The sequence below is a fragment of the Narcine bancroftii genome, chromosome 3 (assembly GCF_036971445.1).
Source record: "Narcine bancroftii isolate sNarBan1 chromosome 3, sNarBan1.hap1, whole genome shotgun sequence".
Lineage (NCBI taxonomy): Eukaryota > Metazoa > Chordata > Chondrichthyes > Torpediniformes > Narcinidae > Narcine > Narcine bancroftii.
The window spans coordinates 203,706,812-204,820,192 of record NC_091471.1 but is presented as its reverse complement, the minus strand read 5'-3'; the positions used below and the strand labels follow the sequence as shown (position 1 = coordinate 204,820,192).

The 1,113,381-nt window shown below is 40.8% G+C and overlaps 4 protein-coding genes, 4 long non-coding RNA genes and 1 pseudogene across 60 annotated transcripts; 4 read left to right on the top strand and 5 right to left on the bottom strand.

The window, feature by feature from the left end:
- Positions 1 to 27,762: 27,762 nt before the first annotated feature.
- Positions 27,763 to 46,661, bottom strand: LOC138756364 (uncharacterized). Its single transcript, XR_011353026.1, has 3 exons — positions 46,560 to 46,661; positions 44,602 to 44,751; positions 27,763 to 27,947 (listed from the first exon to the last, which is right to left on the bottom strand). It is a non-coding gene; the product is annotated as an uncharacterized lncRNA (long non-coding RNA).
- A 131,136-nt stretch (positions 46,662 to 177,797) lies between these two features.
- LOC138756363 (uncharacterized) lies at positions 177,798 to 221,737 on the bottom strand. The gene is made up of 3 exons (XR_011353025.1): positions 221,587 to 221,737; positions 200,415 to 200,480; positions 177,798 to 178,295 (listed from the first exon to the last, which is right to left on the bottom strand). It is a non-coding gene; the product is annotated as an uncharacterized lncRNA (long non-coding RNA).
- A 52,477-nt stretch (positions 221,738 to 274,214) lies between these two features.
- On the top strand, positions 274,215 to 320,055 carry LOC138758047 (uncharacterized). Its single transcript, XR_011354093.1, has 4 exons — positions 274,215 to 274,317; positions 276,188 to 276,287; positions 279,288 to 279,481; positions 319,928 to 320,055. It is a non-coding gene; the product is annotated as an uncharacterized lncRNA (long non-coding RNA).
- LOC138758046 (uncharacterized) lies at positions 300,993 to 356,064 on the bottom strand. 4 transcript variants are annotated; one of them, XR_011354092.1, is made up of 4 exons: positions 355,676 to 356,064; positions 353,817 to 353,935; positions 341,833 to 341,916; positions 300,993 to 301,203 (listed from the first exon to the last, which is right to left on the bottom strand). It is a non-coding gene; the product is annotated as an uncharacterized lncRNA (long non-coding RNA). The 4 variants fall into 4 exon arrangements; XR_011354090.1 differs by lacking the exon at positions 300,993 to 301,203 and adding an exon at positions 327,877 to 328,900 and having other exon boundaries at positions 355,676 to 356,063; XR_011354091.1 differs by lacking the exon at positions 300,993 to 301,203 and adding an exon at positions 330,259 to 330,493.
- ttc29 (tetratricopeptide repeat domain 29) lies at positions 354,904 to 800,821 on the top strand. 16 transcript variants are annotated; one of them, XR_011354088.1, is made up of 15 exons: positions 355,772 to 355,886; positions 358,647 to 358,793; positions 362,997 to 363,086; positions 385,626 to 385,724; positions 397,162 to 397,385; positions 404,096 to 404,281; positions 492,223 to 492,435; positions 499,449 to 499,534; positions 564,560 to 564,651; positions 604,104 to 604,227; positions 618,026 to 618,257; positions 761,640 to 761,803; positions 770,630 to 770,866; positions 772,459 to 772,535; positions 800,714 to 800,821. XR_011354088.1 is itself a non-coding variant. In XM_069926381.1 (12 exons), the coding sequence occupies exons 2-12, from the start codon at positions 358,684 to 358,686 to the stop codon at positions 745,694 to 745,696; spliced, it is 1,749 nt and encodes a 582-aa protein (XP_069782482.1). In that variant the 5' UTR covers positions 354,904 to 354,982; positions 358,647 to 358,683; the 3' UTR covers positions 745,697 to 745,779. The 16 variants fall into 16 exon arrangements, 13 of the variants coding, with proteins under 13 accessions (XP_069782482.1, XP_069782484.1, XP_069782480.1 ...); XR_011354086.1 differs by lacking the exon at positions 770,630 to 770,866 and having other exon boundaries at positions 761,640 to 761,799; positions 800,714 to 800,820; XR_011354087.1 differs by lacking the exon at positions 770,630 to 770,866 and having other exon boundaries at positions 800,714 to 800,820.
- LOC138758045 (ferritin heavy chain pseudogene) lies at positions 431,704 to 432,474 on the top strand (annotated as a pseudogene).
- Positions 800,822 to 810,999: 10,178 nt separating the features above from the next.
- pou4f2 (POU class 4 homeobox 2) lies at positions 811,000 to 812,410 on the bottom strand. Its single transcript, XM_069922872.1, has 2 exons — positions 812,219 to 812,410; positions 811,000 to 811,935 (listed from the first exon to the last, which is right to left on the bottom strand). The coding sequence occupies exons 1-2, from the start codon at positions 812,408 to 812,410 to the stop codon at positions 811,000 to 811,002; spliced, it is 1,128 nt and encodes a 375-aa protein (XP_069778973.1).
- A 100,155-nt stretch (positions 812,411 to 912,565) lies between these two features.
- On the top strand, positions 912,566 to 1,111,819 carry slc10a7 (solute carrier family 10 member 7). 35 transcript variants are annotated; one of them, XM_069926355.1, is made up of 12 exons: positions 912,569 to 912,755; positions 914,721 to 914,803; positions 917,714 to 917,850; positions 921,364 to 921,439; positions 968,401 to 968,439; positions 1,052,495 to 1,052,530; positions 1,057,932 to 1,058,015; positions 1,083,468 to 1,083,633; positions 1,084,949 to 1,085,000; positions 1,087,004 to 1,087,077; positions 1,107,077 to 1,107,222; positions 1,110,193 to 1,111,819. In XM_069926355.1, exons 1-12 carry the CDS (start codon positions 912,656 to 912,658, stop codon positions 1,110,235 to 1,110,237), a joined length of 1,038 nt encoding a protein of 345 aa, XP_069782456.1. In that variant the 5' UTR covers positions 912,569 to 912,655; the 3' UTR covers positions 1,110,238 to 1,111,819. The 35 variants fall into 35 exon arrangements, 22 of the variants coding, with proteins under 22 accessions (XP_069782459.1, XP_069782461.1, XP_069782471.1 ...); XM_069926358.1 differs by lacking the exons at positions 1,107,077 to 1,107,222; positions 1,110,193 to 1,111,819 and adding an exon at positions 1,093,017 to 1,093,116 and having other exon boundaries at positions 912,566 to 912,755; XM_069926356.1 differs by lacking the exon at positions 1,052,495 to 1,052,530 and having other exon boundaries at positions 912,568 to 912,755.
- On the bottom strand, positions 974,956 to 985,858 carry LOC138758042 (protein NYNRIN-like). Its single transcript, XM_069926353.1, has 2 exons — positions 982,730 to 985,858; positions 974,956 to 979,085 (listed from the first exon to the last, which is right to left on the bottom strand). Exons 1-2 carry the CDS (start codon positions 983,313 to 983,315, stop codon positions 978,757 to 978,759), a joined length of 915 nt encoding a protein of 304 aa, XP_069782454.1. The 5' UTR covers positions 983,316 to 985,858; the 3' UTR covers positions 974,956 to 978,756.
- Positions 1,111,820 to 1,113,381: the final 1,562 nt, after the last annotated feature.

The window sequence follows — 1,113,381 nt, the reverse complement described above, 5'->3', positions numbered from 1 at the left end:
GAGGAAAAAGCGGTAGAATGAAGGGCTTATTTGGGGAAATTTCAAAATATTATGAAATTAGCAGTTGAGACATAATTGACAGGGCTGTATAAGTTAAATCAAAAAGCTGGAATAGGAAAAGCGATATTTTTGAGCATTGAAGGCAAGGATTGCGGAAAGAGGATGGAAGGATTTGAAAATCAGGACAGGAATTTTTAAATGCTAGCATTGCTTAACTGGGAACTAGTGTTGGTCAGGGGTGGCAAGTGACTAGAACTCAGTGTGAATAAGGACAAAAACAGCAGAGTTTATATTGTGGGATTTTACTTTCTAATTTACTTTCTAATCAATGTCCTGATTATCTTTATTATATGGAGTCCAATCAAAATCAAACCATTACCCATCCTGATATTTTAAGTGTGAATACTTTCAAACTGTACTTCGGAGCAGGTATTCATACCAAGCAGTTTTCCTGACTCAATATTTCACTGGCAAAATTCCCATGAGAGTCAAGTAAAACACATAATTTAAAAAAAAACTACCATTGTGTGGTGGGAGCCCTTTAACTGATATAGTAACAGGTCTGCTCTCTTACAGTGTCTGAGTTGACTTGGAGATTGAAAACATAACATGCATAACTGGTTTGGCCTGCACCCGCAAATTTGAGAACATTCCCTATTACCTGTCTACCCCCCCCCCCCAACTTGCACCAGTTGTTTAGGTGTTCATATTGAAACAATGCCCGCAAGTCTCTTCTCTTTGGCTTGGCTTCGCGGACGAAGATTTATGGAGGGGGTAAAAAGTCCACGTCAGCTGCAGGCTCGTTTGTGGCTGACCAGTCCGATGCGGGACAGGCAGACACGATTGCAGCGGTTGCAAGGGAAAATTGGTTGGTTGGGGTTGGGTGTTGGGTTTTTCCTCCTTTGCCTTTTGTCAGTGAGGTGGGCTCTGCGGTCTTCTTCAAAGGAGGCTGCTGCCCGCCAAACTGTGAGGCGCCAAGATGCACGGTTTGAGGCGTTATCAGCCCACTGGCGGTGGTCAATGTGGCAGGCACCAAGAGATTTCTTTAGGCAGTCCTTGTACCTTTTCTTTGGTGCACCTCTGTCACGGTGGCCAGTGGAGAGCTCGCCATATAATACGATCTTGGGAAGGCGATGGTCCTCCATTCTGGAGACGTGACCCATCCAGCGCAGCTGGATCTTCAGCAGCGTGGACTCGATGCTGTCGACCTCTGCCATCTCGAGTACCTCGACGTTAGGGGTGTGAGCGCTCCAATGGATGTTGAGGATGGAGCGGAGACAACGCTGGTGGAAGCGTTCTAGGAGCCGTAGGTGGTGCCGGTAGAGGACCCATGATTCGGAGCCGAACAGGAGTGTGGGTATGACAACGGCTCTGTATACGCTTATCTTTGTGAGGTTTTTCAGTTGGTTGTTTTTCCAGACTCTTTTGTGTAGTCTTCCAAAGGCGCTATTTGCCTTGGCGAGTCTGTTGTCTATCTCATTGTCGATCCTTGCATCTGATGAAATGGTGCAGCCGAGATAGGTAAACTGGTTGACCGTTTTGAGTTTTGTGTGCCCGATGGAGATGTGGGGGGGCTGGTAGTCATGGTGGGGAGCTGGCTGATGGAGGACCTCAGTTTTCTTCAGGCTGACTTCCAGGCCAAACATTTTGGCAGTTTCCGCAAAGCAGGACGTCAAGCGCTGAAGAGCTGGCTCTGAATGCCCGCAAGTAAGATGAATACAAATAGGATGGGAGCTGAGACAGAGTGAATCGGGTTTCTGAGTGATAAAAGGGGTAAGTTATTTTTGTTTGCCCTGCTGGGCTGGAGAGAGTTAATAGGGAAAATTATTCTGTGAAAGGTTTGCGAAAAGGCCATTGTTGACTCTGAGAGATTTCAATCACCAGATATTGGAATCTCTTAAGTCTAATTCCCTGGGTGCAACTAAAAAAGGCCAATTCTCTCAGTGTTTCTGGTACACTTGCACCAGCTGTGTTTCTACCAAGTACCACGGACTTTGATGAAATCTGATCATTTACTCTATTTGGATTTGTTTTGTCTGCCTGCCTTTTATGATCTCATGGCATCCTGTGGATTAAAATCTCTATTTTCCAATTTTTGATTTGCTGGTCCAATCACCTTGGGTGGAGATCTTAAATGCATGTCAGACAGGTAGGATTGTGAAGGGGCCTGTAGATGGATTCCTCAGGAAGAGCTAATTTGACCCGGGTGGAGAGATTAGAATTGGTATAACATCTTGGTATGCCAGTTTCATACCTTTCCAAACTTCATCCTTACACACCTAATCTAGGCTCTTGTGTCTTATTATCAAAACCTTGTCCAAGCGATGATGCCCTGGCATTAGTACCTCCTCCAGGTCATGTTTCGCTGGCATCAGTATATGATCTAGTTAATGTTGCCCTACCATTGGTATGAGCAAATGAAGATCCTGTATATATGATGACATGATGTCTTCCATTTTCAGGACAGTTATAGGAGTCTATATAGATACAGTACTCTTCAATTACCCTTTATCCTTCTGTTTTTTCCATACAGTCCTATAAAATTTTACTTTCTAAAAATAAAAATTCAAAACTATTCTAAATAATCATTCCTTTAGCGCAATAAAAATAACAAATTTCACAATTTTTGTTGATGTTAAACATTATTTGGTGCTACTTTCCTGTGGGGCCAATGCAGACTCACTTCTGTCCTTTCTCTTATCCATTGTATTGAATTGTTAATACCCGTGAAAAACCCTTCTCTGCAAACCAGCTTTCTTTATTCTCTTTTGGAGTGTACGTGGGTGTGGGAAGCCACAGGAGACAAAGTATCAATCTTTTAAATAGACAGGCTAATCAGCAAAAAATGCCAAGTAAATAAAATAATTATCAAACTAATGTTACAAAATTGATATGAGACATAATATACAGAATAATGTGATGGAAGTTAAGCTTTATTAACCTAACTAAGAGAAATATTAGACCATTACTGTATATTATCAGTTTTGGGGATACAGAAAATCTCAATTCCTTTGCATTTGTCTGGGTTTGACTTTAAAAAGAAATGTGTAGGTGGTTATTTTCAGACAGCTGTGGTGGACTTGAAGCAATTTTAATGTAAGCGCTGCAGTTGGCTTGATGATTTGTTAAGTCTTCTTTTAGTTGTCATTTTTGATTAATGTCCTACGGCCAACCGCTCTACAACATCACATGACCTTTCTCCAAAGGTTGCTACTCGACAAGTTAGCAAGTGTGAGGGAATTTTTGCTCTCTCTCTGTTCATTCTCAATTCCACCCAGGCTTTTGGGTGAGCTATCAGTGCTGGGGTCATAGGGTAATGAACTATGATGTCTGGGAATGATTACTACGATGAGGAAGAATCAAACTATTATTCAGGATTAAGTCACTCCTTCATGGTCTGACAGAAATTTCCCAGTATTTGTTTAGATGTTGGTTACTGAAATATTTGGTTAAGACTGGGACATAAGTTCTCTAAAATGAATTGCCTATTTGAGCAGATGTTTACAAGTTAGACAGGGTGTTTTCCTCTACTTTAATGAAGCACTCTACCTAACCCTTTGGGTACAAAATGACCTTTGCAACTTGACTACTGCTATTTTTTTTTAATTTGTATTTTCTTTTTGTAAATTGACTGCTGTTATAATTTAATGATTTGTTGCAGAACCCCAGGAAAATGCATTTTTCAGTGCATATTTAAAAACATAGAGAATACATTATTACCAAATAAATTAATGATTAAACCTTTGATCATTATTATTGTTCTTCATTCTTTATGTTAAGTAGTTGTTCCACTGTATGAAATATGTAAAACCTAATTTACAATGCATTCTCACTGATCAATCTGCTTATAATAGAACTGTTCCTTCTGGAACAATGCTCTCTAGCTGGAGAGCTTTGTAGGCTTTGTCACTGGTGGATGCGAATATTAAAAGTCAAGAGATGTGAAAAGCCAAGCACTGATGCTGCTGCTTCTATTCATTATCTGGAAGATACAGCTCTTACCTCTTTCAGTCCATCATTTCCTCTGCCCCAGCATTTGTATCTATTCCTTCAGTTGTTCAGCCCTACAACCCTGGAATTCTGGGCAAATCCCTTTCAATCTCTTTCACATCCATCGAAACTCTACCTAAAACTTGCATATTTAGGCAGGTCTTTCACCGATTTTCCAAGTTACTCTTTTCTTTTGCTTGATACAAGTTATTATCTAAAAGAGGTCTTGTAAAGATAATAGGAAAGCTTCAGAATTGTTATTAAAATGGTTTGTAAGTCTTGTATCCCAATTAATTGGAAAGCTGATCTCACATATGAAGAATGGCACCTTGATGTTGGTGGTTATTACCTTTGATTTTCACCCTTTCATACATCAATATTATTAGGAATGGAGAAACTGCTGGAATTGAGATGGAAAAATTAATGTTCAATGCATGTTAACTTCATAATTTGTTCAAGGTATCAGAGAGTTACACCACAGAATTAATTCATTTATCCCATTTTGTCTGTGCTCTTCAATAAACACTTCCTTTTCCCCACAGTATAATATTATTTATTCATTTTAGTATTAAAGCAAATATATTTTGCACCTTAGTACTCAATCTGTTTCCACCACCATCTCATATAGTGCGTTCCAGATGATAACAGGCATTGATGTAAAAACAAATGGTTCCTCATTTGATATCTGGTTCTTTTACCACTTGTCTTAAATCTATGAACTCTGAGCTCAATATTTATTGACTCTGCTCATTCTCAAGGTAGGAGCATGCAGAAAAAAGCTAGGATTTATTTCCCATCCCTAATTGCCCTCAAGTTAACTGAGCCATCTCTTAAATGTGTCAAAAATATCCCAAGGTTTCTCACTAGAAGGTTATTCAAAAATGTCATGACTATTAATAGAATGTACACAATTGCAATGCATTTCCTTAGTAAATAGTTAAAGTTTGGTTTTGAACTTATTTATTTTGAGTTGCTGAAATCCCCAAAGAAACACCTAGGTGACTCAGGATCACTTTTCTCCTCCTTAATATTCAGGCTAACAAGATTTTTATTTATTAGAGGCCTTCACATCCAATGTAATACTTTTAGAATGGTAGTCACTATTGTAATGAAGGATCTGCAACAGCCAATTTAAAGGGCTCAGGCCTGAAATGACAATTGGCTTTTACTTCCTTTGGATGCTCCATGACATAGAACATAGAAAATTATAGCAGAGTACAGGCCCTTTGGCCCTCGATGTTGTGCCAACCCATATATCCATAAAACAAGTACTAAACCCACCCTACCCCTCAACCCTCTATTTTTCCTTCATCCATGTTCCTGTCTAAGAATCTCTTAAATGCCTCTAATGTTTCAGCCTCTCCAGGCAAGGCCTTCCAGGCAACCACAAATCTCCATGTTATTAAAAAAAAAACATACCCCTGATGTCTCCCCTAAACTTCTCTCCCTTCACTTTGTACATATGCCCTCTGGTGTTGGCTGATCCTGCCCTGGGAAACAGGTGCTGCCTGTCCATCCTATCTATGCCTCTCGTAACTTTGTAATCTATTAACCTCATTCTTCTACACTTCAAAGAGAAAAGTCCCAGCTCTGCTAACCTTGCCTCATAAAACTTGTTTTCTAATCCAGGCAACATCCTGGTAAATCCCCTCTGCACTCTCTTCATGGTTTCCACATCCATCCTATAATGAGTTGACCAAAACTGAACACAATATTCCAAGTGTGATCTTAACCATAGATCTGTAGAGTTGCAACCTGATCTCTCTACTCCTGAACTCAATTCCTCTATTAATGAATGCCAGCATCCTATAGGCCTTCTTAACTATCCTATCAACCTGTGCAGTGATGAATCCATGCATGGATTTGAACCCCAAGGTCCCACTATTCATCTATACTCTTTTTTTGAATATTTTATTTATGATTTTCCAGACTTGAACTCAAAGTTTCCAACATTGTCATTGTCAGTGATTACAAATCTGCACCGACTACAGCTTATCCATATCTATTCTATACAGATTTCTCTTCCAAGTCCAAGTTTATCCCCTCCCTTTCCCTCCCTCCCCTCCCCCCCCTCCATTCCCTTGACACAAAACATTTAACTAATCAAAAAACACACACAGGACATTAAAAGGACTTACAACAAAGGATTAAATCATATCAGGGAGTTGTAGGTTTGGCATGGCATGACAGCCCGAGATCAGGCTGATTTCTTTTCCTGGCTGGATAGACCCCCCCCCCCCCTGCCCCTACCCCACTCCAATGTTGAGGGGGAAACAGGGAAGGCAGGGCAATGAGGCGCAGTAGTCTTCTTTACAACCATGTTCCTATGGAGTTTAAGTATGGTTGCCAAATTTTTTGGAAAGTAACATACCTTCCCCTTATGTTATAGGTAATCTCCAGGGGAGCGCAGGCTTGCATTTCCTAGCTTCACTGTGCAATACTCAGACAAGAGTTCATCCATACTCCCAAGTAGCCGACCATTAACCCTGTGCTCAGCCTTCAAAATGCATCACCTCACACTTTCTGGACTGAACTCCATTTGCTACTTTTCTGCCCAACTCTGGATCCTGTTTATATCCTTTTGTAAACTACAACAACCTTTAGCTCCATCCACAACTCCTCCAACCTTCATGTCATCCACAAACTTACTGACCCATCTTTCTGCTTCTTCATCCAGGTCATTTATAAAAATCACAAAGAGCAGGGATCACAGAACCAATCCTATAGCACTCCAGTAGTCACCGACCTCCAGGCAGAATACTTTCCTTCCACTATTACTTTCTCCTTTCTTCCTGCAAGCCAGTTTTTTGCCAATATAGCCAAGGTTCCACTGATCCCATGCCTCATGACTTTCTGGATGAGTATCTCATGGGGAACCTTGTCAAATGCCTTGCTAAAATCCATATAGACCACATCTACTGACCTACCCTCATCAATTTCTTTTGTTTCCTCCTCAAAAATATCGATTAGGCTTTTGAGGCACAACCCTCCCTTAACAAAGCCATGCTGACTATCCTTGAGTGGACTGTACATCTCCAAATGCTCATAGATCCTATCCTTAAGAATCCTCTCCATTAGTTTGCACACCTCTGACGTAAGACTCACTGGCCTATAATTCCCAGGATTCTCCCTATTACCTTTTTTAAACAAGAGGACTACATTTTCCATTCTCCAATCCTCCAAAACATCCCCTTTGGCCAAAGAGGATTCAAAGATCATTGCTACTGCCCCAGCTATCTCTTCTGTCACTTCCCACAGAAACCTGGGGTATATCCCAGGGACTTATCAGTCAACAGTATAGGCGAAATTACAGATCAAACTTAATTCAGAGATAATCCATGATGGCAGAAGGCATGTGAGAGGCAAAATTAACCTAATGCCACAGTGAGAAAGACTATAGGGACCTGGGGTTACGTGTATCCATCTTTTTGAATGGGTTGAAATGAAAATGTTTCCCTTAGCTGAGGCGTGTAAGATCAACGGGAATAGCTTTAGAATAAAGGGTAGGCAATTTAGGATTGAGTTGGGGGTGGCCTCCCCTAGCCTAAACAGAGGCATTGACCTCAAAGCAGTTTGAGTTAAAGTTTTGATTAAACCACAAAGGGAGAATTGCTCACAGTTCAGATCTTCACATTTTCAGAACAACATGAAGATTCTTGAAAGCATGTTGAGGAAATGTACCAGAATCATTTTAACAGCGCTGGTCATTAAATATGAGGTCTGGTTAAGAGACTGGAATTTTCCTCCATGGAACCAAAAAGATGGAGGGGAGATTTGATGGAGCTGTACAGGGGCTTGATAGGTTTATAAAGGGTAGAAAAAGAAAAGCTGTGGAAGGTCTAAAAACGAGGAGACACAGATCTGAAGTTTTGGGCAAGAGGCATATGGACAGGCATGAACATGTAGGAAATGGGGAAATACATGATTAGTTTGATTTGGCATTATGATCGTCTCAGATGTGCAGGCTAAAGAGTCTATTCCTGTGCAGTCATGTTCCAGTTCTTTGTGTTCCACCAATTCTTCAATCCTTTGTTTCTTAAAATTTTATCCATTGTCCTACACCTCAGGAAAAAATTAGGCAAAAGTGAAAACATCAGCTTGGCTAGTTTCCATGACTGAGGTATTTGTTTTTCTTTCCAGTGAAGTGAACCCCTCCTCATATTAGCATGGCCTAATGTGAATAGGGGGATGTGAGGAAGGACTTTCTACTCAGTGAGTTATGTTTTTTAGATAGAATTTGCATGATTTTACCAGTCTGAAGAATGTCTGATGTCTCGGCAATGGCTGTTCACACACAAACGACCAAAACCCGACATCTCCATTTCCTTATGTGGGTTTAGACAGCGTACTGGAAGTGCGGTAATTAAAGAGGCGGGACTTGCAACACGCATCAACGTTACATGCTATTCATTAGCCCATTGTTGAAGGAATGCCTGCAGTTAACTTTAGACTGTAGGCGTTCCAGGATATTTACTAGGGGTCCAAAAGGTAAAATATCAGAATGGGAATGGCACCCTCATTCCCATTCCGAGAAAATGGCCTTAATTTCTTGAAACACAGCGGCTGTGTAGAAAACATAAATGATAATGGCCTGGAGCTTGCTGTCTAAATATTTGGTAGAAGTGGACACCATCAATGACTTTAAGTGAAAAGTAGATAGGCTTGAGGAAAATAAATTTGCAGGGCTGAAGGGAAGGAATGGGGGGGCGATTCCTTAATACTGGGTAGTACCACAGCTTGCCCCAGTTGATATGAAGTTCAACATACAAAGAGTGCTTGTACTTCCAGCGCATTGCATCACCAGGTGACATTTACATTTTTGCTTAAAATCAGTAACCACAGAAACATTGACAAAAAAATTAGTTTATTTTAGTTTTGTTTGTTAATTCTCACAGAAATCGCAGAAGTACAAGCATTTCTCACATAAACATCAAGGTACACTGCATTAATGGACAAAGGGGTAAATATTCCGAAGCCATTCTTGTTTTAATTGGAAACACACATGAATGATGAATATTTTTAACTGAGGCAATATGGTTCCAATAATCTTTTTTTCTGGAATATACACAACACAAAGATTCTGAATTTGACCCCTGTTGGAGCGAAAGATCACACTTAGCCAATTTGAGCTTCAGACCGTCTGGATTTCATAAATGCTAGCAAGTCCACCAAGAGCTTCTGCTCCAGGCTTCTTCACATTTCTTTGGCTTGGCTTTATGGATGAAGATTTATGGAGGGGTAAATGTCCACGTCAGCTGCAGGCTCGTTGGTGGCTGACAAGTCCGATGCGGGACAGGCAGACACGGTTGCAGCGGTTGCAAGGGAAAATTGGTTGGTTGGGGTGGGGTGTTGGGTTTTTCCTCCTTTGTCTTTTGTCAGTGAGGTGGGCTCTGCAGTCTTCTTCAAAGGAGGTTGCTGCCCGCTGAACTGTGAGGCGCCGAGATGTACGGTTGGAGGCAATATCAGCCCACTGGTGGTGGTCACATCAGGGCATGACAATATGAGGAGGCGTTCGCTTCACTGGAAAGAAAAACTAGGCCAAGACTATGTTTTCACTTTTGCCTCTGATTATTTCCTGAGGTTTAGGACAATGGAGAGAATTTTAGGAGACAACAGACCTGATGAATTGGTGGAGAACATAGAACATGGAACATGACTGCCCATATCTGCATATCTGTGGTGATCATGATGCCAAATCAAACTAATCCCATCTGCCTGCACATGATCCATATCTGCCCATTTCCTGCATGTTCATGTGCTTGTCCATATGCCTCTTTTGTATCTATCACCCTCGTAGCTACTTCCACCACTTCGTCTGGCAAGGCATTCCTCCCATTCTGTAATTCTGTACAAAAAGCTTGCCTCATACTGTCCCCCTTTTACCTCAAAGTTGTGCCCTCTGATATATGACATTTTCTGCCTGAGATAAAGACTCTACTATCGAACTATCTATGTCTCTCGTAACTTTACAAATTTCTCTCAGCCTTCCAGAGAAAACCATCAAAGTTTGTCCAATGTCTCCAATACTCTATTCAAGGCAACTGCCTGGTGAATGTCTTCTTCTCCTTCTGCAAACCCCTCACATCCTTCCTGTAACAAAGTAAGCAAAACTGCATGTGATTCCTTTAATGTATCCGAACCAAAGCTTTATACAACTGCAACATAACTCTTGACTTTGATGGTAATGAGTTTATTGTCATGTACATTGTACCTGCACTAAAATTCTTACATGCTGCATCTGAACAGGTACTTTGTGGGGAAAAAAAACTTAACAACCAGTACAATAGTAATACAACTGAATGAAAAAGAGGCAACAAATAAAAAAGATAGATAATAAATATTCACAGTTATCTGAATGCAAAACAATTGGCTTTGCAAAATGCAGACAGTTGTTGGAACAGTCCATGATTAGTATGACAAAGGGAGGTTCAAGAGCCTGATATCCATTGGAAAGAAGCTGTTCATGAACCTAGAGGTGTTCGTCTTTAGGCTTCTGTACATTCTGCCTGACGGTAGCAATGAGAAGAGGTTCTGTTCGGAGTGATAGGGCATTATACGCAATTACCCACACAAGCATGTTGTATACCTTCTTTATTATTTACATGTTGCACTTTCAGGAGCTATGGATTGCACCCCAAGATTCCTCTGCACATCATTGCTCTTGAGAGTCCTGTACTTTCAAATTACATTTGACCTCCCAAATTGCAGCACCTCACACTTGCTCAGATTACATTTTATTCTCCATCCAAATCTCCCACTGATTGATATTCTGCTCCATCATACCAGCACCTGTTTCCCAGGGCAGGAATAGCAAATACCAGAGGACATACAGTATGTACAAAGTGAAAGGAGGGAAGTTTAGGGGAGACATCAGGAGTAAGTATTTTACGCAGAGTTGTGGGTGCCTGGAATGCCTTGCCAGGAATGGTGGTCGAGGCTGAAACATTAGATGCATTTAAGAGACTCTTAAATGGATTAGAAAAAATAGAGGCTTGCAAGGTAGGGAGAGTTTAGTATTTTTTCGAAGGAATATATTTACCCCCTCCATAAATCTTCGTCCGCGAAGCCAAGCCAAAGAAGAAAGATATGGGTTGGCACACAGAAAGGGCTGAAGGACCTGTTGTATGCTGTAATGTTCTATGTTTGACAACCTTTACTATCTTCAAGTCCACCATTTTTGTATTATCTGCAAACTTATTACTCAGTCTACCATTTAGTCTAAATCATTGACCAATATTAAAATAAAGCAGAGGCCCCAGGACCCAGCATGATCCCTGTGGCACAACACTGTCATAGATACACTCCACCACCACTCTCTATCTCCTATGGCCAACCCAATTTCAAATCCAATTCACTGTCATACTTGATTCAAGATTTAATTTATTATCATAGTAATAAAATATTACATGAAATTTCTTTTTTCCTGCTGGAAGGCAGACAGATTCATCACCAGCAGGAATTGTCTAAGCATCTCTTACACTTCTTACAGTCAGACTTGAAAGTCAGAAAGAGAGAGAAGCAAAAGAGAGCCCCCCCCCGCCCCCTCCCCTGGGTCACCAAATGTCCGTAGATTCACCTCCAGTGTTTCTGCAGCCCCTGCAGCCACACAGAGTCCAGTCCAAGCCATTAGCAACCCGAGCTCCAGATCTGAACCTCCGACACAGTCAGGAACCCTTCAGCGCCCTTGTCAATTGCCTTACTGATGTTTGTGTTGACAACATGCAGTGCCCTGCCCTCATCAATCACCTTTGTCACCTCCTCAAAAATCTTGGTTAACTTTGCATGATATTACCTGGCCTGCATAAAGTCAAGCTAACTATTTCTAATCAACATACTTTTCCAAATGCAAGTAAATCGTATCTCCAATAATCTTCTCCAATAGCTTCCCTACCAGTGATGTAAGGCCTACTCACCTATAATTTGCTGGATCATCCTTATGGCCCTTCTTCACCAAAGGAAGAGAAATGGTTCTTTGTCAGTCCTTTGCAATCTTGCTTGTGTCTAGCGAGAATACAAAGATACCTGTCAAGGCCCCAGTCATCTCCTCTCTTGCCTTTTTCAATAAATCAGACACATCACATCAGGCCTTGTGAACTTATCTACCTTATTGTTTGTCCATAGACCTCCTCCTCCTTTATATCAACATGCCTTAGAACAGGGTGGCCAACCTTTTAATTTTTACTTTAGATTTTCAGCATGGTAATAGACCATTTCGGCCCACAAGTCCGTGCCACTCAGTTAACCTACACCCTTGGCTTGTACTTGTGGGCCAAATGGCCTGTTAAGGTGCTGTATGTCTAAATTAAAAATTAAAAGGTTGGCCACTCCTGCTAGAATATTACCATAATCCACATTGATCTCATTATCCTCCACATCCTTCTCCTTGATGAACACTGATACAAAGTAGTTATTTAGTACCTCACCTACTTCTTCTGTTTTCAAGGTTAAATTTCTTCCTCTTTGCAAGAGTGCTTCTACCCTCCCCCGAGTTGCACTCTTGTTTTCATTGTACGTATAAAATGCCTTGCTTTTTTCTTTAATCCTAGTAGCCAAGGATATTTCAAGGCCCATTTTGGCTTTCTTGATTCCTCGTTTGAGTTTTTTCCTGCTCCTTTGTCTTCTTGATATCACTTCTCATCTAAGGTTCCAACTTTGATACCCTGGTCTTTCTTTTCCACAAGAGTGTACCAGTCCTGAATTCTGACCAGCTGGACTTTAAATAGCTCGCTTGTGTCCAATATTACTCGCTGCCAATCTACTCTCCCCAGCTCCTGCCTAATCACAATGTAGCACTTACACTCAAGATCCAGATTATCCATATTCTCATATGTTAAAACCTAGGGAGTTGTGATCAATTTTCCCAAAATGATCTCCCAAGGAAAATCCAAACACCTGATGCTAGGTTGAAGGACAGAACCTCCAGGGTCATGATCTCAAGATTGCTCCCCATGCCATGTGCGAGTGAAGTTACAACTAGGAGGATAATGCAGGTTAACATGTGGCTAAAGACATGGAGCAGGAGGGAGGGCTTCAGGTTTCAGGATCATTGGTCTCACTTCTAGGGAAGGTGGGACCTGTTCCAATGGAATGGGTTGTACCTGAACTGGAGGGGACTAATAGTAGGAGATTTTAGCTTTCCACATATTGAATGGAACTCCTATACTGTTGGCTTGGAGTTTGTCAGATGTGTTCAGGAAAGTTTTCTACATGAAAATTGGGAGAGAGGGCAATGGGAGAGAGGGCAAGACTGGATCTCCTATTAGGGAATGAGACAGGACAGGTTACAGAAGTATGTATAGGGGTAAATTTTGGATGCAGTGATCATAATGCTGTTAGTTTCAAATTAATTACAGAGAGGGAAAGATCTGGTCCTCGGGTTGAGATTCTAAATTGGAGCAAGGCCAATTGAGGAAATGAAATAGGATCAAGAATGCTGTGGATTTGGATAAGTTGTCTTTGGGCAAGGATGTATAAGTTAAGAGGAGGACCTTCAAAGGTAAAACTTTGAGAGTTTGTAGTTTGTATGTTCCTGTCAGGATTGAAGGTAAAGTTAACAAGTGGAAGGAACCTTAGTTTTCGAGGGATATTGGGGATCTAGTTTGGAAGATAAGAGAGGTGTATATAGCAGGTATAGGCAAATGAGGTACTTGAGAAATATATAAAATGCAAGAAAAACCTCAAGAAAGAAATTAGGAAGGCTAAAAGAAGATGTGAAGTTGTTTTGGCAGACAATGTGAAAGACATTCCTAAATGTTTCTACAGGTATATTAAGAGCAAAAGGATAGTAAGGGACAAAATTAGTCCCTTTGAAGACCAGAGTGGACAGCTATGTAAAGATATGGGGGAGATCTTAAATGGGCTTTTTGCATCTGTATTCACTCAGGTATTGCACAGAGTCAAGGGAAGTAAGGAAAACAAGCAGTGAGGTCATGGAGGAGGTGGTTGCAGTCTTAAAGCAAAAAAGGATAGATAAATCATCAGGTCCTGACAAGATATTCCCTCAGACCTTGAGGGAAGCTCATGTAGAAATTGTAGGGCTTCTGGCAGAAATATTTAAAATGCCCTTAGTCATGGGTGTGGTGCTGGAGGATTGGAGGGTAGATCAGGTTATTCCATTGTTTAAAAAAGGCTCCAAAATTAACCCATGAAATTATGGGCTGATGGAGCTGACATCAGGAATAAGTAAATTATTGGAAGGTGTTCTCAGAGATCAGATATACAAATATTTGGATTGCCAGGGACTGATTAGAGATACTCAACATGGCTTTGTGCATGATAAGTCGCGCTTAACCAACCTGATAGATTTTTTTGAGGAAGTTACCCAGAAAGTTGATGAAGGAAAGGTTGTGGATGTTGTCCACATGGCCTTTGAAAAGAATCCACATGGGAGGTTAGTCAGGAAGGTTCATGGTGAAGTAATAAACTAATTCAACAATGGCTGGACAGGAGAAGCCAGAGAGTGGCGGTGGATAATTGCTTCTCAGACTGGAGGCCTGTGAAAAGGAGGGATCAGTGTTGGGACCATTGTTGTTTGTCATCTGTATCAATGATCTGGATAAAATGTGGTAAACTGGATCAGCAGGTTTGCAGATGACACTAAGATTGGTGGTGTTGTGGACAGCGAAGCAGGTTTTCAAAGCTTGCAGATGGACTGAAAAATGGCAGATGGAGTTTAATGCAGACAACTGTGAGGTGTTACAATTTGGAAGAATAAACCAAGAAGGATATACATGGTACATGGTAGGGCATTGAGTAATGTGGTAGAACAGAGGGATCTGGGAATACAGATACATAATTCCCTGAAAGTAGTGTTGCAGAAGATAGAGTTATAAAGAGATCTTTAGGCATATTGACCTTCATAAATCAAAGTGCTGCGTAAAGGAGTTGACATGTTATAGTAAAGTTGTATCAGACATTGGTGAGGCCAAATTTGGAGTATTGTGTGCGGTTTTGGTCACCTAACTACAGGAAAGATATTAATAAGATAGAAAGAGTGCAGAGAAGATTTACTAGGATGTAACTGAGTTATAGGGAAAGGTTAAATAGGTTAAGACTTTATTCTCTAGAGCATAGAAGAGTGAGGGGAGATTTGATAGAGGTATTTAAAATAATGAGAGGAACAGACAGGGTATGTGAGATACAAACCAGAGGACATGGGTTAAGGGTGAAAGGGGAAAAGTTTAGGGGGAACATAAGGGATCTGAACCCCACTTGTATTTACTTGTATTTGTATAATGTATAATCGGTATGGCTATGTGTTTGGGGGCAAGGGGAGAGGTCAAAACATAGACTCTGTACATTCTATGAATGTTGAAAAAGATGGTATTGATTGTTGAAATTACTTTAAGTGTGTAAAGAAATAAAATATTTAAAAAAAAGAACCCTTCTCACTATACTAGATATTTTGTGACAAATAAACTTAAACCTATTCAAATGGCTAGTGGTGACTAAAGCCTTGCCTATACCTCAGGATAGTAAAAGTTATTCTAAGGACCGTAGCAGATTGTGTGAAATGTTTGAGAGCAAAAATTCCTGTTTTTTCTTCTTGGAAGCTTTAGTAGATGAAGGGCCCTTCTCACAGGGAGCTAGGTGCCTGAAAAGGTAACAAACAAGATCAGGAGAGCAGCATGGGGATGAGAAATGCCATCTTGTGAGGTCAAGTAAAAACACAAAATGCTGGAGAAGCTCAGCAGGTCAGACAGTGTCCATTATGTGGCAGAGGCAAAGATACATAACTGATATTTCAGACTTGAGCCCTTCATCAAAATATGTGAGGTCAAGGCCAGTGAAAACAAGAAATGACATCTTCCACTATTGTTTGCATACACTGCTCGATGCTGTGCGACCCTACCATTCACTGACTAGAATCTCCAATCAATCAGAACTCTTCCTTTCTTTTTCAATATTTTTACTTACATTGAAATTTCACACCCAAAAATATGGATATATATTAAAATTCAAAAAGATAAATTACATACCATTTCATCCAAGGTACTCCACATTTTAATCAAACAAATTATATTGTATTGATATTTTATTATTTAAAAAAATGAAAATCTAAACCCACTGACAAGAAAGAAGTTGTTTGGCCAAAAAAAAAGAAAGACAGAATTTTTATCAGGAGTGATAAAATCACCTCATTAGTCAACATTTCTATTTTCATAATAAAGATTATAAAAGTAATTCAAAAAAGGGTCCCCACCATGTTTGAAAATTTAAATTAAAAATTGAAATTGAGCATCTAATCTTCTCTAAGTTTAAACATGACATCTCATAACCATTGAGCATGACTAGGCAGGGTAACATCCCTCCATCTGAGCAACACTGCCTGCCTAGTCAGAAGAGAAATACAAGCTGATAGATGCAGCTCAGATGCTGTTAATGTTATGTCACTCTCTTTAACAATACCAAATAAAGCAAATCAGAACTCTAACCTACAAGAATCTTTTTATAACTTTGCTTCCTTTGAACAAATATCTGCCAAATTTAATCTTTTCGATAGGCATTTTATTTAGATATTTACAAATTAGACATTTTGTTCAATTTAAGATTTCTGATTTTCCTCAAATTTTGGCCACTATTATTCTTAATTTGTTTTTTAACTTATTTTTTTCAAGGTGAATTAATATCATTTACTTACAATGAATTATTGGATTTCAGATCAGCTTCAATGGAAGGGATTAAGAATGATTTGGAACGAGATTTTAATATAACCTTTTCAGATGAGGACTGGTACTCTACTCCTAGCTTGATTAATGATTCTTCATTTTGTGCAAGGCATTGCCTTTTGCAATTTAAGGTGGTACATAGAATACACATGTCTAAACTTAAACTATCTCATTTTCATTCAGATATTGATCCACCATGTGTGAAATGCAAAATTTTTGAAGCTGTATGTTATCGAATGCCCAAATTTAGAGTTTTTGGAAAGTTGTTTTCCATACTTTATCCATGATTTTTAAAATCCAAATCCTTTAATTGCTCTGTTTGGTTTTTCGCGTGAGCCAGATATAGATCTGTCTGTAACTCAGGAAAAAGTTTTAGCTTTTACTAACCTGCAATTTTACTGAAATGGAAGGATGATTCTTCACCTACCCATGCACAGTGGTTACATGATGTAATGTCTTACTTAAACTTGGAGAAAATTAGAAACAATATTAAAGATAGAAACTTTCAATTTGTAAAGATGTGGAGCCCATTCTTTAAATACTATTATGATTGGAAGAATTAAGAACTCTGGAGAGACCAGGAATTCACCGTTTGATGCCTGGAAGTAGTTATCTGATTCCAAACTTCCTTTCGTTATAACTAATGGTAACCTTGATTCAAGGGAGGGGATTAGATTAGGTTTAGTTTTATAGGTTTTCTTTCTTTATACCCAAATAATTTGGTAAATGGGTTTAATTATGTACATGAGGGATATGTTAATTGTGTAGCCGACCGCTACAAAGAAACATACACACACACACACACACACACACACACACACACACACACTGTGGCAGGTTAAGCTCACTCACTTTATTAGGACTGGAAATGCTGCTTTTATACTGTTTAAGTTCCCGCCATTTTTGCTGATTGACTGAGTCATCCATATGAATAATAATAGAGGGCGGGAACATCCATGCATATGAATGCCCTTCTTCCCTAGCCTGTTTCTGCTGAGTTAGCTGGGTGGCTTGACCAACACTATTTTAGGGCTGTTGGTCCGATGCTGCCCCAGCTTCTACCCCCGCCGGTTCATTCTCCTGGGAGTTGCTTTAGCGATCTCTGTCTGCATCTGCTGCCGCGAGATGTGCCGGCCTGATCTCCGCAATTGTGGGCTACCACAATTGTTTTGGTTTTCATATGAATAGGCAACTGGCTAATGCTGTTATATTATTCTTTCTGATATGTATATGTGATGACTGGTTATATATCGCATTGAATTTTGTATGCAAGTTTATATATTAAGCTCAACAAAAATATTTTAAAAAGAAAAGAACTCCAACCTAAAATCCATACAGTCCATCAAATGACTTTCCACAATTCCAAGGTTCATATGAGATCATAAGAAAGAGAAGTAAGGGTAGATTATTTGGGTGTTCTGCCATTCAATAAGATCATAACTGATCTTTTACCTGACTTACCTGCCACAAATGCCTTGATTCCTTTAGTGTTTAAAAACCTATTAATATATCTTGAATACACTCAGCAATTGAACCATCATGATCATCCTGCTTCTGTTGGATGGAATAAACCAAACAATATCACCATCTTCTGCCAGGCCAGGGTCCTAGCCCTGAGGGCCTAATCACGTTCAGTCAGTCTGATGGGTGGACTACATCATTCACATGCCTGACCCCATGATCTTGGAGTAGAAACTACACTACGAGCTCCATCACTGGAAGAGATTACCAGAAGGACAGAGGAAATTATTTAAGAATGTTTTTAAAGCCTCCTTGATAAAGTTAAACATCCCGACCAGCTCAGGAGAACCCTTAGGCTGTGATCTCATAAAGTAGTTTAAATGGGACTAAGAACTTTGAGTCTATTTGTCAGAAGCACACAGAAGCAAAACACGGATCATCCCACTCATGCATCCAGTGAAGCTCTCCTACTCCATCGGCATCAGATTATGTGTGGGAGAATCCTTTATTGGCTTCATCTCAACTGAAATAAGAACCCACAAAACTAGAATGGAAGCAAGCAATCCTTCTCCTCTTTGGACTCATTAATTTATTTTAAATTAAAATTTTTAAGTTTAGACATTCAGCACAGTAATAGGGCCCTTCTGGCCCATGAGCCCTTGCTACCCAAATACCCCAATTAACCAGCAACTTGAAGAGTGGGAGGAAACCAGAGCACCGAGAGGAAACCAATGGAGACACGGGGAAAATGTCCAAATTCCTTACAGACACCACCGGATTTGAACCCGGGTCTCTGGTGCTGTAATAACATTGTGTTAACTGTTATGGTAACTATGACATGCCATCATAAAAAGAGAGCCAATGAGCTTCAGCAATGACTTTAAGTCGTGACTAAAATCTGTTCCTTTTAATGTGATAACCATTTGTACATTATGAACCCAACAAGAACCAACATTTTGCACACAATGTCTCCACTACAATGCAAGCAGAAACCACCTTATCTGTGACAGTAACAGTGGAGGATGAACCAGGTGAGATCATGGGTCAGTGTTCCACCATTCAAAAAGCATGGATTTGGTCACATACCATGGAAGCAATCCATCCTTCTTCAGGTTACAGTGTGACTCCAAGGGAAGACCCATGGTTCCATGGGGTATGTCTGTTACCTCACCCAGGGTGACAATATTCATGGTCCCTCTTCTGCTAAGCCACCACCACCCCTGTTGAATTGGTCAGGTCAGGCCAGGGTCCAAAGTCAGTTGTTTCCTTAGATAAACAAAACCCAGGGGTGATCTTTATGTGAGCACACTGTAGGTACTTTTAAACAGCCAGTTTGTCTCCTCCAAACAATGGTTTATTCATTTCATGATATCATTTCAATTAACACCTACTTATGAAATGTGCATAACATTCTCCATAGATCCTGCAATTTTACTGAATATGAATTCTTCAGTATTTCAAATAAGATCTGTTTTAAAATGTGTATATATGTAACCCACTAATCTTACCAAATTCCTCCCAATATTTATCCATTACAACTCTACATTTCAAATTTTTGTTTATTTTATTTATAATAAACACATGCATAAATACAGTTTTCATATATCAAGATATATAAAGGAAACGATTAAATACAAGTTAATATATAGAAAGAAAAAACTAAAAAGTAAAAAAAGAAAAATGAACTAAAAACCCCTTCCAATCCCCACCCCGTTCCCAAAATCCCTCCTACCGACCCCCAAAAAAACTAAAACTACAAATGAATAAATGAAAAAAACACTAACATACTAAAATAATATTGAATATACATATTGAATTAGATTGCTCTTGGAAACACTCAAAGATGTCAAATAAAAGCATTTTCACAAAAAAAAAGTTCATTAAGGGAAAACTTCTTGAAACTGGAGGAATCAAAGGAATTATTTATAAATTTAATCCTAATATTTGAACATACGGGCTCTAAATCTGTAAAAAAGCCCTGAATTTAACATACCACCAGAAAAAGAGTGTGTTCCGCACCTTGCATCTATCTATATTAGATACATGGTGGAGCATGGCGTCATTGCCCCCGACCACATGCACCCCAATCTAGAACTCCCTCTGCCCCAAACCTCAAGGCCTTAAAAAGGTTCCTGGGGTTCTTCTCATACTATGCCCAATGGGCTCCCAAATATGTGGACAAGGCCCACCTCCTGATGAAATCTACCACATTTTCCCCCATCGGCGGAGGCCTGTAAGGCCTTTGAGGGTATTAACGATGAGATTGCCAAGGTGGTGATGTTCACCATTGATGAATTCATCCCTTTCAAAATGGAGAGCGATGCCTCCGATTTTGCCCTGGCTGCCACACTGACAAGCAGGCAGGCCCATGGCATTCTTTTTCTGTATCCTCCAAAGCCCCAAACTTAGGTACTTGGCCTTCAAGAAAGAGGCCCAGGCTATAGTGGAGGCTGTACGTCACTGGAGATACTATTTGGCCAGCAGACCATTCACCCTGCTGGTGGACCAGAGAGCCGTCTCATTTATTTAACAATAAACAGTGGAGGAAGATCAAAAATGATAAGATAATGAGATTCGCTGTGTTTCACTGTCTCTCTCTCTCCTCCCCACCCGCCCCCGCCCCCCCCCCCCCCCCCGGCTTCCTTGTCCTTCCTCTCCTGGTGGATGGGTCCATTCCAATCAGGCTAAATTGAGATGAATGTAAGAGACCTGGAGGACGGGCATTAAGCTCCGACAGACCTTGTGGTTAATATGTTTATCTTTCCTCTTCCCTTCTTAATTTATTTGTCCTCGGTCAGTGGGATCTTGTTTTTTATGCTAAATAAGCGTTTTTGACTTTTCATGTAAGTTAAATTTCTTTATTTATATGGTTATTGGTTTTTTTTGCTATTTTGTGTTGTGTTGGGGGGATAAAACCAGACTCAGTGGAACAAATATAAATATACTTGATGAATGTGATTGTTGTACTGTGAATTATTGGAACTGTCTGACTTTGGAAAAATCACAAATAAAATATTCAAAAAAAAATCATGAAGTGAAGAATTGAACAGTCCACCTACAATTACGAGACCTTATACCAGCCTGGGAAGCTCAATGAGCCACACGATGCCTTGTCCTAGGAAACCTGCGCCAGGATGCAGGTAGATCGTCTCCAAGCTCTCTGCGAGGGCCTCTGCCACCTGGGGTCACCAGGCTCTACTATGAGGGCCTGCAACCTCTTTATTCAGTGGAGGAGATCAGGGAGGTGACCCGTAACTGTTCGGTCTGTGCAAAGTGCAAGCTGCACTTCTACCAGCCGGAGCAGGCTCAAGTGATCAAGGCCGCTCGCCCCTTTGAACATCTCAGTATGGACTTCAAGAGCCCCCTTCCCGCCACGAATCAGAACATGTACTTCCTGAATATCGTGGACGAGTGGTCATGCTTCCCATTTGCCATTCCCTGCCCAGATATGACCAAGCACATGGTCATTAAAGTCTTTTGCAACCTCTTTGCCTTGTTTGGGTACCCCAGTTACACTCATAGTGATCGGGGGTCCTCATTCATGAGTGAGGAGTTGTGCCAATATTTCCTGTCCAAGGGTGTAGCCACAGGCAGGACCACCAGCTACAACCCCATGGGAATGGGCAAGTGGAAAGGGAGAACGGCATGATCTGGAGGGCAATAATCTTGGACCTCAAGCCAAAATGGATGCCCATCACCTAGTGGCAAGAGGTCCTTCCAGAGGCACTACATACCGCCAGGTCCCTACTCTGTACTGCTACAACTGTCACCCCACATGAGAAACCATTTTCATTCCCTAGAATTTCAGCGTCAGGAACCACACTGCCAGTCTGGCTGATGATCCCAGGGCCGGTGCTATTCCGTAGACAGGTTAGGACCCACAAGTCTGATGTGCTGGTCGAGGAAGTGCACCTCCTGCATGTGAACCCCCAATACACCCATGTACAGTACCCGGATGACCTGGCCAGGACCTGGCTCAAACAGGGGCGCAGGCAGAGGAGGTGCACCCAGAAGCCCTTATCAGCAACCAATTGGACCCATGTATCATCCAGACAAATGACCACTTGAACTCACCACCATTACCCCTCAGGCCTCCACCCCACCACCCCTACAACCATGAACTGAACCCCCAACACCCCCACACTCGCCAGAACCCATTCAGACTAACACAGTTCAGCCCCCGGACATTCAGCCCACCATACAGATCACTGTCCCACAGGAGACGACAACAATCCAACTGGAGCTGCAACGATCACGAAGGTGGATAAAGCCACTGGACTGGCTGAATCTGTGAACTATGAAACACTGCACAACCGGTAACGATGGACGCTGCCGCACTTCACCCCACCATAATTTATCTAAAAAGAAGGGGTGAATGTGGTGGAACATGGAGGTGCAGGAGGTAATCTCACTACGCTGTACAGACTGGCCCACCTCAAACCCTGTAACTCCTCCCCAAAAGGTTCCCAATAAAAGCTGATAGTCCTCATCTCCTCTTTCCATACAAGCCTTAGATCTCAGCCAGCAGCATGTAAAGATGTGCCTGAAGTTTCAGGTTATTAAAGCCTTTAATCACTCGCTTTGTATCTATTTGTGGTTATTGATCACGCTACAGCCAGCCAGAATTTTGCCTCATCATAGTTTTTAGTTAGATTGCCAAAATATTACCTTCAAAATAGTGGGGCTTAATTTACTATTATAAGCATTTGTGTTATTTTATCAAATGCTTTCTGGAAATCCAGTTGTTCCTTTAATGTACATTTGTTACTTCAAAAAAAACCCCAATAAATTGGTGTAATATTTCCCTTCCACAAAACCACATTACTTTGATTTTTTTTATGTATCTGCCATAATTCATGCTTTAATAATGATTATTAACTTTCTACCCAAGGCACATTTTAAAGTAATTGGCCTTGCTGGAGCTAGAAACTCTAGTCCAGATGAAGGGCCTTCATGCAAAACCTTGACCCTCCCTCTGCCTTCATGGATGCTGCTCAACTCTTTGAGTTCCTGCTGCAGCTTTTTTTTGCTCCTGACTACCGCATCTCCAGTGTCTTCTGCCTCCAATTATATTTGCTGTTTTCCCACCCAAAAGACCCTTCCTAAGCATCAGGGAATTTTGAAAGATGAAAATTAATGCTTCAGCTATAATTATTGGCCACTTTTTTCACAGCTGTAGAATGAAATCCTGGGCCTGGGAACTCTCAGTCTGCCCTATTAGCAATTAACCAGTGGTAAACACTCCGACCACTTCCTTGGTGATTGCAAGTTTCCTGAGCTCCGCCCTCCTTTCCAAATCTCGATTTCTAACTATTGCTGGAATGCTTCTTGCAAACTCTCTGGTGAAGACTGATGCAAGAATGCCTATTTAATTCTTCTGCCATTTCCTTTATTTTCCATTTTCATTTCTCCATGGGACAAATGCTCATTCTTGTTATTTTTTTCTTACTATCTGTTTTAAATCATATTCTGATTTTAACCTTCTTGTTAATCTGTCAGTCATTTGTTGAGTTTTAAAAATAATCTATCCAATTTTCTGACCATTTCATCCTACGTAGTTTCTCGCCATGATAAGGACTGAAGCTATATTGTGTCATCGAGTTATACATTGAAGAAAAAGGCCCTTCAATTCAAAAAGGCCATGCTGTCCAAGCTAGTCCCACTTCCCTGCATTCAATGTTCACCTATCCAAGTGTCTTTGAAATGCTGTAATTGTTTCCGCCCCTATTATTTCTTCAGGTCTTGTTAAAATCTTTCTCCTCTTGCTTTCAATCTATGTTCTCTACATTTAGATTTCCCTACCCTGGGAAAAAAGTTGATTTTATAAACTTTTTTAAGAACTCCCCCCCCCCCCCCCCACCCTTAGTCCCCTATGCACCAGGGATAATATTCCCAGCCTAAACAGCCTCTCCTTATAATTCAAGTCTCCTGATAAATCAAACATATCTCATGATTTTGAGCTGTTGGAGGCACTCAGCGAGTCAGGCAGCATTCATGGAAGCAAAAGGATGGTTTATGTTTTGGATCACAGTGATTGTAGCTCATGGAAACTAATGACACAGGAACAAATTTTGGTACTGTTTAGTCTTTATCCCCACAAATGTTGTAATGGATGTAATCTATAACTTTACACTGTATGGCTTTCATATTGTCTCAGGACCCTTGTGTACATTCATTGGAGGTAACGAAAATTTAGATTTTTGTGGAATAGTTTGTCAGGATGACATTGTGCTGCTTAACAGTTCTGTATGTTCTAACTGATTTAAAAGGCATTCCAACTGTTCTCGGCAAAGCCTTGTGCTGTGTTCTGGGTGGATCAGTTTCAAGAAAACAAAACAGGAAGTCAGACATTAAAGAGGTCCACAGTGTTAGCGCAACTTCTCAGAAAATGCATGATACGTACCTTTTTCCCATATGGCTGACAGAGATCATCAGTTTGCAGCCATAAAGGGAAAGGTTGCAAAATAATGTTCTCATCGGTTATCTGTTTCTCATTAGGTGCATGCAATGAGAAAAAGCAGAAATTATATTTTCCACATTGTGAAGTTATAAACAGTTGAAAACTGGTGGTAGGGTGATTTAAGTGATATGACAGCAATTTGTCCTGTTATGCAAAAGCTGAGATATATGTATTTGATTGTTGCAAAAGCCTTTAAAGTTTTATTGGAGAATGTTCATGATTTCTCAACATCCTTACATATTAAAACACAGAAGATGGTCATTCAGCCAATCAGGTTCTTGATGGTTCCCAGCAGAACATTCTTACTAGTCCCAGTGCCCTCTCTTTATTTTCCCATTTTAACCAGCAACATTCTTTCTCACGTGCCCATCGTCCCTTTTGATTCTTTTTCCCCACTTACCTGCGCCAAGAGGTGGTCATTTAACTGATCACCACATCTCTGTGATGTGAAAGAAAGCCAGAGCACTCATGCAACTGTAGGGCGAATACAAGTGTGTCAGGATATTGAATATAAGAATTAGGACGTCATATTGCAGCTGTTCAAAATATTAGCTCAACTGCAGTTGGAGTATTAGTTCTTCTTGCTACAAGATTTGTTAGCAATAGAGGGAGTGCAGAAGAGATTAATCAGAATAGAGGGCTGTAGTTTTCTGGAGAGGTTGGATAGGCAGGAATAATTCTCATTGGAATTCAGAGTCTATTTTAATGGGTGTTTGTAAAATTATGAGCAGCATAGATCTGATAGGTAGTCTACTTTGGGCAGTACATTTTCACCTGTCTGTGGTGGTTATCAAAAAACTGAGCTTCCAGAGGAAGTGGTAGAGGTAGTTACAATTATGATGTTTAAAACACGTTTGGGTAGATACTTAGGAAAAGCATAGAAGATACTGGCCTAATATGGGCAATTGGAATTAACATGAAGAGGCATGGATGATCTGGGCCAAAAAGGCCAATTTCTGTGCTTCACATGGACAGCACCAGAAGGAAAAAACAGCCCATAGTCTCTGGAACAGTGAGCAAAAGCACCACCTTTTTCTACTTTATTTTTTGCCTTCTTCTCACATTCAACAGTACAAGAACAATGCAAGGAGAAAATAGACAATGGGGAGAGGGAAAAGGAAGAGCAATTAATCAAATATTTTGGTTCTGTTCTCAAAGAGAACATGTAAAATTATATTTGGGAACTCAAAATCTAATAAATGAAATTGGATCAGTTAAAAAAAAAGCACTGGAGAAATGAATGGCACTGAAACCTGGATGGAAGAAGAATCTGAGTGGCTGCAGAGACTGTGGGAGCACTGGAGACCAATCCACGGACACTTTGGGATTCTCTTTTGCTTCTCACGCTCTCTTACTCTAAGGGGCACTAGACAACACTAACAGCGACTCTTTGTCTGCCTCAAGACAGGCAGAAGGCAATTTCATGTAATATTAAGTGTTCTGTACTATTACTTGACAATAAAGAAAAATTAAAAAATAAAGATTGTATTGGTTTCCATTTATGAGAATTGGAACTGTTCCCACAAATTGGAGAGAGGTAAATGTAAATGACCACTTAGAAAAAGAGAGTGGGAGATAGAAGAGGAGAAAATACAAGGACTTTTATAAAGAATTAATGGAAGAGAATCCTGACTGACAAACGCACGAGAGATTTTTCAAAATGCAGCTAATAAACTAGAATGGTGAAAACTTGGGAACAGGTGGTTGGATTTTTAGAAAGCTGACTTAATCCTCTAGAAAAGTAAAATAAAAGCACAGGGAATTTGGAGTCATGGTATTGGCTTGAAAATTAGTTGACAAACTGGAATCAGAAAGTATGGTTATTATTGGGGTGGCAGGTGGTAACTGGTGGGAACTACAGGGGTCAGTGCTTGGTCTCTATGGAACAAAATGTATTGTGAAGTTTGCTGACAGCATGAAACTGGGTAGGAGTGTAAACCATAAGAGGGTTTGAAGAATGTTTCAAGACTACAGAGACAGATTGAGTAAATGAGCAAAAACTTGGCAGATGGATGAGTAAATGTGACAGAAGGGTGATATAAATGATGTCAGGCAGAAAAGTGGTGATGTAAAAAAAAGAGATCAGGGGTAAATAAAAAGTGAGCTGGGATTTTAATATATTTAACATCAAATTGGTTGAAAATCTATTGGTCTGGCACCACAGAAGTCCCCAGCACATGAGCTCAAGGTTTTTAAATCCATATTGTTGCTGAACAGTTCTCACATACATGCTCGAGATGTTGGTGATACTAATAGGTCATCTTCCGATGACCTCATGACATCTCTTGACTCAGTGTCTCATCTTCCCTTGGGGCACTTAACCTCAGCATCTTCTTCTAACTTCTATATCTAACATTATAACTTTCATATTCACTGACACTGAGCATTCTTTTTGATAAACCTGCACACTAAATGATATTATTCCTCTTTCAAGGTTGTGGAATTCACCTCTGTTCTCCAATCTGTTTGTTCCTGTGCGGCTGCTCTTCAACCCATACCCTTTGAAGTTTTGCCTCGTATCCCACTGGAGACATTTGGATTTGGTTCACTCCAAAAATGGTTCTTTTTGAGCAACTACATACTGAATACTCTCCGATGTTGATGCCAAAAAGCTGAGCATTCTTCTATTTGCTTATCCGATTCCATTTGTAATTAGATAACACCTACCAGGAGTGGCCTAGCAGAAGTTAATCATCTCGTCAGCATCTCATCATGTATTGAACTCTAATATATAAAGTGCGCTTGTTTAAAACTAATTGTTCAACCACAGCTAATGCCCAATTTTCCAAATGGTTACCAGGTCTCTGAATGTCTGTTTCAGACTGGTTGAATTGGCAAAATCCCATTCAGGGGAGTGTCATCATTCTTGTCTTTCCAAACCAGTCAGATTCCAGGTGGATTTCACAACAAGATAGATGGAGGTAGGGCAGTAGACAAGACCTTTGGTAAGACACTGCCTAGTGGCTGATCAGAAGGTTAGATCACATGGGATCTAAGGCACTTGCCAATTGAATACAAAATTCCTCTGATAATGAACAACAGAGAGCAGTACATAGAACTCAGAACATTACAAGTCCTTCAGCCTTGATTTTGTATCAACCTGTATATTCCTACCAAAAAAAACTAAACCTTTCTGTAGCGTGAATAAAAGCTCTCACGACTGGAGGGAGAACAAATGCTTTTATTAGCTTATAACTAAGTGTAGGGTTCAACAGTAATCTTCAGAAGGCCTCTGTGTTTAGATGGGAAACCAGGGTTATATGTGGGCAGATGGGGCCGGAGCTGGGAGGCAGGGCCAGTCATCAGTATAACATCTTACTGGTGAATCCCAGTTCACTGCATTCACACCTTCCTGTAGAATTTAGGGTCTGTGAATGAAGACAAAGAACATGGGTTCAGAAACAAGTGGTAAAAAAATATATACAGTTATTAACAAATTTACTAATTTAAGTGGTCCGGGGGTCTGGAGATCCTGGTGGAGCGCCTTAGAACCAGGGGGCCTTGGACTCCTGGTCCCCTTATGAGGGAGGAGAGGAAGGCTGGGTCTCCGGCTCGACAATGGTGGGCCGTGCACTTTCCTCCTGAACCGGATCCCCTGAGGCCCTGACTGGGAGTGGTGAGAATGAGCTACATGGCTCGCAGGGCACCTGAGGCAACGGAACCTCTGTTTCGGTGGATACCTGGTCCCTGATGGAGACGGTGTCCTTCCTGCCATCCGGATACTCCACATAGGCGCATGTGGGATTGGCGTGGAGCAGTTTCACCCTTTCCACCAGGGGGTCGGTCTTGCTTTTCCTTGCATGCTTCCTGAGAAGGACTGGACCAGGAGCGGTGAGCCAGGATGGGAGTGTCGTTCCCAATGCCAACCTTCTTTCAAACGTGAATAGGAGCTCATGAGGAGTAGTATTGGACATGGGACATAGTAGCAACCAGATAGAATGGAGCGCCATGGGGAGGACATCCTGCCAGCATGAGTCTGAAAGGCCTTTTGACTTCAGGGCCAGTTTGACTGCCTTCCAGACCATGGCATTCTCCTTTTCAACTTTCCCATTCCTCCAGGGATTGTAGCTAGTAGTCCTGCTGGACATGATGCCCCCTCTATTTTACTTTCTCCATGAACTTGTCTAAGCGTCTCTTAAATGCCCCTAAGATTTCAGCCTCCACCACAAGCTCTGACGAGGCATTCCAGGCACCCAGAACTCTGTAGAAAACATAACACTCATAAAAAAAGATTATTGACACTGTCCTTGTCTTGAAATCTGTCCTCATCTTTTCCAGTAGCTCCATGTTTAAAGCCATCAAGCTTCAGTTTTGTACCAATAAATGGATGACACATTTTTAACAATTCCCTCAGATATAAATATCTCTGGGTCCAATGATTTTCATTTGGTAACTACCTTCAACCTCTCAGTAAACACCAACATCTCTATTTTTTTTAGAAGACCAAAGAAGTTTGGCATGACCCCACATTCCTCAACAACCTCTACAGGTGCACCATTCAAAGCATACAGCACAGATCCTGCAGAACTCCACTAGTCACTGACCTCTAGGCAGAATACTTTCTGTCCACTACTGCTCTCAGCTTTCTACAGGCAAGGCAATTCTGAATCTACACAGGCAAGGTTCCAAGGGTCCCATGTATCATGAATTTCTGAATAAGTCTCTCATGGGGGATCTTGTCAAATGCCTTTCTAAAATACATATACACCACATCTACTGCCCTTCTTTCAACTTAATTTGTTATTGCCTCAAAAAACTCAATTAGGCTTTAAATGGCCCTAATGTTTCAGCCTCCACCACCTGGCAAGGCATACCAGGTACCTCCAACTCTGTAAACAAAAAGAGGCCATTGTGAGCTTCATTTTTGTCTATTTTCACAAGATAACTAGTAGTGAGAAGGGTTCATCTGCAAACAGACCAGCAGGTCATCTCCAGCATTAGATACACCTGTGTATGGGGCACAATTTGGATTATGGGATTGCTATGAAAAAAGTTATCACCAAGCAAGTGCCATATGATAGCATTGCTGTGAGGTTTGGCCAGGAACCTAATGGCTGCAGGGAAGAAACGGTCTTTAAGTCTACTGGTGCATGTTTTCACACGCTAAAGCCTTCTCCCTTATGGTAGAGGTTGTGATGGATCTTTCAGTATGTTAGCTGCCTTTCTGAGCAGCAGGAGTTGCAGATAGTGTCCACGGAGGGGAGGGAAGTTTTTCTTATGTTTGAGCTATATCCACTACCTTGTGAAGCATTTTCAGATCTTGGTGCACCTGTAGAGTTTGTTGAGGAATGTGGGGTCATGTCAAACTTCTTTGGTCTTCTAAGAAAATAGAAATGTTTGTGTTTACTGAGGGGTTGAAAGTAGTTACCAAATGAAAAGTAAATGGACCCAGAGATGCTGATATCTGCAGCAGATTTGTTAATAATGTGTCATGAGGCACAACCTTCCCTCACAAAGCTATGCTGACTCTACCCGAAAAGACTGTATTTCTCCAAATCTTTATAAACCCTGTCCTTAAGAATTTTCTCCAATAATTTGCACACCATTGACACAAGACTCATTGGACTACAATTCCCTGGACTCTCCCTATTACCTTTGTTAAACAAGGGGACCACATTTGCCATTCTCCAATCCTTCAGCACCTCCCCTGTGGCTAAGGAAGATGCAAAGATCATAGCCCACATCCCAGCTATCTCTTTCCTCCCTTCCCACATTAGCCTGGGGTATATATTGTCCAGCACTGAGGATTTATTAATCAATGATGTTTTTACAAAGGTCCAGCGCATCCCTTTTCTTATTCTCAACTTAGTCCAACACACAAGCTTGCACCAACTCTTCGGCCACGTATTCATCTGCCATAACTTCCTATTCCTACCCTCGCTGCACATGGCACAGGCAGCAATTCTGATATTGCTACCCTTGAGGTCCTGCTTTTCAGCTTCTTTTCGAGGACTACATTCCTACTTCTATCTATGTCATTGGTACCAACATGGACCCCAACATCTGCTTATTCTCCTGCTTCAGGATGCTGTGGACTTAATCAGAGATGTCCCTGACCCTGGCTCCTGTGATGCAACATACCATCCGGGAGTCTCTACCTTGTTTATTGAACCTCCTATCTGTTCACCCAACTATTGAGTTCCACATTGTCTCCCTTCCCTTCTTAACCAAAGAGCTAGACTCTGTGTCACTACAACTTGACCATGCTAGATCATCTCCCCCAACAGTATTCAAAATGGTAAACTCTTTGTTGAGGGGACCAACTACAGGGTTACTCTGCAGTAACTGCCTCTTCCTGTTTTCTCTCCTAACAGTCACCCAACTACCTTTGGGGGTGATTGTCTTTGTGTGGTTCCTGACTATCACCCCCTCTGCCTCCCAAATGATCCAGAGTTCATCCAGCTCCAATTCCAGTTCCCTAACTCAGGCTGTAAGGAGCTGCAGTTGGATGCATCTTTTGCAGGTGTAGTCATCAGGGAAAATTGTGTTTTCTCAGATTTCCCACATCCTGCATTCAGAGCATTCCACTGTCCTGTTGCCATCTCCACTACCTAATGTATGTTACCATGCAAAGATCTTACTTGACCTTACCTCACCTACAAGAAGCAGATTTTCAGAGCCAAAAGTGACCACTCCTGCACACGGCCACTCTTTTGCGGCTTCCCTTTATTTTATTAGCTAGAGCTTATTGGCCAATGGAGATACTTAAAAGAGCATCTACCTCTCCTATTGCTTTTTAACTGATTTTAAACTGCTCGCTCTGCCTCTCACACGAAAGGTATTTGTGGATCGACTGAGGGAAAATGCACAGGATTTCCAGAGCAGATCCAGAATCCCTTGATGAGACCCTAAACCACTGCACAACATTAAGGGGTGGTGCCAAGAAACACCAAGTTCCATTGAGCACTGTTTGTCATCATGCAATTAGAAAAGCAGGAATTCAATATATCCTGGTTCTCCTCCAATTGTACCTCTGCAGCAGAACTCTGTCCCAGTTTTGGCCCCTGGCAGAAAAGGATTCTTTTCATGCCCCTATCTATAGCATGTGCAGCTCATTATTGTGGGAAAGTTCATGCAGTCCAAATCACCAGGAGGCTTTCTGGAGTAAAAGAATAAGAGGAAGAATGAATGCAGAGACAGAAAATGAAAAAAGGAAATTTCAACAAGAATTATTAAGGAAAGACAAAGTTAAAAAAGGAAAGGAAGGAAAGGCAAACGTTTATTTTATTATTTACTGTCTACAGATATGGATATCAAGAATAATTATTGCTTTAAATAGAAATACTTATACTCTGCTTTAAAATGCTTGATACTTTTCAAATTTTACTTCAAAATTACTTTGATGTTTTAAGACATTGAGTTTGCAATATCTTAGAGTAGCATACAACAAAATAAACTGTATAAAGTACATTCATGTTTTAAGTTTCTGGAGGGTGTGGGAGAGGGAAGGGATGCTCACTCAAAATTCACAAGGAGAGAAAAGAGGAAGGGAAGATATTGGGGAGAGCTGAGGGCTCTGGCAGTGGAAGGAGAAGATGGAATTCATGGAAGGCTGAAGTCAAGGGGCAGGATATAAGACTGGAAGAGGGTTTGAAATTATGGTGAAAATTTAAAATTTATTAACATTTCATATGGCTTATTTAATTTAAATCTCTCATACGGTGGTGCCGTTAGTTGACGTGTTATCGTGTTATACTGGTAATTTGTAAAGGTGCTTTCAATTTTAACTACCAAGGTGTAGGGGCAGAAATTCCTCTATCTGTTAATCCTACCCCTGCTACTGCACAGAGAAGTGGCATGTGCTCTGTAAAAGCAGTATAGGCCTTCACATCGTATCAGACCAGAGATGTATGCTATAGTTGTCATAAAACCAGTTTCCTACTAAGGTACCAATGATATTCAGGTTGCTTATGTACCTTTGAAATAGCCTCCATTCCTTGCATTAAATCTTCCATTTCTGACTATGTGTTCCCATTTTAGTGTCCATATCTAACAAATAACATATTCTTTGCCTTTAATATTACAGCATCTTAGCTCTCACTTGGGCAGCTCCTAACCCAAGGACTGAGGAGGAAGGCTCTAGCAAGGAAAAGGTGGAATACTCTTCAAAGCATTGGTCAGATCCTTGTGGAGGGCATGATACATGGTATTAGGGGGCATCATCCAGACCAGGTATCAAGGGTAACTTACATGGCAACTCTATGAAAGACAGGGTTGACTACAGGTCTGCTTCAGACGACTCCCAGATGAGCATTCCAATAAGGTAGTCTACCTGATTAGGCTGGTGTGGCTGCATATGGACGTAATTAACATACTTTTCAGCCTGATAGGACCCCTGGAGGTGTTCTTTTCCACTACCTTTAGCATTCATGCAGGCAGAGGTGGGGGCTCACTCCACATCCTTAATTGGTGCTGAACTTCTGTTATGTACTACTTTCACAGAAAGACAGACAGCTGACTTAGAACCATACTGCCATTGAACATAAAGCATAGGAAAAAGGAACAGGAGTAGGCAATTTGGCCCATCAAGCTTGCTCTGCCATTTAATAAGATTGTGGTTGTGGACCAAGTTCCAACTACTTACCTTTTCCCATGATCCTTAATTCTCCTACTTTTCAAAAATCAATCTATCCGTGTCTTAAATAGATTTAAAGAGGCAGCCTCTACTGCTTCCTTGGGCAGGATTTCACAGATTTACCACTCCATACGAAAAGTAGTTCTTCCTCATCTTCATCCTATACCTCATTCTTGAATCTTGAGACCATGCTCCTTATAATAAAAGCCAGCTTCCATGCAGCAAAATAAAGCAGGCAGGATAATGTGACAGGATAATATGACGTTCTGGGGAACATTGTATTAGCCATGGGAAAGGTAAATCTCAATGCTGCTGGATGTTCAGAGCGAATCGTGAAGAGAACTGAGTTCACATGGTGAGCCCAGTGTAACACATCTTGTAATTCCTCCTGTCCACGATGTCTAGTCAATGAAGAGCATATGTCATTCCTTTTCATAAGAAGAAAACATGAGTGACATTCCGAATGCAGTAGTGAGGAGAAAACTGTAAAATACAGCACATCATGTGGAATCATCTGGAGGTTAAGTTCAGCATGATATAGTATTCCCTACCTCTGCATACAGACAACTCCAGACACAGATGAATGGTTGGAGATCTGCCTGTAGAGGTTGAAGGATTTCCATTGTGACTGACTTTGAAAGTATTAGTATCTGAACACTTTGCGGCTCAAAGTATTCGAGGAAATGGCCCATTTCTTGAAGACTCTTGTGAATGAGTCAGTGTTTCCTTCCTCCCTTTTATGTAGTGCACCAACTGATCATCTCACCATGGCAAGGAGGTATTAACTGGAGAAATGGTTTCTGCTATCAGTAGAAGTTGACTTTCTTTTGAAAATTAAAATAAAAAAAAATTAAAAGTTGACTTCCCTTTTCAGTCCCTTGGGGCCTTTACAAAAGAAAGTGCAACTCATTCCCCAACAAATGAAAAGATGCTTGATCTTATTGGTGCAGTTTCTGCTCCTGCAAAATGGTTTCCAGTGGGTTCAGTTACCGATTCCCTCAAATGCAGAAACGTTATAACCTGACTCACTGACATTCCAGTATTCCAGTTACATGATTTTTTTTTCCTCCATGTACAACATGCATTTTCCCCAGTGCTGCCATCACGTCAATCTTTAGATCTCCAAATCCATGCATGTGATTGTTCATCATTTAAGAATGTTCATGGAACTGGTAAACATAATGCACCCCACTCATTGTAAGTAATGTAATGACACAGTGATTCCTTCCCTTTTTGTCCTATTCCTTTAATTGTGTTGTGAGGAGGCTTCAAGATGAGTTTAACATTGAGTGGGTAAGTACATGAAGATACAATATACAATAGATAAATATGAAGACATCTGTTTGAATAGGAAAAAAAACATTAAAAAGGTGAAAGATTGGGTAAAAGTTTATGTGCAAAGTGATTTGGATATCCTTGTACGTGAGTAACAGAAAGGAAATATCCAGGTGGTTAAAAAGACCAATGGCCTGTTGGTCTTCATTGCATGAGATTTTGCATATTGGAGTATGGTTGTGATAGTACAGACCTATCACCAATGTATATAGTTGCAGTATCTAGAGTGTAATGACTGTGCTTACAGCGATTGGCTGAGAGCTTAGCCATGCCTACTGTCTGGGCCTTAAAGGGTTGTGTCCCTAGCCAGGTCGGATCATTCCGTTCTGGTCGGCCACCTGTGAAGAGCTCCTGTCTTTTGCTAATAAAAGCCTTGGATTGGATCAACAAGACTTTGGTTCTTTCGACGAGCTCTACAATGGTGCTTTGGTGTTATGTGCAGTTTTGCTTTCTTTACCTGGAATGCAGCAAAGGTTAACTGATTCTTAGATAGAGAGATTATCAAATGAGAAGAAATTAGATTGAAGATACAATCAATCTTGGGAGTTTGAAATAAATGTACAAAATTCTGATAGGGTTCAACACCCTAGAGGCAAAGAGGATGTTTCCCATGGCTGTGGATTTAGCACAAGGGATCCACAGACCCTGAACTCACGGGAAGTTATTTAGCACAGAGGTGGTAAGCAGTTCCTTCACCAAGAGAGTGGTGAACCACTGGAAATCTCCAGTAGATGTGTGTGAAGGTAAAGATAGATTCCTGGTCACAAAGAACATTGCAGGGCTTGGAGAGAAAGCAGAAAACGGCACATAAGAGTTAACTGTGATTTATTTGAATGAAATAGCAAGTTCAAAAGGCAAAATGACCTGCTTCTATTTTATGTGTTTGTTTTTTTTTATATACTAATTTCAGCTTTGGCCTATGCAAGTGACATGAGAGTTGTGGGGTAAGGTGGTGGAGAGCAGAAAGGAGGGGAAGGGAGGCAAGGGGAGGAGAGAGAGATGCTTGAATCAGACTGGGCTGTTTATCCACAGACACTTCAGTGCTGTTTCCTCTCAGCGAAGCAGAGATGATTATTCATTTTCTTGAAATAAATGCTGGAGAGCCATTGATACAAAGTCAGTATAAATTCAATAAGCTTATGAAATATGGTTGTCTAAATAAAGTCATTTATCTTGTTGTTCTCAATGGTGAGCGTTAACCACATCAGTGAGGAAGGTTTATAAAAGGGAAAAGAGATTAATCTCGTCAGTTCAAAAGGGGAACAAGCCATAAAAACAGAAAATTAATTGTTTGGACTATAAATGTAAAACATGGTGTTGAAAAATGACTGAGGTACTGAAAAGAAATATAATGTCAGAAAGTACAGACAGCATTAAAGATAAATAAACAGCCAGAACCAAAAGAGTGCCAGCAAGGTAGTAGTTTGGAAACCAGACTGTTGGTAAGTGAAAGATGGCAACTTCAAATGATTTTGAGTAAACATTTTGGAAATGCTGAGGCACTTGCAGTATTTATAGTGCAAAAATAACTTGGTAAAAAAAATCTTCAGCCTCAATGAGGATGACACATCCCCAACAAGATTTACTTAAATGGCTTTCTGGTACAGTTTAACATTGGAGAACAAGCATAATGTTTGTGTAGAGGGAAGGAGATAAATCACATGCTGTAGGATGTTTAAAGGACCACTTCCTCCTTAATTGCAGAGCCTGAAGAAGAGGAAGAGCCAAATAACACTGAGGCTTCACCCTTGGCCTTGCAGGTGTTGTGGAAAGAAAGAATGTTGAAAATTAATGGGACAATCTCACTTTTTCACCGTGACAAGGGAGCAGAATTGGAAATAGAGGTAAAAATTATCAGCCTCATGTCTTCAGAAATGTCCAACCAAACATCAATTGGTACTGAAGATGAAGCTTTGACTTCACAATCTGGGAAATGGTTAACTCTACATTTCAAATTTTTTAAAAAAATAGACATACAGCACGGTAACAGGCCAAGATTCTGAGAGAATATAAACATTTGGATTTGTCTATTACTTCCGATACTACCAGTATCTCAAGATAGTTTATATCATGCCCAAGTGATGAAATTGTTGAGGGTGGGTGGAGAAGCTGATTCTGAATTTCCAATGAAGAGAGTCTGTGGCTGATTTTAATACAGAATATTAGAATGCAGGAATCCTAGTGTTATCATGGTCACCTGGTGGGACGATCTAGGTCCAGAGGGCACAGCCTCAGAATAAAAGGATGCCCTTTTAGAACAGAGATAAGGAGATAATGCTTCAGCCAGAGGGTGGTGAATGTGAAAAAGGTTGCCATTAGGTTTATTTAAACAGGAGATGGTTAGGTTCTTGATTACTATGGGTATTAAAGGTTATGGGGAAAAGGCAGGAAAATGTAGTTGAGAGAAAAAAATGCATCAGCCATGATTCAGATGATGGAGCAGACTTGATGGACCAAAAGGCCTAATTCTGCTCCAACATCTTATGGTCTAAAATGTGGGTTGAAATGATCATTTAGTCATGGTTTTTGTGTGATGCTCTACTTGTTGGATGGTGGTTCTGAGGCCTAATATTGAATGCAGCTGCATTTGCATCCTTTGCTTTCGTGAGATTTTCTTCCCTCTACTGGACATTGGATATTAATTTTTGCAGATAATATTCATGACACCCGAAAAGGCACTTTAACTCACTGAGGATCAGGAACCAGGTGGCCAGAAAAAAGCAAGGACTGGAGCTTAATATCTGAATTCACAATTTTGGAGGAAGATATTGCTGAGTCTGAGATGGACATTGAGGGGGAATGTTGTTGGGGGTTTATTTTAGTGATATGCATATCACTTCTCACTGTATTTGGCTGTGTGGTGTGAGCACCATGGTGTTCCTGTGACAGCCCAAGAACAAAGTGGTCCAAGTTACTACACAATTTTCCAAAATTGTATATGCTCGGGATATGATGTGGATGTTGTCTATAAGGAATTTGCATGTACTATATATGCTGTATGGGTATTCTCCGGGTGCTCTGGTTTCATCCCACATCCCAAACACATGCAGTTGGTAGATTAATTGACCATTGTAAATTGTCCCAAATGTGTAGGTGAGTGGTCAAACCTGGGAAGGGATTGAAGGAAAGGTAGAGAGAATAAAAATTGGGATTAATGTAGGATTAGTGTAAAATAGGCTCTTGATGTTTGATGTGGTGTAGTTGGGCTGAAGCGCCTTTTTTCATGTTGTATCTCACAATAACACTATCACTCAACATCTCTGTTACAGGTGGGTTCAACAAAAGATCAGTAGCTCGAATGAGTACCAAAAGCAGGATGCAAAAGGCAGTGGTCCACCTGGCCTCAGATTACAAACGTTTTATGAATTATGCACTAGGGCATGATGCACATGCGTGTAAGTCCATGAGGAAGGTAACTGCTAATGCACATGGCTGTTCCTCCTTGTGTCAGAAAAGACTCAGAATCCAAAGAGATGGAGACAGTATATTGAATAGGATTTATTGTACACCTTTGGGGCATTTAGTAGAGCTATTGTCTCATAATGGCAGAGTCCAGGGTTCAATCCTGATCTTGAGGGCTGTCTGTGTGAAATATGCATGCTCTCTCTCTGATATGTGGACTTATCCTAGTTTCCTCCAACATTCCAAAGACATGTGGGTTGAGGGATTAATTGGTCACTGTAAATTGTGCTGCCATGTGCAGGTGAATCTGGAATGAGGGGAGTGTTGATGTGAATGTGGAGGTAATAAAAAGTGGTTGGTGGCCAGTCTGGATTTGGTGGGCTTAAAGGCCTGTTTCTGTGCTCCATCCCCCTATGAGGAGGAAGTTAATAACTATCTTATCAAATAAGTACAGTGTGATCAATATGGCAAACTGTCTTCTATCTGAAAGTCAGTTGGAAGATTTTTATCTACAGGGGTAGAAAATAGTGGTGTTGGACATCAATGCAGCAACAATTCTCCAATTTAGAGTAGGCAGTGGAGTTGAGTCATTTGCGTCAAAGAGGTATGCCATTGATCAAGTGAACCAAGTGAGTCATTTTGATCAAGGGATTGTACATTTCATAGAATGGCAGCATTGAGCAGTGAAGCCAACGTGAACCATGGGTGCATTGACCCTGCCAAATGTTACATCATCTGGTGGGTTTGCGAGACGCTGTAACCAGGCAATCAGAGACATTGCCAGACTAGGTCACTGGCAGAAGCTTAACAGAATGTTCATGTTCAATACGAAACTGATGGACCCTGTTTCACCACCTCAGAAGGTGAGAGAAGATATAATCTGCGAAGAGAAGGCGGCCAAGTTAAATGTCAACTTCCACTAAGGTATTTGCAAAGAAAGTGGTTTTGATAAGTTATTTCCTCTGGTAGGAAATCCAAATCAAGAGATCATAAACTGGACAATGTAACTGAACTTTTTAGGATACAATTCAGGAAGCATTCTTACACACGGAAAATAGTGGAAATTTGGAACTTGTTCATCCAAAACCATGTGAATGTTAGATTACCTGGAATTTTCAAAAATGAGACACGTGGAATTTTGTTTGGTTAGGGTACCAAGGGATGGTGTGTTATGAAAGACAAAAAAAAAGTTGACGTTGAGGTCAGCCTTATGGGAAATAAATGGTGACATCAGCTTGCTGCCTCAAAGGCCTGCTCCTGTTTTCTTTTCTGTGAAATTTGTTTTCCATTGAGAAATATTGGATTCACAAGTCATCCTCTATTTTTCTCACGAAGCCACATCACCTCTCCTCCTGTTACTCAGCAGGGTTTCCCAACCAGGGGTGCGAGATGGCATTCCAGGGGGTGCGAGATAACATTTCAGTTTTTTTGTTTATATTAAGGGTACTGTCCTATATATTCAAGATAAAAATATCAATTTTTTTTAATGTCCAAATTAAAGATGGGGATGTCCTCTTTTTCCTCTATTCAATAGAATGAGATTCTCTTTGAATTTTAGCGTGCTTTGACGCACTGTTTCCTTTTAAATGGCATCGCCCTATAACTTTTTTTAAAATTGGGCCATTTAAAATGGATGAAAATTTAATTTTTTTGTAGGGTTTATGCAACTTTTAATTTGTTGTAATATTTTTTCTTTTCCATTTGTTTCATTTTTGTTTATATATTATTAAAAATTGATTATACAAATTTGATTTGGTCATCTTCACTTTTATTCTTTTTTTTTATTTTTTATTTTTTATTTTTCACACCATAAATCACATTAGCCATGATTTACACTATTTCTTTTTCACACATATACAGTGACTTTTTCTCCCCCCCCCCATCCCTCCTCCCAAGCCACCCCCCCACCCCCCCTCTCATCCATTTTAGGTATACAATCTAGGTTACATTAAGCCAGTCAGACAATGTTGTCATTCAACAAAAATACACCAGAAATTCTACTGAGTCCATTCTTTTCTTTCCTTCTCCTTCCATCAACTTAGGTAATGTTTGTCCCCGGTAGGTTTTCGCTATTGTATTTAATGTAAGGCTCCCATACTTGTTCGAATATTTCAATATTATTTCTTAACCTATATATTATTTTTTCTAATGGAATACATTTATTCATTTAAATTTAGTAGTTTCTTCCTTTTAATTTGCTTATGTATTCCATTAATATTTAAAGTCATATAGTTCAGCGTAGCCATTTTATATTTTGTTTATCTTCTCTTTCCGTTTTTCCATCATTACCTTTCCTCCTTTTCCATTTCTGCTTTCTTATTTTCAACTCTTTATAAGACAACATTCCTACAACATCCAACATTTTCCTTATTCTCCTATTTCTATCTTCTTTATCCCCAATCTCCCCTTCCCCTCCTGAGTTGTCCTTTATCCCTTGTCGGACAACCACATCTCCCCTCTCCATTTGGATTTGCGAATCCACTCGCAAGCGTCAACTGATTTTGCAGTGACTGCTATTTCCCCCCACCCAGCCCCCCCAGAAAAGATTTCACTTTTCATATGTCACAAAGGACACTCTTTTAATTCCCTCCTTATTCTCTCTATTCCATTACCTTCCCTTATTAATTCTTGTCTATACTATCTATATTTTCCTCTAAGTATAGATACATTCACGTATGTCTCTATTGTCTCTATTCACTCTTATACCTCTTTACCCGCATACATATCAATCGTGATCATTTTTACTCTCATTACCCGTCTTCATCCCTCAGTCTATTTTTGTCTTTACCCACATACATATCAATCGTGATCATTTTTACTCTCATTACCCGTCTTCATCCCTCAGTCTATTTTTGTAATTGTTCTGCAAATTTTCGTGCTTCTTCTGGATCCGAGAATAGTCTGTTTTGTTGTCCTGGAATAAATATTTTCAATACCGCTGGATGCTTTAGTATAAATTTATACCCTTTCTTCCATAAAATCGCCTTTGCTGTATTGAACTCTTTTCTCTTCTTTAGGAGTTCAAAACTTATATCTGGATAAATGAAGATTTTTTGCCCTTTATACTCCAGTGGTTTGTTGCCCTCTCTTACTTTTTCCATTGTCTTCTCCAGTACCTTTTCTCTTGTAGTATATCTTAGGAATTTTACTACAATAGATCTTGGTTTTTGTTGTGGTTGTGGTTTAGAGGCCAATACTCTATGTGCCCTTTCTATTTCCATTTCTTGCTGTAGTTCTGGACATCCTAGGGTCTTAGGGATCCACTCTTTTATAAACTCCCTCATATTCTTGCCTTCTTCATCTTCCTTAAGGCCCACTATCTTTATGTTATTTCTTCTGTTATAATTTTCCATTGTATCTATTTTTTGAGCTAGTAGTTCTTGTGTCTCTTTAGTTTTTTTATTAGATTCCTCCAATTTCTTTTTTAAGTCTTCTACCTCCATTTCTGCTGCTACTGCCCGCTCTTCCATCTTGTCCATTTTCTTTCCCATTTCTGTTAAGGTCATCTCTATTTTATTCATTTTCTCTTCTGTGTTGTTTATTCTTTTTCTTAAATCATTAAATTCCTGTGTTTGCCATTCTTTAAATGACTCCATGTATCCTTTAATAAGAGAAAGTACCTCCTTTATCTTGCCTTTCTTTTCTTCTTCTATTTCACTGTACTCTTCCTCTTCCTCTGGGTTGGCCATCTGTTGTTTCTTTGTTGCCCTTTCCTTCTCTTCTTTCTTGTTTCTATTGTCTTCTGTGGTCTCTTCTTGCTGCAGGTGTTCTGCAGCTGTCGTTGCCGGCTCTGGAGATCGACTCCCCAGCTGGTCCCCCCTCCCGTCGGTGTGTTTTTTTTCATGCGCATCGCGCATGCGCGAGGAGTCGCGCATGCGTGGTTGCGCACTTTTACTCGGCTCAGCGAGCCATTTTTGTAGTCCATTATTTACCGACCTGAGGGAGCGGGTTTCTCTCTCCGCAGCGGGCCTCTTCGAACAGGTAAGGCCTTCACCTTTTTCCTCCGTTGTCTTCTCTTCCTCTCTTCTTACCGTTGCTTTCGATTTTTCTTTTTTTGTCGCCATCTTCTTTCCACCTTTATACTCACTTTTCTGTAACTTTTATTTCTGTGCCTTTGTGTTTTCCTTTGTTTTTCCCAACTTTTCTGGAGAGGGCTGGAGTTCACTGTCCGGCCACTACTCCATCACGTGACTCCTCCATCTTCACTTTTATTCTTAAATAAATTTTTACTTTAAGGGGTGCGAGAACATATTAAAATTTTTTAGGGGTGCGGGGCATAAAAAAGGTTAGGAACCACTGTGTTACTGGGATTCAAAAATAACAAATCCCTGGAATTCTCAGTGTTGACTCTAAGTAATTTAGCCACTGGTCAGTAATTGGCAAGCCCCGGGGCAGAGTAAGGTGAATTGTTATGATTCGTGAAGTAGAGCACTTTGCTATTGTAAATTGTTCAAGTTAGCCTGAAGTAAGTTTGCTGCTCTGTGAGCGTGCTTCTTTTGGATGGGGTTTGTTGAGGTGGAAAAGATATGTGGAGTTTTTAAACACCAAAATCCGAGTGAATCCCAGCAAAAAAAAATCTGATTAATTGGTTGAAATTGTGATTTCATTTTTGTGCCCAGTTATTTAACTTTACATAAAATAGTTATGGAAGCAAGTAACACCATAATTAGACTTTCAACACAGCCTACAGAATACAAAAATACATCTTTACAAAAAAACACAAGGTCCAAGAAATCTAATCACTTCGTTTTTGGCTTTGAAACTGATGTAAATAGCTGTAGTATCCCTGTATAGCTAAATCCTTTTCTGCTGCAAGTTTCTTTCAACACTTGATTTATCAGTTCATTGTTTTGACGATTTTGTTCATCTCAACTTTATATTGATTATATTCCATAGATTTTTATGAACCAAATTATTAAAGGTTTGCATGTGAAACTACAATTTTTGAAGCTCGTTAGTTCTTTGTAATGGTACTGGCTTTTGAAATATACAAGATCTGCACTTAATCCCGTGAGATAATTTATGAAAAAAAGCTTTTCAATCTGTATTTTGGCAGGCATTTCAATTGGTAACAGATTACTTCTGGAATAATGAAGGATTATGGCTATCTACTCATCAAACCTGGCTCCATCTTGGCATTAGTAAAACTAGGAACTACATATCTAGATAAACCCAAACCTTTAATTGCAAGCATCTACCTTTTCCAAGCCAAAATAGGAGTAAATGAAGTGCTTTGTTGACTCTGGCTTGTTGCTCAGTACATTAAAAATAATCACAACTCTTATTACTATAATGCAGCTTGTTAAATGCTCAACAAAAGAGGCCCCAAAATTAAAAGTTGCATTCTATTAGGTTGTAGATCTTGTCTTTACACAAATGACACTTTATAATCAACTATATTGAACAACGATAGCGCTTTTTCATGATGATCGCCAGACAATCTGGACGGCTAAAGATAAAAACACTAACATCAAAGGAACATGGCTTCTTTAGTAGGTTTGCAGTAAGTTAACAGAAGGAAGCAATTACAGCAACTTCTTTGGACACCGGCTCAAAATGTCTTTCAAATGGCAAAACCTCATATCCTTTTCAAATTAGCTTTAATTATTTTCTTCCTGCTATGCAAATCACTTTTTCCAATTGCATGTCTTGGTCCAGCACTTTTAACATCTGTGCAAGATGAAACTCACTAAACATATTAACACAGTGTGCAGTCCTTTATGAAATTATTTAACAGAAGAATGTTATGTATGTCTTGCACTGAAGCAATCTTTTATCATTGCATTGTCATTTAAAACAGTTATCTTGCAAGATAAAAAGCTATTTTAAGAACAATTGCAAACAAGTTATTCCTGGCTGTTACATCAACATACTAAGTGCATCCCTTAATGAGGGAGGTCTCAACATAGTAGCCCACAAATTTTTATTTTGAAAAAAGGGTTTGCTCCTTTATAAAATATTCACTGACGTATTAATATATTGTGATAGTAAATTGTTGAAGCCGCTAGCAGACTAGCTACTGCTATGCAAGTTATGTAGGAGAGGCTTGCAATAACTTCAACATTTTCTCCAGCCTTGAAATGTCCCTTTATCTTTGCACTTCTGAATTAAGCAAGCAGGTAAGCTCCATTGATAATATGCAGATCTAACCCTAGAGATAAGAATAACTCTGATACTGTGAAACAAATTGCACTTGTCATTGGCCTGGATGAATGCTTGCATAGTTTTGTGGGTCTACACCATATAAAATGGTGGTTTCAAGTACTTTGAAGTTAAAATGCAGATTTTCAAAACATGGCTCTATGATGGAAGAAAAGACAAGCAGCAAAAGAAGACCAAAGTGCTTGAAACATTTAATTCACAGTGACTAACTGACCCTTTCAAAAGACTTATTGTTATTAGTCCTTGATGTTATTTTTCAATTCCAACAATGGCAGGCAAAGGCAGTCCAAGAAAGTAAAGAATACTGAACAGAAGAGACTAGGCCTGCCACAGAAAATGTAATTGTACAATTGGAGCTGAGGAGAAACATTCTCTTATAAAATGGAGCTTCTGAGGGAGTCTCTTGTGCCACTTTCAGGGAGCGAGAACTGTGTTGTAATTCCCTTCACCATGCAATGTCAAAAATATCAACTTCAATGACCTGCCAGAGTCAAAGTAACCTGCAGGCTGCATGTCCCTTTGGATCGCACTAAATGGAATTGACCTACCAGAGGTATCCCAGACTGCAGCACGCAAGATCTCCTGTCTTTCCCCAGGGAGCAGATGGAATTTCAACATGTTTGAACTAGGAAGGAATAGATCCCTATTGTTATTCAAAAATCCAAGGTAATTCAGAAATCCACTGTGACTTCATTGATCTGTGAAAAGACATTAGATTTTTAGGTTAAAAGGTTTAAATATAAAGTGAATGAAGTTTATACAAATTATCTATTGCTAGTTTAATTAAACCTATCTTAATTAATGAAAGTTTGTACCTCTGAGATTAACGAATTTCTGCAAGGCAGGGCTATTAAGGGATATAGACCAAGGTGGGTTAATGGAGTTAGTGTACAACTTGTCTTTGACCTCAGATCAGTGGAAGAGGTTCAAGGGAGATACGATCAGGAAAATGAACCTCTTCCTGGTCCTACTTTCCTCCATTGTAATGGCAAATGATAATAGATATTGCCACAATCTTTTCTAAAACACTCTTCTGTGGGTGAGAATGGGCAATAATGATCTTGATGGGGTTGGTTGGGGCTGAAGATACAACTATCATCAAAAGTTAAGTCTGGTTGGCATAGTGCAACGCCTTTACAGCACCAGTGATTGGGACTGGGGTTTGAATCCCGCACTGTCTGTAAGGAGCTTGTGCACATTCTGTGTGGGTTTTCCCAGGGGGCTCCAGTTTCCTCCCACTATTCGAAACGTACTGTTGGTGTGGGTTAAAAATTGGGTGTAAATTGGGCGGCACGGACTCATGGGCCAAAGTGACTTGTTACCGTGCTGTATGTCTAAATTAAAATTTTAAATTTAATTTCAGGCTTCTGGAGGTATTGACATAATATTATAAAAAGAACATTCCAAAAGGTTGTTTATAATAGCAGTGGGCAGTAGCTGGATGTTCCTGACAAATTCGGCTGAATTGATGGTGACTAGTTCTGGGTCATATATTGGCTTATATTTTTAAACTTGCTTATCCTATTGCTGTTGAGCAAAATAATTCAGCTCAGTCGCTACACAGAACCTCATTTACATATGAGAATGTGTCTTCTGGAGACTTGTTGGCCAAGACATTGCCAAAAAACAGAAAGGAATTTGAGGGCATTGGCTCTGTAAATTGCAGCTTGTCTACGAAAAGGCAATACTTTGACTCCATGATAAAGCAATGCAAAGCAGATAGAAAGAAGGTAGAAACCTAAGGGCAAGTTGTGCAATTATTCTTGAATCTGCCATTGATATACTATGATGGTTTACTTAGTGTATGTCTGAAGCTTTGCAGGGTGGACTCTCAAGACAAGGTCAGAAAAAAAAAATGGCGCCACTGCTTGAGCTGGCAGCACTACAACTGGGGTTGTCCCAGAAGAGTGGAGACACAGTGCTGTTCCGAAAGATTCAGTCAGCTGGTCCTAATACCGGTGGCTCTGTACAGGCATTAAATGGGCCTGTTAAAGGAGCCAACAATGCTTTTAAACTAAAATCCTGCAACCTCGGTCTGTGTCAAGATAGCGGCACCTGTGTTCAGCAGTGGCTAAGAGGGGTTTGCAGATTCTGGGATGACCAGTGGATTGGCGCAAGGCACCAGGATCGAGGAGAACACCAGCCCCCCCCCCCCCCCAACCTCTACCAAATTGAGAAGAAGAAACAGAGGAGACAACCCTACAGGGTGGACCTGTGAGGGACTCAACGACTGAGGGTCCAAGACAGGTTGCAGGTTACTTGCGGAAGGGGAAACTGCATGGGTTGCTGGAGAATGGCTCATAAGAACCAGGTTCCAACAAGGATACTGGGGGAACTCATCGGTCTTGCAACGTCCATAGAAGGTAAAGATATATTACTGACGTTCCAGGCCTGAGGTCATCTTTAAAGTATAAGCGAAAAACGGAAAGGCATCTGAAAAAAGACTGGAGAGAGAAAGGGGGAGGAGTCCAGACCAAAAGTCAAAGGGTTTTAAATCAATTCTCACCTTTACTGCGCGGGCCCAAGTACGGTGGCCCAACGTGATTCTAATGGGGCAAGACCAGACAATAGTAATGGCTGTCTACATCCCCTTTCATTGGTTGACCCTCACACGTCCTGGAACAGCAGAGAGAGAGAGAGAGAGAGAGCGACTGGACCTATCATAATATCTCTTTTGTGCCAAACTCCTATTGAGGAGCTGTGCTTGGATGGATTCTGGCCTTATGGGTGTGGGCTTTAATGATTTTCTGGAGACTGGGATGGTTGTGCGAGTCTGCTGCGACATCTGCCGTTGTGCCAGTGAGCTAGTGTATTGTCTCGGGAACTGTGACAGATTATGTTATATTTTATAAAGATATGTTTTAAAGGAGGTAAATTGTGGGGTTTATTTGTGTTGGTAACAAACAAACACAAACACTTCACAGCATAGATGTCATTTAAAATGCCAGAGCTCTGCTCAAGCCAGACTGTCCAGGCTCCCAGTGCCTTTGTAAAGACAATGGAAACTGCTTTGCTGAAAGTCTTCAATGTAGGTGTTAATTGGACATGCTGGGAGAGAGAGAGAGAGAGAGAGAGAGAGAGAGAGAGAGAGAGAGAGAGATTTAGTTCAGCCTGTCTAAAGCTCTTGTGGTCTATTCAAGAGGAGATGGCTGGCTCTATAATGTTTTGCCTGAGATAAGGGAAACAGAAAAGGAACTGTGAGGTGACCTGAAAGAGGTTATCATCTGGAAAACCCTGATGGGGCAAGTTTCTTTGGCAAGACACTGAAGTGGCTGATTAGAAGGAATTGGTTTTTGTCCAACGAATAACAAATCTCTCTTTAAAAACCAACAAAAACCTTCCTGAGAGGTAACCATTTGCCTTTCAAGCACAAAGCCTGGTGAACTTCATAAATGTTAAATTCTGTGCACAGTATAAGAATTGCCTAATACCAATGAATTTGGAGGAGTGAGAAATGAGATTGGACTGTGAATCAAAGGACTTGTGAGCTTAGAATTAGAATGGGTTAATTTAGGTTAAGTTAATTTAACAGTAATAAGTTAAAGTTTGATCCTGTTTTTATTGTTTAAAGAAAATTAAAAGTAACTTTTGTTTAAGTAACCATATGTCTTGGTGAATTTCTATTGTGCTGGGTTGTGGGGTCCTCGGGGACCATCACATTATGTTCCTTAAGTTGAGGAGGTTCAGGAAAACATTATTATGTCCCAGTGCGACCTCTCCATTAACACTTTGGCACTGCGGACCGCTCTGTTGGCCAGGCTGTTGGACTGGGGATACTCGGGGCTGGTGGTTTAGTGCTTCAAGTCCCACTCGGCGGTAAAGTCTCTGAATTTCTGGCTAGAAAATTTGGTGCTGTTGCCCAATAGTATTGTGTGTGGGGGCCCATGCACTGCAAATTAGCACTTAAACTTTGTTATAACTGTAGATGAGGTAGCCTCCTTGAGTAGATCAATCTTGAACCTCCTGGTGTAGGAATCGACTACCACCAGGTACTGCTGCCGGTTGCACTCAAAAATGTCCATGGCAACAGTGGACCGGGGTAAGTCTGGCACAGCTGTAGGGGCTCTTTGCGTTGTAAGGCTTGGTGCCATTGCACATGGCACAGCCCTGGACATGGTCGATGATGTCTTCAGTCATCCCTGGCTAGAAAATGACATCTTTGGCCCTGTGCTTTGTCGCTTCAATGCATAGGTGACCCCTGTGGAGAATTATGACATCTGTGGCCTGTAGTCGCTTGGGAATGTCTGGCCTCTGGCCTTTCATAACAATGCCATCGTCGATAATCAGTTCATCCCTGATTGGGAAAAGTGGTTGGATTGTTGCTGGCAGGCCCCTTTGCCTGTCTGGCCATTCAGTCCTGATGTAAACACTTAGGACACCTAAAGGGCTATCCTCGAAAGTATGGATCTGAATTTCGTCCAGTCTGGATGAAGAGATGTAGGAGACAGCCATCACATCGTATGAATCTGCCTCTTCAGCAAACCTTGCTGTGCTTTTATTGGGGCCCTTGACAGGGCATCAGCTAAGTGCATTTCCTTGCCTGCCTTATGGACTAGTGGAAGTTATATTTCTGTAGCCATAGCAGCATGCGCTGGAGTCTTGTCAGTGCCGCATGGATAGGCATGTTGATAATAGTCATTAGGGGAAGTTGGTCTGTTTCGATGGTTATTGGTCTACCATAAATGTAATCATTAAATTTGGAGCATTAAAACAGCATGGCCAACAATTCCTTCTTTATTTGGGTGTATCTTGCTTCAGTCTCTGTTAAGGGTCTGTATGCATATGGTACCAGCCTACCTTCCTAGAGATATGCTGTTCCTAACCCATGCTTTGAGGGATCACACATTAGTAGTACAGGGCCTTTAACATCATAATAAGCCCATTCAGAGCCAGCTCTTCAGCGCTTGACGTCCTGTTTTGCGGAAACTGCCAAAATGTTTGGCCTGGAAGTCAGCCTGAAGAAAACTGAGGTCCTCCATCAGCCAGCTCCCCACCATGACTACCAGCCCCTGCCACCCCACATCTCCATCGGGCACACAAAACTCAAAACAGTCAACCAGTTTACTTATCTCGGCTGCACCATTTCATCAGATGCAAGGATCGACAACGAGATAGACAACAGACTCGCCAAGGCAAATAGCGCCTTTGGAAGACTATACAAAAGAGTCTGGAAAAACAACCAACTGAAAAACCTCACAAAGATAAGCATATACAGAGCCGTTGTCATACCCACACTCCTGTTCGGCTCCGAATCATGAGTCCTCTACCGGCATCACCTATGGCTCCTAGAACGCTTCCACCAGCATTGTCTCCGCTCCATCCTCAACATTCATTGGAGCGACTTCATCTCCAACGTTGAAGTACTCGAGATGGCAGAGGCCGACAGCATCGAATCCACGCTGCTGAAGATCCAACTGCGCTGGGTGGGTCACGTCTCCAGAATGGAGGACCATTGCCTTCCCAAGATCGTGTTATATGGCGAGCTCTCCACTGGCCACTGAGACAGAGGTGCACCAAAGAAGAGGTACAAGGACTGCCTAAAGAAAGCTCTTTGTGCCTGCCACATTGACCACCGCCAGTGGGCTGATATCGCCTCAAACCGTGCATCTTGCCGCCTCACAGTTCGGCGGGCAGCAACCTCCTTTGAAGAAGACCGCAGAGCCCACCTCACTGACAAAAGGCAAAGGAGGAAAAACCCAAAACCCAACCCCATCCAACCAATTTTCCCTTGCAACCGCTTCAACCGTGCCTGCCTGTCCCGCATCGGACCTGTCAGCCACAAACGAGCCTGCAGCTGACGTGGACATTACCCTTCCATAAATCTTCATCCGCGAAGCCAAGCCAAAGAAGCAAGAACCAGAGGGCTGGTCAAATGTTGTTTGAGGGATTCAAACACTTTCTGCTGGTGGTCCTCCAAAGCCCACTTCACATTCTTGAGCATGAGGTGCCTGAGTGGTGTGGTCAGCTCTCTGGCATTAGGTATAAATTTTCCAAGATAATTTGCCATTCCAAGGAATCTCTGTAACGCTGCTACATTGGTAGGCACTGGCGTATCCAGGCAGAATCTGCATTTCTTGGGATTGATTCCAAGATTCACCTTCTTTGCTCTGCCAATACCTTTTTTAAGTTAGCATCATGCTCTATAACGATCTTGTCACTGACCAGGATATCATCAACGATGATGGCGCATGGGTAACTGGCAAAGATTTGCTCCATAGTGCGCTGGAAGACTTCACTGGCCGAGTTAATACCGAAAAGTATTCTTAGAAATCTGTTACAGCCGAAAGCAGTGCTAAAAGTGGTGAGGCGAGAAGAGCAATGGTCTAAAGCAACCTGCCAAAAGGAATTCCTAGCGTCCAGCATGGAAAACAGTGTTGCGCCGGCTATTTGGGTTGTGACTTCCTCTACAGTTCGCATGGGATGATGTGATCTTTTGACCACTGTGTTTCCATCTCTGGGGTTGATGTGTATTCTGATTTTGTTGGCATCCTTTTTTGCCACTACCATCAAGGACACCCATTTGGTTGGCTCAGACACTGGGGCTATCACCCCTAGACCTTCCATACAGTCTGGTTCTGCTTTGAATTTGTCCTTCATAGCCACTTGAATCCTGTGAGCCAGGTGGACTACTGGTCGCACTTCAGGGACCAGTCGCATGGAATAGGTGACTGGTAGCTTCCCCAGGTCATCGCTGAAGAGCTCCTTGCATTTGGAGTGGAATGATTTTGAAAAATCTTCCGATGACAGGCTGATTTGGTTGTCCTCTGCACTGATCAACACAAGACCAAGTTTCATGCATGCACTGATGCAAAATAATGGGATTAAATTCTCCTTCATGATGAAGAATGTGAGGACATGCTTGTGTCCCTGAATAACACACCACAGCTCTGCGGTCCCCAAAGGATGGATCTTGCTCCTCCATAGGCCACGAGGCTTGTAGACTTGCCATTTGACTGGAGCTTTTCTTTATATCTGAGCCAGTTGAAGACTTTGAGGGGGATCACATTGCATTTTGCTCCCATATTTATTTTAATTTCTGTCCTTACGCTGTTGACCATCATCAAGACAAACATCTTGCCATTTTTTTCTTACACTAGAGTGAGACGGGCCACTTGTTTTTCTTGTAGACAAACTGCCTATGTAATATTCACCATCCGAATTGTCTCTCCCTGGTCCGGGGCCACAAGGTCAATGGATCTTTGTTGTCTACTCCGTGTAGTCCTACACTTTTTTTCGTATTGGTTCCGTTTGGTGCAATTCCTGCATTTTTGTCCAAAGGCTGGGCATAGTTCCCTCCTGGGAACATGATCTGTTCCACAGTGGTTGCAGGGTGCCCATTCCATGGGGCGTCTTGGATGGCTCGCCTGGGTCCTGTTGCCGAATTCCCGCCGGTGGCTATTGCTCGACATTCTTCTCCAATGGCTGCTCAGCGTGGCTTCACACCAACGAATACGGGATACAATTTGAAGTATGTCAATGCTCGTAGCCTATGTTTGAGGAATTATTAGCTGTTTGCTATTATCCTCGGTAGTTTCATGGGCTAGGCACTTTGAAACTGCCTTAATGAGTGTAAGCTCACTGTCTTGAAGCAGAGTCCTGTGCAAATTATTGTCTAGGATGTCGCACAGCATGTAGTCTTCGATGAGTTCATCTGTGAGCTTGCCGAATTTGAAAGTATTTGCTCTTAGCCTAAAGGTGCTAACATACGATTGGATTGATTTCCATGAGCTTCTAGAAACGCGTATTAGATCTGTGCCTTTCCATTGTCACATTAAACTGGGGGCTACACAGGCTCTGAACTTGTGCTTAAGGCATTCAGGGTTCTCTCTGGACTTGACGAGTTGAATCACACAGTCCCCTTCGCAAACCTCTTCGACATAAACGAATGCCATCTTCCTTTCAATGGCCTCTGGGCCAGCCAAATTCAGCAAAATATATGCTTTTATATGGGTTGATGTCCCCATGTGCTGCAGCTATAAAAATATCATATTCTTGTGTGAATCTTTGCCGTTATTCAGTTATATTACCATCGAAGGTGAGCAGGTCCAGGCATCTGAAGCTGTCTGCCATAATGGCGGCCGAAAATGTGGCAGGGTTTTACTTACTGCATCAGCTGTGATTGATGACTTCAAGCTTGGGTTCCTGTCGATCCCACTTCTGACACCCTGTTTGCAATTGTGCTTTGGAATAAAAAGACTTGAAGCCAGTAGTTTAAAAACAACCAAGAAACTTATTAAAGAAATAACCATCTCGGCCCTTCTAGTCACACCAAGCCAAGTACTCTCCTCTATTCCCACCTACCGGCACCCTTGCCCATAACCCTCCATTCCCCTCCCATCCATATACTTATCCAATTTTTCCTTAAATGACAAAATGGAGCCTGCTACCACTACTTCTCCTGGAAGCTCATTCCACACAGCCACCACTGGCTGTGAAATTTCCCCTCATGTTACTTATAAACTTTTGCCCCTTAACTCTTAACTCATGACCTCTTGTTTCAATCGCTCCTACTCTCAATGGAAAAAGCTTATCCACATCAACTCTATCTATCCCTCTCATAGTTTTAAATACCTCTATCAAATCCCTTTTCAACCTTCTATGCTCAATCTTCCTTTGTAATCTAGATTCGGAAACCCAGGTAACATTTTTGTAAATCTCTGCACTCTCTCGATCTGGAGAGTCTGGAGGATCTCCTGCTCCCGGCCAGCACTAGATTTAATTATCCATTTATTGGCATGACTTGTTTTATTCTCAAATTCAAGTTCTAGTAGCCTTTATTTGTTATTTGAAACCAAACTGCAAATGCAGTGCACAGTAAGAAAATGAGACAATGTTCCTCTAAACCATGTGTGCTTGCATAAAATGACACGATACTACACAAAAACAGCATAAGGCAACACAAGGCTACACTATTACCTCACTAGCCAAAACTACACTAGACTAGAACCTACACAAAGCTGTATAAAGAGAATAAAACAGTGCAAACAATACAGTGATCAATAAAAAAAAACTAGACAATAGGCACAGTGGAATCAAGTTACAATATAATAGACTCTGGATATTAAAAGTCTGATAACTTGAGTGAAGAAACCACCACACAGTTCGACACCTATGCCAATGGCAGTAGGAAGAAGGCTTCGCATGAGGATAAGCGTGGTCCCCCACAATGCTGCTGGCCTCCACGGACATGGTGCACAATGAAAAAAATGCCTGCAATAGCAGAAGAGAGACTTGATGACCTCCTCAACCAACCTCACCATCTGCCACAAGGCCCCGCAATCTAAGACAGTGGCACCTCCAGAACCCCCAAACCAGGCACACAATACATCCCCTCTGGACACCATAATGCACCCTCTGCAAAACACACCATGATGTCCTCACCTCAGCCACCGGCAACAAGATACGCCTCATCCTCACAGCAGAGGTTCAGTCCGCACACCAGTCGAGGCTACATAGCTTCTTCCCGAAGGTTTGTTATTGCTTGGCGATTTCCATATTGCAACAATGTCTCACGATACTCTACTGTCCATTTTTTCAAATTAAAAACTGCACGGGGCCTTACTTAAAAAGTTACTGTAGCACCAGGCATCACTCTCCAAAGGCAAAGCCTGTCTGCATCCATCTGCAGTAAACTATCACTGGGCGCACTGGTATTTTACTGTGCTGATCATTGTGGGAATGTACAAGTGTGTGCTGCCAATCTGTATTTCCAATCATCCACACATGTGGCAAATGGAAAATCTACCCCAAAGCAGCAGGGGCATTGCTAAAACCCTTATGCTCCAATGTTGAAAACACATGGACGCTAATAATAAGATATATTGTTGAATATTTGTTGAATAAATATTCAACAATTTAATGACTAAGTGGTGTATGGACTTGGTTACACCTGTGATAACAATTTACAAAAGGCATTATTGCATAAAGGAACCGAAGATTCAAGGTTCAATTTTCCATTGTTGTCATGTATACAAAGCATGTAAAAATCTTTCCTTTGTTTGCCCTGTAAAGGCACACATTCATAAAGAGCAGGACATCAAAAGCACAGGAGAAACCAGACAAACAGGGGTTCCATTTGCCCCCAAAAAATCCTTGAATAGGACAAAATGTTTAAGCACAGTCTCTCCCAGAAAGGAACTTGGCAGGATTTCAAAGCTCTTGAGCAACTGCAGACTCCCAGGTCTGGAGAGAAGGACCTCCCACTGACAATATGATACTGGACAGATAAAGTAGCTGGACTTTTCCATCAGCTGTCTTGAGAAAAGTGATTATCTTAATAGTATACTCTGGGAACCTGCTCTTTAAGAGTCTAAAAAATTATGTTAGAAAATTCTATAGTAATGATCACAATTGTTCACTAATTTTAACTTTTGGGCAGGTGGCAATGGCTTGAATTTCTATGGTACAACCTACCTAACATCACCTCATTGAGAAGTAAAAAGGTAGCCAATTTAAAGCACCAGATCACTCCACAATCCTCACATCCAACCATTTCAATCCATTGTGAAACTCACTTGCAATGCAGACCATGAAACAGTGGGAAACATCCACAAAGCTTTAACAAATCCATTGCTTTTTGATGTCAGCCCATTTCATTCCGAGTTCTTTAGTTTATAGAGGAGCAACTCAAAGACTGCAAGTTGAAATTTTATCACCATAACAAGTATAATTGAAAAATTAATGGCCACCAAACCCCTGATTTCTTGTTAAATCTCAGCTGATTCTTTAATACCTTTCAGAGAAAGATATGTATCACCCCTGTTTGTTTCTATTTTTGAAATGTATTGCTGAAGTGATTAAGACACATTAGTCAAATTCTTTATCTCTATGAGTTAGGTGCAAAATCCACTTCCATACGCTTTTTACAAATTAATAGGTAATGTCATTATGATAGTACAGATCTATCACCAATGTACATAGTGTATATAGTTACTGTATCTAGACTGTGCTTACAGCGATTGGCTGAGAGCTAAGCCACGCCTATTGTCTGGGCCTTAAAGGGTTGTGTCCCTAGCCAGGTCGGATCATTCCGGACTGGTCGGCCACCTGTGAAGAGCTCCTGTCTTTTGCTAATAAAAGCCTTGGTTTGGATCAACAAGTCTTTGGTTCTTTCGACGAGCTCTACAGTCATATTATGTCAGATGACATTTCTGTGCAGTCCCTTTGCTATGTTAAAGGCCTGGTGAGCATGCAAATTATTGTTGTCGTTAGGTGGAATGAGCACCTTTAAGTCTCATTCTTCCACTAAATCAGTGTTTGTACCAAAGGTCCACAGGTTTTACAAAAAAAAATTTAATAGCAAGACACCTCCAAAATTTGTACAATTTTTTCATCATATGATGTGCAAAAAAAAAACACTGAATGTTGGGAAATCTAGTTAGATAAGTCTTTTGAGGAAAAGTAAACCATCGGCCACAGCTGAGCCAATCTTTCTCTCTCTTTTACAATGACTGATGACCTCAAGAGAGGAGCCAAAATCATAAAGGAACCCTATCAACCTGGTCACCAGCTCTTCTCTCTGCTCCCTGGTACAGATACAGAAACTGAAATCCAGCTCCTCTAGATTCAAGAAGAGTTTTTTTTAATCCAATGCCTGTACCTTCCTGTACTACCCTATCTTAACCATGAATAACCTCAGAAAATAAAAATAAAAATCTCCTTGGACTCCTGAGTCATAATTTGTTTTCTTATTTCTACTAACTGTAACTGTGAATATTCACTTAGCTATCCTTTGTTATTTATTATCTCTTTTTCTGTTGACATATTGTAGTAATTTAATTTTTACGATTGTAGTTGTTGGATCTGATGTACCTGTTTGGCTGCAACAAGTAAACATTTAGGTACATTTGTACATTGTTCTGATGTACCTATCTGGCAAAATAAAATCACATTGATACTGACACAGTGACTTTGACAGAGTCCAGATTATATAACAGCACATGTTCAGAGACAGAGAAGACATTTGTGCTTATTCTTGCCTTGATCATTATGACTTTTAATGTCATCCTTTCTAGACAAATGGATCTGGTCCTAAGCCATTTGGATGAAGTGCCTGCAGGTGAAGGAATTATTGAGCTTTGGCCAATGTAAGTGCTGTTTCCACATCTTGTTAATATTTTACCTGGCCAGAGAATTCACCTTCAGGGAGTTAGTGCTTTAATCTGTGGCAATTGTGTTTCTGTTCTGGCTGTTTAGTAAATCTGACAGAGAAGCACAGAAAAGTTCAGAACTCTCACCATTTCATCAACCTTTGAGGATTCTCAGTGAAAGTCCATTCTGACAGAACTTTTGTCATGAGATTTTCTGAGAAAAGCACACCATAGGAATTTTAAACAGCTAGTGGGAGCATAAAAAACTAAATACACTAACCCCCCCCCCCCCCACCTCATTATCCAGAATTCCATCAATCCACAGCCTCAAGCAACCGGTAAAAAAATTTGCAGAAAATAAATAGGTAAAAAAAAATAGAGGTTTAAAATTGGCACATTAGTTTACCAATCAGGCTATTTACAATCTCAAGCAACTGGAAAATTCACTTATCTAGCAATTATCAATCCCATAGGTGTCAGATACCAGAGGTTTTATTGTACACCCAAATCACAGCACAGGATGAGTAAATACGTAACAAATAGGGAAATCAGCAACATTACATTGGACTATTTCAGAGTTGTAGCCTGAAATCTCAACAATTCCTTCCTGGCCACAGATTCGGCTTGACTTGCTGAGTTCCTCCAGCACGTTGGTTTTTGTTCTATATTCTTGTGCCTCCAGACTATAATTTACATGGAATAGATTGCCAGAATTTACATAATTTATAATTTACATGGAATAGATTGCCAGAAGGAACACTTTAAAAACAGTGGAAACAATAGAATGAAAAAGGCTACTTGTTTCACCAATGAGACGAATGAGGAACATTCCAGGACATTATTAAACAAAATAACATAGATTATTGGTCCAAGTAGCCATATTCTATCCCTGAACTGCCCTTGTATACTTCAATCTTAACCAGAGGATTCCCCTTATAGTTTAAAAATTAAATGCTGCACAAGATCACAAGATATAGGAGCAGAAGTGGGACCATTAGCCCATCGAGTCTGCCCCATCATTCTAATCATGAGCTGATCCATCCTCCCACTCAGCCCCATTCCCCGGCTTTCCCCCTGTGACCCTTGATGCCCTGACTAATTAAATAGCTTTCAATCTCTGCCATAAATACAACCAATGACCTTGCTTCCACAGCCACCTGTGACAAGTTCCACAGACTCATGACTCTCTGAATAAATAAATTTTTCTGCATCTTTGTTTTAAATTGATGCCCAGTCGCGGTTCAGGAAGTTTCCAGTTCTCGCCAACACTCTCAGTTCATGATCTTTAACCTTGAGTTTGACCTTTTCCCACTGTGATCACCAGACTCATCCTCCCAACTTTGGCTACTTCAGCCATCCCAATCATCTCTACTCAAAGTTCTCCATCTACCCTCCTTACTGTGAATCTCTCTGTCTCTACAAATGTTGCCTCATCAATAGTTTGTACTGCCTGACTCAATGACTCATCCATCATGTCCACTGCCCTCAATTGCTCCAGCCACTCGCTCTGATCATGAGCCTAATCCCCTCATCTCACAGCAGCCTATTCTGATGACCTAATCTAACTCTTCAAACCGTATATGTATTTATGTCCTGCATATGCATAATTTGTCTGTATGAGTGTTACGTCTGGTTGTGTGCTTGCATGTTTTTTTCCACCTAGGACCAGAGAATGCAGTTTCATCAGGTTGCACTTGCTCAAACTTGAACTTTAACCAGCTTCTCTCCCATCCTGACCACACCACCTGATGTTCAGAACCACATTAGCAGATAAGACCTCTTGGACCTACTCCTGAATCTGGGCCTGACCCATGATTGCTTTGTTTTCCTTCATGAGCTCTGACATAGAAGGAAAAGTGGGCAAGACCTCATTTTCAGTTTCCGACAGAGAACACCTTGGGTGGCATGGTTAGTGTAGCAATGCTATTACAGTGCCAGTGACCTGGGTTCTAATCTGGTGCTTCTGAAAGGAAGTTATAGGTTAATTAGTGTATTTGGGGGGCACTGACTCATGGGCTGAAAGGGCCTGTTACCACGTTGTACTTCCAAAGTTAAATTAATTATTTTTATGCTTCAGAATTTTGCAGCAGCAAAACCTTTGACTGAGGTGTTCATCAGCTTCCCAAAATAACCGTCTTAATGCTCCTTTCCATCAGCTTCTGAGTCTGTTAATCAAATGCACAATGTTATTAAGTAAATAAACATGAAAGTTTGGAAGTTTCCACTCAGTTTCCATAGCTTTTGATATACTTCTCCCAAAATCGGTGCAACTGTGCAAAATGCGGTGGGATTTTACAACTAATATTCTGCGCAATGCATGTTTCCTTGAATCTTTTGCTTATATTTTCCCAAAGATCAGAAACAATGGATCAGTTAACCTTTGGTGCTTCTTCAAAGTGAAATGATTAATTCTGATAGCTGAAATTACTCAGTAGATTGAATCCATTCCTTCTGTCTGTACAGAGCAACATTTATTTTCATTCCTAAATGCAGTGATAAAAGTTATCTTTTTTTCCGACCAAGGAATTGAAAAGCTGATGATCAGCCCACGGACTTCAAAGAGGTGAAATTCAGAAAATACAACTCTTCAAGGAAGCTTTTGTACATGGGGCAAGGTATGGAAGAACAGAAGAATTTCAGAAAAGAACAATATGGCATTTGGCTGAAATCACAAACTGAGCTGAGAGAGGAAAGATACAGAACAAACCCAAGTCAGTGTAAGGAGAGTGAGTGAGGAAATTAAGCAAGAAGTGGTGTTCCAGACTGTGTAAAAGTGGAAACCATTTTTGTAGAACAGAATATGGCCTCTGTATCAAGTCACTTGTAATATGGAAGTTAAAAATTTTTTAAAAATGCAATTGACGCACAGGAAGTATGTGATGTTTCGAGACAAATGATCCTTTCTGAGTTGATTTCAGATTTAGAAACATCAAACATTTACTGTCTCTGTAATCTATCCACCAAACTGAAAGATAAATGAAAATCATGGAACAAGTCCATAACTTTACGTGAGAGATTCATTAGCATTTATCTTTCAGTGAAGAGTTCAATGCATCTGGCTACTTCCCCTCCAGTTGATGTAAAGATAATTCCAATGACTTCCCATCAAGCTAGTTTTTCTGTACAGAATGGAGAGCATTGTTTGTACAGGAAGAGAGCTCTTCCTCCAGATCAAACAACATGGGGCCATTATCTACAGACTTTACTCAGCTGGGAATCAACGCAATTCCTCACTTCAGCTCTTGATGAAGAGGCAACAACTAAATCAAAGATATGGCCAATAGGTCCTTCTTATTCCACAATCATGAGTATGAACCCAATGGTTTGATACTAATTTTTAAAAATCTGGATCTATATTTAAATATTATCAATGTCCTTTGAATTATTTTCATATTTGAAATCTTTTTCCTATATTTTTAAATGTATCATTCAATTGTTTATATATTAAATACCAACAAAAATAATTTTAAAAGAAAATAAATATTTAATTTGAATGCAGCTTGCAAAGCTTCATTTTCTTGTAAATGGATGAGGTAAACAGATGGACTGAATATTTAAAAATTATGATTTAGTAGGTCATAGCATTAAGCAATAGCAAATGAGAGATAAAGATAGTGCAAAAAATTTATGGGATCAACAATCACCTTTGGAGGAAGCATCAAGGGCTAAGAATTTACATTGACTAATTTGTTATCAGTGTCAGTAAACATCCTACTCAGTAAGCAATGCACTCGTTCACTTGTTGCTGCCCTAAGTGAATGCTACAATGCCGGAAATGCAATTAGATCCAAAACTGAAACACAAAAGGTTCTCGAAGTGCCCAGGTGAGAATATTTTTCTCAGGCCCTGTTAGCAGACAAGCAGCAGATAACTAATCATTCGCCTGTGGATCAAGGCTTGGACTTCCTGTAGCCAATCGTTTCAACTTCCCCAGCCATCCCTGCACAGATATATCTGTCCTCAGTCATATCTATTATTAGCGTAAGGCAAAACGTAAACTGGAGGAACAGCACATCATATTCGTCCTGGATAGCCTTAAACCTAAAAACATTGATCTTTCTAAATTTAGGTTACCTCCACCTCCATCTGGTTCCTCAGTTTCCTTCTCCACTTACTCCTGTTTTTACTTTACTATCTAATTCCTCGTCCTTCCCAGTGCTTTCTCCCTGAGGCTATCTCTCCACTCCTCCTACATTCTGTCCAATAACCTATCATCTCTTGGCCCCACCCCTCCTTTTACACACTTCACAGACATACACTTCACAGACATAGTACCATCCCCTTTTTTACTTCAGTCTCAATATCTGAAATTAGGACTGACCATTTCTGCCATGGAGGCTACCTAGCCCATTGAGTTCCTCCAGCAGTTCATGTTTGCTCGATGAATTTAACACTACTTAGGGAAATTATTTGTGACTATATGTCTACTGGATTTGCCTGCTGAATACTTCACACATTTACAGAAAGAATGCAAGGGGATGAGGGGGAGCAGGAAGGATTTGATATTATGTTTCCTAATAGGATTCATTTACATGGATAGAATGGAAATGTTAGTAAAGAAGTTTGATAGAGGTATCAAAATTCCCAAGCGTTTCGAACTAAAAATGGCATAATTCTTCCCATTTGGTAGAAAGGTCAAAACCCAAAGGATGAACATAAATTTAAACAATTTGTAAATGGACCAATGGGACATGAGAAGGAACATTTTCACAGAGTTGTGATCTGCACTTCATGGTCTGAAATGAAGGAAGGTGCTGACTCAAAATTTTCATTAAAAAGTGAATTTAATCGATGAAGGAAAAGACAATTTCAGATATTTGAGCAAATATGGGGAATTTGCTTGACTCACTTGCTATGATAGGGACCTGGAATAGAGATAATGAGCTGAATCATCTCCTTTTATGTTCCATAAACAAGTAATTTCTGTTACATTTGGTTGATCTAACATGTTCAGAAAAAGGAAAAGGAAATTCCGTCTTGTAATATTAAAACTGAAATATCAATTTATTTGCATCAGTCCCAAAGCTTTTTCCACTGAAGTCACATGACAGAAAACACTGTTATCCCCTTCACCATAATGAATGAACTCTGGCAAACATGGAAAGATATGATTCCTTTCTCTTCCCTAACTCTGGTCTTAATATTACGATTATCATTACGATTTCTTACATTTTCTTGGAAATCAGATCCTATTTTCATTAAGTAGAAACTGCCATCAATTTATTTCATCCCTGGGAAAGTTGAGAGTTACTTATTTCATCTCTTCATCTGCCCTGTCATCTCACCTTCCCCAGTAAGGCCAAAGCTGTTCTGAACACACAAGCTTTTAGAGTGGCGAGAAGGAAATGTAAGCTGAATGCTTTCAATTTTTGATGTTGGAACTGAATTGATGCTACAATCTAATGATTGTAAGGCTTCCCAAATGCTACTGGTGTTGTCTCACTGACGTTTGACGTTTCTAAATCTGAAATCAACTCAGAAAAGATCATTTGTCTCGAAACGTCACGTACTTCCTGTGCGTCAAATGCATTTAAAAAAAAATTCTAACTTCCAGATTACAAGTGATTGGATACAGAGGCCATATTCTGTTCTACAAAAATGGTTTCCACTTTTACATGGTCTGGCACACCACTTCTTGCTTAATTTCCTCGCTCACTTTCCTTATACTGACTTGGGTTTGTTCTGTATATTTTGAATCAAAGCACCAATGCCTCATATGTAGAAAACTTAAGAAATGAAACTTAATGGGAATATTGGTTTAGTCTTTCTAAGAAATGTGTAAGATTTCAGATTTATTGGCAGAGTACATACATAACATCACCTACAAACCTGAGATTCCTTTTTCCTGTGGGCATGGTAGAATTACACTAAATGGTAGTGCAAAAAATAAACTGTACACAGTGTAAACATGTAAACAAATAAAAGAACTGTAAACTGATAACAAATCTAATAAAACTGACTGCAATTCAGAGAGAACAAAAAAGAAAATCAATAAAGAACACAAGTAAGAGTCCTTAAATGAGTCTTAGATTGAGTTTATTGTTGAGGAGTCTGATGGTGGAGGGGGAGCAGCTGTTCCTGAACCTCGTGGTGTGAGTCTTGCGGCACCTATACCTCTTTCCTGATGGCAGCAGTGAGAGCAGAGTGGTTGCTGGGTGATGTGGGTCTTTGATGATTGCTGCTGCCCTCCAACAGCAGTGTTTCCCGTAGATGTACTCTGGGGAGGGTTTTGTCTGTAATGTCCTGGGCTGTGTCCACTACCTTTTGGTGGGCTGTACGCTCAGGGATATTGGTGTTCCTATACCAGACCATGAAGCAGCCGGTCAGAACATTTTCCACCATACCTCTAAAAATTTGTCAGGGTTTCTGGTGTCATACCAAAACTTCTGAAACTCCTGAGGAAGTAGAGTCACTGACATGCTTTCTTCATGATGCCAATTGGTGTGTTGGGTCTAGGAAAGATCCTCCCAAGACCCTAAATTTGATCATTTTCTACACCTTCTATGATCCCCCAATGATCACTGGATTGTAGACCCCTGGTTTTCCCTTCCTGAAGTGAACAATCAGCTCCTTGGTTCTGGTGACATTGAGTGCAAGGTTGTTGTTGGTGCACCATTCAGCCAAGTGTTCAATCTCCATCCTGTATGCTGGCTCATCCCCTTCCTGTATACAACCCACTACCGTAGTATCATCAGCGAATTTGTAGATGGTGTTATTGTCATACTGAGCCACACAGACGTAAGTGTAAAGTGAGTGAAGCAGGAGGATAAGAACACAGCTCTGTGGTGCTCCGGTACTGACAGAGATTGTGGACGAGATGTTCTTACCAATCTTCATTGATTGTGGTCTGGAGTTGAAGAATCCATGATCCAATTACGCAGTGGAGTGTGAACTCCCAGGTCTTGGAGTTTGCTGATCAGTTTTAAAGAGATGATGCTCCATGTCTTGACCTGCAATAAATTATTGCTGATAAATATCTTGTAAAAGACTGATGCAGCCCCAGAAATCTGGCAATGTTGGAACAACCATGAGTAATTATCTGTTTATATAACTGCAGTGTTCCAATAAGACTTGAAAGTTGCAAAATATGACTGACATTCTCTTGTCTTTTTTCCAGTTGGTTCAAATCCTTTTTATGCTTCATTTTTGATATTTCTTTTCATGTAAAAAAAAGGAAAGATAAAAATGTCCAATGTACTTTCAACAAACTGACCAATCATTTATCCAAGGTTTACTTCAACACTTACTTTGCCACATTCAATTACCACTTCTCTATGCCAGTTAACATGGGTATTCTCCACTTGAGGCAGCCCTTGAAGATACTGATCCTGACCCAACTGTTCACATGCTGTTTTTCCAACTCTCCCAGTTCAGACACATACTCATCAATCTTTCCCACAAAATTAAGCCCCACCAATTTTCCTGGTCCAAGCTGACAACCTCTCCCTCAATCGTCTTTCTCTCAAATGCAAGCAGGGAAACTATTTCTATCATTTCAGGTTTGCTTTACTTCACCTTCCCAGCATTTTCAACATATGTTGATTTTTAATGAGTTTCTTCAAATTTACTAAATTAAAGGTGATGGAGAAAGACTTCATGCTGGCTTGAGATATGGATCATTTCAATTTTAATGCTCGAAGGGAGTTAATCTAGAATCATTCAAAGCATTGCTGGATTTCTAGTTGATATCTGATGAATGAACAGGCTCCAAAACAGATGAAATCAATACATTTGAAGATTACAGCCCAGAGCCGAACAGAGCACAAGCGCAGCTAAAAAAAATACTGAGCACAGAGATAAAAAGCCATCAAATATTATTGGAGTCGTGATCAAAAATAAAAGCATAATTTATCTCAGATCAACCAAACATGTATTGCATGTAACACATTTTTATCCTGAAAAATAGACTTTATTCACAATAAAATATTTACAAAAAAGAAATCGTTCAGTCTTTTCAAATCCTAGTGTCATATCCATATTAGACATATATTCCCACCAGTGTACATTGTTGCTACATTCTCTAATTACAACATTGCCATCACTTTATTTTAACAAAAAAAAGACTTTATTCACAATAAATTATTTACAAAAGGAAAACCATTCAAAGTCTCCTTCCATATCTTTCCATGGTCTCATGAACTGCCAGACTGAGACCACCTGCAAATTGGAGGAATAAGATCTCGTATTCCATCTGGGCACCCTCCAACCAGATGGAATTAACATTGACTTCTCTGGTTTCCATTAGTGCCCACCCCCACCTTTTATCCCCTTCCCCTAGCTATATTTTGGCTTTCTTATCTCTCTCTTTCCCTTTCCCTCTATCTCCTTTACTCCATATCTGCATTCACAGAGCCAGCCCCTCCCTGATCAATTCTCACCTTTTCTCTCCTGTCCTTTCCATGCCCAATTATCACCTTTTGTCTGTTGGTCTGTGCTCCTCCACCTGCCCTTTCTTCCCTTCTTCCTTTTTTTCAGGTACCTGTCTGCTTTTTGCTCATACCTTAAAGAAAGGCTCAGAGCCAAAACATTGGTTATCTATCTTTACCTCCTATAGATGGTGCAAGACCTGCTGAGTTCCTCCAGCATTTCTGTGCTTTTACTAAGTCTCTTCACACCCCTAGCTTTGTATCCATACATTTCTATCACTCAACATTGTTACATTCATTTCCATTTACACTATTGCCATCACTATAGCACCTTGCCATTACTCCCCCCCCCCCTCTATTGTCTGAGGGGCTCCGCCTCCGTCTCAGCCCTGCAGACTGTATCAGTCTTTAGGATTGCAAAGGTGTGAGGCAGAAAAGTGTTGCAGTGTCAGACAATTAAAACTACAGAGGAGGTAAACACTCAATTCAGACTTTCTCTAACTGCCTTCCCTGCATTCCCACGAAAAAGCCTAATTCAGACCATGAAAGATAATATTACAAACTGATCTTTGTCATGCATGGAGGAAATAAATATAATGTCATTTTGAGAGTACTTACATTCTACTTTCAACATGAAACATGTTTTAGCCAATCCAATAAGTAAATGTTAATCTCAAATTTCAAACTCAAACCATCTGTGGAATAGATAAAATAATGTTTAACCTTCTCAACCTGACAGTCTTACACAAAGAAGATACGAGGAACTTAGGAGGAGGATAGGAGGCAGGTAACGACACAATTCAGCTGCAGAATGCATCACAGGCAAATTTCCTGCAGGATGAGTTCAAAGTTGCCAGATGCTAATTTACTGTGAATTTCACTGAATTAATCTAGAAAATGAGGGAATCCAACCATCAAGCCCTCCCAAGCTGCATTAGAATTAACAGCAGGAAATCAGATCCACATGTTGCATTACCCATTCAAGACCCATACTCACATTCAGACACAAGGTGGTCCATTTTAACAAAGAGTAACTGACAGGTTTTGGTGTAAGTGGGAGACTGAAGTGAAGATAATGACAAGCCAACATGTAATTTTATAAGATTTAGAGTCCCCAAATGACCCTCAGACCAGGAGGAATATGGCCATCGGCACTGAGGATAGCCGACTGGAAAGGTCCACTAGGTGGCCACCAGAGAGAAGAGAGCAGCACTAGAGCAAGAATAAGAATGAAAGGGTGGTAGTGGGGGGAGAAGGAAGAGAGAGAGAGAGAGAGAGAGAGAGAGAGAAACAAAGACAGAGAGATGCTGCTGCCTTACAGCTTTTGTAATCTAGGTTTGATCCCCTGATCTCTGGTGTTGTCTGTATAGAGTTTGAATGTTCCCCCATAACAGTATGATTTTGACTAGGTGCTCTGGTTTTTATCCCACATCCCAAAGGCATGCAGTTTGGAGGAATAATTGGCTTCTGCCCTCAGTATATAGGTGCTGGGGATATGGAGAGAACAAAATGGAATCAGTGGAAGGCTTGTTTGAATGAGTGCTTGAAGGGGCACTATGGACTTGATTGGCTCAAGGGCTTTTCCATGCTGTATGATTTAATGACACTAGGAGCAGTGACAGAGGGCACAATAGCAGGAGAAGGAGGGGAGACAGTGACAGGGCAAGGAGAAAGGCTAGAGGATGCAGCATTAGGAGAGGATCAGGAACAGTGAGAGATTCAAATCAGAGAACGGAGTTGCAGAGAGAGAGAGAATGGAGAAGAGGGCTAGGCAGGGTCAGAGGGTCAAAGGCTGAGATGGTAGGGCAGTGAGAAAGGGGAAATGAACAAGAGGGATGGTAGGGTTATTGGCAGAGAAGAATTTGTGACAGAGAGGTAAAGGTAATTCAAAGGGTACTACACAAAAGGAGCTTAGATTCAGAGCTCTCAATAAAGTGTTATTTTAGAGGTTCAGGAAGTTGACTCTCTGGAGGTACAAATCTTCTGCTTCTGAGAAGGTCTGTGGAAGTGACCACCACCATCAACTATCCTGGAATAAAATCTTTCCAGAGCTTTGCCAGAGGGCTGACCAATCATTGCACAAATACCCTTGGAATCCTAATGACAGATTATTGCCAGGGACAGCATTTATGCTTATGTTGGCTATGATAAAATGGGTTTGAATGAGAGGGTATGGATCTACATCTCCAGCCTACCATAATTGACTAAGCAAATGGCAATCCAGACATCAACAAAACCCCTTTCCATTTGATCAGTCTAGCTGGTGAGCAACTGTAAAGAAATGAGGGTGATCTTATTCTAATGGCGATGAGGGGCGGCATGGATAGTGCAGTGATTTGCGCAGTGCTGTTTCAGCGCCAGCAGTAGGGACTGGGGTTCAAATCCCATGCTGTCTGCAAGGAGTTTGTACGTTCTCTCCGTGTCTGCATGGGTTTCCTTCAGGGCCTCTTGTTTCCTCTCACCCTTCAAAATATACCAGGGGTTGTAGGTCAATTGGTTGTAATTGGGTGGCACGGGCTCGTGGGCTGAAATGAATGGCCCATTAACGTGATGTATGTCTAAATTTATTAAAACATATAAGATCCTTACAGGGCATGACAGAGTAGATGTGGAGATGCTTCTATAAGTAGGAGAAGGGATTTAGTGATGCTTAGGGGAGAGGTCATTTAAAATTGAAGTTCATAAGAACTTCTCACTAAGGTGGGTAAATCTTGGAAATTTCTGCCCTGGAGGTTTGAGGATGCAGCATCTTTAAGGGTATTTTAAGCAGAAGTAGATAAATAATTGAAATATCTTGGAATTGAGGGTGATGGGAATTGAGGGCCGTGTGCTCAGCCTGCTACGGTTCCCACTGCTGTCTCATGACTGCACTGCCAGATTCAGTTCAACCAGAATAATCAGATACCACAATAGTTGACCTTACGGCAACAATGAGAAACAGGTTTACACTGAGGAGGTTGGGTGGCTCAAAAAATGGTACGAGAACAATAACCTGAGCCTCAGTATGGACAAGACAAAAAGAGATGACCGTGGTCTTCAGGAGGATGAAGGTCAACCTTTCTCCATTGCACATCAATGGTTCCATCATGGAGAGGAGCACAAAGTTCCTTGATGTGCAGATCTATCTTGGACCTACAATACCTCTGCATTATCAGGAAGTGCATACACTTCCTAAGGAGGGCAAGGTTACGGGCCCCATCTTGACAGCCTCTTTCAGGAGCCATATATGAGAGTGTCCTGTTTGGCTGTATCATTATGGTAGGTACAAAGCATCGGACAAGAAGTCAATACAAAATGTCTGAGAAGACCGCTGGCATCTCCTTTTCCTCTATAGACAACATTTGTATGCAGCACTACTTAAAGAGAGCTCAGAGAATTATAGAAGGCTCTTTCCATCCAGCAGACAGTATTTTTGACCCAGAAAAACCAAGAAGGAGGTGCAGGAATATCAAAATCAGAACTACCAGGCTGGGAAATAGCTTGCTGAAGGTTGTGAGGTTAATGAACAATATCCTGTCATTGCGTAAATCATCCCAAAATATTTGTATATACAGTATTTATTTTAACTTATATTTTTACATATATCTCATTACGATATGGAGAGGCAGGCCCCTCCAGCCCGGGTAAGAAACCTGCATAGGAGAAGGCCACTCCGATATAAAACCTACGACCCAAGGACCTCGCTGCCACGTCCCAGCTTGCTTGGCCACGGCACACGAACCATGGGTGTAAAGGGTGGGGCCAGTACTGCGCACACTGCACTCCACCTAAAAGTTCCTTTGCGCAGGCCCGAGGACAGGTGCACGTCCTCCCCCTCCACGTCCTCCCACTCCACGTCCTCCCCCTCCACGTCCTCCCCCTCCACGTCCTCCCCCTCCACGTCCTCCCCCTCCACGTCCTCCCCCTCCACGTCCTCCCCCTCCACGTCCTCCCCCTCCACGTCCTCCCCCTCCACGTCCTCCCCCTCCACGTCCTCCCCCTCCACGTCCTCCCCCTCCACGTCCTCCCCCTCCACGTCCTCCCCCTCCACGTCCTCCCCCTCCACGTCCTCCCCCTCCACGTCCTCCCTCTCAAAAGATGCTCACAAACTCAAGCTAGCATGCTGGAACATCAGAACCATGCTAGACAAGGCTGACAGCCACCGACCTGAACGTTGGTCTGCCCTCATCGCACATGAACTCCTCAGACTTGACATCGACATAGCCGCTCTCAGTGAAGTCCGCCTGGCAGATGTAGGCAGCCTCCAAGAACGCGGCGCGGGCTACACACTCTACTGGTCTGGCAAGCCTTCGGATGAACGACGCCTATCTGGTGTAGGCTTCATGGTCAAGAGCTTCATTGTCTCCAAACTCGAAAACCTTCCGACAGGCCTCTCGGACCGAATCATGTCCATGCGACTCCCCCTTCAAAACAAGCGTCGCATCACCCTCATCATTGTCTATGCTCCAACCCTCCAGGCGGAACCAGCAGAAAAGGACAAATTCTACACCGACCTGCGCAACCTCATCCAACGCACCCCTACAGCCGACAAGGTTGTCATCCTGGGCGACTTCAACGCTTATGTCGGCAAAGACTCAGAAACCTGGCCAGGAATCCTGGGCAAGCATGGCGTCGGCAAGTGCAACGACAATGGGCGCCTCCTGTTGGAGCTCTGCGCAGAACAGCGGCTTGTCATTACAAACACCCTTTTTCAGCAGAGGGACAGCCTTAAGACCACCTGGATGCATCCCCGATCCAAACACTGGCACCTCCTGGACTACATCCTGGTGCGAGAAAGTGACAAACGAGATGTGCTCCACACCAGGGTCATGCCTAGCGCGGAATGCCACACTGACCACCGGCTGGTTCGCTGCAAGCTCAACCTTCACTTCAAGCCAAAGCCCAGGAACAGTAAAGCCCCCAGAAAGAGGTTCAATGTTGGAAACCTGCAGTCAGACGAAGCGAGAGGAAACTTCCAGGCAAACCTCAAAGCAAAGCTCGACGATGCAACCCGCCTCACGGACCCGTCCCCTGAAACCCTCTGGGATCATTTGAAGACTACCATACTGCAATCCACTGAAGAGGTACTGGGATTCTCCTCCAGGAAAAACAAGGACTGGTTTGACGAAAACAGCCAGGAAATCCAGGAGCTGCTGGCAAAGAAGCGAGCTGCCCACCAGGCTCACCTTACAAAGCCGTCCTGTCCAGAGAAGAAACAAGCCTTCCGTCGCGCATGCAGCCATCTTCAGCGCAAACTCCGGGAGATCCAAAATGAGTGGTGGACTAGCCTCGCCAAACGAACCCAGCTCAGCGCGGACATTGGCGACTTCAGGGGTTTCTACGAGGCTCTAAAGGCTGTGTACGGCCCCTCACCCCAAGTCCAAAGCCCGCTGCGCAGCTCAGACGGCAAAGTCCTCCTCAGCGACAAGATCTCTATCCTCAACCGTTGGTCAGAACACTTCCAATCTCTTTTCAGTGCCAACCGCTCAGTCCAAGATTCCGCCCTGCTCCAGCTCCCTCAACAGCCCCTAAGGCTAGAGCTGGATGAGGTCCTCACCCTGGATGAGACATATAAGGCAATCGAACAACTGAAAAGTGGCAAAGCAGCAGGTATGGATGGAATCCCCCCAGAGGTCTGGAAGGCTGGCGGCAAAACTCTGCATGCCAAACTGCATGAGTTTTTCAAGCTTTGTTGGGACCAAGGAAAACTGCCTCAGGATCTTCGTGATGCCACCATCATCACCCTGTACAAAAACAAAGGTGAGAAATCAGACTGCTCAAACTACAGGGGAATCACGTTGCTCTCCATTGCAGGCAAAATCTTCGCTAGGATTCTACTAAATAGAATAATACCTAGTGTCGCCAAGAATATTCTCCCAGAATCACAGTGCGGCTTTCGCGCAAACAGAGGAACTACTGACATGGTCTTTGCCCTCAGACAGCTCCAAGAAAAGTGCAGAGAACAAAACAAAGGACTCTACATCACCTTTGTTGACCTCACCAAAGCCTTCGACACCGTGAGCAGGAAAGGGCTTTGGCAAATACTTGAGCGCATCGGATGTCCCCCAAAGTTCCTCAACATGATTATCCAACTGCACGAAAACCAACAAGGTCGGGTCAGATACAGCAATGAGCTCTCTGAACCCTTCTCCATTAACAATGGCGTGAAGCAAGGCTGTGATCTCGCACCAACCCTCTTTTCAATCTTCTTCAGCATGATGCTGAACCAAGCCATGAAAGACCCCAACAATGAAGACGCTGTTTACATCCGGTACCGCACGGATGGCAGTCTCTTCAATCTGAGGCGCCTGCAAGCTCACACCAAGACACAAGAGAAACTTGTCCGTGAACTACTCTTTGCAGACGATGCCGCTTTAGTTGCCCATTCAGAGCCAGCTCTTCAGCGCTTGACGTCCTGCTTTGCGGAAACTGCCAAAATGTTTGGCCTGGAAGTCAGCCTGAAGAAAACTGAGGTCCTCCATCAGCCATCTCCCCACCATGACTACCAGCCCCCCCACATCTCCATCGGGCACACAAAACTCAAAACGGTCAACCAGTTTACTTATCTCGGCTGCACCATTTCATCAGATGCAAGGATCGACAATGAGATAGACAACAGACTCGCCAAGGCAAATAGCGCCTTTGGAAGACTACACAAAAGAGTCTGGAAAAACAACCAACTGAAAAACCTCACAAAGATAAGCGTATACAGAGCTGTTGTCATACCCACACTCCTGTTCGGCTCCGAATCATGGGTCCTCTACCGGCATCACCTACGGCTCCTAGAATGCTTCCACCAGCGTTGTCTCCGCTCCATCCTCAACATCCATTGGAGCGCTTTCATCCCTAACATCGAAGTACTCGAGATGGCAGAGGTCGACAGCATCGAGTCCACGCTGCTGAAGATCCAGCTGCGCTGGATGGGTCACGTCTCCAGAATGGAAGACCATCGCCTTCCCAAGATCGTGTTATATGGCGAGCTCTCCACTGGCCACCGTGAAAGAGGTGCACCAAAGAAAAGGTACAAGGACTGCCTAAAGAAATCTCTTGGTGCCTGCCACATTGACCACCGCCAGTGGGCTGATATCGCCTCAAACCGTGCATCTTGGCGCCTCACAGTTTGGCGGGCAGCAACCTCCTTTGAAGAAGACCGCAAAGCCCACCTCACTGACAAAAGGCAAAGGAGGAAAAACCCAACACCCAACCCCAACCAACCAATTTTCCCCTGCAGCCGCTGCAACCGTGTCTGCCTGTCCCGCATCGGACTTTTCAGCCACAAACGAGCCTGCAGCTGACGTGGACTTTTACCCCCTCCATAAATCTTCGTCCGCGAAGCCAAGCCAAAGAAAAATTACGATATATTGTGAATTGTAAACCTGGCAAATTTCAACAGAGATATGTGGAAAGTGTGCTAACTGGTGGCATCACAATCTGGTATAAAGCCCTCCAAAAGGTAGTGGACACAGCCCAGGACATCACAGGCAAAACCCTCCCCACTATTGAGTTCATCTACAGGGAATGCTGCCGTCGGACAACAGCAGCAATCATCAAAGACCCTCACCATCCAGCACGCGCCCTGTTCTCACTGCTGCCATTAGGAAAGAGGTACAAGTGCCACAAGATTCACACCACCAGGTTCAGGAACAGCTGCTGCCCCTCCACCATCAGACTCCTCAACCACAAACTCAATCATTTAAGGACTCTTACTTGTGCACTTTATTGATTTTCTTTTTGTTCTCTCTGTATTGCACAGTCAGTTTGTTTACGTTTGTTATCTGTTTGCAGTTCTTTTATTTGTTTACATGTTTATGCTGGGTACAGTTTATTTTTGCACTACTGATTAGTGATAATTCCGCTGCACCTACAGGGGAAATGAATTTCAGGGTTGAATGTAATGTCACATGTGTACTCTGAGAATAAATCTGAAATTTGAACATACTGTGTTTGCATATGAATGTATTGTGGTCCGGAGAAACACTGTTTCATCGGGTTGTATATGTACAGTCAGACGATCATAAACTTGAACTTGAAACTGACACAGAAGAGGAGATGAGGCTGGGGCAGAAGATCCATGATCATATTAAATGGCAGGGGGGGCTCAAAGGGCCAAACTCCTATTTTCGCATGTTCTTCTGTATGCCCCCACTGCATAAATTTTTCTACCACCTCAATGTTTCCCACCATACAACCCTGGACCCCTGTCTGATTCAGCATGTCACGGCTTTAGGACCTCTGTAACGATTCTGGTTCGAGAGCTTTGTTTGGTTAAAGCCTAGTGCTAAGACAAGGCATCCCCAAAGATATATATATATATATATATATATATATATATATATATATATATAAAAAATTTGCATACATATAAATATACAGTACTTAATACAGCTACATGGATGACATTGATAATTGGTGGATATTAATTGGTTTAATTAATTAATCACCAACCAGCTTTCTAAGGTTAGCACTAGCCTGATAATAAACACAACTCAAAACATCGGGCAACTTTAATTTGCACATTACAGGTGGATTTTAAAAATCTTTCCCAACTGCTGCAGTTTAGTTCCCACAATTTGGACATGAGGACTGCACTAAACATTATCACAACTTGTATATGCTTCAAACGTTAAAACAATGCAATCCTGAGACCGGCTTTTCCCAGCCCTTTAATTATAACACTGATTGGAGTCCACAAACATCTCATCAGCAGAAGTCAAATGAGGCCTGATTGTGGAGGTAGCTAAGACCCTCTGCTTCTGCTGGGCAGAGAGTGCTGGGTGCCATGAAGGAAGCAGACATGTCAAAACTGATTATAATTAATGGGAGGTGACAGAAGAGGGAAATGGCTCAAAGTCATGCGTGTGACCCACCAAGCTTAAAATCATAGTTACACAAGACAATTAGTTTATACTAGTCACATTGCAATGTACGTAGACTCCTTCCACCTTACAAAGAAGTTTAGAGGTTGTATGTTCATTGGGGTTCATGGGTGGCACAGGCTCATGCGATGGAGAGCTTGTCTGTATGTATGTTTACTTGTTATGTATCTCAAAATATTACTATCAAAGTTCTTTCACAAGTCAGGGTGTTCTTAAGATGACAACTATACAGGATTGTTCTAACTTTTACTATTGTTTGGCTGGTATCATGGTAAACCACAACAAAATGTTAACAGCAACTTTGCCGAAAAACATTAATTATCTTTTAGGAGTAGGGTTGCTAGTTGAAATTTTCATTTCCCCTAGAGCCCTTCTGTTTTCAATGGATTAACTGGGAATTTACTGAGACAAGATCCAGTAGAAAAGGAACATTGTCCGAATGTTGGCGTCAAATGATGTCATTTCACGCCGGGGATTAACCACCTCTACCCCTACTCATATCCACGGCGCCTGCTGATAAAACCGGTGGAAAAGGGACAGCAGAAAGTCACCCATTTCCAGTTGAAGGTAGAACACACCAATCCCCGGGGATGAGTGTGTTTAGTGGAAAAGCAATTAGTGTCCCAGTTAAGGGTGGCCCAGTGAAAATGACACAAAGGGCTTCCTATCCTGGGACACTGCACAGCCAATTAAGTGGGATGCCAGTGGAAAAGGGGCTAATAAATTGTAAATTTGCCAAACTTGGTTTACATGGTTCATGGAACTGTGCTATCATTAAGACTCAGTCAGCAATGATCTAATTGCCTTGATGACCTCTGTTGCCAAGAATATTCTGTAATCTACAAGTTATATTGCAAGGATTTAATAAAACTTTCATCTGAAATGTTCTAGGACTGGATAGATTCCACTGAGGCCAATCTTCTTTTCAGCTGATTGCTAGGGCAAGCACTTCTTACATTTTTTGAGTTCCATCTAAAAACTTGCAGCCACATTTCAATTCTCCAGACTGTCAGCTTGGTCAATTTCTCATTCCTATTGTCTGGGCAGCAACTGAGGTGAACGAGTCAATAAATCAAAATACGTTATAAAATTAAAAGATAACTCATCCGATAATTTAAACTATGCAGATTGCATCAAAGTAACAATGTTGCATTTATTACATTTATTCTTGGAGGAAAACATTGTTAACTAGATCTAGGTTCACAGCTGGGACGCGTATCTATGTAGTGAGAGTAATGTAGCTTCACCCATTACTGGTGACCTACAGACTGGCAATTCTTTTCAAATCACAGCTCTAATTATAACAGGAAGATATTTTCTGCCAAACAACTAATCTACAATAGGATTTTTCTCAGCCCTGTTAATTATTTACACCTCTTTTTGACTACGTTGCCTCATTATAACATTATTAAAAATGTTATATATATATCTCAGTACTTTTGTGAAAATGCAAAGACACAATTGGGAGCATAATTTGTCATGTCATTTTTAATGTGTTAAATCCTGAAGTTCACAACACACTGGAGTCAGAAATGCTATGCTTCATTTGAGCTTATCACTTCACTTCCCTAAGGAGAAGCATTTTCTTTTCATAAATGCAAATAAAAACTGTGAGGAACTCAGTGGTTGGAGCAGTATCTGTAGAGGGAAAAGATGATTGATGTTTCAGGCTGAAACCCTACACCAGGTCCAAGAGTGGAAAGGGAAGGTAGCCAATATAAAGAGATGGAGGGGATAGGTGGACAAAGGAGGGGAGGTGGATGAAGGGCTGAAGGAGCTAGCTGTCGAGAAACTCACATTAGAGAAAGCCACCATCTCATTTGTTCCAATGTACTCAAACCTCACCAGATTTTAATTAAAAAATAACTTTATTTAAATGATTTTTAAACAGCATACAATCAAACATAACAAAAATAAATCAATTTTTATATATAAAAAAAGAAACCCTCCCCACCCTCCCACCCCCTCAGCTAACCCCCTTAAGAGGAGTCAAAAATAAAAGTAAAAAATAAAACATGTACAATATTTCAAAGTATTTCCAAATTCATATATTCCAAATACCAAATTTTAAGAAAAAAAAAGAATTATTATCATGTAGTGGGTTTTACCACACCCAGACTTTTAGGGAGTTACTACTTTTTTGTAGTTTGTTGGGGGGGGGGGGGGTGGGGGAGTATATTTTCTTCTTTTTTGATTTTTGGGACTTTTTATATAAGAGGGAGTTTAGTGTATAAAGGTTAGAAAGGGGAGCAATATTTTATAGTGAGAAATATATTGTTAAGCTAAAGAAACGTCTAATTTGAATTTTGCAACTTTTAATGTTTAAGGATTAAATAATCCAATTAAGTGTAAACGTGTGTTGGCCTATATATAAAAAAATGAAAGTAGATATTGCTTTTTTGCAAGAAACACATTTGACTGAAAAAGAACATATGAAACTGAAGAGAGAGTGGGTTGGACATGTCTTTGCTTCTTCTTTTAATTCTAAGGCAAGGGGTGTAGCGATTTTGATTGATAAGAAATTACCATTTGAATTGGAATTATTTGAAGGAAATGCTGGGAGGGTTTTGATGATGAACTGTAAAATTTTTGCTGAATCTTGGACTTTGTTGAATATTTATGCACCTAATGTAGATGATGATTGATTCATTTCAGAGGCTTTTTTAACGTTAAATCAGGCCAATTAAAATATTTTGATTGGGGGAGACTTTAACTGTGTTTTAGATCCTTTATACGACAGATCTCTGAAAAGTATAAGGAAATCAAAGATGGCAATACATCTTTGATGAAAGATCTGAATTTAGTTGAAATTTGGAGGAGAGCAAATCCAACAGAAAAGGATTTTTCTTTTTATTCATCTAGGCACGATTCATTTTCCAGAATAGATTTCTTTTTGATATCAGCACATTTGCAAGGTAGAGTAGTGCAGGCTGAATATAAGAGTAGGGTTATATCTGATTATTCTATGTTGTTCATTTCTTGTGTGAGTTCAGAAGTGTTATAATCGACTTACGACCCCAGATGGAGGTTCAATACAATATTATTGAAGAAACCAGAGTTTATTATTTTTGTTAAGGAACAGATTACTTTATTTTTGGCTGAGTAATTTTGTAGTATGGGATGCTCTGAAAGCATATTTGCATGGACAAATTATCAGTTACTCTACAAAAGTTTAAAAAAAACAATATTTGGCAGAAAGTTTGACATTGGAGAAACAAATTACTGAGTTGGAAAAGGAATTTCAGAAAGATGTTACAAAAGATAAGAAAGCAGCATTAACTAAGTTGAAATTACATTATAATACTTTACAAACATATCAGTATGAGCGATTAATTCAATGATCAAAGCAACGTTACTATGAATTGGGTGAGAGAGCTCATAAGGTATTAGTGTGGCAATTGAAAACAGAACAGGTATCATGAACTATTAATGCTGTTAAAAAGAATTCAATAGTTGCTTATAAATCTCAGGAAATTAATGATCAGTTTTATTCATTTTATCAGAAATTGTATACTTCTGAGGGAAAGCAGGATGCTAGTTTTATTGAATCTTACTTATCCAAGTTAAAGTTACCTGTTTTAGGGGAGGAGTAGGTTAAGGAATTAGAAGCTCCATTTACAGATTTTGAGATTAAAGAAGCTATACAAGAGATGCCGAATGGAAAGTTGCCAGGGGATAACAAATTTTCAGTTGAATTTTATAAAGTATTTTATGAAGATTTATCCTTAGTATTTAGAGACGTATTGCAACAAATAACTGAGGATCAGTCATTACCGGAATCTTGTTCAAGTGCTATAATTACTGTGATTCTAAAGAAAGATACAATCCCCGAGGGACGGATAAGTTGAAAAAGAGAACTCAACTGTATGGAAGGCTGTAAAATTGGCTCTCCAGACCAAAGGTCTTTCAGATTCACACTGGCAAGAAGTCCAACCCATGGCGCTCCACTCCATAAGGTCACTCCTCTGCATGGCGACCAACACAACTCCTCACAAGCTTATGTTTATGTTCCAGAGGAAATCCATGTCTGGGTTTACTCTCCTGGCTTGGCTAATGGCTGAGAAAGCATGTAGGAGGAGCATGACAGACCCCCTGATCAAGGAGATGCACCTTCTGCACGCCAACCCAATCTATCCCTACGCGGCATATCCTGACGTCAGAGAGGACACTGTCTTGATCAGAGACCTGGCACCCACCAAAACTGAGAATCCGATACCTCAAGCAAGCCAGGAACTATCAGGTAACCCACTTAAGGCCCCGGAGGACACTGCTCGGGAAGTGGTTCAATGCACTCCACAACGAGAGCCGGAGCCCTCGAAACCCACTGACCCTGTACCACAGGGCATTCAAGAAGTTCAGGAAGCCCAAAGCCCTCTAGTACTGCAGCACACAACCAGAATTACCAGACCCCTGACAGTCTTAACTTTTAAATATTTGTAACTATAATTTTTTGAATGAATGGTCTCTGCTGTTCACCCACAGGCTTTATTCTGAAGGAAGGGATGAATGCAGTGAACTGGAATTCACTGTCAATGTATTGTTCAGAAGGCTGGCTCCACCCTCACTTCCCCCAATATAAACCCTGGTTTTCCCACCTTACCTCAGATTCACCCAAGGACTATTGTGTCTACCAGCCATTGATTGCAAGCTATTAAAAGCGTGTTTGTAATCTTCACTTATCTCTGAGTGCTATCAGTCACATTTCAAGTATGTCGAGTAAATGTTTTAGAAAAGGTAGAAATGCTATTACATAAGGCACATTATATAGTTAATTATTGCAACATTGTATGTTAACTTCTGTTTCTCTGATATTCTGGGATGTGAATTATGTATTACTCCACAAAATAATAAAGGAATAACTGAATGCATCACATAATAGTGTGTGCGTGTGCGGGTGCGCATGTGTGTTTGCGTGTGATGTGAGAAGCAGGGTTAAATAGATTTACAAGAGTCATAAAACTAACTGGGTCCATGCTCCTTTATTCATTGGCTCTTCACAAGCTACCTCTCTGAGATTTTCTATGAAGCATGGTAGCAACCAGAAAACAGTTAATCACATTGCGCAGTCCTTTAAAAAGTAACAGGGTTATGGTTACATTAATACTTCACAACAAGCCTTACGTCTCCTTCCTTTTTCTGGCTGTCCATCCCACAGGATGATGATAGTTCCTTTCAGTCAGTTTGTGGGGTTTGATATGAGGATACCCCACTCCTCAGAAAGGAACGGTGTGTGTGTGTGTGTGAATGGATTTAGGTGAGTCGGGGGTTGCTCAGGTCCAGATCAACCCTCTCGACATCCCCTCCTGGATCCAGTGGCATGGTGAGGTCCAAGATGGCTGTGGGAAGTTCTGTTGCAGTGAACGGCCAGACCAAGTTTTGATGCAAGGGATGTCCTTTCTGCACTTCAAGGCACGTTTGCTAGATGGTCATTGACCCTACAAGAGGGTTTGTCCACCCTTTGACAGATCTTGTTTTTCACCCTGCAGGGTGTCTAGCCTCCCTCCTCACCAGGTAAGCTTTGTGGGGGAGCCAGTTTACTCACTGACCACTTGACCATATGACTGGGTTACATGGTACCAGTAGTGCTCAGATGAGTGACCTGACCTGTCTTACATCTTTTCTTTTCTTTGGCTTGGCTTCGCGGACGAAGATTTATGGAGGGGGTAATGCAGGTTCAAAGGCCAAGAGATAAATGACTTGGATATTTGCTTCATTGGAAGACCTGACGGAGATCAGGGTGTTCACTGGATCTGGACTTGGCAGGTCGACAGTAGGGGAGAAAAATTGGTGGAAGAATTTTGCCGAAGAGGAACTTCCTGCCTGTTAGCCAAATGCCAAAGTATACAAAGCCAGATTTGCATTAGTTTCAATTAACTGAATATAATTAGACATTTCAGAAGGACTACTTTGATTTCTGTAGATGAAATGAATTCTTCCAAATGACAAGTGACATTGCAGAAAAAGAAAATTCTGCTAAAAGAAACCTGCCTTTAGCAGAATAATGAAGATTTTGAAGTACTTTATCAAAAATGTTTTTATCAGAAATTAAATCTGGAAAATATGATTCAATCTATAAATTTGCTTCTTCTGCCAAATTTCAGGATATAAATCACTTCACGGGGAAGAGATACTGTGGAACATGAATAAGTTTAAAGAATAAGTTCCAGCTATGTTAATGAGAACCATACATATCTGCAGATAACCTACCCTTCTCTCAGTCCTGTACAATGAAAATGCAGGTTCCAAAGGAGAAAGTTCCAGGGGCTCTTTAAGACACGTCAACTGTTTCATACCACTACCCTAGACATCTCATGTTCACATTCCCAGCCTCTGGCTGAATCAACTGGGAATACTTCATAACTACTTCAGTAAACAGAGTATTTATTGCCAAGACTGTATCAACCAGTGAAATGGAGGCAGGTTGAAGGGTATGCCTCACAACAAACTCTATACAGATCAGTAGGCAAAGATAATTCATTCAGGAAATAGTCTGTTTTAAGTCTAGAAGAAACAAACCACCTCAACTTCTCCAAGTAAAAGCAGGAGAATTTCTCCATCAAAACAGAATGGATGAAGTATTTGAATTTGATGCATAAAATTAATCTCAATCAAACACAGCAGTGTATTTTATCAATCTTGATGAATTAGCATTAACATTCTGGCTGCTATTATGTTGCCACCATTTGAATAGAATAACTTCAATCAATAACATCAGCAGTCTGATCCCATGCTCGGACATATCCTCCTTCTTTTTGGTAACATTTTCCAAAGTATCTCACCGTTGACCAATAATTATGCACACATTCTCTGATCAACCTTATGGATACAATGGAACTTGAGTTGGTCATTTCATACTCCTTATTTTCTTACAATATGAAAGGAGACCATTTGGCCAATTGATTCTCTGTCAGATCTCAGAATAATCCCATCAATCTCTTCCTCTCACATGTCTCTTTAACTTATTCACATTCAACTCCTCGCAATTCTCTTGTCACCCACCTGAACTTACAGAGACTAATTCATTACCAGCAGGTAGGTTTTTGGATTGTTGGCGGTAAGCAGAACCCTTAGAGAAACTCCGCACATTTCAGGGAGATTGTGGAAATTCCGTACCAAGTACTGGAGGTCAGGATGGAACCTAGGTCTCTACAGCAGTACGGCAACACCACTAGCTACTGTTTCATAATGCCTCGCATGATGTGAAAATCTTGCATAATCTGTTAATGTTACTTTCAAAGGATAAAACTGGATGTTGGCATCAGCAAAGCAAATGCAGACCCATCACATGGTGATGGCATACCCGCCATGTAGATGATTTCTCTTAACAATTCAGGGAGATCCCACTAAAAGGAGAACTTGATCATTTTGTGTCTGCTGAAAAGCTAAGGCTTCAGTTCTACTAAGTGTCAAACAACCCATTAACAACAAACAGTCAGCAGATAAGGAGCATTGGGGAAGAGTATGAAGGAAGCACATGCAGACCTACAGGTTGTAGGAAGATTAATCAGAAAGGTCAGGCAATCACACCAAACAACAAGAAGTGGAGACAGTGAAAATAGAACCAGACAAATAACTAGATGAGTTGGGAAACAGTTGATGGCTATAGATTTGTACCTTAAGCTTTGGTATTCCATGCTAAAATGATTAATAACAAAAATTTCTTCTGCAGTCCTCAGAGAATGTCTGTTCCTCACACATGGAATGCTAAGGTGTACCGAGCTGATGTTCTCAGTACTGGGGTATCCTGGTCCATCCTGATGTGGATTCTGTTGAAGACAGAGAGTTAACATCACTCTGCTGAACACTTCCTGCCAAATTCAATCCACACAAGGTACAGTTGAGTTTGGCTGAGATTCATTGTACCTCTGCCAAAAGTGTAGAACATTACACATACATCACTTCTGCCATATGAAAATCAAGTTTGATTTATATTTCAAAAAAATGCAGACAACATCTGGAAATCATCAGATCTATAACAAGAAAATCTAGTTTCATGTTATCTGTTTTTAATTAAAAACAATTTCAGCTGATGCAGTAAATTGACATTAAAAACCTGACCCTTCATTAATTACAACTTTAAGCTGTTCACACAGGGCACAGACTGAGTCCCTAAATAACTGGCCTCACAAGCCTATCTGATTTACCATGTGGTTGGACAGTAACATAAAAACATTTTACTTCACTGAGTGGTGTTGATGACGAATACAGATCACATATCAACACAATGGCCCAGCTGAATTTCAGGGAACATGGTATCACATGACTTCACATAAATCTCAATGCTTTACCGTTTTCTTCAGTAGGACTGAACAAAATAGGAATCAGAGATTTTTGTGGTGAGAAATAATGAAAGCTGTGCCCTTGTAATTAACTGAAATAAATTGCAATAGGCAATACTTTTGCAGTGAAAATTGTCTTATATAATTTTATTATGAATAAACTCAATGTAGCTTTATTAAAGTGTAAATAATGGTCCAAACAGAAATTCATGTAACTTTGTTTTTGCAAAAAGAGAATGAAGAAATTATTTAATGTTTCCAGCTCAGAGATGACAGTGTTATAGCAGTCATAATACTTTAATGTCAGAGCCCTAGAATTATTGCAAGTATGTTGAACCTTGACTACTTAATACTCTTTTTTGAAATGTCCGTTTTAACAGAGATAACGATCCAGTTTTATGCAGAGAAAAATTATAAGTAGGAAAGTTATAGAGGGATTCCATAAACAACATATTACTGTGTTGAGTATTTAGAAACATTCCCCAGATATAATAATTTGGAAATTAGCCTGAGGCAAAATAATCTCAGCAGGCAGTCTAAGGTTTTCTTAGCAGAAGAAAAACTTGTTGAAATGTAATGTCCTTATCTTTAATAAAATTGATCTTTTTACACATTAAGCCTTTGGATAATTAAGAAATGAAGAACAAGTTCATCATGACTCGACTGCCGTCGCTTCAAAACGATGAACAATTTTTACTTAATTAAGTGTCCACTCATCAGAGGTACTGTAAAGGAAAGCTCTCTCTATATAATGATTTTTGAAAATAGACAATTGCTGCCCAATCATCCTGAAGAAAAATGATGCAATTGCCTGAAAAGCTGACAGATCACTAACACCCAGAACTTGTGAAATTATGTAGTATTTCAGACATTCTAATTTATGCAGTGCACAACTCAATTTTGTTACCCATTCTGGAAAGGAAAATGTAAATACCAGATGGGAAAATCTATTTGCTACAGGCCCTAGTTGGCTAATTTCTAGAGGCTTCTCTGGGTGTGGTCTGCTGGATAATTTACACTCATGGTTGAAAAATGAAATAGGAGTCCCCACCTCAACCTACAAAGAAGCCTATCCTGCCTTGGACATCATTCTTTTATTACAATGTCCAAATTCCCAACCAATTACTCATTTTGGTACCAGTAACCAATCTTTGGAGTCCATGACGGCAACTTCCTATGCATTTAACTCATTGAGCGGTTTGACAATGTTTCCGGAAACCAAACCACTTCTCTTTTGCCTTAAAAGTGGTCTGTTTTATCCCTTCTTCTACCCTTCATTTTGCATGGATACCCCACCCATATAATTTCTGTCTGTATTCTCATCCTTCTCAATTATATCCACTCCTCATTCCCACCTATGCTGCCTCTTCTATTTGTATCAGTTGCCGTTCCTCTGGCCCCTAGTCCTTTATTTCTCATGTTGACTGACCCAACAACTTCTGCCTCTGCATGTGGTAGGGAGGATCTCCAGAGAGTTCTTGTTTCATTTGTGATATTCAGCCTTTGGAATTTAAAGGAGAAAGGGAAGATTACTCTCTTCTACAATTCTCTGTAATAGCCATAACTTTGAGTAGGAGTGTGACTGGTAGGCATATTGGAGATTGGAGTGGGGAATAGGCAAAACAACTGCTAACAATTCCTCAGAACTTTATTCTCAGATTGAAAGCTGATGGTTGGCATCCATGGTGTCTGTTGTCTCTCTTCAACCACCTGCCTTTGCAAGTCAAGGTAACAGCATGTTTTAGTGCCAAATCTGAATTAATGCTGTGCATCAAACATTAGAGTCTACTTAAACCCTTTGGTCAGTAGAGAATATTTTTTGTCACATAAATCCAAGAGTCGAGTCACAACAGAATCCACTGCTGGAAAGCCAGAAGTGTTGGCCTGCTGCTTTACCTCAGAGCATTGATTTTTAACAAGCAATATCTTGTTGGTAAACTGAGCCTGACATACACAGAAACATCATGGATGTAAAATGCACCAAACCAAGAATTCCAAATTCAACCGCTTGAACTAGGGCTCCAACATCTGAAGAGTCCTCATTGAAACAAACCAACAAACATCAAAAGAAGCCATGTCACTCTTTCTTCACTTGAAATGCATTATATGTTTCTCAGGTCCAACCAATCCTTAGATCCATAGTTTTTCTGAAAACAAACATTGTGGGCCTGAAAGGCCTGTTCCCATGTTGTAACCCTAAATTTAAAAAAAAATTGGCATGAACAATTGAAGGTTAGCGGTGGTTTGGGTGTGGTTGCGGGATATGTACCAAAGTAAGGGTCGATGGATTGATGAGTTCAGGCAGGCACGGAGTATTTACAGGGAGGGGTAATGCTGTAAAGAAATTCAAGGTGTTGGGAATTAGGAATCATTGTGGGTCAGCAAGAGCAGGGATGCCTTGTAAATCAGACCTGGAGAGGGATTCTTCATGGAGACCAGAGTTTTGAATGAGTTTGTATTTACAGAACATACTGGATGGGAAGCATTTAAGCAGTGGAGTCTAACTATTGGTCTAAAAGCATGGACAATAGTTTCATTAACAGATGGAGTCAGGTAAGAGTGACAATGTTAGAGGTTGATGCAAATGTTGAAGGACAAATAGTCAAGGAATGGGATTAGTGAAAACCACTGGTATGTGAGATTGAAGATGATAGCTTCAGTCAGGTCAATGCTTATTTGGATAAAATTGATGTTCATCAATTATATTTACCAGACAAGCATTTTGACAACATAGAAAGTGAGGATGGATGGAAGGGAAGTGTAAAATTAGAGTTTGATAGCATTTGTGCAAAAAACTGCCCATTCCTCTATTTCATCCAATATTATCCCTTATTATCAGATACCTGGTCAGATGCACTTCATGCTGAATATAATGTGAGCCCTGAAAGTATAAGACAGCAAGCCCATTCTGATGTAAAGCTAAGAAAGACCAACAATTGAGCCTCATTTAACAATGAAGCAATAATGAAGTCACCAGCTATCAGAATGAGCTCCCATTAATAGGTAATGATTGGATAATATAATTTAACTTTTTATAGTGGCATTGATGGACTTGCATATTTTGGTCAGAGCACTAGGGAAAATGCTTCATTCTTTTTCAGAGGCAGGTTCTGAGATATTTTATGCTTTGATTTATTATTCACTTGAAAGGCAACACCTCAGAAAGTGCAATTCTCCCTCCCATGATTTCCAGGTTCACAGAAGGCACAACCTCTGACTCAGAGCTGACCTCTTGTGGTTGGATACACCATACAATTGCCTCTGATGGCCTTTCTGCAATAACAAAATATAGCACAAATGATATTTCTGGGAAATTCATTTAACTTCATTTTAGAAATTCAAACTGACTGAAGCTCTGCCACAGGCACAGGAAACATGTTTCCCTGGTGTTCATTTACACTCAGGAGTGTTGTGTTTCTTCATTGATTATTCCTGGCCTTGCATTGAAATACCTTTCCAGAAATGAAATAGAATTATAACTTCCAAACCTTATACCACCTAATGTTCAATCCTCATGAGCTTCAGTACATTGGATTCATTTCATGCATGTTATATGAAGTTTAAAGTTAAATTTGAGTTAACTCTGTAATGGAGAAAATTCTTTTGAAAATACCGATATTAGAAACATTAAATCCAACAAGGGGAGGGAAGATAAATTGGAGAAAACTATTGGAAAATAACATAAGATATTAAACTAAGGTGACTAACCACTGGATGGCAGCAAGAAACTGTTCTACAATTAGGTAGAATAATAATTCAGCACAGACTAGAAGGGCAAAAGGGCCTGTTTTCTGTGCTGTAATGTTCTAATACCTTGACGTAAATGATGAGCTCTCTGAATTGGAGCAACATTGTAGTTCAGGATAGGGATGGGAGGCAATTCCTGGAAGCAGGAGAACTGATGTGGGATATAATAAGACTACCACTGCTACAAATAAAAAGAATAATAATAATAACTGTAATGCAGTTGTAGATCACGCCAACCATAACGAGTTATTCTATAGATGATAAGTGTGGTGTATGTTCTTATGCCAATAGACACAATTTTAATAAGGTATTGATAATGATATGAAGATAATAGGTTTATTGTCATGTACATTGATCAATGTACATATGCACTAAAATTCTAATTGCAGCAGTTGAAAAGATACTTAATAAAAGAAAAAAAGCTATACATTAACTTAAATTAATGAAGCTATAAATACAAAATATAGATAATGGTTAACAGTAATGAAAGAGCAAGAAAAAATGGTGTTAACAATTGTTTAAATAGTCCTTTTTGCGCAGTTGGAGCAGTTCACGAATAATGCAATAAGAAAAAGTTGAAAAACCTGATAGCCGTTCTTGAACCTGGAGGTGCTGGTTTTTAGGCTTCTGTACATTCCATGCAAAGGTAGCAGTAAGAAGAGGTCAGCGTGATAGGGGTCTTTCATGTCGTCGGCTACCTTCATGAGGCAGCACCTCCTATAGATGTCTGGAATGGATGGGAGGAAGAGCCTGTGATGGACCTGGCTATGTTTGCTACCTCTTTCCTCCTTCTGTATTCCAGGGCACTTGAAGTAGAAAACCAGGCTGTTAAGCAACCTGTCAGTACACTTTCTAAAGTGCACCTATAAGTTTGATAAAGTGCTTAATAACAGGCCAGATCTCCTCAGATTTCTTTCAAAGTATAGACATTGATTTATCTCCTTCACAGTTGCCTCAATGTCTCCAGGAGAGGTCTTCTGAAATGTAGACTCCCAGGAATTTCAAAGCACTAACCCTCTCCACCTCCATCCCATCAATGCAGTAGTCCTCCAGCCATCCTTTTCTAAAATCCACAATTATCTCCTTGGTCTTGGGGATGTTGAGAGCAGGATTGTTGCTTTGGCATCACCCAAACAGATTCTTGATTTCCATCCTGTATTCTGATTAATCATTCCCATTTATTCAGCTGACAGTGGTGGTTGTCATGAGTGTACGTGGAATAGACCAAGAGACGAAGCACGGTTCCTTGAGGTGCCCCTGTGTTGATGGTCAGTGTGGATGAGATAGCGTTGCTGATCTGCACTTATTCGCGTCTGCCAATGAGGAAGTCAAGAATCCAGTTGTAGAGGGATGAACAGAGTCCCAAATATCTTTAATTGGTCATAAGCGTAGCGGTTACCACAATGCCTTTACAGCGCCAACAATCGCGATGGGGTTTGAATCCCGCACAGTCTGTAAGGAGTTTGTACACTATCCCCATATTTGTGTGGGTTTTCCCTGGGGGCTCTGGTTTCCTCCCATCATTTGAAATGTACCAGCATGTAGGATAATTAGGCAACACGGACTCGTGGGTTGAAATGGCCTGTTGCTATGCTGTATGTCTAAATTTAAAATTTGAAGTTTTGCTGGTGTGATGGTGTTGAACACTGAGCTTTAATAAAAGAACAACAGTCTGACTCTGGTGCTCTTGTGGTCCAGGTGATCTAATGCAGAGGGGATAGCCAGCAAAATGGAATCAGCTGTTGACCCAGGTCTTTCTTGGGACAGGAGTTGATTTACTCCATGACCAACCTCTCAAAGCCCTTTGTCATGGTAGATATCAGTGCCAGCAGTTGATAGCTGTTGAGACACGTCACCTTGCTCCACCTGGACACCCAAAGCTATTCTTCTTGAGCCATCTAAATGATCAGAAATCATGTCCATCAAAAAAAAAACAGCTTGCACACCTGCTTCTAGGCTTTAGTGTGTTCCAGTAAGGCAATAATTGCCTAGTAATGATATCAAGGACTGAAACCATCATTCTTTCATTTCTCTGAAATAAGATAGAGGATCATCAATTAATTCAGTCTGTAAACCTTTCCTGTAATTAGTTGAAAAATTTACCTCAGAACAGTACATGAACAACAAAAATCACAAAGAAAAACTGCAGATGCAAACATCTGGAGCGAAACTAGAAAGCCTGCAGCTGCCCTGACACTTGTTCAAAATACAAAAGTGCTAAAGAAACTCAGTAAGTCACACAGCATTCATAGCAGGGCCTTTGTCAAGGTATGAGCAAAAAGCAGGGATTTTTTTTCTCTAACTAATAATGGGAAATCAGGTGGAAAGTTTATGAAAATATGTTGGGTATAATTTGAGTTTTAATGACAAGTAGAAATAGATGGTGGTGGTTCGACTGCCTACTGTATAAATTGGAGGGAATGCCGAATATGCAGTTGAATTATTTGACACCATAATCCAAAGTAAAAATGACACCCACTGGTTAAATAGATTCCCATCTGTCTTCAGCTTCAGATAAGTTCAAGATTGTTGAAAATGAAGTCCAGGGTTGTGATGAGAATGATTGTGAAAGGCTATTGAGGCAATATTACAGCTGAACTTTACATCAGTATGCACAGAATTTTTTTTTTAGTGAACAGTCATATTCCAGGGGTCTGCTTCAATGTTTCACTCAACTTGTGGAACTGAAAGCTTTAGTGAGATTGAAAGGGGCCACGCATGGTGATTGGTTTTGCTCCCTGCATTTCCCTTGGAGTGAAGGTCAGGTTCAGAGTGCCTTGAAACAGACAGAATCCAATTGTAATTCAGGGAGCAGCTCCTCAGCCTTGAGTGAAAGGTGGTTGAAGAGGACCTTAGCAATGAATTTCCCAGTCTCAAAGAGCAGGGAACTGGTCATTACCACAGTCAGATTTATTTCCTTTCTTGAGGATGATCACAGTAGTTGAGAGGGTCAAGAACTTTAAATTCCTGGGTGTCAACATCTCTGAGGATCTGTTCTGGAGCCTCCATGTTTTTTTTTTTTGTTTTTTTTTAAATTTTTTATTTTTCACACCATAAATCACAATAGCCATGATATACACTTTTTCTTTTCCACACATTTACAGTGACTTTTTCTCCCTCCCCCCTCCCTCCTCCCAAGCCACCCCCCCATCCCCCCCCCTCTCATCCATTTTAGTTATACAATCTAGGTTGCATTAATTCAGTTAGACAATGTTGTCATTCAACAAAAATACACCAGAAATTCTACTGAGTCCATTCTTTTCTTTTCTTCTCCTTCCATCAACTTAGGTAATGTTTGTTCCCGGTAGGTTTTCGCTATTGTATTTAATGTAAGGCTCCCATACTTGTTCGAATATTTCAATATTATTTCTTAAACTATATGTTATTTTTTCTAATGGAATACATTTATTCATTTCTATATACCATTGTTGTATTCGCAAGGAAGGCTCACCATTGGCCATACATTGTGAAGTGTCTGAGGAGATTTGGTATGTCACCGAAGTCTCTCGTAAACTTCTACAGGTTTACCATGGAGAGCATTTTGGCTAGTTACATCACTGCCTGGTATGGAGGCACCAGCTCTCAGGACAAGAATAAACTCCAGAGGTTGTTAACTTGGCCTGCGACATCACAGACACCAGACTTCACTCCATCGAGGACATCTACATGAGGCAGTGTTTTAAAAAAGCAGTCTCTATCCTCAAAGACTCCCAAACTCAGACCATGCCCTCTTCACTCTGCTACCATCGAGAAAAGGGTACAGGAGCCTAAAGACAAGCACTGAACAGCATAAGGACAGCTTCTTCCCCGCTCCCATTAGATTCCTGAATAATCAATGAACTAAAGACACTGCCTTACTTTTTGGGCACTATTATTTTAATTTTTTTATAGCAATGTTGTAAGATGGTTATAATATGAATGTTTCCTCTATGATGCTGCCACAAAACACCAAATTTCATGACTTGTTTATAATAATAAATTCTGATTCTGGTGTCTCCAGCATATCCCCCTCTACCCAGTTGTTGCGATAAATTTTTACTGAAGCTTCTCACAGAGAAGGTTAGAACTCCTTTTGAATTACCATCTGCTCCTAGAACCTCACTGTTTATTAGTTGGCAAATGATAGGGGTGATGATGAGGCTGGAACTGATAGATACATCTCCCATGAAACTCAGCAGGTCATTTAGTATTTATAGGAAGCAAATGGATATAAGCAATGTTTCGGGCCTGAGCCCCTTATTAAGGTTTGAGCTAAAAAGCAGGCCTGCTTTCTTCAAAGTGTCCCTTCTAGTGGGTTCTGACTGTTCAATATTTGGTAGGTGGATGGGTCCTGTGTGTCAGGTGCCTTTAGTACTCTGTCTTTTCTCTTGAGGCATGGTGGAGTTTCTATCAATGAGAATCTTGCTTTGTCAATTAATTAGCTGTCAGATTCCCAGATCGTTCTCATCAAATCTATCCTGGAAGTTTTTTTCAGATGGATAAGTCAAAGGTTTTTTCACAGGCACTGAATATGATGGAATTCAGGGCAGTCCAGGCATCAGGCACTCTGCATCACCTGTTTGTTGGAAAGTCTGCAGATCTGTGGTCGTAGTGCAACACACGAAGGTATGTTATATTCAGGTGCTGGCCTGCTTTTTGATCATACCTTGATGAAGGGCTCAGACTAGAAACATTGGTTATATCCATTTGCTTCCTATAGATGCTACAGGACCTGCTGAGTTTCCCAGCACTTTTGAGTATTGTTTACGAAGAGCTTCTAGTGGTAGTGTTTTCATTGTTGCCATTGCCTATTACGGGGTCAATAGAGATAAAAGAACAGCCTAAACAATGATCTGTCCATGAGTCATCAGTACCTGTCATGTGATGTAGGCATCCTGATAGTCCCTCACTGTGACTATGATACAAACTAACAGGTGCCAATGGCTGAATCAGGGGTGGTGAATAAGGTTTTGTACTTGTCTTTCCAGTGAAATGTCATGTTGGTTATAGAAAAAAAACACGCTCTTGGGAGAAGGAACCCTCTGGCCTTAGTCTTCTTTATCCTTTCTTTACCTTGTGCCAAGTTGTGAGCTTGCCTACTCTGGAGTTGATGGCACCCAGTTAATCCTCTGGGCCTGCAGGTCAGTTTATATTCAAGGTCAGATTGAAAGTCCTTCTTTGCTTGATCCCTGGCTTCCCTGGTGAGGTGTATGGACAAAAAACCATTGTGTGGTGCTTCTGTGAATGGGAATGCCATGAAACATTTACTTATTCCATAGGAAGAGATACTAAGAGTTTAGACTGGCTGTGCCAGTAAGTGTTATGGAGCAACTTAATTAACCCGATGATGTGAGTGTTGTGTGCAGGCACAACAGAAGATCAAATCTTCAATCAATTTAAAAAAATTTGTTATAAAAATGAATGCAATCCATACAGAAGCACAATTTTAAATGCAAGTTAATACTACTTTATTTTTCAGTGTAAAAACTCTTTACCAATATTTCCAAATGATTTGTAAGTACCTTCAAAAAAGTAAGGGGATTGAAATTTGATTGCATTAGAAATCATATTTTTGAAGCATGATATGTGAGGGACTTTCATCATACTGACTAAGGAAGGCTCATACATGAATTTTGTGGATGCACTTCTGTTCAATATTCATGTGTTTGAACATTCATTGATAGGGTGTAATTTTGTGAGTCTTTAGCAATAGTTGAACATAACAGCTCTGGATTAGTGTTGTGCCTGCTCCAAAGGGAAGGTGTTCATAATCTCAACCTCCATTGGAAGTCGTTTAAAACTATCCAGATCTATTGCCAATGGGAGAACATGACAAAAGATACTGGTGAAAGGCTCAAAGAACTTGCAGATCTTGCAGCACCATAAATAGATTAGTATCCTCACCTGTAATCCTCACCTGTAATCCTCACCTGTAATCCTCACGTGTAAATAGATTAGTATCCTCACCTGTAATCCTCACCTGTAATCCTCACCTGTAATCCTCACCTGTAATCCTCACCTGTAAATAGATTAGTATCCTTACCTGTAATCCTCACCTGTAATCCTCACCTGTAATCCTCACCTGTAATCCTCACCTGTAATCCTCACCTGTAAATAGATTAGTATCCTTACCTGTAATCCTCACCTGTAATCCTCACCTGTAATCCCATAAACAGAAAATCCACACTCTGATCCAATCTACCTAACAACAATTGGCTGCTCAGCACTTCTGCCCAGCATCCTTCTGACCTGCTTACCAGTGTTCCTGCATTCACACACATATCCTATTGTCTACAAACTCCTCATATGAAAGACACAGGACAAATACAAAGTGCATCAAGCCCTCTAACAGGCTACCCCCTTGTAAGACAAGACGTCGCATTGCTGGCAAGCTAGCTGCACAAGCTCACTGATCTTTATAGAAACATATAGGATTATGAAGGGTATGGATAGGATAGATGTAGGAAGGTTTTTTGAGCTGGCCAGGGAAACTAAAATGAGAGGACACAGTCTCAAGATTCAGGGGAGTAGATTTAGGACAGAGATGAGGAAAAATAGGTTTTCCCAGAAAGTAGTGAATGTTTGGAATTCTCTAACCAGGGAAGTGGTTGAGGCTGCCTCATTAAACATATTTAAAATTTGGTTAGATAAATTTTTACATGATAGAGGAATTAGGGGATATGGGGAGAAGGGAGGTAGGTGGAGTTAGGTCATAAATTAGATCAACCATGATCATATTGAATGGCGGAGCAGGCTCGATGGGCCATTTTTGGCCTACTCCTGTTCCTACTTCCTATGTTCCTATGTTCCTATCTGAAGGGGGCAATGGTGGCTATTACTAAATCATCCACTATCCAAGCCACTATGCACAGATCCTTGACTGTTCAGATCTAATCCTTCTTGCAACTCATTTTCCCAAAATTCTACAATCTCTACATGCATATAAGATGAGGTTGTTCAATTTCTCCCTTCCCCACTATAAGCACATCACAGAAACGTAAGAAGTGGAGCAGGCATTGGGCCCCACTGGACTGCTCTGCCATTCTCCTCTTTGGTGCCATTTCACCATAGCCTTCAATTTCCTAATTTCTTAAATATGTATCTACTTTCTCAGTAAATACCTCCCATGAACTAACCTCCACCATCCTATAGAACATGAAAAATTCCAGATTTACCACCCCCAGTGAGAAATTCTGATGCAATTAAATGACCACTCCCTAATCTTTGTAATTACAGAATGTCCCATCATTTAAGATTTCCCGCTGGTGGAAATTTCACGATATCTACTCTGTCATACCCACAAAAAAAAATTAATGGTACCAAGAGGGGCTCTTTCTGCTGTGTAAATCTGGTTTCCCCTGCTTGGTTTATTCAGCACCCTGTAACGTGATCGATGGTACTCAGACACTTGTGAGGAACACAAATGTGTTTTTATTAGCTTTCAACTAATGGCCATTATTTACAGAGGTCTTCAGGTCATTTGGGGGTAAGGCGGGAAAACAGGGGTTTATATCAGGGCTGATGGGGGCAGAGCCAAGAGGAGGGACAACAGACTATTCTACACACAGACAGTGAATTCCAGTTCACTGCATTCACCACTTTCTTCAGAAAAGAAACTGAGGGTGAAAACAGAGACCACATTCAAAAATTTGTTTTGTATAATTATTTACAAGTTGAGTCTGTCAGGGGGCCTGGTTATTCTGTCAAGGGCCTTAGCACTGGTGAGCTTTGCTCTTCCAGAATTTCCTGTGCCTCCTGTGGTTCTTGGGTAGTGGGACTCAGAGGGGGACTTTGGAGTCCTGGGTCTAGTGGTAGCTCCATTGCAACCATGTAGTCCAGAACCCTGTGCAGAGTGTTTGGAGCTTCCAGGCCCACTGTGGGCATCGGGGCCTCAGTTTCTGAAGGTGCCAGATCTCCAATCGAGACCATGTCCTCCCTGCCATCCGGGTATGCCATATAGGCATACATCAGATTTGCTTTCAGTAGATGCACTTTCTCAACCAGCGGGACTGATTTGCTTCTCACGTGCTTCTTCAGCAGGATTGGTCCTGGTGTGGTTAGTCATGCTGGAAGAGTGATCCCCGATATGGATTTCCTCAGAAGTTGTATTGGTCACAGTGCAGAAGAGCGACCTTATGGAGTGGAGAATGGTGGGCAATACCTCTTGCCAGCATGAATCTGGAAGGCCTTTAGACTGAAGGGCCAGTTTTACAGCCTTCCAGACTCATGAATTCTCCTTTTCAACTTGTCCATTCCTCTGGGGGTTGTAGCTAGTCATTGTGAGAGTTGGTGTCTCACCAGCACGTCGTTCTGGGGCCTCATGTAGTGGGCCTTCAGGCCTTCAATGGGCATCTCATACGTTGTGCAGTCCCTGATGACTGCATATCCCTTGGGGCTGGCGTGAGAGAGAAGGGCCGATCTCCGGAGGCTGTCGGTATGGAAGACTTTGTGGGTGGCTGCTATGTAGGACTGGAAGCATTTCAACCAGTAGGCAAATTCCTCCGGGAACTTTGGGGACAGAGGATTGACCTGGAGCATGCAGGGCTTCAAGAGGGTGTCCATCCTGTCTTCAACGGTAAGCTAATAAAATTGTAATGTTATCGATGGTATTCAGAGACTTATGAGGAGCACAAACGTGCTTTTATTAGCTTACAACTAACGGCCAGTATTTATAGAGGTCTTCAGGTCATTTGGGGCTGTTGGGGGGGCAGAGCCAAGAGGAGGGGTCAACCATCTATTCGACATTGTAATGGATAAATATTGGAAGGAATTTGGTAAGATTAGAGTGTGTTACATACATACACACATTTTAAAACAGATCTTATTTGAAATACTAAGAATTGATATTCAGTAACATGGCAGAAACTTTGGAGAATGATATGCACATTTCGCAAGTAGGTGCTAATTGAAATGATGTCATGAAATGAATAGACTATTGTCTTGGAGGAGACAAACTGACTGTTTGAAAGTACCTCACAGTAAGGTCATTCCTGGGTTTTGTTTACCTAAGAAAACAGCTTGACCAAGAGGGTGAACTCCTGTGGTTTGCTGAAGAAGATGGGGGTGTTTGCAAGTGAGAGAGTCACATGGGCTTTCTGGCAGTTGACAGTTGAAGAGAGAGAGAGGTGAGACCAAGCTCAACAAGCTCTCTCAGCCAGTGTGTGTGTGACACTGAAAGAGACTGAACAGTCATGGCTGAAACAAGCCAGGGAAAGCTGGTGGGAAACAGAAAGCTCCAGAGTGGAAGAAGGCTGGAAGTGCTATCTATCTGATGGTTCTCTTGGAATAAGTGGATCAGAAAAGAACTCTGTAGTAGCCTGAAAGAAAGAGGTGATCATCTGGAGAACCCTGATTGGGCAAGTTTCATCAGCAAGACTTTGACGTGACTAATGGTGGTACCTCAATTGTGGAAATCCTGGAACAATAAATCTCTCTCTGCAAACTCTACAAGAATTTTCCTGAGTGGTAAACATTTACCTTTCGAGCATCAAAGCCTTGTGAACTTTATACATGTTAAATTATGTGCACAGTATAAGAATTGCCTGCAACCAGAGAACTTGGAAGAAGGAGAAGTGAGATTGAACTGTGAACCAAAGAACTTTTCTTAAATTTACACACACATCATACAGGCGCACTTAGAATTAAAAGGGGGTTAATTTGGGTTAGTTAAGTATAAGGATAAGTTAAAGTTTGATTCTGTTTTCATGTTTAAAGACCATTAAAAACATCTTTTGTTGAAGTAACTACTTGTCTTGGTGAGTATCTATTGCTGCTGGGTTTTGGAGTCCTTTGGGCTTGTCACAACATACAGACAGTTAATTCCAGTTCACTGCACAGCCATCCTCAGTTCACTTGACGTGAATTGAAAATAAACAAGGAATAACCTCACCAACTATGTAATATGCAAGCTTCTAGCATTGATGTAATGTGGATGGAATGAGGCACTAAATTTAATAAATAGCTGAAGAGGTGCTATATTGTTTCTCCAAAACAGTTTTTTTCCCCTGGTCATTTAGATGTAGGATATTTTCATTAATGCATATTATTAATATGAACATCTAATTCATGGGACTGAGGAATCAACCCTGATAAATCTAGTATTCAATCCATTATATAATGTCACTCCTAAATTGGAATTACAAACCAGATGTAAGCAGTAAAGTTCTGAAGAGCATTTGAACTAAATATAAAGTGAAATACATAATTATTGTTGAAGTGTTATTAAAGATACCAAAAGACAGAAATGAACACAAAGAACATCTGTCTTAAACTTAGTTCAATCTAATGGACAAAAGATGGCAAAGATAATAGTTGATGTTGGAACAAATTCAGTCAGTGAGAGAGCCCTGGGAAATAGCTATGAAACATTATTAATGCTCCACTTAGTTCAGGGAAAGTAGAATCCTCTGGAAAAAGTATTGAAATATGATGGGCCAGGAAGTAAATATTTGACAATGCTTCATAGTTGTGCAGTTTTTTTAGCAGTCAAGTTGCTAGGCAAGAACATACAGTACTTAACAAAACAGGATTTTTCCTGTTCAATTCCATGCAGGTGATTTTCATTAACTGCTTATATTGTCATTAACATCAAATCCAAAGTAGCAGGAAAACCACAACCTCTGTCACCTTTTTCACCTCAAGATTTTATATGTTACAATAAGAGCACCAACCATTCCACTGAACTCCAAGGAATATCTTTGGCTTGGCTTCGCGGACGAAGATTTATGGAGGGGGTAAAAGTCCACGTCAGCTGCAGGCTCGTCCGTGGCCGACAAGTCCGATGCGGGACAGGCAGACACGGCCGCAGCGGCCGCAGGGGAAAACTGGTTGGTTGGGGTTGGGTGTTGGGTTTTTCCTCCTTTGCCTTTTGTCAGTGAGATGGGCTCTGCGGTCTTCTTCAAAGGAGGTTGCTGCCCGCCAAACTGTGAGGCGCCAAGATGCACGGTTTGAGGCGATATCAGCCCACTGGCGGTGGTCAATGTGGCAGGCACCAAGAGATTTCTTTAGGCAGTCCCTGTACCTTTTCTTTGGTGCACCTCTGTCACGGTGGCCAGTGGAGAGCTCGCCATATAACACGATCTTGGGAAGGCGATGGTCCTCCATTCTGGAGACGTGACCCACCCAGCGCAGCTGGATCTTCAGCAGCGTGGACTCGATGCTGTCGACCTCTGCCATCTCGAGTACTTCGACGTTAGGGATGAAAGCGCTCCAATGGATGTTGAGGATGGAGCGGAGACAACGCTGGTGGAAGCGTTCTAGGAGCCGTAGGTGATGCCGGTAGAGGACCCATGATTCGGAGCCGAACAGGAGTGTGGGTATGACAACGGCTCTGTATACGCTTATCTTTGTGAGGTTTTTCAGTTGGTTGTTTTTCCCGACTCTTTTGTGTAGTCTTCCAAAGGCACTATTTGTATAGCTACAAGAATCATCGATCTAATTTCTTTCGCCACACATGACAGGACAACCCTCTCACCCCAGGAATTAACCAAGTGAATCTCTTCTGGATTGTCACCAATGCCAGTTTATCCTTTGCTATATGTTGGAACAAAACTGTGCACAGACCTGCAGGAGTGGCCTCACCAGTACACGATAACATTCTAACAATACTGCCCTATTCTAAACTCCAACCATCCTGAAGGGCGAGCCCTATATGGCATTTGGCTTCATAATTGCTTGCTGCCACTGCTTGGTAGCCTTTTTTTTTTGCAATTTATGCACAAGAACCCTGTCGTAGGATTGCTCATCTGTAATATTTCTCTGTTTAGATGTCAATCTGCCTTAAGATTTCTCACAGTGAAATCTCACCTTTTTCTCCACGTTAAGCTTCTTTTGCCAAGTTGTAGCCCATTCATTCAAGCTATGTATATCCTGTGACAAAATCCAGTACTCTTCACTGTACATATCTCCTAACCTTATTTAGTGTCAGTGGGAAATTTGGATAACTTACACTCTATCTACAATATTAATATAACTGAGGGGCAGGAATTGATCATTGGACACTCCACCACTAGTTACAGCTCCCCAGCTGAAACAAGTCCTTTCATTCTGGATGAGGTAGGCATGCAGGAGGAAAGTTGCCAGCATGCTTGAAATCTCAATTAATTACATTTGCAACAAAAAGGATTATCACTACTACATCTGAGCCACACATAGAATCAGTAAAAGTGGCGATGAAGTTTGCAAAAATCATACAAAAAATAAATAGCTTGATGTGGGTAAAGTTTGATGTGGGCATGGATTGCTGTGGGCAGGGATTCCTGTGGGCAGGGATTGCTCTGAGCAGGAATTGCTGTGGGCAGGGATTGCTGTGGGAAAGGATTGCTGTGGCCAGGGATTGCAGTGGGCAGGGATTGCTGTGAGCTGGGACTGCTGTGAGCTGGGATTGCTGTGGGTAGGGATTGGTGTGAGCTGGGATTGTTCTGAGCTGGGATCGTTGTGGGTAGTGATTGGTGTGAGCTGGGATTGGTCTGAGCTGGGATTGCTGTGGGTAGAGATTGCTGTGGGCAAGGATTGCTGTGGGAAAGGTTTGATGAGGGCAGGGATTTCTGTGGACAGGGATTGCTGCGGCCAGGGATTGTGGGAAAATATTGTTGTGGGCAGGGATTGTCCAAAGGGATTGCAGTGGGCAGGGATTGCTCAGGGCAGGGATTGCTGTGGTTAAGGAATTTATGAAGAGACTGGAGTGGGAAAAGATTAGCGTGGGCAGGGATTGTTGTGAGCTGGAATGCTGTGGGTAGTATTGCTGAGGGGAGGGATTGCTGTGGGCAGGGATTGCTGTGAGCTTGGACTGCTGTGAACTGGGATTGCTGTGGGTAGGGATTGGTGTGAGCTGGGATTGTTCTGAGCTGGGATCGCTGTGGGTAGTGATTGGTGTGAGCTGAGATTGGTCTGAGCTGGGATTGCTGTGGGTAGGGATTGCTGTGGGCAGGGATTGCTGTGGGAAAGGTTTGATGAGGGCAGGGATTTATGTGGGCAGGGATTGCTGTGGGCAGGGATTGCTGTGGGCAGGGATTGCTGTGGGCAGGGATTGCTGTGGGCAGGGATTGCTGTGGGCAGGGATTGCTGTGGGCAGGGATTGCTGTGAGCTGGGATTGCTGCGGCCAGGGATTGTGGGAAAATATTGTTGTGGGCAGGGATTGTCCAAAGGGATTGCAGAGGGCAGGGATTGTCCAAAGGGATTGCAGTGGGCAGGGATTGCTTGGGCAGGGTTGTGGACAGGAATTGCTGTGGACAGGAATTGCTCAGGGCAGGGATTGCTGTGTTTAGGGAATTTGTGAAGAGATTGGAGTGGGAAAAGATTAGCGTGGGCAGGGATTGCTGTGAGCTGGAATACTGTGGGTAGTAATTGTTGAGGGGAGGGATTGCTGTGGGCAGGGATTGCTGTGAGCTGGGACTGCTGTGAGCTGGGACTGCTGTGAGCTGGGACTGCTGTGAGCTGGGATTGCTGTGGGTAGGGATTGGTGTGAACTGGGATTGTTCTGAGCTGGGATCGCTGTGGGCAGGGATCGCTGTGGGAAAGGTTTGATGAGGGCAGGGATTTATGTGGGCAGGGATTGGTGTGGGCAGGGATTGTTGTGGGCATGGATTGCTGCGGCTAGGGATTGTGGGAAAATATTGTTGTGGGCAGGGATTGTCCAAAGGGATTGCAGTGGGCAGGGATTGCTTGGGCAGGGTTTGTGGACAGGAATTGCTGTGGGCAGGAATTGCTCAGGGCAGGGATTGCTGTGGATAGGGAATTTTTGAAGAGATTGGAGTGGGAAAAGATTAGCTTGGGCAGGGATTGCTGTGAGCTGGAATGCTGTGGGTAGTAATTGCTGAAGGGAGGGATTGCTGTGGGGAGTGATTGCTGTGGGAAGGGATTGCTGTGGGCAGAGATTAATGATGCAGGGTTTGTTATGAAATGAGCTTGGTGGCCTACCTGGATGGATTCCACCTACTTCTAAGGTAAGTTTTACTGAATTCAATGGTTAATGGCAACGTCACGATTGGACAAAACATGCAAGTAGGACGACAGGAAAAAAAATTTAAATATTAATTCCGCTGTCCTGCTCTCTCCCAGCAGTCCATTGTCTGCTCTCTGTTGCTGTGGGCCGCTCAAGGAGAGGTGTGAGGGCAATCACAAAGTGTGGCTGGGTCAAGCACCAACCCAGCAAGGTATCATTGTCCTCACTTTGAACAGTCTGAAGCCTACTGGCCCACATACCCCTCCCCCCGACCCCGACAGCTCATCTACCAGCCCCTAACGATAGATAGTGGTGATTAGTAAGGGATTACTTAAAGTAGTATGTGAGTGGAAAGAAAAAGTTTGAAATACACAGTTATAGATCAGTACTTGCAGTAGATCTTCCCACGCTCTTTTATAAATTGTGCATAAATGTTTTATTAAATTGTGCACATGTGTGTTTTATTCCTGCTACGATTTTCCCACACTCTTCTATTAATTGTTGTGTGTTAATAAAAGTAACATTTGATTGCAAACCCTTGTGTCCAGATCCATCTCCTTTGAAACTGACACTTTCTCAGTACACCAATAACCAGTGTGGGGTCAGACAGCAGGCCACCGGGGAAGTCTATCCACAGCCTGCCACCAGCCACCCCCCCACTGATCCCACTGCCCTGTTCCACAGCCCAGCCCTACCCCCCCTCCCCCCCTGTCAACCTTAATTTCAACTTTGCATATAAGACTGGAGGGATATTTTTGAGCCATTTTTTGGGGAAAAGGTGGGTCTAACATGCTGTCAAATACGGTATGTTACACGTGACATTAGAAGCCGAAGCTGTTGTGTTACACGTCCCGCTCCTTTTGCTCCCGGAATGCCAGCTTGCTGTGTAAAGTGGCACACTGACCCGGCTTTATGCCGGCTTTGTTGAGTTCAGTGTAAAAGACCAAAGCCACCCTAATGCTGGGCCTTCCTTACGGCAAAATTGCAGGATTTCTGCGTTTAAAAAATATCTCTCCGTCTCTTTCCTTCCATCTCTTCCCCTTTCTCTCTCACCCTCTCTCACCCTATAGTTCAATCCTAGTGTTTTACAGCTGGCTAATTTGTGTCACTGATCTAGCCAGCTGTTTCTTTCTTTGGCTTGGCTTCGCGGATGAAGATTTATGGAGGGGTAATGTCCACGTCAGCTGCAGGCTCGTTTATGGCTGACAAGTCCGATGTGGGACAGGCAGACACGGTTGCAGCGGTTGCAAGGGAAAATTGGTCGGTTGGGGTTGGGTGTTGGGTTTTTCCTCCTTTGTCTTTTGTCAGTGAGGTGGGTTCCGCGGTCTTCTTCAAAGGAGGTTGCTGCCCGCCGAACTGTGAGGCGCCAAGATGCACGGTTTGAGGCGATATCAGCCCACTGGCGGTGGTCAATGTGGCAGGCACCAAGAGCTTTCTTTAGGCAGTCCTTGTACCTCTTCTTTGGTGCACCTCTGTCTCGGTGGCCAGTGGAGAGCTTGCCATATAACACGATCTTGGGAAGGCGACGGTCCTCCATTCTGGAGACGTGACCTACCCAGCGCAGCTGGATCTTCAGCAGCGTGGATTCGTTGCTGTCGGCCTCTGCCATCTCGAGAACTTCGATGTAAGGGATGAAGTCGCTCCAATGAATGTTGAGGATGGAGCGGAGACAAAGCTGGTGGAAGTGTTCTAGGAGCCGTAGGTGATGCCGGTAGAGGACCCATGATTCGGAGCCGAACAGGAGTGTGGTTATGACAATGGCTCTGTATACGCTAATCTTAGTGAAGTTTTTCAGTTGGTTGTTTTTCCAGACTCTTTTGTGTAGTCTTCCAAAGGCGCTATTTGCCTTGGCGAGTCTGTTGTCTATCTCGTTGTCGATCCTTGCATCCGATGAAATGGTGCAGCCGAGATAGGTAAACTGGTTGACCGTTTTGAGTTTTGTGTGCCCGATGGAGATGTGGGGGGGCTGGTAGTCATGGTGGGGAGCTGGCTGATGGAGGACCTCAGTTTTCTTCAGGCTGACTTCCAGGCCAAACATTTTGGCAGTTTCCGCAAAACAAGACATCAAGCGCTGAAGAGCTGGCTCTGAATGGGCAACTAAAGCAGCATCGTCTGCAAAGAGTATTTCACGGACAAGTTGCTCTTGTGTCTTGGTGTGAGCTTGCAGGTTTGTAATATACAAACATTTAACTGATGCCTTCTGCTGCTGCTAAATTGTAAATAGTCTGGGGCAGGTTGATTCCTTCATGGCTGAGGAATCAATCTTTGCAGTTTAGGTGCTCAGGTCAGGAAAATTATAAGGGAAATACCAATCTACCAATCTAGTAAGGGACAGCCAATTTCCCATTGAACTAATTTGTGTCCCATTTTAATGTGAGATGTGACAAGTATCTTTGGGCTGCATAAAGTATCTGTCTCAGTTACAATTCATCTGTGATTTAACATATAAATCTTACATTCATCATGGATCACAGAAATGAAGTCTCCATCCATAGGAATTTGATGAGCATTTCAAATAAAATGTATTAAAGAAAATCTCATAAAAGTGAACCGAGGATTTCCCATTGTTGCAGAAAGCACAAAAAACATTTGGACTAATTATAGTGCAATATTATTTTTAGAATGCTGAACCTCTAGCCACAAAGACTCCAAAAATTAGATTTTATTTGCATTATATTCAATGTTTCTCAGCAAGGATTTTCATCACCTTTGTTAATCAATGAACCAAAGAGACTGCCTTATATATTATTGTTGTAAGATGGTTCATAATATGAATGTTTGCACTATGACGCTGCCACAAAACACTGAATTTCATGACAATAAATTCTGATTCTGATTCTCAATACTAGACTCTCACTATATTTGTTCTCCTCCATTCTCCTTCGAATAATCCCAATCCATTTCAAATTGTTTTTATTTCTCCATTGTGTCATTCATCATTAATGAATGGTTTTTTTGAAGTCACTAGCCCCTTTCACACTTGCAAGTGATCCCAGAAATTAACAGCCAATCGGCCTTTAAGGTGTTTACTGTGAAAGCAAAATTAGTTCAATGCCGGCGTCAGATGACGTTAGCTCACACCACGAATTGTCCGGTGTCTGAAGATGCTGGCGTTACAATCAGGCAAGTGTGAAACGAGCAATTGTAGTGTGGGATTGAAATGACCCAAGTTTTTGCGTGAGTAAAGGAATGTGAAGGAAGAAAAGATTAAAATGAAGGTATAATCTTTGCTGTGGTAAAGTTGCAGTGGGAAAGAGAGAGAAAGAGAGAGAGAGAGAGAGGAAATAAGTAGCAATAAGTCACAATAGCAGACAATTTTTAAACAGCGTAAAAAAACTGGTAGCACTCTAGCGCAAAATTTATAAAGATTGGGGAAAAAGCAATGGTGGACCTGAGATCCCAGAAGGCTGTGCAGCAGAGAAACCCCTCTATGAATGTTCCGTGCATGCAGCCATACATACAGCCCTTTCTCTGCCACATGGAATTCTGGGAGGGCAAGTCTGCCATCGTTTTTCCCACAGTATTTATAAATTATACACCATAGTGCTACCAGCTTTCCCACACTGTATAAATTTGTGTTATAGCACTACCAACTTTCCCACACTGTATAAAAATTGTCCTCTATTACTATTTCTTGTTTGCACTTTCCCACAGTCCCTTCTAAAGGTCTGCACAACAACAACAGCGGCTAAAGGGCTCATACTGTGGTGTACATAAAGTTTAATTACATTATAATTTGGCATAATTAATTTTGTTCAAATATATGATCATAATACATTAATCAATATTTAGGGCAGGTTCACCATCACTTGATGCGCCATGACATCACCAGTAGAAGGTAGAACAGTCCTAACCCCAGGGATGGCTCCTTGCAAGTGTGAAAGCATTCAGTGTCCCAGTTAGGAGTGGTCAAGTATGAAAAGCTAAATCCTCATTCCTGTCCCGGGACACTGAATGGCTAATTGAGTGGGATGCAAGTGTGAAAGGGCCTCTGATGCTCTTTCATGGTGTTACTGAAGAATTTTTTTGCTATGCAAATATTCAATTACCTTCTCCAGTTTCCAAGTAACAGCTTTTAGGCCCATTGAATTCCTCTTTGTCATTGTAGTTTGCACACTTGATCTTTACCCCTTTCTTCTTTCTTCTTTCTTTGGCTTGGCTTCGCGGACGAAGATCTATGGAGGGGTAATGTCCACGTCAGCTGCAGGCTCGTTTATGGCTGACAAGTCCGATGTGGGACAGGCAGACACGGTTGCAGCGGTTGCAAGGGAAAATTGGTCGGTTGGGGTTGGGTGTTGGGTTTTTCCTCCTTTGTCTTTTGTCAGTGAGGTGGGCTCTGCGGTCTTCTTCAAAGGAGGTTGCTGCCCGCCGAACTGTGAGGCGCCAAGATGCACGGTTTGAGGCGATATCAGCCCACTGGCGGTGGTCAATGTGGCAGGCACCAAGAGATTTCTTTAGGTAGTCCTTCTTTGGTGCACCTCTGTCTCGGTGGCCAGTGGAGAGCTTGCCATATAACACAATCTTGGGAAGGCGACGGTCCTCCATTCTGGAGACGTGACCTACCCAGCGCAGTTGGATCTTCAGTTGGATTCAATGCTGTCGGCCTCTGCCATCTCGAGAACTTCGATGTAAGGGATGAAGTCACTCCAATGAATGTTGAGGATGGAGCAGAGTCAACGCTGGTGGAAGCGTTCTAGGAGCCGTAGGTGATGCCGGTAGAGGACCCATGATTCGGAGCCGAACAGGAGTGTGGGTATGACAACGGCTCTGTATACACTAATCTGTGAAGTTTTTCAGTTGGTTGTTTTTCCAGACTCTTTTGTGTAGTCTTCCAAAGGCGCTGTTTGCCTTGGCGAGTCTGTAGTCTATCTCGTTGTCGATCCTTGCATCCGATGAAATGGTGCAGCCGAGATAGGTAAACTGGTTGACCGTTTTGAGTTTTGTGTGCCCGATGGAGATGTGGGGGGGCTGGTAGTCATGGTGGGGAGCTGGCTGATAGAGGACCTCAGTTTTCTTCAGGCTGACTTCCAGGCCAAACATTTTGGCAGTTTCCGCAAAACAGGACGTCAAGCGCTGAAGAGCTGGCTCTGAATGGGCAACTAAAGCGGCATCGTCTGCAAAGAGTAGTTCACGGACAAGTTGCTCTTGTGTCTTGGTGTGAGCTTGCAGGCGCCTCAGATTGAAGAGACTGCCATCTGTTGAGGTCTTTGCTAAACTGCTCCTTGGTTTTATTCCCTGCTCTAATGAATTTGCATATCTTGTATTTTTGAGGAAAGAGTCCAAACTATTGAATCCTTTATTTTGACATCAACAGCTCTGCTGCACATTGACTACATTTTCTTTTTGTTATTTCAGGTCATCATAAGTACAAGCTTTACTTTAATTTATGTTCTATCTGGTACAAAACTGAAGAGGTTCAGGTCTGATGTGGCCTTGCATTGTTTGCTTTTAATGCATTCTGAAATTAGATTAGGATGTGGTTTCTTATTCATACAAAATTGTTCATCACATTGATGAACAGACTCCAAGCTCTTTCTGTCTTAACCAACAGAACTGATGAACAATCCCCAACTCTTTCTATCTTGACCAACAGAACTGTATTAAAGCCCCAGTTTATACTGGAAACCACACACAAATAATCAAGGCTGGGGTGTGTGCAAAAGCAATTGAGTAATAACCCAGATAGCACTGCAGGCCAATTTTTGGAGCAATTGGTGGCTAGAACTTTAGGTGGAGAAGTAAATTCAAACAGACATTTTGTTTGGACAGCTTGCCTTGAATTGTTGAAAGTTCATTAAAGTATTTCTAAATCATATTTCCTGTAATGTATTCAGGATGAATCAGGATGATTGAAAACAATGCAATAAGCATGAATAATTGAGGAATAATTCGAATGCTTGCCAGATATATACATGGAAAATGAATGAGAAGGATTAGCTTAATCCTGTTCATTCTTCGCACTGGGAATAGGATGCAACCAAGAATATGACTAGTTGGCCAAATGAATACATTATCATCTTGAATTCTTGCCATGAACATCTACACTAATCTCTTCATAGGAATAGTCCAGTCAATGAGATGCCCACCACTTACTCTGAATGCTATTGAGCCTCCCTTGGTTACAGTTCCATAACTATGTGTTGATATTTTCCAGTAACCCTAATAATCGGCTTTGCTGGGTTATATAATTACATTTAAATTTTAAATTTAAATGTTTTATTTAAATGTTAAATTTTTATGTGTACACATACCATACAGTAACCTGCCCTGTTGTGGCCCACAAGCCCATGCTGCCCAATTGCACCTAATTAACCTACAATTCGGGTAGGTTTTCAATGGTGGGTGGAAACTGAAGCACGCAGACATGGGCAGAAGGTACAAGCTCCTTACAGACAACGCCACAGTTGAACCTGAACACTGGCAATGTAACAGCATTGTGTTAACTGTGCTGCTCCAACAAGATGCATATTCAAAGATAATCATAACATGGAGGAGAAAAGGAATAAAAAACCTTCTGTACTTTTGTGGGGCACCCTAGACTTGTCTTCTGTATATTCACGGAGAGCCCTGTCTGAGTGCTTGAACCTACCTGATTATATCTCCAGCTGGATTATCTCTCACACCATAATGTTGCTGATCAGCAAAAACTTCTGCCATGTAATGGATTGATGGTGGAAACTATTCATGGCCTCCACCATAGACCTCTTTACACATTGCAATGCTTACGGCTGCAAATTTTCATAGCCTAACCTCTCAAATAAACCAAAATTGTTCCATAATTTTCATGTTGCACGTTTGCAAGTTAATTCTTCCAGAAATGAAGCAGTATCAAACTTCTCCTCTCATTAGCTGTTGCCTTTCAAATGGAATCAATGAACATGTTGTTTCAGGCATATTGTAGTACCTCACACCATGGGACTCTGACAGTTTTGTTTATCAACCTCTGAGAACACATATATGTCAGTCTAGAAATTACATAACATCACAGCTTGGTACACTAGATGATTGAATTTGAGTTAGAGGTTGGGTGTGCTTACCTTGTGGGTGAAACATTTGTTGACTCTAGTAACACCAAGTGACATTCAATACACATCTGGATTTCTTGCGGTTAAAATTAACTTGCTGATATATGGGCTGAGAAAAGAATAGGCCACAATGCAAAATCAATTTTTTCATGACATGTCTGTCATCAACTTCTGCCTTAGTTTAAAGGAAGCTGTCTTAAGTATTGCCGAGGAACTTGATGACTGGATCCTCCTGCAGGGAAATCCATTCAGGATTTTAAAGCCCCTCACACCTTGGCTCAACCCTCCCTCTTTGATGTGCTTTTCCCTTGGGTCAATATTTTGATTTCCCCCACCCAGGTGGAACTCCTTGTCTCGATCTCAGGCCTAGAAACTGTATCCATGAAATTTCTAAGTTTGTTGGCTAACTTAGCTGGTGGTCAGAAGGCCTCTGCATGGATGGACTGTGAAGGTGAATTCTGTTATGCTTTCTGCACAATATCAGTGGCTAGTTTTGAGTTGTGGAGCAAATTTGAGGCCAGCTATTGGGTTTACTCAGCCCTCTCGTCCACCCATTCAGATTCCCTGGTGATGTGTTGTCTCCTAGTTCCACATCCAACTTCCCCACAATCCACTTCTGAATCATCCTTAACATGCGTTTGATGTCCAACTGCATGTAAATAGTTTGAAAAAAGTGTCTAATCGCAGTACAGAAGTGTTCTTTGAAGTGTTTGATTGCATTATTGACCCCCAAAGGCTCCATATTGCTCAACTTTATTTACTGGAATGCATTGAGAAACACTGGAAGTGGGTTCATTTTTATCTCCATTTTATCACCTCAGGATTGACCTTCTTTTGATCTATTCTGCTCCTTGGTAACACAATCCTCACATGCAATCTAGTTGTATTTCACCACAATGTTTCTACACTTCCTACCTATTTCACCCCCTCAGTAGTTTTGTGCTGATGAAGAAACTAATGTTCAGCCTCATCCTATCCACGTCCAATTATCACCTTTTGTCTGTTAGTCTGTGTTACTCCCCCATCCTTTAAATTCAGGTGTCTATCTGCTCTTTACTCCTACCTTGAAAAAGGGCTCAGGCCTGAAACATTGGATACATATCTTTTCCTCCTAGGGATACTGTGAGGCCGGCTGAGTTCCTCCAGCATTTCTGTGTTTTCAGGCTTGGACACCTTACCCTCATCCAACTCAAAAGTCCATTCATCATCATGAACCTTCACCCCACTGGATCATTCACTGCCTCTGATGAACCTCAGGATGCTCTCTGGAATTCTATGTGGCCTAGAATTGCATGTTTCTTGCACCTACATGTCTACTTAAAGATGACCCTTAACCACCATGGTCACACAATACAATATGGTTTTGAGTATCAGATGAGAAGTAAATATTTCTCCAATTCAACCATGTCATGAGAAGGGCCTTGGTTTAATCTTATCCAAAATGATAGCAGCTATTGGGTTTACTCAGCCCTCTTGTCCACCCATTCAGATTCCCAGGTGATGTGTTGCCTCCTAGTTTCCAATTTTTCGGATTGTGTGCTGAACCAACTTCAAGGGAAACATCACTGCACTATCTGCAAGGGAATAAGCACTGAATCAAGATGGGTGGGAAAGTAAACTTCTGCAGAGGATGCAAAGAGTTTGCACAAGTAGATAAAGGGAGTGATCAAGAAGATAACGAGGAATATATTGTGGGAAAATTTGAAATAATTCACTTTGGAGGGGAAAAAAAGAAAGCCACTTTTTAAAAATGAGATAAATGTTATTGTATAGATTAATCATGTTGTGTGAGTTTATGAAATGAGGAAAGTAATTATCAACTGCAATTCCTTGCAAACAAGGTACCACATGGAGCATTGATAGCCAAACCAAGGCTTCAGAGTTGGTGCAGTGACGATCCCCTAGAATTTGAGCAGTGATGATCCCCTGGAATTTGTGCAGTGATGATCCCCTGGAGATGGAGCAGTGACGATCCTCTGGAGATGGTGCAGTAATGATCCCCTGGAATTGGTGCAGTGATTATCCCCTGGAGATGGAGCAGTGACGATCCCCTAGAATTTGTGCAGTGATGATCCCCTAGAATTTGTGCAGTGATGATCCCCTGGAGTTGGTGCAGTGATGATCCCCTGGAGATGGAGCAGTGACGATCCCCTGGAATTGGTGCAATGAATATCCCCGGAGTTGGTGCAGTGACGATCCCCTGGAATTGTTGCAGTGACGATCCCCTGGAGTTGGTGCAGTGACGATCCCTGGAATTGTTGCAGTGACGATCCCCTGGTATTGATGCAGCACAGATTCCTTATTTGGAGATGCAAGAATAAGAGGAGACCATAAGATTTTGTGAATGATTGACAACATGAGTGTTGAGATATTTTTTGATCTGGTTATAGAGCCAAATAGATTTGACAGAATAATGAGGTCTGAGTGAGAAAGGTTACACACAGGAGGTTGATCTGTTATATTAGGGCTGATAGGATTATTGTTAATATATTAATATGAATTTTAAAGTGTAGATGTGAAATAAGAAGCCAGGGTATAGTAATAAAAAAAGAACATCCTTGAAAGTCAATCTATAGTTGAGAATGGAAAGACAGATTCATTCAAAAAAGGATGAGCAGCTGGAGAATGTTGATTTTCAAAGAGGTCTTGGATATTTTTTACACAAGTTTGACATGAAGGTAAGAAATTTGGAAGACAAAAACACATTAGTGCTTGGGCATAAGATTTGTAATTGTACCTGCCTATATTTATATAGGACACTGGTGAGAACATATCTCAAAAGCTGCTATATATTTTGGGTTGACCTGTATCACTAGATCATTAATGGTTCTATCATAATGGTTCTATCACTGAGATGAGCTTGGAGACCTGAGGTCAAGCTCTGAACTTAGAATGAGAGTTTGAGCATCACAGGTTGAAACCATTACACTGTTATTGTAATTTTTTTTTCAAGTTACCCAACAAGCAAAGTTGGGTAATAATAGACTGAAATTTGATAAATCCTGGGAACAGATTCTTTTACATCTTCTGGAAACTCCAGCCTACTATAAATATAGGGAGGTTTAGTGGTGACGGTCATCCAACATGTTAGGTTTGTTATTATTAGATGTTCCTTGTGGGATAAACAAAAAAAAACACAAATATGGGCTGCACAAAGAAGTTTAGGAAAAATATTTAACATGTGCGTTTTTTTAATGGGAAATATTCACTGAAGGATTGCCATCTTTCTGGAGATGGTTAAAAAAATACTGTTTTCTTGCAGCAGGTTTGACCTTTCAGTTATTAGTTAATTAAGTATTTGAGATTATCAACATGCATCATGTCCAAAACTCCCAATTTCATGATGATTTTCCCATGCTCTATTGACTTCTTGCCCTGGAAATGCTTTGCCAGATGCTAAAAAAATTTTATTTCTATGGATTATTTATTTTATTATTGCTGTTGAGAGAATCTGACAACCCATGTAAGTAAAATTACACTTCTGGTCTGGTATAGAAACATGCTGTCATGGTAGGGAATAGTTACAGACTTTCCAGGCTGGGACCACTCAAGAAAGAATAAAGGCTTTTCGTTTAATTAGGCGACTAAAGTATGTAACTGTTATTTATTATCCATATCTTCTGTCGAAAGATTTATTTAAGTATTCATCCACATTGCATAACAGCACCGAGGAAGACATATTTAAATAATTAACTGCAGCAAACCAATGATATGATTCTTAATGTAGCAGGGTATATTTAGCAACATTGGTGTAGGGTAACAGTAGTAAATGCATACTTATAATGGGAACCCAACAACCTTTTACAATAAAGGTGTTTTATTTTGCCTACTGTTATACTGTTTCCTTACTTCTTTGTAAAGGATCCAAATGGATTCCAGTTAGTATGGTCACAATCCAGGGCAAGTCTCTTTAACTAAAAGTACATTGGGATTTAACAGCTCACTCATCTCTACCCAGAACGTTATAATTTAACATCAAATTATAACTGAGAATGGAATGTGCTTATTTATGTATCTATTCTTTGTTGGGTGTTTGAACACATTTTCATGACTAGGTCTTTCCTGGCTCATGAGAGAAATTCACAAATTTTTTTCTACTTTTGCATGAGCTCAATAACTCTGGGGACTCATGGGGTCTGACCACATCTCTTCTCTATGCAGTTGCATCAAGACTTCTTTTTTCCCAATCACAAATCCATGGAGAATTTGTTGTAATTAGAACCTGATGTTGCCCCACAAATGCCCTTCAACAGAGCACAATTACTTCAATTTGTCATGTTTACGCGAGGGAAAATATTACAGAAATGCATACAATCTGAACTGAACAAGATGCTGGATTCCTGATCATAATTAGGTGAGAACAAAATCAAAATGAGCCAGAAATAGCCATTACTATCCAGTAATATTGAAAAACTTCCCATCAAACCCAAGCTCCCTAGTTTCATATTCTCCTACATATAAAAGTGCGATTAATTGACGTAGTGATGAAATATGCAACCTTTGAGAAACACTCATCGAACTTTTGTTGAAGGCAAATAGTGGGTTCAGGCAAAATTAATGACAAATCATGGTTTTAATAAAAAGTTGTTTCCTTTTATGGTCATTGAAGTGCCAGTTGATGAAATCGACAAAGACGATGTGGTCAAACAATAATCATGGCTTTTATTAGCAGAAACTCATGGTACAATAATGAAAGACAATAGGTGCACATACAGTTATATCCAAGGGGAATGTCCTTAACAGTAGAGATAATATACAGCCAATGTTAGTACTGCAAGGCTCGCCAGAGGGGAGACAGGCAGCTTGACAGACATTTACCACAGTCTCCCCCCGGCAGAAGAAGGTTTAAAATCAAAAGGACAGCTGCTAGGAAAGACTGAAGCAAGCGATACATGGATACCATGTTTGGCCTTGAGATACTCTAACAGCCAAAATACGCCAGTATCTAGCAAGCAATCAAAATATAATGAGATGTTTTATGAATATGTCAGCCTATCAGGTTGTTTACGAATTCTGGTGCTTCTTCTCAAAACAGGTGGCTCCTTTGCAACCTTGGGAACTGGTACAGTTCCTGGGTCTGTAGTGTGGGAAGGACTGACTTCTGGACCTGCTCCAGAATTGCCAACGTGAGGCAGTAGAGCCTTAGCATGGCCATTGGAAAGCTTACTCAGTGTGGGTAGTGGCCCACCGAAATTTAACACTACACTGTTCATCTAAGATTGAATATCTAACCCCAGTAACACAGGGGCATAGAGCTCCAGCATAATAAGGAGCCACACATCAGCAAGGGAATGTCCCTGCAAATTTAAAGTAACTTTACACTTGTCCTGTACAGTTTTTGTAAGTTCACTACAAGACATCGATATCTTTTGGTTCGCTGGATATCTCCGTAAATTTAAGGCTCTGGCAACTTTCTTGTGGATGTAGCTGTCAGTACTCCCCGAGTCTATTAGATAATCAAGAGTTTCACCATTCACCTCCCCCTTCATAGTCGACCGTTCCAGTCCATAACATCCCGCAAGCTTTACAGTCAATTGAGCTATCACAGGGGATCTCACCTTGCCGTCACTTGAAGTCGATTCAGCCTGCTCATCTGAAGATTCCCCCTTTTCACAGTTGTCTTCCATTCCTGCAGCTCCAAGAGGCATTTTCTTGGTGCTTCTCTTCTTCTTCTTATCAGTGGGAGTACTTTTCACCTTACACGCTTTAGCGAAGTGGCCGAGTTTCCCACAATAGCTGCAGGTAGCAAATCGAGCCGGGCACTTCTGTCTGGGGTGCCAGCTCTTATCACAGAAATAGCATTTTTCAGGAGTTCACCCTTTTCTTTCCTTCGGGGTTCCAGCATTCCTGGATGTTTCCTTTTCAGTTTCTAGCATTTCACTGGACCATATGGCACTTCTCAGTGTTTTGGCTAGAGTCACTGCCCAGTTGTAGGTTAAGGGCTCCATCTCCAGCAGCCTCTGTCGGATGTAACTGGAGTCAATCCCACTGACTAAAGCATCTAGCTTCAAGGCATTGCGGCGTTGTTGCACATTGACTGCCCTGACATCACATTAGTTTGCCAGTGAGTCAAGGGCCAGTGGATAGGCAGCATCACTTTCCCCGGGTTTCTGGCATCTAGTCAGCATCTGGTGTCAAGCAAGAACCACATTCCGTGGCGCTGCATAGTAAGGAGTCAGACGTTCCCGGGCTACAGCCAGAGTGGTAGCTCCTTGCGTTATGGCGAAAGGGACCTCACCTCATCGACCATGTTGTTTTGAGCCATGTAGTAATCGAAACAAGCAATCCAGTGGTTGAAAATTTCTCTGGCCCTGGGGGCAGACTGGTCGATTATCAGCCGCTCTGGCTTGAGTGTTGCATCCATTTCTGCTAATAAAAGCCATGATTATTGTTTGACCACATTGTCTTTGTCTACTTCAGCAACTGGCACTTCAATTTTATGAGCAGAAACTCATGGTACAATAATGAAAGACAATAGGTGCACACATAGTTATACCCAAGGGGAGTGTCCTTAACAGTAAAGATAATGCACAGCCAATGTTAGTACTGCAAGGCTCACAGAGGGGAGACAGGCAGCCTGGCAGACATTCACCACAGTCACATAATACATTTAAAATGTAACATACACAATAAATTTCAGCTTTTTTTTTTGCCACAAGGCAAACAAAGAGTTGCCATGAGCATTGCCCAGTGTTGCTAACAATAGGAAAAAGAAAAGCAGAAGAAGTAAGTCCCTTCAGTGTCACTGAGTGTCTGTGGATTTACCTTCAGGACTCACGCACAGAATCCTGTCCAATTCATCAGTAGCTCGAGCTCCAGATCCAACCTCCAATACGATCAGGTGGCCTTCAGCACTTGAGGCCCTATAGGAGCCCTTCTGGCTCTCAGAACCCTCTTGAACCCTGGTTCCAATATTTGCTCCCCAGGAGCCTGTCTTCAGCAGTTGGCAGCCTGTGTGGGTCCTTAAGCCACTGAGCCACTCGATACTCCACTCGTAGGTTGTCTCCTATGCTTCTTCTTAATGGGGAGCAGGGTGGTTGTTCTCCCTGTTATTGATGTCATGCACTGACTTCTCTCCTGGAATCTGCAACCCCACACGGGACACTACCTAACACAAGCGTACGAAGCCATCCATATTAGCACCGGGCAGCAGGACCCAGTGGAGCAGCCCTTTATCTCCCTCAATGCTCTGCCGGGTCCATACCTGCAGCACTGCTGCCATTACAGTAGCTCTGGCAGCAGAGCTGACTAGTGACTCTGTATATGCAGGCTATGCTTGGAAATGGTATGGTAGGGGTAGTGATGGAAGTAGATACAATAGCAGTGTTTAAAGGACTTCTAGATAGCCACCGACCTGAACGTCGGTCTGCCCTCATTGCACATGAACTCCTCAGACATGACATCGACATAGCCGCTCTCAGTGAAGTCCGCCTGGCAGATGTAGGCAGCCTCCAAGAATGCGGCGCGGGCTACACACTCCATTGGTCTGGCAAGCCTTTGGATGAACGACGCCTATCTGGTGTAGGCTTCATGGTCAAGAACTCCATTGCCTCCAAACTCGAAAACCTTCCGACAGGCCTCTCGGACCGAATCATGTCCATGCGACTCCCCCTTCAAAACAAGCGTCACATCACCCTCATCAGTGTCTATGCTCCAACCCTCCAGGCGGAACCAGCAGAAAAGGACAAGTTCTACACCGACCTGCGCAACCTCATCCAACGCACCCCTACAGCCGACAAGGTTGTCATCCTGGGCGACTTCAACGCTCGTGTCGGCAAAGACTCAGAAACCTGGCCAGGAATCCTGGGCAAGCATGGCGTCGGCAAGTGCAACGACAATGGGCGCCTCCTGTTGGAGCTCTGCGCAGAACAGCGGCTTGTCATTACAAACACCCTTTTTCAGCAGAGGGACAGCCTTAAGACCACCTGGATGCATCCCCGATCCAAACACTGGCACCTCCTGGACTACATCCTGGTGCGAGAAAGTGACAAACGAGATGTGCTCCACACCAGGGTCATGCCCAGCGCAGAATGCCATGCTGACCACCGGCTGGTTCGCTGCAAGCTCAACCTTCACTTCAAGCCAAAGCCCAGGAACAGTAAAGCCCCCAGAAAGAGGTTCAATGTTGGAAACCTGCAGTCAGACGAATTGAGAGGAAATTTCCAGGCAAACCTCAAAGCAAAGCTCGACGATGCAATCCGCCTCACGGACTCGTCCCCTGAAACCCTCTGGAATCAGCTGAAGACTACCATACTGCAATCCACTGAAGAGGTACTGGGCTTCTCCTCCAGGAAAAACAAGGACTGGTTCGACGAAAACAGCCAGGAAATCCAGGAGCTGCTGGCAAAGAAGCGAGCTGCCCACCAGGCTCACCTTACAAAGCCGTCCTGTCCAGAGAAGAAACAAGCCTTCCGTCGCGCATGCAGCCATCTTCAGCGCAAACTCCGGGAGATCCAAAATGAGTGGTGGACTAGCCTCGCCAAGCGAACCCAGCTCATCGCGGACATTGGCGACTTCAGGGGTTTCTACGAGGCTCAAAAGGCTGTGTACGGCCCCTCACCCCAAGTACAAAGCCCGCTGCGCAGCTCAGACGGCAAAGTCCTCCTCAGCGACAAGATCTCCATCCTCAACCGATGGTCAGAACACTTCCAATCTCTTTTCAGTGCCAACCGCTCAGTCCAAGATTCCGCCCTGCTCCAGCTCCCTCAACAGCCCCTAAGGCTAGAGCTGGATGAGGTCCTCACCCAGGATGAGACATATAAGGCAATCGAACAACTGAAAAGTGGCAAAGCAGCAGGTATGGATGGAAGAAACCTGAGGTCTGGAAGGCTGGCGGCAAAACTCTGCATGTCAAACTGCATGAGTTTTTCAAGCTTTGTTGGGACCAAGGAAAACTGCCTCAGGACCTTCGTGATGCCACCATCATCACCCTGTACAAAAATAAAGGCGAGAAATCAGACTGCTCAAACTACAGGTTAATCACACTGCTCTCCATTGCAGGCAAAATCTTTGCTAGAATTCTCCTAAATAGAATAATACCTAGTGTCGCCGAGAATATTCTCCCAGAATCACAGTGCGGCTTTCGCGCAGAGGAACTACTGACATGGTCTTTGCCCTCAGACAGCTCCAAGAAAAGTGCAGAGAACAAAACAAAGGACTCTTCATCACCTTTGTTGACCTCACCAAAGCCTTCGACACCGTGAGCAGGAAAGGGCTTTGGCAAATACTAGAGCGCATCGGATGCCCCCCAAAGTTCCTCAACATGAAAACCAACTGCACGAAAACCAACAAGGTCGGGTCAGATATGGCAATGAGCTCCCTGAACCCTTCTCCATTAACAATGGCATGAAGCAAGGCTGTGTTCTCGCACCAACCCTCTTTTCAATCTTCTTCAGCATGATGCTGAACCAAGCCATGAAAGACCTCAACAATGAAGACGCTGTTTACATCCAGTACCACACGGATGGCAGTCTCTTCAATCTGAGGCGCCTGCAAGCTCACACCAAGACACAAGAGAAACTTGTCCGCGAACTACTCTTTGCAGACGATGCCGCTTTAGTTGCCCATTCAGAGCCAGCTCTTCAGCGCTTGACGTCCTGTTTTGCGTAAACTGCCAAAATGTTTGGCCTGGAAGTCAGCCTGAAGAAAACTGAGGTCCTCCATCAGCCAGCTCCCCACCATGACTACCATTCCCCCCCACATCTCCATCGGACACACAAAACTCAAAATAGTCAACCAGTTTACCTATCTCGGCTGCACCATTTCATCAGATGCAAGGATCGAGAACGAGATAGACAACAGACTCGCCAAGGCAAATAGCGCCTTTGGAAGACTACACAAAAGAGTCTGGAAAAACAACCAACTGAAAAACCTCACAAAGATAAGCGTATACAGAGCCATTGTCATACCCACACTCCTGTTCGGCTCCGAATCATGGGTCCTCTACCGGCATCACCTACGGCTCCTAGAACACTTCCACCAGCGTTGTCTCCGCTCCATCCTCAACATTCATTGGAGCGCTTTCATCCCTAACGTCAAAGTACTCAAGATGGCAGAGGTCCACAGCATTGAGTCCACGCTGCTGAAGATCCAGCTGCGCTGGGTGGGTCACGTCTCCAGAATGGAGGACCATTGCCTTCCCAAGATCGTGTTATATGGCAAGCTCTCCACTGGCCACTGTGACAGAGGTGCACCAAAGAAGAGGTACAAGGACTTCCTAAAGAAATCTCTTGGTTCCTGCCACATTGACCACCGCCAGTGGGCTGATATCGCCTCAAACCGTGCATCTTGGCGCCTCACAGTTCGGCGGGCAGCAACCTCCTTTGAAGAAGACTGCAGAGCCCACCTCACTGACAAAAGGCAAAAGAGGAAAAACCCAACACCCAACCCCAACCAACCAATTTTCCCCTGCAACCGCTGCAACCGTGTCTGCCTGTCCCGCATCGGATATGTCAGCCACAAACGAGCCTGCAGCTGACGTGGACATTTACCCCCTCCATAAATCTTCGTCCGCGAAGCCAAGCCAAAGAAGAAAAGATAGACACATGAATATTCAGGAATGGAAAGACATATGCGCAAGCTGGGCCAAGGAGCCTGTTCCTGTGCTGCACTATTCTATGTTCTCTATTCTAATTCAAACCCTCAGTGATGCCTTTAAACCACATTCATAATGAAATCTAGTGTCATCTACATCAATACATAGACTGGGCCAGTTTGCACTTGATTCATTTTGAATTCAAACCTCTACACTCTGTTCCTACAACTGTGTTTAGCTGATGCCCAGAGAGACCAAAGAGTAAATGTAGCCACTGCCACAGATGTGTTGACAGGCAGAGCTGTCCATAATTGACAACTAGGCCTCAGGCGTTGGATCCAAAAGCCTCAACCTTAGAAGGCCCTGATGGCCTTTTTACAGATCACTGTTTGTCAAAGGCTTTTGAAATGTTTTTCAATGTCTGTGATGATTAAGAATGTATAAAAACATTTCAGAGAGTTAAATACTTTAAAAAAATAAATAATTTAAGAATGAACATATTTACTGAAAATATATGTGATAGTACAGATTCTATCATCAATGTGTATATGTACAGATTGTAGTATAGGATGACTGTGATTGGCTGAGAGTGTAGCCACGCCTACTGGCAGGTCTTAAAGGGTTGCTCCTAGCCAGACCAGGTCATTCTGGACTGGTCGACCTACATGTGATACGCTCCAGTCTTCTAGTTAATAAAAGCCTTGGTTTGAATCAACAAGCCTTTGATTCTTTCGACGCGCTCTGCAATATATTTGCACAATATAAATTATTTAAACATGTAAAGATTTGCTAAAATGAAAAAAAACACTTAGCTTTTCAGCTGGTTGAGTCACAGACTCACAGCACCAGAATCTATGGCTCAATCCTCACTTTGTGACATCTGCATATTTTCTCTCTTAAACTTTTGGTTTCTTTTAGTCTCTACCTACACCTCAAAGTTGTGTTGTTCAGTAGGTTAGAGAGTAGTAAAGTCATGAAGAGATACAGCCCTTTTGGCCCATCAAGCCTGTGACAACTGTTTTTTACATGATTCCTACCCTAACCCGTTTTATTCCCCCCCTTCCAGTTGACCACTCCCCCTTCCCCACCCTCTCATCAGCAAGTTCCACAACACGTCTATCTATGCACCAGGTACAATTTACAGGGGTCACCTAACCAAAAAATAATTGGAATATGAGAGAAAATTAGAGCATCTAGTGGGAGAAAAACACCGTCACAGTTCGAACATGCAGATTCCACACAGTCAGCTCCGGAGATGCTGTCAGCTGTGACGCAGTAGTTCTACTACATACGCCACTGTGCTGGCCTGAAAGGTTAATGGATCATTGTAAATTGTTAAGTAAGTGGTAGGACTTAGGGGGCAGGTGTTTGGGTGGCGTTGATGGGACCAGTGTAGGATTGGTAAGAATGGATGGTTGATCGCTGGAATCAGGAAGTGAAGGGCTTGTTTTCATGCTGCATGACTCTGTATGGTAACTTTATTCAAATAACTGGGTATGAAGCCAAGAGGCAAGGATTTTGCTGAGCTCATTGATGGAGAGGGAGATCAGATGTGCCCACAGCTGTCTTCCAATACATGTCTAATGGAGATTGTCAAACGTGAGATTGACTGACCTATAAATAGCACCTTGCCATAGATGACCATAGAAGAGAGCCTCTCTGGCAGCCCTCTGGCAAAAAAAGTATATACTATTCTGTTGGCCCATTTGCATTCACCTTTTATCATTTCATCAAATGTTACATCTTGCCATTTATTTTCAATGAGATACCAGCATTGTTCATTGATCAATGATATGGGCCATTTTAATTTATGCAGACATGTCAATCCATGCCACTATTTTACATCCAGCCAATTACTTGAAAAAAACCACCTTACTATGTTCTAATGACACTAGGCCCTTTCAAACTGCGGTGTAAAATGGGGTTAACCAAGAGGGTCCAACCAGGTCAACCCCGTCAGAACCCAAATGGGTCCCTGACCTACCTCAGAGGTAGCCAGGAAACTCTGTTAAACTTTCCTAGGTCCCATACATGGCCAATGTGAACAGGAAAATAGGGGGAAATTTTTTTTTGCATTGTACACGAATATTTACGGTATGTGAAACAGCTATGGGGTCGCCCAGGATGAAGAGCTGGTTGATACCACTCACTGTTGGGGCAAGTCTCTTAAAATGTCTCCTCATCCCTGCTTAATAAGAGTCACCCTGGAAAGAGGCTTTATCTGTGAACTTGGGGGAGGGAGGGTTAATTATCATATTGATTACTTTTCAGGCGGCTCCATTGAGGGGGAGGAACCTGCAGATGCAGCGACGGTTAAATGTTTTTAAACAATATGACTGAAAATAAAGTAAAATGCTTCAAGATTTATATTTTCATGTGAGTGAAGTTTGTTCAGTGTAAGTACAGTATATTATTTTTGTCTTTAAAACTGTTTATTTTTAATACAAGTGTATTAGTTGGGCATTATAAGAGTAAGAATCAAGCAAGCAGAAAATACACATCCAGCATCTACCAAGCCCCATAGGAGCCAGATACCAAGGTTTTTTTCTGTATTTATGATTATGACAATGTAAGTTTATTATCATTGTCAAAAATGCAATGTACAGATCAATTAAATTCTTACCTGCTGCAGGGAAATGGGCACATAAGATACACTAACTAAAATGCTGCGTTTGTTCTCCCTCCAGTCGTGAGAGCTTTTATTCACGCTACAATTTTATTAGCTTATTCCCTAACGATGGAAGCGCTACTCAAGTCTGGTATGCTACTGATAGACCTTCTGTCCTCTGACACGGCTGAGGAGTTCACATACTGGCTAGTCTGCTTCTGGGTCTACATGAACATGAACAGAGACGTCTTCCACACCAATGAATTCAGGAGGTTGGCGCTCATTTTGAGGGTATGCAGTTATTAGGGGCTGCTCTATGTATGACGCGGCTATTGAAGCATTGAAGGTTAGGTACCTGAAGTCACAGAACAAGGTCCTAGTGAGGCACTGACTCACTCTATGTCGCCAGGGGCCAGGAGAGAACATCGATGACTACCTGCTGGGTCTGTGGACACTTTCCAAGAAGTGCAGTTACGAAGCGGCTATGGGCTGCGTTCATGAGGAAGAACAGATCTGGGACATTCTAGTTGCAGGGGTCCGCTCGAGGTACATGAGGCAGTGACTACTCGAGTCGGGTAAGAAGGGCCTGAGCTGGCTAAATCACTGGAACAGGCCAAGATTGAGAATGATGATCTCAAAGCCAGCGAGCTTGCCCACCCAGGTGAGCCCTTCCAAGGACCGGCTGCTCCCTCTACCGCTACCCCTGCTCTAACGGCTGTTGCTTCCCGTGCCAAAGAGTGTTTTTTTTTTTGCAGTGTGCCAGCATCTTCGATCTCGTTGTCCAGCAAAAGACTCCATGTGTTCCAGCTGTGGCAAGAAAGGGCATTGGGTGAGGGTTTGCCACGCGAGAGTAAGCCCAAGGAAGTCCACAGTCTGCACTGCTCCCAGATCCAATTCCAGCCCCAAGCCGTCTGCTCCAAATTCACCCGAACCTGCTTGCTGCGTGACATGCAATCCTCAGAAACAGAGCAAAAAGGCTCGGTGGCCATCTTGCCGTGACCAGAATTCAAACTCGGTGCCATCATCATCGGAGGAAGATGGAGGGAGGCCAACTCGCCATGACATGACGTTCACCCCTCTCTTAAAAGCCACTAATTTCCCCCTCTCGGCTGAAGACCAAAAGCCTTTTAACTACATCCGAAACCATATAGTGAAAGCTGCCATGCATGCGGTGGATGAGAATGTACCTTTCCAAGTGGAAAGTGACGCTTCGAACGTAGCCCTTGCCACTACCCTCAGTCAGGTGAGCAGGCCGGTTCCATTTTTTTCATGGACATTACAAGGCCATGAACTCCGGAACCCATCTGTGGAAAAGGAGTCTCAAGCCATTGTAGAAGCCATAAGGCACTGGAGACAATACATGGTTGGTAGAAGATTTATGCTCCTCACTGGCCAGCGCTCGGTCGCATTCATGTTCAGTAACGTAAAAGGGGGAAAAATCAAAAATGACAAAATTGCTAGGTGGATGATCAAACTCTCTATCTACAATTATGACATTTCCTATCGGCCAAGAGTCTTTAATGACCTTCCAGATGCCTTGTCCAGAGGAAGCTGTGCCTCTGCACACACTGGCCAACTGCGGTCTATGCATAATGAGCTCTGCCATCCAGGGGTTATCCGGGTGGCTCATTTTGTCAAGGTGCGCAATCTGCCCTTCTTCAGTGAAATGACCAGATCTTGCCAGGTCTGCGGGGAATGCCAGCCACACTCCTACTGCCCCACAAAGGTGTATCCGATTAAGTCATCCAGGCCCTTCGAATGGCTCAGCATCGATTTTAAGGCACCTCCCCTCCATGAATGGGAACACCTTCTTCCTCTTGGTTATTGATGAGTACTCCCACTTCCCATTGCCATTCTGTACCCAGACACATCCATCTCATCAGTTATGAAGTGCCTAGACTCCATTTTCACTCTGTTCAGGTATCCCAGAAATATCCATAGCAACCAGGGCTCATCCTTCATGAGTGACAAGCTGCATCAGAATCTGCTGATGAGGGGCATTGCATCCCCTGGGGGAACGGGCAGGTTGAAATGGAGAACACCACGGTCTGGAAGGCTGTCAAACTGGTCCTGAAATCAAAAGGCCTTCTATACTCACACTGGCAGGATGTCCTCCCCATCGTGCTCCACTCTATCTGGTTGCTACTATGTATTGCAAAAAATGCTACTCCTCATGAGCTTCTATTCACCTTCGAAAGGTTGGCATCGGGAACTACACTCCCAGTCTGGCTCACTACTCCTGGTCCAGTCCTTCTTAAGAAGCACTTGAGGAGAAGCAAGACCAACCCCCTGGTGGAAAGGGTGAAACTGCTCCACACCAACCTCACGTATGCTTATGTGGAGTACCTGCATGTCAGGGAGGACACCATCTCCATCAGAGACCTGGCATCTGCTGGAGCAGAGGGTCCATTGCCTCAGGTGCCCTGTGAACCATGGAACTCATTCTCACTGCCCCCAGTCAGGTCCTTGGGGGGGGGGTCCGGTTTTAGAGGAAAGTGCACACCCCTCCTTCAGCAAGCCAGAGACCCAGCCCACCTCTCCTCCATCACAAGGTGACCAGGATACCCAAGGAGCCCAACACCTCCTGATGCTAAGGTGCTCCACCAGGATCTCCAGACCCCCAGACCACTTAAACTTATAGATTTATAAGTAACTATATTGTAGCGGCCGTGTAGCGGGCTGAGCAGGCTCACAGCACGGTATCGCGAACTGTTGCTGATGTGGTTTTGTGGGCATGAGGAACCATAATACAGACGGCTGAATAGTCACCTAATGGTCCACACGTGAGAGATACTGAGTGCCGATGAATTACACATTGATCTGCTGAGTCTCCTGCTAGAAGGCGCGGGACACTCACAATGCTTAATTTAAACCAGCCAGTCCCGTGGGTCGGCAGCAAACCCATAGTGGCGTCCCATCTTGTCCTGTGGAGCCCGGGACATCCGGTATATAAAAGAAGCTTGTAGATGGTAACCTGCAGATATTGGTATTCCCATGCACTTCCTCCCCTTGTCCTTCCTCCTGCTAGAGTTTCCAGATTTTGGAGGAACTGCTGAAGTATCCTCTGTGGGTTGCTGCAGTGGCACTGAACCCACAGCAGCTACGGTGGAGGGATCAAAAATTCAGGTTGGCCAATAGGGTGCACTCAAGTTGCTTGTTTGGATGCTATCTTGAATAGTTTTAGATCTACTTTTATCCTGACCAATAGAGAGAATTCAATCACATTCCCATCTTATACCATATCTGTGATGCAAAGGCTTGGGGACTCACTGACTGTGTAACTGTCTCACTCACTGCAGTGTACCTGGCTTGTGATCTGGTCTTGTAGCCATGTTGTCGAAATAATTGAACTAGTTAAGTTTCTTGACAGTGATGACCCCCATATAGTTATTGTTCAGGATTCTACACTATTGAATGTCAAGAGGCAATGTTAGGTCTTCCTGCAACTGTATTGACATTCAGTGGTACTTCAAGTCATGTCACATTTATTGTCATCTGATTGTACAAGTACAACCCAATGAAACAGCATTCTCTGGTCCTTGGTGCAAAACGCGCAGACACAAAACTAGGCATAGCACACATACAAACGAAATATACATATGCAGGACAAGTTTTTAAAAAATCTTTACAAAAAAATAAATAAATATTGTTTTGTACATATGAAAGTCTCGGATGGATGGTGTGAGCAGTTCTTTTGGTTGTTCAGAATTCTCACTGATCGTGGGAAGAAGCTGTTCTGGTGATGCTGTGCTGATATTCCTGTATCTCTTCTCTGATGGGAGCAGCTGAAAGATGCTGTGTGGAGAGTGGAAGAGATCCTCAATGATTTGGTGTGCCCTCTTTAAATGATTTCAGTAGATCACATTGATGGGGGAAGAGAAACTTCAGTGATCTGCCACTCTTATGGCCCTGTGGATTGACCTTTGATCCATTTCTCTGCAGCAACCATAAGACACAGTGATGCAGCCGGCCAGGATGCTCTTGATAGAGCTCTAGTAAAAAGTTGACATAATGGTGGCCGGTAGCCTTGTCTGCTTCATTCTCCTCAGGAAAAGTGCAGTCACTGTTGTGCCTTCCTGACAAGTGAGGAGATGTGAATGTTCCTGATAGATCACTCATTGATGAACTCTGAGGAAGTTGATGCTCTCCATTCTCTCTACTAGAAAGTTGTTGATATGTAATGGAGGATGGTCATTTCTGGTCCTGCTGAAGCCACTGGTCATCTCCTTCGTCTTGAAGCTCAGTTTGTTACTCTTGCACCATTTCACAAGATTTTCCACCTCTTCTTTGTTGTGCGACTCATCGTTGTTGCTAATGAGAGTGAATATTATTGTGTCATCTGCAAACTTGATGACACTGTTGGAGCTGGATCTGGCGATGCAGTCGTGGGCCAGTAGCATGAACAGGAGCGGGCTGAGGTGCGCCAATGCTCAGCGTCGACATTCTGCTGTCGACCCGGACAGACTGTGGTCTGCCCATTAAGAAGTCCAATATCCAATTACAGAGAGGGGTTTTGAGTCCCAGCCTCTGGGGAATGATTGTATTAAATGCCAAGCTGAAGTTATTGAACAGCAGCCTGAGGTGTCATTCTCCAGGTGGACCAGTATGGAGTGAAGCGACAAGGCTATTGCATCGTCTGTGGAACGGTTACTTCTAGGGGCACATTGAAAAAGGTCTTAATGCACTTTACAGTAGTACCAGTTCATTGAGGAACTGACATTTGAAGGCAGGATACAATCCACTGTCAATACTACATTGTGTATTTGCTACTGATTAGCGATGAATTTACAGACAGTTCTCTCTTGTTGGAAATGATCATTACTTGATACTTTTGTGACACAAATATTGTTTGTTTCTTCTGAAGTGTTGCCCAGATCTTTTCGATTGTGAGTATTGACTTGAATATTTGTCGATTAACCCTCTTGAAAGCTTGCTAAAGAGAGAGAACACAAAATCCAGACAGGTGATGTAAAATGAACAATAATGAGTTGATTGCCTAAATCACTCCAAATTTTAATTTTCAATCCCATTAATTTTTTGCCACCCTAGAGTTGAGCTATTGTGAATTACCTCTTCGAATAGCTCAGGGCCACTTACATAATATAAATGTTTAACAAATGAATTATTATTAAGCTATGTTCAGCAAATAATTTTATAATCATTTGCAATCTTTAATTCATTAAATAGTTTAATTGATGTGAAATAATCTTTCCAATTACTGTATTAATATATCCCCACTGTATTAAAGATTTTATACATCTCTGCTTAAAATACCACAATTAAAAGAAAATGAATATACCTTTCAAAAACATACAGGGATTGTTGGTTAATTGGTGTATTTGGGTGGACAGGCTCGTGGGCCAGAAGGGCCTGTTACTGTGCTGTATGTCTAAATTTAAAATTTATGTAAATTTACTTGCTTTGGAAATCCTTGCTTTCTTTAAAAGCGTAGAATAAATAACTAAATTCACTTTTAAGTGCCTTGATTTAAAAAATAGCAACATATTAAACTTAGAACATGAGCTAGTTATTTTATAAATTTTATAACACATGACCTATAAGAAATAAAGATAAAAAAAATTACAGATGCTAGAAATCTGAACTGCAACCCTTGGTCAGAACTTATGAGAATTGTCAATTTGATAGAAGTCATTTGAGGTCTGTAAAATTGCTCAGAGAAGTGGTAACAAATGCATGGGTGAAAAGCAGCTGATTGCAGATTAAGTAGACCTTGAGCAATGGACGGTGCATTTTCCAGAGAAACACTGGCAATTCCATATGCAACTGCTGGTATTTCCTCTCATTAGTGCCGGTAAGTTATGGAGTCCAGATTTCTGCACCAGACCTTTATCTGTCAGTTCCATATCTTAAGAATCACTTCTGCTTTTCTTTTCTTCCTTAATTTATTTATATTTTATAATTTAATTATTTGATGTTAAATTACTCAGAGCCCAAGGAACTCCAGCATTTGATTCCAGATGCTAGTTCAATTGGAAGAAGTTCAAGTAAATCATTGCTTCACCTGGAAAACCTTCGAGTCCTGATGCCAAGAAGGAAGGCAAAAGGACAGGGATTGCATCACCTGGACATTGGGAAGGTTCCATTGGAAGGGAAGTAGGAATTAGTGGAGACAGAGCAATGAATGGACCATTCAGAATGCTGTAAAGAAAGGGGAAGAATTTTTATTGGCCTGATGACATATAAATACATGTTATATCCATTCTCATGCTTGAAATATGTAAACATTATTTTTCTACTTCATTGAAAACAGAGCAGGGAAAAAAGCAAATTCTTAACATTATTGTTTCTATTCAAATAGATGAGAAGGCAAAGGCAGGAATGCAGGCAATATTAGAATTTCAATGCTGCTTTATCATCACTAGGTGTCTGTGTTGCTCTTTCTAAATATTGACTCCATTGCAAAGCATTTATCAAGCACATTGGATACAATTGTTCTAATAAAACTGGTGGTTATTCAGCTGCTATATATAAACAGTGATTTTAGTGCCTATTTATTTAATACTTGATTGGTCTGAAGTGTTTGGATCATAATGCTGAATGTACAGCAATATTTTCACCCACTTTAATACCATAAACAGGCTAAAGGATTGAACCTTAAGGCAAAATATGTGAATTATGTGAAATTTGCTTCAGTACCTCTTCAAAATATCAGAGTGACTGGTTCATTTTCTCAAGAGGCTCATGCGATGGACACTTCAATTTCAGAATGTCTTACCATCCTGCCTCTGGTCCTTGAATGGGTCATGGAAAGAAGAGTTTAATTGGGACAAATGTGAGATATTGCACTGTAGGAGGTCGAATACAAGGGGAAAGCATACAGTTAATGGCAGGACTCTTAAAAGCATTGACGGCAGAGGGATCTTGAGGTCCAAGTTCATATAGCCTTGAAAATGACCACACAAGTAGATAGGGTGGTAAAGAAGTGATATAGCATGCTTGCCTTCATTGCTAAGGGCATTGAATATAAGAGAAGGAAGTTATGTTGCAGTTGAATAATTTCAGTTGGGCTGCACTTGGAGTATTGTGGATTTTTGGTCATCCCATTGGAGGAAAGATGTGGAGGCTTTGGAAAAGGTACAGAAGAGATTTACCAGGATGTTGCCTGGATTAGAGGAAATGACCTATGGTGACAGGTTGGATAGACTTGATTGCTTCTCTGAAGCATCAGAGGGTAACTTGATAGGTTTATAACATTATGAAAGGCATAGGCAGGGTAGATAGATTCATTTTTTTTCCCCGGAGTAAAAATGTCACAGAGTGCAGGACATGTGTTTAAGGTAATGTGCCAGGCGGGAAGATGTGTGGGAAAGTTTTCTTTAAAAAACAAATTGGTAGGGAGATGGGTAGGCAGTCACGAGAGAAAAATTGCAAGTAAGATTAAGGTTTTAACAGGATATTTTGGAAACAAACTTGAAAAAGCTGATGAATATAACAGTGAAGGTCTTATATTTAAATACATGCAGTTTAAGAAATAAGGTTGTTGATCTACAAGGTATGACATTGTGGCCATTACTGACTGAGTTGTGGTTGAAAGAGGAGCTCAGCTGGAAACTAAATAGCCATGGATACTGTGGTGAATGTCTGCCAAGCTGCCTGTCTCCCCTCTGGCGAGCCTTGCTGTACTAACATTGGCTGTGCCTTAACTCTACTGTTAAGGACACTCCCTTTGGGTATAATTGTGTATGCACCTATTGTCTTTCATTATTGTACCATGAGTTTCTGCTAATAAGAGCCATGATTATTGTTTGACCACATCGTCTTTGTCTGCTTCATCAACTGGCACTTCAATTTTATTAGCAGAAATGGAAGCAGCACTCAAGCCAGAACGGCTGATAATCGACCATCGACTCCGAGGGCCAGAGAAATTTTCAACCACTGGATTGTTTGTTTTGATTACTACGTGGCTCGAAACAACGTGGTTAATGAGGCGATACAGTGGGGCCACCTGAACTCTCTGCTGGGTGAGGTCCCTTTCGCCGTAACACAAGGAGCTACCACTCTGGCTGTAGCCCAGGAACGTCTGACTCCTTACTATGCAGCGCCACGGAATGTGGTGCTTGCTCGACACCAGTTGCTGACTAGATGCCAGAAACCTGGGGAAAGTGATGCTGCCTATGCACTGGCCCTTGACTCGCTGGCAAATGAATGTGATGTCAGGGCAGTCAATGTGCAACAACGCCGCAATGACTTGAAGGCTTTCGAGAGAATTAAAGCTGATATTGCCAAAGCTGCACTCTCGTCCATTGACGAGGATGTCCCGTTCCAAGTGGAAACTGATGCCTCAGATTGTGCCTTGGCAGGAACCCTTAATCAAAAGGGCAGACCTGTGGCATTCTTCTCCCGCACGTTACACGGACCTGAACTTAAACATCCTGCCATTGAAAAAGAAGCCCAGGCTATTATTGAAACTGTTTGCTACTGGAGACGCTTTCTAGCTGGCAGAAAATTTATTCTTGTCACTAATCAGAAATCTGTAGCCTACATGTTCAGTACTAAACACAAAAGTAAAAATCAAGAACGATAAGATGGCACGCTGGCGAATAGAACTCTCAACTTATCCAGTGCAGACCAGGCAGGTTAAATGATCCCTCTGACGCATTGTCACGATCTGCTGCTGGTGCTCAGCTGGAGGGGCTAAAAGAGATCCATAGCAGACTGTGCCACCCAGGAGTCACGAGATTCTTCCACTACATAGGGGCTAACAACCTTCCTTACTCTCTGGAAGAAATCAGGAAATTGACTAAAAGCTGTCCTGTTTGCGCAGAATGCAAACCGCAATACTTCAAAGCTCCGGAGGCCACGCTCATCAAGGCAATCTGACCTTTTGAGAGGATTAGCTTAGATTTTAAAGGACCGTTACCTTCCAACAACAAAAATGTATATTTCCTTCCTGTCATTGACAAATATTCCAGGTTTCCCTTTGCGATACCCTGCCCTGACGTCTTGTCAGCGTCTGTCATTAAGTCACTTGACAGAATTTTCAGCATTTTTGGTTTTCCCAATTACATTCATACCAATAGGGGCTCAGCATTCATGAGCGCTGAACTGCGGCGAGCCCTGCTATGGAAGGGGATTGCCAGCTATAATCCGCAGGGCAATGAGCAGGACGAAAGGGCTAATGCTACAGTCTGGAAGACTGTTAATCTTGCTTTTAAAAACACATGGTTACCCTGTTACCTGGAGGCAGGAGGTGCTGCCTGAGGTGCTACATTCTATTTGGTCATTATTGTGTACTGCAGCAAATCAAACACCTCATGAACGTATGTTTGCCTTTCCTAGGAAATCAGGAACTGTGATGGACTGGTCAGCCTGTTTACTTGAGCCTGGAACCATGCTGCTGAAGAGCCACGCTTGGGCGCATAAAACAGACCCCCTAGTCCAACCAGTTCAGCTACTGCATACCAACCCCAACTACGCTTATGTTAAATTCCCAGACGGGAATACTGACACTGCACCCCTAAGAGATCTGGCCTCGCCTGGTTCGCCCCTTCCTCACACCCCTACTCAGAGGAAGCCTGAGAGATTGGGCTCACCCTCCCCCACCCCAGCCTGTGACCCCTAGTAAGCTTTCCATGCTGAGACTCTACTGCCTCACGTTGGTGATTCTGGAGCGGGTCCAAAAGTCAGTCCTTCCCACACTACAGACCCAGGAACTGTACCAGTTCCCAAGGTTGCAAAGGAGCCACCTGTTTTGAGAAGAAATACTAGAATTCGTAAACAACCTGATAGGCTGACATATTCATAAAACATCTCATTATATTTTGATTGCTTGCTAGATACTGGCGTATTTAGGCTGTTAGAATATTCTCAATGCCAAACATGGTATCTATGTATCGCTTGCTTCAGTCTTTCTTAGCAGCTGTCCTTTTGATTTTACGCATCTTCTGCTGGGGGGAGACTGTGGTGAATGTCTGCTAAGCTGCCTGTCTCCCCTCTGATGAGCCTTGCTGTACTAACATTGGCTGTGCATTATCTCTACTGTTAAGGACACTCCCCTTGGGTATAACTGTGTATGCACCTATTGTCTTTCATTATTGTATCATGAGTTTCTGCTAATAAAAGCCATGATTATTGTTTGACCACATCGTCTTTGTCTACTTCATCAATGGCACTTCAGATACATAGTGTATTGGAAGGACAGGAAGGTAGCAGAGGTGGTGGAATGGTTCTGCTGGTTAAAAATTGAATTAAATGTTTGGAGAGAGGAGTTATTGGATCAGAATATATGGAATCACTTATAAATAAACTGCACAGGTAAAAAGACTCTGATGGGAGCTGTATATAGGCCCCCAAAGAGTAGTCAGGATATGGTGTATGAACTACATAGGGGGATAGAGAAGGCATGTTACAATAGTTATGGGGGATTTCAAAATGCATGTTGATTGGGAAAACAAGGTTGGTACTGGATCGCAAGGGAAGGAATTTATTGCATGGTTTCTTAGGTGAGCTTGTGGGCAAGCCAACCTGGGAGCTAAAGGTAAATGAACCCTTAGGAGGCAGTGATCATTATATGATAGAATGCACCCTGCAGTTAAAAGGGGAGAAACTAAAATAGGGTATGTAGTATACCAGTGGAATAAAGGGGACTACAGAGGTATGAGAAAGGTACCGGGAGAAGTTGATTGGAAAGGCACACTAGCTGGGAGGATGGCAGAGCAACAATAGCTGGAGTTTCTGTGAGAAATAAGGAAGATGAAGAACAGGTATATTCCAAAAGAGAACAAATATTTGAATGTAAAAATTGTACAACTGTGGCCAACAAAAGAAGTCAAAACCAAAGGAAAAGCAGAAGAAAGGGCATACAAGGAAGCAAAAATTAATGGGAAAATAGTGGACTGGGAAGCTTCTAAAAGCAACTAAGAAGTTCATTAGGAAGAAAAAGATGAACTTTGAAAAGAAACCAGCAAGTGATATCAAAAAGAATACTAAACACTTTAAAAAAAAAGTATATTAAGATATTAAAGTATATGGATTGGCAGTCATTCCCACATCTTCGAGATCTATCAGGATCATTTTCTGAAGGTGGTGCACAAAATCATTGAGAAGCCCTTCCAGCATCTTTCAGCTGCTCTCGTCGGGGAAGAGATACAGGAGTATCAGAGCCAGCACCACCAGGCTGAGGACCAGCTTCTTCACACAGGCAGTGAGAAGGCTGAATGACCAAAGGAACTGCTCACACTGACCATGAGACTCTCATTTGTACAAAACAATAGTTATTTATCTATTTTTATAGATATAATACGTGTCCTGCACATGTATTATTTGTCTGTATGTGTGTTATGTCCATTTGTCTGTCTGCATGTTTTTGCACCGAGGGCCAGAGAGTGATGTTTTGTTGGGTTGTACTTGTACAAATCAGATGACAATAAACTTGACCTGACTTGAAGAGTAATAAAAAGAGGCATGACTAGATATAGGACTGATAGAAAATGATGCTGGAGAAATTGTAATAGGAGACAAGCAGATGGCAGAGGAAATGAATGAAGATTTTACATCAGTCTTCACACACATGAACACTATACCAGACTTTCTAGAGTGTCAGGGAAGAGAGGTGAGCGCAATCATGATCACCAGAGAAAACTGAATGGTCTAAAGGTACATAAGCCTGCGGACCAGATGGAATACACTTTTGTGTTCTGAAAGAAGTAGTTATAGAGAATGTGGAGGAATTGGTAATGATTTTTCAAGAAGCAATAAATTCTGGTATGTTTCCTGAGAACTAGAAAATTGCAATGATCTTCCTGCTATTTAGAAAGAGAGCGAGGCAGTAGAAAGGAAATTATAAACTTTTTCACTTAACATCAATGGTTGGGATGTTTTGGAGTCAATTGTCAAGAATGAGATTTCGAGTACCTGGAGGTCATGACAAAGACCAAAGTCAGTACGGTTTCCTTGTGGGAAAATCTTGCCTGACAAACCTACTGCAGTTTTTGAGGAAACCACAAGCAGTCTAGACAAAGGAGATGCTATATTAAGATGATCAAGAGGCCTTTGACAAGATGCTATGCATAAGGCTTCTTAACATGATGAAAGCCCATGGAATTACTGAAAAGATGGGTAGAGCATTGGCTGATCGGCAGAGAGTGGGAATAAAGGGATCCCATCCTGGTAAGCTTTGGTTACCAGCGATGTTCCACAGGGGTCGGTGCTGGGGCCACTTCTTTTTATGTTGTATGTTAATGCTTTGGATTGTGGAATAAAAGGGTTTGTGGCTAAGTTTGCAGATGATATAAAGATAATTGGAGGGGCAAGTATTGAGGAGGAAATGGCAAGGCAGCTGAGAGACTTAGAAAGATTAGGAGCACGGGCAAAGAATTGGCAAATGAAATACAATGCTGAAATGCACTTAGGTAGAAGGAATAAATAGATGGAGAGAAAATACAAAATTTGGAGGTCCAAAGGGACTTAGGAGTCTTTGTGCCCCTAAAGGTTAACCTCCAGGTTAAATCAGTAGTGAAGAAGGTGAATGCAATGTTTGTATTCATATCTAGATGAATAGGATATAAGAGCAGGGATATGATGTTGACCCACTGGTGAAGCATCACTTGGAATGCAGGTACAGTTTGGAATCCTTATTTAAGAAAGGATGTGCTGACATTGGAGAGGGTTCAGGGAAGATTTACAAGAATGATTCTGGAAATGAAGGGATTAGCATGTGAAGAACATTTGACGACTCTTGGACTGCACTCCTTGGAGTTCAGAAGAATGAGGAAGGACATCATAAAAGAATTTTGAATGTTAAAAGCCCTGGACAGAATAGATGTGGCAAAGTTGTGGGTAAGTTGTTTCCCATGGTAAGGGAGTCTAGGACAAGAGGGCACAACTTAAGGTTTGTCCTCTGGAATTTGCTCCCAAGGGCTGCTATGGAGGCCAAGTCATTGGGTATATTTAAGACTGAGACTGATAGGTGTCTGAATAGTTAGGGTATCAAAGATTATGGGGAGAAGGCAGGGGAGTGGGGCTGAGTGGGAGAATGGATCAGCTCATGATGGAATGGCGGAGCAGACTTGATGGGCTGAGTGGCCTATTCGTGCTCCTATATCTTATGGCCTTTTGATGTTCTGATATAAAGCATGTTTACTTTGTGCCAGTACTGGATTATATTTGAAGTGCAGCCTGAACCATCAATCAGAATCAGAGTGAGAGTGAAGTGTCCATTTAAGTATTTTGATTCACTTCACTTTGAAGTTTGCGTTTTAGCTTTATGTTTCACTAAATTATTTGCTTGTTTCAAAACCAAATGCAGACCAAATGCTTCTGTAGACTTGCCTTCATTTATTATCTGAAGGAAACAAATGGACAATAGATATTGGAGCAGGCTAATCGGCTCATCGAGCCAGCACCGCCATTCATTTGGATTAAGGATGATCTTCCACTATCAGTACCCTGTCCCTGCCTTCTCCCCATAATCTTTAACTCCCCTGTCCACAACCACCTTATCTAGTTCCCTCTTGAACTTATCCAGAGAACCTGCCTCTACTACCCTCTGTAGCAAAGCATTCCACAGACCAACAACTCTCCGGGTAAGTTTTTTTTTCTCATTTCTGTCCTAAAGGGCCTTCCCTTAAACTATGGCATCTAGTCCTAGTCTCCACCAATATCGGGAACATGTTATTAGTTTCTTTCGTATCCAATCCCTTAATAATTTTGTATACCTCAATCATATCTCCCCTCATCCTTCTAAATTCCAAAATATACAAGCCCATTTTATCCAACCTTTCAGCATACATCAATCCCGCCATCCCGGGAACTAATCTTGTGAATCTATGCTGCACTCCCTCAATAGCGAGAATGTCCTTCCTCAAATTAGGAGACCAGAACTGGACACAATACTCCAGGTGTGGTCTCACCAGGGCCTTGCACAACTGCAGAAGGACATCTTTACTCCTATACTCTATTCCCCTTTTTATGAAGGCTAATATGTCATTTGCCCTTTTCACAGCTTGTTGAACCTGCATGCTAGCTTTTAGTGACTGATGTACAAGTACAACTTGATCACATTGCACTTCCCCACTCCCCAACTTGACTCCATCTAAAAAGTAATCTGCCTTCCTGCTCCTGCCACCAAAGTGTATAACCTCACATTTATCCACATTAAACTGCATCTTCCATGTATCTTCCCACTCACCTAACCTGTCCAAGTCCCCGTGCATTTTCCTGACATCCTCTTCACACTTCACACTGCAACTCAGTTTTGTGCTATCTGTAAATTTGCTAATGTAATTTATAATCCCTTTATCTAAATTATTAATATATATGATAAACAATTGAGGACTCACCACTGAGCCCTGCGGGACCTCACTTGTCACATCCTGCCATCCTGAAAGTGACCTGTTAATCTCTACTCTTTTTTACCTGTCTGTCAACCAATTTTCTATCCATGTCAGCACCCTACCCCCAATACCATGCTCTCTGATTTTGCCTACTAATCTCCTATGCGGGACCTTATCTAAAAAGTCCAAGTACACCACATCTACTGGCTCTCCCCTGTCCACCCTCCTCGTCACATCCTGGAAAATTTTCATTCAGAAATCCATGCTGACTTGTAATGGAACTATTATTTCTATCTAAATGTTCTTTTATTTCTTCTTTTACAATAGATTCAAATATCTTCCCCACTACTGATGTCAGGTTAACTGGTGTGTAATTGTCTGTTTTCTCTCTCCCTCCCTTCTTAAAAAATGGTACAACATTAGTCACCCTCCAATCCATAGGCATCTCTCCTGAATCTATAGAACATTGGAAAATGTCAACCAATGCGTCCATAATTTCAAAAGTAACCTCCCTAAGCACCCTGCGATGCAGTCCAACAGGCCCTGGGGACTTAACCTTTCAATTTACTCAAGACCAGATGCTTCTGAATCTGGATTTTCATCAATTCCTCCATTACCGTTGGAATTTATATCAATTCCTTTGATACCACAGGACCTCTACCCCATATCTGACCTTTACCTATATCTTCCCTGGTGAAGACAGATCCACAGTATCTGTTAAACTCATCAGCCATTTCCTTGCTTCCCATAATAATTTTCCCGTTTCTGTTTTTAAGGCCCAATTTTGGTCCTAACTAGTTTTTTTCCTCTTTACATACCTAAAGAAGCTTCTACTATCCCCTTTTATATTATTGGATAGTTTACTCTGTACCTATTTTCTCCTCCTGTATTGCTTTCTTAGGTATCTGCTGTTGCTCGTTGAGGTTATTACCCTTTGCTCATCTTTGGAATGAACTGGTCCTGTACCTTCTTAAAAAATGCCCAGAAATACCTGCCATTTTTGTTTCACAGTTCTCCCAGCCAGGGTATCCTTCCATTATATTTTGTCAAGCTCCTCCCTCTTGGCTGCATAATCCCCTTTATTCAACTGTAATACTGATACTTCCGACTTTCTTTCCTTCTCCCTTTCAAATTGCAAATTAAAACTTAACATATTATGGTCACTATTACCCAATGGTTCCCCTACTTCAAGGTCCCTTTCAAATCCGCATCATTACACAACACCAAATCCAGAATTGTCTTCAGCCTGGAGGGGTCGATCACAAGCTGCTCTAAGAATGTATCCCAGAGACATTCTATCAACTTTCATGCAATCCCACACCAGCTAGATTTTCCCAGTCTACTTGCATGTAACAACTGTATTATTACAATTCTGACATGCCAATCTTAACTCCTGATTTATTCTGCCTCCTATATCCAAGCTACTGTTTGGGGCCTGTATATGACTCCCATTATGGTCACCTTGCCCTTGCATTTTCTCAACTCTATCCAGATTCTATTCCACCTGCTTTCATGCCACTCCTTTCAAAGGACTAAACATCATTCCTCACCAACAGAGCACCCCACCCCCTCAACCCACCTGTCTGTACTTTCGATAGGATGTTTACCCTGCCATATTAATTTTCCAATCCTGGCCCTCCTGCAGCCAGGTCTATGTTATCCCTATAACATCATACCCTCTAATATGCTGTTGAGCCTTAACCTCTTCAATTTTATTTTTACACTCTGTGCATTCATGTATAATACCTTTAATCTGTTACTCCCCACACCCCTCACCTTGTTACCTAACGCACTTGGCCATACTCTCCGACCCCTTTCTGCTCCTTCTGCCTTTTTAATTTCACTGCCCATCTGAACTTTTCCTATTTTCTCTTTCCTATCCATTGCCCTATCCCTTAGGTTCCCATCCCCCTGCCAAATTAGTTTAAACCATACCCAACAGCTCAATTAAACTTGCCCACCAGGATATTGGCCCTTTTTGGGTTCAGGTGTAACCTATCCTTCTTGTAGAGGTCATGCCTCCCCAAGAAGAAATCCCAATGGTCTAAGAATCTGACACCCTGCCTTCTGCATCAGCCCCTCAGCCACACATTCATCCATCTGATCCTTCCATTTTTGCCCCCTACTTGCACTCGACACAGGTAGTAATTCAGAAATCATAACCCTGGAGGTTTTGTCTCTTAGCTTCCATCCTAACTCATTATAATCCCTCTTCAGGACCTCCTTCCCTTTTTTATCTATGTCATTGGTACCAAGACATCAGGCTGCTCACCCTCTCCTCTCAGCATATTCTGAACCCGATTTGAGATATCTTGCACTCTGGAACCTGTGAGGCAACACACCATGGGGGTATATCTATCAGGCTCACAGAATCCCTTGTCTGTACCACTGACAATGGAGTCCCCTATGACCACAGCATTCCTCTTCCCTTCTGCACCACTCTGTCAGGTCATTCCCCTTAACAGCATCCAATACAATATTTCTGTTGCTAAGAGGAATAGCCATAGGGGTGCTCTCCACTATCCTGGCATTTTTCTTCCTCCCTTGACAGTTGCCTACTTACCCGACACCTCTAGTCTAGGGGTAACTACCTCCCTGTATCAATTACCTCTTCACTCTCCCTAATGAGCCACAGATCATCAAGCTGCAACTCCATCTCCCTAATTTGGTCCTTAAGGAGCTGCATCCCAGTTCACCCAATGCAGGTGTGACCACTGGGGAGGATGAAGGTCCTATCAACCATCTCCTCACTCTCCCTTACAAGTCGCAGGTCATCAAGCTGCAGTTCCAGTTCCCCAACTCGGTCTTTAAAGAACTGCATCTCGGTGCACCTGGTGCACATTAGCATTGGGGAGGGTGGATATCACCCATGGTTCCCACATCTGACAGCCAGAACAAAGCGCTAACCCCATAGGCATAACTCTGAGTTCTATATTAAACTTATTAAGAAAGGCAAATAATAAAGCTTACCTTTCTACTTGCCCGCTTACACCGAAGCTTGTTGAGCCAAAGCCTGGAAGTCTCAATTCCCACTCCTTCGCTGCACCACTCACTCGTTGGGGCACTCCTCGCTGGCCACTCCTTGTCCCTCCCCTCCTTTATTGGTCCTTCATCAATTAAATCTGACCAGTAAGTAAGCTTTATGTACTTATCACCCCGTCTCTCAGCCAGCACATCTCCTCTTCGACCTCCTCGTCACCCGACTATACAGCCAAAGATATTGATACCCACAAGTTGTAAAGTTTTCAGTAGTTCAAATACAAGGTAACTATATTTCATGTTGAATTTCTTTATGGATTTATATATATATTTATGAATATAATATCTCTACAAACATTTAAGTGAAATGTTGCACATTCCCAGCTTAATCTAAAAGATTTGATTGATGAAAAACACTGAATTCTGTGGCTTTAGATTGGATTTTTAAATTTGCCTTTAATTTCATAGTTCCTAGTTCATTTCTGGTTCTGTGCAATCTTTCAAGTATAACATTACATATTTTATAAGGTATACAGGTCTCAAAAACAGTTGAGTTCCTGAACAACAGAAATAATTTCTTCAAAGATACAAACAATCTAAGGGGTGTGGCCTGATGGCAAAGGAAGAAGAAGTGTAATTTTGTGTAAAGAAGTGTAAAGATTTTCATCCCCCAGTTGGACTAATAAATACCCGAATTAAAGATTTTTTAAAAAGTTCTGAAAATCTATTCTGAGGTTGTCTGAATATTACAAGACTACAATGGCTACTAATACAAAGAAGTCGAAAGCTCAGATTCAGAAGAAACTTCCTTTCAAGAGTACTGAAGAACTGAGGTCTACTTATAAAGTGGAATCCACGGAATCGACTGGTCAATCATCCAAGCACCAAGTACTCCAGCCTGCTTGAGTATTATGCCAGTGCCCTCGCAGGACAGTGCCGGGCTTCTGATTTTTTCATTTTATCTTGATCACTGTGCTCGCGATGTCAAGCGCACTGTAGAACTGCTGGAGAGTGCAATGTTGGGCCCGGCGTGCGACATCGCTGTGGGACCCAGTGGTGCGGAGGCCTGAGGCAGCGCATCGGAAGACACGCATGCGCGGTGCGTCCCAGGTCCATGATCTCCTCGAGAGGGTTTGGGCCGTCGGTGAAGCTGGCTGTCAACGGGCCGAACATGTTGGTTCTGGGTCTGTCGGTATGCAGACCAGGAGTAAAGTAAGTAAATCGTTGGCGAAACTGAAAGAACAGCAAGGGAAAGCTTCTCTACAAACTGAAGGTATGGAAGAAGAAACATCGACTACTGTTGAAGTGAAAGAAGGTAGGTCTCAAGGAGAGACAAGTGAATCCACTTTTGATGCTGTCTTTACAATTCTTGAATCTATAGCTCATCAAATGGGTAACATGTCAACACAAATGTCAACTCAGATTGACCATGGATTTATGAACATGACTAAATGAATAATATTTGTGAGGATGTTTCTTCTGTTAAGAAAGATATTTCTCTTGTTAAAGTTGACGTCAATAGATGTTTGAATATGGTGGATTACAGTTCAAGATAATTTTAAGAAAATGGAAGGTGCCTTTCAAGAGTGTAGAGAACAAGTGGAACGCAATAAAGAAAAAATAGAAAAAGTGGAAGATTCATTTATTGGATGGGAAATTCAGAAGAAGGATTTATTGAAAAATAAATCTTTGGAAAATCAAAGTAGCTGGAATAATGTCAAAATAGTGGGAATTCTGGAAGGAATTGAGGGTTCGGATCCAAAATTTTTTTTTAATAAGCGGATCCCTGAAGCGTTGGGACTTGAAGTTTTTCCGAAGTGTTTGGAATTAGATAGGGCACATAGAGCTTTGAGAAACAAACCATATCCAAGTCAACCTCCATGAGCAGTTTTGATTTGTTGCTTACAGTATCAAGACAGGGAGACTATTTTGTGATGTGGTTCAAAATGCATGTAGATATCAGCCTCCGTTGATGGTGCAGGATAATAAGGTTTTCTTTTACCCGGACGTAAGTCAAGAAATTATTAAAAGGCGTAAAGAATTTAATTCTGCTAAAGAAGTGCTTTGGAAGAAGGGATACCAATTTTCTTTTCGATACCCTGCAGTTTTGAAGATTTTTTATGGCAATTTCCAATCACAGTTTTTTGAGAGTGATCATGAAGCTTTAATTTTTGCTAATTCTTTGCCAGACAGGGCTACTGAAAGGCATTCTTCACCTAATAGGAAGACGTCTGATAAGAAGAATGGAAATGGGAACGGGAAGGCAAATATGTCAAAGAGTTTAATTGACATTGATGACCCAGAACAAGCTTTGAGATTGAATTCACTGGGGTTATGAACTGATTTAGATTCATAATTTTGTAAGTCCGGTTCAGGGGGTGGGGGGATGACACTGAAGCTTTTGGAAGTCATCTGCCACCTGCAGGGGGGATTTTATTTCTTTCCACACCCAGTTAATCGGGGAGTTACTACTTTTTTTGTAGTTTTTAGTTATATCTAAAAAACCTTTTATTTATTTGTGTAATTTCTATTTTGTTTATGGGGGGGGGTTAATACTTGATTAATTCAGGGGTTACTTGGCAAGGGGATCTTTATTTTGTTTTATTGAGGAGAGGGGTTTTTTTATTGACTGAGTGAATAAAGGGTTTTCTTTAATTGTTAAAATAATGTCTAGTTTGAATTTTGCAGCATTTAATGTTCAAGGCTTAAATAACACAATTAAGCGTAAATGTGTTTTAGCTTATATAAAAAAAATGAAAGTGGATATTGCTCTTTTGCAGGAAACTAATTTAACCGAAAAAAAAAACATTTAAAATTGAAGAGAGACTGGGTTGGTCATGTAATTTCATGAGGAGCATGAGGAGTGGCGATTTTGATTCATAAGAAAATACCATTTGAACTTGAATCCTTGGTGGAAACAGCTGGTCAAATCTTAATGATTAATTGTAAATTGTTTGCCGAGTCAGGGTCTTTGTTAATGTGTATGCGCCTAATGTTGACGATAAGCAATTCATGTCTGAAGTTTTTTTAACTCTGAGTCAAGCCAAGGAAAATATCCTGATTGGGGGAGATTTCAATGGTGTATTAGATCCATTATTGGATAAATCTCCAAAAACTGAAAAAATCAAAAGCAATGGTCCAATTGGTTTCTCTGATGAAAGACTTACATTTGATAGAGGTTTGGAGAAGACTAAATCTTACTGAGAAAGAATTTTCATTTTATTCTTTGCGCCATGATTATTTTCAAGGATTGATTTATTTTTGGCATCAGCACATTTGCAAATGCATTTTACTCAAGCTGAATATATGAGTAGAATAGTTTCTGGCCATTCATTCTTACTTATTCCTTGTGTTGGGCCAGAAGTCACTCATTTAATTTTTCATTGGAGGTTTAATGCACTGTTACTGAAAAAGCCAGAATTTGTAAAATTTATTAAGGATCAAATTGCTTCTTTTCTAAACTTGAACAGGAATTCAGTTCAGAGTAATTTTACTTTATGGGATGATTTAAAGGCCTTTTTTCGTGGTCAAATTATTAGTTTTGCATCCAAAGAAAAGAAATTTTTGGCGGAGAGTCAGATGTTGGAGAAACAGAAGCTGACTTGGAAACAGAATTTCAGAGGAATTGTACAAGGATAATAAAGCAGTTTTAACTAAATTGAAGTTACGATATAATACATTACAAACATATCAGTATGAACGTTTGATTCAAAGATCCAAGCAATGTTATTACGAATTAGGGGATAGAAAGTTCTAGCATGGCAATTGAAAACAGAGCAAGCATCGAGAACTATTAATGCTGCGAGAAAAGGTAATTCAGTTATTTATAAACCTCAGGAAATTAATGACCAATTTTTATCATTTTACCAGAAATTTTATACTTCTGAGGGAGTTTGAGACAATGGTTCTATTGAATCTTTTTTGTCAGATTTAAATTTGCCAATATTAGGGGAAGATGATGTGAGGATATTGGACACTCCTTTTGCTGATTTAGAGATAAAGGATGTTATTCAACAAATGGCTAATGGGAAGTCTCCAGGAGATGATGGATTTACTGTTGTATATTATAAAGCTTTTTATGATGATTTGTCTCCTCTATGGATATTTTTCAGCAGGTAATACAGGAAGAAGCTTTACCAGATTCGTGTTTGAGTGAAATAATAACGGTTATACCAAAAAAAAGACAGAGACCCTTTGAATGCAGCTTCATATCGGCCATTTTTTATATTGTATCTAGATTATAAAACAATAGTGAAATTATTGGCAAATAGACTTGCTAAGTATTTACCTCAATTGGTACATGTAGATCAGGCTGGTTTTATTAAAAATAGGAATGCCTCTGATAATATTCTTAGAGTGATTTCATTGATCAATGCGTCAAGTCATCAACCCAACCTACCAATGGTAGTTGTTCTTGATGCTGAAAAAGCTTTTGATTGGGTCAAATGGATTTTTTTATTTAAAGTCTTGGAGAAATTTAAATTTGGACCCTTTTTTATTGGTTGGGTAAAGGCACTATATAATAATCCAGTTGCTAGGGAAGCAACAAATGGTCAAACCTCTTTGCTATTTAAATTATTGTGTTCAACTCGTCAAGGTTGTCCTTTGTTGCCAGCTCTATTTGTATTGGTCATTGAACCATTAGCTTAAGCTAGCCTGAAGAAAACTGAGGTCCTCCATCAGCCAGCTCCCCACCATGATTACCAGCCCCCCCACATCTCCATCGGGCACACAAAACTCAAAATGGTCAACCAGTTTACCTATCTCGGCTGCACCATTTCATCAGATGCAAGGATCGACAATGAGATAGACAACAGACTCGCCAAGGCAAATAGCGCCTTTGGAAGACTACACAAAAGAGTCTGGAAAAACAACCAACTGAAAAACCTCACAAAGATAAGCGTATACAGAGCCGTTGTCATACCCACACTCCTATTCGGCTCCGAATCATGGGTCCTCTACCGGCACCACCTACGGCTCCTAGAACGCTTCCACCAGCGTTGTCTCCGCTCCATCCTCAACATCCATTGGAGCGCTTACATCCCTAACGTCGAAGTACTCGAGATGGCAGAGGTCGACAGCATCGAGTCCACGCTGCTGAAGATCCAGCTGCGCTGGATGGGTCACGTCTCCAGAATGGAGGACCATCGCCTTCCCAAGATCCTGTTATATGGCGAGCTCTCCACTGGCCACCGTGACAGAGGTGCACCAAAGAAAAGGTACAAGGACTGCCTAAAGAAATCTCTTGGTGCCTGCCACATTGACCACCACCAGTGGGCTGATATCGCCTCAAACCGTGCATCTTGGCGCCTCACAGTTTGGCGGGCAGCAACCTCCTTTGAAGAAGACCGCAGAGCCTACCTCACTGACAAAAGGCAAAGGAGGAAAAACCCAACACCCATCCCCAACCAACCAATTTTCCCCTGCAACCGCTGCAATCATGTCTGCCTGTCCCGCATCGGACTTGTCAGCCACAAACGAGTCTGCAGCTGACGTGGACTTTTTACCCCCTCCATAAATCTTCGTCCGCGAAGCCAAGCCAAAGAAGAAGGCAGAATGAGAACATTAGAGGTATAAGAATTGCAGATGATGATATAAGATTAATTTATTTGTTGATGATGTTTTGATATATTTAATTAATCCGGAACAATCTTTAATTTATTAGCAAGAATGTTTAGAACAATATGGTGTATTGTCAGGATATAAGGTAAATTGGGAGAAAAGTGAAATATTACCAATTTCTGATGCAAATTATGATCAGCGTAGAAAAATTACCAAATTTCATTGGACTGGTAAAGTTAAGTATTTGGGTATAATGATTGATGTAAATATTCAGTCATTGTATAATTTAAATTATGTACCATTAATGAGAAAGATTAAGGATGATTTGATTAAGTGGAAGGATTTGCCTTTGTCATTAGTAGGTCAGCTAAATTGTATTAAGATGAATGTTTTTCCACAAATTCAGTATCTTTTTCAGTCAATTCCTTGTTTACTTTTGAAATCTTTTTTTAAGGACTTAAATAAAGTAGTATGAGAATTTTTATGGAAGGGGAAGTTAGCTCGAGTAGCGATACATAAATTGATTTGGAAATATGCCTTGAAAGGTTTACAATTGCTTTATTTTAAAAATTATTATGAAGTAGCCCAATTAAGATTTATTAATTGCATGTTGGATGTTTCATATCCTCCTACTTGGGCTAGGGAAGAATTGGCTAGTATTTCAGAACCTTAATCATATCATATTTAAGTGGAATTCTGTTTTATTACAGAGATATAATGTACTGATTTTAAAACATTTGTTAGAGATTTGGACTAAAAGGAATTTATTGATAGGTATGAAAGGTAAAATATTGCTTCAGGCTCCAAAATATCAAAATAAATTGATTCCTTTTTTGGTGTATAATAGATTTTTAAAAGAATGGCAGATTAAAGGAATAAAATTGTTGCAGGATTGTTTAAAAGGAGGTAATTTTTTTAATCATTTAATTAACTTAGAGAGAAAATTTGGAATTTAAGTGAATATTTGTGTACTGTCAAATTAGAGCATTAATGAAAGATAATTTTTGAAGAGAAATGAAAATTTCTAAGTTAACGAAATTTGAGTTCTTGATTTCTCATTCATTAAATAAAGGTTTTATTTCTGAGATGGGAATGGGAAAATGACTTAATTTGTGATATTAATCAGGTCGATTGGGAGACTATGTGTTTTGATGGTGTGACTAAATTGCTTAATGTAAGATATAGTATGGTTAATTATAATTTTTTGCATCAGTTGTATCTGACCCCTGAGAAATTGAAAAAATATGGATTTAGTAATTCAGAAGTATGTTTTAGATGTGGATTATGTGTAGGAACATTTTTACACTCAGTTTGGATTTGTGATAAGGTTCAATCATTTTGGCAAAAAATTAGGGAATTTCTTCAAAAATTGTTTAAGATTAATTTTTTACTAGATCCAAAAATGTGTTTGTTGGGTTGTACTGTCCTATTTAGTGATTTGGGGTTGGACAAGTTTCAGACTGCTTTTCTTCATCTAGCATTGGCTGTAGCACGTAAATGTGTTGTGATTCCATGGAAAGATGAGGCTGAGGTAAATGTAACTCGTTGGCAGTATGAGTTGAGGTCTTGTATTTATATGGAGAAAATAGCATATAATTTGCATTAAAATTATGACTTTTTTATTAAGATGTGGTCGCCATATTTGAAATGTATGAGTTTAGTAATATCTTAAATTGTTGTATGTGCTTCTTTTATGATGTTTTTTATATGTTTCCCTTGCAGAGTTTGCTGACAGTGGGTGGAGGGGGGTGGGTTAGTTGTAGTTTTTCATTTTTATATTATGGACTTTGTATAAGTATTGTCTTGAAAAGTTTAAAAAAAGGTTAAAAAAGATACAAACAATCTCATCGGCTAAGACTTAACTTGTCAAAAATCTTCTGAATTAAATCTGCAATAATTGTATTTAGGATCATTCGGCATTTAATGCAAATTGTAAACAAATAAACAAAGTGCAAAGCCTTTACAGCACCAGCGATCAGGACCAGGATTCAAATCCTGCGCTGTCTGTAAGGAGTTTGTACGTTCTCCCCCATCCACATGGGTTTTCCCCAGAAGCTCTGGTTTCCTCTCACCATTCAAAACATACCGGACGTTGTAGGTTAATTGGGTGTAAATTTGGAGGCAAGGACTCATGGGCCGAAATGGTCTGTTACCGTGCTGTATGTCTAATTTTAAAAAAAATCTTCTGTTCTCTTCAATACCAACCTCCCCTTCATCATTTTTACATTTTCCACAGTCTTAAGGAAAGCAGCCAAAATATTAAAATACCTATTCCACCTGGTCACAATCTCTTCTCCTCCCCTCTCATTGGGTAGAAGATGCAGGACCTTGAATATAAGCATAACTAGATTCAAGTAAAGTTTCTTTTCCTCTGTTATAAGACTATTGAGTGGATCTCTCATTAGCAAAATGGTGATGCCCTTGTACTGTTTTTAACTGAGTCTTTTCTCTGTAACACAATACTCTGCATTTTTGTTTTACTTTGTACGACCTGTTGTACTTAAATATGGGATGACTTGTCTGGATCATGCAAGACATTTTTTAACTGTATCTTGGTACACTTTACATTAGACACTGAATTCAATTCAATATCATGCCAATTTATAACTTGTACACTGAATCTGTAACTTGGACAATTGGCTGCACTCTTGTTTCCACCTAATTTTATCCTAGCTTTTGGAGCCTACTTTCCTTGAATGAAGAATAAAACTTGAGAGTGGAGTGCTGTGAAATTGTCTTTAAGACATGCATAATAAGGTCACAATTGAAGTGGCGCAATGACGCTCCCAAGTTTTCAAACTCAAACAACCTGAGGGCACTAATACTTGTATCTGCAGATAAGCTACATATTTCTAATGGATAACAAATAAAACTTATGGGGACATTTACACTCCAAACTTTACCTTGGTGCAAAGTATTTTTTTTTAGCTTTGTCAAGACTTAGCTGTTAAAACCCAAACCATCTCATAAATTAAATGAACAGACATTCCTTAAAACATCATTGATAAAGATCATAGGATAATAAGTTCCTTACTGGGGACCTCCAGCTCTGAACTATTTGCTCATTTCTCATAAATCTAGCAAGCAATTTAATAATATTAAAGTTTCTCAGCCCATAATAGATCATTCTTTCATGTTTTGTTCTTTTTGTCCAGTCAATGCTAACAGAATCCTCAGATTAAACTGTTCAGCAATGACCTGCATTCAACTAACTTGTACCCTAATTTGGACATGGTACAGGGTTATGGGATGGTTATATATGATGTTTTGAACCATAGCAGTCTTAAAAAAAATTTATTAATTTTCCACAAAACATAGAATAATATAGAGAAAATGTGCAAAAAAAATATACATTGTCCTTGAATATAATAGTCAAACACTTTCAAATTAATTCAACGTTTACATATATTGACAGTTACATTGAGTAAGGAAATAAAAAGTTAAAGCATAAAACAAAAACAATCTAATTCTGACGGGAAAAAAAAAACAGATAAAAACCTACCAAAAAACAAAAACAACTGGTCATTCCATTCTGAGAGTAATTTCAATGTAAGTACAAAAGAGATCCATCCTGAGTAAATGCAACCACACTTGGGAGAAAAAAAAAAACAAACTGGAAATGGTTCAATTTTGTTTATTAGTTTGAGTCATTCAAAAATATTGAATAAATTGTTGTCAGGTTTTTTTGAAGTTAAAAAATGTCTGAATTCTATTTTTTTCTAAAAAAAAATCAATTGATAACTACTTCTAGCTTTTGGGCATTATTTCAACTTGAATCATTAGGACTTGTAGTTATTTTAAATCTTTTACATATGCTTATTACTCTGTAGATGCTCAATGGTACAGTTTGCATCAATAGTCTCCTAGTGCTGCAGAAATGTAAATATGAAAGATAATGTTCAGCTTTTAGATACATACAATATGAAGAATTTAACACACTGTTGGTAGTTGAATGAAAACAGCTCTTGAATATTTGATTCCAGCAATTTTAAGCCAGCGTAAAAGCAAAAATAAATTACGAAAGTAAGCTTGCGGCAAATATAAAAACCGACTGCAAAAGCTTTTATAAATATGTCAAGAGGAAAAGATTGGTGAAATCCAGAGTAGGTCCTTTGCAGTCGGAATCAGGGGAATATATAATGGGGAATAAGGAAATGGCAGACCAATTAAATTCTTACTTTAGTTCTGTTTTTACAAGAGAGGATACAAATAACCTCCCAAGGATGTTGGGAAACATAGAGACTAATGCAAGGGAGGAACTGAAAGAAATCAGTATCTCTAAGGACATGGTCTTGGGGAAATTGATGGGATTGAAGGCAAATAAATCCCAAGGGCCTGATAATCTACATCCTAGGGTACTTAAGGAAGTGGCCATTCAGATAGCAGATGCTTTAAGAATTATTTTCCAGAACTCGATAGACTCAGGATCAGTACCCATGGATTGGAGGGTAGCTAGTGTTACCCCATTATTTAAAAAGGGGGGTAGAGAAAAAGTGGGGAATTATAGGCCGGTGAGCCTTACATCAGTAGTGGGCAAAATGATGGAATCCATTATTAAGGATGTAATAGCGGAGCATATGACTAGCAGAGAAGGGATCGGACGGAGTCAACATGGAATTACAAAAGGTAAATCGTGCTTGACAAATCTATTGGAATTCTTTGAGATGGTGAGAGGTAAAATAGATGGGGGAGAGCCAGTGGATGTGGTGTACCTGGACTTCCAAAAGGCCTTCGATAAGGTCCCGCATAAACGACTGGCTTACAAAATCAAGGCTCATGGGACTGGGGGTAAAGTATTGATGTGGATTGAGAACTGGCTGGCAGGTAGAAGACAGAGAGTTGGGATAAATGGCTCATTTTCTGAGTGGCAGGCGGTGACCAGTGGGGTGCCACAGGGATCTGTACTGGGACCCCAGCTGTTCACAATTTACATTAATGATCTGGATGAGGGGATTGGATGTAATATCTCCAAATTTGCAGAAGACACTAAGCTAGGAAGGGTTGTGTGCACGGAAGAGGGGGTCAGGAAGCTCCAGTGTGATTTGGATAAATTGTGGGACTGGGCAGATACATGGCAAATGCACTACAATGTGGATAAATGTGAGGTTATCTACTTTGATACAAACCGGAGGGCAGATTACTATTTGAATGGCAATAGATTAAGAGATGGGGAAGTGCAGAGAGACTTAGGGGTACTTGTACACCAGTCTCTGAATGCGAGCATGCAGGTACAGCAGGTGGTTAAAAAGGCAAATGGTATGTTGGCCTTCATATCAAGAGGGTTTGAGTATAGGAACAAGGATACCTTACTGCAGCTGTACAGGGCCTTGGTGAGACCACACCTGGAGTATTGTGTGCAGTTTTGGTCACCTTATCTAAGGAAGGATGTTTTTGCAATGGAGGGAGTGCAGAGGCGATTCACCAGGCTGATACCTGGAATGGCAGGAATGACTTATGAGGAAAGATTGCGCAAATTGGGATTGTACTCGCTGGAGTTTAGAAGATTAAGAGGGGATCTCATAGAGACATATAAAATTCTGGCAGGACTGGACAGAGTGGATGCAGATGGGATGTTTCCAATGATGGGAAAATCCAGAACCCGGGGCCATGGTTTGAGGATAATAGGCAAACCATTTAGGACCGAGATGAGGAGGAATTTCTTTACCCAGAGGGTGGTGAATCTGTGGAATTCTTTGCCACAGAGGGCAGTAGAGGCAGGTTCATTAAATATATTTAAGAGGGAATTAGATCTATTTCTTCAGTATCAGGGTATTAAAGGTTACGGAGAGAAGGCGGGGACGGGGTACTGAACTTTAAGATCAGCCATGATCTCGTTGAATGGAGGAGCAGGCTCGAAGGGTCGAATGACCTACTCCTGCTCCTATCTTCTATGTCTCTATGTTTCTATGAGTTGAGATCATAAATTTTATTAGACCGATTTTAGGTTGTTTTTCAACAAAATATGTTCAACATCAAACTTAGTTGGGTCTAAACTTGTTTTCTGAATTAAGGTAGCTTTTTAAGAGGGTGTTTATTCTGGAATAAATCATAAAATTGCTGTAATAGAACATAGAACATCACAGCAAAGTGCAGGCCTTTTGGCCCACAATGTTTCTGACAAACTTATATAAACCTATTCCACCATTAACCTAACCCTTCCCAAACTCAGAGCCCATAAACATTCCTGCCATGACAGACAACAGCCACATAATATAATTTAAGATTTTGCTTAATCAGAAATGAACATCAAATTTTGAACAAAATTCCTGAGAGAAGGCTGACAAATAGATTTCTGTCAGCACTATTTTGGTTTATTGCTTTGCCAATAATTTTCTTGATAAGTTTGAGTTACAAGGATGCGACCGAGTAGACAATTTGCAAGTTATTTTATGTTCATGTCTGTGTGAACACATGATTATATATAAGACCCACTGGCTAAAATTGAAATCAATGATTGGATTTTGAAGCTTTTGGACAGAATTGGACAAAATAATACCATAGAAACAATTGTTCTTTGCGTAAGCTAAAGATTGGCCTAAACATTTAAAAGGATCTTGAGAAATGTAGCTCTCCTGGGTGGAACAACCTTTATCTATAATAACTCCAAAATTACAGCTATACTATCTAGAGTCACAAATGCCACACCATCAACAACCTGGGGTCACATCAACCATAAACTGAAGTAAAAAAAATCACATGAACACTAAGACTAAAAGAACATATTAGAGGGTAATAAGTGACAACACAAGCACTCCAAAGCCTATCCATTATCAACAGTACCCAACTGAGGAGTGCAATGGAATACTCTGGTCTTTTCTGGATAAATACAATATCAATAATGATTACAAGGCTCAATGTCATTGGAAACACAGCAGCCCACTTAATTGATATTCTATCTGCTATTGCACACAATGACTACAGTCAGCAACCTGTCCAAAAATACATTGGTTATTCCAGTGGTCCCTCCCAATTAAATTAAATATATAATTGAGGTAAACAAAAGCTTTAGTCACATGCAAACACTTGCAGGTAGCATCACCTTGAACTGAAAATATCTGTTGCTTCATTATCACTGGTTTAATTCCCAGATCTACTTCCCCAGTGGCAAAGGGCTGCATGGGTGCAAAGGCAGACAGATATCTCTTTAACTGGATTCTGGACTTCCTATTGAAAAGACTGCAGTCTGACTGGGTTGACATCGAGCACTATCACGCTGAGAGTTCCCAACTCTCTGAAGCCTTTTCCTGTCCTGTGAATTGGCACGTCCATACTAGACAATGATGCAACCAGTCAGCATGTGCTCTCCATGATACAGCCACACATCAAGGGTGTATGCTCAGCTCTCTCCTGTTCACACTACTGACCCACAAATGCAATGCCACATCCAGCTCAACAGAGTTATCAAGTTTGCAGATGACTTGACAGTAGTTGCCTCATTAGCAAAAATGAAGAGTCGGACTGCAAAGTAGAGGTGGGAGATCTTGTGAAATGGTGCGAGAATAACCACCCTCCACTACACATTAATAGCTTGGTGGTGGAGAGAGAGGTGATCACCAAATTCCTTGGAGTTCACATATGAAGTGACCTATCAAGGACACATAATTTGTTAGGAAGGTATTAGTTAACTTGTAGTTAGCAACTGCACTTGCTTAGAAGGCTGAGTTGGGCAAGACTACCAGTGACAATTCTCTCACTTTCTACAGGAGTTCTATTGAGAGCGGCCTGGCCGCTGCATCACAGTGTGGTATAGTTGCGGAAGATCACTCGATTGGAGATCAATCCACAGGACCATAAAAGCATCAGAGAGGATCACTGGTGCTGTCCTCGACCCAATGATGGGATTTACAGGGATCATCATTTAAAGAGGGCTCCAAAAGTCAGACAGGACCCCGCATGCAGCATCTTCCAGCTCTTCCTGTCAGCAAAAAGATACAGAAGTGTCAGGGCCAGAACCACCAGGCTGAGGAATAGTCCCTTCCCATGGGCAGTGAGAATGCTGAATGACTGCTAAACAACTCTCCGTGACTCTACAATTTATTAAGAATATTTATTTTAATATATGTACATATTCATATATGTACCGTGTGTGTGTGTGTGTGTGTGTGTGTGTGTGTGTGTGTGTGTGTGTGTGTGTGTGTGTGTGTGTGTGTGTGTGTGTGTGTGTTCCGCAATGTGAACCAGAGAACACTATTTTGTTGGGTTGTACATGGGCCACTTTAGTTGCCCATTCAGAGCCAGCTCTTCAGCGCTTGACGTCTTGTTTTGCGGAAACTGCCAAAATGTTTGGCCTGGAAGTAAGCCTGAAGAAAACTGAGGACCTCCATCAGCCAGCTCCCCACCATGACTACTAGCCCCCCCACATCTCCATCGGGCACACTGAACTCAAAACGGTCAACCAGTTTACCTATCTCGGCTGCACCATTTCATCGGATGCAAGGGTCGACAACGAGATAGACAACAGACTCGCCAAGGCAAATAGCGCCTTTGGAAGATTACACAAAAGAGTCTGGAAAAACAACCAACTGAAAAACCTCACAAAGATTAGCGTATACAGAGCTTTGTCATACCCACACTCCTGTTCGGCTCCGAATCATGGGTCCTCTACCAGCATTACCTACGGCTCCTAAAACGCTTCCACCAGCGTTGTCTCCGCTCCATCCTCAACATTCATTGGAGCAACTTCATCACCAACATTGAAGTACTCGAGATGGCAGAGTCTGCAAGCATCAAATCCATGCTGCTGAAGATCCAACTGTGCTGGGTAGGTCACGTCTCCAAAATAGAGGACCATCGCCTTTGCAAGATCATGTTATATGGCGAGCTCTCCACTGGCCACCGAGACAGAGGTGCACCAAAGAAGAGGTACAAGGACTGCCTAAAGAAATCTCTTGGTGCCTGCCACATTGGCCACCGCCAGTGGGCTGATATCGTCTCAAACCGTGCATCTTGGCACCTCACAGTTTGACGGGCAGCAACCTCCTTTGAAGAAGACCACAGAGCCCACCTCACTGACAAAAGACAAAGGAGGAAAAACCCAACACCCAACCCCAACCAACCAATTTTCCCTTGCAACTGCTGCAACCGTGTCTGCCTGTCCCGCATCGGACTGGTCAGCCACAATCGAGCCTGCAGCTGATGTGGACATTACCCCTCCATAAATCTTCGTCCGCGAAGCCAAGCCAAAGACAAGACAAGACTGGTACAATGACAAATAAATTTGAACTTGAACTTGAAATACTCTGATTGCTTCAGGGTCACCCACGCAATGTGAACTGAAACTGACTCCGCAGTTCCCTCCTATAACCCCATGAAGGGAAAATCTACCCCACTGCCTTCACTTAATTTACAGTGATGACCAAATTAAGCTGGTGCAAAAAGAGCAACCATTTCAGTGCCAACCACTACCTACCTGCAACCAAACAGATAATTATACCCATTATATCTGAAAAATCCGATGCACTGCTTAATCTCAACTAGAAGAGAAACCATGCAATATTCTCAGCCAAAAACAGGATATAAAAAGCACCGGTCCAATACGAATATAAGGCAAGACTTAAAAGAAATTTGTTTGGATTTAAAGCGAATTTGACATTAAGTTGAGTCCAATTAGAGGAGCCGCAACAATGAGAGAACTGGGCAATTGCTCAGATGTACCAATGTGTGCAGGTAAGGCATTTAACTGATCCATCTTAAGCCCTTCAACTCACTTTGAATGCTTATCTGAGTATTTTCTTTCATAACTCCCAACTTAATGCTTTTAATCCCAAAATAATAAATCCTCCTTGCATAATGTAGTGGAGGGTGAATTTTTTTGTGATCTTTATCTTGAAAGAAATATAGGTTAATCATTGAGTACAGAATTGCTGGAAAGCCTTTGCCATAGCAAAAATATCCAGAATGGCAACAATTCCCAATGCTTCAGCCACATTGATCTATTACCACTGAACACAGAACCTTCACCTTCTACAGTACCAGGTCATTCTACATTACGCAAGGTGGTGATCAGTGATTAAGAGCCTGCTATTGAGCATGTGTTTGGCAAAAGTAGCTTGCATTTATTTTACCATTCAGATTACCAACACTGCCAATTTAACACATTTGTATTAACTATGTTGGTTATATATCTTTGTTTCTTACAGATGCTGAGGAACCTGCTAAGACTCTCCAGCACTTCTGTGTATTGCACAGAACTCCACCATCTGCAGACTTTCTTGTTCAACATCTTTACCCATATCTCTAGGCAACCACTGTTACATATGGATTTTAAAACAAACTTAGTATCCGGAATCAGAATAAGAATTTATTGTCATGAACATGTATCACAAATTAATTTTGTTTTGTGCCAGCATCATTGTGCATTACAGGTGCAAAAATTACATCTCCTTAAATACATTTTTCCAAAAACAAAATGACTACAAAAAAAGAGGAAAAAGTGATATACTATCTGTGGTCTATCGTCCATTGTGAAATCTGATTGCAGAGGGGAAGAAGCTGTTTATTTACTGTTTGGGTGTTCCTCTTCAGGCTGCCATACCTCCTTCCCGATGGTAGTTGTGAAAAGAGGGCATGGCCTGGATGATGAAGGTCCTTGAAGATAGAGGTTGCTTTTTTGAGACACCGCCTCTTGTAGTTGTCCTTAATGGAGTGAAGACTGATGTCCAGGATGACATTGGCTGAGTTCCCAACTCTCTGAAGCCTTTTCCTGTCCTGTGAATTGGCACGTCCATACTAGACAATGATGCAACCAGTCAGCATGTGCTCTCCATGATACACCTGTTGAAATTTGCAAGAGTCTTTGGTGACATTCCAAATCCTCTCAAATTCCTCATGAAATATAGGTGCTTCATGATTCTTCATGATTGCATTGACATGTAAGCACCAGGATAGATCTTCAGAGATGTTGACACTTGGGAATTAGAAATTTTTTACCCTTTCCACTGCTGAGCCCTCTTTGAGGACTGGCTTGTGTTCTCCTTGTTTTCCCTTCCTTATTTTTTGTATATTTTATTTGTTTCCATACATGTATTAATATCAAGATACAAAGATTAATAGTTATATAGCCTTATCAAATCCATTATACATGTTTCATACCCTCCAAAAAACCCCACCAACCCCTTCCCTCCAAAATAGGCCATAAAAACAGGAAAAAAAAGAGAAAGAAAAGAGAAAAATGATACTTGGTTACCAACGTGTCAGCACCATTCAGTCAATTTTCGCCTTTTCAGTATTATTTTATTATTCCAAGGAGTTAACAAGGTTTCATGACATTAAGATACAAATAAGTTGCAGAAACTCAGCAGCTCTCGCAAAGCCCATAGGGAGGCAAAGGTATATAACAAATGTTTATAAATTTATAAATTTATACCTACAATATGTAAATATCGACTCCAAATTTTCAAAAAAGTAACATTTATTTCTTAAGTTATATACAGTCTTCTCAAGCAATATATAGCTATGTATTTCCACATGTCATCTTTCAATGCCTAAATGCGAATCTGATTTCCATGTCACTGCTATACATTTTCTTACAACAGCCAACACAATTTTCCCAAGCTCCTTTTGATAAAAACTCAATTTCAATTTTGGTCTTATCACTGAAATATTACCCAGTAAAAAGAAGATTTGATCTTGATCTAACTAGATTTGATCTAACTCCAGTACCTTGTTCCAAGAATGTTCCTAGTTCTATCTAAAATGGTCTCAATTTTGAACATAACCATGAAGAATGCAAAAAAGTCCCAGTGTCTCAATCACATAATATTTATCTGATAAATCTGACTTCAATATATTTAATTTTTGTTGGGTAAGATATAATTGATGTAAAAAGTGATACTGAACCAATCTATATCTAACATTTATTGTATTGTCATTCTATCATAACATAATTCCAACCAATTTTTCTCCCCAATATTAATATTTAGGAGGTTTCCCTTCTTTAAGTCCACATCCAGTTCCTTACTTTTGCTAATAGAGAGTGGAAGGTTGTTGTCTGACTTGAGGCCTGAGCTTGTATACCTTGACAAAGGGCTCAGGGCCAAAACATTTATTATATACCTTTGCCTCCCTATGGGCTTTGCGAGAGCTGCTGAGTTTCTGCAACTTATTTGTATCTTAGTCAAAATGAGGGATGGTGGGAATGTGAGAGGAGTGCACAGAACACCATTCTCATTACAACTCAGCAAAATCCCACCTGCTGATGTGAGAGACACATTTACATCGTATCTGTAAGGTATAGGAAAATATGCTTGAATATGCAGATTGGGGTCCTACACCCATAGTGTTCCAGGAATTCTTTGGTGAATGGGTTAGTTTTCCTTTCCTTAAGCTTGCTGGGTTTTTTTTGGTCTGGTGGAATACTAATTCCAGCCTCTGCTGGGTCCCATGTTGATGGCAGTGACCTTTCCTAAAATCACATTCATGGCATCAGCCTTGATTCAGAATCTGTTGGCAATTGATTTTATGTGACTGACCCAATTGAACAAACTGTTGTGAGGCTGTGAGGAGGTCGATGTATTGAGTTATTGGACTTGATAATAACTTAATGATTCCGATTTCTTCTCCGATTGGTTTTGAAGAAATATGACACAAGACTAGGATTCCCTGATTTAATGTCCATGAAGCAAAAGGATCACGTCACTGTCCACAATTTAGATTCATTGTGCCTATTAAATCTACCAAATTCCAAAGAACCAAAATACAAGCTAAAAATCCTTGTTCATAAGTAAGAACATCACTTTTCAATAGTGACCACTGTACTGTAACAGACCTCATTCTTGTAATTCAATGCATTCAATTCTAATGCTGGATTTTGAAAAATCACTCTCTACTTCTTTAAATTTCCACCTTTATCTCTCAATTTTTCTATTTTAATTTTGTGTTCTCTTTACAGTCCCTGTAAAGTCTCATTCTCCTTCACTCTGAATATCTTAGCCATTATAACGTGATTCCAGCCTTCCTGCAGCAAATAGCAATCACTACAATGAGATGGAACTCTACAACAAATATACTGGTTTAGGTAAATCATGTACATCAAGTCGTCAAGTTTATTGTCATCTAATTGCACAAGTACAATCCAATGAAACAGCATTCTCCAGTCTTCGGTGCAACCAGACATAACTCACATACAGACAAACAATACATATGTTGGACAAGTATTTTATCGATACAAATAAATATGGTTTCATGAATATGAGAATCTCAGATGGTTAGTGCGAGCAGTTCCTTTGGTCATTCAGCTTTCTCACTGCCCATGGGAAGAAACTTTCAGCCTGTATTCCTGTATCTCTTCCCCGATCATACCAGCTGAAAGATGTTGTGTGCAGGGTGGCAGAGTCCTCAATGATTTTGTGTGGCCTCTTCATACATTTATTTTATAGAATGTACAAACATGTAAATTGGGGCAGGAGTCGGATACCACACTACTTTAGCTGGGTTCACCCTTTAACAAGATCATGGCAGATCAGATTGTAATCTTTCTTTTTTAAATATTTTATTTTAAAGTTTGCATACATATAGCATATACTTCCATCATTTTAATACAGATTGATACTGACTACAAAACCAAAACATACCCCCTTCACTTAAAAACTAAAACCCTCCAACTCCCCCCAAAAAACAAATCAATCATTACTTATACATGTTAATAATGTATGGTAGCATATTAAAGAAAAGAAGAAGAAAAAGAAAGATAAAAATGCTGGATTGTACTAAGGCAGGTCAGGGAGTATAGAGGGCTTGACTATCAAATATTATCTGTGCTCTCTGGTGAGGTCGTAAGGAACAGTGATTAGAAAAGAATAAAACTAACACATAGTACCTATCTTATATATATATGGGCTCCATATTTTCAGGTATGTATTATATTTATTTCTCTAATTTTCCCCTGCAACCGCTGCAATCGTGTCTGCCTGTCCCGCATCGGACTTGTCAGCCACAAACGAGCCTGCAGCTGACGTGGACTTTTTACCCCCTCCATAAATCTTCGTCCGCGAAGCCAAGCCAAAGAAAGAATTTTATGTAATTTTTTCCAATGGAATGGTCTTTTGTATTTCTGAATGCAGTCTGTCTATGCCCAGATAAGAATCTAATTTCCAGGTGACTGCAATACATTTTATTGCAACTGCCAGTACTATTTTCACAAATTTTCATTGAGTAGATGTAAGGACTATTTTAGGATTGGTTCCCTCAAAATTCCCTAACAAAAATAAATCAGGATTTTGTAGATATGAAATATTAGTAATTTGTTCCAACAAATTTTACCCCAAACAGTCTTACTTTTGCAGATTGTAATCTCAATTCTAGATTCCCATCCAACCAATAATCTTTTGCCCCCTTACTCATCAAGCTACTATTGACCTCTGCTTTAAAAAAAAATTATTCTTTCATCAGAAGAGAGTTCTAGAAATTCAGAATCCCCTGAGAAACAAATTTCACATTATCTGTCTGAAATAGCTGGCGCCTCATTTTAAATCAGGGACCCTTTGTTTTGATATCTCCCATCAGAGGAAGTCATCCTCTCCACATCCACCCTGTAAAGAACCAACAGGATTTAAAATGCTTTAATCAAGTCTACTCTCACTCTTCTGAACACTAGCCAAAATGTGGAGACACAATATGGAAAAGCCAAGCAGATGGTCGAACAACATGCGGGCGTAATTGTCAACATTTCATGTTGAAGCACTTTTTTGAGACTGATCACGGAGATAGCCAGTGTGAGGAGAGGGTTGGAGGGGTAAGACAGGCATCAGTAGGAGATGGGTGAAGCAGGCAAAGGAAGTGTGACAGTGGAAGTGTGAGGATTGGGAGACAGAAGCAGATGAACCACAGAAGAAGAGATTTCAGAGGACCTGGAATGGCAGGCCCAACTTGAGAGCTGATGCAGGTGGAGAAGCGATAATATCCTTACAAGAGATAAGCTGGGATCTTTTGTCTCGTAACTTCATTCTCCAATCCCTATCTCTCTATCACCACAGTCTGATTCTCCAACATCTCCTATTGGCCCCTAAATCACCCTTCCTACTCTCTCCTCCTTATGCTTGCAATTTCCTCTCTCCATGAGCAATTATGATGAAGCTCTCAGCCCAAAATGTGGGCAGTTTCATTGCCTTCCCAATGCTACTCAATTCATTGAGTTCCTCCAGCAGATTGTTTTTTGCATCTGTCAATCTCTTTAAGTATAACCACCCATTCCAGGTATTACTGCATCTCTTTAATCATTTGATCATTCATTTCAAATTAAAATGGAGTTCAAGGCAAAATATTACACTTTCACTGTTTCACTCTCTCTAATTCTGGCAGGGAAAGTGAAGAGAAGGAGAGAGAAGCTGAAGGTCAGGCTCAAGGTGTAAGAAGCAAGATTACCAAAGAGGGAATTCATCAACCATTAAGGGCCCATTTCTGTGCTGTGTGATTCTATAATGCTACAACTCCCAATTACTCCATTTGACCATCCAGTCCCTACAACAGATGTTGGAAAAGCTGTTTACTATCTTGACTTCATAAAATCTGCAATACAATGTACTGAGCCATGACCTGAGGCCTTGATCAATAACAAACATGGTCACCTGTGGTCTTAAATTTCCATGAGATTAGCTTGTGGCAGGTGTGTGCAGGGGATGTGCGGTGCAGTCAAGAGGTAGAGAAGACCAGAATTTGGCAGATGAATGATGGTTTGTTCTGCAGGGGAAATGACTTTATTAAATTGGATTTGTCATTTGTCGATCATCAACATAAGTCACTTCAATTTGATGTGTAACAGGCTTCCCTAAGGTCAAACAGAGAGCAGGAAAAGATGTGCAATAGCAGAGCTCCTTTGCTGAACTGGGCAGGTCTCAAAGTGCTTTATAGCCAAAAGACCACTTTTGAATGCAGTCACTGTTAAAATGTTTCACTATACAGTCAATTTGCACACAACAAACTGTTTACAGAAGTCTCACCATCAAGTCATTTGGAAAGTTACTGGGGTATGAAGCAGTTTCTTTTGTTCCTCAGAGTATTGTGTGGATTTGAAGTTCAGGGTAAAGCGGAATGGCAGGGGGTGGGGGTGGGTGTTCAAGATTCACGATTCAAAATTCCTTTTATTGTAACGTACTAATATAAAAAAATGTAACATACAAAGTGAAGCAAAAGAGAGTCCCTTCAGGCAAAAGAGAGTCCCTTGAGAGACACTGAGTATCCTTAAATTTGCCTCCAGTGCTTCTGTAGGGTACAGGTGATTTCCTGGAGTAGTGGGGGTAGGTAGAAAACAACCAGGAAATCCAGAAGCTGCTGGCAAAGAAGTGAGCTGCCCACCAGGCTCACCTTGAAAAGCCGTCCTGGCCAGAGAAGAAATGAGCCTTCCGTCGTGCATGCAGTCATCTTCAGCGCAAACTCCGGGAGATCCAAAATGAGTGGTGGACTAGCCTCACCAAACGAACCCAGCTCAGCACGGACATTGGCGACTTCAGGGGTTTTTACGAGCGTCTAAAGGCTGTGTACGGCCCCTCACCCCAAGTCCAAAGCCCGCTGCACAGCTCAGATGGCAAAGTCCTCCTCAGCGACAAGATCTCCATCCTCAATCGATGGTCAGAACACTTCCAATCTCTTTTCAGTGCCAACCGCTCAGTCCAAGAATCCGCCCTGCTCCAGCTCCCTCAACAGTCCTTAAGGCTAGAGCTGGATGAGGTCCTCACCCGGGAAGAGACATATAAGGCAATTGAACAACTGAAAAGTGGCAAAGCAGCAGGTATGGATGGAATCCCCCCCAGAGGTCTGGAAGGCTGGCGGCAAAACTCTGCATGCCAAACTGCATGAGTTTTTCAAGCTCTGCTGGGACCAAGGAAATCTGCCTCAGGACCTTCGTGATGCCATCATCATCACCCTGTACAAAAACAAAGGCAAGAAATCAGACTGCTCAAACTACAGGGGAATCACGCTGCTCTCTATTGCAGACAAAATCTTCGCTAGGATTCTCCTAAATAGAATAATACCTATTGTCGCCGAAAATGTTCTCCCAGAATCACAGTGCGGCTTTCGCGCAAACAGAGGAACTACTGACATGGTCTTTGCCCTCAGACAGCTCCAAGAAAAGTGCAGAGAACAAAACAAAGGACTCTACATCACCTTTGTTGACCTCACCAAAGCCTTCGACACCGTGAGCAGGAAAAGGCTTTGGCAAATACTAGAGCGCCTCGGATGCCCCCCAAAGTTCCTCAACAAGGTTATCCAACTGCACGAAAACCAACAAGGTCGGGTCAGATACAGCAATGAGCTCTCTGAACCCTTCTCTATTATCAATGATGTGAAGCAAGGCTGCGTTCTTGCACCAACCCTCTTTACAATCTTCTTCAGCATGATGCTGAAACAAGCCATGAAAGACCCCAACAATGAAGACGCTGTTTACATCCGGTACCGCTCGGATGGCAGTCTCTTCAATCTGAGGCGCCTGCAAGCTCACACCAAGACACAAGAGCAATTCGTCCGTGAACTACTCTTTGCAGACGATGCCGCTTTAGTTGCCCATTCTGAGCCAGCTCTTCAGCGCTTGACGTCCTGTTTTGCGGAAACTGCCAAAATGTTTGGCCTGGAAGTCAGCCTGAAGAAAACTGAGGTCCTCCATCAGCCAGCTCCCCACCATGACTACCAGCCCCCCCACATCTCCATCAGGCACACAAAACTCAAAACGGTCAACCAGTTTACCTATCTCGGCTGCACCATTTTATCGGATGAAAGTATCGACAACGAGATAGACAACAGACTCGCCAAGGCAAATAGCGCCTTTGGAAGACTACACAAAAGAGTCTGGAAAAACAACCAACTGAAAAACCTCACAAAGATTAGCGTATATAGAGCCGTTGTCATACCCACACTCCTGTTCGGCTCCGAATCATGGGTCCTCTACCGGCATCACCTACGGCTCCTAGAACGCTTCCACCAGCGTTGTCTCCGCTCCATCCTCAACATTCATTGGAGCGACTTCATCCCTTACATCGAAGTGCTCGAGATGGCAGAGGCCGACAGCATCGAATCCACGCTGCTGAAGGTCACGTCTCCAGAATGGAGGACCATCGCCTTCCCAAGATCGTGTTATATGGTGAACTCTCCACTGGCCACCGTGACAGAGGTGCACGAAAGAAGAGGTACAAGGACTGCCTAAAGAAATCTCTTGGTGCCTGCCACATTGACCACCGCCAGTGGGCTGATATTGCCTCAAACTGTGCATCTAGGCGTCTCACAGTTCGGCGGGCAGCAACCCCCTTTGAAGAAGACTGCAGAGCCCACCTCACTGACAAAAGACAAAGGAGGAAAAACCCAACACCCAACCCCAACCAACCAATTTTCCCTTGCAACCGCTGCAACCATGTCTGCCTGTCCCACATCAGACTTGTCAGCCACAAACAAGCCTGCAGCTGACATGGACATTACCCCTCCATAGATCTTCGTCCGCGAAGCCAAGCCAAAGGAGGAAAAGGAGGAGGGGGTAGGGAATTGGGGTTATTTATCAACACCATATTCTGAAAAGTTTTGCTTTGGAATGTGGTCTGGACCTGAACAAGCGGAGAGAACCTGGATGAATGAGTTTATGCCATGCTATTCATACCTGGGGGAGAATGAGCCCCCACACAATACAGCAGCTTAACAGTACTGGTTGTTAGAGCATATTGAGACTCACCTTGTGTCCCTTCCTCATACTAAGAGCAAACAAAATTTGCCCAGTATTAATTTAAAAACTAAACAAGATTTATTACAGTCTCAAATAGTTAAACTGCTGATGCTAAATTAATAACATGTTGCAATTTTAAAATACACTTAAATGTTTCCCATTTCCATTTGTTAAACTAAATGTTGTTTTATTCATTCTTCTTCTTTGGCTTGGCTTCGCGGACGAAGATTTATGGAGGGGGTAAAAAGTCCACGTCAGCTGCAGGCTCGTTTGTGGCTGACAAGTCCGATGCGGGACAGGCAGACACGATTGCAGCGGTTGCAGGGGAAAATTGGTTGGTTGGGGTTGGGTGTTGGGTTTTTCCTCCTTTGTCTTTTGTCAGTGAGGTGGGCTCTGCGGTCTTCATCAAAGGAGGTTGCTGCCAAAATATGTATCATATTTTAATCAATGAATGGGCAGATTTACTCAATGTACCTGTGGTAAAGTGAAAATTTGTTAGCATTAATCAACATCAGGAAGCTGTAAAGATGGAGTAAATAGTCAAAATGAGAAACTCTAAACTTTATACATTTCAACTTTAAGAAACTGAAATGAATGAGTAAAAACAGCAGCTATTCAATATTAAAATAATAAACATAAAAGCATCCATGTTAAATAATGCTACAGAGACTTTGTTATCTACTTCTTGAGGTAAAAGGTGGAGTGTGTAAAAACAGGAATTAAGTTCCCTCACCCTCCCAAAGCACCTTCCTTGGCCTCTTTTACTGACTGCAATGATTGGCCTTGATGCTGGTGGCATAATGAACAATGGCCTGAAGACTCTTGCCTTTATGAATATCTATTCCTGGAACAGATTGTCCTTGCAGTATACTGAGAGTGAGAAACTGGGTTATGTCCTCCAGTGCCACTTGTGTGTCAGTATAAAGCTAGAATCAATTGGAAGCAATAGCTGTGTGGTCTTTCAAGCCATTTATGAGTGTAGAGTTTACCAACATGGTCAGAGGCCATTGTCAATGCAGAGATTGATGGTAGTTGTGATGCCCTACTAGGTCGCCTGGACACACTGTAAACCATCTCTAACAGCTTCCTCTAGCCTCTTTCCTATGATTTGAACATTATTTGTCTTAACCTCCATGGGATTGTTGGCCCAGCTTCTACTCCATTGACATTGAGAAGACCTGTTTGATAGCCAACCTTTGACCAGACTCCTGGATGTCCTGTTCAGAACAGCATCAGTCATCCAACCTTGACAATCTGTCAGACAGCTGCAATGAATCACCAAAGTCCTATAATTGCTTATTGATTATTGAAGGTGCAGAATTAGTGTGTGAACATAACCCACCTCAAAATAGGGTGGGAAGATTTATAATTACATTAGCAATCACAACAATCACTGGCACTTATAAATTAGCTGTTCTACAGGCAGTATCAGTAGGCAGACCTCTTGACTATGCAGATCAGAGTCACTGATATAATTAAAATATAGATCAGAGTGTTTAGAGAAGTGTGGGTGAATTATGTGTTGTATATATTCCCCTTGCAGGCTTTCACTTTGTTGTCAAATAGCCAAAGGTAGTTTCTAGATTGTTTTTATGCTCCTCCTGGCTTCAAGTCAAGCTACGTCACATTTATTTGTCATTAATACCATGCATTGCATATAAAGACGAGATAGCATTTCTCCAGGACCACGGAAAATAGAAGTTACAATATTAAGACATATTCAATAAGGTTGTAAAGTCCCATGTACAGTATCCACATATGTTTTGGGAATTCAGGAGCCTGATGGGTTGGGGGGGAAGAACTGTTGCCCAATCTGAAAATAAGGGCCCGAGAGCTATGGTATCTCCTACTAGATGGCAGAAGGGAGAGCAGTTGACATGAGGGGTGTGTGAAGTGCATCACAATGTTTATTGCTTTCCGTGTGGATTGTGTGTTGTAGATATCCGTCGTGGTAGGAAGAGAGCCCCCAGTGATCTTTTCCACTGACTTCACTATGTGTCTTACGGTCTGAGGTGGTACAGCTTCCAAACATAGTGCATCATTGCTAAACCATGACTGCTCTCTGCCCTTGTCTCTGTGTTCACCCTTGCAGACCTGACAGATTGATGCCAGATATTACGGTCACATTGAAACAGATATGCTACAAGTGAGGCACATTCTTGGCAAGTTAGGATATGTAAATTCCTGATAGTTTGAGTCCCCCATTTACTATTTTTGGATCCAATCACAATCCAAATGTCAGAAATGCTCCATTATAGCTACACCAGACAGGAAATTTTTATAAATATATATAAAAATTGCAAATATGCTGGCCAGAAAACTCCCTTACCCCATGTGACTTTTTGAGTAATTTTCAATTATTGAGTATTAATAATCAAAAGCACTCATTAAAAATTTATCTGTTGGGATAATCCTCTAGGCAAAGTAGATGAATTGAAGATGTTGGTGCTTCTTTTGGTGTATTTGTTCTCATCAATGCAGCTTGTATTACTGTGGATTCCATGTGATGAGTTAGCATTGTTTTGCATACCTATGATGTGTACCAAGAGGAGAGGTTCAATTTCTTCAGGAATTCTTTAAGGTTTTATTTCCGCAACCTGAGTTTATATCTGTAAGCCTCTAATTTCAATTAAAGCAGAGAGGAAATTGAATATCATATCAAAACCTTCATCACACATTCTGCCTCACCCCTTCTCCATCCTTAGAGGTTGCTTGGATTAAAACCTGATCTGAAGTCAGCCTAAATTTTTGATATACAACCCAACCCAGACCTAGTGCATAAAGTCAGATCAGGTCGAGTGGCTATGGTTCACCATCCAGAACCACACATACTTATTATTTCACTAATATCTTGGACTATGTAACTCAAAGTAAGACTGGGTCCTGTGGGTTCAGGAAGGGACAATGTCATGAAAAATTGCTCTCAAACTGTGATTTTAATTATTGAAACTCTTGCATTTTTTTAAGGCATTGTGCTAGACATTTTATTATGCCGTGTATTATTTATGTCTGCTACATACACAATTTCTTGTGGCAATTTTACAAAGTTTGTGGGTTTCCTTCTTGGCCCCCCCTTGTGACCAAGGCACTAAATACCTGAAGACACTCTGGCATACACAATGGCAAGCATTACATGCTTCTTTCACTCATGCATGATCCACAGACAGTACAAGCCACTCAGGCAGAAGAAGCAACACTCGCTTGCTTAACCTATTCTATATTATATTGTCTCCCCATCCAAATGGCAGCCCTCTCTTTCAAATCACAGCTCCTAATCATTGACTCTCCCCAATCCATATCTAAAATCAATTCCAATCCACCAAGGGCTGAACTCACTCTCAGGACCATTCTCTCGACTGAGACCCCATCTGGATGAGGTCCAATATGAATCATGATATTAATCACAGTGTTAGAGCCATACAGTGTGGAAATAGATCCGATAGCGCAACCTGCCCATGCCAGTCACAATGCTCCTCCCATCATTCCCACCTGCTTGTATTTGGCCCAGATCACTCAAGCTATCCATGTACCTGTCCAAATGTTTCTTAAACATTCCAAACACCTTCTTTGGAACCGATTCCACACACCCACCACCCACTGTAAAAAAAGTTACTCAAGTCCTTGTTAAATCTCTACCCTTTTGCCTTAAACCTATGTTCTCTATTCTTGATTCCCTTCCTCTGGTCAAAAAACTCTATGCATTCACCCAATCTATTAGTCTCATGATTTTGTGCACCACATCTTCCTGCACTCCAAGAAATAAAGCCATAACCTGCTCAACCTCTCCCTATAGTCAGACCTCTGAGTTCTGGCAACAAACTTGTAAATCTTCTCAGCAACTCTCCAGATTGACAATATCTTTCTTGTGGCCTGGTTACCACAAATGAACATTATACTCCAAATGTGGCCTCACTAATGTCTTGTACAACTGCAACATGACATCTTAATCTCTATGAAGATCAATATAACAAAAGCCTTTTTTTGACCACCCTATCTGTCTTTGATGCCACTTTCAAGGTACTATGTATATACTGCTACTTGTCGATCTCTCCTCTGCATTTTAAACACTCCCCATGACCCTACCATTAACTGTGTCTATCCTACCCATGTTAGACTTCCAAAAACACTACACCTCACATTTCTCTATATTACATTTTTAGCAACCATCTTCACTATATACAATATGCGACACTTCACTGTCATCCTCTACATTTTTCCAAATGATCCAGAAATAAGGCTGGGTACTTAGTGGAATGGATCAGGTTGATATATCTAACACCCAACAATTAGTTCATGTTGCCCCAAAGCAACCATGTCATTCTATCCAAGAGCTACCATGTTTTCATTGCACAGGATTGGACCAGGTCACCTGTTTAGCACTATTCAGCCCCACCAAAAATTGAACTTAAGCCAATCAATATTCTGCACTTTTAATTATACTTATTGATCACATTTCTTGCAAAATCTAACCAGTTTAGTCCAATGTCAAAGAGAAGCTAAAAATAAATAGCTAATTTTCCTTCTACCCATACCAGATATTGATATTTATGTCAGTCAAACAGGGCTGTGAACGGAGAGGAAAAGCTTAGCCCATTTCAGACCACCTCTGGCTGAAACAACTCTGCTGGATATAATGTCTACATCAAGAGATAGATGGAATAGAGTTAACCAGTGTAAAAAACACTTGTGAAGACACTTCTAAATACAAGTTGTCTAAATCTATCGATAAACCTCGATACATTATTAATGAAGCCTGCGGCCTGCCTGTTCCTACTCAGATGGTTTGGGATCTTAATAGGAACTATGTCTGTGAACCTGCTGCACAAAGCAATGACAATGTCTGTCTTAAATTGAACAAATGACTACAGTAAGCTCCGGGGAAGCTTAGAGCAAGCAGATGCATTCTGAGCACAAGGCAGCAGGAGTCCCGCCTGCTGCAGGCAATCACTGGTAGCCCACTGAACATGGCTTTTAAATAATTTAACCAAACAGAGATCCTGATTCTTTTTGAACATAATACTATCCTAGCTCATGCCTTTTCTGCTCTTCTAATCTTGTTTGCAGAACTCAGAATTATAAGTTTGTGATATGACTAAACAAAAAAGTAAAATTGTAAGGTTTCGCACCACCATTCCTCACATTCTTTGGAGAGCGCAGGATTGATCAAATCTATTCAATAGCTCCACTCAGCACTAAAGACGCTCAATACGGAGGGCAAAGAATCATAAATCATGAGTTTATTTGATAATATTATTGCCTGCTGATATTATCATGTAAACCATGGCAAGTGTTTAATTCTCTACCATTAGCCCAAGATGACAGGTCATCTTGTGAAACACAAAAGTATGCATATGCTTTGAATCTAGTAATAACACAGAGTAAATGCTGGAGGAACTCAGCAGGTCGCGCAGCATCCATAGGAGTTAAAGATATATAATTGACTTTTCAGCCCTTTTTCAAGGTATGATTTAGATCATTTTTCTTCTAAGTTGATTAAGATAAATCCCTTGCATAAAGATCCTGAAAGATTCAGACAAAAACAGATTTATTTTAACCAATACAGATACAAAATTATCATAGATTTCGGTTGAGAGAATATGAGACAACTGTTCTATGCAAATTGACTCATGATCAAGATTTTCTTCCTGATGTAAACCCATCAAATATTCAATTGGAAACATTTATCTACAGATCTACTTCTGAAGTAATTAAAATATTGGCAAACTCTAATAGCTGAGGTATCAGTCTTAAAATGCCATGCCGGAGCATGCATAGAAGAAAGAGTAGATCTACTGCTCCTCTAACTCACTTGACTTTTGAGCACCTGTCTTTGGCTTGGCTTTGCGGACGAAGATTTATGGAGGGGGTAAAAAGTCCACGTCAGCTGCAGGCTCGTTTGTGGCTGACCAGTCCGATGCGGGACAGGCAGACACGATTGCAGCGGTTGCAAGGGAAAATTGGTTGGTTGGGGTTGGGTGTTGGGTTTTTCCTCCTTTGCCTTTTGTCAGTGAGGTGGGCTCTGTGGTCTTCTTCAAAGGAGGCTGCTGCCCGCCAAACTGTGAGGCGCCAAGATGCACGGTTTGAGGCGTTATCAGCCCACTGGCGGTGGTCAATGTGGCAGGCACCAAGAGATTTCTTTAGGCAGTCCTTGTACCTTTTCTTTGGTGCACCTCTGTCACGGTGGCCAGTGGAGAGCTCGCCATATAATACGATCTTGGGAAGGCGATGGTCCTCCATTCTGGAGACGTGACCCATCCAGCGCAGCTGGATCTTCAGCAGCGTGGACTCGATGCTGTCGACCTCTGCCATCTCGAGTACCTCGACGTTAGGGGTGTGAGCGCTCCAATGGATGTTGAGGATGGAGCGGAGACAACGCTGGTGGAAGCTTTCTAGGAGCCGTAGGTGGTGCCGGTAGAGGACCCATGATTCGGAGCCGAACAGGAGTGTGGGTATGACAACGGCTCTGTATACGCTTATCTTTGTGAGGTTTTTCAGTTGGTTGTTTTTCCAGACTCTTTTGTGTAGTCTTCCAAAGGCGCTACTTGCCTTGGCGAGTCTGTTGTCTATCTCATTGTCGATCCTTGCATCTGATGAAATGGTGCAGCCGAGATAGGTAAACTGGTTGACCGTTTTGAGTTTTGTGTGCCCGATGGAGATGTGGGGGGGCTGGTAGTCATGGTGGGGAGCTGGCTGATGGAGGACCTCAGTTTTCTTCAGGCTGACTTCCAGGCCAAACATTTTGGCAGTTTCCGCAAAGCAGGACGTCAAGCGCTGAAGAGCTGGCTCTGAATGGGCAACTAAAGCGGCATCATCTGCAAAGAGTAGTTCACGGACAAGTTTCTCTTGTGTCTTGGTGTGAGCTTGCAGGCGCCTCAGATTGAAGAGACTGCCATCCGTGCGGTACCGGATGTAAACAGCGTCTTCATTGTTGGGGTCTTTCATGGCTTGGTTCAGCATCATGCTGAAGAAGATTGAAAAGAGGGTTGGTGCGAGAACACAGCCTTGCTTCACGCCATTGTTAATGGAGAAGGGTTCAGAGAGCTCATTGCTGTATCTGACCCGACCTTGTTGGTTTTCGTGCAGTTGGATAATCATGTTGAGGAACATGATTCCTCAACATGAGCACCTGACAGGCTGTAGAAAAGGGCTTATCCTAGCAACCAAAAAATACTTTGATAGAAAAGTGAAAACTCTTAGGTTTCCAAATGTTTTGAATTTTGGTTTCTTTATCTTTAATGTTTTCAATACATTAACTCATATTTAAACAGCTCAGCCCGATTCTGTTAATCTCTGAAATGAATCTGATGTTAACCTTGGAGAGAACTAATGTTTCCTGACAAATAAAGATTTGACTAAGGATAGTTATAATACTAAGGAACTCTCTACATGTAGTGCGTATATGAATGCAATAGTGTCACAATATCTGTTAACAAGAGGACTTTTTTTATATTGCGATATATAACTTTTATCTTTTGAATAAAGCACGTGTTAATATTTTTCACAATCATACAGATATTGTAGATTCACTAGTTCAGTGGTTCTCAACGTTTTTCTTTCCACTCACTTACCACTTTAAGTAATCCCTATGCCATCGGTGCTCTGTGATTAGTAAGGGATTGCTTAAGGTGGTATGTGAATGGGAAGAGAAGGTTGAGAATCACTGCTCGAGACCCAAATGTTACTGAAATATTTTGCTTGAGAAAAATTGTCATTGGCCTATTTCCTTTGGAGTGATGAAACTGTGCACATAACGAGTCAATTAGGTACGAATAAAACAATGGTTTTCAACCTTTTTCTTTCCGCCCACATACCACTTTAAGCAATCCCTTACCTATGAACATCTATGGCAGAGTGAATACTTAAGGTGGTAAGTGAGTGGAAAGAAAAAGGTTGAGAACCGCTGGGGGCTCCTTGGTTGGATTGGCCTTTTCTGACATTGTAATAGAAACTTTTAACTTCATCCACTGCTGTTCCATGAATCTCAAGTGGAGATTGACTCTGCATCAATATTAGCAATATATTCATTATTATATCCTTGTCAAAAAGTATGAATCTTGCTCTAATCATTTGATGTAACTACAGTAGATATTTCAGATATGACTTCCAATACAAACTAAGCACCCTTCTGGATTGCAGATTTGGACCATTTCATCAATATCCACAGTCATTCACTAGTTTATTAACCAAACTGAAATTTGTTTATGTTTTTCCTTCAGGGTCACAACTTTTGTTTCAATTGCTGAATTGGACAGTATCAAGTCCAATCTCATGGGAGAATGATGATCCATTAATTAAGCCAGTAGTAGCCAGTGAAGATGCATCATTTAAACAAGGTATCAGCCAATCAATGATTCATGTAACTAGAGTAACCTTGAAATTCTGATCTTTTTGAGGATTTTTTAAACATGCCGATCCTTCTCCTGCCCGATTGGAAGCAGGATAATGTGGAGGAATCAGTAGATTTTTTTTAATGCCATTCCAGCACATAAAATTCTCAAGTAAATGTGAAGTGAACTCCAGGGCATTGTTGAACACAAATTCAGATTATTTACCATCTCATCTGATGGCACCTTCTGCCATACTAGTACCTCTGTGTGACTTCAATCCATTTTGAATGTGAATGGATGAGCACAAAGAAATAATTATAGGAGAAAAGTAGATATGGATACTTTGGGACAATTAAGTCATTCATTACCATGATTATCAATGACATTACTCTAGATTTCTAGCAAACAATACAAATAGATGTGACTTCTTCCAATCTTTATCACTATTTAGCAATTTTAAAAAATTGATAATGGTTTTTATGTGGATTATTCCCGTTTGTATGGTCATTCAAATACAGTTCTTCTCCTAAGAACTTTGCAATGAGGACTTGATGCTCTAATTTTAAACATCCATGTCAGTTGGTAATCCCATCTAGTGATTATAGGCTGCTGTGAAATTTTATTTTAATGTTTGTCCTGGCATTTTGTAGATCTGCTGTCACATTACCTCTTGCTGAGTTGACTAAGCAACCCTAGTAGTTTTTACTGGGAAATCTTTGCCAATTATAGTGCAAAAATTGAAACGCTGTTCCACAGTATTGGACACTTCATGCAGTAATCGGCAGAGTGAACACTTCTACCCAATTGATTTTTGGTCTTGTTTACCGATCTTTGCTTGTCTAGACTTGTCTGCTATAACCAGGGGTAGCTAGACATAATAGACATTGCAGCACATCTTACACTATCTATTTCAGAAGTTCTGGAACTGTTCCTTGTCAAGTCACAATTGTGTCCTTCTGTATCAATAAGTCTTATTACTATTGTTAGGTAAAAACATCATGAGCTGGGAATGAAGAAGGAGTCACCCAGTGCTGGGCCGTAACAAGATGCAGATGTGACCTTGTACACTCAAGATAAGCTTTGCACTAACAAGAATGATGTGCAGCAGACTAACAGAGAAGGGTAGCAACAGTTTATTCATTGGACAATGTCATGGTATGATAATTTACTAAGTACCTATCCTGAGGTATAAAAAAAACACCACTTGCTGATAACGGCAGAATGCGCCTTCTCCAACTAACACTGTTAGTTGCAAGTGTTACAATCCAGTAATAAAGAACAAAGAACCTTGATTTCGACTCAGTCTGGTGTCTGACTCACTCATTCATGAACAAAGCAGACCTAACACTAATCAAGACCATAATTAAGTTTCTGTTATCTCGCAGGATATATTCCATGTCAACTGCATTGGTTGTAATTGTATGCAGATCCCTTGTTTGTGAATTATGAGAAAATCACTTTCTACATTTGAGTCTCTACTATTGTCTGTTGTCTTGTGGTTCATTTTACAAACAACCAGAATAGCAGTTAAACTTTCCCAATGCTCAGGTTTCCCAATGCTACCAGGCTCTGGGGAATGTAAGAACATAAGAAATAGGAGCAGGAGCAAGCCAGCTGGACCATCGAACTTGCTCTGCCTTTTAATAAGGTCATGGCTGAAGTGACCATGGACTCATCACAGACATTGCCTAGCTATATTACAAGTACTTATTTCAGATGTCCAATAATTGCAGTGTTCTGTATCTCACAGTTCCAGCATTTTCTTTTCTTTTTTCTCTCCATTCTACTCATTCATCTCTGGCTTTCACAGTGAAAGTTAGATTGGTGGTCCAAACCAGGAAGATCAGTATCACCTATGTGATATAGTGATCACAGACCAAATAAAATGTTATAAAAGCTTGAGTGGAATGATGAATGTTGTATTGCAGAAGTTTTATGTCAAAAGCTGGAATGGCCTCAATCGAAAGTTTTGATACTTATTAATACCAAAAAGAAAACTCCAATCCAAGAAGGAAAGAAGCTGAAAAAAAAACAGAACAGCAATATAGATTAAGGTGTACATGTACGACTCCCTGAGATCTACAACATTCTGAGGTGAATAGGATTTGTGTTGCTTGTTCTTAAGTGATTTTTAAAAAACATTCAAATTGCAATCAAGTCCCAAAAAGGGAGAAGCCAACCACCTATCCTCAATGCAATACACAAAAGTGCTGGAAAAACTCAGCAGGTCACGTAGTATCCATACGAAGGAAAAGACAATCAATGTTTCAGGCATCATCCTGGTGGAATCTGGTGAAAAATAAGTGGATGCCTGAATAAAAATGTTGGGGGGGTGGGGGGTGAAGGGGAGCAGGAGAGGAGATGCGGGAGGAAGGTGAAGAGCACAAACTAAGAGGTAAAGGGATACAGGTGGGAGGATAGAAGCTAAGAAGTGTTGGAGAAGAAGGCAGAGGGAAAAGAAGTGTAGCTTTCTAATAGGAGAAGGAAAGGGAGTGGATAGGGAGCTGGAGGAAGGGAGAGAGCAGAGGGGTAAAGGAAAGGAGAGACAGGGTTGGAGACTGCTGAAGCGGAATATGAGATGCTGTTTCTACAATTTGCTGGTAGCCTTGATTTGGCCGTACATGAGGCCACAGACAGACATGTCAGTGTGCAATGGCCTCTGGAAGACCTTGCTGTCGCAACAGATGGAGCGGAGGTGCTCAACAGAACGATCTACCAGTTTGTGTCCAGTCTCCCTGATGTAGAAGAAGCCACATCTGGAGCACTGGATGCAGTAAATGACCATTGCAAGTTCACAGGTGCAGTGTTGCTTCACTTGGAAGGATGGTTTGTGTCTCTGAATAGTGATGGGGGAAGGAGATGTAAGTGAAGGTGTAGCATTTCTTACATTTACGCTGGTAGGTGGGAAGGGATGAGTGCACAAGGGAGTCATGGTGGGAACACTTGTTTGGAACCTCAGTGATATTAACATCACCAGATTCTCCCATCAATATCTTGGTGATATTAATTGTGCTTGGGGCCAGATATAATCAGGTTGTTAGCAACTTATCCTGGGGCAGATGTTCTGATATGTAATCAGAAGTCCAAACAACCTTTTTAATGATATCCTGGGTGTTAGTTTCTCCCTCCACAGTTGCTGCCTGACCTGCTATTTCCAGCATTTTCTGTTTTCATTTAAGACTTCCAACATCTGAACTCTTTTGCCTGTTTTGGAAACCATGTCCTGACATTTCATTCTGGTCTTGAGACAAAATTAAAAAGTAAACAATAAGAAACTACTAGAATATTCCTGTAAAACCATGTTTGCAGTCTGTGATCATGATCTATAGAGTTAAAATTTCAGTTTATTCGGTTTATATTAAATTTACGCTCTCATTCAAAGTGATTTTCATAATTTGGAAAGCATGAATTAGAAGTTATATGGTATATGCAGTTAAGCAAGTTCTATACCCATGAGGATCAGTAAGCAATCCCACATGCCTTTGAACAGTAATAATTATCATCTACCTACTAATGCTTCGACTACACCAGCTCTAGGGTACTCTGTACTCCTTAAGCCTTTCTTTCAAAAAATATTTCAACACGTGCTTCATAATTCTGAAAAATCCTATATTACATTAATAATGCTGCTGAGCTGGAGATTGCTTTCTTGCTGAATTATTTATGTTACACTAATAATATACAGTTCAGAAAACTTGAAATAAAAATGGAAAGCTTTAAAATTTTGCACCTGTTTACTTTCTCTATTCACTCTCCCATTCCTACACCATTTTCCTTCAATATCAAAGGGAGTATAGGTTTAATGGGGGGAGGGGAATTTAACTTTCATATTGATTGAAATAAGTAGACAAGAAGATAGCAAACTGCTTGTTTTTTTTTGCAAAAGCAGAGAATTATAACCATGATGAGAGGCCATAACAAAGAGGGGTGTATTATCTTGTGACTTTCTTTAAGCATGTACATTTTCTCCATATATTCATGAAAGTGTTCTTCCTTTGATCCTATTAGATGGTAGAGTCCTATAACATCTCTGCTTAATCTACACAATAGATTAAGGTTCAAAATGCAAATAATTCAGTTGTGCTGCTTTGCAAATAAACCACATATATACAGTATATCTATGTCTCTCTCCTCTCTCTCTCTCTCTCTCTCTCTCTGTATATTGTTTCATTCTATCTGAAAAGATATTACTATAAGAAATAACAGTCATATAATATTTAATTATTTTCAGCACAGATATTTTCTGTTAAGAGTGAATGACCAGAGAAAAAAGGGGATCTATCCATGGCTAACTAAAGAGTTTAAGGAAAGTATTAGAGTGAAAGAAAGATCCTCATTGACCTGAATCCTACTTCTCTTTCCACAGATACTGCCTGATCTGCAGAGTTCTTCAGCATTTTGTTTTTCTAGCAAATACTTAAATATGGATAGAGTGTGGCAGTTCACCATAAAATACTAAGAAATATATAAATATTTTGAAAGAGCTTCTTCAAGCATGTAAAATAGCTAAAAAAAATGTGTTAATCCCTTAGAAGCTTGGAAAAATGAATCATTAATAGCTAAATAGTAAGTGACTGAGATGGTAAACAAATAATGTACCCATGTCTTCAACAGAAGACATTTCAAAAATAGAAGGAATTATGGAGGGAGAGGAATGGAGCAAGTTAAAACATTTGAGAATAACTACCAGATGAACAATATGAATCAAGGATCAAATGGTCAGCATCCAAATGTAATCGACAAAGTTGTATAACTTGCCATTTTACAGTTTTTGTTTTGCTTTTGAGATTCAATTTAATTTCATTGAAGAGGCTTGTTCATGACTGCAACATATCACCATGGAGGCATATATATTGGATGTAAACACAACAGATTCCTTAAATAAGCAAAATCCGCAGAAATCAGTAATACAACAAATATAGTAATCAGAGCCTATTCCTTGGAAGCCTGAAAGCTTGCCAATTGAGTAGCTGTGATTATCTCTTTCCCTCCTGCTGCTCACTCTTGGTTTTAGTGATCACAGTAACCATCAGGTATATTGCTATTGTCTTCCTCAATGAAGACTGATGCAAAATACACATTCAGCAACATCGGTTACAGATACTGGTCTAAGAGAACTGTACTTAAATGCAAGGAGTATTAGGAATAAAGTAGATGACCTTGTTGTACAGCTACAGAATAAAAGATATCACACTGTGGCCATCACTTAGACATGGCTTTATGATGGATATGATTGGAGCTGAATATCCAAGGGTGCACAGTGTACAGGAAAGATAGGTAGGTAGGTAGAGGGGGTGGTGTGGTAAGCAATGCTATTAAATTATTAGAAAGAAGGGGCATAGGGTCAGAAGTGGTAGAATCCTTATGGGTTGAAGTAAGAAATGGCAAGGGTGAAAGGTCCCTATTAGCAATTATATACAGGCTCCCAAACAGCAGCCAGGAAGTGGACTATGATTTACAGCTGGAGATAGATAAAGCACGTCAGAAGGAAATTGTCAAAATAATTATGGGGGATTTTAACATGAAAAATGATTGGGGAAAGTCAGGAAGGTACTGGATCTCAGGAGAGAGAGTTTGTAGAAAGCCTATGGGATGGCATTTTGGAGCAGCTTGTTGATAAGCCCACCAGGGGTTTGGTGGCTTTGTATTGGGTGATGTGCAATGAACCTGAGGTAATTAGGGAATTAAAGGTAATGGAACCCTTAGGAAGTAGCGATCATAACATGATTGAGTTCAGTTTCAAATTTGAAAAGGGAAAGCTGATAACAGATGTGTCAATATTTCAGTGGAACAAAGGAAATTACAATGGTATGAGAGAGGAACTGGGCCAAGTTGACTGGAAAAGTAAGCTAGATGGCCGGGTGGGGGTGGTGGTGGGGGGGGGGGGGGAGGGAGAGGGACGGATGGCAGAACAGAACAGAATTGGTGATACAAGAAACAGGGAAAGTGCAGGATAGATATATTCCAAGAAAAAATAAAATTATGAATGGAAAAATGGCACAAATGTGGCTAATGAGAGGATAAGGATAAGGATAAGGAAAAGGAAGAGCAGACAAGGAAGCAAAAATTAGTGGAAAAACAGGATTAGGAAACTTAAAAAAGACAAAGTAAGTCATGAGGAAAGAAAGTATGAATTATCAAAGGAAGTTGGCAAATAACTACAAAAGGAAACTAAGAGGTTTTTTTAAATATATGAAGAGTAAAAGAGGTAGATATAAAACCGATTGAAAATGATGCTGGAGAAATTATAATGGGCAACAGAGATGACGGAGGAACTAAATGAGTATTTTGCATCATTCTTCACTGAGGAAGACAATAGCAATATACCTGATAGTTAGAGGTCTTGGGGAATAGAATTAAATACAGTCAGGATTACGAGAGAGATGGTGCTTAGTAAACTAAATGGACTAAAGATAGATAGGTTTCCCAGACCCGATGAGGTGCACCCACAGGTTCTGAAGGAGGTGACTTTAGAGATTGTGGAGGTATTGGAAATGATTTTCCAGAAATCAATAGGCTCTGGGACGGTTCCAGAGGATTGGAAGGTTGCAAATGTAGTTCCACTGCTTAATAAAGGAGGGAGGCATATAAAAGGAAATTGTAGGCCTATTAGTCCGCCTTTGGTAGTTGAAAAGTTATTGGAGTCGATCCTCAAGGATGAGGTTATGAAATACCTTGACATGCGTGACAGACAGCATGGTTTCATGAAGGGAAGATCCTGCCTGACCAAACTAATGGAATTCTTTGAGGAAATCTCAAGTAGGATGGACAAGGGAGAGGTTGTGGATGTTGTGTATTTGGATTTCAAAAGGCCTTTGATAAGGTACTGCCTAAGATGGTGCTTAATTAGATGATAGCCCATGGAATTACAGGAAAGATATTAGATTGTGTGGAGCAGTGGCTGATGGGCAGAAAGCAAAGGGTGCAAATAAAGGGATCCTGTTCTGGTTGGTTGCCAGTTACTAGTGGTGTTCCGCAGGGGTCGGTGTTTGGGGCCGCTTCTTCTTACAATGTATGTTGATGATTTAGATAATGGATTGAACGGTTTTGTGTCTAAGTTTGCAGATGATACCAAGATGGGTGCTGGAGTAGGAAGTGTTGAAGAAACTGAAAGATTGCAGAGACATGGGCAAAGAAATGGCAGATGAGAAATGGTTCCAGAGAAAGAGGAAATAAACAGGAAGATTGTTATTTGAATGGGGAGAAAATTCAAAATTCGTAAGTGCCAAGAAACTTGGGTGGTGGGGAGGTCCTCGTGCAGGATAAACTAACCACCAGGTTGGATCAGTAAAGAAAACAAATCCTATGTTGTCATTTGCTTCAAGAGGATTAAAGATGTGTTGACGAGGCTCTATGGGGCACTGGTGAGACCTCATTTGGAGTACTATGGGCAGTTTTGGGCCCCTTATCTTAGAAGTGATAGTAATGATGTTGGAGAGAGAACAGAGAAGATTTAACAGGATGATTTGTGGATTATAAGGGCGAACATATGAGAAACATTTATTGGCTCTTGAACTGTATTTATTGGACTATAGAAGAATGAGAGGGGATCTCATAGCATTTTGAATGCTGAAAGGATTGGACAGAGTAGATGTGAATAAGATGTTTCTCTTAGTGGGTGAATCCAGAACAAGAGGGCACAGTCTTCGAATTAAAAGGTACTCATTTAAAACAGAGATGAGGAGAAATTTCTTTAGCCAGAGGGTTGTGGATTTGTGGAATGTGTGCCCCATAGAGCTATGGAGGCCCAATCATTGGAAGAATTTAAGGAGGAGATTGATAAGTAGTTCGGAATTCAAGGGATATGGGGAAAAGGCTGGAAATTGCAACTAGATGTGAGAACGGTTTAGCTCAGGGTGGAGTTGCAGAGCAGCCTTGATGGGCCAAATGGCCTACTTCTGTTCTTTTATCTTGTGATCCTGTGATTCTGCTTGACCTGTTGAGTCCCTAAATCACATTATTTTTGCTCATCATCTGCAGTCTCTTATGTGGCCTATGTCACCAACATCCTTCTTTAGATCATTCCATAATCATGGTTATTCTGAAAATGTATTACTCTTTCAATTTGTTTCCTTACTTTAGATTCTATGGCCCCTATTCCTTTCTAATTGTTTTATGACTGTCTATACCCTTGAGTTATTAATTTATCTTAAATTTCCTAAAAAAAATGGACAGTTTACAATCACATGCTCTTCCAAACACTGTTTTAAATTGATTGTGTGCTGGTGAAGGCCTCAAGCCCAAAACGTCAGTGATGTCAGGACACTGTCTGACTTACTGAGTTTCTCCAGCATTCTGTTTTTACTTCAACCACGGTGTCTGCAGACATTTGTGCTTTACTTCTGTGCGCTGGCTCTACTACAACAAAGGATGATGCTCTTTCAATCCCACAAGCTGTACATTTAGAGTTGTGTTCTTCACTGTTAATGTTGATAGTCAATCATTAAAAGAAGCTTGTAATCCCATGTTAGTGTAAACCTTAGTTTTATACCTCCAGAAATCCGAAATTATAAAATTACAGAACACATTGCTGCTATTGCAGTCATCCATGAGGTCATTATTACAATTAACAGCTTCCACAAAGAGTTAACTATAACCATGTATGGCAAACCATCTAAATATTACTAACATCATCAGAATTACAAACATTAACAGAATTAATCCATAGCATAGAAACTGAATGTGATAGTGAAGTTGATGGGCTGCAAATTGATTGCATAATTTCAGCATGTTAATGAAATTAATGACTGTACTCCTTGGAGAAGAGACCACATGATTTTCTCTGTCACTTTTTTGCTCTGGTAAACAGATATGACTTGGAGGTGTGCAATATTTCATGTTACATTCCAGTTCTCATATCTCTCATTTTTGCTTCTGATCTACAAGTAGACCATTCAGCTCTTCAAGGCATTGCCAGCTCTCTGAGCAACCACATCACATTCTCCTATTTTTTTCCTCGTAACCCTTTCCTTCCTACATGTCCATCTGCTCCTTCAACTGATGAAACAGGAGGTTCTGTATAGGAAGCAAAATGATAACAAATTCATTGTAAGAGTTTAAAATTGTGGCAGGAAAGATCCAAAATCACATCACTATAAATGCAGAAATGTATAAAAAATCAATTAAATTCCCGCTAAAGTGAAATGATTATTTACAAATGAAAACCTCTTCCTTCTGAAAGTATATAGCCTGTGATAATTGCTTCACTTGTGAGGTTGTTATTCCAAATCCAAGTGCAGGTAAAAGAAAACTTGCCACAAAAGATGATGAATGGTGTAAATTTGGTTTATCTATTCATTCTGGGCCTTACTGATGCTTTGGCAAAAATTCTACACAAATCTATCAGATCAACAAGTGCTGAGGACCATGAATTATAGACCAGTTAAAAGTAGGTCCCAAGATTTCAGGGACTAGGCTTGATGCTTCATTTCATCTATTATTTCCTCCCCTGCCACCACCTCTATTTGACAGTGTTTCACTCTTACTGCAGATCATATGCTTGGCCAATCAATCATCTTGTCATGTGACTCTGAGCACAATTATGTGATGCATTCAGTTATTCTTGTATTATATTGTGGAGTAATACATAATTCTCTTAGCCCAAGAATATCAGAGAAACAGAAGTTAACATACAATGTGCATTATGTAAAAGCATCTTTACCTTTCCTAAAACAATATTTACATGACATACTAAAATATGATATTCTATAGGAATTTTGAAATGACATAATTGAAGCTATTGGATTTAACTGACCCTGAGAACTGCATGTGCTGTTTTTTACAGTCTTGTGCACCATAACTCCCAGAAATCAATGTGTTCTCCAGCTTGATTAATGATATGGGCTTTCAGCCAACAGACAAGAATTGAAGTTAATGCATAGGCATTGTACTGTTTCTTGAGTTCAGTTCAGTCCAACATTGAAAATCTTGTGGCAACTGTCACTGAGCTCATTTCTAAATGGTCAGCAGGTTGCCTACTTTCATCTGGTGCAGGTATGCAATGCCAGCAAAACATTTTTGAAAACTTCTGCATGATTCTTGTTGACAGGCACACACATACATATGCACACACACGTGCATGCGCGCGCACACACACACACACACACACACACACACACACACACACACACACACACACACACACACACACACACACACACACACACACACACTCATACATGTACGTGACATGGACATTTGTCTCAATTCAACAGCCAGCCTCCCTCCATTACTCTGGCAACTACATTATTACAAGGTGACATCACTTTTGCCTCATTGCCTTAGTGAACCATTTGTCAAAGTTCGCATGACAGCACCTCACACCCCCTCTTCTCATCCTACTAAACGCACAAAATAATTGGCTCTCTTTTCTGGGGATATTACAATATATCGAAGGAGGGTAGTTGTAGTAAGAAATGTCAGAAGAAATTTTTGGACAGGGATTTAATTCTTGTTCTTGGAGTACTTGGCAACAACACAGAGCTTATCCAGTTTCATGCAGCTAAATGAATCACTTTCACATCAAGATGCTGACCAGATCACAAATGAAGCAAAGGGAATTTTTAGCTCTCTGCTCACGATCTTAAAAATTGTACATTCTTATATCATTGTGAATGTTATATGTGTTAATAAGGTCTGGGACTTCTTCCTTGTTCAGTCCTGTGTAATTTTGTCAATATCAAAATTAAAATAGCCTCAGCATTATTTGGAACTTTAAGTGTTTCATGCCATCCATGAACAACTTTTTGCACATGAGAAAACTGTTTATTTCTTGTAGAACAGAATAACTATCACTGTCTTGCTTGTTTCCATAAAGAAATATATGAATTTGTAGCCATCCTGAGTGTTGAGCATCAGAGACCCTTATAATGAGGGTTGAGCAGCTGCTTGACTGATGTGGCAAAGGTCACCTTCTGCTGCCTGGAGGGATCCAGATGCAAAGAAGTACAAGTCAGTAGCAACAGCAAATGGATTAAACAAAGCTGCTTTGTTGATGGAAATAGCTATGATCTTCTGCCAGAAGTGGGTATATTTCACCAATATTCTCCAGAAGTTGCACTTGGCATGAAAAACTTAATCCAAAAAATTGGAGCAGACAAAACCTTTATCTGGCTGTGTTTTTTTTATATAACTTGTACTTAAGGTGCCATGTTGGGCATGTTTTAATTTCATACATTTCCCAGTGAGGGAAATTAGATTAAATCTGACTCACAATTCACTTGAGCACTGATGCAATTTTCTGATTTCATCTTTTGTATTTGAATGCATCTTTAATATACATTGCACAGATTACTTAACAACAGAACTTAGTTGTGTATAACAGCTTTCATTAGCAAGTCACAATTCAACAAGATGTCATGCTGAAATCTTATGCTTTTAAGCATCACAGTGAAGGTATCAGTTTAATGCTGAAAATCATCTGCAATTTTTAATTACACAGAATAAATGCTAACTGCGTTATACAGAAGCATCTGCCTACAGCCACAATATTACTGCTGTCACAGAGTTCAGGACCGCACATCAGATGTCTCCTGTTATATGACTGAGGAAACCTGGGGACTATTTTATGTTGGAGCATGAACACTGCAAAACTGTAAGAGCCACAATGCACTTGAGTGGTGAGCATGCTCAGTGTGACTGTGTCTTTATACCTGACCAGCAACCTAATGTGAGTAAAGATTTGTGCTGTTAAACTTGCAAACCTTCTTAGTGTTTATTAAAACCTCTGATGAATGGTACAACCATGGCACAACACCTCCTAAAGAGATTAACTCACAATAATATTGTTTAAAGCAAGGGGATCTCAATTTAAGCATTTTTCAGAAACTTGTAGTACACTGTTAGAGAAAATGTAGTGACCTTAAGTGTGTGCAATCCAATTTTTAGGCCTACCATATTGTGATAGTACAGATTCTATCACCAATGTGTATATGGACAGATTGCAGTGTAGGATGACTGTGATTGGCTGAGAGTGTAGCCACGCCTACTGGCAGGTCTTAAAGGGTACCTCCTCGCCAGACCAGGTCATTCTGGACTGGTCGACCTACATGTGATATGCTCCAGTCTTTTAGTTAATAAAAGCCTTGGTTTGGATCAGGAAGCCTTTGATTCTTTCGACGTGCTCTACACATATTGTAACTTTTGGTGTTTACATCTGCTTTCTTTTTCAGAATTTGAGAATTGAAGGATTCGTAAATGGATGGTACATGAATTCAGTTCAAGCAGCACTTTGAAAAGGACTGAGTGAGCTCATTGCAAAAATCCTCTCTAGGTTTCAAAAGGATTGAAAATGACAATATTCAGGCAAAGCAATAGCAATTTTATTTGCAGTTTCGGAAATGGTCGACAAAAAGTAGTGCCTGCTCAACAACTCTCTTTGTAATTCCTACAGACTTTTGAATTAATTATTTGTGGAAAGTTAAAAGGAAAGCATTGAAGAGGTTATCCATATTCCTACAATCTATTTGCATCAGTCATTAAAGAGGGCTGACACTAGTTTGGCAGGATATTTCAGGCACTGATTAAATATGACACTAATTTAATATGGGTGGTGACCTTACAGAATGAACTGACTTTTTAAAAAACCTACCCTAACTTTAATGGAAACAAATTTGTATATACCTTATTTTGGGTGCACTATCTATGACACCATAGAGCTGTTCACTGAGAGAAAATAATCAGGCTGGAACATAATAAAGGGTGAGTTTGGTGCTGGTCACCTGTAGAATTCTCAATTTGAATGTTTAAATTGAATAGATAGGAACCAAATTTCCAGATTGTCTTTCAGTGCCTTAAAGGATTTAGAGATTTGTCAATATTTACCAACTGTCTGAAAATTGGATTGCACATACTTAAGATCACAATATTTTCTCCAGCTGGGTACTACAAGTCTCAGAAAAATACTTAAATTGAGATCCCCTTGCTTTAAGCAACAATGTTGTGAGTTATTCTCTTTAGGAGGTGTTGTGTCCTCGTTGTACCATTCATCAGAGGTCTTAATAAACACTAAGAAGGCTTGCAAGTTTAACAGCACAATATTATATGGAAGGAAAACAGAGCAGAAATAGTAACTAGTAAAAGAATAAATTAAACCAACTTGCAATGTTTACAACAAAGGAGAATATTAAAAATGCAGCAAACAAAAGTGTTGGAGAAACTCAACAAGTCATACAGCTCCACAGGAAATAAAAGGCAGTCAACATTTTGGACCTGAGCCCTTCTTCAGGAGTGCTGAAAATCAGGTAGAGGACTGAATGAAAAGATGGTGGGGGTGGGGAGAATGGAAATGGGGGGGGGGGGAAATACAGGTAATGAAGATAGATAAAGATAGGAGGGTAGAAGAAAAAGAAGCTGAGAACTGATGGGTGAGAGGGCAGGGAGCGAAGAGAGATTAGCTGTGATTGGAGAAGGTAAGGGACAAGGAGCTGGAGGAAGGGAGACAAAGGGGTAAAGAAAGAGAGACCAGAGGAAGAGGTTAACAGAAACTGAAGAAGTCATTATTGATGTTGTCTGGTTGGAGACTGCCAAGATGGAATTTAAGGTGTTGTTCCTCCAATTTGTAGTACATGAAGCCATGGACACATGTCAGTGTAGTAATGGGGTGTGGAATTAATGTGATTGGCCACTGGAAGGCCATTGTTATTGCAGGAGAGAGAAAAAAGGTGATCAACAAAGTGATCTCCCAGCCTGCACCCAGTTTCTCTGATGAAGAGGCTAGACTGGAAGCACCGGATGCAGCAAATGACCTTACAGATTCACACAAGTTGCTTCACTTGGAAGGACTATTTAGGGCCCCAAATAGTGGTGAAGGAGGAGATGGAAGTGTTAGACCTTGCATTCACAGAGATAGGTGCCAAGGCAGCAATTGGAGGAAAAGGATGATTGGATGAAGGAACAACCCTACAGAAAGCAGAGTTAGAAGGGGAAGGTGTCTGATGGTTGATGCCTTTGCAGGCATTGGAAATTGCAGAGAATATTATGTTGGAAACAGAGGCCGATGGGGTGGTAGGTAGGGTCGAGGGAAATTCTGTCCTTCTTGCGTCTGGGGAGTGGAGAAGGGAGGTGGTAAGAGGCCAGAGCAGATGTTCAGAAAATGGGAGATGTGATTGAGGGCTGAGTTAATGCCAATAGAGAGAAAGCCAGGTTTTCTGAAGAAGGAGGAATCTGAGATGATCTGGAATGGAAGGCCTTGTCCTGCAGATAGATTTTAGAAGAGGAACTGAAAGGAAGAATCTTTACAGCAAACAAGGTGGAAGAGGGGTCAAGATAATTGTGGGAATTAGGGAGTTTATAAGAGAATACTGTAGATTTGAAATGGAGATAGAGAGATTGAAAAAGAGGAAAAGAACCATGAATTTGAGGTCAGGGTGGAAGTTCAAATGAAAATTGTATGGATAACTGAAATTAATTTAAATATTTAACTTTTCATTTAATATTCTACCTGAAATTAAATGATAGAAGTCTTCAGAAGACATCATTTAATGAATGATAGCCATCACCTTTGTTGAACTGGACTCTTGTCCACTGCAATGGCAAACTAAGCAATTGAATAAAAAAAATTCTTCCAAGCATTTAATAAAAATCATTAAAGGGAAGAACCGGAGACAGAAAACTCAGTGGTAATCCACTAACTAATAGCAAATTGCTTCAACTGCAATAGATTGAATTTAGGAAGCAAAGATAAAAGAACTTTCATAAAGTATTGACATTTTCTGGAATTATTCCTTTTACTGTACAATTAATGTTGGGATAAAAATCCAGGATTAGTTGAAAAATAAAAATATTAATATCTGTTTTGCCAATGGTTTCAGTGCCAGTTTTCATGAAACTAGCTTATACTTTTGGGACAATTGATATTCAATGGACCAGCGAGGGGGTTCAGTGGCTGAAGTACTACCACAGGCTGCAGGATGGTTGACAACTTGCAATCAAAGGACTCACACAGGATGTGGGATGCTGATGATTTGCAGTTGAAGGATCCACACAGGGTGCGAGCTGCTGGAGACTGGCTCTTGGGAACCAGGAATCGGAACCAAGATTCGAGAGGGTGCTGAGTATAAAAAGGGCTCCCGAAGGGCCTCAAGTGCTGAAGGCTGCCTGGTCATACTGGGGAGTTGGACCTGGAGCTCAGGCTGCCAATGGTTTGAACAGGAGTCCATGCTGCTGCACTGGCTCAGTATTGGAGACAAATCCACAGACATTTGGTGACTCTGAAGGGACTCTCCTTTGCTCTCTTTCTCTTATTGTTGGCAATGCTTACAGAGAATCTTTGTTTGCCTTATGGCAGACAAAAGTTGGTATATAATGTATATTACATTTTTATGTATTATCATATGACAATAAAAAGAGCCTTTAAAAAGCTGGAAAAGTGAGTGTCTGCAGATATGGTCTACAAGTACAAGAAAGAATTTTTGTATAGTTTCATCCAAAGGATGAAAATGAGAGTGATTTTGAGCATTTTGATCTAGTTGTAAATAGTCAGGGAGGTAGGACAGAGCAGAAAAGAATAGGCTCTCTCATTAGTAGGATACAATGTGGTCCCACAACATATGTCCTAAGATCTGAACCTTTCCCAACATATTTAATGATTTGAATGAAACAATCAAGAATTATTTTTCCAACTTTACAGATGACATCCAATTTGTAAGGTTAATAAATATGGGAGCAGGTAGTTAATGAAGAGCTGGAGTCAAGTGAATTAACAAAACTATGATCGTGTTTGGTTTACTCATGAGGTAAAGCAAGACAAATCAGCACCATCCTTTTAAGTGGTGATAAATGGAAATGACAATTGGTACACAGATACATAACAAAAACAGAGCTAATGGAATAACTAAGGAGACAAGTTATATTTTACTTATTAAAATTCTTGACGAGATCCCATTTGGAATCCATATTTAGCTTTAGGTTCGGCTGCTGAGAGTTGATAAACTGTATCAGAATGGCTGGCATGCAACCTCTCCCAAGGAAGTAATTCCTGAACATATCCTGACATGCTGATGCGACAGAATTCAGCCCAGAATCTAAATAGAGCCCAATGGCAGAGCATGGTCATGCTGGCATTTCACGTGATGTCTCTCTGGCATTCGACTATTGCACTCAAATGTCAGAGAGACATCATGTGGGTCAGAGCCCTCATTGATTTAGGTGGGGATTTCCAGCTTGCAGGTTAGTAGGGGTAGTATAGTTTTACTTTTGTACATTTTAAAATTATTTCTCAATGTTTTATTCTGTTTTAAATTCTTGTTACTTCAAACGTTTTAAATAAATTTATTGAATGGAATTTTAATAGATTCTAAATGTCTGAAACAGGTTGATCAGTTCTGTACAGCTGGTCCAGATGAGAGTTGGACAGGATCCTGTTTGATTCAGCAAAAATGAATGAAGATAATACCATTACTTAGAGGGTTAAATTATGTAACTGTAAGTCATTCCTTTGAATATCATTTGGGTGGGGAGGGGTAGGGACAGGTAGGTTGTTTCTGATTAATTTGCGAAAAATGATTTAAAAGTGTAGACAGAGTCATTAATTTCCTTCGGTGGGAAAATAAAGATCGAAAGGGTCCTTCTTCAGTTTGGATCAGAACATATAGCATATCAGTAAGATAAAAGAAACACATTTTTACCCAAATTCTTGAATACATCCCCCAATGTCTGTTGTTGTTCAAAATAATTAAATTTTTAATATTTAGGAGTTTTGTTCAGAAATGTGGTTAAGCAAAGTTGGAGAAATGGAACTCAAGGAACTCTTGTTCCTCATGGTTCTGTGAACCCAGAGAAATAGAATTTGAATTAATCCTAACAGAAAATCAAAAGAAAACATTCTCTTAGGTGGTAAGTGGTGGATTGGAGGAGTTGGCGTTGGTTTGCTGCTCAGGAAATGTAAAATAATTAAGGAAATCGATTAGTTTGATTCAGTCCAGCGCGATCCAGCCTCAGGCTAAATAAAACTGGAGTTTTAAAAAAAGCAGTGAAATGGCATCACTTTCTACAGCTGTTTCATTTATACACCCTCTTAATGAAGGTATCTCAACATCAGAGCTTTTTGGGTACCAACCAATTAAAAGAATTAATATCAATTTTAACATTCTTTTTAGGTATCTTTTATGTATGTTTCTGTATGTTTTATTTGATTTATTTAAACTGGAGGCATCAATGACATAATCCGAGGATTGCTTGTGTGAGTCAACCAATCTCCTCATGAAGATTAATGAAGCTCTGTGATGTTCGGCAATGGCAACGGCAACTGGTTCAATTAAAATGTTAAAATGAGGAATTCCAAATCATAATATCTTTCCCTACGACAATGCAATTTATAACATTTTCAGAATGCATTGCAACACAGGAAATATAAATCCAAAAGGGAAAAAACAAACTGCTGGAGTAACTCCGCGGTCAGGCAGCATGGTAGGAAATAGACTCTCGATGTTTTGGGTCGAAACCTGAAGCAGGGTTTTAACCTGAAATGTTGCCTATTCATTTCTCTCCATGGATCCTGCCTGACCCACTGAGCTCCTCCAGAAATTTGTTTTTTTGGCTCTCATTTCTGAGATCTGTAGATTTTTGTCTCCATATATCCAAAGGTTTATTTTCAAGAAAGTACATAAACTATTGCACATTGAATATGTTGATAGCTGCTTCAAATCATAATTTTCCAGACTGTCCATGAAATTGCTACATTTGAAAAGTAGGCACACAAATGACTCAGTTGACCAGTGGGATCACCATGTGAACAAATACAGTGGCATAGGGAACAATTTTACATTATACAATTCAGATCTTTTTAGATGGCAAACTTACACCGACCACAATGAATATCATAGGATACATGATCTGCTTCATTGCAGATGATCCTCTGACCTATCAAACCTTGATATTCTTGATTACCACTATGGAGGAGGCATGGACTATATTCTAGCACCGCTACCCTGCTACTCCCTTGCATTTCTTAGAATGATCATTTATTTGGCCCCTACTTGTTATCCACAAGCCATCTATTCATTTGCTCGGATGAGGAATATTTGATCCATAGGATCTTCAAATACATCAGGCATCCATGTCTTTATATCTGACAATATATACTACAATGTATAAAAAGTGAATGGTTCCTCTTTATGTTAAGAAGATGATATATTTCAGAATTCTTTTCTGGTCAAACTGCCTGAATCTTATAACTGCCATATTAAACTGTATCAGTTAGCTGCTGGAAGCAGGCCTAGGTAGGACCTGGGTAATTACTGCACATGAACCCCAGATATTGAATACCTTCATAGTCACAAAGAACAGGTAGATCAATTTTTGTAAGAAAATTGATTTTTAAAATACCTTTTAGCACTGCACTTCACAAGTACAGCATGCTGCTGCAGTATCTTAGCTGTGGATATTGCATTGTGAACAAAAAGAAGCTGAAGAGGCTCAGTGGGTTAGTTCATATCCATGGGTAGAAATGGTCAGTCAATACATTAGGTTGCATTTCTGCCCATGGTGCTAGCTAACCTGTTGAGTTCTGCCAGCTTAGATCGAAGCAGATCATGTATCCTATGATGTTCATTGTGGTCGGTGTAAGTTTGCCATCTAAAAAAGATCTGAATTGTATAATGTAAATTTGTTCACTCAAATTTCAGCATCTATAGTTTTTATTTTTTATATTTTAATAATTGCCTCTGCTCTGCACTTAAACTCATCCTGCCACTGTTAATAAACACGATCATAGAGTTTTACAACACAGAGACAGGCCCTACTGCTCAACGTTTCCATGTCCAATCAAGTTGTCCACCCACGTTAGTCCCATTTGCCTGTGTTTGGCCCATGTACCTCTAAACTTCTCCTATTCGTTTATGCGTCTGAATATTTTTAAAAACATAGCAATTGCTCCTGGCTCTACCACTTCCTCTGGCTACTTGTTTCATATATCCACTACTATCTGTGTAAAAAGATGCACCTCAGATCTCTTATAAATCTATCCCATCTCACTTTAAACCTATATCCTCTAGTTCTACCTAGGAAAAAAAAGCCTATAATTACCTGTCATTATCTTATAAACCTCATTAAGGTCCCACCTCAACCTCCTATTCTCCAGAAAGAAATGTCCCACTTTATCCATCCTCTCCTTATAATCCAAGTCAACCAGTCCTGGTGACATTCTTTTCTGCCCCCTTTCCATTTTAATATCTTTCCAATAGTTGGCTGACCAGAACTCTGCATAGGAATCCAGGTGTGATCTCATCAATGTCTACGACAGGATGTGTAGTGCCATTAACCCACATATAGAGTAGTTAGGTACAAGAAATCTTGATTTAAAAGGACTCATATTTTGCATGAAGTTTTGCAGGCTGCTACAGAATAGTCTGAAAGCTAACCTCAGATTCTGAACCTGGGTCCTGTTGACCACAGAGAACATGAATGAGGCCCTTGGCTGCTTCCACATTTAAAATCTCTTGACTGTGACTAGTCCAGTGAGTGTGTTACATGAGCTGAAGCTACAGGCTAGAGTATTAGCAAGTCCAAGGTCCTCAGTGGAGGAGAGCTTGAGATGTTCATGACTACCAAACCTGTTCCACAGAACATACAGGCCCTCACAATGTTTTCAGACCTCTTTTAGGGGAGTCGTCTCTGCCATCTATGGTTTTCTAAGTTAGTAGTGACAGGGATCTATGGTTTTCTGTGGGCACAGCTTAAGCCAATCACCAGTGCTTGCAGAGTCATGCTGAGTGCCTCCCTTAATTTCTCACCCTCCAAATCCAGGAGGTTGAATGTCTGATCTAAGCCACATCTCACAGCTGAATGTACACTAAGCACTGATTCTGTCCATTCACTGATAAGATATTTTGCTTCCTTTTCTCTCAGCAAAGAACATGAGGCTGAGAGGGTATACAGATATTTAACTCTCCATGCTTCCCAAAGATTTGGGCCATGGTGGATTGTGCTCAGGGTTCCATTCGTAACCCACAGCTCTTCATGAATGGCAATAGGCACCTCTTCCTGAAAACAGCACCTTAGTTTTGCAGAGTTTGACAATTAATTTTCATCTGGCCTGCAGGACAGTTCACCTCTTGGTGAGGAGAAAGAATCAAGTATCCTCTGTACTAACTACCTGCTCCTTTTTGACTTGCAATCAAACTAGTCCCTCTTTGATCATGTTCTCCTGAGCTGTGGGATGGCCACCTCCTGAGAAATGCGATCTAGAAAATACTCAGCTTTGACAATAGCTTTAACTACTCCATCTGAATATACCTAGCACCCACAGTTGTCAAGACATGGAGGACCTTCAAATTCTGACAAGACATGGATATTCAATCCATAGGTCCAATCAGAAAGAAAGTACTAAAACATGACCTATTCCTCTCACTACCACTGAATTCCAACATACACCAAAATCCTGAACTTAAAAGCATTACTCCATGGAAATGGACACCATGTGCTAAACCCTCTTATTTTATACTAGCTTGAATTCCAAGGATATAATCAGCTGACAGTAAGTTACCTGGTACAGAGTTTTAAGCCCTTTTTACACAGATATCTCGCAATATGACCATAAAGAAGACCCGGCATTAAGCCAGCTTTGGTCGTTTACACTGAATTAAATAACACCAGCATAATGCTGGGCCAGTATGTGATTTTACACAGCAAGCCGGCATTCTGGGAGCAAAAGAGGCGGAATGTGTAGCACAACAGCATCGGCATCTAGTGTGACATATAACAGTCTGTATTTGACAGAATATAAGACTCAGTTTTATTCTCCAAAAAATGGCTCAAAAATATCCCTCAGGAAATTAGGGTGATAATGATGAGTAACACCGTCAGTGACCATTGTCGCTGTATGGCTCACTAGCATCACTGTTATCTATCATTGGGGGCTAGTGGCGGGCTGTCAGGAGACTCTCCTGGCAGCCTGCTGTCGGACCCTACACTGGTCCCACCGCCCCACTCCCCCCACCCCCCCTGGAAGAAAGAAGGGCAGTGAGAGCAATGTGGGTACCGACATCGGGTTGCCAGGAGAGAGCAGGACAGTGGGCCGCTGGGAGAGAGCAGGACAACGGGCCACCAGGAGAAGGCGGGGCAGTGGGAGATCAGGCAGCGGGACCAGCACTGGGACCAAGAGCAGCAGTTTGTTTTAATAAAATGTTTTCAGTTATAGCTAAGCTGCTTTTGTTTTCTCTAGTCAATTACAGCAGTATTATTATTAAAAAGAGTTTTTCCTGGTATCCTAGTTGCATGTTTTGTCCAAGTTTTAAATGCCTACCCATAATGACTAAAAAAAATTCTTAATACTCCCTGCTGAAATGGGGGGTGGGGGGGGGGGGGCAAGTTCTTATATGTCAAATATGGTACACAGACACATCCTTTCCCATCCTTGTCCTCGGCTGCCAGATCACCCTTTTTACACAGACATTGATTTGGCACTGTGACTACCTCTGCTGCTGGCTTAAAGGTGGGACTGCAATAACCCCACCCCACCATTCCATGTTCGTACCTTTTACACAGAAGGCATGGCACAATAAAGGCTCAATGTTCCTGCATTGAAGTTGCTGTATAAAAGAGGCTATAGTTAATACTTAATTAATTATTCACTAGCAACTAACTTGCATACCAATGATTAACAAAGAATGTTCAAGTTAATTAAAACTTAAATGCTAAATGCAAAACTTAATTCTAGGAAATCATAGAAAACACAAAGCCCTGAAACTCTATTATTCACTAAAACCATCAAATTCCTTCTTCAGCACAAGGAGTATTCCATAGATCAAGATTTCATGCAACTAATTGCAGCAACAAAACCCTTCTTGGAACTTCTAGATCAGCTGGTAGGTTGCAAATTAGAAGAATAATGTACAGTTCTAGAATGTATATATGAATATGCCACTAAATATTCAAAAAGGCCACGGTTTTTCTTTGTTCAACATTTTATTGTGAATAAAGTCTATTTTTGGAAAAAAATCAGATGTCTCCACTTTATTTTATTCACAAGACGAACAATAGGTTGGATAACAGATTGAAGAAATTAATTCAGGGCCAGCATTGACTTTGATTCTATTCACTAATTTTCCATGTAGCAACATGGTGCGTTTGTCTTTAAATGTATTTATCAAGAGCAGATTTTGACTAGGGTGAGCACAGAGGTCTAATAGCCTGAGATTGTCTGATTTCAGAAGCTAAGCAGGCATAGGCCTGGAGGGGAGACCATCTAGGAACACCAGGTGCTGTAGGCCCCTGTGAGGGGTGCTGGACCAAATGTCTGTCTGTCTTACAGTAGACAATAATGAAATCTTTAACATACACATGATTTTTCCAAACATGGAGAGTAAATTTATTGTTAAGGTGACCTAAACAAATTTGTATTTCTCTAGAAATGGATATCTGCATACATCTAACACATAATTCTTGACGAAACAAGAACATTTGCGTCTCGATGTTGAAGGGGAATTTGAAGATACCTTGGCTAATAGATTTCAGAGATTTTGTGTTCACTGCTTTCAGAGTCAGAAGGGAAAATGAAAGCACCAATGGGAGACCCCCAGTGAGATGAAATAATCAATGCCTCATTAGGCTCCACAATTATTTCATTTGTATATACTCTTAGGTTCATGATGCAAGAAAGATTGAAAGTTTTTCAATTAACAAAAGCCAGAAAATTATACATCTTTATTAATAATAGTCTAATTATTCTTGATCAAGACTTTTTTACTTCAAAGTAAAATTTATTCATGATAATTATATATATATATATATATATAAGACAACACAGGACCTTTTTACATTCTTAGTGTCATATTTGTATATATGCAAAGAAAAATCTGCAAAGCCTTTTCACATTCACAGTGTCATATTTGTCTATACATTCTGTCATTGTACATTGCAACATTAACCATTTATAGCACCATTGCCACTAATGTGCCGCCTAGGGTTACTCTCCTTTTTGTTGTTTGAGGGACTTCCCAACCAATCTCAGCCTGGCAATGCTCAGTAGTAGGAGGTCCTTCTCCATGGAGGTCTTGCATTGGCTGCAGCAAGCCTCAGTGCTTCAACACATACTCCTGCAGCCAATAAGCACCATTCCCTTACTGACTTCTCACTGTGCTAGAAGTCTAAACAAATTTCGGGCAGACCAAAGAGTGTCTTTCACAGAGTTGATGAACTTCCAATAGGCCATAAATCAGTTGTCTGTTACCCTCACACTCAGGATGAACCATTTCAAGGACAGTTGGATTCTACTTCAAAAAATTCACAAATACTTAGTGTGGAAAACCCCTGTTTGTATATTTAATTGTCTGGCCTCGCCCATTGGCCGACTGTACCTGTGGCCTCTCCCGCAGACTCCTGAATAAAGGTGACTATTCCACAGCCCCCTCCCCAGTTCAGGACAGTCAACCATCATGGATGTGCCTCCATTCCATTGTGAATAAAACCCGTCAGTTTTACCTAACTTCCAGTCTTTTGGAGTTATTAATGGTGCATCACTTAGCAAATTCATAGTCTGCAAAGAGGTGGGTGACTGTCTCCTTCCAATCACAGTCATCTTGAATCAAGTCATCACTTTTATTTGTGTTCATATCATGCTTACACAGTAAAGATGAGATAGCATTTCTCCATGACCACGGAGCATACTTACATAAATATAGGTTAGAATAAAAGTTCAACACATTTAAAATAATAAGACATAAACATTAACAGTCCATGGTACCCAATCCCCAAATGTTCTGGGAGTGTGATCCACTGCTGCAGCAGTAAGCAGACACAAAGCTTGAGAAAGACTGTACAACAGGCTTTATTCAGTTAAAAATCTCGGCTACAGTGGTAGCTGTACTGGTGACTCCTGAGTGACTCGCTCGGGACGGGCCGGCTCAGGATTATATCCCGGGTGGTTGATTGACAGCCAGCCGGGTAAAGTTAGGTCTATTCACTTCGACTGATTGACAGCCGGCCAGGTGTGGCCTGTCCTCCGATGATCTTCCTGTAGGTACAGAGATACCCCCCTGCAGTAGGCTAGTGGTGCATCACTACATTCACCCCCTTCTTTAAAATTGTCCCGGGGATGTTTTAGCAACATTCTTAGGTGGTATAGGCAGTCTCTGTGACCGTCACAGGGTTGGCTCCTGGTCAAAGGTCGTCTAGAGTGGACACCAGGGTGGATGGTGTGGTGCAGCGCGGTGGAGTGGCCGGGACGACCTGGATCGAGTGTATGAGGTGTTGGAGGGGTGGGGGAGAAGGATCGTCCCCCCCATGGCGTGAGTGTGCAATGAGTGTTCAAGATGGGGAAGATGCATTGGGCTGACCTGGAGAAATCTCCCCAGGTTGGCATCGTAGTTCTGGGGCAGTGGAGGCTGCTGTGTCGAGGTGGGTGCTCCCACTGGGGCCAGAACCCTAGTTGAGACAGTGTCGTCCTGGCCATTGGGGTACCTAAAGTAGGCATAGTTGTGGTTGGCGTGTAGGAGGAGGAACACCTGCTCGACCAGGGGGTGAGCCTTGTGGGCCCATTTGGTTGAGGGTGGTGGCAAGGGCCACATCGGAGGCATCGGGGAGTCCTCATTCACTGCATGCATCATGACATCTGCGATCTCCTGCCTGACGCGGGTAAAAGTCTAACCCTTCCCTCCCTCATAGCCCAATAGAGACTGCAAAATAGAGATGGCTACCAGGAGTAGTGGTGAGGCCAGATACAATTGTTGATTTTAGGAAGCTTTCAGATAAACATATGAATATGTAGGGAATAGCAAGCAGCAGAGTTTTAGTTTAATTTGGGCCTCATGTCTGCCCGAACTTGAGCAGAAATGCCAGTTTCTGTGCTGTAGTGTTCTATCTTAGGGTTCCTGATTCAGCCTGTACATTACAAAGGGGGAGCAAATAATTTCTATGCTCATATGTCTGGACTATCATGACTTTCTATAGATAAATTAATGCCTCCAGTGAGAAAAATGAAACAGATTTAAAAATTATACATGAATTGGAATTTTATTATCTCTTTTAAGATACTTAATTTATTGGTAATTCGTGGCAAGCAAAACTGTTTTTAAATTATAACAAGAAACTTTATTGCTGCTTCTGAAAAGAAGAAACTATTTATGAACAAATACCCCACAGATAAAGTGAAATTAGAAATTAACTGTCCAAACCTTGACTTGTTACATTAAGTTCTCTAGTTACTCTTGGTTCTTTTTATTTATTTGAACTAATGTTATTATTCAATGGATGTGGTTTACAATTTACACCATAATTCATCTTTTTTCACTTAACAGTTTGGTTGACTGTTTTAGCTTGTGATTCCCCATGGAAAGTTCTAGCATACTGATCAAAATCCTCTTCATATATTCTTTGTACAAGGTCTCTTCAGGGAAACCAAAGAAGCAATTTGCATACTGAATTGGTTGAGGCACCTGCCAACTGAGTACATGTTTGTACACCAAAAACTCTTTTAATCTTTACAAAGCAGATGTTCAACCCATTCAATTGAATGGGTAAAAAGAAATTTTAAAGCTTTAAATTTTCTTCTCAAACAAACCTGTACAATTTACCCTTCCTAAACCATATTTTTAATTAAGTAACTGTAAATATGATAACCTAAACTGCCAAAGATACAAAAGAAATTACATAGCCATGAAAAATTACCACTTTATATGTACCGTTTATATCAGGGAATGTTGGAGCAGAACAATTTAGCATCATTGAGAAACCATCTTAAGATTATTTTTGTTTTTTTTGTGAAATGAATTATAACTAAATACATTATCTCAGGGGTGTCAAACTCAAATTCACGGAGGGCCAAAATTAAAAACTTGGACTAAGTTGAGGGCCGAACTAAATATTTATTGAAAATTTTCAACAACATCTGCATGTTTTCTCTTCTTTCAACATATGTAATGTTAAACTTTTTCTTATTAAAATAAATGTTTAATAATAGTTTTGGATAAACTCTTTCCAGAAGCATTAACAAATGAGAAATAAAATATTCAATAAATAATATTTCTCTATAGAGGATTTGTCAAATGTTGCTAGTGTGCTGTCGAATAGTAAAATCTGAGGGCTATTGAGAATGTGGGAGAATAACATGATTCCTGAAACAATCAAATGGGTGACTGATTGTGGGCATGAACTCTAGCAGGGTTATTTGCCATGCCCTTTTTCCATTGGTACAGATATCCTTTGATTTACACACTTTTCAAGTTTTATGCCTAATGAGCTTGTATCCAGGTGCAGGACCATTTTTAACCAGGAATATATTTATCACTGTCACATGAAACTATTGGAAGATCGTTTTATCCTGAGATTAAAGTTCATAATACTTACTCAGGTCTGTGTGCGGGAGGGCGGGGTTTGCGGGCGATCGGGTTGGACAACGACAGTGCGGGGGCATCGGCTCTCGCTGCAGGGCAGCATCTCGGTGGATCAGCGGCCCCGTCACCGTGAGTCGTGGATCAGCCTGCGGCAGGGAGGGGGAGTGGGCAACGGTCCTGGCGAGGTCAGGCCCGAGGCCTCCGGTTCCGGGTGCTGGGAAGCGGCCTTGGCTTCTCCTGAAACCGGCCAGGCCCCAAAACCAGAGTCCATGGTGAGACCCTGTAATGTAAACAGAGGAGGTGGGGGCGATTAGCAGGCTGATGCCAATGCATTCTGGGATTTGTTGTATTACTGTGCATGCGCTATACTGGCGTGGCAGCCAGCGGGCCACCTCTAATACATTTTTGAAATGATCTTGCGGGCCAAATATAATTATATCGCGGGCCAAATTTGGCCCGCGGGCCAGAGTTTGACATGTGTGCCCTATGCCATCGGAACTCTGTAATTAGTAAGGGATTGCTTAAGGTGGGTGTGAGTGGGAAGGAAAGGGTGAGAATCACTGCTCTAGACCCAATTGTTACTGAAATATTTTGCTTGAGAAAATTTGTCATTGGCCCATTTCCTTTTGAGTTATGAAACTGTGCGCATAACGAGTCAATTAGGAACGATTAAATCAGTGGTTTTCAAACTTTTTCTTCCCACCCACAGACCACCTTAAGCAATCCCTTACTAATCACAGAGCACCAATGGCACAGGGACGCGAGTGGAAAGAAAAAGGTTGAGAACTGTTGTATTGTGGTAACTCCACATCTGATTAGGTTAATTGTTAGGCAAGTGGTCAGAGAAGGACCCCCCCCCACCCCAAGAAAGGCTTAAATCAAAGAGACAAAATAAGCTTCCGTCTCACTGCTCCCAATCTTACACACAGTCCTGATGTGGAATGTGGGGTCGCAGCTCCACGTTCACCCGAGTTCAGGTGCTGTCTGTGTGGAGTTTGTACGCTCTCCCCTTGTCTTGGACCAACAGGTCGGTTGCCTGATGAAGACACCCGAACCCCCCATTGAAACGCCGGCATCCGGGGCAGTGGAGGAATTGGCTGAGAAGAGCGCGTTGCTCCCACCCCCCTCCCATGCTTGGAGGGGGATTAAACTGCGATCTCACGGCGCCGGGCTCGTCTCCAACAAAAGGAGCGGGAGGCAGGGTCCGCCGCGCACGGAGCGAGGGGGAAGGCATCGCCAACGAGACATTCGGTCCGGCGTCGCCGCTGAAGCGCAGACCCAGCGAGGATGGTCCCCAACTCCAGCCACGTCTGTGTGTCCGGGAGCCGGGCGGGCTGAGTGCGGTGCTCCGATCCCTGGGATTCAGGTCTCTGAGATCCCTCCACACCTCCGGCGTCTTCATTTTCACCTTCAGTGTGCATGCGCTATACTGGCGTGGCGGCCAGCGTGCCAACTCTAATATATATGTTTAATATAATCTTGCGGGCCAAATATAATTATATCGCGGGTCAAATTTGGTCCGCGGGCCAGAGTTTGACATGTGTGCCCTATGCCATCGGAACTCTGTAATTAGTAAGGGATTGCTTAAGGTGGGTGTGAGTGGGAAGGAAAGGGTGAGAATCACTGCTCTAGACCCAATTGTTACTGAAATATTTTGCTTGAGAAAATTTGTCATTGGCCCATTTCCTTTTGAGTTATGAAACTGTGCGCATAACGAGTCAATTAGGAACGATTAAATCAGTGGTTTTCAAACTTTTTCTTCCCACCCACAGACCACCTTAAGCAATCCCTTACTAATCACAGAGCACCAATGGCACAGGGACGCGAGTGGAAAGAAAAAGGTTGAGAACTGTTGTATTGTGGTAACTCCACATCTGATTAGGTTAATTGTTAGGCAAGTGGTCAGAGAAGGACCCCCCCCCACCCCAAGAAAGGCTTAAATCAAAGAGACAAAATAAGCTTCCGTCTCACTGCTCCCAATCTTACACACAGTCCTGATGTGGAATGTGGGGTCGCAGCTCCACGTTCACCCGAGTTCAGGTGCTGTCTGTGTGGAGTTTGTACGCTCTCCCCTTGTCTTGGACCAACAGGTCGGTTGCCTGACGAAGACACCCGAACCCCCCATTGAAACGCCGGCATCCGGGGCAGTGGAGGAATTGGCTGAGAAGAGCGCGTTGCTCCCACCCCCCTCCCATGCTTGGAGGGGGATTAAACTGCGATCTCACGGCGCCGGGCTCGTCTCCAACAAAAGGAGCGGGAGGCAGGGTCCGCCGCGCACGGAGCGAGGGGGAAGGCATCGCCAACGAGACATTCGGTCCGGCGTCGCCGCTGAAGCGCAGACCCAGCGAGGATGGTCCCCAACTCCAGCCACGTCTGTGTGTCCGGGAGCCGGGCGGGCTGAGTGCGGTGCTCCGATCCCTGGGATTCAGGTCTCTGAGATCCCTCCACACCTCCGGCGTCTTCATTTTCACCTTCAGTGTGCATGCGCTATACTGGCGTGGCGGCCAGCGTGCCAACTCTAATATATATGTTTAATATAATCTTGCGGGCCAAATATAATTATATCGCGGGTCAAATTTGGTCCGCGGGCCAGAGTTTGACATGTGTGCATTATCTGGCACCTATGCGGATTGGTAGATGCTGGATAAGTGTATGATCTGGTTACTTGAGACTTATTTTTACAATACCGAATTAATACACCTAATTAATAAGAATAAACAGTTTAAAAGACAAAAAAATACAATACTGTACTTACACTGAACAAACTTCACTTGCATGAATATATAAACCTTAAAGCATTTTACTTTATTTTCAGTTACATTCTTTGAAAACAATTAACTGTCATTACATCTACAAGTCCCCCCCCCACTCCATGCAGCTGCCCAAAAGACAAGCAATAACATTATAGATAATTACCCTCCCCCCACCCCCACCAGTTTGAAATAAAGCATCTGATCAGAGCAACTCTTACTATGCAGGGATAAGTTCAAGTCCAGTTTATTGGGGTCTGATTGCACAAGTATAACCTGATGAAACAGCGTTCTCCAGTCCTCAGTGCAGAACATGCAGACACACAACCAGACATAACTCACATACAGACAAATAATGCAGTACAAGTATTCATATATACAATCCATTCTGTGGATTGACCTCTAGAGCAAACATACCATAGTTTGGTGCAATAGCCAGGACACTGTCAATAGAATTCCTGTAGATGGTTGCTAGAATGGTGGCCGGTAGCCTTGCCTGCTTCAGTCTTCTCAGGAAGTGCAGTCACTGTTGTGTCTTCCCGACAAAGTGAGGAGATGTTGCCTGTCCATGAATGGCCACTAGTTAAGTGAACTCCAAAGAAGTTGGTGCTCTCCACTGTCTCCAGAGTTGTTGCTGTGTGGTGGAGGATGTTTGTTTTTGTTCTCCTGATCATCTGTTTCATCTTGTCCATGTTGAGTCTCAGGCTGTTACTCTCACACCATATCACAATATTTTCCACCTCTTCTCTGAAGTGCGATTCATCGTAGTTGCTGATGAGGCTGACGACTGTTGTGTCATCTGCAAAACTTGATGACACTGTTGGAGCTGGATCTGGTGATGCAGTCATGAGTCAGTAGCATGAACAGATTTGGGCTGAGCACACAGCCCTACAGTTCAGTATCATCGTGCTTGACATTCTGCCACCAATGTGGACAGACTATGGTCTTCCTGTGAGAGAGTCCAGAATCTAGTTACAGAAAAGAGGTGTTGAGTCCCAGCGAGGATAGCCTTTTGGAAATAAATGATAAGGAGATGCTTTAAGGGAGTCACCCCAATGGCGAGTGGCATCAACTAGCTCTTCATCCTGCTAATTCACATGACTCTATTCAAGCAACTGCTAAGAGAAAAGCATGACCAAGGCTCTCCGCTGGATGAATATTTGCTCCCATCTTCACCAAAGGTTTATGTGTTGCTTCAGAGAACAGTTAGTTGTACAATTTAAAATGTATTTAATTTTTGAATATTATTTTATTTTTATTTATTTTAATTTTTAAAATTAATTTTACTCTATTTTTTTTGCCGGATGCTTCGGGATACCAGAATTCCAGACACCAGGGGTTTTACTGAGCACAATACGAAAATGGGGAACATAAACAGATTGACAAATTCAAAATCAATGTTTTAAGATTACAATTTAACATGACAAAATACAAACAAAAAGAATCATAAAATATATGGTGCCTTGTAAGATTTTATGGAGCAAGATTAGTCTTTGGTGAAAGCACAAAACCCAGCAATGGGGCAAGACTGATTATCTGCCTGTTTTCTCAAGAAGACTTATAATACAATCGGAGATCATTTTAAGATAATACATTTATTCATAGTTGAAAAAAAATTTCCTAAAACAAAAAAATAAAAAAGCAATGTTGATACCAGCATTATAAAAATTTATAATGTTTAGATATTCACTTTATGCCAATCATACCCACTTCCATAAACCATGAAATACTGCAAAGGTTAACACATCCAGAGCTGAAAACTGAAGAGATAGATATTGACTGTCATTTAGAGTATAGTGAATTTATTTAATTTTTCAAATACATTCCATATTTTAAATATTGCTTTTGCTTCTTTAACAATATTTGATCCTCAAATCTTGTCTAAGAATATGCTGTAACTAAAGAGCTTTTAGAAGGAAATAAATTGTACTCCTGCTGAGCAGTATTTTTCAAGCTCTTCAAGATTATTTTAAAAACAAGAATAAGTTAGGCTGGTGTTTGCCTTGGTTAATATTAAACATTTGTGTGTATTTTTTTTAAAAAAATCAAGATTCTACATCAAGATAATTAAAGAGACTTTTATCTCAAGCATTCAAATTTTAAAATGATCTTATTACCTGACATCAGTGCTCTAGATGATATTTTTTAACCTTCTGTCCAGGTACACTGTCGCTTTTAACCACCTATAAAAGAGGTCAACTATTATTTCTGTTGACTTCAACAAAATGATAATCAAGGGGCTCTTTAGAATCTGTGATTTCACTACATTAGCTTTAACACATAGATGTAAAGTTGAAAATCTAGCCCAATAATTCAAATCATTAATTGACTAATTTATATATTTTTAAAATTTTCAATTATGGTAGTTATATTTTTTGTAAATTTCATAACAGCTCTGTCAGTATGATGCCATTTAATTATACACTGTAGCAGTTAATGAAATTAAAGCTGCAAATTTTCTTTTCCAGAGAGGTTGCAATTTTGAAACTCCTTATTCATTTTATTGTATAATTAGAATTACTTGGTGAAACATCAGTGGTATAAGTACAAATGTAACAAAGATAGATTTGAAGCGCAATAATGTGGACTCATGAACCTCCTATTCACTGAATAGACAAATGTTTTGAGTTCCTACTGACACTGTTTATTACATTTGACTGACTAGGTGTATTTTTTTCTTTACATTGACAAGCTGGTGAACCCTTTGCACCTTAAGCGCAAAGAGCTTTATATAAATCTTTATTGACCAAATTTTGTGTAATAAAATGATAATATTTTCCATTAATTTCTTTGCTTTTCATTCTGGTAATCATAAAACTTTGCAGCAATTCTTCAAATTAAACATGATCATAAGTTGTCTTAGCTGAGATACTATAAAAATTGTCTTCATTCTATAATGTCAACACATTTTACAATGAAAATGGTCACAGTCTAAGAATAATCTCAACACTTCTTGATGGAAATTTGAAGGAACTGAATTGTTATTTGTGGTGCTTCACACTACTTTAATACTAGATTTATAATCAGGAACATGAATCAGTCACAGGAGCTAAAGGGAAGCATTATCAGCCGATGTGTGATAAATTTGGAAAAAATAAAATTTTAAAGGTTCTTCACTTGAGAGCTGTCATTACCTATCAGATATTTTTACATTTAAGATAAATATGCAGGTTCTATCCACAATAACATATTTTCCATTTTTTTCACCATACTGTTTAGCATAGATTAAGCAAAGGTTATGCACAAAGAACAAAGGCTTGTCATATCTCATGGCTTCCTAAATGTCATTAAAGTCTTATAAGATATACAGTAGCTTCCAGATATTAAGAAAAATAGTTGCTTATTTGTGGCTGTTATTTATTTTAGCAAAATTTCAGGACATTACGACAAGCTGTTAGTGGAGCATCGAAGCTGTGTTTTGGCTGTAATGCCCTCTGGCTCTGCTGCCAGTCTCATCTCTCAGATCACAGCCACAAGCCAGACTGATCTCGAATACCAATCACCTAGCCCAGAACTAGTCCTTTGAGTTCTCTTTAGCATCTACTCCTTCTGCCAGTGTCCTCTTCAGCTGCTTGCTTTCCGTCTGAAGTTGACAACAAAGACATCCTTAGGGTCTTCATTGATGTAAGCCCGGCTCTTGATGTTGCTGCATGTTTTTTCTGTACCTTAAAGTTAGACTACTTTTATATTCAACTAGCACAATATTTGCACACCACAAGTCAAAGAAAAAAGTACATCTTTTCATGTTAGGTTACATACTACAAGTCTCTTTATGTAGTTAAGCTTTTATAAAAAATAAATTCTCATCTATACAAAAAATAAACTTGAAAGCATCTTTACAATTTGGTGGCCAAATTGTACCTTATTTTAATCTAAATTAGCTTGAACTGTCATTTTAAATATTAAATTATAGCTGTATGGAATCGACGAGTGTGGAATTTCTATCATCTGGAAACTTTTGAACAGTTCCTGCCCTCTGTGATAGCAAGTTTTAAAAAGGGAAATCTCCAAAGAGCTAATTAGTTCTGGAATGGAGCACAAGCAGGAACAGAGCTGCACATATACCAGATAACTAAAAGGACCTGGCCAAAGCTGACAGATATCAAAGGCATGACTGTGCACCAGCAGTAACCTTAGGCTGCTCACTGACAGGGACAATCAAAAGCTTATAAACATGGTGCTGAGTGACAGCTACTACCACAGGATCTCAGAAGGGTATGAGATTTTGCCAAATGAGCTAATCTCAGTATTGACAGCTGCCGTAGGACAGAGACGGGCAGTCAGTCTGCAGATTTGAGAAAACTTGTGTAATTAGAATGAACAGAGTGGAACAAGTTCACACTGAAACAAATGATAGTAAATTACACCAAAGCTACAATATTCAAATGATCCCATCTTCTTATCATACTCGGTAAATGGATTGGTTGGACTGTCACACAAATGAGTAGCTCAGAAACCACTGGACTTGAGATTGAAGTTATTAATAACCCAAAAATACTTTGCATTTTGTTTAAAATATACTATATACTGAATGCAGACAACAAGATGAGCATAACGCAAGGCATTAAAGCAAGGCTTGAAAACAAGAGAGTATTGAGTTTGTTTGTGAGACTGAAGAAGGTTAAAAAGTGCTCCCCAGACTTGATATTAAGTTCACTCTTTGTTTTGATATATATTACTGTTCTGCCTTTGGCGACACATGGCATCATTTATAAGTTAGTAGAATGCAAGAAATTCAGAAATGTAGACAACAATGTTGGGCACAGTAACAATCTTAGGACATTGACAGACTGGTCAATTGGGCCGAAGCTCACTGGATAACATTTAACACAGAGAACTGTGAAGAGATACATTCTGATAGGAAGAGTAAGAGGCAGGCATAAATTGAATAATGCATTTTGTAAATAAGTGCAGGAACTAGAAGAATATGTACACACCATTGAAGGTGGTGGACAAGCCTATAAAAACACATATACATACCTTTGTTGAACCTCATAATACTCTGTCATGGCTTAGTCACAGTATTCTATTCAGCATTGTTGGATTAGAGCTCAGATTGTTGTTTTTATTGTCTTTCCTTGTAGGTTTAGCTTTCTTTATCCTTGCTTTTGTGTTTGTATTATCATCTGTTTATAAACTTATAATGTACAGAACTATCTGCATAGCTGCCTGCAAAGCTGTGGTAACTATTCACAGATCCCTTATCTAATCAGATTGAACCACTTTTCAATATGAAAGATAACCATATAATCAGGCTCCTTTGTTACTTGCTGAGTTACTGACTGGGTTACAGGCCGATCCTATCTGGCCTGTTCTATGACAAACAACAAATAACAGCTGTATCCTCAAGATTCTCATGTCACTCTTGACTTCTGATAAATTTCTGGGCAACATCATCTCTAGATCCAGCACATGGCATGATGAACAAGATAGTTGAAGGATTAAGGATGGGAAAATCCCAGACAAGACAGAAAATTCCAGTGTGCACATTTAACATGAGGTGAGATCTTTCTCCTTAACTTTCTAATCATTCTTGCCTCAATACACTATTTAAAGGAAATCTAAGATTGAAGTTGAAATACAGGGATGGGATCCTCAGCTCGATATTGTGAAGTTTGAGTACTGTACACAGTGCACCTGCTATTAATTTGGCTGTTGGTGTAATAATTTTGGTGGTGTATGTTCTATTTGAATTTTGATTGTACAATCTATTGACACGGGTTACAGGCTCCCACTGATTCAGGCTATGGGCCCTGTAAGAAAACAAATATTGTAGGGGGAGAATCAAAGTCATGGCCAAATTAGAGAAGAAACCTTTAATAGCAAATGGGGAACTAAACCTCCAGTTATAATGTGAACATACAATTAAGGGTTTGACTTCTTAACTAAACAAAATATCCCAACTGGATAAGACCAGCAAAGAAATCAGAATGAAGTACACCATCGATGTTCAGTTTAATGAAGGAGGTGGGGATGAACCAGTTTGCAGTATGAAAGAGAAGCCATGTGGTCAGGTTCCATTATTACTTAACTGGACTTACTTACTGGGTTACAAGCTGATCCTGCCTGACTTGTAGTACTATGATGAACATCCAATAAAAAGGCTGTAACTATAGGAATTTTGCTTCATTCTTGACTTCTGAAATATCTCTGGAAATCATCTCTAAATCCAAAAGTGCTGAGTACCAAATATTGGTAAAAATGGCATGGCCATATAAAATGGTACAAAGGAAGGTGGTTATAATGCAACCAGAGATTAAGGCTTTCAGTTTTGTGGAGAGTCTACAAAAGCTGAGTTTCCTCTCTCATAACAGAGTAAGGTTTGATTATAAATTTCTTTAAAAAAATTAAATGACTTCAAGTTGTAGAAGCATCCAAAGCCAACTGGAAAAATTGGAACTGATTGCCATAAAGACTTAGATGAGGCAGAGGGGTTTCTATTTACATAGAGAGCTGTTATGAGCTGAAATGTACTGTCTGAGATTCTTAAAGAGGAGGGTAAGCAGCCAGAATTGGAATACATTTTGGTACCAATGGCATAGACACAGTAGAAGTAGAGGTCCTGCAAAGTAAGGAAAGATGCTGAACAGCTGGATCTCCAAGATGGTAATTTCTGGATTACACATGTTGCTATGAGCCCCAGAAGGTATGAACAGGAAGATTGTGCAGACAACTGAGTGGCTGTGGTGCAGTGGGCAGGGTTTCAAGTTCTTGGATCATTGGAACCTTTTCTGAGGAAGCGGTGACTTGTATGAGTGGGATGGGTTGCACTTGAAGTGGAGGGGAACCAATTCACTGGCAGACAGGTTTGCTAATGGTGTAGTGGTAGGGGAGGGGGGGAGGAGGTTTAAACAAGATTCACAGGGGAGTGGAAACCAAAGTGGAGGCAGAGGAAGAAGTGGTTGTTGGTGCACAAGTAGGACAACTGGTAGGGAGCTTGTGTGGAAGGACAGGCATGTGGACAAAATTGCAGCCTTGGAATGAGTTGCAATGCAAAAGGACATAGAGTCAAAATAGAAACAAATACAGTGTTAAAGGTTTTTTAATATATAAATGCATGCAGCATAAGAAAGAAGGTGGATGACCTTGTAGTACAGCTTTAGATTGGCAGGTATGATGTTGTGGTCATCACTAAGTTGTAGCTAAAAAATGGATGTCATTGGGAGTTTAATGTTCAAGGAAACACAGAGATTCAAAAGGATAGGCAGTAAGTAGAGGGGGTGCCGTTGCTCTGTTGGTAAGGAAAAACATTTCAAGTACCGGAAAATATCGAATCATTATGGGTTGGGTTAAGAAAAGGAGATTGCTGGTAGTTATATACAGACCACCAAACGGTAGCCAGGATGTGGACAACAAATTACAACAGCAAATAGAAAAGGCTTGTCAGAAGGCCAATGTTATGGTAGTCATGGGGGATTTTAACATGCAAGTAGATTGCAAAAACTAGGTTGGGAATGGATTTGAAGAGAGAAAATTTGTAGTAAGCCTACAAGAAGCTTTTTGGAGCAGCTTGTTGATGAGCCCACTAGCTGATTGACTGTATTGGATTGGGTGTTATGTCATACACCGGAGGTGATTAGAGAGTTTAGGATAAAGGAAACATTGGGGGGGGGGGGGGTTGCAATGATCACAATATGATTGAGAACAATTTGAGATATAACAAAGAGGAATCATAGCTAGATGTGGTGGAAATTCAAGGGGGAAAAGGGAATTTGAGGTGGGTGAGGTCTGGGCCTGATGTCCCGCTCACCCAGCGAAAGTACACGCGTAATACATCACCTCTCCTTTCTCAGTGTAGTGATCGCTGTGTGGCCACTGTCTGGCTTACCAGGGAGGAGGTCACTACAAATGGTCTCTCCTACATTGCTGCATCCGTAGCAACACCTTCTCGTCAGTGTCCCCTATTTTCACTGAAATTGCTATGTTGTGGCATGACCGAGTGTCCGCTGGTATAACTGGATGGCTAGGTTGGGCTCACTAGGCTTGGTTGGCAGCCAGCCTAAGAGAAGGAAAACTCTGATTTCAAACCTGGGCAGATGGGGCTGCATTTGCTTCAACAGGCCATCCATCTAGGACACTCTGACGTAACATCTACAACCTGAGGATATGGCTGTCACCATCCTAACATGCTAGGCCATAGCAGAGATACCCCAGGTGAAAAGAGTGTGGCCAGTGTGCACTCCACTTTAAATATCCATTGTGCAGACTCGAAGGACAAGCCCATGTCTACGATCCTTCCTAAATCTTCATTCACAAAGCCAAGCCATGAAAAGGAATTACAGTGGCATGAGAGAGGAACTAGCCAAAGTAGATTGGAAGGGGACACTTGTAGGGAGGACAGCAGAGCACAATGAATGGAGTTTCTGTGAAAAATGAGGAAGGTGCGGATTAGATACATACCAAAGAGGAAAAATGTCACAACTGTTGCTGACAAGGGAAGTCAAAACCAATATAAAAGAAAAAGAGAGAGCACACAAGGAACCAAAAATTAATGGGAAGGTGGAGGATTGGGAAGATTTTAAAACTTACAGAAGGCAACCTAAAAACTCATAATGAGGGAAAAGATAAAGCATAAAAATAGTCTTCACTCCACCGAGGACATCAACAACAGATAGCGTCTTAAGAAACCAGCCTCTATCCTCAAGGACCCTCACCACCTAGATCATGTCCTCTTCACTCTGCTACCATTGGGGAAAAGGTATAGGACCTTAAAGACGAGCACTCAGTGGCACAAGGGCAGCTTCTTCTCCTCTGCCATCAGATTCATGAATAATCAATGAACCACAGACACTGCCTTACCTTGTCTTTTTCTTTTTCTTGGACTATTTTGTGTCTAGTGAGTATAGTGCCATTAGTTTCAAGTTAATTATGGAGAAGGATTGGTCTGGGCCTCGGGTTGAGTTTCTAAATTAGAGAAAGGCCAATTTTGAAGAAATGAGAAAGGATCTAAAAAATGTGGATGGGATAAGTTGTTTTCCTAGGTAAGTGGAAGACCTTCAAAGGTGAAATTTTGAGAGTACAAAATTTGTATGTTCCTCTCAGGATTAAATACAAAATTAACAGCCATAGAGAACTTTGGTTTTCAAAGGATATTTGGGATCTGGTTCAGAAGAAGAGAAAGATGTATACCAAGTATAGGCAACATGGAGCAAATGAGATACTTGAGGAGATTAAAATGCAAAAAAAAAACTGAAGAAAGAAATCAGGAAGACTAAAAGAAGGCAAACAAGTGAAGGAAAATCCTTAGGGTTTCTACAGGTATATTAAGAGCAAAATGATAGTAAGGAACAAAGTTGGTCCCCTTGAAGATCAGAGTGGCTGGTTATGAATGGAGCTGGAAGAGATGGGGGAGAACTTAAATGGGATTTTTGCATCAGTATTTACTGTGACAGAGTACATAGATATGTTATTGGAAGATAAGCTGGGAAAGGTTTGTTAGAGTAGGTTACATACAAACACTTTAAAACAGATCTTATTTGAAATTCTGGAGCTCTGCCTAATGCTAGACATATCAGGGCCTCACAGCTTTTGCAAGAACTTTGAAGAGTGCTCAATGGACTTCACTCATGGATTGTTGTTTACAAAAGGCAACAAATGAAAGAGCTTGTTGGAGCCGCATATTGTCTGGATGAGAACTTGCTGTTATAAGACGATCATGTGGCTTTGCAAGCAGAGAGAGTCAAACAGGTTTTCTCTCAGAGAGAGAGGGAGAGAGAGAGAGAGAGAGAGAGAGAGAGAGAGAGAGAGAGAGAGAGAGAGAGAGAGAGATACAGAGATCACTTGACAGTGTAACAGCCAGCAGAAGTAACTGGGACTGGAACAGGACAAGCTGCCAAGTCCATTTGGAAGATGGCCTGGTCAAAGCCCTTATGGCTCATGCAAGAGGCGAAGACTGGCTGTCTAATGTTTCACTTGGAATAAGGGAAACAAAAAGGAACTCTGTGGTGATCTGAAAGAAAGAGGTTATCATCTGGAGAACCCTGACGGGGAAAGTTTCGTCAGAAAGACACTAAGGTGACAATGAAAGTACATCAGTTGTGGATGTCCTGAAACAACACATGTCTCTCTGAAAATTGACAAGAACCTTCCTGATTGGTAAACATTTACCTATCAAGCACCAAAACCTGGTGAACTTTATAAATATTAAATTCTGTGCTCAGTATAAGAATTGCCTGCAACCAGTGAACTTGGAGGAATGAAAAGTGAGATTGGACTGTGAACCAAAGAACTTTTCTGAATTTACACACACATGACATACATGTGCACTTAGAATTAGAAGGGGGGTAAGTTAGGTTAGTTAAGTTAATAGAGATGTTAAAGTTTGATCCTGTTTTCATGTTTAAAGATAATTAAAAGCAACTTTTGTTTAAGTAACCATTTGTCTTGGTGAATATTGCTGGTGGGTTTTGGTGTCCTCTGGGCTTGTAACATTACTTACGAAACTGGCACAGTGTCTAGAGAAGAAAGAAAATTATACAGATTAAAAAGGAGGAGGTGCTTGATGTCTTAAAACAAATAGGGTGGATAAATCCACAGGGCCTGAAAAGATATTCCCTCAGCCTTGAGGAAGGCTCATGTAGAAATTGCAGGAGCTCTGGAAGAAATATTTATTAAGTCCTTAGTTACGGGTGTAGTGCCATAGAATTGAAGGGTAGGTCATGTTGTTCCATTGTTTGAAAAATGGCTCCAAAAGTAACCCATGAAATTATGGGCTGGTGGGGCCAAAATCTGGATTAAGTAAATTACTGGAAGGTGTTCTCAGAGATCAAATATACAAATATTTGGATAGCCAGGGATTGATTAGAGATACTCAACATGGATTTGTGCATGGTGGGTTGTGTTTATCCAATCTGATATAATTTTTTGAGGAGGTTACCAGGAAAGTTGATGAAGGAAAAGCTGTGGATGTTGTTTACGTGGTCTTTAGTAAGGCCTTTGAAAAGATCCCACAAGGGAGGTTAGTCAGAAAGGTTCAGACGCTCAGTATTCATGGTGAAGTAGTGAACTGGATTTGATATTGGCTTGACAGGAGAAGCCAGAGAGTAGTGGTGGATGATTGCTTGTGACTAGTGGTGTGCATCAGGGACCAGTGCTGGGACCATTGTTGTTTGTTATCTATATCAATGATCTGGATGATAATGTGGTAAATTGGATCAGCAAGTTTGAAGATGTCACAAAGTTTGAAGGTGTTGAGGACAAGTGAAGAAGGCTTTTAAATCTTGCAGAGGGTTCTGGACCAGGAGGAAAAATGGGCTGAAAAATGGCAGATGGAATTTAATGTGGACAAGTGTGAGGTGTTGTATTTTGGAAGGACAAACCGAGATAGAACATACATGGTAAATGGTAGGGAACTGAGGAATGTGGTAGAACAGAGGGGTCTGGGAACACAGATGCACAATTCCCTGAAAGTGACATCATAGGTTGATAGAGAGCTTATGTAAAGAGAGGTTTTGGCACATTGGTCTTCATAAATCAAAGTATTGAGCACAAAAGTTGGAATGTTATGTTAAAGTTGTATAAGACATTGGTGAGGCCAAATTTGGAGTATTGTATTCAGGTTTGGTCACCTAACTACAGGAAAAATATCAAAAGGATGGAAAGAGTGAGGAGAAGATTTACTAGGATGTCGCTGGACTTCAGAAACTGAGTTACAGGGGAAGGTTCTGATGCACGATCAATTAACCAAAAGACTGAAGTACAGGAACTGAAGGCTTTTATTGGCTAGAGATGGACAGCATCCCTTGAGTTTCTGACTCACACTGACCTGGACTCGAAATGGGGGCAGGGTTGTGGTATGACAGCCTTTATGGGGAATAAAGGGGAGGAGTCACAAGCTGGCCAGTGAGTTCAGGGTCAAACAAAGAAGGTCAAGGTATTTACATACACAAGTGGTTTCACCACATTCACCCTCTCTTTTAAAGAGGAAGTTCCAGTGGGGGTGTGGTGCAGTCAGGTTGCCTCATAAGTTCAGTCTGTCCAGCGACCTCCTTTGGCATTGTGACCGATGTACCTCCGGTGGTGTGGTGGCCCTCGTCAGTTGCGGCTGCTCCTTCTTGGTCAGCCCAGCCAGGGTGCTTGGCTGAGCCATTCGGGGGGGGGGGGTGGTGTGAGCATGTGTGTACCAGTTGGTGGATTGGCCGAGGAAGTGGGGTAGGGATCTACCTGGAGAGATGGGTGGGTACCCGACTGTTGGCTGAAGGGGGGGTTCGCCAGATGCTCCCGCACGTGCCAGGTCACGGATGGATACTCTGTCCTCGAATCTGTCTGGGAATGCCATGTAATCATACTGTGGGTTGGCACGGAGCAACTGGACCCTCTTGATTAGTGGGTCAGACTTCTGGGACATTCTGTATTTCTGTAGTACTACTGACCCAGGGGATGTCAGCCACGTAGGTAGGGTCGTTCCTGACATTGATCTCCTGGGGAATGTAAAGAATCTCTCGATAGGTGTCTCGTTGGTGGCCAGACACAGGAGAGACCAGATGGCGTGGAGATCCTCTGGGAGAACTTCCTGCCAGTGGAGGAAAGGGAGGCCTTTGGACTTTAAGGAACCCCCCTCACATTCTGTAACGAGCAATTTGTGAACTGCCTACTATCTCCTTCCCATGTGGTCAATCAGCAGCCCCAAGCCAGATCACCACATCTGACATATGGCCTCTCCATGCTCCGGACACCCCCCCCTGCCCCTGTTCGCTAATCTCACCCCTGACTGTAAGCCTGTCACCATTAAATGTCGGCAATGTCAGAGCTGAGACACCTCCTCAGCAAGGGGGTGATAAAATGAAGTATGAGCTCCTGGAGAACCTAGGTAGTAGTGGTAAAGAGCAGGGAGAAAACCTGATGGTCATAGATTACTCCCAGACCATCAACAGGTTCGCCGACATGGTCAATCAGATTGCACAATACAGGGTATTCTCGACCATTGACCTTAATTCGGCATACCACCGGCTCCCGATTCGCCCTGAGATCCGCCAGTACAGCACCTTTGAGGCGGATGGCTGGCTATACTATTTCCTTCAGAGTCCTTTTCTGGGTCATGAATGGAGTGTCTTTCTTCCAAAGGGAGATGGATCGGATTGTGGATGATCCAGGTTGTGGGCCACCTTCCCATACCTTGACAACATTACTTTCTGCGCCCATGACCAGCAGGACCATGACAGGAATGTCCAGAAATTCTTTCACACTGCGTAGTGCCTTAATTGATGTATAACACAGGGAAGAGTGTCTTCAGCACACATCACATGGCTATACTAGGCTGCGTGGTGGAGAATGGAATCATCAGCCCCAACCCTGTCCGTATGTGCCCACTGTTAGAACTCCCTCTTCCCCACTGCCTCAAGGCCCTAAAAAAGTGCCTGGGGTTTTTCTCTTACTATGCCCAATATGTCCCCAGCTATGCAGAGAAGGCCTATCCCTCATCAGGACCACCGTTCTTCCCCTGTCAGCAGAAGCCCGTGAGGCATTTGACTGAATTAAAGCTGACGTTGCAAAGGCCACGATGCACGCAGTGGACGAATCCATCCCATTCCAGGTGGAGAGTGGTGCATTGGACTTTGCCCTAGTCACTATACTTAACCAGGTGGGCAGGCCCATGGTGCTTTCCTCCAGGTCCCCAAGATTCGCCACTCCTCCATCGAGAAAGAGGCCCAGGCTATCATTGAAGTCATATAACACTGGAGGCATTATCTCACCGCTAAGATTTTACCTGCTGACTGACCACAGTCGCCTTTGTGTTCAACAATCAGCAGTGGGGTAAAATCAAAAACAATAAAATCCTGTGGTGGAGTATTGAGCTCTCCACCTACAATTATGACATACTATACCGGCCCGGCAAGCACATCAAGCCTCCTGATGCACTCTCAGGGAAAATGTGCCGGTGCTCAGATGGACCAACTGCAGTCACTGCACGACGGCCTCTGCCACCCTGGGATCACCCATTTTTTTCATTTCATCAAGGCCTGTAACCTTCCCTATTCCATTGACAAGATCAGGATGCTGACCAAAAATTGCCGAGTCTGCATGGAGTATAAACCGCACTTCTACCAGCCTGACAGGTTACACCTGATCAAGGCCACTCATCCCTTTGAATGCCTCAGTATGGACTTCAAAGGACCCCTACCCTCTCTGAACCCCAATGTGTCCTTCATCACCATCATCGATGGTTTGAGTTAGGCTCAATTGTTTCAGTTTGAGTAGCCTTTCCCTCATGTTTTCGGAGCGGGCGCCCTACACACAGGTGTCTCTCGTCAATAGCTGTGCATGCTGTTCTGCACTCACAGCTTGGCAGTTACAATCCCTTACAAGCTCCTGCAGGGCCCTGACAAAGTCATTGAATGTCTCCCCAGTTTGCTACCTGCATGAGTGGAGTACTGTGATGCACTGCAGCAGCAGGAAGCTGTACAACAGGCTTTACTTGGCTAAAAGTCTCTGCTATGGTAGTGGCTGTGATGGTGGCTCCCGAGTGACTGGATCAGGAGAGGCTGGCTCAGGACCATATCCCATTCGGCTGATTGACAGCCAGCCGAGTGGAGTTAGCCCCTTAGGGATCTATTCGGGTCGGCTGATTGACAGCAGGCCAGGTGTAGTCTGTCCTCTGATGGTCTTCCTGCAGGTACAGAGATCGCCCCCTGCAGTAGGCTAATGGTGTATCTCCACATTCACCCCTTCTTTAAAATTGCCCGGGGGGGGGAGGTTGAATAATAGTCCCAGGTGGTGTCTACATATTAGAGATTAGATGGTCCGGCGGCCGTCGGGGTGTCCTGGTCAAAGGTTGGCGAGGATGTGCTGGGTGCCTGAGGGCTAGTCGGGGTAGTTGGGGCGGGCGCCAGAGTGGTTGGCATGGGGTAGCATGAAGTGGCCAGGTCAGCCTGGATCAGCAAGAGGGGAAAGCACTGGAGGGGCAGGGGAGATAGATAGGTCAACCCCCGAGTCATGGCCACGGATGCCAAAGGTAGGAAGGATGCGTTGGGTTGGTGTGGTCCTGGGGTGGTGGAGGCTGTACTGGTGTTGGTGCCCCTGCGGGAACCAGATCCCTGGTTGAGATGGTGTCCTCCCGGCCACTAGGGTACCTGATTTAGGCGTAGTTGTGATTGGCGTGGAGGAGGAATGCCTGCTTGACCGGGGGTCAGCCTTGTGGGCTTGTGTGTGTTTACGCAGGAGCACCAGTCCTGGAGAAGTGAGCCATGCTGGGAGGGACATTCCAGTCACCGATTTCCTGACCGTTGATAGCAACATTCATCGTCGAGCACCTGAGTCCATGTGGGATGTGTCTTTTAAGTGTAGTGGCCGCTAGGACCATCTCAGGGACTGAGTAGCTGCTCCCCGACAGTTGAGGTGAGTGGCACCTGGTGGCATCCTCCACAGGCATGGGGTGCATCGAGAGGGCAGTTTGGTCAGTGCCCGTGTTGACCACGTCATCCTGTCCTGGGTGGAGGGTGTGGTGCAGTACTGAGTACGCCCGATAGGCCTAAGATGGCAGCAGGGGGCGTGTGGTGGCGGCATGGCTTGACCGGAAGTGACATTTTCTGCTCCAGTGGAAGTGATGTCATTGTTGATCCTGGCAGGCAGGGCTTTGGCAGGTATGGTGGCATCCATGGCGAACTCATGGCCATGGTGCATTTCGAGGGTGGGACCAGAAGTGGGGCTGGTGAGGAGGATGGAAGTAGCGGGATGAGCAATGTTGTCCGGTCCTCACATGTGGCGGCATCTGGGGAGTTAGCGGTGTGATCATGGAGGGCCGCTGAGCTGCTGAAAGGCCTAGAGAAGGCACACATTCGTGTAGTGGCCTTTCTTGCCACATCGCAAGTAGAACAGATTCCTGGCCGGGCAGTTTTTACAAGATTGTTGGCCTGACCCATACCGGGACCCACAGTACTTACAAGGGTGATGGTTGCCTGCAGTAGCGATGCTCTCTTCACAAGTGGTCCCTGAGTCACGGAAGCTTTCTGGGCCGGCCACGCGGAGGCTTGGGGGAGTAGAAGGCTTCTGCATGGAGGGCTGCAGCCTCCAAGGAGCGGACCACCTCCACAGTTCTGGCAAGTGAGGAGATGTTGTCTTCCAGCAGCTTCTGCCAGGCAGTCATCAAGCACAAACCTCGAACACAGGTGTCCCTGATCAATCACTCCACTTCTCCTTTGTTCACCCTGGGCTCTGCCAGACACAGATGGGAGAGCTCATGCAGGACCCCTAGATAGGCTTCAGATGTCTCACCTGACTGCTGGGCTTGGATACTTTGCAGGTATCTGGCATATACCATGTTTGTACATTACCTCCAGGGTGGTCATCGCTTCTGGGTACTCGGTGCAGTCTTTGAGGGCTTGGAAGGCACTAAGGGCTAACTTAGTGCGGAGCACCACGTTTCTTCTGGTTCATATTGACCACATCAAAGTGGACCTGGATGACTGCCTCGACCGCGTGCTTCCAGATCTTGAAGTGTGCCTGGGCTTCCGGGTGCTGAGGGTTGATTTCCAGGTTCCCGATGGTCAGGAGCTTTTCCATGGCAGGTTTAAATTTTAGCCAAATAAATTGTGATGCAGACACAAACTTGAAGACTGCACAACAAGCTTTATTTGGCTAAAAGTCTCTGCTACAGTAGTGGCTGTGATGGTGGCTCTCGAATGACTGGATCAGTGGAGGCTGGCTCAGGACTATATCCCGGCCAGGTGGAGTTAGCCCCCAAGGGACCTATTTGGGTCAGCTGATTGACAGCTGGCCAGGTGTAGTCTGCCCTCCGGTGGTCTTCCTGCAGTTACAGAGATCGCCCCCTGCAGTAGGCAAGTGGTATATCACCACAAGTACATGCCGTGCATGGACCTCATTCACCTGTACCTTGTACTGGTCTTCTAGAATGTCTATGGCATCTCCGTAAGTTTGGCAGTCCTAGACCATTCAGTAGACCCGATGCTTGATTTATGAGAGCAGTAGATGGAACTTGCCTTCATCATCCTGGATTGCGTCTGCAGATGCTGTGAGGAATTTTTCGAAGCAATGCCAGAGAGCAAATTGTTGGGTGCTTCAGATACTCTCGGGTCAATTGCCAGGTGATCCAATTTCAGATACTTGTCCATGTTCTGAGGAAGCAAAAATCTTTACTGGCTCACACTGACCCGGACTCAAACTGGGGGCAGGGTTGTGGCATGACAGCCTTTATGGGGAATAAAGGGGAGGAGTCACGAGCCGGCCAGTTAGAGCAGGGTCAAACATACAAGGTCAAGGTATTTACATACACAAGTGGTTCACTACAAGTTAAACAGGTTAGGACTTTATTCCCTCGAGCGTAGAAGAATGAGGGGAGATTTGATAAGGGTATTTAAAATTATGAGGGGTATAGATACAGTAAATTTTGGTAGGCTTTTTCCACTGAGGGTAGGTGAGATACAAACCAGCGGACATGAGTTATGGTTAAAAGAGGAAAAGTTTAGGGGGAACATTAAGGGGAACACCTTCACATATAGAGTGGTGGGAGTGTGAAACAGGCTACCTTATGAAGTGGTAAATGCGGGCTCAATTTTCACATGTAAAAAAAATTTGAACAAGTACATGGATGGGAGAAGTATGGAGGGCTATGGACTAGGTTCTGGTGAGTGGGACTAGGCAGAATAATAGTTTGGCACAGACTAGAAGGACTGAATGGTCTGTTTCTGTGCTGTGTTTTATTTTGCTTTTATGGTTGCATTGTTATTTATTTTGTAAGGAGGTTCATATAAATCTTTGCACCATGAAGCTACTGTAAAACAATGAGTTTTGTGACCTGTTCACGACAATACATTCTGATTCTGTTAGAATATCAAAGAGGATTCTAAAAGCTTCTTCTAGTATCTCAAGAGTAAAAGAGAGGTGAGAGTATATATAGGACCATTAGAAAATAACACTGGAAAAATAATACTGGGAGACAAGGAAGTGGCAGAGAAGCTGAATGAGTATTTTGCAGTAGTCTTCACTGTGGAAGACATTAGCAGTGTACCAGATGTCCAAGGGTATCAGAGAAGTGGTGCAGTTACTATTTCAAGGGAGAAGGTGCTCAGAAAGCTAAATGGTCTTGGGTGGATAAGTCACCCGGACCAGATGGATTGTATCCTTGGGTTCTGAAAGAAGTAGCAGTAGAGATGGTGGAGACGTTGGTAATGATCTTTCAGGAATCAATAGATTCTGGCATGGTCCCGGAGGAATGGAAAATTATAATGTCACCCCACTTTTCAAGAAGGGAGGGAAGCAGCAGAAAGTAATCTTAGAACGATTAGCCTGACATCAGTGGTTTGGAAGATTGTCAAGGATGAGGTTTTGGAGGCACATGACCAGATAGGCCAAAGCCAGCATGGTGGGATGGTGTCCTTCAGGGAAAATCTTGGTTGATAAGCCGATTGGAATTCTTTGAAGTGGCAAGCAGGCTAGGTAAAGGTGATGCATTTGGATTTTAGAAGGCCTTTGACAAGATGCCACACATGAGGCTACTTAACAAGATAAGAGCCCATGGTATAACAAGGAACATACTGACTGATTGGCAAGGAGTAAAGAGTCAGAATACAGGAATCATATTCTGGTTGACAGCCAGTTGCTAGTGGTGTTCTACTGGGATTGGTGTTAGGGCAGTTTCTTTTTATGCTGTTTATCAGTGATTTAGATTATGGAATGAATTGCTTTGTGGCCACGCTTGCAGATGATATGAAGGTAATGTGAGCAGTTTTGGACGGCTCATTTAAGAAAGGATGTGCTGAAATTAGAGAGGGTTCAGAGGAGATTCATAGAACATTAAACACTACAGCACAGTGTGGGCCCTTCAGCCCTTAATGTTGTGCTGACCTATATATTCCTACCAAAAAAACCAAAGACCTTCCTTCCTCTTAACCCTCCATTTTTCTTTCATCCATGTGCCCGTCTAAGAGTCTCTGAAATGCCTCTAATGTTTCAGCCTCCACACCCACCATGGCAAGGCATTCCATACACCCACAACTCTGTGTAAAAAAAATTGCCCCTGATGCCACCCCTAAACTTTCTTCCCTTCACAAGGATGATTCTGGGAATGCAAGAATTGTGAGGAGCGTTTGACAGCTCTTGGCCTATATTCATTAGGATTTAGGAGATCGAGGAGGGATCTTATTGAAACATTTTGAATCTAGAAAGGTTGTTTCTCATGGTTGATGTCTCCAGGACAAGAGGCACACTTTAGGATTTGTTGCCACAGGCTGTTGTGGAGACCATGCCATTAGGTGTATTTAAGGCAGATATTGATAGGTTCTTGATTAGCCAGGTCATCAAAGTTATAGGGAGAAGGCTGGGCGGTAAGGCTGAGTGGGAAAATGAATCAGCCCTTGAGGAAATGGCGGGGCAAACGCTGGGCTAAATAGTCTATTTCTGCTCCTATGACTTCCGGTTTTATGATGAAAAGAGATTCAATGTGAGAATGAGCAGAGGAATAAATAGAACTTGCAAAATGGACCCCCCTTCTGCTCTGAATTTATGAAATCTCATCTCATTTTGTCTCAATCAAGCCACTTTCATATGTGTTTGCTGAGTGGCGAAATGAGAATTATGTGAGGCCTATAACTGATAGTGAATTCTACCAGATTATTATCCACAATACAGTTTACTTCACCTGGCAAATAGAACGATCTATTCAAAGAGTGAATGTTAGCAAAGAAATGTAAAGGTCCATCTCAAATGTAAGCAATTGCAATTTCAGATCAGCCTTGTTTCAAGGGCCAAATCCATGTATTCATAGAGATCCTTTACAAAGGGAATCTGTCATTCCAACAACTAGAGAGCATATTTCAGAAGATGGACCTATTCTTGACACAAGGATTTTTTTTTCCCTGCAGAGGATGTGAATCCTCTACCTGAGAGAGCTGTGGAGGCAAAATTATTGAGATATTGAAAGCTGAGACTGAAAGCTGAAAGTGGTTTTCTATGGGGAATTCAAGGGATATAGGGAACTAGCTGAAAGTGGAACAGAAGCTGAGGTCACAATTATTACCAGCCACAATCTTATAGAATTGTGTTCAATTGGTTGTGTAGCTTACTACTGTTATTTCTTCAGGTCGTACCTGGTTTGGTTTCTGTTTGACAACAATGTGTTTGACCTTACCCAGCAAGATATGCATTTGTCAAAGTACCTAAGATTTTTTTTCTTAATCCATAATGTAAGTTAGATATTTCACTTGGGAAACAAATCTTATGGATAGATAGCAAGTGGATTATAACTGTGACTCAGGTAGGCCCAAGTGTCAGTTCTGTCATTCTGCTCTATAGTTTTGGCTGTATTTTGTACCAAGAGACCATTTTCTCCCTGAACTAATCAACTATAAATCTTGGATGTAGACTTTTTGGCTAAATTGGATTGTAACTCTGAAACTGAGTGATGTTTTTGATGAAAATAATGGCTTTGATTAATGCAGACCATGAAGGAAGCAAGAAAGAGGAAGAGGCAGATGCTTTGGGGGGGTGTGGGGATGTGGAAGGGGAAAGTGGCAGGATAGGGGGGGAATAGACATACTGTAGCTATATGTTCTTTTCTCTGATTGTTGACATCACAGGTAATACAAGTAATCGTGTTTCCCAAACAATCATTGTCTCAATCCCATCAAAGACATTTGTTCCCTAACCCCCAGACCACCTCTCTACAAATGAAAGCATGCAGATTTTCAGATCTAATTCAGTTCTGAAATCTCAACTCTCTTTCACTCCCCATTGATAGCACATGACTTACTGAGTGCTATCTGCATTTTTTAGGTTGATAGAGAAAGATCTATTCTGTTGAAGAAGACTGATTCATTTTTGGAGGGGATGAGTGAAGGTTTGCAGCTGATCAAATGGGGAAGTGGGGCACGTTGGCACAGAAATCCAATGGGAGGAGAGGAAGCAGCAGTGGCTATGCTGGGAGTATGAAGCAAAGTTGCAGTTTGGGACTTTGTGGTCCATTTATTTATCCTAAGTCTCCCTGTGATTAACTAGTAGAGCTTTACTGAGAAAGATAACACAGAAATGTGCCTTTGTTATGTTAACTGAAACCTTGGCATAATGTTGCTCAGACTTTCATTATTAATGATATAAGATCTAGGCACCAGACATGAATTTAATTTTAGTCCATTTTAACAGTACTTATTTCAGCCGGCTACACATTATTAATCTAACAATATTAACTGTTGGTTTTAGAAGAGAGAATTAAGGGATTAAGATAACCCCAAGTCTTAAAGTGATTCTTCATAATTAATGTGCACCATAAATCTCATTAGTCCACAACACTTTCATTAATACAAACATGATTTGAATAAAATATCCTTTGAAGGATTTACATTTATATTGTTAAATCCATGTGAAAAAACCTTTAAAGTCTATTAGAATTCAAAGATACCTGTGATGTTTGTTGCCTGATACTAATTAAGACTGCAGTGTGCAGAGTGGTTGGATATTCAGTTCGTGGATGGAGAGCAGAGTAGAAAAATATTACGAAAAAAACTGTTGTTTCCAATTTCTAATGAGTCTATTCAAGGAGGAGGATGCTTAAAAATATTAAAAATTGCAACTGAGCATATTCATTTCAAGAATAAAGTCTGGCAATGTTGATTGGATTCTCCTCTGCAAATCTGCCTAAATCTGATCTCGATGCTTTTGAATCCTACCGGGGGGTGGGGGTTGGTGGTGGTGGGGAGGGAATTAGAGGAATGAAGCCTGCCACTTACTTTCTCCCCAGTGTTCTGCTGCTTTTGGGGTTTGGATGGAAACCTTGGACCATCGGAAGATTGCGTCAGGGAAAATAGTTTTAATTACTGATTCCAAATTGAAGAAATCACACAAGTTCATTATTGATCAATCTCAGTCTTGTTACTTTCTCTGATCATGTTCAGATTTTTATTTTATTCAAACCTGGTAAAGAAATGTGTCTGCTGTTCATGAGTGCTACAGTAAGATCAGGAATTATAAAATGAGTTGTCCATAAATTCCAATGATTTGCTAGTCCATAAAGCAAGGCAAAATTTGTAATTTAGGTGTGATACAGTGGAAATGATAACACCTTGGTTTATATCAGTGGTTCTCAACCTTTTTCTTTCTACTCACATACAACTTTAAGAAATCCTTATGCCATCGGTGCTCTGTGATTAGTAAGGGATTGCTTAAGATGGTGTGTGAGTGGGAAGGGAAGGTTGAGAATCACTGCTCTAGACCCAATTGTTACTAAAATATTTTGCATGAGAAAAATTGTCATTGGCCCATTTCCTTTGGAGTCATGAAACCGTGCACGTAACAAGTTAATTAGGTACAATTAAAACAGTAGTTTTCAAACATTTTCTTTCCACCCACATACCACCTTAAGCAATCCCTCACTAATCACAGTGCACCACTGGCATAGGGATTATTTAAAGTGGTATGTGAATGGAAAGAAAAAGGTTGAGATCCACTGGTTTATATGCCACACATTTAAATCTTTGTGGGTTGTGAATCAGCTAATGAATTTCTCATGTTGACCTTTTTTTAAAAAAATTCCTCATGGATGTGACAATTACTGTAAAGACCCCATCTTCTTAAATGATCCCGATAAGACGAAAATGAGATGGCTTCTTTGACCACCACAATTCATGATGAAGCACATGGCAGTTTAGCGTAAATAAGTGGCTTATCAGGCCAGTGAAATCAAACATATTGTTTTCACATATAAGGCATACCCCTGAAGACCATGAGATTTTAAGAAATAGAAGCAGCAATAGCCCCTAGAACCCTTCAATCTTATTCTACTATTCAATAAGATTATGGCTGATTTTAACCTCAGCTCCACCTTCCCTGGCTGTTCCATGTAACATTTGAACTTCATGTAGATCAACAATTGTCTCTCTCAGCTTTCAACATGATCAATGATTCTGACTCCAAAGTTGTCTTGGGTAAAGAATCCCCAAGTGAAGTTCTCCCCTATAAGGGTAGAAAATCCTTGTCAACTCTGTGTTAAGTAGGAATCCCCTCAATATAAGCCAATGCCCACTAGTTGCAGGAGAGCCGATTTTCTTCCCTACAACGAGCATATGAATAAATAAATTCAACCCTTCAATTATGGTAGATCAAAATTTATCCTCCACATTCTTATCTATCCACTGTAATCCTTCAATTACCTATCAATTAAGGATCAATCTACATCTGTTCTAAAAATATTCAGACACTTTACAAATCGTAATAAGCTGTGGCTCCAGCACCAATCCTGTGATTCATCATGTTACATTTAAAACCTGTTTCTGTTCTATTCTGTTTCTGTTTTACTCAGAACCCCTTTCTTAGATAACAAACAATTTTCCACCCATGTAAACATACCTCCTGTAGCATGAGCCACATATTTCCCTTCATCAACAGTAACATGACTTCCTCATAGAACTATTACAAATTGGCGAAACTGTGGCGGCACACATCCTCATGGTGAACGAGCCCCGCTTGTATCGCCACGTGGTGGGGCAGCCATGGGGAAATGGCATCGTCAGGGGTTTCTCTCTGACTCCAGCATCCCTTCCAGCGCCCACCCTGGGCACCGCTTATGATGTCACAATGCACCAGGTGACTGGGCTCATGCTGCCCCCTTAAAGAGGCGTGCTGAATTTGAATAAAATCAGTCATTAACGACCATCGGTGTGACAGCAGTGATTTCCTTCAGCTCCTGCAATCGCCACAAACATCATTTCTTTTCTATGAAATTGATTTTGCCTGTTTACCTGAATTTTTCTCAGAGTTGTGTCATCATGTGTTTTTGATCATTGTTTCCAACATTTTCAATAAGAGAAACTGTTCCATGGCTTTTATTTTCTGCCCTTTTTGTTTTGAATGAAGGAGTCACATTTGTGATTTTCCAATCTAATGGGACCTTCCCTGAGTCTGGTAATTTTGGGAAAGTAAATCCCAAACATCAACTACCTCATTCATCTTTTCTTTTAAAATCAAGGTTGAAGACCAGAAACTTGGCTGTCTGCAGTTCCATGGAGATTGTAATTTTCCTTGGTTTCTGCCTCCCTTCTAATTACTGATTTACAGCTATTTCGAGAAAGTTATTTGCATCCTCAATAATGAACACTGATACAAAAAATGCTTGCTTAGTTCATCGGCAATCTCCTTTTGCTCCATTATTAATTCCCAGACTGACTCTCCGCAGCACTGATGCTAATTTGGATAATTCTTTTCTTTTTAAAGTATCTATAGAAACTCTAATGACCAGCTTCATGTTGCACAATAATTTTTCTAATCTGAGCCATTCTTTGCAGTTTTTGTTTTAAAGTCAATCCAATCTTCTGATCAGCCACTTATCTATCATGAAATATGTGCTTTTAAAAATTTAATTTTAACTGTATTACCTTGAGTATTTCCAAAATTTTTCCTCTTTCTTTTATCACATCCAGCATATCTTGAATTTAATGTAATGTCTTAGAGAAAAGGGTATACTATTTCCAGAGTTTTAATTTTGATTTATTTTGCAATATTTTAATACTATTTAATGGATTTATTTTATTTCAGCTTTAAAGAAATTTGTCACCAGGTTGAATATGGAAATGAAGGGGTTATGTTATAAGGAGAATTTGAGAAACCTAGGACTTTGGAGCTTAGAAAGAGGAGGGGGTATAATTTATAGAGACATATAAAATTATGAAAGGAATAATTAAGATGGAAGCAGGGTGGTTGCTTCCACTGGCAAGTGAGACAAGAACAAGGGACCATGGCCTCAAGATTCAGGGGGAGCAGGTTTAAGAGAGAAGTAACAAAGAATTGCTTCTCCCTGAGAGTAATAATTTCTCCATCAAAGGAAGCAGTTGAGGCTGTATCACTGATGTATTTAAGATACTGATAGACTTTTAAAGGGGAAATTAAGGATTATGAGGTTCAGACAAGTATGTGGACTGAGTCCGCAGCCAGTGCAACACAATCTAATTGAATGGCGGAGCAGACACGATGGATCTCCTGCTCCTGTTTCCTATGTTCTTGTCAGCTTTGATGGAAATGATCCTGCACTGGTCCTCATCAATCAGCCAGCTTGTGTAAAATTGTACAATATTCACCTATGACAAGAGTGGGCCTCATTGGCCAGAAAACCATCTTATGAAAGATCAGTATAATGATTTTCATGTTTTATACATTCCTTTCCTGTGGCAACCAAGCAAGCTTGAAGTGTGTGCTTCTTTTGCTGTTAGTATTCCACTCCACTCTCCCATTCTCATAGCCCCATCATAGTTGTCCATTTAGGAAATAGAATGAACTTAGAGGTTCAGTTCATCTCTTCGACCACTGTTGTTGCTTTCTGAGTTTATGACAGTTTATAATCATATACATAAATTTTCACTTGTACCACAGAAGTTTGTAAAATATAACAATAATATAAATTACTACAATGTGCCATGAGACAAAAAAAAGTCAATCAATATAAAAGGACAGATAAATATTCACAGTTGCAGTTAGTGCAAGAAAAAATGTGATGTTTCAATACTATACATCTCAGAATCAGTTTATGGTTAGGGTAGTGCAGGGAGGTTCACTAGTCTAATTGCTGTTCGGGGAAATTTGTTCTTGAACCTAGAGGTGCCAGGCTTCAGGCTTCCTTACCTTTGCCTGAATGTAGGAGGAAGAAGCAATCAGGAGATCCCTCATGATGTGCGCTGCCTTGTTGAGACAGCACCTCACATAGATGTCTTCATTGGACAGCAGGTTGGTGCACACAATGGATCGTGCTATTTTTGCCACTTTCTGCAAAAGTCTGCATTCCTGGTCACTTGAATTTCTAAAACAGGCCGTGATACAACCACTTTCCACAGTACAGTTGTAAAGGTTCCATAGAATTCAATGACATGTCAAATCTCTTCAGACTTCTTAGAAACTAATGGCCTGGTGTGCCTTCTTCATAGTGCCTTGATGTTCTGGTTCTAGAAGACCTCTGAAATGTGGATATCCAGGTACTTGAAGATCCTAACTTTCTCCACTGCCATCCTACCAATGAAGTCAGGTGTGTGGGCTCTCAGTCTCCCCTTCCTAAAGTGTATAATAAGCTCCTTGGTCCTGCTGATGTTGAGAACAACCAGATTTTTTATTTCCCTGCTATATTTTGACATCATTACCCATAATTTGACCAACAATGGAGTGGAATGATTAGCATAAGGGCAGCAGAATTTGCATAGCTGTTAATGGAGCACTGTTACAGCACCCATGATGAGGACCAAGGTTCGAATCCTGTGCTGTTTGTAAGGAGTTAGTATGTTCTCCCCATTTCATGGGTTTTCCCCATGGGCTCTGTAACCTCCCACCCTTCAAAACATACTGGGAATTGTAGGTCAATTTGGAGTAATTGGGCAGCAGGGGCTTGTGGGCCGAAAGGGCCTGTTTCTGTGCTGCATGTCTAAATTTAAAAAATTTAAATGTAAACAGTAGCATCATCAGTAAATTTATGTATTGCATTATACTTCCTTCTGAGAAATATATTCAATATTTTTTCTTTAAAACAAATGTATATTTGTTATAGTCAGCAAAATGCCGTTGTAAATAGCCAGGGTAGGCTGAGTGAGAAGTCAGAGGAAATGGGGAAAATTTTGAATGATTTATTTGCCTCGGTATTCACTAGGGAAAAAAATATTGAACCAGTTGAAGTAAAGAAAAATAGTGTGGAGGTCATGAAGCATATAAGGATAACCGAGGAGGTAGTGATGGCTGTGTTGAAAAAGATAAAGGTGGATAAATCTCCGGGACCGGACAAAATATTCCCAAGGACACTCAGGGAGGCTTGTGGACAGATAGTGGGGCCATTAACAGAGATATTTAGGATGCCACTGGCCACGGGGGTAGTGCCAAACGATTGGAGGGTTGCGCATGTGGTTCCGCTGTTTAAGAAAGGGTCCAAATGTAAACCTGGGAATTATAGGCCTGTGAGTCTGACGTCTGTGGTGGGCAAGTTGATGGAAAGTGTTCTGAGGGATGGTATTTACAAATATTTGGAGGTACAGGGATTGCTAGGGAGTAATCAGCATGATTTTGTCAGGGGTAGATCATGCTTGACAAATCTGATTGAGTTTTTCGAGGGGGTTACAAAAATGATTGATGAAGGGAAAGCTGAAGATGTTGTCTATTTAGACTTTAGTAAAGCTTTTGACAAAGTTCCCCACAGGAGGTTAGGAAAAAAGGTTGAGGCATTAGGTATAAATAAGGAGGTAGTGAAATGGATTCAGCAGTGGTTGGATGGGAGGTGTCAGAGAGTAGTGGTAGAAAATTGTTTTGTCCAATTGGAGGCCGGTGACTAGTGGAGTTCCTCAGGGATCGGTCCTGGGTCCACTATTGTTTGTTATATATATTAACGATATGGAAGTAGGGGTGGAGAATTGGATAAGCAAGTTTGCGGATGATACAAAAATTGGTGGTGTTGTGGGCAGTGAAGAAGATTACCGTAGATTAAAAGGTGATTTAGGAAGGCTGGAGGTGTGGGCTGAGAAATGGCTGATGGAATTTAATACAGATAAATGTGAAGTGTTGCATTTTGGAAAGGCAAATGTAAATAGGTCATATGCATTAAATGGTAGGCTATTGAGATGTGCAGAGCAACAAAGGGATTTAGGAGTGATGGTAAATAGTACCCTCAAGGCTGATACTCAGGTAGATGGTGTGGTGAAGAAGGCATTTGGAATGTTGGCCTTCATAAATCGGAGTATTGAATTTAAGAGTAGGGAGGTTATGATGAAATTGTACAAGGCATTGGTGAGGCCAAATTTGGAGTACTGTGTACAGTTTTTGTCACCAAATTATAGGAAAGATATAAACAAAATAGAGAGAGTGCAGAGAAGGTTCATGAGAATGTTGACAGGATTTCAAGGTTTGAGTTACAGGGAAAGGTTGTGCAGACTAGGGCTTTTTTCTCTGGAGCGTAGAAGATTGAGGGGGGACTTGATAGAGGTGCTTAAGATTTTAAAAGGGACAGACAGAGTAAATGTGGATAGGCTTTTTCAATTAAGAGTGGGGGAGATTCAAACTAGAGGGCATGGTTTAAGATTGAAGGGGGAAAATTATAAGGGGAACATGAGGGGAAATTTCTTTACATAAAGGGTGGTAGGGATGTGGAATGAGCTTCCAGAAGACGTGGTTGAGGCGGGATCATTGGTTACATTTATGGAAAGACTGGATAGTTACATGGAGAGGAGAGGACTGGAGGGGTATGGACCAGGTGCTGGTCAGTGGGACTAGGAGGGTGGGGATTTGTTACGGCATGAACTAGTAAGGCCGAACTGTCCTGTTCTGTGCTGTAAGTGGTTATATGGTTATATGGAATTAGATCTAATTTAGAATTTTAATTTCTCTTTGTAAAATTAAAACAAAAGTTTTAAGCATTCAATGGGCATACCCTTTATTGAAGTTTACAACATGCAAATACCTTTATTGTTTTGAAAGATGCCTGAAGATTGTGAATGCACTGTTAAAATAAGAATATGTCTTGTGGTCCCAAATAAATATAATGAATTGGATTGCGTTATCTCTCCATGCTGTAATTCTGAAGGGGGCAGATAGAATTTAGCAACTCGTGTTAAATTAAGTTCTGGATATAATCAGGCCTGTTCCACAAGGAGTTCAACAATGGAGCCCAGACTTGCTGGAATTGCCTAAAGATGGGAGTTTTGCCTGGAGCGCATCCTCCTCAGTTTGGAGATTGTGGCCAGTTCTTTTTGGACACGACAAGACCCATCCATCATGGAATAAATATTGATGAATGCTGCACCAACATTGAACGTCTGAGTCCTGTTACTGAAGCTCACGTCTATGGCTACCTTATTGCTTTTAGCTTCCTGTGGGAAATGACCTTCTGAGGGCATAAATCTGCAAAATGGGTGCTGGATCATTTCCTTCTTTAAAGTGGAATTTCTGCTTGAAACTGGAAATACATGAGGCACATTTAACTGTAGCAGAAATGGGACAATGACATTTTCCATAACTACTATCACACCAAAGCTATATCTCCTCTTTATCCCTATTCATTGGGAGCCAGTGTTGTTGAACAGAGCAGAAAGAACAACATTTTTAAAGTCTCAATGGAGGAACCACTGATTTCTTCTCCCAGGCGTATTATTATGTCTTTATTGAAGCAGGAATCTTAATTTCCGCTTGGAAGTTGTCTGCTGCTTTAGGCTGCAGTGAGTATCAGAATCCTGCAGGAGCAACTATTTCAGGCAAGATTTGCTTGACTTCCAAGTTGTGCTGCCAGCAAGCAACAATCTCCCCAGGCATTGTGGATTCACAAAATTACCTCCCATATGTTCAGTTCTGACATGCCAATTGCAGTATTTTAAACTGTAAATGCTGCAATGTGTATCAACTTGTCAGTTTTTCACAGGGAAATCAAGTCTTTTCATTTGGACTCAAGACTGTCGATTTGAAAAAAATCACAAATTTGAATTTTTTTGGCCCTTGAGTTATGAAGTCAGCATTTTTATTTTAATATTTTGTGTTACAGGAGTAGGCTCCAAAATGTTGGAACTGTAGAGCCACAGGAAACAGACCTTTTAGTCCATTGAGCTCCTCCTGAATTTCAGCCACCCACTTATTTTAATCGTTCTGCCCGCTGGATGAGGTCTTCCATGTGAAGTCTTCTGGGATGTCCTCCTTTTTCAAAAAACAGGTCTTCCCCTCTACTTCCATAAACTTGGCCCTCACCCTCACACCCTCCATTAACTGCATATCGGATCTGACCCCATCCAACCTTTCAACAAAAAGGATAGGATTCCTCTTGTCCTCACCTATCCTCTCATTAGCCTCTGCATCCAACATATCATCCTTCACCATTTCCATCATCTACTATGTGATCCCACCACCAAACACATCTTCCCTTCTCCTCCTTTCTCTACCTTCTTCAGGGACTGCTCCCTCCATGACTTCATCGTCCACTCCTCCCTTCACACCTACCCCTGTGACCACAGGAAAGGCTACACCTGTGCCTAAACCACCTCCCTCACCACAGTTAGGATCCCCAAACAGTCTTTAACGGAGAAGCAACACTTCATTTGTGAATCCACAAGGGTCATCTACTGTAACCAGTGCTCCCATTGTGGTCTCCACTATGTTGGAGAGACTGTGCATAGACTGGGAGATCGCTTCGTTCTGAATCTCAGGACTGTCTACTGCAATAGCAGGGATCTCTCATTTGCAATCGAGTTCAATTACCTATCCAATTCCCATGTTGATAAATCTGTCCTTGATCTCATACACTGCCAAATTGAGACCACCTGCAAATTGGAGGAACAACACCATATTTCTGACTGACCTCACTCCAGCCAGATGCAATTAACATCAACCTCCAGTTTTCGTTTGCGCGCCCCCTCCCACACCCGCTTTGTCTCCCCCTTCCCCAAGAGCAGGGGTCTCAAACTCAATTTACCTGGGGGCCGCTGGAGGTAGAGTTTGGGTGAGGCTGGGCTGCATCAGGTTTTCCACAAGAAAAGCTCTTACAAAAACATTCCAATGTTATCAAATGTCTTTATTTTTATTTTTTAACACAAAATAAGGTGAAAAAATAAATTAATTAACAATTCATAAGAAAAAAAATAAAATCAATCAGTAATAAATAAATAAAATGAAAATAATAATAATACAGCAGATATAGAAGACTGAAGAAACCACATATAGTTGCTGACTGGAGAAATGTAATTATTATTATTCAGATTCAAATGTCTGTATTAACAGTTCTTTAACCTTGAACTTTCTGAACATGAATGGAACATTGAACATAAACTGTTATGAACATGTCTTCTTCTGCCTACTTCTTACTGCTAGAGATCTGGCAGCACTTCCTCACGCATAGCCGAGCCACAACTTCCGGGTTCAGACTGGACACCGAAGCACGTGAAGTGGGAGCAGCCACGGAAATTGCGCATGTGCTGCGTGCATATAATGACAAATAGAAAATGCACGCAAATATGCTTATATTCGCAATAAGCCCAGCCGATGTCCCGCCCCTGAGAGCAACATACCCCACCGTGATTGGTAGGTTCGTTCAGCTCCGCACACAACACTGAAAAGTGCCAATCATATCAAACTCGTGGGCCGCACTAACATTAAACTTTCATATTAAGGCGGGGCCACAAACTATCGTCCCAAGGGCCGCAGTTGGCCCGCGGGCCGCAAGCTTAAGACCCCTGCCCTAGAGGAAGACAAAATGCAAATACAGAAAATAAATTTTCAATGACATGCTGCACTTTGTGGCTTTGTCTGCTTGAAGTAGACTTAAAATATGACAGGAAATCATAAAAAATTGTTTACATCTAAAAATTGGTATATGATTGGAAAATTGTAAGGTGATTTTTGTGATCAGCAGTCCAAAATCCATAAAACAACACAGAAATGTGTAACAAAAAAAAAAAAAAAATTCATTGCCCAGTGTAATTTGGGAGTGAACCAAAGAAGACCTGAATGTTGGGGTTTCAAGATGACAGAGAACTAACTTCAATAGTAACATTCAAATGAAATATATTTGCCATCATTGTCATACATTTTAAGTATGGAGCACTGACCTCAATACTATAGATATATATTTATCAATGATTCTTTGACCATAAAAAAACACTTCTGTGCATGCTATCAAAACATTCAATATTTCACAAAAAAATCTCTCCATAACAATTGGTTGGAGGGAGCCTTTGTCAAAGTGAGGATAAATACACTTCGTTCAAAAACTATGGAAATTTAAGTTACATTTTTTAAGACTGAAATTGGCATCATTTATTAAGAGATATAAATCAGAAGGAGCTGAATTAATATTTTATTGAACTATTTTCAGGCTGTGGATGTTGCTAGCAAGAACAATAATTGCCCATCTCTGATCATCTTAGAGACATCTCCAAGAGACAAACCCATTCTGGCCACTTTGTCCAGGTGACCAGTGAGTATCTATCCATATTAATCCAATTTTTATGTGTGGCCTGTAACCTTTAGTACCCAGCCATTTCAAATGCTCATCTAACCAGCTCTCAAATGCTATTAGGGACAAACCATAGCGATCAGGTCTCTGGCACAAAGTCTGGTCTAGTGGCCAAGAAGGGAAGGGACGAGAAGAGGAGAGCTGTAGTGATACGGAATTCCATAGTTTGGGGACAGATAAGAGGTTCTGTTGGAGACAGATAAGAAGTTCTGTGGAAGGAATCGAGATTCCTGATGGTATGATCTCCCTGGTCCCAGGATCCGAGATATCACAGATAAAGTTCATAGCATTCTCAGGAGGGAGGGTGAGTAGCCAGATGTTGTGGTCCATGTAGGCACCAATGACATGGGTAGGAAGGGCGATGAGGTCCTGCAGAGAGTTCAGGGAGTTAGGCACTAAATTGAAGGACAGGACCTCTAGGGTTCTGATCTCAGGATTGCTACCCATGCCATGTGCTAGTGAGATTAGAAATAGGAGTACAATACAGCTTAACATGTGGGCAAGGAGAAGAGCAGGAGGGAGGGCTTCAGTTTTCTGGATCATTAGACTCTCTTCCTGCGAAGGTGGAACCTATTCCAATAGGACAGATTGCATTTGAACTAGAGAGGAACTAATATCCTTTGCGGGAAGGTTTGCTAGTGCTGCTTGGGTGGGTTTAAACTAGATTTGCAGGAGGATGGAAACCAGAGTGCCAGAACAGATAAGGGAGTAGAGGAGAAAAAGGATGAACTGAATATTGTATGTAACATCAGAAGTCAAAGGGTTTTATGTGGTGGAAATGTTCTCTGGTGCATCTATTTAGTGCAAGAAGTATTGAAGGAAAGGCAGATGAGCTTAGAGCATGGATTGGCTCGTGGAATTATGACATGGTGGCCATTAGTGAAACTTGCTTGCAGGAGGGGAAGGACTGGGGCTACTGAGATTATATGGGTGGAGCTGAGGAATGGGAATGATATCACCATATTAATAGGGCTGTATTATAGACCACCATACTAATAGGGATGTATTATAGTCAGCAATAATTGAAGACAGCTGCAGGAAACACAGTTGTGATATTAAGCAATATTAACTTTCAACATATTGACTGGGACTCCTATATTATAAAAGGGCTGGATGGCTTGGAGTTTGTCAAATGTGTTCAGGAAAGTTTATTGAATCAATATATAGAGGTACCAACTAAAAAGAGTGTAATACTTTATCTCCTATTAGGGAACGAGACAGGATTGGTGACAGAAGTAAGTGTTGGGGAACATTTTAGTTCCAGAGATCACAGTTTGGCGGGCAGCAACCTCCTTTGAAGAAGACCGCAGAGCCCACCTCACTGACAAAAGGCAAAGGAGGAAAAACCCAACACCCAACCCCAACCAACCAATTTTCCCCTGTAACCGCTGCAACCGTGTCTGCCTGTCCCGCATCGGACTTGTCAGCCACAAACGAGCCTGCAGCTGACGTGGACTTTTTACCCCCTCCATAAATCTTCATCCGCAAAGCCAAGCCAAAGAAAAGAGAAAAGAATTATGGAGAAGGATAAGTCTGGGCCTCAGATGGATTTTCTGAATTGGATGAAGGCAATTTTGAGGAAATGGGAAAGGGTGGATTAGGATGTTGCTTTCAGGCAAGGATGTGCTAGGTATGTGGAAGACCAAAGGTGAAATTTTGAGAATACAGAGTTTGTATGCTCCTGTCAAGATTAAAGGCAGTTAATAGGTATAGGGAACCTTAGTTTTTGAGGGGTATTGGGGATCTGGTTCAGAGGAAGAGAGAGGTACCTCAAGTGAGGTATTGAGGAGTATAAAAAAATGTAATAAAAAACTTAAGAAGGTAACCAGGAAGGCTAAAAGAAGACATGAGGCTGCTTTCAAAGATAATTTGGAGGAAAATCCTAAAGGGTTCTACAGATATATTAAGAACAAAAAGATAGTTAAGGAAATAATTGATCCCCTTGAAGATCAGAGTGGTCGGCTATGTATTAAGGCAGAAGAGATGGGAGGAGATCTTAACTGTTTTTTTCATCAGTGTTTACTCAGGAAGTGGGTAGAAAATCTAGGGAAGTAAGGAAAACAAGCATAGAAATCATGGAACCTATACAGATTAAAGAGGAAGAGGTGCTTGCTGTCTTAAAGCAAATAAGGGCAAATAAATCCCCAGGGCCTGACAAGATATTCCCTCAGACTTTGAGGGAGGCTAGTATGGAAATTACAGGCTCTTTGGCAGAAATATTTAAAATGTCCTTTGCCACAGGTGAGGTGCCAGAGGATTGGATCTTATGAGGATCCGCTGTTTAAAAAAGGCTCTAAAAGTAAATGTTATAGCCTGGTGAGCTTGACGTCAGTAGTAGGTAAATTATTGGAAGATGTTCAAAGAGATCAGATATACGAGTATTTGGATAGCCAGGGACTGATTAGGGATAGTCAACATGGCTTTGTACGTGGTAGGTTATGTTTAAACAATTTTAAAGAGATTTTTGAGGAATGTTGAGAAGGAAAGGCTGTGGATGTGGTGTACATGGACTTTAGTATGGCCTTTTTCATGGTTCCACATGTGAGGTTAGTCAGGAAGGTTAAGATGCTTGGCATTCATGGTGAAGTGGATTTGACACTGGCTATACAGGAGCAGCCAGAGAGTGGTGGTGGATGATGGTTTCATTGACTGGAAGCCTGTGACTAGAGGTGTGCCTCAGTGATTGGTGCTGGCACCATTGTTTGTCATCTATATCAATGATAATATGGTAAATTGGATCAGCGGGTTTGCTGATGACACAAAGATTGGAGGCTTTGTGGTCAGTGAGGAAGGTTTTCAAAGCTTATAGAGGGATCTGAACCAGCTGGTAAAACAGACTGAAAAATGACAGATGGAGTTTAATGCAGACAACTGTGAGGTTTTACAGTTTGGAAGGACAAATCAAGAAGGATATACATGGTTCATGGTAGGGCATTGAGGAGTGTAGTAGAACAGAGGGATCTGGGAATAATGCCCTGAAAGTGGTGTCATAGGTAGATAGGGTTGTAAAGAGAGCTTTTTGGCAAATTGGCCTTCAGAAATCAAATTATTGAGTATCAGAGTTGGGATGTTATGGTAAAGTTGTATTGGTGAGGCCAAATTTGGAGTATTGTGTGGAGGTTTGGTCACCTAATGATAGGAAAGATATCAATAAGATAGAAAGAGTTCAGAGATTTACTGGGATGTTGCTGGGACTTCAGGAACAGAGTTACAGGGAAAGGTTAAATAAGTTAGGATTTTATTCCCTGGAGCACAGAAGAATGAGGTGAGATTTGATAAAGGTATTTAAAATTATGAGTGGTCTATGCAGAATAAATATAGGTAGACTTTTTTCCACTAAGGGTAGGTGAGATACAAACCAGAGGACATGGGCTAAGGGTAAAGGAAGAAAAGTTTAGGGGGAACATTAGGGGGAACTTCTTCACACAGAGAATAGGGGAGTGTGCAATGAGTTGCCAGCTGAAATGGTGAATGTGGGCTCAATTTTAAAATTTCAGAAGAATTTGGACAGGTACATCGATGGTAGGGACATGAAGGCTAAGGACTGGGAGCAAGTCAATGGGACTAAGCAGCAAAATAGTTTGGCACAAACCAGAATGGCCAAAGGTCCTGTTTCTTTGCTGAAATGTTCTATGGTTTCCAGTTATTCACCAGTGTCTTGGTGAAAAAGGTCTTCTTCAGATCCCTGAAGGCCTTGATAAGATGGTTTTGAGGTGCATTCTTGAACCACTGCAGTCCTTCAGGTGAAGCTATTCCCACAAAACTGCTTAGAAAGGAATTCTTGGACTTAGACTCAGCAGTGATGAAGGAACAGCAAGATATTTCCAAGTCAGAAGGGAGTGTGACGTGGAATATGGTGACATTTTCATGCACTTGGTGTTCTTTTCTACTTGATGACAGAAGTAATTGGTTTGAGATGTGCCATTGCAGTAGATTCCCTAAGGAAAATAATGCATCTGTGGAGAAAATAGATGTAGAGGATGTGTCGCATTCTGCCTCAGTCTTGATGGTGTTCAGTTTCTTGAGTTAAAATGTTGCTGCACTCAGGCCAGCAAGGGCTATCTCTATTCTGAATTGTGACCAGAGTGGTATAGAATATCCAGCCTGCTATCCATTCCTGCAGCCACAGAGCTTGTGTGCCAGGCCCAGTTGGGTTCCTAATTCGTGTTGGTAATCTAATTGAATGTCAAATGATTGGACTCTTTTTTGTTAAAGATGGTTATTGCCTGCCATTTGTGTACTATCTGAACCATTTTTGGATGCAGATATGAACAGGTTTGTTAATTTAGTTGTGAATGGAATTAAATATTATGCAATCAATAGCAAATATCTCTACCGGAAAGATGTGGAAGCTATGAAGAGGGTGCAGAGGAGATTTACCAGGATGTTGCCTGGATTGGAAAATATGTCATGAGGCAAGGTTTGGAGAGCTGCGACATTTCCCTTTGGAGCAAAGGATGAGAGGTGACTTAACAGAGGTCTACAATATTATGAAAGGCAGAGATAAGATAGACAGTCAGCACCTTTTTTCCTAGGGCAGGAGTAACAAACACCAAAGGACATCTGTACAAAGTGAAGGGAGAAAAGTTGTGAGAGCCTGGAATTCCTTGCCAGGGGTTGTGGTGGAGGTTAGAAAAATTAGGGGCATTTAAGAGACTCTTAGACAGGCATATGGATGAAAAAAAGTAGAGGGTTATGAGGTAGGGAAAGTTTCTTTTTTTTGGTAGTTATATATGAGTTGGCACAACATTGTGGGCCATAGGGCCTGTATTATGGTGTAATGTTCTATCCAAATGGCTTGTTAAGTTGTTTGGGCTTAGGACATTGCATTTAGAAACTCCTGTAATGATGTACATTGATTAATCCACAGCCATCTTTTCCCTTGCTATTTGTTGACTTTAGTTTTAACAGGGCTATTTAATGTTTCACTCACTCAGCCATGATATTGAGGACTCTTAACTTTGGAATTCACGACTGAGACCAAAACCATGTCCAGTGTTCCAGGTTTTGTGTAATCAAAGCTTACAACTACAGCAAGATTTCCTACCTTTGTGTCCATTTTCATTGCAATAAATCCATCCATGTCTTCATCTTTCTTACTTTTATAACCTTTTCCAGCTGAAAAAATACTTCAAAAATTCTGAAGTGGGAACAAGCTTCCAATAGGCATTTTTTTACAAACTTGCTAACTCCCACAACTACACTTCTTCACAACCAGTCTCATACAAGGATCCTACTCCTTTCTCTCAATACCCCTGCCTCTGTCATATCTGTTCCCAAGATGAGGTTTTCCAGTCCAGATCAACTGAAATGTTTTCCTTCTTTCAAAAACATGGCTACCCCTCCACTACCATCAACTCAACCCTTACTTGCATCACCTCCATTTCCTGCTCATCTGCCCTAGACCCCTCTGCCTCCAAATGCAACAAAAACAGGATTCCCCTTCTCCTCACCTCCCACCCAACCAGCCTCCACATCCAACACATTATCGTCCGTAATTTCCACCACCTACAACATGATCCTACCACCAGACATCTTCTCCTCTCCTCCCCTCTCCACCTTCCATAGGGACCAATCCCTCCATGTCCACTCACCCCTTCCTATTAATTGACTCCCTGGCACTTTCCCTTGTAGCCACAGGAATTGCTCCACTTGCAGCCACATTTCCTGCCTCACTGCCATTCTTGACTCCAAACAGTCCTACCAAATGAATCAACACTTCACTGTGTATCTGCGGGAGTCACCTACTTCATCCAGTGCTCCCATTGTGGTGTTCTCTACATTGAAGAGACTGGACATAGACTGGAAGATTGCTTTGGTGAGTGCCTTCGCCCTGTCCACATCAGTGACAGTGATCCCCCAGTGGCCAATTCTGCGCCCCACTCCTGCGCTGACATGTCTGTACATGACCTCATGTGCTGTTAAACCAAGATCACGCAACACCTAATTTTTTGCTAATTCTCCAGCCGAATGGCATTAAAGGCGACTTCTTAGTTTTCTGCTACCTTGTTCCCCATTCTTCTCCTCTCTTCTCCATCCCTCTGTTTTCCCTCCAGATCTCCACCTCTTTCCCTCTCCAATCACAGAGCCATCCCCATCCCCTTGTTTGCTGGTGTGCCCTCCCTTCCTTATTCACCTTTACCTCCTGCCTGTGAGATTGTGCTCCTGATCCTGCCCACCAACACCCCACCATTTTGTTCGGGCGCCTGCCCATATTTTGCCCATACCTTGATGAAGGGCTCAAGCTCGAAACCTTGGTTATGTATCTTTATCTTTACTCTACAAAGTATGTGGTTGAATTGCTGATTTTCTCCAGATTTGTGTTTTTTTTCAAACATGCAGACTTTTGTGTCTACATCTAATGAGTCAGCTTACTCTCTCTAGCTCAATTAGCTCAGGAAGACAACATGGACAATTTGGTTTGTAGGACTTGTTTCCCTGCTGTACAACTGAATGACCATAAACATAAAACTTTTGCTGAAAGAGTCTGTAGTGACAATAAAAATTTCAGAAACAAAATATTGTGAAATAAAGAAGTTGATAGAAGGGATGGGTAAACATTTCAAAGAAGAGATGAGATCTTATTCACTTTTATAATGCCTTTACTTTCTTTTCATTTCTGAGGACATGATTTACTTGAGGATTTTCACAATAATCAAGTATTATGGATAATTGAAATAATGTAGTATCTCACTGCAATATCAAGGAATACCTTTTTAATTCTGCTTGTTCACCTACCAGTAATGTACAATGCTGAGATTCTGTGGAGCTGATCTTTATCCATACATCCAGCTGATTATTCAATGAAAATGTGCATCAAACCCATCAATGATCTGTCATAATTTTCAGCTGATTGTAGAATATTAAAGCTGATACATTGCATTTGCATAAAAAATTTCCTTGGAAGAATATTTATTTAAAACATTTAAATTTAAATTAAACACAGAATCAGGCCATTTTGGTCCACGAGTCTGTGCCACCCAATTTACACCCCATTAACCTAAATCCTGGTAGGAGGAAAATGGACCCCTCGGTGAAAACCCATGCAGACTCATGGATAACGTACAAACTCCTTACAAACAGTGCTAGATTTGAACCCTGGTCCAGTCCTGATCACTGGTTCTGTAAAAGCACTGTGCTAACTGCTACACCAACCATGCCGCAACCACATCAACCGTGCCGCAACCACGTCAACCGTGCCGCAACCACGTCAACTGTGCCGCAACCACGTCAACTGTGCCGCCCCCATATGAAGTGGAGAACATGGAGGGATGAATAATCCTTAAGCTTCCACTTATATAAGTTTAGGGCAAAAACAGAAAAGCTTCTTTACAGATGTGTACTTATTCTCAAATGATTTTTCTCAGTGCACTTTATGTAGACAATTGTTATTGTTCAATCACAAAACAGTAACCTGTTTTCACTGATCCTGCCAGTGCATGACTCCTATCTATCCGTGATATTCCTTTGACTCTTAAGCACATTTCTTTTCATATGAGCAATCTTTTATTTTTCTCTAGATTAAAATTTTTTATTTTTCACACTATAAACCATATTGATCAAGATACATACATTTTCCTTCTTAAATATATACAGTGTCATTTTCTCCCCCCTTCCCTCCTCCCCTCCCTCCCTACCTCCCCTCCCATTTATTTAAAGTTCAGAATATAAGATACATTAAACCCGTCAAACAATGTTGTCAATCTTGTAAGCATTGCAGCTTTTTATCTCCTTTATGTTTTTTTTAATTTTTAATTTTTAAATAATTTATTTTTAATAATAATAATATTTTAATAATAAAATGATTTTAAATAAATTAAATACATTTTAAATTAAAATATATATTTTTAAAATTGCTTGCTTTGTACTCCTGCATCATTTCATACCATAACTATACTCTGCTTCAATGACTACTGCCCAGTAGTACTAACTTCTACTGTGATGAAATACTTTGAGAGACTGGTCATGGCCAGAATTAACACATAACTAAGTAAAGATCTGGACCCACTGCAATTTGCCTATCATCACAATTGGTCCATGGCAGTTCAATATTGCTGGCTCTCCACACAACTCTGAATCACCTCAAAAACACAAACTCATACATACGGCTGCTCTTCAGTGACTACAACTCAGCCTTTAACAGCATTATTCCCTCAGTGCTGATCAAGAAGCTACAAACTCTAGGCCTCCATATCCCACACTGACTTTCTCAGTGGAAGATCACAGTCACCATAAATTAGAAACAATGTCTCCTCCTCACTGATCATCAACACGGCACACCCCGAGAATGAGTGCTTAGCCCACTGGTCTACTCATTATACACCCACGACTGTGTGGTCAGGCACAATTCCAATGCCATCTACAAGTTTGCTGATGACACCACAGTTGTTGGCAGAAACACAAACGGCAATGAGGAAGCTAACGGGAGGGAGATAGATCAGCTCATTAAATGGTATAATGACAACAATTTTGCACTTAACATCAGCAAAAGCAAAGAGAAGATTGTGGACTTCAGAAAAAAGTCAGCGAAACACAACCCAGTCCTCATCGAGAGTTCAGTAGTGAAGAGAATCAAGAACTTCAAATTTCTGGATATCAACATCTCGGACGATCTGTCCTGGATCCTCCATGTTGATGCAATCATGAAGAACACTCCCCAGCAGCTATACTTTGTGAGGTGTTTGAAGAGAATCAGTATGTCACTGAAGACTCTCATAAACTTCTACAAGTGTACCATGGAGAACATTCTGGCTAGTTGCATTACTGCTTAGTATGGAAGCACCAACTCTCAGGACAAGAATAAACTCCAGAGGGTTGTTAACTCAGCCTGTGGCATCACAGGCACTAGACTTCACGCCATCGAGGACATCTACATGAGGCAGTGTCTGAAAACAGCCACCTCTATCCTCAAAGACCTCCACCACCCAGGCCATGCCCTCTTCACTCTGCTAGCTTTGGGGAAAAGGTACAGGGGCCTAAAGATGAGCACTCAACGGTATAAGGACAGTTTCTTCCCCACTGCCATCAGATTCCTGAATAATCAATGAACAAAAAACACTGCCTTACTTTTCATTCACTCTTATTGTTATCATTATTTTATTTTTTATGGTAATGTCATAAGATGGTTACAATATGAATATTTACTCTATGACGCTGCCGCAAAACATCAAATTTCATGACTTGTTCATGACAATAAATCTTGATTCTGTTTTAGAAATAAGGTGTGCTATATGTAATCTTTACAGCATAACTTTTTTTAATAGTTTATTTAAAAATTTTGACCATAGATGCAGTCAATTGCAAAATTAAAAATTACAAGTACAAATGTAAATCCAGTATTTACTCCATGATTTACTCCAACCACCTCCACCCCAACACCCACCCACCAAAGAAAAAAAGCCCAAAGAAAAGAATAGATGTAAAGAAAAAGCAAGAAAAGGAGAAAAAAAAAAGCAGAGTGGATTGCTGAAAAGTGCTACACTCTCCATGGATCATAAATTGATACTCTATTTCATTATGTTTGGAGAAGTACATTGCAAGTCTTGAGGATTAGGCAGAAGACAATTAAAGATTTACATCTGAAAATTGTAAACATGGACACCAAACTTGTAAAAAAAGTCATACTTATTTCTTAAGTTGTAGATAATTTTCTCAAGGGGAATACAACTATGTATTTCTACATTCCAACGTGCCATACCTAGATGTGAATCAGACTTCCATGCAACTGCTGTACATTTTCTAGCAACTGCCAACGCAATTTTAACAAATTCTATTTGATATTTAGATAGTTTCAAGTTAGGTATTATCCCTGTAATATTACCCAGTAAAAATAATTCTGGGTTTTGTGGAAATTTAATTCCTATAATCTGCTCTAAGAAATTTCCTAAATCAACCCAAAAAGATCTCACTTTAGAACATAACTAGGTTAACTGTAAAGAAGTTCTTACCTCTTCGCCACATCTAAAACATTGGTCTCATAAGTCTGAATTTAATTTGATTAATTTCTGTGGTGTGAGATATAATTTATGCAAAAAATTATATTGTTCTAATCTATATCTTTCATTTACTATATTAGTCATATTATCCTGACATAGTTCAGACCAGGTTTCCTCATTTATTCTTACACTGAAGTTTGATTCTCATCTCTGGCTGGACTTATAAACCCGCTGTTTGGGGATTCCTATATGAAGTAAGAGATACATTGCTGTAGTAAATTTCTTTCTATTTCCCTTTCACATCAGCGTCTCCCCATCACTACAATTTGGTAAAAACATTGTTGGGTCCAATTTATCCTTTAAATGCTCTCTTATTTGAAAATAGCAGAAGATTGTGTTGTAAAGAATTCCATATTAATTTTTTAATTGTTCAAATGACATCAATTGTAAGGCTGTCCATCTGTTTAAATCTTCTTCAATTTTTTTGAGTAAAGGCAAGTAATTCAATTTTTATATATTTTTTAAGCTATTATCCATAGGTTTATCCTAAACTAAGTAGTTTATCCCATTTGCCAGTCATTTAAATAGGGTATCTCTAACATAAATATAGTCTCCTCCTGTAAGAGGCATAATTTCACTCTTATCCCAATTTATTTTCCAATAATCTTCCAGTTTTGAGTATAATTTGTGTAACAAGTTTGCTGGTTCTGTCAAATATATCAATACATCATCAGCAAATAAATTAATTTTATATTCCTCTTGGTTAACCCTAAATCTCTTAATGTCCAGATCTCGACGAATTACTTCTGCAAGTGGTTCTATAGCTGAAATGAACAGAGTTAGAGATAGCAGACATCCTTGACTACTAGATCTGAACAACTGAAAAGATGTAGAAATTTATCCATTAGTCACCACTTCAGTTTTCAGTTCATCGTATAATGCCTTGATCCAATTGGTAAAAATGTGACGTAGTTCAAATTTTTCTAGCACTTTAAATAAAGGATCCCACTCCAGTCTATCAAATTCTTTTTCTGCATCTAATGCCACAGCAACACTCAGATCACCCCTATTCTGTGTCAAGTGAATTATACTAATCAGTTGACTTCCATTTTCAGCAGATTGTCTCTTTTTCACAAAGCCTGTTTCGTCCATATTTATCAATTTTGGCAAGAATTTTGCCAATTTATTTACCAAGGCTTTGGCAATGATCGTATAATAATGAATTAGGTCTATAAGATGACGATTTTAATGGGTCCTCTTTTCTTTGGTATCACAGTAATAAATGCTATTGAAAATGTTTCCAGGAGAGTATGTATTTCAAATGCCTGATCTAACACTTCCATAAAAATGAGAAAACGACGACTCTTTAAATTCCTTATAAAATTCAGGAGGGAAACCATCTTCTTCTAGAGATTTGTTACTTTGCAATGAACTCAATGCTTCCCTAACCTCTTCCTGAGTAAAGGAAGCATTTAGTTCTACTTGTTCTTCCAAATTTAATCTTGGAAGTCTTATTTGTGATAAAAATTCTTTTATTTTATTAATATCTCTTTGATATTCTTATTTTTGATATAATTTAGAGCAAAATTGTCTAAAAGCCTTATTAATTTCTTGAGGTTTATAACTAGTCACATTCATATCTGTTGTTATTGCATTAATCATTCTTGAGACCTGCTCTGTTTTCAACTGCCAAGAAAGAACTTTATGGACTCTTTCACCCAATTCATAATATTTCTGTTCAGTTCTTGTTATCACCTTTTCGATTCTATATGTTTGTAATGTATTATATTCATTTTTTTATTAATAAATTGTCTATGCTTTTCTTCAGACTCCCTAATTTGCAGGTCTTTTTCTAAGTTAGTTATTTCTTTTTTCAATTTTTCCATCTCTTTTGTATATTCATATTTAATCTTAGTTGTATTATGTCCTCTTAAATGTGCTTTCAAAGCATTCCATATCATAAATTTATCATCAGTTGGTCTCACAGAATATATGAATTTGTCTTCTAATAAAATCATGAAAATCTGACCCTCTCAACAATGATGAATTAAAACACCGTCTATAGATCAATTTTTTTCCTATCTGGCATCATAAACGTCAGTATCAAAGGTGAATGATCTGATAAAATTCTCACTTTATATTCAGCTTGCATAATCCTACTTTGTAATTGAGCTGTCATCACTGTCTGTTTCCGTTATGCCTTGTTCTTCCTCCTCCTCTAAGTTGTGTGGCACCAGCTGGTATCTCCCTGGGCTGATAAAGGCACCAGTTATGTTGGCTGCCATTGAAGGTTCTTCTGTATCAACTCCAGCACCTCTGGCTGCCCCAACGAGCAAACCACTCACAAGTTGGGGGAGGGGATCAATCAAACTTCAATCCCAAAGGCTTACATTGTGCAAGAAGCCTCTGATCCCAATCTTCTTCTTTTATTCGCTGGACTCCGGAATTTCCTGCAACATTTTTATCTTTCTTTGGTGACATTCTTAAAATAGTTAAATATTATTTTTCTTCATATTATACTTTTAAAACTTAGTTTAAATAACTCTTTTTAATCAAATTCTGAGTAGGGTTGGGTTCCTGGTTCCTGTTTCTACCACATCATGTCCCCCTTCCCATTCCCCCTCTGCCCACTTTGCAGCATAACTGTTGTAGGTAGATTATGATTGCTTTCATTTGTAGGAAATAGTTAGGGTGCCTTTTCTGTTCTAGATCAGAACTAATGCAGCAAATTTTAGAAAATGATAGTGATTTAAAATACTGAGGAGTTGCAATCAACACTATTTAATGCAATATTAGCAAAGCAAGTGAAATTAAGCATTCGGGGAATAAAAACATTATTAGTAAATAAATAGGTAGACTCTTCATAAATCTTTAAACTAATATCTACAAAATATAAAAAGATAAATAATATCATTTAAAAATATATATTTATAACATGTAGAAGCAGATTCAGGCTATTAAAACCCTTGCTGCCCAATTACATTCAATTAACTGACAACCCCATATATTTTGGAGAATGAGAGGAAACCGGAACAACTGGGGAAAACCCACAGAGACACAGGGAGAACACCTTACAGACAGCACCAGACTTGAACCTGGTTCACCTGCACTATAATAGCGTCACACTAATCGCTAACTGTGCCATAAATAAATAAATAAAAGAGTCATCACAATATCCTAATATAATTGGCAAAATAAGTGAACTCCCTAATCTTATAATAATTTATTATTATACTCAGGGAATAATCAATACTGAGATGTCACTTTTCCACAGAATTAGCTCTGCAGTTTGCTGCTTTGTATTTCAGAATCACAGTTAAATCGATCTCTTAACCTAATTCAAGGAGCTGAAATTAAGCTGCATTATTTAAATATGTTCCATTATCAGTAGCTCATATTGATTCAAAATGATTGCCTTCCTAAGTTATTTCAAATAAGGCAATTTTTGGTAACGCCTTTTCCAGCTGGGTTTGAAAAATAAGATCAAACAGTTTTGCAGCTAATGAGTCAGTATATTCCCTTCTGATTCAACTAGCCTATGGCCATTTCTATCTTACCTGAGGCCTTGGTGAGTCAAGTCTAATACTAGAATTCATGTGCAGCACTGTCCATCAAGATGTAACAGAAATACCCAATCCATGATTTTATTTATCTGTAAGAGTACTGGAAATAATTAAAAAATACTCCTTCATTTACACAATTTTGATGATGGAGATTCGGATGTGAGCAATATTCAATGCTTAAGAAAGAGAATTATCCTGGTATGAGAAAAAGTGAAAAACTTCCATAAAGGAATGAGTTTTGTATTTAGTTTGAGATGATGTGTGAGAGATAATTATGAATTTGTTATTATTTAATTTTAGAAGTATGCAAAGGACTCTGGAATTCTCCAAGGAAAAAATGCACCATGTAAATGCATGCCCTTTCTTTCTATTTCAGAAAGCTAAAATTAAACTTTTAATTGTATATGTCGTTTTGTGTGCACAAGAGAAGCATACTAAGGAAAATATTTGCTTACTTCATTAAATTTGGATGATACACTTTCATCAGTCAACTGCACTTTAAGTTTAAAATTCCTGTTCTGGTGAAAGCCTGACTCTAAATTTAGCATCGAAAGATATGCTCCCACATGACTGCACCACATTTTTCAGAATTAACCTCAGCTGAAAATGAACCTCCTAAGTTATTGTTGTGGGAAGACAGGAATGAAACTCTATATTCACAATGAAAGACGGTGGCATTGAAACTTACAACATTTTTAAGGTGCCTGACAGGCAGATATAGAATTGTTAAATATTATTTTTTTTAGTACCATCATTTCACAATTGAAAGTGGGAGACTTTAAGCTGTTCTTTTTGAATACAAGCCAGAAAGTGGCTGATCTGCTCACCCAGCTGAAGGTACGCGAATTCCAGCCAGCACCAGCCAAATATCTGACAAATGAGCTGAAATATAAACAGGGGAAATACTGGAAACACTCATCAGGTTCAGCAGGCATAAGTGAAAAGAGAAACAGTGTTCAAGCTCCTGAAACATTAACTCTGTTCCTCTTTTCACAGGTGATGCCTGGCCTGCTAAGTGCTTCCAGCTTGTTCTGTTTTTTATTTCAAATTTAAAATCATGTGGAGTTTTCTGTACTTAAATGATCTAGTTCTGGAAATCTAGATTAGTTTAGATCACACATTGTGGAAAAGCTTTCATGTATTTTCCAATTCAGTCACACTGAGCTGGGAGGGAGAGAAACAGCAGTGGATGGCAAATCACCAGTGTAATCTTGCAAATTCTTCTGTTTACATCTTTAAGTATCTGCATATAATACTCAGGTTTGTTGGATAAAGTTCCTTAATCTTGCTATTCTGAGTTAATGATCACATTGGCACTAAGCCTGAAAAAAGTATAATCTATTCACAAATATAATGAATAAATTGAGATGAGAAAAAAGTGAAGAATTCCAAGAGCAATAGTTATTTAGGGTCTTGTAAGGAAATAAACACCAAGTGATAAAATATTGCAGGCATCCAACCAAACAGTACTTTAGAAAATAATTTATTCTTTACATAGAGAAAACACATATGGAGTTTTCTGTAGTTTTATGACCTTGTGAGTGCCATCAATGACATTTTAGATTTGAGGTACTTGGTACAATTTTCATGCCCTGACTTAGTGCCAAAAAATGTCTATGGTGTTGAGAACATGAAATATTGGTATTCCAATATACTTATATTTAAATACATAAATTTACACATTGAGCACAATTCGGGTTTACAAATTGGATTGTAACCTGAGTTTAATCTGCCAATTTGGTGGGTAGAAGTTTTTAAAAACTGCACGGGTTGGCAAACCACCTGAGAGATGGATTGCCAATCTGTGTAGATGTACCGTGTAGTAGCTGCTGCTCAATTTGTAATTGACCGGCCAATTTAGAGCCTAGTGTGTAAGGGGCTGTGCGGGCCCCAGTTTGTAAACTGCTAGTAACAGCCCATTTTGGCTCTCAAGCCTGTGCCACCCAATTGACCTAAAACCCAGTAAGTTTTGAAAGGTGGGAGAAAACCGGAGCACCCGGAGGAAATCCACGTAGACATGGGGAGAATATACTAACTCCTTACAGATAGCGCCGGATTCAAACCCTGATCGCTGGCACTGTAACAGTGTTGTGCTAACCACTATTCTAACTGTCAAAAAACTCAAAGAAAAATGGGAATTCACAGTGGAAGGCCCATTTCTTGCAAAATCAGTAGCATCATAGCTATTTTTCACAAGATATTGCTTTGAATGTGGCTTGAGTGCTATGTTTAACTGTAGCATGTACCCCCAATGCTCTCCATCCTCCATAACAGGGGTGGCCACATGCAACTGCTTGACATGAATGTGTGGCTCGCAGAGGTATTTTGGCTGTCTATGTGATAGTGTATTTTCAGTTTTGTTTCTTTTTCTTTATTGTATTGTATTTATTATAAAAACCAATAAAAAAGATTGATAAAGAAAATATACACATACAGTATATACTTGTGTAATAGTCAAATACTGTGGACCAATTTTTAGGGTAAAATTTAGGGGGTAAACTACTGCATGTATACTTCTTTGAAGTTTTATTTTGTTATAACTTTGTAAACTCTGCCCCCCTCCACTGTGCTGGATGAAGACAGAAAAAAAACCATAAAATATATAGGTAAATAGATAGATAGATAGAAAAAACCCTACCTGACCTACTCTATTAAAAAAAAGAAAACTAATCAAAACAAAACATCTGAGCATCTTATCCTGAGGGTTACATATATTTTGTAGCTTTTGATTCATACCATGAATCAAAAAACAAAGATACGACTATATCTCATCTGGAAGAGTGAGTACATCTAATCACATTAAAAACATTTACATCAAATGAAAATAAGACATAAAAGGTTGCCATGTATCTTCAAATTTCACCGTTGAATCAAATACATGATATCCAATTTTTTATAGGCTTAATATGAGAAAACCATTGAAATACTATTTGAGGTCTAAAGTCTTTCCACTTGAATAAGATGGCTCTTCTAGCCAACAATGTAGAGAAGGCCACAACCATTTGGTTAGGTACAGAAAAATGCCCTGTCTGGTTCAACAATTCCAAAAAGAGCAGTTAGTAGCAATATCAGATTTGCATCTGTCACAAGCAGGGTTAATATTAGAAAAGATACAAACCATTTTATCTTTGGACATGTGAACATGATGCACCACTTTGAATTGGATTAATGAATGTTGGACACATATTGAAGATGTATTCACCAGTTTAAGATGTCCCATGAATCCTCTGATAAGGATCTTGCAAGTTTCAATTCCCAAGCCTTTTTAATCTTATCATGTAATTGGACATAATTTCAATAATCTATAATTCCAATTAATCCTTTCTGAGAAAAATTCAATTGAAAAATATTATCAACTAGATCTGGTGGGGAAGGGGAACACAAGAAAGCTTACATCTGCAATGCATTCCTTACTTCAGTTGGGAACTCCCAAGCGGGAGATATATAAAAAACAAAGATGAGAATCAGATTTGAATATTAGTATTGGTTATGAAAACTGGTCCAATTTATGTCAGGACAGCATGGCCAATACAATAAATCTAAGATATAGATTGGTACAATATAACTTTTTTGCATCAGCTATATCTTATCCCACAGAAATTACATAAATTAAATTCTAATACATGGGATATATGTTTTAGATGCGGTGAAGAAATAGGAACCATTTGGTCATGCTCTAAAGTGAAACCTTTTTGGGAAAATTTAAGAATTGTATTAAACCAGATTATTGGGAAACAATTGCCACTAAGTCCAGAATTATTTCTTATAGAAAATACTGTGGACATAAGACCCAAAATGAAGCAGTCCAAGTACCAATTAGAATTTCTTAATATTTCATTGGTGGTGGCCAAGAAGTGTATTGCAGTTACTTGGAAGTCTGATTCCCTTCTGGATATAGCCTGATGGAATGTGGAAATGCTTAGTTGTGTTCCCCTGGAGAAAATTACTTTTGCAGGTATGGCAGCCATACTTGCAGAATACAGGGTTGAATATTTAGGGATACTTATTCTGTTTCTGAGTTCTATGTCCTTGTTCTTTCCCTTATTTGAGATCTAGGCAAAACAAAGCGATTAGGTTTTCTGAAGTGGCTCCTGGATCATGGCAGTTCCTCTTTCTTTCCTCTTTAACTGCTTTTCAGTTTCTTTCTCTTTTATCAATTGTTTCTTTCTTTCCTTTCTATTTTTCTTTCTCAGGGTTTTATTGGGGGTTGGGGGGATGGGGCTTTTTGGAAATATGGACAACCTGTATCATTTTTTTTTCACTTTAATTTATGTATTTAGATAATAGTTAATTCTTGATACATGTTTGACCAAAAAGTTAAAGTATCAAAATAAATCTAAATCTGGTGAATATACAAATGGAAAACATGTGTATATTTTAAATAGTTTAAAAACTACATACCTAAATAAATATTATTACATATGTGTATTTCTTATTATTTAAATACTTTTTTGGTAACAAAATGTGCATGTAAGAGTAAAAACATATACGTAATTTTTTTAATGTCTTGTGGCTCTCAATTATCTGAAGTTGATAGTATGTGGCTCTTAGGTTAAGCAAGCTGGGCCAATCCTGCTGTATACATTACTTTCCAACATGCACACACCACATGTTTTGTTTATTCATTTTTGAAATAATACTCATGCCCAGGTCATTGAAACATCTTGAAAGATCAGTGACTATATAACAGAATGCTGTGGAACACATTTTACTTGAGACCAAAAAGCAATTGATCATTCTTATTTCCTGCTTTCCACTCACCTGATAATTCTGTATCCAAGCAACACTTGCTATAATAATTTGTTAATTTTGCTAACTATTCTGTCAAAGTGGAAACTTATCAAATGAATATTGTAAATCCATATACATAAAACCAAAATACTGTTACTTATATTCTTACAGTTCCAACAGTTCTAAAGTGACAATATGATGAATTAAATTCAAAACCAGCAGCCTCCACTTTGGCTTTAGATACAGAAAAAGCATTTAATAGATTAGAATGGGACTATTTATTTAAAGTATTGAAGGTTTTTACATTTCCAATAAATTTTATAAATTGGATAAGGACATTATATAATCACCCAAAGGCTAAAGTAGTTACAAATAGACAAGTATCAAAATGTTTCTTATTGGAAAGATCATTTAGACAAGGTTGTCTATTATCATCTGTTTTTAGTCGTGCTGGCTATAGAACCTTTAGCAGAGGTGATAAGAAGAGATAATGAGATTAAGGGCTTTAAGGTAAAAGATAAAGAACATAAAATTAGTCTTTTTGCAGATGATGTAATATTATATCTTATAAACCATGATATTTCATTTAAAAAATAAATGTACAATTGGTAGAGTCTGGGTTAATATCAGGTTACAAAGTAAATATTTATAAAAGTGAAGCAATGCCAATGATTGAGATTGATTATGCTCAAATTTTAAAAAAAGACAAAATTTAAAAGGAAGTATGATCGGGGTGGGGGGGGGGGGGAACTATGACTGCCTAATTAAAAAAATTATTACAAAGCAGCTCAACTTAGATTCTTGTCTTCCTGTTATCAGACTGGTGAAAAGACAGCAAGGTACAAATTAAAATGAGTAAAATAGGGGAAAATAATTCCAAACATACTTTGTATAAATGCATGAAGGACTGTTGAATTTTGAAACATATACTTAAAGTATGGAATGGAATCCATGAAGAAAGAGGAATGAAGAATCCTTTAATTCCTTATACTGTTAATAATTCATTTTTTGTTATTTGGGATAACTGTGGAATAAAAAGGATAAAGGATTGTTTTTTTGGGTTCTGTTTTTTTGAAAGACAAGGTATACCAAATAAAATACTATTTTTTCTTATTATCAATTTAAATGATATTTAAAAAAGAAAGTTAGGATTGAATTTTAGATCACTTGTACTAAGTCCATTTGAATATTTAATAACTGATACATTTATTAAAAGATTTATTAATAATAAGTATATAAAATTGCAAGAGACTATGCAGAAAAAAGATATATTTAAATCTAAATTGAGATGGGAAAGAGATTTAAATATACAAATCCAAGGTCAAAATTATGTTATGAAAGTGTAACTAATGCAATTAATGTCAGATATCAAATGGTACAATTTAATTTTTTTACAGCAATTATATTATACTCCACATAAATTACATGGACTTAATTCAAATTGCTCTGATCAATGTTTTAGATGTAATAAAGAGGTATGGCAATGAGAAAAAGTTGAAAAACTTTGGAAAGATATGAGTATTTTACTGGGACAAATTATGAAGATATAAGTTCCGAAAGACCCAAAAATATTTTTGGTAGGTGATATTGATGATTTGAAATTAGATATTTATCAGAGGAAGTTCTTAAGTGTAGCAATAGCGGTAGCAAAGAAATGTATGGCAGTAACATGGAAATTAGACAATAATGTGGGGTTGAATCGATGAGAAATGGAATTACAAAATTGTATACCATTAGAGAAAATAACATATAATTTACGGAATCAACTGGAAAAATTCCATAAGATTTGGAAACCTTATATGGATTTCATTGGTAAGAATTCACCTACAGTGTCTGCTGCTTCCACTCCAGCTCACCCTAGTGAATTGAGAGGTTTAAGATTATATTTGTAAATTTGAAATTTATTTAATCGATCAATGATATAGGATAAATTCAGGTAGGCTTTTTTCCTTTTTTCCTACTTTTTTGGGGATTGAAGGGGGAGAGTAGTTGGGAGAAAATAAAAACTTAAATATTCTTTTTGCATCATTTTATTATTCAGTATGATTAATGGAGAAGCATGTTGCATTTGACATCGATGCACATGAAAAATAACATTTTCAAAATAATAACAAGCAGCTCCCAAAGCTATCGAAGGCAAGAGTATATTTTGAGTGAAGATTTTAATTTATTTATAGAACACATTCAAATAAACAACCCAAAGAAATCCAGGCAGGAAACACAATCAAAGCCATTTTTTAAGGTCAGTCATAAGACTTTGCATAGATATTTTCAACTTAAATAAATCTCAGTTAATTGATTATTTCATATCCAAGGTTGCTTTCAACAACAGAATTGATGAAAAAGATTATTTTTTCCAGCCAAAGGAGATTCTAACTTCTCTACATGCCTCTGTGTTGGTTTATTTGGACAAACAAATATCATAAAATGAAGTGGATGGAGTGTATTCCCATGAAAGAAAACCTTCAGCTTTAATCTTTTAATTCAAGTTGCATGCAGACTTAAATGATGTGCACCTACTTCAATGCCTGATTTTCAAATTTGTGCTCCTGTGATTTCTTCTGCATTTCAAAACTACATATGAAGTATAAAAGTTGTTTAGTCAGTGTTACAATTCTGTGAAATACAGAAATGGAAAAGGGATTGGGCCATTTGGCCCCTCATGCCAATTCTATCTTTTAATAAAATCATTTCTCTCAGTGTAACTTTCCCGCACTAACTCCTTGATTCCTTTAATATCTTGAATGCATTCAATAACTATGTTTCCATAGTCCCCTTTGATTAAAACCTCCTAAGGTTCATTATTGAATCATTATCCAAAGAATTTCTCCTCACTTTGTTCTAAATAGCATCTTCCTATTTTGAAGCTATGATTCATGGTTTTACATCCCCCAGGCAAGGGAAAGAACAACTCTATATCTACCTGTCAAGCCCCATAAGAATGTTGTATATTTCCAAAGAAAGAGCCTTCTGCAAAATAATTAATGTGCTGCTGTAGTTACTGTAACGGCAACACTCCTGCCGAGTGGAAAGTAGAGGCATAGCGCTCCTCCACTGGGTCCTAATGCCCGGTCGTTATGCCAACAGTCCTGTATAGGTTTTAAACAGTGTTTAGAAAGAGCAGGTAGTGTTATTTTTTTTAAATAATGGTGAACCCATGGAGATCCTTGCCAAAAATGGTTGGCCCCATGCTTTGCATCTGACCACGAAGGTTGTGGGCTCCTGGGTAATAGCAGAATAGCAAATGGCACTAGAGGAAGATAACACAGCAGCAGACCAGCAAGGAGCTGAAGGACTCACACTTGGCTGTCTGCTTCTGGAGACAGGCTCACGTCTGGGATTCGTGAGTGTGCTGATGGCAAGGTGGATTCTTGAAGGGCCTCAGGTGTTAGCAGCTTCCTAATTGTATCAGAGGTTTGGAACAAGGGGCTCAGGCTGACTATTGGAAAGCATAGAAGTCTGTGCAGCTGCAGAAGTTGAGAGAGTGGAGGAGGCAAATCCATGGACATTCAGTGTCTCTGAAGGGGCTCCTTGACACAGATAAAGGGTCCAAACCCGAAATCATGGATGCTACCTGATCTGCTGAGTTCCTCCAGCGATTCTTAGTTTGCTAAATAAAAGTTGTCAAGGCTAATTTGACCAATGAGATACCGAATATACTTGTGTAATCGTCGATCATGTAGAATAGGCAATGTCCCCTTTTTTTTAGGCCAGAAATCATGTGTTTTCCAAATGACCCATGTAAAAATTGACCCTCCTATTTTTGTCCTGCCTATCTGAGTTCCTGATGGTGAACTCTCTCCTCAGCCGGCCGCCCGCCCATCCAAGCTCCTGATTCCTCGATTGCATATCCCCACCCCGGCTGCCTGCCACTAGAGCTCCTGACACACCGATCGCGGATCCTTTCCCCAGCCACTGCCTATCAGAGCTCCTGATGCCCCAACCGCAGACCATCATCCTGGCTCCCCGAACATCAGAGGTCCTGATACCCCAGCCATAGGCTCTCTGCTAGGCCCTGCCACCTGCTCATCTGACCGCCCAATTCCCCAGTTGGACTTACCACCTGGTCCTAGCCATCCGAGCTCTGAGCGTCTTTAATGACGCAAGTACTTATTGTGGTCAAAAGTAGTACCCTTCCCCCAAGATATGGCCCAAAAAATTGGTCCCCAAAACTAATTTTACACAAATTTTGCATGAGTATATACAGTACTTTTTGATTCTTGTGTTAAATTTTTGCCCCTCAAAAGTATGACACGTGTAAAAGTCGACCCCCTCACCCCCTCCCCCCCGCCAAATTTGACCTGGTCCAAAAAAACTCAACTCTTACACAAGTATGTACAGTAAGTCTTCTAAAAGGGAATAGTGAGAAACTATCATGGAGTCAAACACTGAGGGAGAAATTAGTGCATCTCAAAAATGGATGTAATCAGTAAATTAGGTCTCTTCATTGTAGACTGCAAGGTGTGGTTGCTGTGCGAAGCCTGCATGATCCACAATATTATTTGGCCGCATGCATCATCAAGGATTAAAGACATCTTGCATGTATTAAGGGAAAAGTGAATTATGACTGAAAGGAGAAGCAGGAGTTATTTAAAAGTGTTTCTAATTTCAGTGTGTGCTTTTCCTGGAGAACCAGTGCAGCAAGGGAAGAGGAAGGCAACCTGAGAAAGGACAGCCGATAGATATAATTATAATGGGTTTATTGTCATATACACCAAAATTCTTATTTGCTGCAGCTGAACAGGCACTTCATCAAAAAGACAGCTGTGAACATTATTTGAATTAAAAAAAATATAAAAGGTAGACAGATAAATGTTCACAGTTATCCTAGTGCAAGAAATAAAAAGTGACTTTGCAATAGTGCAGATAGACATTTTGTGGTATTGGATCAGTCCATGAATAGATTAATAATAGGAGATTCAAACTCCTGATAGCTGTTGGAAAGAAACTGTCCTTGAACCCAGAAGTCCTGGTCTTCAGGCTTCGATACCTTCTGCGCAAATACAGTAGTGAGAAGAGGTTGTGACCAGGGTGATGGTAGTCCTTTATGTTGGCTGACCCTAATGGAGCCTATGATGGATCTGGCTATGTTTGCTGCCTCCTTCTAGGTTCCTGGGTATTTAAATTAACAGTGATGTAACCAGTCAGTATACTTTCACTAGGCACCTACAGATGAATACTCAATGACATAATGATGTGCATCTGTTCTATGTACATTTATAATTTGTCTGTATGTGTGTTTTGCACTGTTCTGCACCGTGGAGTACACTGTTTTGTTGGGTTGCATAAATGGATGACAAAAACTCGAACATACCAAATCTTAGACTCCTTATAAAGTAGAAGTGTTGACATGCATACTTCATGGTTGCCTTGGTGTGCTGGCTGCAGAGTTCTTGTGAAATATGAAACTTATTACCACTCCACCTCCATCCTATCAATGAGGAGAGATGCATGGGCCTTCAGGTTCCCATTCCTAAAATAAACAATTAGCTTCTTGGTCTCAATAACACTGAGAGCAACATTGTTGTTCTGGCACCACCCAACCTGATTCTCAATCTCCATCATCTCCAGTTATTAGACAGCAACTGAAGTGTCATCACCAAATTTGTAGATTCATTCGGAGACAAAATTAACTAAGCAGCTATGGATGTACAGGAAATAGTGCAGGAAACTAAGCATGCAGCCTTGAGATGCCGATGGGCAGTTGGTGATGGTCAGTATGAAGGGGGTGATTTTGACAATTTCGGAGTGAAAAACCAAGTCCCCAATCCTTTAGATTGGATATATGTTGTGCTGTATGATGGTATTGAACATTAAGCTGTAGTCAGTGAACAACAGCCTGATGTAGGGGTTTCTGTAGTCTAGGTGATCGAGTGCAGAGTGGAGGGCCAGTGAGATGACATCTGCCATTGATCTATTGTGATGAATTGAAGTGGGTCCAGGTCCTTCCTGAGAGAAGAGTTGATTTGCTGCCTAAAACTTTGAACCGAGGAAAATTAACAAAATTTTCTCCTCTTGAGTAAGGAGTTTGAATGACTTGCCTAATGCAGCTGAGGGCAAAAGAACTGTGGCAAAGATCAGCAAATTCAGCCTGGAATGCCCTTAAGGCTAAATGCAGAGAGTATCTGTGACCCTGACCTCTATGGTCAAAGCAGCAAAGGCACAGATGGGAGGTTGTAATTGAGGTCCTGAAAGGTCAGAGATCTTAGTGAGGACAAAGAATTCACTTTGAGATTTGGCCTTTTAAGTAAAACGTTTTTTTGGAGGAAATAATATCTGCTAAAGCAATCTGTTCTGTTTGCAAACAACAACTATCTTTTTAAAAAATGAAGTTTAAAATCTCGTTGCAGATTTTTACATATGTTACACAACTAGTGGCATGGGAAGCATTGGAAGAACAGTGCTTGGGAGAATTAAGGTCCCACCAAGAAATGAGGTCTCAAATTTCTTAGGGACAGCCAAGACTGTGCAAAATTGCTTCAGGTTAAATCGATTTTCGCCAGTATAGCACTGATATTATTGTATCATATGAACAAATGTCTAGTTCCTCTTCTTTTGTTTAATACTGCTTCCATAACTATTATTAAAATTTTTTATCAGTAATTCTGTGGCATTCCTGATAAAATAACATACCACATTCATCAGTACCCCTTCCTCGAGAGGCTGCTTTAAGCAAAAGTGCAGGTATGTTTAAAAATTACCATATGTCCCTTAAATTTCAAGCACTACCTTTTCAAAGTGATAATGTGAAGCAGGAAAAATCATACTAGTTATTATTAGGCATGTTTCCTAAATTTCCTTCCCATTGAAATTGATTGAAATAAAAATGTTGGCAGATTTATGGCTGATTTGAAGTTGTCAATCATTTGTTTCAACTACTGGGGACTTAAAATCTATTTTATGAATGGCAAATGTTCCTTTAATGTTTCCCAATTCCAATATGGTTACCAAAAAGTTCATTGTAAGTTTAATGAACAGCATCTCATCTGATTACAGTCTTTGAGATTCAACATGGAATGCAGCAAATAACAACTAAGGTGCATCTGAAGATTTTACCTGAGTAGGTCGCAAGAAACTATTAGATTATATCATATTAAAGTGGAAAATTGCTCAAGTACACAAAAAAAGCAGTAATTTAATTTGTTAAATTGCTGCCCTTTTCCTGCTCCAGATTACCATGATGGAAAATGTTGCAAAGAGTGTTATCAAACATCACTTATTTTGTATTAAGCTGTTAACTAGAATCAGTTAAAATTTGATGAAAAAAAGAGGGATTATTGATGTGAATTAAGAGCTAAGCCAACATTTCATTGAGGGTGCTGATACACTACTGATATTAACTCTCCTTCTTGAAGCACATTTTTGTGAAACTGCAGGAGTACATTTTTTAACCTCCATTCCTGCTATCCAAGACCCTAAATTCTTCACACACAACACAGTGATTTACTTAAATACTTCTTTCAATTTAGAATATATATTCACTTCTCTTAATGTCAACTCTACACTGTAGATGGACTGGCTGCTCGACAGAACAGTATTGTGCTGTTCACAAATATGACCAAAGCTTCTCGTCACGTGTTAGTCAATGGACACTTCCAGGATTGAAGGTTTCTTCCACTGTCACATAATACATTAAATTACATTAAAAATGTAACATACATCATATATGTTAACTTTTGACTGGCTCCTAGTCACTGGTTGGTGAGGGTGTGGGGGAGGCTGGGGACAGAGTCCGGAGCGGCTGGCGTGGTGCAGCACGGAAGAGTGGCTGGGGGGGCCGGGGTTAAGTCGTGGGTATCGTATCGGATGGGCGGGGGGGCAGGTTCATCCCCCAGGGATGTAGAAAGTCCTTGATGCCCGAGGAGGTCTTGAGTTCCCCATAGCTGTTCAGGGTCGGGGGTGTGTGTCAGGCCGGCGGGGTCCTGGGGTGGAGGATGCTGTGCTATGGTGGGTGCTCCTGCCGGTGCCAGGTCCTTGGTTGAGACGGTATCCTCCCTGCCACTGTTGAACCTAACGTAGGCATAGTTGTGGTTCGCGTGTAGGAGGAACACCTGCTCGACCAGAAGTTCAGCCTTGTGCGCCTGCACATGTCTACGCAGGAGCACCGGTCCCAGGGACATGAGCCATGCCAGGAGAGACATTCCCATCGTCAATCTCCTGGGGAACAAAAACAGGCATTTGTGAGGGGTCTCATTGGTAGCCGTGAACAGAAGTGACCAAATGGCATGGAGCGCCTCAGGAAGATTGTATTGGCAGTATTCTATGGACCACCCCTTGACTTAAGGGCCAGGAGAACTGCCTTTCAGACCACCCTGTTTTTGCGTTCCACTTGCCCATTACCTCTTGGGTTGTAACTAGTTGTGCAACTAGTCGCGATGCCCCTTGATGTCAGGTACTGGCGTAGTTCCTCACTCATGAAGCTAGACCCCCAGTCGCTGTGGATAAATGCGGGGTAGCCAAATATGGTGAAGATCTGTGTCAGTGCCCTTATGATGGAGGCCATGGAGGAGTCTGGGCAAGGGATGGCAAAAGGGAAGCGGAAGTACTCATCTATGAACATGAGGAAATAGACATTGCAATTTGTGGAAGGCAGGGGACCCTTGAAGTCCATGCCAAGGCACTCAAAGGGCCAAGTGGCCTTCACAACATGAGGTGGAAAAAGTGAGGTTTGCATTCCGCGTGGACCCGGCACGTCTTGGTCATGGTCCTGACATCCCTGATGGTGTACGGGAGGTTCCGGGACTTGATAAAATTATATAAGAGGGTGACGCCCAGGTGGCAGAGGTACTCGTGCAGTGCCTGCAGCTGGTCATCGTGGAGTGACACACAGATCTGGAAGAAGGGATTGGGGGAGTCATTAAACTTCCCAGGACAATACAGAATGTCGTAGCTGTATGTTGCAAGCTTGACTCTCCAGTGCAAGATCTTGTCACCCCTGTGTGTGGTGTTGAATAGGAACGCCACAGCCCACTGGTCGGTGAGGAGGGTGAACCTCCTGCCAGCCAGGTAATGATGTCAGTGACGGACAACTTCCATGATCGCCTGGGCCTCCTTTTTTCAATGGCGGGGTGCCCTAGCTCAGAGCCATGGAGGGTCCTGGAGAAAAAGGCGACTGGGCGCCCCCCCCCCCGGTTGAAATTAGCGGTGAAGGCTACCTCGGAGGCATCGCTCTCCACCTGGAAGGGGGAGTCCTCATCCACGGCATGCATCGTGGCATCTGCGATGTCCTGCCTGATGCGCATGAATGCCACCTGCGCCTCAGGTGGGAGTGGGAAAATTGTGGCCTAGGCCAGTGGGTGAACCTTCTCCGAGAAGTGGGGAACCCACCGTGAGTAATAAGAGAATAAGCCAAGGCACCTGCGGAGGGCTTTGAGCGTGGGGGGGAAGGGCAGCTCCATTAACGGGCACATTCATTCTGGATCTGGGCCGACGACACCATGTGCCACGATGTACCCCAGGATGGCGAGGCGGGTGGTGCTGAACATGCACTTCTCTTTGTTGTAAGTGATGTTCAGCTCTTTGGCCGTCCGGAGAAATTTCTCCAGGTTGGCATCATGGTCCTGCTGGTTGTGGCCGCAGATGGCAACATTATCCAGGTACTGGAAAGTCGCCTTTAGCTTGTGCCAGTCTATCATTCGACCTGTCTCCCACTGGAAGATGGAGACCCCATTCGTGACCCCAAACAGAACTCAGTGGAACTGGCACAGGTGCCTGTCCGCTTCGAAGGCGGTATAGGGCTTGTCCCGCGGATGGATGGGGAGTTGGTGATAGGCCAACTTCAGGTCAACTGTGGAGAAGACCCAGTAATGGGCTATCTCGTTATCCATGTCAGCTATCCTTGGTATGGGTTAGGCATCCAGCTGGGTGTACTGATTGATGGTCTGGCTGTAGTCCATGACCATCCTCAGCTTGCTTCCTCCTTTAACCACTTGGACTTGGGCTCTCCAAGGGCTGTTGTTGGGCTCTATGACACCTTCCGCCAGCAGCCACTGCACCTCCGGCCTGATGAAGTCTCTGCTCACGGTGCAATAGCGCCTACTTCTAGTGGCTATCGACTTGCAGTCTGGCATGAGGTGTGAGAAGAGCATGGGAGGGGTGATGAGCAGCGTGGAAAGGCCGCAGATTGGCCGGGGCTGGTTGAACAGTGCGCTGTGGAGTTAGAGTGGAGGTAGTGGTCCCCCAAAGGCAAGGGTGATGCTCTGCACGTGGCATTGGAAGTCTAAGCCCAGGAGGACTGGGTCGCAGAGTTTGGGCATGACCAAGAGCCTGAACCCAGTGTATGTCCCCTCACACCCCACAGTCAGATCAGCCGAGCAGCGCCTGAGGGTATTGATAGGCTGGTCCTTGGTGGTTGGGTGCATTTTTAGCTTTAGTGAGTGGGTCACGCTCGGAAAAATGAAATTCTCGATACTGCCACTGTCGATTGGCACTTTGTTACCTGCCCATTGATTTTTACGTCCATCATGGAGTGTCTGAGGTCATGGGGGATGTCCCTGGTCAGTGTGATGGTTGCTAGGACCATAATGGGGTCCGAGACGTCGTTCCCCAATGGTGGAGGAAAGTTATGGTCGTTAGTGTCCACTGCAGACATCGTGAGCATTGAGTGTCGACCAGTGGTGCTCTTCGTTGTCGTGGGGTGCGGTATGCAGCGGTTAGCGGCATCCAGAGGCATTGGGTGCTTTGGTAGGGCGGCCTGGTCCTTGCCCGTGTTAACCACATTGTCATTGCTGGAGGGCCTGCAAGGGCCTCGGTGTTGGTGGCATCTGCGCCTGTCCAAACCAAGATGGCAGCTCCATGTGGGAGGGTGAGGCATGGCTGGCCTTCTTCCCCAGCTGCGCTCGATACACCAGGGAAGTGATGTCACGCCACTGGCTGTCGGGGAGGTGACATCATCTCTGCCAGCGGAAGTGACATAATTCCATAGACCAGAAATGATGTCATTTTAGTCTTTGGTGGGCAGTGCTGGTGAGAGTGAGGGCTGGTCCAGGCACATGGCTCGCATATGGCGATTGTTGCCGGGGAGGCTGGAAGTTGGGTCGCTGGGGCTGGATAGGCTGATATTTTCTTCCAGCAGCTTCTGCCTAACGGCCCTCATGCGTAGCCCTCAGACGTAGGTGTCCCTGATCAGCCTCAATCTCCCTTTCCTTTACCTTGGGTTCAGTCAGACAAGGTCGGGCCAACTCACATCCAGGAAAAACTCAGCCACCTCCCTAGGTAGTTGGGCTCGGATACTCAGGAGGTACTGTTCAAAGACCACATTCGTGGGAGATTGATACATGATCTCGAGGGAGTTCATCGCTTCTGAGTACCTGGTGCAGTCTTTGAGAGCCTGGAAGGCTCGGGGACCCAGCTTTGATCAGAGTAAGACAAGCTTCTTTCAATTGGAGTCCAGGATGATGTTGGCATGAACCTCAATGATCGCTTCGACCGTGTGCTTCCAGATCTTGAAGCGTGTTTGTGCTTCCGTGTGGCGTGGGTCAATTTCGAGGGTTGGCTCAGGAACTTTTCCATAGCAGCTTTTAAAAATTTACATCGAATAAATTGTGGTGCGCTGTCGGTCAGAAGCAAACACACAAAACCAAAAGACTGTACAACAGGCTTTATTCGACGTAAACTTCCACAGAGCCAGCTGTGAGGTGAGCTGCTGTAAATTCTGAGAGTGAATTCAAAGGGCCGGCTCAGGCTTATGTCCTGGAGGGTGATTGACACCTGACCGGGTGGGGCTTGGTCTATCAAGGTTGGCTGATTGACAGGCAGCCAGGTGTTGTCTTGTCCCCACGCTCTTCTGCAGGTACAGAGGTTGCCCACTGCAGTCGGCCAGTGGTGTACCAGCACAGCTCAAAACATGTTTTATATTAGATCCTTAAAGAAGAAGTGGAGTTCTGGGTGGAGGGAGAGAAAAAACTCCATTATTTCTTTGCCTTTCAGCCAGGATTGAATAGAGATAACTTTCTCCTGAAAGCAATGCTCAAGTTGTTGAGATTACTATTTTTCAATGTGTTATCTCAATAGAATGCATTGGATGATTTATACACCGTGCATCATTTTTGCGATTGACCATACTGTTTTCAGCAATACTAAAATGTTAGCATTATACAATTAAGACAAGTAAAATAATCCAAAGAGCCTATTCAAAAACATAATTTTTCTTGCATTTAACAAACTGGTTTATCAGTCTGGCTACAGGCAATTTTTATTCCTTTTTTTAACATGCGTTTGTAGTTGAAAGATCAAAAAATTTCAAATGAAGATTTTCTTCAGTGGACAAGACTCTCCTGTAAAAAAAGGTGCATCATGTATTCATTTTATTTTTTTTAGCCTTTTTCAGTTCTTTTCTTACCTAGAGAATTATAATGAGATGGCATGAATGAGATCTACTGGGAAACCACTGGACCTTGAGACTGGAAATAAGGAAACGATTGATGGTATGAAATCACCATGGAAGTGCAATCAGCCTTAGATTATAAAAAAGAATTATTAAATTGGCAAAGAGATGCCTTTTGGTTTGTCATCCAACTGGGTATATAGAAAAAGTCTATCACAAGACAACTTGTATGGCTTCTGAATATATTTTTTGCAGTTTTTGATACATTTTATGTAATTGATGTCTTAAACCCCATTTCGCTCTCAGGAATTTGAAAACCAGTTATTAATCTAAAATAAAACAATGGATTTTCTGTCTAAAATATATGCCATATTGACTGCAATCTTGCAAATCATTGTATCAAAACTTGTTGCTTTTAAAATATGAATTCCAATGTAAAATAAGCTAAACTAAATCAAGATTAACATTTTAATAAATAAAGTGATAAGAACAATGAACCTTTCTGAAATGGACATTTTGTTAAATATTGGACGTAAATTTATATTTTGGTACTTTGTTTATGGGAATGAGAGTTAATTCTAATTAACTGTGGATTTCAATTGAGAACTCTTAAATTCCGTTCAGAATCCCTATATGGAGCAGAGGAAACATTATTTATTTAATTAAAACGGTATTTAGATGTCATGTAAATTTTTAAATAAACTCAATATGCATATTAATAATGACTTTAATCAATAATTACATGATTTAAATAAACCAGACTTTATTCAAATAATGACAAAATGCAATCAACCAAATTAGCATAGCACTGTATGAATAAAATGCAAGGTTTGCTTGATTAAATTATCATCATAATTAATATTATAAATTATTTGCATACAATGTTATTATTATGTTAACTACTAATATAGATGAACACCAGCTTCATTCATTCAGATTCCAATGCCAGATACATGTTTCCCTTGTTGATAATTACATGAGAACCATTTCCTTTATTACTTCCTGGTCCACTCCTCTATTTGCATTAACCATAACACTTTAGCATGGAATAACAGCAGATGCAGCCTCTGTCCTTTAACATTTTCCTTTCCCAACATTAAAGGGCCCAAACATAATTAGAATAAATAGCATTTATTTTAATTAAGTGTTTTACATTTAATGTTCACAATGTGGGCTCCCTACATTAGAGAAACCAAATGCAGATTGGTTGACTTACAGTCTACAAGGGAAACAGTTACCTGTTACTTCAACTCTCCATCCAATTCCCAGTAAAACCTCTTCTGTCTTTGGATATTTACATCACTCCTGCGGTGACCACTGTTAACTTGAGGACTAGAATATCTTTTTCTGTGGGCTGCATTGCAGACCTCAGGACTTAAAAAGAACTGCTATCTTCAGTCAGAATGTACAGAAGCCTGAAGCCTCTAGGTTCAGGAACAGTTTCTTTCCAACATCTATCAGGCTCTTGCACCTCTACTTATAACATGAATCGTGGACTCTTTAACACATCAAAAAAAAGTTTGCTCTATTGCTAAATCACTTTTTCTTGCCTGAGAATAACTGAATATTTATTATCTATATATATATTCTTTTTTAAATTTCAATTCAATTTCAGTTGTCCTTTTAAATTTAATTTTTTTAATTTTTAAATTTAAACATAGAGGATGACAACAGATTATTTGGCCCACAAGCCTGTGCCACCCAACTAACCTACAACCCCACCACCTCCCCCTAGTATGTTTCAAGTAAACTAAATGTATATGACAATTAGCTAGTTACCATTATCTATTGAATAATTTTGGAAATCCATGTTTTTTTCTCTCTTTGAGCTGCATTTTTCTATTTCATTTTTGTTTATCCTGCCTCTGGCTAACAACTTTGACCTCTGGCCAATCATAATCATTATAGAACTGTAAGTTGACAGTAGTAAATATCAGAACTGAAAACTCCACGTAAGACCTTTTTTATCATGTTGCACAGATGAACACAAGTTTAGTGTCAAGAACCCATACAAAACCAAAAGACTGTACAATAGGCTTTATTCGATGTAAACTTCCACAGAGCCAGCTGTGAGGAGAGCTGCTGTAAATTCTGAGAGTGAATTCAAAGGGTCGGCTCAGGCTTATGTCCCAGTGGGTGATTGACACCTGACTGGGTGGGGCTTGGTCTATCCAGGTTGGCTAATTGACAGTCGGCCAGGTGTTGTCTTGTTATAATGGGATTTCATACCCATTATCCTCCACTTGAAAGTTAGTGTTTTTACTGATTTCTGTTGGCTGATCCCAAGATTCCATGGCTAAAAATTTGGTATCTTTATATATGCTTTATGACAGCTCCAAGAAAAGTGCAGAGAACAAAACAAAGGACTCTACATCACCTTTGTTGACCTCACCAAAGCCTTTGACACCGTGAGCAGGAAAGGGCTTTGGCAAATACTAGAGCGCATCGGATGTCCCCCAAAGTTCCTCAACATGATTATCCAACTGCACGAAAACCAACAAGGTCGGGTCAGATACAGCAATGAGCTCTCTGAACCCTTCTCCATTAACAATGGCGTGAAGCAAGGCTGTGTTCTCGCACCAACCCTCTTTTCAATCTTCTTCAGCATGATGCTGAACCAAGCCATGAAAGACCCCAACAATGAAGACGCTGTTTACATCCGGTACCACACGGATGGCAGTCTCTTCAATCTGAGGCGCCTGCAAGCTCACACCAAGACGCAAGAAAAACTTGTCCGTGAACTACTCTTTGCAGACGGTGCCGCTTTAGTTGCCCATTCAGAGCCAGCTCTTCAGCGCTTGACGTCCTGCTTTGCGGAAACTGCCAAAATGTTTGGCCTGGAAGTCAGCCTGAAGAAAACTGAAGTCCTCCATCAGCCAGCTCCCCACCATGACTACCAGCCCCCCCACATCTCCATCGGGCACACAAAACTCAAAACGATCAACCAGTTTACCTATCTCGGCTGCACCATTTCATCAGATGCAAGGATCGACAATGAGATAGACAACAGACTCGCCAAGGCAAATAGCGCATTTGGAAGACTACACAAAAGAGTCTGGAAAAACAACCAACTGAAAAACCTCACAAAGATAAGCGTATACAGAGCCGTTGTCATACCCACACTCCTGTTCGGCTCCGAATCATGGGTCCTCTACCGGCACCACCTACGGCTCCTAGAGCGCTTCCACCAGCGTTGTCTCCGCTCCATCCTCAACATCCATTGGAGCGCTTACATCCCTAACGTCGAAGTACTCGAGATGGCAGAGGTCGACAGCATCGAGTCCACGCTGCTGAAGATCCAGCTGCGCTGGATGGGTCACGTCTCCAGAATGGAGGACCATCGCCTTCCCAAGATCCTGTTATATGGCGAGCTCTCCACTGGCCACCGTGACAGAGGTGCACCAAAGAAAAGGTACAAGGACTGCCTAAAGAAATCTCTTGGTGCCTGCCACATTGACCACCGCCAGTGGGCTGATAACGCCTCAAACCGTGCATCTTGGCGCCTCACAGTTTGGCGGGCAGCAACCTCCTTTGAAGAAGACCGCAGAGCCCACCTCACTGACAAAAGGCAAAGGAGGAAAAACCCAACACCCAACCCCAACCAACCAATTTTCCCCTGCAACCGCTGCAATCGTGTCTGCCTGTCCCGCATCGGACTTGTCAGCCACAAACGAGCCTGCAGCTGACGTGGACTTTTTACCCCCTCCATAAATCTTCGTCCGCGAAGCCAAGCCAAAGAGAAGAAGAAAGATAGAAGATGGCATAGTACATATAGAAAGAAGCAGTGATTTATTTGCAAAGCAATCTCTTAACCTGTATAACAGTTTAGACTTCAAGATGCTATTATGCACTGCTTCCTCCAGTCAGCATGTTACAAAGTAGGCACACTTTATGATCCTCTTACTCAAGAGGATTACAGTATGTCCATATGTGTAAATTGACATTCTTCTGACACATGTATCTAAAAGGACCAAGCATAATTTGTGAAAATGTTGCTCCAATCTAACTTTCAGGGACTCAGCCAGTCATTCTCATGAAAGTTGGCTTGTTTCATGGTGGACAGGTACATTCATTGTGTGTTGTGTTGACCATTTGTCCCAAAGTCTGTAAAAACAAGATCAGGCTAGACTTTCAATGCTTTTCAATGCAGCATATTACATTGAATTTGCTACAGTGCCTTGATTCATTTGTGCATAGACTCTATTAGTGTCAGTTTGTATGTTAATGGCTTGGTTGTTAATCAACAACTTTGCTTGGAAGTCTCATTGTTTTCTGCAACTACTGCTTGTGCAATGCTACACCAGTTGGAGCTTCCCACCTGCTTCAAAAGAGTATCAATTATACCGCTGCCCAAGAGCAGATTGAGCTGCCTCAATAACTGTCTCCCAGTGGCACTCACATATAATGTGTTGAAATGCTTTGAGAGTTTGGCCAAGGCCAGAATTAACATGTAACAAAATAAAGATCTGAACCCACTGCAGTTTGCCTACCACCACAATCAATCCACAACAGTTGCAATCTCACTGGGTCTCCACTCAGCCCAAGATCACCCAGACAACAGCAACATGTACATCAGGCTACTTTTCATCAACTACAGCTCAGCTTTCAACACCATCGTACCCTCATAGAACTGGTCAACATGCTCCAAAATCTGGGCCACTGCACCCCCCTCTAAAACTGCATCCTTGACTTCTTCATCAGAAGACCTCAGTCAGTATGAATCAGAAACAACATCTCCTCCTCACTGAAAATCAACACAGGTGCACCTCAAGGAGGTGTGCTGGCCCACTGCACTGCTCTACTCACCCTATACCCATGAGTGTGAGTCTAGGCACTATCTACAAATTTGCCGATGTTGGCTGAATCACAGACTGCAATATGGAGGAGGGAGGAAGATCAGCTTGTTGAGTGGTGGCTCAGCAATAACCTTGCACTCAACAGTAACTAAACTAAGGAACTGATTGTGGACTTCAGGAGAGGGAAAATGAGGAGAACACAAACCAGTCCTCATTAAGGAGTTGGCAGTGGAAAGAGTAAAGAACTTCAAATTCCTGGGTGTTAACATCTCTGAATATCTATCGTGGGGCCTCCATGTTGATGCAATCATGAAGGAGGTTCACCAACTGGCTATATTCTGTAAGTAGCTTGGGGAGATATGGTATGTCACCAAAGACTCATGCAAAATTCTGACTGGTTGCATCACTGTCTGATATGGTGGGGCCAATGCACAGTACAGGAATAGACTACAGAGTTGTGAACTTGGCCAGCACCATCATCATGGGTATCAGTCTACACTCCATTGAGAACATCTACAAGGAGTGGTATGTCAAGAAAGTAAGCTCTTTCTTCAAGAACTCTCACTACCTAGGCCATGCCCTCTTCACACTGCTACCATCAGGAAGGAGTTACAGGAGCCTGAAGACAAACATCCAATGGGTACAAAATCAGCTTCTTTCCCTCCGCCATCAGATTTCTGAATGGACAAATGAACTACAAACACTACCTCACATTCTCTTCTTTTGGCACTATTTATTTTTTTAAAAATGTAATTTATAGCAATATTTGTACCTGTAATGCTGCCGCATTGTTATCTTGACAATAAATTCTTATTTTGTGTATAATCCCAATTCCTTGTTATTTGAATTAACTTTCACAATATGAAGGAAGTCCTTCTCTCCATTCGTACTTCAAAATGCCAGTGAAACTGTTTTTGTGGCTTGTCTGAATATTGGACTGCAAAACTATTTTTGTACAATATCTAATCAGATCCTTCTGGAACTTGTACTGGTGGCTGCATATATGGTATTGATAGTGTATTGGAAAGCAAATTCTAATTTCACGATGGGAAATAACAGCAATTATGAAATAAAATCATGGCAAGAAGCAAGGTTCAGAAACTGCATGTTAGATGTAAAATCTTTAATAGATCACTTGAAAATTATTCCTGGTTTTGCTAGGGATAGTTTGGTAAATAATGTCATTTTCAACAAAGATGGTGCCAGAATTTGACAATTTCTAAAGTCACCACATGCAGCCATCTTGTGGCCATTAACTGCAATTGCATAGTCAATTGATAAAATGACACTGAGACTGCACGTGTTCACTAAACTTAAGATGATATCAATTAAGTTTTTGGAACAAATAAATTAGTCACTGTAATGGTGATGTACACTCAGATAAAGCAAGATTTAAGTCAGTGGTTCTCAACTTTTCTCTTTCCACTCACATATCACTTTAAGTATTCCCTCTGCCATAGGTGTTTTGTGATTAGTCAGGGATTGCTTAAGGTGGTATGTGGGTGGAAAGAAAAAGGTTGAAAACCACTGTTTTAATCATACCTAATTGACTCATTATGTGTACGGTTTCATAACTTCAAAGGAAATGGGCCAATAACAATTTTTCTCAAGCAAAATATCTCAGCAACAATTGGGACTAGAGCACTGATTCTCAACCTTTCCTTCTCAATCACATATTACCTTAAGCAATCCCTGACTAATCACAGAGCACAGAGGGCATAGGAATTACTTAAAGTAATATGTGAGTGGAAAGACAAAGGTTGAGAACCACTGATTTAAGCGATGAAACAGATAGAAAGTGAGGCCATTTGGAGAGTGTTATGCTTGTTCTTTCAAGAAGAACGATTTTATGTGGGTTTAACACTAAACCAACTTTATTTTCCTTGAGCTGCTTCAACTGACTTCTAGCGACAATGCCCACGACTCCCATCATATACCATTTCCGGCTTCTGCTCAACTGTGTGCATTGCATGCTGGGAAATGTAGTATGGATAATAACACAGAGAGAGGCAGCAAAATGGAAAAATCTACAAGTGAGATGGAAAAGGAGAAGGAAAAAGCAGGGATGGAAAAAAGAAAGTGCAGAGATAATGAGGGGATAGGGCCATCACCAAAGACTCCTGTAAATTTCTACAGGTGTATCGTAGATAGCATTCTGACTAGTGTGGCACCACTGTCTGATATGGAGGTGCCAATGCACAGGACATCGTTGTGACCTCGGCCTGTATCATCATGGGGATCAGTCTACAGTCCATGAGGACATCTGCAAGAAGTGATATCTTGAGAAAGCAGCCTCTATCCTCATGGACTCCCACCACCCAGGCCATGTCCTATTTACACTGCTACTATCAGTAAGGAGGTACAGGAGCCTGGGGATGAACACCCAGTGGCACAAGGACAGCTGCTTCCCCACTGCCATCAGATTTATGAATGGAAAATGAACCACAGACACTACCTCACTTTCTTATTTTTAAATGTAATTTTATAGCAATAATTGTACTGTGACGCTGCCTGCAAAACAACAAATTTCATGACAAGTTCATGACAATAAATTCTGATTCTTATCCTATGGCGATTCCCAATTTCAGTATTTAACTGGTAGATGGAGAAGCAAGAATATATAGAATCAGAATCAGAATTTATTGTCCTGAATAAGTATTGAAATTTGGTGTTTTGGGGCAGCGTCATAGTGTAAACATTCATATAAACCATCTTACAAAAACAAATTTACAAAAATCGTGCACAAAAAGAAAGGCAGTGCCTTGGTTCACTGATTAGTCAGGAATCTGATGGCAATGGGGAAGAAGCTGTCCTTTGTGCTGCCGAGTGCTCATCTTTCGGCTCCTGTTCCTTTTTCCCGATGGTAGCAGAGTGAAGAGGGAGTGGCCTGGGTGGTGGGGCTCTTTGAGGTTAGAGGCCGTTTTTTAAGACACCGTCTCTTGTAGATGTCCTCGATGGATTGAAGTCATGTTGTCACCCCTATTTTTTAAAAATATTTTAATAATAAATTTTCAACCACAATAATAGATTACATTAAATTCCAGAAATTATTTTGAAAAATTATACATGTGGCATATTTAATCCCACCCCACCAAGCCACCCTCCCCTCCCTCCAACCCCCCCCAAAAAAAAAGAAAAGAGAAAAAAAGAAAAAGAAAAAACAGAGAATGCCAAGAAAATAGATTTGTATTATAAAATTTATTGGAGGTTACCAAGAAGTGAGGTCTTCATGCAAAATTTTGTAAATATGAGTGCCATATTTTCCAAAAAGACATGCTATTTATCCTACAGATTATGTAATTTTCTCTAATGGTATACAGCTATGAATTTCTGCATGCCATCTTTGCATGCCTAAATCTATTTCTGACTTCTATAATATTTGCTATACATTTCCTGGAAGCTGCTAAAGCAATTAATACAAATTCAATTTGAATAGATATCTAATTTTAATTTTGGTCTTATAGCCTTAATATTACTCAATAAAAATAACATCAGATCCTGCACGAATTTGACTCTCATGATTCGTTCCAAAAAATTACTTATCCCTAACCAAAAATGTCTAACTTTAGGACATTGCCAAGTTGAATGCAAAAAAGTCCAATCTCAGATCTACACCTAAAACATAAATCAGAAATAGCAAGGATTTAATCTATTTAATTTTTGTGGAGTCAAAATGTGATAGTACAGATCTATCACCAATGTACATAGTGTATATAGTTACTGTATCTAGACTGTGCTTACAGCGATTGGCTGAGAGCTAAGCCACACCTATTGTCTGGGCCTTAAAGGGTTGTGTCCCTAGCCAGGTCGGATCATTCCGGACTGGTCGGCCACCTGTGAAGAGCTCCTGTCTTTTGCTAATAAAAGCCTTGGTTTGGATCAACAAGTCTTTGGTTCTTTCGACGAGCTCTACACAAATATAATTGATCTAAAAACATTATATTGGACTAACCTCTATCTTACATTTATAATTTTAGTCATATTATTCTTGCATAACTCCATCCAGTCCTTTTAATTTATTTTTGTGTTGTAGAGTCTACCATAGCAGTTTCTTTTCTTTGGGCTTGGCTTCGCGGACGAAGATTTATGGAGGGGGTAAAAGTCCACGTCAGCTGCAGGCTCGTTTGTGGCTGACAAGTCCGATGCGGGACAGGCAGACACGGTTGCAGCGGCTGCAAGGGAAAATTGGTTGGTTGGGGTTGGGTGTTGGGTTTTTCCTCCTTTGCCTTATAAATGCACACTACTCACAAATGTCAGTAGAATGACTTTAATCATGCGATCCGCCCTCTTTAACATCACTTCCTGTTCGGAAGCTCAAAAACTGGAGGTGACGTCACAACGCGCCCACGAAGCATTCCAGCAGTGCGTGTTTCTGCCCCAAGACTTTGGAGGGCTCACGCCATCTTCACAGGTGAGTACACTGCGATGGTTTGACCCATCCTGGGCCACAACCGCTCAGCCCACTACACCACCCCCCTAGAATTGCTGTTAAAACATGCACACGCAGTAGACTTTGGAGGGCAACCTCTGCACCTTAGGGAAGGATATGGCGCAGGTAATGATAAGTCCAAGTATGCTGGCTTTAAACGGTCCACTGTGAATAAGCCCATTCTCTCACCAATGTCCAATGTGGCCACTATGACGTCATGCTGCAAAACTTTGAAGGTCCTTCATATGGCCTTTGTAGTGGAGTGACCTGTCCTTGCCAATGGACAAATACATGCTCTGCCGAACGTAGGTTCTCAGAAACATGGTAAGGTGGATCAACATGGCGACTCGCCGGAGGAGGGTTTCATACAGCCAAAGTGTCTGCAGAACATTAGACTCATCAGAATCTATGTCTGGTCAGTCGAAATGCAGCTCACCTGCAACAGTCAGAGAGGCACCATAAACCATTTCCACTGATGAAATGGGAAAATCTTTCTTCGGCACAGTCTTTATCCCCAGTAGTACCCAAAGCAAATGATCCATCCAATTTGGGCCTATGAGTCTGGCTTTCAAGGTGGACTTAAGGTGTCTGTGGAAGTGTTCAACCAACCTGTTTGTGAGAGATAGGCAGTGGGATGATGTAATTGGTTTCCACAGAAATCTACCAAACCAGTCTATAAGGATGATGTAAACAGGGCCCCATGATCTGATATGATGTGGGTGGGAACCCCAAATCTCACAACCCAGTGACTGAGGAACGCCTGGGCACAGGTTTCTGCATCACTGGCAGGGACAGGAATGGGTTCCGGCCATCGTATAAGACGGTCGACCTCAGTGAGCAGATACCTCATACCCCTGTTTACTGGTAGAGGACCAAAGAGACTGACATGCACGTGATCGAACTGGTGCTCCACGAGAGAAAAGTTTTGCACTGGGACCTTCATATGTCTATGAATTTTGAACTGCTGATAGGCCACACAGGACCTGGCCCACAGTATGACATCCCTTCTCAGCCCATGCCAGATGAATTTCGAGGACATGAGGCACACCATGGCTCCAATGGAAGGATGAGAAAGGATATGGATGGAGTCAAATTCGTGCTGTCACCAGGATAGTGGGAGAATGGTGTGGGGTAGACTGGTGGAAGTGTCGCATAATAACGTGGGGCCCTGTGGGTGTGGTTGAAAATCTATCACTTTCAATCCTGTGATTGTGGTCCGGTAACTCTTCACATTCTGATCCACCAATTGATCTTTGGCCAATTTTGCTACATCAAGGCCAGCACTAAGTGTACAGATGGAAGATTGGGACAATGTGTCAGCCACAAAGTTTGTCTTCCTCGCCAAATGCCGGATGTCTGGTGAATTCTGAGATAAAAGATAAGTATTGTTGTTGTCTGGTGGTCCATGGATCAGAAATCTTCTTAAAGGCAAATGTCATAGGCCTATAGTCCATATAGGCCATAAAGGGCCTGCCCTCCAGCAAATATCAGAAATGCCTCACTGCTAGATAAAGGGCCAACAGTTCCCGATCAAATACACTGCATTTGAGTTCTGGCAGCCTGAGGTGCTTGCTGAAAAAGGCTAGAGCACACCAATGACCTTGACTGAAATGTTCCAAGACAGCATCAAATGCCCTATCAGGGGCATCTGCAGTGAGTGTCAATGGGGCCGAAGTATCAGTATACGACAGCAATGCAGCAACTGCGAGTGCAGCCATGGCTGCCTTAAATGCAGAGTCAACTTCTAGGGTCCAATAAATGTCCTTAGGCCTGTCCTGAAGCAGTGCAAACAGAGAGCGCAATATGTAAGCAGCGGCCAGAACCAAACAGTGATAAAACGTCACCATCCTCTTGGGGAAAAAGCCGGTGACATTATATATGTCCTCCTTAATTTTAATAAACATCCTTTTAAGCTCCTCAACCCCTTGGCCTCCTATATTCCAGGGTGAAAAACCTTGGCCTCTCCTTATAATTGAAGTGTACCAGTCCAGGCAGAGAGGATCAATAGAATCTCCCTTCACCCCCTCCCCCATCGAGGTGATCTACCGGGACCATTGCCTGAAGAGGACGCACAAAATCAGTGAACCGGTGTGGACGCGAAAGGCCAACATGGCCTGTTTCCGCTCCGTAAATGGTTATATGGTTACCCAATAATTCCTGAAGCCCTTTAGCTGTGACTGATCTGGGGAAGCACTGGATGGCGTCAACCTTCTGTGGAAGGTGCTTTACCCTCTCAGGTGTTATATGATGTGTCAAGAAATCAATGGCAGTGAGGCCGAATTGACACTTAGCAATATTCCTCCAAACGCCGAAACAGATGTGACAAACGGAGTTTGTGCAACTGAACATCTGGTCTGGCAAAGAGAATATCATCCAGATAGATAAACACAAAGACAAGGTCTTTACCCATGACATCCATCACCCTTTAAAAAGTTTGGGCATCATTTTTGAGGCGAAACGGCATGCACAGAAACTCAAATAGGCCAAATGGTGTGATTATGGCTGGTTTTGGAACATCCGCTGGGTGTACTGGTATCTGGTGATATCCTTTCACCAGATCCACCTTGGAAAAGACCTGACAGCCATGAAGGCGAGCAGCAAAGTCCTGTATGTGTGGGACAAGGTATCTGTCTGGAACCGTAACATTCAAGCAGCGGTAATCACTGCATGGATGCCAACCGCCCGATTGCTTCATGACCATATGCAAGGGCTAGTTGAATGTCAGATGATTTCCATTTCTTCCATAGCTTTAAACTCCATTTTAGCTTGAAGATATTTGTCAGGTGGGAGTCTCCTTGCCCTGGCGTGAACAGGTGACCCCGTAGTTTCAATGTAATGTTCCACTCCATGGGCTGTCGAGGTGCCGCAAAAACTGGTGGTCAAAAATGATGAGAACTCAGCTAATAGTGCAGTATATTCATTCGAGTCTAGAGCGTGCACCCCAAGAGAGGCAAAGGAATGATTCTGGAACACAGTGGGTATGTCTGGAATGTGGTGACATGAACGAGCCGACCAAATTTCGTGCTCTGAGGAAGTCCACTCCAAGGATGGCCTGACCCACTGTAGTAATCATACAGTTCCAACGGAAAGCCGCACCTTCCACATAGAAGGTAACCTGGTACGTGCCGAAAGTGCTGATGGACATTCTGTTGGTCTCCTGCGATGGGGTCCACTTGGGCTTGTGCGTTTTCTTAAAGAACCAGGCTGAGCTTTGCACCTTTATCAATTAGAAATTCTCTCCGATCATGGCAGTCGCACAAGTACAGCAGCAGGCCAGTTCAAGCGTCAGCCACTGAGGCCACTAACGACGACTGGCCACGTTGTTTCCCATCAGGTCTTCCAGCCTGTTGGCTGGGTAAATATATGGAGGCACACACCTTCGGGCATTTGTTCCCTAGCGCCTGTGATAGAAACACCAATCTCTTATCAGGACGGTCAGTCCTCTTTGGTTGTGCTGCCACCACAGGAGGTGCACACGGTTCTGGAGGCACACAGGGTATTGGAACAGCGCCTGCCAAATATATCAGCTGCATGTACACCGTGCTCTGCTAGGGCATGCCGTACAGCCTATCAGCCTCCTTGGCAACTGCATTTGGGTCACTGAAGTCCATTCTGGTGATGGCAGAGGAGACATGTACTGGGAGTTTGGACAGAAACAGTGTCTCAAATAGGAAGCAGTCAATGTAACCACTAGTGAGTGCAATCATTTCTATCATAAGGACCAAGGGGCTTCTGTCACCCCTGCATATTCAGGACCCAAATATCACACCCATGGTGGCTGAGCTCCAGCGTGTCCAGTAAAAATTGACGGAACCGTGTATATTTCTGGTCTGCTGGTAAGTTGTCAAGATACAGGCTCACATTTGCAGCTGTAGTGGAATCTAGGGTGCTAACCCACATGCCAAAATTTGGTATCTTCAGAGACAATACCTCTCAGGTTAAATTGAGCTTCAGCTAGCTGAAGCCAAGCCATTGGATGATGAGCCCAAGAGGGTGGGAGATGAACCTCCACAGCACTAATAGCAGCCACAGCTGAAGCTGATGCAGCATCCTGCATGGCTAACATGTTGTTGAAAAGGTTCCAATGATGTCGGAACCTGTTGGGGTCATAGCAGTGTTACAAAATAAATGCACACTACTCACAAATGTCAGTAGAATGACTTTAATCATGCGATCCACCCTCTTTTACGTCACTTCTGGTTCAGAAGCCCCAAACTGGAAGTGATGTCACAATGCATCCACAAAGCTTCTCAACAGTGCGTGTTTCTGCCCCAAGACTTCGGAGGGCCCACACCAAATACTCTGTGGCGATTCAGCCCATCCCAGGCCACGACCGCTCAGCCTGCTACAGTGTGTGTTTAACTACTTCCCATCTTAATCTTTAAGGCTGAGCTGTAGTCGATGAAGAGCATGTGTTACTGTTTTCGAGGTGTTCCAGAGCTGAGTGGAAAGCTAGTGATATTGTGCCTACATGGAGTGATTGTGACAATAGGCGAATTGCAGTGGGTCCAGAGCTTTGCTTAGGTACGTGTTAACTCTGGCCATGACCAGCACCTCAAAGCATTGTTAGTGCTACTGAATGATAGTCGTTGAGGCAGCTCACTCTACTCTTCTTGGGCAGTGGAATGATTGATGCCGTTTTGAAGCAGGTGGAAACTTCTGACTGCAGCAATAAGAGTTTGAAAATATCCGTAAACACTCCGGCTAGTTAGTTGCCGCAGTTTTTCAGTGCTCCGCCAGGTATGCTGTCAGGGCCTGATGCCTTGCAAGGGTTCACCCTCTTGAATGATGTTCTGACATCGTTCTCAGAGACAGTTATCACAGGGTCCTCAGCCTTTTCAGGGATTTTAGTAGGCATTGTTTGGTTCTTCTCAAAGTGGGCATAGGTGTTCAGCTCATCGGGTAGCGAAGCATCGCAGCCATTTATAGTGTTTGCCTTCACTTTGTAGGCTGTAACAGCCTGTATTCTCTGCCATAGCTGGTGTATATCTGTCTCTGTCTCTAATTTCCTCTAGAATTGCCATTTTGCTTCTGAGATGGCCTTCTGCAGGTCATACCTGGACTTCAAGATATCAATCCCTGGTCTTAGACACCCTCATTCTTGCCCTCAGCAGATTGCGGATTCTCTGATTCATCCAGGGCTTCTGGGTTTGGGAACACCCAGTATTTCCATGTTGTCACGCAGGTCTTGATGAAGGTGGTGACACCTGTTGCATATTCATTCAAGTCTCTGGATGAGCTTTTGAATATGCTCCAGTGCACCAATTCAAAGCAGTCCTGCAGACGCTCCTCCACCTCCCTCGACCATACTTCTGCCATCTTCACTACTGGTGCTGTGGTCCTCAGTTTCTGCTTGTATGCCAGGAGTAGAAGTACAGTCAGGTGACTTGCCGATGTGTGGTTATAGTATGGTTTGGTAGGTGTTCTTCATGGTGGTGTAGCAGTGGTGGAGTGTGCTGGTTCCCCTGGTCTCACATGGGATGTGCTGGTGGTAGCTTGTCAGAAATTTCTTCAGGTTGGCCTGATTGAAGACCCCTGCAATGATCGGGAAGCCATCAGGATGTGCTGTCTCATGGTTGTTATCACAGTGCTCAGTCCCTCCAGAGCCAGCCTGATATTAGCCTGGGGTGACCTGGATGATGGCAGTGAACTCCCTCAGCTGGTAGAATGGGTGCCACTTGATCGCCAGATGTTCCAGGTTGGGGAAGCAGGACTGGGACAAAACTGTCATGTTTTGCACCTAGATGATTTGATGATGACACAATCACCACCTCCCCTGATTTTTCCTGATTCTGGTGTCTGGTCATCACAGTGAGGGTGTAGCCCACGGGCTGTAGTGCCATGCCCAGAATGTCTGCGATTAACCATGTTTCTGCAAAGCACATCACACACCACTCCCTGATATCTCTCTGATGTTAATGTCTGGCTTGGAGTTCATCAAGCCCATTCTCCAAGGATTGTACATTGGCCAGGAGGTTGGTAGGAACTGGAAGCCTCAGGGTCCGAAGTCTCACTTTAACCTGTAGCCCCCCCCCTTCTGCATCCACAGGTCTTCTTTACATGGCCTGTGGGACCACTACTGGTAATTCCCCCAGTGTTTAAATAGTCCGTGTGTTGTCCCTTTAAATCTCCTGCAATGTTTAAAATTACTGATGTCTGCTATCTGCGACACCCATGAAGTTTAAATGGCCTGATTGCTAACTGTTTAAAACTCCTGCAGGGTTGAACTTGCCTAAGCGCCAGTTCCTTAAAGGTCCCGCTGTCTGTCAGAGACTCACAATTCTTCCAATTTCGAGGTCTGCCAGCGATCTTATTAACGAGTAAGTTTGATTTTATAGTTCTGATCGGGAATATTTAATCTAGAATATTTGGCTAGAAAATGTTTATGCTGGCTGTAGTTTAAATCCTTCAACAGTTTGCCTTCTGGCATTACCACCATCCACTGTAAGAGATTAATGGAAGCATTTCTGTTAAATATATCCAGACTACTTGGCTATGTGCTTCGCCATTCAACTGGAAGCAAATTAGATGGGATTGATAATGGACAAGAATATTGCCATAATGAGTCATCAATCCATATTTTCTTCTCTTCCTTGCTCATAACACCAGAAAACTGGGGAAATTACAAAGCAAAATTATGCTTTTTACATCCTGTGATGGATTTAGAGCAGCCATTATAAAACTAAATAAAAACCTTTTTAACTTCAGATTTTGAAAGTCTAGAAGCAGCAACTAAGCTGGCAATCAATTTAAGATACATTGGTCCTAGAATGGCGATTGTTGACCAGATTCTCCCCTTCACAATTATGCATCTCTGAAAATACTGGGAACACCTCCATTAAGCATTACATGAATTCTTTCTGAAACTTTTTCACCCTTCCACATGTCTGGCTGGAGCTGGAACAACTGTGGGTGACTTTGCTATACTTCTAGTCAAGATCTTTGTTCCTGTCTGTTTAGATTAGAGGCTTCCACAGAAAGCCAGTGATGCACTTATATTACATTGCACTTATATGGCACCTTTAGAAAAAAAATCACTTGGCATGCATTATCAGACTAAAAGTGAAACCAAGCAGAAGAAAGACTTGTTTGATGGAATGACTAAAGCTTGATCAATAAGATGGCTTTAATGTTTTTTAATGGAGCAGGGTGTCTAAGTTCAAGGAGGAAGTGGTGGAATTATTTGAATTGTTGAAATACATTACATCTCACAGTTTATTGCTCAATACTGATTTACTGCTGTTGGGAAATTAATGATGGATTTTATTCCAGAAGAGGAAACTTCGTCCATTCCCCTTCACTCCACAGGAACATGCAAACTGGAATGTGGGCATTTGCTGGTTTCCCCAAAGTGAAGAGTCATAGATTACACTCATATGGACATTACAGGTTACATTTATATCCCACAAATATACCTCAACAGGAAGGTAATACCTGATGATCGTAGATTATCAGAGTATTTTTTTAAAGACATACAACATGATAACAGGCCATTTCGACCCATTAGCCACTCAATTACAGCCAATGAATCTAAAGCCCCTGGAGCATTTCAAAAGGTGGGATGAAATTGAAGCCCCTGGTGAAAATCCACGCAGACATGGAGATGTCTTTACAGACAGCGTGGGATTCAAATCATAGTTCCGATCACTGGCACTGTAACAGCATTGCGCTAACTGCTACTGGTTCTCTGGTGGTCAACTCCAGTTTGCTTGTGCTTATGGTACATGACTCATTCATCCTTAGGTCATCACAACTTTACCGTATCTTTTAAAGATTTCATTGACTCTGAAGATCAGTCATCTCTTCCAAGGCAACATGACAGGCACACCAATACCAGGAACTCACTGGATACACACCTTTTCCACTGGCATCTCAGTTAATTGGCTGTGAGTGTCCCAGGATAGGAAGCCCTTTGTGCCGTTTCCACTGGGCCATCCTTAACTGGGACACTAATTCTTAATTGAAACATTAATTACTTTTCCATTGAGCACAAGCATCCCCAGGGATTGGAGTGTTCTGCTTTAAACAGGAAACAGGTGACTTTCTGCTGTCCCTTTTCCACTGGTTTTATCAGCAAATGTCGGAGACATCAGTATGGATAGAGCCGGTTAATCCCAGCATGAAATGATGTCATTTGAAGCCAGCGTTTGGACAATGTTCCTTTTCCACTGGACCCTGTCCCAGTTAAAGGGTGCCAGCGGAAAAGGGGATTGAGATTTTACTGTCTGCACAGCTCTGACAGTGTTCTTTAGTATTATTACGGGGTATATAATATTTTATATTATATATTAATATGTCTTTAAAATAGGTAGATTATGGGGGTTTAGTGTAGGTCATTTCACAAACAGATACTTACAAAGCACATCTCATTTAAAATGGCAGAGCTTTGCTTAATGCAGACATCCAGGCTCCAAGTGCCTTTGCAAAGACAATAAAATTGCTTTAGAAGGAACTTCAAAAGCAGGTGCAAATGGATCGAAGCCCAGGGTAAAATGCTGATAAAGATTGGGTTTGGAGCCCTGTTCTGTTTTTTTTACAAGCAGAGAAAGGAAACAAAAATCTAACAGGTTTTCTCTTTTAGAAAGAAGGATAGTTCTGCAGTAGCTTTTAAGGCTGCAACATGACAAGCTGGCAGGCTAGTTAAAACCCCATTTTGAAGATGGGTTGTGGGTTCTGAGTTCAGCCCATTGAAAAACCCTTGTAGTCCTTACAAGAGGAAATGTCTGGCTAGAGTGTTTCTCCTGAAATAAGGGAAACAAGAGGAACTCGGTGGTGACCTGGAAGAAGAGGTTATCATTTGGAAAACCCATATGGGGCAAGTTTCTTCGGCAAGACACTGAAGTGGCTGATCAGAGGGAATCAGTTTGTATGTGTCTAATGAGCAATAAATCTCTCTCTGAAACTAACTAGAACCTTCCTAAGTGGTAACCATTTATCTTTAAGCACCAGAGCCTGGTGAAAATTCATAAATGTTAAATTCTGTGCAGAGTACAGGAATTGCCTGATACCAGTGAACTTTGAGGAGTGAGAAGTGAGATTGGACTGTGAATCAAAGAACTTTCCTGAACTTGTACACATTACATACACGTGCATTTAGAATTAGAAAGGGGTTAAGTTAAGTTAATAGTAATAAGTTAAAGTTTGATCCTGTTTTTATGTTTAAAGAAAATTAAAAGCAACTTTTGCTTAAGTAACCATTTGTCTTGGTGAATTTCTATTGTTGCTGAGTTTTGCAGTCCTCTGGTCCCATAACAGTATGCAACAATTGAAGTCTCTTACTTTGTCACAGTCTGATATGCATTGCATAATCTGGCCAACAGGGATGTCCAGCCAAGATAGGACAAATAAATTATCAGTAGCCCTGACAGCAGAAGCAACAAGAACTACATCAGAATGGCAGGAGGAACCTGGAACAAGATAAAAACAATGAAGATAAAGATTCACTCAGGAGCACTCTAAACAAAAGGAGGCCTAAGCCAGGCCTCACCAAAGGGACAAGCTTTCTGGATGTATGGTGAGGCAGCCTTTGAATCTGCACCTTCTTGCACACTTGTTTTCAAATTACTTGTGCACTTAAGGGATTATTAGCACATCTCAGTAGATTAGGAATAGTTTATGTGTTAAAGCACCAATACCAGCTAGAATAAGCCTTTCAGATTCTGAGTACAATCATGAAAAGCCGCTCCTCCCACCTGCGTACCTTCTAGGTGCTCATCAACTGAACCTCAGATTCAAATATGATCATAAATTTATGAATGAGCACAATACAAAATAGCAAAACTACTCAATAAGATTGGAAAGGAATAGAATATTTAGGCATAGTTTCAATGAATCAAGAAATACATTCAGTAGACTTTTCTCATTTATAACTGGGCACCATTTGGCATTTTAATCTGTACACTGACAGATGTAATAGCCATATTCATGTCCTAGTTATCCTATGAAACCTGCAGAAACAAAGCACATTATTGGACCTGGGCAACAATGTGCTTGAAACAGAAATGTCTATTCCTACTCTTCTGTGACTTTTCTCCCAACAATAACTTTTGGATTACAAACATTTCTCAAGCAGCAAGTCATGGAGCATAGGTTAAGTTTGTTTGGACACCTGCTGACAGTTTTCCATACCTTGATGAAGGGCTCAAGCCTGAAATGTCAGTTATGTATTTTTACCTTTGTTATATAAAGGACCATTTTGAGTTCTGTGTGCCCGATGGAGATGTGGGGGAGGGGGTGGGGCTGGTAGTCATGGTGGGGAGCTGGCTGATGGAGGACCTCAGTTTTCTTCAGGCTGACTTCCAGGCCAAACATTTTGGCAGTTTCCACAAAACAGGACGTCATGCGCTGGAGAACTGGCTCTGAATGGGCAACTAAAGCGACATCATCTGCAAAGAGTAGTTCACGGACAAGTTGCTCTTGTGTCTTGGTGTGAGCTTGCAGGCGCCTCAGATTGAAGAGACTGCCATCCGTGCGGTACCGGATGTAAAGAGCATTTTCATTGTTGAGGTCTTTCATGGCTTGTTTCAACATCATGCTGAAGAAGATAGTAAAGAGGGTTGGTGCAAGGACGCAGCCTTGCTTCATGCCGTTGTCAATGGAGAAGGGTTCGGAGAGCTCATTGCTGTATCTGACCCGAGCTTGTTGGTTTTCGTGCAGTTGGATAACCATGTTGAGGAACTTGGGGGGGCATCCAAGGTGCTCAAAATGGTCAACCAGCTTACCTACCTCGGCTGCACCATTTCATCTGAAGCAAGGATCGACAACGAGATAGACAACAGACTCACCAAGGCAAATACCGCCTTTGGAAGACTACACAAAAGATCTGGAAAAACAACCACCTGAAGAAACACACAAAGATCAGCATGTACAGAGCCATTGTCATACCCATGCTCCTGTTCGGCTCCGAATCATGGGTCCTCTACCGGCATCACCTACGGCTCCTAGAATGCTTCCATCAGCGCTGTCTCCGCTCCATCCTCAACATTCATTGGAGTGACTTCATCACCAACTTCGAAGTACTCGAGCTGGCAGAGTCTGCAAGCATCGAATCCATGCTGCTGAAGACCCAACTGTGCTGGGTGGGTCACATCTCCAGAATGGAGGACCATCGCCTCCCAAGATTGTGTTATATGGCGAGCTCTCCACTGGTCACCGAGACAGAGGTGCACCAAAGAAGAGGTACAAGGACTGCTTAAAGAAATCTCTTGTTGCCTGCCACATTGACCACCGCCAGTGGGCTGATATCGCCTCCACCGTGCATCTTGGCGCCTCACAGTTCGGCAGGCAGCAACCTCCTTTGAAGAAGACCACAGAGTCCACCTCACTGACAAAAGACAAAGGAGGAAAAACCCAAAACCCAACCCAACCAACCAATTTTCCCTTGCAACCGCTGCAACCATGCCTGCCTGTCCCGCATCGGACTTGTCAGTCACCAACGAGCCTGCAGCAGACGTGGACGTTACCCCTCCATAAATCTTCGTCCGCGATGCCAAGCCAAAGAAGAAGATATAAAGGACACTGTATGACCTGCTGAGTTTCTCCAGCATTGTGTGTTTTTACATAGATTAACGTACACATCTTTTGGCAGAGTTGCACAATTGAGGATATTCCTACTTTTTCAATGGCACCTCTGTATTATAATTAAAGGCTGGGAAAATACTGCTTTGCCAATAAATCACCATCATGAACCTTTGAATTATTTTCACGTCCATGATTATTGGTGTCATTAAATCACCATAATGTAAGGAAGTTCAAGAAGAGCAAGCTGTCACTGGCTGTATTCACTGCTCTCTGCTACCAGACTACATAAAATACCGAAGTAGCTGCATTTGGCCTCATGACATAATACCACTAATTGCCTCATACAGATGGCCCTTTGACCTTTGCTTTGAATTACTTTGTCAATCTTATCTGAGGAATGGACAAGCATCATACAAGAGTGCAATTTTATCTCATGATTACAAGATACAATTTTCGTTAATTTACAAAGGCATGCATTTCTTACGCAGCGACAATTGCAAAACACAATACAGGTATGTAACACTTAACGCTCATTTGGGCAACGTCCGACTGCATATACGTTCATTATTAGTGGTCCTATAGGTTATAAGAGTTCAGAAATCTCGATCAGAAAACAGGGCAGAGCAGATGTAACCGGACGTACGCAACAACTTCCCACACGCAACTCATAGATCTCATGTCTTTTGTATACAAGTGCTTATGTATGTCGTTACTGTACTGTACTTTCGATCTATCATAGCTCCCAGATGCAGCAAAACCAGTGCTAGTAATATCAGCAGCAAGAGGCAAAGGAGAAGTATCGAGTTGGAAGTGAAACAAAAGGTTATTAAACAACACAATGTTGGAAAAGCAGTGAATGCTTTTGCTCGCGATTTAGGCACGTTGCACTCGACAATCGTAACGATCCTCAAAGACAAAGAAAAATTTTTCCAAGCTGTTAAAGGATCAGCTCCACTGAAAGCTACAAGGCTAATGAAAATGCGAGAGGGGCCCATATCAGATATAGAGACATTGCTAATGACGTGGATTGAGGACAAACACAACAGCGAGTCCCTCTCACCACGTTGACGATCACTGCTAAGGCACAAAGCTTTTGCCAGATGTTTAAAGAGAAAGCAGGATTAGACTATAATAACAAGTTTAGTGCTTTTTCCTCTGGGTGGTTCAGGCACTTTAAAAAACGTTTTTCGCTACGTAATATAAAGTGGGTGGTGAGTTTGCGAGTGCTGATGCAAAGGCAGCAGAAACCTTAGATAAACTAATTGTAAAGGGAGGTTATTTGCCCCACTACATTTTTAATATGGATAAAACATCCTTATTCTGGAAGCGAATGCCTGAAAGGACCTTCATCCATAAGGAGGCCAAGACAATGCCAGGCTTTAAGGCTTTTAAAGACAGAGTGACAGTGTTGTTAGGAGGCAATATTGCTGGTAAAAGTTAAAGCCATTTCTTATTTGACATAGTGAAACCCCCAGGGCTTTCAAGATCATTAACAAATACACCTTACCAGTTTATTACAGGAGCAATAAAAAGTCCTGGATATCACAAATGCTGTTTCAGGATACCCTTCTCGATTGCTATGCCGGTGAAATGGAGAAGTACTGCTTGGAAGAAAGCATACCTTTCAAACTTTTGCTAATTGTAGACAATGTGCCAGAACGTCCCCCCTTTCATTGGTGACCTCTACCCCAACATCAAAGTGATGTTCTTCCCCCCCCAAACACCACCTCTTTAATTCAGCCAATGGACGAAGGGGTTATTGCAGCATTCAATGCCTACTACCTGAGGAGGACCTTTGCTCAGGCTGTGACTGCAATGATGACACTGGCAAGACACTGATACTGTTCAGGAAGGAGAATGACATTTTCCACTGCATAAAGAACCTTGCTTGGGCCTGGGATGATGTGAATGAATACTTGTGAATGAATGGCATATGGAAAAATATACTGAAGCGGTATGCGCATGACTTTAAGGGATTTGAAAAAGATGATGAGACTCCAAGGATTAATAAAGCTGTTGTTGACATGGTAAACAGCAGTCTGAACCTAGGCATTGATGATGAGGACATTGAAGAACTCCTAAAGGTGGTTCCTGAGGAACTAACAAATGAAGAGTTGCTGGAGCTAGAGCAAGAGCGAATAGGTGAAGAAGAGGCAAGGGAAAAAGAAACTGCAGAAGGAAAAGACCAGGTGCAGAAAGAAGTTCACCGTGAAGGGGTTAGCCAAATTCTTTGCAGAATTTCTTCGCAGCTTCCTGAAGAATGCTGAAGGGATGGACCCAAACACTGAACACTTTTCACTGATAGAGAGGAATGCTCATGTAGTGTTATCTGCATATAAAGAATATCTTGAAGGAAAGAAAAAGTAAATTAGGCGAACAACATTCCTGAAGGAGCCAACACCTCCCCAAGAGCCTCAGCCAAGTCCTTCCGGCATTACAGAGTAACAGTTCATCAGTGGAGGTTATTGTTAAATTGTGTGTAATATCGGCTAAGAAAGTGTTTACATAAAAGTTTATAAAGTGAAAAAAATTAAACAGTTTAATTTAGCATAAGTTCAGTATCCAATATAGCTTTGCTAAGTATATACAGTAATGTGTTCACACAACATCCACATCATATAACACCCAGTTTCATAGAACGTATCATGAACATTAAGTGTCACATACCTGTATTGCAGCAGAGCGACATAACTTGTTGGAGATTTAAAAAATTTAAAGGCAAAAAGCAATTACAGCTTTCACAATCAGTTAGATTAAATAGCATAATTGGAGCAAAAACAATAATAGAATAAAGTATCTAGTTAAATAGGAAACTATGATGAGCTCGTGCCCTCGATACAAAGACTCCAAACGGCAAGACATCAACTGCTGTGCTTGTAATGACAGTTTCTGCACTGCCAACTGGGCTTTTATTGTGCTAGGTACAGCAGTGTTGGCCAGATTACATAACTGTTGTCATAGTTTCCAGATCCTTGCCAAGGGCTGCAGACTAATCAAGGAATATGGCTGACTGATAGCAGTACAAATGCAGCACTCATGTCTTGCACAACAGCTATTTGGTTCTGGAGGACTTAAGTTGTTCCTCAATAGTGGCAGAAGTCTGCTCTATCATCTGTTTTCTTGACATTACCACAAGCTGGCACAGAGGGCTAAGTGCCAGTGAGCTTGTCTGCGCAAGCTCTCTGGTATAAGAGGACAATCCATCTCATGGAGTAAGCTCAAGAAGCATTACTCTGCTCGAAGCATTTCACCCAGAGTCTTTTCCTAAAATGCATCCCTATTATTTAGCACATTCAACCCCTTTTACTTATCACCATTAATTGGATTCAACTTCCATTCCTCTCACGGCATGGATTAGCAACTCATTTAATTTCACGGGATTGTATGAGAAGTTTAGAGTGCTGACTTAAAACTATTTTTGTAAATCTTTCTCTCCAGTAAATTGGTGATGCATTTAGGTATAAAACTTAATTAAGTCATATTTGTAATGATAGAGCACCAGTGATAATCCTGACAACTACAAGGAGTCAGAGAGGAGTTGTTGCAGCTAGTGGAAGATTAAAAATGGATGCCTCCATGAGGTTATGAATTCTAAAAGAAACATCACATGGTACCAAGAGTGGAAGAAATACCATGAGGGTGCAGAGTGAGAAACAGTTGAGAGTAGCAGAAAACATGAAAAGTGTAAAGTACGCTCATGCTGTAAATTGGACTGTAAATGTTGACCACAAGTGGAGGTTGTTCAAACAACAATTTATTCGGTACTTGCATGCCATTGGACTTGATAGCGAACCTGATGCACAGATGATTGCACTGCAAAAATCTTTTAACACATCTGTTTTTGCTGAGGCAGCTGACCATGGCAAGTTCAACAAGATTATTGAGATGTTTGATGAAAACTGTTCACCAAAGAAAACTGAAATATTCGAGAGGTACATGTTTCACTTGCGCATGGAGCTGCAGGGAGAGAACTTTGATTCTTTCTTAAGGGACTTAAAACTAAAAGCAAGAACATGCAATTTTGGAGTGCTGCAAGATTCAAATTGTGTTTGGAATTACTGATAAGAAAGTGTGAGAGAGGCTGCTATGAGAGACAGAGCACGTGAAAAAGTTAGGTGAGAGTGCAAAAGACAGTGAAAATCAAGGCATAACCGTAGCCACAGTGTCTGGACACACACATAAACAAAGAATGAGATATAGGAAACAACAAAAAGATGGAGAGAGATACATTTGCACTCGATTTGCACAAAAACAATGCCCTGCCAATGGAAAAGTCTGTAATAAGTGCAAAGGGCAGAATCACTATGCAAGGCAATGTTTTTACAAAGGGAAACAAAACAGAAGTGAAAGTGTGTTCACTATAGTAGGAACTGCTCTCAGTGATGCCCTCTTCATTGGTATAGTAGTGCAGGAAAATTTTAAACCAAAAGGCACTGAACAGCCAACTGTGAACAGAGTTGAGCAGTATAAATGGACTGTGTAATTGCAAGGAGATGGAGCAGATATTCCTTTCTAGCTGGACATAGGGGCAAAGGTCAATTTGATCTGTGAGCATGACATCAGGACAATGAAAATAAAGCCATACATCCATTCAAATCTTGTTCAGCTCAAGGCCTACAATGGACAGGGTGAAGTGCCAATTAATGAAGAAATCGAAGGCTGTGTAGTTAACCAGGAATCATGGCTTTTATTAGTAGAAACTCAGTAATACAATAACGAATGATAATGAGGGCGTACACAGTTATAACCAAGGGGAATGCCTTTAGAGGTAGAGATAATACATGACCAATGTCAGTTGAGCAGACTAAGCACAGCGACAAACTGACAGCATGACACAGATTCATCACACAGGGCATTGACACAAAAGGCATATGTAAACTCAAGGTAAAAGTTAAAGGTAAAGAGCATCATCTGATGTTTGCAGTAGACCCAGATGGACATGAATCACTGCTTAGTGACAAAGCATGTGAAAACTTAAGTCTAATCGAGAGGGTGTCCCACATTAACTGTGTCAATGCACAAAACAGCACAGAGGAAATACTGGATCAATTTCCAGACATCTTCAAGGAGTTTGGAGTTCTACCTTGCACCTGCAAGATACAGTGAAAAGAGGATGAACAGCCAGGAGTGTATGCACCGAGGCACATTCCAGCACTACTGAAAAGAAAGCTGGAGGAGCCCACAGAATGGGTGAATTCAATGGTGTGTGTCAAAAAGAAGAACAGTGACCTACATGTGTTCATGGTCCCAAAAGACTTGAATATAAAGAGGGAACATTATCAGATTCCAACCATGGTTGAAATTACAAGTGAAATGGCCGGTGCAAAGTTTTTCACTAAATCGGATACATCCCAGGGCTTCTGGCAAATACAACTGGATGAAGATAGTACAAAATACGGTACATTTAATACACAGTTTGGCTGTCTGAGGATTCCTTTTGGAATTTCCTCAGCTCCAGAAGTATTCCACAGGATTATGGAGCACATAATAGGAGGCATAAATGGATGACGTGATCTTATGACGCAGGACAATGACAACTTCCTCGGCACAGGAACGATGGTTGTAGCTTTGAAGCACAATGGAACCATTATGCTGCTCAGGGAGATGTAAAAGATGTCGGTGAGAACACCTGCCAGATGAGCCACACATCTCCTAAGCACTTTGCCAGGAATATTATCCAGAACAGCAGCTTTCCATGGGTTGACCTTGCCTAACACTGTAAGACACAGGACCTGATCATTTGGAGAAGAGGTGGTCTTCTTCGCCATCAAATCATTTCTCGCCTCAAAAAGTGCATAGAAGTTGTTCAGTGCATCTGGGAAGGAGGCATCACCAGGACAGGCAAATGGTTTAGTGTTGTAGTCTACTGTCATGAAGTTCTTCGAGAGTCTTGTCATGGGGAACATCAAGCTCCTGGTGCTCCCCTCACTGATCCTCCTGTAGTTCACACATAGGTCCAACCATTCTCCATCTAGCCCTCACCCACCTGGAAAATAAGGATACGTATGTTGGAATGCTGTTTACTGACATCAATTTAGCATTCAACATAAACGTACCTCAGTACCTGATAGGGAAGTTGATATTAATATGCCTAAACATCTCCCTCTTGACTTCCTGACAGAGAACCTCAAACAGTCCAGATCAGAAACAGCACTTCTAAGACCTTTACACTGAGCATGCCCCCCCCACCCCCCCCCCCCAGGTTGAGTGCTTAGTCCATTGCTGTTTAGTCCGCTGACTTATGACTGTGCGGCAAAACACAGCTCAAACCACATCATCGTTTTCTGATGATACGACTATGGTGGGCCTTATCAGGAGGGCCTGAGGAAGACCACTCTCTGCTGATCATTAAAGGATCTACAATTGAGGTCGTCAAGAGTACCAAATTTCTTGCTGTGCTCTTGGCAGAGAATCTCACCTGGTCCCTCAACACCAGCTCCATAGCCAAGAAAGGCCAGCAACACATCATCTTCCTGTGAAGGCTGAATAAAATTCATCTCCCACCCTCCATCTTCACTATATTCTACAGAGGATGTATTGAGAGCAACCTGTGCAACTGCATCACTGCTTGGTTTTGGAAGCTATACCACTTCAGACTGTAAGACCCTGCAGAGAATAGTAGAGTCAGCGGAGAACATCATTGGGGTCTCTCTTCCTACTATGACAAATATCTACAATATACAATGCATGCTGGAGGCAAATAATATTGTGAAGGACTTCTCCCACCCCCCCCCCCCCGTAAACTTTTCTCCCTTCTGGCATCTGGAAGGAGGTACCGTAGTATATGGGCCCACACATCCAGACTGCACAACAGTATTTTCCCCAAGCCATCAGGCTCCTCAATTCCTAGAACATATGTGTTCTAGTATATCATGGATTTCTATTGTATTATGACTTAATTATGTAAATCTGCTCCATGGTTCTGGAGAAACACTATCTCGATTTTACTGTGCATTACATTAGTAGTTATGGTATTAGCAATAAATAAAGTTGACTTGATGTTCTCTGCATGCACAAATAGTAAAGCTTAGAAATGAGTTTGAATAGTTAAACAGTCGTTCAAGAAAGCACAAGACAATGGCTCAGATCCTTATCTAGCTCTATTGAGCTTCACCGCTTGAACATGGCATATCATCTGCTGAGCTTCCAATGGGACATAGACTATGCACCACACCTCTCTACTCTGCAGACCCAAACAAGAACAGCGATGTCGAAAATGTTGAATGGAAACAAAAGCATCTGCAATGGAGACAAAAAGCAAAATATGACAAATCAGCAAGAAGATTAGGGCCACTGGCACAACATGGCACAGTGAGACCCAGAGATTCCAACACTTGGGATAAAAAGGCTACTGTTCTGGATGAAGTAAATCCAAGATCCTACACTGTCAGATGGTCAAGTACTGAGTACTGAGGAGGAATTGAAAGAGCCTGCTGAAAACTAAGACACTGCAGGAAGAGCCAAATGCTGAGGATCCAGCCTGCATAGCAACAGAGGAAACACCTCCAGTGCTAGACTGTAGTAGACCAGCAGAGCTGACACAAGCACCTGTGTTCAGAAGATCAAAAGAAAAAGAACTGCAAGGTATGTGCTGCTGATTTTTATGTTTACATTTGTATTGAACTTTAAATTTAAAATCATTCTGTATTAGTGTGTCTTGTTTTTAAATTAAATATCTCAAGGAAAGGGGATGTAATGATGGAGTGCTAGTGATAATCTGGGCAACTAGAAGGAGTCGGAGATGAGTTGTTGCAACTAGAGGTGGATTTAAAATGGATGCCTCCACGCGGTTGTGAGTTTTAAATATAATAAATTATAGTTGTTATAAAAGAACCCAAGTTTATTTATTGCAATAAAAGAAACATCACTATGTTAATATAGAATGTAGAATATAATTTTATAAGCATATATGATTCTAGCACTTTGCAATAGTGTACCTTTTATTAGAGCATGAAAATGACCATATTTTTATTTTGAAGTTCTTGTTGTCCTGTAGTCATTATTGCAATCAGAGTTTACCAGTATACCCAGCATGGGTATACATTACAACTATACCAATGATAGTCTTCAGTTCCCATGCAGATTGACAATGCCAAGAAGAGTAGCCAGAAAAGAATCACCTTTGTACCTACAAAGGATCATGCCGTAATCTTGTTCATTTAAGAATACTGAAAAACATTTTATGGTTGAAAGCAGAAGATGTCCCAAAATATAAAAAAAACTTTCAAGTGCAGACACAGTGTATGCATTTGTGTGGATATGACCAGCTCAACTCAAAAACAGTCCAAAAGAAGAAAAGAAACAGATGTACACTCCAAGCAGCAGTAATTACTCTGGCACAGCAGCAGTTATTTTTAAAAATTACATCTATCAGAATGAAATTAAAAATTAAAGTAAAGCAGCCAATCTGGAACACAGTAGGACCATCTGGGTATAATTTGAAAGCACACAGTGGATTTAAGCAACAACTTAGCTGGAAAAGAAAGAAAATGGCAGCTCTAACAAAAGCAGGCTCATAGGTAGCATGGGTGTACAAGGTGTTAGGAAAGGTTTAAGATATGTTTCAGAGTTAATTATATTCTTGAGATACAAAACATTGCTGAGAACGTGCAGGTGATGAACATTGCAGTGAGGGAATAAAACATGATTTTATACAGAAATCAGCTCTAAACATTTGCTAACATAGTAAGTTCTGGAGCAAGATCAAGATATGCTTTTTGTAAAGATAGTTCAAAATTTAGAAAATACTTCCACCACAGACGATTTATATAGAGGAGGGTAAATTCCACACAACAAAAGAAAATGGTACAAACAATCACTGATTATGTTGTTGTATTGAAAGACAAGTATCTCCATCATAATTAGTAAAAGATCGTTTGTTTGTTCTGACTGATGATGCCAAGTCATTAATGATGGAGCTTGACACAGTTGCTTCTTGTTCCATTATGGAAATGGATACTAAGAACAAGCATTTCAGTAATATACCCTTTGTAAGCATGATCAAGCTTTCAAGGTTTATCCAGGAAAAGTTTTGAAGATTATTATAATGATGAAATGCATCATATGTTACAATAGAAAGCATCCGGATTTAGCAAGTTGCAGCACCCTCTATCAAATATCTGAATCCATTGGGTGACAAAAATCAAAACTTTGGAAAATTATATTCAGCATTTACACAGTTGTCCAAATACAACTACATCTTCAAATATATCCACACAAGTTTCACTGGAGAGAAGGCTTGTACATCAGTTAAATCTGGTATCAAGTCAGTTTATTCCAAACTAAAACCAGTGCTCGTCCTTGAAAACACAAGTGGAAGAAGATCTCAAGAAATGGGCGAAAAATAATTTTGATCAAAGTAATTCACAGTGATTGGTCATCTCAAATAAATTGAATAAATATTAAAATAGTGCAGCAGTTGCAAGATAACTTTCAAACTGACAGTTGTCAATTAACCATTTTCTTTATCGATGCCTAACAACCTGCATGAACAATTGGAAAGATCCAAGTCTTTCATGAAATTTTATTTTCTGGACCCTTAGATTAATAGATATATTCATAAGTTCCTCATATTCAATACACATAAAGAGTAATGTACTTACACCAAATATATGTCAAATGCTCAGCAACATTCTTGCAGTCTGGTCTTGGCAAGGTATGCAGGATATTCCGATCAAGTTAAGTTTATTGTCATCTGATTGTACAAGTACAACCTAATGAAACAGCGTTCTCCAGTCCTCAGTGCAAAACACACAGGCACACAACCAGACATAAGACACATACAGACAAATAATACATATGCAGGACAAGTATTCATATATACAAATAAACAAGTAAACATTGTTTCATGAATATGAGAGTTTTAGATGGTTAGTGTGAGCAGATCCTTTGGTCATTCAGCAGTCTCACTGCCCATGGGACAGAAGCTGTTCCTCAACCTGGTGGGTGCTGGCGCTGATATTCTTGTATCTCTTTCCTGACGGGAGCAGCTGAAAGATGCTGTGTGCAGGGTGGAAGAGGTCCTCAATAATTTTGCGCGCCCTCTTCAGACAACGATCCTGGTAGATCACATTGATGGGGTTGGGGGGGGGGATGCGGAGACTCCAGTGATCCTCTCTGCTACTCTTATGGTCCTGTGTCTTGACCTACAATCAATTTCAGAGAGGCATTGACCTCTCTGAGTGATCCTGATAATCTTATTGTTATTTATTTATAGTTGGTGCAGAAGATAATCCACATATTTTGGAGCAATGATTCCCATAATAAAATGAAATTGAAACTATCTAAATGCACCTTTGTATTGTTGCTGATGGGATGAAGACTATTATAAACAAGGTTAATATTATCATGGAAGTTAAATATCCTGCATATATTGCAGGGCTTTATACATTTCTGGAAATCATGCAATATTACTCCAGATTCTTGTTTGACCTTAACAAAACAAGAAATAGGATTGGACTGATTGTCAACAGAAAGTGTGTGATCATCATAAACACAGTTGCTTCATTGAGATATAAGAAGCTTGAAGCTATGCTTCAAGTTGTTGGCAGGAAGGGAGGAAACAATCTACAGCATTTGTTTCATGTGCTCTTCACAAAAACAAATGTAATGTAGCTGAAGTTAGAATGAGTGCCAACCAATTTCTTTGGTGTGAAGAGATTTGTTAAGTTCCTCCTGGGAATATTCATCTTTTTGCTGTAAGATCACGATTATCATTGGACAATTCTGGGCTCTGTCTCTATCAACAGCAGTGGTCAGAATGAAAAGGTCAGCAGACTTACAGTATGATTCTAGAATTGACTAGCACTCATCATAGCTGATGCTCCTTTCAAATTGTGGGATGCATCATCTGATAACAGAAGTGGAAACATGATTCTCATACTGCAGCTTGTTGATGAGGGTTTCCCATTCAGAGCCACAAAGATCACTTCGTGACTCAGTCAGACGTACTTCTTAGGGTGTCTAGAAGGTGGAGTAACCTAGGCAAGCGTCCAAATGAAGATTTAGTTAATTTTATGGAGAAAATAAAGTGGAAACAACTCAAGCAAAAGGGAATGACTCATGACCTATTTCACTGGGTTATTACACTTGAAATCACAAACCACCAGCTCAAATACAGATATGGTAGGCTAGATTAGGGCATGCATTTCATGAGTATAAACACCTGAGAATCTACTAATATTTAATGATATTTATTTTTATATATGTACTGCTTATAAATCATTTGTAAATATGTGTGCTATGTCTATATCTGTGTTTGGATGTTTTTACACTTAAGACTGAAGTTCCATCCAGTTGTACTTCACAATTGTATGATAACCATAAACTTGAACTTGAACATTATCTGGCTTCAATCAGACCAGGAAGAATTCACACATTAGATCTGCTCCAGACAACTCAGATGATGAGAATGATATGTTAGAAATAGTTCACCAATAACATGGGAAATTATAGGATTTTCTGCAGAGCAAGGAACAGAGCAAGTCCAAGTGACAGTGTATATTTATTGTGATACAGTGGCTAATAAATCAAAGCTTGCATGCCTCAGTGGTGGAATTTTGGGAAACGTTAAGGAAATAAGACATGTAATCAGAAGATACTGTGGCATTGTCACCTTGTGCAGGAAGTTTCTTGCTACTGGTTGAGAAAAATACCCTTGTCTGACCTCTTTCATTCATTAATTGTCATAGTTTGAAGTGTTAAAGAATCCCATATTAGGAAAACATTTCCACCCATTCCACCCCTGTCACTCCTTTCATTCCTGACACTAGATTAGGGCTCCATCAGCAGCAATGGTGTGCCAAGCCCACTGTCTTTATCAGGAAGCTGAACGTTGGTTGCTCTTTGAGTATAGATCTAGAAATGGTGCAGCCGAGATAGGTAAACTGGTTGACCGTTTTGAGTTTTGTGTGCCCGATGGAGATGTGGGGGGGCTGGTAGTCATGGTGGGGAGCTGGCTGATGGAGGACCTCAGTTTTCTTCAGGCTGACTTCCAGGCCAAACATTTTGGCAGTTTCCGCAAAGCAGGACGTCAAGCACTGAAGAGCTGGCTCTGAATGGGCAACTAAAGCGGCATCATCTGCAAAGAGTAGTTCACGGACAAGTTTCTCTTGTGTCTTGGTGTGAGCTTGCAGGCGCCTCAGATTGAAGAGACTGCCATCCGTGCGGTACCGGATGTAAACAGCGTCTTCATTGTTGGGGTCTTTCATGGCTTGGTTCAGCATCATGCTGAAGAAGATTGAAAAGAGGGTTGGTGCGAGAACACAGCCTTGCTTCACGCCATTGTTAATGGAGAAGGGTTCAGAGAGCTCACTGCTGTATCTGACCCGACCTTGTTTCATCAGATGCAAGGATCGACAATGAGATAGACAACAGACTCGCCAAGGCAAATAGCGCCTTTGGAAGACTACACAAAAGAGTCTGGAAAAACAACCAACTGAAAAACCTCACAAAGATAAGCGTATACAGAGCCGTTGTCATACCCACACTCCTGTTCGGCTCCGAATCATGGGTCCTCTACCGGCACCACCTACGGCTCCTAGAACGCTTCCACCAGCGTTGTCTCCGCTCCATCCTCAACATCCATTGGAGCGCTTACACCCCTAACGTCGAAGTACTCGAGATGGCAGAGGTCGACAGCATCGAGTCCACGCTGCTGCAGATCCAGCTGCGCTGGATGGGTCACGTCTCCAGAATGGAGGACCATCGCCTTCCCAAGATCATGTTATATGGCGAGCTCTCCACTGGCCACCGTGACAGAGGTGCACCAAAGAAAAGAAATCTCTTGGTGCCTGCCACATTGACCACCGCCAGTGGGCTGATAACGCCTCAAACCGTGCATCTTGGCGCCTCACAGTTTGGCGGGCAGCAACCTCCTTTGAAGAAGACCGCAGAGCCCACCTCACTGACAAAAGGCAAAGGAGGAAAAACCCAACACCCAACCCCAACCAACAAATTTTCCCTTGCAACCGCTGCAATCGTGTCTGCCTGTCCCGCATCGGACTTGTCAGCCACAAACGAGCCTGCAGCTGACGTGGACTTTTTACCCCCTCCATAAATCTTCGTCCGCGAAGCCAAGCCAAAGAAAAGATAGATCTAGAGACTGTGATGGTAGTGGTTTTCATAGCTTACTAAATCAATGGGTGGCTTCCAAAGTACACTATTGAAGGAGTGAGTTACTGAATAGCCTTTCAAAAAACATTGCTGCAACAAACGAAGACCGAAAATTTGGGTCCCTTTGTGTTTCCCTGCAACATTACTGAAGTGGGCATAATATGACAAAGGCATCGCTCAGTGCATGTCTTAAAGCACCAACTGTTAGAGGTGAATGATGGAATACGTCATTTGGAAACGTTGAGTTAATTTTGCAAATAATGATAACTTTTTCAGAATGACTTGACTGCTTATCCAATATTTAAATTCAAATATTAAATTTGATCATATGACATTCAAAATAAATGCCAAGTGATTGAATTTACCTTTATCATGCAATGCAACAACACGCATGAACACATCTCTACTGGTTTAATTCTCCATTCTTGTCCCAATATGTTTCTCCTTCCATCACTCACCTTAATCAGGACACTGGTAACTTGCAACATAATAGTTAGTAACCTGTTAGTCACCAAACAGTTTTCAGTGAGCAACAGTAGTGAGTTGTGTGATTCTTAACAGAACGAGCAGCAGGGTCTGAATAAAGCTGATTTTCTCCATCCCCAACAGCGTGATGTCCATATACAAACTAGACATTCCCAAAGAAAACCATTTCTTCATGGTTGCCAGCACCAGTGCATGAGATATCAATAATTAATTCTTGGAGCCTAGTGCTCAAAGTGGGAGTGTCAGCAAATATCCCAGTTTTCCAAACTCACAGAGAGAACATGGAAACCATATGCTTTTGGGACGCGTGAGCAAACCAGAACAAGCGGAAGGAATACACGTGATGATATGTAGAATGTGTAAGCTTCATGCAAACCATACCTGGGGTCGGAATTGAAACCCAGTCTCTGCTAACAATTCACCATCTGGGCTGCTGATATAACAGCACCTGTGTCAAGATTTTAGGCGAAAACAATTAAGAGTTTTGGCATGTTAAAATCCATTGAATGTATATATTAAATCTGAATACAAATATAATGTCTCCATCCTTTCACATAAACTTTTTTAGATGATGTGTCAAGACATGAACATTGTTAAAGTTTAAAGCAGAATTGTATATACCAGGAAGAAATTCATGGAACGAAGACTTCAAACCCAGCATATTTTATCCAAACCCATAAGGAACAGACAAAGCTTTGAAGTCTTGCAACATTACTACAGTTCTAATCTTGGTCTATTCTTTATTTTTGAAACAGATACAATATTGCTGTCTTCAAAGGGTTAAGGTATGCAGTATGGACAGAGGTTAAAGTTGGTGTGTTATAAATCTCAAAGCCTTTAGGCTTTGTTCATTCTTCTGGGCTTCACTGCTGAAGATTCATCTTTGAAGCTGCAGTCTTCCTATTTCTGCTTCTGCCAGCTGTGATCTTCCTCAAACCCCACTACTACCCCCACTCTAGACCTTCAATTATGTTATTTCCCTTTGGTCACAATTTAAATTCCTTGTCTAAAGTCAGAGAGAGAAGCTGGAAGATTCAATCCATTGATGATGAAACTTCAAAGGTTAAAAAAGAATTGACTATATTATATTACCAGCTGCAACAGCAGAATAGTATAGAAGCTCCTTTTCATACTTCAGCATTATTTTCACCCACACCTGGCAAAAATAAGCAAATTCTAAAAGGACTGAAAACTTTATCCAGGAAATCACAAAAAATGCAAAGAATTTTCAGTTCTTAATGATAGAAAAATAGATTATTATGGCTAATCATCTTGTACTCTTTTTTTATTGCTGCCCAATCTCGTCAACTCACACTTCAGTGAGAACAAATATGAGGTGTGCAGTATTACCCCTCAGATGGATACTGCACTGAAATGATTATTTATTTAAAATTTTTTAAATTTCTAATACAGCACGATAACAGGCCCTTTGGCCACGAGCCCATGCTGCCCAAATACCCCAATTAATCTACAACCCCCAAACGTTTTTTGAAAGCTAGGAGGAAACCAGAGCACCCATGCAGACACAGTGAGGTAATACAAACTCCTTACAAGTGGTGCTGGATTTGAACAGAGTTGTAGGTTCTGTAATCATGTTGTGCCAACTGCTACACTAACCGTTCAGCCCAATTTTATATATTGGAGGTGAAAATATGTGTTATTTTGTCTGCAGAACAATTTTAGGCAATTTGTAAAAAATAGGTATATGGATTTCCCAATAGGAATTCCTCTGTTAAAAAAAAAAAAGACTGGCTTTTCAGAAATTATTTTCCAGAGTTGAAATGTAAATGTATTGCTGAGCATGGGTCTGCCGTGCAGACTTCATTAGGAGAATTTCTGTTACAGTTACAAAAAAGAACTGAAACAACGTGATTTCTTTGTAGACCCATGCTGACAAGGTTTGGCATCTGCAGTTTGTGGATTTCCAACAAGGCTGAGAGTAACTTAAGTTCTTACAAGTACAGTTGTATTGATAACACTGCTGATTTGACCCATGTGTACTGAATGCTTTGGCCATTTTCTCACCAACACATTGTACCACTCAAATCAATTGAATTAGTTTCTGACTATCCCTAAGATCTGGTTGAATGCTAAACAGACAGAGCCCATCCTTCAGTGTCTAGTAGATTTACTCTGCAAATCCTGATGTATAATTATTATATAATTATCATCTACAGTATATCAGTAGTAGGAAATTGTAGGGCATGGTGTTGCCGCAGTTAAATTATTGGAGCTTTGATCCAGAGAATTTACAATCCAGAAAAAGTCCAAATCTCAGTGCAGCCGTAGAATTTTAGTTCAGTTTAACAATCTGCAATTTGGCAACAATTAATCTTCTTCGTGATGACAACAAAAGAATGCATTAAGGTAAAACTTAGTTATCTGTTTCACTTCGCTCCTTTGGGAAGTCTGACATACTTTACCCTGGTTTAGCTAATTTGCAATTCCTGACCGATCTAATCTGGATGATTTTTAAATGGCTGCACAAACCACTCATCACTTAGAGTTAGGATAAAGCACCTAGCAATGATCAAAGCACTGAATTCAGATATTGCAAAGATGCTCCAGCCCCTGTCAACCACACAAAGACATGCAACTTGGCATCTCAATTTCTGGAGTAAAAACACAAAGCAAATCAAGCAGTGCACTTAGCATTGCAAAGATAAAGGTACATAACCAACCTTTTGGGCCCTGAGTGCTTCGTTAAGGCAAACACCTGAATCAAAGTAATAGGTAGATAAGGGAGGGAAGGCACAACAGCAAACAGGGGGAGGGGAATTGGCTCTGTGAATGGAGAGGGAAGGGGTGGAGAGATAGAGGAAAAGATATAGAAGAGAGGGAAAACAGGGGTGGCCATTGGGAGATCTCCAATACTGATACAGACAGAGCAAAGATGCTCAGAGAAACGATCTCCCAGTCAGCAACCTGTCTCTCTGATGTAGAGAAGGCCACAACGGGACAACTGGATGCAGTTGATGACTCCCACAGATTCACAAATGAAGTGTTGCTTCACTTGAAAGGACTGTTTGTGGGCCTGAATGATGTGAGGGAAGAGCTGAGGGTGTTAATGTGGCACTTCCTGCAGTCAAAGGGGAAGGTGCCAAGGGGGCAATTTATGGGAAGGAATGAGTGGACGAAGAAGTCTCAGAAGGAGTTGTTTTTACAGAAGACATAAAGGGCAAGATGTATCTGGTAGTGGGATCATGCTGTATATGATGGAAATTGCAGAAAATTATATATTGGGTGCAGAGACTGGTGGAATGGAAGGTGAGGACAAGGGGAATCCTGTTTTTGTTGCATCTAGGGACAAAAGGAGTCAGGACAGGTGAGCTGGAAATGGAGGAGATACAAGTAAGGGCTAAGTTAATGGTAGTAGAACCACTTTTTTTTGAAGGACATCTCAGATGAAATGGACTAGATATCTCTCCTTGGGAACAGATTTCTGGAACTGTCCACAGAATAATCAATCAATAGACTCTTCTATCACAATTCCTTCATATGTCCTGTCCCACTAGCAGAACAGACCCAACGGAAGTGGCAGCTCTGCAATGAACAGTTAAGAAAGAGTAGCCCATTGAGTCCTCAAGATTAGCTCCACACTCCATGAAGTTTCATGGTATCAAGTAAAACTTGCACAACAAAACATTCTTCTGCTATCTCCAACTGCAATCTTTTTTGAGGGAAAAGTGGGGACATTAACTAATTCAAAAGGGGAATGCAACCAAATTTATCTCTAATATATACGTTCTGATCCAAGATCAAAGCCCAAAATCTAGACTACATATATGGAAGGAAAGATGAGAATTGAATTTGGGCAATGTAATTGATCCACAATGCTGGTCAGATCTATGTGTAGATAGTATGACTACCTTAATTAATTCAAGATATAGAATTCTAGATATAATTTTCTGTACAATTATATCTCACACTTCAAAAGATACATAAAAATAAACCAGAATTTTCTAATGGGTGTTTTTGGTGTGGTATAGATGTTGGTACCTTTTTACATTCCTTAAGAGCCTTTTGGATAGAATTGGGGGTAAGTGTTGACAAAAATTGTGAAGGTGAACTTCCATCTAGACCTGGATTTGTTTCTCCTGGGGTAAATGGCAGTTATAAAAGTTAACTTCTCTAGAAGTAAATCAAATTTATTAAAATTGCGTTGTCAAAAGCAAGGAAATGTATAGTGCTAATATGGCATTCCAATTCCCTCCTTCACATTGATTGTTGGAACATGGAAGTGCAAGGTTGTATTCTCCTTGAAAAGATTACTTATAGTCTTAGGAATAGATATAGTACGTTCATCAAAGTTTGGCAATCTTATTTAGAATACTTAAATGCTCAGATTGTATAATTTATTTTGATATTTATCAATTAGTATTCTCCTTATTAGAAATGTAATACTTTTAAAAAGATGTGACTCAGAGATATTGAACCTTGCTCCTGTTGCTTTTTCTTTTCTATTTTCTTTCTTTTTATCTCCCTCTATTCCGTGCTGTCTGTCACCTTTTCTTTGGAATCTGGGGAGGGGGCTTTGGGAGAAGAGGGACTCTCTTATTTTTTTTGGATCTTGTGAATGTTTTGCTATGATTTTCTATTCAATGTATTATTGTTATTATATTAATTGAATCCTATATTCTATATTTCCTTAAAACTTTCATAAAATATTACAAAAGTACAATTTGCAGATCATCATCTAATGCCTTAATTAAAAACACAATGCAGGAGAAACTCACCAGGTCACACAGCATACTTTACATCATAAAGATACATAACTAATGTTTCGGGCTCCACCATTTTAATCTGGCAGAAAGCCCTTATCCCCCTTGTCTCTTCTTCCAGCTCTCTACCCCCTTCCTTCTCCATTATCCTGGGACTTCTCCACTGCCGGACTGAGGTCCAGTGTCAACTAGATCAACAACAGCTCATATTCTATCTGAGCAGTCTACAGTTCAGTGGTATGAACTCAAAGTTTTCTTATTTCAGCTATTGAGTTTCTGCTCTTCTTTTATATCCCTTATGCCCTTTCCTTTCCTCTCACCTTACTTTTGTCTTATTTCCCAACCACCCTATCCAGACCACTCCTTCTCAATCCCCTTCTCTTTGGTTCCTTTCCCCCAACCTCATTAGATTCTTCTGCTTTCTCCTCAACCCCTGTTAGTTCCATCGGATCTCTCTTTGTACCACTGGTTTCACATTTTTTACTCATCAGATTCCAGCATTAACAACCTTTGTCTTCTAATCATCCATTTCATCCTGTATGACTCATCCTCCTCAATCTGACTCTGTTTTTCTTGCCACACTCTCCTTTCACTCGTTCCCTGCCACTGACCATCATGTTTCCCCTCTGCCTGATTCACCAATCCCATGTGGGGCCTGTCTCACCAGTCCCTTCCTGACCTCCTTACACTGGCTTCTGCGTTAACTTTTCACAGTATGGATGAAGAGTTTTGGCTTGAAATATTGACCATTCTTTTTCTCTAACTGATGCTACATCACCCGCTGAATTCCTCCAGCAGATTGTGTTGGCATCATATTCCTGCTTCTGTGGCCTCGTTTTGTCTCTAGGAATACATTCTGAATGGGATAATTCAGTGTCGATCACCAGAAGTGGCTCAACAGCATCACCACTGGACAAGCTGGTCACTTCTTGAAGGACATAGCTGCCAGCCTGATTCAGCAGTAGGTAGTGAGTGAAGTGATAAAAGGGACAAACCTAGAGGTTGTGCTTATTGGAAATCAAAAAACCCATCCCCAGGAAATCATTACAAGAGTTATTCAGGTCAATTCATGTCCTAAGTATCTTCAGCTACTTCATTACCTTTCTTCCATTTTCTTATTTATTCTAATATTCTATTTTTTGTTAAATGACTACACAAGAGTCTGCAGCGGCCACTTCAGCTCTGTTTAATGGTAAAATCCCCAACCCTATACTTTATGATCGTCAAAAGCTCAAGGAAATGCAACATGGAATTTGAAAGCAGAGGATCGGATTGTTAAAGTACTTAGCGGTTTTAACTTGCTGAAGCAAGAGAGCCAGTCTGTTGTACACTGTGGATTGTATCACTGGAAACGTGAGAAAGGCCATTGGAGACGTGTGGGAAGCCATTGGAAGCCCTGTGGAGAAGACAGAATTACAGAAAGAGGGCCAGGGTTGGAGTTAGACGAAGAATTAACCCCTTCAGATCCGCGCTCTCAATGATCTTACTCGTAATCGTAAGATCATTGAAGAAAAAATTGAATTACATAAGATTGTGTGAGAAACAGAAGTACCTTCACAGAAATTGCTCAAGACAAAAATTGAGAACAAAGAACATTTATTATACAACAATGCAAAGTTGGGTGCTTCCCCTTACCCTGGGAATACACACACACACTGGGGCTCACCCAACTTTTATACAGTTTATTTCAGTATAGAAGTACCCTCCCCCTTACATTCTTCTGCCTTCTAGATGAGTTTGGCATTAGGCAATCCCAATCCTGTCTGCCTACATGCTGTTTCTGTGAACTTGGAGGACCAGGGGGTATCCTTTCTGTGTCTCATCATGTCATTGTCCTTATTTTCCTGCTTTTGTCCTTATTCACACCTTCCCAACCCTCAGGGCTTACTAACTCTTATATGCAGAACTTGCTAATTCTGTCTAAGGCTTACTAATTACATATGCGGAACTTGCTGACTCTGTCTAAGGCTAGAAGACCCTTATCTTATTCAGACTAACTTTACTTCCTACATTCTATTATCTACCCTTATCCTTTTCATACTGGCTTTATTCATTACACATATATCCATACTAGCTTTCTTCATCTCTCATATTTTCATATTAGTTTTACTCATCTCTCGCAATTGTATATGAACCAGAGAGAACTGCAGGGCTGCTGTGCTCTGGTGATTATGAAATGTAGCTTCAGGACAACAGTGATCCAGCTGGATGGCATTATTTCTCTCAGGGCTGCTGGCTCTGGCAAGACTCGAAGATGGGGGTTTGTGCATCAATGAGAACTGGTGCACAAATGTCTCTGTTGTGTAGACTTTCTGCTCAGCAGAGATAGAGTGAAATGCAGACTTTTCTACCTGCCCAGGGAATTCACAGCCAGGCTGAATTCTCCAGTTTACTTTCCACGTTCAACAAATGAAGATGTAGCCATGAAGGAGCTTTACAGTGCGTCTGTGAAGCCTAGATATCCCACCCTTTATTCTTGTTAGTGCACTATTCTCGCTGGCGACTTCATATATATTCTCGCTGGCGACTTCAACCATGCCAACCTGTAAACGGTCTTACCAACGTTTCAACAGTATGTCACCCTCAGCACCAGAGGAGAGAACACCCTGGATCAGATGTACACCAACATTCCCAGTGTGTACAAGGCTGCCCCTTGGCACCTTGGATACTTGAATCATATATCAGTCCTGCTAACCCTAGCATACAGACTGCTGGCCAGTTTGCGAAGAGATCAGGAAGTGGTGGGGGGTGGGGGGAGGGTATGGGAGGTGGAACAGCAGCATAACAGGACTGCTTTGACACCACAGACTGGAGCTGTTTCAGGGAGGTAACCACCTACAAGGGTCATGGAAACATTGAGGAGTACACAAGTTCAGTGACTGGCTACATCAGCAAGTGCATTGAGGATGTCACTGAGATCAAATGCTTCACAACTAGGGAAACCATGTTTGGATGCAGAGATCCAGGCACCTCTCAGAGCTCGTGATTCTGCCTTCAGGACAGGGAATAGGATGACACTAAGATCAACCAGGACTGAACTCTCCCATGCAATCCAGAAGGCAAAGCAAGGGTATGCACAGAGGACCCACAGGCTGTTGTGTGATACCGGTGACACGAGGTACATGTGGCAAGGGATCAAGATCATAACAGATCACAAGTCAACCATGCACGTTAAAGTCAAGGATAAACTGAACACCTTCCATGCACGGTTTGATCATAAGAATAGGATGATGCCAAATTAAGCTCCATGTCACCCTGATGAATTAGCCCCTTGCTTAGCCACGGTGAAGTGAAGAGAACCCTATTCAAGGTGAACCCACCAAAATACCTGGTCGGGTACTGAAGGTCTGTGCAGATCAATTGAGAGGTCTTCTTGAATATCTTCAACATCTCACTGCAGCAGTCCATCATCCCCATGGATTTCAAGATAAAATCACCATTATCCGAGTGCCTAAGAGGGCAACAATTACAAGTCCCAATGACCACTGCTCTGTGGCACTGACCCACATCATTATGAAATACTTCAAGTGTCAGGTGATGAAAGACATCGAAGCACACCTCCCAAAGACACTGGATCCATTTCGATTCCCTTATAGAAGAGGCCATTCCACGGACAATGCTATAGCCTTGTCCCTTCACTCTGTCCTGATCCACCAAGAGAATGATGCTTCATCTATTGTTTAATATGATCATTCCCCAGAGGCTGGTGGAGAACTTGTCCTCTCTGGGACTCAACAACCCTCTGTAACTGGATTCTGGACTTCATAATGGAAAGACCAGTCTGTGCAGATCAGTAGTAGGACATCGATCACTATCACTCTAAGCACTGGCATGCCTCAGGGCTGTGTGCTCAGCCCGCTCTTCTTTATGCTACTGACCCGTGACTACATCACCAGATCCAGCTCCAACAGAATAATCAAATTTGCAGGTGATACAATAGTTTGCTGATGAAATCACTGTAGTGGGTTTTATTAAAAGGGTCATTGAATCAGTTGATGATACCACAGTGGTGGGTTGTATAAAAAGGGGCATTGAACCATCATGCAGGGAGATTGAAAACTTGGCTGAATAGTGCACTAACAACAACCTTGCCCGCAATGTCACCAAAACCAAGGACTAATTGTTGACAACAGGAAAGGAAAATCAGAGGTGTACAATCCAGTGATCATTGGGAGATCAGAGATGCAGAGGGTGTGTAAGTTTAAGTTCTTGGGAGTCACTGTCTTGAAGGATCTTTCCTGGACCCAACACACTCATGGCATCGCGAAGAAAGCACATCAACACCTCTACTTCCTCATGAGTTTGGTGCGGCATTGGAAACCTTGGCAAATTTCTACAGATGTGTGGTAGAAAATGTACTGAACAGCTGGATCACTGTCTGGATGGGACAACAATTCCACTGAACATAAAGTCCTGCAAAAGGTAGTGGACACAGCCCAGGACATCATAGGCAATATCCTCCCCTCCATTGAAAACATCTACAGGAAACACTGCCGTCAGAGAACAGGAGCAATCAGAGGACCCACACCATCCAGCACACACTCTGTTCTCACTGCTGCCATCAGGAAAGGAGGTGTAGGTGCCACAAGATTCGCACCACCAGGTTCAGGAGCAGCTTCTACCCTCCACCATCAGACTCCTCAACGACAAACTCAATCAGGGGCTCATTTAAGGACTCTTGCTGTTGCACTTTATTGATCAGTTTGTTTACATTTATTTGTTTACATGTGTATCTTGTGTATTTTTTTGCATTACCAATAAATGCTAATTCGCCCTTGCCCACAGGAAAAAAGAATCTCAGGGTTGTATATGATGCTATTTATATACTCTGACAATAAATCTGAAATCTGAGTGGTTGGCCTCATCTGCAAAACAATGAGTTGCACTATGGAGGAAAGTTGGAAAAGTTCATGACATGGTCTGAGAGTAACAACCTGAGTCTCAAAGTGGACAAGATGAAGGAGATGATTGTGGACTTCAGGAGGACCGGAAACAATCACCCTCCACTACACATCAATAACTGTAGAGCAGAGAGTAGAGAGCACCAAGTTCCTTGGAGTTCACTTAACTAGTGACCTATTGTGGACACACAACTCCTCACTTGTTAGGAAGGCACAACAGCAACTGTACTTCCAAGAAAACTGGAACGGCTACTGAGCACCATCATGTTAACCTTCTACACGAGGTCTATCGAGATAATCCTGGCCGGCTGCATCACAGTGTGGTACAGTTGCTGCAGATAAATGGTTCAAAGTTAATCCACAGGACCATAAGAGTGGCAGAAAGGATCAATGGAGTTTCCCTCCCTTTCCATCAACGTGATAAACTGGGATCATTGTCTGAAGATGGCACGCAAAATCATTGAGGACCCTTCTATATGGCATCTTGCAATTGCTCCTGTCAGGTAAGAGATACAGGAGTATTAGAGCTGGCACCACCAGGCTGAGAAACAGCTTCTTCCCACAGTCAGTGAGAATGCTGAATAACCAAAGAAACAGCTTACACTAACCATCTGAGACTCTCATATTCATGAAACAATGTTTATTTATTTATTTATTCACATATATAAATACTTGTCCAGCAAATGTCTGTATGCATGTTATGTCTGGTTGTGTGTCTACAGATATTGCACTGAGGACAAGAGAAGGCTGTTTGGTTGGATTGTACTTGTGCAATCAGATGATACTAAAATTGACCTGACTTGACTTATTTATTAGCGGAATTGTTTGCTGCTGATTTGTTTGCTCCGTTCTGTTTGCAACTCCTCCACATATAAAGTTATAAGAATCCAACAACATTCAGATATGGACTGACATTTATGGCACAAAACTCCCAGGCAATGATCATTTCCAAAAAGAGAGTCTAAACATTCTTAGTATTTAATGGTCTGACTAACGTCACATTCCCTACCATCTAGATGCATGGGTTACCATTGTCCAAAAATTCAAGTGAACCAGTCACATGCATTACAAGTTATTAGAACCTGGGTATCCTGCAGCAAGTGACACTGCAAATCCTTTCCACCATCTTTATGAAAAAAAATGATTGTGATAAATGTGATGAAATATTCTTCAATTGTCTGAATGAATTCAACTCCACCAAGAAGCAAACAGCATCCACAAACAAGTCACTGCATTGACCAATATAAACATTCATTCTTTCCACCATAGAACATTACAGCACAGAAAGCAGGCCCTTCAGCCCCTCTAATTAATGTCAACCCAATATTCTGCCTAGTCCCACTGATGTGTCCCCATTCTATATCCCTCCATATCCCATCAATCCATATACTTGTCCAAATTTTTCTTAAATGTTAAAATTGAGCCTGTATTCACTATTTTAGCTTCAGCTCATTCCATACTCCTACGACTTTGTGTGAAGAAACTCCCCTTAAACTTCTCCTCTTTCATCCTACCCCATGTCCTCTGGTTTATAGCTCACTTAACCTCAGTGGAAAAAGCAACCTGCCTTTACTTCATACATACACATCATAATTTATATATTTTCTTCAAACCTCCTTCATTCTTCTCCAGGGAATAAGGTCCTGTTTAACCTGTTATTCAGTTCCTCAAGTTCCAGCAATATTTTAGTGAATCTTCTCTGCACTCTTTCAATTTTTATTGATATCTTTCCTTTAGTTAGGTGACCGAAGCACATAATGCTCCAAATTTGGCCTCACCAATGTCTTAGACAACTTTTACCATAACATCTCAACTCCTATACTCAATACTTTGATTTATGAAGGCCAATGTGCCAAAAGTTGTCTAAGGGAATTATATATCAGTATTCCCAGATCCCTCTGTTTAACTGCACTTCTCAGTGTCTGTAATGGAAGATTTAAAATGTTTTTTTACTTTTGCAGCCTTTGCTTCTACAAGGCAGAGAACCTGCTTGTGTTTTTTTAGAATCAGCAGACATAAGCTAAATTCCACTGAAGGGCCAGAGATGCAGTTATCTGACGAAAGGACATCTGTGTTCCAAGAACATTTAATCTTCTTGCTTGTTTTGGTCACAGACTGTCAGAGGCCTAGCCTTGATGCAAAATAAACCATTGTATTCAAAGTGATAAGCTGAAAATTACGTTATTCAATAGAAGCCTAGCGTTCTAGCTTGCTCGCTTATCTTTCTTACTGTGCTGGGAATAGGTGCTTGGGTAAGCAGTTTTTGGGTAATATAACCCATGGTCCCGCTGCTGAAGTTTGAGACTCTCCGAGAGGTGGCAACATCTCTCAGCAAGAAGAAGAACTTCTAGATTCCAACCAATGTCCCGGTCGGGGGAGGTGGAGAAGCTGCTACCGGAGCCCAGACAACCTACAAGTGTGCAGTCGTTGCCTCGCTTTGGCAGTTGGGACCAGTCCAGGCGTTGATAAGTATAATTGGGAAGGGCTTACATATTGTAGTTTGAATTCAGCTTTAAATTTAGTAATAAAGACTTGTATAAACTGAAGTGCTCTCGGTGTGTGTGTCTGTTTTCTTTCGGTAGCTCAAACACTGTGACCAATCTAAAACGAAGAAAATGACAGGTACAAGTTTACCCAAGACAGTGCCCTACCACTTATCATGTCCTACCTTCAATTGTCATTCCTTGGTGGGGGGGTGGGTGAGACATAATTAGCATATTGGTTAGCACAAGGTTCGGGACTGGGGTTTGAATCCTGCACTGTCTGTAACAAGTTTGTACATTCTCTCTGTGTCTGCATGGGCTTTCCCCAGGGGTTCTAGTTTCCTCCCACCATTTAAAAAACATACCAGGCTCATGGGCTGAAAGTGCCCGTTACCGTGCTGTATGTCTAAATTTTAAAAATGCAGCACCTCACACTTGTCTGCGTTAAATTTCATCTGTCATTTTGCAGCCATTTTTCCAACTGATCCAGATCCCTCTGCAAATCTTAAAAGTCTTCCTCACACTCCACTACACTTCATCTGCAAACTTGCTGATCCAAGTTATATAATCATCTTCATCATCTTCTTCTTTGGCTTGGCTTCGCAGATGAAGATTTATGGAGGGGTAAATGTCCACGTCAGCTGCAGGCTCGTTTGTGGCTGACAAGTCCGATGCGGGACAGGCAGACACGGTTGCAGCGATTGCAAGGGAAAATTGGTTGGTTGGGGTTGGGTGTTGGGTTTTTCCTCCTTTGTCTTTTGTCAGTGAGGTGGGCTCTGCAGTCTTCTTCAAAGGAGGTTGCTGCCCGCCGAACTGTGAGGCGCCAAGATGCACTGTTTGAGGCGATATCAGCCCACTGGCGGTGGTCAATGTGGCAGGCACCAAGAGATTTCTTTAGGCAGTCCTTGTACCTCTTCTTTGGTGCACCTCTGTCACGGTGGCCAGTGGAGAGGTCGCCATATAACACGATCATGGGAAGGTGATGGTCCTCCATTCTGGAGACGTGACCTACCCAGTGCAGTTGGATCTTCAGCAGCATGGATTCAATGCTGACGGCTCTGCCATCTCGAGTACTTTGATGTTAGGGATGAAGTCGCTCCAATGAATGTTGAGGATGGAGCAGTGTCAATGCTGGTGGAAGCGTTCTAGGAGCCGTAGGTGATGCCGGTAGAGGACCCATGATTCGGAGCCGAACAGGAGTGTGGGCATGACAACGGCTCTGTATACGCTAATCTTTGTGAGGTTTTTCAGTTGGTTGTTTTTCCAGACTCTTTTGTGTAGTCTTCCAAAGGTGCTATTTGCCTTGGCGAGTCTGTTGTCTATCTCATTGTCGATCCTTGCATCCGATGAAATGGTGCAGCCGAGATAGGTAAACTGGTTGACCGTTTTGAGTTTTGTGTGCCCGATGGAGATGTGGGGGGGCTGGTAGTCATGGTGGGGAGCTGGCTGATGGAGGACCTCAGTTTTCTTCAGGCTGACTTCCAGGCCAAACATTTTGGCAGTTTCCGCAAAACAAGACGTCAAGCGCTGAAGAGCTGGCTCTGAATGGGCAACTAAAGCGGCATCGTCTGCAAAGAGTAGTTCACGGACAAGAAGCTCTTGTGTCTTGGTGTGAGCTTGCAGGCGCCGCAGATTGAAGAGACTGCCATCCGTGTGGTACCGGATGTAAACAGCGTCTTCATTGTTGAGGTCCGGGCAGTATGGTCCGACCTAGGAGGGGAGGCAGGCCCCTCCAGCCCAAGTAAGAAACCTGCATAGGAGAAGGCCACTCCGATATAAAACCTACGACCCAAAGACCTCGCTGCCACGTCCCAGCTTGCTTGGCCATGGCACACGAACCATGGGTGTAAAGGGTGGGGCCAGTACTGTGCACACTGCACTCCACCTAAAAGCTCCTTTGCGTAGGCCCGAAGACATGTCCACATCCTCCCCCTCCACGTCCTCCCCCTCAAAAGATGCTTACAATCTCAAGCTAGCATGCTGGAACATAAGAACCATGCTAGACAAGGCTGACAGCCACCGACATGAACGTCGGTCTGCCCTCATCGCACATGAACTCCTCAGACTTGACATCGATATAGCCGCTCTCAGTAAAGTCCGCCTTGCAGATGTAGGCAGCCTTCAAGAACGCGGCGTGGGCTAACACTCTACTGGTCTGGCAAGCCTATGGATGAACAACGCCTATCTGGTGTAGGCTTCATGGTCAAGAACTCCATTGCCTCCAAACTCGAAAACCTCCCGACAGGCCACTCGGACCGGATCATGTCCATGCGATTCCCCCTTCAAAACAAGCGTCGCATCACCCTCATCAGTGTCTATGCTCCAACCCTCCAGGCGGAACAAGCAGAAAAGGACAAGTTCTACACTGATCTGTGCAACCTCATTCAACGCACCCTTACAGCCGACAAGGTTGTCATCTTTGGCGACTTCAACGCTCGCGTTGGCAAAGACTCAGAAACCTGGCCAGGAATCCTGGGCAAGCATGGTGTCGGCAAGTGCAACGACAATGGGCGCCTCCTGTTGGAGCTCTGCGCAGAACAGCGGCTTGTCATTACAAACACCCTTTTTCAGCAGAGGGACAGCCTGAAGACTACCTGGATGCATCCCCGATCCAAACACTGGCACCTCCTGGACTACGTCCTAGTGCGAGAAAGAGACAAATGAGATGTGCTCCACACCAGGGTCATGCCCAGTGCGGAATGCCACACTGACCACCAGCTGGTTCGCTGCAAGCTCAACCTTCACTTCAAGCCAATGTCCAGGAACAGTAAAGCCCCCAGAAAGAGGTTCAATGTTGGAAACCTGCAGTCAGATGAAGTGAGAGGAAACTTCCAGGCAAACTTCAAAGCAAAGCTCGAGGATGCAATCCGCCTCACGGACTCGTCCCCTGAAACCCTCTGGAATCAGCTGAAGACTACCATACTGCAATCCACTGAAGAGGTACTGGGCTTCTCCTCCAGGAAAAACAAGAACTGGTTCGACAAAAACAATCAGGAAATCCAGGAGCTGCTGCCAAAGAAGCGAGCTGCCCACCAGGCTCACCTTACAAAGCCGTCCTGGCCAGAGAAGAAACAAGCCTTCCGTCGCGCATGCAGCCATCTTCAGTGCAAACTCCGGAAGATCCAAAATGAGTGGTGGACTAGCCTCGCCAAATGAACCCAGCTCAGCATGGACATTGGCGACTTCAGGGGTTTTTATGAGGCTCTAAAGGCTGTGTACGGCCCCTCACCCCAAGTCCAAAGCCCGCTGCGCAGCTCAGACAGCAAAGTCCTCCTCAGCGACAAGATCTCCATCCTCAACCGATGGTCAGAACACTTCCAATCTCTTTTCAGTGCCAACCACTCAGTCCAAGAATCCGCCCTGCTCCAGGTCCCTCAACAGCCCCTAATGCTAGAGCTGGATGAGGTCCTCACCCGGGAAGAGACATAGAAGGCAATTGAACAACTGAAAAGTGGCAAAGCAGCAGGTATGGATGGAATCCCCCCCAGAGGTCTGGAAGGCTGGCGGCAAAACTCTGCATGCCAAACTGCATGAGTTTTTCAAGCTCTGCTGGGACCAAGGAAAACTGCCTCAGGACCTTCGTGATGCCATTATCATCACCCTGTACAAAAACAAAGGCGAGAAATCAGACTGCTCAAACTACAGGGGAATCACGTTGCTCTCCATTGCAGGCAAAATCTTCGCTAGGATTCTCCTGAATAGAATAATACCTAGTGTCGCCGAGAATGTTCTCCCTGAATCACAGTGCGGCTTTCGCGCAAACAGAGGAACTACTGACATGGTCTTTGCCCTCAGACAGCTCCAAGAAAAGTGCAGAGAACAAAACGAAGGACTCTACATCACCTTTGTTGACCTCACCAAAGCCTTTGACACCGTGAGCAGGAAAGGGCTTTGGCAAATACTAGAGCGCCTCGGATGCCCCCCAAAGTTCCTCAACATGGTTATCCAACTGCACGAAAACCAACAAGGTCAGGTCAGATACAGCAATGAGCTTTCTGAACCCTTCTCCATTAACAATGGCGTGAAGCAAGGCTGCGTTCTCGCACCAACCCTCTTTTCAATCTTCTTCAGCATGATGCTGTACCAAGCCATATCATCATCTAGATCACTGATATACATAGATGACTACAAAGGATACAGTACCATCTTGAGTCATATCATGAGTTACAGGCCTCCAGTCAGAGAGACAATCATTACTACCACTTTCTGGCTTCTCCCGTAAAGCCAATGTTGAATCCAGTTCATCATGATATCATGTGACTGTGCCTCCCTGACTAACATTCCATCTGGGATCTTGTTAAGGGCCTTACTAGTCCACGTAGACAACATCCACAGTCTTTCCTTCATTCAATTTCCTTGTAACCTCCTTGAAAATCTCTATAAGATTTATTAAACACACAAAGCCATTCTGACTATGCCTAATAAGTTTCTGACTATCCAAATACTTGTACATCTGATCTATTAGAACACCTTCCAATTATTTACCTAATACTGATATCAGGCTCTCTGGCCTTTTACTTCCTGGGTTATTTTTGGAGCCTATTTTAAACAATGGAATAATACAAGCAACCCTCCGATCCTCCAGCCCCTCACTGTGGTTAAGGATGTTTTTCCAGGGCCTCTGCCATATCTGCACTAGCCTCACTCACAGTCTGAGGGATTGCCTTGTCGAGCCTTAGAGATTTATCCACCTGTATTTGCTTTAAGCAAGCAAGCAACTCCTTCTCTTTAATATTTAGAGACTCCATGACCTTACTGATAATTTGCCTCACTTCCCTAGACTCTGGCCAGTTTCCTGAGTGAATACAGATGCAAAAAAAAACACATTTAAGATCTACCCCATCTCTTCAGGCTCCAAACATTGCTGACCACTCTGATCTTCAAAGGGGCTAATTTTGTCCCTCACTATCTTTTTGCTCTTAATATACCTGTAGTGGCTTAGCCCACCTAATTTTCCTCTTTAAGTGTTTTCCTGCATTTTTTATACACCTTGAGTACCTTATTTGTTCCTCATTGCCTATACCACCTTGAAATGCCAGTTGATGAAGTAGACAAAGACGATGTGGTCAAACAATAATCATGGCTTTTATTAGCAGAAACTCATGGTACGATAATGAAAGACAATAGGTGCATACACAGTTATACCCAAGGGGAGTGTCCTTAACAGTAGAGATAATGCACAGCCAGTGTTAGTACAGCAAGGCTCACCAGAGGGGAGACAGGCAACTTGGCAGACATTCACCACAGTCTCCCCCCCGGCAGAAGAAGGGTTAAAATCAAAAGGACAGCTGCTAGGAAAGACTGAAGCAAACGATACATGGATACCATGTTTGGCATTGAGAATACTCTAACAGCCAAAACACGCCAGTATCGAACAAGCAATTGAAATATAATTAGATGTTTTATGAATATGTCAGCCTATCAGGTTGTTTATGAATTCTGGTGCTTCTTCTCAGAACAGCTCCTTTGCAACCTTGGGAACTGGTACAGTTCCTGGGTCTATAGTGTAGGAAGGAGTGACTACTGGACCCGCTCCAGAATCACCATCACCAGCATGAGGCAGTGGAGCCTCAGCATGGCCATCTGAAAGCTTACTAGGGGTTACAGGCTGGGTGGGGGGGGGGGGGGTGAGCCAAATCTCTCAGGCTCACTCTGAGTAGGGGTGTGAGGAAGGGGCTAAGCCATATCTCTCAAAAATCAAGGTTCTTTATTCCTGTTAACCTTAGCCTTTAATCCTACCAGAAACAAACATTGCACTCTCAGAATTTCACATGAAAGCCTACCTCTTTCCGAGCACATTCTTGCCAGAAACCTAGTCCAATCCACAATCTCTAGATTCTTTCTGATTTCCTCAAAATTGGCCTTGCTCCCATTCAGAACCTCAACCTGAGGACCAGGCCAATCATTATCCATAATTATCTTGAAACTAATGGCATTATGATCATAAAATGTTTCCCTACATATTCTTCGGTCACGTCCTATCTTGTTCCCTGACAGGAGATCCAATACTCCCTCTCATTTGTACATCAATATATTTACAGTAAAATCCCCTTAATCCGACACCTACAGGGAACACGGATGTCAGATATGCGAATTTTCTGGTTGACCGAGACTCACTTTTACAATGCCTAACTAATATACCTGCATTAAAAATACACCATTTAAAAGGTTAAAGACAATGCAAAATGTAACATAATTTGAAAAAATAATCAGTATTGTAGTCTTTAATTAAGTAAAGTTCACTTTAATCAAGTAATTCCCATAATTTATAAAATTTAAATTTGAACCCCAGTCGCTGGCACTGTTACAATGTTGCAGTAACCACTATGTTAACCATGCTGACTCTTCATCCTGGTGTCCTGGCCAGATCCCTGACACAACCCAACTCACCTGCCCCAGGTGCAACCTGACTAACCTCTACACAAATGCCCCAGTCAGGCCCTCGATGCAATCCAACTCACCTCTACACAAGTGTCCCAGTCAGGCCTTCAGCACACCTTCCTCACAACACAACTCACCTCTACACAAGTGGTGACAGTGAAAAGAATGCACCCGCAATGAGGGCCATTGCCCATGGGGCAAACCTGCGCATATCCAACGAAGTCTCAGCTCATGGAGTCCATCTGCCCAGTCTTATTTATTTGAAATTTTATTTATTTATTCCTCCCCCTTTTTTTTTGCTGGTTGTTTGAATGCTGGATATGGGAGTGGGGGGGGGGGGGGGGTTTAAACTGAATTTAGAGATTCTTTTCTGAACACATTTTACACACTCTGAGCCATCCAGCCCTTCCATAGTCTGGGAGTCCCAGTCAATATGTGAATAGTTAAAATCATTTACTATCACCATTTTCAGATAGCTGTCTGCTATCTGCCTGCAGATTTGCTTCTCCAATTCTTGCTCTCTATTGTGTAGTCTATAATACAACCCCATTAATTAAGGGCAACATGTTTGGCTTAGCAGTTAGTGCAATGCCTTTACAGCGCGAGCGATCAGGAGTGGGGTTCGAATCACGTGCTGTCTGTAAGGAGTTTGTACATTCTTCCGTGTCTGTGTGGGTTTTCGCCAGGGGCTTTTGTTTCCTTATATCATTCAAAACGTACCGGGATGTAGATTAATTGGGTGTAAATTGAGTGGCATGGACTCATGGTCCAAAATGGCCTGTTACTGTGCTGTATGTCCAAAAATTTTTTTTAAAGTTAATGTGGTCATATCTTTCTCATTCTTCAGCTCCATCCATATACCCTCACCAGATGAACCCTCTGGCCCGTCCTGCCTGAGCACACATGTGATAGTTTCCTTGATGAACAATGCCACTTCTCCCTCTTTCATTCCTCCTGCTCTATCATGTCTTAAACAACAGAACCCTGGACCACTGTGCTGCTCATTCTGCCCCTTCGGCAAACAAGTACAGTGTCACCAATAGCTGCAATGTCATAATTCCATGTGCCATTCACTCTAAACCCATCTGGCTTTCCTACAACTTGCATGCACCTGGCTGGTTGCACCTGAGAACATTATTTCCACCATGCACAACTCTTTGATTTCTGCCTTTATCTTTTTCTTCTTCCATTCCACTATCTGCTCTGGCACTATGGTTCCCAGCCCCCTCCAAATCTAGTTTAAATTTCCCACAGCAACACGAGCAAACCTTCCTGCAAAGATATTGGTCCCCATTCAGTTCAGGTGCAATCTGTCCCACTGGCACAGGTCCCATCTTCCTTGGAGAGCCCAATGACCTTGAAATCTGAAGCCCTCCCACCTTCACCATCTCTTGAGCCACATGTTAAGCTGCATTATTATCATCCTATTTCTAACCTCACTAGTGCGTGGCACAGGTAGCAATCCTGAGATCACAGCCCTGAAGGACCTGCCCTTATACTTAGTGCCTAACTCCTTGATCTCTCTTTACAGGTCCTCATCACCCTTCCGACCCATGTCATTGGTTCCTAAATGGAAGACATCTGGCTGCTCACCCTCCTTCTTGAGAATGCTATGAACCCGATCTGAGATATCCCAGCCCCTGGCACCTGGGAGGCCACATACCATCTGCGACTCTTGATCTCTTCCACGGAACCTCTTACCTGTTCCCATCACTATTGAATCCCCTTTCAATACAGCTTGTCTCTTCTCATTCCTCCCTTTCGTAGCCACATGGATAGACTCTGTGCCATAGACAAGACCGCCGTTGGCTTGTCCCTGGTAGGTCAACCTCTCAATAGTATTCAAAACAGTATACAGTGTTTTCCATAATGTTTGGGACAAGGACACGTGTTTTATTTGCCCCTGTGCTTCAGTTTTAAACCCACCTTTCATAACATATAGGTTAATTGTAGGTTAATTCAGTGATTTTGGGTAGCAGAGGCTCTTGGTCCTAAAGGCCGTTATTATGCTGTATGTCTAAAAAACATGCTTCCTTCAGTAATCATCTTTCATCCTCTCACCCTTCACTTTCAGCATACCATTCTCCATCATTTTCGCCAGCTGCAAATAAGCTTCACCACCAGACACATCCACCTCTTACTACCATCCACAGGGATATTGTATTTTCCACGATTCCCTCTTCTGATTATGCCTTTCCACCCACCTTTTTTGTGACCCAACTGACCTCGTTCCCCTCCCACCACCTTGATAAAGAGTTTGCTCGAAACGTTGACCATTCTTTATCTCTTTCTGATACTGCTGAACCCACTAAGTTTCTCTGGCAGATTCCAGTTTAGCTTCAGGTTCCAGCATCTGTGTGTCTTCCATATCCACACCATCAAGAGGATGAACAGTCTAATCAAGAGCCCACTACCAGAGAGTGCAGACAATTTATCACTAAAGCTTCCCATCAATAGAACACAGCTACAATTCCCACTTTCAACAATTTCTACCTATTTTTTAAATTAGTCAGATATAAAATCAATATCCCATATTCCAATTCAAGAAAACTGCAAGCAAGGGCAAACATTAACTGAATTTATTCATAGAATGAAATAGATGTTTCAACATTAAAACAGAACATTAGGTTCACCTAATCCATCCCAATATTTACGGTCCTCAAATAAATCAACCCACTTTATTCCAAACTGTTTTATTAAAATTAGATCGATTGTACAATCCAATTAATTTTTGCTCATCTTTACTGTGAACCTTTATAAATATATATGCTTTAAGATGGTCAGGACAAGCTTACCTTCTATTGTATGTGAGCTTGTATAGTAAAAGTTAAGATAATAAAATTGAGACTGTAAATAGCACAAATAGTTTTGGGTTAATTTAGCTAATTGGTCAATGTCTTGGAATCTCTGTTGTTGCACGTAAAATGAAACTATGAAACTGTGCACGTAATCCTTGTGGTAAAGCTATTGACTTGTCTAAGGGCAGCTTTGGAAAACTTCACAGATGGCTTGATATGATAAGACCATAAGATACAGGACCAGAAGTAGGCAATTTGGTCTGTTGAGATCTCTGCCATTTCATCATGAGCTGATCCATTCGCCCACTCCCATGCCTTCTCCCCATTGCCTTTGTTACCCTAACTATTCAGATAACTATAAATCTCTCCCTGAAATACACCCAATGGCCTGGCCTCCACAGCCACCTGTGGTAGCAAATTCCAAAGGTTCACGGCTTTCTGACTAAATAAATTCCTGTTTTTAATGGGTCCCATTCAATCCAGAAGATATGCCTTCTTGTCCTAGACTCCCCTACCATGGGAACCAACCTTGCCACATCTATTCTGTCAAGACCATTAAACATTCAAAATGTTTCTACAAAATCCCCTCTCATTCTTCTGTACTCCAAGGAGTACAGTCCAAGAGCCATCAAACATTCCTCAAATCCTTAATCCCTTAATTCCAGGTATCATTCTTACACCTTGGCTCTGTCTGCCAACATGATGTGAATCTCCCAGTGGCCATCCATTCCCTTGCTGACATATCTGTCTATAATCTCATACACTGCCAGACTGAGACCACTTGTAAATTGGAGAAACTTCATCTATTGTCTGGGGACCCTCCAACCAGATGGCATTAACATCAACATCTTCAGTTTCCATTAAACCACCTCCTCCACCTTCTTCCCCGTCGCCTCTCTCTCTTCTCCTTTCCCTCTATCTCCTTTCACAGAGCCAAAATCAATTCTCACCTTTCCTCTTATCATATCCAATTGGCACTTTTTTTTGGTCTAGACGCCTCCACTGCCATTCTTCAGTCTTTATTCTGATGCCTTCCTGATCTTTGCTTATACTTTTATAGAAGGGCTCAGGCCTGAAGTGTCAGTAATATATCTTTACCTCCTATGGACACTCCGAGACGACCTGAGATCCTCCAGCATGTCTGTGTGTTTTTACTACAATCACAGCATTTGCAGATGTTCATGTTTCACATCATACTGTGAACCTTCTCTGAACACTCTCCATTGCCAGCACATCTTTTCTTAAATAAGGAGCCCATACTCCATGCCTCAATATAACATCCCTGCTATTGTATCCTATTTCTCTAGATATGACTGCCCTCATTGCATTTGCCTTCTACATAACTGACTGAATCTGGATATTCTACACAAGGAGCCCCAAGGCCTGTTGCACCTCTGAATGTTGAATTTTCTCCGCATCCAAATAATAGTCTGCCCTTTTATTCCTTCTACCGAAGTGCATGACCATACACTTTCCAACATTGTATTTCATTTACCATTTCTTTGCCCTTATCTCTCAGCAGCCTGTTTCCTCCTCACCACCTGCCCCTCTACCTATCTTTCCATCAATTGCAAACATATCCACATCACAATTTATTCCACTGTACAAATTATTAACATGGAAGGTAAAAAAGCAATGGCCACAACTCCGACACACCCGGAACACCACTGGTAACTGGTAGCCAATCAGAATAGAATAATTTTATTTCTACTCTTTGTTTCCTGCCAATCAGCCAATACTCTACACCCATGTTAGTATCTTTCCTGAGTTCTCATCTTGTTAAGCAGCCTCATGGGCAGCACCTTGTCGAAGGCCTTTTGGAAGTCTGCAGACACTGTGATTGTAGTGAAAATAGAGAAATGCTAAAGGAACTCAGCAGGACTCACAACATCCATAAGAGGTAAAATATATCACATACATTTCAGGCCTCCTTCAAGCTATGAGAAAAAAGCAACCAGGCACCTAAATAAAAGGATGGCAGGGATGGGGAGGGGGGAAGGAAAAAATGGGGAGGGGAAGGAACATAGGCCAACAGACAGAAGGTGATAATTGAACATTGATAAGACAGAAGATGAAAGTTGAAATTTGATTGGGGGAGGAAGTGGCTCTGTGAATGCAGAACAGGAGGAAAGGAAACAGAGGAAAAAGAAAAACGAGACAGAGAGACAGAGCTGGCAGATAGGAGAAATGGGGATAGCTGGAGTGGGGGGAGGGTAATGGAAACCAGACAACTCAATGTAAATACCATCCAGTTGGAGAGTGCACAGACAGAATATAAGGTCTGGTTCCTTCAATTTGCAGGTGTGAGATCGTGGACAGACATGTTGGCTTGGGAATGGGGCTTTATTTAGCCAAGAGCCAATTCTAAAACTACAATGGTGTCGTATAACATTCCTTCCCATGTTGTTGGAGTTATCTGGCTTGGTCAAATACACCAGTGAAGTTCATTGTCAATGTCACCAGTCATCATGGTCAACTTGACCAGTTGTATGTAAACATTTGCCAATGTATTTTACCAGACATTTCTCCTGGTCCTTGAAAATAAAGAAAACTACACTTGCTAGACATCAGAAATAAAAACAGAAAATGCTGGAACACTCATCAACTTATACATTTATACAGAGAAACAGAATTAATGCTTCAAGTTGAATATCCTTCATCAGAAATGGCAAAGGGATCAAAACATGTTAGCTTTTAGTTGCAGAGAAAGTAAAATGCAGAGGGGAGGGTAAGGATAGGACAAAGGGAATACCTCTGATATGATAAAGGTAGGGGTGTGTGAGTGGTTCTAATTTCAAATAACTCCTTTTTTGTGTCTGTATCAGAACTAGCCATTTCTGCTTCAAGATGATATTCATTCAAATCTTTCTCTCTCTACAAACAGCCTAATATGTTGAACATTTCCTGTACTCTTCTTTTGGTTTCTGGTTTCAGCAATAACTCTGCATTTCAAAGCTTTAATTTGCCTCTTAGTTTCTTATTCTTGTCTTAATCCTCTCATTGAACTACAGTAAAATCCCTAGTATCCAGCACCAATGAGGATTGGAAGACGCCAGATATTATTTTCTGGTTAATTGAGACTCTCACAATGCCTAACTAAAACTTATCCATTGCCTCATGATCTGCTGATTCCTGCTCACCAGACAAGTCAAATATATGGATTCCACGACACATCTTGAATCTGATAAGCCAACCATTTGAAAAAGAACACTGTGCCTCAATATTCACCTTCTTGTGGGACTCCATTCCTCTTTCTTGCAATCACCTTCCAACCTTTTCAAACTAAGCCATTCAAAAAAAGCCTGGTTGAGTCAGTCCATCTTGGAGGTATGAAGAGTGTGACATCGCACCAACCTTTTTTATCAGTGAAAAACTTCATATAAAACTGCTTAATTTTCTGAGACTGGACCTGAATGTCGCAGATCGTTGATGAGCCAACATTAAATTCCTCCATAAGTACTGTACAACTTTAACCTTTTTCCATTCTCTTGTATATACCCATCTTGTGCTTAAGATGAAACACTACATTTATGCTTTCCTGGTTGCTTTTCTTTCAGCTTTCTTTCAGGAGGGAAATTTGTCCAAAATAATGTCCTGTGAGACGGAATCTGTTTACGTTGGTCATAAGGAAGGAACTGGCTGCAGGTGTCACCTGGCACTCAAGTGGTGGATTGATGGACAAAAAATAAGGCAGGTCAATTATAAACTTACATATTTTTTTTACCTATTATTTTCTTCTTATTTATGTTAAATTGGATTTATTTTCCTCAATTTTCTTTGCTAGTTGCATGAATTTGGAATACCAGGGGCTTTACTGTATTAATCAGATACTTCTGTTAGTCATGCAATCATCTGGCAACCTTAGTCTCAGCCTGCCAAAGCCTATTCCTTTGTTCTAACCATCCCTCTCCCATCCTCTCAACATAGAACACAATTTAATGCCACACAAATTTGACACAACACAAATTTGAAGTGATGTGAATTTGACGATACGAGACTCTGACAAGATGCACGGTTTGAGGCGATATGAGCCCACTGGCGGTGGTCAATGTGGCAGGCACCAAGAGATTTCTTTAGGCAGTCCTTGTACCTCTTCTTTGGTGCACCTCTGTCACGGTGGCCAGTGGAGAGCTCGCCATATAACACGATCTTGGGCTGATATCACCTCAAACCATGCATCTTGGCGCCTCACAGTTCGGCGGGCAGCAACCTCCTTTGAAGAAGATCGCAGAGCCCACCTCACTGACAAAAGACAAAGGAGGAAAAACCCAACACCCAACCCCAACCAACCAATTTTCCCTTGCAACTGCTGCAATCATGTCTGCCTGTCTCGCATCAGACTTGTCAGCCACAAACGAGCCTGCAGCTGACGTGGACATTACCCCTCCATAAATCTTCGTCCCCGAAGCCAAGCCAAAGAAAAGAAGACTCTGACAAATTTTACATGACCTGAATTTTATACGTGATGAATTTTACGTGATGTGAATTTTTACACAATGTGACTCTGATGCCATGTGACTCTGACGCCATGCGACTATGACTTGACACAAATTTTACATGATGGCTGGTTTGCTGTACAGTACTGGGACCCAGTGTCTAAATGAAATTTATATTTGGGACTCAACATATTCAGCAATCCACTGCTATCCATTATCAATTCAATACCAATATAATATCTAGGGCTCTTCTTTAATGCTGCCTATAGGTAGAGCTACTAACAGAATGTCTTTAGTGAATTTCAAACTAAACAATGTACAACAATGGTACAACAATATATCAAGGGTACACACAGCATACACTCATTTCATGAAAATACCCTAATATTACACTGGCATTCTTAATATTTCTCGGCTAATGACTTTATTTATGAACAGAAACATCGTCATCACCTATATGTCAGCTACTTAGTAAAACAAGGTCAGAAAAAATTAACAGGTTCATCTAAATGGCTCTGGATTTATAAGGGTCCAAGAGTAGACAACTTTCTTCTGAGCTGAACTGAGCTTTCATCACGAATATATTCTTCTCATGTATTCCCCAAGCATACCCATTCTCTGGCAGGATGCTAAACCAAAGGGATTCTTTCTTTGGCTTGGCTTCGCGGACGAAGATTTATGGAGGGGGTAAAAAGTCCACGTCAGCTGCAGACTCGTTTGTGGCTGACAAGTCCGATGCGGGACAGGCAGACACGATTGCAGCGGTTGCAGGGGAAAATTGGTTGGTTGGGGATGGGTGTTGGGTTTTTCCTCCTTTGCCTTTTGTCAGTGAGCCAAAGGGATTAATAATGTAATAAAACCATATTAGCTGAAATATATTTATTGAATGTGGCTGAATTATTGAAAGGGCTAAGCTGAACTGGTCAGTCAAATGCTTTACCAGAAGATTAAATATAAATAGACTGTTGTTAGCCAAGTGAAGAATGTGCTTTGATGTTTGAAAAAATTCTGAAAGACAAATGCCACTCAGATCTCTCAGATGTATTTCTGGTCTCAGGTAATATAAACTCCAAAATTTCCAACACAAAAATATTGTCAATTCATGTGCAAGAAGACAGGCTGTTCTGGTTGTTTTGAGACAAATTAAATAATGGAGGTGGTGATCAAATTAGCGTATTCCTTGGAGAAGTCTGGATTGCTGTGCCCAAGTTTGGTCTTTAGCTAATACCATGTAAACCATCAAGTTTTATTCCTTGTGGTGGCTCACCAATAGGTAGGCGAACCGGCCCCGCTTGTAAGCCATGTGGCGGGGCAGCCGGCCAAAATGGTGCCATCAGGGGTGTTCCCTTCCTCCCAGCACGGGGATCAGAAGCCCGCACTGGGGGACCACGTGACACTTGCATGACGTCAGCGCCCTCCTGCGCGATTCTCAGCCAAGTCTGGGCTGGGAGTATAAGTACAGCCCAGCAGCCTGCAATAAACTAGTCTGCTCACTGAGCTCAACCCGTCTGGTTGTGTGTGTTCTTTCAGGAGCAGGGTAGCTGCCGCTACAATTGGTGACCCCGACTGGCTCAAACGTCTTTGAACCCATCATGAGCGAACCTGGGATCAGCGCTATAGCCGTGAAACTGCCTGAATTCTGGATTCAGGAGCCAGAGACCTGGTTCGGCCACGCGGAGGCTCAGTTTCACCTCCGCCAGATTTCGTCCAATACAACCAAATTCTACCATGTGGTCACTGCCCTAGACCAGCCCACCGCCAGACGCATGCTGCATCTTGTTCAGCACCCACCCACCGAAGACAAATACGAGACCATCAAGCGAGTGCTTACCGGAACCCTCGGACTATCCAGACACCAGCGTGCCACTCGGATGCTGCACCTCGACGCATTGGGGGACAGGTCCTCGATGGAGCTGATAGATGAGATGCTCGTGCTCATGGGTGATCACACCAACTGTCCACTCTTCGAGCGCATTTTCCTCGACCACATGCCCAGAGACATCCAGCTGCTGCTGGTCCAGGAGAGCTTCACCGACCCAAGGAAGGTCACCCAGAAGGCCCAAGAGCTATGGCTCGCACAATTCCCGGAGGGCTCAGCGATCCAGCAGGTCATGAGACACGGGCACGACCACGCCAAGCCCGCCCCTAGCGCTGCAGTAGAGCATCCGGCCCCTGCAGGGGCCCCCAAAAGCATAACCAAGGCCACAGCATCCGCTCCAGGCCTCTGCTTCTACCACCAGCGTTGGGGAGCCAAGGCTCGGAAGTGTCATCAGCCCTGCTCATTCCAGGGAAATGACCAGGCTGGTCAATGTTAATGGCTGCGGTGGCTGGCCAAAGACACAGCCTCCTCTTCCTGCGGGACTCAGTCAGCGGCCAGTGGTTCCTCATTGACACTGGAGCCAAGATCAGCGTCATCCTGGCCACGGCCATTGAGTCCAGGAACTGACCTCATGGACCTTCCCTCCATGCGGCCAATGCAACAGAAATCCGGACGTATGGAGACAAGACAGTCCACTTCCAAATCGGCCAACAAAATTTCGCATGGAGGTTCACCGACTCGTCCCTCCCCACTGCCATCCTGGGTGCAGACTTCCTCCTTGAACACGGGTTTCTGGTAGACATTTGAGGTAGGCACCTGGTGGATACCCGTACCTTCCAGGCTGTTCGCCTCGACGCCTCCCGCTCAGAGCAACCGCAGATGGCCACGATCAGCATGCCAAGAGACGAGTTTCAGCGAATCCTGGACGAGTTCCCAACACTCCTCAAGCCACAGTTGTCTACTGCCTCACCACACCATGGGGTGTTCCACCACATCTCCACCCAGTGCCCACCGGTTCACACCAAGGCATGCCAGCTCCCGCCTGACAAGCTCCAGGTGGCGAAGGAGTTTTCGCACCTGTTGGAACTGGGGATCATTTAGCAGTCTGACAGCCCATGGGCCTAGCTGCTCCACCTGGTCCCGAAAGCCTCCAGCAGCTGGCGTCTCTGTGGAGACTATCGTTGGCTCATCGAGGCAACCATTCCTGACCTTTACCCCATCCCTCACATCCAAGACTTTATGGCCAACCTGCATGGTGCGAGGGTTTTTTCCAAGGTTGATCTGGTGCGCGGATATCACCAGATCCTGGTGCACCCTGAGGACATACCCAAGACGGCCATCATCACCCCCTTTGGCTTGTTCGAATTCCTGCGCATGCCGTTCGGGCTCAAGAACACTGCTCAGACCTTCCAGCACCTCACGGACTCTATGGACAGGGACTTGGATTTCGTCTTTATTTATTTGGACAACATCCTCATCGCCAGCAAGGACCAGGCGAACACAAGGCCCACCTACGCGCCCTTTCCTAACCGGCTGGCCGACGTCGGCCTTACCATCAATCTGGCCAAGTGCCAGTTCGGGAAAGAGTCCATGCAGTTCCTGGGCCATACCATCACGGCCGAAGGAGCCATGCCCGCTGCTGCGAAGGTCACCATTATCAGGGAATTCCCATGCCCGGACAGCCTCAAGGGGCTGCAGGAGTTTGTGTGTATGGTCAACTTTTACAACCGCTTCATACCGGGAGCTGTGCGCATCATGCAGCCACTATTCACCCTCATCACAGCCAAGCACAAATGCTCACTTGAAACCCAGAAGCCTGCACCGCATTCGAGGCCACTAAGGATGCCCTTGCGAAGGCCACCATGCTCACCCACCCACACACAGACCTACATATGGCACTCTCTGTCGATGCCTCTGCCACAACCGTCGGTGCCGTCCCGTAGCAGCAGGTGAATGGACACTAGAAGCCACTGGCATTCTTCAGCCGCTCACTCCACCCACCGGAATGCAAGTATAGTGCCTTCAACTGCGAGTTACTGGGCATGTACCTGGCAGTGTGGCATTTCCGCTATTTTTTGGAGAGGAGGACTTTTACCATTTTCATCGACCACAAACCCCTCACCCAGGTGCTTGCGATGGCAAAGGATCCCTGGTCGGTCTGCCAGCAGCGTCACCTCTCAGTGTTGGAGTTTACCACTGACATTCGGCACAAGGTGGGAAAGGACAATGTGGTTGCCGATGCACTCTCGTGACCGGCCATCTGCGCGCTGATGCCCAGCCTTGAATTCGACCAGCTCGCCCAGGACCAAAAGTCTGATGAGGAGACTGAAAGCGAAGGCACCATCCTGTGCGATATCTCCATGGGCACCCCAGCCAGTGGTTCCCCAGCAGTGGCGCAGGCAGGTCTTCCATCGCATCCACGACCTTTGTAAGGTAAAACATCATGAGATGGGAATGTGTAAGGAGTTACCCTGCCCTGTACAGGGCTGTAACAAGATGTAAATGCATCCTTGTACTTACAAGATAAGAGAGACATTGATGGATTGAGAGGCAGGAAGCTAGCAGGGAAAGGATAGCAACAGTTTTAGTCATTGGACAAGTAATGATATGATGATGTTCTAAGCACATATCCAAGGGTATAAAAAATCACCATTTTGCTGATAACGGCAGAATGCATTCTCCGACTAACATGTTTAGTCGCAAGTGTTACAATCCGGTAATAAAGAACAAAGAACCCTGATTTCGACTCAGTCTGGTGATTGTCTCACTCATTCATGAACAAAGCAGACCTAACACCTTTCACATCCGTCCATCAGGTCTACAGCCTGGATGGTGCCAGAACGGTTCGTATGGCATGGGCTGTGGAAGCAGATCGCGGGCTGGGCCAAAACATGCACCCATTGCCAGACATCCAAGGTGCACAGGCATACCAGGGCACTCGTACAGGAGTTCGAGCATGTCCGGGAACGGTTCAGCCACATTCACTTGGACATCGTCGGGCCCTTACCCATTTCCCAGGGCAACCGTTACCTGTTTACGATGGTGGACCGCACCACTCACTGGCCTGAGGCCATCTCGATGCCAGATGCCTCCACCAACTCCTGCTCCCGGTTAGGTGGTTGGGTCGCCTGGTTCGGCATCCTGGGTCACCTCACCAGTGATCAGGGTGCCCAGTTCACATCTGCACTCTGGGCACAGCTCGCCAACAGGTTGGGGATCCAACTACACAGCACCACGGCCTACCACCCGCAGGCCAATGGACTGGTCGAACGTCTGCACCGCCACCTTAAATCGGCACTCATGGCCCACCTCACCGGTCGTGACTGGGCGAATGAACTGCCTTGGGTGCTCCTGGGCATCCACTCCACTCCCAAGGAAGATCTGCAGGTGTCATCTGCTGAGCTGGTCTACGGTGCACCGCTGGCACTACCTGGTGAGTTCGTCAACGCACCTCACAATCCCGAGCAGTCACTGCATAAATTACTTCCTCACCTCAGGGCATACTTGGACTCGTTCGAACCCCCACCGCCACCCAGACATGGCACCCACCTGTCTCACGTTCCCGGTGAACTGCTTTCTGTGGAGTACGTTTTTGTTCGGCGGAGCTGTTTACCATGGACAGGCTGAAGCCAGCGCACCTCGATCCCACTGAGTCCGTGGTTGTAGCCCAGCCCATGAAGCGAGGCCACCCGACGAAAAAGAACATTGGCGCCGGTTCTGGGGGGAGGCGCACTGTGTGGCGGCTCACCACTAGGCAGGCGAACCACCCCCGCTTGTAAGCCATACAGCGGGGCAGCTGGCCAAACTGGCGCCGTTGGGTGTGTTCCCTTCCTCCCAGCATGGGACTCAGAAGCCCGCACTGGGGGACCACGTGATGCCCGGGTGACGTCAGTGCCCACTTGCGCGGTTCTCAGCCAGGTCCGGGCTGGGAGTATAAGTACAGCCCAGCAGCCTGCAATAAACTAGTCTGCTCACTGAGTTCAACCTGTCTGATTGTGTGTGTTCTTTCAGGCGCAGTGTAGCTACTGCTACATCCTCGTCATTTTTGAATTTTAAATTGAATTTATCTGAGTGGCTTGATACGCTATTTCAGAGAGAAATCAACAATCAAGTAGATTACTCTGGATTTGGAATCATATTTGGCCAGAAAAGAAAGGGATAGTGGATCACATTCTCTAAAAATAATTTTCTTCATCCAGAAGACCCATACTGTCAGCCTCCTTTTGAAGTCTTATCATTACTGAAAGTAATGTTCATTCAAATTAACACATCCTCTGTGATATATTCGTTATCTTTTTTAAATTTAGTTGGAACTTTCTAATCTACATGAACACATGGTAAACTTAACCCAGATTTTCTTTTCACCATTTTAACACCTTCCATTCCCTCTGTCATTGATTACATTGGACAATGAAGATTTTGCTTCCTGAACACTTTTGGTTTATTTTGGGATGCTGATCATGAAAATCACCCTAAAATTTTTCTACCGCAAGCCGTCTTTTCAATATAACTTATTTTTGTGACTTCCTGTTGTGGTGACCACTATGGTATATATTTGCCATATTTATATGTCATGACATTTCCTGGTTGACTCTGCTCTCACTGCCGGCTCATGACTCCTCCCCCTTTATTCCCCATAAAGGCTGTGATGCCACAAGCCTGTCCCCAGTTCGAGACCAGGACAGTGTGAGCGACAAACACAGGGATGCTGTCCACCTCTTATAAATAAAAGCCTTCAATGTCAGAAACTTCAGTCTTTGTGCAATTGATCATGCATCATCTGTCATATTTTAAGTCTACTTCAAGTACAATACCATGAAGTTCAACATGTCATTGAAAATTCATTTCCTGCATTTGCACTTGGACTTCTTCCCTGCTGATCTTGGTGCAGTCAGTGACGAACATGGTGAAGGGTTTCACCAGGACATTGTGACCATGGAAAAGTGGTATCAGGACATCTGATCATCAATGCTGGTGGACTATATTGTTGGACATTGACACAAGAGGTGTCAAATAGAGTACAAACGCAAATCAGCGGCAAAACATTTTTAGATCAGTTGAACTCAAGCAATGTGACAACATCATTATGCGATTAAACATACCAAATTCAATAAAAGTTAATTTAATGTTTCTTCAACTTCCTACATGATACACAAAATCTGAAATTATCTTTATGTTCAGCTTGAAATTGTCTATCATAATTCCCAATTTTTATTCAGGAAGAAAACCTTTTGAAAAAAATATTGTTGTCAATAATGCAAAGGTAAAAGCAAATACAAACCATTTATCCCTATACAATGTTATAATTTAAGTCAAAGGGTGGCACATATAAAAATAAACTAGTTGTCCTTGTCCATTCCTTCAGTGCCTTCCTTAGTGCTTCCTCAGTCTATAGCCCAGGGCTGGTTCACTATTAGTGAAAAAGACTGCAAGAGATCTTAAAAGTTGATCTTATTCAACTCTGGCCATAGAAAGCCAGTTATAGACTGGTACTTATTGACCTGGGCCACAGGAATCACAAGCTTAATTACAAGTAGCATTAAGGAATGGCAGGCCTGTAAGCAGTAATACTGTCTTCCTGTGAGAGCATACCAAATCAGATATTCCTTGGAGTTTTGACACTCTCATTACAGTATCCCATCAATCCTTGCAGTGTATCCACATACAAAATGGCAGCCAATTGAGTTTCTATGTCAATGGTTGAGGTTACATAACAATATTTTGATCTTCCACTACAGGACTCAGACGTTACTTATACTACAGTGGAAACTGAGAAAATAGCTGTGAGATGCTGCATCGTCATTGCTCCACATATAGATGAAATTGGTCACCCATTCTAAGTTGGAAAGAATAGCCTTCCAGTTCTGTGCAAAATCTCTTTTCTCTATTTCTGCTGGACTTGCCCATGGATCATTGGTACTGAATGCAAGAAGTCTGGAAAGCTTACTGTGTTCATATATCACTGGGGATATAGTTTTCCTGTACCCTAGCTGCAGAAGTTCTCATCTTCTCCTTTGTAGCAGAAATATTGCACAACTTACTTTTAAATGATCTGACAACTATGCTATTCATTTCCAGTCCCTTCTTGGTTTCTGCACATTTTGCTGGATGTTTCACTTCATGTTCTGCTCCTGCATCCATACTATTCTTGAAATTACACACTAGGTCAAAATTAGAGTTTATGACTACAATACTGATTCAACTGATGGTGTCTTTATATTCAATTACATCTTGCTTATTCTCCATTGTCTGCATGAATTTTGGTTATTTGGGAGCTGGAATGAAAAAGGGACACATATTATTTAGTGGTGAGGGGATGAGATGTTAGAAAATCATTCTTAAAGCTTTTGGAAATTCTGTTAGAAGAAATTGAGAGAGGAAAAGTGTGATGAGAGACATTTATTTTCAAAATTAATAATTTCAACTGCTGCTAGTGGTCCCGTTCTCACCAATTTCCCTTCTTACATTGGCCATAATGCATCCTTCCCTGGGGTTTAAATACCCTAGATACCTCTACTCATTCCATCAATTTTTATGTTATGTTTGTGTTGATTCACCCTCTCATACAAGAACAGTTTATATGGAATTGGTGCTGATGTGATTATTGTAGTACCATGGTTGAGTACCCCATGTTGTGTATTTCTTTTTCTCTATAACATGTTTATTGAGAAAGATTTATTTTGGAGAATGACAAGCCCTGATTTTTTTTTTAAATGAGAAGTACTGGTGTTTCTCAAGTTCAGCACATACTATTAATAATGTAATCCTGTTATGAACTTATGAATAAATCCATTGTAAAAACTAAAAAAAAACTTAATCTGACTCATTTTGCTACATAAGAAATTACAAAGATTAATTTTCTAAGTCATTCTTTCATTTTTGTGCATACATTGTTAATAGCATGAACATCACACATGGTTTAAGTTTTAAAAAGTCATAACAGTACTACCAAAAGGTTGTATGATTTTGGAAAGAATCTGAGAAATTTGTTGTGTAAGCAATAATCTTTGCAAGTCAAACTTTGTGATAAGTGTATGAAATTAATAGATCTTTCATCTGAAAAGATCTTTAGTGGCTAGAGGCACAAGAGAGAAAGTAGGCTGTAATAATTGATGTCAACCATGGAAAGTGTTATCAAGACTAGTTCTATTATGTTCCAAACCAGCACATCCTCTAATTATTCAAAAGCTCAACACATAATCCGGCTGTTGAAGAATTCTGATTGATATGCTTACTTTAAATTTATTGCAAATTTTCTCTTATTGTGTTTTTTCTTCATCTAAGGAAAGCTTGTACTTAAATTTTAAAAAATCCCTTGCAAAAGTCTTCTGCTGCTGTGTGGCCAACAAACCATAAAGCTTCCCTCATAATATGATAGGTTATATTTTCAAAGTGGAATAATTACAAGTATCTAAGATTAACATCAGCTTTAATTATGGGGTGCAAAATTCATTATGATCAACAACTTATATAAGGTACTTTAATTCAGTAAAACATCATAAGGTACCTTCTAACAGCATTGTCAAGAAATAAAAGAATGTCTCATTCAATTAAAATTAAGTACTGTATGAAGCAAAAATACTGTAGAAAATTAGTTGATTGCATGTTTATTTAGAATGTCAAGATTGAGATTAATTAAATATTGTGTTTGACCAAATCAAATAAGTTGGAAAATTAAAAATGACATAAATCTATTTATTACTCCAGCTTCCATATTTTCATGAAAACATGGGAAATGCAAACTGATAAAGTAGCAGCAGATTAAATCAGCTTTCATCAATGTGACCATGGCAAGGAACTATGCAGTTCCTTAGTCAATCAGATAGAGTAATTTCCACGCAGATGGTCCAACGGCAAATTACGTGAAGCTGGTTAAGAAAGAAAAAAGAGAGGCAGAAGGAAAAGTAATTACTTCTAATTTACTCTTTTTAAATATCCAACAATCAAGCCCTGAAGGAATGAGCTACAATATTAGTCATAATTACAATTCAAAGCCAGATAATCAATCTGCAATATCAGAATCTGAATTTATTGTCATGAACAAGTAAGGAAATTTGGTGTTTTGCAACAGCTTCATAATACAAACTGTGAAATATGGTTGAAGATGATTAAACTCGCACTAACCTCACACCATTCTCTGAAAAGGGATGGAATGCAAAGAATATAGATGAGAGTTTGAAAACAGACAATACTAGCTATTAGGCCTCTTCTTATCAGGAGCCCCAAGGATGCAAGGATCTGGTTCGGGCTGGTACAGTGACCTAAGGTAGTCTATAGCTAGTACTGCGCTTGCTTAATAGAGACATGAATATTAACTTGGGCGCCCCTAAGGAGGGAATGAACTAATTAACATAACATGCGATGTATGAAGAGGGAGGAACTGAGTGATACCTGTATTGATGGAAGGGAAAAGGAGAATGTTGTAATGTATTGGGATTCTGATTGGAAGAAGGTAAATGAAGGTGGGGTGATGTTGAGCACGGGACTGTACAAAAAAGTGATGATTCTGAACCTCCGGTGTGTCTCCAGACCAGGGACACCCGACTTTGAAGACTCAAAATAAAGCTGAACCTGTTCTCCAAGACTTTGTCTCCAGAGTAGTGATTGTGAAAACTTTATATTTCACACAAACATAAGTATGACATTACTATAAAAATAATATCAATAATAGTGCACAAAAAGTAAGGCAGCGTCTTTGGTTCATTGATTATTCAGGAATCTGATGGCAGTAGGGAAGAAGCTAAGGTTGTGCCGTTGAGTGCTCATCTTTAGGCTCCTGTACCTTTTCCCCGATGGGAGCAGAGTGAAGAGGGTATGGCTTGGGTGGTGGGGGCCTTTACGAGGATAGAGGCTTGTTTTTAAGACACCGCCTTATGTAGATGCCTCGATGGAGTGACATCTGGTGCTTGTGATGTCGCAGGCCGAGTTAACAACCCTCTAGAGTTTATTCTTGTCCTGAGAGTTGGCGCCTTCATACCAGGCGGTGATGCAACAAGCCTGAATGTTCCCCATGGTTCACCTGTAGAGGTTTACTAGAATCTTCGATGACATACCAAACCGTCTCAGACACCTCACAAAGTATAGCCGCTGGGGAGCCTTCAATGTGGAGGGTCCAGGACAGATCCTCAGAGATATTACCACTCACCACTGAGCCTGGGTCATGTTCCTCTGACTTCCTACTCAAGTCCACAATCCTCTCCTTGTTTTGCTGACATTGAGCACAAGATTGTGGTCGTTGCACCATTCAACGAGCTGATCTCCCTCCCTCCTGTAAGCTTCCTCGTTGGCGTTTGTGATTCTGCTGACAACTGCGGTGTCATCGGCAAACTTGGTAGATGGTATTGGAATTTTGCCTGGCCACACAGTCTTGGGTGTATCATGAGTAGAGCAGTGGGCTAAGCATGCATTCTTGGGGTGTGGCTGTGTTGAAGATCAGTGAGGGGACGTTGTTTCCAATTCGTACTGACTGTGGTCTTCCAATGAGAAAATGAAGGATCCAGTTGCAGAGGGGGGTACAGAGGCCTAGAGTTTGTAGCTTCTTGAGCACCACTGAGGGAATAATGGTATTCAAGACCGAGCTGTCATCAATGAAGAGCAGAATTGAATTCACGAATTGCTGTTTACAAGGTAATCCAGAGCTGAGGGGAGTGGCAGTGATATTGCATCTGCTGTGGAGCGATTGTGATGATGGGCAAATTGCAGTGGATCCAGATCTTTATTTAATAGTTAGTAAACATAGAGAGTTATACATTTACATAGATCTGAAATGCTCACACAACTTTTGCAAACCTCATATTGGAGTGGCACATCCTTTGGATATTAATGATCAATCAACTCTGCATCTCCTATCGGACTATATTTGACTCTCAATCAATATTTCTAAATCTAAAACAATAATAGCATTGATATTTGTGAGAGCTTGCTGTGCAATAGTTGGATGGCAAATTTATATTTTGAAACAGTGATCACACTCCTAAAGTACTTACTTGACAAATTGTGATGTAAAACATATTAAATAAATGATATCTTGATTATTATCTTTATTTCCAATTCCTTTCTTGATGTTACTGAGGAATTTACTCTTTTTCCATTTTCAGCCCATACATGGCAAATTATGATACAAAGCATTTTTTTTTAAAAAGTCAACATCTTTTTTTTTCTTCTGTTCTAACCAGATCTTAATTTTTAAAAATAGTTTATATGGTTAACTTCTGTTCATAAGCAAAATTCTGATTAAATTAATTACTGAAAATTCCAGCATTGTTTTTATTTCAGATTTTCAACATCTGCAGTATCTTGCTTTCACTTTTGCCTTCTGATTTGTTCAAATCAATTTCTGCATCAGAGAGATTAATAATCTTGAGAAATGCACCAGAAATGGTGAGCAATAAACCATATGAGCTTTATTCAGGAGCTTTGTGTCCAGTTAGTTAACAATAAATTCATACTGGATGAATTAGACTGGGTGTCTAATTTTTCATCTCCTCGGAAATGTTTCTTCAGCCTTTTCTAAAGCCAAAACAAGACCAGTTAATTTAGAGTTAGGTTTCATGAAGTGAGTTAACACATTGGAATGCTGGAGGAACTCACTTGGTCTTTTCAGCCTCTATAGGAGACAAAGATATTCCCCATGTTTCAGGCCTGAGCCCTTCATGGAAAAAAATCAGAAAAGGCAGAAGCAGGATAAATCAGAAAGTCTCAAACTTCAAACAATAGGGGAAGAATCCAGACCAACAAAAGGTGTTAATTGGATGTGAGAAGGGACGAGGTAGAAATGATCATGTCTGAGTGAAACGAGACAGGGAATGGAGAAAAAAAAACAGGTGAAACCGGGGGTGTGGGTGGGGATTTCAACAAAAGCCAGAGAAGTTTAATGCTATCCAGTTGGAGGGTTCCCAGTCAGAAGATGAGGTGTTGTTCCTTCAAATTACGGGTGGTCTCAGTCTGGCAGTACATGAAACCATAGACAGACATTTTGGCAAGGGAATGGAATGGGGAATTGAAATGGGTGGCCACTAGGAGATCCATGCTATTTTGCAGTGGACAGAGCCAAGATACTCAACAAAGCGATCTCCCAGTCTGCATCCAGTCTCTCCAATGTAGAGGAGACCACAGCAGGATCCTTGCAGATTCACAAGTGAAATGTTGCTTCAGTTGGAAGGACTGTTGAGGGAGGAGGTGTGGGCGCAAGTGGAGCATCTCCTGCACTCATAAGGATAGGGCCCAAAGGGACAATTGGTGGGAAGGGAGGAGTGGACAAGGGAGTCATGGAGGGAGTGGCCCCTGCCAAAGGTGGATAAGGGAGGAGAGGGGAATATGTGTTTAGTGGTGGGATCACGTAGTAGGTGGCTGAAATAGCAGACGAGGATGTGTTGGATGCGGAGGCTGGTGGGGTGGTAGGTGAGGACAAAGGGAATCCTGTTCTTGTTGCATGTTGGGAGAAGGTGGCCAGGGCAGATGTGCGGGTAATGGAGGATACGTGGGTGAGTGCTGAGTTGGTGGTTGTAGAGGGAAACCATGTTGTTTGAAGGAAGAGGACATTCTGATGATCTGGCATGAAGTCCTCATCTTGGGTGCAGATGCGATGGAGACCCAAACAGCCCTTCTAAGTGAAGTGACACTCACTTGTGAATCTGCAGGGGTCATCTACTGCATCCAGTGCTCATGCTGTGGTCTCCCCTACATTGGAGATTGGGAGATTGCTTTGTTGAGCACCTTAGCTCTGACGGTCACAATAGTATGGATTTCCCAGTGGCCACACATTTCAATTCTCCATCCCATTCCCTTGCCAAAATGTCTGTCCATAGTCTCAGGTACTGCCAGACAGTGACCACCCATAAATTGGAGGAACAACACCTCATCTTCTGACTGGGCACCCTCCAACCGGATGCCATTAATATTGACTTCTCTGGCTTTCATTGAACACCCCACCCACACCCCCTGTTTCACCCGTTTTCTCTCCATTCCCTGTCTCATTTCACACAGACATGATAAATTCTACCTCATCCCTTCTCACATCCAATTAACACCTTTTGAATTCTGAGACTTTCTGAAGTTTACTCCTTCTGCCTTTTCTGATTTTTCCTTGAAGGGCTCAGTCCTGAAATGTTGGCAATATATTTTTGTTCTCCAATAGATGCTGAAAAGGAAAGCTGAGTTCCTCCTGCATTTTGGTGTTTTTGCCACAATCACAGTGACTTCATGAAGTGAGTGACTTGTTGATTATAGTCAAGATACACATTTTGCCAAGCCCACTTCAACAGGCATTATATCCCATTTAAAAGTTGACTCAGGACTGGATTGAACTGCCGATCTAAACTTATATGCTATATAAATAAAACTTATGAAAACAGGTGCTTTAGATTAAACCAGTTGTGTCTCATTTATCCTTTTCCTTTTCAGTAAATCTTCCAAATATGGTCTAAAGCAGGGCCCCCCAAACTTTTTAGACCTTTGACCCCCTTTATGGAATTCTTGATCCTTCATTGTATCCCTCAGCATGTACAAATAAATAAATAGCTAGGATGTCATGCAGTTTCCATATGAATTAGTGAGGGAATCTGCATACCAAGCCTTGCTTTGGTTGGAGATTGGTGAGTTTTAGTCATAAGTCTTCCAGGTTTAATCTGTTCCTCTGCTTTCTTATAACCATATTTGCATGGCTAAAACCAGCTTCAATCATGTACAAACTTGGGGAAGCAAGTAAAAATGGCTCAACCACTGTACTAAGCTTGGGGTATTTCTTTGGCTTGGCTTCGCGGACGAAGATTTATGGAGGGGTAATGTCCACGTCAGCTGCAGGCTCGTTTGTGGCTGACAAGTCCGATGCGGGACAGGCAGACACGGTTGCAGCAGTGGCAAGGGAAAATTGGTGGGTTGGGGTTTGGTGTTGGGTTTTTCCTCCTTTGTCTTTTGTCAGTGAGGTGGGCTCTGCGGTCTTCTTCAAAGGAGGTTGCTGCCCGCTGAACTGAGGTGCCAAGATGCACGGTTTGAGGAAATATCAGCCCACTGGCGGTGGTCAATGTGGTAGGCACCAGGAGAGTTCTTTAGGCAGTCCTTGTACCTCTTCTTTGGTGCACCTCTGTCTCGGTGGCCAATGGAGAGCTCGCCATATAACACGATCTTGGGAAGGCGATGGTCCTCCATTCTGGAGATGTAACCTACCCAGCGCAGTTGGATCTTCAGCAGCGTGAAGCTTGGGGTATTTAGTAGCAGTGTTTACATCGCTCTAATAGTCACTGAGGTTTTTACTTTTGAACAATAATTTAGCTTTGAGATCCACACACATATCAACGAGTTCATATTCTAATTGAGATTCAATGGCTACTTTTTCCACTTCCAAATCAAACAGTGTAATATTCCAATCAGGTATATGCATGTTCTCCAGGTCTTCAAAACGTACTTTAAAGTCTTCCCTTAATTTTTCAAGGTGCTTTATGTATATCTCCAGATCACAGTCTTAAGTATTTTCATCTTCTTCCAATTGCTGCAAGTTTAAAAAATACTTAAAATCTCTTCATGCCAATGAAGATTTAAATAGGCATATTTTGACTTGGAAACCTATTAGGATTGTTCAGGATTGAATAATTGTAACATCTTTACCTTGCAGAAATTTCATTAAATTTTGAATAGAACAGATGGTTCTTACACTTTTTCAACTCGTCACATATTGATGGGTCCACATACTCCACGTAGACCATGAGAATATTTCAACTGCTGAAAGTTGTTTCATCGAGTTGGATGGAAAACTTGCAATGTTGAAGTTCAGATGCCAAGGTTTCCTCCACATCATCAGCCATCTCATCAATGCATCATTGCTCTGTATTTTCACTTACTGGCATGCATTTATAACAGGTTGGGAGTCTTTCTTCATAACATTTTCAATCACATCTTTAATTGCTGGCATTATGTTCTCCTCACCAAAGGTATACGATTTTCCTTTCTTTGCTATATTAAGGGAAATGCCTTCAGTCCTCCTTCATTATCAGCACTGGCAAGTGTTTTAAAAAATATCTAAATTTGGTTGATTTCTGATTTTCTTTCTTTCAGTGCCTTAAAAAAAATCAAGATCTTTGTTTTTCTTATCAGAGTGAATCCTTTCAAGGTGGTCTTTTATCTTCTCAGGCTTCATGGCATAATTACTGAAAGACTTTTCATATAACAGGCGCATAGACGTTGTTTCATTAGTAAACGAAGGTACAAATCCAAATTTCAAATACTATTATGAATATTGTCGGCACTTATTCTTAGCATTAGCGACCGCCATTGTGCTTACTAGAAATATAGCAAATGTACACAGTAAATGCACAGCTATCAGTTCACTGACACCATTCCAATAGCTATGGGTGTCGAATATGCACTGGACTGTCTCTGGACTAGTTGGTGCCATTGGATAATAAATGACGTGGCCAAGATACTCAGCCTAGCATTACCACAACCCAGATTTTCATTATGTACTTGAAAATAAAGCTAAGGTTAAGCTAAAATGTTTTAAAATGTTAGAATAATAATGATGAACAATATAGTTAATACGTTTATCGAGTATTTTTAAAAAATAGAGCATATGAGTAAAGAAAATCCAAGTCAATTCATCCATGTGAAAACAGGTCTTGTGATTCGAACTAATAATAAATTATAACTATTATCATTATGTTTCAGTAAACAGAATATTAAATAGACAATAAAATCTAATTATATATAAATCAGAAAATGCATCAGAAATTGTAATTTATGTATTTTTATTATACAAAATGTCAGCTTTCGACCTCAAAAGTTCAATTGCCCTCTCCCCATTTTGACCTGCATGCATTTATTGACCCCTTAGATAGTCCCATCGACTCCCAGGTGTTGATATCGACCACTTGGGAGACTCCTGGTCAAAAGTGCATATTGTGCACAGAGATATTAGAGGGAGCGGTCATCGTCAGAGTGTTAAGGCTTTTGGCTCAAGGGGCTGAGGTGGTAGTGCAGGAGTTGAAGTAAGTAAGGGCCATCCTATTTGAAGAATTAAATATATCCATCTGGTAGCCACAGGTAAGGGCAGGTTTTACTTATATATTGTTTTCCTCTAGTCATAGATAGTGGGAATGGCAGCCAAGGTAGGAGAATGCTCTTCTTGCAGAATGTGGATAGTCAGGGAAGCCAGCAGTATCCCTAACGACTTCATCTGGGAGAAGTGAATCCAGGTGCAGCTCCTACCAATGATGTAGGTAGGAAGGGTGGAGGTCTTGCAAAAAGTGTTCAGAGATTTAGACATGAAGTTGAAGGTCAGGACCTTCAGGGTTGTGATCTCAGGATTCCTAACCATGCCTCATGCTAGTGAGGTTAGAAATATGAGGATAATGCAGCTAAATATGTGGCTAGGGACATTGTGCAGAAGGGATGGCTTCAGGATTCTAGATCATTGGCCTCTATTCCAGTGAAGGTGGGACCTGTTCCGACAAGATGGTTTACATCTGAACTAGAGGGAAATTAATACCTTTGTGGAAACATTTTCTAATGCTGCTCTGGGGGTTTTTAAACTAGATTTGCAGGGGGATGGGAACCACAGTGCCAGAGTAGATAGGGGAGTGGAGAAGGGAAGAAATGATGTGATAATTGCGTGTAACATTAGAAGTCAAAGGTTTGCATGTGCTGGAAATGTTCTCAAATGCATCCATTTCAATGCAAGTTGTAGGAAAGGCAGATGAGCTTAGACGCATTGGCACGAGGAATTATGACATTGTTGACATTAGTGAAACATTAGTGAAACTTGGTTGCAGGAGGAACAACAATGTCAGCTCAATGTTCTGGGTTCCCATTGCTTAAAACACGTGACAGGCAGAGAAGTGGCATTGATCGTCAGGAAAATTATCACAACTATGCTCAGGCAGGACAGACCAACTCATCTACTGAGGCTATATGGGTGGAGCTGAGGAATGGAAAAGATATGACCACACTCGTGGAGTTGTATTATAGACAGCCCAATAGTCAAATATTGGAGGAGTAAATCTGCAGAGAGATAGCAGACAGCTGCAAGAAATAAAGTTGTAATAGTAGGAGATTTTAACTTTCCACATATTGATTGGGTGCCCCATACCATAAAAGGGCTAAATGACTTGGAGTTTGTGAAATGTGTCATGAAAGTTTTCTAAATCAATACATAGAGGTATCAACTAGAGAGAGTGCAATATTGGATCTCCTATTTGGAAACGAGACTGGACAGGTGACAGAGTATGTGTTGGGGAAAATTTTGGGTCCAATGATCTTAATGCCATTAGTTTCAAATTAATTATGGAGAAGTATAGGTCTGGGCCTCAGGTTATGATTCTAAATTGGAGGAAGGCCAATTTTGAGGAAATGAGAAAGTATCTAGAATGTATGGATTGGGATTAGTTGTTTTTTGGCAAGGATGTACAAGATATGTGGAAGACCTTCAAAGGTGAAATTCTGAAAGAACAGAGTTTGCATGTTCCTGTCAGATTGAAGGCAAAGTTAACAGGTACAGGGAACCTTGGTTTTCAAGGGATATTGGGGATCTGCTTCTGAAGAAGATGGAGCAAATTAGGTACTTGAAAAGTATAAAAAATGCGAGAAAAACCCAAAGAAAGAAATCAGGAAGATGAGAAGTTGCTTTGGCAGACAATGTGAAGGAAAATCCTAAGGGGTTCTACAGATATATTAAGAGCAAAAGGATGGTAATGGACAAAACTGGTCCCCTTGAAAATCATAGTGGATGGCTTTGTATGGAGCAAAAGATGATGGGTGAGATCTTAAATGCGTTTTTTTGCATCAATATTTACTCAAGAAACAATCACAGAGTTGTGTGAGGTAAGGAAAACAAGCAGTGAGATAATGGAGCCGATACTGATTGAAGAGGAGGAAGTGCTGCTCTCTTAAAGCAAATAAGGGTGGCTGAATCCCCAGGGCCTGACAAGTTATTCCCTCGGACCTTGAGGGAGGCTAGTGGAGAAATTTCAGGGACTCTGACAGAAATATTTAAAATGTGGTGCTGGACGCTTGGAGGGAGCTCATGTTGTTCCATTATTTAAAAAAGGCTCCAAAAGTAATCTTGGATATTATAGACCAGTGAGTCTGATGTCAGCAGTAGGCAAATTATTGGAAGGGGTTCTAAGAGATCAGGTATACAAATGCACTGAATCAACCGGAAACTCAAATAATCAACAATAAATAAATATTTAGATGAATAAGAATAATTTTAAATAAAAGTATAAGTTCTCTGAAGCAATACACAATCCCTTGGGAGCAAACATTCAGCCAGTGGAGTGTTTTAGTCATGCCCCATTCGCAGCAGCTGTTGAATAAAGTTTCAATAAAGTTGTGTTTGAATAAAATGGCAGTACCCAGGATGAATAGCCAGCTGGTTTTATTCATTGCTTGGGCGACTCTCCCAAAGTGTCTCCCTATTCCTGCCTGTGGTGATATGTAATTACACCACTAGGTCACCAGGGGTCATCCCGGTGACCTTGTATATAAAGCAGTCCAGAGCTACAGTCTAGCCTTCCAGGTTTGTCTTGCAGACAGGACCTCTTAGTGTATATATTAGTTTATTAAAGCTGTTTTATACTCACACTGCTGTTGTGGGTGTCTGCCTAGTAAGAGTCTATATCTTTTTTAGTATTAGGTATATTGGTATGGCTTTATCTGTAAACTAACAGGAGGGTGGATTAAAATAATGTTGGCATGGTTAGTGCAACGGTTACAGTGCCACTGAATGGGGTTTAAGTTTAAATTTTGTAAATTAAGGGAATTACTTGATTAAAGTGAACTTTATGTAGCCGACCACTACAAAGAAACACACACTGTGTGGCACACACAGAACGCCTGCATTCCCATAGATGCTGGATAATGGGGATTTTACTGTGTTTGGATAGCCAAGCACTTATTAGGGTTAGTCAACATGGCTTTGTGCGGGGTAGGTCGTGTTTAACCAATCTGATAGAGTTTTTCATGGAGGTCACCAGGAAAGTTGTTGAAGGAAATGGATGTTGTCTACATGGACTTTAGTAAAGCCCTTGAGAAGAACCCATATGGGAGGTTAGTCAGATGCTCGATATTCATGGTGAGGCAGTAAACTGTTTTTGTCATTGGCTATATGGGAAAGCCAGAGTATGGTTGTGGATGATTGCTTCTTGGATTGAGGACTATGACTAGGAATGTGCCTCACTGCTCAGTGCTGTGACCTTAATGATAATGTGGTAAATTGGATCAGCAAGTTTGCAGATGACATAAAGATTGGAGAAATTGTGGACAGCGAAGAAGGTTTTCAAAGTTTGCAGAGGGATCTGGACCAGCTGGAAAAATGAGTGAAAAATAGAATTTAATGCAGACAAGTGTGAGGTGTTGCATTTTGAAAGGACAAACCAAAAAAGGACATTCATGGTAAATGGTATGGCAATGAGGAATGGAGTAGAACAGAGGGATCTGGGAATACAGTTACATCATTCCCTGAAAATGGTGTCACAGGGAGATAGTTGTAAAGAGGTTTTAGCACATTGGCCATCACAAATCAAAGTATTGAGTATAGGAGTTACTGGGAACTGAGTTACAGGGAAAGGTTAAACAGTCTTGGACTTTTTTCCCTGGAGCATAGAAAAATGAGGGAATATTTGATAGAGATATTTAAAATTATGAGTATAGACAGAGTAAATGCAGGTAGGCTTTTTCCACTGAGGGTAAGACATGTATCAAAGGACATGGGTTAAGGATGAAAGGGGAAAAGTTTAGGGGGAACATTTGGGGGAACTTCCAAGGGTGGAAGGAGCTGCCAGCTGAGGTGGTGAATGTAGGCTCAGTTTTAACATTTAAGAAGAATTTGGAAAGGTACATATGGATGAGAGGACTATGGAGGCTATGGGCTAGGTGCAGGTCAGTGGGACTAGACAGAAAAAAGTAGTGCCCTCCATAATCTATGGGACAAAGACATTTTTTTCTTTTATGTGCTCCTGTATTCTACAGTTTTAAATTTGTAATCAAACAATCCATATGTGATTGAAGTACACATTCTAATTTTATCCAAGGTTATTTGTATACATTTTGGTTTGGCTATGTAGCGTTACAGCACTTTTTATACATAGTCCCTCATTTCAGGATACAATAATGTTTGGGGCATTTGGCTTCACAGCTGTTTGTGATTACTCAAGTATGTTTAATTGCTTCATTGGTGCAGGTATGAGGGAGCTTGGCTTGCTTTCTAGCTTTTGATTACCTTTGGAGTCAGAGTCTGAAGTTGCCATTTTTCAACATGAGGACCAGAGTTGTGCCAATGAAAGTCAAGGAACCCATTAGGAGTCTAAAAACAAGAATAAAACAGTAAGAGACATCACCCAAAACTTAGGTTTACCAAAATCATCTCTTTGGAACATCATTAAGGAGAACAATTGGTGAGCTCAGTAATCACAAAGGGAATGGTAGGCTAAGGAAAGAATTCTCTGCATAATGAAGAAAAATCCCCAAAAACCTGTCCAACCGATAAATAACACTCTTCAGGAGTCAGATGTGGATGTGTCAATGGGTACTGTCTGCAGAAGACTTCATGAACAGAAATACAGAGGCTACACTGTAAGATGCAAATCGCTAGTTAGCTACAGAAACAGGAGGTCCAGAATACAGTTTGCCAAGAAGTATTTAAAAGAGCCTGCAAAATTCTGGACAGATGATACCAAGATTAATCAGTATCAGGGTGATGGCAAGAGCAAAGTGTGGAGGCATAAAGTAACTACACAAGATCCAAAGCGTACCACCTTATCTGTTAAACATAATGGAAGGGATGTTATGGCTTTGGCATGTATGACTGCTATAGGTACTGGCACACTTATCTTCATTGATGATATAACTGCTGATAGCAGTGACAAAATGAATTCTTAGGTGTATAGAAATAGCTTATCTGCTCAAGTTCAAGCAATTGCCTCCAAACTCATTGACGGCGCTTCATCCTACAGCAAGACAATGATCCCAAACATACTGTTGAAGCAACATAGGAGTTTTTCAAAGCTAAAAACTGGAAAGTTCTTGAATGGCCAAATCAGTCATCTGAGCTAAATCCAAATGAGCATGCCTTCCATATACTGAAGAGAAAACTTAAGGGGACAAACCTCAAAACAATCAAGAGCTGAAGATGGCTGCAGAGGAAGCCTGGCAGCTCATCCCCCAAGATGCTCATCACCTTGTGATGTCTATGAATCACAGACTTCAAGCAGTCATTGCATGCACGAGATAGGCAACAAAGAACTAAACATGACTATTTAATATACATACCATTATGTCCCAAATATGGTGCTGTGAAATGAGGGGACAATGTATAAAAAGAGCTGTAATTTCTACATGGTCAAACCAAATTGTAAACAAATAGATTTTTATAAAATCTGGAATGTGCACTTATATCACATGTGAATTGTTTGATTTCAAATTTAAAATTGTGGAACACAGGGGCAAATAAATGAAAAAATGTATCCGTCCCAAACATTATGGAGGGCACTGTAGTTCAGCACAGAAAGGGCAAAGGGCCTGTTTATGCGCTGTAATGTTCTATGGTCCTATTTATTTCCATGTCATTCTATATGTTAGACACTTCCGTGCATGCCGATGAAAAGTAGACAATATTAAGGACACCACATATTTACCATATATTACATTTGGATATTCCATGATAGTCCGAGAACAATATATGCGAGAAGGTTCCATCAAAATCACTTTGATACATTTTAAATTGTGTTCCATATAATTTAGGCAATTAACACTCATGTCATAACATTAAAAAATAGTGCTTGGACCAATGGCACCTAAATCAGTGAATGCATTAATACTTGGACATGCCATAAATCCTCAGACTCAATACCAGTAATGCAAAAATTCCTTTGAAAAACATAGAACTTCTAGTTGACCCTAACCCTAACCCTGAGCCAGCCAACAACTTTTTGGAAGTTACAAATGCATGATTGGACAGAAGATGATCATTACAGTGACACTCAACAAGAAAACTTGAAGATACTGGATAAAATGCAATACACAAATGTGCTGGAGAAACTCAGCAAGTCATAGCAGCATCCATGTAAAGAAGATAAAGGGTAACCAATGTTCGGGCCTGGGCCCTTTATCAGGAATAAGAACAAAACAGGCAGGTGCCTGAATAAAAAGGTGGAGGAAGCAAGAGGAAAGAGGGGAAGGAGTATGGGCCACTGTAATAGGTAGATGCAGATGAGAGGGTGGAAGAGAAAAATGCTGAGAAGTGATAAGGACATAGGGTAGCTCGCTGATAAGAGGTGGTGAAAGGGGTGAGGAGACAGAGGAATAGGGAAAGAGATATGGGGGAGAGGGTTTATGGAAATTGGAAGTTAATGTCAATGTCATCAGGTTGCAGAATACCAAGAAGGAATATAAGGTATTGTTCCACCAATTTGCGGATGGCCTCGGTTTGATAGCACGAGGCCATGGCAGGCATGGTGGTGTGGAAAAGGTGTGTGGAATTAAAATAGTTGACCACTGGGACGCCTTTGCTGTTGCAGCGAACAGAGCGAAGGTCCTCAACAAAACACTCTCCCTGGCTGCATCCAGTAACATCATTTATAAATACCTACAGATTTGCTTTCTCTTCTGAGCTGTAAGCCACACAAAGTTCAATAAGTTCTTTATTTAAACCCAAGATAGAAAACCTTGATTGTATCTGGATATCTCTCCCGAAAAATTTTGTTTCACATTTTTTTAACTTTGCATCTTCTCTTCCGTCTATGCAGTTGGCAGTGCGCCTTTAGTAACAAAGACCACATTTGGTTAAATATTTGTATAGAGAACAATAATATCAATTCTATGATGAGTAACAGGTCATTATCAGGATCTACCAGAACTCTTATACACAGGGAATATAAATATAATTCTTTTTTACCTCAGCATAAACTTCTGCTCCACACAAATTAAATTGACTGAGGTACTCACGAAATATGCAAGTGACAATGGGACCCTTTAAATAGCTCAAATCTGAGGGTTATTTCTGCTTCATATGCATTAAGCACATGGTACTACAGTACTTTTCCGATTATCTGATAATCAGTTAACCGAAAAGCTCAGTTAACCGAACTTTTTTTCTTGTGGCAACATGATGTCACAAGTTGAATTTTTTTTTCACCCAATGTGCTAAAGTGGGGCTCTGACGGGCTGTAAGCGCCAGTTTGGTAACAACAGAGCTCAGAATCAGCTGGAAAGACAGGCGCTGAATGGCTGGAGCTGGCTCAGAGAAACAGGCTGGAATCTCGATCCATTACATTAGTATGCGACTAGAGGAAGTTGGCGGGTCAGGCAGCGCATGGGGAGATTATCCTCATTTCAGGAACTCCCTCCCCTCTCTCTTTCCATTTCTTCTTTACTCTCTACTGTACTTGTTTCTCTGCTGTCCTGGCGTCATTAAGGAGAGTGGCCTTTCAGACAGGAGTGGGGATCTTGGGCTTCTGGGCAGGATCGGCGATGGTGGTGGGGAGGTGTCAGGGATTGGGGATGGTGGTGGGGAGCTGTTGGGGATCAGCGACGGCCGATACAAGTATTCTGCTGCAAAAAATCCAGTTAACTGAAAAACATCTGTCCAAAGCTTTTTGGATATCTGAAAATGTAGTGTAAATACATTGTCCAAGTTGATAAAGCTTACATCAAATCAGCATTTCACTGACAGATTTTTGCTCCCAAAGGTCTGATATTCAAGTTCATTGTTATGTGCAACTATATTTTCTAATATTAATATTAGATTGAAACAAAAGAATACATAGACAAAAATTAAAAGTTTAAATTTATTGTCAGAGTACATACATGACATCACATACAACCCTGAGATTCTTTTGTCTGCAGGCAACGCAGAATTACCACTTATCAATAACTGTAACAAGACCCCCAAAGAAAGATACACATATAAAAGAGAAAAATATAAATAAAGAAATGTAAACAAACTGATTGAACAATTCAGAAAAAAATAAATATTCAGTAATAAATAATGTTCAAAGTAAGAGTCCTTAAATGAGTCTCTGACTGAGTTTGTTGTTTAGGAGTCTGATGGCGGAGGGGTAGTGCCTGTTCCTGAACCTAGTGGTGTGACTCTTGTGGCATCTATACCTCCTTCCTGATGGCAGCAGCAAGAACTGAGCATGCCCTGGGTGGAGTGGATCCTTGATGATTGTTGTTGCTCTCCAATGGCAATGTTCCATATAGATTTTCTAAATGGTGGGAAGAGTTTTGCCTGTGGTGTAATGGTCTGTGTCCAGTCCCTTTTATAGCTTTCCACTCAAATGTACTGGTGTCCCCATACCAGGCCATGATGCAGCTGGTCAGCACATTTTCCATTGTACCCGATAACTGAGGAGGTGGTATGTCTATTCAAAAGTATTAGATCCATGAGTAAAAACTCAGCCGGTCTCGCAGCATCCATAGAAGGCAACAGAAGGTAACTTTTAGCCTGTGCTGAATTACTGTGCCATCCATGAGACCATGGACAGATATGTCAAACAAGGGAATGGGACAGGGAATTGAAATGTGTGGCCACTAGGAGATCCATGCTATTGCGGTAGACAGACTGAGGTGCTCAACAGAGCGATCTCCCAGTCAGTGTCCAGTCTCTCCGATGTAGAGGATACCACAACAGGAGCACTAGATGCAGTAGATGGCCCCTGCAGATTCACAAAGTGAAGTGTTGCCTCACTTGGAAGGACTATTTGGAGCTCTGACTGGTGGTGAGGGAGGAGGTGTGGGCATTAATGAAGTATCTCCTGTGGTCACAGAGGTAGATGCCAAGGGGGCATTTGGTGGGAAGGCCTGCCAGTTTGTCCCCCACTAGGATCTCAGATAGCGGCACTGCATTGACCCCTGCTCTATTCGTTTCTCTCGACATATCCTGAGGACCATCTTAACCTCATTGCACAGATACCAGAGGAGTCTTGTTCTCTGGCTACCACAGCTCTGTACCTTACCCACCACGATCCTCTCCTCTGCCAGATCCACACGTTCAACCACCGGCTCTACCCTCACCTAGTATTTATCAAGGATTGGAATTTTGCCTTCCTGGAGACTCCCGCCCGTTACCTCCCACGAGTTTCCACCCAGATCTTACAGGACTGAGCTCCTGATGTGAGTCTCCAATTTGGCCCCAGTGACCTACTGGATCGAGACTGGATCGAGATTCCATCGTGATTTCCCTCCTTGGCCCAAGCAACCTTCAGGTCTGAGCCTTCGTCGCGAACTCCCATATCAACCACAGTGCCAAACCTGTGATGCAAACTTTCACCCTAGCATCAGTGGCTCACATGACCAAACCTCTATTGTGCGCTCTATCTCTCTGGCCCGTCACACCCTCACCTCCCCCATCTGATTTCCCTAACCCTCCCCTCCCTGACTTTGATCCTTCCAATCCTCCACCTCCTGATCAACCCCATCCTCCTCCAACACCTCATCCCCAACATCCTCCAATCCATGGTCCCTCCCTGTCACTCCTGCTGTCTTCACCATCCTCTCTGAACTTCCCCTCTTGGAGATGGAATGCTCTGTCCTCAGTAGAGCCTTCACCTTCATCACCCTTCGCCCACACCTCAACGAGTTCCACACACATCATGATGCTAAACTCTCCTTCCAATGGCTTTTCCATCACTTCTACAAAAGGATTCTCCACTCCCCACTACCGATCCATTCTCCTGCTTTAAACCTTCTTCCTCATCCTGGACACCTCATTCTGGCCTTGTGCCTGTTCTGGACCTTTATATTTCCAACTGTAACTGAGACATCACCCTTCACCACTCTTGTTACTCATTCCAATCTCACTCCCTTGGAACGTATGGGCCTTCTCTCTCTATGCACTAACCCCAACCTCACCATCAAACCTGTAGACAAGGGTGACACTGTTGTGGTCTGGCTCTCTGACCTCTATATGGACTGAAGCCAGACAACATCTCTCAGACACCTCCATCTTAGTAGCCCCTCCAACATGACCCCACCAAACCACTGTATCACGCACTATCTCTGAACTTATCTCTTCCAGTCATCTCCCTAGCATGGCCTCTAACCTCATTGTTTTCCAACCCCACACTGCCACTTTCTATCTCCTACCCAAGATCTACAAATCCAAATGTCCTAGCAAAACCTATCATTTCCACGTGGTCCTGCCCTACCGAACTGGTATCTATTTAAATCCACTCCGCTTTGTTGTCCTGGTCCAGTCCCTCCCCACCTACATCCAAGAATCTTCACATGACCTCCATCACATCAACCATTTCCCTGAACTCAACCACTACATCTTTACCATCGACATCCAAATCACTATACACTTCCATTACTCATACCAAAGGCCTTACAGCTCTTCATTTCTTTCTCAACAACAGACCCAACCAGTCCCCCTCTGCCACTATCCTCTTCCACTGGCAGAAGTTGTTTTTATCCTCAATAACCCCCTTTAACTCATCCCACTTCCTCCAAGTCAAATGGGTATCCATGGGTACCCACATGGGCCTCAGCTATGTCTGCCTTTTTATTGGTTATGTGAAGCAATCCATGCTACAAGCCTTCACAAGCAAGGCTCCTCAACACTTCTTCCACTACATTGACGACAACTTTGGTGAGCACCTCGGACTGTCCGCCACAATAGCATGGATCTCCTCGGGGTCACCCATTTCAATTCCCTGTCCCACTCCCTGCTAACATGTCTATTACGTCTCATGCATTGCGAGACTGAGATCAATTATAAATTGGAGGAACAATACCTCATATTCCATCTGGGCACCTCCAACTGGATGAAATTAACATCAACTTCTCCAGTTTCCCATTCCACCCCCCATAATTCCTTTAGCTCTCTCTCTCTCTCTCTCTCTCTCCCCCCTCTACTGTTTCATTTCAGAGTCAAAAACAAACCTCCTTCCCCCATCAATTCTTACTTTTTCTCTCTCCTATCCAATTATCATATCCAATTAACACTTTTTGTCTGTTGGTCTGTACTCCTCCCCCTCCTATTCTTCCCTTTTTCCCAACTTTTTGATATAGACACCTGTCTTTTTTTTGTTCATACCTTGAGAAAGGCCTCAGGTCCAAAACATTGGTTATACATATTTACCTCCTATGGGATGCTGCGAGATCAGATGAATTTCTCCAGTATTTCTGTGTTTTTACTACAATCACAGTGTCTGTTGACTGTCAGGTTTCACTTAAGTCCTAAGGTAACTGTGATACTAGATATTTGTTTATTTATCTTTATTATTAATATTGCATCCACTTTGCATCAAAGAGTCACAGTTTCACATCATATAAACTGGTCCATCAACCCAACTCATCCATACTGACCAACGTGCCTATCTGAACCAGTGTCAATTGGCTAAGTTTGATTTATATCCATCTAAAGCTATCATATACATCCATCTGTCTTTAAAACATTATAATTGCATCTACATCTACCACCTCCTCTGGCAATTTATTTCACATGGAAGAACTTAGCCTGTCTTGCAGCATCCAAAGGAGGTAAAGATATATTACTGATGTTTTGGACCTGAGCCCTTCTTCAAAGTATAAGCAAAATGCAGGCAGAAATCGCAATAAAAACTGGGTGAGAAAGGTGGAAGAATAAGAGGGAGAGGAGTGTATACCAATAGTATGATAAGAGGACAGGAGAGAGGAAAGGTGAGAATTGATCTCACTGGGGAACGGGGTTTGTTTTTGGCTCTGAGAAATGGGGAGTGGAGGGGAAGGAAAGGTTTTAATGGAAACCGGAGAAGTTAATGTTAATGCCACCCAGTTGGAGGGTGACAAGACGGAAAATGTGTTAATTTTTTAAAACTTCAGACATACAGCATGGTAACAAGCCATTTCCACCGAAGAGCCTGTGCTGTCCAATTTATACTCAATTAAACTACAACCCCTGTTAAATTTCAAATGGTGAGAGGAAACTGGAGCCCCCGGGGGAGAATGTACAAACTCATTACGGACAGCTCAGGTTTTGAATCCCAGTCCCGATCACTGGCACTGTAAAGGCGTTGCACTAACGACTAAGCCAACTATGCTGCTCCTCTAATTTGCAAGGTGATCTCAGTCAGAAAGTACATGAGACTATGGACAGACATGTCAGCAAGGGAATGGGACTGAGAATAGAAATGGGTTTGAAGTCTGACAACAACTCTCAGACACCTCCACTTATTTACCCCTCAAACAGGACCCCATGAAAACTCGTCAAACTATCTAAACTCATCAGTTCCAGATATCTCCCTGGCACGACCTCCAACCTTATTGTTTCCCAACCACACACTGTCCATTTCTAACTCCTCCCCAAGAATCACAAACTCAATTGTCTCAGCAAACCCTTCATTTCCATGTGCCCTGCCCCACTGAACTAGTAGCCTCTTTCTTCAACTCCTTTATGCCCCTAGGTCCATTCCCTCCCCACCTACATTAGGGATGTTTTACATGACCTCCATCACTTCAACACTTCCGATCCCTGAACTCAACTGCCTCATCTTTACCATGGACATCCAATCACTATACACTTCCATCCCCAATACTGAAGGCTTCAAAACCCTTTGTTTCTTTCTTGACAACAGACCCTACCACCACCACCCTCCTTCGACTAGCAGAACTTATTCTCACCCTCAGTAACTTCTGATTTGACTTTCTCCAAGTCAAACAAGTAGTCATGAATACCTACATTAGCTCAACCTATACCTGTCATTTTGTTGACTATGTGGAACAATTTCATGCTACAAGCCTAAACAAGGCAAGGCCCTTCAACTCTTCCTCTGCTACATTGACGAATACTTTAGTGCTGCCTCGTGCACCCATGATGAGCTTGCCGACTGCTATAGCCTTGTCGCTTCATTACATCTTGGGCCACCTGGAGAACGACACCTCATATACTGTTATTGACCAGCTTGGTGTTAAATATGATCATTCCCTAGAGGCTTGTGGAGAAGCTGTCCTTACTAGGACTCAACACCTCTCTCTGTAATTGAATCTTGGACTTCCTAAGGGAAACGCGTCAGTCTGTCTGGGTCGGTAGCAGAATATCGAGCATTGGCGCATCTCAGAACTGTATGCTTAGCTCACTCTAGTTTGTGCTACTGATTCACAACTGCATTGCCAGATCTAGCTCCAAAAGTGTCATCAGGTTTGCAGATGGCACAAAAGTAGTTGGTCTCATCAGCAACAATGATGAATCACACTACAGAGAAGAGGTGGAAAATCTCATGAAATGGTGCAAGAGTAACAACCTGAATCTCAATGTGGACAAGACGAAGGAGATGATCATGAACTTCAGGAGGACCAGGAACGACCACCCTCCACTACATATAAACAACTCTGTAGTAGAGAGAGTAGACAGCACCAAGTTCCTTGGAGTTCACTTAACTAGCGACCTATCGTGGACACTCAACAACTCCTCACTTGTCAAGAAAGTACGACAGTGTCTCCACTTCCTGAGAAGATTGAAGTGGGCAAGGCTACCAGCTGCCATTATGTCAGCCTTCTATAGGAGTTCTATTGAGAGCGTTCTCACTGGCTAAATAACAGTGTGGCATGGTTGCTGCAGAGAAATGGATCAGAAGTCAATCCACAGGACCATAAGAGTGGCCGAAAGGATCACTGGATTCTCCCTCCCTCACACCCAGCCCCTTCCTCCCGCCACCATTGCTGTGATACCGGGATCATTGTCTGAAGAAGGCACGCAAATTCATTGATGATCCCTTTCCACCCTGAACATAACATTTTTCAGCTGCTCCCATCAAGGAAGAGGTACAGGAGTATCAGAGCCAGCACCACCAGGCTGAGGAACAGCTTCTTTCCATGTGGCAGTGAGAACGCTGAACGACCAAAGGAACCGCTCACACTAACCATCCAAGATTCACATTTGTACAAAACGATATTTATTTATTTTTATAAATCTGCCAACCACATGTCCTCTCTCTCACTTGCAAAAAAACCCCTCCTTCTCCAGCAAACAATAGGAGTCAGTCTTCTGCTCCCATCTGTTGTTTTTAGGTAAAACAAGAACCCAGGAGAGACTTTTCTGTGCACTCTGTCAAAACCCTTGCAAAGAGCTATCAACAGCCAGAGTGTCTCCTGCTTGTTGCAATTAGCACCTACTTATGAAATGTGGATAGCATTCTCCATGGTTTCTGTAAAGTCACTGAATATGAATTCTTCAGTATTTCAAATAAGATCTGTTTTAAAGTGTGTATGTAACCTACTCTAATTTTACCAACTTATTTCCCAAAAACATTCCCAAATATTCCATCACAGAGTGTTATGTCTGCACATTTTGCACCAAGGATCGGAGAATGTTGTTTCGTTGGGTTGTACTTGCGCAATTTCTAGCAACACTTTCCCTTTTCTCAATCTCTCTGTCTCCATCTCAGGAGACAAACTCTTGACAGACATCTTCTCCAAACCTACCAGCTCAAGCAGCTATTTGACTACACCACTTCCCACTCTGTTCCCTGTAATGATTCCATTCCTTTCTCACAAATTCTCTGTCTCCATCGCATTATAAGGCAAAATGGTTGGTGTAGCAGTTAGCGCAATGCCTTTACAGCTCCAGCAACTGGGACCGGACCTGGGTTCAAATCCCCTGCTGTCAGTAAGGAGTTTGTATGTTCTCCCCATGTCTGCGTGGGTTTTCTCCGGTGGCTCTGGTTTGCTCCCACCCTTCAAAAAGGTATCAGGGTGTAGGTTAATGGGGTGTAAATTGTGTGACATGTACTTGTGGGGTTGAATTAGCCTGTTACAGTGCTGTATGTCTAAATTTAAAAATCTGCTCCCAGGACTAGGACTTCCATGTCAGATCATTTGAGATGTCCTCCTTCATCAAAAAGTGTGGCTTTCCCCACAGCACTAACAACTCAGCTCTCACTGCATATCATCCATTACCCACACATCTACCCTGGCTCTCTCTGCCCCACAAACAACAAGGATAGGATTCCCTTCGTCCTCACCTACCACCACACCAACCTCCATGTCCAACCTATTTCCACCACGAGACACATCTTCCCCTGTTCCCCTTCTGCAGGGACTGCTCCTCCCTGAAGCCCTCATCCACCCCTTCCCTCCCAATCAATCATCCCTTTGGCACATACCCTTGTAACTGCAGGAGTTGCTCCATCAGAGCCCACACCTCCTCCCTCACCACCAATTGGAGCCCAAAGCATTCCTTCCAAGTGAAACAATAATTCACTTGTGAATCTGCATGGGTCATCTATTGCATATTGTGTTACCACTGCAGTCTCCTTTGCTTCAGAAAGACCAGCACAGACTGGGAGATCACTTTGTTGAGTACCTAGGCTTTGTCTACTGCAATAGCGTGGAACTCCCAGTGGCCACACATTTCAATCCTTTGCCCCATTCTCTTGCTGACATATCTGTCCAAGGTCTCATGCACTGCCAGACTGAGACCACTGGCAAATTGGAGGAACTGCACTTTATATTCTGTCTGGGCATCCTCCATCCAGATGGCATTAACATCGACTTCTCCATTTTCTGTTAAAACCCCGTCCCCTCATCTTTGTCCCCCGTCTCTTCTCCTCTAGTTCTGTCTTTCTTCCCTTTTTCCTCTGTTTTCTTTGTGTTGAGCTCGTCGAAAGAACCAAAGACTTGTTGATCCAAACCAAGGCTTTTATTAGCAAAAGACGGAGCTCTTCACAGGTGGCCGACCAGTCCGGAATGATCCGACCCGGCTAGGGACACAACCCTTTAAGGCCCAGACATTAGGTGTGGCTTAGCTCTCAGCCAATCGCTGTAAGCACAGTCTAGATACAGTAACTATATACACTATGTACATTGGTGATAGATCTGTGCTATCACACTTTGACAGAGCAAAAATCAATTATCTTTCTTATCATATCCAGTTAATACCTTTGGTTTGTTGGTCTGGACTCATCCCCCTCCCATTCTTCCACCTTTCTCTCTCAGTCTTTATGGAGATCCCTGCCTGCTTTTTGCTTAAACCTTGAAGAGCAGCTACGGTCCAAATTGTCGGTAATATACCTATACCTCCTATGCAAGATGGGCTAAGTTCCTCCTGCATTAACTGTGTGTTTTTAATTCATTTCATATGCCCACAGCTCTCTGTGTGAAAACCTTGCTTCTCAGGTATCCCTTAAATTCCACCCCTCTCACTTTCAATCTCTGTCCTCTATTTTTAGAATTCCCTAATCTGAGGAAAGTCTGGGATGATTTTTATAAATCTTTGAAAGGTTTTACCTCAGTTTCCTTCACTCTAGGAAAAGCAATCGCTGCTATCCAGTCTCTGCTGATAACTCACGCCTGGTAACATGTCTGTGAATCTTTTGTGCTTCATCTCTTTCTTAATAATATCCATCCTGTAGTGGGATGACCATATTGGCACACGTTACTCCAAGTGTCGCTCACAAACATTTTGAAAAGCTGTAATAATACATTCATTCTCTTGTACTTAATACCATTACCAACAAAAGCAAACATACAACATGACTTCTTCAGTGCCCTGTGTAGAACTCATCGAAAGAACCAAAGACGTTGATCCAAACCAAGGCTTTTATTAGCAAAAGACAGGAGCTCTTCACAGGTGACCGACCAGTCCGGAATGATCCGACCTGGCTAGGGACACAACCCTTTAAGGCCCAGACAGTAGGTGTGGCTAAGCTCTCAGCCAATCGCTGTAAGTAGTCATTACACTCTAGATACTGTAACTATATACATTGGTGATAGGCCTGTACTATCACACCCTGTCAATTTGGGCCATCACTTTCACGGATCTAATATCCCACTGGCTGATGCAAATTTTGTATTGGTCTTGCCCTAGTTTAACTTTCCAGAGTTCATCATCATACACTTCTCTAAGTTAAATTCCACCTATCATTCCTTTACCTAATTTTCCATTTGGTTTAGATCCTAGACTGCAGTTGCTGAATTCGGGAACAAAAAAAAAATCTGCTGGAGGAAGTTAGCCAGTCGAACAGTATCAGAGGGGTTGGGGAGTATTGTCCATGTTTTGATTCGGAGCCTACTCAGTCTTGTTGAAGCGTTCCAACCCAAAACATCTGCAATACTTTTTCTCCCACTTATGTTACTTGAGTTCCTCCAGCTGTTTTAAAAAAAATGCTATTCATTTTTGAGTTGTGTCTTCTTTTCTGCTCCAATAGCCCCTTTCACACAGGCACCTTGTCCTAGTAATTGACGGCCAATCTACCGGTTAAGGGTCCAGTGTGAAGCCCTTAATTGGCATGCAGGCGTCAAATCACGATGGGGATTGTGCCTCTAGGTAGGTTGTATTATCTGATGCCTGCTTGCTGATTAGCCCAATGTAAAAGGGGCATGGACTATCTAGGGACACACTGATAACGTTTTGCGTGAGTGCAGGAACGTGAAGGAAACAAAAGATTAAAAAGGTATAACTTTACTGACCTATATAAAACTTCATAAATTTCTAAAGAACTGTGGGAAAGCCTGAGAGAGAGAGAGAGAGCATGATGGCAGATCTGCCGTCCCAGAATTTCAAGCGGTAGAGAAATCCTCTGTGAGTGCTCTGTGTATTCAGCCCTTTCTCTGCTGCAAAGAATTCTGGGAGGGCAGGTTCGCCATCGCTCTTTCCTCTGGTCTTTATAAATTGTGTGCTATTGCCGCTAGGACATTCCCACGGTCTCTATTAATTGGGCGGCTATGTGTTTTATACGACTTTCCCCATGGTATTTTATAAACGTTTATATAGGTCCGCACAAGAACAGGGGCTGAAGGGCCCATACTGTGCTGTGCATAAAATTTAATATGTTATAATAAGGCATGATTATTTTTTTTTAAATCAAGGTCATAATACATTGATCAGGATTTAGAGCTGGTGTTCGATGTGTCACTAAGAAGACACAAGTGAAAAGGACACAGAAAACCAGTTAACAGTGGTCCAGTGTGGAAGGCAAAAACGGCCAGCGTGTAAAGAAAGGGCTATTTTGTTGCATGGATTTGGCCACAAATTATATTCGCTCAGGTGATGTGCCTCTGGGCCAGGCGGGTGAGGCTGTCAGAAAACAAAAACATTGCACAGCTCCGGTGGACTCTACACCCAGGACCGAGCTGTAATCACTTACATCTTATGCACCATTTAAGGCGTCCGATCGTCCCCATAACTCTTGCTCTCCGCCGCGTTCCCGTGCCTCTCCCGAGAGCCCTCGCGCGGCCGTTGTCATGGAGACGGCGGCGGGCGTCGTGATTCACACAGTCCCGCGGCCAAATTCCTGCCCCCGAATCACACTGAACTTGTTCCCGGTGGATGGACCTCTTTTCTCCCTTAGCTCACCGGTGAGATGGGGGCGCGTAACTTCCAACTCTTTTGGTTATTTCGCGCGAAGGCCACTTGGTTTCTTGCAAACAGCTTAAATGCGCAGGAACTTGGGCCTGCTGGAAAGACGAAGTCAGGGTGCAAGGAAATTCAGTGCTGCCCTGTTGCTGATTTATTCCCATCTGTACTGATGGGTCAAGCACTCTGTTACGATCTGAACTGTTAATTATTGCCTTTTCCACAGAGGCTGTCTGATCTGCTCATCGCTCCCAGCATTTTCTGTTCATAATTCATCTCTGAAGTTTTCACCCTGCCTGTTTTACATTTAACTATTTCATGTTTAATATTCTTCTCTAACTTTTTCTTTATTTGGGCATCAAATTTATATTACTGTACTGTTTAACTCAATTACTGTCAACTGCTCAAGTGAATGTTAGATCAACTATTATTGAAAGGGACTCAGGAAATCAAACAGAAACTTTTTTGTGCAGGTTGTTCTGTGCTGTGATTGAGGATATTACCCGAAGATAGGATTGCGTGACTTTCTATTTTTAAATTATACGTTTTTAAAATCTACTTGTCACAATTTATGGAGACAATTTTGATGTATTAAGTGTAACTGACCCCTATTATGAAATGCTTTGAGCATCTAGTGATGGAATACATCGAAGTACACCTTCTGGAGACGCTGAATCCATTTCAGTTCGCCTATTAAAAAAAACTGTTCCATAGATGATGCTATAGCCTTGTCGCATCACTCTGTCCTGGCCCTTATATGCCAGACTCCTGTTCATTGACTTCAACTTGGCGATGAATACAATCAGTCCCAAGGCTGGTGGAGAAGCTGTCCTCACTGGAACTCAACACCCCTCTCAGTATTTGGATCCTGGACTTCCTAACAGAAAGACCACATTCTGTCCAGGTCAGTAGTAGAATATCACGCTGGGCACTTGCGTGTCGCAGGGCCATATGCTCAACTCGCTCCTGTTCACAACTGAATCGCTAGATCTAGCTCCAACAGTGTCATCAAGTATGCAGATGACACAACAGAAGTTGGCCTCATCATCAACAATGATGAGTCACACTACAGAGAAGAGGTGGAAAATCTCATGAAATGGTGCAAGAGTAACAACCTGAGTCTCAACATGGACAAGATAAAGGAGATGATTGTGGACTTTGGGAGGACCAAAACGACTCTCCACTACACATCAACAACTCTGTAGTAGAGAGAGTGGAGATAACCAAATTGCTTGGAGGTCACTCATCTAGTGACCTATCACGGACACTCATCATCTCCTCACTTGTCAGGAAGATTCTGTCACCCTTCTGTAGGAGAGATTTTGAGAGCATCCTGTTCAGCTGCACCACAGTGTGGTATGGTTGCTGTAGAGCATTGGATCAGAGGTCAATCCACAGGACAATAGGAGTGGCAAAAAAGATCACTGGAGTCTCCCTCCCCATCATCGACGAGATCTACCGGGATTGTTGTCTGAAGAGGGCACGCAAAATCATTGAGGACCCCTTCCACCCTGCAAACAGCATCTTTCAGATGCTCCCGTTGGGTTAGAGATGCACGAGTATCAGAGCCAGCCGCACCAGGCTGAGGAACAGCTTCTTCCCACAGGCAGTGAGACTGCTGAACAACCAAAGGAACTGCTTGTACAAAACAATATTTATTTATTTGCATTTATAGATAAAATAGTTGTCCTGCATATGTATAATTTGTCTGTATGTGTGCTACGTCTGGTTGTGTGTCTGCATGTTTTGAACCAAGGACTGGAGAATGCTATTTTGTCAGGTTGTACTTGTTCAATAAACTTGACTTGTAAAAACTCCCCTGACTTTGATTTTAACCAGATCATTTCATGTTGGATAGACTGCACCAATGTATTGAATGTACTGTTAGTTCATTTTTGCCTGTCTGTTTTACCCTATTTTATTGGCAGTTTAATTTTCATTATAATGAATGTCAATTGGATTGAAATTGCTTTCTTGGTATGAGTATGAGAGTTGATTGTCATATACACATGTTCACTGTACAGATGTATTGAAATTCTTACTTGCTGCAGCTGCACAAGTATAAAATTCACCAAATACAATGGCGTAAACTGCCACAATATGCCAAGGCAAAAAAAGACACAATAAATATAAAAGGATAGATAAATAAATGTTCACAGTTGAAGTTAATGCAAAAAGGGGTTTATCAGATCATTTTGCAGTCTTGGATTAGTTTATGGTTAGGGTAAGATGCGAGGTTCAAAAGCCTGATAACTGTTGGAAAAAAGTTCTTGAACTTAGAAGAGCTGGACATCAGGCTTTTGTACCTTCTGCCTGAAAGTAACAGCAAGAAGCGATTGTAACCAGGGTGATCAGGATTCTTCAAGTGGCACCTCACATGGATTTGTTTCTAAAAATCAGAATTTTTTGATATACAACCGAATTTCTTCCAGTTATGCTTGAAGTTTCAAATGTCACTTACATGAAATTTTTCACAACTGATATAATTTCCAGATCGAAGAAAATATGTAAATAATTTGCATGCAAAATTGAATGTCATCACCAGTCTATTATTTCTGAACCAGTTAGAACGAACCAACACCAATAAATGAAAAATGGACACCAAAGAGCTTGAATACTTAGCTTGATAACAAGCAGTATTCTGAAAAATACAGGGGAAAACAGACTATTTTTATGATAAATAAAACTCTTAATTTAGATGTATAGAAGTATTTTTTTTTTTTTTTTTTTTACACGGTTATGTTATATTCCATCTATTGCAGGAATTCAATATTTGTTGAGTTTCCAGCACAATTTAAGATGTCAGTAGCTGAAAAGCAGTATTCAACAGGGGCACAACCTAATCTTCAAGAACAGCTGCAAAATTGTGATTTACCAAACAGTAGACAATTTCGGAGACCAAGCAGTAGGTAAGTGATCATTGATATGAATAACAGGTATTTTTGAATGGCTTCACAGATGATAGAACAGTTAGATGATAACAATGCCATATTTAAAACTTGTAAAAATAGTGATTATATTTCTTGTCCCTATAATTTTTAATCGTATATCTATTCATTGCAAATTTTTTGTGCAAAAACAATGCTTAATACCATTGATAATACTTTAAAGTATTACTTTAGAGCATGAAATAGTTTATGTTTGCTTGCAGCGAGACACAAACAACATTTAGGCAAGGACTGAAAAGTTTCACAGTGTCCGAGAGCTTTGACTCGCTATGTCTATGTTAACCATCAGGGACTCATCTACACTAATCACATTTGCTGGCATGTTCTGCAGATTTCTACTCCTTAGTAATTCAAATGCTTAGCCAAATACTTTAAAGTTGCAAGTAATATTTGAGTCATCTAATGCCATGCAATGATCATTACTTCCTATCCTTGACATCAATAGGATTACCATGCTGATTTAGCCACAATCCATATCATTGAAGTTATCATTGATCAAAAATGAACAGAACTTGTCATGTAACTATCGTGGTAGGTCAGACTTGCGTCCTTTTGTTCCAAAGCCTTTCCACCATTTTCAAAGCGTAGATCAGATGTGATTGAAAATCAAATAATAAAACCATCTTTGGTACTCTGCTACCTTGCCCATCCATTTAACTCCATGTGGTACATTGGAATGAAATAATGTATGTACAAATGGCTCTAAGCTCACGACCAAGCTTGACAAGGCTCTGTTATCTACACTTCCTTGAAACTCACTGGGCACCATACCTACACTTTCTTTAAATGCTGGAAAATGTATTCTATTGCTGTGGCCCTAAAGAAAGTGAATTTAAAGTATATCAGAATATTTATTGGATTAGAATATCATTGAATCATCTGGAAAATCTGCCACTCTGCATCATCAAAGTCCTCAGCATGCCAGATTAATAGAGATTTCCTGTATTTTTACAGACACCATGAGATTCTAAGTCATGGAGTGAGATGCCTCTTAATATTTAATACTTATTGATCACACAAGAGGATAATATTGCCACATTTCCTTCATCCAAACACTGGTGCCTTGCTTAAAAATATTCAATTGGGAAAGCATTATTTGTATGCCTTTTTAAAATTTTTTAATGTACTTTCCCTCTCCCGAGGATAGTAAACGGCACCTCTTGAATAGTGGATAGTTTGCTGGCAGGTTGATAGGTCCACAAATGAGACCACAAAGAGACATTGAGGTGGCAGTTTAGAGCAGGGGTGTCAAACTCAAATTCACGGAGGGCCAAAATTAAAAACTTGGACTAAGTCGAGGGCCGAACTAAATATTTATTGAAAATTTTCAACAACATCTGCATGTTTTCTCTTCTTTCAACATGTGTAATGTTAAACTTTTTCTTATTAAAATAAATGTTTAATAATAGTTTTGGATAAACTCTTTCCAGAAGCATTAACAAATGAGAGATAAAATATTCAATAAATAATATTTCTCTATAGAGGATTTGTCAAATGTTGCTAGTGTGCTGTCGAATAGTAAAATCTGAGGGATATTGAGAATGTGGGAGAATAACATGATTCCTGAAACAATCAAATGGGTGACTGATTGTGGGCATGAACTCTAGCAGGGTTATTTGCCATGCCCTTTTTCCATTGGTACAGATATCCTTTGATTTACACACTTTTCAAGCCTAATGAGCTTGTATCCAGGTGCAGGACCATTTTTAACCAGGAATATATTTATCACTGTGACATGAAACTATTGGAAGATCATTTGATCCTGAGATTAAAGTTCATAATACTTACTCAGGCCTGTGTGCGGGAGGGCGGGGTTTGTGGGCGATCAGGTTGGACAACGACAGTGCGGGGGCATCGGCTCTCGCTGCAGGGCGGCATCTCGGCGGATCAGCGGCCCCGTCACCGTGAGTTGCGGGTCGGTCTGCGGCAGGGAGGGGGAGTGGGCAACGGTCCTGGCGAGGTCAGGCCCGAGGCCTCCAGTTCCGGGCGCTGGGAAGCGGCCTTGTCTTCCCCTGACACCGGCCAGGCCCCAAAACCAGAGTCCACGGTGAGACCCTGCAACGTAAACAGAGGAGGTGGGGGCGATTAGCGGGCTGACACCAATGCATTCTGGGATTTGTTGTATTACTGTGCATGCTCTATACTGGCGCGGTGGCCAGCGGGCCACCTCTAATACATTTTTGAAATGATCTTGCGGGCAAAATATAATTATATCGCGGGCCAAATTTGGCCCGCGGGCCAGAGTTTGACATGTGTGGTTTAGAGGGATATAAAGTCAGAGGTATTAGCTTTTTAGGACATGGGATTAGGTCTTTACAGGAAGTCCTGCATGAAAGAGAGGAAATAAACTTTAGGAAAATAGTGACTGAGGCAAAATAAATGGGATTTTAGTTGCAGATAGATAAAAGAGTAAAATTGAAAGAAGGTGAAAGTTTTCTTTGCTGGAGGTGGTCATGCCCATTATAAAAACCTTGCATTTCACGAGATTATGTGAATTGGTAAGGTCAAAGAGGAAGCCTTGATTATTGATTCCAGAGTTGTAATGACACATTGGTTAATGGATAACTGTTGGAAAGATTAAATTTAGCTGATAATTGTTCGAAAGAGACAAAATTATCCTGAATAAAGAGATTATTAAAACTTTGCCATTCCTTAAAACCTGCATCTAACAACGAAGTTGAAAAAGATAGTTATGTATAATTGGACTAGCCAGTGAAAAACCATTAATTCCAAAGAATTTCATAAATTGAGCCCAAATTCTCAACCTGTTTCTCATTAACAGATTGTATGTTATTTTGGAAAAGGAAAATGGTTAAAAAAAGATCCTAAAATTGCCAATATAGAAGTTTTTTTGGAGAACTGCAATTCCATTTCTATTCAAGAGGGGCTATTCACTGACTTATCCAAATGTAATAATAAAAGTAAATTACATATGTTAATCACCCAATAATACAATCTAAAATCATTAGCTGTTTCTCTCCCAACAGTGCAGAGAATTTAATGGTATAATTATAGGAGGAATTGAACATAAAGTATCACTTAATGAGGATGATTTACTGCTTTTCATTTCAAATCTTGAAATTTTTTATATCAAGCTTATTACAAAATAAATTTACACAAGAGTGAACTTTTACCCTCAAAAGGTGTTTTTGCAGGTTATTCTGATTTTTCATTTAAAATAGTGAAAGAACACTTCTAATATTTAGGGATTACAATTACAAAAAATTATAAAAACTTAATAAAGAGAATTTCTGGGTACTACTCGATAAGATCAAATTATCATTGTCGGCTTGGTCATCTTTATCTATTACAATGATGGGACATATTAATTTGGTTAAAATGAATATTTTACTGTGGCGGTGTGAGCAGTGGAAGAAACACAGCCACCACGTTGAGGGTCGTTAACGACAGTGTTTATTCAAATTCAGCCCAGCCCTTTAAGGGCAACATGAGCTCAGTCACCTGGTGCATTGTGACGTCATAATCACTGCCCGGGGTGTGCGCTGGAAGGGATGCTGGAGTCAGAGAGAAACCTCTGACGACGCCATTTCCCCATGGCTGCCCCGCCACGTGGCGATACAAGCGGGGCTCGTTCACCATGAGGATGTGCACCACCACACAACCTAAACTTTTGTATCTTTTTCAAGAGTTACTAATTTTTATTCCCAAATCCTTATTCAGCTTGCTGAATTCAGCTATTTCTACTTATATATGGCAGGTGAAAAGAAACCACATATAAGTAAAGCCAATCTTCAAAATACTACATTAAGTGGAGGATTATCACTTTCAGATTTTAGATTGATAATGGATAACTGAAGAGTAGCTAAAATTCTGTAGCATAAGGTGGGTTGATATGTAAATCATTGCGATATTTTCTAGATAACTCTGCTATTTATATGAAATGAGAACATTCTTTACCTGAATATACTCACAAATCTGAGATCAAGTCAGAACTTACAATGCAAAACTCACGGCTGGTTATTCAGACTCCGCAGGAGTTGATTTAACAATTCAAAGCAAATGCTGAAGGTTCCCAAAGAAACCAGTTTTTTTTAAAAAACAATCTAAAGAGGAGATATTTTAGATTCATCCATATACATCTGGGAAACTAGAAGCATTAATACAATTACCTTTGTGATAATTCTATAAAAATTAATTTTATAGAGTACCAACAAGAAAAGAACGAATGGAAGAAACAAAACGTTTAGAAGCACAGAGTAAGAGTTTGCAAGTCAGCAAACAAGACATTAATGAGTAAGTCCAAATATTTTAATCAACAAAATATGGCATTTGAAAGATCTTAAACATTAAAAAAAACAATAATTATTGTTGAACATTAAAAAGTATCAGTTTAGGAACTAGCATTTGGTGGCACTGTTGGTGTAGGGGGATGGTGTGGTTAGTGCAGTGGTTAGCACAACACTATTACAGCACCAGCGATATGGATTTGAATCTGGTGTTGTCTAAGGAATTTGTATGTTCTCCCTGTATCTGTGTCTTTTGGTGGTCCGGTTTCCTTCCACATTCTAAAGACGAGCAGGGTTAGTAGGTTAATTAGTCACATGGGCATATTTAGGGTGGTGAGGGATTGTGGGTCAGAACGGCCTGTCCATGCTGTATCTTTAAATAAAAAAAAAACATTTATTGTCCATCCCAAATTGCCCTTGAGAAGGTGGATTTGAGCCATCTTGAACTGTTGCCATTCTGGTAAAAATTATTCCAAAAGATGCTGAGGGGTAGCGTCTAGAATTTGGATCCAGCAAAAATAAAGAGGTGGTGATGTAATTCCAAGTCAGAAAGGTGTGTGACTTGCTGGCCAGCCCTCTCAGTTGCTGCCATTGTTCTTTACTCTACAGATTACCATTTTGGGAGCTGGTGTTGGAGTTGCCTAGCTAAGTAATTATAGTGTATATTAAGCTGTTTGAGGAAGTGAATGTTTAGGATAGTTTTAAAACCAAAAATCTTAGTCAGAAGCTATTTTCTCAGTGGTCGATCTTTAAAATGTACCTCCTGCAATTACATTCTGACTCTTAGTGCTGCTGTAGCACAGCTTTCTACTTTTATTCACGTGGTGGACAGCCTGTAATGTGGGCCTGAACCAGAAGCTGCAGGTTTTGCAGATCAACCGAGACTAATGAAAATGAGCAACGCATGAGATTTATTTGCATTTCTGTGAAATATATTCTGTCAATTTCTTGAGCATTTCTTTTCCTCCTGAACATGACTTGCTTCCTGGTAGGGTGAAACCATTGGTTGGTTTTCACCCACAACCTTTTCCCAGCTCTTGTCCTCACCCATCTGTGCTATGCAATTCTTTGGCACATCAAAAGAATCTCCATTGTGAATAAACTTGTATACAAGTATTTTTGGATGAAGAGAGGTAATAGTTAATTGAATGGTAGAGTCATTGGTTAGGACATTCATCCAATAAGATGGGATACTAGAATAAGCTGCATATTTCATATAGAACTAAACCACTCTAGAACATTACAGAACAGAAACAAGCCTTTCGATCCTTCTAGTCTGTGCCGAACTATTATACCGCCTAGTCCCACTCAATACCCCTCCTATCTATGTACCTGTCCAAATTATTCTTAAATGTTAAAATTGAGCCTGCATTTACTATTTCAGCTGGCATTTTGTTCCAAACTCCCACCACTCTCTATGTAAAGATGTTCCCCTAAATGTTTTCCCGAACTTTTCCTCTTTCACCTTTACCCATGTATCTGTATTCCCAAATCCCTCATGGTAACTTTCTCTAAAAACTCTATAGAATTGATTAAACACAACCTATCATTCACAAAGCTATGTTTATTATCCCTAATCAGTCTCTGGCTATCCAAATACTTGTACATCTGATCTCATGGGACACCTTCCAATAATTTACCTACAACTGATATCAGGCTCACTGGCCTATAATTTCCAGGGTTACTTTCGGAGCCTTTTTTAAACAATGGAACAACATGAGCTACCCTTCAATCCTCAGCACCACACCTTTGGCTAAGGATATTTTAAATATTTTTGCAATTTCTACACTAACGTTCCTCAAGTTCCAAGGGAATATCTTGTCAGACCCTGGGGATTTATCCACTCTTATATGCCTTAAGACATCAAACACATCCTCCTCTTTAATCTGTATTGGGTCCATGAACTCACTGCTTGTTTTCCATACTTTCCTAGACTCTGCTAGTTTCCTGAGTAAATGCAGATGCGAAAAATCCACTTGAGATCACCCCCATCTCTTTTGGCTCCATTCCTAGCCAACCACTCTGATCTTCTAGGGAACAAATTTTATCCCTTACTATTCTTTTGCTCTTAAAATACCTGAAGAAACTCTTAGAATTTTCCTTCACATTGTCTACCGAAGCAACCTCATGTCTTCTTTTAGCCTTCCTTATTTCTTTCTTGAGTTTTTTCTTGCATTTTTATACTCTTCAGAATCTCATTTGTTTCATGTTTTCTATACCTACTATACACTTTTATTCTTCCAAATCAGGTCCCCAATATCCCTCGAAAACCAAGGCAACCTTTGCCTGTTTACTTTGCCTTTAATCCCAACAGGAACATACAAATTCTGTACTCTCAAAATTTCAACTTTGAAGGTCTTCCATTTACCTTTCCAGAAAACAACTTATCCCAATCCATGCATTCCAGATCCTTTCTCATTTCCTCAAAATTGACTTTTTTCCAATTTAGAATATCAATCCAAGGCCTGAAGTTATTCTTCTCCAAAATTAACTTGAAACTAATGGCATTATAATCATTGGACCCAAAATGTTCCCCTACACATACTTCTGTCACCTGTCCTGTCTGGTTCCCTAATAGGAGATCTTGTCTTGCCCTCTCTTGAGTTTGTACCTCTATATATTGATTTTGAAAAATTTATATAACCATATAACAGTTTACAGCGTGGAAACAGGCCATGTCGGCCCTTTGAGTCTGCACCGGTTCACTTGAACAACTCCACTAGCTCAACCCTCCCTCTCTCCGCCCATAACCCTCCAACCCCCTCACCTCCATGTACACATCCAACCTTCTCTTAAATGACAGAATGGACCCTGCCACAACTACCTCTTATGGAAGATCATTCTATTCTACCACCACTCGCTGAGTGAAAAAGCATCCTCTAATATTTCTCCTAAAGTTTTTCCACCTTACCCTTAACTCATGCCCTCTTGTTCCAACCTCCCCTGCCCTCAGGGGAAGGAGTCTGTTTATATTTAGTCTATCTATTCCTTTCATAATTTTAAATACCTCTATCAAGTCCCCTCTCAGCCGTCTACATTCCAATGAATAAAGTCCCAGTCTCCTTAATCTCACCCTGTAATCCAGATGCTGTAAGCCAGGCAACATCCTTGTAAATCTTCTCTGCACCCTCTCCATCTTATCTATATCCTTTCTATAATATGGAGCCCAGAACTGAGCACAGTACTCCAAACCTGGCCTCACCAATGGCTTAAACAGCCACAGCATCACTTCCAGCTCCTATACTTTTATACTATGATTTATGAAGGCCAGCATACCATATGCCTTCTTAACCACCCTGTCTACATGGGAATCCACCTTTAATTAACTTTGTACCATAACCCCCAGGTCCCTCTGCATACCTCATTGCCCTCCCCTTAATTGCATATGTCCTATTCAGGTTATTTTTACTGAAATGCAGCACCTCGCACTTGTCTATATTGAATTCCATCTGCCATCTTTCAGCCCACTCTTCCAAACAAACCAAATCCTTCTGTAATCCAAGAAAACCTTCCTCACTATCCACTACTCCCCCCATTTTTATTTTCGTATCATTCGCATATTTTCTTACCCAGTTAACCACACCCTCCTCTAAATCATTAATATAAATGATAAACAAGGGACCCAGCACCGATCCCTGAGGCACCCCGCTTGTCACAGGCTTCCAACCTGACATACAGTTGTCCACCATGACTCTCTGCTGTCTATCTTCCAGCCATCTCTGAACCCATGTCACAATCGCTCTACTAATCCCTAGTGGCTGAACCTTCCCACAGTACCACACCCTCCTCCAGTAATCTTTGAAAAATAACTGCCAGTGCCCCTGCTATTTGCTCCCTGACCTCCCTTAAAGTCATTGGAAAAATCCCATCAGGACCAGGAGACTTATCCACCTTTAGTGACCCTAGAAGCTCCAAAACCCTCACTTTACTAATCCCTATCATCTCCATAACTAAGCTCTTTGCCTCACTTATCTCATGTAGCCCAATGTCCCTTTCCCTGGTGAATACAGATGAAAAAATTTGTTGAATGTCTCTCCCTTCTCATATGGTTCCTTACATAGTTCACCGGACCCATCATCCAGTGGACCTACTCTATCCTTAACCCTCCTTCTACTGTTCACGTATCTGTAAAAACCCTTAGGATTCACCTTCACCTTATTAACTATGGACTCCTCATACCTTCTTTTTGCCTTTCTAATTTCCCTCTTAAGGTTCTTCCTGCATCCGAAGTATCGATCATACATCTCCTCAATTCCCTGTTTTTATATTTAGCATAGGCCTCTCTCTTGTCCCGAACCAACTTCTTAATTTTTCTAGAAAACTACAGCTCCCTTGAACCTTTGGTCTTCCCTTTCAGCCTGACTGGAATATAAAGATCCTGTACTCTCAAAATCTCACTCCTAAACGCCCTCCAAATTTCCTTTACATCCTTTCTGGCAAAAAGATCAACCCACACAACTCTCTGCAAATCCCTTCTTATTTCTCCAAATCTGGCCTTCCCCCACTCGAAGACCTTCAACCTCGGACCCGACCTATTCCTTTCCATCATTAAGCTAAAGCTAATAGATCCAAGATCACTGGATCCAAAGTTTTCTCCAATGCTCACCTACGTCACCTGCCCCATTTCATTCCCAAACAACAGATCTCACACTGCTCCGCCTCTAGTGGTCGTCTCAACATATTTGCTGCAAAAAGCAACAATGTATTTGCTGCAAAAAGCAACAACGTATTTGCTGCAAAAAGCAACAACATATTTGCTGCAAAAAAACAACCCTGAACACATTGCATAAATACTAAGCCATACACACACACACATATATATATTTATACACCTTGACCTGGTCCTTTAGGCCATGCTTCTTGTCCATGATACCTCACTCTACGTAACAAGAGAGGTCATCGAGCTGCAGGTCAAGTTCCCTAACTCGGCCCCTTAAACGCTGCAGCTCATCACACTTAGTGCACACTTGGATGTCCAGGAGACGTGAAGACTCCATGACTTCCAACATGTGACACTGAGAGCAGAAAACTGCCCTCACACTCATCCTGCCTCCTTCTCCTCACACCTTACAAATAAACAGATATATATTAAATTAAATGTGACTGTCTTACCTTTAGTCCAGCTCGCCAAAGCCTCTCGAGACAAAGTCTCAGGGACCCACTCCTTCACTGTGCCACTCACTCACTGGGCCACTCCTCGCTGGCCACTCCTTTGTCTTACCCACCTTTTATTGCCCTTGAAAAATTGGCCCCATGGCCTCTCGTAGCTCCTCCTCCTCTGAACTGATTGCCTGAGCACTGAATCGCCACCTCCTCCGATTTCTCGCCTGAACCTGTAGGCCGAAAGCCTGGTAAGCAAAGTTTTTATACTCTTACCTTCCATTGGCTCTCGTAATTCTTCCTCCTCTACCGATCGCCCGAACACTGAATCACCGCCTCCTCCGACTCCTCGCCCGAGCCTGTAGGCCGAAAGCCCGGTAAGAAAAGTTTTTATACCTTTCCAACAGCCTCTCGTAGCTCCTCCTCTGAACACATTTGACGAACTCCAAGCCATCTGGCCCTTTTACAGTATTGGAATTCCAATCAATAGTGGAAACTTAAAATCTCCTACTATCTCAACTTTATTTTCCTGCAGCTGTCTATGATCTCTATAGATATTCTCCTCCAATTTCACTGAGTATGAGGTGGACTATAATACAACCCCATTCCTCATCTTCACCCATATAGCCCCAGTAGATGAGCTCTCTGGTCTGTCCTGCCTGAGCACAGATGTGATATTTTCCCTGTCAAGCATTGCCATTTCTCCCCCTATCTTCCCTCCTACTCTACCGCATCTGAAACAATGGAAGCCCTGATCATTAAGTTGCCAGTTCTGTCCCTCCTACATTCAAGTTTCACTAATGGCCACAATGAAATAATTGCACGTGCCAATCCACGCTCTAAGCTCGTCTGCCTTTCCTACAATAGTCCTTGCATTGAAATAGATGCACCTGAGAAAATTTCCACCACGTACAATCTTTTGACTTTTGACATTGCATGCAATCTTCACTTCATCTATTTCCTCCTCCACTCCCCCATCTGCTCTGATACTCTAGTTTCAGTTCCCCGCAAATCTAGTTTAAATCTCGCCAGGAAGCACTAGTAAACCTTCCCACAAGGAAATTGGTTCCCCTCCAGTTCAGTTCCAAATCATCTCATCAGAAGAGGTCCTACCTTTCCTAGAAGAGAACCCAATAATCCAGAAACCTGAACACTCCCACCTGCACCATCTCTTTAGCCATGTGTTAGCAATCCTGAGATCGCAATCCTGGATGTGTTGTCCTTCAACTTAGCACCTAACTCCCTGAACTCTCTTGAGATTGTGAGACTGTGTTTCTCCAAAGATATATGTCAGGTTTCACACATACAGAATTGTACAAGACCAGTATATATATTTATATAGATTATATAGATATCTATCTCCATCTATATAATCTATATATATATATATATATATACATACACACACACATATATCTATATATACACATACACACACATATATATATATATATATATATATATATATACACACACACGTATATATCTACACACACACACTTTGAGAAACCTGTGCCAGTCAAAAGTCAGTGTGTGCTCAAGTTCACATTGCACTATTTCCCCAAAATTTACTGATTGGTTGAGCTCTGTGTTAGTATTGCAGACTATTCAAGAAAAATCCAATTCATTTTTTCAGATCCCTTCAAGGCCTCATCCTCTCTATCTCTAATTTCTTGATGCTTGCAACCTTCAGTATATGGACTTGTCCAGTTCCCATTTCTAATCATTAACTATTTTTTTGTAAATTGCTTTGCCTTCAGCTACCAATATCGTAAACTCTGGAATATCCTCTTCCCTCGCTCTGTTCCCTTCATTTTTTCTTAGCTTCTAAGCTCAGCTTCTAAATGAAGTTTTGTTTAGCTACCCCAATATGGATTGGTGTAAAATTTTGATTTCTAGCCTGCACTTTTGGAGCATTTTACAGAACTTATTTTGTTAAAGGTTCAGAATAAATATGATATTGATGATAAATAATACATATCCTAATGGCATCACCTCATTCTATAAGATGCTGGCAAACTCTGATTTCTGAAAGGTGGCTTCTTTGACATATATTAATTAGATGATTGGTCTATTTAATGGAATGATGCAGGCCCATCCCAATAAGCTATCAACAATATAAGGCAATATAGGTCTGAAAATCTCCAAAGGAATGTAATTAATGGCAGTCATGTAAAATAATATATTTCCCCAAACAATCTGACAATGATTTACATTTCTAAAATTCTTTCAGACTTCTGCTGATTACATAGTGATCTCAGTACTTGACAATCTTCCCCTTCCTGCTCTTTCTGCTTTGAACAGGAAACATTTTCTTCATCACTCCTCCATGCACTCTTCCTTCACCAACCATCTTTTGACTCCCCTCTTCCTGTGGCCACTTAGGTGTAAGACTTGCAACTACGTCTCCCCCATTTCCAGTACTCATTATTCACTTACCTTTAATTGTTGGAATGTACTGACTCTATATAAAAACAAACATCTATTAGAAGGGCAGAGTAGACAATCCTTGTATCAAGCTCCTATGGACTCTACTATCACATAAATAGGCTTCAGGAAATTCAGAATACTATGTGATATGAATAAATGACTAAGCACACAAAGGACATGAGTATATAGAAGAGAACAGTACAAGAATAGCACCCATGGCCAATATAATGCCAAGTTTAACTAAATCTCTTCTGCCTAGACATGATCCAGATTCCCCCCCACCCCCCCCCCCCCATACAGTTGGGATAATGTAATATCAGCCTCAATAATGTGGTGGCTATACTGAAGTTGTGCTCTGGGGCTAGCTGCACCTCCAACTGCAAAACTGATGACTACTTAACAAAGAGAAATATCCTATCCATGATAGGATAAAATAAAATAAAAAATAATGATTGGCTCATCACTTTGCCATTTTCTTGTTTTCTTTGGCTTGGCTTCGCGGATGAAGATTTATGAAGGGGTAAATGTCCACGTCAGCTGCAGGCTCGTTTGTGGCTGACAAGTCTAATGCGGGACAGGCAGACACAGTTGCAGTGGTTGCAGGGGAAAATTGGTTGGTTGGGGTTGGTTGGGTTTTTCCTCCTTTGTCTTTTGTCAGTGAGGTGGGCTCTGCGGTCTTCTTCAAAGGAGGTTGCTGCCCGCCGAACTGTGAGGCGCCAAGATGCACGGTTTGAGGCGATATCAGCCCACTGGCGGTGGTCAATGTGGCAGGCACAAAGAGATTTCTTTAGGCAGTCCTTGTACCTTTTCTTTGGTGCACCTCTGTCACGGTGGCCAGTGGAGAGCTCGCCATATAACACGAGCTTGGGAAGGTGATGGTCCTCCATTCTGGAGACGTGACCTACCCAGCGCAGTTGCCATTAGTCTATTCTCAATTAACAGCAAGGTGACCAGAATGATCAGTATATTATGTTGAGTGAGAGGACTTGTGTGAGAACTTGAATAAGTACTCTTCACTAAGGAGAAGAACACTGTAATTGATGAAATCAGCATTAGATTTTCAAAAGTTGTTTGTTAAGATCCTGCACAGGTTATTTAACCTGGGAGAAGGTCATCGATTTGGGAGTAATATACTGACATGAATTGTGCATTGTGACAGAGAGCAAAGACCTCCCTTGCAAGTGAGACAGAGGTTCACTTGTACTGCTAACAACCTGGTTTACTACTGTTACTTTTAATGCTCACTTATATGGCCTTCTCCGTGTTGGGAAAGCCAAGCACAGAATAAATGATCATTTTATGGTGTACTTGTGCTCTGTATAGAACAACCATTTTCAGGTTCTGATTACATGTAATTTTAACTGTCCTTCCCACTCCCACTCCAACTGGTCTATTGTCAGCCTTTTCCATTGCGATGGAGAGGCCAAATGCAAACTAGAAGAATGATAACTTGTATTCAGTATGAATGTCTTTCAAGCCAATTTTCCTATTTCAGGTAACTCACAGTGCTGATGTACTTCTCCCACATGCCACTGTTTTCTTATCCCTTTTTTCCATCACTGCTCCTCCTTCCTTTCCTGGTTCCATTTGTCCATATTCCACCACTACTCCTCATCTGGTTCCAGCTATTACCTACTTGCCTCTGTCACAGCTCCCCCCCGCCCCCCCTTTATATTGTTATATATTGGTATTCTTTCTTTTTCCCTCAGTCTTGTTGCAGTGTCTTGACCTGAAACATCATCTTTTGCCTGCACAGTTGCTGCTTGACCCATTGAGTTTTTTTAAAGCATGGTTTTTGTTCCAAATGATGGCATCTGCGTTTTTTTTTTTTTGTTTCTCATCAATGTTTTCTGCTCTGTATTTTTTCTTAGCTCCAACCATAATTATTTTATGTTTAAATAGATCTCTATAAACTCCTATTCTTTCATGGAACCCCATTTTAACCCATGCTATTGGCCCCTACAAAGACAAAACAACTGATTTTTCCCTTGCTACTCCAAAGTTTCTCTTCAGCCCCGAGAAAATGTCCTTAATCCTAACGCTAGGTTTTAACACCATGTTTGATACTCATGCTTTTCTTGCATTGAATAACATATATCCTCCTTACTTTACTTTCCCCATTTACATTTAAATTCCATTTTACTCCCCAAACTTGGATAGCCCTTAGTATGTTGGTGCTATGGTTAGCTTATAGAATCATAGAAAATAGGTGCAGGAATATGGTTTCAACCTTTCAAATCTGCATTGCCATTCAATATGATCATGGGTGATCCTCAGTCTTAAGTACATTTTTCTTGCTTTCTTTCCATATCCCTTGATCCCTTTAGCCATTAGAGCTACATTCAAACCACTCAACAAATTTCTCTTGTAAGGAGTTTCACAAGTTCACAACACCTTAAATGAAGAAGTTTCTTCTCATCTCAAAGTTCGAGGTTCTTTTTAATTGTCATGTAATAAAAATACATAAAAATATAATATACATGATCTATTTCAACTTTTGTCTGCTGTGAGCATTGCCTGGTGCACCTAACAATAAGAAAATGAGAAGCAATCCTAAATGTCTTGACCCTTATCCTTAGATTATGACCCCTTATGTTCGATTTCACCCCCAACATTGTGTAAAACCTGTCTAGTCCTGTCAGAAATGTTCATCTATTCCAGTGGTTTTCAAACTTTTTCTTTCCAGTTACATACCACTTTAAGTAATCCCTATGCCATAGTTGCTCTGTGATTAGCAAGATATTATTTAAAGTGGTATGTGAGTAGAAAAAAAAGTTGAGAAGCACTGCTCTTGACCCACTGTTACTGAAATATTTGCTTGATAAAAATTGCCATTAGCTCAATTCCTTTGTATGCACATAACAAATCATTTAGGTACAATTAAAACAATGGTTTTCAAACTTTTTCTTTCCACTCACATACCACTTTAAGTAATCCCTTACTAATCACAGAGCACCTATGGCATGGGGATTATGTTAAGTAGTATGTGAGCAGAAAAAGTTTGGAAACCACTGGTCTATTCAGTGACCTTTGCTATAATGCACGCAGCTGCAAGAACTCTTACCGGTTGTACAATTTAAAGAGTTAAAGCTTCTTCAGTTTTTCCATAATGTCAAAGGTCTATATATGACTATACATTTTCAATAGAGCAGAAAAACAATTAAGATTAATTAACAGTATGTAGGAAATTAAATTCAAATTCAGTTCAGACTTCATAATTTAATAGCTCATCATGAATTCTATTTGCAGTAATCTTTCTTCAAATAAGCAACTTTAATGAAAAATTCAATTAAATTTTAAGGTAGTATGTACTGTAAAACTATAATTGTTAATTGTCTGAGAATGTCTCATCAGTGTTTGTTAAAGAAGAAGAAAAAAGTTTTTTGTTTTGAAGTACAATAATTATATTGAAGTAATGAATTAATGATTTGAGGCAACCATTGAACACGATAATAATTGACATGCAGAGGTCATATTGATTGCAAAAATCCCGATTTAGTACAATTCTTTCTTTTCTGTTTTTATATTTTGATTTGAGATTCAGAAATTGTGAGACATTACAAAAAATTTGGCGCAATACCCTTCTATCTGTTTTTAATGATGATGGTAATAAATTTATTGTCATATACATTGTACACTGTATATATGCAAAAAAGTTCTTACTTGCTGGAGCCAAAAATAAACTTGTAGGAAAAAACTATAATAGTAAACTTAATAGAATGAAAAGAAACAATAAATATACAAGATAGATCATCAATATTCACAGTAATCAGAGTGCAAAGAGAAAGTGATTTGCAAAGGAGCACATAGACTTTTTGTGCAATCAGAATAGTCCATGTAACAAGGGGTGTTTCAAATGTTTGATAGGTATTGTTCTTGAACCTATAGGTACTGTTTTTCATGTTTCTATCCCGTCATGGCAAAGGTAGCCCTGAGAAGCAACTGTGGCTAGGGTGATGGGGATCCTTCATGAGGTTGGGCTGCCTTCTTGAGGCAATGCCTCACATTGATGTCTTCAATAGATGAGAGATCAGAGCCTTCAATGGACATTGCTACATAGGTTACCTTCTGCAGCCTTGTACATTCCTGGGCATTTGAATTACCAAACCAGATTGTGATGCAACCAGAGTACACTGTAGAAGTTTAACAGAGTATCCAACATGCCAAATGTCCTCAGACTCCTTAGAAAGTAGAGTATTGGTGTACCTTTTTCATGGTTGACTAGATGTGTTGGCTCTAGGAAAGGTTTTTGAAGCATAGATTTCTTGGAACTTGAAGATTCTGACTCTCTCTACCTTAGTCCCATCAGTGTAGGCTAGTGTGTGGTGCCTCAATCCTTTCTAAAATAATAGGATGCCATTGGTGTTTTGAGCTTAGTGAGGGATTACTTAAGGTGGTCTGTAAGTGGAGAAAGAAGGCTGAGAACTACTGCTTTATTCTGACTCATCGTTTCCAGTTATTTGGCCAACATAGGTGATGTCGTCAGTGAATTTGTGGATTGAGTTGGAGCTGAACTTGGCTTTACAGGGAATAGCATTGGGGAGCTTCAATGTTGCTGATCATCGCTAATTGGGTGTTGCCTTTAAGAAATTCAGGGATCCAGTTGCATGGGATGAACAGAGTCCCAGATCCTTTAGTTTACGGTGTAGACAGCAGTCTTATGTAGGTGTTTCTGTTATTGAATGAAGATCTACCGGGACCAATGCCTGAAGAGGGTGCACAAAATCAGTGAACCGGTGCGGACTCAAAAGGCCATCGTGGCCTGTTTCCGCTAAATGGTTATATGGTTAATGTTGAGTGGAGGCCAATGAGATGGCATCTACATTGACCTGTTATGTTGAGTGTTACAGGGTATATTAGATATAAATGTCTTTAAAAGAGGTAGATTTATGGGGGTTTAGTGTAGGTCACTTCACAAAAAGATAACTTACAAAGCACATCTCATTTAAAATGCCAGAGCTTTGCTTAAGCCAGACATCCAGGCTCCAAGTGCCTTTGCAATAAAATTGCTTTAGAAGTAACTTCAAAAGCAGGTGCAAATGGAAGCCCAGGCTAAAATGCTGATAAAGATCTTTCAAAGATTAGGTTTGGAGCCTTGGAAGTGGTTGTTTGGTTTTTACAAGCAGAGAAAAGGGAAAGACCAAACAGAATTTCTCTTAGAGAGAGAATTCTGCAGTAGCTTTTGGAGGCTACAACATGGCAAGCTGGCAGTCTAGTTAAAACCCTATGTTTAAGACAGGTTGTGTGTTCTGAGTTCAGCTCGTTTAAAAACACATAGTTCTTACAAGAGATAATGGCTGGCTAGAGTGTTTCTCCTTAAATAAGGGAAACGAGGAAGTCTGTGGTGACCTGAAAGAAGAGGTTATAATTTGGAAAACCCATGATGGGGCAAGTTTCTTTGGCTGATCAGAGGGAATCAGTTCTTGTATGACAAACGAGCAACAAATCTCTCTAAAACTGATAAGAGAGCCTAGTGAAAATTCATAAATGTTAAATTCTGTGCACAGTATGAGAATTGCCCGATACTGGTGAACTTGGAGAAGTGAGATTAAACTGTGAATCAAAGGACTTCCTGAACATATACACATTATATATACATGCACTTAGAATTAGGAGGGGGTTAAGTTAAATAGTAATAAGTTAGAGTTTGATCTTTTTAATGTTAAGAAAATTAAAAGCGACTTTTAAGTAATCGTTTTTCTTGGTGAATTTCTATTGCTGCTGGATTTTGGAGTCCTCTGGGCTCATAACAATAGGCTAATAGAAGTGGGTCAATTTCTTTCCAGGGATAACAGTTTATTCGCTTAATAAATAACCTCTCAAAGCACTTGATCACAGTAGATATAGTGCCACAAGCCATTAGTTGTTGAGGCAATTCACCTTGCTCTTCATGGGCACCAGAAGATAGATGCCCTATTGAGGCAGGTGAGGATCTCTGACTCTTGAGTGAGAAGTTGAAAATGTACTCAAAAGCTCCAGCCATTTGGTTCACACAGGTTTTAATGACATAGCCAGGCATACAGTCTGGACCAGATGCTTTACAAGGATTCACCCTCTTAAAGGTTCTGTTGACATCAGCCTCAGAGACTGGGAGCAGAGTCACTGTAGACTTCCAAAGGTTCTTCATTATTTTCCTTTTCAAAGCAAGCACAGAAGGGATTGAACTCATCTGGAAGAGATGTATTGCAGCTGATGATGCAAACCCTATCACAATTCTGTCTAAGCCTGGTCTGGAATTGTCTATTTGCATTGGAAGTGATGCTACTTTGAATTGATTCCTAATTCAGAAGGAATAATTGTTATGCAAAAAAGTGAGCAAAAAATTAGAATAATGGAATAAGCCTTGAACAATAAAAAATAACAAACTGATTTTTTTAAATTAGCCTTTTAATAAAAGAAATTTGCAGTGAACCCTTTTTAATTATGGAGAAATAATATTGCAGAATCAGTGCTAGAACTATTGAGAAATGTTTTTCAACAGTGCATCTAAGCAATATTGAATAAGCTAACTTGTCAGTCTTTCAAAACTTGTTTTATTTAAAAAAATATTCTCATCATTTAGACTCCAAATCATATTAAAGATTCAGTGCCTGTTTCCAAGCCACTTCAAATTTGAATGCATAATTAGTCTCTGCAATTGTTCTAAATTTCCAGCAGGTGCTCCCAGAGATTACAAATTGTTTAAGTAGTGTTATGGCATTTGATGAACAATAAATAATTGTTTAACTATTTAAACATTCTTTTTGTTCAAAGATTCCTTTGTCAAGGGAAGGCTGGCATCCAAATATGAAAATATAGTGTATGAATCTCCAGTGAAGTCCAATATTTCATGGGGAATGCAAATCCAAAACAGCAGATATTGTGAATGGGAATTGAAATTAGAAAATGCTCAGCAGGTCAAGCAGTATCCATGGAAAGAGAATCACACAACAATAGTCTTCAGTTCATGGAGAATGCTCACCTATATAGTTTCTAAAAACAATTAGGTCTAGAATTCGTTCAGAGCAGCTTTAGCGATTTGCATCTTCCTCAGCATGTCTTCTTGCTAAATATGGTGAATAAGCATATCTTTAGCCATTGTAAATGGATGGATATATTGTTTTGGTGGATGGATGTACCTTGCATGACTGATGCAGCATCAAGCGAGAGGAGTCATGTATTGGCAAAAAAAAAAAGAAATTTTAATTTGAATGCACTACTTTTCCATTGAATTTAGGGAGACTAAGAGTTGACAATGTCTCCACCTCGCTCGCATTCCTGAAATCAACACCGACAGAGTACAAATTTTCTTAAATTAATTGTGGTGCAGACAAATTAGATGGAACAAGAAAGAACTCTACAGTATACATCTTTCCACTGGTTTTATCTCATTCTGTGGTATCTGTAGAGTAAATGGACACAAAAGTGTGTATTATTGATGACTCAAATAATGCTATTGTAATTTTGCTTAAAAATCTTTAGCTCAAGGATCATAAATAATAGTACTAGAAAGAAAACTAACATTTTCTCCATTATTTCCAACAATGATCTTGAATTTGATTGTGCAAAGCATCAGTGTATATCAATGGTTCTTAACCTTTTTCCTCACTCACATACCATCTTAAGTTATTCTTTACTAACCACAGGACCCGATCGCACCTGAGAAGGGTCACATGAAGCCATGGATTGCAGATGCTGGATTTTTTAAATAAAGCAGATTCTACAAATTGGAATTTATGGTTGTTTATCTAAAAACACTGGTCAGATGAATCTGCAAATCAATGGCCAGGGTTACCAGTCCACTATGGTAACTGAAGAAACCAATGGGAAACCTCTTCATTATTTTTCCCTTGTATAATCATGAACTACAGTCAACTACATCAACTACAGTCTCAGCTCACAGAGCCTTCACCGAAAGAAAACACGGGAGGTGACAACTACAGTTCAGAGTCAGAGATAGTGATGGGTGGAGAGACATGATCACCCATGCTGAACGGCAAGACACCTGAATAAATTAATCTGAGAAAGGACATTCTTGCTATTGATGGGGTCCAGTGAATGTTGACCAGACTGGTTCCTCAGATGGCAGGACTGACATGAAGGAAAACTGCAGAGATCAGGGTGATACTCCCTGGAATTAAGATGAGAAAGGATCTAATGGTGACATACAAAATCCTGACAGGACTGGACAAGTGTACCTAATTTTCAGAAGTCCAGAACAAGGAGTTACAGAATAAGGCTGAGGGGCAAGTCATTTAGGTCTGAGAGAAGGAGAAATGTCAGCAGTCAGAGAGTTGTGAACTTGTGAAACTCACTGCCAGAAAAAGTTGTTGAGCCAAGGTTGTTAGATATATGGTATTCAAAAGGTGTTTGTATGTGGCCCTTATGGCAAAAGAGATGGAGTATGGAGAAAAATCAGTAATAGGGTACTGAAGTTACATGACCAAACATGATCATATTGAACTGTAGAGCAGGTGGAAAGGGCTGAATGGCTTTCTTCAGCTCCTATTTAAAAATGTTTTTGTTTTCTATACATCCATCCCCCACATTCCGCATTTTATAATTTGTTTTCTTTGTAACAAGTCAAATGACTCAGATTTGTTGACTCAAACCAAGGCTTTTATTAACATAAAGGTTGACCAGTCCAGACTGACCTGGACCTGGTTAGGAGCAGCCCTTTATGACCTGGCCAGTAGGCGTGGCTACAGCTCTCAGCCAATCACTACTACTATATGTAAATATATACAATGGTGATAGTATCCCATGCTATCACATTCACCCCTTCTTTAAGAACTGACCCCGGGGTGAGTAAAAAGAGGGGGGTATAGCATGCAGGGATTACGGGCTGTGGCAGTTGGATGGCCTGTTTGTCCAACGGGAATCAGGGTAGCTGGGGTCCCTGAGTGTGGGTGCAGTTTTGCTTAGTCCAGTCGTTGTTGGCCGTAGACTGGTCCAGTCTACTGCCGTTGTCATCCGCGAGGTGCTGCTGGTCCCTCTGACCTGGCATGTAACCTACGGGAGGATTGGAGGGAGGTTGGAATGTGACAATGTTAGATCCAGTTTAGGCCAGGTCCCTTACTGAGACAGTGTCCTCCCGCCCATCTGGGTTCTCTGTACAAGCATAGTGCGGGTTCGCATGCAACAGTACCCGGTCGACTTGGAGGTAGTTTTGAGTACTGGACAGATCCAGGGACTGACAGCTAAGCTGGTGTGGTCATTCCCAATTCAGACTTCTGTGGGAGCGAGAACGTATGTTCGTGTGGGGTAGCGTTGGTGGCAGTGCATAACAGGGACCTAATGGAGTATAGGGGATTTGGGAGGACATCTTGCCAGTGAGTGGTGGGGAGGCTTTTCCCAGAGGGAAATAATGATCGCTTTTCAGACGGTGGCATTCACCCTTTTGACCTGTCCGTTACCACACAGGTTGTAGCTAGTGGTCCTGTTTGAAGCAATTCCATGCTCCAATAGGTACTTCCTCAGTTCTGCACTCATAAACAAGGACCCCGGTCTCTGTGGATGTAACTGGGGTACCGGAAAATGGTGAAGATGCTGTGCAGTGTGTTTATGACTGTGGAGGCAGTCATGTCCAGGTAAAGGATAGCGAACGGGAAGCGGGAGTACTCATCCATCACCACGAGAAATGTAGGTGTTATGGGTCATCGACGGTAGGGGCCACTTGAAGTCCACACTGAGACGTTCGCAGGTCCGGGTGGCTTTAAAAACATGGGTCTTCTCGGGCTGGAAGAAGTTGGGCTTGCACTCAGCGCATACTGGCCAGGCTCAAGTTATGGAGCAGATCTCCTCAACTGTATAGGGCAGGTTGCCGGCCTTTACCAAGTGTGTGAACCTGGTGACCCCCAGGTGACAGAGCTCCTCATGGAGTCTCTGCAGCCTGTCCAGTTACATGCTGGTGCATGTCCCACAGAAGATGGCGTCAGGCGAGTTGTTGAGTTTGCCAAGGCCGGTACAGAATATTGTAGTTAAAAGTAGAGTGATTCTCCACCTGGCAATTTTGTAGTTTTTGATCTTACCCTGCTGGTTGTTAAACAAATGAGACTGTGCGTTGGTCAGTCAGCAGTGTGAAGCGTCTGCCAGCGAGGTAGTGTCTCCAATGATGTACAGCCTCCATAATGGCCTGAGCCTCCTTCTCGACAGGAGTGTCAGCTTTCTGGGCCCTGGAGGGCCTAGAAAAGGTGGCGACAGGCCTACTGGCCTGTTTTAAGGTGGGTGCCAGTGCAAAGTCAGACGCATCACTCTCTACCTGGAAAGGTATCGATTAGTCTATGGCATGCAGAGTGGCTGTGGTGATGTCTGACTTAATGTGGTCAAATGCCGCTCTGGCATCCGCCAACAAGGGGAAGGAGTTGGACTTAATGAGTGGCCGTGCCTTGTCAGCATACTGTGGGACCCATTGAGCGTAGTAGGAAAAAAAACCCAGGTAGCATTTCAGTGCCTTCTGGGTTTGGGGCAGTGGGAGGTCCATGAGAGGGCACATGCGGTCGGGATTTGGCATTTCCACCAGTATTTCACCACGCAACCTAGAATTGTAAGGAGAGTGGTCTGGAAAACACACTTGAAATTGTAGGTTAGATTCAGCCGTTTAACGGTTTGGAAGAATTTCTCAAGGTTGGTGTCATGGACTTGCAGATCATGGCCACAGATGGTGACATTGTCCAGATATGGGAATGTGGTTGTTAGGCCATTCTGGTCTACCATTTGGTCCATATTTCGCTGGAAGACCGTGACACCATTTGTGACGCTGAAGGGAACCCTGAGGAGTTGGTACAAATACGTTCTCGCTTCGAAGGCCATCAAAGGTCAGTCCTCCAGGTGGATCGGGAGCTGGTGGTAGGCTGAACGAAGGTTGATGGTGGAAAACACACATTATTGGGCAATCTGATTCACCACATCAGTGATTTGCAGAAGAGGGTAAGCGTCCAAGAGTGTGAAGCGGTTGACCGTTTGGCTGTAGTCAACCACCATCCGCAGCTTCTCCCCGTTCTTCACAACTACCACCTGCACCTCCAGGGACTTGCACTGGGCTCAATGATGCCCTCATCCAGCAGTCTGTGCACCTCACTTTTAATGAATTTCCAGTCCCCAAAGCTGTACTGCTAACTTTTAGTGGCAACCAGTTTCCAGCCAGGGGTGAGGTTGGCAAAAAGTGCTGGAGGAGTGACCTGGAGAGTGGAGAGGCTACAAATGGAGTGTCAGGGCATGGGACTGGCGTGGGCTGATGCTGGCAGGAGGCCTCCTGGGTGGAGTGGTGGGAGACAGAGTGGAGAGTAGGGACCACCCCCCCCCCCCCTGTAATGCAGTGACACAGACTCAAAACGACATTGAAAATCTAACCCCAACAACACAGGAGCACATAGTTGAGATAGGACCAGCAACTTAAACCCTGTAAATTTGATACCCTGAACTTTTAAAAAAAAAAATTTAAACTTTTATGTATAAAATTTTCAAAAAAGGATAATACAATCAAATAGGAACATAAACCTAAAATACATTAGTTAAATAGATAATCTTAAATAAGTAAATTAATAACCAACCCCTACCCCCCTAAAAACCCAAAATATTCCTATTTCTACAAAACTACTGGAGCCTTAAACAAAGATTAAAATACCTCAATACAACATACGAAAATCAATTTAAAAATAATTAAAATATCTTGATTAGCATATACTAAGACCCATATATTTTAAATATGGATCCCACATTTTAATAAAAAATAATTATGTAGTTGGTTATTTTTTCTAGATAGATACAAGAGTTCAACTCATTATGCCACCTTTGAATACTAATCTCTACATCATCTTTCCATGTTACTGCAATACATTTTCTCACCACAGCCAAAGTTAAATAAATAAAAGCAATTTGAAATTTATCCAATTTCAAACCCCTTAAATCCATCATAAATCCTAAAATATAGGATCAAGCAATAATTATATAAACATTCTAAAAATTGTCCGACTTTGAACCAAAAATTTTGCACCTTTTCACATAACCAGACTGAATGTAAAAAAAAGTCCCTTTTTGTACTCCACACCAAAAACATAAATCTGAATCCCTAAATCCATATCTTTTCAACACCTCCAGTGTTAAATATAACTGATGTACAAAATTATAATTAACTAAATTATACCTTACATTAATTAACTTAGTTACCATATTCTCACACATTTTTAACTAATTCTCCTCCAATATAATAAATTGTAAATTTTTCTCCCATTTACTTTTTAATTCTAAAAACACCAAGTTTTTTCATCTTTTCTTGTAAAAAATAATCTATATATTTCTGATAAAAATCCTTTTTTCAAAGATTCTGTAATTAATTTTTCAAATCTAGACAGATTAGGGAGTTTAATTTCTTGTCCAAAGTTTTCTTTTAAAAAGGCTCATATTTGGTGTTAAGCAAATATTGAATTCATTGAAATATGAAATTTTTCTTGATTAATGGAAAGAAAAACTCCTTTCTCATCAAGATCCTCTACCCTTTGAATATCTTTTGAATTCCATTCCTTTAAATAATAACTGTCTATTGAAAATGGTATAATCCTATTTCTATATATAGGAGTCCGACCAGTAATTTTACCCTTTGCTCCAAATATACCAAATATCAATTAAGTGTCAAAGTGCAGGAACACTAAGACTTCAAAAAACTGTCTCTTACATCACTTTCTGAAAGTTGAATTAATTAATTCTACTCTAGCCCATATAGGAGTTTGCACCCTATCTAACATTCGATTAATGAATTTCAATTGTGCTGCCTCATAATTTTTTTAATTAGGTAACTGAAAACCTCCTAATGCACATTTCCAAGTTAATTTTTGCAATGAAACTCAAGATAGTTTACTCTTCCACAAAAATAAATGAACGGCCAAAAACAAAGAATAGACTGAAAAAGATACTGTATTCGTGGAAAAACATTCACCTTAATACAATTCACTCTTCCTAAGGGTAAGGTTAAGGGTAAATCTTTCCATTTCTTCAAGTCTGCTTTAATTTTTCTTAACAACGGAATATAATTCAACTGATATAGCTAACTATAATCCACATTTATTACAACTCCTAAATAATTTTCAGACCAGCGAAACTGAGTAATCTGTTTACACTCAGAATAATCATCCTTTGAAACAGGTAATAATTCACTCTTGTCCCAATTAATTTTATATCCAGACATTTTTCCATATTGTTCCAAACGTGTCTGTAGATAAACTAAAGATTGTTTAGGGTTTGTTAAATAAATTAACACATCATCCGCAAATAAGTTAATTTTATATTCATCCTCCCCAACAGTAATACCTTTAATATTAAAATTTTGTCTAATAGTGATTGAACCTTTAGCTCAATCTAAGGCAAATAAAGCTGGGGACAATGGGCAACCCTGTCTTGTTGATCTTGATAAAGCAAATCATGAATTACTCAGTTTGTTACTACCCTAGCTGAAGAGTTATTATATAAGGCAATATAATAACTGGACCAAATTGAAAATGTTCTAAGACTTTAAATTTAAAAAATGCCATTCAACACAATCAAATGCTTTTTCAGTATCTAATGCCACTACCAAAGGTAAATCATGTCTTTCTCTAGAAGCATTAATTAAAGTAATTAATTTAATATTATCAGCTGAATAATGATTTTTAATAAATCCTGCTTGATCTACATCAGTGGTTCCCAACCTTTTTCTTCCCAGTTACATACCACTTTTAATTATTCTCTATGCCATTGGTGCTCTGTGATTAGTAAGGGATCGCTTAAGGTGGTATGGGAGTGGGAAGGTTGAGAACCACTGCACTAGACCCAATTGTTACCAAAATATTTTGCTTGTAAAAAATTGTCATTGGCCCATTTCCTTTGGAGTTATGAATCCGTGCACATAACAAGTTAATAAGGCATGATTAAAACAGTGGTTTTCAAATTTCTTTTCCACTCACATTCCACCTTAAGCAATCCCTTACTAATCACAAAGCACCTACGGCATAGGGAATACTTAAAGTGATATGTGAGTTGGAAGAAAAAGGTTGGGAACCACTGATCTACATGAATTAACTTTGGTAAATACTTTGCTATCCTATTTGCCAACATTTAAGCTACAATTTTATAATCTACATTTAACAAAGAAATTGGTCTATACGAAGCTACTTTTAATGGGTCTCTATTTTTAAAAAAAAAAATAACTGTAATCAATGCTCTAGAAAAAATATTCCAGAAGAGAGGACATTCCCTCTGCTTTTTGTCAAAATACTGGAAGTAATAAATCATAAAATTCCTTATAAAATTTCAAAGTAAATCCATCTTCTCCTGGAGATTTCTCATTTGGCATCATTTGTAACACTTCTTTAATTTCCATATCCGTAAAGGAAGAATCTAACTCTTGAATTTCTAAATAATTCAAAAATGGAAGATCTAACCCAGCCAAAAATGATTCATCCTGTTCAGCCTCTGACATATAAATCCTGATAGAAGGAATGAAATTCATCATTAATTTCTTGAGGTTTATGTAATTTTCATACCTTTTTTTAAAAACAGCATTTATTGTCCTAGAAACTTGTTCCATTTTCAACTGCCAAGCTGAAACCTTTTGCTCTTTCTCCCAATTCATAATACTGCTGTGTTGTTGCATTTTCAAATGAGATAACTACCTTTTAATCTTCAGAAACATTCCTCTGCAGATCTTTCTACAAATGTTTTATCTCTTCCTTTTTAAATTGTCCAGCATCATTGGATATGGAAAGGAAAGGTGAGAATTGATGGTGGTGGGGGGGGGGGGGGGTTAAGGAGACAGAGAGAAAAGTGAAGAGAGGGGAAGGAAAGGAGACTCGGGGGGTGGGGCGGGAGATAACAGAAAACGGAGGTCGACATTACTGCCACCCAGTTGGAGGGGGCCCAGATTGGAAGAGGAGGTGTTGTTCCTCCAACACGCGAGTGGTCTCAGTCAGACACGTTGGCAAGGAAATGGGATGGGGAATTGCAATGGACGGCCCCACATTGAATCAGCTATTCCTAACGGTCAAAATCATTTCTGATCTCAAAGATGGTGCGTGTTGTGTTCCACATCCCAGCCTTGGCCACTGTCCCAATCCCCAGCTGCCATCGTCGAATCCTGTCAGCACCCGAGGTTATCCAAACAGAGGTAAGAAGATATATAGCCTGCTTATACCTTGGCCTCCCAAGGAGGGTGCGGAGCTGGAGTTTCTCCAGCACTTTCGTGTATTTACTACAATCGTGGTGTTAGCGAAGATGGTGTTGACCATTTCTCACCTTCAGATCTGCCTGTAAGTGGTACCGTTGGCATTAAAACATCCAAGAGTTGCAGAAACCCCTGGTCCAACTCCTTGTCAGATTTCTCACTTATTTTCGGAGTACAAACAGGACATCACATCCAACCCTTTTGTGCGTGAGACAGAATTACTACTTATTTGGTAGTGTAAAAAAAAACTCAACGTGCACTAAGAAATGTAAACAAACTGCAATACTGAGAGGAAAAAATAAATCACAAGGTAGAGTCCTTCAACGAGTCCGTGGTTGAGTTTGTCGTTGAGGAGTCTGACGGTGGAGGGGGAGCAGCTGCTCCTGAACATGGTGGTGAGAGTCTTGTGGCCTCTTTCCTGATGGCAGCAGCGAGATCAGAGTGTGTGCTGGGTGGTATGGGATCCTTGATGATCACTGCTGCTCTCCGGCAGTGTTCCCTGTAGGTGTTCTTGGTGGTAGGGAGGGTTTTACCTGCGATGTTCTGGGCTGTGTCCACGACCTTTTGCAGGGCTTTATGCTCAGGAGTACTGGTGTCCCCGCGATGCAGTCGGTCAGCGCACTTTCCACCGCACCTCTAGAAATTTGCCAGGGTTTCTGGTGTCGTACCAAACCTCCGCAAACTCTCGAGGAAGTAGAGGCGCTGACGTGCTTTCTTCCTGATGATGTATTGAGTCCAGGAAAGATCCTTCGAGATGGTGATTCCCAAGAACCTAAATTTTCTCACCCTCTCCACCTCTGATCTCCCAATGATCACTGGATCGTCCACCTCTGATGTCAATAATCAGCTCCTTGGTTCTGGTGACATTGAGGGCAAGGTTGTTGGTACAACTTTCAGCTGAGGTTTCAATTTCACTCCTGTTGGCTGACTCACACTTTTTTTTTTATATACAACCCACTACCACAGTATTATCAGCGAATTTGTTATCGCACCAAGACCCACAGTCGTATGGCAAGTAGAGCAAGGGGCTAAGAACACAGCCTGGTGGTGCTCTGGTACTGACGGAGATCGTGGAAGAGATGTTCTGACCGATCTTCACTGATTGTGATCTGGAGGTGCAGAAATCACGATCCAATTACACAGTGGGGTGTTGAGGCCCAAGACTTGGAGTTGGCCAGGTCTTGTGTAACCAAAGAGAGAATAAATGTAGTCTTTTTCCACTGAGGGTGGGTGAGATACAAACCTGAGGACGTGGGTTAAGGGTGAAAGGGGAAAAATTTACGGGGATCTTCTTTGCACAGAGAGCAGTGGGGGTGGGGAACGAGCTGAAGTGGTGAATGCGTGCTCAATTTTAACATTGAAGAAGAATTTGGACAGGTACATGGATGGGAGGAATGTGGACTGGGATGCAGGTCAGTGGGACGAGGCAGAAAATTGGATCGGCATTGACTAGAAGGGCCGAAGGGGCCTGTTTCAATGCTGTAGTGTTCTATGACATTGAGGATCCTCAAGCCTATTACTATGTACCAAATATTTTTTCTTAAAAGTAGCAGTATAATTAACAATTTGACATCTTAAATATGATTTCAAAGCATCCCATAACACAAATTTACATTGCACAGAATTCTCATTTAATTTTAAAAACATAGTAATTTGATCTCTAATAAAAGTAATAAATTCCAGCTGTTTCAATAACGTAATATTAAATCTCCATCTATAACTAATTGGAGCCACATCAGAACTAACATATGAAATCAATAAAAGTGAATGATCTGACAATGTTCAGCTTTTATAATCAGCACTAACTATTGTCCCTTGTAATTGAGCAGATACTAAAAAAAAATCAATTCTTGAAAGATTCATTTCTTGCTGAATAAAATGAGAAGTCTTTTTCAATCAGATTCCTCCTTCTCCAAATGTCGACCAAATTTAAATCCTTAATAACTTCCACCAAATTATCTGCCATCTTTAATTTTCTTAGACTTTGGGGATTTATCCAATAAAGGTTCTAGACAACAATTAAAATCTCCTCCCACCAATATATTATAATTTGCCTGATTTAATCCCAAAAAAGTTACAGTAATAAATTTCATCATCATTCCAATACTGAATCCAATGTAAAAGACAATTTTTATGAATTTAAATAGCAACTCCACACGCTTTAGAATTAAAAGAAGATGAAATAACTTGGCCCACCCAGTCCCTTTTCAATATTAAATGTTCTTTTTCCGTCAAATGTGTTTCTTGCAAAAAAGGCAATATCCACTTTAATTTTCTTAATATAAGCTAATAAACGTTTCTTTTTAAATTGGATTGTTCAAACCTTAACATTAAAAGTTGCAAAATTTAGGTTGGACATTACAACAAAAATAACTCAAATACACAATAAAAAATACAACCAAGGTTCCAACTACTACTAAATATACAAAAAACCTCCCCCACAACAAAAAAGAAAAAACCTAAAATTCCCCTACCCCCCCAAAGAAAAATAACACCCTCCTCCCCCTCTACAATAACCCCCCTTAAAAAAACTGCAAAAGCAGTACACCCCCTGTTAACCGGGTCCAGTTAATACCAGCAGTGGCTGATGACTTCGGTAATAACTGGGTTGTCATCATCTCCCCAACCAGACAACTCCATAATAAAGTACATAGTGCCATCAAGGTTCAGATGTAGTCGGAACTTCCACCTCCAAATCCACTAATTGTTCAGTTTCCAGCTTTCTACCTCCCCATCTATTTCTAGCTTTATTTATAGTCAGTCACCAAGAGTTTTGTAGAAAGATCTTGAGTCAACTTGAAATCTGGCAAAGAAATGGCAAAAGTTAATGCATCTTGTGCCCTTTCAAAAAATTGTGACTGGTACTGCCCATAAAACACCTTCAAAATTGCTGGATATCGAAAAGCAGACCGATATCCCTTCTTCCACAAAACCACTTTAACCATGTTAAACTCCTTCCATCTCAAAATAACCTCCTGACTCAAATATGCATAAAAAAACCTTATTACCCTGTACCATCATCAGGTTTTGATTCATATGAGCTTGCTGAATTGCTGCACGCAGGATCATCTCCCGATCCTGATACCGAAGACATCTAACCAAAACTGCCTGCAGTGGTTGACCTGGCAAACGTTTCCTTCTTAAAACACTATGGGCTCTGTCTAATTCCAAACCCTCAGGAAAATATTCAGAACCCAGTACATCAGGAATCCATTCTTTAAAAAAAAACCTTGTAGGATTCGCTCCTTCAATACCCTCAGGTAAACCCACTATTTTATTATTTCGACGACTTTGATTTTCCAATGAATCCATCTTCTGCAAAAACTTTTTCTTCTCAATTTGCCATCCAGTAATAGATTCTTCAATCTGGTCAACTCTATCTTCAACATTCTTCACTCTGTCTTGGACCACATCAACAGCTGTCGAATATTTATTAATGTCCAACATCATTGAGGCAATATCACCAGACATGTCAGTTATTCTAACTCTAATATCAGCAAACAGTTCACCAATACTATTAAAGCTAGTCGATATATAATCCATCAAATTTTCATTTTGCTTAGTTATCCCTTCTAACATAGCTACCAGGCGAAGGGCTCCGCAGACTTGGAGATTTATATGGAGAAGGTACCTTCCATAATGTTAGCAGCTGCCATAAGAAATTCATCATCTTCTTCATCCAAATAGCCAGTAGGTTCTTGGTCCTCCTCTTCATGTATTGCACTTGCCTCTAGCAGTCTGGCTGTGGGTCTGGACCCCTCTCCATGCCAGGCCGACTTCATCAGCATGGCGGTGGATGGCCCCCCCCCCCCCCCCACAGCTCAGACCTGCTCGAGGGTAGTGCGCATTACTAGCAGCGGTAGTTCCGTGGGTCTCTAACGAAGACATGTCTGCACGCATCATTGTGCCCAAGGACGTGCTGACACGCTCGTACTCATGTCCCCCAGCGCCCCCCCGTGCTCGGCCACGCTACCAGAAGTGCTCAGTGCAGCGCTCCCGTGCCCCTCTTGGAGTGTGGCCAGAGAGGCAGCGGCAGTGTCATCTTGCGTTGCTCCACTCACTGAGGACGCCGCCACTTCAGACAACTTACTTGAAGAAGTAAGCTGGGACTTTGGATCCATCAAAAATCAATCCTGAGGCTAATGTAGGCCCAAATTCTTTTTTTCCCCCAGTACTTTAAAATGTAGTTTTAAATTTTTGTAGTTTCCCTTTTTGCTTCTTTCATTCTCATAACAAAGGAAGCTTTTCCTTAATTTTTCAGATATTTATCAATTCATTAAGTTCAGGTTTTAAACTGTCCGGTTGAGGAGAGATGACTTCCCATGTCTTCACCTTACGCCATCTTGCCACACTCCCATTCCCTGAACTTTCAAGGTCACCACACAATGCCCCTTGATGGCTGTTGAGTGGGCTCTTATGGCCAGTGAAATCTGGTCCATCTGGTGAACTGCCAGCGCACATTGCTGGACCAGGTCTGGGTGAATAAAGCTCTCCATCGAACCCGAATCAAAAAGACAGTTAGCATATTGGCTGTTCACCTTGATCATTTCCATGGCCTTAGCTGGGGGGTGCAGTTGGTTCTGGTTCAATGTCACTGATGCAGCAACCGATGCAGGGAGTGGGGGTTCTGTGCATGTTGGTGACTGTGGAGGCTGGCGTGATTACATCACTGGGGGGGCATCCAGTGGAGCCTTGCAGGGGCAGAGCATCATGGAGCCTCGGCCTGGTGTGTGCTACGCTCACGCATTGACATAATCGGAGTGGTGGGCTGTCAGCGGCAAGCTGCGGAGGCGGCAGCATTCATGGTGCAGACGAGCTGATGGGATCTGCTGGCGCAGGGACCCAGTCGGAGTCAGTGGCGACAGCGAGCTGTGGAGGCAGTGGCAGTCATTGTGCAGGCAGTCCATCGGGGCTTGCTGACGCGAAAGTCCCATTGGGTGAGGGGGCTAAGTAAGGGAGCAGTGTCACAGAGGTGGGTGTTGGCGGCAGCATAAGGGCCTGTCAGAGAGCAACGTAACAGCGGCAAGGGTGGACCGTTGCAAGGGCGGCACCTTCCACGCACAGTGTTTGCCTAGTGACATCGAGCGTTGCCGCGTGATAAATTCCCTGCTCTCATTGGATGAGAGTTCAGAGGACGAGTAATTCGAATTTGGGGAAGGCGGTTGGGCCTTGTAAGAGGCATTGTGCTTTGTGGTGGCCATTTTGGACTGGCAGACTTTGGTAAAGTGGCCGCTCTTTCAGCCCTTCTGGCATCAGGCCTTCCTCACAGGGCACAGGGATCGGCTGTGTTTCTCCATCCTGCAGAAGTAGCACTTTGGGGCAGCGAGTCCATCGATAGGGTGTGGGGAGGCTGGGTTAAAAGCAGGCGTTTTACTCACATCGTAATGGTGTATAGGCATCCATGCTTTGGGCTGCAGCCTCCATAGTTTCAGTGATTTGAATGGTCACCACCAGGCTGTCTCCCCTGTGCTCCAGTAATCGTTGCCTCACTTCGTTGGATTGGATCCTAGCCACATAAGCATCCCATATGAGTTAGTCTGTGATCCTGGCCGCAGTTCTGTCAGTGCACACACAACCTCTACCCAGTAACCTTAATTCTTAAGAGTAGGCTCCATAAAACTCACCGGGCTGCTTCCTTCTGGTCACCGACATGTGCCTGGCATAGACTTTATCCACAGGCTGCTCGTAGAGTCCCTTCAGCACGTTCATGGCAGCCATGTAGGAGGTCATGTCCTGGATGTTTTTTGTAGACCCTCATGGACACCATAGATATTAGAACTAGCAGTTTAATGTCTTCCTCCACGATGGGGTCTGAGCGCTGCAGATATGCCTCAAAACACCTCACCCAGTGCCTGAAATCACTCTGGGCCATAGCCGACTGCGGGTCGATGCTGAGGCGTTCTGGTCGCCACATTTGCTCCAGCTGTTGAAACTTTTTGTTAATAAAATTGAGGCGTGTCGAAAGAACCAAAGACTTGTTGACTCAAGCCAAGGCTTTTATTAACAAAAGACTGGAGCGTAGTACATCGAGGTCGACCAGTCCAGACTGACCTGGGTCTGGTTAGGAGCAGCCCTTTATGACCTGCCAGTAGGCGTGGCTACAGCTCTCAGCCAATCACTACTACTATATGTAAATATATACAATGGTGATAGTATCCCGTACTATCACACTCTTTGACCTCTCATTTCTTTTAACAGCTCCCTGACTCACTGAATGTTTCCAGGTTTGATTTATTTCAGAGTTCCAGCGTCTACAGTTACTTTTTAAATTTCATTAATATGTGTTGCTGTTTAAAGTTAATGGGATTTAAAGCTTGAGAAGTAAACAAGAACAGAGGAGCGTTAAATATAATGAGTGAAATAGAGTAAATTAAGAAAAAGAAACAAGAGAAAAGTAGTGTTAGATTAATAAAGTAAAAACACACCAAAAAGCTGGAGAATCTCAGCTCGTCCTTTAAGCTTATTCCTTGAAGTGCTCAGGTCTGAAATGTTGGCCATACATCTTTGACTGCTATGGACGCTAAAAAGACCAGCTTAGTTCCTCCAGCATTTCAATGTGTTTTTACTTCAATCACAACATCTGAAGACTTGTGTTTCATTTAGATTAAGAAAGAGTCAGCTTCATCCACATGCTCCAGTTTATAGAGTTATGGAATCATTGAGTTGTACAGCACAGAAACAGGCACTTCAGCCCACCTTGTCCATTCTGTTAAAGCTTGTCCCATTTGCCTGCGTTCAGCTCATACAACTCCAAACCTTTCCCATCCGTATTAATGCATATCTACTTTATATGGCTATAGGTATGTTTGAGTTGACCTGTAAGACTACTCGTAGAAGGACCTATCTCACTGTGAAGGTATAAAGTGACAAATAAATTCAAGTTAAAAAAATTAAACTAAATGTCTTCTAAACTTTACAATTGTCCTGCTTTTACCACTTCCTCTTGGAACTCATTTCATATACCCCCAACTCTCTGAAAGAGTCACCCTTAGGTCCTCTTTAAATCTTTCCCCTTGTAGAGCTCGTCGAAAGAACCAAAGACTTGTTGATCCAAACCAAGGCTTTTATTAGCAAAAGACAGGAGCTCTTCACAGGTGGCCGACCAGTCCGGAATGATCCGACCTGGCTAGGGACACAACCCTTTAAGGCCCAGACAGTAGGCGTGGCTTAGCTCTCAGCCAATCGCTGTAAGCACAGTCTAGATACTGCAACTATATACACTATATACATTGGTGATAGATCTGTACCATCACACCCCTCTCACCCAAAATATTTGCCTGCAGTTTTAGCTTCCCCTATCCAAGATGAAAGGCTATAGCTACTTTTTTTTTCTTATTCCCATCATTACTTCATAAAACACTATAAAGTCTCCCTTGAGCCTCCTACACTCCATGGGAAAAAATCCTAACCTAACCAGCCTATCATTATTCAAGCCTACCAGTCCCAATAACATACTCATAAATTTTCTGTGTTCTTTTCAGCTAATGATTATCTTTCCTATTGCTGGCTGAACAGAACTGCATATAATAATCCAAGCATAGTTGTAACATGATATCCCTGCTTTTGTACTCAATGCCCTAACCAAAAAAAGCATTTTTACCCTATCTACCTAGATCACCATTTTTGTAGAAATAGGAATCTGTACCATGAATTCGCTCTTTTCTATAAGACTCCATAGACATATAATTTACTTTGTGAAACCTGCCTTGGTTTAATAGAGCACCACCTTGCAGTTGTCCAAATTCTATTCATTCTGCCACCTTTGGCCCAATAGAGATCTTGTCATAATTTTGGATAAATTTCTTCTTGTGCCCTAAATCACCAATTTTTAGTGTAATCTGCTAATTTACCAACCATGCTAACTATATTGTCACTGAAGATGGCAAATAACAATGGATCCAGTATCAGTCCCTGCATCAACACCATCCCAGGGTTCAAATCTGGGTAAAAACCTTCCACTATCACTCTCAGATTCCTACCACCAAATCAGTTCTGTACTCAGTTGATCAGCTTTCCTGAATCATATGGGATCTTGTCCAACTTTCCCTAAAGACCATGCAGACTATATTTACTGCCCTGCTTTCATCAATATTAAAAAAAACCTCAAATTTCTAAGACATTCCTTCCAATGCACAAGTCCATGTTGACTATCCCAATTCACTTCTGAAATAGGAAATTCTGCAGATGCTTGGATCTTAGTACCAACACACAATGTTGGAGAAGCTCAGAAGATCACACGACATCTACAGAAAGTAAATAGTAACCAACATTTCGGGGCTGAGCCCTTTGTCCAGGTATGAGCAAAAAGCAGACAGGTGTCTGAATAAAAAGATGGGGGATGAAAAGAGATGAGAGGAGGGAGGAAGGGGCAGGGGAGAAGCACAGTTAGAGATGAAATGGATGAGGTGGGAAGATAGAGAAAAAACTGATAGAGGGTAGTTCTCTGAATGGAGAGAAAAGAAAAGGGGGTTGGAAACTGGAGGAAAAGAGACAGACAGATGGAAAGAGAAACTTAGCGTGAGGTTTATCAGAACTGGGAAAGTCGACTTTAATGCTGTCTGGTTGGAGAGTGCACAGATGGAATATTAGGTGTTCTTCCTTCAGTATGTGGGTTGCCTCAGTTTGGCAGTGCGCGAGGCCATGAACAGATATGTTGATGTGGGAATGGTGATGGAATTAAAATGGTTGGCCACTGGGAGATCTCTTTTATTGCAATGAACAGAGTGAAGATTTTTAACAAAGCAGTTTCCAGAGTCTGCATTCAGTCTCTGATATAGAGTATGCCACAATGGGAACACTGGATACAGTAGATGACCACTGCAGAAGCACAGGTAATGTTGCTTTACTTGGACAAACTGTTCAAGGCCCCAAGTGGTGGCAAGAGAGGAGGTGTGGGTTCTAATGCAGCTTTTCTTACAGCCACAGGGGTAGATACTAAGGGGCTGATTAGTGAAAAGGGATGAAATGGATGAGTGAGTCCCAGAGGGAGGAGACCCCTGTGGAAAGCAGAGAGGGTAGAGGAGGGCAAAATGTGTCACGTTGTAGGTTATGTAAATAGCAGAGGATAATATGTTGGATGTGGAGGCTGGTGGGGTGGTAGTTGAGGACAAGGGGAAACCTGTCTTTATTGCATCTCAGGGTGGAGGGAGTTAGGGTGAATGTTCAGGATATAGGGGAGATGCAGGCAAGGGGTAACTGGGAATACTGAGGTTTCATGGGTCCAGGCCATATGTGCAAGGAAACCTCCTGCTCACTACTGCCTACTATCCTCCCTCAGCACCTACTGTAAAGCAAGATTTTACAACTTAGAAGAATCAGTGAGAGTAGCATGGCATATCTTTAATGTCCATCAAGAGTAACTTGGCATAGCACTATTGACTGGGTTGGCAGTAAACTAAAGGAGATAGCTTCCAGGATGAGTTTAAAAAAAACAGGAATGCTGTAACATTGTGACCCAGGTCCCTGTATCTACATGGGTTTCTTCCTGGTACATTGGTTCAAAAGACATTTTAGTGTCTTTGCATATCATTGACTCATGGGCTGAAAAAAATTACTGTGCTGTATGACTAAATTTAAACTTACTTAACCACATCCTCACCTAATGCTAATGAATCAATTTATGACAACACTGATATGAATAACCATCGCACAATCTTCATGGAGAAAAGCACTAGCTTCCTACTGAAGATTGCTTCCATTTTACTGTGTCACAAAGAACAGAGCTGGCAGCTCCAAAATGGGAATACAGTTCCGCATTCTCATGATCCAGCACATCTTTCACTTTACAAAATTACAAAAGGGATCCAATGAGGAATGCAGAGGTGCATGCAAAGAACAGCACCAGGCTTGGGTATGAATGCCCAATGTTGCAGTTTCCTCACAGAAAACTGCAACATAGGACAACTACATGCATTCTAAACAGCAAGTGCAGCACCCTAGAGATAAATATACAAGCATCCATCAAAAGACAAGATGAAACGACTGCAGTCCTACACATCAATTTTTTTTTTTTAAAAAACAAAAACAATGCAAGGCAAGTTAAATCATTGATCTCTCCGCTTCCATCCAGGAATCTAACAAATAGAAAAGGCATTAGCCATTGAATGATCTCAAGCCTGCTTCACCTTTTCAATAAGGTCATTTTGATCTTGTTTTGTCTTGTATTATTTTCTCTTTGCACCTTTGATTCACTTGTATGAAGAATTTGAAAGCCTGTATTTTGCAGCTATAGGTTTCTATGATCAAAATTCAATGTTTTTTCTTTCAGACTGAAAAGTGAGAAAATGTTTTGGGCTGGAAGATTTCACTTGCATCTGCCATTGTCATAGTTCTTAGTGATGTTACATCACCAAAATCTGAGTGGGATGGTAATAAATGAAGATTTTAATCTCCTAGTTCACTCTGTAGTTAGGAAAATGAGACTAGCAGGTTAATTCCATGATGGAGAAAAACGATTTAAATCTACCATGGAATGCTCCATAGACTCCCTTTGCAACTGATATCCAACTCTGTTACCAACCTATGAAATTTTGTGTTCATCCACTTTGGACTAAGGAAGATAGAGTATTTTTAATGTGGAAGAAGCCAAGAATAACACAAGAGGAGTGATACTTAACAATCCAAAATGAAAAGAAAAACACGAAAGCCAATGAATAGATTTTAAAAATTAAGATTAGTGGAAGACTATACTATATCTCAAGTGTTTCCCACAATAAACTCCATCAGGCTCAATTTTTTAAATATTCCATAGCAAAAGACTTGATTGAGATATTAAATCAGCCATGATATTATTGAATATATACAAAGTATTTCTCAACTAATGAATGAGGAGTTAATATATAAATATTACTTCCTACATAGGTTTTAGTGACATTAATTCAGTATGACAATATGAATTGGTTATACTGTTGAAGAACATTTCTTCTGAAATCTGGGTATTACAGATACCCACAATACAAGTTAATGATTTGTATTGTGCAAAGTACAACTTACAAAATAATATACCATGTGGGAACATGTTACCTGGATGGGACCTTAACAGAGGCCAAGTGACAGGCAATTGGCATCACTGGAATAAAAAAAAGTAGCCTCATATTAATTGACAATGCAGGAGGTCATTTGCCTCAATGCTGGCTGTCAGAGCAATCCTATCAATCTTTATTTCCCCTCCCTTTTTATTTCACAGTAAAGTGTTCTTTCTCAAACATTATTTCACCCCTCTAGCATCCTACATTTGGGGAATTTTTTTGAATAGTAGCCAATTACCCCATTATCATGAAATTGATTATAATTTTTAGCCATGTTTGACAATGAAATATCTTGTTAATCACTTCAAACTATGTTTTATCAAAATCATTTTTATTGAATTTTTTTTCCCCAGTTACAGGAATTCATACAAACACCGTATCTGCTTAGACATGCTACGGCAAGGTTATCACAAATCATTTTCAGAGTTTTCTACTCTTATATTGCATTGGAATGATGCAAGGGAGACTGCAGGTCCTGGGACAGACATATGGATGGAGGAACCATTGGACAAGCAGCCGAGTAAACTGGATCAACTTCAGTATTTTCTTACTCGGGCTGAGGCAGCCCAAAGAGCAGGTAAATGGAAGTCACATGTTGGTAGCAGCTATGCTGAATAGGGATGAAAATATTTTTGAAAATTTATGCTTAAAATGTTCAATATCAAGTGAATGGAAGTCACATGTTGGTAGCAGCTATGCTGAATAGGGATGAAAATATTTTTGAAAATTTATGCTTAAAATGTTCAATATCAAGTGAATATCTGAAAATATTAAAATATGATAATTGAATGAGTTGGGAGATTGGACATTTTACTGCATATTTATGGAATTTCCATTTAAAAGATAAAGGAACAGAAGTCAGCCATTTGGTACATTGAATTTGCTCTGCAAATTCACCCTGAGCTAAACTGTTCTCATTTCTAGTTCCAAGTTCTAGCCTTTTCGCTAAATCCCTTGATACCTTGACTAATTAGATATTATCTATCTCCCCCTTAAGCTCCCCCAATGATCTGCCCTCCACAGTTGTATGTAGCAACAAATCCACGACCCTCTGACTAAAGAAGTTTCTCCTCATCTGGTTTTAATGGGTACATTCTGATTCTAAGACTGTACCCTCTTGTCCTAGATTCATCCACTAAGGGAAACATCTTATTCACATCTACTCCATCCAATCCTTTCAGCATTCAAAATGTTTTTAAGAGATCCCCTCTCATTCTTCTATATGCTAATGAATACAGTCCAAGGTAATAAACACTTTTCATATATTAGCCCTTGCATTCCAGGAATCATCCTGGCAAATTTTCTCTGTACTTTCTCCAACATTATTACAAGGTAAGGGGCCCAAAACTCCCCGCAATACTCCAAATGAGGTCTTAGCCGTGCCCCATGGAGCCTCATCAACATTATTTATTCATACAACATTCCTCTTAAAATGAATGCCTATGCAATTACAAATTTTGAATTTTCTCCCCACCCAAATAACAGTCTGTTTATTTCCTCTTCCAAAATGTATAACTGTACATTTTTCAACATTGTATCTCATCTTTCATTCCTTTGCCCAATCTCTTAAGCTGTCCAACCTTTTGATTTCTTCAATACTTCTTACTCCACCACCCATCTTGGTGTTATTTCCAAACCTTGTCACAAAACCATTCAATCTATTATCCAAATCATCAATATACATTGTAAAAAGAAGTGGTCCCAATACTGACCCCTGCAGAACACCACTAGTAACCAGCAACCAACCAGAACAGGATCCCTTTATTTGCACCATTTGCTTTCTGCCCATCAGCCACTGCTCCACTCAATCCAATACCTTTCCCGTAATTCCATGGGCTCTCATCTTATTGAACAGCCTCTTATGCAGCATCTTATGGAAGGCCTTTTGAAAATTCAAATACACAACATCCACAGCCTCTTCATGAACATCCTACTTGAGATTTCCTCAAAAAAATCCATTAATTTGGTCAGGCAGGATCTTCCCTTCATGAAACCATGCTAGCTTGGACCTATCATGTCATGAAACTCAAGGCATTTCGTAACCTCGTCCTTGAGGATAGACTCCAATAACTTTCCAACTACCAACGTCAGACTAATAGGCCTATAATTTCCTTATTCTACCTCCCTCCTTTCTTAAAGAGCAGAACTACATTTGCTACCTTCCAATCCTCCAGAACCATACCAGAGTCTCTTGATTGCTGGAAAATCATTTCCAATCCCTCCACAATCTCCAAAGCCACCTCCTTTAGAACCTGTGGGTGCACCTCATCCGATCTGGAAAACATTATCTTTATTCCATTCAGCTTACCAAGCACCATCTCTCTAATAATCCTGACAGTACTTAATTCTATTCCCTGAGATCTCTGACTATCAGGTATATTGCTAAGGTCTTTCTCAGTGAAGACAGAAAAATACTCATTAGTTCCTTTGCCATCTTTGATACCCATTATAATATCTCCAGCATCATTTTCAATCAGTCCTACATCTTCCCATGTCATTCTTTTACATATTTAAAAAAACTTAGTATCTTTTTGCACGTTATTTGCCAATTTACTTTCATAATTAATCTTTACTAATGACTGTCTTTTTTTTATTTAGAAAAGTTTCCAATTTTTGCTTCCTTGTCTGCCCTCCCTTTTGCTTTAATTTTAGCCTCAACTTCTCTTGTTAGCCTCATGTTCCAATCATGTTATGAACTCAATCATGTTATGATCGCTACTTCCTAATAGTTCCCATTACCTTTAATTCCTTAATCATCTCAGCTTCATTACACATAACTCAATCCAAAACTCCCTGGTGAGCTTATCAACAATCAATTCCAAAAAGCCATCCCATAGGCATTCTACAAACTCTCTCTCCTGAGATCCAGTACCTTCCTGACTTTCCCCAATTATCTTTCATGTTAAAACCCCCACAGTTATTTTGACATTTTCTCTCTTCAATGAATTATCTTGTTAATCAATTCAAGTTATATTTTATCAAAAGAATTTTTATTGGATTTCTTTTTTCCTTTTTTTGTTCCAGTTATAGGAATTCATACAAACACCATATCTGCTTAGACTTGCTACGGCAAGGTTATCACAAGTCATTTTCAGAGTTTTCTACTCTTATAGGAACATAGGAAGTAGGAACAGGAGTAGGCCAAAAATGGCCCATCGAGCCTGCTCCGCCATTCAATACGATCATGACTGATCTAATTTATGACCTAACTCCACCTACCTGCCTTCTCCCCATATCCCCCAATTCCTCTATCATGTAAAAATTTATCTAACCAAATTTTAAATATGTTTAATGAGGCAACCTCAACCACTTCCCTGCTTAGAGAATTCCAAACATTCATTACTCTCTGGGAAAAACTATTTTTCCTCATCTCTGTCCTAAATCTACTCCCCCGAATCTTGAAACTGTGTCCTCTCATTTTAGTTTCCCCGGCCAGCTCAAAAAACCTTCCTACATCTATCTTATCCATACCCTTCATAAGATCTCCTCTCATTCTTCTGAACTCGAGCAAATACAATCCTAGATGATTTAATCTTTCAACATAAGTCAACCCCTTCATCCCAGGGATCAACCTAGTAAACCTCCTTTGGACTGTCTCCAAAGCCAGTATATCCTTCCTCAAATATGGAGACCAGAACTGGACACAGTGCTCCAGGTGCGGTCTCACCAGTACCTTGTACAGTTGCAACATTACCTCCCTACTCCTGAATTCAATTCCTCTAGTGATGAAGGCCAACATTCCATTTGCCTTCTTAATAACCTGCTGTACCTGCAACCTAACTTTTTGCGATTCAATGCCAAGCACTCCCAAGTCCCTCTGCACAACAGAGGGACTGTAGTTTTTCCACCCTTTAAATAATATTCAGCTCTTTTATTTTTCTTGCCAAAGTGGATAACCTCACACTTACTAACATTGTACTCCATCTGCCAGACCTTTGCCCACTCATCCAGCTTAACTATATCCCTCTGCAGACTCTCCACATCCTCATTACAATTTGCTCTTCCACTCAATTTGGCGTTATCTGCAAATTTGGCTACACCACATTTTGTCCCCTCCTCCAAGTCATCAATGTAAATGATGAACAGTTGTGGGCCTAACACTGACCCCTGCGGCACCCCACTTACCACTCTCTGCCAACCTGAAAAACTCCCAATTATCCCGACTCTCTGCCTCCTGTCAGACAACCAATTTTCAATCCAGGCCAATATACTTCCCCGGTCTCCACTTTCCTGTAACTTACTGAGAAGTCTCTTGTGCGGCACCTTATCAAACGCTTTCTGGAAATCCAAATATACAACATCAACCTGTTCCCCTCTATCCATTGCACCCATTATATCCTCAAAGAATCCTAACAAGTTTGTCAAACAAGATCTTCCCTTTCTAAAACCATGCTGCGTCTGCCTGATTGAACCCTTGCGTTCCAAAAGTTTCACTATTTCATCTTTAATGACGGCTTCAAGCATTTTTCCAACCACAGACATCAAGCTAATTGGCCGACAGTTTCCAGTCTTCTGCCTACATCCCTTCTTAAAAAGTGGCGTGACATTTGCTGTCTTCCAGTCTGCCGGGACCTGCCCAGAATCCAAGGAATTTTGGTATATGACCACCAATGCATCAACTATAACTTCTGCCATTTCCTTCAGAACCCTTGGATGCATATCATCAGGACCAGGTGATTTGTCTGGCTTTAGTCCCATTAGTTTTTCCATCACTACTTCCTTTGTAGCAACTATTTTATCAAGGCCCTCCCCAACATTCGCATCCTTAACTCCGCACTTGGGCATGCTGGATGTGTCTTCCACCGTGAAGACTGACACAAAATATTTGTTTAATGCCTCGGCCATTTCCTCATTTTTGCTACCAGTTTGCATTGGAATGCTGCAAGGGAGATTGCAGATCTTGGGACAGACATATGGATGGAAGAACCATTGGATAAGCAGCCAAATAAACTGGGTCACCTTCAGTATTTTCTTACTCAGGCTGAGACAGCCCAAAGAGCAGGTTAATGGAGGTCACACATGTTGGTAGCAGCTGTGCTAGGCTGAATAGGGATGAAGGTGATCCAGTTTATTCAAGATCTCATACCTACTCCTATCTATGTCATTGGTCCCCACATTGACCACAACATCTGGCTGCCCACTATCCCTCTCTAGAATGCTGTGAACTCTGATATCCTTGACCCTGGTATTTGGGAGGCAACATACCATCCAGGAGCCTCAATCCTGTTCACAGAACCCCCTATCCACTTGTCTAACCAATGTCCCCAATCACCATCATTCTCTTCTTCTCCCCTTCTGTGCCAGGCTCTGCACCACCAACAGTATCCAAAACATATACCTATTGTTGATAAGAAGGGCCTCAGGAGTACTCTGCACTGTCTGCATCTTTCCTTTCCCTCTCCTCACAGTCACCCAACTACCAGCCTCCTGAATTTTAGGGAGAACTGCCTTCCTAACACTCCTGTAAACAACTACCTCCCTCAAGGTCTGCAGTTCATCCAACTCCAGTTCCCTAACACAGGTTGTAAGGAGCTACAGCTGAATGCACATTGTCCCAGATTTCCCACAACCAGAGAAATCCACTGCCCTAGTTGTCTCCATTATCTAAATTTAAAGGATTTCAACCCTGGCCTTACCTCTCTGGTTGGTAGATAGCAAGCTCACCAAAGCCTCTTGAACTAAAGCTCCACTCCTTCCCTGAGCCACTCTTTTAGCTACTCTTCATTTTATTGGTCCCTGCCAATTAACCCAATTACCCACTCCCACAAATCAACACTCCGCTTTAACTCTTTGCCCACCACGCCTTTTTTTAAACAGTCTAAACACTTGTACTCACCAATCACCTGTCACTCACACCACCTACAACTCTGACTGGAAATTAAAGAGATCATTCATTCAAACATGGATGAAAATGGAAAGGGGTCATAGCTCTGAAAGTTTTTTGGGGACCATTTTTATTTCATTATAGATGTGTTATTCTTGCAGTTATGCAAAAATAGATGTCTGAACACATGTATAGGCATCACCTTAAACAAGAAAATAAAGCTGCCAATATACATTCGCTAATAACATGAAACATTTCAGGTGATTCTCCATTTATGTTGGAATGTGGGATGAGGGAAATTAACTAACTGATCATGCAGAAATATTAATAAAATCAGAAAAGGTTGATACAATGCCAAGGGTCAGGAAGCATCCATAGAGAGAAAACAAAGGCAAATTTCAGATCAATGACCCATGTATAATTTGATTGTTAATTCTTTTGTTGGTAAAAGAAGTTATTATGAAAACACACTGGTATACAATTTGCTGGAATGAGACATCTTTAGTTGTGCTATTTTCTCATGTCCACTAGTTCAACAATGTTTTTGTCTTGCAACTTGCTGGAAAAGTAATCTAATATCTTACAAGAACAACCGAACACAAAGAATGCTGATGAACAATAGGGAAAATTGTGCATAGTCTTTACAGATGAGAATAAGAAAAATGAAAATTAATTAATTTAGAGCCTCTAAACAATTAGAGCAGGTGAATGCAATGTCAAAACATTTATAGAAAATTATACTGTATACAGGAAAGGAAATATTAGATTAAGAATAAGCAATTATTGAGACAGCAAAATAGATAATTTAAAGATACATCATTTGAAAAATTTGTTTAACAATTTATGACCTGATACATTGAGAGATCACTCTTTCAGATATTTACTTGCTGGATTAGAGAAATTAATTGGCAGTCATCAACCTTACCATGTTGATAAAAAAGTGCTTGGATTGTTAATGATTAGGTATAGTTATTCTGTGTTGAATTTAAAAGATGACTGAATGGAGCAACTTTGTGAAAACCTTGAATTAGTTAATAGGGAAATGTTGGTTTCACAAAACTAATGGAACTGTGCAACTAAACCAACAACAGTTTATGAGATACATCTCTTCTTTTCCATTTTATTGCCTGATTTGCATAGTGCATTAGTTCACCAACAATTGTATTTTTAGCAAATTCTCTGGCATAATTATTGTTTGAAGTAACTGCAGTGTTTTACATGGATTTTCAAAACAGTCAAAAAATTGAAGTTTGCATGCCACAAATTATTGAGATTTTAGTTATAGCATAATTAAAGTTACTTATGCTTACCTTTATTATCAGAAAGGCTTTAAATTGTGATATCTATTGATCTTTAGAAGTACTTTCAAAATCCTGATATTGCAACGTAATTTGTATGAATAAGTGTGTTTTTTTGAGATACATTTCCCATTATCAATTTTGAAATATTTCTTTTTTTTTAAGGTCTGTTTGAGGAAGTCTATAATAATCAACTTTCACTGGCATGTTACTTTAAAAAAGTTGGTGACAAACTTCTTTCAGATCATTTCTTTGAATCATGCCTCACCACCAGTAAGATGATTGTGCCATTAGGGGGCCAGAAAATGGCAGAAGCACATGCAAACATGGGCACAGCATATGAAGAGAAAGGTAAATAAAATTTACTGAGATTGTGTGATATTAATTTGAAAAAAAAATCAAAATACATTTTAACATGAATCATCATGAGTGGAGAGAGTGCAGAGAAGGTTTACCAGAATGTTGCCTGGGTTTAAGCATCTGGAGTATGGGGAGAGATTGGACAGATTGGGTCTTTATTCTTTGGAGCGTAGAAGGTTGAGAGGGGATTTGATAGAAGTATTTAAGATTATGAAAGGGATAGACAGAATGGATGTGGATAGACTATTTCCGTTAAGAGGAGGAAAGTTTAAAACAAGAGGACATGAGTTAAGAATTAAGGGGCAGAGGCTTAGAGGTAACATGAGGGGGAACTTCTTTACTCAGAGAGTGGTAGCTGTGTGGAATGATCTTCCGGGAGAAATAGTGGCGGCGGAGTCAATTGTATTATTTAAGAAAAGGTTGGACAGGTATATGGATGAGAAGAAGATGGAGGGTTATGGGCATTGTGCAGGGAGGTGGGATTAGAAAGGGGTGTTTGGTTCGGTGCGGACTAGAAGGGCCTAATGGCCTGTTTCCGTGCTGTAATTGTTATGTTATGTTATGTTATCAAATGAGGGAAAACTGGACACCAAACTAATTCAGGGTATTATTTATTCTTATACATTTTAAATGCTCTTGTTCTCTATTTGTGTTTAATTGGATTTTATTTTTGCATCTTTCATTGAGTTTTAAAAGACATATTCTTCAAAAATTGCAGAAACAATAAATCAGCATTCTCTTTATTACAGTTTAAGAATAACAAAACATTGACCATATTTTCTAATGGCATAGAATAACCATTCTCAACCTTTTTTCGCTTTTCCCCCCTCCCCACCCTTGGGATTCTTCTCAAAGTATATGGGTCCACTTCCCTGTACTTCTCTCCTATCAATTAAGTTTTTTAAAAAAAAACCCAAAATATTCCTATTATGTGAGGGTAAAAGAAAGCAAGGTTTTTATTCTAAATGCAACAACTGTGGCTTGTGATTCCAGAAGAAAAAGACAGATAGAAAATCAGCCCACTTGTCACATGCTGTCAGCGGGTTTGGCATTGCGGAACTGTCTCTTCCAGTCCAGGCTGGAAGGTCGCGTACGCACTTGTGTCATCAGGATGCAAGTGTCAGGAGTTGGGGGTGGAAGAGAATAAGGCTTAAAGGCTGCATTGTGAGATACGAATTAAAGCAGTTGTGATACCAGAGCTCACAGCCTGTTGTCTCACTCTCTTTGCTGTGCTCACTCACAACATGATATATTGGTGAACCCGACGAGTCTCCATGTCCTGAATACTCGAAACGATGGAACAAACAACTGCAGGCACCATTGCATTGAAGCTGCCGACTTTCTGGATGAACAGGCCCCACATTTGGTTTGGCCAAGCGGAGGCCCAGTTCCAGATCAAACAGGTTATCTCCGATTCGATGAGATACTTCTATGTCATCAACTCGCTTGATCAGGAAACCACCTCATGAGTCAATGACCTCATTCAAGTGCCGCCAGAAGAAGGTAAATACATGGTTCTGAGAAACTTCCTCATTAGCATGCACAGCCTCGCTTGGCATGATGGCCTAGGCAATAGAACCCCCCCCCCCCCTTCCTTCATGGACAAGATGCTCACGCTGGCAGAAGGGCACAAGCCTGCCTCACGTTCGAGCAAGCGTTCCTTGAGCATATGCCCGAGGACAACAGGCTCCTCTTGGCCGATGCTGACTTCGGCGTGCCCCGCAAAGTTGCGGCACAGGTGAATGTTCTCTACTGTTTGAAATGCAAAGCCATAGACTTCGTCAACAGTGTTTCGCAGCAACCGCTGATGACAATGCCCAAGTCTAGTCCACCACATGAGCAGGTCCCACCCTGTCAGAGGATGGAGAGGCCCAATCCAAAATGGTGTTTCTATCACTCATGTTGCCGGGGGAGGTGGGGGGGCTCTGCCTGCAGATGCCACCAGCCATGTTCATTCCCAGGAAATGATGTGGCTGGCCAACCAAATAGCCTTCGCCACATAACCATATAACCATTTACGGAGCGGAAACAGGCCATGTTGGCCTATCAAGTTGGCACCGGTTCACTGATTTTCAAGACATGCATGAGACTACACTGTCCTTCCCTTCAGGCTGCCAGTAAATCCAGCATCTGAACCATTGGAAAAAGATGGATTCCTGTACGTTTCGGCAACAGCACATTCCAGTGGTCCTTCACCCTCGCTTCGGTAGACAAATCCCTGCTCAGCGTAATTTCCTCCGGGTCCACTCCCTACTTGTCAACCTCCAGGGAAAGCAACTAGTCCATACTCAGACTTTGCACACAGTCCTCAGCAGATCAAATGAACTGTCCACCCAGCTTGCTTCAGAGGAGTCTAGACACAGCCAGTAGGGCCAACTCCTTGCAGACTTTCCCTCCATTCTTCACCCACAGTTCACGACAGCCATGCCCATACATGGCATCCAACACTTCAAGACCCCAACCCAAAGGCTCCAACACATCCATCCAGACATAGTTGGACCCCTGCCCGTCTCCTGGGGATCTCGCTACCTACCATAGCACATCAAATAACTCAAAGATTTGTTGACTCAAACCATGGCTTTTATTAACAAAACACTGGAGCATAGTACATAGACGTCAACCAGTCCAGACTGACCTGGGTCGGGTTAGGAGTAGCCCTTTATGACCTGCCAGAAGGTGTGGCTATGGCTCTCAGCCAATCACTATTACTACATGTAAATATATACACGAGTGATAGTATCCCATACTATCACATTCACCCCTTCTTTAAGAACTGACCCTGGGGTGAGTAAAAAGAGGGGGGGGGGAATAGCATGCAGGGTTCATGGGCTGCAGCGGTCGGGAGGTCTGATTTTCTGATGTGATCGCCGTGGCGCCAGGATCAGGATCCCTGGTGGAGTGACATCGCTAGGGTACCTGAGTGTGGGAGCAGTTTTCGCCTAGTCCACAGTCGTTGTTGGCTGTAGGCTGGTCTGGTTGTCATCCGTGAGGTGCTGCTGGTCCCGTTGTCCCGGCATGTAACCTCGGGGAGGATTGGATGGAGGTTGGGGTTGGAGACCATGTCCCCCTGCCCATCCGGGTACTCGATATAAGCGTAGTGTGGGTTCGCGTGTAACAGTGTTACCCGGTCGACTAGGGGGGGTCATTTTTTGAGTACTGGATATGACGTCTCAGCAGGACAGGTCCAAGAACCATCAGCCAAGCCAGTGTGGTCATTCCCGATTCCAACTTCTGTGGGAATGAGAACATGCGGGGTACCATTGGTGGCAGTGCATAACATGGACCTGATGGAGTGTAGGGCATTTGAGAGGATGTCCTGCCAGCGAGTGGTGGGGAGGCCTTTAGATCAGAGGGAAAGCGCGATTGCTTTCCAGACTGTGGCCTTCTCCCTTTCGACCTGCCCGTTACCATGCAGGTTGTAGCTAGTGGTCCTGCTCGAAGCAATACCGCATTCCAGAAGGTACTGCTTCAGCTCCTCACTCACAAACGAGGACCCCCCGGTCACTGTGGATGTAACTGGGGTACCTGAAAAATGGCGAAGTTGTAAAGCATTTAGGACTGTGGAGGCAGTCATGTCCAGGCAGGGAATAGCAAACTGGAAGTGGGAGTACTTGTCAATCACCATAAGAATGTAGGTGTTACTGTTAGTCAACGGTACGGGCCCCTTGAAGTCCACACTGAGACATTCGAAGGGCCGTGTGGCTTTAATGACATGGGTGTTCTCGGGCTGGAAGAAGTTGGGTTTGTGCTCAGTCCATACTGGGCAGGGTTGAGTCATGGAGCAGATATTCTTGACCGTTTAGGGCAGGTTGCAGGCCTTTACGAAATGTGCAAACCTGGTGAACACCCCCCCCCCCCCCCCCCCCCACCGGGTGACAGAGCCTCTCGGTCCAGTTGTACACTGGTGCATGTCCCACAGGAAAGGGCGTCAGGCTGGTCATTGAATTTGCCAGGCCGGTACAGAATGTCGTAGTTGAAGATAGAGAGTTCGATTCTCCATCTGGCAGTCTTGGCGTTTTTGATCTTTCCCCGCTGGTTGCTGCAAAACATCAATGAGACCGTGCGTTGGTCAGTCAGTGTAAAGCGCCTGCCAGTGAGGCAATTTCTCCAGTGACATGCGGCATCTACGATGGCCTGGGTCTCCTTCTCGACAAAGGAGTGTCTGCTTTCTGGGCCCTGGAGGGTCCTAGAAAAGATGGCAACAGGCTTACTGGCCTGGTTTAAGGTGGCTACCAGTGCAAAGTGGGACGCATCGCTCTCTACCTGGAAGGGTATAGATTTGTCTGCGGTGTGCAGAGTGCCCAAGGCGATGTCCAACTTGATGCGGTTGAAGGCCGCTCTGGCTTCCGCTGATAAAGGGAAGGAGGTGGACTTGATTAGTGGCAGAACCTTGTCAGCATACTGTGGGACCCATTGGGCATAAAAGGAAAAAAACCCCAGGTAGCGTTTCAGTGCCTTCTGGGTTTGGGGTGGTGGGAGGTCCATGAGATGGTACATGCGGTCGGGATCAGGCTTTACCACTCTGTTTTCCACCACACAAACTAGAATTGTGAGGCAAGTGGTCCAGAAACTACAAAATTGTAGGTTAGATTCAGCTGTTTCGCTCTTTGGAAGAATTTCTCAAGGTTGGTGTCATGGTCCTTCAGGTTGTGGCCATAAATGGTGACATTGTCCAGAGACAGGAATGTAGCTGTTAGGCCGTTCTGGTCTACCATCCGGTCCATCTCTCATTGAAAGACCACGACACCATTTGTGACACCAAAGGGGACCCTGAGGAATTGATACAAATGCCCATTCGTTTCAAAGGCCGTGAAAGGGCAGTCCTCGGGGCAGACCGGGCTAGTGGTATGCTAATTGGATGTCGATGGTGGAAAACACATGGCATTGGGCAATCTGATTCACCACATACATGATTTGTGGAAGAGGGTAAGCATCCAAGAGCGTGATGCAGTTGACTGTTTGGCTGCAGTCAACCACCATCTGCAGCTTCTCCCTGTTCTTCGCAATTACTATGCGCGCCCTCCAGAGACTTGCACTGGGCTCGATGATGCCCTCATCCATCAGTCTGCGCAACTCACCTTTAATAAATTTCCTGTCCCCGAAGCTGTACTGCCTGCTTTTAGTGGCAATCGGTTTCCAGCTAGGGGAGAGATTGGCGAAGAGTGCTGGAGGAGCGACCCGGAGGTTGGAGAGGCTGCAAGTGGAGCGTCAGGGTGCACGGACTGGCGTGGGCTGTCACTGGCAGGAGGACTCCGGGGTGGAGTGGTGGCAGACAGAGAGTGGAGAGTGAGGACCCCCGTAATGCAGTGACACAGATTTAAAATGACATTGAAAATCCAACCCCAACAACACAGGAGCACATAGTTGAGATAGGACCAGCAACTTAAACCCTGTAAATTTGATACCCTGAACACAATACCCCTTGATGCCCATTGAGTGGGCTCTTGTGGCCAGTGAAATTTTCTGGTTCATCAGGTGAACTGCCAGCACACATCGTTGGACCAGATTTGGGTGAATAAAGGTCTCCGTCGAACCGGAATCAAAAAGACAGTTAGCATATTGGCTGTTCACCTTGATAGTTTCCATAGCCTTAGCTTCAAGACAGAGCAGGGCTGCTTCCTGTGCTGGTGACTGTGAAGGCTGGTGTCATGATGTCACTCATCACTGGGGGGGCCATCTGATGGACCCTCGCGTCGCTGGAGCAGGGGTGGAGCGTCGTGGTGCCTTGGCCTGGTGTGCACTACGTTTGTGCGGTGACATAATCGGAGTGGGCGGGCTGTCAGTGGTAAGTTGCAAAAGCAGCGACATTCGTGGTGCAGGCAGGCCAACGGGGTCTTCCGGTGCAGGGACCCAGTCGGAGTCAGCGGCAGTGGTGAGCTGCGGAGGCAGCGGCTGTCATTGTGCAGGCAGTCCATCAAGGCCTGCTGATGCGAAAGTCCCATTGGGCGGGGGGGCTGAGTCAGGGAGCAGCGTAACAGTGGTGAGGGTGGAGTGTTGAGAGGGTGGCGCCTTCCAAACATAGTGCTTGCATCGTGACATCAAGCGATCCATGCAATCGATTCCTCACCCTCATTGGATGAGAGTTCCGAAGATGAGTAATTCGAATTTGGGGAAGGTGGTTGGGCCTCTCAAACTTTGGCGAAGTGGCCATTCTTTCGGCACTTCTGGCTTCGGGCCTTCCTCGCAGGGCACAGGGATTGGCTGTGCTTCTCCATCCCGCAGAAGTAGCACTGTGGGGCCGCATTGGTTAGTTTGGCGGTGGCAGCGAGGCCATTGACGGGGTGTGTGGAGGCTGGGTTAAATGCAGGCATTTTACTCACATCATAATGGGGGGCTCAGCCCTGTGTATAGGCATCCATGCTTAGGGTTGCAGCCTCCATCGTTTCAGCGATTTGAATGGTCTCCAGCAGGCTGTCTCCCCCGTGCTGCAGTAATCATTGCCTCACCTCGTTGGATTGGATCCCAGCCACATAAGCATCCCAGATGAGGTCATCGGTGATCCCGGCCACAGTTTTGTCAGTGCACACACAAGCTCTACCCAGTAACCTTAGTGCCTGGAGGTAGGCTCTGCAAGACTCACCGGACTGCTGCCTCCTGGTCGCCAGCATGTGCCTGGTATAGACTTTATTCACAGGCTGCACGTAGAGTCCCTTCAGCATGTTCATGGCAGCCATCTAGGAGGTCGCATCATAGATGTTTTCATAGACCCTCGTGGACATCAGGACTAGCAGTTTATCTGTGTCTTCCTCCACAATGGTGTCTGAGCCCTACAGATATGCCTCGAAGCACCTCACCCAGTGCCTGAAATCACTTTGGGCAATAGCTGACTGCAGGTCGATGCTGAGGCATTCTTGTCACAGCATTTGCTCCATCCGTTGAAACTTTTTGTTAATAAAATTGTAGCGCGTTGAATGACTTAGACTTGTTAACTCAAGCCAAGGCTTTTATTAACAAAAGACTGGAGTGTAGTACATAGAGGTCGACCAGTCAGACTGACCTGGGTCTGTTTAGGAGCAGCCCTTTATGACCTACCAGTAGGCGTGGCTACGGCTCTCAGCCAATCACTACTACTATATGTAAATATATACATTAGTGATAGTATCCCATACAGATTCACTCATAGGCTAGAGGCCACACCCATCCTAAACACCTCCATGGAAACATGCACCAGGGCTTTCCTCTCCACCTGGGATTCCATTTCAGTGTCTTGGCAGAGGTTACAACCAACCTGGGAGCACAATTCATCTCCACCCTGTGGACACAACTCTCACCTAACTGCACTGTACCACATCTTACCACCCTCAAGCCAATGGACTAGTCAAGCATTTCTCCTGCCACCTCAAATCAGCACTGATGGCATGCCCAACTGGGTGGATGAGCTTCCCCAGGTTTTCTTGGGCATTCGCACAGCACCAAGGATGACCTTGGCCGACCATCGTAGTGCCTGGACCATGGAGAGACCATCGTAGTGCCTGGACCGTTTCTTAACTTGGCAACCAACCACGACGCTGATGTCGTCCTTGAGCAGCTGCATGACAAACTGGGCTCCATCACACTGCCCTCGCCATCATGTCACAGCCAACCACCCATAAGTTTGGGTATGCACTTGTGTCATCGGGATGCAAGCGTCAGGACTTTGTGGGCAGAATGGAATAAGGCTTATAGGCTGCAGCATGAGATTCAAATTAAAACAGTTGTGATACTGGAGGTCACAGCCTGTTGTCTCAGTTTCTTCGCTGCACTCACTCATAACACTGCCTATGCAGCCCATTAAGTCTGTCCTGCCATTTAATCATGAGCTGAACCATTTTCCCCACTCAGCTTCTCCCCTGTCCCCCTTCATGTCCTGGCTAATCAAGAATCTATCAACCTCTGTCTTAAATACACTCGATGATCTGGCCTCCACAACTGCCTGTGCCAACAAATTCCACATCTCTGTTCTAAGCAGACATCATTCAATCCTGAAGTTATGCCCTCTTGTCCCAGACTCTCCACTATAGGAAACAACCTTTGTACATCTACTCTGTCCATGCCTTTCAACATTTGAAATGTTTCAATGAGATCCCCCATTCTCCTAAATTCCAACCAGTACAGATGACCTCATATGATAACCTTTTCATTCCCAGAATCATCCTTGTAAACCTCCTCTGAACCCTATCCAATGTCAGCACATTCTTTCTTAAATGAGGAGCTCAAAGCTGTTCATAATACTCCATGAGGTCTCACCAATGCCTTTTAAAGCCTCAACATCACATCCCTGTTCTTATATTCTATTCCTCCTCAAATGAATGCCAGCATTGTATTTGCTTTCTTTTCCAGACTCATTACGCAAGTTTATCTTCAAGCCATCCTGCACGAGGACTCACAGGCCCCTTTGCATTTGGATATTTTCAATTTTCATTTCATTTAATAGTCTGCTTGTTTATTTTTTCTACTAAAATACACTTTCCAATCATGTGTTTCATTTTCCACTTCTCTGTCCAAGTCCTTCTTGCAACCTCTCGGTTTCCTCAATACTACCTGCTCATCCACCTACATCCGTATCACCTGCAAACTTGGCCACAAAGCCATTCATTCCATAAATAAATCATTAACATACAACATTAAAAGAAGCGGCATCCAACACTGACCCCTGAGGAACATTACTAGCAACTCGCAGCTAACCAGAATATGATCCCTATATTCTAACTCTACTTCCTGCCAATCAGCCAACGCCCTACCCAAACTAGTATATTTTCTGTTATACCATGGGCTCTTATCTTGTTAAGCATTATTATGTGTACCACCTTGTTAAAGATTTTCTGAAAATCCAAATACACAACATCTACTTCTCCTTTATCTAACTTGCTTGTCACTTCTTAAAAACAATTCCAATAGGTTTGTCAAGCAAGATTTTAATTGAAGGAAACAATGTGGCTTTGGCCAATCTTGTCTTGTGCCTTCAAGTACTCCATAACGTCATCCTTGACAGTCGACTCCAACATCTTTCTATCCACTGACATCAGGTTTCTTGGTCTATAAGTTTCTTTCTACTGACTCCATCTTTTCTACTTCAACATACAGGGTATTTCACCTTTTCCCTCATTTAAAAAAAAAGTTCTGCAAGGTTTTAAAAATTTTCACCATCCTCCATCTTCCCACTAATGTTTGGTTCCTTGTATGCCCTCTCTTTTGCTTTTATGTTGGCTTTGACTTCCCTTGTCAGCCACAGTTATGACTTTTTTTAATTTGAATATTTCTCCTTCTTTTGGTATGTATTTATCATGCACCTTCCCCATTTCTTGCAAAAAACTATCTATTGCTGCTCTGCCGTCCTCCCTACTAGTTCCCCCTTCCAATCTACTTTGGCCAGTGCCTCTCTCATGACTCTAATTCCCTTTATTCCACTGAAATACCAATACATCTGACTTTAGTTTCTCCTTGTTAAATCTCAAATTGAACTCAATCATGTTGTGATCACTACCCACTAATTATTCCTTTACTTTAAACTCTTAATAATCTCTGGTGCATGACATAACATCCAATCCAATACAGCTGATCCCCTGTGGGATCATCAACAAGCTTCTCCAAAAGGTTATTTTGTTGGCTTTCTGCAAATTCTCTCAAGATAGAGTCCCAACATGTTTTTCCCCCAATCTACTTGCATGTTAAAATCCCCCATGAATGCCATAACATGTCCATCTGACATGCCTTTTCCATTTGCTGTTGTAATTTGTTTTCCACATCTGGCTAAGGTCTGCATATACAGCAACTACCAACAATATCTTTTTATCCTTGCTATTTCTTAACTCAATTCACAATGATTCCATACCTTCTGATCCAATGTCATCTTATTCAAATAATTTAATGTTTTTCCTAACCAACAGAGCTATGCCACCCCCTCTGCATGTCGGCCTATCCTTTTGATACATTGCATGTCCTTGGACATCAAGCTTCCAATGACATCTATCCTTTAGCCACAACTCCAGGATAGCCTCAACACCATACCTGCCAACATTTAGCTGTACTACACTGTAATCCACTTTATTTCTTATGCTACACACATTTACTTTTGATTCTATGCATTGTAAATCAACCCACTGACTCCAATTTTGCCTATCTGCCTGTCCTTACACAAAAACTCCCCACCAGCAGTCCTTACTTGTGAGCTAACTGCCTCTTCCTCTGCTTTGGTGCCCATACCCCTGCAATCTTGTTTAAACCCACTCCCATCAGCATTAGCAAGCCTCCTTGACAGAATATTGGTTCCCCTTGAGTTCAGGTGCAACCCAACCCACTTGTACAGGTCACCCCTTCCCCACAAAAGGTTCCAAAGATCCAACAACATGAAACCCTGCTCCTTGCATCATAAATTCAGTCACACATGTACGTACTTGCTGTTCTGACTTGTCCCAGCTTATGGCATTGGGAGTAATCCAGAGATTACCACCTTGGAAGTCTTTCTGTTTAGCCTCTTTCCTCACTTCCTAAACTTACTTTGCAGGAGTTCTGCCCTGTTCCTTATGTAATTAGGACCAATATGTACCACAACCTCTGGTTGCTCAACCACCCCCCCCCCACTTAAGTATTTTCTGCACATGCTTAGACACTTTATGGACCTGAGCACTCTGGAATCAACACACTATCCTGGAGTCTGATTTCTGTCCACAGTATCTCCTATCTGTTCATTTGACTGTCAAGTACCCTATAACTATTACTCTTCCTGACATCACCCCTTCCCCTTCTTTCCCCCCCCCCCCCACCTCCAGCCTCAGAGTCAACCACTATGCTATTAGTCTTGCTGCTTCCTGACCCAGATAGGTTATTCCCTCAGTGGTGGCCAAAGGGGTATACTATTTGCTGAGGGGCACCCTGCACATCCTACCTATTCTCTTTTCCCCTCCTCACTGCCACCCAGCTTCCTTCCTTTTGCTTGTGTGATTGCATTACTGTAATTCCTGTTTATCAGACTCTCAGCATCCCAAATGATCCAGAGTTCATCTAACTCAAACTGCAAGCTGTAATTGGATGCACTTTTCACAGATGAAGTCATTAGGGATACTGTTGGCTTTCCTAACTATCCACATTATTCAAAAGGAGCATGTCCCTGCCCTGGCTACCATTTCCATTGTCTATTAAAGAGAAAGGGGTTAGAAAAACCTGTCCTTACCTTATCTCAATACCTCCATCTTAATTTCTGCGCTCTGAAGCCTCTAAAACCAAAGCCTCAAATTCCCATTCCTGCATTGGGTTCCTCCACAATGGCTACACCCCTTGACCTTATCTTCCTTTTATTGACTATAGCTAATTAGCCAATGTGGAAATCTAAACAAGTTCCTGCCTCTCTGCTGCTTTTTAAACACTTCTTTCATTCATAGTTCCACTTTTGCAGTTCCCAACGAGATTTAAACATGGAACGTACATTTTACAAAAAATCTTATTAAGATTCTTAAAGAGCAATGTTTTGTACACAAGCAGTTATTTGGAAACCCTAAGCATAAACTAGAAGATGTGAAAACTTAATAAAAAGAACTTTTTATAAGAACTCTTATAAAATGAACATTTTAGTGAGATCCTTGAGCTTGATGTTCCTATGCAAATTTTTTGATGTTAGGCTCCAAATTGAATCGTGATTGTTGAAGGTTACCTCTTGTGATATCAAGTCTGTTGCTGGATCCACATTCAACTATGCATGTTGAGGGAAAGGCAATGAACAATATTTTGGCCTTTTCCTATAGTTTTGGAAATCTATTCAGCAGATCACTCTTAACCCAAAAATCTCTTGAATTTCTGTGCCAACATCAGTGGGTTGTTCTTCAAATGGATCTAATATCTAATATGGAATATTGAGGTTTAACATTTCATTAAATCTTTCTTGCAGATCTGTGTGTACAGGTAAGTAATCTATTATGTGAAATTCTGAAAACCAAAACTTCTAAAAACCAAAAAGTTTATCCATGGATGTTGTCTGCACATCACAGCTCGTGTTTGGCACCAAACATGACCCGATGCGACTCATGCTTGAATATCCCATGTTGGTAATTAGTTGAACCCTAGGGAATCCTAACTTTTTAGGTGCCAGTGAAAAAAGTGTCCAGTACCTCTGATTCACCATATAGAGATGCCCAATTCATTGTAGATGGTGTGATACCCAAACGCCCCCTGTATAATGCCACCACAACCCCCTCCCATCCCATCCAGCATTGCCGCCGCAACCCCCTGACCAGAGATCCTTCTAGTTGAAGTGTGTCTTTTTTGCCTCCCCCACCGCAAACACCCCTGTCCTGCACCACCACAACCCTCCATCCAGCACTGCCATAACCTCCCGCCATCCAGCACCACAGCTGGATGTCTTTGTTTTATGCAAATCTGAAATCAGTGCAATTACTTAATCTACCACTGTTGCTCTTCTATTATCCGAAAAATTTTGCATTCCAAAAAGTGTCTGGTCTTAAGGGTTTTTGGATAAAAGATTCTGTACCTGTATTTGCTTTAAGTGTTTCACGTAAACATCATCCTTCAGTGCCTCGACATTCGTGATCAGATTTTGAAATTAATATTGCGCCAATAGGCTTCGTGCTTTTTAAGGAAAGAAACAATGACTTCCTTACTATCAATTAGGTTATTGTGTTTACCTGTAAGGTCTTCTTCAATAAAATAAGGTGTCAAAGATATTTTTGACATCTAAGATGTCTGTCTTAGAGAAAGAAAGGAAAAAAATTGTGTCCCAAAGTGCAACGAAATACCAAAGAAAATTTCCTTTGGACAGACACCTCACCTTGATGTGCAGCAGCAACATGTGGAAATGTTCATCATTTTCTTCATACAGCTCCTGGAAGAGACAGTCTTGAAGAGGATGTGATTTTATAATGTTTACAGTCTTTGTGACAATTGAAAACAAATTATTTAAATATCCTATGTTTTTAGCCACTAAGTTTTGTCTATGACACAATGAACAGAAAAGACTGAAGGTATTACGTATTTCAGATGTGAAATGAACCATCTGTATCATCCAACTATTAAAGCGGCACCATCAATTGCGCAAGCAACTACTGTATGTTCTTTTTAAAAATATATATTTAATAATTTGCAAAATACAAATGTAACGAAACAAATACAAAAAATACATAAAACAACCAAAAAACTATAAACTAAAGCCCCTACCCTCTTTACTAAACTAAAAAAAACCCAACCCACCCTCCCCGCCTTAAAAAAAGTATTAAATATTCTCTATTTGGTGTGCCAACTCTACAACATTTACTTAAGTTCTATAAACATATATTTTAAATATAAACCCCACATATCAACAAAAAAGAATAATTATTTCATAAATTGTATGTTATTTTCTCTAAATACAACATGACCGTAGTTCATTATGCCATCTTTGCAAACTCAATTGTACATAATTTTTCCATGTAACAGCTATATATTTTCTCACTATTGCCAACCCTAATCTTTAAAAAGCTGAATACAGTTTAATCATTTGTAACTCTATAAATGGCAAATTAATATAACCTAATAAACCTCAGACAGCTCCAAGAAAAGTGCAGAGAACAAAACAAAGGACTCTACATCACCTTTGTTGACCTCACCAAAGCCTTCGACACTGTGAGCAGGAAAGGGCTTTGGCAAATACTAGAGCGCATCGGATGTCCCCCAAAGTTCCTCAACATGATTATCCAACTGCACGAAAACCAACAGGGTCGGGTCAGATACAGCAATGAGCTCTCTGAACCCTTCTCCATTAACAATGGCGTGAAGCAAGGCTGTGTTCTCGCACCAACCCTCTTTTCAATCTTCTTCAGCATGATGCTGAACCAAGCCATGAAAGACCCCAACAATGAAGACGCTGTTTACATCCGGTACCGCACGGATGGCAGTCTCTTCAATCTGAGGCGCCTGCAAGCTCACACCAAGACACAAGAGAAACTTGTCCGTGAACTACTCTTTGCAGATGATGCCGCTTTAGTTGCCCATTCAGAGCTAGCTCTTCAGCGCTTGACGTCCTGCTTTGCGGAAACTGCCAAAATGTTTGGCCTGGAAGTCAGCCTGAAGAAAACTGAGGTCCTCCATCAGCCAGCTCCCCACCATGACTACCAGCCCCCCCACATCTCCATCGGGCACACAAAACTCAAAACGGTCAACCAGTTTACCTATCTCGGCTGCACCATTTCATCGGATGCAAGGATCGACAATGAGATAGACAACAGTTCGCCAAGGCAAATAGCGCCTTTGGAAGACTACACAAAAGAGTCTGGAAAAACAACCAACTGAAAAACCTCACAAAGATAAGCGTATACAGAGCCGTTGTCATACCCACACTCCTGTTCGGCTCCGAATCATGGGTCCTCTACCGGCACCACCTACGGCTCCTAGAACGCTTCCACCAGCGTTGTCTCCGCTCCATCCTCAACATCCATTGGAGCACTTACACCCCTAACGTCGAAGTACTCGAGATGGCAGAGGTCGACAGGATCGAGTCCACGCTGCTGAAGATCCAGCTGCGCTGGATGGGTCACGTCTCCAGAATGGAGGACCATCGCCTTCCCAAGATCGTATTATATGGCGAGCTCTCCACTGGCCACCGTGACAGAGGTGCACCAAAGAAAAGGTACAAGGACTGCTTAAAGAAATCTCTTGGTGCCTGCCACATTGTCCACCGCCAGTGGGCTGATAACGCCTCAAACCGTGCATCTTGGCGCCTCACAGTTTGGCGGGCAGCAACCTCCTTTGAAGAAGACCGCAGAGCCCACCTCACTGACAAAAGGCAAAGGAGGAAAAACCCAACACCCAACCCCAACCAACCAATTTTCCCTTGCAACCGCTGCGATCGTGTCTGCCTGTCCCGCATCGGACTTGTCAGCCACAAACGAGCCTGCAGCTGACGTGGACTTTTTACCCCCTCCATAAATCTTCGTCCGCGAAGCCAAGCCAAAGAAGAAGAAAAAAAATAAACACATCATTGGATCCAATTGCAAATCTATTTTGAACAAATCTCTCAAAAACTTTATAACTTCCTCCCAAAAATATTTAACTTTCTTACATAACCAAACGGAATGTATAAAAGTACCTTTTTGCTCTCCACATCTAAAACTCAAATCTGTTATACTAAATCCATAGCTCTTCAATTTCTCAGGAGTTAAATATAATTGATGTAAAAAATAATAGTTAACCATAATTTACCTCACATTAATTATCTTTGTAACACTATCCACACACATTTATGACCATTCTTCCCATGTTAAAACAATATCTAAATCTTTTTCCCATTTCTCTTTAACCTTATTCATATCTACTTTTTCCATATTCTCCTGTAACAACCTATACATATCTGAAATAAAACCTTTTTCAACTTTATCCACAATTAATAGATCAAATTTCGTTTGACCTGGTAAAATTAATTCCTGGCCATAATTCTTCTTTAAAAAACTATAAAGCTGATAATAAGCATAAAAAGAGTTTGACAAGATACCATATCTCTCCTTTAACCTTTTAAACAAACAAAATCTCCCTGCCTCAAAACAGTCCAATATATTAACTATTTCTTTAATCTCCCAGTCTTTTAAATAAGGATTATATAAAGAAAAAGGAATTAATTTATTTTGATATAATGGTGATTTTATAGATATTATCCCTTTAGAAACTATAAGTAAATTTCGGTTATACCAAACATTCATTTCATGTCGTAAAACAGATAACTTAAATGTTTGTAATAATAAGGGGTTCCATTTATAAATAAAATGAGTAATATTATTTTCAAAAATCTGATCCATCTCTATTTTTTCCTATCTAGGGGGTTGTTCAATATCAAATAACCTATTAATAAACTTCAGCTGTGCTGCCTCATAATAATTCTGAAAACAAGGTAACTGTAAACCACCTAACTCAGCGCCAAGTTAATTTTTGAATAGAAACTCTTGACAATTTACCTTTCCATAAAAATAACCTAATTACTTTATTTATTTCCTTAAAAAATTTTTTGATATTACATGGTATTGATTGAAAAAGATATTGTATTCGAGGATAAATATTCATCTTTATACAATTCGTCCTTCCAATTAAAGTCAGTGGTAAATCTTTCCACTTATTTAAATCAATTTTAATCTTATTCAATAAGGGTATATAATTTAAATTACATAAATCCTGATATTCTTTATTTATGACTACCCTTAAATATTTAATTTTACTGTACCATCTAAATTTAGTAATTTGCATACAATCTGTATAATCTTCATCAGCTATTGGTAAAATCTCACTCTTTTCCCAATTAACTTTATATCCTGATAACCTACCATATTGATTCAACAAATCTTGTAGTGACTTTAATTAATTTTTTGGATTTGTTAAATATATCAAAACATCATCTACAAACAGACTAATCTTATATTCATTTTTTATCACTGTAATTCTTTTAATATTAAAATCTTGCCGAACAGCTTGAGCTAAAGGTTCTATTACCAAAGTGAATAAAGCAGGAGAAAGAGGACAACCATGTCTTGTAGAACGAGATAAATTAAAAGATTTTGAAATCTGACCATTCATCATTACCCTTGCTGTAGGTCCAGCATACAAAGCTTTGACCCAACCTCTTAATAACGGATCAAAATTAATTTTTTCTAATACTTAGAACAAAAAATTCCACTCAACTTGGTCAAACGCTTTTTCAGTATCCAAAGATTGTTTGATTAAGTTGTTGTTTTGCAACATTAACTAATGAAATCAATTTAACTGTTTATCTGCAGAGTATCTACCTCTAACAAAACCTACTTGATCAATATGTACCAATTTTGGCAAATAACTTGGTAATCTATAAGCTAAAATGTTAGCCACAATTTTATAATCAACATTTAATAATGATATCGGTCTATATGAAGCCACTTTTAAGGGGTCCCTATCTTATTAAAAATCAGGTCTCTTTAATTACAGTAATCAATGTTCTTGAAAAAGATTCTGGAAATATACCGGATGCCATTGCTTGTTTCAATATGTCTTTATATAACGGAAATAACAAATCATTAAATTCTTTATAAAACACTACTGTAAATCCATCCTCTCCAGGAGATTTCCCATTAGGCATCGATTGCAAGGCTTCCTTCAACTCTAAATCAGTAAATGAAGCATCTAAATCTTTCACATCCAGCTTATTCAATAATGGCAAATCCAAACCAGATAAAAAAGTCAATTTGATCCATTTCTTGATCACCCTCTGAAGTATATAATTTTTATAAAATTTTAAAAATTCCCCATTAATATCCTCTCATTTATAAGTAATCTCACCAATTTTCCTAATAGCACTAATTGTTCTCGATACTTGCTCAGTTTTAAGTTGCCACGCTAAAACCTCATGCACTCTTTCACCCAACTCATAACATTGTTTAGATCACAAAATCATATTTTCATATTTATTAGTTGTAAATTATTGTAACATAATTTCAATTTATATAATTTTATCTTATCCTCAGTACATTTTCTCTGTAATTTTTTTTCTCCACACTTTCAATTTCCTTTTCCAACTTGAACTTTCTAATAAATATTGCTTTTTAATCCTTGCTGTATAACTAATAATTTGACCCCTCAAATAAGCTTTTAAAGCATCCCATAAAATAAATTTACTCTGTACTGAACCTTCATTCATTTGTAAATAAAAAATAATTTGATCTCTTACATATTTAATAAAATCAGGTCTCTTTAATTACATTTCAATAAACCTCCAACGATAAGCTGTCTCAGTTACTTCAGTACCTAAACATTTAGCTAACAACAAGGAATGATCAGACAATAACCTACTTTTATACTCTGCATAATTAAATCTCCCTTGTAACTGCGCAGAAATCAAAAATACTCTATTGTAGAAAAAGAATTATGTTGAGCTGAGTAAAAGGAAAAATCTTTTTCAGTTGGGTTTAGCTTTCTCCATATTTCCACTAAATTTAAATCTTTAATCGTATCAAACAAACTTTTTCCATTTTTGATCTTTTTACAGATTTTGGAGATTTATCTAACAAAGGATCCAAACAATTAAAATCTCCTCCTACCAAAACATTCTCATTTGATTGATTCAAATTTAAAAATACATCAGAAATAAAAGCTTCATCATCTTCATTTGGTGCATATGCATTCATTAATGACCAACTTTCAGAAAAAAATCTTACAATTAACTATCAAAACTCTTCCCACATTGGCAGAAAAAGAATCCAAACTAAAAGAAACTTATTTATTTACCAATATCACAACCCCTCTAGCTTTTGAATTAAAATAAGGAGCAATTACATGTTCTACCCAATCCCTTTTCAACTTCAAATGTTCTTTTACTGTCAAATAATTTTTTTGCAAAAATGCAATATCTACTTTTAACTTCTTAATATAATCTAAAACGCGTTTCCGTTTTATTGAATGATTTAACTCCTTAACATTAAAAGTTGCAAAATTTAAACTATTCATTATATCTTACCAAATGGCACCCAAACTTATACAATTGGCTCCTTCTAAAACTAACCCTAGAAAAAGGTTAAAAAAAAACCCTTAATAAAAAAAAAGCCAATGCCCCTCCCCCCAGAAAAAAACTGCAGTAGCAGTAACTCCCCTTTATTAACCGGGTACGGTTAATACCAACAGTGGCTGATGATTTCAGATTTAGCTGGGTCGTCATCTTCTCCCCAACTGGACAGAGAAGAATCCCACCAAGTGTTAGATACTTCCGGAAGTTCCTCTTGCAAATCCATCAATTGTTCAGTTTCCAACTTTATTCAAAGTCACCAACGGCTTTGAAGAGAAATCATGAGTCAACTTAGAATCTAGTAAAGAATTGGCAAAGGTTAATGCATCCTGTGGATTTTTAAAAAATTGAGACTGGTACTGCCCATAAAATACTTTTAGAATTGCTGGGTATCTAAAAGTAGATCTGTACCCTTTCTTCCATAGGACCACTTTAACCACATTAACTCCTTCCGTCTCATAACAACCCCCTGACTCAAATCTGCATTAAAAAAACCTTACTATTCTGTACTATCATTGGACCATTCATACGAGCCTATAGGACTGCTGCAAGGAAATTCATTTCTCGATCCTGATACCATAAACACCTCATCAAAACTGCCCGAGGTGGTTGACCCGGTAACGGTTTTTCCTTAATGCACGATGAGCTCTCTCTAACTCAAAACCCTCTGGAAAATACTCTGGACCAAAAATTTCAACAATCCAATCTTTAAAAAACTTTAAAGACTTAAAAAAAATACTTTAAAACTTCAAAACCCTCTGGTATTTTATTATTTCACCGATTCTGATTTTCCAACGAGTCCATCTTCTGCAAAACAAAATTTCTTCTCCATTTGCCATCCAGCTACTGCTTCTTCAACTTGATCCACTTTGTCTTCTACATTCTTAATTTTATCTTCAACCATATCAACTGCTGTCAAACACTTATTGACATCCACCTTCATCGAAGCAATCTCACGAGACATATCAGTAATTTTGAGTCTAATATCAGCAAGTTGTTGATCAACATTTTGGTAGATATATAATCCATCATGCATTGATTTTGCTTAGTTATTGTTTCCAACATAACCATCATATCTGAAGCAAGCATAGGGCTTATCGTGCTAGGGGACTTATATGGTGAAGGTAATTGTAAAGCTGCAGGTGTACCTTCCACTTTAGCTGCAGCCAATAAAAGTTGACTATCTTCTTCTTCCAGGTACTGTTCCAACTCTTCTTCCACCTCCTCCTGTGTTAAATTGACTCCACTAGACTGACTGCGAGTCTGCATTGCACTCCATGTCGAGCTGAATACCTCAGCCTGATGTTGAGCAGCAGCACCTGCAGCCCTCACCTGTTCAAGCGTCTCGCGCATGAGCACTGCCGCACTCATCTCAGAAGCGACAGCAACGTGAGGATAGGCCGCGCGACGTGTCCTCAGCATGCTGCATCAAAGATGCAGCCTCTAACAGCGCATCGCGTCCTCTGACCCCGCCCCCCCGGTGCTTGGCCACGCTACCTGACACGCTTAGTGCAGCACTCTCCCGTGTCTTGCGTATCTCCCGGAGTGACGCCAGGGACAGTCCTCTGCGCATAGAGGACTCCGCCGCTACCTTCAATCTTACTGAAGAAGGTCGATGAGTCTTTGGGTCCATCTGTAATTAATGCTGAGGCTTCAAATCTTCGGTAGGCCCAAAATTTTCAGATTCTTCCAATACTTTAAAATGCAGTTTTTTCTGATTGTTGAACTTTTCCTATTTTCACCATTTTCCTTCTCATATCATAAGCACTTTTTTCATAAAATTTTCAGACATTTATCGTTATTAAATTCGGGTTTTAAACTTTCCAGTTGAGAAGAGATGAGTTCCCACTTCTTCACCCTACGCCATCTTGCCACGCCCCCCAACTACTGTATGTTCTTGAATGGAATACTACTCTCGTTTATGTAACTCTTCTTCAAAAATAGTCCCTTAGTTTCTGTTTTCACCCTTCTGGCAAACATCATCTCATCCATCAGCTAGTTTATATTCCAGAATCAAGAGCATCATTCTCTTGCAGAGTGGATTTGTTTAATGGTAAAGAAAATTTCTTGGATTGTAATGAAGTGTCTCTTGCCATCCCATTATTTATTTAGCATTTAAGTTCATGACATCAGATGTTATTATGGATACCAAAGGAAGAATAAGTGACTCATTATGAGCATTTCCACTTTTACAAATCAAAGGTTTCAGAATCAGAATGTATTGTCATGAACAATACGTTTGGTGTTTTACAGCAGCACCAAAGTGCAAACATTCATATTATGAACCATTTTACAACACTAATATAATTTTAAAAAGTAGTGCACAAAAGTAAGGCAATGTCTTTGGTTCATTGATTATTCAGGAATCTGATGGCAGCAGGGAAGAAGCAGAGCTTGTGCTGCTGAGTACTTGTCTTTAGGCTCCTGTACCCCCTTCTTGATGGTAGCAGAGTGAAGAGGGCATGGCCTGGGTGGCCAAGATCTTTGAGGATAGAGACTGCTTTTTTAAGACACTTCAGTGGAATGAAGTCTGGTGCCTGTGATGTCGCAGGCTGAGTTAGCAACCCTATGGAGTTTATTGTTGTCCTGAGAGTTGGCGACTCCACACCAGGCAGTGATGTAACCAGCCAGAATATTCTCCATGGTACACCTGTAGAAGTTTATGAGAATCTTCAGTGACATACCAAATTTCCTCAGAAACCTCATAAAGTATAGGCATGATTACATCAAGATGGAGGCTCCAGAACAGGTCCTCAGAGTTGTTGACACCCAGGAATTTGAATTTCTTGACTCTCTCCACTACTGGGCCCTTGATGAAGACTGGATCGTGTTTCCCTGACCCCCTCTTGAAGTCCACAATCATATCCTTGGTTTTGCTGACATTGAGCACAGGGTTATTAATGTGACACCACTCAAAGAGCTGATCTATATCCTAACTGTGCTCATGGCTATTTGTGATTCTGCCGACAACTGTGGTGTCATTGGCAAACTTGCAGATAGCATTGGTATTGGCCTGGCCACACAGTCGTAGTTGTATAATGTTGTTGTTCGTCCTTCGTAGTTGAAAATGACCATGGCTTCAAAGTCAAATGAAAGATTGGTGGCTGTGAGTCCGGAGGTGACTGGTAAGGCCAATCCGGACCCTGAAGGTTTGCCCATGTGGGACATAAATGGATGGGTGTGGACACAAGTGGGTAGGTGTATAATGAGTAGAGCAGTGGCTAAGCACACATTAGTTCACTTATCTTGCAATATACAAGAAGAGTCTTCTAATTTCAGTAACATTTCAGTAATTATCTGTTTGAGCATTGGCCTTCTCGCAAAGTTATATCTCACAGGGCTTTGAAGTAATCTAAGGGATTATCTTTCTTCTCTTTATGCATGGACTCTAAATGTTTTTTCAGCATGCTTGGCCTCGTAATCTTGTTTGAAAATGTATTCAAACAAATAAAACACATAGACAGAGAAAAGTTTTGCAGAGATGTAATGAAACCATATAATACTTATTCCATTGAGTAATGCTGACACTTTTGCCAAGGAACTCATGGGTAAAATTATTTCTGAAAGTAGCAAAAATTAACTATCACAAAACAAAAGCACTTCTTACAAGGTTTAGCTCAAACATTGTTTTAAATTTCATGGAAAATAATGAACAATACATATTTTCTTTAATAAAAGCTAGCAGAATGAGACATATATTCACTACCCATCACAAATACTCGAAGCAAAATGAGGCACTTCTGAACACAAGAAATATAGATCATAACTTTTCAGCCTGAATGCTTATTTCCTGAAATTGTAGGTGATAGAACTAAAGAGGAAAAGAGAAAAGCTGATTTCATATCAATAAAACACAATCATGTAAAACCAAGGAACACTCTGAAAACATTGTTAATTTTCCACATATATCTAGGTCATTATAGGCTGTGACCAAATGACTCCAACCTTGAAAAAAAATTGCGTTGTTTGGTAACTATACAGCAAATTCTAGGAGGAAAGTTCTTTCCTTCCCAAAAAATGTTTAATCTGTACAGTTTCCATGCCCCCTTATAGGCTCTATCAATGACTCCAAAGCTGTCGAGTGAGGAACGATAGACTTTATTATACTTTAGACTTGTAGCTGGCCTGATTCCAAGTGCTCGACTGAGGACAGGGAGAGGTAGGTCGACCCCTTTATACCAGGGTCACAAGAGAGGAGTTACCCAGGAGCGAGTCTCCAATGGGGGACAGGCCAGTTATCCATCGGCAGTTACATATATCACCACATTCAACCCTTCTTTTAAAACAAAAAACCCCACCGGGTTAAAAGTCCTAGAGGCTCAGCTGATTGGGAGATCTCCTTTGCCTCTGCGACCGGTGCAGTTCCACCGGTGGTATGATGGTCGTCTCCATTGCTGGTCATGTGTCCTGAAGGAAGGGTTGGCTCCGTCAGAGGTGCGGCTTGGTTGTATATGTGAGCAGTCTTGGTGGTCAGAGCAGCTGGAGCAGGGTTCAGGTTGTATGGAATGGTGGGTGGAGGTGGGTCGCTGATGAGCACCGAGTCCCTGATGGGGGCAGTATGGGTGTAGGTAGTACCTGGGTTGAAGGGGGTGGAGAGTGGGCAAGGTTCCAGATGGGAACTGTCCAGATACACCATGTAGGCATACTGAGGGTTGGAGTGCAGTCTTGTGACCCCTCGCATGTTTCCACAGAACGACAGGTCCCAGAGGTGAGAGCCAGTGTGGTTCTGTTCACTGACTTCCTGGGGAAGGAAAACATGCGTTCATGTGAGGTTGCATTGGTAGCGGTGCATAACAGAAATCAGATGGCATGGAGTGCTTCTGGCAGAATTTCCTGCCAATGGGATACTGCCAGGACTTTGGATTTAAGAGCCAGGAGGACAGCTTTCCAAACTATGGTATTTTCTCTCTTTACTTGGCCATTCCCCCGGGGGTTGTAACTGGTCGTCCTACTACTGGCAATGCCTTTATCCAACAGGTACTGCCACAGTTCATCTCTCATAAAAGAGGACCCCCGATCACTGAGGATATAGTTCGGGTACCCGAAGAAGGTAAATATGCTGCAGAGCACCTTTATGATAGTGGCTGAGGTTATGTCAGGACAGGGGATGGCAAAAGGGAATCTGGAGTACTCGTCAGTGACACTCAGGAAGTATATGTTCCTGTTGGACAAGGACAGGTGCCCCTTGAAATTGATGCTGAGTCGTACAAAGGGGCATGTGGCCTTTATGAAGTGTGACTGTTGGGGCCAGAAGAACTGTGGTTTGCATTCCGCGCAGATCCAACAGTGTCTAGTCAAAGACCTGACATCCTCAATGGAGTAGGGAATGTTCCAGGCTTTCACGGTGGAAGAATCTCGTAACTCCCGGGTGGCAAAGATCTTTGTGGAGGGACTTGAGGAGGCTGAGATGCGCGCTGGTGCATGTCCCTCGGGATAGGGCGTCTGGGGGTCGTTGAGCTTGCCCAGCCAGTATAGGATTTCGTAGTTGTAGGTGGAGAGCTCGATTCTCCGCCTCAGGATTTTGCCATTTTTGATCTTACCCCACAATTTCGTATTGAACATAAATGCAACAGCTTGTTGGTCTGTCAGCCAGGTAAATCTCTTCCCGGCAGGGTAATGTCACTAGTGGCATACCGCCTTAGCGATGGCCTGCACCTCCTTCTTGACAGAGGAGTTCTGTGTCTCAGGGCCGTGAAGGGTGTGGGAAAAAATGCTACTGGCCTGTCTGCCTGGTTGAGAGTGGTGGCCAATGTGAAGTCAGTGGCATCACTTTCCACCTGAAATAGGATGGGTTCATCCATAAAATGCATTGTGGCTTCTGCCGATAAGGGGAAGGCTGTGGATCTTACCGGGGCTAGGCATAGTGGGCACCCATTGGGTGTAATAGGAAAAGAAATGCACGCACCTTTTTAGCACCTTGAGGTTGTGTGTGATCGGGAGTTCCATAAGGGGACACATGGTCGGGTCGGGGGTAATGACACCATGCATCCGATGAGGGCCAGGTGACTTGTGCTAAACACACACTTGTCCTCATTGTAGGTCAGATTGAGGGACTTAGCTGTGTGGAGGAATTTGGCAAGGTTTGTGTCGTGGTCCTGCTAGTTGTGGCTACAGATGGTAATATTATCTAGGTAAGAAAACGTGGCCATCAGTTTGTGCTTGTCCACCATCTGATCCATTTCCCTCTGAAATACAGAGACACCATTGGTGAATATGAAGGGTACCCAGAGGAAGTGGTAGAATCTTCCATCCACTTCAAATGCAGTATACTGACAATGTTCTGGGTGTAGGGGGAGTTGGTGGTACGCTGACATTTGGTCAGTGTAGGAGAACACTGCACTAGGCAATCTGGTTGACTGTGTCAGCGATCCAGGGAAGGGGGTATACATCCTACTGTGTGAAGCATTTGATCGTTTGGGTATAGTCGATCACCATATTGGGTTTGCTTCCACCTCTGACCACCACAACTTAGGCTCTCCATGGGCTAGAGCTGGGCACTCTGACCCCCTCCACCAGGAGTCGCTGCATCTCGGACTTTGTGAATGCCCTGTCCTCAGTGCTGTAGCATCTGCTCTTAGTCGCTATGGGCCTACAGTATGGGGTCACGTTCTCAAACAATGATGGTGGGGTATGAAGAGGGTGGACTGGCTGCGGGGTTCAGTGAGCTGGGGATTGTATACAGTGATTGGTGGTTGGGCCCCCTTGACCACCTTCATGGCACTCCTGAATTAGCTTTGGAAGTCCAGCCCCAGAAGGATCAGTGCGCAGAGCTGAGGCATTAACAGTAAATGGAAATTGTCATAACATTCACCCTGCATTGTTAATGACGCAATACAATACCCGCGGATTTTACCAGATTGGTCCTTTGCGGCCATTGATATCATGCCGCTCGTTGATCTGATGGGCAGTGAGAGTTTGTGAGCAGTGTCTGGGTGGATGAAACTTTCAGTACATCCATTGTCGAACAGGAAATTAGTTTGTTTCCCATTTACCTTGACCTCCATCATCGAGTGGTTGATTGGGTGAGGGCTGCCCTGATTCAAGATGATGGACGCTAGTACCAGGTCACCATCGCTGTCGGAGGGGGGGCCAGTTCATTAAGATAGCGACCCCATATTGACCATGAAGAAGGCAGAAGTGACGTCGTCCACAATGGCAGAAGTGGATTCGGGTAAGATGACAATCCCCAGGTCGCCATGCAGTCAAACCGTTCAAGGCCAGAAGTGATGTCGTCGCTGCGGGGGGAAGTGAAGTCAGATTCAATGGTCAACCCCTGGGGGTACACGTGGCGCTGCTCGGTAGGGAAGGCTTCAACTTATACCTTCTCTCATAGTGTCCTTTCTTCATGCATCACAAGCAGATGGCTTCTCTCGCTGGGCAATGTCGCTAACTTCTGCTAGCCGGAGAAGTAGCACTTCGGGTGCTCAGCTGAACGGAGTCAGACTGTGACGCCATGTCCCAACATAGCTGCAGCTGCGACCCGCATGTGGAGTGCTCGTTGCCAGCCGCAATGGATTCAGTATTGCGGTAGGCTTAATCTAAAGTCTTAGCAAGTTGGAGAGTTCTCTGCAATGGCAGCCTGTCTTCTTGCCGTCACTGGCAGATGTAATTGGACCTCACCCCAGGCACGCAGACATCCCGGCACAGCTCTTCCATTTACTGGTCCATCGATATTGGGGAAGGGATATTGCCCCTGCATTCTTGCCCAGATTGTGCAGGACCTGAAAGAAATAGTCCAGAGTCTCACCATATTGCTGTTTTTTCAATGCCAGGAGGTACAGTGAGTAGTCTTCATTTACCTGCAATCTGTAGAGGTTGCAGACCTCGGTCATGGCAGTAGAGTAGGTTGTTCAGCCCCTGATCACTAAGTATGCACGGCAGCTGACCCTCACTCGTAGTAACTTGTTTCTTCTCGTCAGAGTCCACAACGACCTCAGAAGCTTCCAGGAATTCTGTGAAGCACTCGATCCACTGCTCATATAGCTCTGGGACTCTGGGCATCTGTGGGTTGAGGTCTAGTCTGTTGGGCTGCAGCAGTTTGTCCATCCCGTGTGGAAAATTTAAAGTTTAATAAATTGTTAGGCTCTATCAACAAGTCTAGAGCCGAAGAGCGAGGAACGATAGGTTTTATTATACTTTAGACTTGTAGCTGGCCCAATTCAAAGTGCTTGACTGAGGACAGGGAGAAGGGAGGTCAACCTTTATTCCAGGGTCACAAGGGGAGGAGTTACCAGGGAGTGAGTCACCAGTGGGTGACAGGCCAGCTATCTATCAGCAGTTACATATTCATATCACCACACCTTTCATTAAGGATTTCAGTCCATGGCTCTCCTTAAATGTGCTGTTTAACCCAGGTAGGCCATATTGCCCCCGTTGAGAATGGCTGACATAAAAGAATGCTATTCAGCCTATTGAGTTTATACTGACTCTCAACACAATTCCATTAATCCATTCAGATATTCCCATAAACAAGCTCTGGTTCTCCCACCAGCATCTGCACTTGGAATAATTTACAGTTGACAATTAACAACAACCGATATGAGTATGGGGTGTTGGATGAACTGAAGAGATTCCATAATATATCAGAGAAATACATATATTTTAATATTATGTGGATTAATATTATATCCATTTGAATCAAAAGTTAAATGTACTTCTTACTAAAGCTGTCTGTCTACAAAAGTTCATGACATTGGTTGACCCATTTGTGCTATAGATTAGCTTCATTGCAGAAATTTTCTGGAAATGAGATACAAAGATGTGGGAAAAAGGAACAAGGAAAGTTTTGAAGCTCTGAAGTAGTCATGCTTATCTCCAGTCTGCACTTGGATTGGCACTGGTGTGGATTTATTGGTTAAATTCATGGTTTCCAAGAGTGTTCCTACTTCAACAGTGTTTGGACAGAACCGTCATTCCCAGCTGCTTCCTCCGGCCACCCCGCTCTCCAATTGAAATGAGCTCCCAGGTACGACAAAACTACCACCCCAACTGTGAGGCCGCCGTCAGCCGTCAGATCAACCTGGAGCTCTACGCGTCCTATGTCTACCTCTCCATGTCCTACTATTTCGATCGTGCTGACATTGCATTGAAAAACTTTGCCGGCTTTTTTCTGGAGCAATCTCATGAGGAACGTGAGCATGCTGAGAGACTGATGAAGCGACAGAACCAGCGAGGAGGTCGCATCTTACTCCAGAAACCAAATTGGGATGAATGGGGAAGTGGTTTGGATGCAATGCTATGCTCTTTAGAGTTGGAGAAGAGTGTGAATCAGTCGCTTTTGGAGTTGCATAAACTGGCTACAGATAGGATTGACCCACATCTGTGTGATATTTTGGAGACCCACTACTTGGATGAACAAATCAAGTCCATCAAGTTACTAGGAAGCCATGTAACCAACTTGCGGAGATTAGATGCTACTGAAAATGGTATGGCAGAATACTTATTTGACAAACATACCTTGGGTAAAGAAAGTAGCTGCAAACTTGAATTGGTGTTAGTCTGCTGCTGCTCCTTTCAGCTCTGTGTGAACCACAGTGCACATTTAGCTTATTTGTAGTCTGTCCACCTTTCATACTATTTAATGATGTAATTGATACCACCGTAAACTTGAATGGATTCTTTTAAGCTGCATTCTGGCAGATTTATTGGAGTGTACTTGTTTTAAAAAGTTATTTTATCTGAATAAAGCAATCCAAAAGTGAAAAAAAAATCCATGGTTTCCATGTTATAATGCAGCAAACATTATTTGAAGATGAATTTCAATGGACAGTCAAATTTGAGGATGTTCCACCGTTTCCTTCAATGGATGGAGTTGTGAGTTCAAAAAAGGCCACGTATAATGATTGATGTTATTCACTACATTTATCTTCCAAGTTGACATATGGTGAATATAATATCCATTGTGTCTCCATATGTTTGAAATCCACTGTGAATCAGAGTGCTGCTCTTTGGCCACTGGGAGAGATAGTAGAGGAGGACACTGGTAAAGATTTCTACCTCCTTGGCAGACAGCAGAGACTCCCTATATCGTAATCCTTCATAGACATCAAGTAGCTATGGATCTCTCCACCTTCTCCATTGCCACCACCTTCTGCACTCCCATAATTGTATGGCCTCTTTTCCAATCCAGTGATGAACCTGAGATCCAAGCATTCAAGTCAACCCTATCGACCTCTTGTTCCAAACCATCAATATGATTAGGAAGCTGTCAGCACCTGAGCTCCTGAACCCTGCTCACTACTGATGCATTCACAAATCTAGTTCCAATATCTGATTCCCATGTGTGCAGAGGGATCTGGTCATCCAAATCCATAGCTCCTTAAAAATTACCAGTAGATATGGTGGAAAAAAAAGATGAATGACACTCTTGCTTTCTTTGGTTGGGAATTGAGTATATGAGTAAGAGGTTTGTTGCATCTGTTTTACACTGTAGTGAAACTGCACTTGAAATAATGTGTGCAATTTGGTCACCACATTACTGGAAGGATGTGTAGGCCTTAGAAAGAGTTACAGAAGAGATCTACCAGGATACTGCCTGGATTAGAGTGTACGAGCTCTGAGGAGAGCTTGGATAAACTTAGGTTGTTTTCTCTGGAGCTTTTGAGGCTGAGGGGAGAACTGATAGAAGTTTATAAAATTATGAGATTTGTATGTTCCTGTGCTCTTCTGTTCTATGTTGTAAGTTAGCTTTCTCTATAACTGAAATATCTAAAACAGACCATTTGGAACATAAAAAAGGTATCAGAACTTGTATACCATTTGCTTTTGTATTTACAGGGTAACTATCAAAAAGGATCCAGAAAATATGATTTTCTCTTTTGTAAAGAGTGTTTTTCATCAAGGTTACCTCAACTTGGTCTTGGGAAAATATAATTAGAACATCTCCAAAGTGTAGATATTGTGGTTTCACTTTAGATAATATGTTTGGTTATGTGGAACTACTTTGGAAGAGACATGAGATATTTAAGTACCAATCTTGAAGCAACAATGATGTTACAGTAATACAAAATAGTGCTTAGGCCACTGTTGGAATATTTTGTGCAGTTTTGGTCATCATATTTTGAGAAGGATGTGATTAAACTAGGGAGCACGACATATATTGCCTGGATTGTGGAGCCTGAGTTCTCAGGAATGATTGGATAGGCTGGGTCCATTTGCCTTGAAGTATAGGAGCCTGATAAGTAACATGATAAAAGTATATATAATTCTAACAGAAATTGAAATGGTAGGTAGCCAATGTCTATTTTCCATGGTAATAAAGGTGTCTAAAATTAGAGGTCAGAGGATTGAGGAAAGAGATTTAAAGGAGATCTGAGGTGTAATTTTTTTTTACATGAAGAATAGTTGGTATTTAGAATGAGCTGCCAAAGGAGATGGTAGAAACAGGAACAGTAACAACATCTCATGAATCTTAGGACAGGTACCTGAGTGAACACAAGATAGAGGGTATGGGATAAATGCTGTGTGTTCCCTGTATAGTTATAGATTACCATGATAGCCAGCATGGATCCAGTGGGCTAAAGGACCTGTTTCTATGCTGTGCAATCCTGTCTTTGTTTGGAAAATGAGAGGGAATAATCACTTTACTGGGATGCAGCATTTTCTCAATAAATGAACAGTCTCTGCCTGTACCCTATAATTGTATGATTCATTTCCAATTGTGTGTGCCTAGCCATCCTTAATAATTGCAACATCCCAGTCCTCAGCCAAAGAATACTGCTCCACAGGCTGATCATTCTCCAGGATAAAAAATCTTGAACAGAATGTTGGATAATTATTTATACAGTGTAGAGTGATAAAGCTATCACAATCAAGAGCATTTTTATGTATTTTTTATTGGTGTGGATGCCACCAGTAAGGCCAGTAATCACTGAATATCCTTTAATTGTGGTGGAGAATGTTAATGGTGAACTGTCTTCTTGGACTACTGCAGACTTTGTAGTAAATGTATTTCCACAATGTTTTCATATTCAGTACTCCAAAATCTTTACCTATCAGCAATAAATGAATGGTGAAGAATTTTGTTTATGTTTTCCTGGTTAACAAGAAACATATTGAAATAATTATTTGGCAGTAAAGTGTTTAGATACTTAGAGAAAGCTAGATCATCTTCTGGGAAGCTTATCTCACAGGGTAAAGGGAAAATTGACTTGCGAATTGACACAAAATGGGTGTCATCTTGGATTAATTGTATACTGGCATAAAAATCTCATATGTCTGTCCTGCTTGTATGTGATGGTTAAAACATTTGAGAATTATTTAATGTGCTAAAGTGAGGATTGTTTAAAAACAGAAGATCTTGTTGCCATTTTTGATTGACAATGTGTGTTCATTTGTGAAAGGGTTGTCATATACATAAGTGTTGTAGCAGCATTGGAGATGTGAGTGCTGCAGGGCTTCAATTCTTTGACAGATTTTTTAAAGGTCACAGTGTTTATCTTGACCACAGGAGCGATGTATTGGAATTGCTTCTAGGCCCTAGAATTCTGGAATTCATTCCTGTCATTCATCATCTTGTGACCTCCTCCCCATTCCTGGTCTATATCTGTTTGCTGATTCCTGCACCAATGGTATAGGTGTTTCCTTCTGCATCTCAACCTTGTCAATTAAGATAATGAGATCAGCTTTTGTAAATTTGACAGCCTGTTCTCTTCTCAGCAGACTGTCCTTTACAGTCCTTTATTTTTCTTTATAACACAATGGAACAATTTTCAGCTCGAGCATTTCACCACAATTAATGTTGGGAGGAATGTATTGGAAGAGAAGTAGTAATCAATATCCTAACTACAGAGGTCATTATGTGGTGAATTTGCTCAAATGAGGATTTTTTTCTCTAGAATTTAGAAGGTTAAAGTGATTTAGTAGATGTTTTCAGAATATGTTAATAGTAATTACTCTGTTAGGATAAATCTTTTGAGGAAACTAAGGAGAGTTATTTGTGCACATGATGATAGAAGTATTGAATTCTGACACAAAAATAATCTGATCAAAGGTTATTTATGGGCATTAGTCTTCACTCCATTAAGGACAACCTTAAGAGACCATGTCTCAAGAAAGCAGATTCTATCAAAGACCCTCACCACTCTTTTCTCACTGCTACCTTCAGAAAGGAGGTTCTTTGGCTTAGCTTCGCGGACGAAGATTTATGGAGGGGTAATGTTCACGTCAGCTGCAGGCTCGTTTGTGGCTGACAAGTCCGATGCGGGACAGGCAGACACGGTTGCAGCGGTTGCAAGGGAAAATTGGTTGGTTGGGGTTGGGTGTTGGGTTATTCCTCCTTTGTCTTTTGTCAGTGAGGTGGGCTCTGCGGTCTTCTTCAAAGGAGGTTGCTGCCCGCTGAACTGTGAGGCATCAAGATGCACAGTTTGAGGCGATTTCAGCCCACTGACGGTGGTCAATGTGGCAGGCACCAAGAGATTTCTTTAGGCAGTCCTTGTACCTCTTCTTTGGTGCACCTCTGTCTCGGTGGCCAGTGGAGAGCTCGCCATAGAACACGATCTTGGGAAGGCGATGGTCCTCCATTCTGGAGACGTGACCTACCCAGCGCAGTTGGATCTTCAGCAGCGTGGATTCGATGCTGTCGGCCTCTGCCATCTCGAGTACATCGATGTTGGTAATGAAGTAACTCCAATGAATGTTGAGGATGAAGCGGAGACAACGCTGGTGGAAGCGTTCTAGGAGTCGTAGGTGATGCCAGTAGAGGACCCATGATTCGGAGCCGAACAGGAGTGTGGGTATGACAACAGCTCTGTATACGCTAATCTTTGTGAGGTTTTTCAGTTGGTTCTTTTTCCAGACTCTTTTGTATAGTCTTCCAAAGGCGGATTTGCCCTGGCGAGTCTGTTGTCTATCTCGTTGTCGACCCTTGCATATGATGAAATGGTGCAGCCGAGATAGGTAAACTGGTTGACCGTTTTGAGTTTTGTGTGCCCGATGGAGATGTGGGGGGGCTGGTAGTCATGGAGGGGAGTTGGCTGATGGAGGACCTCACTTTTCTTCAGACTGACTTCCAGGCCAAACATTTTGGCAGTTTCCGCAAAACAGGACGTCAAGCGCTGAAGAGCTGGCTCTGAATGGGCAACTAAAGCGGCATCGTCTGCAAAGAGTAGTTCACGGACGAATTGCTCTTGTGTCTTGGTGTGAGCTTGCAGGCGCCTCAGATTGAAGAGACTGCTATCCATGTGGTACCAGATGTAAACAGCGTCTTCATTGTTGAGGTCTTTCATGGCTTGTTTCAGCATCATGCTGAAGAAGATTGAAAAGAGGGTTGATGCGAGAACCAACAGGTCGGGTCAGATACAGCAATGAGCTCTCTGAACCCTTCTCCATTAACAAGAAAGGAGGTGCAGAAGCCTGAAAAAGCAAACCCACATTACAAAAACAGCTTCTTCCTCACCACCATCCTATTTCTCTTTTTTGCACTAGTTACTTATTTTTTAAATCTTATATTTACAGAATTGCCATTTGTAGCAAATTTGCATCTATAGTGCACAATATTGCTGCCACAAAACAACAAATTTCATGACCCATGTTCAGAACAATAAATTCTGATTCTGATTTATTAATTTTAAATCTGAGATTGATAGATGTTTGTCATCCTAAGGCAATATGAATTGCAAGGAACAGATGGGAGTGTGAAGCTGAGTCATGAGGAGAAATAGTACTATGTTTCTTTATCTTGTAGTTCAGTTTAGTCTTACACCTCCATTACCAAATCAATTTTGCATTTACAGTGGTAAGAATGGAGTATGAACACTTGATTTCACAGGAATGCAATAAAATATCAAATATTTGATTTGTCAGCAATATAGACATTAAAGAGAGTACTAGCATAAGCCCCCTCGATTGTGACAATTGGATGTGGTGGCATGGATGAGTATGTTGCTTCTGAGGCAGTGACAGAAGATGAAATTCTTGTGAGGAGGAATGGTAATGTTTGACTCCTCTTAGTCTGTGGACGTCACAGGGAACCAAATAGATAAAATGTCAAAAATTTTGTGACTCAGACTGCACATCATTTGACCCACAGGTCAAATTATTGAAAATTTCAACAACATCTGCATGTTTTCTCTTCTTTCAACATATGTAATGTTAAACTTTAGGATATAACTTTAGGAGGATAATGTTACAGGTCAGGAGTAGGTAGCTCAAGTTCACCCTTTGCTTGACCTGAGGGAAACATATTTTGTCCCTGTGGAGATGTAGTCAGCATTCACAGGCTGTGTCCATTTTGGCCTGCATCAGGACTCAGCATTTCCTGCTCACTCCTCAGGCTCTAGGCCTCTATTCACCCTCGACCCATCATCCCTCTACCTGAGCAGTCCTTTACCCAACCTCTACTCACCCCTCACTCCACTCACTCTGCCTCTACCCACCCCATCCTATACATGCCCCTCTACTGCCTCTCCCCTCAACCTGTTCCTCCCTCTACCCGTACAGGGTACCTATACAGGTATAGGTAGATCCCGAAATCTGGCCTCTGCTTTATTTAGTCTTTTCTTCCAAAGGCAGCTCTCAGTCAATCTGAGTAGAATTTTGCTTTGAAACCGGTTATTTCTCTGCTGCCAAAGTGGAGAAATTAGATCATAGGTGACATATCCCTGCTCTTGTGTGATGTGACCTAATCACAGGGGCCTGTCTGGGATCAATATCCTAGGGGGATTCTCCCACTGCTACTTAAGTGATCCTTATGCCATCGGTGCTCTGTGGTTAGTAAAGTGGTATGTAAGTGGAAAGAAAATGTTTGAAAACCACTGGTTTAAAATAATGTGGCAGAGGAATGTGAGTCCATGCAGAAAGACAGAGTGAAGCAATGCAGAGACCAAAGCAAAAGATAGAAAAGAGAAAAGTAAGAATGGAGCACAGAAAAGCCACAAAAATTACTAGATTCTAGAAGGTTAATGAATGTAAAGGTCAATGAACATGTGGCACAAATCAGTGCTGCAAAGGTGTATGATTTAGTGGCCATTACAGAAACATGCTTGCAGGGTGGAGATTATTAGAATTAAATATCAAAGAATATCAGGTAATTTAGAGGATAAGCAGGAATGTATGGGAAGATATAGCATTCTTAATTAAGGAAGAGATCTGGCAAACAGTGAGAGACGATATAAGATCTAAGGAGCAGATGTTGAATCTATCTGGGTAGAGATTAGGAACAGTAAATGAAAAAAAAATCACTGGTGGGAGTTGTCTAAAGGCCGCCAAATAATTACATTACATTGGGACAGGCAATAAACCAAGAAATATCTGGTGCATATAGTACTGGAATGGCAATTGGAATGGGGGTTTTTAACTTGTACGCAGATTGGATGTATCAAGTTGGTCAAGGCAGTCTTTATAGAAGTGAAAGCTTTCTTCAACAGCCCTTTACTGAACCTATAAGGGATCATGCTACTTTAGATCTGATTCTGTGGAATGAGACATAGGATTCCTCTTGAAAGAGTGATCACAGAATGATGGAATTTCTTACACAAATGGGGGGTGTAATAGTTCAATCCAAAACCAATGTATTATGCTTAAACAAGGGAGACTACAATGCGATCAGGGAAGAGTTGGGTATCGTGGACTGGAAATGCAGGCTGCATTGTGGGACAATTGAGGAACAGTGGAAGAGTTGCAAAGAGATTTTTCTGAGAGCTCAACAAAGTATATTCCAGTTAAAAGCAAGGACAGTAAGGTTGGGGACAGCCAGCAAGTAAACCACACATGTCAAACTCTGGCCCGCGGGCCAAATTTGGCCCGCGATATAATTATATTTGGCCCGCAAGATCATTTCAAAAATGTATTAGAGGTGGCCCGCCGATGCTGTTTTTTGGTAATGTCACCCCCACCATCCTCCCCCTTCATTGCACATCCTTCCCCATTGTAACACGAGAAATTGTAACACGAGAAGTCTGTCGATGTCATCAGCCGGCAAGCCGGTTGGAAGGCTCCCCGCACAACCAGTCACTTCTCCCACCTGTCGAGCGGTGCGGCGGATGGGCGAGCGCCTGTGATTTCCTGTCAGCGCGACGGGCATGGCAGGCTGTGCACGGCCCCCGGGCAGCGCGAGCCCCGCGCGACTGGCACCGGACGGCCCTTCCACAGCGCGAGCGCACTTCTCCCAGTCGCCACGGCCTTCAGCACTTGCACCCGCGCGGATCCCAGGGATGGCTGGTTCGGCCCTACACGTGATGGTGGCTGTCCACAAAGGCTGATCGGCAGCGCGCTGGGCCTGAGTGGGTGGGTAAGCAGGGGTGGGCAGAGGGTGTAGGTGAAGAGTAATGGGCAGGGGAAGTTATGGTGGTGCGAGGGGCAGTTAGAGGGAGGGATGAGTAGAAGGAGGGGTGGATAGGGAAGAGGTAAAAGGGGAGGGGCAGGGCGAGTAGGGGAGGGGTGATTAGAGGGTGAGAGACGGGTAGAGGGAGGAACAGGTTGAGAGGAGAGGCAGTAGAGGGGCATGTATAGGATGGGGTGGGTAGAGGCAGAGCGAGTGGAGTGAGGGGTGAGTAGAGGTTGGGTAAAGGACTGGTCAGGTAGAGGGATGATGGGTCGAGGGTGAATAGAGGCCTAGAGCCTGAGGAGTGAGCAGGAAATGCTGAGTCCTGATGCAGGCCAAAATGGACACAGCCTGTGAATGCTGACTACATCTCCACAGGGACAAAATATGTTTCCCTCAGGTCAAGCAAAGGGTGAACTTGAGCTACCTACTCCTGACCTGTAACATTATCCTCCTAAAGTTATATCCTAAAGTTTAACATTACATATGTTGAAAGAAGAGAAAACATGCAGATGTTGTTGAAAATTTTCAATAAATATTTAGTTCGGCCCTCGACTTTGTCCAAGTTTTTAATTTTGGCCCTCTGTGAATTTGAGTTTGACACCCCTGAAGTAAACTGTCACAAAATACAAAAACAGATAGTAAAATCTCCAATTTCCAATTGTAGTCCTGAGTCCATGAGAGCTCCAATCTCCAATATCCAAGTTGTGGCACTGCCAGAGCCACTGAAATGGCAGCGCTGCCATTGGTGTGGACCCATAGAGAGTGAGGAGCGGAGATACAGCACTCTCACGGGGTCTAACCGCCCAGTCAACTGCTGTCAGCTCTGCATAGGCTTTGAACGGCCCATTAAAGAAGCCGACGGTAGGTTTATTTAAAATTTCGCGACCATGGGGACTGGCGAAGATAGTGACACCTATGGGGTAACCACCCCCATCTGAGAAAGAGAAGTAGAGGAGACCACACACAGGTCAGTGATCACGGCAGCAGACCATTGAGGTGGCTCTGCGGCTAAAAGACCCATGCATATGGCGGGTTGCCGGCGACTCAAGGCAAGGGGCTGCTGGAAAGTGCTGCCGGAAGTCTCGCACTGGGCTGCGGACTGATGGAGACTCGCTCAAAACTGGTAGAAGTGGTACCAGGTATTGGAACCGGGATGTGAGGGGGTGCAAAAGGTACTGAGGGGTTCCTGACCATGTCAGAGGTTTGGATCTGGAGCTTGGGACGTCAATGGTTTGGACTAGACTCTATGTGGTTGCGGAGGCTCTGGAAATGGTGGAGGTGAATCTACGGACATTCGGTGACTCTGGGGGGGATGCTCCTTTGCTTCTCTTACTCTGATACCAGGCAATTTCTGCTGATGGCGAATCTGTGAGCTTTACAGCAGGCAAGAGCAATTTCATGTAATATGACACTGTTTTATTATAATGACAACAAAATTGAATTTTGAATCTTGAATAAGCCCTCTCATCAGATTCCCAATGTTTCCTGCCTGGTGGTGCAGCCCACTGGTGCCAGGTATCTTTCCCTTTACAATGATCCATTCTGAGACAGCTTATTCCTTCTTTATCATTAGTTGAGGTATTGCTATGGGGTTTCAGGCATAAGGAGACATCTTTTTCACCATCTTTATATTCCTCTGCTACTTGCTCCTGCTTATTCTCCAGTTTTCCTTTCACTGACCCATCTCCATTTCTTAATAAACTGGAGCCAATAAGAGGTAGCATTGTAACAGCAGGCTTGCTGGTAAGATTATTTATATTTGATAAATAGATAAATATACCTGTAAGGATGCAGTTTTAATATGAATGCTCAACAGATTTGACAGTCTGTATTCTCAATTGATTTCGGCCCAGCAGTGCCCCATTTGCTCATGAGGAAGAGAACTCTCACCTCTATCCTGAGGAAATTCTCCCATTCTGGTTTACTCCTTCCTATTTTTTGTAGCATTTGTGTAAAATAGAATATAAATGATCACACCAATAACAACTAATATATCCCAGGTTTATTGGATGAATTCTTGAGGGGATGGGGATGGGATTTGAGGTGCGTACAAAAGTGAGTTGTGATTGCATTTTTGTCTTGGGTGTATTTGCCAATGAACAGAAATACAATTGAACAGTATTTAATTGTCTGAATGGTTCATCAGGACAGACCTATTAAAGTTATAATACTTCCAACAGTAGTTTATTGTATGGAGAATATGACCTCTGCAGTATAGAACAGTGGGTATCCTTTGCAAGAGGTTCTAATGACAACCCAAGCAGCAGTGGCATATCTAGGTCAAGTGGTGCCCTAGGGCTGCCACTGACATTGGCACCCATATGTAAAAGAAACACAAAAAAACCACCACCACACACACAGGTTGTGGATACAGGTTGCGACTCTATGAAGTAATGTATTTAGTTAAGATTTTATTCTATACTTTAAATTACTTTGTTCAGTTTGTTGTTCCATTAAATAAAACATCAATGAGTAATTTTATGTGACAACCATCAATTCACAGATTCAGCAAGGTGTTAATTGGAAAATCTTCTTGGGTGGCTGGGGCTGGCTGTCAGCAAGGTTGTCAGTGGGTGGCTGGGGTGGGCCGACAGCGGGTGGCTGGGGCAGGCTGTGGCAGCCCCACCAACTGCCCAGCCTTCAGCACCTCACCTTGCTGGTTTGGCCTTTGGGACTGCTCTTCAGTGCCAGTGGCTCAAAGCAGGATCAATGGGAAAAATGGCCATCTTCCCTACCCATAATCCCCCATGCTCTGCGTTTCCCTGGCTGGTGCTGGCACTGGCAGAACGGTTCCAGCTGCGTGGGGGATTATGGGTAAGGAACACGGCCATTTTTCTCATTGATCCCACATTGAGCCGCCACCAGGTGCCATTTGTGCGCTGGAACGGCCCCAAAGCGGCCCAATGAGATGCCGGCTGGTATCAGAGCCCTCGAGTGAGCTCCGGCAGCACAGCATTGCACTCCTGGGATGGAGATTAATTATTGAGTTAGGGACTCAGATAGTGGGCGGGGAAGGCGAGGCCGGTGGCACCCCCCTGCAAGTGACACCCCTGTTCTCTGCCCCACCCGCCATACCCTAGATATGCCTATGCTGAGCAGGTCATTTTCACTTCTCTTAGTGCAGAGGGCATCCTTCCTGACATATATCTCCTTAACCGATTTGATATTGTCTCTCTTAGAAGATTTAGGGATTTTTTTTTACCGGCCCAACAACCTTCTTATCTTCCATAGCAGTTATTTTGTACGATGTTACTATGTATCTTTTAAGAGGCACAAGCTTTTAAAGACTACTATTGATTACTATGCCACAGCAGCTGAATGAAATTCAGAGCTTTTCAGTCGGGACCCATACTACTTGACATTTAATGAAGTGATTGCCAGTTATGCAAAGCTCACTGCCAAAAACAAGAAAGCACTCTTCTATTCCTACCTTTAGCCAATATTATGTTTTCTTTTTACTTTGGTTTGATTTGACACAGACACAGCACATCACAATGTTTTTACAGTCTGAAAATGAAACAAACCAATTTCTAGGTAATTGTGCTTCACAAATAATTTGTTGATAATGACTGTGAACAGTTTAAAAGAAACCAATATTCATGCGAAAAGAACTTAGACCTTTTGTAAATGATTTGAACAACAGAACAATCTCTAAAAATAGTTTCTTATTGCTTCATAATTCACCATTCCTGATGGCCATGATCCTTTCAACTTGTTTTAGAATATCAGCTGTCTGTAGAAATCAGCTCAAGGCAGTCCCAAAGGCAGTTATTAAAGACAAGTTTCAGTACTTAATTATATTTTGTAGAAATTCTCAACAAGATGTATGGTTTTGGAAATTCTGAAAGATAGTTCATAAACTTCTTAATGTATTGCATGAAATGAAGTTCTATGAATCAATGCAAATCGATCCTTACTTTGTAGGTAATGTAAAAACTCCTTTGACTGAGTATTTGGATATAATGAGACTGAAAGTTAGGAACTTTAATGAAGTGTCTTCTGTTAAAGTATTCATATATTCAGAAAAATTCTGTTTGAGCTTTTGGATGGAACTAAAGCTGAATTCTTTCTGAAAAATTGTAATTAGAGCACAACCCTGTGGTCAAAGATTCACTTCAAGCTACAGATGTATTTTAATTTCAAATCAGATACTTTTATAACAAATTAATATTTGCAAAAACATTACATTTACTTTTTCATGTGTTTCTTCATGGTTTAATTGACTTCAGTATGTTCTTATCATTGTGTACCTTTGATCATGATCTCTTCCAACATTATAAATAATATGGATATAAAGTTTGCTTTTTTAAGTAAGTTTTTTTTAGAACATTAGCCAGTTAAAATTGTTCAGTATTTTATTCTCTTGCATTTATATTGGTAAAGTCTTCCAGCTAAATAAAAAATAATTAGCTATTCCCAGTGTTGCTGAAGTCCATAGCCAAGTAAGGCAGGTCAGTCGGTGCATCCTAGATTCTGACATTTCAAATTACCTGAATAATACCTGCAGCAATCTCCAGACCTAATTAACACTCCATGCAATTATGGCCAGGTCTAAATGTACAACCTGTCTGGAGGAGCTTGAAACAGCTTGGATATTTTTCTAGAAAGCCCTGCATTCCTCTGACTTCTTAGGTAAAATTGTAATGTCTTCCGGTATTTTTGTCTTGGTGAAATAAGTTATTTCCATCAAATAATCAATGCGCTGCCGAATGAGTTCATTTTAATGCACTCAATCATGCCTCTATAATGTTCATTGCTTACGGGCGTAGGCATCAGTAATGTAGGAATTTTATATAGTTTCAGTTTGGCCATTTCATAAAATATTCATGGAATCAAAAATGTGCATCAAAATAGCGGCTGGATGAATTACATTTATGTGGTTGCTGTTGTGGCAGCAGATGGTTGCCCCTGTCAGTGTCAATAATTTGTAGGTATTTTTAACAATTCAAAATTAAACTGCATGTAACCTTTATTTTACATATTATTTAATTGTTTAACATTCATATGATGAAGAGTTGCTTTAGTTGCAAAAGAAAAAAAAATACATACAATTGATGCTCGGAATTTTATTTCCATTAATATAAACATTTTAATGGCTGGTGTTGAAAGATATTGATGTTCCTTCTATGAGGTTTTGATGATGTTTATCTGCTTCACATTTAGTCTTTTCACAGTCAATCTTTATGTGTTTCACATCCTGTCATCCCAGTTAAGCCTTTACCATAAATTATACTTTTTCAGGAAATGCAGCAAACATGTATCAGAATCAAATGGTATTTCTTTGAGTCTACAATTTCCAGGCTTAACTACAGTTATTGAGGTTTCTGCTTCTTTGTTTGTCAGCTATGATTTTCTTCCTGTTATGGTGAATAGGCATGAATTCTTTGCACAAAACCTGCATTTGTTTATATTCTCCTTAGTTATGAAATTTTATGACAAATATAAAGAATTGTCTCTCAATTTATGCATTTTTTAATAATCAAGCATAGTATTTGATAGTGTGATGAATATTGCACTGGATACCAATGGAACAAAAAAATGAACAAATAACCATATTAATAGTCAATTCTCAGACAATTGGGTCAATTAGGATGATGAATAAACATCAAAATGTTTCTTCAAATAACTAACATGTATTATCCGTTATAATTGATCGAAAAGAACTAAAGTGAAATCTGAAGAGCTTTTATTTTCCACTGTTAAATAAAGGAATTAACATTGAGCCATCAGTTACTACCCTACACCTTGTGGATCCACCACACTTGGTCTTTAGGTTAAGCTGTTTATTTTGCATTAAAGTCCAATGCAAAAGTGCATTTATGGGAAGTGGCAGAATAAATGCATTCTTAAAGCCCCATATAAACAGAACTCATCATAAACATATGGATTTACTGCCACTTTAAAATTTTAGACAAGGACTGAACTGAGTAATGGCTGAAATCCTCCACAGCTCTGCTGGTATTTGGATTTTATCTGTCCATAAACTCAGATTTCAGTGCAAATTGGGAAGTGCTGAACCTCTGCACATTATTGCCCTGGATTTCCTGATTGTTTTGATACTGAGATTCTTCAAATTGCCGAGTGGCAGAGAAAAACCTTGTGTGGTTTCCCAGCACTTATACTGGGAATCCTGCTCAATGAATTTGTGCCAGGTTAAACCAAACAATGGAACAATAAACCCTTACATTGAATGGAGAAGAATGGTCTTGAAGAAGAAGGGCAAATATAAACTATTTACCACATTTTTCATTTAATTGAGTTAATTTGTTATTTTGACATATTTTCCAGATTAAATGTATTATCTTTAATTAGTACGATTACAATTAAATAATCATATTTCTTAAAAATCATGTATGTTTAGAAGGGTATTTTTTTGATGGTTGAACCAACTCTCAAAGCATGTCAGAAAGCCTAGTGTTACACAAGGACTCTAATTAGGTAACGACTTCATCCTGCTGAAGTCCGCTTCGTGATATCTGCTCAAAGTAAGAGTAAGTTGAATAGGCCCTTTGGCCCATGTGTCTAATAGGGTAGCCATTCCAAAGGAGGGCATGGTCATAGGTTACTATATATACACACAGTGTGTTTTCATTTTTTAAAATTTAAATGGTATTGCAAAAACAACAAATGCAAACACACTGTATGGTAACCTATGACCATGTCTTCCTTTGGAATGGAGCATAATGCCCAAATTAAACTAAACCCCTGCTGCTTGCTCATGATACATATCCCTCTACGCCCTGCATACTCATCTGTACATCTGCAAGCTTCTTAAACTCTACTATTGTGTGTGCTTTACCACTATTTTTGACAGCCCATTCCTGGCACCTGCCACAATCCACAAAAAAGGTCTTGCCCCACCCCTTATCTTAAATGTATGTAACATTTTTATTCTAGGAGAAAAAATTCGGACTGTCTATGCTATCAATACCTTTCATAATTTTATAAACTCCTATCAGGTCTACCCTTAGCCTCTGATGTCAAATTTTAACAGGCAGTCAGTGAGTTCAGGTGGGTCTCTGCTTTGTGAAGGTTTGGATCAATATCTTGATAATGGTTTATTCCTTCTTTCCAGAATAGAGATTTTACATGTACGTAACTGATTTGAATGTTTTATGATGTTGCATGAACAAAAACCTTAAAGCATGCTTCAGTGTGCTAACAATGTCATGAATATAAAATATAAAGAATATAATGCTGAAACCAGTTTCTTGGTGTTATGTGATGTGGTTAATTAAAGTAGATGAGGACTCATTCCTGTGATGGTGACATAAGGGAGGAAAGCTAGAAAATTACATAGTTTCCTCAAGATGATCTTTCTGGAGACTGTTACATAACATAGATTTAAAACATATATCAATTATTTGTTCACAGTTAAAGTAACAAAGAAAGGTAAGTAGAAAAAGAAAGTAGAATTACTGAAGCTTAATTTGAAATCTATCAGTTGTTATCATTAGTTATTATTGAAGATATTGAAAAGAGGGACTGACAGCAGTCTCAGGCCAAAAATTAAAATCAAAAGTTGTGTTACTGTAGGCCTTTAAAAAATAAATTTATGCCTGTTTGTCATTGAGAGTTATTCAGATGTAAATATACTTGCTGTCCTATCCATTCTTGTTATTGGCAGAAATCCTCTAAAATGTGTGCAAGCTGTGGCACCTAAAACTGGAGCAATATAATGGGGAGTAACCATTTAGGAAAGGAACCAGTATTTGGCTCACTCACCTGCCTCTCGGGTAATTTAGTTTAGGCATAATTCTAAAGAAAACATAAACCATGACTTTGGTGCAAGCTGCCAACTAGGACAGTAAGACATGGCACCTAAGCAAAAAGAAAGGATGTAGATTTGAAGTTCCAATCAATAAAATTGAATTAATAATTTTTAGACTCTTGTATTTCCAGCACAACATCCGCAATGTTGTCTTTTCCTCCATCCTTTGCTCTACTCATTTTTTTTTTATGTTACGTGGAGTTAATTAAAGTAGATGAGGACTTGTTCCTGTCATGCTGACATTTGGGGGGAAAGCAAGATGGATCATCTACTTGGCAAGCCTGGATTATGTTCCTCCTTTATTATTTATTTCAATATTTTGGTGGACTATCCACATTAACATGGGGAGTCTCTCTTGGAAATTAAGGTGTCAGAATCTAAAAGCAGTGTTGAGTTGCTGTGAATATGTATGATGTTTAAAACAGTTATTTAAAAGCATAAGAATGTAATATCTGGCCAAATAACAAATGACTCTACAATCAATTACATAAGTTTTTAGTTATTGATGGATTATCTGCCAAATCTGGATACCAATGTTTAACAGTTATCACAAGGATAGATATAATGAGAAATCTGTCAAACTTTATCTTTGTTTATTTTTTTTAAGAGAATATAAGAATATTAGAAATAGGAGCAGGAGTAAGCCATTTGCCCCAACAAGGCTGTACTGCCATTTAAAATGATCACGACTGCCACCTATCTGCCATTTTTTTCTGTAACCCTTAATTTCCCTATTGGGCAAAAATCTATCAAACTCTGTTTTAAATATGTTTAATGAGGCAATAAATATTTATATTTCCTGCTTCCTTTGGAAAAACATTTCCTCTTCAACTCCATCTTAAATATACTCCTGTGAATCTTGAGGGTATTTTCCCTAATTCTTGTCCCACCTCCCATTGAAAACATTCTCTTGTCTCTATCTTATGTATCCTTTCATAATTTTATACATTTCTATAAGGTTCCCCCTTATTCTTCTGAAACCCAGTGTATATTTATTTTCCGGTTGGGCACCCTCTAGCCACGTGGCATGAACATTGACTTTACTGCTTTCCATTAAACCTGCTTGCTTTTTCTTTCCCCTTCCCCTTTTTTTGACATTCCAGTTCTTTCACCCATTCTGGTGTCCCCTCCCTCCTTTCTCCACTATCATCTGCTGCCTTGCCACCTGCCCCCTTCCCCCTTCATACCCTTTTGTTCAGACGCTTGCTGGTATTTTCTCATACTTTGATGAAGGGCACGAGCCCAAAATGTCAGTTATGTATCTTTGCCTTTGCTGCATAATGGACACTGACCTACTGAGTTTCTCCAGCATTTTTGTTTTTACTTCAACCGAGGTGCCTACAGAATTTTGTGATTTACTCCTTTATTTCCTTGTTATTCAAGGCCTTACTGACCTTGTTTTTAATTTCAGTATCTTTTTGTTGAGCACTATGAAAAATCTCTTTCAAAGTCTTCCACTGTTCTTCAACCAGCCCAACATACAGGAGTATTCCCAGTCTATGCTGTCCAATTCCTCCCTCGTCCCATTGTAGTCTCCCTTGTTTAAGCATATTACACTGGTTTTAGATCAAACTATTGCGTTCTCCATTTGTATAAGAAATTCATTCACACTGTGATCACTCCTTCCAAGAGAATCCCTAACTACATGATCATTAATTTTACATGTCTCATAGCACAGGACAAGATCTAAGATAGCATAATCCCTTGTGGGTTCAAGAATCCTATCTTACATACCTCAGATATTTCTCGATTTATCACCTGTGCCAGTGTAAAGTATGTTATTATTTGGTGACCTACAGTCTAAACAATCTACAACAGTGATTTTTTTTCCCTTTACTGTTCCTAATCTCTACTCAGATGGATTCAATATTCTGCTCCTCAAATCATATATTGTCTCTTACTGTTTCTCTGATCTCATCCTTAATTAAGAGTCCTATCCCACTTTGTGTACCTTCGCACCTTTCCCTCTATATTTCCTGATATGCATGGAAACTTAATTCCCAATCCTCTCCACTCTGAAACCATGTTTCTGTACCACCTCCCTTTGATCACTGACTTTGTTTCAAATGCTACAGTATTTTATGCTAGTTAAACTCACTGTCCTTTCCAAATCTAGTAATCTTTGTGTCCTTTGCTTTTGACCTTTCCCTTCTCCATTCTTACTTATCTCTTTTCTAACTTTTGCTTTGGTCTCTACATTGCTTCCCTCTGTCTTTCTGCTTGGATTCTCGTCCTTCTGCTATATTAGTTTAAACCCTCCCTATGTAGCATGAGCAAACAATCGCCAAAGGACATTGATCTCAGTCCTTCCCACATGTAGACTGTTCTGTTTGTCCCACCTCCCCAGAACCAGTTCCAGTGCCCAGGAATCTGGAACCCTCTACCTTGCACCACTGCTCAAGCCACATCTTTGCTCTTCTGCTGTTCCTCTCTGACGAGCACATGGCTAGTCAGAGTAGGAACAACAGAGATGACTACCTTTGTAAGTTTGTCTCCTAGCTTGCTGAATTTGGCTTGTAGGGCCTATACCACTTTTTCCTTTATTGGTGGTATCTATGTGCACAATGACAACTTGCTGTTCATTCTCTTTCAGAATCCCCTTGCAGTTGCTCCTAAATATATCCTTGACCCTCTCACCCCCAAATATTTGAACAGGTGTAGTGCAAAGTATCTGTAAATCTAAATATGGCTGGAAGTGGAAATTAATCTAAAATCTTTTCACCTATGGTACCTCAAAGAGCACAATAAATATTAGCGTTTGAATTACCAGAATATTTTGCTATTTTTCTTTTAATTCCAGATGACTTGTATACATAGTCCATAAAAGAGACAACAGATCTTCATCAAACGCTGCTCACCAAATATTTTCCTTTCATAGCATCCTGCTATTATTTGTCTACGCTCTAACCTTCCATCCATATTAGCCACGTTCTCCAGAATTAAATCTGCCATTATCTTTGCTGTACTGAATTTATGAGATACCTTGTTAAAATGTGTTTTCAAAATAATTTAAAATATATCTTCTATCTCTCTTTGCAAAACCATAGCATTGATTTAGCATTGCCTGTCCAATTGAAATCTATATTGACAGGCTCTGATTAGATATGAATTTTTTTTGATCAATTTGCAGAATGTGGTTATCACAGGCTTTCACTCCATTTAATGTCCAGCTCTAATTGCTCTGGAGAAAATAGTGCTGAACCATCTTTCTGAACCATGTAGAAGTTAGTAATGTCACACTGAGTTCACAGATTCATATCACACAATTGCTTTTTAGCCTTTCATATCTATGCTACTTTACACCAGAGTAATTGGTCCTCTTTAAGATGGGAGTAGTCATCTATGAATGGAGCCCAAAGAAAAGGGGGAAATCTTAAATGGATTTTTTACATCTGTATCTACTTGGGGGATGGACACTGAGTCCATAGAAATGAGGCAAAACAGCAGTGAGGTCATGGTCCCTGTACTGATTAAAAAGAGGTGCTTACTGTCTTAAGGCAAATAAAGGTGGATAAATCCCCAGAGCCTAACAAAATGTTCCTTTGGACCTTGATGAAGGCTAGTGCAGAAAGCAGGGGCCCTAGCAGAGTTACTTAAAATGGTGGGTGAGGTATCGGAGGATTGGAGGAGAGCTAATGTTGTTCCATTTAAGAAAGATTGTAAGAATAATTCAGGAAGTTATAAGTCCATCATCCAAACATCAGTAAGTACTATAAGGTATCATAAGAGACTGGATATAAAGGTACTTGTTGTCAGGGACTGATTAGGGATAGTCAGCATGGGTTTAGGAACATAGGAACATAAGAAGTAGGAACAGGAGTAGGCCAAAAATGGCCCATCGAGCCTGCTCTGCCATTCAATACGATCATGGCTGATCTAATTTATGACCTAACTCCACCTACCTGCCTTCTCCCCATATCCCCTAATTCCTCTATCATGTAAAAATTTATCTAACCAAATTTTAAATATGTTTAATGAGGCAGTCTCAACCATTTCCCTGGTTAGAGATTGAGGAAGTTACCAAGAAAGTTATTAACGGAAAGTTAGTGGATGTTGTCTACATGGATGTTGTCTACAAGGACCCACATAGGAGGTTGGTCAAGAAGGTTCAGTTGCTCAGTTTTCACAATGAGGTGGTAAATTGGATTAGCCATTGGTTTTTGCAGAAGAAGCCAGAGAGTGATGATTGCTTTTCTGACTGGAGGTGTGTGACTAGTGGTATTGGTGCTGAGTCCATTGTTATTTGTTATCTACTTCGGTGATCTAGATGATGATGTGGTAAACTGGATCAGCAAATTTGCAGATGACACCAAGAATAGGGTGTAGTGATCATTGAGGAAGGCTTTCAAAACTTGCATCAGAATCTGTACCAGCTGCAAAAATGGATGAAATTGGCAGATGGGATTTAATGAGGAAAAGTGTGAGATGTTGCACTTTTGGAGGACAAACCAGGGTAGGACTTGCATGGTAAATGGTAGGGAATTGTAGAATGAAGCAGAACAGAGGGATCTGGGAATACAAATACATAATTCCTTGAAAGTGGTGTCATAGGCCACTTTCAGGTAGAATCGCATGGAGAATGCGGCTCCGGAGCAGGTTGCGGGTGTCTGTGAAGGGACATTCAGGTGGCAGTGATGAAGGAGGTGTTCTGCCACCTGAAAGGTCTGAAGTGGGGAGAGGGGCTGCAAAGCAAACGCCAGCTCCTGAGTCTGGGCGGGGCAGCCGTCTGACAGCTCGCTTCCCCGCTGCCTGACATCCCTCCTTGCTGCCTGACAGCCCCACAGCACGGGACTACGGGGCTGGAGCAACCGGCGCGGGCCGTCAGAGGCCCGACGTCCCACGCCGGCTACTCCAGCCCTGTAGTCCCATTGCCAGGGGACTGTCAGGCAGCGGGGAGGGTAGGTGTCGCCACCGGGGCGGGTAGGTTTCGGCAGCGGGGATGGTAGGTTTCAGCAGCGGAGAGGGTAGGTGTCTGCAGCGGGGAGGGTAGGTGTCCGCATTGGGGAGGGTAGGTGTCCGCAGCGGGGAGGGTGGGTGTCCGCAGCGGGGAGGGTGGGTGTCAACAGCGGGGAGTGTAGGTGTCTGCAGCGGGGAAGGTAGATGTCTGCAGCGGGGAGGGTAGGTGTCCGCAGCGGGGAGGGTAGGTGTCCGCAGCGGGGAGGGTAGGTATCCGCAGCGGGGAAGGTAGATGTCTGCAGCGGGGAGGTTAGGTGTCCGCAGCGGGGAGGGTAGGTGTCCGCAGCGGGGAGGGTGGCTGTTAGCAGGTCGCCAGCTGACTGTCAAAGGCCTGCCCGCAGCTAGGCACCTGAAAACTGCTAGCAGCTTTGCCTGAGCTGCTTTCAGGTGCAACGGGGGATTCTTGGAGCAGGATATTATACCTACAGGAGAATGGTTAGGTAGGTAAACCTCCTGGCGGGTTCTCCACCTTCAGGTGGTCACCTGACAGCTGCATAGGAGTACAATAGGCTGCTTTACAGTCGGGTATTGTGGCCACTTGAAAGTGGGTATAGTTAGATAAGGTTGTAAAGAGAGTTTTGGCACATTGGCCTTCATAATCAAAGTTTTGAATACAGGAGTGGAGATGTTCTGTTGAATTTGTGTGAGTTATTAGTAAGGCCAAATTTGGATTATTGTTTGCAATTTTAGTTTCAAACCTACAGGAAAAATATCAAAAAGATTAAAGGATTGCAGAGAAAATTTGCAAGGATCCTGCCAGGCTTGAGCTGAGTTAGAAGGAAAGATTGAATAGGTTAGGTTCTCTGGAGAATCGATAAATGAGGGGAGATTTGATAGATGTGTATAATTATGAGGGGTATAGATAGGGCAAATGCAAGCAGGGTTTTTGCACTGAGATTGGGTGAGACAAGAACTAAAGGACATGGGTTTAGGGTAAAAGGTGAAATGTTTAAGAGGAGAACATAAGAACATAGCAAATAGGAGCAGGAGTGGGCCATTTGGCCCATTGAGCCTGCTCCACCATTCAATAAGATCATTGCTGATCTTATCATTGACTCAACTCCACCTAGCTGCCTTTCCCCATATCCCTTAATTCACTCAGAGGATGGTGAAAGTTTGAAAGGATCTGCTAGCAGAAGTGGTGGATGTGGGTTCAATTTCAATTTTTTTGATTTTTTAAAGATTTTCATCCATATATATTATACAACATCAATCTTAATTACATTTTAAAATTACCCACCCTCCCCTCCCTCTTATCTCCTCCAACCTTAAAAGTTATAATGATAAAACAATACAATATAAACAAATTATAAAGAAATATAAAGAAAGAAATAATATCAATCTGAATTGCACAAAGGATTAGCTCACACACTGAGATGTTACAGTATTACAGTATTTATATTGAACGACTTTAGGGGAGAAGATTATTATATGTCTTAGGAGGTTTTAAGTACATTCTTACATATTTAACCCTAAACTTTGCATATACAGGCTCCAAACTTGTGTGAAAGTTGAATATTTATTTCTCAAATTATATGTAATTTTCTCCAAAGGTATACAACTTTAAATTTCCGAGTGTCACCTTTCCATACCAAATTGTGCATCTGATTTCCAAGTCACTGCAATACACGTCCTTGCCACCGCTAAATCAATTTCAATATTTAAGAAAAGATTGGAAAAGTACAAGGATGGAAAGAATATGGAGGGCTATGGCCTGGGTGCAGCTTGATGGGACGAAATGGCATTCAGCATGAACAAGATGGGCCAAAGGGCCTGTTTCTGTGCTGCAGTGTTCTGTGATTCAATCATCATTCGCATTACTGTACTTTTTTCTCTATAGCCCTGCAAATTATTTCTTAAATCACTTTGCCATTGAAAGTCTTGAATGAATATTTTCACCACCTTTACATTCATTGAGTTCTAGATCGTAATTGCACTCTTCATAAAGGTTTTATCACATTTCTTTTATACCTATTGTCAAAACTTCAATTTATGGCTTTTGATGTTGAGTAATAAGAGCCACTATTTAACTTACGTAAAGTGCTCTGCCTTTAGTCAAGCTGTTCCTATATAGTACCAAGAGTGGAATTTAACCAATAATATAGAAATTTGCACAGCTATGTCTTGTTTGCAAAAGCATATATTCAGTTTAACTAAATACTAATTATTGCACAATCTGTCATCAGTAAAATGGTTGAATCAGTGCTATCGTTTTGACATACCAATAACCTATCCACCAATCCCTAGTTTGGGTTTCCTGAATCCACTCATTCCAGACTTCACGATAGATTTGATCCAAACAGGGACCAAAGAACTTGAGTTCCAGGGTGAGGTGGGAATCACAGGTTTTGATGTCAAAACAGCATTTGATTGAGTATTCCATCATTTCACCCTGATAAAATTGATAATTGCAGCAACAACATCCAGAGGTAATTGCTGATCAAAAGTTCAACTGGATGGGTAGCTCAGAGGCAAGGTAGCCTATGGTGAATGCCTCAAGTGACAACATGATTTACAAGGCACAAGTCAGAAAAACTTGCCTGGATAACTGCAGCAACATCCAAGGCAGCCATATCTAGGCTGGGTTCAGAACAGATTTGATGAGATCAAAGAAAATCAAGTCTGGACATGTGTTATCAACAAGCAGTGGTCTTTATTTACATACAGGGGAATTCACAAAAGGACTCACACAGACTAATCCGGAATAATACACAAATAACTACACGTTGGTGCAAATAAATTGCTGCTAAAAATTTTTAACTCCCAATTGGGAATGCAAGGGTTAAGCAAGCAATGCCCATCCACTCACAGGGACAATACAGTAATGAACAATAAAGTAATTACAACTAACAAGTATAGCAGATGAACCTGGTTTCCAGTGTAATGGATAAATATTGGGAGGAATTTGGTAAAATTAGAGTAGGTTACAAACATACACACGTTTTAAAACAGATTTTATTTGAAATACTGAAGAATTCATGTTCGGTAACATTGCAGGATCTATGGAGACTTTTATTCACATTTCACAAGTAGGTGCTAATTGAAATGATGTCATGAAATGAATAGACCATTGTTTGAAGGAGACAAACTGGCTGTTAAAAAGTACCTACAGTGTGCTCACAGAAAGGTCACTCCTTGGTTTTGTTTATCTAAGACAACAGTTTGACCATGAGAGGAGAACTCCTGTTGTTTGCTAAAGAAGGTGGGGATTTTTGCAAGTGAGTCACATGGGCTCTCTGGCAGTTCTCAGTTGGAGAGAGAGAGAGAAAAGTTCAAGCCTGGAAAAATTGGTTGGAAACAGAAAGTTACAGAGCAGTGGATGCCTGGAAGTGCTATCTCTCTGATGTTTCTCTTGCAATAAGTGGAACAGAAAGGAAATCTGTGTAGCCTGAAAGAAAGAGGTTACCATCTGGAAAACCCTGATGGGGAAAGTTTCATTAGCCAGACATTGAGGTGACTAATGGTGGTATCTCAGTTGTGGAAATCCTTGAACAACAAATCTCTCTCTACAGACCCTACAAGAACCTTCCTGAGCGGTACCTTTCAAGCACCAAAGCTTGGTGAACTTTATACATGTTAAATTCTGTGCACAGTATAAGAATTGCCTGCAACCAGAGAACTTGAAAGAAGGAGAAGTGAGATTGAACTGTGAACCAAAGAACTTTTCTTAAATTTACACACACATCATACATGTGCACTTAGAATTAGAAGGAGGTTAATTTGGGTTAGTTAAGTATAGCGATAAGTTAAAGCTTGATTTTGTTTTCATGTTTAAAGTTAATTAAAAACAACTTTTGTTTAAGAAAATACTTGATGAATGTCTATTGCTGCTGGGTTTTGGAGACCTTTGGGCTCGTAACACCAGTGTTACGTCACAGGCCAGCAGCAACAGAAATTCACCAAGAAAGTTCCATTTTTAAAACAATATATTTATTAATAACTATCTGGAGACGTGACCTACCCAGCGCAGTTGGATCTTCAGCAGCGTGGATTCGATGCTGTTGGCCTCTGCCATCTTGAGTACTTCGATGTTGGTGATGAAGTCACTCCAATGAATGTTGAGGATGGAGCAGAGACAACGCTGGTGGAAGCGTTCTAGGAGCCGTAGGTGATGCCGGTAGAGGACCCATGATTCGGAGCCAAACAGGAATGTGGGTATGACAACAGCTCTGTATACGCTAATCTTTGTGAGGTTTTTCAGTTGGTTGTTTTTCCAGACTCTTTTGTGTAGTCTTCCAAAGGCACTATTTTACTTGGCGAGTCTGTTGTCTATCTCGTTGTCGATCCTTGCATCCGATGAAATGGTGCAGCTGAGATAGGTAACTGGTTGACCGTTTTGAGTTTTGTGTGCTCGATGGAGATGTGGGGGGGCTGGTAGTCATGGTAGGGAGCTGGCTGATGGAGGACCTCAGTTTTCTTCAGGCTGACTTCCAGGCCAAACATTTTGGCAGTTTCCGCAAAACAGGACGTCAAGCGCTGAAGAGCTGGCTCTGAATGGGCAACTAAAGTGGCATCGTCTGCAAAGAGTAGTTCACGGACAAGTTGCTCTTGTGTCTTGGTGTGAGCTTGCAGGCACCTCAGATTGAAGAGACTGCCATCCGTGCAGTACCGGATATAAACAGCATCTTCATTGTTGAGGTCTTTCATGGCTTGTTTCAGCATCATGCTGAAGAAGGTTGAAAAGAGGGTTGGTGTGAGAACGCAGCCTTGCTTCACGCCATTGTTAATGGAGAAGGGTTCAGAGAGCTCATTGCTGTATCTGACCCGAGCTTGTTGGTTTTCGTGCAGTTGGATAACCATGTTGAGGAACTTTGGGGGGGGGGCATCCGAGGCACTCTAGTATTTGCCAAAGCCCTTTCCTACTCATGGTGTCGAAGGCTTTGGTAAGGTCAACAAAGGTGATGTAGAGTCCCTTGTTTTGTTCTCTGCATTTTTCTTGGAGCTGTCTGAGGGCAAAGACCATGTCAGTAGTTCCTCTGTTTGCGCGAAAGCCGCACTGTTATTCTGGGAGAACATTTTTGGCGACACTAGATATATGGTGAGCTCTCCACTGGCCACCGAGACAGAGGTGCACCAAAGAAGAGGTGCAAGGACTGCCTAAAGAAATCTCTTGGTGCCTGCCACATTGACCACCGCCAGTGGGCTGATATTGCCTCAAACCGTGCATCTTGGCGGGCAGCAACCTCCTTTGAAGAAGACCACAGAGCCCACCTCACTGACAAAAGGCAAAGGAGGAAAAACCCAACACCCAATCCCAACCAACCAATTTTCCCCTGCAACCACTGCAACCGTATCTGCCTGTCCCACATCGGACTCGTCAGCCACAAACGAGCCTGCAGCTGACGTGGACATTACCCTTCCATTAATCTTCGTCCATGAAGCCAAGCCAAAGAAGACTAATAATATTGCATTTTAGTTAACTTAACACCAACTATGCGCTAATATACTTGTGTGTGTGTGTGTGTGTATGTCTGTCTATGTGTGTGTGTGTGTATGTCTGTCTATGTGTGTGTGTGTGTGTGTGTGTGTGTGTGTGTGTGTGTGTGTGTGTGTGTGTGGATTACCCAAATCATTACAGCTTAGGCACAATTCTGGAAAGTCATTTCAAAGTTCAGTCTTACAAATCCTATGTTGAAACTCAGACTTTTAAACTGTTGCACAGAAGTAATCTCAAAGGAGATGAAACACTGAGTGATCAGACTACTGAAAACTCACACATCATTGCCGAGTTGCTTCCAGAGAAATGTGCTTTCATACGAATGATTGTCACGACTCCTCTCTTCCTGGCATAGGGGAAATTAAATGTGTAACTTCCATGATGCTTCTAAAATCCAGGCATGGGTCAGTCAAAATGACCATCGCCATGGTCATGATCCATTGAAGGTCACAGTGGTTCAATAATTCGCCTGACAAGTAGAATCAGCAGAATTCTTCATTTCACACAGTGTCATTCCACTTCTGTGTTTATCAGATGGTTGGCTGATCAGTACTGAATTCTGTTTCTTTTAAGTATCCCAATCACATGACTCATAAATCACATTACCATCTGTTTTTCCTGAATGAACAATCATTGTTCTTTATTCTTCTTTGTTTATAGTCAATACTTAACGATGCCACTCTGTCTCACCACAAGCTGTGAAAGGTTGCAGCTTGCTGTAATCTTTAAAATGACAGTCACTCTAAATGAAATGTGAGCTTGTAATACCAGCAGCAACTATGGCTAGGGATCTGGGACAGTTCCATCACAGTTGGCCCTCTGCTGCTTGCCCTTGACCTGTAGCCTGAACCTCAGTGATGGTCTCGAGGCAAGCAGCAAAAGAAGATGAGCAAGCTCCATTTGTAGCTTTTTAATGCAAGGCCCATTCATGTGACCTGTTTGGATCAATCGTGTGTCGGGCTTGCTTGTGGGCAGATCTAAGAAATTGACTGGCAACCAGAGGACAAATCGCACATCGGCTGCAAGGGCCAATCACACATCAACCTCACAGGTGGGCAGATCTAACCCTTGATTAGCAGGTGAGGTCACTTCTGATCTTAGGCTCAATGGAGAGGTCACATGACCCTCCACAATCTGCATTGCACCTCCAAAACCCTTCACTTTTATCACCACGAAGGATAAAGGCATCAAGCAAATGGGGACATCACCACCTGCATATTTCTACAGGTGCCTAACCTTTTATCTGGAATCATCAGGACTGGACACCTGTCTTTGTTCTGAATCTTCTGGATTTTGGAATCATTTTAAAATGGCGGTCCCTTTAAGCAAATGTAATTTCAAAATCATGCAAAATTGCACAAAACGGAGCGTGGAGTGTTAAATTAATAAAGACCATAAAAAAACCATAATATCACCAGTAAAACTTCAGAATAAAAGTGGCTCAGACATCGCAAACTGTGCAAATGAGGTAAACGCACATTACGCTCAGAATAAACTTTTTTTTAAGACTTCTTCCAGTGTCGTCTTTCAATTGAAAGAGTTTTCTGTCCAAGCAGTCTCTCTTTAATTGAAAAAACAACCATAATCTCATGCTCACAGAAAAATGAAACATTGTTCCATCCCACCAATTAACTGATCACACATTTTAACCATATCATCAATGGGCATTTTTCACCTGTCCGCACAATGTCTTCATCACTACTCTCTTCATGCTTATCGGTATGTAACACCATTTCAACAATTTCCCCATCACTCAAGGAATGCACAACAGATACATCATTGTCAATGTTCAGCTCTTCTTCGATGTCAACTGCCTCTAACGTGTTTACATTTTCTTCTGCAACACTTTTGGTATAGGCAATGAGGTTAGCAATCATCCTCCTCTCGATACTGACACAAAAACCTTTAAATACATCTATGTACCGTTCAGCTGCATCATAATCTGTAGAAGCTTTTTCACCACAGATTTTAAGATATTTTATACCATGATGCTTCTTAAATTTTTGCAGCCAACCATGTGAATATTCACACTCACCTCCAAGGTTCAGTTCTTCATGGAATTTTCGAGCTTGTTTAATTAAAAGCAGACCAGTCTGTGGCATGTGTTCACTTCTTGGTTGTCACACCCACTCAATAAGCACTCGGTCAATATTTGCGGTTTTTGCCGTATGTAAAGTTTTCCTTTTATTCATCAATCTGTGGTCATCACTTTCACTGTAAAGTTTTAACAACTTTTTTATGTTTCCTCAAATCATATATGGTGGACGATCCCACACCATAATCTTCAATTAGATGATGCACAGACACGCCACTATCAAGATTCTGCAATAACTCCACCTTCTGTGCAATCAATAATGAAAGATTTCATTTTCTCCATCTCACTGTGACCCATAGGGGACTCTGCAGCTCTCTTTGTCAGGTTCATAGGCTTCACAGGGTCTTCCAACAGGTTGTGTCAACTGGGAGGGCAGGTGGCAATGGCGCTCAATTGAGAGTCTCTTATAAAGTAACGATTGCGCTAATCAGCAACGGCACGCGACAGAGTTGCTCTTATAAAGTGATAATCGCACTAATTAGTGCCAAAATCCATCTTTGATGAGCAGATGTCATCTACCGAAAAAAAAATGCTGGTTTTTGGAGGTTGCTGGTTTGTGGAATTCCAGATAAAAGATTAGGCACCTGTATCAAAATGTGAAATATCCTGACGGAAATGAATCACTAGATCTTTTATTGTCCCGAGGTCCAAATCATGGAACGCCCTGCTCAACAGCACCATGAGAGTCTTTTGGGCTCCTGGTGGAATCGAACAAGTGATTCCACCAGCAACTTCTCAAAGGCAATTAGGGGCAGGTAATAAATCTTGGTATTTATAGATAACCATATAACCACTTACAGCACAGAACAGGCCAGTTCGGCCCTACTAGTCCATGCCGTAGCAAATCCCCACCCTCCTAGTCCCACTGACCAGCACCCAGTCCATACGCCTCTAGTCCCCTCCTATCCATGTAACGATCCAGTCTTTCCTTAAATGTAACCAATGATCTCTCCTCGACCACGTCTGCAGGAAGCTCATTCCACATCCCCACCACCCTCTGCATAAAGAAATTTCCCCTCATGTTCCCCTTATAATTTTCCCCCTTCAATCTTAAACCATGTCCTCTAGTTTGAATCTCCCCCTTTCTTAATTGAAAAAGCCTATCCACATTTACTCTGTCTGTCCCTTTTAAAATCTTAAACACCTCTATCAAGTCCCCTCTCAATCTTCTATGCTCCAGAGAAAAAAGCCCCAGTCTGCACAATCTTTCTCTGTAACTCAAACCTTGAAATCACGCCAACATTCTCGTGAACCTTCTTTACACTCTCTCTATTTTGTTTATATCTTTCCTATAATTTGGTGACCAAAACTGTACACAGTACTCCAAATTTGGCCTCACCAATGCCTTGTACAATTTCATCATAACCTCCCTACTCTTGAATCAAATACTCCGATTTATGAAGGCCAACATTCTTAGAAAATCCTAGAAAAGATCCTAGAAAATAAATCATTGTAGTGGCTCCATAATGAATTGCTGTCACTAGGATCTGATTTACTATATTTCACACCCTATGAAATTCTGAATGCTGCTCATTTTCATGATTTTAGCAATCAGAACCAATTACATTGTTTATTGTCATGGCATCGTTCTATGACCTAATTCAGCTTTCCCAAGCTGGATTCCACAGAACCCAGTGGTTCCGTGGAAAGGCGTAGGGGTTCTGCGGAAGGAATGGCAGGTAGTAATAACTATCTACCATTCGATCTGTTTTTCTTTAAATTACTTTTTACCTCTGTCTTTAAGTCATTGTGTTTCTGCAACAGCAGCAAACAGTTTCCTCCACCCTAAGAAAACAAAATGGTGTCATGAGGCCTGACCTCAGAAGCACAGACATAAGATCTGCACATCATTTTCAACCAATGACACTCAGATTTCTTTTGGTGCAAAGCAAACCATAAGATATTCCACATGTGCAATACTGTATTAAGAACCATGGATCATTGGATTAAAAAAGAAACTAGGAGACAGGATAATCCATCTGAAGAAAATACTGATGTGCCACCGTTTCTTTCATGAAGATTCTTCCATGACGCCTATATCTGAAAATCAAGTGTAAAGTATGATGAAAATTATATGTCACTTGTATTCACCTCAGCTGGGAATAAAGAGGCACCAGATGCACAATGTAAAATTTGGTCTAACAGTTCTTTGGTTAAACAAAATTAAAAAGACATCTGAAAACAAATCATCCCCAGCACAAAGATAAGGATGTGCCTTTCTTTAAAAGAAAGCTAGATTAATTTGGAAACAGTAAAAGTTTTATGATGGAAACCGTAAAGTGAACAAAGTCAGATAATGAGAATACGATTGAAGCTTTGTATAGGGTAAGTTATTGAATTGCTCTTACTGGAGAGGCCCACATTGTTGGAAAATCTATCATTAAACCTTGTACAAAGGACATAGTGAATGTATGTTCAATGAGCAGTTCAGCAGGAAAATTGATGCAGTGCAAATGTCAAATAATACTCTTGCAAGATGTATAAAGGATCTAGCTGAGGACTTAGAAGGAGAATTAATAGGTTGTTTGCTGTTATGTGATGCTTTTTCATTGCAACTGGATGAGTCAACAGATGTAGCAGGTCTTCCAGTGCTGCTAGTCTTCGTTAGGTATGTGAGGAAGATATTGAGGAAGATGTGCTTCTTTGTGAAACTTTGCAAGGAAACACTACTGGGGAAGAAATTTTTAACTCAATCAACAACTGTATGGTGAAGAATTCCAGTCCATGCAAAAAGTGTTTGCACATGTGCACAGATGGAGCCAAAGCTCTCACAGGGTAGTTGCTGGAACCGTTTCCAGAATTAAGAGGGTTGCACCAAGTGGTATCAGTACTCACTGTCCCCTTCATAGACATGCACTTGTAGTGAAAAAAATGCTCATGCCCTGACAAAAGTGCTTGATGAAGCAGTCAAAATTGTTATTTCTATCAAAAGTCAACCCCTGCAGTCCCGTTTGTTTAAAACTCTCTGCAAAGTAATGTGAACCCAATGCACAGCCTGACTAATGCCTACAGAAGTGAGATGGTTATCCTGAGGAAAAGCATTGGTAAGGCGATTCGAACTTTGCCAAGAACTTCGTGTATTTTAGTGCCTCGAAGTCTTCATTCTCCGAGTTGCAGCTGGTTAATAAGTCTTGTGTATTTTACTGATATATTCACAAAATTGACTGAAACAAATATGATCCTACAAGGCAAAAATGTGACCGGTTTTAAAATGTTGGACAAAATTTCATCACTTTCCAGAAAATTTGACTTTTGGATTTCAATGGTGAAAGTAAAAAACTGATTGTTTTTCCACGCTGCAAACATGATGTGAGTATTGATGATTTTCTTGATGAAATGGTACGACACTTGATGAGTATTTTATTGACATTTCTATTAAGGACAAGAGATGGGTACAAAATCCTTTGTTGTCATGACCCAATCTGCCGATTTATCAGTGCAAAAATATGAAAATCTAATCGACGTGACATCCAACTTTCAGTTGCAGCAAAGATTTAAAGCTTTTCCGCTGACTAAATTCTGGATTAGCCTGAGAGAAGAATATCCATCCTTGGTAAAATTTGCCGTGCATTGCCTATTGCCATTTTCCACAACTTACATGTGCAAGGCTGGATGTTTGAATTATACAGCAACGAAAACCAAATACAGAAACCGACTTGATGCTGCTCCTGGCTGTAGTGCGTCAAATGACTCAAAGACTTGTTGACTCAAACCAAAGCTTTTATTAACGAGGTTGACCAGTCCAGACTGACCTGGACCTGGTTAGGAGCAGCCCTTTATGACCTGGCCAGTAGGTGAGGCTACAGCACTCAGCCAATCATTATCACTATATGCAAATATATACATTGGTGAAAGGATCCCATACTATCACACTGGCATAAGGATACAACTATCTAATATTGTTCCCAACATTAAGAAGATCTGTGAGGACAAGAAACAATTCCATTCATCCCATTAAATGTTAATTAGAAGCAACAAATGATTTCATCATGGAGGATGGTGAGTTTATTTACTTTCTTATTATGCTTGTGTAAATACCAGGTCTTTTAAACTATAATTGACGATTTGGGGTTCTGCGATTTCCAAGGGCTTCCTAGAGCTAAAAAGTTTGGGAAGTCCTGACCTAATTTTTTCTGCTCTGTGTGTTCCATTAAAGCTTAAAGTCAACACACATCGTTGTTTTTTTTCTGCAAGTGCTATGAAGTATTGTAAAAAAAAATGCACTTATTTGATTACCTATTAAATGGTACAGTTTGAGAGTAATTTCTAATGCATTGTTGAAAGCTAGTTTGGCGGCACTGGAGCCAGATGAAAGAGGAACCTGCATTTTACTGGGTTGAAATGATAACTATTTCTCGAGCTGTATTTCTAGCCCTATAATGTTGAAGTTGTACGTTTCTCTATAGTAGTACAGATGGCTCTGAAGCTCAAATCTGATGGCGCTCTGTACTTTGATATCATATTGCTGGAAACACTGAGTAATTTAGCAGGTGTAACTTCATCAGCTTTCTTGAGTAAGGATCACATGATTCAACATTGGTGAAGATGTTTTGGTTAAAAGAGTTAAGTTAGACTTTAAAATTCATAGGTCTCAAAGGGTTTTCCTCCATATGCATAACTTGTTCACCAATGTAAAGTTTGGATGCCTCTGAGGTATTGCAACCCTTAATTTGATTATCTACAAAACCTTTTCTTAGCAGTGCTCATTTGAACATTCTCATTGAGAAATACATGAAGTGGTAGTTTTATGTGAACATAACAATTGAGAGCAGGAGTGGACCATTTGGCTCTTTGATTGTGGACTACCATTCAACAGAATTAAATGATTTTATTTAACCCTCATCTCAGTATTCAAATCTATCCTGTTGAATTTTCATCCTCTTACTAAATATCTCTCTATCTCTGTCTTAAATATATAATGTCTTAAAAACATTTAAAAAAGTGTTTCCACTGCCTTTTGAAGAAGGAAGTTTCAAAAGCAGACTACCATTTGAGAGCCAAAATTTTTCCTTGACTCCGACTTAAATAAGTATCGCCCTATCTTTATCTTTATCTTGGCACATTAACAAATAACTTCAGAAATCTCAATACATTCATCAGTTTACCTTTATCCACAGCACATTGCTTCTTCAAACAACTCTAATAAATTGGTCAAACATGATTTCCTTTTATTAAAAAAGTCTTTGACTCTGCCTGATGATATAGAATTTGTCCTAAAGTCCCTCATTATCAATAGTTTTTAACATCTTTCCTATGATAGATGCAAGCTAATCAGCCTGTCGTTTCTTGCTTTCTTCCATCTGAGTTTGGATTCAAATTTATAGTCAATTATATCTGTTTTACCAATAGGCCACCAGACATTGTTGCAGTTACAAACAGGTTTAATTATTAATATTTAGAGATTTAATTCCTCATCTCATCTTGTCTGGAACTTCAAGATGCAGTAATGAATATAGATACTGAGGATAAATTCGAAGGAAGAAAGGAGCAATAAGGGTAATAATTAGAGCTTGTAAGGATTTAAAATTATTGTGTGATTCCCATATAAACGAGCAGGAGATCAGTCAATTTGCTGGCAATACATGACATTTACTGAACAGGGGAAAGAAGTAGTGGATACAATTCGAAGACCAATGGACATTTATAATTGAAGCAAAGTTTTTTTCTTTGGCTTGGCTTCGCAGACGAAGATTTATGGAGGGGTATGTCCACGACTGCTCCAGGCTCGTTGGTGACTGAAAAGTCCGATGTGGGACAGGCAGGCACGTTTGCAGCAGTTGCAGGGGAAAATTGGTTGGTTGGGGTTGGGTGTTGGGTTTTTCCTCCTTTGTCTTTTGTCAGTGAGGTGGGCTCTGCGGTCTTCTTCAAAGGAGGTTGCTGCCCGCCGAAATGTGAGGCGCCAAGATGCACGGTTGGAGGCAATATCAGCCCACTGGCGGTGGTCAATGAGGCAGGCACCAAGAGCTTTCTTTAGGTAGTCCTTGTACCTCTTCTTTGGTGTACCTCTGTCTCGGTGGCCAGTGGAGAGCTCGCCATATAACACGATCTTGGGAAGGCGATGGTCCTCCATTCTGGAGACATGACATACCCAGCGCAGCTGGATCTTCAGCAGCGTGGACTCGATGCTTGCGGACTCTGCCAGCTCGAGTACTTCGATGTTGGTGATGAAGTCGCTCCAATGGATGTTGAGGATGGAGCGGAGATAGTGCTGATGGAAGCGTTCTAGGAGCCGTAGGTGGTGCCGGTAGAGGACCCATGATTCGGAGCCGAACAGGAGCGTGGATATGACAACGGCTCTGTACACGCTGATCTTTGTGTGTTTCTTCAAATCTTCGTCCGCGAAGCCAAGCCAAAGAAAGAAAATGTTTTTCCAGACTCTTTTGTGTAGTCTTCCAAAGGCGCTATTTGCCTTGGCGAGTCTGTTGTCTATCTCGTTGTCAATCCTTGCATTAGATGAAATGGTGCAGCTGAGGTAAGTAAACTAGTTGACCGTTTTGTGTTCTGTGTGCCCGATGGAGATGTGGGGGGGCTGGTAGTCATGGTGGGGAGCTGGCTGATGGAGGACCTCCGTTTTCTTCAGGCTGACTTCCAGGCCAAATATTTTGGCAGTTTCCTCAAAACAGGACTTCATGCGCTGGAGAGCTGGCTCTGAATGGGCAACTAAAGCGGCATCATCTGCAAAGAGTAGTTCACGGACAAGTTGCTCTTGTGTCTTGCTGTGAGCTTGCAGGCGCCTCAGATTGAAGAGACTGCCATCCGTGCAGAACCGGATGTAAACAGCGTCTTCATTGTTGAGGTCTTTCATGGCTTGTTTCAGCATCATGCTGAAGAAAATGGTAAAGAGGGTTGGTGCGAGGACGCACCATGAAGCAGCCTTGCTTCATGCCATTGTCAATGGAGAAGGGTTCAGAGAGTTCATTGCTGTATCTGACCCGAGCTTGTTGGTTTTCGTGCAGTTGGATAACCATGTTGAGGAACTTGGGGGGGCATCGAGGCGCTCTAGTATTTGCCAAAGCCCTTTCCTGCTCACGGTGTCGAAGGCTTTGGTGAGGTCAACAAAGGTGATGTAGAGTTTTTGTTTTGTTCTCTGCATTTTTCTTGGAGCTGTTTGAGGGCAAAGACCATGTCAGTAGTTCCTCTGTTTGCGCGAAAGCCACACTGTGATTCTGGGAGAACATTTTCGTCGACACTAGGTATTAGTCTATTAAGGAGAATCCTAGCGAAGGTTTTGCCTGCAATGGAGAGCAGCGTGATTCTCCTGTAGTTTGAGCAGTCTGATTTCTCTCCTTTGTTTTTGTACAGGGTGATGATGATGGCATAACGAAGGTTCTGAGGCAGCTTTCCTTGGTCCCAGCAGAGCATGAAAAACTCATGCAGTTTGGTATGCAGAGTTTTGCCGCCAGCCTTCCAGACCTCTGGGGGAATTCCATCCATACTTGCTGCTTTGCCACTTTTCAGTTGTTCAATTGCCTTATATGTCTCATCCTGGGTGAGGACCTCATCCAGCTCGAGACTCAAGGGCTGTTGAGGGAGCTGGAGCAGGGTGGATTCTTGGACTGAGCGGTTGGCACTGAAAAGATATTGGAAGTGTTCTGACCATCGATTGAGGATGGAGATCTTGTCGCTGAGAAGGACTTTGCCGTCTGAGCTGTGCAGAGGGCTTTGGACTTGGGGTGAGGGGCCGTACACCGCCTTTAGTGTCTCATAAAAACCCCTGAAGTCGCCAATGTCGGCGCTAAGCTGGATTCGTTTGGCGAGGCTAGTCCACCACTCATTTCGGATCTCCCGGAGTTTGCGCTGAAGATGGTTGCATGCGAGACGGAAGGCTAATTTTTTTCTCTGGCCAGGAAGATTTTGCAAGGTGAGCCTGGTGGGCAGATCGCTTCTTTGCCAGCAGCTCCTGGATTTCCTGGTTGTTTTCGTCGAACCAGTCCTTGTTTTTCCTGGAGGAGAAGCCCAGTACCTCTTCAGTGGATTGCAGTATGGCCGTTTTCAGCTGATCCCAGAGGGTTTCAGGAGACGTGTCCATGAGGCAGTTTGCATCCTCGAGCTTTGCTTGGAGGTTTGCCTGGAAGTTTCCTCTCACTTCATCTGACTGCAAGTTTCCAACATTGAACCTTTCTGGGGGCTCCACTGTTCTTGAACTTTGGCTTGAAGAGAAGGTTGAGCTTGCAGCGAACAAGCCGGTGGACAGTGTGGCATTCTGTGCTGGGCATGACCCTGGTGTGGAGCACATCTCATTTGTCTCTTCCTCGCACCAGAACGTAGTCCAGGAGGTGCCAGTGTTTGGATGGGGGATGCATCCAGGTAGTCTTCAGGCTCTCTCTCTGCTGGAAAAGGGTGTTAGTAATGACAAGCCGCTGTTCTGCGCAGAGCTCCAACAGGAGGTGCCTGTTGTCATTGCACTTGCCGACACAATGCTTGCCAAGGATTCCTGGTCAGGTTTCTGAGTCTTTGCCGACACGAGCGTTGAAGTCGCCAAGGATGACAACTTGTCGGCTGTAGGGGTGCGTTGGATGAGGTTGCGCAGATCAGTGTAGAACTTGTCCTTTTCTGCTTGTTCCGCCTGAAGGGTTGAAGCATAGACACTGATGAAAGTGATGCGTTGCTTGTTTTGAAGTGAGAGTCGCATGGACATGATCCGGTCCGAGTGGCCTGTCGGGAGGTTTTCGAGTTTGGAGGCAATGGAGTTCTTGACCATGAAGCCTACATCAGATAGGCGTCATTCAGCCTGAGGCTTGCCAGACCAGTAGAGTGTGTAGCCCAAGCCATGTTCTTGGAGGCTGCCTACATCTGCAAGGCGGACTTCGCTGAGAGCGGCTATGTCGATGTCGAGTCTGAGGAGTTCATGTGCGATGAGGGCAGACCGACGTTCAGGTCAGTGGCTGTCAGCCTTGTCTAGCATGGTTCTGATGTTCCAGCGTGCTAGCTTGAGTTTGTGTGCATCTTTTGAGGGGGAAAATGTGGACATGTCCTCGGGCCTATGCAAAAGAGCTTTTAGGTGGAGTGCAGTGTGCGCAGTACTGGCCCCACCCTTTACACCCATGGTTCATATGCCGTGGCCAAGCAAGCTGGGATGTGGCAGCGAGGTCCTTGGGTCGTAGGTTTTATATCGGTGTGTCCTTCTCCTATGCAGGTTGCTTAACCGGGCTGAGGAGGCCTGCCTCCCCTTTTAGGTCGAACCATATCTGGAGATCTATGACCGCTGTCCACAGTTACGGAGTGGTGTGCCCTGGAATCGGCCGTCCGGCGGCCGGAAGCAAAGTGATCTATCATTAATTACACGTATTCCGAGGAGAGAGTCACTCCATAAGAGAAGCAGGAAAAAACTACTTGTCTTGACTGTTCAGTCACTGAACAGGGCTGAATATCTACCTCAGCAACCTTTTCTTGGGCCCACTGCATTTACTTTGATTCTCTCAATATCCTAAAACCTGTCAAATTATAACATGAATATATTCAGTGAATAACTTTCCACAGCTGTCTTGGGATAACAATATGAAAGATTCACTTGGACAAGATTTTTTTTTCCTTTATCATTTCTGAATGTTGGCCTGTTTCTTTGAGAGTAGACCTCTGGTTTCAGACTCCCAAGCTACAGGAGCATCATATTGTTAAGAACCATAAGAATGTTGTATGTTTCTGTCAGATTACCTGTCATTCTTCTAAATTATAGAGCACATTGGCCTTGTCTGCTTAATCTCTTCTCATACAACAACCATCCCTTCCATATCCATACTTTTAAATGTTCACCATTTAGTAAATACTCCTCCTTTCTTTATTAGCTCATATATTTTCCATATTATATTCCATCTTGCTATTTATATCCTTTCAAAACCTCTGTGCATCTCCCCAGAACCATCACTACCTCTCAACATAGCATGATCAGGAAGATTGGATATAATACACCTAGACCCTCATCCAAATTGTAGGTTGCCCTAGCCCTAACAGTAATACCAGCAGCATCCAACTTATAAAAGCCTTGTATCCAAAGATTATTCCTATTCTCTTCCTTCAATCTGATAATTAATCCTTAGTTCAGAGTATTATATTGCAGTATATTTCCGATTATCCGAAAGCCACTTTACCAAAGTTACCAGTTATCTGTGAAAATTTTCGGAAGCGACATGACGTAACAACTTGAAAAAGACTTGAATTTTTTTTTTACCTGTCGTGCTCCAGTTGGAGTCTGACACACTGTTAGTGGCATTTTGAATCAAACAGAGCTCTCATGTACTCAAGTGTACTCAATAAGAATTAAACTTTATTTCATGCTTGAAAAATCTTCCCTTTTTCTTTGTTATTTTAACCACACTCCTGTTCGGCTCTGAATCATGGGTCCTCTACCGGCACCACCTACGGCTCCTAGAACGCTTCCACCAGCGTTGTCTCCGCTCCATCCTCAACATCCATTGGAGCGCTTTCATCCCTAACGTCGAAGTACTCGAGATGGCAGAGGTCGACAGGATCGAGTCCACGCTGCTGAAGATCCAGCTGCGCTGGATGGGTCACGTCTCCAGAATGGAGGACCATCGCCTTCCCAAGATCGTGTTATATGGCGAGCTCTCCACTGGCCACCGTGACAGAGGTGCACCAAAGAAAAGGTACAAGGACTGCCTAAAGAAATCTCTTGGTGCCTGCCACATTGACCACCGCCAGTGGGCTGATAACGCCTCAAACCGTGCATCTTGGCGCCTCACAGTTTGGCGGGCAGCAACCTCCTTTGAAGAAGACCGCAGAGCCCACCTCACTGACAAAAGGCAAAGGAGGAAAAACCCAACACCCAACCCCAACCAACCAATTTTCCCCTGCAACCGCTACAACCGTGTCTGCCTGTCCCGCATCGGACTTGTCAGCCACAAACGAGCCTGCAGCTGACGTGGACTTTTTTACCCCCTCCATAAATCTTCGTCCGCGAAGCCAAGCCAAAGGAAAAAGAAAAATATAAGTATTATGCTGATGCTACTGGGCTGGGATTGGAGCAGGATCCTCCAATGCTCCCAGGCAGGTTTCATGACCGCGGTGGGGAGGTGTCAGGATCAGTGATGGACGATAGAAATATATCTGCTGCTTAAACTGGGCTGCAGATCAGATATCCGAAAATGTATTTAACCCATATATGTCGAGTCCCGAGCATTTCAGATAATCGGAAATGTACTGCACTCCCAATTCCAATCCCAGATATTCTAATAAATTCTTTGTTGACACCATATTGAATATCTTCTGAATGTTCAAATGCACTACATCCACAGATCCCTCCAATTTTGCTGGTTACAGATTCTAAAGACTCATTTGTATTTGCCAAATATGATTTAATAAATACACATTTATTCTGCTCAATCCTATTAATATTTTCTAATATTTAAAAACCATCACATTGTGATTCCCTTCCTTAATGTCTCCTTCACTACTAGATGATTAATTCCATTATCCAGTGGAGCTCTTGAATTGGAGTCCTGATTATTGAACACTTAAAGATGTTACCTTCTTGCTTGATTAAGGTACAAAGTGGGAAGTCTGGCAGTCGTTGAGGAATAAATAACTTGATGTAGCAAGTGATTTTTTTTTAGTGCATTATCTAACTCATTTCTCTTACCTGGGAAGTGAGTAATGCATTCTGACCATGATAGTTTAGTCATTCACTGGTTACTCAATGCTACTATTGTTTCATTCCATTGATAAATAAACATATGTCTTAAGCTGTCTTTGCACAGGTCCACAACTTGCAGATTCTATGGATTCTGCATCTTCCTCAACACTGCTCACTTAATGCCACAGGATTTTAGCTGGATCCTGGAGGAATCAATTCATGAAGTTTGTTAAAATATGAATGTGTTGCATTTTATAATGCATTTATATTGAAAGCAAGCATCTCACAGTATTTGTAAAATTGTCTTCATAAAGAATTTTTTAGATAGAAAATGAGTAGAATGGGAATCAATACCCCTTTTTTAATGCCATACTTCTCACTGTTGCTGCAATATGGTGCCAAAAAGTTCATAGGGTGCAATTCAGATAGATCAGGAGACTTATTGCAATCAGGTCAACTAAAAGATGTGGAATTTCTTGTAAATCTGTAGATTAGAGTCAATGCCACAAAAAAAACAAAAGAAATAGGAGTAGAAATAGGTAATTTAGTCCTGTTGACTTGCTCCAACATTGCTGTTTGTCAACTTCTGTACTCTATCCCCATTTTCTTCCATGTAACTTCATCCCATTGCATTAAAAAAAGATAAATTTTGAATATATTTAAAGACTTGGCTTTCCTTGCTTTCTGTGGCATAGAATTCTACAACCTCTGCTGAAGATTTTTTTCCTGATTATGGTTTTAAATGGCATATCCCATGCCCCAAGAATGTGATCCCTTGTTCTGGACTCCTCTGTCTACTCTTCTAGTTCAGTCAGAACTCAATCACTTTCTGTAAGATTCCATCTTCTACATATAGTCATGATGCCAGACATCTATTTTTAATAAAGAGGAATACTATGGCATAATGGTTATGTTCTGAAATTACAATGCACAGACAGGGATCAGGAATTCAGTAATTAAAAATTCAAATTCGTTCCAAGTCACATGGAGAATTTCTATTCAGCTAGCCAATTTAAATGCATATGCATTTCAAAAAGAGCATCAATAATGATGCCAATTTAAAAACAGATTACTTTAATTAAAAGCTATTTTTACGGAAAGAAATCAGCTATTCTTACCCAATATAACAGATAGGATTCCAGATCCATAATAATAATATGGCAGACACGTTAATACTCTCTTCAGTGCATGGTAAGCCACTCAGTTATCACCATTATAGTAGTTGATGGGCACCACCAATATCTCATGGGCACTAAATACTGACTTTGTCAGTAATACACATTACCCATGAATGAATTATCAAAAGAAAGTCTGATGGTATCACTGCCAAGTCAAATCTCAATCCCTGCAAAAAGTGGGCTAAGTGCAAGAATTATATTATTGGTCAGAAAGCAATTCTGAAACTATGGTCTGTACTATACCTTTCTTTTGACTTTTGAAATAAATCCATGCCATTCTGTTTATCAACTTTTTAAAGTAATAAGAAAAAATCCTATAATATCATATTGCTCAGTATTATCCCCATCTCCTTTAATACACTGCAAGAAACCCTTAAATTTACAAAGAATCTCAGTGATGTCAAAAACCTCAGTGGATACTTGAGTGAACTTCAAGTTTATTGTCACAAGTTCCGAGGTACAGTGCGAAAGTTTGTTTTGTGTGCAATCCAGCTAGTCAATCTATACATAGTACAGCAACTAAAAACACAGTACCGAAATCAGTTAGAAAAGAACAAAGGGAATATTATTTTACTTGCATGAAGTACATTTAGGAATCTAATAATGATAGGAAAGAAACTATCTTTCAGAATGGTGATTCCTGACATCACACTCGTGAATCTTCTTCACAGTAGGAGAACTTCCTTAAACTGCAGATGTAGTATATTCAATATTTCTGCCATATCTTTGCCAAATTTACAGCAGCTGAGCTAGAAATGACAATAGTAAACTTTTCCAGATGCTCATTGCCAGTACTTTTCTGAGTAATCCATTCAACAAACCACACCAGAATCCTCACCAATCAATTTTCATAAAGATATTGTTAGATTCATAATATTTGAAATATTTTAAAACTAGAGATAATAAATTAATATCTACAATTTTTTTTGCACAGTAACATTATAAAAGCCTCATTACACTCAAACACCACCTTGATAAATAGATTTACTCCATATCTTGTAGAATAGATATTTTGAAGATGGGTTGTGAGTTCTGAGTTCAGCCTATTGAAAACCCTTGTAGTCCTTACAAGAGAAAATGGCTGGCCAGAGTATTTCTCCTGAAATAAGGGAAACAAGAGGAACTCTGTGGTGACCTGGAAGAAGAGGTTATCATTTGAAAAGCCCATCATGAGACAAGTTTTTTCGGCAAGACACTAAAGTAGCTGATTGGAGGAAATCGGTTTGTGTGTATGTGTCCAACTAGCAACAAATCTCTCTCTGAAACCAACGAGAACCTTCCTGAGTGGTAACCATTTACCTTTAAGCACCAGAGCCTGGTGAAAATTCATAAATGTTAAATTGTATATACAGTATAAAAATTGCCTGATACCAGTGAACTTGGAGAAGTGAGGTGAATAATTGGACTGTTAAACAAAGAACTTTCCTGGACATATACATATACGTGCACTTAGAATTATAAGGGCAATTAAGATAGGTTGTTAATAGTAATAACTTAAAGTTTGATCCAGTTTTTATGTTTAAAGAAATTTAAAAGCAACTTTTGTTTAAGTAACCATTTGTCTTGGTAAATTTCTATTGTTGCTGTGTATTTAGATTCTGCTCCAAACTATATTTTTACGAATGACAATAATTTGATAGAAAATTTCTTAGATTGATTGAATAACCCCAAGATTTCCTTAGTCAGTTAAATCAAACTGGATGAATCTATTTCGCAAGAGGAAATAGCAGTTGCTATTGATACATACAAACGGCTGCTCTTCATCGACTACAGGTCGGCCTTTAACACCATTATTCCCTTACTGCTGGTCAGAAATCTACAAACTCTAGGCATCTGTGCCCCACACTGCAATTGGATCCTTGTCGTTCTCATCAGAAGACCACAGTCAGTATGAATTGGAAATAATGTCTCTTGCTCACTGATTATTAACATAGGCGGACCCCAATCATGTGTACTTAGCCCACTGCTCAACACATTATACATCCAATGCTATCTACAAGTTTTATGATGACACCATAGTTGTCAACAGAATCACAAACAGCAATGAGGAAGTGTACAGGAGGGATCAACTTGTTGAATGGTGTAACAACAACAACCTTGCACTCAACATCAGCAAAACCAAGGAAATGATTGTAAACTTCAGAAGAAAGTCAGAGGAACACAGCCCAGTCCTCATCAAGGGCTCTGTATTGCAGAGGGTCAACAACTTCAAATTTTTGGGTGTTAACATCTCCAAGGGTCTTTCCTGGCGCCTCCAAGTGGATGCAATCACAAAGAAGGCTTACCAGTGGCTATACTTTATGAGGTGTCTGAGGAGATTTGGTATGTCACCAAAGACTCTCATAAACTTCGACCGGTGTACCGTGGAGACCATTCTGGCTAGTTGCATTACTGTCTGGTATGGAGGCGCCAACTCTCAGGACAAGAATAAACTCCAAAGGATTGTTAAGTCGGCCTGTAATATCACAGGCACCAGACCTCACACCATCGAGGACATCTTCATGAGGCTGAGTCTCTAAAAAAAGCAGCCTCTATCCTCAAAGATCTCCATCACCCAGGCCATGCCCTCTTCACTCTGATGACATTGGGAAAAAGGTACAGGAGCCTAAAGGTGAGCGTTCAACGGCACAAGGACAGCTTCTTCCCATCTGCTATCAACCTTACTTTTAGTACACTATTATTTTTATAATATGAATGTTTGCATTATGATACTGTTGCAAAACACTCAATTTCATGATTTTTTCATGATAATTAATATCTGATTCTTATTCTGATTCATTACCATCTGGAAAGGTCCCTTGATCCATATAACCATATAACAATTACCACACGGAAACAGGCCAATTTGGTCCTTCTAGTCTACACTGATCCAAGTACCCTCCTCTAATCCCACTTACCAGCACTCTGTCCATATCCCTCCATCCCCCTCCTATCCATATACTTATCCAAATCTTTCTTAAATGGCAAAATTGACCCTGCCTCCACCACCTTTCCCAGAAGCCCATTCCACACAGTAACCACTCTCTGAGTAAAGTTCCCCTTCATGTTAATCCTAAACCTTTGCCCATCAACTCTCAACCCATGATCTCTTGTATACATCTCTTCTCCTCTCAATGGGAAAAGCCTTTCCACATCAACTCTATCTATCCCTCTCATTATCTTTAACACCTCTATCAAATCCCCTCTCAGCCTTCTACGTTCCAAGGAATAAAGGCCTAATTTGCTCAATCTCTCCTTGTATTGCAGATGATGAAACCCAGGCAACATTTTTGTAAATCTTCTCTGCACTCTCTCTATCTTGTTAATATCCTTCCTATAAATCAGTGACCAGTACTGCACACAGTACTCTAAATTTGGCCTCACTGGTTTCATCATTACTTTCATCATTTTGTCTCTCACTTTCCTTTTGCTATTTACATATTTTTAGAAACCCTTTGGATTTATTTTCACTCTGCTTGCTATAGCCACCTCATACCTTCTTTTAGTTTTTCTAATTTCTTTCTTAAGATTCTTTTTACATTCAATATAGTACCCAAACATCTCCTTTTTCCCCTGTTTCTTATATTTATTGTAGTACTCCCTCTTTTTTCGAACCAAGTTTCCAATATCCCTTGAGAACCATGGCTCTCTCAAACTTTTGACCTGACCTTTCAACCTAACAGGTATTTAAAGATGTTATACTATTAAAATCTCTCCTTTAAAAGACCCTCCATTTCTCTATTACATCCTTCCCAGAGAACAAATTGTCCCAATCCACCCCTTGTAAATCCTTTCGCATCTCCTCAAACCTAGCTTTTCCCCACTCAAAAGCCTCAACTCTGGGCCCAGACCTATCCTTTTCCGTAATTACCTTGAAGCTAATGGCACTATGATCACTGAATCCGAAGTGCTCCCCCAAACATACCTCTGTCACCTGACCCATCTCATTCCCCAACAGTAAATCCAACACAGCTCCCTTTCTAGTTGGTACCTCTACGTATTGATGTTAAAAGCTAATCTGCACACATTTTACAAACTCCAACCCATCTAGCCCTTTCACGGAATGGGTTCCCAATCAATATTTGGAAAATTAAAATCCCACACAATCACTACCCTGTGCTTATTACAAATATCTGCTATCTCCCTACTAATTTTTTCCTCTAATTCGTGTTCCCCATTCGATGGTCTATAATACACTCCTATAATTGTAACTTCCCCTTTCCCATTCCTCAATTCCACCCAAATAGCCTCCCTGGACGAGCCTTCTATTCTATCGCACCTAAGCACCGCTGTAATATTTTCTCTAACAAGTAAGGCAACCCCACCCCCTCTCCCCCCCCCCCCCCCCCCCCCCCCGGTTCTATCACACCTAAAGCAATCAAATCCAGGAATATTTAGCTGCCAGTCACATCCCTCCGGTAACCTTGTTTCACTAATCGCTACCACATCATACTTCCAAGTGTCAATCCATACCTTCAGCACATCCGCCTTCCTTACAATGCTCCTAGCATTAAAATATATGCATTTTAGAGATATCCCACTTTTTACTTCCTGTAGGCCCCTATCTTTACCAACACCTCTCATGATCTTTTGTAATCAACCTCTGTCCATCTTCATATAGAGCATCCCCCTTTTCTATCACCTGCCTTTCCCCCCTGAAACACTGTCTACAAGCTTTCTCTGATTGCCCTCCAACCTTCTCCTTGCTGTTCTCCTTCATTTGGTTCCCTCCCCTCAGCCATTCTAGTTTAAAGTCTCCTGAGTAACCCTAGCAAACATCCCCGCCAGAATTCTGGTCCCCCTGGTGTTCAAATGCAACCCGTCCTTTTTGTACAGGTCACACTTAGCCCATAAATGGTTCCAGTGATCCACAAACTTGAATCCCTGCCTCTTGCTCCATCTCATTCTATTCTTGCTCTCACTGTCGCGTGGCACAGGCACTAATCCCGAGATTATTCCCTTTGCAGTCCTTTTTAACTCTCTACCTAACTTCCTGTACTCACTTTTCAGGACCTCTTCTCTATACCTCCCTATGTCATTGGTACCTATATGTACCACAACTTCTGTCTCATCTCCCTCCCCTTTAGGATGTCCTGGACTCGAGCAGCAACATCAAGATTATGGCACCATGGAAGCAAACCACCATCCGATTCTCCTTGCTCTGTCCACAGAATCCCCTGTCAGTACTCCTGACTATCGAGTCCCCTATGACTATTGCCCTCCTCTTCCTTTCCCTACCCTTCTGAGCCTCAGAGGTTGACCCAGTGCCAGAGGCACAGCCACTGACGCTTTCCCCAGCTGGGCTGTTTCCCCCAACAGTACCCAAAGAGGAGTACCTGTTGTTGAGGGCCACAGCCACAGGGGTCCTCTCTACCACCTTACTATTCCTCTTCCCTCTCCTAACCGTGATCCACCTGTTCTCCTCCCGTGGCCCTGGCATAACCACCTGGCTGTAACTCCTATCTATGATGACCTCACTCTCCCTGACCAGAGCAAGGTCATCGAGCTGCAGCTCTAGTTCCCTAACATGGTTCCTGAGGAGTTGCAGCTCAGCACACCTGGTGCAGATATGGTCGTCAGGGAGGCTATAAGACTCCTTGACTTCCCACATCTGACATAGAGAACAGCAAACTGCTCTCACACTCATCCCTTCTCTCTCCTCTTTCCTCAAATAAGTAGAAATTACTAAATAATACAAAAGCAATTAAACAGTCTTACCTTAACTTGACAAGCTTGACCTCAGCCTCTGCTCCTCTTTTTATTTGCCCTCTACCAGTTAACCCTGTCAGTCACTCCTCGCCTAGCCTCCCATGGACACTTATGAGCCCAACTCCAATGGCTCCCTGCTCAACCCGCTATGCCCAAGCCCTGGTAAGTTCTTTAATACAGTGCTTTTCCCTCCTCTTGCTGACCTCCTGCTCCTCCGACTCCTCAACACACAAGGCCCGACCACCGGTAAGTACAAGGTTATGTACTTACCTCTGTCAGTCGCTCCTCACCCTGCCTCCCATGGATACCTCTGAGCCCGACTCCAATGGCTCCATTTACCATCTGGAAAGGTCCCTTGATCCAATGGATTCCTGGTGGAATTTTTCAAATTATTTTCTCAATGCTCACACCTTACCTAAAGGTGGTGTTTGCTGATACATTTGAACAGGGTAAACTTCCAGACCCATTCAATGAGGCTTGCATATTGTGACAGATTATGTTGTGTTGTATATTGTATATAGATTTGTTTTAAAAGAGATAAATTGTGGCAGGTTTTTTAATGTAGGTCACATACAAACACTTCAAAACAAATCTCATTTAAAATACTGGAGCTCTGCTCAGGCAAGACAGGCTGGCTCCGAGTGCCTTTGCAAAAGCTTTGAAGAGTGCCCGAGGGTCTTCACTAATGGACGCTTTGAAAAGCAGCAGATGAAAGAACTCGGAGAGTGCAGCTTGGTGTTCTAGGGGGGGGGGGGAGTCATTGGTTTTGCAAGCAAAGAGAATCAAACAGGTTTTTCTCTGAGAGAGGGAGAGTGAGAGAATTCAGTTCAGCAGCAGCAACTGGGACTGGAACCTGATAAGCTGGCAAACTTGTGGAAAAACCCCATTTTGAAGATGGGTTGTGAGTACTTAGTTCAGCCTGGTCAAAGCTCTTGTGATCCATACAAGAGGAGAGGACTGGATGCCTAATGTTTCACTTGAAATAAGTGAAACAAAAAGGAACTCTGTGGTGACCTGAAAGAAAGATGTTATCATCTGGAAAACCCTGATGGGGCAAGTTTCTTCAGCAAGACACTATCATGGCTGATTAGAAGAGATCAGTTTGTGCCCAACGAACAACAAATCTCTCTCTGAATACCAAAAAGAACTAAGTGGTAACCATTTACCTTTCAAGCACCAAAGCCTGGTGAAATTCATAAATGTTAAATTCTGTGCACAGTATAAGAATTGTCTGCAACCAGTGAACTTGAAGGAGTGAGAAGTGAGATTGGATTGTGAATCAAAGAACTTTTTTGAACTTACATACACATTACATACATGTGCATTTAGAATTAGAAGGGGGTTATGTTAATAGTACTAAGTTAAAGTTTGATCCTGTTTTCATGTTTAAAGATCATTAAAAGCAACTTTTGTTTAAGTAACCATTTGTCTTGGTGAATTACTGTTGCTGCAGGGTTTTGGGTCCTCTCAGCTCATTACATTATCTTTAATTGTGAAAAAAGGTAAAGACACAATCAAATGTTACTTTTATAGACTGTGATGGAATATTTGGGAATGTTTTTGGGAGATAAATTGGTAAATAGAGAGGGTTACATACATACATACACTTTGAAACAGATTTTATTTGAAATATTGGAGAATTCATACCCACAGTACTTTGAAGAGGAACTGTGAGGAATGCTATGCACATTTCAGAAGTAGGTGCTAATTGAAATGATGTCATGAAATGAATGGACTATTGTCTTGGAAGAACAGCCAGAGCCAGGTTGTCAGTTTTTGACCTTTTTGCAAGGCTTTTGAGCTCTCTGCGAAGTGCTCACTCAGAGGTAATTGAGAGGTTATTGTTTACCTAAAACAACAGATGGACCAGAAGACTAATTCCTATTGTTTGCTGGAGAAATTCAGGGGTTTTTGCAAGTGAGAGAGAGAAGGACATGTTGTTGGCAGTTTGAATCTCAGGTAGAGAGAGAGAGACAGACAGAAGGGAGAGAATTGATGTTAATTGAGGAAATTGAAAGGTATATCCCAAAGGGGGACATGGTGACAAACAGCTAGATTAATAGACAAATTTTCCCTGATTCACAAAAATGCATCTCAGAATGGTAGGCATTTTCAGAAAGTTAATGTGGAACAGATTAATAAGACTGTTCAGAGGATTAATATGGAGCCGGATAGTAAGCCTGAAATTAAGTGTGGAGAGAAGGTTGGAAAAGACAGAACTTCTGGATTTGTATGTAATTTTTGTAAGAAACCTCGTCATGTTATTGCGAATTGTCTAGTATTGAAAAACAAAAGAGAAAAGAAGGTTTTACCAGAAGCATGTATTCAGTTGAATTTGGGCAGAACAGAGGTTCCAAACCTGATAAGGGTATCATAGATGTTTTCACACCTTTTGTTTCAGAGGGTTTTGTTTCAGAAAAGGAGGGAAAATCACAGTTTCCAGTTAAAATTCTTAGGGATACTGGTGCTGCACCATTATTGTTCGTACAACAAACTGACACAGGGGTGACAACTTTGATTAAAGGTGTTGGAGGTGAGGTGGAGTCGATACCTCTTCACAATATAGTGCTAACTTCAGAGTTAGTTAAAGGACCTGTTGTGATAGGAGTAATTTCAAAGTTACCCATGCAGGGGGTGTCATTTTATTTGGGAATGATTTGGCAGAGGATAAAGTAGGGTCAGTGTTGAGATTAATAAATAGGCCTGGGAAGGATGAGGTGGAAATGAATTGTGAGATAGATCCTGTGTGTGCAGTAAGTGCTTCTGAAATGGTTTTGAAAGAGCAGGGTAATTGTGAGAGTAAGGATTTCTATTTGTCAAGAAAAGAGCTAATTCGGCAACAGAGCAGATACAAGTTTTGTTGACTTAACAGACAAAACAGTAACTGAACAGGAGATTAAAGAAATGGCTTGTGGTTATTACTTGAAGGGTGAATTGTTGAAACCTTATTATGAGGATAAGGGTAGTAGAGAACAGTGTTTCAGAGGTGTTAGCTGTTGACAGGGTTGAGGAAGTAATGGATCATAAGATTATGGAAACAAAGTCTTGTGCGGGTAATCTTAAAGAAACCATGGTTCCTGTGCGCCTGTCTAACTCAGCAATTTTGGAAAATTTGGAGAAAAAGTTAGGTCATCTTAAGTCACAAGAGCAGATGCAGTTAAAATAATTAATTTTAAAATTTACAAATTTTTTCCCTGATGTTCCAAAAAGGACATCAGTGATTTACCATAATGTGGATGTAGGAGAAGCAAGTCCCATTAAACAACACCCATAAAGAATAAACATTCAGAAAAGTAAAATTATGGATCAGGAGGTGGAATATATGTTGATAAATGATATTATCAGACCTTCAAACTCAGATTGGAGTTCTCCTTGTCTTCTTTGGCTTGGCTTCGCGGACGAAGATTTATGGAGGGGGTAAAAAAGTCCACGTCAGCTGCAGGCTCGTTTGTGGCTGACAAGTCCGATGCGGGACAGGCAGACACGGTTGCAGCGGTTGCAGGGGAAAATTGGTTGGTTGGGGTTGGGTGTTGGGTTTTTCCTCCTTTGCCTTTTGTCAGTGAGGTACCAAAACCAGATGGAACTGTTAGGTTTTGTACAGATTACAGGAAGGTTAATTCAGTCACTAAAACAGATGCTTATCCGATTTCAAGAATTGATGACTGTATTGATAAAATTGGAAAAGCTAAATTTCTTACTAAGTTGGATTTGTTGAAGGGTTACTGGTATGTGCCTTTAACTGAGAGAGGAACGAATATGTAGGCTTTTGTTAATCCATCTAGTTTATATGAGTATAATGTGTTACCTTTTGGCATAAAAAATGCCCCCGCAACATTTCAAAGTATGACTAATTTGGTTATCCAAGGGTTAACACATAGAGATGCTTAGATTGATGACTTGGTCACAAAAGGTGATACATGGGAAGAACATTTAAGGCAATTGGTCAAATTGTTTGCAAGATTATCCAAAGCAAACTTAACTGTTAATTTAGCGAAGAGTGAATTTGCAAATGCCACTGTGACATACTTGGGTCATGTAGCTGGTCATGACAAAGTTGCACCTATTCAAGCAAAGGTGAATGCAATTTCTGAGTTTCCTATTCCCAATGGCAAGAAAGCAGTGAGAAGGTTTTTAGGAATGGCAGGATATTATAGGAGGTTTTGCAGAAATTTTGCTGAGGTTGCTCTCCCTTTAACCAACCTTTTGAAGAAAGGGGAGAAATTTGTGTGGACTAAAGAGTGTCAGACAACTTTAGAAAATTTAAAGGATATGCTATGCCATTATCCTGTGTTAAGGTCTCCTGATTTTGATAATCCTGTTTCTGTAGCAGTGGATGCTAGTGAGGGATCAGCAGGTGCAGTAATAATGCAAAAACATAATGAGATTGACCATCCAGTTGCCTACTTTTCAAAAAAATTTAATGTTCATCAAAGGAATTATTTCACTATTGTAAAAAAACTGTTGTCTATTGTATTTGCTCTGCAGAATTTTGATGTATATCTCGGTACCTCTCAGGAACCAGTTATATTTACTTACCACAATCCTCTGGTTTTTTTTAATCAAATGAAGAACAAAAAGCAGAAGATTGTTAAACTTGAGTTTAATATTACAAGAATATAACCTGCAGATTATTCATATCAGAGGTTCAAATAATGTTATGGCAGATTGTCAAGATGTTAAAATTGATCATGTATAAAAATGTTCTCAACATTTTTATTTTATTATAACGTTATTTTATAGTGAATTGTTATATTTTTAGTGATTTTAAAAACAGTTTAGTTATTACTGAATTTTAACACAAGAGTTAAAATTCCTTTAAAGGGGGAGGTATGATGAATATTTGGGAATATTTTTGGGAGATAAATTGGTAAAATTAGAGAGGGTTACATATATACGCACACTTTGAAACAGATTTTATTTGAAATATTGGAGAATCTCAGATAGAGAGAGAGAGAGAGACAGAAGGGAGTCTTTGACTGTGTGTGACATAGAAAGCTGTAACAAGCCAGGAGAAGCTTGTTGGAACTGAAAGAGAAGCTCAGTGTGGTGGATGGCTGGAAGTCCTATCTGTCTGATGTTTCTCTTGGAATAAGTGGAACAGAAAGGAACTCTGTAGCCTGAAAGAAAGAAGTTATCATCTTGATGATAAGATGGGTCAAGTTTCATCAGCAAGACATTGAGGTGACTAATGGTGGTACCTCATTTGTGGAAATCCTAGATCCACACATCTCTCTCTTCAAACCTACAAGAACCTTCTTGAGCAGTAACCATTTACCTTTTGTGCACCAAAGCCTGGTGAACTTTATACATGTTTAATTCTGTGCACAGTATAAGAATTGCCTGCAACCAGTGAACTTGGAAGAAGGAGAAGTAAGATTGAACTGTGAACCAAAGAACTTTTCTTAAATTTACACACACATTACATACACGTGTGCTTAGAATTAGAAGGGGGGGTTAAGTTAATAGTGATAAGTTAAAGTTTGATTCTGTTTTCATGTTTAAAGATAATTAAAAACAACTTTTGTTTAAGTAACTACTTGTCATGGTGAATATCTATTGCTACTGGGTTTTGGGGTCCTTTGGGCTCGTAACAAGACCAATCTCCCCATTGAATGTCGATGCTAAAATTTTGTAGAAAATCTTTGCCAATAGGATGTAAAACATTTTACCATCAGTTATTTCTGAAGATCAAATTGGGTTTATACACCCTAATATTCCTATTTTAATATATTTTGTTTAATGAATATTATGTTTTTGCTTTTCAGGAAATCTCCTGAGTGTATTCTTTCATTGAATGCTCAAAAAGCTTTTGATCAGACAGAATAGACATATTTTTTTACCACCCTTGAAAATTTTAATTTTAGTTCTGATTTTATACATGGGTTAAACTACTATATTCACAACCCTCTTCCACAATTCTTACTAATTTCCAACAATTTCAACCCTTTAATCTGCGACAAGGCACTATTCAAGGATGCCAGTTAAACCCTTTACTATTGGATCTGGCAATTGAACTTTGGCATCTGTAACTACAAACTACATGAGCCACAATAACTGAAGTCCACACAGTAAATGCCAATAATAAATAAAGTTTACTCAAAACATCCACGTGACATTTAATCAGTCCCAACACCCTTCCAGGTTTCCAAAACCCACCCCTTGAGCTCTGGCTGCCCATCACCATTCCCAGAGTCTTGATGGGCAGATTGCTCAGAAGTCCCACCTTCCACCTGCAGCCTGCATTCCTGCAGGCATGTGCTTCTCCGCAGTAATGCTGACTTCCTAGCACTATTAGAACCCCACACCCGTCCCTGCTGATTCTTGTGTGGAGTGATCCGCTACACCACTACCCCCAAAATTGCCACTAAGTTCAGGAAAGGTGCCAGGCAGATCCAGAGATTTGGGTGGTCAGCCATGAGGCTTTTTGGTCAGCATGGGGTAATCACTGGTTATATCCACATGCTCCAGTTTCAGAGGTCTATGGTATAAATGTCCTGTCAGCTTCCAACATCCAATGTGTAAACCATGCCTTCTCTTTTAAGGAGTGCCCTCCTTTGTAGGGGCACTGCAAAGGAAAGCCAAGTGGTATTCTCTGGACAAAACTATAATCAGTCATTTGTAGTGCAAAGGAACATGAGTAGGAGGATTACCATGTCTGGCTGGTTGAGGAGTGGGCACAGGTGAGCGCAGGCATTTTATAAGGTCAAGCTGTTCCACCGTCATGGTTGCCAGGTCAAAATGTATCCCCAGGAACAGAAATTGAGGTACTGTATACAATCTCTGTTGAAGATGCTGCGAGATCCTCTTTCGGTGCGGTACAGATACCAAGCAGGATCCAGGGCAGCTCGTCGAGCCAATTAGGACCCTGAAGACATGCTTTCAACACAGCCTTAATATGCCGATGGAAACTCTCCACCAAGCCATTCGCTTGAGGATGGTAGGCAGTAGTATGGGTAACTGACTACCGCAGAACCTGCCCAGGGCTGACCACAAAGTGGAAGTAAATTGTGCACCCCTGTTGGAAGTGATATGCATTGGAACTCCAAATCAGGCAATCCAAGATGTAATGAAAGTCTGCACACAGCACTCTGCATCACAGAATTCCATGGGCACTACCTCAGGCCAATGCGTCAACCTATCCACCATTGTGAACAGATACCTCATTCTTTTATAAACTGTGAGAAGACCCATAATGTCCACATGTACATGTTGAAATTGTCATTGAGCCATAGAGAACTGTTGCAAAGGAGGTTTGATGTGGCGTTGCATCTTGGCCAATTGGCACTGGAGATATGTCCTGGCCCACTGCAAGCATTGTGTCAGTGGCAGTGCCAAATGTAGCGAGCAGCAATAAGTTTCACCATAGACTGTATTGATGGGTGTGATAACCCATGTATATCAGTAAAAAATTTAAAGCGCCAACTATCAGGAAGTACCAGTCGAGGCATTCTGATAGAGGCATCGCAGAGTACTACAGGGGAAAACACAGCAGATGCCCCCCCACCCCCAACAGCTAGAGGTGAACCTGCTCAGGCGGTTTCTCTGTCTGCTGGACCATCCAAGGCAGTGCGACCTACAATGAGGCGATGGCTGAGCTGCGGGCGCTGTACAAGCCTAAAGTGAATGTGGTGTACTCCCGTTACCTGCTGGCTTCTAGAAAACAACAGCCTGGTGAGTCCACTGAAGAGTTCATCCGAGCCCTGGTCACAATGGGAAAAGACTGTTTTGGGGAACACACAGCCAATATATCCCTAACCCAGTGCGTGGAAGAACTGATTCGAGACACCTGCGTGTCGGGTCTGAGGTCGGATTATATCCAGCAATGACTCCTCAAGGAGGACCCGCTGCCACTCAAAAAGACTATCGACTTAATCAGGACTTTAGACTCGGCCCAGTGCCACACAATGTCGATCGCGGGCAGAAGCGGGCCATCCCTGTATGTTCTACTATGAGGGCCTTCAGCCTGGGACTTGGCGTCGGGTGTTATCGACCCAACCACGTTTGCAATCACACCAACAGCATCGTCGAGATGCAACTTCTGTGGGCAGACCAAGCATTTATGACGCCTCTGCCCTGTGAGGGGGGCTACATGTTCAGGCTGTGGGAAGAGGGGGCATTACCAGAAAGTCTGCAGGTCCCAACTGCAGTCCGGGAGCAGCGCAGCGTGCATCCAGAGGAGCTTCGGGAGCTGACCGCACGCGCAGTAAGGCAAGCACCATATTGTCAGCCATCGTTCCAAACCTCAGCACCTCAGCCTACTGCCCTGATGATGTCACTTACAACCCCCATGACTCCACTTCCACCTTCTTCCTCATCGAACACTGCATGGTCAACATGGAGGTCGTCGCCATCTTGGGAAGGCCTCCCCACCAATTATGACAATGATGCCTATTCTGGCATCGGTCACTCTGAATCAAGCCAGCCCTCATCCGATCTCGGATACCATGATGCGGATCGAGGTGAATAGGCATGAAATGAACTGTCTTTTCGATAGAGGCAGCACGGAAAGTTTTGTGCACCCTGACTTTCTCTCCCGGTCTGACCCATGACCGGGACAGTTTCAGTGGATGCAAGGGACCAACAGACCAGTATCTGGGGTATTGTGTAGTGTCGCTGATGGTGAGGTGGTGGAGTGTTATAACGATTTTGTATTGTTAATTATGCCTCGTCTCTGCGAGGCGATCATCCTGGGCTTTGACTTTCAGAGTCAGTTCAGGAGCATGACAATGGCATTCAGGGGCCCCCAACCACCACTGACCATCCACAGCCACCAGTCCCCGGCACCGCCTTGTGGTCCCAGCACCCAGTCTCCGGCACCATCCTGCAACCTCACCACGCTACGAGTGCCCCCCCCCCCAATCACTGTTCGCGAACCTCACCCCTGATTGCAAATTGATCGCCACCAAGAGTAGGTGCTATAGTTCGGAGGACATGCACTTCATCCGGGCTGAGGTTCAACGACTCCTGGCATAGGGGATCATAGCACCTAGCACCAGTCCCTGGAGGGCGCAGGTTCTCATGGTCAGAGGTGCGGGCCAGCCCTGGAATGTAATTGATTATAGTCAGACCATCAACCTCTTCACCCAGTTGGACACATACCCGCTACCCCAAATAGCCGACTTGGTCAATAAGGTCACTAAGTACAGAATTTTTTCGACCATTGACCTTAAGTTGGCCTACCATCAACTCCCCCTCCATCCAGCCGAATGAATCTATAAAGGTTTCAAGGCGGACGGGAAACTTTTCCACTTCCTGCGGGTGCCTTTCGAGGTTACTAACGGTGTTTCTTCCTTTTAGAGAGTGATGGACCGGATGGTGGAGGAACACGGGCTGACGGTGACATCCCCCTATCTTGACAATGTCACCATCTGTGGCCATGACCAGCAGGACCTCGATGCTAATCTTGCAAAGTTCTTGCGTACAGCCATGTCCCTCAACTTGACGTACAATGAGGACAAATGCGTGTTCAACACAGAGCACCTGGCCCCTCTTGGACGTGTCATGGCACATGGTGTCATTGTCCCCGATCCTGACCACATGCAAACCCTCATGGAACTCCCTGTTCCAAACACCCTGAAGGTGCTCAAGAGCTGCCTGGGGCTGTTTTCATATTATGCACAATGGGTGCCTAACTACGCTGATAAAGCCCACCCCCTAATTTGTACGTCCACCTTCCCATTATCGGCGGAGACCCAGGCTGCTTTTGAACAAATTTGAGGAGACATCGCTAAGGCCACGATCCATGCCGTGGATGAAACCGCCCCTTTTCAGGTGGAAAGCGATGCCTCTGTGGTTACACTGGCTGCCACATTAAACCAGGCAGGCAGGCTGGTAGCATTATTTTCCCGCACCCTGCACAGTCCCGAACTCCAGCACTCCTATGTCAAGAAGGAGGCTCAAGCTGTCATTGAGGCGGTGCGCCACTGGCGGCACTACCTAGTCAGTAAGCGATTTACCCTGTTGACTGACCAGAGGACAGTGGCCTTCATGTTCAGTGCCAAACAACGGGTAAAATCAAGAACAACAAGGTTCTGAGGTCGAGGATTGAATTGTTCACCTACAACTATGACATCTTGTACCGGCTGGGTAAGCTCAGTGACCTCCCAGATGCCTTATCCTGAGGGACATTTCGACCGTCTCCAGATCCTGCACGACCACCTATGTCACTCCGGACTCATGAGGTTGTACCATTTTGTCAAGACATGATTCCTCCTGTACCCCATAAAGGATGTCCAGACCACGACCAGATGCTGCCAAATCTGTGCTGAGTGTAAGTCTCAGTTCTACCGGCCAGAAAAGGCACATCTCATCAAGGCCACCCGCCCTTTCGAACGAACAGGAATGCCTACTTCCTGACGGAGGTGGACGAATTCTCCAGGTTCCCCTTTGCAATATCTTGCCCAGATACGACCTCGGCTACAGTTATCAAAGCCCTGAGCAGTATCTTCACTCTGTACCCCGACTACATTCATAGTGACCAGGGGACCTCGTACATGAGTGAGGAACTGCGACAGTACTTTTTGGCCAGAGGCATAGCCACCAGCAGGACCACCAGCTATAACCCTGGAGGTAATGGCCAGGTGGAAATGGAAAATGGCACCATCTGGATGGCGCCGCTCCTAGCCCTTAGATTCAAACATTTTCCAGTGTTCCACTGGTAGGACATTCTGCCCAAAGCCCTCCATGCCATCAGGTCTTTACTATGCACCACTACTAGCACCACCCCGCATGAACACCTCTTTGCTTTTCCTAGGAGATCGGCAAATGGTTCCTCCATCCCTCCCTGGCTGACAACCCCGGGGCTGGTTCTGCTTCGGAAGCACATCAGGGGCCATAAGACGGACCCTCTGGTTGAAGCGGTGCACCTCATACATGCAAACCCTCAATACGCATTTGTGAGGTACCTGGATGACCACGAGGACACTGTGCCAATATGAGACCTGGCAAGGGCTGGAGACTCTGAGACCGCTTTGCTGGCTACTGACCATCTCGCAGACCCAATCGTGCTGCATCAGAGCACAACTCTGGAGCCTGAGCTGCCTGCAGCCGGATGTCCAGGCATCTACCCCCCATGCAGCAACGGAGGCCCACCCAGCACTCCGGGAGTCCACCACTGGCACCCCTTCTCAGACAGTCCCTGTAGTGGACGCTCCCCTGTTGGTCCCCTCTCCGGAGGAGCACCATACAGACACACCGGTTCCACGGTGGTCCAGCAGACAGAGAAGGCCGCCTGAGCAGGTTCACCTCTAGCTGTTGGGGGTGGGGGGGCATCTGCTGTGTTTTGTACTGCTGCTGTTGTGCTACTGTATTGTTGTTAAAATCTGTTGCTGTTATGACCCCAGTTATATGTACTGTCTGGCCTGCCCTCCAGGTGTCCTTCTACCTTGGCTCCTCCCTTAGTCCTGCCCATGTGACCCTGGGCCATAAAAGTCAAGTCCCCTCTCCTTCCCACTCATTCCTACCCTTGGACCCGGGCCAGCAGTCTCTCGTCCAATAAAGCCTATCGTTCCCCTCAGTCTTTGTCTGTGTCATTATTGGGGCTACAACAGAATCAAATTGCAAACTAAAAGTACAGGACCTTCATATTCTGCTTGGGTAACCTACAAGAGCATCCATGCCCCCCAGGGAACCCTAGGGCCTCAGGCTTCAATAGTTTGCACTGATCCTCTTCATGTCCTTTGTCCTCTGTTGAAATTAGGACTTAAGCTTTATTGCACTAATTGTTCCAATCACAGTCAGTATTTATATTCAGTATTACAATACCGTCATGCATTCAGATCTTTATGTCCTCGGTTGTAACATCGGAGGTCTTAATAAACAGGAAGAAGAGCTTGTAAGTTAAGAAGCACAAATCTTTACTCACCAGGTACTGGCCAATATTCATGCTCTGAGCATGCTCACCACTCAAGTGTGATGCGGCTCTTACAGTCTTGCAGTGTTCATGCTCCACCATAAAATTGTCCCAAGTTTCCTCTGTATATGACAAATACCTTCATATGTTCAGATATTTATGTGAAGATTAAATGTAATTCCAGAAACAAATATGTTCAATGTTGTCTTTGTCTGTATGCAAGTTATGTCTGGTGTGTGTCCTCATGTTTTGCATCGAGGACCAGAGAATGCTGTTTCATTGGGTGTACTTGTACAATCAGATGACAATAAACTTTTCTTGATTTAACTTCATTAAAATAAGGTAAAAGAGCAGACTGGACTGGTTAATTGAGAATTGATATTTAACAACAAAACACCAGTTCCAGTACATTTCCCTTCCACCAATTAAACTTTGGATCAAATATTAAAAATAAATTTAAAAGTTAATTCATACTGTACAGTGGTAAATAAATATCAGACTAACTTGCTGATTAATAATAATGTATCAAAAGCCACCCATAGGCTTCCTGCTAACCTTGGTAGTGCATATTTCACAGCATATTTTTTTGTAAACTATTCACAATAAACATGCCAAGAATAGGCCATACTTTAAACAATTTAAAAGCATTATTAAAGGTTAAACTCAGTTTCTTAAGAGATGATGTACATTTATGTAGCTTTCAGAGGGATCTGCACCATCTGGAAAATGGGCTGAAAAATGGCAGATGGAATATAATGCAGACAAGTGTGAGGTTTTGCATTTTGGAAAGGCATACACGGTAAATGGTAGAACACTGAGGAGTACAGTAGAACAGAGGAATCTGGGAATACAGGTACATAATTCCCTGAAAGTGGCATCACAGATGGATAGAGTTGTAAAGAGAGCTTTTGGCAGATTGGCTTTCATAAATCAAACTATTGAGTATAGGAGTTAGGATGTTATTGTAAAGTTGTAAAAGATCTTGATAAGGCCACATTTGGAGTACTTTTTGATCACCTTACTACAGGAAAGATATCAATGAGATTGAAAGAGTGCAGAGAAGATTTATTAGGATGTTGCCCAGACTTCAAGAACTGAATAATAGGAAAAGGTTAAACAGGTTAGGAATTTATTCCCTTGAGCGTAGATGAATGAGGAGAGATTGGATAAAGGTATTTAAGATTATGAGAGGGATAGGCAGAATAAATGTAGATAGGCTTTTTCTACTGAGGATAGATAAGATACACGAGGGGATACTTCTTTACACAGAGAATAGTGCGAGTGTGGAATAAGCTGCCAGGTGAAGTGGTGAAATGCGGGCTTAATTTTAACATTTAAGAAAAATTTGGACAGGTACATGGATAGGGCAGGTACATGGATAGAAGAGATATGGAGGGCTATGGACTGGGTGTAGGTCAGTGGGACTGGGCAAAAAAAAAATAGTTTGGCACAGACTAGAGGCCTATTTCTGTGCCTTAATGTTCTATGGTTCTATGAGTATTTTATTGAATCTTTATTTTCTAATTGTATTTCAAAGTTACATGGGATTGTGATAAACCAAACATCATTGTGAGCTAGAATCTGCCAGTAGATTCAATTAATGTTTATCAATGACTTGAATGTTGCAGGTCAGCTGGATAAAGCTGCTGAACATTATGAGATATTCCATCAACTCACTACAGGAAAAACATGGCAGGATGAGAATTGCTGTCTCCACTTTGCACACGCATGTATGAATCTCTGGAGGATTTACACATCACTGGCAGATGAAAAACTTGAAAGTGAACAATACAAAGAGGGAAAAACATTCCTCAGAAAAGCTTATAATGTTGCCAAGGAAGGTGAGTGCAAATAACATTTTCAGTTCCTCTGTTTTATATCATAAGAGATAATTATGGTCAATGTAGAGAGGAAATGACCAATTTGTTTTAGAGAGACAAAATTGCATATTCTGAGAAATTGATTCAGGTGGATTGATTTTGAAAGTGCATATTTATTCTTGTGTGGTTAATTTTCAAAAATTGATTCTTAAAGGTTTCCCCATGAACAATTACTTTACAGGCATGTAAAGGTTAATGAAATATTTCCAGGTGCTGAACATTTTCCAAACATTACAAGAAAAGAACCATCTTTTATCATTACCTGAAGCAGGTAGTAACCACTTAGATTTGTGAATAAATGGTCCACTGTGTGTTTCAACTTAATGCTCAGTCAGTGATGTGCCATAGCTTCATTTTGGACACCCTTTCCCAGATAAAATAAGTAATTTGTTTAATGCTGCAACCATTTTAAATACCACTGTTGCTGCTTGTTTTAATTATTCCTGAGTTCAAACACTTGATCCTGACCTCTGACATTTTCTTGCCTTCTTTAGAACCTTGAAAATACAACATCCCTTCAGAGTTACAATATTAAGGACAACATATCCAACAAACTTCAAATATAAATATTTTTGAACCAATTGAAATCTTGACAAAATTGCATCTGCAGTCAAGAGATATTGAGATGCACTGCGCTGTTGTTTTCAGCACGACTTTTACAGAACTAATATTATTTTCTAGAATGGAATGCAATTTCGAACATTTCTGCTTCAAATTATTGCCTCATCGACATAACCCAGGCATGTCTAATTGCAAATCAGTCTTACACCAAATGAAATACTTGTAATTCCATATATAACACTTCTCTGGAGATCTGCAGTTGCTTGATTTAAAGGGGGTCTCTCATAGCAGATCGCAACCCAGTGTTAGAAACGATTCAGTTTTTTTTTTAACTTATTAACCTGCTGTCCAAAGGGCACCATTTTAATCACTAGGCTCTGCTCATATGCAGACATAATCACCAACAACAACAAATCTTCCAACCCACAGATAACCTCTAACATGTCTCAGTCTTCCAATTCCAAGCCCTGATCCTCCGGTGATAATAAATTAGATTGACCCATTTCAGCTACATGCTTCATGTCATCAAGTTTATTGTTATCTAATTGCACCAGTACAACCTGATGAAGCAGTGTTTTTCTAGTCCTCAGTGCAAAACACGTAGACACACAACCAGACATAACACACATGCAGACAAACAATACATATGCAGAAAAAGTATTCATATATACACACACACACACACACACACACACACACACACACACACACACACAAACACAGAGAGAGAGAGAGAGAGAGAGAGAGAAATAAATAAATAATGTTTCGTAAATATAAGAGTTTCGGATGGTTTGTGTGAGCAGTTCCTTTGGTCATACAGTATTCTCATTTCCCATAATAAGAAGCTGTTTCTCAGCCTGGTGGTGCTAGCTCTGATACTCCTGCACCTCTTTCCCAACAAGAGTAGCTAAAAGATGCTGTGTGCAGAGTAATAGGGAACCTGAACAATTTTGCTCAGTCTCTTCAGACAACAATCACATTAGATCACATCATGGGGGTGGGGGGGGGGGGGGGTGAGACTCCATTATTCTACTCTGCCACTCTTATGGTTCTGTGGATTGACCTCCAATTTCTCTGCAGCAGCCATACCACGCTGTGATGCAGCTGGCCAGGATGATAGAGCTCCTACAGAAGGTTGAAATGATGGCGGCCGGTAGCCTTGCCCAGTTCAGGTTTCTCAGGAAGTGCAGTCACTGTTGCGCCTTCCTGACAAGTGGGGAGATGTTGGTATCCACAATAGGTCATTAGTTAAGTGGACTCCAAGGATTTTGGTGTTCTCCACTCTCTCCACTACAGAGTTATTGATTGTAGCTTAACAGCTACATCTTTGAATTTAGATTTCCATAGTTCTTTAAGAAAGGAAAACAATGATACATAAATATTTGTTTTGTATCAAAAATTATGTGGTATACACACATAAAACATGGAAATAGGATTCACTCATACATCTCTCAAACCTATGCTGCCACTTAATAGGATGATGGCTGAATTCCTCTCTTGCTCACTTTTCTGCCTGATTCCCAAATGCTTGCTTGCCAAAAGAATCAAGGTCTTTCTCTTCATTTCAATTTTAATTATCTTTTAATATTATACTAGTCAGTTATTGGTTCTTTATAAAGATGAATATCTGCAGGTATAATGGTAGATGGGACAATGGGTAGATTCTGGTCCTCTTAATTTGCTCAAGTTTCTCTTCTGATTTTGTAACTGCTTGTTGGGTGTCAATTTATTGTAAACCTCATTATGTTGAACCTGATTTATGTCAAAAAGACCAAATTTTGACTTCTCTGAGTTTGTGGATTTAACAATTGTTAGACCTTAAGACATTAAGAGTAGAAATAGACCATTGTAAATGTTAGGGCACTGAGGAGTGCTGTAAAACAGAGGGATCTGGGAATGCAGATACATAATTCCCTGAAAGTGATGTTACAGGTGGATAGGGTTGTAAAGAAAGTTTTTGGCATATTGACCTTCATAATCAAACAATTGAGTACAGTATAGAAGTTGAAATGTTAGGGTAAAATTGTATAAGACACTGATAAGGTCAAATTTGGAGAACTGTGTGCAATTTTGGTCACCTAATTACAGGAAAGATAGCAATAAGATAGAAAAAGTGCAGAGAAGATTTACTAGGCTGTTGCCTGGACTTCAGAAACTGAATTAGAGTGAAAGGTTAAACAGGTTAGGAATTTATTCCTTAGAGTGTAGATGAATGAAGGGAGATTTGATAGAGGTATTTAAAATTATGAGGGGTACAGACAGAATAAATGTAGGTAGGCTTTTTCCAGTGAGGGTAGATGAGATATAAACTATAGGACATGGATTAAGGGTGAAAGGGGAAAAAATTATGGGGAACATGAGGGATAACTTCTTCACACAGAAAGTAGAGGGAGTGTGAAATGAGCTGCCAGCTGAAATGGTGAATGCAGGCTTAATTTTAACATTTAAGAAGAATTTGGACAGATACATGGATGGGAGAGGTATGGAGGATTATGAACTGGGTGCAGGTCAGTGGGACTAGGCAGAAAAATAGTTTGGCATAGACTAGAAGGGCCAAAGGACTTGTTTCTGTGCTCTAATGTTCTATGGTTCTGTGTCTATTTACCCATCGAGTCTGCCCTGCCATTTAATTATGAGTTGATCCATTTTTCCACTCAGCCCCACTAGCCAGCCTTCTCTCCGTAACCTTTGATGCCCTAGCTAGTCAAGAATCTATCAATTTCTGTCTTAAAAACACCAAATGACTTTGCCCTCACAACTGCCTGTGGCAAGAAATTCCACAGATTTACCACCCTCTGACTGAAGAAATTCCTATTCATTTCAGTTCTAAGCAGATGGCCTTCAATCCTAAAGTTGTGCCCTCTTGTCCGAGACTCTCCCACCATGGGAAACAACCTTTCTACATCTTCTCTCTCCACGCCTTTCAACATTGGAAATGTTTCAATAAGATACCCCCTCATTCTCCAAAATTCCAATGAATATAGGCCAAGAGCTGTCAAATGCTCTTAATATGATAACCCTTTAATTCCTGGAATCATCCTAGTGAACCTCTTTGAACCCTCTCCAACATCAGCAAATCTTTTCTAAAATGAGGAGCCCAAATCTGCTCACAATACTCCAAATGAGATTTCACCAGTGCCTTATAAATCCTCAACAACACACCCCTGCTCTTATATTCTATTTCTCTTGAAGTATTGCATTTGCCTTCTTTACCACTGTCTCAACATGCAAGTTTACCTTCAGGCAATCCTGTATGAGGACTCTCAGGTCCCTTTGCATCTGTGAATTTTCAATTTTCTACCTATTTTAAAAATAGTCTGCCTATTTATTTATTCTACTAAAGTATATGACTGTACACTTCCCGACATTATATTTCATTTGCAAATAATTAGTTGGTTAAAAGTGCTGAAAAACTGCAATAAATCTTTTTTTTAATTTGCTCTTCACCCAAGAGCACATGGCTACATGTAAGCAAAGCATTCAAGTAAGATATGTTACCAATTACAGTGTGTTTACAATATAATTGAAACAATATTTATAAGAGTTTGGAAGAGTAACTGAGTGAGTGTTTGTGTATTTTCAAAGATTTTTAGAAATTACCAGTTAAAGGCAAAGGGAGAGCACTGGAACATTAGAAGGGAGAAGTTATGACAGACAGATCTTTCAATAAGATAAACGATTTCAAGAATATTTTCTGAAGTGACCTTGTCTATGCAAGATTTGGTTCACTGCTCTTGTCATGGAAGTTAACTGGTAAAACTATGGAGGTTACATGCAACACAGATTTCAATGGTCCTATCAGTATGTGTATTATTATTGCTGTAATTTGTAAAAAAACATTTCTAAATATAACTATTAGATATTTTCTTCACTTGCTAATAGTAGATTTTTTTTTCCTTTCTTACCCTGCAGTCCTAATTCTCAGGATTTTTTCCTGGTGCAAATGTGTCAGGGATTTTAATATGTAACACAGTGTATTCTGCCTATTACCCCTGTCAAAGCAGTTTTATCCAGAGGAGTTGCTCAAAACAGGTTGCCTAGTTATTTCAAATAGTTAAATTAAGATCCTAAGAAATCTAAGTTATATAGTTGGCATTACCAGATAACGCTTGTACCTAAAAAAATCTTTCATTTTGTGATGATTCAAAGGACTTCCACCAATTCAGTCTGTAATATTGCGATATCAACTTCCTCTTCAGTAGGCAACATCATAGATCAGTGTCTACTCCCAGATCTTGCTTTCTATCAACATGATAAGCTGTGATTAATGCAAAAAGTTGACTTCTATCAAATGGACTAATGCAAACAAGTGGGTTTTCAAGACAGTGCAGGCTGACCAACTGCACTCTCATGCAAACTACCACTGTATCCCTGTCATCCTGTTTCCTGAAGCAAATTCCAACTTCAAAACAAGTATCAATGTACTTAAAAATTAATCTTGGGCTTGCATAGAGGTAATTTCCTTGATGTTTTAGTTAACATTTTATTTTGCAGTTCTACCTCATCATTTTTACTATGTAATTTTGACAATTTTACTTTAATAGTTAAGAACTAACTTTAAAATATATATGAAGTACCAAACATTTTTGTCGTGGTGTCAACTGTATTCTACAATCAGTGAGATTGTTAAGAACATCTCCTCCACAATCTCCATCAGTACCGGCGGCGCACCATAGGGATGAATACGTAGCCCTCTGCTCGGTACGCTATACGTCTATGATAATGTGGCACAGTACGACAACAACACCATTTACAAATTTATACCATAGCAGTAGGTTGTATAAAAATGGGCAATGAATCACCATATAGGAGGGAGATGACAATGACAACCTCACACTCAATGTCACCAAAACTAAGGAGCTGATTGTTGACTTTAGGAAGGGAAAGCCAGAGGTATTCAATCCAGTGATCATTGGGGAATTCGAGATAGAGAGAGTAAACAAATTTAAGTTCTTGGGTGTCACTATCTCAGAGGATCTTTCCTGGACCCAGCTCACTAATGGCATGAAGAAAGCACATCAGCGTCTCTACTTCCTTAGGAGTTTGTGGAGATTTGGTATGACATTGGAAACCTTAGCAAATGTGTCGTGAAAGGTGTGCTGACCGGCTTCATGATGGTCTGGTATGGGGACACCATAACCCCCCTCAAAAGGTAGTGTACAAAGCCTAGGACATCACAGGCAAAACCCTCCCCACCGTCGAGAACATCTACAGGGAACACTGCTGTTGGAGAGCAGCAGCAATATCAAGTATCCATATCACCCAACGCACAATCTGTTCTTGCTGCTACTATCAGGTAAAAGGTATAGGTGCAATAAGACTCACACCACCAGGTTCAGGAACAGGTGCTACCCCTCCACCATCAGACTCCTCAATAACAAACAATCAGGGATTTTTTTCTCTCTTTATTACACAGTCAGTTTGTTTATATTCCTTTTTTTGTTTACATGTGTACAATCTGTACAGGTTTTTTCCCCTACTACCAATAAGTAGTAATTCTGCGTTGCCTGCACGATAAAGAATCTCAGGGTTGTATATGATGTCACGTATGTACTCTGAAATCTAAATCTAACTGTGAAAGCTTGTGATATGCAAATTGACTGTTAAGTTTTTCTACATTGTAAAAGTGATTACCCTTCAAAAGTACTTTACCGATTTAAAAGTACTACTAGGAAAGTCCACAGCAGAACTGACCGTGAGAGCTCTGCGTGAGGCGCAAGCCCACTGCTTAGTGGCTATTGTCATAAAGGTCCCAGGATTCACAAGCATTATCAGGTCCTGATGGATTTAAATGCGTGTGAGAGTTCTATTAAAGTCAGTTGGCTCAACTCACTTTCAGCTCTGTGCGCTTCTTTCTCTCACTGCGTGCCTCGTGCAATTACAATATCTTATCTTTTAATCAGAAGAACGTGATACAATTTCAGTGAGACACACACCAACTGAATATTTACAGCATGTGCATACTTAACATGATAAATGCCCTGGGTGCACAAATGTAAAGCATTCTAGAAGTGCCATATACTATCTAGCCAGTTTGTATTGGATGCATTTCAGAGGAAGTTCTCCATGTTAATACCTGGTTTTAAAAAGGTTTATCATGAGGATAGTAGAATAAGTTGGATCTATATGTATTGGATATTAGAAGAATGAGAAATAATATTTTTGAAGTATATAAGAGTCTAGGAGAGTATCAATGGTTGATGCAGAGGATGTTTTATTTCTTATGGAGAAATATGTTCAGAACGGGCCAGTCATTTAAGTGATGAAGAGTAATTTCTTGCCAGTTATAAATCTTTTGAATTGTCTACCTCAGATATTCTAATATATTTGGTTCTAAACCAAAACATATTTAGATTTTGAGTTTTTTGACAGAATTATATAAAAATCTAAATGCTAGCACTTATTTCCACCAGGGGGAGATAAGAAGACAGAACTAGCTGCTCTGTATCGTGTGGCTGTAGGTTATCTTAGCACTGGAGAGTCAGACACAGCAATTTCTGTAAGTAATTTTGATCCTTTGCTTTTTCCCCACTTTGTTTTCATTCAATGCATTAACATTTAGAGCAATAAACTGGATCTATAACTTTGTAAACATAAACATGTTTTGATACTACAGGTATAAACATTTTTTAAAAGGGTTCAGCTAAAATGGTTCTCTGGTTTTCCATTAACTTAAAAATATACTCATTTACCAGCATTTCCAGAAAGATACAAATTGATCCAGAAATCATTGCTGCTGCCTTTCACTATGTAAATAACAGATTTTCATTGGTGTGGGTTTGAAAAAAGCAGTGCTGTCACCTGTTCAAATTTCTAGGCCAAAAGAAATGAATAGCACCATATTTTGTTGATTATATGATAATGGTTCAAATGAAAAACCATATAAATATTAAGAATGGTATATTGTAGAAAGAGGGCTGTTGGTTCTACTTGTTTCATTTTTATTGCACCTTATTTTGATAATATAATTTTCATAGCTTTTGTTTATCTACATTATTAGTTTTATCATACACATTGTTGAAGTAGGAATAGAATAGGGAAAATATCTGTTAATCATCAATTGTGTGAAAAATCCAGAATGGAACTCCAAAGGAAATAATTTTTTGCAAGGATAAGATAAAGAAAATTAGAAGCAGACTGCTACAAAGGAAGAAGAAGGTGAGCAAAGAATGTCTAGAAAAGACAAAGAAAAGCAAAGAAAGGCAGCACTTCCTTTCCCTGGTTGTCCTTGCCATAATCTCTCTCAACGCAAGCAATAGTCCCATTTTCTGTATTTCACCAACGAGATAGTAGAGCACCTTGCACACTGCTAACCTTTCCACTCCCTTCTCCGTTGCCTACCATACTAGCAAATTGTGGGTAAGAACCCTGTGCAACTTTTTAAAAGTTTGCTTGTGATTTTCCTGTATATCCTGGATCTTAAGGGTTAAAATGCAAGTTGCAAGCAGCAAGCATATTCTGCAAGCAGTCTGTGTAGACGTTGAGTGTCTCCATAGAAATGTATTAGCCAAGTTCTCTTTGCACGTTTTAAGAAAAAGTCAGTTTTGATTTCCTTTGTTCTGCGAAGAAGGAGGGGCTTGAAATGGTCCAAAAATTTTTATTGGCCACTTTAAGAATTATTTTATGCATAATTTAATTGTTCAATCTTAGCTTTAGTACCATATAACAAATTGTAATAATGTATAAACCTATATTTTCTTTGGCTTGGCTTCGCGGACGAAGATTTATGGAGGGGGTAAAAGTCACGTAAACCTATATAAAGGTTTAATAAACTGCGGAAAACTCAACTCAGCTTTGGCATGGATCTATTTTGAATGATTCATAAACAACAATGACATTCTAGTCTCTCCAGGCGATTTTTAAAGGAAGAAAGTGTCCAAGAAATGCAAAGAATGGGGGAGATAGAGGAAAGAGAAAGAAGAAAAAGTACAGAAGAAATCTATTGAATGAGGATAAATTAAGTAGAAGGAATAAGAGACAGATAAAGATGTAACCAGAAATTAGAATCAAACTGCACAGTGGGAAAATGATAGAAAGGAAATATTAAAATGGGGGAGGGGTCAGAAAGTTTTTTTGGGGAGGCAGAAGAAAAACTGTAAGAAATGGACAGATACATTTTAATCAATTAAAATATACTCAAATGTTTGATTGCAGCATCAAAAATAAGTTTTGTGTGTATGTGTGTGTGTGTGTGTGTGTGTGTGTGTGTGTGTGTGTGTGTGTGTGTGTGTGTGTGTAAATTAATTAAAAAGTGCCAATAGCAAATATTGACGTAGATCAAAATGCATTTATTTTATTCAATTGCTAATTTATAAAAAAAATATATTTGTAAGTTCATCAGTGAAAAACTATCTGCTTTATTGTTAGAGGGACAAGAAAAATCCATTTTAAATAATACAATGTTGAATATTTTTGTTACTTAACAGTTCCTAGCTTTGTCTTTATAGCATTATTTATTATTATGCTGTATACTAGTATTTTATGGAGCCTTGTGATGCTTGCATTGCACAATTGTGCCTTTGAATACTTAAAATAGAATATAGATGCTGACATTGCAAACAAGGGGAAAAAAACAAATGTTTTCTTTTTAAGAGCCATTGTATACAATTTACATTTATATTTTATTATATTAATCATCTCCCCATCTGAGTGGAGCTCAGATGTATACAGGCCTTCCTCCCTTAGGACATCTGCTTATCATTATACTGAGCTTGCTAGCTTTCTTCTTTGCCTTGTGGTAATATGCTGTTCATTGCCAGGCCAAGCCTCAGAGACATGCTAAAGAGGTCCTGCCACACAACCCAAGACTCCTGGGGTCTGAGCTCTGGGATTTCTGTGGTTGTTTCCCTGCTTTTCCATCAGAGTTTTCATCTCCGTTATCCTGTTGTAATGTGCCCACCTCAGGCTGTCTTTCTACGAAAGGCTAGAGTCAGGATCTAACAGCAACAGCTGTTGTAAAAGACAACCATTTCCTCCCACTGTTACCTCATTAGTGTTTTCTCATTCAAGTACATATACACAGCTACCATTGAAAATCAAGGAAGAATGCTTATTTAAGATATTTGATCCTCAATAGAATGTTCACAATATTACAATTTACATTTTCTTAAAAAAATATCATTCATTTATATTATGCTTCTTTTAAATTGTGCAATACTTTTAAGGCTCATCATTTTAATATGTGAACAATCATTGAATGATAAAGTAATTTCTTAAACATATGCCTGTGCTTGAATCCATTATTGAACAGAATTAAACCAATTTACCCGAATCATTGCATATGTGACTAACCCAATATTTACCATTCACTCATTTACATCTGTCCAACAAAATATGCCAGAAAACATCTCACAAGCATTCAATGGTATAAAAATATTTAAGCTTACATATTTTATTTTTATCCACTGAAGTTTTGCACTAAATATTTAATTTAAATAGTTTGGTAAGATGACATTAGATATTGTTAATGCAGGTGCAAGATTCACTATCAAAATATTGCCTGAAGTGTACAAAAAAATGAATGCCAGGAAAACCAATATTTCATTGATTTTACCATAATTATTTTAATACAGCATCCAAAGAAAGGAGTGTTCAGTGAGAAATATGGCTATTTGTTCCATGACTTGACAAGTGTCTTTTTATTGTAACCAAACCAAGCTAAATAACAAAACCATTCAAAACTCTACACAATTGACTTAATCAGTGGGTGAAAATTACACCAATAAAATGAAATGTGGATAAAATCAGAAAGTATTGAAAGTTTTTTTGGAACCACCTGCCTGTGAGATGCACCACATGCTTAATCATGTAATTACATTTATTTATATAACAGAAAAATTGTGTCATTTGCTTGTTTTTGTTTTATATGTTAAACCCAGAAATTAGAATTGAAAAAGTAAAATATGTATATCAGATATGATAAGCATTTGAAGCATTTAAGAAATTGTAATGACATTTGGAAAGATTTTTTTTAGACATACAGCACGGTATCTGGCCATTTTGGCCCACAAGCCCATGCCGCCTCATTTACATCCAATTAGCCTACACCCCTGGTATGTTTCAAATAGAGTGAGGAAACCAGAGCTCCAGGTAAAACCCATGCAGACACGGGGAGAATGTACAAACTCCTTACAGACAGCAAGGGATTCAAATCCCAGTCTTGATTGCTGATGCTGCAAAGGCGTTGCGCCAGCTGCTCTGCCAACTGCGCCACCCCAAACAAGAATTTTCATCCCTAACATGGACACTTTCAAATTTTGAGGGTACAGGTCTTCTGCTTGCTAATAAGTGTTGACTTCCCTTCAGTGTTGTTCCCTTTTGTTCCCTACATGTTATGTTGGCTGTCTGAATTACCCATCTTGCACTTAATGGAAGTGGAGCCAGATGTCTTTCTCACACCACATGATTCACTAATGGTTCAGCTGCCAAGAGAAAGTTGCAGACTTTCACCAAAGGGCTGACATGAAAGGCATCATTTCACTTCTCTTCCCTTCACACCAGAATGGAATACATGCCTGATTCAGCAGTACAGTTGGTGTCCCAGAGTGCACGGCCAACTCCAAGAGTGCTCGCCCAACCATTCACTCCCAGCCGAATTTTTACCCCATACTCCCAAAAATTACCTTTACCATGAATCTAATAATAATTATTTTGGCTTATTATCTCAGTGTTCCCGGTGTTAATAAATACCACTTATTCATTGTCATAATCACAAAGAAAAGAATTTCAAAATTAACCAATAACATTTAAGACATTTATCTCTACATTTTTAAATAACCTGTCAAGTGCAAGATTTCAATGTTTTCAATCATAATGGATGCACAGAACATGCATTAGGAACATAATTTTAAAATATTCATATGTTCATGTTAATGTTCAAAGTAACATGATTTTTTTCAATTTTTGATACAGCATTAAAAAAAAGCTTTCCGAAGTGTAAGAATAAATATATTTCCTAATGTGCAGCTTACCAATGGAGGTTTAGTTCTAGGTACTTGTTGATGCTAAAGCACGTAGTTGCATATAGTATGATTGTGAGGTCTTGGGAGGATATTGGAACTTGACAGCAAGGTATATTGCCATTGACAGAACTGTAAGATAAAAGTAAAGCAGACATCCAGACCAGAGCACTGTATTCAAAAGAGAACTCTGAATATTTTCTGCACTTGCACTCACCAGTCATTTATTTTTAGCAGCTCCTTTATTTTCTTCTTGTCAGATATTCCTTGCATCATTCACGGTCCCTACGACTCTCATTTCCTCTTTGTCATCCAGACTTCCATGCCAAACTATATACATGTCCAAGATTCCCTATTTGATGTGCAGTACACTCCCTTCCATTTCTGTTCTTGTGTCGCTGCTGGTTTCATGTATGTCTACATTCGGCAGCATGCTGGCTTGTTTTGTCAATAACAATTTATTTGTTGCTGAAATAGAAGCATCCATTACATCTGACCTCCCTGTTTCATCAATTATGGATAAATTATTGGATATGAACATCTGCAAAAGCTAGCAGTTAGAATCACCTTCTGACTGGCATTAGATAATGTATTAAACTGGTGTTTGTTGTCAGACCAAACCCGAGTGGAATGCCTGAATAATTCAAGAAAACAGAACATTCCCAATGGCAGGCACCTTAACTTGCTTAAAGCCTTCACTGCACAGTAGGCAACAGTAACAATGTCTTAATTTAATCTTGTTATGCTCTGAATTCTGGAACACCTCCATGAAAATGGATAAACCCTAGCCTTGAGCTATTGAATTATAGCACATTGAGATCAGTAGACAAACCAAATCAGCTGTACAATGGGCTACATGTGAACTTGTGGCTTGAATGTGAGAATGTCATTGCCAACCACTTTGCTATTCCATACTCTCCCCTCATGCTAAGGATACTATAAAAATACCAATGTTAGCACATTTTTGGGAATTCCTACCCCTGTGGTTTTCTACATGTATGCTAACAACTGAATTCATTAAAGATGAAATAATGTCTTGCCAGAAGTCTGCTTGGATGCAAGATAACCCAAAGAGTGTGTGAAAACAGTTCAAGCTGAGGAGAAAACAGGGAAATCAGGGTTTTTCAGACTGCATAGAAATAGGTGAAGATTATAAAATACAAAATAAGCCTTTCAATCCAAGCAGTCTGATAGAATGTAACCACTATACAATTATTTACAACTACATTCTTCCACCTATTCATTTTTAAAAATCCTTTCTCTTTAATACAATTCTCCAAGCTAATTTTGAATTTTTAAATGATTGCTATCTCAAATACTGAGATTGGAAATGCACATCTGCTCCAATGTACATTGATGTTCCTTGTGGCCACTATTCTTTATCTCTTACAATTAGTACCATACCCAAATCATTCATCCCTCAGGTATTACTGTTTTAAACAGCATGTTTCTATCCATCCTGAGCTGTTATTTCTTGATTAGATTTGAGAAAGTTAGAGCAGAGTCACAAATATGTTGCCATTCTTGCTGATGATGTTTTATTATATTTGGTGGATCTGGGTATTTCTTTACCAGCAATTCAAGAATGTTTAGAAATTTATGGTCAATTATCTGGTTATAAAGTAAATTGGACCAAAAGTGAAATTTTAACAATTTGTAAAAATGATTATTCAATGTATAAAAGTATTACAAATTTGAAGTGGACCACACAAATTAAATATTTAGGAATTAATGTTAATATGGAATTTCAAGATTTATATTCAATTAATTATCTTCCTTTAATAAAAAAGGATTAAATTAGATTTGATTAAGTGGAAGGATTTGCCTTTGGGTCTATTAGGGAGGATTAATACTATAAAAATGAATATTTTTCCCCGAATACAATATTTGTTTCAATCAATTCCTTATTTTTTAAATAAAAGTTTTTTTAAGGATCTATATAAAGCAATTAGAGACTTTTTATGGAAGGGAAAATTTCCGAGGGTAGCGATGAGAAAGCTGATGTGGGATTTTCAATTTGGAGGTTTAAGATTACCGAATTTTCAACATTATTATGAAGCAGCTCAATTTAAATTTCTTAGTGCATTAATGAATATGGATGATCCGGCCAGTTGGGCAAAGATAGAAATGGCGGTTATTTCAGAAAAATTTTCTCATGAGTTTTTGTTTCGATGGAATAAAAATTTATTACGAACTTATGATGTCCCAATATTGAAGCATTTATTAAATTTATGGACAAGTAAACTTAATAAATTGGGGCTCAAAAATAAATGGTCTGGACGATTGCCATTATATAACAATCAACTTGTTCCTTTTACAGTCTCCAATATTACTTTGAAACAGTGGGAAAGGAAGGGAATAAAAAATTTATCCGATTGTTTTTCTGAGGGATGTTTTTGTTCTTTTGATGAATTACAAAGGAAATTCGGTTTTAGTGGAAACTCTGTATTTGTGTATTATCAATTAAGATCTTTTGTAAAACAGATATGTGGTCGACATATGATTTTATTGCCTGATTCTAATTTTGAGGAATATATACTTTCAATACCACAAAAGGGATATATATCTGATTTGCATTGTATTTTACAAGAAATTGATAGTAAAAAAGATTGGGATAAGGATAGGTTGAAATGGGAAAAAGATTTAGGTTTTATAATAGCTGAAGAAGCTTGGATGGAAATTTGTCAGAATAGTATTAGGAAATTGGTTAGTGTTAGATTAGCGATGATTAATTACAATTTTATACATCAGTTATATTTAACACCGGAGAAACTAAAAAAGTTTGTCTTAGTAAGTCGGATTGCTGTTTTCATTGTGACCAGACGACTAATACTTTTTTGCACACTGTTTGGTTTTGTGATCGATTACAACAGTTTTGGAAGGGTATTCAATCTATATTTAATAGTTTATATAATATTTGTCTTGTATTAGATCCTGGTATATTTTTATTAGGGAATATGCAATCATTAATTGATTTGGGCCTACAAGATTATCAGATTTCTTTTATCTATTTAGCTTTAGCTGTGGCCAAGAAATGTATAGCTCTTATTTGGAAAGATAGAAATATATTAACTTTAGATAGGTGGTATTTGGAGATGAAGTTCTGTTTGACTATGGAAAGGATATCTTTTTCAATTCAGGATAGGATGTCTTTTTATAGGTTGAAGTGGACTCTGTTTGCTAAATATATGCATTTAAGTTTGATTTAAGTATGTTTTTAAATTTGATATTTTAGTATTGATAATTTTTTTTTTTTCGTCTTTTTTTGATGTTAGTATCTTTATTTGTTATGTTTTATCTTTTTTTGTGTAAGGGTTTTTTTTATATAATTATTGTTCATTTTATTAACTCTTCACTCTTTCACTCTTTATTTTTGGGGGTGGGGTTAGACTAACTTTAAGCTAGGTCATTAATGTTGTGTACTAATTTGGGGGGGGGGTTAGTTTATTTAGTCTGCCGATGTAGTATTGTAATTTTTATTATCTTATGTTTAATCTTTTTACTGTAATTTTCTATTTTATTCATGTTATAAAATCTTAAATAAAGTTTAAAAAAAAACAAATATGTTACCATTCTAGTGGTTTTTTTCTCATAATAAATTCAGTAGGAGTCCTCCAGAATGACCAGAAACTTGATTGGGTAGCATGGATCCCTATTTTAATAACTGTTTTTATGGATGACTGGCTTAAAATAGAGACACAATATATCCAATGTAGATGATGAATATAAAGAGGTAATGGCTGGAGTGTAAAGGATTTAAAGGATCAGGAGAATAAATGTATTATTAAACATGGTCCCTCTGACACAGACACTTTAAGTTGTAAGTGGTTACAAGTTAAATTGTATTTTGAAAAATTCAAAATGTTTGTCAAAAGTCAAAAAAAGTTTCTAAGTCTTATTTTCAAACTGGATTATCATAGGTATACAATTCTTATACAACAAAAAATGGATCTTTAAAACGCACACGCTTCTATGTTTTGTGGAGTCAGGAAATGTATTCAAACGCTGTTAGACCTAATAAAGGTTTATCTGAAGGTTCCAGGTGGCCTCTAGGGGATATCCTTAAAGGATAACAATTTTGACTGCTCATGAAACTTTGCAAATTGGCTTATGTTACCGTAGTTGCTTCTACCTTGAACATTGATAAAACTTGCTGAAACTTGTAAGATATGGCTTGGATAAACAAAAGTGCAGCCAAGAAGATCCCCCTGATTTTCCTTGTGACATGATTTACTTTCAGGTGAGAAACACCAACATATAGCAGTTAAAAGTCCCCTCTTAGTTACTTTATTAAAAAACTTCAACTTCCCTAATATTGACTGGCACCTCCTACTGCAAGAGGGATAGATGGTGAAGAATTTGTCAGGTGTGAATATGTGGAGAAGGTGACAAGAGGAGAGGCCATATTGAGTAGTGAACCTGGTCATGTGATAGACATCTCAGTGGGAGACAGTAATCATAACCCCCTTTACCTTTAGCATAGCTATGGACAAGCATAGTAGACAAAACAATAAAGTGTATATTTGGGCAAGGGTAATTATGATTGATTTAAGGCAGGAACTGGGAGAGTAAGTTTGGAACAGATGGTCTTAGGGAAAATCACAGAAATAATGTTCAGGATGTTTAGGGAGATCCTGCATGGTTCTGGATAGGTTTGCCCAATTGAGGCAGGGAAAAGATGGTAGGATAAGGGAATCATAGTTAACAAAATAAGAAGACAGCTAGTTAAGAGGAAGAAGGAAGCATACATAAACTTTAGAAAGTAAGAAGGGCTCCTGAGAATTGTGTGGTAGCCAGAAAAGAACTTAATAAAGGACTTAGGAGAGCTAGAAAAGGGCACAAGAAGGCCGTGGCATATAGGATTAAGGAAAACCCTTAGTATTTCTACGCATATGTGAAGAATAGAAGGACAACTAGAGTGAAGGTAGGGCTGCTTAAGAATAAATGAAGGAAAATGTGCCTGGAGGCGGGGGTGGTAGGGAAGGTCCTAAATGTATTTTTTCCCTAAATGAATAATTTTCTTCAGTGTTCAGCAGAGAGAGGGACTTTGGTCAATTGGAGACGATTCTTAGGGACAGGATTTATGAGCATTGACAGAACCTAGACTTCTCAGGATAGTCAGCATGGATTTGTGAGGGAGAAGTCATGCTTTATGAGCCTAATTGAGTTTTTAGAGGAAGTGAGAAAATAAATTGATGAATTTAGGGCAATAGATAAAGTGCATATGAATTTCAGTAAAGCATTTGACAAAGCCTCCATGTTGGACTCATTCAGAAAGTCATGGGGCATGGGATCCATGGAACCCTGACTGTTTGGATTCAGAATTGGCTTGCATGCAGAAATCAAAGGGTAGTAGTAGATAGAACATATTCTGCCTGGAGGGATCTGTTTTGAGATCCCTGCTCTTTGTGATTTTTATAATTGATTTGGAAGGATAGGTCAGTAAATTTGCAGATGACACAAAGGTTGGTGGTGTGGATAGTGTAGATTACAACAGGATTTGTTGGGTGCTATCAGTAGGTCCCCCAATAATGACTCAGACAAAGACTGAGGGGAACGATAGGCTTTATTGTACTAGAGATTGCTGGCCCGGGTCTAAGGCTAGCAATGAGCAGGAAGGAGAGGGACTCGATCTTTATGGCCCAGGGTCACATGGGTAGGACTAAGGGAGGAGCCAAGGTAGAAGGACACCCGGAGGGAGGACCAGCCAGCACATACAATCATATCACTACATGCACCCCCCTTTAAAAAAAATGGAACCAACTGGTATACAATCAACAACTGGGGGTGATACAACAACCATAGTAACAGCAACAATACAGTAACACAACAGCAGCAGTACAAAACACAGCAGATGCCTCCCCCCCCCCCCCCCAACAGCTAGAGGTTAAGCCACTCAGGTGTCCTGCTCTGTTTGCTGGACCGCTGTAGGACCGGCGTGTCCATACTGTGTTCCTCTGAGGAGGGGACTGACAGGGGAGCATCCATTGCAGAGACTCTCTGAAAAGGGGTGTCAGCGGTGGACTCCCAGAGTGCTGGGAGGTCCTCCACTGCTGCATGGGGGGTAGATGCCTGGACATCTGGCTGCAAGGCGGACAGCTCAGGCTCCAGTGTCATGCTCTGATATAGCACGATTGGGTCCACGGCGTGGTCAGTAGCCAGCAAATCGGTCTCAGGGTCTCCAGGCCTTGCCAGGTCTCATATTAGCACAATGTCCTTGTGGCCGTCCGGGTACCACTCAAATACGTATTGAGGGTTTACATGTATGAGGTGCACTGCATCAACCAGTGGGTCTGTCTAATGGCCCCGGACATGCTTTCGAAGGAGAACCGGCCTGGGGTGGTCAGCCAGGGAGGGATGGAGGAACCATTTGCCGATCTCCTAGGAAAAGCAAAGAGACATTCATGTGGGGTGGTGTTAGTAGTGGTGTATAGTAAAGACCGTATGGCATGGAGGGCTTCGAGCAAGACGTCCTACCAGTGGGATACTGGCAAATTTTTAGATCTGAGGGCCAGGAGCGTCGCCTTCCAGATGGTGCATTCTCCCTTTCCACTTGGCCATTACCTCTGGGGTTATAGCTGGTGGTCCTGCTGGTGGCTATGCCTCTGGCCAAAGATTACTTCCACAGCTCCTCACTCATGAACGAGGTCCCCCGGTCACTATGGATATGTTTTGGGGTACCGAAACAGAGTAAAGATGCTGTTCAGGGCCTTGATGACAGTAGCCGAGGTCATATCCAGGGAGGGAATTGTAAAGGGGAAACTGAAGAATTCGTCCACCACCGTCAGGAAGTAGGCATTTCTATTTGTGGTTGGGAGGGGGTCCTTGAAACTGACAGAGTCATTTGAAAGGGCGGGTGGCCTTGATAAGGTGTGTCTTTTCTGGCCAGTAGAACTGGAGCTTACACTCGGCGCAGTTTGGGAGTGTCTGGTCGTGGACCGGAAATCCTCTACAGAGTACGGGAGGTTTCGCGTTTTGACGAAATGATACAACCTCATGACTCCGGGGTGACATAGGTGGTCATGTAGGATCTGGAGATGGTCGAGATGCGCACTGGCGCACGTCCCTTGGGATAGGGCATCCGGGGGGGGGCAGGGTCATTGAGCTTACCCAGCCTGTACAAGATGTCATAGCTATGGGTAGGCAATTCTATCCTCCACCTCAGAATCTTGTCGTTCTTGATTTTACCCCATTGTTTTCACTGAACATTAAGGCCACTGCCCTCTGGTCAGTCAACAGGATAAATCATTTACCAGCCAGGTAGTGTCGCCAGTGGCGCACTGCCTCAATGATAACTTGATCCTCCTTCTCGACGGAGGAGTGCCGGAGATTGGGATTATGCAGGGTGCGGGAAAAAAATGCTACCGACCTGCCTGCCTGGTTTAACGTGGCGGCCAGTGCGACATCGGAGGCATCGCTCTCCACCTGAAATGGGACAGATTCATCCATGGCATGCATTGTGGCCTTAGCGGTGTCTTCTCTAATTTCTTCAAAAGCAGCCGGGCCTCCGCCAAAAATGGGAAGGTAGTCATGTGAATTAGGGGGTGGGCCTTATCGGCGTAGCTGAGCACCAATTGAGCATAGTATGAAAACAGTCCCAGGCACCTCTTCAGTGCCTTGAGGGAGTTTGGGACAGGGAGCTCCATGAGGGGTTGAATGCAGTCTGGGTCGGGGACAATGACACCATGTGCCATGACACATCCATGAAGGGCCAGGCACTCCATGTTGAACACACATTTGTCCTTGTTGTACATCAAGTTGAGGGACTTGGACGTACACAAGAACTTTGCGATGTTCATGTCGTGGTCCTGCTACAGATGGTGACATTATCAAGGTAGGGGAACATTGCCATCAGCCCATAAACACCTTTAATAACCCCGAAAAGCACCCGCATAAAGTGAAAGAGCTTCCCGTCCGCCTCAAAGCCTGTATATATTTGATCGGCTGGACGGAGGGGGAGTTGATGGTAGGCTGACGTAAGGTCAATGGTCAAAAAAATTCTGTACTTAGTGATCTTACTGACCAAGTCGGCTATACGGAGAAACAGGTACACGTCCAACTGGGTGAAGCAGTGATGGTCTGACCACGAGGACCTGCGCCGTGCAGGGATTGGTGCTAGGGGCTATGATCCCCTCAGCCAGGCGTTGCTGAACCTCAGCCCGGATGAACTGCATGTCCTCCAAACTATAGTGCCTACTCTTGGTGGCGATCAGTTCCAAAACCTGGGTGAGGTTCGCGAACAGTGACGGGGGGTCACCCATAGCGTGGTGAGTTTGCAGACCGGTGCCGGAGACTGGTTACCGAGCCCGCAGGATGATGCCGATGGCTGCGTGCTGGGAACACAAGGTGGTGTCGGTGACTGGTGGCTGTGGACAGTCAGCGGTGGTTGGAGGCCCCCAAACACCATCGTCACGTTCCTGAACTGATTCTGAAAGTCGAGGCCCAGGAGGATCGGCGCACAGAGGCGAGGCATAATTAACAATACAAAATTATTATAACACTTCCCCCCCTTCGCCCCACCATCAGTGACACTACACAATATCCTTGCAGCCATTGAAACCGTCCCGGTCATGGGTCGGACTGGGAGGGAGAGTCTCTGGACTACGTCGGAGTGTACGAAGCTTTCTGTGCTGCCGCTATCAAAAAGACAGTTTGTTTTATTCCCATTCTCCTTGATCTGCATCATGGAATTTGAGATCAGGTGAGGGCTGGCTTGATTCAGGGTGACCGATACCAGGATAGGCATCCCTTCATCATCGTCTGCGGGGAGGCCTTCCCAAGATGGTGACCTCCATGTTGACCACGCAGTTTTCGATGAGGAAGAAGGCAGATGTGGTGTCGTTGTAGTCGGAAGTTACGTCATCGGGGCGCTGGGCCAAGGTGCTGAGGTTGGGAGCGATGGCCGACAAGATGGCGCTCCCCTTACCGCACACGCGGTCAGCGCCGGAAGCTTCTCAGGAACGCACGCCGCACTGCTCCCGGACTGTGGTCGGGACCTGCGGACTTTCTGGTAATGACCCCTCTTCCCACAGCCCGAACACGTAGCCCCTTTCGTGGGGAAGAAGCATCGCAAATGCTTGGACTGCCCACAGAAGTTGCATCTCGACGATGCAGCCGTGGTCGGGTCAGTAGCACCCAATACAGTGTCCCAGGGTGAAGGCCCTTGTGGTGGAACATATGGAGATGACCCGCTTCTGCCTGCGATCGACACTGCATGGCGCTGGGCCGAGTCTAAGGTTCTGATTAAGTCGATAGCCCTTTTGAGTGGGAGCGGGTCCTCCTTGAGGAGTCGTTGCTGGATATAATCTGATCTCAGACCCGACACGCAGGCATCTCAAATCAGTTCTTCCACAGACTAGGTTAGGGAAAGATTGGCCATGGGTTCCCCAAAACAGTCTTTTCCCAGTGTGACCAGGGCTCGGATGAACTCTGCAGTGGACTCACCAGGCTGTTGTTTTCTGGACGCCAGCAGGTAACGGGAGTATACCATGTTCACTTTAGGCTTGTACAGTGCCCGCAGCTCAGCCATCGCCTCATTGTAGGTCGCACTGCCTTGGATGGTCAGGAAGGCCTTCTGGCCAACTCGTGGCTGAAGGATTTTTAACTTCTTCTCATCAGAGTCAACCTCCTTAGCAGCAGGGTTGAGAAAGTTGTTGAAGCAGTTCATCCACTGCTCGAAGAGCACCAAAGCACCCGGGACTTGGGGTTCAACTTCTAGCCGTTCTGGGCACAGCAATTTCTCCATAACTGGAGACTTCCAAAATCTAGTACAATAAATTGTTGTGCGCTATCAGTAGCCCCAATAATGACTCAGACAAAGACTGAAGGGAACGATAGGCTTTATTGTACTAGAGACTGTTGGCCTGGGTCCAAAGCTAGGAATGAGCGGGAAGGAGAGGGGACTCGACCTTTATGGCCCAGGGTCACATGGGTAGAACTAAGGGGGGAGCCAAGGTATAAGGACACCCGGAGGGTGGGCACTCCAGGATCTGAACAGGATGCAGAGTTGGGTGGAAAAGTAACAGATGGGATTCAATCTGGTTAAATGTGACGTGATGCATTTTGGAATGTCGAACTTGAAAGTGGAGTACATGATTAATGGCAGGATCCTTAACAGTGTGGAAGAACAGAGGGACTTTTGGGTAGTTAAGAAAATCCATGGGATGCTGGACTTCATTAGTCAGGGGATTGAGTTCAAGAGCTGTGGGGTAATGTTACAGCTCTATAAAACTAGTTAGACCACACTTGAAATATTATGTTCAATTCTGGTCGTCTCATTACAGGAAGGATGTGGAAGCTTTGGAGAGGGTACAGAGGAGATTTACTAGAATGTTACCTGGATTTGAGAAGGTTAACAGTACTAGGGTTTTCTTTTTGGAGTGAAGAAGGATGAGGTGACTTTATGGAGGATTATGAGAGATACAGATAGGGTGGATAGCCAACACTTTTTTCCCATAGTTACAGTAGCAAATAGGAGTATAAGGTGAGAGGAGAAAAGTTTAGGGAAGACATGAGGGGTAATTTTTTTATGCAGAGAGTAATAGATGCATGGAATGCATTGCTGTGGTGGTGGTGGAGACTGGTCAATAGAGACATTTAAAAGACTTAGACAAGCACATGGATACAAGAAAAATAGATTTTTAAGGGTGTGAGGTAGGGAAAGTTGAGTAGATTTATATAGTTCAGCACACCATCATGAGCCACGGGGCCTGTATATGCTGTAGTCTTCTTTGTTCATAGAGCTTCCTAAACTCAGATTCAGCAATGTTACATAATTTAATCTCATGGAGAAATGAGAATTTTAACAATTTTACCATGTAGCGGTTGTCAGAGCAATAATATAGATTGATCAGACTCAACAGGCTTACTGACCTGCATTGGACCTTAGCCAAGAAGATAGTATGCAGTTGGAAGACCATTTAAAAACTGGATATAAGTTTGTAATTTGACAAAAACTGGACTTTATAAAGTTGTAGAATGGCCACAGATAGAAGGATGCCATTTGGTCCATACCATCTTTCACCACAGTTCATGTCAGCTCACTAACTCAGCCACATTCCAGTTCTCTGTATTCTCTGATTTCTTCAGAGTAGTTTAGAAAATTTTTATTTACTGTTTATTTATCCAGCTCCTTGAAGGCTACAGTGAAACCTGCCTCCACTACATCTGCAAACAATGAGTTCCAGATTCCAGTCACATACTATATATAAAAATGTCTCCATGTCTCAGTCAATTCACTTCTCCCTTATTTTATACCTCCTATTTTTCAACCCTTCCACCCCTCCCACTGTCCACCCTATTCAAACTCATCATTTTGATCTCCACTCAGCCTTTGCTAAACAAAACGGTCTCTCTAATCTATTCTGGTAACTTCAGTCTCTCACTCCAGGAACTATTCTCATTTATATTTTTTGACTCTCTCTATTGCTTTCATTCTTCCATAAAAAAGGAAACTGGAATTGAACACAGCCCTCTTGTTGAGGACCTGTATTTCATGAAAGAACAGCACAAGCTTTCTGCTTTTATATATTGTACCTTTAAAGATTAAGTCTAGAACTTCATCTGCTTTATCGACTACTTTCTCTGCCTGCCCTCCTGCTCTCAATGATGTGCATGTAGCGGTGCTTTGGGGGGGAGTGGGCAGTACCAGCACTAACAGCTCAAAACTCATGATAGCGAGACATAACAGGCTCCTATCTACTGGCAACTAGCCACTACAACCACGAGGCATAGTGACTGAGCAGCACCCGTAGGTCTATGGAGAAGCTCCAGCCTACTCAACATAGCTGCATCATGAGGTAGTAAATACTCCAGATTTCATGATGCCAGGTCATCTGTTGTTTGTCTATATCAAGCCTGACAGCATGTCAATAAATGCTCTTGCTCTTCTCTAGCTGAAACCTGAGGTGTGGTCTCGTTATTCATCCTATTTCAACATGATGGCATATGTCCATAACTTACAGCTGCCACATGCACCATATTCCACATCCTTCTGCTCCTACACCCCTATTAAAATAATATATTTTATTTTGTTCTGTCTTTCATCATTCTTCCTACCAAAATACATCACTTCACATTTCATGCTATTTAAACTGCCATGCTTCAGCCCAATATACTGTATGTTTATAATCCTGCTGCAATTTATCACGTCAATTTCACAAATTTAGAATTGTGGTTTTCCCATAAAGTCTCATCAAAATCAGAATAAACAATGATCCTAACACCGATCACTTGAGAATGCTACAATTCACCTTCCTTCACCATTCATGAAAATATAAGTGAATATATTGGAAAGTGCATTGTCAACTTTTTCCAGTTACTGGAGTTTGAGTACAGCAAAAAGTTACAACATTTTTTAGTAACCTTGACCTTTCAAAAATCTGTGTCCACTTCAAATGAATCCATCAGTCTGAATCATAAGAGTCTTTCCAATGTTTGTCTCATGAAACAATTCTTTATTAGATTGTATTGTGTTTGATGCAGCCAACAGGATTGTGGACTTGTGCCATTAAAAAATGCATGATTGGGATTAAATGGTAAGATTTGCCACACATGAATGAGTTTGGGCTGTGACTTTCATTGCATTTCAGTACAGATTACTCCAAACTTAACATCAAAAAATAAAAGCATAATGAGGGTCACATGATGAGCAGAGCTAGGAGGACGTGGGCCATGGGGCTCCCCAGAAAAATCAAATTTAACTCCATTAAAAGCTCCCAGAAATGCCTCTAAACTAGCTGAATAGCTAGAATATGAGCAAACAAAAAAATAAAGAAACAAACAAGGTAATTTACTTACCAATCAAAACGCAACTTCTACAGCAGAATCAATTTCAGCAACAGGCCATCGGGAAAAAGGCAAAATGACAGCCGCAAAAGCCTCAAAATCTACGGATCCATCCCTGGAGTGGGGCTAGCCCAATAGCAACTGCTGAAGGAGGAAGATTCACGTATCCTCATCCAGAGATTAAAAGAGGTAATAAACTGGACTACAAAACTGAAAAAATTGATCAGTCAATCACCAGCCATGTTGGACAAAGGATGCCGGACAGAGGACACCACTATCAAGGGAGGAATGCAACCCAGAGTTCTATGATCAGGACGCTGAATACCAGAATGGAAGACAGGCCATGCTGGCCTCTCTACGTCTGAACCAGGCGAGTTCCACACAATTTATCAAATGCGACTGTTAATATTAAAATTAATGGGTCAAAAGTAAATTGCCCGATGGACAGCAGGAGTACTGAAAGTTTCATAGACTGGGGGCTAGTAGAGCACCTTGTCCTGAACACATACTCTAGTGACCACCAGATTTTGTTCACGTCCAACAACCACACAGCTAAAGTGACACACTTCTGCAAGGTCACGTTTGAAATACGAGGAATTTAAATTGTTAGTTCTCCCCGTCTCTGTGCTCCCGTCCTGCTCGGGCTGGACTTTCAATGTCAATTGGAGAGCATCACAATGGTTTACAATGGGCCCCTTCCCCCACTGCTCCTTAAGAACAAACAGCCCTGTAACCTGACAGCCCTGAATGTAGAACCTCTCCCGCTATTCACTCATCTCACCCTGGACTGCACGCCAATAGCTACCAAGAGCAGGAGGTACAGCCTGCGGGATAGAAAGTTCATTAAAGAGGAGGTTTGCAGACTCCTACAATAGGGCATTATAGAGAAGAACTCCAGCCCCTGGAGAGCCCAAGTAGTTGTAATAAGGTCGGGGTAGAAGCAGCAAATGGGGTCGACTACAGTCAGACCATCAACAAGTTTACGCATCTGGACGCCTACCCACTATCACACATAGCGGACGTGGTGAACAGCATTGTGCAGTATAAGGTGTTCTCCACTATAGACCTCAAGGCAGTGTATCCCCAGTTGCCCATCAGAGAGAGCAACTGCATATACACGACGTTTGAAGCAGATGGCAGACTGTACCAGTTTCTCTGTCTCCCCTTTGGCATCACTAATGGGGTGTCACTGACCCAGCAGGAGATGGACCGCATAGTAAGGGAGTGTTCTCTTATCTCGACAGTATTACCATTTGTGGCCACTCTCAAGCCAACCGTGATACAAACCTCGTGCTTCTTCCAGGCAGCTAAGGAACGTAATCTAACATACAATAAGGACAAACGCATCTTTAGTGCTAAGAAACTGGCCATCCTGGGATAAGTAGTACAAAACTGGGAAATCAGCGCGGACCCTGCCCGCATGCGCCCACTCCTAGACCTCCCAGTGTCTCACACACAGAAAACGTTAAAGAGATGTTTGGGACTCTTTGCGTACTATGCACAGTGGGTTCCCAACTGTGCCGACAGGGCCCGCCCGCTCATAAAAGCCTCAGCATTTTCCCTCAACTCGGCGACTGTCGATGCCTTTACAGAGATTAGGGACCTGATTGCAAAAGCAATCCTACGGGCTATAGATGAGATGATTCCCTTCCAAGTGGAGATGGTGCGACACTTGGTAGTGGAGACGGAGGCACAGGTCATTGTGGAAGTGGTGAGGCAGTGGAGACATTACCTGGTTTGTAAGCGCTTCACTCCGGTCACAGCAAACAATCATGTTTGACAACCAGAACAGGGGGAAAATAAAAAGCAACAAAATTTTGCGCTGGAGTATATAACTGTCCATGTACAATTACGACATTCTATACCAGCCCGGGAAGCTCAGTGAGCCCCCAGATGCGCAGTCCAGGGGCATCTAAACAGCCCTCAATCACACATCCCAGCTACAGAGCTTGCACAATGAGCTGGGCCACCTGGGGGGTCGCTAGATTGTTCCATTTCATAAGGACCCATAATCTCCTGTTCTCGGTGGAGGAGGTAAGGACAGTTAACAAGGGCTGTCCCATCTGCGTGGAATGCAAACTGCAGTTCTACTGGCCAGACAGGGCTACATTGATAAAAGCCACCAAACCCTTTGAATGCCTCAGCCTCGACTTTAAAGACTCGATTTCCTCCTACGACAGGAACGTCTACTTCCTTAACACCATACTCCCGCTTCCCTTTCGCAATTTCATGCCCCAATGTGTCGGCAGCCACAGTAATAAAGTGCCTGCAATCTATTTTCAGCATGTGTGGTTACCGCAGCTATATACACACCGACAGGGGTGCTGCATTCATGAGTGTAGAAGTCCAGCAGTACATCCGGGACAGAGGTATTGCCATAAGCCGCACTACAAGCTACAACCCTAAGGGTAATGGGCAAGTGGAAAGGGAAAATGCCACTATTTGGAAAACAGTACTGTTGACCTTGAAGGCAAAAGACCTACCCATGGCAAGATGGCAGGACGTGTTACCGGAGGCTTTACATTTGATACGCTCACTGTTGTGTACCGCCACAAACACGACTTCACATGACCGCTTGTTTTCATTTTCAAGGAAAACCATGACGGGCACGATGCTGCCTAGATGACTGATGACACCAGGTCTGGCTCTCCTCCAGAAGCACTGCAGGCCCCACAAAACAGACCTGCTGGTGGAGCCAGTGGAGCTGAGGCACATGAATCCCCACTACGTGGTCGCCGCATTCAGGGAAAATTCAGTAGCCATCAGGGACATCGCACCGGCCAGTTTCGTGTACGATGAGGAAGGAGCACAGACCCCACGGACCCCGACGGACCAACAAGACGGACAGCAGACAGCAGGACAACCGAACATCATATCACCCCAAAACGAACCCCCGACCGATACACTCCCAACAGCTGGTATCCATCTGGAAAGCCCTACATCTCCCTACTATGCGCCCTCAACCATCCAACGTCAGGACCCCCTGCCCCAATACCCCGAAGGTCCAAGAGACTAAGGAAAGCCCACCAGATCCTGGACATGAACTTGTGGGGGTGGGGGGGGGGGTGGGGTGGAGTGGCCAAATTCCTTTAAGGGGGGGGTGAATGTGGTGGTATGCCATTACACCACTAGGTTATCAGGGGCCACCACCTGACAACCATGTATATAGAGCCAATCGGAGCTCATGCTCCTCCTTCTGACCTGGGCTTGCACAGAGACAAGACCTAGCTGTATATATCACTCTATTAAAGCTTTCATTTAACCTACACTCTGCTTCGTGTGGTTGAAGTTGGTTGCAGATACATCTTCACTTTGTATTTTTGCACAGTCCATGAGTCTATGAAATTCTCAGTAGAGTACCTGTCAATTAGGCATCTAGTGGAATGTCCATTTACCTTTATAGTCACTATAGAATTGCTGAGCTTGTGAGGTCTGTCCTAATCTAGGACCATCGATGGTAGCTCTCTGGAGACGCACGGCAAACCCTCGCCCAATATCCTTTCTTGCCACAGCTGGAACCCAGGGAGTCTTTTGCTGGGCAACAAGATGGGGGATGTTGGCACTTGCCACAAAAGAACCCTCTTTGACACAGGAAGCGACAGCTGTTAGGGCAGAGTTAGTGGGAGCAGCCACTCCTTGGAAGGGCTCACCTGGGTGGGCAAGTTTGCTGGCTTCGAGGTTTCCATTCTTGAGCTTGGCCTGTTCCAGCAATTTGGCCAGCTTGACATGACTAGCCAGGTCCTTCTTACCTGACTCGAGTAGTCGCTGCCTCGTACCTCGAGCGGACCCCTGCAACAAGAGAGTCCCGGATCTGTTCTTCCTTATGAACACGACCTGTAGCCAGTTTGTATCTGCACTTCTTGGCAAGTATGTACAGATCCAGTAGGTAGTCATCGATGGTCTCTCCTGGCCGCTGGTGACGTAGAGCGAGTTGGTGCCTCGCCAGGACCTTGTTCTGTGACCTCATGTACCTAGCTTTTATTGCCTCAATAGCAGTGTCGTACATAGAGCAGCCCCTGATGACTGCAAACCTTTTTGTTCCTACCCTCAAAACGAGTGTGGACCTCCTGAGTTCATCAGAGTGGAAGACATCGGGGGGCATGGCAAGATGGCGTAGGGTGAAGATGTGGAAACTCATCTCAACTGGAAAGTTTAAAACCCGAATTTAAAGACTTGATAAATATTTGAAAATTTTATGAAAATACTGATTGTTATATGAGATGAAAGGTTGTGAAAAAAGGAAAAGTTCAGCAATCAAAAAACTACATTTGAAACTGTTGGAAGAATCCGAAAATTTCGGCTTTTCCAAAAGTTTGGAGTCTCAACATCATTTGCAGATGGATCCAAAGACTCAACGACCTTCCTCAGTAAGTTTGAATGTAGAGGCAGTGTCCTTGGTGTCACTTCGGGGGCAACGCGACGTGTGCAACATTGCTGCACTGAGCGCGTCAAGTAGTGTGACCGAGCGCGGGGGAGTTGGAGGATGCGAAGCGTTGCTAGCAGCAGCGTCTTTGATGTAGCTTGCTGGGGATGCGTTGAGCTTGACATGGAGTGGAATGCAGACCCACAGTCAGTCCAGAGGAGTCAACCTAACACAGGAGGAGGTGGAAGAAGAGCTGGAACAATATTTGGAAGAAGAAGATAGTCAACTTTTATTGGCTGCAGCTAAAGTGGAAAGTACACCTGTGCTTTAAGTTACCTTCACCATACAAGTCTCCTTGCACAATAAGCCCTACACCTGCCTCTGATATGATGGTAATGTTGGAAACAATAACTAAGCAAAATGACAGTATGATAGACTATTAGTTTTCTATTACATATACTATTAGTATATGTCTATTAGTTTTCAAAATGTTGATCAACTTAAAATTACTAATATGTCTAGTGAGATTGCTGCAATGAAGGTAGATGTCAATAAATGTTTCTTAGCAGTTCATATGGTTGAAAATAAAGAATGAAGAAGGCAGAGTGGATCAAGTTGAAGGAGTGGTGGCAGGATGGCAAATTGAGAAGAATAATTTTTTGCAGAATATGGACACATTGGAAAATCAAAGTCGGTGGAACAATATAAAAATAGTGGGGTTACCAGAGGGTTTTGAGGAAACAAACGCTACAAAGTTTTTTAAAGACTGGATTGTTGAAACTTTCGGTCCAGAGTACTTTCCAGAAGGTTTGGAGTTAGAGAAAGCTCACCATGCGTTAAGGAAAAAACTGTTACCGGATGAACAACCTCGAGCAGTTTTGGTGAGGTGCTTAAGATATCAGGATCGAGAAATGTTTTTACATGCAGTAGTTTTACAGGCTCGTATGAATGGTCCGATGATTGTACAGAACAGTAAAGTTTTTTTCTATGCAGATTTGAGTCAGGCGGTTATTATGAAACGGAAGGAGTTCAATGCTGCTAAGGCAGTTTTATGGAAGAAAGGGTATACAGGATTTTTCTTTGAAGTTGTTGGTGACTAGAAATGGGAAAGGTGAAAAAAAGTTGGAAGCTGGACAATTGATGGTCCTGTAAGAGGAACTTCCGGAAACATCTAACACTTGATGGGGATTTCTTTTAGTTCGTTTGGGGAGAAGATGACGACCCAGCTAAATCTGAAGTCGTCAGCCACTGTTGGTATTAACCACACCCGATTAATAAGGGGAGCTACTGCTTTTGCAATTTTTCTTTTTTGGGGGTAGGGGGTTTGTTTTTTTGTTATGAGGGTTTTTTTTAATTTAGTTTTTGACGGAGTTAATTGTATAAGTTTGGGTTAGGGTTAGCGTTAGGGTCCCATTAGGTAAGATTTAATGAATACTTTGTGGCGCTCTGAGGAGCTGAAGTAAATCACTGCCACCACACCGATGGTTGTTAACGATTGTTTTTTATTCAAATTCAGCACACCCCTTTAAGGGCAGCATGAGGTCAGTCACCTGGTGCATTGTGATATCATAATCAGTGCCCAGGGTGCGTGCTGGAAGGGATGCTGGAGTGAAGAAGAAACCCCTGATGATGCCATCTCCTAATGGCTGCCCCACCACGTGGCGATATGTGGTGCCAGTTCGCCGTTAGGCTGTGTGCCACCACAAACCCCCTCCCCCCAAGAACCAGTTACGCACCTTGTCGCTTGGGCACGGCCGCCTGGACCGGTTGAGATAAGTCTAGGTGGGCAGCTTTCAAGCGGTCCACAGTAAACAATTCCTCCCTGCCCCCCACGTCCAAAGTAAAAGTTCCACCCGACCGTCGGAAAACCTTGTACAGCCCCTCATAAGGCCGCTGCAGCAGTGCTCTCTGTGGTCCCCTTCTGACAAAGACGAATTGCACCATATTGAGTTCTTTGGGCCGATGAGACAGTCAGGTGCCATGGTGCTACAGGGGCAGTGTGGTCAGGTTGCCCAGGCGTTTACGGAGGTCGGTGAGCCGCTCACCTTTGCTGTGCGTGGCCTCTTCTTGCGGGTCGAAGAATTACCCTGGCCATTTCAGCTGACGAGGCTTGCAGGTCCTCCTTGGGTGCCGTTCAGATTCCGAGGAAAACCCAGGGCAACTCGTCCACCCAGTCGGGGCCGGAAAGCCTGGCCATCAGGCAGACTTTAAGTGGCGCTGGAACCTCTCTACCAACCCGTTAGACTGCGGGTAGTAGGCCGTGATGTGGTGCAGTGTTACCCCTAAAAGCCTCACCAGCTGCAACCATAGGGCGGAGGTAAATTGAGCACCTGTGTCACTCGTAATATGAGCCGGCACGTCGAGACAAGCGATTAATTGGCCGACTAGGGCTCTAGCACACATCTCTGCTGATGCTTCACAGACTGGGATGGCTTCCGGCCACCTGGTTGCTCTGTCCACTATGGTGAATAGGTACCGCAACTCCCTGGATACCGGCAAGGGATGCTGCGACCTCCTTCTTGAGGTATGCCAGATGAATCGCTGAGCCACCATGCGGACGGTAGTCTTTACTGAGGGTGGGCGAGATCGTGGATGGAACTGACGATCCTAGCCCTCCAGTCCTGTGGAACTACCGGGCACGGTGAGCCAGTGGAGCTATTGCAGAGCAGTGGCTGGGCAGAACCAGGGAGGCGGATATCCTCAAGTTGGAGCCCTGATACTGCAGTGTGGAGAGCCTGGGTTTCAGCGTCGCACTGTTGGGCCTGTGCGAGCCAAGTGTATTCGAGACTGGGAGCTAGCGTGCTTAGCCAGGTGGGAGAGCGCATCAGCGACTACATTGTCCTTACACGCCCTGTGCCGGATGTCCGTTGTGAATTCTGAGACATAGGACTGGTGGTGCTGTTGCCTGGCCGACCACGGGTCCTTGGCCATCGATAGTGCTTGGGTGAGGGGCTTGTGGTCAGTAAAGACGGAAAAAGTCCTGCCCTCTAGGAAATATTGAAAATGGCGGATGGCCAGGTACAGCACCAGAAGCGCCTGGTCGAACACACTGTATTCGAGTTCAGGAAGCAGCTGCCTGCTGAAAAAGGCTAATGGGCACCACTGTCCGTCCAGCCACTGCTTGAGCACCCCTCCAACCGCCATGGTGGAAGCATTGACCGATAGCGCCGTGTATGCTTCCAGACACAGGTGCACTAACAAAGTTGCCTCAGCGAGGGCCCGCTTCATCGCTGCGAAAGCCTCATCTGCCTCCCCCGACCAGGCCAAGGTCTTCCCCTTCGTTCTATCAGCGCAAGCAGAGGGCGCATGATGTGGGCAGTGATGGGGATGAATCGATGGTAAAAGTTCACTATCCCCACAAATTCCTGTAGCCCTTTGAGGGAGGAGGGCTTAGGAAAATGTTGGATGGCTGCCACCTTCTCGAGTGCTGGAGCTGCCCCAGACGCTGTGATGGTGTGCCCCAGGAACTGCAAAGTTTGTTTTCCGAACTGGCATTTGGCCTTGTTGACCAAGAGGCCGAATTCTGCCAGCCGGGCAAACAGGGTACGGAGATGGGCCTTGTGCTCTTTGTGAGTGCGGCTAGCTACCAGGATGTTGTTTAGGAAGATAAAGACAAAGTCCAAATCCATACCCACTGTGTCCATGAGGCGCTTGAATGTGTGGGGAGAGTTCTTCAGGCTGAATGGCATGTGGAGAAACTCAAACAGGCCAAAGGGGGTGATAAAGGCCATCTTTCCAACATCATCGGGGTGGACCGGGATCTGGTGGTATCCGCGCACCAGATCGACCTTTGAAAAGAACCGCACACCGTGGAGGTTGGCTGCGAAGTCTTGGATATGGGGAACTGGGTACCTGTCTGGAGTCGTGGCGTCGTTCAGCCATCTGTAGTCTCTGCAGGGCCTCCAACCTCCTGATGACTTCGGGACTATGTGTAACGATGCTGACCAAGCGCTGTTCGATCGCCGAACGATGCCCAACTCCTGGAGTCTGGAGAATTCCTCCTTGGCTTGCTTCAGTTTCTCTGGCAGCAGTCGTCTAGCCCTGGTGTGGATCGGGGGGCCTTGTGTGGAGACATGATGGAATACTCCGTGTCGGGTGGAGGCGATGTCAAAGCGAGGCTCCAGGATGGCAGGGAACTCACTGAGGATTCTGGCGAATTGGTCTTCGGCGGCGGCGACTGTGGTGATCTTCGACCTGGCGTCATCTTCCATGCCCAGGAACTCCGAACGGAAGGTGCGGGTGTTGGGCAGCCTCCTGCCCATCATGTCCTCCAGCAGGCCGTGAGCCCTTAGGAAGTCAGCCCCCAACAGCGCCATGCTCACCGAGGCCAGGACGAATCTCCAATTGAACTTCTCTTCCCTAATCTGTATCTGTGCCCTACGAGTGCCAAAGGTTTTGATTGTGGAGCCATTAGTAGCCAGCATGGTTGGACCGGGGGTTCAAGTCCATGTTTTCAGAGCTGTGGGGGGAAGGACGCTCTGCTCAGCCCCTGTGTCGACTAGGAACCAGCAGCCTGTGGATCTGTCTTGGATGTAGAGGAGGCTGTTCATGTGGCCAACCTTTGCAGCCATCAACGGCGGTTGGCTTGGCCATTTCCCTGGTGATCGCAGGGTTGGCGGCACTTGCGGGCTTTAGCCCCCCAGCGCTGATGGTAGAAGCACCACAATGACTGGGCTTCTTCGGGCTTGCCCTTGGGGGAATCTTGCTGATGATGGGGCGCCATCTTGGAGACCTGGCTGAGTGCTGCCTCGTTCTCCTGCTTAGCTCGCCAAGGGCATCTACCCGGGTTGCTGCCTTGCGGGGGTCGGAGAAGTCTTCTTCAGACAGATGGAGCTGAATGTCCATTGGCATCTGTTCTAGAAAGATCTGTCTGAAGAGGTAGCACGGCTCGTGATCCTCTGCCAGGGCCAGCATCTCATCCATGAGAGCTGAGGGGCTGTGGTCCCCCCAACCCATCTAGATGTAAGAGTCTGGAGGTAAGAGGCCAAACTTCCCCAGGAGCAGATTCTTGAGGGCTGTGTACTTTTCGATTGCTGGTGGCCGATGGATGATATCATCCATCCTCGCCGCTGTGTCCTGATCGAGGGTGCCCACGACATAGTAAAACTTGGTGGTATCAGCCGTGATGTTGCGGAGGTGGAATTGCTTGGCCGAACCATATCTGTGGGCGATGTGGTCAGAAAAGGGGAAGTTTGAGGGCTACCACGTTAATCTCTGCCGTGTCCGTCGTTGGTTGGGTCCAGGAGATCGTCTGGGCCCTTTGGGGTCACCAGTGTAGCGCTCTGAGGAGCTGAAGTAAATCACTGCCACCTCACTGATGGTCGTTAATGACTGTTTTTATTCAAATTCAGCGCGCCCCTTTAAGGGCAACATGAGCTCAGTTACCTAGTGCATTGTGACATCATAATCACTGCTCGGGGTGGGCGCTGGAAGGAATGCTGGAGTCGAGAAGAAACCCCTGATGACACCATCTCCTAATGGCTGCCCCGCCACGTGGCAATACAAGCGGGTCCCGTCCGCCATGAGGCTGTGCGCCGCCACAAATTTAAATTTTGCAACTTTTAATGTTAAAGGGTTAAATCACCCGATAAAATGGAAACGTGTTTTAGATTATATTAAGAAGTTAAAAGTAGATAATGCATTTTTGCAAGAAACTCATTTGACAGAAAAAGAACATTTGAAGTTTAAAAGGGATTGGGTAGGACATGTAATTGCTTCTTCTAGAGGGGTTGCGATATTGGTAAATAAAAAGATTTCATTCAGTTTGGATTCTTTTTCTGCCAATGCGGGGAGAGTTTTGGTAGCTAATTGTAAGATTTTTTCTGAATGTTGGACATTAATGAATGTATACGCACCAAATGAAGATGATGAAGCTTTTATTTCTGATGTATTTTAAAATTTGAATCAGTCAAATGAGAATGTTTTGGTAGGAGGAGATTTTAAATGTTTACCATTGACTTTAATTGGAAGGGTTAACTGTATAAAGATTGAATTTATATCCTCGAATACAATATCTTTTTCAATCAATCCATGTCCATTACCAAAAAAAATTTCTAAGGAAATAAATAAAGTAATTAGGTTATCTTTATGGTAAATTGTCAAGAGTTTCTATTCAAAAATTAACATGGAGTTATGAGTTAGGTGGTTTGCAGTTACTTTGTTTTCAGAATGATTATGAGGCAGCACAGCTGAAGTTTATTTATAGATTATTTGATGTAGTACAACACTCTAGATCGGCAAATATAGAGATGGATTAGATTTCTGAAAATAATATTACTGGTTTCATTTATAAATGGAATCCTTTATTATTACAATCATTTAAGTTACCTGTTTTAAGACATATAATGAATGTTTGGTATAATCGAAATTTTTTTATAGGTTCTAAAGGGGTAATATCTATAAAGTCACCATTATATCAAAATAAATTAATTCCTTTTTTTGTTATATCCTTATTTTAAAGATTGGGAGACTAGAGGATTAGTTAATATATTGGATTGTTTTAAGGCAGGGAAATTTTGTTCATTTGAAAGGTTAAAGGAGGGTTAATTATAATTTTTTACATCAATTATATTTGACGCCTGAGAGATTGAAGAGATATGGATTTAGTTTAACAGATTTGTGTTTTAGATGTAGGGAGCAGAAAGGTACTTTTATACATTCAGTTTGGTTATGTAAGAAAGTTAGATATTTTTGGGAGGAAGTTATAAAGTTTTTGTTGAAAATAAATTTACAATTGGATCCATTGATGTGTTTAATGGGTTATAATGCCTTTTATAGAGTTACAAATGATTAAACCGTATTTAGCCTTTTTAAGATTTGGACTGACAGTAGCAAGAAAATGTATAGCAGTTATAGGAAAAATTATGTACAATTGAGTTTGCAAAGGTGGCTTAATGAATTGCAATCATGTTCAGATTTAGAAAAGATAACATAATTTATGAGATAATTATACTTTTTTTGTTGATATGTGGAGTATGTATTTAGAATACATGTCTATAAAATTTAAGTAAATGGCACACCAAACATAAAATATTGAATATTATTTATTTTTAAAGGCTTCGAGTGCGGAGGGGGTTTAGTTTAGTGGGGGGGGCGTGGGGGGTGGTTTATAGTTTTTTTGTAGTTGTTTATTGTATTGTATTTTACAAAATATTAAATAAAGTTTGCCAAAAAAAAAGTGGAAGATGTCTCTCGTCACATTCAGGTAGGCCTGAAAGCAGTCTAGCCACTATGTGAACTTCTCAGCTGCATCGGGAGACAGAGGGTCCATCAGTAGCATACCAGGCTTGAGTAGCGCTTCCATTCTTAGGGAATGAGCTAATGAAATTATAGCATGAATAAAAACTCTCACAACTGGAGGGAGAACAACCACTTATATTAGTTCATAAATAAGGGTAGGACTCAACAATAATCTTCAGAAGGGTTCTGGGTTTAGGTGGGAAACCAGGGTTATATGTGGGAAGATGGGGGCGGAGCCGGGAGGCAGGGCCAGCCATCAGCACAACACCCTACCAGTGAATCCCAGTTCACTGCAGGGCCATAGACCGAGACATGTCCTGATACATCTGTTGAAGTATCAGGACTGAGAAAAAATCTTGCGTATCTCCATTTAGTGGTGGAGAGAGGAAAAGAGCCCTATTGCGTACAATAACAGGCCAGTGCTAGTTTAATGAAGTGCAGGGGGGAGTTCAATCAAGTCAAGAAGGAATTCTGATCGAAGAATATTCCATTTGCCTAACTTAATCTTGGAACACCCGGGTAAGCAACGACATTCATGTGTGATTGACCAGGAGGAGAATAAAATGGTGGGTGAGAGCAGATAGAAGAAAAATGTATAGGTATTTATGGTCTTCACAAGCTACTGTGGATATGTGCCTTAAATTGTAGCCACCTTTTCCATTTATAATGGATAGACGAGTTCCAATTTAAACCAATTTGTTTTTATAGTAGTTGACTTTTAAATAAATTGTTTCTGAGTTGGGCATTTTTAAATCTATCAATGTATTCAAAATTAAATAATCTTGAATTATACTTCATGGTTTTTTTAGATAGGAGCTCTGGGCTGTGCAAATTGTTTAAGAATTAGTTTGAAATGCTGTGTTTAACAAGTGCAGGATGCACATCCAAGACTGATGGGAAAGATAAAAGATTAGTGAGGGATAAAATTGGACCCCTTGTAGATAGCGAGGGTAGGCTGAGTGAGAAGTCAGAGGAAATGGTGGAAATTTTGAATGATTTCTTTGCCTCGGTATTCACTAGGGAAAAAAATATTGAACCAGTTGAAGTAAAGAAAAATAGTGGGGAGGTCATGAAGCATATAAGGATAATCGAGGAGGTAGTGATGGCTGTGTTGAAAAAGATAAAGGTGGATAAATCTCCGGGACCAGACAAAATATTCCCAAGGACACTCAGGGAAGCTTGTGGATAGATAGTGGGGCCATTAACAGAGATATTTAGGATGTCACTGGTCACAGGGGTAGTGCCAAAGGATTGGAGGGTGGCGCATGTGGTTCCGGTGTTTAAGAAAGGGTCAAAATGTAAACCTGGGAAATGTAGACCTGTGAGTCTGATGTCTGTGGTGGGCAAGTTGATGGAAAGTGTTCTGAGGGATGGTATTTACAAATATTTGGAGGTACAGGGATTGATAGGGAGTAATCAGCATGGCTTTGTCAGGGGTAGATCATGCTTGACAAACCTGATTGAGTTTTTCGAGGGGGTTACAAAAAAGGTTGATGAAGGGAAAGCTGTGGATGTTATCTATTTAGACTTTAGTAAAGCTTTTGACAAAGTTCCCCACAGGAGGTTAGGAAAAAAGGTGGAGGCATTAGGTATAAATAAGGAGGGAGTGAAATGGATTCAGCAGTGGTTGGATGAGAGGTGTCAGAGAGTAGTGGTAGAAAATTGTTTGTCCACTTGGAGGCCAGTGACTAGTGGAGTTCCTCAGGGATCGGTCCTGGGTCCACTATTGTTTGTTATATATATTAACGATCTGGAAGTAGGGGTGGAGAATTGGATAAGCAAGCTTGCGGATGATACAAAGATTGGTGGTGTTGTGGACAGTGAGGAAGATTACCGTAGATTAAAAGGTGATTTAGGAAGGCTGGAGGTGTGGGCTGAGAAATGGCTGATGGAATTTAATACAGATAAGTGTGAGGTGTTACATTTTGGAAAGGCAAATGTAAATAGGTCATATGCATTAAATGGTAGGCTATTGAGATGTGCAGAGCAACAAAGGGATTTAGAAGTGATGGTAAATAGTAGCCTCAAGGCTGATACTCAGGTAGATGGTGTGGTGAAGAAGGCATTTGGAATGTGGCCTTCATAAATCGAAGTATTGAATTCAAGAGTAAGGAGGTTATGATGAAATTGTACAAGGCATTGGTGAGGCCAAATTTGGAGTATTGTGTACAGTTTTGGTCACCAAATTATAGGAAAGATATAAACAAAATAGAGAAAGTACCGAGAAGGTTCACAAGAATTATGACAGGATTTCAAGGTTTGAGTTGCAGGGCAAGGTTGTGCAGACTAGGGCTTTTTTTCTCTGGAGCGTAGAAGATTGAGGGGGGACTTGATAGAGGTGTTTAAGATTTTAAAAGGGACAGACAGAGTAAATGTGGATAGGCTTTTTCAATTAAGAGTGGGGGAGATTCAAACTAGAGGGCATGGTTTAAGATTGAAGGGGGAAAATTATAAGGGGAACATGAGGGGTAATTTCTTTACGCAAAGGGTGGTAGGGATGTGGAATGAGCTTCCGGCAGACGTGGTCGAGGTGGGATAATTGGTTACATTTAAGGATAGACTGGATAGTTACATGGAGAGGACAGGACTGGAGGGGTATGGACCGGGTGCTGGTCAGTGGGACTAGGAGGGTGGGAATTTGTTACGACATGGACTAGTAGGGCCGAACTGGCCTGTTCTGTGCTGTAAGTGGTTATATGGTTATGTGATTATAATGCTGAATATTCAGAAGTTCGCATGGGGAGGGGGAGACTTTTTATTTTTATTTGTATTTTTATGTTTAGTTTTATTAACCTTCTCAGTGCCTTATCCTATCTTTTACTATTTTGTCACAAGAGATGTATTTTTGCTTGTATAGAAATTATTCAGAGAGGTCATTACACTTCGGTATATAGATATATGTGCATGTTCAGGTGTGTGTATGTATGTGTGTGCACACATATATAAATAAACATACCGTAGCGCCACTGAGAGTACTCAAGACCAGAGAGAGTACAACATGCATTTATTCAGTAAGAAAAGCATACAATAGTCTTTGGACTGAACTAGGGTTTTAGTGGGGATCCAGTGTTTATATTGGGATATGCGGGCATGAAGTCAGAGGAGGAGCCAGTCCTTAGGATATCATATCAGTAGTGAATTCCCAGTTCACTACATTCACCCCTTCCTTTAGAATGAAGCCTGCAGGTGAAACAGAGAACATCAAATAGTCAAAAAAAGTTACAATATTTACAAATTCAACCTGTCAGGAGGTCTGGAGATGTGGGCAGAGCACTGGAGTGCAGGTGGGCTCTGGACTTCCTGATGCTCCTGTGGATCCAGGATCTCAGGGTGTGGGTGATCTGGCTTTGGTTGAAGGGTGGCTGGAACCACTTCCTGTGTCATCTCACCTGAGCCCCTTGGTGTACCCCAGAGAACCCTGGGTGGGTCCTGGATCCCTTGAGTTGATGGACCCTCAGTTCTGGCAGGTGCCAGGTCCCTGATCGAGACAGTGTCCTCCCTGCATTCTGGGTATGCCATGCAGGAGTAAGTGGGATTGGCATGGAGGTCTTTACCAGGAGGTCGGTTTTGCTCCTCCTCACGTGCTTATAAAGCAGGACTGATCCTGATGCTGTCTGCCAAGCTGGGAGGGCGGTCCCTGATGTTGACTTTCTCTCAAAAGAAAACATCAGCTCATGAGGAATTGCAGTGGTCGCAGTGCAGAGTGGCAACCTAATGGAGTGGAGCACCATGGGTAGGACATCCTGCCAGCATGAGTCTGAAAGACCTTTGGACTGCCAAATTTACAGCCTTCTCAACCTGTACATTCCCCCGAGGGTTGTAGCTGGTTGACTGATGCATGCGATGTCCCTAACCAGCAGGAACTAACATAACTCCTCGCTCATAAATGATGAGTCCTGGTCTCCATGGATATATCCGGGATATCCAAATAGGACAAAAACAGAGTCTAGACATGTCCGGGCAGGGAATGAAGAACGGGAAATGAGAATACTCATTAATGACTGTGAGAAAGTACACATTCCCGTTCGTGGAGGAGAGGATTCCCTTGAAGTCGACACAGTCATTCAAAGGGCTGGGATGCCTTTATCAGGTGCGCTTTGCTGGTGTGCTAGAAGTGCGGCTTGCACTCAGTGCAGACCTGGCAGGATCTGGTCATTTCCCTGACATCCTCAATTAAGTAGGGTAAATTGCAATCCTTTGTAAAGTGAGCCATTCGCATGATGCCTGGGTGGCAGAGCTCATTGTGCAGAGGCACAGCTTCCTCTGGACAGGGCATCTGGAGGCTCATTGAGGGGCCCATATTGGTAGATTATATCATAGTTGTAGGTGGAGTTCAATTCTCCACTAAGCGATTTTTTTTTAAATCATTTTTAATTTTTCTCCATTTTGTATTATTGAACATGAATGCTACCAATTGTTGGCCTATGAGGAGTGTGAATTTTCTGCCCACCTGGTAGTGCCTCCAGTGGCTGATGGCCTCCACTATGGCTTGAGCCTCTTTCTCTACTGATGGATTCTGAAGCTCATGACCTTGTAGGGTCCTGGAAGAAAAATGCAACCGGCCTACCCACCTGATAAAAGGCTGCAGCCAGGTCTACGTTTAGCTTTTCCTGGAAATGTACATTTTCATCCACCTCATGCATGGTGGCCTCCACAATGTAGCTTCTGACGTAGCTGAATACATTTTGGGCTTCAGCTGTCAGCAGGAAGGAAGTGGTTATTTTCAAGGGAACGAACCTTGTCTCCATATTGGGGCACTCACTGGGCGTAATACGAGAAGAAGCCCAGACACCTCCTCAGCTTTCATGGTCCCCGGGTTTTGGCAGTTCCAACAGGGGGAGCATCCTGTTGGGGTCAGGGCCAATGATGTAATTCTCCACCACATACCCCAAGGTGGCAAGGTGTTTAACCCTGAACACGCACTTTCTGGTGTTGTAAGTGAGGTTCTGGGCCTCAGCTGCGTGGAGAAAGTTCTGGAGATTGGCGTCATGGTCCTTCAGACAGTGGCCATAAATGGTGACGTTGTCAAGATAGGGGAAGGTGGCCTTCAACTTAAATTCATCCATTTGTCTCTGGAAGATTGAGACCCCATTTGTGATACCAAATGGGACCCTCGGAACTTATAGAGTCTCCCCTTAGCCTCAAACGTGGTGTAGGGATGATCCTTGGAATGGATTGGCAACTGGTGGTAAGCAGCTTTAAGGTCGATGGTTGAATAAATCTTGTACTGTGCAATTTCAATCACCATGTCCGAAATACGAGGGAGGGGGAATGCATCCAGGACTGTAAAACAATCAATGGTTTGGCTATAGTTAGTTACTAGTCTGGACTTTTCTTCCCCTTTACCACACCACCTGAGCTCTCCATGGACTGGTACTGTGTTCAATAATGTTCTCATTAGGCAGTCACTGTATCTTAGCCTTGATGAATGCCCGGTCCTCTATGCTGTAATGCCTGTTTTCTTAGCAATTGGTCTGCAATCGCCGTTCAGATTTGGGAACAGAGGAGGTGTACTTATATTCAGAGTGGAGAGACAACAAGAGGCATTAGAGTTTTGGGGCCTTCCATTTAGAACTATAATGGGAGGAAGAGGACCAGAATACTCCAGGGTCATGTTTTTAAAGTGACACAAGAAGTCAATACCTAACAATACCAGTGCACCTAAATTATTAAGTACATACATTCTTAACTTGCAGAAGATATAAAAACCATACAATGTTCTTAAATATTTACAGACTGTGTATGGGACGCTAAAAAATGCAATCATTTGAAGGATGCACTTTAAGATTAAAATTTTAGACTGTCTTTGCATCTATGAAGCTCTCAAAGTTAATGAACATTTCAGTTTATGTCCGTTAACCCTCACCTTGATCATGGAATTGTTCAGTTGGTGTGGTATCTCCTGGTCCAACACCATCACTGCCAGGACTCAGAGATGCAGCTGTTTCCCTTGCTGGGGTCACTCCCCGCTTGCAGATTGTTGGGCAGGCAAAATGGCAGGGACCACGAGGTGCAGCAAGATGGCCGCCCTCCTTTTTCTGTTGGCACCAATTTTGAAACCCGGCCAGATGGCAGAGACCATGTGGTGCAGCAAGATGGCTGCTCCCCCTTCTCATCTGGTGAGGATGGCGCCAGGTTTGAAACATGGCAAGATAGCTGTCAGGGTTTCCCGAGTCACTGCTCTCACCAGGCGACCCCACAAGAAGGCCATGGTGCACAACACTGGCATTGGGAGGTTGTGGGATTGGGCTTTGGACTCTCCTCAATCGGCTCATTGAGGATCACGCACGCATTGGGCCTCTCAGTGCTCCCCCTTGCCCTGAAGACCTTCACCCAGTGCCCTCTTCACTCTGCTACCATCAAGGAAAAGGTACAGGAGCCTAAAGATGAGCACACAACCGCATAAGGACTGCTTCTTCCCTGTTGCCATCAGATTCCTGAATAATCAATGGACCAAAGACACTGCCTTACTTTTCATGCACTATTATTTTTATATTTTTCATAGTAATGTTGTAAGAGGTTAAAATATAAATGTTTATTCTACGATGCTGCCGCAAAACACCGAATTTTATGACAATAAATTCTGATTCTTATTCTGACTCTGACTACACACTTATAAAATTGAAAGAAAACATTCTAAGAACTAAACAAAGCTCTTATGAACTGGAAGAATCTTGTCCTGGCAATTGAAAGCAGAGGAAAGTTCAAGAACGATTAATTCAATTCAGACTGAAGTGAGTTCAGTCTCATATAATCCAACCGAAATCAATAAGACATTTAAACAGTTCTATACAAATTTTTATAAATCTGAAAACTCAGAAGACCTGACTAAGATTGATGACTTCTTAGCCACTGTTCAACTGTCCAAACTTTGCAAAGAAAATCAAGCAAATTTGGACCTCCATTTTACCCCAAAAGAAATTGAAAAAGCTTTAGGCTCACTACAGTCCAATAAATCAGCACAGGAGGATAGTTTCTTGCTAGAATTTTATTGAGAATTTAAGGACTTCCTTACACCCCTCTTCATGGATATAATTAATTTAGCGTCTAAAACCCAAACTCTCCCTGAATCATTTTCTACTGCCATAATTACTGTGATTCATTAAAAAAAGACCCATTAAAATGCTCTTCATTTCAGCCCATTTCATAACAGATTATATATTGAATTCTAAGCCCTTGGCTAACAGGCTTGACCAATACTCGCTGAAGTCAATAAATCCAGACCAGAGTGGCTTTATTTTGAAATGCCAATTATGGTGTAACACTATTGGCGGGACATCAAGTTGGCCGATAGCATCACGGGGCGGGACTTCCACATCCGGAAGAGTTATGCATCAGGTGGGCTCAGGAGCAGCAGGCAATGGCTGCGCATGTAGATATTCACCAAGGGTATGTTAAAATAAAGAAAGTTATGAACGTATCTCCAGGTTCAAGGTAGTTTTTATTACGTGTGTTTAAACCCAATATGACAGCAATCAGCCAACAACCTATGTAGGCTCTTTAATATTATCCACTATGCAAAGTCGCTGTCACTCTGGATGCTGAGAAAGCCTTTGACAGGTTTGAATGGCCATATTTATTTATAGTCTTAGCCAATCTTGGGTTTGGGCAACTGCTTATTAATTGGGTTAAAACTATTTATCAGAGACCCAAAGCCAGGGTCACAACTAATGGACAGATCTCTGTAACACTCCCTTTGAGTAGGATGAGTCGACAGGATTGTCCCTTCAAGACTTTTTGTCTTGGCTATTGAACCCTTAGCAGAGGCAATTAGACAAGACTTGGATATAAAGGGTTTTATAGTGGGTCAGACAAATCACAAAATTAATCTTATGGCAGAAGATGTAATCTTGTTCTTAACAGATCCATTAATTCCCTCACAAAATTACAGACTTTATTAAAAGCTTACAGCAAAGTTTCAGAATGCAAGGTAAACTGGGAAAAAAGTGAAATTATCCCACCAACAAATTTTAATTGCAGAGTACCAGAGAACAAGCCCTTTCAAGTGGCTTCGGATGGCATTAATTACCTTGGAATAATGGTAGATAATGATCTTCAGAATTTGTACAAACTTAATTGCCTCCCTTTACTTAGTAAAATTGAAGAAAATTTGAGAAGCTGGGTGAACTTCCCCATCAATCTAATTGGCAGAGTCAAATGTGTGAAGATGAATATTTTGCCAAAATTGCAGCATCTTTTCCAGTCCTTGCCCATTCCACTACCCCAACCATTTTTAAAACCTTTAATAAGCATGTTGGGCAGTTAATATGGAATTGTAAAGTACCCAAAGTATCCATGGAAAAGTTAACATGGGATTATAGATTGGGAAGTATCTGGCTGCCCAGTTTCAAAAATTGTTATTTGGCAGTGCAAATGAGATTTATTTCTTCATTTTTTTGATGGTGATGATATCCTCTCCTGAGTGCAAATTGGATTACACTCTCTAACAGAGAAAGTGTACAATGGTTTTATTTATAAATGGAATTCCAGAATTATAGCCAACAGGACAGACAACCCTATTTTAAAACACCTGGTTAGAATATGGTGTGAGACCTGTGGAGACTCTGAACTGAAAAGAAGATTGTCACCGAAAACACCTTTAAGACAAAATGAACTTATATCCATGACTGTGAACAACAAAATTCTGGAAGCTTGGTATCATACAACGTCTGGAAGCTGGCTGTGAAAAAGGACTTTTCATGATTTTTGAACAGTTGAAGAAGAAATATGACTTGCCTAACAAGATCTTTTTTTTTGTTACCATCAATTATGATCCTTCCTTACGGCCAACTTGAGCCTAGAAAGTATTTTACCGGGACTCACTGAAATGGAGAAACTACTCCATGAAGGAAGTGTATACAAATTTATTTCTTGGATGTACTTTTTATTGATGAGTGAGGGCCAAAAAACAGGTTTGCATAAATCTAGAATGAGATGGGATCCAGATTTAGACACAACAATTAATGAACAACTCTGGTCAGATCTATGTCAGGGAAGCTTGTTGGCTACTATCAATGCCAGGTATAGATTGGTCCACTATAATTTTATCCATCAGCTGTACCTAACCCTGAAATTACACCATTATAAACCAGAGTTATCAGAGATCTGTTTTAGGTGGGGTATAGATGTTGGTTCCTTCTTACACTCTACCTGGCTCTGCACACCCTTCTGGTATGACCTGTGTGACATCCTAACTAAGATCACAGGAGTCATCTTCCCAGTCGTCCCAGGGCTTTGCCTTCTGGGGAAGTTTACAAGCGTGGGTAAATTGCTAACTAATTTCCAAATTAAATTCACAGAAATTGCCTTGTGTGTGGCTAAGAAATGTGGAGCAGTAATATGGAAATCTAACTCCCCTCTTGTTATTGAAGGGTGATCTTCAGAACTGAACATTCTACTTGAAAAGGTCACATACAGTCTTAGGAGAGGTTATAACACCTTGTAGCAGCTGCTACCGCTGGAGAGGTTATGCTCAAAGAAGAGACACACGTTATGGGAGTGAATTTAACATTGCTTTATTGTGCTGGTAGCTCTGCTTATAAAGGGCTCAGAAGCTCACCTCTGATGTCATCATTGCCACCCGTCTGATGGTATTATGGTCCGCTTCCTGGGATTGGATGTTTAGCGCTATGTGGGGAGCAACCTATGTAGATGACACTTTCAATTCCCTCGTATTTACCAATTTCAAAGCATGTCATCGTCACAGAAACCTGAGCGACGATATTCCGAATTACTATCTTATTAATCCAATAAATCAAACTCTCTAGATGCAGCTGCAAATAGCTTTAATTCATTGATATAAACGGATAAACATTTTGCATAACTTCACATAAAGATTTTCATAATGATTTAAAGATATAACGATATAAGACGATAATAAGAGACAATTAATAGATGATTAAGATGAAATAAGATGAATTCAAAGAAAAGTATTTCGATATTTATGCCTCCTCCCTGGTTTTTTGAAGAATGAAAGCAAGCTCTCCATATGCCCAGATATAACAACATATGACATTATAGTAACTATGGAAACACTATAAACAACAATTTTTCTAAAAGGGATAGTCACAAAATCACTAAAAATCAAAAAAACAAAGTTTTAACCTTTACAGCCAATCAGTAAGCCCCTCTTATCCTCGGGTGTGGCTGCTTCCCTAACTCCACCTGATGGGCTGCTGCTAGCCAGCCCATCAGACTAGGGCGTTGCAGCCGCGTGTTGCTGAGTCGAGCACCGAATTAGAAGTGCGCAGCCCATCTTGGCTGGTGGTCTAGGCTACGGGCTCCCGCTTCGAGCGTGATGTGGTCAGTGGCCCACTACACGACTCCCCCTTCCCAACTTCGAATCAGCACTAGGTGAAGCCTTGTGCTTGAGAGGCTTGCCCTTTTGGGTAGGGTTGGGTCAGGGATTGGGTGGTTAGAATCAAGGAATGAGCCGGTCCAGGGTGAAAGTCTCATTTCTCCCCCAATATCTAAAAGACATGTTGACCCGTTGTGTTATATAACTTTGTATGGGCCTTTATAAGGTCTTTGTAGTGGGGGTCTGTGTGCCCTGTGTCTAACAAATACATATTTACAAGTGTTGAGTTCTTTAGGTACAAATGTCGACCATGAGCTGTGCTGCTTTGGCTGCGTCGGGGCGAGGGTGCCTAGGCAGACCACAGGCAGGACAAAGTGGCCACAGGGAAATCATCCCCAGTGTCTCTGGCAGCTAGGAATTCCCCCAGAAACACTAACATTTTGAATGCAAAAACCTCTAGCTCCTCTTTAGGAGCGGCCCGGATCCACAGGAGTACCTACAGCAGCTTGTCCACTCAGTTAGGGCCATTGAGTCTGGCCATGAGAGCTGCTTTAATGTGTCGATGGAATAGCTCCACCAAACCATTGGCCTGAGGGTCGTAAGCTGTGGTATGGTGGAGTTGAGTACCCAAGTCATTAGTGAGATTAGACCTGAGGTTGGAGGTAAATTGGGAGCCCCTGTCTGAGGTTGTGCTTTTGTACTCCGAACCTAGCCACCCAGTTGTGCAGGAGAGCCTGGTGCACATTTCCGTAGAGGTCTTTGGCAATGGGATGACTTCCAGCCATCTGGTCGATCTGTCTACTAGAGTCAGTAAGTAGCGTGGGCCTCTGGATATTGGTAAGAGGCCCACCAGCTCCATATGGACATGGCTGAAACTGCGTTGTGTTGGGGGGGGGGGAGAGGGGCTTTAGTGTGGGTATGGGTTTTCGAGGCCTGGCACCGTGGGCCATTGGCTGACCTCTTTACGGAGGCCATGACAGATAAATCACTTTGACAGTCGTTTTGATAGCGGAGTGTGCCAGGTTGTGTATAGCTTCGAAAATGCACCTCCTACAGGTAGTGGGAATGATCAGATGAGGCTTACCCATAGACGTGTTGCACAGGATGGTCTGCTCCCCAGGAGGCCAGCAATTGCAGTGCGATATGCGTCAATGTCAAAGCCTGTGCTTCAGCCAAAGCCTTATAGTCAATGCTTGATATTGAGGTGTGTACCGCATGTATCGTGGGATGCGACAGGGCATCGGCCACCACGTTGGATTTTCCAACAATATGCAGAATATCAGTAGAAAATTCTGAAATATATGAAATGTGCCTTTGTTGCCTGGCTGACCACCATTCGGAAACCTTAGTGAAGGCGAAGGCTTGTGGTCTGTAAAAAATTTGGAACTTCCTGCCCTCAAGGAAGTATCTAAAATGTCTGATTGCCAGGGACAATGCCAGGAATTTTCTATCAAAAGCACCATATTTCAGTTCAGGTGGCCACAAATGTCTACTGAAAAATGCAAGGAGTTGCTAGTGTCCACTCACCTACTGTTCTGAGACTATCCCTTCTGCTCTGTCAGAAGCGTCCACTGTGAGAGCAGTGGGGGCATCAGTTTTCAGGTGTATCAAGAGGGTGGCATTAGCCAGGGCTTTTGTTGCCTGGAACGCATTGAATGCCTCTTGGTCCCATGAAATTGTCTCTTTCGTACCGGCCATAAGGGAGAATAAAGGTTTCAGAGTGCGAGCTGCCCCTGGCAGGAATCTGTGGTAAAAATTCAGTATGCCAGTGAATTCTTGTAGTCCCCTTACTGTCACTGCCTTGGAGAATGCTCGAATGGCCTCTATCTTATCCCTGTGACGTAAAATGTCAATTGAGTCTTTGCTGAACTGGCATTTTGCTGGATTAATTGTCAGGCAAACTCACTCAATCTGTGGCACATCTGTCTGACGTGAGCAGCATGTTCGGCATGGTCACTGCTTGCAATCAGAATGTCATTGAGGTAGATGAACACAAACTTCAAATCCCTGCCCACAGCATCCATAAGCCTTTGAAAGGTCTGTGCTGCATTTTTTTAGGCTGAAGGGCATTCTGAGGAATTCGAACAGTTCAAATGGTGTAATAATGGCAGTATTTGCGATATCCTTGGGGTGAACAGGAATCTGATGATAGTCACAGATCATGTCAATTTTAGAAAATATCCATGCCCCCTGAAGGTTGGTGGAAAAGTCCTGAATATGTGGGACGTAGTACCTATCTGGCGTGATGGCTTCATTTAGCTACAGTAGTTCCCGCATTGTCTCCAACCCACTGATGCCTTAGAGACCATGTGGAAGGGAGAGGCCCAGGGACTGTCAGAGCAGTGGATGATGCCAAGTTCCTCCATTTTAAAAATACTCCTCCTTGGCGAGGTTGATTTTAACTGGCGTGAGGTGGCGTGCTCTGGTGTGAAGTGGGGGGCCTTTAGTGAGGATGTGATGCCTTACCCCGTGATCAGGCTCAGTGGAGTTAAAGTGTGGCATCATGTTGAAGGGGAACTCAGCTACAATCTTGGTGAACTCATTGCCTGGATTTGCCACTGAATATAGGTGGGGAGCAGTCATTTTGGTGCCTTCCAGTGCAAGGGTCTGAAAGATTTTTGCATGTATTAGCTGGCGGCCTTTGATGTCAACTAGTAAGGAGTTGGCACACCCCCAGGAGAGGCCGTGACTATCATCTGTTAAAACAAATTACCAAGTGAAGCAGTGGTTGCCTAAATGGAGGGGGATAGTACGGGTACCGTAAGTCTGTATTGAAGAGTTATTGGCAGCCTGTAACTTGCTCCCCGCCTTCTGGTGGTGTCCGTTAGAGATCAAGGGGGGAAGGATGCTGACCTCGGCCCCGGTATTGAACAGGAAGGGTCGGCTTGACACTGTATCCCAGACACGGAGAAGACTGTTGTGTTGGCCAGCCGGGGTGATTGGTATCGGCGGGCCTCAGCATCTCATCGCTGATGGTAGAAGCAAATGACTCACCAGGGTTTACAGGCTTCAAGGCAGACTTGCTGGTCAGTCTGTCGAGCAGCCTCCTGGTAGGCCGATGTTGATGAGAAGAGGTCACATGGTCTAATAAAATGGATGCCTCTGGTGGCTACCTTTCCCTGGTCCGCAATGTCCTCTTTGGTTATGAGTAGCCTGATATCCTCTGGTAACCTCACCAGGAAAATGTGTTCAAATAGATCAAAAAGGGTATGACCATCATTCAAGATAAGCATGTCACTCATAAGGGCAGATGGGGCCTTGTCCCCAAAACTGTCCATGTGTAGCAGACAGGCAGCATGCTCACACCGTGAAAGCCCGAAAGCTTGGATTAGTAGCTCCTTGATGGCCTGATACTTCCCTTGTTTTGGAAGTTTTTGAAGGAAGTCGGTAATGCGTGCTGCCATGTCCTGCTCGAGGGCGCCGACCACATAGTAGAAGCAGGTGTCATCGGCAGTGATGTTCCGTTCGGCGAACTGCGCCTCGGATTGCTGGGACCACACCCGTGGCTGTGATTACAGAAGCTGGACAGCTTCAATTAGACCATGTTGATTGCAGGCTGGTCACTCATTCTTTAGGTCCATGATGCTGGTTGGACCAGTCAGGGTCACCACTGTAGCAGGTGCTGCTGCCGGAGAGGTTAGGCTCAAAGAAGAGATACACATTATGGTAGTGAATTCAACACTGCTTTATTGTGCTGGCAGCTCTACTTATAAAGGGTTCAGAAACCCATGTTTGACGTCATCAAGCCAGCCAACTGGTGGCATTACGATCCACTTCCTGGGATTGGTTGTTTAGCACTATCTGGGTAACGGCCAATCAGTAAGCCCCTCTCATCCCTAGCTCCACCTGATTGGCTGCTGCTGGCCGGCCCATTAGAGTGGGATGCTGCAGCAACTTACTGCTGAGTCGAGTACTGACTTCGAAGTGCGTAGCCCGTCTCAGCAGGCGGTGTAGGCCACGGGTTCCCAGTGTTGGGTTGCTGCTTTGAGCATGGTGCAGTAGGTAGCCTGCTACAACCTTCCTAAAAACCTGGCAGCCTTATTTAGAAAATATGGGTACCTTACTGATGCCACCATATGGTTACAATTGCTACTGACTAACCAGCAGACCTCTGTAAAGATTTTAACATTGTGATACCATGTCTCTGTGTGTTTCACTGTACTCCCTGACAGTGGGATTTTTCTGTTTATTTTTCTTTGTGTTTTTTTACCGCTGTTTAATTGAACGTATACGGATGGGGAGGGGTTTGGAAGAATAGGTTTTCTTGATGTTTTGTGTTTTGTATGGTTGTTGGTTATTAAATATATTTAAAATGATAAATAAAATATTACAAAAAAATAACCTCTTGCACAGTAAAATCCTGGTTTCCGGCACCTACAGGGATTGGTAGATGCCAGATAAGTATATTTTCCATTTGTTGAGATTGTGTGTTGGGTGATTGGTGAACTAACGGGAAGGCATGCCAATTTTAAAGTTACATATTTTTTATCTATTTATTTTCCATGATCTTTTTGCTGGTTGCTTGAGACTGCCAGTTGTTTGAATTCTGGATAACAGGGCTTTTACTGTATCTTGAGGGGGTGATGGAAATCTGCAAGAATAATCTTCATTTGAAAATTAAATCATTCTTGGTGCTACAAATTATTAAATGCCATTGAGGTAGAATGCCATAAAAATTGTAACCATTTATGGCTCTTGTCCATTAAAGTATGTCTCAATATATCTGATTTATAGGATTTGAAGTCTTTTCAAGTAGAATGTAAATTGTACTATTTGAAATGAAGATTGTTCAAATAAATTAGTATTAGAACATAGGTAGCAAATGTGTAATTTTTTATTAGATTCACCCTTTAGTGACTTAACATGTTTGGAGAAATGTTATAAGTAATTTTTGAGACTGCCTCATGAAGGAACAATTTCTGTTATCGAATATAAAAATGAACCACAGATGTATGTAGAATTCCCTCTGCACATGTTTTAAGAGTAGGTACTTGCGTTGCTGTGCTGGCCCCAGCTGGCCTAAAGCCCAGTGCAAGACTTATTGAAATCATTTATTAATGCAAATCTCTGCCCCTCACACTGAAATAGCATTCATTTTGGGCCACATGAGGTCTCTTTAACTATTGCCAGTGACATTATAGTTCCACCATGATGATGTGTAAAATTGCAATTAAAATTTAGTGCTGAAATTGATATTGTGCTATCATCTCACTGTGAAAGCAAAATTTTGTATTATGTACTATAGTGTTTGGCAACTACAATTGTTAAACAAAAATAACAAAATATTATTATTTATCCTGATACCGATAGTAATTTAATGGTTATTGGATCATAAATTGACTTAAAGTGTAAAGCTTAGACTTTTAAAATCTTCTTCTAAGCCAAATGAAAATATTCTCCAATTGCTCAAATCTCAGATTTGAACGCACCATTGCAAAGGCAGTGGAGGGTATTTGAAATAAATGCAATGACCTGAAGAAACAAACCAAAGATAAGCTGGGCTAGCTCTCTGGAGTGCCAGATCTACAGGTTGAAGAACCATCAGTGGAGTAGTGGCTATTCTCTTGGGAGTAACATATTTGTTTAATCAATAAACTCTGAACTCATTGGTGTGGATAAATATCGCTAGATGGATTGACATTTATAGTCCTGTGCAACATTAAGAATAAAACAGGGACAGTTATTTTCAAAATGAATCTTTTTACTTTTGTGGGGCTTACCATTTATAGAGATTCAGTTTTTAGCAGCATTGTTTCCATATTTAAATATGTTGCTGTAAAGTAGGAATGCCAAATTATATCAGTGTCCTTCAAGGTTGTACCAGTCACTGAAAATGAAAAGCATACTTTCATTTTACAGTCGTGAGAAAAGAACATTTTTAATTTGTTTTCTTTCCAGTAATAGAGTTGTTTCATTATGAAACACTAAATTAGGATTTAAAACAATTGACCTTAAATCATCCTGTATATATCCTCCCTGGGAAAAAGAAACAGAGATGAACAAATATAAAAGGAAGTATGATGCTAACAGTACATTTTAACAGAAAAAGTGAATTGGTGATTTGAAACTGTGATAAAGAGCAGCACATTTGGGAGCATTTGTTTGGAAAGAAAAGCCACAAAAAAATGTGTAATTCTATATATATGGTACTGATAGAAATGAAGAGATATCAGACAGGTAAAATTTATATCAATCTTCCAAGTTCTATTTAACCATATCAATAAGATGTGGCCAAACTTTGTTTTAGCAAGTGTGGAAACCTTTCCTCTCCATGCAAAGATCAGGATTGTTAACAGCCATCACCACTGTCAATAGTTGGCTATATTTGTGCAAAGCCAGAAATCCCAATGTTCTGAAATGTCACCAATTCCTCATAAAACCAAGTGCAGTGTTACATCTGGTATCTATTATTCTGCAATCCTATAATTGTCTGGAATCTGACTCAACCATTAGTCTTAAAGGTAAGATGGGGAGGAAGGCTCCAAAGTGCCAGTGGGATGTGCAGCCAAAGCTGGGTATCTGGGTTGCAGCCAAGACCAGGATCTAAACTATGGGCCTGTTATATGTAGATTGTAGAGGAACAAGTGGCTTCTCTGTCTGGAATATTGTGGATTATGGATCTCCCTGTCTGAAACTTATTCAGAAGTCGCATCACCCGTCAATCAAGGTTGATAGCGCTATCGCGCACAATTTATAAAGACCATGGGAAAAAGCAATGGCAGATCTGTGCGGCAGGGAAAGGGCTGTATGCACAGCTATATGAACGGAGCACTCATGGAGGGGTTTCTCTGCTGCACAGAATTCTGGGAGGGCAGGTCCACCATGTATTTCCCCCAGAATTTATAAATTGTGTGCGATAGTGCTACCAACTTTCCCATGTTGTATAAATTGTGTAGGATAGCACTAACAACTTTCCCATGCTGTTTAAAAAAATGTCTGCTATTGATCTTTATTGCTTGCACTTTTCCATGGACCCTTATAACCAAGAGGGATCATGTGGTTTTGCAAACAGAGAGAGAAAAAAAAACAAACAGGATTTCTCTTGGAGAGAGAGAGAGAGAGAGAGAGAGAGAGAGAGAGAGAGAGAGAGAGAGAGAGAGAGAGAGAATTCAGTTTGACAGTTCCGCAGTGGCTTTTGGAGGCTGCAACATGGCAAGCTGGCAGGCTTGTTCAAAACCCCATTTTGAAGATGGGTTGTGAGTTCTGAGTTCAGCCTGTTGAAAACCTTTGTAGTCCTTACAAGAGGAAATAGCTGGCTAGAGTGTTTCTCCTGAAATAAGGGAAACAAAAGGTACTCTGTGGTGACCTGGCTGAAGAAGTTATCATTTGGAAAAACCATGATGGGGCATGTTGCTTCGGCAAGACACTGAAGTGGCTGATCAGGGGATATCAGTTTGTGTGTGTGTCAAATGAGCCACAAATCTCTCTCTGAAACCAACTTGAACCTTCCTGAGTGGTAACCATTTACCTTTAAGCATAAAAGGCTGGTGAAAGTTCATAAATGTTAATTCTATGCACAGTATAAGTATTGTCTGATACTGGTGAATGGAGTGAGAAGTGAGATTAGACTGTGAAACAGAGAACTTTCCTGAACATATACACATTACATATACATGTGCTTAGAATTAAAAGGGGGTTAAGTTAAGTTAATAGAAATAAGTTAGTTTGATCCTGTTTTCATGTTTAAAGATAATTAAAAGCAACTTTTATTTAAGTAACCATTTTGTCTTGGTGAATTTCTATTGCTGCTGGGTTTTGGGGTCCTCTGGACTCGTAGCACTAATAAAAATGCACTATGCAATCTTATTTCCAGGTCCTGAGTGAAAAATAAGTGTACAAAGTTCAAACATGAAAATATTATTAAAGTTAGCAAAACAATCTAACAAGATGAAAAAGCTAATATGAAATCAAATGGAAAATGTTGCACATTAGACAGCATCTGTAGAGAGAAAAACAAAGTTAATATTTTAAGTTACTATTGTGAAAAATGAAATTGTACTAATTCAGCTGCCATAAATCAGCTACCCACATTTTCCCTTGTCTGCAGGGGTTTTCCCCAGGTACTCTGGTTTTCGTCCATCCTCAAAAATATATGGGATTGAAGGTTAATTTGGGTGTAATTGGACTGCAGGGTTTAAATATCCAGAATCAGCTTCTACTGTGTTGTAAATAAAAAATGAAAACTATCAAAAATATCAGCAACCCATTATTAACACACTGGAATGGGATCAAATAATGTACCTACAACTCAGCATCATAAAGCTACAGATGGTGGGTTTATTATGTTATTTTTATTGGAAAATTAGAAAGCAAAACAGTTAACAAAAAAGTTTAATTTACTGATGATCATTACACTTCATATACAATATTTTCATAAGCCTCTTTGGCCAAAGGATAATTTTATGACATTATGTGCTTCATCGGAAGGTGTCGAAACACCAATTCACCATTTCAGCTCCTGTGATTCATAATCCAGTGATTTGGCTCCACTGCATCATAGCATGCCAGTGCTGAGATTCATCTCAATCCATGTTACTGTGGCACTTGTCATGAATCATTAGGCTGTAATGTTTTTGATTGATCTGATAATTGATTGGTTGAGTCATGTAAATCCACTGTACTTACAGATTCAAAAGGCATGCAATATCAAAAAATCATTAAATGTTTGAGTGCAAGCTGAATGTAACAATTTTGTTAGCTTTATAAAATTTAAGACAGCAGTTATGTAAGGTTAAAATGACTTGCAAGCATATTCTGCAAGAAGTCAGCAGATATTTTTAACATTCTTTGAGTGTCTCCAAGTAACAGCCAGCTTCAAGGTTGTGGCTAGCTTTCTGCATGTTTAAGATAAACAATTGATTTTGAATTAAGGTTGGAAAAAATGGAGATGGTCTGAATGCTTTTATTAACTGTTATAATCATTGTTTTAATCATCGTTTTAAGCATTGTTTAATTATTTTATCATAGTTTTCAGTACCGTAAAAGAAAGTAGTAGTCATGTAGGAACTGATAAGATTTAATAAACCATGAAAAACTCAACTGCAACTTTAGTACGGACTTTTCTTTGAATGAGTCATAAACAATGACACTCTAGTTTTTCCAAGCAATTATTAAGGCAGATAGTCGCAATGAGTTCATTTTGATTAACTTAATTTGTAAGAATACATTTTCATGGCAAAGGACATAATTTGCATTCCTTTAAAATAATAACCCAATTAAATTGAAAAATAATATAGGTGTTGATTTACATCACTGGGCATCTGAATAAGTTCAAAGATGTAGTAAGCATTTGGTTGTAACATTTTTCATGTATTCTGCTGGTTTTCCATCATTGGTTTAAGTGAGAGGCTGCTAAATTTATTATAAATGTGGCCGAGACAGAGATATACAGGTTTATAGCCTTGATTCAAGAATTCTGTGGTGTTTCAAAAAGAGCAGTGTGCTGGCCAACATTGCAAGACAAGGGCATCGGGAAATAAGGCAAGAATTGACTGCAAAATTAAAAGATTAGATTTATAGACAAAAAAAATTTGAATTGTATTGCAGCAGTATAAATCCCAAAAAGGAACTTTGTGTTTACTTAACTTTCTACAGTGAATTTAGCTGCCGGTTAATGTGCAAATGTGCTAATTTGTTGTAACTGATAGGAGTTTGAGGACCAGCATTTTGTATAAGTCTAATTGGAGAGTGGCACAAATCATCCAGCAACTTTGAAATCTCCTGATTCCTGAAGTCATTACTTATTCATCACAAGTTTTTAGATAAATTACACATTCACAAATCCAATAAAAGTTGTTGGCTAAATATTCCAAATATCTTTTGGAAAGGCAATTATACAGGGAAAAATCAAAGGCTATTTATTTGACATTAACATGCATTGTTACAATTTTTACTGGTAATTCATTCCAAAGACTGAAATCCTCAAATTGCAATATTTAAAACTAACATAATGAATTTATTTGAACAAGTATCTCTTCCATAGTTTCTTCTGAAATGTCAGCTATAAAATAGTACGTTTCTGCAGTATCATTTGCTTTTACTTAAGTTGCAAAATATCATTGTTCAAAAAACAAGTAATAACGAGTCAGAGCATTGAATTTAGCCCTGTGATGCTTGAAAACTATCTTGCTCTCAACATTAACAAGACCAACGAGCTCATTGTGGACTTTAGAATGGGGAGACCAAGGAATCATACACCTGTCTTCATTTGTGAGATGCCAGTCGAAAGTGTTAGTATCTCTAAGTTCCTCCAAGTCCACATATCAGGGGACCTCTCCTGGAGCCAGCACATCATAGTGACCATGAAAGAGGCACACTAATCTCTCTAGTTTCGAATATGTTTGCATGTCATTGAATTCTCTATTGAACCTTCATGGGTATTCTGTGGAAAGTATACTGACCAGTTGCATTGTGGCCTGGTTTGGAAACACAATTGTCCAGGAATGCAGAAGGCTGCAGCAAGTGGTGAACCTAGCTAAATCCATCACAGCACTGACCTCATGTCCATTGAAGATAACCATGTGAAATGATGCCTCAAGAAGGCAGCCAATGACATAAAAGATACCCGTCATTCTGGTCACAATCTCTTCTCTCTGCCACCTTCAGGCAGAAAATTCAAAAGTCCAAAGTCTGGCACTTCTAGGTTTTTTAATCATTTTTCTCCAACACCTAGCAAGTTCTTGACCTCTCCGTACTACCCTCCCCTAACCATAAACTATTTTTGGACCATCAAAAGATGTATCCTCACCATTGAAACATCACTTTTTTCTGCACTACCTGCAATTAAGAATATTTATTCTTTTATATTTCTCATTTCTTTTTTCTGTTTCTTGACATGCTATCGTAACTTTATAAATACTATTTTAGTCGATGTATCTTACATACCTATATAGCTATAGCAAGTAAGAATTTTGGGATGCCTGTACACTGTACTTATGCATATGACAATAAACTTCATATTCATACTCATTCAACATTCAAATATATTTACTAATGTGGTTTAAGAAATAAACAGGATTTTCAACTTTTCGGTGAAATAGCACCAGGTGGGAATTTTGGTTGTCTTCCTGACCCTACTTGAAACCTGACTGTTTTGCTAAAAATAAGAAGCTGAGTTACCTTTCCCAAACTTAAGCTACATTCCTGCCCCCAACCATCCCCAAATCTTTGCTGGAGAAGAGTCAGAGTCATACACCAAAGTAACAAGCCCTTTACTGACCATTATATCCCACTGGCTGGTCCAAATTATTGGAGCCCATGGTATCTAGGGTATTTGGATCCAGAATTAACTTGGTAATATGAGACAGGGTGCTTTTGTGATTGGAAACCTATGACATTAGTTACCACTGGGAGTAGAGTTGAGATCCTTCTTGTTTGTTATATATGTCAATGACTTAGATGTGAACATAGTAGGTATAATTAATAAGGTTGCTGTGGATATGAACAATGGTGGTGATGTTGAGAATGAAGAGGATAGTCTAATTTTATAAAATGATATTGATCAACTGGTAGGTGGAGCAGAGCAGTAACAGATGACATGATACATTTTGGGAGAATCAATAAGGCACCACACACACCATGAATAATAATCTTGAGGAGTATTAGCAAAGAGCTTAGTTTACAAGTTCAATGACCCTTGGATATGGCAACACAGGTGCACAGGCAGAGGGATGCTGATATTCATTAATCAAGCCATAGAATCAAGAGCAGGGAGATCATTGAACAATTTTATAAAACATTGTTTAGGCTACTTTTCTGATCACCATGTTATTAGTAGGCTATGATTGCACTAGGAAAGGTGCAGAGGAGATTCACAAGGATATTGTGTGGGATGAGGCATTTCAGTTTTGAGAGAAAGATAGGCTGGGTTTGTTTTCGTTGGAGCAGAGGAGAATGGGTGGGGGGGAGGAGGAGAGCAGTCTATTGGAGATATACAAACTAATGAGAAACATAGATGGGATGGATAGCAAGAAACATTTCCCCATCACACTGGTTAAGGTCAGAGAACATAGGTTTAAGGTGATCAGGAGAGTTAAAGGCAATCTGAGCAAGAAGCTTTGGCCGAAGTCAGGAACACACTGACTAAGAGGGTGGTGAACATTGCTGTGCTCACAAAATTGAAGAAGCAACTGAACAAGCATTTGAGTCACCACAGCAGAGTAGGCTATGGATCAAATGCTGTTAAATGCATTAGGTGATTGGCACCAGATATTTATACAATGTTGCAAGAATCCCACCCTCTTCCCCACACCTACCTGGATAGGGCAAATATATTCTTTCTTAGTTACCCTCTGAACATCCTCTCTTACCTTTAACATGCCATCTAACTTTAAAAGTTTCTTCCTATCTACTGTATAATGTTTCTCATTATTTTGCATTCTTCAGTGAGGTCATCATTCAGCCTTCTCCACTCTACGGAAACAACCCAGCCTATCCAGTCCCTACTCGTATCTGAAATCTTCTCCGTGGATTGTCAACGTCATGATGGAGAAGCTTGTGTGGTTTTGAGATCCCGAGAGGGATGCCATCTGGAGCTATGCTCCTGGTAGGGCCACCCATATCAGTAAGGTTGAGGGTGAGATCCCTGACAAAGAACAATCCAGCCAAGACCTCAATGGTGGAACAGGCGGATGAAGCAACTTCGAACTCAATGGCTTTGAAGGTAGATGAAGGCAGCAACCAATCCATCTGCTCCATTCGTGGTTTCCATGCATTGGAATTAGTTTGTTGATTGGTGGAGTATTGTATGCTTCTTGGAGTGCAACATTAAGTACAAATACATGCTCAGGCATCTTCACTCTGTGGAAAATGGAATGAAGTTCATCATCCTCTACATCAAGGGATAGCCACGACTGACCAACATATCTGAAATACTTTACCCTATCCAATATCCCAATGAAAATCAACATTCAATGAAATTTAACCAGATATGAAACATGAGCTGTTTATTTTTTTTTAGATGTGGTCTGATGTGCTGAATCTTTCTAACATTTCCTTTTTTTTTATATAACATCCTGATGAAATTCCTCTGCATTCTCTCCAATGCAATCACATCATTCCTGCAGTGTGGACTAACCAATATTGTATAAGCTTCCTATTCTTATAGTCTGCGCTGCAGATAATGAAGGCAAGCATCCTATATACCTTCTTAAAAACCTCATCTTTTACCTTCAGAAATGTTTGACTTTTTCCTCAATACTCCCTCAGGCCTTACCTACTGAGTATATTCTATTCTTTGATTTCCAAAAACCTATCACTTCACACATTCTGATTAAATTCTACATGCCATGTTAAGTCCTACTTGCCAATTCATCAAAATCTTTTAGTGGCCTTAACAATGATCACATGCTTCTAATCACAAAAAAAAATTCCACCATACTCCTTTGCTTCCCATTACTAACATAACCTGCCCCTTCAATAATAGGTGTTAAATTAAAAAGAGATAACTATTACATACATCCATTTTTCAGTTTATTTTTGTCTGGGATTGTCACTTTAAGAGAACAAATGTGACAAAAATTTTGCAGACTTTGGAGTGTCTGTGAAACTGACTGTAGGTTGAAGATAGCAGGTTCCTAAATGGATCCATCTGAAGGGGCCTGGAAAACCCAGGTCTCTGGACCATGTGACCAACAGATTAAGACTGAGTGCTCAGCTTTGCTCATAGGTCATTTTAAAGAGCAAATAGTTATTGGAAGAAATACTGTGCTGGATTGGCTTTATGTGTGGTTATAGACAATCTGTCTGATTTCCTTCTGTCTGTGGAATGGGAATACCACTCTGTGACCAAAAGAGTGAAGGTCACTTTTGTTCAGCTGACCCATGAAAAAGGTTCTGGAAGCTTTGTGACCATCACTTGCTTCATGTCCCCTATGCCAAAGAAGAGGAGAGTTTTGGTTGACACTTGTCTAAAAGGAACATTCCGCTGGAAGTACCTCAACAAGGGTTTTGTGAGCTATGAACATTCGGTCACCCCCCCACCCCCGGTCCCTTTCACCCACTTCATGAACTACTAATTTCATCTAAAGCCTGCCTGCATGTCACCTCAATTTCAAGGCTATGTGTCAACTCTGAATTTCTGAAACTCAACTTTGAGCTGCCTTTTGAGAATTGTGCCTTGAGCTATAATGGTTTCACATATTCCACACACATCAGTATATTCGCACATGGTTGGGGGTTAAGCTAGATAAGTGTAGATAAGTTTGATAAATTAGATAAAGTGTTATATCATTATTAATTAATAATTTAAAAATATTATTTAAATATAACACCATCTGGGCTAATTTCTATTGCTGCTGTCTGGTACTTAACAAATACAAACAATAGATCATAAATATTCAGTTATCATTATGGAAGAAAGAAAGTGTTAAAATAGTGCCAGTAGTCCTTTTCATGGTGTTGGAGCAGTTCATCATTAATGTAATGAGGAGGTTCAAGAGCCTGGTAGCAATTGAAAAAACACCCAGAGGTTCTGGTTTTTCAGATTTAGATACCTTCAAACCAAAGATAGCAGTGAGAAGAGGTTCTAAATAGGGTGATGAGGGGGTACCCATGAACAGTCAACAGTTTCTCCAACTATTTTCTCAAGATGTTCTCTTATGATAATAAAACTGGCCCTTACCCTGAAGCATAATTTCCAGTCACTCCTTGCCTCTTTCTATCACTACTTTGAAGCTTAGAATTATGGTCACTGCCTTCAAAATATCGTCCTATTGACATTCCAACCACTTGCCTGATTACATTTCCTAAGGTTAGGTCCAGTGTTGCCCCTTTCTGAGTAAGACAATTACATACACACTTAAAAAGCTTTCTAGGCTGCCCCTCTAAGCTTTACCCACTAAGGTTAATTTTGGGAAAGATGAAATCCCCTACTACTAAAATCTTATCATCGCTCTGCCTCTCCAAGATTTGTCTACTATCTGCCTCTCAATCTCCTGCTGACTGTAGGTAGACTGCAAAATGATTGTTCCCTTTTTGTTTAACAAGACAAGCTAAATCAACATTTGCTGTAATGACATGGCAGAAGCTGGTTTCATCTTTGATGAGTGTCCCACCTAATCCCTCAAAGATATTCTGATCAATCACAAGATTCAAGTCATGAATGTAATGAGATATTCATACTTTCTCAGGCTTGGTGCAACTGGAAAAGTGCTCAGAACCAGTACATCCTCCACAAAGCTATCTACATGAACAACATCCTTTCACTAAACTAAATATTCACATTCCGCCTCGCCTATCACCGGCACTCTTGACAGCATTCCATATTTTTTTAAGGTGGTAAAGTGGTGCATCTAGTAGAGCTATTGCCTCACAGTACAATTCAGACTTCCAGTGCTGTTTGTGTTGAATTTGCAAATTCTCCCTTTGATTACACAGATTACCCCCTTGTGCTCCAATTTCCCTTCTCATTACAAAAGTTGACAGGCTAACTGGCTAGCTTAAGTTGCCCCTAGTGTAGGTGAGTAGTAGGATCTGGAGGGGGTTTTATAGGAATGTGGGAGAATAGATTAAATGGAAAATTAGTGGGGAAGTGGAACTTCTCTGTCAACCAATATAGACTTGATAAGACAAGGTGGCTCCTACTGTGTTAAAAAGGAAATAGGATATAATTTTATCTCCCTTTCCTCCAAATTCAAATAGTCAGAGGAATAAAAACATCAACAGGAGACAAGCTCCATGACCAAACAGACAAGAGACTGCAAATGCTTGAATCTGAAGCAGCAGAAAATCTGATGGAGGAACTCAGTGGGTCAAGCAGCATCATTGAGAGAAAAAGGAATTGTTAGCATTGTAGGCTGGAACCATTCATCAAGACTGAGGATATAGGGGAGAGTGAGCTGGTGTAATGAGAACAGGATGGGAGAGGTAGGATTTGTTAGGGTATTGGCGGAACTCGGAGAAGTGAAGGTCAGCAGACAGAAGCAGTTGAGTGGCAGATCTCAAATACAGGGGGAGAGAGAAGCAAAGGAATGAGGCAGAGGAAAATGTCATACATGTTGGAATGGGTGATAAGTAGTTGTCTCCATAGGCTGCCAGTGCTGGAATCTGATAAAGGGAGATGGCAACATGGTGCTGTAATGAGAGACCAGATGGAACCAAAGTGGGAGGATAAGGGTCAATGAAGGAAAGAGGGAAAAAATCCAAGTGGAAAAATATGGATGGAACAGAAAGGAACCAAACAGGATGGGGATGAGTGCATTTGAGACATCTGGTTTCATGTTGTTGGGAAAGGAATCAAAAATGGGATGGAAGGGGAAAAAGGGAAAGAATAGAAGCAGTTTGGGAAAAGAGAGTGGAGTCATCTGAAATTAGAAAATTCAATGTTCATACTATTGGGCTGTCAAATGCCCATGCAAACTATGAACTGTTGTTCCTCCAATTTACATTGTACTTCATTCTGGCATGGAGAAGGCCAAGATTGGACAGGCTGGTGTAGGAATGGCCTGAATGTACTGGGAGCTGAAATGGCATGTATTCGGGAGGCCAGGATGGATGTTGCAGACAGAACACAGATGATCAGAGAAGCCATCTCCAAGTCTGCACTTGGTCTCAGTCTTGATAATTGGTTCTAGTCTGCAATGCTGACAATTCTTCTTTCTCCCAGTAATGCTGCTGGACCTAGAAGATAATGTCTTTCAAGTTGCAAACCATTCTGACTTGAATATGTATTGAAAGTTATTCTGTACTGTTGAGTCTGTAACCTGAAATTCCATACCATAGACCAGGGGTGGCAAAACTTGCTCAATATGATAAACTTTAGATGTTTGAGAACTGCAAGATATGAAAAAAATATTACATACACATTTTTACACCTGCATGCATATTTTGTCACAAAATTATATAAATATTAAGAAATACATTGTCATAATATATTTATTCACGTACATAGTTTTTAAACAGCTAATTTGTACTAGTTTCAATAATCAAAAAGTACACATATACAAAATATTTTCAAAATCCTCACTAATTATTGTGAGTCTCCATCTTGGCTGTGGGGCATTGAAAATCTGACTGATACATTGTCAAGGCTGTACGAATTAGCTCTGTCAGGTGTTGATTTGTAAGGATTGCACGATGCTTCGACTTCACAAACTTCATTCTAGGGTACAGTGTGAGAGTGTCTGGACATCCTGTGGGTAGGTGACCAGGCCCTAGGTGAGAATCCATGGTTGGGGCTTCAGGAGCTCCAGAGGGCGGGTGGCCTAGATCACACTAACATTTTGCTAATTTCGCTGCCAGCCACACGGCCGCACATGCCACAATCAGCCAATTGGAAGCCACACCCACTAAAACTACCATTATTAGCACCTGCTCATATGATTCCTGTCTCAGCCAACATATTTCTGTGAACCACACATTATGTCAAAGAGATGCATGTGGCTGACAAGCTGTGGTTTGGCTAACCCTGCCACTGGCCTTAGCCAACAACATTAGGAATTTAGTATTTAAGGAGGAAGCCTGGCATCAGTTTCTCAAAGACTAAATACGACTTGGATTTGAGAGAATTGCAGCAAATAACGTGTAAAATACCACAAACAAACTCTGATGGTAACCATACAAACTCTTGCGGCTCAACTAGGTCTTTTAATTTGTAGGTACACATCTCAAGATGTCTATTTTGTATAGGAAACCATTGTAGCCACTGAAAGTGTAGTGATGGTTTATGAACATGAAATAACGACACACAGTTGCTGCAGGTAAATCAGAACTCATTTACTCGAGTCACACGCGCATTCTTTTAAAACATTGAACCGCATGCACCATGTCATGATGTTATGACATCCCATGATGGTTCGCTAGACTTCTGGGAGTTGTAGTCTATCTATACCACCAGTATACGCCCCCCCTCCATAGAACTGGCACTATCTCCTGGTAGATTTTTTGGGAGGTCGACCCCTGCGTTGGACTGTTGGCTGTTGAATAGGGGTAATTTTATCAACATGGGCTGGTTTGAGCCTGTCATTTGTGAATGACAGAGTCTGCCCGGCAATGTCCAAGATGCAGGTTGACCTCGTTCATCTTATCACCCTGTATGGTCCCTTGTATGGCACCTGAAAGGGCTGTCCATGTGTTCCTCTGTGTAAGAACACATATTCACAGTCCTTCAGCTCGTATGGTAGAAAAGAAACATGTTTGCCATGTGATGATGATGGTACAGGGAATAATTTGCCTACAGTATCCCTTAGTCTGCTCAGCTGCTCTTTGGGATCCCAAGCAGACTAGAAATCCCCATTTTGTTTCATCCCCTCATCTGCCTTCAGAACTGTCTCAATCCCAATATATTTTTCAATTGATCTGCTATTGGGGACTCTTGAGAGTTTGATCAAACTTCAAGCCTTTTTACCCAGAAGTATGTTCTCTTTACTGGATGTGTGTGGAACAAATTCCCCTAGGACCACCATATACAAGCTCCACAGATGAAGTGTGAAGATCCTCTTTTGGAGTTGTCCTTATGCTGAGCGACACCTATGATAATTCATCTGCCCAGATGGGACTGTCCAAATGGACCATTAAGGCTGATTTAAGGTGATAATGGAATCATTCAACCATCCCATTGGACTGTGGGTGATAGGCGCTTGTATGATGAAGCCTAGAGCCGAACAGCCGTGATAAGGCTGTCCATAACAAAGATATAAATTGAGGACCTGTCGGAAGTGATATGCGCTGGTAGGCCGAAGTGAGCCACCCAGGAATTAAGGAATGCTCGTCCACAAGAATTCGTAGAAGCATCCGCCATGGGGACTGCCTTAGGCCATCTCGTAAACCTATAGATCACCGTGAAGAGATAGCAGGGAAACTGGAATTGGTCCCACAATGTCTATTTGGACATGGTCGAAGCGGCGAGTTACTGGTGGGAAAGGTTGTAGCGGTGCTTTTGTATGCCAATGGATTTTGACAAGCTACACAAGATCTGGCCATTTGCATGACATCTTTCTTCAGATTGTGCCAAATAAACCTGTATGAAATCAAACAAATGGTCAATCTGATGGATGGATGAGAAAGACCATGGACAGAATCAAAAGTACAATGTCTCCATGAAGCTGGAACCACTTGCCGTGGATATCCTGTTGACACATCACAAAAGAGCAGCTTTCTGTTGCCATAGATTTGAAGATCCTTCCATTGCAGGTTGGTTATCGAGATGCAATACGACTCCATCTCACCGTCTTGAGCATGGGCAGCGGCGAGAGCCGTGTAGTCAATACCATGGTCCTTAGCTGATACCTGGAGCGCAACTGAGAGGGAAAGTACATCAGCCACTACATTGTTTTTTTCCCAGAATGTGCATTATTCTGGTAGAGAATTCCAAAATGAAGGATAACTGCCACTTTTGTCAAGCTGACCAGGGCTGACACCTTAGAAAATATGAAGATCAAGTGATTATGGTCTGTGAACATGGTGAAGTATTTGCCTTCCAAAAAGTAACAGAAGTAACGAATGGACAAATATATGGCTAGGAGCTCTTTATCAAAGGTGCTGTATTTTTTCCTCTCGGTTTCACGGAGGTGGCGGCGGCTAAAGAATGCCAATGACTCCCATTGTCTATCAACATACTGCTACTGAGTGCCCCCCATGACCACATCAGACCTGTTGAAAGGCCAATGGCTGCGTTTAGGACTGGATAATTGAGCATGGTTGCTTGAGCTAATAGTTCCTTTGTCTTTATGAAAACATTTGGACTTTCATCTGTGCACTCATTAGATTTGGCATTACCAGATAGCAGATTGAACAGAAGCTTCATAACGTGAGCTGCTGCTGGAAGGAATTAAGGATAAAAATTAACCATGCTCAGGAACTCTTGCAGACCTTTGACAGTGGTTGGTCTGGGATATTCAGTAATGGTGTTGATCTTGGAAGGCAGCAGAACCATGCCCTTGTTGATGATTATATGCCCCAAGAATTTTATGGACTGTTCTCCAAAAACACATTTGTCTGGATTGATGGTCAGTCGAGGTCCGTACAAATTCTCGCAGACATCTAAAATATGTATGTAGAGGTTCCGTATGCTCTTCTTCAAGTCTGGCAAACTTATCAATAGTCTTACGCAGGGCTTGAAGGCATAGTACAGGAACATGCGATTCTGCCAGGCGAATAGTTTGAAAGGTGGAACTATCTAGCAGATGACGCCCTTTTAAATCTACCATGAATGAATAAGTTTGAAGGAAATCAGCCCTGATTAGCGGTTGTGACATTGCCACTATAATAAAAAGCCATGTGTAAGTGTTCCCCTCGAACTGAACATTCATTCTTTTGGTGCCATACATGAGTACATTGGAACTATTAACAACTGTGAGTTGGAGGTTAGGGGGTAGGATAACATGTATGGAAGCCAGTTGGTGGAAAAACACTAACCTCCAATTGTGTGTCCACCAAAAAGTTACGTTGGGATAGCTGACCCCAAACATATAGAAGGCTCATAGATTTTTAGCCAACCGTCACAGCCATTAATGATGGTCAGCCAGGGCTTTTCCCAAGAACGCACAGGATGGCAGGCTCCTAAGTGCATTGACTCCACAGTGGCAGTGGTAAAAAGACGAGGTGGAAATGTCAACGGGCCTTCTGCCTAACTTGAGACATTGCCTTGTCATAGGAGCTGGTGTGTTGAGAGCGTTGGCTTGGGAAGAAGTGTCAACAATGGAGGTGCTGGGTGCAGACAGCTGTAATGCAGTTACATTGTCCAAAGACTTTTTGGTGTGTTTTTTTTGCCAGCCACAGGAAATCTTCCTCTGCCTTTGGGCCTTCGAAAGAACTCTGCTCTCCAGGAAGAGCTATTCAAATAATATAACTGGCCATTGGCCGGATACCAGGCACAGCATGTCATCCATTAGTTCAGATGGGGCGCGGTCTCCAAAATCCTCCATGTGTGACAGTCTAGCAGCCCTCTCTCTGGGGGACATGCCATAAATTCACAGCAGGAGCACCTTTGATTGTCATACTTACACTCTCCAGGCTCCAGTGGATCGTGCAGGATGTCATTGATTCACTTGGCAGTGGCTTGGTCCAAGGTACTGACAAGGTGATAACAACAAGTCATGTCCACCTCAATCTTCCTGGGGTGAAATTCTGCCTCAGCCTGTCGAAACGACAGCTCTGGTTCCGCCAAACAGAAGGCCGGAAACTTAACAGCAACAACTGCAGTCACCAAGTGTAGCCACTAAAGATGCAGTGGTGGCTGATGAATGCGAAATAACAACACACACAGTTGCAAGTAAATCAGAACTTGTTTACTTGAGTAGCACACATATTCTTTTAAAACACTGAACCACAAGCACTACGTCATGATGTTATAATGTCCCGTGCCAGTTTGCTAGACTTCTGGGAGCTGTAGTCTATCTATAGTGCCGCTACACAATGCAAATTGCCAGTTTTCATGGGTGGCAAAAGATAAAGTCACATTGCCTACATTTGTAAAGGGCAGCAAAACTATTTGCATAATTATTCCTCTTCAATGTCCTTTTTGATCTCAGGCATGAACAAACTAATCTTATTTTCGCCAAATTGCCTCACATAGTGCATAAGCAAACCAATTTTTTTCATTGGGAAGAGAGCTAATCCATCAGTTTCCACAAGATTTCCTAATTGATTTGTCTTTTAGTGGTATTTGGATATTGCAACAGAAAGCAGATTCTTGAGTCTTGTTCTAATTTCCAGGCTGTTTGGAAGTCTGAACTCTGGCAGAAGTGTGAATGTACTGGAAAACCTGTAGATTTTTGATCTCTTGATATTGAACAAGAACAGCTATTTAGATAAACCATTCATTTTTTTGCTGCAGGAGCCACTGGTGTTGTCTGCAGAGAACAACTCACTGGTTTCATTAATAACAGCTATAAATATAAATTTGTATCTTCTACTTGACTTTAATTTCAGGATGAAATGTTGTGTTTTATTTCATGTAATTAAAATATCCATTATATGTTAGTTTTCACTTCTACATTGGAGGAAATAGCCAACAAATATGTTTTAGAGAGTTAATAATTACTCCTGCCATCTCTAAACAGCATAAGCAATGATTTAATAATCATCATGAGAAATAAATAATAGATGCCATGATTTACCTATGATTAACTAAGACACGGTTGTCCATTTTCAAGCAAAACAAAAGGATGGTCAAACACCCCTTAAAGAATTCAGAAAACATTATAAAACGAATGTATTAACAGCAACTGCAACTTAAAATTATTGCATGACTCTCCAGGGATCTCCGAAACTAAAGCTCACAACTCTGTAATCATACTCCACCTCATGCTGCTCTCTTTTAAAATAATGTATTGAAATTGCTCATAAATGTAATAAAAAATACAAAGGTCTGTAATGTTTGTGCATTTCCATAATCTGTTCAGAATTTTTAACATTCCACATTTGTTTTTTTTCACTTTTCAGCATATTTTTAGTAGTCAGAATGCTTATCATATTTGAGGGCATACAAGACCCTCCTTTTCCCCCCCCCACCAAAAAAATGTCCCATTTTGGGCACTGAAATACAAACATAGTGGAGACTTTCATCTGCAAGATGATGGCAGGAGGATACTTACCCAGCTTCAAGAAGCCCACAGAGGTGCCGTGGCTATCCAGGAAGTTGACCTCCAGCTTTGCAGACCACCTTTCCTCAGGTTGTCCCTGTTTTCTGGAGCCACCGCCGCTGTTCGCATCCCCTGGTGAGAAGACTGACCACGGTGGCCCCTGCCAGCAGTGCAACGTCCATGTTTGTTGTACATGCCAATGGTACAATCAATTGCTAGCTTTGAGGAGAGTGCTGGACATTGATGCTCCATGCTGAGCCTTTGTTTGATGAGCATAGCCCCCTGAATAAATTGAATGAGGCACGGGGCGGGTGGCAGTGAGCAAGAGGCCAGTCTAGTGGGTCCTACTTGCTGTCAAATACGGAAGTTCTTGTTTGTTATTTCTCATCTTCTGACAACATTATTTAGATATATAGCATGGTAACAGGCCATTTCAGCTCACGAGTCCGTGCTGCCCAATTCACCCCAATTAACCTACACCACCACCCCCGCCCCAATACGTTTTTGAACAATGGGAAGAAACTGGAAGCCCCAGAGAAAACCCGCGCCGACACAGGGAGAATGTACAAATTCCTTACAGACAGCGGAGGTTCAAACCCAGGTCTGCATCTGATTGCTGGCGCTGATTGCTCTAACCTCTACGCCAACCGTGCTGCCCTATTTTAATAATCTTAATATATGTAATTCAATGACCTGGAAAATAAGCCTATGTTTTTTTTTCCATTGTTTTTGCTTTCAAAACGTGGTTTCCCTTCGCATTTCAGATTGCTCCAACACTTCAATTTTATAATGACCTTACACTGTATAACATTGGACAACTGCCAGGAAGGCCCCCTCAACAGTGTTATTTAAAATCAAAAGTCCCTATCGGTTTACTTGTTGATTTTTAATTTGGTTGTAGAATACAGTACAAAGAAATTCTGCAAGAAAGATAGCACAAACAAATTCATGTTCACCATCTTTTATGGTCCTTAATACTCCTATGAAATGTAATCTCCATTGAAGTCTGAACTCTGATAGCTTTGCTAGATATTTGAGTGGTGCCATCGGTGTCACTAGCAAAATGCATCAGGCACATGTTTATCCTTAGAGAAAGAAATGATGCCTCAGCATTCCTAAAGCTAAGCTGGAAAAAGGAGTGACCTTCTTCCAAAGTTAATTTGTCATCTATTTGAGTTTCTCTAATAGCAACTTAGTCCTCATTGAACAGTTTAGTCCACCTTTAGATTGCAAAGTCTTGAGATTTTTCCTTCCCCTGACAAATTTGAAAGGTTGCCATTTCTTTATATATGTTTTGAGATATTCTTTGGAAGCTGGATACATTGAATTCAACAGTATATAATCTCTCTTTTTTAGGAAATATTAACAAAAAATAAATTGTATCAGCTTCTTGTTAGATGCTTACACATACGTTGCTTTGAAAATCTGCCTTGTGTTAATATCTGAACTGATGCTTAGAAGAACTTGATTGAGTAACAACACATTTTTTACAGCAATGCAGTTCATTTTTTCATCATCTGAGGTATCTGCAATCAAACCAGCTGAAATAGGAAAATAGAGGTACAAAGGTTGGCTTAGTATCTGAAGAAGAATCAAGAGTGTCCATAATCAAAAAAGTGCAGATGTTGGAAATCTGAAATATAAATAAAATATTCTATAAATGTTCAGCAGGTCAGATTGCACCTGTGGAGAGAGACACAGAGCTAATGTTTCGGGCCAATAACCATTCACCAGTGGGAGAGTGGATATCCAAAAAATCTGAAGTTTATCATGCAGAGAGGGAGAAGGAAGTCAGAGAGAACAAGAATTTTAGTTGTAAACAAATCTTATGCAGCAATCCCTCCAACCAGCAGTCATGGTTTTGATCCCATAATGTACAGAATTTTCTCTTCAAATTGTTAGAAAATGGGCAGATGGGCTCTTCCTGCTTTTGTTTGCAGGCCTTGTATGGTGTGCAACCTTGTATAGCAAAAAAGAAACTTACATGTTAATGTTTCACGTGAAAGAAAGTTGCTCTCCTAACAGAATAGCAATAGTAGTTTCAAAATTGTGCCTGAGTGAGGAGCTAATCATGCTTTGTGTGATAGCAAGGAGAAAAAAATATTTAATTCAGTATTTAGCAGTGATTGCAATAGTACAGACTTGAGGGAGGCAGTTTTGAAAGATGTGACTGTTGCAGGTAATAAGATTGAAGTGGTGTAACTATTGATCACTAAGTTTTCCGTAAATCACCTTGGCTTAACTGCAGCTAAATATTTCTTGTTTTTTCATTTCTTATAGCATTGCTTTTGATATCATTGAATTTGGTAACTTCTTGCAACCTGCCCTTTTGCAGGTGCTGTGAATGAGAGAATGGGATCAACAAGCTGTTTGGAAAGTATTCTGTCTGCTTTTCAAGTGCCTCATCTAAAGTTCCTAATGTGGGGAACCTTGGTACTCCTACAAACATTCTCCCTCAAATTTATATGGTGTTTGCAGAACTGGAAAAGTTAGTTGTGGCTGTTGATGCCTATGGAAGAAACAATTGATTTTAGCATATAAGAATTCTAGTGCATGAGCAATAACCACACAAACATGCTGAGAGGATGAGTCCCAAGCAGACTAGAAATCCCCATTTTGTTCATCCCTCATCTACCTTCAGAATGGTCTCAATCCCAATATATTTTTCAATTGATCTGCTATTAGGGACTCTTGAGAGTTTGACCAGACTTCAAGCCTTTTTACCTAGGACTATGTTCTCATGCTCATGAGAACAGAAATGACCCACCATTGTGAACAGGTCACAGTCTGAATTCAGAGATACATCATGGTAACAGACCCACAAGCCTGCAGTGGTCAGTTACACACGTGACTAATTAACCTACTAAACCTTTTGCTTTTGGAAAGTGCAAGGAAATCAGAGCACCCAGAGCAGTCATGGGGAGAACGTACAAACTCCTTACTGACAGCTGTGGATTTGAACCCGGGTCATTGGCACGGTAATAGTGTTGCACTTACCGCTACACAAATCCTAACATACAGAAATTTAACAAGTAAGATGTATTAAAGACCTGTGTAGAGCTTTCTTCTTATAGCTTCTATTAATTTATTATGGTCACCATAATCTTAATTTGTCACTGGTGAAATCATTAAAAAGTGCATTGAAAGATGAAATATAACTAAATGATTAATCATTTTATTGGCCACGTAATTTTATCCATCAATATTAAAGGCTGTCTTCAAAAGAAAACTGATCATCTTTGTTTCCCCACTTTGTTAAAAAACAATTAAATACCAGTTAAAATAGTTCAAAAATAGATGAAAAATAAATGCTTTTTTATTTGGAAAATTATTTTCTAATTTATTTCTGTTTCTCTCTTAGTACTTACAAACTTATGTGGACCTGTCTAGTTCCATGGATGATGATGTTGGCTTAGGCAAAGCCTATGAAGCTCTGGCCATGGCCTTACTAAGGTAGGCTGCATTTTGCTACTGCAAAGTCATTAAGGTGTGAAAAGAATTATTAGAGGCGTGTTTCCAAAATTACAGAGCAATTAAATCTGAAGTACAGTACTTCCATTTTGAATATATTCAAAAACAGATATTTAATACAGCAAAGGTCCAACTCTGAATTAGAATTTATTGTCATGAAAAAGTCACAAAATTCATCGTTTTGCGGTAGCATCACAGCTAGAGAAACAGGAATGATGTTTTTGTTTCATCCAATGTATTTTGTGTTTAAAGTTAAGCCTCAAAATGTTCCAAACACCAGAAGTGTTTTCTAATTTCACTTTTAAAAGTGTGTTAATTTTAAAATCATTTTTCATATTGTCTATTTTTTGTTTAGTTGTTTTTTGTTTAGCCAGAGATGATTCCTTATGAGAGCAGGTGTTTTTTTTAAATTTTCAAATGCTTCGACAGTGTCACAACTCTAGCATTATATATACTGCATTTATATTAAATGCAATTCAACAGTCCAGTAAGCTTCAGAATTTATTAAATTAAACTGGTTCTTTCCTAGATTAAATTTTGGAAATGACCAAAGAAAAAATTAATTTAAAGTGTTTACATTAATTCATGAAATGAAGGAAGTCGTTTAAATTTCCACCTGTCACCAGTCCCATTTTCTTCTTGCTAAAAGCTTTGCTCCTCAAACTTGGTGGCACAATTGGCAACCCCCCAGAGTGACTGTTTTCATCTCTGCTATATTTGATTTCTCCACACTGAACAAATGATTAAGTTTTCATGCATTGGTTCAGCCAAAATCTGTGTTCACTCAACCACATCCTTTATTGATTACTTCTTCTGCAAACAGTAGGTCGTGTGTGATGTACATAATTGGACAGTTGTCAGGGGATAAGGGTGTTAAGAGTCCTGTTTCTCTAGCTGGAAATTGGAAACACCTTGATATACAAATAGAGTATGCCATATCTCTCCTCAGCCTTGAGACTAAGGAAATCTGTTTTCTGAGAAAATAAATTAACTCTTTAAGGCCAGCAATGCAAGTTTCTTAAAGCACTAAATTTTTTCAAACATATGTTCAGCACTACATGATTAATTCAGATTTATTGTCGAACTGAGTAAACTACAAAACATTTGAAAAATTAAGTTTCTTGATAGATTACAGCGCATATATAATTTTTGTAATTTAAATTGTTCAATGTGATAAAAAAAAGTTAGTCAGCCAGTGATTTCTATGAATTAGGATATTGCATCATACCACTGTTAAAAATGTGATCTATTTTTTTTTATATCTGCATCAATATCAACCTATTATTTGTATTTGTCCATAACTCTGGCTATATTTCTTAGTTGGGTTCTTTACATTTTTGGATGGATTCCATAGCAATAAGGATCAAGGTTCAGAAGATTGGGCAGCATAAAGGAATGTCAAATGAAGTACACAAGAAAATACAAGCAAAACTAGGTCACTAGTCCCCAAAGTCTTTTCCACTATTTTGGCTTCAACTTTTCTATACCAGTTATGCATTACCCTCAGTTCTTCAGTCTTTCATCTGTTTATCTATCTCTACCTTAAATATGCCCAATGACTAACCTTTATCACCTTCAGTGGTAGAGAATACAAAAGGTTCACTACCCTTTGTGAGAAGGAATTTGTGTGCACCTTAGTTTTAAATGACCCTCATTTTGTACCATGTCCCATTGTTTGTGAGTCACCGCTGGTAAGAACATCCCAAAATTTACTCTGTCAAACTCTTATTTTTATAATAACATCCATTGTTCTTTTAAACTCCAGGGGATAGAGACCAAAACTATCTTGCCTCTCTTGACAGGACAACTTTCTCTTCCCAGAAATTAACCTATTCATTCTCCTTTGGACTACCTCCAATGTTAATGGAAGGACAACAGTCTGTCTGGATTGGGAGCAGAATGTCGAGCACCATCACACTAAATACTAGTGCACCTCAGGAGTGTGTGCTCAGCCAACTCTTCTTCAAGCTACTGACGCACTACTGCATCCCCAAATACAGCTCCATAAGTATTACGTTAGCAGATGACAACAGTAGTTGGCCACATTGGTCGTCAAGTCAAATTTATAGTCATTGGATTGTACAAGTACAACCCAACAAAACAGTATTCTTCAGTCCTCTGTGAATAACATGCAGACTCACAACCAGACATAACTCACAGACAAACAGGACAAGCATTTCATCTGTACAAATAAATAAGGTTTTGTACATATGGGAGTCTCAGATGGTTCATGTGAGCAGTTCCTTTGGTTGTTTACCATTCTCACTGCCCATGGGAAGAAGCTGTTCCTCGGCTTGGTGATGCTACTCTGATACTCCTGTATCTCTTCCCCAATGGGAGCAGCTGAAAGATGCTGGGTGCAGGGTGGAGGGGATCCTCAAAGATTTTGCATGCGCTCTTCAGACAACAATTCCAGTAGATCACGTTGAATTTAGGGAGGGAGACTTCAGTGATCTTCTGATCCATTTCTCTGCAGCAACTGTACCACACTAATGTAGCCAACCAGTACACTCTTGGTAGAGCTCCTATAGAAGGTGGACATAATGGTGGCCGGTAGCTTTACCCACTTCCCTCTTCTCTGGAAGTGCAATCACTGTTGCACCTTCCTGACAAGTGATGAGATGTTGAGTGTCCATGATAGGTCACTAGTTAAGAGAACTCCAAGGTACTTGGTGCTCTCCACTTTTTCTACTACAGAGTTGTTGATGTGTAGTGGAGGGTCCTTCTAAAGTCCACGATCATCTCTTTCATTTTTTCCACATTGAGACTCAGGTTGTTACTCACACCATTGATATTTTCCTCCTCTTCTCTGTAGAACAACTCATCGTTGTTGTTGTTGATGGGGCCAGCTACTGTTGTGTCATCTGCAAATGAATTGTTAGAACTAGATCTTGCGATTTAGTCTAGGGTCAGCAGCATGAACAGGAGCAGGTTGAGCACAGAGCCTTGAGATGTGCCAGAGCTCAGCGTGACTGCTTAACATTCAGCTACCAACCCAGAGTGTGGTCTTTCCTTTAGGAAGTTCAGGATCCAGTTAAAGAGAGGGTGTTGAGACACAGTGAGGACACCTTCTCCACCAACCTCTGGGGAATGGTCATATTAAACGCCGAGCTGAAGTCAATAAACAGCAGCCTGGCATATGAGGCGTCGTTCTGCAAGAGGGTCAGGACTGAGAAGGGATAAGGCTATAGCATCATCTGTGGAACGGTTTCTGCAATAGGTGAATTGAAATGGGTCCAGCGTCTCTGGGAGGTGTGCTTTGATTCATTCCATCACCAGATGCTCAAAGCATTTAAAATGATGCCACAGGTCCATAGTCATTGAGGTCTGTTATTGTCACCCTCTTGGGTACTGGGATGTTGAAGATGTCCATTAAGGCCTCCATCAATTGGTCTGCTCAGTCCTTCAGTACCCAACCAGGTTTGTTGTCTGGTCCCACTGCCTTGTGTTGGTTCAAAATGGATAGGGTTCTCCTCACCTCGGCTGTGGTTATGTAGGGGGCCCATTCTTCAGGGGGGAACATGGAGATTTCTTTGACATCATACTCTTCTTCTCATCAAACTGTGCATAGAAGATGTTCATTCTGTCAGGAAGGAAGACATCATTGTCCTTAACTCGCAAGGTTGACGTGATCAGTTTATAGACTTGATCTCTAGCCACATGTGTCTCGTGTCACACAGCTGTCTGTGGATCTTCTATACACATCCACACTTTGCCTTCTGGATTGCACGGGAGAGTTCAGTCCTGGCTGATCTTAGTGCCACCCTCCACCCTATCCTGAAAGCAGAATCACAAGCACTGAGAAGTCCCAGACCTTTGCATCTCACCATAGTTTCTGGTAGCCCAGGTTTTAAAGCATTTGATTTCAGTGACATCCTCAATGCACTTGCTGATGTGGCCAGTCGCTGATCTTGTGTACTCCTTAGTGGTTATGTGACCATTGTAGGTGGCCACCTCCCTGAAACAGCTCCAGTCTGTGGTTTCCAAGCAGTCTTCCAGTGCTGCTGTGCCGCCCCCTGCCCCCACCCACCACCTGATCTCCCTGAAAACTGACCTATAGTGGTCTGTATGCTGGGGCCAGCATGACAGATATGTGATCCAAATATCCAAGGTGGGGCAAGGTGCAGCCTTGTGTGCACCAGGGATGTTAGTGTAAACCAAATCTACGGTGAAGTTCACATGCTGTTGCAAGTGGTAAAACCTTCTTCAGGTTGGTGTGATTGAAGTCACCATGCGAATAGCAAGTCTGGGATTCACAGATGGCACCATAAAGCTCCTTCATGGCTTCACCCTCATTAGCAGTAGGCAGAACAGAGACTACAGCAATCAGTGAGGCCAAGAATTCCCTAGGCAGGTGGAAGGGTCTGCATTTCACCAGGAAGTACTTGACTGAACAGAGAGACATCACAATGGAATAATTGGAACACCAGTTCTCATTGATGTAAATGCACAGTCCCCTCCTCGAGCCTTGCCAGAAACAGCGGCTTCTCTATTTACCCTGAAGGAGATAAGGCCATCTCCGGCGAGTTCCAGGCCCCCAATAAAAGTCCGGAAGACCCTGCGGCAACTCTTAAGAACTTGCAACAAAAACTGGTGTCCCTGGTCCTTCGGCTAGCCCAAACATAACATCCCCAAGGACTTAAAGACTTATCAGTGCGTATTCGTGAGAAGGGGCTCACACCGACTGCCCTTACAATGACCCGATGAGGGGCCCTGCAGGGTCACCGTCATGTCAGCCTTCTCAAGCAGCATCCTGGCTGGCTGCATCACTGTGTGGTACAGTTGCTGCAGAGGAATGGATTGGCAGTCAATCTACAGTACCATAAGAGTGGCAGAGATCACTAGAGTTGCTCTCCCTTACGTTGATATATACTACCGAGATAATTGTCTGAAGAGGGCGCATGAAATCATTGAGGTCCTCTTACACCCTGCACACAGTGTCATCTAATTTGCATCTTGCAGTAAACTGGAATTTACTGACTGTGTGTAGTTTAGATGGCTGGCTCTTCCCTGGGCTCCACCCTTACCTACCCCAATATAGACACCTTACCTTAGATTCACCCGAGGACTATTGTATATACCAGCCATTGATTGTAAGCTATTAAAAGTGTGTTTGTACTCGTCTCAAGTCCGAGTACAATCAGTCACATTACACATCTTTCAGCTGCACCCGTCTGAAAAGAGATATAGGAGTATTAGAGCCAGCACCACCAGGCTGAGAAACAGCTTCTGTCCATGGGCAGTGAGAATGCTGAAAGACCAAAGAAACAGATCACACTAACCATCCCAGACTCATACTCGCAAAATAATATCTATTTATTTATTTGATACATTAACACTCGTCCACATTATGTATTGTCTGTCTGGTTGTGCATCTGCATGTTTTTCACTGAGGACTGGAGAACGCTGTTTTGTCAGGTGTTAGGTCTGCTTTGTTCATGAATGAGTGAGACAAACACCAGACTGAGTCGAAATCAGGGTTCTTTGTTCTTTATTACCGGATTGTAACACTTGCGACTAACAATGTTAGTCGGAGAATGCATTCTGCCGTTATCAGCAAAATGGTGATTTTTTATACCCTTGGATACGTGCTTAGAACATCATCATATCATTACCTGTCCAATGACTAAAACTGTTGCTATCCTTTCCCTGCTAGCTTCCTGCCTCTCAATCCATCAATGTCTCTCTTATCTTGTAAGTACAAGGATGCATTCACATCTTGTTACAGCCCTGCACAGGGTAACTCCTTACACATTCCCATCTCATGATGTTTTACCTAACAGGAGTACAAGGACACCTCCCCTTCTTGTTACAGCCCTGCACAGGGTAACTCCTTACACATTCCCATCTCATGATGTTTTACCTTACAATCCCTCCTTTGTCCTCTTTAGAGGACAATCTCGCCCTGACTATGCTACCACCGCGTTACATTAGTTCGCCTATTATTGCCAAGCTCTATACGGGTTCTGTTCACAGGGTAGTTCGGCTGGTGGGCGAGGGCTCCCCCAACCCTCCTTTGCGTACACCCCCCATCCGTCACCCCGATCCCATTGCCCGTTTACAAGTTTCATCCCATTTGCCCCCAAGCAAAAAACTAGCTAACCCCCCCGTACATTAGTAAATTCCCAATTTAACATATGGTCTACAATCTAATTCATAATACTTGTTCTACAATCTGATTAATAATGTTTGTGTTACAATCAATGTTATAATATTTGTTCTACAATCAAGGTTATAATATTTAGGTTACAAGCAAGGTTAAAATTATATGTGTAACAATCTAATTCACAATCCCTCCTTCCCATCACATTCCCCATCAGACTCCAGATCGATCTCAGCAACTTTCTCCGCCTCCTGTAATGTGAGATAGTCTTGCTCCACAGCCTGCACAGCTTGATATTTCGGAGGCAGTTCATCACGGTCAGCAAAGGCTCTCTCTATGGTCCTCATGACCAGCGTTCGAATGCATGGAATACAACAACAGCCACAAGTGATAAAAATTGATACAGAAATGAACAAACCCAGCAAAAGTTGTCCTAACAATGTGCTCCATCTCCCAAACACTCCCTGTAACCAGGATAAAACAGGATTGGAGACTCCAGACTGGGCTTTTAATTCTTTCGCCAATGCCCTAAGTTTCGTTAACCCCTTAGTGAGTGATCCATCTGGCCCTGTGTTATTAGAGATAGAAGTGCAGCATAGATCTCCAAACATAGCACACACTCCACCTTTCTCTGCCAGGACCATATCAATCGCTATCCTATTCTGAAGTGTCATAAGGGAAGTTTCTGACAGTTGTTGATGTATTGCCTCAATAACGTCCCTGGTCAAATTTGCAAGGCGCTGGACATTATAGTGAATAAGGTTGATCCTATTAACATTTTTATTTACAGTGATGGGAAAAATTGCACTAAAAACAGGAAAACTTTCAAACCCAGCTGCAATCTCATCGGCTAATTTAAATTCGTCCGGAATATTCCGGGCTTGGCCAATGGCATCAATCCATACCCCATCAGGGTTCCTTCCTCCCGGCCCCAAGAGTCCAACACTCCTCCTTTTTCTCCACAGCCAACTCTCTGTGTGGCGCAATTCTAGGGAATCCTCGTCTCCCTCCTGCCTTTTGACAATCAGCACTGGCGCATTAAGGGTTACTAGAGCACACCGACCATCCCAGTTAGCGGGGAGCCAGTTGTACAGCACTCTTCCTCCACAAAACCACCAAATATCCGCCCTAGCCTGGGTCAAGCGGGTTGCACTACTGCTATGTGAGAGATCAACATGAGTCCTGCACGAGTCGCTGGGCAGCCAACCCACATGGAAAACGTGCGCTGCTGTGTTGTTGTTGGCAAAACAAGTAACATTAGTTATGCCTGTGGATCTAAAGACAGGGGGAGCTACATTAGCCGGAGCTATGGGAAACGTCTGTTCCCATATCAGACACCTATTCAGTGGGTTGGATTCTGACATTAGGTTCAAGGCGCAGTCCATAGCATCTGTCTCCTCAAAAATTGATCTGCTCATCCGTAATAATGGCCTTCCTCGGGCACAGACCCAGCAGTTCCCATACCCTGCTTGGTCCGCATATTTACCCATCTGATCTATCCAGGAGTTTGACTCATCAATACCTGTCTCAATTGCTATCTTCTCTCCCCTGGACATCTTCGTACCGTCGAATTTTCTCACTTCCCCCTCTTTCGAAGTGGGTTTAATTATGTCCTTTGTGTATGTTTGTAAGTCGAACCTCACCACTCCCCAAGGATCTTTTCCATTAATAGACACTCCAATCATTAGATAGAAGAGGTCTCCGACACCATGTTCTCTCCCTGTGCCCCCCTCGCATGTCTTAGAGCTCCATCCCTTCATATTCCACGGGTTGCGCAGCCCCGCCTTTACTGTCAAAATCAGGGGATTCTCTCCTTTCATTGAATAGGTCACAGCACCACGTATCAGGGAGATTTTAGTGAAAAAATTATAATAAGGTTTGCTGGACCCTTTGTTAAGGGGTTTTCTTATCCATCTAGTGTCGGGTCCTGTCCACCACCAAACCTCACCCCAAGACGGACAGACATGTAGACCCCATTTAGGATATCCTATTTTAAAGGCACACATGTAAATATCATATCCTCTCCAGGACGCCTCATTCTTACCACACGCTATTATACTGCATAGATCGAACTGGAAGGTGTTATCCCTGTCTTTGTCTACCTTTAGAATAACTTTGGCCCCGCAAGAATCCGAGCTATTCTGTTGACTTATCTGGCATCCCATTAGTAGTACTGCCCATAGGGCCCCCGGTATCGTCTGCATGAGTCTCATCAATTCTATCAAGGCTGGCTACGTGCTGTTTTGCCTTGGAACAGTAGGCAAAATGATGCCAATTATGATCCCCTGGTTTGTCAATTCTTACCGACCTATCTGTTACGGCGGTAACAGTGTATGGTCCAGACCACCTAAATTCAGTCCAATGTACTTTACCTGGTTTACGGATATACACCAGGTCTCCCTCCTTTACTGGAACTCCTTCGGTGTCCGGGTTCTCCTTACTAGCATTCGCCACCTGTTGTGAAACTAAAGCAACCATATTACCCAGCATCTGCATATAATGATCCAGTTCCACTTCCCTTTCTTCCCACAACTTAACCCATGCTGGATCAGTCTTTGGACCGGGCATGGGTCGACCCGTTAGAATCTCATGCGGTGACAGGAAGGTATCTTTGGCCTTCTCTTGTCGCATAGACATCAGTACTAATGGCAATGCCTCAACCCAATTCAACCTGGTCCCCCCTAAAACTTTCCCTAATTTAGATTTTATCGTTCTGTTTGCCCTTTCTACTAACCCCTGGCTCTCAGGCCTATAGACACTACCAAAACGATGTTTGATCCCTAGGTATTCTTCAACCTGTCGGATCAGCTCATTCTTAAAATGAGACCCATTATCAGAGAATATCCTGCTGGGGACTCCATAGCGGGGTATTAACTCTCGCGTTAGCCAGCCTATTACACTATCCGCATCTTCTTTCTTTGTTGGAATATCCTCCACCCATCGTGAGAACCTATCTACTGCCACTAAAAGATATCGGTAACCCTCCTTTGTCCTAAGGTCAGTACCCATATCTGTATAGTCAATATAGATCTCTTTCCACGGGGCTGTCGGTACTGGAAATCGTAAAAGCGGGTGGGGTAAGGTGATCCTTTGGTTATGCCCGTTGCAGATAGTACATTCAGCTCTAAAGTTGTCAATGTGCTCGCGTAAGTGGGGATTCCACCAATGTTGTTTAAGCGTATTATAAGTTTTGGTGGCGCTAATGTGAGTCGGCCCATGTGCTTCTTCAAATAATAGCGGGAGTAATTGACGAGGGGCAACTATCGTACCTATAGGGGAGCGCCAAACATGTACTGTCTGATTTTCATAGCTGATCTCCTGTCGAGTGGCACCGCGTTTCATCCATTCCTCTTTCTCACTTGGGCTAGCTTTTTCCTGTATTTCTATTAGGTGCTCAATATTCGGTGGGGGTCCCTCTCCCTTCTCATCTGTGTAGTCATTCAATCTGCTACAAGTCTCCTTAGTTTCAGATTCATTTTTTTTGTTATGGGACCTCAAAATCATCCCCTGTATATGTTCATGATAACCAGTAACCTGTTTGGCTGCCCTGTCAGCCGCCGCGTTTCCCTTCCCTTCCTTTGTGTTATCTGGGGAATGGCCCGCCACCTTAATTAGGCTCAGAGCCCGGGGAAGCATGACCGCCCTGACCAGTCTCCGTAAAACCAGATCATGACGGACGTTTTGTCCGGCAGCAGTCCGAAAATCCCTTCTTAGCCAGCCTGGTGCTTCAATATGTACTGCACTCCAAGCATATGCAGAGTCAGTATAAATATTAACTGTTTTACCTTCGCTAAGCTCCAATCCTCGTATGAGCCCTATCACTTCTGCTAACTGAGCTGATGCCGGTTGGGGAATGATAGAGGACTCTACTAGATAGGGTGCCTCATCCTCCCATCCTACCACTGCATAACCCGCCACATTACCCTCAGAATTTTTATGGCAACTTCCATCTGTAAATAACTCCCAGTCCACCTCCTCCATGGGTTCCTCAAATAGCTTTTCCCTCAGCTTGGAATCTACCTTGACTCTTGCTACACAGTCATGCGTCTCCATAAACCCCGAGTTCAATCCTCTAGCCATGTTGGAATAGTTGTCCCTGGGTGACCTGAAGGTGATGTGAGGACCCTTAAGGGCGTCCTCCATCTTAATGGATCTGTTGGCCGAAAAGCTGAAAGCATTAGACATTAAAAGGGCTGAGACACTGTGGTCTGTATTAACAACTAGGGGATGACAGAGAACAATATGCGCGGTTTTTTGTATCGTTCTAGCTACTGCTGCGAGGTAACGGAGACATGGGGCTTTTCCTCTCTCTACATTATCCAGTCTGCAACTATAGTAACTTAGTACTTTCCTTCTTCCTCTATCTCTCTGATACAGTACTGAGCTAACAATGCTCTCAGTTTCAGCCACGTCCAAGTAGAATTCTTTACTGTAATCTGGATTAGCCAGGCTGATCGTTCTTCCCAGTTCTTGTTTGACACGCAGAAAAACCGCTTCACGTTCTACATTCCACCTGACTGGTTCTTTAAGCCTCCGGTGACCTATCTCTGTGACCATTTCCCTCAGACTTTGGGTCAGACTCACATATCCTGGGACATATGTTCAACTATACCCGCAAAACCCCAAGAATGCCAGCATGTCTTGTACTGTAGTAGGTTTTCGATACCCTAGTATCATTTCTCTATGTGCCTCAGACATGGCCGTACCGTTTTTACCCACGAGTCTTCCTAGGAAAGTTACCACCCTCCTTCCGATCTGACATTTCGACCTTTTTACTTTAAATCCAGCCTCGCCTAACCCCTTGAGTAAAACTGCTGTCCCTGTCAGGCACTCATGTGGCGTTTTCCCTGCTAATAGTAGGTCGTCTACATACTGAATCAGTGTAACATCTTCCGGGAGCTTTAATTTCATTAGGATTTCGCTAAGGGCCTGATTGAACAGTCCTGGACTGTCCTTATAACCCTGAGGTAATCTAGTGTATGTGTACCGATGTGCTTGGTAAGTGAAAGTGAACCAGTCTTGGCATTCCTCAGCTAATTTCAAGCAGAAGAATGCGTTTGCCAGATCAATGACAGTATAGTATTCGTGCTCCGGACTCACAGCCCTAAGTGCTACATATGGGTCTGGGACTGGTCTCCCGATGGTCTTGGTAGCCAAGTTAATCTCCCGGAGGTCGTGTACCATCCTCCAGTCTTTTCTACCCTGTTTGGGAACAGGCATGATGGGCGTGTTCCACATACTGTCAGGTGCCGCCCTTAAAACCCCTGACTCCATTAACCCTTCTATCGTTCCTTTAATACCCTCCTCCTGACTGGGCGACAAGCGGTATTGTTTTCTCCATATTGGTTTCTGCCCGGGGTTGGCCAATTCTAGAAATACCTCTCCTTTTATTACTCCCACATCATAGGGCCCCGTTGTCCATATATGTGGACTCAGATTAGAAAGATATTTGTCTGAGTCTCTGTGATCAATATTTTCTCCTTCTATGGCTCGGTCTCTTTCTACTTTCTCATTCACAACCTGGTCCCATGCTTCAATATTCAGTCTGACAAATTTTCCTCCCTCCGAGGTGGAATATCCCGGGATTTCTGTCTGCCTGTATTCACACCCTATCGCTTCCTTTACCATCGGACCCAGCTGTCGAGCGTGATGATCTTTGGCAATACCCAAGGTCACATGAGGCACACTTTCCACTCCTAAGCAGAACCACTCCATTTGTTCTTCTGTCATGACAACCATAGCAGCTATTCCCTCCTTACCTACAAAGATAAATGGACAATGTATCGTTTCTGTCTTCCCTTCTTTTAGAGAGTCCCACCTCTCCTCATATTCCTGGTCCGGGTGGATGGTGTAGTTTAATGTAACATGCATAGGATCTAGTGGATAATGGTAATCCCCATACCGAGGAATACTGGCCCTCCACTCAAAAAACTGTTTAATCAGCCCTGGGCCTGGTTCATCATACAGTAGCCGACTCCAGAAAATACTAACCTCCACAGAGTCTTCTGAAGCGTTAGATGGGGTCATTACTATAAACTGTCCTCCCCTTCTTATTGTATCCCCTGGGTATGTTAACCGAAGGCCCTTCTCAGAACATTGTATGGTTATTCCTAGTTTGGTAAGAATGTCCCTTGCTAATAAATTAATGGGGCAACTTGGCACAACCAGGACAGGCGTTTTAACCCTTTGTCGTCCAAATGTCATGTCGATGTTATCTGTATAGGGCTGTGTTTCCCTTATCCCGGAGAATCCTATTGTAGATAATGTTTTGCCCGAAAATGTGCTCCCTGGGGGTTTTTTAATCACTGTCGTAACTGCTGCCCCTGTGTCAACCATAAATTCAATTTTTTCTCCATTTACCGTCCCCCAAATTTTTGGTGGCTCCCAGGGAGGCGTGATTTTTGATTCTCCAGGGCACCTTCAATAATCAAATTCAGCACCTTCCTCAATATAGTCATTACACTGAGGTGCCTGGACTTGTTGATCACTCTGCCACCCCCCGATTCTCTGGGGCCCATCAATGTGTCCACCCCTACCCCTTGCTTGTCCTCTTAAGTTTCCTCCTCTTTCCCGATAGCCTCTAATAGAGGGTAATCTTTTTCCCCTTGCTCTCCCAGCCTCCGGACAGTTCCGCTGGTAGTGCCCAGGATTTTGGCAGTACCAGCATACTGCATGTTCCCCTCTATACATTGTACCTAGCTGTCTTTCCCAACCATTTCTTACTTGGGGTCCCGGATTTATCACTGGCCCCATGACCTGTGGGACTATCTGTTGGGCCGCTAATTTAACCCCTATATGTTCTATGGCTCTCACCAATTTATCGGTTGTCTTGTCCACCTCCTTCTGGGACGCACTTTCTGACTTAGCATGCTCTGATTGACGATGTCGTTTGATTGCATGTGTCAGGTGTCTTTTCCACAAATCCTCTGACATTGTCTCTAATCCCACAATGTCCCTTAATTTTGCTTGAACCGTAGCAGGTAGTCCATTTATTATCCCATTACGAAAGTGAGCCCTTCCTAAGGGGCTGTGGTCGGGTCTTTCTCCAGTCCCTGTTTCCCATAAGTCCCATGCTCGAGTGAAATTCTCGTGTGCAGTCTCTCCTTCCTTTAGTTGAAGGGTTACCAAGGCATCCAAACTATAGGGTGTAGGAAATGTTTCTCTAAGTGCTTCCCAAAATTTATTCCGAAGTGGGTTAAATTCTATTTCATCCCCCAATTTACTGCTTCTTACAATTCTCTCTATTTGCTTCAGGGCCCCTTCTGCCTTTAATTTTATCATGATAGTTCTGACATCTGCGAGTGCTAATTGTTCTTGGCAGGTTTCTCGCTCAAAACAAGAAATCCATGGACTAGCCCCATTACTCAACGGAGGTAGTTTTTTCATTAAACTCTCTAAGTCCATTCGTGACCAGGGTACATATTTTTGAGTTCCCCGTCCCGTGATCAGTAATGGGCATTGATATCTCAATTTTGGGGATTTCTGCTCCTTCTTTACTCTTGGCATGCATTTATTTATCCCACCTCGTTCTGACTCTTCTTCGTCACTGTCACTGTCCCTATCAGCTTCCAATGTCTCAGGGTCAAAGGTATATTGGTCACGTTCATCTCTAAGATAATCTTTTCGGCCATAGTTTAGTTGTTTCACATCTTTCTCTTTTGTTCTAACTATGTCCAGGTAGGCATCTCTATTTTTCTCCCTCCCGAGTCTTTTCCTTTTACTTTCCTCCCATGGTGGATCGTATCTCGTTTCCTCATCTGTACTGCACTTTTCGTCCTTTACTCCTATTACCATTCCTTCAGCTTTAATTTCTCCTGACAGTGTTGTAGTTATCTTTTCCACTTCCTTCAATACACCTACCATTAATTCTTTTTGATCCTCACTGATCTGCCCCAGCACATTAATATCTCTGTTTAAGTTTTTAATGTTATCCTGAACCTTTTTCATGTTCCATTTCTGTATCTCTAACTCCTTTTCTATTTTCTTGGACTCCAGAGGGGTCTCCACATCTATTACTCCCCCTTCTATTTTTATTAAAGGGGCCTGTACCTCGTCTGATGTGTCCCTATTCCCGAGGTTCTTGTCACACCCCAGTGTCTCAATATCTGGATATAAGGGACGTGACTCCAGTATCCCATCTGGGGTGCCAGGGGCACCTTTTGACTCCACATATGTATAGGGCGGGGGTCTACAAGCTATTTCTACAGGGGCAGTAACAGGTGGGTTACCAGGGAGACCAAATTCTTCAAATAGAGCTAGGACATCGCGGTACTGCATCTCCTTGTCTCTCACCCTCTTTTTTGCTGACTCGCGATTAAAGATTTTGTTTTCTGTGTCCCGTTTGTATAATTGTATAAGACTCACTTATAAATGATTTATTGTCAGAGTACATACATGACATCACATACATCCAGAGACTATGAGAGAGAGAGAGAGAGAGAGAGAGAGAGAGCATAGCGAGAGAAAGAGATAGAGAGGCAGATACACAGAGCACAAGAGATAGAGAGAGAAAATGCCTTGCACTGGCCCCACTGGGAGAAAAGTCTTCAGATTAACACTTTCGTTTCAAAGGTTTTAAAAGGTTCTCATCCTGTGATCACTGGTCTGGATCAGATTGGGTCTCCCACCACTGGGAACTATCACTCCTTCCTTCCCTCCCACCTCGAGTGAGCTACACGTCAGCCCACAATGTCTGCCCTGATCCCGCAATGGTGGGGGTGCGGGAAAGAGGGAGGGAGAGAGGATAAAACAGGATCCCATTTGATGCGGAGCTGGAATTGTGGGCACAAAATTAAAACCAAATTGTATTTCTCTGCCCTGCCCAACCTGGGGATTTCAGGGCAGCACCGCCACAGATTGGGATTGGGAGGGGGAGTGGGTGAGAGAGGAGGGGGGGGAGAAGAGAGAGAGGGGGAGAGAAGAGAGAGGGGGGAGGGTGAAAGGAGGGAGGGAGAGAGCAAACCCGGACACTTCGTGGCTGGAAACTGGAAACAGGCACTTTTCCTTTCCCTTCTGTGTTTTGTTTCTTCCAGCTTATCTAAGCCTCTACGTTTTAAAATTTTGTTTCCCTCACCTGTCAGGAACATCTCAGTGCCCCCGGGTAACCAACCCCTCTTCCTCCAGCGGTCTACACATTTTCGGAGCATTTTTTGTTTTTCCAATGCCACATTACTGGTATTTCGCTCCTCTAATTCCTGATTAATTTCCTTAATAACTTGGTCAAAAGTCTTAGCAGGCAACTGTACAGCCATAGCTGCGGGACCGCTTTCTAATGCCTGTTTTAATTTAGGTTTTTGTCCGTTTAGGGGATCTATGTCAACGAAAATTGCTTTTAAAAATGTCTCCTTGCAAGCTGGATGACTAATATCTTTTAAAGGAACAGTCTCTAAGTCTTGTCCTCCAATTGACTTCAGACTGTCCTGTATACTCTGATTGCTCATTTTCCACTCTCTGTTTTCCCAAAGGGGTCTGAAAGTTAAATTACAACTAGAAAACCAAATATTTGGGCTATACTTTTGTCCTGTTTCCCTGTACCAATCTATGAATTTACATAACTTTATCTCCTTGGTGATGTTGGGAATACCCTCATTTAACTTATCAAAAGTATTTCGAATAAACCGGGTGTCTCTTAGGAGTTTGTCAACTTTTTCATTAATATCTCCTACCTGATCCGGACACAGCTGTCGCAGCCTTCTGTCGTCGTTCTTGTTCACCAGGCAGGCGTTCCTGAGTACTTTTTTTTTGTTGTCTCAAGGTCTCTAGTGTCTGCTGTGGTATTCCACCACGGCGAATTGGGGAAATAAATTCTTAACTTCTCAAGTGTACAGACATTATCATACCTACCGGACATTTATAAGTCAGTCTCTCAGATACAATTGAGGCCAATAAGCCTGAACCTTTGTTTTCTTTCAAAGCCCAACCTTCACGTGGGAGATTTCTCCTCTTAATAACCAGTTTAGGGCAGAAAACTCAGGTCCTCAATTGTTTATAGACCACCTTCTCACTCTATTGGACTTTGCAACGACACAATAAAGACTTTTAAACTCTAGTAGTTTCTTGCGAAGCACTTAATAAATGTCATTCAAACACCTTAAGGACTTTTATCTTGACTGTAATCACTTACGTGTTACAATCCTGGCATGCGACCTTCAATTGTGGTCATCTAATTTGTCCGATCTCCAGTTCTTACTGACAATCATAAAGATTTTAAAAAAAAGAGAATTTTGTTAAAACAGGCTTCTCTGGACCTTTTTATCAGCCGGCTGAGATGATTGTCAGAAAAAACAGAAACCGTCGTCCAGTGTTCACTCACCCATCACGTCGGGGTCACCAAATTGTTAGGTCTGCTTTGTTCATGAATGAGTGAGACAAACACCAGACTGAGTCGAAATCAGGGTTCTTTGTTCTTTATTACCGGATTGTAACACTTGCGACTAACAATGTTAGTCGGAGAATGCATTCTGCCGTTATCAGCAAAATGGTGATTTTTTATACCCTTGGATACGTGCTTAGAACATCATCATATCATTACCTGTCCAATGACTAAAACTGTTGCTATCCTTTCCCTGCTAGCTTCCTGCCTCTCAATCCATCAATGTCTCTCTTATCTTGTAAGTACAAGGATGCATTCACATCTTGTTACAGCCCTGCACAGGGTAACTCCTTACACATTCCCATCTCATGATGTTTTACCTAACAGGAGTACAAGGACACCTCCCCTTCTTGTTACAGCCCTGCACAGGGTAACTCCTTACACATTCCCATCTCATGATGTTTTACCTTACACAGGTTGTACTTATGCAATCCAACCTGTCAATGGTGGTTGGGGCCTCCGAACGCCATAATCACGCTCCTAAACTGACTCTGAAAGTCAAGGCCTAGGAGGATCAGCGCGCAGAGGCCGTGCATAATTCTTCTTTTTTCTTTCTTCTTTGGCTTGGCTTCGCGGACGAAGATTTATGGAGGGGTAATGTCCACGTCAGCTGCAGGCTCGTTTGTGGCTGACAAGTCCGATGCGGGACAGGCAGACACAGTTGCAGCGGTTGCAAGGGAAAATTGGTTGGTTGGGGCTGGGTGTTGGGTTTTTCCTCCTTTGTCTTTTGTCAGTGAGGTGGGCTCTGCGGTCTTCTTCAAAGGAGGTTGCTGCCCGCCGAACTGTGAGGCGCCAAGATGCATGGTTTGAGGCGATATCAGCCCACTGGCGGTGGTCAATGTGGCAGGCACCAAGAGGTTTCTTTAGGCAGTCCTTGTACCTCTTCTTTGGTGCACCTCTGACACGGTGGCCAGTGGAGAGCTCGCCATGTAACACGATCTTGGGAAGGCGATGGTCCTCCATTCTGGAGATATGACCTACCCAGTGCAGTTGGTATACGAGTGGAAAACGAAGGTTGAGAGTCACTACTCTAGACCCAATTCTTACTGAAATATTTTGCTTGAGAAAAATTGTTATTGGTCCATTTCCTTTGGAGTTATGAAACCATGCACATAACGAGTCAATTAGGTACGAGTAAAACAGTGGTTTTCAAACTTTTTCTTTCCACCCACATACCACCTAAAACAATCCCTACTAATCACAGAGCACCTATGGCATAAGGAATACTTAAAGTGGTATGTGAGTGGAAAGAAAGTTTGAGAACCAGTGAAGAGTTACAAAGAGAAAAAAGACCAATTAGCATCAAGTAAGGCCACCATAACAGCACTATTGGGTGGTTCATTCAGGAGGTTAATTGCTGCAGGATGCTGTCTTTTTGCCTGTTGGTGCACATCTTTGATCCTTCTCCGTGATGAAGAAGATAGTGTGTCCAGGGTGTCATGGGTCTTTCAGTATATTAGTACTTTTCCTAAGCAACAAGAGATGATGGAGTGGAGGAAAGTTTGCATGATGTCCTGAGCTGAATTCACTACCTTCTAATCTTGAGCAGAGCAGCTCCCATACCACTGAGATGTATGTGATGCATCAAAAAGTATTCTGTGATGGTGCACCTATAGAAATTGTTGAAGGGCAAGACAGACTTGCCCAATGTTCTTAGACTTCAAAGGAAGTAGAGGAATCAGTATGCCATTATGGTTGTCATTAATTTGCTTGGCCCGTGGTCAGGTATTTATTCTGAAGTGCCTAAAGCTATCTACTATTTTCACTGTAGTGCCGTTGATGTGGACAGGGGTGTGGTATTTGCCCCCTCTCTTGAAGTCAGTGATCATCTCCATCTTACTGATGTTGAGAGAAAGATTGTCATCTTGACACCACTCTTTCCTGCGTTTTGTCTTGTCATTATTTGATACCTGCCCACAACTATGATGTCATCAGCAAAGTTGAAGATGGAGTTGAAACTGTATTTGGCTGTGCAGGTATGGGAGTAGAAAGAGTATAGTTGGAGACTGATTACACATCCTTGAGGAATACCATTATTCAGTTAGATTGTGGAGGAGATGTTGTTACCCATCTTTACAAATTTTGATCTATTAGGTAGTAAGGCAAGGGTCTAGTTGTAGAATAGGGTATGAAAGCCTAGATCCTGAAATTTAAAATAAGTTTTCTTGGAACTAGGGTATATATAGAAGGAAGAAATTGATCATAGTCTGAATGCTGCTCTCTCTTTTGTACTCCATTCCACTTGTTACTACTAGTAAACTAGTTCCAACTAAATCCTGATGAAGATACCATTATTTTTGAAAAACCTCCTGTTTTACCTTTGAAAGTCTAAAACATACTGTTAATTATATTCTCTTTCATTCCACTGCTGGATTGTTGTTTGTGTTTTCCCATTTTAAAAAAAAATCAAGAAACTGCAGATGATGAATATCATAAAGGAAAATACTGGAACCTCTCAGTAAGTCACAAGGCATCTGGAGAAAGCAGTCTTTGCATTGCTGAAGCCAAACACTTTACACAAAACCATTCAGTTCTCCCTCCACGTGAGAGCTTTTATTCACATTACAATGTTATTAGCTTATTCCCTAATGCTGGAAGCCAGATATGCTACTAATAGACCCTCTGTCTTCCGATGCGGCTGAGGAGTTCACATACTGGCTAGTCTGCTTCCAGGCCTACGTAAACATGACCAGAGATGTCTTCCACACTGAAGAACTCAGGAGGTCTGCACTTGTTTCGAGGGGGAGCAACGAAAGGACATGCAGTTATCAGGGACTGCACTACACATGATGCTGCCAGAGGTGATAAGGGCTAGGTACCTGAAGTCACAAAACTAAGTCCTAGTGAGGCACCGACCTGCTTTCGCCAGCAGCCAGCAGAGACCATCTATGACTACCTGCTGAATCTGTGGGTGCTCACCAAGTGCAGGTACAAAGTGGCTACAGGCCGCATTCATGAGGAAGAACAGATCGGGAAACACTAGTCGCAGGGGTCCACTCAAGATACATGAGGAAGGGACTGCTCAAGTTGGGAAAGAAGGACCTGGCTAACCACGTTGAACTGGCCAAATCATTGGAACAGGCCAAGCTCAAGAACGATGACCTCGAAGCCAGCGAACTCACTCATCCAGGTGAGCCCTTCCAAAAACCAGCCGCTCCCACGGCTGCTGCATTCAGTGCTAGGGAGTGCTTTCTCTGCAGCGAGAACCAGCATCCCAGATCTTGTTTCCCAACAAAAGACTGTTCCAGCTGTGCCAAGAAAGGGCGAGCATTTGCCGCACGAGGGGAAGCCCGGGAAAGTCCGCGGCCTGCACTGCTCCCAGATCCGATTCCAGCTCCAAGTCATCTGCTCCAAATTCTCCCAAACCCACTTGCTGCGGTACACGCCGATAAAGGGCAGCAATGAGGAAATGACGCATAATGTCTTGGCAGTCATCTTGCCACAACTCAAATGCAAACTCAGCACTATCATTGCCAGAGAAAGGAGGGCAGCCATCTTGCCGTGCCACAAGGCTAACACCATCTTACCCACGCAGGGCAACCCAGGACACTCAATTGAGTATGGAGTCTCCGGGGACCTACCCTCAATGGTCCTAGATCAGGACAGACCTCACCAGCTCAGCAATTCCATAGTGACTGTGAAGGTAGACAGACATTCCACTTAAATGCCTCCCTAAAATTAGAACCAACATGCAGCCTCCACCACCCCCACTTCCCAAATCAGTCCTTGGACTGAAAACCTATTGCACAGCGGACCGAGATTTTATAAAGTCTGAGACAACATCTGCTCGACAAAGGTATCATCGAATTGAGCACCAGCCCGTGGTGAGCTCATAACCTCTCCGTCAAATTTTGAACATGGTGAATGATATTGCGCAGTATCAGGTCTATTCGGCCATAGACCTGAAAGCTGCTCATCACCAGCTGCCAATCTGTTCTGAGGACCATCCATATATAGCATTTGAGGCTAACAGTCATCTCTATCAATTCCAGAGAGTCCATTTCAGTATTACTAATGGGGTTTCTATCTTCCAGAAGCAGATTGACAAGTATTGGGTGAAGGCTACCTTCCCCTACTTTTTTAAAATGTTATTTATAACATAAATCATACAAACAGAATGTAAGCCAATACATAATATTTTATCCCATAAAACCCCCTCGCCCCCTGACCCTACTCCATCCCCTGATCCTATCCCACCCACCCCTCCTAGCCCCCCTCTAAACTACCCTAAAAGAAAGAAAGTAGTAAAAAAGGAGATCAACATAATACTCTTCAATTATTTGCCATAGATTTGGTCAACACCATCAATTTATGGGAAAGAAGATAATAATTAAATTGCATAAATTCCATGTATGGGCTCCAAATTTTAACAAAGATAATTATTTCATAAATTGTATTTTTTCCCCCAATGGAATACAAGATCTCAATTCCCCATGCCATCTTTAACTACTCGAATTAGTCTTATTTTTCCAAGTAATTGTGAGACATTTTTAAGCTACACCTAAAGCCAATCTCAAAAAGGCAATTTGAAATTTATTTAATTTTAACTCCAAACTCAATTTTTTTTTAATACAACCCAATAACTATATCAAAGGATCAAGTGAAATTTAAACATACTTCTAAAAATTCCTTAATTTTGCTCCAAAAAGATTTAACCATCTCACATAACCAAACAGAATGTAAAAAATAACCCATTTCCTTATGACACAAATATATTTCTTCTGATTAATATTTTAGATTTCCTTAATTTCTCCAGTCAAATATAATTGATGGGTGAAATTATAATGAACTAATCAATACTTTACATTTACAATTTTAGTCATGCTATCCTCACAAATAGTCATCCAATCATCCTGAGCAATTGATACCGCCAAATCTTTTTCCCACATCATTTTAGATTTATAAACATCCAGTTTAAGTATTTTATTCTGTAATAAAGCATACATCTCAGATACAAATCCTTTCTTACCACCATCAGCAAGTAAAATCTCAAATTTGGACCGTATAGGTAACCTTAAAGTAGACCCAAAATTGTCCAATAATAATGCTTTAACTTGATAGCAAGTAAAGAGTACTCGAAGATATTTCATATTTCTCCTTCATTCTTTGAAAAGAGAAATAACCGGCTTCATAACAATCTTCTACCAATTTAATTACTTTCTGTTCCCACAACTTCAAAAGTTGATTATTAACCATGAAGGGAAAAAGCTCATTTTGAAACAAAAGTTTTATCTGAAATTTCACTTTTTATTCCATAATTCCATTAATTTTTTTTTAGCACAGGTAAATTACAATTACTTAATAACTGAGAATTCCATTGAAAAATAAATTGATCCAACCTCTTTTCACCAATCTGAGATAATTCAATATTAGCCCATATCAAAGGATTATCCACTTGAAACATCCAAATTTCAATTGAAACGATTCATAAGAATTTTGAAAATTAGGAAGTTGCAAACCTCCTAATGCATATTTCCAAGTTAGCTTCTGTAAAGCCCTTGCCAATTTATCTTTCCACAAAAATTTTCTCGAAGTATTAAAATCTTTTTTTAAAATTTGAGGAATCCTACAAGGAACAGACTGAAAAAGATATTAATTTTAATACAATTAACCCATCCTATCAATGTTATAGGTAAATCTTTCCACCAATTTGAATCATACTAAATTTTAGACAATAAAGGTAGATAATTTAATTTAAATAAATGATTATAATTACTATCAATTATAATACCTAAATACTTAATCCGATTAGACCATTTAAACTTCACAACCTGTCTACAAAGTGAATAATCCATTTCATCTAAGGGCATAATTTCACCTTTTCCCCAATTAATTTTATATCCTGATACCTCGCCGTACTGCTCCAATCACTTATGCAAGTTCCCCAAGGATTGCAAAGGTTGTGTTAAATATATCAAAACATAATTGGCAAACAAATTTATTTTATATTCATCAGTTTTCACCTTAATACCTTTAATAGTACTATCCTGTCTAATCATCTGAGCCAAAGGTTCTATAACCAATGCAAATTGAGCAGCTGACAAAGGGCAGCCCTGTCTAGACGATCCAGATAACACAAAGGGTAAAGACATCTGTCCATTTGTCACCACCCAAGCAGTAGGATTTTTATATAAAGCCTTAATCCAACCACTAAAAAGAGGCCTGAAATTAAACTTTTCCAAAACTTTAAACAAAAAAATCCATTCTACTCTATCAAAGGCCTTTTCTACATCAAGAGAAATTACCATTGGTTGATCAGACTGTTCGAGAAATGTTAACAAAGAAATTAACTTCACAACATTATCTGCTGAATATCAATTCTTAAAAAAACCCACCTGATCCACAAATCAGGTAAGTATTTAGTTAATCTATTAACCAGAACCTCGGCAACAATTTTATAATCCACATTTAACAAAGAAATAGATCTATAAAGATTCTGCCTTTAAGGGGTCCCTATCCTTCTTAAGAGTAACAGTAATACAGTAAAACCTCATTAGAACGCGGTAGTTGGGGTCCAAGATTTCATACCGCGTTACAGTTGAGTCGCGGAACAGATGCATATATATGCAGGGCAGCTGGCATGGCCCACGCAGGATGTCCCTGCCCCAACATCCCATGCTGGGGACAGGGGCAGTGGGGAGTGGGGTTGTCAGGCACAGGGAGTTAGGTCACTGGCTGATTGTCATCAGCCCGCCCCTTAGCAGTTTGGGGTCCACAGACACCCGCGCTCTAAGCAATTCTGTGGATTAACAAATCACATTCTAATGAGGTTTCACTGTATATGCTTTAGAAAAAGAGTCTGGGAAGTACCCAGTCTTTACCACTTGCCCCAGAACCTCCCATCAATAAAGGAATTAATAAATCCCAAAACTCCTTGTAAAATTCAGAAGTAAACTCATCGTCCCTGGACACTTGTCACTCGGCATAGACCGGAGTGCTTCCATCAATTCTTTAGTACTAAGGGAAGCATTTAAATCCTTAATATCCATATCCTTCAAGGAAGGTAAAGTTAAACCCGATTTTAAAAGATTTCAATTTTGACTTCATCTTCCGATGCCTCAGAGGTGTACAGTTTCTTATAAAACATACAAAACTAATCATTAATTTCTTGTGGTTTATATGTAATCATTGAGCCACCATGTCTAATAGAATTTATTGTTCTAGAAGCTTGTTCCATTTTTAACTGCCATGCTAATACTTTATGCTCTTTCACCCAATTCATAATATGTTTAGTTCTCTGTAATAATTTCCCACACTTATACATTTGTAATTATTCCATAATTTCAAATTAACTAAACACATTTTCTTAACTTCCATAGAATTCCATTGTAAATATTTTGACAAAATCTATCTCCTTTTCCAATTTGTTAGTCTCAGTCAATTGTTGTTTCTCAATTTTAACAGTATAACTTTTTATTTGTTCTCGTAAATAAGCTTTTAAAGTATCCCATAAAACAAATTTACCGTCAACTGATCCTGTATTAATTTTCCAAAAAAGTTGCTTTTGGTCCCTTATAAATTTACAAAATTCAGGATCTTTCAACGAAAAAGAATTAAATCGCCAAAGAAACATTCTCTACTCTCTATGAAGCAGTACAGGTAATTAATAACAAGGAATTATCAGACCAAATCCTAAACTTGTATTCAGCTTTAAAAACTCAACCTTGTAATTGTGCTGATACTAAAAACAAATCTATTCTCGAATACGAATCATGGTGAAAAGAATAAAGTGAAAATTTTTTTTCTTTAAGATTTAATTTCCTCCATATATCTACCAAATTCATATCATTCATTAGCACCATTAACTGTTTAGCTATTTTAGTTCTAATTACTAATTTAGGAGATTTAACTAATAATGGGTCTAAACAGCAATTAAAGTCACCTCCTACCATAATCTTATCATAAGCCTGACTTAAATTAAAAAAATAATCCACCATGAATTGTTCATCATCAATATTAGGAGCATAAACATTCATTAAAGTCCAACATTCAGAGAAAATTTTACATTTACCAATGAAAAGTCTACCAGCTGCCTCAAAAACTGAGTCCAATTTAAAAGCTAACTTCTTTTTGATCAAAATAACGACACCTCTTGCTTTGGAATTAAAAGATGCTACAACTTGTCCAACCCAATCTCTAATTTTTGATATTCCTTCTCAAATATGTCTCCTTGCAAGGCAACATCAACCTTCAATTTTTTAATATTTGATAATACTCTCTTAATTGCATTATTGATCCCATTAACATTAAAAGTAGCAAAATTTTAATTAGCCATATAACATCACTATAACCATCCCACCATAAATGGTGAAGCACCCACCTCCCCATGACATCAACACAAACAAAGCTAAAGATCTCCTCAAAGAAAAAAAAACAAAGCCCATTAAAAAAAAACATAAAAAAATACTGAATAACATTACCTCCCTCAATTATATGGGAGTAACAAATGCCACAAGGTGGCAGGTGACTTCGGAAGGATCAGCAATTGAACCATCAACTCCACCCCCTCATGAACGGAACAATCAAAAATAAAACAAAATCATCTAAAGTATGAAATGCTTCTTCCAAATCTCAGTTAACTTGATCATCATCAATTCCAATATCAATCAACTGTTGAGATTCCATCTTTCGTTTACCATTCTTCCCTTTCTGAAGGACAACCAGCTGCTGAGGGAACCTGTCTGAATTTTGACCCTGCCTATTGTCGGGTAAGGAATTAGTAGACAAGAGCTTCAGCATCAGAAAAAAATTGAGATTGATAATCTTCAGAAAAACTAAGTTCAGCAGGATAACAACCCTTTTTCCACAGAACAGCTTTAGCTGAATTGAATTCTTTTACGTCATTTAATCACAGCTTGATTCAAATCAGCATAAAAAATACCATTATTTTTAACAAGCAATGGCCCCTGATTACTTCTCTCATTCTGTACCCCAAGTTTCAAAATCAATTCTCTGTCCTGGTAATGCAAGCAATGAATCAAGATGGAACGTGATGCTTGACCAGGAAGCCGCTTCCTTTATACTGCTCAATGAGCCCTGTCCAACTCCAGACCATTCAGAAAATAAGTTATTCCCAAAACCTCAGGAATCCACTTCTAAAAATACTGGACTGGGTCCAGACCTTCAAAATCTTCCACAAGACCAACTATCGTAACATTATTCCTCAGACTTTGGTTTTCCAAAGCATCAATCTTCAACAGGTCATTTTTTGAATTTCCCACCCAGTCATTTTTCTGAATTTCCCACACAGTAAACAAATTCTCCTTTGCACTGATCAACATAATCTTTACAGTCAATAAATTCTTCTTCAATCTTAAATTTGTCCTGAACCTTATCCACAGCCTTCAAACATTTTGCCACATCCATTTTAACAGAAGCAATTTCTCCCTTCATTTTAGCAAACTGATCCTTCATAATTGAGAATCATTGACTTATCTGTACATCCAAATTTTCAACTTGAAGGTAAATCTGAGTGGTGAGGATCAGACTTAAATTTAGAAGTCTGCCTCACTAAATGCCTTCCCTAAAACATAACTGTTTCCTCTTCCATCTGGTGTTCCTCTTCCATTCCAGCAATATCCTCTTCTTCCTCTGTTGATATAAAGGCCACCTCAGCCCGACTGTGGATATGGATGCCTTCCCCCACCAGCCCAGAGTCACTGGGCCAAGGGAGACCGGGTCCCCCTGCAGCATGCGCAGTTGATCCTCCTAGTTGGGAGCAAGTCAATGTCTAGCACCGACGCCATTTTGCACGACTGCATACAAAGTCGGCGCCAGTGTTGTATGCACCTTGCCGCTGCACTGGCACTGCGGTCGGGATTGAAGGGAAATTGAATCCAAATGTTCCATTTGCAAGGTAGGCAGAGTTTCCTCCATAGCAGTTAACTGTTTAGTGGCTATTTTCTTTGCAGTTTGAGCCATATAGCTTTTTGCATAATTGCTTCAAGAATACTTCAACAATACAATCAACAGTTTTTAAAATAATTTTAAAACTTTTATACGGGTTTTTAAAAGTTCTGCTAGGAGGGATGTTTTTCCACGTCTTCTCCCTACACCATCACACCTTCGATAATGCCATCATCCGTGGCCACACCTTGGAAGACCATGATGCCAACCTCCAGTTTTCTCCATGTGGCAGAAGCCCTGAACCTCACTTAATGCTGACAAGTGCATGCCTGGGACTAAATATCTGGCTCTCCTTGTCTACGTGGTGGAGAATGGCATCATTGGCCCCGATCCAGATAGGATGCACTCTCTGTTGGAGCTCCCCATTCCCAGGACCACAAAGGCTTTGAGGAGATGCCTGGGGTTTTTCTCATGCTACGCCCAGTGGATCCCTCAATATGTTCATAAGGTTCACCCTCTCTTAAAAGCCACTAAATTCCCCCTCTCGGCTGAAGCCCAAACAGCTTTTAACTGCCTTCAAAACTACATTGTGAAAGCCACCAATAACGCGGTGGATGAGAATGTACCTCTCCAAGTGGAAAATGACACTTCGGACATAGCCCTGGCCGCTACCCTCAACCAGGCAGTCAAGCCATTTGAATTTTTTTCTCCACAGTCATTACAAGGCCACAAGCTCCGGAACCCATCTGTGGAAAAGAAGGTTCAAGCCATTGTAGAAGCCGTGAGGCACTGAGACACTACCTGGCTGTAGAAGATTTACACTCCTCACTGACCATTGCTGGGTCACATTCATGTTCAATGATGCCAAGAGGGACAAGATTGCTAGGTGGAGGATCAAGCTCTCCACCTACAATTATGACATTACCTATCGGCCAGGAGCTCTTAATGACCCTCCAGATGCCTTATCCAGAGGAAGCTATGCCTCTACGCACACTGGCCAACTGCAGTCAATGTATAACAAGCTGTTCCATCCAGGGCTCATTTTGTCAAGGTGTGCAATCTGCCCTACTCCATGGAAGGTATTAGGAAAATGGCCAGGTCTTGCCAGGTCTGCGCAGAGTATAAGCCACACTTCTACCACCCTGCAAAGGCGCGCCTGATCAAGTTACCCAGGCCCTTTGAAGTGCTTAGTGTCAATTTTAAGGGACCTCTCCCCTCCACAAACAGGAACACCTTCTTCCTCCCTATCATTAAGGAGTACTCCCACTTCCCATTCACCATTCCATGTCCAGATACATCCACTATCAGTCATAAAGGCCTAGACTCCATTTTCACCCTGTTTGGGTATCCCAACCATATTCATAGCGACCAGGGCTCAGCCTTTATTAGTGACAAGCTACATCAGCCCCTGCTGGTGATGGGCATCACATCCCGGGTAATGGGCAGGTGGAAAAGGAAAACGCCAGTCTGGAAGACTGTCAAGCTGGCCCTGAAGTCAAACAGCCTTCCAGACTCACACTGGCAGGATGTCTTCCCTATGGCTCTCAATTCCATCTGGTTGCTACTATGTACCACAATCAACGCTACTCCTCACGAGCTCCTATTCATTTTTGAAAAAGGGTCGGCATCAGGAACTACATTCCCAATCTAGTTCACCACTCCTGGTCCAGTCCTTTTCACGAAGCACACAAGTAGAAGCAAGACCGACCCCCCTGGTGGAAAGGGTGAAACTCCTCCATGCCAATTCCATGTGCACCTATGTGGAGTACCCAGATGGCAGGGAGGACACCATCTACATCAGGGACCCAGCACCTGTTGCCTCATGTGCCTGCGAGCCACGGAGCTCATTCTCATCACTCCTCAGTCAGGGGCTTGGGGAAATCCAGTTCAGGAGAAAAGTGCATTTCCATCCACCTTTGAACCAGAGACCTAGCCCACCTCTCCTCCTTCACAAGGGGACCAGGAGACCTAAGGAGTCCAAGGCCCCCGCAGTGCTAAGGGACTCCACCTGGATCTCTAGACCCTCAGACTGCTTAAATCTGTAAATTTGTAAAAAGCTGTACAATTTTCAATCATTTTTTTTTGAACCCATGTTCTGTCTTCATTCACAGATCCTAAATTCTACAGGAAGGGGAGAATGCAGTGAACTGGGATTCACTGGTAGTGTGTTGTGCTGATGGCTTGCCCTGCCTCACAGCTCCACCCCCATCTGTTTACATATAACCCTCCTAAACCCAGAACCCTTCTGAAGGCTACTGTGCAACCCTATCCTTAGTTATAAGCTAATAAAAGAGTTTGTTCTTCCTTTAGTCGTGGGAGAAGTGCACAGACATGCACACACAGAGATCATATCATTAACTGACCATTTCTACCATGGATGCTATCTGACCTGCTGACTTCTTCCAGCAATTCTTAATTAAATTGCTGTTTTGCCGAGGAGCAGTGTTTGTAGTCGTCGACTATGGTGATTCCTTCCAATAATGTATCTGCATCAGGTAAATTATTGCCCTTGCCTTGTCCCTCCACTCCATCCTGACCCATCTGGAGAATGGCACCTCGTATGCCAGGCTGCTGTTCATAGACATCAGAATTTAATATGATTATTCCGCAGAGGCTGGTGGAGAAGTTGTCCCACTGGGACTCAACACCCCTCTGTAACTGGATTCTGGTCTTCCAAACAGAAAGATCACAGTCTGTCCGGGTCAGCAGCTGAATGTCCAGCTTCATCGCTCTGAGCACTGGAGACCTGAGTGCTCAGCATGCTCCCATTCATGCCACTTACCCATGACTGCAATGCCAATCCAGCTCCAGAGTCATCGTGTGCAGATGACACGACAGTAGTTGGCCTCATCAGCAACAGCAATTGTAGAAAATCTTGTGATATGGTGCAAGAACAACCAGAGTCTCAACATGGACAAGACAAAGGAGATGATCGTGGACCAGTAATGACCACCCTCCACTACACATTAATAGCTCGGTGGTGGAGAGAGCACCAAATTCCTCAGAGTCCACTTAACAAGTGCTCCAAGCTGGACACATCCTCACTTATCAGGAAGTGCAACAGCAACTGCACTTCCTGAGAAGACTGAGGCTGGCAAGGCTATCAGCCATTATCCTGTCAATTTTCTACAGGAGCTCTGTCTTGAGCATCTTGGCCAGCTACATCAGTGTGATACAGTTGCTGTAGAGCACTGGATTTGAGGTCAATCCTTAGGACCATAAGTGCTGCAGAGAAGATCCTGGGGTCTCCCTCCTCCCCCCCCCCCCCCCCGCCATTTATGTGATCTACAGGGATCATAGATTGAAGGGGGCACACAAAATTGCTGAGGACCCCTCCCACAACCCACGCACAGCATCTTTCAGCTACTCCTATTAGGAAAGAAATTTTGGAGTATCAGAGCCAGAACCCCAGGTTGAGAAAGAGCTACTTCCCATGGGCGGTGTCAGTCTGTCCCAAGGTCCAGAAAATGATGTTTCATTGGATTGCACTTGAACTTAAATTATTGTTGACAAAATCAAATCAACTTTCTCAGGTTGGTAATATCACCTCCTGTCACATGCCAATTCTGGTAACTATTACCTTTAAGACAGTTATCATCAGTCATGAGTAAAGCTGTTGTACTCTTCATAAATATGCTCTCAACACCTTTCTGCTTCTGCCAAAAGCCACTACACCAATGGACTATCTGACTCATCTGATACTATTTGGAAGATAATGGTCTTGTATCCTTTGTTGCATTTAATGCATTCTACTATTTGTTATTATAATGTTCAGTGACATGAACAGACTGCTTTCTGTGATGGTAGGAATTTTGAAAGAAGGCCAAGATCAATTTGCATATCAAGGTGAAGGACTGGTACCTGCTTATTAACTAAGCTCTATTATTCCTGTCAGTATTTCTCAGCATTTGTGCTCTTTCCAATCAAGGGCATAGTGCATCCCCAATAATTCCAGAGTTTATTGTAACAACAACCTTGAATGCATGGGAGCAATGTGAAAGTAGATTCTTCGTACCAATAATATGCTCCATCAAAATATGTTTAGAGACATTTTCCCTTAATATTTTGAGTTGAATGTGACTATTGAGTTGAAGAAAGTTTGAAAGAGTTTTACTGAGATTCTGGAACCTTCCTGTGTTTCACCTACTGGATGCCAGAAAATTACTTATTCTAATTGACTCTTCCAAGATCCTTACTCATTTCCTCAAAATTGGCCTTTCTCCAATTCAGAACCTCAACTCAAGGACCAGACCTAACCTTTTCCATAATTAACTTGAACCTAATGATATTATAGTCAATGGACCCAAAATGCTCATCTACACATACTTCTGCCACACCACATGACCTGCCTAGTTCCCTAAAAGATCAAGAATTGCATCTTCTCTTGGTACCTCTAAATATTGAGGAAGAAAACTTTCCTGTACATGTTTGACAAACTCCACCACATCCTGTCTTTTTACCATACCAAGAGTCCCAGTTTGTGCAGAAAGTTAAAATCTCCTACCATCACAACTTTGTTTCTTACACTGGTCTGCTATCTCCCTTCAAATTTGCTGCTCCAATTCTCTCAGACTATTGGGTGGTCAGTTATTACAGCCCTATTAGCATGCTTATGCCCTTCCCATTCCTCAGCTCCACTCATATGGCCTCTGTAGACATCCTCAGTGCTGTCCTGTCTATGCACAGATGTGATATTTTCCCTGACTAGCAATGCTACACCTCACCCTTTCCCCTCTATCCCATCTGAAACAACAGAACCCTAGAACATTGAGCTGCCAATCTTGCCCTTCCTGCAACCAAGTCTCACTAATAGTAACGTCACAATCCCAAATGGCAATCCTCCCTCTAAACTCATCCTCCTTATCAACAATACTCCTCACATTGAAATAGATGCATGTGAGACCTTTTATTTCTTGAACAGCCCTGACTTTACAGGCAGTCCATGCATGGTCTCATTATCTTCCACCTTACTATCTGCTCTAACACTCTGCTTCCCCTCCCCCTGCAAATCCAGTTTAACCGCCCCCCCCCAAAAAAAAAGCAACACTAGCAAAACTACCCACAAGGGTGTTAGTCACCTTTCAGTTCAGGTGCAAGACATTCCACCAGAACAGTTTCCCATCTTCCCTGGAAGAGAGCCCAATCATCCAGAAACCTGAATCCCTTCCTCCTGCACAATCTCTCTTTAGCCATATTTTCAGCTGGATTATCTTTGTATTTCTCACCTCACTAGTACATAGCACAGGTAGCAATCCTGAGATTGCAACCATGGAGGATCTTCTCTTCAACTTTGCTCATAACTCCCTGAACTCTCCTATCAGGACCTCCTCACCCTTCCTGTCCATATCATTAGTCCCTACATGGTGTATGACATGTGGTTGCTCATCCTCATTTTTGAGAATCAGGAGAACAAGATCCAAGATATCACACACCTTGGTACCAGGGAGACAATAAACTATCCAGGATAATTCATCTTTCCCACAGAACCTCTTGTCTGTCCCCTGTCTATCAAATCCCCATCACAACTTCATTCCTTTTTTCCCTCCTAAGAAAAGGGTCCAGTCCCAGAAACCCACCACTACAACTTGTCCCTGGTAGGTCATCCCCATCAACAGTATACCTATTGTTAACAAGAACAGCCACAAGGCTACCCTGCTCTCTCTGCCTCTTCCCCTTGCCTCTCCTGACAGCCACCCAGATGCCTTACTCCCTACACTTAGTGGGTGACTACCTCCCTGAAGCTCCTATCTACCACAACCTCTATTTCTCAAATGATCCTGAGTTCATCCAGCCCCAGTTCCCTAACTCAGTCTCCCAGGAGCTGCAGTTGAATACACCTCTTCCAGATGTAGTCATCAGGGACACTTGTGCTGCCCCTGACTTCCTCTTCCTCTTCCTCTTTTTTTCTCTCTCTTTTTATTACTCTCAACTTGTTAACTCAATTGATTTCTAGCCCAAATCGATTGTCTCAATTGAACACACTCCTAATCAACTAATCTCTCACTGCCTCCTCACACGGCAATTAAAGTTACTAGAAAGGAGCTTACCTTTTTAAAACTGGCACCTAAACTCTGCTGACATCACTTGTGCCTGTGCAGTTGGCCTTTTCTCTTCCCCAAAATCATAGCTTACAAGTTGAAACTGCAATAAAAATGGCTGCCCTGCCTGGGTCCACTCACTGCCTCCTCACACAGTGTTCTTCCTTGCATTGTACTTATCGCCTCTTCAGATGATAAATAGCCAAGTGGTGAACATGTTTGAAAGTCAGGCAACTGTCTGATATGTTCCAACAGTTTCCCCACTTAATCAGCTAGTTCTCCAGTAAATCTCTGAAATTTCAGGCATGTTTTGTTTTCTTATAGATTGTGCTTTAATTTAAAATGTCTGCATATATATATATATATATATATATATCTATAGGATGCTCTTGCCTCCCATATAACTTTAATTGTGAATGGGCTGGGATGTTGGGTAAAGAGTACATTATTTGAGGCAAAATAAAATCTGATGTACCTCTCTTTGGTCTAAAGTAAATCACCTCATGTTTGCCCTCTATTCAAATCATCAATATTGTGACAAGTTAAGGACAAAATTAAGATCAGATTCCTGAGAACATCACTAGTTCGTTATTATTTCCAATTAAAATTACAGATACAAATCATATAAGGGTTAAAAATCTAAGTATTCTTCACCTAAGGCCTAACAAAGATAATCTCAATAAAGGCACAGAAAATACAGAATAAAGTCATGAATCTTCTTGTTGAGCAGTGAACCTGAAATGGTGCAGCATTGAACAGTTGTGTAAAGGACTGGTCATTGTGGCTTTTCATAGAAACATTCCCCTACTTCAATAATGTATCATTGCTTCTAAGAAGTAACCATAATCAACCATAACTGAATGTGTCAGTCCTTTGCAATATAAATGATAATATACGTCTACCTTTCTTCCAACCAGTGGATTTAGTCCAATGTAAAAACCTGTTTTGGTGGTTGATGCCATCTTAATTGGTGCCATCAGTAATATGAATTTAGTTATTAATGACTTCAGGATGATTTCTATCATGTTATGGTTCTGAAGAAATTAAGAAATGGAAATAGGACTATACAATAAGAATCAAAGCAAAAAGACATTTAAGTTCAACAACCCAATGAAACAGCGTCTCTCCAGACCATGATGCATGCACAAAAATGCAAAATACACAGTACATAATGATCAAAATTAATCCTCATGGTGAACGAGCCCCGCTTGTATCGATGGCGGGGCAGCCATGGGGAAATGGTGTCATCAGAGGTTTCTCTCTGACTCCAGCATCCCTTCCAGCTCACACCCTGGGCAGCGATTATGATTTCACAATGCACCAGGTGACTGAGCTCATGCTGCCCTTAATTTGAATAAAAGCAGTCGTTAACAATCATCGGTGTGGTGGCAGTGATTTCCTTCAGCTCCTGCAATCGCCACAATATATAAATATTTGTGATTTTCATAGTTACAGGATACTGTGCATCAGTCTCACTGCCTGTGGGAAGAAGTCCAGCCCAGTACTCCTGATTTTGATGCTCCTGCACCTTCTTCTTGATGGTAGTGAGTTGAAGATACTGCCCACTGGATGGAAAGAGTCCATCTTTGATCCCTATTTAGACAATACTCCCAGTGAATATCATCTAAAGAGGAAAGGGAGACACCAGTGATCCTCTCAGGTGTTTTAATGATAGACTTCCAATCTGATGCTTTGCAGCTACTATACCACACAATTATGCCACCAAAGAGGGCATACTCAGTTGTGCTCCTGTCAAGATGGGGCCAATAGCCTTGCCCTTCTCAGCCTCCTGAGGAAGTATAGGGGCTGCAGCACCCTCCTGACTACTGAGGTAGAATTATAACTCCAAGATAGGTCTTCCCTTATGTGCATGTCACTTTGTGCTCTTCGTGATGGAGCCATTGCAGTGGAGAATGGTCACCCTTCATCTTCCTGAAGGCCACATGCATTTCTCTTTTGTCCAAATTGAGACTCAGGTTGATGTTCTCACACCATTTTATGAGCCTTTCTACCTTCTCTCTGTAATGTTGTTGATGAGGTAAACTACTGTTGTTTCACCTGCAACTTTGATGATTCTGTTAGAACTGAACCTGGCAGTGAAGCATGAAGAGTAGTGGGCTAAGCACAAAGCCCTGAGGTGTGCTAGTGCTCACCATGATGGTGCTTAAAGTTTTGCACCAACCCAGACAGACTCTGGTCTTTCCATCAAGATGTCCTGAATCCAATTGCAGAAAGAGGAGTTGAGTCCCAGTGAGGATAGTTTATCCACCAGCTCTGAGGTATCATCATGTTAAACGCCGAGGTGAACTTAATGAACAACTGCATGGCATGTGAGACATCGCTCTTAAGTGGGTCAGAACAGAGTGGAAGGTCGAGGCTATTGCATCATTTGTGGACCAGTTTGGATGGCAGGCAAATTGGAAGAGGTCCAATGTCACTGGAAAGTGCACTTTGATGTATTCCATCACCAGCCGCTCAAAGCACTTCATGATCATGGATGTCAGTGCCACTGGGTGGTAGTCATTTAGTCTGGTTATTGTCACTTTCTTGGACACTGGGATAATGGTGGCTGCCTTTAAACCTGTGGGGACAATGGACTGCTCCAGTGAGATGCTGTAGATGTCTTTTACAACCTCTGTCAGCACACACCTTCAGGACCTGATCAGGTATGTTTTCTGGAACTGCTGCTTTGTGTAGGTTCATCCTGGATAGAATCGTCCTCTCAGCTGCAGCTATGCAGGGTCCACCTGGAATTGCCAGAAATTAGACCTCTAACTAACTCTGCCTGAAGGTAGCAGCAAGAGGACATTGTGACCAAGAAGATGGAGATCTTGAAGTATTGACTTACATAGATGTCTTCAGTGAATGAGAGTTGTGACAGATTATGTTGTATTTTTAATTGTATATAGATATGTTTTAAAGGAGATAAATTGTGGCAGTTTTTTTTAAGTGTAGGTCACATACAAACACTTCAAAAAAGATCTCATTAAAAATACTGGAGCTCTGCTCAAGCCAGACAGTCTGGGTCTGAGTGCCTTTGCAAAAGCTTTGGAGAGTGCCTATAGAGACTTCACAAATGGATTGTTGTTTTGGAAAGCAACAGATGAAAGAACTTAGCTGATTAAGTCCAGAGCCGCAGGCTGTGAGTGCAGTTTGCTGTTCTAAAAGGGTCATGTGGTTTTGCAAGCAGAGAGAGTCAAACAGGCTTTTCTGTGAGTGAGAGAGAGAGAGAGAGAGAGAGGAAATTCAGTACCACAGTGCTACAGTTCAGCAGCAGCAGCTGGGACTGGAACATGACAAGCTGGCAAACCCTGATGGGGCAGGTTTCATCAGCAAGACACTGACATGGCAGATTAGAAGGAATTGGTTTGTGTCCAGTGAACAACAACAAATCTCTCTCTGAAAACTGACAAGAACCTTCCTGAGTGGTAACCATGTACCTTTCACGCACTGGTGAAATTCATAAATGTTAAATTCTGTGCACAGTTTAAAAATTGCCTGCAGCCAGTGAACTTGGAGGAATGAGAAGTGAGATTGGACTGTGAATCAAAGAACTTTTCTGAACTTACATACACATTACATACATGTGCACTTAGAATTAGAAGGGAGTTAAGTTAGATTAAGTTAATAGTGTTACAAGTCCAGAGGACCCCAAATCCCAGCAGCAATAGATATGCACCACGACAAAGGGTAACTTAAACAAAAGTTGCTTTTAATTATCTTTGAACATGAAAATAGAATCAAACTTTAACTTATCTCTATTGACTCACTTAACCTACTTAACCCCCTTCTAATTTTAAGCGCACATGTGTTTAATGTGTGTGTAAGTTCAGCAAAGTTCTTGGGTTAACAGTCCAATCTCACTGGTTGCAGGCAATTCTTGTACTGTGCACAGAAGTTAACATTAATAAAGTTCACTAGGCTTTGGTGCTTAACAGATAAATGGTTACCACTCAGAAGGATTCTTGTTGGTTTTCAGAGAGAGAGTTTTTCCTTTTCCAGGATAACCTCTTTCTTCCAGGTCACCACAGAGTTCCTTTCTGTTTCTCCTATTCCAAAGGAAAGACCGGACAGCCAGTCCTCTCCTTTGACCAGGCCATTTTCCAAAGCTTACAAGCTTGTCCCTCTGTCTCAATAGTAATAAGTTAAAGTTTGATCCTGTTTTCATGTTTAAAGATAATTAAAAGCAACTTTTGTTTAAGTAACCATTTGTCTTGGTGAATTTCTGTTGCTGCTGGGTTTTAGGGTCCTTTGGGCTCGTAACAGAGGTCAGTACCTGTGATGGACTCAGCCAAGTTTGCCACTTTAGGAGGCACAGATGGTGTAGCGGTTTGTGCAACACCTTTACAGCACTGGTGATCGGGACCAGGGTTCAAATCCTGCACTCAGTTTTGGGTATAGAGCAGGGGATTAAGCATGCAGCCTCATGGTGAAGACTTTTAATATTTAGAAACCATGAAATATCCTGCATATCTGCTTGATTTCACTTGTGTGATCCCAATAATGTCCATGGTAATAAAATTGTCTGTAAGGGGTTTGTATGTTCTCCTTGAATCTGTGTGAGTTTTCACTGGGGCTCTGGTTTCCTCCCACGGGGTGTAGGTCAGTGGTTCTCAACCTTTTTCTTTCCACTCACATACCTCTTTAAGTAATTCCCTATGCCATAGGTGCTCCGTGATTAGTAAGGGGTTGCTTAAGGTGGCATGTGAGTGGAAAGAAAAAGGTTGAGAACCATTGGTGTGGGTAAATTGGGTGCACAGACTCATGGGCCCAAATGGCCTGTTACCATGCTGTATGTCTAAATGTAAATTTTAAAAACTCTGCAGCTTTCTGCATTCCTGGGTGCTCATGTTAACCAACTAGGTTGTGATTCAACTAGTCAGTAAACTCTCCACAGTACACCAGTAGAAGTTTAGATAGAATATTTGACAACATACCATATATCCTCAGATGTCTTATAAAGTATAAGCATTGGTGCACTGTCTTCATGGTTATTCAGGGGAAGACCAGGCTTTCTACTGTGTGTAGAGGGTATTCAACCTGTCAGGAAGGAGGCATCATTGTCGCTGACCCACAAGGTTGACTTGTAGTCAGCTAATGTTTGAAACCCCTGCCACCTGCGCCTCCTGTTGCTGGTGTCACACAGGTATTTGGGGATTCTCTATGAGTACCTGTGGCTTGTCTTCCTGAATGCGTGGGAGAGTTCAGCCCTTGCGGATCTTAATGACATCATGTGTCCGAACTGAAAACAGCGTCAAGAGCTCTGATTGATGCACGTCACGTCTAGCCATGGTTTTTGATTTGCGCTGGCTGTGTAATGTTTGATCACTGTGGCATCCTCAATTTACATGAAGATCTGAAAGGAAAATCTGCGTGTACATTATGTTTTATATTTATGTAGAGAGTTTGTTGTCATATACACAAGTACAATCGACAGATGCATGAAATTCTAACTGTCTGCAGGGGCACAGGTTCATAAAATGCACCTACAACAATAGTATAAATTAAATTACCCCAATATGCTCTGAAATAGAAGAATATATAAAAAATATAAAAAGATCGATAAATATTCCCAGTTGCATTTCTTGCAAAAAATAGTGAGGTTTCAATCATGCAGTCAGATCTTTCAGTGGATACAATGTAGTTTATGGTTATGGTTAGAGGATAGTACTCAAAGGTTCAAGAGCCTTTAACTCTTGCTCCTGGAAATGCCAGACTGTAGGCTTCTTTAACTCTGCCTGAAGGTAGCAGTGAGAGGACATTGTGACCAGGGTGATGGGGACCTTGAAGCAATGCCTTACATAATGTCTTCAGGTTTACCACTTTCTGCATCCTTCTGCATTCCTGGGTGCTTGTGTTAATCAATCAAGCTGCGAAGCAACCAGCCAGTAAACTCTCCACAGTATACCGGTAGAATTTAGATAGAGTATTCGACATCATGCCAAATATCCTCAGATGTCTTAGAAAGTATAAGCATTGGTGTGCTATCTTCATGGTTGAATATGAGAGTCCCAAGAACTTGAAGGTACTAACCCTCTCCACTGTCATCCTGCCAATGAAGACAGGTCCCTTGGCTTTCCTTTTTCAAGTCCACATATAGCTCCTTGGATTTGCTGAATTTGAGTGGAAGTTTGCTGTTCTGGCACCACACAACTGGATTCTCAATCTCCATACTATATTTTTACTCATCTTTACCTATTATGAGGCCAACAACATCAAATCTATAAATTATGTGGGGGCTGAACTTGGATACTCAGTTTTGGGTATAGAGCAGGGGATTAAGCATGCAGCCTCATGGTGAAGACTTAATATTTACAAATTATAAAATATCCTGCATATCTGCTTGATTTCACTTGTGTGATCCCAATAATCTCCATGGTAATAAAATTGTCATAACTTAATTACTTTGTTCTGAAAGACAAGTGCAAAATAAAAATAATTAAGTAACTTCCCATTAGATTATTTTAAAAAATGAAAAGAAAACAGCTTGCATTTTTAGGATTTTTTTCAAGACTTTCATACATCCAAGCGTACTTCATAGCGTACTTCATTCTGAACTGTAGTTGTTTTGTAAAGTTGGGAATCATGGCATACAGTAAGTACGTAGCAAGGTCATACAAACAGCAATTAATCTACTTTGAAGGATAAATATTAACCAAGTCACAATTTCTGCTACATTTCTCTGAATAGCATAGTTGGATTTCTTTTGTATCTATTTGGAAGGGAAGGCATTTGCCTCTATTTAACTTCTCTTCTGAAAGAGGGCAAATCCTAAAGTGCAGCAGTCATTGTTGATTCACTGAAGTGTCAACCTAGATTATGTGCTCAAATCTCTGGTGTGAGGCTTGAAGTGAGAGTATCCTATTAAGCCTAGGCTGACATTAAAATTATCTAGAACATTACCTCACAATTACATATTATGGAAAGCGACAAAACCACATTTTGAAAATTGCTACCAAAAATTGTGCAATTCTAGATGGTTTTTAAATTATTTCCTTTTTGTTTTTTTTAATTCTCCTATTTCCTGCATATTCATTTTGAATCACTCATCTTATAATATTTAATTCTTCTGCAGCATAGGATATTCTTCTGAAGCTCTTGAATATCTGAAAACATTTTTGGGCCTGGCAGAGAAATGTGATGATAAATTGAGTTTGGTGGATGCTTGCAAATTCCTTGGAATTATGTATAATAATCTGGTAGGTATGAATTTTTATATATAGGACCTCATTTATAGATGAGCCACTGGTCAAAAGGCTCAATTTTAATCAGTGTCATACCCTTCATCTATATCAGAAAATTACCTGTCACAAGAAAAAAAGACCATGTCAAGGGTGGCTACTTGAGACAAGCATTGGGTCTCTGAAATATATAAATGAATGATTTAACTAAACCAGATTGCACTCATCTCAGCCATCACTTTGCATTCAAGATCTTGTTGGCACAGCTGTATCAGCGAACAGAGTGATCTGTAAACAGTGATTCAAATGAAAAATAATGATTTGAAAACACTTTAAAAATATTCTTTTTGGAACTAAACCACTTCCCTTCTCCTGCCAGAATGGCAACCCCTTTCAAGTAAATCGGGCTGTGTATTATGTGACAGTTGGAAGAAAGTTGAGAAGTTTAGCAGAAAATGTATCTGGCTCCTCAGCTCCTCCTCTAGATTTGTGCTGTGTGCTCTTCTGAACTACTAGCGTTCCTCTTTTCATTTCAGGTTTCCCACACAATCTGTACTCTGGATGGATCACAATCATTACAACTTCAGAAATAATGGCAATTAATTTTTCACACATCTTTTTAAAATATGCTGTGGTCTAAAAAAGCAGTCACAGGAATTCAGTTGAGAAAGACAAAAGCAATTATTTGTTTGCATGAGAACTCAATTCCTCATTTTGTCCACACCAATTTTCTTCATGGGAATTTCTTTGGTTACAGCAGAAGGAAGGTTGGTACTTTAAAGAGACGCTTATAGAAGCTAGCATCCTAAAAACCTAATTTTAGACTGGCCTACTTAGCTCAAAATATGATGGGCAGCCAGCTCACTCATACTGTGAATTGGGGGTGTACTCATATGTTTGTAGCAGGAGTTAATATAAGTAACATTTAAAGCAAATAAAGATTTATTCAAATGAGACTGCTGATTTCTTTACAGTATCCATTTGCCAATGCCAATTGTGAGCATTTTTTATAGATTTGTTCTTTCTTTTCTTTTTCTTCTTCTTCTTTGGCTTGGCTTCGCGGACGAAGATTTATGGAGGGGGTAAAAAAGTCCACGTCAGCTGCAGGCTCGTTTGTGGCTGACCAGTCCGATGCGGGACAGGCAGACACGGTTGCAGCGGTTGCAAGGGAAAATTGGTTGGTTGGGGTTGGGTGTTGGGTTTTTCCTCCTTTGCCTTTTGTCAGTGAGGTGGGCTCTGCGGTCTTCTTCAAAGGAGGCTGCTGCCCGCCAAACTGTGAGGCGCCAAGATGCACGGTTTGAGGCGTTATCATATTTCTCCTGTTTCTGGACTTTCTTTTTTTTCTTTGGCTTGTTGCATCACTCAGGATTATTTAAGTTGTCTGACCAAAGAGAGAATTTGCTGCCCTTGTGCAGTTGCTAATTATCTCAGAAAAAAAGAGACAGAAAATTATATAGATGCTCTCATTGGGCCTCATTGGAAAATAAAACTGTCAGGAAACATAAGAGAACAACCATTTTTCAGAAGAGCTCACAACATTTTCACAGAGTAATCAAATGTGACCATCGTCACAAGGGTAGCATGTTGGGGAAATTAGATCACCATGACCCTCAACTTCATTACTATGATCATCTTTTAAGTGGCATCATAGAATATCAACAAGATTTCTATGTGAGTATAAATATTGGAGGTGTCTCAAAGGGTTTCTTCACCTTCGATCCTTTCAGCAATGTGAAAAGACATTCTAATAATTTGAAGTTATTGAACTTATCATAAAAGACCCAACCATTTGTGGTGCTGAAAGACATGACAAGACTTGGTGTGAGTCAGAATGGTCTCCTTATACTGCATGAAGTTTTCTTACAACATAGAAGAGGAACCTGTGTGGTCCATGACATTGTGTGCAATTTTGTCTGATAAGTTCTTCAATGCATCAAGCACCTCCAGATTTTCTTTAGTCTTCAGAAACTTGGGCATCTGAATCCTCCACAATACCACCATCTAAGTTCTTCAGCCATCAAACTGGCCCCTATGGCATCTTGCTCTCTGGACCAGGCTCATTACAGAGAATCGCTGCATAGAGATGCATCCTCTAACCAAAATCAGGACCTTGTTCCTCTGTGACCCTACATTGACTATAAAGCAGCATTTTTGTGAGCATTTGCAGGAATATAAGATTTTCCAGTCCAATATGCCAAAAGATGAATCACTGCCTTGGTTGAAAGAAATATTTAGAGGAATGAACAATGCCATGGAAAGAAAGAAACAGACATTACAATTGGAAATGTCCAGCTGTGAATAGTCAATTGTCTGATTTTCGAAAGGCCAGTAGAAGTATCACAGAAGAAATGGATTTTTCTGAAAATGCATTGAAAGGGAATGGGTGAAATACAGAATACTGCGCTTGCACCTTTCTAATCTTTGAATTGATATTATTGAACAATTTTTTTTTCAGCTTTTAATGAAAGTGAGAGATCATTAAATATTAGTTTTCTTTTAATAGTAGTGTTAGATGCTGATCTGCATCATTCACAATTATTGCTTAAAAGTTCACTTTGTTGTGTATTCATGTTTGTGTCCTATTCCCATTGTTTTTTTTTCTTGCATTGCTATTTAGTGAAAAAAATACCAGTTACTGATAGAATTACACAGGCAGCTCAGAGCTATGAAAGATCAGTGGTGGGTGAACAAGGCCAAGGAGTTACAAGCCTTCCCTGACTGTAATGATTAAAGAAGCTTCTATGCAATCAAGGTTGTGTATGGTCCATCAAAGCAAAGTAATCACAACTCCTGAGCAAAGACAGTATATCCATCTTCACTGAAAAGTCAGAGTACATGAAAAGATGACAAGAACGCTTTTATGAGCTGAATAGACCAGGAACCTTCATCAATGAAACACTGGGCAGAGTACACCCTTGACCTTTATTGTTTGAGCTAGATGCTCCCCCTACTCTTCATGAGGTCATCAAAGCCATCAAACAGTTAAAACCCAACAAAGCTCCAGGGCCTGACAGTAATGCAGCCAAGATCTACCAGTATGGTGGTAACACACTGACATCATGCCTGCACTAGGTGTTCACAAAGTTGTGGGGAACTGCAGAACTACCACAAGACTTCAAAGATGCATCAATCGTAACCATCTACAAGAGAAAGGGAGATAAGAGAGATTGCAATAATTTTTGTGGTATCTCTCTTCTGTCAGTTGTGGAGAAAAGCCTTGGGAAGATCATCTTTAGACTTTTGGTGTCAAACATCAATTACAACATCCTTCCAGAAAGCCAGTGTGGTTTTCGAACAGGCCATAGTACAGTGGATATGATCTTCTCACTGAGACAACTCCAATAGAAATGTGTTGAGCAGCAGAGAAGTCTCTATGTCTGTAATGGAGGATTAAAACCATGTGCCCAGATGCTTTTTGCTTATGTGGAACTGACGACACAGGGGCCACACTCATTTCACCTTACTGTCAGAACTAGCAGATGTAATTAAACTCAGCCATGGGGATTTATCACACTCCTGTTCGGCTCCGAATCATGGGTCCTCTACCGGCATCACCTACGGCTCCTAGAACGCTTCCACCAGCGTTGTCTCCGCTCCATCCTCAACATCCATTGGAGCGCTTTCATCCCTAACGTCGAAGTACTCGAGATGGCAGAGGTCGACAGCATCGAGTCCACGCTGCTGAAGATCCAGCTGCGCTGGGTGGGTCACGTCTCCAGAATGGAGGACCATCGCCTTCCCAAGATCGTGTTATATGGCGAGCTCTCCACTGGCCACCGTGACAGAGGTGCACCAAAGAAGAGGTACAAGGACTGCCTAAATAAATCTCTTGGTGCCTGCCACATTGACCACCGCCAGTGGGCTGATATCGCCTCAAACCGTGCATCTTGGCGCCTCACAGTTTGGCGGGCAGCAACCTCCTTTGAAGAAGACCGCAGAGCCCACCTCACTGACAAAAGGCAAAGGAGGAAAAACCCAACACCCAACCCCAACCAACCAATTTTCCCCTGCAGCCGCTGCAACCGTGTCTGCCTGTCCCGCATCGGACTTGTCAGCCACAAACGAGCCTGCAGCTGACGTGGACTTTGAAATGGAACTCCACTGTGAGGCCCAGGGAAAGCAGTTGTCAAATGCGACACTCTGAAATTGACAAATTGGTCACAACCTGTCTTGCTCGAGAAGTTTTAATAAGTATTTGTATCCACGAGATAAACCAGGAAATCATAACATCCTGGTTCCATAATAATTAATCTTCTAAATTGTAGGATAGTATGTTCAGTTTTGATTTTGACTGACAAATGTTAGAAGGAGTAGGCGCATGATTAATTGTTTTTGGGGTATATAAGCCTGTGGTCTTGCTGCTGAAGTTTAGACTCTCTGAGGGGTAGGAACACCCCTTGTCAAGAAGGAAGAACAGCCAGAGTCTGAGCAACGTCCCAGTCGGGGGAGGTGGAGAAGCTGCTACCGGCGCCCTGACAACCTACTACAAGTGTGCAGTCGTTGCCTCACTTCGGCAGTTGGGACCAGTCCAAGCATTGATAAGTATAGTTGGGAAGGGCTTGCATATTGTAGTGTGAAATCAGCTTTTGAATTAGTAATAAACATTTGTATAAACTGAACTGCTCTCGGTGTGTGTGTGTCTATTTTCTTTCAGTAGCTCAAACACTGTGACCAATCTAAAATGAACAAAATGAGAGGTATAAGTTTACTCAAGACAATGTCACATTTGTTTATCTAACCAAAGCATTTGACACTGTTGGTAGAGATGGCCTTTGGAAGCTCTTACCAAAATTTGGTGTCCGTCCACCCCCCCCCCCACCCCCCAACACACCTAACCAACATCAGTTCCACAAAGGTATGGAGGACTGCATCAATATGTGTGGTGAGTTGTCAGACCCATTTCCCATCAGCAACGGCGTAAAACAGGGTTGTGTTTTGGCTCCTACTCTGTTTGCTGCTTGTCTTCAGGATGCCACATTAGACTTGAAGTTAGGCTGCTCAACCTTGCAGGACTGAGAGCAAAAACAAAAGTCAAGGACATAGTGGTGTGCAAGCTACAGTTTGCTGATGACTGTGCACTGGTTGCCCACCCTCTCAAAGTCTTACAGGAGATCACCAGTCACTTTGCCAGTGCTGCTAAGAGCTACGGATTGACAATCAGCTTGAAAAAGACAGAGGTTTTGTACCAACCAGCCCCTGCTCAGCCTACAAAGAACCAACTGTCCTCATTGATGACATTCATCTCAATGCTGCCAACAAGTTTTACTACCTGAGCAGCACAATAACATCCTTAGCTTCTTTAGATGTAGAGATTGAGTCAAGAACCAGAAAGGCCTGCTTTGCCTTTGGTCAGCTGAAAGATCAGGTTTGGTCACAGAACATCAGATGAGCCATCAAGTATAAGGTGCACAGGGCTGTTGTCATATCAGCCTTGCTATATAGATATGAGACGTGGTGCTTGACCAACTGCAGCAGCATCACCTACATTCTCTGATGTAGATCACCTGGAGAGACAAGGTCTCCAATATCGAGGTCCTTTCTCAAGCTGGAATGCCAGCAGTTTAAACCTTGGTGATGTCAGACCAATTGTGCTGGGCAGGACATGATGTCAGAATGCCTGACAGAAAACTGCATAAGGACATCATGTACGACCAACTGTCCAGTAGTACCCGAAAATAAGGAGGCCAGCGACTATGGTACAGGGATATTTTGCACAGGAGCCTCAACAAAGCTGACATTGCCCCATCAACATGGGAGGATCTTGCTCAAGATCATTCATAGTGGAAGGATACTATCAGAAAATGTTTGGACGCTGCTGAGAAAATGCTCAAAGAGGCAACAGAGGAAAGGCATAGGAAGCGCCAACACCACAACACAGCTTCTGCCCTGTTGTCCCTCCAGGCCTCACCTGCCAAGTATGTGGTAAACAGTGCTCCTCAAGGATTGGCCTGTACAGCCACACCAAGACACACATATCAAACTGCACAAATTGACTTTGTAGCGACCCGTGCACGGAGACATGGACTGGCCGGGAAAATAGCCAATGAACGTGACGACCATTAGGACCTGAGGGTGACACCAGCCGTCGTTCCAGGTGAACTTCACATGGCAGGAAGAAGGGGAACTCTGGCAGGAACACTGACCAATCCCAGGTTGACGCTCCGATGACACGGAGCCCTGAAATCAGCACCTGGGGTCCATGTAAGCGCAACAGCCAGAGCAATAAACCAGTGTCATCTTCCATGACTTTGGTTTGCGTGTCATTCTTCTCCATGCTCACGTAGGGCCAACACTACATTCGTGACCCTGATAGGCCCAACCAGCAGTTGGATCCGAAGATGACAGATCAAGGGGAGCAAGTGACCATCCACGTGGACTCTCAGGCTCCCAATATTTTGGGTGTTGCAGCCACATGTGTGGTTCAAGTAGGTCGAGGCTCAGTTCCAGCTTCAGCACATTGCTGATGACAACACCCGCTACTTCTACGTCATGAGCGCCCTTGATCAGAACACAGTGGCAAGGATCATAGATTTCCTATGGTAGCCTCCGGAGCAAAGCAAATACGTGGCCCTCAAAGAGCTGTTGACCCACACTTTTGGGCTCTTCTGGCACGAACGCGCCATTCGATTGGTGCACATGGATGGATTGGGGACAGGGCCCCATCCGCCCTAATGATCGAGATACTCACTCTATACTGAGGGCCACAAGCCTTGCCTTCTCTTTGAGCAGATCATTCTGGAGCAGCTGCCTGAGGATATCCAACACTTGCTCATGGGCGAGGACTTCAGCGACCCTTGGAAGATCGCAGCCTGGGCAGACATGCTCTGGAGAGCAAAAAATGTCAGCAACGCCATTGTAGACCACATCAGCAAGTCCCACAAACAACCCCCAGTGAGATCAAGACCAGTGGAGAGGCAAGTTAATACCCCAGGACAGTTATGCTACTATCATCAGCGATGGGGTGCAAAGGCCTGTCGATGCCACCTGTAAAGGTTAAAACCTTCTGCTTTTGCTTCTTAGTAATTTTGTGCCTATCCCTTTAAGCAGAAGTATTATTTGTAGTGTTATTTTAGTTAATATGAAGTCATATATCTTAATATCCGTGCAAACCAAGAGCTTGCATTTTCTTTCTTCAGAGAAGCATGTAAGGGACGTAAGCTTGAAATACTTTTCTTTGATTCATCTGAATCATTTTTTATCATCTTAATTCGTCTTATCATGTTATATCATTATGTCTTTAAATATAACCAAATGCTTTGTTTATTCATTGTTATGAAAATCTTGATGCGAAGTTATACAAAATGTTTATCTGTTTATATCAACCAATTAAAGCTACATAAATCTCCATCTAAAGAGTTCGGTTTGTTGAATTGATAAGATAGTAATTCGGAATATTGTCCTTGTGGCGGCCCTTCGCAGCTCCCCCACAGGGTTTCACAAAATGAAGGACGAATGTGACGATACAGCAGGCTGCATGAGGCCCATAGTGATGCCCTCCAATTGGCCACAACCAAAAGAGGTTAACTGGCCTATCAGAAAGCAGATCACAAACACACCAATCAATGCTAAGAGGGTTTTGACCATGCCCCTCAGCTTGAGAATAAAAGCAAGGCTGTGAGCCCAATAAAACTCAGTGTTAACTACACTCAACTAGGTTCATGTCATTCTTTCTGGGCACAGCGTGTTCTTTCTGAGTTAACATGCATGCAGTTATAACTTCCGTGCTATAGGCTCTGCAAAGCCATAGCTGGTAGCAGCTAGTTACATCCTTACGTTTCTTTGAAGATGACATGTTCTGAAATTGGGAAATACCAGAAAATGGAAAGTATTGTCTATATTATTATTCAAAGAAAAGTAATAAAATTGTGAACTTTGTTTGGAAGAAAATCTGAAAGAACTCAACTTGATACAACCAGATTTAAAATCAAAAAGCATTTTTCTGTGAGAAAATATCTACCAGCTACGTCTGTCTGAATTGTGCAGTTTGAAACCAGCTGATATCTTGCAAGACATCTGTTAACCTTGAAAGATAAGATAGACCCAAAGCCACTGCTAGCAGCCAGAATCTGGCAGGAAGCCCAGAAGAATGTTTTCTTGAAAGTTAAAAACATGAGATAAGGAAAGCTGTGTGCAGAACATAGACAGATTCAGCCAGAGAAATCCTCTTAAAGGGACCACACAAGATACAAATTTGTTCCCAGGAGAAGACAGGCTGCAGTATAAAGAATCCAAGATGGAGAAGAAGTCTCATCAGGCTAGAGATCTCAAGCAAGCAGCTCCTCTCAAAGAACTGTTTGATCATGAGTTAAGCCAGCAAAGCAGACTGAGAACGCTTGGCAGGAGGTTAGATCCAGCCACCATTGAAGAAGCAGCTTCAACATCCAAGCAAGAAGAAGACCACTATAAGGCACTGCAGACCTCATTCGTGGACTTAGAGGTTAGTGAAACTGGAACAGATGAATGTACGTTGCAAAGCCCCACTGGTGCTGTACAGAGCAGGTAGAGACTCAATCAGCAGTATCTGAATATTTAGATGTGAATCCTGACGATAGTATTTCCACATTATAAGCATAGGAGGATCTTCAAAGGCATTTAGAGCAAGTACAGCTCCGCGTGCTTCAAGCATATTAGCTGTGCATGCTAAGGCACAAGCAAACTTGGCCACTATCTATGCACAGTGTGAATGGTTTGAGAAAAGACATGCTTTAGAAGATATGGAAGCTGAAGTGAAGAATTAGCAACTGAATTTACAAATGGCTAATAGAGAACAAAAAACATTATTGACAACTCAAGGAAAGACGAGATCTTGAGGAACAACATGTCATGAAGATGCCCAGAGTGAAAGCATTAGCTCAGACTTCTACTCACAGTGAAATACCCAAAGGGCCAGCACTTCACATTCCAGCAGATCAATGGGTACCACAACCACAAGGAATGAGAATACTCGAGCGAGGAGCCACAGGTGATGCTGCTGGTGCTTAAATGACAATGTGGAAAGAGCTAGTGACATTCAATCTCTTCTGAGCGCACAATATATATGAATCTTCCCGAAAGGAGAGCATTTCTAAAATGTTCAACCATGAAAGTTGATTATACGCAACAATTGATGTCTCTTCGTTTTGCTGAAGAACCAGAGACAAGTCAAGGATCCCCAGCAATGCCATCATATGGAGGAACCCCATCAATGCCATCACTTACAACTCAAGGTCCTACACCTCTGGAACCAATTCAAGTTCAGTCAGCTCCATTGACAACTAGACAACCAGTCGCAATCCATGGTGGACAAAACAATATATTATCACTCTTAGCGAAACAAAATGATATTTCTGCTATGTTAGTGCAGCAACAAGGTTCATATGGTTTACCTAAGAAGGAAATTCCAGTTTTTAGTAGAGATCCATTACAATATCTGACGTTCATGAAATTCTTTGAGCATCACATTCGAAGTAATATCAAAAACACTAAAGATCGTCTGTATTACCTGGAACAGTATACTGGAGGACAGGTGAAGAAACTAGTCAAAAGTTGCCAATATATGGACCCAGACCAAGGTTTTAAAAGGGCAAAAGAATTATTGCATCATCATTATGGCAATGAACATAAAATCGTTTGCCTTCCATAAGGTATCGGGCCCGTGGTCGGCCTGATAACAGAGACACTTGTCCTACAAATCTGAATTTACCATGGACATTCAGAACATCACAGAGAAAAGCAATGTGGTAGCCATCGCTCTGTCCCGCCCCGTGATTGAGTTGGTCCACACCCTGTCCCAAGGGGTTGACTATGTGGCCTCGCCAAAGAGCAGCAACAGGATCCTGAGTTCCTCTCATATAGGACAGCTGTCTCCGGCCTCAGGGTGGAGACGTCCCTGTTGGCTCAGGTAACCTGACACTGCTGTGCAACGTCTCTACCAGCAGCCCCCGCCCTTTGTTCCAGCTGCATGGAGGGCGCTATGATTTTGAGGCCATCCACAACCTGGCACACCCACAATCTGTGCCACAACAGGTTTGTCTGGCATAGCCTCCATAAGCAGGTCAGCCAGTGGGCCAAAATCTGCACGAACTGTCAGTCCTCCAAAGTACAGGTCCACATGAGAGTGCCCATTCAGACTTTTGAGCCTGCACGATGCAGGTTCAGCCATGTACACATGGACATAATGGGGCCGTTACCAGTTTCTTGTTGGGTGAGATACCGCTTAACCATGGTTGACCACTCCACGAGGTGGCCAGAGGCAGTCCTGCTGCCTGACACGACCACAAAAACCTGTGCCAGGGCACTCATTGACACATGGGTGTCCAGATTCGGGGTCCCAGAGCACCTAATCTCAGATAGGGGGCACAATTCACCTCTGGGCTAACTTTCCAGGGACAGAGCTCCACCACACCACGGCATATCACCCTCAGGCCAATGGATTGGTGGAGCGCTTCCACAGGTCCACAGGCAGCCTTGATGCCCCAGCTTAAGGGTCCCAATTGGATGGATGAACTGCCCTGGGTCCTGTTGAGAATTCGTACCGTGCTGAAGCAGGACTTTAATGCCTTGGCAGTGGAGATGGTCTACGGCATGCTGTTGATCATCCTCGGTGAGTTCCATGCCCCCAATAAATGTCCGGAAGACCCTGCAGCAACCCTCAAGAATTTGCGACAAAAACTGGTGCCCCTGGTCCCTCGGCAACCCCCACCACATGGCTAGCCCAAACATAACATCCTCAGGGACTTAAAGACTTATCAGTATGTATTCGTGAGAAGGGGCTCACACTGGCGCCCTTACAATGGCCCTACGAGAGGCCCTGCAGGGTGTTCAAAGACAACAGTTCCATCTTTGTCCTCGACATTGGTGGTAAGGAGAAGAATTTTATTGCCTGAAACCAGCATATCTGGACTGTTATGAGCCAGTCTCCACTCCTCCCCGCGACCCAGGGGTAGACCGCCCAAGCTACAGACAATGGCCCTGTCACCAGTTCTTGGGGGGGGGAGGGGTTGCATAGCGGCCTGTGCCCGGCGACATGGACTGGCCCATATAATGGCAAATGGATGTGGCAACCACACAGACCTGGGTGTGACACTGCCCATTGTCCCAAGTGACTTCCACACAGCAGGAAGATGGGGAATTCTGGTGGGAAAGCCAGCCAATTCTAGGCTGGCTCTCTGATGACTCAGGGCCCTGATGCCAGTGCCTGGGACTCATATATGCGCGACGGCCAGAGAAATAAACCAGTCTCGTTTTCCAGGGCTTTGGTGGGCATGTTCTTCTCCACGCTCACGTAGATTAAGCGCTACACCATCATCAATCCTATGGGATGGATAGCCAGAGAATGAGAAATGTTGCAAATGCAGAATCTTGAGGAAAATTGAACTTAAGTGAAGCATTTACATGTACATTTGAAATCATTTTCTTAGAATAAGCAATGATAAAAAATAGATTGAAAATAAATAAAAGGATGATTTCTGTGAATTGTCAGCCAATTTGAAGTAGGATTTTTCATGGTTATTCCTGAGAAAATCGTTGGCATGCCAGCCATGAATCCTCATGAAATGAATAGGTGGAAATAAATAGGTAGATACTTAATAGGTAGCATTTTGAAATGAGTTACCTGTGACTCCAATAAAACCTCCACAAATCAGTGAAGAATGTAATATTACTGGCAGTGTTAATTCTACTGCCAACTAGAGGTATAAAAGGAAAATTGAGGCAGATTAGGTGAAAGAGTTTACAAATTGTAATCAAAATAGTTTTAGGAAACTAAAACTATTCTGATCTCATTTTTGTTTAGTAGACAGGTTGGTTGCAACAACAATGAAAAATATCAGGTGAATATTTCATTCTGAACCAATATCACTGTACTCAAGGCTGCAAAATCACCTTTCATTTAAAAGCTCTTAACACGGAATCAAATTTACAAACATCACTCAAAAATCATTTGAATTACAATTTTTTGACAATAGCAATGGCAATAACCTTGCCAAAATCGCTTTCCATCTCCTTTGAGTATTCTTTAAGTTATTACTTGTGTAATACTACATATATAATACCAAATAAAAATACATGTGTGGTATGTGTCATGCTCTTTCTGTCCTCAGTTTTCAATCTAATTGTTGTAGCTTTAGCATTTTGTTCTCAGAGATGTTAAACAACTCAGTAAAAGTATATGCAAAAATATATAATTCAAATTAAATTGATGTCATGTTAAAAAATTTAAAATTGTTTAAAAAATAAATTGATTATAAATTGTGGGAGGCAATTGTGATGTAATTATTTCAGATTTATACATAACATGAGAAGACATAATATAATAATATTATAGACCAGATAGAGATCAATTCAGTATTGAAAAAGAACTATAAAATGTATCAAAACACCATGTAGTAAAAGTCCGAAAGTCTGATTGCATAAATCCAGACCACCTGAAAACCTAGACTTCTCAAAAACTCTTGCATGAAATTCGGACCACCCAAGAATCTGGAAAATCTGAAAATCCGGACTGACACAGTCCCCGAAGAGACTGAATTTTAGGACTTTTACTATATTAGTATTTTAAGCACCTTTTTAATATAAACATGTCCGGAAAGAGCAGAAATGTTCTTAATTCTTACCGGTTATTGCTACCATGAATGGTGAAAGATGTGAAAAGATCGTCATACTTCTAATATTAGGTTCAATGGTAAAATTTTGCACTTGATCACAGATCATTGTTAACTTAACTGTTCTCGTTCATTCACAAGACTAGAATTTCAAATTGCAATAATAGTTTTTCATTTTCATGTACAGTACAACTCCAATTATCCAAAATGGTCAGGATTGTGCCTATGGCCAATAAATGATATTTTTGGATAACTGGTGATTTTTTAAGAAAACAGCCCAGTAGCAACAGCAAACAGCAAATCACTTGTATCAATGTTTAAACAACAACAAACAACAAGGGAAGGCTTTTTAAGCATTAAAATAATGTTTAATTCTTACCAAAAAAATGCTGGCTGCCGTCAATCCCCAACACTTCCCAACCACCGCCACCAATCACTGAGGCCTCCCAACTCCTGCCACTGATCCCCGACAAGTCCCAACCACCACCACCAATCACTAAGACCTCCCAACCACCCCTCTGATTGCCAACATATCCCCAACATTGCCGCTGATCCCCAAGGAGGATTCCGGTGCTGTCTCCCCAGTCACCGAAGCTCCTGACATCCAAGTCCCGACTCCAAATCCTCCCAGTGTCCAGTGTGTGTGTGTGTGCAGTACTAGGCTGAGGGGAGGGTTCGGAGTCGGCGTTGGGAACTCCGGTGTGCCGAGTAGGGAGGGAGGGAAGGGGATATGAGGGAAGGGAAGAGGTAGGGAAGGAAGAGGAGGGAACACCACTGAGCCTGAGGTCCTGCTCCTGCCCAGGAGGCTGCTTGCAGCTGGAAGATAGTGGAACAAAGTTTGAAAGGGAGAGTTGGAGGGAAAAGCCAATAGGGGAAGGTAAAAAAGATGGAAAGAGAGAGTTATCTGAAATGAGGACAACCATTGTTCTAATTTCACGTTGGATGATTTTTTTTCAATCTGTGAGTCAGTTCGGCTCCAAACAAAATTTTGGATAAATAAGCATTTTGGAGAACCCAATTTTGGATAATTGGAGTTGTACCAGAGATGAATTTCCAACTTAGAAGGCTTACAGATCTGTTTTGTTATTCAAGCAATAAGATTTTTGTCATAGCCTTTGTGATGCCAGAGGTATTAAGAAGCAATCACTGACATTTTTGATTTTGTCCTGTAATGTAAACCCAAAATCTTGTTCTACTTCACTGAATTGTTTTTTTTCTGTTAAATTTGATAACAGGGTCAATATGATGTAGCTTGCGAGTATATCTGGCGAGGATATGAAATTGCAGTGACCTTAGGCAATCTCCATTTAGTAGAGATAATGCAGGTTCACTTTGGCATCTACAAGACTCATGCAATGATGTCCACATATTGTCATCATGTTGAAGCTGCTGGACATGTGAATCTTGAGCGTTTGATGACATGGAAGGATAGAAGAATAAACTTGTTCAATGTCTCTATTACAGAAGGTAAGTTGTTGAACACAGTGCATATTAATAACCCTGCCTTGTTAATGGATGGCTCATGATATATTCACATAAATTATTTTCTTCATTAATCATTGTTTTATTTCCCTAATTTTAATGTATGATTACATTCTTTCTTTTGGGAAAAGTGGTGAGATGTTTGTTAAGGATACACCTAATGCGTCATGCAGTGTTGACTAATTACATAATTAATGTGTTAATTGATATTAGCATTTAGAGCCAGTTTGCTTGATGTGATGGGCTATCGAGCAGAAAATAGACACAAAACATAAAGACTGATCAACAGGCTATATTCTACATAAACTTCCACAGAGCTGGCTCTGAGAGTGCTGTGTTGGCTCTGAGACTGACCTCAAGGGGCCTGATCTAGCTTATATCCCGGAGGGTGATTGGCAGCCGACCGAGTGGGGCTTCGTCCATTCAGGTCAGTTGATTGGCAACCGGCCAGGTGTTGCCTGTCCTCCAGTGCTCTTCCTGCAGATACACAGGTTTCCCCCTGCAGTAGGCTAGTGGTGTATCACCACATTTGAAAATGTCCTTTCGCCAACACAGTAAAAGATTGAGTAAAATCATTGTCTGTCTTTGCTTATAATCTGGATTGTGATTGATCTGGTTCGTTACCCAGGCATGCTCCATAAACTATTCCTGTAGCCACACCTCCATGGCTTTTCTACAAGCAGAATGATGTACAAGTGACACCCAGGCTGCTGGTGGCAAATCAACTGTTTTTAAAATGCTTCTGATACAGGTACACGATCTTTTATTTGGAACCCTTGGGGGACAGTGTGTTCCGAATTTCAGATTTTTACGGATTTCAGAAAGCTAGATTTAAGCCCACCTGAATTGTGCTGCGGTATCCACCCCCACCCCCTTCCAGTCGCCCTGCCGTCTCCCCCACCCCCCTCATCTGCCCACTTGCACTGCTGGTCCCTCGCCCACCCAACTCGTGCTGCCGGTCTCCCCCCCCCTCGCCCGCCCAACTCGTGCTGTCAGTCTCCCCCCCCCCCCCACCCGCCCAACTTGCACTGCCGGTTTCCCAGCCTCCCGACTCATGCTGCCAGTCTCCCGGCTGCCCGACTCACGCTGACGGTCTCTCGGCCGCCCGACTCGCGCTGCCGCTCTCCCCCCACTTGCCAGATTTTAGTGCTTTCCAGATTTTAGATGTTCGGATAAAGGATCGTGTACCTGTACTGTACTTAGAAGTATTTATATAATTGACAGCACTAAAATAATTTTAAAACTTCATTTATGTAAAAATAGCATTATGTGCTAGAAAAATAAATGTATTAAAATTAAGAAAGTGAAAGAAAACTCATACTGTATCTCCAATTATCCTTTTAATTAAAGTTGAGAATCCCATTCAAAAGACACTTCATATACTAGTCATATCTGGTAAAAATGGCAAAACTGCCAGAGCTGCTGTAATGGCAGCACTGCTGCTAGTGTGGACCCACAGAGAGCATGGAACAAAGTCACAGCACTTCCCTGTGGTATCCACCCACTCAGTCCAACTGCCATCAGTTCCGTGCAGGCTTTAAACCTCCTGTTAAAGGATCGCCAGTGATTTATTTTTAAATGTTGCAACCACGGGGTCTGAGCCCAAGATGGCAGCATCTATGATTCAGCAGCCATGAGGAGTTGCAGACTCCAGTCTAGTGAAGGACTCGTGTAGAGCACCAGGAAAGGGAGAGACTGCCCCCCACCCCCACACCCCACCGTTTGAAAAGGAGAAGTAGAGGAGACAACCCATGGGACAGTGATCATGGCACCAGACTGTGAGAGGCTCTGAGGCTGAAGGTGATTTGAAGTGAGACACCAGGTGCGTACTGCTAGAGACTGGCTGAAGGGGTTAGTATGTAGCAGAACCAATATATGAGATGGTTCCGAGGGTGCTGGAGGCTCTGATCATGTCAGAGGTGTGCATCTGGAGCTCGGGTTGCTGATGGTTTGGACTGAAATCTGCGCAGCTGCAAGGGCTGCGGGAGCACTGGTGGTGAAGCTATAGACATTCAATGACTCTGGGGGATTCTCTTTTGCTTCTCTTTTTCTGCCTGTAAGGTGCATTGTGCAGATTCTCCTGATAGTGAATCTTTGTCTACCTTACAGTTGACTAAAAGAAATTTCATGCAATATCAAATTTTCTGTTTTATTCCATGACAATAAAATAATCTTGTTCAGTAAGAAATGCATTCAGACCTTACAGCTTAAGACATTTGTGCTCCAGTAAAGGACTCAAGTGCTGAATTCAGCAAGAGAGCAAAGAGATCAGATGCACCAGAATGTGACCTTGAACTCATTCCTGACCTCAGCATAAACATGTTAATCAACACAAAACTAACCCACACATTGCAAAAGATGTTAGTTCTATATAGAACTGCGCATGGAAGTGTGGTGATACACCACTAGCCTACTGCAGGGGGCAACCTGTGTACCTTCAGGAAGAGCACTGGAGGACAAGGCAACACCTGGCCGGTTGTCAATCAGCCAACCTGAATGGATCAAGAACCACCCGGTCGGCTGCCAATCACCCTCCGGGATATAAGCTACATCCAGCCCCTCAAGGTCAGTCTCAGAGCCAGCACAGCTACTCTCACAGCCAGTTCTGTGAAAATTTGTGTAGAATAAAGCCTTTTGAACAGTCTTTATGTTTTGTGTCTGCTTTTCTGCTCGATAGCGCATCACAATTTATTCCACACAAAATTTGGAGCTGTAATGGAGAAGCTACTGAGCGCTGGGAGCCTTGAAGTCAACCCACGTCATCCGGAAGCACAGGCACACTTTGAAATCTGGAAGCACATGGTCAAAGCGATCATCGAGGTACACGGCGAGGACATCCTAGACTCTGATAGGAAAAGGCTCGTCTTATTCCACTCGAAGCTGGGACCTGAGATTTCTCGGCCCTCAAAGGCAGCACCGAGGACTCTGATGCAATGAACACCCTGGAAATCATGTACAAACCTCCCACAAACGTAGTCTGCACCAGGTACCTTCTAAGTATTCATGCCCAGCTGCCCAGAGAGACGGCTGAGTCCTACCTGGGAGCCCTACGTGAGTTAGCCCGACCATGCCTGGCAGAACCTAGGGTGAACGAAAGGGAGGTCGATAGATTGATCAGAGATGCCTGCATCCGGGATCTACACTCGAGAGCCATAGGGCAGAAGCTGCTGGAGGACACTATTACTCCCTGGTCCGAACCCTGGAGGCTGCAGTCCTGCACACCGAAGCCTTCGACACCAGGTTTCCTCAGGTCTCCTCATGGTCAGCACAGACCACAAGCTGTGGCCCAGAACCAGATGGTGGATGAGAACATCGCTACTGCGGGCGCCCCACGCCCTTGCAAGTACTGTGGGTCCCAGTGTGGGTCAGATTGACAATCACGCCAAAACTGCCCGGCCAGAAATCAGTATGGCTCAAGATGTGGCAAGAAAGGCCATTTCGCTAAAGTATACCTTTCAAAGCCTGACAGCTGCTCAGCAGCCCTCTATGTCCAGCCCCCCTCCCACCTGGTCCCAGCCACGTGCGATTGCTGGGCAACGCCATTGCCCTGCAACAACTTCTGGCCTCCCCATCCTCAGCAGCCCTACTTCCGGCCTCATCGGCAATGATCGCAGCGTGCATGCCATGCGCCCGGACCAGTCCTCGGCCTTGCCAGCACCACCCCACTAAGATGCCTCATCCGCGGTCTACAACAGTGCATCCGGGGAGGAAGGCCAGCCAGACCACTGCCACACACCCCCACGCGGTGCCGCCATCTTGTGCCGGGCAAGCGCAGGTGCCACAGCCACCTCGGCCCTCCGAGGCCCACACCGATCACAGCACTGACAACGATGATGACATGGTCAACACGGGCGCTGACCAGGCCTCCCTACCGACGCACCCCATGCAACTGGATGCCGTCGATCACTACCTGATGCACCCCATGCCTTTGGTCGCCGCTGATTGCCACCCCCCACACTAACGGAGAACACCACTAGCCAACACTCACCTCTCGCCACGCCATATCTGCAGAGGATGCCGCCAGCCACAACTCACCTCCGCCGTCAGGGACTTACGACTCGGACCCCGAGATGGTCCTAGCAGCCACCGCACTGACAGAGAGATCCCGCTTGGCCTCGGGCACTCCATGATGGACGTCAAAATCAAATGTGCCTATTCAACAGTGGCAGCACCAAGAGCTTTATTCACCCAAGCGTGTCCCACTCCCTAAAACTCAAAATCCACCCCACCACCTTCTCTATCGAATTCACCGCCCTGGACCGAACTATTAATACCCTCTGACACCACTCTGTCGATCTGACTGTGATGGGGGGTGGGTGGGGGGGGGTGGAAGACATACACCAGGTTCAGTCTCCTGGTCATGCCCAAACTCTGCACCCCAGTCCTCTCGAGTTTAGACTTCCAATGTCACCTGCAGAGCATCACCTTCACCTTCGCGGGCCCCCTACCCCCACTCACGCTCCACAGTGCGCCGTCCAACCAGCCCTGGACAACCTGCAGCCTCTCCACATTGCGCATCGCCCCTCCCACCCTCTTCTCATACCTCATGCCAGACTGCAAGCCGATATCCGCCAGTAGTAGGCGCTATTGTGCCGCGGACAGAGGTGTAGAGGTGCAGTGGCTTCTGGCGGAAGGTGTCATAGAGCCCAGCAACAGCCCTAGTGGTCGAGGGGGGCAGCAAGCTGAGGATGGTCATGGATTACAACCAGACCATCAACTGGTACACCAAGCTGGATGCCAAGGATAGCTGACATGCTCAATGAGATAGCCCACTACTGGGTCTTCTCCACGATTGACCTGAAGTCTGTCTATCACTGTAATCTGGAAGGCAGTCCTTCTGGCCCTTGTCTAGGGAGTGGTCCGTAGAGTACTGCCAGGATGCCCTCCCCGAGGTGCTCCATGCCATCAGGTCACTCCTATGCATGGTTACCGAGGCCCTCACGAACGCATGTTTTCATTCCCCAGGAAATCGGCAATGGGAACATCACTCCCAGCATGGCTCACATCCCCAGGACCTGTGCTCCTGCGTAGACACGTGCGGGCCCATGAGGCCGAACCCCTGGTTGAGCAGGTGTTCCTCCTACACGCAAACCATACTACACTTACGTTAGGTTCAGGAGCCATAGGGAGGACACGGTCTCAATCAGGGGCCTGGCACCAACAGGACCACCCACCACAGCACAACAGCATCCTTCATCCCAGGACCACGCTGGCCCGACTCACTCCCCCAACCCCGGACAGGTGTGGGACACCCAAGACCATGCCAGCCTACCACACCTTCCCTACCCTGGGCACCCCAGACTCACTCCAACCGTGGCGGATGAGCCCACCCCCCCCCACCCATCCAACGCCTCACACACACTTCAACTCCGGCTTCCCCGGCCACCTCACCACGCTGCACCACACCAGCCGCTTACCCTCACCAAGTTTTGACCAGGAGCCAACCCTGCGACGGTCACAGAGACGCTGATGGTCGCCAAACCATCTAAACTTGTAAATAATGTACATATGTTTGGGGCTATATAGAACATGGAATGTAACCTCCCCCCACCGGGACAATTTTAATGAAGGGGGTGAATGTGGTGATACACCACTAGCCTACTGCAGAGGGGCAACCTGTGTACCTGCAGGAAGGGCACTGGAGGACAAAGCAGCACCTGACTGGCTGTCAATCAGCCAACCTGAATAAACCAAGCCCCACCCAGTTGGCTGCCAATCAGCCTCCGGATATAAGCTAGATCCAGCCCCTCGAGGTCAGTCTCAGAGCCAGCACAGCTACTCTCACAGCCAGCCTGTGGAAGTTTGTGTGGAATAAAGTTTGTTGAATACTTTATGTTTTGTGTCTGTTTTCTGCTTGATAGCACATCACAGGCAGCCCATTGTTTTAATCAGTGTAAGGACACTGGTTAGGTAAGTAAACTGACATGAAATAATGAAACAAATAGAAAATGTTTTTTTAACTTTGGGATTGTAGTGTTGTTATGAGCCCAAAGGGCCCCAAAACCCAGCAGCAATAGACATTCACCAAGACAAGTAGTTTTTAAAACAAAAGTTGTTTTTAATCAGCTTTAAACATGAAAACAGAATCAAACTTTAACTTATCTCTATACTTAACTAACCCAAATTAACCCCCTTCTAATTCTAAGCGCACATGTATGTAATGTGTGTGTAAATTTGAGAAAAGTTATTTGGTTCACAGTTCAATCTCACTTCTCCTTCTTCCAAGTTCTCTGGATGCAGGGAATTCTTATACTGTGCACAGAATTTAACATGTATAAAGTTCACCAGGCTTTGGTGTTCATAAGGTAAATGTTTACCACTCAGGAAGGTTCTTGTAGGGTTTTCAGAGAGAGATTTGTTGTTCCAGGATTTCCACAAGTGAGGTACCACCATTAGTCACCTCAATGTCTTGCTGATGAAACTTGTCCCATCGAGGTACTCCAGATGGTAACCTCTTTCTTTCAGGCTACACAGAGTTCCTTTCTGTTCCACTTATTCCAAGAGAAACATCAGACAGATAGCACTTCCAGCCATCCACTACTCTGGAGCTTTCTGTTTCAACAAGCTTCCTGGCTTGCACTGTTCAGCTGCTTTCAGTGTCACACACTAGCTGAGAGAGCTTCTTGAACTTGTCTTCTCTCTCTCTCTCTCTCTCTCTCCAATTGCCAACTGCCAGAAAACCCATGTGACTCTCTCACTTGCAAAAAACCCCACCTTCTTCAGCAAACCACAGGAGTTCTCCTCTCTTGGTCAAGCTGTTGTCTTAGATAAACAAAACCAAGGAGTGATCTTTCTGTGAGCACACTGTAGGTGCTTTTAAACAGCCATGTTGTCACCTCCAAACAATGGTCTATTCATTTCAATTAGAACCTACTTATGAAATGTGCACAGGCATTCTCCATAGTTTTTGCAACCTTCCTGAATTTGAATTCTTCTGTCTTTCAAATAAGATCTGTTTTAAAATGTGTGTATGTATGTAACCCACTAATCTTACCAAATGCCTCCCAATATTTATCCATTAAAGCGTGAATAAAACCTTTCACGACTGGAGGGAGAACATAAGCTTTTATTAGCTTATAACTGAGGATAGGGTCTTGCAAGGGTCTTCAGAGGGACTCAGGGTTTAGGTGGGAAACCAGGGTTATATATGGGTAGATGGGGGCGGAGCTGGAAGGTGGAGCCAGCCATCGGTATTGCACACCACCAGTGAATCTCAGTACACTGCAGATATAATGTTTCATTATTTGTATAATTAAGTATTGTGAAAAGTGTTTTACAAAATTGGAAATATTATTTCAAATTTATTGTTTGAAATATTTTATTAGATACAGAATTGGTGTATATTACCAATTCTACAGCCAGCCATGAAGGAAGCTTAATTCCTTGATGGAGCATCATAATTTAGTGTGAATTCTATATTGCTGTTTTGTAGCATGGCTCTGGTGACAACACGGAAGTAACAGATTAATCCTTTAATGTAAAACTCTAAATTGAAAATGTATAAACATCCTAAATATCCAATTTGTAATTTGTTTTAAATAGTTGATATAGCAAATTTGTGTGGGAAGTTATTAAGACCTGAATGCTGTTATCTTTTAATAATTTTAAATTGAAGCATTATTTGTTTGTTAGCTCACAATTGGCTGAATTTGTTTGGAAGACGTGGATCCAGGTTGAGATTTTGGAATATTCACAGAAATATGATACGGGAGATTTAACTCGATTGATTGCATGAAAATTGGTTGGTGGGGTGAAGTGTGCGGTGCTATGGGCATTTGAGTTCATTGAGACAAATTGAATAGGTCAGATAATTTGCCTCAATATGCCAATCTGCTAAATTCCAGGATTTGCAGATAAATTCAAGAGCAACTAATCTATCTGCTTTCAGGATACTAGAAACAACTGCAGCTGTGATTCCCAGGCATCCAGACACAAGTGCTCTTCTTCCCAAGCACATGCTTTAAATTCCATCAATTTCAAAAATAATTGTGAATTTAGCGGAGTTAATCCTGCAGCCTGCTTTGAAGTGCCCAACTTGAAGTGAGGTTGCTAACAGTCATGCATTGAAAACCTCTGTGTAAGTGGAAAATTGATGATCCCATTCAAAAATCTTACATGATTAAATTTACCTTTGTAATCTTAGGAACCAAGTCACCCAACTTGTATAAACACATTCTGGGTACATCTTGAGCTGAATGATTCTGGGATAATATTGATTCTAGAGTCACTTAACAAACATAGAGTTTTTGAGTATCTTACAGGAATTCCCCCAATCCTCTGAAAACCATGGAAGTAGAATAAGCCAAGGCTTCAGTAAATTTGACAGTAAGCTACACCATACCTCAATCCAGTTAAATAATGATGCTTGCATCTGACAGAATAGGGGGAAGAGAATGAGAAAGAAAAAAAGAAGGGGCCATAGAGAAAGGAAGAGAAGAATAACAGCACCAGAAACCCCAACACCTTTGACATTTATTTTGGTAATCTGACCAGTGATCAAGGGTGTCAATAAGTATGCAATGTGTCAGGGACAAAATATACATACAGTGAAGTTATAACTAAGATGCGGGGAAACTGGCATTTCCTTCCCCTCACTCATCTTCACCCTAACCACCTCACTAACCAGCTAAATTATGTGCTTTTGTCAATGTTCAGGCCCTTGCATCAAATGGATTTTAGAACTGCCTGAACAAGCCTATTTCCCCTCATTATGTCATTAACATTCATTACTTCACCAGAAATATAAAAAATCATACAGTACAAACAGAAAGTGGATTTTAAAAGTTGTGTTGCAGAATTATTATCAGTGCTGGCAAACTTGGCATTAATTAATTATCAGTAATTGTCCTTGCGAAGATCTTGGAGCTGCCTTCTTGAACTTTTGCTGGTGAGGGTACTGCTACAATTCTATTGGGTAAAGACTTCACCTTTGGAACTCACCAGTGCAAATGAACAGTGTTATATTTTCAAAACAGATTGCTGTACAGCTAAAGAAATTTCAGGTGTGGCATGTCTGCAGCCCATGTACTTCTGGGTGGTAAAAGTTGAGAATTCATAAGGTGTTGTCAAAAAAATGTTACGCACTTTGTTAATAGTAGGTAATATTGTCACAGGTTGCTTTGTCTTGATGGTATCAAAACACATGAGTACAGTTTCCTTCATGTTGCACAGTACTCCACTACATTCTTGAAATGGGCCTTCTGGTTGGTGGAAAGCTTTGTGTAATCAAAAGCTGAGTCGTTCACTAAAAGTTGCCCAACCTTACAACAATGTGGTCAATATTAATGTTGCTCCTCAACCTTCTGCACCCCCCCCCCCCAACCCAGCACCAAAAATTGTTGATAGTGAAAGACATTTTCAATGTAAATACCATTGTATGTCACAGAGAATTTGTTCGTTTCTTTCACTGGAATTCTTTCAATGCCTATTATTATGTAAATTATCACAAATACACCAAATTGTAAGTTTTTAAAATTGAATTCATCATTTTGAAAACTTTTTACTTAAAATATAACTTAACTTGTGCAAATAAACAGCATGTTTTATTAGCAGAAGTGTTAATGAATATCAAGTAAGTTAGATACCACCATCAAACACATGCAATAAAAGGAAAATATTACCAGTCATATAGATCAGGCAGAGTGTTCACTTGGCTGTGTTCAGATGCCATAGAAATATCCATACTTTGACTTTGTAACTATGCAACTATATTGTTCTCGACAACTGGAGTACTTGAAGGGACCATAAACTACTTAACATATTGTAGCCATATTATTTCTCCAGCTCCTGGTACATTTCCACATGTTTGGGGATTTACCATACTTGCTAATTTGCAGCCTTTTTTAAATTCCTGTTTTCCTTCTATGTGTCATGATTCCTTTATTCCACATACTCCCTCTGTACAAGCTAAATTTGATACACCATAACATATTAATGGTTGATACACATCCCTACCCATGATATGTCTCATGATTCTTAAATGGAAACCATGCAATAAGAAGATGCTGTAAAAATATTATTAGTGTTCTCAGGCAGCATTTCCATTACGGGACAGCCATGGAAGAAGACTAAATTACTTCACTGATTAACAAATGGGAATTTTTGGATATTTTTGAGGAACAGCCCTTGCTGTCAAGGAAGAGTAAGTGTCTGAAGAAAATGAGAGGGAGGATATAAAACAGGAAAATAAAGGAAAGATAAATTGAACCTTTCTAGATTCCACATGGGCAAGTAATTCATAAGCAATGCAGATAATAACCACAACTCTCCATTCCTCCCCATACCTTACCATTCCTTTATTAATGACTTTTAACAGTTTTTCTTCCTTGCAAAACTAGCCCCAAAACTTTGATTGTTGGTATCCAGAACAATAATAAGGCAGATGATTTTTTCTAGACAAAAGCCTTGTATCGGACAATCTGCAGAAGATAGCACTTACATCTTACATACATCTTAAGTTGCAATTGAAATTAAAACTTGATTAATTGGATACTAAGTTCCATAGGTGTGCTGTTGGAGATGACTACCCATTCTATGTTGGAAAGGACAAGATGTTGTCCAGCTTCTTCCTAGGCCCTTTGACATTCTGATTTGAGTTGTCTGCAGGAGTCAAATGATGAATATAGGTACTGAAATTTGCTAAACAACAATGGAATGATATTCACAGATTTGAGCTTGGTACAGTCAGCAGCATTGCTACAGCAATGGCATGAAACAGTGTTGGGCCTGTGGAACCTCTTTGTGTTTCTACTTCCCATGGGGTTCTATCTGAGAGAACAGCTGAGAGTGCTGCAGAGCAGGCCAAAAGGGTCCATCCAGAGGACCATGCCAAGGGTGTGTAAAGGTGGTGGCAGTTGTGGAGAGCGAAAGGAGCAGTTTGGTGGGATACGATGATGACAGAGAGTCCGGGATAAAACAGTTACAGGACTATGACTCGAGCCTATTTTGGAAGCTGATGTTATTTTTTGTTTAAAGTTTGAACATGATTTGCCTGTTAAATGCTACCTTTGTTCATGATTAATCTTGTTGCAATTTTCTATGAACTTATTTAGTGGATCCAAAATAGCAACTTTTCGTGGTATCTCTGTGCATGCAGCAATAAAAAATTACATTCATTAGATTAATAGAACGTGTACATTTTCTGTCTTCCTTTTTATTAGAAAAATTCCAATCATTTAAATGAGAAAGGGGAAAAAGTTGGAATGGGCTGTGGGAGAGAAGAAAAGGAAAAATATATGTTAAGGAAAATTGGGTGCTTTCATGATTAATTATTTCAACAGCATTAGTGGACAATAACAGTTGGGATACAGAAGATTAGACTTGAGTGATGGCCTCAGCCTTGGAATTTGACTTTTCTGACCAGGTTGCATTTTGCTGACTGGTCAGTGAACAGGCATCAACAGGAAATCCACATCATTCTCCCCATCACCACTGTCTATTTGCTATTTCAGGAAATGGGCAAAATTCTTGAAAAGATTTCCTTTAAACTCCTTTAGTCTGTAAATAGATTGATCCCATTATTATACTTTTCAAAAAATCCACAGAAACCCATGCATTTAAAAGGTGCATGCATGTACAGTACTCTAAATGTGAATATAATTTATAGGATTTGTACTCCATGGATTTCCATACATATTAAAGGCTAAGGATTATCTTCAAGCTACTGTTGATTGTTGCAAAATATTAACATTGGCTTACATTGGTTATTAAAAAATACTAAAGACTTTGTACATTTTAATGAAACACATAACAAGCAGTGCCTTTACGAAGCTATATTTTCTTAAGGCAGCATCCCTTTCAGCCAAGCTAACAATTGTCAATATAGACAGAGGGTTAAAATTAGGCTGGGTTTTTTTTTGGAACATTCAGATTGGCGGCTGCCAGGGAGACACTAAACTATCTTGGCTAATGACATGTAGGTACTGAGTCTTCAGACCTCTCAGGTGGCTCCAGCCAACCAGATCCTTCAGTATGATGAAAAGGTTGAGATAAAATAAACTGACAGTTGCTAGTCAGTGCAGGCAGCAGACTGCACCCAGGCAGCTGAGACCCCAGGAGTCCTATTTTACAAAGGCTTTTCACTGCTATAAGCACAAACTCTGGAACAGGCCAGATTGGCAGCTGGTGGTCGGCAGGGGGGAGGGGGCGGGGGTAAAGGGAGGGAAACTAGATTACCCAGGAATTGTTGGCTAATTAGAAGCTGTTCCCACCTACTTAAAACCAGGCCATTAAGCAAAAATACAATTCTCATCCTGCTATCACTACAGCACATGACATAATACTCCAATCAATAGCCTCCCACTGACTGCCTCAGCATCCACAAATGAATATATTGCAGTTCAAGTATGCAGTAATTGAGTTGGTACAGCAAAACTGCAAATTACTCAACAACAAAAAAATTCAACATAAAGATAATACTGTTGCACTTTATAATGTGGAGATGAAATAAAGAAATCAGCTCCTTGGTATTGGCAGCTGTCAGAATGAAGATTGTCCAGAAATGAGAGGTCAATAACTGTTCTATTTTATCATGTAATTCCATGTGCATTAACAGTATTACAAGTGAGGATTTATGGTTCTGCTATTTTAAGTCATCTTTCATTGAAGTAAAAGGTGCATTTGAGAAGTTGAATCTACAATAACCAAATCCACATCAATCATGAGGTGGGGCAATGGATATTACAACACTTTAAAAGCAATGCCACTAGCATGTGTGCCACTAATTGACTCGAGAATGACTTTCAGTATCGGGTGTCAAATGCAATCATTCTACCATGGACTCTATTCCAAACTATAGATTTTTTTTAGATAATTGTAAACACAGACCTTCAGTGCAGAAGATTGGAAGATCAACCAAAATTGAGTATTATTATTTTTGCTTTATTTGCGTATTCTAAAATTGTTTGATTTTAAAATGTTTTTCTGGATAAAATGCCTGAAGGACAAGCAATTTCTTATTTGGAAATCACATCAAGGTGGAAATATTGGAGAGGGAGAGCAAAATTATGCATTAAATAGATTAGATTGAAATTGAAAATAAGTTGAGAGTGCTTTACCTCATCTTAACCAATGCAACACGCCAGAAAGCATACTTGGATTTTTTTTAAATTGCCAGTGCTTGCCAGAAAAAAAATGTCAACCAGGCAGAATTTACATTTTATTGCAAGAATGTTGTAGCTGACTTTCAAGTCAGAGAAGAGAATACTGTACATCTAATCCTATTTTTCTATAATTGTCTAGCCAATATCTGAAAGAAAAGAAGTATGGATAGGAATGGTGCAAAAAAGCAGAAGTTGTATTTGATTATTGAAAGAAAATGAACATTTTACCAAATGAATAATTAAGGAAAAGCCAGAACTAATTTGTAAGCATTGTAAAATTGTAATTTCTGTTGTTACTTGCAAGACCAATGATTTGATTCTAGAGCATCTCCAAAGTACATCACACAAAATTTTTTTTAAAAACATCTCAACTTAAGGAATGCATGCACCACAAGCATAGTAAATTATAGGGAAAAGTTATTACCTTTGATAAAATAATAAAGGAGAATCCAAACAAAAGTAAACTGTCCTATAATGATAACAAAAATATGAGGAATACTATGTAAGTATGCAATTGTTCCTCCAGCACAACATGCTTAAGGTTAATGAAGTATGTCTGTGCACTGATTATGCAGGCGAAGCTATTCTTCACTTGAAGGCTACTTATCCTTACTGAAAAATGCCCCACGTGAGATATTTGTTTGACAAGGTGATAAAGACTGGCCTAAACTCTGCTTCTTTGAAGGAGAGAGTAGATTAATTGATGCAGGTACTTTATTCAAGGGCAGATTGAAGCTGAAAAGGGATTACTCTGGAATCTGCCAGGAATTGGTTTAAGCACCAAAACTGATCTCAAATGTCACACAATCTCATTGGTTTTCTTTTATACAGTCCATCAGCTGTTTTGTCGAATACTGGGAGCCATTCATAAAACTTCTGCTAGGCAACACAGTCTCTAGAATAATATTCCTATATTGTCTGTGAAAGAATCTGATCAGATTTGAAGAAACAAAGGTCTTGTATTTTGCCAGCTAAGGTTTGTGACAGAAAAGACTGATAAAAATCAGTTGAAACTCTTGAAAATGAAGTCATGTTCACCAAGTTTATGCCATCATTGGAGAGTAAATTCTAATCTCTCTGTTACAAAATTTTGAAGAAAGATTTAGAGATTATTGGCCTGAAACCTCTTTAATGTTTGTCAAGTGGCAGGAAACAATAGGCACTCAGACAAAGCACTGCAACTTCCAAATGAAGATTTGTGTTAATGTATTGACCCATCATTTAATGAGATATTTTTTACAAATTTTTGTTGACTATAATTTAATCTGTAACTGCGTTCATGGGAGGAAGATGAAAAAATGTCACTAATTAATTGATGGCTACATGATAACTCCTAGCCCCTACAAATCCATATCTTGCAGTACTGTGGTTTCAGAGTGTGTGACATGAAAATTACTAGAATTAACTAATACTTTTTACCTACTGTTGGCAATATCCGATGATATTATACAAGTAGAGCATTCTTTCTCTCTTTTATGTCATAAGTGACTGCAGGGAAAGAGTATCAGTGTTTGCAGAGACATTAGTGCAGCAGTTAGCGACACGCTTGTACAGCACCAGTGATCGGAACCAGGGTTTGTACATTCTCCCTATGTCTGCATTGGCTTTCCCCAAGGGCTCCAGTTTCCTCCCACCCTTCAAAACATACGATGGGTGTAGGTCAATTGGGTGGCATGGGCTCGTGGGCTGAAAGGGCCTGTTACCATGCTGTATGTCTAAATTTAAATAAATTTTAAAAAATTAAACATGTATACTATGACATTCCTGAATCTCTCTCTTGAATATGGGCATCTGCATATAGTCCCAGATTTTCATTCTTTATCTCAATATTATGTATTTATTTAAAATATTATCTCATGAGCATTTAAGTTAATAATGAGTACAAATTCATAGGTTGTTATTTCAATTTAGTTGTACACATTAAGGTTGCCAGTGACTAAAATTTGATGCATTTCTTGACTGAAGTTTTTAGCAATCAAATTCAATTGATTTTGGCAAACATTTTACAAATTTTTAATTTAATAATAATTTCATTTTTAATAATGAAAGAAACAAAAGAAAATTAAGCTGAACTGAAAAGGTGAAAAAAAATCAAAATCTACTTATCTTTCTTAATGCTTCATTGAGTCAAAGGAAGTGGATTTTCATGTGCAGATGTTCAACAGTGAATATCTGACTCCAGCATAATTATGGTGAAGTCCTTCAAGTAATTATGCAGTGCACCATCTTGCATCTAGTTGGTTGAGCTGCAGGTTAGTTTGCATCTGGGTTGTAGGTCCTTTCAATGGCTTCAATTGGTCCAGATTGCATAGCATTCCTGAATAATTATTAACAGAATAACAGTCTAGCAACACACTGATGTAACCACATTTGTAGCAGGTGCCTTATGATCTCATTTTTTTCAGAACCAGATTTTCTGAGGTAAGTTTGAAGCCTATACCTTAATTGTTAGCCTTTTCTTGGGGTTTCCTCATGCAGGAACTGCAGCAATCTTAGATTTGTGCTGATGATTGCTTATATAGAGCTAATGATGTGGATACTTGTGGATCAGCAAATTTCTTCTTCACCTGAGATCTGAGGTTCTTCAAGAATTACAGATAAAATGACTGTTCTTCCTGTGGCTTTTCCCAGTTTAGATGCCTGGGTGAGGATGTCCACCTTTAGCAATAGCCTGGAACCTGGAAGTAAGAAAGGGAAAATGGAAGAATATCACCAATTGACAGATAGCTAGTTCATTCACAGAGCAGATAGACAGATCCCATATTAAATAGATAGACTGTTGGTGATACAAGATACTGTTCAAACAAATAGTAATATAATTGAACTCAGCATAAAATATTTTTGAACAATAATCTGATAGTATCCCAACTATTAATATTCATCAACTATACAAAACTGGCATCTAGAATTGTTCGTTGCAAAATTGAACTTCCACTTAAATTTTCATTATTCATTCTGGTAGCTTTTGGTTGCCTATGCAATTGTCACTGTTTGCATTGATTTCATTCTCATCTTTTTCAAGAAAGCAAAAGAGAAGCTAACTAAGCTTACACCAGAAATGTACTGTGCCCACTCATAAGTTCTCTCATAACTCAAATGATGTGCTTTCATTTTGTAGTTCAGTGATAATAGTGGTCAATTATTAACTCTGACTTTCCGTCATGTCTTTCCATCTATGCCGAACAATGGGAACCTAAGTTTAATATTCCAAATGATGTCACCTTTCATGTAGAATTCTATGCCATCTGACCTCCATTTCATCAGCTATCAAACATAGAGCTGCTCTGTAACATAATTACTGTATTAGCTCAATTACCAAATTGAAAGCAATTGGTACAAGTCTGGTCATAGACTAAATTAGTGACACGTCTTTTCTGCATTCTTAGACTTCCAAAATATTGTCCTTATTCTTGGGAGAAATCACACCAGACACCAGATTGTCAAGGGTGTTAGCAGCATGCATAATTTATAGAACAGGAAAATCACCAAAAAGGCAATGCTAATTTGATACCAGAGGTACCATGTCGGAACCTATCAAAGAACAAAAACTTTACACAAATTCAGGCTCACGAAGGACTTACACACCCCTCTCTTTCAACAAAACCCTCCTCCAAGACTTCCCACCACAGCCACAAAAAATATGCAACTGGCTGGATTTTGTTTCAGATTGTTACAGTGATTCCACAAGTCCTTTGTCATAGCAAATGTTGAAGGACCTTACACTGATGTCCATACACAAGTACATTAATTTTGGAACTGGAAAAAATGGAATTTTGGAATATTCACTTTGGAACTGAGTGTGGCTGGGCCTAACCTACTGGAAAATTATAAGGAAGAGGAGAAGAAAGAAACAATGTCATCAAGAGATGGTACCTTCCTCAGATGTTCAGGGGACAACTCTGACCTGAGCCTCAGTGAGGAATGGTTGGTTTTCATACACTTAACCTGCAATTTTCCCCATGTGACATTGGGATAGGGCAAGGACCATAATTCAAGTAGCTTTCAAGTCAAATATAATGTGCTTTATGCATTTTACCTGTCTTCCCTCTGCCGTTTGTCTGTCCTGATGCCCCTGTACAAAGTTACTTTCATGTCTGCAGTGTTAGCATTGGGAAGTGAAGGCTATAATCCTGTGCAGTTCTGGCCCTTAGAGCACAACCTTGTGCACTTCTGTGCCCAAACAGTCCAATTATGATACACCAGCATTAGCTGCATGATAGGCAGAGCAAGAGCCTCTAGTCAAACTGCTCCAATACTATTAAACACATAAATTCTCCATGACTGTATGTCAAATTCAATATATTCTATGTGAGCATTTCCCAAAACCTGCCATCTGAAGAAGGACCAGCCAGTAAGCAAGAGCTTTGTAAATATGGTCAGCTGGTTTATCCCTTGACAAGAAAGTATGTTGCTTTTCCTTCACTGTTGCTGGCTCTAAATGTGGAAACTTCTTGCCCAACAACATAATGTGAATACATTCACCAGAAGGACGACAGCAGTTCAAGGCAGAAACTCATCCTCACTTTCTCAAGAAGTGCAATAAATTCTGGCTCAGATTCTGTAAACTGAACAAATACATTTTTAAACTATCAGGATGTAGTCAGTGGCATTTTTGTTCAATAACATTGTCCTGGGTAAACTTATACCTCTCACTTTGTTCATTTTAGATTGGTCACAGTGTTTGAGCTACCGAAAGAAAATAGCCACACACGCCAAGAGCAATTCAGTTTATACAAATCTTTATTACAAATTCTAAAGCTGATATCAAACTACAATATGCAAGCCCTTCCCAATTATACTTATCAACGCCTGGACTGGTCCTAACTGCCGAAGCGGGGCCACGACCGCACACTTGCTGTAGGTTGTCGGGGCTCTGGTAGCAGCTTCTCCACCTCCCCCGACCGGGATGTTGGCTGGACTCTAGAAGTTCTTCTTGCTGAGATATGTTGCCACCTCTCAGAGAGTCTCAAACTTCAGCAGTGGGACCATGGCTTATATTACCTAAAAACTGCTTACCCAAGCACCTATTCCCAGCACAGAAAGAAAGATAAGCGAGCAAGCTAGCATGCCTAGGCTTCTAGTGAATAACACAACTTTCAGCTTATCACTTTGAATACAATGGTTTATTTTGCATCAAGGCTAGGCCTCTGACAGTCTGTGACCAAAACAAGCAAGAAGATTAAATGTTCTTGGTACACAGATGTCTTTTTTTGTCAGATAACTGAATCTCTGGCCCCTCAGTGGAATTGAGCTTATGTCTGCTGATTCTAAAAAACAAGCAGAAGCAAAGGCTGCAAAAGTAAAAAACATGGTTTAAATCTTCCATTACAAGCATGTACTCATGAGTGTCCGCACTAATGTTCGGTTTGAGTTTTACTATGAACACACAACTCCTAACATCATTATAGTCTTGGTCAAAATACAGACAAATGAGCTGAATTCCAGCGAGCAAAGTAAGAGTGACTACCCTTGATATCATTTGAACACAGTAAGAACTACCTCTCTGCACCCCCCACAACCCCTGATGATTCTCTCCTGACCTTATCCTAAGATGGCGTGCGGGTTGCCTTCAGGAGAATGATACAGAGTATCATGGACAGAGTACCTGGCCGAGTATTAAAAATCTGTACTGACTAACTTACCAATGTAGTCAGAGATAACTTCAACATCTCCCTCCAGAAGACTAACTGGCATCAATCATACTGGTGCCCGAATAGAGTGTAGTAACCTGCCTTAATGACTGTCAATCAGTAGCATTTACATCAAAAGGCTGGTGAAAGACTCGTGTTGAAGTATGTCAACTCCTGTCTGAGTGGCAACATGGATCTGTTCCAATTCGCTTGTTGTAGCAGCAGGTCTATGGTGAATCCCATCTCATTGGCTCTACACAAAGAACTGAAACATATGGACAGCAAAGATGCTTTCATCAGGATGCTCTTTATTGACTAAAGTTTGGCATTTAACACCATCATCCCCTCAAAACTGATCAGCAAACTCCAAGATCTGGGACTCACCACCTCACTGTGTTAATGAATCCTAGATTTCCTCACCTCCAGACCACAATCAGTGAAGATTGGTAAGAACATTTCCATAATCTCCATCAGTACTGGAGCACCACAGGCCTGCATTCTTAGCCCCTCACTCTACTTACTTTACACCTACGACTGTGTGGCTCGGTATAATAACACCATCTACAAATTTGCCAACAATACCACAGTAGTGGGTTGTATTAATAAAAGCGATGACTTAGCTTACAGGAGGGAGATTGAAAATGTAGCTGAATAGTGAACCAACACAACTTTGCACTCAGTGTCACCAAAACCAAAGAGCTGATTGTTGACTTCAGGAATGGAAAACCAGAGGTATATGGTCCAGTGATCATTGGGTGATCAGAGGTGAAAAGGGTGAACAAATTTAAGTTCTTGGGAGTCACTATCTCTGAGGATCTTTCTTGGACTCAACACTCTAATGGCGTTGTGGAAAAAGTACATCAGCCCCTCTACTTCCTCAGGAGTTTGCATAGGTTTGGTATGACATTAGAAATCCTGGCAGATTTCTATAGATGTGTGGTGGAAAGTGTGCATGACAGTCTGGTATGAGAACACCAATACCTTTGAGCGTAAAGCCCTCCAAAAGGTTGTGGGTTCAGCCCAGGACATCACAGACAAAACTCTCCCCACCATTGAGTAGATCTACAGGGAACGCTGCTGTTGGAGAGCAGCAGCAATCATCAAGGATCCACACCACTCAGAACATGCTCTGTTCTTGCTGCTGCCATCAGGAAAGAGGTGCAGGTGCCACAAGTCTTACACAACCAGGTTCAGGAACAGCTGCTTCCCCTCCACCATCAGATTCCTCAACAATAAACTCAATCAGAGACTCATCTAAAGACTCTTACTTTTGCACTTTATTGATTTTTTTATTCTCTCTATTGCACAGTTGGTTTGTTTATAATTCTTTATCTTTACATTTATCTATTTGTTTACATGTGAACATTGTATAGTTTTTATTTGCATTAACAAGAAGTGGTAATTCTGTCTCACCCGCAGTAAAAAAGATTCTCAGGGTTGTATATGATGTCATGTCTGTATTCTGGCAATAAAGCTGAAATCTGATCTGAATCTAACAAGATAATATTTGAGTCAGTTTGACATCAAAGAACCCTGGTAAAACTGAAATGGATTGAAATCAAGAAATTGCTGACTTATGCAATATCTCTCATAAAAGAATATGGTTGTTGTGGTCAGTAGTCATAGCACCAATGGTTCCTCAAAGGAGTATCCTTGGCCCATCCATCTTCATTGCTTCATCAATTACCTTTCTCTTACATAATGCCTAAAAGAAAGGTATTTGCAGAACACCACACGATATTTAATTTTATAAGACTGTTCATGATGAACTATATCATAGAAAAAATTCTCTCAAAATAATGTTCAGGCATAAGTTAAGTGCCAAACAGCATCTGCATCATGCAAGTGCCATCTGCAATGAGAGAAGGTTTTTCTATCTACCAACCGTTGCTATTCAGCAACATTAATATTGCTGAATTTCCAAGGTAAATAAAAATGGTGGCACTGCTGGAGCTGCTGTCACAGCAGCACTGCCGCTAGTGTAAACCCTGGAGTGTGGAGTCACACCACTTCTTTGAAAGGTTCAACCACATGGTCCTAACGCTGGCAGATCTGTATAGGTATTAAACTGCCTGTTAGAGGAGCCAACGTTATATTTAAACTAAAATCCTGCAACCACGGGTCTGTGCCCAAGATGGAACCACCTGTTCTTGGCAGCAGCCATGAGGAGTTGCAGACTGTGGGGAGCAGAGCACCAGAAACAGGGAGAACACCCCCTTTGAAAAGGAGAAGCAAAGGAGAAGACCCTACAGGACAGTGACCATGGCAGCAGACCAGCGAGAAGCTCAGCAGCTGAGGTTCCCCCAGAGGCTCTGGGCGATTTGCAGTTGGGGGACCTGCACACGCTGCTGGAAACTGGCTCATGGAAACCAGGTATCGGTAGCATGATTTGAGAGGGTGCTGAGGGCAAGAAGAGCTCCTGAAGGGTCTTGGGCACTGAAGGCTTCCTGATCAGGGCGGAGGTTAGGATTTGGATCTCAGATTGCTGATGGATCGAACAGAAATCTGTGCAGCTGGAGAGGCTGTGGGAATGCTGGAGGCAAATCTACAGACACTCAGTGACTCTGAAAGGACTCTGTTTTCATACTGTAAGGGGCACCAGGTGACCCTAATGGTGACTCTACCTTATTACATGCTATGTACTATTACATGACAATGAAGGAATCTTGAATATTGACCAGAAATATGATTGATATGACCACATGACAGTCAATCAGAGATGGGAAAGTTTCTCACTTTCTGATTTCCCAAAGACTTTCTGCCATGTAAAAACAGAGTATAATGCTTTACTGTTAACTTGCCTGGATGGGTAGATCCAACAACATCCAGGATAAAACTTATTCATTTGGTGCTTGAAAGCACCAACATGTTCAAGGGCCTCTGCAGCAGAGTGTGAATGGTGTTTGTGAAAGGCTTGCATTGTTTCTGGATGATTTAACTGACATAATTGTATAGCTGGCAGTATATGGATTCAGTGACATACTTGTGAGTTGGGAAAATGTGAGGATTTTATGGAGTATATGAATGTTCTGTTCCATTGCTAATTGAGTTAGAATGTTGTCAGGAGAAGGATTTTGTGATCATTAAAAGATTTTGCAGCAGTGTCCATGTTCTTAGGCTTCATTCCTAACATTGATTGTGATAGTGATTCCTCAAACTGCAGGACTTCTTGGGCACTGTTGAAGTTGGACATCTCTGCTCCTTTACACTTTGACAATCATGGTATCCAAAACCACATCTAAAAATCATACTTACTCCCATGATTTTCTCCAAAACCTAAAAAACAGTTTCCATGACCAGTTACAGGTGATTAACACACCATTTTTATGGGGTCCAGACATAACTTCAATTAGCACACATTATCCGGAGGTGCCATTCTTTCATTAATTTTGACCTCATGAATGTATGCTAAGTCAACATACATCATGAAACCCCAAGTATGAGGGAACATAAATATTGTGTACTACCTGCACTGAGACAAATGGGCCTGGGTTAATCAAGTATTGTAATCTAAGTTCACATTTGACATTTCTGCCTTTTCAAATGATTGATTCATGCAAGATGTTGCAAACTTCTACAACAGACAGTTGCAAGATAAACTGAATTTCTGAACCATATACAAGCTTCTAAACCATTTTTCTATTCTCCATTTCACGAAAGATTTGTTTTGTTTTCACTTCCATTTTCCATTCTATTTATAAATATTGAATGTAAGCTATTTTTATGCATTCCCACTTTTTGATTGTCCCATATTATGAAGAGAGGGTCCATCTGAAGTTAGAAAGCCTCATACCTTCATGTGTATTGCTGACCAATCTGAAATGTTAACTGCTATGTGCTATTTATTTGCATTTGCATTTCCAAATTTGTTAACAAACATTTTTGCCTTTTTCTTTTCTCAATTGCAATTGAATTCTGATTTATAATCTGATCATGGCATTTAATCCTGAAATTTGAGAGTATTTTTGCTGCATATAAATCCTCACTTCTTCTGCCTAATTAAGCCTCAAACTAGGCAACAAATGTGCAATCAACCCCTGAGGCTACAAATGATGTTACCAGATGATTCCACTTACACTCGGATTTTGCATATATCACTTTTGCAGTTCTTTGTTCTTCCTAGAATTCTATAACACCCATGAAAATTAAGCAGATGACTCAGATGCTACACTTCATGGGTATTAAAACTTCAAAGAACATGCTGTGTGACAAAAAAAGGTACAGTCTGGATGATCACTGATCACAGTAGTTTCACTGTGATAAATATGCACCATATTCACCAGGAAACTCCCATATTATATGATCTTTTTTTGTCCTATTACTATTTTTGTGCAATATCTTTCTTAATATTTTGAGACTTTGTCAAAAAAAAATAAAATCCCAGTTACGCTGTTGTATTGCAAACTTTACAGAGCATGATAAAGAAAATAAAGGGACTGACATAAATACATAATGTACAATTCTTGTTCATTTGCTTCAATTTGTGCTAGAACTGCTCATGTGGAGAACTTCCTGTGGCCCTTTTATACTGATAATATACTCATGCATTATCCTGTGGAGTGTCTGGATATTGGTACACATCTGTGATTTTGTACATGATAACCTTCCAACCTTATCTGTGCCATAAAAGGGCAAAATTTCTACATAGGGGGAAACTTAATCACTTTGCACTTTTCACATATCTATCGGGGTCAGCAGAGGATGTGTTAGTGTATTCACTTCATTTTGTTTTGAATTTTGAAAATCATAACTGATACCTCCTTGGACAACTCTTAAAACATGAGGATATAATGCATCAGGGTTATGGCATCTGTCAAATTAGTCCTGTTAACTTATTTGGAATTTATTAAATTTCTTCATTTCTAATTTATTAAATTCTTTTGGTATTAACAGAATCGATTTTGTGTCTTCCATTGTGAAGGCAGATTCTTATTATTTGTTTAATAATGATTAATTTGTGTAATATTCATTATTTATTGATTAACATTTCCAAATTCCGGTCAGATCCAACTCTTCTGTAAGAGAACCCATTATGGTTTTTAGACTACAATGTCGGGAAAATAGCGGGAAAAAATTAACATAATTATTGTCCATGTGGTTGTTCACACTGGGCGCCTTTTTAAACTGCAAGTGCATCAGTCCCAGTGGTTGGACGTGCAGTAGAGTGGACGACTGTCAATGAATTTTTCTGGTACAGTTTACACTGCATGCTTCCTCCAAAAAGTTGTAGGGGTCCTGCAGGATAAATTGCAGTTCAGAGTTGACTCAAAATTCCTGGACGTTCCTTTTTAGACTGCCCATGTAGCAGCAAAATTCCTTGATTGCGCCGTTACTTACCTGCATTCTAAAAACCATACATGTCAATTTTTCTCATTTTTGTTATCATTCTAAAATTCTTTCTTTTATCTTATGCTATTTTTAACTATCTTAGTCAAAAAAGAAACGCTCTACCAATGGGAGTTTTATTTCTCAAGGGAATAGATATTCATTGTGAATATCTAAACTTTATCTACCATTGTTTTAGAGAATGAATTGCAGATCTTTGCCATTCTCTGGGTGGGGAAAGAATCTCTCATTTCCTTTTACCTTTCTACAAATTACTTTGATCCCTCTACTAAGAGAACTACATCCATTATATTCAACAATTATGGCCCCTCATCATTTTATACCCTTCAACTAAATTCCCTTCACGCTCCTCTTTTCCACATAGCCCAAGCTTATCCAATCTTTCATAATTAAAATTTTGCATTCCTGGAAATCATCCACACTCTCTCCAATTCAATCACATTATTCATGTGATGATGTGGCTAAAATTATATGCAGTAATCAAACTGTAATCTACCTAGATTTTAGTGATTAGATGGAATATGATGCGTTAATTATATCCAGGCAAGTTTTTTTCAAGTAATATGTGGTTGTCACAACTGGAAAATGAGGCAAGGCAAGTGGCAAGAGGCAAAGGAACACTTTGGGACCAGTGACCAAAGTACTATTTGTTTTAAAATAGTTATGGTCAAAATAGGACTGGTTCACAACATAAAGTTTTAAATTAGGGCAAAGCCAATTTTAACGATAGGAACTTGCAAAGGTTGATTGAGAATAGTTGTTAGTAGGAAGAGGGATATCTGGAAGTGTGAAGCTTTAAAAGGTGTGACAGAGAGAGAGTTCAGGGCCAACATGCTTCTGTGAGAATGAAGGATAAAACTAGCAAAATTAGAGAACCTTAGCTGATAAGTGTATTGAGACTCTGATCAGGTAAAAGGAAGCATATGTCAGACATAGGCAGCTAAGATCAAGCAAATACCATGAAAAATCTAAAGAATGGAGGAGTACATTTAAGGAAGAAATCATGAGGGCAAAAGGACACGAGATATCTTAGGAAAATAAGGTAAAGGATAATTAATAAGAGATTCCACAATACTACAAGTATATTGGGTTTTTTTTAATTGGCCACGAAGAGAATAATTCTCCATAAAGATTAGTGTAGTCTCTCTGTGTGGAAACATGGGAGATGGGCAAGGTCTTCAGTGATTACTTCTTGTCTATATTTATCATAGAGCTCATGGAAGTGAGGGAATTCAGGGAAGAAAACAGTGATGTCCAGGAACATATTGATATTTTAAAGGAGGAGGTCTTGACAGTCCTGAGGTGTGTAAAGGTGAATAAGTCCCCAGTACCTGACCAACTGTATCCTAGGACATTGTGCGAAGCAAGGAAGGAAATTTCTGGAGCCCAAGCAGTGGTTTTTAAAAAAATATTCTTCAGCCATGGGGGAGGAACCATAAATCTAGAAGGTGGCTAATGTCTTTATGTAAGAGCTGGAAGATCAAGCCAGGAAAATACAGGCCAATGAACCTAATATAAGTGGTGAGTACATTACTGAAGGAATTCTAGGAGATGGGTTCTATCTGCATTTGGAAAGGCAGGGATCAACTAAGGCAGAATTTCTCTTTTTTAAAATTATTTTTATTGAATTTTATCAGAAAAACAAACAGAAAAGCAATAAATCAATTGCAATGAAACCTTTGCAGATTTACAAATAATATCATATGGTACAGTAGTAATACTACTTAATTCTAAATCCAATAAGTGGTAACACAATATTGTGTTACAATATTGTAAGAGATTAAGTAAGAAAAATGAAAAGAAAGAAAAAAAATCAAATTCACAGCAATCAAGGTTAAAATTCATATTGTATGTAATGTTAAATCCATACAAGTGGCCTCAGGGGATCCAAACGAGAAGGCCCACCGACATTCATCATCCCACCTGATTAGTCAAATTATGGAAGTGAGCTAGAAATGGGCCCCAGTCTTAACAAAAGAAATCTTGATTTTCGAGATATTATGCCTAATTTTCTCCAGATTTAAAAAGTCTATAATAATTAATAGCCATTAGGTGGGAACTCATCTTTTTTATTTTAACAGAATTGCTCTTCTTGGAGAATGCTGTAATCTGTCTTTGATTAGAAAATAAAATAATATTTATATCTTTACCAAAAAGTGCAACTACCTGACATGGATCTAACGTGATCCCAAATTTGGTTGAAAATGTTCTAAAAATGTCAGCCCAACATTTTTGCGAATTAGGGCAAGTCCAAAACATTTGTCACAAAGTGAACTAATATCAGAATAAATTCGATCTAGTTTGCAGTTCTCAATTGGTGGGTTGTGGCCATAGAATTTTTCTATGTGGGTCTTTACAAATGTTAAATAAAATACTTTAAATTAAATAAAAATGGTTTCTTTCAGAGCTGCCTTTGACTTGAAAATATTGTTCAGTCATTGCCATTAGTGAACCATGGCATATTAGGCCGGAAGACAGGTGAACCTGACACCAAAAAAGGTTGAGAACCACTAGACTTGGTATAGTCAGTATAGTTTTGTGTGCATGAAATTGTATCTCACAAATTTAATTGAATTTTTTGAAGGGGTGATCAAAAGGACTAGTGAGGATTGGGCAGTAGATGTTATCTAGATGAATAATGCTTTTATTAAGGTTCTGCATGGTAAACTGGTCCAGAGGTGAGATCATATGGCTCACCAATTGGATTCAGAATTGCTTGGTGGGGAGGAGTCGTAGGGTGGAAATTAAGATTTGTTTTTCAGAGTTGGTGATGAGGACAGTGACGAAGGTTGTCTAGGTTGCAAAAAATCAAGACCAACTAGAAAAGTGGATTAAAAAATGGAAGGTGGGATTTAACTCAGACAAGTGCAAAGTATAGCATTTTGGGAAGAGATTGCAACAGTACACAGTAAATGACAGGGCCACGGGGAGTGATGTAGAACAGAGAAACCCCATGGGTAAACTAGGAAGTGAAGTTGGCATATGGTGCCCTTGCCTTCATCAGCCATGGCACGAGAATGTTGACAGGATTTCAAGGTTTGAGTTACAGGGAAAGGTTGTGCAGACTAGGGCTTTTTTCTCTGGAGCGTAGAAGATTGAGGGGGGACAATAGAGGTGTTTAAGATTTTAAAAGGGACAGACAGAGTAAATGTGGATAGGCTTTTTCAATTAAGAGTGGGGGAGATTCAAACTAGAGGACATGGTTTAAGATTGAAGGGGGAAAATTATAAGGGGAACATGAGGGGAAATTTCTTTACATAAAGGGTGGTAGGGATGTGGAATGAGCTTCCGTCAGTCGTGGTCGAGGCAGGATCATTGGTTACATTTAAGGAAAGACTGGATAGTTACATGGATAGGAGAGGACTGGAGGGGTATGGACCGGGTGCTGGTCAGTGGGACTAGGAGGGTGGGAATTTGTTACGGCATGGACTAGTAGGGCCGAACTGGCCTGTTCTGTGCTGTAAGTGGTTAAATGGTTATATGAGAACAAGAAATAGAATGCCATGTTCCAGCTGTGTAGGACATTGGTGAGGCAGGACTTGTAATATTGTGTGTAGTTCTGATTGCCATGCAATAGGAAGGATGTGATTAAGTTGGAGAAGGTGCAGAAACTACTTATAAGTAAGTTGCTGGGATTGGAAGACTTTAGTTATAATAAGAGATTCAATAGGTCCTCAGTTCACTGTTGTTCAGACAGTGAATGTTGTACATGTCATTGACACTCACATTCAATACCATTCAGAATATATAAAAAGTACAACATTTGATGGTAAAATATACACACACTAAAAAAATTAAAGATATTTAAAATAACTGAATTTGGTCATTAGAAAAAGCCCTTACTTTCCTCCTGGATCCTATTTCTCCCTTTCATTTCAATAGGATAACAGTACCTTTGCCAGGTGTAACCTGGGGCACAAGCTGAGGAGAGAAACATGGAGGAAAAAGTGGCAGGTTGAGAGATGGGTTAGTGCTGAAAAGTAAGATATGCATGGAGAAACGATGGTTAATCGCATTTACACATTGACGTGGATCTGAAAATGTGCCTTCTTACTTGTTAACTATTTCCAAATTAGCAGCATCCCTGTAGATCAATGAAATTAAGAGAAAAAGATGGCCAATGCTTGAGATAATTGGTAGATGGAAAATATTTCATGATGATAATGAAGCAAGAGAACTTGATGACTCATGAAGTGAGTATGAATCTCACTATTGCTTCATCAGAAAGGAGTATGAGGAAATGTGTGGACTGGAGATGGTGTTGTATCAGCAACATGTGTTGCTCTGAAGAATAATGTATTGGTGTAGGCTTAAGCATCCCGAACAAAATGATTGTCTTTTAAAATATTTTTATTAATATTTTACAGTCTAAACAATTAAACCATACAATTATACAATGTGCTACAATTTTTTTAAAAATTACGAATATTCTCATAATAAGGAACAATCATGATGGTGAAGAAAAATTTAACAACAACAAAAAAAACCCAAATGAGAAAAAAAATAAAATTTCAAAACCCCTTCCTCTAAGCAAGGTTGAAAGTTGACATGTATGAATCAAGTGACACCAACATGGAGAGGGACAACACAGCACCAAGATTCGAGAACAACACTAGTTCTTGAGATATTGAAATATTCAATAAGTGGTTTATATTAAAATAATAATAAAGATTTTTTTATAAAGCTAGTTTGATCTTCAGAAATGATTGATGGTAAAATATTCTCCAATCTGTGGGGCAATACTTTAGCCAAGATCTTCAAATCAACATTAAGTAAAGAAATAGGCCTATAAGAAGCACATTCAAGTGGATCCTTCCCATTTTTCACAATAAAAGATATAAAAGCTTCATTAAAAGATGGTGGAATATTCCCTTATTTAAATGTGTCATTAGGCATTAAACTTAATTGAAGCATGAGCAATTTAGAAAAGGATTTTTAAAACTTCAACAGGGTACCAATGAGTTCCTGGAAATTAACCTGATTGTGAAAAAGAAATCACAAAAACTATTTTCTCTTGGGAAATATGTCCCTCAAGACACCCTGAGAGATCGTAGGAAAATTTAGGCGGACCAAAAAGTCCATCATTAAGCTATTATCATTATTAAATTCAGAAGTATACAATCTGGAGTAAAATTCTCTATAGGTATCATTTATTTTAGAATGATCTGTAGGATCCATACTATCATCCATCTGAATTTTAGTAATTTGTCTCTTAGCAGCCATTCCTTTCAATTGATTCAGATTTTTCACTTCACCATAGACATAAAACTGACTTTTACTCCTCAGAACTTGCTGTTCAATGGAATAAGTAGAAAGAAGATCAAGTTTAGTTTTAAGTTCAACTCTCTTTTTATATAATTCAATGTTTTAACTTGTGCATACTGTAAATCAATTTGTTTAATATGATTGATTATATCTAATCTTTCCTTATTAGTCTTTTTCTTGATATTAGTTGCATAATAAATAATTTTCCCTCCATGATGTGCTTTCATAGGGTCCTAGACAATCAAGTTAGAAACTGTTTAAGAAGAATTTGTATTTTTAAAAAACTTAATTTGCTCTTCCATAAATTTCAAAAAATCATTATCTGAAAGTTAGGTAGAATTAAATCGCCAGTGCCTCTTTATAGAAGGAAAGTCAAGAAAATACAAAGACAAAATAATAGGAGCATGGTCAGATATCACTATTCCTTGATATTCACGTGAATTGGTCAATGAAATCAATTGATTATCTATTAAAAATATATTCAATCCGAGAGTAAGTAAATTAGTGAAAATGAGTTCTCTCTACTGTTAGGATGAAAAAATGCTAACCATCTGAAATACCAACATTTGATAGAAAAGAATGAATTACAGCAGCAGATTTACTCAGTGTAGAAGGTTTAGGGGATGAATAATCCAGAACAACATTTAGCCAACAATTAAAATCTCCCTCAAACATTAGTGAGTAATGACTTAAATTCAGTCGGACTGAAAAAAAATCTTTCAAAAAATTCTGAATCATCCGTGTTAGGGGAGTATACATTAGCAAAAACTACCATTATATAGTTTACCTATAAGAATATTATAAGAACCATATTTATTTGACAGTATTATGATGTACAAAAGGAATATTCTGGTTAATTAAAACAGAAACTCCCCTGACTTTAGGATCAGAAGAAGAATGAAAACTTTGTCCTCTTTTACTTTGACATAGGTCTGGCATTATCACAATTTCTGATAGAAATGTATTTAAGAAAAACAATTTAGATGTCTGACATGAGCAAACACTCTTCAGCATTTAATTGGACTATTCAAACATTTAACATTCCAAGAGATAAGTCTGGCTAATTAAATCATGAGTTTAATGTTAGGAAAATAATCCAGCTTAGTCTGTCACCATGTTCCAAGCTGTTACCTTGAATCCATGCACTAAAATGGTTTTTACAATCCATGAAGCCTAAACAATCTTGCAAACCCTGCTCTATAGACCCAAACATCTCTTTTCTTCTTTGGCTTGGCTTTGCGGATGATGATTTATGGAGGGGTAATGTCCACGTCCGCTGCAGGCTCGTTTGTGGCTGACAAGTCCGATGCGGGACAGGCAGACACGATTGCAGCGGTTGCAGGGGAAAATTGGTTGGTTGGGGTTGGGTGTTGGGTTTTTCCTCCTTTGCCTTTTGTCAGTGAGGTGGACTCTGCGGTCTTCTTCAAAGGAGGTTGCTGCCCGCCAAACTGTGAGGTGCCAAGAAGCACGGTTTGATCCCAGCACTGAAAGTTGCTAAACAAAACAGTCGAAAGCTCAAACAAAAACCATTTAAACTCTTACACTTCTGCTGAAGAATCTAAATATATTTCCTTATTTTAAAAGAATAATCTAAAAATTTTCCAAGACAATGAAAAAATTATATAAAAGAATGTAACCAAAGTGAAAGATAAAGTTTGCAGTGAAGATACACAACACAAGCACATGCGTAATAGATTTATGTCTCCTTCCCATTATCAGCAAAGATAAAAATATATACACTGATGCATTAATTTCATCAAAACTTCTAGACAGCGAGTATTGAAAATAATACCATAGCATTAATAGTTAAAGAAAAAAAACCCCAAAGAATATAAGGATTCACTTATTATTTTTCAAGTTCAATAAAACAAGTATCTAAAACCTATACTTGATTAATGTAGATTTTCTGCACTTTATTTTATGTTGACCTATTTTCTCACAGTCATTTAATAAACTAAGCACACAACTCTATTTGCTCTCAGTCAAATAATAAACTACATGCACTATATTACTTGTACTATTGATAAATGAATAAACAAAATAGGTGATTACTGTCAACATTAATAAAGTAAAATTAATATATTCCACTTAAATCTTTATTGTCAAAAAGAAACAAAATAAGCTAAAATAGAAAAATTAAAGAAAACAAAATTATTAAACCATTTAGCAAACAAGACATTATAAAAAGAGAACAGCCAAACTTCCTCCACTCAAATCAAAAGAAAAACTTCAGACACCAACTAATAGTTCATATTAGACTTGGAGTTGAAGGAGATTCATTCAAAGCTTTGTGTGCCTTTTCCACCAATTTCAGAAATTCCTTGTGACTGTTCGAAAGGGATCTGCAGACAGGCTGGATATAACAAGATGGGTTTGAATCCTTTCTTGTACAGTTCATTCGTGACTTCTTTATATTCGTTTTGCGTATTCATAACTACAGGGCAGTAGTCTTCAACAAGTCTAATTTGTGGTCCCTTGTAATTCAAAGAGCCTTGCAGATTGCATGCTCCTTTGCTTGGTAATAATGAAACCAGAGGATTACTGAACGAGAGTGGTGTCCTGAAGTTACCTTCTCCAAATCAAACATTTTCAATGCTAACTTGAAGTTGTTAGCAGACATTCCAGCACAAGGAGTTTCTGGATTGTCAACACATTCATTAACTGACTCCAAACTAACCTCCACAACTCCTAAGCGATCGTCAATTGCTGATATCAACTGTAAAACCTTTTCAAGTGCAGATTTGATTTCCTGTTGACTTTCTTTTACCATTGTGATTATTTCCTGTGTATGTTTGTTCAATATGTTATCTTTTCCTCCTTTTTGCCTTCTTTACTGTTTTGCCGCTTCTTGTAGCAGCCATTTTGAAATACAGCAATATTAATTAATGAAGGTACAAAGTATAAAATACTTTGGTTAAAAATTAAAGGTGCATGAATGGGAAAAGTTTCAAAATGAACAAGAGCACCTAACTACTGCTGTTATCTGGAAACCCCCACAAAATGATTCACGCAGGAGCTTATAGGTGACTATTCCACCGCAGTCGCATTTCCTGATCTGATGAGAGCATTAAATTGCTTGAAGCACAATATACAGGAGCTGGTTGTTTGATCACAGGTTCTTCCTCATAGAATATACTGTCCCTGCATATTTAAGCAAGTTGATCATGACATCTAGTGATATATTAAACTGAGGGGCACCTCATGTTTATTTGCTATCTGGAGTCAAGGAGCCACACAGAGAAAAAATGGACCCTTTTGCCCATCATGTCCATATTTTCTCTCCCTTATTCATCCAAATCCAGGACTGAGGAAGTATTTCCAATGTCTCTTTAAAAAGTGAAGTTGAAATTGAGTAATATGTTTTGTCAATGTGCTCACTGGACCTTTAGCCTGTTGATGTAGATATACTCATGTCAATTTCTATTATTTGCAGCTCTTAAAATGGTTTTCCTACATTGGGATACCCTTTAAGTATACTGTATTTAAATTTAATTCAAGGTCATTCAGACTTTTTATTACACATTTTATCCTCAAAGCTCTCAGTGACACAGTGCCTCCTCTTTATCTGACCTGAGGTTCTTGGAATATTTAGAAATCTAGGCACAATTTAGTCTAATTTGCTCTGAGCATTCCCTAAGATAAATCAAGTATAAACATTGGTATATGGCATTGATGAGGAAAACCTTCTAACCAAATAGTCTTCTGTATGTAATGAATTGAGGGGAAAACTGCCAAAAGAAGTAAAAAAATTAGTAATTCCAAAAAGTTTTTATGTTACTTAAACTGCAATTGTCAGTCTTTTTATTTGCTAAAGTCATGAATATTTTCCCCAAGAACAAGTGTGAATAAATCATGCTACAGTGTATAAAGTTACTCCCTTAAATAAACTAGAATGGATCAAAATTGTGAACATTGAACTAAATGAAATGATGCTGTGTAAATTTTAATCTACTTAACTAAAATGACTTGCGTTATATGTTTGGTGTTTATCTATTCAAGGCTCTTAAATTCACGAAAACATATGGGTATATGGACTTCTGGTATTTTTTAGGTGTATTGCCAGGCCTATTTTTATTATATAATTTATTCATAATATGAAATGATAAATTTCTTATGCAATATAAATGTTGTGATTAAATTATTGATATTCATTAATGATAATTACGGAAAAGAAGCAAATAAATATCAGTGGAGGAAATAACAAATCATTGGCGTCTCTACCAAAATAATTCAGCTCTTCATTATGACATTCGTTATAAGAAATGTAACATTTGAAGAAATTGTTTAATATCTATTTTTGTCTTACTTAATGTAAATATGTGTTTTGTGTTCCACTGGAGTCACCTCACTGAAGAAAGTGCAAGTAGATATTTTAGAAAGGTAATCATCCTCATGAATTGAGGCTATTTGAATACTATTTTCTCCTGTCTCCTACTCTTGCAGATTTATCTTATTTATTCTCCCTCTCAACTTTTGTGCTTCTTTATTTACTCAAAGTCTGTTTTCGAAAAAAAATTCAGTCTCAGTGATAGGCCTGCTGTTACACAGCTACTGCCTGATGTATTAAGGCTTACCACAATGTCTGCTTTTATTTCAGCCTTCAAGTTTCCACAGAAATTTGATTTTGTGTTCTGTATTCATGCCCTCAAATGTTTGATTCCTCTACAGGTCAAATATTTTATCTCTGCCACCATCAATCACTTTCTTCAAGTGAATAACAACATCTAAAAAACCTTGCGCTTCTCTTTTCCCACAGTCTCCTCAAGTCCTCCCATGATCTCTCTAGGCCATTTTACTGATGTCACACTGACATCCATTTATTTGATTACTACATCAATAACTACATGGCTCCCAGCCTCCTTTTTTCTCCTTATGTCTAACTCTCCAAGGCCTCAATCTCTTCAATCCATCTATGTACCTTTAACTCCCAATCGCTCCAAAAGTGTTTGGTGGATTTATTTTCCTAACTCTGGCCTTCCAACAATTTCTTCCACTTGTCATTTTCTCAGCATTTTCCTTACCCATTGTGATAGTACAGATTCTATCACCAATGTGTATATGTACAGATGGTAGTGTAGGATGAGTGTGATTGGCTGAGAGTGTAGCCACACCTACTGGCAGGTCTTAAAGGATTGTTCCCAGCCAGACCAGGTCATTCTGGACTGGTCGACCTACTTGTGATATGCTCCAGTCTTTTAGTTAATAAAAGCCTTGGTTTGGATCAACAAATCTTTGGTTCTTTCGACACGCTCTACACCCATCTCTCCTTCCTTTTCTCTCACACACCAGGTACAGTCAAAGAGCTGTCTACAGTATCTGACAGCCACTTGTTGGATGTCATTGGGCCTTGTTGTTTGCATGGTGCTTCAAATAAATCTCTGGGTTTCTTGGCCACTAATCCATTTCTCCCGCTTCCCCTTCCTCTCCATCCCCATATATGTATCAGGGCCAGTTTTTATAAATTTTTAAAATATGTTTTATCTGATCATTAATATTCTACCTCTGTTTCATTCGATAAAGTGATTTACAAGACTGTAACTGCCAATGTAAATAATCAGTTGTACAGTTCCTCTGATTTTAACTGCAATGTAATATTGGTAGTGTCCTTCCTAATGAAGTCTTATATGTAATTTAGTTGCTTGTTCTCTTGCCTTTGACAAAAAGTTGTGATGCAAGGCCCCTCCCAAGTAGATTGTATTTCAAAGAAGACCAAGGATATTTTGCTTTGTCCTGGTCAATATTTGTCAACTAATATTTTCTCTATTTGTCTATTGGAACTCAATTTTAATGTAATACTTGTAAAATCTTTAAAAACCAAATGCACAATATGTTTGTAAGTGGTCATGATAATGTTCCATCAGAATAATTTCTTTAAATATTGTGTCTTAAAATAAGACATCTACTGATTAAATTTATCATTTCTGTGGATCTGTTGAACCAAACACTTAGCTCATTATCATTTTTTTAATAGCTTTTCACTTCTCAACTCTATTCCTAAGGTTCAACAGACGCTATTAAATTTCACCTCATAGATATACTGTTATGACATGTAATAACTACTTGAATATAAAGGGAATTAATAATTTAAAAGGAGTTAACAAATTAGACCCATCATTGAAAAGGAGGCTTCAAACCACTCACATAAAACTCAGTCTAAGGTAATGCTCTGTTCTTATGATAAAGAATTACTGCATTAATTCAGCAAAGTGAACTTATTGCTCCTATTCATCTCAAGTCCCTGGAGCATGTGAAGAGAAGAATACTAGAAATGATAATGGCAATATTTAAAGCATCATCGTTTGAATATTTGTAAGGCATAAACAATTTCACACTTGAGCTCTTCCCAGTAATTTCACCAAAAATAAGATTAATGGGAATTTTACCACTGATTTGTTGGTTTTAACATTATATTTAATAGTGCCCAATAGTTAGCAGAAGATGGAATGGAAAACTCATAGATTAGAGACTGTTTGGAAATGTTGCATAAGTGTTTTGCTCATTCTTAATATTATGTAACCCATCTCTGAAACCTAACTTTGACACAAGACAACTGTGTCACCTCTTGCAGACCTCTTGGATATTTTGGGGACTTTTTTCTATTTTTTAATTACAATGAAATAATGAATAAAATGCCTTAATTGAATAAATAATTATGTAAGAGGATTTGAGTTTATCTTCTGGAGCACTTTATATAAAACTATGTTTGTGGCTTTCATTGTAAATTTAGAGTCAATATATTATGGTAAGTATGACCTCAAATTGTGAGAATGGTAAATCACCTTAGATGAATATTTGAAAACATAATAATATATCAAGACAAGATTCCCTGTGTGCTAGAGGTACCAAAAACATACAGATATGTACTTGAGGAATGTGTTTCATTTCATTATATCCTATGCAGTGGAAATATTCCATATTATCCTCATTCCAAGATTAATTCACATTGTAATTATTGGAAATATGATTTTTGCCACAAATGGAACATAAATTTGACCTCCATTCAATAAATCCTCTGAATCTCTGTACAACTACTAAATCAGACTGTAAAATCATTCATGATCTTTCAATTAGACTTTCTACCAAGCACCAACGCAGGTTATTCAATCTCATCAGTGGTACATGCTGCACCCCTGCCTAGCCTTGATGGTGCAGATATATTAAAAACTTTTTCCAGTATTAAACTGGTTTTCCATTTCCAACATCTTTAGAATTCAAATGCCCATATCAAATCTCGTATTAAATTCCACTAACCCATTAATCCCATTTCCACTATTCTGTTGACTTTATGAAATTCAACAGAATTAAAAATTGAAAATAATATTTTCACTGTGCACCTTCACATTCCACCTTGTTTCTCTCTAAATTTGCCAAATCACATACAGTATATCCTTGATCATTTTGTCCTGCAGCATTTGCCTTTTATACGCTCTGCTTCTTATCTCTCATGGTTTCAAACACCCTATGGAGACATTTGTTTTGGTCACCAGCAAAAGGTATCCAAGAATAGTGATTACCAGTTCTTCTCAGCAGACACCTACCCTCAATTTAAGTCAACAAATCCACATATGGAGATGTGAGTGCAGCCCGAAGCTGGTTGTTGACAGAATGCTGAATTCAACAATTACAGACAACCAGTTTTACCAACAAGTATCAGAACTTGCTTGTTCTGAAGAAATGTCTTCAACCTACAACATCAATCTGTTTCCATCATTCTATCCTTTAAATTAAAATTTTAGGTTAGACTATGTTTTGTAACACTGAGCATAAATTTATTCAATTTTTACCACTCTTTCCCTTTTATCATTAGAATCTAACTATTTGCAGAACAGCTGTGATTGATAAGCTTAAATCAATATATCTTGGCTGCCACCACCATCATTTGGGTCATTCATACTCTTTTGGTCTTTGCTTTATAACAGACATTCCTTTTGCTCTCACTTCATTGAAAATTTGTTTCATTTATAACTTTTCTCAGTTCTGATAAATGGTATCAATCTTTCTCCATAGATCCTTCATGTTGTACATTCCTCCCACTGTAGGACACTCTCACACAATATATGATTAAACCTTTGTTTAATCAAAATAGTTGTACTGCATCCCACAATACAAAGCTGTTATCTGATGTCACATGCAAGCATGTTCTATTACACTCTTCCCCCAAAAGAAAACAAGCAAAAAAATAACTAAAACTAAATTAAGAATATGTCAGTGGCAACAAGTAAATTACTAAGCATGGTACTTCTCAATCAATCATGTGACAAAACAGAGGACACTTCTCCCATTTAGATCTCCTCAGCAATGGAAGACTTGGAGGACCTTTTGACCTCTCAGGAGAACCCCTTGGTCTTTCCAGGGTAGCTTCCAGTCTCGCAGGAGGAAGTACTATTTCCTCATCTGCTGACTCTAGAGATTGGGTAGTTACTGTTGGAATGTCTGGTAGCGACTCATCACTCTCCCATGTACCCAACGGGGAAGATATCTCTGAAACCTGCAATGGGGTCTGATCCAATGTGTCCTCATTGGCATGAACCAACTCTGGATCTAGTGTGTCAAAGAGATCATGCACCTTGGAAACAGACCCTGGAGTATCTATTGCTCTCAATTGGTTGATGTGTAATTTCTATATAATTTCTTCCACCAATACAGAATATGAACGTGGTCTCAATTTTTTCAGAAGCATTCCTCTTATCCATGTTTCTTTCTTCACTCGGTTATCTCTCACCAATACTTCTTGTCCAACTTCTAAAATTCTGGTTGGTTTACCAAGAGATGCTGATTGCTGGACACGAAGCCCCATGTTTGAGTGTACCGTGGAGAGTATGGTTCTCAAGTTCTGTCCAGACATCAGTTCTGTCGGCATGTGTTTTGTTGTAGAGTGTGGGATTGTCCTGTATGATAACAGAAAATTTGCAATCCTGAGATGCCGCATTATGTTAGACAATTTCTGGGCCTTCATAGCTTTTTTAAAAGTCTATATAAAGTGTTCTGCTTCTCCATTGGTACTTGGATGATAGGGTGCCAATAAGATGTTACGTTGGGTTTTATTTTTGCAGGAATTGATTGAAAGCATCAGACACAAATTGTGGTCCATTGTCGGAGACCAGTTCTATTGGCAAACCGTATATTGCAAAAATACACTTAGTCTCTCGATTGTTTTTTCTGCTGTTGTTATCCGCATTTGGGATACCATAGGTCAATTGGAGTGTGCATCCACTGCAATCAGAAAGTTTTTGCCCATAAATGGACCAGTGAAATCAATGTGAATTCGGTGCCAGGTGTGTGAAGGCAATTTCCAGGGGTTAGCTTTGGCTTGGGGTGCTTTAGGTTGCATTTCTTATCAAATCTGACCTCTTCTCATGGTCTGTTCAATGTTCATGTCCACCAAACATGCATGCGCACTAGGGATTTTATTCGGGCCATCCCTTGATGATTGTTGTGGAGTTCAGATAACATGGTCGCTTGCCATTTCTTCGGAATGATTGTTCTTGTTCCCTCTTTAATCGATAACTTGTTGCATCGCATATAATAAGGTTTTAATTCAGCCTAATCCTCTCGGCTTCAGGCCATCCATTTAAGGTGAAGTACAGAATCTTTGATTGGGTTGCCTCATTCCGTACCTCTTTATTGATAATTTTTGTTTTAATTGGGAAATGTCAAAGTTGCTCTTGATTAATGCTTGTGGCTTCTGCTGTCCAGTTGATCAATCCTTCTATTTGTTCTGTCTCTGGTAGGCACGACAAAGCATCCGCATGGCAATTTTCCTTCCCTGGACTATGTTTTAAATTGTAATCCTATGCTGTGAGCTCCATTGCCCACCTTTGACTCTGTGGCTGTTAGTACCGGAATGTCTTTCTTCGGGACCAAAATTAAACTCAACAGCTTGTTGTCTGTCACTAAGGTGAACTTTCTACCCTATAAGTATTGAGGAAATCTTTTGACACCAGAAATTATGGCCAGTCCTTCCTTTTCCAGTTGTGCATAATTTCATTCACAGAGTGTTAAAGAGCGAGAAGCATAAGCTATAGATTGTTCTCCTTTTTCTGTGACCTAAACCCACTGGTGACGCATCGACCGCCACAGTTATTTCTTTGCCTGGGTCATAGTGAATGAGGACATTATCTTTAGAAGTCACCATTTTATTCAACCACTTGAAAGTTTTCTCTCTATCTGTAGTCCAACACCATTATTGATCCTCCTTTAGTAGTTGGTTAAGTGGGTTGCACAGTGTGGACATGTTGGGAATGTGTTTTTGATAATGATTCACCAAAACTAAGAATGGCTGTAATTCCACTTGATTTATGGAGCAAGATGCCCTGCAGATGGCTTCAGTATCTGCTATGTTCATCCAGACTCCTTCACTGTCGATTGTAAATCATAAATATGTTGCAGAGGGTATCATAAACTCACATTTGTGTTGACGTAATCTGACCTTGGAAGCTTCAGTCGGGTTAGTATTTTTTCCAGGTTTGCTAAGTGCTATTGTGACCAGTAATGATAATGTCATCTAGGTAACATCCCACATTTATTCTGTGCAACAACTTATCCATTATCGATTGATATTGCAGGTCCTACTACTATTCCATACAGCATTCTAAGTGATTATTGATTGCCACATATTTTCTCGACTCAGAATCCAATTCACTTGCTGATATGCTTGTGATAAATTCAATTTTGTGAACTTCTTACCACTATTCAATGTTTGAAACAAGTCTGTTCTGGAAATTAGATGTTGGGGTCCTTGCAGAGTTTGATGAATGGTGACCTTATAGTCACCACAAATTCAAATTTCACTATTGGGTTTTCTAACAGGAACTATCGAGGCAGCCCAATTGCTATATTGCAGTTCCTCAATAATTCATTTTGAAGTCTGTTGAGTTCAGCTTCAATTCTCTCCTTCATCGCAAAAGGAACCATCCTTGGTTTGAAGAATTTGGGTTTGGCCTCCGGTTTCAAGTGCAGTCTGGCCTGGACTCCTTAGATTTTCCCTCAGGTCTTTTCCGAATACTATCTGGTACTTTTGGAGCACTTGCTCAGTTTTGACTTTTGTTCTGGCTCAGTCTGTACATTTTTTATTGTCCCAATGTCCTTGTGACATCCAATCTCTTCCAAACAAAGTGGGTCCCTTTGTGTCCACAATGTAAAGGGGTAATCTTTTAGATGTCTGTCCCTTATATTCGACATCTACTTGCTTCTTCCGAGATTTTTTCTCTGGTGACTATTTTCAACACCATGTCAGATTGTCCCACCTTGAGATTAGGTAATTCTCTTGTTTTTAAACTCTTTGGCATTAAGGACACTGAGGCTCCAGTGTCCAGTTCATTCCAGACTGATTCATTGTTAATGTTAATGGGAATCAAGATTACCGAATTGCAGTTTGTCACATTATTAACATTCATTACTTCCATTGCTTTGTCGTCTTCAGACCCACTCTGTCATTGCTTGGATTTTTTCAGAACTTTTCCCTTCCTTGAGGTTCCTCACCGTACGTGTTTTATTTCTCAACTTCTGAATTCCCTTCTTGGGGTGATCCTTTTTTACTTATTTTCCCTTTTCTTTGGGCATCTGGACTCAATATGCCCCTTTTTGTGGCATAGGCAACATTTGGATTTTTTGAAGAAACAATTATCTGGACTGTAATTACTTTTTCTGCCACAGAAACATTCACGGGATTCTGTTTTCTTTATTTGATGTTCCTGCTCTCTCCTTGTATAATACTCTGGTTACGGTTGGCTGTTTCAAAACTCAGTGCTATTTCATATGCAATGTCAATGTCTTTTACTCAGTAATTATTGTCGAGCATTGTGGTCGGCCAAACCGATGACCAGCATGTCTTTTAAGGTTTCATTTAAGAATATTTCAAACTCACAGATTTTCGATAACCTTTGCAATTCAGCCATCAATTGGTTCACGGTCTCACCTGTTTTCTGCCCTCTAGTCTAAAACTGATATCTTTCTGCCATCACTATTGGTCTTAAGGGCAGATTTCCTCCCACTAAGGCACACAAAATGGTATACGACATAGACTCTGAGCTTGCAGGTGCCATTAGGGATTTTATCAGGCTATATGTCCTGCTTCCCACCTCGCTTAGAAATGTTGCCCTCAGTATCTCTTATTCCCCAAGTGGTACAGAACAAATTGAATCTTTCAACATATTCATCCCAGTTTTCTGATTTCTTGTACTCTTCAATATGTCCTTCTGCCATTTTTGGCTTCTCCTTTGTTTCACTGTGAATGAGGTTCAGCAGCTCAAGGACATTGTAGTTTCAGTTTAAAATCTTCTGTTCTCCTCCTCCGACATTTGGAGTGTGGGATAACATTTATTTTTATCCTCGTCATCAATTTGTTGTATATTCCTCCCACTGTAGAACACACTCACGTGAAACGCGGTTAATCCTTTCTGTTCTTTATTTAATTTAAAATGGTTTTACTGTGTCCCACAATACAAAACTGTTATCTGATGTCACACACATAGTGTTCCATAACACTTCAGGAAATCATGAGGGACATCAGGTAAATGGTCATAATGTTTTCCAAATCATGAGAGCACTGATTTAAGGTGAAAAGATATTTTAAAAAGACCTGAGGGGCACCTTTTTCACACAGAGGGTGGTGGATATGTGGAATGAGTTGCCAGTGGAAGTGGTAGAGGCACTTTGCAACATTCAAAAGATATTTAGTTACTTATGTGAATTGGAAAGGCTTTGAGAAATAAGGGTCAAGCACAGGTGAACTGAATTAGCTTACATTGACAATTTCATTGGCTTGGACTAGTTGATCCAGAGCTTGTTTCAAATCTGTAAAACTCTAGGACTTTCTTCTTCCTGATCAACAGAGTATATACAACATTTCAGTTCTTATTTTAGATTCCCATCATCGATGTCTTTATTCTGTTCAAATGTAATTTATTTTATTTTAACTGTTCAATACGAAGAATCTATTCATATTTATTTATTTTTAAATTTCAATCATATTGGGTAAGTAAAGGATCATTCATTTACGACATAAGAAATTAATGTATGACGCTCAGTTGAAATAAATAAAGATAGTCCCTTATACCATCCCAACATAACTTCCTATCATGTGATCCTTTTATTTTCCATGCTCCTTCAGGGATGCAGAAGAAATTAGACCAAGTGGATACATGAGAAACTACAGATGCTGGGATCTGGGGCAAAAAACAGTCTGCTAGAGCAACTCAGTGGGTTGAGCAGCATTGGTGAGAGAAGTCTTGATGAAGGATATGACCTGTAACATTGATCAGTCTTTTCACTCACTGTGTTGCTTGAACTGCTCAGTTCCTCCTGCAAAAAATTAAAATACAATGCCAGAGAAACTCAGCAGGTCAAACAGTGTACTTTATAGAGCAAAGATAAAGGTACCTTGCAGAAAGGCTCAAGCCTGAAACATTGGTTGTGTATTTTTATCTTTGCTCTATAAAGTATTCTGTTTAACCTGCTGAGTTTCTCCAGCTTTGTGCTTTAATTTCAACCATGGTGTCTGCAAACTTTTTTTGTTTTACTTCAGTTCCTCCTGCAGATTGCTTTTTGATCTGGAACATAGATCACATCGTTTTGAGGTTACCTGCAATTGTACTCCCAAGACTACATTCTTTTAGTGCAACAGATACAAACTGGGAAACCTGCAGAAAGTAAAGAAGCAACTAAATTCTCAAGCTATCCATGCCCACATAGTGATCCCAATATCCCCAATCACTCATCTCCCCATGGACTCCTCAAACTGCAGTTCCATACAATCCACTTCCCCTTCCACTCCCAACATTGCTGCTGCTGAAGAGCCCACCTACTCCATCATATCTTAAAGTTGGCAGCGTCCCTAATCCCATCTGCTAGCCCCTCGAATAGGCCTACATCCAGCCTCTCTAACCTCTCTCTCTACTGATGATGTTCATTGGCCTTCCAACAAACTTCTGTTGCAATGACTCCAAGCTTTCCCAATCACTAATGCTCCCATCCTTAGCCATCCAACCAGCCACTTGCTGGGCCCTGATTTTTACTTCCCTATTCACCCTCATCTGTAGAACACCATTTTTAGTTGGAAAATATGCAATACCCATTTATTTGGAGCTGTTATATTTTACAGTATATTGGCAGTTACTGAAACAATCACGGCCTCCCCTTTGAAAACCAAACTTGCCAAAACCTTCGAACCTGGTGAGCGACAACTGTTACCTGTTTGGCACATGATGCAGCTAACAAAATATGAACAAAGACCTAAGAATGCTTTCGGCTCTGAAATTTCTGGTTGGATGTTTATCTGAAATATTTGACCTTTCAGCATTGAAATCTCATGCCTCCTTTTCAATTTTGAATTTGATTCACATCAGAATCATTTCTGTTGGTGTGACCAGCTCAAATCCTACAGTGATTTGAGCTGCCAGATTTTGGCTTTTGTGAAGCTTAAAGATTTCAGATTTATTCATTCTTTTTCCTGTGGGTGAGTCAGAATTACCACTTAATGGTAGTGGAAAAAAAACTGTACACAATGTACACATGTAAACAAATAAATAAGTAAATAAACAGATAAAAAATGTAAACAAACTGACTGTGCAATACAGAGAGAATTTTAAAAATCAATAAAGTGCAAAAGTAAGAGTCCTTAATTGAGTCCCTGGTTAATTTGTTGTTGAGGATTCTGATGTTGGAGGGGTATCATCTGTTCCTGGACCTGGTGGAGCGAGTCTTGTGGCACCTATACCTCTTTGCTGATAGTAGCAGTGAGAACAGAGTGTATGCTGGCTGATGTGGATCCTTGATGCTTGCTGCTGTTCTCCAACGGCAGCGTTCCCTTTAGATGTTCCCGATGATGGGGAGGGTTTTGCCTGTGATGTCCTGCACTGTGTCCACTATTTTTTGTAGAGCTTAACAAAACCTCCTAATTAAGAATCCTCTTAATGGTAGCCAGAATACCACAGCACAGAATGTTGTCTTAGAAGTGAGGGGAAACATTTATTACTTCCCCACTTCCAAGCACTTTAGTCATTATCAAAGTTCAAATCCCATATTTGAGTGACTCCACACCACTGCAAGTCAAGGGCTTACTATTCAGGAAGGGATCACAGCATGTATGTGCTGTACGTGATTGTTAAAGGCTACATTATGAACAAAGGTAGTCAACTGAGAACACAACTGGAATACTGGATATTCTATTGGTCTCCTAATGTAAGGAAGGATGTAAATGCATTGGAATCTGTTCAGAGAAGGTTTAATAATCTGGAATGAGCAGATTCTTTGGCTTGGCTTCGCGGACGAAGATTTATGGAGGGGGTAAAAAGTCCACGTCAGCTGCAGGCTCGTTTGTGGCTGACAAGTCCGATGCGGGACAGGCAGACACGATTGCAGCGGTTGCAGGGGAAAATTGGTTGGTTGGGGTTGGGTGTTGGGTTTTTCCTCCTTTGCCTTTTGTCAGTGAGGTAGGCTCTGCGGTCTTCTTCAAAGGAGGGTGCTGCCCGCCAAACTGTGAGGCGCCAAGATGCACGGTTTGAGGCGTTATCAGCCCACTGGCGGTGGTCAATGTGGCAGGCACCAAGAGATTTCTGTAGGCAGTCCTTGTACCTTTTCTTTGGTGCACCTCTGTCATGGTGGCCAGTGGAGAGCTCGCCATATAACACAATCTTGGGAAGGCGATGGTCCTCCATTCTGGAGACGTGACCCATCCAGCGCAGCTGGATCTTCAGCAGCGTGGACTCGATGCTGTCGACCTCTGCCATCTCGAGTACTTCGACGTTAGGGGTGTAAGCGCTCCAATGGATGTTGAGGATGGAGCGGAGACAACGCTGGTGGAAGCGTTCTAGGAGCCGTAGGTGGTGCCGGTAGAGGACCCATGATTCGGAGCCGAACAGGAGTGTGGGTATGACAACGTCTCTGTATACGCTTATCTTTGTGAGGTTTTTCAGTTGGTTGTTTTTCCAGACTCTTTTGTGTAGTCTTCCAAAGGTGCTATTTGCCTTGGCGAGTCTGTTGTCTATCTCATTGTCGATCCTTGCATCTGATGAAATGGTGCAGCCGAGATAGGTAAACTGGTTGACCGTTTTGAGTTTTGTGTGCCCGATGGAGATGTGGGGGGGCTGGTAATCATGGTGGGGAGCTGGCTGATGGAGGACCTCAGTTTTCTTCAGGCTGACTTCCAGGCCAAACATTTTGGCAGTTTCCGCAAAGCAGGACGTCAAGCGCTGAAGAGCTGGCTCTGAATGGGCAACTAAAGCGGCATCGTCTGCAAAGAGTAGTTCACGGACAAGTTTCTCTTGTGTCTTGGAATGAGCAGATTATCCAACAATGAAAGGTACAGCAGGATAGACCAAGATAAACTAGGTATTTCCTGAAGTTTGTAGGAGTGAAATGGTTTGTAAACATCCTGGAGTCTTAACAGGGTGGATATTGAAGAATTTGTTGGTTCTGCAGTAAAACCAAGAACAAGGGGTGGGGGGGGGGGGGGGGGGGGCACTGTTTAAAGATAAGAGATCTATCAATTCGCTTTTTTTCTCAGAAGATTGTAAACTCTCTTCCTGAAAGGGCTGGGAAATAGACCCTTTATATATTTTTACACTGTTCGATAGCTACATAATAACAAAGGGAGAATTGGGAGGGGGTGTGGAGGGAGGTGAAACTGTACCTAAGGAAGACAAGAATGCAGATGAGTCATGATGTTATTAAATAGTAAAGCAGGATGAGGGACTGAGTTGCCAACAACCGCTCCTAATTCCTATCTTTGGCTTGGCTTCGCGGACGAAGATTTATGGAGGGGTAATGTCCACGTCAGCTGCAGGCTCGTTTGTGGCTGACAAGTCCGATGCGGGACAGGCAGACACGGTTGCAGCGGTTGCAGGGAAAATTGGTGGGTTGGGGTTGGGTGTTGGGTTTTTCCTCCTTTGTCTTTTGTCAGTGAGGTTGGCTCTGCGATCTTCTTCAAAGGAGGTTGCTGCCCGCCGAACTGTGAGGCGCCAAGATGCACGGTTTGAGGCGATATCAGCCCACTGGCGGTGGTCAATGGGGCAGGCACCAAGAGATTTCTTTAGGCAGTTCTTGTACCTTTTCTTTGGAGCACCTCTGTCACGGTGGCCAGTGGAGAGCTCGCCATATAACCAACACACCAAATGCTGGAGGAACTCAGCAGGTCAGCCAGCATCCTTAGAAGTAATAGGGGTAGTCAAACTAATGGGATCAAATACCTTATCCTGATGAAGCTTTGGCCCAAAATATTGACTCTCTATTGCCTTCCATGGTTGCTGCCTGTTCCACTGAGTTCCTTCAGCACTTTGTATGTTGCTCCAGTTTTCCATACTCAGCAATCTCTCTTGTTTGTTCATATGAATAAGGTTTCAGTTGGCAATGTTGCATTTCCTCAGTGCTATTTTGGATACAGTCAATCTCATACCTATTGTCTTAAACCCAGAATCAGTTCATTAGAATGTGAGAATGAACATTGAATTCTTGTGTTGGAATCTCTACTGGTTGTGCATTATTTTAACAAATAGTGAGAAATGAGTGTCTTAATCCAGAGATTCGATCGATAGTTTACCCATTACAATTCTAGGAGGGTTCATTTGGATGAATGTGAGAAATTTAATTTTATGACTCAAAATGATCTGCTTGAAGGTATTTTTCATCGGTGATTGATCAGTGTATTGTCTTGGAATGACAAACCTCAATGAAGAATCTTTTCTCAGTCAGACATGAATGCAACTTCCATATCTCACAGCTGCCACACTTCACCTTGAAATGATTGCAGATGTAGTTGTTTACATAATAATCATATTGAACCAGTGATTAATACAGCATATTTGACTTCTCGAGTCTCATCTCCAATAGAATTTCACTGCAATGAAACCTATTCAACCTTTAACGGTGTTTTTAAAAAGTCCAATAATTATATCACTTATAATTACTCTTAACTAATATTCATAAATTAAGATTTTAATTTACCATTTGCTGATTTTTCTCTTCCCTTGTGAATTCCTCCCAATACTATATATTCCAGTCACATCTAGTAAATCCACAAGCATTTTCGTCAGTGGGCACCTTCGCTACAATGATAACAGTGTATATGTGTGCCAAATGCAAGGAAATTAGAGAACCTTTCACAATAACAGAAAGTTGGTCAGGATCTGAATATTCTGTTAGTTTGGTGAAGTTAAACTCTCAAAATCTAGTTCATCATCTCAAAAGCAAGGCATTCAATTTTGGATAAATATAGGTTATGACATTTTCATGCTAATTTGCAGCATGTTTCCCTTCTGATAGTAAAATGACTATTAAAATGATTGTAATAAGCAGATGGGAAGTCATTCAAATATAACAGTGTGAAATATGCGATAAATGCCTTATAATAATCAATGCAATGTTAAAGATAATAACTGGTTTGTGCACCTGAGCTGATAACCAACAAATACTGTATATGATATATATTTATTTTAATTATTCTTTTTTTTGAGCCAGAACAGAATTCAATTTAAAAGCAATTAAAATAACTATAAGCTTCAACCCTGACAGTTCATGGTCATTTTAGTATATCCCATATTATCATGAAGGCCTGCAGTAACAGTCAGATGCTATTCCACGTCTCAATCATACTCAAAAAAGAGCAGTCGCTCGCTGTATCAAGATTCTGGTCCACTTAGTTCCTAACCATTATCAATTGAGGGTCATACCCAGGTATCAAACTCACCATATGCAGGCATACCTGCCAAATTTACTGTCATTTTCATAAAATAAGTATGACAGTGTTAATGCTTTGCAAAGTCAAGAAATTAGAGAACCTTTCTCAATGTCAGAAATGTTGCTATGTTCTGAATATTCTGAATTTAATGAATTTTAACTCAAAATCTGGTTTTGCAGAATGTTAGGGGTTATGTACATTCTTTTTATTTTTTTTCCACCTCTTCCCTACCGTCCTGTCGCATACACCTTCATGAAGCGCTTGGAGAGGTTCGTCATGGGACACATCAAGCTTCTGCTGTCCCTGTCACTGGACCCTCTGCAGTTCACATAGAGATCAAACCACAGACGATGCCATTGCCACCGCCCTCACCCACCTGAAAAAAAAGGACACATATGTTTGAATGCTATTTATTGACTTCAGTTCAGCATTCCACCCAATCATACCTCAGTACCTGATAGGGAAGTTGAGCTTCCTCGGTCTAAACACCTCCCTCTGCAATTGGATTCTTGACATCCTGTCAGGGAGACCTGTTTCTGGATTGGAAACAGCACTTCCAAGACCATCACACTGAACACGCCCCCACCCCCCACCCCCCTCAGGGCTGCATGCTTAGTCCATGTTATTCACTCTGCTGACTGATCATTGAGCAGCAAAACACAGGTCGAACCACATCATCAAGTTCACTGATGTCATGACCGTGGTGGGCCTTATTAATAAGAATGTGGAGTCAGCAAACAGAGATGAGGTGCTAACCGACTTGTGGAGAGCCAATAACCTCTATCTAAATGTCAATAAAACAAAAGAGATGGTTGTCGTCTTCAGGAGGGCCCAGGAGGATCACTTTCTGCTGACCATTGATGGCTCTACCATTGAGGTCGTCAAGAGTATCAAGTTCCTTGATGTGAACTTGGTGGAGAATCTCACCTGGTCCCTTAACACCAGCTCCATAGCCAAGAAAGCCCAGCAGCATCTCTACTTACTGTGAAGGCTGAGGAAAGTTCATCCTCACTACATTCTACAGAGCATGTATTGGAGCATTCTGAGTAACTGCATCACTGCCTGATTTGGAAGCTGTACCACCTTGGACTGCAACACCTTACAGAAGATAGTGAAATCAGCGGAAAAGATCATTGGGGGCTCTCTTCCTCCCATGACGGACATCTACAACACACAATTCACGTGGAAAGCAATAAACATTGTGAAGGACTTCATTCACCCCTCATGTAAACTTTTCTCCCTTCTGCCGTCTGGTAGGAGGTACCGCAGTGCTCGGGCCCTTACTTCCAGAATGGGCAACAATTTTTTTCCCGCAACCCATCAGGCTCCTGAATTCCCAGACATATGTGGATAACGTACCGGGGAGTTTTATTATATATGTCTTAAATTTTTAACTTATATTTATGTAAATCTACTCCGTAGTCCTGTAGAACACTAGGTCATCTTTACCATGCAATCAACTACAAATAAAAGTGGCTTGACTTGAAATATTAATATGAAGCAATCATTCATGAAAATCTTCCAGCATCTTAAATTCATGAATTTTAAGTTTGACCTGGAGTAAAACACCATTTTTAAAAAATAATTGTTTTGCTCCCTGATAGTGCATAAGGTCATCCTTGATAAACTTAACAAAACATTTTTTTTGTGCAGAATCTATTTTGATGGGATATATATACTTAATAGTAGTGCCAAATAGATGCATAACTTACTCAACTATTAATGTTAAGATTTTACCAATCTTTTCACAGATCATTCCACCAATTTTTATTGATCTCTTCCTTTAAGAGAATTTTTGAGAGCAATATAAGATCAAATTAAGATTTTTTTCATAGGATTTTAGAAACTTAAAGAACATGTAGGCTAAACAATTAAAGTTAAAGTATTCATATGGAAACTCTTGACTAGAAAACAATAGTAGGCTATTTCTAAGACACATTCAGTTTTCTCTTGCAGGCAACCATTCAAGAGAAAAGAAGGAGCTCTCTTTAAGGAATCTCTATGAAATCAGCATAATTATAATCAGAATTCTTACAACGTACAGAGATTCCTAAAGGCTAATAGCTCCACTCAATTGAGTAACTCAGATAAATTATCATTAATTAGCTAATAAAAGTCAGCAGGTGGTTTTCAGCCCAGAGACATTCCCTTGTTATTTAAATTATGTATATTAAACCACAGCTATGGTAAAGTAAATGAAAGGGAAACAACAGATATAAGTCTATGAAAACCCTATGTAGGCTAATGCATCATTGAAATCTTCCTCAATTCATAGATCATCCCAAAGGAATACAAGGCAGCTTTGACCCCTGTTTAAATAATATAATCCATGAATTAAGACAGCCCTGTGCAGCTAGAAGTTAAACACTGATTATACATGCAGTGCATAAGTGGGAGGGTAGCTCTCCTCAGAGGACTATTCTTGTGTTTATTTTAGAAAAAATACCAATGATAACTAGTAGGAAACAGATTTGATCAAGTTCTGTGTTAAGATCACAAGGTCTGAGAAAGAGTATGCTTTAATTTCTGAGAAGAACCTGATATATAGTAAATAATGTTTGTTTGCATGTTCATAATTTATTCATAGTAATGTTATACACAGGACATAATTTATATAATTGATGGGTTAGGTGGTATTGGATCTAAATTTGATTATGTCTCTCCCTACTATAATTTTAAATGTGAATGATATACAAATATCTGTATGCAAGATTTGCCTTTACTGGGAAACCTATTTATAATCTCAAGGCTTTTGATGATATGCGCAGTTGATATATAATTCCCTGTCTCTCATTCTCTTCATGTGTGTGTTTATTATAATTTATAAATTATATAGATTTATATGGAATTGTAGATACAAAAATCAGAATAACAGATATACATTTGTTATCCTATCCAGATTCAGGAAATTGCAAGGGCTCTGTTATGCCTGTTGAGAAATACTTATAATTTGTGTAATTTTTAATTTCTCCCATTATTACATAAATTTAGTGTAGATGTAATTGGAAAGATTGTATCATAGCTTTGTAAACATTTGTCAATGCAATTTGCATTTACAAAGCAGCTGTAATACAGTAAAATATCCTAGATGTCTCAGACACGTGTTCAAGATGAGAGAAGAACTGAAATAAAGTGGTTAGGACATGTGAATTGCTTTGACTGAAATCTAAATGACATAGCCACTAACTGTGAATAGAGAAAAGAGATAAAAGATGTACGCAAAACCATCCAGAGTCAAGTCATAGAATCCTGAGGGAGGGAAGTGAAGGAGGTATACTTTAAAAAATGCTTCCTCTGTTATTTGCTGTTGTGGAAATTGACCCTAAAACATAGAGACACAATTTAACTGTTAGGAAATTTATATAGTATATTTAATTGTATATTTAATAATGGTCAAATAAAAAGTTAGATAAATTATACAGACTGCATGGTTAGTGTACCGGTTAGCACAATGGCATTATGGCACCAGAGACCCGAGTTTGAATTTGGCGCTGACTGTAAGGAGTTTGTACGTTCTCCCCATGTCTGCATGGGTTCTCTCTGGGTGCTCCCATTTCTAGACAGATCTGTTACCGTGCTATATGTCTAAAATAAATGCTAGATTCTCACTGGCTTTGTAATTTGGGCAAGTAATGGGTGGAACAATTGCTTCATTTTCCAGTATGGGATTTATTCAGCATGCAAAACATTCTAGTTTTGTGCAAAGCCTGGAGAAGTGATATGTGAATACTTATCAAAGTATCCATTTGAATCACCAACCACAAGGCTAGCAGTAAGGGTCAGGCTTTCCAGTTCAAATATGCTGTTTAGGTGCTCTTAAAGCAGCAATTTCAAACTGGAGCCCTCAGTGACAAAGTCGAAGAGGACACATTATGGTAGAAACTCTTAAAGCAGTGAGGTTTCTTAACTGGTGTCTCTAGTGGCAAAACTGAGAGAGGGTGGGGAGGGGTGGGTGGCTGGGGCTAAGACATGGCATCTCTCCTCCATCCCCAGTAGCCAATAGAACATTAACTGTCAGAGGTGGGCTTCAGAGACTCCCAGAAACCCAGCAAAAAGGAACAAAATAGGATTTTCTTAAGAAATAATGACTTGAATTATGGAACTTTGACTACTGGAGTCTGCTTTCAGTGTTGTAGACTGCATCACTTATTACCATGTATGTGTGGCAGATAATTACAAAGGGGAATCATTTGTATATTGCATTGATATAAGATGGTCAATGGCTTCCTTATGAAAAATCATAAAAGGGCCAAGGAGCTCAATAAATCCTTTGTTGGTTTTCTCTTCCATAAGTAAGGTCTCTTTGCACATTATTTATAACTGAATATTTATTTTTCTATATTGCACAGTCAGTTTGTTTGCATTTCTTTCTTTGTTTACATTTCTGTCTTTTGTGTATATCCTTCTTGAGTGCAGTTATTGATAAGTAGTAAGTCTGCCTGCCCCACAGGAAAAAGAATTGCAGGTTTGTATGTGATGTCATGTATATACTCTGACAATAAATTTGAATTTTGAAGGAATTTATAATTGGGTTTTAAATGAATTTTACATCCATTATACATCCTATTATAATCTTGCACTACATGATAGAACTGCATGTTATTTTTATTTCTCATACAAAATCCTTGAAATAATACTTCTAATATTTATTCCTTGAAAGTAGCAACTCACTTAGTGAAGAAGGTGTTTGGCTTACTGAGCTTCATTGAGCAGGGTATAGAGTACAAAATGGCACCTCATGATTCAGGTGTACAAAGCATTGTTGAGACCTCATTTAGAGTACTTTTTATATTTCTGATCACCTAGCTGTGGAAGTAAACTGGAAGAGGTACAGAGGAGAGACACCAGGATAATGCTGGAACTGGAGGACTTAAATTATAGGAAAATAGACTGTTGGATACGCTGGGTCTTTATTCTCTGGAGCAGCTATTCTCAGCTTTTTTCCAACTCTGCTCAAACTTTATGGGCTGCCTTCTCTGTGCAGCAGACAATTTTTAGTTTCTTCTGTACTTCTGTCCTACCAACTACATAAAAAAAAACATAAAAACTATTTATGTTATAAAGTGAAAAGAAATTGTCTTTTACTAAATATGCTGGAGCCCACAAAGGGGCAGGGGACATAGAGCCCCTGCTGATAGAGCCCCTGTTGAAAATGGCTGCTTGAGAGCAAAGGAGACTGAGGGCTGATCTTAAAGATTTAATTGGCAGGGATAAGTGAATGCTCACAATGTTTTTCTAGGGTAGATGACTCTTGAACAAAAGGAAATGTTGAGGATGAGAGGGGGGACGATTTAAGAGGGGCCTGAGAAGCCACCTTTTCATTCAGAAGATCATTTATATCAGGAATGAGCTGTAGTAGAAGGCACAATAACAATGTTCAAAAGACATCTGGACTAATATATGGATGGAAAGGGCTTTGAAAGATATGAAACAAATGTTAGGAAATAGGACTTGCCTAGAATACCAATTTGATCAGCACAAATCTGATCTCAAAATTTAGAACTATTAAAGTTGAACTGTTCAGAAGCATGTAGAACACAAGAACATAGGAAATATGAGCAGGAGTAGGTCAATTGGCATGTTGTGCTTCCTCCCTCCGCCTTTCAGTTAGATCAATACTAATCCAGTCATGGTAGCCAAACCACTTTACTGCACCTTATGCACCCTTGCTTCCTATCTCCAACTCAAATAAATTCTGTGACTTTCCCACCACAGCAAGAGAATCTCCTTATCGTCTCCAACTGATGCGCATGACACCTTGTTTTGAAACTATATCCCCAGTTCTAAACATCTCTAAAGAAGGGTATGTCCTCTTCACATTCAGCCTATTAATTCCCACACTCCCCATTCCCTCCCTATGCTTATATATTTCAATAAGACCACTTTTCATTCTTCTACTTTTCAATACATGCACACTAAACTCCTCGGTCTATCTTCGTATGCCAATCCTTTCATCTCAAAAATCTTCTACCAATTTAATTCCTTTCTGTTCCCACAATGTCAAAAGTTGACTATTAAGTGTAAAAGGAAGAAGCATATTCTGAAACAAAGGGGTTTCAGCCGAAATTTTACCTTCAGTACCTATAATTTTATTCTTCTTAATCCATAATTCCATTAAATGTTTCAACACTAACAAATTATAATGATATAATAACTGAGAATTCCGTCTATAAAGAAACTGATCCATCCTCTTCTCATCAATCTGAGATAGTTCAGTATTGGCCCATATCAAAAGTTTATCCACTTCAAACATCCTATTAATAAATTTCAACTGTGCCGATTCATAACATCTCAAAAATCAATCTGGTGAACCTTCTCCACATTGTATTAAATACAAGCATATCCTTCCTTAAAGATGGAGACAAGAACAGTACACAATACTTCAGAAATGGTCTCTCAAGCACACGATAAAGATTTATGAAAGCTATATTTTCGTATTCCACATGCCTAGCAATATAGGCCACCACTCTGCTAACATTCTAATTAGTTGCTGTTAATCTTTTGTGTTTCATTGTACACAATTTCATTTTCTGATTATGTACTCCATCTGCCAGCCGCTTCCCAGTCTTGACTAATTGATATTACTTTTCAGGATCCACATGTCCTTTAAACAGCTTGCTAATCATCAGACCACAGTATTTTTATCCTCTTGATCCAAATTATCAATATGTATTATTAATAGTTGAGGCCCTAACGCTGATCCTGATGACATGCACCTTGTTACTGATTACTTATCCTAAATTGATCCATTTATCTGAATTCTCTCTTTTTTGTTAGTTTTTCCAAGCCAATATATTACCCCAACTCCATGAACTTTTATTTTATGGAGTAACCTTTTATCTGGCACTTCAGGAAAACTAAATACATGATGTCTACTGGTTTTCATCTACTCATTCCGTTATTTCATAAAACAACACTAGCAAACTTGTCAAACATGATTTCCCTTTCATACAGAAAAGGATTTCCCTATAGTCCTCCATCCTCCCTGATAGTAATTTGCATCACTTCTCCAGTGAGCTAACTAATCTCTAGTTTCCTGCTTTCGATCACCCTCCTTCTTTATATTTGCAGTTTTACAATAATCTGGGATTTCTCCAAAATGCAGGGAATTTTGATCAATTATAGCCAACACATTCACTATCCTAGCAGACATTTCCTCTGAAACCAGGGATACAGGTCATTGATTCCTGGGGATTTATTAGCATTTAGCTTCATTAGATGCCAATTGTATTTGAACTAGTGACAAAAATTCTTTTAAGTTCCTCCCTTTCTTTGCTCCCTTGATTATCTATTATTTTTGCATGTTATTGGCTGTGAACACAGATCCAAGCTAATTATTTAGAATCTCTCCACATCCTCGATTTTCCATTTAATTCCCCTGCCCTTGTTGATGAAGGAGTCCAAATTGATTGGGGAGATTGTGTACGTGGGAAGCAATTACAAAATCCTAAGACAAGATCTGACGAAAGTCAATTAGGTGCAGCTCCTTGTAGATAGACCTAATTTAAGTTCAAGTTTATTGTCAATGAACCAAGATGTAGTGATAAAGTTTGTTTTGTGTGTAACCCAGCTCGGCATCCCATGCACAGTACACCAATTAAAATACAATACAGAAGTGCAGAGTTATGACAGAGAACAGTTGGTACAGAACAAAGGCCATATTATTTTACCATTATAAAAATCATTTAAGAGTCTGATGATGGTTGGAAAGAAACTGTCCTTGAATCTGGTGATGCATGATCTCACACTCATGAATTGTTCTGACGAAAGGGAGTAGGTGGAGTGAGATGTGTCTTTTAACATATTGGCTGCCTTTACAAGGCAAAAGGAAATGTAGATGGAGTCAGTGAAGGGGAGGAGGTTTTGTATGATGAACTAAGCCACTTTCACAACCCTCTAGTTCCTCACAGTCTTGGGTGGAGCAGTTCCCTATCGTGCAGTAATGCACCCTGATAGTAAACATTCAATGGTGCATCTGAAGAAACAGGTGACATGCCGAATTTCCCTCTGAGGATGTAGAGGTACTGTTGTGTTTTCTGGCTGTTGCAGCAATGTGGGTGAATCAGGAAGGGTTATTGTAGATGTTTACTCCTTGTTGCTTAAATATGTCTACTATTGGATCAGTTAGTGTAGGGAAGCTCGATTAACAAAGCAGTTAGCACAATGCTATTACAGTGCCAGCGACCTAGATTCCAACCAATGCAATCTGTGAGGAGTCTGTACCTTCTCCCCATGACCACATGAGTTTCCTCCGGATGCTGCAATTTCCTCCCACACTCCAAAGACGTTTCAGTTTGGTAGGTTATTTGGTCACATTGATGTAATTGGGTGGTGTGGGCTCATGGGTTGGAAGGGCATGTTATTGGACTGTATCTCTAAATCATAAATCTCCATCTTTACATCATTGATGTGGTCAGGGGAATGAATTTCACCCCTCTTTGAGAATTCTATGATCAGCTTCTTGGTCTCCCTGATATTGAGGGAAAGGTTGTCCCAGTACTAAGTCAGTTGTCCCTCTCTTTCTCTTCTATAATCCAAATCATTGTTGTTAAAAATCTTTCCTATGGCAGTTGTGTCATCCATGAGATTTTAGATGGAATTGAAGCAGTGTTTAGTCAGACAGTCTTCTTTGGCGCTGAGTACTCAGCTTTCTGGAGCCCCAGTGCTGTGAGGATGATCACCGAGGAGGTGTTATTACCAATCCTTATTGATTATGGCCTATGGGATAGGAAGTTGAGGCCAAGATGACAGAGTTTAGGAATGAGTTTGTTTGATGCAGTTACGTTGAAGACAGAGCTATAGTCAATGAATAGTAACTGAATGCTAGAATTACCCAATAGGTCAGCTAACATTTGTGGAGAGAGAGAAGAACTGAGTTAACAGTTATATTGGCATCATCAGAGACCTACTAGAAAGGGTGCAGTAGTTAGCGTTATTTCCTTAGCTCCAGGTACTCTGTTGTTGTATGAGCTTGCATGTTTAATAAAATTGCCTCCCACATTCCTAAAACATTCAGGTAGACAAATTACCTAGTGTAAAGTAACTCTTAACGTAGGTTTATGGCAAAAGAATCAAAGGGAAGTTGTTAGGCAAATGGGGAGGAAATAAGTTGCAAGAATACAGGGAAATGAGGAGACAAGGGAATCAGACGAGAAGGATTGTTCTCCAGGGAGCTGGAATGGATCTAATGGGCCCAATTACCTGTTATAACAAGTAAACACCTAGAAAATAAGGACATGTATGTTTGAATGCTATTTATTGACTTCAGTTCAGCATTCAACCCAATCATACCTCAGTACCTGATAGGGAAGATGAGCCTCTTGGGTCTAAACACCTCCCTCTGCAATTGGATTCTTAATTTTCTGTCGGGGAGACCTCCAGCAGTCTGGATCGGAAACAGCACTTCCAAGACCAACACTCTGAGCTCGGGAGACCTCAGGGTTGCATTCTTAGTCCACGGCTGTTCACTCTGCTGACTGATCATTGAGCAGCAAAACACAGGTCGAACCACATCATCAAGTTTGCTGATGACATAACCATGGTGGGCCTTATTAGTAAGAATGTGGAGTCAGCAAACAGAGATGAGGTGCTAACGGACTTGTGCAGAGCCAATAACTTGCACCTGAACATTAATAAAACAAAAGAAATGATGGTCAGCTTCTGGAGGGCTCGGGATGATCACTCTCTGACGACCATAGAGAGCTCTACCGTTGAGGTCATCAAGAGTATCAAGTTCCTTGGTGTGCACTTGGCAGAGAATCCCACCTGGTCCCTTAACACCAGCTTCATACCCAAGAAAGCCCAGCAGCATCTCTACTTCCTGCAAAGGCTGAGGAAAGTTCATCTCCCACCTTCCATCCTCACTACATTCTACAGAAGATGTATTGAGACCATGCTGCCTGGTTTGGAAGCTGTACTACCTCAGACTATAAGAACCTGCAGAGTATAGTGAAGTCAGCAGAAAAGATCATTGGGGGTTTTCTTCCTCCCATGACGGACATCCACAACACAAAATGTACGTGGAAACCAATAAGCATTGTGAAGGATTCCACACATCCCTCATGTAAACTTTTCTCCCTTCTGCCATCTAGTAGGAGGTACCATAAGACTCAGGCCCTTAATTCTAGATTGGGCAACAGTTTTTTTCCCCAAACCATCATGTTCCTGAATTCCCAAAACATATGTGGATAGCGAACTGGGGAGTTTTATTGTATATGTCTTAATTTTTTTAACTATTTTAACATATTGATGTAAATCTGCTCCATGGTCCTGGAGAAATGCTATTTCATCTTTACCATGGTATGAACAACAAATAAAGGTAACTTGACTTGACTTGCAAATTGATGCCAGGTTCCCCCTAATACCTCAGTTTGGCAGTGATATAAACAATGCCTTTGCATATCAAACTTCACTTTTTTCCCCTCAGGCCACATTGAATGAATCAATCAGCCATTAATGCAGGTCACCTATGTATTTAACTGCATTATGGCCTCTGTTGAACTTTTCAGCTAAAGTTGTGATCTGTACATGTGCTGCTTGTTTTTCTGTTCCTGCTGACACAGCAAAATCGAAAGTGCATAGGAGCAAATGCTCTTACAAAAATACTGCTGTCCATTCATTAGAGCTAATGGCCATTTTCTTTTCATCAAGTAGATGATTCCACTGGCAGTGGCAAGATTAATTTTTGTAATCAAACATGCATCTGGATGAATATTTTTATCACTGACAGCAAATAAAACAAATTCTGAACTGCAAGAAATATAACTCCCTGAAATTGAAAAGGCATAAACTGCATTTAACATGCTTATTTGAGCTATTAACACAAGCACAAAATGGTCTCAAATATATTTTTCTATTTATTGTTTATTTAATGATTATTACTTTACATATTTTGGGCTAACATATTATATTGTAAAAGTTGTAAAACATTGAAAAAATAAAGGATTACTGTTGCTCAGTATTAGAACTATTTTGTTATATACAAAGTCACTTCTGGGAAATCATGAAGGGATTCTTCTGAGAAATAACTGCATCATTGCATAAATGTTACAATAGATTTTATTGTCTCACAGAAATTTAAATTGCAAAATAAACAATTATGCAAGTGGAATTACATCAGAATGCTTTGAAAATGTTATCAATATTTGAACGTCTGGTATTTTCTTTAACCTTATCAGATCAAATAAACTATACTTTATGAACAGCTAAATTATAAGCACTAAGTGCAGTGCTAATTCCCTGCTGCAGTTTTTTTTAAATCTTGTATTTATTCACGTCAATATGTTTTCAGAGAACATTGTTTTCCATATTTTTTCTTCCCCTTTTCAGTTTTTGCCAGGTTTTTCTCCAATTGTGATGTGATATCAGACACAGTGTCATTGATTTCCTCAACATATGTTTTTATTCTAAATAATTGAAAAATAATTCTTTTTCCCTTACATTCAATAGAACGAGAAAATTATTGTTAGCAATCAATTGTCTGGAGGGTAGAGGATTGATATTTTAGTACACTGGGTCATACTTCTTGCAAAAAAGAAATGGAGTGATGGAGATAATATGATACAGTGATCAATTCATTCAATCATTAGGTATAAAAACATTAGCCCTGGGAAAGGAGCTGTCTCTGAGAGTATTAGCCACTGGTCTCTATAGTATGCCTCAAAATGATTTGCATTCTCAGACAAATTTCATGGCCAGCATTGGCTCTGATGAAAATGTGAATAAATTGCTTTTCTTCTCTTTTTTTTATTTATATATATCAGAATGTTTGCAGCAGAATCCATTAGGGGCTAACTCTGAGAGTAATGAAATGAAGGCAATAACTGACATGATGGAAACCCTGGATTAGTTTTCACACAAGCCTGAGCTCAGCTATCATGGCCTCCATGTGAAGTTAAGCATCCTCTGGGAGACCTTGGGTGCCTCTGGATACTATTTTCACTCCTAGGATGGAAAATATCTCCTGAGTTGCAAGAAATATTTAAATAAAAGTAGCACAGCTAAGTGAAATTGAAACAGTTTAATCAGCCAAGAACATTCTTAACAGCACATCATTTCAACACAAAATTATCTCAAAATTTGATTGAACATATGATAATGATGGATATCAATGAAAAGGAAACTTTTTTTTCTCATGCACAGTTGTCTAAGTTCCAAAAATGAAGAGACTTGCATTTTAATAAATTAACTAATTCTGTAAAATATACTAATTTGATATCTTAATTGAAATGTGGATAGCCATGATAAAGCAGAGTGAACCTGCTGGTGAATTGATGGGTTTATCAGAACAATGGCCAACTCCTGCTATTACTAACATGATTAAATTCCTGATCTCATCTGAAACAGTTTGGAGAGGTGTTTATCCTAAGGGATGAACACTTATAAGCCATTAAAATTATAAAAATGCTTCCTAGCAGTTGATTCTCAAGTATTTTGGCAAGCACATGGTTGAATTTTGATTTAGAATTAGATAAAATGCAGAGAAATTTCTTTTGCCAGAGGGTCTGTGGAACTTGTTGCCACAGGCAGCTGTGGAAGCAAGGTCATTGGGTATATTTAAGGCAGAGATTGACAGGTGTTTGATTAGGGCATCAAGGGTTACAGGCTGGGGAGTGGGGCTGGATGACAGAATGGATGAGCTTTCTTTTTTTATTGTTCCGTTAATCCCATTAATATTATAACTTATAATCTTAATTACTTTATTCATTTTCCCTATTTATAAAATCCCTTTTCATCTCTCCCATCCAGGAAGAATTCCCACAAAATAATTTGGTCCTGAGTGTCATCATCTGCAATCCAAAAACATTTAAAATAATTCAGATTAAATATAACATATTTGATTATTAAAGAAAAAAAGAGAAAAAGGAAAAAAATTTCACGCCAACAAGTACTGGAAAAACCTCCCTCCATTTTATAGGTAATGGCTAAGCCACAAAAATGCATGCAACTGCCAGAAATCAACTTAACACATCCCCTGATCCCCGCGGGAGAAAAGAAACCTTGATTTAATCAACAATTCCATCTAATATAATAATTCTTCATCTATCAGAAAGAGAAAAAATGGGTAAAAACCCCTCCTCCCCGTATATTAAATTCATTGCATCAAATCAGTGCCTTCTGCCACTTGAACTTTAGACTAACTCTGAGCATGTTGTTCAGCTTGAACATAATTTGTAAAACAAAAATTCTGTTGGCCTGGTACAAATAGTAGCAGAATCGTTCTTCTTCTTCTTCTTCTTCTTCTTCTTCTTCTTTGGCTTGGCTTCACGGTCGAAGATTTATGGAGGGGTAAATGTCCACGTCAGCTGCAGGCTCGTTTGTGGCTGACAAGTCCGATGCGGGACAGGCAGATATGGTTGAGCGGTTGCAGGGGAAAATTGGTTGGTTGGGGTTGGGTGTTGGGTTTTTCCTCCTTTGTCTTTTGTCAGTGAGGTGGCCCCACACAAATCTGTAACCTTTATCATAGAAAACTTTCTTAACTGATTTAAATTCTCTCTTTTTCTTTAATAAAGTTTGGCTCAAATTTAGTTAAAAATCTTGTCCCCCTCATAATTCAAAGGTCCATGTTCCTTAGCCCTCCTCATCGCCAAACCTAGAAGTCTCTCTCTATCCTGGTAGTTCAAGATTCCAACCAGGATAGATCGGGGTCTCTGGCTTAGACCTGGCTTTGTTCTCAAGCTCTATGGCCTCTTTCAATTAGAATCTTGTCTTCAAAATGTTCATCTCCAAATATCTTTGGTATCCATTCTTGAAAAAAATGAATCACATCTCCTTTTACCTTTGGACAATATTTGTCAAAAATATTTTAACAATATTTCTTCTACTATAATTTTCCAGATTATCATTTTTTTCCAACACTTTTTCATTCATCGAAATCAAACTAGTCGCCGTATCTTCGGACATATTAGATTTCACTTCGATACACTGCACTTCCTCTTGGACATCTTGAACCTTACTTTCGAACTTATCCACTCTTTGTGAAACATTATTCATCACCTTGAATGCATTATCCATTTAAACTGTCAAATCTGTTTTAATGTGCTTCAATTCTTCAGACAATTTAAAATTATTTTCCAGACACATTTATTTATTTATTTTTGACTCAATCTTATTTATTTCCTTCTTAAAAGTATTTTTCTCACTTCTAGTCTGCTCCTCTTCTGAACTTGACGTTCCTTTTTCACTCTCATATTCTTCTGAAGCCTCTTTCACTGGAGATGTATCTCTTTCATGTTTTGATGTTGAAATGCCGGACTGCCTGTTTAAGAGACTTTGAATTTCTCTCCAACTTTTTTTTCTTCTGTACTACGCATGCCTGACTTCTCCCGCATGTGCGATACAGTTTTAGTTTTTCCTCTGGCACCATCTCTACAAGTCGACGCAAAGAATGCTCTGGAGGAAGTCCCCTCGCCCAGATCCTCACCAGCGGTATGGAACATAGGAACATAGAAAGTAGGAACAGGAGTAGGCCAAAAATGGCCCATCGAGCCTGCTCCGCCATCCAATACGATCATGGCTGATCTAATTTATGACCTAACTCCACCTACCTGTCTTCTCCCCATATCCCCTAATTCTTCTATCATGTAAAAATTTATCTAAACGACTTTTAAATATGTTTAATGAGGCAGCCTCAACCACTTCCCTGGTTAGAGAATTCCAAACATTCATTACTCTCTGGGAAAAACTATTTTTCCTCATCTCTGTCCTAAATCTACTCCCCCGAATCTTGAGACTGTGTCCTCTCATTTTAGTTTCCCCGGCCAGCTCAAAAAACCTTCCTACATCTATCCTATCCATACCCTTCATAATCCTATATGTTTCTATCAGATCTCCTCTCATTCTTCTGAACTCGAGCGAATACAATCCTAGATGATTTAATCTTTCATCATAAGTCAATCCCTTCATCCCAGGGATCAACCTAATAAACCTCCTCTGGACCGTCTCCAAAGCCAGTATATCCTTCCTCAAATATGGAGACCAGAACTGGACACAGTACTCCAGGTGCGGTCTCACCAGTACCTTATACAGTTGCAACATTACCTCCCTACTCCTGAATTCAATTCCTGTAGTGATGAAGGCCAACATTCCATTTGCCTTCTTAATAACCTGCTGTACCTGCAACCTAACTTTTTGCGATTCATGCACAAGCACTCCCAAGTCCCTCTGCACAACAGCATGCTGTAGTTTTTCACCCTTTAAATAATATTCAGCTCTTTCATTTTTCTTGCCAAAGTGGATAACCTCACACTTACTAACATTGTACTCCATCTGCCAGACCTTTGCCCACTCATCCAGCTTAACTATATCCCTCTGCAGACTCTCCACATCCTCATTACAATTTGCTCTTCCACTCAATTTAGTGTCATCCGCAAACTTGGCTACACCACATTTTGTCCCCTCCTCCAAGTCATCAATGTAAATGATGAACAATTGTGGGCCTAACACTGACCCCTGAGGCACCCCACTTACCACTCTCTGCCAACCTGAAAAACTCCCATTTATCCCGACTCTCTGCCTCCTTATCAAACGCTTTCTGGAAATCCAAATATACAACATCAACCTGTTCCCCTCTATCCACTGCACCCATTATATCCTCGAAGAATCCTAACAAGTTTGTCAAACAATATCTTCCCTTTCTAAAACCATGCTGCGTCTGCCTGATTGAACCCTTATGTTCCAAAGGTTTCACTATTTCATCTTTAATGATGGCTTCAAGCATTTTTCCAACCACAGACGTCAAGCTAATTGGCCGATAATTTCCAGTCTTCTGCCTACATCCCTTCTTAAAAAAAAGTGGCGTGACATTTGCTGTCTTCCAGTCTGCCGGGACCTGCCCAGAATCCAAGGAATTTTGGTATATGACCACCAATGCATCAACTATAACTTCTGCCATTTCCTTCAGAACCCTTGGATGCATATCATCAGGACCAGGTGATTTGTCTGGCTTTAGTCCCATTAGTTTCTCCATCACTACTTCCTTTGTAACAACTATTTTATCAAGGCCCTCCCCAACATTCGCATCCTTAACTCCGCACTTGGGCATGCTGGACACCGTGAAGACTGACACAAAATATTTGTTTAATGCCTCGGCCATTTCCTCATTTTTTGCTACCATTTTTCCTTTCTCATCCTCCAAGGGTCCTATGTTAACTCTGGCCACCCTCTTCCGTTTTATATATTTATAAAAGTTTTTGCTTTCTGTTTTTATATTTTGTGCCAATTTACTTTCATATTCCTTTTTCCCATTTCTTATTACCCGCTTTGTAACCCCTTGTTGTCTCTTAAAGTTTTCCCAATCTTCCCGTTTCCCACTGCTCTTTGCAGCTTTGTACACCTGCACCTTCAATTTTATACTCTCCTTTATTTCCTTTGTTAACCACGGTTGATTTTTCCCTCCCTTGCTGCCCTTTTTCCTGACCGGAATATATTTTTGTTGAGCATTACAAAATATTTCTTTGAAAATCTTCCACTGTTCCTCAACTGTTTCATCAATAAGCCTGTGCTCCCAGTCCACTCTGCCCAATTCCTCCCTCATCCTATGGTAGTCACCCCTGTTTAAGCATAATATATTTGTTTTAGATCTAACTATTTCCCCTTCCATCTGAATGAGAAATTCAATCATACTATGATCGCTATTTCCCAGATGGTCTCTGACTATTACATCATTTACTCTACCTATCTCATTGCACAACACTAGATCCAGGAGAGCATCTTCTCTTGTGGGTTCCTTAACATGCTGCTCAAGAAAGCTATCGCGGATGCATTCTATGAAGTCCTCTTCCAGACTCCCACAACCAACTTGATTTTCCCAATCTATGTGGAAGTTAAAGTCCCCCATGACGACTGCCGTATCATTATTACATGCCTCACTTATCTCTCTATTTATTTCCTGTGCCACTAAACTATTGTTATATGGTGGGCGATAGATAACACCCACCAATAATTTTTTCCCTTTGTTATTCTTTATCTCTACCCAAATGGACTCAACATTATGCTCTTTAGATCTTATATCATTCCTCACTACTGCCTGGAGCTCATCTTTGATTAAGAGTGCAACTCCACCTCCCTTACCATCCTGTCTATCTCTTTGTACCACCTGATACCCTTGAAAGTTTAATTCCCATTTAGGGTCACCTTGTAGCCATGTTTCCGTGATGGCTACCAAATCATAGGTATGGGTACCGATTTGCGCCTCAAGCTCACTAACCTTATTTCTAATACTGCGGGCATTCAGATAAAGTGCCCTTATGCTCTTTGTCCTTTTAATATCTAGTGACTTCTGTAACCTTTTCTTTTGATTTTTCTGCCCACTATTTTTCTTTGTAATTTTCTTAACACTATCATTGACCCAAAAACTCACTGCACCATCTGATTTTTTACTTTCTCCTCCCAACATTACTTTTCCCATTTTACTTTTCCTGGCCATTACTTTATCTTCCCTACCCTTTTTCCTATCACTCTGGTTCCCATACCCCTGCCAAATTAGTTTAAACCTTGTCCCACTGCTGTACCAAACATACTTGCCAAAATGTTGACACCTTTTGGATTTAGGTGCAACCCGTCCCTCTTGTAAAGATCATGCCTTCCCCAAAAGAGATCCCAATGATCCAAGAAGCCAAATCCTTGCCTTGTACACCAGCACCTCAACCATACGTTCATTTTCCTTATCCTTACATTCTTTTCATCACTTGGATTTGGAACAGGTAGTAATCCCGAGATCACCTGTCCTGTCAGCGTTCCTGTCTTTCAGCTTTCGTCCCAGCTCACTGTAATCCCTTTTCATTACCTCCTCCCTTTTCTTGTCAATGTCGTTTGTACCCACATGTACCAAGACATCAGGCTGCTCTCCCTCTCTTCTCAGAATATTTTGGACCCGATTTGTGATATCTCGTACCCTTGCAGCAGGGAGGCAGCACACCATGCGGGTATACTTATCTGGCTCACAGAACCTCCTGTCCGTACCCCTGACAATGGAGTCCCCAATAACTACTGCATTTCTTCTTTTCCTTTTCTTTTGCACCACTCTGCCAGGCTCATTGCCATTGACCTGGTGCCCGTGGCCATCTTCTGTCCGGTCATCTCCCTCAACAAAATCCAACACAACATAACTGTTGCTGAGTGGGAGAGTCACTGGTGTGCTCTCCGTTTTTCTCGCTTTTTTCTTTCCCCCCTTGACGGTTTCTCACTTACCTGACACGGGTTCTGGAGTATTTATCGCCCTGAAAGTTGAGTCGATTAACTCCTCACTCTCCCTTACAAGCCGCAGGTCATCAATCTGCAACTCCATATCCCTATTCGCTCCCTTAGTAACTGCATCTCAGTACACCTGGTGCAGATGTGGCCATTTGGGAGGGTGGAGGTCACCCATTGTTCCCACATGTGACACCCAGTACAGAGCACTAACCCTATTGGCATGACTCTGAATACGAAGGCAAATAACTCAGCTTACCTTTTCTCCTTGCCTGCTTTCGCCGAAGCCTGATAAGCCAAAGCCAGGAAGTCTCACTCCTTCACAGCTCCTGATAGTACTTCAGCTGCATGAAGTACTAGCATGAGCATATTTAAGGCAGATGTTCTTAGTACCTAGATTAATACATGGAACAATTATAGCCATTTCAAAAGCTTGGTTGAGAGAGGAGCAGGACTGGCAACTTAACATTCCAAGGTTTAGATGTAATAGAAAGGGATGTAAAAAAGATTGGTGAGATGCAGTATTGATCAGGAAGAATTTCATAGCTACAATTAGTGAGAACATCCGCAAGGTCATATAGATGGAACACAAAAATAAGAAGGATAAAATCATAATGATGCCTTATGCCTTCAAATGGCCTGCAGGATTTAGAATGACAGATATGCAGGCAGATAATGAAAAGATAACATGGATGATTTTCAAATCCCCAATATTGATTGGAACTCCACTAATGCTGGGGACATAGAATTTGTTAGGTGCATCCAGGAGGATATTGTGAAACATTATGTCGTTTGGGAAGGGGTCATACTAGACCTCGTATGTGGGAATCAGTTCATTGCCAGTGGAAGAGCTCAAGCCAAATTTTGGTTATGTACTGTATCTTTGCTATATAAAGTTCACTGACCTGCTGAGTTTCTAGGGCATTGTGTTTTTACTTCAGTCATGGTGTTTGTAGACTTTCATGCTTTACTCAGAATTTATATATGTTTAGATATTTCAAATAAATCAAAAAATATGGGTGTAGAACAAGAAAGTAGCATGATATAAAAGAACAGACTTGATCTTGGTGAACAATTGAACATGAATGGTATATTTGTGCTTCTATTTAATAGTCATAATTAAAATTTTGGCAGACTATACCAGAGGAAGTCATCACTGATGAAATCTTTCTTTGTCAATATTGAAGGCTGTAGAAAACTGCTATAGTCTAGATAGAAAGTATAATATGTGATGGCTAATTATACCTTACATTATCTTAGAAGCACTGCAACTGCTGGTCACCACCTCATTTTGACATGTTCTAATGGGGTCCATGAGTCAAGCATTTACTATTTCTAACTACCTTGTATATTTACTTTTTGTTCAAAAGATTAGATAGTTATGCAGAATTGGCCAATATTCATTTAGTTCATTTTTACCAAGGACTTTTGAAATTAAAAATAAAATTTCATTTTCATTGCAGCAACATCATCTGCTCATTGCTCAAACAAGTGAATGTGAAGGCATTGAATGAAAATAAATTAAATAATAGACATTGCCAATGTTAATAATTGAAAAGGTTTGCTGATTTGTTGATACTGTTTACATCTAATGCCTCTTGTTCTTTGGGTGTTTTATGGTGAAAACAATATTATCCCTCAAGGGTGATGAGAACCTTATGATCAAGAGCAAATCGAAAGCCCAAATTTTAATATCCAATTATTTCCCAAATGTTTCCAGTGCTTTTGAGTTCACTATTGCATATGAGCGCTTTTTTCACATAATGAGCATGCTGTTCAAAGAAGAAATCCTGTTATTATTCCTTTAAATTAAATGTTATGAGTCAGAACTAATGCACATAAACAATAAAATCTGCAGGTGCTGGGGTCTCCTGTGGTACACAAAAGCACTGGAGAAACTCAGCAGGTCATGCAGCATCTGTCAAAAGTAAAAAGCAGTTGAGACCTTAATCAGAGGTACCAAAAAATAGGCAGATTCTTGAAAAAAAAGTTGGGGGTGAAGGGGGAGGAGAAGGGGATAAAACACAGGCTCACAGGTAAGAGGTAATGGATAGATACAGATGGGAGGGTAGGAGAGAAAGAAGCTAAAAAGTTATGGGAAGAGGGAAGAGGCCTAAGAAAGATAAGCTCTCTGGTAGCAGAAGGAAGGGAAGCAGGTGGAGAGCTGGTTGAAGGGAGATAGGGATGAGGGAAAGAGAGAGACAAGCAGAGGGGGTCAGTATTTGATGCTGTCTTGGTTCGAGATTGCCAAGAGGGAATGTAAGGTGTTGTTCCTCCAATTTGCAGGTGGCCTCAACTTGGCAGTACATGAGCCCATGGATAGGCATGTCAATGTGGTAGTGGAGTGTGGAAATGAAGTGGTTCACCATTGTAAAATCCTTACTATTGCAGCAGACAGAATGAAGATACTCAATGAAGTGTTCTCCCATTCTGCGTCCAGTCTCCCTAATGTAGAGGAGATCACATCAGGGGCATCGGATGCAGTAAACAGCCCTGAACGATTCACAGGTGGAGTGTTGCTTCACTTTGAAGGACTGTTTGGGGCCATGAATAGTGATGAAGAAAGAAGTGTTGAGTTTCTTTAACATTTTATGTGCTGAGCTAATGCTTCTTGTCCAACTATCTGTTTAATTTACAATATTAGTTCTTCCAATTTAATTCTTATGAAACCCTTAAAGATTTCAAGGATTTAGTTCATGAAATCCTCATGTTGTGCTATCATAGTTTCAGAAAAAAAAACATTTTCAGTGGTAAAGATGAATAAGCTTTAGAAAATCAACCACACCCTCTTATATAACTATGAAATTACCTGTCAGCCAGAAAGCTCCTTTCCAGAATGAAAACTGAAAGTTGGATAAATTATTGTAGATCTACTGCTTAAGCGCCATGTGATCCTAAATCAATTGTACCTGGAGTTAATCACGTTAGTAAAGATACACTTCTGTTTGTGATCTATATTAGTGTGCCTGGACTTTCTCCAGTGTCAGCCATGCACCTAATGATGTCAACTGATTGTGGATTTATAATTTTTTTTTTAACGATACAGCAAGATAGAAAACTTTTATGGCCGAGGAAACCAGGTCTGCTCTAATACACTCAATTAACCTACCAATCCTGTGTGTTTGGAACAGTTGGAGAAAGCATGTGCTCTCAGAGAAAACCCACACAGGTCCCAAGGAAGAACATAACTACCAACTCCTTACAGACAGCTTCAGATCTGAACCCAAGTTGCTGCTGCTGTAGTAGCATTGCACTAACCAACCACTGCACTAACCATGCCACCCATACTTCTGCTCATATTTCTACTCATACCAACATATGAGAACTTAACAATCCACACAATGGATGTTACGGGACTAGAAGCACAAAGAGAAGCTGTAATTGTTATGTTATGTTAGTTATTTAAAGAGATGCTCTGCTGCTATTGGTAGAGCAGTTTGGACAGATGCACACCTGACTGCAGAGTGTGACGTCTCAGGCACAGTTATTTGCCAATGTTGTTAGTTTCCAACAGATACAGACATATTCCACAGTCCACAGATTGTACTATAAACAAAAGGAGGTGCTACCATTTAGCTGCTGAGCAACTCACTATGCAAAAGCATGCCCATTTGCCAGAGAATCTTCAGAGATACCACATCCTTCCTGGGTCTGTCCAAAAAGCAATATGCATTTTTGCTTGAGTTTTCAAAAGCTCATCACAGGTATATGTGAAATTTTGCAAGGTAACCTTTGGTCATGAATTGTGTCTTCCTGCCCATTGAATCTTTGTAAGCAGTGATAGCACATCTTTATTGTTTTGCTTTATTTGCATTTCTTGCTTCTCACTGGTGCATCCAGCCATTGACTCCACTTACGTATTGAGCCCATCCAATTAAGATAAAAAGTTTCTACTCCCTAAATGAACAGCCAGTCTTTGGTCATGAGAAGAATTATTTTATGTTACTCCCATGACTCATTCCAACCAAGGGAATATGAGCACTGGGACAATTTCAGTGACCATCATTGTCGTTGTTTGGGTCCTGAGGGACAAGGCCTACCCTAAACTTATTTTATTGTTCACACCAATTCAGATCCCAACAACTGCAGCTGTGATGAAACAATGATACACAATAAAGAACCAGAACTGTAGAGAAAACATAATTTGTCTCTTCAGGATGACAATCCATTGCCTGTATCAATCCAAGGGCATTCTGTAGCAACACCGACTAGGTACAGAAACATCTCCATACTGTGCTGCTTATTGGGCCTGAAAACAAGAGGACTATGAAGGCTACCTGGGGATCCCAGCTCCATTTCAATAGCCTCACCTCCCAGCTAGACAGTGGATAGAGACATTGTCTTTTCAGTTTATAGGCAGATACTTTTCATAATGAGCCACCAAAATAGTAGTCCTCAAAACAAACCAGACAACTCTCTCCACACTTTAATCATTCACACCGAGATAGTAGAGAAATAGTCAGCTAGGAGAGCCCGATTGATGGATAATACTCACTTACATCCTGCTGTGCCAGTAAATATGCTCTGAATATATCCACATACTGTTGTGATTGATGTTGAAAAAGTGCATTAAAGGGCTAATATTTCAAGAGAAGGAATTGTATATTCAGTATTGAGAAATCCCTCTTGGATTCCCAACTAAGTCTTATTTTAAGCAATTGTGTCAATTCATTATTTCATTGTGCAAAATGGGAAAGGGCTAAATAAGCACCATTTCACGGAGTACACAACAGACGAATGTGATCATTGCAGTGTCACACTTTCTTGCATCATTTTTGATGAACAATCTCTCCCATCCATTCGTCACTATCAATTCATGCTGAAAAGTGACCTGTTGGAAAACAAAATGCAAAAATACCTAATTTCACCCTACAAGTATGCTAAATTTCTTCATTTTTTTCATCAAAGTGCTTCCCTTAGAGATTGCCATGATGAATACTGTAATGGCAGACTTAGTGGTGGAGAATCATGAGCTAAAATTCAGCTTTACATGACAGATCATATGCAATCATTGCAAGAATAAACATGGCAATTCTACTGTCAACTGAATTATTTTACATTGATATGCTCCACTTCAATGAAGCAATGATTTTTAATGGAAAAGCATAACTCATTATCAAGCAGCATTCAGATTTGCAAGAGCTTGTTTTTTAAAATTTTTTAATTTAGACATACAGCATGGTAACAGGCCATTTCGGCCCATGAGTCTGTGTTGTCCAATTTACACCCAATTAACCTACCCCCAGGTACATTTCAAATGGTGGGAGGAAACCAGAGCCCCTGGGCAAAACCCACACAGACATGGGGAGAACGTACAAACTCCTTACAGCCAGTGTGAGATTTGAAGCCCAGACCTGATCATTGCCATTGCACTAACTGTTATGCCAACCGTGCCACCCATTCATATTGAACATGAATTGAATGGTTTTATAGGTGAGGCAATGCAAAGTATCCAAAAGTGTCAGTAGCTCCTACATCTGTGCAACAAATTTTGTGATGTTTTATTAAGAGAACCCCATTGACTCTTGTGCTGTGCAACAATTGGTTATTGGAGTAAAACTGATAGTCAGGAGATGAGGTTAGTAATCAACGGTGGATTTGCTGGTTGAGGGTTACATTTAAGCCAGGGGAGATTGATAGGTAAGAATTGGTAGGATTGATGGGCAGGACAAAGAATTATACTGAAAAGATTAAATTAGTAGTTGAGAATTCAGTCATGGTCAGAGAGAAGTTTTGCTGTTGGGGGCAAGGGTTGATCTGCATTTAAGATGAGTTTGTATCCTGAGAGGCCGATGATCAGTAATTAGATGGATGTTTGGTTTGACAGATCAGTAAATTTGGGGGTTGTCAGTTAGTTGACAGATTTATGGTGGTAGACTGGGTTCATTCAGCTTTGTGAGTTTGGTGCTGGGTCCTGCATATTTGCTTCTCAGAGATGGATTCCCAAAGCCAACCTATATCAGATTTGGTGTGATAGGTTTAATGCATGCAGTGCATGCCTCACAAGCATTGTGCTAACCTATTTCTGAATAAGTGTTCTGCAATGACCTTGCATTATTCATTAAAAGATGTAGTATCAAGGAATGTACCACACTCCGTCAAAAGTCACTATGCAGGTCTTGATTCTGTGTGTCTCACAATGCTGGATTAATTTAGTAGCAAAAGTAGCAAATGCTATGGGCGCCATACTTTAAAGGGCGCCATACTTTAAATGCTTGCAAGCTATCAATTCTGATTCAGTGATTCTGCACTTGCTCTATACAGGGGTGCAGTACTGCTGGAGCTCACATTAACAGATTCTAAACCTGCCAGACAGGGTTGAGATAGGAGTACATATATCACTTTTTACATTACATTTTAAGGAACATGGAGAGCCCACGGAGTGATTTGAAATGTAAACAAGCAACTGTTTCATTGTTTCAACATTGCTCAATAACAATATCTTTGCAGAGGCAAATCATCAAGCTGGCTTGCATGGGGGCAGGGAATCCCAGGCAGAACCAGCAGACTCAGCTCTGACATGCAGCCTTTTTTCATCAGAAGCCCCTTTCACACTTGCAGTCCAGCAAATTAGCTGTTCATTGTCCTGGGATAGGAATGGGGGGTTAGCTTTTCACACCTGACCACTCCTAACTTGGACACTGAACGCTTTTACACTTGCAAGGAGCCATCCCTGAGGTTAGGACTGTTCTACCTTCTACTGGTAACGTCATGACGCAACAAGTGATGGTGAACCTGCCCTAAATCCTGATCGATGTATTATGATATTATATTTGAACAAAAGTAATCATGCATAATTATAACATAATTAAGCATTATGTACAGCACAGTATGACCCCTTCAGCTCCTATTGTTGTTGTACCCACCTATATAAACCTTTATAAGGGACCGTGGGAAAGTGCAAAAAATAAATAGTAACAGCGGACAATTTTTAAATGGGGTCGGAAAGTTGGTAGTGCTATCGCATACAATTTGTAATGATTGTGTGAAAAAGTGATTGCGAACCTGCCCTCCCAGAATTCCAAGTGGCAGAGAAAGGATTGTATGCCCAGCTGCACAGATGGAGCAGTCATAGAGGAGTTTCTCTGCCGCAGAGCTTTCTGGGAAGTCAGGTCCACCATCGCTTCCCCCACCCCCCACAGTCTTTATAAATTGTACGCTATAACACTACTAATTTTCCCACTGTTACGAGCCCAGAGGACCCCAAAACCCAGCAGCAATAGATATTCACCAAGACAACTGGTTACTTTATCAAAAGTTGCTTTTAATTATCTTTAAACATGAAAACAGAATCACACTTTAACTTATCACTATTTACTTAACTAACCTAACTTAAGCCCCTTCTAATCATAAGCGCACGTGTATCTAATGTGTGTGTAAGTTCAGAAAAGTTATTTGATTACTCAATCTCACTTCTCATTCCTCCAAGTTCACTGGTTGCAGGAAATTCTTATAATGTGCACAGAATTTAACATTTATAAAGTTCACCAGGGTTTGGTGCTTGAAAGATAAATGGTTACTGCTCAGGAAGGTTCTTGTCGGTTTTCAGAGAGATTTGTTGTTCACTGGATACCCACAACTGATTCCTTTTTAATCAGCCACTTCAGCGTCTTGTCGATGAAACTTGCCTCCTCAGAGTTCTCCAGATGATAACCTCTTTCTTTCAGGTCACCATAGAGTGCCTTTTTGTTATCTTATTTCAAGAGAAACATTAGACAGCCAGTCCTTTCCTCCTGCATGAACCACAAGGACTTTGACCAAGCTGAACTAAGCACTCACAACCCATCTTCCAAATGGGATTTTCCACAAGCTTGCCAGCTTGTCCTGTTCCAGTCCCAGCTGCTGCTGCTGACTATAAAACTACAGAACTGAATTCCCTCTCTCTCTCTCTCTCAGAGAGAAAACCTGTTTTTACTCTCTCTGCTGCAAAACCACATGACCTCCACTCCAGACAGTCTGTGGCTCCGACAATTTATTTCATCTGTTGGTTTTTTGTAAACAACAATCCATTAGTGAAGTCTCTTGGGCACTCTCCAAAGCTTTTGCAAAGGCTCTTGGTGCCGACGTGTCTCGCATGAGCAGAGTTCCAGTATTTTAAATATGATCTGTTTTAAAGTATTTGTATGTGACCTACACTAAAAAACCTGCCCCAATTTATCTCCCAAAAACATATCTATATACATTACAAACATAACAATCTGTCCACCACGGTGTTTAAAATTTGCCAGCTATTGTTATTTATTGCTATTTATTTCCTCTTTCTCTCTCTCCCACTGCAACTTTCCCATAGCAAAGTTTATACAGTGAAACCTCATTACAATGTGATTCTTTAATCCGCGGAATCGCTTATAGTGCGGGTGCCTAACAGCCACAAACTCAAAAATGGACTCATGACTCATTTACAAGCTCCAAAAACCGGCAAGTGGGGGAGAGAGACAGCAGCGCATCTGGAAGGGGGTGGGGGTGGATACAGCAGCACAATTTGGGTAGACTTAAATCTGGCTTTCCGAAATCCAAAAACATTTGAAATTCGGAACACACTGTCCCCCAAGAGTTCTGGATAAAGGTTTGTGTACCTGTCTGTGGAGTTTAAAGGTCTTAAAGGTCTTATTATAGGGTTTGAGTCACAGTATTCTGTTTTCCTGCTTCCTGAATCATGACATATATGCATCTGTTCCGCGACTCGGCTGTAAAGCGGTATGAAATCTTGGACCCCAACTACCACGTTCTAACGAAGTTTTACTGTATCTTCATTTTAATCTCTTCTTCCTGTACTCATGCAAAAACTTGGGTCATTTCAATCCCACAATGCAAATCCTGTTGCACATTTGCCTGATTGCAACGTAAGTGTCTAGATGCCAGGGAATGTACTAGGGGTCGAGGCCATCAATTCCCGGCATGAGACAATGTTATCTGACACTGCTGTTGACCTGATTTTGCTTTCACACTTGCCATTTTAAAGGCAAATTGGTGTTTGATTCCTGGGATCACTTGCAAGTGTGAAAGGGGGTAGAATGGGACACATCTTTCTATCCCCCGCAAAAAACAGAGGATCTAAAAGATCCTATTTTCCTGGTTCCTATTTTCTCAGATTGAATCTGATCTGAACAAAGAACAAATTCTTTTGCACTTTATTTTTTTTTAACTTTGCGACACTTTTTGCCTGCTTTCTTTTGAAAGAGGCAACCTTTCATCAAAAGACCAAATGCCGTTTTAATACATGGATGATTATGCAAATAGCAAATTATCTGATTAAATATTGATAAGAAGCACAACGGTTATTGTTAAAAGGTAGGATAATAAAGGCAAGGTCAAACAAGTCATTTTCAACAAAGCTGAGAAGTGATACCCCCTCTCCATCCATCCTAAAGACAAAACAGGTGGCACGGCATGAAAACCCAGCCGCAGCAATTTGCAAGGAAGGCAACATCATCGCTAATGGATTAGAAGAAGCATGATGACAATTGATTTACCAATGATATTGAAAATCACACAGCAACTGTGGAAATGTAGATACACTAGAAGTTCATGGGCAGATGATAATGTTGTGTTCAGGAAACAAAGTATTTCAGATCATGTAGTTAGTAGCTGTGAGGAAGGGTTAGCTGAAAATAACATTGACTAAGTGCAAAGCAATGACTCTTGCTTCCCTTTACAAATCCTGATGTTTACCACAAAAGGATGGAATGGCAGGAAATAAAGGCAAATTAATCTGTAGCTAGATTGCTTTTCAGTGAGAAGATGGCTCTAAGCAGCATCCTGTAAAACCAGTCTATTTGCATAGTAAATCCTGGCCACTATGCAAGTGTGGACAATTCTGGATTAAATTACAGCCTCATGAATATGCTAATCTAGTTGTGGGCTTAAAGGGTTACTGTAGCAACCTTTCTCCAGGTAGCCTTTCTGTAGCCACCCTAAAAGTTATGCAATCCCCTAAAGGAAAATCTGCTGCCTAATAAACTTACAGCGCACCCCCTCACTCCGCCATTCTGATAAAACAATAGCACAGTTTGTTATACTGCTGTGTTTAGAATAGACCACGTCAGACTTTCTCCGAGTCACCAGAAAGCCGGAGGACCTATTTTCTCATGTCACCCCTGTAAATTTGTATCCATTCTTAAAATGCGGAGGCTGTAATTGCAATGATTTATTGCTTTGAGTTCATCTCTCCTCTGAATTTAGCTTCCTCTGGCATTTGGTGTTCTATTTACCCCTTTCATTCCCTCTTTTAAATCATTAGATGTTTTAGTATTTATGTATTTTTTTACATTAGGGCCCCTTTATAACATATGCTACATGCCATGCTTTCTTAACCTGTTTATCCTTTCGCTATAACTAATCCAGCCCTGGTGTCTCAGATCCATAGAGGACTCGTGAATGAAAATCATGAACCATGCAACTTCGAAGAAGCCTTCAATATTCAATTCTTTTGATCTTTTATTGATCTTGGAGCATGTACTAAACAATCCAATCTGTTGGTTCTTTCAGTTGTCTCTTCCTACTTTTTTTTTATTTTTTGCACTATGAGTCATATCAATAACCACATCCACAAATGGTCATCATCAGTATATACACAGTGACATTTCCTCTCCCCCTCCTTTCCCCCCTTTCATCCCTCTCCCTCTCCCCATCCCCCTTCAAAATCCAATAAATAATAAAACACATAAAACAAAGAAATAACAAAAAATACCCAAAAAAGTCGTATCATCCACTTTCACATATTTAAATCTTATTGAGCTCATAATTATGTCATTTTAAGAGATGGAGGTTTGTGGTCAGCATTCTCTGCCATATTTTATGTATGGTTCCTAAACTTGTTTGAATAATGTACACTTGTCTTTCAGATTGTATGTAATTTTTTTCTAATGGAATATACTTGTTTATTTCTGTATACCACTGGTGTATTTTAAAGCTTTTCCATTTCCAGGTTGTCATAATACATTTTTTTGCTACTGCTAGTGCAATCATAATAAATCTTATTTGGGCTCTGTCTAATTTTAGGCCTAATTTTTTGTCTCATATTATTTAACAGAAATTTTTTTGGATCTTTTGGTATATTATTTTTTGTGATTTTATTTAGATCTTCCCAGAAAGTTTTCACTTTTGAACATGTTCAAATTTCATGTAATGTTGTTCCAGTCTCTTGTTTACAGCGAAAACATCTATCCGAAGCTGTTGAGTACCATTCTTTAATTCTGAGGAGTGATATATAATCTATGTAGCCAGTTATATTAAATCATACATAATCTACTATTTATCGTGTTCGTCATTGTTCCTATACACAACTTCTCCTATGTTTGGTTCTTTATCTCTGTGTTTAAATCTTTTTCCCAACTTTGTTTCAGTTTATACCTTGTTTCATCCTCTTCCTTATATTGCAATTTGATGTACATGTTGGGAATAAATTTTTTAATTATCATTGTGGTGTCCGTGATTAAATATTCATAGCTGCTACTTTCTGGTAATCTCAACCTATTTCCCAGTTTATCTTTTAAACAAGTTTTCAATTGGTAATATGTAAATATTGTACCTTGTGTTATTCCATATTTATCTTTTAATTGCTCAAATGTTAATAAATTATTTCCCAAAAAGAAATCTTCTATTTTCTTGATTCCTTTTCTATCCCATTCCTTGAAAAATAAATTATCTATTGTAAAGGGGATTAATGGGTTTTGTGTTAATAACATTTTTGGTATTTGATCATTTATCTTTTTTTTCTTCCAGATATATTCTTTTCCATAATTTAAGTATGTGATGTAGTACTGGTGAATTGTTGTATTGCACCAATTTTTCATCCCATTAATGAAGTATATGTTCTGGGATATTTTCTCCCAATTTGTCTAATTCTATCTTAGTCCAGTCCGGTTTTTCTCCTCTCTGATAAAAATCTGATAAATACCTTAACTGCACTGCCCTGTAGTAATTTTTGAAGTTTGGTAGCTGTAAACCCCCCCACCCCCCCCCCCACCTCTTGTTTGTAACTCCATGTTAATTTTTTTTAGCGCTATTCTTGATTTCTTACCTTTCCAAAATATATTTCTGTCAGGGGAATTGGTAACATTTGGAATAGATACTGTACTCGTGGGAACACATTTATCTTAAAACAGTTTACTCTCCCTATTAAAGTTAACAGTATTTCTTTCCAATTCTCTAAGTCTTCCTATATTTTTCTAATTAATAGTTCATAGTTTAATTTGTATAAATGTTGTAGGTTGTATCTATTTTGGTACCAAGGTAACGAATCACCTTTGATTGCCATTTAAAAGGGGTTTCTTTTTTAAATTCTGTATAATCAACTTTCTTCATTGGCATCACCTCCCTTTTATTGGTGTTAATCTTGTTCCCTGATATCTCTCCATATTCTTTCAGTTTCATATGTAGATTTTATTGACTTATCTGGTTCTGTTAAATATACTATGATGCCATCTGCAAGTAGGCTGATTTTATATTCTTTCTCTTTTATTTTTATTCCTTATCAACTCAGCTAGTGGTTCAATAGCCAAAGCGAACAGTGAAGGGGATAATGGGCATCCCTGTCTTGTTGACCTGCTTAATTCAAAGTGATGTGATACATATCCATTTATTACTACCTTTGCTAACGGTCCATTATAGTAAATATGCTCTAATCCAGTTAATAAATTTTTCCGGTAGTTTAAATTTCTGTAACACTTTAAACATATAATTCCACTCTACCCTGTCGAAGGCTTTCTCTGCGTCTAACATAACAGCTACCGTTGGCGTTTTATTTATTTGTGCTGCATGAATTAAATTAATAAGTTTACAAACATTATCAGCTGCCCATCTTTTGTTAACAAATCCAGCTTGATCTTGCTTTACTAGTTTCAACATAATTCTTGCAGAATGGCTGTCATCCTTTTCTTGTTTCTTTGTCTGGTGTTTCTATACTTGTCTACAATAAATTTCATCTGCAATGGCTATGTTGCTCTGAGGGTTTTTTTTCAATTCCGATACCCCTCTTCATTTTAAGACTGGTGCAAAACAGGGACATGATGTTGGCCTGCAGAGCAGATGAAATATCTAAATTGTTCAGGATTTGCAATATTTCCCTTTAAAGATCTCTGCAGAGTTTTGAGATCAACATTTAATTTTCTTAGCAGACTCAGCCTTTGTTTCCAGATTCTTGTTGAAAATCTTTTCAATGCCCAATTTTCACAATGTACATCAGCTAGTAAATGTATGAAAAAACAAAGCTATAGAGTAGAATTTACTCCAAGGATGTTGGGAGAAAATTTCAACTGCTACACTGACTCTGATCCTGACTCCCCATTTCCCGAGAGCTGTTGGGGAACCACACAATCAGGATTTTTTTCTGTTTAAATATAGATGTCATTAGTGATACCCCCCAAAAAAAAGACCATTGCAGCTGTACAAAAGGAACACCATTGAGACAAGGAGCAGAGGACCCTCAAAAATAGTTTTGTAAAAACTTCAGTAATGCAAAATGGGATTCAGGTGGGCAGAATGTGAAACCCACATAAGTTTCATGTCTGGGATATTTTAACTCCAAACTCTTTTAAAATGTCACCAGGCTTCCCTCCAAAATAAGTTAAGTATGCGTGCCATAAGACAAGATTAAAAACATAGAGCTTCATTCCAATCTTGAGTTAATTTTTAGGAAAGTTATTTTGAGAAAAACTTGTGAAACCTTGGATTTAAGTGGCATTGCAATGTTCTTGTTCTTCTTGATTCCATAAAGGAAACATCTACCAGATCACAATAATGTAGCAGAGTACCTGGTCAGACTCTGATCATCTACCACAATTAACCTGACAGTCCTCAAACTCACTAGCCTTCCATCCTGTGCTACTGCCCATTCAATTACTGATCACTTGATAGTTGATTCTTTCAGGATTCCACTTGCTGTCCACACTCCAGTTATGAACCTCATGTCTGATTGCTGATTGAACTACCAGTTACCAACCTTATCCTCCTAGAACAATCCTATATACTGACCATCAATCCTATGAATCCTTAGTTCCCATCTTCACTTTCTCCAAGTGAACTATCTCACCCCTACCTCAACCAACAAACCCATTCCTGATTACAAACTAACCCCATGACATCTCATCCCAATCTCATTGCACTCAACATTAGAAATTGGGTTGAGAACAAAAAGAGCTGGAGGAATTCACTAAGTCATGCAGCATCCATAAAAAAAGCACAAGGTTGATTTGAGTTTTCTTCTTTAAATTACAAAATTAATCAAAGATAAGTTTAAAATTGTGTTTGGGTGTTTTATACCCACAATAAATCTTTAAAATATGGCTTATGCAGAGCAAGGGATAAAAACAACAATTGGGCCAGTGGATGGGAAGATATTTATGGTTGGTAGAAATGCAGCCTTGGTGGATGAAGTAAGAGATCCCAACACATATATGTCTTTTATGGGTAAGTTTCATAATTGCTGGTAGAAAAGCTTTGGCTATGGAACCTGGAACATGATGGCACAGAAAACAGGCCTTTCAGTCCTTCTAATATGTGCTGAACTATTATTCTGCCTCGTTCCACTGACCTGCACCTAGTCCATATCCTCTTAACCAATTATCACCTTTAATCAGTGTTATTACCATAGTCTATAGGTGTGTTGTATCTCATAGCCACTGCACAATAGTCCGATTAAAGGTGATAATAGGCTAAAATCACTAACTTTAAAGAAGACAGAAGACTGCCACTGTCCTCAGCTTGCCCAACTGCCTCGCTCCTAGCCCTGGCTGCCCGCCTACCCCCCCCCCCACCCACCCACCACGGCCATCCGCCAGCCCACCACCCCAATCTAACTCCCGATAATAGCAGCAGGGATGCACTGCTGCCGGTTCACTGGAGCTCTGATCCGGCATCTGCTAGTGCCGCTTTAGGGTCGACCTGGCAGCTCGCAGTGATGGCTCAGTGTGGGAGCAATGGCCGTCTTTGTTATCCATAATCCAAAAGCTGCTAGAAACACTCTGCCAGTGCCAGGAAAATGCAGAGCAGTTCCAGCTGCGTGGGTAATTATGGGTAACAAAGACAGCCATGATCCTGCATTGAGCCAGCTGCCAGCCACTGCCATAAGTAAATGTTGTTTTAATAAAATGTGTAAGTTTTAATAGGAGAGGAGGGGGGCACAATTTCAGTGTGTGAAGGTGTAATTTCAATCTAAATGTAATTTCAGTGTAAGTCTAATTTCTGTAAGTGTAAGTGAAAAATGTGTAAGTAAGTTTTAACAGGTGGGGCTCAATGTCAGTGCTTGCCATCGGCACTATGTTCCCTAGATATACCACTGGTAATCACTGAATATATAGTGATCTGAGAAAGTTAGCATCATTTTGTTAAGAATAATTAAGACTGTTTCAAACGTACCAAAACAGACATTGTTAGGTCTGCTTTGTTCATGAATGAGTGAGACAAACACCAGGCTGAGTCGAAATCAGGGTTCTTTGTTCTTTATTACCGGATTGTAACACTTGCGACTAAACATGTTAGTCGGAGAATGCATTCTGCCGTTATCAGCAAAATGGTGATTTTTTATACCCTTGGATACATGCTTAGAACATCATCATATCATTACTTGTCCAATGACTAAAACTGTTGCTATCCTTTCCCTGCTAGCTTCCTGCCTCTCAATCCATCAATGTCTCTCTTATCTTGTAAGTACAAGGATGCATTTACATCTTGTTACAGCCCTGTACAGGGCAGGGTAACTCCTTACACATTCCCATCTCATGATGTTTTACCTTACAACATACAAGGTCAACGTCAGAAACTCTCTCAGTCAGGGATGGGGGGAGGGCCACAGTCACACTTACACCTCATTGTGCATGCGCCATCTGGCACTTAGTGCGCTGCCATCACACTTCCTCCTCACTGCGCATGCACCAGCCAGCACATTTTAGGTCCCCTTTAAAATAAATGCAACAGGCCCCGCAATACCTTAATCTGGAACCGAACATCCTTTTTCTTATTTTAATTCTGGTGCCAATAACAACTTCTTGCTGTAATTTTCTCTACTCATTACTTTGAAGAAAGTTCAGAAACATAATGTAACCATATTAAAAATGAAAAAGTAAACTATGGCAAAGTAATCATATTTAAAGGCGTATTATCACTAAATTTCAAGAAATAAAACATTAATTACATGATTTTGATTGTAGAGTTTAAAAACAACTAGCAAAGTTTCTAATTGTGAAGTCCACAGGTTAAATTTGAAGTAGTGACTGCATTGGTACTATCCTAATGAACCCTTTTGAATCTAAATGTTTTTGCAGTCAATGTTTAAGATGTTTTTTTTAGTTTAATGGGAAGCCATGAAAGGAATATTCATATGAAGTTTTTTCACATAGTTAATGGTCTGATGGAATTTTGGTGCATCTATGTGACTATAAGTTTACCACTGGATGTCCAGCACACCCAGCACCCGAAGCAGAAAGCAGTATGTGCAAATTGACACCCTGCACATTGTCAGACACTAACCTGAACTTTCAAACTGATCCCCCAACTGATGATGCTGAAAAGAATCAATATATTTAAAAAGAACATTAAAAAGTAAATTGTGTGCAACTAGAAAGACCAGGTGCGCTCTTCTATGGCCATCTGCATTCTTTCAGACAATTGTCACCGAACTATAACCAGCAAATGCCCCTCTACCACGTGATACAAATATACACACACACATGCACACACACACAAATTAATCTACATCTGCAAGATCAACAAGATGCATTGAGGACCCATTTGACACTTCCCTTCATCAAAGAAGTTCATACTTCCTGACTGTAATGTTGAGAGAAGTGTTGGCACAGCATTCATTTGTTGGTCATTGTGAAACTCCACGCAATAGAGTAGTTTGTTCTTTTATTTCTTTTGTGAGAATTTTTTTAATCTCAACGTGTTATGTATTTTAAATGTTCACTGTAATAAAGGGACTACTGCCTACAATGCCTTGATTATGTATTATTGGAAGTCTGCAGATCACTGGGTCGAGTGCAGTACACAAACGAGCTAGAGAAACTCAACAGCTCATGCAACATCCATAGAAAGTAAAGGGTAACCACCATTTCGAGCCTGGCCCTTCATCAGGTATAAGCAGAAAAAGCACTTGCTAGATCAGTTTGACAGCTAAGGCAACATCCACTCTCAGAAATTTAAGCCAATCTGAGAATCTTATGTATTACTGATATTGGTTAAATAGGAAATTTTAATATGTATGGAATGAAATATCTATTTGAGAGTATATTTTCAAAATATGTTATGGACCCAGAGGACCCCAAAACCCACCAGCAATAGAAATTCACCAAGACAAATGGTTACTTAAACAAAAGTTGCTTTTAATTATCTTTAAACATGAAAAAAGGATGAAACTTTAACTTATTACTATTAACTTAACCTAACTTAATCCCTTTCTAATTCTAAGGGCACATGTATGTAATGTGTGTATAATTTCAGAAAAGTTATTTGATTCACAGTCCAATCTCACTTCTCACTCCTCCAAGTTCACTGGTTGCAGGAAATTCTTATACTGTGCACAGAATTTCACCAGGCTTTGGTGCTTGAAAAATAAATGGCTACCACTCAGGAAGGTTCTTGTCAGTTTTCAAAGAGAGATTTGTTGCTTGTTGGATACAAACTAATTACTTCCGTTCAGCCGCATCATTGTCTTGCTGAAGAAACTTGCCACATCAGCGTTTTCCAAATGATAACCTCTTACTTTCATATCACCACAGAGTTCCTTTACTGTTTCCCGTATTTCACATGAAACATTATACAGCCAGCATCTCCTCTTGTATGGACCACAGGGCTTTGACCAGGCTAAACTAAGAACTCACAACCCATCTTCAAAATGAGGGTTTTCCACAAGCTTTCCAGCTTGTCAGGTTCCAGTCCCAGCAACTGCTGCTGAACTGTAGAACTGAATTTTCTCTCTCTCTCTCTCTCTCTCTCTCTCTCTCTCTCTCTCTCTACACACACACACACACACACACACACACACACACACACACACACACACACACACACACACCACTCTCTCACTCACTCAGAGAAAACCACATGACCTTCAGAAAGACTGTGGCTCCAGTCCTAATCTTCCGAGTTCATTCATCTGTTGCTTTTCAAAACAATAATCCATTTCTCCACAGCATGTCCAATTAACACCTTCTTGTGAAGTCCTTGTAGGCATTCAAATTTTTTGCAAAGGGACTCGGAGCTTGAGCAGAGCTCTGGCATTTTAAATGAGATCTGTTTTGAAGTGTTTGTTTATGTCCTACACTAAAAAACCTGCCACAATTTATCTCCTTTAAAACATATCTATATATAATATAAAATATAGCATAATCTATCACAAATAGAACACAATTATACATTTGAATTATATTGATAAACTAATTGAGCTATCCTTTCATCAATGAGTAAGGATTATCCAGATTTATAATTCTTATCATTTTAATACACTTCTGTGCAATGCCAACGTAGCTAGATTTGTCTTGTTAATAATAATTTATTAATATCTGCTATTCCATGATAAAAATATAAATTTATCTTGGGTGATGACACAATGTATGGAATAGTAGTTCAGCTGTTGCAATGCCTGATATTTTATTCCATCAAGGTCAATGAGTTTAAATACTGTATGAAGAACTGCATATAACAAATAGTTATTCTAGAACCACCTGTTTAGCACCAACATCTGAGATGTATCTAAAATAGGAAGTGGGATATATTTTATAATAACTAAATGTGTAGAATAATAGAAAGAGGATTTTTTAATTTCTGCCACAAAAAAACTAAAACCCCTTTCAGCATTTAATGACTTCCAATTCAAGAACATAATTTTTTCAAATTAGCATTACATGCTGAAATGTCCTTTACATTCATTTTGTGGAGGTTAACAGAAAGCTGTCATTACAAAATCGCATGACTAGTTTTTGACAGTAAATGGCCTGAATACCTAATGTAATAATAGCCTTCAGCATCAAAACTAAATGACATATGAATATAATCAACCTTTTTTATGACTATTCATAAGTAATCCCTTTAGCTTTCAACCATAACAGGTATTTTTACAAGGAAAAACCATACTAATAAATTCTCTCAAGACTCCCTCTTCATATCAACTCATTGCAATGGGACTAAGATTCAGGGTTCATTATGGAGCAGCTGGAATTAAATCTAATGTTTTGTAAAACCAAATGATAAAAGAAATCTTACAACTGTCGTGCATTTGTGGGGAAGCTTTGAACTGATTTTGGGAACCAAGTAATCACTGTCATTCATTAACTCAGTTAGACACAGAACTTCAATTAAGCACAAGTTTATTTATGGCAATTATTTTTTCAGCAGAATTGCATGAATAGCGTTACAAAATATAAACATGTGGCACAGTAGTTACAACCCACCAATCTTAAAGTAACAACTAATCAAAATAAAGCTTACCCATTAAAAATAAAGAACTGAACAGCACTGTGCATGTTTTTACTGGAGGTTTGTGTACAATGATAAGTTAAGACAAATAACATTTCTTCCATTCATGAATTTACTGAGTATGGTAATATATTTACAGATCTATGTAAGTTTATAACAAACTGTGTTCAAACTAGTATACAGTACAGGCAACCCCCACATTATGGTATTTCAGTTAATGGAAATTCACCTTTACAGAGTTCCCATCCAATGACAGAAAATCTGGAATATGGAATAAAAATGAGCTCTTATGAAATTTATGGAAAACATAAGTAAATAAATAAACACAAATTATTTTCAACCAGCATTTCCTGGCTTATGCACAGATGATGTAACTGCACATTCTGAAATATTGCAATATGGGCCATTTCCTAGCAATGCAAACTACTCCCACCCCTACCCCATCCCCTGTAAACTCAGGAGTTATCTGTATATTCAACATTTTTGTACAAAGGAACATTATAAAGATATTATGCACATACAGATTAAACATAACCAAAGCAGCACAATTCAATAATTTTTGGCAAAAAAACAAACACTTCCTCATTCACAGGCATCTTCCCCCATAGCCAAATACTTATCCTTTGCTCAATTGATGTTCAAGACCTCTGTGTTCAGTTCTGTGCAGTCTGGTTATCTAGCATCCACATGTCTCTCCAGTTGTTGTGTCTCTCCTCTACTTCCTTTGTTGGACATTTGCTGTGCACTCATGCTTTTATTGTTTTCATCTTCTAGCTAGGATGTCGCCTGCCTTCCCTTCTCTATGAACATTATACTGAAGAAATACCTGCATATCATTAAAGAGACCTAATTTTGCCTTGGGAGTCCAGTTATATTGATGATACCATATAATCTGGTGCCCAACCTACCTAACTAATTGTATTTGCTTCACATCATTTAATGGTTCTATAAAATTTAAATGTCTAGCGAGTAGCAAACAATTTTTCAAGTGTGTGCTGGTTTTGAGTCAGCTGCTCTATTTATACTGTCATTACCAATTGGTAACTTTGATTGTTACTGAGTCTGTTAGGATTTTAGTGTTCTACAGTACTGCGTTTCTACTGTTACACCACAGTCAATGTAGACCCCAGTTCCCTTGATAAGCAGCCTTCTATTGCCAAAGCTAGCAAATAATCCCACCACATTGTCAGATCAATGGCAAACTGATACTTCTAGTCATGGAGTCTGACTCTGTCTTACTGTCAACAATGCCATATTTCCAAACTTTTTGTTCCCTCTGATGGGTCAATGTTATTGCACCTTGGTCTTCAGGGTTAAATTCTTTAGTGGTTAACAAGAAATTCTGCAGAGGCTAGGGCAGTGGTTCTCAATTTTTTTTCTTTCCACTCACATACCACTTTAAGTAATCCCTATGCCATCAGTCCTCTGTGATTAGTAAGAGATTGCTTAAGGTGGTATGTGAGTGGGAATCACTGCTCTAGCCCCAATTGTTACTGAAATATTTTGCTTGGAAAAATTGCCATTAGCCCATCTCCTTTGGAGTTATGAAACTGCACATAATGAGTCATTTATGTACGATTAAAACAGTGGTTTTCAACCATTTTCTTTCCACCACATACCACATAAGCAATCCCTTATTAATCACAGAGCATCTATGGCATGGGGAGTACTTAAAGTGGTATGTGAGTGGAAAGAAAAAGGTTGAGAACCACTAGTCTAAGGGAAGATAAATGTCCTGGACTGGATGCAATGCACCCTCAATTTCTGAAAGAGGTAACTGTAGAAATTGTAGAGGAATCAATGGAGTCTGACATGACTCTTATTGACGTGAGGATCACGAATGGCACTCCACTATTTAAGATGGGAGCAAGGCAGCAGAAAGGAAATTATAAACCTTTTAGCCTGACATTGTTGGTTGAGAAGCTGTTGGAGTCCATTGTCAAGGATGATATTACAGAATACCTTGAGGTACATTAAAAGATAGCCCCAAGTCAGCATGGTTTCCTTAAGGACAAACCATTGCAATTTTTTGAAGCAATCACAAGAAGAACAGACAGGGGAGATGCAGTGAATGTTGTATATTTGGACTTTCAAAAGGCCTTCATCAATGTGCCACACATAAAGCTGCTAAACAAGATGAGTGCCCATGGAATTACAGGAAGGATACTAGCATGTCTAGAGGTTTGGCTGGTCAGCAGGAAACAGAGTGTAGGAATAAAGAGATTCTATTCTGGTTGGCTACTGGTAACCAGTGGTGTTCCGCAGTGATCGATGTTGGGGCTATTTGTTTTTAAGTTATAAATACATTATTTGGATAATGGAATTGTCTGGAAGATGACTTTGTGGCTAAATTTGCAGATGATACCAAAATAGGTGATAGGGGAGGTGGTGTTGAGGATACCGAAAGGCTACGGAGTGTTGGATAGATTAGGAGAATGGGCAAAAAGGTGGCAGATGAAATACAATGTTGGGAAGTGTATGGTCATGCAGTTTAGTAGAAGAAATAGATGGGCAGACTATTATTTAGATGGGGAGAAAATTCAAAATTCCGAGGATATCCTAAAGGTTGACCTCCAGGTTGAGTCGCTGGTGAAGAAAGCGTATCCAATTTTGGCATTCATTTCTAGAGTGATAGCACAGAAAAGCAGAGATGGATTGTTGAGACTCTATAAAGCACTAGTGAGACCTCGGAGTACTGTGTATAGTTTTGGATGCTGTATTTAAGAAAATGTGCTAGCATTGGAGAACTAATTTGGCAGGGGGAAGGGAAGTAGATAGGAGAGAGAATATAGGGGTGGTTCCGATAGACAGTGAAACAATAAGGAATAAGGGAGCTAAAAGTGATAGGAGAATAAGAACGAATGCACCAAGAACCAAGGTGGAGGGAGAAAGGAGGTATGGCATCAAGGTATTGTGTATGAATGCAAGGAGTGTAAGGAATAAAATGGATGAGCTTGAGGCGCAAATGGCGATGGGAGGTTATGACATTGTCGGAATAACAGAGACATGGCTGCAGGAATGGCAGGATTGGGAAATAAATGTTCCAGGGTACACGTCCTTTAGAAATGACAGAAAGTTAAGAAGAGGAGGTGGGGTAGCTCTGTTGGTAAGAAATGAGATTCAGGCTTTTGAAAGGAAGGACATTGAAACAGGTGAGGTAGAGTCTGTTTGGATTGAATTAAGAAATTGCAAGGGCAAGAGGAATATAATGGGGATCATTTACAGGCCTCCGAAAAGTAGCTCAGATATCGGTAGTAGTATAAATCAGGAATTAAGAGTGGCATGTCAAAATGGTAGCAATACGGTAGTTATAGGGGACTTCAACATGAAGGTGGACTGGGATAATCAGACGGGGGCAGGAACACAAGAGAGCGAGTTTATAGAATGTCTACGAGATACTTTCTTGGAACAGCTAGTGGAGGAACCTACCAGGGAGAAGTCGATTCTGAACTGGGTGCTGTGCAGCGACGCAGACTTAATAAGTGACCTTGATGTAGGGGATCCATTAGGGAATAGTGACCATGGTATGGTTACTTTTAAGCTGCAATTAGAAATGGAAATGGAAAGGAAGTCGGAAGCATCTGTACTTCAGTTAAATAAAGGGAATTTTGCAGCTATGAGGGAGGAGCTATCCAAAATAAAATGGGAAGATACACTAGCTGGGAGGACAACTGGGGAAAAATGGCAGGTTTTTATGGACATTTTTCACAGGATTCAGGACAAATTTATTCCAAAGTGGAGGAAAGGCTCTAGGAGATGCAAATGGCAGCCCTGGCTAACTAAGGAAATCAAGTGCATTATCAAGTCCAAAGGGAGTAATTATAAGATAGCGAAGCGGAGTGGGAAATTAGAGGATTGGGAAACCTTCAAAGAACATCAGAGGGTAACTAAGAAAGCCATAAGAGACGGGAAAATGAAGTACGAGAGGAAATTAGCAGATAATATTGCGGAGGATAGCAAAAGCTTTTTTAAGTATGTGAAGAGGAAGAAATTGGTTCGATCTAAAATTGGCCCTTTGAAAATGGGCAAGGGTGAAATTATTACCGGAAACAAGGAGATGGCAGAGGAATTTAACAAATACTTTGCAACTGTCTTCACCAAGGAGAATATAGGTTATAGTCAGTTAGGGGGTAGTGGTCATGCGGTACCAAGAGACTTGGGGAACTTTACTGGGGAGGTAGGGGATCTAATGGATATCCGGATCCAGAAGCAGGAGGTTATGAGTAAATTGTTGGGACTGAGGGCTGATAAATCCCCAGGGCCTGATGGGCTGCATCCTAGGGTGCTTAAAGAGGTGGCTATGGAAATTGTGGAGGCACTGGTCGACATTTTCCAAAGTTCCATAGATTCCGGGGAGGTCCCTGAGGATTGGAGAGTGGCTGATGTGGTGCCGCTTTTTAAGAAAGGAGGGAGGGAGAAAACGGGAAATTATAGACCGGTCAGCCTGACGTCAGTGGTGGGGAAGATATTGGAGTCCATCATAAAAGGAGAAATAGCAGAACACTTAGTCAGTAATAATAGTATAAGGGCTAGTCAGCATGGATTCCTTAAGGGTAAGTCATGCTTGACTAACCTTCTGGAATTTTTTGAGGATGTGACAAAGAGGGTGGACTCGGGAGAGCCAGTGGATGTGGTGTATTTGGACTTCCAGAAGGCCTTTGATAAGGTACCACACGGGAGTCTAGTGGGCAAGATCAGGGAGCATGGTATTGGAGGTAAGGTGCTGTCATGGATAGGAAATTGGTTAAGAGATAGGAAACAAAGGGTTGGAGTAAATGGGTCTTTTTCAGAATGGCAGGATGTGACGAGTGGAGTGCCTCAGGGATCGGTGTTGGGTCCTCAGTTGTTTGTAATTTATGTTAATGATTTGGATGAGGGGATTATAAATAACATGAGCAAATTTGCAGATGACACTAAACTGGGTGGCGGTGTGGGGTGTGAGGAGGATGTAAGGAAAATGCAGAGGGACTTGGACAGGCTGGAGGAGTGGGCGGCTAAATGGAAGATGAATTTCAATGTGAACAAATGTGAGGTTATTCATTTTGGGGGAAGTAATAGGAAAGCTGAGTATTATTTAAATGGAGACAAGCTAGGGAGTGGGGAGGTGCAAAAGGATCTGGGTATACTTGTTCACTGGTCACTGAAGGCTAGCATGCAGGTTCAGAAAGCTGTGAAGAAGGCAAATGGAATGTTGGCTTTCATAAAGAGGGGATTGGAGTATCGGAACAGAGACGCCCTTCTGCAGTTATACAGGGCCCTGGTGAGACCCCACCTGGAGTATTGCGTCCAGTTCTGGTCTCCAAACTTGAGGAAGGACATACTAGCTATAGAGGATGTGCAGCGCAGATTTACAAGGTTAGTTCCAGGGATGGCAGGGTTGTCATATGCAGCAAGGCTAGAAAAACTGGACTTGTATCCATTGGAGTTTAGAAGGATGAGGGGGGACATGATTGAGGTATACAAAATCATCAGGGGGATAGACAAGGTGAAGTCTGATTACTTGTTTCCAATGATGGGGGAGACGAGGACTAGAGGGCATAGTTTAAGAATACAGGGTAGGCCCTTTAGGATGGAGATGAGAAAGCATTTTTTTACCCAGAGAAGTGTGAATCTGTGGAATGCTCTGCCACAGAGGGTGGTAGAGGCGGATTCGCTGACTATGTTCAAAAGAGAGTTAGATAAGACTCTTGTGGGTAACGGAGTTAAGGGTTATGGGGATAAGGCTGGAAAGGGGTACTGATGGTAATGATCAGCCATGATCTAAAATGGCGGTGCTGGCCCGACGGGCCAAATGGCCTACTCCAGCTCCTATTGTCTATTATTGTCTAAGGTTCAGAGAAGATTTACTAGAATTATACCAGGAATAAAAAGGTTAGTATATGAGGAATGGTCATCAGCTCTTGGACTGTACTAAATGGAGTACAGAAGGATGAGGGGGGACTTCATAGAGGTATTTAGAATACAGAAAGGCCTGGACAGATTAGATGTGGCAAGGATGTTTCCCAAGGTAGGGGATTCTAGAACAAGAGGGCATAACTTCAGGATAAAAAGGTGTCGATTTAAAACAGAGGTGCAGAAAAAAATTTTTAGTCAGAGGGTCATGAGTCTATGGAACTTGTTGCCACAGGTGGCTGTGGAAGCAATTTTGTTGTGTGTATTTAAAGCAGAGATTGACATATATTTGATTAGTCGGGGTATCAAGGTTTATGCGGAGAACTGCCAGGAAGTGGGTCTAAGTGGGAGGATGGTTCAGCTCATGGTTAGTATGGTGAAACAGACTTGATGGGCCAATGGGCCTTCTACTGCTCCTATATTTTGTGATCTTGTGATAGGTTGTACTGGCCAATCCCCTTATCTCCAGCAGCTTCTGTAAATCTGCATCATCAGAATGCCTGATGCTGTTTCCACCATCCGGGACAAGCTCGACTGAGAGTCCCTGGCATTTTGTCTTCCAGTAATTGTCAAGATGAGGAGGTACAGTCTGTTTCTGCTCTACTTTGCAGAATGATTAGGCAGGAAAAATATTCTTTCCATTTGAGTTTCCTAATCTAATCTAATTGTTGGTAACTGGTATATATATTTAATGGATATGTATATACAAACCCCACCTGCTTTGCAATGACCTTTTGCAATAGTCTACCTAATATCTGCCTTTTTTGCGATGTTTCTCTGAGTAACAGGAATTGACTCCATCAGCAGGTCTGGCCAAAAATGATACCCTTGGGCATCTTCTCCCTTTACTTGATGGTGTTCCACTGTTCCCTCACTCATTATGCCCTGATCATTTATTTAAATAGTAGTTGAGAACTCACTGCAGTCTTTTGTGAAGTCACTATAAATGACATGAATATCAATTTTCAGAGATTTTTGTGGTGTTTTGGGTAGGTGTACATCCTTGCCTCCAAGCAAACTGTGGATTGCAGTCTTCTGTGTCATCTCGGTTCCATTTACCTCTAATATACTGATGAAAAATATCCAGTTTACTTCAGGCTGTCCAGTAGATCCCATTTGTACCATTCCTGTCTCCAAGTCTCGAGTTCTCTTTTTGCATGGACTGTCTTTTTTTAACCAAGCTTTCACTCATTCTTGCTTGTTCCCTTCTATGCATCCCATGCCTCTTTGCCAGTGTAGTGTCTTTGGCAGGATTCTTCTGAACTGGCCTGTGGAACTGAGAACCACTGTCACCCATTTAGTTCATGGAGCAAAGAAATATTTGTGGCATTTATTCTTCAATTGAATAACAGGTATGGCACAAACAATGTAACAAGATAATGCCGCATCATACAGTCTCTTAATGTACAACCATCTATCATAAAATGGGATTTATTTAAGTTAACTATCATATACCACAACAATATTACAACCCATCTAATAATCACATTTCTGACATAAGGATTCTTGAACTACTTATTGCTTAAATGTGCAAAAAGCCATTGCCTTTGACCTCGCTTGTTGACTTTGTTATCTTTATACTGTATATTGAGATTTTTCCATTTTTTTTTCAGTTTTACAAATACTTATTCTCCTTAACAAATACACATAGGGTGGAAATTTATCCAAAACAGAGGACTATTCAAAATTAAATTTGAGTATGGCATGGGCTGTGGAAGCAGATCGCGGGCTGGGCCAGAACATGCATCCATTGCCAGCTGTCCAAGGTGCACAGGCAAACCAGGGCACCCGTACAGGAGTTCAAGCACGTCCGGGAACGGTTCAGCCACATTCACATGGACATCATCGGGCCCTTATCCATTTCTTGGGGCAACCGTTACCTGTTTACAGTGGTGGATCGCACCACTCGCTGGCCTGAGGCGATCTCAATGCCAGACGCCTCCACCGACTTCTGCTCCTGAGCACTGTGGCATGGTTGGGTCGCCCAGTTCAGCGTCTCGGGTCATCTCACCAGCGATCGGGGCGCCCAGTTCACATCTGCGCTCTGGGCACAGCTCGCCAACAGGTTGGGGATCCAGCTACACCACACCATGGCCTACCACCCGCAGGTCAATGGACTGGTTGAACGTCTGCACCCGCCACCTTAAGTCGGCGCTCATGACCTGCCTCACCAGACCCGACTGGGCAGACGGACTGCCTTGGGTGTCCCTGGGCATCCGCTCCACTCCCAAGGAAGATCTGCAGACATCATCAGCTGAGCTGGTCTATGGTGCGCCGCTGGCACTACCTGATGAGTTCATCAATGCACCTCACAATCCCCAGCGGTCGCCACATGAACTACTTCCTCACCTCAGGGCACGCTTGGACTTGTTCGAACCCCCTGACCGCGGCACCTCCGCAGCGACCGTACGAGGGGCCGTACACAGTTGTACAGCATTACGGCTCAACATTCATGCTGGACATTAGCAGCAGGCAGGAGCTGTTTACCATGGACAGGCTGAAGCCAGCACACCTCGATCCCACCAAGCCCGTGGTTGTTGCCCAGCCCCGCCTGGCAAAAAAGGACATTGGCACCAGTTCCGGAGGGGGTGGGGAGCTATGTGACGGCTCACCACGCGGCAGGTGAACCGGCCCTGCTTGTAAGCCACGCGGCAGGGCAGCCGGCCAAAATGGCACTGTCGGGGGTTTCCCTTCCTTCCAGCATGGGGCTCAGAAACCCGCGCTGGGGGACCACGTGACACCCGAGTGACATCAGCGCCCTCCAACACGGTTCTCAGCCAGGTCTGGGCTGGGAGTATAAGTGCATCCCAGCAGCCTGCAATAAACCAATCTGCTCACTGAGCTCAACCCGTCTGGTTGTCTGTGTGTTATTGCAGGAGCAGTGTACTGGCCGCACACTGCCTTACCTTTTGTTCACTACTATTTTTATTTTTTTTATATTGTTGTTTTTAAGATGGTTCATAATATGAATGTTTGCACTATGATATTGCCACAAAAACACTGAATTTCTTGAGTTGTTCTTGACAATAAGTTCTGATTCAGATTCTAGTAGTTTCAGGGGAAATGGGTTTAATAAAACCTGGTGTTATTTTTCAATCCTCTGAGGATAAAATCTCATTGCATATTAATTTTATTGACATTATGCATGGGAAATTTATATGAGGAAAAACAGCTTCAGAGAATGAAACTTTTTTTTCATCCACAAGAAATAAGGATATGAATTTCTGACAGGTGCTAAGTTACACAAATATACACAATATTGTTCCACTTGCCTGGCAATGGATGCACGTTCTGGCCCAGCCCACGATCTGTTTCCACAGCCCATGCCATACGAACCGTTCTGTCACCATCCGGACTGTGGACCAGATGGATGGATGTGAAAGGTCGTGGATGTGACGGAAGACCTGCCTGCACCACTGCTGGGGAACCACTGGTCATGGGGTGCCCAAGGAGATATCGCACAGGATGGTGCCTTCGCCGCTTGGAGTCGGGAGGTCTCAGAACTGCAGGCCCGTGATGGCGGTCTTGAAGGCCCTCGTCTCCTCATCAGATTCCTGGTCCCGAGCGAGCTGGTCGGTCAAGGCCAGGCATCAGCGTGCAGATGGCCGGTCACGACAGTGAATCGGCAACCACATTGTCCTTCCCTGCCTAGTGCCAAATCGGTGAAGCTCTCCTGGACATGAAGGAGAGGTGATGCTGCTGGCGGGCCGACCAGTGATCCTTTGCCATTACGAGCACCTGGGTGAGGGGTTTGTGGTTGGTGAAAATGGTAAAAGTCCTCCCCTCCAAAAAATAGCAGAAATGCCGCACCGCCAGGTACATGCCCAGTAACTTGTGGTCGAAGGCACTATACTTGCATTCCGGGGGGCGGAGCAGGCAGATAAAGAATGCCAGTGGCTTCCAATGTCCATTCACCTGCTGCTCCAGAATGGCACTGACGGCTGTGGCAGAGGCATCGACAGAGAGTGCCATATGCAGGTCAGTGTGCGGGTAGGCGAGCATGGTGGCCTTCGCAAGGGCATCCTTGGTGGCCTCGAATGCAGTGCAGGCTTCTGGGTTCAAAGCGAGCGTCTTGTGCTCGGCTGCGATGAGGGTGAATAGCGGCTGCATGATGCGCACAGCTCCTGGGATGAAGCGGTTGTAAAAGTTGACCATACCCGCGAACTCCTGCAGCCCCTTGAGGCTGCCCGGGTGTGGGAACTCCCTGATAGTGGCGACCTTCGCAGCGGCGGGTGTGGCTCCTTCAGCCGTGATGGTATGGCCCAGGAACTGCATGGACTCTTTCCCGAACTAGCACTTGGCAGGGTTGATGGTAAGGCCGAAGTCAGCCAGCCAGGAGAAATGGGCACATAAGTGGGCCTTGTGTTGCGCCTGGTCCTTGCTGGCGACAATGATGTCCAAATAAATAAAGATGAAATCCAAGTCCCTGCCCACAGAGTCCATAAGGCGCTGGAAGGTCTGAGCGGCGTTCTTTAACCCGAACGGCATGTGCAAGAATTCGACAAGCCAATGGGGGGTGATGATGGCCGTCTTGCGTATGTCCTCAGGGTGCACCAGGATCTGGTGATATCCGCGCACCAGGTCAACCTTGGAGAAAACCCTTGCTCCATGCAGGTTGGCCATAAAGTCTTGGATGTGAGGGATGGGGTAACGGTCAGGAACAGTTGCCTCGTTGAGCCATCTATAGTCTCCACAGGGACGGCAGCTGCTGGAGGCTTTCGGGATCAGGTGGAGCGGTAAGGCCCATGGGCTGTCGGACCGCCAAATGATCCCCAGCTCCCAGCTCCAACAGGTGCGAAAACTCCTCCTTCGCTTCCTGGAGCTTGCAGGCGGGAGCCGGTGTGCCTTGGTATGAACCGGTGGGCCCTGCGTGGGGATGTGGTGGAACACCCCATGGCGCTGCGAGGCAGCGGAGAACTGTGGCTTGAGGTGTATCGGGAACTCGTCCAGGATTCACTGGAACTCATCTCTGAGCGTGATGATCATGGCCATCTGGGGTCCCTCTGAGCGGGAGACGTAGAGGCGAATGGCCTAGAAGGTACGGGTGTCCACCAGGCGCCTACCTCGAATGTCCACCAGAAGCCCGTGTGCGAGGAGGAAGCCTGCACCCAGGATGGCAGTTGGGAGGGATGAGACGGTGAACCTCCATTGGCTGATCTGGAAATGGACTGTCTTGTCTCCATACGTCCGGATTGCCGTTGTGTTGGCCGCACGAAGGGGAGGTCCACGAGATCGGTTCCTGGACTCCACAGCCGTGGCCGGAATGATGCTGATTTGGGCTCCAGATTCAATGAGGAACCGCCGGCTGCTGACTGAGTCCCGCATGTAGAGGAGTCTGTGTCCTTGGCCAGCCGCCGCAGCCAATAACAGCAGCTGGCCTGTCATTTTCCTGGAACGAGCAGGGCTGACGACACTTCCAACGTTGGTGGTAGAAGCAGAGTCCTGGAGAGGATGCTGTGGCCTTGGTTATGCTCTTGGGGACCCCTGCAGGGGCCGGGTGCTCTATCGCAGCACTAGGGGTGGGCATGGCGTGGTCGTGCCCATGCCTCGTGACCTGCTGGACCACTGAGCCCTCCAGGAATTGTGCGAGCCATAGCTCTTAGGCCTTTTGGGCGAACTTCCTCGGGTCGGTGAAGCTCTCCTGGACCAGCAGCGGCCGGATGTCCCCAGGCATATGGTTGAGAAAGATGTGCTTGAAGAGTGGGCAGTTAGTGTGCTCACCCATGAGCACGAGCATCTCGTCCACCAGCTCCATCGGGGACCTGTCCCCCAGGGCATCGAGGTGCAGCATCCGAGCGGCCTGCTGGTATCTGGATAGTCCGAGGGACCAGGTAAGCACTCGCTTGATGGTCTTGTATTTGTCCTTGGCGGGTGGATGCTGAACAAGGTGCAGCATGCGTCTGGCGGTGGCCTGGTCCAGGGCAGCGACCACATGGTAGTATTTGGTCGTGTCGGACGAAATCTGGCGGAGATTAAACTGAGCCTCCGCATGGCCGAACCAGGTCTCCGGCTCCTGGGTTCAGGCAGTTTTACGGCTATAGCGCTGATCCCAGGCTCGTTCATGATGGGTTCAAAGAAGTTTGAACCAGTCAGGGTCACCAATTGTAGCGGCAGCTACACTGCTCCTGCAATAACACACACAACCAGACAGGTTGAGCTCAGTGAGCAGATAGGTTTATTGCAGGCTGCTGGGCTCCACTTATACTCCCAGCCCGGACCTGGCTGAGAACTGAGCTGGAGGGCACTGATGTCACCCGGGCGTCACGTGGTCCCCCAGCGCAAATTTCTGAGCCCTGTGCTGGAAGGATGGGAAACCCCCTATGGCACCATTTTGGCCGGCTGCCCCACCACATGGCTTACAAGTGGGACTGGTTCGCCAGTCTTGTGGTGAGCTGCCACAGAAGTGTCTTTGGTTCATTGATTATTTGGGAATCTGATGGCAGTGGGAAAAAAGCTGTCCTTGGCTCACTGAGTGCTTGTCTTTAGGCTCCTGTACTTTTTTTCCCGAAGGTAGCAGAGTGAAGAAGGCAAGGCCTTGGTGGTGGGGGGTCTTTGAGGATAGAGGCTGCTTTTTTAAAACACTGCCTCATGTAGATGTCCTCAATGAAGTGAAGTCTGGTGCCTGTGATGTCGCAGACTGAGTTAACGACCCTCTGAAGTTTTCTTGTCCTGAGATTTGGCCCCTCCATACCAGACAGTGATGCAGCCAGCCAAAGAGCTCTCCATAAGCACTGGCAAGCCTTCTTCATGATTGCATCAACATGGAGGCTCCAGGACAGATCCTCTGAGATGATGGTACCCAGGAATTTGAAGTTCTTGACCCTCTCCATTACTCATTGAGAACTGGGTCATGTTCCTCTGACTTCTTCCTGAAGTCCACAACCATCTCCTTGGTTTTGCTAATGTTGAGCACAAAGTTATTGGTGTGTGACACCACTCAAAGAGCTGATCTGTCTACCTCCTGTACGCTTCTTTATTGCCGTTTGTGATTCTGCTGACAACTTGTAGATGGCCTTGGAATTGTGCCTGGCCACAAAATCATGGGTGTATAATGAGTAGAGCACGTATCCTTGGGGTGCACACGTGTTGATAATCAATGAGGAGGAGACGTTTTCAATTCGTACTACATAAAAGATCAACAATGAAACTGCATTCTTTGTCCTCACCTAAGATTGAAAGCCTCTTATTTCTTAGATACAGAATGTTTTCTACATGTAGATTAAGGTCATGGTCACTGTCAGTTTCCTCACCTCAAAACCTTTCTAGGCCACTCTCACTGCTGATCACAGCTATGCCTCACAGTTTCTTGTTCACTGGAGATCACACAAGTATATTTACAAAGTATCCTACTGTGGAGACTTCATCTACTTTGCTTCAATCTACTGGAGGAAACAAAATGAACACAGGCCTTTGCTGTTTACAAACTTCTACAAATGCCAGGATTTGTACTCTGCATTCATGTCCCTTCAAAGAATTATCTCACTCCTGCAAAATAAGCATGGTTATAGCTTGAAAGCTCTATTATTTCATTGCCCAAAGAACATGTCTTCCATAGGCATTATTCTCCAACAACTTATCCACGTCCCTCTGTTATTCTGGGAACTCTCTCTCCCTACCACGACCCATTATTGCAATATTCATTCATTTCATAACAACAGACCCCTGTAGCTGGAAGAGTGCTGCTTTAATTTTGGTACGTCTCTTTAAGAATTGCTTGCAAAGATTCCACTTGCTGAGTTAAATGGTTAAAATCTGTGAGAACTTGCAAAGGATTTATAGGCAGTATAGCATTGTCAGTTTCTGCACAATTCTAAATTGGGAAATCTGACAATGCTTTTCAGTTCACTGCACAACTGAAGTCATTTCATAAAAGTGTTCATGTGATGTTCAATGCTTACACTTTTGGATGAAGGTACAAGAAATTATATTGAAGGGCTCAGACTCAAAATGGTGATTGTCTATTGCTTTCCATTGGATGCTGTGTGATCTGCTGAGTTCCCCCAATACTTTTGTGTACTATAAAGCAAAATAAACAGCTGGAAATCTGAAATAGAAATGGAAAATGCTTGCAATGTACAGCAAATAGGGAGCATCTGTGATGAGAGGAACACTGTCATCTAATGTCATCTGATATTAATCTATTTGCTTTTATAGTTCAAAATTTTCATGCTCAATCTTTTTTATATTTATCTTGAAACACCAACCATGCTTTTCCTGATTTTCTTCTTACATTTCTTCAAATCTCAATACACTTCCCTGCATTCTCATGATCTGGAAACCCTGTATCATTGTACAACATTTATTTCTATTCTTCACCATTATTGCATAACATTGGAACACTTTACTCCATCAATCTATGCTCAGAAAGTGAATGAAAATTAGTCACAGAAAAGTGATACTATATAATTTTAGTACACCATTCTTTCATTTCACCATCTCCCTTCTTGACCTCACAACTGTCTTAGATTTGTCAAGCTATTTGTTCAGCATTCAGCGTGGATAAGCAGGAATTTTATCTGGTTAAAATCAGTGGTTTCAAATTTTTTATTTTTACCACCTCAGGTAATCCCAATACATAGGTGCTCTGTGATCAGTAAGTGATTACAGGTACTCCCCAACTTGCAACTTGTGCGACTTGCGTCCATCCACAGAAATAACCGAATTTTAAAAATCTATAATTTTTTTTTAAATTACGCAGTTTATGTTGTATTTTACAAATTATAACAGAGACACAAGGCATGTAAGAGCCAAAATGTGTGTACTTACTTTCTTAGTCACCTTCCTGGAGTCCATAGGCTGATGAGATCATCTTGACTCCTGTGCACATGCGTGAGTCTTAGGTTGGTGCGCACGCAGTGGGTTCATGTATTGGAGTTCATTTGGCACATATGCGAGTGTTAAGGGTGCAAATTCAATATCGTCAGGGTGCTTAACTCTCGGACATGCACCAACCCACTCCAATATGCGAACCCACTGCGCATGAACCAACCAAAGACTCGCGCATGTCCACAGGAATCAAAATAGCTGTGCCCAGCCGACAGACCCCAGGACCCTGGGATGCTGATTAAAGAGGTAAATATGGACCAGAATATGGAAAGATTTGCCAAGGTTAATCAACAAATTCAGGAAGCTTTAAGTTGTTATCGTCAAATCTATGATGAGAAAAAGATTTGATTAAAAAGTTTGCTTTAAGACTTCGGTACTCCATGCACACAGGCAAAATTCTGTCTTGTGCCCATTTCGAGATATGACCATTTCTTCAGTCCCAATTATGGTCGTACGTCAGGGAATACCTGAACTTAAGGTGGTATGTGAGTGGAAAAAAATGTTTGAAAACCATTAGGTTAAATATTATCTTTGGTTCCAATTCCATTACCATGTGTGTGAAATTGAACCAGTCTGCTGACCATTACCTATCAGCGATTCTGTTACATCAGCTCCTTTAATATCATGAAAACTTTAATCAAATATCTAGTAACTTAGATTCAACCCAATTTCTCTTTATAAATTAAAATGCATTACACTTCCTTCAAAGCAAATGCATGGAGTGTGAGATGGTCTAGAACAGAATGTTCACTATACTTCATGTTTGGTCTACCTAAGGCATTTAAGTTGCCTTACAGTACAAGCCCCTCAACAAAAAAGCCAATATTCAAGATAGCTGTACTCATGTCCTCTCTAATTTATTTAGGACTAGGGGACTGAAGGACGAAACAGATTAGATACAGAAAGAATGTGCTTGATGTTGGGGAAGACCAGAACAAAGGGTCACAGTAAAAAACATAAGGCGTAAGCCATTGAGGAATTAGAAGAAAAAAAAAATTCACTCAGAGTTGTGAATTTGTGGAACATCCTACCAGAGAAAATTGTTGAGATGAATTCATTAGACATATTCAAAATGGAGTTGGATGTGGCCCTATTGAATCAAGGGGTATGGAGAGAAAGCAGGTATATGAATATGAATGTGATACCGAAATCATATAATCAGCCAAGATTGTATTGAATTGCAGAGCAAACTCGAAGGGTTGAATGGCCTTCTCCTGCACTTATTTTCTATGTTTCTATTTCTATCTACATAGCATATACAAAGGTAGATAAATGCATTCTAGCATAGTTGCCGTTAAAATGCAACAATTTGATAATTATTTTCAATGCTGCTGGAGAAGGCCGAAGTGTGGAAAACAGGCAGCATCCTAACCCCCTTCAGACTTGCACTCTCAGCGATTTTACTCTCATGTAAGATTGCTGGAGAAGAAAATTGATTACCTGAGGCTGCATCTGAACCAGAGAGAACTACAGGAATGTTGTGCTCAGGTGATTACTGAAAAATGGCTCCAATTTCAGATTTATTGTCAGAGTACGTACATGACATCACATACAACACTGAGATTCTTTTTCTCCTGCAGGTGAGGCAGAATTACCACTTATTGGTTGCGCATAAAAACTGCACAGTGTATACATGTAAAAAATAAAAAACTGTAAACAAGTAATGAATGTAAACAAACTGACTGTAATACAGAAAGAATTTTGAAAATCAATAACGTGCACAAGTAAGAGTCCTTAAATGAGTCCCTGATTGAGTTTGTTGTGAGGAGTCTGATGGCAGAGGCGTAGTAGCTGTTCCTGAACCTGGTGGTGTGAGTCTTGTGGCATCTATACCTCTGCCCTGATGGCAGCAGTGAGAACAAAGCATGTGCTGGGTGGTATGGATTCTTGAGAAGCATTACCTATAGATGTTCTCAATGGTGGGGAAGGTTTCACCTGTGATGTCCTGGGCTGTGTTCACTAGCTTTTGGAGGGCTTTATGGTCAGGGGTATTGGTATCCCCATACCAGGCCCAAGAAGAGTGTCGTTACCTGCCTTAATGACTATCGACCAGTAGCACCACATCAAAAGTGATGAAGTGCTTTGGCTGATGTTGAAGCATATCAGCTCCAGAGAGCAGAGACGTGGATACATTCCACTTCATCTATTGTAGCAACAGGTCTATGGTGGATGCCATTTCACTGGCTCTACACAAAGCCCTGGAACACCTGGACAGTAAAGGTATTCATCATGATGTTCTTTATTGACTACAGTTCAACATTTATATAACCATTTCATAATTACAGTATGGAAACAGGCCATCTCCCCTCAAAACTGATCAGCAAGCTCCAAGAGCTGGGACTCAACACCCACTGTGTAATTAGATCATGGATTCCTCATCTCCAGACTACAATCAGTGAGGAAACTGAAACTCCATCAGTATTGGAGCACCACAGGGCTCAACTCACTTTACACCTACGACTGTGTGGCTCAGCACAATAATAACGCAATCTACAAATTTGCTGACAATACCACAGTATAAAGAAAGGGGATGAGTCTCCATACAGGTGGGAGATTGAAACCTTGGCTGAATGGTCCACCAACAGTAACCTTACATTCAATGTCACCAAAACTGTTGACTTCAGGAAGGGAAAGCCAGAGGTATACGATTCAGTGATCATTGGGGGATCAGAGGTGGAGAGCGCAAGCAAATTAAATTCTTGGGAGTCACTAACTAGGAGGATCTTTCCTGGATCCAACACACTAATGGCATCGTGAAGAAAACATGTCAGCGCCTCTACTTCCTCGGGAGTCTGCAGAGGTTTGGTATGACACCAGAAACCTTGACAGATTTCTACAGATGGAAAGTGTGCTGACCGACTGTATCACACTCTGGTGAAATGCAGACCCTTCCACCTACCCAGGGAATTCTCAGCCACACTGATTGCTGCAGATTAAGTTCTGCCTTCAGCTAATGAGGGTGAAGCCATGAAGGAATTTTACGGTGCTATCTGTGAAGCCCAGATGTCCCACCCTGACATGTCATGAATGTTGCTGGCACCAACCCGAAAATGATCCTACCACAGTTTGAGCAGTGCATCAACTTCAACAATGGAAGAGAAAACATCACCCCCTTCCCCCCAAAATTGTTTACTCTGATCATATATCCATCCTGCTAACCCCTGAGTACAAACCACTGACAAAGCAAACTAGGTCAGTTTGCAGGGAGATCAGGATGAGGCTGGGTGGAGAGGTGGGGGAGAGCCGTACACCTACAACGGTCATGTAAACATAGAGAAGTACACAAGTCAAGTGACTGGCTACATCAGCAAGTACATTGAGAGTGTCACTGTAGAGCTCGTCGAAAGAACCAAAGACTTGTTGATCCAAACCAAGGCTTTTATTAGCAAAAGACCGGAGCTCTTCACAGGTGGCCGACCAGTCCGGAATGATCCGACCTGGCTAGGGACACAACCCTTTAAGGCCCAAACAATAGGTGTGGCTTAGCTCTCAGCCAATCGCTGTAAGCACAGTCTAGATACAGTAACTATATACACTATGTACATTGGTGATAGATCTGTACTATCACATTCACCCCTTCTTGGAGAATTGACCCGGGAAAAAAAAAAACAAAAGCGAGGGAGAGAATGAAAAGGAAGGGGTAGGTCAAGGACTGTAGCGGTCAGGGGGTCTGACCATCCGGCGTGACCGCCGTGGTGCCGGGATTGGGGTCGCTGGAGTGGTGTCACCAGCGGGCTCATCGGGTGCGACTGCTCCGTCACTCAATTCCCCAGTCGTTTTGTCGGCAGGGTGGCCCGAGTCATTGGGGTGCTGTTGGTCCTTCTGTTGCGGCACGGGGCCTGGAGCATAAGGAGTTGGGGGGTTTGCTGGGTCTACCGCGTCCTGAGCTAGGTCCCGCACCGAAACAGTGTCCTCCCGCCCGTCTGGGAACTCCACGTATGCGTAATGTGGGTTCGCGTGGAGTAGAGTCACTCGGTCGACTAAGGGGTCGTTCTTTGAGTGCCGGACGTGGCGTCGCAAAAGGACGGGGCCAGGGACGGTGAGCCATGCCGGTACAGTGGTTCCCGATTCGGATTTCCTCGGGAAAAGGAACATCCTTTCGTGGGGGGTGGCATTTGTTGCAGTACATAGGAGGGAGCGGATGGAATGTAAGGCACTAGTGAGAACCTCCTGCCAGTGAGAGGTGGGGAGACCTTTAGACCGGAGAGCCAGTGTAACCGCTCTCCATATGGTGGCATTCTCCCTCTCGACCTGGCCATTACCGCGTGGGTCATAGCTCGTGGTCCTGCTTGAAGCAATACCACACTCCAGAAGGTACTGTTGCAGCTCTGCACTCATGAATGAGGACCCCCTATCACTGTGGATGGAATTGGGGTACCCGAAGATGGTGAAAATACTGTGAAGGGCCTGTATCACTGAGGTGGCAGTGGTGTCTGGGCAGGCCACAGCGAATGGGAAGCGGGAGTATTCGTCGATGGCCGTAAGGATGTAGGTATTACGGTTGGTCGACGGTAGGGGTCCCTTAAAGTCTACGCTAAGACGCTCGAAGGGGCGGGTGGCTTTGATGACGTGGGAGTTATCCGGACGGAAGAAGTGGGGCTTGCATTCGGCGCACACCGAACAGGCTCGGGTCATGGAGCGGATCTCCTCAACTGTGTAGGGTAAGTTGCGCGCCTTGACAAAGTGAGCAAACCTAGTGACCCCTGGATGACAGAGCGCCTCATGGAGTTTCCGTAGTCTGTCCATCTGTATGCTGGCGCACGTCCCCCTGGAGAGCGCGTCAGGCGGGTCGTTGAGCTTACCAGGCCGGTACAGGATGTCATAGTTAAAGGTGGAGAGTTCGATTCTCCATCTGGCGATTTTGTCGTTTTTTATCTTACCACGCTGGGTGTTGCTGAACATGAAGGAGACCGCGCGTTGATCAGTCAACAGTGTAAAGCGCCTCCCAGCGAGGTAATGTCTCCAACGACGTACCGCTTCAACTATGGCCTGGGCCTCCTTCTCGATCGAGGAGTGTCTACTCTCCGGACCCTGGAGGGTTCTGGAGAAGAAGGCTACAGGCCGACCGGCCTGGTTCAAGGTGGCTGCCAGGGCGAAGTCGGATGCATCGCTCTCGACTTGAAACGGGACAGACTCATCGATCGCGTGCAGCGTCGCAGCAGCGATGTCAGATTTGATTCGATCGAAAGCCGCTGTGGCTTCGGTCGAGAGGGGAAAAGAGGTGGTCTTGATAAGAGGACGTGCCTTGTCGGCGTAGTTTGGAACCCATTGGGCGTAATAAGAGAAAAGGCCCAGGCAGCGTTTGAGAGCTTTCTGGGTATGTGGGGGGGGTAAGTCCATTAAGGGACGCATGCGGTCAGGATCTGGCATGACTATCCCGTTTTCCACCACACAACCTAGAATAGCGAGTCGTGTGGTCCGGAAAACACACTTGTCCAAATTGTAAGTCAGGTTTAGCTGACGGGCAGTTTGAAGAAATTTGTCTAGGTTGGCGTCATGGTCCTGCATGTCGTGGCCACAGATGGTGATATTGTCCAGATACGGGAAGGTAGCGGTTAGCCCGTTCTGGTCCACCATCCTGTCCATTTCCCGCTGGAAGACCGCGACACCATTTGTGACCCCGAATGGTACCCTGAGAAATTGATATAGCCGCCCATTCGCTTCAAAGGCCGTGAATGGTCGGTCCTCGCAGCGGATCGGGAGCTGGTGGTAGGCCGAACGTAGGTCAATAGTGGAGAAAATGCGGTACTGGGCGATCTGGTTCACCACATCCGTGATGCGTGGCAGGGGGTACGCATCCAGGAGTGTGAAGCGGTTAATGGTCTGGCTATAGTCGACCACCATCCGTAGTTTTTCCCCATTCTTGACAACCACCACCTGGGCTCTCCAGGGGCTTGAACTGGGTTCGATGATGCCCTCATCCAGCAATCTACGCACCTCACTCCTAATGAATTGCCTGTTTTCGTAACTATATTGCCGACTTTTGGTGGCCACAGGCTTCCAGCCAGGGGTGAGGTTTGCGAAGAGTGCTGGCGGGGCAATCCGGAGTGTGGAAAGGCCGCAGGATTGGCCCCGGGGCACGGGGGCGGGTTGCTCGGGTGCTTCGGGAGTGGGGCGATGGCAGACCGAGAGGGGGGCGTGGGGTCCCCCAAAGTGTAGGGACACCGTTTGGAACTGACACTGGAAGTCTAATCCCAGCAACACTGGGGCGCACAATTGGGGAAGGACGAATAATTTAAAGTGGGTGACCGTCACGCCCTGTACTTCCAGCGTGGCGATGCAATACCCCTTTATCCCAGTCGAGTGCGACCTCGTCGCTAATGAGATCCTCTGGGTAGTGGGGATAATGTCAAGTCCCCAACGGAGGGCCAGATCTGGCTGGATAAAACTGTCAGTTGACCCAGAGTCAAATAAGCAATTGGTGTAGTGTCCATGCACTTTAATCAGTTCCATTGCTCTGGTGAGGGGATGAGAGCATTGCTGGTTTAATGTTATTGAAGCAGTTGACAGGCGAGTTTTGCGCGATGACGTCACGCAACGGGATGACGTCACACAACGGGATGACGTCACGCAACGGGATGACGTAGTCAACGCTCGAGGAGAAGGTTGGAGAACCTCCCGGAAGTGCTGTTGTGGCAGGTGAATGGTAAGTAGTGGGGTTTGTAGTTGCTCGTGATCGGTGGTCGGGCCCTGGCGGTCGTCAGCGATGGACGCTAGGGTGAGCACCTGGTTGGCCGCGGGGGTGGCTGCGGCGGCAGCAGCAGCGGCGGTAGCGTCGGCCCCGGGGGTGTCCGTGGCGGCGGCAGCAGCGGCGGTAGCGTCGGCCCCGGGGGTGTCTGTGGCGGCGGCGGCAGCAGCGGCAATAGCGTCGGCCCCGGGGGTGGCTGTGGCGGTGGCAGCAGCGGCGGTAGCGTCGGCCCCGGGGGTGGCTGTGGCGGCGGCAGCAGCGGCTGTAGTGTCAAGTGTTCCGCACGGGGGCGAGAGGCAGGCCATCACCATGGTTGCGACGGTGGGCTGCCCCTTCCGGGTTCGGCGTCTCCGTGACGTCAGGCGTTGCCGTGCAGGGGAGCCCTCGCTCTCATTGGACGAGAGCTCTGGGGAAGAAGAGTTTGAATGGGAAAGCGGCGATTGGGCTTCACACGAGGCACTGTGTTTGCTGGCGGCCATTTTAGACCTACAGACTGCAGCAAAGTGGCCCTTTTTAAGGCACTTCTGGCACCTGGCTTTTCTTGCTGGGCACTGGGATCTGCTGTGCTTGTCCCTCCCGCAGAAATAACATTTCGGTTCCGCACGGGGGAGGGTAGCAGCAGCCGACAGGCCGTCAGGGGTAGGGTAGAAGGGCACTCTACTCACAACAGAACGAGGGGTCCAGTCCCAAGAGAGCTCGGTGGATTTTAAGGCTGCATCCTCCATTGTGATTGCAATCCGGGCCACGTCCTCTAGTTTTTCTACCCCTTGTTCGAGCAAGCGCAGCCTCACTTCATTCGATCTGAGCCCGGCCACATAGGCATCCCGGACGAGATCGTTTGTGATCTCGGCAGCAGTTTTGTCCACACAGTTACAGTCCTTGCCCAATGCCTTTAATACTTGTAAATATGCTCTGCTGGACTCACCGGGCTGTTGCTTCCTCGACGCAAGCACGAGCCGGGCATGAACTCTGTTCACCGGTTGATCATACAGTCCTTTCAGTATCTTTATGGCTGCGGTGTAAGTGGTCTCATCCTGGATGTTCTCGTAGACTCTCAAGGACACCATAGACAGCAATGCTGTTAGACGCTGGTTATCCTCCTCTACCTGAATGAATCTCAGGAAGTTTTCAAAGTTCAGCAGCCAGAAGTTAAAGGCTTTGAAGGCTGTAGCTGACTGTGGGTCGATATCAAGTTTTTCTGGCCGAGTTAAACGCTCCATCCCTTTCAAAAAAAATTCTTTTTGCTAATAAAATTGTAGAGCTCGTCGAAAGAACCAAAGACTTGTTGATCCAAACCAAGGCTTTTATTAGCAAAAGACCGGAGCTCTTCACAGGTGGCCGACCAGTCCGGAATGATCCGACCTGGCTAGGGACACAACCCTTTAAGGCCCAAACAATAGGTGTGGCTTAGCTCTCAGCCAATCGCTGTAAGCACAGTCTAGATACAGTAACTATATACACTATGTACATTGGTGATAGATCTGTACTATCACAGTCACCGAGATCAAATGCTTCACAACCAGAGCTAACCAGAAACCATGGTTGGATGCAGAGGTCTGGGCCCTTCTCAGAACTCTTAATGCTGGCCTTAAGGACAGGGTGTAGGATGGCAATAAGATCAGCCAGGGATGAACTCTCCAATGCAACCTGGAAGTCAAAGCGTGTGTACGCACAGAAGATCCAGACAGCTGTGTGACACTGGCAACATGAGGCGCATGTGGCAAGGGATCAAGACTATTATGGATCATAAGTCAACCTTGCGAGTTAAGGACAAATGTGCCTCCTTTCCAGACAGATTGAACATCTTCTATGCACGGTTTGATGAGAAAAACTGGATGACACTGAAGAAATCTCTATATTCCCCTGATGAACTGGCCCCTGGCTTAGCCAAGACCGAGATTAGGAGAACCTTATCCAAAGTAAACCCACACAAGGTGGTGGGATCAGACAATTTATCTGGTTGAGTACTGAAGGATTGTGCAGGCCAAATGATGGAGGTCTTAACGGACATCTTCAACACCTCACTGCAGCAGTCCATCACTCCCACAGGGTTCAAGACAGCCATCATCTCGGTACCCAAGAGGGTGACAATAACAGGCTTCAATTACAACCACACTGTGGCACTGACCACCACCATTATGAAATGCTTCCAGCGTCTGTTGATGGAACACATCAAAGCACACCTCCCAGATATGCTGGACCCATTTCATTTCACCTATATAAGAAACCTTATCCCTTCACTCCGTTCTGACATACCTGGACAACAACACCTCATATGCCAGTTTGCTGTTCATTGATTACAGCTCAGTGTTTAATACGATCATTCCCAGAGGCTGGTGGAGAAGCTGCTGGAATTCAACACCCCTCTCTGTAATTGAATTCTGGACTTCCTAACGGACAGACCACAGTCTGTCCAGATCAGTAGCAGAACACTGAGCACCGTCATGCTGAGCTCTAGCACCTCAGAGCTGTGTGCTCAGCCTGCTCCTGATCATGCTACTAACTCATCAGATCCAGCTTCCACGCTGTCATCGTTGCAGATGACACAACAGTAGTCGGCCTCATCAGCAATAATGATGAGTCGCACTACAGAGAAGAGGTGGAAAATCTCGTGAAATGATGTGAGAATAACAACCTGAGTTTCAATGTGGAAAAGACGGAGATGATCCACAGAACCATAAGAATGGCAGAGAGGATCATTGGAGCCTGTCCAAGTCCCTCTGCATTTTCCTTACATCCTCCTCACACCCCACACCGCCACCCAGTTTAGTGTCATCTGCAAATTTGCTCATGTTATTTATAATCCCCTCATCCAAATCATTTACATAAATTACAAACAACTGAGGACCCAATACCGATCCCTGTGGCACTCCACTCGTCACATCCTGCCATCCTGAAAAAGACCCGCTTACTCCAACCCTTTGTTTCCTATTTCTTAACCAATTTCCTATCCATGTCAGCACCTTACCTCCAATACCATGCTCCCTGATCTTGCCCACTAGTCTCCCGTGCGGTACCTTATCAAAGGCCTTCTGGAAGTCCAAATACACCACATCCACTGGCTCTCCCAAGTCCACCCTCTTTGTCACATCCTCTAAAAATTCCAGAAGGTTAGTCAAGCATGACTTACCCTTAAGGAATCCATGCTGACTATTATTTCTGCCTAAGTGTTCTGTTATTACTCCTTTTATGATAGATTCCAATATCTTCCCCACCAATGACGTCAGGCTGACCAGTCTATAATTTCCCGTTTTCTCCCTCCCTCCCTTCTTAAAAATCGGCACCACATCAGCCACTCTCCAATCCTCAGGGACCTCCCCCGAATCTATGGAACTTTGGAAAATGTTGACCAGTGCCTCCACAATTTCCATAGCAACTTCTTTAAGCACCCTGGGATGCAGCCCATCAGGCCCTGGGGATTTATCAGCCCTCAGTCCCAACAATTTACTCACAACCTCCTGCTTCTGGATCCGGATATCCATTAGATCCCCTACTTCCCCAGGAAAGTTCCACAAGTCTCTTGATACCGCATGACCACTACCCCCTAACTGACCATAACCTATATCCTCCTTGGTGAAGACAGTTGCAAAGTATTTGTTAAATTCCTCAGCCATCTCCTTGTTTCCGGTAATAATTCCACCCTTTTCCGTTCTTAATGGACCAATTTTAGACCAAACCAATTTCTTCCTCTTCACATATTTAAAAAAGCTTTTGCTATCCTCCATTATATTATTTGCTAATTTCCTCTCGTACTTTATTTTCCCCTCTCTTATGACTTTCTTAGTTACCCTCTGATGCTCTTTGAAGGTTTAACCAGGCTTAACCAGGCTGAGGAACAGTTTCTTCCCACGGGCGGTGAGAATGCTGTATGGCCAAAGGAACTGCTCACTCTAACCATTTGTGACTGTCATATTCATGAAATAATATTTATTTGTATACATGAATACTTGTCCTGCTTATGTGTTATATCTGGTTGTGTGTCTGCATGTTTTGCACTGAGGGCCAGAGATTATTTTTTGTTGGGTTGTACGGTACTTGATTTTGGCAATTAAAAATATTGTTCAAAGGATATCCTGTCAGAAACCATTTTAAATCTCTGATATAACTTGAGTAAATTCTTAATTTCAGTCCACATTATGCTAATTGTATAAAAATAAAGCATAGCTGGTTTACTGCTATCACTGTCACTGAACTGTTACACATTGTAGGAGAGTTATTATCTAATATTAATCTTAGAACCACCAATAATATTTCAGATAATCACTGTTTTTATTAAATAATCACTGAACTGCATTGCAACTTTGTGTATGTAAATTACTACAGTATTTGCCTGCATAGTAATTGTTTTTTGTTGTAAAATTTGTCTCCTTTAACCTGCATCAGCAAGATCATTTGAAAAAATTCTTTATAGTCAGAATCCACACGTATTGGTAAAAACATGCTCTGACTGAGTAGGTAGGTCACACTGCCTATAAATGTGCTACACTGATGTGAGATTTGTATAGAACTTTTCCAATTCTGATGAAAGGGCAGCTACTGCTTGAAACATTATTTTTATTTCCATAGATAATGCTTGACCTGCTGAGTATTTCCAGCATTTTCAATTTTTATTTGAACTCAGTTATTACCTAATTAGATCACAACAATGGGCCTAGCGAGACATGTTCAACTTACATGGGGAATTCAAGATTTGACAGGAGGAAAATTCCCCCACACCCCACCAGCAACATTATTTAAGAGCATCATCAACTGTTGATTTGTTGGTTACGGGCTTGGTAGAGAGTTGTAAAGAAATTTTGTTTAACTTTGAAGAACATAGCAATTTCAAAGTTTTCAGAGAGAGTGTAACTAATATAGGAATTACATCCAGATATCTATAAACATAACTACATCCTAAGTGTTATTCATTACATTTTCATGACCATTTCTCCAAGTTTTGAGCCGTTAGCTAGAGTGAGGAGAGAGCCCACAGAGCAAGGTGATCTGTTAAAAGATGGAGAAGCAGACAAAAAGAACCCTCAGCAGGAGCTCCTGTCCAGCAAGACAATTCAAGGAATAATGCCCATACATCCAACTTAGTGGAGAATAATGTTTCACCAAACTCCACTTTACTGAGGAGGTAATAATGGAAGAATACATTATCTGCATTACAGACACCAGTGCAGAGTAAGGTTGTAAATGCATTTGAGAGATAGAGAAGGTGACAAAAACAGAATAATGCCTTTGGGTTTTTCCAGGATGATGCTGAGGGCCTCACCAAGATCTAAATATTTCCACCACACCACTGCAGTAGAGAGGTTGCAAAAGCTCTCTACTCCAAGAGAACTAAATATATTTCTTTGTCCTGCAAAATAAATCAGCATACACTACATGCATGTGAATATTTGCAGGTTTTCAAAAATGCATGGTTATCGGTTGTACCCATCAAGGCATCACATAAAAAGTCAATGTTCAGAAAGTGCACAGAATTTCAGATATTGGTCCGCAATTATACACAGAAGGTCATGCTGGTTAGTGGAAAATACTAGGACTTAGTTAAAACAGTAACAGTGCTCTGTGCCTTCTTTGAGTCACCATGTTTAATTAAAAGATATCAAGTTCAGGTTTTACTGTCACATGTATCAAGATACAGTGAGAAAGATTGGTTTGCTGGCATCTAGACAACCCATACATAGTAGAGCAGTAAAAATACAGTGCAGAGTTACAGAGGAACAAAGAAAGAGAGATCGGTTAATACAAAGCAAAGGCCACATTTCTTTTCCTGGTCGGAGGTCCATTCAAGAGTCTGATGATGGTTGGAAAGAAACTGTCCTTGAATCTGGTGATGCATGATCTCACACTCATGAATATTTTTCCCATGGAAGGAAGGTGGGATGGGATGAGTCTTTTCATATGTGGACTACTTTTCCAAGGCAGTGGGAAATGTTGATGAAATCAATGGAGGGGAGAAGGATTTGTGTGATGTTCTGTGTTACTTTCACCACTCTCTGCAGTTTCTTGTGGTCTTGAATAGAGCAGCTACTGCTCTACATATGTAATGATGTATTCTGACAAAATACTTTCAATGGTGCATCTGATAAAGTTGATGAAGGATACAGGTGGGATGCCAAATGTTTTCAGGCTTCTGAGGAAGAAGAGGGCCTGCTGCACATTCATGACCATTGCATCAACATGGGTTGTCCAGGACAGGTTGTTGGAGATATTTACTCCTGGTAATTAAAACTATACTAATCTCGGTCTGGACAAAGGGCCTTTCTAAGCTGTGTGTTTCGATTACTCTTGCTTCACCTCAGCAGCTTTGATGTGTGCATGATAGTGAGCCTCACCCCCTCCTCTGGATGTCCATAACTAGGTTTTTAGTTTTGCTGATATTGAGGGAGAGATTGTCATCCTGTCACCTTATTACTTGTCCATCTATCTCCCTTTTGTTGTTGCACGTGATTTATCCTACAATGGTAGTGTCATCTACAAATTTCCAGATGAAGTGGAACAGTGTTTGGCCACACATTCATGGGAGTACAAGTCAAGTAGGGGCTGAGTACACAGCCTTGCAGGGATCTGGTGTTGAGGATGATCGCGGAGGGAGTGCTGTCACCAATCCTCACTGATTAGGAAGTTGCAGATCCAATTGCAAAGGGGAGTGCTGATGCCAAGGTCATGGAATTTGGGGATGTTTATTGGGCACTATTATGTTGAAGCGAGAGTCAAGGATTATACTTGGCACCTTGTACTTGTAACTATATGTGCTTTTGACAACAGTTGTGGAGCAGGAGATGAAGAGGATGTGGGTCAGCTGTAAGCATACTGCAACCTTTACTTGTATTCATATTACCACCAGCCACAGACTTTATGACCACCAGTCTTTTAATGGTTTACTAACTCTTGTCCAGCAGATTTGGTGGATGGGTATGCACAAGTCGGTTAGCTGCTGGTGCTACTGACTGGGAACCATCTTTTTTTCTGTAAGAGAGAGTAAAATATTTTAACAAATGTTTTGGAATATGCTGATGCATCTTCCATGATAGAAAAACTTACAGTGAATGGACATTGTGAGATGTAGCTGTAAAGCTTGGATTACTGGCCCTTGTTTAAATGCTTGGTTGAAGATTTGTTTGTTTCCCATTCTTATTTATGTTTTTTTACATAGAATTTATAGTTTTTTCCATTCAAAATTTTTAAAATACCTTCTGGAGTGGCCATTCACACACAAACGACCAAAGCTCGAAATCTCTGCTTCCTTATGCGAGTTTACACTGAAAATCGGAAGTCCGGTACGTAAAGAGGCGGGACTTGCTGTTCATTAGCCCATTGTTTTTGGAATGCCTGCGGTTAACTTTAGACTGCAAGCATTTCGGAAAATGTACTAGGGGTCCAGGAGGTAAAATTTCAGAAAGGGAATGAGTCCTTTATTCCTGTTCTGATCTTTTTACACAGACTGTGTTCCAGAAAACTGAATCATTTCCCAGAACACAGCAGCTGTGTAAAAAACATAATTGATAGCAATTATTTGTAGTTATGCAGTGGGAGTATTCTGAGTTACCTTGTGGTAGAATTGGCAGAAGATGGAATGTGATGAATTTGGCCACATGTATAAGATAATTATACTTAATTGGCAGGGCACCCTTTACCTTGCAGCTTGACTGGTGACTGCCCCCTTCCACTGTTATTGCACTATATGCTGGAGGTTTCTTGGACCCTCAGTGCCCTGCAGCAACAGAAAATAAACCATCTACAATTTTATTGTTTTGCACTTCAGCTCAGCTTTTCAATAATCAAATAAGGAAGCAATTTTTACACAATTTCTGAGCCATTACTCCCAAAAAAACTGTTAAGGTTACATTATTGGAAGTTTTTCAAGACAGAAGTTGATAGTTTTTAAGGGATAAGTTAAATTTTATATTTATTTGTCACAAAAAGATACCTAGCACAGTGAGAGATGTTCCTCTGTCAACAGACCAACAGACTATCTCTAACATAATATATATCACAATTTAGAGTATAGGATTACAATAAAAAGTAAGATCGACTAGCACCAAACCAGGGCACCATGAGAGCACTGTAAGGGGTTCATTCAGGATCATCTTAGCTGTGGGGATAAAACAATCTCTAAGCCTATCGGTGCATGTTTTCAACTCTTAAGTCTTTCCCTGATTGGAAGAAAAAAAATGGTGTGATGCGTCTTTTGATATGTTGTAAAACATGTATTAAAACACAGAAATGCTGGAGGAACCCAGCATATCTCACAGCAACTATAGGACGTATAGATATATTACTGATATTTCAGGCCTGATCCCTTCAGAGAGAATGGATGCAGACCAGGAGATCACTTAGTAGAACACCTCGGCTCTGTTTGCCAAAATAACAGAGATCTGCCAGTAGCCAGCTACTTCAATTCTCCACCCCATTCCCTTGCTTATATGACTGTCCATGGTTTCATGCACTGAGATCACCCAACTGAGCACCCTTCAAATGGGTGACATTAACATCAATTTAGCCTCATTCCCCCCCCGTCCCCCGCACCCCCATCTTTACCTATGTCTCCATTCATGTAGCTCTTATGCTTTTAACACAGCCACCATTCTGGGATATTATTCCTTTTTTTTTCAAACACATGCTGTGTGAAAAGCATTGAACTGCAAATGGTTGCCATTCCAGTCCCGTCCTTTTTTTTTAGTCAAGGCCCCTAGTAATTTTTACGAACTGCCTGCAGTGAAAACTGCACTGCGGGCATTCCAGGACTAACTCGGGTCATGATGTGTATTGTATATCATAATTTTCTTAGAATATTGTGAATCGTAATTTTTTAGTGCTGCCTGTTCTCTCCTGCGACCTACTGTTCTGCTATGTCCCGGTGGCTCACTGCTACTCTCTCCCACAGCCCACTGTCCCGCTCTGTCCCAGCGGTCCGCTGCTGCTCTCTCCCGCGGCCCACTGTCCCGCTCTGTTCCGACAGTCCACTGCTGGTCTCTCCCACAGCCTGCTGTCCCGCTCTGCTCCAGCAGTCTGCTGTCTGCTTTCTCCCGTACCCCTCTGTTGCATTCTGTCTCTGCACTCCTCTGCCTGCTCTCTGATACTGTGGGCTGCTAAGCCTAACCTTATCACTAACACTAACTCTAATCTAAACCCCACGTCGAACCCCAATCATAGGCCTAACCCTAACGCTATCCCAAATTCCACACCTAACCCTCACCCTAAGGTGTGAATATAAATAAGGTCACCCACTATGCAGACAATAAACCTTCCCCAAGTCATATCAAAATGCACCACAAGTATTGGAAAGGAAATAAGGCACTGATCCCACTAAGAGCTAGAAACAGGCAAAGGTTAATGAAAGAATGAGCCAACCAAAAGTGACAGTTCATATGCCACAGAACCTCCGAGAAAGACCAGTGAACACAAGAGGGATGATATCCTGCTGCCCGCATATTGACAAACTAACCTGAACCCTAACCCTAGATTTGACACTAGGTGTGCCAGACTGTGAGTAAGCTGGTCTGTGGGTTTGTCCTCAGTTTGAACAGTCTGAAGTCCAGCGCCCCGCTCCCCCACTAACAGCCTGCCACCAGCCCCCAACGATGGGTAGCAGTGATTAGTAAGGGATTACTTAAGGTGGTATGTGAGGAAAGAAAAAAATTTGAAAACCGCTTCCTTCGATCAAAACTTGCTGTAGATTTTCCCACGCCCTTTTATAAATTGTGTGCATATGTTTTATTAAATTGTCTGTTTATTTTCCCATGCTCTTTTATACATTGTGCGCTTATGTCTTATTAAATTATACATGTTTTTCCCCACGCTTTTTCATAAATTGTGTGCATGTACTTCAGCTATCGCTACAATTTTCCCATCTCTTCTGTTAATTGTTGCACTGTAATAGGCTGAGCAGCCACATAATGCAGTGGGCTGAACCGTTGCCCGTGCAGCTCGCCGAGCAGCTGTGCAGTACCGCAGGCCTGGTCACTGCTCACTCACCTAGCTGGGGGGGAGGGCTACATGCGGCACTGCAGGCTGGGTCACAACACACTGGAGAGTTGGGTACTCACCTTCAAGATGGCACGGGGCTCCCATCGACTTTAAGATACAAGCCCTTCAGGTGAGTGGCAGGCTCAGGGTGATGTCACTTCTGGTTCTGGGTATCTGGGCTGGAAGGGATTTAAAAGTGGAGCCAAATTCAAATAAAGTTTCTTTGCTGACTAACACTGTGCCTGGTGTATTTATTTAGTAATTCTACTGAAGCAGTCGCTACAACGTGTTAATAAAATAATGTTTGATAGCAAACCCTTGTGTCCTCGTCTCTCATAGACCTAACACTTTCTCAACACAATTACCAGTTCAGGAATTGACAGGATTACTGTCAGCATTTCTCACCATTATCACCCTAATTTCAACCTGGCATATAAAACCAGGAGAATATTTTTGAGCCATTTTTTTGGGAAAAACAAGTGGGTCTCACATGCCGTCAAATACGGTATGTTATATTTGACATTAGGCCCAGAAACCGACGCTGTTGAGTTACATGTCCCGTCCCTTTCGCTCATGGAATGCCGGTATACTGTATAAAAAGGCAGACTGATACAAAATATTGCACATTTTAGTCATTCCAGTGTGAATGTCCAATGCCAGCACATTGGAGGCTCTTCATAAAGGAACAATCATGGGAATGCTGTATAAAGAACATATTTTTCTCTTCCCTTTTCCCTCTTTCTCCTTTACCTCAGTTCTGCATTCACAGAGCCAAATGCCCCCCACTCCCCGCCCCACCTATCAATTCTCATCTTTCCTCTCTCTTGACCTCTTGTCCATAACCAATTATCACCTTTTGTGTATTGGTCTCTACTCCTCCCCTGACATCTCTTTTATTCAGACATTGTCTGCTTTTTTCCCACATCTTGAAGAAGGGCTCAGGCCCAAAATGTCAGTTATACTGTATACCTTTACCTCCTATGCACACTGCGAGACTGCTGAGTTCCTTCAGCATTTCTGTGTTTTCACTTTTAGTACGTTGTTTGCCTTTCCTAGACAGCCACAGATGTAGATGATATTCATGGAGGGGAGGGAAGTTTTTATGTTCTGAGCTGCATTCACTACCTTCAGTTCTTTCTTCCAATCTAGCAGAGCAGATCCCATGCCATGCTGTGATGCATCCAGTAATTATGTTTCCATTAGTGCACCAATATAAGTGGCTGAGGGACAGAGGGCACATGCTGAACTTCCTATCTACCAAGAAAGTAGAGACATTGGTGTGCTTTCTTGATTTGTGCATAGATGTGATTGTCTCAGGTCAGGTTATTGGAGATATTTATTCCAAAGAACTTTAAGCTATCTACTCTTTCAACTTCAGTTTTATTAATGTGGACATAGACTCTGTCCTCTCCCTTGAAGTCAGTGATTATCTAAGGATATGGAAAAAGGCAGTAACTGGCAGTCATATTGTGACAGAGTATATAGAGGTGTTTGGGAGGAAAATTGGGAAAGGTTTGTTAGAGCAGGTCACACACAAACATATTAAAACAGAATTTTTGCAGGAGCTTTTGCAAGAGTGCTGAGACTCAAGATGGACTGTTATTTGCAAAAGGCAACAAATGTAGCAACAGACAGTAGCAGCTTTGTCTGGAAAAGAAAATTTACTGTCTGGAAGGTCATGAGATCTTTGCAGGCAGAGAACAGAAAAGAATAGGCTTTGCTCTCAGTGTTGGAGGGAGTGAGTGAGAGAGAGAGAGAGAGAGAGAGAGAGGAGAGAGAAACACAGACATCGATTATAGAGGGACAAGCTGGCAAGCTTTGGAAGACAGCCTGGTCAAAGGAGAGGACTAGCTATTTCCCTTGGAATAGGAGAAACAGAAAGGAACTCTGTGATAATCAGCAAGACACTGGAGTGACTGATTAAAAGGAATCAGTTGTGGATGTCCTGGAAAGAGAAAAACTCTCTCTGAAAACCAACAAGAACCTTCCTGAGTGGTAACCATTTACCTGTTAAGCACCAAAGCCTGGTGAACTTTATTAATGTTAACTTCTGTGCACAGTATAAGCATTGCCTGTAACCAGTGAGATTGGACTGTGAACCAAAGAACTTTGCTGAACTTAGACATACACACATTATACGCACGTGCGTGCGCTTAGAATTAGAAGGGGTTTAAGTAAGTTAAGTGAGTCAATAGAGATAAGTTAAAGTTTGATTCTATTTTCGTGTTCAAAGATAATTAAAAGCAACTTTAGTTTAAGTTACCCTTTGTCGTGGTGCATATCTATTGCTGCTGAGTTTTGAGGTCCTCTGGTCTCGTAATAATATCAGCCATGAAATAACTCAGTGTTTGTATGAAATGCTAAATGGTCTACTCCCATTCCAATGATTCTGTGTGTTGGGAACTTCCAAGTATGGTTCCTTAATGCTGTGACAAAAACAGAAAATGGAAAACAGGTTAGTTCTAAGGTGAGAGAAGTAAGGAGTGAATGCAAAGAACAAAGTAGATATCTGAGATAGGGTGAGGCCAAGGTTGCCATGGAGATAATTTGAAGAGGTAATTTGGTCAATGGGTGTAGTGAACTGGGATTCACTAGAAGTGTCCTGAACTAATGACTGGTCCCGCCTCCTGGCTCCTCCCCCTGGGGCCTGTATATAACTCTGGTTTCCCGTCTAAACCCTGAACCCCTCTGAAGCCTGTCCATGAACCCTACCTGTGCTGTAAGCTAATATAAACATTAGTTCTCCCTCCAGTCAGGTGTGAACTTTTATTTACGCTACAATTTTATTAGCTTACAAGCAAGGATAGAGGCGTTGCTCAAGCCCAGTGTGCTGTTGATAGACCCCCAGTCCCCCGACGCGGCTGAGGAGTTAGCATTCTTTGATAAGTCAGAGTGGAAATGGGATGGAAATTAAAGTGACAGGCAACAGGAAAGTCATCACTTACTCAGTTTGGTTTCACTAATAGAGAGGAGACTATGCTGTCAACAATGAATGCAGTACACTAAAGTGAAATAAATGCAACTGAATTTATTTTTTTTACTTTCCTGCCTCTAGCCACATGAGTGACTTTCTCCAAGTGCTCCATTATTTTCATACATCCTAAACTGTGTGAGTTGGTTCAGTTGGCCACTCTAAATTGTTGTTGGTGTGTAAATGAGTGGTAGAATAAATGGAGAGTTGACAAGGTTGTGGGGAGAATAAAATGGGATTAGTATGGAATTAGCAAACATAGGTACTTGATGGTTAGCATAGGCTGAAGATCTTTTTTGGGCTATATGATTCTATGACTCAAAGAAGAGTGATCGACAGAAACTGGAGAGCAGACCCAGAAGTCACAAAGGAAATGGTCTCTTTGAAATGCTGAAAGAGAGATAGAGAGGGAGATGTGACTGGTTGTGGAATCTTGTTAAAGCTGGTGGAAATTGTGAAGGATGATCTGTCGAATGCAGAGGCTGGATGTTTTGAAAGTGAGGTCAGGGGAATTATAACCTTGCTCAATTTATGAGAAGAAAGAATGAAATGTGAGAGTATAAGTATGAGAAATCAATAAGATGGTTATATTGGTTCAGTTATTCTGGGCAAATCCTATAGCCAAGTATTTTGCAAAGTTTATCATCCTTTGTGTTATCATTCCCTGACTGTCCCCCCTCTCCCACAACTCATTAACTAGATTACCTTTACAACTTATTCCCATGTTAACTCTGGCTTTTTCCCTCGACAGATATTCTCTTCATTTTATTCATCCTTCTCCACCTTCTTTGCAGTTTGACCTGATATAATAACTTTTGGTTTACTTTCTATAGATGCTGCCTGATGAATTGAACATTTCTGGCATTTTGTTTTCATTTCAGATTTCCTACATCTTCAGTTTTATTTTTTCTATTTTCATGCTCTTTAATGTTTTTTTTTCTATATGTTACTAAATTTGATTGCTATTCGTTACCAAATCACAGGGCTGGAAAATCTTCCTTCCAAAGATTGGCTGAGAATTTGCAGTTGCAATTATACCTCCTTAAAATGAACAGCATGTGTGATATCTAACTATATACTGTTAACAATAGTAAAGGTTTAGTGCAATTTTTGCTAGTGAAACCAGGACAGAATCAATGGAATTTCTGAAAAACTGTGCTCACTGTAAAAAGATATTGAAAATTTGAAGCTTTATTGAACAATATATATTGATTGTAAACAGCATATTAAGTTATAATGGCATTTGAGCAACATCTTCTACAATGTGGAATGTCATAACATTCATATTAGGATAAAGAAAGCACATATTTTAACATAAGGTACTTTTTGCAAATAAATCTGTAATATTCCAGCTTCTATCTATATCCCACGTTGATGCACATTATTTTAAATCAATACTCAAAACTGAAGATCTTTATTCTTCTGATCTGAAAATCTGGGCCTTGTCATGGACTCCACCACAAAACTAGGGGTTAAACAAGAAAGTTTGTGGATGCTGTAATTATAGTTTAATGCATAAAAGTGCAAGATAAACTCACCAAGTCACACAGCGTTCTTTATGACAAAGATGTATAACCAACGTTTCAGGTCAGCCCTTTGTCAATAAATGAGCAAAAAGCAGACAAGCATCTGAATAAAACAGTATTGGGAAGCCAGATGGAGGAGTGCAGCCCCACAGGCAAGAGGTCAACAGTGGACATGGGTGGAAGGGTAGAAGACAAAAATGCTGAGAAGTGATAGGGCTCTGAAAGGAGAGGGAAAGAGATGGGGAGCTGGAGGAAAGGATACAGGGATAGCGAGAGAGAGAGAGAGAGAGAGAGAGAGAGAGAGAGAGAGGGCTTTTTAAAAGAAACCAAAGAAGCCAATGTTAATGCCATCTGGTTGGAGAGTGCCCAGACAGAATATTAGGTGTTGTTCCTCCAATTTGTTAGTGGCCTCGGTCTGGCAATGCCTGAGGCCTTGGACAGACATGTCAGCGTGGGAGTGGGGCACAGAATTGAAATGGTTGGCTATTGGGAGGTCCCCATTATTGCAATGAACAGAGTGAAGGTGCTAATCAAAACAATCTCTCACCCTGCATCCAGTCTCTCCAATGTAGAGAAAGCCACAACAGGAGCACTGGATACAGTTGATGACCCTTGCAGATTCACATGTGAAGTATTAATTCAGTTGTAATAACTGTTTAGGGACTCAAATGGTGGTGGGAGAGGAGGTGAGGGCGCAAGTGTAACACTTCCCGTGGTCACATGTGTAGGTACCAAGGAGATTAGTGGGAAAGGATGAGTAGATGAGGGAGTCACGGAGGGAGCAGTCCTGCAGAAGGCAGACAGGGGAGAAGAGGGGAAGATGTGCATGGTGGTGGGATCACTTTGTAGGCAGCTGAAATTACAGAGGATAGATAATATGTTGAATATGGAGGCTAGTGGGATGTTAAGTGAGAACAAGGGTAATCCTGGCCTTGTTTTTGCTCTAGAGGAAGAGGAGACCAAGGCAGATGTGAGGGAAATAGAGGAGATGTAGGTAAGGGCTGAGTTGATGATGGAAGAGAAGAAGCAACGTTATCTGAAGAAGGAGAACATCTTGATTGATCTGAAATGGAAGACCTCATCCTGGGGGCAGATGGAGATAGAGGTACTGAGAAAAAGGAATGGAATCCTTACAGGGGATAGAGTGTGGGGAGGTGTTGTTGAGGTAGCTGTGAGATGGGGTGGATTTATAAAAAATGTCTGTAGAGAGTTTGTCTCCCAAGATGGAGTCAGACAGTTCGAGAAGTGGAGAGAGTTGCCAAAGATGGACCAAGTGAATTTGAGATCAGGGTGAAAGTTAGCAAAGTGGATAAAGTTGGCAAGCTCAACATGGGTGCATAAGGTAGCAGCAATATAGTTGTCAATGTAGTGCAGAAAGAGTTGTGGAGCCTTGCCTAGGTAAGCTTGTAGTGTGGATTACTCCACAAAGCCAACTTAAAATGCAGGCATAGCTAGGGCCCATGCAGGTACCCATGGCTACCCTTTTGACTTGAAAGAAAGTGGAATGAGCAAAAGGAGAGGTTATCGAATGTAAGATCAAGTTCTGCCACTGCCAGCCGGAGGAGGGTGGTGGTGGAGGAGGACTGGTTTGGTCTGTTCTTGAGAATGAAACAAGGGGCTTTGAGACCTTTGGTGTGGGAAATGGAGGTGCATAAAGATTAGACATCCACAATGACAATGAGGTGGTTGAATCAGGGAATTGCAAGTTTTTGAAGTGATGGAGGTCATGTGAGGTATGTAGGTTTGGATGGACTGGACTGGGGGAAAAGTAGAGTCGAAGTAAGATGATACATGTTCAGTGGGGCAGGAGCATACAAAAACAATGGACAATTGGGTTTGTAGATCTTGGATAAGAGGTAGAACCGGGCTGTGAGGATTGGAAACAATGAGGCTGGAGGCCGTGGGAGGGAAATGGTGCTTGAGACAGTAGCTTGATGATTTTTGGTGGTGTACTTTTCAAAGGGTAAATAAGAGGAGGTGTCTGAGAGCTGTCATCTGGCCTCAGCAAGGTAGATGTCAGTGCATTAGACCACAACATTACCACGCTTGTCTGCATGTTTGATAGTGAGATGAGGATTGGTACGGAGAGAGTAGGGGTGAAATCTGAATAAATGAGGTGAGTGGTGAAGTTGAGATGGTTGATGTCTCAGCTGCAGTTGGAAATATAAAGATTTCGAGTGGCAGAAGGCCAGAATGAGGTATCCAAGAGAAGAAAGAAATCTTAAGGCAGGAAAAGTGGTCTTCAGTAGGGGGTGGAGAATCCTGGTAGAAGAAGTGGATGGAGACAGAGATGGAGATGACAACAGGGTTCAACATCATGGCATTTATGGAACTCATTGAACTGGGATTCAATGGTAGGGTGTTGTGCTGATGGCTGGTCCTGCCTCCCAGCTCTGTCCCCATCTGCCCACATATAACCCTGGTTTCCCATCTAAACCTAGAACCCTTCTGAAGGCTACTGAACCCTACCCTTAGTTATAAGCTAATAAAAGCATTTGTTCTCCCTCCAGTCGTGAGAGCTTTTATCAGGGTGAAGTAGGACCAAGGTGAAGCCTCTACTCAGGACAGAATGTTCTACAAAACTAGGGCCCTTTCATGGAATTTTGCACAAAGTAACTCATTTACACTGTCTTCACAGGCAGTGCTCTCCATATTAAAACTGAGCTCCTGATTTCAGAATCCAGAGAGATTTCTGAGAGTTTAACTTGTAGACTGTCAGTTATAGGCAACAGACTTCTCCAATTTTCACTTATCCATGATAAATTTATCACCACATGCTTCTTTAATCTCACCTTTACTGATGAATGCTACTATTTAATTCATGACATAAAATAAAGGCATATGATATCATTTCAAAAAGTGGCTATTATTTGGAATAATATTGGAATACTAGGAGGTAAATGTATCCATCTATTGCATGCAGAGTACTTGCATCTCCTAGATGAAGCCATTACAAAATCTTCCTGACTGTACCAAAGAAAGTACATAAAAGACGACTTTTTGTTTCGGTCAGACAGTTCCAGCCAGGGAAAGTAGATTTCTATAATGGGTCCTGTGCCCTTCATCTAAGTTACTACACAAGATTAGCCTAGCATCTCTTTTAGGTATCTGGGGTCCAGCAGAAATCATCTGACCCAAAGTGGAGACATTTAGTTTTGTGCATCATTGGGCAAAACTCCATTTGTATTACCACACCATCTCATTATCATCTTTTCCCTCACTTTTCACCCAGAAACTGAATGAATTAATATCCCAATTTCCTTTTATTAGTTTGTATTTTTCAAATGGCATTTTAAAGCTCCTGCATCCTGCAAATTTAATTTTGGTTGCATTTTGATTTTGGCAACATGGTTGTTCAAACCAACAGTTCCATCATGCTTTCCAAATTCTGAACCAGGAAGATTCCCTCTGCCCTCCATTCTTGTAAATGTTCATGCTTTTGAATTGTTATATTGCTACTGTCAGTCCTTTGACTCTTCCATTTGTTTTACATGGTCTTTTTGTGCAAGGAAAAATACAAGCACTCTATGAAGTCTTTTGAACAGTAAAAAGGAGCATCTCAAGCTCTCATACATAATGCAGTCGTTTGAACAACATTGGTGGCTGACAAGCTGATGTGATTGTGTTGACATAATTTAATTTATTTAATTTAATTTAAATTAAACCATTAATACCTGCCACATATTTTTGTCCTATCTAGAACATCTTATACTTTACAGCAAGCTAATTTAATTTAATTTGCACTGTAACTCTTTCATCATAATTCCAACTTCAAAGCACTCATTATCCATTTAGACAACCTGGGCACAGCAGGGAACAAAGCATGTTATTTTTCCTTTCTCAATCAGCTCTCCTTTAATCTTTGTATATGCAGAAAGATTTTAAAGTACTATTGTTCACAATATTTGAACTTAACTCACTGAGCTAAATTGTCCATGAATATGTTATAACTATTAAAACTAACCTCTGACTCATTCGAGGTTTAAGACGATTAGGAGGTAATCTAAATCGACCCAATATAAAAAAGTACTTATTGCAAGTTAACAAAGTACTGATGTATTTAGCAGCCTATTAAGAGAGAACCTTTAATTATCTTGACTCAGATCAGTTTTAGACAGGCATTGCTCTCCAACTGTCTGTGTAGAGTTGAGTAGACAAAGAATTGCAGAAGGAACTCAGCATGGACAGAAATGGTTTTCTCTCTGGGCCCTTTACCAAGACTAATGGGAAGATGGCGATGTTACATATACAAGGTGGGGAAAAAGCTGAGAGAGGGGTCCAGCATATGTATTTTTTCTTTGGCTTGGCTTCGCGGACGAAGATTTATGGAGGGGGTAAAAGTCCACGTCAGCTGCAGGCTCGTTTGTGGCTGACAAGTCCGATGCGGGACAGGCAGACACGGTTGCAGCGGCTGCAGGGGAAAATTGGTTGGTTGGGGTTGGGTGTTGGGATTTTTCTCCTTTGCCTTTTGTCACTGAGGTGGGCTCTGCGGTCTTCTTCAAAGGAGGTTGCTGCCTGCCAAACTGTGAGGCGCCAAGATGCACGGTTTGAGGCGATATCAGCCCACTGGCGGTGGTCAATGTGGCAGGCACCAAGAGATTTCTTTAGGCAGTCCTTGTACCTCTTCTTTGGTGCACCTCTGTCACGGTGGCCAGTGGAGAGCTCGCCATATAACACGATCTTGGGAAGGCGATGGTCTGTATACAAAGGAGAAAAAAGCTGGGAAAGGTGCCCAATGTCTTGGGGGGGGAGGGGGGGTAAGGAAGAATTAATGTGCCTAAGGGCGGCATGTAGCAGTAAATGCAAAGCTGTTACAGCGCCAATGACCGGGACCAAGGTTGAAATCCAGCACTGACTGCAAGGACCTTTCCCCCATGTCTGTATGGGTTGCCTCCAGGTGCTCCAGTTTTTCCTCTCACTGTTCAAAATGTACCAGGGTTGTATGTCAATTGGGTGTAAATGGGCGGCATAGGCTCGTGGACCAAAGGTATCTGTAACCGCACTGTATGTCTAAATTTTAAAATTTTTAATTTTTTAAAAATTAAACTTCTGGTTGGCTGCTCATGGGGTAACAGCACCAATTTAATGCTCCTACTTATTTTACAATTCTTCCATCTACTCAGTTCTTTATTTTCTACAACTAAAATGCTCCATATTATTTCCTTTTCTTTATTCTACTGATATTCACACTGAAAAGCCTACAAGAAGCAAATTTGGGAATAATGGTAGGGTGTTAATTTGACTATGGAGACTATCATTAAGGTACTGAATCAGCACAGACAGACAATAACCGATGATCTTAAAGAAGTCTCAAGTCAGATTAACACTAAACTTGACCAAGTCCAAAAACTAATTAAAGAACACAGTGAACGTTTGACAACTGTTGAACAGGAATTGAGCAACCTAACTGAATGTGTCAATGAAGTGGAAAATACATGTTCTGGATTAAGTGAAAGTAATTTTAAATTTACGGCGAAAGTCATTGATCTGGAAGGTAGAAGCAGGTGACAGAATTTACGTATCCTGGGCATGGCTGAATCTACAGAAAGTGGCAACTTACAAAATTATTTTCAGAGTTGCTTTACAAGGGTTTTGGGAATGAGCTTCTTTCATCTCTAGTGTTTGATAGAGCTCATCTCATTTTATTACCAGCTCACGAGCAGAGACAGCGTTCGGTCATTCTTCGACTATATCATTATCAAAAAAAGGAGTCTTTGATTCATGAAACCCATCGAAGAGAGACACTGGAATATTGCAATCAGCATATCAGAATTGTAGAAGATGACTGTCCTGAAATCATGAAGCAGTGCGCCAAATACAGAGAAGTAATTGTCGGAACTGTACAAACATGGTTTAAAACCTTCCCTGCTATATCCTGCACATCTCTGCATGTTCCAATGGTCAGAAGTTACTGCATTCTGCTAAAGAGGCTCAGAGCTACCTAGAAGATCGTACTACTACAAGGTGCCCAGTGTGAACTTCTATTTGAGGATTGAAGATGATTGACTATTATTAATTTTAAGATTTTACAACATTTATTTTGTAACATTTGTTGGTCGAGTACTGGGCAATTTTTCTCTTTTATTTGTTTTTTTTCCTCTGAGATATTAAATTTACTAGGGTTGTATTTATGCAAGTTTTTTTTCCTTTTATTAGTCATTGAATTATTATGAGAAGAATACTAAGAAATACATATTCATTGTTTTGAAGAGCTGCTTATATTTACATTTGCAGCAATGGTGCTAATGCTAACAGATCCAGCAGGGAGAATTAATGGAGTGTGAAATGATTTTCTTTGGTAAGCTTGCTGCTGAATCTTTAGCAACTATCTAGGGTTCAGGAAGGGAGGGGTGGTGGGGGAAGTTTTTTGGATTTTCTTTTCTTCAAGGTTGTTATGACTTTAGGAATATGTTTAAACTTTGACTATATAATATTTTCTACAACATATCACCAGTTTCATATTTTTACTTCAATATTAGTTGTACTAATCAATATACATTAACAATGGAAAATTATGGATAATTCTATTAACTTTCTTAGTTAGAATGTGAAAGGTATAAAGAAGAATAAAGTATTTTCACATATTAAACAGCTTAAAGCTTTTATTGTATTTTTACAAGAAAGTTGTGCTAATTCCCGCCTTATGGCAAAGTGGAGGGAGCAATATTTTCATTCCTCCTTCCAGGCTAAAACCAGGGTGAGGGGTTCAATTCTTATTAATCAAAATATTCCTTTTGTCCATCACAAAGTCATATCAAATACAAAATGGTTGCTATATCATTGTTTAATGGAAATTAAATAATAAAATGGTAGTTTTTACTCCTAATGTAGATGATGTGGGTTTTTTTAATGTTTTTTTTCTTCCTTACTTGATTTCAGTTCATACTCTCTAGTACTTGGAGGGGATTTTAATTGTTGGTAAGACCCTGCTTTGGATCGTTCATCTCTTAAACCCACTATAATTAATAAATCTGCCTCATTAATTCATTCATTTTTATCATTTTATGGCATTTCTGATATTTGCCATTTTCTTTCTTTTCACAGATTTATCAAACTTATTTGCAAATTAATTATTTTCTTATTGATAATCAGTTGATCCCACTGACTCGTTCCTGTAGTTATGAAACTATAGTAATAGCAAATCATGCCCCTGTTGTGTTATCTATGACTTTTCCTGGCTTTCCTCAAATAAAAAGACATAGGCTTTTTAATTCAAGTTTACTATCCAATAAATAACTTTGTAAAATTTATGGAGAAGCAGATAACCTTTTTCTTTGATACAAACAATTTGTCAGAAAACTTTTCTGAGGGGCAAATTATTTTTTACACAATGAATATCGTTACGAGCCCAAAGGACCCCAAAACCCAGCAGCAATAGATATTCACCAAGACAGGTAGTTTTTAAAAACAAAAGTTGTTTTTAATCAACTTTAAACATGAAAACAGTATCAAACTTTAACTTATCTCTATACTTAACTAACCCAAATTAACCCCCTTCTAATTCAAAGTGCACCTGTATGTAATGTGTGTGTAAATTTATGAAAAGTTCTTTGGTTCACAGTTCAATCTCACTTCTCCTTCTTCCAAGTTCTCTGGATACAGGCAATTCTTATACTGAGCACAGAATTTAACATGTATAAAGTTCACCAGGCTTTGGTGCTCGAAAGGTAAATGTTTTCCGATCAGGAAGGTTCTTATAGGGTTTGCAGAGAGAGATTTGTTGTTCCAGGATTTCCACATTAATCACCTCAAGGTCTCGCTGATGAAACTTGCCCCATCAGGGTTTTCCAGATGGTAACCTCTTTCTTCAGGCTACCATAGAGTTCCTTTCTGTTCCACTTATTCCAAGAGAAACATCAGAAAGATAGCACTTCCAGCCGTCCATTGCTCTGGAACTTTCTGTTTCCAACCTGCTCTTCCTAGCTTGTTTCAGCTGTGACTGTTCAGTCTCTTTTCAGTGTCACACACACTAGCTGAGAGGGCTTGTCTTCTCTCCCTCTCTCTCTCTCTAACTGTCAGAAAGCCATGTAACTCTCTCACTTGCAAAAACCCCACCTTCTTCAGCAAACCACAGGAGTTCTTCTCCTTGGTCAAGCTGTTGTCTTAGATAAACAAAACCCAGGAGTGACCTTTCTGTGAGCACACTGTAAGTACTTTTTAACTGCCAGTTTGTCTCCTCCAATGATCATTCATTTCATGACATCATTTCAATTAGCACCTACTTATGAAATGTGCATAAAAGTCTCCAAAGATCCTGCAATGTTACTGAATATGGATGTAATGGAAGATTCTAACCTGTTTTTTTAAACTTGCAGCTCTGGGTTCTGCAAGGCTGAGAACCTGCTTGTGTTTTAGAATCAGCAGACATAAGCTAAATTACACCAAGGGGCCAGAGATGCTGTTATCTGACGAAAGGACATCTGTGTACCAAGAACATTTAATCTTCCTGCTTGTTTTGGTCACAGACTGTCAGAGGCCTAGCCTTGATGCAAAATAAACCATTGTATTCAAAGTGATAAGCTGAAAATTATGTTATTCGTTAATAGCCTAGCATGCTAGCTTGCTTGGTTATCTTTCTTGCTGTGCTGGGAATAAGTGCTTGGATAAGCAGTTTTTGGGTAATATAAGCCATGGTCCCGCTGCTGAAGAGAGAGACTCTCCGAGAGGTGGCAACATCTCTCAGCAAGAAGAAGAACTTCTGGAGTCCAGCCAACGTCCCTGTCAGGGGAGGTGGAGAAGTTGCTACCGGCGCCCTGACAACCAACTACAAGTGTGCAGTCATTGCCTTGCTTCAGCAGTTGGGACCAGTCCAAGCATTGATAAGTATAGTTAGGAAGGGCTTGCATATTGTAGTGTGAAATCAGCTTTTGAATTTGTAATAAACATTTGTATAAACTGAACTGCTCTCGGTGTGTGTGTCTATTTTCTTTTGGTAGCTCAAACACTGTGACCAATCTAAAATGAACAAAATGAGAGGTATAAGTTTACCCAAGACAATGGATTCTTCAGTCTTTCAAATAAGATCTGTTTTAAAATGTGTGTATGTATGTAACCCACTAATCTCACCAAATTCTCCCAATATTTATCCATTACAATATAAAAAGGAAGTCCAATAAAGAAAAATTAGAATTAGTTAATCATTTGAGAGGTTTTGCAGCCAAGTGGCAAACTACACAGATTTTAAAGGAGGATGGTAACATTACTACAGACCATTCTGAGATAAATGACACATTCAGGAATTTTGTTTCTCAACTTTATATCTCAGATTTCACAAATGATAGTAATTTGATGGAAAAATTCCTGGATTGTTTAAATATTCCCACATTTTCTTTGGATGACAAACCAGACTAGATGAGCATATATCAAATGAGAAAATAGTTGCTGCTATTTCTTCACTCCATTCAGGAAGAGCTCCAGGATCTGATGGATTTCCTGTGGAGTTTTTCAAACCTGTTTCTCAACTACTTTCACCTCAATTAAGTTCGGTGTTATCGGACTCGATCAGGCAGGGTAATCTTCTGGCAACATTTAATGAAATTTGTATATCTCTTATTGCAAATAAAGGTAAAGATTCATCTGAGTGCTCTTCTTACAGGCCAATTTCTTTATTAAATGTCAATATAAAAATTTTGGCTAAAGTTTTGGCCCAGAGATTGGATAATATCTTACCATCTATTATCCCTGAAGACCAGACTGGTCTTATTAAAAACCATTACTCTTATATTAAAATACATCACTTATTGAATATTTTGTATTTACCTTTGAGTGCGATTCCCGAATGTGTTTGCTCCCTTGATGGAGAGAAAGCATTCAATCGAGTTGAATCAAAATATTTATTCATGATTTTAGAAATATTCAAGTTTGGATCAGCTTTTATTTCATGGATTAAATTAATATATTCATGTCCTATGGCTTAAATTCTCACTAATTTCCAACAATCACAGCTTTTCAATCTCTAATGGGAATCCATCAAGGGTGTCCTCTAAGTCCATTATTGTTTGATTTGGTATCAGAGCCATTAGCATTGCATTTTGAGAGTGTGGGGACATTCCAGGGATTTATAAAAAGGGAATTGAGCAGATGATCTTCTGCTTTTCTTATCAAATCCCGACACTTCTTCACCGTCCATGCTGTCAATACTTCTCCAATTTATTAAATTTTCAGTATATAAATCTGCATAAAAGTGAACTTTTAATACACCTGCATCAGTATATACCAATTTCCCTTTTAAGATTGTGGATAACCAATTTAAATACCTTAGTATTACAGTTACAAAGAATCATAAGTACCTTTTTAAAGAAAATTTTCTTACATTATTAAAGCATGTGAAACAGTCTTTAACACAATGTTCATCCCTCTCTTTATCCCTGGTCGGTCATATTAATTCTATTAAAATGAATATCTAACCCAAATTTTTATATCTTTTCCAGTCTATACCAATTTTCATTCCCAAATTTTTTTTTTTGTTCATTTGATTTGATTATACAGTCTTATATATGAAAGGGTAAGTGCCCTCATCAAAGCAAGTTCATCTTCAAAAACCTAAAAGGAACAGAGGCATGGCTCTACCTAATTTCACATTTTACTACTGGCCGGCAACATATGTAACCTTGTGTTTCTGTTACAATTTTAGAATCGAGTGGACAGTCCAGCATGGGTAGCAATGGAGTTGAATTTTGCTGAAAACCTTTCCATGTTATCACTTCTTGGATCCTCACTTCCTTTCTCTTTAAATAAATCAATTGATAATCCTATTGTCAGGCACACTGTGAATGTGAGTGCAGTTTAGAAAACACTTTGGACTTTATGGTTTCTCTCTTTTAAGTCCTATTTTATCCAATCATCTTTTTAACCTTCCTTACTTGATCCTGTTTTTCATGAATGGTTTAGATTGGTATTGAACATTTCAAAGATGTTCTTATTGATAATAGTTTTGTGTCATTTGTACAGCTTTTGGAAAGTTCAATTTACCAAATACTCATTTTTTTGCAAATCAGACATTTTCTTAAATCTCAGATATCTGATTTCCCTCAGGCACCTGATGTGAACATTGTTGATGTGTTATTTAGGCTACAACATTTTCTCACAGGTTTAATATCTATTATTTATGATAAGCTGGTGGGTTTGAGACATGCCTCACTAGTTAAAATTAAATATGCCTGGAAACAGGATTTAAACTTCATATTAAAACAGACCAAATCTGGGATCTAATTCTTAAGCTGGTTAATATTGCATACTTGTGTGCCGGTCAATGTTTGTTACAATTTAAAGTTGTACATAGGGGTCATAGGTCTAAAGCTGCATTATCTCATATTTATTCTATGTAAATTCTTGTGATAAATGCAAGAGAGAGGAGGCTTTTTAATTCATATGTTTTGGATGGGTCCTCACCTTGAAACATACTGGAGGGAGGTTTTTCAAACTCTTATCATAAATTTAGAGCCTAATCCTTTGGTCGCCCTTTTTGGTACAAATGGAGAGGATGATATTCTTTTAACTCCAATTAAATGTCATATTCTGTCTTTTGCTTCTCTCTTGGCAAGACCCATGATTCTGATTGGATGGAAGGATGCTGCCCTGCCCACTTGTGCTCACTGGCTGAGGGACATTATGTTCTGCTTAAATTTAGAAAAGATACGTTACTCAATTACTAATTCAAGTATAAGGTTTCAAATGCTGTGGGGACCATTCTTGAATTACTTTCATAACCTCCAGGCATAATATTATTTTTGAATTGTAATAATTTCCATTTTATTTCATGAACGAAGTACATATTTTCTTTCGTCGTACAACTTGGGTTAGGAGATAGTGTTTGGAATCATGCTATATGTGGGAAAAAAATTATTTTTGATGTAATTTTGAATTATGGTTGCATTATATCTCTTGTATAATTTGGTGAGATCTAAATTGTCATTAATATTATGTATTCCATAAATGTTTTGTATGTGATATATATATATCTTTGTTTCTTTGGCTTGGCTTCGCGGACGAAGATTCATGGAGGGGGCAAAAAGTCCACGTCAGCTGCAGGCTCGTTTGTGGCTGACCAGTCCGATGCGGGACAGGCAGACACGATTGCAGCGGTTGCAAGGGAAAATTGGTTGGTTGGGGTTGGGTGTTGGGTTTTTCCTCCTTTGCCTTTTGTCAGTGAGGTGGGCTCTGCGGTCTTCTTCAAAGGAGGCTGCTGCCCGCAAACTGTGAGGCGCCAAGATGCACGGTTTGAGGCGTTATCAGCCCACTGGCGGTGGTCAATGTGGCAGGCACCAAGAGATTTCTTTAGGCAGTCCTTGTACCTTTTCTTTGGTGCACCTCTGTCACGGTGGCCAGTGGAGAGCTCGCCATATAATACGATCTTGGGAAGGCGATGGTCCTCCATTCTGGAGACGTGACCCATCCAGCGCAGCTGGATCTTCAGCAGCGTGGACTCGATGCTGTCGACCTCTGCCATCTCGAGTACCTCGACGTTAGGGGTGTGAGCGCTCCAATGGATGTTGAGGATGGAGCGGAGACAACGCTGGTGGAAGCGTTCTAGGAGCCGTAGGTGGTGCCGGTAGAGGACCCATGATTCGGAGCCGAACAGGAGTGTGGGTATGACAACGGCTCTGTATACGCTTATCTTTGTGAGGTTTTTCAGTTGGTTGTTTTTCCAGACTCTTTTGTGTAGTCTTCCAAAGGCGCTATTTGCCTTGGCGAGTCTGTTGTCTATCTCATTGTCGATCCTTGCATCTGATGAAATGGTGCAGCCGAGATAGGTAAACTGGTTGACCGTTTTGAGTTTTGTGTGCCCGATGGAGATGTGGGGGGGCTGGTAGTCATGGTGGGGAGCTGGCTGATGGAGGACCTCAGTTTTCTTCAGGCTGACTTCCAGGCCAAACATTTTGGCAGTTTCCGCAAAGCAGGACGTCAAGCGCTGAAGAGCTGGCTCTGAATGGGCAACTAAAGCGGCATCATCTGCAAAGAGTAGTTCACGGACAAGTTTCTCTTGTGTCTTGGTGTGAGCTTGCAGGCGCCTCAGATTGAAGAGACTGCCATCCGTGCGGTACCGGATGTAAACAGCGTCTTCATTGTTGGGGTCTTTCATGGCTTGGTTCAGCATCATGCTGAAGAAGATTGAAAAGAGGGTTGGTGCGAGAACACAGCCTTGCTTCACGCCATTGTTAATGGAGAAGGGTTCAGAGAGCTCATTGCTGTATCTGACCCGACCTTGTTGGTTTTCGTGCAGTTGGATAATCATGTTGAGGAACTTTGGGGGACATCCGATGCGCTCTAGTATTTGCCAAAGCCCTTTCCTGCTCACGGTGTCGAAGGCTTATATATATATATATATATACACACTTATTTGTGAAAATCAATAAAAATATTTCAAAAGAAAAAAAGATTTTCACTAAAAAAATTAAACTGGGAAGGAGCCCATTATTGTTGTCGGTTTTAGGGTTAGCTCCTATTATTGCTGTTAATAATGGAAACTATGCTCTTGCCACATGCTAAAGCAAATGGAAAGACAGTACTGTACACAGGTTAGGTTACCATTGACAGGAAAGAAGCATAGCTTTTGGCAACAATATTTCTGTAAATTTGCAGCAAACAAACCCATGAGAGGGTAGAGTTGGAAAGATGATACAGACATCATCTTTAAAAGAAAAACCAATGTTGTTATGAAGCAGAAAACAATGCAGTACATGTTGTCAGTCAGAGAACCAACAATACCACAGTTGTGTTTTGCAGGATATTCAGTTTTGTATAAATGACCATGAAGTTGATAAATTACTTTAGAAGAATAGTTCTGACAAATGTCCTTTTTTATTTAGGTGCTGTTGATGGAAAAACTAGACATGCATTGGCAGTTAAAGTTTTTTTATTAATAAATAAATAATTTTATTGAATCTTCTTGTCACAATGATTTAGTGTTGATCATTTAATGCTAACTTATGTTGTGCCTCTGTTCTGGTTATCAACAAAAACATGTTTAATGATATCAGATTTTGTGTATTATGATATAGTTGATATTGATTGTGTAGACCAGGGTTATACTGATGAGTACAGATGAGTATCTGATTCATAATAATGTTTTATTGTCAATTTCAAATGGGATGGGCTCTGCTTTTATCATTTCCATTAATTTCAGATGAATAATTTTAATAAAATTTAATGTTATTTGCAGTTCTAAAACTGAAAGTATGTTCAGCAAGAAGGGAAATATTCAGCATCTAGTTTCTGATATCTGGATCAGTTAATCTACCATATTTAATGAAATCCACTCAATTTAAATGAAATGTACTCGATATTTCAATATGTTTGCAATTTTCAGATTCTTCCATGATCTTGCATTTTCCTACCTCCTTAACTTTCTCCAATCCCACTCAAAATATTAGCTCAATTACATGTCTGTCCTTTCACCTTTGCTGAATTTAATCAGTTGCCAACACCTTGAACACTATTCCTCACTCCCTTCCTTTCTTCCTTCAAAGAGTCCCTCAAAACCACCTCTTTGGCCAACTGTCAGGTTATCTGTCATAACTTCTCCTTATCCGATATAATGACAAACTCCTGTGAAATACCCAAGGGTGTGTTGCTATGTAAAATGTTCTATATAATTAAAAATTGTTTTCTTGGGATTCTACCATGGGTAGGCAATTCACTCCATAAGAATATCTCAAAGATGGTGAAATTACCTGAACACATTAGAATCCTCAGAAAAGGGAAGAAATATTGGAAAATATACAAGTATTCATGGATTTTATTGAAATGTCAAGATTGTTTTCAAATTTTGTAAGGATTCCAAAGATTGTTAATTCTATTTTTTTTTAGTTCATCTGAGATGCTTAAGTCATTCGAACATGTTGCAATTCCAGTTATATTTCTGCCTGTAGTTGCTCGAAAAGCACTATTAGAAGTTAGCCATTATTGATTGTTGGATTACTGGTGTCACTGGATCTAAGCTACAAGCAGTGCCTTTGATGCATAACATTATTCTGATGAGTTAATTCTTGAAGTGTTATCAGTTATGTTTTTTTACATAGAATTTACATTTTTTTTTCCATTCAAAAATGTCTTCCTAACTTCTAGAGGGGCCGTTCACACATGAACGACCAAAACTTGAAATCTCTGTTTCCTTACGCAAGTTTAGACAGCATACCGGAAGTGCAGTCATTAAAGAGACAGAACTTGCAAATACATGCTATTCATTAGCCTGTTGTTTCCGGAATGCCTAACTTTAGACAGCAGGCATTCTGGAAAATTTACTGGGCATCTATGAGGTTAAATTTTGGAATGGGAATGATCCCTCATTTCTGTTTAGATCTTTATACACAGACTGTGTTCCGGAAATTTGAGAATAGTTTCCCGGAATTCAGCGTCCATGTAATTCTTTGTACCACAAAATGTGGTATTATAATATTATAATGACTATGTGGAATATTTAGCAAATCATGACTTTAGAATTTATCCACTTCTAATTTAGTATTTTTATGAAAAATCTGAAGTCAAAGAGTAATTGGTGCATACAATAAATACTTAGAAAAAATTGACCATTAAAGTCTTCATAACTTTAATTTAGGTGAAACTCATTCGTTAGTCATGTGTAATGAGTATAATTTATATGAATACAAGAAACATTACATTCTTACAACTTAATAGCTTGTGAAATTTGTTTCAGTGAAGATGGATTTAGATGTCTCCTTATTTGTATTGTTATGGGCCCAGAGGACCCCAAAACCCAGCAGCAATTGAAATTCACCAAGACAAATGGTTACTTAAACAAAAGTTGCTTTTAATTATCTTTAAACACGAAACAGGATCAAACTTTAACTTATTACTATTAACTTAACCTAACTTAACCCCCTTCTAATACTAAGCACATGTGTATGTAATGTGTGTATAAGTTTAGAAAAGTTATTTAATTCACAGTCTAATCTCACTTCTCACTCCTCCAAGTTCACTAGTTGCAGGCAATTCTTATACTGTGCACAGAATTTTACATTTATGAATCTTCATCAGGCTTTGGTGCTTGAAAGGTAAATGGTTACTGCTCAGGAAGATTCTTGTCAGTTTTCAGAGAGAGATTTGTTGCTCAAAGGAACAAACTGATTTCTTCCAATCAGCCACTTCATTGTCTTGCCAAAGAAACTTGCCAAATGATAACCTCTTTCTTTCAGGTCACCACAGAGTTCCTTTATGTTTCCCTTGTTTCAGGTGAAATATTATGCAGCCAACCATCTCCTCTTGTATGGACCACAAGGGCTTTGACCAGGCTGAACTAAGAACTCACAACCCATCTTCAAAATTGAGTATTTCCACAAGCTTGCCAGTCCCAGCTGCTGCTGAACTGTAGAACAGAATTCTCTCTCTCTCTCTCTCTCTCTCTCTCTCTCTCTCACTCAGAGAAAACCACATGACCCTCTTAGAACAGCCAACTGCACTCAGACTGCAGCTCTAGACCTAATCTTCCGAGTTTGTTCATCTGTTGCTTTTCAAAACAATAATTCATTTCTCCACAGCATGTTCTATTAACACGTACTTGTGAAGTCTCTATAGGCATTCTTCAAAGTTTTTGCAAAGGCACTCAGAGCCTGGACTGTCTGGCTTGAGCAGAGCTCTGGCATTTTAAATGAGATCTGTTTTGAAGTGTTTCTATGTGACCTACACTTTAACAAAAAACCTGCCACAATTTATCTCCTATAAAACATATCTATATACAATATAAAATATAACATAATCTGTCACAGTAGGCAGACATGGTTGCTACTAAAGAGCAGATGCATCAATAGCAATTTTTACACAGAAATAAAGGAAATATTCCGTTTAAAAAGTTGAATACTTACTTCCGGAGTGGTCTTTTACACAAGAAGCACTTTTACACTGCTTTCCTGTGGTGTGGAGTTTATTGGAGCGCGAACATCGACACGGATGTGCAATATATGTCTGATGCACATTGTAACCACATGAATATTGTCATTGATGTCACTATCCCGTGACCAAAAGTTGCAGGTCAATTTCTTCCTCTGCACGGATGCAGAGGCGATCCTGAACCTGCTGGAGGCAGTCCAGCACTTTGACATAGCCATCATGGTTGCCTGCTGCATGTAAGTTGAATGTGTCCTCGGTATGCCACAGATTTAGAAGTCTCATGTTGCCATCGCAAGCTGAATGCGTCAGAGTGCATCACAAGGAATGTGACGTTCATTAGCCTAGTTTCTTATGGAGTGCCTGCGGTCAATTTAGACTGGAGCTGCTCCGTAAAAATGTGTAGGGGTCTTGGTGGAAAAATTACGGGATGGATTTTAACAGATAAATTCCATCATGACGTTTTTACACTACCAATGGAGCAGAAATTTGCGAAGATTTTCTGCTTCTCAGTGGCTGTGTAAAAGTTTCTATGTGATGCTGTGTGATGCTGCATGAAGAAAACATGCTATTTGCCACTTGTATCTTTGTGATATTTTATGTATTTAGCACATTTTTGCTGTCTTATGTTATACCATAAGTGTGAAGTAAATGAAAAGTAGTAGATCTTGAAGACTTTGTAAATTATATCAACACTTTGCACCAAAGCAGTTTTGCTGCTTCAGATCGATTTATTAAATTCGCATCAAGAAAGTGTGTGTCCTTCAATAGTTATTTTAAGTGTATTAATTCAGACATATTTTACAAATAAACCATTTTTACTTGAAATTTTTATATTGCTTTGCAGTATTTGCTATGATAATAAGAATGATTTGGATACATTCCTTTATAAAGCCGATGAGCTTGCTTTTGTGTCCTGTTTTATTTTTAGGCTTTTAGCAAGTAAAGGTTTCTGTTGAGATGCAGTTCGCAAGTACATTGATGAATGGGAGTACAGCTTAACCCACTTATTAGCCACTTTCTCCCTGTGGGAAATGTGAGATTGGATTTCACCATGCAGTGCCTGAGGCAGGATACAGTAGAAACCAAATAAATGCTGCCTTAGGCCCTGAAGGGAGAAGTTGAGTGGAATTTGGAATACTCTTTACTTTATAAATCTCATTTGTAATATTTAATTCCAATGTTTTAGTTAAAATATTATTTGCATATATCTATATCTGTGTGTGTTATATTAAACATAATGCCTAAAACATTCAGCGAGAAACCATATTTCTGTTTGTCTCCAAAATACCTCTTTTATAACATGTCATTACATTTTAAAAACAGTGACCTTGAATTTTACAGGGGAAAAATGTTATAAGTAAAGTAGGCTGATGCTGGGGTACCTGGTAAAAATCAACAAGCCCAGCCAAGTCAAGGCTGCGGATATGCTGTCAATCTGAATAAAAAGGCCCCCTTTGAATTCTTATTTCAAAGTCCTGACCAATAATTGGTTTGGAGCCAGAGTGGCATTTTGGTGGCAGGAAACAATTGGGGACCATTTGGAACATTCTCCGAGCTAAAGGAAGATGGAACATTGGGATTGGTAGGAAGTTTCTGCTGCCGAATTGATATCTATCAGAATAAATTGTAATTAAAGCATTAATCAGAAATAATATTATGAAAAAATTGGCACACCGCTGAAGGAAGCCATTCAGCCCTTCAAACTAATATTGGCCCATAATAGAGCAATCCAGCCAACCCCATTCTCCATAGCCTTGTAAATTATTCTCTTTCAAATGATTATCCATTTTCCTTTGAAGACATTGATAGGGTTCTGTTCTCATTACACATACATGAAGTGAATTCCAGATTGTACCTACTCTCTGAACATTTTTCTGTATGTTTCAGTTATCACAAGTCCTAACTCCATACATTGCGTACTACAGACCACCAACTTATTCACTGTATTTTCTACATTTTAATAATAACCCCTCTTTTGTAGTTCTTGAAATCTTTCTTAGTCTTCTTCCATCAAATACAGTACAATTTCCTCTATTATTATTTAATGTTCCCAACTCATTCCTCTCCCAATGCAATTTAAACTCTCGCCACCTATCCTCATGAAGCTTTCCAATACATCGATCGCAATGTTGTCAAGATACAACCCATCCATCTTGAACAGATTACTTGTGCCTTAGTCCTGATACCCCCAAAATCTGAAGCCTAACCTTGCAATGTTTTATCATGCATTCATCCTCACAATTTTTCTACTTTTATTCTCACTGACACATGACAGGATTAAATTCAAAACCTTCAGTTTTCAAATTTGAAACTCCCTCACCTACCCCAAAACACCAGTTTTGACTTTTTTCTTTGTTATGTCATTGGTTCCAAAGTAAATCATTATTTCTGGGTCCTCTCCTACTCTTAGAGTGGTCTGCACCCTTCCCACATTGTCTCTGGCCATGTTATCAGACATCCCACATATGATGTGAAGATACAGAAAAACCTGTTGCTCCTCAATTATAGAATTACTCAATACCATAACATTTCTAACTTTCTCTGTTGTTCCTATGCAGAACTTTGCTCTATTATTCTATATTTCACCCCTTTAAAGTATGATTAAATCAATAGTCTGTAATACTGAAATAGCAGTTTGCAGATTCACAAACAGTCTGAAAATTTTGCAGTTGCAAATTTTGCAGTTGTACCATCTTCCAGATGGCCACCACTTACTATCCCGGATGCTGAAGCTGCAGGGTGGATATCACCTGAAATATAATATGTCTGGAAAATTGCAGATTTCCTTGTGGTCTGAATTTTTTTTTCAGCTCCACCTCAAACTTGGAAATCCTGACTTTGAATTCAAGTGGGCTGAGGCACTTCCTACTTACCTAATTTCTCAGTGCACATGAATTTTTCTGTAATTCCAGATCTTGCAGGAATTCCAAGCAATTGGTCTCAACTGCTTTTTCATGATGGCAAAAGAAAAATGTTCAATGTTCAATAGTTCAAAGTTCAGATTCATTAACTGAGTACATGACATCACATACAACCCTGAGATTATTTTTCCTGCGGGCTAGCCAGAATTTCTACTTATCGGTAGTGCAAAATAAAACTGTACTCAAGAAAAAACACATACACAAAAGAGAAATGCAAACAAGAAGGAAATACAGGAAAATCCCCGGTATCCAGCATCTACAGAGACTTGTAAAGCCAGATAAATGAATTTCCCAGCTGCTTGAGACTGTGTGTTGTGTGAATGGAGAACTAATGTCAAGGTGCATCAATTTTAAACTTCTGTATTATTTTTTGCCGGTTGCTTGAGGCTGCCGGTTGTTTAAATTCCAGTTAATAGGGATTTTACTGTACAAATAAACTGTGCAATACAAAAAATAAATGTTCAATAATAATAATGTGCAAAGTAAGTGTCCTTAAATGAGCCTCTGATTGAGTTTGTTGTTGAAGAGTCTGATGGTGGAGGGGTCTTGAACCTGATAGGGCAAGTCTTGTGGCACCTATACCTCTTTCCTGGTGGCAGCAGCAAGAACAGAGCACGTCCTTAAAAATTATTACACTGATGGAATTACCCTACTTCTTTATCTCCGCTTGTAGTGCTAGAGAACGTGTGGAAGAAATTCACCAGGATGTTGCCTGGAGTGGAAAGCTCCAATTACAAGGAGCAATTAGATTGGCTGTGAATGTTCCCACTGGACCACAGGAGGGAGAGGATGACCTTATAGACATTTATAAAATTATAAGGACATAGATAAAGTAGATTGTCAGTCTTTTTCCAAGAATAAGGGAATCTATGATAAGAGGATGTAAGTGCAAGGTTAAAGAAGATCTGAGGGGCAAGTTTTTCATATTAAGATCAGAGGTCAAATAGAACTGTGTCAGAGGAGGTGGGTACAGTCATAGTGTTTAAAAAGCATTTGGACAGAAAGGAATAGAGGGATATTGGCCAAGTACCTGAAAATGTGATTAATGTTAGAGGCATCTCGGTCAAGATGGACAAGATGTGCAAATAGGCCTGTTTCTCTGCGGTCTTACTCCATGACCCGCCTCTTTCTCACTGTGGACAAATAACCAAGATCATCAGTGTTCAATTCCACATGCAGTTTGAAATCTGCTGTCTCTGCACTTCTAAATAGATTAACCCTGGTGTTGAAAATACCAAAGCACGTTTTCTTTTTCATCTTCACCAGCTTCCACACTTACCTGACTGACTTACCCACTCAGATAATGTTACATTGGATTGAGTTGTGCCCACTCTGTAATGGATCAGAGATTTATTATTTAAACTTGAACAGTTTAATCAAGGAATGTCATTTGAATTTGTTAAAGGAAAATCACAATTCATTCATTTGAAGTAACATGTCTGATGATTTCCCTTGTGTCCAGTGTTCAGCAGTCATTCCCACAATTACCTGTTAAAAGTGTGACTTATGACCAATATTTTTCATTCACAAAAAAAAAGCAAATGCTACTGCAGATCAGGAAGGAGACAATGGGTAAAAATATTTCCATTGTGGTATTGATGTGTTAGTCTCTGTTTCTGCCACTCTCAGTTTTTATTCTCCAGCACAGTTTGAAACATCATTACTTATTGTAGCCTTTTACATAATTTTCAGTGGAGATATACACTGGAGTTTCTGCCAATCTGATGAGCAGAAGCTGCAGCTTCACAGTGGCATGAGTCCACTCACAGCACAGTAGACAATCAGTGTAGGCAATTACAGATTGAAAGGAGAGAGGAACAGTTTTCAGAAAACTCAGTTCTATCTGCACAACTTTGAACTCAAGTTTATATAGCTCTCCAGTAATGATTAGAAGACAAAATCAGAAATATGAGAGTAGTTATGTGGCAAGTATGGTTGTTGCAAACTCCATCCATCTTGCCTGCATTAAATCCAGGTGGTTTGTATTTAGATTTTACCTCCACTCAGACCTAGAATCACCAGTTTTTTGGGGGAAAAGATGTATGTACCATGTTCATCTTTGACAATGTAACATTGGTTAATGTTATGAAGCTATTCTAACCTTTATTGATTCTCCCAATAGATGGTGTGGCAGGAAGACCATTTGGCAGACAACCAACTATGGAAGCTAAGACAGCTTTTGATAAAACTGTGGATTAAGTAAAGCAAATGCTGGAAAAATATACTTCCTAACAATGGAACTTATTCTGATCTGAATTCATGATATCAGTTTAATGTAAAAGGCAGGTAATCATGATTTTTTTTCATTGTGATCTGCTTGATTTGTTGATTGTGGCCAAGTTTTACTTTATATTCTAAATTTTTCACCTTACACAGCTCAGAAAGTGATTGTTAAATGTGCTTGTTTTAACATGGTCGTCCACTAATTTTTGCTTATTTTTGTTACTGTAACTTGTAGAGAATATTGATGGAAATATTTCATAATCAATATCAATTATTTCCTTATGTAGCTACTAAATTTATCATTGCTCAGTATTGTCAACCATACCATGTAAGTGGATTTCTCTGAAATAATTTCACCTTGGGTTTACATCAAATAGTGAGCACCTATTTTTAACAGATGGATTCTTGATGATATAACCAAAGTTAATGAACAGTTTAGCAATCTGTACTTCCTTGACTATTTATCAAAAAATAAATTATATTTGTTCTTACCCTGTCAGAGCATGTTATATATGGCTCGCTTTCTATATGTAATTATCCATAAGCATTAAAGTGCTCATTTTCAAATCAGTTTATAATTTGAAATGCTTCATTGTTTATTAATCAGCTGATGCCTTAAACAATAAAGTACACTTTGAAAAAGAGTTTAAGGCTTTTAATAGAATGAATTTTAAAAATTTTGAACAATATCCACTTTTTAGCCTTTTATGTATTTAGACGTGTTTGTCTTCGATGCGGATATGTGAATAATTTGTACTTATTTTTTAAAAAGGGCAATTGTTATATAGAGGTCTCATCTACCCGCTCAAAACACACGACCTCAGCTGATCCGCAAAATTGCCACAGTAGATTAACTTGTTCAGCATTAATGAAGTGTAATTATTAACTTTTTATTTATTAATTAATTTTTTGGGATCCAGACATTAAGGATTAGGCCAACAGAAATTGCCCATCCTTCATTGCCCTTGAGAAGGTAGTAATGCCTTCATCAACCACTACAGTCCTTCAACTGAAGCTACTCCCATAGTGTTGTTGGGGATGGTGTTCCAGAATTTAGACCTAGGGACAGTGAAGGAATGCCAAATATATGTCCAAGTCAAAATGGGAAGCTCCTTGGAGAAGATCTTGCAAGTGATGGTGTTCCATACCGTGGTCCTTTTCCATGGTAGAGTCTCTGCATCTCAATAAAAGATTTGTCCCAGTATTGTTATTACTTATGTAGGTGCTTTTGTATGTTGTGTTTTCCTTCATTTGTTCTTGCCCTATCACCAGGCATTGGGCTTGGCCATATCCTGTTTCTCTACAATTGCCCTTCTTAAGTGCATTGCGTAGGTTTGGAGTCAATTATAAGCCAGATAAATTAGTAAGTAACGGATTCCAGTGGTGGATCAATTGTATCTTTATAACAATTAAACAATGAACAATATAATTTTCTAATGCTAGCTCACAACAACCAGATTTTTAAATTTAATTTCACATCGTGGAATGAAGTCACCCTCCACGTTGTTGGCCCAAAACAGTAATTACAAGTCCATGTTTCTAATTGTCCTGATCATCCATGCAGCAAGTGTCTGTACCATGTTCAGCCAAAGCATTTTATCATGGGATGGAGAAAATTATTAAACAAGTGAATCTGGGAACACAATATTTCAATATTATACATATGTATTTCAAATGAGTCTGGCTGGATTCTTTAGTGCATCTTTTTGACAGAACATCAAGGGAATCCAGAAAAAATTGACATAATCCTAAAATTAGCACCAGCCCATTTTGGAAATTGAGATAAAGATTTCATGCAAAGGAAATTGGAAATTTGTTTTTAAATATTGAGTTAACGGAAGTATTCAAGATTCATTTACTGTTGGCAAAAGAAAGTTCAAAAGAATGGAGACCAAATAAGGATGAGGCAGGTTCAGCTGCTAAATTTCCACAGTGCTATGTTGATTAGGATGGGATAGGATTTTATATTACATTCTCACATCCTACTATATTTTTGATTGTCCACTGCTTCATATTGCTATACTGTGCTTTTGAAATATAGAGTTGGAACAAAATTATCTTGTTTCGTTTTATATTTGCCCTTTTCAGGTACATACCTGTGAGTTAAGATTCACTTGCCTGGAAGTTCATTCTCATAGGTAGCAAGAAGCAGGCATTACAGTACCATCAGTACATTGCCCAGCCTTTGAAATTAATTTCATTGACTTACAGTAGAGGATGAATTTCTAAGTCATACCTTTTCCTGTCAGGAAATATGCTGCCATTGCACAAGGTATACCTGCCTTCATCATTATGCGGGTCAATCTAGTAATAAATTGGAGATGTGTTATTGCCAACTTCAGATTGCTGGAAGATACCAATGGACAGGGAAGTATGACTGAGAAGTGACAAAGAGACCACACTCCAGAGAAATAAGAGATGTAGTATTAGGAAGATGAAATAAGACAAGGGAATGCACAATAACCAAGAGGATATCAAGAGGTATGGAGAAACGGAGGGACTTCCGAGAATATATCCAGATTATTTAAAGCAACAGGATAGATGATAAGGTTATTAAAAACTCATTTGGAATGCTTTATTTGCCAAGACATAGAGTTTAAGAACAGGGAGGATATGCTAGAACTGTATATAATACAGTTTGAGTAGTGGAATTAGTGGTGGTCATTATTTGACATAAAAAAGTGTGCTTGCATTGGAGAGTGTGCAGAAGAAATTGACAAGGATGTGGATAACCGGAAATATTAAGCTATTAGGAAGGTTTGGATAGGCTGGGGTTTTTTTTACAAAGTAGTTCTTGAGAATATTCTTAAATGAGATGAATAAAATTATGAGGGGCCAAGATACAGTAAATGGGAAGGAAGAGAGGACATTTTTTCTCAGCAAAATGTGGTGCGGAGGGGTATAATTAGTCCGATTGTAAGAACTATGGAGAAAAAAATATCACTTAGAAGATGGCAGGGCTCTGGAATTTTATGTCTTTTAAAGGTACTTAAGGCAGAAACCCTAATCATCTTTGATAAGTATTAAAAGTTGCACTTGAAGAGCTATGATCAACAAACCTACAGACTCAGTGCGAGACAGTGAGATTTGACTGAGTTGCTTGCTTTTGACCAGCAAGTGCATAGGCTAAATTTTTTCCTTCAATGTAGTAAGTTTGATGAATTTTCACTCAAGATTAGATTATTTCTGTCAGGGATATCACTTACTTCTTAAGTGGTCATTTCACTCAATGAAAGTTAACTACAGCCAATCCTACTTAAAATACCATTGAAGGTCCATGGTTATTTTTGGATTATCTTCATATTTATCAATTAATTCTCATTCAACACCTTGCAGCCATGTATTAAGGTTGGAATTTATTTTGATGGACTCATCAAGATGGATTGATTTTTCAGTTCCATCTCTCATTGATTTCCATGCTTTCAATTCAATTGTGAGCTGGTGAGAAATGCAAAATTATTTGCTCTGAAAATCTTGTGTAATCAACCAGAATACAAGTTGATGGAAGGGCACCACTGAGGATTTTCCGTGTCTGAATAATCTATTGGAACTTCTCAATCTGCTTTTATTTTGTTACTTGCTTTGGTGCGCCCATATTGACTCAAGGTATTGCAGGAAGTCATCACAGAGAGCTCGACTACATCCAATAGAGCATGTTCTCAGTCTTCTTGTAATATCTCCAGAAGCAACAGCCCAAATTTAACCTTGGGTAATGGAAGTGCAGTCAGACCCTATTATTGAGCCAGGGAATACATTTCCAAATTTTGTGTGCACTTCATAGACCCGCATAATGCAGGACTCCTGATAACTCAGAGACAGGTTCCAAAAACATTATCAGAATCCAGTATCCAAATTTAGAGAACCCAGAGCAGTTGCTCCACTTATCACACTGAAGAAATGGTTCAAGTTAAAAAATGAAAGATAACAGGAGCCCTCCCTGTCATTGGCTGATTCCCATTGCCTGCCCAGTTTTTGCCAAGTGGGCAAGATTCCCCCTGCAATTTTCAACAGTTGAATTCCCAGCTTGAACTGTTAATACCTACCTTTATTAATGTGTATATTATTTATTATTGCACACACCAGTGTAATACAGGGGTTATACTTACATATTCAGGAATTTTTAATTTATCCACAAGGTGCGGGCATTGGTGATAAGCCCACCATTTATTTTCCATCCCTGATGTATTACCAGCCCATTACAAAAGGCAGTTAAGAATCAACCAGATTAGGACAAGGAAAAGATATCAGATTTCTTTTCCTTAAGGAAATCAGAGAACAAGTTGCATTTTTAGGACAATCTGATGATTCAAGATCACCATTTTAAAAAGAAGCCTGATAGTAGAATAATTTTATTTTTGTTTCCACAGCTGCTATAGTGATTCAAACCCACATCTCAGAATGCTAGAACTACATCCTATGAGTTCAAGTTCAAGCTTATTGTCACCCAATTGCACAAGTACAACCCAACGAAAGTGTTCTCCAGTCCTCAGTGCAAAAACAAGGAGACATAACACATATCTAGATGAGCGATATATGAGCAGTATATACATACACACACAAAAAATTAGTTAAGAAATAGTAGAGTCTTGGAGGGTTAGTATGAGCAGTTCATTCAGTTGTTCAGCAGTCAATCTGCCTGTGGGAAGAAGCAGTTTCAGCCTTGTGGTTCTGACTCTAATACTCCTGTATCTCTTTCCCAATGGAAGCAGCTGAAAGATGCTGTGTGCAGGGTGGTAGGGGTCCTCAATGATTTTGCATGCCCTCTTCAGATAACGATCCCAATAGATAACATTGATGGTGGGGGGTGGGGGGAGGGAGACCCTAGTAATCCTCCCTGCCACTCTCATGGTCCTGTGGATTGACCTCCAATCCATTTCTCTGCAGCAACCATACTACACTGTGATGCAACTGGCCAGGATGCTCTCCATAGGACTTTGAAAGAATGTTGACAGAATGGTGGCCGGTAGCCTTGCCTGCTGTCTTCTCAAGCTATGCTGTTGTGCCTGACAAGTGAGGAGATGTTGTGTGTCTTGGATAGATGACTTCTTAAGGAACTTAGTGCTCTCTATTCTCTCCATTAATGAGTTATTATTGTGTAGTGGATGTTCCTGGTCCTCCTGAAGTCCACGATCATCTCTTTTATCTTGTCCATGTTGAGGCTCAGGCTGTTATTCTCACACCATATCAGGAGATCTTCCACCTCTTTTCTGTAGTGCAACATTATTGTTCCTAATGAGGCCAACTATTATTGTGTCATCTGCAAACTTGATTATCTTGTTGGAGCAGGATCTGGCATTGCTGTCGTGAGTCAGTTGTGTGAATAGGAGCGACTGATTACACAGTCCTGAGGTGCTCCTGTGCTCAGTGTGACAGTACTCAATGGTCTGTTGCTGACCCAGACAGACTGGTCTTTTTGTTAAAAAGTCCAGAATCCAGTTACAAAGAGGGGTGTTGAGCCCCACTAAGGAAAACTTCTCCACCAGCCTCTGGGGAATGATCGTATAAAATGCCAGACTGAAGTTAATGAACAGCAGCTTGGTGTATGAGGCATCATTCTTCAGGTGGGTTAGGACAGAATGGAGGGTCAAGGTCCAGTGTCTCTGAAATGTGTGCTTTGAAGTGTTCCATCAACAGATGCTCAAAGCATTTCATGATGGTGTAGGTCAGTGCCATGGAGTGGTAGTCATTGAAGCCTGTTGCTGTCATCCACTTTGGTACTGGGATGATGATGGCTGCCTTGAAACCTACGGGGACGATGGACTGCTGCAGTGATGTGTTGAAGATGATCCGTGAAGACCTTCGACAGTTGATCTGTTCTGTCCTTCATTACCTGACCATATATGTTGTCTGGTCCCACTTCCTTAGAACATAGAATACCACAGCACAGTACAGACCCTTCAGCCCTCTATGTGGCTGACCCATATTTTCCTTTTTTAAAAAGTACTAAATCCTCCCTACCCCATTAGCCTCTGTTTTTCTTTAATTCATGTGCCTGTCTAACTGTCTCTTAAATGCCCCTAATGTTTCATTCTCCACCACTATCCCTGGCAAGGCATTCCAGGCACCCACAACTCTGTGTAAAAAAAAAACTTACCCCAATGTCTCCCATAAACTTCCCTCCCTTCACTTTATACATATGTGCAGGATTTGCTATTTGCTATTTGCTAGATTGTATTTGCTATTCCTGCCCTGGGAAACAGGCTCTGGCTGACCACCCTATCTATGCCTCTCATAATCTTGTAGACCTTGTGTAGATTCACCTTGGATTGGGTGCTCCTCATCTTGGTCACAGCTATGCATAGGGTCAGTTCATCAGGGCAACAAAGAGCTTGAAGGTCCATTAACCTGCGTCATTTACTCTGTTACTCTGTAGATTCTGCCTGATGTACTACAGTATTTACATCGCGTTGTGTTTTATATTACCTAGTGCTATCTTTAAATCCCAACCAGCATTACACAGACTATGTAAGTTTTCATTTACCATCCCAGCATACAGAAAGGCATTGTTTAATACTAGTTTTGTTAAGTGAATCGATGCTGGCATAGCTTGTAAAACAGCATTTAAAATCCATGCAACTTCACAAAGTTCTGAAAAAAATATTAGCAAACACACATGCCTCAACCTATCTTACTATCTATAACTTTTGTCTTCTAACAACAGCTTTTGGTGAAAACAATTATGAACTCCAAAACTATGAAATCACAATATGGCAAATAGATGTTGCATTAATTTATCGGCACCAGATATTAATTTTCATTGCTACCAATTTTTTTTATCTTCAAGCAAATCGAAATATATCCAATCTAATTGTTTCTTCTCTTCCTACTCAAAATCAGCCTCCGCTGATCAACGAAAACATTTGAATAGAAGAAACTTGGAGGCATAATTATAAATGAGGAATAGAAAGAAAAAGAATTGGAAGTTGGGCTTAAATATTTCAATCTGATCCAAGATATCTGATAGTCATTGTTGCAATGAGCACGTGATGCTGATGGGATTTGATGAGGAGGGTCAAGTAATGTTCCAGATGATTTGAATACAAATTTGGGTAGAAAGCTGATCAACTCAATGCTGATGTTTAGAGAGAGCTTCAAACATATTTTAACCCTTGACTGAAAAATTCAAAAGGCTGAATTCTGTTTCAGTCAGGACACTACATGACCTCTCTGTACCTACCTGGTATACAGTTGCTTTCAGTCCCAATGGATATACATTTATTTCTCAGCACACTGGAGAGCTTTGGAGATGGTCATGAGATTTATGAATTGTAGAGTGAATTTTCCGACTCTTTCACAGAAGCAATCAGTACACATTCTTTAAGGCAAAATTCCTCATTCATTGAAAGGATTCGGATAATTTTTCCTCATTGTATACTTTTTCTTGTTCCTTTAATTATTCATAAAAGGTTTATTTAACAGACCATTATTAGTTTTTAAATTACATTATGGGAATATTGTTTAGAAGTTGGATTATGTAAGAAGATTTTACTCATTGGGTGGCGATATGTTGTTGATTAGGGTGATCATATCTTCTGGAATCTGGGTCCTTCTGAGAAAATCTGTTTTAGAACCAGAGAACCATAAAACACTACCACACAGATATAGACCCTTTGACCTCCCCTCTAATCTACTGATTATTCTGCCTAGTCTCTCTGACCTGTACCCAGGCCATATCCCTCCATGCCTCTCCCATCCATGTACCTGTTCACATTTTTCTTAAATGTGAAAATTGAGCCTATGTTTATCAATTCAGCTGACTGCTCATTCCACACACCCACTACTTTCTGTGTGAAGTTCTCCCTAACATTTCCTTTAAACTTTTCCTCTTCACCCTTAACCCACATCCTCTAGATTTTATTTCTCCTAATCTCAGTGGAAAAAGCCTATTACATTTACTCTATTTATACCCATCATAACTTTGCCAGATATTCTTAAAAGATAACATTGTATATTGGATCATGGAAGAGGGGTTATAACCCTAGATCACAGCACAAAAAACAGGCCAGCTTGTTGGCCCTTTGCCCCTTCTAGTCCATGCCAAACTATTATTCTGCCTAGTCCAATTGACCTGCACCCAGTCCATAGCCCTTCATACCTCTCACATACCTGTCCAAATATTTCTTTAATGTTAACTGCATATATCTCAATCAGTGCTGAGGAAATCCATTGGCCACAGCAGCATCAATTGTTCACAAACTTGAGCCACTCTCAGCCCTTCCCTCAGACAGTGCCATTTCAAGATTTTAAGGAACACCTCACACATGTTCTTGAGAGAAGGATCAGTTGGAAATCAGACAGCTTCATCAGGTTTCAGAATTACATGGAAGTCTGTTGAACATTAATTGTTGCACACGTATGTTCAGTGGACCAGGGCAGCATTCTATTACAGCAGCATCTTTCAAAGACTATTTCCAATCCCTTCTAGCCTTGTGACAATTAGACTTTAGCATAGGCCATCCAAGGAATAAGGGACGACAAAGCATCCAGCAATGGCACTATTTTAAATAATGCAATGTTATTGAAAATTTGGCTGCCATTATTAACTGGACTCCTGTATGGAAATCCATTTTCTGTATTCTGGAATTAGCTCATGAAATCATGTAATGATGGATACAGCAAAATAGTGATCGCAATAATATCCTTTCATAAACAACTTTAATGTGATACTGTTTGCATGTGTTTTTGAAGCATCCTTCACCTGTCGATTTGTGCAAATTAAAACCTGACAAGATGGGGGAAAATTCATTTTCTGAGCATACAAGTTTACTAGTTTTTCTGCCTTTTCATCCCCACAATCTTTCCAGTCAATCACTAGCTGTTATTTGACTGCTACTTCAGTATGAAATGTATGCTTGCTGATAATTTGAATATTTTCCAATTCTGCATTAGACTTCCAAAGATAAAGCTCACATTTTCTGCCAATAATGCAACTGGAGCCAATGGTTGGAAACAACTAAACATTATTAAGTCACTAGGGAGAAATCCAATCTTCAATTTAAACTTAAAATGTTGCCAATGAGGACAAAGAGAACAATATTCTGATTCCCATTAAAGTTATTCATTGCCAAGAACAGTACCTAAACCATCAGCACACAATTATCTCAGCAGATGACCTGGAATCACAAGGTAACACTGTCAATTTTCTGGTTTGGAAGGATATACAATTAAACCAGAACTGTTTAACCATTCATATTTGCCAGTGTGATAGGAGGAAATTTTATCGATGGGAATCAAGTGCATCATTCCATGGCCAAATATTTTTCAATAAAAATGTAAACTTCCAACACCATGGGTGCCATTTATAACTTTAATCAGCACTTCCTACTCTGGAACTATCTATACTAGATCTCTGCAGATATCATTACCGCTCGGTTGAACATGAATAGGTAGCAACAACATCAATCACCATGGCATCCAGTGCTGAAAGCACACTAAGTATTGTCAGATTTGTTTCTAATTCACAGATGCACTAAAACATTTGCTGACCCTGAGCCTATTTCTAATAAAACCCACATAACTATAGAATATTCACTCATTCAAATCAGAATAGACAGTCATCAAACATGTGCAATTGCCACATAATTTTACATCTTGCTTGATTTAAATTTATGTTTAACCATTAGAATACTTTTCATGTTATGGACCTTTGGATCAGTTCCAGAAATGATTTTGTTTTATATGCTATAAATAATCCTTGTTGTGAACATAGGCTTGATAGCATAGCATACTGTCACATAGGAATATATCTGTGCTAATAGCTTTTTTTGCTATGGCAAAGTATATTTTGCCAGTACAAAAACTAGGTTTCTAAAATATATGAACTTCAGAGCTGGTAAAGATAAATCATAATCAAGCAGGAATCTGACTCACAATTTGTACAATTACATTGTTGGAAAGCCCTTGGGATTACCTTTCATAAAGCACATTGTTTTACCAGCTTGTTTTTTTATATTCAAAAGTCCAAATACAGATAACATGCAGCATGTGTACAAGTGGGCATCCAAGAATATTCTTTATTATTGTTTAATTGGAACCTGATAAAATTTCTACAACAAATTTTAGAACATTGAACAATACAGTACAGATTATAGGCCTTATGGGCCATTATATTTGTACTGACCATGATCCCAATTTAAACTGCACCCCTGGCAGCACATAGTCTACATCTCTCAATTCTTCTAATCTCTCTCTAAGTGCCTCTCAAATGTTGCTATCTTAATTGCTTCCAACATTTCAGACACCTGCCCGTCTCCACAAAATATTTCCCCTGCTCACCTTAAAGCTATGGCCTCTAGTATTTGTCATTTTCACCCATGGAGAAGGACTCTGACTATCTACTGTTTCTTTCCTAATCATCTTACATACTTCTTGAGGTGGTTCCTCAGCCTCCAATGCTTTGGAGTGGACATTCATACCATAAATATGGAAGTTTGACTCCTACTATTTATATGACAAGGTAGACATTCTTAAAATAATTTGTTGTTAATGGTTCTCGCTCCTTTTTTTGCATTACGTTCTTCTTTCCTGTTCTCTGCTCACTTCTATTTTCATTTGGATCCTACACACATGTTGGAAGAGGTGCTTATTATTATTTTACATGATTTTTGAAGAAAAATAGATGTGGTTAGAAAACAATGTCTTTGACTGTTGAGACTCTGTAAGATACACAGGGTAATTATTTTTCAGTAATCATGAATTTACCATCGTTTCTCTTGTAGCAAGCATACAGACAGGTCCAAGGTGGAAGTGAAAAAGACATAAAGAAAAAGGAAAGAAGATGAAGGAAAACAAAAAGGTAAGCAAATGCATCAGTCCAAGAGCAAATAATGTAAATGCTTATAACAAACAAAAAAACAAAAAGAGCAACAGGAGACAGCGTGGTTAAAAAATAGGCACTAGCTGAACCATGGTAAGCAGATGTTAAGTCTGTTTAAAATCATACATCTATATATTTATGTGATTTTATATATTAATACCATAACTTCAACCTGCATTTAAAATGGAAACATTCTCCATATATAATTGGTCTCACTATCAATCCCCTACTATACTCCCTCTACACCCACGACTGCACAGAGAAATGCAGTTCCGACTCCATCTTCCAATTGAATGATAATACCACATTAGTAGGTCTGGTTTCAAATAACAAGGAGTCAGAATACAGGAAAGAGATTGAAAGTCTAGTGTTATCATGCCAAGACAAAACCTTTCTCTCAATATCAATAAGACAAAGGAGATGATCAGTGACTTCAAGAGAGAGGGAAAGAGTCCATATCCCTTCCACATTTATGGCACTGAGGTAAAAAAATAAGTAGATTGCTTCAAAGGAATAAATATATTCCATGACCTGGCCTGAGACAAACACATCAGCACAATGATCTAGAAAGCAATGAAAGCTTGTCCCTCAACGAGATCTACTGGTGCACCATTGGAAGCAGACTCATTGTGTACATCATAGCATGGTATGGGAGCTATTCTGCTCAATATCACAAGAAGCTACAGAAGGTAGTGATTGCAGATCATGACATAGTGAAAACTTCTCTTCCATCCATGGACTCCATTGATATCTCCCACTGCTTAGGAAACATGCTGAAAGGTCTGTCACATGCCGAACACACTTTCTTTTCTGTCCTCCAATTGAAGAGAAGGTTTAAGAGTGCAAAAATATAAATCAACAGTTTCTTCCCCAAAGCAATCTGAATGAACCCTATACAGTGCTCTCATGATGCACCTGCTTGGAGCCGAGTGATCTTCTTTTCATTTTTCATCCTACACACTGTAAATTGTGATCTATACCTGGATGTGTGTAATCTAAGAGATAATCTGTTGGCTGCTTAACAGAAGAGCCCTTCTCATGCGACTAAGTATCTTGTGACAAATAAACTTTTTTAAAAAACACTGATGGAAGTGTATTATATTACTGGCAGGAAGGAATAATGACCCTCTGGTACGTTTGCATTCTGAATGTGGATATTAAAATTAATCTCAGAAAATATCAATATCTATGGATAAATAGCAAAATGTGACAACAGAAAATAGAGAAGAAAATATAATCGAAAAGAAGAGCTTTTCTGCATTATCGGCTGAGGACCTGTGAGACTAAATTAAGAATTTACAATCTCATCTTTGCTGTGAGGGTCTCATTACAAAATGGCAAGTTTACAGAACTAGTTTCCATTATGCAGCAATTTATCATTCAAAATATTGAAAAGAAATGCACTCAAGAATAATGTTTAGAATCAATTTATCTAGCCATTACAAATAGAAAATCAAGATGAAATGTATCTGAAGGTAAAGTGTAGTTAGGAGATGAGATGAGAGTATCTGTACAATGTACAGATGCAATAAAATTCCTGCTTTCAGAAAACACATGAACAACAAAAAGTATTAAATGAAATTAACACAATTTGCACAAGAGGAAAAAAATGAATCATATATTAATATTCTTGATTACAGTATTGCAAAAATATGTAATTTCAATAATGCAAATGCATCATTTGTACAGTGTTCAATAAAAGTATTATCCAGTTATTAAAAAAAGCATAGGAAGTGTGGGGACAACCACCCATGGATATCTAAGGAAATAAAGGAAGACCAAATTTAAAGTTACTGCATACAAAGTGGACAAGAGAAGTTGGAATCTAGAAGATTGTGAAAACTTTAAAAGGCAACAAAAAAACACCAAGAAAGCAATAAAAAAAGGAAAGATAGATTATGAAAATAAGCTTGCATGGACAGTAAAAGTTTTTTATAGATATATAAATTGGAAAAGAGATGCTAAAGTAATCGTAGGTCCCTTAGAAGATGAGGAGGAAATTATTAATGGGTTATGCAGAAATAGTTAAGGTCTTGATCAAGTGTTTTGTGTCAATCTTCACCTCTAATATACAGGCCAACAGGAAGAGCAGTGACAGGAAGGTAGTGCAGGAGCTCCCTGTGGTCATCTCCCTACTAAACAGATATCTACTATGGATACAATTGGAGAGATAGTTAATCAGTGGAAAATAGCAGTAGCTAAGATTGCAGCACAGAAGGACAGGAAAAAGAATGGCAGAACTATAGTAGTTGGAGATTCCATGGTAAGGGAATAGACAGGAGCTTCTGTAGCCACAAATGGAATTTCAAGATGGTGTGTTGCAAGGGTCAGAAATGTCTAGGAACGACAGCAGGGCATTCTGAAAAGGGAGGGTGAACAACCAGTTGTCACGGTGCATGTAGGTACCAACGACATAGGAGAAAAGTGGGATTAGGTCATTAAAGACAGATTTAGGGAGCTAGGAGATTAACTAGAAAGTAAGACCTCAAAAGGTAGTCATGATGCAGGAGGAGGGTTTCAGATTCCTGGGGTGTTAGAACTGGCTCTGGGGGAGATGGTATCCATACAAAATGGACATTCTACACCTGAGCAGGACCTAGATTAATGTTCTAGAGGGATGGGGAATCTAGACAAAAAGAAGAGGGAAGCAATACAGAGACCAAAAGTAATATAGCAGAGGGATAGGGAATCTAGACAAAAAGAAGAGGGAAGCAATACAGAGACCAAAAGTAATATAGCAGAGGGATGGGGAATCTAGACAGAAAGAAGAGGGAAGCAATACAGAGACCAAAACAAGAGTTAGAAAAGAGAAAACTAAGATTGGAGTACAATAATGTCAAATTCAAAAGATGCAAAGATATCTAGATTCCAAAGGAAATGAGCATGGGGTGCTTTATCTGAATCCCCAGAGTTTTCCATACAAAGTTAGCGAACTTGTGGCTGAAATTGATACAAAGAGGTATGATTTGATGGCCATTACAGAAATGTGGTTGCAGGGTGGAGGTGATTGGGAATTAATAATTTAAAGGTATCAGGTAATACAGAAGGATTCGGGAAGGCAAGGTACGTAGGATAGCCCTCTCAATTAACGATGAAATCAGGGTGATTGTGAAAGATGTTATAAGATCCAAGGAGCTGAATGTTGACTCCATCTGGGTAGAGATTAGAAATAGTAAAGAGAAAAGATAACTAGTGGGAGTTGTCAATAGGTCACCAAGCAATAACATTATAGTGGCTCATGTAAGAATGGAAAGGCAGCTGCCATGGGGTTTTTAAACTTGCACAAAGATTGAGCAGATCAATTGGTTGAGAGGACTTCACAGAATGCATCTGTGGCAGAATGGTACTGAACCTGCAAGGGAACGTGCTATTTTATATCTGCTACTGTGTAATGAGACAGGTCAAATTGAAGATCTCGTAATTAGGTACCTTTTCAAAATTATAGAATTTCTCATACAAATCGAGACTGCAATAGTTTGATCTAAAACCAGTATATTAAGCTTAAACAAGGGAGACTAAAATAGGATGAGGGAGGAGAGGGGTGGCATAGTCTGGGAACGCAGGTTGTAGGGATGATTGAGGAACAATGGAAGACTTTCAAATAGATTTTTCACAGTGCCCAACAAAAGGATATTTCAGTTTACAGCAAGAACATTAACCATGGGGAGAGGCAACCTTAGATAATAAAGGAACGCATCAAACTAAAAGCTCATGTGTACAAAATCTCAAAGATGTAGGTATCTGGGAGATTGGGAAAAGTTTATAATGTAACAAGCAATCATTAAGCAAGCAATAAAGAAGGGAACGATTGATTACAGAAGTAAGCTATCACAAAATATGAAAGCAAGTAGTAAAACCTTTTATACTTACATAAAATGCAAAAGGATGGCTAAAGTAAACAAAGGTCTTTTAGAAGATGAGAAGAAATAATTAATATTGGATACTGCAGGAGCAGCTGAGGCTTTGAATGACTATTTTATGTTGATCTTCATGGTGGAGGTTATGCCTAACATGCCAGAGACTGATGTTATGGATGCAATGAGAGGTGAAGACCTCAATACAATCACAATCACTAAAGAGTTAGTGCTGAGAAAACAAGTGGGCCTGAAGGTAGACAAGTTCCCTGGTCTTGACAGAATGCATCCCAGGGTACTGAAAGAAATAGTGATAATTTACCAAAATTCATTTGCAGTTTGGAAAGGATGAAGGCAAAAGGCAGGTAACTAAAGGCTAGTCTGTAGTCCGGAAGATACCTGAAACTGTCATTGAGGAAGAAATTCTGAGACATTTGGACAGATGAGTTCAGGATGGAAAAAGTCATGTTTGACAAATTTACTGAAGCTCTTTGAGGATGTAATAAACCTGGTGGATAGATGGAAACAAGTGGATGTTGTGTATGTGTATTTCCAGAAGGCATTCGATAAGGTGCCACATAAAAGACTAATTCATAAGAGTAAAACGTGAAAGTCTGTAGATGCTGTGATTGTAGTAAAAACATAAAAATGCTGGAGGAACTCAGCAGGTCAATGTAGGTCCAGGCCTGAGTCCTTCTTCAAAGTATATTAGATAAGAATGCATGGAGTTGGGGTAAAGAATTAGCATGGATAGAGGACTGATGAACCAATAGAAGGCAGAGAGTTGAGGTAAATGAGTATTTCTCCACAGAGTGCCACAGGGGCTAGTGTTTGGTCTACAACTGAACATGATATACATGAATGATTTGGAAAGGGGAACCAAATGTAGTCCATGTAAGTTTGCTGATGACACAAAATTGAGTGGGGAAAAAACAAACTGCAGAGGATGAGAAGAGTCTATCGAGGTATACATAGATAAAGTAAATTGCCAAGGGCCTGGCAGAGGAATGCAATGGTGGCAAATGTGAGCTCATCCACATTGGAAGGTAAAATAGAAGATCAGGTTATTAGTAAATGTGAAATATTACAGCATGCTATAGAGCAGAGGGACTTTGGGTGCTTATATAACCATATAACCACTTACAGCACAGAACAGGCCAGTTCGGCTCTACTAGTCCATGCCGTAACAAATCCTCACCCTTCTAGTCCCACTGACCAGCACCCGGTCCATACCCCTCCAGTCCTCTCCTCTCCATGTAACTATCCAGTCTATCCTTAAATGTAACCAATGATCCCGCCTCGACCACGTCTGCCGGAAGCTCATTCCACATCCCTACCACCCTTTGCGTAAAGAAATTTCCCCTCATGTTCCCCTTATAATTCTCCCCCTTCAATCTTAAACCATGCCCTCTAGTTTGAATCTCCCCCACTCTTAATTGAAAAAGCCTATCCACATTTACTCTATCTGTCCCTTTTAAAATCTTAAACACCTCTATCAAGTCCCTCCTCAATCTTCTACGCTCCAGAGAAAAAAGCCCTAGTCTGCACAACCTTTCCCTGTAACTCAAACCTTGAAATCCTGTCAACATTCTCGTGAACCTTCTCTGCACTCTCTCTATCTTGTTTATATCTTTCCTATAATTTGGTGACCAAAACTGTACATAGTACTCCAAATTTTGCTTCAAAATGCCTTGTACAATTTCATCATAACCTCCCTACTCTTGAATTCAATACTCCGATTTAAGAAGGCCAACATTCCAAATGCCTTCTTCACCATCTACCTGAGTATCAGCCTTGAGGGTACTATTTACCATCACTCCTAAATCCCTCTGTTGCTCTGCACATCTCAATAGCCTACCATTTAATGCATATGACCTATTTATATTTGCCTTTCCAAAATGTAACACCTCACACTTATCTGTATTAAATTCCATCAGCCATTTTAAAATCACATTTTAATCTACGGTAATCTTCCTCACTGTCCACAACACCACCAATCTTTGTATCATCCGCAAACTTGCTTATCCAATTCTCCACCCCTACTTCCAGATCGTTAATATATATAACAAAAAATAGTGGACCCAGGACCAATCCCTGAGGAACTCCACTAGTCACCGGCCTCCAATTGGACAAACAATTTTCTACCACTACTCTCTGACACCTCCCATCCAACCATTGCTGAATCCATTTCACTACCTCCTTATGTATACCTAATGCCTCCACCATTTTTCCTAACCTCCTGTGGGGAACTTTGTCAAAAGGTTTACTAAAGTCTAAATAGACAACATCCACAGCTTTCCCTTCATCAACCTTTTTTGTAACCCCCTCAAAAAACTCAATCAGGTTTGTCAAGCATGATCTACACCTGACAAAACCTTGCTGATTACTCCCTATCAATCCCTGTACCTCCAAATATTTTTAAATACCATCCCTCAGAACACTTCCCATCAACTTACCCACCACAGACGTCAGACTCACGAGCCTATCAATTTTATCCCTCACTAATCTTTTACTTTTAATGTACCTAAAGAAATCCTTTGGATTTATTTTTACTCTGTCTGCCAAAGCCTCTTCGTACCTTTTTTTGGCCTTTCTAATTTATTTCTTAAGATTCCTTCTACACTCCTTGTAGTCCTCCTTCAAATTCTCAGCTCCCTGCTCTTTATACCTCTTGTACATCTCCCTTTTTCTCCTAACCAAATTTTCAATATTCCTCGAAAACCAAGCCTCCCTATGACTTCCAGCCTTTCCTTTGATCCTCACTGGGACATATCTACTCTGTACCCTCAAAATTTCTTTTTTGAATATCCTCCATTTTTCATTTACATCCTTACCTGAAAATATCCTGTCCCACTCAATACTCCCCAAATCCCTTCTTATTCCTTCGACATTTGCTCTTCTCCAATCCAGAACCTCAACTTTAGGCCCCTCCTTGCTCTTCCTTAAAACTACCCGAAAACTAACAGAGTTATGATCACTAGACCCAATTTGTTCTCCAATATTAATGTCCGATACCTGACCTAGCTCATTCCCTAACAGGAGATCTAGTATTACACCATCCCGAGTCGGTTCTTCCATTAATTGATTTAGAAAACAATCTTGAACACATTTAACGAACTCTAGCCCATCCAGCCCTCTAACTGTATGGATATCCCAATCAATGTGAGGGAAGTTAACATCTCCCATGATCACTATCTTATGATTCTCACACATATACGTTATCTCCCTACAAATTTGTTCCTCTAATTTTCTTGGCCCATTTGGTGGTCTGTAATACACCCCCATTAGCACCCTCATGCCTCCTTCACCCCTCAATTCCATCCAAACAACCTCACTGGACGATCCCTCCAGATAATCTTGCCACCTCACGGCAGTAATGTCCTCCTTAACAAGCAGAGCAACTCCGCCCCCTTTTTTACCCGCTGATCTATCACATCTAAAACAAATGTATCCTGGAACGTTAAGTTGCCAGTCCTGCCCCTCTTGTAGCCAGGTCTCACTAATTGCCACAATATCGTGATCCCAAGTATCTGTCCATGCTCTAAGCTCGTCTACCTTGTTCACTATGCTTCTTGCATTAAAATATATGCAATTCAGAGAATGACCCTCACATACATTCTCTTTCCTACCTTCTACCCTAATCTCCATCCTACCTTTGTTATCGTTATTATTCCTATCTAGGTGGCCATGCTCCCTTGACACTGTTCTCACACTCTGTTCCCCACCCCCCTGCCAAACTAGTTTAAACCTTCCCCCACAGCTCTAGCAAATCTGCTTGCCAGCACATTGGTCCCCCTCCAGTTCAAGTGGAGTCCGTCCCTTTTGTACAGTTCCGACCTTCCCCAGAAGAGATCCCAATGATCCAGAAATCTTATCCCTTGCCCCCTGCACCATCTCTTTAGCCACGCATTCATCCTCCACATCCTCCTATTTCTACCCTCACTAGCGCGTGGCACCGGCAGCAAAACAGAGATTACTACCTTGGAGGTCCTGTTTTTTAACTTCCTACCTAATTCCACGTAATCCTGTTTCAGGACCTCATCCCCACTTCTAACTAAGTCATTGGTCCCCACATGGACCACGACTTCTGGCTGTTCTCCTTCCCCTTGCAGAATGCTATAAACTCGATCAGAGATATCCCTGACCCTGGCACCAGGGAGGCAACAGACCAACCTGGATCCCCAATCTCGTCCCAAAAACCTTCTATCTGTCCCTCTGACTAATGAGTCCCCAACTACAAGTATCCTGTTCTTATCCCTCCTTCCCTTCTGAACCTCACGGTGTAAGGTAAAAACAACATGAGTTGGGACCAGAGAAGGAGTCACCCAGTACTAAGGAGTAACAGGATGCAGGTGTGACCTTGTACGCTCAAGATAAGTTTGGCAATAACAAGCTGATGAGCAGCAGACTAACAGAGAAGGGTAGCAACAGCTTATTCATTGGACAATGTAATGGTATGATAATTTACTAAGTGCGTGTCCTGAGGTATAAAAAAACACCACTTGCTGATATCAGTAGAATGCGCCTTCTCTAACTAACACTGTTAGTTGCAAGTGTTACAATCCAGTAATAAAAAACCTTGATTTCGACTCAGTCTGGTGTCTGACTCACTCATTCTCGAACAAAGCAGACCTAACAACGGGCAGCCCCTGTGCCAGAGACCTGACCCCCACGACTCGTCCCTGTTAGGCTGTTCCCCCCAGCAGTATCCAATGCCGAATACATGTTGCTTGTGCATGAATCATAAAAGGTTGGTTTGCAGGTATAATGGGTAATCAGGAAGGCTAATCCAATGTTGTCCATCAGTGCTAGAGGGAATTTAAGTGCAGATAGGTTCTGCTGGAACTGTACACAATACTGATGGGGTTGAACCTGGAGTATTGCATGCATGTTCTGGCTTCCTTGTTTTGGATGCAGGTTAGAGGAAATTCACCAGGTTGGAGATGAGGAGTGAGCCAATGAGGAGAGATTGGGTCACCTGGGACTATGCTCAGTGGAATTCAGAAGAACGAGATGGGATCTTATAGAAGCATAAAATTATGAAAGGATTAGATAAGATCAAGGCAAGAAAGTTGGGGAGTCTGGAGCTAAGGGAGTAGATTTAAGATGGAGATGAGGCTTTTTCCAGAAAGTAGTGAATCTGTGGAATTCTCTGCCCAAGGAAGTAGTAGAGGATGCTTCATTAAATTTTAGGGTATTAAGGATCATGGGGAAAAAGCAAGTGGGTGGGGTTGAGTCCACAGTTAGATCAGTCATTATCTTATTGAATGGCAGAGTATGCTGGATGAGCCAAATGGCCTACTCCCTCTTCTCTTTCTCAGGTTCTTTTATGATGTTTATTCTTGTTTTTTATGGCTAGGGTGCATTGGGAGGTTCAGGAGCCTGTTAGCAATTGGGAAAAATTGTTCTTGCATCTAGAGTTGCTGGACTTCAGGCATTTTCTGCCTGAAGGGAGCAAGGAGAAGAGAGAATGATCACAGTGATGCTATCTGCCTTCTTGAGACAATGCTTCACATAGATGTCTTCAATGAACAGGCCAGAGCCTTTGATGGACTTGGCTAAGTCTACCACTTTCTGCTGCCTTCTGCATTCCTTGGCATTCGAGTTTCCAAACCAGACCACTATACTTTTCACAATGCTCCTGTGGAAGTTGATTGACTATTTGACACTATGCCGAATCTCTTCAGACTCCTCAGAAAGTAGAGGTGATGTTGCCTCTTCATGGTTGCCTTGATGTGCTGACCCCAGCAGAGGTCCTTCAATATATCAGTGCTCAGGAACTTGAAGCTACTCACTCTTTCTTCGAGTAGCGCACAGCTACAATTGGTAGACATCATCTAAAAGGCATCTAAGCCCAATGATGAGCGAGCCGGCAACAATCCACGCAGTCATCCTGAAGCTGCCAACCTTCTGGACGAATCTGTCCTGTGTCTGGTTCGACCAGGCTGAACCACAGTTTCAGATCCGGCAGATCACAGAAGTGAGATCCATGTGGTGAGTTACCTGGACCAGGACATGGTGAGCCGGGTGGCCAATTTCATCCCGGTCCCGCCCCTACCCCCATTCCCCGTCGGAAGGCACCTACATCGCCTTCAAAGAGCTGCTTATTGAGACTTTTTAGGCTCTCATGGCAAGAGAGAGGGGCATTTCCCCCATCAGCCCTGATGAACGATGTGCTGGCCCTCACTGGGAAGCATGAACCCTGCATAATGTTTGAGCAGGCATTCTTAGAGCAATTACCTGAAGATGTCCAACTGCTCCTGGCGGACGCTGACTTCAGTAACCCCTGGAAAGTTGCAGCATTAGTGGACATCTTGTGGAAGCAAAAGAGAGAGTGCTCGGCATCTGTGGGGCTTGTCACCAAACCCTTCAGCGAGACTCGGGCTGAACCGTAGAGGGAGTAGCAACCCCACAAGGGAGATGAGCCCAATAATCAGTGGTGCTTCAACATCAGTGATGGTGCTCCGAAGCTCACCAATGCTGACCATTATGTACATACCAGGGAAATGCGGGGTCCAGCCATCGCTGATGACCATGATGGCTTGGCCAACAAGACACGAAGGGTGTCAATCAGGGTGTCAGTTCCTCATGGACACAGGAGCGGAGGTCAGCATCCTGCCCCCCTTGGGCAGGAAGCCAGAATTGGACGTCGGCCCCACATTGAGAACTGCCAACAACAGCACCATCAGGACCTATGACATGCACAGGGTCCAACTGCAATTGGGAGGCAGCCTCTTCTCGTGGGTGTTCACGTTGGCAGTAGTGGAACAACCGCTCCTCTGGGCAGATTTCCTGCATACCTACAGCCTGCTGGTGGACCTGAAAGGCCAGAGATTCAACCATGCAAAGACATTCCAGACCTTCCCTCTCAAGGACACCATGCTCCCAGTCCCCCACCTGGTCTTAGTGCAGTGTTCCACAGATGAGTATGCCAAAATCCTCATGGAGTTCCCAACAGTGCTTACCCCCACCCCTCCAGTTCACCTCGGAGATGCCAAGACACATCCTGACAGAGCCCACTGGTCCATGCAAGAGCCAGACGACTGCCCCCAGAGAAGCTCTAACTAGCTAAGGAGGAATTCAAAAAGCTAGACATAGTACGGCAATCAGACAGCCCATGGACTTCTCCCCTGCACATGGTGCCCAAAGCCACTGGCAACTGGAAACTGTGCGGTGATTGGCTTGTTTAAATTCCTATGCATGCCATTTGGGCTGAAGAATGCCATGTGAACCTTCCAGTGGCTGATTGGCGCATTGGGCTGAGACCTGGACGGCATTATCATCTACCTCATTGACATCCTAGTGGCAAGCAAAGACCAGCAAGAATACTTGGTGTACCTCCGCAACCTCTACACCCAGTTGAGTGAGTTTGGACTGACAATCAAGGCAGCCAAATGCCAGTTCAGGTTGGAGACCATTGACTTCCTGGGCCATAGGATAACCAAGGAAGGGGCCACACCAATACTCAGCAAGGTGGAGGCTATCCGAAAGTTTCTTCAGCCCAGCATGACCAAGGGACTGCAGGAGTTTGTGGGGATGATCAACTTTTATCAGATTCATCCCCTCAGAGGCCAGAATCATGTGGCCCTTATTTGCCTGCATGGCAGACAAAGCCAAGGACATAACCTGGGGCACAGAACAGACAGAGGCCTTTGTAAAGACCAAGGAAGTACTGGCGGAAGCCAACCGCCCTGACGTTGTTGCCTTAGGAACAGCGATTGGTGGAGTTCTGGAGCAGCCGATTGGAGAGAGCTAGCAGCTGCTGGCTTTCTTCAATCAGCATCTACGACCTCTAGAACTGAAGTACAGCGTTTTCGACAGGGATCTACTGGCGCTGAACTTAGCCATCCGCCACTTTCGATACTTCCTTGACGGCAGGACCTTTATGGCCTTCACCGACCACAAACCCCTGGCCTTCGCCCTTTCAAAATGAGGATTTTAAGGCCACATTAGGGTATAAAACAAGGAGTTGTTTTCCTTGAATCAATGAAAGGGTTGAGAGAAAAATTGGATGGAGATCACTATCAGTACCAGTTGTGTAAAGAAAGGGAAAGTCCTCCTCAGGAGAAAGCATGGAGCAAGTGCACAGATATAAACTTTTAGGCACAAAAAAGTAGAATATATTCTTAGAACTATGGAACTATAGAACAGTACAGCACTGAAACAGGCCGTTCACCCCTTCTTGTCTATGCCAAACTATTTTTCTGCCCAGTCCCACTGGCCTGCACCCACTCCATTGTCCTCCATACCTCTTCCATACATGTACCTGAACAATTTCTTCTTAAATATTAAAATTGAGCCCGCATTCATCACTTCAGCTGCCAGATCGTACAACACTCCACTACTCTGTGTGAAGACATTTTCCCCCCTCATGCTCCCCCTAAACTTTTCCCCTTTCACCCTAACCCATGTCCTCTGGTTTGTATCTAATTCACTCTCATTGGAAAAACCGTACCTACACTATTATACACCTCATAATTTTAAATACCTCTATCAAATCTCCCCTCATTCTTCTCTGGTCCAGGAATAAAGTCCTCACCTATTTAACATTTCCCTGCAATGCAGTTCCTGAAGTTCAGGCAATATCCCAGTAAATTTTCTCTGCACTCTTTCAATCTTATTGATATTTTTCCTGTGGTTAGATGACCATAACTGCTCATAATACTCCAAATTTGGCCTCACCAAAGTCTTATACACTCAGTACTTTGATTTATGAAGACCAATGTGCCAAAAGCTCCCTTTACAACCCTATCTACCTGTGATGCCATTGCCAAGGAATTATGTGTCTGTATTCCAAGATCCCTCTGTTCGACCACACTCCTCAGTCCCCTACCATTTACCGCGAATGTCCTTTCTTGGTTTGTCCTTCCAAAATCCAACACCTCACAATTGACTGCATTAACGTGCAGGGGTTCTCATTAGCTTCTATTTTGGGGGATTTGTTCCCCTTTGCACTCACTAAATTGAATAAACAAATGAAGAATCCAATAATTCAACACTGAATACGAATATGGTTTCAATTATGTAATTTCTTGGATTGAACAAATTTATCTTGCCAAGTCCTATTCTAGCTATTTTTTTCTTCTAACCATCTAGAATTGACAAAGCCTGTAGGGTGAGCTACTGCTAAAAAAAACACATCCACCATGATGGATGTTGTTAACGACTGTTTAATTCAAATCTAGCGCGTGCCCCTTTAAGGGCAGCGTGAGCTCAGTCATCGCGTGCATGATGACATCATAACTGCTGCCCCAGGCATGCGCTGGGCTGGAAACACGATGGAGGGGGGAATCCCCTGATGGTGACATCTTCTCATGGCTGCCCCACCATGTGGTGTTACAAGCGGGGCCGGTTCGCCACGAGAGAGTGCGCTGCCACACAACACCCTCCCCCCCCCCCCGGGAACCAGTTACGCGTCCTCCCACTTGCGCAGGTGGCCCCGACATTTGGGCATGGCCATTTGCACCGGCCGTAATAGGTCCAAGTGTATCGCCTTAAAGTAGTCTACAGTGTAAAGTTCGCTTTTTTCCCCATTATGTCCGAAGTAAAAGTCTTGCCAGACTGCTGGAGGACCTTGTACGGGCCCTCGTACGGGCGCTGCAACAGTACTGTGTGCAGTCCGCACCGAACAAACACAAACTCCGCTGTGTCCAGCTCCTTGGGAAGATGGGTCGAACGAGCTCCTTGATGCATGGAGCTAGCACTTAACTCCTTGGTGGGGGCTAGCGAGGAGAGCTTGCTACGGAGGTCAGCCAAAAGATTCGTGTGCTCGGACGTGGCACTGGGATCTGGGCCAAAAACTCCCCGGGCAATGAGAGAGGCACACCATACACCAGCTCTGCAGAAGATGGCTGTAGGTCCTCCTTGAGTGCTGTTCTGATGCTGAGGAGGACCCAGGGCAGTTCGTCCACCCAACCGGGGCCTGTGAGGTTAGCCATGAGAGGCGATTTCAGGTGGCGATGGAATCTCTCCATCAGACCGTTTGCTTGTGGGTGGTAGGCTCTGGTGTGGTGGAGTTTAACCCCAGAAAGCTCGCCAGTTGCGACCAGAGAGCAGAGGTGAACTGGGCGCCTCTGTCGCTCATGATATGAGCCGGGACTCTGAATGTGGCTATCCAGTGGCTGACTAAATTCTTGATGCATCTCTCTGCAGAGGCCACTCTGATGGGAATGGCTTCTGGCCATCTCGTGGTGCAGTCGATGACTGTGAGCAGGTATTGTGCCTCCCTGGACATCGGCAGGGGACCTACAATGTCGACATGGATGTGCTGGAACCTCTGCACTGCCGGGTTGAAATGCTGGATCGGGGCCTGTGTATGCCAGTGGACCTTGGAGGCCTGGCACTTGGTGCAGCTCCTTGCCATCTCAGCCATCTCCTTTTTGAGCCCATGCCATACGACTTGCTCTGCCACCTTACACACCAATGTCTTCACTGAGGGATGGGCTAGGTCATGGACCAGGCTGAAAGCTCTCGACCTCCACTGTGGTGGGAATACCAGCATGGTGAGCTGGTGGAGCTGTTGCAGAGCAGCATGTCCAGGCTGTTGGGCAACTGAATGTCATGGAGTTCCAAGCTGGAGATGGCATTCCGGAGGGCCTGTGTTTCTGTGTCCTCCTTCTGCGCTTGTGCCAACTGGGTGTAATCGAGGCCAGGGGCAAGGGTGTTGATTGTCGGCCGGGAAAGCGCATCTTCCACGACATTGTCTTTGCCTGCTCTGTGCCAGATGTCAGTTGTGAACTCCGACACTTAGGAGAGGTGGCATTGCTGGTGAGCCGACCACAGGTCCTTGGCCATTGTGTGCACCTGTGTGAGGGATTTGTGGTCCGTGAACACCATGAATGGCCTGCCCTCCAGGAAATACTGGAAATGCCATATGGCCAGGTACAGCGCCAGGAGCTCCCGGTCGAAAGCGCTGAACTTGAGCTCTGGCAGACAAAGCTGTTTGCTAAAAAAGGCCAGCGGGCTCCATTGTCCATTAAACCACTGTTCGAGTACGCCCTCTACGGCCGTGGCTGAGGTGTCCACCGAGAGTGCAGTGTGTGCCTCCGGGCGCAGGTGAACCAATAGGGCGACGTTGGCTAGGACGTCTTTCGTTGCTGTAAAAGCGGTCTCTGCCTCCTCCGACCAGGCCAGGACTTCAACCTTCATGACGATCAAAGCGAATAACGGCCGCATGATGTGGGCAGTGCCTGGGATGAACCGATGATAAAAGTTTACCATCCCTACAAATTCCTACAGGCCCTTAAGGGTGGTGGGATTGGGGAACTGCCAGGCGGCCACGACCTTTTCTGGTGCTGGGGCACCCTCTGCTGCCGAGATGGTATGCCCTAGTAACTGCTTGCCGAATTGGCATTTGGCCACGTGGACTGTGAGGCCGAATTCTGCCGGGCAGGTAAACAGGGTGCGGAGGTGGGGCTTGTGTTCCTCATGGTCGCGGCTGGCGATAATGATATCGTCAAGGTAAATAAACACAAAGTTCAAGTCCATACCCACTGCGTCCATTAAGTGCTGAAAAGTCTGGGCTGCGTTCTTGAGCCAACAGGCATGCGCAGGATTTCGAAAAGGCCGAAGGGGTAACGATCACCATCTTACCAATGTCCTCAAGGTGGACTGGAATCTGATGATAGCCCCTCACCAAGTCAACTTTGGAGAAGACTTGGACACCGTGGAGATTAGCTGTAAAGTCTTGGATGTGGGGAATTGGGTACCGTCCAGCATGGTCGCGTCATTCAGGTGGCAATAGTCCCCGCATGATCTCCAGCACCCTAAGGATTTGGGGACCATGTGGAGGGGGGATGCCCAGGCGCTGTCCGAGCGGCGGATGATACCTAACTCCTACAGGCGAGAACTCCTCCTTGGCATAAAGTGGGGGGCCTTGGGTGGAGATGTGGTGGTAGGTGGGGCAAGGTGGTGCTGTACTGAGGCTGCAGGATGGCGGGGAACTCATCCAGTGTGCTCAAATAAATGTCCCTGGGAGTGGCGATGGCGCCGATTTCAGGTTTGCAGGCATCCATGGCATCTAGGCGAGCCGCGTGGAACGTGCGAGCATTGACCAGCCTCTTGCCTTTCATGTCGACTAGCAGGCCATGTGCTCTCAGGAAGTCGATCCCCAACAACGCAGTACCCAACGAGGCCAGCACAAACTTCCAGCGGAGTTTTTCCTTACCGATCTGGATCTGCGTCCTGCAGGTGCCGAAGGTTTTAATGGCGGACCCGTTAGCTGCCCACAGGGTGGTACCACGAGATCGGGTGCGTGTCTCGAGGGCAGTGGGGGGGGGCAAGACGCTCAGCTCTGCTCCAGTGTTCATCAGGAAACGCCGGCCCGTAGATCTATCGTGAAGGAGGTTGTTTGTGGCCAACTGTCGCAGCCATCAACGGTGGATGGCCGGATCATTTCCCTAGTAGGTACATGGTTGCCTGCACTTAAGAGCATGTGCCCCTCAGCACTGATGGTAAAAGCACCAGGTAGGATGGTGCTCCTCTGACTTGTGCTTGGGGGGGCTGCGGCCGGCTGGTTCCTGGATGAGTGACCTGACTGAGGGCAGCTTCATTCTCCCTCTTGGTGCGCCAGAGGGTGTCCGCTCAGGCTGCGACTCAGCGTGGGATCGTGAGGTCCTCATCCGCCAAAAGGAGCTGAATGTCCTCGGGCATTTGCTCCAGCAAGATCTGGCAGAACAAGAAGCAGGACTTGTGATCCTCTGCCAGTGCCAGCACCTCATCCATGAGGGCCGATGGTGTGCTTCTCCCAGCCCAAGTCTGGAGGCACGCTGTTGAGGGGAAAGACCGAAGGTGCCAAGGAGAATGTTCTTGAGGGCAGGATATTTACCCTCAGCCGGTGGGTGGTGGATGAGATCGTCCACCCTGGCTGCTGTTTCCTCATCCAGAACGCTCACGACGTGGTAAAACATTTTGGCGTCTGTGGAAATGTTCCTGAGGCGGAACTGCGATGGGTCCAGAAGGTGGCCAGTTTGATGGCCGCAGCATTGACCTCAGCGGGATCCACATTCAAAGCTCAGAAAGATGCCTGGGCTTGTCAGGGTCACCAATGTAGCTTGAGCTACCGCTAAGAAACACACAGCCACCATGTTGGATGTCGTTAATGACTGTTTAATTCAAATCTAGCATTCGCCCCTTTAAGGGCAGCATGAGCTCAGTCATCACATGCATGATGACATCATAACTGCAGCCCCAGGCGCACGTTGGGCTGGAAACACAATGGAGGGGGAAACCCCCGATGGTGCCATCTTCTCATCGCTGCCCCGCCATGTGGCGTTACAAGCCAGACCGGTTCGTCACAAGAGAGTGCACCGCCACAAGCTTTTCTTTTATGGAATACAAAGGGAATAGTATGTTTTCACGATTTATTTATGGATAACTGACTCGTCTTTTGAGCAGTTGTCTAATAAATATGATATGCCTATATCACATTTTGTCAGAGACCTACAGATTAGGAACTTTTAAAAATGTAACTTTATCTATTTTTCCAATACCACATTAGACTGAAGTTACTGCTAAAATTTTATGTTTAAACCCTTTTCAGAAGAGTTTAATAGCAGCAATTTATAATTTGATCCTGAAAATAGGTCCACTGATTTCTGACAAAATTAAGAATGAATGGGAAAGAGAACTTTAGATACCTTTAACTATAGAGAAAATTCTCAAATTCGTTAACACTTTTTCAATGTGTGCTCAACACTCTTTGATACACTTTAAGGTGTCCAAGGACAAGCTAGCTCATTTTTACTCCCATATAAACCCTATCTGTGACAGATATAATTCTGAGATGGCTTCCCTGACACAGATCTTTTGGTCCTGCTCTTCTCTAAAAAAATATTGGAAAGATATTTTTTATATTATTTCAGCAGTTTTGCTCATTGACCTACAACCTCATCCTATTTCTGCACTTTTTGGACGACCAGTTTTGGACCCTGACTACTAATCTGCTTCAGTTTGTTGTGTGATTGCATTTGTTACTTTAATAGCCAGGAGATCCATTCTACTCAAATGGAAGGACCCTAAACCACCTACTACGTTTCAATGGTTTTCCCAAACGATAGAATGTTTACATTTAGAAAAAAAATTAGAAGTGGTGCTATTGATCCTTCAGTTAAATTTGAAGAAACATTTTCATATGATGTAAGTTGATCATTTCCAAATCCTTTTCAACATTTTTGGTGAGTGTAGAGGAGTAGAATTAACCACAAAATAATTGTTTACCCTCTGAAACATGGTAGCCCAGCTTTTGTTTTATTTTTTGTTTATTGGGGGATATTTTTGTAAAAAAATTTGATTCCTTTTCGTGTTTGGATATTCCTTTTCAGAGATTGGGAGGCTCAGTTTATATATGTTGCTTGATGTCTGTGTTTGTATATGTTAACTGTTGTTAATGCAATCCCGATCTCTTTGCATCATTCTTGTGTTTATTAATCTGAAACTTTTAATAAAAAGAAAAAGTAAATTCCATCTGCCATTTTTCAGCCCATTTTTCCAGCTGGTCCAAATTCCCCTGCAAGCTTTGCAAGCCTTCTTCACTGTTCACAACATCTCCAATCTTTTCCAATTTACCACATTATCATCCAGATCATTGATATAAATGACAAACAGCAATGGTCCCAACACTGATCCCTGAGGCACACCACTAGTCACAGGCCTCCATTCTGAGAAGCAATCATCCACCACCACTCTCTGGCTTCTCCCGTATAGCCAATGTCAAATCCAGTTTACTACTTCACCTTGAATACCAGGTCTCTGAACCTTCCTGAATAGCCTCCCATGTGGGACCATGTCAAAGGCCTTATTAAAATCCATGTAGACAATATCAACAGCCTTTTCATCAACCTTCCTGGTAACTTCCTTGAAAAACTCTCTAAGACTGGTTGAACAGGAACTACCACGCACAAGACCATGTTGACTATTCCTAATTAGTCCCTGGCTATCCAAAAACTTGTACATCCGATCACTTAGAACACCTTCCAATAATTTACCTATTAATGTGTTCAGGCTCACCTGCCTTATAATTTACGGGGTTACTTTTGGTGCCTTTATTAAGCAACAGAACAGCATGAGCTCCCCTCCAATCCTCCAGCACCTCGCCTGTGGCTAAGGACATTTTAAATATTTCTGCCAAAGCCCCTGTAATTTCTACAGTAGCCTCCCTCAATGTTCAAGGGAATATCTTATCAAGCTCTTACCCACTCTTATTTGCTTTACAACAGTAAGCACCTCCTCCTTGTTAATGCATATAGGCTCCATGACCTCACTACTTGTTTTCCAACTTCCCTTGACTCTGTGCCAGTTTCCTGAGTAAATACTGATGCAAAAAAACTCATTTAAGATCTCCCCATCTCCTTTGGGTCCATACTTAACCAAGAACTCTGATCTTGAATGGGATCAATTTTGTCCTTTACTATCCTTGGGCCCTTAATATACAGTAACTGTAGAAATCCTTAGGATTTTCATTTGCATTGTCTATCAAAGCACCTCATGTCATCTTTTAGCATTCCTGATTTCTTTCTTGAGTTTTTTCTTACATTTTTTTACTTCTCAAGTACCCTGCTGTCTTTGCATTGCCTATACCTGCTATACAGCTCTCTGCTTTTCTGAGCCAGATCCCCAATATCCATTGAAAACCAAGATTCCCAATGCCTGTCAACTTTGCCTTTAATCCTGACAAGAACATACAAACTATGTACTCTCAAAATTTCACCTTTGAAGGTCTTCTACTTACCTCACACATACTTGCCAGAAAACAACTTATCCCAGTCCACACATTCTGGATCCTTTCTCATTTCCTCAAAATTGGCCTTACTCCAGTTTAGAATCTCAACTCAACGACCAGACCTCTTCTTCACAAATTTTGGGTCCAGTGATCATAATGTCATTAGTTTCAAGCTAATTATGATCACTGGACCCAAAATGTTCCCCAACACATAGTTCTGTCACCTTTCCTGCCTCATTCTCTAATAGGAGATCCAGTATTGCATTCTTATTTAGTTGGTTCTTCTTAAAATATTTTTATTGAGTTTAACATATAAGATAAATACAATATTAGCAATTACATAATAATTCATTTGTATACATGTAAGCACACACAAAAATAAGCCAATAAAAAAGTAGATAAAACTACATCAATAATTGCTTGTAATACCTCAAAAACATTCAACCATGTTAAAGCCATATATTGAAATAGCTTGAATAAAATTTAAAAAAACAACAAAAAAACTAAAGCTAACTTGAATCTAATCTAATGTGGAACCACTGACAACCCCCAGAAAACAGGCAAAGAACCACCAGAACATGTAGTAATTATTAATTCCAATTATAAAAAAATTCTAAGAATAGGCCCCACAATTTCATAAATTGAAATTTTCTATCTTTGATATTAAACCTAATTTTCTCTAAACTTAAATAGGACATTACATCATACAACCACTGTGTATGAGTAGGGGATGAGCCATCTTTCCATTTCAGTAAAATTTCTCATCTGGCTATCAACATGGAAAAAACTAAAAGTTTGTACCTCTATATATTGATTGAGAAAACTTTCCTGAATGCAAATCTAAGCCATCCAGCCCATTTATAGTATGGAAGTTCCAATCTCTATGTAGAAAGTTAAAATGTCCTACTATCGTAACCTTATGTTTCTGCAGCTGTCTGCTCTCTCTCTCTACAGATTTGCTCCTCCAATTCTCGGTGACTATTGGAAGGTTATTACAATCCCATTAGTGTAAACACACCTTTCCCGTTCCTCAGCTCCATCCATATAGTCTGACCTCGATTGCCCAATCAGCTGCTTTCTGCTGAGTCTGAACTTTTCAAATCTTGCTTCCAACTGCTTAGGTCACCTGACCTTGACTGGGAAATTGAGGTCAGGTGATCCAAGCAGTTGCCCAAATAATAGTTATGAACTGAATTCACTTCCTGTAAATGGGACAACTTGTGGTGAAAACAGGATTAATTAGTGCTTTCAAGATGGAGAGTAATTTTCAAAGCCATGTGAGAGGATGAGTGAATGGAAAGGAGAAGACAGTATCATTTTCAGGGCCACAACACTCTTTGCTTCAATTCAGTGTTCCCATCAACCCTGGAATCAGTCTTGTAATTAAATGTTGCATTGATTACAAGGCTAGATTGTCCTTACCCTGATCTGTGGAGCCCAAAACTGTCCACATTAATCCAAATGTGGTTGCAACAAAGCCCTGTTAAATCTAAATAGAGCTGCCTTACATTTTACTCCAGCCTGCTTTCAATAAAGGCCTCAATAGCCATGTGCCTTCCACATTGTTTGATGTTCTTGTACATTTATTCCTTCTACATATTTTGAAATATATTCTGTTTTTACCATTCTTCTAACCAATTTTCCCCTCAAAATGTTTCTATATTTAATTTGCCTGTCACCTTCATGTACAACCTCCCTTTGACAGCTCTTTCAGCTCATTTTCACACCTATCTTCCTATAGTCAGTCAACTTGGGAACATTCCATTCTACTTTTTGATCAATGAAAGTACATTTTGAAGAGCTCAGGGTTCAGTGTGCATTCCTGTTGCATCCTCAAGTAACTGTCTGTCAACCTGAAAAATATTTGTCAAATTCACTTCTCTCGCATCTGTCCATTAAACAATTCTCTATCCATTCTAATATGATACTTGGGGAAGGGGGTAATGCCTGGTTCAAAGCAACAACTTGCCTTATCAACATAACAAACAATGTAAATTATGTGACTTTTGAAAATTATGTTACATAAATCCTTATTTAAGATTTCCTAAATGCGAGTCCTTGAAAATAAGGGGCAAAAAGGAATTAGAATGCAATTTGAGAGAATGCAGGCGTCCTCGTCCCTCAGATTTATTTTTTGGCACATACCAAGCGAATCTTGACAGTTCTCCTATATGCGGGGACAGATGGTAAAATCATGAGCTGGACACCTAATACATGTTTTAGATATTTTACATTACAAATCCTCCCCCCCCCCCACCCCACCCCCACCCCCCCCCCCCCCCATTCTGCAATCTTCAACAGAACTTTCACTAGCAACAAAAGCTTCCAAATAAGCAGGCATGGTCTGTCTTTAAAACTCATAATTCTCATAATTACAATCCAATTTCCATGGCCCACTCCAATTCTTATGCCAGGTCTTACCTCAGGACATCCACCTGGTTGACAAGTGATATCTTCCAGCTGCTTATGATAAAGTCCGATGTTCAGTTTTAAGCAACTTGCAAGCTTTTTGATCTGACACAATGTGGTCAGAGACCTCCAAATTTGGACCAGTAAACAGATTCAGGCTGAAATCAAAGCCCCAATTGCTGAACTGGACATGCACAGTGAAACTATGAACATTCAAAACTGATGGGGAGGGGGCTTTTCCATCACTCCTGCAATGAGATTACACTGGAACTCAAATTTTTTTTATATATTAACACTAAGTGGCAGAAGATGAACAGGGAGAGACCAGGCATCCATGCCATTGTATGAAAAGAAAGTCTTGGTTCTGCACAACCATTCACAAACTTAAGACACTAGAAAGCATTTTGTTACCAGAGGGTTATCTTTCAAGTATTAACTGTTGCAGTGTAGAAAAGACTACAGCATGTAACAGTAAAGTTCTGTAGATTGCCAAGTAAATACAATTGTTTTCGTTATTTTAACTGTCGTCTAGGTTTCAGCCCTGACACTAGATTAAATTACCCTGCTTCCTTCCAAAACAGATCACTGAGATATTTTGCATCTGCTATAAATGGCAGATAGAGTTTCCGCTCCATGTCACCTCTGAAAGACAGCACCTCTGACACTGCAGAGCGAACCTAGATTACCTGATAATGACTAGAATGGGACTTGACCTGACCTTTATCTTCTAACATTGAGCCAGGCCTGCTGCATGTTTAACTATATACCTTCAGGGAACACATCAATAAATGTGTGCCTCTTTCAGCCTTCCCACTGTGACCTCGAAGGGTGAGGATCAGATATATAGGATCTGTGTGATTTATTTGACCACGAAAACCTTCAACCTGGAACCAAGTCCGTTGGAGACGATGTTTTAATGTATAAACGGAAATAAGATGAAGTCATGAACAAGGTGCATTCCCATCCGAATCGGTTGACACATGGACCCGTTGCTTTGACTTGCAATTGTTTTGCCACCGCGTAAATAGAACAGGGGAATGGAAGCCTGCCACACTTCAATGAAAAGGATCCACCAGCTGCTTGCATCACTGAGGAAACCAAGAGCTAAGTTTCTGTGGATCTAGGGACAGGTGAAAACATTTATACAGAGCTGAGAGCACCAAAAGTGTGCCTGGATTGCACGATTGTCATTAACCAAGCTGCTCAAGGCCAATCAAAAATGATGTACAGACACCATCACTGCAGATGCTGAAATCCGGAGTAAAATAATGCTGGAGGAACTCAACAGCATCTGTGGCGGGAAATACACAGTTGACGTTTCAGGTCAAAACCCTGGTTCAGGACTCTGAAAAGATGTCCATAAGTAAATACAGATATAAATAACAAATATAAATTTTTAAAAAACGAAGTAAATACTCTCACTAGAAAACGGTCAGTCATGACAAGACCTTCATTATCAGTATGGAGCAGTCTTCGGTACAACAGCAGCGCACTGGAGAACCTCCTGACGTGGTGGCTCGGGTTTCAAAGCGAACAGAGCTCTGGCGATCGCATGAAGGCAAATGCCTAAAGCTTTTGGATGCGAAGTTGGGTCTATGAAAGACTTATTTTTTATTGCCGAATCAGTGTGGGTTATATTGGCTGAGAAGAGAAACAGTTTCTCGCGCGAATTTCACAGATTCCTTGTTTCTTTCACTTCAAGTTGGTGACCTTCAACTTGATTCTACTTTCAGCCTAACTTTTCCTGCTCTGAAAATTCCATCGACCGAATCATTTTCTTCTTTCGTTTCCAGACTCTCATTTTCTTCCATGGGTTCCCTCTCACGATTGAAGAAATCTAACCCTATTTTTCTTTTAAATGTCAGCTATCCCCGTCATTGTTCTCCTGTCTCCTCTTGAATCATTCAGCGAAGTTCAAGGCATTCGGGGTTGTGCTGTGCTGCGGGCGATCAAGTGTTAAAGTGTGCAAGGGAGAATATAAAGTTCAGCAAAGAGAATTTTAAGTTTTATTCATGAAATTCCGCAATTATTTCATCCTTTGGTCATAAACTTGTCTTTTCTATTTGCTTCATTGCACATTTGCAGGTGTCGTTCATTGTCCATTCACATCAAACCTGCGAAAAGATTGTTGCACGATCTAGTCTTTATTTTCAAACCTGAGTTTCTGTTTCCAAAACTCGAGTATAATGTTGGAAGATATATGATCATGGCACAGTAAAATAAAATCACCAACGCATTATTCGCACTTACTGATAAATTTCAAGATGATTGAAATCTACAAGGTCACAAATTGTCATCTTTATCGGAGGGGGAGGTGCAACTCTTTTTAAACAGTATTGAGCAGCTGGGAGCTTTTGGCCACGATCCTTTGACCTTGCCAAATGCATGGCACTCCGAAAGATACCAAGATATTTTAAATGGACGGAGAATTAGACTTCTCATTTTTATAACGCGTTTTCTAAACTTTAATGAAATAAAATTATTTCAATTTAATATGAACCCGATGAGCTGAAGTACGGTCCACCTAAAATCACGAAATAATTTAACAAAACGAGAAATTCTCAAACAAAAACAACTCTCAGCCACAACGTCTCGTGCTTCTTTTCGCAAAAAGGTGGATTACAGATAACTGAACGCCCGATGGGAAATGTATCCTTATGTCTAATGGGCACTACAAGTAGCCAAACATTTTAACATCAGGGGAACTTTAGAACTGTGGAGCTGCCAATGCTTTTCGTGGACCTATCTACTGAAATGCCCAAGTACGAAACGTTATTTTCACATTCCATGTATTGTTCCAACAGCTACTGTTGACACAACTTCTCCACAAAGATTACAAGAAGTGGAACTTTGAAAAATAGAGATAGCATTCCACTGCTAAAATTTACATATATTCTGATGGTTGTTTTTTTTTTCTGGAGCGTCGGAGGCTGAGGGTAGATCTGGCAGATGTTTATAAAGTTACGAGAAGCCTAAATAAGTCAGGCTTTTTTTTTCCGGGGCGGAGATATTAAATACTAGAGTGTATAGGTTTAAAGTCAGAAGGGAAAGGTTTAATAAAGATTTACAATTAAAGTGCTTTAAATGTGAACACACACACACACACACACACACACACACACACACACACACAACGGTCTGCCAAGGGGGGTGCTGGAAATATATGCGAAAGTGATATTTAAGAGGCATTTAAACGGGCACCTGAACTGACAGGAGATGGGGAGATATGGGTCATATTCAGTTTGGTGGGATAAGTTTGATTTGGCATCATGGACAGCAAAGATATCGTGGGCCGAAGAGCCTTTTCTTGCGCTGTATCTTTCAGTTCTATAACGACAGGTATCTAATTTATTTTGAAACTTTATGATTGAGAAAGTGTAACTTCATGCCTGTGTACCTTTACATCTTCTTCGCCGCTTAATTTGTTGCCTTCACGCTGTCTTATTTGAGATTCACTGAATATTTTACGCAACTTGCACTTTGATAACAAATCAAATAACGTGCAGTTCTTGCTTTGTCGTCTTAAAGTTCACAGACACCAGTGATCATCTAGGATTTTATAGTAAAGTTAAGTTGCACATTTCATGTTACTTTATAATGTGTCATGAAATGAGAACTTAACATTTAATGCGCCAACAGTGTAAGATCAAGGGACACTTTAAATAGAAGATTAAGCCTGTGTCTATTTTACTGAGAAGTTGATACTGTGACAACTATCACAAGAAACCATGAAAGAATCCATTCTAGTTTATCTAGTTTTAATATGTGTCCCGAAGGTCAATTGAATGGTAAACGCCACGCACATTTGGGTGTAAAATGAAGGCTACGCCCACTATATTTCGTGTACGAACAGAAAGAATGGTGAAATCTACTCTTGGAAGTGAGATCTTAAAGATTCACGAAACACAATGTAATCATTTAATGGTGGGATATGTCTTTTTTTAAATAATGTGCTCTTCGTGTTGACTCTTGTAACTGCCATATTTCTTGGAAAATGCATAAAAGTAAATAAAAACACAATGCTAAAAAACTCAGAAGGCCAAACAATGTCCTTTATGTAGCTCAGATAAAGTTACATAACCAACGTTTCGGGCTTGAGCCTTTCATTTCTATTTGTATGGAAACAAATACAGACTGGGAATTCCGGCAGGATTCTTCAAATGGTGCTTGAAAAGTATATTTCCAAAAATATCGATTTGTTACTACAGTTCTGTGCAATGCTTTCATTATTTTTTGGAGTTATTGACCAAGGCTAGTAATATGTATTGGTCGATTTACGATGTCCTGGCAGAGTCCGCCTGTGTGATTCTTTCATTTAAATAGCTAACATGCGAGGATAGTATGTCCTTCCGTGTCCACTTGGAACATCTATATAAAAGTTAACTTCCGGAATACTTGTCAACTTTTTAGAGGGAAATAAACGGTTAGCATTTCTGTTCATGTCTGACTGAGCAGCTAGATCAAGGCTGTAGAACGCGTAATCGATGAAAGGGTTTAAACTATCTTTAAAGTGATGGGTAGAAACTTGTATGTATCTTGCATCTCAATCTAATTATGTCAAACTCTGCACACTTAAAATCTTGTTTCCGGATAATATCGGGTTGCATTTCGGTGAGATGGTTCTGCGCTGAAGGTCGGGGAAAATATTTTAATAAAATTATTCTAATCTATTGTTTATATAGTATAATAAATAATATAGAACTGTGTACTGTATACCTCGTCAACTGGAGGGCGATAACGAATAACATGATAATGAGGCATGATCGAGCATAAACCTAGTGTTCGGTAGAAGTACAGACGGTACAAAGGATGTTTAAATAGACAGGGGGTGGAAATCGAACTGGGGTTCTAAATAAAAAGAAATGCAAAAACGGGGGAGTAATAAATAGTGGCGATAAATCCAGATTACGAGGAATCCTTTAAAAAGTAATGTAGCTTTTACATGCATATTTTCTGAACCAATTAGACGACAGGGATGAGTAAGAAGAGGTGAATACCCTGTCGAAATAATAAATAATACTACACAGCCCTTGTGTGACCGTGTCTGGTTGCGTTTCTTGCCTACTATTCAGATGCGGTGACATTTTAATGTAATTATTGCCAAAAAAAGCCCTGCCCGGTATCTCTCCCCCTCCACTTCCCTGTCCTCTAGTTTTTGCCCAAGGCCATTGGCATGGAGAGGATCATTTGCTACCAACTGGGCTGTTTGATGAGGGCCTGACCCAGCGACTCATCCATCAGCAGAGCCTGGTTTCTTTTATTTACATCTGTCTTTAGCATTCTAATTACTCTGTTTATTACTATCGCCTAAAGGAACCCGTAAAAACAAGGGAACGGAAGATTTCCATAACAATAAATGTTCTCATATTTGCTACCTTCCAGTGTTTGCGGCTGAAAATGACCTATAGATGTCCTTTCAAGAAATGAGCCATTAGAAATCAGACAGTGCCGTTGACTACACGTGGGATTATATAAAGGAGTACCCATAATAATGGAAGGAGAAGCTTATCTTAAGATATTAAGAAATATCTCACTTTCCAAGTTAATTTGGCTGCAATTCCATCTTTCAGGAGGGAACTTTATCTCTCGTGGCTTTAACGTTATCTCCAGTTGCATTATTTTTGTTTTAGTGAGCATGACCATTTATTGAGTTAACCCCGTATCTAGGTCCTCTCACTCAACGTGCTAACATTATATAATGGCCGGATTTTTCGTTTAACGCAGCTCCGATAAGGTGCTGTCTCCGAGTCTTAATTGCATTGCGATTTAACTACGACAGTTTTCAAAGGTACCCCTCACCGTCCATCCCCGCCAAACTCACATGAGCAATGGATAAAACAAAATCCGTCATTTTATTTTGTGTTCTTGAATGTCGTAAGAGTAATGTCATCACTAAAGAGACCTTTAATTTATATATGGGTAACATTGGAGCATTGTAACTAACTCTATGGGTCTCCCCATCACTTGACGGTTTTGCTTGAAACATACATTAGTTTCGAACAAATGAATAAAAATCTCCAAAGTTGGGCATTCTCCGGGTCTCGAATCTATCGCTGCGCTGACCAAGTATTTGAAATGCTTTTCCCCAAGGTGTTTTTGGAATTAATCGCCTGATTTCGTCTTTTTAAATTGTTACCTTTCTACTGGACAATTTTTAATTGTGTTGTCCTCACCAGATGTCGGTGTTCATCTTGTCCATGTTGGCTGTTCGGAGTCGTCGTGTACCCAGTAAATGAAAGGATGCTTGGTGTCCTGTTGAAATAATTAGGTATCTGTCAATAAACTCGGTATGCTGCGTAATGGCACCACGGCTCAAATTAATGTGTGGATTCTTTCCAATTTTTGGTGGTAATTTATTGTCCTTTGTGTTGCCATGTGAGTAACTGATATATAATGTAATAACGTCGACGTAATTAAGCGAGCTCAACTTAATCATCAAATGGGAGCAGTTTTGCTGCCCGTCACGCAGCTCTCTGCTGCTCGGTGTTGAGTAATCGCTGAACAACCAGCAACCATCCAGGGACAATTTCCCAGATACAGCCCAGCAAGGGCCCTGCTGCGGCACATCACAGAAATGGGAGGGAGAACTGGAAATAACAAAGGGAGCCGGGAAGGCGGAGCCGTGTCTTCACAAATATCAATACCCACCAATACAGCGAACTGACACATGGACTGTGATTCCGATAATCCTGGGAACATCAAACGAAATAACAAACACATTTGTTAATTGATTTCTGAGAAATTAATGGCGATCATTTTATTATTAGCAGATAACTAAATAGGTACAAAAGTAAACGGTGTTAGAGCTAATGTATACCCTATAATGAAGTTACCAAATGAACTTGGGTTTTTTAGTCTTCTCTTTAGCAGCCATTTCGACCAGACTTATTAGAAGTCATAACAAACATGTAATAAGTGTAGAAAATAATTTGAAACTATGGAATTCATTCATCTCGGGTGTCAATACCTGTTGCAGCGGGTTGAGCCCTAAAATGTGGTAGAAAGAAAGAAAACAAAATGTCTGATGCCCTTTAAAATTACTTTTTGAATCTCGCAACTATTTTCCACTCTTCCCTGTATTCCTGCTTATAAACTGTACACGTAGTGGAGTTTCAAGAAAGGACTGTGTATCCAGTCATTCGTCCAAACTCTCATCGAAACGACATCAATAATGCGGCCCACACTTTAATGAGCTCTCAAGTTTAAAGACTTGAAGGATATTAACAAGCGCCTTGACAAATGGTGCTTAGAACCACATTAAAGACAGTGCTAATGGAGCGCATAATGACGGCTAATTTTCGATCAGATATAAATTAGAGCCCCAACAGTTATTTGCCTAAAGGACTTTATGTAAATGATTCCGTTCTGTATAAACTGAGGAGCGAGTAAAGCGCTGACATACTGGCACTCCTTGTGGAAATGATTAATAGATCTGCGGCAGAATGTAGTTGACAAGGAGCTGCACAATATATACTCAATACAGAAAATACATCCATACACAAATCAAGACCTAATTCAAATATGATGACCTCTTGCTCTTTTCAAAGACAAACCTGAACAGTGCTCTCTCAGATTTAGAATTCCATGTTGTGGAACATTTCAGTAATCCTGGAGGTGTTTTCTTTTTGGACAAGAATGTACATCTTTATGGATGCAATTAAGTTACACTGAATACCCACGCATGGTATTAGACTTGATCTGAAACAATATTGAGCGTTAGCTGTTATTAATTCTGAAGAACAACCCGGGTTAGAAGGGTAAAGGTGAGTGGGTTTACCTTTTAGCAACTGGAATATGAAAAATGCTGGTTCCACGATTTTAAAGGCGATTCCTTCTATCGATACAGTGATTATATATTTCATACTTGTGAACGGGACAGATAAATTAAAAGGGGTGGTATTTTATTAGTTCAAACATGTTACATTTCAAGCATTACTTCTGCCCTTGGATTGTTTATTTTTCGGCCAGACCATTGTAACAGATTTGCACTGATGCATTGGAACAAGTCTGGAAATGTGCGCCTGTTCAGTCATTCTGACGTATAGAGGGGGAGTGCATTGTTATTTAGCGATGGTCGTGTTGGTTTTGATCTACTTTTCGGCGCAATTTATAAAACACAATTTGACGATAAACATTGTTCCTGCTAATATTTCGGAGGAGTCCTCCCCACAAATGAAAGTGTATTTTTCAAATGTAAAATCCACATAACATTGTGTTGTCCACTGATATTCTAGATTCTACCTGTATAATCAGAGATGACGATCGATATTCTATACTATCTAAATTGTGAGGGACTTGTTGATCAGATCGAGTGTTTCTAAAACCAGATATTAAAAGTGATGTTTGATGAAATTATCGAAGGTATTTGTATCAATGACGCTACTTCTTGTACAGTTCATTAGTATTTGTTCCCAATTAAAAACACAACACTGGAGAAACTCAGCAGGTCAAACAGTGTCCTTTATAAAGCAAAGGTAAAAATCCATTACGAGCCCTTCATCAAGGTATGGTTCAAGCCCGAAACGTCGGTTATGTATTTTGACCTTTGCAATACAGTATAAAGGACACTGCTTGACTTGCTGAGTTTCTCCAGCTTTATATTTTTACTTCAACCACAGTGTCTACAGATGTTCGTGTTTACCCTTTGTTCTCAATTAGTTTCCTGACAATTATGACCACACAGCAATAATAGGTTTGCTTTTAAACGTAACCGTAATCTTGTTTTTTTAGCCCGTATTTAAATATTTTATAGACCGTTGGTTATAAACGTGCTATTGTTATTAAATGTTGGACTCGTGAATGTAGCCAATAACAACTCGCCATCAATAATGTCACAATGTAAATCTATCAGCTCAGCTGAACCGCCCGCCCTTTGTTTGTGGTTTATATATTACATTCTTCACCCCCAAAATACAAATCTTTAAGATAAATATCAAGTACACATAAATATTAAAGTTCCAACCACAAGCAAGGATTGATGGGATGGACCAGATTACTTTAAATATATAATTAGAATCGCTTATAAACTGAGGTATGAAGAGATCTGCTTTATTTGTTTATGTTCTTATTATGTCGAGAAATGGCGGTACAATTAAATAACTAGCGTGAATCGCGCTGCAAAAGGGGAATTGTGTTATTCTGTCATCAGCTGAGCACTGGAAGCCAACATGGAAGATATTGTAAAAAGGTCACATGAACGCAGTTTCGAAAATTCACATGGGAGAAGGTAGAAAAGTACACGTCTATCTCAGTAAAGGAAGTCGCTATAATGAAAGGGTGGATAGAGAGACAGACATAGATAGATAGATAAACTAAGATATACGGATATAGAAGGACGGACAAACGAATAGACAGATATGTAAATAGACAGATAGATATATAGATATATATATATATATATATATATATATATATATATATAGATAGATAGATAGATAGATAGATAGATAGATAGATAGATAGATAGATAGATATAGAAAGACGGACAAACGAATAGACAGATATGTAAATAGAAATAGATAGAGAGATAGATAGAGAGATAGATAGATAGATAGATAGATAGATAGATAGATAGATAGATAGATAGATAGATAGATAGATAGATAGATAGAGAGAGATAGAAAATTAAGATATACTGAGCCATTGGATAAACTTTGGGGAAAATATTGCAATGAGTTTATCAAGCAAATAATACACATTATGACAGTTGACGAACTAAAACAATCAAGGGCAGGGATTTTTAATTATATCATTAGTATGGGTATATTATACTACAGTGTGGAAATAAGTCCTTTGTGAAATACCCTGGCTGCTAAAATATGCTACTGAAACGAGGCATCCTACGAAAATTGTGAATATGGGTTTAAGATTTAAGTGAGGCTATGTACTTGCTGTGGATTATCTCCAAATCAACGGGAAGGACAACAAAAAAAAGTGCTTTTGTTTTGAAATGATAAACATGGTAACGTTGCACAAGAACAGATTTACGACTCCAATTATTTCATTACAAATGTACTCCAACTACAAGAAGTGTGTATCAACAATCGCCTACTCGAATAAACAAAACAAATATTCAATGGAATCAAAAGAAGGAACCTCTTTGGATTTGGGCGTGATATTCCTTCAAATCACCATTTAGGAAGCTGTGATTTTGCTTCTTAAAACATCATTATTATAATTTAACTACTTAGCTTATTAGACCAAGTTCTGTTTAAATTTCATGGTTAAGAAGCCCTTACTTTTTTGCCCAAAATAGTCATACAAAGCAGACCACCTGTCAGTTTAAATATCCATTGGTTGATTTGCAAAATCGGTTGTCTTCCCAGTCATCTGTACGCACTGCTTATAAATAAATATAATCTTGAAAGACGATCCATATTTATTCCCGGAGCGTTAAACTCTTTGGTTTAATGCAAATAAGGAAGACGTAAGATATATTAGCATTAAATACTACCGCATTGATCTGACACCAATTCAGATTTTTTAAAAAATACAGAATACTTCATCTACTCACCCAAAAAGCATTGTTTAAAATACAATGACACAATGGACGTTTATTCCCCTTCACTCATGTCTTGTGCCCGTTGATTTCTGGTTGAAAAAAACACCACTCATTCTTATACCACTACAACCGATTAATATTGCATTAACCGTATTTTTTTTAAACTTCCAAAAGCACGATATAATGCCACCTCTATACCAAAGCCATTTATTATTAACGAAAATGTAATTGGAGACCTAATGTGTGCTGGTTTAGAGCTGCTAAGGGACAAACACTCCGAAAGAGGGTCTGGGTTTTTTTTGAAGAGATAAACTATTTTGGGAGCCTTGTTTAAAAAAAAATCAACTTTTATTCAATAGTTCTGTTAATTCAAGATTAAAAGCAGTCACGTCTTTGAAGGCAGCCAGTTGTTGTAAATGTACAGTTAAAATATTCTCTCGCGTCCCAAGGCAGTGTTCCACCGATCCCAGACTTCATTAAAATTTTATCAGTACCAAAGAATATCGTCAAATTTATTTTTTAATCCTTCGTTCTTGAAGAAAGAATACTTACCCTAATTACGAATGCAAGATATGGCAGAAATTGGCTGAGGGATTAGACATTTGATTTTTATTGTGTGAAAAATTATGAATCAAGGATAATTTATTATATGTGATATTGGAAATCTTAGGTACACAGCCTATCAAATAATAAAATTGTGTTCTATTTTCTTAGTGTAACGTCATCGGTGTTGTTTGTTTCATATTATAAACCAAAGTAATGTTGACATTGAATTTTACAATTGGAATCTTGATATTTAATTAAAATGATAAACAGATATATTTTGATTTAAAATCTAAACGATGAAAATGAAAACATGAAGGAACCCGAATTCTCTCCCAGTTCACAGCATTCTCATTCAGATTTCTCCTCCCCTCTTAAATTAACGGAGAAATTCCTCACTCGGGAGCTGACCATGTGACTAGATTGAGGATGTCAAGCAGAGACACGCACTGTGCAAAGTTAATTTTAATTCCCGGTGAGGATTTCAAATTCCAACTCTCTGTGACCCAGAGTAATTAGCTCAGATAACTAATGATTACTTACTTATTCGTTGTAATTATCTGGATTTCGCTTTTCGCTGTGTAATTTATTAATTCCCGTAATAGCCTTTTAGCGAATGACTCATTTAGAGGGCGAGGTAAAGTTTAGATAATTTTCCTGCTGTCTGTTCCATAGTTAATTTGACATAAACTACATCCCCACCTCAAGATAGTAATTGTATTGATCTCATTAATTTTGTCATGTTTTATTGGCTTTTCGATCATCATTGCTGCATTCAGACTCGTAGTTTCTGACACCTTATTAAGCGTTATTTATATTTTTAAGTATTTATCAACTCATCGGTGTTAACAATCCGGTATTTAATGTGCAGGTCCTTTTCACTCCTTCCCCCGCCAAACAAAAAAATGTAATTTAATTGGGAACCTTAACCAATGGAAAAGATAACATGCGATATTGGCATCTCAAAATGGCTGTTGACCTAACAAAGTTTCAAAGTGTAACTTTTATCAGACTTCATAAGTCGCATGTCCGTCTAATTTTAGTCATTTTGCCTTTGTAATACCTCCATGGCCTCGAAGTGCGGAGAACGAAGTGTGCATGTTACAATGTTAGGAAATTAAATGTAAGTGCACACGGGTCACCTAAAGAAGGCGACATAAACAATTTATCGCTTATGCCATGAGGTTCAATAACGAATGGGTAAGTTTCATGCATTTCAAAGGGTTCTAAATATAGTCTCCCATTCTGAGTATTGAGGAATTCTTCAAAAAGTTATATTCGGCATTTTTAGTATTTAGCAACTGTCCCGGAAACGGGGGCTTCATTATTCTCATGGTAATTGGAGAGATCCAACTCTCTTGGATGAATATTGGAAAGGATCACTGAAAATGCTCAGTTACACGTTATTTTATTTTAAGTAGGAACTTCGCAGCTTTTTAGAAAATGTGATGTAATTAACAAGATGAGAGCACCTCTTTACTGCCAACATCTGTCACTTGTATTCCGGAAATGTATGGGGAACATGATTCATTATATTAAATGATAATCACTCCCGGGTCTCTTGGTAAAAACAGGAAAAGTAATAGTTTTACATCTTTTGTAACAAAACCTCCTTCAGATACTGTCTGATGTGTATGTTTATGCTATGCCTTTTTGTCTGTATTCAAATTATATGGGTACATTCAATCTGAAACATACTGCAATCTAAGTTTTCTAATGGAAAATAAGAAGAAAAAGGACCCATTTCCCTTTTATATTCGAAGAAGCACATTGTGTGTGTGTGTGCGTGTGTGTCTGTGGGAGGGGTGGGGGTGGGGGGTGAAAGAAATTATTCGCTTTTGTTGCACACCTTTTTAAAGTCGCGTTCATCTTCATATGTTTAACATTTACAATGTGATGAATACGTGTTCGTTTTACAACTTGTATCATTCAACAAATGCGGCAGTGTGTGAAAGGTCTAACAAGGGGAACGTGAGCCTAAACGCTTCGCATTGTTTCTTATTAACGTAATGGAGTACAGCAGCAGTATTCTATCGATTGTAAAAATAATTTGTAACCGCTTACACTTATATGTCACGGTATCTGTTAATGACTCGAAGATCAAGTTAGAGTCATACGGGTCACTGAGCTCTAAAACTTGGCGTACATATTAACCCTTGATTGAAGTAACCGATTAAACAATCTGGTACATATGAGCATTCCCAAAGATGTATTGTTTCTCGTTTTAAGCGCATGAATCAGGCATTTGCAGATGGCTATCCTTAAAGAATAAGGAATATGCTACAACATCATCTGGTGAGACGAAGAATATCCATTCTTTGAAGCTGCAGAGACGCATTCTATTTGAAATAATATTGACTTTTGGGCCCGCCTCCCCGAATTCGCTCACTATCTACAAGCCCCAGATCAATCCCGCTGTTGCTCAATTAACTTTTTAGTTCTATTCAAGCAATTTTAAAGACGAAAACTTTAATAATAAACGGCCATTCTCTTTCTAATAGTTCTACAATCAAATGAATTTACAGGAACCAACGAAGGCTTGCTACGGGGAATTAATTGAGTGTTCTGGTGTAGTTCACTGTTTAATTAGCCTTTAGGGGAATTAAGGATAAATAAAGTAATTCCGAACTGAACGCACTAATCCTATTATCATTTGGCATTATTTGAAACCATCCGGTATGAATAGTGATATTATTAGTCAATACAGTCAACAGTAAAAAAAAATGCCCAATTTCAGCAGATTTTGGACAATTCTAAATGAAGCACAATACTCAAGATTGTTAGCTAATAGACTGTACACTGAAAATCTGATAGATTATTTGGTTTAGTAACATTACATGGCCGTTTGAGTTAAGAAGCCAAAATGCACAAGGCGACTCTAGGTGGCATTGATTCCCTAGACTCCGGATTCTGCTCTAAACAACCTGCCATTTGTAAAAGATTCGAATTGCATAAACATCCATCCAAAAGCTTAGGGTTTTTTTTGTTTGTTTTTGCTGGTTTTATTATTCAACATGCTCCTTTCTTGTGCAGTAGAAACACTGCAAACACGTTATATGTACGTCCTGAAATAGCCTCCTGGCTGACAGTGTGAGAGCGCCGAGCTTTGACATCTGGCAGCCTGGAGCTCCTGGGACAGATCCTAGTCTCCACAGACTCCCTGATTGGAGTCTAATAGAATATTTGCAATCTCTCCGAGGTACCTTTTACCCGTTACTGGCAATACGGGCATTAAGTGCTAAAGCATTAGCTACAGAATCATGTTTCTTTCACCACGCGGCAAAACATCAATGCTCCGTAGTCTATAAAACGCGTTGATTTAATATAATGTAAAATAATATGGAGCTTTTTGTGTCGTACCAATACTTTGAGTTCGTTCGTTAACCCGCTTCTTTACAGATTATAAATGATAAAGAAATATTTCGACAAAATCGGAAAATAGCGAATGAATTCATTGACCGGATTTACAGTTAGGTTTCAACGCCACACTGCCAAGCAATAAAATTCAACAATGAAGTCAATAGATTACCTTTTATTTTAAAGATGTGCATAATCTTACATGATCAGATAAAGTAAAAAGTACAATGATTTTGCTTTAGTTTATGAAAGCTGTTTTTTTTTAAAGTTAGGAGCTGATGGGTTTTAATTCAAAAACACGATGTTTACATGCTAAGAAATCAAAACCCATCCTGATAAAACTATCTACATCCAAAGAGATAGTTAATCAAATATCCAAGAACACGACTGCAATGAAAACATACAACATATAAATATTCTACTAAAAGGATTCAACTTCGAAAGAATATTAAAGGGATTTCCAGAATGAAATAAATTATCTTAATAACCAGAATGTCAGTAAATTAACATTAAATTACAGCAATAAATAAAATGGAATATCTCTCCAGAACAAAGGAACAAAATGTTTAAGAGACCAAACACCAGACAGAAATCGTGCGCTTGTCACGTAAAAATGTTTCTGCTCTAACTGCAACACGTCCAAATCTGTAAGAATATATCTATATGTGCATCGTCCACTGAATGATATTTACAATATACAGGTACAGTCCCATGTACCTTACTTTTAATATTTTAAAAAGATAGGCCAGTACCAAACAACAAGGTATTACAGCAAGTGCATCAGTCGCCCATTTACATGAAAATGTGCAGCTTTCTTTCAACATTGATAAATGCACCTCGACAAACCTTCTCCCTCCTCGAAAGCAATTTAAAAATCTCAGTAAAAATCAACTCCATTCAAAATAAAAACAGATGCCAAGACAGTTACAACTATGCTGCATTTTAATGGTCGATCGACATGGATTCGTTTCCCAGATTCAAATCTTTACAGTTTCCCCCCCCTTCCGGAACACAATTGAATGAGGAAATCGTATTTTAAATTTCATACAGAAATGTATCCTGAATCCTATGTATTTGTCTTTTGGGAAAGTCTGCACACGGTCTGTTTACACCGTCTATTTTCTTATAAAATCGCCACTTATTCTTATTTCCGACCACTTTCTTTCTTCTACTCTATCAACCAACATACTGTATTAACGATTAAATAATCCAATAATCCTTTTATTTGCCCCGCTGTTAACACAATTTGAATTAAACAGGCGGAATTAATTCGAGTGAACACGAAATTAACTTTGTAGACGGGTTGAATGAATAATTCAGGCTCAGGCTGTTTTGCAGTCATCTAATAATAGCCTTCAGACACAGATAGGGGAGGTGGACGGGGGCGTGAATGGGTCTCAAAGTAAAATTTAGAAGCAAAATCGGGCCATCTCTTCGGTTTTCAATTGAAACAGTAGCAGGAAGCGGGAGGTATGATATCCGAATAAAAGGGCTCCTGAGAAGAGTTCGGTGGGGAAAAAGCATTGGGCTCATACCTTAAAGCAATCGATAGCAAGAGAACGTCCCATCAAATCGTCAGCTACAAGTCCTGCACGTTACGGGAGCAGGGCCTCTTGGACGTGCTCCTTGACTACAAGGCGCGGAGGGAAAATAGTTGAGCAGGAGGTGATATTTGGAAGTGGGATCAAACCCGAATGCAACCCAAAACATAATCCACAGATAAACGACAGAGAAACACTGTAATTTCAAGAGAGCCTTATTCCTTCTGGTGAGTGAGTGAGTGAGTGAGTGAGTGAGTAAACGATTTAAAAACACGCTGTGATTTGTTGATCTGGAGACTGCATTTCTCGGCTCGCACCAAGTGACAGTCGGGGTTCTGATGAGTCCTCTTTCCGTGGCAGTGGGTGGCATTTAAAACAAGGAAACCAAAAGCAAAACCTGTCTTACTTGTTGGCGGCCCACGGCAAGGTCCTGGCCGGTTCAGGCAGTGCGGTTCACTGGGGACGGGCGAGAGGAGTTGCAGTCCGCCTCCCTCGCTCTCTCCTGCCCCTGGGAGTGGCACTAGTGGCCCGCGGAGTATTTCATCCGTTTCTGTTTCTGTCTCTGGTTGCAAAACCAGACGCGGACCACGTTCTTCTTCAGGTCGAGTTTCTCGGCGATCGCGGCGATTTTCTCGGACGACGGCCGGGGCTGGATGGCGAAGTAAGCTTCGAGGGAGCGCTTCTCGGGCGCGGCGATGGACGTACGCTTCCTCTTCTTGTCGGCGCCGTTGAAGAGCTCGGGCTTGCTGAGCTTGTCGCGGTGAGACTTCTCGGCCTCCTCCAGCCACGCCTGCAGGATGGGCTTCAGCGCGATCATGTTGTTGTGCGACAGCGTCAGCGACTCGAAGCGGCAGATGGTGCTCTGGCTGAGCGAGCCCACTCCCTGGATCTTCAGGTTGGCCAGCGCCGCTCCCACGTCCGCCTGGGTCACGCCGAGCTTGATCCTCCGCTGCTTGAAGCGCTCGGCGAACGCCTCCAGGTCGCGGGGGTCGGCGTCCACTTCGCCCATGCAGCCCAGCGCGCCGTGGGAGGCGGCCAAGCCGTGGCCCCCCATGCCCATGGCCTGGTGCATGTGGGCCAGGCCGCTCAGGTGAGGCGGCGCCGCCGCCGGCGGGGACACCACGCTGCCGTCCGGCGCCGCCATGGCGGCGAGCCCCAGGCCCGGGGACAGGTGCTCGAGAAGCTCGCTCTCCAGGCTCGGCTGGTGCTGCTGGTGCTGGTGCTGGTGGTGGTGGTGGTGGTGGTGGTGGTGCTGGTGCTGGTGCGAGCCCAGCGACGAAGGGTGAGAGATGGGACCCGAAGACGAGCTGGAGGTGCACGGGATGCTGTTCATGGTGTGGTAGGTGGCGTCCGGCTTGAACGGGTGGCTCTTGGTGCTCTGCGGTACAATGTCCACAGCCGCCAGAGCTTCGGCGCGGGCCACCAAACTTTCATCCAGCCCGCCGAATATATTGCTCTGCAATTGCAAATAGAATGCACACATTCCTGTCAGCAGGGAATTCGCTCGACTCCAGGATTAAAACATTTCCAGAATGTTAAAAAAAACCTTTAAAAACACATGCACACACACACCACCCAGGTCATAAAAATTAATATGAACGGCAAGCCAGTCTGAATACATAAGTTGAAAGGTGTTGGGTGATTTGCTCTGCAGACATGAAAAAAAAACATCAAGCAAAGGGGGGGAAAGAGGAGGCTGTCAAAATGTGCCTCTAAGCGGTGATTATGCATATACGTACCGGTGGGGTTGGGAGACAGGCTCGGCACATCGCCTCTGCGCCGCCGCTGGTGTTGCTGCTGCTGGATGGAGTGGAGGACGAGTTGGAAGCAGAGGAGGTGTGCAGGCTCGAGTACTTGGGCTCGGGCAGGTTGGACGAGTGCGGCGGCGGCATGCCGAACGCCTGCTTCCCGTTCATTGACATCATCATCATCATCTTGCAGCGGCGGCGTTCGGCTGGCGGGGGCCCGGGACTGCTGCTGGCGCGGGGCGCTGGCGCGGGGCCGGGCTCGGCGGGGCTGCGGCCGGGCCGACGTTCGGTGGGGAAGGGCGCGCGGGGATGGCCGAGTCTCGCGCTGCTGCTGCTGCACACCTTGCCCGAGCAGGTCGCTTGGGGAAAGACATGGAGGGACTTTGGGGGGTGTCAGAGTGCGCGCGCGTGGGGCTCTGGCGGGCTGTCTTTCTGGCGGGGGGGGGAGGTGTGCGCGCGTGTCGGGGTGTTTGGGGATGGGGGGGGGGGGGCTGTGTGTGTGGATGTTGATCCTGAGCGCCTATTGGTCGCGGGCTGGCTCGGCTGCTCGTGGCTCGCAGGCGGAAGGCTGCTGGCGGTCCAGTCTGTCGCGTTTCACCTGGTGGGAACGGGGGGGTGGGGGCACGACTCAGGTCCCACTTCGGAGATTTTTTGTATCCATTAGCTTGCAGTACGCATGCGGGGTGTCTTCCCTCCTTCCTTTCAAATGGTCCACCCGCTCGGCATGTGCCGAAATAAAGCATTGTAATTACCCCTGTCCACCCCACCTCCGGCAGGATTTTGGATCTGTAGATGCCGTCACCAGGTTACCATTTAATAGGTAGTTATTGCAAGCAACATTAGCTGCACTGTTCATAGTTTATTTCGGCGGTCATCATCATATTGTTTTGCTTTTATATACCGTTGGATGGAAGACTTTCAGTAATGCTCATTTTTAAAATGTACAAATTCTCGCTGCTTTCAAATAAGGGAATTATTTTACACATTTTTATTAAAATGTGAGTCGCATCTAGATTTTCAACAGCCCCCTGCAAAGAGATTGCATGTTTGCCATTTTGATCATTTTCTGTAACGTTCCTCTTTGCAGTTTCAGTAGGAATCAAGAAATGATATTACCCCACGTCCTCTCAAGACAGGGCGAAAGAAAATAAATCAAACTTAAAAGCCTGACGATCATTTAATTATCGCGCGAATAGCGCTTTCATTGCGCCCGAAAAGAAGTCAAGCAGCATCTCTAAGCAAATTAGGACCAGGCCAGAAAGGAATGATTAGATTGAAATTTCATTTAAACTCGCGAGGCACGGGAATTCAATATGTAATGTGCTGAGCCTCATCTGATTTGTATACGTAATTCCCGATGACAAATTTATTAGTTTTCATAATAAGTGAACAAAAATTGAGAAGCAGCGGGCTAATATCTTGTGTCTATAAATTGTACATGTGTCATTCGTGAAGGCTCGTCTACACGGTCTAATATTGATGGCAATTTGAAGTGCCTATCCCTTCCCCATCTCTAGTACCTGATAAAGAACCCTAAAACGCAACACGCAGACCGAGCAGAAGATTATTGATACGAATTTAATAATAATTTTGAATCCTCATCAGGGATGGAATTAGACCCCGAAATTATGTTCTAATTAACAAGGATTATCCACTTTGTTTAACTTATTATAACATTTCAACAGCGCAGATTTACTCTTCTTTGGAATTGTTCACAATCATATCTGTAGGCAATGCATTAGTTCCTTACAACAGATGTTGCATTAGTGGGTTTTTTTTTGGGGGGGGGGGTGGTGGGGTTAAACACTGAAATATTGCAGGTTAATCTAAACAGTCCCGGAGCTCTGATCATAATGCAACTATGCATCCCTGCAACATAGTAGGGTGTTCCTGTTGGACAATTCTAAGTATGTTTTTGGCACCAGTTTTTTTTCTCTCAATTTCTGATCAATGTTTATGGACAGCACAGCTTTTTATCTGATGTTTTGCAAATCAGTTCTGGTTTGATTCTGTTATTTATTTCCTTCATACAGGAGCGGATTAAGCGAGTGATCCTAATTTACTACCCCCCCCCCCCCAGTAAAGTTGGCAATGGGTTAGTTGTCAGTTCCGAAGTGTCATTCGTGCTTCACATTGAGTTTGAACAACTTATATCGGTGAGTCAATGTTCAAGTTGCACACGCATCACGCTAACCTAGTGGTCACATGAAGGAGCCTTTACATTCACGGAATTGCTGTCTTTTGTGTAAGACCGAAATCTCAGATGATTGTAAAAGTTCTATTAACACCACCATTCATTAGTATCCTGGCCCCGTGGGCGCGAAATGCGTTATAGAAACGAACCTAGTTCTTTTCATTACTATTTCTTGTTTGTTATTTATTTTTAGTTCTCCACTGGGCTTTTCGTTTGGATCCATGACAGAAATTCTTTATATGGGCAATATTCTTTCAAAGTGCTTATGTTAAAATCAAAATGATTTTTGGTAACGGCAGAACACCTCCCCAATTCCTTCCCAACTGCTCAAGCACTTGTCCACGCAAGACACATCAAGTTGCGTACTTATTTCAATAGTCACACACACTCACATAAAGCTCCGATTCATGCGTCACCATTGCAATGAGAGCAGACTGTGGAGAAAAAAATCCAGTTATGGATGAGTTTTCTCAATATGCTGTAAATATTTCAAATCCTTGTGTAACCACAGGCAAATCGTAAAAGTTTTTTTTTCAGTAAAAAGGGACATAACAGAGGAAAGTAATTTCACGTTATGCTGGATCGCTGGGTTTGGTGTTAGACAGCGACAAGAAAAAGGTATTTTCGACACTAGACTGAGATGTTTACTTCAAAAAAAAGACGTATTCTGTTTCAAGTCTGACAAAAACTATGAATTGGAGATGCAATTTATAGTAGAATCTTTCGTCAGAAACCTCTTTCTCAGAGCTGGAGATTTATCTCAACAGGTGGCATCCCAAAATAACCAGGAATTTATAGTCACAAATATTAAAAAAGGCGTGTATTGTTTGCCTATTGATTAATTGTATAGAGCACAAAAAGATAACTGAGCTCTTTATACATTTAACAGTTTCCCTGGTTCCATTGTAGTCTGGTGTTTGCAGGAGCTCCCCCCATTCCCATCACGGGACGTCAGGGTATAACAAATCTAACAACATGTAGAGAGGAAAAGAAAACAAGAAAAAAAAAATGGTCAAACTGAAATTGGGGCGTTCGACGCTAATGAGAAAATGAACCGTGCAGAAGGTGCGGGCCGGGATGAAAGCGTTTGGAGCGAGAAATTCTAGGAAGTAAAAGTCGAAAAAGGAACATGAACCAAACTAGCGGGTGAATGAGATAAAGTTCAAAAGCGTTGGACCAGCAAAGATGCAAACAATACGGCACGACAAACAGGGATCCAGCTACAATAATAATCAAAGGGCGAATGCAATATGTAAGGGGAATGATGAAGATAAGTAAAATATTTTTAGAGGAAGCAGAATGAAAAATATACCGAAGATATGGAATGAAGAGAAGGGAGCATTCGGAATGCATATCAGGATGGCCAAGTCAACCTCGTTGTCTGGTCACCTCCCCATATCTGGATGCACAGAGACGTTTTTAGAGGTCCCAAAGCAATGGAAAGCTGCAGTGCATTCACTCTCATGCAAAATGTCATCAGTCTTCACCCAGCTTTAGCACACAAATGGACTGCTTAACATTTGAGCAGCCTTCATAATCCAAGTCCACAGACACCAAGAGGGAAATCACTGTCTCCTCGCATAGATGCACGTTCTGATTTATGATCAAAGTTTAACGAAACCATTTATGTTTCAGAGAGTCTAAATCGATGCATAATTTTTTTTTATCGACGATGACAGATATGTTGAAGGAAAATGTAGTTTTTCCATTATCAGTTCATGTGTAAAAGATCATCTTCGAGGGCTTTATTGTTGGCTTCATTAAAGTTCTATGTTCATAACACGCCAAACACATTTATTTGTGCATAATTACCAAACTGTAAGTGCATGAAACAAAATGATCAAAGTAAAGGGGGAAAAAAACCATTGTCTAAGAAAGTTTCAACACCGGATGATAAATGTTGTTTTAAAAACCGTCTTCTCAAATGTAAATACCACTGGAAGTCTTCAGTTTTGCATCTGATTTGAGTTGAAAACCGAGAAAAATTTGTTGTGTCGTATTACAAATCTTTTACATCATTCTAAACCTTTGTACATTTTTTGGACGCTGTAAAGACCGGCTGAGATCCTCCAGCATTTTGGCGTGTTTTGAACGACAATCATAACGTCTGCAGACTTTAATGTTTCACTCGTGTTTCCTGATGTGTTCATGACAACAAATTCTGAGTGGAGCCTGATGCAATTTTGTTTTCTTCTACTGTGCCTGTGTGAGTTAAAAGCACATTTTATCTACGGTATGCAAGAATTGAATTGGATAATCCGAACTGTGATTCGATTCTCCAGGATTGTCCGATAAATTAATCGAAATGGCTTCTTTATTTCTTTCCAGTAATTAAGTTTCGATTTGCAAGAGTTTATCCCCGTGTCGCTAAACACTTCCGGCAACAAATTTTGGAAGAAAAATACATCGATACTTTCGGGTTCAAATTTTGATGCCATGATATTATCTCATGAAGAAGCAAATCTACCTGTTTCAGGGAAGTCTATTTCAACCAACACAAACTGTCCTTAGCTCAGCTACGGTCACCACACTCATTCAACAGCACAACAGAGCTCAATAAGAACTATTGATACTGCAACTCCTATAGAGAAGCAAAATGTTCCGAAGGTCCTAAGAGATTGTCACAATGTGTTTCAATGACTGATTTAAAGGAAAGGAGAGATGCCAGAATGGGGTCATTTCAAAGTTTAGAATCTTGGCTGTTAAATTTAATTATGATTAAGAGACCAGAGTAATAAGAGGTTTGGTGGATGGTTTACGCCGATTTCGGAGGTGGAAGAGGGCATGCCGGTTTTCAAAATATAAATAAGTATTTGAAAATTAAGTGTGGCTTAACTGGGACTCATTTTACGCCCAGAAAGGCAGAGGGTTCCGTGAGCAGGGAGCGCAGCTTTCTCTGACGCGAAGTTTATAACTGCTAGAAGTCGGGAGGGGAGGGAGTGGTGCCTTGGAAAAGTCGCGCCCAGAGTTAACGAGAGCAGGGTTTGAAGAGGCCAATGGGTGGAAAGCAGCGCAGAGGGTGGGGATAAATGGTCTTCATGCGGCGGGATGTGCGCTTTGGCATACATGTAGGGACCACATTTGACACCAAAGTTTCAGACAATCCGCTTCCATTTCAGACAGGTGTCTCACAGAAGAATGGAATTGGTAGCAGAAATGAAAAATTCGAAAATCTCTAGCACTTGTAATGGAATTTTTAGAATATTTCTGATCTGCGTTTTCACGCCAATTTTTCCTCTTCTTCTCTTAGATTGGTATATTAGCTCCCAACTCAACATCCCAAGGCCCAAGCAATTGGGAACGTTTCTATCGCTTGGATGGTATAATTGCGTTTCACATGATAAAATGAAGAACTAGTCTTTGTGGTTGGGCCCTGGTTCTAGTTCAATAAATCTTTTGTGGCCTCTTTTTTAAAAAGAATTATTCCCCCCCCCCCTCTTGATTTTAAGGCATTGAGATTGACTTGTATTGGAGGATGCAACGTCATTTGGGTTTAGATGAGGGCTAATTTTATTCTTGTAAAAAGGAGCTGAAGTAGTTTAACCGACTTCCCAAGCGTCTTGTCTTAAAGAACCCCGCCTCTCCGTCAATTGTCACCGCTTTAACATGACAACAGGTCAGATGACAGTAATACACAGAAGTGCTGGGAAAAAACTCAGCAGGTCACGCAACATCCTTAGAAAGTAAAAGGCAGTCGACGTTTCGGGCCTGAGCCTTCGTCAGGAATCACTATTTTACTTCCTACAGTTCTGGTAAGTGCGTTCCGTCTGTTAACCCCCCACCCCACTCCTCTTCCCTCTTTACAAATCCAGAGGATTCTGCTTGCTTCTGAGTTTGAATCTCGCAAAGGCTCAGTTATGGGAACGAGACCCCAGTTCATTCCAACCCTATTCTGACTGAAGGCATCCTCTGAAATGTAAAAGCAGGAAATTACTGTCGAAATTTGACGAATCGGGGATATTAATCAGTATATGAGAGCAACGCATAGAAGAGGTAAATATAACTTACGAAACCAAGTTGAAATTCAGTTGAATTTAAAATCCCATTTGTGATATAAAATGTATTAGATTCCTACATTTCACATAGCTCTTCTATCTATGTCAAAATAAATCCAATAAATGTACACAAATAATACCTTTTTCTGGTGAGATTGATTCAGAGTCGCTTGACATCTATTTCCTTTCAGAGTTAATATGACATTTGACCGCATATGTACAAATTCTTTGATAACATGCAAATGGCCTTAAAACTAACATTTGGGAATATATTTACGGTCAGAACGTGAAATTATAGTGTGACACGAGAACACGGCAAATAATAAATTACAATTTTGATATTGCTTGATTAATTTAAAAAAAAACAAGTTTCGGTAAGCCCAGTAAAATGCAAAAGCGTAATCTTGATTTCAAAATACCCAACCTCACCCACAAGAGAACATTTTGCAAGCCTGCTACTTTTATAGCCCGTTGACTAAAATATTTTTTAAACTACGAGTTGAATTGGATCGAACACAGTGCAAGATGAAGATAAAGTTCTTCCGATGGAGCCGGATTGTGATCTATTCGCAACGGATTCCTTCTCAGTGCATTTCAGAATTCTTTGTGACGAGACGCATTGTCATTTTCACCTCCGGCTTGGCCACTTGTAAAAGAAATTTATGATACAGAGTTTTACCAGTCAAAGAAATAGCCCGGTTGCTCTGAGAGCCTTTCACTGAGGTTCTAGGAACTCGACAGTGCCCCTTCTGCGCGGAGCATGGATATTGGGGAAGATTAACGTGGAATCTGAAACTTTTTTTGGGAAACACATTTCTGTGTGAACTTTCCCACAACCGTGTACACTCAATGGAAAACTTTAAACACCGGAGGCAGTTAAAAAGTGCAACAGAGTTTTCCTTTTCCCTCAACTATCCCATATTTCAGTAACGTCTCACCCGAAACGTGCCAGCGTTTTCCAACCCGAAAATGACAATGTCAAATGTAATCTGACATCCTTATTGCTTATCCCTCCGTTCTCGGGTAACGTCCGCGGCGTGCTCGACTTCCCAGCTGAGAGGCACTTGTTTCCTGAGTGCTGGTGAGTCACGGGCCCGTGCTCCGAACATCTCGTCTCTAATGTTGGAAACTCCGTGAAATCTTGAACAATGGCAATGGAATTTGAAGGGACGCCGGCTTTCAAAAATAAAACACCACAAGAGAGGATTTTGTCATTTGGGCAACGAAAAATGAAGGAGGAACTCACTGCAGAAGCGAGAACTTATATTAGCTGAGAAGATGGATACATACCAGACACTGGTAGAAGGAAAAGCACAGTGCTGCAGAAACTCAGCAGGTCCAGCAGTGTCCTTTATATGGGAAAATGTCGGCAGGCGCCGGAATGAAAAGGAAAGGGGGAGGGATAGTGGGAGGAGCACGGTCCCAAAGGCAGGAGGTAATAAGTGGAGAAGGGAGGGAGAAGCTCAGCAGCAAAGGTGGGGGGAGGGGGGGTGGCTAGGTGAATAGAGACAGAATGGTGTGGAGAGCTGAGGGAAAGAAGACAGGAAGAAGGGAAGGGAGGGAGAAAGGAGAGTAGGTTGGCAGAAACCAGAGAAGTTAATGCCATCCGGCTGGAGAGTGCCCAGACAGATAATCAGGCGTCCTTCCTCCAATTAACTGGTGGTCTTGGTGGGATGGTACATAAGGCCACGGTCAGACATGTGAGTATGGGAGTGGGGCACAGAACTGAAATGGTTGGGCACTTGGTGGTCCATGGACAGACACATGAGTACGGGAGTGGGGCGCAGAACTGAAATGGTTGATCACTGGGTGGTCCATGGACAGATGTGAGTATGGGAGTGGGGCACAGAACTGAAATGATTGGTCACTGGGTGGTCAGTGGCAGACACATGAGTATGGGAGTGGGGTGCAGAACTGAAATGACTGGTCACTGGGTGGTCCGTGGACAGACACGTGAGTATGGGAGTGGGACACAGAACTGAGTGCTCTCTTCATAGAGACTGGAAGCAGATTGGAAGATCACTTCACTGAGCAGCTTTGCTTAGTCCACACCAATGACAGGGATCTCCCAGTGGCCAACTATTTCAATTCTGTGCCCCAACAAATCAACATTCTCCAGTCCTCAGTGCAAAACATACAGACACAAAACCAGACAAAACACACAGACAAAAAAATACATACACAGGGCAAGTATTTTATCTACAAAAATTTAAAAAAATAATGTTTGTACAAAATATGAGAGTCGAGGATGGTCATTGTGAGCAGTTCCTTTGGTTGCTCAGCATTCTCACTGCCCATAGGAAGAAGCTGCTCTTCAGCTTGGTGGTGCTGACCCTGATACTCCTGTATCTCTTACCTGATGGGAGCAGCTGAAAGATGTGTGAAGGATGGAAGGGGAGCACAATGATTTTGAAAACCCTCTTCAGATAACAATCCTGATAGATCAAGTCAATGAGGTGAGGGACATCCCAATGTTCCTTTCTTCCACTTGTATGGCCCTGTGGATTGACCTCCAATCCATATCTCTGCAGCAACCATACCACACTGTGATGCAGCCAGTCAGCATGCTCTCGATAGAGCTCCAGTGGCAGGTTGTCATAATGGTAGCCTTGCCCGCTTCAGTCTTCTGAGGAAATTAAGTCACTGTTGCTCCTTCCCGAAAGTGAGGAGATGTTGTGTATCCATGATAAGTCACTAGTTCAGTGAACTCCAAGGAACTTGGTGCTCTTCACTACAGAGTTGTTGATGTGTAGTGGAGGGTGGTCATTCCTTGTCCTCCTAAAGTCCATGGTCATCTCCTTCGTCTTGTCCACATTGAGACTCAGGTTGTTGCACTCACACCAATGCACAAGATTTTCCACCTCTTCCCTGTAGTTGCTGATGAGGCCAACTACTTTTGTGTCATCTGCAAACTTGACTCTGTTGGAGCTGGATTTGGCATTGCAGTTGTGCATCAGGCGGTGCACTCAGCCCTGAGGTGCACCAGTACTCAGTATGATGGTGCTCAACTGATTCGTATACAAAAGATACATATACAAAAGAGAAACAAGTAAACAAAGAAAGAAATGTAAATGAACTGACTTCAAAAACAAAATAATATTCAGCAATAAATAATGCGCTGAGATGAGTCTCTGACTGAGTCTGTTGTTTAGTAATCTGATGGTGGAGGGATAGCTGGTGGTTTGAGTCTTGTGGCATCAACAGTACCCTCCATAATGTTTGGGACAAAAACACTTTTTTCCTATATTTGCCCCTGTGCTCCACAGTAATCAAACAATTCACATGTGATTAAAGTGCGCATTCCAGATTTTATATTTTGATTTAACCATGTAGAAATTACAACACTTTTTATACATTGTCCCCCCATTTCAGGTGTGGCGTGAATAAAAGCTCTCATGACTGGAGGGAGAACATACACTTTAATTAGCTTATAACTGAAGGTAGGTCTTGAATTGGTCTTCAGAGGGGCTCAGGGTTTAGGCGGGAAACCAGGGTTATATATGGGTAGATGAAGGTGGAGCAGGGAGGTGAAGCCAGCTATCAGTATAACACACCACCAGTGAATCTCAGTTCACTACATAGGGCACAATAATATTTGGGATATTTGGCTTCACAGCTGTTTGTGTGTAGTCAGGCATGTTTAATTGCTTCATTTGTGTAGGTATAAGAGAGCTAGGCTTATTCCTAAGCTTTTAATTGCCTTTTTAGTCATATTTTCAATATGAGGGCCAGAGTTGTGCAAAAGAAAGTAAAAGAAGCCATTATGAGGCTGAAAATAAAGAATAAAACTGTAAGAGCCCAAACCTTCGGATTACCAAAAATCTTTAGAAGATCATTAAGAAGAAAGAGCATACTGGTGAGTTCAGTAATCACAAAGGGACTGGGAAGATCTCCACTGCTGATGACAGAAAAATTCTCATCATAATGAAGAAAAAACACCAAACATATTTCTAACAGATCAGAAACACTCTTAAGGAGGCTGGTGTGGATGTGTCAAATGACTAATTTCTGCAGAAAACTTCATGAACAGAAATAAAGGCTGCACTGCAAGATGCAAACCAGTAGTTAGCCACAGAAAGGACAGCCAGATTACTGTTTGCCAAGAAGTATTAAAAGAGCCTGCAGAATTCTGGAAAAAGTATTGGGGACAAATGAGATTAAGATCAACCTGTATCAGAGTGATGTGTGAGTTCTTAGGAACACATGGATGAAGGAAAAGGTTCTTTACTTTAAAGTTGTTGTAAACAGCACCATGAGGCATGCCATGAGGCTGCAAGTCTCCATTACAGATCCTGCATACTGTGTGTCATGCCCCCTGCTGGCAGCTAATTCTAATCAAACAGTAAGGCATTGCTAGTTGCATTACAACCATGATCACTATCATTACATCTCCCTTTCTTAAAACAAAAGTAGCTTACTTTTAACTAACATGTTTTCTTTGTATAACTGCAATTTTAACTTTAACATCAGGAACTTACATTTTCATTATTATCAACATTGTTAACATTTTTAAAACTTGTTTTGTGTTCACATTTACATACACTAAAACTTGAAGAGGGAATAAGATAGCACAACTTCATTAAGGACAGGAGTCCTTAAATTTGCTCAATGAGTCTCTTAGGAGGATCCATGAATCTGAGTTGTTGCCTCAGATGATGTCTTCTCAGGTGTGCATTCAAGTTGTTCAACAGTATTCATCATTGCATCTACTGTGGCTGGTCCCATTTGAAGATTTTGACGATTTCTTCACAGAACAGCACCTTCATCTGTCCGAAGGACAGGTCCCTTCTGAGTCCATAAGTTTGTTTTGTCTTTTAGCCTTTCTTGGTCACCAGTGTAGAGTTCCGGTGGGTTTTTTGTTCCTCTGTGAAAGTAATACTTTTGCTTTTCTTTCTGTTAATCTTTGAACTTCCTCACCTTTTCCCCCTCTTTTGCTTTTAGGAGGTTCTCCTGAATGGGTAGGTTTGATTAGCCTATGTCCCATAAGGAGTTGTGCTGGTGACATACCACACTCGAGAGGCATTGTGCGGTATACTAGCATGCTCTGGTAGAAGTCTGTTCCACTGTCTTTTGCCTTGTTCATCAGTCTTTTCACTGTACTGATTTTTCCACTAGACCATTGGACTGTGGAAAATGAGGACTTGAAGTGGTGCATTCAAAATCTCACTCTTTACCAAAGTGTCGGAACTTTAAATTGCAAAACTCTGGTCCATTGTCTGTGAAGATCTTGATTGCCACGCCATGTCTGGAGAATATGACTTTCATACCTGCTGTTACAGCATCTTCAGTGGTGGCGTTCTGTTTACACACCTCTGGGATCAGGGAGTAATAGTCTGTGACTATAAGGTAGTCCTTCCCTTGATATTCGAAAAGGTCAGGGTCTACCTTTTGGTAAAGTCTGTGTGGTGCTGGGTGTGGCTTTAGTGGTTCTGCAGGATTGCTTGCTTGATATTTCCAGCATATTGTACAGTTTAACACTTCATTTGTTATATCATTGTTGATTCTTGGCCAGTACATCACCTCTCATGCTCTTACATTTTTTGATTCCGAGAAATCTTCCATGGATCCTTTTTAGCATCTCTTTTCTCAGACTCTTTGGGATAAGGACTTTACTTCCTTTGAAGATGATGTCGAGTTCTGCCCTGCATTTCTAGTATTCTGAAACGTCAGGTGAGCAGCCCTGTTTCATGTTGGGCCATCCATCCAAGATACTCTCTCTCAGTTGTCTCAGTGTTTCATCTTAGGCAGGAAGTTAAAAAAACAGGACCACTAAGGTAGTAATCTCTGGATTGCTGCTGGTGCCATGTGCTAGAGAGGGTAGTAATAGGAGGATGTGGAGGATGAATGCATGGCTAAAGAGCTGGTGCAGGGGGCAGGGGATAAGATTTTTGGATCATTGGGATCTCTTCTGGGGAAAGTCGGACTCGGGACGGTGTAATACTGGATCTCCTGTTAGGGAACGAGTTAGGTCAGGTGTCTGAGGTTAATGTTGGAGAGCAAATTGGGTCTAGTGATCACAACTCTATTAGTTTTAGGGTAGTTTTAGGGAAGAGCAAAGAAGGGCCTAAAGTTGAGGTTCTGGATTGGAGAAAAGCAAATTTTGAAGGAATAAGAATGGATTTGGGGAGTATTGAGTGGGAGATGATTTTTTCAGGAAAGGATGTAAATGAAAAATGGAGAATATTCAAAGAAGAAATTTTGAGAGTACAGAGTAGATATGTCCCAGTGAGGATCAAAGGAAAGGCTGGAAGTCATAGGGAGCCTTGGTTTTCGAGGAATATTAGAAATTTGGTTAGGAGAAAGAGGGAGGTGTTCAAGAGGTATAAACAGCAGGGTGATGAGAAATTAAAAGAGGACTTCAAGGAGTGTAGAAAAAAGAGGCACGAAGAGGCTTTGGCAGGCAGAGTAAGAATAAATCCAAAGGGTTTCTATAGGTACATTAAAAGTAAAAGATTAGTGAGGGATAGAATTGGACCCCTTGTAGATAGGGAGGGTAGGCTATGTGAAAAGTCAGAGGAGATGGGGGAAATTTTAAATGATTTATTTTCCTCGGTATTCACTAGGGAAAAAAATATTGTACCAGTCGAAGTAAAGAAAAATAGTGGGGAGGTCATGAATCATATAAGGATAACCGAGGAGGTAGTGATGACAGTGTTAAAAAAGATAAAGGTGGACAAATCTCTGGGTCCGGACAAAGTATTCCCAAGGACACTCAGGGAGACTAGTATACAGATAGTGGGGCCATTAACAGAGATATTTAGGATGTCACTGGTCACGGGGGTAGTGCCAGAGGATTGGAGGGTGGCTCATGCTGTTTTGCTGTTTAAGAAAGGGTCCAAATGTAAGTCTGGATATTATAGACCTGTGAGTCTGACATCTGTGGTGGGTAAGTTGATGGAAATTGTTCTGAGGGATGGCATTTACAAATATTTGGAAGAACAGGGATTGATAGGTAGTAGTCAGCATGGTTTTGTCAGGGGTAGATCATGCTTAACAAACCTTATAGAGTTTTTCAAGGGGGTTACAAAACAGATTGATGAAGGAAAGGCTGTGGATATGTTCTATTTAGACATTAGTAAAGCTTTTGAGAAAGTTCCCCACAGGAGGTTAGGAAAAAAGGTGGAGGCATTAGGTATACATAAGGAGGTAGTGAAATGGATTCAGCAATGGCTGGATGGGAGGTGTCAGAGAATACTGGTAGAAAATTGTTTGTCAAATTGGAGGCCGGTGACTACTGGTGTTCCTCAGCGATCGGTCCTGGGTCCACTATTTTTTGTTACATATCTTAACGATCTGGAAGAAGAGGTGGTGAATTGGATAAGTAAGTTTGCAGATGATACAAAGATTGGTGGTATTGTGGACAGTGAGGAAGATTGCCGTAGCTTAAAAAGAGATATAGGAAAGCTAGAGGAGTGGGCTGAGAAATGGCTGATGGAATTTAATGCGGATAAGTGTGAAGTGTTGCATTTTGGGAAGGCAAATCAAAATAGGTCATATACAATGAATGGTAGACAATTGAAGAGTGCAGAGCAAGAAAGGGATTTAGGAGTTATGGTAAATAGTACCCTCAAAGTTGATACTCAGGTAGATAGAGTGGTGAAGAAGGCATTTGGAATGTTGGCCTTCATAAATCGGAGTATTGAATTCAAGAGTTGAGATGTTATGATGAAATTGTACAAAGCATTGGTGAGGCCAAATTTGGAATACTGTGTGCAGTTTTGGTCACCAAATTATAGGAAGGATATAAACAAAATAGAGAGAGTGCAGAGAAGGTTCACGAGAATGTTGACAGGATGTCAGGGTTTGAGTTACAGAGAAAGGTTGAGCAGCCTGGGGCTTTTTTCTCTGGAGCGTAGAAGATTGAGGGGGGATTTGATGGAGGTGTTCAAGATTTTAAAAGGGACAGAGAGAGTCAACATGGATAGGCTTTTTCAATTAAGAGTGGGGGATATTCAAACTGGAGGCCATGGTTTGAGATTGAAAGGGGAAAATTATAAGGGGAGCATGAGGGGAAATTTCTCCACGCAAAGGGTGGTTGGGATGTGGAATAAGCTTCCCGCAGAGGTGGTTGAAGTAAGGACATTATTTACATTTAAGGAAAGACTGGATAATTACATGGAGGGGAGAAGATTGGAGGGGTATGGACCAGGTGCTGGTCAGTGGGACTAGGAGGGTGGGGATTTGTTCTGGCATGGACTAGTAGGGCCAAACTGGCCTGTTCTGTGCTGTATATGGTTATATGGACTTTATCAGCTCCATTTTTGCATCTACTATGGGCAGTGCACTTGTGATTATGTCCACGAAGGCATTCTCGTCTTCATCCATTTTGGTATTTGTGGGCTCTCTCGTGTCAACAGTTCTAGACAATATGTCTGCTGTGTACATTAGTTACCCAGAGTGTACACAACATTCAGTTTATAGCGTTGCACCCTAATCATCATTCTAAGTGGACATTCATTTAATGGCTTTTGGAACAATGCAATCAAGGGCTTATGGTCCGTCTCTACACTGATTGCTTGTCCTGACACAAACTGATGAAATCTTTCACAGGCGAATGTGATGCTGAGCAGCTCCTTTTCTATTTGAACTTATCGTGTCTCCACGTCTGTCATTGAGAGTGATGCATACGCAATGGGTTCCCAGTCGTCATATTTTTGCAGAAGAACTGCACCGAGCCCACTATGTGATGCATCTGATGATATCTTGATGGGTCTTGCTGGGTCACAAAACCTCAGAACTGGTTCCTCTGTGAGCAGTTTCTTTAGTTCTCTCCATGACTTTTCATGGTCATGATCCCACTCCCATTCAATGTTCTTTTCTGTTCATCTTCTCCATGGAGCCATCTTTTCTGAGAGGTTGGATATGAATTTACCCACATAGTTGACCATTCCATTAAACCTCTACGTCATTTTTGCATTGTGGCCTTGGCATGTTCCCAATGGTGGACACCTTTCTGTGATCTGGTTTGATGCCCTCACTGCCAATAATATCTCATACAAATGTTAGTTCTGTCACCCTGAGCAGGCATTTCTCTCTAATCAGCTTCAGGTTTGCTTTCCTTGTTGCTTCCAGTACTTTCTTTAGTCTCTCATCATGCTCCATTCTCGAGGATCCCCATACTATGATGTTATTCACTGAGGTATCAACTCTGTCCAGGTGCTCATAGACCATAAGGATAGTTTTGTGATACACTTCAGGAGCTGAGGCAATTCCGAATGGTCACCTTAGGAATCTGTATCTGCCAAATGGACTATTGAATATTCACAGTCTTGAACTTGCTTCATCCAATTTCAACTGCCAAAATCCTGATGATGCATCTAACTTGCTGAAAAACCTTGCATTTTCAAACTGTGACATGATTTCTTCACATTTTGGAATCCTGGGCAAGCATGGCGTCAGCAAGTGCAACGACAACGAGCGCCTCCTGTTGGAGCTCTGCGCAGAACAGCGGCTTGTCATTACAAACACCCTTTTTCAGCAGAGGGACAGCCTGAAGACTATCTGGATGCATCCCCGATCCAAACACTGGCACCTCCTGGACTACGTCCTGGTGCGAGAAAGAGACAAACGAGATGTGCTCCACACCAGGGTCATGGCCAGCGCAGAATGCCACATTGACCACCGGCTGGTTCGCTGCAAGCTCAACCTTCACTTCAAGCCAAAGTCCAGGAACAGTAAAGCCCCCAGAAAGAGGTTCAATGTTTGAAACTTGCAGTCAGATGAAGTGAGAGGAAACTTCCAGGCAAACCTCAAAGCAAAGCTCGAGGATGCAATCCGCCTCACGGACTTGTCCCCTGAAACCCTCTGGAATCAGCTGAAGACTGCCATAGTGCAATCCACTGAAGAGGTACTGGGCTTCTCCTCCAGGAAAAACAAGGACTGGTTCGACGAAAACAAGCAGGAAATCCAGGAGCTGCTGGCAAAGAAGCGAGCTGCCCTCCAGGCTCACCTTACAAAGCCGTCCTGACCAGAGAAGAAACGAGCCTTCCGTCGCGCATGCAGCCATCTTCAGCACAAACTCCGGGAGATCCAAAATGAATGGTGGACTAGCCTCGCCAAATGAACCCAGCTCAGCACGGACATTGGCGACTTCAGGGGTTTTTACGAGGCTCTAAAGGCTGTGTACAGCCCCTCACCCCATCCAAAGCCTACTGCGCAGCTCAGACGGCAAAGTCCTCCTCAGCGACAAGATCTCCATCCTCAACCGATGGTCAGAACTCTTCCAATCTCTTTTCAGTGCCAACCGCTCAGTCCAAGAATCCACCCTGCTCCAGCTCCCTCAACAGCCCTTAAGGCTAGAGCTGGATGAGGTCCTCACCCGGGAAGAGACATAGAAGGCAATTGAACAACTGAAAAGTGGCAAAGCAGCAGGTATGGATAGAATCCCCCCCAGAGGTCTGGAAGGCTGGTGGCCAAACTCTGCATGCCAAACTGCATGAGTTTTTCAAGCTCTGCTGGGACCAAGGAAAGCAGCGTCAGGACCTTCGTGATGCCATCATCATCACCCTGTACAAAAACAAAGGCGAGAAATCAGACTGCTCAAACTACAGGGGAATCACGATGCTCTCCATTTCAGGCAAAATCTTCGCTAGGATTCTCCTAAATAGAATAATACCTAGTGTTGCCGAAAATGTTCTTCCAGAATCACAGTGCGGCTTTCGCGCAAACAGAGGAACTACTGACATGGTCTTTGCCCTCAGATAGCTCCAAGAAAAGTGCAGAGAACAAAACAAAGGACTCTACATCACCTTTGTTGACCTCACCAAAGCTTTCGACACCATGAGTAGGAAAGGGCTTTGGCAAATACTAGAGTGCCTCGGATGTCCCCTAAAGTTCCTCAACATGGTTATCCAACTGCACGAAAACCAACAAGGTCGGGTCAGATACAGCAATGAGCTCTCTGAACCCTTCTCCATTAACAATGGTGTAAAGCAAGGCTGTGTTCTCGCACCAACCCTCTTTTCAATCTTTTTCAGCATGATGCTGAAACAAGCCATGAAAGACCTCAACAATGAAGACGCTGTTTACATCTGGTACCGCACGGATGGCAGTCTCTTCAATCTGAGGCGCCTGCAAGCTCACACCAAGACACAAGAGCAACTTGTCGATAAACTAATCTTTGCAGACGATGCCGCTTTAGTTGCCCATTCAGAGCCATCTCTTCAGCGCTTGATGTCCTGTTTTGCGGAAACTGCCAAAATGTTTAGCCTGGAAGTCAGCCTGAAGAAAACTGAGATCCTCCATCAGCCAGCTCCCCACCGTGACTACCAGCCCCCCCCCCCCCCCCCACATCTCCATCAGGCACACAAAACTCAAAATGGTCAACCAGTTTACCTATCTCGACTGCACCATTTCATCGGATGCAAGGATCAACAACAAGATAGACAACAGACTCGCCAAGGCAAATAGCGCCTTTGGAAGACTACACAAAAGAGTCTGGAAAAACAACCAACTGAAAAACCTCACAAAGATTAGCGTATACAGAGCCGTTGTTATACCCACACTCCTGTTCGGCTCCGAATCATGGGTCCTCTACCGGGATCACCTATGGCTCCTAGAACGCTTCCACCAGCGTTGTCTCCACTCCATCGTCAACATTCATTGGAGCGACTTCATCTCCAACATCGAAGTACTCGAGATGGCAGAGGCCGACAGCATCGAATCCACGCTGCTGAAGATCAAACTGCGCTGGGTAGGTCACATCTCCAGAATGGAGGACCATCGCTTTCCCAAGGTCGTGTTATATGGCGAGCTCTCCACTGGCCACCGAGACAGAGGTGCATCAAAGAAGAGGTACAAGGACTGCCTAAAGAAATCTCTTGGTGCCTGCCACATTGACCACCACCAGTGGGCTGATATCGCCTCAAACCGTGCATCTTGGTGCCTCACAGTTCGGCGGGCAGCACCCTTCTTTGAAGAAGACTGCAGAGCCCACCTCCCTGACAAAAGACAAAGGAGGAAAAACCCAACACCCAACCCCAACCAACCAATTTTCCCTTGCAATTGCTGCAACCGTGTCTGCCTGTCCTGCATCGGACTTGTCAGCCACAAATGTGCCTGCAGCTGACGTGGACATTACCCCTCCATAAATCTTCATCCGCGAAGCCAAGCCAAAGAAGAAGGAAGCTTAAAGTTTTCTCTCTTTATTGCTCTGTTTTGATCTCTTGGATCCAAGCAAATTCTAAGCTTTCCATTCTTTTTGTTACCCATTCTGTTGGCTCATCTATCTTCTGAATCCTGTTCAGGCTTTCCATTCTGTCCAACTCTGCCTTCAGTTGCTTTTGAAGAACAAATAGAACTTTTCTGCAATGGATGTATTATCGGTGGCACATGTTTATCCACTCTGATCACGTGTTCTACTGGAAGGAAGCTTAGTCCCTGAAATAGGACATTATACTCTTTCATGAGTTCATCACAGACTATCTCTCCTTTGTTTTCCACCACAAGGACTCATTTTACCAAGTTCAGTTTCTCACAGGCTGTTAAACCTAGAATGGCTTGTACATCCTTTGGTACCACAATGAATGCTTGCATGTGCTCTTTGTCCTTGTGTTTCACTTTGACCATGCATTCTCCTTGCACTGGTATATCGGTACCTGAATAACCTGTCACCTTCACTTTTGTTCCATACATCTTTGGTCTAGGTCTAATATTACATTAATTTGTGCTCCAGTATCCAATTTAACTGAAATGTATTTGTTATTCACTTTTAATCTCAACATCCAGTCTCTGTTTTCTTTCTTGTTTTTAGTCACAGCATCTCCCTTTCATCTACTGCATGAACCTTACTTTGTTGTACTTGGTTCCAACAGCAACGGGCATAATGGTTGCTTTTGTTGAACATATAGCATGTTTCACATATGCTGGACACTTTTATGGTAGGTCCTGTGTACCGCATCGACGACATAGCTTTCAGTTTTCCCTTTCATTTTTGTTCATTGACTTTGGTGCCATTTTGTTAAATGTTTTTTGTCTGTTCTTGCTCACTGCATCCACATTGCAGCTAGTTTCACTCAACAGCTCTTTTGCCTGCGTTTTTACAGTTTCTGAAGCCCTACAGAGCGCTATGGCTTTTTCCAGGTTTAGACTTTGCCCTCTCAGCAGTCTTTCCCTTAGACTATTATCTTGAATACCACGTGCACGTCTGTCTTATATCAGCAAGTTAGTCAGTCCCCCAAATTCACACGATTTGCTTCTGTTTTTCAATTCAGTCATATACTGATCAATACATGTATGTTTTCTGTTAATGTGAAAAATCTGTGCCTCTCAAATGTCATATTATTTTTAGGTATGCAGTATGCCTCAAACTGTTCCATTATTTTTTTACAGTTTCATTTTGTCTCCTTCAGCAGCAAGTGTGAAGTTATTATACACCTCCAGGGCTTCATCACCTATGACATGTAAGAAAACTGATGCTTTCACTTTATCACTTTTCTCGTCAGCTCTGACTGCCACTAAATACAATCCAAAATGTTGTTTAAATATGTTCCAATTTTCAGCCACATTACCTGTCAGCTGAAATTTCGCTGGTGGATGTAATCCTTCCATTTTTCACTTCATTAGCCTCTCCTCACTGATCAGTTGCTGACCTTAGATTTTACCTTTTAAAATATTTCCTTCTAATTTCCTTCACCCCATTTCTGACACCATGTTTCATCTTGTATTCAAATGTTTGAGTTCTTAGGCAACACATGGATGAAGGAAAAGGTTCTTTACCTTAAAGTTGATGTAAACAGCACCATGAGGCCTGCCATAAGGTTGCAAGTCTCCATTACAGATCCTGCATACTGTATGTCATGCCCTACTTGCAGCCAAGTATAATCAAACAGTAAGGCATTGCTAGTTGCATTACAACCATGATCATTATCATTACAGTAAGAGCAAAGTGTGGCGGTTTAAAGGAACTGCCCAACATCCAAAGAATACCACCTTTGCCATGGTTTGCATCTTTCAGTGTAGCCTCTATATTTCTGTTCCTGAGGCTTTCTGCACACAGAGGTCATTGATGTATCCATACCTGCTTCCTGAAGATTGTTTCTGATCTGTCAGACAGGTGTTTGGGGATTTCTCTTCATTATGATGAGAATTTTTTTTGTCATCATCGGTGGAGGTCTTCCTTGGAATACCGGACGCTTTGCGATGACTGAGCTCACCACACCACTACACTCTTTCTTCTTAATGATATTCCAAACAGTTGATTTTGGTAATCCTAAAGTTTGGATGATGTCTCTTACTGTTTTTCAGCCTCATCGTGGCTTCTTTCACTTTCATTAGCACATCTCTGGTCCTTATACTGAAAAATGGCAACTGCAGACTCCAAAGGTGATCAAAAGCTTAGAAGCAAGCCTAGCTCTCTTATACCTGCACCAATGAAGTAATTGAACATATCTGAATAATCACAAATACCTGTGAAGCCCCAAACATTATGGTGCCCTGAAGTGAGGGGTGATGTATAAAAAGTGCTGTAATTTCTACATGGTCAAACCAAAATGTGTACAAATAACCTTGAACAAAACCTGGAATGTGTATTTTAATCACACGTGAATTGTTTGATTACAAATTTAAAACTATGGAGCACAGGGGAAAATAAAGGAAAGAAGTGTCTTTGTCCCAAACATACTGGAGGACAACTATGCCTCTTTCTTAATGGCAGTAGTGAGAACAGAACCTACCCTGGGTAATATGGATCCTTGGTGATTGCAGCTGTTCTCTGATGGTAGTGTACAATGCAGATTTTCTTGATGGTGGAGAGGGTTTTGTGTGTGATGTACAGTGTCTGTCCATAACTTTTTGTGGGGTTTTCCACTCAGAGTTATTAGTATCCTCATATCAGGCAGCCAATTAGCATACTCTCATCTGCAGAAGTTAGCCAAGGTTTCCGATGTCATACCAAACCTCCGTAAACTTCTGAGGAAGTAGAGGCACTGACATGCATTCTTTATGATGACATTAGTACATTGGGTCCAAGGAAGGTCCTTTGAGATAGTGACTCTCAAGAATTTAAATTTGCTCTCCCTCTTGACCTCTGATCCCCCAATGATCACTGGATTGTGCACCTCTGGTTTTCCCTTCCTAAATCAGATCCTTGGTTTTGGTGCCATTGAGTGCAAGGTTTTTGTTAGTACACCAATCAGCCAAGTTTGTAATCCACCTCCTGTATGCTGACACATCACCTCTTTTTATACAGCCCACTGCTGTATCATCAACAAATTTGTAAATGGTGTTGCAGTCATAGTTATTGAACAAGTAGAGCAGGGCCTAAGTATCCAGCCATGTGATGCTCTGGAGGTGATGGAGATTTTGGAAGAGATGTTCTTGTCAATATGGGTCTGGAAGTGAGAAAATCCAGGATCCAATTACATAGTGAGGTATTGAGGCTCAGGTCTTGGAGTTTGCTGACCAGATTTGAGGGGATGATGGTATTAAATGCCAAACTGTAGTCAATATCAGAGCATCTTAATGTATGCATCTTCATTGTACAGATGTTCTAGGGCTTTGTGTGGAGCCAGTGAGATGGCATCTGCTGTAGACATATCACTGCTGTAGGCAAATTGGAATGGATCCATGTTGTCACTCAGACAGGAGCTGATGTGCTTCAACACCAGCCTCTCAAAACACTTAATTGCTGTGGATGTGAGTGCCACTGGTCAGTAGTCATTTAGGCAGGTTATCACACACTTCTTTGGCACAATGGAGGCCTGTTTGAAACAGGAGGGCACCACACCCTGTTGGAATGAAATGTTGAAGATATCCTGAAAACGCTGGTACGTAGCAGAGAGACTAATCCTGAGATTGCAGGCCAAGAGTTCCCATCTTCGTACTTGCTACCAAGCTCTTTATTTTCTCTTTGCAAGATCTCTTCTCTCTTCTTGCTTATGTCTTGGTACCATTATGGACTTCTGGGTGATCACTCTCATGACTTCTGGGTGATCACCCTTGCCTTTCAGAATGTCCTGAGCCCGCTAAAACAGTGGTTCCCAACCTTTTACTTTCTACTCACATACCACTTTAAGTATTCCCTATGCCATAAGTGTTCTGTGATTAATAAGGGATTGCTTAAGGTGGTATGTGGGTGGAAAGAAAAAGTTTGAAAACCTCTGTTTTAATTTTTCCAAATTGATTCATTATGTGCACAGTTTCATAACTCCAAAGGAAATGGGCCAATGACAATTTTTCTCAAGCAAAATATTTCAGTAATAATTGGGTCTCGAGCAGTGATTCTCAACCTTCCCTTCCCACTCACATACCACCTTAAGCAATCACTTACTAATCACAGAACATTTATGGCATAGGGAATACTTAAAGTGGTACCAAAGTAAAAGGTTGGGAACCACTGCGCTAAGAGATATCCATACCTTGACACCAGGAAAGCAAAACACCACCCTGGAGACTCACTTATGGTCACAAAACTGCCAGTGACAATCTGTGCCTATGACTAAAGAATCCCCTATCATTATTGCTCTGCTAGTCGTACCCTGCTTTATAGCAGAGCCATTTCTGGTGCCACTGATTTGACTGCTGCTGCTATTTGAGAAGACAAAACTCTCCCCCAACAGTAGCAAAGGTGCTGTACCTGTTTGAGAGGGGGATATGGGCACTGGGGACTCCTGCACTATCTACCTGCCCCTCCTGGTGGTCACCCATCTATCTCTCTGAACCTTTGGTGTAACTAGCCCACTAAAATTTGTTTCTATTATCATCTCTAACTCCTGTATGCTCTTCAGTGAGCCTGAATGCTGCTCCAGCAGATCCATGTAGTCTGTGAGGAGCTGCACCAGGACAATTTCCTGCATACATAGTCATCATGGACCCCTGACCTCGTTCCTGATTTCCCCATCTGACAAGAGGATCATGTCCCTCCACCAACTACTGGCTCTGACCTTTGAAAAAGTAACTGCCTGATCTAGGAAAAGGAAAATGTAAAGCCTTCTCTTGGCCTTACCTTAGTGTTGCTCACTCTCCTGACCAAAACCTAGTCCTCACCAAAGCTCATTCTTGGGCTACCAGCAGCCCTGCTTCATTGGCCATCATTTTAACTCTGCTGGATCCCAGAGGTAGCCCTAATACATCATCTGTAACCAATGAGAGGGCCACTTAAGAGTCTGACAACAGCAGGAAAGTAACTGCCCTTGGAATCTAGGAGTTCATGTTTTCTAGTTCATGTATCTTTTTCCCAAATTAAGGGGGAAGAAAAGAGTGTGACTGGAGTGTGATGGATCTTGATAGAACTAGAGATAGAGATGGAATTTTTGGAGCAGAGGTTGATTTGTGCAATGACCTAAATTTGGCCAAGGAGTGTGTTTCTGTACCATGTATAATAAAGCCCATGTGGGATCAATAGATGGTGCTACAGGTGGGGCAGAAGGTGGCTGGCTGAATGGGGTAGGCTGGTATGTGAGGTCATTTGTTCTTTCCTCCATTTACAATAGGCTTTTGAGTGATGCCAATGCAGGGGCAAAAGGTTGGCAGTAATATTCTGAATGCTTCTCCTCCACTGTGAGTGAACATCAATTAGGGACTCTCAGGAACTGGTGGAAATCTTCTTGTTTCATGTACATGTTCATTGCCGTAGTGAGTACAAGGGGTTTGTCATCATGAAAAATGCATTAATTATGTTTTATGTGCTAATAATCTGCTTGAGCCCAAGGAAATGGCCTATGGAAATCCAGCAGGGTTCTTTTCCACCTTGGTACAGATTACATGGAGATCTTGAGGACATTCTTGCATCTTGAAAGAGACTGCTTTGGGAAGCTGGCATGCGAAGAGCTGAGAGAATGATATTGTTCAAAGTGTATCCTTGCATCTAAGCCACACATAGCTGATGTATAGCTGTACAGAGAACTGAAAGGTCTTTTCCCCCTAAAAGCAAAATGATTGGCAGTTGCAGTGACAGAACTGCCCAAAATATTAGGTAGCAAGATTATGAGGAATTTGTTGCTTACCTGCACATTTTCCATGAGAGGCTGATACCAGTTTATCCCTCCACAGACATCCCTCCTGGTGATGAAACAATTTTGGACCTATTGTCCTACTGATGTTTATTGGGTGGCCTAAATAAGGGTAGAAGTAGAATCATGGAATGGGGTACAAAAGTGAAGATTTTGGAGTGGAAAGAGGCTCACACTTTTCTTTGATCCATGAAGGATATTCTTGAATGATTTAGAACATTACAGCACAGTATAGACCCTTCAGTCCACCACCATTAATTTTTTGCTACCTCACACTCAATAACTCTCTATATTTCTTATATCATGTACCCCTCTGAGATAGTTTTGAATATTTATATTGTACCAGTCTTCATCACCACCCCTAGAAATTCATTCCAGACATCCAGCACTCTCTGTGCACAAATTTACTTCTGACATCTCCCCTGAACTTTCTTCCACTTGCCTTAAATTGATGACCTCTGGTATTTGCTGTTGTTACCTCTGGTAAATGATACTGGCTGTCCATGCCACCTCAGCCCCTCATAATATAAATATATCTGTTAAGTCATCTCTCATCCTCACTCCAAAGAGAAAAGCCCTAATCTTGCTCCTATCCAGGCAATATCCTGATAATTCTCCTCTGCACCCTCTCCAAAGCTTCTACATCCTTCTTGTAACGAGGTGACCAGAACTGAACACAATGCTCTGTGTGGTCTAACCTTCAACATGATCTCATAGCTCTTGAACTGAATCCATGATTAATAAAGGCCAACATACCATATGCCTTCTTAACCACCCTATTCGCTTGCATGGCAACCTTGAGGGATCTATGGATCTGGACCCCAAAATCCCTTTGTTCTTCCACACTATTAAGAATCCTGCTATTAACCACATAGTCCGCCTTTAAATTTGACCTTCCAAAGTACATTACACTTATCTGGATTGAACTCTATCTGTCACCTGTCTGCCCAACTTTGTATCCTGTTTATAACCTGTTTGTGACTTACGACAACCATCCACACTATCCACAACACTTCCAGCCTTTGTATCATCTGCAAACTTGCCGACCCACCCCTTCACTTCTTCATCTATTTATAAAACTCACAAAGAGCAGGGTCCCAGAGCAGATCTCTCTGGAATACCACTAGTCATTGACCTCCATCTACTGCTGCACTCTGCTTTTTGCAGGTAAGCCAGTTCCAAATCCAAGCAGCCAAGTCTCCTTGGATCTCAAGCCTCATGATTTAAAAACTAAGTTCAACTCATTGAGAGCTGTAGCTCTTGCACTTAACATGAACTTATTTTAACAAATCGACCTGTTAAAGTGGACCTAAAGCATTTGATAAATGAACACAAATACAGCTTCCATGCGCTTTATTTTTGCTTTGCAAACTATGAGAACTCCATTGCCACCTGCAGCTAATCTCACCACAAAGGAGTCTACTGCATGGCTCACAGAATGCATCTTTATACAGTTAAATTTACAGCCCTCCAGACCCAATGGTTTGTCGTCTTTTACTGTCTTAAACAAATATGAAGTTACTGATCTTCAATCTCGCTGAATTATCAAAACATACCATGGAATATTCTCCGTGATATTATTTTGGTTACTACTTTAAAACTTATATTCTCAGATCTTCACTGCAATGAAGCGCTTCTTTAATAAGATGAAGGCCAAAAACCTAATTTAGTCAGCCAAAGGAAGACCTTAAAAAGAATGGTTAGGTTTAGCAATAGGCCAGAAACCGGTGCAGGCTATTTTACTCCCAGTCAATGCCAGACAGGATTATCAAATTATGTTAGTTCCAGATTACACCACACCATATCTTTTATTAGCCTGATACTGGGGTTTCAATTATTTATAGGATTCATCTGCAACAAGGATTAAATGCATCTGATCAAGTTGTCTCTTTTCTGGCTGAAGGACTATATTAAAATGAGATTTCTCTAAACCACACTGAAAGGTGTCAGGAAGTTCTTGAATGTCCTGTTTGTTATTGAATTCGTTAAAATCCTTTGGCATGAGCTGCATGGTTGGCATAGCGGTTAGTGCAACACCTTTACAGTACAAATGATCGGGACCAGGGTTCGAATCCCACATTGTCTGTAAGGAGTTTGTACATTCTCCCCGTGTCTGCATGGGTTTTCACCGGGGAGCTCCGGTTCCCTCCCACTATTTGTTTGAAATGTACTGGGGCATGGGCTCATGGGCAAAAATGGCTGTTTACTGTGCTGTATGTCTAAATTTAAATTTTAATTAATTAAATATGTAATTAAGATTGTTCCAAATAGCTTTCCTTGAGGACAAGTCTTCAACAATTTAGACCCAGTGACTTTTCTTTTGTCAAAACTTTGTGCAGTTGTGCTAAAACCTGCTAAGCAGTTAAATACTTAAGTGATTCTAATCCTTCTAGAGCTATTCACTAACGGTCTAAGTATTTGTGGTAATCAGTGTGTAATTACAGCAAATTCAATTACTCCATTGATTTTGAAGGAAGAAGTGCAGGCATGATAATTAGTTGTTCACATTTATACTGAGTGGTCCCACTGAGTAGTACAAAGTCCCAACAATTAATGTTCTAAGTAATGAGATTTCTTCTGTGCTGTCAGTTTCTAGGATTTCCAAATATTCCCATATCTACAACAGTATAGGACGAGGCAACTTGATGCCTGAGGTGTTTGCTATATTGCAGAGTGTCCCCTATTCCTCCATGAATGATCTCTGTAACTTAATCTCCCCATACTCCACCAGGAACTGTTTACAGTGGCCAATAAACCTATCAAAGCACCAAGTGAAAACCTACTCAGTCTCATGGAAAAATCGAAAACTCCATGCAATCAGCACCAGAGACCAGGTTTGAACCCAGACCACTGGAGCAGAGGCAACGATTCTACTACTCCACCACTGTGAAATTCACAACAATGGCTGGAGATGCACCTTAACATGATATTCAGATTCCAGTAACAATTCGATATGACATAAATGACAATTTAATTGTTTGAATGGAGCTCATCAAAATACTCAATGAGTGCGTCTTTACTTCCACCTTTCAGAAAATGCAAAAGGCTGAGTTATGAATCGGAGTCACGACATAAAGGGTACACAGCTTCAAGTAGAAATTAGCAAATTTCCTGTATTTTATTAATTCCAAAGCAATACATGAATCTATCAAAGGACCTTATTCTTTTGTTCATTAATTGTTAGGAAAACTGCGTTCTGTTCTTCCAACCCATAATTACTCATTCACCAAGAAGCATTCGATAAGCAATTTTATAGAAAAACAATGTTCTTTTAAATTCAAGACAGCTTTCCAATTGTAGTGCTTTTGAGGATACCAATTATACAAAGTCAAAGCAAAAACTCTGATGTAGATATGGAATGATTCATGATCTCAATCAGAAATAGAATTGCATAAGCATATTTCTTTCAGATCGTCAAACACCACCCAGCCAGCTGTTTTTGTTTTGTTATGGTATTCGACATTATACCTTCACTGAATCAATTTGGTCTTTTAAAATAAACCATGTTTTGGGGCCTTTCTCCAGAGGCACCATCAATTTCCTTTTGAAGGTGCAGAAAGAAATTGAAAGATACACCATGGAATATCTAACCATCGTTGTTAAATACACAAAAGCAAAGATTTTATCTCCAGAAACATTGAAAAGAAAAGGTTCAGATTCAACATTTAATTTTTGATACTAGTGTGAAACCTCTATTATCAATCACTGCACTTCCTATTTTTAACATCTTCATGCCACGTCCTTCTGCAGACTCTGCCAATATCAGTCCCCTGACGCTCAATCTCATTGGACATGGAAGATTCAATTCAATTTATGTTATTTGAATTGCACTTGTCTTCATTCCATGTCTGCAGCACTACTGCATCACATGTGCAAGGAAAACAATTTGGGACTCATGATTACATGAAATGACCTGGGATCTTGCTCCATTACTGGAATCAGTAAAGCAGGAATTCTCTTTGTTGACAGGTCGAGTCCTTAACCCTGTCCAAATTCTATTGATGGAAACACTTAGTGCCAGCAATGGAGATTGATGTTGAAACTTTGGCTTGTTTGAAGAATTTGCTTTGTGCATCAGATGTGAAACAAAAAGCAAAATAAAATGCAAGTCATGGGTGTCAATTAAAACACAATCATTATGTGCAACCACATCTGTTGGCTTTAGAGAGGAAGAATGTGTTCATATGACATTTCCCTGCTTTATATTGAACTGGGATATGCAGCTCTTAAAGATTTACATTGAAAGTAGTAGATTTGAAAGATCTTTTTCAAAAGATGGTTACAAAAACTATTTTCACAACTTTCTTCCTCAGGAACCATTATTACATTTTGCATTAATATTTAGTCTGATTTAATTCAAAAGCACATTTCCTTTCCTTGCTTTAGTACTTCACATTTAATGCACAGTCTTGAATTTTTACACTTCCAGTCATTTTTCATCCATTCACACAAATCCAAATTTTGGTTAATGGTAAGTTGGAGAAGGAAACAAGAGAGTTACTGAAGTTAAAGCCTTCGTATTTCTGCAGGTTTGTTTTAATTTTACACAACTGTTGTACTTACATATGGATTGACTCATTATACACCATGACTGGTTTATTTTAAAAGTCCAAATTGATTCAGTGAAGGTGTAGCCAGGTACATGATACCACAGAATCACAAATATCAATGAGGAAGTGTACAGGAGGAAGATAGATCAGTTCTTTGAGTGGTGTCACATCAACAACCTTGCGCTCAACGTTATCAAAACCAAGGAGATGATGTGGACTTCAGGAGAGGATCATGACCCAGTCCTCATCGAGAGTTCAGTAGTGGAGTGGGTCAAGAACTTCAAATTCATGGGTGTCAACACCTCTGAAGATCTGTCCTGGAGTCTCCTTGTTGATGGAAACACAAAGAAGGCCTGCCTGTGACTATACTTTGTAAGGTGTCTGAGGAGATTCAATATGTCACTGAAGTCTCTTGTAAATTTCTACAGGTGTACCGTGGAAAGCCTTCTGGCTGGTTGCATCACTGTCTAATATGGAGGTGCCAAATCTCAGGACAAGAGTAAACTCCAGAGGGTTGTTAACTTAGCCTGCAACATCACAGGCACCAGACCACTCCATCGAGGACATCTACATGAGGTGGTATCTTAAAAAAGCAGCCTCTAGCCTCAAAGACCCCCACCACCCAGACCATGCCCTCTTCACTATTACCATCAGGAAGGAGGTAGAGGAGCTTAAAGATGAGCACTCAACGGCACAAAGACAGTTTCTTCCCCGTTGTCATCAGATTCATGAATAATCAATGAACCAAAGACACTGCCTTATTTTCATGCACTATTTTATTTAATTTTTTTAATATATATTGTTGCAAGATGGTTATAATATGAATGTTTGCTCTATGATGTTGTTGCAAAACATTGAATTTCGTGACTTGTTCAAGACAATAAATTCTAATTCTGATTCTGACTTATCTTGGTAACATGCAAATAAAAGTTTTTCCACTGTGTCTTGGTATCTGACAATAAACAATACACTTGATTACAATATCCCCCAGTTTCCACACTCACCAGGATAGACTTTCAGTTTACCATCCATTTAAGTGGCATGGTAAAGGTAATTGGACCAGTTCTCTCTCTTAATGAATATGTCTTTAATATCTTTAGCTGAGCACATTTTTTGAAGGTAGATCACAACAACTAAGGGAACTAGTGGGGTTAAAAGTCATGCAAAATTGGGCCTTATTTTTTGGCCATTTAAAATTTGACTAATTAAACTTTACCATTCAATTCTAGTAAAAAGCATAAATATGATTTCCTGCTTATTGTAGATAAAACTTTCCAATAGGTTCAGCATGGTTTCTGTTTTACACATTTTTTTTTGTAGCTGAATATACTTTCCTCCTGAATATATTTTCTGTTGCCTTTGATGTCAGTTCTGATCATTGATCTGAAATGTTAACTCTGTTTCTGTTTCCCCATGCTGAGTACACGCAGCCTGTTCTGTTTTACTTCATATTTAAAGCATCTGCAGACTTTTGCTTTTGGATTCAGAATAAGGGGTAAAAAGATGATTCAGGAAGATCACAGCACAGAGTTTAGAGTGAGCGGAAATCACAAGCATCTCATCTTCAGCAAACCTCTTCTTAATGAGTAATGATTAAAACCCACACGTTTCACAACAACCCATTAATTGAATTGTGACATGTGATTATAAATGCTGGAATCTGTACCAAAAAGAAACAGATAGCTGGAGAACCTTAGCAGATCAGGCAGTATCTGCAGAGGTAGGGATCTAGTTGATGTTTTGAGTAGTTACCTTGCAGCAGGACTGAGAGTACAGAAGGGAGAGAGTCAGTGTACAAGGTGAGGGAGTGGGATGTAGTAGGGGCAGCCAGGTGGAACCTGTGGTGGAGGGCAGATGGAGGAGCAAAGGTTGGAAGAAGAGCCACCGGCTGGGAGGTATTGTTCAGAGAACAAAGGGCTGGAGAGTCTGGAATTTGATAAGGAGAGTGATGTTGAACCAGATGAAGGAGTGAAGATGGGCAGACAGAAACAATAGGAGAGTGGATATAAGACCCAGAAAGTTGGGGTTTGGTAATAGATGGAATAAGCAGGAGAAAGGGAAATAAACTGTCTTAACAGGAGGTTTGGGGAGGGATTGGGAAAAATAGAGAGGCTGAAAAAAACCTGTTGATTAGGATCACAAGGGATGTGGGTCAACTTACTGTGAGATGTTTGAACATAAAATGGAAGCATATTGCATCAATTATATAAGTACCTGGTGAGAATGCATCTGCTATATCATATCATTGGGTCTCTGGACAGACTTCAAGGAGCTGCTAGAGCAGACATCTTGGATGGCATGGCCTGTGGCAGCAAGTCATACTCTGATGGTGCTCCTCTTCTGGGACAGAGCTGAGTTGATGATGAAGGTAAATGATACAAGTCATGAAGCAGCAATGCAGACTATAACCATCAATAAAATCTGATCATTGATCAACATTTTTTATACCTGTTCTCCATCATGCTTGTTTCTTCTGAAGATAGTAATAAGAAATGTAGTTGAACATTAACATCCTACAAAACCAATAAATAATAAGTTTCTTTACATCAGTGCAAAAACTGAGAAAGCAATATTCCAAGCAAAAGAAATTAAATGCTTGAGTTAATTATTTTAAGAATACCATTTGCCCTAAATACCTGCCAATCAGTCTATTATTATGCTTGTCTCAATACAACAATTTTTTCAAAAGGTTTGCTTCCTGAAAAAAAATTGGGAATTATGATAGACAACTTTAAAATGAACACAAAGATAATTTCAGATTTGCTGTGTCACGTAGGTAGTTGGAGAAACATTAAATTATCTTTTATTGAATTTAGCATGTTTGATCACATAATGATGCTCTCAGGTTGACTGCACATGTTGTACAATCAATATGGGGAGCCTGGGTTTTGTCTTGTTTTGGAGCTCATAGGTTTTATTTAATAAATGCTGTAATGCTGCATCTTTGAGCCTTAAGTGTATTGTTATGAGCCCAGAGGACTCCAAAACCCAGCAGCAATAGAAATTCACCAAGACAAAAGACAAAAGTTACTTTAATTTTCTTTAAACCCAAAAACAGGATCAAATTAACTTATTACTATTAACTTAACTGAACTTAACTTAACCCCCTTCTAATTCTAAGTGCACGTGTGTATATGTTCAGTAAAGTTCTTTGTTTCAAAGTCCAATCTCACTTCTCACTCCTCCAAGTTCACCGGTATCAGGCAATTCTTATACTGTGCACAGAACTTAGCATTTATGAATCTCCATCAGGCTCCAGTACTTGAAAGTCAAATGGTTACACTCAGGAAGGTTTTTGATGGTTTCAGAGAGAGATTTGCTGTTCGCTGGACATACACATCTGATTCTCTCTGATCAGCTACTTCAGTGACTTGTGAAGAAACTTGCCTCATCATGGGTTTTACAAATGATAACCTCTTCTTCTCCAGGTCATGACAGAGTTCCTCTTGTTTCCCTTATTTCAGGAGAAACACTCTAGCCGATCATTTCCTCTTGTAAGGACTACTAGGGTCTTCAATTGAACTCAGAACTCACAACCCATCTTCAAAATGGGGTTTTCAACAAGTTGCCAGCTTGCCATGTTGCAGCCTCCAAAAGCTACTGCAGAACTCACTTCTCTCTCTTAGAGAAGAATCCTGTTTTCTTTCCTCTCTCTTTGTTGTAAAAACCAGAACCCCTCCCATGGCTACAAATCCAATCCTTGACAGATCTTTATCAGTACTTGAGCCTGGACTTCTCCATTTGCACATGCTTTAGAAATTCCTTCCAAAGCAGTTCCAATGTCTTTTGCAAAGCCACTGGTGCTTGAACGTCTTGCTTCAGCAAAGCTCTTGCATTTTAAATGATATGTCTTTTGTTACTCTGTGAAGTGACCTACACTAAACCCCCACAATCTATCTCTTTTAAAGACATATTTATCCATAACCATAATAATATATCCCCTAACAGTATACTCGCCATATCGCAGCTATTATGACATTGATGAGACATTTCTACTGTATTGAATCTTCATGAACACAATAAATGCTATTGTTAAGTACACACATTATGCTATTGTCTGAAGAACATGTACATCAACATGTGTTCAATCTACATCAATGTAATGTACAGCATCTGTATATGTGATTTGCTTTTATAGTCTGTTTGCATCTATCCTGTCAAAGAATGCCCAGGCTTAAGACAACATTTACATGCTATCTGCACTGAATGCATGCCCAGCCATGCATTGCCCATAAAGCAAGCAAAACAGCTTGTTTTATGGGCAATATACAAGTAGATTTAAAACATGACAGGAAATCACAAAAATAGGTAATATCTAAAAAAGCAGCATGAGATAGAAAAATGTTAAGCTGATTTTAATGATCTTCAGCCCAAAATCCATAAACTACACCCAAAAATGTTCAGGAAGAAAAATCTTCATTGTCCAGTGTAATAAGACAGGATGAAGGTCTTTGTTGGGGTGCATTTTAAATATTCCTCAAAGTTTAGTTAACTGTGCCCTAATGATGAGCACAGCTGTGAAAGGCCCTAAAAATGTGGGACACTAGCCTATTGGCCCCACATAATCTTTCCTCAGAGATAATTTACATGAGGGAACACAAAATTTGGGCCACTGATTATCTCTGTTAGGTCTTTGATTGAATGTTAGCATTATTTTTACTTCAGGAGATAACCAAGCTATTTGATCTTCTTTCATGTGTATGAAATCTATATACTTGGTGAAAAAATATAAAGGAGTAAAAATAACACCACCTCATTACTGAAGACAGCTTCTTGACTTGTATCTGAGGTTCATGTCTCTTCAATTTTTCCTGTTGCTTCTGAGGGAGAAGCTCCTTGCATTTCAAAGACTGTCTCCGTCACTAAGGTCCCTTGAGAGAATTTTTTGACAAGATGCCTAATAGGTTCGTAGTCAATAGCAATAGAACTACATACATACTTTCAAAACAATGAAGATGCTTAATGGGTTTCATTTTTTCCAGAGTCGTGGATAACTCCAAAATCTAAGAGTGACAAAGTCGCAATTGACTTTTATACTTCCTCTCAAGTGGAATAAAACAATTTCATTATTTGTGATGGTGCAGGCTGTTTGTATTCTGTGTGAGAACTGGGCCCTTGAACTATTTGCAAATAAAACCATGTTTCAAATTTGAATAAGAAGAAATTTTAGACATAAATATCATAAGATGCTTTTAATGAGCAAAAGCAGAGCAACTTGTCAAGGCTAAATGTATTTTAATACTGTGTAAAGAGATGAAGTAAACCCTTTTCTATTGAAAAGTGACACTTACATTCCTTTTGCTCTCTGATTGTATTGGATGGCAACCTAAAGTACCTAGTGATACTGGGATTTGTTTATCTAATTAGCGACCACCCTTTCAGATTTCCAGTTTTTCACATCTGAATTTTGTAGCATCTTTTTATCAACATAAGCTTTCACACATTAAAAATAATAGATCTCATTTCACCTGTCCTCAAGGCAATTGGCCTCAAGCTAATATATCTTAAGAACTAATGTTTAAATGTCTGTGAGCGCTGCTGTGCAAATGATTCTGATGCAAACTCCTCAGACTTTAATTAACTTAAACTTCTACACCAGACTTAGTATCTTTGCTGGCTCCAAGTGTCCTTCAGTCCCCCACAGGGGCCGGCTCGAGTCTTTATAACGGTTGGTGATTGACAGCCAGCAGGTGGGGCCAGCCTTCCAGGACATTAGATGCCCCCTGCAGTAGGGTGGTAGGAGTGTGGCCAGTGTAGTGGTGGTATCACCACAATGTCCTATCCCAAGCTTCCTTTTCATAATATCAAATACATCTCTCCTTGCTTACACTCTTTGACTCACTTTGCATTACTGAATTCCATTGGCAAATCAATAATTTCCTTCAAAATTTTACTAAAGTTTGTATCTTTCCCACAGAATTATAGAGAGATACAAAACAGAATCAGAACATTTCAAACAACCTTCAGTTGCCCATTTACAATAATCCTACATTAATCCATTTTAATTCTCCCCACATTCTCATCATTTCCCCCAGATTCTACCATTCATCTACACTGTAGGGGCAATTTACAGAAACCAATCCATCTGTTTACCCACAAATGTTTGGGATGAAACCAGAATGCACTGAGCAAATTGTTCAAATGGAAAAGTTGTAAACTTCACACAAACTGCAATTAAACCAGGAATTATGGTGTTGTGAGATAATAACCCTCCCAGTTGTGTCATGGGGCAGCCCAATTTTAATAATGCTGTGCGAGACTGTTGACAAGGATTTTGCCTACCTCTGTCCTTCCTCTTGCCAGGAATACCAGACTTCAGGCTTATCTTAAGTGCTGGGATTGACTCCATATTACACATCTTATCCATTATTTCACTTTAAGTTGACAATCAATGTCAAATCTATGACATTTGACTATTGTTCTATCCACATCTTTCTGATATAGCTGTCACCAATTTTATTAAAACCATGCCTTTATTTTACCCAAAAGCTGTCCTTTTCTTACTGTTGTTTTGAAATATAATATAATTTGTCATGAAATCATTGTTCCTTCTGCCAGTACATCACAGTTTTTCGATCACTGAAAAAGTTTAGGTTCTATATAATGGAAAAATATTGCTCATAGCAATTACTGTAATTGATTCATATAATTTCTAGATTTTAAGAACAATACATCTCTTAGTCTTTCTACCTGATATCATATTTATTTTCTATATTCCATATTCTCCAGTACAGTTGGGAAAATGTCAGCATCATATTTGAAATTGATTGACTTGTATTCAAATTGCTTTTAAATTTAAATTCAGATTTATTGCTTTTGATTTATTGATATGTAACATCAATATATGTTATTCATTTGGGTAAATATAGTTCAGTCATAAATATCCCTGCAAGGAAATGGCAAACCAAGCAATGTAATGACATCAGGCAGAGCAGTGTATAGCATATGCAGCCTGTCCTCAAGATGTAGGCAAGGCTGCTTTGGCAGAAGATCATTCATATCAGTATAAGAGATAACAGAAATGAGTGTAAAGTAGTTAATCATGCAATTCTGCTAAAAATGCCATGATCTTTTGTTAGAGTTTATCCCCTTAGTCCACTATTCTACTGCTGTCTGCATGAAAATCACTTGGAAACTCCAGGTCACTGCATACCTTGAACTGAGCAGGTATTCGTAACAAGCATCTTGCTCTGCCTCACCTCTCAAAACTATCATTTATTTAATCTGACATTTTGGAAGTGAGAGAAATAGGAGATGCATTATTCGTAAAATCAAATTATTATATAATTCAAAAGTCAGGGCAAGGAGTATTTTTTCTATTTATAGAACCAAAACATTAACGAGAAGAAAGCCTTGCTTGGTTGAAGCAGTTCCTTCCAAGAATAGATAATGTTCTATCCTGGCTCTGTACTCCTTGCCTCAGAAATACAAACATTGTGCTCTCACATCATCTTAAGAAATGGGCGATATGGAATGGATGGAGGAGAGAAAAGAGACATCTTGTACACTATCATTATCAAGTGCCCTCTGCTGAAAGATATGATTTATGAGCAGAGGACAAGGACTGGATTTAGCTGTAATGCTAATGGAATATCATGTAGACATTATAATGGCTTACTTGAAAAGAATAGTTACACAGAATTGTTATTCAGAACAGTTACTGTGGTAAATGTAAAAGTGTTCTTCATGATGGGAGCATAACTGGGCACATACATAGACCCAGAGGAATAAAATATTAGTCATATTTAACACTCTCAATTTCCACAGCAGTAGCTTACAGGAAAGATCCTGACATTTAGTCACATTAGATCCTGTTCTTTAATCAATCCTGAGGAAGACCACATTGGAAGAATATCTCTCCAAAGGTTGGTTCATTTTCTTTTTTTTTGGAATATTTTATTTATAATTTTCCAGATTTGGTCTCAAAGAGCTTTCAACAATATCGTTGTCAGTGAGTACAATCAACACTGACTACATCTTATCCAAATTCATTCTATACAGATTCCTCTGTTGAGTCCAATTTATCCCTTTCCCTGCCTCCAAAACTTCCATGACTGTAATGGAAGATTCTAACAATGGTTTTTACTTTTGCAGCCTTTGCTTCTGCAAGGCTGAGAACCTGCTTGTTTTTTTAGAATCAGCCGACATAAGCTAAATTCCACCAAGGGGCCAGAGATGCTGTTATCTGAAGAAAGGACATCTGTGTACATTTAATCTTCCTGCTTGTTTTGGTCAGACTGTCAGAGGCCTTGCCTTGATGCAAAATAAACCATTATATTCAAAGTGATAAGCTGAAAATATGTTATTCGATAGAAGCCTAGCATGCTAGCTTGCTCGCTTATCTTTTTTGCTGTGCTGGGAATAGGTGCTTGGGTAAGCAGTTTTTGGGTAATATAAGCCATGGTCCCGCTGCTGAAGTTTGAGACTCTCCGAGAGGTGGCAACATCTCTCAGCAAGAAGAACTTCTAGAGTGCAGCCAACGTCCTGGTCGGGGGAGGTGGAGAAGCTGCTACCGGCACCCTGACAACCTACTACAAGTGTGCGGTCATTGCCTCGCTTCAGCAGTTGGGAACCAGTCCAGGCATTGATAAGTATAGTTGGGAAGGGCTTGCATATTGTAGTTTGAAATCAGCTTTTTTGAATTTGTAATAAACATTTGTATAAACTGAACTGCTCTCGGTGTGTGTGTCTATTTTCTTTCGGTAGCTCAAACACCGTGACCAATCTAAAATGAACAAAATGAGAGGTATAAGTTTACCCAAGACAATGACACATAACATTTAATGCTTAACTAATCAAAAAAGAAAATAAGGAAAACACACAGGACAATGAAAGCACTCACAACAAAGGAATATATCATACATCAGGGAGTTATAGGTATCTCGTGGCATGGCGGCCCGTGTCCAGGCCGATTTCTTTTCCTGACTTTACCCAGCTGGAATGAGATGAGCTCCCCCGCATTCCCCTCCCCACCAAAAAAAAACTGAGGAGGAAGCAGGGAAGGCAGAGCAGCGAGGAGCAGCAGTCCTTCCTACAACCGTGTTCCTATAAAGTTTAGGTATGGTTGCCAAATCTTTTGGATAGTGCCATACCTCCCCCTTACATTATACGTAATTTTCTTCAGGAGAACACAACCTTGCATCTCCTTGCTCCACTGTGCAATGTTCAAACAAGAGTCGGACTTCCAGATAACCGCTATGCACTTCCTGGCCACCAAATTGAATATGAAAATTGGATAGCTTCATTTTAAGTCTTGTGTCCATTATATTACCCAACAGAGACAACTCTGGGTCCTGTGGGAATTCCTTACCTATAATTTTACCTAGGACTTCGTTTAGTTCTGTCCAAAAGGGCCTCACCTTGGTATATGTTGCGTGCACAAAAGTCCCTGTCTCAGTGCTGCATCTAAAACATTGGTCTGATAATTTTGGTTTAGATCTATTAATCTTTTGCAGCATAAGGTATAGCTGGTGCAAAGAATTGTATTGCACCAGCCTATACCATGCATTGATGACCGTAGTCATACTGGTCTGACACAGGTCGGAGCAGAATCACTCATCAATCATTATTCCTGGGTCCAACTCTTTTTTCTGCCTTGATTTATGAAGGCTTCATTTAGGTCCTTCTGCTTGGAATTGTATTGCTGAAATGAATTTTCATGTGTTCCCCCTTCGAATCATGGTCTCTATGTCACTGCACGCTGGTAGGGCTATGATTGGACCTAAATTTTCCTGAAGAAAAGATCTTATCTGAATGTCCTATTTGATAAATCATATTTCTGTCTAAGTTGTTCAAATGACATTAGCTGCCCCTGCTTGTAACAGTCCTCAATGCACCTGACACCATTCCAGTGCCAGATGTCCAGAGGTATTTATCGATTTGGAAGCAGGGGACAGCCCCACTTTTATTCCTAATGTTATTCCAAATGCAAATAATTTGTTTCAATATGGGGCTGTCAGTTTTTCTGGATAGCAATTTGGCATCCCATTTATAAATGAAATCCTCTGCCACCTTCTTGTCCACAAAGTGCAGACCATTTGTACCCAGGATGGCACCACCCCTCCCTTGAAGAGTGAGGAGATGTATATTGACTGGGCTGCCCAATAATACTTTTTGAAATCCGGCATCTGTAAACCACCCAGACTGTATTTCCAGGTCATTTTCTCCATAGAGACCCAAGCTATTTTCTCATTCCATTAAAATGTCCTTAACAGTGAAAGTAGGTTATGGGCAGTGTCTGGATGAGATACAGAAGTCTTGGCAGCACATTCATTTTAATACAGTTGACCTTACCCACTAGTGTTATGGGCAGAGACATCCACCTGTTCAGGTCCTCCTCGATTTTTCCCAGCAAGGGGTTTAATTTAACTTGTATAAATTATTTCAATTATTATCTATTCTAACTCCTAGATATTTTATCCCATTTAGTGGCCACTTTAAGTAATAGTTCTCATGACATTGATTATAGTGCCCTCCCATGAGTGGCATAATTTTGCTCTTGTCCCAATTGATCTTATACCCAGAAACTTTCCCATAGTCTTCCAGGGTAGAGTGCAGTTTGGACAGCAATTTCATTGGGTCTGTCAGATATACCAACACATCATCAGCAAATAGATTGATCTTGTGTTCTTCCTGGCCTATTTTGTAGCCCTTTAATGTCTGGATACTGATAAGTGGCCTTGGCCAACAGTTTCATAGCCAGTATGAACTAACCCCAATTTCTCCAGCACTGTAAATAAAAAGTCCCACTCCAGTCTGTCAAATTCCTTCTCTGCATCCAGGGCCATGGCCAGACCCCTCTCATTTCTAGTTTGTGCCAGATGTTATCTGCTGCCTGTCTTTTTGGTATAAAGCCCGCTTGATCTTTATTTATTAGCTTTGGCAAATACTTCACCAATCTATTTTCCAGGGCTTTGGCTATTATCTCATAGTCGATTTTTAATAATGAAATTGGCCTATAAAAAATGGCAACAATGGGTTTTTATCTTACTTTAAGATTTTCATAATAATTGCCATTGAAAAAGAATCCGGGAGTATGGGTCTCCAATGCCTGACTTACCACCTCTATATAAAGAGGCATCAGTAAATCTTTGAATTCCTTATCGAACTTAGATGTGAACCCATCCTCCCCTTGAGACTTGTTAGTTTGCAACAAGTTCAGTGATTTCTCTATCTCCTCTTCTTTGAAGGGGCCATCTAAGTCTTCCTGCTCTTCTAAGTCAAAATTTGGCCTCTCTATTTTGGACAAGAACTCACCAATTTTGTCCATTCTCCCCACCAATTCTGATTTATATAAACCTGCATAATATTCTCAGAAGGTATCATCAATTTCCTTTGGTTTATAGGAGACCCTATCTTTCCCAGCTTGGACCACACTGATTGTTCTTGAGGTTTTCTCCGTCCTCAAGTGTCATGCAAGGACTTTGTGGATTTTCTCCCCAGTTCGTAATATTTTTGTTTTGATCGCAGTATGGCCTTTTCCATACTGTATGTTTGAAGCATGTTATATTTCAGCTTCATATTTGTAATAGCCCTGTATTGATCTCCGAGTCCAACCTTTGAAAGTCCTTTTCCAAACAGGCAATTTTTTGCTCTAATTCATTCACCTCCATCTCATATTCTTTCCTTACTGTTCTAGTGTATCAAATTATTTGACCCCTCAAATACTCCTTGAGGGTGTCTCATAGGAGGAATTTATCTGGAGTAGAGGTAGAGTTGGCCTCACAGAACATATCTATTTGCACTCTTATATAAGTACAAGATTCTGGTTTCCTCGACAGCAATGAATTAAGATGCCATCTAAAAACTGTTTCCTGTTTATCTGGCATTTCAGCCATTATTACCAAGGGCAAATGATCTGAGAGAAGTCTTGCCATGTACCTAGCCTCCAAGATCCTGCCCTCTACATGGGCTGAAGCCAAAATAATCTAGTCTAGAGTAGGAGTCATTCTGCCTTGAGTAGAAGGAATAATCCCTCTCCCTTGGATGCTTCCATCTTCATATATCAATCAAATTCAGCTTCTTCATATCCTTAATGGTTGCTCTTGCCACTCTTGTTTTTGTTACTTTTTTTGTTGACTTATCCAAGATAGGATCCAGACAAAAATTAAAGTCTCCCCCAACTAAAATGTTCTCCCTTCCCTCTACTAATCTCAGGAAAATATCCTGCATAAATCTTTCATCATTGAAGTTAGAAACATATATATTTACTAAAGTCCAGGATCCTGAGTATATCTGGCAGTGCACCAACACAAATCTACCTGCTTTATCTGTAGTCACATCCTGCACTTTCACTAGAACACTCCAAGATTGCAACCCCGCCCCCCTGCCTTCAAACTGAATGAGGAGGCTATTACCTGGTCCACCACCCTCTTTTTTTTTGAACTTTTGATGCTCTTGTTCTGTCAAATAGGTTTCCTGGAGGAAGCCAGGTCTGTACCAATTTTCTTAATGTGTGCCAAGACCATTTTTCTCTTAATATTTCCATTTAGACCATTAACATTAAAGCTAACACACTTTATGCTCTTAGCCATTGCCCCTAGGGTAGTCATATGGTAGTCCTTCTGCACCTTTGCTGCCCAAAATTCCCATCCCAGCTCACCGATCATCCTCAGCCAATCACCTCCAGCTGCCAGGCCCACAACAAACCCTTGGAGAGAAAAAAAGAGGACTCTGAAGTTCAACTAAAGAGAAACAAAAAGACATCAATGAAAACTGTAATGAAGCAACTGGTTAACCCCAAATAATTCTCTCATCTTAGCCCATATTCCATCCCTTGCCCTTCTTTTCCTCCTTTGGTGACCATTTCTCTTAATTTGTCACCATCCCTCTCAATATGTCATGTGTCCTGCACTCATACTCCTCCCCTCCTCTCCCGGACTCATTTTTTTTTGCATTTTTACCCTTGTTGTTTCGTATATTTACTTTTTTTCCTTTCCCCTTCCCATTCCATAAACCCAATAATAACATGGACCAAAATACTGTTATTATTTACAACAGCTTCTTAGCTCACCATAGTTTATTCCCAAGGTTTTCCATAACCTTTCATTATCTCCTCAAGGACCAGTAATTCCTCGGAGAATTGTTGAGCCTTTCTCAGCTCAGATAAAAACTTTCTGTCTCCCATTTTGAGGTACCGCCACACACATTCATAATCTTTTTGCTTTACCAGTCTTTTGACCAGTTCAAACTCTTCCCTTGACTTTAAAAGTGTTGGACTAATATCAGGATTAAAAAAAGGACTTTACACCCATCAATCTCCATCAGGCTCCCCCTCTTTTTCGCAGTGGTTTCCATCGCTTTTAAAATCTTATCTCTGTCTTGGTAACACAGCAAATTTACAAAGATTGAGCAGGGCCTCTGCCCAGAATTTGGTTTTGGAAGGGGGATTGGTGGGCCCTCTCTACCTCTACTTTTTCACCCAACACATCCCTGCCCATTATTTCAGGGATCCAGGTCTGGAAAAAGTTAACTGGATTTCTCCCTTCAATACCCTCTTTTAACCCCACTATCTTTATGTTGTTTCTACGTCTAAAGTTTTCCAGGATGTCTAACTTGCTCCCTCTCTCTCAGCAGGGCTTCTAATTTCTCCTCTACTCTATTTATTTTGTCTTCATTAGCACCCACTCTGTCCTCAGCCTCATTCATTCTCCCCATTAGACCAGAGAGGGCATATTTTCTCCCATAGCCTGGGCTTTATTGTCCATTGCCTAAAATAACCTATTTCCATGAGGGCTCTGAGCCCCCCTGCTTTGTGTCCCAGTTGAGTCACTTCCAGGCCTCGGCTGGAGTTTTCCTCGGCTACCGTTGCTACTACCCCTGTCGCTGTCATCGCCGTTCTTGACCTCGTTGCTCAAGCTTGACATGCTGTCCAACTCAATGCCATGGTCCTCTGCTCTCACCGGGCCCCAACCTCACTCTTTAGTCATGCATCTCGGCCCCTTTGCCTCGTGACCGCCACACCCACCGTCTGAGGCTTGAGAGTCATGCCCAGCGTGATCTCTCCCAGCCTGATGATCCCATTCCTCTGTTTCCTGATTGCTGCTCTTGTCATCCGTGGCTTAGGAGTCATGTGCGGTGTGAACTTTCCTGGCCTGGCATCTCACTCCTCTGCTCTGTGACCACTGTTCTCGCTGCCTGTGGCCTGGGAGCCACACACAGATGAGCACCCCTGGCCTGGTGATCCCACTCGTCTGCCATGCATCCATCACTCGTATCGTTGGCGACCCGTGAGTCACACACAGCACAGACTCTCCCGACCTGGTGGTCCCGCTGCAGGAGGGGGCCTCAAGCCTCTTCCCCGCTCCAAAATCTCACTGGGCTCCTGTCGACCGGAGGATGCTTCAAAGCAGCACCACTTCCTTGGCCATGGCTCTCCTGTCAGACGGGCTACTCCAGCCAAGAGACGGCTTCACTGGTGGGGCCATTTTCATAATCATGAGGTACCTCGAGTTGCTCTGGGGATCTCAAAGCTGGATCTTTACCATTTCTGCCTGTTGATTTTGTTTTTTTTTTGTCATTATTGCTGATCCTGGTATTTTCCCATACCACGTGAGTATTTTGGCCAACTTTAAATTCTTTTGTTATTGTTTATCTTTGTATAGATCTGGGAGCTCTGGGGGCTCACTTCTGCCTACTCTCCCTGCATCTCGTGACCCCTAGAGATGTTCTAATTTGTGGGGAGCTGAATGTTCGGTGATCTGGGGAGAGATCAGAGATAAGGTGACACGTGGTTCTCCGATTGGTGCATTTTCCAACCTTCCTGACAGAAGATATATTCTGGAGCATGCTGGAGTTCATATCAGTTCTCTTACAAGAGTTTTCACAGAGCTTAAATCATATCAGATTCAATCTGAGGGCATTGCACATCTCATTGCCAGATAAAGCCAACTCTTCCATGGGTAGGGTAGCTATTGATGGAGCAAGTGCCTATTTCATCAAAATGCAGGCAGAGGCCATCCAGACTTTGCATGGTATTCGATTCTCAAGCCACTCATGTTAGAATTCTGCTCAATGTCACATTGGAACAGACAGCTGTAGTGCAAAAACAAAGCTGCCAAAAAAAAATTGGCAGATTCCATCGGCATTCTCTTCTGTCGCCGGTGAAATGCCTTCTGTAAATAGATGGGTGTTACCCAAGGGCAGCCAGGGTTTCTTCAGGAACAGAGAGGTGACCTTGAGGAACAGAAAACTTCCATCAGGGAATAGATGCTCCCATTCAGGAAACAATTCTCTATGTTAGTATGCTTTGATGGAACTGTGTGATTTGGATCAACTCAGCTGCTGTTTACGTGAGAATATTCCTAACACACCTTACTGCTCCAGTTAACCAATGAGATGAAACTGTGGAAGCAGCAATGTCAGTCATTCAATTTTCGTGGGTTAAATGCACCATGCAATCAAAGCTATCTACCTCAAAGTTTATCTTCCCTCTTTGGATAAATTATAGGTTACCCAGACAACATGAAGGAAGTTGGTACTCTGTAGTCTCTTGTAAAATTCAACCACTAACGCAAGTTGGAAGGTGCACAATAATTTCATCCTAACCTGAAAATAAAAGCTGGAGAGATTTTTTGAAAATGTTATTTATCATATAACTTGATTAATACAATGAAGATAAAATGTGAGACAGAAAACCTCCAAAGGTTACATAACCTGGTGAGTTAAAGTAAAACATGAAGGTCTGCAGACATTCATGTCCTACCAAGACAACCCATAAATTAGGGGAACAACACTTGATTTTTCATCTGGGCACTCTCCAACGGATGGCATTAACATTGACTTCTCCAGTTTCTGCCTGCCTATTCTCTATTCTCCCTCCCTTCCCTTTCCCTTTGTCTTCTTTCCTTCAGCTCCCCCACCCCTTCTCTCTCCATTCACAGAGCTATCCTTCCTTCCCCTGCTTGCTGGTGTACCTTCCTTCCCTTATCCACCTATTATTGCCTGCTTCTCCCTCCCTACCATTTTGTTCGGCACCTGCTGACATTTTTGTATGCCTTGATGAAGGGCTCAAGCCTGAAGCATTGGTTATATATCTTTATCTTTGCGACATAAAGTGCATTGATACTCCAGCATTGTGTTTTTACTGGTGAGTTCAAGGTTATTCACTCATATAGCACTAAACAATGAGCTCAATATTTTCAAACGAAGGGTTCATACATTTCCTTGGATCAGGTACCTTCCTTGTTTTCTCTCAACGCAAACATTCACCCAGCTCATAATTAGAACTCTAATAGATAACTATTACAATACTGGCAAGCCACAACTTTGTTCAAGAGATGGTTAAGTGTGCCCATTTGTGCTGCACATTATCTGTTTGTGTTTCAATATTTATTTGCATGCTCCGGGTAACACTGTGTTTCTATGATAGCACTCCATACAGCAACATTAGCTTAATAATTAGAATGTGCATATCAGCACTTTGTGGCATCATGGAATAAAACACAATAACAATCAATTCTGGATTCTTCTGTGCCACTCACATTTCCCAGCATGAGTCATGCTTGTACTGATTTGCTGTAGTCTTCTATCTGAACCAGTTTCCATATGAGACATAAATCCTTCTCCATGCAAGTATTCCCTGTGGGGTATTGCCAGGAAAGGTTGTTACAGATGTCTGGGATGTGACCATTGTTCAGAACTCCCAAGAAAAGTAAGTCTTCATGACCAGCGTTATGCAGAGATAACCCCACAAAGATTTAAAAACTTGTTGACTCACTGACCTTTCCTCAACTTTTCCAAACCCTAACCCCCAAAACCACTAAATTCTTTGACCGGAAACATTAAGTCTTTCTTTTTTTCCACAGAAACTGCCTAATCTATAGAGTGTTTCCTGAACTTTCTGTTATTATTTCAAACTCCCCCAAATCTTTCTTCCCCACATACTGATTTCCCCCAACATTTTTTGGGCCCAGGCCCTGCCCAGCCCCACTCATCAATCTTCCCTCACCTCATTTTCTGTTCCTTAAATTATTTGCTTCTTAGGTGTGCAGACTTGCATCACAGAATTATGATATTTACCAGAAAACTGAAGCAACAAACCAGAAACTTGGATCTAAATCCCTGCATGGAAGCTGTGGGCTTTAAATTAACTGAATACTAATAGATCTTTTTGAGAAACATGTCATTAACATAGTCCAAAAAAGCCTTTGGATTGCCATAAAAACTTCTCTGATGTCCTTCAGGGGAGTAAATCTGCCAAGCAAGTTCTTAAATATTATCAAGTTACCTAGCAAGCCAGTCAATATGCCAGGGGTGGGCAATCTTTTTTTAAAAAATACTCACATTCGATATCTAACATTTACTGTATTTGTAACACTGTCATAACATAATGTTGACCAAATCTCCTCCTGAATTTGTATATTTAAATCTTTCTCCCATCGGATTTTTGATTTATGTAAATCTTTTTTTCTTTATAGTATCTTGTAATTTTATATACATATTAGTAAAAAATTTCTTAAAAACAAATGTATCTGTTATTATATCTTCAAATTGACTTTGTTTAGGGAGTCTCAAATCTGCTCCCAGTCTCTTTTTCAAATACATTTTGGTTCAATATAACTTTCTTATCAATTGTATTACACTCCACATAAGTTAAATGGACTTAATTCTAATTATTCAAATAAGTATTTTCGAGGTATGAAAGAAATAGGGACTTTTTTTGCATTCATTGTGGTCTTGTGAAAAAGTGGAAAGGTTTAGGAATGAACTGAGTTTATTATTAGGGCAAATTATGAAGATAAAGATTTGAAAGGATCCAAGAATATTTTTGCTTGGAGATATTTATGAAAAGGATATAAAATTGAAATGGGACAAATACCAAGAAATTTTTTTAAGTATTGCACTAGCAACTGCAAAGAAACATATAGTGGTATCATGGAAAGATGACAGAGAAGTGTTAAGTAGATGGTATAATGAGATGTAAAATTACATATAGTTTAAGGAATAGAGTTGAAAATTTTTATAGTATTTGGAAACCATATATGGATTTTATAGATAATTTTCCATCCACCTCATCTATCTTATCCACTCCTCTTGATTAGTAATTTTTAATAACAATTAATGATTGCCTATGCTAATATTATTGTATATTAAATGATAGGTGTTTCTTTCCTTTCTTTCCTTTTCTTATTTTTGGGTGGGGGGGAATGGGGAGAAAATATATAAAAGCACTTTTTTTGTATAATTGGCTATGGATATTTCATTAATGTTTTATTCATTTTTTCCTGTAATGATGCAAATAATTAAATAAAAATTTTAAAAACTCACATTCCTCTTTAAGTATTCCCTATACCATGTGCTCTGTGATTAGTAAGGGATTGCTATCTAAGGTGCTATGTGAGTGAGAACCACTGCTTTAGACACCATAACCATATAACCATATAACCACTTACAGCACAGAACAGGCCATTTCGGCCCTACTAGTCCATGCCGTAGCAAATCCCCACCCTCCTAGTCCCACTGATCAGCACCCGGTCCATAACCCTCTAGTCCCCTCCTATCCATGTAACGATCCAGTCTTTCCTTAAATGTAACCAATGATCCCACCTCGACCACGTCTGCCGGAAGCTCATTCCACATCCCCACCACCCTCTGCATAAAGAAATTTCCCCTCATGTTCCCCTTATAATTTTCCCCCTTCAATCTTAAACCATGTCCTCTAGTTTGAATCTCCCCCTTTCTTAATTGAAAAAGCCTATCCACATTTACTCTGTCTGTCCCTTTTAAAATCTTAAACACCTCTATCAAGTCCCCTCTCAATCTTCTACGCTCCAGAGAAAAAAGCCCCAGTCTGCACAACCTTTCCCTGTAACTCAGACCCTGAAATCCTGTCAACATTGTTGCTGAAATATTTTGCTTGAGAAATATTGTCATTGGCCCATTTCCTTTGGAGTTATGAAACCCTGCACATAACGAGTCAATTAGATACAATTAAAATAGTGGTTTACAACCTTTTTCTTACCACTCACTAATCCCTTACTGATCACAGAACACTTATGGCAAAGGAAATACTTAAGGTGGAATGTGAGTTTTTAAAAAAGGTTGCCCACACCTACAATATACATTTCTGCAAAATTTTGTTCTTCCTCCTTGCCCCAAACAACATTGGTACATAAGACACAGTGTAAATCAGGAAATTAGCAAAGCTGGAACAAGGATAATATAACATTGCTGGCAAGTTTTAAGTTAAATATCATCTAGGCAAACAATATTAGAGAGAATAATCAAAATGACTGGATTCCAGATCAGTATGAAACCAGATTCTAAACCAGAGACAGAATTCAATGGCTTTTGCACAACAAGAACTAGTAATGGTAATGGACTTTTATCGATGACCTTTAAGGACGTTGCCATAAAATGATAGATTTAAAAAAAAAGATTGAAAGAAATTTAATTCCACCTGAAACCAGAATGTTAAATCTAAACAAATTGAACTTCAACTGTATGAGGCATGGGTTACTATGGTAGATAGTGAAACTAAGCTATAATGTTTTACAAAAAATGAACAATATTTAGCAATGGAAGAATGACGATCTGGATCAGGATTTATTGTCATGAACAAGTCATGAAATTTTGTGTTTCGTGGCAGCGTCATAGTGCAGGGTACACGATCCTTTATCCAGACATCTAAAATCCGGAAAGCTCCAAAATCCGGCAAGTGGGGAGAGAGAGGCAGCAGCACGAGTCAGGCAGGCGAGAGACCGGCAGTGCGAGTTGGGTGGCTGGGAGATTGGCAGCGTGAGTCAGGCAGGCGAGGGTGGGGGGGGAGACTGGCATTGTGAGTCGGGCGGGCGTGTGGGGGGGTGGGGGGGAGACGGCAGGGCGACTGGAAGGGGGTGGGGTGGATACGGCAGCACAATTCAGGTGGGCTTAAATCTGGCTTTCTGAAATACAGAAAAATCCAAAATCCAGAAAACACTGTCCCCCAAGGGTTCTGGATAAAGGATCACACATATTATAACTATCTTATGACATTAGTATAAAAATAAGATAATAATAACAGTAAATAGTGCACGAAAAGTAGGGCAATGTCTGTGGTTCATTGTTCATTCAGGAATCTGATGGCAGCAGGGAAGAAGCTGTCCTTGAGCAGCTTAGGTTCCTGCACCTTTTCCCTGATGGTAGCAGAGTGAAGAGGGCATAATTTGGGTGGTGGGGGTCTTTGAGGATAGAGACAGCTTTTTTAAGACATTGCCTCATGTAGATGTCCTCGATGGAGTGAAGTCTGGTGCCTGTGTTGTCACAGGCCGAGTTAACAACCCTCTGGAGTTTATTCTTGTCCTGAGAGTTGGTGCCTCCATACCAGGCAGTGAAGCAACCAGCTAAAATGCTTACCATAGTACACCTGTAGAAGTTTACAAGCCTTCAGTGACACACTGAACCTCCTCAGCTTACAGCAAATATTAATACAGCTTACAGCAAATGTTTATATGTTTATTACAGTATATATATCTCCCTTAAAACACATAAAGTTAACCATAAAAATGATCCAGTTGCACCTGATAAGAGAAGATCAAAGGAAAAGGCCAAAATATGCATTAAACCTGAGGATTGCAAAATTTCCAGATTTCAGTAAATGGGGAGAAAGACATTGATTAGGACAAGGAAAGAAGAATGAGAGGTTAGTCCAGTGCAAAACACAAATATATAATGCAAGGACTCTGTAGATATGAAAAAAATAACAAATTTAGGCACCTTACCAACCCAGACAAGAATAAAGTTTTAGGAAATTAATTTTTTTCTATCTTGATAGAAGATAAAGAAAAACTCCAGGCAATAGTGGGGAGTAGTTGGTCTACAGTGAATGAGAACCTGATAAAGATTAATAGCACTGGAGAAACTAATGGGACAAAAAGCCAATTTACCTGGAGGACGTGTCAACCTGCTTCTGAAGGTTTTGTATGATAATAATGGATGCACTATTTGTTATCCACTGATATTATGTTCATTTGTAGGTAGCAAATGTAACTCAAGCAAACAATGAGAAGCTTGAAGTCTCTTTTTTTTTTTTTTTTAAATTTTTTATTTTTCACACCATAAATCACAATAGCCATGATATACACTTTTTCTTTTCCACACATTTACAGTGACTTTTTCTCCCTCCCCCCTCCCTCCTCCCAAGCCACCCCCCCATCCCCCCCCCCTCTCATCCATTTTAGTTATACAATCTAGGTTGCATTAATTCAGTCAGACAATGTTGTCATTCAACAAAAATACACCAGAAATTCTACTGAGTCCATTCTTTTCTTCTCTTCTCCTTCCATCAACTTAGGTAATGTTTGTTCCCGGTAGGTTTTCGCTATTGTATTTAATGTAAGGCTCCCATACTTGTTCGAATATTTCAATATTATTTCTTAAACTATATGTTATTTTTTCTAATGGAATACATTTATTCATTTCTATATACCATTGTTGTATTTTCAAATTATCTTCCAATTTCCAGGTTGACATAATACATTTTTTTGCTACAGCTAGGGCTATCTTAACAAATCTTTTTTGTGCATCCTCCAAGTCAATTCCAAATTCTTTATTTTTTATGTTACTTAGGAGAAAGATCTCTGGATTCTTTGGTATATTGTTTTCTGTTATTTTATTTAATATCTGTTTGAGATCATCCCAAAATTTTTCTACTCTCTCACATGTCCAGATTGCATGAATTGTTGTTCCCCTTTCTTTTTTACATCGAAAACATCTATCAGATACTGTTGGGTCCCATTTATTTAACTTTTGCGGTGTAATGTATAGTCTGTGTAACCAATTATATTGTATCATACGCAGCCTCGTATTTATTGTATTTCTCATCGTTCCAGAGCATAACTTCTCCCATGTTTCCTTTTTTATCTTTATATTTAAATCTTGTTCCCATTTTTGTTTAGTTTTACCATTTGTTTCCTCATTTTCCTTTTCTTGCAGTTTAATATACATATTTTTTATAAATCTTTTGATTAACATTGTATCTGTAATCACATATTCAAGGTTACTTCCCTCTGGTAAACTCAAGTTGCTTCCTAATTTATCTTTCAAGTAGGATCTCAGTTGGTAATATGCCAGCGCTGTATCTCCCGTTATATTGTACTTATCTCTCATTTGTTCAAAGGATAAGAATCTACTTCCTGAAAAACAATTTTCTATTCTTTTAATCCCTTTTTTTTCCCATTTTCTAAAGGCAAGGTTGTCTATTGTAAAAGGGAGTAGCTTATTTTGCGTCAATATTAGTTTTGGTATTTGGTAATTTATTTTATTTCTTTCTACATGAATCTTCTTCCATATATTGAGGAGATGGTGTAATACTGGAGAAGTTCTATGTTGTACCAATTTTTCGTCCCATTTATATAATATGTGTTCAGGTATCTTTTCCCCTATTTTATCTAATTCTAGTCTCGTCCAGTCTGGTTTTTCCCTTGTTTGATAAAAATCTGATAGGTACCTTAATTGTGCGGCTCGATAATAATTTTTGAAGTTTGGCAATTGTAAGCCTCCTTGTTTATACCATTCTGTTAATTTGTCTAGTGCTATCCTCGGTTTCCCCCCTCTCCATAAAAATCTCCTTATTATTTTCTTTAACTCTTTGAAGAATTTTTCTGTCAGTTGTATTGGCAATGCCTGAAATAAGTATAGTATCCTTGGAAAAATGTTCATTTTAATACAGTTTATCCTTCCTATCAGTGTTAGTGGTAGCTCTTTCCAATGCTCTAAATCGTCCTGTAATTTTTTCATTAGTGGATTGTAATTGAGTTTATATAATTGGCCTAGATTTTTGTTTATTTGCACACCTAGGTATCTTATTGCCTGCGTTTGCCATCTGAATGGGGATTCCTCCTTAAATTTTGAGAAATCCGCGTTATTCATAGGCATTGCTTCACTTTTATTTACGTTTATCTTGTATCCCGACACTTCTCCATATTCCTTCAATTTCTTATATAGTTCTTTTATTGCTAGTTCTGGTTCTGTTAAGTACACTATCACATCATCCGCAAACAGACTGATTTTATATTCCCTGTCTTTTATTTTTATTCCTTTTATATTATTATCTCTTCTTATCGATTCTGCTAGTGGTTCTATAGCTAGCGCAAACAATAATGGTGATAGTGGGCATCCCTGCCGCGTTGACCTGCTTAAGTTAAATTGCTTTGATACATGTCCATTTACTGTCACTTTCGCTAACGGTCCCTTATATAATGCTTTAATCCAATTAATATACTTCTCTGGTAAACTGAATTTTTGCAATACTTTGAACAAGTAATTCCATTCTACTCTGTCGAAGGCCTTCTCTGCGTCTAGAGCAACTGCTACTGCCGGTGCTTTATTTCCTTCTACTGCATGAATTAAGTTAATAAATTTACAAATATTGTCTGTTGTGCGTCTTTTTTTGATAAATCCAGTTTGGTCTAAATTTACCATTTTCGGTACCTGTTCTGCTAATCTGTTCGCTAATAGTTTAGCTATTATCTTATAATCTGTGTTTAGCAAAGATATTGGTCTATATGACGCTGGTGAGAGTGGATCTTTCCCTTGTTTTAGTATCACTGTAATTATTGCTGTTTTACATGAATCTGGTAAGTTTTGTGTCTCATCAATCTGGTTGATTACATCCAGGAGGGGCGGTATTATTAGGTCTTTAAATGTTTTGTAGAATTCTATTGGGAGTCCATCCTCTCCTGGTGTCTTATTATTTGGTAAATTTTTTATTATCTCTTGTATTTCTACTGTTCCAAATGGTTCTGTTAATTTATTTTGTTCCTCTATTTGTAGTTTTGGTAGTTCAATTTTAGTCAAAAATTCATCTATTTTCCCTTCTTTCCCTTCGTTTTCGGTTCGGTATAATTGTTCATAGAATTCTCTGAAGTTTTCCTTAATTTCTTTTGGATTATATGTAATTTGTTTGTCTTTTTTCCTTGTTGCCAATACCATTTTCTTAGTTTGCTCTGTCTTAAGCTGCCATGCTAGGATTTTGTGTGTTTTTTCCCCTAGTTCATAATATTTCTGTTTTGTCTTCATTATATTCTTCTCCACCTTATATGTTTGTAATGTTTCATATTTTATTTTTTTATCCGCCAATTCTCTTCTTTTGGTTGTATCTTCCTTTATTGCTAATTTTTTTTCTATGTTTATTATTTCCCTTTCCAACTGCTCTGTTTCCTGATTATAGTCCTTCTTCATCTTGGTTGCATAACTTATTATTTGCCCTCTAATGAATGCTTTCATTGCGTCCCATAGTATAAACTTATCTTCCACTGATTCCGTATTTACTTCAAAGTACATTTTTAATTGTTTTTCAATAAATTCTCTAAAATCCTGTCTTTTAAGTAGCATGGGGTTTAATCTCCATCTATACATTCTTGGAGGGATGTCTTCTAGCTCTATTGCCAATAACAGGGGTGAGTGGTCCGATAATAGTCTAGCTTTATATTCCGTTTTCCTAACTCTCCCTTGTATGTGGGCTGATAACAGGAATAGGTCTATCCTTGAGTATGTTTTATGTCTAGTCGAGTAGTATGAGTATTCCTTTTCTTTTGGGTTTTGTTTCCTCCATATGTCCACAAGTTTCATTTCTTGCATTGATTTATTTATAAATTTGGTTACTTTGTTCTTCCTGTTAATTTTTTTCCCCGTTTTATCCATATTTGGATCCAAATTCAGATTGAAATCCCCTCCTATTAGTATGTTCCCTTGCGTATTAGCTACCTTCAAAAAGATATCTTGCATAAACTTTTGATCTTCTTCGTTAGGTGAATATATATTAAGTAGATTCCAAAGCTCTGAATATATCTGACATTTTATCATAACATATCTCCCTGCTGGATCTATTATTTCCTCTTCTATTTTAAATGGCACATTTTTGCTAATTAATATAGCCACTCCTCTTGCTTTTGAATTATACGATGCTGCTGTTACATGTCCTACCCAATCTCTCTTTAATTTCTTGTGCTCCAATTCAGTTAAATGTGTTTCTTGGACAAATGCTATATCTATTTTTTCCTTTTTCAGTAAATTTAGTAGTTTCTTCCTTTTAATTTGGTTATGTATTCCATTAATATTTAGAGTCATATAGTTCAGCGTAGCCATTTTATATTTTGTTTATCTTCTCTTTCCGTTTTTCCATCATTACCTTTCCTCCTTTTCCATTTCTGTTTTCTTATTTTCAACTCTTTACCAGACAACATTCCTACAACATCCAACATTTTCCTTATTCTCCTATTTCTATCTTCTTTATCCCCAATCTCCCCTTCCCCTCCTGAGTTGCCCTTTATCCCTTGTCGGACAACCACATCTCCCCTCTCCATTTGGATTTGCGAATCCACTCGCAAGCGTCAACTGATTTTGCAGTGACCGCTCTTTTCCCCCCACCCAGCCCCCCCCAGAAAAGATTTCGTTTTTTATATGTCACAAAGGTCACTCTTTTAGTTCCCTCCTTATTCTCTCTATTCCATTACCTTCCCTTGTTAATTCTTGTCTATACTTTCTATGTTTTCCTCTAATTACAGATACTTTCACATATGCCCATTGTCTCTATTCACTCTTATACCTCTTTACCCGCATACATATCAATCGTGGTCATTTTTACCCTCCTTACCCGTCTTCATCCCTCAGTCTATTTTTGTCTTTACCCACATACATATCAATCGTGATAATTTTTGCTCTCATTACCCGTCTTCATCCCTCAGTCTATTTTTGTAATTGTTCTGCAAATTTTCGTGCTTCTTCTGGATCCGAGAATAGTCTGTTTTGTTGTCCTGGGATAAATATTTTCAATACCGCAGGATGCTTCAGTGTAAATTTATATCCTTTCTTCCATAAAATCGCTTTTGCTGCATTGAACTCTTTTCTCTTCTTTAGGAGTTCAAAGCTTATATCTGGATAAATGAAGATTTTTTGCCCTTTATACTCCAGTGGTTTGTTGCCCTCTCTTACTTTTTCCATTGTCTTCTCCAGTACCTTTTCTCTTGTAGTATATCTTAGGAATTTTACTACAATAGATCTTGGTTTTTGTTGTGGTTGTGGTTTAGGGGCCAATGCTCTATGTGCCCTTTCTATTTCCATTTCTTGCTGTAGTTCTGGACATCCTAGGGCCTTAGGGATCCATTCTTTTATAAACTCCCTCATATTCTTGCCTTCTACATCTTCCTTGAGGCCCACTATCTTTATGTTATTTCTTCTGTTATAATTTTCCATTATATCTATTTTTTGGGCTAGTAATTCTTGTGTCTCTTTAGTTTTTTTATTAGATTCCTCCAATTTCTTTTTTAAGTCTTCTACCTCCATTTCTGCTGCTATTGCCCGTTCTTCCATCTTGTCCATTTTTTTCCCCATTTCTGTTAAGGTCATATCCATTTTATTTATTTTCTTTTCTGTGTTGTTTATTCTTCTTCTTAAATCATTGAATTCCTGTGTTTGCCATTCTTTAAATGACTCCATGTATCCTCTAACAAGAGCAAGTACCTCCTTTACCTTGCCTATCTTTTCTTCTTCTATTTCCCTGTACTCTTCCTCTTCCTCTTCTTCTTCCTCTAGGTTGACCATCTGTTGTTTCTTTGCTGCCCTTTCCTCCTCTTCTTTCTTGTTTCTATTGTCTTCTGTGGTCTCTTCTTGCTGCAGGTGTTCTGCAGCTGTCGTTGCCGGCTGTGGAGATCGACTCCCCAGCTGGTCCCCCCTCCCGTCGGTGTGTTTTTTTGTATGCGCATCGCGTATGCGCGAGGAGTCGCGCATGCGCGGTTGCGCATTTTTACTCGGCTCTGTGAGCCATTGTTGTAGTTCTTTTTCTACCGACCTGAGGTAGTGGGGTCTTCTCTCCACAGCGGGCTTCTTCGGACAGGTAAGGCCTTCACCTTTTTCCTCCGTTGTCTTCTCTTCCTCTCTTCTTTCCGTTGATTTTGATTTTTCTCCTTTTGTCTCCATCTTCTTTCCACCTTTATACTCACTTTTCTGTAACTTTTATTTCTGTGCCTTTGTATTTTCTCTTGTTTTTCCCGACTTTTCTGGAGAGGGCTGGAGTTCACCGTCCGGCCACTACTCCATCACGTGACTCGAGAAGCTTGAAGTCTCAATGGGTCAGGCCGCATCTAGGGATAGAAATTGTCAATCAATAGTTTAGGCTGGGACATTTTATTGATTCCAGAATTTGCAGATTTTGTGTTTCTCTTGCAAATGTGACTTCATTGTAGAAAGGATGGTTAAATTAAAAAGCAACTACTCTCCAGTTAGCCTGACATCAGAACAAGGGAAAATTGTGGTAGCTATTATTAAGGAAGAGGTGATGGGGCATTTAGAATATAACAACAGAAGAGAACAGGGTTAATAAGGATTAACAGAAAGTAAATCATACTTGACAAATTTAACAGGGGTTATAAGAACAAACAAGTGGATTGGAAATAATTGGATTTTCAGAAAAAGTGCCACAAAAAAATGTTTTTAAAATTAGACCACATGGAATTAGGGATAATAAACTGGTATGGACAGAAAAATAGTTCACAGACAAAAGATAGAATTAAGAGTAAACAGGGCATTTTCAGATTGAGAGTGTGTGACTACTAGGTGTTGGAGTTCCATCTGTTCACAATTGGTATCAATGATTTGGAAGAGGTGACCAGGTGCACTACTTTCAAGCTGACTATATCTGGGTATAGACATCTAACTGCAAGCTGGAATGTTGTGCATACACCTGGTCTTTCTTTTAAAGCAAGGATTATACTTGGAATAGATGGATTGTCATGGAAATTCACTCGACTGATGATTCTCAGAACAGGTATTGAAGCTTTAACTGCTTATCACTGAATGCGGTTGTGCTTTGATTTCTTTGACAGAAGAAAGAGGCAAGGAATCATCCATTCCCCAGCTGTGAAGCTTCATTCAACAAATAATGGAAAGACAGATATAGACAGTGGAAATAATAAGTTAGACAATTGGTTGCAGAGGACATTTGGAGTGCTGGGCTTGGGATAATGGAACATGCATCATGCAGTGACATGGTTTGAACTCCAGGTAAGAATAATGCTAATACTAATTTTTACCATTAAATTATAGAAATCACAATGACACAGAAGTTCATTTGGCATCCAAGTTTGCACATACCATTGATCTCATTCATTGCCCTTTCCAAATTTGTTGCCCTTTGATTCAAAGATGCACTCTTTGAACAACTTGCAAATAGGACTGTTCCTCTCTATTTATCTTATTTAATCCCATGGTGATTTTGCACACTGAGATTTTTTAAAAGATGGTGGGCATACCCAGCAGGGTCGAACAACTGTGAAGCCTGTCTTTCATCAGCTTTCTAGAGTCTGCAGTACTTTGTTTTGAATGATCTTGTAAACCTCTATTTAATCTTTTGTCAATCTTGCTTCAATGAGGAAGGTTCTAGTTTTCTCTGTCTTTTCATTTAAAATCCCTGATCCCTGGAACTACTCCAACAAAGATTTTCCTGCATCATTTCTAAGATCCACCTTAAGTGAAAAGAAGTTGATACTCATACTACAATAATTTCCCATCCCTTTGTAGCTGTATCTTTTGGGATGATATTAATCCTTTCACTGCTACGTTCATCTAACAAAGGACTTGAAACTCTTAACACCAATGCAAAAAAAAATGCTGTCTCTGCTCCAGAAATAGGAAGAAAGATTTCTTGGCTGTCAAAATTTTTTTTAAATGTGGGGACCAATAACTTCATTAGAAGTGGGGATGAGGTCCTGAAACAGAAATACATAGAATTAGGCAGGAAGTTAAAAAACAGAGGTAGTAATCTCTGGATTGCTGCTGGTGCCACGTGCTAGAGAGGGTAGTAATAGGAGGATGTGGAGGATGAATGCATGGCTAAAGAGCTGGTGCAGGGGGCAGGGGATAAGATTTTTGGATCATTGGGATCTCTTCTGGGGAAAGTCGGACCTGTACAAAAGGGACAGACTCCACTTGAACTGGAGGGGGACCAATGTGCTGGCAAGCAGATTTGCTAGAGCTTTGGGGGAGGGTTTTAACTAGTTTGGCAGTGGGGTGAGGAGCAGAGTTTGCGAGCAGTGTCTAAGGTGCATGACCACCTAGTTAAAAAAGATAAAGATAACAAAGGAAGGATGGAGGTTAAGGTAAAAGGTAGAATAGGGAATATATGTGAGGGTCATTCTCTGAAATGCATGTACTTTAATGCAAGAAGCATAGTGAACAAGGTAGATGAGCTTAGAGCATGGATTGGCATTTCGAATTATTATGTTGTGGCAATTAGTGAGACCTGGTTACAGGAGGGACAGGACTGGCAATTAAATATTCCAGAATACAAATATTTTAGATGTGATAGAACAGGGGGTAAAAAAGGGGGAGGAGTTGCTTGCTTGTCAAGGAGGACATTACTGCCGTGAGGTGGCAGGATGGTTTGGAGGGATCATCCAGTGAGGCTGTTTGGGTAGAATTGAGGGGTAGAGGAGGCATGAGGGCACTAATGGGAGTGTATTATGGGCCAAGAAAATTGGAAGAACAAATTTGTAAGGAGATGGCATATATGTGTAATAAATATAAGGTAGTGATCATGGGAGATTTTAACTTCCCTTGCATTGATTGGGATACCTATACAGTAAGAGGGCTGGGTGGGCTAGAGTTTGTCAAATGTGTACAAGATAGTTTTCTTAATCAATACGTAGAGGAACCGATTCGGGACGGTGTAATACTGGATCTCCTGTTAGGGAACGAGTTAGGTCAGGTGTCTGAGGTTAATGTTGGAGAACAAATTGGGTCTAGTGATCACAACTCTATTAGTTTTAGGGTAGTTTTAGGGAAGAGCAAAGAAGGGCCTAAAGTTGAGGTTCTGGATTGGAGAAAAGCAAATTTTGAAGGAATAAGAATGGATTTGGGGATTATTGAGTGGGACATGATTTTTTCAGGAAAGGATGTAAATGAAAAATGGAGAATATTCAAAGAAGAAATTTTGAGAGTACAGAGTAGATATGTCCCAATGAGGATCAAAGGAAAGGCTGGAAGTCATAGGGAGCCTTGGTTTTCGAGGAATATTAGAAATTTGGTTAGGAGAAAGAGGGAGGTGTACAAGAGGTATAAACAGCAGGGTGATGAGAAATTAAAAGAGGACTTCAAGGAGTGTAGAAAAAAGAGGCACGAAGAGGCTTTGGCAGGCAGAGTAAGAATAAATCCAAAGGGTTTCTATAGGTACATTAAAAGTAAAAGATTAGTGAGGGATAGAATTGGACCCCTTGTAGATAGGGAGGGTAGGCTATGTGAAAAGTCAGAGGAGATGGGGGAAATTTTAAATGATTTATTTTCCTCGGTATTCACTAGGGAAAAAAATATTGTACCAGTTGAAGTAAAGAAAAATAGTGGGGAGGTCATGAAGCATATAAGGATAACCGAGGAGGTAGTGATGGCAGTGTTAAAAAAGATAAAGGTGGACAAATCTCCGGGTCCAGACAAAGTATTCCCAAGGACACTCAAGGAGACTAGTGTACAGATAGTGGGGCCATTAACAGAGATATTTAGGATGTCACTGGTCACGGGGGTAGTGCCAGAGGATTGGAGGGTGGCTCATGCTGTTTTGCTGTTTAAGAAAGGGTCCAAATGTAAGTCTGGATATTATAGACCTGTGAGTCTGACATCTGTGGTGAGTAAGTTGATGGAAATTGTTCTGAGGGATGGCATTTACAAATATTTGGAAGAACAGGGATTGATAGGTAGTAGTCAGCATGGTTTTGTCAGAGGTAGATCATGCTTAACAAACCTTATAGAGTTTTTCGAGGGGGTTACAAAACAGATTGATGAAGGGAAGGCTGTGGATATTGTCTATTTAGACTTTAGTAAAGCTTTTGACAAAGTTCCCCACAGGAGGTTAGGAAAAAAGGTGGAGGCATTAGGTATACATAAGGAGGTAGTGAAATGGATTCAGCAATGGTTGGATGGGAGGTGTCAGAGAATACCGGTAGAAATTTGTTTGTCAAATTGGAGGCCGGTGACTACTGGAGTTCCTCAGGGATCGGTCCTGGGTCCACTAATTTTTGTTACATATCTTAACGATCTGGAAGAAGAGGTGGTGAATTGGATAAGTAAGTTTGCAGATGATACAAAGATTGGTGGTATTGTGGACAGTGAGGAAGATTGCCATAGCTTAAAAAAAGATATAGGAAAGCTAGAGGAGTGGGCTGAGAAATGGCTGATGGAATTTAATACGGATAAGTGTGAAGTGTTGCATTTTGGAAAGGGAAATCAAAATAGGTCATATACAATGAATGGTAAACAATTGAGGAGTACAGAGCAAGAAAGGGATTTAGGAGTTATGGTAAATAGTACCCTCAAAGTTGATACTCAGGTAGATAGAGTGGTGAAGAAGGCATTTGGAATGTTGGTCTTCATAAATCGGAGTATTGAATTCAAGAGTTGGGATGTTATGATGAAATTGTACAAAGCATTGGTGAGGCCAAATTTGGAATACTGTGTGCAGTTTTGGTCACCAAATTATAGGAAGGATATAAACAAAATAGAGAGAGTGCAGAGAAGGTTCACGAGAATGTTGACAGGATGTCAGGGTTTGAGTTACAGAGAAAGGTTGAGCAACCTGGGGCTTTTTTCTCTGGAGCGTAGAAGATTGAGAGGGGATTTGATGGAGGTGTTCAAGATTTTAAAAGGGACAGAGAGAGTCAACATGGATAGGCTTTTTCAATTAAGAGTGGGGGATATTCAAACCAGAGCCCATGGTTTGAGATTGAAGGGGGAAAATTATAAGGGGAGCATGAGGGGAAATTTCTTCACGCGAAGGGTGGTTGGGATGTGGAATAAGCTTCTGGCAGAGGTGGTTGAAGTAGGGAAATTATTTACATTTAAGGAAAGACTGGATAATTACATGGAGGGGAGAGGATTGGAGGGGTATGGACCAGGTGCTGGTCAGTGGGACTAGGAGGGTGGGGATTTGTTCTGGCATGGACTAGTCGGGCCAAATTGGCCTGTTCTGTGCTGTATATGATTATATGGTGATATGGTTACAACAGAAGCTGATTCTGGCCATTGAAACCTGTGCTGCCCAATTAACTTACCAGCCCTGTATGTTTTTGGAGGGTGAGGAGAAATCCACGCAGTTAACGGGGAGAATGTACAAACTCCTTATAGACCTCGTTGGATTTGAACCCTGGTCGTTGGTGCTGATATCACATTGCGTTAACTGCTCTGCTAACTGTGCTGCCCATTGCTGACCCCACTTATTCCCTCTGCAATTATTATGCACAAAATATTGGCAGGCACAAAAAAATGACTTCATTAAACCGGTACAATCAATGTCTACTGAAAAGTGCAGCAGAAATTTAATCCACTTTCATAATGGAAATTTCTCATGTAATCTACATCAAATATGTTGTGACACAAAATTCTGATTATAGTTCACCCCCTTTGGTCTGGTACTCGGTGCAAAGTTTGCACTTAATAATACAATGCCATGATATCAATTGCTACCATTTGTGTCACTTGCATCAGTTTGCCACACCATGTTGAAAAGACATGACAGCAATTCTACTATATATAACATTGTAAATGACTGAGTCATACAGTCGTAAAGTCATACAGTTATGGTGCCATACAATGTGGTAGCAGACTCTTCAGCCCAAATGGCCCCCACCAATCAAACTGTTTCACCCATACTAACCCTACCTGTCTACATTTGCCCCACATCCCTCAAAAATAGTGCCAAGTGGACTTCATGTGTTCCAAACTGTTATGTAACTAAATAATTACTTTTGAAGCAATCACATTTGCAATGTAGGAACTGTGGGAGCCAGTTTGCACAGATAAGGTAAATAATCACTTTTTTTCCCCCCAGAAGGAAAATTAAAAACCAAAAGGCATGGAATTAAGGTGAGAGGGGAAAAGTTTAAAAGGGAATTGAGGGGTATCTTCTTCAAGTAGAGGCTGGTGGGTTTATGAAATGAGCTGCCAGTTAAGTAGTAAAAGTGGGTAAATTATAATATTTAAAAGACATTTAAGCAGGTACATAGATAGGAAGGGTTCAGATGGATATGGGCCAAAGGCAAGCCAATGAAATGAGCCTGAATAGACAATTTGGTTGAATGGACAAGTAGGACCAAAGGCCCTGAAGGATTCAATAATTTTATAAACATGGATCCTTCTAAATTCAAGATTGTTAAAGTCTTGGCTGGTCCCTCCTATGACTCCTCCCACATGGCCTTATGGTCACCAATGATGTCCATCTCCATGACATCTAACAAAGTGTTAGAAACATTGGAAGTAAGTTGAGACTACAAAAAACTAGATAAAGATGCAAGAGATGGAGCATTTAGAGTGACAAAGAATGCAATGCAAATTATGCTCTTAAAAGAGTACAATTTCAGGGGAAATAGCATTATTGAAAGCGGGTTTGATGCAAGTAAATTAACACTGTTTAAAAACTATGTCTTATCATTAGGCAAGTTTTACAGGGAGTTTTCCCTCCCCTCAATTTTTCTGAGGCAAGTCCGGTCAAGCACTCAGAGACCTCATATGGATACAATTTTGCTCTGCTCTCAACCAAGTTTATAATCTACTCAGAACACTTTTTTTTGAGCAAGTTTCCATACCACCCAGCAGATGCTCTGTTCTTGCTGCTGCCATCAGGGAAGAGGTAGAGGTGCCACAAGACTCGCACCACCAGGTTCAGGAACAGCAGCTCCCCCTCCACCATCAGACTCCTCAACAACAATCAGGGACTCATTTAAGGACTCTTACTTGTGGACTTCATTGAATTTTTGATTGTCTCTGTATTGCTCAGTCAATTTGTTTACATTTGTTATCCATTTACAGTTCTTTATTTGTTTACATGTTTATGCTGTGTACAGTTTTTTTGCACTATCAAAAAGTGCTCATTCTGCCTCACCCACAGAAAAGAAAATCTCGGGGTTGTATGTGATGTCTTGTATGTAGTCTGACAATAAATCTGAAATTGGAAAGTCTCTTATCAAAGCAACAAATACCGGTAATCTGCTGGAGGAGCTCAGTGGATCAAACAGCATCAGTGGGAGAATTGTTGACATTTCAGGCCAGGAACCTTCATCAAGAGTGCAAAGGGGAGATGGCCCATATCATGTTATGGGGTGTGAGGGGTTGGACAGGGGACAATGGGGATTGGTGAGCCAGGGTGGGTGAAGGATGACAATCAGAGGCATTTGGTTGGCAGGTGCCAGACAAAGGGAGAGAGAAGCAAGAGGAACCTATAGAGTCAGCTCTGTACTTGCAATCTTGATGAAAAATTCCAGCCCGAAACATCAGCAATTCTTTTTTTTTATTGTCATTGATGTTTGCTTGACCCATTGAATTCCTCCAGTCAATTGTTTGTTGCTTCAGATTCCAGCAAACTCCTGTACATCTCTAATCAAAAGTTGAGCTAAATTCCTCATCTGAATGATGAATGATGAGTGAAAGAGGGCAACTCTTCTCAGAATTTGCAGATTGAACTGTCATTCACGATTATGAACTTTTATATATAGAGTAACCTATGACCATGTCCTCCTTTGGAATGGCACTGGAATCCACAACTTTAATTCAAAGGCAAAGGACATTTCCACTGAATTAATGCAAATATCTATTTTCAGGTACTTTCAAAGCTTGGCTCCAATATCTCTGGTTACATTCATGTGTACATGAGCCATTAAGCAGGGGGATATTTAGATATGTATGTTTTAGCTCAATGCAGCAACAGTTCTGGTTTTCACTTTGACTACAGAATCTTGAGAGGTAACTGTTTCTGAGGACCTAAAGCTGTATCGAGCCAAGCTCAATTGAAATTTCACCATTCATGGTTACTCTATGACTAAATTAACAATGCAATTTCATAATTGATATATTCTATCTCATTCTACAAAAAAAATAATATTTCTTCTCAAATGCATTTATTTTAAATACTGCTGCAAGTCATCTTAAATTAGAAATCCAACTTCCCACTACTGAATCTAGAAATCAATTTTATAATTAAGTTACACATTCATTTTTATAATTAAATTATTAACTAAATGTTATAATTCACAACACTTATCTCTGAATTTAATGATTAAATTACATATGGAATTGATTTAACTTGCTCAATGAAATTCATAATTACTGATGATAAATAATTAATTTCTCTGCTTTAATAATTAGTTAACCCACTATCAGCATTCAGTAATAAAGGTTATAATACATTTGAAGATCTCACACACACACACACACACACACACACACACACACACACACACACACACACACACACACACACACACACACACACACACACACACACACACACACACACACACACACACACCTCAACAAATTTTGCACTGCAGATAATGATGAAATGTCAACTGAACTCATTAACTTCTAGCTCCAGCAAGATATTACAAACCCATTCAGTTTCAATGATCGGCAGGAGGATTGAGAGGCAGCTGTACTGCACCCTGCAAGCTAATATCCAAATCCTCATAGTGATATGGAGCTTTTGTAAGGATGTGGATATGAATGCCTCATAATATCTCTCCTGTATTAGCCTCAGACTAGATTTATTAAGGGGAATTTTTGTGTGAGATGAATGGAGTCTTGAAGATAGTCATCAGAACATAAGACTGAATGAAATTTATTTTAACTTTAACTGGTTGATTATGTTGTACTAAGCATCTGCAATTTGAATACCCCACTGTTATTTGAATATGGCAGGTGAAATGTGGATAACACAGGTAGGGTTGGAAGAGTGGAAGAGATCTAAATGTCTTCTGCCACTGGAACATCAGAAAGTTGAAACTTAGGGTGAGACCTGCTTGTGCAGATTGGAATGCCAGCTACGTAGAGATTTGGTCAGTAATTTTTGAGGAACAGGAGAAGGACACTTTCTGGCTCCACACAAAATTTATAAAATGGGAGAACCTGTGATCCAGCTGTTTATATCTCAAGTTCTACCCATGCATCATACAGGATTGTTTTAGAGATTGAAACTAAATTTTTAGCACTGTAGGAAAGAGATCAATCATTTCTTTTGATTCAATACTTCACCCTCCAAGAGATCCTTGACAGAATGTTAACAAATAATAAAAAAAAGCAGTTTCTAGAAATCTAAATCAAAAATCACAAAAGTCTGAAAATAGTCTGTCAGACCACAACCATGAGAAGTGAAAGAGTGAATATTTTAGGTTGGAGACCCTTCATCCCTTGAAACGTTGATTCTGTTTCTCTTCCCACGGTTGTGCCCTGACCGGCTGAGTATTCCAAAATGTTGCTGTCCTCCTTGACAGCACTAACCAAATAAAAAGACTACCTATGCCATTTTGAGGCCATTTTTTTGGTTCATTAACACTTGATCACAATGTGAATTATTTAGATTGAAAGTTTCCAGAGACAATTGTGAGATCTGCCCTTTTTTTGTTCCATTTAGCATGCTGCTAATTAAGACTAGGGCATTTGGAGCACAATATATTAATATTTTAATTAGCCCAAATTTATTCCAAAATGAGCAGTAGGAGCGTTCAGGGTCACAGAGGTTAGAATTTAGGCAGAGAAGTGGAAGCTGTTGCCTTCTGCCTTCTGCCTTTAAAGAGTCAACATTAAAGTTGCCCAGCTCCCTTAGAGAGAAAGAGAACCTAAAGAGAGTCCTGTCAGTCATTGAGTATCCATGAATTCACCTCCAGTGCTCCCAAAACCTTGGCAGCAGCAGAGACTCCTGTTTGATCCATTGCCAACCCGAGCTCCAGATCTAAACCTCTGACACAATCAGGAAGCCTTCAGCACCCATGGCCCTTCAGGACCCCTTCTTGCCCTCGGCATCCTCTCGAATCTCTGCTTCAATACCTGGTTCTCATGAGCCAGTCCTCCCAGCAACCCGTACGAGTCCCCACATTGAGTGTGCGGATCCCTCATTTGCTGAGCCCCTCACTTGTCCACCACTGTGGTCACTATCCTGTAGGATAGTCTCATCTGTTTCTCCTTCTCAACAGGCATGTCCTCCCCATTTCTGATGGTCTGGGCTAGTCCACTGCTCCTTACAGTTGTGGCCACTGCTGAGCGCAGGTGTCTCCAGCTGGGATCCGGACCCTGGGGTTGCAAGATTTTAGCTTTAAAAATCCCATTGCTTCCTTTAACAGATTTCTTGATGCCTATAAGGAGCCTGTGGCATTCAGAACATGTGGTTGAACCCTTTAGCACTGTGGCTCCACTCTCTGTTCTCCCAGGCCCACACCATTGGCATCACTGCCATTACAGCAACTCCAGGAATGTAGATAAATGCTTTGTAATTTGAGGAGATGAAGGACTATGGAGCACAGACTAGAAATTGACTGGAGGGTATTTCAAAACCTGGTTGTACTGACATCAATAAACCAAATATCAGCTGCAGGATAGAATGCACACCCACTATCAAGTGCGCATTTAGCTCTATAGACCTTAGATCAATTTCTAAGCTGTATAGTTCAAATTAGAATAGGAAATGCATTCAAAGTAAATATTAAGCCTTGTTTGTGGACTTAAATAGGGAGGAGCAAAGTTTGTGCAGTTTTTTTAAAACTGCATGTAACATGAATAAAATATTAATTTACCATATAACAAAGTAATTATGGACAAATATCATTGCAAGTGTTACTGAAAGGATCAAAACATATTCACCTAAATTAAGAACAAAATTGGCCATTCAATCTTCTCTATCATCTGATCTGATTATAGTCTCACCTCCACATTCCCATCTATCCATGGTATCCTTTCACCTTTTGTTTAACAACAATATTCAAAGAGCCTGCTTCCATTGACCTTTGAGAAATAAATTTCCAAAACCTCATGATGCTCTTTGAGAGAAAAACCTTTTTGGATTTTTGTCTTAATGCGCGATATCCCATTTTTCAACAGTGATCTCAAGTTCTCAATATTCTCGAAAGAGGAAACATTCCTGAACATCTACAAGACCGCTCAGGATCTTGTATATTTCAATCTCAACCTTTACAAGTATAACACAAGCCCACTTAAACATCTCAAAAGGCACCATGTGCATTCTGGCATGTTAATTTTGAAAATCTTCTCTGAATTGCTTCAAAGGCACTAACATCCTTCCTAAAATATGCAGACCAATATTGTACAAACTACTCAATATATTGTTGCATTTATGCCCTTTAAAATGGAAGCAGAACCCTTCTTTTATTTCACTTGCAATTATTGATAACATTCTGCTAGTTTTCCAAATTACTTCCTGTATTTCCAAATAATGTAATGCAATTGATCACAGAGCTCTACAAATTGTCACCAATTAGATGATATTTCACATTTTCTCACATTACTATCTTAAAATTAAGATCATGAGATTATGAGAAGCACAGATAGACAACCAGCACTTTTTCCCCAATGGCCAATACCAAAGAACGCCTGTTTAAGGTGAGAAGAGGAATGTTTTGTAGAATATGATATTGATTCACATTTCTTCCTCAATCTACACCATCAAAAAGATTGATGTCTCAACATTATTTATTAGGTCCTCGCTGGTAAACAATGTGTGCCATTCAATGTAATTCATTATATTTAGAACTTTTAAACATTACAGGACAGAAACAAGCCTCTTTGGCCCTTCTAGTCTGTGCTGAACCATTTTCTTGTGCCTAGTTCCATTGATCTGCACCCAGTCCCATCCATGTACCTGTCCAAATTCTTCTTAAATGTTAAAACTGAGCCTGCATTCACTATCTTAGCTCGGGGGGGGGGGGGGGGAGAGAGGGGGTGTATGGAAATGTTCTGAAAGAACATTATGAAAGTTCTTTCTTATTAATTATGATCAGGGTCTCTCAATTTTTCTTAATATTTTGGTTGTTGTGTTTTATGGGTGAAAATTTTGCTTTGTAGCAATCAGTTAAATAAAGATTCATCCAAATTCCTTATGTTAAAGTTTTGAAAAAATGATACATCACACAAGGTTTGGAACATAATGGCTTAACTCGAATACAAATCTAGAGGTCATAAATAAATAGGTTAATGAGAAAACTAGGCAGATATGTCAAATTTAAGATTTAGATGTTAAAACCTAAGTTTCAAAAATCTTAGCAAAATATTTTTTTTTAAATTCCTTTCTAAAACAAAATGAATTTATCAATCTATCCAAGGAACTAAAAAAGTTTTTTTTTCAATTCTAAACTCTTCTAACCTTCACCATTTAAAAAAAATAGTTTCAAATGAAAGAAACATTTGTTTTTTTTAAAAAATGTTGTCCAATATCATCTTTAGCATTGAAATTCATTACTGTAGTTTCCCACACAATAATAGACATCATTTCCTCGGGAGAATTTCCCTCCACAGCTTCCTATCTTATAGTGTGCCAACCTCACACAGCCCACTTATACCTTCTGCCCATGATCCAAAAATGGGATTGTCCACATAAACCTATTCTTCCCTCACTTATTTCTTGCAACACTATTTCATCCTTTGTCCCTCGCCCAGTTTCTTCAGACTTCCATCAGTGTCTCTTCCTCTTTGACAGTTTTCGTTTCTCTAGTTTCAATTGGTTATCTTCACCATGAATGTTAAAAACCCTTTGCACCTCTGTCCAACATCATGATGATCTGAGGGTAATTTTGAACAGAAGCTTCACCAACATTCTCCTTCACTTGGCCAAACTCTTTTTTAACTTTGAACATCTCTGGTTCTGTCCTCTTGATCTAAATTGCAGCTACGGATACTTGCATGGGCCAAATCCATGTCTGTAGACTTACAAGAGAAACTGAAATAATTAAAAAAAAAACAATTTGCTCAAGAAGCTCAACAGGTGGAGCAGAGTCAGTGGAAGAAAAAAAATTGTCAACATTTCACGCCAGAAAATGGTTCCAGCTCAAAAAGGACCTACCTCCCTATAAAAGCTATACTTGCCTCTTTGTTTGATCCATGTGACAGTCTTTGTTTCAATTGTACATGTATGCCCTCTCTCAAAGCTGTTAGCCAATAATCCTACCATAGATATTTCCTTTGACCCATCTATTCTTCCTATAATTTCCTCTACAACTTAAAATTAGTTTTTATATATCTCTTTGAATGAAGGACCCCCATCCTGAAAAGTTAACTTTGTTTCTCATTTCATAGACATTGGATTTTTTTCCAGCATTTTCTGCATTTATTTAGATTTCCAGCATTTACAATTTTCTCCTCATGAGTGTCCCTTGCATCCTGGGATTACCAAAGATAGAGAATTATCTAATTCCAGATAAAAGAGGAATTAGAACATTGATTGTTACTATAACACCATATAATAAATAAACTGCAAGTATTTACATTAAGATCCAGTTGACCACAACCATCTTGTACAATTAGAATGCTTTAAAAAAAAATTTGCTTGCCCCTATTATTCCCTCCAATAAATCCCACTGTTAATTTATAAAAGTGATATTATTATAATATTTAATATAATATTATAAAAGAAAGAGAAAACAAATCTCTTATATGCAACTTTTCAGTTTGAGAATTTTGCACTTATAAACCTTTCCCTAAGGTTTTTGGATTATTTATGTGCTGGAAAAAAAACAAGAAAAATATGCATCTTTATGTTTCAGTTTTCAGTAACATATCTTCTGGGCATTATTGGGTATTTATACAAAAAAACAATCAAACACATTTTGAATTCATTTATGCAGACTGTATAGAAAGAAAACAAGTGCTAACTGCAGAGAATCCTGTCTGATGTGTCATTTTCAGTTAGAGTGTTTTGCGGAGGTTATAGAATGAGAAACTAGAAGAAATTAGATGTTCTCTCTTCTGTATTTTTTTTGTATTCCTGGGATGGCCACCATGCTACTCTCAATACTCCTCTCCTATCTCTTATTATCAAGCTTATCATCATGGCATTCTATAAATTCAATGCAATAGCTTATTCATTTTTTAACCATTTGGAACTTCCATAGAACCTGGATATTTGGAATTTTCCCACACAGAAATGGGGGTAGCGGCATTTTTGTTTAATGAAATAAAATGGTAGTTTTTTTTTCATTTTCAGATGTCCTTGCACATACATCACAGCCAAAAATAATAGAATCATGCGTCATGCAATCTGTTTTTTTGCGGCAGTAGTATTGTGCATTACAGGTGCAAAATTGTGGTGATTTACAGATCCATAAAAAGAAGATTTAAAAAAAAAATAATTATTTCCAAAAAAGAGATAAAAGTAGATATGAGTGCTATTGGGCAATAGCCATTGAGGCCACTCACTCCGCTCTTCTTGGGCACCGGGATGATTGATGCCTTTTTGAAGCAGGTGGGAACCTCTGACTGCAGCAATGAGCGATTGAAAATATCCGTGAGCACTCCGGCTAGTTGGTTGATGCAGATTTTCAGTACCCTGCCAGGTATGCCATCAAAGCCTGACATTTTGTAAGGGTTCACCCTCTTGAGAAATATTCCGACATTGGCCTCTGAGACAGATATCAGAGGGTCATCAGTTTCTTCAGGGATTATCTTTGATGCAGTTGAATTCTCCTTTTCAAAGTGAGCGTAAAAGGTATGGAGTTAACTTGGTAATTCATGTATGCAAACTTCATATCTCTCTGGGCTCTGGAGGAAATATAAAATGTTGATTATGCAATATAAGTAAAACATCATTTTCAGTATATAAACAACAATTAGGATCTTTCATTCCCTAAATTAAATAATTGCAGCACATGTCATATACTATATGTTCAATATGTCTTAACGACAAGACATAGAAAACATAAGAAGTATGAACAGGAGTAGACCATCTGGCCTTTCAAGCCTGCTTCACTATTCAATGAGATCATAGCTGATCTGAGTTCCATCTACTTGCTTTTTTTCCCAAAACCTTTAACTTAACCATCTAACTGTGTCATAAATACCCTATATTTTGGCATATAAGATGACCTTCAGATAAGACAGGTCTCCATTTTCAGCCTGAATTTCATGGTTTTATCATATATTGGGCATATAAGACGACCCGCCAATTTTCTGCAAGGAACATGCCGGAGACTGGTGTCTGGGCCTTCCGGCAACCACCCAAACTTGGTTACAACACCTCAATCACCAAGTAACAAATCTGTAAATTAAGCAAAAAATTAAGTTAAAATCTTCGCTTCTTGCTGGGAAGATGCCAAATGATGCTGGGTCCAAGTCTTCAGCATCAGCTGCAGCTGGATTTGGCAATAGTGACGCCATTCTCAACATCAAGTGCGGTGCTGTCCATGTCGAAGGAGTCGCCTCACTGCCCAAGTGTGCTTGGTGCAGGAATCATGGCTACATGTCAGCCTGGGGAGCACCATTTCCCAGGCAGGAGTGGGGACATCAGGCTCCTGGGCAAGAGTAAGGACTTTGGGCTCTACAATTGTAAAATATCTTGGTGGGTTATGGCAGTGGTAGGGAGGTGTCAGGGAGTGGCTGTGCCAGTGGTGGGGAGCTGCTTCAGGGTTGTCTTGTATGCCAAATCTATGTGAAATGGTTTTTTTTTGTTGAATTTAAGGTCTCATTTTTGTATCTGGTGTAAAAGATGATCCCTGATTTTTTTTTTTAAGTGCTTTTTCAGGGTTTCAAGGGTCATCTTATATGCCAAAATATATGGTGCATTTAAAAAGGTTACCTCTACTGCTTCCTTTGGTAGAGAATTCCACAGATTTCCCTACTCTCTGGAAAAAGCAGTTCCTCCTCATCTCCATCTCCATATAGCCCCCGGATCTTGGGGCTATATCCCTTAGTTCTAGTGCCACCTACCTGTGGAAATAGCTTTCCTGCCTCTATCTTGTGTATCCCTTTCATAATTTTATATGTTTTTAATAGATCCCTTCACATCCTTCTGAATTCCAGTGAGTATAGTCCAAGGAGACTCAGTCCCTAACAATGGGCTAACCATCTCATCTCCAGAATCAATTTGGTCAACCTCCTCAGCTCCACTTCCAAAGCCAATATATCCTTTCTCAAGTCAGGAATCCAGAACTGCATACAGTACTCCAGGTGCATCCTCACCAGTACTTTGTACAGTTGCAGTAGATCCTTCCTGTTCTTTAATTCAATCCCTCTAGTAAGGTAGGCCAAGATTCCATTTGCCTTCTTCACTGCTTCTTGAACCTGCAAACACTTTTGTGCTTCATGCGCATGTATTCCCAAGTCCCTCTGCAAAACAATCTACTGCAATATTTCAACATTTGAACAATAATCTGTTTATCTATTTTTCCTTCCAAAGTGGTGACCTCACATTTACACCATTGTACTCCATCTGCCAGACAGTGGCCCACTCACTTACCTTATCTATATCTCTCTGCAGACTCTTGCTGTTCCACTCCATTTAGTGTCATAGGCAAATTTAGATACATTATACTCTTCCACCTCCTCCAAATCATTAATGTATATTGTGAACAGTTGTGGCCCATCACCAACCCCCTTGACGATCTGGGATGTTCTCACATTTAAACTGGTCATGGCTGATCTGGTTATAACCTCAACTCTGTGTTCTCATCCATCCACTTACACTGCTTGCTTGGCTTTAGAAATCTTCAAGTCTTCTTTCTCCATCATCCTTTGAGGAAGAGAGTTCTAAATTTAAACAATTTTTAAGCAATGATCACCCTGGTTCTGTTTTTTTTAGAAGGGAAAACATCCTCTCCACTTCCACCTTTTTATAATACCTCAGAAATTTGTATGTTTCATATTCCCTCTCACTCTTCTAAACTCCAGCAGGCCTTACCTATACTTTGTAACCTTTCCTCATGAGTCAATTCATTAATTTCATGTTTAAGACTGGTAAACTGTCTCTGAACTGATTCTATTGTAGTAACATCCTTCCTTAAATAGAGAGGCCTGGTACCATATACAGGAGTCCAAATATGGGTCCTATCAATACTTTATAAAACTGAAGTACCTCCCCTTTTTGTATCCATAAGCAAAAAGGTCAATGATCTGTTAATGTTTTTCAGTATCTGTATTCTTTTGCAAATCATCCACTGGTTCATCCAGATGTCCTTTGCATCTCAAAATGCTGCAATCTCTCATCATTTAGATAATGTGCTTCTTTTTTCTTTATTTTCTCTGAAAATGGCTAATTTCACATTTTCCCACCTTGTACTCCATTTGCTAGATTTTGGCCCACTTTTTCAACCTATCTATATCTCTTTATAGTTTTTTTTTTCTCTCCTTTTAGTCACCAAATTATATTGTGGATTAGGTTATTGAGGTTCACTTCCAGGATTTTGATTTGAATACAGCCTGGACCTAAATGACAACAATCTGACTTCTCTATAAACCATAAATTTTTCATGTCAAATAAAATTTTAAAGCATCCTTCCTTACTCCAGGAACAACTACCACATCGGAAATATCCCATTTGTCACGGCGAGGGATAAAAATGCACAAGCCATATTTGAAAGCCAAACAATTAAAATGGAAAAGGTTTAAAAACTTAGATACAATAAGGATTAGTTAGGAAATCATATTAATATAAAAAATGTTAATAAAACTATTCACTGCAATGGGAATGTTTCATAATATGCATTTATAAAATTTATGTCACTCTTTAATATTATTTAAAAACTGCAACAGCATTTAAATTAATGGCACGTAAAGTTCCATTTACCAAATTGTTTTGAAGTAACTGGATATATCTTGCTCTGCCATTCAAAAATCTATCAACTATTGATTCTTAAAATATTTATGAAAACTATTAAAGTCTGTAAATGGCTATGAACATGGACATTGCAACTCCATGAAATCATTTTCTATGATATTAAGACAGTAACCAGCAGTTAATTTATGAAGCTGATATCTAGTGGCCCTGAGTAATAATTTAGTCATGAGTTTGAATCTTTCCATGACAGTTCTGGAGTTATAAATTCAATTCACTAAATAAATAGGGAGATAAGTGCTTGTGACCTAGAAATTCACTAATGCCTGGGAGGCATACTAGTTGGTGATTTTATAGAGCATAAACAAAAATATTGGTTATGGGACTAACGTCGCAAAACCTGGTAGCTACTAGAAGGTGTCAACATATTTTCTTTTGCACATTTCCCCTCAGTGGAACATGAATGGAAAAGTATTCATAAAGTCAGCATGCAGGCCAGGTCCTAGGGCTCAAGGGAAAGCAAGGCCAGCAATCAGGAACTGAGTTGAGCATTGGAGTAGAACCAGAGGTGGGGGGTGATCAGGGAGTTGTGGACCTGGGGAGAGTGATTTGGGGAGTCAAGGGTGAGATTAGTGAGGAGTTGGTACCGTATTGTCATGGGGATGGTTTAGTGGGTTGCAGAAGCAGAAAAAACTGAGAGAGCCTCCCTGAGTGGAACTGCAGTTTCATGCTGGAATCCGCTCAGAAGAATTAATATTAATCTAAGGTTGTTCTATGATTGCCTAGTGACAGTTTACATAATAAATTGACTGAAGTAGCCTACTGAAGATTCTAAAACACAGGTGCATGTGGTATTACAGCAAACCATGCACGCTAAAACAGAAATCCCATCATCTGCTCAAACACAATTAATAGCTGGACATGTAAATCACTGCAGGTTGACATATTAGTGCAACAATTCATTGGTTTGGCCAGTGGTACTTTATTATGAGAGAATTTGAATACAGTGGAAAGGAAATTTTATTGCTATTTTATAGCATCTTGCATGACTGCACAGAGAATTGTGTACATCTTTGGGCTCCAGAATAATAAAGATCTAATTGCCATAGAATGAGTGAAGATTCACCAAAATGGTTTCAAGGGTGGGGGGGGGGGGGGACTGTGTCAAACAAGGAGAGATTGAGCTGGCTGGGACTATGTTGTCCAGAATTCAGAAAAAAAAATGACTAAGATCTTATCGAAACTTTCAAAATTCTTTAGAAGTATAGACAGTTACAGGAGTGATGGGGATCTGTAGGACAAGGGAGAAGCAGGGCTGGGAGATGACTCAGTTTTAAAATGAGGAGTATTTCTCTGGCTTATTTCAGTCATCTTTTTTGGATATGTCCGGCTCCAAACTCCTGAAATAGGCACTCAGTCTGAGGTCTTTTCAAGGATGAGATTGCAAGGCAGATGAGAAGCTTGAAGCTTCCTTGAAGAAGTGCAACATCTTGAGAGACTTCTCAGAATTCCTGACCTATGAATGAACAAGATAGAGTAGGGGCAATCTGGAAGGTCTTGGTGACTTAAAAGCCATGCATTAATAGCACATCGTCAGAATTATCCAGCTGCTCATCCCATCAGTTCCTACCCTATCAATGGAAGAATTTTCCTTCCCATATGGGCCTCATTAACCACCACAAAAACCACAAAACCAGTGAGTAAGTAAGTCATCTTCAATCCCAAGGGACATGTGAAGAAGTAGAAGAAAAAGAAGGCTTTAGACAATCCTGTCAAGCAAAAATTCATGTTCCTCAGTGCCCTTGGGAAAGGATTGAAATTGTTTGGTTCAATGAACAATGTATTAATAACCTCTTTACATTTGCTAAGTGAAGAGTGACATAAATTTATAATGTCCCTGAGAGAGCTTGGGACAACACCAGCAATAAAAGCTCTTTCTCTGGTCAGATTTTGTTAGATTCCAAAGACTTCTCAAAAGTCCATGGTGTCACTGGTATCTGTAAAAGTTCATCCACATGGACTCCAGTGGTTTATGCTCCAGAAAATTGCAGATTATTGGTGACCTTCAAAATAAGATTTGACAAGTAAATGCTAATTACTAAACAGTTGATCCAGTGCTTTTACTTTAAGGCAATTGAACATACCAAATTTATTTAACTTCTTCTTCTTTGGCTTGGCTTCGTGGACGAAGATTTATGGAGGGGTAAATGTCCACGTCAGCTGCAGGCTCGTTTGTGGCTGACAAGTCCGATGCGGGACAGGCAGACACGGTTGCAGCGGTTACAGGGGAAAATTGGTTGGTTAGGGTTGGGTGTTGGGTTTTTCCTCCTTTGTCTTTTGTCAGTGAGGTGGGCTCTGCGGTCTTCTTCAAAGGAGGTTGCTGCCCGCCGAATTGTGAGGCGCCAAGATGCACGGTTTGAGGCGATATCAGCCCACTGGCGGTGGTCAATGTGGCAGGCACCAAGAGATTTCTTTAGGCAGTCCTTGTACCTCTTCTTTGGTGCACCTCTGACACGATGGCCAGTGGAGAGCTCGCCATATAACACAATCTTGGGGAGGCGATGGTCCTCCATTCTGGAGATGTGACCTACCCAGCGCAGTTGGATCTTCAACAGCGTGGATTCGATGCTGTCGGCCTCTGCCATCTCGAGTAGTTCGATATTAGGGATGAAGTCGCTCCAATGAATGTTGAGGATGGAGCGGAGACAACGCTGGTGAAAGCGTTCTAGGAGCCGTAGGTGATGCCGGTAGAGGACCCATGATTCGGAGCCGAACAGGAGTGTGGGTATGACAACGGCTCTGCATACGCTTATCTTTGTGCGGTTTTTCAGTTGGTTGTTTTTCCAGACTCTTTTGTGTAGTCTTCCAAAGGCGCTATTTGCCTTGGCGAGTCTGTTGTCTATCTCGTTGTCGATCCTTGCATCCGATGAAATGGTGCAGCCGAGATAGGTAAACTGGTTGACCGTTTTGAATTTTGTGTGCCCAATGGAGATGTGGGTGGGCTGGTAGTCATGGTGTGGAGCTGGCTGATGGAGGACCTCAGTTTTCTTCAGGCTGACTTCCAGGCCAAACATTTTGGCAGTTTCCGCAAAACAGGACGTCAAGCGCTGAAGAGCTGGCTCTGAATGGGCAACTAAAGCGGCATCGTCTGCAAAGAGTAGTTCACGGACAAGTTGCTCTTATGTCTTGGTGTGAGCTTTCAGGCGCCTCAGATTGAAGAGACTGCCATCCGTGCGGTACCGGATGTAAACAGCGTCTTCATTTAACTATTAGCAGATTAAATGGATAGCTGCGTGAGTCCCTCACATGCTTTGATTCAGCCTCAAACAGTGGGAAGGTGTGGATACAATTACCCATAAGTAGCCACCATTTTTTAATATATATACATTACAAACACTACTCAGTCTCCAAGATAAGTCTGTTTCTAACCTTTCCTGGTTCTCATGGAACGTCCTCACCTTCAACTAGTAACTTCATTTTCTCCTCTCCACAGATGTTGCCTGATCTGCTGCATATTTTTCATTTTTTTCTTACTTATTTATGAGAGCTTTTGGTACCAATTGTTACTTATTCAGCCAAAAAGGGGAACAAAAACTTGTTTGGAGTCTGGTTATAAATGCAGACTTCATGCAACCAACAAGATAAATATTCCAGCTGAATTTATAGGAGGGAGGGTACAAATCTTTGCTTGGTCTCTCCAACATCTTTGGCAACATAGCTCTTGACAGTATAGAATGCAGGAAAGTCTATGTTCAATGTGGTTTTACTAACCGCATATTACAAGATATTCCTTCCTTCCTTTCAGGGTAAGTTGCTAATTTTGCTACCCTGTTTCATTATCAGTAATCAGCATCCACTGGAAAGCAATATGACGCCTAATTGATTAATGGACTGAAGGAAAGAACATCAGCTCTTGTTGAAGCAACCATCACAAAGTCACAGGCCAGTGGTGATATAGTGAGTCTGGCTTCTCACAGAGAGGATCAAAGTGACGAAGGATCACAGTGGTCATGTGAACTGATAATTACAAGACAAACAGTTGGGAAGAATTAGTTCTTGGTTGAGTGGTGGTGAGGGGGGTCTTAAATGTTGGCATTGGTTCATTTAGAGAATGTGAGGGATGCCAAAAGACCAGTGTTTATTGCCAGTCCCTTATTGCCTGGTGATGGCGAGCTGTCTTTTTGAAGATAATTTGTCTGGTGTAGATGCTCCCAAAGTTTAACTGGATGTGTGTGGTGGAGGCTCCAGGATTTACAGCCTATTTTCCGGAAGGAATAATGATAAAGAGATCTATAAGTGATTGTGCTACCATTTACCTTCCACCTGTATCCTTCATGATGGTAGACAGAACACTTTGGATGTTGTTGTAGTGGAAAGATTTACAGTGCACTTTGTTTATAAGACATAAGACAGAGAAGCAGAAGTAGGCTATCCAGACCATCAAGTCTGCCCCACCATTTTATCATGAGAAGATCCATTTTCTCACTCAGCATTGCTGCTTGGCCTTCTCCCCATAACCTTTGATACCCTAGCTAATCAAGAACCTATTAATCTTTGTTTTAAGTACACCTCCACAACCTCTGTGACAACAAATTCCACAGATTCACCACCATCCGTATCTCTGTTCTAAGCGATTCCCTTCAATCCTGAAATGGTGCCCTCTTGTCCTAGACTCTTCCACCATGGGAAACAACCTTGCTGCATCTACTCTGTCCATGCCTTTCAACATTCAAAATGTTTCAGAGATCCCCACCTCGTTCTCCTAAATTCCAAAGAGTACAGGCCAAGAGCTGTCAAACACTCCTCATATAATAATCTTTTTATTCCCAGAATCATTCTTATGAACCTCATCTGCACCTCCTTCAACATCCTTTCTTAAATGACAACCCCAAAAACAAGTGAGGTCTGAACAGTGCCTTATAAAGCCTTATCATCACCGCCCTGTTCTTGTGTTCTATTCCTCTTGAAATGAATGTCAATGTTGCATTTGCCTTCTCACCTTCAACTCAACCCACAAGTTTACCTTCAGGCTATCCTGTACAAGGACTCCTAGGTCCCTTTGCACCTGGGTCTTTTCTCCCCATTTAAAAAATAGTCCACCCGTTTATTTTTTTAACCGAAATCCATGACCGTACACTTTCCGACATTGTATTTCATTTTCCACTTCTCTGGTCATTCTCCTAATCTGTCTGTCATTCTGCAGCCTCCTTGTTTCCCCAACAATAGCAGCTCCTCCACCTACTTTTACTTCATCTGCAAACTTGGCCACCAACCCTTCATTTCATAATATACAAACCCATTCATTAATAAACAACATTGAAAGAAATGGCCCCAACACCGAACCCAAAGAACATCACTAATAACTAGCAGCCAACCAAAATATAATCCCAGTCTCCTGACTCCCTGCTTCCTGCCAATTAACCAATTCTCTACCCACACTACCATGTTTCCTGTTATACCATGGGTTCTTACATTATTAAGTAGCCTCATGTGTGGCACCTTGTCAAAAGCCTTCTGAAAATCCAAGTACACAACATCCACTGCATCTCCTTTATCTAACCTGCTTGTCACTTCTTCAAATAATTCAAACAGGGTCTTCAGGTAAGATGTTCCCTGAAGGAAACCATACTATTTTGTCATATACCTCCAAGTACTCCATAACTTCATCCTTGACAATCAACTCCAGCATCTTCCCAACCTCTGATGTCAGGCTAACATTTTCTTTTCTGCTGCCTCCCTCCCTTCTTGAACAGTGGGGTGGCATTTGAGATTTTCCAGTCCTCCAGGACTGGATTCCTGAAAGATAATTACCAATGCCTCCATAATCTCCACCACTATTTCTTTCAGAACCCGAGACTGCAATCCATCTGGTCCGGAACACTTATCTACTCCTAGATCATTCCATTTTCTGAGCACCTTCGCCCTTGAAATAGTAGCTGCACTCACTTCCCTTCCTTGATACCCTTCGACATCCATCACACTGCTCATGTCTTCCACAGTGAAGACTGATGTACTTTAGTCTCCTTGACTTCCATTATTATTTCTCAAGCATAATTTTCTAATAGTCGTAAACCTACTCTCACATCTCTTTTATTATTTATATTCTTGAAGAATCTTTTTGTATCCTCTTTGATATTGTTTGCTGGCCTCCCTTCATACATCTCTTTTTACTCCTTATGAGGTTTTTTTAGTTACCTTCTGTTGTGACAGAGGTGTTTTGGGAGGAATTGCTAGAGCAGCTTGCACACACACATTTCAAAACAGAATTTTTGCAGGACTTTTACAGAATGCTTTTTGTCAGAAAAAGTAACAAAGTTGCAGCATACAGCTTGCCTGGGAGAGCATATGATTTTTGCAGGCAGACTCGGAACAGCTTTGCTCTCAGAGAGGGAGGGTGTGAATCAGAGACACAGAAGTTAGTTCCAGAAGGACAAAGCTGGCAAACGTTTGGAAGGCTGTCTGGTCAAAGGAGAAGACTAGCTGTCTGAGGTAACCCAAAAGAAAGAGGATCATCTGGAGAACCCAAGTTTCGTCAGAAAGATTGATTGGAAAGGAATCAGGTGTGGATGTCCTTGAACAAAAAGAATCTCTCTCTGAAAACCAGCAAGAACCCTCCTGAGTGGTAACCATTTGCCTGTTAAGCACCAAAGACTGGTGAACTTTGTTAATGCTAACCTCTGTGCACAGTACAAGAATTGCCTGCAACCAGTGAGATTGGATTGTGATCCAAAAAACTTTTCTATTCTTAAATATACATTTCACACGCCTGCGCTTAGTATTAGAGGGGGGATTAGGCAGTTAGGTAGGTTAAGTAATAAATTAAAGTTCAATTCTGTTTTCTTGTTCAAATATAATAAAAAAAACAACTTTTGTTTAAGTAACCCTGTGTTGTGGTGCATATCTATTACTGCTCGTTTTTGGGGTCCTTTGGGCTCATAACATTTTATGGGAGTTCGTTCAGTCAATTGAACATGAGTTTTGTGGGTTATTAGTCAATTGTTTTTTTTCCAAGCTAACTTAAAGCTTGAGTGTGAAAAATAGCCGCAATGGATGATGATAAATTTTTGTCAGAACCATCATTTGCAGAGCAGAAGAGCAAGAGAAAAGAGGTGCCTTATTTCTAAGGCATTAAAACTGACTGAAGTTAAGCATTGGATGACAGATACAGAGGATTATAACGAAATATTATATAGGTGAGGGTAAATTTGTTGAGAAAGCCTTAGAAGATTTTCCGGAGGATAAATTGGAATTGGAGAAATTGAGGATGGAAGAAGAAAGAGAAAAACGTAAGGTGTTGGAGGCTGAGAAACAGAGACATTAGGAGGCAGATCAAGTTGAAATGTAAAGAGAAGAGGCTGAGAAACAGAGGAAATCTCAGGCAGAGGAAGCTGAAAAACAGAGGAGATATGAGTTAGAGGTTAACTGAAGGGCAGTTTAAATTAGGAAGAAAATTGAGAGGGAGGAAAGTAAGAGAACTGAGGCTGTAACTCCTGGCGAGAGGTTTTTGCCTCATAGAGAGGTAAATCTAGTGCCTCCTTTTGATGAGGGAGATATAGATACCTATTTTCAGCTTTTTGAAAAGGTTCCTGAGAGCTCAAAATAGCCAAAAGAAAAATGCTCCAAAGTGTATTGAAGGGAAAAGCACAAATTGTGTACTCTAGCTTGACAGCACAGCAAGTGACAAATTATGATACTGTTAAACAAGCAGTATTGAAAGCTTATGAGTTGGTTCCAGAAGCATATAGACAAAAATTTAGGAGTTTGATTAAAAACATGGAATCAATCTTATATGGATTTTGCTCTGAAGAAATCTGTATGTTTTGACCGTTGGTGTACCTCAAAAGGAATAAACAATGATTTTGACAGATTGAGAGAATTAATACTAAGAGGAAATTAAAAGGTGTGTCCCAGTGGAAATTAAATTATGCCTGGATGAGAGAGACGTGGGGACGTGGCAACAGGTGGCTAGATTAGCAGAGGAATTTGCTCTGATTGACAAAAGTACATTTCAGAACAGTGGGCATTTTCAGGGATCTAATGTGGAACAGATTAATAAACCACATAAGGTTAATGTGGAGCAGGATAGTAGGCCTGAAATAAAGTCTGGAGAAAATGTTAAAAGAAAAGATGAAGGAAAGGTAGGAAAGGCCAGAACATCTGCATTTGTATGTCATTTTCATAAGAAACCTGGTCATGTGATTACAAATTGTCTAGTCTTCAAAAAGAAAAGAGAAAAAGAGGTTTAACCAGAAGCATGTATTCAAACAATAGAATTTAAGGAGAGCAGAGGTGCCAAACCTGGTAAGGAGGTCATGGATGTTTTCAGGCCTTTTGTGTCAGATAGTTTTGTCTCAATAAAGGAGGGGAACCACAGGTTCCAGTTAAAATTCTTAGAGATACTGGGGCTGCTCAGTCATTGTTGTTGGAAAGTGTTTTAACTGTGGTTCAAAGGACTGACACAGGGGAGACAACTTTGATTAAAGGTGTTGGAGGTGAGGTAGAGTCAATATTGCTTCACAAGGTTGTGCTGAATTCAGAATTAGTTAAAGGACATGTTGTAGTGGGAGTAATTCCAAAGTTACCCATGTAGGGTGTCTCATTTTTGTTGGGGATTGATTTGGCAGAGGATAAAGTTGAGTCAGTTTTAAGATCGACAAATCAGCCTAGTAAAGATGTGATTGAGAGGATGGTGAGATATATCCTGCATATGCAGTAACCAGGTCTGTGACTAAGGAAATGATGACAGCTGAAGAAAATCCAGTTGATAGAGATTTGCCCAGTATTTCTGAAGTACCTTCGAAAGAACAGGGTCATTGTGAGAGTGAGGATTTCTCTTTGTCAAGGAAAGAGTTAATTCAGCAACAGAAAATAGATGCAGATCTTGTTATCTTAAGGGAGAAGGAAGTATCTGAACAGGAGACTAAAGAAATGGCTGGTGGATATTACTTAAAAGGTGAAGTGTTGATGAGAAAATGGAGACCTCTTGATATTCCTGCTAATGAGGAATGGGGAGTGATTCATCAGGTGGTTGTTCCTAGAAATTACCAGAAGGAAATATTAGATCTAGCCCACAGTACACCTTTGGGTGGTCATCTTGGTGTAACGAAAACCATGAATAAGATTTTGAAACAATTTTTCTGGCCTGGTTTGAAGAAGGATGTTGTAAATTGGTGCTGGACATGTCACATTTGTCAGGTTGTGAGGAAACTTAACCAGGGTCCTCCAGTGGCTCCATTACAACCTATTCCTGTTGTTGGGGAACCTTTCTCTAGGGTTATTGTAGATTATGTAGGTCCCCTGCCAAAAACTGTCTGGTAATTAGTATTTATTAACAATTATGTGTGCAGTGTCGAGATTTCCAGGGGCTATACCACTGAGAAATATTAAAGCCAAAATGGTGGTAAAGGCTCTGGAAAGATTTTTCACAGTGTTTAGACTACCAAAAGAGATCCAGAGTGATCAAGGGTCTAAATTTATGTCTGGGTTGTTTCAACAGTTAGTTTATGAGTTGGGAATAAAACAGATCATTTCATCTGTGTACCATGCTGAAACTCAGAGAGCTTTGGAAAGATTTCATTCCACTCTTAAAAACATGATGAGAGTTTACTTTATAGAGAATGGAAAAGATTGGGATGAAGGTATTCATTTATTGTTGTTTGCAGTAAGGGAAGCTGTGCAGAAGTCATTAGGTTTCAGCCCCTTTGAAATTGTGTTTGGACATCAAGTTAGAGGACCTTTAATGTTGATAAAAGAACAGTGGGTTAATGAGATGTACAGTTGAATTTGCTGGATTATGTTTCTAAATTAAGGATAGGGTACGAAAACTGTGGACTTTGGGTCAAGAGAATTTAGAAATGGCTCAGAGTAAAAATGAAGTGTTTATTTGACAGGAAAGCTCAGGTGAGAAATTTTAAAACAGGAAGTCAAGTTTTGATTTTGTTTCCAACACATGACAATCCTTTGAAAGCTTGATTTTCTGGACCATATACAATTAAATCAAAACTGAATTATGTTAACTATGTTGTTAACACTCCAGATAGAAGGTATAAAACTCAAGTTTGTCACAAATATGTTGAAACCTTATTACAAGAATAAGAGTAGTGGAGAACAATCTGTATCAGAGGTGTTGGCTGTTGACAGAGTGGAGGAAGTGGTGGATCATAAGATTATGGAAACAGGATCTTGTGAGAGTAACCTTAAAGAAACCATGGTTCCTCTGCGCCTGTCTAACTCAACAATTTTGGAAAATTTGGAAGAAAAGTTAGGCCATCTTAAGTTACAAGAGAAGATCCAGTTGAAAGAATTACTTTTAAAATACACAAATTTGTTCCATGATGTTCAAAAAAGATATCAGTGATTTACCATGATGTAGATGTAGGAGAGGCAAATCCCATAAAACAGCACCCATGTAGAATAAACATTCAAAAGAGTAAAATCATGGATCAGGAGGTGGAATATATGTTGAGGAATGACATTATTAGATCTTCAAACTCAGATTGGAGTTCTCTTTGTATTCTGGTACCAAAACCAGATGGAACTGTTAGGTTCTGTACAGATTATAGGAAGGTTAATTCAATAACTAAAACAGATGTTTATCTTATTCCGAGAATAGATGACTGTATTGATAAAATTGGCAAAGCTACATTTTTTACTAAGTTGGATTTTTGAAGGGTTACTGGTGCGTGCCTTTAACTGAGAAAGAAAAGAATATTTCAACTTTTGTAACTCCATTTGGCTTATATGAGTATAATGTGTTACCTTTTGGCATGAAAAATGCCCCTGCAACATTCCAGAGGATGATTAATTTGGTTATCCAAGGGTCAACACATAACAGATGCTTATATTGATGACTTGGTCACAAAAAGTGACACATGGGATGAACATCTAAGGCAGTTGGACAAATTGTTTGCAAGATTATCCAAAGCAAACTTAACTGTTAATTTAGCAAAGAGTCAATTTGCAAATGCCACGGTAACATACTTGGGTTATGTAGTTGGCCATGGCAAAGTTGCATCTATTCAAGCTAAGGTGAATGCAGTTTTCTGAGTTTCCTACTCTCAAAGGCAAGAAAGCAGTGAGAAGGTTTTTAGGAATGGTAGGATATTACAGGAAATTTTGCTGAGGTTGCTCTTCCTTTAACCAATCTTTTGAAGAAAGGACTAAAGATTGTCAGGCAGCATTAGAAAATTTAAAGGAGATGCTATGTCATTGCCCTGTGTTAAAATCTCCTGATTTTGACAGACCATTTTCTGTAGCAGTGGACCCCAGTGAGGGAGCAGCAGGTGCAGTTTTATTGCAAAAGCATAATGAAAATGACCATCCTACTTTTCAAAAAAATTCAATGTTCATCAAAAGAACTATTCCACTATTGAAAAAGAACTGTTAGCTATCATATTTGCTCTGCAGAATTTTGACATATATTTTGGTACCTCTCATAAACCAATTGTTTTACTCACTGACCACAATCCTCTGGTGTTTTTGAATAAAATGAAGAATAAAAATAGAAGATTGTAAAATTGGAGTTTGACATTACAAGAATATGATCTGCAAATTAACCATATCAGAGATGTAAATAATGTGATTGCTGATTATTTGTCAAGATGTTAAAATTGATCGTGTATAAAAATATTCTTGAAATTGAATTACTGTATTATAACATGTTATATATTGTGTATTGTTATCTCTTTAGTAATTTTAAGACAGTTTAGTTATAACTGAATTTTAACTCAAGAGTTAAAATTCCCTTTAAAGGGGGAAGGTATGACAGAGTATTTAGAGGTGGTTTGGGAGGAATTGCTAGAGCAGCTTGCACACACACATTTCAAAACACAGAATTTTTGCAGGACTTTGACAGAATGCTTTTTGTCAGAAACCCATCGTCATTCTGTGCCATTCCACATTGTTACAATGAGGCCCAACACAGGCTTGATGAGCCATACATCTAGATATGATGTAGTCTTGGCACATTAGGCCATGTGAGAACCTTTTAGACTCGCTATCAAATTCTCCAACTTTGTCATTCACTTTCTTTCATTGAATTGGTCTTCTCTTCATATTTCTGCAAGTAATTTCCACCTGCTCAAAGGATTGAATTGAGATTGCAATCAACAGCATGACATCCAATTTGCATGAGGGATTTCATCGATTGAATTTCCACAGGTAGCCCAAATATTCGAATTAAATTGCAGGTACACTACACAGTCATTCTGGAAATACTAGCAATTTCAAATAAGCTTTTTTAAAAAGTGTGTATTTTCTCATTTAAAATTATTCTTCCTAAAAATATTCTTTTTCTTATCAGGCTATAGGGTCTTTAACTTTCCCGTATTACCCTAATTATAGACTGCAGTGACAGCAGAAGAGGACTGGTTGTATTACTGTAACACCACTTCTTTGACTTGCACCATGGTAACTGAATATTTATTATCTATCTTTTTCTATTTATTATCTCTATTTAATTTAATGTATACTATTGTTTTTTTTCTTTTTGACGTTCTTGTTTGGCTGCAGCAAGTAAGAATTTCAGTGCATGTGAATATTGAAGAATGTGTACAACAATAAACTCATCGTCATTGTTTATCATTAAAATAACAGATTTCATCATGATAAATAGAAGTGATATTTATTTTGTTTTGGTCTAACAATATACATCATATTCAAAAAAGTTTCATTTATTAATATGTATTGTACATAGTATTTACTTGGCTTTTCCATTAAAGGAGTGTGAGGGATTCTGGCATGATATTCAAATTTGAAAGCTTGATGACTGTTAAAGACAGATCTGGAAGCTTTTATTGCTTCAGAATGAGTCTGACACCCTACTAATTTTTAATGAACCTGGACAATAGTCAGAAGTTACAAAGGACACAAATGGAGGACAGTTCCCTTAATGAGCAGTTATTGAACAAAAATCTTAGATTCCAGTGTATGTCATGAGAGACAAAAGACGAGCTGTGTTCAGAACAGTTGCTTATAACAATACAGGTTAATATTTCATTCCCAATCTTTTACTTCATCCCATGAGAAAACTGGATGAGAGTATTCCAACATATCATTCAAATTATTATTGGCACATATTTGCTAATTTTGTATTTGGTAAAGGTGAACTTGTAGATAATATTATTTAGTAAACACTAAGGATAGGTCTTCTGGAAGGAAAATAAGTTCAGTGATTAAAATTCACTATTATGTTGGGGGTATATTATTGGTCATTTTGAATACAGGTGCTCCCCTACTTACGATGGTCTGACTTGTGATTTTTTTTTGAAGTTACGATGGTTCGAATCTGTACTTTCAATTTTGAATTCCAATCTGTCCCTGCACTTGTGATATGCACATATGAAAGTGAAATTGATGACTCTGTCAGTTTAGCATCCTGCAATTAAGTACGTGTTGTAATTCATCTGCAATCTTTAGATTATTTTAAAATGGACAGAAGCAATCCATTGGACCAGGGGTTTTATTCAATTTGATTTTGATTAAACTATTCTTCTATTTTAAATGCATTCTTTTCTTTCCTCAATCTCTATTGTCATGTCCACTTGTTCTAACTCACTTGGTAAATACCAAAATAAAAGATTGATTCTGCCTCCTCTCTTTCATTGTCTGTGTTTGTTTCCTATCTATGCCTTAATAACTTTTTCAATCTCTACTTTACTCTTTCATTTTTGTCCAAAATTCCAGCAAAATATGCTGTTATAAATTACAGATCTTCAACAAAAAAAATCAATTAAAAATGCAATGTATTGTTTGCATGTCTGCTGGGAAGAAAGGACATGTTTCAACAATAACCCATAAATAGAATTTCTACTGTAAAATTGGTACATATTTACAAATGGCCATAGTCTGCTTCAGAGTATCTTTTAAGGCATTGTTCCTCGTATTGCCTGAATGTTGAATTCTACATTTTGAATATCCGTATTTCACTATCGATGTATTGTTGAAGCTATTCAGTTTAGTGAGAGGTCCTTTGACTGGGTTTTGGCAATTACTGCTCCAATGCTTTATAGATCATGCTTGCTGCAACTTGTATCCAAAGTCAGGTTTCCAGTTCTTGTCATACTGACTTGGTTACTTCACAGGAGATCTTTCTTCACCACTGAGGTTATGACAGGGCTATACAACCTGCTAGAGGCTTACTTACACCCAAAGGATGTGGATGGCTCTTACCGTAGCTTAGAAATCCATTCTGTTATCAAACCTTGATGCAAAAGATGTTATCTGGCAATCTTCTAGTTGCATCTGCCAGGAAAGCCAATCTGCAGTTTATTTTAAGGTAAATCAAATGATTGTTTGCAGGTGAAACATCTTTAATTACATTTCCAGTGGAAAACCAATGGGAGAAAAAAAAACACAGAACCAGTCTTTTCAAAATGTCAGTACATTTTAGATGCAATATCTGTCATGATTCAGAGCCCACATCAATCTCTATGAAAGTACCTATTAAAAAAAAGGCACTGATGATTGTGTAGGTGGTTTCAAACCACAAATAATTTTTCTGTTATATTATTTCCATGATCCCAGGAGCAACTATCATGCTAAATCTACAGCTTCAATATTTGACCGAATGAATGGTTGGAACAGAACTAGCCTTTATGTTATAAAGTCATAGACCCCAAGTCAAGTATTTTTTCTTCTTTGGCTTGGCTTCGCGGACGAAGATTTATGGAGGGGGTAAAAGTCCACGTCAGCTGCAGGCTCGTTTGTGGCTGACAAGTCCGATGCGGGACAGGCAGACACGGTTGCAGCGGCTGCAGGGGAAAATTGGTTGGTTGGGGTATACAAGTACAACAACGAAATAACATTCCCTGGTTCTTCATACAAAACACTGCAAACACACATAAAGGCATAACACATATACAGACAAGCAACACATATGCACAGTATGTAGAAACAAATTGTAAAATAAATAAATACAGTAATTTTGTTCAATAAATAGTGGGCTTGTATAAACAGTTAACCAGTCATTCAGGAGCCTCACTGATTGTGGGAAGAAGCTGTTTCTCAGCCTGGTAGTTCTGGCTCTGATATTCCTGTATCTCTTTCCTGATGGGAGTAGCTGGAAGATGCTATATGAGGGCTGGTAGGGATCCTCAATGATATTGCGAGCCCTCTTTAAGCAATAATCCCAGAAAATCACCTCGCTAGGGGAGGGGGAGGTGGAACTGCAGTGATCCTCTCTGCCCCTTTTATGGTCCTGTGGATTAACCTTCGATCTGATCTTCTACAGCAACCATACCAGACAATGATGCAGCCAGCTGGGACACTCTTGATTGGGCACCTGTAGAAAGATGGCAGGATGATGACCAGTAGCCTTGCCCACATTCTTCTCAGGAAGTGCAGTAACTCTTGTGCTTTCCTGGAAAATGAGGAGATGATGTGTGTCCAGGATCGGTCACTTCTTGAGTGGATTCAGAGGAATGTGGTGCTCTCTACTCTCTCCATTTCCGACCTATTAATGTGTAGTGGAGGGTGGCCTTTCCTGGTCTTCCTGAAGTTCACAGTCATCCCCTTTGTCTTGTCCACGTTGAGAATCAGGTTGTTATTCTCGCACCATTTCATAAGAATTTCCACCTCTTCTCTGTATTGTGACTGATTGTTGTTGCTCATGAGGCCAACCACTGTTGGAACTGGATCTGCCATTGCAGTTGTGGGTGGCATGAACAAGAGTGGACGGAGCACACAGCCCTGAGATGCTCCAGTGCATGATGGTGCTTGATTGGCTGTAGTCTTTCTGTTTGGAAGTTAAGAATCTAATTGCAGAGAAAGGTGTTGTCCCAGTGAGCATAACTTCTCCCGGAGTCCCTGATGTATAATTGTATTAATCTCTGAGTTGAAGTCAATGAGCAGCAACCTGGTGTATGAGGCATTGTTCTCCAGGTGGGATAGGATGGAGTGGAGGGGCAGGGGTATCAGATCATCAGTGGAATTGTTCCCTCTGTAGGTGAATTGAAGTGGGATCAGTGTCTCTGGAAGTTGCACTTTGATGCATTCCATCATCAGACGCTTGGAGCATTTCATAATGGTGGAGGTCAGTGCCATGGGGCAGTTGTAATTGAGGCCTGTTACTGATGCCCTCTTTTGTACTCAGTTAATGGTGCCATGGGGACAATGGACTGCTGCAATGAGGTGTTGAAGATGTCCATGAGGACCTCTGTCATTGGGTCTGGACAGTCCTTCAGTACCCGACCAAGAATATTGTGTGGTCCCACTGCCTTGTGTGGGTTCAGCTTGGATAGTGTTGTCCTCACCTTGGCTGTGGCTGTGCAAGAAGCCCATCCATGCAAGGAGCCTATTATTGTGGTTGGAAAAATTCTGGAAAAAGCCCTGAGGATGATTAATAATCAGGTGATAAGGCAGGGCTAAATTAGAGATAGGCTCTACACTGTCAAAGCAGTGTTGGATATCAATTTTAATGAATTAATTAACAATGTTTCAATGAAAAGAGGACAGTAGATGTGATCTACATGGTACTTAGTAAGGATGTTGATAAGGTACCTCATAGGAGGCTGGTTCAAAAGGTAAGGGTTCACGGGATCCAGGCAAAATTGACAAACTAGATCCAGAATTGGCTTGGCAATAGTTCACAGAAGGTGATACTAGGTTGTTTTTGGGATTGGATGCCTGTGACTAGAATGTTCCGTGAGGATTAACGGTAGGACGCTTATTGTGCAGATGTGGCAAGTAAGGTCAGTAAGTTCGAGGATGACCTGAATACTGGAGGATTTGTCAAAAGCGAAGAATCAATGGTTTTTTTATGAGTGAGGCTTTGATGTATACAGTGAATTCTAGAGTGTGAGGGAGCAGTGAGGTAGAATGTGATTTCGGAATGACTGTAGATCCTTAAAGATAACAATGCAGGTCAGCACGATGGTTAGGAAGGCATATAAAACTCTGGCACATTGAACAGAGAAGTAGGGAGATTATGTTCCAACTTCATTAAACCTTGGCCAGACGTCAGCTGGGGTACTGCAGGCAGTTCTCACCATTAAAATAGAGGAAGGATGTGATATCGCTGGAGAATATGCAGGGGAGATTCACCAGGACATTGCCCAGGTTGGAGCTATTTAGTTAAGAGTTGAGACAGGAGTAGCACCTTCTTTTCTCACTGGAGTGGAGGAGGTTAAGAGGCTACATGATTGAGAGATATAAAATTTATGAGGGATATTGATAGGATAAACTGAAGGAAACCTTTCCCCATAAAACTCAAGGACTTAGATTTAGTCAACTTTATTATCATCTAATTGCAAAACTTTAACCTGATGAAACAGCGTTCTCGGAACTTAGAGCAAAACATGCATACATATAGCCAGACGTAACTCAAACAATACATATATAGAACAAGTATTTATATATATACAGATAAATATTGTTTCATAAAAACAAGAGTCTCGGACGGGTAATGTGAGTAATTCCTTTGGTGGTTCCCACTGCCTGTGGGAAGAAACTGATCCTCAGCCTGGTGGTGCTGGCTCTGATACTCTATATCACTTTCCCAATGGGAGCAGCTGAAAGATGTTTGTGTGGGGTAGAAGGGGATCTCGAGGGATTTTGTCTTCAGACAACAATGCCAGTAGACCCCATTGACTGGGAGGAGGGAGACTCCAGTGATTTTTTTCTGTCACTCTTATGGTCCTGTAGATTGACCTCCAATCTATTTTTCTGCAACAACCATGCAGCTGGTCGGGATGCTCTCAATAGAGCTCCTATAGAAGGTTGACATGATGGTAGCCGATATCCTTACCTGCTTCAGTCTTCTTAGGAAGTGCACTTGCTGCTGTGCCTTCCTGACAAGTGAGGCATTATTGTGTGTCAGCAATAGGTAACTTGTTAAGTGAACTCCAAGGAGTTTGATGCCCTCTACTCTCTCCTTGTAGCGTGATCAATGACCACTTGCAGACACGAAGCAAGAGTCAAAGGCTTTATTGATCAGAAGACCCAGACATGCCTCTACATGCTACTGGCTCATGTCCAAGGCAGGTATAAGGGAGGAGACCAGGCCTCTCAGCCTTTATTAGGGGATCTTGTGGGAGGGGCTACTGGTACAGAAGGCAGGCCAGCCTGTCCAATCCAGTGATTACATGTTGGGATGTGCCTGTAGTACCGTGTTTCAGCACATTCACCCCTCCTTTTTTTGAATGAAGTCAGATGGGGTGATGAGGGGCAATGTCCATTGGCACGAGTCTTGCAGTCCATACAGTCCAAAGTTTCAGCTGCTCTGGTGGTTTTATTCGGCACTGAGATCTCCGAAGTACTGCTGGCTGTATTGTTTGTTCCAGCGGAACGGTGGCTTGTCGCTCATTTGGGTGTTTGAGGGCTGAACAGTGTCTGTGTGTACTGTGTACGGGGGGGGGGGGGGGGGGGGGGGGGAAACTCCAGTGGGGCTGTGTTGGAGGTGGGATCACTATTTCATCTGTCAGGGTGATCCCTGGGGCTGATTGGTCACTGCCCAGGGGTATAGGGTGCACCTCCTGTGCCAGGGCCCCTGCTTGCATCAGGTCCCAGATGGCCACTGTATCGTTCCGTCCTTCCGGGTACCTTACCAGCACATACCGGGGGTTCGAATGCAGGAGGTGCACTTCCTCGACCAGTGGGTCTGCCTTGTGTGTTCTAACATGCTTCCGGAGAAGCACTGGCCCTGGGGGTCATCAGCCAGACCGGCAGTGTGGTTCCAGATGCCAACCTCCTAGGGAAGGAGAACAATTTTTCATATGGTGTTATATTAGTTGCCGTGCAAAGTGGGGACCTGGTGGCATGCAGTGCTTCTGGAAAGACCTCTTGCCACTGGGATATGGCATCCCTTTCAACTTGAGAACCAAAAGGACTGCCTTCCAGATCATGCCATTCTCCCTTTCCTCCTGCCTGTTCCTGTGGTGGTTGGAGCTGGTGGTTCTATGCTCGGAGCTATGCCCCTGGAAGGGAAATATTGCTGCAACTCCTGAAGGCAGATCCCTGGTCGCTATGAACATAACTGGGGTTCCTGAACAGTGATTACTGTACAGAGTGCTTTAATGACCATGGATATGGTCATGTCAGGGCAGGGGATGGCAAATGGGAAATGTGATGCTCGGGAAGTAGATGTTCCAATTTGTGGACGGGCAGGGTCCTTTTAAGTCCATGCTGAGATGTTTGAAGGGACGAGTCGCCTTGAGTCTCTCTGGTCTGTAAAATTGTGGCTTGTATTCTGCACAGACTGGGCAATTGTGAATTAGCTACCTGAATTTTTCCACAGAGTAGGGGAGGTTTCAGGCCCTTACCATACGGTAGAGCCTTGTAACCCCGAGGTGGCAGAAACTAAATGGAGGGCCTGGAGGTGATCTACTTGCACCCTGGTCCTGGTTCCCCTGGACTTGGCATCAGAGGCTCATTGAGCTTGCCCGGCTGGTACAAGATCTCATAATTGTAGGTGGACTGCTCAATTCTCCACCTCATGATTTTGCCATTTTTAAATTTTACCCTGCTGTTTATTGTTCAACATAAAAGTGATGGTTCTCTGGTCTGTCAACAGGGTGAATGGTCTGCCGGCCAAATAGTCCCTCCAATGGTGCACGGCCTCCTTTTCGATGGAGGAAGGCCTGCGTTCAGGGCCTTGGAGGGTGCAGGAATAAAATGCCACTGGTCTGCCTGCTTGGTTCAGTGTGGTGGCCAGAGCAAAGTCTGAGGCATCCCTTTCCTCTTGGAACAGGATGGATTCATCAATGGCGTGCATCCCCGCCTTGGCAATCTCATCCCTGATGCTTTCAAAAGCTTTGCAGGCCTCCGCCGATGGGAGAAAGGAAGTGGTTTTCACTAGGGATTGGGCCTTGTCTGCCTAGTTGGGGATCCATAATACGAGAATAGCCCCAGGCACCTTTTTAAAGCCTTGGGGTTCTGTGGCAGAGATAATTCCAGAAGGGGCTGCATGGTTTGGGGGTGATGATGCCATGCTCCACCATGTACCCCATGATTACCAGCTGCTTGATGCTAAACACGCACTTTTTCTTATTATATGTGAGATTGAGGGCCTTTGCGGTGTCTATGAACCTCTGCAGGTTCTCATCATGTTCCTTCTGGCCATGGCTGCAGATGATGACATTGTCCAAATATGAATACATAGTCTTAAGTTCATTGCCATCCACCATGTGGTCCATTTTCCTTTTGGACACGGGACACCCCATTCATAAGGCAGAATGGGACCCACAGGAAATGGTAGAGTTGGCCGTTGGCCTCAAATGCTGTGTCTGGTTGGTCTTTTGGTTGGATAGGGATTTTGTGGTACACCGATTTGAGGCCTATGGTAGAGAAGACTCTATACTTGATGATCTTGTTCACCATATCGGCTATGTGGGGTAAAGGGTAGGCGTCCAGTAAGGTGAATGAGTTGATGGTCTGACTGTAGTCTATCACCATCTGGTACTTTTCACCACCACTACTTGCACCCTCCAGGGACTGCTACTCAGTCCTATTATGCCCTCCTCCAGCAGCCACTTCATCTCCACCTTAATGAATTCCTTGTCCTCAGGGCTGTGTTACCTGCTCCTAGTGGCCACGTTTGCAATCCAGGGTGAGGTTTTGGAACAGCAGAGGCAGGGGGACCTAGAGGGTAGCCAGTCTGCAGATTGGGAGCCTGACCCGGCGTTTGAGCATGTGATTGGGTCTCTTTGGGGAGAAGGGAGGTGCCTCCCAGAAATCCAGCCCCAATATGACGGGTGCACAGAGGTGGGGCATCACCAGCAGTCTGAGGTTCTTATATTTTGTGCCCTGCCGTGGTTAGGGTCACGGTGCATCTCCCGCAGATTTCCACAGAGAGGGATTTTGAGGTTACTGCTACCTTGCACTTGGCTGGGGATACGGTCAGGGAATAATGTTTGGCCATGTCTGGGTATATGAAGCTCTCAGTGTTTCCTGTGTTGAGCAGGGAGCCAGTGGTGTGGCAGTTTACCTTGATGTCCATCATTGATTCCCCCAGCTGGTGTGGTCTACTCTGGCCCAGCACAATGGAAGCCAACATCATCTCACTGTCCAAGTTGCTGCTGCTATGTCGTTGGATCAGCTGCCGCCAAGATGGCCGCCCCCATGGATCACATGCAGTGGAGTCCAGAAGTGAATCCGGATGTGACGTCCCACCCTGCCGTTGCACCCTTGGCCTAGAAGTTCGGTTCTCAGCAACCGGAAATGACGATGGAAGAGGGTCAGCCCAAGATGGTGATGCGGGTCGTGGTCCACACGCGGCACTGCTAGAGTGGGGCTTAAAACCCTGGCATAGTGTCCTTTCCTTCGGCAGTTCAAGCAGGTCACGCTACGAGCCGGCCAGTACTTTTGCGGGTGCTTGCTTTGGCTGCAGTAGTTCCACCTTGTGTGCTTGCCAGTGGCAGTGGCAGTCAGGGACCTCAACCCAAGATGATGCCATCTTTTCTCCCCACCTGGTGGCTGTGTGGCCCGTTGATTTGGCCTCCACGTTCTTTTAGGTAGTCTCCATCGCTCGGGCCATTTGCCTCACTTCCTGTAGGGACTGATCGCATTTCTCCATGAGTCATTCCCATATTTGAGGGGAGCGGAATCCAGCGACTAGCCCGTTGTGGATGAGCTCCTCCTGATAGGTTATTGCATTAACATCCCAGCACCTGAAGCCTTGTCCCAGCTCCCGCATGGCCTCACAAAATCATCCACTGACTCACCTGGGAGCCTGGCGTCGGGAGCCCAGCTGGAAGTGTGCACACATCACATTCCTTGGGGATCCATACTGCTGTCGGAGTAGGGCAGTATCCAGTGCATTTGTGAATTAATTAGTTCACTCGGTGGCCCACAGCTGTGAAGAGCAGGTCATACCGATCACCATTGGCTGAGATTTCATGGTGCCTCAGGTGAACCTTCAAACAGTGTAGCCACATATTAAACTTTACAGAAGCCTCTGGATCAATCACCAGCTTCTCCAGTCAGATCGCCTTGTCCATGGCACTTTAAAATTCTGATCAATAAATTGTAGTGCGATCAATAACCACTCGCAGACACGAAGCAGGTAATCAAAGGCTTTATTGACAGAAGACCCAGACATGGTTCTACATGCTGCTGGCTCTTGTCCAAGGAAGGTATGAGGGAGGAGACTAGGGCTCTCAGCTTTTATTAGGGGATCTTATGGGAAGAGGCTACAGGTACAGAAGACGGGCCAGCCTGCCCAGCCCAGTGAGGAGAGACCCGGACATGCCCACAGTACTGTGTTCCACCACACTCTTCTATTGAGTTGTTGATGTATAGTGGAGGGTGGAGGATGGTCATTCCTGTTCTCCCTGAAGTACAGGTTTATCTCTTTCACCTGGTCCACATTGAGACTTGGACTGTTTTTCTCACACCTTATCACAAGAATTTCCATCTCTCCTCTGTAGTGTGTCTCATCCTTGTTGCTGATGAGACCAACTACTGTTGTGTCATCCGCAAACTTGACCCAGTCATGGATCAGTAGCATGGACAGGAGCAGGCTGAGCACACAGCCCTGAGTTGTGCCAGTGCTCAGCATAACAGTGCTCAATGTTCTGCTGCTGACCCAGACGGGACAAGGGGAAAAGATTCAGATGGGTACTTTCTTCACTGAATGGTAAGGTCCTGGAATTCAATGCCTGTGAGAGTAGTTAAAGCTGGGCCAATGACAGTTTTTAAATAGTGTCTAGATGATACTTGAATTGCTTAGGCTTTGGGCGATATGGACCAGGTGCTTGGTGATTAGATTAACACAGAAGAGTGCCCATTAGTTGGCACAGACGTTGGGCCAAATGGCCAATTTCCATGTTGTATAATTCTATGATGAATGACACCCCTAAAATGGTCTCCTTCCTTCCTGTCATGAGCTGAAGTCTCAAATGCTGTAATGATGTCTATTCTTTTACATTTAACACTAAAGAAAGGAATATTGAGTCAGGTGCAGTAAAGAAATCTGGTAGTGAGGTCATGGAAAATATACTGATTAATGAGGAAGTAGTACTGGCTATTTTAAAGAGAATCAAGTTGGATAAATCTCCTGGTCCTGACAAGATATTCCATAGGGCCTTGAGGGAGGTTAGTTTAGAAATAGCAGGGGCTCTGACATGAAATGCCATTGGCCATGGGGGAGGTGCTGGAGGATTGGAAGGTAGCTCATGTTGTTCCACTGTTTAAAAAAGGCTCTAAAAGTAAATCGGTCAATTATAGGTCTGTGAGTCTGACGCTGGTAGTAGGTAAATTAATAGAGAGTGTTCTTGGGGATAGAATATATAATTACTTGGATAGACAGGGACTGATTAGAAGTATTCAACATGGTTTTGTGTGTGGAAGATCATGTTTAACAAATCTTAATGAATTTTTCAAGGCGGTTATGAAGAAGGTTGACAAAGGGAAGGTTGTGGATGTTGTCTATATGGACTTGAGTAAGGCCTTTGACAAGGTTCCGCATAAGAAGTTAGGTATTAAGTGAAATAGATTCAACAATGGTTGGATGGGAGATGCCAGAGTAGTGGTGGAAAATTGTTTGTCAAATTGGTGATTAGTGGAGTGCCTTAAGGATCGGTACTGGGTCCATTGTTGTTTGTCATGTATATTAGTGATCTAGATAATAGGGTGGTAAATTGGATTAGTAAGTATGCAGATGATACCATGATTGGTGGTGTTGTGGACAATGAAGAAGATTTTCAAAACTTGAAGAGGTATATAGGGCAGTTAGAAGAGTGGGATGAAAAATGGCAAGTGGAGTTTAACACTGATAAGTATGAGGAGCTATATATTGGTCAGAGTGATCAGCAAAGGTCAGACACGTTAAATGATAGACGGTTGAGGAGTACTGTAGAACAAAGGGATTTAGGAATTCTGGTACATAATTCCCAGAAAGTGGAGTCACATGTAGATAGGGTGGTGAAGAAAGCATTTGGTTTGTTGGCCTTCATAAATCAGAGTAATGAGTACAGGAGTTGTGATGAGAAGTGAAAGTTGTATAAAACATTGGTAAGACCAAATTTGGAATATTGTGTGGAGTTTTGGTTGCCGAATTATAGGAAAGGATATCAACAAAATAGAGAGAGTGCACTAGATTTACAAGAATGTTGCCTGAATTTCAGGGTTTGAGTTACAGGGAAAGGTTAAACACACTGGGACTTTTCTCCCTGGTGCATAGAAGATTGAAGGGTGATTTGATGGAGGTATTTAAAGTTATAAGGGGGACATGAGTAAATGTGGATATGCTTTTTGAGAGTGAGGGAGATTCAAACAAGAGGACGTGGATTTAGACTGATGGGGGAAAAGTATAGGGGAAGCATGAGGGGGAATGTATTCACTCAGAGGGTGGTGGGAGTGTGAATGAGCTTCTAGCCAAAGTGGTAGATGTGGGCTTGATTTTACTATTTTAGGAAAAGTTGGATAGGTATATGAACAAGAGGAGTTGGAAGGTTATGGGGTGGATGCAGGTCATAGGGACTATGTGGGAGAAGTTGTTTAACATGATGAACTGGCTTGTTTCTATGCTGTAATCGTTATACGATAATATGGTAACAGTAATCATTATCAATTAAGCTTGTGGATTCTGGTCAATTCTCCTGCAGCATGTAATAGTTTAGTCTTGTTGACACTTTAAAGAAAAGTAATTTAAATGTGAATAACTAGTAAAATACAAGATTAGGGATTTGTTGAAGGTGCCCATAATTCACCAAAACATAGGCATTGATGAACCATCTCTAACATTATCAATTCCACTTCACTAACCAATAAAATTGATCTCATGTGTGGCAGATCAATGTTTAAAGATCAAAGTTTAGATTTATTGTCAGAGTACATACATGAGATCACATAAAATCCTGAGATTCTTTTTTTTTCCTCTGTAGACCATGCAGAATTTCAACTTATCTGTAATGTAAAAAAAATGCACCCAAGAAAAGATACATTTACAAAATTAGGAATGTGAACAAAGAAAAGTAAACAAGGGGAGCAGTGAGAGGCACCTACCATATTTTTGTTCAGATCCCTGCCAATATTTTTATACTGTGCACAGAATTTAACATTTATATACTTGACCAGGCTTTGGTGCTTGAAAGGTAAATGGTTCCTGCTCAGGAAGGCTCTTGTCGGTTTTCAGAGAGATTTGTTGTTCCTGGACACAAACTTATCCCTTTTAATCAGCCATCTCAGTGTCTTGATGAAGAAAAATGCCCTGTCAGGGTTCTCCAGATGATAACCTCTTTCTTTTGGGTCACCACAGAGTTCCCTCTTGTTTCTCTTATTCCAAGTGAAACATTAGACAGCCAGTCTTCTCCTCTTGCATAGCCCACAAGGGTTTGGACCAGGCCATCTTCCAAATGGTTTTCCAACAGTTTGCCAGCTTGTCCTGTTCCAGTCCCAGCTACTTCTGCTGGCTGTAACACCGTGGAAGTGATTTTTGTGTGTGTATTTCTCTATCTCTCTCTGAGATAAAACTTGTTTGATTCTCTCTGCTTGCAAAACCACATGATCCTCTTAGAGCAACAAGTTCTCTTCCAGACAAGCAGCGGCTCCAACAAGATCTTTCATCTGTTACCTTTTGTAAACAACAATCCATTAGTGAAATCTCTTGAGCACTCTTCAAAGCTCTTGCAAAAGCTGTGAAGCTGTGTCTAGCATTAGCAGAGCTCCAGTATTTCAAATAAGTTGTTTTAATGTTTGGATGTCACCTACTCCAGCAAACCTTTCCCAATTTATCTCCCAAAAACATTTCTATCTCCTCTGTCACAGTACAAAGTACACTGCTTGACCTGCTGAGTTTCTCTAGCATTGTGTTTTTACAAGAAAAGTAAACAAATTGAAGCAATACTGAAAACATTAGTTATAAATAATGTGCAAAGTAGGAGTCCTTAGTCTCTGAATGAGTTTGTTGTTTAGGATTTTGGAGGGGTAGCAACTGTTTCTGAATCTGGTAGCACGAGCCACGCGACACCTACATCTCTTTCCTGATGGAAACCGCGAGAAGAGGATGTCCTGGGTGGTGCGGATCTTTGATGAATGCTGCTGCTCTCGGACAGTAGTGTTCCATTCAGATTTTCTCGACGACGGGGAGAGTTTTGTCTGTGACATTTTGGGGCATGTCCACTATCTTTTGCAGGGTTTTCTTCTCTGAGGTATGCCATTGGTGCCTCCATGCCAGCCTATGATTCAGCTGGCCAGGACATTTTCCACCAAAATCATGCGGCAAGTCCAGAGAAAAGGCATTGTATGGTTCTAGGATTTAAAAAAAGATTGAGGTCAATCTTTTTTATTGAACCATTTACTTCATTTAAATAAGTTATTAAAAAAATCACAGATTATTGTGGTGTTACATTTTGCCTAAATTAAAATAACTCAGAAAGAACATGGGATTCGTAAGAAGAAAAACGAGTTAATTTTAAGTTGGTTTTATTTTCAAATACCACATCTATTTCTACTATTTGCCTCAGTGCAAGTCTGTGGCATTTTCTAAATCAGATTTATTTACATGCAACCCTGAGATTCTTTTCTGTGGGTGAGGCAGAATTACCACTCATTGGTAGTGCAAAACAAAACTGTAGAGAGTATGCATGTCAACCAATAAAGAGCTGTAAACAGATGACACTGGCTGCAATACAGAGAGAGTAAAAGAAAGGAGCAGTTCAGTCCCTCAATGAGTCTCCGGTTGAGTTCGTCGCTGTTCCTGAAGCTGGTGCTGCGACTCCTCCCTTTCCCGATGTGTGCTGGACGGTGTGGCCTTTGATGGTTGCTGCTGCTCCCCGACGGAGGCGAAACTGCCCACAGAGGATGACTGGGGTTTCCACAATGCCGGGAGTAACTATTGGCCAAAGGCATAATTGAATACACGCACTTTGCCGTCCACGGAGGAGGCTTTTCCGCCGCTTCTCCGGGCGAGGTTGAGAAGCCCAGCCCGACTCGCCGAAATTCCTTCCCCTCTCCACGTATTTAGTTTAGGAAATATACACCACAAAACGTGCCGGAATTGCACAAAATTCCCAATTAGAGCACAGCACAGCCGGCGCTTGATACGACGATATGCAATCAATGAGCCAGGAGCAGCAGCGTGCAACGGCGCGTCCGGAAGACGCGGCGCTCTCCTGCCGTTTGCCACCACGCCACATCTGCGCTCAACAAATGCATGCTGTGGCTGCGATTGGCTCCGGCCGCCGCCGCCCTGCCCTCGTGCCGCCCCCTGACTGGCGGTGAAGCCGGAAGAGGTGGCGGCGTCGGGTGACGCGCGCGCGCCCAAGACGCCCGACCGGTGCTGCGCTCTCTCCCCCCGCCCCGGGCGGAGATGGGGCCGTGTGAGCGCCTGAGGAGGTACTGGTTCCTGGTGGGCATCGTGCTGGCCATCAGCTTGGCGAAGCTGCAGCCTTCCCTGGGGAGACGCGGAGGTGAGTGGCCGCGGAGGGGCCGAGCTTGCGGGGGCTGAGCTGGCGGCCCGGGCCGCGCTGATGTGCGGGACAGCGCTGCCCGTTGCCTTCCTGCTGCACCTCGGGCACGACCCGTCACGGAAACTCGCTGCCTTCTGTTGGCTGAGGCCGTGATGCATTCGGTGCTTGACCCCCAAATCCCGTCATGGCGGCTCCTCCCTCCTCTATTGCTGGACGAATGTTGAAGATGTTCTTTTAATTCGAGCCCTGAATATTATCAACGTCATTCCCATTCGCTGCTCACGTTTTGAACGTTGGCCGTGGGTTGTTTAGAGAACAGGGCGGCCCCAGTTACTGCATTTGAACTAAGTTCATCCAATTCGCCCAAAACAAACTGTGATGGCGATAACCAGTTCTTTTAACGTCTTGTGAGCTCGGGATTTTCTTTGTGTGTTTGTGTGTGGTTGGAGAAACTTCCTTGTGCATCTAAAAACAATCACAGCGTCTGCAGACTTTCTTGTTTCCCTGGACTTCCTTGTCCATCCTTGGCTTTGTCTCGGGGAAGAAAACTTTTAGCTGGAATGTTACATGACAGCTCGTCTTCAAATTCGCGACTTTGCTCCCCAACCCGGAGAAGGCTCCCTCCCATCTGACTTTGTGGACGATCCATGGGAACGTCGACTTCAGGAGATTTTAAATATGGAAAAGTACATTTTTACTATTCCAGTGAATATTAGAATGGGTTTTTTTTTCCACATCTCACTGGAGATTTATTTTGAGCTGTGGATTTACCTGCTGGATACATTTTTCCTTCCTGCTCTTTCTCTTGGGCAAACATTGTGGCCAGAATAAAGACAGTGAGTTTCCGAGCATGCAGATTGAGTAAAAGAAAATTGGAGGCGTTGTAATCAGTAGATCAACCAGCCTCAAACTCTCAATCGTTTAATATTTCTGTCCTTCCTCCGTTCAGAATTTTGAGAAGGTTTCTTGACATGATCATCTTTAAATTCTGTGTTAAAGTTGTCAAAATGTTGTACTTCGGATAAGGTGTTGAACTCCTCTGTGGTTTTCAAACTGCCCCCCCCCCCCCCATTCCACTTTCAGCAATCCCTATGCCATAAGTGCACATGGCTGAAGGTGGTACTTGAGGTTTGAAAACCACTGTTTTAATCGTACCTAATTGACTCGTCATGTGCACAGTTTCATAACTCCAAAAGAAATGGGCCAATGACGATTTTTCTCAAGCAAAATTGGGTCGAGAGCAGTGATTCTCAACCTTCCCTTCCCACTCACATACCTCCTGAAGCAATCCCTGACTCATCGCAGAGCACCAATGGCATGGCGATTGCTTGAGGTGGAATGTAAGTTTAGGGGAGCAGTTTGAAAACCATCAGTTTAGTTGGATGTTTTAAAAATAGTTGTACTATTGGTAAATATTACTGTTTATATTATTAATAATGGGTTGTTAAATCTTCACATGTATTAATGTATTATAGACTCTGCACATTAAATGTGACATTATTAAATTTTTCTCAATCTTTGCAAGCATTGATTGAAATGTAGTTTAATTCATCAGAGTACATGATCAGACTGCATGGCTGATAATATAATAAAACAAAATAAGCTAAAAAGTTTTACTATTTTCCATTGTTTATTTGTTTCATTTCAATATTTTGCTTAAATATGTATTTTATGCAGTACTTCAATGTGGTGTAAAATAGATTGTCTTGTAAACTTGAGAATTTTTATCTTAGAATGGGATTTCTTTGCTGGAAACTTAATACTTCAAATCCTAGCTCTTTTAAAAATCAAGTTCTGTATCTTGTGATTCATTTTTTTAATTTTTAAGAGGGGAAAAAAAATCTGTGGGAACATTTAGAAAATTGTCAAGAATTTTAAAATCTATTCTGAGGTTAATGTTTAGCTACAGATATCACAACTCTTATGTACAAACTAATCTAATAAAATGGCTTTTGTTTTCAATAGGTCCATTGAAACCAGAAATTACAATAACTTATGTTGCAGTTTCAACTATATTTTTCAACAGTGGGCTCTCATTAAAGTCTGAGGTAAGCTTGAATAATTCATGACTAACGAAGTCCAGGGATTTTTTTTTGGGGGGGGCGGGGAGAAATAGGAAACTTCATGGGATTTTAAATTTTTTTCTGCAGAGCTGCACCTCTTCAAAGCTATGTTCCATTAATAGTTTTATAACATTCCTTTCTTATTATAAGAATGATTAATTTTCCTCCATCTTTGACTCCTTAATGAGTTGCAGCATATGCTTGCATTTCAGTCAGGAAGTTATAGATCAAACTTTGCAGTTAGTTCTGTCTTTGGTATAAAAATTGAATTGAGTCTCTCTGTAATGGTTGGCTGAGACAGCAATGATTTTTGTTGAGTAACGGGGAAAGGTAGAAGCGTTATCTTAGAATGACAAATGTTTCTATCTCAACCAACATCATTAAATCACATTGTATGGTATTTCATTGCTGCTTTATGATGCCCTGCATTGGGTTAAATGTATTATATAGTTATACGACATATCAGAAGTTATTTTGTTTATTATAGTTTATACTTGCATGCTTCTGTCTGATTTTTTGGCGCACCTGAAGAAGATCTTGGGCCCAAAATGTTGACTGTCTTGCTTTCTATGGATGCTGTAAGACCTGAATTTCTTCACCACTTTTGTGTACTGCAGGAGATAAATGAAGATAGCTGTGGATTACTTTTGTTTCTTGATTGCTTATCCTATCCCCATAGACTGGTTTTCAATTGTCCACCTAAAGGATTCTTTTGTTAAATGCAATGATCATTGAAAACAGACACTGGTCACTGGCCAGACAAAAGAAAAGTCAGTAACTGCCAGCTGCAGAGCTCAGAACATCTGTGCCCTAACCTTGTGGATGAGAATTTCCCACTTTGGAGAGAATTTTTTTTTTTTTGATAAGCCATCCCTCTTCCATTTTTTCATGTAAAGTACAAAAACTGCATAAAAACTTTGTGTTATACCCCTTTTTAGCTTTACCATGCCAGTTTAGAAACCATAGCGGTAGGTTATCTGGCAGCTCCCAACCAACTTGAGTAATTTTTTTGTTTAATCTCTGATATGCCAGATGTCGACTCTAGCTTGGCAAGCTCTGGCCCAATGGCCCTTCTTCCCGCAGTTGGTGCAGGTATCTTGGCGTGCAGGGCCACCAGTTGCGGGCATGTAGTGCCAAGCTGCAGAAGTAACACTTCGGGGACCGGCTTTTGCACCACGGTTTCATAGAGCTTAGTAGTGAATCTTCACTACAGGTTGGTCTGAGGGGTGCCACTTTGGCACTTCTCCCTTGCTCGAATGCTTTCGCCCCTTGTAGTGCAGTTAGAAGCATCTTCGCTTGTTGCAGAGCCGCATTAAAGGTCAAGCCCTGGGTCTCCAGTAGACACTGTCTAACGTATCCGGATTCCTGACCGCTTATGAGCACGTCTAACATCAGGGACTCATGGTGGGCTTCAGCCGTGATGGCAGCGCAGGCACAGTCCTTCTCAGCGCGAAAACATCTATGCTCTCACCTGCTTCTTGCTTCCAAATGTGAAGCTGGTGTCTTGCGTACAGGGTGTTCTGAGGCACATCATAATAGGCTCTAAGGAGATTCACTGCGTTCTGGTAGCCAGCTACCTCTCTGACCACGGAGTAGGGGACGTCTCCGAGGAGAGGCACGAAATGGTCCATTTTCTCGGCGTCTTGCATGACATTGTTCTTTCGCATTTGTGCTTCAAAACATTGGAGCCTGTGGTGGAAATTTTTCTCCAGCTCGGGTGGCATCTTGATCTATCTCGAGTCTTCCAGGTTTCAGGGAAGTATCCATAATTTTCTTCTATTAATAAAATTGATATGCCATAAGCAAGGACCAGACTTGTATCATACTATAGGCTTTTATTAACAGAAGAAGCCATCTCTACTGACCAGTGGGATAAGTTGCACCATCTGTTATACCAGTTGGGTGAAGCCAATCTACAGTCATAACCAATAGCGAGCAGTCAGCGTAATACATCACATCACTACAATCTCGATATGCATAACTGTCATTACAAAGAATTGAGATGTCTTTTTTGTTTTTAGCAATTTGAATTATTACTTGTAAATAATTAATAATAATACTTGTAAATGATATTAAAATATCTTGAATTCTTAGAAATATTTTCAACAAAAAAAAATCTGGATTTGAATGACTGTTGATTATGTTGCCAGTTACCAGTATAAATTAGGGAATTGTTGAGTAATGGATTGTCAGCGTATCTGTTATTACACATCGTCTGTCACAGGATTCATACAAAGTCCAAAGGCAGAGGATGTTTTGGAGTGCGCTGGAGAATTGACCTCCATGCACCTAAAACAGTTAGACCTGATGTTCTGTAGTCAGTTGTACTCTGTGGAATTGCTCTACTACATCTGGGAGCAGCTTGACTCCAGAATTAGCCATGAGGTAAAAATAGCTAACTTTAGTAATGCTGGTGGAAGATGAACTTAAGCCTGAATATATATGTACATGTTTACATGTGTATGTACATAATTAGACCTGCATGTTAAGAACATTTTCTGGATCTTCACAATCCTCTTTTGATAGGATTTCTGTAGTGGAGCAAAATTGTGTGCTCAACAGCCTCGTCTACAAATTGTGTGTATGGGCGTCCAACTCAGGTTCTGTTGCTGAGCCAAGACTGACATTATTATATTTGGCTGAATACCAGTTTAAGTTTATGCAGAAACCAACATTAATTCAGCTGTTTTTTGAAAAAAATGGTGTATTGAGATTTTATACTTGTGACCTAATTTGAGATTTTAAGTATTCTAACAAGAAGATACAAAGATAATTTGATTTTTTAAATGAATATTTTAGTGATTTGTTTGTAAAATGTTAAGAAAAATAATCTGCTTTTGTGTAACTTCTTGCTATTTCAAATTTTGTTCAACCTTTTTCTCTCTTGTGTTTCAGGAGCTGGCTGATGCTTTAATGCATGTCAAACTCCACCTGTTTGTGCAGACCTTCACCCTTGCATTTTTCCCAACTGCTATTTGGTTTATCCTTAAATTATTAGCTCTGACATCTATAAATCCATGGCTATTAAAAGGGTAAGGCATTCATTTCTAACTTTTGCTTTTAATGTTTAATTTCTTTTTAATTTAAGTATGACGACATTTTGTAAAGCAGAAGGTTTTGGTTTGGAGAGTGATATATTAATTTGCTCAGCTTTTGTATGATTGTTAGAAAGCTATACACTTTCATCTACTATTTCCCAAGTGAGCTCTTCAACTAAGTTAAATAGAAAAGGGTGAAGGAGAAAAATATTGGTAAAGGGCCTATTGAACATTTTTTAGCTAGGTTGGAATCTATGAATTGGAGATTAATATTGGGTGTTAATTATATCTAATTGGTTAGATGTTGAGATATTTATAGAATATAAAAGTTCTGTACATTTTCAGACCAGTGCTATTTCAGTTGGAATTATTGAGAAATACCAACCTGATTTCCCTTTCCCCAAGGGCATTAACTCAAGTATTTTGAACAGACTTGGTATTGTTGTATAAATCTGCAGCAGTTGGAGATTTCTAAAGTCACTTATTCATGTTTAACTTCTGTACAAGAGCCCCATTATTATTGGGTCAATTTTTTTTTCATTTGGTTAATTCCAAAATACTGCTTATCACTTCACAAAAGGCCAGTATTTCCATTGGAAATTCAACCACTTGATACATGGATACAAATGGATTACAGCTGGGTAAATGAACATCCTTCTCTCCAAAAAAAATACAGTTACTGAGAAATATTAACTGCATTGATAGTGTTCTGGCAGACTGAAACGTGCTATCCAGATGGAAATGAGGGCCCTGGTGCAAGTGTCAGTAGTCATGTCTGCCAGTGGAACCGCCTCTGGCCACCATGTGGCCTGATGCACTCTATTGAGAAGAAAATGGAAATGACGTGACATTGGCAGGGGGCCTACAATGTCCACATGTACTTGGTCAAACCTCCAATACATCGGCTCAAAAGATTGTAGTGGGGCTTTCATGTATTGCTGGACTTTGGATGTCTGGCAAGGAGTACGTCTTCACCCTGTTTCTGAAAGCTATGCCACAAATCTGTTAGCTACCATCTGGATAGTCATTCAGATGGATGGATGTGCCAACCCGTGTACCGCATTAAATACCTGGTGCCTCCAGGCCACTGGAATGATTGGGTGAGAATGACCAGTAGATACGTCACACAGGAGTTTAAGCTCCCTCAAACCTGCAACTGGAATTTCTTCCAGTTGCAGGTTTGAATTTCATTGTCTTCCTGTTGCGCTTTCATGATCACATCATAGTCCACCCCTTGAGCTAAGTTCTGCACAGATTGTCTGGCCAGGCGAGACAACACATCTGCCACTACGTTGGCCTTTACCTGAGATGTGTTCGTTGGCCGTCGTGAACTCAGAAATATATGATAAATGTTGATGATCCGACCATGGATCTGATTACCTTAATGAAGGCAAATGTAAGCGGCTCGTGGTCCACGAAATGCCTGTCCTCTAGAAAGTACCTGAAATGTCTGTAGCTAGGTACAATGCCAACAATTCTTGATCATAAGCACAGTAATTGAGTTCTGGTGGTCTTAGGTGCTTGCTAAAGAAAGCCAATGGTTTCCAATGCCCATCGATATACTGTTCAAGCACCCCTCCTACTACCATACTGGATGTATCCGCTGTCAGGACATCCGTTCTTGGGTGGATCAACAATGCAGCATTAGCCAGTGCCTCCTTGGCATTCTTTGTCCCAAGTGACATCCCTTGCCTTACCTGACACCATGGCGAAGAGGGTGTGCATGATGCAAGCCGTTGATGGTAGAAACCGGCAATAAAAGTTCATTATTCCAACAAACTCCTAGAGGCCTTCAACTGTGCTGGGCTTAGCTAATGCCTGGATCACTTTGACCTTTGCCAGTAGTGGCTTTGCTCCGTTTATGTCGATTCTATGGTCGCTAATCCGAATTGATTCTTGGCCGGATTGATGGTCAGCCCAAACTCATTCAATTGAGTGAAAAGCTTGTGCAGGTGGGACAATGTTCCTGATGACTGCAGCTAGCGATAAAAATGACGTCTTGTTATATGAAGGTAAAGTTGAGATTGTGTCCCACTCTGTCCATTAAACATTGGAAAGACTGCGCTGCCTTCTTGAGCCCAAAAGGCATCTTTCTGAATTCAGAAAGTCCAAAGGATGTAATAATAGGCGTTTTTGGAATGTCATCTGGGTGGACCGGGATCTGATGATACCCCAGGACTAGGTTAACCATGGAAAAGATGCGGGCTCCCTGCAGGTTGGAGACTAAGTCCTGTAAATGTGATACCGGGAAGCGATCTGGTGCCGTCTCTTGATCCAGGGCACTTACTACATAGTAGTATTGCGTGGAATCAAATGTTTTCTGCCTCAACTTGAGTTGGGCTTCTGCTTGGATAAACCATACATGTGGTTGTTAAGTCCAAAACGTTGGCAGACTCAGAGCCACAAGCATGTATCGAAGAAAAATTTTTCATGTTAGGGTCCAAATATTGTTTGGATTGTTGGGGTGACCATTGTACAAAAGTATTTTATTCTGAGCTACTGTAGACATCAGTGTACACATTGTGGAAGCGTTGTACACGTTGTCGAGTTGATGTATATGTGGGGAAGTCGATGTACATACTGTGGAGACTAGTGCAAGACTGAGACCTCCAAGCTTGCAGGCTGGTCTTGTGTACATCACTGCTTCTGACACATAGACAGGAAGTGATGTCATCAGAGATCTATTCAGCCCCAAATAAAAATCTGTGTTGGATGCAGGTCAATTTCCAATGTTTTCCACAGCACATTCATCATTTTGGGAGCCGGTTCACTTGCTGGTAAGTCACTCACCACAACCGCAGCATTAATCACAGAGATATTTTTGTAAATGGTGCTTCACTTGAAAGCAGTATTCTTCTGTATAAAGAAGTGTAAATGTACTGCCTCACCCCCCCCTCCCCTATTGATAGGCCAATATAATTATTCCACAGGTTATAATAACAGTAAATAACCAATCCAAGAATCATCAACCCATTTGATTAATAAGTTGCTAATTCCAAATTAATATATGGACATCTTGGGAGAGAAAGATTCTGATATGAGCTTGAAAAGCTCATTTGAAAAGAAATATGTGTACCAATTTTGGGCATATTTTTCTCACCTTCTGATTAATCATTACATTTGCTTAAAAGTGGATGCTTGCGTAGGACACCAGTCATCTTTTGCTGTCGATTAACTGACTGTTAAAGTAATGCTACGTGTTGTAAAATATGATAACAAATTTTGAAATTTCCCTTGTGAAAGTTTTAAGTTGAGTTATTCAGTAAAATGGCAGCAGTTCATGCATTTAAAACATGAAAAAGACTTTCATTGTAGGTTTAAGCCATTGAATTGCTTTTGTTGATAAACTACTGAGTGTCACCAATGAATATAGTATTGGAATTAGATATTTGCAGAATGTGTATGAAATTCTGTTACGTGTTTAAGGGTTTAAGTTTGTGCTATTTAATAATGCTGTGTTGATAATGGAAAGCACTACCCTTCTAATGTGTTTTGGGCCTGTTTCAGTTTGCAGACGGTTGGTTGCATGCCGCCTCCAGTGTCATCTGCTGTAATCCTAACCAAAGCAGTTGGTGGTAATGAGGTGGGTGTGACTTATCTGAAGCCATTTATATATTGGAAACAATGATTAAATTTGTTTGAATGCTTTTTTTTTGGGTTAATTTGTGTTACAAATCAGAGGTACATAGCACAGAAACGGGCCATTTGGCCTGACTTGTCCATACTGACCAGGATAGATAATTGAGCTATTCCTGTCTCATGCCTTCAAAACTAGACTTTCTCTAATTTAGAACTTTAACCTTTTTCCATAATAATTTTTAAATTAATACAATTATGGTCACAAATCAAATTGCTCCCCCATTGACAGTTCAGTCACTCTCCTTGCCTTAATACCCAATAGAATGCTCAATGTTGCACCTGCACTAACAGGACCCTCTACGTACTGTTTCAAGAATATTGCCAGGTTACATTTTGGAAACTCTGCCTTGTCCAGGCCCTTTGCATTATGGGATCCCTGAAAATATGACGGAAGTTGAATTCACCAACTATTATTCACCTTATTATTTTGCAGTTACCTGTGATCTTCCTACATATTTATTCCTTTAATTCCTGCTCACAGTTTGTAATACAAATGCATCAAAATGCTAATATTTCCATTCCTATAGTGTCACTAGACAATCTCCTAAGGATAACCTTTCTGCTGTGATGTTCTCTCTATTAAAATACTCTAAACCCTCCTTTCTTGCCTCTTCCTCATCCTCTGTACTCTGGAACATTGAGCTGATAATTTTGCTCTCTCTTGGCCAGGTTTTTTTTTGTTTCTATAATATTCCAATCCCATAATGTCAGTCTGTGCCCTGAGTTCATCTGCTTTACCCATAACTATTTTTTCATTAAAATAAATGCACTTTAGTCCAGTGGTTCTCAACCTTTTTCTTTCCACTCACTTCCCAGTTTAAGTATTCCCTATGCCATTGGTGCTCTGTGATTAGTAAAGGATTGCTTAAGGTGGTATATGGGTGGGAAGGGAAGGTTGAGAATCACTGCTCGAAACCCAATTCTTACTGAAATATTTTGCTTGAGGAAAAATTGTCATTGGCCCATTTTCTTTGGAGTTATGAAACCCTGCACATAACGAGTCAATTAGGTATGATTAAAACAATGGTTTTCAAACTTTTTCTTTCCACCCACATACAACCTTAATCAATCCCTTACTAATCACAGAGCACTGATGGCATAGGGATTACTTATAGTGGTATGTGAGTGGAAAGAAAAAGGTTGAGAACCATTGCTTTATCTATCACAATCTTTTGCAAGTTTATAGTGTTAGATTAATTTTATTTGTACTTTTTGACTTTCAGTTTGAGATGGTTTATAATAAGATACTATCAGTAGAAACAAGGGTATTTTAGTCCATTTTCTGCCACTTGTGTACCTATTAAATCTTGTTTCTCTGCACATCAAAATATTTCCTCTTTTTCTAACACGTGGGAAATACGTGCATGTGTGCTTTTTAAATATTCAATATGTGGAATAATTCTCACAAGTGAGGCTAACATTAATTCTTTTTACCCCTTGTGAAGGTAGTGATAATCTATATTGTGATGGTGGGTAGGCAGTTCTAGAATTTGGACTCAATGCCATGGAAGGAACAATGATAAATATTCCATCAATATGTGTCTGGTGGGCTTCTATTGGTGATTGGATTCCCATACACCTGCTGTCCTTGACCTCTTCTTTGGCATTGATTAGAGGTTGGAAGCTGGTTTTGGAATAAGCTAGGCAAGTAACTACATTTTGCAGATGGTGGCGATGATGGGTATTTAAGGTGGAGGATAAGGAGCTGATTGAATGGCCAGTTTTGTCTGAAATAGTTTTGAGCTTCGTGAATGTAGTTGCTACACTTATCCAAGCAAGTGGAGTGTACTCTATTTCATTTCTGGTACATGCATTGTGGATGATACCAACAGGCGACCCATTTACTTTGGAGTGGTCTTCTACCCACAGTATTTGCTTGGCTGGTCAATTGAGTTTCAGTGTGGGAGTGAAATTCAGGATGTTGATGAGCATTGAGAATTAGTAGTTTCGCTTTTGTTGAGGATGTTCATTACTCAACTGCTGTATAGTTTAAACGCTGCTTGCCATTGAGCAACCCATGCTTGAATGTGGCCGGGGTCTTGCCTGACACAGGTATGGGCTGCATAATTTTCTGATGAATTGTGAATAAAATTGAAGGTTGTTAAATCATCAGTAAATCTCCCCACTTCTGTCCTTTCGTAATTTCTCTCACTTTAATGGGCATATCATAATTGGGAATTTTACTTGTTGGGATATACAGATATTACTGCTTTGGAATTATTTGGCTGGATGGATAGCTAATTCTGCAACATGTCTTCATGCTGCAACGAAAATGTCTGATTCTATAGCCTTTACTTTATCCACTGCTTTTGGCATTGAATTGATTGAAGAAGTGTGCGTTGAGAAGATCTGGAGACAAAATCAGTATTTTCTTCATCAATGAAAATGGAAAACAACTTTTTTCAGGTTGTGTAAACTGAGTGAACACCAAAACAAGGATGTAAGAAGTGAGGTTAATTTTTACTTTGTCTTCTTTGTAATTTTGATTTGTCATTTTCGGTAGATCTGTTTGTGCTTCAGCTTGTCAGGAATCAAACTTTTCTTAATAGTTGATTTCAAATTTTTGACCATATATGCAGTCAATTACAAATACAAAAATAAATCCAGTATTTACTCCATGATGGTTGTACCCCAACCTCCACCCACCCAAGAAAAGACCCTAAAGAAAGATATGGAAGGAAAACAAGAAAAAGAAAAGGAAAGTGGATTGCTGGAAAGTGCTGCACTCTCCACAGATCATAAATTCATATTCTGTTTAATTTTCTTTGGAGAAGAGCAACACAGTTCAAGGGATAGGAAGAATACAACTAAATATTGACACCTGAAAATTGTAAATATGGACACCAAACTTTTAAATATGTTGTACTTATTTCTAAAGTTATAGATAATTTTTTCAAGGAGAATACAACTATGTATTTCTGCATTCCAACTTCCATGCAACTGCTATACCATTGTCAACATAATTTTAACAAATTCTTTTTGATATTTAGATAGTTTCAGTTTAGGTTTTATCCCTGAATTATTACAGAATAAAAATAAATCTGGGTTTGTGGAAATTTAACTCCTGTAATCTGCTCTAAGAAATTTCCTAGATCGACCCAAAAAGATCTCACTTTGGAACATTACCAGGTTGAATGTAAAACAAGTTCCTACCTGTCAGAGATCAAACTTGACACTAGTTACAAAAGGCGTTTGAACAATTACTATTGAACATTGCTATATTGAGTTTTAAATAACAATTATTCAATGTGCTTCAGCAATTTTATCTTCAAGCCTGCACTTGATCTAAAATACAAATGGAATGAATGATTCTGTGGATAAAATCTTTCAGATTTTACTTCACATGAAATACTGTAGGGGATAAAGAATTTGTATTGATCACAATATAAACATTATTATACACTTTCACTGGATGTTATGATTTTGCATCCTAATTTGGTATGGGCAGTGGAAAAATTGCTTAAATCAATTTGGTCAGCAGGGCAAATGTTAAGCAAAATGTATAAACATTAAAAATATTTGCTAAATGATTGAGGATTTCATTAAAAAGTCATATAACCCAAGCAAAGATATAATTTCCCGTGAGTTCTTTATTAATTTTTTTTAAATTTAAATTTTTTATTTTTCACACTATGACCATATTAACCAAAATACACACAAAAATTTCCCTCTTGAATATACAGTGCCATTTTCTCCCCTTTTTCCCTCCCTCCCTTCCCTCCCCCCTTCCCACCCCCTTCCCAACATATACAATACAATAAACCCATTAAACAATGTCATCACACAATGAAAATAAAGAAGAAAGTTGTGTCTTCTACTTTTACACACTGGGTCAGTTCATTTTGTCGTCTTCTCATTCTGTCATTTTAGGGGGTGGAGGTCCGCAGTAGGCCCTCTCTGTTGTGTTCCATGTATGGTTCCCAAATTATTATTGATGCAAAATCAACTAATCCCTTTCATAATAGATAACCTTTCCTTTAGAGAATGGGAGAGAAAAGGGATTAAAAGAATAGAAAATTGTTTTTTGGGGAAATAATTTATTATCTTTTGAACAAATGAAGTACAGATATGGAATAACTCATGGTACAATGTTTGCATACCACCAACTGAAAACGTACTTTTTTTCTAAAATTTTTTATTTTTCACACCATAAATCACAATAGCCATGATATACACTTTTTCTTTTCCACACATTTACAGTGACTTTTTCTCCCCCCCCCCCCCCCTCCTCCCAAGCCACCCCCCCCCCCCTCTCATCCATTTTAGGTATACAATCTAGGTTGCATTAATTCAGTCAGACAATGTTGTCATTCAACAAAAATACACCAGAAATTCTACTGAGTCCATTCTTTTCTTTTCTTCTCCTTCCATCAACTTAGGTAAAGTTTGTTCCCGGTAGGTTTTCGCTATTGTATTTAATGTAAGGCTCCCATACTTGTTCGAATATTTCAATATTATTTCTTAAACTATATGTTATTTTTTCTAATGGAATACATTTATTCATTTCTATATACCATTGTTGTATTTTCAAATTATCTTCCAATTTCCAGGTTGACATAATACATTTTTTTGCTACGGCTAGGGCTATCTTGACAAATCTTTTTTGTGCATCTTCCAAGTCAATTCCAAATTCTTTATTTTTTATGTTACTTAGGAGAAAGATCTCTGGATTCTTTGGTATATTGTTTTCTGTTATTTTATTTAATATCTGATTGAGATCATCCCAAAATTTTTCTACTCTCTCACATGTCCAGATTGCATGAATTGTTGTTCCCCTTTCTTTTTTACATCGAAAACATCTATCAGATACTGTTGGGTCCCATTTATTTAACTTTTGCGGTGTAATGTATAGTCTGTGTAACCAGTTATATTGTATCATACGCAGCCTCGTATTTATTGTATTTCTCATCGTTCCAGAACATAATTTCTCCCATGTTTCCTTTTTTATCTTTATATTTAAATCTTGTTCCCATTTTTGTTTAGTTTTACCATTTGTTTCCTCCTTCTCTTGCAGTTTGATATACATATTTGTTATAAATCTTTTGATTAACATTGTATCTGTAATCACATATTCAAGGTTACTTCCCTCTGGTAAACTCAAATTGCTTCCTAATTTATCTTTCAAGTAGGATCTCAGTTGGTAATATGCCAGCGCTGTATCTCCAGTTATATTGTACTTATCTCTCATTTGTTCAAAGGATAAGAATCTACTTCCTGAAAAACAATTTTCTATTCTTTTAATCCCTTTTTTTTCCCATTTTCTAAAGGAAAGGTTGTCTATTGTAAAAGGGAGTAGCTTATTTTGCGTCAATATTAGTTTTGGTATTTGATAATTTATTTTATTTCTTTCTACATGAATCTTCTTCCATATATTGAGGAGATGGTGTAATACTGGAGAAGTTCTATGTTGTACCAATTTTTCGTCCCATTTATATAATATGTGTTCAGGTATCTTTTCCCCTATTTTATCTAATTCTAGTCTCGTCCAGTCTGGTTTTTCCCTTGTTTGATAAAAATCTGATAGGTACCTTAATTGTGCGGCTCTATAATAATTTTTGAAGTTTGGCAATTGTAAGCCTCCTTGTTTATACCATTCTGTTAATTTATCTAGTGCTATCCTCGGTTTCCCCCCTCTCCATAAAAATCTCCTTATTATTTTCTTTAACTCTTTGAAGAATTTTTCTGTCAGTTGTATTGGCAATGCCTGAAATAAGTGTAGTATCCTTGGAAAAATGTTCATTTTAATACAGTTTATCCTTCCTATCAGTGTTAGTGGTAGCTCTTTCCAATGCTCTAAATCGAACTGAAAACGTACTTGAATGACAAATTGGGAAGCAGGCTGAGGTTACCAGAAGGAAGAAGTTTTGAATATGTGATTACAGACACAATGATAATTAAAAGATTTATAACAAATATGAATATCAAGCTGAAAGAGAATGATGAAATAAGCTGTAAACCCAAACAAAAGTGGAAACAAGATCTAAATATAAAGATAAAAAATGAAATATGGGAAAAGCTATGCCCCGGAACTATGAGAAATACAATAAACATGAGGTTATGCATGATACAATATAATTGGTTACACAGGCTATATATCACGTCCAAAAAGTTAAATAAATGGGACCCAACAGTATCAGACAGATGTTTTCGCTGTAAGAAGGGAACGGGAACAACAGTACATGCAATTTGGGCATGTGAGAAAGTGGAAAAGTTTTGGGAAGATCTAAACCAGGTATTAAATAAAATCACAAAGAACAACATACCAAAAAATCCAGAGATCTTTCTTATAAGTAATACAAGAACTAAAGAATTAGGCCTCAAACTGGATGAAGCACAAAAAGATTTATTATGATAGCCTTAGCTGTAGCAAAAAACATGTGTAATGTCAACCTGGAAATCAGAAGAGAGCCTGAGAGTACAGCAATGGTACATAGAAATGAATAAATGTAATCCATTGGAAAAAATAACATATAATTTAAAAAATAAAGTCACATTATTCGAATAAATTTGAGTTCTTTATTAATTGAGGGACTGAACTGCAGTGAAGTCCAAAACCTCCTAATGCCAAGTTGAAAAGGCTGGAAAAAATTGAAGGAAAGGATAGATCCCAGTAGAAGAAAGAATAGGTCTGATTATAGACCAAAATAGTAGTCTGAATGTGGAGATAGAAGACATCTGTCATGTCTTGACTTGGACAGGGTGATAATATGAGCATTGATATTGAGGTGGAAGAATGTGAAATGTTGGGGATAATGGGTGTAATAAAAGAGATAACAGTGTAGGGTACAGAGTCTTTAGAAGTAGATCAATGTCCAAGATAAAAAGTATTACAGATTTTTTAAAAAGAAGAATGGGATGAATTTACATCTCAGTGAATACAGTAAAACCCCTGGTGTCTGCCACCTATGGGATTGATAGATGCCAGGTAAGAGTTTTCTGGCTGCTTGAGACTCACTCTTACAATGCCTAGCTAATACGTCTGCATTGAGAATACACAATTGAAAAGACAAAAATACTACACCGTACATTTTCCCCGTATCCGAAATGGTTTTGGTTAGAGTACATTTCCGATTATCCGAAAACCACTTTTACAAAATTCTCAGTTATCCATTATATGTTCGGTGGCGACATGATGTCACAAGTTGGAAAAAAAAAGTTGATTTTTTTTTAACCTGCCGTGCTCAAGTGGGACTCTGACACGCTGTTAGCACTGTTTTGAATCCAATGGAGCTTTTGTGTGTACTCAAGGTAAGAACTAAACATTATTTCATGCTTGAAAAACCTTCCCTTGTCCTATGTTGTTTTAAGCTGATGCTACTGGGCTGGGATTGGAGCTGGGTCCTCTGGCTCCTGGCATGTTCGATGAAGATGCTGGGGAGATGTTTGGGATTGGAGTGCGGACCTCAAGCTCCCGGGCAGAATTGGAAATGGTGGTGGGAGGTGTCTTGGATCAGAGCGGGTTCCTCAAGCTCCCAGGCAGGTTCAGCTTCAACAGTGGAAAGATGTTGGGGATCCAAAAGGGTAACTCGGGCTCCCGGGTATGTTCGGCGATGGTAGTGGGGAGACGTCAGGGATCTGAACGGGGACCTTGGGTGCCTGGGCAGGTTTGGTGATGCCATTTCAGAACTATGGAATTGGAGTGGGGACCTCGGGCTCAGGGCTGGTTCGGTGACAGCGATGGGGAGGTGTTGGGGATCCGAGCAGTGACCTCAGGGCCTGGGCAGGTTCGGCGATGGGGGTGGGGAGTTGTTGGGATTAGAGATGGCTGATGCAAGTATTTTCCTGCTTAAACTGGATTTCTTAAAGGCATTTCTCAGATATCCAGAAAACGCAGTTAATTGATACACGTCCAATCCCGAGCGTTACAGGTTATCGGAAACGTACTGTATTGGGTTTTTTGGTTATTGGAACAATGGCTTTAAGCAGCTCAGTACCATCAGCAAAATACTTGTATCAGTGGTTAAACAACAAAAAAAAACAACAGCAGGGTTTTTGAGCACGAAATAATGTTTAATACATACCAAAAGACAACTTAATCTCTGCTTTTCACTGACATCCAGAGTGCTATCTGCAGACCTTTTTGCCATTTGCAACTATAATTTTGTACAGTACACGAGAGCTCTGTTATCAAAATTGCCCCACATGGGCAAGTTGGGTGATAATTTTTTTTCAACATGATGTCATGTCGACACCACAAATAAAGTTCGGTGTTTGGATCTTTTTAGTATTCAGAACATCAATAAGTTTCCCTTTATCTGTACTGAACAAACTTCATTTGCATGAATATTATAAACCTTAAAGCATTTTATTTTATTTTCAGTCATGTCTTTTGAAAACCTTTAACCGTTGCTGGATTTGCAGGTTCCTCCTCTTCCACAGAGCTGCCTGAAAGACGAACAATAACATAATTAACCCCCTCCAAGTTTACTGACAAAAGCCTTACTAATATACTTAATAATATACTAAGAAAGATAAACACTTACTAAGCAAGGATAAGAAGACCCTTAAAGAGACAGTCACCCCAATGACTAGCGACATCAACCAGTTCTTCATCCTGGGCCATGCAATTTTATTCAAACACAACTTTATTCAAGCAGCTGCTGTGAGTAAAGCATGACCAAGGCACTCCACTGGCTGAATATTTGCTCCCATCTTCCAAGGTTTGTGAGTTACTTCAGAGAACTTTTACAATTTTAAACTTGCATTTCTAGTTTTATTCATTCAATCTATTTATTTTCCTAGCACTTTTTTGGCTGGTTGCTTGAAATCTGGATGAGGGGTTTTACTGTATAATGTTCTAGTGCTCTTTTGCTAGAGGACTGGAAAACATCATTTAAAAGTTGGAGGGGTGGGGGTGGGAGTACAAATGTACTGACTCCATGCCAATCTGCCTAACATCAGGGTGACGTGGTTAGAACAATGCTATTACAGCACTGGTGACCCGGGTTCGAATCTGGTGCTGTCTGTAAGGAGTTTGTGCGTTTTTCCCATTACTGCATGGATTTCCTCTTGGTGCTGCTTGCTTCCTCCCACCCTCCAAACACCTACAGGATTTGTAGGTTAATTGGTGTCTTTGGGTAGTATGGTCTTGTGTGGTAGAATGTTACCATGCTGTATTTCTAAAGTAACAAAAATGTGCATGATTTGTTGGAAAATTTCTAGATGTGTAAATTAGCATGTACAGAACATGTAATTGAAGACTGTCATCATGGATTTGATATGGGTAAATTATGTCCAATTAATTAAGGTGGTAACAAGGGAAGGAGATTTAATAATTATAGCACATTAAGTGTGACATATACTCTGCCCAATTATTCTGTTGATTTGCAAACTACAGATATGCATAACTGTGAGGCCAGCTCAAAGCTCCATCAGAAAGCTTCATAGCAATGTTGAATCACGCCAAAAGATTTGAAGTACCACCAAAAGAATGGGACTGCATTGTTTTGTCTTAAATGCTTAACAATAACAACCAAAGTTGATGCTGCTCCAGGCCATGTAACCTTGCATTTGCAGCTCTATAGAGAGTTTTTGATTTGTTTACACACTTGCAGCATGTGATTTCTTAACTGATCACTGCTTGTAAATATCAATATATGTGCAATATTTTGTTTATTTTGGACTATGTATGAGATGCACAGGAAGAGGCAACAGTGGTATTCATAATTATTATTTGTGGGAAGTCTGCTCTTTTGTATCACAGATGTTGTATGAACTAAATGTACATTGATTTTATCAAGGCATTTGGGAATCATACATGATAAATTAATCAAAAGTTTTTAAAAACAACACTCCCTCACCTCCATGGTATCTTAAGAAAATAGAATAATTCAGGGAAATTGACAATGAAAGAGGACAATAACAGATGAATTAAACACTAGTGTTGCATCAGTCATCATTTGTAGAGATAACATCCCAGAAATGGGAAAGAAAATGAGGAAGGTTACAATCGGTAGGGCAGTGGAGATGTGCAAACTGTTGGAACTGTGGCTGAGAGCTTAGGATCTTAAATGGACTAATGAGATAGCTGATGCATTGGTTTTATTTTTTTGCAAAATTATCTGCATTCGGGGAAGTTTCCTATTAAATTGCGCTGCCACCTGAATGACCACCTGCCTCTGCAGGCGCATTCTTGGATGGGTGGGTACAAAATAGGAAATTCATTCCAGTGCATTTGGAAAGGAGAGCAGGCAAGGGATGGCACATGAAGTGCATATAAAGTACCTCTAAAGGTCACTGAGCAGGAACAGCAGAGACTCTGGAATGTGGTAACAGCAGTCTGATGATGAGTCCTGTGATTTTTAAAGAATTGGGCGAATTGAAACTTTAAATATCTGATGGGAGGAGGACATATCTGGGTGATTGGTCCCCAATGTGATGCATCATGTAGATGGACATGGCATAGCTTAATGCTGATGCTTTCTGCCAAGGAGGTGACTGTTTTGAGGTTGGTTAATATCAGATGGAGTTGGAGAATTTAAACCCATGCATTTGAATGTTCGGAGAGCTCCTGGATCCTCTGCTGAGGTGACGGCCTGTGTAACAAGTAAAGGGAACTGACTAAAGAAGGGTCTGAGTCTTTCATTCCTTAGGAGAATAAACTGCTAATTTGGATCTTGCCCCAGAATCTGGACCAAGGATTGACCCCAATCCTCCACACAACATTTGGCCCATATGCCTCTGAGGCTTGCAATTATTCCTGTCTCTACCATTTCCTCTGGCAGAATGTTCCCAGTACCTGCCACTTTTATGTGAGAAAGGTGCTTCTCACTCCCTTTTAAATGTTTCTCACTCACACCTTAAATCTATGCCAATCTTGACTGTGCCATATAGTTTTTTTCACTACACTGGGTCAAAGGCTATTTACATATTTATGCATCACATCATTTTATATACCTTGATTAGGACTTCTCAGCCTTCTACGTTCTGGGAAGAAAAGTCCCAGCTTCTTGTAACTCAACCCTACCAATCCAGCTTAATGAGATGTTTCCTATAGCTGGGTGAGAATAACCACTCACAGTGCTCAGAATGTGGACTCATCAATGTCTTGTTCAATTGTAACATTGGCAATTCATTCCACTATTCACCACTCGGTGCTTTTAAAACAAAGCCCACTTCTGACATATCCCCTAAAATTTCTTCCACTCACCTTCAACAGATGTCCATTGCTGCCCTGGGAAAAAGGAGGTGACTTTCGACTTGATCTGTACCTTTCACAATGTTGCTCTGTTGCTCCAAGGAGAAAGGCCCGAGCTCATTCACCCTTTCCTCATAAGTCATGTAAGGATATCCTTTCAGGTCTCTTCCCAGAGCTCAGAGCATTTTTTTCAAGTCACAATGTGGATTCTATCTTTCAAGAAGAACAGTGGAGGTTAACTATGTGGCAACTCAACAAAAATAAATACAGGGTGCAGCTTCAATCAAAATGCATGGGCTTTTTGGTCTTGCAATAAACTTTGCAAAACTATTTGGTTGTTTAGTAAAAAATGCTAAAACAGTCAATGTATCATGTCTTTGTGGGTTTTCACCAGGGGTTCCAGTTTCCTCCCACTGTTCAAAAATGTGCCGGGGGTATAGATTAATGGGGTGTAAACTGGGTAGCATGGACTCCTGGGCTGAAATGACCTGTTACGGTGCTGTATGTCTAAACTTTAAAAAAAAAATTAAAAATAGTATGTTGGCCTTTGTTGCAAAAGGATTTGTAAATAAGTGTCATACCTGTGACAGGGACCTCCCAGTGACCAACCATTTCAGTTCTGCATCTTGCTTCCATTCCCATATCTCTCCATGGCCTCATGTACTATCCCACCAACACCAGCCATAAATTGGAGGAACAACACCTGATTTTCTGTCTGGGCATTCTCCAGCCAGATGGCATCGACTTCTCTGGTTTCTGCTAACCTACTCTCTATTCTCATTCCCTTCCCTTCCCCTGTCTTTTTTTTCCCTCAGCTTTCCACCTTATGCCCTCTTTATTCACTTAGCCATCCCTCCTCCCCTGCTGGCTGCTGTGCCTTCACTCCCTTCACTACATTGCCTCCTGCCTTTGCTGCCATGCTCCTTTTTGTTTGAATTGCTGCCGACATTTTTCCATACTTTTATGAAGGGCTCAAGCCCAAAACATCAGTTATGTATCTTTATCTTTGCTATAAAAGGACACTGCTTGACCTGGTGAGTTTCTCCAGTGTTGTTTTTACTTCATCCACAGTGTTTGTGTTTTACTTCTTACTTGTGATGTTTCTTTCTCCAATTCTATGGAGCTCTGGTATAACCATATGTAGGATATTGTTTGCACATCTGACCTCCCTATTGAGAAAAACATGCTCTCGATAGAGAGACTGTAGTAAAGTTCACTAGATTGATTCTTGGAATAATGTTGTTGTATAGGGAGATATTAACCAAACCAGGCCTATATGCTCTTGAGCTGAGAAGAGTAAGGGATTTGACAGTGTAGATGGTGGCTATTTCTCATGTTGGGTTGTTTAGCAGCCCTCGAAGAATCAAACTTGAGAGTTAACTATTCAAGACATAAATGAGAAAAAAATGATTTTAATGTAGGGAAGTGAACACTTGGGAGTTCTCTATTCAAGGGATTTGGAGGCTAATCTGCTTTGTACATTTTTTTTTAAAGTGATAGATTTTTAGACATGAGACTATTGTATTTACAGGATTAATGCAGGAAGATGCTGAGGTAAAACATGGCCTTGCTAAATGGCAGACACGATTGACCTACTGCTGCTTTTACTTGGGTTCATAACTCACACAAAGGTGAGTGATAGTCTGAAGAGGATAATTATTTTCAGCCTTAGGAAATCACAGCAGTATAATGTCCTAAGATCAACCATATCCATCTTCCTCTTCAATTATCTTCCTTTCATTAAAAGATGAAAAGTAGAAATGTTCACCAATGATTGCACCATTGTTCAAAGCCAATGGGACTTATTCTGAATAAGTGGCAATCCAGACACCATTCAGGCATACACTGAAAAATGGCAGTTAACACTAACACCACATGTTTAACTCAAAAATATCTTCAACAAGAGAAAATCTTGCACTTGACATTTAGTGTTACTGAATTCCCCAAAATCAACATGATAGGTTTCTGGAAGTGGCTCTGCTCCTGACGTACCAAAAGCCATTCCACCATCTACAATGCACATATTGGGTGTGCAATATAGAATAATCTTCATTTGCATGGATGAGTACCATTCCAACAATACTTGAGATTAACACTGTACAGAATAAAATGGTTCAATTGAATGGCACTCAATCTACCACCTTATACATTCTCTCCCTCCACCAACAGCACACCACCATGATAATTGGTGGTGTGCTGTGGTGGATCTTCAAAAAGTGTTCCAACAGCAATTTCCAAACTAGAGAGTTCCATCAGCAAGCAATGGGAGCACCATGAGCTCCAAATACAGTTTCAAATCTCACATTGTTATGACATAGAAATGCATTCCCTTTCTTTGATTGTTCCTGGATCTATTTTCTGGAATTCCCTTCTTGATAGCAGAGCACATGGTGGTTCACAGTGGCAACTCAACATCAGAAAAAAAGACGGCAATAAATGTTGGCCTTGCCAAAAATACCTTTAATTAGAATATACATTTATGTCTTTTCTCTGGTAATTAAATGAGTCCATTAAAAAATTCAGTTACAATGAGAATATGATAACAGTGAAAGCTTTCAGCTGGTTTCTTCTGACCCATTAATAAAATTTGATCAGAAATGGGTTACTTGTGGTATAAATGGAAAATAACAAGGGGAAGAAATGGTAGCCCTTATGAATTATTATAGAGACATTTAGCATAACAAGCAAGGAAAGACAGGAATATATAAATTATACAAAATCTTTAGCCTTTGGAGAACACAAAGATCAACTATATTTCATTTTCTACTCTTTCAACAAAGGGAAAGAGTAATTTAAGTATTTACCATAATTTTAACTATTTTTTCAGACCACTCAGTATAATTTCCATGATGTGGAAAGTATTATGACTTGGTTTCGAAACTTTAGTGCCCAGGACTGCAGAAGGTTGCAGAAAGGAGCAGACCTAGCCAAGTCCATTATGGCCACTAACCTCAGTTTTTGGAAGCATCTATGTGAGGTGCTGTCAAGAGGGCTGCCAACATCATAAAGGACCTCCAGTTCCTTGGTCACAGTATATTTGCACCCTTCAAGCAGAAGGTACAGAAACCTGAAATCCAGCACCTCCAGATTCAAGAACAGCTATCAGGCTCATGAATCTCCCTGCAATACTCTGACCCTAACCACAAATGATCTCAGAGCCACCAAAGACATCACTGTGAATGTTTGTTTATATTTTGACATTTATTATCTCTTTTTCTGGCTTGCATTTGTGCTAACTTAAATTTTTACGATTGTACTTGGTACATTATTGTGTATCTTTTGCAGCAAGTAAGAATTTCAGTGTATCTGTACATTTATGTATATGACAATAAATAAATTGAACATGCAGGAGAATTTAACAGAGGGGTGTAACAGAATATTTAGGAATATTTTTGGGAGATAAATTGGGAAAAGTAGAGTAGGTTACATACATACACACACTTTGTAGCAGATCTTATTTGAAATACTGAAGAATTTATATCAACAGTGACTTTGCAGAAATTGTGAATTATAGAATGAATAGACTATTGTCTTTAAAGCATCTGCAAGAGCCATACTGTCTCTTGATACCTTTTTTTGCAAAGCTTTTGAAGAGTGCACAGAAAGGTCACTAAAGGGTTCTTGTTTACCTAAAAACAACAGATGAATCAGAAGACTGACTTCTATTGTTTGCTGGAGAAGGTCAGGTGTTTTTTTGCAAGCAGTCGGTCTGTGTGTGTGAGAGAGAGAGAAAAGGAGTGAAACAAGTTCTCTCAGTCAGTGTGTGAGACACTGAAAGCTGTAACAAGCAGTGAAGCTTGCTAAAACAAGCTCTAGAGTGGCAGATGGCTGAAAGTACCAGCTGTCTAGTGTTTCTCTTGGAATAAGGGAAACAGAAAGGAACTCTGTGGTAACTTGAAAGAAAGGGGTTATTATCTGGAGAACCCTGATGAGTCAAGTTTCATCAGCAAGACATCGAGGTGACTAATGGTGGTACCTCAGTTGTGGAAATCCTGGAACCACACACCTCTCTCTGCAAATCTACAAGAACCTTCCTGTGCGGTAACCATTTACCTTTCGAGCACCAAAACCTGATGAACTTTATACATGTTAAATTCTGTGCACAGTATAAGAATTGCCTTCAACCAGAGAACTTGAAAGAATGAGAAACACACACATTACATATACATGCACTTAGAATTAGAAGGGGGTTAAGTTGGGTTCAGTAAGTTAAAAATAGAGATAAGTTAAAGTTTGATTCTGTTTTCATGTTTAAAGATAATTAAAAACAACTTTTGTTTAAGTGACCATTTGTCATGGTGAATATCTATTGCTACTGGGTTTTGGGATCCTTTGGCTCATAACAGGAGAAAGATAACAATCTCACAATGAAGCTTATTGATAAAATATCATTTGTAAAGATGCTGTGGACTCATTGGTTTGGAATATACAGTACTTTAGCAATGAGCTGCAAGCACTTGCTACTGACCTACAAAACAAAATCACTTGCCTTATGTGAATCTCCCCAGGTCAGCTTGCTGAAAGGTATCAGGTTCAAATTCAGCAGTATAGCCTTTCTTGCAATGAAGCCATCTTAATGAATGGTGGGGAAAAGTAGGTGTAATTAGTGAAGATAAAGAGAAAACTGGCTTATCTACAAGCTGTGAAAACTCGGGTGTAGTCCAAAACTACCACAAATTAACCAGATAAGTAAAGAAGATCTAAAATTGCCAACTCATTTAAAGGTATTTGCACAATAAAACATATTGAAATCCCTGTTATTCAGAATTCAAGTAACTGACCAAAAATAATAATCAAGGAATAAATAAATAAATAAAATGTGTGAGAATAAGAATTTAAGTCAAAGTTTAAAAGTGTAAAAGTAAATGTTTTCTGAAGCAACACACAAATCCTTAGTCAGGATGTGAGCAAACATTTACCCAGTGCAGCGCCCTGGTCGTGCCCCACAAGCAGCAGCTGTTTGAATAAAGTTGTGTTTGAATAAAATGGCATCATCCAGGATGAAGGGCCAGCAAATTCTGCTCGCTGTTGGGGTGACTCTCCCAAAGTGTCACCCTATCCCTGCTAGGAAGAGTCTTTAATAGTATATTATTAAGTATATTTGACTTTAACTGTAAGCTAGAGGGAGGTTAATTATGATGGTGGAACAGTTAGCATAGTGGTTAGCTCAACACTGTTACAGTGCCAGTGATTGGGATTTAAATTTAATTTATGAAAGTTATGGGAATTACCTGCTTAAAGTGAACCTTACATAATTAACTACTGACTTCTTTCAAATTACATTTTGCACTGTCTTTTGTCTTTTAAACTGTTTATTCTTAATACTGATGTATTGGGCATATAGGAGTGAGTCTCAAGCAACTGGAAAATTTGCATATCTGGCATCTATCGCTCCCTGTAGGTGCTGGATACTGGGGGTTTACTGTACTGTAATCCATCACAGCAGTACTTCCCTGATATCTGTAGAGGAAAACTCAATCTAATCTGGCACAGATTCTTTGAGCATTTTCTTCAACATGAACGCTGGAGAATTGATGTGATTAGGCACATTTGCCAGTTTCAGACCTGTTTGAAAATCGTTAATGTAGCTGCCATCAAAGTAAGACAGGTTGCTCAAGTCCTGAACCTGCTGGCTATTACATGGGGAAATACCAGCAATTCTGCATGGAACTGAAGGGTTTCCTCCATATTTTCACATAAAAAATGTCAACCTAAGTTTTACCCAAACTAATGATGTACCTAACATCTTAATTGCCTGAAGTATAAATGGGTTGAACAATTTGGTTGATGATGACAATTAAAAATTTATTTAAAGAAAACTCACATTTAGCTTTGAGCTTAAAGTAGTGCAAAAAATTTTCTTTTGCCTTATTCAGAAAGTCAGTGACAATTGCAGGATTACATTTTCGGACCATCAAGTGGTTTTGAAAAATGTTCAATAATTGATATCTTTGTCTTTGAATATAATAAGGAATACATTGCACAATTACGTGAGCAGTGGTTCAAGAACCTCTTTGAAACAGAGGAGTTCTTGTAGATATTGACAGTAAACGATGAAAATATGCTTTCTAAGTTAGGATTGTGCGCACATTGGATGAGCTGAAATCGGTAGGAATTGTATCTTTCTGAAGACATTGAAAGAATCTAATAATTTGGTCACTGAATTTGAATTGGAGCCAGAGCACAATTGCATTAAGTATCTTTTCCAGATGAATATTAGTGAATGAGCTGGGCTTTTATGACTATTCAAAAGCCTTCCACTTAAAAATAATTGAAAGTTCACAACTTGTATTTATGAATCTGAATTCAACACTTTGTGGTAGCTATCACAAGTCTTAGGGCTAATAAATCTGGTTTGTTTTATTAAAAGTAAGTATTAAGATAAAGCCCTCTGAATTCACCAACTGACTAAAGTATAACAATGTAATTAGAAAATAGATGATATAATTAAGTTTCAGTCATTTGAATGAGGCTGCTTCAAGTTGAAACTGATAATTTTTTATTTTGGCTAACTAAATTTGTACTGATTTGCTAAACTGCAACATCACTAATTATAAATAACCTTTTGTGCATAAATATAACTTTTAAAAATGTCATAAAACTGCTCAATTATTTGGCTCATGGAATAGTTTATATTTGGCAAAATATTAATATGCAGCTTGACAACATTTGAAAGCAATTTGCTTTATTACTTAAAAGGAAAATTTTAGCGTTCTCTCTTTTAAACTGGATTTGTAGCAAACTTTTGATAATACAATAGGATTTAAAATAAGCAAATTAACAATCATATCTCATAAGGAATTCTTTGCCTTTGTAAAGCAGGCCTCCTTCAGAACAGTTTTTGAGCTACATAATGAGCATTTTTCAGGCTTAGCTGTTCTATCCAATTCCTGGAAGAAAAAAATTGCTCATTTAACTCGTTTTGAATTAATCTGCATTTTTATTTTTGCAGGAAAGGGAGAAAAACCTTTTATACAACATTTTAATGAATTACTTAATAAGGTAAATTGGTTTTAGTGTAATGATTTTTAGTTTGGGTTTCAAATAGAAATAAAATAATCTGAATCAGTACAATGAAAATGTCAATGCTTTTTGTTATTGTAGAAAGTATGGTCAGTTACTTTTTAAAATTATAAAACAGCTGTGCATTACATTTTCACTTATCTTTTAAGTTATTGTTTTTAATTCTATGAATGCCAATTGAAGGATAGCAACATACAATATGCCCCAAAGAAATGCTCAAAAGCTTTGATCTTCAGCTCACAGCAAATGCTGCTGTGTTTCATTGGTTGGCCTTTGGGATTCCTGATAAACCTGACATCTGGCTATTTGGTTGTTACTGGTTGATTTCATCCCATGAGAGCACAAGTAGTGACACTAGGCAGGGAGTGTCCTTGCAGAAAAAAATCACTGATGCATTTCAATGGATTATGGTTTAAAAATGGTTTTCATTTGTCTACAGGGGGTCTTACAGCTTTTCATCTCCAGGGATTCAATGATTTCAACATATCATGATACTGCAGTTCAGAGCCCATACTAAATGAGTATCTTAAAGGATATAAATATTCTGAACACTTCTGTTGCGTTTTAATTCAAAACTTTAAAAAAATCTTTTTTCTATATGTATCAGTAAGTTTAATATATTGGCTATGCAGATTACAAAACAAACAACCATATAATTTTAAAGACTAAGATTAGTAGTCATTTTGCTGATTTATACACCAAAAGCAACAGTTCATATATTTGCATATTTTGCTCATAAAGACTGAGAAATGTCCTGGAAAATCCTCCTGGAATAATAAATACAAAATGTCACTAATTTTGTCTGAAAGCAACTATTATAAATACCCAAGTCTTACTGGACTGTTAATATTTAATAAGACAAAATGTTTTACATATATAGTAGTTCAATAAATATTAAGAATGAAAACCAAGTTTTATTAAATACTGAGAAATTATTGCATATTTGATTATTTAACCATACATAAAAGTTCACCAGCTTCAGTGATCTGTAAGGTGGTTAGAAAGGCATATCATTTAAAAACACAGCTATTGTAAAATTTCCAATAAAATCTGAACCAGTTTTGTCAGTAGAGTATAAATGTAACTATAATGGAAAATAAACCTTGTCTGTAATGAAATGAAAATATTTCCAAACCAATATGTCTATTTTGCATGCTGATACAAATTCAGTTCTGTGCAGTATTGTCAAGAGCAAAGGAGATCTTAGATGATGCACAAATGGTACCTTCAATTCCTCAGGACCTGGAGACACATCTTCATCATGCAGGTGATTTGCTTAATTGCACATATGGTGGTCTTATGACATTCATTAATGTCCGCTCTGAACTTAATTCTTAGGTTCTGAAAGCTAATATTTTAAGATATTCCATGCAAGAGCAGTGAGGCTGATAACTTTGGTGTGATGCAAGATAAAGGGAGGGAGGATGAATGCCCCTGAACAAAGCAGCCCTGACACTTTTTGCATAATTTTTCTTTTTTTGGAGCACAAGTTCTAGCATTCCTGACCATGTGTATCTTAATTGCCACGTATGTAAAATGTAAGGCTTTGCTCTTGTCTGGAACCAACCATGGCCAGGAATATAAATGCATGTCCTATGTAATTTAAGGGAAAGTTAATGTAACGTAATTGTCTGCCTGCCAAATAAACCGCAAGTCGGCTTTCATTAATGTTTGTTGCAGGGCACTGCTGGTAAAATAAGGCCACCAGTTTCATCTGGCAGCTGGTCTTTTTATAGTGACTGTAAAAATCTGCCACCAAGCAATGCAACATACTTAAACCCCAGCCATGGGAGTTACATCATCAATAAAGATTGCTCTTTGCACTTATGACTCTGTGCCTGCAACTGTCTCTTGCGAGTTGTATCATTTTGCTGATTTCCCACCTCCCCCCTCCCCATCTTTCATGTGAAGATTAGCCTCGTGCTACTGGTGCAATTCCTGATGATGTTGATCTCATCTGAGTATTATTACATCTATACTAATCTGACATCCATATCCTTAGTATCTCAAAGTTATTAAATAGCTCCTCAGCAGGTGCTGTGTGTAAAGATTTTCACACAAGGAGGCCCACAAAAGCATTCGTGAAGTTCATATCTTGCCAAATAACCCTGAGTGCATTGCCTTTTATGTTCTGGGCTTGCTGTCAGTGGCAAGTTTCATTAAGTCTGCAAAACCCACAGATGTGCCAATAAATTGCAAAAGTTGCATAGTTTTTGTTCTCATGGCAGAGGTTTTTGCACAGTCTTGTGTGCTGTAATGGAATATTTGGGAATGTTTTTGGGAGATATATTGGTAAAATTAGAGTAGGTTACATACACCCACTTTAAAACAGATTTTATTTGAAATACTGAAGAATTCATATTCAGTGACTTTACAGAAACTATGGAGAATGCTATGCACATTTCACAAGTAGGTGCTAATTGAAATAACGTCATGAATGAATGGAGTGTTGTCTTTAAAGCAACAAGCAGAAGACACACTGTCTATTGATAGCTCTTTGCAAGGGTTTTGACAGAGTGCACAGAAAGGTCACTCCTGGGTTCTTGTTTACTCCTATGTTTGCTTGAGAAGAAGTTTTACAAGTGAGAGAGAGAAGGGCATGCTGCTGGAATTTTAAATCTCAGATAGAGAGACAGACAGAAGGGAGTCTTGGACTGTGTGAGACAGAAGGCTGTAACAAGCTAGAAGAAGCTTGTTGGAACTGAGACAGAAGCTCCAGAGTGCGAATGGCTGGAAGTGCTATCTGTCTGATGTTTCTCTTGGAATAAGAGAAACAGAAAGGAACTCTATGGTAGCCTGAAAAAAAGAAGTTATCATCTGGAGAACCCTGATGAGTCAAGTTTCATCAGCAAGAAATTGAGGTGACTAATGGTGGTACCTCAGTTGTGGAAATCCTGGAACAACACACCTCTCTCTGCAAATCTACAAGAACCTTCCTGAGCGGTAACCAATTACCTTTCGAGCACCAAAGCCTGGTGAACTTCATACATATTAAATTCTGTGCACAGTATAAAAATTGCCTGCAACCAGTGAACTTGGAAGAATGAGAAGTGAGATTGAACTGTGAACCAAAGAACTTTTCTTAAATTTACACACACATTGCATATATGTGCACTTAGAATTAGGAGGGGGGTTGTTAGGTTAGTTAAGTTAATAATGATAAGTTAAAGTTTGATTCTGTTTTCATGTTTTAAGATCATTAAAAACAATGTTTGTTTAAGTAACTATTTGTCATGTTGAATATGTACTGCTGCTAGGTTTTGGAGTCCTTTGGGCTCATAATTGATTGTTGAAGCCATCAGGATAGGGTTGGCTCCTGAATGTTCTTACACTTTTTTAGGATTAAAACCCACACCCACTCTGGTGTAGGGACAATTGTTGCACCTCCTAAGGGGTTAGTGTCAGGGTTTAGGGAGGAGAGGGTGGGAAAAGGTGAGTGGATCAGCAAATCATAGGAAGAATGATCCAACGGGAAATCTAAAAGGGAAAATGTGGCCGATGGTGAGATCCCATTGGAGCTGATGGAAGTGGCAAAGGATGTTGAGGATGAGGGGGATTCCATCAAGATGGTGAGATCCCATTGGAGCTGATGGAAGTGGCAAAGGATGTTGAGGATGAGGGGGATTCCATCAAAATTCAGATTTATTGTCAGAGTACATACATGACATCACATACAACCCTGAGATTCTCTTTCCTGCGGGCCAGGTAGAATTTCTACTTAGTGGGGGTGTAAACTGTACTCAAGGAAAAGATATGTATCCCCTGTACAAAAGAAAGAATTATAAACAGAAAAAATAAACATTCAAAATGTGTAAAGTAAGAGTCCTTAAATGAGTCTCTAATTGAGTTTGTTGTTTACGAGTCTGTTATTGGAGGGGTAGCAACTGTTTCTGAACCTGGTGTTTCAAGTCTTGTGGCACCTATACCTCTTTCATGATGGCAGGAGCAAGAACAGAGCATGTCCTGGGTGGTGTGGATCTTTGATGATTGCTGCTCTTTGATGGTAGCGTTCCATGTATATTTTCTTGATGGTGGAGAGAGTTTTGCCTGTGATGTCCTGCCGTGTCCACTGCCTTTTGCAGGGCTTTCCATTCAGTGATGGGTATAGATGCCCTATGCTAGACTGTGATGTAGCCAGTCAGCACACTTTCCACTACACTTCTGTCAAATTTTGCCAAGGTTTTCAGTGTCATTACCAATCCTCCACAAACTCATGAAGGAGTAAGGGTGCTGACGTGCTTTTGTCACGATGACTTTAGCATGTTGGGATCAGGAAAGATCCTCTGAGATAGTGACTCCCAGGAATTTAAATTTTCTCACCCTCTCCACCTCCGATTTCTCCCCCCCCCCCCCCCCACAATGATCACTTAATCGTACATCTCTGATTTTCCCTTCCTAGTGTCTACAACCTGCTCTTTGGTTTTGGTGACATTGGGTGTGAGGTTGTTGCCGGTCCACCAATCAGCCAAGTTGTCAATCTCCCTCCTATATGATGACTCATTGCCCCTTTTTATACTGTGGCATCTATTGTGGCATCATCAGCAAATTTATAGATGATGATGTACTAAAGCCACACAATCATAACCATAAAGTGGGTGGAACGGGGGGCTAATTGCACAGCCCGATACTGATGGAGATTGTGGAGGAGATGTTCTTGCTAATCTACACTGATTAGGGTCCGGAGTTGAGGAAATCCAGAATCTAATTACACAGTGAGGTTTTCAGGCCCAACTCTTGGAGTTTTCTAATTATTTCTGAGGGGATAATGATGTTGAATGCTGAACTGTAGTCGATAAATAGGATCCTGATGCATGCATTTTTGCTGTCCAGGTGTTCCAAAGCTTTATGTAGAGCCAGTGATCTGACATCAGTTGTAGACCTGTTGCTGTGGTCGGCAAATTGGAACAGATCCATGTCACTGCTCTGACAGGACCTGATGTGCTTCAACACCAGCCTGTCAAAACACTTCATCACTGTTGATGTAAGGGCCACTAGTCTGTAGTTATTTAGGCAGGTTACTACACTCTTCTTGGACTCCGTTATGATAGATGCCTGTTTGAAACAAATGGCTATCACACTCTGCCGGAGTGAGATGTTTAAGATATCCTTGAATACATTGCCAAATTGGTCAGCACAGGTTCTCAGTTTTCTATTGGGTACTCTGGACATATGCTTTATGCTTTTTCCTTGGATTCACTCTCCTGAAGGCAGCCACATGTCATCGTTGGATACTGATGATAGAGGATCATAAGGGTACATGGAGGTGCGCAGTGGTTCTTCCTTGTTATGGTGGTCAAATTGGGTGTAGGAGGCATTGAGTTCTCTGGGAGTGAAGATTTTCTGTCTTCTACTGTTTATTTCATTTAGGCCCTGCCAAAGCTTTTGGATATCCTTTGTTGTTTCAATTCTTGTCCGGAATCTCCACTTCGCCTAGGAGATTGCTTTTCGCGGGTCATACCTGCTTCTGTATTGATCTGGATCTCTGTGATATGGCTCTCAGCAGGTTCTGGATTTCATTGTTCATCCAGGGGTGTTGGTTGGAGAAAACACTAAGTGATTTGGTGGGGACTTACTTGACCACAGCTGTTTTGATAAAGTCTGTACTGCCCCTGCTGTAATCATTCAGATCCTCAGCTGAGTTCTTGGACACCTCCCAATCCACTGACTCAAGGCAGTCTTGTAACTGTTCTTCAGCCTCCTGCAACCACCTCTCTGGATCTCTGAATTCTTTTTTAAGCTCTATTTATGTAGGCAGAACACTGCCAGGTGATCTGACTTGCCAAAATGCAGTCTTGAGAAAGAAAACTAGGATTTTCTTATCTTGATGACGCAATGATCAAATGTGCTGGAACCTGGTTAATGTTACTGATTATGATTTATAGTGCATTGGGTGAGACTGTCTCTTGTTTGCTGACCACATTGTGCAGCTCCGCAAGTGCCTGTTTGTAATTGACATCGGGAGGGATACAAACTCTGGTGAGAATCACTGATGAGAACTTTCTGGGTTGATAAAAGGGTCTGCATTTAATCTCGATTTTCTCTAAGGCAGTGGAGCAGGAGATCAACATAACTCCAATATGCACCATGCCGTTATTAATTAAAAGCTTACACTACTCCCTCTCTCTTTGCCAGAATTCGGGTTCCGATCTGGTCTGTGAATGGTGAAACCCTCTGTTCAGATCACGACATCCAGTTTGTTCTCCGATATCCAGGTCTTGGTGCAGCAAACAACTGAGATTTGTCTCACCAGTCTCGGGTAAAGCAGCCTTGTCCTGAGGTCATCTGGGGCAATTCATTTTTAAAACCCAGTATTAAAAGTATTTTTTCCAGATGCTCAGTGTGGTTTTAAGTAAATGTGGTGTAATTGCTCTACTCCAAGCATTGAAAATGGTAGATTTAATTTTGACTTGAAAATGCAACACAAGTTTATTAAACCAAAGCTCCTTAATTTGTATAGCTTTCCATTTGATTTGCTGAACGGACAAAATAAGATTCTATCTCTATTAAGAGTAAAAGCATGATTAATCTGAATTATGTCTTCAATGACCTCTAATTTTGCCTATTTCAGTAATTTGAAATATTATTTGAGGAGAACATTTTTATGAATGGACACTTTGGATTTTTAATCAAATGCACAAAAAAAGATCTGTTATGCGTAATTTGAGCAAGGTTCTATGTTTGAATTTTTTTTTCTAGTTCTAACTGTAGGACTTTGTAGCCATATATTGGTATTGCATCTGCAGAATAAAAGTAATTATTCTTTGTACACTGTTTGTTCAGGAAATAATTATGACTTGTCTCAGGAGCTGTAAATTGTATGTGCTGATAGAACATACCTCAACTATGGGCTTTGTGATTTGGGCCAAATCAATGGGCAGATTTATTCTGGGCTTGGCCCACTGCCCAGTTGCTCAGCTTGTGGTCTCCAGCTACCCTCCTGCACTTCTTTCAGATGTGAAAGATGGAGTAAAGGTTTCTTATCCTGAAGTCCATGTCTTTGCAACACCCTGTCAGAAAATTAGATTTAAAATAATTTAAAATTTTAAGTGAATTTAATTTAAACTGATCAAAAAAGTTAAAATGCAACCATCTAAACATTTATTCACATTTTCTCTCATCCTCATCAGTACAGACGTGCCACTTCAGGTAATCACTGCTGTACTGATTTAGATATCAGATATATGGTTAGAGTACATACATGACATCACATACAACCCTGAGATTCTTTTTCTAGCAGGCCAGGCAGATTTACCACATATTGGTAATGCAAAAAAAACTGTACACAATGTACCCATGTAAACAAATAAACAAATGTAAACAACTGACTGTACAATATAAAAATAAGCAATAAAGTACAAAAGTAAGAGTCCTTAAATGAGACCCTGATTGAGTTTGTTGTTGAGGAGTCTGGTGGTGGAGGGGAAGTAACTCTTCCTGAACCTGGTGATATGAGTTGTGCCAGCTATTCTTCTTTCCTGATGGTAGCAGCGAGAACAGAGCATGGGCTGGGAGGTGTGGATCCTTGATGATCACTGCTGCTCTCCGATGGCAGCATTCCCCGTAGATGCTCTCAATGGTGGAAGGGGTTTGCCTGTGATGTACTGGGCTGTGTCCACTACCTTTTGCACGGCTTTTTGCTCAGGGATATTGGTGTCCCCACATCAGACCGTGATGCAGCCGGACAGCACACTATCCACCACACCTCTAGAAATTTGCCAGGGTTTCTGACGTCATACCAAATCTCCGCAAACTCCTGAGGTAGTAGAAGTACTGATTTACTTTCTTTTCAATGCCATTAGTGTGTTGGGTCTAGAAAAGAACCTCCGAGATCGTGGCTCCCAAGAACTTAATTTGCTCACCCTCTCCACCTCTGATCCCCAGTGATTTACTGGATCATACACAACTGACTTTCCCTTCCTGTCAAGGATACAATCAGCTCCTTGGTTTTGGTGCCATTGAGTGTAAGGTTATTGTTGGAGCACCATTCATTTGGCTGAGTTTTTAATCTACCTCCTATATGCTGACTCATCGCCTCTTTTTATACAATCAAGGATTGGGGAGTCATTGGTTGCCTTCTGTTCCTCGTGACAGGGATATTAAATCATGTTTTTAAACTGGTCTTCTGATTATGGTTGTTTATGCAATAATAACATAAATTCTTCTCACTCTAGTCTTTGCAAAGTGGACTGTGATTTTTTTTTAAATTACTGCCTTTACTTTCTATGGATGCTGTTTGACCTGCTGAGTTTCTCCAGCACTTTTGCATACTACATTGGTCCACAGTATCTGCGGATTTCCTTGTTTACCAAAATAGAGGTTCCAAAAATAAAGTCCTAAATCAAGTGCAAATTCTTTAAGAATGATTTTTTTTTAAATGTAGTATCATTTCATTAAAGAGGCAGCTGCTAAACAGCTCTACAATATTAACTGATTGAGCACTTTTTAATGTGGAAAAATGTTCTTTGATACTTAATGGGCATGTAATACCACTTGATTGTTGACCCAGTGAAGGAGATTGTGAGTTTTGTCATGATTCAGTATTGCTTAAATGGTTTTAAAATTAATTAAAATGCAAGTTTAGCAGTTTTGAGCAGAGAAGTTCTGCTACATTCCTTGAAAATTTAAATTAAATTATATATGCCTGGTTACATAGGAGAAGCAAGGCTGTGTTCTCGCACCAACCCTCTTTTCAATCTTCTTCAGCATGATGCTGAACCAAGCCATGAAAGACCCCAACAATGAAGACGCTGTTTACATCCGGTACCGCACGGATGGCAGTCTCTTCAATCTGAGGCGCCTGCAAGCTCACACCAAGACACAAGAGAAACTTGTCCGTGAACTACTCTTTGCAGACGATACCGCATTAGTTGCCCATTCAGAGCCAGCTCTTCAGCGCTTGACGTCCTGCTTTGCGGAAACTGCCAAAATGTTTGGCCTGGAAGTCAGCCTGAAGAAAACTGAGGTCCTCCATCAGCCAGCTCCCCACCATGACTACCAGCCCCCCCACATCTCCATCGGGCACACAAAACTCAAAACGGTCAGCCAGTTTACCTATCTCGGCTGCACCATTTCATCAGATGCAAGGATCGACAATGAGATAGACAACAGACTCGCCAAGGCAAATAGCGCCTTTGGAAGACTACACAAAAGAGTCTGGAAAAACAACCAACTGAAAAACCACACAAAGATAAGCGTATACAGAGCCGTTGTCATACCCACACTCCTGTTCGGCTCCGAATCATGGGTCCTCTACCGGCACCACCTACGGCTCCTAGAACGCTTCCACCAGCGTTGTCTCCGCTCCATCCTCAACATCCATTGGAGCGCTTTCATCCCTAACGTCGAAGTACTCGAGATGGCAGAGGTCGACAGCATCGAGTCCACGCTGCTGAAGATCCAACTGCGCTGGGTAGGTCACATCTCCAGAATGGAGGACCATCGCCTTCCCAAGATCGTGTTATATGGCGAGCTCTCCACTGGCCACCGTGATAGAGGTGCACCAAAGAAGAGGTACAAGGACTGGCTAAAGAAATCTCTTGGTGCCTGCCACATTGACCACCGCCAGTGGGCTGATAACGCCTCAAACCGTGCATCTTGGCGCCTCACAGTTTGGCTGGCAGCAACCTCCTTTGAAGAAGACCGCAGAGCCCACCTCACTGACAAAAGGCAAAGGAGGAAAAACCCAACACCCAACTCCAACCAACCAATTTTCCACTGCAACCGCTGCAACCGTGTCTGCCTGTCCCGCATCGGACTTGTCAGCCACAAACGAGCCTGCAGCTGACGTGGACTTTTTACCCCCTCCATAAATCTTCGTCCGCGAAGCCAAGCCAAAGAAAGAAGAAAGATATAGTAAGTTCTAATAATTACACATAAAGATCGGTTATTTTAACTTCGTTAAATACATTTCTATACAGTGTTTTCATGCTTTTACCAACTTTATTTCAAGTTTACACTTCCTATTTTTCATTCAGGATACAAATTTGTTGAACAAACAAAACATGCAGTAGTCAGAGAATATACTGTACATGCATTTTTAATTCATTTTAAAACCATATAATATGTTTTTGTGCAGTCCACAGTTATGTTACATAGTCTCTGAAGTAGGAAAACTTACTTTTGAAAATTGGGCAGAGCCTAGTTACTCAGATGAATGATGTAACCAAAATGAGGAAGCTTACAACCTTGAAAGAGACTCTTAATAATGACTTAAATTGAAAACTCAATACTGGAGAAACTTAGCAGATCACACAGCATACCGTAAATAGCAAAGATAAGGGTACATAACCAACGTTTTGGGCCTGAGCCCTTCATCAAGGTATGAGTGAAATGTAGGCAGATGTCTGAATAAAATGGTGAAGCGAGATTTTTTTCTGCACTCTACAACTGAATGGCATTAACAGTGACTTCTTCAGTTTCTGCCAGACCATTTCCATGTTCTGCCCTTTCCCTCTCTCCTTTCCTCCAGCTGCCCACTCCCTTCCCTGTCCATTCAGAGTTAGCCACCCCACATTTTCTCTTGTGCCTGCCCTCCCTTATCCACCTATTATTTCTTGCCTGTCTACATTTTGTTCATACCTTGATGAAAGGCTCAAGTCCAAAATATTGGTCATTCCATGCATCTTTGTCTTTGATATACACTGTGTGATCTGCTGAGTTTCTCAAGCATTGTGTGTTTTACTTCACAGTATATGCTGACTTTCGTATTTCACTCTCTTAATGTTGACTTATTTAATTACTTAGCAGGTTACCAGTAGCAATACACTGAAATTGCTATCACTTTTTGATGTTGTTAATGAAAGACAGGCAGATATATTCATTTTATTAGCACAATGATTGGCGATCATGATATTGTATCATTTGATGCCTTTGGGTAAGCTGTGAATGCTACAGGTTGACAGGAAGGTGATGAGGCAGCTCCAGCCAGAGCCAGCACAGAGGCGGAGCTAATATGCTGTCTGCCCTGAGGGCTTATGGGAGCACAGTTGGATTATTATGTTAATATATGAGTCTGCTGCCCTCGTCCTTTCCCATCTGGGTTCCCTGTTGTTAGGAACTGCTTTGTGGTGACAGAGGAGTAATATGCTTCATGATTGAAAGGGCAAAAGAGCTTGAAAATAAAGAAGAGATATGTACAGATATGCAAATTTTATAACAAGAACATGGGAAGATGTTAATGGATGATTTTCTACAAAGTTCAACAGGAAATCAATCCCATTAGTCAATTTATTGAATGAATTATTTTAAAAAGTTCTGAATGACAGTAATTGACATTCAGTTAACACCAATAACATGTTCTGCTTTGTGACAGTAAGTATAAAATGCAGTATTAAGGCTTTGTTATTGCATGGGGCAGCTGATGTGTCTATTATCTGTTTGTGGTAAAAAAAGATAATTTTTTGCTATTTTTAACCAGTTGCTAAATTAGAAAGAGAATTTAAGAGTATTTGTTGTGCTTATGAAGTTAACATAAACACTCTACAAAGATTAATTTTAAAGTTATTAATTAAATTATTGAGGATTACTTACTCAAATGCTACATAAAATAAGTATCATATATGTGAATTGGTTACTCCAAATGCAATAACTTGATGCCTATTCTGATAAAGAACACTAAATACATAATGGAGTGAAATACAAAAGTCTGCAAATGCTGTGATTACAGAATCATTGGGCTTGATTCAGTTTTTGGAAATTCAGGAAATTATTTCTTTCTGCTGAAGGAGCTTAATTGTAAAAGGTTAAGTAATATATTCCTGTTAGTAATGTATATTTGGGGCAAAGGAGGAAATTGATGGGCCAAATGATAATCTGTATTATAATGAACCAATATTACATTGTTGCATCTCTGTCATTCTTGTTGGACTAAAGGCCAGATTGAATTTTGAATGAGTGCTTTGTGCATGTTGAAAACTACATCTTGATGATATTGTACTGGCTTCTTGAAGAGTATATGATTGAACTGGCGAGAGTGTACAGGAGATTTAGAAAAATGTTGCCCAGACATGAAGATTGAAGCAATGAAGGAAGATTGAATAAACCAGGGATTTATTTTGGAACAAAGGAGGCTGAAGAAAGATTAACTGAGATGTGTAAAATTATTTGACATAATAAAAGGGAAGGAGCTATTCCCCTCAGCAAAAGGGTGAATAGATTTAAAGTAATTAGTTGAAGGGGAGATGAGTAAAAACTTTTAACTTGCAAGTAATAGGGGTCTGAAAGCTACTCTTTGAAAAGTGGTAGAGATGAAAACTTTACTCACATTTAAAAAACAGTAGGTGAGTACGGGAAGCATCTGACACGCAGGTCTCTGATCAAAGGTTTTCACATTTTTGTATATTTTCACGTGAACATTGATAGATATTATCGTAAAATTAAGTAGGTTAATCTGTTTTGATTAATCCAGATTATACTATGTATTTTTACCTCTTCTCTTCCCCTCTCCAACTCTCTCTCTCCCCCCCTTCTGTTTCACATCCCTTTTTTTCCTGTGTCTCTGGGTTCATCACTCTCTGAACCCTTTTAGACAGAAGCTGGAAGCTGTTGCGAAACGCATTGGCTCTGATACTACCCCTCCCGGCCCCCACTATCCCACCTTCATTGCGTTTATACAGGTGAAGTGGTTAAAAGGCAGTTAATTCCTGTCTTTTAATAGCTGTGTAAAAGGAGCTTCTGTCTCAGTTTGCATGTGCCTCCACCGCCTCTGTGTGTCTGTCATATGCCACTACTTCTAGCTCTGAGTCTGTCTCTGCTTCTCTGCATCTTTTTTCTCTCTGATTTATTTTTCAGTTGGCCTTTCACCTTTCTCCCCCACCCCCAAATCCTGTGTGATCTCCAGATCAGTACCACTATCAATAAAAAATAATAAAAATCTCTAACTGTGTCATTTGTGGTAATACTGCTGATGGACCATCTGAGGTCAGCTGATTGATTTCAAACCTTTGGCATCATTCGGGTTGTTGCAACTGGGAAGCTCTTTTCATTGTTTCATTTAATCAATTATTTATTCAAGTGAAGAGAAAGCTACAGATTTAAAGAAAGTCACAGCAGTAGAGCAAAGTAATAATTTGGATTATAGCAGTGTGACAGGCAAAGATAGAGAATTTAATGGTGGTGATAAATAAGGAAACATCAGAGAACAAAGTCAAGAAGAAATGAAAAAAATTAAATGAACTAATGACACAAATAGAGATAAATGAGTTTGTTCAAATGGCCATTACAGAGACCTGGTGATGCAATGATCAAAGATGAGAATAAAATATTTAGGGAATTTCAAAAGAGTAAATAAGGTGGAAAACAAAAGCATGTTTTAGTTGAGTTTGAGTATGCTAGCCTTGTTAATAAAGAATGGCATAAAAGCTGTAGTGATTTTGATTTAACAAAAATATGACACAATATTACCATGGTGGAGATGAGATGATAGGCAAAATAAAAACACTGAAAGGAGTATCCGGGACATTGATGGATAAAGTATTAATCAACAATTAAGTGCAAATTTAGCAAAGAGAATAAAATAATTGTCAGGTATTTTAACCTTTTATATAGACTGTGAAAATCAAAATAAGAAAAATAGTTTAGGGGATGAGTTCATAAGATGCATTTGGCACCCTTTCCTCAAGCAATGCATTACAGAACCAACTTGAGAACAGGTGGTTTAAATGTCATCTTGTATAATGAAATGGTTAATCTCATTATCAGGAATCCTCAGGAAAGAAGTGCTCAAAATAAAATAAAATTCAGCAAGTGTATTATCAAGTCAGAAACCAAGTAAATTGAATGATTATATAGATTTGAGGGGCAAGATACACAAGACAGAAAGGGAAATGTTTAAGTTAGTACAGGGTATTTCATAATTCTCAACAAAAGTATATTCCTCTGAGAAGCAAAATCCCTAAGGGAATTGTGATTCAAATATAGTTGACTAAAGAGCCTAAGAATAGCATTAGATAAAAAAAGTAAGCTTTGAAGTAATATGGTGAATGACTGACAAAGCTTTAGAAAATATTAGTGATGACTAAAGAAGTGAGTGTACAGAATGAGGAATAGACCAGAGGTTACAGTTTATGATGGATGCCCACAGAACTTCTACTTTGCATGATCACAGTGATGATGGAGAGTATCCTCAGTGTGAATGAAGTTCTGGCTTCTTTTCTGCAAGGTCAGTTTGATGATCAAAATATTATCAAAAATAGCCATCTTAAGCAGTTAGATTAGTGTGGACAGTCAAGTAGGGATTTTCCCTTTTTGATTCAATCATCACCTGCTGCAGACCCAGCATGGCAATTACATCCTCAAGGACTTGGTAAGTAGTGATATTACTAATCTACTCCTTATTCTGGACCTTGAAGTGTCAAATCAAGGAAATGGAGACTATGATGTATTGTGGCCACTTTCATTGTCTTTTTCAAGTCTTACAACTTATAGGAATGCTAATTCATCAACTGAAGGAGGATTATAGTATCTTGTAAACTTACAAGAGATATACAGTACCAAAACTCTTGACACAACTTGACCACACCAACCAAATTGCCTATCTGGCCTACTCTCATTTGTTTATGTGTGGCCCATATCCCTCTAAATCGACCCTATCCATGTGTCTGCCCAAATATCTTTTACATGTCTTAATTGTACCCACTCTACAATTTCATGTGGTAGCTAGTTCCACATATGCACCACCCTCCATGTGAATGTGTAGCCCTTTATGCCCATTTTAAAATTTTCCCCTCTCCCCTTGGATCTAATTGCCCATTAACTTTAGACTTCCTTGCCCTGGAGAAAAGATAATAACTATTATTTTTCTCTTTACTCCTAATGATTTTGTGCATCTCAGTCCTCTCTCAATCTCCTATGCTCCAGGGAAATGTGCTGACCCATCCAGTCTCCTTATAACCCTCTAGTGTCCTTATAGCCCTCCAGTTACAGTAACACCTTCATGATTTTTTTTTTGCATTCTTGCATTCATTCCACCTTAATTACATCCTTATAGCTATGTGACCAGAACTGCACACAATACTTGATTATCAGTGGGCTCTTAACGTACACATTTTATATTTTGAGAATTTATATAAAAGTCGTAGCTAGTATTGAAACATTTTGGAACTTTGTTTATTGAATGGCATGGAGGTGGTAAAATAATAACCTAAAAATGGATAGAAGTGCTGGGTTCAATTGGTATATGATTGAACATCAATGTTGACATAGAACACTACAGCACAGTACAGGCCATTTAGCCTGCAATGTTGTACTAGCCCATATAATCCTCAAGTATTAAACCCTCCCTACCTCAGAAGCTTCTATTTTTCTTCCATCTGTGCGCCTGTCTAAGAGTCTCTTAAATACTCATAATGTTTCAGCCTCCACCACCACCCCTGGCAAGGCATTCCAGGCACTCACAACTCTTTTTTAAAATAAACTACCCCTGATGTCTCCCATAAACTTCCCTCTCTTCACTTTGTTCTTATGTCCTCTGGTGTTTGCTATTCCTGCCCTGAGAAAAAGGCACTGGCTATCCACCCTATCTATGCCTCCCATAATCATGTAGACCTCTATTAAGTCTCCTCTCATGCTTCCATACTCCAAAAAGAAAAATCCCAGCTCTACTAACCTTGCCTCATAAGACTTGTTTTCCAATCCAGGCAACATCCTCTACACCCTATCCATAGCTTCCACACCCTTCCTATAATGAGGTTACCAGAACTGAACACAATACTCTTAAGTGTGGTCTCACCAGAGATTTGTAGAGTTGCAACATGATCTCTTGACTCTTGAACTTAATCCCCTTATTAATGAAGCCCAACATCCCATAGGCCTTCTTAACTATCCTATCAACATGTGTGGTGACCTTGAGGGATGGATTTGGACTCCAATGTTCCTCTGTTCATCCACACTCTTTAGTAACTGATCATTAACCCTGTACTCAGCCTTCTGGTTTGTCCTTCCAAAATGCATCACCTCACGCTTATCTGGATTGAAATCCATCTGCCACTTTTCCGCCCAACTCTATAATCTTTTGTAACCTACGACAACCTTCAGCATTATCCACAAGTCCTCCAATATTCCATTCATCTGCAAACATACTGACCCATTCTGCCACTTCATCTAGGTCATTTATAAAATTCACAAGGAGCAGGAATCCCAGAACAGATCCTTCAGAACTCCACCAGTCATTGACCTCCAGGTAGAATACTTTTCTTCCACTACTACTCTCTGCTTTCAACATGCAAACCAATTTTTTATCCACACAGCCAAGGTTCCATGGATCCCATGCCTCATGACTTTGTGAATGAGTCTCTCATGGGACTTTGTCAGATGCCTTACTAAAATCCTTATGGACCACATCTACTGCCTTAGCAATTTCTTTTGATACCTCCTTAAAAACCTCAATTAGGCTTGAGGCATGATCTTCCCTTCACAAAGTCATGCTGACTGTTCTTGGTTGTGCTTCTCCAAATGCACATACATCCTGTCTTTAAGAATCTTCTCCAATAATTTACACTCCACTGACGTAAGACTCACTGGTCTACAATTCCCAGGATTCCACCTATTACCTTTTTTAAACAAGGGGACCACTTTTGGCATTCTCCAATCCTCTGGCATGTCTCTTCTGGCCAAAGAGGACTCAAAGATCATAGCCACTGCTCCAGCTATCTCTTCCATCAGCAACCTGGGGTACCTGTTTCCTGCTTCTTCTATCTCATTAATGCTTCCTTCTTCCTCTTGATTAGCTGCCTCACCTGTTTTGTCAACCACAAAGTTTTGAGTGCACAAGAAGTATGGAGATCAAGAAATATGGGCCAGCTCTTACAGTGGCAATGTGCATCAGGCCATGTCCTCTGTTTGATACAAATTCAGTTACAGTTTTCTAATTTGAAAAATTGTTCACTAATTACAGAGAACCATTCACTGCAGCTGTTTGATTTACAGGGCTAGTCACCTACTTAACAGTGATCTCTGCAGGCAACTCTGGAGGTTTAGAAGGATGCTAATGTCGTACAATAATTTGATTGAGATGATTTGAAAGAAAGGTATTGGTCTTCAAAGGGATCCAGTATCAATGTACTCAGATCGCCAAAAGTTAACATGAAGGTTCAGAGAGCAATTGGAATGGGAAAGGGTATATTGGCCTTTATTGATAGAGAAACCAATAATGCCCCAAATAACATGGAGTTCTCATCTTGAATATTGTGTACAAATCTGATTTCACTACGCAAGGAAGTATGTTCTTGCAACAGAGGAAATGAGCAAAAAAATTACTAAATGGATTCTTGGGATTATAGGATTATTGTAAGAGGAGATATTAAATAGACTAGGCAAATGCTCTCTTGATTTAAGGAAAAAGAATGATTAATACCTTGAAGCTCCCTTTGCAGGTATTATTCCATGTAATTAGGGATATTTTTTAAAAAGTTTTAAAACTCCCTATATTGTCGAACACCTGATTTCAAGTAGCTTTCAACAAAGACAAAACTTTGGCTCTTTAAATCTCTCATTTAAAAAAAAACACAGTACTCAATCCAATCCTCATTTATCTGAAATTTTTTTGGAGCCAAACTGACCCCACAGTTTGAAAAAAAAATTCTCTCAATGTGAAATTAGAGCGATTGCCCTCGTTTCAGGTAACTCCATCCCCCCTCTCTTTCCATTTCTTCTTTACCTTTCCCTATTGACTTCTCTCTCCAACTTTCCCTCCTAAACAGTGTGCCACTGTCTCCCAGCTGCAAGCGGTCGGAAGAATCCTTTGTTTCCACGTCATCAAGGAGAGAGCAGCTTCCTGGGCAGAAGCAGAACCTCAGGCTCAGTGGTGTTCCCTTCCCTCATTGGCATACCAGAGCTCCCAACGCTGACTCTGAAGCCTTCCCTCAGCCTACTACCGCACATGCACACTGACTCCTTGGTGTGCATGTGCAGTAGGCCTAAGGGAGGATTCAGAGTCGGGGTCAGGAGCTCTGGTGACCAGGGAGATAGGTGCCTGCCAATTTGCCAGTGAGTGTTTCATCAGCCTGGGAAGCCTCCCCAGGGATCAGTGGCAGTGGTAGGGACGTGTCGGGGATCGGAGGCAGCAGTTGGGAAGTCTCAGTGATTGGCAGCGGCATTGGGGATGTCGGGGATCAGCAGTGGCGGTTGGGAGGTCTTCGTGATCAGTGACGGTGTTGGGGATGTGTCGGGGATCGGCGGCAGCCAGCATTAAAACATTATTTTAATGCTTAAAAAGCCTTCCCTTGTTGTTTGTTGTTGTTTAAACATTGATACATGCGATTTGCTTTTGCTACTGGGCTGTTTTTTTAAATGACCAGTTCTCTGAAAAAAAAACCTTTATCTGACATAGGCCCAGTCCCGAACATTTCAGATAATCGGAGTTGTACTGTAAATGTGGAATTGATGCAAGATGTATAAAACCTGGAGTCATATGTCATTCAAGGCAAAGATTTGAAAATTTCCTAGTAAATTTTGAAAGTCTTTTTCCAAGAAACTGCAAGGGATCACTCGTGCATTTAAGGCAGATTGAAAAATTTTAGATATTAAGTATATACAGAAAGTAGCATAAACTATTAGTTATGGTCTTCTGAGCAGTGGAGCGGACATAAATTGGCAGTTGGTCTACTCATATTTGTATTACTTGTATTCCTTTGTTATAATTCGATTGGTAAAGTTCCGAGCCAGGAAGTTGGCAAATGATTAATAATCTCCACTTCAATTTATCTCACGCTTTAGGAAGGAAGAAACTTTTGCAGTGAAAGCTGCAACAAACCTGTATAAAGTTAACCATGGGCAGTTGACACTCACCAATTCTTCTGGTGCTCATATAGCTATTATAAAGTTTCTTATCTTAAATAGTACACACAACATCTAGTAACCAGTTAGCCTTGATAATTTTCTATTAACTGCAGAGGCATTGTTTCTTCATTGGCATTTTAATTCAGAAGAATTTTTAAATATGTCCAAAAATTTCTTTAATTGACTGCATCAAACTGAAAGGGCCAACTGCAGGTGATGATGTCATGATCTTGGGAGCTGACCATCAGGCACATTTGTGAGCAATATTTGAGGCTAACACTTGGAAGCCCCACAAAATTAGTGGAACTCTCTTAGAATTAAGCCTATAATATTTGCCTGCAGTAGCTGAGATCAAATTATTGTGCCATTCCAAGATGAGCAATCTACTCCTGGAATGCAGTAGTTTGCTCCCTACTGGCAAAGCTTCCCCAAGTTGTCTGTTCACTTCACATCACAGAACAATCTGTTCCCTTGAAATAATAAACTGCCCCTAAGTGGCATTGTTCTGCTCTTGAATAACAAGACTTCTCCCAGGTGATGGCAAGCTGAACTCTGATTTGGTGACTTAAGATCTACTTTGACCTGAAAACTCTCTGTAGGTTCCACCTGTATCTTAGTTGAAGCAGAGCTCTGCTCCTGCAGCCGCTAGTGTGTGTGCGGCCCAATGCTGCGTGGGATTCCTCGGCTGTTTGGCAACTCTTAATGCATCAGACTTGCATCAGCAGGTTTCATGTTAAAATATTTATTCCTTTGATCATTCTTTGCATTGCTTAAATACCACTGAAATGAATCTTGTGAGACCTAACCAAATTATGTTCGACTTAGCCATACAATTAAGATATTTCATGCTTGTAATATGGTCTGCTTATTGCTTTTTTAAAATGTAACTTTCCATTGAATTTAGAAGCACAGTTTGGGAACAGCCATGAATTACACTGCATCCCCCCAATCACTCATGTAGGTTTCTCTCCAAAAAGGAAAGAGCAATTTCTTCCTGCAGCTGAGTGAAACATGAAAGTCCGCAGATGCTGTGATTGTAGTAAAAACACATTGAAATGTGTATATAGGAGGCAAAGATATATTGCTGATGTTTCGGGCTTGAGGCCTTCTTCAAGGAATAAGGAGAATAAGCCAAAAGCAGGAAATCTCAGAATTCAAACAATCCAGACGAGCAAAAGGTGTTAATTTACCTGCCAACTGGATGGCATTAAATCATTAAACTCCACACCCTCCTCCACCTGGCACCTTATTTCTCCCATCACCTTTCCCTGTCTGTCTCTCCATTCCATCTCCTTTCGCATAAACATGGTCAATTCTTACCTCGTACCTCATATCCAATTAACACCTTTTGTTTGGTTTCCTTGTTTGAATTCTGAGACTTTCATAGTATTCTGCTTCTTCCTTGAAGAAGGCCCAAAACGTTGGCAATATATTTTTGTCTCCTATAGACGCTAAAAAGACCGGCTGAGTTCCTCCAGCATTTCAGTGAGTTTTTACTTCTGCTGCTGCCTTTTTCACATTTTTTTTCTTTTTATTGTTTCTCGTGTTAATGCCATTGTTTTACTTCTGCCTTCTTCCAATGCAATCCCTTATCTTTTGCTATCCTGTCCAGTCATCTTTGTGTATATGTTGATTTTGACTGATTATTACAATTCTTCTGGTTCTAACGCATATGCCTCAAAAAGTTTTCATTTTTTGACTGTCATGATTTCTGCAAATGCCTGAGATCTTAAAAAAAAAATGTTTGGGGCTTGTACTTTCCTGAGATAAACATTTCAAAGCAGTGGATTTTGCATTTAAACTGTGTTATTTTTACTTCTAACTTCAGTGTTTCTGCACAAAACATTATTGGAAAATAGATTTTGTTAATGATGTGCATCTACATATTAAATAAGAAACACTAGAAATGCATCTTTTGTACATGACCCTTTCTCATAGAAAGTAACGTATCGCACACAACCTTTGTTCATGGATTGAGCAGGGAAATAGCATATTCAATTCTTAGAATGTTGGTTTCAAAAGAGAATTGCTTTAAATAATAGCTATGTTATCCTATTCTGGGAGGAGAGTATGTTGAATCTTTCATTTATTTGTTCAAATTATAGTTTGTTGAGTTTGAATCTTTGGTCTTTATTGTTTTTTGGACTTTATTATCATTTGATCTTCATGTTAAAAATACAATTTTTGTAATTTCATTATTCCAAGTGATCATTATGTGTTCATTTTATGTAACGATTATCAAACAAACTTCCATTGTGTTTCTTAATTATTTTCCATGATTTACAGGTGAATTATTTGTTTTAACTGGTGAGTCAATAATGATCAAGATTCCATTATTGTCATGTAATTAAAAACACAAAATTTGTCAACGTTTGCTTGCTCTGAGGAACACAGAAGCACCACTTGCCTGGTGCCCCTACCAATCTGAGAAAGAAAACCAAAAGAGACCCTGAGTGCCCTTTAATTTGCCTCCTGCACTCCTGCAACCGCACAACTCCTGTTCGCTCGAGTGGCAAACCCGAGCTCATAGTCCCAAACATCTGATGCAGTCAGGAGGCTGCTAACACCCAAGGCCCTTTGAGAGCCTTTACTAATATAATTATTAAAAGAGTTTTGAATTTTCAGTAAGCGAAAACAAGGCTTTATCCTGATCAAAAAAAAAGAAATATTTATAATTGGTAAACAATAGATGAGAGCACATTTGAAATTAAGTACAAAATCTAGCTTGTAAACATTTTTGCAATTATCATCTCAAAATCCAGAGATCAAGAAATGATATATAATACTTCATTTAATCAATGTCCATCATATATTTTTAGGTGGTAACTGAAAAATAGTTAATGATAATGCAACACCAAGATATTGTCCTGCTTACATGCTCTTTTAGGGGTTGATCTCATTCATCAATGTCGGCAGACCCTGTTCTCATTAAATCCAATTTGACAAAAAGAACTTCATTTCCTTAAGAGGACAAGACACTTGATTCAATTTACTGCACGCTATTGAGAAGTTTAATCAATTGTTTTCATTCTGTGAATATCTTTGCAAAATTGAGATATTTTTCCACAATTTTTTTTCAATAAAAAGTATGTTTTTTTCCTCAGGTTTAGTTTTTTTTAATATAGGATATAGATTATTTATTCATTCAAATCCTAAATAATGTAAAAAAAATTGATCTTACATTACTTTGAAAATAATTTTGTCAATAAAATTTGATAATCACATTCATTAATTAATTTCTTTCCTTGCATTTATTTTATGAAAACTTATTCATAAGCTGCATGCTGGGAACCTAATGATCATTGTATTTCACATTTTGCATCAGTGATCATTGACTCTACTGATTTCTCGTTCCCATTGTTCTTTGAGAATGAACTCTTCAACCAACTTGAAGGGCATATCATGTAAAAAAATAAGCGTGCAGCATGGTCATTTCGGCTCACATTGTCCATGCCCCCCAGTTTATACCCCTGGTATGTTTTTGAATGGTGGGAAGAAACTGGAGCCCACAGAGAAAACCCCCACAGACATGGGGAGAACATTCAAACTCTTGACAGTGTGGGATTCGAACCCCCAGTCTGGTCCCGATTGCTGGTGCTGTAAAGTTGTTGCGCTAACTGCTACGCCATCTGTGCTGTCCTACTTTCATTTCTGCTTTTCAGATGTTTTTCCCTGCATTGATTACATTTTTGTAAAAGAAACGCTTTAGATCTGTCGAAAAAAATACTATCTGTATTAAGCATAATTTTTAGAAAATGATTCTAATGTAAAACAATAATTTTGGAATAACAGTAACATTTAAAATAAAAAAAATTCTAGTAATATATCAGGAAAATGTATGAAATTCTAAGCGCATGTATATGTAATGCGTGTGTAAATTTAAGAAAGTTCTTTGGTTCACAGCCCAATATCATTTCTCATTCTTCCAAGTTCTCTGGTTGGAGGCAATTCTTATACTGTGCACAGAATTTAGCATGTATAAAGTTCACCAGGTTTTGGTGCGTGAAAGGTAAATGTTCACCTCTTAAGAAGGTTCTTTGTAGGTTTGCAGAGAAAAGTGTGTTGTTCCAGAATTTCCACAACTGAGGTACCACCATTAGTCACCTCAATGTCTTGCTGATGAAACTTGCCCCATGAGGGTTCTCCAGATGATAATCTCTTTCTTTCAGGTTACCACAGAGTTTCTTTCTGTTTCCCTTATTCCAAGAGAAACATCAGACAGATAGCACTTCCAGCCATCTGCCACTCTGGAGTTTCTGTTTCAGTTCCAGGCAGCTTCTCCTGCTTGTTTCAGCTGTGACTCTCTCCATCTCAGATTCCAATTGCCAGCCACATGTCCTTCTCTCTCTCTCTCACTTGCAAAACCTCCTCCTCCTCCAGCAGTCTTCTGCTCCCATCTGTTGTTTTAGGTAAACAAACCTCTCAATGACCTTTGAATGAGCACTTTGCAGAAAGGTCAGAAGCCTTGTAAAAATGTTCAACACAGACCACCTGTCTCCATTCCATTAATTTCATGACATCATTTCAATTAGCACCTACTTGTGAAATGTGCATATTATTCTCCTTAGTTTCTGTAGTCAGTATTTTAAATAAAATCTGTGTTAAAATGTGTGTATGTATGTAATCTACTCTAATTTTACCAATTTATCTCCTAAGTACATCTACAAATATTACATCACAATACTAATTTACAAAGGAGAATTCTTTGGCTTGGCTTCGTGGACGAAGATTTATGGAGGAGGTAAAAGTCCACGTCAGCTGCAGGCTCGTTTGTGGCTGACAAGTCCGATGCGGGACAGGCAGACACGGTTGCAGCGGAAAATTGGTTGGTTGGGGTTGGGTGTTGGGTTTTTCCTCCTTTGCCTTTTGTCAGTGAGGTGGGCTCTGCGGTCTTCTTCAAAGGAGGTTGCTGCCCGCCAAACTGTGAGGCGCCAAGATGCACGGTTTGAGGCGATATCAGCCCACTGGCGGTGGTCAATGTGGCAGGCACCAAGAGATTTCTTTAGGCAGTCCTTGTACCTTTTCTTTGGTGCACCTCTGTCACGGTGGCCAGTGGAGAGCTCGCCATATAACACGATCTTGGGAAGGCGATGGACCTCCATTCTGGAGACGTGACCCATCCAGTGCAGCTGGATCTTCAGCAGCGTGGACTCGATGCTGTCGACCTCTGCCATCTCGAGTACTTCGACGTTAGGGATGAAAGCGCTCCAATGGATGTTGAGGATGGAGCGGAGACAACGCTGGTGGAAGCGTTCTAGGAGCCGTAGGTGATGCCGGTAGAGGACCCATGATTCGGAGCCGAACAGGAGTGTGGGTATGACAACGGCTCTGTATACGCTTATCTTTGTGAGGTTTTTCAGTTGGTTGTTTTTCCAGACTCTTTTGTGTAGTCTTCCAAAGGCGCTATTTGCCTTGCCGAGTCTGTTGTCTATCTCATTGTCGATCCTTGCATCTGATGAAATGGTGCAGCCGAGATAGGTAAAACACAATAAAATACCAATGGTTACAAATGGGTCACAGAAATAATCCAAAGGTAACATAAACCGAGAAGATACCTGAGCAACTTAAAGTACACTGAAAAAACAAAACGAAAAGAGACAATACTGGGTTTCCATCCTGACATTCTGGGACTGACTTGAACTTACCATCCACTGATCCTGTTTTTTTAAGAAAGGACGTGGGGAGATGTAATCATACCTGCATTCCAATATACTGCAAGTATAGTTGCCACACTTCAATATATGTGCCATACCCCCCCCCCCCCCTGCCCTTCCAGCTTGTAGGTGATTTTCCCCAGGCGAACACAGCTCTGCATCTCTGACTTCCAGGTTACCGCTATACATTTCCTGGCCACAGTCAAGGCGACCTTTACAAACTGAATTTGATATTTCTGCAATCTTAAACTCATGTCTATGATATCCCCCAGCAGGAACAGCTCTGGCTCATCAATAAATCCACCCCTGTAATTTTTACCAAAATATCCCATAGATCTACCCAAAAGGGTCTCACCTTGGTGCATAGCAAGACTGAATGTACAAAGGTTCCCATCTCTACGCCACATCTAAAACATAATTCTGAGATTTCTGATTTTACCTTGTGTAATTTTTGTGGCATAAGATACAGCTGGTACAGGAACCAGCCTATATCTGGCATTTATGACTACTGTCATGTTGTCCTGACTTAAGTCGGACCAGCACCGCTCATGAATTGTTGTTCCTAAGTCTGACTCCCATCTTTGCTTTGATTTATGGAGGCCCAGTTTCGGGTCCTCATTTTTGGATAGGAGATACATAGCAGAGATGAATTTACATGTGATCCTCTTTTGAATTAGAGCCTCCATGTCACTACACACTGGCAGGCCCATAAGTGATCCCTCAAAAAAATCTTAATTGAAGATAGCAGAAGGTGGTCTTATTGGATAAATCAAATTTGTTTTTTAATTGCTCGAATGACATGAACTTCCCCTTCTCGTAACAATCCTCAATGCACCTGATCACTTTATAAAGTTCTTCAACCTTCTCCCCCCGCCCTAGAATAAGAATTAAGAAACATTCACAGTGCAATCACTTGCTATGTCAGTAGTCTGTTTTCAATGTTTTGTAGAGGCCTCGTCTTATCTAAAAATCAAACAGCATGCTAAATTATTTAAAACATTTTTTCATGAGTGACAATAATTTTTCTCTGTGTTCTCCAAAATAATAATAGACAGAAGAATAATGTGGGAAAAAAATTTAACATAAATTAACATAATTACTCACCTTGTGGTCGTTTACACTGCACACCTAAGTTCCTGTGCGTGATAGTCTCAGTGCTCTTATGTGGAGCAACGTGGCCTGCGTTATCAGCTGGAAGTTGAATTCATGAGGTGAGTTTTGCGGTGCGATTTAGACTGCAGGCTTCTCCCATAAAGTAATAGGGGTCCTGCAGGATAAATAAATCACAGTGCAGGAATTGACGACAAATTCCTGTACTTTCCTTTTTAGATTGCCCATGTAATGGCAAATTTTGTTGATTGTGCTGTTACATGTCTGCAGTCTAAAAACCATATATTTCTTTATTTCATGAGGTGGCTCACAGACTACTTTATGCTATATTCTTTTGATTTCAATGGGTGAAAAATTGATCTCAGTGCATCATGCACTCTAATTAACTTATTGGAGAACAAACAATCCCACCATTTGCAGAACATCTTGGAAATATTTACCAGTTCATTACTTAGCACTTCCCAGCAGCAGTAATAATGACTGTAAATATCAGCTTACTGAAAAGATGTAATGAATATGCTCTTGTTAAATTTGTGCTTCATCCCCCTCCAATATTTTATCTGATATAACTGTTGTTATCCAAATTATCCATTCGAATAATGGATAGCAAATTTTGGTTAAGCTTGTATCAAATAATGGATACTTCCTACTTAAAATGCTTATTCCGATGGAAGCAAAAATGGTTAAATATCTAATTCCAAAGAAGAGTCCTTTGACACTAAATAAGATTTTAAGCATCACCTTGTTATAATTTAGATTATCATACAAATATTCATCTTATAATTAAGTGGTTTTATTTTTACTGTGTGATTTTTTTTTCCAACCGTTCCTTTATGGGATACAGGCATTTCTTCCAAGAGCAGCATTTATTGCCCACTCCTAATTGACTCTGTGAAAATGAGGATGAGCTGCCTCTTGACCTGCTGTAGTTTCTATTTTAAATGGTGTCATTCAGGAGGCAATTCAAAGATGAAGCTTCAATGTTAGGAATGGCATAGTTTGTGCCGATTATAATCTAGCCGGGGACTTGATGTTCTTCTAAATGGTAGAACTTGTGAATTTGTTGGGAACTACCAAAGGGTCCTTGGAGACTTGCTGTTAGATGGTCTACCTTGCAGCTTTGCTGTGCTGTTGTTTTAGAGTGTTAAATATTTAAGGTGTTGGATGGGTTGCTGATCTAACAGAGTGTTTTTTTCTGGATGGACCAAACTTCTCACGTGTTGTAAGCACTGTAGTCATCCAGAGAAGTAGACGGTTTTCCAAAATATTGCTCACTGATTATAATCAGGGAAAGATTGGAGATCAGAAGCGAGTCACAATAACAAAACCGAGAGCTTGTATGGCTTTGGATTGGGGAGGTAGGTATGAGGTATGCAAAGCTACATTATTTAACTGTTCATAGAGAAAACATCAGACATTCAAAATTGCTTTTCTTTCCTTCTTAACCTTAAGCCATTAATATTTTGATTTCATGACAGATGCAGATAAAGTGTGAATAGGATACTAGTAAAATCACTGAAATGCTGGAGGAACTCAGCTGGTCCTGTCAGCATCTATAGGAGATTTTAAAAAAATATTGCTGGCATTTCGGGCCTGAGCCCTTCTTCAGGAAAAAAAATTGCCTTTCGATCCATTCAGTTGATTCACTCTGAAATTTCTTCAAGGGGTGCCTGCCCTGAAGATGTTCTCTTCCTCTCTTCGAAGGGAGTTCAGTGAGAAACTCTCTCACTGTCCCCCATCTGCACTGCCTGCTGCTCTCAAGCTCTACAACCATATTCTCACCCAGCTCCTGATTTTTCCTTGAAGACAGGCTCAGGCCTGAAATGTCAACAATATATCTTTGTCTCCTATAGATGTGGAAAAGACCAGCAGTGTTCCTCCATCATTTTGGCGTTTTTACTACAATCACAGCGCCTACAGCCTTATCATGATTTACTGAATAAGAGACTATTCCACTTTTATTAAATGATCACAGTGTTCTGATGGAGGAATGAGTTAGTTTTAGAATTGGTCAGAATTTGATGACCACTGGCCGTGGTCACATTATTGGGACTTAGAAAAGTACATTGCTATTATTGAGCCAAGTAAGAAGCTATAGTAACTTGTATGTGCAGGGATAGTGATAATTGTGCTTCATGTTTGCATCTGGCAGTATAAGGCAATGTAAAATTGAAGCTTGGACAATTAGGCTCCAAATTTTTGTTAATGTCTACTTTAGATGGGGATATTGGCTGCTTCTTTTTCTTGTCCATCAAGTGCTATTCAAAGAAGTGTACTTGCATGAATCAGCAACTATTTCAGTTCCGACTTGCATGCTGTACCAAACAACTCGCTTCAGATCCCATTGAAACAAATTACTTTTTTAAGACATTGAACGTTTTTACATGCCAAGAAGCACCAAATGCCACATCCATGATAGTGAACAAAGGTTACTTGTCTGTAGGTACTGCACTGTTCAAGGCATTGCAGGACTGTCATTTATTAATGTCTGGAGAAGTCTAATGATATCAACAATCTTAATTATGAACCCAAAAAAAGAAAGATAAATACTCTGGACTCATAATATTGGATCACATTGTCTATTTACCATATCATTTTCTCTTTGGAAATAATCCGTACATCTAGTTTTGTCCTTTGAATGTGATTTTAGATTTACCATGATGTTTTGCAAGTAAAAGGTGCAAAAGTCGGTTACATTATGCCTAATTTTTCGAGGGAGTTGTATGGCTGCTTTTTGCTTCAATTATTTGGATTGACCACCCTAGATTGTGTCCTCATTATCTGTTTATTTTGACGCTCTATTCAAGATCCTTATTTCATTGCTTCTGCTTTTTTTTCTCCCAAGATTTACATAAAAAAACCTGGATGTTAGTAGTTTGAGCAAGAGTTATTTTTACTTTCATGTTAGTTTTTACACTGGTTTACAAGTAAAGTTGCATCTGTTACCTGAAAATTTTGAAAATATGACACTTGATAACTTCTTAGTAATGCCTGCAATAGAATAATTTATACTACTAATTTCCAGTCAGAAATCAAAGATGCGATTACAATGTTGTACTTAGTTTAGCAGATTAATTTTAGTTTATTAAAATAATTTTTTCTCTAACTGATGAGTTTAAAGTAATACAAATATCATTCATTGATGAGCAGTTCATAATGAAAGAAATGCTGTCTGTCTTGACTGAATAATTACATTTTGTTTTGCAGGCAGCTGCTATTTTCAATTCTGCTTTTGGAAGTTTTCTGGTAAGAATCAAAATATTGAATCATTCCAATACAAGATTGGTTTTGTAATCATGGTTAAATTGTGATGCTTATTTATTTATTAATTTGCAATTTAGTTATTACAAAAACAAGCAAAAGAAGAGTTTGTTGGATGATTTAAAAAAAAATTATGGTTAAAACTTGCAATGTCCTAATTTTGCTACTAAATAAAATGACAAATTTCATAATTCTTCAAGTATTCAAAAGGTTATTTGTAATTCATAATTTTACTTTGTTGGTATTGATGATCTTGATGTTGAATTTAACATTAATATTTGAATGCCTCTCTGAATTGTGACTATAAATGAATGTCAGTGAAGCAACAATTTACTTTTATTATATATAGATTTTAAAATTATTTTTACAGTGCAGTTGCATGTATCTTTCTTCAGATGGCTGTTAATCTTGACCAGAATGGAATTGTACAATCTCTTATTTGCTTGTTAATATCTACAAATTGAAATATATTTCCATTTCTTGTTACAGTGAACCTTCCCACTACATTTCAAAACCTTCATAAATGAATTTAGGAATAGAATATCAACTAATTCTATTATGATATGACAAAGTAGAAGTGTGTATTGATACAGAAGCCTTTTTTTAAAAGAGGAACCCTCCAAGCAGGGAGGGATTCATATTTAGAAGATAAATCATAGCACATGATAGTGCAGGAGGTGATCATTTGGAGCAATATTTTGTGTCTATATTTTATACTGTCTACTTTTACTGTTAGTATATTCCTGACTCACAGTGAAGAAACATTTATCATGCAAACCTTTATTTAGATTGAGATATGTTTGATTACAGTAAAACACAGAATTTTGTAAGCTTCAGTATTTTTTTTTAATATGGATGCCTTATTTGTATTTGATAGATTAATGCAATTTACATAATTTCCAGACTCTGGTTTCTTTACACTGTGCCACAGAGAATTGCTCTAAGAAGTGTAATTTCATTATCTCTCCTCCTTCATTTTATACATGCTGTTTTACAATGAAATAGATTGGAGTAAATGATTTGATTTCCCTCCTTGATGTGCAGTAATAATATTTGATGGCAGATCAATTATAGTATGGCTGAATAGCCTGCAAGTAAAATCTGTTATTGTTCTGAATTATGAACATATTATACTTTTTAAAAATCTTTTTCTAACTACTGTATTTATTGGAATTTGAGGATGTGCTGCGAATTTCTAATTTCTAATTATTCAGGTCAATGAAATAAGGAATAAATTCAGAGATCAACTTTAAAAATTTCAGATGCCACTATTTGTCAATAGAATAAAGCATACAAATATTTTTAGTCTATAATCAGATCAATGGAGTCTTAGAATAAATATCATTGATGCTTTGCCTTTATCGATGAACCTTTAGAAAATAGTTCTTTCAAAATTATTAGTTTATTAGTTCTTAAGCTGATATTTTTCATTCAACATTTATTTCCATGAATACCAGATTCACACATACTGATGTGCAGTTAATTAGGAGAACGTAAATATAGTATGGTAGTCGTGTTATTTTTTTCTTGCAAATTTAGGACATGAATTTAATTAATGTGATGGCTAGTAGTTCCAAATTTAATTTTGTTCAAACTAAGTTGATTTTTAAGTTGTTAGATTGCTTTATTCTGTTTGAAAAAGTACATTTCAAATAGTAAAGAGACTGGGCAAGTGATATTTTCAGCCACTGAATTAAGGTTATACAGTATGAGAACAAGTACATTTGGAATGTTGTACAAATAATGATGCAAGATGTGTTCAGAATCTCATTACATTTTACAAGATTTGACAAATGAAGAAATCCCAACCTTTTTTAATCTATGCACTTGGTGTTCCATAACACTTTACAACAGAATTTTTGAAAGATATTCAAAACTGAAATTAAAATGTGAGATGTTTTGCCTCAGGGTACTGCGCTATTTACAGTTTTAGGGTCAATAGTTTATATTGGGGAAAAATCTCCATTTTCATAGATGATTTTTAATGTTTTTTTTTCAGAATTTTTATCATTCATTTATGTAATATGCAAATTGTAACATTTTGGAATTTATTGCATACCTCTAATAACATTCAAAGTTTCCTTTCAATATCACATAATAATATATTAAAAATGTAATAATAATTCAACTTTTGTCTGATGTAAGGCAAACAAAGGGTTGCTATGAGCATTGCCCAGTGCCCAAACAATAGGAGAAAAGCAAAAGAGTCCCTTCACAGTCACTGAGTGTCCATGGGTTCACCTCCACTGCTTCCACAGCCTCCACAGCTGCATAGGCTCCAGTCCAAATCTTCAGCAACCCAAGCTCCAAATCTAAGCCTCCAATATGATCAGAAAGCCTTCAGTGCCTGAGGGCACCCTCTCGAATCCCAGTTCCAATACCTGATTCCCAAGAGCCAGTCTCCAGCAGTCTGTGAGGTTCCTTTGACTGCAAGTCGCCGGCATTTCTCAGCCTGTGTGAGTCCTTCAGCCGCTGAGCCCCTTGTTGGTTCACTGCCTTGAACTTTGAATTTTGCTTTTGGATTTCATCACAACCACTTGGATCAAGACATTGCTGGCTTGATTGATTTTACTGGGCCTGCTGAAGATACTAAATAGCTGAATATTAGGCCACTTAATATTGCAGATATATTGACAATATCCAAGAGTATGGAAAAATAAACTGTAAGAAACAAAATGTAAAATATGTCCTTCAAATGATAAGGGAAGTGGTTGAGAATGTTTTAAAGCTGAAATGACTATCAAACAAATGTTCGTTTCTACCCAAATTGTTTGAATCCTTTTGGAAATTAGTATCTACAAATTTGCACATAATAGAAATAATTGTCAGTGACAATGGAAACATATTGGATGTATGACACCCAATGTGCATTTGGATTTTACAATTTGAGGCGATCACGAGATTGTGCGGTGCACCAGGTTGGAAGAAGTACAAAGGAATTGGGAAAAATTCGAGGAAGGACCTTTTGAGGATGAGGGAAGATCTGAAAGCTTAGGTCTTGCATCTCATGCAGTCACAATGGAAAGTGCCAGAATAAGGGAAGTAGTTGGTGGGGCTATCAAAGTCGACCAGGGAGTTGCAAAGGGACTGGTCCCTTTATAATGCTAAAAGCGAAATGGAGGAACAGATGCTTCCGAAGATAGAAATTTGTTGAAGCTCACAGAGATTGAAAAGTATGCAGAGGTTGGTAAATTGGAAAATGAGGATCATGGACCTTCTTTCTTTGTTCTATCCAGGAAGAGAAAGGGTCCAAGCAGAGTCAGAGAAAGAGATGAGATGCAGTCAAGGGCTCTTCAACCATGGTAGAGGGGAAACTATGGTTCAAGAAGGAAGTCACCTCAGAGGCACTTATGTCAAAAGTCTTATCATCAGAGGAAATACAACAGAGATGGAGGGATCAGGAAACTGGAATGAAACCCTTGTAGGAGGTATGGTGGGAGGAAGTAAAGTCATGTTTACTCTGGGAGTATGTAAGCTTGCAATGATGTTTGTTGCTAGCCTATCCCCTAACAGGGATGGACCATATGCAGATGAGAACAGGTTGGAAATTACAGAACAAGTAATGTCACCTGAGCACTTTTTGACTGTGTGTAGGACGCAGCAAATTTTCACTAATTGACATGTTAAAAAATTGAAGAAAGCATTGAGTAGGACTGAAGTGAAGACTGTTCCACCTATTGCACAAAAAAAGAGATGTACCCTGTGAGTGCCCAGAGTACACATTTGACCTGAAGAAAATGAATGGAATTGAAGAACCTGTAGTTCCAGGTGAATGAGTATGTTGGTGGAAATGAACTCAGTACAGTGAAGAAGCAGAAATCACCCTGACCAGCCTGGTACACCCTAGGATAAATTGGTTGGATCCAGTGAATTAAAGACTGTCAAAGTGCTGAAGTTTTTGGCTGACAGGGATGGGAATCTCCCAAATTTAAGATGGCATAATATGTTACCGCATTATGAATTTTAATTGCATGAGAAATAAGGTAATCCTCGTGATATTTTGTAACAAGTTTATCTTGCCATGACCAATTTATTTCTTTTATCTCCTACACTCTTCACTAATATAACACACCTAAGTGGCATATCAATTGAGTCCTCAGAAGAGATGAATATTTTACAGGACCTATGTAGATTGTGCACTCCAGTTGCTTTTAGCAAGACTCAGCTGCCGTACTAATGATAATGAGTTTATTGTCAAACACTGTACATATGCAACAATGTACAGATGCATCAAAATTCATACATGCTACAGCCAAGCAGATACTTGGTTCAAAAAAAGTAATAAAAATGACTACAATAATATACTAAATAGATTAAAAAGATCATAAATACAAAAATTAAATGATAAATATTCACTGTGGGGAAAAAGTGACTTTGGAATAGAGCAGACGATCTATTTCAGTTTTGGATGTGGTTCAGATGCCATTGATGAAGGAATAGTGGAGAGGTTTAAAGAGTGGAGGAAATGGGACGAAATAATGCATGGAGATCATGTCATTGATCCCATTGATGGAATAGCTAGCACCATGAATCATGATATGTCGCAATCAAGTGAGGCAATGCATGGTGGGAGCATCATTGTGCAAGATCTGGATGCTACCTTAAATTGGTTGATATATGCCTTCGCTGTTACTTTAACAGGTTGCACTCCATTTGTACATTTGTCGAGGTGACCTAAGTCTTTGCACATTGAAGAGCTGGTGGCAAAAGGAAGAAGGGATTATATTCCAGGGTTGAATTTCACCCACATCCTAGCCCCTCAGGCAGTAGCACACTAATGTGTCATATTTCCCAACAGCCAAATCTGCCCTTCTGCAAGTGCAAACAGAAGTTTTGGATGACCTCCTAGCATCCTGGGAATGGCATCTATGACTTCTGCAGTGCCAGGCATTGGTCTTAGCTACCAAGCTGTATCTTTGTTCCGACAGGAGGAACAGACAAAGGAAAAGTAAATCTTTGTAGTGGCCAGAGGGCATGCACATGCATGTCTGTTGTTTTGATACATATTTGTTCTTCATTGATATCACTCATGTTATTAAATTTAATCTCATACCTTTTTCCATCCTTAGGTGTTACAAGACAAATAACATTTTAACTTGATGATTTTTAACCAATGGAATCATGTTCAGGGATGATTAGTTGGTTGCACTGTTACATTAAGGACCTTCTCGGCAGAAATGTAAATAGCTGGGGTTGCAACACCTGATTCTTCTTTCAGATTATCTGAAGATGACCTGAGGTTTTTTTTCCTCCTTCAGAGTTAAACCTTGTTATTTTTGGAGAGTGAAGACCATTTTGATCTCTTTGTTTAAAGTATTGTGAAGTGAACTTTGAATTTATTCAGGCACCTGAAAGATAACTACTCCATCACATATCAGGTGGTGATTTAACACTTCTTCTATAAAAAAATGAGATTGATTGTTGATGTAACTGACATCCATCATCAGCTGACTTTCCAGTGGCTCCTCTTTGTTGCTTGGCAACCATCTCATTTTACTTTTAGGGTTGAAGAAATCAGCCAGCTTGAGTTGCGGCAGAACAGCAGCTGTTCAAGAACTTGTGCACCATGGTAGAAAGATTCTATTATTAGTTACTCACCAGCTGCTGCACTTTGATATAATGCAAACCCTTCCAGTTGGTCAGTACCTTCAGTTGCTTTGAAGGTTTATCCAGGTCGCCATCCATGTGCAGCCATTGATGATCTAAACCTAAGGGACCACAGCCAGAGTTGCAGAGTTCATAATCATTTGGACTAGCATCTTGGCTGGCAAAGGTGTCATTAAATGGGCCTGGAAAATAAGACTGGTAGAAGCATTAATGACCTATTGTATGAGAGATGTGATGGTGACTCTGCCAATACCATGGTAGGATCTCAAGACAAAACATATTGTGGGCCTTAATGGTTTTGATAACCATGTATGCAAATAGCAAGTGATCTCGGAAGTTCCATGTTTTTACCATCATGTGATGTAATATTGTTGCTGCCTGTGAGATGTCACATTTTATTGCCTGATACTCGAAGCCTAATGCACTGAAATGTGAGGCAAGTGGAATCACCTTCCTGACGAACTAATGTTTGTTTTTTACAGGGCCTCATAATGTCCTCCCAACCCAAACCTCCCTGCTTTTCCTAGTCATAATTCAGCGTTAGGATGCCCATTTCAGATTCCCAATGCCAGTTGCATGGTATTTTCTTTTGTTCAAGATAGTTTTCATGTTTTTGTATCTTTTGTAAATTGTCTTGAAAATAAAACGTTTGTAAAAGAACGTATATGGAGCAAAAAAATAAACCTGTATGTATTTTTTCACTTTTATCTGATTGTGCCATAGCACCAAGTAAAAGCAACTTTTATTTATCCAACATTACTTAAAGTTCCAAGGTGTTCCATAAGAGGATAATGAGACAACATTTAACAGAGAGCCAATTCTGCTGGCATTGCGACACAGAAATTTTCTTAAAATAGTTCACAGTTCTGTTTATCAAGTTCAGTTCCTTTTATTGTTACATAATAATACATAAAATGTGATATTCAGAATATACTTTAACTTTTGTCTGCCGTGGCAAACAAAGAATTGACACGAGCAATGCTTTAGCATTCCTAACAGGAAGAGAAAGAGAACCAAAAGAGAGTCCCGTCAGAGTCAGTGTCTGTGGATTCGCCTCCAGCAGTCCCACAGACTCCTCTACAAATCACCAGGTCCAAACCTCCGATATGATCAGGAAGCCTTCAGCACCCGAGGGCTTTCGGTAGCCCCTCTTGCCCTCAGTACCCTCGATCTCAAATCCCAGTTTTGATACCTGGTTCCCCTGAGCCAGGCCCCAGCAGCCAATAAATAGCCTGTGTCTATCTATCGACTGCAGGTCGACTACCGACCGCAGCCTGTGTGGATCCTTCAGCCGCTGAACTTTTTGGTTGCCTACTGCCATGGTCACCTTTTCTGAAGGGTTGTCTCACATGCTTCTTCTTCTCAAAGTGGGGGAGGGAGGGGTGTTCTTCTTATTTCTGGTACCCTGTGCCAGTCTGCTGCTCCTTGGAGTCAATAATCTCATGTGGTGTGCTGCCCAGCATAGGTGCCACCATCTTGTGCACAGACCACCAAGTTAGCAGGATTTAAAAAAAAAACACAGTTGGCTCCTTTAACAGGCCATTTAAAGTCTGTACGGAGACAGTGACATCAAGACCGGGCAGTCAGAGCCTGTGGAGGATTGCTGTGTCTCCTCTCCCAGCCCTCCCGGGTCTGCACTTGCAGTAGTGCTGCCATTTTTATTATAAGGTTTCCAGGAAAATTTTAAGGGGAGATGGGAGTGAGGGATATAATTCCGGAGCTTAGACAAGGTACTGTTAAAGATAAGGAGCACAATGGTTGGTAAAGAAAGTAAAAGGTGAACAAAAAACAAGAGTTGAAGAAATGTAATGTTGATGGAAATATATAAAGTTGTTGGGCCAGGTAGGGTAACAGAGGAATTTAGCATGATAACAATATTTCAAATTCCTTGCAAGATAAACGTAATAAGTAATAAAATCCCCGTTATCAACTAGCAGCCCCAAGCAACTGGGAAAAAAAACAGGTAAAATAAATAGGTTAAAAAAAATGAAAGTTTAAAATCGGCGCCCTCTAGAGGTTAGTTCGCTAATGATTCAACACAAGCTCAAGCAACCAGCAAATTCAATTATCTGACAATATCAATCCCCCTAGGTGCTGGATACTAGGTGTTATACTGCAATTCTAATACACTTATTTTAATTTTCAATCTGAAGAAGGTAGTTGTATTCTACAGTTATGCGCCACTTAACGACCATGACACATTCTGTGAAATAGTGTGTTATACGATGTGGATGTTGTGCGAACACTATATTAATGTATATACTTAGCAAAGCTATAAAGGATAATGAACACGCTTAATTAAACTAATTTTTTTTTCTTTACTTTTTAAACTTTTATGTAAACACTTTCTTAGCCTATATCACACACAGTTTAACAAAGAAGATCAGGGTCATCCACATCACTGTTCTCTACTTCCTCGTAGTCTCCACTGGAAGGGTTTCAGTTAGAATAACCTCCATTGATTAACTGTCCACCCTGAAATGCCTGAAGGATCTTGGGGAGGTGTTGGCTTCTTCAGGATTATGTCACTGTTGTTTGCCTAGTTTGCTTTTTCTTCTCTTCATAAATTTCTTTATATTCAGCAAACACTGCATGAGCATTCCCCTCTAACAGTAAAAAGCATTCAGTATTTGGGTCTTCAGCAAGCTGTTAGGGTCTTCAAAGAATTTGGCTAACCCCTTAATGGTGAACCTCTTCTGCACCTGGTCTTCTCCTCCTGCAGTTACTTTTTCCTTTGCCTCTTCTTCAGCTATTCGCTCTTGCTGTAGCTTCAGCAACTCTTCATTCCACAGGAACTACCTCTAGGAATTCTTCCTCATCATCTACGTCGAGGTTCAGGTTGTTGTTCACCATGTCGACAACAGCTCTTAATCCTTGCAATCTCATCATCTTTTTCAAATTCCTCATATACATTTTTTTTCCAATACCATTTCTGCACTCATTAGTTCACATTATTCCAGGCCCAGGAGTTCAACTTTATGCAGTTGTACTCCTTCCAGAACTGCATCAGTGTCTTGACAAGGTCATCAGTTGCAGCAAAGGTCCTCCCCAGGTAGTAGGTGTTGAATGCTGCAATAACCCCTTGGTCCATTGGCTGGATTAAGGAGGTGGTGTTTGTTGGTAGGAACATCACTTTAATATTGGGGTGGAGGTCACCAATGAAAGGGGGATGTTCTGGAGTGTGGTCTACAATTAGCAAAATCTTGAAAGGTATGCTTTCTTCCAAGCAGTACTTCTCCATTTGACTGACATAGCAATCGAGAAGGACACTCTGAAAGAGCATTTGTGTCATCCAGGGCTATTTATTGCTCCTGCAATAAATTGGTAAAGTGTGTTTGTTAATGTTCTTTAAAGCCCTGGGGGTTTCACTATGCCAAATAAGAAATGGCTTTAACTTGTATCAGCAACGTCACCTTCTAACATCAATGTCACTTTGTCTTTAAAAGCCTTAAAGCCTGGCACTGACTTGACCTCCTTATGGATGAAGGTCCTTTCAGGCATTCGCTTCATTCATAGTAAAAACTCTTCACGTCAGCAATGGCAGACTCACAACTCACTTTCACATTATGCAGCAAAAAACATTTTTTGAAGCACCTGAACCACCCACAGGTAGCACTAAACTCCATATCATAGTTAGGTCCTGCTTTTTCTTTAATCATCTTGTTACGAGCCCAGAGGACCCCAAAACCCTGCAGCAATAGATATTCATCAAGACAAATGGTTACTTCAGCAAAAGTTGCTTTTAATGATCTTTAAACATGAAAATAGGATCAAACTCTAACTTATTACTATTAACTTAACCCCCTTTTAATTCTAACACACGTGTATGTAGTGTGTGTGTAAGTTTAGAAAAGTTCTTTGATTTACAGTCCAATCTCACCTCATTCCTCCAAGTTCACTGGTTATAGGCAATTCTTATACTGTGGACAGAATTTAACATTTATGAAGTTCACCAGACTTTGGTGCTTGAAAGATAAATGGTTACTCCTCAGGAAGGTTCTTGTCAGTTTTCGAGATTTGTTGTTCGTTGGTCACAAACTGATTTTTCTAATCAGCCCCGTCAGTGTCTTGCTGAAGAAACTTGCCCCATCTGGGTTTTCCAGATGATAACCTCTTTCTTTCAGGTCACCACAGAGTTCCTTTTTGTTTCCCTTATTTCAAGTGAAACATTAGATAGCCAGTCCTCTCCTCTTGTATGAACCACAAGGGCTTTGACCAGGCTGAACTAAGCACTCACAACCTGTCTTCAAAATGGGGATTTTACACAAGCTTGCCAGTTTGTCCTGTTTCAGTTCCAGCTGCTGCTTCTGAACTGAATTCTCTCTCTCACTTAGAGAAAGGCCCGTTTTACTCTCTCTGTGCTTTCTAAACCACATGACCTCCTTAGAACAGCAAACTGCACTCAGACCGCGTGCGGCTCTGACGAGTTCTTTCATCTGTTGCTTTTCCACACAACGATCCACTAGTGAAGTCCCTTGGGCACTCTCCAAAGTTTTTGCAAAGGCCTTCGGAGCCGGCCTGTCTTGCTTGAGCAGAGCTCCAGTATTTTAAATGAGATCGGTTTTGAAGTGTTTGTATGTGACCTACATTAAAAACCCTGCCACACTTTATCTCCTAAAAACATATCTATTTGCAATATAAAGCACAACATATTCTGTCATAATCTGAACAAGCTTTGTGCCTTAGCAATGATCATCAACGTGGTGAGAGGGACTCTCTGTTGTGTTTGTCCTCAATCCACGTCATTAGCAATGTCTCTATATCTGATATGGGCCCCTCTTGCATTTTCATTAGTCTTGTAGCTTTCAGTAGAGCCGATCCTTTAACAGCTTGGAAAATGTTTTCTTTGTCTTTGAGGATCGTTGTGATTGTCGAGTACAACGTGCCTAAATCGCGAGCAAAAGCATTCACTGCTTTTCCAACATTGTGTTGTTTAATAACCTTTTGTTTCACTTCCAACTCGATACTTCTCCTTTCCCTCTTGCTGCTGATATTACTAGCACTGGTTTTGCTGCATCTGGGAGCTATGATAGATCGAAAGTACAGGTCAGTAACGACATACATAAGCATTTGTATACAAAAGACATGAGATACACGTGTTGTGTATGGGAAGTTGTTGCGTACATCCGATTACATCTGCTACATCCCATTTCTCCGATAGGGATTCCTGAACTCTATTATAATCTTATGGGACCACGGATGACGGATATATATGCATTCGACATTGCCCGAACTGATGTTAAGTGGCACATAACTGATTTAGTTTGTGTGATTAGTATTCTTGTGACGCAATGAGATCTGGCTTTCAAATACTTGCCTGTGGTTGACCTGTACAGGTACACAATCCTTTATCCAGACGTCTAAAATCCGGAAAGCTCCAAAACCAGCAATTTTTTCCTGGTGCTGCTACAGCGGAAGGAGAGAGAGAGGAATAGGTTGGGGGGTGGGGTGGAGAGAGACGGCAGCGCGACTCGGGTGGGTGAGGGGGGAGAGAGACGGCAGCGGGACTCGGGTGGGCGAGGGGAGAGAGACGGCAGCGCAACTCGGGCGGGTGGGGGATGGGGGAGAGAGATTGCAGCGTGACTCGGGTGGGGGGTGGGCAAGAGATGGCAGTACGACTAGAAGGGGGTGGATATGGCAGCACAATTCGGGTGGTCTTAAATCTGGGGCAGCTGACTTTTGTTCTGAAATCTGGAAAAATCCAAAATTCGGAACACAAGGGTTCCAGATAAAGGATTGTGTACCTGTATTACTTGGTTTTGAAACTTATACCATTCTCAATAACATCACAACAGGGAATTTCTTATAAAACATGCGTTTTGTAATGACACCATGTCAATAACTTCAGAATATGGCAATAATTGAAAATGAAATGGATTGTCCTATCATTACAATAAATATTTTACTTCGCGATCATACATGTTTTTAATCCAATGTGATGCAAAAGTTAATATTTTATTAACATATTGAACAGAAATTTAACAATTAGATTAAACAATGAAAACATTGTATTACTCCAATTTCAACGGAGGTATTAGTCTAGAAATATACACTGCTATTAGCTTTGGAAAACTCATATCTTCTTTAAAAAATCTTATTTCTATGTTAATAAATAAATACTAAATAAATAATGAAGCATATCTTCTTGCTGCACCACCACCTCTCATCCCACTGCTATCCACAACCATATAACGGGGGCAGTACCACTTTGCTTTTGCTTTGGTTTTTTTTGCAGCATTCCTCTTTTGAAAACTTTGAATCACAGTAAATTATATAGTCTCAAACATAATAAATGAATATTGTAATAAATCATCTTGGTTTATAGACTTGAGGGGTCGAATCTGGCAGTGTTTGGGAAAAAATATACTGGGATTGCATAGCTTGATTAACCAGTGCATGCTTGATCCCAGGCAGAATAATCAACATTTGGATGCAAGTGTCTAACAAGAACTAGCCAGCTGTTCATTGCCTCAGCACTTAAAAGAAAATGTGCAGTTTTTTTGGTGACCTATTTATTATCCTGAAGCCATATCTGCTCTTTTCAACAGGTGCCATTGTCTTCCATTTTTGTGGAGGTAATTTTGCAAGGTTGCAAAAGTTTATGCAAATTGACAAAGTACACTAACTTCATAATGAGATTAAGGATGCTAGGGAGTTGTCCCTAGGAAATTGTCCAGAAAGATGGTCAAGAAATAGAGGAGGCCAGGCATGAACACTATAACACAGATGCATTGGTGTGGAATGTTGAATGATCAAAAATGCATAATCAAGACAAGTAAAGCCCTTGGCAACCCTGGCTCTCCATATCTGTGTTACTATTTCAAACACAGTTCCATACACCCTCCTGTCACATTTAAAACTGTCCATGAATGCCATAGTAGTAATTCTTGTGCCCCCACATTCTGAGACACTTAATGCCATTTCAAGCTAACAGTGTTTACAAGTAGTCAGTTATTCAAGCATCACAATGCAAGATGCATCTGAAACCCTTTCTATTGTAGATGAAGGTGGCACACAGATGACTTGAGCAACAACGGTCTGGCAGGGGTAAGCCCATAATCATCAGTTGGCTGTTAATGATCAAGGGCACAAGCCTGAAACGTCGGATATGTATCTTTGCCTTTACTACATAAAGGACACTGTTTGACCTGCTGAACTTCTCCAGGACTTTGTGTTTTTGACCACAGACAAGAAAAGAGAGAGACTCTGGGGGGTGGCAGAGTGATTTATTCAGAAATTTATACATGTTCATCTTAATGCCATCTGGCTGGTGAGTGCCAAGATGGAGTAAAGATCAAGGCACAAATGTAGCCTTTTGTGCCGTCATGGGAGAGAAGGGGGCGGAAACAACAAGGAGAGGAATACTGGCTAACAGGTAAGAGGCCAAAGGTGGATATGTGTGGGAGGGTAGGAGGAAAAAATAGCTGAAGTGAAAGGAGAGTGGGTAGCTCTCTCATAGGAGAGGGAAGAGGGTATGGAGCTGGAGGAAGGAGAATGAGGGTTAGGGTGGGAGAGAGACTCTGCAGAAGAGTTTAACAGAAACTGGAGGTTGATGTTAATGTCATCTAGATGGAGAGTGCCCAGAGAGAATATTAGGTAGCCTTAATGTGGCAGTGCATAAGGCTGTGGAGTCTTATAAGTGTGGGAATGGTGTATGGAATTAAAATGGTTTGCTATTGGTATGTCCCTGCTATTGCAGCAGACAAAGTGAAGATTCTCAATGAAATGATCTCCCTGTCTGTGTCCAGTTTCTGCAACGTAGAGGTCACAAAAAAGGACTAGATTCAGTAGATGGACCCTGCAGGTTAATAGGTGAAGTTTTGCTTCAATAGGAAGGGCTGTTTGGGGCTCTGAATGGTGGTTAGGGAGGAGGTGTGGGTGCAAGTGTAACATTTCTTGTGATCACAAGGGTAAGTATCAAGGGGCAATTGGTAGGAAGGCAGGAGTTGGTGAGGGAGTTATTGAGGTATGGATACTGATAAAGGCAGAGAGGGGAAGATTGTCCGTCGTTAGCTGAAAATATAGAAATATGTTGGCTGGTGGGGTTGGGGGGAGGTGACAGCAGGGCAATCCTGTTCGTTTCAGGTTTCTCTCTGACAACGCCATTTTCCCATGGCTGCCCTGCCACGTGGTGATACAAGGGGGGCCGGTTCGCCATGAGGATGTGCGCCACCACACAACCCTCCCACCAAATTGGCTACGTGTCCTGTCGTTCCTCTCTCCGTAAAAAGTTCCTCTCTCCCCCATTGTCCAGGGTGAAGGTTCCACCGGACCGGTGCAAGACTTTGCATGGGCCCTCGTACGGTCGCTGTAGCGGTGCACCTTGTGGTCCCCTCTGCACAAAAATGAACTGGGCCGAGTCAAGCTCTTTGGGGAGATTAAATGGCCAGGTGCCATGGTGTGCCGGGGGAGGGGGAGCGGGAGCTAGGGAGGCCAATCACCTGCGTAGGTCCGCCAGCAGGTTTTTGTCGGTGGCCATGGTGTCAGGGTTTGGGCTGAAAAACTCATCCAGCAGGGAAAGCGGTGCACCATAGACAATCCCTGCTGCTGAAGCCTGCAGGTCCTCCTTGGGTACCGTCCTAATCCCAAGAAGGACCCAGGATATTTTGTCCGCCAAGTCTGGACCGGAGAGCCTGGCCATAAGTGCCTGTGGAACCTCTCCACTAACCTGTTGGACTGCGGGTGGTATACTGTGGTGTGGTGGAGCTTGACCCCCAGGAGCTTCGCCATCTGAGTCCACAGGGCAGACGTGAACTGTGCCCTCTTTCGCTAGTGATGTGTGCCGGGACTCCGACACGGGCATTCCATTGGCTGACCAGAGTCGTGGTGCACGTCACCACGGAGGCCTTCTTAATCGGGATGGCCTCCAGCCACCTTGTGGCCCAATCCACCACTGTGAGGAGGTAACGAGCCTCCTTGGACACTGGCAGGGGCCCAACAACATCAATGTGGATGTGTTGGAATCTGCGAACCGCTGCGTCGAAGTTCTGGATGAGGGCTTGTGTGTGTCGCTGGACCTTGGAAGTCTGGCACTTGGTACAGTTCATGACCAGTTCTGCCTCCCCCTTCTTCAGCCCGTGCCACACAAACTGCTCCACGACCATCCGCACGGTTGTCTTTACCGCTGGGTGAGCGAGGTCATGGATCAGACTGAAGACCTTCGCCATCCAGTGTGGCGGGACCACCAGGCACGGCATGCCTGTTGAGACGTCGCAGAGCAATGTGTCCTGGCTGCTGGATACCTGTACATCCATGAGTTCCGGGGCTGAGATGGCGGTCCGCAAGGCCTGGGTCTCCGCGTCGTTCCTCTGTGCCTGAGCCAGTTGCTTGTAATTCAGGCCAGGCGCGAGAGTGTTGATGGCTGGACGGGAGAGCGCATTCGCCACTACATTGTCCTTGCCGGCCCTGTGTCAGATGTCGGTTGTGAAATCAGACACGTACAAGAGGTGGCGCTGCTGTCTTTGGACCACAGATCCTTGGCCATCGCCAGTGCTTGAATGAGGGGCTTGTGATCCGTTAAGGCTGTGGACGGCCTGCCCTCGAAGAAGTAGCGGAAATGGCAGATGGCCAAATACAACGCCAGGAGCTCCCGGTCGAAGGCGCTGTATTTGAGTTCCGTTGGGCAGAGCTGCTTGCTGAAAAAGGCCAGTGTGCGCCATTGTCCATCGAGCCACTGTTCCAGAACCACCTGGCTAGAGTCTCCTTTGTCGCGATGAAAGCTCTGTCCACCTCCTCTGACCACGATAAAGTCTTTTCTTTGGTGGCCATGATCACGAACAATGGGCGCATGGTGCGCGCGGCTCCGGGAATGAAATGATGGTAAAAGTTCACCATCCCCGCGAACTCTTGGAGGCCTTTCAGGCTGGAGGGTTTGGGGAATTGTTGAACAGCCGCTACCTTCTCTGGCGCCAGCGCAGCCCCAGCTGCCCAAATGGTTTTCCCCAGGAACTGGAGGGAATCCTTGCCGAACTGGCATTTGGCCGTGTTGACCATAAGGACGAAGTCCGCCAGCCGGGCAAAGAGTGTGCGGAGGTGGGCTTTGTGTTCGTTGCGGTTGCGACTGGGAATGAGAATATCAAGTCCAGGTCTTTTCCAATCATGTCCATGAGGTGCTGGAACATTTGGGCTGCGTTCTTTAGACTGAAGGTCATAAGCAGGAACTCGAAGAGGCCAAAAGGGGTGATAATGGCCGTCTTACCCACGTCATCTGGATGCAACGGGATCTGATCATATCCCTGCACGAGGTCCACTTTGGAGAAGACCTGTGCGCCGTGGAGGTTGGCGGAGAAGTCCTGTATGTGGGGCACCGGGTACTTGTCGGTGATGGTTGCGTCATTCAACCGACAGTAGTCCTTACACGGTCTCCAGCCCCCGGACGATTTCGGGACCATGTGGAGCGGCGATGCCCATGTGCTGTCTGAGCATCGGACGATTCCCAGTTCCTGGAGCCTGGAGAACTCCTCCTTTGCTTTCTGGAGCTTCTCGGGCAGCAGCTGTCTCGGTCTAGCATTCAGTTGGGGGCCCTGTGTGGTGATATGGTGGAAGACCCCATGCTGGGACAGGGAGGCATTGAACCGTGGCTCAAAGATGGCGGGGAATTCGTGGAGGATCTCGTCGAACTCGTCCCTGGCAGCTGCTATGGTGGCGATTTCGGGCCTATGGGCTTGTGCTGTGTCCAGTCGGGTGGAGTGGAACGTTCGGGTGTTGACCAGCCTTTTGCCCTTTATGTCAACCTGTAGGCTGTGAGCTCTGAGGAAGTCGGCCCCTAACAGCACGGAGCCCACAGAGGCTAGGACAAACCTCCACTGGACCTTCTCCTTCCTGATCTGGATCTGTGCCCTGTGGGTGCCATAGATCCTGATGGTGGAGTCATTGGCCACCCGCAGGGTTGGACCTCGAGATTAGGTGCGTCTCTAATGCTGTGGGGGGAAGGACATTGTGCTAAGCCCATGTGTCCACCAGGAATCAGCAGCCGGTGGATCTGTCCATCACATGATGGAGGCTGTTTGTGTGGCCAGCCGTCACAGCCATCAACGGCGGCTGGCCTGGTCGTTTCCCTGAAACTCACGGGGCTGCTAGCACTTACGGGTTTGTGCTCCCCAGCGCTAGTGGTAGAAACACCAGGTTGACTGGCCCTCCTCTGTCTTGGTCTTGGGAGCAGCTTGCGGTCGACTGGCTCCTGGTGGTGTCAACTGGTTGAGGGCTGCCTCGTTCTCCCTCATCGTGCGCCAGTGGGCATCCACATGGGCTGCTGCTCTCCTCGGGTTCGAGAAGTCTTCATCTGTGAGGAGCAGCTGGATGTCCTCTGGCATCTGTTCCAGGAATATCTGGCAGAAGAGAAAACAAGGCTTATGGCCTTCCGCCAGGGCCAGCATTTCATCTATCATTGCTGATGGACTACGATCCCCAAGCCCATCTAGGTGAAGGTGTCTGGAAGCCCGTTGCTGGGGAGTTAGCCCGAAAGTTCTAAGCAGCAGGTCTTTGAGGGCGGTGTACTTGCCCGTAGCCGGGGGTGGTGGATGATGTCGTCCACCCTCACTGCCATATCTTGGTCCAGAGCGCTCACGATATGATAGAACGTCGTGGCATCTGAGGAGATGTTGCAGAGTTGAAATTGTCCTTCCGCCTGCCTGAAATACGTTCTCGGTTGGTGGGTCCAAAAGGGGGGGGAAGCTTGATAGAGACAATGTTAACCTCTGCTAAATTCATGGTGTTTTAAGTCCAGAAAAACATCTGGGCTCGTTGGGGTCACCACTGTGGCGGTGTGACTAGTGGAAGAAACACAGCCACCACGTTGAGGATCGTTAATGACAGTTTTTTCTCAATTTCAGCCCGCCCCTTTAAGGGCAGCATGAGCTCAGTCACCTGGTGCATTGTGACATCATAATCACTGTCCAGGGTGCACGCTGGAAGGGATGCTGGAGTCGGAGAGAAACCTCTGACGATGTCATTGCCCCATGGCTGCCCCACCATGTGGCGATACAAGCCGGGCCAGTTCGCCATGAGGATGTGTGCTGTCACAATATTAACACTGGGCAGCAGTTAATGTGGACAATACAAAGATAAACACAGGGAGTAGAGGCCTCAATAATGAGAAAGCTGATGGAAATGATAGTCATGAGAAAAATTAATAGTCATCTGATCAACAATATAGCAAGAATAGAAAGCCTGAAAGGATTTGCTTTTTTTTTAAAGCAAATTCTGCTTCATTAACTTGATTAAGCTTTCTGACAAAGTATCAGAGTAATATGGTTGGCATTGTGCTACAGTTACATAATTTCTTGTCAGCTAATATAAAGCTTGTTGATTAGAAAGGGCTGTAGAAACATGGAAATTGTACAAATTTGGGATATAAAGATGGAAATGTATTTATTGTGTATCTAAACACAATGTACTGGCAGAACTCAGCAGGTAAAGCAGCATTAGTGGGAGAAAAATATCGGTCAACAGTTCAGACCACAACCCTACACCAAGACTGGGGATGTGGAAAAGAGAAAGTAATGTAAAGAAGTCAGGACAGGAGGACTAGGACAGAGCTCCAAGTGGGATTGGTGAAGGATGATGGACAGAGTAAAGAAAAGCCCCTGTCCTGCTCTATCCACCCTGATCTTTTTAGACTAGCTTCTTCATATCCCCAGTTCTGAACCAGCATTTTGGCCTGAAACATTGAACGTTCTTTTTCTCTCAGTGATGGTACTTACCCACTGAGATTTGTATTTAGCCTCTGATTCTCACGTCTCCTGTCTATCTCCATTTTTGCATGATTATTTCTTAGGTGAGGGAAGTTAATTCCTTGAGAGTCTGTACTAAAATAAACTCAGATATACAGGGCACATTTCAAAATATGTAGATAAAACATATTAGATGGAATTAGATTAACAATAAAAAGCGTAGAGATAAATTTCAAAAGTACATAGACAGGCTGATGAAATGGACACTCGACAGTTGAGATAAAATACTGACAAGTTTGGAGATGCATTTTTGTAGGAAGAAAAAGGAAATACAATATAAAGAATAGGATTTTAAAGAGGGAACAATAACAGAGAGACAATTGATATTTATATTTATGTACATAAATATTGATGTACATAAATCTTTGAAAAATGCAGGATGTTGAGAAAATTCATTTTAACATCTTTAGATGTTATAAATAGAACCACAGAATTCAAAAGCAAGATAGTTATCATTCAGCTCCAAATAAAATATAATGTGTAATTCTTGTCACTGCATTTGTTGAAGATGTGAAGCTTCAGAGAGAGAGAGAGAGAGAGTATGGAAAAGATTTTCTAGAATACTTTCAGGTTAAAGGTATTTTACTTCTGAAGATAGATGAGAGAATCTTGGGGCTGAGATTGAGAAGAGATGCAACATTTAATATGAAGATGAATATATAGAAAGTTAATAAAGATAACTATTTCCATTGTTAAAGGGTTCAAGAACAAGAGGTCATAGATTTAAAGTGATTGGGAAAAAAAAGGTAATGTGGAAAAAACTTCATGCATTGAATAATCTTGAGGAAATAGGATAGGAGGGTGAGTCAGAAGGTCTCTCAGAGACTCATATTTATGAAACAATATTTATTTATTCATTTGTATCTCTGAATACTTGCACTGCCTGTGTATTGTTTGTTTGTATGTGTATTGTGTCTGGTTGTGTTTTGAATGGAGGACTGGAGAACATTGTACAAGTACATTCCAACCAAACAATCAGATGATTATAATAATCTTGAAATGAATTGGGAAGACTGAAAAAACAGGAATCCAATCCCTTAAATGATACCCACAACTGAAAATTTGGTATTGACTTTTTTGCACATTGTCGAGGGAAATAAAGAAAGCTTTGCTTGGCTAAGGGGAATGTAATGGGAAATGGGATTATCAGATTGTCCTTGTAGAGAGCTGACACAGACAAAATTTCAATCTCCAGCACTGTAACAATTTGGTTATGCTCTCTTCCTTTTGCTGTGAAGTGACAGGCAACAATTGGTTCTGCGGGGTGAACAAGTTAAGGAGCACATAACAAGCTATCATGTACCATGAAGAGTCAATAGACATATCAAGGCATTAATAACATTGCTTTATTAACCTTATGATCCTCTTCATCATATTCTGGATGTCTTCAAGTCTAGATGTACTAAATGTCTCATCTTTTTTTATCTGGAACTCTGACTGGAGGGATGAACTGGTTGTGAAGCAGATGCCATTTTCTGACCAATTGGCAGATTTTAGGAACCTTATTACAATAATTTAATGAACAGCTCACTGCTGTTAGTTAAATGATTCATGAAGACTTCCTAATGTCTTGTATTCTCTCTAAGAATCTTGTTGTTGCTTGCACACATTTGCACACACCTGATCTTTGGGCAATAAAGATCTTTGCGGTTCTAGTAGTGTTCCGATTTGGATGATGAATCTACTTACTGCATCAATATATTATCTCTTTGCTGTTCTCTATCCAGGAGGAGATGCATTCATCCCACTTTGAATGCTGAGTGAGAATAAGGAAAGGCATTTATTTTAATAGTTATCGGTAGAGCCAAGCAAGAGTATGGGAAAGCTAGCGGCACTAGCTTCGGGAAAAATCTGAATTTCTGGATACCATACTGCTCCGAGATACACATGATATGTGCTCTAGACAATCCAACATAATGGGCCAAGCTTGTCTGAGGACCCTTCTTCTGCCAATTTGGGCACTTTAACTCCCAATCATGGTGGAAACCGAGCAAAATACTAACAAAGCTTCCATATGTGGCATTGAAATTGTTAATTAGAGTTTTCAGACAAATTCCAGCACAGCACTGGCAAAATTTACTTCCTCAACACACCCCAATTTTCTTTGATATCCTATTTCACACCTTTCATGCATTACATTGGGTCTGTGGCCTGGATGGATAAGCTATTTTGCTCTAAGGGTTTCTAATGTGGTGATAAGGGCTTAATGATTTTCCATAAGAAAACCACGGTTTTAATACTTCAGCTGTTTAAAATACTAATATTTAATTTATGAACATTGGCAACAGTTCTACAGCTTAGCTGCACAGCAATCCATCAATTAATTGGTTAAAAACAAATCTGACATTGTGATATGATCAGTACTGGAACTCAAGACATTTCAGTCACGTCAAAAACATTGCTGAATCTAACATGCTCTTCTAAATACCAGCACACTAGGCCAAGCACTAGGGAGGCCTCCATTGTGTTTGAAAATTTGATTGCTGGAGTCGAATCCAAGTTAGACTGAAATTTGGGAGTCTGAGCATCCTTTTAGCCAGTGTACAGTTTCTGAAAAGTAAAGTTTAGGCCCTGAGGGCAAGGTTGCTGTACCAGAGGGACATGAGGAATTGCCATGTCCTCTACTTCACAGACACAAGGTTCATTCCCAACTGAAGGACTCGGCCCTTCACCCTGAAGATTTCTCCTTACATTTCATGGTCAGTCGGCATCCCCGGGTAAAGGACAAGGCAGTGGTGTCTGCTTCATGATTATTTCTTCATGGTGCTAAGACATGGTGGTCTTGTCCCAGGTAGATCCAGTCATCTGGAACATCTGATGCTGAAGTGCTGACCCTTCTACTTCCCAAGGGAATTCATTTCAGTTGTCCTGAGTGAAGTCTACATGTTAAGTTAGCACTGGAGGATCAACGCACAGTGATGAACAAATATCAGATGGAATATCCCGATGCCTTTTCAGTCATCACTGGGGACTTCAATCAGGACAGCTTAAAGAAGGTACTTTAAAACTACAATCAGCACATCTCTTGCAACACTAGGGGATTGAACACTCTTGACTACTACATTCCCATTTAGGACAACAACTGCTCAATTAATACATTCGCATTTTGGAAAATTGAACCACCAAACTGTGTTTCTCCTTCTTGTATATAGGCATAAACGGAAGAGCACTGCACTGGTAAGAGAAGATTGTAGAGAGGTGTCTGGGGAGGGAGAAGAGCAGCAATGTAGTTGGTAGACAGAGCCGATTCAAGGAATCAGCGGGAGATCTGAATGAATATGCCACAGTTGTTGCAGACTTTGACAGGAGTGTGTGGATGATTGTATTCCTACTGAGGCTATCTAGATATATCCTAACCAGAAGTCATGGATGAACCAAGAGATCTGCTACCATTGAAGACCAGATCTATGGCATTCAGATCAGGCATTTCAGAGACATACAGAAAGATTAGGTACAACCTCAGAGGACATTACCAATGCAAAAATATAATTCTGGACCAAGCTTCAAAGAAGCTAAAGTCTCAGATAGTGCTTGAAAGCCATCATATCCTTTAAGGCAAATATCATTATCTGCGATACATCTGAATTCCACAAGTATAATCCCACACATCTCAATCTCTCCTCATTATTTAACCCATTATTAAACTCTTGAATCAACCTGTTGAATCTCTGCACTGCCTCCATAATCTGTGTATCTTTTTTCAATTAAGAAGACCAAGACTGCATGCAGCCTCACCTATACCCTGTACTGATGTAACAGAACCTTTTTGCTTTTCAATTCAATCCCTCTAGCAATGAAAGCCAACATTTAATTTGCCTTGATAATCTAATGGACTTGCAAACTAACCTTTTGTGATTCATGCACAAAAAGCCTGTGTGTCCCTCTGCGCAATCACATGCTGACCTTGTTTATTAAAAAACTGTTAAAATTTTTGTATTCCTTTGGCAGTTTGGCTACTGTGAGAAGCGAGGAAGAATGCTGAGCAATGGCGATGATCTATGCATTGTCATTCAGGATAGGAGAGGTACCAGAGGATGGGAGGGTTGCAAATTTGTTCCCCTTTTCAAGAAAGGGAGTAGTAATAACCCAGGAAATTATAGACCAGTGAGTCTTATTTCAGTTATAAGATGTCCTGAGAGAAAGAATTTACAAGAATTTATAGAGGCGTAATCTAATTAAGGATTAGCATGACTTTGGCGGAGGAAGGTAGTGTCTCACGGGCCCCATTAAATTCTTTGAGGATATCGCAAATCATATTGGGATATAGCAAAGTACAAGGTGCAGTGGTGGATGTAGTACATATAGATTTCAGTAAAGCATTCGATGAGGTTCCCATGCAATGTTCATTCAGAAAGTAAAGAGGCATGGAATTCAAGGAAGTCTTGCTTTGTGGGCACAGAATTGACTGCTCAGAGAAGACAGGGGGTGGTTGTAGATGGTTCGTATTCTACATGGAGGTCAGCAATCAGTGATGCTCTGGAAGGGATCTGTTCTGGGATCCGTCCTCTGATTTTTAAAAAAATATATAATTGACCTGGATGAGGAAGTGAAATGTTGGGTTAGTAAGTTTGCAGAAGAGGCAAAGGTTGGTGGTGGCGTGGATAGTCTGGAGGTTGCCAGTGGTTACAACAGGACATTGTTAGGATGCAGAGGTGGGCTGAGAAGTGGCAGATGCAGTTTAACCCAGAAAAGTGAAGTAGTTCATTTGGTAGGTCAGAAGGCAGTATACATTTTTAATGGGAGGACTCTGAGCAGTGTGGAGGGACTGACCCAAAGGACACTCAAAGCCACTGCACAGGTTTATAGGGTTGTTAATGGACTTAATTAATCATGGGATCAAGTTCAAGAACCATGAGGTGATGTTATATTTTGGTTCGACCCTGCTTGGAATATTGTGTTCAGTTCTGGTCACCTCACTTTAAGAAGAATAGAGATGCTATAGAGATGATATTAATAAAGATGGTGCCTCAATTGGCGAGTATGCCTTATGAGGAACAGTTGAGTGAACTTTGTCTCTTCTCCTTGGAGCGACAGAGGGTGAGGGATTACCTGACAAGAGGTGACAGATCATGAGAGGCATTGATCATGCGGATGGCCAGAGGCTTTTTTCCAGGGCTGAAATGGATAACGAGGGACATATTTTAAGGTTCTTGGGAGTAAGTACAGGGAGATTTAAGAGGCAATTTTTTCCACACAGAGAGGGGTAGTTGTGTGGAAAATGCTGCTGGCAATGGTGGTGGAAGCAGGTTCAATAGGATCTTTTAAGAGACTACTGGATAGGTACATGCACTAAGAAAAATGGAGGGATACGCAGCAGGAGAATTCTAGGCCGTTATTAGGGTAGGCTATTAGATCACACAAAATGGTGGGCCGAAGGGCCTGTACTGTGCTGTAGATTACTTTGTTCTCTGTTCTAGATTCATTACAATAGATGGTGTATTGAACATATATCAAATGTTTAGTGTAATGGAATATGACATTATTCAGAGAGAACATTGGATTATTTTGGTGTACGAAGTGCTAATCTCTTCTCAACCAATACTTCCAAAAGATGTGTGAATCACTTCTTTGCATTAAATTTCATCAATCCGTTTGATGTTTTATAAGTGTTCTCCAAAATACTACCTTAATTAAATTGGCTTCTATCTATATTGTAAGAAATTAGAAATATTAATGTAGGTCATAGGAGAACACTGGTACAAAGATATAAAATATGCCTCTGCCTTTTAATGAAAACAGAAAATCATTGAGAAAATACTTAAAAATAATAGCACCATTTGTTGAGTGAAAAGCAGTTTGTTTCAGGTTAATGGCCTTTAGGTGAAACTAGATCCGATCAAAAGTTATTGAACTAAAATGTTACTGTTTCTTTCTTGGCAGATACTAACTCATCTGCTGAATGTTAAACAGCATTTTCTATTCTGTTTCAGATTTTCATAATATGTGTTATTTTATCTTTGATCAATTTACCAACTGCTTTCTATCCTCGATCCTTCTTATCCATGTGACTACATTCGTTAAGGTATCATACACTTTGATTTTTGTAATGGGTGACTTATAGACGCCTCCTCAAATGCCTTCAGAAAGTCAATGTATACAACTCCACTGAATTTTCTTCATGTGTAATTTATCTTTTCTGTTATTGTTCTTTGACTTGCTTGTAACAATTTTATTTTTGCTCTCCCTGATGCAAATAGAAAATAATATTTTGAATACTTAAGACATCCACAGTTGCAGAAAGAACCATCCAGGAGATAAAGAAACCAGGTCTACAAAATAATTATCATAATGTCAGAGAGATGTTCCCAATTCTGTTTGGAATAGTGAAGTGTTTATAGAGCCTGGCTTTCTTTCATTACATTACAAAGCAATTTGCTGCAATATGAGTTATTTTTTCCAGAGATGAAGGTGCTCAATAATTCTGAGTGAATTTTACATAATATAACATGTCAGTCACTGAATTACAGAAATAAACAAATATTTTTAAAAAATCATTATTTTGCTGTGCTTTTTGAAATGTGCGTTTGACAAGATCCAAATGTTTTCATCAGTTAACAGGAAGCATTTTAGCTGACAAATGAAAATATGTATTAAGCGTCAAAGCAAACTTTCAACCTTGTTGCTGAAACAAGAAGAATGAACAAGTCCATAAAACTTTACATAAACTGAATTCAAGCTGTCTTCTGGTATTTTTAATTCAGGTTTTTTTTCCCCAAATCAATTTGTTTCATCCTCCTATCTAACATCTCCTTCAGTGAAGTTGCCACACACAGTTTTCTTTTGTGGCGGCCCACAATTGCGGAGATCGGGCCGGCACATCGCGCGGCAGAAGTCACGGCCAGAGATCACTAAAGCGACTCAAGGACAACAAACTGGCAGGGGTAGAAGCTGGGGCAGCATCACACCAACAGCCCTAAAATGGCATTGGTCAAGCTGCCCAGCGAACTCAGCAGAAACAGGCTGGGGAAGAAGGGAATTCATATGCATGGATGTTCCCGCCCTCTATTGTTATTCACATGGCTGACTCAGTCAATCAGCAAAAACGGCAGGAACTTGAACAGTATAAAAGCAGCCTTTCCAGCCCTAATAAAGGAGTGAGCTTAACCTGCCACACTGTGTGTGTGTTTCTTTGTAGTGATCGGCTACAATTGGTGACCCCGAAGGTTTAGAAGGAATCTAAGCCTAGCAATGGAGAATGAAGCAGCAGTCAGCGCAGTCGGACTGAAGCTCCCGACCTTCTGGGCCGTTTGACCTGACGTGTGTTTCGACCAGGCGGAGACTCAGTTCCAGATCGGGGGCATCACAGCAGAGACCACCCGGTACTACCATGTGGTCAACGCCCTGGATCCGCAGACTGCAGACAGAGTGGCCAACTTTATGCACAGGCCACCATCGGAAGGCACCCATTGCCTTCAAAGAGCTATTAACTGAGACGTTTGGACTTTTGCGGTGAGAGCGAGGAGCACGTTTGTTCCACCTGGATGGGCTTAGAGACAGATCCCTGTTGGCACTCATCAACGAGATGCTGGCCCTCCTGGGAGATGAGCAGCCCGGCATCATGTTCGAGCAGGGATTCCTGGAACAGATGCCTGAAGTCATCCTTGCGGATGCGGATTTCGCCAACCCCCAGAAAGTCGCAGCATGGGCAGACATTTTGTGGAAACAGAAACAGAAGTGCTCGGCTACCATGGGGCTCATAAAGAAGTCCCACAATCAGACCAGAGCAGTCCCAAGCAAGGAACAGCAGACAAGAGGCAGGAGTGAGTCCAGCGACAGATGGTGCTTCTACCACCAGAGATAGGGCACTGAAGCCCACCATTTCCTGGCCCCCTGCGAGTTCCAGGGAAACGACAAGGCCAGCCATCACTGATGGCCATGACAGCTGGCCACCAAGAGAGCCTCCTGTACATCTGGGACTGCCTGTCTGGCAGATGTTTCCTGGTGGATACAGGAACAGAAGTCAGTGTGATACCCCCAAAAGGGTTGGATTCTAGGCTCAGGCTAGCGGGACCCACGTTGAGGGCTGCCAACAACAGCAGTATACGGACCTATAGCACTTATAGGGCTGAGCTGCAGTTCGGGAGCAGTCACTTCTCGTGGGAGCTCACGTTGGCCGCAGTGGAACAACCACTCCTCGGAGCAGATTTCCTGCGAGCCCACAGCCTCCTAGTGGACCTTTAGGGTAAGCGACTCATCCACACCGAGACCTACCAGACCATTGCACTGAGATTTTTGGCAATGCACCTGGACTCCGACCACAGCTTCGAGGATGAATTCTCCAAGGTGGTAGCAGGATTCCTGGCAATCCTTTCCCCTCAGTTCACAGTGGGGATGCCTTGACATGGCGTCAGACAACACATCCTGACGAAGGGCCCAACTCTCCTTGCAAGAACGAGACGACTTCCCCCGGAGAAGCTCCGATTGGCCAAGGAGGAGTTCCAAAAGCTCGAGGAGTTGGGTGTTGTTCAACAGTCAAATAGGCCTCGCCCATGGTGCCTAAAGCAACTGGGGGCTGGAGACCATGTGGCGACTATTGCCAGCTCAATGAAGCCATCACCCCAGACTGTACTACACATCCAGGATTTTGCGGCAAACCTGCATGGGGCAACAATATTCTCAAAAGTGGACCTCGTGCGAGGATATTCTCAGATCGTAGAGCATCCTGATGACATCCCTAAGACGGCCATTGTCACTCCATTTGGGCTGTTTGAGTTCCTGAGGATGCCATTCGGGCTCAAAAATGTGGCACAGACATTCCAGCGACTGAAGGACGCAGTGGGCCAAGACCTGGACGGCACTTTCGTCTACCTTGACAATATCCTCGTGGCAAGTAGAACGCGACAGGAACACCTTCAGCTCCCCCGAAATCTCTGTAGTTGTCTGCAGGAGTTCGGCCTCACCATCAACTTGGCCAAATGCCAGTTTGGCTTGAACACCATCGACTTCTTGGGTCACAGGATTACAAAGGACAGGGCCACACCACTGCCCGACAAGGTAGAGGCCATCCACAGATTCCCAAAGCCCAGTGCAACCAATGGTCTGCAGGAGTTCATGGGGATGATACACTTTTATCGCAGGTTTATCCCAGCAGCTGCTTGAGTGATGCGCCCTCTGTTCATCCTGGTGTCTGGGCAAGGAGAAGGGCCTGACCTGGTATGATGAATCCACACGTGCATTTATGGAAACCAAAGAAGCCCTGGCCAAAGCTGCTCCTGTCCCACCCCAGACCAGATGCACCCACGGCCCTCAGGAACAGCAATTAGTGGAGTCCTGGAGCAGCAGATAGAAGGAAGTTAGTACCCACTAACTTTCTTCAACAAACATCTGCAGCCCCCTGAACTAAAGTACAGTGCTTTCAATAGAGGGCTGCTGGCTCTGTACTTAGCCATACACTACTTCCGGTACTTTCTTGAGGGAAGGGCTTTCACGGACCACAAACCACTAACTTTCGCCCTGGCTAAAATCTCCGATCCCTGGTCAGCCCACCAACAGAGATGCTTGTCTTATATCTTGGAGTACACCACCGACATCTAGCACATCTCAGGCAAAGCCAACATGGTTGCAGATGCTTTGTCAAGACACAGCATCCACTCCCTGATCAACAGTCTTGACTTCACAGCACTGGCAGAGGCACAGAAGCAGGACGACAGGATCCGCAGTACAGGACCACTGTCACAGGCCTTCGGCTTCAGGATATTCCAGTCGGCACAGGTACTACCACCCTCCTGTGCAAAGTGGCTACTGGACAAGTTCAACCTAATGTCCCAACGGCATGGGGGCGGCGTATTTTTTACTCCATCCACGGGCTGGCACACCCATCCATCAGGACTAAGGTCCGACTGGTAGGCAGCAAGTACGTGTGGCATGGACTCATCTACGGATGGGCCAAGGCGTGTACACAGTGCCAAACAATCAAAGTGCAACGACACACCAAGGTTCCCCCACAGCCTTTCGAGCCAACGGAATGCAGGTTTGACCACATTCACTTGATCATAGTGGGACCCTTAGCAGTCTCAGGGTTTCCGTTACCTGTTCACAGTGGCCAACCGCTTCACTTGGTGGCCAGAAGCAATCCCCCTGGCCGACACAAGCACCAGGTCCTGTGCCAAAGTCCTCCTCTCATCCTGGATTGCAAGATTCAGACTGCCACAGCACATCACTTCTGACTGAGACGCATAGTTCACCTCCAGTTCGTGGACTGACATTGCCAACCTGTGGGGCGCTCAGCTACACCATACAATGGCATACCACCCGCAAGCTAATGGCAAGGTGGAGCATTTCCACAGGCACCTCAAGACCGCTCTAATGACCAGACTCAAAGGCACTACTAGGTGGATGAGCTTCTGTGGGTACTACTGAGAATCTGAACAGCGCCAAAATAAGACCTCCACGCATCCTCTGCTGAACTCATCTACGGAGCCCCACTCACGGTTCCCGGGGATTTCGTTCCACAGGCCAGAAGACAGTGGGAGGAGACAAGAAGAAAGAAGAAGGCCTTACCTGCATGAAGGAACAGGATGCTGTGGTGGCGAGGAGCGCCCGACCACAGAGGTCAGTGCCTGCCCTGCGGAGTCGCGACTCACCTGCCGGTGGATTTCAGAAATGGCTCTCGGAGCCAAACAAAAGTGCACAACCAATGGAAGCAAGGGAAAAAGAGGACACCGGTGGGAGGGGGGCCAAGCAGAGGAGCAGGCAGCTGCAGTGCAAACAGCTGAGGGACGCCTGACATCAGGGCGCTCAGCTGGAAGATGAGAAAGGCAGCAGAGAAGGGACGTGGGAGAGAGACGGAGAGACGACCGGCAAGAAGATCATTGACAAGAGGGACAACAGAGGAGTAGCCCAAGAGGAGAGCCCAGCAAGAAGAGGCCCAACAAAGAGATGCAAGCAGATCCACAGGAAAAACAAAAGAGACACAGACTCAAAGAAGAGAAGAAGACACAAACACGGATACAGACAGAAGAAGACCAAGATCTTCACAGAGAAATAGAAGGTAAAACTGATGGACAGAATATAGATAAAGTTTTTTTTGAAGAACAAATGAGTCATTAAAATAATTTAATGCAATTAAAAGGAAAATGAAAAGAACAGAAGATAAAATGCAAAGGTTAGAACTGGTAATGACAGAAATAGGGAAAAGAGTAGAGAATGTGGAAGAGCGGGAAACAGCTGTAGAATTGGCAATGACAAGAGAAAAATTGGAAGAAAGTGACAAAAAAATTAGAGACGCAAGAGTTGTTATCTCAGAAAATTGATATGTTGAAAAATTATAGTAGACGAAACAGCATAAAAATAGTGGACCTGAAGGAGGGTAAAGAAAGCACAGACATGAATGAATTTATAAAAGGATGGATCCCAAAGGTCCTAGGAACAACAGAAATAGAGGAAGAAATGGAAATAGAAAGGGCTCACAGAGCACTAGCTCCGAAACCACAGGCACATCAAAAATCAAGATACATCTTAGTAAAATTTTTGAGATATACAACAAGAGAAAGCATACTGGAACGGGCAAGGAATAAAGTTAGAGAAGACAATAAACCATTGGAATACAAGGGTCAAAAAATATTCTTTTATCCGGACATAAGTTTTGAACTCTTAAAGAGGAGGAAGGAGTTTAATACAGCGAAAACTATTTTATGGAAAAAAGGTTACAAATTCATGTTAAGACATCAGCTGTGCTTAAAATATTTATACCCAGGGAGCAAAACTGACTATTCTCGGATCCAGAGGAAGCACTAGAATTCGCAGAATGTTTGCAGGACAGAAGAAGAGATGAAGAGATGTAATAAGAATGAAGAATGGTGATAAAGTATATATAAAGATGTAAAAGCAATGTATATGTAAAGAACTAGAGGGAAAACAGAAGGGAAGGAAGGAAGTAAGGGTGAAAAAAAAAGAGAGAGAGAGCTTTGTTATATGTGTTAAAAAAAGAGTTTTCTGGGGAGGACTGGGAGGGAAAGGGAAGAACCGTCACTGAAAAATCAGTTGAAGCTGCAAGCAAGATCGCAATCCAAATGAAAAGAGGAGTTGTGGTTGCCCGGCAAGGGATAAGGGGCAACTCAGAGAGGGAGGGAACTTTTTGGGTTAAAGTATTAGTGAGTGTGGGAATCGTGGGGGTACTTTATGTTCTAAATGTGTTTTCATACATTAAGTTTAATAAGAGAAAACTAAGAGATGAAAATGGGGAAAAGGGGGATGGAGGTGGCAAAGAGGTGGAAAAGAAATATAAGCAAGATATAAGGTGGTCATGTTGAACTATCTGACTACAAACATTAATGGAATACATAACCAAATTGAAAGGAAGAGGCTACTAAATTTATTCTAAATCAGATACTAAATAAAATTACAAAAAATAGCATACCAAAAAAAGAGATATTTCTTTTAAATAACATAAGAAGTAAAGAAATAGGCCTCAAATTGGATAAAGCACAAAAAAAAAATTCATTATGATAGCCTTAGCAATAGCAAAAAAATGTATAATGTCAACTTGGAAAATGGAAGAGAGCCTGAGTATACAGTAATGGTACATGGAAATGAATACATTTATTCCATTGGAAAAAATAACATATAATTTAAAAAATAAAATGTTTGAACAAATTTGGGAACCATGCATGGAACATGTCAGAGAGAGCATGCCTAGGACCTCCATCCCCTAAAATGAAAATGATAAGAAGACAAAACGACTAGATTCAGTTTGTAATAAATAGATGACACATTTTTCTTGTTTATTTTCCTTTGTGTGAAGATATTGTTTTATGGTTTTATTGTATTGTATATGTTGAATACCAATGGGTTTTTTGGGGGGGTGGTAGAGGGGAGGGAGGGAAAAAGGGGAAAAAAAGGGAGAAAAGGTCACTGAATAAATTTAATGAGAAACGTTTGTACATATTTTGGTTGACATGATTCACAGTGTGAAAAATTTTTAAAAATTAAAAATGAAGAAAAGGGAATGGGATGGAGAATTGAAATAGGTGGTCACTGGGAGATCCGCGCTATTGCAGTGGACAGAGATGAGGTACCCAACGAAGTGATCTCCCAGTCTACATCCTGTCTCCCTAATGTGGAGGAGACCACAGTGAGATCACTGGATGCAGTAGATGACCCCTGCAGATTCAGTCTCATCTCTGGAATCAAATTAGTGAATATCCTCTGCACCGCCTCCAAAGCCAGTATATCCTTTCTCAAGTAAGGCACACTATATTTCAGGTGTATCCTCACCAGTATCCCATGCAATTGAGGCAGAACCTCCCTGCTGTTAAGTTAAATCCACCTAGCAATGAAACACATTTAATTTGCCTTCTTGATTCCCTTGCATCTGCAAACTAACCTCATGTAATTCATGCACAAACATCCCCGAGTTCCTCTGCACAACAGCATACTGCAATCTTTCACTATTTAAATAATAATGTGATCTGTTTTTCCTTCCAAAGTGGATGATCATGCATTTAGTAACATTGTACCCCATCTATGTTCTTGGATATCAAAAAGATCACAAGGAAATATAAGGAATGTAGAAGAGAAATAAACAACTACAAGTCATGGTATAAAAATAATTAAACATTAGAGATATGTTAGACACAACAAAGAATAGAGGAGATTATGTTTATTCACCATTTGAGTTTGAAGGTAGCTTCGAAGAGAACAAGATGGCAGGTTGGGCTGATTTGTGCTTTGATCTGTTTGAGCACACTAAGTAGCAGATGCTGCTTTGAGTTTTATGATTAAGAACATTATGGTTTTGCAAGATTCACTGCTTGTGGTTTTGCAATGTCTGAGGATCTCTCATCAGTTTATTAACTATTTTCCAGAATTAGGAAGAGCCGATGTCAATAAAATGAATCATGATTGAAATACAACAATCTGGATCAGTGATTCAAGAAAGACTGAAGGGAGTCCTTAAAGTATTTTATTTTCAGATCTTAATGAGAGTTCTTGAAATTTTTTTTCAGAGCTCTGTAAATCTAAGATGACCACTTTACTTGCAGTCAGTATGCTTAAGATATGGTCTCTTCAACAATGGAAAAGCCAAGGGAAGATTGAGTGGTTACTTGGCAGGATAACTCCAAACAGTTTTCAACCAGTGAGCTTTAATTCATCCTATTCCCACTCTGACCCCTTAAACTATTCCAACAAAGCCCTATGTAAGCTTCACGAACAGCATCTCATCTTCCCTCTGAGCATTCAACGCATCTAGGTGTCAGCAATTAATTCAATCATATTTAGGTAAATCTTTCCAGTTTATATCAGGACTGCAGGGGAACAGAATAGTGTGGTGACCTGTTGGGAGGAGGCAGGGTTGGGTTTTGGGACTGTTGGGGAGGTCGTCAGCTGAAGAACTTTGGCTGTTTTTATCTCTCTGTGGAAGCTGCCTGGTCTGCTGAAGGTTTCCAACTGCTTTTGTTCTTGTTTCAGATTTTTAGTATTTGCTGTTTATTATTTAAAAATTCCTGGTTATCTCTCCAGAAATTTAGTCTGAACTGCTGGAAATTCCAAACTTTCTTCCTTATTTCAGCAATTGCTGATCTTCAGAATTCACATTTCCAGTATTTTTATTGTAGTTTTGTTTTCTCTCTTCCCCCTCTAGTTGCATCTTCAGATAAATTAACTACCTGTAGCTTTATTCTCACCATACCACTCAGTTGCCTCCCATTTGTTTTGTTACATGCGTGACAGCAGCAATAAAAGATGGTGTATATATTTAAAATAATATTTTAATTATTAATTAATGATGACATAACATTATCTAAATTTAACTAAATTATTCTGCACTTATCTAACTTAACCCCAACTATGCACGAATATACATGTGTGTATGTGAAACACGAATATACATGTGTGTATGTGAAACACCCCAAGCCACTATAGCTCAAGGCTCAATTCTTGAAAGGCTTCTCAAAGTTCAAAATTCAGAAATTCAGTGATGTTGACACTGGGTTTGAAATTGATGTGACTCACAGGCTTCAGATGAATGAGACATGCAGGCCTTAGATGAATGTGACACGCAGGTTTAAATGGATCATAAACGCAGGCCTAAGATGAAATTATCAGTTCATGAAGTGGGTGAAAGAGACTGGGGGTGACAGAAGGTTGATTAACTCATGAAACCCTTGTTGAGGTACTTCAAAGAAATGTCCTTTTTAGAAGCCAACTAAAGTTCCCTTATTCTTTGGTGTAATGCTCAAATCTTCCAGAATCCTTTTCGTGGATCAGCCAAACTCGAGTGACTCTCGCTTTAGTCACTATCCAAGTGCAGTATTTCTTCTGCCAATAGAACTTTTCATGGGTCAGTCAAAGTAGAGTGTAGTACTAGAACTCATTTTGTTGGTCATTTGAGGTAGAGTACAGTATTTCTTCTGCAATTGGAATCCTTTTTGTGGGTCAGTCTTCTCATCCCTCTATATCTAACAGGAGGAAATTTGACAGAATTGTCTATTACACACAATGAGGCCAATTGGGTTTCTCATTCCCACAAAGGAGGTCAAAGAGCTCTTTCTTCATGTGCTGCCTTCTTAAAGTGGCCTCCTGAGCAAACGATGCACTCTTTTCAATAAGATGGTCACATGGTCTCTGCACCTGGCTTCTCCAGGTCTTCTGTGTTGATTCTGCAAATGTATCCCGTAAATGGAACATGATGTTCAAAGCCTGCAGGCAGTTTTACAGACACTCCAAATCCTACAGGTCCTTGCTAAATCTGTTCTCTTAAAGCAGGGTTTCCCAACCATGGGTGCGAGATAGCATTCCAGGGGGTGCTTGATAACATTTCAGTTTTTTTGTTTATATTAAGGGTACTGTCCTATATATTCAAGATTAAAATATCGACTATAAAAGTCCAAATTAAAGATGGGGATGTCCTCTTTTTTCTCTATTCAATAGAATGAGATTCTCTATGAATTTTAGCGCGCTTCGACGTGCTGTTTCCTTTTAAATGGTATCGCCCTATAACATTTTTTAAATCGGGACATTTAAAATGGGGGCCAAACTTGTTGTTTCGTGTTTTGTAGTGAATTGCATTCGATTTTTATTTCTTACTATTTATTTGTGTAATGTAAATTATAATTAACCCTTCATTATGTCAAAGAAAACGAAATGGAATGATGATGATGTGCAGTTTGGTTTCACTTGCACTGGAACAACTGAGGATCTGCAAAATCGCCAGTGCATACTTTGTGACGCTGTTTTTTCAAACGCAAATTTGAAGCCATCTAAGCTGCAGGAACACTTCAACAACCAGCATGGTGAAGCAGATGTTGCAGGCCATGATGTTGAATCGTTGAAAGCTAAAAGGGCCCGCTTTGATTCTCGAGCAACCCTTCCAAATTTAGGTTTTATATCTGGTGACAAACCACTGCTGATAGCTTCATACCACGTGGCGTATAAAGTAGCCAAATCCAAGAAGCCCCATGCAATTGCAGAAGAGGTGATAAAACCGTGTGCATTAGAAATGGCAACAATTGTTCTGGGAAAAGAAGCCTTAAACAAGCTTAAATTAGTGCCGTTATCAAATAATGTTATTCAGAGCTGAATTGGTGATTTGAGTTTGGACATTTTGGACCAAGTTATTCCCTTGAAAATCTCTCTCCAGTTGGACGAAACAACTGATGTTGCAAATTGCAGTTAACTCATCGCATTAGTGAGGTATGTCCATGATGGTATCATAATGGAAGATTTCCTGTTCTGTGAAGATCTGAAAACAACCGCAAAAGGAAAAGATATCTTCCAGTGTGTGAAGGACTTCTTTGCGAAATATGACTTGTATATCCAAATTTTTGCTTCTGTGTGTACCGACGGTGCCCCTGCTATGCTAGGAAATAAATCAGGATTTTTTGCACTGATGAAACCAGAGATTCCGCACTTGCAAGGTACCCACTGTTTTCTTCATCGACATGCTTTGGCATCAAAAACATTGCCTCCAAAGTTGAAAAAGGTCCTTGACACTTCTGTGAAGACCATCAACTGGATTAGGGGTTGTGCTCTGAACCACCGCCTCTTCAAGTCGCTTTGTGAAGATTTTGGAAGTGAGCATTCAGTTTTGGTTTTCCACACTGAAAATCCACTGGCTGTCACATGGGAGAGCTTTAACACGCTTCTTTGAACTGCGAGAAGAAGTCAAAGCTTTTCTGAAGGAACGTGACTATGATCTGTCCGGAGAAATGGAATCACAAGAATTCAACCAAATGCTAGCTTATTTGAGTGATATTTTCACTCGTATGAATGACCTGAGTGTATCTATTCAAGGGAAAAACATAAACATATTGAAATGCTGCGAAAAGTTAAATGCTTTCAAACAAAAGTTACATCTTTGGTGTCGACGAGTTAAAAGAGGGAATCTTTCAAATTTTCCATCACTCAAAGAAATGGTTGATGACGATGAGTCCCTAATTCCAAGTGTGTGAAGAAATTGTGGATCATTTGGAAACACTATCAAAGTCATTTGATGGATATTTTGGAGGAGGAGAACTGGAAACTTCTGAAGAATGAATTATAAATCCATACTCCTTCAATTTGGATAATATGTCGAATGATGAAGAGCAGAAGGAAGATCTTACTGAACTGTGCACAAATCATGTTCTTGAAATGCAGTTTGAAAGCAAAACCTTGGAACAATATTGGTTTTTGGCAATGGACATGTTTCCAAGATTTTGTGAAAAAGCACTAACTGTGCTCATCTCATTCGTGACGACATACTTATGCGAATCTGGATTTAGTGCCCTTTTGTCAATCAAGACAAAATCTAGAAATTGCTTGGGTGCACAGGCAGACGTGCAGATTACTATCAGCAACAAAGTGCCACGTTTTGAAAAACTCTTAAGCAATAAAACAGGAACAAAACAGTCATTAAATTTAAATTGGCTTATGAACATTTGAACATTAGTTCTTTAATTTTTTTTAAAGAAATTTCATGCATGGATGAAAATTTAATTTTTTTGTTGGGTTTATGCAACTTAATTTGTTGTAATAATTTTTCTTTTACATATGTTTCATTTTTGTTTATATATTATTAAAACTTGATTATACAAATTTGTTTTGGTCACCTTCACCTTTATTCTTAAATAAATTATTACTTTAAGGGATGCGAGAGCATATTCAAATTTTTTAGGGGTGCGGGGCATAAAAAAGGTTGGAAACCACTGCCTTAAAGGGACATTTCTTTGGCTTGGCTTCGCAGACGAAGATTTATGGAGGGGTAAATGTCCACGTCAGCTGCAGGCTCGTTTGTGGCTGACAAGTCCGAGGCGGGACAGGCAGACACGGTTGCAGCGGTTGAAGGGGAAAATTGGTTGGTTGGGGTTGGGTGTTGGGTTTTTCCTCCTTTGTCTTTTGTCAGTGAGGTGGGCTCTGCGGTCTTCTTCAAAGGAGGTTGCTGCCCGCCGAACTGTGAGGCGCCAAGATGCACGGTTTGAGGCGATATCAGCCCACTGGCGGTGGTCAATGTGGCAGGCACCAAGAGATTTCTTTAGGCAGTCCTTGTTCCTCTTATTTGGTGCACCTCTGTCATGGTGGCCAGTGGAGAGCTCGCCATATTACACGATCTTGGGAAGGCGATGGTCCTCTATTCTGGAGACATGACCTACCCAGCGCAGTTGGATCTTCAGCAGCGTGGATTTGATGCTGTCGGCCTCTGCCATCTCGAGTACTTCGATGTTAGGGATGAAGTCGCTCCAGTGAATGTTGAGGATGGAGCGGAGACAACGCTGGTGGAAGCGTTCTAGGAGCCGTAGGTGATGCCGGTAGAGGATCCATGATTCGGAGCCGAACAGGAGTGTGGGTATGACAACGGCTCTGTATACGCTAATCTTTGTGAGGTTTTTCAGTTGGTTGTTTTTCCAGACTCTTTTGTGTAGTCTCCCAAAGGCACTATTTGCTTTGGCGAGTCTGTTGTCTATCTTGTCGATCCGTTCTTTGTGAGGTTTTTCAGTTGGTTGTTTTTCCAGACTCTTTTGTGTAGTCTTCCAAAGGCGCTATTTGCCTTGGCGAGTCTGTTGTCTATCTCGTTGTTGATCCTTGCATCTGATGAAATGGTGCAGCCGAGATAGGTAAACTGGTTGACCGTTTTGAGTTTTGTGTGCCCGATGGAGATGTGGGGGAGCTGGTAGTCATGGTGGGGAGCTGGCTGATGGAGGACCTCAGTTTTCATCAGGCTGACTTCCAGGCCAAACATTTTGGCAGTTTCCGCAAAACAGGACATTTACTCACAAATGAAATGAAGTGAAAAATGGGAGAACATCACAGTTTATATTCCTTAGTCTCTGCCTCAGGGAAAATACCAGACAGTTTGTGCTGCATCATGGGAGAATTTTTGTCCTAAAAAAAACTATGTTCACAATGAAAAATAAATACAAAGGAAACCATTTTACATTCTTATTGTCATATTCCTATACTGTATATGTTTTTTTTCTGTAAATTTTAGTGTTAACTATTGCCACTTATGTGGCCCCTTGGGGTTACTCCCCCTTCATTTGGTTGAGGTGCTTACCTACTGGTCTCAGCCCCTCAATGCCCAGTAACAGAAGGTCCCTATGGTCCTTACCCACAAAGGCTTTGTGTTGTCTGTACCAAACTTCAGTGTGGCCTAGCATGCACTCCCGCAGCCTGGAATGCGCCACTCAGCAGCACACACTCTTATCAAATCCACAGTCTGCAAAGAGGTGGCTGACTGTCTCCTTCCCATCACAGTTATCTCAAGGACATCATGCATTGGGGATGATATTCTGGTTGTACGTGAAGGATCTGACTAGGTGGGCTTATCTCACTGCCAGCTAGTGAAGGTCATGGTGCTTGTTCATGAGTTCCCGCTTATTACTGTATAACACCTGTCTTCACACTCCCCCGTACCACCTAGTTACATCTGTTTGTTTTCTGTTTTTTGCTTCCAACTTCATCTGGCTGCCTGTCTCCAAACTCCACCTCCCCTGCCACACCTGGCTCTGCCTATCTATCATTCTTCACCCCTCCTTGGTCCACCAAATCACCTATTACCCTTGTCTCAACTCTCTCCCTCTTTTTTATATTGGTTATTGTTCCTCTCCATTCTCAGTCCTGATGCAAGGTTATCTCCTGAGACTTCAACAATTTATTTCTTCCCCTGTGATGCTGGTCAACCTCTGAGTTCCTCTAGCAGTTTGTTATTTCCACCACATTTAGATATTTGTGTATGGGTTTAAAATGTTTGGTTTTGAGTATAACTGCTGCACTTCACTATCACTTCACCCAAATTAATATAATCTAGAAACCTGGATGTTGTGGTTCCAGTGCTAAATCATTTATGCACATGATTGTTGGCCCAGCAAAATTCATTGCAAACTTCACTAGTCAAAACAATACATAGTACTAACAATTTGTTTTGAATCCTCTGCCAGTATCTACGTCTTTTAAAAAAAATGTTTATTATGATTCTCTTTCTTATTTTTCTTGATGTTCCACTTCATTCCTTTCAATTACACCACAACTCTGATTATCTGAAATGGTTTGATAAATGGTTTTTTGGGATAACTGATCTTTTTAAATAATAGCCCAGTAACAACAACAAATCACTTATATCAATGTTTAAACAACAACAAACAATAAGGGAAGGCTTTTTAAGCATTAAAATAATGTTTAATTCTCACCAAAAAATTGCTGGCTGCAACATCACTGCTGATCACCGAGACCTCCCAACTGCTGCCGCTAATCCTTGACACATCCCTACCGCTGCCGTTGATCCACAGGGAGGCTTCTCAGGCCAGTGAAACACTCACTGGTGATTTGGTGGGCTCCTGTCTCCCTGGCCACCAGAGCTCCCGACGGCCAAGTCCTGACACTGAACCCTCTCCTTGGCCTACCACACACGTATACCAGGGAATGTGCAGTAGTAGGCCGAGGGAGGGTTTGGAGTCAGCGTCAGGAGCTCTAGTGTGCCAGGGAGGAAGGGAAGGATATAGGAGGCAATATGAGGGGTGGGAACGCCATTAAGCCCAAGGTCCTGCTTCTGCCCAGGAGGTCTCCTTGATGATGCCGGGACAAGGGATTCTTCTGACCGCTGGTGACTGGGAGACAGTGGCAAGCAGTTTGAGAGGAAGAGTTGGAGAGAAGACTCAATAGGAGAAGGTAAAGAAGAAATGGAAAGGGAGAGGAGTTACCTGAAATGAGGACAATTGTTCTAATTTCATGTCGAATGTATTTTTTTTTTAACCTGTGAGGTCAGTTTGGCTCAGAAAATATTTAAGATAAATGAGGATTTCTGATTTGTTTCAGATATCCTCAGTTATCAAATTTTTAAAAATTTGGAAAAATGAGGATTTTGGAGAATCTGATTTTGGATAATCAGAATTGTACAGTATCTATTTCTGATTGTTGTATATTATGTAAATTAGATTTGTGGAGTAGTTTAACAACTCCATTAAAATTGGAAACATGACGAGTATCATATTCATTAAATAATTAAGCATTGAAACGGCTCAAAGATAAATTTTGAGTTGGTTGGTCAAGTGGAAAAGGAGTGCAAGTACTCTCAAAATCATGGTGAACAGTTCTCACATTGCAATTTCCTTAAAATATTCATAGATCGAAGCACAAATATCTCAAAAGAAAATGTTCTTAATAAATTACTTTATTGCTGTCAGTTGGTAAGTCCCACGTCAGCAGCCCCTGAGCGGGACTTCGGGGCAGGGGCGGCCAGCACGGGACGTCGGGGCAGAGGCAGCTGGCACGGGACTTCAGGACAGGGGCGGCCGGCGTGGGATGTCGAGGCAGGGGTAGTCGACGTGGGATGACGGGGCTGCAGGTGCAGGATGTCAGGCAGGGGCTGCCAGCACAGGACTATAGTTATTTAATCGATTATATCTGTTCCACTGGACTGTCCTTTCTTATTTTAAGATTCCCCATACCTCATTAAGTAATGCTCATATTTCTCTTTATATTTTGATTAATAGCACTTTTGGTAGAACAACCCAAAGATTCTTGCTCTCACCAATGTGACACTGCCTAATTTGCACCACAAATTTTAAACTGAGTTGGAATTTCTCGGAACTTATTTATTGTTGATTGTGGCAATCAGGGGCAGTGTCACTGACCTGAAGCTCCCAAGTCTGATTGCCTTAGAACACACCTCAAATCTAGATTATAAAGTTGTTATGAATTATGTTGGACAGCCATTCTGTTAATTGTTTGTGAGTACTTTTGTACTTGTTGGTATGGATTTATTAAGCATTAAATATTTCAGCAAAAGCTGACTTCTGTCAGTACTTACTCCTAATGATTCATTTTGATTCCAATCATAAAAATAGACCAGCTGAAGCTCCCTGGGGCTTGTGCATGAATAATGATCAGCTTGGCAGGGTACATGAATTTGACTGGTTTTCTAATTTTCCTTCCCCAACCATTATTTACAATTGTTTTCAAGATCTACAGCCCAAATCTATATTTGTTAAATAGAAAAATCAACAGTGCAGCTGTCAATGTCCAACTTAGAAACTTACTTTGAGAGAAAGGGAAGAGCAACGTTGTCAGAGAAAAGTAATTATAAAAAAATATTAAATTCCTAAAGGTCAACATAAGTAAATATTTTTACGAGGATAATAGTTTACCTAAAATAATTAAAATATCAAATTACTATATTTCTAACTTTTTATTCATGATTTATGTTAGAGTGTGTATCCGTTTGCATATAAGGCAAATCAAGATCTGTCCCCATCCCTGGCCCTTTCTGCGAAAGTTAATAACATAACAATATCAGCACGGAAACAGGCCATTAGGCCCTTCTAGTCCGCACCGAACCAAACACCCCTTTCTAATCCTACCTCCCTGCACAATGCCCATAACCCTCCATCTTCCTCTCATCCATATACCTGTCCAACCTTTTCTTAAATAATACAATTGACTCCGCCGCCACTATTTCTCCCGGAAGATCATTCCACACAGCTACCACTCTCTGAGTAAAGAAGTTCCCCCTCATGTTACCTCTAAACCTCTGCCCCTTAATTCTTAACTCATGTCCTCTTGTTTTAAACTTTCCTCCTCTTAACGGAAATAGTCTATCCACATCCATTCTGTCTATCCCTTTCATAATCTTAAATACTTCTATCAAATCCCCTCTCAACCTTCTACGCTCCAAAGAATAAAGACCCAATCTGTCCAATCTCTCCCCATACTCCAGATGCTTAAACCCAGGCAACATTCTGGTAAACCTTCTCTGCACTCTCTCCACTCTGTTTATATCCTTCCTATAATTAGGCGACCAGAACTGCACACAGAACTCCAAATTAGGCCGCACCAACGTCTTATACAATCTCAACATCACCTCCCAACTCCTATATTCCATGCAATGATTGATAAAGGCCAGCATACTAAAAGCCTTCTTCACCACCCTATTCACGTGAGTTTCTACCTTCAGGGAACGATGTACCGTCACTCCTAAATCTTTCTGCTCTTCTGTATTCATCAATGCTCTCCCATTTACCACATATGTCCTATTCTGATTCTTCTTACCAAAATGAAGCACCTCACACTTATCAGCATTAAATTCCATCTGCCATTTTTCAGCCCACTTTTCTAAGCAGCCCAAATCCCTCTGCAATCCTTGAAAACCTTCTTCATTATCCACTATTCCACCTATCTTAGTATCGTCTGCATATTTACTAATCCAATTCACCACCCCATCATCTAGATCATTAATGTATATAACGAACAATCCTAACACATGAATAAATAGTTGGATAATTCTGATGATTTTTAAAAATTCACTACAAGATCAGTAACATACAATTAAAAGAGACTATCATATTTACGCTTTTTGCGTCACCTGCAATAATTATGAATAAATTGCTTGGGGTACCAGCAACTTTGTTCAAAATATTTGTGGACTCCAATTTGGGCATTCATGTGTGGAAAAAAATTGAGATTTGCTAACCCAGTTCTCTTGATAAATTGCGGGAAAGGTAAAGAATTAATGTATGGATCGCTTAGCAGAGACTACAAGAAAGGCCTGTCCCTTGAAATCGAAGGAATAAAATTTGTTATTTGGCAACAAAAGCATCGAATTAAGATCTATCTCTTATTGGAAATCTAGATAATTGTCAGCCACAAACGAGCCTGCAGCTGACGTGGACATTACCCCTCCATAAATTTTCATCCGCGAAGCCAAGCCAAAGAAACTATTCCACGGAGGAAATGCTATGATAATCAAATATTTCTCTATCATGTTTTGAATTTGATAAAATCTGTTAACAGTATCAAAAATTTTATCTATCTAAAAATTAAAAAGAAACTTTTCCTCAGTTTTGAAAACCCAATGTTCTGGCTTGTCTGTTTCCCATGTTCCTTTTAAACTTAAGAGTGCCCTTTTCCCACACTTCCTTTAAATTTGCTTTGTTACTTCCTGTGAACCCTTTAAACTAGATGATACCTTTTTTCCTGTACTCCATTTAAACTGAGCAGGACCCTATTTCACATGCTCCCTTAAAACTAACCAGGATTCTGTTTCCCGTTCTTCCATAAATCTCACCTGTGGCCCCTTTTCTCAATGCATCTGGTCCATTCATTGGTTGGTGGTTATCTCTGGAATGTTTACGTCAGAAGACTTGTTGGTAGTGCCACTAAATTTAAAGATAAGGTGGTTAGTTTCGCATTTTGGAGATAGCCAATAGCCGCTTTCAGGTGCTCGGACGCAGATAATGCGCAAGCAGACACAGCTGAGGGAGTGCAGCTGGGACGTTCAGGAGGCCATGGGGAAGACGCCTTTCTGTCACCTGAATGTGCCAGCTGAAGAAGAGCCGCGTCTGAGCAAACGCCGGCTCCTGTGGTCTGTGGCTTTAGTTCCACTGCTGCTTTCAGATGCAACGGGGGATTCTCCAAGCCAGAGAATATATCTACCTGAGGAGGGTTAGGTAAGTGATTCTTCTGGCCAGTTTCTCCACTTTCAGGTGGCCACCCGACAGCCGCATTGGGGTAGAATAGGCGGCTTTACAGTCGGGTATTCTGGCCACCTGAAAGCGGTCATTGTCTTGTGTATCATGAATGTTTCCTGTTTCCAGCCCAAGTCTGTTTGCTGTCCTGTTTACTGGATAGTTTGATATTAAATGAATTGTGATACAGGTCAGTGAAGTATTGACCTTCTGAATAAGATATCTGATTAATTTAGAAAGTAAATATATTTGGATTGGAATACTATCCTGAGAAACCATTGCAGCAATAACCTGGGGTTGAGATGATTTCTTCAGTGTTGTTTTCCGGTACCCCAACCCATTGAATGTATGCCCCAAGTCCAAAACCATTACTGATATTAATAATAAGAAATAGAGAAACCGCAGAGGCTGAAATCTTGAGGAAACAGCAAGAAGCTGGTCAGATATCATCCTTTGGTAGAAATGGTAAGCCAATGTTTTGGGTTGGGACCCTTTATTGAGTGGTAATGAAAGGACCAAAAACATTGACTGATCATTTCCACCAATGGATGCTGTCTGACCCACTTAATTCCTCCAGTTTATTTTTTGCTCAATACACAATGACTTTGGGCTTTGCTCCATATATTCAAATTTACAGAGATATAGCATAGAAAAAGGATGTTTCGCCCATTTATTTTTTGATGACCATTAATCAACCATTAATCCTTTTTTTTAATTCTTCCCAAATTCTTATAAATTTCCCCCACCTCCTCCTCTCCCCAAATTATACCACCCTATATACTAGGGGCAATATACATTAGCAGTTAATCTATCAGCCCATACATATTTAGAATATGGGTGGAAATCAGAACTTTATACCCAAGGCCCACAAATCACAGATCATTGCACACCGCAGATTTAAATACACTGCATAGTCTTCTATTGATGCCTGCCTCCAGAAATCTTTAACTGGGTAGGGACAGCTTTGGAGCATACTTCTGCAGCCTCTGGATGTTTATATAAATATTATTGTAGTTGTAAAGTATTCTATGTTCAGAATATGGGGATAGGTTTCTGGAACAAACTTGGAGTCGAGGGAGGTTGAAAATAGTGCAGTCAAAAAAGGAATGATGTTTAGAACAATATTATGTGATGGGAAGGAGTAGATAGTTTGCAGTGGTAGAATCAGATAATATTCTTATGCAGGGGTAGGAGGAATTGAAAAGTATACTTCTATGAGGGAGGCAAGAATTGAGAATTCTCCTTTATCAGGTTAAGTAGAAATGGAGAGTTTGTCTGGGAATGAATGAAGAGTTTATTGCCATATACTGTACATAAATACAACGTAAGACTCTGCAACTGGAAGTAAAACACAAAAGTCTGCAGACACCATGGTTGAAGTAAAAAGACACTGCCAGAGAAAGTAAAGTTATTGTCATCTGATTGTACAAGTATAACCTCATGAAACAGCGTTTTCTGGTCCTCGATACAAAACACACAACCAGACATTGCACACATGCAGACAAGCAATACATATACAGGACAAATATTCACATATACAAATAAATAATTTCATGAATATAAGAGTCTTGGATGGTTAGAATAAGCAGTTCCTTTGGTCACTCAGCATTCTCACCGCCTGTAGGAAGAAGCTGTCCCTCAACCTGATGGTGCTGGCTCTGATACTCCTATATCTCTTTCCCAATGGGAACAGCTGAAGGATGCTGTGTGCAGGGTGGAATGATTTTGCGCGCCCTCTTCAGACAGCAATCCCAGTAGATCATGTTGATGGGGGTGGGGGGGTGGAGGGAAGGGAGACTCCATTGAACCCATCTGCCACTCTTATGATCCTGTGGATTGACCTCTGAATTATGGAGGGTGGTCATTCCTCATCCTCCTGAAGTCCACAATCATCTCCTTTGTATTTTCCATATTGAGACTCAAGGTGTTAATTTTAGTATTGGTCATCCTTTGGTTCGAAGAAGACATGTTGTTGTGCATTTCATCTGTAGACATGAAGGTGACTTTGCAGTCCCAATCTGGAAATCCAGAGTATAGCACAATGGAGGCACTGGAAGTCCATTTTTCTAATAACTGTGGCTGTTGCTTTGTGACGCCGTTCACAGTTTTCCATCAATTTTTGGCAGTGCCTATCTTCAAAACTGGTGTTAGGCTTCATAGGACAGGTTCGCCAATGGGATCTATCAGCAGATACAGCTTCTAGTTCTCTTGGCTGGATACCATGGTGGTGTAGGGTTTCCTTCACAGCATCTTTATAGTGCTTGCGTGGATGACCTTGAGGTCTCCTTCCAGTCTGCAGATCACTATAGAGCAGTTGGCAAGGCATACAGTGGTCATCCATTCTGGTGACCTGTCCCTCCCACCACATCTGGGAACTGATGAGCAGGGACTTGATGGTGATGGACTTCATACGACCCAAGACCTCCAGGTTGGAGACACAGTCTTGCCAAAATATGACAAGGATAGACCAGATGGTGCGCATGTGGAATTTCTCCAGTTGTTTGATGTGACGTTGGTACAGAATCCAGGTGTCACATCCATATAGGAGAGAAGGGATGACCACAGCTCTGTAGACTTTCAGCTTTGTGGAGATGCCGACGTTGTATTGATTGAGCGCTCTGGTACATAGTGTCCACAGAGGGTTAGGGTGAGGCCTTGATGATCCTGGAGTCAATTTCTTTTCCAAAGACCCATCACTTGAGATGTGCTCCCCAAGTATTTGAAGCTGTTTTCATTTGCCAGCTGGGTGTTGTCAACAGTGATTTTTGATTCTATGGTGTTGGTGTTTGGCACGGACTGATGGAGTACTTTAGTCTTGTTCAGGTTGATGGTCAGGGCAAAGAGCGTAGCAGCATCTGAGACTTTGTTCAGCATTAACTATAGGTCACTATTTTGTGCACCAAGAGTGCATAATCATCAGTAAAAGGTGTTTCTTGAATGACTGTGTAGAGGTGTTCAAGCGGCGAAGGCCAAAGAGAGAGCTGTCCAATATGTACCTGATGTACACTCCCTTCTCCAGACCTTGGACAGCACGTGACAACATGCAAGTGAAGAACAGATTGAACAAGACTGGAGCTAGTACACAGCCCTGCTTCACCCCATTAGAAATGGCAAATGCAGCTGATGTGTCACCACTGCAGAGAACCTGTCCTGTCATTTCATCAAGGAGCACTGAATCATTTTTATGAATTTCATTTGGCATCTGTAATGCCTCAGGATGATCCAGAGAGCCTCCCTATTTACAGTGTCAAATGCCTTTGTCAGATCAATGAAGACAGAGCAAAGAAAGCTTGTTGTGCTCAATGTACATCTCCTGAACTTGTCTCACAGAAAATATTGTGTCCACTGTACTCCGTTCTGGCCGAAAGCCACACTGCGCCTCCGGGAGTTTCCTTTCCGAGACAGTGACGAGTCTGTTCAGGAGAATGCGGGCAAAAATCTTGCCTGCAATGGACAGCAGTGAGATACCTCTATAGTTTTCACAGTTTGATTTGCTTCCCTTATTTTTGTGGAGAGCCACGATGAGGACATCGCAGAAGTCTTCAGGCATCTTCTACGTGATCCAGATGTCTTCCAGAATGTCTTGGAATGCCTGTAATATGTTTGGGCTTAGAGCTTTGTAGATCTTGGCAGGAATACCATCCTGCCCTGTTGCTTTATTTGAATTCATCTGCAAGATCGATTTATTGATCTCATCAGTAGTGGGTGACATGTCTAGGTCGTCCACGACTGGTTGCTGAGGGATATGCTGTGAGACATCAAGATCACCTGTCCCTCATTTCTCTCAGTTCCGCCTGTACTTTGGACTGCAGATATTTAAACGTGCCTTTCTCAGGGTGTTACTCTTGCACTATATCACAAGATTTATCACCTCTTCTCTGTAGTGCAACTCATAATTAATCCTGATGAGGCCAACTACTGTTGTGTCATCTGCAAACTTGATACCACTGTTAGAACTGGATCTGGCAATGCAGTCGTGTTTCAGTAGAGTGAACAGAAGTGGGCTGAGCACACAGTCCTGAGGTGTGCCAGTGCTCAGCGTTACGGTGCTTGATGTTCTGCTACCGATCTGGACAGACTGTGGTCTTTCTGTTAGGATGTCCAGAATCCAGTCACAGAGACGGGTGAAGAGAGGAGCACAAAGAAGCAGAAACTCAGCTGGTCAACCAGTTTACTTTATAGAGCAAAGATAAAGATACATAGCCAATGTTTCAGGCTTGAGGCATGGAAAAATGTTAGCAGGCTCCTGAACAGAATGGTCGGGGGAGGGGAGGAGGGGCAGAGGGAGGAGCACAGTCCCTAAGGCAGGAGGTAATAGGTAGGGCACCCCAGCAAGCCAAGGGAGGAGGGATGGCTCAGTGAATGGAGAGGGAAGAGGGTGGAGATCTGGACAAAAAACAAAGGAAAACAGAAGGGAGGAAGAATGGAGAGTAGGCAGGCAGAAACCGAAGAAGTCAGTGTTAATGCCATCCATTTGGAGAGTCCCCAAACAGAAAATCAAGTTTTGTTCCTCCAATTTACAGGCGGTGTTGGTAGGACATGTGAGGTTGTGAGTAGGTGAGTGGGTAGCGGAATTGAAATGGTTGGCCACTGGTAGATCCCTGTCACTGATGTGCACAGAATGAAGGTGTTTAGTGAAGTGATCTCTCAGTCTGCACCCAGTTCCTCTGATGTAGAGAAGGCCACAAAGGAAGCACCGGATGCAGTATATAACTTCTGTGGATACATAAGGGAAGTGTTGCTTCACTTGAAAGAACTGGTTGGGGCCCTGAATGATGGTGAGGGAAGCGGAACTTCCTTCACCATGAGGAACTTCCTAAGGCCACAGGGTGTCAATTGGTGAGGAGGGATGAGGGGACGAGGGAGTCTTGGAGGGGACGGTCCCTATGGAAGGTGGAGAGTGGAAGATGTGTATAATAGTGGGATCCTGTTGTAGGTGGCGTAAATTATGGAGAATAGTGTTTTGGATGCAGAGACTAGTGGGTTGGTAAGTAAAGACAAGGGGAATCTGTGCTTGTTACCTCTGGGGAGCAGAAGGGGCCATGGCAGTTGTGTGTAAAATGGAGGAGATGTGGGTAAAGGCTGAGTTGATGGTGGTGGAGGAGATGCCACATTTAAGAAAATGGACATTTCAGATGATCTTGGGAGCAGATGCAGCGAAGTCAGAGAAATTGTGAGAAGAGTATAGAATCCTTGCAGGGGACTGGGTGTGAAGAACTGTAGTCGAGATAGTTGCGGGAGTTGGTGGGCTTGTAAAATATGTCTGTGGAAAGCTTGTCACCTGAGATGGAGATGGAGAGATCAAGAAAGGTGAAAGTGTTGCTGGAGATGGATCAAGTGAATTTGACATTGGAGTGGAAGTTGGCAGCGAAATGAATGAAGATGAAGAACTCACAGGTACACGAGGCACCTTAGATGTAGTCATCGATATAGTGGAAGAAGAGTTGAGGGGCCTTGCCTGTGTAGGCTTGTGGCATGGATTTTTCCACAAAGCTCAGAAACAGACAGGCATAGCTGAGGCCCATGGCTACTCCTTTGATTTGAAGAAAGTGGGTTGAGTCAGAGGAGAAATTATTAAGAGTGAGAACACGTTCTGCCAGGCAAAGGAGGATGGTAGTAGAGGGTGACTATTTAAGTCTCTTGTCAAGAAAATAACAAAGGGCTTTAAGACCTTCTGTGTGGGGGATGCATGTGTAAAGATATTGGACGTCCATAGTGAAAATGAGGCAGTCAAGTTCAGAGAATTGGAAGCCATTGAAGAGGTGGAGGGCATGCGAGGTATCACAATATGTAGATGGGGAGGGATTGGACAAGAGGAGAAAAGATGGAGTTGAGGTAAGACAATACTAGTTCAGTGGGCAAGAGCAAGCGGAAACAATGGGTCTATCCAAATAATTGCGTTTATATATCTTGGATAAGAGCTAGAACCAGACAGTGAGGGGTGGAGCTCTTGAACTTCTAACGTACATAAAACACAGTAATTTAAGTACAATTAATACATAAGTCACCACAAAGATTAAAAAAAGGAAGAGAACATTAAAAAAACAAGTATTCATAATTGGTGAAAACATGACATGTTGGCAGTGGAGGCAGATCTTGGAGTATTGTTTTTGTCAAGTAGTACAGTGAGGAAGGGAAAAGTAGAATCTTCTTTCTGTGAGGAAGTGGAGGGTCTAAGAGTGGATTTGGAGACTTCTGTTAGGCATAGGAGAATATCAGGATAATGTTATGGGCCCAGAGGACCCCAAACCCCAGCAGCATTAGAAATTCATCAAGATAAATGGTTACTTAAACAAAAGTTGCTTTAAATCTTTAAATATGAAAACAGGATCAAACTTTAACTTATTACTATTAACAACCTAACTTAACCCCCTTCTAATTCTAAGCGCATGGGTATGTAATGTGGATATAAGTTCAGAAAAGTTCTTTGGTTCACAGTCCATTCTCACTTCTCATTCCTCCAAGTTCACTGGTATCAGGCAATTCTTATACTATGCACAAAATTTAACATTTATGAATTTCACCAGGCTTTGGTGCTTGAAAGGTAAATAGTTACTTCTCAGGAAGGTTCTTATAGGTTTTCAGAGAGAGATTTGTTGCTCGTTGGACACAAACAGATCCCTTTTAATCAGCCACGTCAGTGTTTTGCCGAAGAAACTTGCCCCATCAGGGTTTTCCAGATGATAACTTTGTTCTTTCAGGTCACCACAGAGATCCTTTTTGTTTCTCTTATTTCAAGTAAATATTATGCAGCCAGCCATCTCCTCTTGTATGGACCACAAGGGCTTTGACCAGGCTGAACTAAGATCTCACAACCCATCTTCAAAATGGGGGTTTTCCACAAGCTTGCCAGCTTGTCATGTTCCAGTTTCAGTTGCTGTTCCTGAACTGAATTCTCTCTCTCTTTCTCTCTCTCTATCTCTCTCTCTCTCACACACACACACACACACACACACACACACACACACACACACACACACACACACACACACACACACACAGAGACAAAGAAAACCACATGACCCTCTTAGAATAGTCAACTGCATTCAGACAGATTGCGGCACCAGATCTAATCTTCCAAGTTCGTTCATCTGATGCTTTCCAAAACAATAATCCATTACTCCACAGCATGTCCAATTAACACCTACTTGTGAAGCCCATATAGGCATTCTTTAAAGTTTTTGTAAAGGCACTTGGAGCCTGAACTGTCTGGCTTGAGCAGAGCTCCAGCATTTTAAATGAGAGATCTCATTTGAAATGTTTGTATCTGTGTGTGACCTAACTAAAAACTCCAAAATTTATTTTCCAAAAGCATATCTATATACAATATAAAATATAATCTGTCACAATAGGGTAATTGGACAGGTTCCTTCTATTGGCAGAGAGGAGTTGAAGTTTGGGCTGGATTCAAGAGTGTGTCAGGAGTGAAAGAACAAGAGGCAATAAAGCTGAGGAGGGCCATAGGGATGGTACACTGTTCATAAGGTCAAGGGACAAGCTGGAGTTGTGAAGGTGTGGTGTAATGGATAAAGCTACATATTTTATTTACCTTTCAAGTTCTCCATTTCACAATTGCAGTTTTAAAACTAGGCACCCTTACCAGTGGCCACCCATCAGTATTGTAGTCCAGTTCCCTCCCAATGCAGCATTACATAGTATAGCCCTGATGAAGAATTTGAGATTGGATCTATGACTCATGACTGGAAGTACCAGGTCAAGTTTCCCCATTGGATTGGTTTGAAAGGGAAATGGTCACAAACATGATTTACGCTGGGTTAAATTGATTTGAAGCCATGTAATGCTGAAAGTAATCACCACTATGCAATGTAATTTCTAAAAACTGCTTTTATAAAACCTCTGATTCAATAGATGCCAACAAAGATGTACTAAGTATGTGGTTTAATTGAAAAAGTCAAGCATATCACCATTGAAGAAAGAAGCTGATAAAGTACAGTAGTAGTAATCGAAGGTGAATGTTCCCAGACAGCTCATGGAAATAAACATTGTTCAAAAGCTTGCTTTGTTTGGTTTCTCTCAAGAAAAGGTTGCATTCTTGTCTTCAACCCAAAAAAAGGATCCTAGCTTTTACCACATTGATAGCCAAATGAGCAATTCTGATTAAATGGAAAGATAATTCTTCATCTACTCATATGCAATGGTTGCATGATATTACGCCTTGGAGAAAATTAGACATAGCACTAAAGATGGTCACGGTTGAATTTATCAAGAAGTGGGCCCCATTCGTGGATTATTATCACAACTTGAAGATTTAGTTGAGTGAATGCTCTGAGGACTCTGTCTGATGTCCAAGAGTCACGAATAGATTCATAACTACTTACTATAAGTAGGTTAACATTATTTAGTGGGAGGGTTAGGATTAATAATGGGGGGGGGGGGGTTTTCTTTTTTTGTTCTAGTGAAAACCAGGGTGGAGTAGACAATTAATTGTGATCACATTATGGAATAGGGTGAAGGTTTATAGTCCCTATATGGGATTCTTAATTCTATCTTATTATTTTCTGTTTAACATCAAAACCTGAGGTTTTGAGCAAGATTTTCTTGATAATTAGGGTTATATTCTGTATTACAATTTATATATGCTATGTATATTACTATGAATTGAATTGAATTATGTAAAACACAGAATTTTGTGGACAGCGTGGTTGAAGTAAAAACACACAACGATGGAGAGACTCAGCCAGTCAAACAATGTCCTTTATGTAATAAAGGCAGAGATAGATAACTGACGTTTCAGGCTTGAGCCCTTCATCAAAGTATGAGAAAATGCTGGTGAGTGTCAGAAAAAAAGAATGGGGGGAAGAGTGGCAGGGCAGGAGATGATAGGTGAAGAAGGGAGGGAGGGGACAGTAGCACTGAGGGGTCTGGAAAGGCAGGGCTGTGAAAGAACTGGAGGGGGAAGAAAAACTAAGCATATTTAATGGAAAGCAGTGAAGTCAATGTTCATGACATCTGGCTGGAGGGTGCCCAGAAGGAAAATAAGATGTTGTTCCTCCAATCTGTGGGCAGTCAGAGTGGGACAGTACATAAGGCTGTAGACAGACATGTGAGCATGGGAGTGTGATCTAGAATTGAAATGGTTGGCCACTGGGAGGTCGCTGTGGTTGCAAACAGAGAGGAAGTTGAGCAAAGCAATCTCCCAGTTTGCGACTGGTCTCTCCTATGTAGAGAATGGCACAAAAGGTGCACTGGAAGGTACTAAGTAAGGTGAAGTGTTGCTTAACATGGAAGGCCTATTTTGGGGCCCTGGACCATGGTGAGGGAGGAGGTGTGGGTATAAGTGTTGCACCTCCTGCGAGCACAGCGAAAGGTGCCAGAGATGCGATGGATGGGGATGGATGAGTACACGAGGGTATTGTGGAGGGAGTGGTCCCTGCGGGAGGCCGAGAGAGGAGGAGCGGGAAAGATACATCTAGTGGTGGGATCCTATAGTAAGTGCTGGAAATTCTGGTGGATGAGGAAGCCGGTAGTGTGGTAGTTGAGGATGAGGGGGATTCTATATTGGTTGCATCTAGGGTTAGAGGGGGCCAAGGCAGAGGAGCAGCAAATGGAGGAGAATGCAGATGAGGGCTGAGTAAATAGTGGTGGAGGGGAAGCCAGACATTTCAGAAGCTCTGGACTGGAAGACCTCATCTTGGGAACAGATGCGGCGGAGATGGAGAAATTGAGAGAAGGGGATGGAATCCTTGCAGGGGACAGGGTGTGAGAAAGTGAAGTCCAGGTAGTTGTGGGAGTTGGAGGGTTTACAGTATATGTTGGTGGAAAAATGGTCTCCTGAGATGGAAACAGAGATCCAGGAATGGGAGAGTGTTATTGGAGATGGACCAAATGAGTTTGAGGTTGGATGTGAAAGGATGAAGTTGACAAGCTCATCGTGGATGCATGAGGCAGCCCTGATATAGTCATCTTTATACCAGAGGAAGAGCTGGGGGGTCTTGCCAGGCTTGCAGCTTGGATTTCTCAATCAATTAGAAATCATGTATATAGGTGCTTTCTATTAAAATCAATAAAAATATTTTAAGTAGAAAATATTGTTCAGTATCTATTCTCTTTTCTCTTGACGGTTTTTGGTATTTTATAAAGAGGTATCAAAATAACAAAATATGACGTAAGTGAAGTGTTCCATCATTTGCTGATGCAGATCATCCTGAATGTTGGAGGGAGTGTCACTATTTTTGAAATTGTCTTCTTGAATGAAAATTTACTTGCTAGAGATTGTCCTACATTTCCTGACTTTGGGACAACTGTCACTATCTGAATTGAGGTAATAGACGTAGAAAATTAGTTATAAATGTAATTTCCAATGTGCTGCAGAATCTCAAACATGCTGCTAAGTATGGTGGCTCTGGAGAAATTATCTGGTGACCTTACATTTCCCTAATGTGCAGTGACTTTTTGCTGGTTAGCTTGTGGTAGGAAGCAGAACACATTTGCAAAACAATAGGTTCAAGTTGATTTTTATTGCCATGGATAGATAATTGAATGTGAAGTTTGAATTAGAAAGTGAAAACCTGCTTTGTTCAGAATTATAAATTACCTGCAGTGGGAAATATCACATTTTTTTCAGAAATAAATCATGTTCCCTTGTTGATTGATATCATAGGGAAAAGTAATTTAGTCTAGAGTTTTCAGTAGTAGAATGGGAATACTAAACATTTTGGGGTATAACACGAGGGTACTGTGAAATGGATTTGCTTTGCCCTTGCTATTAAGTTTTAATGAAATCGGAGCCCATCTTGACACTGTAATGGTTTGTATCGTCCAAAAGAATAAAAGGACTCAAATTATATTGATGAAATAATAATTTTACATGAAATCATCAGATTAGATGTCCCTGCTCTGGAAACAGGAAGATGCAATATTGTTCATTCAACATTGCAATGAATTTTTGTTTTTACCCAGATGACCGCTTGAACAGATTAATGATATCACAGGAAAAACATTCCTCCCCTACACCTCAGCTGGTGATTATATTATTTCCAACTATAATAGTCATTCTGTTTTCATTTTTTTTGCAAAATTACCTCAACAGAAGCAAAATATTAAGGCAATTGCCCACATGTGTGTTTTTTCTCTCTCAAGGTAAATAATTTAATGCAATGCATGTGCACGCGCGCACACACGCACACACGCACACACACACACACACGCACACACACACAGAGAGAAGAAAGAACTATTAATGCTGTCAAGGAAAAACTCAAGTATTGAACTGGAGAGGAAAGATAGGAGATTCACCGGGATGCTGTACACACACATACACACACTGGGGATGCTGCTGGGGATGGTGCACCTCAGTAATCAGACAGTGAATAGGCTAAGTTTTCTTCTCTTGGAGTGGAGGAGGTTTTGGGGAAGCTGACAAAGGTGTACAAAATTATGAGTAGCAGAGAAAGGTTAGACTGTAGAAAATGTTTCTCTTGAACAGAGGCTTCTAAGCCAGGCCAAGGGCTGGAAGTTGAGGAAGATTTTTATTTTATTCAGAATTAGGAATGCACAGTCTGAGGGAGTGGTGGAGTTGGGTTGTGTAACAAAACTAAGAACTATCTAGACAAATACTTGAATTGGCAAGGCTTTGAAATCTGTGGATTAAGTGCTGGTAAATGAGATTGGTATAAATGTGAACTTGTGACATGAACATCATAGGCTAAATGGTCTGATTTTGTGTTGTGTGTGACTCTGATTTTATTTAATCTTCAGATGGTGTGAGAAAAAGTGACATTGATTTGGAAATTTTAAAAGTTTTAATTCTATTCTTAAAAGTGTAAACACGGTCATAAAACTTACAGGGAGGGTATTTGTCATACTGATACTAATTATGCAATTTGTACTGAATTTATGTATGTAACATTTAATTAGAAAAGCCTTTTATGATCAAAATTTGAAGGTAACAATTTAATTAGAGACAATTATGCTAATTGGACATAATTACATGTACAAATTAGGTTGATTGCAGAAGTGGGTTTCTCCTATAATACAAAATTGATATCTGTATCTGTACAGTATTTCTTTAAATTACATGGAACATTTTTTATTTGAAGTCTATAAATATTTGGCACCTCAATTAATATGCTTGTTTTAATTTTTAAAGAAAGAAGATTTTTTCAGAAAAATGTGATTATTTTTCTGCTCAAGATGGGGAATTAAAATATTATGCCTTTGCCTGTACCAGAATAAAGCCATGTACTGAATCAATAGAAACTTGTATATGTTTCTCTGAAGATGATGTGAAGTGTAATCTTTTTTGAAAGGGTGTATGGCCAATAATTTTGATGAAACATTAATGTGACATTAAAAGGCAAAATCAAATACTCTTTGTCAGTTTTCAAATCCCAACATGAATGTTTATAGTGAGCAAATACTAGAATTAAATCATTACTTTAGAACAGTGGATCCCAACCTTTTACTTTCCACTCACATACCACTTTAAGTATTCCCAATGCCATAAGTGTTCTGTGATTATTAAGTGATTGCTTAAGGTGGTATGTGAGTAGGAAGGGAAGGTTGAGAATCACTGCTCTAGACCCAATTATTACTGAAATATTTTGCTTGAGAAAAATTGTCATTGGCCCATTTCCTTTGGAGCTATGAAACTGTGCACATAACGAACCAATTTGGAATGTTTAAAACAGTGGTTTTCAAACTTTTTCTTTCTACCCACATACCACCTTAAGCAATCCCTTATTAATCACAGAACACTTATGGCATAGGGAATACTTAAGGTGGTATGTGAGTGGAAAGTAAAAAGTTTGGAACCACTGCTTTAGAAGAAGCATAAAGTCATTTAATTCCATACTCAAACACCTGTATTAGATAATTGTAGTTGGACATGTGACAGAGTATATAGATATGTTTTTGGGAGATAAATTGGGAAAGGATTGTTAGAGTAGGTTACATACAAACACTTTAAAACCGATCTTATTTGAAATACTGGAGCTCTGCTAATGCCTTTGCAAGAGCTTTGGAGAGTCCTCAAGAGACGTCACTAATGGATTGTTGTTTACAAAAGGCAACAGATGAAATATCTGTTGGAGTCGCAGATTGTCTGGAAGAGAACTTGCTGTTCTAAGAGGGTCATGTGGTTTTGAAAGCAGAGAGAGTCAAACAGGCTTTTCTCTCTAAAAGAGAGGGAGAGCGAGAAACTTCTTCTACAATGTTATAGCCAGAAAAAGCAGCTAGGACTGGAACAGGACAAACTGTCAAGCTTGTGGAAAGCCCCATTTGGAAGACAGCCTGGTCAAAGCCCTTGTGGTTCATGCGAGAGGAGAGGACAGGCTGTCTAATGTTTCACTTGGAATAAGAGAAATAAGAAGGAACTCTGGGATGACCTGAAAGAAAGAGGTTATCATCTGGAGAATCCTGAAGGGGCAAATTTCGTCAGCAAGACACTGAAGTGACTGATGGAAGTACATCAGTTGTGAATGTCCTGGAACAACAAATCTCTCTCTGAAAACTGACAAGAACCTTCCTGACCAGTAACCATTTACTTTCAAGCACCAAAGCCTGGTTAACTTTACAAATGTTAAGTTTTGTGCACAGTATAAGAATTGCCTGCAACCAGAGAACTTGGAAGAATGAGAAGTGAGATTGGCCTGTGAACCAAGGAACTGTTCTGAACTTATACACACATTACATAAACGGGCACTTAGAATTAGAAGGGGATTAAGTTAAGTTAGTTAAGTTTAAGTGTGATTCCGTTTTCATGTTTAAATATAATTAAAAGCAAATTTTATTTACGTAACCATTTGTCTTGGTGAATATCTATTGCTGCTGGGTTTATGGGTCCTCTGGGCTCATAACAGACATCATATTTGACATTGATTTTCTTCAACAATATACAGAGAAAGTCCTATTAGGTTATGAACAGGGCAAGATAATGACCATTTTTTTAAAAATTGAACTCAAGACACCTGGAAAGAGCTATTAAAATTATTATGCATTGGTTTGATGTGTGGAGATTCAATAAATGTTTTGTGTGTTAACTACCTACTGCGCTATCTTATTTTGCACTGGTCAAAGTCCATCACGTGCAGGTGTATCCATTTGTTAATATGGAGGAATAAGAAATAATTTATCATCCTTTGCTATCCATGCTGTAAACATGTTTCATTGTGACAATCTGTGTGATAATGAAATTCCTAGCCAATGGAATTTATTTAATATAAGCTTGAAGATTACTTCAAAGATAATAACTTAGATAGTTGTTGCTACCGGTGATTTGGATAAGGAAGCTGTTTCTTAACCCAAATTCTTAAATGCAACATCTTAACTCTTATCTTGGAAACACTGCTAAATGTAAGGAACACCAAAACATGTACATCTACCAAGCTAGAGGACCAAATCGTGAAGGTACTGTGTGAATATGACTTAATGAAGACAGAGAGCCTTAATACCAAGCTGAAACCTACTACTGAAACTTGGGGAAGAGGTCATTGGAAATGGAGTGCAACTCGAGGTAGAGGCCATTGTACACATTGTATAAAGAAAGCAGAAAAGCACTAAGCCTACCGGCAATCGTGAAAGACTCAAAGTGAATCTTTCAGCACTCTCGACGATTTTACTTGCAAATGTACGTGATCTGCAAAATAAACTGAATTACGTGCAGCTGCATTTGAACCAGAGGGAAATAGGGGACTGTGGCATTCTGGTAGTTACAGAAGCGTGGACTCAGGACTCCACTCTGCAATAAGCCATCTAGTATCAATATGTTTGTTTCAACACCCCTCCCTGAAACTGGATTCTGGACTTCCTAATGGAAAGATCAGTCTTTGGGGCTCGATAGCAGAATGTCGAGCACCATAACACTTGAGCACTGGAGGCTGTGTTCCTGTTCATTCTACTAACACATGACCGGTTCGCCAGATCCAGCTCTAACAGTGACATCAAGTTTGCAGATGACACAACAGTAGTTGGCCTCATCAGCAACAATGATGAGTTGCACCCCAGAGAAGAGGAGGAAAAATCTCATGATATGGTGCAAGAGTAACACCCTGAGTCTCCACATAGACAAGATGAAGGAGATGGTCGTAGACTTCAGAAGGACCAGAATCGACCACACTCCACTACACATAACAACTTTGTAGTGGAGAATATCAAGTTCCATGGAGTTCACTTAATTAGTGACCTATCGTGGACTCTCAACAGCAAGTGCACTTCCTGAGAAGAATGAAGCAGGCAAGGCTACCAGCCACCATTATGTCAAATCTTCTGTAGGAGCAACCTGGCTGACTGCATCAAAGTATGGTTCAGTCATGTCAGAGAAATGGATTGGAGGTCAATGCACAGGACCATAAGAGTGCCAGCGAGAACAAATTGAGTCTCCCTCCCCCTGCCTCTTCCGCCACCCCCATTGTCGATATGATCTACCAGGATCGTTGTCTGAAGCGACTGCACAAAATCATTGCCCCTTCCACCCTGCACATATCATCTTTCAGCTGCTCCCATCGGGGAAGAGATACAGAAGTATCAGAGCCAGCACCACCAGGTTGAGGAACAGATTCTTCCCACAGGCAGTGAGAAGGCTGAACAACCAAAGGAACTGCTAACTCTAACCATCCGAGACTCTCATATTCATGAAACATTATTTATTTATTTGTATAGATGAATACTTGTTTGTTTGCAAGTGTGTTATGTCTGGATGTGTGTCTGTGTATTTTGCACCGAGGACTGGAGAACAATGTTTCATCGAGTTGTACTTGTACAATCAGATGACAATAAACTTGACTTGACTTGATTATTTAAGTAATTTTATGAACTGGATATTGTGTATTTTTGTGTGTTCACATGGTCTAGAGAGATGCTGGTTTGTCAGGTTGTAAATGTACAATCAGATGATAAAAAAATTTGAACTTAATTGTAACTAGATTTCTAGTAGTCTTCAGAATTTTACATGAGAAAGACTTTTGGTCAGCCTCAGATCTAGTAGACCTGGATATGGATTAAAAAATAGCTTAGAACTATAGAACATTACAACACAGAAAACAGGCCCTTTGGCCCTTCTAGTCTATGCCAAACTATTATTCTGCTTAGTCCCACTGATCTGAACCCAGTCCAGTCCATAGCCCTCCGTACCTCTTCCATCCATGTACCTGTCCATATTTTTCTTGAATGTGAAAATTGAGCACAAAATTATACTTGAGCTGGCAGCTCATTCCAAATTCCCACCACTCTCTGTGTGAAGAAATTCCCCCTCATGTTTCTCCCTAAACTTTTCCCTTTTCGCTGTTAACCCATGTCCTCTGGTTTGTATCGTAACTAACCTCAGTTGAAAAAGCTAACTTGTATTTGCTCTGTGTATACCTCTCATAATTTGTATACCTCTATCAAATCTCCCCTCATTCTTCTACGCTCTAGGGAATAAAATCCTCATGTGTTTAACCTTTCCCTGTAACACATTTTCTGAAGTCCTGGCAACATCTTCTCTGCACTCTTTCAATCTTTTTTTGAATATTTTATTTCTATTTTCATACAAGCTTGTACAGTAATATATAGTGTCATGCCAACAATGGCATTTCACATTCATTCTCTTTATGACTACATATAAAAGCCCGTGTCTCTATCAGCTCCCTTTCCCTCACATATAAAATAAGATGATTCACCTATACTTCGAACAACAACATCAAAACTTTAACACCAGGAAAATAAATAATAAATAAGGGATAGGGATTGTCTCAGCTCAATGGGCAGCCTCTGGGCCAATATTCATTCCTGACTTTCCTTGATCGGGATCAATGCGAAGGAGAGGAAGCCGCAGCAAGTAACAGGAAACCAATCACCACCATGGCCTTATGTAGTGCATGTATGACTGCCAGATCTTATGAAAGGTACTGTATTTGTTTCTCAGAGGAACGCAGCTCTGCATTTCCCTGTTCCATCATTTGATACTGAGACTAGAGTCGAACTTCTAGGTAGCTGCAGTGCACTTCCTGGCCACTGCCAATGCGATTAACACAAATTGGATTTAAAATTTGGACAGCTTCATTGTAAGCCTTATGTCCATTATATTTCCCAACAGGAACAACTCTGGGGCCTGCAGGAATTGTTTACCTATGATTTTCTCTAGGACTTGGCCTCGTTCTTCCCAAAAGGGCCTCACCTTGATGCATGACCAGGTTGTGTGCACTAACGTCCCAGTCGCCATGCCACATCTGAAGCATTGGTCCGAGGGTTCTGATTTTGACCTGTTTATTTTTTGTGGCGTTAGATACAGCTAGTGCAAAAACTATATTGCACCAACCTGTACCTTGCATTGGTGACCGTGGTCATGCTGTCTCGGCATAAGTCGGATCAGCATCTCTCATCAATTACAATACCCAAGTCTGACTCCCATCTTTCTCTCGATCTATGGAGGCTTGGTTTGGGTCCATCCGACTGGGGCAGGAAATACATTGCAGAAATGAATTTCTTTCCACTTCCCCTTCGAATCCTGGTCTCTATGATACTGCACCGAGGTAGGGCCATATTTGGACCCAATACATCCCATAAAAAATATCTTATTTGAAGATAGCATTGGAATGTCTGATTTGGAAAATTATATTTATTTTTGAGTTGCTCAAACAATATTAATTGCCCCTGCTCGTAACAGTCCTCTATGCACCTGATGCCATTACGGCACCAGGTGTCCAGGATCTTGTTACCTACCGTTAATGGTATTTATTAGGAGTCAGGGGCATTTTTTGGGACAGCCCCATTTTGATGTTCAAATATTAGTTAATTTTGTTCCAGATATTAACCACTTGTTTTAATGTTGGGCTGCCCTTCTTTCCTGACAGCAATTTAGTGTCTCATTTATAAATAAAGTCCTCTGCCATCCTCTCACCCACCAGGTGCAGATCAATTTGTGCCCAGGATGGTACACCTCCTCCCTGAAAGAGAGAGGCGATATATCTCGACTGGGCTGCCTAGTCATATTTTTTAAAGGCTGGCATCCTCAATCCACCTAGACTGTAGTCCCATGTTAATTTTTCCATAGAGACCCTTGCACAGGCAATGTCTGGAAAAGATAGTAGAGTCTTGGAATCACTTTCATTTTAATGCAGTTAACCCTGCCTACTAATATTATGAGCAGGAACATCCATCTATTTAAATCCTCCTCAACTCTCTCCAGGAAGGGGGCGTAATTTAACTTGTATAAATTATTCAAGTTGCCATCAATATTAACTCTTAGATATTTGATCCCCTCCTGCGGCCACTTTAAATTACTATTTTCTTTAAGATGGTCATAATTCCCCTCAGTGAGTGGCATCACCTCACTTTTTTCTCCAATTGTTCTTTTCCCGGAGAGTTTCCCAGAGTCCTCCATTGCCATGTGCAGTCAAGGCAAAGAAGTCACAGGATTTGTCAGATACACCAGCAAATGAGTTAATTTTGTGCTCCTCCTGGCCAATTTGTCCATTGGTCATAACCTTAGCCTTGGGCGCATAGTCCTAATCCAATTTCAAAAAATTAGCCCTAACCCCACCTTCTTCAACACTTTAAATAAAAATTCCCAATCCAGTCTATCAAAAGCCTTCTCTGCATCCAAGGAAACAGTCAATCCCTTCTCATTTCTGATTTATGCCAGATGCTTTACACTCAAGTCTGCCAATGTTATCTGCTGCTTGTCTTTCCTGCACAAAGCCTGCCTGGTCTTTGTTTATCAATTTTGGTAAATGCAATGCCAATTTGTGTGCCAGGGCCTTGGCAAGAATCTTATAATCGGTATTCAGCAGGGAAATTGGTCTAAAAGAAAGCGGCAAAAGTGGATTTTTACCCTTTTTTTTTGGAAGGTTAATTTTTTTTATTTTTCATACTATGAACCATATTGACCAAGATACACACATAAACATTTCCCTCTTGAATATGCACAGTGTCATTTTCTCCCCTTCCTCCCCCTTCCCACCCCTCTCCCCACCCACTAAACATTCAACATATACAATACATTAAACCCATTAAACAATGTCATCACACAATGAAAATAAACAAGAAAATTGTGTCTTCTACTTTTACACACTGGGTCAGTTCATTTCTTCTTCTTCTCATTCTGTCATTTTAGGTGGTGGAGGTCCAAGGTAGGACCTCTCTGTTGTGTTCCATGTACGTTCCCAAATTTGTTTGAATACTGTGACGTTATTTCTTAAATTATATGTTACTTTTTCCAATGGAATACATTTATTCATTTCTATGTACCATTGCTGTACTCTCAGGCTCTCTTCTGATTTCCAGGTTGACATTATACATTTTTTTGCTACAGCTAAGGCTATCATAATAAATCTTTTTTGTGCTTCATCCAAATCAAGGCCAAGTTTTTTACTTCGTATATTACTTAGAAGAAAGATCTCTAGATTTTTGGGGTTTTTTTTGTGATTTTATTTAATACCTGATTTAGATCTTCCCAAAACTTTTCCACTTTCTCACATGCCCAAATTGCACGTACTGTTGTTCCCGTTTCCTTTTTACAGTGAAAACATCTATCTGATACTGTTGGGTTCCATTTATTTAACTTTTGGGGCTTGGTGTATAGCCTGTGTGACCAATTATATTGTATCATGCGTAACCTCGTGTTTATTGTATTTCTCATAGTTCCGGAGCATAGCTTTTCCCATGTTTCATTTTTTATCTTTTATGTTTAGATCTTGTTCCCACTTTTGTTTGGGTTTCCAGCTTATTTCATCATTCTCTTTCTCTTGCAGTTTGATGTACATGTTTGTTATAAATCTTTTAATTATCATTGTGTCTGTAATCACATATTCAAAACTGCTTCCATCTGGTAACCTCAGCCTGCTTCCCAATTTGTCCTTCAAATAGGTTTTCAGTTGGTGGTATGCAAACATTGTACCGTGAGTTATACCATGTTTGTACTTCATTTGTTCAAAAGAAAATAATTTATTTCCCAAAAAACTATTTTCTACTCTTTTGATCCCTTTTCTCTCCCATTCTCTAAAGGAAAGGTTAACTGTTGTGAAAGGTATTAGTTGATTTTGCGTCAATATTAATTTTGGTAGTTGGTAATTTGTTTTTTTCCTTTCTACGTTAATCTTCTTCCAAATGTTGAGCAGATGGTACAGTACTGGTGAATTCCTATGGTGCACCAGCTTTTCATCCCACTTGTATAGTATATGTTCAGGTACCTTCTCCCCTATTTTATCTAACTCTAATCTGGTCCAATCTGTTTTTCTACCTTCTTTAAGATTGTCGTAACGATCGCTGTTGTAAAAGATTCTGGGAGGGTCCGTATTTGCCTAGCCTCCATCACCTCCATAGAGAGGCATTAGTGAATCCTTAAATTTTCGATAGAACTCAGGTGGGAATCCGTCCTCCCCCAGAGATGCCAGCTTGTAGCGCACTCAATGCTTTCTCAACTCTTCCTCTGTAAGAGGAAGGTCTAGTCCCTCCTGCTCCTCCGAGTTTAAGCTTGAGAGATCTAATCTGGCCAGAAACTCATCCATTTGATTAGAATACCCAGTCAATTCAGATTTATACAGTCCTTCATAAAATTCTTTGACTGTGTCATAAATTTCCTTTGGTTTATGTGAGATCTGGCCATTCCTTGTTTGTATTGTTCTAGAGGCTTGTTCTGCCCTTAACTGCCAGACGAGGACCTTGTGAGCTCTTTCCCTAACTCATAATACTTTTGCCTCGACCCCGTATGGCCCTTCTCCATACTATACATCTGAAGAGCATTGTATTCCAATTCCTTGTTTATAAGAGCTCTGCATTGATCCTCTAAGCCTGATTCCTAAAAATTCTTCTCTAATTGGGTAATGTCCTTTTTTCATTCCTCCATCTCCCTCATATAATTTTTCTTGACCATCTTTGTGTACCCAATTATCTGGCCCCTCAAGTATGTCTTAAGGGTATCCCACAGAAGGAATTTAACTGTAGTAGAGGAGCAGTTTGTCTCACAAAACAGGGCACTTTTGGCTCTTATAAAATTACAAAACTCTGGCTTTTTTAACCACAGGGTGTTAAGACACCACCTGTATGCTGTGTCCTACTTATCTGGCATTTCTATAGTCAAATCCAGGGGGGAATGGTTTGAGAGAACCCTTGCCCCGTACTCGACTTCCATGATCCTACCCTCTATATGGGCTGAAGCCAGGAAAAAAGTCTATTTTGGAGTAGGAATCATGTTGCTTTGAGTAAAACGAGTAATCTCTCTCTTTCTATCACACATCTATCAAATTCAACTCTCTCATGCAGTCAATGGTGGCTTTCGCCGCTCTAGTCCTAGTTATCCATTTTGTGGATTTATCCAGCACAGGATCCAGACATAGATTAAAGTTGCCTCTGCCAATCATAGGAAAATGTCCTGTATAAATTTTTCATCTTCATAATTGGAGGAATAGACATTCACTAGGGTCCATGATTCTGAATATATCTGACAGAGTATCATAACGAATCTTCCTGTTTTGTCTGTAATCACCTTCTGCACCTGCACTGGAATACTCTTCGTCACCAGAACTGCTACCCCCCTTGCCTTTGAGCCAAACGAGGAGGATATGACCTGACCCACCCATCCCCTTTTTAGCTTCTGATGCTTCCGCTCAGATAAATGCATCTCTTGGAGGAAAGCCAGATCTATACCCATCTCTTTAATGTGTATCAAGACCCTTTTTTGTTTCGCCGTCCCGTTTAGGCAGTTAACATTGAAAGTAGCATACTTTACACTTTTAGCCATTACACCAGGGCTCCCTCTCTAAATATTTTCACTCCCTCTCCACCGCCACACCCCCTCAGACCCAATCTCTTACCATCTGCCCGTTGGTCCACTCCATCCAAGCTGCAACAGGCCCGGGGGGGGGGGGGGAAAGGACACCACATACCCATTTGCCCACAACACCACAACATACATACCCACTCACAACCATACCCCTCCAAATAATAAAAGGGAACAGATCTCCCACACACATCATATATGAGTCTCAGCTATCCTCTGCTCACACCTCTGGTGGTCACTCTCCTCCTCTCACTGCCTTTATGTATCTTTACCTTTGCAACATAAAGGCACTGTTTGACCTGCTGAGTTTCTCCAGCATTTGTGTGTTTTTTCACTTAACCACAGTGTCAACAGAATCCTGTGTTTTACCTCACATACAATCCTGCAGGCCAGGCAGAATTTCTATTTATCGGTGGTGCTAAAAACTGTACTCAAGAAAAGATATCATATACAAAAGAAAGAGAAATGTAAATTAAGAAGTAAGTGCAAACAAACTGTGCAATAACTATTCAGTAAATCTCTGATTCAGTGTTGTTTAGGAGACAGATGATGGAGGGGTACCATCCTGGTAGTACACCTTTGGCACCTGTACTTCTTGATGAGAGTAGCAAGAACAGAATGTGTCATAGGTGGTATGAATCCTTGATGATTGCTGCTGCTTTCCTGTGCAGGGCTCCACCTTGATTTTCTCGATGGTGAGGAGAGTTTTGCATTTGATATACTGGACTGTGTCTACTCCCTTTTATAAGATTTTCCTCTCAGAGCTATTTGTACCTCCATCTGTCCATTATCCCTTGCTTAGCTGGCTCCATTTATCATTTTCCTTACTTATCAGATTCCAGAATCTGCAGCATCTTGTTTCCACTTACCACCTTCCAATCTCTGTCTCTATCTTCATACTTTCCCATCGCGTGATTAATTTGCCCCCTTTTTCCCGCCTTTTCCTTGTCTGTCTCTACCAGCCACTGTCCCCTAATTCCACTCCTCCCCCATTCCATCCACACCAAGCTACATCAGCTTTTGCCTCACCTCATTGAACCTTTCACATGGTAGCAAAAGTCTCATTCCTCGCTCTCTCCTCTTTCTATTGGCTATATTCACTATATGCTCTAAGCCCTGCTGCAGAATCTTGACTATCCCTTTGCTTCCATGGATGCAGCTGGATGCTGAATTCCTCAAACAGTTTTTATTTTTGCTTATAATACTTCTTTCTCTGTCTCTGGCATGACATCAGGAAACAAAAGTTGCTGGCAAGAAATTACCATAGTAGTTAGCGCAATGCTGTTAAAATGCTAGTGATCTAGGTTTGAATCTGTCACTGTCTGTAAGGAGTTTGTATGTTCCCCCTGTCTCTGTGTGGGTTTCCTTCCAGTGTTCTAGTTTCCTCCCACCTTTCAAAACATGCAAGGGTTGTAGGTTAATTGGATTTAATTGGCCAGCAGGGGCTCAAGGACCAGAAGGGCCTGTAACCATGCTGTATGTATGTCTAGAATTTTAATCTCATTCCTGTGTGTCATAGACTTCATTGCTTATGAAGTAATTTTAATTTAATAGTGTTATCTTAATGTAAATAACCTGAAGTTAGATCTAAGTTAAATAATTAAAGATCCTGCAACATAGCTCATAAAATATGCATCATTTTATAAGCAACTTAAGCAACATTTCATTGATTTACAGATTTCAAAGCAAGTTTGTTTCTAGGACTTTATAAGGAGCAAAATAAAATATCTTCCATTTTAATGAATTATAAGACCAGGTTTTTACATGAAATGAAGCAGTGGATTTGTGAATTACATATTGTACAAATCATGCATTTCAATATTATGGAGAATTGAACATTCAATTGCAAACCCTTAATGTTAAAAATACCATACACTTACGTACTTTATTTCTGGTACATCGATTCTATTCCCTGCGATAATATAAAATTTGAAAAGTTCATTGATTTTACTGTCAATTCCCACCCTCACCTCCACTTTAAACGGATCATCCTTTACAATTTCTGCCTGCTTCAACAAAATTTCGTGACTGGACACATATTCTCCTATCACCCCTATCACTCTCAACACTCACACTAGCTATATCAGTTTCCTCGTTCTGCTCTCTCTCCCGCTCCCATCTGACACTCGCTGGGTCATTTCCCTTCCTATTCTCCTCTTCTTGTCCCAGCGCTCTCTCATCTGTTTCTCCCAAGCACCTACTATTTTCCCTTACTGCACATATATCGTTCTGTATTTCATGCACCCATTCCTTTGTTTCCTCCACTCTCTCCTGCGCAACTCTCTTAAGTCTCTCCTTCGCCTCATGTAGTTCTGGACCTGTTAACTCAGTGACATTCACTATTCCCTCACTTATCTGCATCGTTGGCATCTGGGGAATAGGATAAGGTGGTGGCAATGTCTCTGGTAACTTTGGATATAGCGGGGCTGACGGCTTAACCTCCCCCGTTTTCTCCTTTGTGATAGGGGATCCCTTTTTAATATCATGTTGAAGGTTCGCTTCCACACCCATGCAAGCCAATGTCATATTGTGTAAATCTGCCCTTCTCTGTTCCTTCACTTCTTTCTGCTGTTTAAGCCTTCTTCTATTCCATATATATCCTTGTCCCTTTGCCTCATGTTCCCGTACCTCCTTTGCCGCTTCCCTCTCGGCTTCTCCTAAGTACATTACCAGCCGGATTTTTTCAAACCCTCGCGGTACCTTCCCCTGACTCTGCAGCTCTTTCCATATCTGTTTGTACCTCCTCTCCCTTCGGTAATCCTCCCAGCAATTGATTCCTTGTTTTTTCCCACTGTCGGTTTACAGCTGGGGGAACCCATCTGTCTTCCCCGAACTCTTGCCCTACATCCCTAATTACTCCTTCCATCTTATGTTCCGATTTTTAACCCTTTAGACTTCGTACTTCACTGGGTCTCTCCCCGGTAGGATTTTGCCACCCTGCAATCTACTTCGACCCTTCCCACGTTATTATAAACACCAGCGGCACACTGTACACAATCCTTAAACAAATACTTATTATAAACTATTATGATACACTACACGATTCTTAAACAGATACTTATTATACACTATAGAAACAAATAACTATAACACAATACACCTTATACAGATACTTATTATACCCTACTATGGTACACGATCCTTAAACAAATACTTATTGTACACTATTATGATACACTATTCTTAACCAAATACTTATTATACACTATAGAAACAAATAACTATCACACTACACCTTATTCTATTTGGCCAAGTGTCTAAACCTTTATCTCTAACCCCGTTCTACTAGGGGGGACTCTAACCCCCTTTTTCTACAGGGGATTCTAACCCCGTTCTACTAGAGGGACTCTAACCCCCTTTTCTTGCAGGGGACTCTAACCCCCGCTTCTTACAGGGGACTCTAACCCCAGTTCCTTACGGGGGACTCTAACCCCCGTTTCTTGCAGGGGACTCTAACCCCTGAAGCTTTATTCTTTGGCTTTAACTAGGACTTTTGCAGAGTAGTGACAACACACAATTTTATCGTTGCCAATAGCAGAACTTCGTTTAAACAGGCGTCTGCTTACCTCCTTTTGTTGAATGGCCACTTGTTGTTATCACCACACCACAATCGACCGATGTTTCGTATCTTTTTCTTCCGTCACTTCTCCATCTTCATCACGTCGGGGTCACCAAATTGTCGGACTCTGGCTTTACCTTACTCTTAATTTAGTCTATGTGTGGTCTGAGTCCAGCGTGTTCTTTGAATGAAGTGATAGGAGAAGGTATTCGGTTCAACAGTCAATTTATTATACAGCACAAGAATAAAACTTAACAGAGCTCTGGGTCAGTCGTTAGTTCATAGGTCACCTGCACAGTGAGCTATTCCCCAAGACTGACCCCTATTGTCTAGTTGGCTCAGTTTATATAGATCAACCTTATCATACAGAACAAAAGTTGGCTTCCTTTGCTAGATCTTTTTGCATAAGGGTTATCACAGTCATCTCCTGTTTTGCAGATATCTGGGGTGTAGCGCTCCCATCTTAATCCTCCAGGCCAGACTATCCTGTTGTTTTGATCAGAAATTAATTCATCCCCAGATATTTCTAATCACCATTCTGTTCCTGTCTGGCCAATTTCTGCTGTTCTCTTTAACACCTCCTCATGCCTTAATCTTCCTCCTAGACTGGTTTTTCATTCCCTTTGTTTCTTGCAGGCCATTCTTTATTCTGGTCTGGCCTGTGTCTCCTGTGCTACTCACCACCTCCTTCAGTTTGAGCATTCCTCCTAAATCGTTTTATGCATTTCCTCTCCCTGTATTTGGGAGCAGACAATTTTGCTCAGCCAACTTTGCTCCATGCTGTGATTGCCACTTAATCACATTCCTCTTTTTCCCTGAACCATGCAGTAAATATAAAATTATTAATTAATCATTTCTTTCATAATGTTTTAACCCCTAGATTCCAACACACTGTAGTAAGTTGTAATACCTCCACCCTCTAGCTCAACCTTGTGGATGGGAGTGGAATCTCCACTGAGGTCTGGTTGTGAGGACTTGGAATCTGTACCCTCCATTTTGAATGTGTGTTTATCTCTGTTTGAATATATTACACATTTAGCAACAAGGTTGGGATTATGTTTTTAAAATTTAGCTGCCTGTTTAGTTGGAAGGGCAAGGGATACCAGAAAAGGTATTGTGAGAGATGAGTAAAAACTGATATAAAAATATGAAGATGAGGAAACTAGTATAGATATATGTGTAATGAATAAAGCCAGTATGAATAGGATAAGAGTAGTTATTAGAATGTAGGAAGTAAAGTTAGTCTGAATAAGATAAGGGTCTTCTAGCCTTTTAGAATTTTAGAATCAGCAAGTTCACCAGCATGAATAAGATATGGCGAGCTCTCCACTGGCCACCGTGACAGAGGTGCACCAAAGAAAAGGTACAAGGACTGCCTAAAGAAATCTCTTGGTGCCTGCCACATTGACCACCGCCAGTAGGCTGATATCGCCTCAAACCGTGCATCTTGGCGCCTCACAGTTTGGCGGGCAGCAACCTCCTTTGAAGAAGACCGCAGAGCCCACCTCACTGACAAAAGACAAAGGAGGAAAAACCCAACACCCAACCCCAACCAACCAATTTTCCCCTGCAACCGTGTCTGTCTGTCCTGCATCGGACTTGTCAGCCACAAACGAGCCTGCAGCTGACGTGGACTTTTACCCCCTCCATAAATCTTCGTCCGCGAAGCCAAGCCAAAGAAAGAAGAAGAAAGTTAGTCTGAATAAGATAAGGGTCTTTTTCTGCATATGCAATTAGTAAGGTAAGCCTTAGACTGTATTAGCAAGTTCTGCATATGAAGAGCAAGGCTGTGTTCTCGCACCAATCCTCTTTTCAATCTTCTTCAGCATGATGCTGAACCAAGCCATGAAAGACCCCAACAATGAAGACGCTGTTTACATCCGGTACCGCACGGATGGCAGTCTCTTCAATCTGAGGCGCCTGCAAGCTCACACCAAGACGCAAGAAAAACTTGTCCGTGAACTACTCTTTGCAGACGATGCCGCTTTAGTTGCCCATTCAGAGCCAGCTCTTCAGCGCTTGACGTCCTGCTTTGCGGAAACTGCCAAAATGTTTGGCCTGGAAGTCAGCCTGAAGAAAACTGAAGTCCTCCATCAGCCAGCTCCCCACCATGACTACCAGCCCCCCCACATCTCCATCGGGCACACAAAACTCAAAACGGTCAACCAGTTTACCTATCTCGGCTGCACCATTTCATCAGATGCAAGGATCGACAATGAGATAGACAACAGATTCGCCAAGGCAAATAGCGCCTTTGGAAGACTACACAAAAGAGTCTGGAAAAACAACCAACTGAAAAACCTCACAAAGATAAGCGTATACAGAGCCGTTGTCATACCCACACTCCTGTTCGGCTCCGAATCATGGGTCCTCTACCGGCATCACCTACGGCTCCTACAACGCTTCCACCAGCGTTGTCTCCGCTCCATCCTCAACATCCATTGGAGCGCTTACATCCCTAACGTCGAAGTACTCGAGATGGCAGAGGTCGACAGCATCGAGTCCACGCTGCTGAAGATCCAGCTGCGCTGGATGGGTCACGTCTCCAGAATGGAGGACCATCGCCTTCCCAAGATCGTGTTATATGGCGAGCTCTCCACTGGCCACCGTGACAGAGGTGCACCAAAGAAAAGGTACAAGGACTGCCTAAAGAAATCTCTTGGTGCCTGCCACATTGACCACCGCCAGTGGGCTGATAACGCCTCAAACCGTGCATCTTGGCGCCTCACAGTTTGGCGGGCAGCAACCTCCTTTGAAGAAGACCGCAGAGCCCACCTCACTGACAAAAGGCAAAGGAGGAAAAACCCAACACCCAACCCAACCAACCAATTTTCCCCTGCAACCGCTGCAATCGTGTCTGCCTGTCCCGCATCGGACTTGTCAGCCACAAACGAGCCTGCAGCTGACGTGGACTTTTTACCCCCTCCATAAATCTTCGTCCGCGAAGCCAAGCCAAAGAAAAAAGAATATGAAGAGGTTGTAGCCCTGAGGGTCGGGAAGGTGTGAATTAGAACAAAGGCGGGTTTGTGAATAAGGACAATAAGGATAATGACATGATGGGACACCGACAGGATACCCCCTGGTCCTCCAAGTTCACAGAAACAGACAGGATTAGGCAGACAGGATTGCCTAATGCCAAACCCATCCAGTTGGCAGAAAAATGTAAGGGGGAGGGTATACCTATACTGAAATCAACTGTATAAAAGTTGGGTAAGCCCTAGTGTATGTGTGTATTTCCAGGGTAAGGGGAAGCACCCAACTTTGCATTGTTGTATAATAAATGTTCTTTGTTCTCAATTTTTGTCTCGAGCAATTTCTGTGAAGGTACTTCTGTTTCTTACAGTATTTTGGACATTTTTGAACAGCTAAAAGCTGAAAGATTTGTTTTTCAAAATTTGAAAGCACCTGGTGAGGCAGATCCAGGCCCTGAACCCAGGATGGCAATACCCAGTGGTTTCATCAGAAGACTTGGCGAGTTCCAACAAAATAGGAGGCATTTACCATTTATGTGGAAAGTTTAGATATGTTCTTTGCTGCAAATTATATTGTTGAATTTGCAGGCTCTAACAAAGAGATATTACAGCAAAATGAAGCTATTGTCCAGGAAAAGGGCTATATTTCTGACTGAAGTGGGACCTGCTGTTTATGAGCCAGAAAAACTTGTTGGCTCCTGGAAAACCGAAAGATACGGCATTGGAAGACATTCTTACAAAGCTAACTGAACATTATGACCCCAAACCATTGGAAATAGCTGAGAGCTATAGATTCGGTGCTGCTTGACGGCAACTGCCAGAAGAGGACATAAGTAACTTTATTATTGTAATAATGAGGCTGTACATACATTGCAATTTTGGTCTTTTTCAAGATCGTGCCTTTGTTTATGGACTAAGAAGTGAGAGGATTTGAAGTTAATGACTATGTCCAATCTGACATTTGATTTAGCCTATTCCACGGCTTTGTCCATGGACCTCGCAGAGAAGGGTTTCCGGGAGGTGAGAACGAGTCAATGTTAACCAGCAGTTGAAATGAATATGCTTCAGTCTAGCAAGCCGATGCACCTAGAGTCAGCAAAGAACAAGAGTCACCAGTCACCAAAAAGCAGCAAAGTGTCGATGCTAGCATGTTACAGATGTTATGGGGCTCATGTGGCGAAGTTATGCCCTTTCTTAAGGGCAGAATGCTATGTTTGTCACAAAATTGGTCACCTGGCGAAGGCCTGTTGCTAGGCAAAAAAGGCCAAGGGAACAGCGACAACAAAGAATCACCAGTCACTGTACTTGGTACAGGAACCAATGAGAGATGCTGAGCCGTTAAGCCTGTACCCTATATACAGCAACTCCACATGTCACACAGATTGTGTCCCAAATATGATCATACAATTTGAATTAAATGTAGAATCTGCTATGATGGAAATTGACACTGGTCCATCGGAAGCAGATGGAGCTAAGAAGTTATGGAGGAGAAATAATTCCTGTTTCAGGAAGGGTTCTTGTATCTGTTTGTTATGAGAGTCAGCATGCAGAGTAGCCCTTAGTAGTGGTGAAGGAAGAAAAACTGGCCCTGCTAGGAAGAAATTGTTTGCAGGAAACAAAGCTTAATTGAAATACAATTTTCCATGTTTGAGTGTCCAGTTGATGTCATCTCGTGTCATTCCAAGGTATTCAGCAAGGAAGGAGAGCCAATTTCAGGCTACCAAGCTTCAACTCCAGTGCATTGTAAAGCTCATTCTGTACCATATGCACTAAAGGACAAAGTTGAAAATGAACTAAAAAGACGAGTTAGAGAATATTATCTCTAAAACAAAATAATTCATGGGCAACCCCCATTGTTGTTTTACCAAAGTCAGATGGTAATAGAATTTTTGGAGATTTTAAGGTAACAGTAAATTGGGTGCTGGAAGGTAGTGTTCCAAATACCATGCCCATGGCAGAAAATATGTTCAGTACACTCACGGGTGGTCAAGTTTTCACCAAGATGGATTTAATTAATGCCTATCTACAATTAGAGGTAGAAAAAGAGTCAAAGGCATACTAACAATCAATACTCATTAGGGATTAAACCAATACAACTGACTCCCATTTTGTGTTTCGTCAGCCCCGGGGATTTTTCAAGGGGTAATGACCCAAATCCTTAAGGGTATTGAAGGTGTGGTGTGCTATCTTGATGTTATTCTCATTTCAGCCCCAGACAGGATGACGCATGATGAGAGTTAGAACATCTCGAAGCACACGATGTACGTGTGAAGGATTCCAAGTGCAAGTTTTACAAAGACTCATTTGAGTACTTAAGGCACAGGATAGACAAGGAAAGTTTACACCCCACCAAGTGTAAGGTTGATGCACTAAAAAAATGCACCCACTCCTCGCAACATCTCAGAGTTCAGATCCTTTTAAAGGTTAGTAAACTACATGGCAAGTTCATGAAAAATTTGTCAACAATTTTGCATCCTCTAACTGAGCTCTTAAGAAAAGAGGTGAAAAGGAAGTAGACGCGCTCTTGTGAGCAAGTTTTCAAACAGTGTAAAGCACAGTTAGTTGAGGGTAAAATGCTGGTACATTATGATGTGAGTAAGCCAGTGAAACTAGCATGTGATGCTTCTCCCTATGGTGTAGGTGCAGTAATTTTTCATGGGCTAGAAAATGGGGAGGAAAGACCCATTTCGTTTGCATCTAGAACCCTTAGTGCAGCAAGATTTGCTTTGATTTTTGGTGTTAAAAGGTTCTACAAATATCTTTATGGTCATAAATTCACTATAGAGATAGATCACAAGCCCTTAACAGTGATTCTACACCCTCAGGCACATGTATCAATATTAGCTGCCAATAGCATGCAGAGATGGGCATTGATATTGTCCGCTTATCAATATGACATTCAGTATCGCAAGTCTATGGAGCACAGCATCAGCATTGCTATGTCCAGATTACTATTAGAATCTGATGTTGTTCCAAATAGAGAAGTTGTGTTCTTCTTTTCATATGTAGAAGAGTTGCCTGTTACATCAGAAGACATTCGTAAAGCTACACGCACAGACAGAATTTTGTCAAGAGTAGGAGAGTGTATCTGAAATGGTTGGCCATATCAGTTGTCTGAATCAAGCCATTCTTTGTGCATAGTAATGAAATGTCAGTAGACCAGGGTTGTAGATCAGGAACTAAGGTGGTTATTCTGATGAGATACAGAGCTCAATTACTAAAAGACATGACCAACATCTGGGGATGTGTTTGACAAAGAGTTTAGCTAGAAGCTACGTATGGTGGCCAGGTCTCAATACAGACATAGAGCAGTGTGTCAAAGAGTGTAGTACATGTCAGTCAGTTGGAAAGAATCCACCAACACTTCCTCTACAAGCGGGATTTGGCCTATCAGGATGTGGCAAAGAGTACACATAGACTTTACCGAGTTGGAGGGGCAGAAATTGTTCATTGTGATGGATAGTCATTAAAAATGGGTTGAGGAGTTTCCAATGACCAAAACGATATCCAGCAAAACAATGGATGTTTTGCGGGGTTTGTTTGCATCATATGGATTTCCAGAGGAAATAGTATCCAATAATGGACCTCAGTTTTGTTCAGAGTTTGTTCAGTTCCTAAAAAAATAATGGTGTAAAACACACTATTTCAAAAATGTAAACAAACATAACTTTTTCTTTAAAGTAGGAGTTGTAATAAGTTGCAATACCGCCACTCTCTACCTCCACCTTTTGGATGGGAGTGGAATCTCCACTGAGGTCTGGTTGTGAGGACTTGGAATCTGTGGCCTCTATTTTGAATAAACCTGTGTGTTTATCTCTGAGAGAATATATTACAGGCACAAGCGTGAGAGTTAAGCGCCCTGATGATATTGAATTTGTGCCCTTAACTCTCGTGCATGCTCCAACCAAACTCCAATACACAAACCCACCGTACATACGCCAACTAAAGACTCGCATATGTCTACAGGAATCAAAATGGCCACACCAGGCCTTCAGACCCCGGGATGCCGACTAACAAGGTAAGTACATAGATTTTGGCTCTTACTTGCCCTGTATCCCTGTTATAGTTTGTCAAATACAACATAAACTGTGTAAATTTTATATATTTTCTTATTTTTTTAAAATTCAGTCATAAATGCAGATGGACTTAAGTTGAGTGGGTCGTAAGTCAGTATGTACTATATTTAGTTGGGAATAGAATTATTACAGTAGTCCTATACAAAATATCCAATAAAATATGCAAATATATTCCTAGAGTTAGTCATTCTTGTGAGCTGGGAGGAGATATTTGGGTGCTTCATGCTGGTTCCACTAATTATGAAGATGTATTCAAGTTCTCCCTCTAGTTGCTATCACTGAAATGATTTCAATGAGTCACTTTTTAGGAATAAAACTTCACATTTTTAATAAACACTTGCCACTTTTTTCTGTAAAATTGACGACTAACATCCGTAATTTTCTCACTGGTGGTGGTGGGAACTTTTAACAGAGATACTTCTTCCTCAGACTTCTCATTGTTCTGCAGCGTGACAATTATGTAAAATAAGGTGGAAGTAATTAAGCTTTCTCTTGCAACTGGGCTTATTTTGCCATCTACTGGCAAATCAATAGAGTTATATTTCCTTGCTGAGAGAATGCATGAATGAAACGTATCTGCTGATGGAAACCCATGTGTATGAAATGAGTGAATGCAACATTGAAACCCCAAGTTCTTTGCCAGAACCATTACATAAGCAGTGTGAGAGGGACCACAACTTTGGATGGTTTCTTCTCACACTGGAGTTTTTAAACATAACAGCATGGATTTTCTTCTCCTTTAGTAAGATTTTCATTTGAAAGTCAAATCTGCTTAGCTCTGACCCAGGCAAGGGCAGTCCCCATTACAAAACGTTGAGATATATTGTGGTCTCATCTCCAATCCCGAGGTAATAAGTGTGCAACAGTAGCTCAGTGGGTACTGCACTTGTCTCACTACAAAGAGGTTTCGATCCTGACATGGGTGCTGACTGTATAAAGTTTATGTATTGTACTTGTGACTGTATGCAAGCCCCTGGTGTGGACTGGATTCCTCCTACATTCCAAAGTTGGATGATTGGTTGCAGAACACAATTTTGCTGGAGCAATTCAGTGGGTCATGCAGTATTAATTAGACAAAAAAATGTCAGTTTTTGGGCTAGAATCCTTCATCAAAGTTCCTCGAGCAGATTGTTCTGCTCCAGATTCTTACATCTACAGTCTCTTGAGTGAGATAGATTAATTGCCTTTTGTAAATTACCCCAAGTTTATGTTGAGAGGGTGTAAATCAGTGGTTCTCAACCTTTTTTTCCCACTCGCATACCAATTTTAAGTATTCCCTCTGCCATAGGTGCTCTGTGATTAGTAAGGGTTTGCTTAAGGTGGGATGTGAGTGGAAAGAAAAAGTTTAAAAACCTAATTAACTAATTAGTGCACGGTTTCATAACTCCAAAGGTAATGGGCCATTGACAATTTTTCTCAAGCAAAATATTTCAGTAACGGGGGCGTGGCAAGATGGCATAGGGAACAGACGTGCCTTCCAGACCTCTCCTGACTCTGATTTATTGTTTTGTCTTTAAGTGCCCGTTAAAGTTCTTTTAAAAGTTTATAAATAATAAGAGGTGTTGGATTAGTACCTAATGGTTTATAGGCAAAAAAAAGGTAAAAGAAAACATCAACAGACTGTTAAAAAACTACATTTTCTGAAATTGTCTGAGCCTACTTGTTTACAAGAAGCCAGGACTCAGCGTAGAATGGATCCAGAGGAAGACGTACAGAGTTCGGCATTGAAACTCCGTTTTAAGCCGGTGAGGCTCTTTGAAGGTCGCATTCAACAGCTTTCAGACCAAAGAGCTGGACGGGTACCAGTATTTCACACAACGGCCACTGTGAGTGGTAATGCCTCTTGGTTCCTCCACAGGTTTTCCTCCCCTCTCACTTTTATGCTTGGTATCTCGCAGGCTTGGTGTCATGGGGGTGGCATTCGTGGGCCATGGCTCCCCCCCTCAATTGAGTTATTGTGGCCCGTCACCCACCCATAGCAGAGTCAATGGGACTACGAGGCACCTCTGGATATGAATAGGCCCTTTCAGGTGGACCACGCAGAAGCCTTTTCGGGCTGCCACCTGAAAAATGAGTCCACAAATTAAGATCTGCTCCTGCCACTGCTCTCACGGCGGAGAGTCCACCTAAAAGGGCCTACAGTTTCAGAAAAGGGTCCTGACCTGAAAGGTTGACTGACCATTTCTCTGCATGGATGCTTCCCAGTCTGGTGAATCCTTCCAACTTTTCTTTGCGCAAAATTAACTTTGCAGTTAATTCTTGTGTTTTTCTAGCTAATTTAGCTTATTTCATTGCTGATATAGCAGGTATTTGCCACTAGAGTGAGCAGGTTACAAATGTTTGAATTCTCATCTGGAATTGGCGCAGACTTGAAAATTGCACTTGTTGCCAACTGCAACTTGATTTTTTAATAAAATCAGTTGTTTACCATTACATAAAATTTACAACTTTTTTTATTATATTTCTAATTTTAGCTAATTCTAATTAATGTAAAACAATGATGGAGTAATGTAGAGAATAAGAACAATAATTATGCTTCAGAACACCTAAGATCATAAACAAGTATCAATAATGCCTTGATATTTTGGTCATTATTGATTGCCTATGCAACCCTACTGAATCCAAAAGTTGTTTCTGAACAGTTCATTATGAAGGTTGGTTCATGCATATTGGCTGATATTTCAATATCACAGTTGTCTGACTGACAAATTCCTGTTTATATAAAGGATTTGTTGTGTTACAAGACCAGAGGACCCCAAAACCGAGCAGCAATAGAAATTCACCAAGACAAATGGTTACTTAAACAAAAGTTGATTTTAATTATCTTTAAACATGAAAACAGAATCACACTTTAACTATCACTATTAACTAACCTAACTTAACCTCCTTCTAATTCTAAGTGTGTGTAAGTTTAGAAAAGTTCTTTGGTTTACAGTCCAATCTTTCTCACTCTTTCAAGTTCACTGGTTGCAGGCAATTCTTCTACTGTGCACAGAATTTAACATTTATGAATTTCACCAGGCTTCGGTGCTTGAAAGGTAAATTATTACCGCTCAGGAAAGTTCTTGACGGTTTTCAGAAAGAGATTTGTTGTTCACTGGACACCCACAACTGATTCCTTTTTATCGGCCACTTCAGTGTCTTGCCAAAGAAACTTGCCCCAATAGGGTTCTCCAGATGATAACCTCTTTCTTTCAGGTCACCACAGAGTCCTTTTTGTTTCTCATATTTCAAGTGAAACATTAGGCAGCCAGTCCTCACCTCTTGTATGAACCACAAGGGCTTTGACCAGGCTGAATTAAGCACTCACAACCCATCTTCCAAAATGGGGTTTTTACACAAGCTTGCCAGATTGTCCTGTTCCAGTCCCAGCAGTGGCTCCTGACTGTAAAACTGCAGAATTGATCTCTTTCTCTCTCTCAGAGAAAAGCCTGTTTGACCCCCTCTCTGCTTGCAAAATCCTCTTAGAACAGCAAACAGCAATCCCAGACAGCCTGCGGCTCCGAACCTACTCCTCCGAATTCTTTCAACTGTTGCTTTTCAAAACAACAATCCATTAGTGAAGTCCCTTGGGCACTCCCCAAGCCTTTTGCAAAGGCCTTTGGAGTCAGCCAGTCTAGCTTGAGCAGAGCTCTAGTATTTTAAATGAGAACTGTTTTGAAGTGTTTGTATGTGACCTACACTAAAAAAACTTGCCACATTTTATCTCCCCAAATCATATCTATATGCAATATAAAACCAACATATTCTGTCACAGTAGCATGATCATTATTTAAAGGTACAAAATATGTTTCCTGTAAAGAAACATAGAAAGCCTCATTAATTGGTTTTGAATCTTCCAAGTTATTAATCATAATTGATTAATGTCACAGAAAGGACATCAAAATCAAAGATAAAGAGATCAGGAGGAATGTATTCATATTGCATGTTGTTGCAACAGTTAATTGTCTCACAGAGTAGTTGAGGGGAGAGTAGATATACATTTGAAACAGTTGCAGACCTGAAGTTCTTGAAGGAATGCAGGGTAGTGAGAAACATACTCTGCATACGTTTTACATATCTCTTAAACCAACTAAGGACTGCTGTGATGGTCAAATAACCTATTCTGAAAGTATTTCTGAATCGATTAAAACACAGCTATCAACAAATATAGAATTGAAAGAGCAGCGTGCACAATTTTTTATGGGTTTTCTGATAAGACTTTGTAATTTGTGAGATTGTTCTTCATATCATCTGTGAATCCATCTCTCATGTTGTAATGTATTGCATGGAGCACTAGCCTTAAACACTGACTTTCAGCGGGCACTGCTGACATGTGTATTATTCAATTTCTGTTGTTCTCCATCTTATTGCAGATCTTTCGTTTTGTTCTCTCTATCCATTTTCCTGCAACTTTATCTCCAACTTCCCCATTTTTGATGTAAGTTTTTATTAACACTTCCTCATTAAACTAGGTTGCTCTAAACTCTGGGAATATTTTCCTAATGCACCAACAACCCCCCCGCTGCCACCCCACACACACACACACACACACACACACACACACACACACACACACACACACACACACACACACACACACACATCATTGGAGTGTCCATTCATTCAGTAGAAATACTCCTTTATGCCTGGAGAAAAAGTATTTTTTGTATGATAGTATGCCCTTTCCTACGCTGACTGTAAGGACAGAACCTGGGAGGTTAAATGACAATAGCCGCAAAAACTTGCAAAGGATTCATTTCTGAACATTGGATGTTATTGAAATAGTCAGCCCAATGATTGGTTAATTCATAAAGTGAATTGTTAATTGGTTCCTTTTAACAAAATACTCATTTGTTTTCCATCTGAACCATCAAGTCCATTTCTGCCATTGAGAGGTCAATTATTTTTCCATAAAATCTTCATTTTTTTTCTATTTAGTCATCTTGAAGATAACAAATATAGCTTGGTCACAGTTTTTGGTGTGGTTAGTTACATAATGATTTTTGTTTGGATAACTTGATATTAAACAGAGTAAACTTGTTACAAACTTGTTCTTACAATTGCTGCAGTACAATAGAGAGATATTGATTATGCTTGTCCAGCAAATATCAAATTGAAGAAAATGTTACTGACTTTTATGGAGGCATATCGATTCTAAATCCTTTCAAAATTTTTGGCCTGTTTAATGGCAGACGATACTAAATTCCAAAGAAGGACTGTGGCATAATTAATGGCCTATTTTGAATTTTGCACTGAAGTCGAGGTCACTATGTCATAATGGAGAAAATTCTCAGGAAAGTCTGGCCCATGGGTTTCAAATCTAAGTGGAAATCCTTGATGCAAAACAATAACAAGTAGATTGTATCGTAATAACAAGGCACTGCCAAATTTGTGAAGGGTGCCCAACATGGACATGAAATTAAAATACAATTATTGATAGTATTGTTTATTTATATAGATCAAAATACATTTTACACTCCATATTAAATAATGATGAGTATATATTTTCATATCCATAAGTACAATGCATATATGCACTGTAATTCCTCTTGCTACATAGGTATGTAAAATACATCAATAAATGATAAGTATAAATAAAATTAACACAGATTTTAAAAATTGATATAAAATGTTAAATATTCACATTTGCAGTTGGTGGAAAAAAAAATGTGATGTTACAATCGTGCAGACAGTTCTTTGGTCCTGGAGCAGTGTTCCAGTTCAGATGGTACGGGAAGGTTAAAGAACCTGATAGCTCTTGGGAAAAAATGTGAATCTAATAGTACTGATTTTTTTTGGCTTCTGCATTTTCTACCCAAGTTGAAGTGAGAAGTGGATGTGACCAGGTTGGTGGGGGTCCTCTATTCTGTGGTTGCCTTGTTAAGGCAGCACCTCAGGGGGATGTCTGCAATATTGGAGGACAGAGCCTCTGATAAAGCTAGCCATATTTGCTACCTTCTGCAGACTCTCTGCAACTGGGCACTTGAATTTCCACTGTGCACTTGAGGAGGTTTTAATAAAGTATGTCACTTCCCACCCCTTAGAACAGGGGTGTCAAACTCAAATTCATAGAGGGCTAAAATTAAAAACTTGGACTAAATCATGGGCCGAACTAAATATTTATTGAAAATTTTCAACAACATCTGCATGTTTTCTCTTCTTTCAACATATGTAATGTTAAACTTTTTCTTATTAAAATAAATGTTTAATAATAGTTTTGGTTAAACTCTTTCCAGAAGAAGCATTAACAAATGAGAAATAAAATATTCAATAAATAATATTTCTTTAAGCTCTTTTTAAATGTATTTTTTTCACAAACCAACAAGTCAAAAAAAGTAACAACTTGCTTTAATGAAAATCCAATCTTTCAACTATGAACAGTCCAAAGTTAACCAAAGAAAATATTAATCCAAGCTTAGCTTGCTACACTGTGATTTACTCTGATGCACCTGGGTCTAAACCAGATACTTGGCATCTCTTCTTAGATGCATGTTCATCAAACTCTGGGGTCAGAGTTTGCCTCCCACCTGCCTTGAAAGGTCCTGTTTTCTGTCTTTCGTTTGGCCATTTTTCGTAAGGGGTTTATTACGTGTGATTTGGGCGACAGGTCGCAGATGCTAATGAAAGTAAAGAGAGGAGGTGGGGGCGATTAGCGGGCTGACGGGCCGGTGCCAACGCATTTGCAAAGCATTCTGGGATTTGTAGTATTAGCTGTGCATGCGCTAATCTGGCGCGGAAGCCAGCGAGCCAGCTCTAATACATATTTGATAAGATCTTGCGGGCCAAATATAATTATATCACGGGCCAAATTTGGCCCGCGGGCCTGAGTTTGACATGTGTGCCTTAGAAAGTAGAAGCGTTGGTGAATCTTCTTCACCCTTGCCTTGACATGTTGGCTCCAAAAAATGTCTTCAGAAAGATGGGCTCCTAGGAAATTGAAAGTTCCAACCTTCTCCAGCACTGTCCCATCATTTTTTTCTCTCGGTTTGAATTCTGTTTTAAAGGGTCATATAGTCAAATTTACTTTTAAAAAATCGAATAAAATCTCTATGTAGAATATATGTTTCATTATCCTCATAAGTAAATTAATGCATTTGCTTTAGTTGAAAGGAAACTTACTGTTTTGTTCCTGTTATTTATTAGCAAATTGAATTGGGTCTGACAGCACTGAAAAGCTAACAACTTGTGGATTCTTTGTAATTTTGCATGAAAATGTAATGAAATTTAATAGTTCTGTCATCATGAAAAATTATGAATTACCAAGTAAATGAAATTATGTGTTTTAATTGCTTTTTTGACAGGTTAAAAATTATATTGCTAACATATTTTTGGTTCAGTAATTTAATATGTATTTATGGAACAAGTATTGTCAATTGTGATATGTGTATGTTCAAACTTGATTCCACATTCCACCACTGACCTGCAGACCTATATTAATCACAATTTTTTTTAAAAATACAGTCTCATTTCATCCTGACACTGTATAGTCTCTTCAACTAATTTGTGTTTTTCGGCCTTAACATCTCACCTGTCCCTCACAAAATGTATCACCTTAATTTTCCCCCTGAAATAGTCCCTTTCTCTGCAGCCAGTTTTGTTATCACAGAATGGGTATTAAGAGTGGAAACAAAAAAACAAATATTTTGATTTATGATATTCAAATGACGTTTCTATAAACCAGATGTTCTGTGAAGACTAATACTATTGTACACATAGAAGGACAGAGTCATACAGACAGAACAGCCCCTTCATCCCTGTGATTGTACAGATTCTATCCCCAATGTGTATATGTACAGATTGTACTGTAGGATGACTGTGATTGGCTGATAGTGTAGCCACGCCTACTGGTAGGTCTTAAAGGGTGCTCCTAGCCAGATCAGATAATTCTGGACTGGTCGACCTACATGTGATATGCTCTAGTCTTTTAGTTAATAAAAGCCTTTGGTTTGGATCAACAAGCCTTTGATTTTTTCGACGCACTCTACAATCCCATCTTTGTCCATATAGACAGAGTTGGGAGTCTGGACTAGTCCTATTTGTCTGTATTTGGTCCATATCCTTATAACCCCATCCTACACATGCATACGTGCTGCGTATATAAACACACACACACACACACACACACACACACACACAGAGTATATCTACACATATTTGTGTTTGTGTGTCTTGAACACTGCAATTGTGTCCATTTTGACAGCTTCCTCTGGTAAGACGTTCCAGATACAGGCTAATCTCTGAGTGAAAATGTTTGTAGATGGGCTTCCCATGTGTGCATTAATACATAACCGATTTGAATTCTTCAGAAGGAAGGTGGTTCAATATTCATTGTGTTGGGAGTTAAAGGATGTAGAAAGAATACACGACTGCTTGATAAAGTATAGGACAATGTGCTGAATCACCTCTCACCCCTTAGAAAGTGGCTTACCTTTCTTTAAGGAGAAGCTCCACTCAAAAAGTAAAGTTTAAATGCCTTTCCTTTGAGGAGTAGTGGATCTAATAATTTAATATTTGTTTTCACAGGGAATTATCATTACACCATTATTATTACTGCTGTTTGTGAGTACCTACCATTTTATATGTTTTGGGTGTTTCAAAAACTCATGTCCAACTGTAATGTACAAAAACTGATACCTTTTTTTGGCCTAAGCAATGAACTAGCATTACAAGTAAGTACTTAGTCTTGTGCTAATCTTATACATTTAATTCCGATTATCCGAAAACCACTTTACCGGAATTTTCAATTATCCACAAAAATGTTCGCGGCGACATGACGTCACAAGTTGAATTTTTTTTACTCAAATGGGTCTCTGAGAGGCTGTTAGCATCATTTTAAATCCAACTGAACTCTCATGTACTCAAGTGCACTGTTAATGCCATTTTGAATCCATATTAAATGTTGCTCCATTTATCTTATTTTTGTAAGCAGAGATCACATTGTATTTTGGTCAGCATTAAACTTTATTTCATGCTTGAAAAACCTTCCATTGTTCTTTGTTGTTGTTTTAACTGCTGATACAAGTATTATGCTGATACTTTTGGGCTGGGATCAGAGGGGCGACCTCGGGCTCCCCGGCTGGTTCAACGACAGCGGTGGGGAGGTGTCAGGGATCGGAGCGGGGACCTCAGGCTCCTGGGCAGGTTTGGTGACGGAAGTGGGGAGGTATTGGGGATTGGAACGGGGTCCTCGGGTTTCTGAGCAGGTTTGGTGACAACGGTGGGTCGGGAGGTATCGGGGATCAGCGCAGAGACCTTGGGCTCCCGGGCAGGTTAGGCGATGGTGGTGGGGAGGTGTCGGGGTTGGAGGCAGCTGATACAAGTATTTTTCTGCTTAAACTGGGCTGCAAAATGCAGTTAACCAATACACGTCCAGTCCTGAGTGGTTTGGATAATCGGAAATGTACTGTACCTTTTTCTTACTGTTGTATTTTGCTTACGCAATCTTTATTTTTATCTTTATTACTTTGTATCAGGATTAAAGAAATTGACAATATAATGTATAAAAGTATGCTCTGATTAAAAGGCTCATAATCATTTTCTAAATTACAAAATGCAAAACAATATAAACCATAAAATGTCTGAGATCTGCATATACTGGTTACTTCATATCAGCAATTCTCTCATGTAAAATCTTTATTGTTCACTTTCATTATATATAGCAACATTAATTATACTGTTGTTCTGATTATTAAAGCGAATGCATCATGCATCTAAATACCTATTTTTCATGGGTTAATAATAGTGGAATACTTTTCTCAAATTGATGAAATTGCAAATTCTTAGAGTAGATTTTTAAAACTTGTTAAAGAGAAAACGTTTTGAAATTTATATGCTAACATATGACTATCAAAGGGGAGGATTTATGCAGACCACACAAAAGAAGGGTAAATTTCATCCCCTTGGACCTTTCATGGATGGAGCAGAGTGTACATCTTAGTGATGGAGCAAATGGACTGTAGATTTGTTTCCATGTTGTCAGGATTGAGCAGTTGTAAATCAGAATGGATGATTAAGAGCTATAATTTCTCAAGCCTCAATAATTGAGAAAAGATTTAATGAAATAACTTTTCATTTATAAAATGAATAGAATATCAGGAAGTTAAATTATTTCCATTACTGGGATTAATAAATCAAGGAACAGAAAATCATAATAATAAAGAAAGAGGGAGACCTTTGTAAAGCATTATTGACATGTGATGTAATCTTGAGTAATGGATCATCTGTATTATTTTGTAAGATTCTAGATAATTGCTCAAAGAATATAAAATGTTCATTAAAAATCAGGAAAATGTGTTGGAAAGAAAAGAGGAAAATAGAGCTATGCATAATCAGTTCCTGAAAGAACTTAAATTCATTTCATACAAGAATCAAATAGCCATCTCTACCCTGCTAAAATTGCTGTTTTATCATTGTACATCATTCTTTGTTTTAACTGAGGTTGGTATATTCCAATGTTTCTTTTCATTTGGTATTAACCTCCATTATTAAATCTTTGTGTTTAACATGCATATGAATATTTATTTCATTTGTATTGTGTTTTTGACAGCTACAATTTTCTACCAGATCTCTTGTGTTTAAGATTGAGCTCAAAAAATGTAGATTTATGCGGTAGATCAAAGACTATAAAGTTGAAGTTGAACCAGTGATCTGAAACAAATATTCTGATGAATTAATGTCCTTTGGTGTAATTTTACAGTTGATTTATAGTAATCTCATGGAGATTTACTAGGGCTTAACATCCCATTCTAAGGAAAAACAAATTACTCCTCTGTCCTAATAGAATCATGTAATCTGGATTCAATAAAATAGCTGACTTCAATCTCCCTTGGAAATCAAATTGTTTTAAGTATTTCTTTAACCATCCCTTTCTTCTTTCATTATTCATTACTGCACTTCAAAATCTCACTATGTCAAATAATGTCTGACAATTGTTAAGTGTGAAGAAGCCAGTTTTTCAAACAGCATTGGATTGTAATGTTGGTGGGGAAGTGGAGCGACTGAAATTGAAAGGAGTCTGTAACTGAAGGATGGCTTATGATTGTAGTTGGATATGAGCAGTGGGAAAGCCAGGCAATGATGTATTATTGTGCACAGGATAGACTAAACGAAGCTTAGCTTAAAGAAAGTTGAGGTTGGAGGGTATGACATTGAAAGTCATGGAGCGACGTTTTGGATGGTGATGGGATATTGGTGCCCAGAACCCTGGAGATCATGGAATTTTGGAGTGAGAGGTCATTTTTTTGAATTAAGTCATGGACTGAGGAGGGAAAAGACAGGATTTGATGTGGGCACGGAAAGTTGGGCAGGAAATGCATGGAGATTGGGATTTCTTGAGTTGGGGGGGGGGGTTGCAAAGGATAATAGTTTTTGACTTGGCTCAGTCAGACGACAACCCAGTAGTGAGCTAGGAGATAAAGGTTGTCCAAGAAGTAATTAACATGGTCCAGATTCCATTATGATTCTCCAAAGGTAATAACGTATATGGAACAATATCCTTTAGTGTGACTATAAATGTGGAAAGAACGTGGGTGATTTGTGGTCCATTTTGTTTCTGGACAGCCATTAATTCACCAGTAAATGGTCATTATCATATTTTGCTGTGGACAAAAGAGGCCGTTGAATTTCTAGACAATTAGCACAACAAAAATGAGAGAGTTAGCAGATGCCCATAGCCATTTAATTAATGAAACCAGCATAATGTTGCCCTGCTCTTTTTTTAATTTTTAAAAAATTTTTCACACTATGAACCATATTGACCAAAATACACACACAAACATTTCCCTCTTGAATATACACAGTCTCATTTTCTCCCCTTTTCCCCCCTCCCTTCCCTCCCTCCTTCCCACCCCCCTCCCCACCCACTCAACGTTCAACATACACGATACATTAAACCCATTAAACAATGTCATCACACAACGAAAATAAACAAGAAAATTGTGTCATCTCCCTTTACACACTGGGTCAGTTCATTTCATCTTCTTCTCATTCTGTCATTTTAGGCGGTGGAGGTCCGCGGTAGGACTTCTCCATTGTGTTCCATGTACGGTTCCCAAATTTGTTCGAATACTGTGATGTTATTTCTTAAATTATATGTTATTTTTTCCAATGAAATACATTTATTCATTTCTATGTACCATTGCTGTATTCTCAGGCTATCTTCTGATTTCCAGGTTGACATAATTCATTTTTTTGCTACAGCTAAGGCTATCATAATAATAAAATCACAAAAAGCAACATACCAAAATATCCAGCGATCTTTCTTCTAAGTAATATAAGAAGTAAAGAACTTGGACTCGATTTGGATGGAGCACAAAAAAGGTTTATTATGATAGCCCTGCTCTTCTTGAAGGAGTGTTTTCTGATACATTCCAGAGATGTTTGATACAGGAATATTTCAAATTGTGAACTTTTATATTTAAGCAATAGATATGCAATAGACATAAGTCTTGTTCATTCCATATAACATTGCAGCACAGAAATATGCTCTTTGTTCCTTCTAATCTATGCCAAACTATTTTTCTGCCTAGTCCCACTGACCTACACCCAGCCCCTAGCCCTCCATGTCCCTCCCATGCACCTGTCCAAATTTTTCTTAAATATTAAAAATGAGCCCACATTCACCATTTCAGCTGGCGGTTCATTCCATGCTTGCACCACCTTCTGTGTGAAGATGCTCCCCCTAATGTTCCCCTTGAATCTTTCCCCTTTCGCCCTTAATCCATGTCCTCTGGTTTGTATCTCACCAACCCTCAGTGGAAATAGCCTACCTACATTTACTCTGTCTATTCCCCTCATAATTTTAAATACCTTTATCAAATCTCCCCTCATTCTTCTACACTCCAGGGAATAAAGTCCTAACCTGTATGACCTTTTTTCCAATGGTGGTAAAATTTTAACAGCATGATCAGTTTTGATTACCACCAAACAAATCCCTCGGTACTGAACATATTGTCCATTAAGGTTATTGCTGAAAATTTTAAAATAATAAACTAAAAATAAATTATGGCCTCTCATCTTTCCTTCCATTCTTTTTGTTTAATTAACTGTGTAATATAATTTCTATTGAATTTACTATTTCATTGTGTAAGTCCTGGTTTCAGACTCCGAATCACAAACTGAAGATTTTTCAGTGTGATTGTTGAAGAAGGCAGAGTTGCTTACCCTATTAATGCAAGTCCCAAATCCAAAATGGAGAGAGCCATTCTGAAATGCAATTCCTCTGCAAAAGCACATTGAATGTATTCAAGTGTAACAAACTGCTAATCCGGGTTACTTGTTTCTGATAAAATGTATTAACTGTACCAAACATGATAAATCATAATGTCAAATTATTGCCTGGCAGTGTACCTCTGGTTTACAGACATTTTTTTAATTTGGAGTTGCAGCATGGTAACAGGTCCTTCTGGCCCATGAGCCCATGCCACCCAAATACACCAATTAACCTTTAAACCCCGTACATTTTTTGAGGGTGGGTGGAAACCAGAGCACCCAGAGGAAACCCATACAGGCACAGGGAGAACATTTAAACTGCTTACACACAGCAGCAGATTCAAATTTGGACTGCTGGTGGTGTAGGAGCATTGCGCTATAACATTCATATGTATTATGTATATAACATATACAATATATGGGCATGTAAAATACTTGGTTCTGAATTCTTCTGCAAAGTAACTGATAAGCCCAAATTATAGTATTGTTGTATCTCATGATGCCAGAAATAATTGTTTATGCAATAATTTGTCCAGTCTTATAAAAAAATTATATTGTACATGTGCACCTTTTACATAACTTTAGTTTTCAACACGTTTATGATTTGTCTTTATGTGCCCAACCTCTACAAAAAGGTAGTGACTTTTTTTCTCCTTTTTATGTTATCATGAGATGTGAAGATTGAAGGTAGAATGTTTGGATTGGTTGTATAGTTCCTTTTTCATTTTTTTTGTGGTTTTTGATTTTGCAGCTGGGATCTTCATCTGCTGTGCCGTTTACTTCCATTTTCTCTCAGCTGACCATGACTGTAGTAGTTCCACTAATTATAGGGCAGGTAAGTACGACCATAGATATTTCATGTTTCCCTCTGTGATAGCTTTTCTCCAAACTTTAAATGTGAATGTACTCAGTCAAGCAGAAATCAAGCTTCTGATTTAAGAAAAAAGATCCCTATATTTTTTCTGGAATGTATTTAACATGTAATATGTGAATTTCATCTTAAATAAATCCATCATCTCATTTATCAGTATCAAGTAATGTTTCATTTCATGATGTTCTATCTATGAATGGAATTGTAAGGGCATAAAATTTAAGATTCAAAAAAAAATCTTTAAACATTTCTTATGAGCCTAATCTGAACTAATAACTGAATCAAAAACTAAATAAAAACAGCAAAATCTTGCTGAAACATTGCAGTGAGTTATTTAATATTGAACAGGAGCATGCTGATGGCTAGCCCACTTTGATGGAAAATGCTTGCTTGTGGAAGAGTGTCTGTGGGTGTGTCCTGTGAAATGTACCACATATATTTGGAATAAGCTCCAGATCAGATGCTGATTAATTTTGAGGCAGTGACTTGATTCTAAATTCTAAAGCCAGACTACTTAATCTCTCCTCACACTAAACTATTCCTTTTTCAAGAAATCAATTAAATGAGTCTGTGTGCACTCCTGCTGCCCAAGGTACAAACTTACTTTGATACAGAGAGGAAACATTTACACAATATTCCAGGTGCACTTTCACCAAGCCCTTTTTACTGTGCAATAAGACATATTTATTTTTGTTGCAATAAAAGCCAGCATACTATTTGACTTCCCAATTGCTTGCTGCATCTGCACGTTGTCTCTCATCAAGTTAAGCACAAGGACATGATACCAGAATATCAACCCTCTCATAATTTAAAAAATGCTCCTCTTTTCTATTTTTTCCAAACAGATTTTTTTTTAACTTAACATGAATATGCTATGTTCCCATCCATTCACTTAACCTGCTTATATCCCCCATGTAGATTCTCTGCATCCTTTTTCACTAGCTTACACTGGATCATCATTTTAAATCAACAACTGGGACTATATTGTACGTGACTCTCTCATCGAAACAAAGTATGGAGTGAACAGCGTGGACCCCATATAGATAATTGTAGCAGGCCGTTGGTTTTTGTTACCTAGTCTTACTCATTTAGCCAAGAAAATAGATAGCAAAAATTTAAAAGGACATGGGCTGAATGCAGGCAAATGTGCCCAGCTTGAACAAAGTGAGCCAAAGTCCATGTTTCTCTGCTGTAGAAATCTAATTAATCAAAATAGTGCTATTTTTGGCCATTCTGGACACAGTCTGCCAGCTCATTCGGTGCTTCAAAAATTCTCTACTCACTGAATGGTTTTCTTGAGAGGTCTAAGTGGGATAAGTAGGTAGGAATGAATCAGTTTCTTAAAAACCATCAAAGCAGTTCAACCAAATTTTTTTCAGATAAATATGAATAAACAACCACCATATTTTAAGACAACTCATACATTAGTTATCAAAACTGTAGTGGTAGGCAATTAAGTTCTTATTTTATATATTCTTATTTGTGCAACTTCAGTTCCTTTGGTTTGTGTGACAGCCTGCTTTTAATTTATTTTTAATTGTTATGTCATATGACATATCAAGAAAGGATTTGAATTGTCTGTGAGGGTTTCCTCATTTCTAAAAAAAAGTAAATTAGTATTCAAAGTAGTGTTTAACCATTTCTTGTTTTGTGGAGAAGATTTTTTCAATCTTTAAAAGGAAAAAAAAAACTTTAGTAGGGATTATATGATGTGTGTGGAGACTGATACACACAACTTGTTCAATTTCCTGGAATATATAAGACAAATAAAAATGATTTTTATTCCATTTTTCCTCCGTAATACTTGGTAGAGATATTTATAATAGATCTGTTTGAATGAAACACCTATCAATACAGTTACAAGCTATTATTGGTATTCTGGTACAAAACGTGGCACTGTTCTAACAAGCCTGGAAGAACTGTAATACATTTTTCAAACATGATTGACATACCTTCTGGATTCATACAATTGTTGGCCCCAAAAAAATCCCTTGAAATAAGACTTTGTCATTTGAAGTATTTATAATTTTTTTTTTGTTTTTCAGAAGTTTATTTTTACAAAGTATCTGTTCAGCTGCAGCAAGTAATAATTTGTTAATTGCCATAATCATTGCACAATGTATATGACAATTAACTCCTTATCACATTTATCACGCATCAAATACCCCCCCAAAAAAACAAATATGAGCAAGTTAAATATTTAACCAATTTTACAAAGTGACATGGGTAAGTTGTAGAAAATTAAAGAAGCAATTAGCTCATTGTCTTTTTAAAAGTTGCCAATTCCATATTAGCAAAAAAGTGAAGGAATGTAGCCGTCATATGACTCAAATATAGTGGCCAAATTTTCCAAGGGCATCTCACTGTCTGTGCTTTCTATTAAGATAATTTTTAGTTGCATACTTGTCTGATTACTTGAACTTGCAGAGTGATAAATCTGGATCTAAAATGATAAGCCAGCATCTAAAACTGCTGTTACATGGTGGAGAAGAGGTAAGAACAACCTTGCCAAAGTAATGACCATAAATTGACTTTGACAGATGGACATAGGACTAAATTTGCCAGCCATCGAATCAATTGTTTAATTTTTAGATGATCCTGATATTCAGGAGCTTTCTAAAACAATTAAAAATCATGTCAAAATTAAAAACACCAAAAAAATTAAAAATATTGAAAAAGCACAATTGTAAAAAAATACTTAACTTTATTTTAATGTTCTTTTTTGTGGCATTTCCTGCACTTCAGATGAATGGGATTGAGATCATCCTCCAGACTTGGTGAAGAGATTTCCCAGTTTAAGGGCCAATTAATTCATTAAGTTTATGTTCCACTGCAAAGGGTAGCTGGGAAATTGGTGGCAGATTTCACCAACTAGCTCAGGGTTTATATATTTGCATTAATCTAAACTTGCTGACACCCACAAGGGTATGTACTGGTACTTTCGCACAGAACTATTTGCACCTTGCTTGTCCCTGTCACTTCTATCCTTTGTTAAATCCCCTGTAGAGTGCAGCTGTTTATCCCAGTCTTTCTGGGTTTCACCAGGGGAACTTAATAACAAGAAGGGATTTGAATTATCTGACCAATATAGATTCTTAGCATAGAAGGGAATTTATTAATATCTGAGTACTTAAAAATATTGACTTTATTTTATCTATTTTTTACAGTCATTTAAAAACTGGAAAAATAAAAGCCCAAAACTCTGAGAGACTCCGAAATTTTATACCCAGTTTTAACGTCAATTTATGGCATCTTTACAACTCTGTGAATCGAGCCTTATACTACTCATGGGTGCAGACGCAGTGAGATTGACTGTCCAGATTAGCATTTACTAGGCATTAGGGTAGGTTCAGAGTCATAGGAACCAATGACAAGAAAATCCATAGAATTCAAAACAGGAAGCTGCTCCACCTCTGGAATCCAATCAGTAACTAGGCATCTTATCCAGGAGATCTTGTATGGTATTACATGGTAAAAGCACAATGCTGGAGAAATTCACCAGGTCACACAGCGTATTTTATATAACAAAACTAAAGATGCATAACCAACATTTTGGGCTTGAGCCCTTCATCAAGATGTGAGCAAATTGTCGGCAGGCACCTGAATATTCAATCACTGCATCTGCAGACTTTCGTGCTTCACTTTGGTAATATTATGGTGTTTGCTGCTCTGATTAAAACTGCATTTTCTGCAGGCAAGGGAGATTAAAGCTCAATGTGTTTGAAATCTCACAATCAGATGCTGCTTCTCATCCATTCTAAAAGCACAGCAGAAGAGGTGAAAGAGTTTTCTGAAAAGGAGAGGAAAGGATAGACGAGATATTTTCTCTTGATGCACCTGAAAATGTTCTGAATGTTGTTGTAGGAACTGCAAGGAGCCTGGAAACAAAGAGAATGTTGGAAATATTATGATCAAAGGTATTGTAATTAGGAAGTAGAATCCCAGCTAACAAAACTTCAGGGGGATAGGAGCCATATAAAAACCACAAGTAACTCAGGACTCAATATGTCTTTTTTTTAACAACTCGATACCACTGTCTAAATCCACGGGGGCTTTCTTAAAGAAGAAGAGATAAAATGCAAATTCTCCTGGGATGAACAAAAGCCACACAATGAAGACTACCTGAGACAAAATGTAGGAGACTAGATGTCTTTAGCAAATTGATACAGGCTGACCAAATGAATGCACAACTTGTTTCAGCCTGATGTGAATGCATGATATCTCAATGAAGGTTGACACAGCGTGCATTTCCTGAGAAATGGCAAAAGAAATCTTTGGTTTTGACATGGAGGTGGTATGGGACAAGAGCCACAAGGCAACTGATAAAAATGGATTCCATCTCATCTGCGACCAATAAAAATTGTTTCTTTGCTGGCAACAAGATGATGTAGAAGAGGAAGAAGTCCACCACTCACACCTCAAATAGAATAAGCACAGAGTTTTTTCTGCAAAACACACTGAAGAGATAAGACTATCGAAAATCAATCTCTGATAATATTAAGTCAGACCCTTGAGGGTTAACCTAAACCCTAAAGGGCATGCAAAGGTTTATTATTATAATTAAATCCATGATTCATTGATTAGAAGCAAAAATGAGCCTGTGACCAATTCTTGTGCATATAAGGAGTGGCCATTAACTTGCAGCTATGAACTCATAACTGAAAATTATAATGACCAGATATGAATTGTGTTTTATTTGACACAGCCACGCATTGTCGGGGAAGGCAGAATTAGAATGAAGATTGTGGATTTCAAGATTTTCAATGGCATTTTTACTCAAAAGTTGGATCCCACAAGTGGGCCAACTTGTGGCATTTTAGTGATCCACTTTTTGGACCCATATCTTCATAGAAACTTAATTTAAAGAGTTAAATTTAATTTCTAATTTCCAATGCAGTTTTAGGGAAGTGTTCTTCAACTGTTTACTTGAAAATACTGATTTCTTCCCAATTTTAATTAATTTTAATGTTTTTTTTCTTTATCATACTGAAAGTTGATTTTTTAACCAGAGAATGATGTACTTTTCGAAATCACTGAATATCTATCTATCAAAGCTCAGTAGCAGCACCCTCATCTTGAGTCAGAAAGTAATCTAATTTTTAATACTCCACTAAAACATTAATTAATGTAAACATTAATGCAAATGATGCATTTTTCAATACAATAGTGACTTCAAATATGCTAATTTTCTGTAAAGGCCTTTGCGACTTACAGATTATCCTTCATTGTAGCCATTCAGATAACAAATTTCTTATTATAGAATTCACAAATCACTACCTAAAGTTTGAGAAACAAAATAAAATTTGCTGTTACAGAATCACTTGAGCGAAAGTAAATTATGTGCATAAGGCGCAGCTTTGCATTATGGAAAATTTCAATGCAGACATTTTCAAGGAACACCACCCCCTCCCCCAATAATACAGGGGTTGTCTCTGTTAAGATTTTTTTAAGGCACTTAAGACACAAGTCTCTCTTTCCTTTTGCTAACAATTACAGAAAATAATTGAATGTATAGAATTTGTAGTGAGCTCAAAAATGGGCCACAAAGTCCAACTGTCCATCCGAGTTTAATGCTTGATGCAAGCCACCTCCTTGCTTATTTGAATTTTTGACATCATAGATCTTGCATCTAATATTGATTATCTTTTTTTTCTGCCCACAAGTGAAAACGCTAACTATATTTCTACTCTATCAAAATCATTTTTAGGAGGTCACATAGCAGTATTTTAAAGAAAATAATAGGCTCATTCTTCTATTTATACTCTGTACTTTTTTCTTAAATCCTCTCTTTTACCTTTTGATCCTTTTAACATGGTAATCAGATTTGAACAGAGTACAATTAATGTGATCCATGGAAGACTTGTTTTGTTCTCATTTAATAGAATTTACCCATTTCTTCACTCCATTCCCTGTTTACTTTGTCACAACCTAACCAACCTGTAGTACTGTGTTCAGTGGTTTGTGCATTTGCATTCCCAGATAACTTTGTTCCACTGTGCCATCTACTTTTCTTTCTTACCAAAATGGAAAACTTACACTTAATATGTTTAATTTAATTTGTCCACTCTACATATTTGGTGACAACCAAAATAAGAATTTTTATTTTTCATTCCAAAGTCTAGATCATTAACACAAGCTCAAACTTCCAACTCTCTGACACTTTAGGGCTATCCCTTTGCCCCTTATGTCTTGAAGCTGTGGCTATCCATTCTGCTATCTCCCCTAAATCTGCATTCTCTGAACTTATTGATTCATCTTTTTCTATTTATTCACAGGACAAGGGTATTGTTGGTATTTAATGCCCATCCCTAGTTGCCCTTGAGAAGGTAGAGATGAGCTACTGCAATGAACCATTCATTCTTTGCGGTAAGGCACTTCCACTGTTCCACTGTTCTGTTAGGTTAAGACATTCGTGGATTTTGATCTAGTGGCAATATTCTTTTTCCCTCTCCATGCAAATTGTTTATTTGATGACTGTGCTCTCAGTATCTAATTTTGAGAATCTCTCATTTGTCTCTGCCCATAAGTGAAAACATTTGTTCTCATGTGCCAGTAATTTTCAGATGGCAGAGATCATGGCTTTGTCAGGTGCTGTCAGAGAAATCTTTGGGAATTGCAATCACACATCCTGTAGATTTCTAATGTGTTTACATTGCTTAGATTGAAAGCCCAGTAATTAGGGTTTGGTTGCCTTATCAACACTATTAATTCTCAGTGCTTCAAACTTGAACATTTGTGTTGACAGAAAAACTGCACAAGTTCAAAATATGCCTCAATTCCCCTTCCTAAAGGCCAAATGCCTGCTTATCCAGATATGATTACGTCACACAAATGAGAAAGAAAATCGACCCTGACTGACTTGCTCCCATTTGGCTCATCCATTTGACTCCTAATCTGATGGAATCTCAGTTTTGAATTTTCTAATCTTTCCAGTTTCTTTTTAAAATCACATCCAACAGTGATCTTGCTGTCATCCATTTCTTTCCTTTGCGTGCAACCTTGGTTTTGTTCCCTGTACCATGGTTGCCAACACTTACTTGCTGATGTGCTCAGCTCCAGAATTTACTCTGTAAATCTCTCTCTAAATCTATTTCATATCCTTTAAAATTCTCCTTAAACCTGATGCAGCACAGCTATACTAATACTCCATAAAATCAGGTCAATGCCATATTGTTTTCTATAACAGCTCCTGTGAAACAACTTGTTATGCCAAATAAAGATTATCTTGGGAATTAGTATTTTGTCCTTTAGGCATATTTTATGGAGTTAACAAAGAGATTTAAAGGCAAATCCACAAAACTAGCAATTGTTAGATTACTCTCACTAAGTGTAGAAATAAGATAATGATGCAGATATATCACAGAGAAAGACTAGATTTCTGGTGTGCTCGGACTGCTTCTCCTTTAAGCCAAAGGGATTGCACCTCAGCAGGACTGGGAACAATATCATCATGGAAGGCTTAATAGTTGTTGCTGAGAAGGAATGGCAAGAGAACAAAATGCAGTATTTTCAAAAGAATGAAGAGGAAAAATGAAAATGGAAGGCAAAATATTATTAAGATCGCTTCCAAAGTAGAACAAATATGATGAAATTGATGATAAGGAAGTTTTTGATGATGTATTCAGCTAAGTGCAAGTAGTTTTAGGTGAGTCGCCACATAAACACGTGGAAGCACAATATTTTAGCTATTAACTGATAAGGCCACGCAAAACAGAAATATTAGCTTAGCATTCCTGGTTACAGGATTTTCTGATAAAGTAAATAGGTTAAAAAGGATGGAGGAGCTGGTGGCAATATTAAAGAAACAACAGTTAAGGTACAGGAAGATTTGTTAGATTGATCCTCAAATGGCACTCTCTGGGTTTGAAGTAAACAATGAGAAAGGGAAGTAACAATGTTGGGGCAGTCCAATGTAAAATGAAGAGCAAATCTGTGTAGAAAATTCCGAAAAGTGCAATAACAGTAAAAGCAAGGAATTTAATTTACCCAAATATGAACTGGATACTGCTAAGGATATGAAGGGCATAACATTTCAGAAATGCATTCAGGAGAGCTCTTATAAGCAGTATAAGAGGGGTAATGAAAGGAATTGCAATTCTTGAATTTAGTTTAGGAATTTGAAGTTGGGTAGGTGGAAGGACTATCTGTGGGAGAGCATTTTGAGGTAGTGATCACATTTCAGTTAGATTTACAATAGGTACAGAAAGGGAAAAAGATGAAGAATTGCACATCAGAGGTAAAGTCATTTTTACTAAATTGAGATGTGATTGAATAAAAGTGGACTAGACTCAGCCACCTGTGAGTAAATCAGTCTTAGCAGTGAGAGACATTCATGGTGTTCCCATTTAACATGTTGCAAGGGACTTCCAAATTTAGGCAAGGACAAGAACACAAAATGAGAAGAAAATAGCAGTAGAGCTACTATCAGGCCCTTCAAGCTTTCCCCATCATTTAATATAATCATGGCTGATCTGTGCTGGCCTCATTTCCTATGTTGTGTCCTTCTTCCTCAATCTATCAAATAGTTACCTGATTCCACTTCCACTCTAACACTCCAGCTTCTACTATCCGCAGGAAAGGGAATTCCAGTTCACCACTGTGAGAAAAACTTCAATCTTCCATTATCTTGTCATTATATCCCTTTGTTTAAGTCTCACTAATTAAAACTTCTATTATTCTGTCAAATCCCCAGGAATCTTTTTGTTTGAATAAGTTCACTGCTTATTCTTGCAAACTCCAAGGATACAGGCACATAGTATTTATTCTCTCTTGGTAGGATAACCCTCTCAACTCTAGAGAAGCTTAGCTGAGGTAGAAAGAGCTTAATACAAAAGAACTAGAAGAGCTTTGAACAGTGGTTCTCAACCTTTCTCTTTCCACTCACATCCCACTTTAAGTATTCCCTATGCCATATGTGCTCTGTGATTAGCAAGGGATTGCTTAAGGTGGTATGTGGATGGAAAGAAAAAGTTTGAAAACCACTGTTTTAATCATACCTAATTGACTCGTTATGTGGATGGTTTCATAACTCCAAAGGAAATGGGCCAATGACAATTTTTCTCAAGCAAAATATTTCAGTAACAATTGGGTCTAGAGTAGAGATTCTCAACCTTCCTTTTCCACTCACATACCACCTTAAGCAATCCCTTACTAAAAGCACCGTAGCTTTTCATCGATTATCATGGGCATGAGCCAAGTAGCCACTTCCTTTCTTGTAAATTCTCTTTGATTCTATGAAAGTATAAGCCAGTGAACCTGACATCAATAGTGGGTAAATTATTGGAAGGTATTCTAAGAGATTGGATCAATGAGTATTTGAATAGATGGACTGATTAGGTATAGTTGACATGGCTTTGTGTGTGGTAGGTTGTGTTTAACCAGTCCTCTATAGCTTTTTGAGGAGATTACCAGGAAAGTTGATGAAGGAAAGGCCGTGGATATTGTCTACATGGACTTTAATAAGTCATTTGACAAGATCCCAAATGAGAGGTTGGTCAAGAAGTGTTCAAGATGAGGTAGTCTATTGGATTAGACATTGACTTTGCAGAAGAAGCCAGATAGTGGTAGTAGATGATTTCCTCTCTAACTGCAGGCCTGTGGCTGATGGTACCTCTGGGATCTGTGCTGCATCCATTGTTGTTTGTAATTGATATCAATAATAAAATGGTAAGCTGATCAGCAAGTTTACAGATGACACAAAGATGAGAAGTGTAGTGGACAATGAGGAAGGCTTTCAAAGTTTGCAGCAAGGTCCAGACCAGCTGAAAAAATTAACACCAAAATGGCAAATGGAATTTAATGTAGGTATGCATGAGGTGTTGCACTTTGGGAGGACTAACCAAGGTAGGACATACTAGACAAACAGTGGGACATTCACTCAGGAGTGCAGTAGGACAGAGGAATCTAGGAATACAGATGCAAATTCCCTGAAAGTCATGTCATGGGTAGATAGGGTTGTTGAAAGGGCTTTTAGCACATTGGCCTTCATAAATCAAAATTTTGAATATAGGAGTTGGGATGTTATGATGAAGTTGTACAAGATATTGGTAAGGCCAAATATGGAGCATTGTGTGCAGTTTTGGTCATCTAACTACAGGAATAATATCAATAAAATTGAAAGAGTACAGGAAAGATTTGCAAGGATGTTGTGGGACTTGAAGATCTGAGTTACAGGGAAGGGTCAAACCGGTTAGGGCATTATTCCCTGGAGCATCAGAGAATGAGGCAAGATTTGTTAGAGGTATACAAAATTATGAAGGGTATATACAAATGCAAGCAGATTTTTTCCACTAAGGTTAGGTGAGACAAGGACTAGAAGTCGTGGGTTAAAGGTGAAAGTTGAAATGTTAAAAGGGAACATGGGTGGGGGGGATCTTCTTCACACAGTGAGTGGGGAGAGTATGGAAATAAATCAGAGTTCAATTTCTATATTTAAGAAAAATCTGGATAGGTACATAGATGGGTGAGGTATGGAAGGCTGTGGTCTGGTTGCACATCAATGGGACAAGGCACAATAATTGTTTGGCCAAGACTCAATGGGCAAAAGGGCTAGTATCTGTGCTGTAGTGCTATAGTTCTATGGAAAGTATTGGAGCGAAGTTAAAAGTAAAATTAGGAAAGCAATGAAAGGGTATGTAAAAGATACTGGCAAGTAAAATCAAAGAAAATCTAAAGATGTTATTTTAATTAATAAAGAGCTGCAGTAAGACCTATTTTGAGCCAAAAAGCTAACTTGTGGGTAAGGTTTTGAAGGAACATTTAGGGATTGATTGCACAAGAATATGATGTTGATACTGTAGTTACAGAGGATGTGTGTGAAAGATTACCGTAGGTACTCATTAATAGTCAATACCGCATAAAAGTCGGCCCATCTATTTTTTGGCCCAAAAATCCAGTAATTTCCATATATCGCATGTAAAAATCGACCACCCTAATTTTGGCCCTGGGCACCCACCCACTGGAGCTCCATAGACTCACACCTCAACCCCAGCCACCTGCCCATCTGAGCTCCCAACGCCTCAACGCAAACTTACCACCCAATCCTGGCCACTCACCCACCCATCCAAGTTTCCAAGGCATCAAACACGGACTTACCACCCGGTCCCAGCTGCTCGCCCATCTGAGCTCCCAACACCTTGAATGACACCCATACTTACCACAGTCAAACTAGCATTGGTGTAATAGTCAGCCCCTAAATTTTACACTAAAAATTGGTCTCCACAAAATTCGACTATTACATGTATATATGATAAATGGAATAAATATAATAAAAGATGTATCAAGAGCAGGGGTGCAGTGCTAATATTTTAGGTGCTGAAGCTGACAAAATGCCTGCCATTTTCCATATCCTCTATGTATGTCACACCAAATTTGTGTACCTGCTCAGTACATGTAATGAGCAGGTACACAAATTGGGTGTAACATATATATATGAATAGGGCTTCTTTTAACGTCAACCACTAAACCAAGATGAAATAAATATATGAACTCCAGAGCTCCACAGAAACATAGTGATAATTTCACTAATATCATCAGTGGTATTTTTCCCCCGCCAACCATCACCCCTCTCCCTATCCCCACCCCGACACTCACTTCTGTAAAAATCCCCTGTATTACATTTGCACTCGAGTCACAATCAGTTTCTCGGACATGGACCTCAGTAGCCACTCATCCGTGGCAAATGAGGTGGGCATCTTATTCATTTGCATCAGCTCCTATGCCAACACGTCAATGTAAGCAATGATGCAGCGCAGATTCAGGCAGGAAATGGCGAACGGGATTAAATGTCTGACTTGCATTATTGAGCCCACCACACCTATATGGCAGTGAAGATAGAACTTTGGACCAAATCAAACTTCACTTTTCCCTTTGATCCCCCTCACCAAACTCACTCAATCCATCCATGCCCTCAGTTCAGATCAGGTCATTGATAGGCGACGACACGCATTTTACCCCAGAAAGACCGCTATCTCCTTTATTTCACTTACCTTATCTCCTCATGAACGAGCAGTTTAAACCCACTGCAGCCTATCTTATTCCAAGCTTATTTTAGAAATGTCAGTTGTCTGGTGGTGAAGAAAATAGAACACAGAAATGTGGGTGAAGGAAGAAGTCTATTGGTCACTCAAGAATGCTTTGGCACTCAATAGCCCCTTTTTCCACTGGCACCTTGTCCCAGGAATTAACTGGGAATTTACTGGGACAGGGTCCAGTGAAAAAGGAACATTGTCCAAGCGCCAGTGTCAAATGATGTCATTTCACGCCGGGGATTAACCACCTCTACCCCTTCTCATATCCCCAGCATTTGCTGGCGTGCTGATAAAACCAATGGACAACAAAAAGTCACCTGTTTCCAGTTGAAGGTAGAACACTCTGATCCTCAGGGATGAGTGTGTTCAGTGGAAAAGCAATTAGTGTCCTAGTTAAGGGTGGCCCTGTGGAAATGGCACAAAGGGCTTCCTATCCCGGTTCACTGCACAGCCAATTCACTGGGATGCCAGTGCAAAAGGAGCTGATATGATAATAGATGACCAACAGTGGATTCAACTCCTCTTCTTAGAATGTTCCCCCCAGTTGACACTCCCTAGTATTTCAAAAAATGTACCCAACTCAACCTTAAATATGTCTGATGATTGAGCCACTCACCCCCTCTCTGTCTTGAAATGCACAGTCCGTGAAACCTTCAGGCATCAGTTGTTGAAACAACAGAATGTAGAACCCATGTTGCACTTGGGGAGTACAATTCATGTATATGCTTCTGACCTGGACATGTGAGCTAAATTATATTCCTTTATGAGACAGTAGCCGCGCTTCTAGGGCCATGAGGTTATCAAGAGGTCGATTTGGAATATTGGAGATGCTGACTTCTATCCCGCTGCCTACATGATCAGATGGAAACGTGTAGATATCAGTGCCATCAGTTAATCAATGACTGATTTTAGCAAACATGAATTAACGCATTATTTGGATGCCTTAAACACTGGCATTTGTGTTACTGCCAGAAACATATCCACTTTCCACAGCGGGTTTGAATGGTACTCACCCTACAAGCCCCAAATGGGGTCATTGGGTCTGATGGGTAAACGAAGATTGAGAGGATATTGACAGAGAGGCTGAGGGGGTAGAGAGAGAGAGGAGGAGAGGGAGAGAAAGAGAGATAGATTTATTTTGTCCTTTTTTTATAGAGGTGCTGGATCAGCGTTCTGGTGAGCTTTGGCTGCACTGTACCCCAATCAAGAGGTTCAGTATATTTGAAATTGAATAAGTTACCATACTCAAATGAAATGTATATCAAATTTTTTAAAAAAAAGGTAAGGGAGGAAATTAGAGAAACTGGCCATCATTTTTCAATTGTCAATGGCCACTGGAATGTGACATTATATAGGATTGGAAACAATGAATTATTAAATAAACTGAGCAGTTGAAGCTAGTTAGATTAATTTTGGATATGGGCAAATCATTGATCAAGTTAAGTCAGTTTGTGTTTTTGGATGAAAGATCTTGCATGACTAACTTGATTAAACTTTTGGAGGAGATAACAAGAAAGTTCAATGAGGGCAGTACATCTGATGTCGTGCACATGAATTTTAGCAAGGCTTTTGACAGGACCCAAATGTGGCAGTCTACTCAAAAAAGTAAAGGCCCATGGGATGCAAGAAACAACGTCAAATTGGGCTTGAAGTTGGTGCATTGGAAGGACTGATTCCAAAAATATCCATGTGGAAGAAATCATTACATAAGGATAGCAAATGGAATTTGAATCCAGATCTGACAAAGGGTCTTCAACCTGAAACGCTATCTTTTTCTCTTCCCAAGTATGTGGCCTGATTGGCTGAAATTTTTTTTTTTGTTGCAATTTCTGCATTATTTTATTGTACTTTAATCTGGATCCACATGATATAATGAATTCTGTAATAACAGGATGATATTGACTGGCACAGAGGAGCAAATGGAATATGTACCACAGATGAATGCAGCAGAAATTGTCAATAAAATGGTCAAATAGACAAACTGATAGCTTACCTCTATTAGCTGAACCACAGAATGTAAGAACAAAGATGTTGTGCTAAATCTGTACCCAACTCGTTCAGGAGCAATAGCAAGTGCAACATGCATTTCTGGTCAGCACATTACAGGCAATATTTGATTACAGTGGAGAGGAGACAATGAAGAATTATGTGTACTGGAAGGTTGCAGCTCGAAGGAGAGATGGATAAGTTGAGGTTGTTTTCTTTAGAACTGAGAAATCTGAAGGGAACTTAACTGAGGTGAATAAAATTAGGTGAGGGTCTAGGAATTAAAAAGGTGGTAGAAACAGAAGCCATCATCATGTTTACCAGTATATCTTTCTTAGATGCATACTTGAAAAGTCAAAACCTGCAAATCTATGAATCTATTCAGAAAGATGGATTAAGCCAGGCAGTACTTTCTCCAGTTGTGCAAGCACAATTGGCCGAATAGCCTCTTTCTGTGTGGTAAACTTTCTATGATTTAGGAAGCTTTCTGTTTTATCCTCTGTTCCAAAATGGATATCTTTGTACTTCCCCATTTAAACTCCACTGTTACATACCAGACAGCAGCAATAGAAATTAGCCCAGGCAATGTTACATTTAAACTATTTATTTAATTATTAATGAACAATAATATAACACTTTATCTAATTTAACTAACTTATCGAAACTTATCTAACTTAAACCCCCCCAACAATGGGTGGGTGTGTGTGTGTGTGGGTGTGTGTGTGTGTGTGGAATACCCCAAGCCACTACAACTCAAGGCACAATTCTCAGAAGGCAGTTCAAAGTTCAGTTTCAGAAATTCAGTGTTGACACTGTTATGAGCCCAGAGGATCCCAAAACCCAGCAGCAATAGAAATTCACCAAGACAAATGGTTACTTAAACAAAAGTTGCTTTTAATTATCTTTAAACATGAAAACAGAATCACACTTTAACTTATCACTATTAACTAACCTAACTTAACCCCCTCCTAATTCTAAGCACACGTCCATGTAATGTGTGTACAAGTTCAGAAAAGTTATTTAATTCACAGTCCAATCTCACTTCTCACTCCTCTAAGTTTACTGGTTGCAAGCAATTTAACATTTATGAATTTCACCAGACTTTGATGCTTGAAAGGTAAATGGTTACCTCTCAGGAAGGTTCTTGTCGGTTTTCAGAGCGAGATTTGTTGCTCGTTGGACACCCACAACTGACTCCTTTTAATCAGCCACCTCAGTGTCTTGCTGAAGAGACTCTTGTACGAACCACAAGGGCTTTGACCAGGCTGAACTAAGAACTCACAACCCGTCTCTCTCTCTCTCTCTCTCTCTCAGGTAAAACCACCACAATACCCTCTTAGAACAGCAAACTGCACTCAGACTGTGACACCAGACCCAATCTTTTGAGTTCGTTCATCTGTTGCTTTTCAAAACAATAATCCATTACCCCACAGCATGTCCAATTGACACCTACTTGTGAAGTCCTTATAGGCATTCTTCAAAGATTTTGCAAAGGCACTCGGAGCCTGGACTCTCCGGCTTGAGCAGACCTCTGGCATTTTAAATGAGATCTGTTTTGAAGTATTTGTTTCTGCATGTGGCCTACACTAAAAAAAACTGCAACAATTTATCTCCTATAAAACATAACTATATACAATATAAAATATAATCTATCACAACACATAGACTTGAAATTGATGCAATATGCAGGCTTTAGATGAAATTAGCAGCTCATAAAGTGGGTGAAAGAGTACAGGAGTGACAGAATGTTTATAACTCACAAACCCTTGTTGAGATGCTTCCAGTAAAATGGCCCTTCTTTTTAGACGAGTGCCAACGAAAACTCCCTTCTTCTTTGGCGTAGGGGACACAAAGCAAGTGATGCTCACAAAGCTTCCAGAACCCCTTCGTGGGTCAGTCAAACAAAAGTGACCTTCTCTCTTTTGGTCACAGAGTAGTATTTTTCATTCCTCTATAACAGACAGGAGGAAATCAGACTGATTGCCTATAACCACACATGAGGCCAATCCAGCACAGTATTTCTTCCAGTGCGATCTTCTTAAAATACTCCTGTGCGATCTCCTTAAAATGGCCCCAAAGCAAAGCTGTATACTGCTTCTTCAATATGCTGGTCATATGGTCTCTGCACCTGGGATTTAGGAACACTGCCTTTCTTCTCTTCAAATGTATCCATTTTAGGAACATGCTGTTCAAAGCCTGCTGTCAGTTTGCAGTCACTTTCCAAAAACCTGCAGGACTGTGCAAAATTTATTCTCTTAAAGGGACAGTCCCACACAAATTAAAAACAGCTCGTAATACCATTCGGTTCATCACGTTACCTCTAATTTAATTTTTAATCTACATTGCTCATAGTGCAGTCAATCTGTATGTCACTGGCATGCTTGAATATGTAGCTTTCTGTCGATCATTGAAGTTACAAATTTTTACAATGAACAGTTTTGCCTCAGTGTCGATCTTTGTAAGACACTTTACATACTCCTTTTTTTTTGCATTTTTATCGTGACTATTAACCTGGTCAAAATTTGCCTTTAATTCTATAAGTTTTAAATTTGACTAAGCTCCTTTTAGAGTATTCACTCTTGACATTGATGTTTGTGCTTGTTTCCATGAAGTCGAGTTTTTTAATGCTCCTTGTAAATTAACTCGAATTGTACTTATATATTTAATTATGCCATGAAAAATTAGGGAGTTAATGTATGTGGTTTAACTTAGTTTTATCTTCCCACACAATTAAGATACCTATCAGATTTTTATCAAACAAGGGAAAAACCAGATTGGACCAGATTAGAACTAGATAAAATAGGAGAGAAGATACCTGAACATATACTATGTTGATGGGATGAAAAATTGGTGCAACGTAGGAATTCACCGGTATTGCATCATTTGCTCAACATTTGGAAGAAGATTCACATAGAAAGGAATAAAACAAATTACCAACTACCAAAACTAATATTGACACAAAATCAACTAATCCCTTTCACAATAGATAACCTTTCCTTCAGAGAATGGGAGAGAAAAGGGATCAAAAGAATAGAAAATTGTTTTTCGGCAAATAAATTATTATCCTTTGAACAAATGAAGGATAAATATAATATACCTCACAATACAATGTTTGCATACCACCAACTGAAAACCTACTTGAAGGACAAATTGGGAAACAGTCTGAGGTTACCAGAAGGAAGCAATTTTGAATATGTGATTACAGACACAATGATAATTAAAAAATTTATAACAAACATGTACATCAAACTGCAAGAAAAGGAGAACGAGGAAACAAACGGTAAACCTAAACAAAAATGGGAACAAGATCTAAACATAAAGATAAAGAATGAAACATGGGAAAAGCTATGCTCCGGAACTATGAGAAATACAATAAACACGAGGTTACGCATGATACAATATAACTGGATACACAGGCTATACATCACACCTCAAAAGTTAAATAAATGGGACCCAACAGTATCAGACAGATGTTTTCGCTGTAAAAAGGAAACGGGAACAACAATTCATGCAATTTGGACATGTGAGAAAGTGAAAAAATTTTGGGAAGATCTAAACCAGATATTAAATAAAATCACAAAAAGCAATATACCAAAAAACCCAGAGATCTTCCTCCTAAGTAATATAAGAAATAAAGAATTTGGACTCGATTTGGATGGAGCACAAAAAAGATTTGTTATTATAGCCCTAGCTGTAGCAAAAAAATGTATTATGTCAACCTGGAAATTAGAAGACAACTTGAGAATACAACAATGGTACATAGAAATGAATAAATGTATTCCATTATAAAAAATAACATATAATTTAAGAAATAACATCACAATATTCAAACAAATATGGGAGCCATACATGAAATACAATAGAGAAATCCTACCATGGACTTCCACCACCTAAAATGACAGAAGGAAAAGACAACGAAAAGAACTGACTCAGTAAAATTTCTTGTTTATTTTTATTAAGTGACAACATTGTTTAATGGGTTTAATGTATCTTATAGATTGAACTTCAAATAAATGGGAAAGGAGGTGAGGGAGGGAGGGAAGGGAGGGGGGAAAAAGGGGGAGAAAATGACACTATATATTCAAGAGAAAAAATGTCTATGTATCTTGGTCAATATGGTTTATAGTGTGAAAAATTAAAAAAATTTAAAAAAAGCTTAGTTTTATCTTCCATTTTTTTAATTAGTAAATTATGTTCAAAATTTACTTTAATATAGTTCTCTTTAAATAGATATGTACCAATGCACAATATACAAGTTTACTTGATTTCTATATTGATGTACTTAATTTAAAATAGTGAAAGATCTATTTAAATATCTAGGTATTTTGATAACAGAATTTGAAAAACCTCTTTAAAGAAAACTTTGTAATTTTATTTAATCAAACTAAAGCAATACTCTCTGGATGGTCACCATTTTCTCTAACTATGGTAGGATGTATTAATTCCATTAAAATTAATATTTCACCAAAATTTTTATATTATTTCAATCATTACTAACTTTTATTTTTAAGTCTTGGAATTATCTATTATGAGATATATATGGCAAGGAAAGAAACCAAGAATAAATGAAAGTTATCTTCAGAACACAAGAAATGATAGAGGACTGTCGTTAACTAATTTTAGATTTTACTACTGGGCAATGAGCTTAAGGAATATGTTATTGTTCTTATAGCTTTATAGTAGAAATGACTGCTCCAAATGGATGGAAACAGAATTGAAATCCCTTAAGAATTTCTGTTTACAGGAGATATTAGGTTCACCTTAACCTTTCTCTATTCCAAAGCTAACAAAGAATTTAATAATGAGACATAGATTGAAGATTTTGAGTCAATTTAGAACATTTTTTGGAATTATGGGATTTATATTTACTAGTCCTATTCTACTCAATCATTTATTCCAACCTGCCATTTTAGATGCAAACTATGAAAAATGGAATCATCTAAGAATAAAAACTTTTAACGATCTTTTTATCCAACAAAATTTTGCATCTTTACAACAATTGATGATGAAATTTAATCTGCCAAACAGACACTTTTTTTAGATATTACCAAATTAGACATTTTATTCATTCTGAACTTACAGTATTTCCATATCTTCTGGATCCGAATTTCATAGGTGAACTGTTTGAATTACAATTTGTACATAAAGGTATAATATCTGCCTTATATTATAAAACATTGAATTTAAAAACAGCTTCTTTAATTAGGATCAAAACTGAATTGAAGAATTATCAGAAGAAGAGTGGATTTCAATTTTGGTCCTTATCCATGATTCATCTCTATACTCGAGGCACAGTTTGATTCAATTTAAAGTGGTGCATAGAGTATATTTTTCTAAAGTTAAGCTCGCTCGAATCTACCCATAAATCAAATATAAAAGATTTGAAGCCTCTTTAATGCATGTATTATGGTTTTCCCAATTTAGCAGAATATTGGACAGCTATTTTCAGGACATTTTTGGCCATCTTTGGGATCAATCTCGAATCATGCCCGTTGATTGCAATGCTTGGTTTCTCCAGTGATGTAAATGTATATTTAACATCTACCCAAAAACAGGTCTTAGCATTTTCTACATTACTGGTTAGAAGAGACAATGGTTACTGGATATTATGTCCTTTTTAAGTTTGTAGAAAAAAAAAATCAGACATAATGTTAGGAAGATTAAGATCTCTTTTGATAAGACTTGGGATCCAATTATAGCTTACTTTCATAATTGGAATTATCAAGGTGCGGGGATGCAGTAAATGGGCGTGTTTCATCAGATCTCCGGAGGCCGTTGCTTGATTTCAATTCTGCTTGAATACCATTTTCATCCTTGGTTGGTGGATGGGGTGAGATCTTTATAATCAACCTTTTTTTCTTTTTCACTATTCACTATATGCTTAGATTGTATTATTATTTCTATATGATTTGATACCAATCCAAATGTATATTATATTTTATTTATATGGATTTATAATGTATAAAACTCAATAAAAATAATTTAAAAAGAAAGATGTACTTAAAAATACACTATATTTCTGACTTGTATCCCAGACAATTAGCTTGCAATCTTTTAGGATTTTTGGTTTTGCTGTTCTCCAATCTGTATTTCATGTTGGAGTCTCAATATTGTCAAATTTAATGAAAGTTTAAAACCCAAATGTATGTTTTTAGCCATTTTTTAAAAATCTTGAAGCAATACCTGACAATGCCACAGCTAGGGAAATCGTCTTTGTTTTCAAACTGCAGCCAAAAGTAGATTAATTTTTTTTCCTCTTCCACCAGAAGCATCCAAAAGTCAGACTCCTTGGTTATTGTCAACAGCCTCGTAATAGTATCCAAAACATTTCTTTGACACTTCACTAAATCATAGGACACAAGAATGACCTCAGATGCTAGAATGGAACAAGATGCAATCTGCTGGAGGAGGTCTGTGGGTTGAAAAGCATCAGTGGAAGAAAAATAATTGCTAGCAGTTTGAACTGGAATCATTCATCAAGTTGACTTTACCTCCCACTCGTGTTGCTCAATCTGCTGAGTTCCTCCAACAGATTGTGTTTTGTTTACCATACAGTGTATGATGTCTTATAGGATGACCCCTGGAATTTCCACCTAAAATGTTAGTTTTGTGTAATACCCTTTGTATCAGACGCACACCCCCCCCAAAAAAAAAATCTGGCACTTACCGCTGACCAATGGATGCTATTAAAAGCAAATCATAATATTTTAATAACAAATTACCATGCAAAATTTACATTTTATTTTGATATTTTAAAATAAACCACTGTCAGGCCATTCAAACAAAGCCTGTACAGAGCCAGCAGCAGTCGGACTAGATGGTTGGAGCCCTGAGATTTTGGAAGTAACTAACAGGGCATGCACAAAATTGTGTTGGAGCCGGTGGGAAGATGGCAGTGAAGTAGAGCTGTCAAGGTTTAGATTTTAGACGCAGTGTATAGGACAACTCTGATTTTAAGGTGAAACTTTTAAGTTTTCAGAATCTTCCTAAATGATGGCATATATGGTAAATCATAATTTGTTTGCTGCATAAACTCGGTGTACAAATATTAAGTTTTTCTTTGTAGTTCAGGTAGAGCAAAAATACTTAGGTTAGATCTGCCAAAGACTTCACTTAACCTTTAATCTAAATTAATGTCATATTAAAAAAATTATAGTATTACTATTGTGTTGGTTTGGGTTTTGATTTTTAGCTGCGTAGGAAATGTCTTTTTCGTCAAATTTAGACAAACAACACGGTAACAGGTCATTTCGGCCCACGAGTCCATGCCACCCAATTAAGCTACACCCTCCCCCCCCCAGTACAGTTCGAATGGTGGGAGGAAACCAGAGCACCAGGAGAAAACCCACACAAACACAGGGAGAACATCCAAACTCCTTACAGACAGCATGGGATTTAAACCCAGTTCTGATCGTTATAAAGACATTGCACTAACCTCTGTGCCAACTGTGTCTTCAGCAAGGTTTTCTCTGTGACTTCCATTGTTGGTCAGGATTTGAAGTGGCACATACTTGCAAAATTATAGCAAAGCCGATGCCTATTCCAGTGTACATTATCTTCTCATATTTTCAGCTGGCAAGTCTGTTTGTCTGTTTCACATACTCGGTCACTAACTCTACGTAAATATTAAAAAGAATCATGGCCCCTTAACTTCTTGTAAAAGTAACCAAAGCAAAAAGCATTCCAAGTGACTTGGATGTACAGCATATATGCCTTCTGTGGCATAATTTGTTTTAACCATAGGCTCATTTGACACATCATCTCCTATTTTACATTTTGTTCACTTCTTGCTTTATTATTCCATGTATAATACAGTAAAACCTCTGGAATCTGGCACATTAAGGGATTGAGTGATGCCGGATAAGTGCGTTTTCTGGTTGCTTGAGATTGTGTGTGGCATGATTGGCCAACTTCTATATATTTTACCTAATTTTTTTTTGGCCAGTTGCTTGAATTCCAGACAACGTTTTACTGTAGTCTCTTGAGTTTTGCATACACAATCAAGAAGATTTGCTTCCATGAATATATTCTTTGATTTTTTTAAATGCAAACAAGTGAATTATCAAAACAATATCAAGCTTTTAAAAATATGTTTAAATCTTATGTTTTTTTAATAAATATGATCAGTAATTGATTTAACTGATTAGAGAAAAAGAGGACCGGCCAAAATTTTAACTCATTACTTTTCAATGGAAAAGTTCAAGAGGTTTGAGACCCCATCCATCCTTCTTCAGATTAAAACTCTTGCTCTAGATTCACAAAATAAATCTCATCAGTTTTCAGCGCAGAAAAATATAATTTGATGCCCTTTGGGATACTGGGGGTTCTCCCCTGGAGATTTAGAAAAGTTAAGAGTCCATTGAACATTCATATCTTCAAAACAAAAATGTGATGTGCAAATTTTCAGATTTGTATTTTTTTATTACTGAGCTATGTACAGGACACATGGAGCTTTTTAAATTATATATCATACCATTTAAATATCACCTCATCCATGTGAGAGGTACGAGAGCAAATATACAGAAATGCTGGAGGAACTCAGTTGGTCTCACAGCCTCCATAGGAGATAAAGATATATTACTGATGTTTCAGGCTTGAGTCCTTCCTCAAGGTATGAGTAAAAAGAAACAGGTGTCTGTATTAAAAGGGTGGGGGAAAGGGAAGGGGGGAGGAATACATGCCTACAGACCAAAAGGTTTTAATTGAATGTGATAAAAGGACAGGAGAGAGGAAAGGAGAATTGATTGGGGGAGGGGTGGTTTTTGGATCTGTGAAAGGAAGCCAGGGGAAAAGTGAAGAGAGAGAAAGAGATAGACAGAGCTGGAGGAAAAGAGACCTAGAGAAAGATAGGAGGTGTCTAATGGGGTGCCCAGATGGTATATGAGGCTTGTTCCCAATTTGTGGATGATCTCAGTCTGGCAGTGCATGAGACCATGGACAGGCATGTCTCAGAGGGTAAAGGGGAGAGGGAGAGAGGCAGAGCTAGAGGAAAGGAGTCCTAGAGAAAGATGGAGGGGGGGGGGGATCTAATGGTAACCAGAAAAGATTATGTTAATGCCATATGGTTGGAGGGTGGCCAAAAGTCAAATGGAAAAGGGAAGAGAGAGAGAGTTTGTCTTTTTGTACTCATGCCTTGAGGAAGGACTCAGGCCCGAAACATCAGAAATATATCTACCTCCGATGGATGCTGCAAGACCAGCTGAGTTCCTCCAGAATTTCTGTGTTACAGAATGTACAGACTTTTGGAGTTCACTCCATCATGTGCATCACTTGGAAAATTCAATGGCACAGCAATGAATAACTCCAGGGATCCTGATTTGATCCTAACTTTTTGTGCTGTCTGTTTCACCTTAAATCTGTGCCCTCTAGTTTTAGACTTCCTTACCCTAGGGAAAGACTGATGATTTGCCTGATTTTGTATACCTCTATTAAGGTACCCCTTAACCTTTAAATTCCTGGGGAAATGTTTCCGTCTCCTTATAATTCAGGCTTACAAACTCATGAATTTTTTCTGCATCTTTTCTAGCTGAATGACCTCTAGCTAGGTGACCAGAACCAACAAATATGGTTGTAACAAAACATCCCATGAAAGCAAGCATACCAAATGCCTTCTTCACCACCATGTCCACCTGCCACACCTCTCTCATCAAAATATTTATGTACCTGTAACCCTATCTCTTGTCTGTTCTACAACATTATCCAGAGCCCAACCATTCACTGTTTATATTCTGCCTGGTTTAACCTACCATGGTTAAACCATGTTCAATTCCATCTGCCTTTTCACTGTCCACTATGCCACCAATGTTGGTGTCATCTGCAAGCTTGCTATCCATACTAATTACATTGTCGTCCAAGTTGTTACTACAAAAGACAAATAACCGTGGACCCAGGACTGATCACTGCAACACCTCACTGGTCACAAGCCTTCAATCTGAGTAACAACGCTTCACTACACTCTCGGACTCTTATCACAAGCCTATTCACTCTGAATCCCATGCAGTCTAACCTTTCAGTCTAGCATATCATGCAGATCTTGCTCAAGTCCATGTAAACAATCTCAACTGCCCTTCCATCATCTGTTTTCTAGTTCACCTCATCAATCTTTTAGTTTGCCTCCTTAGGAGACATGATTTCCCATGCTGAAAGCCATCTGACTATCCTGATCAGTCCTTGCCTTTCCAAATCTAGTCTATCATAACTCCTTCCAGTAACAAGCCTTTAGTTTTCTAGCCATTCTTGCAACATTTCTTACATAGTCACATTAGCCACCCTCTGGTCGGCCAGTACTCATTCATTGCTGATTATGATACAAATATCTCTGCCAGGGCCCTCAGAATTTCTTCTATAGCTTCTCCCACAATATCCTAGGATACAATTGGTCAGATCTACCTTTATGCAGTAGAAGATCTCTAGCACATCCTATGGTAGTGTGGATTCTCTTTAAGTCATCACTATTCACTTCTTCAATTTCCCGAGCATCCATGTCTTTCTCCATGGTAAATAAAGATGAAAAAACCTCAAATGTGTAGGTTTCAATATCATTTACCGACATTATTTTGGTTTCAATTTTTATGCAAGGTGTGTTGGTAGATTGTTTACGTTTTCTAAATCCAAAAGATGTTTGAAATGCAAACCAAAAAATATTTCCTCGTGTTTGAATTAACAAAATTGATATCTGAGTTTACTTCATTTTGTTTAGTTTTGAAGTGATTATGCTGTTGTTGTAAAATGTGGATGACATTGTATTTAAGTTTACAGTTTGACTGAATATTCAGAGATTAAATTATTTAAGATCACATAACTTTTGATTTTCAAGCATGAGTTATAATTTAATGAGAAACCTAGTGCAATACCAGCTGTTTAAATATTAAAATGTTCTGAGAATCACTTTATTATTCATCTTCAGAAAATTCTAGATGTCAGATATTTCCATTCCTAAAGTTTATCTTAAATCGTGATGAACAGAAATACCTGGTTAATGCATGTGTTCATTTTTGCCAGTGGAAAATGCAACTTTAAGAGAAGTTTTATGGGTATATTTCTGTGACAGCTGGCAAACAGCATTAGCTACAATTAGAAATTTGAATATAGTTGAAAATGTTCTTCTTTGGCTTGGCTTCGCGGACGAAGATTTATGGAGGGGGTAAAAAGTCCACGTCAGCTGCAGGCTCGTTTGTGGCTGACAAGTCCGATGCGGGACAGGCAGACACGATTGCAGCGGTTGTTAGAATTCCCCTGCACCCAGAAGAACAGTTGTACAGCTGAAAAGCTTTGAAATCCACTGTTCACCAGTGGAATTCGTCCATGCCCTTAATGCCATTCTACTGTCATGTTTATTTTGTGATGCCCATCTTGACTTGTTTAGCCCCAACAAGATCATCTGCTGATTTCTCATCCACAGCTTGTTCGACGATACATCAAGGATTGGCTTGAAAGAAAACAGCCACCATTTGGTGCTATTAGCAGCTGTGTGCTCCTTATGATCATTTATTCAACATTTTGTGATACTTTCTCCAATCCAAAAATTGACCTGGACAACTTCAGCCTTCTATTAATTACTATTATAAGTAAGTACTGTATTTTCACTCATATTGCATGCACACACATATAATGCGCACATGCATATGCTGCTTGGGTATAGTATTCTAAATTTTGACTGACAAAAAGCAATTTGCATTTAATTGGTACATGAGAGAAAGCACATAACTGGTTAATCTCCCACAATTAACACCCAATCATTATATAGATAATGTCCTGCTGCAATACATTAACAAGCTTTGGAAAGGAATCAGGCAAATAAACCTGAGGAAATGAAATATATTCTTTTGTTTCACTAGATTTTTAGATTTTTCTTGTTCATGCAGCAGTGTTGCTGGGAATGGTTTTGTAGATGTCATAGATGAAATTCATCTTAGCCTTCTCTCCAATAGCATGTCCTTTAGTCTTCCGAGGAAAAGAGTGTTTGAAAACCAAGTCCTTGAACCCAGCACTCAGCTTGTGGCTCTCTTGGCAGTGTGAAATCTGTTTTCTTGTTAGCTTTTGAAATGTGCATTATCTACATCAGGCACCTCAAAGCAATGGAGAAGTATCTCCAATGTTGTATCCACAAAATCCTCCAAATTCACTGGCAGTATAAGTAAATTCACATCAATGTCCTCTCACAGGCAGACATTCATAGCAGTTCATTTGTCATTCGATTGTACCAGTACAACCCAATGAAACAGCATTCCCTGATCCATAGTGCAGAACAGTACACAACACACATACAGACATAACACACAGACAAATAATACATATGCACTGTACATATGCACATACATTCAAATAAATATTATTAATAAATCGTAGTCACAGAGAGCTGTTTTAGCAGTCATTCAGCAGTCTCACTGCCCGAAAGGAAGAGGCTGTTTCTCAGCCTGGTGGTTCTGGCTTTGATACTTCCGCATCTTTTTCCTGATGGGAGTAGCTAGAAGAAGCTGTGTGCAGGGGTCCTCAACAATTTTGCGATCCTTCTTTAAGCAACAATCCCTGTTAATCAGATCGATGGTGGGGATGGAGACCCCAGTGATCCTCTCGGCACCTTTTATGGTCTTGTGGATTGACCTCCGATCTGATGCTTTGCAGCATATAAAAAATGAGTTTCACCCACCCTCACTCCTCTGCATCGCCGCCATATTGTGCAATGCTCTAACAATCTGAATTCATGAAATATTTATATTGTGTTTGAAAAATTATACTTTAACTGTAGAAAATAAGTCAATTAAAAACTTAAATGCTGGAAACATTAAACAATTTATGAATTTAGCATTGCATAGACTAATTGGATTGCACATCAGATGTATTTTTGAATAATATTAAATATTATTCTTAATTTTCCTTTAGTATTTTCCCTTCAACTGAGTTTCATGTTTTTAACATTTTTCATCTCCTCAAGGTGGGTAATTGTATTTTTTATTCCATATGTATTATAATATAAATTACTGTATATTTATTTGCAACTAACATATGGTCATTATATAATGTATAATTGGCAAATATTGTAAATTTCGCCAGCTTGTCCTATTGAATTGTAATATGAATGGATTAGCTGGGTTGGAAAAAACTGACAAATAGAATTCATTCTGGGGAAGTCTGCAATAATACACTTCCAAAGAGGAGATTGGGCATGGGATGCACAGTAAGTGGACATGTCGAGAAACAAAGGCACTGAGGAATGCATGTTCACAGATTCCTTACAGTGCCAAAAAGGATGCTTATGCGATTAACCATAACAAGGGTGGTTTACTCGGCCGCTAGAGGCTGCTCCACCATTCGAAAGGTGATCTAATATTCCTCAAGGCCACTTCCTATTCTTTCCCATATGGTGTATCTTTAAGTCTGAGGTAGATTCTCCCTCTTCTATGAAAAGAATTGCTTTCTCCATTTGCTTCCTTATTCCAAAACTTTGCCCTCTAGTTTGGGGTCTCCCATGAAAGGAATCAACTTCTTTGAATTTATGGAGTTGAACAGGAAAGTCTGCAGATTCTGAGATTGTGGTGCTACGCACAAAAGTGCTAGAGAAACTCAGCATGTCATGCAGCATCTGTAGGAAGTAAGTGGTAACCAATGTTTCAGTCCTGAGGCCTTCATTAACATATGAGCTAAAAGCAGGCAGGTGTCTGAATAATAAGGTGAGGAGAGGAGGTTGGAAGGGGCAGGGGGAGGAGTATAGGCTAACAGGTAAGAGGTTATAGGAGGGATGTTAGAAGAGAAAAAAAAGTTGAGAAATGATGGGGAGGGGTGGCTCTGTGAAGTGAGATAAGGGGCGGTTGGGGAGCTGGAGGAAAGGAGACAGGGAGGAGAAGAGAGAGGCTCAGGGGAGGAGTATAATGGAAACTGAAGTAGTCAGTGTTAATGCCATCTGGTTGGAACATTAGAGTGTTCTTCCTTCAATTTGCGGCTATCGTCGGTTTGGCAATGCATGAAGACATATTGGTGTGAGAATAATAAAAACACAAAGCTGGAGAAACTCAGCAGATCAAACAGTGTACTTTATATAGCAAAGTTAAAGATACATAACCAATGTTTCAGGCTTGAACCCATCATCAAGATATTGAAAAGTAGGCAGGCGGCTAGACAAAAATGTGGGGGAGTGGGGAGGTGGGAGGGGCAAGGGAGGAACATAGTCCCACAGGCAGGAGGTAATAGGTGGATAAGGGAGGGAGGGCACACCAGCAAACAAGGGGAGGGGGGCATGTGTCTGTGAATGAAGAGGGAAAGGGGTGGAAAAATGGAGGAAAGAAGACAGAGGAACAATGGTGAGTAAACTAGTAACTGGAGAAGTCAACGTTAATGCCATCTGGCTGGAGAGTGCCAAGATGGAAAATTAGATGTTGCTCTTCCAATTTATGGGTGGTCTTGGTTTGACAGTACATGAGGCCACGGACAGAGATGTCAGCACAGGAGTGGAGTGCAGAATTGAAGTGTCACTGATCTGGACAGAGTGAAGGTGCTCAGCGAAGCAATCTCCCAGTCTGTGTCCAGCCTCTCTGATGTAGGGGAGGTCACAATGAGAGTACCAGATGCAGTAGATGACCCCTCCAGATTCACAAGTGAAGTGTTGCTTCACTTGGAAGGACTTTTGGAGGCCCTAAATGTTGGTGTGGGAAGAGGTGTGGGTGCAAGTCCAGCATTTATGAGATCATAGGGGTAGGTACTGAGGGGGTAATTAGTGGGAAGTAATGAGTAGACGAGGGAGTCCTGGACAGAGAGTTCCTGCAGAAAGCGGAGAGGGGAAGATGTATCTGGTAGTGGGATCATGTTTGTAGGTGGCAGAAATTGTGGAATGTGATGAGTCAAATCAATTTTGCACTGTATATTTCCATGCTTCTTTGATATTTCCGTAATAATTCACAGTAATAATATGTTAAATAGATGTTTATTCAACTTCTCTTTCAGAAAAATGTCAGGTTTTACAGCTGCAGACACAGTTGCCATTATGTTCTGTTCCACACATAAATCACTGACGCTTGGTAAGTTAATCTAATTTTAGAAGCAACAGGTTCAGCAATGCAGACCGCTCTTAAATGTTACTCTTGTTTTTATCATTCAAAATCATTGATCAATGATCAATTCAGTCAACTCAATTATTAAAAAAGGTAAAACAGAATAAAGAACACTGGTGAGTTTGAGATCTGTGACAGTTCAAAAGTACACTCTCAGATCTCAAAACCGCCTTCTGGATTGAATAATTATTGATTGTTATCAGACACTGATATTGAATACGAAATGTTCTAATTCTTAAAACTTGTCTGTTAACCTTTAGAGCTAGTATATTTTTAAGGAGGCCTTCTTAATTATAAATCTTTACCTGGAATGCACTCTCAGTACATCTCAAATCCCAGTGTCACATCAATTCTGCAGTATAGATGCCATTCTTAGTGGGAAAACTGTCACAGATTATCTGATCATTAACAGTTGTGGTTAAGCCACCTGTAAGCAAATTTACAGACAGGGCTGTCCACATTTGAGCTGCAGCTCAGAAATATTTCATTAACCTCAAAGTATCTTGGGAGATATGTGGTTAGGAAAGGTTAAAAGTGGTATCGTATACAGGTCATTGAAAAGAGATTGGGAAAACAATGGACACCAAAGTGATGGGTAGCAACTATTTACAAAAAAAGAGAATTTTTACAGGACATAAATGATTTGACATTTTCCTCTTTTTGAAAATAATAAGAATAAGCAAAATTAATTCCAGATTTCAGGTTTATTGTAAAAGTACATTTATGACATCACATACAACCCTGAGATTCTTTTTCCAGCAGACAAGGCAGAATTACCACTTATTGGTGGTGCAAGAAAAAATATACATAACATATACATGTAAACAAATAAATAAAATGTAAACAAACTGCAATAAAGAGATGAAAAAAAATGAATAAAGTGCAAAAGTAAGAATCCCTAAATGAGTCTCTGATTGAGTTTGTTGTTGAGGAGTCTGATGGTGGAGGGGTAGCAGTTGTTCCTGAACCTGGTGGTGTGAGTCTTGTGGCACCTCTACCTCTTTCCTGATGGTAGCAGCGAGAACAGAGTATGTGCTGGGTGGTGAGGGTCTTTGATGATTGCTGTTGCTCTCTGACAGCAGCGTTCCCTGTAGATGTACTCGAAGGTCGGGAAAGTTTTGTCTGTGATGTCCTGGGCTATGTTTGGTCAGGAGAATTGATGTCCCCATAGCAGACCAAGATGCACTTGGTCAGCACACTTTCCACCATGTATCTAGAAATTTGCCAGGGTTTCTGAAGTCATACCAAACTTCCACAAACTCCCGAGCAGTAGAGGTGCTGACGTGCTTTCTTCACGATGTGTTTGATCCAGGAAAGATTCTCCAAGATAGTGGCTCCCAAGAACTTAAACTTTCTCACCCTCTCCCCCTCTGATCCCCCAATGATCACTGGATTGTACCCCTCTGATTTCCCTTCCTGAAGTCATCAATCAGCTCCTTGGTTTTGGTGACATTGAGACACGTTAAAGTATAGATTCCTGCCACAGCAAGAACTATTAAAACATGAGTTGTCAGCAGGAATCGCCCCATCAAATAATTGGGCAGATTTCAGACAGCATTTGGTTTGAGAGGGGGGTTGGTAATGGGAGTGAGCACCATGCATCCTCAAATGATAGGATATTGTAACACCTGGGAAAAGGATCAAAGGGCTTAACCCCTTCTCAACCACAACCCAAAGAAAGTGAATGATCTTGGAGACAAAACAATTCTGGTGTTGGGATCTGAAGCAAAATATAATCAGTCTTGAAGTGTTGAAGTCGAAGTGTTGACATTTCCCCTGCCCTGATGCTACTTGCCAAATTTCTCCAACAGATTGCTCTTAGAAAGTAGCTGTTACGTGAAATACAGAAAGCACCAAGTCTCTCACTCAACACCTGATAGTCATATTCATTGGACTCTGAAAAAAGCTCAGATAAGGATGGAGCACTTAATATCACTTGTGCAGACTTTATCTTTCTTGTCGTAGCCAGGGAATGTATTAAGCACCATTACGAAGGAGCCCAGAAATGACAGTGTAACAGCATTTGCTGAAGAGTTAGTGGTCCTTGGGATTATTAAAGCTCAAGCCCTTTAGTTAAACATTAGCAAATAGGGCTTCTCTTTCCAAAACAGTATCAATGCATGTGGAAGAGTATTAAGAAGAACAAAGAATGGCATTATCATTGAACAAACTTTGTGTGAGGGGTGTGTAATGTCCATCACCATAAATGTCTCAAACTACCTCCTGTGTTAGCCAAGTTCATATTTTGCCTGAGGCAGGTGGTGTGAAAATCAGCATGAGAAAAAAAATCGGCTTGTTATCATCTGCAGCAAACTATGTGGCACTGATAAATCTGTCAGTAAAATTATTGATAAAAGTAATCAGTGCATTATTACCATGAAGACAGTCTTGAATTCATCTCCATCATGCTGTGTGATAGTTTTGGTACTCCACATAAATCAGAAACATGGCCTTGTGTCACTCACTCCCTGATTACAGCCGAGTGAAAGAACCAATCAATTCAATGAGTACAGGAAATCTGTACCAGACATACCTAAAAATGGTTTGAGCTGGTAAAGCTCCAATATAAGACAATAGACATGCTATGTAAAAGAAGCAGCATTCAAAAGACAGTCAAGTGATTCCACAGTCAACTTTTCAGATCAAAGCTTTACAGTTCTCACACAATCAGTCGTGAATTATTATTAGGAAGAAGAAATTTCAAATACAGACTCATTCCCAGTGATGACAGAGCAGGAAGCATTCAACCAAATGTTCCAACTGGACAATTATTCTCCAGCTACTCCACTATCATTTAAAGCTGTCTTCAACTCATCCAATTCACTTTGCAATATGAAGAAACTGCACTAGATGCAGGAAAGAATATAGAACATTAATAATAAGACTTATTGCTGAAAATGTGCTCCTGAACTGGTCAAGCATCAAACCTAACATTTGTAGTGCACAGATACAAAACTGGCAACTCGACAACAATGTGGAAATTTGACAATGTATAAGTTTTCCAGATAAATGCAGGACCATCCATTTTGACCATTTACTAAATCGTCAGCATATTCTTAATCATCGTTGATATGGGGGAAGGATGACCAGTAGTACTTGGAAGAGTCACTTTACTAAAACTTGCTTACTGATTCTTGCTTATGTTCCACACTTTAAACCTCCCCCAGATATGAGTTTGATGCATCATTTGATCAATTGTGGCATCAAAAACCCCAGCAAGTTAAAAGAAATGGCGGGGCGGGGAGGGTGGGGGGGTGGGGGGTGGACTCACGACTACCTGGTGTCTACCATGAAGGAAGAATATTGTGCTTCATGGTCAACAGTCATTTCAGACCCAGTTCTTTGCTGTAGGAATTCCTTGGGATGAAAACAAAACAAAATAACTGCAAATGCTGGAACCTCAGAATGTCAGGCAGCATTTACGTTGAGAAATAGAATTTCAGAGGGGAGTGAATGTTTTAACCATGAGAGGAAACTGGATAGGCTGGGTCTGTTTTGTATATCTGCTAGAGATATACAGAAGTATGTGTAGAATGCATCAGGTAGATAGTGAAAATTTTTTTTTCCCCAATATGGGGTCATCTAAAACCAGAGGGCATAGGTTTAAAGTCAGAAATAAGAGGGTTGGAGGTGGTGGAGACAGGTACTCTCAACATTTAAAAACTATCTGAATAGGCCTTTGAATTGTCATTGCATGGAAAGCTATTAATCAAGTACTGATATATAGAGTTATCAGCATAGATAGAATGGGCCAAATTATTTTTTTCTATGTTCTGATAACATTTCTGAAAGGAGACACAGCATAGCAGCGAGCACAACGCTATTACAGCGCCAGTGACCTGGGTTTTAATTGGTGCTGTCTGTAAAGAATTTTTATGTTCTCTCCGTGTCTGTGTGGGTTTTCTCTGGGTGCTTCGGTTTCCTCCCACTCTTTAAAATGTACAAGGGTTATAGGTTAATTGGGGTATTTTGGGCAGCATGTGGGCTCATGGGTCGGAGGGCCTAATACTATGCTGTATATCTCAAGGATTTTTTTTAAATAAATTAATAAAAAGACCCCTTATCAAAATTGGGAAGGAATGAAAATCTTTTAGGATTACTTGATGGTGAGGGTGAGGGAGAATGAATACCACACTGAGAATATCTCTGATAGTATGAGACCAGGATTGTTTGGGGACAAAATGTAAACAAGATCGATAACATAATGGCAGTTCGCAATTCTGGATCCCCCCCCCCCCCCCCCCTTCCATACACCACTGCATGAGCACCTTCACCACAAGGATTGTAATGGTTCAAGAGATGATTTGTCATCACCTCCTCAAGAAAAATTATCGATGGGAAATAAATGCTTGCCATCAATAGTCACATGCCCAGAAATAAATGTTGAAAAATAAAGAGCTGGATATTTTCATTCTGTCCCAGAGACAGAGGCAGCACTTAATGCCCATCTATAATTGTTCTTGAGAGGGTGGGGGTGAGTCATCTACTTGATCTGCTGTGGACCTTCTGCTCAAGGCACTGTTGTTGAATAGGGAATTCCAGCAACAATAAAAGCCCAGCAGCATGTTTGCAAGTCAGGAGTGGAGAATTTGTGGAGTGGTGGTGTTCCCGTGCATTGAATGCTTATGTCATTCTTGGTGGTTGAGGTTGTGGGTTGGGTCGTGCTGTTGAAGCAGCCTAGGCAACTGCAATGCATTTTGAAGATGGTACAAATTGCACCCTAGTATAGGCCAGCTTTGGAGGGAATGAATATTTAGGGTCATTGATGGAGAGGTAGTCATGTGGGGTGCTTTGTCCTGGATCATGTCAACACTCTTAAGAGTTAGAGCACCACTGATCAGGTAATTGGAGAATATTCCATCTCACTCCTGACCTATACCTTGAGGTAGCAGGAGGTAAGTCATTTGCCACAGAATACGCATTACCTGTTAGTATGGCCACAGTATTTATATGGCTGATCCAGTTAAGTATATGGTAAATAGTGAACCACATGCTGCATCCCACTCCAACCCCACTACCCTCCATTCTCTACCAAATGTTTAGGTAGGTAGGCATTTAGATTGATTTTTGTTGGAGGATCATTGCCTGGCACGTTGTGGTATGAATGCCACTTGAAAGTTCATGCCTGAATGTTGCCCAACTCTTGTCGAAATTGTATGGGAACTCGTTACATCATTTCGTGGGTTGGTGGGAACGTGCAAGTGCAGGTGATGGGATTTTGTAAGCGACACGTTCTTTTCCTGATCTCTTGGGGTCACCAGTGGTTCCACATTATTGTAAGCAGTTCAGTTTGTGTGTACACCATCTTTTTTAAAAATAAAGTGTGCGAACTGCTCCACAACTAAGTGACTAAATTAATGCAGACACGACAGACTGGTGACAAGGATAAAAATTCCAGACGACGGAATCTACAGGGTTTCAGTTAAAAAGAAATCAAGAGTTAAGGGAATTTTTTTGAAATTAATGTCAAAAGGCAATGGAAGGAAAGCGAGTATTCAGCAGGAAGAGAAAATGACAGAAGGACGTTTTGGAGAATATTGGGAGACCAAAGATTGGCAGGATTATGTGGATAGATTTGATATGTACTGCATGGTCCATGATGTGAATGATACTGAGATCCATAAGAAATAGGTTGAGAATTTGGGCTCAATTTAGGAAATTCTTCGGAATTAATTGTTTTTCACTGGCTAGCCCAATTATAGATAATCTTTCTTTTCAACCATCTTTGTTAGATGCAGGTTTCAAGGAATGGCATAAAATAGGTATTCAAAGTTTTATTCGAGATCATTTTGCCTCTTTCGAATTTCCCAGTATATTTACAAATTAGATATTTTGTTCAGTCTAAGCTTCTGGATTTTCCGCGAATTTCCCACACTAATATTCTTGACCTGTTTTTTAATTTATAGGTGTTTTTCTTGGTGGAGTAACGTAATGTCATGTGACTAGGAATGTGGATGAGGGTAGCGCAGTGGATGTTGTCTATATGGACTTCAGTAAGGCCTTCGATAAGGTACCACATGGAAGGTTAGTTAAGAAGGTGCAGTCTTTAGGTATAAATTTTGAGATACTCAAATGGATTGAACATTGGCTGAAAGGGAGAGGCCAGAGAGTGGTAGTGGATAATTGTCTGTCAGGTTGGAGGCCGGTGACCAGTGGTGTGCCTCAAGGATCTGTATTGGGCCCATTGTTGTTCGTTATATACATTAATGATCTAGATGATGGGGTGGTAAATTGGATTAGTAAATATGCAGACGATACTAAGATAGGTGGAATAGTGGATAATGAAGAAGGTTTTCAAGGATTGCAGAGGGATTTGGGCTGCTTAGAAAAGTGGGCTGAAAAATGGCAGATGGAATTTAATGCTGATAAGTGTGAGGTGCTTCATTTTGGTAAGAAGAATCAGAACAGGACATACGTGGTAAATGGGAGAGCATTGGTGAATACAGAAGAGCAGAAAGATTTAGGAGTAACGGTACATCGTTCCCTGAAGGTAGAAACTCACGTGAATAGGGTGGTGAAGAAGGCTTTTAGTATGCTGGCCTTTATCAATCATTGCATGGAATATAGGAGTTGGGAGGTGATGTTGAGACTATATAAGACGTTGGTGCTGCCTAATTTGGAGTTCTGTGTGCAGTTCTGGTCGCCTAATTATAGGAAGGATATAAACAGAGTGGAGAGAGTGCAGAGAAGGTTTACCAGAATGTTACCTGGGTTTAAGCATCTAGAGTATAGGGAGAGATTGGACAGATTAGGTCTTTATTCTTTGGAGCGTAGAAGGTTGAGAGGGGATTTGATAGAAGTATTTAAGATTATGAAAGGGATAGACAGAGTGGATGTGGATAGACTATTTCCGTTAAGAGGAGGAAAGATTAAAACAAGAGGACATGAGTTAAGAATTAAGGGGCAGAGGTTTAGAGGTAACATGAGGGGGAACTTCTTTACTCAGAGAGTGGTAGCTGTGTGGAATGAGCTTCCGGGAGAAATAGTGGCGGCGGAGTCAATTGTATTATTTAAGAAAAGGTTGGACAGGTATATGGATGAGAAGAAGATGGAGGGTTATGGGCATTGTGCAGGGAGGTGGGACTAGAGAGGGGTGTTTGGTTCGGTGCGGACTAGAAGGGCCTAATGGCCTGTTTCCGTGCTGTAAATTGTTATGTTATAATAATTTATTGGATTTAAATTGGGAATGAGATTTGAACATAACATTTTCAGATGAAGATTGGTACTCTACTCTCATTTTAACGATTCCTCATTTTGTGTATTACAATTTAAGATGGTACATAAAACTCATATGTCCAAACTTAAATTCTCATTTTTATGCAGATATTGATCCTTTATGTGAGAAATGTAAACTTCTTGAAGCTTCTCTGATCCATATGTTTTGGGAGTGCCCACATTTAGAGAGATTCTGAAAAGACATTTTCCAAACATTATCAATGATTCTTAAGATTAATTTGGAGTCTTGTTTGTTAATTGCTTTGTTGGGTCTTTATCGTAGTTCAGATAAACATATCGGCGTTTCAGGAAAATGTTTTAATCACGTTGATAGCCAGATGAGCAATTCTATTGAAATGGAAAGATGATTTATCCCCTACTCATACACAGTGTTATATGATGTAATCTCCTATTAAGTCAGGGGTCAACAAACTTTTTAAACCATCGTCCTCTTCATGGAATCCTTGATCTCTCATTGACCCCCCCAAGCATGTAAAGTAAATAAATAAATATTATCAATAATAAATTTCTCTATAGCCTAGACATTTATCAACTCCTTGAATAATCCCATCAATCCCCAGGGGTCAATATAGACCACTTTGCTGACCCCTGTATTAAGTTCAGAGGAAATTAGATAAAATATTAAAGATAGAAAGATTCAATTTTTGAAATTGTGGGGCCCATTCTTAGAATTTTTTTTATAATTGCAAGAATTAACAATTACTGAATGTTCTTTTCCTGTTCTCTGGGGGTCACCAGTGGTTCCACATTATTGATTTTTTAAAATTAATTTATAAGGTAACCTTGATTAGGGGGAGGGGATAGATTAGATTTAGTTTTAGATTTTAGGTGTTTTTTTCTTTATTTGAACCATTATTTCAATAAACAGGTTTAACATGGTTTCATAGATCATTTCAATTAAATGTTTTTGAGTGTTATAAGCAAATATTGATGTTGTTTTATCTACTTTTTTTCTCATTGGCTTTTTTTTGGGTGTGAACAAATGAACTATTATGTAATTGTCATTTCCGTATTTATGCTCATATGTTAAAATCAGTAAAATATTTTAAAAAGAAGGAAAGAAAAAACTGGCACTGTTTTTAAGTGAAGTGGAAAGCAGAAAATATAGTCTGATCAAGACTTTAGTGGTACCACAAAAACCAAATTCCAAGCCTTGTAAGGAATTGTGTGACCTGATTGGAGAACATCTATTACCAAAACCATCAGTAATCAGTGAAAGATTTAAATTTTACACAGAAAGCAAAAATCTGGAGAAACAGTCAGCCAATATCTGGATGAACTGCGTAAGCTGTCCGAAACATGTAACTTTGGACAAAGCATTTAGAGATATATTGGTAAACAGGTTAGCGGACGATCAGGTCCAACAAAGATTGTTAAGTGCAAAGGAATTAGACTTCAAGTGTGCCTATGAGTAGCATTGAGTATCGAAATGGCCCAACATAATACCAAGATTATACAGGGGGAGCACGTGGTCAAGAAAATTGACCAACAAGAATGTTTCCGACGGGAAGAACAACCACAGCCCTAATAGCTTTTTTCAAAAATGAACAACGGTTCTTATGTGATAAGATGGGGTACACCAAGGCAAGGTACCCAGGATAGAACTAAGAGAAAGAGGACCACAGGAAGATGAAAACCCCACCATTGAGGTATAAGAAACAATCTTCCAAAGTTAAAAATACGAGGGGAGATGAAGAAAGTGAGCCAGAGTACCAAAGTGACTCCAAAGAAGAAGGAACAGTGTCAGTACATTATATCCCTGCATCTTAAGTAATCACAAGTCAGAAATTCTTGTTTGAATGAAAATCAGTAATGAACTTGACACAGGGGCTGCTGTGGAACAACATTCCTCCTTCCATCAAATCGGACCCTTTTATATCCAGATTGAAGATGGACTTTTACTCACTAGCATTTTGAGTCCTCCTCATACACCTGATTGTTACCTTGCGTTCTAACCTCTCATATTGGTTTTATTCTGTACTTTAAATAGTTGCCTAGTTGTAACGTCTTTTTGATCTGTATAGCACTTTGGTCAACGTGAGTTGTTTTAAGTGTACTATATAAATAAATAAACTAAAGTAAACTAAATTAGACATAGTAATGGTGCAGTTCAGTTTGTGTGTGCACCATCTTTTTGAAAATAAAGTGTGCTAACTGTTCAACAAAGAAGTGACTAAATTAATGCGGACATGACAGAAACCAGGCATGACCCGCTTCATTTGCTGATCCGCTGCAAATGGAATTGAACATCTGTAAACTTTATTTAACTATGATAATAAGGTACTTCTGAAAAGCAGTTTGCTGCAACTGTTGTTTACCACTTTATCAGTATTTTGATAACATCAGAGAAAGCTAGCAAAATGGTAACTGGTCAAACTAAGTCTTATATATTTGATACTTGATGTATAATTTATGTTTATTAATGGATATCAGTTTTGTAGTTATTTTCATATAGAGACAGCGGAATAGATTCTCTGAATTTACTGTCTTTGTCATAGTTTGTCATGAGTCAGGGACCGAAAATTAGGAAAAAGATGGCAAACGGACACCTTTTTTGGCAATTCCCAAGATTTTCTCTTTTACAGAATCTAGGCTGTTGAATGTGATTGGCCGAATAAAGACAGATGCTGAAAAGAACACTGAAAAATAAAACTAGCAAAAAATAAATTATGAGATTTATTGTGAGCTTTTTCAAACATGAACATGATAGCAATTAGTCACTGGTTGCAAATAACATCATTTAGAGATAAATAGATGCAATAAAATCACTGTAAGTAAATGAAAAGGTAATTTTCAGTTATTACCAAGAAATACAAAGGCCAGTTCATGCATTAGGATCATTCTTATAACTCTTATAAGTACACTGGCATTTTCCTTATTTGGAAATGAGTGCAGAATACATAGGAAGTGTTGGAGTAAGCTCATTTAAATGTAATATATTCTTCCAAATCTGCTATATTTAGTTTCTATGTAAATTTGTTATGAATATCAACTGCATGGAGCATAAAATCACTTAATGATTTTTTTAGTGAAATTCAGTTTGATTCATTGCCTTCATTAGATTATTTGCCAGATTACATTTTCATTGATTAATAGCAGATGAGATGACAATTTGACCCTTAATCATGGAATGTCGCATTGAACCTGACATTGAGCTATGGCTTGACATTGTTCGGCTGGAAATCCTACATGTTTAAGCTCCCAAGAGTTTGTTGAACAAGAGGAGGGTGTCCTAATGGGAATATGTAGTGTTCATTGTAGCTCTGTTAATATAGTGGCACTGGGTTTTTCAGTTCCAACCTCATAAATATCCATTCACAATATGAAATTACTTTGTAGAGGGCAGTTGTATAGGTAGAGGTCAGTGATGTTTCTGGGGACCTCAAATGTCTGGATTCTGTTAAAATCAAATAATGATGCTGCTTTATTTAAAAATGGGGGAGTCTTCCTTGTTACTGCATTCCTGATCAATTCTTGATAGTATAGAAGTATTAACTAAATTACGAGAAAAAATTATGATTAAAAAAAGTAATAAATTGCTATGATGTATGATGGATGTTTGCACACAAGATTTGAAAGGAAGATTCACTGAAATTCTGATCAGGTTTGAATCTGTTTCAGAATAGATTATCATATTAAAAATATTACTTTGTAATAAAGTAATCAATTTTATCTCCTTTTATTGTACTCAGGAATATTTTTGTTGTTAGTTAGACAACAAACATTACAAGTTGCAGTGGTTCTGTTTTATTAAACAGAATTAAAGACTTAAATGATAATTTGATCCAAAGCAATACCAAAGCTAATTACATATCAAATTGGCATATTGTAAAGATATTATTGCTTTTAAAGAAAAATACATTGGAGATATTAAAAAATAAAGAATGAAATGTTTTATACATTTCATGCAAAGAACCTAAACTCAGTCTCTTTAAAGATGTCGGAACTTGTCCGGAACCGTTAAGTTTTGTTTATGAACCCTTGTTATGTTGTACTCTATTGCAGTTATACTCTAAAGATAAGAGAATTTTGCATTTATATATTTAAACCTTACTGTATACAAAGAGTCTTATAGACTTTGTTTAACTCATTTTTTAATTTCTATGTTGGTGTGTTATTCGTTACAGCAAACCTGCTGTTTGTCAGAAGTTTATGCAGTTAAGATGTTTGCATAATTTTTTAATTGAAAAAATCAAACCATTAGTAATTTACAAATAATTTAAATTAAAATAACTTTAGAATTTTCTTTGCTTAATAAAGCTTTTGGCTCTTCCAAAATGTTATACTAAGGAACTTTATCACAATTTAATGCTAAAAATGAACAGTTCTTTAAACTTAAGCCATCTCACCTCATCAACCTGCAAGTTAAAATGGAAAATGAAAGCCATGTAGGAAGTCTAGATATTTCCCTAAATGCTTCTTCCTTCTCAGTTAACTTAAAATGTTTTAGTAGACCTACACCAAATTCTGTTCCCATTGAATTTATAAATGGAATTCTAGTTGTGCTCCAGTATGTTGATAGATGAGTATGATAGAGTTCCTAGATGAGTAGACGAGTCTAGTCTTGGGCTCAGCTGGCATGTTATCGCACATTGCCTGATATGATAAATGCAGATCCAAAAGATCCTTCATCTTATCTATAAGATAAAGGATACATGATTTTATAAATGGCTCTGATAGCTAACCAACAATAACACTTCTCCAATCTTCATTTCCATTCTTTGTGATATAGTTGACTAAGTTTACCTTCAAAGCAGAATTATTGTCCATTGTTGTTCCCATTTGTAGTCACCGCCTCAAACACCACCTGCATTTTTAATCAACTTTCTGAAGCCCTTTCAATTTATCATGTGGCAGTTTACTGAAAACTAATTATGATGATGCTGTATCACAAAATGGATGAATCAAAATTTTTATACAGTTGCGTCAGTTCCATTTTATCTATTACTTGTTAAAAACTCCCAGAGAAATATTCAGTAGTTCATATTCTTTCTGCTGCAAAATTGTGCCCAAGAGAGAGAGTGAGAGCTGGTGATCAGATTTGCATATTGGGTATTCAGTCTGTAACAGAGGTGGACAAATGAAGACCTTAACTTCTGACGAGATATTTTAAATTGATCTGTGGCAATTACCATTAAAAATTGATCTTTAGGCACAATGCGATTCCAGGTATGAACCACATTTTTTCATTCACATTACTATTTTTTGTAATAATATATTTTGCAATATTTGATCTCCTGATAGTTCAAGCCATTTTAAAAATGTAAATGCAATTTAGCATAAATAAAACTGCAATAAAGGTTAATGAAGGAAATTACAAAGCTCAGTTCAGTTTGTATTATAGAAAGTATAACCATTATTTTGTTCACAAATGGAAGGAATAGAGTTATTTTTCCATCATGATGAATCAAAGCAGGATTTTAAATGTCTTTTGCATTTTACTTTACAATATACCAGTCATTGACTGTGTTTTTGGAACAAATAAATATTGATTCCTACTACTGTTTGAAACCATTAAGTATTAACATAATGTCAACTTTTTGTAGAAGCACTGAGGAATTTGTTACAGGCTTTCATTAACTTCCTCAACCGTCGCAAATTATTTTCCTGGGTTCACACTCAAATTAGTAGATTAAAAACAATGAAAAATAACCATTTATTCCAAAGGAAAGGAAAGCTTGTCACATATCACTCATATTTAATGAGTATTCTGAACATAATGGCTCAGAATTTCCAGCTAATTTCCCATTAAACCTGTACACATTTGAAATGGGTGTCCCAGCATAAACTTGCACAGGTGAGAAAGTTCATGGCCAATTGGCAAACCATGTTCAGTACAAATTTCTTTAAAAATGTCAAATTAATCTTAAATCTTTGAAGATAGATAATGTGCATCCTATATTCATTTTAGAACCAGAATTGGTTTGCCATGCCTGCTTCTCACCCATCCTGGTTATTAAATCATTCCTGAGTGCCAGAGTTACTCTCAGTTCATTCTAAAGCCGCTTTCAGGTGCATTCTCCGCCAAGAATGCTCCTGCCAAAGTGGATTCAGACCTATGGAATGTTTGTTCAGGTGGCAGCACTAAAAGTGCAGTGCTGGCCACCTGAAAGGGGTAGCTGCACGGGAGGCGCTTCAGAGCACACTCCGGCTCCTGTCCCTTTGGGATGTCAGGACTGGGGCGGCCGGCGTGGGACGTCAGTGCAGGGACGGCCGGCACGGGATGTCAGTGCTGGGGTGGCCAGCACGGGATGTCAGGGCTGGGGCAGCTGGCGTGGGATGTCATCCATAAGCAGCTGCATTCAGGTGCCTAGGGGGACTTCAGTGCTCTGGTGATTATCCATCTCAGAAGAGGGTTGGAAAATGCGCCTTGGAGGTGCCTCCTGCTCTTTCAGGTGGCCTCCCAACTGCCACTTAGGGGTGGAATATGCAGCTTTACATCAGGGTATTTTGGCCACCTGAAAGTGCCTTAACCCAAGATTTGTTCAGCCAAGGAATAACTGGCTTCTCATCCTCTTGAGATGGCTAAAATCTGATGAAGCACTGCCTCTCCTCTGACCTGTAATCTTGTAGGCTGGCTTTTAATTCAGCAGCTCTGATAGCAATTTTCTAATCTTCCACTGAAAGGATCAGCAGCTCCTTTCTGCTGAGATCAGATGTTACACCTTCGTTGGATCCCAGAAGAATGATTTAAGCTGGTCACTGTTTCCATGGTGGAGAGCTCTCCTACATTGGTGCCAGGCCCCTTTGTGATCCTTAACTTTTTGGCAGACTTCTCACTGTACCGACTGTTCTATTGTACATGCTCATCAGCCCGTTTCCATACTCTGCCCAATCAATTTCTTCGGTTCTGGAGCAGAACTTTGTCACTGATCTTGCTCTCAAGTAAGTTGGTCCCTGTGCTATCCTTTCCTTACCCTGTCCTGACTGTAGGCTACTCATGCTATTGTTTCACCATATAGAGATCCTAACTATGGTGTCCTTTAATTTGTATTGTAAAATAGTATGATTACATTACCTTGTGTCTATGTCTTAATCATCTTTTCCCTCTTCTTGAACTTTTTGGCATGTTGCTTTACTTGGAAATTTAAATTCATAAAGGCACAAGGGTAAGGATATAATGGGAGAAATGAGGTGGGTGATGGCATGCAAAGTAAGAAGAGTTTCTTTCTTTGGCTTGGCTTCGCGGACAACTTACAAGTGAAAGAATTGCACTTTGGAGCAAGTGTGGGTGAGATGCAAGAAGTAATATTACATCAGAAGGTACCATTATCTTTCATTATTTCAGTCCTGTTGTTTGTGGCATTCTTTGCAGTTAGTGGAGATGAAGATATCTGTCCTCTACTGGTTGGTTGCTGTCGTTGAGAGAACAAATTGAATTAATGAGTCCTGTGCAAAGCTGTTGGTGATGTGGTTATCTTGATTTAACAGCTGGCAGTTTATGGTAATGAAGCTAGTACAGTGCTGACTGCTTAGAGTGAGCTGACGTTTATGAGGTGACGTTTGGTGCGCCATCTGATCGTTGGAGATCATTGCTGGGCGTGTAATGTGGATTCTTATGCTGCATCTGAGGCTAATGGTGCATTCGTATGAGGTCATTGAACTTTGTACTCAATCTAAGTCCTTGAAACAAAACTCCAGGCCTTGATATCCAGGGTTATCTTCACATATTCCCTTCTGGTTCTCTTTCTATGCATGTTATCTTTCCAGCTTTGCATCTTTAACCCACAATTCGCCATCCTTAGAAGTGTAATTAACTTTAATAAAGGGCATGCTTTAATTGATGTTGGGTAGTTATTGTATTGGCGGTGCAGACACAGAATATTGCAATTGATGTTGATACAGTCTTTACAAAGAACAGCTCATAAACAGGCCATTTCCCCCACCATCATAATTAATCTCATCTGCTTAAGTAAAACACAAAAGTCTGCAGACCCCATGGTTGAAGGAAGATGCAATGCTGGAGAAACTCAGCAGGTTAGTGTACTTTATTTCGTACACCTTAATAAACGGCTCAAGCCCAAAATGTTAGTCACGTATTTTTATCTTTGCTGTACAAAATATGCCATTTGATCCGCTGAGTTCCTCCAGCATTGCGTTTTTAATCTCATCTGCTTGCACTTTTCTGCACATCTATTCCTTACACATACATGTGTTTGACTAAAATCCTTTCTTTTCTTTGGCTTGGCTTTGCGGACGAAGATTTATGGAGGGGGTAAAAAGTCCACGTCAGCTGCAGGCTCGTTTGTGGCTGACAAGTCCGATGCGGGACAGGCAGACACGATTGCAGCGGTTGCAGGGGAAAATTGGTTGGTTGGGGTTGGGTGTTGGGTTTTTCCTCCTTTGCCTTTTGTCAGTGAGGTGGGCTCTGCGGTCTTCTTCAAAGGAGGTTGTCTAAAATCCTTTTAAACATTGCTATTTTGTATCTGCTTTTATCATCTCTCCTGGCAACTTGCTTCAAGCACTGGTATATAAAAAAAATTACTTAACAAATCTCCTTTAAACTTTTTTCCTCGTAGTTAAACCTATGCCCTCTGGTATGTGACACCTCTGGAAAAGACCAACTGTCTATCTATGCCTCTCATAATTTTATAATCTTCTATCAGGTTGCTCCTCAGACCCTGATGATCCAGAGAAGATATCCAAGATAAGCCCCTCCTTATAGCTAATACCCTCAAATCTAAGCAACATTATACTGCATACTATCCAAAGCTTTCACACGCTAAAGATAACCTACTTGTCTGTTTACAGAAGAACCCTTCTCAAACTTAAACAACCTTTGTGCAGTGTGCCAACCAGAGTTGCAAGCAATATTCCATGTTTGGCCTAAGTTGCGTTTTATACTGTTGCAATTAAAAAAAATGGCAGCCTTGCTGGAACTGCTGCAGTGGCAGCGCTGTCACTGGAGTGGAGACGGAAGTGCGTAGTCACGGTGCTGCTCCAAAGGATTCCAATGACATCAGCTCCATACGGGCATTGAGCGGCCTGTTAGAGGTGCTGGTGGTGTTTTCAAAAATAAAATTCTGCAATTGCGGAGGTGTGTGTCCAGAATGGCGGTGCCTGTCCTCAGCAGCAGCCATGAGGAGTTGCAGACACCAGGGAGCAGTGGACTGGCACAGGGCACCAGAAAAGGGGGAGATCACCCCATGTTGAGAAGCATAAACAGGAGGAAAAAAATGCAGGAGGGGGACCAGAGCAGGAAACCAGTAAGGGGCTCATCTGCTGAGGGACCCACACAGTGCAGGGCTGGAGACTGGCTCATGGGAACTAGGTACCACAGCCAGGATTCAAGTGGGTGCTGAGGACAAGGAGGGCTGCTGAAGGGCCTTGGGTGCTGAAGTCTTCCTGGTTGTGTTGGAGGTTTGGATCTGGAGCTCGGGTTGCCAATGAATTGAACAGGAGTCTGCAGCTGCAGAGGCTACAGGACTGCTGGAGGCAAATGCATGGACACTCACTGACTCTGAAGGGACTCTCTTGCTTTTCTTTCTCTCGTACTGTAAGGGGTGCCAGGCGGTACTAATGGTGACTCTTTGTCTGTCTTTCGGAAGGCAGAAGGTAATTTCATGTAATATTACATGACAATAAAGAAATCTTGAATCTTAAATAATGTCTTCATAACTTTTCTGCTCATTGCCCCTAATGTTGAGGGCAAGTATGCCATATGCCTTCTATACCACTCGATGTATCTATGATGCCACTTTCAGGGAGTGATGAACTTCCATCCTGAGATCCCTCTATACATCTTTGTTCCTGTATTTTGCCTTTTACAGTCTACTTCCCTCCTGCATTTAACTTCTCAAAGTGCAACACCACACTTGTTCACCTCAAACTCCATCTGTCGCTTCCCTATCCAAATTTCCAACTGATCCGTTTCTAGGATTGCTTCTCAGACTGGGTGGCCTGTGATTAGTGGTGTGCTTCAGGGATCATTGTTGTTTGTTGTCTATATCAATGATCTGGATGATAATGTGGGAAATTGGATCAACAAGTTTACTGATGACACTAAGATTGGAGACGTTGTGGTCAGTGAGGAATGTAAAGGTTAAAACCTTGTGTTTTTGATTTGTAGTTAATTTTATGACTATCCCTTTGAGTAAGATGTGTTTGTAGTGTAACCATAGTTAATATGATGTCCTATCCGAGTGTACGGGGAGCTTGCTCTAATTCCTCAAAGAATCGTGACAGAGATGTAAGGTCAAAATACTTTTCTTTGAATTTATTTTATTTTATCTTATTTTCTTAATTTTGGTTTCACTGCTTAAAGAAGAATATACATCATTATACAGTATGCTTTATTTACTCAAGTTATGAAAATCTCAATGCAAAGTTATGCAAAATGTTTTATCAACCAATTAAAGGCTACATAAAGCAGCAATTATGAAATTTGATTTATTGGAATATTAAGATAGTAATTGGGAATATCGATGCTTACATTTCTGTGTAGATGACATGTTTTGAAATTGGGAAATACTAGAACTTGGAGACTATGCAGAGGGATCTGGAACAACTGGAAAAATGGGCCAGAAAATAGCAGATGGAATTTAATGCAGACAAGTGTGAGGTGTTGCATTTTGGAAGGACATATACAGTAAATGGTAGGGCATTGAGAAGTGCAGAGGAACAAAGGGATCTGGGAATACAGATACATAATTCCCTGAAAGTGGTGTCACATGTGGATAGGGTTGTAAAGAAAGCTTCTGGCATCTTGGCCTTCATACAGGGAGTTGGGATGTTATGGTGAGGTTGTACAAGACTTTGGAGAGGCTGAATTTGGAGTATTGTGTACATAAAATGAAGAGATTACGGAGTAGTTCACCCGAAGTAACTCCCTGCATTAATTAAGAGATTGCCACCAAGTTTTTTTTAAATTTCATCTGAAAAGAGGGCAGCAATGAAAGAATTCAATTGGACACCTAACAGAGAAACACTTCATTCAGTTTAAAATGATTGGCAGGTTGGTTTATGTGCTAAAATCTTTGAGGGGTGTTTTCATCTGCAGTTGAAAGAGCAACCAAATAATCTAATCTTCCAGGAGAGTTTAAGTCTTTTGTAAAAGAAATGTGTGGAAATATAACCAATTTAGTCAAACTGAAATTCAAATGTAGAATGCCAGGATGAAAATCCAGAACAGCACATTTATTAAATAAATGTAAAGATCTCTTACATATTTCAGTAGACATTTGAAGGCCCAAAATCAAATTTAGTACTTTTTAAATAATCAAATGAGAAGGAAAAATAATTCTGCCAGATAATTATTCAGGATCTCCTGGGAATATTTGCCCATATCTTGGTTGGAGAGATGTGCATTCCATCACAGGTTATAAAGGAGAGTGGGGAAGTCAAACAAGTTATAAAACAAGAAGAATACTTATTTGGGTTTAACCATTATGCCATTTATTTGATGGATTGCACTAAGGGCTTGTGATGTAATCCAGAAGTAATATTGAGATTATATTTTGTTTGATTTCAACAGTTTCGGATCACCATTAACATTTCTGAAAATATATTATTCCATCTGGAATTTGAAATAAAGTCAAATACAGTTGGAGTAAATTACCACTTTTATTTACTTTGTTTTCCTGTAGAATGCTTCATTTCAGGGTATAAAATTGCAGTTATTCCTTATGGAATAAAATGGATTGTCACCTTCTGTTTGCTGAGTTTTAGAAAAGTGAACCATGCATGACAAGGAAATATTACATGCTGTACATTAGTCATTTCCCATTGGGGGAGTGGGGGGGGGGGGGGGGTAACGTGCTGAGAAAGTGCTCCATATCAGCCCACACTTAGTCCTTGTCTAAAAAAGTTCCTGTTATAAATTACATTAGAAATGAAAAATCCATTTAAAGTACATGCCTACCACTTGCTTTACAGCCAGTGCATTGTAATTAATTAATCTTTTATAAATACTTACTATGTGGGAGCACAGAGCTTCATGAATACATGGATGGAGTACTGTCATGCACGCCAGTATGTCGTCATGAAAGCTCACTGAAGTTCTATCACAGCAAATTAAATCTGATCACAATGTCTTCGATACAGTTTCTAAATACACATGTAACACATAATGAAAAGCTTTAGAATCCTTAATGAATAATTAGGAGCCTTGGAAGACTGTCCCTCTTTAACTTAAGTTTGCATTAAGATCCCGCAGCATATAATTCGCAAGTAGTAAAGAGGAACCCTGGCATCAATTGGCTCGACATGATTGTGGGGACAGAATTTTTTTTCTCTGGGACCAAGAAAAGATCAAAGCTTCAACTGACCCGTAAGAAAATGTTCACAGCCTTTTTTGAATTTCTTTCCAGTAGGTTGCAACAGATCATTTAAGAACATCTACTGAGGCTGCTCAAATCAAAATAAGAATTATTAGCATTTGTGCAAACTACTGGGCACAAATGGAACATGTTTCATCAAGATCCTATTGAACTATTTGAATCATTTTACAAGGTTAAATAAGGGTTCATTTTTTTCCACCCAGCATTAAGACCATCCATTTGAAACTCCAACTCAAATGACAAAGAAGGTACTTGTTGAAATGGTGCTGTGTTGCCATTTTCTTTGCACTACTGTTTTGTTCACATCTAGTGGAGAAATGAAAATTATCTTGTTTTCAGTGCTGTGAATATGAAACTGAATCAAAAATTATCACTTTTTATATGTTTTCAAATATTAAGATTCAAAAACTAAGGCAAAACCTAACAATTTTACATCTACTTTCTACACACAGGAATCCCAATGTTGAAGATAGTGTTCTCAGGTTATGAACATTTATCCCTCATCACGGTTCCATTGCTCATCTATCATCCCACCCAGATTCTGCTGGGCGGTCTGTTAGTTGGAACAGTGAAATCCTGGATGATCACTCATCAAAAAGTAAGGCTTTCTGAACCAGCTAAGTAACCTGTATTAGGTTCATTAGAAATGTATTCTTTATGTAACAAAAGATTGCTGTAAACATTTACTTGCTTTGGCTATATTTCATTTTAACATAGTTCAGGTGGCTTTAATATGCCCCTGCTTGTTTGGTGTAACGTATACTAAGTCTGGTTCCATTTCTGGTAAATTTTCAAATACCTTGTATTCAAATATTCCATAAATTTTACCAGCAAAAATGTTGATGATTTCTTCTTATTGCTACTGTGCTTCTGAGCTCATCTCACTCCCACCTTGCTTCCAATCAGAAGTTAAAATTTTATACTGCAGTACACCACCAATAAATCAGGAAACAATGCTTAGGGCAAGCAACAAAAAAAAGTGCAAATGCTGAAATGGAGAAATTAAAAGTGTGAAGAACTAACGACCTTGGGACTTAAGGGACTTTGTTAGCACTAACACAGGAACAGCAATGGAAAATTCACCAGACAATGGTAAATTCATAATAATAGGTATTTTTTAATTAAACTATTAATAACATTACATTTCTTACTTAACTCTAAATTTAACCCCACTATGCACAAATGTAAAATGGAAATGTGTGTGTGATAAAGTCTCACTCTGAAAAGTCCATTTTAAAACTTCAGCATCATTTTAGTCTTGCTTGAAGATCTTAAATTCTCAGTTCAGAAATAATTACAAAGTGCTTTTAAACGTCACATCTTCAGGCCTCTTTACTCACACCTGCCATCTTTCCAAAGAGACAGGGAATGTAGCTATTTTCTTCCAGAATGAATTCACAAACCCAGACAAGGATTAAATGAAGTGGCCAAATAAAAATAGACCCAGTAGAATTCTGTCCTCTTTTCCAAAGAGACGACAGTGGTCTTCCTTATTTCAAAAGCTACTGATTCTGTGTTCCCCTTTTCCCAGGCGTAACACATAACAAACAACTCCTATTCTGGTTACGGTCACTTAACACTGTCTTTCATAAGGTTTCAACCCCTGTACGTCACAAGGTTTTGACTTCTGTCAACTCCAAACTGAATTGAACTAAAAATATCTGAATTTGATAATATATTTGATGATGTGACTATTTACATCATCGATGAAGTCAGTTTCAATTCTTTCAAATTATGTGATCAGTTGGAATTTTAAACAGTTGCAAACCAGTTTCTTTTAAACCATGTGATCTTCATGCCTTTGTCTTGTTGATGACAAGACTCCGAAAGATACCTCACTTCTGTTTCAAAGGCTTAAGTATATCACTCACGTGGCTCTGAATTTCATTTCTCTTATTCAAGAGGCCTTAAATTGTTTATTTTTAAAACAGATGGCTTCCTTCAACAATTCTTATTGAGTACTTAGATACTTCAGATTTTAATAATGCAAACACTCCATTGTTCTTGAATAATTAAGACCCACTTCAAATCCATTAGCTCTTTCTTTCCAGGCCGTGTCGACTCCGAAAATAAACACTCTTTCTAAGTCCAATGGTTCTCTGTAAATGTGATTGTACCAGCCCACAACTAACTTCCTAAGTATACATATCTAGATAAAATATAGTTTAACATCAAATTAAAGATTAACACAAATCTAGGATACTCTGTAGATCAGACCTGGGAGGATCAGTAGGAGAGAAAAAAAGAACAGAAGGAGTGTGGGTTATAATTCAATATTCATACCTTTGGGTTGTAAACAAGACTAAAACCATGAATGTAGCATATTTGGATTCTCAGGAGGCTTTGGATGACACACAAAGTTGGTCGTCAAGGTTAGGGCACAAGAATTTAGGGTAGTATATGGATTGAGAATTGGTTATCAGGTTGAAAACCAAGAGTGGGAATAAACAAATCCTTTTGGATATGCACACTTTTACTAGTAAGCTCCTACAGAGATTGGAGGTTGTGCCCCTACTGGTAATATATATCAACATCTTGAGACCATATGTATGAGTTGATACTGAGCTTGATGGGATTTTGAGTACGGAGTGGAATCCAGGAAAATAGGCAAATCGAATGAGTGTAAAGAACATGACAGGTGGAAAAATGTGAAGGTAGCTCCTATGGTGCGCAAAACAGAAAAGTGGAATAGCTTTTAAATGGTGAGAGATTGAACAAGGTGGATTTTCAAAGGGACTTGGATGTCCTTGTGCACATGTAATTGAAAACCAAGATGCAAGAGGATTTAAAGTAATATTGAAATTGTAGAGGAATTTTATGAGACTACACCTGAAATATTGTGCACAGGGAATGTAGTGAGGATTCACTATACCTGTTCTAGGAATACCATGTTTGTTTTCTTTAATGTTTAGTAGAATCAAAGGTGATCTCATTGGAGCATACAAAGTGGGTTGACAGGTTGGATGCAGAATAGATATTTCCCCTAGTAGAGGACTAAAACCAAGGGATACAATTTCAGAATTAAGGGTAATCATTTCAGAATGAGATAAGGAGAAATTTCCTCACACACTCAGTGGTAAATCTTTGAAATATAGAGGTTCAGTCATGGAGTTCATTGGAAACAGAGGTCAGTAAATTTCTCAAGAAATTTTAGACAGCATAGCCATGATGAGTTGAGGGCTCTGTTTGTGTGCTGTGACTAAAATGTATGAGTAGAGCAGAAGAATGGTATTAAGTTTTAGGATCAACTACGATATTGAACAATGACAGAGGAGACTCTAAAGACTGAATGGCCTTTTCCAACTCCTATTTCCTCTGATTCATTAACTGTATAAATTTAATGCCTGAACTTCCACAAAACATTTCTTTTGTAAAGATTAAATAAAACTTGGCTTTGGAAATGCAATGTTTTTCAGTTATTTGATAACTGACAAGTATAATGAAACTTTTAAGTTGAACCAAATCTTAAAAGGCCTGTCCAATTGAAATCTCATGGATGTTTATAGTACAGAAAGATAAAGCTGATTAGCTGTTTGATTCAAAAATTATATAAATGTATTTCTCTCAGTCACAGACACCGAACCTCTCAAGACAGGTGAAGAATCCAATATAATGTTGGTGAAATCTTATATTTTGTATTAATGATGATACATAACATGGAATGCACAGTATGTAGAACTATTAGAAAATGATTAAGTGAACATTTATGGCTAAGAAGTTTGCCTTTATGTACAATTTTGAAAATATGAAGTGCCTTAAGAGTAGAACACAATTTCTTCGTTTATTTTCTGAGTACACCAGAACTTTTGCACAAATAAGAGAGGAAACCTCCAGCAATGTATCAACATATGGCATAAATAACAGATTGTAGCATTTATTTTTTCAAAATGTTGTTCAGGTGTCAAGTATAAAGGGGTTTCTTTATGTTTATGTCCTGTTTTTCTTAAATAAATTCAAATGTTCTATTGGATATTTCCATTTGCGTTCCCTCAAGTCCCCACCAACCCACCATAACACTTTATCTGTAATGTTATAACATTAGTTGCCCTCTTTCTGCATTAAATTCACCAACCTTTTTGTCTTTTGTCCCATGAGAATTCCACAGCATGTTTGAGTGCTGTTCTGGTGGGCAAGGGACAGAAATTAACTCTGTTAGTGTCTGTTCCCATTAAAACCAAAGTGCTTGACATTAATTGAATTGAGGGATAGTGAATATTTTTAAGTGTTTTTTTGCCAGATTGATGGTAGTCAAGGCAATTAATGGAAGGCCTCCAATCAAATTGCATCACCATCCTTAAATCAGTCAGATTAATGTATTCAAATGAGGCATAATTAAAATCAAAGAAAATGTTATTGTTTAACAGCTACTGAATGTGTGAAATACTGAATATTCCATATTCATTCAATTGTGCAGCCTACTGCAGACTCCGCTAGATCCTCTTTGGATGAATTAGCATATTTTTTTCTGTTTCATAATGGTGTGCCAGAACTTAAATTTGACGAAACAATATTGTGTTAGTTGATGGAGAATCTTTTTACTGTCAAATGAAAGCATCTAAGATTCTGGAAGCTTGAATATCATTTTATGTTACCAAATTAATGTAATGTGAGAAGCTGCATTATTTTATTTTATGTGCACTTTTTGATAACATAATTTATGAGGTTACAAACTGAACTAAAATAGGCCAGTGGATCCCTGCCACATAAGTATAATCGTTATCACCACAATTCTTTTCAAGAGTTTACATGTTCATTTATTACCTGGATACTTTTTATGATTCCATTATAAATTCTCAAATATTAATGGGCCATTAGTGACATAAAATTAGTCTTAGAACAAATTAGATCAACTTTTTTTTTGCATATGTCTTTTTTTTTGTGCTTAAGTCTTTGGTTATCAAGTTTTTGGTTTCTTTTCTGAGTTTTTTTTCTGATTTTGCAATTGTTTCTTAGCATCTTCAATATGTATTTACTTTTTGGTAGGGTAGGTCTCCAGTGAATAATGGTATCTTCTGAGAGATGGTTAAGCATCTGGAAATTATTATTTGTGAACTATTGTTATTAATATGTTTAAATTTCAATGACCATCTTGGAGAATATTATTGCTAGAACCAATTTATTTTATGTATTTATTCAGGTTGGTTGTTTTCATTTTCACAAGGTTTATTAATAAACCAAAATTATTCTACAGATCATTCAAACTTTGAAATTTGTTTTTTAAAAAAAGTGTTTGTTTGTGTCAAGAGCATATGAGTTGACATTCTGACTATATAGTTCATCATGATGAGATTAGCCAATAGATACACAATTTTACTTCTCACACAAAGTAGATGATGCACTTATTTTAAGTTTGTTAAAAATTTTGAAAATGAATTGCTGATTTCCATCTTAAATTTTTAGCTTTATCTCTCAAACCTGACTGAATCATTAGTCTTTGTAAAGCTGTCTTTATAAATTAATTTATTATAAAAACAATATAAATGAGTAATAAAGAATATATTTTACGATTATCAATTCAATGCAAATACATTGGTAACATCGCATGCAAATAGTTGTGAAACAGAAGATCAAACAAGGAAAAAGTTTGAAAACCACTGTGTTAATCGTACCTAATGGACTCGTTATGTGCACGGTTTCATAACCCCAAAGAAAATGAACCAATGACAATTTTTCTCAAGCAAAATATATCATTAACAATTGAGTCTAGAGCAGTGATTCTCAACCTTCCCTTCCCACTCACATACCACCTTAAACAACCCCTTACACAGAGCACTTATGGCATAGCGATCACTCAAGGTGGAATGCGTGTTTAGGGAGGGCAGTTGCTTTAAACTGTGCAGTGTCCACTTTGTTGCTTGATCTCCAGTGTCCAAAAATTAATTAATCATGACTTTTAAGAACCCAAGTTCCTTGAAAGGTAGAGGCTACCAAAGATTTGTAACTTTGTCTGTGAACTCATTTTTCCTTTCTTTAGCCCTCAAAGACTGACTCCTGAACTTGAGGCTGTCCCTCTAGTTCTAGACATTGTAACCAGAGGAAACAGCCTCTTGCCATCCACTTGTTCAATCCTGTCTGGTACCAGTAAAAACACACAATAGTGGAGAAACTCAGCAGGTCAAACGTACTTTATATAGCAAAGATAAAGTTACACATAACCAATGTTTCAGGCTTGAGCCCTTCATCAAGGTATGAGAAAAATGTAGATAATCACAAAATGGTGAGTGAGGAGGAGCAAGGGGAGGAGCAGTCAAGAGATGATAGGTGGATAAGGGAGGGAGGGCACACCAGCAAACAAGGGGAGGGGAGAAGGCTTTTTTAAGTGAGGAGGGAAGTGAGTGGAGAGTTAAGGGAAAGAAGACAGAGGGATGGGGAAGAGAGGGAGAATGGGGAGTAGGCTAGCATAAACTGGAGGAATAGAGGTTAATGCAATTCAGTTGGAGAATGCCCAGATGGCAAATTAGGTGTGGCTCCTCCAATTTACAGGTTGTCTTGGTTAGATAGTACAAGGCCATGGGCAGACATGTCAGTGTAGGAGTGGGGGACAGAATTAAAATGGTTGGCAAATGGGAGATCCCAGTCACTAATGCAGACAGAGCAAAGATGCTCAACGAAGCGATCTCCCACTCTGTGCGCCCAGTCTCTCCGATGTAGAGGAGTGGACGATACCTATGGAAGGCAGAGAGGGAAAGAAAATGGAAGATGTATCTGATGGTGGGAAGCTGATGAGATGGTAACATTCTCCACATCTAACACATAA

Excerpts from the sequence above, each read along its gene's own strand:
- ttc29 (XM_069926379.1), top strand. The coding sequence starts at position 355,858 with ATGGACCTCTTTTCTCCCTTAGCTCACCG. Across the intron at positions 397,386-404,095 it reads TGAGGCAGCCCAAAGAGCAG|GTCTGTTTGAGGAAGTCTAT; the intron begins GTAAATGGAAGT and ends TTTTTTTTTAAG. Across the intron at positions 499,535-564,559 it reads AGTCAGACACAGCAATTTCT|TACTTACAAACTTATGTGGA; the intron begins GTAAGTAATTTT and ends TTTCTCTCTTAG.
- pou4f2 (XM_069922872.1), bottom strand. The coding sequence starts at position 812,410 with ATGATGATGATGTCAATGAACGGGAAGCAGGCGTTCGGCATGCCGCCG. Across the intron at positions 811,936-812,218 it reads CCTGTCTCCCAACCCCACCG|AGCAATATATTCGGCGGGCT; the intron begins GTACGTATATGC and ends TTGCAATTGCAG.
- slc10a7 (XM_069926355.1), top strand. The coding sequence starts at position 912,656 with ATGGGGCCGTGTGAGCGCCTGAGGAGGTACTGGTTCCTGGTGGGCATC. Across the intron at positions 968,440-1,052,494 it reads CTGCTTTTGGAAGTTTTCTG|GGAATTATCATTACACCATT; the intron begins GTAAGAATCAAA and ends TTGTTTTCACAG. Across the intron at positions 1,107,223-1,110,192 it reads GGATGATCACTCATCAAAAA|TCACAGACACCGAACCTCTC; the intron begins GTAAGGCTTTCT and ends TATTTCTCTCAG.
- LOC138758042 (XM_069926353.1), bottom strand. The coding sequence starts at position 983,315 with ATGGATGTACAGGTATCCAGCAGCCAGGACACATTGCTCTGCGACGTC. Across the intron at positions 979,086-982,729 it reads TACCACCCGCAGTCCAACAG|CTCCCAGATGCAGCAAAACC; the intron begins GTTAGTGGAGAG and ends GATCTATCATAG.